The 1,153,433-nt window shown below is 37.5% G+C and overlaps 4 protein-coding genes, 1 non-coding gene and 2 pseudogenes across 7 annotated transcripts; 3 read left to right on the forward strand and 4 right to left on the reverse strand.

The window, feature by feature from the left end:
- The first annotated feature begins 32,901 nt into the window (after positions 1–32,901).
- Positions 32,902–47,193, forward strand: TEX13D (TEX13 family member D). Of its 2 annotated transcripts, XR_005386431.1 has the most exons (7): positions 32,902–35,165; positions 35,522–35,733; positions 38,069–39,618; positions 41,303–41,444; positions 42,779–42,928; positions 44,470–44,708; positions 45,957–47,193. XR_005386431.1 is itself a non-coding variant. In XM_038588256.1 (2 exons), exon 1 carries the CDS (start codon positions 33,116–33,118, stop codon positions 35,153–35,155), a length of 2,040 nt encoding a protein of 679 aa, XP_038444184.1. In that variant the 5' UTR covers positions 32,902–33,115; the 3' UTR covers positions 35,156–35,165; positions 35,522–35,829. The 2 variants fall into 2 exon arrangements, 1 of the variants encoding a protein (XP_038444184.1); XM_038588256.1 differs by lacking the exons at positions 38,069–39,618; positions 41,303–41,444; positions 42,779–42,928; positions 44,470–44,708; positions 45,957–47,193 and having other exon boundaries at positions 35,522–35,829.
- Positions 47,194–47,924: 731 nt separating this feature from the next.
- Positions 47,925–70,470, forward strand: SH2D1A (SH2 domain containing 1A). Its single transcript, XM_038588258.1, has 4 exons — positions 47,925–48,258; positions 62,357–62,420; positions 67,607–67,751; positions 68,773–70,470. The coding sequence occupies exons 1-4, from the start codon at positions 48,122–48,124 to the stop codon at positions 68,811–68,813; spliced, it is 387 nt and encodes a 128-aa protein (XP_038444186.1). The 5' UTR covers positions 47,925–48,121; the 3' UTR covers positions 68,814–70,470.
- A 5,713-nt stretch (positions 70,471–76,183) lies between these two features.
- On the reverse strand, positions 76,184–866,790 carry TENM1 (teneurin transmembrane protein 1). Its single transcript, XM_038588255.1, has 34 exons — positions 866,206–866,790; positions 850,907–850,973; positions 639,966–640,246; positions 564,495–564,755; positions 562,814–562,870; positions 413,214–413,454; positions 384,214–384,452; positions 351,919–352,071; positions 333,092–333,291; positions 331,646–331,856; positions 326,944–327,045; positions 325,428–325,622; positions 322,164–322,364; positions 254,206–254,391; positions 252,585–252,608; positions 250,525–250,671; positions 239,565–239,781; positions 222,536–222,655; positions 216,698–216,959; positions 214,184–214,451; positions 199,391–199,534; positions 190,859–191,108; positions 182,197–182,217; positions 176,959–177,191; positions 149,154–149,308; positions 118,259–118,625; positions 115,865–116,375; positions 104,518–104,690; positions 103,161–103,396; positions 90,714–91,010; positions 84,174–84,561; positions 82,132–83,352; positions 81,204–81,346; positions 76,184–78,999 (listed from the first exon to the last, which is right to left on the reverse strand). Exons 3-34 carry the CDS (start codon positions 640,180–640,182, stop codon positions 78,241–78,243), a joined length of 8,199 nt encoding a protein of 2,732 aa, XP_038444183.1. The 5' UTR covers positions 640,183–640,246; positions 850,907–850,973; positions 866,206–866,790; the 3' UTR covers positions 76,184–78,240.
- Positions 861,650–861,788, reverse strand: MIR2483 (microRNA mir-2483). The gene has a single exon (NR_128883.1). It is a non-coding gene; the product is annotated as a microRNA mir-2483 (primary transcript).
- Positions 866,791–927,036: 60,246 nt separating the features above from the next.
- Positions 927,037–927,604, reverse strand: LOC100683094 (annotated as a pseudogene).
- Positions 927,605–962,013: 34,409 nt separating this feature from the next.
- LOC100683178 lies at positions 962,014–962,884 on the reverse strand (annotated as a pseudogene).
- A 41,257-nt stretch (positions 962,885–1,004,141) lies between these two features.
- Positions 1,004,142–1,008,260, forward strand: LOC102157013 (testis-expressed protein 13D-like). Of its 2 annotated transcripts, XR_005386432.1 has the most exons (3): positions 1,004,142–1,005,887; positions 1,006,648–1,006,818; positions 1,007,477–1,008,260. XR_005386432.1 is itself a non-coding variant. In XM_038588257.1 (2 exons), the coding sequence occupies exon 1, from the start codon at positions 1,004,405–1,004,407 to the stop codon at positions 1,005,875–1,005,877; it is 1,473 nt and encodes a 490-aa protein (XP_038444185.1). In that variant the 5' UTR covers positions 1,004,142–1,004,404; the 3' UTR covers positions 1,005,878–1,005,887; positions 1,006,648–1,008,260. The 2 variants fall into 2 exon arrangements, 1 of the variants encoding a protein (XP_038444185.1); XM_038588257.1 differs by having other exon boundaries at positions 1,006,648–1,008,260.
- The last annotated feature ends 145,173 nt before the right edge of the window (positions 1,008,261–1,153,433 follow it).

Raw genomic sequence — 1,153,433 nt, forward strand, 5'->3', positions numbered from 1 at the left:
AGTACTATACATTTTTGTATATTTGTAATTGTCTTGCATATCAATTGTACAATGATCAAAATCAGGGAATTAATATTGATAAAATAATCTCATTGACATAATTCATTCAAATTTCATCAATTGCTCACTAATGTCATTTTCCAGGTCCAGGATATAATCCTGGAGCTAAATGAAGTATTTAGTTGTCAAGTGTCCTTAGTTTCCTGTAATCCGTGATAGTTCCTCAGTCTTTTTTTTTTTTTTTTTGCCTTTTATGAGCTGACACTTTTAAAAATTGAGATATAATTGACATATAACATTATATGAGTTTCAGGTGTACAACATAATGATTTGGTATTTGTATATATTGTGCAATGATCACAATAAGTCTAGTTAACACCCATCACACATAGTTATAAACCTTTTGTTTTGATGAGAACTTGTAAGATTTACTCTCAGCAATTTTCAAATATATAATACAATATTACTAAATATAGTTACCATGCTATAAATTACATCCCATGACTTTCCTTAAAAACAGACACTTAAAAATTACATAAATAAGCATATACTTTATACTTATAACTTGTGATCAATGCTGTAATGGAATAATTGCTATTATTTGCAGTAGTTATACTGTATAAAATCACTGCGAACACTGAATTAGTGACTTCTGAACCATTGCTCTTGGGAAATACAGGGGTAAGTTCCTGTGAGCCTCTGGCCACAGTATTTTCATCAACTGATCAATACATAACCTTGTTTTATGTGTGTCTCTGTTCAAAGGCACTTTAATTTATATTATTGATTCATTAACATTGAATTCACAGCCAACAGTAATATAACTCATGCCTGAATAAAGCTTATCTAACATACATATGATTTATTTAAAACTGGAAATTTGTACCTTTTGACTTCTTTCACCCATTTTGCCTACCGCCCCCAACTCCTTGCCTCTGGCAACTACCAATTTATTCTCTGTATCTATGAGTTTGGATTTTTTTTCTTAGATTCCTCATATAAGTGAGATCATACAGTATTTGTCTTTCTTTGTCAGTTATTTTATGTAGTGAAATACCCACAAGGTCCATCTTTGTTGTCCCAAATGGCAAGATTTCCTTCTTTTTTATGCCTGAATTCGTGTGTGTGTGCGCGTGCATGCATACGCGCATGTGTACACATACCACATCCATTTCATTGATGGACACTTAGGGTGCTTCCATATCATGGATAGTGTAAATAATTCTGAAATAAACACGGTTCGTGTTTTTCTAAAAAGATTTATTTATTTCAGACAGAGAAAGTGAATGGGGGGAGTGGCAGAGGGAGATAATTTTTTTACAAGATTTTATTTATTTATTCATGAGAGGCAGAGAGAGAGAGACAGAGACAGAGACACAGGCAGAGGGAGAAGCAGGCTCCATGCAGGGATTCCGATGTGGGACTTGATCCCGGATCTCCAGGATCATGCCCTGGGCCAAAGGCAGGCATTAAACTGCTGAGCCACCCAGGGATCCCCAAAGGAGAGAATTTTTAAGCAGATTCCCCAATGAGAACAGAGTCCCTCACAGGGCTCCATTCCACTACCCATGAGATCATGACTTGAGCATGAGTTGGATGCTTAACTAACTGACTGAGACACCCAGGTGCCCTTCAAGTTAGTGTTTTAATTGCCTTTGGATAAACACCCAGAAATGGAATTGCTGGATCATACGACAGTTCATTTTTTAAGAGTATCAACCAGGTATTTTACAGAATTTCTTTCAATTTTGGTTTGTCTGGTATTTCCTTATGATTAAATTCAAGTTATGCATTTTTTTGTGGAAATAACATAGAAATTATGTGTCCTCAGTGCATTATATCAGGGGGCACATGATGTCTTGTCCCATTACCAGTAATGTTGGTTTTTTAAAAAGATTTTATTTTTTCGTGAGAGACACACAGAGAGAGGCAGAGACATAGGCAGAGGGAGAAACAGGCTCCCTATGGGGAACCTGATGCAGGACTCGATCCCAGGACCCTAGGATCACAACCTGAGCCAAAGGCAGACACTCAACCACTGAGCCACCCAGGTGTCCCAGTAATGTTAGGTTTTTAAAATTTTTTTAAAGACTTATTAAAATATAGCAGACAGAAAAAAAGTAAAATGATTATAAATTTGTCACAAAATTGACATACCCACATAACTACCACCAGGTCAAAAAATAAGACATTACTAGCATTCCAAATGTTTCCATCATATCTCTTCCCAATTCCTACTCTTCATCTTCCTTCAAAATAATCAGTCCTGACTTCCAACATTGAAGTTATTTTGCTTCTTCTTGGACTTTATATAAAAGAAATCATACAGCATGTATTCTTTTGTGTCTGGTTTCTTTTATTTCAAATGATGTTTGTGCAGTTCACCAAATGGTTGTGAATACCATAGTTTATTTTTATTTCTATATTGTATCCATGGTAATATTAGTTTTGCTCATTTGATTTAGTTGCCCATTTTTTTTATTGTGGTAAGAATACACTTGACATAAAATTTACCATTCGATTATATAATCCATTGATATTTAGTACATTTAAAATGTGCAACTATCACTTCTAGCTAGTTCTAGAACATTTTTGTTACCCAAAAGGAAAACTCATACCATTATCCAGTAACTACCTATTTCCCCTCTCCCAAGCTTCAGGCAAATACTAATCTGTTTTCTGTCTCTATGGATTTGCTTATTCCAGATATTTCATATAACTGGAATCATATAATATGGGGCCTTATGTATCAGGCTTCTTTCTCTCAGCATTTGATTCCAAAGTTCATCTACGTTGTAGCAGGTATCATGACTTCATTTCTATTTATGGTTGAACAATATTCCATTGTGTGGTTCATCATTTATCAGTTGATGGACATTTAAGTTGTTTCCACTTTTTGGCTATTTTGAATAATGCTGCTATGAAGATTTGTTATAAGTTTCTATGTGAACATACATTTTCAGTTTTTCAGGGTATATTTCTAGGAGGAGAGTTACTGGGTCATAGAGTAATTCCATGTTTAACATCATTGAGGACTTACCAAACTGTTTTCTATACTGGTTGCACAATTTTCAGTCCCATCAGAAATGTGTGAGGATGCTAATCTCTGTACATCTTTGCTACAACTTGCTATTTTCTCTCTTGATTGCAGCCGTCCTAGTGTGAAGTGGTATCTCATGGTTTTGATTTGCATTTCCCTAATGACTACTGATGTTGAGCATCTTTTCTGTATGGTTGGTAGTAATGTTCCTACTCTCACTTCTGATTTTAGTAATTTCCATCTTCTCTCTTTTTCCTTAGTCTAGCTAAAGGTTTATTCATTTTTTAAAAGATATATTTATTTTTTTGAAAGAGAGAGACAGCAGTGGGAGGGGCAGTGGGAGAGGGAGAGAGAAACCTAAGCAGACTCCATGCTGAGTGTGGAGCCTGATGTGGGACTCAATCCCATGACCACGAGATTATTAGCCAAGCTGAAATCAAGAGTCAGGTGCCCAGCTAACTGCACCACCTGGGCACTCCAGGTTTATCCATTTTGTTGATCTTTTCAAAGAACCAACTTTGATTTCATCAATTTACTCCATCGTTTTTATATTCTCTAATTTATATCTGCTGTAAAATTTGTTATTTTCTTCTGGCTTTGGGTTTAGTTTGTTCTTTTCCCCCCTTATTCCTTAAGGTGGAAAGCTTTGTTATTAATTTGAGATCTTCCTTCTTTTCTAATGTAGGTATTTACATATATAAATTTCCCACTGAACACTCCTTTCACTGCATCTCCTAAGTTGTGGTGTGTTGTTATTTCATCTTCATTCATCTTAAAATATTTTCAAATTTTTCCTGAGATTTCTTCTCTGACCCATGGATTATTTGAGGGCATATTGTTTAATTTCCACAGCTGTGTACATTTCCCTATGTTCCTTCTGTTACTAATCTCTAGGTTCATTTCATTATAGTCAGAGAGAATATTTTATATGATTTTAATCTTTTCAAATTTATTGAGACTTATTTTTGTGGCCCAACATATGGTTTATCTGGGAGAATATTCATGTGTACTTGGGAAGACTATATATTCTGTTCTTTTTGCATGGAATGTTCTGTATGCATCTGTTAGGTCTAGTTGGTATTTAGTGTTTCTTTATTGATATTTTGTCTAGTTTTTCTATCCGTTATTGAAAGGGATATTGAAGATTTCAACTATCATTGTAGCACTAGTTCTCACTTCATTCCTGTCAGTTTTTCTTCTTATATTTTGGGTCTCTGATGTTAGATGTGTCTATGTTTATAATAATTATATCTTCTTGATGGATTGACTCTTTTATCAATGTATAGAGTACTTTGTCTCATAAATATTTTTGACTTAAAGACTATTTTGGCCACCCCAGCATTCTTGGTTAATATTTACAAGGAGTATCTTTTCCCAACCTTTCAATTTCAAATCAATTGTGTCTTTGGATATAAAGTAAGTCTTTTATAGATTGCATATTGCTAGACCATGTGTTTTAATCCATTATGACAATCTCCATTTTTTAATTGCTGAGTTTAATTCTTTTATATCTAATGCAATTATTGAATAAGAAGGACTTCTGCCATTTTACTACTTGTTTTCTATATGTCTTATATCTTTTTCTCCCTAGTTCCTCCATTACTGCTTTCTTTTGTGTTTAATTGATTTTTTTAGTGTACCATTTTGATTCCTTTCTCATTTTTTTCTGTATATTTTTTAGTTATTTTCTTAGTGGTTACATGTTAAACACATAACAAACCAGTATGAATTAATACTAACTTGGCTTCAATTGTGTACAAAAATTGTATATATGGGGTATATAGTGGGTTTATTTCTGGGTTTTCTGTTCTATTCCATTGATCTAGGTGTCTACTTTCTACGAATACCATACAGTTTTAATTTCTACTGCTTTGTAATATAACTTGAAATCTGGAATTGTGATACCTCCAGTTTTGCTTTTCTTTTTTAAGATTGCTTTGGCTAGTCAAGGTCTGTTGTGGTTCCATATAAATCCTAGGATTGTTTGTTCTAGTTCTGTGAAAAATGCTATTGGTATTTTGATAAGGATTTCATTAAATGGGTAGATTGTTTTGGGTAGTATAGACATTTAACAATATTTGCTCTTCCAATCCATGAGTATGAAATGTTTCCATTTCTTTATGTCATTTTTAATTTTTTTCAGCAGTGTTTTATAGTTTTCAGAGGACAAGTCTTTCACCTCTTTGTTTAAGTTTATTCCTAGATATTTTATTGTTTTTGGCATAATTGTCATTGGGATTGCTTTCTTAATTTCACTTTCTGCTGCTTCATTATTTGTGTATAGGAACGGAACAGATTTCTGTGCATTGATTTTGTATTTTGTGACTACTGAATTCATTTATGAGTTCTAGTAGTTTTTATTTTTTTAAATCATATAGGAAAAAGGAGGAAGTGCTCACTCAGAATACTAGATTTTATATTTACCTCTGTATGTAAAGAACATTTACCAGTGTTATTTATTTCTTCATAGGGCTTCAAGTTACTGTCTAGTGTGCTTTCATTTCAGCCTGTGAGACACCTTTTAGTATTTCTTGTAGGGCAGATGTACTATCAATGAACTCCTTCAGCTTTTATCTGTGAATATCTTAATTTTGACTTCATTTTTGAAGGATGGTTTTGCCAAATATAGAATTCTTGATTGAAAAAGTTTTTCCTCTTTCAGCACTTTAAATATTTTATAGCACTGCTTTCTGGTCTCCATAGTTTCTGATGAGAAATTGGCTGTTGATCTTATGAGGATCCCTTATACATAATGAGTCACTTCTCTTTCTGATTCAAGATTCTCTTTTTGTGTGTCTTTCAACAATTTGATCATATGTTTTAGTGTGAGTCTCTTTTGAGTTTATCCTACTTGTGTTTGTTGAGTTTCTTAGATGTTCAGATTCATGTATTTTATCTAATTTGGGAGTTTAAAAAATTTGTTTTAAGTAAGATCTATGCCTAACATGGGACTTGAACTCATGACCTCAGATCAAGAGTTGCATTCTTCAGTGACTAAGACAGCCAGGCACCCCTAATTTGGGAATTTTGGGGCCATTATTTCTTCAAATATTCATTCTGTTCATTTCTCTCTCTTTTCTTTTTCTGGGACTCTTGTTGTCCTTATGTTGGTATACTTAATGGGTATACTACATGCCCCTTAGTCTGTGTTCATTTTTCTTTATTCCTTTTCTTTCTGTTCCTCAGACTGGATCATTTCAATTCACTTATCTTCAAGTTCTGTCATTTGTTCTGATGCCTGCTGAAATCTACTGTTGAACTGCTCTAGTGAAGTTGTTTTTGTTTTTTTACTAATTGTACCTTTAAGTTCCAGATTTTCTATTTTGTTTCTTTTTAATCCTTTTTTTTGCTTTATTTTATATTCTCTATTTGATAATACAGTGCTTTTTTGGTTTCCTTTAGTTCTTTGTTCATGATTTTTCTTTAGCTTTTTGAGCACATTTAAGATACTTGATTTAAAGTCTTTGTTTAGTAAGTCCAAATCTCAGCTTCCTTAGGACAATTTCTATTGATTTTATCTTTTCCTGGGATTGGGCCATACTTCTTTTCATGCCTTGAAATTTTTTGCTGAAAACTTTGAAAACATTTTGAATATTAATGTGGTACACGTGAAGATCTGATCCCCCCTCTCTTTCCCCCCTCTCCTTCCCCTGCCTCTTCCTTCCCCTGCCCCTTCTCATTTGTTACTACTGAAGTTATAAGTTATAGTTGTTTGTTAAGTGATTTTTCTAAACAATTTTTGTAAGTACTCTATTCCTTGTTGTGTGTGGCCAATGAAGTCCAAGGGTCAGTCAGTGTTTTGACAGTTTCTTTAACTGCCTGTAGCCAGAGAAAGAAAAAAAATCCTTGCCATTCTGGATACACTGGCTTTGTCCTGGGCACTCCTTTAAAGCTTAGCCACATTGTTTACAATTCTGCCTTAGTCTTCACTTCATACTTATGCAGAACCTGAAGGTGAGTCAGAAGTGAAAGTTTATGGTCTTCAATATCTGTGCATGTACTCAGGACTGGAAATGTGTGTGACTTTCTCAATTTCCTGGAATATTTTGGAGCTTTAAAAAATCCATTATACCCACATATAGCCCTTTTTATAACCCCTTCCTTCCCATATGTCTTGGCATGTCTATTACTTGTCTTACCTGTTGTCCCTTGACACAGTCTGCTGTGGCAATACTTGGGCCTAAACAGTTGTTCCAGTCCTGAGAATACAATGAATCATGTGAAACAAAGGCAAGCCCTTGTGTCTGTTCTTCAGGGAGCCATCAGACAGGTAGAAATAGCCAATAACAAGTCTTTGAGAGTAGGTTTGGTTGCTCCTTCTGTTATTAACAATTTGCTGCAGTAATGTGGGCTACCAGTCTCAGAGCTGCTGCCAATCTGGAGGTGGGGGATGATAGGCAGGCAATTTAAAATGCTACATCTATCTCTCAGCATATAGCAGCTACTTCTTTTTTGCCAAGCCTTCCCTGGATGTTTTATGTTTTTGAGTAGATTCCAGAGTTCTGCAAAAGTTGATTCTGTTTTTGCTAGCTCATTAGTTGCTTTTGTGGAGGGATGGAGCGATGTAGTTCCCTATTATAGTTCACCATTTTTGGTGATGTCACTATCCTGTTCATTTGTTTTTAAAGAAAAATTATTAAGTAGCAGATGTGAGTTTTTCCTTTGCTGTTTTGGAAAGCAGATCTACTTTCTGTGTAAAGGAGGTCTGTTTTCCCGGTAGCTTTCCTCTAATGGCTGACTGGGAATTCTGACAGGGAAGTCTTTATGATGACAGGAAGGACTGGTTGCTCGGCAAGGCTTGTTTTACAGTGGGTAAGCTGAGAATTAGCTATCTGGCAATGGGCCCTCTAAATGCCCAGTGAGAAAGGATATTTCTTTGAGAAGCCAATATCCAAACTAAAAGTCTTAACTCTTTCCATGGCATTCAATTTTTTTTTCAGTTAAAAGCCCTCTATTTTATTTTTTAAAGATTTTTATTGATTCATTTGAGAGACCGAGCAAGAGAGAGTGTGTGTGTATCTTCTACACATTTTTAAAAAAGATTTTATTTATTTATTTGAGAGAAAGAGAGAGAGCACACAAGCCGGGTGGAGAGGTGGAGACAGAGGGAGAAGTAGACTCCCTACTGAGCAGGGAGCCTGATGTGGGATCAGGCTGAACTGAAGCCCTGGGATCATGACCTGAACTGAAGGCAGATGATTAACCGACTGAGCCACCCAGGTGCCCCTAAAAACCCTCTAATTTAAAAAAAATGTTTTTTTGCTTATTGACAAATGCTAGTAACTACTACTCTGGGCAAAGGATTTGGGGAGGAAGATAGTGGTGGAGACTGATGCAGCTGTTTTGTCTTACAAATATTCAATTAATTCCCCAGTTTAAATCCCCACCTCTCATTTTTGCTCCCTTCTGTACTTGCTGACTCAGAGCCCAGAGTATCTCCAGGGTTCTGCCTGGCAGGCTGGCTTCCATTTCCTCCGTAGCTTCCTCATAACATATTCTAGACTGTGGTTTTATCCGTCTGTTTCACCTGCCAACTTACTCACATCCACTTTTCTTCTCCCAGAAATGTGTTGGGATCTCTTATTGGCAATATCTTCACCTTTATCTCATTCTTTTTCCTGTTAGAGGTTTATTCCTTTATATACTGCTGTGCTTTTATTTTATTTTATTTTATTTTTTTAATTTTTATTTATTTATGATAGTCACAGAGAGAGAGAGAGAGGCAGAGACACAGGCAGAGGGAGAAGCAGGCTCCATGCACCGGGAGCCCGACGTGGGATTCGATCCCGGGTCTCCAGGATCGCGCCCTGGGCCAAAGGCAGGCGCCAAACCGCTGCGCCACCCAGGGATCCCTGTGCTTTTATTTTAATGGACTCTAGGAGGGATTGTGAGGATGTACCTTGTCTAACATCTTGAACCGGAGTCAACAAATAGTTTTGAACACCTTTCCTGTCCCAGGTACTATGCTAGGTGCTAATGGTGGAAAAATGAATGAAACTTATTTCCTGGTGTCAAGAAACTCATAGTGTAGTAGTGGATGCAGTCTTATGCAATAGATATTAAAATAGGACTTTTCCTGTTTCAGTTTTAGATAAGAATTCAAAGCTGAAAACAAGGGAGTCACATTTTCTAAAGAGAGGTGATACACCATCTTTATAGAATTTGCTAAAGGACAACTTCCAAAATATGATGTCACCCCTTAGGGTATTACTTACTCCAAAGACATGTAAAGAGAAGCTAGGATATTGATTGGGAGGAAGGTGGTAGAGAGGATGGTTTTGAAGAGAGTTGTGAGAATGCCTTGGAGTTTCTTCTGCTCTTGGGAGCGTGAAGGAGACACTTCCCACTCCCTTAAGTGAAAATGAAGCTACAAGAGAACCACTAAAGGCTTGATGTGTATCTCCTGGAGACTGACATTTGCATGAATTGGCAACTGACTTACATCTGAAAACAAAGTCTTAAGAGAGAGGTTATGGCTAAATCAGCCTGTGACAACAGAGGAAAGAGAGTACTGCGTATGCAGGAAGCTGTACTTCTCCAACATATGGGCAAAGCTGTCTGTTTCCCAGGGGCCATAAAGAGTCAGCATGGTAGGAATTTAGAGTTGGGTCATGTTATAAGGGATATCCTCTAGGAAGGTTACTCAGAGGTATGAAATGACCCCAACAGAAGGGACTGATAGAAACCAGGGACAGAGGTGTTGAAAGAGGCCAGCCAGAGTAGATGTTACTCACATCAAGGGAACTGCAGGTGAGAGAACCTCAGTGACAGGGGAGTTCCAAGTAACTGTCCAGAGAAAATAACAGCTTTGGACATCTGTGGCACTCTCCAATGCCAGGTGAAAACAGAACCAGTAACGGAAAGCTTGTTTTGGCTCTTCCTTATAGTCCTTCCCTGTTCTCCAACCCTAGAGGCAGGGATTGAAGCAGCACAGTGATTGGTGGAGAAAGGATAGAAGAGAAAATGGATGAGGGGGAAAGCCACCCATGCTCGCTATCCTTTCCCCACTACAAGTTTCCTGGTGGAACTGAGAAAGGAGAGAAACTTGGAAATAAGTGATGGATTAAAGCTGTGATATATCAGACTGGACTGGAATTTTTAATGCCTAAAAAACAAAACTATTTTTTAATATCTGAGAGTGACTGAAAAAGGTATGAGCTCTGTCTGAAATTTCATGCAGGGGTGGGGAAAAATGATTCCACAGAGCTTGTGGTGTGAAGCAGTGGTGTGAAAGAATTATATTGCTTTCTGCTTACACCCTACTGTGTCTAGCTCATTCAATAAACTAGTTTATATAAGTGCCACACTATATGTATAGTCAAGGTTCAGTGAGTGGTACCACATAGGAGAAAGCAATAAACTCTTCCCAGGGAGGCCAGGAAAGGCCTGACACCTTTTCTCAGTGGAGTTAGTGCTTGAACTGGATTTTAAAAACCAAGAAGGAATTTGCCAGGTAAGGGTGTGGTGAGAGGACATTCCAGGAAAAGGGAATAGTGTGTACAAATGTAGGTATATATGGGTAAGTACATGTAGTTCAGTGATTCTGAATCACTGTAGTATAAATCACAGCTGGATAAGGGAGGGAGATAGGGTAACATTTAGGAATCTGCTTATGAAATGCCTTTTTTTTTTTTTTTAAAGTGACAGGGCCAGAAGAGCCTGGTATTTTAAGCAGGAGAGTCACAGGATCATATTTGCATTTTAAAAGATCACTCTTGTCACAGTGTGGTAGGTGGATTGGTGGGGATTGTGGGGCCTGGGAAGCAATGCCAAGTTAAAATTGAGTCAATAAGATCTCTTGATTATCTAGAAATATCTTAATAATAGACTCATCTATTTTATTTTTTTTAAAGATTTTATTTATTTATTCATTCATGAGAGACACAGGCAGAGGGAGAAGCAGGCTCCATGCAAGGAGCCCGATGTGGGACTCGATACCAGGTCTCCAAGATCACACCCTGGGCTGCAGGCGGCGCCAAACCACTGTGCCACCGGGGCTGCCCCTAGACTCATCTATTTTAAAAAACATTTTGTCTACATAGAGTAGGTTCCCAGCTTGAGTCCTGGCTGGGATCTGAATTTGTCTGGGCTTATGCAATGAGCTGCAGGGATGGGTAGCTATAAGTCTTTTAGTATGGGGCCCTGCAAGGACTTGTAGGGGCCAAGACAGGCAGCCCCAGATGGACCACTTTGGCATATTGATTATTTTAAATAAAAATTACTTAATGTTAGAGGCAGTTAGTTAGGTTCTAACAGGATACCTGGAGGCCAGCAAAGATGAAGTCATGGCCAGCTATTGCGAAAGTCAAAGGCCTGTCCTGGCAGCACACTGTAAGAAGCCAGATCAAACCAGACAGGCCCAAGATGGCAGGTACCCTGACAGGAAATCCCTGACCAAATAAGGAAGAAAAGGTGTGAAACCTTGCTTCCAAGAAATCCATGCCCCGAGTAATGAATATTCCACCTTCTAGTTAACAACTATCAATAAGACATAGAAACCCAAACCCCAGGGCTCACTCCTCTCTCGAGTTCACCAACTTTCACATCTCAAGAGTGTACTTTTGCTTTAACAAACTTTCCCACTTGTGTTGCTCATCCATTGTGTTATATCCATCCTTGAATTCTTTCTCATGACAAAACCAAGAACCTTCAGCAACATCTTTGAGATGGGCTGTGTCGAGAGGTCCCAGGGAATCCCCAGTTCACCTGGCAACATTAACAGACAACCTGTGCAAGAAGGACACACAGACCCTCCTCTGTCCCCCTGAAAGCAGGAAATAAATCTCTCCTGTGAAAGGTACCCTTCCTATACCAGGAGGTAGAGACATCCTTATCACCAGAAATGGGAAATTTAGAGCCTAGGAGGCTATATAAAGAACCCTAGTTGCTTTTTACTAATTTACTACCCCAGCCCAGATTCTATTTAGAAGTCCTTACTAATTGAAGCTTCCATAGTTTTCTTTGTCCTGTCAAATCCTCACAGATGTATGATTACTTCATCTAGAAAGGATAAAAACTGTCTGCCTTGGTCATTTCTTTAGGTCTCAGTTTCATATTTGGATCTCTGTACACATGTAATAAAACTTTGGGTTTTTTTTCTCCTGTTAATCTGTCTCATGTTAATTGAATTCTTATTCTGGTTGGAAGACCTTGAGGGTACAGAAGAATTTTTCCTTCCCTTCAGACTCCTTGAAGAGAACTTACTCTAAGGCAGTGATTTTTTTTTCTTGTAGTAAGTTTTATGCCCAATGTGGGGCCTGAACTCACGACCCTGAGATCAAGAGTGGCATGTTCTACTGACTGAAGAAGCCAGGTACCCCAAGGCTATGATTCTTAACCTGGGGTTCAGGAATAGAATTCACAGGGTCTGTGAACTTGGAAAGGAAAACAGTTACATCTTTGAAATTTAACATTTCTCCTAATTATGAGCATAGACAACAAACCACCATGGTAGTAGCAGTATCTGTGACTCTGTCATGGATAGGAATCACAGATGTTTTTATATCACATTGCAATTTTATTCAGATGTCTCAAAATATTATTTACTCATGCACTATTTTGAATTATTGTGCTGTTATACTTGCTGCTAGATCATCTATTTAATGTGTTAATAAAAAGCTGCATTACCATATAAAATTTGTGTTAAAATAGTTTTATAACAATTTCAATGTAATTGGTTTCCTTTGTAATCTGATGTATTTTATTTGATACATTTAAGAATATTATTCTGAGAAAGAATTCATGGAGTTCAATAGACCACCAAAGGTGTGCATGGCACACAGAAAGGTCAGGAACTCCTGTTTAAGGAAAAATCACCCAAATTTGTGTTCCTGTCCATTTACATGTGAGACTGAGCAGTGCAGGGGTAGAAAAAGAACCTTTCTAGGTTCCTGGCTAACACAACACTGTAATAAAAGACAGATTAACAGGAGAAAAACAAACATAAGCTTAATAATATATGTACCTCTTGTGTACATGGTACATACTCAGGTATATTGAATAACTCCCCAAAATGGCCCAAGCCAACATTTTATTTTTATTTTTTATTTTTGTAAAGATTTTATTTATTTATTCATGAGAGATGCAGAGAGAGAGAGAGAGAGAGAGAGAGAGAGAAAGAGAGGCAGAGACACGGGCAGAGGGAGAAGCAGGCTTCATGCAGGGAGCCTGACATGGGACTCGATCCCGGGACCCAACGACCATGCCCTGGGCCAAAGGCTGGCGCTAAACCACTGGGCCACCCAGGGATCCCCCCAAGCCAACATTTTAAATACCATCACCAGCTAAAGACAAAAGTAGATTTTGGGGTTGTTGAGGAGACCAGTTTTGGGAGGTTACCAGGAAAATCACAGTAAATGAGAGTGTGGTTGTTATGCCAATTTAACTCCTTGCCTTCTCCACTGTTAAGAGTTTCTAGAGATTAAGTAACTCTCCTCTTCTTGGTACAGAAGGAGATATTCTTACAAAGAATGATTTCCTTTATAAATGTAAATTTCCCTCACAAAAGGGTAACTTCTACTCCATTTGCCCAGCTTTTCCTGTGTCTGCTGTTTCTTAAAAATAACCAGGAGAAAATAATCCTTATGCCAAAGAGGCATATTTTGGAGTGGCAAAATCTGCTCCCATTCAGGAGTCTATGATGAAAGTGATATCTGCATGCTTCCAATAAGAATAAAGAAGCTTTGGGATGCCTGGGTGGCTCAGCGGTTGAGTGTCTGTCTTCAGCTCAGGGTGTGATCCTGGGATCTGGGATCGAGTCCCACATTGGGCTCCTTGCGGGAAGCCTACCTGTGTCTCTGCCTCTCTCTCTGTCTCTCTCTGTCTTTCATGAATAAATAAATAAAATCTTTAAAAAAAGAATAATGAAGATTTAGTTCACTTATACTACCCACTCTTCCTCCTTCCACTAAAAAAGATTATAGAGCAAAAGCAGCCTCCTTCTCCATTTGTCCTCAGAACATCCTATAGAGGTGACATTTCTAGATTCCGGTGCTTCAGCTTTAGTGAGACATCAAGGAGCCTGGTAGTGTAATTGGGGCTGAGGGGTACAAGAGCACCTGGCTCTGGGAGTCCTAAATAAACCAGGCCCAGCCATTCCAAAATCCAAAGGCAGAGAGAAATGAATGGTGGTGAAACAAGAAAGGGATTTATTTCAGAGAGGCCACCACCAGGAAGGCAGTGGACTAAAGTCTCAAAGACTGTCTCCAAAGCGATGAAAATCCCTCCAGGTTTACATAAAGAAAATGTGGGACAAAGATTGATGGATACGTGCAGGGGGGCAGGAAACGTCAGGTCGATCATTGTCTTGGGATCAGTCACTCAGGGTCTTGCTCGCTCAGGGCCATCCTTATTGCTTGAGGGAGCAATTTTAGTTCCTATTATGAGATGCTTTTCTGCAGGGTCTTTTGCTTGAGTTAAGAGATAAGCTGGAATGAACTTAATCGATTAGAAAGTTTAAGGTCAAAATAGAGGTAGTTGAAGTCCTCTTTCAGTAAGAAATGGCAGAAGATACCTGGTGGAGGACAGTGGTGCCTGGCTGATGCCATGATGCCCAGCAGAGAGGGTGAGCAGGGGAGGTGGAAACAAGAGAACAGAAAACACTTGGTAGCTGATTAGACAGCTGGTTAGAGTTGTTGGTGCTAATAGATGATGCTTACTCCTCAGGCACATCTAGAAACACTCTGGAGGGCCCTTAAACCAAAGAAACTGGGGTGTTGGGTGCACTGAATGGAAGAACCAGCAAAGTTTGGTGATTATGTTTAATAGGACCTCTAGTATCCACAAGCTAAAGAGGCCTGAAGAAATTTGGTTTCTGAAGCAATTTATGTGGGAGTGAGAGCAATCATATTGGCTTTTATTATTACTTTTTAAGCTAAGAGATAAAAAACTTAGTGAACTCCCCTTTTTTTGTTCAGTGTTCCATTACTTGAAGATCCTCTACATGTGTTTACAGAAATATTTTATGACCTGAGAATAACTTCAAAGGCTGAGAGCATACTTCCCCCAGCATTTGCTTTAGAGCTCACTCGAGCAGTCAGTTCCTAGCTTCTAGAACAAATCTCAGTTTTCTTGAATAGCAGTATCATCAGTCACTTGCTGATGTATATTTGAATGGAAAAAGTGCCAGGTGTTTCAACTTCATCCCCAACAGATTTACATTCAAGCTGTCAATTGTTCACTGTTGGTTTAGAAAGGTGGTTTTTTTTTTTTTTTTTTTGGTTTGTTTGTTATGTGTATAAAAGGAATTCTTTAATCCCTTGGGTGCTTGGGTGGAGATGTGCCACTGTAAATGCTGCTAGCCTGGGACAAAAAATGCCAAGTTTACCATCAGCTGTGTCCACTGAGATTTATCAACTATAAATTGAGAATCCTTGCATTACAAATGCCAGATATTCTTTAAAGTAGCCATTGTATTTAATAAAATGATATGTGACAAGTGCTTAGAACAGTGCTTATTGGCACAGAGCAAGTGTTTGATAAATGTTAGCTATCATCATCGTCATCACCATCATCATCATCCCTCCTCATGAGCATGGATTTGAATAGTACTCCCTAGGTTCCTGTCCTTCTGTATAGAACATGTATGTGAGCAGAGGAAGGGAAGAATTAGACAAAGGAAGTCTTGTCACCTAGGTGTGTGCTTGCTTGTATGGTTATGTTTCAATGGAAAAGGAGATAAACTTAAGGTTCAGCTTGGTATGGGATTCATTGGTTTAGGAGAACAGCTTCCAAAACTTTCTGTGGAAAATTAGTCCTGCAAGATCCCTAGGAGAAAAGAGGTCCCTTGTCAAATAGGTTTGTGAAGTACTGTATACTTTACCTTTTCTTCAGCCCCCACCTTGGAGAGTTGTAATGTCCTTTAGCACATTAAGTGAGTTAAGAAATCCCTCAGAAAAAATTTAATTTTTTAAACTCAGTTTGACAAAGATCCTTGGCTATATAGCTCCTCTTTCTTGTAACACTTATTAATATCCCCAGGCACTAGTGTTCTATATGTAGTAGGGTGTTCTGAGATAATTATATTTTTTCCTCTTCAGAGAAATGATGTGTCAGTCACTCTCCATGCAGGCAGTCAGAAAGGTATCCTGCAGCAGGTCTTCAAGTGGCCATGTCAGTTATGAAGATGTTCATGACAGATGTACAGAAGTCTGGAGCAGAAGTCCAAGGATGGAATACACTTACACGACCAACCCCTCTGTCCTGAGATTTAGAGTTAGGAGGATCTATCAAGGTAGAGAAGAGTGGCCCTCTTCAAGGCCTAATGCCAGGAAAGGTAATTGGACTCATGAAATAAAGTTAGCAACAATTTAAAGAGAGGCTGGTCTGGTGCTCTGGCCCTGGTGCTGAATGGAGAAGAATGAATGCGATGGTGGCAGGACTAACAATGAGCTTGTAGCAGCCAGTGTAGAATGAGCGTGCAGGGACTAGGACTGTCTTACCACCTGAGGAAGTCATTGGCTGTGAAATGAAATTGCTGGTCCCTAAGAGCTGTAAGGAGATTCAGATTAGCTTCTTTACTTTCTATGGCTACTGTTACAAATTGCCACGAATTTAGTGGCTTAAAACAACACAAATTTGTTATCAGAAGTTTGAAATGGCTCTCACAGGGCTAAAATCAAGGTATTGGCAGGGCTTGTTTCTTCTGAACCCTGTAGGGGAGAATCTATTTCCTTGCCTTTCCCAGCTTCTAGAGGTTGCCTGCCTTCCTTACCTTGTGGTTCCCTTTGTCCATCTTCAATGCCAGAGATATTGCATTTTTCTGATCATACCTCTGTAGTCACCTTTCCCACTGACTCTAATCTTTTGCCTCCCACTTCCACTCATAAGGATGTGGGGCCCACCTGAATAGTCCAGGATAATCTCCCTGTTTGCTGATTAGTAATGTTAATTTCATCTGCAACATTAATTGTCCCTTTCCAGGTGACCTATCACATTCCATATTAGGTTCCAAGGATTAGGACTTTTTTGGTGGATGTGATGAAGGCTGTCATATGCTCTTTCTGTCAATACCCACCCACCAAAGATAACCAGTAATCTGACTTCAAACACTGTATCAGTTTTTTTCTATTGCAAACCACTCTAAAATTTAGCACCTTAACAACCATTTTATTTGCTCATAATTTTGTGGGTCAGGAATTTAGGCTGAGCTCAGCTGGGCAATTCTGCTTGTCTCACCTGTGGTCACTCATGTGATTGCAGTCATTTGGCAGCTTGACGAGGGCTGGATACTCCAAAATGGTTTCATACACATGTCTTGTGCTTGGTGCTGGCTGTCAGCTGGGCCCCTCTCTCTCCATATGGGTATTTAACCCTCTAAGAGGTTAGACTGGGCTGCTTTTCATGGACATCTCAGGGCAGTCAGAAGGCAACAGCAAATTGCTCAGAAACTGTATAATGTTACCTCCACTATATTCTTTGGGTCAAAACAAGTCACAAGGCCATCCCAGATTCCATGGGTGGAGAAATAAACTCTACCTCCTGATGGTAGGAGCTGCAAATTTTCACCACATTACCATAAGAACATTGCTTGTCTTGAACTTCATGTAAATGGAATCATTTATAGGAAAGTACTCTGGCTTCTTTTGTTCAGCATTATGTGTATGAAATTCAACTATTTGTTTAAAGATTAATTTATTTATTTGAGAGAGAGAGACACATGGAGTAGAGGAAGAAGGAGAGAATCTTTAAGCTGACTCCCCACTAAGCATGGAGCCTGACATGGGGCTTGATCTCAGCACCATGACAGCATGACCTGAACTGAAACCAGGGGCTGGACACTTAACTGACTGAGCCACTGAAGTGCCTCCAATCATGCTTTCTCCAATCAGTAGATTGTTCTTTTAATATATATATATTATTCAACAATATATATATATCTCATCTTCGTTATCCATTCATCTGTTGATGGACATCTGGGTTCTTTCCATATTTTGGCTATTGTGGACGTTGCTGCTATAAACACTGGAGAGCATGTGCCCCTTTGGATCACTATTTTTGTATATTTTGTATAAATACCTAGTAGTTCAATTGCTGGGTCATAGGATAGTCCTGTTTTTAACTTTTTTTAAATAGGTATGTCTCTTTTTCTTTTAAGATTTATTTATTTATGATAGACACAGAGAGAGACAGAGGCGGAGGCAGAGACACAGGCAGAGGGAGAAGCAGGCTCCATGCAGGGAGCCCGATGCGGGACTCGATCCCGGGACTCCAGGATCATGCCCTGGGCCAAAGGCAGACGCCAAACCGCTGAGCCACCCAGGGATCCCTGTTTTTAACTTTTTGAGGAACCACCATACTGATTCCAGAGTGGCTGCACCAGAAAAGTATAGGACACTTATGAAAAAAATTGAGGAAGACACCAAGAAATGGAAAAACATGCCATGCTAATGAAATGGAAGAACAAATATTGTTAAAATGTGTATGCTATCCAGAGCAATCTACACATTCAATGTAATCCCTATCAAAATGCCACCAGCATTTTTTACAGAGCTGGAACAAATAACCCTAACATTTGCGTGAAACCAGAAAAGACTCCAAATAGCTAAAGTAATGTTGAAAAAGAAAACCAAAGGTGGAGGTATCACAAGTCCAGACTTCAAGTTGTATTACAAAGCTGTAATCATCAAGACAGTAGGGTATTGGCACAAAAACAGACACATAGATCAATGGAACAGAATAGAGAACCCAGAAATGGACCCTCAACTCTATGGTCAACTAATCTTTGACAGCAGGAAAGAATATCCAATGGAAAAAAGACAGTCTCTTCAACAAATGGTGCTGGGAATACTGGACAGAAACATTCAGAAGAATGAAACTAGACCACTTCCTTACAGCATACACAAAAATAAATTCAAAATGGATGAAATACCTAAATGTGAGATAGGAATCCATCAAAATCCTAGAGGAGAACACAGGCAGTAACCTCTTTGACCGTGGCCACAGCAAGTTCTTGCTAGACATGTCTCCAAAGGCAAAAATGAACTATTGGGTCTTCATCAAGATAAAAAGCTTTTGCACAGCAAAGGAAACAGTCGACAAAACCAAAAGGCAACCTAAAGAATGGAAGATGTTTGCAATGACACATCAGATAAAGGGCTAGTATCCAAAAGCTATAAAGAACTCATCAAACTCAACACCCAAAGAATAATCCAATCAAGAAATGGACAGAAGACATGAACAGACATTTCTCCAAAGAAGACATAGAAATAGCTAACAGACATGGGAAAAAATGCTCAATATCACTTTGCATCAGGGAAATGCAAATCAAAACCACAATGAGATACTACCTCACACCAGTCAGAATGGCTAAAATTAACAAATCAGGAAATGACGGATGTTGGAGAGGATGCGGAGAAAAGGAAACCCTCGTACGCTATTGGTGGGAATGCAAGCTGGTACAGCCACTCTAGAAAACAGTATGGAGGGTCCTCAAAAAATTGAAAATAGAGTTACTTTATGACCCAACAATTGCACTATTAGGTACTTACCCCAAAGTTACAAATGTAGTGATCCAAAGGGGCACTTGCATCCCAATGTTTATAGCAGGAATGTCCAGAATGGCCAAAATATGGAAAGAATCCAGATGTCTTTCAACAGATGAATGGATAAAGAAGACATGGTATAGATATACAATGTACTACTACCAGCCATCAAAAAAAAAAAAAAAAAAAGAAATCTTGCCATTTGCAATGATGTGGATGGAACCAGAGGATATTATGCTAAGCAAAATAAGTCAATCAGAGAAAGACAATTTTATGATTCCACTCATTGTGGAATTTAAGAAACAGAACAGAGGATCATAGGGGAAGAGAGGAAAAAATAAAACAAGACAAAATCAGAGAGGGAGACAAACCATAAGAGACTCTTAATCATAGGAAATAAGCTGAGGGTCGCTGGAGAGAAGGGGGTGAGGGACAGCATAACTGGGTGATGAACATTAAGGAGGATGATATGTGATGTAACGAGCACTGGGTATTATATAAGACTGATGAATTGCTGACCTCTACCTCTGAAACCAATAATACATTATATGTTAATTAATTGAGTTAAACAATTTTTTAAAATAAAGGGAAGAGACACCTGAGTGGCTCAGCGGTTGAGTGTCTGCCTTCGGCTCAGGGCCTGATCCCAGGATCCGGGATCGAGTCCCACATCAGGCTCCCTGCGAGGAGCCTGCTTTTCCCTCTGTCTATGTCTCTGCCTCTCTCTCTCTCATGGGTAAATAAGTAAATCTTTAAAAAAAATGAAGGGAAAAATGGTAAAGAGCATGGAAGCTAACTATTATTAATAGACAATATAGAATTTAAGGTAAAAATAATTACTAGAGATAAAAAGGGAAACTTCTTACAAATAAATGTTTCAATTCACCAAGAGATATAACAATTAAAAATGTTTATGTTCACAATAACACAGCCTCATAATTTAAAAGCAAATATTGAGAGTACTATAAGGAGAACCAAACCCACAATCATAGTGGTAGATTTCAACATACTTCTCTCAATAATTGACAATATAGGCAGAACAAAAACTCTGTCTCTCTGTCCATGTGTATGTATATGCATAAATATAATTTAGACAAAAAAGAATAAATGTGTTTTTAGTAAATTTTAATTCTGGAATCACTTTATATAAAAAAGTTGCAAAGATAGGATAGAGAGTTCTCATGTCCTCCTCACCAAGGTACCCCAAATATGAACATCTTAACTAACTAGTACATTTGTAAGAACTTAGAAATTAACATTGGTACATTGACTGTTAATTAATGTACAGAACTTAAACACATTTCACCAAGTTTTCCGCGAATGTTCTTTTTTGTTTGCAGTATCCAATCCAGAATAACACCTTCATTTGTCATGTCTCCTTAGTTTCCTTCAAAATGTCACAATTTGTCAGTCTTCCTTTGTATTTCATGACCTTGCTAATTTTAAATGGCCAGGTATTTTGTAGAATATCCCTCAGTTTGGATTTTTTTGATGTGATGTTTTCTCATGATTGAAATCTCAATTTCCCTGAGGTTCTGCGTTTTTGGAAAGAATTCCATAGAAGTGAAGTACCCATCTCATTGCATCATACTAAAGGTTATGTGATTTCAATATGACTTTCCTCTGGTGATGTTAATTCTAATTGCTTGGGTTAGATAGTGTCTGCCAGGTTTTTTCACTGTCAAGGTACTATTTTCCCCTTTCTACACTCTATTCTTTGGAATTGAGCCATTAAGTCAAAGTCCACACTCAAGAAGTGGGGACTTATGCTCCCCTTCCTTTAGAGTGGAATATTTACATAATTTATTTCAAAATCTTTTGCATGTGAGATTTGTTCCTTCTCCCCCATTTATATATTTATTCATTTATTCATATCAGTATGTACTCATGTGTATTTATTTTATTCTCTGAGTTATAATCTAATGTTATCTATTTTTTTTCAAATTGTACAGTGAACAAATTTCAGCAAATGAAATATCTATAGTACTATATCAAAAACTGCAGAAAAAATTGTTTTCAAGTATACAGGAAACATTTATCAGATATCATCATGAGCTGGGCCATAATGATACTCCTAACACATTTCAAATAATTGAAATCATAAAGAATGTAGTTTCCAATCTTGATGCAACTAGATTAGATATCAATAATAAAAATACATCTAGAAAATCCCCATATTTGGGCAATTAAGAGTTAGATTTTGGAATAATCCTTGGATCAAAGAAGATATCATAATGGAAGTTAGGAGATACTTTGAACTTCACAGCTACTATATATAGCTGATACATATATATAACTCTGATATATATATATGTTTTAATATACAACTGTGTATATATACAACTCTATCTCTCCATATATAATCATATCAAAACTTATGAGATGCAGCTAAAGTGGTACCTGGAAGGAAAGTTAGTCTTTTTTTTTTTGGAAGGAAAGTTAGTCTCAAATGTCTATATTAAGAAGAAAGATTGAAATTTAAAGAGTTAGGCTCATTACATTAAAAAAATTGTCCAGGAACACCTGGGTGGCTCAGTGAAAGTGTCTGCCTTCAGCTCAGGGTGTGATCCTGGAGTCCTGGGATTAAGTCCCACATCGGGCTCCCTGCATGGAACCTGCTTCTCCCTCTGCCTATGTCTCTGCCTCTTCTCTGTGTCTGTCATGAATAAATATATAAAATCTTTTAAAAATTCTTAACAAATTAAAAAATAGTCTAAATATTGTAAAAGGAAGAAAACAATAAAGCTGATGTGAGAGACAAAATATGTTGGACAATTAAGAGATAATTTTATTCATGCTATTGCAATCAGGTGAGTGTCCCTTAATGAGGAATGTCTCTAAGAAAAGGAAGAGGGTCTGGGGTTTTGTAGAGTCAAGTAAACAAGGGAAATGTGGGTAAATCTTATGGGAGTCATGAGGAAGGATGGAAATGAATCTTTTCTGAGGCATTGAGGAAGGGTAGAGGTGGGTCTACTCTTGGCATACATGAGGCAGAGTGGTCCACAAGTGAGAGAGAGAGTACAGGGTTCAGATGTTTAACATTGTCAATAAGAACATAAGTTATTGAAATAGAATAAAAATAGTAATACAAAAGTGGACCAACAACATCAAAGTTGCTCCTTCAAAAAGACTGATAAAACACAAATCTCTAGCAAGACTGATCAAGAAAAAAAGAAAAGATCTAAATAATTCATGTTAGAAATGAAAAATTATACATCATACATATGCTGCAATCATTAAAGAGATATATTATAAATACCCAAATAGGCACCTTTGATCAAGTTGGAAAATTCTTAGAAAAATATGACTTATTAAAAGTGATTCAAGAAAAATTAAGCAATTTTATTCCTACTCACCCTTTTAGGCCTTGTCTTTACAAATTGAAGAAAATTTGTGGAAGCTGTAAGGTTTTTGTAAACACTCCTCCTTTCTTCAGTATTAGGTATAGGAAGGGAGGTAGGTTTGGGAGCACCAGAATTCTTTTTCTTTGGTTCTTTCTTTTGAAAGGTTACAGTGTAAGGTTGTTCCCCTTTCCTTGTCTGGTTGCTGTTGGTAAATTTGGGGTAACTAAAACAAGACTATTTTTTTTCTTAATTTAGTTACAGATCTTAGCACAGAATATAGCAGAATAAAACAGAATTACATAATTTCAACCCTCCTTCCTCCCAGTTCTTTTTTTTAAGTTTATTTATTTATTTAAGTAATCTCTACACCCAACATGGGGCTCAAACTCATGACCTAAGATCAAGAGCCTCATGTTCCTCTGACTGAGCCAGCCCAATCTTATACAGTTCTTCTATGATATACCTTATAAAAGCCAAACCTATATTTTATGGTAATGTACAAGGAGGAGCAGCCAGTGCAGCCATGTGTGTTGCTTTCTAATAGTCTAACGTGTAGGTTAAAGATGAAAAGAATCTGGAATAATATATGGTCAGAATGTAGCTGAGACCAGTGGTCTACAAATGCTTGTTCACAGATCAACCTCATCAGGATCACCTAGAGAGCATTTGGTCTGGGGCCAGTCCTGGAAATATGTATTTTATAAGTCTATTGGGTGATTTTGTAGGATATTTAGGCTTGGGAATGCTATCTTGTCCTATCTCTTAAGCATTGATTATTTCAACTATGCTATTATTTTTAAGATGACTCTGTTCAGTAAATTCTGGAATGCAGGAATTCTGTACTTGTAATAAGACTGAAATGTAAACTGGTAAATAAGACCATTCTAGAGAACAATTTAGCAATATATAATAATGCTGGAGGTGCATGCATGGGGAAAATTCTACTTCAAAGCACATACAGATAAATACCAGCAGACTCTTAAACTATTAAAATGGATGAACTAGTTTATAGTTATTAACATGGAAAGATATAGAAAACATCATGGAAAGTGGAAAATGCAAGTTTGAAAAAAGTTGATACTATTTACTGCAGATAATACTATCTTGTTTATGAATAAATATATATTCATAAAAGCATACACAGGAGTATATACACAAACTTGGAAAGAGAAGGAGGAGGCAAAAGAGGGAGAAAAGGTGATATAGGGGAGCTTTAGTTGTATCACTAACATTAAATTTCTTAAAAGGATCTAAAGCAAGTGTGCAAAGTGTTGATAAAAATTTTAAATCTACCACTTCCCAGCTGTGTGAGCTTGGACAAATTACTTAACCTTTATGAGCCCCAATTTCTTTATTTGTAAAAGGAGATAATAATTGTACCTATAATTCATGGAGTTATTTTGAGGATTAAATGAGGTGATACATACATTTTTTTTTGCATAGTCACCATGTAAGCACTCCTTAAATCATAGCTGTTACTATGAGTGACCATCAAGAAAAGTATCAACAGCATTGGAAACAGGTGCATTCCAGAGAGAGATGACATGTGGTGTTTCAGAGCAGAAGCATCCATAGGGGCCCAGGGCAGGCTGCCCCCAAATGTACTACAATGACATAATGATTATTTTGAATTAAGTTTACTTTAAAAAGAGCCTATGCAAGAAACACTCAGGACCTCCTCTGTCTCCCTGAAAGCAGGACATAAATCTCTCATGTGAAAGGTCCCCCCCTCCCTGTACCAGGAGGTAGAGAGACATTTTTATCACCACAGAGGGGGAATCTAGAGCCAAGACGTCTGTATAAACAAACCTTGTTACTTTTTACTAATTTATTACCTTAGCCCAAATTTTGCTTAAAATTCATTACTAATTGAAGCTCCCAAACACAAGTTTTCTTTGTCCTGTCAATTCCTCACAAATTTATTGTCTCTTTGTCTAAAATGTATAAAACCTGCCTGCCTTGGTCATTTCTTTGGGTCTCAATTCCTTGGGTCTCAATTTCATTATTGGGTCTCCATGTGCAGGTAATGAAACTTTGGGTTTTTTCTTTCCCCTGTAACTGTTGCATATCGATTTAATTCTTCAGCCAGCCAAAAGAATCCTGGACAGAGGAAATTTTCTTCCTCTCCTTCACATCTCTGGTGAGGGCTCAGTGCTGAGTGTGCACTTGGGCAGAGAGAACTGGGCAGAAATGTGGCCTTTACAGCTGCTCTGATGGGTATGGGGTCCATCTCCCCTGCAGAGTTTGTGTGAGTTTGTGCTTATTAGGTTAGTGGGTAATGAGTGCTGTCACCTGGCACAAAGCACTGTATGATCTGAGTTCTTCTAAACTCTAGTCCCAAATTTCCAGAGAATGGGGTGACACCTCCAGAAAGTGGTCAGTTGTCTTCCTTGCCACTACCTCGTGGAAAACAGGACAGCAGTGGGGTGTGGAATCCAGGCATTGGCAGAGTTTGTGAAGAAGTCACCACCCTCTCTTCTCAGACTTGAGGCAAGTCTGGAAGGATAACTTATTTCTTCTATCAATCTCTTTATGGGCCTGTCCTTTTCAAATTAGGAAGATTTGGAAAAAGTCCTACTAGCTCTCCTTGTTGCCCATTCTTTTTTTTTTTTTAAGATTTATTTATTCATGAGAGACACACACACACAGAGATGCAGAGACACAGGCAGAAGGAGAAACAGGTTTCCCATGGGGAGCCCGATGTGGGATTCAATCCCGGATCCCGGGATCACAACCTGAGCTGAAGGCAGATGCTCTACTGCTGAGCCACCCAGGCGTCCCCCCATTCCTTTCTAATAGCAAAATGTAGTTCACTTGAGCAAGACTAACAAAGGTTGTGGAAAATGGATACCTTAAGTGGCATTTCAAAAGAGGCTGTGAGATGGTGTGGGGTTGGGCTCATCCATCTCGCCCTCACTTGTGAAAAACAGAATATGACCTTACCTCTTCCTGTGTATTCCATCGTTAGCTATCACCTATTGACCTTTAGGTACCCAGTGTCCTCAAAAGTCTCCTCCCTGCCATCAGATCAAAACTGTGGAAGGAGCCTCGGTGTCCATCGAAAGATGAATGGATAAAGAAGCTGTGGTCTATGTATACAATGGAATATTCCTCAGCCGTTAGAAACGATGAATACCCACCATTTGCTTCACCGTGGATGGAACTGGAGGGTATTATGCTCAGTGAAATAAGTCAGTCGGAGAAGGACAAACATTATATGGTCTCATTCATTTGGGGAATATAAAAATAGTGGAAGGGAATAAAGAGGAAAGGAGAGAAAATGAGTGGGAAATATCAGTGAGGGTGACAGAGAATGAGAGACTCCTAACTCTGGGAAACGAACAAGTGTAGTGGAAGGGGAGGTGGGCGGGGGATTGAGGTGACTGGGTGATGGGCATTGAGGGGGCACTTGATGGGATGAGCACTGGGTGTTATGCTATATGTTGGCAAATTGAACTCCAATAAAAAATATACAAAAAAACCCCCAAAACAAAACCAACAACAACAGCAAAAAAACCAGAACAGTAGTCCTTTTGCATGATAGTATACATTAATTTATATTAATGATATAAATGTATTTCAGAGGTGGTGCTATTGGTAAGCTATTTCTAAGAATGGCTGGGGCAAAAGGATCATTCTGTTTCTTCCAAGTCTAGCCCAGTGATTTTTCTCAAAGACTGTGCCCCCAGTTTTTCTGGGCTACTCAGCTTGTGCTTGGCCTGAAAGAAACAGCTGCTCACAGATCTGCTACCCAGTTGGTTCCTGCCCTTCTGCTTCAGCCCCAACTTTCTGCCCCAACTTTCAGACTCTCAGATCCTAGGGGATTCTTTTACATGTGGATCTCCAGTTATATTAGAGCAATCCGTTGGAGACTATTGCCTCCCCATTGAATGGTTTTGGCACCTTGTGGAAAATCAATTGACCATAGTCCATTCCTCTTTGTTTCACACCAAGACACTTGGCCAATGACTCGTCCGTCCTTGCACTCCCTGCCAAGTGCAGCAATCCAAGCATGACTTGCCAGTCTGCTGAAGCTCAATGTCCCAGTCTCCATTTCACTTCCTCAAGTTCTCCAGGGCATCCTGGAATGTGAGCAGATGTAAGAGATTGTGTGTATGAGTGTGTTTGTGGCGGAAATGGGGCTGGAAAGACTTAGAGTTGTGAATGACTCCAGTGAAAATGTTCAGTGGTGATGTTGCTTACAGATACTTGAGAACTAACAAGGGGAAAGGAAATACAAAAATCCAGTTTGTCTGCATAAAATGAATTTATGAGATCCACTTTCTCTTCATGGCTAATTTTACCATATGCCCAATAATAACTATGTGTGTTGTCAATATGGGTTAGATGAAATCGATTGTAAGTTATATTTACTTACAATGTGACATTGTGTTCAGCTATGCTCACACTGTGTTGATTATCTACTATGGTTTCCGACTGGTGTATTCTGCTCACGTGGGGGAAAAAATTCAGGGAATGTGACTCTAGTATTTCTGAGATTAACTGCCCAGGTGCCTCCTTTTTTTTCTTTTGGCATCTGCTGGGCAGCTATATTGCTGAGGTCACTGTGGGTGCATAGTACCAGAAAAGAAAGCAAATGTAATAAAAGGTGTAAATTTTCCTAAAGCAGTATAAAACTGTTCCTCAGTACTCAGCATATATAGCTTATATTTACTGTATATGCTTTTTCTCTTTTCTATTTACCACCTTTGATTCTTGGGAGATTAAATCTCCACAAGCGTAGATACATACTAAAATGATGAATTTTAAAATGTTATTTTCCTTCCTTTATCATCAATGATTATCATTTAAAGTTGTTATGAAACCTTTGTGACAGAGGTTATACTAAAATTGAAAGTATATGAACTTACTGAAAATCATGTAAAAATTAGCTATGTTTTTAATGTGGTTTCTCAGATTGATTAATTTATGCAATTGAATTGTTCTGCTCTCTTGTAAACATATATTCACACTTTGCAAACTTGCACACCTGCAAAGTAAAATGTGGTGGTATTTGCGTATTATCATTGTTTCATCAAGAATGATAACTCAGGTTACTTTTAAAATCTCACTCTATAGGTCATTGTATATCACCTTCCTGTTTTAACAATGGAAATTGATTCCATAAAGGTCTTGAAGGTCAAAAGTATCTTAGATTTAATAATTTTAAAACATCTTGGCATTTATGAAATGTTGCATTAATTTAGGAATAGCTTGAAGGTGTTATGAAGTTTAACATTGTATGAGAGCACTTCCCCTAAAAATAGATGCATTGGTTTGGATATGGTGATTTTTTTTTCTTTTGGGATGTGTGTGTCTCTTTTAAAAAATTACTTTTCTTTGGATTAAAAGCATGACAAGGATATTGCCTTATAGGTTTTAGTCTGAATTTTAACCAGGATTATAAGAATCATGGAATAGTTTCCATTTCTCCTCCTTTCTCTCCCTTTCCCCATCTTTCATGATTCCGTTGTCTCCTCTCTTTGGCATTTATAAGCACTGGCATGTACCTGGAACTGTGTTAAGTGCTAGGGATCCAGAAATGGAAGTATACAGTGTTTGTTCTCAAGAGATTAAGTCTAGTTGATGAGAAAGAAGAATTAAAAAAACTAACTATGGTATTAGTTGTGGAGTGGTCAGGAAAGTCTTCCTGGAGGAGGTGACAGCTGAGCAGCAAGGATGGGTGAGAGATGACAAGGAGATAAAATTCATCTTATTTGGAATATTGATGGCTTTTTTGGGCTATGATAACTTTCTTTATACAAAAAAGGGTAAAATCAGTAACCCCAGGGCTCCATCCCTCCATCAATGATGTGGCAAAACCTGTCAGAGTCAACTTTTACAGAACTCTGGAGTCCAGTGGAAATTTCCAACAACCAGTACAAAGCTTAATGAAAGAAGCAGGTGCTTTGCAGCAAGAGAGGTTTCTGATGTTTTATTTTAAAAAATTATTTTTCCTGATGTTTTCAATAATTTGCTTACCCTTGTCCACATACCAGATTGGAGGTGGCCATGAACCCAACAGCCTGTACCCCTAGAGGTTGCAAAGTACCCAAGGGAGCAATACCGACTTCATTCTCAAAGAACCATGATTGTGCATTTCCATCTGTCTGGTGGCTTTCTGAAGGACTGGTGTACAAGGGCTTGCCTTTGTTTTGCTCAGCACAGAGTGTTTCCAGGTCTGGGGCAGCTGCCCAGATGGCATTTGCCAAAAAACACTTAAAAGCAAAAGAATTGGCCATAGCAGCCTGGGGAAAGGGCTAACAGGACAAACAAGAGACAGATCAAAAAGGCTGGGAAGAGAGAGTGAGAAAGAAGGCATGTGGGGGATAGGAGGGCTTTTTTTTGTTAAGGAGAAATTATGTGTGTATGTATGCATTTATTTATTTATTTATTTTTACTTGAGAGGGAGGTGGGGAGCAGAGAGAGAGGGACAAGCAGACTCCACGCTGAGTGCAGAGCCCAATGCAGAACACGATCTCGCAACCCTGAGCTCAGGACCTGTGCCGAGATAGAGTCCCGTACTTAACCGACTGAGCCACCCAGATGCCCCAGAAATGAGGGCTTTTAAGAGCATGTACCCAAGACTGGAGGCATGGTCAGAAAAGGCCTAATCTTCAGAGAAGATCCCAAACTTTCACCACTAGACCCTCGGGCTCTGCACAAGCAGGAAGTAAAGGTGAAATCAGTGTCGTAAAGGGCCTGTCTATGCATTGCAGGAGTGTCCCAACATAGAGGCAAATTTCAAAGAGTGGGGAGCTTTTAAAATTTCTGTAAAAAAATATTTGGGGGCTTCAGGTGTTTATAGATACTCTGTCAATACATTAGCTGACCACTGAGCTAATGAAACACAGACTTCAGTGGCCATATATGATAAAAAAATTAGAAACTTTACAAAAATCATTTAGAGAAGTAACTAAAGCAATGACTTCAAACAAGCAGCAACAAGCAAAACAAACACTGAGCTAATTTTTGTATATGGGGTGAGGTAATAGTCTACCTTCTTTTTTTTTTTTTTTTTTTTTACATGTGGATCTCCAGTTATATCAGAGCAATTCGTTGGAGACTATTGCCTCCTCATTGAAAGGTTTGGGCACCTTGTGGGAAATCAATTGACCATAGATGCATGGGTTTATTCATGGACTCTCAATTCTATCACATTGATCTGCTTGTCTTTATGCTAGTACCACTCTGCTTTGATCCTGTAGCCTTGTGTAGTAAGTTTTGAAATCAGAAAGTGTGAATTCTCCAACTTTATTTTTTTTTTTCAAAGATTATCTTGCCTATTAGGGTCCCTTGCTCATGTTATTTTGGGATCAGCTTTTACATTTCTGCAAAAGCAAAAGGCTACTGGGGCTTTAATGGAGATTTCATAGAATCTGTGGATCACTTTTGGTGAGTGTTGCCATCTTAATAATATATCTTCCGATTCATGAGCACAAGATGTCTATCTATTTTTAGATTTCCTTTAACTACTTTCAACAGTGTTTTGTAGTTTTCAGTGTGTAAGTCTTGTACCTCTTTGGTTAAGTGTATTCCTAAATATTTGTCTTTTGATGCTATTGAAAATGGACTTATTTTCTTAATTTTTCTGGAGATGGAATTGCTGGTATAATTTTGACATGTTGGTCTTGTATGTCACTACTTTGCTGGATTTATTAGTTTTAGTGACTTTCTTGTGGATTCCTGGCAAAATTTTATGTAAAGGATCATGTCCTCTCATGTGTCTCTATACAGAGATAGATAGAGAGTTTTACTTACTCCTTTCCAATATGGATGTCTTTTATTCCTTTTCTTGACTAACTGCTCTGGCCAGAAGTGCCAGGACACTGTTGAACAGCAATGGTGAAACTGACATTCTTGTCTGCACCTGTTTAGTGGGGAAAACTTTGAGTCTTTCACCCTTGATCATAATGTTAGCTGTTGGATTTTCATAAATGCTTGTTTCCAGGTTGAGGAAGTTCCTTTCTATTTTAGTTCTTGAGATATTTTTTTCATGAACATGTGTTGCATTTTTTTGGATGCTTTTTTTCTTTTTTGGTATCTACTAGATGACCACATGGGTTTTTTCCTTCATTCTAGTAATGTGGTATATTATATTAATTGATTTTCATTTATTGAGCCACTTTTGTTTTCCTAAGATAAATTCCATCTGGGGAATCGACCTTTTTTTAACATTATATGATCTATCCCTTTTTATATTTTATTTTTTAAAGAATTGAAAGCAAGATCTTTTTTAAAATGATTTTATCCATTTATTCATGAGAGACAGAGAGAGAGGCAGAGACACAGGCAGAGGGAGAAGCAGGCTCCACGCAGGGAACTGGTTGCAGGACTCCATCCCAGGACTCCAGGATCACGCCCTGGGCTGAAGGCAGGCCCCAAACTGCTGAGCCACCCAGGGATTCCCCTCCTTTTTACATTTTAAATCTTTGTCTGATATTTGAAGAAAGAGCCACTCGAGCTCTCAGTTGGCTACTGTTTGCATCAAATAATAGTCTTTTCCATCTTTTTACTTTCAACCAGTGCAACATATATTTGGATTACGTTTTTAAAAAAATTATCTATTCTATTCATCTCTGCCTATAAATTGTAATCTATTTGCATTTAATATAAGTAGTGATAGCAAAGGACTTCTGGCATTTTGCCATTTGTTTTCTAAAAAAAATGTCTTATATCAGGGGGGCCTGGATGGCTCACTCCATTAAGTGTCTGATTCTTGATTTCTGCTGAGGTCATGATGTCATGTTCATGAGATCAAACCCCAAGGCTGACCCTGCTCAGCAGGAAGTGGGCTTGAGATTCTCTCTCTCCCTCTCCTTCTGCCCCTCCCCCCCAATCTCTCTCTCAAATAAATAAATATTTCAAAAAATAAAATTATATTATATCTCCCTCTACCCAAATTCCTCCACTACTGCCTTCTTTTATGTTTCATTGATTCCTTTTTTTGGTAACAATTTTTATTTCCTTCTCCTTTCCTTTTCTGCATATTTTTTAGTTATTTTCTTAGTGTTTGTTCTAGGGATTACAATTAACATGTTATTTCATGACAGCAAATTTTAGATTAATACAAACTTAATTTCAATTAGTGTACAAAATCTTTCATCCTATACAGTTTACATTGTTATTGCCACAAAATACATCTTTATACATTGTGTACCCATAAAGACGGATTTGTATTGTTTTATGTAGTCATCCTTTAAATCATATATTACAAAAAGAGGAGTCATAAAATGCACGAGTACTATTTTTTTGTATTCATCTATGTAGTTACCTTTAGTATGTAGCTTTATTCCTTCATGTAGATACCAATTATTATTTAGCGCAGCTTAAAGCACTTTTCCAGCATTTCTTATAGGGAAAACCCAGATTATGAGGGGAACATCTACTCTAAAAGAAGAAGAGAAACACCTTCTGAGAATAATTGATCAAGTAAACATGAATTTATAAGGAGAGTTCAGGGCATTCATGGCTCAATCACTGGATTTCTTTTCTGTTTTTTAAAGATTTTATTTATTTATTCATAAGAGACACAGAGAGAGGCAGGGACATAGGCAGAGGGAGAAGCAGGCTCCATGTAGGGAGCCCAATGTGGGACTTGCTCTCGGGACCCCGGGGATCACGACCTGAGCCAAAGGTAGACCCTCAACCATTGAGCCACCCAGGTCCCCCTGGATTTTCTTAATGAAAGGGACTCCAAGATCATCTGTACAGGATGACAAGGTAAGTGTATAGACAGTGTGACTGAGTGTATTGAAGGGTTGAAGTTGTACCTAAGAGTTATGGGAGAGGGAACTGGGATAAGGATAGAACTGTGCCCATGTATGCAACTCTACCACCCAACTAGGAATTCATTTCACGATGCTGGGTATTGTCCTTTCGAAGTTCCTAGAAACAAATTCTTCTGGAAGCTCACGGCAGTGCCCACAGTGCAGCCATCCAGCCTGTTCGCTCTGTAGGGGGCGCCCTGCAGAGGGGAGTAAATCCCAGGAGGCCTTGCGTGGTGACTCAGAGGTTGTCTCTGTGACGTCTACCACCGTTGCCTGGTAGGGGTTGGTGTGGTGAGGGCGTGTGCTTTACTCTTTGTGAGGAAAGCAAGGTCGTCAGCGGAAAGAGGCCCAAAGGGAGGCCAGGACTGGGAAAGGACTTCAGTAGGGCTGAGTGTGGAGGTGAAGGGCGGACCCACCTTCACTGGCGGCGGCAGGGGCGGCGGAGTCCGTGAGGCGGGGGTCAGCTAGGCCGCGGCGGCCATGGCAGTGGACTTCGGGGACCACGCCAGCGGGTTCCGTCACGCCGAGGTGGTCAGGTTCATCAACAACGAAGTCCTCCTGAACGGCGGCGGCCCGGAGTTCTACGCGGCCTTGCGCTCACGGCCGTGGAGTGAGGTGGAGGACCGGCTTCGGGGGGTCCTGGCCGACCCGCGGGTGCCGCGCGCCCACCAGAGAGCCTGCGCCTGGAGCGCGCTGGCCTTGGGCGTGCGCGGGGCCGCAAGGCAGCGGGAGCAGCAGGGGCGCCGGATCCGGAGGCTGCAGGAACAGATGGAGGAGCGGGAGACCGCCGCCTGGGCCCTGGCCTCCGAGCTACAGCGGATGCGTGAGGCTCGAGAGGACGTGGCCACACAGTTGCGCTTCACACGCATCACCCTGCAGCAGGCGCTCATGGAGTGTGATGTGCTTCGCGGGCGGCTGCTCCAGGCGGAGAGGTCGGCCCAGTGCATCCCACTGGCCCATGAAATAGTAACTGGACCTCAAGCCGAGCAGCTTGGTGCTATGGCATGGCCCCTGAATGCAGAGCCACAGAGAGATATGGTTGCCATGGGATTGCCTGGGAGGCGATATTTTGAGGCCCAGGTACCAGCCCCAGCTGTTCTCTACATGCCAGGACCCCCAAGTCCCTGGGCTCAGACCATACAAACCCCTCTGCCAATGCTGGTGCCATACCCAATCCCATTCCATGCACCACTCCCAATGGGGGTCCCTTTCTTGCCACCTCTGCCATCAGCATTAGCCATGGATGCAGAAGCTACAGTAGTCCCACTTCAGTTGCCTCCTCTGGGGATCTACCCACCTGTTCCGTGTGCTACAGTGGGTTTCCAGGAAGAAGTGGCCCCGCTGTGGAACCAAAGAAGTTACAGCCAGGAGGGAGGTCCTCCGATCCTCCAGAGTACAGTCTCCCTGGGGAACATCGGAAACCTTAGCCAGGAAGGTCTAGAGAGGCCTCAGGGGATGGTTCCCCTTGGGGATAGCTGGACCCACAGCCATGAAGGAGATCCACAGAGGCACCAGGGGGAGGTACCACTCAGAGATAGCTGGACCCAGAGTCAGGAAGAAGGTCAAGAGAATCCCCAGTGGGTCGTCCCCCTTGGGGATAGCTGGAACCTCGACCAAGATGAAGGTTCAGAGAGATCCCAGGAGGTGGTTACCCTTGGTCCCACCCTGGAAGAAGATCAGGAGAGTCCCCAGGAGATGGTACACCTAGGGGCCAGTGGGAGTCACAGGCAGGAAGAAAGTCCAAAAAGACCTCAAGGTATGGCCCCCCTTGATGCCAGCAGGAGCAACAGCCAGGAAAAAGATCCAGAGAGGGCCCAGGAAATGGTACCCCTGGGGGCCAGTGGGGGCCCCAGGCAGAAAGAAAGTCGAAAAAGATCCCAAAGGATGGCCCCCCTCGATGCCAGCAAGAGAAACAGCCAGGGAGAAGATCTAGAGGGGCTCAAGGAAATGGTACCCCTGGCGGCCAGTGGGAGCCCCAGCAAAGGAGGTCCAGGAACACCCCAAGGCATGGCTCCTTTAGGGGACAACAGTAGCCAAAGCCAGGAGGAAGATCTGGAGAGGCCCCAGGGGACAGGTCCCCTGGGGGACAGCAGAAGTGAGAGCCAAGTAAAAGGTCAAAAGAGGCCCCAGGTGATGCCCCTCCTGGAGTTTGGCAGGAGCCACAGCCAGGAAGAAGGTCTACAGAAGCCCCAGAGGATGCTCTCCCTGGCATTTGGCAGGAGCCACAGCCAAGAAGGTCCAAAGAGGTCCCAGGCGACTCCCATGTGGGACAGCAGGAGCCAAAGTATGAGGGAAAATCCAAAGAAAAACCAGCCTCAGGGGCAGAAGGCCAAGCAACCAAAAGGAAAAAAAGCATTGGATTTCCAGCACCAGAAGCCTGCCTCAGGATGCAGTCCAGTGAATTGGGACTGCCCATGGTGTAAAGCCGTGAATTTTCCATGGCGCAAGGCCTGCTATAAATGCAAGAAAGTCTGTGAGGCAGGTGGGAGTGGAGGCCTGGACCCAGGACAGACTCACTGATTTCAAGAAGGTAAGAAGGAAAACACTCCAAGGAAAAACCAATTTCCCAAGACCCTTTTCTGATAAAAAAGTAACTTCCTTACTTCACAGAAAATTTGAAAACCAAAATTATTGTAGATAAAATTAACTAAAACAATCTATTATTCCATTACTGAAACTAACAACTTTTTATCATATGTAAATATACTCTTTTCTGTTCCTTTATTAACCTCCTTTTCCTGAAAATGCCATGTCTTTGGCTGGGAATAACCATGTTTTTCATGTTATAACTATATTGAATTTTAGGAGCACTACTCTTCCTTCAAAATGCTATTGTTTCTTTAGTAAACTACGATGTTCATGTTTGCTTCTTGTTTTTGTTTCAAGTTTATAGGTGAGGGCCGGTTTTTATATCTCTGAGCCCCACAGAACTTGCTGTTTGTTTATTGCTGAAGAAGCTGAACTCGTCCCATTAGAAGATCTCCCAAGAGTCCAAAGAAATCACACCTTGATTCCAGCTGACCCACACCTCATGGAGACCACCCCCCGCCACTGGCTGGAGCTGAGAAGAGTGAGAGGAAGGCGGGGAAGAGGAGATGGTATTCATCAGTGGGGAAAGGAGAGCAAAACAATTTTGTTAGATAAAAAATAAATAAAAAAAATCAGAAAACAAACCAAAAAACCCAATTTTGTTAGGATATAGTTTCTCCATTGGGACAAGGGATTAATTTGGGAGAGCTGGAGAGGTGTTACAGTATTAAATTCTATAGATGATAACAAATTTGATGGGTTACATTTAATTCATTAAACAAATAGTTATTGCCTAGTGTGTGTTAGGAGCTAGCCTTATATGTTAATATCTGGTGCAGACATTATAACTTGATTTGGTGAGTTTGGTTAGATAACAGGGGAAAGCTTAATTTGGCATACATATTATATTAGGAGGACATTTTTGCCTGGCATATAGCATGATTTTCTGGTAAGCCCAATTGAAATAACGTCTAGATATTTTTGCAATTCCAAGAGCAACAACAGGGACTTTCATGAAAGGACTTGTGTCACTGAATTGCTCATCTCACTGTTCCCAAGTGGGACAAATGAGCAGTGGCAGAGATCAGGAAAGTGGCTTCATGAAAGTGCGGGCAGGACTTTTTCTGACACTCTAAGGATTTCCTCCTTTGAGAGGGACAGCTATCTTCCTGGTTGCCCAAAATACTGCTGGGTGACTTAAAGAAAGATCATGCTTGAGGGAGTGTTGGCTATATACTTGAACCCTTAGCTTCGGGCCACTACCATCCCAAGCTGCTTTCCAGGCAAGAGTGGATGAAGAACAAAATGCATTCCAAGAGCAGACATGCTATGGGTAGTATTTCCCTTGGGAAGACTGATAAGATAAAGAAAAAAGAACCAGACTTCTCTTCCACTTGGTGTGTTCTCTGCAGGCTCTCCACTCCCCCCAAGGCAGGAGGAGTCCAGGGGGTGGAAAGTTAGATGGTCTCCAGCCTGAACGAAAGTTGTTCTTGAGTTCCCCCGTGAAATCCCAGCTCACCGAGCTCAGCATCGGTCACAGGTTCCTGATTCTAATAATAAAGGGTGTGCACTTGCCTGCTGTGTCTTCTGTGAGGTGTGCATCTCGGGGCAGGTTTGCTCCGAGGCGGTTTAAACCCACACCTTCCCACCATCTCTCTCTCTCTCTCTCTTTTTTTTAAAGATTTTTTATTTATTTAAATACACAGGAGAGAGAGAGCGAGAGAGAGAGGCAGAGACACAGGCAGAGGGAGAAGCAGGCTCCATGCAGGGAGCCCGACGCGGGACTCGATCCCGGGTCTCCAGGGTCACACCCCAGGCCAAAGGCGGCGCTAAACCGCTCAGCCCCCCTGGGCTGCCCATCCTTCCCAGCATCCCACCGAAGTGAAGGAAAGTTCTCTCATTCACTATTCGAGGGCCTCTCCTCTTCCAGCGAGCTCCCCAAGAAGGGCAGGGGGAGGAGCTTCTATGGAATCTTCGGCCCATTGTGATTGTCCCTGCGCCCCTCAATGTCCACACTGTCCCTGCTGCTCCTGGGCCCGCGGGGCACGAGAGGTGGGGGGAGGGGGCTTCTGTCTAGGCTGGGAGCCCGACCGCCCGGTGTCCAGCCCCGCTCTGTGCACCAAGAAGCCATTTCCCAGAGGCCCTGTCTCCCAGAGGTCCAGTGAGCAGGAATGTCCCTCCGGCGTTTCTGCCCCGCAATGCACGCTCCCCTCCTTCCTATACAGAACCGCATCACGGGGCTCAGGATTCTGGAAAACAGCCAGGTTTATTATTTATTTTAATTTTTTTTAATAGCAACTGTTTTTCCTTCCTGCGGGCAGTTGCTATGTATTTTTTAAAAGATTTTATTTTTTTATTCATGAGAGAGAGAGAGGCAGAGACATAGGCAGGGGTAGAAGCAGGCTCCCTGTGGGAAGCCGGATGCGGGACTCGATCCTGGACCCCAGGATCACGCCCTGGGCCGAAGGGAGGCACTCAAGTGCTGAGCCACCCAGGCGTCCCACAACAACCAGATTTTTAAAAATATTTTATTTATTTATTAATGACAGACACAGAGAAAGAGGCAGAGACATAGGCAGAGGGAGAGGCAGAGGGCAGCCGTCAGTCCAGGGCATGATCCATGGCCTGGGATCAAGTCCCACATTGGGCTCCCTGCATGGAGCCTGCTTCTCCCTCTGCCTGTGTCTCTGCCTCTCTCTCTTGCTCTCTGTCTCTAATAATAAAAAAAAATCTTTAAAACCCTAAAAAAAAAAAGAAAGAAAGAAAAAGAGGAAGAGGCAGACATGGGACTCGATCTCGGGACCCCAGGATCACGCTCTGGACCAAAGGGAGGCACTCAACCCTGAGCCACCCAGGCAACAGCCAGGCTTAGATGTCCTGCTAATAAGACAAATGTTCCCCTAGGCAATGGCGGGTGGAGCCTGGCTGCCTGCTGTATGGGACAACAGATGGAGCAGAGAACTGACCCTGCCTCGCTGGCTTCCTCCCTCAGGCCTGGTAACCGGGAGGCCTTGCTTACCAGAAAGGAGCTCTGGGGAGGAAGAGGACCATCCGGGACATCAACCTAAAGCTAGGTTTTCTGGGCTAGGGGCTGGTTTTGTGATACTCTCATGTGTGCCAATAGCTCCCTGGAATTTTGGGAAGATGATGCAAAGATGGGACTCAGGAATTTTCCAGCATAATCCACTTTGATGTACTAGTGGGTCACTCTAGATCTCACTATGGTTGCTTTATTTATGGTTTCGAATGAACTCTGCTGTTTGTTGGCATGCCTTTAGGTCTGCATGACAGCAGACTCACCCTGTGCATAGCTTTTTATATAGTTTAATATTATTACAGTCTTTCTGGGTTGACTTTTTCTAAAACAACCTGGATCATTAAGGTGGTCAAATGACTACTTTTTTCTGAGCTGGGTACACACAAAAAATGGTAGCGGTTTTTGAGGCAAGAACTTGGCCTTTGGGGTTAGAAAGAGACCTGAGTTTAGATACTTGCTGTGCTAGTCACTAGCTATGTGGGCTTCAACAAGCAACTGAACTTCCCTGAGCCCCCAGCAAGTGGTAGTTCCTTTCCCTACCCTCAGGGTTCTGCTCTGGGTGCTGTGGTAATGAGAATAAGGTATTATTAATGATGGCAAGAGCTACCATTAAATGTTTACTATGTGCCAGTCACTCTAAGCACATTGCCCCTTTTGGTGACTGTAAGGTATGAATATAGGTATATTAATATACATTAATATATATTAATAGTTTTTTAAATATTCTATTCATTTATTCATGAGAGACACACACAGAGAGAAGCAGGGACACAGACAGAGGTAGAAGCAGGCTCCTAAGCGGGGAGCTGGATGTGGGACTGGATCCTGGATTTTGGATCCCAGGATCACAACCTGAGCTGAAGGCAGAGGCTCAACTGCTGAGCCACCCAGGTGCCCCTATATTAATAGTTATTCAAAGTGAGTATTATTACCGCCATTTTGGTAATGCAATACCCAAATTTGGGAATTGGTGAAGCCTGACTTCAAAATGAAATGTAGGGATGTCTGGGTAGCTCAGTGGTTTGAGCATCTGGCTTTGGCCCAGGGCATGATCCTGGAGTCCCAGGATCGAGTCCCACATCGGGCTCCCTGCATGGAGCCTGCTTCTCCCTCTGCCTATGTCTCTGCCTCTCTCTGTGTCTCTCATGAATAAATAAATAAAATCTAAAAAAAACAAAACAAAATGAAATTGTACAGGTTCTAATGTCTGTTCTCTTTCTGTTATATTACAGCACCTTAACCTTTAACCCCTACTGAGTGATACATTTGCATGTTAGCATAGATCATCAATGCCTAGAACCCAGTGACATGTTTGTAATGGAGAGACTTGGAAGCGCAGTGACAGCCCGGTGGTCATGGTGATGCTGCTCTTTTAGAATTTCTCAAGCTTTGTGACATATGAGCACCTTGGCTGCCAGTGAGTAGGACCACTTATTATCTCCAGACTGCAAAACAAAGAGGGGTGCTGGCGGTAATTTAGGCAGTGGAAGCGATTTGTATTTGATTCAGCAGACTGGCCTTATGAAAAGTTTATATATAGCTGAGTTCAATACTGTTAAGATAGAGCCCATCTTGACTGCTTATCTGAAGTCTGTCTGAATTACTCAGTTTTTGTTTTAAGTGCATAAGGTGCCAGCTGTAACAGCCTAATATATATGCATGCGTACTTTTCAGCAAGGAAGTAGGGCAAAAGGAGACTTCAAAAGCTTCAGATTTTGTTGCAAAATGGGGAATAGAATTGATGTTTTCTAAATCATGGTACTACATCTATGACAGAGTGGCAAAGAAATACATAATTTCTTTATCCTATGCTTTGTAAAGTCTCAACACCAAATAGTAGCAGATCCTTATTATGTGGTGCAAGCACTGTGCATAGTACCTGTGAGTGTTCTTCTCACTTCTAGCACATGATAGAGTGAGTGCATACACTGGAACTAAGCCTCACATAAACTTACGGATCCTGGCCTATGACCTTATGAGGTTGCTGTTGAACAGATTTTTCTCATTGATGGTGTTTGTTTTTTGGCACTTAAGACACGTGTTCGAGACCACAATGAAATAGGCATAAGAAGTGCTGCCACACGGGGTATCTGTACCCCCCGAGGGACCTGGTACAGCTCCTTGAGTACAACTTCCTATTCAGCTCACGCTGAAAGCACTCTATTCAGTGAGCCCAAGAATCCCTGCAGTAGGTCAGATCCTGGCCCATCTAGCTCAGCTTCTCTGGGGCATAAAACAGTTGTAAAAAGGATCATATTCTCCCTGGTGTTAATTTTATGAGTGAAGAAATGCCAGTAGGAATCCCTAGCTTCTCTTTGTTACTTCATAGATCAGGCAAAGAGCACACATCTAGAGAAGGTTCAGATGTGCCAGGCACTGTGTTTGACAACCTGGAAGTCATTAGTATTGCCCTCTGTAATTTCCTGTTCTGTTAGAAAAAATAAGACAAATATACACCAAGCAACAGTTATTACCTTTTCATCAATTATTCGACCATATTTTCTGGCCTGCAGATGTCAGTTTTCAAAAGATTCTGTGTATCAAACAGCATTATTTAATATATGACTATTTTCTCATTTAAAATTACAAAAGCATCTCTAAGGTTCCCTCACAAAAACTTGATATAATTCCAACTGAAAGCAATCATTTATCATTTCAGTTTAGGAGTTTTGTGGGGCTTCAGTGAATAGTATTACCACTATTATTATTATTACATGCAGCCTAATCACAGAATGAACCATTCTACTAGGCTCTTTGTAATACAGACAACACCTCAGAATCCATCATTACTATCTTCTCAAACTTCAATGAACTTTGGGAGCGCAAATTAGGAACAATTTTTGTAGAAAGCTGGTAGTTTTAATGCATGTTAAATACCAGTAAGTGTTAAAGGATTAAAAAAAATACAAGTTCAGTATGTACCATTTGGGATTGCAAAACTTCCATGGTAGCCAAATGGTTTCAAATTGTGCCCCCAAGTCAACAGAAAAAGTTACTGAGAAAGTTAACTTTGTTTTATTTTGAAATAATATGCAGTATTACAGCTTCACTTGTGACATTCTCCAACTCTTTTCTTTTTATGTTTATATCTACTATTTTAGGTTTGATTCTTCATTCTACACTACCTTACAAAAATAATTGTGCACAAGGCAGAAACCTGTGATTACTTTTGTGGTAGGCAGCATTTAACCTTACCCCAGTGTTTATAAAATGATGACAAAGAGCTCTCTGCGGGTTTCGTCTGTAAGTAAAAGTTTTAGGATATTTAACCTCATTTATTTTTTGCTTGATATATTTTTACTTTGATAATTTTGTGACCATATTGGTTTCAGGCAAGAAAAGGATTGAGCAAGTATTTAAAATTTTGTACCTTTATCGCTACAATTCCTGATATTGTCTAGACAGTGTTTGAAACTTCAGAACGTATATGACCTGCTTTGTAAAAGACTCATACTACTGAACTCCCCACTGATCCATGTTTCTAGCATTTTTTCATGAAATATTTATTACTGAGAAGGAAAAGAAAAACGATGCCAATGCCACATCTGTAACTACAAAATGCATTCAGAAATCCACCATTAGCTGTTTTGTTTCCTGGGTTATAATATTTCCTATGTATCTACAAAACTGCTCAGGGAAACATTTATATAGTCCATTTCATGCTGTTGCTTTGCCAAATTTTGGTGTTCTTGGTGTATAGATCAAAGTGGCCATCCATGTTTCAAAACATCAGAGGTTTCTTAAAACAATGTTCAGGCAAAAAAACAAACAAATAAACAAAAAAAGACAAAACAACCCTGTAGACAAAATAACCATCTCTTGGACTTTAATCTTTTAGTTTAAGCTCTGTATTTTTGAACTTCCAAGAAAGAGAACAGATTTTAGAAAGAAAGATGGAACCTCTTTTACAATGAAATGATATTTTCTTGCACGGCTATCATACCCTGAGTGCTCCTACCCAGGATGATGGAGGCAGAAAGAAGGTTCAGTCATGATTTCTGAGTTGATGAAATCAGAAGGGTGACGTGTTGTCAGGTGCCAAGGTGTGGGATGTGAAGAGTTGTTTCTATAAACCAAAATGAGGCAGACCACAGGATAGACGTTGATAAACAATGAATATGAAAGAAGGCAGTGTCAGAAATTATATACTCCTTGAAGTAAATAAGAAGCCACATTCTCTGCAGAGGGTTCCTTGATGAAGGGAAAGAGGACAGGGGGAACAAAGAATCTAACTAGCTCAGGTACTGTGTTAAGATCTGGATGTGTCAAGAGGATTACATCGTAGGTTCCAGTCACATCACATATGTTAATCCATTTTATCTTCGTGGAGAAAGATAAGTAAAAACTGGCCAAGAGTGGCCTTCATTTGGTTGAGTAAAAGGAGAAAGAGAAAAATTGGGCAGTAAGACCTCATATGTGCATCCAGGCCCGCCCAGCACAGAAGATGCTCAGGCCACTCGCTGTCCTATTACTTTTGTCTTTTTTAAAGTTTTAATTTTCATTCTAGCATAGTTAACATACAGTGCTATGTTAGTTTCAGGTGTACAATATAGTGATTCAGTGTTGTATTACTTTAGATGGATAAGCTGATGATCCAGATTCCGGACCTGTGAGCCTGAGTGAATAGACCTTGACTCTGTAGGAGCTTCTAAGAAGTACTAATCAATGAGGCCCAGGCTAAAATGGTAAATCTGATCTCACAAGGCATATAGAGACATGCTATACAGGTATGAGAACAGCTGACACTTGAGAACTGTAAGAATATTCTAGAAGTCAAAATTACAGTTGCTAGACAGGAGACTGAAGCCCAGCCAATTCAGTGCAGTGAACTCAGAATTAAGGTTGGGAGTCAGAAGAGGCTTTTGGTGAAATGCACAGGCTCAGAAGTCAGCAGCCTGTATTCAACTCCTGGGCGGCACACTGACCAGTTGTGCCACATTGAGCAGGCTACCTAGACTCTCTGGGTTTTGGCTTCCGCATTGGTAAAATGGAGGCAATAATTAATAATAATAATGATGAAAATAACAAATTTGCTTCATAGAATTGTTGATACAAATCAACGAGATAATACATGCATAATGCTTAGCAGGAATGCCTGGAATGAAATATGTGGTTAGCAAATCTTAGCTATTATTCCAGAACAAACTCTCAGAAACAGGCGAGAGTTTCAGCCCAAATGAGGAAGCACCTTCTAAGTCATGAAGGAGGGAAAACTAGGGGATCCCTGGGTGGCGCAGCGGTTTAGCGCCTGCCTTTGGCCCAGGGCACGATCCTGGAGACCTGGGATCGAATCCCACGTCAGGCTCCCGGTGCATGGAGCCTGCTTCTCCCTCTGCCTATGTCTCTGCCTCTCTCTCTCTCTCTGTGTGACTATCATAAATAAATAAAATTTAAAAAAAAAAAAAAAAAAAAAAAAAAAAAAAAAAAAAAAGGAGGGAAAACTAGGACAAGTACAAGGAACCATACAGAGCAGACAGAAAGATCAAGAACTTGCTATCTTGAGTATGTGGTGCAGATTTAGAATGCAAGCTGAGTTAGATGCCCCTCTACCGTTCCCCCAGAACCCCATCCTTTCCTGTCACAGCTCTTCTCTCTAACCTGAATATCTGCTACACTGTCTGTATTACAATAGATGCCCATGATGTTGGCCGAAAGACTAAACATATTTAAAATAGCCTTAAACACGCACAACCTTCTCGCTGACAAAATAAAAGGGCATTAGAAAAATTAGCCTCATAGATCAACCTGTATGTTATCAAAAAGAGGTGCTCTTTTCAAGACATTTTTTTTCTTTTTCTCGTTTTTGTAAAGGAAGTGAATTTTAGTAAGTGCCGAGAGAATGTGTAAACTCACCACAGGTGTCAAATCATAACACTGTCACAGGAGAATTCACACCTATAGATGAGCTAGTTGAAGAACAAAGTTAGTTTTGAAAGGTTAGGGAAAAAGATTTTGAAATGTCAGATCCACTCTATAAAACTGACCACCCTTGGCATCATCCTTTTAATCTACCTGAGTTGGAGAAAAGCCCAGGGCACTTGAAATGAAGACAATTAGCACCTCAGACAGGGCATCCACATGCAAAATTCTGTCACCTCTCAGAGACCTCAGGAGGTGACAAGTCTAGATAAGAAGACACTTTCAACCTGGACTGACAGTTTGTCAATGCTTTTATATTTGACTTAAATGGCATCTATATTTTAAAAGGTTGTAGTTTGCTTTAAACTGTGAAGCTCTCTTCCTCTACCTCATGATTTTTATTTTTTAGGTCGTTTAAAAAACAAGAACAAAAATCTTTCCTCTGTTGGGTGAGATCTGAGGAAACAGCTCTTGCTTCTTGCACACAAATGAGCTCAGTCCATTTCCCCTCTGTTTCTCTGGAAAGTACTCTTGGCTTTTGTTTAAAGCACAGTATGTTAAAGCTGGAAGTGGCCTTATGGGTCACCTGGTTCAAGTCAACTTGGCAGATGGAGAAAGTAAGGCTCAGAAAGAGAAAGTGATTTCATGGTAAGACATGGAGTATAATTTGACTCTCATAATTGCTGGATTAATCCTTTCCAATTTATCTTGCCATTCCAAAGGTGGGCCAGAGGCATGTACAACTCTGTGTGTGTGCGTGTGTGTGTATTTTTCTATTTTCTTTAGAGCACTAATTTCATTCATCCAATCACACAACAAATATATTCAAACATCTGAAATCTGCTGGATGGGGGCACCTGGCTGGCTCAGTCCATAGAGTGTGCCATTCTTGATCTTGGGATTGAGAATTTGAGCCCCATGTTGGCTGTAGAGTTAATAAAAAATCAAAAATAAAAACAAATGAAAAAATAAAATGAAAAATAAAATGTGCCATATGGAGGATACAGTGGTGGTAAATAAGGCACACAAAACCCTGCCATCATGGACTCTACGTTCTAGTGCAGGAGATAGGCAATAAGGGATTCATCAGATAACTCTGCTTCTAAGTGGATTTTACTTGTGTTGGGGGCCCATTCCTCCTAACTCTTTTTCTGCTGGTGCTTCCATTATGTCCACTGTTTTTCCCCTTTCCTCTCTTGTGTGTATGGCCAGAGAGAGAAGGGAGAGAGCCATTTCATTTTTTTAAATTTCTTTTTATTGGAGTTCAATTTGCCAACATATAGCATAACACCCAGTGCTCATCCCATCAAGTGCTCCCCTCAGTGCCCATCACCCAGTTACCCCAACCCCCCGCCCACCTCCCTTTCCACCACCCCTTGTTCGTTTCCCAGAGTAAGAGAGCCATTTCAAACCCTGTTTCTCTACCCTTCAAGTTCTGAATTTGCTAAAAAGTCAGGTTTAGTACTGGTGTTGCACTAGGGTGAAGATGTTGGTATTTTTCATCAACACTGCAATAGTGGGCCGGCCCAGATGTCAGCTTGCTTGTGAGATGACAATGATGTGCTAGATGTGAGAGTTGGACTATTACCTTATAATTTATCTGTTCTTTTTTTATACGAGTTTAGTTGTGCTGAACTCCCTTGTACCTGGCTGCTTTGACAGGTATGCTATTTTAGCAACACAAAACCAAACAGAACGAAAAGAAGAATGCATGGTACACTTTCGCTGTCAGATCCAGGTTGCTCTGTTCCTAAGTTTGGGAGTAATTTGTTCAGGGTTGTTCAGAGACAAAACAAAACAAAACAAACAAACAAACAAAAAAACCCAACAAAACCAATCAAAACTTAGGTTTCCTTTTTACCCATGTGACACAATGTTCTCACGTTCACCTTGCAGGTGGGCTGTTGTCCCTATGGACTGAAGGAGGAACTGGATCCCCTTCCCCATCTTCCTCTTTCATGTCTGAAATTCCACCATTGTGATGAACTTCTCGGGGCTAATCATCTGCCAGCTCAAAATATTGAGAGCTCAGGGCGGACTGACTTCTCAAGACCTTAACGTTGACATATGCGTTCACTTATTAGAACGATTTCTTCCTTGACCCAAAGCATGAAGGGTGAAAGGTGGACTTGGCCATAAACAAGTGAGGTAGAAAGATGATGAGACAATCCTGGCTCAATTCCCCAGAGCGACCCCCAAATATCATCTTGAATGCTGTTTTATTTTCTTTGTTTAGCCTTGGTGTTGTAAGAGGCTTATGTTTACACTTCATCTACTAAGGTTGATAGATTCTAGGGCTGGGCATGCTTCAATCAAGAAGGAGAGACATGGGGAGCCTGGTGGGCTCAGTCAGTAGAGCATGTGACTCTTGACCTCAGGTCATGAGTTTGAGCCCCACGTCGGGGGTAGAGTTTACTAAAAAAAAAAAGAAAAAAAGGTGAGTCACTACTAGCTGCCATGGAAATTTTAGAAGATTGTTCTCAACCCTAGTGTGTGGCAAACAAATATCTGGCTGTGGTGCAAGGTAGCTCTGTGCACCCGATCCATTAGTAGGGCATGTGATGATTTAGAAATTGTTCTCCCAGTCTTGAGCTCCCAGCCTCACCATGACTTCAAGGAACTAGGTGTTGAAGTTGTGGAAGAGATGCAACAGACACCTGGCTTCAGTTATTTAAATTTCAGTTTTACAAGTATTTTACATAATTGAAAAGAAAAATGTAGAAGACCATCCAGCTTCAAGCATTAAAGTCTTATTCCAGTGAAAAAGGGGGAAGTTTTGGGGAAATATTACTTAACAGCACATTTTAAAATGGAAGCAATGTTTTATTTCAGAGAAGAAAATAAAAATTGAAAGGCTTTAAAAAATTAATGATAGTTTAGCATCAACTGGAGGAAAAACACTCTATTAACGACAGAGGATAAAATTATTGACGCTTGTGATGTGATTTAAAGCAACTTTTATGCCCCAAATGCTGAAAGGTAGGTCCTGTACATCAAAGGGCATAAACAAGTCCACATAAAGACAAAGCACCGGGATCCCTGGGTGGTGCAGCGGTTTGGCGCCTGCCTTTGGCCCAGGGCGGGCGATCCGGGAGACCCTGGATCGAATCCCACATCGGGCTCCCGGTGCACGGAGCCTGCTTCTCCCTCTGCCTATGTCTCTGCCTCTCTCTCTCTCTCTGTGTGTGACTATCATAAATAAATAAAAATTTAAAAAAAAAAAAAGACAAAGCACCAATGAAATGATGCTTTCTCTCATCGAAAGCTCATCAAATAAAAAAAAAATGGAACGTCTTCACACATAGACTGATTTTTGTTCGTCAATCAGCACTCTGGGATCTTGGCCAAGAAAGTAGGAAAAATCAGTGTTTACTCAGGATCAAGATTGCTCAAGATGACTAGGAAGAGTAGAAAAGGAGACTTGCCCCATGTTGGTTTTTCACTGACTACTTCTGATTGTGTAGGAGCCTCTGGCTGTGCTCAGGAATGACTGCACACTGATAGTTCTGGTAGTTTCTGTGTTTTGGTCTCAGAGCTTTAGGTTCTTTCATTCTCTGTCAGCATGTTTCTGCCCCACAAGAAGGCCATGTACACCTTGCCTCTATCATCAACCCTTTTGGGAACTTAGTTAAGCTAAGTCATCTCTGGTGGCCCCTGGGAAAACTGTAAGAGTGGAAGCATTAGCAAGCATTCCTGTCTGTGTGCCAGAGTCTGCCCTGGTAGTACAGTCCATATCTTGCCAGGACATTCTTCCAATTGACCTCCCTTCTCCTTCCGAACCCTGTGTGTAGGGTGGGGTAGGGTAGGGCGGGGAGGGGGATTGAACCTTGTGGCAATAACCAAGCTTCTAAATTGCTGAGCTGGTTTTAATTGAAGTGTGAGAAGGAGGTTTTAAGGCAGAGAGACAACATCCTGTTGTTCGGGTTCGGGTGCTCCTCTCTCTTTTTCTGCACATCTGGCTGAACTGGGAGTCAGGTGGCTGACTCCGGGCCCGGTTGCAGCAGCAGTGGCATCTGCCCTCCACTGTCCCACGCCTCAGCGGCCCAAGAGTCCACCAGGCCATGGACGCGGTAGCCGTGTACCATGGCAAAATCAGCCGGGAGACCGGGGAGAAGCTCCTGCTTGCCACGGGGCTGGATGGCAGCTATTTGCTGAGAGACAGCGAGAGCGTCCCTGGCGTGTACTGCCTGTGTGTGCTGTGAGTATGTCGCGGTGGCCGCAGGCTCCAGGCCCCATGAGGGCACCGGCCGGGGGTGCAGGCTCATGTGAGGCGTTGAGGCCTCCTCCACGGCTCATGTGACGGCGCCAAGGCCTTCCCACGGTCCAGCTTAGGGGGTCGTGCTTTGAGGCCCCTCATGGGGCTTTCACTCCCAGGGCCTTCACTCTCCAGAAGGGCCTCCCTGGGTCTTTTGTGGCAGCTGCAGAGAATGCCCTTTGGGGTGGGGAAACGCAGCCTAGAATCTACCTTTGCTCTGAGAAAGATCCAGGCTCCCAACTTCCAGTTTTGACCTTTAGTCGAGGCCAGCTAGGTGGAGCCTTGGCATGGTGGACTGGCCAAAACTGGGGCCACCAGCTCCTGAGGAAAGGAAAGACCTCTCTCCAGATCCCTTTAAATGGAATTGGAGGTGTCCTCCCAAAGGAAACCATCACATTCTGGGAGAGGAAGAAGACTGAGAAACGGAATCCGTGACTTTAGGAGTGCAATTCTGGTTAGGTCGGGGTGCCAATCGGGGTATTTGTAAGTGAAACTGCCTCTTGGCATCTGCTTACTTCGCTTCTTTGAGAGAAGCTGTGTGTGGGGGCAGAGAGTTTCAGAGGTAGGACCCTTCTTGATAAAAAGCTAGGACTGACAGTAGTGGTAAAGGGCATGGAGGGAAAACACCCTTGTTATGATTCAGCTTTGCCGCTTGCCTAGGCATGCCTTAGTCTAACACCCATTTTAAATCAGATGTACCTTCATCTTTGCCTCAAGGGCTCCGAGTCAGGGAGATCTGAGACCTAATCCTGTGCTAGTCTGATGGCAGGCTTGTGACCTTGGCAAGTTGAACTCTCAGTCCTTCAGTTTTCTTGTCCATAAAATGAGTATAATAATACGACCTACCTCATAGGATGGCGAGGATCAAATGCAGGTAAAGAATTTAACACTGGACTTGACACATCATAAATGTCCAGTAAATGTAAGCTATTATCATTATTATTGTATTTTTCTCCAGTTGAGTTCTTTCAGTACTCATGGCACATTTCCAAGGAAGGACCTAGCTTGATCACTTTGTGTCACATGTGAAACACCTGTGCTGTGTAGTCGGTTCTAGTCAGAAACAAAATGAAGGAAAATGCTTGGTAGTAATTTTGATACCTAATGATACACTGCAAGATTGTGAAGTACTTTTTGGGTCCGTGAAAAAAGATCATGCTGAGGCTGTTATTAGATGATTTTCGTTTATTTTGTTTATTTATTTTTTTAACATGGTCAGGCCAAGTTTGTGGCAACTCTCAGGCCTTGCTAAGTACATTTATTATAAAGACTTCAAGAGAACATGTGGAAGCACTTGACTCTCTTGGGCTCGGATCTTTTTTTTCCTTTTGCAGTACAGTTGTCATACAGCGTTATATTAGTTTCCAGTGTACAGCATAGTGATTTGACAGTTCTACACACTACAAAATGCTCACCACGGCAAGTGTAGTCACCATTTGTCACCATACAAAGTTATTACAGTGTTGTTGATTATATCCCCTAGGTTATACCCTTCATCTTTGTGACTTATTTATTTTATAACCAGGAGTGGGGTGAGGTGGGGCGGCGGGGGTACAGATTGAACCTGTGTCAATAACCAAGCTTCTAAATTGCTGAGCTTGTTTTAATTGAAGTGTGAGAAGGTACTAGAAATTTGGACCTCTTAATTCCCTTCACCTATTTTGCCCATCCCCTCACCATCCCTCTCCCCTCTGGCAACCACCAGTTTGTTCTCTCTCTGTATTTAAGAGTATGTTTGTTTATTTTCTTTTTTAGATTCTGCATGTAAGTGAAATCATAAGATATGATATCATATGGTATTTGTCTTTCTCTGACTGACTTATTTCACTAGTCTCTAGCTTCACCCATGTCATTGCAAATGGCAGGATTTCATTTTTATGGCTGAGTAATATTCCTTTCTATATATTATACCACCTCTTCTTTATCCATTCATCTGTTTTTTAAAAATAACTTGTGTTTTTTTGTTTTTGTTTTTAAAGATTTTTATTTATTTATTCATGAGAGACACAGAGAGAGGGAGGCAGAAACACAGGCAGAGGGAGAAGTAGGCTCCTTGCAGGGAGCCTGATGCGGGACTTGATCCCAGGACTCCAGGATCACATCCTGAGCTGAAGGCAGGCCCTAAACCACTGAGCCACCCAGGGATCCCTCCATTCATCTGTTGACGGACACTTGGATTGCTTCCATATCTTGGCTATTGTAAATAATAGTGCAATAAACATAGGGTGCATGTATTTTTTTGAGTTAGTGTTTTTGTTTTCTTGGTGTCAATGCCCAGTAGTAGAATTACTGGATCATGGTATTTCTATTCCAACTTTTTTAAGGAACCTCCACATTGTTTTTTTTTTAAAAGACTTTATTTATTCATGAGAGACACAGACAAAGAGAGAGACAGAGACACAGGCAGAGGGAGAAGCAGGCTCCATGCAGAGAGCCTGATGTAGGGACTCGATCCCGGGACTCCAGGATCATGCCCTGAGCCGAAGGCAGGCTCTAAACCACTGAGCTATCCAGGGATCCCTCCACACTGTTTTCCATAGTTGTTGCACCAATTTACAGTCCTACCAAAAGTGCAAGAGGGTTCCCTTTTCTCCACATCCTTGCTGACACTTGTTACTTATTGTCTTTTTGATACTAGTCTTGGGCTCAGATCTTTATGATTTGCTTACGTTATTTTTTTCCCAAGTGGAAACTTGGGAAGGTCAGTGAAAGCCGCCTAGTATTCTTGGGCTCTTTTCATTCAAAAGAATGTGGTGGAAGGAGTGGGCAAGTGAAAGGGGCTTCTTTAGAGAGGCTGACAAAGGGGCTAATCAGCCCCTTAGCCTAGAGGCAAAAAAAGGAAGCCTGAGCAGGGGAGTAAGATGAGACAGTATGGCAAGATGCACCTAAAGACTCAGTCATGCTGGCCCCTTTGTTGTTTCTCAAACCTGCCAGCTGTGCTCTCTTCCCAGCATCTTTAGACTTTATTACTTTTGCCTCTTGCCTCAGAGACCACTTCCTTGACCACCCTATCTAAATTAAGTACCTTCTCCCTGTGCCTGTTATACTCTATGACTTTATTTTTCTTCAAGGAGCTCTAAACTGTCTGATATTTGATTGTTTACTTATGTATTGCTGTGTTTCTCAGCAAAATTGAAACTCAGTGAAGGCAGGGACATCGTCTCCTGTACAAGGAACACAGGCTAGCACATAATAGCCGTGATGAGGCACGTTACGAGGTACATGGTAGGCATTCAATAAATATTTTTGAACTAACCAATGAATTGCCAAGGCAAATACTCTTCTTCACTGCAAAGAGCTTATTTTATTTTTTAAAAGATTTTATTTATTTATTTGTTTATTTATTTATTTATTTTAAAGATTTTATTTATTTATTCATGAGAGAGAGACAGAGACATAGGCAGAGGGAGAAGCAGCTCCTTGTGGGGAGCCCGATGCGGGGCTCTATCCCAGATTCCGGAATTATACCCTGAGCCAAAGGCAGATGCTCAATGCCAAGCCACCCAGGCATTCCTGCAAAGAGCTTTAGACTGATAATCAGGCCAGGGTGTGGGCTCTGGGGAAGTCATTCAACTTCCCTGGGTCTTGGTCCTCATACCTACTAAATAAGGATTGTAATGTGTGCCTACCTTCTGCTGAAGATCACTATTGGAAAAATATGCAAAAGAAAAGGACTACCAGGATGCCTGGGTGGCTCAGTGGTTGAGCATCTGCCTTTGACTCAGGTTGTGATCCTGGGATCGGGGAACGAGCCCTGCATTGGGGTCCCCACAAGGAGCTGCTTCTCCCTCTGCCTATGTCTATGCCTCTCTGTGTCTCTCATGAATAAATAAATAAAATCTTTAAAAAAAGAAAAGAAAAGGATAACCTTTTGCTTATGTAGGCTTGACCACATAAGGAATTAACTTAGGCAGAGTGGGGATTTCTCGAACATTTAAGTTTTTACCCAAAGTGAATCTTGCATAAATGCAGTTTTTATGACTCTGAGTTCTCCACCCAAACCTTATGAAGTAGCAGATGGTAGTAGGCAAACTGGGAGTCTCCTAGCATGTCTTTTGATGGGCACACTGGGGCCTCAAGTCTTAGAGTGTGATTGCCAGACTGTGCTACAGGGGAAAGACACAAGGATTCATTGTCTTTTATGAGAGTTTCTCAATCTTTTTGAGCCACGGGTCCCTTTTGATAAACGTAAATATTTCATGCCCCCATTTTAGTACTACGATGTAGTAACAAAAATCAAATTTTATTTTGAAATAAAATATGTACTCATTTCAACCCAAAATTTGTATGCTTATGATATGCAGTAGAAATGACAATGTGAATGGTGTCATATGCATAAGAACAATAAGATACAGCTAACAAACATGAATTGATTGTAGAGTTCACTGAGAGTAGTTTCTCATTCTATCTTTTATTTTCACCCATTATCCAAGAAGGTTTGGTTGAGCTTTAGTTTCTGCATTTTTATTATAGAAATAATACATTATGTATTATTTCAAACTTTTATCTGTTTTTATTGTTTTTATTTGTTTAAATTCAATTAGCCAAAATATAGTAAGGACATCGTTAGTTTCAGATGTTGAGTTCAATAATTCATCTGTTGCATATAACAGCCAGTGCTCATCACGTCATGTGTCCTCCTTAATGCCCATCACCCAATTACCCCATGGATGAATGGATAAAGAAGATATAATACACACACACACACACACACACACACACACACACATGCACAATGGAATATTACTGAGCCATCAGAAAGAATGAATACCCACCATTTACATCAAAGTGAATGGAACTGGAGGGTATTATGCTGAGCGAAATAAGTCAATTGGAGAAAGACAATTATCATATGGCTTCACTCAAATGTGGAATATAAGAAACAGTACAGAAGATCATAGGGGAAGGGAGGGAAAACTGAATGGGAAGTCATCAAACTTTATTTTAAACTCTACTTTCAAACTGTGCTTGCTCCGTTCCCTGGTTCTGAGCCCCCAATAACGGCCTTTAGATATGGCTTTTCCCTCTGTTCAGTTTGGGAACATTGGATCTATAAAGTACTCAAGAAGTTTTTCATTTACAGATTTGTTCACTTTCCTTTAAAGTGAATTTTCCTTTCAGTTATTTTCAATACATAAATGCAGATTTTTGTATAATGAGTCTTTAAAAATAGTTCCTAATACCTATTCTTCTTATAGAAAATTTTAAAATGTAAGAATGGAAATGAGAGAAATCATCTACAGTTTTATAACCTAAAGACAATTATTGTTGAAAATTAAGTGAATTTTCTTCCATATTTTAATAAAATAAATTTCTTTCTGAGCACACAAGTGTGTATTGTATTCCACTGCATTTTCCATTTAATATGAAAAAAACGCCATTCATATATAATATTCTTACAAATGATTTTAAGACATCATTTTTTAATGGTTGCGTGATAGTTCAGCCAGTGACTGTATTATATTTTTCTTAACCAATCACCTATTTTTAGACATTTAAATAATTTCATTTTTCTTTGCAGTTACAAATGTCATCATGTTTCTTATTTTAGTCCATAAAGATTTCCTTGTATTTATGATTACTTTCTTATAATGAATTTCAAGATGTGCAATTTCCAGGTCAGAAAACATTGACAGCTTAGGATTCTTGATATATATATGATCACCAAATATTTTTCCTAATGGTTATGCCAGTTTACATATATGTTCATCAGTAATGCATGAGACTGTCCATTTCACTGTAGCTTCCCTAGAAATGGGTATACTGTTAACAAAAGTTCTCCTTGAAATTTGGTGTCTCACTCTTCATTTCATATTTCTTTGATTAGTGAGCGAGTGTCTTTTATATGGTTGGTAAGCTATTGTATTTCCTGTTCATAAACTGGCTCTTTGTGCATTTTGCCATTTTACCATTTGGATCCTACTATTTTTCTTAATACATTATGAATTTTTATATACTAATCTTTCATCTGTTGCAAGTACCTTTTCTCAGTTTGATGTTTACCATTACTTCTCTCTGATACACAAAAAATTAACATTTTTGGTAGTCAGATCTGTCGCTTATTTCCTTTGTGCGTAATTTCCTCCTTTGCTTCCCAGCTTAGAAAGTTCTCCAGAGATGTCATGCAACTTCACTTTAGTTTTTGTTTTCAATTTACAGTTTGGTTAGTTTACACTTAACTCTTCAATTCTGTTTGGAATTTCATTTTGATGTGGAGAAGGGATCTATTTGATTTTGATTTGATTTTAGCTAACAATTGGCCCAGTATGATTTACAAATAGAACGCCATTCCTCATTGATTTCCTCGCCTCCTTTACCATATATTAAACTCTAACAATAACAATTATTCTTTCCCATCTATTTGGCTCAACTGATCTATTTATTCTTGTATTACTAGTATTATAGTATGATAATGTTTAATACATTTAAATACTTTGCTATTCTTTTTTATCCAAAGATTTTATTTTTAAGTAATCTCCACACCCAACATGAGACTCGAACTCACAACCCTGAGCTCAAGAGTCACACACTTCACTGACTGAGCCAGCCAGGCGCCTCAATTATTTGCAATTCTTACTTATTGGTTCTTTGAGATGAAATATAGAATAATTTTGTCAAATTAAAAAAAATCCCATTGGGACTACATTAAACTCATTAATAAATTAAGAATTGTCGGGATCCCTGGGTGGTGCAGCGGTTTAGCGCCTGCCTTTGGCCCAGGGCGCGATCCTGGAGACCCGGGATTGAATCCCACGTCGGGCTCCCGGTGCATGGAGCCTGCTTCTCCCTCTGCCTATGTCTCTGCCTCTCTCTCTCCCTCTCTCTCTCTCTCTCTGTGTGACTATCATAAATAAATAAAAAAAAATTAAAAAAAAAGAATTGTCATCTTTAAAGAACGTAGTTTTCTCATTAAAAAAACCAGATACATCTCTCCATTTATTAATTTTAAAAATTTATGTCTATCAATAAAGTTTTATAGTTTTCTTCCTATAGGTTTTGCACAGTTTTTAAGTTTATTTCTAATCATTGTGTGTATGAATGTGTGTGTCGATTTTTTTTGTTTCTATCGTAAATAGGGTTTTCTTTTTTTTTATTTTTTATTTTTTATTTTTTTTGTAAATAGGGTTTTCTTCTTCCACCATATTTTCTGTTGCTTAAGAAAGCTACTAAATATACCTATTTTTCTTGTATTCATCTTGTATACTAAAGGCTCTTATTAATGCAAATAGTTTTTATTTTATTTTATTTTAGTGTAGTTTATTCTTTTTGGTTTTCTAGGTATATTAAGTTTCTTCTAAGTTATACTTGGACTCTCACATTTCTTCCCTTCTCACTCTCAATGTAGATAGTCATTGGGAAAGTCCTACATGTCCACTGGGATAGTTTGATGTGATAGGAGGAGAAAAACCTATTTAAAATATTTAAAATAATTAGTTTGCAGAAATAGTTTATTTCCATAATTAGCATCCTCCTATACAGCTCTGACTTTGTTTGCTACCTATCCAATGGAAGATTTGGAAGCAGGAATGCTATTAGATTCTTTAGTTGCAAGGACACCTAATGAAGTCATTTGACATATATGTCTTTAGATAAAAGGATAATTATCTTTTTGTCCTCTGAGATTTAAGGGATGACTGGGAATAAAGTGCCTATCAAACCATTGAACTGGAGAAATGGGGGAAGGAGCAGTGACGAAATAAAGTTCCAGTTTATCAGTTGAAATAGAGGAGAACGTTGTAGCAAAGAACTCAAAAGAATGAGAAATTATGACTTAATTTACAGTTAGTTTTTTATTACAATTGGATATGTGTGTGTTGGTGCCGCATTTATCTCCATGATAATTTAGGTCAACAGAATTATTTTGGATTTTCTGAGTACCATCCTTTAATGGCAGAACAAACCTGAAAGCCAGCCTAGGATTAAAGTTGCATCACATAAACCCCCAAATGGACAATTCACAAGCAGTAAATCAAAGGCAAGTGCTGATTCTGGCTGGCGATGTGAAATTAAAGTTGCGAGATTAATCTGAGGATGTCATTTGCGTATGTGAAGGGGAAGTCTGAGATGATCTTTTTTGGGCTCTCCTCAGCTGGCCTCTTTCGGCCAGCCTCTTCTTTTCCTCGCCCCCTCATTGGATACTTCCAGCCCTGAGGCCAAGTAGACTCCCTCCCTTTTTGAGAACCATGCTTTTGGAGTCACCTTAAGACCAATTTATTCCCGGTGGTATAAGAGAGAGGCAGCATGGAAAGATGGTTAAGAGCCTAGCTCTTTCATCCAAACTCTCTGGGTGCATACCAATTTGACCCTAAACTAGCTATTTTACTTCTGGCAAGTTACTTAAACTTTCTGTACCTCGGGTCCCTTATCTGTGAAAAGGGAAATGGTAGTAAAAATAGTACTTACCGCATAGGGTTAATAATCCTCAGAGGATTATTAGCTAATTTATAAAGTTAACATGTAGGAGGCGTTTGTTAATGTAAATAAAAGATCTACAAATAATTGCAATACTAAGCCAGGGCATCATAGGAGTACATGAATAAAACGTTATGTGGCAGCTCGGGGGAAGAAGAGATTATATTTATTGTCATGACTCATCGAAACTGGTTTACATAGTTTTCCCATCAGACTTGAAGGTGAATGACTTGATGGTTCTGAAAATTCAAGTTCAGTCTGAAAAAATGAAGATCCTGCCATAGAAAATTCAGAAATCTCTTGACTCAGAATCTTGACTCAATAATGATGGCTTTGTACAGGATACCATTATTCTGGGTATAAAAGTTCTGAAGTATTTGTTTTAAAATCAGTCACATTTTAATTGTGCCTTGAATTTTGTGCATAGCATTGCTTTGTATAGACAAGACTGGGCACTAGCTTGTTTTTATTTGCAGTGTCATGAAGAAGGCAAATGTAACTAAACTTTTTTGTAGTCCTTGAAGTGGTATAAAGATGGAACTGATGTGGTTTTGTTAGTTCTAAACCAAGATCTGTCCCTAACACTGACCCCTTGAGAAAATAAGAACTAAATCAGGTTGCTTTCTTCTGGTTCATTTCTAACTAGAGAACTTTTTAAAGAGTTGGGACAGCTTTTGAAAAAATTAAGGCAAATTTTAATATTAGCAGGGCCTGAATCAACACATGCTTTGTAGTCATTAAAATGCAAAATTCTAGTTAAAATTAATGTCAATAACAACAACAGCAACAAAAAAGCCTCTGTTTTCTACCAATCATTGATTTACTAGATTTTTCTTCCAGGATAAATTTTAAATTCCAAGCTAATTGACAAGTCTGACAAAAGATTTGATGGAGGAAGGAATTTAAAATTACATAGCATTCTTGGTTTGTCTGTATTAATGGAAGGAGCCAGAGGAAAGATAATCTTGAAAGGGATGTAATGGTTTTTAAACATAAATTGTATTTTTCTGATTTGTGACTTGGCTAGAATAGATTTGTAAAGCACCAAATTGTAATTTTGTTTCCTTTTCTTTAAAAAAATTAGTAGCTACTTATATAACTTTATAGGAAAAATTAATATGCAAGGATGCATTTATATTAGTTTAAACTTACATCTAGTTTGTATACATACAAGTATGGTTCTGAATAGTTGTAATCAGAGTGGTGTCTCTGTGTGTTCACTTCTTTCACATATCATAATTTATTTTAACATAACCCATGTGCTTAACATTTTTTGAAAAATACTTCGGTATTATTTTGAATGGTTCTTTCTACTGCCATTTTCTTATTTTGAATAACATTCCTTATTTAGGGGTACTCAGGTTAATTCTATTTTTTTCACCATTGAAATAGAACTAGTATGAAAATCTCTGTGAAATTGCTTTATCCATTGATTCCTTGGAGTGTAGTGAAGATAAGCAGGGTCATTCATTAGGTTAAAAATATGCACAATTTTATAGCTCTTTTTATAACTTTATTTCCGATTTTTTTCTAGAACAGTGATTTTTCAGTGGATGGGGAGAGAGCATGTGTAGTTTGAGAAAACATATTCAATATTTTAGTTTAATTTTATATTTTAAAATGATTATTTCATAACTCAAGCAACAGAAAACAAAACAATGAAATTCTGTTGGAGAAGAGGAAGTACATGGTTCAGAAACACTGCTCTCTGAAGACTGAAACAATTGAAAAAGCTTCAGCTTATATTTATTTTTTCCTGAAAGATTTTTACTTATTTTGAAATTAAAAAAAAATCTTTACAGATGTATAGTTAACATACAGAGTTATATTGCTTTTGGGTGTACCATAGAATGATTCAACACTTCTGTACATTACTCAGTGCTCCTCACAATCAGTGTACTTTTAGTTCCTAAAGGAGAGACTGAATGACTATGGAGGAGGTGGCACAGAAGTGTCCTTGGTGAGTGAAAGAAGCCAGCTTGACTTGGCTGAATTGCCATCAATACTCCCAATAAGGTGTGGGCATTCTTTCTGCGTTTGAATCAGCACATCCATAACTTGACTTACAAAGCACCTGGAGATGTTGTAAAACTACACATTCTGATTCAGCAGTTCTGGGCCAGGGCCCGAGATCCTACATTTGTAACGAGTTCCCAGGTGACGATGAGGACATTACCCTTGCAGTGTAATTTGGATGGTACTGTTTTGGATCTCTTCCATCCAGGCCATGGGGAAATGAGAGTTGACTTCAAGGGATCCTGGGTCAGTTACTTCAGTGACCTGAAAGTGGAAGAGATGAACTACTGGCTTAGTTGAGGGGTGAAATGATTCTGCTCATTCAGAAATCTGAGGGGCGGGGGAGTAGGAAATTCTTAATATTAGATGGGTTAATTGCAAGAAGTTTTAGGTGCCACTGACACCAGGTGGTTCAGAGACTGAAGGAGGTAAGGGCTTTTGAAGTGGTACTCAGGTTCCTGCTGCTTAACTGAAAGTGAGATAAGATCAGATTCGTTAGGAAACAATTTTCAAAACAGACTCATTTATTTTGACTAAATGAGGCTGAATGATAGTAGGGAGATAGATTCTTTGTATTTTTTAGAGACTCGCTGTTTTAGAAAGTGAAAACTAGTTGCTGACGATTTGGCTTGCATCACTGCTGAGATTTTAAATAATGCATTCCCACATCACCTTTAATGATACTGAATTACTGCCATTAATCACTTCCCATAGGCAAAATGGGACTAAGGACCTATGCTAGTTGTCTGATTCTGTCTCCATTTTGCTATATGACTTTAAGAAAATCACTTAAAACCTTACGTTTTAAGTTCCCATGGTGAAAAATGGAAAACAAAGCCCTCCCTTGTTCCCTATAGAGTACTTACCTAATCAGTGGACTTTGAGGTAGAATTTATAGTTTCAAAAACAAAAGTCTTTAACAATGTAATATTTTATATTTCTTTTGCATATGTTATATATGTGCATATATCAAGCTATTTTCTATATGATCTAAGTGTGCTGGCAAACCTTCATAACAAAAATGAAAATTTCCTATAATGACACCAGCAATTAAATCGAATTTTTTTGATTTCTCGAATGAAATGAACTTGATTATAGTGTTTTAGATGTATGATTTTTGTCCTTTAGGTAATCGGTACTGATGGATATTGATTAAAGATATAATAATTAAAACCACATTTTTTTAAAGATTTATTTATTCATTTGGGGGGCAGGGGCAAAGGGAGAGGGAGAGAGAGAATCTCCAGCAGATTCCCCGCTGAGTACAGAGCCCAATGCAGGGCTCAATCCCATGACCCCACAAGATCATGACCTGAGCCTAAACTGAGAGTTGGGCATGCAACTGACTGAGTCACCCAAGCCCCCCTACTCCACATATTTAAAGATTTAGTTCTAAAGGGAATTGATGGTAAATAAAGTCAATAACTCGAGGATGACCCTCTGTTTGGAATGCTTTAGAATCATATGTTCTTAAAAGTTTACATACATTTATTTTTTCCCAGAGTTTAACATGTATTCTAACCAAAGATCTATATTGGCCTGAACTTGTGCCTAAGAATAACAATCAGAAAATGTTGAAAATAAAACTGTTGATCCAGAGAATCTGATCCATATTCATATTCATAATTCAAAATAATTTAGAACAAAGTTTACCCTACTTTTCTTTCTTTTTAAAGATTTTATTTATTTATTCGTGAGGGACAGAGAGAGAGAGAGAGAGAAGCAACAGAGATATAGGCAGAGGGAGAAGCAGGTTCCATGCAGGGAGCCCGACATGGGACTCGATCCTAGGTCTCCAGGATCACACCCTGGGCCAAAGGCAGGTGCTAAAGCACTGAGCCACCAGGGCTGCCCTTACCCTACTTTTCTATGAAGTAAAAGTTTATTGTAGCATTACCATAAATACTAAAGTACAATGAATAGTGTATATCCATTATAGTATGGGGACCAAGAGCTAGGGCTCTAGAATTAAACAGGCCTGATTCTAATCCCATCTTTTCTGCTTGATCTCTAGTGTGCTTTTTTTAAACTTAGCTTCTCAAAGTTTCCTCATCTAGAAGATTAATTTGACAATATAAAGCTCATAAGACTATTGTGGGGTCCAAAAGAGATAATCCGTGTGCTATGGACTGAATCGTGTCCCTGTCAATTTGATATGTTGCAGCCCCAACCCCGCAATGTGACTGCATTTGGACATAGGCCTTTGGTATCTAGTTAAATTTAAATGAGACCATAAGCATGGGGCTCTAATCCAATAGGATTGGTAGCCTTATAAGAAGAAGAGAGAGATGTCTCTCTCCATGCACACACAAGGAAAAGCTCATGTGAGCACACAGCAAGAAGGTGGCTGCATACAAGTCAAGAGAAGAGGTCTCAGAATGAAAGCTATGTTACTAACATCCTGATCTTGGACTTCTAGCCTCCGGAACTGTGAGAAAATAAATTTATTTTGTTTAAGTGTTATTTAATTTTTTATGGTATTTTGCTATGGGAGCCAAAGCAAACTAATACAGCATATAAAACTCTTGGTATCGGGATCCCTGGGTGGCTCAGTGGTTTGGCATGTGCCTTTGGCGCAGGGCGTGATCCACCCTGGAGTCCCTGGATCGAGTCCTGCATTGGGCTCCCTGCGTGGAGCCTGCTTCTCCCTCTGCCTGTGTCTCTGCCTCTCTCTCTCTCTCTCTGTGTCTCTCATGAGTAAATAAATAAAGTATTTAAAAATTTTTAAAATGAAACTCTTGGTATCAATTATACAGTTAGACAGTATGCTTGCACATAAAACAATGGTGGCGAATGTTTACCCCAAAGGACAAGCTGCTTTCAAGTACTTTAGCAGGAGTTTTTTTAAAAATATTTTATTTATTTATTTTTGAGAGAGCAAGAGGGAGAGATGGAGAGAGCAAGTGGTGGGTGGCGGGGGTGTGGGGGGAGCGGCAGAGGGAGAGGGACAAGCAGACTGTCCTGAGTGCAAGGCCAGACAGAAGACTCCATCCCATGATCCCAAGATCATAACTTGAACTGAAACCAAGAGTTGGATGTTTAACTGACTGAGCCACCCAGGTGCCTCAGGAGTCTTTTTTTAATTCAAATTTGTTTTCTTACTATATTATACTGTAAAGTAACCATAATAGTTGTGTTATAGAAACATAGTATTATTTTTATTATATTTTTAATTAATATTATTACTACTATGAAGTGCACCTGATAGTACCTTATCCCAGTGAAATATTTTTCAGCTTAAAGCTCTATATGTACTTAAAAGTAACATGACTACACTTTGTTCAATCTATTCAATAATCCATGATTTTTACCAATTATAACAGGTCTCTATTTTCTTTCTGTCCAGTCTCTCAACTAGACAAACCCTTAGGAGTGTGAGTTCTCTTATTTTAAAAAAGGGAAAAGATAAAGAACACTCTCTAAAAATTGGGATTACCCAGATAATAATATGCAAGCAAGTTAGATCCCCCAAGAGTTTCTTCCTATGAATGCAATGGTGCCATATATGTGTGTCCCAATATATGTAACATTTATGTGGAATAGTTAAGCTCAAATTTAGAGCAGCTGTTATTCTTTTGGAATTTTTCAGTAATGGAAGTTTCTTCTTTCACAGGTATCAAGGTTATATTTATACATACAGAGTGTCCCAGACAGAAACAGGTTCTTGGAGTGCTGAGGTACAGCTCTTTTATTTATTTTTTGTTTCTGGGGGAAATGGGAAGGTGTTTGAAGTTTAAGTTGGTTTTATAAAAGAGTTGTCAAATCCTACATTCCCCAAATATTCATCAAATTCAAATCACTGAAGCTCCGACCCAAAATTGTTCATGGATCATTAAGAAGGCTTTAGAGGATTTTTGTTCCAGTTCTGTTCAGCCACCATTGTATAGAACGGTCTCACTTTGGGCGAAATATACAAAAGTTGAAGGATTGTGTCAGACTTTTAGTGCCTATGCAAAATTTTAGAAAGCGTATACAAAATGTGTAAAATGGTTAAATAAGCAATTATTTACCAGATGATACCAATATGAGCGTTGGTTCTATGGTGGATTAAACAACATGACTCCTGTTTTCTAAGAGCCTATAATACTCTCAGGGAGATACAACATGAATTAAACAGTGATGTGAGAGCTGAGTTTGTCCTCACGTAGATCTGGATTCCAGGTATGATACCTCCTCCTCCCTGACAGGTCTATAACCTTGGGCAGGTTACTTAACTTTGAACAAATTTCTTCATCTGTAAAATAAGCCTAAAAATAGTTCTTCACTCATAGGGCTCATTTTAAAAAATATTTTATTTACTTATTTGACAGAGAGAGAGAGAGAGAGAGCACAAGTGGGGGGAGCGTCAGGCAGAGGGAGAGGAAGAGCAAGAAGCAAGCTCCTTGCTGAGCAGGAAGCCCAATTCGGGCCTGGATCCCAGGACCCCAGAATCATGACCTGAGCCGAAGGCAGATGCTTAACCAACTGAGCCACCCAAGTGCCCCATAGGGCTCATTTTGGAGGTTAAATAAGATAATGCATATAAAAGAAAGCTCTTAGCCACAAGACCTGGTACATAGTAAGCCCTCAAAAATGTGAACTCACCCAGACTCTGGACAACATGATTATTGTCTAGCATAACAATGTTATGCTATGTTATCTAGCATAGGAGTTCAAAGAAGGGAGGATTTTCCAAATATTAGTAATCAAGATTGCTCTTTGTGTGGAGGCAAGACTCCCAGCTGGGCCATGTGGAAAGCACATGGGTAGGCAGATAAAATTAGAGGAAACATTACAGTGGTTTTGAAGGTATGCTCTGCAAAATCCTAAGGTTCTTCTACCTGGGTGCCTTGGGGTTGCTAGAGGTGGTGCACAGAGGGAGAGGAGGACAAAAGTGGGTATGCTTTTGGGTCCCCAATTCATCTTTGATCTGAGAGATTCACTTTTGCTTATCAACTGGGGCTCAAATAAGATTTCGTTAGAAAAATGGGTTCTGATGGCTTTGAAAACATTTGAGAGTCACTATGCCATTGCACGTAATGCCTGCAGAGTGAATCTATTTCCATGTAACAAGGTAGTATATCGCATCTTACCGATGTACAGGTCTCTACAACTGAAATTTTGACCTCAAATTCTTTCTTTGATTTCTGAGAAAGAAACAGCCTGTCTTTGTAATGAAAGCACTTCGTTATGAGTTGTTTGAAAACATAAATGCAAATAGCAACCTCTGTTAATAACTCAATCTATGAGTTTAAGAAATTCTAAAGTCTAGACTTCAAAAAAATTAAAATAGCTCTAACCTTTACAAATTCATCAGTAAATTAGAAAGCCCAAGTCGTAGACTACAAATGTTTTGAACTACAGAGATGAATTAGGGCATGTTTTAAAACACGTTGTCGCTTTATATAATAAATAAATAAATAAATAAGTAATAATAATAATTTATAATCATCACAGATAATTAATACTGTAATACTAATTAGAGGCAAAGCAGTAACACATCTAATCAAAATGACTTTTACCCATTTATATTTTAAAATTCTCTGCAGCACTGCAGAGATGATTGAATAAGAAATTAAATTTCATTTATTATGAAGAATAGCTATGTGTGATATAGACATCTATATTTGTATATAGTTTGATTAGAAATAGCCCTTCTCCCCAGAGAAGTAGCCTTAAGCTGCTAAAGAGTATTCTTTATGGAAAATGTCTTAAATTATTAGGGTTTAGCTAATCTTGTCTTTAAATTTGTTTTCTTCTAGTTCAAGTATAACATCATATGCAGATTGTTACATGATTGTGATCATGTTAAGGAAGAAAGGGCTTATTGAACATAAATGTCCTTTCATCCTGTTGTCTGGTCCGACCCCGTTTATATAATGATATTGTAATTATCTGCACCAAGAGAGCAGAAGATTGGCATGTTTTCTCCAAAGGGAAAACAGTTTTTTAAAAAATGCTTTATATTTATTTTTGTAATGCATATTGCATTTTTTCTATCTACTAAATTTGCTTTCTTAGTTATGTTTTTGCTAAGGGAATATTAAACTAGTGTGTGTTCTCAGAGCTCATATCACCTGACAGTAAGAAATTTCTCTAGAGCATATTGAAGACCAGCTGTGATCCAAAACATGTTTCCATGGATAACTAAGAGATGGCGGTATGAGAAATGTGCAAATATGAACAATAGCTGAGTTCAGTAGCAGAACGGGAGTTGTCAGTGGTATAATTCTTGTGGTAAATATATTCTCAAAACTGGTTAAATGACAGATATTTATACTGCCTTTTGGAACAATGCTTTAGTTTGCCACCCTGCAGGAAAAGTCATGGCAGTAACATTCTATCCTCTGTGCAAAGATTGTGCTAGAAATCTAAGTATATCTGAGATTTGTTTCAAAAAGTGGAATGAAATTTGAACGCTGGATCCACCAAATTATGAAAGACAAATATTATATGAATTTCTACACTAAAAAAAGGATTTTATTTATTTGACAAAGAGATAGTAAAAGAGTACAGGCAGGGGGAGTGGCAGGCAGAGGGAGAGGGAGAAGCAAGCTCCCTGCTGAGCAGAGAGCCCAACATGGGACTAGATCCCAGCACCCCCGGATCATGACCTGGGCGGAAGGCAGGCATGTAACAGACTGAGCCACCCAGGCACCCCCATGTGAATTTCTACTTTTAGATAGACTTTTAGGTTTTATCATTGCCTAGTGTATTAACTTATCTCCTGTGACTCAGTAGAATTTTGCTAAATTGTTAATTTAGAGAATTTTACACCCAATCAACTATCCTTTACTAATATGTGCATTGTCATCAGTGTATTGTAAAGAAAATGTACTAACCTCCCCTTATTGACTTCAGTGCCTTTGGGCTTTTCTGGATGTTTGATCATCGGTAGATGCTAAATAATTTTACTTACTAATCTAAGGAAAACTCTATAAATTAGGATAGTCATTTGCCAGTGAAACATTATATCCCAAATTCAAATTGTACATCTAGTGCTATTATTCCTTCTGTTTGTGTGGATAATCAAGTGTTAACTGCATATAAGTCCCCATAAAAAAGATGCTTCTGTTGATAAATGGTTTTATAAGCCACAAGAACAGCTAAAAAGATGTGTGGTTTGAAATCTTTCCACACTGGGGGAGTGAGCAGTTTCTCTTCTGGTTGGTGACTCTAACTTCTCTAGAAGCTGTTTGGTCTTATCCTCTCTGTTGGTGAATTCATTGTGGATATTGGCCTGAAAGACAAAAGACTGGGTCCTGTGATCTAGAAATTGAAAAAGTGCCATAAGGAAAATATAAGGAGGCATTTTGTGCCTATGACCTGCCTGTGCAATTTAGAGATTCTCTTGAAGCCGATGAACTGTTTGGAGCTCTGTAAGAAAAGCCATGGTATTTTGGATAAGGTCTCAAGTTGAGTCCTAGAAAGGTGCTTAAAAAATTTTTTTTTAAGATTTATTTATTTATTTTAGAGTGTAGGTGGAGAGGGGCAGAGGGAGAGAGAAAGAGAGAATCTGAAGCAGACTACCTGCTGAGCACAGAGCCCGATGTGGGGCACGATGCAGGGCTCGATCCCACAACCCCGAGATTGTGAGCTGGGCTGAAATCAAGAGTCGACTGTTCAACAGACTGAGCCACTCAGGTGCCCCAAATTCTGGGAAGGTGTTTTTGACTATAGGGGTGGCACTGAGACAGAGAATGTTCTACATCTACTGAGGCTCCAAGCTGTGTGAGCCTATGAGTGGGCACTAATTTAAAGCTAGAAAGAATTTTTTCGGTGCTTTCAAAGAAAAATGACTTGCCCCAGTGTGGGAAATGACTAAGTTACTATGGACCGCATGCTGTCTTCAGCTTTTAGTCGAGTTGGCTAAAGTTTGCATGCCAGCCTTCACGTTTTCTCATTAACTGCTAACAAACAAACAGCTCCCACCTCAAAAATCTTCCAGATGGAAGAGCTGAAAAACAGCTTTCAAAAAAAAAAAAAACCTAGTCATTGTTCAATTGCTTATAGCAATACTATTTTATTTTATGTAAAATGACAGTTTTGAGTTGATGCCTAAAGCTGAGCTCGCAAGCTTTTGCAGGAAATTGTCGTTTTCAGCAGTTCCTTTGCAAGAGAATTGATGTCAGGAAAGGAATACATTTTAATAGTCACTTGCAAATAATGATCTCTTCAAAAGCAAACAAACAAATAAATAAAGGTGACCTTATATAGTCTTTCATTTTCGTGTCATAGAGAAAACCTTGTCACGGTGAAGTGTTGGCAGAGAGCAATTTGGGGGAGGATAGGGAAGTGTCCCAAGGAGGAACAAATTTAATGAAGGATGAGGCAGGACACATTGTGAGGTGAGAGTCTAGGGACTAACTAGCGATATGTTGTGTGTCCCGTAACGGTCAATTTTTAATTTCCTGTGGAGCATTTTTATTGTGGAATGATGACAGGGAGGATGGGTTGTTGTTGTTGTTGGTTTGGTTTTTCAGGCTTTTTATTAATGACCTGTATGATCTGTGCTTTTTTCTGTGTTTAACTGCATTCTCTCTGTTGGTGCATTCATTGTGGGTAATGGCCTGTATACCCTCAGAGGCTCAGGATGTATGATGGGTAGCAGGCAGGAAGGGCAGGGCGAGGAGCAAGAGCTTGTACAAACTAATACCACCCTTGGGAGAACTGAAATGACAGCTCATTAGCTCCTCTTGCAGGGAAATTCAGCCAACCAAAGTAAGCTCTTCTAGAACTGTTGTTTTTCCTTCTTCCTTATGTTTTCAAATATTTGAACAAGTTACACAAATGTTACCTCTCTACGCATCCCTCCCACATTTTGTAGGCCTATTTGTGTCATTAGGAGATAGGTGAATAATTTGCTTGGCCTTTTATTTTCCAGACAGCACCTGGGGTTCATAAAAGATTTTTCCGGAAAATAAAAAATCTCATTTCAGCATTTCAGAAGCCAGATCAAGGTATTGTAATACCTCTGCAGTATCCAGTTGAGAAGAAGTGCTCAGTTAGAAGTGCACAAGGTACTCCAGGTATGGTTTACCGTTGATTTGCTTGGCAGCTCGGGGTTATGAGTCAACCTGTTCATAAATATATGGTTATGGGAAATTCTTTAGAAACATGCAGTGGGGAAGTAGGTGTTGCCAACCAAGCGAGCAAGAGGGGACTCTTCACAGGCTATGATTTCAATATGCTATACTGTAAGCTTTTAACAAAACTCCGGGAAAATGTAAAAAATTCGATGAGCCCACAACATGTAAACCTCTCTTTTCCCGTCATGTTCTCTCTTGACCCTTTTGTCAAGGCAGAAGTACCATTTCACTTCACTAATTTGGGCACAAAACATTTGAAAGACGGGACAGTTTGGAAAACACCTGGGCTGTCCCTTACCTGTGATTGGTAGACTATTTTCTCCTTCAGGGTTGGAAAGGCTAATGTTAGCGTGGTCCACGTGATCCTGCTTTCTGAATTTGTGGTGCTTGAATTAATGACACTTTATTGTAGAGGAGGACACTAAATTAGTACACTTTATTATTCTACAGGCACATATTGTTACATCTCCTGAGCAAAGGTACTTTAGTGTACGGATCAAGCTAACGACAGAATACTGGTCAATGTCTGCAGATATGTGATTGTCTATTCATCTACTGAAAGGGGTTAATCACTTGTTTGGAGTAAGAGGATATGCCTTGATTGAAACAATAAATATTTATGATTAGAAAAATGAGCTGTCAGGTCCTTTTTTGACAGGGACCCAGGCTCAGGCATAAATTGACAATTAGACTTAAGTGCTGAATTAAATTAATGAGTAGTTAGCCTTTATAATAGAGATGTAAATAGAACTCCAATTTACAAATTACACGTTATGATTGCAAACTGTTCTATTCTTTAGAACTCAGTTTTAAGTACTGGTTGCTTGAGCTGTATCACTGGGTTATATCTTTGTGAGCTTTATGCCGTGGGAAATTTTATGGTTACAAGTTTGAGTTAACCTGTAATTTTAATAGCTTGTGAGTTTATCTTTTCTTGATTTTCACGATTATTTTTCTTTAGGGAGAAGAGAAGATCCTGATGTCTTCCTGAAAGCACCATGAAGAAAAATCAAATACTTTGTACTTTATTTTCTATAATTTAAATATATGCTAAGTCTTATATATTGTAGATAATACAGTTCAGTGAGCTGCAAATATATTTCTAAAGCCATCATAGTCCTGTAATGGAAGTATCTAGCATCATGTAAAAGCTGAAATGGACTTTGCCAATAATGAGGAGCTTCGAAATGAGGTTATTTTCAGTTATATTTTCAAATGGGAAACTGATTCAAAACATAACGATACTTTATAAAAGATAAATGTCAATTCTTGCCAAATATAAATAAAAATAATCCTCAGTTTTTCTCAAAAGCACCATTTTTAGTGAAATATTATTTGACAGCTACTGCTTTTAAAATGTCTTGCTTGGTTAGATGGCAGGAAGCCGATTTGTGTCCCTTGTCTTTGTCCTGTGTGGTTCTAATTAGGTATTACGCTCTCCACTAGCTCTGGTGGTGTAGGGTCTTCGGGGATTTATGAGTTGTGCCCTGTGTGTTAAAAAGAGTACTGGATAAAGTGTGAAGAATTGCTCTTTAATTCTGAAAGCAACCTTTTCGCCTAGTGTTCTGATGCCGGATAGAGGACCCCATAGCCCAATCCGGAATTTAAAAATCCCGTCATTTAAAATATGTTCTCAACGTCTAGTATATTTGATATTATAGGATTTTTCATCTACCTCTGCCCCAGTTGTCAGTACTCCATGTAAAACCTTAATTTGAAAGGAAGCTCCTGCCCACGGCTGTGCAAGCGGTCTCCCTATTTGGTAGCCCAAGAACACTGGAAACCTTATGGTTATGTTGTTTTTTAACAGTTCCAAGTGATGGCAACCTAAGGGAGAGTCAAGATTTTACACAGTGACAGATATTTATATTTTTTCTCACATTTATATTTTCATGGCTTTTGTGATTTGATTCTGTATCATTTTGGGGCTCCTAGAATTTATTCACCAAACACAATATAGGGACTGGGGTACAGAGATAAATGCACCCAGCCACTGTGCTCAGGCGGCTTGCTGTCTAGTTGGACAAGAAAACAGTAACAATTAAAAAAAAGTAACAGGGAAAGACCAAAAGATGTCAATAAAAGGTGATAAGCACGGTCTATGTGAGGTTCCGCTGTGTAGGTAGATCTGTTGTCAGAGGCAGAATGAGTCAAGACAAATACTCTGGTCCATGGTCCATAGGAAAATGTGAAGTTCTATTATAAACTAATACATTGGAATTCTGGGTTGTACATGAGTGGGGGGTGGACTTGATGAGCTGCCAAGAGACAGAGCTACTCTCCGTGCACTGGCAAGATTTGGTGTTTGAGCATTTGACATGGACGCAATGAGAGTGCAAAGGTGGAATCGGGCCATAATAATGTATTGTGGGCCATTTACCGTTTCTAGAAGTAAAAGCACCACTTTAACTTGTGAAGGAATTTGGAAAGCCGACTTTCAAATCAAAATGCATATGTTTAGATAATTTTTTCTTATTTGTCGTTTGGGTTTAAATTTTAATAGGTGTATCTAATTTTCACTCTCTCTAACTTGTTCGTTCTGGAATAATCCTAAATATATGAATTATGTATGCATGTTTCTTTATCAGAGTCTCTTTTGAAAAAGCTTTTTGAATCATTAATGGTCTTTCATATTTCAATAAAGTATTTGAAAGCTCTATTTACCGAATTTGTCTTAAAATAGTTGAAAATAATATTCAGAGTTAAGTGCTATTAATATATTAAACAAAGCATTGATGAAGGCCATTGTATCTTATCGGACACATTCTCTGAAAAAGGTAAGTGCTTTTCTGAGTTTGTTACTATCAAACTTTCCAGTTGAAGTGTCTGCCCACTGTTTTCTTTTGCTGGTCTTTTACTCATAAAGTTTTTTCACTTTTTCTCTCCCAGCATAAGCATTCTTGCTATTTCCAAGTACATAATAGCTTGCGGCTTTACAGAAAGGTCATATCCTTGCCATATCTAAAATATTGCCATGCTAACATACCTGTAAGATGCTGAGTCAAGATAGAAAAATGCACGTATATTTCCAAGTGTACACCTTTCTTCAGAAAAAAAAAGTGTGTCAGCAAGCCCACAGGAACATGACAGTTTGTCAAACACTCATTCATTTCCTCTGAAGTTTGTTCTTAAGAGATAAGGTCAGTAAGGGAGACAAGCTTAGGTAATTTCAGTTTGGCTATTACAAGCAAGTAAGCTTCGTGGTAGTACGTAGATAGAATAAGGCTACAGAGGATGCCTCTGATGGAGACTTCTAGTATAAATGGAGGGCTGGATTTAAGATATTATTCGTGATAGAATGAATAGATAATTAAAAAAGTGAGAAATAGCTTTAAAAATCTGTTAAGAAGGTTTAGACATCAGCTCATGTTTTATTTGATTCACTTTATTGAGTTCAGCATCCAGAGTCTATTAATCATAAAATCCAGGTTTGCCCTTGAGCATTTCAAGGTTACAGGATGCCTAGTCTTCCTATTAGAGAGCTGTAAATTCAACGTGGTCGCCTGTGTTTGTCCTTGCAGTAAATGGGATACCATTAGTTTGGAGTTTGCAGCTAGGGGTGAAGTTAAACTACTCAGTTTGGATACTTTCATAACGTGCCCTCGTTGGCCAAACTTGTGGTAAAATGCAGAATGTTCATCGTTAGGTCGTTAGCCTCTTTAAAAAAAAAGACTTTATTTATTCATGAGAGACACACACACAGAGAGAGAGAGAGAGAGAGAAGCAGAGACACAGGCAGAGGGAGAAACAGGCTCCATGCAGGAAGCCTGATGCGGGACTCGATCCTAGGACTCCAGGATCAGACCCTGGGCCTAAAGCGGTGCTAAACCGTTGAGCCACCCAGGCTGCCCGGTCATTGGCCTCTTAAACGAATAGCTTTATGTAGAAAGATACAAGAAAACCGATTGACTGGAGAGAGCCCATAGGCATAACATTTGAGATTTGAATTTTTTCAGCTTTGTCAGATTATCCCTGAGACCTTAGTTAGGTAAGTCGGTCTGTTACTATTATTGCATTTGCCAAGCAGGAACAATGAACTCTTGCTTGCCTCCTTAGAATTACTGAGGTACTAGAATCATATAAATTTAAGGAAGTAATATGCTAAAAATTTAAATAGCACTGATATTCAAAGATCTCTAACAGGGTGAATAGGGAAGGATATGGAGAAATCTCTTCTCTCGTTTAATAATTCTCTCCGTGTAGGCGCTCTGGCCTGTTTCGTTTTGCACACTGCAGGAGGGGTGGGATGCAGAGTTGAAAAAAATGACCAGGTGATACTAATGCTTCCCCCTCACCCCCACCCCCAGTCCCCTGACCCCGTTGCTTTTTGCTGATTGGTTGTGTTGGACCGATCAAGATTGTCTTCTGCTCCAGGAATCTTCTCACTGCATCTGTGTTCCAGTGATCTCCCTTCATCTGTGGGGGATGCGTTCCAAGACTCCCACGGATGCCTGAAGCCATGGATAGTACCGGATCTTAGACATACTATGTTTTGTCCCATGTGTACATATGTGTGAGAAAGTTTAATCTATAGATTAGGCACAGCAAGGGATTAACAACAATACGTAATAAGAAAAAAGAACAATTATAACAATATACTGAAATGAAAGTTACACGGATGTGGACTCTTTCTTTCTCAAGACATCCTGCTGTGCTGTGCTCACCCTTCTTGCGATGATGCGAGGTGATAAAATGCCTGTGTGATGGGAGGAAGTGAGGGGGATGACGCGCGCACCGGGCAGCGTGAGGCTATTCCTGACCTGACAACATCAGAAGATCAAGGAGGAGAGCAAGTGACTCTGGGGCAGCTGAAGCCCTGAAACGCGAAAGTGCAGAGAAGGGGAGACTACCCTATATATCACTGAATAAAAAGGCAGCAGGGCATTTAAGAGTGATGTAAATTCCAGGATTCCAAGCAAGTTTCAGAAACAAACAGGTTGTTTGGACTCTGGGTGCCCCATTACTATCAAGCTGGATTTTGCAAGATCTATCGGCCGCTTTCCCGGTGTCAGTCGTAAATACCTTCTTGTGAAAAATAAGTGCCAAATGGCCACTGTGATTGCCCAGGACGTGCCAGCTGTTGTTTTTTAGTCTTTCCTGACTGCCTTTCTCCCCCACTCTGCTTTTTTGCCAATGCATCTGCGTGCTCTGCTCTCCTAGCTCTACCCCACCCCTTCTGCAATTCATTTTCTTTCCATTGCTCAGAGAGGCATCAACAAGAGAAAGAAGCTTTTTGAAAGTAATAGCCTAGAGGCATTTAAATTTGCCACAGCTACTACTCTTCTTCTCCCCCCCCCCCTTTTTTATTAAATGGTAACTTGTGTCAGAGATCCTATTTGGACAAAAAATAAAAATGAAGAGACATCTGCTTAGGATTAGTGCCTTTTTTATTTCTGCACCTTCATTTTCAAGATGATGTGGTTTTATTGTTCCCTGTTAGTGAGCTACTTTTCAAGTCTCAGGTGACCAGACAGACTTGAGAGTGCAGTTTGGCGCATGAATAAAATGGGACACGGTGTTCATTTGCAATTTTATTTTTTAAAAATGAAATATTCAAAGTACTTTTTTCTTTCAAATATCGACACATAATGTTTAACTTTAAATATTTACAGCATGTTGTTGTGATGCTCTTGTAGAAAAATGCATGCTTCTGGCCTGAAAGCCAGAGCAAAATGCAAAAGACCATTTAACTGCAGCCAGAGAACATGAACCTGTACAGTATCCAGTCACTTTTCAGCACAGGAGTGAGAGCAGGAATACAAAATTGGAACCTATTGTTTCCTAGCAACATGGCTCAGGCCATTATAACACAATTTTCAGTATGATTAGAACCTCTAACTGTTGTTATATAGAAACTGAAAATCTTGGCATACACTGTAAACATCTTTACTTTTCATGAGAAAGTAAGCAGCTAAAAAGAATATTTTTCTGACGTAAAGGCTATACTTCTCTTTTTCACCTTCTTTCTTACTGATGCTTTTGCCAGAAGAATAGTAAAGATCTAGACATTGTCATGATTCATACAAGTAAAATATTTTTCAAGGACACAATCTGATATACTAACATTTATTTAAGAGGTTAAAGTCCACCACTAAATCTAAGGAAAGATTTTTAACTGCCAAACACATTTCCTTTGACAAATAATGTAAGATGACAACTGCCAAGACAAAATCCACAGCAAGTTTAACTAACTATTTTCAGTTACTGTTTAGGAAGTAATTTCTTCTTACACACAGTAGTAGGTTTGGTCCTTAAGAGCTTTCACATGAAGGACACACTGAAATAACAGTCACTATTTTGTGGTTGAATTCTTTTTGTTGTTTGTTGTTTTCTGTTTTTTTTTTTGTTTTGCTTTTTAAATTTTTTTGTTTTTTTTTGTTTTTTAATGTTTTTAAATTTTTTTGTGTTTTTTTTTTGTTTTTGTTGTTTTTTTTTCTTTTGCAGAATAAAGAACCTTACAGAAGGCTGTGGAAGAGCAGTCTGAGATCTGAAGTACTAGTCAAGTCAGCTATGTGTATGTGAGTTTCTCCAAGAAAACAAGAATGTTGCATCCAATCTGTAGCCTTCTGTCTCTCCACAAGCTAGAATACACTCCAGTCTCCCCTAAAGTGTCTTTCAATAGTTGATTCCTGCACTCTTGCTTTCATTATAATCGCCCTTACAGGAACGTATCTTTATAAATGCAAAAACTTCACCCTGACTCTCTCAGGTGATATTACAGTGGGGTCTAGTCTGGTTAAAAATGAATTTTTAAAAAAGGAAAGAAAAGAAAAAAAGTAGGAGCAACATGATAGAATGTTTGAAACTGTGTCAACAGAGATGAAAAAGAAAAATCTTAGAAAAATTATCATTCAATTTTATACTTCTCTATGTAGTTAGCATGTGAATTCCAAATTATACATTGTCAAGTTTTTATACATTTGGCTATGTTGTATATATATATATATTATATATATAGTCTATATATTATAGATCTTCTAGATAAATTGACAGTAAAGGACATACTTATACAGTATTTTGCTGGGTTAAAAATAAAACATATGTCTATTTATATGGTGAGTGTTTTGCTAGAAATTAGTATGAATTGGGCTTTATTTCCCTTTCCTTCAGGAGTCATGCTTCTAATCAATAAGATTAGAATGACAACTAAAAATATATGTTTTTAAATGTCTGTTAAACTGTCAACTTTGCAGTTCATTTGGATCTCTAGACTGTAGTGCAAGAGTAAAAACAAAACAAAACAAAACAGCACAAATAAAATGGGCCTAACTAGGAAAAAGAAACAACCACAGAGTATTCTCTGCCTCCAGCCCAGAATGTTCTTCATGAGAGCCCAACTAGCATGCTCTCATTTGAGCTTACTTGAATAGTGTGTGGCTGTGCAGTGTCAGCTGCCTGTGCTCTGGGTTTGAGAAATTCATATCTTTCTCTTTAGGATGCATTTACTTTCATCAGGAAATGCAAACAAATTGTTCTTTCATTAAGTTAAACTTCAGAACTACAAATCGATGAAGGCATTCTTTGTATTCAGCTGAACTATGTACCCAATATCTCCGTGTTCTTATTAAGAAATGCCAAAATGTTTCTCTTAGATTTACTGTTCATTGGTGCTAACCTTTTGGGTTTTTCCTCTTTCTTTCCAAAAACTTTGGAAGTTGTAAAGAGAGTAATAATAGTTCAAGGCAGTATTAAAACCACAGCTGTAAGTGATAAAAAGTGCATTTCCTGAATATAATACAAATATAACTTTAAGAAACTAAAGGCACAAACTAAATAAATATGTATTACAAACTAGAAATGCACAGTTCAAGGTAATTACTATTAAGTAAAAGCTTCAAATATTTGTTTCTAATGGATATTTAAAGCAGTTTGAAAATGATACATCAGTGAATTGCAAAAAAGTATAATAATCGCTTAAAATATAAGCAAAATAGACTCTAATATTGACATCTTGGATTAGTGATAAAATACATCATCACATTTATGAATGCACTCTCTATATACAGTTCGCAAATTATTTTTCCATTGATTTAAAAGAAAATCAGAGGTTCTAGGAATTTAAGGTCCATTTTTAGGTTGGTGTGGAGGTATTCAAATTTTCAACAAGTTTGTTCATAATTTTAGAATCCCATCTTAAATAAATACTGTACCACTAACGCAGGCCTGATTCAGAAAAAAGAAAAGCAATAATATGATTGTAGTCTATATTAGTAATCTCTTGAGCTGGTGTGCTTCCAATTAAAAAGAGAGAGGAGGGGCACCTGGGTGGTTCAGTTGGTTAAGCATCTGCCCTGACCTCAGGTCATGATCTCCTGGTCCTGGTCCCGGTCTTAGGATCAAGCCCAGCATTGGGATCTGTGCTCAGCGGGGAGTCTGCTTCTCCTTCTCCCCCTCCCTCTGCCCCTCCCTCCCCTCATGCTCTCTGTCTCTCTCTCAAATGAATAAATAAAACCTTTAAAAAAAGAGAGAGAGGAGCTCATCATGAATTCTCTCTCTTTCGGAATACATGTGTAAGAATGTGGTAATCTCAACCTGATGTTTTTGAAAATGAAATGTCTGGATATACCTTCCCCTGCTGTGCAGATCCTTGCCTTTCCCTTATTCTACTTGGTGGAGTAAGGAGTCAGACTCTTTAGAAACCTTAACCTGAGCCTGAATTCTGACTTTGCATATTTTCAAAAAAAACTGCCATCACAAAGCAGGGCAATGACCCCCACACTGCATTTAGGTAGTAGCTGGAAAGAATCCAAACTGTAACATTCCATCATAAATTTTCCTTCAGACATAGCAAATGTGCAGACCCAGTGATGAAAGTGCTGAAGCTGGCTCAGGGGAATTTTCAACAGGCCACATTGTGCTGTCGTGTATTTTCATTTGTGGTAACGTACAATTACACAGCGTTTTACAAACTGTCTCTTTGTCACTGGGCACAAATCTCACAGCTAACGAAGGGGCTTCTTTTTACTACAGGATTCATAAAGATTGAGAAACTGCAGCTGATATTAACACTAATCCTGATCTTTTTCCAAAGTTTAACTGATCATGGAACAAAATTACCCTTCCTGGAAAATAGTTATTTTTCTAGGCAGGACAGATGATTAAATCAAAATAAATGGGTGAAGACAGAGATCTAAAATAAATAACTGCATAAATTATTTCAGCAAAAAACAGTCTGCCTCTCTATAATTAGTTGAAATGTCTGAGATCGGAAAGGGTTCACTTAATTAAATTTCCTTACTGTGGCTGGGAGATGGTCAATGCAGAATTGTACATTTGAAAGATAAATCCAAGGGGGATGAATCAATGTGGCAGCAACTACTGTGATGTTTGGTTTGGTCTTTCCTTTGGTACTTTCCTTTCGTCTTAGTACTAGGTCTGTTTGTTTGTTTGTTTGTTTGTTTTGAAAGGTTTTGGCTCTTGTGAATTTCTGCAGTAGTAGTGAACATATTTATTGGCATGTCAGGCATGCATGCCTGCTGACGCCTCTTTTTTCTTTTTCTTTTTCTTATTTTGTACCAGAATCATTTGTAGTAAATTACCTTTCGTGTGCACAAAGCCATTGGATTAGTGTATAAATACGGAATCACTAACGTGAAACTATGACCAAAACACACCCTATATATAAATGAGAAATTCCTACCCAGGTTAATGAAAGCTATGCTTACATGATGCCAATACAGCTGGACAATTTGGTAAAAAAATGTAGTCAGAACAGGTTGTGTGGGAGAAGTTAACACTGGCCAGCTGCCCTGGTATCATGTACACACAAGCAGATAGTGGCAATTCAGTCTGGTTACCACACCCGCAGGGAAGCGTGGTAGGCAGAACCCAGCCACCACACGCCAAAACACAGCACAACAACATGGCATTTACTTTCACAAGCAAGGAGGAATAACCAGGGAGGAGAGGCAAATGGGTCCTGACTCTGGGAGATGGTGGCTGAGGACATTTTACACTTCTTTTTACGTTTCCTATTACGCATCTGGAAAATGTGAGAGGGCTGGCAGTCTTTCGAAATGCAAGGTTCAGAATATTGCACCACATCTTCAAATAGCCCATAAGCTCTGCCGACGGTTAAATGTGAAATTTTGTGTCACGATAGAGATATAGAACCTTGAGTTCTTTATATTTGAACATGTGCATGGCTTGACAAATTTAAAGTGGTGCTTTCTGAATACTTTTGTTTTAGCTGTTTTACTTGTGTTATTTTGAATACTGCCACACAAGAACTAAAAATCTGTCATTTCTTAAAGAGTTTAAACAAACAATATTAAAATACCATCTTCCGTCACATTGAAAGGCAGTTGGATATGTTTTTCCTCCATATTTACATATACAGAGTTCTGATCTAGAAAACCAATACAATAAACCATTTTATGTTTTTAAAAACAGGCAGTCTTTGGTGACGCAAAGGCAGAGATTTTTTTTGTTACCTCCTGCCTATTTCGCTCTGTCTCATAAAGTGAATATTGTTGGCACTGTCAGAAAGTTCTAGATACTGCTCAACAGACAAAACAAAATACCCATCATAACCTTGTACCCTCCCAGTGCTCAACAGCTGCTGCTTCTCCCCCTCTGTCCATGCTCGAATACCCTCCTCCCCTTCTTGCAGCCTTCTTTGCTCCTTAGTCCAGGCCTGGGCCACAGCGCGCTGTCTGGCAATCTCCAACACGTGATTCTTCTCCTCTTCGACAGTTGTCCCATACCGGATGTTGAAGCACAGAGCCCCGTGCTGGAGCTGGATATCTGCAAACCGTCTAGTCCTCCCATTCAACACAGAAGTCATCTGGGACACAGTGACATTGACACCATTCTCTAGAATCCGCCTCCCCCCTGTGTTACCAATGAGCACCAGGTCTTCCTCCAGAGACCCGAGCTTAATGAAATAGTGAGTGTCCCTCCCCTCTATGGTAAAATGTAGGTTTTCCAGGTAATGAGCATTATTGAGAATGGCAGCAAGCCGCCTGCTATCTTCATTTGCTACTCCTATGATATCGGCTGTTACTATGCCATCCTTGATGGCGAATTTTATACCTTTTCCAAAGACAGAAGGAACAGCAGCAAACCTTGGTTGCTTCCCTCCTTCAAGGCACCGTCCATCATTGTATCGAGGGGTCATAGGAAGTTGGTCCAAGGAAATGAAATTCCTGAGCTGTTTCTGGAGCTCGCACTGAATACCTAGAATGGTCTAGGAAAGAAGAAAGGTACAGTGCAAATGCTTGGTGATTGTGAAAAGCACCTTCTTGCCTTACCGTTCCGGTGAGTGATTTCACAACAAATTTCACTCCAAATTTGGAATCTCTTCATCAGAGATTTGGCAAGGACACGACTAACAGGTTACTGGGTCACCTTGCATACACTTCTTGTGGCCTCGGTGAGTTAAACATAGGGTGATTTGTTCAAGCTTGGTATCATAGAATCTCAGAGCTAGGAGCCACTTCAAGGTAAGTGGGTCCAGCTCCTCCTGAAGAAAGACATTTTAATTTCACCAGTGTAACTAATACTGACTAGCTGTTTGTCACTCTGTGTGGTGTGATACAGTAGCCACGGTGAGGGTAGAGATGGCTTAAGGCATTATTCTTGCTTTTTTTTTTTTACAGATTTTATTTATTTATTCATGAGAGACAGAGAGAGAGAGAGAGGCAGAGACACAGGCAGAGGGAGAAGCAGGCTCCATGCAGGGAGCCCAATGCGGGACTCGATCCCGGGTCTCCAGGATCAGGCCCTGGGCCGAAGAAGGCACTAAACCGCTAAGCCACCCAGGCTGCCCTATTCTTGCTTTTAGAGATTGTAACCAGGGCATCCCTGGGTGGCTCAGCGGTTGAGTGTCTGCCTTCGGCCCAGGGCCTGATCCTGGAGACCCGGGATCGAGTCCCGCATCGGGCTCCCTGCATGGAGCCTGCTTCTCCCTCTGCCTGTGTCTCTATGTCTCTGCCTCTCTCTCTCCCTGTGTCTCTCATAAATAAATAAATAGAATCTTTAAAAAAATTAAGAGATTGTGACCTTATAAATGACTACAACAAATCAGCAAGAAGTTCACTGATCTTCTTATGTGTACTTAAAAAAAAACAACCTTTTTTTTTTTACATTTTTATTTATTTATTTATTTATAGAGAGAGAGACACACACACACACAGAGGCAGAGGCACAGGCAGAGGGAGAAGCAGGCTCCATGCAGGGAGCCCGATGTGGGACTCGATCCAGGGTCTCCAGGATCATGCCCTGGGCTGAAGGCAGTGCTAAACCGCTGAGCCACCGGGGCTGCCCAACAACCCTTTTTTATTATGGGCATTTTCAATATTAGGAAATCAAGAGAATAGTGAACCTCCAAGTATCCATAACAAAGCTTCAGCAATTTCAACATTTTGATTAACTTTTTAAAGGACTTTTAATTATAAAAAAGACTTAATTACTTTTTAATTACAAATATTACTTTTACATATTATATGACTTTACAAAACAGGATAAGCCTATAGTACCTATTTAGAATTGCCTTTCCCTTATAAATTTTAAAAAGATTTTATTTATTTATTTAAGAGAGAGCAAAAGTGAGAGTGAGAGAGCATGAGCTGGGGTGAGGGTAGGACAGAGGGAGAAGCAGACTCCCCGCTGAGCAGGGAGCCTAATCCAGGGCTCAATCCCAGGACCCTGAGATCATGACCTGAGCCAAAGGCAGATGCTCAACTGACCGAGGCAGCCAGGTGCCTCTGATTTTTTACACTTAAATTTCAAGCCCCCCCATCCATATTTGTTTTATTTTGCTGAAGTAATTTTTTTTTTTTTTTTTTGCAAAGAGACACTCCTCCATTTCTTTCAATTGTAGGGAAAAGTTACTTCTTGTTTTCATTTGTACCTCATACTCTTGATGAAATTATCTGCTGAACCGTGAATAGTTTGGTATTCCTATTTTCCCAGACACTTTATCCCTATAATATTTATTATTTTTACTTCAATGCTCTTACATACTTTTTCTTTGTCAGAATAATTTAATTCTGTTCTTCCCATGCTTTTAATGCACTATGCCTTAAATTATTTTGCTGTTGGAAATTTTTATGTCAGTGAACAGTTTTCTCTATACAGAATCCATAATTGCCCTTGGCAGCCCGTTTCAGAATTTTAAAAGTTTAGTTTCTCTTGTTTGTTTACTGCAGCAAGTCATCAAATCCCATGTTAGTCTTGTCTTTTCTAAAAGCTCCAATTCTCTGATCCTTTCTTCATGGAAACTTTTTTCCTACCTCCTCATTAATTAATTAATTAATGGACAATTGTGGACATTTCAGTGAATATTCAAGACAACTCAAAAAGAAGTAAATGAATATATGTTAATGCCATGTCATGGTGTTGGATGATCTGCTTTTTCAGACAAATAGAGATGGTAAAATTTTAACTAACCTTTCCAGGATCCCACTCTTGAGTTTTTGTCTGAAGCTGTAGAAGTTCATAAGTTAATTCCAAATTTTCTAATTCTGGTTTGGGAAATCCAGGTAGAACATTGTGTAACTGGAAACCAAACAGCTCCAACCAACTTCCAATGTCTGTGAGGCACAAAATATAAAAGAAAAAAATGATGAAGCCCATACTTTACAACCTTTGTGGAAAGCCTGAACTGTACCTCTCCTGCCTTCAAAATGTTCAGCCAATGGGAAGTTAGGGATAAAATTCTCCCTACTATCACCTGCTCTAAAATATATGATCCTCTCTCTACAGGGAAACCTTTTGATTCATGGATAATCACAGAGATAGGTTCAGTTTACAGCACTGAAACTCTTAATGTGATAATAGCACTGAGGTCACACAGTCCACAATATTAGATTTATTTGGTAGAACATAATCCTGAATTTTTCTTTTATGAAATTATTCATATAAGATTTTTAAAAAAGATTTTATTTATTTGAGAGAAAGTGAATGAGAGAGACAGCAAACACAAGCAGGGGGAAGGGTAGAGCAAGAGAAATAAGCAGACTCCCCACTGAGCAGGGAGCCCGACGCTGGGGCTCCATCCTAGAACCCCGAGATCATGACCCTAGCTGAAGGCAGATGCTCAACCAACTGAGCCACCCAGGCACCCTTCATATAAGCTTTTAAGAGTGAGAACTATAAACAGAATGCTTAAAAGGGAAGAAAAGGTGTCCTGGGATGCAAAAGTATCAGGTCTTCTGCCACATGCACAGTTCTGCTCACTCTAGCAGACTAAGGAAGAGAGTGACTGCACAATAACTTGTGGCCTAACTGGCAGGAAGAGGAAGCATATTTACAGAGGCACTGAGATTATATGATAAACACCATAATGTTATATCAAGTTTAGTGTAAAGTTTTATACCTGTGGTATACTTTGCAACGTCTTGAATTTTGCCAACTGGGTAGTTATTTTCAAAGGAGTAGAGGTTGAATGGTTTAGGAAGGAGGTTCAACTGTTTCCATATGTGATGATTAGGTGTCGTCCACCTACCAGCAACAACATCATAATCCCGTTGCCCCAGGTGCACTAATTTAGTAAGCAAATCATACAGTCCTCCATGAAAACCAATGATGACCTGAAAGTCAGGGTAAGTGTCATGATATATATCTCCATAAGGTGTGTACAATATCTCCTTTATCACCTGACCTCGACTGCTAAATACAGCCAGTGGGGTGCCTGTATTATCACAGGCTACATAATATTCTTCACCACTGCTTAGCTCCATGGCAATAAGGTGACCTTGGAGATCATAATACAGAGATGTGATCTCTGAGCTCGTGTGGTTGTACAAATGAGTGACTCTTATGGGGTTGGCAAGGTCTGCATAAAAGAACTGAAGGTGTTGCCCTAGGCTGGACTTACTGGCGACACGTCGCCCAAGCCCATCATAATAATACTGCACAGTCCAGCCAGAAGCCTTATTGTAGGCTTTCTGCAGCAGACCATTAGAATTATATTCAAAGATATCATTTCCCCTCTGCCTCAGAAAGCCATCTTCATCCATTTTATACTGAATTTCTCCTAGTCTGGTGATGCGGTCTCGGAGGTCATATCGGAGAGGAGTAAGACGAGCACTATTCCCATGGCTTAGGAGGTTGATGTTTCCATTCAGATCATAACTATAACGCCACTGCGTTTTGTCATTTACAGAAACAGTTTGAAGTTGCCCATCAGCATCGTATTCATAGAAGTATCTTGTTATGTTGGCATCTACTCCTACTCTTATATCACATATTACCATACGCCCCATATTATCATATTGAATAGTCATCCAGTAGGCAATTGCCTTTAGGATTTCATATTGAACTTCAATAACTTGTCCGTTGGCACTGAAGATTTTGGTGTGCTTCATCACCGTAGTAGTTATGACCTGATTTAAATCGTAATTAATGACACTGAATTTTCCAAACTGCTCTGTTCTACCAGAAACATCAACATATCGGTACAGATCTATGGGCAAAGGGGTCTCATTGATCACAGCTTGCATGCTGGTGACGCGGAAGTTGTTGTAGCTGTAGTCAAACCGAGCATTCACCAGACCTTCTTCACTGAATCTGAAGATCTGGCGTCCAATAAGAGGTCCTGAAGAATCAAAATAAAAATAATGAGAACAGAACTAGATGCATAATGTTGAGCAGTCAGAAAGATCTAGTGTCACTGACTTTAGTAGTGATACTTTTACATTCACACCTGGGCATATCATCTCATAGATACATACTCTTATAGTTGTGGTCATTAAATATGAAAAGAATACCAGATGCTATAGTTATAGAATAATTTAATTACAGGAGCTATTTAAGTAATAACTCATTCAGTGGCTTGGGGTGGTGAGACTGATATTATAAACATGTTTTCTTGTTATAATAACTGACAAAAGTACTTTTAATTTGTTTAACCTATGTGACAAAGTCAGTAGGTCAGGTGTTGACAAAGTCCAGCATTAAGGTAACTGACTTTGGGCATTTTATAAGCCCAAAGGATGAAATATATTCAAAAGTCCTGACTTTTGAACATGTTTTGTCATCAACTGAGGCTTATAAAGGTCACACGGGGCTTAGGCCCTTGCCAGGGACGCTCAAGTCTTGTAGCTGTGTCTCTGGGAAGATCTGGTGGAGAGTTAGGATGGAGGACACAGTTCGACCAGGTTCTTGGATCTCAACTTTTCCAAGAGCTGAGACACAGAAAGAGAAATGCCCAGTAGGTTTTTAAGGAATCAGCTTTCATGCAGCCTATAACAGGGGTTTTAAATTTTCAATGGAAGATAATTTAGTAAGTAAAGTGAATGTTTATTGGATTGGATGACTACAGGTTAATGCTTCTGTTTCACACTGTGGCCGGTAAAAATTTCATAAAACAATACTGACCCATATGGTTGTACACATCACCACCCTTTCACAACAAACCTGTTTGCCTGTATCTGATTGTGCAAATGAAGCCGTCGTACATCAGGTGTATTGTCTTAATCACCCCAGAAGACTCTTCATATGTTAATGTGACCTGAGTGGTATCATAGAGAATCTCAGACAGCCTTGCTTGCTTGGTGTATTTGTATAAAACTCTGCGCCCTGTTCCCAGATGCAGGGTCTGTAGTAGTCGGCCATCTCGACTATAGTCTTGGATAAAAGAAGTGCTACTGTCTGGTGGGGTGTAGATGTTCCGGTAGTAGCCAACTGAAAGCATGGTTTGTAGGCTGTGGCGCACCATACTAGGCATGGTGACGGAGAGCAGACAATCTGATTGGTCGTATTCAAAGATGTAACGTCGCTGGCTATGTAAGAGAAGCATCACGGACTGAAATGAGACAAAGGCAAAATAGCATAATATGTACCACTGAAGTTGAGGAGACTAAATAAACACATTCATCCATTCAACACAGATTTATTGAGCACTTGCTATGTGTCAGGCACTGAGGTGGACCTTAGTGGATATAACAATGGGCAGGAATGGTGTCTATCCTCGTAGAGCTTACAGCTTAATGGAGGAGAAAGATAAGCAACCAAGCAACTGCAATATAGTGTGCAATGTGTTATGATGGAAGAAGGACAGGGTGCTTATGCGAGTAGAGGAAGAATAGCTAAGCTAGACTTAAGAAGTCAGGAAAGGCTGCCCAGAGAAAGTGACATCCGAGTTGAGACCTAAAGAATGACTAGGGTTTGGCCAGGTGAAGGTAAAGAGGTGGGGGGAGCAGGGTAGGGAGGGAGTACTCCTGACAGGGGGCACAGCATTGTGAAGGTCTGGATAAGAAAGAGGACATGGGTTTTCAGAGAATGAGAGGAATTTTGTGTGGCCAGAGCATGGGTGTGTTGGGGGGTACTGGTGAATGGCAAGAGATGAGGCCAGTTAAGCAGGCTGGGTCCAGATTGTGCTGGGCTTTCTAAGCCATGCTAAGGAGGCCGGACTTAAGCATGTTGGCAACAGGGAACCAATCACTGAAAGACAAGTTGAAAGAGAGGGTGCTTGCAAAGCTGGGAGAAACAATCAAGTCATAGATAACCCCAGAAAGGTTATTGTTTGTGTAGTACCATCCATGTGGAGGTGGACTGGAGGGAGGTAAGTGGAGGGGAGGGCATGCCACATATTGAGTTATAGCCACCAAAAAGTATTTATTGACTTCACGTAGTTGTAATGTCTCCTCAAAACTTGTATATAAAATATAACAATTATTTTTTTGCAATTTATGTTTTATTTATTTTTTGAATATAGTTGACATTTTAAAAAGATTTTATTCTTAAGTAATCTCTATACCCAACATGGGGCTGGAACTTAATAACCCCAAGATCAAGAGTTGCACCTTCTACTGGCTGGGCTGGCCAGGAGTCCCTATAGTTGACATTAAAAAAAAAATCTGAGTGTAGTTGACAAGTAATTCATGTTTTAAATTATATTGGGGGAACATGCCATTAAAAAGTGAGGAATTCTCTGGATATGCAACCCCTTTCCTCAAAACTGATCTGTATTTCAGAAAGTTATTTGTGGAGTTATAATGCCTCACTTGTATTTAGGTATTTCACTGATATTGGTTTATCTTATTTTAACTTTTTTTGTTATTATTTTAACTTTAAATCTAAACATAAAAGGAGCACTGTTTTACAGAGGCCTCAATCCTATTTCTAATTGAGAAACATTTAAATCTCATCTTTTAATAAAAAAAAATGCTCACCCCTGGAGACTCTGATATAACTCTCTAAGGAAGCTTTACCCCTCCCTCCTTGAGAATTACCTTATCAAGCAAAAGGATTTAATTGAGCTTTATTTTCTGAAGTTTGTGTCATGAAAACAATAGGTATCTCTTCATTTGCTAAACATAAAATACATTAATATTTATGAATATGAATTATGTAAGCCTATAATAATATACACTTCAGTCTTCTAAATATGCAATTATATTCTGGTATTAAATATATTTCTTGAAAATGCATATCCTCCCTGCCCTTCTGAGAATTATTGATTTTGAATCGTGTGTCAGAACCATGAAGTCAAAGTCTGCAATTATTTGCTCATTTGTTCCTCCTTTCTGCTTCTTCCCACCACGTACTCTGTCTTGTGGACACAAAGCTGCGTACAGAAAGCCTGTCACCTCATCACCTGTGGAAGGCCCGAAGGTCCCCAAAACCCTGCTGAACAGAGGCAGGAGACTTGGCATGAGGACATGAAGGGAGAACTACATCCCCGACCAAGGCAGAACCAACAGAAGCTGGGGGGAGCTGGTGAAAAATGCCTTTGCATTACCTCTATGCTTAAAGTCAGGTTTCTCAGCTCCTTTCCAGTCTCTCCTGTCAGTTTGCCATGAACAAATGACATCTGTCACCTGTGATGCGGGCCAGGGACAATCACCATATGGCTCCCACACACTATCTAGTACCAGCCTGCCTGGGCTATGCCTTTTCCAGTCACTGTGCGTGCCTTGCCAAACATTGACAACACATCGCCATTGTGTTCTCTCCCCTGTCTAGTCCATCGTGCTGCAGTAAGCCACTGCCTGACCCCTGTCCTAGGTGGTGCTGATGCTGTGCTGTCTCAAAAGCTCCCTGGTCTGTTTTAAAGCTTTCTGCCAACGGCAAGGATGTGGATGACGTGATGAGAAAGCTCGTGAATGTAACTGTTGTGTTGCCGGAATGCCATTTAGCTCTCACTTGGCTGCTTTTTCACTTTGGGTGGGCACTAGTCTCAGTTTGTTCAAAAACAATGCATGTGAGTCCATCCAGTGCCCACAGGGCTGCTACGACAGGATAAAGGGCCATTTCTTATGAGCCCAAACAATAGAGTGGGAGACTTTGTATTTTTTTTAATTGGTTGTGAGATCCTAAAAGAGATCATTGTAAAGAAGAAAAAAAGAGCAAGCATGTAGATTCATTTGAACAAGAATAGAAATGAGCAAAGGTAGAAATTTGAAAAGGTAAAGCACTTGAAGAACCACCAGATGGCAGTGTGGGGCCACCTGGAAGCTCAAGGCACCCAGCATTGTATCCCTTTAGGCAGCCTTTGAAAATTTCAGCCCCGAAGAGACCATTTTGTGTGAATGTATCAGACTAAAGCATCTTATTAAATGATTATAAAATATCTTTAAATGCATTTTAAAAATGAAGTCCTTAAGAACGATTTTAGGAAACTGAAAGATTTACATTTTACTGTAATGCAAAATTTTAGCCCCACAAGTCTTCAAAATATAATTAACTCAGAGAAGCCTCATAAATCAAGATAGAGAATTAATGACCACAAAGAGAAAATTCAAGAAACAATAATTGATTTTTTTTAATAGAGAAGAGATCATTTAAGCAACCGCAGCTATTACCCAAATAATTATTTTTCTCCTAATGGCTACAGACCATTGTGCATGAAAATGATACACATAACTTGCACTTGCTCTAGAGGAAGTCACACAATTTCTACAAAATTTCTGCACACTGAGGTGAAATATTTGCTGTTGCTTTTTAATATATCATGGTATAGGGATGGCAAGCAAATTTACAGAGGTAATATCCAAAGTATTTTGAGCTTGAGAATTCCTACTTTAAAATATATTACAAGGGCCAGTCTCTGTCTTTGTTTTGTCCCAGGAATAGTGAAAGAATGTGCCAGCAAAGGCCATGTTGAAGAGAGGACTGAAAAGAGCACAGGAAGACAACCCCATTACCTCACCACAAAAGTTAAATCTGAATTGGATTTTGGAGATGCCTGTGTGGCTCAGTGGTTGGGCGTCTGCCTTTGGCTCAGGGCATGATCCTGGGTCCTGGGATGGAGTCCTGCATCGGGCTCCCCGCAAGGAGCCTGCTTCTCCCTCTGCCTATGTGTCTGCTTCTCTCTCTCTCTGTGTCTCTCATGAAAAAATAAATAAAGTCTTTAAAAAAATAAATTGGATTTTGGTAAATTCATTATTCCTTCCCTTTTTATTTTCTAGAATCACAATTTCAAACATGCTTTAATTTTGTTCTTTTTTTCCTTCTTTCATTTTCCTTCCTCCTTTCCTTCCTTCTGTTCTTTCTTATTTTAACTTCCCTTCAAGTAGAGGTAAGTAAGTAGCATTTGTTAGTGATTGGAAAATAAATCCTAAAATGCACTATGTAAACTGAAAGAAACTAACTTTTGTTTTTTGATAAGATGTTCTGGGCGGTTTATATTATTTCATTTAATCATCATATCTATTGAGTGAATTAGTTATTACTACTGGTAATTATAATGTTGATAAAATCAATCTCATGATAAATGGTTTTTGGAAAGTAGAGAACCATTTCATAGTTGTGTGTTTTGCAGGATCTGAGTTTTGCATAATACGATTAAGTCAAGGGATACCTTTTTTTTTAAAAAAACGTAGGCTCCACATCCAGCATAGAGCACAATATGGAGCTTAGACTCACAACCTGGAAATCAAGACCTGAGCTGAGATCAAGAGTCAGATCTTAACCGACTGAGCCACCCAGGTGCCCTGAGGCTACCTTTTAATTAGAGAACAAATTAAATATGAACTCAAGAAAGGGACAAAAGTCAACTAACTAAAAGGCACAAGTGATTCCACTTGTCTCACTGGTCAGTAAACTAGTCTTTGGAAGTCACTAGGGCTTCTCTTTTTTTTTGGGCTTCTCTTAAAACATGAGACAACAGTCTGGTCTTGTGTCCACTGCAGACACTGGCAGTCTCATAGAGGTTTTGTTTGTTTGTTTGTTTTTAGAGTTATTGCCAACTAAGTTTCTGTAGCAAAGAGAACATAGGTGAAGTTTCCTTCACATGATTCTTTTCTCAGGAAAGTTTGAGGAGATAATCAGCTAATTCAGAAAAGAGAAAAAGTAAAATAGCTTCTTTGGTGTCAAAGAGGCTGCACGAAGGGCTAATATTCAAGTTTTTAGTAGTCTCTTCCGCTATTGTATAGGCAGTCTAAATGAAAAGTCTTAGAGACTCAGATGTAACTGTCTACAGGCAGTTATAGCTCAGCGGCCAAACCGTGGTGCTAATGAAGTTGGGGTTATGAGTTCAAACCCATGCATACTCCTAGGGAGTGATGGTTACTTCAAGCTACATGTATGACCTGTGAAAGGGTCAGTGCAAACCCATCCTCATTCCTCAAAAAACAAATCAGCCTATAGTCTAATAATCAGCGGTACCTTTTTTTCATATGAAGGTCGTCATTACATGCATTGCCCCTGTAAACGTACCACCAAATATCTGGATGCACAGAATTTTGTACCGAGTTCAGCACTTTATGCACATGAGCCATAGGATTTTTCAAATCATTCTTGTTACCAAAATTCAAGAGGAGAGATCCACTCTGTATAAGATTCAGGTGCTCCCAGTGTAGAGTACAGATTATAGATTGGATCTATTTCTTCAGCAGACAAGGGGTGGATACAGCAGAGGACTCTCTTCTTTACCCTGGCTCCCAAGTGGAATTCTGCTTTATCTCCTAGGCATTTGCAACTTGGCAATTTCCCCAGCAACTGCCTCTGGGAAGTAGTATTATAGTTTCATAATCACATACAACCACTGGCACGCTATTTTCCCCCAAAACTTTGGGGAGTGTATCAGAAAGGCTTGGCGTTATTTGGTGCAAAGAGTGAAATTTTGTCATGTGAGCTCTGAGCTCCTGTGATTTCTGTAAGAACTTCTAGGGGTTAACTTGCACTCATTACCCTTGAATCCTCAAGGGAAAGCATTTTTCAATTTTCCCAGAAATTAATTCAGGACTGATGAATTCAGTTGAATGGATAGATTTGGGAAACAAAAGACACCATCTTAGGACATCAGAAATTGAGATGGTGGATGGAAATCATTTTCTCTTATGGTTCTTTGCTACTGATCTGGCCAGAAACCATTTTGCCACATGGAGGCTGTCTGACAAATGGTTCCGGTGGTGGGATTAAAATCCTTGTCTATTTCCATCAGACAGGAGCCCACGAGCTCCCATTACGGGTGCTGCTGGAGACTCTCTGTACACAAAGGACTATTACCAATGAGGCCCCACTGCCACCATTTGCTCAGACTGATTACTTGTGAAAATCAGTCCTAAAATGTATGCTACTAAAACTTGACTGATTATCCCAACAAAATTAGAATTCCTTATCCTCTGTGTAAGAGGCTCTTTTCCAGAGCTGAGATACATTAACACACAATTTCATAATTTTCTACCTATTTTACCTCAGTGTGAGCTTTCATAATAATAAAGGTGCCTTTTCAAGAGCGTGAGCAAATATGCTCAAATGAGGAGAAAGCTAAGCCATTATCCTGACTTCGGTTTGAAAGGGTACCTGGCAGAGTGTGGGGTTGGGGAAAGTTTTTAGCAGAAAAACAACTTATCCTTATAGATACATTTTGTTGTTGTTACTTCTACAGAGCAGAATTGCCAGGACAGACTTTTCTCCTGTAGATCTCTTCGCCAAGCTTGGTAATTAGGGCCATTTTCAATATTCTCATTCAGAAACTCAGACCTAGTTTATTTTCCCGGACATACTTACCTTTTCTAAGTAGGTATAGCTCCAAATTTTCCCATCAGCCCAAGTTCTTGAAATTATTTTCCCACTCTGGTCATATTCCATTTTTTCATTCCACGTCCCTCTTTGAATAAACGTCACCAATCCCGAAGGTGAATATGTGATGTTCACTTCATTATATCTGCTTACAGGGGACCACAGAATTGGTCGTCCAGTCTGGTCATAAAGAATTCGAAGGGTGAATTTCCGGTGGTCATCATAGATCTTTCCTGTGCGAGTTATGTGATCAAAATCTATGGAGAGCAGGTTTCGGTTGTGGGCCTACAAAACAGATATGAGATACATTTTAAGCACTGCTTTGGTTCCTCTCATGAAATGCATTCACAGTCATGAAGCCACCACCTTAAATCCACCTCAAGCTAAAGACAAAAGAAGATGTTGGGGGTGGGTGTCGGGAGGACGGAAGGCCAGTTATGGGAGGTTTTCAGGTTTTCAGGCAAAGCACAGTAAACTGGGATAGAGTTTTTATGCAGATTTAAGTCCTCACCTTTCCCACTGATAAGAGTTTCTAGAGATTTAGAGCCATCTTCCCCTTCCTGGTACAGAGAGGGAGACACCCTTACAAACGGAGATTTCCCTTATAAACATAGATGCCTCTTACAAAAGGGCGACTTCTACTCAGTTTTCAGAGCTTCTGTGTCTGCTGCTTCTTTTTATTTTATTTTTTTTATTTGAGTTCAATTTGCCAACATATAGCATAACACCCAGTGCTCATCCCGCCAAGTGCCCCCCTCTTAATATCAGCCTGAATACCTGGGTGGCTCAGTCCCTTAAGCGTCTACTCCTGGTTTCCTCTTGGGCCATGATTCCAGGATCCTGGGATCAAGCCCTGCATGGGGCTCCTTGCCCAGCCTATAGCTTGCTGGGAGTCTCTCTCTTCTTCTGCCTTTCCCTAACCTTGCATGCACTCGTGTGTGTGCCCGCTTGCACACACACTCTCTCTCTCTGAAAAGAAAAATCCGCCTAAAATAAACTTTACACCAAAAAGGCATATTTTAGGGTGGCAAATTCTGCTCCTTCAAACGAGAAAGGAGAGACTTTGAGAAGTGTCAACAGCAGGAGTCAGGAACCATTTCATTAGCAGCTTGTCTGTGCACCAGTCATTTCTTCTATTAGGGGTTTAGTTTTCTTATCTGTGAAATGGGAGTGATATTACCACCTCATGCCACAGAGTTGTGCTAAGAATCAAATAAAATTACATTTACAGCTAACTGGTGAAAGGTAAAAATAACATTAGTAATTGTTATTTTAAAAATAAAATGATTACTTTACTCATTTAGGTTAAGCTTTGAATGGGCTCATGTGTCAGATTACAAGGTGACTGTGGTTTGGTATGCTAGATTTATATCTGTAGAATTGTTAACATGATCCGGAACAGAATGTTAAATATCTAGCTAATGACTAAGGGAGAAAAAAAACAACATTAGGGTTTGACTACATTAATCACAGTTGAACTGAACTGATTCGCTTGCTGCTCAACTAAACTTTATGGTCATTTTTAATTTTTGTGGTCAGAGATCCTTTTAAACATCTGAAAGCTTCATAGTGTCCCCAGAAAAAATGCACATAAACACATACATGAACATTATAAATACAGTCTCAAAGGGGTTCAGAAACCCAATTGTGGAACCTCTAGGGGGTCTCAATAGTCCAAATTTAAAATCTTGGTTCAGAGTTTTTTTTTTTAATTTTTATTGAAAAATTTTTATTGGGGAGGTGGGCGGGGGGTTGGGGTGACTGGGTGATGGGCACTGAGGTGGACACTTGGTGGGATGAGCACTGGGTGTTACGCTAAATGTTGGCAAATTGAACTCCAATAAAAAATATAAAAAAAGAAAAATTTTTATTTTTAAAATTGAGATATAATTGACATATAACATTATATTAGTGTCAGGTGTACAACACAATAATTCAATATTTGTATGTATTGTGAAATGATCACCACGTAAGTCTAGTTAACATCCATCACCACACAGAGTTACATATTTTTTTTCTTGTGATGAGAGCTTTTAAGATCTATTCTCTTGGCACCTTTCAAATATATGATACAGTTTTATTAACTATAGTCTCCATGCTGCCCATTACATCCCCAGGACTTCTTTTTAAAAATATTTTATTTATTTATTCATGAGAGACACACAGAGAGAGGCAGAGACATAGGCAGAGGGAGAAGCAGGCTCCCTGAGTGGAGCCTGATGTGGACTCCATCCCAAGATCCCGGGATCACCACCTGAGGCAAAGGCAGAGGCTCAACACAGAGCCACTCAGGTGCTCAACACGGAGCCACTCAGGTGCCCTCATCTGCTCTTATTCTTGTCCTGGGAACCACCCTCCTTCCCTTTAAAGCCTTAAGACCCTCTCCCATTCCTTAGTTTAGGATGGCATATAAGCCTTATATTTCCTTGACTGTTTTTGAGCCTTTTGTATTTTTGTGGAGCCTCCATAAGTACAAAATTGAATTTGTTTTTTTTCTCATTAATTTGTCTCATGTGAATTTTATTAGACCAACCGAAGAACCTAAAAGGAAGATGAGAAAAATTTTCCACCCCTACAATTGCAAAGCCCACATTCTCATTTCAAAGTCCAGTCTTCCCTTGTTCACTTTGGTTTTCAAAACAATTTCCTCAAACACCACCCTCCATCATAAAAGTGATGTTTTATCATTGCAGAAAAATTGGAAAATAAAGAAATAGAAAAAGAAAATAATTACTTGTAATCTCATCCTCCAATGCTAATCACTGCTAATACTTGGCTGCATTCCATTCATCTCTCTTTTTTGCATAATCTGTTTATACATTCAAGAAATACAACTAGGATTGTACTTAAAAGTTCTATGTCCTACTTTTTAGCTAATGTTTATCTTGAGCATTCCTCGTATTATTAAATATTCTTAAAATGTGGATTTTAATGGTTGCATAGTATCTTCTTATATGAATATTATTTTCCTTCTTCCTATTGTTGGAAATTAGAGTTTTTGATCCATTATTCTTTCATATTTAATATTTTGTTGAACATTTTCCCTTAATACAGAACTCTACAAGTGAAATTACCAGGTGAAATGATAAGAATATATTAAAGACTCCTGATGCAACATGAGTTATTACTTTCTAGCGCAGGAAGTTTCTAAGTAGTAGTGGGGGAGCCCACCTTATTCCATCCTTACCAGCATCAAGTAAATGTTAGCACTGTCAGTAAACTTTTCTCAATATGAGAGTGGGAAAATGGTATGTTACTATGGTTTAAATTTGCATTTATTTGATAACTAGTGAGGTTGAACCTTTTTAAAGGTCTGTTGGTGACATGTATGTTACCTACTCGTGAAGGTTTTTTTTTTTTTTCTTTTTTTTTTGTTGGGGTATGGCACTTTGCTTTAAGATAAAATATCTTTGGCTCAGTTTCTTCATCAGCCAGCTGTGGCTAATAATATTTGCCCTTAAATTTTTTTAAAAAAGGACCTATCAAATGTTCCATGCTATGAATTCTGTCCAGAAGACTAGAGATTAGATACTTAAAATTATTTGAAAGGAAATGCTGTTAGTCTCAGGGGTAGGTTTAATTCAGGGAATAGAGCCACACACAGATTGGGAATCATGACTCTTTAAACCATCTGTGTAGCCAATGTGTGCAGTGTTGTAGTGCATAAATATACAGTAACCTGCTGTTATTACCTAAAAGGTGATAGTGAAGCACATATTTTTTGTCTTTTGATACACAGGGCTTGGAAACCTATACATAACCAGGTGTTCTTTCTTCAACTACCTTTCCTGTGGTTTTATAGCCACGTATCTCCAACTGTAATAACGCTCATTTACAATAGCTGTAAAATATCCATGTACTCCCAGAGACGGTTGTAACTGTTACAATTTATGTTATAATGATAGTTAAAGAGCCAAAGTAACAAGTGATTTCCAGTTCAACTAAATTTGTGGTTTTATTTGTCTGATAGATTAAGTTTACTACTCAAGAACACATTTCTTAATAGTCATTACAGTTACACAAGCAGGGATCACTGTTAAGTGGTACAAAGCAAGCAGAGAGGAAGGCGGCCTAATGTTCCTTCTCTGCTTGTCAGTATGTCCGCAACCAGGCTTCTCTTTTTCTGGATAATGTACTCTGATACTCAGATGCTGTTGAAAAACTATTTTCAAAGCTTCAGAAGGTGTGACATTGTGATTTATAAGAAATGTATATTTGGTCTTGGACCCTGTTCCTGGCACAAAGTTCCTAAAACCCTTGGAATCTCCTCTGATAAGAGTGATAAAGCTGCCTTTTGTCATGTTAGTGAGGTGACTTTTGGAAGGCCCTCAAGTAACCTAAGAATGGGGGCTGATTTGCCAGGGAAACCAACCACATGATAGAGGATTAGGACTTTTAGTATCTCCATCCAAACCTCCAGGGAAGGGCAGGAGTTGCAGGAGGTTGAATCCATTGCCAGTGGCCAATGATATAATCTATCATTCCTAAGTAATGAAACCTGCATAAAAACCCAAAGGACAGGCTGCAGTGCTTCTGGGTTGGTGAACAAGTGGAGACCCTGGGAGAGTGGCGCGTGTGGAGGGCATGGAAGCCCCGCGCCCTCTCCCCATACTTCGCCTTCTGCATCTCTTCCATCCAGTTCTTCCTGAGAAGAACTTTTATAATAAATTGGTAATCTTCTAAGCAAAATGTTTCTAAGTTCCATGAGCTGCTCTAGCAAATGAATCAAACCCAAGGAAAGGGTTGTGGGAACATCTCATTTATAGCCTGTCCATCAGAAGCACTGGCAACAACTTGGGCATGGTGACTGGCATCTGAAGTAGCAGGCAGGAGACAGTTTTGTAGGACTGAAAACCCATGGAATCTGATGTTATTTATTGGTAAATAGTGTCAGAATTGAATTGAATTGTAGGACAGCCGGCTCATGTTCCAAGACTTGCTTGTTGATGTGGGGAACTCCACTTCCCACATTGGAATTGGGTCCAGGAACCCAAAAGAGAAGGTAATGTAAAATGGCTAAAAGCTGAAAGGCGGGTGAAGGAACAGAAGATGTCACACAGTACCCCCAAATCTCCTGTGGATACTATGTGTGAGAAGGCTGGGAAGGAGTATGCTTGTCCAGGTGGGCTGCTCCATTCTTATCCTTGAGTGCTTACATACTCCAGCCATTTTGTCAGGAATCCAAACTTAAGCTGACTGCCTATGGCTATTGGGGTCATAAGCAAGGTTGGGAAAGCTCCACATTTATAGGAACACTAGTTTGCCTGAAAGACAACAATCGCCTTTGACCCAAGTGTGGGCCATGATCTTTATTTCCACTTGCACGGGAGCAGAATTTGCCATTCCAAAATATGCCTCTTTGGCATAAGGATTATTTTAGGCTGATTATTTTTAAGAAACAGCTACAAGGAGAAGCTCTTTAAAAAGCTGTGAAGTTACCCATTTGTATTTATAAGGGGAATTTCTATTTGTAAGGGTGTCTCTCTGTACCAGAAAGTGGGGAATGACTAAATCTCTAGAAACTTTTAGCAACAGAGAAGGTGAGGATTTAAAACTGCACAACAACTGCATCCTTTTTTATTGTCACTTTCCTGGTAACCTCCCATAACTGACTCCGCACCTCCCACATCTTTTGTCTTTAGCTGGAGATGTTGCTTAAGGTATTGGCTTTAGCTAATTGGGGAACTACTCAGTTTCCCTGGGTCTCTCATATACACAGTAGGTATACATGTTGTTAGACTTATGTTTGTTTTTCTCCTCCTCAATCTATTCTATGTCAGTTTAATTATTACACCAGCCAAAGAACTTAAAAGGGTAGAAGGAAATTGCTTATCTCCCCAACATACTCTTCCTCCAAACGGTCTATACTAATTCTTGTGCTGGAAAAGAGGGGACAAAGAAAGAGGTGAAATTTGGTAATAGCCCCAAGTTAAAATGGGTTTCTTGTCTCTTTGGATAAGGACGCACATTGAATGAGACCTCTGGATTTGGCAACTTATGAGCTGTATGTTGGGGTAAGAAAGTTGGACTTGGTAACAATTTTTCATAGGGGAAAAAGTATCTGTGCTTTAATTCATCCTTTGGTTCCCTTATATTTTTTTTTTCAGCTTTGCTAAGGAGAAGTAAGGAGGAGGGCTTGCTTTTTGTTCATACTTGGACCAGAAAGGAAAGAGGGAAGTGAGTGCCCTGGGGAACCATGGGTTGTGTTTCTAGCAGAAATCAAAAGTGCTTGGAAAGGGTGGGTACAAGCAGAAGCTCCAAAGAAAAGTGCCTTTGTCTCCACTCAGAGCCTTTTCTCGCTTCTTCCTAGGAATTCGTGTTTTAATTGCTTGAGAAAAACTCCTTTCAACCCTTCCAATACAAGACTCATTCAATTAGTAGGATACAGATATATTAAGTTGTTTACTGATATTTGACTGTTTTTAGCCTATAAGAAGGGCAATTTGCTATGGTTCAACTTAATATCTTTTATATATTTTATTATTATATAAATATATATAAACACATACACAAAATGTGTTGAATTCTAAGCTATGATTATGTCAATTAATTTTTTAAAAAATATTTATTTATTTATTTTAGACAGAAATAGCAGGGGGAGGAGTAGAGGAAGAGAGAATCCTCAAGCAGACTCCCCACTGAGCATGGAGGCTCACATGGGGCTGGATCCCAGGACCCTGAGATCATGACCTGAGTCAAAATCAACAGCTGGCCACTTAACTTACTGAGCCACTCAAGTGCCCCATGAGTTCTTCTACAAAGAAGAGAAGGCTGAATTTTCAAGGATGCTGTCTGGCATTTCAGCTCACAATGCCACTGAATTACCCTGTTAATTTTTGCTGAAAAAATCAGAAGATGAATAAGTGAGATGGGCCAAATAATCACATCACTGGGAGATACACTGTATTTAATTTCCTTGAATTTATGAGAATGGATAGAAAAATCAGTCTATTTTAAATTAGTACATGCTACTCTACGCTCACTGGTTTTAAGGTAATTAGTACTTGATTTTTAGAAATTAATCAGTACAATGCTACAGATTTTATTTTTAATTGATCATTGTTAGGCTGACAATCAAAACTATACTTAGCCTTGCTTTTATTTCACAGATTTGCCTATAAACTAATAAGGCATGTATTTCGTGTTAGCATCAGCTGCTACTACCCCATCTGGATTTTCCTTTTACCTCTTTTTTCTTATTGACTCCCAAGACAACTTCCTTACCTTGCCAGTCCACAATATCTTAGTGCTAGTAGGGATCTTGAGACATGGGCTATTGAATTGACCTGCCTGGGTTCAAATCCTGCTATCACCATATACTAGCTATGTGTGACCTCTCTCTTCCTTCCTTTCTTCCTTCCTTCCTTTCTTTCTTCCTTTCTTAGAGAAGGGGTTGCAGAGGGAGAGGGAAAGAGAGAATCTTAAGCAGGGCCCATGCCTAGAGCTAAGACCAATGCAGGGCTTGACATGGGGCTTGATCTAACAACCCTGAGCTTATGGCCCAAGCTGAAATCAAGAGTTGGATGCTTGACTGACTGAGGCAACCAGGCACCCTGTCTCTGTGCCAGTTTCTTAATCTGTAAAATGAGGATGGTAATAATAGAACCCACCGGATAAAATGTTATGAGTACTAAATGAGCTAATACATGGCCATATACATAGTAAGACCTCAGTGAATGTTAGCTGCTGTAATTATGCTCAATTGTGATAAGGCTACTAATGATAGAGATTGCATAGCCCATATCCTCACTTCATAGATGTGAAAAGTGGCACAAAAGTATGGGCATACCAGTTCTTCCTCAAAATCTTGTTCATTTTGCCCACCTGACTTCTGCTATATCATTTAACTTGGAGGTTTTCTGCATTATATTAATTTGTTCTTGTTTAAATACTTTCCTGTTGGTGAATTCATTTGTGTAATCATACAGCAGACACTTGAAATTTTTTATGCCAAATTATTAACGTTTATATGCATGTGGAATAATATGTGAAATAATACTTTCTTTCTAGTTGTCTTAGTGGAATTGACTCAAGATTAACAAGTAGAGTAGCTTCTAGTATTTGAAGGCCCCAAGAATTCGCTGACCCAAAAAACCCCAATTCTGCCCAGTTGCCTAAAATCTCCTGTCTCCAGGTGACTCCTTAGGGGTAAGATGCACTGTTACTTGGGACTGAGAACCACAGATATATATTTTTAAATAGATTAATCTATCTGCAAGCAGACTCCTTATCTAAATTTTCACAAAATAAATCCCTCCAGCTGACCTGGGGAGAAGGAAGTTAAAATAGCATGAAGCAAATGTGAACTGCAGCTCTGAGCAGCCAGCAGCTGAGTGCCCTGTCAGCAAAGGCATTTTCTGAGAATGGAGGGAGATGCTGGAACCCTCTTGGCTGCCTCCCAAACTCCCCATCATTTGTCAGCCTGGGACCCTGTGTTGCATCTGGGCTTGTTTGCCCTTTCAGAGCGCAGATCACGTATGAACGTTCACATGTTGCATTGAAAAACCAATCTACCCCGTTCTCAGTTATCTTTGAGTGAAGAGGGGACAAAAATCAATTGTGAGGGTTTTAGGTTAGTCTTTGCTTCATTTTGCTTGTAAACATATAATCATCTTACTTGATTTTATGACTTTGGTTTGAAGTGCTAAGCTTCCTGGATTTTTTTTTCCTTTTCATAAAGGAGGCTGCAGTGCAGGGGTTTGGCTGTAACCTCACATCTCAGTCTGTGAAATCTTGTAAAGAGCTCTGGGATCCAGTACTGGGATCTGTCTCCTATAACGGTGTTATTATCTGTGGATGTGGCTAGGTGCAATCTGGGTGAAGTTCCTAAACTGGTTTGCTGTTGGTGAATGTCCAATTCCTTTACAACTGCTTCCATTGTTATCTGTGCTCTAATTTCTCCATTGTCCAGGGAAATGTATTTATGGGGACAGGCTGATGCAGCAGATAAGATACATGGACTGGATGTAAAAGTACTTTGCAAGGAAGATGATTCAAACACAACTCAGGTTGGGGGGAAATGGATTTTTAAAATAAAGGAAATCTCAGGATGTTAATGTGATTTATTTCACTTAATGGAGCTGGTGCAGGATGGCCCAGAGGTAACAAATCCCTTGCTTGCCGAGGCTGAGCAGGAAATCACGTTTTTCAGCAGTCTGCCTTGCTCACCTTGAAGGGGATCCTGACTTTGTATGAAAACCCCCCACCAGTCATTGGAGAAGAGCAATCCTTGTTGCTTTCTCTCCAAGAGAGATGTCTATCCTTTTCTGCTTTTTCTTCGAGCTAGAAGGTCTAGAGTGGATGTGATAGGTAGCTTTATGGAATGTCCATCATCTTAACCAAATGTGCCTTTAAATGAACCTGTCATTTTGTGTCCGAACAATTAGTGTTTTATGACCTGCTGCCCAAGCACAATTAAAAATCACAATCATACCTTTGTTTGTTTGTTTTTAAAGAAGAGTCCTATTTCCTACAGTACAGCATGAGGTTTCGATGTTGTGTGACTATCTGAACCTGGTATTCCGTCTCAAGAGCTCTGGGACCCCGACTTGTTCTCCCTCTGAAATGGCTGCTCCACCAGGAGAAATAAATGATGCAGTCCAAGGCCTTGAGGTACTTGAGGGTGTCAGAGAGGCTTATTCCTTACATGTATGCTTACAAATGGGTCACTGTATATCTGGCCCAGGAAGAGGGAACGTTACATCTCGTGCCATCTGCTTGCCCCTTGAAAAGCTTCCAGAAACGAAGGGGCACCATCTCTGAAATAATAAACTCAGCAGGGGAAGACAATTTGCTTTGCCTAAATTGGATTCACACCTACACGAGGGGAATATATTCCTTCCGTTAAATTAGATTTGCCTAATATGGGGAAACTGAGGCAGCAGTATAAAAAAATGCAGAAGGATGGGGAGAGAAGGTAAGAATTAGCCAGTTAAACAGTTTCCCTTCGCTTGCCTCTTCCACATTTCCCCTGCCTGGAGGCTAGCCAGTTGTCCTGTACCACCCACACTTGCCAGTACATTAGAGTCGATTATTTGTCTCTTTTTGTCAGCATTGAAATGAGGAGTCAGGCCCTGCCAAGGTGGCTCCACTGAGTGGGGCAATGATTTATAGATTAATTATTTTAAGGAACAAGGCAGCACAGCATGATGTAGTGGAAAGAGTGCTGTGCTAGGTGAAGACCTGCATTGTAATGCTGGCTCTGATCCTGAATAGCTGTTTGACTTTGGGCAAATCACTTAACCTCTCTGGGCCTTAGTCTCCTTATCTGTAAATTGGGAATAAAAACAATTGATGGTTGTGGTGATCAAATAAAATCCTGGCTATGAAAGCATTTTGTTAACTCTAAAGCCCTAAACATATGTAAAGGATTGCTGTTAGGTTTCTAGGGACATGCATGGTTACACTGCTCAGTTGATAAGGGGCTCCATTCTGTGGCAGGACCTCAGGAAGTACCCTAGAAGTCACGTAACAGAGAAGGTCCTGCTTCTAAGCAGTTCCACAGATCTGCTCAACTATACCACAGGAAGGGAAATGGGTCAATTGTAAGTAGAATTCACTAAATAACACTTAACTCCTTAACACTACAGAGCCCCTAGATGTTTTATGACCATTAGCTTTTCAACATGAAGGACACTCTGGGATATGAGGTGTAAATTATAGTTTATAATTTCTTCATTATCTGTGCACATGGAGGGGAGAGAATGGTGGGTTATCTTAGAAAGTGGAGAATCCCAAAGTCACATAGTACAGGATGGGTTATCCTAAAGAATAGGAAAACCCAAAGGCACACAGTGTATGATCTGGTTCATAATGTTTTATTGAGGCTATAAACTGGGGGAGGCACTAAGAGTTCATTTCTTTGATGCAAATATTCTGTGGTGAATCCATGAAGCTGATAAGCCTTATGTAGATGGTTCTTACTTTAGTATGATATTTTCATTTCATAGGTGAAGAAAATAAAGGCATTTCTTTTTTTTTGTTTTGTTTTGTTTTTTATTAAGTAGGCTCCACACCCAGCATGGAGCCTAACTTGGGGCTTGAACTCACAACCCTGAGATTGAGACCTGAGCCGAGATCACGAGTCAGACACTTAACTGACTGAGCCACCCAGCCACCCCAATAAAGACATTTCTTAAGCCACGTCAAAGGGATCCTACCCAGGAGATCCCATTTCTAGACTTCTGACAGAAACCCTGACTGCCTCCCACACAGAGATGTGCATGTGACTATGTGGACTGGTTTTACTTCTCAGTTCAGTGGCACATCAGCAGTAAATGCTTGGATAGAGACTAGCAACAGGATAGAATCAAAACATACAAATTGCCTTCTGCATATAGATAACTCTAGCGGCATTACAAAGACCACTGAAGTCGGAGTCTATGTGTTGCCAACAGAACTGGTTGTAAAGGAATATACTGTCGTGGATTATTTTGTCCTTATCGCGCGCCTCTGGACTGGTTGGACCGTTTCTGGTCGGAACTGGGTGGTTGTCTGGCGTCGTATTTCCACAGCCTAAAGGTTACCACGTTTTCACCGTGAGCGAGTTTGTACCGTGAGTGAAGAAAATGCAAGCTTCTCAGGTGTCCCGGCGTGACACAGGTGCTGAAAGCAGGCCTGGCCTCAATTGTGAGTGATTGTTTCCCTGGGGCTGGCAGTTGCTCTGGGGCTGATATTGAATGTTACTATATTTGGAGAGTTGGTCACATCATCCTAACATTGGTTAATGTTTGAGAAGGGACAGGTAGACACAGTGCTGTGGTGGTTGTAGGCTTTGTGGGCTGCAGAAAGGCAGGCCTGATGGAGATCTCTGGCTGACGGCAGTCAACTGTGCCTGGTAAGGACTTGAAAGCCCCCAGACCTTCGATTTCCTCCGGGAAGCCCTCTCTGAGCACTGACCGGCTAATCCGATCTCAGGACTAGTCCTTCACCCTCTGGCCCTTAGTAATGTATTCACGGTAATGATATCATTCACCGAGTTTTCCTTTTAATTTGCCTCTGTCCAAAGGTTGCCTCATGTCCTGCATCCTTGTGTTTGCGCCTACCTGCTCTTGCCACATAAAGTATGAAGTACCCCCAGAGTAGGGAGCTGGGTCCATGTAGGGAGCCCGATAACCATCTCCCCGGCACACTGTGAGCGATTCTGGAGGGCCTCCTGACTAAACACATTTCTCCACCCAGACTTTCTTTGGTGCCTGAAATTGCTACTATTAGAGCACTTTAGCTGGCTAATGACAAAGAAAGCTCCTATTAGAATGTTCATTTAAGGATACTGAACCATTATCAGCCATTAGCACCCTCTCTTGAATTAGTGTATCATATAAGCCAGTCAGTCACCTAGAAACGCTGGGTTGCAATGGGACTTCTGATTAGGGCAGCTCTGCAGTTTTCCAACAGCAAACAAAAGTTTTGTGTCTCTGTGAGGTCAAGCCTTACCCTCAGTCTCCTTTCGAAAGCCGAAATGTTGCCTCTGTTTTGCTCCTTGCGCTGCCGCCACTCGATGAGGTTGGCGTTGTGCTCTCCGGGCAGGGAGATGTTGCATTTGCCCAGGGTGGGGTTCACGGCCCCGGCCAAGATGTGGGGCTCGGAGCTGAGGCTGATCTCCATCCCGCTGGCAAAGGTGACGCGTAGGGAGCCGTCTGGACTCACCCGATAGGTGCTCTGGGTATTTTCTGTAGGCGGAGGGGCAAAGGGGGAAGAGGGGAGGAAAGGGAAGTGCAGGAAGCAGAGAAGAGAAAGTTTAGCTTCCGGAGGCGACCGCACGAAGGCTGAGCAGGTGGCTCGCCTGGGGACCCAACTGCCCTCGGGGCTGGGCAGCCGCTCTCACAGGCACAAGCGCTCTCTGTCCATTTGGGCCTTGTTATTTTCATAGCTGGGGTATCTTGTTTCTTGGATAAAAGATTCCTGCCGAATGCTGCAGGCTGTTTTTGGCTTGTCTCTTTCACTTTTAAAGAATTCCCTCACAAAATCCTTCTCTGACTTGGTGGATTGGCCTCTTCGGTTTGCTATGCTGGGAGCCAGAAGGAGAAGAGGAAGTTCACCTCCACATCCTGACCGCCTGGGGACACGGGCATGGCTATCGCACCCCACAAAGTGAGTACACCGACAAAGGCTGCTACCGATCCTTTCAGTGAGCCTGAACTCTGGGCAGTTCTGTGTCTGGCCCCACAACCTAACAACAGAATTGGTCCTTAATGACCAGGCAGAGAGAAAACAATTTCTCTGTCCATGTCCCTCTAGCTTCTGAGACATTACTTCCAAATGCAACCTTCCCTCCCGTCTTCCCTCCCTTTCTGTTTTCTTCTCTCTCTCTCCCTCCCTTCCTTTTTCTTCCATTCTTACTTTTATCTCTGGCTAGAATGGGATTTTGATGCTCTCATTTCACTTACTTTCCTGCTTGGTGCCGTATCCCAATTCATCCTATTTATTCACCCACGTCAGCATTGATCTAGAATGCTAATCTCAGGTGGGGCACAGGCTTCATTTCTTTAATATAACCCAATCAGAGCCTAAAAGAGCTTCACAAACAGCTGGGTGTTGGGAAATGACTTGAAGGGAGAGAAGATTTGGCAGGGATTGAACCTCACAGCTCCCACAGAGATGTGGCCCAATGTTGCTACACGAACTTTGTGAAAGGTGTGATTTTATTTGGATTTCAGCCTCCATAGCTGGAAAATAAGAAGCCACCTTCGCAGCCAGAAATGAATTCTATTGATTAATGGTGTGCAGAGGTTTGATGGTAAAAGTTCAGAAAGGTGCTATTACAGTCAGGTGAAGTGGGAAGTATCCTTACCTTGTTTTAAAATATATATGGTACTAGTTGCTGTCAAGTTGGTTGACATGAGGACATTTTCACGGTTGGAAGTATCTAATTCCACTTTTGTCAGCTTCTCCAGGTCACTGTGAAAGCTGCTGACCTCTCCAGTGGGAAATGTTGCATTGGTCAGATGTCCCTCGGGGTCATACCTGAGGAATGTAACCAATCCCAACTTTGAAGCCTCTTGGCAGTGATAACAGGCCTTTGCAAATAAAAATCACTTGGCAGCTAATACAGTTTAACTTTGAGTGATAACAAGTATTATTAACCTTGTTCAATAAGAAGAAAAAGGTCAGAGAGATGATTAATCAAACGAAGGTATTTCTTGCAGCTTCTGAATTCTTGATGACTTCCTTGAGCTGTGCTGTTTTACAGAAAAAATATATCTGGTAATGAATCACCAGGGTGGAAAACTGATTTATGAATCATGTCCTGCTGTGTGTAATGTTGCAGGGAGGCCTCCGTTTGCAATTTGGGTCGATCCCACTAGATGTGATGGATAACAAAACCCAGCAGAGGGTGCTATTGGCAAAGGAAAAGGAGGCACAGCCGGCCCCCAGTGTCTGGAAGGGCAATAAACTGATTTTGCATTGTGATAGGAAAATTATATTTGCTGCTGTTTAAGTTGCCAAATTTGAAATGAATGAATCATTCTTACAACAAAATGAACAAGCACAGAGGATAATGGAAACATGTTCATTAAAACATTCTGGAGCCCCCTGATCTCTGTGTCACTTAATTTTTCTAAAAAAATCGTTTTAGAGTATAGTACATAATGCGTTGTAATTTGCCTATATGAGTAAGAGACAAAAAAATAATTACCTGGGATAATAGGCAATAACCTATATCTGGAAATATAGTCTAGTGAGTTTACTTTTTTTTAAAAAAAAATCAGAATGATTGTCAATCTCACTGTCCTCCAAATGGAAACTGCTTCCCTGAAGGCTTTTGATGTGGAGCTGTTCTTTTATTGCCAATAGAACCATGAAAAATAAACACTTCATTAAAAGTAAAGACATGCACTTGGAAACCCATTACTGTTTTCTTTTCAAGTTGCAAATTACAAAATATTTAAGCACTTTTATTTGCTTTTAAAATGTTAAACAATTAAATTCTTTTTACCCAAAGTGAGTAGGATACAGCCTGGACACAATGGCAAAGTCTGGCTCTACTATTTCCTCCCCCGACAATTATGCAAAATGGCATAGTGATTTAGTGTTAGTTCACTAGGTTTTAAAGAACTAAGCCTGGGTAGTTGCTCAAATTTTAAAACCTAGACCAGCGTTTGGTAGGCTTGGGCAAAGGGGCTGGACCTTATTTTATCAGACAGAACTGAACTTGGGGCTATACGCAATGCCACCTCAAGTTCGGTGCAATGGGTATACGAGCGTGTGCACGTACGCACATGTGCTATCAGTTTAAACAGGCGTGCGTGCAAATGAAAACAATCAAGTAGGTCAGTTGATATCACAGACATGCCACGCCCAATTGTTTAATTGGCTGCATCTTCTGTGTCAATGGATTTTCATCAAAAAGGTTGTTGGTGTGTTGCTACTGTGCCGCCCTAGCCTTGTTATCAAGGAAAAGACTGAAGGGTGCTGTTTGTGCCTGAGCTTAATGGCACAGCCCTGACCCTGGCTCAGCTCATTTGCCCCTGGTCTGCTCTGGGGCTCTGTGACTGCAAAAGGCAGGCCCCTGATGAGAAAGGACCATGGAAAGGCTGGAATGCCCAGCCCAGCCTCAACCTTGTCTGCGTGGTCTTCCTTCTAGGAGAGGAATACGTCTACCTTTAATTATCCCAAGGTACCAAGCTGCTTTTCCTGGTAGGGAAGTATTTCCAGGCAGCAGATAGAAGGAAACTGCCTTCCTCACCAGGGAGCCTGGGGCCCCACAGCCTAGATTATGCAGGCAGTGCCTTTCTGCTTGACATCCATCGACAGCAACTTTGCCTCATTGGATTACCCTTCCTGATTTCCAAGTGGTTTCCTCAAACCGTGGCAAGGTCAACCATCATCATTCCTCAGGTAATCTGACCTAAATTGCTATGCATGTAAGTGCCCGATGGGCTTTCCAGCTTGGGGGCAGTTTCCTTCTTTTTCGCTCACAGAACCTCTTGTTTTAAAAGCAAAATTTCGGGATCCCTGGGTGGCGCAGCGGTTTGGCGCCTGCCTTTGGCCCAGGGCACGATCCTGGAGACCCGGGATCGAATCCCACATCAGGCTCCCGATGCATGGAGCCTGCTTCTCCCTCTGCCTATGTCTCTGCCTCTCTCTCTCTCTCTGTGACTATCATAAATAAATAAAAAAAAAAAATAAAAGCAAAATTTCATCTTAAAGTGAAGATAGTGGTTGTGTCACTCCTCAGGGCAAGATGACAAAATCAGATGTCATTTGAGCCATCCATGAGCAGAGGGACCAGGGCCAAATATTCAATGAAACTTAGCAGTGCCCTGTGGATAAATCTGGTTTCCAAACCCTCCCACCCCCCACCAAATACTTTTAAACTCAGTCACTGGTGCTGTTTATCTGAGATTATATGTTTCAAAGCTTAGTCCCTAGAGCACAACCATGATCCTATATACTCTGTTCCCATCCCGACTTCCCAAATTGACAGGAGTACATTTGGAGAGGAAAGATGAATAGTCCTAGATAAGATTGTAATTACATGGATAGATCTAGCTGGGAGGTGGCTGCCTGAATCTTTCCTGGTGGGGATTAGGTAGAATTTTCCACGGCCCTGTCCAGTTGCTGGGTAGCTGGAAAGTCATATTGCCTGATTTCCTTTCTGTGGCTGGACAGGCATCTTTGTTTTGAAAGTGTGTATCTGACTTTAACTCTATCATAAACAAAGCACTTGACCTGGAGGGCATAACGCTAAGTGAAAGATGTCAGACAATGACAAATAGTGTGTGATCTCACCTACATGTAGAATCTAAAAAATAAAAATAAAAAAAGGCCCACATGTACCAACATCAGAAGAGATCAGATTTGTGGTTACCAGACATGGGGTGGGTGGGGAAGTTGAAGGAAGGTAGTCAAAGGATACAAAAGTTCCAGCTTCAAGATCCATAAGTACTGGGGAGGTGATGTACAACACGATGACTACAGCTAACGCTGATGTATGGTACACAGGACAGTCACTAAGAGGGTAGACCCCCAAAGTTCTCATCAGAAGGAAAAAACCATTTCTCTCTTTTTTTGTATCTACGAGATGATGGATATTAACTAAACCTGTTTTGGTAATCATTTCTCAGTATTATATGTAAGTCAGGGAATTAGGCTGTACACCTTACATTTCTGCAGTGCGATGGGTCAATTATATCTCAATAAAAATGAAGGGGAACCCCCCCAAACTATCCCTGAAGCACGTTACCCAACACACAGACCCCAATTCTGGCAGTCGGTCATAACAATCACATTTGGTGGTATCTTAAGTGTTGGTGTCTCTGTCATTTATTTGGATGGCCCTCGGTCTAAACACAGGCCTACTTCTTTTTTGTGAAGTCATTTCCAAAGCGAGAGTGACAGGCGAAAGAACTCATCAGTGGCTAATTCCTACAACTTTGGAAAGATTGCTCAAAAATGGCTAAGAAATAAAGGGAGCCTTTGATTTCGTATGGCTTGCTTGAGTTTTTTTCTCTCCATCACAGGGGAATGCATGTTTCCAGACTGAATGTCAAAGATACAAGTTTAATCAAAACCTCTTATGCTGTGTGTTTCCCTTTGGTGCCTGCATCCTTTGGTGCAGAGTACAAGCCAATATGCTGCAGCTGATCCCCTCAGGCCACAACATGGCAGCAAGCCCCTCCTTCCCAGGGCTGGCAGTAGCACTCGCTTAACCAGGCCTGCAAATCCTGGCTGGTGAATTGTGTGATCAGGTGATGACCGTTGCCTTCATATTCATTAGAAGTGGGTCTGGTAAGAGGAGATTTGCCATCAGATTGTCCCTTCCTGTCCTGATTTTACAGAATTCCATAATGAGGGTCTCACAGGACACTGATCAGTGAAGTATTAAGTATAACTATTGTTTTGCTCAGCACCTCAATAGGCTGTGTGCACGTGTGTGTATGTGCACGCGTGCATGCATGTGCACGTGCACGCAGACATGCCCCGTTAGAGAAAAGACAACATTTATAAAGGAAGTTCAGAATTCATTCTTGTCCTTGAGGAGCATATAGTTTAGTTGGGGTAGGGTGATATTTACACATTATTAAAAATACATTTGGTCTGATATTTTCTCATAAGGGATAGCCTGCCCTTTTCCCTTGAGGACAATTTAAGCCAGAGCTAAGCCACGCAGAGTAAAAACTAGAAGCTCCCCTACCTTTGCTTTTTAAAAGATATTCAAGATTACAGAAGGGAAATTCATTACTTATTTTTTTAAAGGGAAACAGACCGTTTTTACCCACTCATGTCAGAAACCTGACCAACCTAATAATCATTCTCTAGGAAATACTGGATTCCCCTTCCTCACCAATAACTTCATTTGGCTTCCTTTGATTCAGCTCCAAGTCCATAATGCCCTTCTATCTCCACTTGTTCTTTATTCAATAAGTATCAGTCTTGTGCTGGGTACCAGAGATACAGTGCCGAATGAAATTCAAAGTCTAGTGGGGCAGATAAGACATTCACACAAATCACTCTAATGCCAGAATATTGCCATGTGCTTCTGCAAACAAGCTGTTGAAGCTCAGAGGAGGCAGAAGTCATTTCCAGCTGGGCCAAGCAGAGAGGAAGGAAGAGAAGGAGGTGGTATTTGAATTCTGGAAGGGAGGTAGAGCTCAATCCTTTGCTAGGTAGAGATGGGGGTGGAGAAGAAGGCATTCCAAAGAGAGGTGACAGCATGAAGAAAAGCATGCAGGTGGATGGGATGTCCATGAAAAGGACTGGGTTGTTGGGGCACAAGGTTCCCCCAGAAGGGTAGTGGGGGATAAGCCTGGGAGGCATGTTGTAACCAGAGCATAGGGGAAGTGGGGCACCAGCTTCTGGAGGAAAGCAGGCAGTCAGTCGAGAATGAAGAGGCACAGAGGACTTTCCAAGGAGAGAACAGTATGATTAAAGCAGTACTTTGGCGGCAGCAAATCTTGAAAGAGGATATGTGGAGCAGGGAGGCCAGTTGGAAGGCTACAGCTTTCATTTGTCTAAGAACATGGGGGCTTCTTGCCTTTCTTAAATGTGTTATGATTGTAATCATTGGAACGTGTCTTCCTTACTAGGCTGTAAACTTGTATCCACAGAGGACAGGCACCTATGTGACATCCATGCCCGTAGTCTCGGTATCTGGCAAGAGCAAGTTCTCGCTACGTCTACTTGTTGAGTGAGTGAAATAAGGTGATACCAGTGGAAATGGAAGCGATGGGTGGACACGAGAGCCAATATGCTTAGAGAAGAGACAGAGCCAGCGGTGGTGGTGTGGGGAGGCCAGGCCCAGCTTCCGTACACGTCCTGTGCGCTCAGCTAATCTTCCTTACCAGCCCCCGAAACTTTTTCTGCCAGGAGACTCGCTTCCTTCTGTTTACTCCCTGTCTCTACTGTAGGTGTCCCCAGCATGACCCATGACAGTTCTGTCTGTCCAGTCTTGATCCTTATCAAGGCCATAAAGCACATACATGGAGAGGTGACTGAGCAAAGGTGTGGAGACTCTCTGTCTCTGGAGACCTGAAGGAACAGTTGACAGTTCTCTGTTTTTGCTTAACTGAAATCCTTTGCCTGCCTGAAGACTGGAGGCTGGACCTCATGGTGCCTTAGCTCCCTCTTTACTCTGAGATTCCAGAAAACACTGGAAACATTTTGATGTGTTTGGACTATTTACATAACCAGGTCTACATGGGAATCACATCCTACACCCAGGCAACTATCTCACCCAGAGACGTGGCTTGTTTACCTTGCTCCTCCCCCTACTTCCAATCTTTTTTGGGGGGTCGGTGGGATGGTGGTGGTGGGGATGTGCTAACAAAGTCTAGAAAGAGAGAGAATATGGAAGACCAGTGATCAAAAAATCATGTTAGGGCAGCCTGGGTGGCTCAGTGGTTGGGCGCCTGCCTTCAGCCCAGGGCGTGATCCTGGAGTCCCGCGATTGAGTCCCATGTTGGGCTCCCTGCATGGAGCCTGCTTCTCCCTTAGCTTGTGTCTCTACCTCTTTCTCTCTCTCTATGTCTCCCGTGAATAAATAAATAAAATCTTTTTAAAAAAATCATGTTAAATGCACAGTGTCTTCAAGTGGCTGGCTTTTGCAGAGTGCAAGGGCCTGTGGAACCGCTCGCTCAGCCTGGACCAGCAGCAGCGATGCACTGACGCTTTGGCCTCAGTGTGGGACCTTTCCATTTAGTATAGCGGAAGCCTTGGCAGGGGGATGCTTGGGAAACAAGCAAGGGCATCCTGGCTACTCTGGCAGCCTCCTGGGCAAAGACAGCTTGCCCGCTATGTGAGTTGCTGGGCCCCTCCCTTGGGCCCTCGCTGTGGCAGGGTCATTGCAATTAGGAACCTGCCAGCCCCCTTGGGCCAAAACCTTGCCTCATTTGGTCGGTATTCCTGCCTTGACAGTCACCTCTCTGTTAGCCATTTCTCTGCGGTCAGCTTTCCCCGTGACATTCAGGACGCTTAGGGGCAGTCAAGCATCAAGTACTAACACTTGGGGTGTGCAATTTTGATTCTGGTCCAAGTCAAACGGAATTATGAAAATCAATGAACTATTTAAACAACATCACATTACACGATACAAGCCCACATACTAGCACTGCACAAGATGCATTTTAAAATCCCATTTGGATGATACACTGTTCAGGGTCATCTGTGTCATTTCTCCTGCCCATCGCCACAGATAATCAAAAGCAGGATGGATTACTGGCTTAGCTACCTGTACGTGGCAGCCCTCCATCCTGCTAAATTTTGCTTCTGTCTCTGATTCTCTGTGTCTCAACTCAGAACAGAATTTCTGTTTCTACCTTGGCAAACTATTTGTTCCCTTTGGCCACAGAAGGCAGCTTCTTCACCTCAGGGAAATGCTCGAGTTCTTTCAGGAGGGCCTGGTGGCAGTGGCATGGCCATACTTTACTGACCTCGGCAGGGCTCTGACCCTGACTAGAATAGCAGGTCCAGTTCTGTGTTCCCCAGCTTCAGGAGGACCAAGAAAAACTCAAAGGAGTGTTCAGAACTGGCTAATGCATTGGAGGATAAAAGCGAAAGAAGTCAGATGTTGTACAGAGAAGACTGTAAGAAGGAATGGTTGCACTATGTAGATGGGGAAATTGCTCATTCTTTTCTGTGCAGTTAAGAAGGGACAGGGGCATGTCTTGCTGGGGACTGCTGTTTGGCACTAGAATGGATGGCTTCAGGAGGAAGAGGGACTTTCTCGCCATAGATACTTTTTGGTCAGGAGGGTTTCAGCATAATCCTGGTTGGAGTTAAGGGGGAAAAAGGAAGAAATGGCTGGTTAGCCTCTCTTTCTATCCCCTTTCCTGCTACTGGAGAGAAAATCTCACTTCCCAGACTTCCCACGGTCACTCTTGCGATCCCACAGCCTGCTTCTCCCTCAGCTTGTGTCTCTACCTCTTTCTCTCTCTCTCTGTCTCCCGTGAATAAATAAATAAAATCTTTTTAAAAAAAATCATGTTAAATGCAGTGTCTTCAAGTGGCTGACTTTTGCAGAGTGCAAGGGCCTGTGGAACCGCTCAGCCTGGACCAGCAGCAGCGATGCACTGACGCTTTGGCCTCAGTGTGGGACCTTTCCATTTAGTATAGCGGAAGCCTTTGCCAGGGGGATGCTTGGGAAACAAGCAAGGGCATCCTGGCTACTCTGGCAGCCTCCTGGGCAAAGACAGCTTTTTTCCAGACTAGACACTAACATTGGACTAGACACTCAAAGGCCTGACTTGAGACCCAGCCAACTAGCAATGCGTACAGGCAAGGTATGTCCCTATCTGAGCCTCAGTAAAATAACTTCTAGTGTCTCTTTGTGGCTTCAAAATTCCATACTTGTCCCCATGTGAAGGCCTGCGTTGCTCAGCTCTTAAGAGGCACAGCATTGACTATTTGGCAATAGTGATGTTGATCTTTTTCACTCACTGCCAGCCCAGTCTGGTCACTGGAAGTATCCTGCTCGCCACACAGTGCCTGCATCGATGGGCTGCCAGTGGAAACCAGGCATACAGCCTGATCTGACTACAACCATATTCTATTCTCTATCTAGTATCATCAATTTTTCCTTCTCTATGGGTCATTTTCATCAGTATACAAATATACTGTTATTTCTGTCATTAAAAAAAAACTTCTTCTGTTTACTTCATTCCCCTTGCCCCCAGCCCCAATTTCTCTGCTCCTCTTTACAGCAAACCTCCTCAGAAGGGCTCTTTTCTTCTTACATTCATCACATAACTTATTATAACCATGTCAATGTTATAATTTATCCTTGAAATCAAATCTAGAAAAAAGTTACCACAGGTCTGTAAGTGACGCCAATAGTTTTGACCCAAAGTTTGGTTAAATAACCTGCTATTGCATTTGAAGCTTCTCTCAACACAGTTGAATATTTTTTTTTTAGTTTTTAATAATTTTATTTTTTATCATGATGATTGTACTTTTTAATCTTCATCCACTATTTTTCCCATGCCGCCACCCACCTCCCCCCTGGTAATCACCAGTTTGACCTGTATAGTTAAGAGTCTGTTTCCTGGTTTGTCTCTCTCTCTCTCTCTCTCATTTGTTTTGTTTCTTAAATTCCATATATGAGTGAGATCCTATGGTATTTGTCTTTCTCTGACTGACTTATTTTGCTTAGCACTATACTCTCTAGCTCCATACATGTTGTTGCAATTGGCAAGATTTCATTCTTTTTTTTGAGTGATATTCCATTGTATGTACGTATATGTGTGCGCACGCACACACACACACATACCTTCTTTATCTATTCATCCACTGATGGATACTTGATACTTGGTCTGTTTCGTATCTTGGCTATTGTAAACAATGCTGCTATATCTCTTTGAATTAGTGTTTTTGTATTCTTTGGGTAAATACTCAGTAGTGTGATTCCTGGATCATAGGATAGTTCTATTTTTAATTTTTGGAGGAACCTCCATACTATTTTCTGGAGTGGTTGCACTCCTAAGAATTCTTTACTCCTTGTTTCCAATCTCTCTCTTTATTATTATTATTATTATTGAGATATAATTCATATACCATAAAAGTCACCATTTCAAAGTATATACTCAAATGTCACCTTCTTAATGAGGCCTTCTCCAACCACACACCCAAAAGAAAAACCTCTTCTGCCTCACACTCTTGATCTCCCTTACCCTGCTTCATTTTTCCATAGAACTTATCACCATCAGAAGTTCTGTACATTTTACTTGTCTCCCTCCAGTATAATGTAAGCTCTATGAAGGTAGATATTTTAAAGAAAACTTCTTTTAAAATTTTAAGTAGGTACCACAACCAATGTGAGACTTGAACTCATGACCCCGAGATCAAGAGTCTCATGCTGTACTGCCTGAGCCAGCCAGGTGACCCAAAGGTATGAATTTTTATCTGTTTTGTTTACAGCTGTATCCCCAGTATCAGAATACTGCCTAGCACAGAGTAAGTGCTCAGTAAATATCTGTTGACTAAATAAATGAACTAGTTACTTTTGCTTTTTTCCCCTCTAGTTTTGTTGAAGTATAATTGACAAATAAATTGTATCTCTGTCAAGTATACAGTATGATGAATTGATGACTAAATGAATGAATGGTTGAACTGGTTATTCTGAAAACTAGTTAATACTTCAGCCATTTCTTGTTGCTTGACTGAAGTCAACTGTTAGCTTTCAAAATAGTTGCCTAATTTTAGCTGTGGTATGATGTTGCATGAATTTTTGAAAAATACATTCTTATTAGAAACTTGATCTTTCTTCAGGGTGGTATATTTAAAAATTGGGGCTCTTGAGTCAGACTTGGGAGTCTAAATCCTGGACATCTGATTCATCGTGTGAATCAGAACAAATTAACCATTCTGTGCCTCAGTTTCCTCATCCACAAAATGGCATACCAGGAGCACCTATCCCACGTTGTTATTTGGGGGAATCTAATAAAATAATGTATGTAAATCACTTAGCCTGCTACTTGGCACATAGTAAAGCTTCAGTGAACAGTGGCTTTTATTACTGTTATTAAGATGTAAGAAATTTTTCAAAAAATAGGGTAAGGCTTGTAATAGAAACAACTGAATACATGTTTCTAAGTGAAACTAAAATAGCTGTCCAGCTTTTTTGTGTAAGTGGCATTTCTTTGGGAAATGATCCAAAATGTGAAGGCCAATTGTTTTGTCTGTTTCCTCAGGAGGCTTTCATGAGATTGGACATATCCTCTTCATATTCTCTGCATCCTCACAGAATAGTCACACTGGGAACCCTTCATACTTAACATTTCCACTTGTCACACTTTTCCACTTTAATGCCATTTCAGACTCTGGGTTCAGATTCCATAGATTATCTTCCCTCAGTAAACTGGTTAAAAATTCAGCAATTCCCTTTTGTGGAAAAGATGCTTGCCAAGTGGTGGCAGACTAGCTTTCTAAATGAGTTGACCTGCAAACAAGGTTGTCCATGCTTGAAAAGGCAAGGACAATGGTCTCTTTCCGTGTCATGACACTTCCTAGTAGCTTGCTGTCAGACACACCCTGTGTTAATTCCCAGTTAAACAAAGTCATTACAGATCCAGTCTGTGAATGCCAGTGTGTGCCAGATTCTTTGAATTATGCAGGGAAACCGAGGAAGCCCAAGCCTGTATGGGAGTGTCCGGCTCTATGTTTCATGGAAGCAGCCAATGGAGTGCAGCCTCTCCCGTTCACATTTGCTTTCCAGAGACCACTTCTTATATTCTAACTTCTATTATCTCCCACAGCAACTTATACTGAGTTGGGCTGAGCTAGGCTGGGCACACATTCATTTATTCATTCATTAAAACCCACAGGGATCAATAAATACTAGTTAAGCTACACTGCCTCTTTGTTGCTTTAGAACCATTTTCTTAGTTTTGTTATTTAAATGAAATTTTACCTTGTTTTCCCAGCTATGCTGTAAATTTCCTGAGTACTTGGGCTTCTAGATCATTCCTGTCTCCCACAGTGCCACACCTGATTCTTCATTCGGTCTATGTTTTTATTATTATGCTCTGCAAAACTGCTCTGGAGGAATGGGTTTGAACCCTATGAGTTGGGTAAAATTTTCTCCTTGACTCTTTATTTTTTTTTAATTGTGTTTCTTAGGAGAAAATAGCATGCAACACCTAGCAATTATACAATGTCAAATAAAAGCCTAACAAAGCCTATGTTGAGAATGAGAAACTTACTCGTAAACAGTCGTCCATCCATTTTCATTACTTTTGGTAGCCAGAAGCCCCGTGTTTCCTGGATAGGTCATCAAGGCCAGATTATAGCCTTGGGCTGACACTCTTTTCAGAACTCCATTGCTGCTTATGGTCAGCCAGTACACCTGCCCGCCAGGCACCACAAGCCACAGGGGCATCCCGCCTGCATCACGGCGAATGTGCACAGAGTTGCCATTGCTGCTGGTAACTGCACCTAAGTCACCTTCGGCATTGTAGGTGAAGTTATATACGTAGTCCCTTGTTATCAAGTTCAAGGTGTGCAGGTGGGTTCCATTGACAGTGAACTGATAGAGCTCCTGGTCAGCAGGTGAAGCAATCTCATAAAGGTTCATGTCATTCAGGTGGGCTTGGTTTCTGCTAATGGTACGAATTCGAACGTTCCCGAGGTCTGCGACATATAGGGTACCATCAGGTGACACTGCTAAGGAGGAAGGGGCCTTCATCTTTGCATCTTTGGCATAGCCACCATCACCTATGAAAGAAAGACCATGATTTTAATAATTGTCATCACAAGCATTTATAAGCACATAACCACATACAGAAATCACTGTGCATCAAGAATCATTTTAGGAGTGCCTGGCTGGCTTGGTCAGTGGAGCATGTGACTTTTGATCTCAGGTTGTGGGTCTGAGCCCCACATTGGGTACAGAGATTACTTAAAAATAAAATCTCTAAAAGAAAAAAATCATTTGAAAAGGAACAATTGGTGAACCAATATCCTCTGTATACCCTTCCCTTGACAAATTTGAAACTTATTCAGAATTCTTGAGTCAGTACCAGGGAAGACAAACAGTGAGATGCAATTATCTCGGTTAACACCAATTTTGAGAAATCCTCAATCCTGCTGTTCAGTATCTATTGCATCACAAGATACAAAAGCAGCAAATAATGGAAGCCACACAAAATGTGGCCAAGAGTTCCTGGGATTTATGCCTGTCAGTGCTGTGGATCTACCTTAGGACTTTCCGATGATACTGTGCCTAGAGGACCTTTCTTTGGCTAATTCCCATTGTCACATTATCAAAGTACACTAAGTCTGTAAGTGCAACAATGATTCAGAACATCAAATTTGATAACTGGAATAAACATTAGATTTGCTTTGAATGAAAGATATAAATTAGCAAAATACGTATAAAACTAATTGTCCAGGAAAACATTGGAAATATTGATCAAAAGTCATATCGACCAATTTGCTCATTCTTGATTCCTCTGGCCCGAGAAAAGGCAAAGGTTAAGAGAATCTTTTGGGCCTGGACGAGCAGTTTAATAGGACTGCAGGTAGCATGGAGGGATTTCCACATCCCAGCAATAAATGTTATCTATTGACATTTAGAGGTGTGTTTGCTATCTGGAATATCTACTCCACGTTTTGGGGAAAAGATTCTTTTTAAAATATATATATTTCAGTTGGAAGTAAAGGGTACTATTTGCTAGGAAGAAAATTTTGGATATTTTTAAAACAGTGTTAGTAGCACACTGATGCCCTGAGAACCCTCCACTGTGGGATTTTATTTTGTCTTTGTATCTTCAACGCAGTCTGCTATAGTCTCTTTGTTTTTTTTTTCTTTTTCTTTCTTTTTTTTTTTTCTGAGTAGGCTCCATGCCCAACATGGAGCCCAATGCAGAACTTGAACTCAAGACCTGAGCTGATATCAAGAGTTGAACGCTTAACAGACTGAGCTACCCATGCATCCCTCTTTGGGTTTCAAATAGCAAGCACTATTAATTTGGAAACAAGTCACTTAGGGGAAGTCATTTTTCCCTTAGCTAAATCAGTAAAGGCAGGTTTTATTGTGTTTCCTTTTCTCCAAAGTAGAAATAGTATCATGATCTTACATTCATATAGTGATTTTAACTTCTTCTTTTTTTTTTAAAAGATTTTATTTATTCATGAGAGACACAGACAGAGAGGCAGAGACATAGGCAGAGGGAGAAACAGGCTCCCTGCAGGGAGCCTGATGTAGGACTCGATTCCAGGACCCCAGGATCATGACCTGAGCCGAACGCTCGACCACTGAGCATGCCCCTGATTTTAACTTCTTAGGAGTATCAAACTTTTATGATAGTAGCTTATCCTCAATACAGCAAGGTGATATAACTGAGACAAGTGACATTTCTACCAGATGAGGTAAGCAAGTCATGAGGAGGTTTTGTGGCTTTCCCTGGGTCACTTGGTCAGTTGGTTGCAGAACAATGACCAGATACTAAGCCATGTGACCTCAACCCATCGCTTTCTCCACTCGCTCATACTAATGCTCACAAATAACACTTTGGTTTTCCTTTTGACTTTTCTGATATGCGTTTTTCTTTTGGAAACAGAGAGAGGGAGCTGCTGAATCGCTAAAAAGGTCATACCTGAAAAACAGTCACAGTTGGGATCAATTTTGCAGTCACAGTCAGTAGGGGCACCAGCTATGATGGAGATCTCTCCGTTGGTGGTGACTTGCTGAATGCGGTTTACTTTCCTCTCATCTGTTTCAGCTATGAAGAGCAGCCCGCTGTGGGAGATGCTGATGGCCCTAGCTGACTCCAGAGTGGAGTGAATTGCCACCTTGCTGACCAAGAAATGATCGATGCCTGGAACCTGGCAGTGAATGGGGCGCCCTGCAATGATCCGCACGCGCCTGTTCTCAGAAATTTGCAGCACAATGTTGTTATCCAAGACATACAATGAATTGTCCATGGGATTGACTGCAAGGTCTGTTGGCCACTCTAATCGCACCTGCAAAAAGAGCAGAACACACACCATTAGGTTACAATATCTTTCCAGGGGCAGTTTTAACTTGAAAGAAAAATCGGCTTATTGGTTCCCTCGTCTCATGAATTTCAGCAACATTGGTGTGGTGTGGCCAAGTTGGGGGTGGTGGTTGATCGAATGTTCTGGGAAACACATTTATCATTCATACCATTTCCAACATAATGTCAAGTCATTTTCCATAATTCCAGAAGGACTAGAGCAGTGTTTTTCGGAGTGTGGTCTCCCGATGAGCAGCAACAGCATCACCTGGGAACTTGTTGGAAATGCAAATTCTCAGACCCCAACATAGACCTATTGAATTAGAACCTCTGGGAGTGGGCGACCAGTCATCTGTGTGTGTGTGTGTTTTTAAATATTTTATTTATTTATTCTTGAGAGACAGAGAGAGAGAGAGAGAGAGAGAGACAGAGGCAGAGAGACAGAGAGAGGCAGAGACACAGGCGGAGGGAGGAACAGGCTCCATGCAGAAAGCCTGACGTGGGACTCGATCCCAGGACTCCAGGATCACGCCCTGGGCCGAAGGCAGGTGCTAAACTGCTGAGCCACCCGGGCTGCCCCTCATCTGTATTTTAATGAGCCTTCCATCATCTTCTGATTCATACTCAAGTTTGGGGACCAATGCTCTAGGACTTCCGTGTCGCTAGGACATACAGATCTCTGTCACTCTCCTGTAGATACATGGAAGAGAACATCATAAAGACTTCTGGAAAACACAGTGCCAGAGAAACTGGATTTTACTCTAACAGCAACCTTTTGGGACAGGATCTTCCATTAACACAGACCTAACGTCCATCTTGTGGAACACTCAGGCACAATTTATCAGCTGGTGATGTGGGATCCTAAGTGGCAATGCCCTGCCCGCTAGCCTGACCTGGTTCACTCCACATCTCCTTTTTCTGGCATAGAGAAAAAGCCCACATGAGGACACAGTAAGAGGATAGTCATCTGCAAGCCAAGGAAAGAGGCCTCAGGAGAAACCAAAGCTACGAACACCTTGATTTTGAGCTTGTAGCCTCCAGAACTGTGAGAAAATAAATTTCTTTTGTAGAGCATCCAGTCTGTGGTATTTTTTAAAGACTTATTTATTTATCTGAGAGAGAGAGAGAGAGAGAGAGAGAGAGAGAGGGAATGAGTGGGAGGGGCAGAGGGGGGTGGAGAGAATCTTAAGCAGACTCCACACTGAGTGGGGAGCCGGATACAGGGCTTGATCTCATGACCTCAAGATCACCACCTGAGCCAAAACCAAGAGTCAGACACTCAACTGACTGCTCCACTCAGGCGGCCCTGTGGTGTTTTGTTACAGAAGCCCTAGCACACTAATACATCAGGTAAGGGAGGGATGCGTATGTCCAGCTTTATTCGGATGGCTGTGAGAGACCACTAAAGGGCTTGGAGTGTGACACAGAGGAATCACACTGGCTGCTGTTGAGACGATTCTGGAAAAGGAGATGGGAGAAGAGGCAGGCCCACATTAGGAGGCTCGAGCAGTGGTCCAGGTGGGGGATGATAGTGCCTGAATTAGGATGGTAGCAGTGGGGATGGAGAGAAGAAGATGGATTTAAGACGCGTTAGGGGCAGTTAGAAGAAAAAGGACTGGCGTGTGTGTGTGTGTGTGTGTGTGTGTGTGTGTATTGTATCTTGTGCCACATGCTGTGCTAGGCACCTGGGGACGAACACACAGGCCAACCAAACACGGCCCCATTCTAGTTCCTCCTGGACACAGTGGTCAGCCCAATATCTGCCTTGACATCCCCTCATAGCTATTTATCACTGGGCACTTTCTCAGAAAACTGTGTTCCATGTACTCTTCACCCCACCACTCAGTTATCCTATACTTTATTGCCCTTCTCTTAGGTTGGACAAAGGCAGTCCAATCTGGCCCATTCCCGGCCAAAATAGTAGCTGTAATGTGGCTACTCTTCTTGCCTTGAGTGAAAGCCCAGGGAAACTTTGGTTTTTCTCACTGAGTCCAAAAGTCTGAAAACAAGATCTGGTCTGCCATTGCACTGGGAAGCCCACTCCATCCCTAGCTGGGAGAGGCCTTCCACTCCGTCAGTAATGAGCGGACAAAGGCCAGTCTGAGGTAGGCCTTCCCTCTCATGTCGCCTCTTAATGGAGGACAGCTGGTGATGTTGTAACATGGGCAAAGGTTGTCTGTGGCCTTCCCTCTTGTACCACTTGGGGCTCTTTGTCCCTGTTTCTGAGAGTGTCTCCCAGACACCCAGCAACCTCATTCTGCCCCCGTGTCTCTCTGCGTGCCCTCGACCTCCACAAAGGCTGGCCTTCCCTGGTCAGTACCATATGCCTCTGGGCAGCTAGGAATTCGAATGCTAATGGAGTATAAAGCGGAGCTGTGTTATGCATGTTCTACAGAGCCTTTCAGACTGAGGCCATTGGATAAACATTAAACACCAGCTTTAACAGCTCCCCGAGCAGTTTGCTGTGATGTGTTCCTCAGCACGTCTGTCTGAGGCCTGTGCCTGTCAGGGCCCTGCCACCGAGAGGGAGAGTGCGGGCCTGCTGCTGCGGAGGGGGCCAACTCCTCGCTTTGGACCTCCACACACTCTATCGCTCCTATACAGCAGCTGGCTGCGTGCACTGGTCCTATGGAGCACAGTCCCCCAGGAAATAACTTGGGGCTGGCTGAGGAAGAGGAAATGAATTTATTTCAGTACAGCACTCCTATTTTGATCAAGTCTGAAGTCAGTGACCCAGAAAAAACAAAGCTGGCAGAAATGACGTTCTAATTATCTCCACTCTGAGAGCTGAGGCCAGGGCAGAGGCCAGGGACAGCACACACCTGGCAGGAGTCAGAGAAGGACATGTTTTGGACTCTGTTTTCTGCTGTCAAAGCTGCCTCTGAGATAAAGGCTGGTGGTTGGAAGATAAGCTGTTAAATTCTCCAACTCCCCCAACCCGACTTAAGTCAATACTATTGGTGTCATGTTTATTAGATTTAATATTGCCTCAAAAATACACCAGCTATTGTGTCTGTTTGTTTTCTTTTCCATCAAATAAGTCACCCTCTGGCAGTTTCCTGTGACTAAAGTGGCCTTTGTGCTTCTGAAACACTTTCTATACTAGCTACACAGAATCCCTTTAATTCCCATTTGATTTGGCTGGGCAGCTTGTCTATGAAATCTGCTCAAATGAAAGATGTGTGGCTACTTAGTAGTCCAAGGTCTGCCTTTTCAGAACCTGGACCTTTTCACCTCTCTTAGGTTGTCAGTTCCTTTTATATCCTCCTCACGTTAAATACTCCCATTTCCAGGTAATTTTTCAAGGAACTGGTGCTTTATACCCACACAATAGAAACACTATATTTACTACCAAAGCATTTCCATAACACACAACATAACATATGGAACCGAGTCCTTGAGCTGATTCTGGCAGTTAGAATTAGCATCTGTTGGTTGCAGTGAGACCCTAGGATTGTATGTTACCAAGATAGGGCTAAGGTTAATCCCTGAGGGTTGCTGGCATTTGCCCAAGTGGTTTCTGGGGAGAAATAAACATTTCTTTTGGAGGTGGGATCAGAAAGAGATGTAGGAGGAGCAGGGAAGCTCTGGAATCTCTGCCTGGTGACCTGGCCTACAGGCAAACCATTTGGCCTAATTTGTGGTGGTTGCCCCACCTTGTAAAAATACATTAATTTGTTTGAAATGTCAAAATATATTTATGCTAAACCAGTATTAAAGGTCATTGGTGTAGCTGCCAGCTCGGGGAATGTGCCCCTCTCCCAACAACATTCCCTGAGAAATAACCCTGAGCAAGAAGGAGAGCTTGGTCTGGATGTCAAGCCTTGACAGCACTATGTCTTCCTCTGCTAATTGAAAATCTGCCTTGAAGGGACTTGACTCTCAGGTCAGCCAGTTCCATGGTTGGTTTAAAGATCCAGCTAATTTTGACCGAAAGTAACAGTATATAAAGCAGCAGAGTCCTATGGGGGAAAATCCGTGTGTAAAAGCAGTATTTAAATATGAGCTCTCAGTTTGACTTAAGCTAGAATTTCCTCAGTCAAAACTTAACCCCACACTGTAGATGCAGACCATACATTGGATACTTGGGCTCTTTCTAACAGTTTGAAGGCCAATTCCTTCCTGTACTGTGAGTCACCCTAGGCAAATGAGGTATCCTCTATGAGTGTCTGGTTTCCTCAGCTGCATCAAGGAAGAGAGGCTAGCAATAGTCTCTCTGTTAGAGTTACTGCGTGGATTGAGACAGTGATACTACTTGTCCACATAACATCCTTATGAATTTTGCCCTGCCCGTCCACCACGTGCACTACCATTGACTTAATATTTTTCTTTAAATTGACTTCTAGTATAAATAAGTGCTTCCCCTTCCTTTGAACTGATTCTAATCAATAACATCTATAATATTACAGGCTCGCTCATCTGAGCCTTTAATAAAAGTAACTACTGTTTATTGAGTGCTTCCTATGTGTCAGGCTCTTTGCATGGATTATGACTTTATATACTTAGAGCAATCACTCGAGAAAGAAACGATTGACATCCCCATTTTTAGATATGTGCTCATAGCCCCAGTGCCATTTGATTCTTCTGCTGGAAGAGTGGATGCATTTCTTCATGTTCTCCTCACCAATTCTGGCATCCCCTTTACCTCATTTGAATCCTTCTAAGGGTTGTTCTCTTTGGCTGAGAACTGAGAAGGTCAAAGCTTATTAGAACTTGAGTGATTCCTCGTTGTCTCTGTCACTTGTCATCTTTTGGTTCAGTGCATTGTGGGTGCCTACTCTGTATCACACACTATTATCAAGGAAAATGTATCACACACTATTATCAAGGAAAAGAAAATAGGTCTCTGCCCTTGATTAGCTCACAGTCAAGTGGGGGACGGCAGATCCAGAAGCAGCTCATTTCAATATAATGTGGCTAAAGTGCTATGACAGACGTTATGTCCAGACTGACATAGGAACACGGAGAGGGAGTTTGGGGGCAATAACTTCCAGAAGGTAAACATCAGCTTCATCTTGAAGGATGAAGCTAAGGCACTGAGATGAAGTCAAGTGGGAGGAGTGATTTCAGCAGAGGGAAAAGAGCAAATGAAAATAGGAAGATGAAACCACATGGGATGGGGGGAAATAACATGGGTCTGTGTTCCTAGAGCATAAAGTCAAAGCAAGGCATATAGTGCTGGTAAAGGAAATTTAAATGTTTGCCAGGGGCTAGGTATAAGTTTCTGCATTGAGGCATGATTGTCATCTGGGCCAGATCATTCTTTTTTGTGGGGGCTGTCCTGTACACCATGAGCTATTTAGCAGTGTCTCTGGCTTTGAGTCACAAGATGTCAGTAGCACCTCCCTGTGAACTGTGACAACTCAAAATGTCCTAGCCGAATGTGCCCTGAGGGCCAAAACTGTCCATTGTGGGGAACCACTGGACTAAATCATGGAGGGCTGTGTGTGCTAAGGATTGAGGACTTAAACTCTGGTTGAGGAGTCTATGAACATACTCACAGCTGGGGGGATGACATGGTCAGATTAGTATTTTAGAAACATCACCTAGGCTGAAGTTTGGGGGCAGGCTAGGGGGAGACCAGACGAATGCAGGAGAGCCAACTGGGAGGCCAGCTAGTCACAGACATTCACATACCAATATAGCCATCCAGCCAACCAGCTGACAACTATCTGAGGGCTGATCTAGACAAGTCTAGTGCTTGCCTTCATGGTGCTCAGAGTCTGGAACACTGCTTCTCATACCTTTTTTTTTTTTTTTAAAGCCCTTTGAGAATCTGATGAAAGCTACGTACTCTCTCCATAAGAAAAGGTTCAGATGTAGAAGAACGAAGGGGTTAAGAGCTCAGGCTCTGGAGTTAAGACTTCCTGGGTTAAATTTTGTCTCTTATTTGCTAGCTCTGTGATGTTGGCGCAAGTCAGTTAACCTGTCTGAGCCTTGGTTTCCTCGTCTAGAAATTGAGTATGGAAACAATATTTTCTCTCAAACATTTATTATAGGAATTGAAAAAAATCCACATAAAGCACTTAGCATAGTGCCTGGTACATAGAAAAAGCTCTATAAAGGGTTGTTACTTATTTTTTATTATGGAACATGCTTGTATGTCTTCTGATCCCTGTCTGACTATTGCAGTGTCCTGATTCTTTGTTATCTCATGAACTTTGGAGTGCAATTATATAGTAGTCATGGTCTTTCAAAGTTCCTCCTGCTTCTATGCCATTGGCCATTTTCCCTCTGTTCATTTATTCCATTCCTTAGGAATCCTTCTAAGCTATGTGTCCTCCAAGAAATGTGGCTTATATGGGGGTATATTATTTCACATACATCTGTCAGCCAATTTCACAGCTAATATTTTAGCTTATTACTTGGATTCCCCGCTGTTACTTGTAACAGGATTCTTGGTACAATTCCAAGGGCAGAACATGCTACTTTAATTATTTTCCTGTCTTCTGCCAATAAATATCTATTTATCCCATTTTTAGGCACTATGCTAGGCACTAGGGAGCCAGTCTAACCAAGACAGACTGGGTCCTGCCTCCACAGGGCTTACAGTCTTGTGCTGACTTCATTTCCTTCGTTTTCCAGCATCCACAAGCGGTTGCCGGTGACACAGAGTGGTAGACTATTTCTGTTTCATTCTATCCATTTCAAGAAATCAACTGTCATGAAAAAGCCTCAAAAACATATAGCATGCCTGCTACTATGCTTTACAATTGCCACCAAGTGCTAATAACTTCTTTTCCTGAAGTTTATGCTGCAGAAACCAGTGGTTTCCCAAAAGGCCCTGTCTTCCCATCCCAAACATGACACTTCTAATCTCCGTTCTTTACATTTTCAGCCTTATGGCTCATTTGAAAAACGACTGTTTGATTGTGATCTCTGAGGCCTCTTCAGTAGGAATTTCCAGGAAATGTATGATTATCTGTTCCGTAGTATGCCAGCCCTGGGGAAGATCCAGTGACGGGACTGAGTGCTCTGTGCCAGGTGTCCTGCCAACTCCACGTTAGGTTTCCCCATGCTTCTAAAAGCTGACAACTCCAGATTGTTAGCATCACTTTTTGTCAGTTTTCAAATGGCCTTCTCATTTCTTGACACTGATACTGTCTGAGCTTCTTCAAATTTATAAAAGAGGGAAAAAGCCGTCTGGACAAAGTTTGCTTTTCTGCAGTTGGAAAGCAGGATGACACCTTTGAGAGTGACGGCTCTTATTGATCTTCCTTTTAAAAAGTGGAAATTATTAGAAGATGAAATACACCAGGATTACATGGACTTGTCAACCGGCAAATTATTTCCCATTTTCTCAGATCCACACTCTTGTGTTTCTCTGAATAGCAGCTGGAGAGTTTGAGGAACCTCTCAACCTTTGGTCAAATGCATCAGCACAGTCTGTCTTCATAGCTGAATCAGAAAAACGGGCATTTAAGTCACATTATTCACTGCAGATGAATAGTCAGGATCATTCTAATCAAGAGTTACAGTGGGACTGATCTTTAGAATCATTGTGCTGCAGAACCTACAGATTAAAATTACAGCTAGTCCAATGTTCTTAAAACATTTTGGTAGTAGGGGAACAAAGCAAAGCAAAAAACAAACAGCAAAAAGCTTCAAGGCACTCCTGGTGTATTTCATGTGCTAATAATTTCTACTTTTTAAAAGCAAGATCAATAGGGGCCATCATTCTGAGAGGTGTCATTTTGCTTTTCTACTGCAGAAAACCAAACTTTCTCTAGATGGCTTTTATAAATTTGAAGCAGCTTAGACAGTATCAGGGTCAAAACAAAATGTTAAATTTATGGTTACTAAGATGCCTGTGGCAGAGACTACTAGTTCTAGGCCTACTCGATCATCCATTTACTCTTTCTTCCTTAGTAGTAAATCCCCAATTTTTAAAGGAAGATTATTTATTTATTTATTCGACAGGGATTGAGAGAGAGAGAGAGAGAAAACACAAGCAGAGGGAACGGGAGAGGGAGAAGCAGGCTCCCCACTGAGCAGGGAGCCAGATGTGGGGCTGAGTCCCAGGACCCTGGGATCATGACCTGAGCCAAAGGCAGATGCTTAACCGACTGAGCTACTCAGGCACCGCCTCCTATTTTATTTATTTTTTTAATCTGGACACATTGTTATCTACAACAGAAGATGTTCCAGTCTTATTTGCAATTCTCTGTAGCTATGTGATATAGTTCAAGGCAATAAGATGTTAGAGAAGTATGGAAGTATCCACATTTGTATTCATTTATTTTTATTATTATTATTTTTTTTGAGAGAGAGAGAGAGAGAGAGAGAGAAGCAGAGGAGGGGCAGAGGGAGAGGGAAAGAGAGAATCTTCAGCAGGCTCCAAGCCCAGTGTGGAGCCAGACAGGGGCCTCGATCTCACAACTCTGAGATCATGGCCTGAGCTGAAATCAAAAGTCAGATGCTTAACTCACTGAGCCACCTAGGCAACCCCCCGTTTTTTTTTGAAGAATCCAAACTTTTAAATTGATGCTTTCAATGGCTGCATGAGGAGAGCTGACCCAACTGGAAGGAGCCTCTTTGCCCTTCCTTCTGTTCTGCAATATGAATATATTGGTTGAGAATTTTAGCAGATGTCTTGGACCATGAGGTGTCCATGAAAACAGAAGCTATGTGTTGGGATGGCAGACGCCTGGGTCCCAGATGATCTCATGGAGCTGCCACCGTAGTCCTGCACTATACATCTAGTCTGGCTGCTAGTAGTGCTTATGTCACCGTTATGTTGGGGGGTTGGGTTTCTGTTTCTCTCAGCTTAATCTAATCGCAAGGACGAAAATGTTCTGTTAGGTTTTGTTCCTGACCAGTGTTACTGACTATACCATTACGGTTAAACTGTTCTAACAAATTTCTAGTTCTATGTCTCTGGATAGATCACCAGTGTTTGCAAAATTAAATTAAATTGAAATAATGTCTGAAAGTGACTGACACATATGGCAAAGTCCACTAGGGCAGCCCTTTGTGAAGAGGATGACCAATAACTTAAACTTAGTGATTAACCTCAAGCATTCTTGAATACCCAGTGCCCCATCTTTGGGTACTTCAAGCTGCTTCCAGCTTCATGACTCATTCAGATCTAATGTGTCTTTTTTATACTATAAATATATGTTTGCCTTCCTATGTCTTGTACTAGGTCTGTGAGTCCTCAAGGGCAGGGATGAGGTCTCTTTCATTTTTGTATTCCTACTATCTGGTATTACAGTTGGCAAATTTGTTTGTTGAATGAAAACATTAGTGTCTCATTGATTGTAACATTTTCAGTTCATGAAAGCATTTAAATATTATGAAATACAAATAGGCTGTAAGAAAAACTATTTTTCATCAACATGTGTGAGTCAGTAAATCTGGGTTTCCAGAGATCCACTGAGGTTAGTGGGAATTGCCATATTTCCTCAATCTTAAGAAGTGTATTTGCTATTTCTTTCATATTTTAACTTCTCCGGAGTGAGAATGTGTCTTACTAATCATTGCATACAGGGGCACCTGGGTGGCTCAGTGATTGAGTGTCTGCCTTCGGCTCAGGTTGTGATCCCAGGGTCCTGGGATCGAGTCCCATATCGGGCTCCCTACAGGGAGCCTACTTATCCCTCTGCCTGGGTCTCTGCCTCTCTGTGTCTCTCATGAATAAATAAAATCTTTAAAAAAAATCATTGCATATATTTAATGGAGCATTTCTCCCCTACCATCCAAAGTTGTCAAACTGATGCTATGTCTTATGACCCATGGTATCTTAGGATTGAGGAACATATGGTATTCCCCTTTTGGTTCGTGCACTTTGGGGATCCCTGGGACTCTTTCAAGGAGGTGTGTGAGGTCAAACTATTTTTTTTAATAATATTATTCGCCTTTTATACTTTCTTTTCTTTTCTTAAAAGATTTTATTTATTTATTCATGAGAGACACAGAGAGGGAGAGAGGCAGAGACACAAGCAGAGGGAGAAGCAGGCTCCATGCAGGGACCCTGACGTGAGACTCGATCCTGGGACTCCAGGACCACATCCTGGGCCAAAGGCAGGCGCTAAACCGCTAAGCCACCCAGGGATCCCCCTTTTTATACTTTCTCATGAGTGTACAGTGTGGTTGTTTAGAGGCTAGCATATCTTTGTGTTAAAAAAAGATCGGGGGGGTCTCTGGGTGACTCAGTGGTTGACTGAAATATTTATAGATAAAGCCCACAGACAGAAAAGTTCTTTGAGGTTCCTGATAATTTTTAGGAGTGCAAAGGGGTCCTGACACCAAGAAGCTTGAAAATGGTTATCCTAGAGGAAAGAAACAGCGAATGAAGCCATTCTGTTATATAAGAGTTTCATTCAAGCTCATCAAGAAAACAAGCATGTATCCCTTCCAAGATGGTTCCTGGGGCCATAAGCTCTGTCCAAAAGCACACTGACAGAGTGGCTGAAAATCTGTATGGCCTCTAGAGGCCCAAGGCCTGATGGGTGCTATAAAAGTTTGTTCTTGCAGGCTCCCTCCAAGCAATCAGCACGTACACACTCTCTCTGAGTCTGCTGTGTAATTGCCACTACCTCATCTTAATAACAGGCATAATTGCTCTGGGTTTCCGTCGACCCTTTCTTGCATCTCCTCTCTGAAGCCTCAATTTTGGAAATGGCACTTGTGAATACACAGAATGTTTAACCACTTCCAGGTTTCAATTTCCAGTCAAAGTCATCTATCAGCAGGAGATGAAGGCCCAGTGTGAGAACTACAAAATGTCCTTCAGACTCCACAGCTAATTTGTTTGTAAATTTGATTGTTATTGTAAGAAGAACATATTGTACATGACGCTACTTGCCGATTGACTGTTTGTGTCTGTCTGTATCTTGGGTTTCATCATTAGAGTCAAAAAACTTAACCCTTTCACCACTTCCCTGGGTGGGGAGAGGAACATGAAAGCTTTACTGTTTGTTTTTTTTTTCCTTTCGAGTCTCTGTTTCCTTTTTATTTTACATGTATTCAGGACGTATCTCCTGTGTATCCAGCACTGTGGGAGACATGCACACAGAAGGCAAGACAACTAGAGAACAGACCAGGGTATCCTTAAAAAAAAAATTTGAGGACAGGTGATAAGGCCATACATTCTGAGTGAATTCGGGAAGGAGAGGACCACTGTCGGTCTTCAGCAGGGGGAAGCGGGGCTCCTGTGCTCCTGAGAGCCAAGGCTTTGCCTGTAAAGGAGCCAAGGTCTTAGAAGAAGCTCCTGGAGTCATTCTGCAGTTTCTTCCCACTGAGAAGTTGCAGAAACTTGTCTGTTGCAGGTTGTTAATATTATAGTATTGGCTCGACAGAACAGACCAAGCTTCCAATTCCCTTTGGCATCTAAAGCAATTTACAGGCCAGAAGTATGACTGCACAGCTTTTATGAAATGGTCTGATTTCATTGATCAGCCACTCCAAGATTATGTTTTCATTTCTGTAGCTATCACTAAGCCTCCTTTCTGGTATAATATTCAGGAAGGAACTATTAAAAAATTGCACCATGGAGATGTTGAGATATAAGTGGGCAGGGTTCTGAATGGCAGGAGAAAACATCACAACTCATGATGGCTCGGCTCAAAAGTTCATTTCAAGTTAGACCAGCTTTACACAAATTGTCTCTCTTATCTTAACTCTGTAATGTTTCCAAATGATAAGGATACTAATAAGAGCAGATGGCCTAATGAACATTTAGAGGAAAGATTTAACTGGTCCTATTTTCATTAGGCCTCCAGTGTGCTTCTGGGTTTTGCCCACCACTTCCCTGTGTGTGATACAAAACAGCACGCACTCAACAGATGGCCCAGCTCAGGCTTCATGCTTCCAGAACTCTGGAGACTGGCCACCTGACCACTTACCATGTGTACAGAATCATTTAAGGAAGCAAGCAGGCTGCAGACTTGAGCCTGAACAAAAGCAAAAAATGGTGATGAATATTGAGTACCCGAGCTTCAACAAGAGGGGAGTCAGAATCACTCTCGAAAACACGCCGTGCGGCTCCGGTTGAGGTTTCCCAATAACACCTTCTTTACGGATTCACGAATGCTGAAATCCTCTGTGGCAAACAGTCCACTCCAATTAACGTTTCATCCAAACCGTAAGCACAGCCGAGTGGCTCCGGCAACAAGGACGTGGAAATCAAACACCCCATTGCACGGCGGACTCGTTCCTAAGCCACCGCCTCGCTGCTCCAAGCTCACCCCTTCGCACGTTGCTTCGTGGGGCTGGGGTGGGGACTCTGCTAACCGCCTTTCTCTTTTGCCAGCTGCATTTCTGATAGGTCTTGACAAAATGGGAAACCAAGCGATTCTGGAAGGCTGGCGGGGGCGGGGGCCTCGTTCCCTGCTGCTCGCCTTCTGCTCCCGCCGGGGCTCTCCGCTTTCCAGCTCCCGACTATGAGCATCAGGCCCGTCCTGCCACCTCCGAGGCACCAGAGGCAGCTGCAGGGGTGGGTGCCACCTCCGTGGATGGAATTCTCCAGCTTTCCAGGTCCGGTTCCCGCAGGTGTTATTTCAACCTCTTCTTCCAATCCTCTAAAACCCGGGCAGCCCATTCCCGAGATTAAATTCTCTCTGTTAAAAACACTACTGTGATTTCTGGCCCCCCCCCCCCCCCCGCTGGAGTTTGAGACAGCGCCAAGCCTCTTACAAGGACAGAGGAAGAGCAACACCCCTCGTGAGCCGGTGGTGATCGAAAACTGGTAAAGGGGATCCCTGGGTGGGTGGTGCAGCGGTTTGGCGCCTGCCTTTGGCCTAGGGCACGATCCTGGAGACCCAGGATCGAATCCCACATTGGGCTCCCGGTGCATGGAGCCTGCTTCTCCCTCTGCCTGTGTCTCTGCCTCTCTCTCTCTCTCTGTGACTATCATAAATAAATAAAAATTAAAAAAAAAAAAAAAGAAAACTGGTAAAGGCGAACAAGAACTGGCAGAGAACCAGAGGAGTTATTAGTCCCCAGCATCTTCTGCATTACCTGCTGGCCGGCGAAGCTGCCATGTCCAGAAAACACGCATGTGACATAAATCCACTGCGCCTGGACTCTAGGGAGTTGTGACCGGCTTTATCCAGAGCTTCTCTGGCTGTCTGGAACTGCCATATTGATGTCATTATTCTCTAGAAACTTTTCACTCTTGTGATTTCTGAGGAAGTTTTCACGATGGATCATGCCACTCTCCCACATGCCTTCTTTGGGAGACAGAATTCTGCACTAAATGGTCTAGAAGGTTGGCCCATGACAGCATTCCCTATGTGCTCAGAGTTTACTTATAAATAATAACACTTGCTTATAAGTAAAAATACATTTATTACTAAATATCTTTTATATTCCCTCTTGCTTGTCTCCCTGTCAGACATTGGGATCGCTCCTTCAGAATCGATTCTCTTATGTAGCTCAAGGTAAACACCTCTCAACAGGTGTGGCCTCTTGGTAAATGTTTTATATGTTCCTGTGCTCACTTTCCCGAATATACTAACCTTTGCGTGGAAAGATGACACTCCTGATGACAGCCAACAGAACTTTCTCTGAATTGTGTTTCCATTTAACAAAGATGGGTTGGCAATGATTCATATACTCTCCCTTCCCGTAGTTAATAGAGAGTGCAGCTGTGTTCAAAGGTATGGCCTGAAATACAGTTAGGCCAACTGGCTTATGTTAGGACTTAGCCCAGGATGTTGGCTGTATCAGCCCTAGATGCTAACCACTGAATTTACCAACCAGATATTTCCGTATCTTAGAGAGTTTCAGGTTTATTTCAGGTCATGGCGCCTGCCGAGCAAAATGTGTGGAAGACAGAGTGGTTCAAAAGTAGTTTGCAAGCTTTGCATCTTGTGACTCTCCCTGAACTTTGAAGATGCTTTTCCTCTGGTGCTTAATAGTTTTAATAAGAGCTAACGTGCCATTGTCCTTTGTGTGGAAAGAGGACACTGCTGAGGGAGTTTTATTTATGTGATAAATTATGTTTTCGATATAGCATTGAGCACGGTACTTGACTTTTATTTTAAGGCCCCTGACAACTCTGGCTATTTGCTTGTGTGCAGACATTTCAGCAGAATTTGGATATGCTGGAGTTGAAGATGTTGGCCTGCTGTTCTCCACTTCTTATATAAACAACCCGAGCTGTCGCTTTGGAGGGAGCAATGCAAATATCTCTGATAATAGGTTATTATTCTCTGATTGTGATTTTTCCTTAGAGGTGCAGGCCTGAAAAATGCAGTTAAAAAAAGAGTATATAAATGAATTTGGAGAAGGGAAATGATATTTAAAGGAACTCTGTGTACCATCTTATTGCAATGGTTTCCCCAGTTTATTATTTTGTTAAATTTGGGTTTTTACATATTAGAATCTTTCAAAACTGGTTGACATGCTTGGAACCTGAATATCTTCATAACACAGAAGGGACACAGGATAGACATAGCCACTCATATGCTAGACTTGCTTCAAAATCCTAGGATATACTGCATTTTTTAATGAATATGTCAGCCTTATAACTTCTTTCCTTTTGATTTCCCATGTAGCTGGGAGCCTCTTGTTTTGTCTTGGGAGAGTCATATTCTCCATATTGACCTAGATAAACTCTGTCTCCTTACTTATCTACTCTCATATTTATTTTTTTGTGAAGTTGACCTACCTAGGATGGCTGCAGGCCACTATACAGAATGAGCTGCTCTTTTACCTTTTGATTTCAAAGAGATGGAAGATGATCTAAAATCTATACACATCAAAATCATAGACATATGAAACTCACACTACATTCCAGCCTTAGCTCCATAGTCAGCATGACACTTTTTGGAAGTTGAAAGAAAATGAAGGATTTGGGGCACCACTCAATGACTACAGTGAGCATCCTGTAGGTGATCTAGATTTGTGCCACATCAGCATTAGGCAGATGAAGCGTTCTGTGAAGGTTACAGCAGGCTAAGACCAGTGTCTGGAGCACATGCTTGGTTACAACCCATCAAACTCATCTATAGGTATGTGCACGCCTCTTTTGCAGAAGGCACACTTATGTACAAGGGACAGAAGGAAAGATTGCAACGATTTCTATAGCAGTTCCAAAATTCTTGGTCCTTTTGGTCTTGGTTTTGTAAATGAGCAGTTCAATTCTCTGTTATGTGGATGGAGGGTCAAATACTACTGCTACTCGTTTACTGAGCATTATGAACCAGGTACTTTGCTAAGTGATTTATATACATTTTCTCTCATTTAATCCTCACAACTTCCCTATAGAGGAATATAACATCATCATTGCCATTTATAGATAAAGAATTTTTCCTGGGGGCACACATCTAGCAAGTGGTGGATCTAGGATCCAAACCCAGGTAGTCTGTGTTCCCAACCACTACGCTTTACTGACTTTTTATATTGGTATAACTATGAAGGAGAGTCTACCCTAGAGGCCTGAATTTGTCTCCTGCACTCTCCGTGAAAGGCTTAGAGAAAAGTTTGGCTCTCCCTTCCAATTCCAGAAAGTATTCTCCTGCATTTCACAGGGCGAGGAGAGTAGTTTTGAACTGAACGAGCAATAAATAACATTATCCAGGAATGCATTTAAATTAGAGACTGATAACCACAGATATTACAAAATCAGAATAACCACCTTGCAGACTTATTTTGTTCTTGTGTCCTCCCATTTTAGCAAGTGCATGATGAATCAACAGAAAATATTTCCTGAAGATGCCAATTAACATCTTACATCATCCTTTATATTTGTAAAGCAGCTCATACTTTTCCGAGTGCTTTCACATGAAAAAAAGCGAGGACACTTAATCAACAATTGGGTCATTTATTGAATTAGCCTTCATAAGGAGGAATAATTAACCAGCTCTAAAATTCTAGTGTTTGTTTTCCAAGTGTAGTGCTGAATCTGAAATTATAGAGAAACCTCTTTTGGGTCAACAAGTAGACAAAAATGATTTATTTTTTCTATACTGCCGTATTTCAGAGGAGAACAGAATAAATGATTCAAAAATAGATGTTCTTTTTCTGGAATATAGAAATGGCAATGAAAAGTAGTGTTTATTTAGCATCATTATGCAATTTCAGGCATAAACTCAAACGGATCACTCATTTACAGGTGAGTAATGTGGAGAGCCAATAGGGACTCTTAAAGAAATTTTTTTTCAATGATTCTTGGTGCTGCTATCAAATCTGAACAACATCACCTGCCATCTCAAGCTCTGTGACAGAATAATTTGATTGCTATTTATATTGAGGTTTCTGCCACCTTCTTTCCATATGCCACCCCGCTAACTGGTGTGGCAGATGAACACATAAAAGCCACGGTTACCTGTAAGGCCACATGACCTCTCTCTTCAGTTCTGATCAGCACCAACGATTTGCAGTGGCAAGTGGCTTTCAAAAGCCAAAGTTCTTTCACATTTGTTTTCTTGTTTCACTATCACAACAGCCTTAGGAGACAACGTGAGTTTTTATCCTACTTGATACTGTTCAGGAAGCTCAGACTCCGAGACCTTTAGGAATGTGCCTGAGGACACACTGCTAATAAGTGGCAGAATCTGGACTCACACTCAGGATCGTCTGTGCTTTTTCTACTAGACATGCTTCCTTGGTCAAAAGGAAATAGGTGATTAGAGAACATTAGTAAAATATGCCCCAGTAATCCCGAAGAAAAGAAAATGTTCCAAGCTTATAAACACATCTGTTAGGAAGTTTGCTCATTTTTAGTAGCCATCACTTTCTATTTTCAATGCTTTCCCACTTAAAATTACTGATATATTGAGGTCTTTGAGAAGAGTGTGGCTACGTTAGCAGTGCCTTCCTGCCGTGGTTGATGTAGACTGAGCTCCCTCTTTACCCTGTAGAGACTAGCACTTCCCCCACTCTCATTTCTACATTTGGAGTATGAGCCTTCGGATCTGCAGGAGGGACTGGCTGTGACTGATGGGGATTGACTGCGCGCACGTGGCTCAATGAGTAGAGCAGAACATTGCTGATTTAGGATGCTTACGTTTGGACTGCTGCAACAACCAATTGCTGAGTAGGTAGATTGCTGCACAATTGATGGTGTCCAGGCGTGAGAACAGTGAAAGAAAATGGGAAAATCCATCGGAAGTTTGGGCTCTATGAATTTTTTATCATAATTGCTGTGGAAAAACCTCATATGGTTAAATTTATCATCGCGACCATTTTTAAGTGTACAGTTCAGTAGTGTTAAATGTATTCATGTTGTTTGCAACAGATCTTTAGAACTTTTTCATCTGGCAATACTGAAACTCTACCCGTGAAAAACGAATTCCCTCTCCCCACCTTCCTTTGGCAATCACCTTTCGACTTCTTATTTAAATGATTTTGACTACTTTGGATGCTTCCTATGAATGGAATCATGAAATATTTCTCGTTTTGTGATTGGCTTCTTTCACTTTGCATAATGTCCTTGAGGTTCATCTATGTTGTAGTATGTGACAAGATTTCCTTGTTTGAGGCTGTGTAATGTTCTGCTGAACACACGCACCGGATTTCGTCTATCTTGGTGCGAGTTTTAATGGCATCTGACCCTTTAGCTGGTGGTCACTATAGAAGCGGGTGCTTCAGTTGGTCAAACTAGCAATGACCAAGCAGAATAAAGTAAATGGTTGGCACAAGGGCTACCACATAACTTTTTTGGTTTCATTTTACTACTCCCTGGGCCTTGTTAATCCGCTGTTTGAACCATTCTCCACTCCTAATCTCTTATCCCTTCTGTCACCTTTCTTTTACTCTCATCCAGCTGTGCCTGCTATCCAGTGGTATTGCTGGCTCGTGGCAGAGGTGTTTACAGGTATCTCAGAGAAGTTGCTTTTACCTTCTCTGTCTTGCTGTTTACCAGCAACTCACTCCTCCCAGAATTCTACCACGTATCCCTCTGTCTGAATTATCTGGAATGTGGTCACAGACCTCTTCTCTGCTTTGACAGTGAGACAGGTTCCATAGTCACTGAAGCATTGAGAGAGTGTGGTTGGGGGTGGAGGTGGTGAGATTTTCATCTCTGGTGGCAAGAACTTTTAAAATAAACTTTCTTTTTTTTTTTCCACTGGGAGATCCCTTTATTCAAGCAAACTTATTATAATTCAGATTTTCTTGATTCCCTACAGAGCTTCACAAAATTTAGAAGTCTGTCTCTGCAGGGAATTTTACTTATAATGGCCTTCATTTGAAAGATCTAATTCTGTTCCCTTTCAGTATGCACGTGGGAGAGTGATGGAACTGCACAAAGAAAGGCAGGTAACCCCTGAAGAACTTGAGTTTCAATATCATCTGTATCACTCAGGGTGATGGAGGACATTCTGTAGACATGAAAGGGTTGGCAAGGAAGAGAGGAAGAGACAATGAGAAACATCAGGCAAGAGTTGAAGAAGGGAAAAGAAGGTGCCTTTTCTGTTCAAAAACGACTATTTTTGTTTTTCCCCCTTTTTTTCTCCCCTGATTGCTGTAATTTTTCATGCCTTATTATATATGTATGTATTATATATGTATTTTCCAAAACAACAGAAAATGCTAAATCCACTTGTATAAAGTTGAATGGACATGTAGATTTTGAGAAAGAGGCTTTATATTTCCCTTTCTATCCGGTTGTGGTTAGTTTATCTGAAGCTTGCAAAAAAGTCTAAGGACACTAGAAAATGGCTTTTTCAGTTATGCAGAATGTGGAAGACAAGCAGGGAAGGTAGAGGTCTATTGCCTTGTGTGTGGGGGGGGCGGGGCAGAATGTAATGCTGCTGTTGGACGAGAGAGGGAAAAGTTTTGTTTTCTCTATTAAGGAGAATGACCACAGAGAACACCGATTCAAAGTTACTAGATTCCAGATGAGTGAAGGGATTGTAACATGGCACCTAACTTCTTTAAATTGAGTTCAAGTTTTCTGGCAAGGAAGAATGACCTCTTAGAGAGAACTTGTAAATGGGTTTTTAGAACAATTTTTTTTTTTTTTTTTGTGATTGTTGAGAAATAGCGGGCAGTAGAAGATGGGCTGTAAGATTACAGGTGGGTAAGCACAATTCTGACTTCAAGAAGAATCAGGAGATGTGCCTTACAAATTGCCTGGAGGAAACCTGATGTCCATTAGGAAAAGCCCCTCAAATGTGTTATTAAGTCACTGTTTTTTAGTTCTTAGAGGAGAAAGTGAGGTTTATGGATACTATGACTGGAAACAAATTATGTCCAGGGATTCTTATCCCCTTTTAAATAGTGTTGCCAGCTTGCTAAGGTTTCTTTGTGGATAAGTTGAAGAAAATATAGATGAAGGTGGTGGCTTTCAAACTTGTTTTGACTGTGACCCTCAGTAGGAATTATATTTTACACCATTATCCAGGATATACAATTGAAATAAAAGTTTAATGAAACAATACTTACTCACCCTCACTACACATGATGCACTCTGAGGTTTTGTGTTCTGATTCTTTTCTTCTTAAAGCTGGTCATAGGCCAATATATTTATTTCCTGCTCCATTATGAATCACAACCCATACGTACTAGTTCAAACAGATGTGTTCACAATCTAACAGATAACTAGTCTAGTGGTGCCACAATTTCATCTTGGCCTATCTATCCATCAATATTATCATGAAAGAGATGACATAGAAGGCATTCATCAGATCCATAGGTGACACAAGGTTGGGAAGGATAATGAAGATATTAGATAATGGCAGAAGAATACCAAGATATGGACCGAACTTAATGAGATGGAATTGAATACAGACTAATATAAGATCCTGCACTATGATGCAAACAACCAACTGTACAAGTACAAAATGAGGAGATGGGGATGAGAGACATGTGAATTTTTAGCCCTCTGTAACCATATCATAGGTCAAAAGTGTCCAAAAACCCAATTTTACTTCAGCTGTGGCTTCTTAATCCATGTGCTTTATTTCCTTAGCATTTTGCAAAAATGCCTTTGGGATCGCCATGTGAACTACCATTGGGTGGGCATGAGCCTGAATAGGGAAGGTTCTGGGATATTACATCTTGTTTGAATCTGCTGTTTGCATCAGTTTTATAAATGGGGACTTATTTTATTTGAAGTAAATGTCCTTTGGCAAAAGTCTTCTGAAAACCACCAGGCAAAATGAACAGAAACAGAGAATACAGAAAGAGGGTTGTGATGGTCCCCATTCTACCTCTGAGCTAGAGCACATTTGGATTATTTGATTCACTTCTGGAAACCTCACTTTCAAAGAGATATTAAATAAATGGGAACATGGTCAGAGAAGAGTAAGGAGAGTGGCAAAAGAACTCAAAACCATGCCAAGTGAGAGGCAGTTCAATGAATCAAGGATGTGACTTAGGAGGCCTGAGAGAGTTGTTCACATATATTGAGAAGGCCATCATGTATAAGAGGCAGTTTGATATAGCAGTTTGGTGAAAATAATGTGGACTTGGGCATCAGATTGACCAGGTTCAAATTTCAATTCTGTCACTTATTGGTTTTGTGAGCTCGACCAAGTTACTCAACTTCTTTGAATGTTGTTTTTCACATTTGTTAAAAATAGGCAAACATAATACTTACTTGACTGTCATGAAGATAAGCAAGATAACATATATGAAAGTGCCCAGTATAGTAGTCCTTTGTTCACTAATACATTTATTCCATAGAAAACAGATTAGATTAATAACACAGAGCCTCAAGAGTTGCAGTAAGACTAGATGGTGAAAGTTAAAGGAACACTAAACAGTTGAAGTTAAAGGTATCCCAGAGGAGCTTTCTACTTAGTCAGAGACATTGAAAGATCGAATGAGCAGCCTAGAAAAGGTAGTGAGTTTCCTGTCACAAGAGGCATTTGGAGAGAGGTTGGTTACTACATGGTTAGAATATGCTGGAGCAAAGTCCAGCATCAAATGATTGGGAGAAAGAGTAGGATTCCTAGTAGACTGGCTGAACAGATTAAATGCATGGGGCCAAAGTTTCCTCCTTCAAAGAACCAGTTACTGTCTTTCCTTCATAACCATGGATGATGCTTTCCTCCACCTGTTAGGACCATTTGACAAATGGATGCTTTTGGGAACCGCTGGGAAGTATACAGAAGATCCAGTGAACATTTAGAAAGGACTGGTTACATCAAAAACCTCCCAAGACACAAAAGTCCAGGGCCAGACGACTTCCCTGGGGAATTCTATCAAACATTTAAAGAAGAAACCATACCTATTCTACTAAAGCTGTTCGGAAAGATAGAAAGAGATGGAGTACTTCCAAATTCGTTCTATGAGGCCAGCATCACCTTAATTCCAAAACCAGACAAAGACCCCACCAAAAAGGAGAATTACAGACCAATATCCCTGATGAACATGGATGCAAAAATTCTGAACAAGATACTAACTAATAGGATCCAACAGTACATTAAGAAGATTATTCTTCTTAATGACTATGACCAAGTGGGATTTATCTCCGGGATGCAAGGCTGGTTTAACACTCGTAAAACAATCAATGTGATTCATCATATCAGCAAGAGAAAAAACAAGAACCATATGATCCTCTCAATAGATGCATAGAAAGCATTTGACAAAATACAGCATCCATTCCTTTTTTAAAAAAATATTTATTTATTTATTTATTTATTCTTGAGAGAGAGAGAGAGGCAGAGACACAGGCAGAAGCAGGCCCCATGCAGGGAGCCTGATGTGGGACTCGATCCTGGGTCTCTGGGTCATGCCCTGGGCCGAAGGCAAGCCCTAAACCGATGAGCCACCCGGGCTGCCCATATAGCATCCATTCCTGATCAAAACTCTTCAGAGTGTAGGGATAGAGGGAACATTCCTCAGCATCTTCAAAGCCATCTACAAAAAGCCCACAGCAAATATCATTCTCAATGGGGAAGCACTGGGAGCCTTTCCCCTAAGATCAGGAACAAGACAGGGATGTCCACTCTCACCACTGCTATTCAACATAGTACTGGAAGTTCTAGCCTCAGCAATCAGACAACAAAAAGACATTAAAGGCATTCAAATTGGCAAAGAAGAAGTCAAACTCTCCCTTTTCGCAGATGACATGATACTCTACATAGAAAACCCAAAAGACTCCACCCCAAGATTGCTAGAACTCATACAGCAATTCGGCAGTGTGGCAGGATACAAAATCAATGCCCAGAAGTCAGTGGCATTTCTATACACTAACAATGAGACTGAAGAAAGAGAAATTAAGGAGTCAATCCCATTTACAATTGCACCCAAAAGCATAAGATACCTAGGAATAAACCTAACCAAAGAGGCAAAGGATCTATACCCTAAAAACTACAGAACACTTCGGAAACAAACTGAGGAAGACACAAAGAGATGGAAAAATATTCCATGCTCATGGATTGGAAGAATTATCATTGTGAAAATGTCAATGTTACCCAGGGCAATTTACACGTTTAATGCAATCCCTATCAAAATACTATGGACTTTCTTCAGAGAGTTGGAACAAATCATCTTAAGATTTGTGTGGAATCAGGAAAGACCCCGAATAGCCAGGGGAATATTGAAAAAGAAAACCATAGCTGAGGGCATCACAATGCCAGATTTCAGGTTGTACTACAAAGCTGTGGTCATCAAGACAGTGTGGTACTGGCACAAAAACAGACACATAGATTAACGGAACAGAATAGAGAACCCAGAAGTGGACCCTGAACTTTATGGTCAACTAGTATTCGACAAAGCAGGAAAGACTATCCACTGGAAGAAAGACAGTCTCTTCAATAAATGGTGCTGGGAAAATTGGACATCCACATGCAGAAGAATGAAACTAGACCACTCTCTTTCACCATACACAAAGATAAACTCAAAATGGATGAAAGATCTAAATGTGAGACAAGATTCCATCAAAATCCTAGAGGAGAACACAGGCAACACCCTTTTTGAACTCGGCCACAGTAACTTCTTGCAAGATACATCCACGAAGGCAAAAGAAACAAAAGCAAAAATGAACTATTGGGACTTCATCAAGATAAGAAGCTTTTGCACAGCAAAGGATACAGTCAACAAAACTATAAGACAACCTACAGGATGGGAGAAGATATTTGCAAATGACATATCAGATCAAGGGCTAATTTCCAGGTTCTATAAAGATCTTCTTAAACTCAACAGCAAAGAAACAAAGAATCCAATCATGAAATGGGCAAAAGACATGAATAGAAATCTCACAGAGGAAGACATAGACATGGCCAACAAGAACATGAGAAAATGCTCTGCATCACTGGCCATCAGGGAAATACAAATCAAAACCACAATGAGATACCTCCTCACCCCAGTGAGAATGGGGAAAATTAACAAGGCAGGAAACCACAAATGTTGGAGAGGATGTGGAGAAAGGGAAGCCCTCCTGCACTGTTGGTGGAAATGTGAACTGGTGCAGTCACTCTGGAAAACTGTGTGGAGGTTCCTGAAAGAGTTAAAAATAGACCTGCCCTACGACCCAGCAATTGCACTGCTGGGGATTCACCCCAAAGATACAGATGCAGTGAAATGTTGGGACACCTGCACCCCGATGTTGCTAGCAGCAATGTCCACAACAGCCAAACTGTGGAAGGAGCCTCGGTGTCCATCGAAAGATGAATGGATAAAGAAGATGTGGTTTATGTATACAATGGAATATTACTCAGCCATTAGAAACGACAAATACCCACCATTTGCTTCAACGTGGATGGAACTGGAGGGTATTATGCTGAGTGAAATTAGTCAATCGGAGAAGAAAAACATTATATGGTCTCATTCATTTGGGGAATATAAAAAGTAGTGAAAGGGAATAAAGGGGAATGGAGAAAAAATGAGTGGGAAATATCAGAAAGGGAGACAGAACATGAGAGACTCCTAACTCTGGGAAACGAACAAGGAGTGGTGGAAAGGGAGGTGGGGTGGGGGTGACTGGGTGACGGGCACTGAGGGGGCACTTGATGGGATGAGCACTGGGTGTTATTCTATATGTTGGCAAATTGAACACCAATAAAAAATAAATTAAAAAAAATTTAGAAAGGACTGGTTATATATTGGAAACTGTAGACAAACACCTGAAAGTGTATGTCTTATGGACATTGGGTCAACTGCATTGTCTATGCACACAAAATGTCCATGTTCCTTGTGTATCTGCTATTGGGCTAATTTTGGGAGAGCATTAGATGGGCTCTAGGGAGTAAGTCAGCTCTCAAAAAGGGTGTTGCCTGTGTTCTTCTCTAGGATTTTGATGGAATCTTGTCTCACATTTAGATCTTTCATCCATTTTGAGTTTATCTTTGTGTATGGTGAAAGAGAGTGGTCTAGTTTCATTCTTCTGCATGTGGATGTCCAATTTTCCCAGCACCATTTATTGAAGAGACTGTCTTTCTTCCAATGGATAGTCTTTCCTCCTTTATCGAATATTAGCTCTCAAATTTGCTATCACACTAAGAGACTTTGTCTAACTCCCAGTTCCATTCTAGTCAGGCATGAGATGGAAGTGAGTTACCAGAGCAGGATGATTGAAAAGCAGCAACGGAAATAAAGAGCCCAATCTCTTCATAATCAACTCATCTTCTGAAGTGAAGGGCCTAGTTGTTTATAGCAGTGCTTACAAAGGGCAGTTATGCTTCAGTTATACTGAGAATTCAGTTTCACATTTCAGTAAATCAAAAAAGGATATTGATTTTGAACAAATGGCTGATTTTATTGTCAAAGCAAATTTCATTTCTTGAGATGATTAGGTTTTTATTAAACTATTTCCTAAGTGCCACTAAACACACATTCTGTGAATAAATAGCATATCCTTCAACCAAACAGCATTTGTCACCCACTAACTACAATGATATTTGGTCATTCTCTGATTGTCACCAAAAATGTAGAAGTCGGAAAAATGCACACTGGGGGTCAGAAAACTTGTGCTTGAATCTTGGCTGTATCCCTTCATAACTCCATGGTCATAGCACAATCCATAATTTTGACTACCAGTTTTCTCCTCTGTAGCTGGAGATGATTATACCTACTTCTCAAGGGTGGTTGGGTTGTGGAGATAAAATGGAACAAAATGGAACAATGTGAATAAGATGCTTAGCATAGTTCCTGGCACATAGTAAGCTCCTAATAAATGGTAGCTAATAAATATTAGCTTAATAAATGGTAGTAATTCTAAATAGTTAGAATTACTATAGGGAGGACATCATGATTTACTGAAGTTTAGGGAAGGCTATTGAGGATTAATTCTTCCCAGGGTTCAGATTTGCCTCAGAAAAGTGCAGAAGTCAAAAGCAAGGAAGAGAAAGAATGTTCTCCACATCACTTCTCAGTTTCCAAAGGTACTATGCTACCATGGATGAACCTTCCCCTGCTGAGGACCTTTTGGTTTTGAAATGCAGGAAAGTAACAAGGAAATTGAGGAGTTGGGTTACATTTCTGTAGAGCAACCTTCAGAGTTGGAGGGGACTTGGAGAAAACAGTTGGTTCATTTCCCTGAGTCTAGAGAGGCTTATATTTCAAGCTGTCATAGATTGTTGCTATCCAACATTTGCTCTAAAAGTTTCAACAAGTGGGGACTCTGTAAGGCCTTTTGATAATGTATGATGCTGCCACACAGTCTTAGAGTCAGTAAGCTCCACATAAGGTCTGATTCAAATCTTCGTGTCATGCTGCAAGGCCTCTGTTTTCTCTCCTGTTTCTGTCAGCAGACTCTGTGTGCTCTCATGTAGACATTTGTCTCCACCTCCACCCATCAATATATTTTGATGTACTGAAATATGAAACTGAGCACTGTGTAAGCTCACCTGGATCACTGTAAGTATGACTAGAAACAACTGGGGCTTTGCTCTTGGAAGGTGTTATGAAGCTCCCGACTCCGCTTTCTTCCTTCTGGCTGAAGACAGCCCATGTTCTTAAGTATGGTCATGGAAAACACAGGTCCCCCATCTGCCACAGCTGTCTAAATAGATGGGGCAAACCCTGGCCATCGAGGCTGAGCATCTGGGCAGCTGTGCCACACACTGGCTGCCTCCTGGTCGACACTCTGTGCGCTCACTCAGCTGAGTTCACTCGGCTTTCGCCATCTTTGTCCACTTCTGCCACATCTGGGTGCTGATTTGCACACACCTGGTGGCTGATCTACTTTAGTGCCAGAGCCTCCCCTTCCCAGCCAAGTATCTCAAAAAAGTGATCTATTTTCACTTTCCCCATTTCCTCACCTCCCACTCTACCACTGCAATCCTACTCCAATTAATTAGCACTCTACCACAGGCACTCCTATCAAAGTCACGAATGCTGTCAAACCAAATGGCTTAAAAAAAAAAAAAACTCAGCTTCTTTTATGTGACCTCTAAAGCAGCAGTTGTTATTAACCATTCCCTTCCTTTTTAAAAGCTTATTTCCCTTGGCTTTTTTGACTGCCCACATTCCTGGTTTTCCTCCTACTGGTCAGGTCTTTCCGTCTAGTGTCCTTTGTGGCCTCCCACTCCTCAGCCTTCTCTTGAGCCTTTGGAGTCTGGTCTTACACTTTTTTTTGATGCCATCTCTGTACCCTTCCTGGAAGATCTCATGCACTGCCCTATTTGATGTTACCATGTGTGGATTGATAATCCCAAATCATCCTCCATTTCAGGCCTTGAACTTTAGACCCATTTCCAGTTGCCTGCAAGATATATTTGCCTGCATCGGCACCACATGTCCTGAACTGGGCCCATCATTCAACTCTTGCTTCTTCTCTTCCTATATTCCTTATCTCAGAGAATGGTACTATCATACCTATACTTCCATAATTCAAAAATTAAGTCCAATATAAAAAATAGTGAAAGGGAATAAAGGGGAAAGGAGAAAAAATGAGTGAAAATATCAGAAAGGGAGACAGAACATGAGAGACTCCTAACTCTGGGAAATGAACAAGGGGTGGTAGAAAGGGAGGTGGGCGGGGGGTGGGGGTGACTGGGTGACGGGCACTGAGGGGGGCACTTGATGGGATGAGCACTGGGTGTTATACTATATGTTGGCAAATTGAACACCAATAAAAAATAAAAAAATGAAAAAAAATTGTTGTGTAAAAAAACAAAACAAAACAAAGGAACAAAAAAACAAAAAACAAAAATTAAGTCCATTCAACAAATTCTTTGATTTCAGCATCAAAGTTTCACTAATCTGTCTAGGTTTCTTAATCCATACTGCTGATACTTTAAGTTTGGCCATTATCCTTGCTTGCCTCTGTAACCTGCATAAAGCTGAGCAGCTTCATGGTCAGTGTCAGCAGAGTTGTGTCCCAAAGAAACATCATCTGAACATCCAAAAAACATTGCAAAGCCATTTAATTTGTACAGAAGTCTTTTGACAAGGTGCTGATCATTTATATGTATGTTTTGTCCCCATCACACCTATATTACTTTAACAGCCTCTGAAGTGGTCTCCCTGCCTGTTAACACCATTTCCCTCCACTCAATTCTCTGTGCAATAGCTAGAATGATATTTTTAAAAAGTACTTTTCTGCTTAATGTTATTCTTGGCTCCCCATTGTCCACTGGATAAAACTTTGCCCTGCCGTCCCCACTTACCTATAACTTCATCTCTCACTACTTTTCCATATACTTTGCACCACACTGTCCTTTTGGGATTGGTAGACTTGTTAACTGTGCCTGCTGAGCATTATGCTATGCATGCCCAAAGAACATATAGTCCACCTTGGCAGACTAGTTGGATACAGTTTGACAAGAGAACAGATTACATATTGAATGTGGTGACACTAAATTTTAGCAAGAGAATCAAACAACAGTGAGGATTAGAACCATCAGGGAAGTGTGCCCTGAAGAAGGTGAGGTGTGAGGAGGACGGGGAATGGGATCTGGAGCAGCAGAGATAATTCCAGACTAAGGGAATGGGATTATGAGAAGCAGACCCCTAATAAAGGTGGAGGGTCATAATCTGGACACTGAGGTAGAGATCATTACAGACTCATTGTTTTGTGCCAGCCTAAGAGGAAAAATTCTAATTACTCTTTAGGGTGCTTTAAGAACAGAACAGGAAATAAGCTGCAAAGAAAGCTGCCAAATAATTTGGACACGAAGCCTGCTTTCTCTCCCAGTCTTGCTAATTTCTAATACCCACCTCCCACCCTGCCTCACTCAACTCCCTATCCATCCCCAAAACTACTGTTTTTTTTCTTTTTAAAAGATTTTGTTTATTTACTTTTTTGAGAGAGCCAGGATGGGCTGCAGAGAGGGGCAGAGGGAAAAGGACAAGCAGCCTCCTTGCTGAACAAGTAGCCAGACTCGGGGCTCGATCTCAGGACCCTGAGACCATGACTTGAGCCATAGTCAGATGCTTAACTGACTGAGCCACCCAGGTGCCCCAAAACTATTGTTTATCCAAAGCTGAAGTTGTGTAAAGGGAAGGGAGGCCATCAGGGAAACTGAGGCTTGGAATGAAATGCCATAGGGAAAATGTGATTCGGTTTCTTGGTTACCAGGGCTCCTTTTCAATGGGCTACACTCTACATCTCTGCCTGAAAGGGATAGGTAGCATTTATTGTGGCAATTATGGCCAGCAAATGCCATGTGCGAGAGAACCCTTCTTATGGTGATGAGGATCATATGTTTGCTCTATTTAGACAAAGAATTCTCTTTTGAGCATAAATTTTCCACACAGAAACAGAGAAGTTGTTTAGACTTGACTGATTGCAATACTAAGTGTCCTATTTTAAGTTAAAAATATCTCACAAGTGAATCATATATGTGCATCTTCTCTCTTTCGTCCCCCTCCTCCACAGAAACACATTCACACCCTTCCTTACTGCCATAAATAATGCTCCTTTTCCTTGCCTTCTGTGGGATTTTGCATCATGGAAAGTTAGCCTGCTCTACAACTTGACAGCCTGATCCACTCAAATCTCTCTGAAGAATGGTTCATTCATTGGGCCAGTTTTCCAGGCCTTCCCAGTTCCATTTTATTTTTGTAGTTGACTATAATTGACTACTTTCTGCATTTCTGGGGTGAGGTGGGGGCACGGAGAGAAGAAGAAGCCCCCTAGATAGGCACATTTCTAGTATTTTATAGCCGTATGTATGTTTGGGGGATGGAGATAAGAGGGGAAAATAGACCAAGGTTTCTGGATGATGTGTTTACCTAATTTACCTTGTGATCCTAGGTTTCAGGTGGTACAAGGAATGAAACAACAGGAATGTCCTGAGTGTGGAGGGTATCACCGGTTGCCTGCCCATGCAGCAGTCCTCCATTCCTTGCCAAGAGAAGCCTGATTTTGGTTCAAGAATTAGGTGGCAGGGAGACAGAACGTAAAGACTGCTAACTCTGGGAAACGAACTAGGGGTGGTAGAAGGGGAGGAGGGCGGGGGGTGGGAGTGAATGGGTGACGGGCACTGGGTGTTATTCTGTATGTTAGTAAATTGAACACCAATAAAAAAAAAAAAAAAAAAAAAAAGAATTAGGTGGCAATATGCTTAGGGAAGGTGACCCAGTTCCAGAGGGTCTGAATCCATTCTGGTGATCCCATTTCCCCTTTTGCCAGTGACTGGTGGAGGCAAGGGCAGTGGACCCCATTCTTCTCCGTGTGACACAAGAAGGAAATCCACTGACATCTTTCTTACCTCTGATCATCTCACTGTGTGAGATCAGGAGACTCTATTGTTGAAACTATTTAGATACGTTTCATTTTTTTTGCATATTTTTTTATTGGAGTTCGATTTGCCAACATCTAGCGTAACACCCAGTGCTCATCCTGATACGTTTCATTATTTGAAGCCAAAACCACCCTCTCTGATACACTCACTAACCAATCCTAAAATTCTCAACTTCTACTCTAATTCATTTAAAAAGATGATCTAATAATCTATTTCACCAGTCACAGATTCATGGACTAGTAGAGCGCGAAAGCCCCTTAGAGGACTGTCTAGTCTATTTCTCTCGTTTTACATACCAACCTCTTGTGTCTGCAGACTAAGGAAGATGCCCACAGGGTGCTGGAATTGTGCTGGATGCTCTGTAATCTCTCTACATGTCTAATCCCGATTTTCTACAATTGTGGTAAAATCAGAATTTTCGACTCAGCTGAAAGTTACGCTGAATTTTCCCCTTTGTTCTGACAAAGAGCTTTCCTAAATAAATGTAAAATAGATCTCAGAGGGGACGTTGCTTCTACTTAAGACTTCCAAATGCCCTAAAGATAGCTGTTTACATACACATGAATAACAAGTCATGCTCACATGTGCATTACAAACGATTTCTAAGGACTTCCCTCAGTGCTTTTCTGAATGTGAGTTACCATACGTACTATTTAAAAATGATGAAATTAAAAAAAAATAAAAAAAATAAAAATGATGAAATTATATATCTCAGAAAATACACAATAAAGACTGGCCTTGCCCTCCAATTGATTCAAATTTCAGAGCCTTCACTCCTGTTCTAATGCCAATATTCCACCAGCATTACTCCCAAGTGAGTTTTTCTGAGGAAAAAAAAAAGTAACTTACAGAAAGAGAAACTTCGGCTATCTGATGTTATAACAGATACACCAGGCTTCCTTTCTACCTAATTTCTGTATGAGAAAATTGTTATCCATTTCCATGATGCCAAATGGTGATAGCATTTGAAAAGCAGCGGTGCCTACCTGAGTGATGTCCATTCCTGAGTCACAGCTCAGGGGCTGTGTGGAAGTCAGACCATTTGAGCCGATTACAGTTGTGATCACAGCTTTCTCATCAATTCTCCGAATCATGGTCCCATCCACAAAGTAAATGAATCCATGCCTATCAACTGTGATGCCTGTTGGGAAAGAGCAAATGAGCATTAGTAGTCTAGTGGGCCACATTTGCACCAAGATCAGTATTTTGAAAGAAGCCACAGAAATGGAAAAGCATTTTAAAGACATATGGATTCAATTTTGCTCAGCACAGACAAGACAGTAATGGGAGAGGTTTGTTCGGACACACATTTGCTTCTTTGTGTATTGAGAAGAAATGATAAAATGTAACATGAGGAAATAAAGCCAGGTCTAATTATTTTGTGTTGTCTAGTTTTACATTGCTACCCCCCCAATACTTGATTACCCCCCCGCCACACACATAGAAAAAAAATCTTCTTTAAGACAAATGAGAAAAGACAGGGGAGGCAGGGTATTTTACATTTCTTTTAGGGTGCAGATGCATAGGCCACCGCTTATTTTCATAGTTGCATTAGAAATAACTGACTTGGAAAGCATTAAAGTTATTTTCATCAATTCACACTCAACCCACAGAGACTCTGTAATAATTCTGATAAACTGGACTGAGTTTTTTCTCTGTATTACTTATTAAGAGGAGTTTGGAGAGCAAAATTATAGTGTCACAAAGGGAATGGTTAAACTTCTAGAAAAAAATGAAAGCCAATAAAATTCTCACAGTAGTTTTTACACATTATGTTAATTACAGCTTAGTGTTTTGGAAAATATATAATAGCAGTTACAAGGCTTGGGTTCTAATACTGAACACATCATTTACAACTCCTATGTGATTTTGAGTCATTCGTGTCTCTAAATTTTAGCCTCCTCTTCAGTAAAATATGGAAAAGATTATCTGCTTGTGATATTGTGATTTATAATAAGAAATATATATTTGGCCTTCGTCCCTGTTTTTAGCACAAAGCTGCTAAAACTCTGGAAATTTCCAAAATGCCAAGAGTGATAAAGGTGTCTTTTGTTATGCTAATGAGGTGGTTTTTGGACTGCATCTAAAGATGGGTTGGTTACCAGGAGAACCATTTATGAACAGAGGGTTGGAACTTTGAGTCCCGCCCCCAGACTCCCCTGTGAAGAGGAGGGGGGCTGGAGACTGAGTTCAATTACCAATGACTAATGATTTAGTCAATCATATATATATAATAAAGCCTCTAGTAAAAATCTGAAAGGACAGGCTTTGGAGAGCTTCCAGGTTGGCGAACACATGGAGATCTGGGGGGAGCAGTGTGCCTGGAGAGGGCAGGGAAGCTTCATACCTTCTCTCACATACCTTGCCTTGTGTGTATCTTCCATCTGGCTGTTCCTGACTTACATCCTTTTATGATAAATCAGTGATCTAGTTAGTAAAAGGCTTCTGTGGGTTCTGTGAGCCCCTCTAGCTCATTAATTGAACCCAAGGAAGGGGCTGTTGGGACCTCCAGTCTATAGCTGGTCATCCAGAAGCACAGGTGACAACCTGGACTTGAGATTGGCATCTGGAGTGTTTGTGTGTGTGTGTGTGGGGGGCAGTTTTGTGGGACTGAGCCCTTAGTCTGTAAGATCTGACACTTTCTCTGGGTAGATAGCATCAGAATTGAGTGAAACTATAGATTACACAGCTGGTATCAGAGAACTCCTTGCTAGTGCTGTGGGGTGATCCCCCATCCATGCTGGAAATTGGTCTCAGAACATTGTCTACTGCCTTATCTGAGCTAAGGTGACCAACTGTCTCCGTTTGGGACTGAGGCAGGGTTCAGTTTTAAAACTGGGACAGTTCTGGACAAACTGGGATGAGTTGGTTACTCTTTGCCTAAGTTGTTATAAATATCATATGAAATAATACATTCAAAAGTGTCAGACACATATAAAGAACATATGGCTCAGCTCCTGCTTCCCTCAGTGCTTTTGATAGTGCTCTTGAAAATAACCACATGGCATTACTTTAAAACCTGTCTACAATTTAGTCTTTTCCTCTCTCTCCTTTATCCAGACCTTGTGAAACACCGAATGTATATTAAAGTTAGGAACATCTGTGATAACAAGCATGTCCTTTTGGCTTGTGCACACATACATTCACACACACAATCATTTTCTGGGTAAAGAGTGAACTTAAAGCCAATTTATAAACCCAACTTAATAAACTGCTTTTAGATGAACTAATTTATTGGCAGGAGGTTAATATTAAGACTTGGTTTTACAGTGCATTTTGATTAATCCTGATGTTCTTCATGAAGTATTAATCCTTAATATCTGGAAAAGTTACAGATTCATTTTAATATTTCCTGAATACCTCTAAATTCATCTATGTTCTGGAGACTTCTTCAAGGAAACCAGCATGTCTGCACAAGGGGAAGTTCATGTCATTAAGTCCCTTTTTCATTTGTAGATGCATAAGGACCTTTAGGGAGGTTTTTAAAAAGACTTTTAAGATTGAGCAGGTCAAAGGATGGTGGCACATGAGCATTTCTTACAACTTCAGAATATTTGGATTGAGGATGAATCAAGAGGGACCTCTGTTTTCATTATTTTTTGTGGGGGGGGCAAAATCAGTTTCTCGAATGCCTAGTATTTGGTCTGCTTTGTGGCAGGCCTATGATTACCTTCTCTGATCTCTTTATTAAATATCAGTGAGGGCAGCCCGGATGGCTCAGCGGTTTAGTGCCACCTTTGGCCCAGGGTGTGATCCTGGAGTCCCAGGATCAAGTCCCACATCAGGCTCCTGGCATGGAGGCTGCTTCTCCCTCTGCCTGTGTCTCTGCCTCTCTTTCTGTGTGTCTCTCATGAATAAATAAATAAAATCTTTAAAAAAATATCAGTGAGTATGAAATTTAAAATTTCGTTGTGATAAGAGGATGGACAAAAAAATCAAGACTCAAGTCTGGAGAGAGAAAGGCTGAGAGTAGTTCCACTTGAAGTGTTTAAAATCATGGATTATTTGCCAAATACATACTGCATGTCACTGTGCCAAGTTCTGTGAAGGCCAAAGTACAAAAAACCTAAGTGCACAGAAACTAAGAGGAGTATACCAGGAAAGTGTTGCTCTAAGTAGGACGCAGGACATTTAGAGATTCTAATCCCTTGAAAATGGGATCAGATTTACAAAAGGTATAAAGAAATAAATGTGTCCCGACAAACTAGTATGTTTGGGGAAGTCCTTACATCTTTATATGGACACTAGGGAGGACAATTCTGTTGCTCTGACCACTACATTTCTCATCTCTATCAGAGGGTAAAGTGTGTACTAATCTAGGGAGGATAATCCTGGACTTTACATGAATTTTCACCTTTTCAAAAAAAAATTTATTTATTCATGAGAGACATACAAAGAGAGGCAGAGACACAGGCAGACAGAGAAGCAGGTTCTCTGCGGGAAGCCTGATGCGAGACTGGATTCTAGGACCCCGGGTCACGACCTGAACCAAAGGCAAACGCTCAACTACTGAGCCACCCAGGTGCCCTGGCTTTCCACTTTTAATTTTTGTTTACTTCTAAATACTGTGAACTGCTCTCTCTCTCTCTCTGTTCATGTCAGTTGAATTCCACAGATGAGGCTTATTAAGTACTCACTGTTGGCCTTCAGGGCTTATTTCGCTGATGGTAGGATATTCTCCTTACATATATTTGTGTAGTGATTTCTTTTATTGTGGCCAAAATTCCAGCAGGTTCTGTTTTTCTTGAGACTCTTTAATTAAATAAATTTGATTGAGTTATACTTATGTTTGGAGTGGAAAAGGAAATAGTAGAAAAGTCTTTGAGGGGCTGTGTGACAGATGTTTTATTAGTGCATCTAGGTATATTTTATATGTACATATTTTCATTTCTTCTCATTTTCTTTCCCTAACCAACCAACCAATGCACACACGAATAGATTCCCCAAACAATTAGTTTCACACTCTTCACTGGTGAGGTTTAAGAGGTGTGTGATTTTCACTGAGGTTAAAAACCAAATTGGAAATCCCAGGCAGGAAAAAGAGAATTATTTTTGCCATTACTTGGAAGGCGGTGGTCTCCCCTCCCGTAATGAGTATTGTTGTAGCCCAAGGATGTCGATGATGCAGTCAGCGTGATCTATTACCGTTTGTTGGGCTGAGTGGGAGAAGGTGGCACATGCCCTATATATTTTAAGCTTTATTTTCCAGAGATTGGGACGTGAGTGAGTGATTTCAGAGCACATAAAGCCATCTGGGGCTAGCAAGATCTGCAGATGCAACTGACTTTTATATTTTGATATTGTTGTACCCAGATTTCCAAAATTTGGTACCTAATGCTATGGGCATAATTTTTTCCAATGGCCACATCCATTCATGTGCTTACTGATAAGCATTTTCATTACCACTTAAAACACATTGGAAGTCACAGTCTTTGGATAAGAAAGGAATTAAATAGCACTGAGAAGACCACTTCCAGGGTTTCAAATTTTGACCAGTATTCATTTTGAGAGCAAGCAAAAATATATAGATCTCTGATGTTAGCACAAGGTTAGGCTGTGGGTGGAGGTGGAGGTAGGAAAAACAACACAGCTTGAGCCCCCACACCACCCCACCTCCAGGAAGGAAAACACTGGGCTCAGACGCCCAGACAGCATGTTTAGCTTGGAGCACATTTTTACATTTGTGAGAAAATAAATAAATCTTTGTAAATTAGTGCATATAATGAAAGCACTGACAGACCATAACCTGGAAGTGTGAATGGTGCTGTCTCCATTCATCAGCATTAAGCCCTAACAAGCTCTTTCTATGGAGGGACCTGCTCATAAATAAAGTGCATATTGTAAAAAAGATTATTCACAATGTCTTATGCAAAGTAGGGGACATTATATAATATCTGAACTGTAGGCTCTTCTCTGTGAAGCATAGCTCTGTATGAAACAGCTGCAAATTACAGGCAAAATTATTTGACTTCTTCCCTTGTCTTATTATCCTCCAATGAATAAATACTATAATTCTGAAGAAGACAATTGCCTAAAGCTGGGGCAGCCCAGATAGTTACTAATAAATGTATCACCTGTTGGGGAAGAGAACTGATCAATACCAAAGCAGCAGGGATTTCCTGATGTGAGGTCACTGCGAGTCCAGATGTGGAGGTTAATAGCCCAGAAACGGTAGCTAAAATCTCAAATTAGGTAGCAGTGAAGATCAGAGTATTTGGCTGTGCAGAATGCCAATTTCAAATGTTGGCAGAAGGCATCTTTGTATTGAATTTATAAAAATTACAGCTGTTGAGGCCACCTACATTTTTATTATTTCTATATTAAAAATGAACCTTCTTTCTGAATATAGGCTTTGGAAAGTAGTCATAAAATTCTCTGCATCTACAGCCCTAGCAACCAGAAAACTGAAATACTGGTTTCTCCCCCCTGCCACGATGTGCTCTTTAATTTTATGATACAGAGATAAATGGTTAAAATAAACTTTCAGGAAATGTCCGAAGTGCAATATGGTGTCAGCTCAATCTCCAATACTGAGGGTACTGAATTGTGTAACTGACATTAGCTGTTGATCATAAAGTGCCCTCTAAATCAGAAAGAGATTAAAATATTTTGCTTTGTTTATGTGCAATCCATTTCTCTGAAAATTGGTATCATATGTTGGTCTATATGGAAATTCTCCAAGGGGCAGAAAAGTCCATTCTCCAACTGATCTGACTACTGTCTACTTAATTACCCACTGGGATCAGAAAGGGTCAAGTTACTTCTGCACAGTAAGCCTGTTAAATTCCCTTGCTAGGCAGCCCCTAAATGGAGCTTCTAGAACTTGGAGGAATTACAAATATCTGTGTGTCACTAGGGTTGGAAGGAGGCAGGGCTTAATGACCAGCTGAAATGATTTCACTGTGTCCTTAACAATGAGAACAGGGTTTCTTCAGTAAGAGACTCTAATAAACTCACTGTAATATTGCATGACTAGTGAATGGTGTAACTTAGTTGATCCGATATTGGTTAATAAAAAAGTTACAGTATATTCTAAACAGTAAAGGTCATTTTCCAAAGAATTTAAATACAAATTAAAAATGATAAGCACTCAAATGAATATTCTACTGACTGGAATGTTCTTTCTTTCATGACTCACAAGATACCTTAAAGGGCTTCAGAGATATCATAAAGAACAAAAGATGTTTGGGCTTAGTTAACCAAGAATTCCGGTTGAAAGAAAGGCCAGTTTTTAACATTTGTCTTCTCTTCAGCTCCCTCTGATCCTCTCAAAGCTTTAACCTTCAGGGCAAGGCAGGGTGAATGAAGAGCTCTCCTACCTCCACCAACCACTATTTTTCTAAAAGCTTACTGAGGAAGCTCTTTCTCCTGATTTATTATTAAATTTGTTTTCTATCTGTTATATGTCAAGTACAGTGCTAGGCATGAGGAGTACAGCAGAGTAGTATAAAAACAGAGCTCAGAAACTGGTGGGGGAGATGAAGCAATGACCAGACAATTATAGCGCCTCAAGATACACTAGTTTAGAAGTCCAGGATGCCATGGCAGCAACCTTGGGGAATGGGCTGGGGAAATGAAGGTCACACTCAAAGTAAGTGACACATAAGTAAAATCTGAATGACCGTGTCGAATTCCTGATGAGCCTAGTGTGAAATCCAGGTAAGCACTACTGAAAACCCATGAAGGCTGACTAATATCACTCAATAATAATCATTTTCATTTGCTGGGACTACTATGATATTCCAGGTGTGGTGCTGGATTCTCTCCATCCATTTTTTCATTTAATCCTCATTGCAGCTTTGTGGAGTAGGTATTGTTGTCATTTTTCAGATGGGGAAGCAGAGGTTCAGAGGTTGAGTTAACTCCAGGTTAACTACCTAGAAAATGCTATACTTAGATCATTTGTCTGAGTTCAATGCCCTTTCTCTTCATCTCTATTCCATGTAGCCTACAAGGGGCTATCTATCCCTTTACCTTACCACGGGAGTGGGGTGCAGACTGGTCTCAGAAACTCCATGAAATTATCTGCAAGGTATTATGTGTATAGGGAGATGGTCCATTGTTTTAAATTGTCAGAGTGACTAATGACCCCTCTCAAAATATTGTTAAGAGTTCTTATATTCCTATAGATCACTTGGACTTTTTCAGAATTATTCTTCAAAGATACTCCATGGCTTCATCTCCATAAAGTTGGTGAGTTTTGAGAAAGTACTCACAGTTTCCATGTGTTGGGGATTTTGGTACCTACCACACCAAAAGAAGACCCCAGAAACAAGAGTGACCAACTCCTGTGTTGGCAGGGGTCAGGCAGGTGACATAAATCTGTAAGTTAGTGCTCGGTGTTAGACTCTATAGGTTCTAGGGGAAACTAAGGTTAACCAAAGAGAGCAGGTGCCACCTGAATGCATTCAATCTTGTCTTTCTTCAATAAATAGAGTGTGGGCCAAAGGAATTATATTTTTGAACTGGATTTATTCCTCGAGTTGCCGATTTATGATGCTTGCTAGAGGATAATCAGGAGGAATATATTGTCAGTGAAGAGGCTGCTGTGGGCAGAGAAGATCCATGAACTTGGACTAAATCTAATAACCAGTGTAGTGCTGCTGTGAAAAGTTATGTCTTGCTACAGAGATGTCCCATATATTCCCTGCCCCCAGAGATGCATAGCCTCCCCCGCTATCAGCATCCCCTACCAGAGTGGTACATTTGTTACAATTGATGAACCTAACACTGACATATCATTATTACCCAAAGTCCACAGTTTACATTAGAGTTTACTCTTGGTGTTGGACATTGTATGGGTCTGGACAAATGTATACTGACATGTATTTACCATTAGAGTAACATACAGAGTAGTTTCAGTGTATGAAGGTTCTGCTCAATTTTTCTGTGAACCTAAAATTGCTCTAAAAATATAAAGTCTGTTAAAAATTATGTCTCGGTATTAGCACTATAAAACCAGAGATAATCAAATGTACTTGTGATTCTCATCATTGGAAAATGAAATAATCTGAATGGCTGATATACAATACTTGTTAAGAATGTGGCCTCTTTTGTCCCCACCAAGATCAAAGCTCAGAATTGGTGACAGATTCATCAAATTTAGTCAAATCAAACCAGAAAAGTAGGCGTCCAAGCTGAACTCAACTCTGCTTTTGCTCTGCTACTTTTCTCTTCCTCACCCTTCCTTCGGAAAGCCCTCTCTCTTTAGTATGGCAGAGACAATGCTATGTATTCAGGTCATCCTATCTATTTTTATTTCTGAGAATAGAGCTAGGTTACATTTCCCAACTTCCTCTGTAGTTAGGTGTGGGTAGAAATGATGTATGCTACTTCTAGGCTTGGCCCCCTTAACAAAACCTCTGTTGAGCTCTTCCATGGATCACCCTCTTCCCCTGCAGGCTAGCCAGATACAGAGGGACTGAGTAGCTATTTACCAGATAGAAGGAGCCTGGTTCCCTGAATTACCACTTGAAGCAGAGGTTTCTCCCACATCCCCAGGGCAACCCATTTGGACTATGAGCAAGAAACAAAGTATTATTTTGTTAAGCCCTTGAGACTGCATGTTTTTTTCCCCCCTCCATTTTCTATATAGTTGTTAGCTTGGCCTGACTATCACATTTACCAACTCAAATACTATTCACCTTTTAAAGCTTCTACAAGATGTTTCTCTTCTGGAAAGCCTTCCCTGCAAATTCCAGTTCAATCTGGTGTCTTTGTTTTCTAACCTACAGAAGCTGGTTTTTGTTTTTGTTTTTGCTTCTTTAAGTGTGAATTTTCCAATCATGCTCTGTCCAGGCAATAACTCCTTGAGGGAAAAACAACTAGATTTTATTATGCTTTACTTTTACATCTCAACAAATCCAGTAGACCTGGACACAGATGTTCAATAAAACATGCTGAATTATAGACTTAATTGTCACATGTTTACAGATTTCCCTCAATTTATGATGAGGTTACGTCCTGATAAACTCATTGTAAGTTGAAAATATCATTAAGTCTAAAATCGTTTAATATGTCTTACCTACTGAACATCATAGCTTAACCTAGCCTACTTTAAATGTGCTCAGAATACTTATGTTAGCCTACAGTTGGGTAAAATCATCTAACACAAAGCCCATTGTATCATGAAGTGTTGAATATAGCATACAATTTATCACATACTATACGGAAAGTGGAAAATAGAATGGTTGTATTTTGTGATCATGTGGCTGGGTGGTGCGGCTTGCTGCTGCTGCTGCCCAGCATCATGAGAGTATTGTACTGCATCTTGATAGCCTGGGAAAATATCAAAGTTCAAAATTCAAAGTATGGTTTCTACTGAATGCGTATTGTTTCTGTACCATGGTGAAGTAAAAAAATTGTAACTTGGGGACTGTCTGTACATTGAAATGCACCTAAGTTAAATCAAATAAGGCATGCCGTGAGGTCAAGAGCTTCACATAAATTTCTCTAACAGTGAGTTTAGAAAGAAGGTAATGATACATCCTCTCTCTAAAGACTTTTAAGAGGAGTACAGTCCCCTATCAATTAGTGATGATTAGCATATGGGGGGAGGAAGTGGGTTACCAACCAAAAGCAAATAGAATGAGAACCACAGATCAAATGAACTGCAAATAAATTTGATCCATGTAGCTTGCTACAATGAATAGCTCAGACTCCCTCAAATCCACTTTGCTCTGTCAAAGCTTTGTGTTGTGATCTTGTGATGTCTTTCAATCTTACCATCTCAGGAGTACTAAAGAAACAGAAATGCCTCAAGATTTTGCCTTAATTTGCTTCACTTCTTTGCCTTCCCATAAGAAAAAGCAGAGAAACCACTGGCTCCAGGGTCACATCAGGGAATCTGGGTTCCAGGCTGACTTCTGACACAGATTAGCGGTAGGGCTTTGAGTAAGGCACTGAACTACTCAGTGTCTTGATTTCCTAACCCATATCCTACCTACTATACAAGGTGAAATGGTGTGAGGCTCACAAGAGCCAATGAAATGCAAGTACTTTGAAAAGGATTCAGTGGTGCTAAGTGGTGTCCCTATTGCTCAGTCATTGCTATGATTCTTTCTGAAAGGGACTTTCCTGAGCCTAGAATCATGGATGAACATTTCCTCATAGGCCCTGCTCTAACATTTTAGGCTTTTCCATGTTGGACAGGCATAGTATATGATTTAAGTCCATAAAGCATTATGTAACCCTTGTCAGTAGCAGAGTTGCCCTATGTTAGATTCACCATAGACAAGGCAGTGGTTGAAAAACAATTTTGTTAGCTTAGGGGAAATACTGCACTATTGAACGGTTGGTATAAAAGCCTTCAAGCTAAACAAAACAAAACAAAAACCCTTCAAGCTTTTATGAGATGGCTAAAGTTTTTATCCAGAGAATCAAATAAATGAGGCTCCATGCTATGCAACTGGCTCAGGGAGTTCCTGGGCCAGAGGTGGTGGTGGTGGTGGTGTCTCAATATATAACAGTGATACCAGATGCTAGTAAATGTATGAATTCTTTTTCCTTGTTTTAAAGATGTAGGTGTGTGTATGTGTGTGTGTAAGAGAGATTGGGGTAAATAGATGGTTCTAGTTCAAGTTGAAATGCACATCTCTCATTTTATTTTTGTGTTAGAGTTCTTGTTTAAAAGATGCCTGCAGGCTGAGATTTAAGGGGACTCAGTACATATGGGCTAAGATAAATGAGGTTTACCAAATGTAAGCTGAATATTTTATATTCCTTCCCCCCTTAAAGATTCTTAAAACATCAAGCAACCATATCTGGGACACTACTCAGATACATTTTGAAGAAATGCCTCTGTCATCCTAAGGAAACAAACTGCCTCGCAAGAACATTATGTGAACAATTAGCCTGAGGAGGGAAAGTTCATTTATTGCCCATGGACCAGCAAAAAACTAATTGCAGTTGTTACACTCTAGGGAAAATGAGTCTCTCTCAAGGTATGTGAATGACTGAGAGGTCCTAATAAAAAAGCAAACTAAGTACAATACCTTGGCCTGAATACTCAATAAAAGCAGGATATGAGGAATTAAGCCTGACAGTGCTTACTATTCACAAAAGTGGGCTAACTCAAGAAGAATCAAAATTTCTGTAGGATAATTATTTGCATGTAGTGCCCATTCAAAAACAACACAGAAGGCCCTTTTAAAATTCTTCCAACATCTGTACATCTTGACTAACGAAGTTAACATTAGAAGAGAGGTTCCCAAAGTCAGAAATGGTAGACAGTCACTGGCAAAAGGTAAGGAAGTGTAACAAATACTGCATGAATATAATTTTTAAACCTCTTAATGGAAGTTTAAGAGACATTTAGGAGGACCAATGTGGGCTCAATCAATATACGAGTATAACACACACACACACACACACACACACACACAAACACACACAAATACACAAATATGACAGCTGAGTAAAAAAAAATAGTCAAAGCAGTTGCCTTATGAGACAAACAACTTTTTTCTTTTCTACATCCTCACGTACAAGCTCGACATTCGGGAGGCCTAAGGTTTTCTTGAAAGACATTGAAGACTACTGGGGTGCCTTGTTCATAAGGGGCTGGACTCTTCCCTACCCTTGTCTTGACTGTGATTGGGGTTTCCACAGCCATCCCCACCTTTTTTCTCTAAATTCAATCACTCAGACATGTTCATGGGAGATATGGGAGGAGGAGGAAGAATCTGGGTAGAAGCTGGGTGATCCCGTTGAGACTGACTGTCAGAACTTCCCATAATCTCCCCAGTGCTCAGGTGTGTGCCTTTGTCTACTGGTGAGAATAAAGGCTGAGCTGCCCATGTCAGTGGATTACTGTAAAGACCAAATAAAATAGCATCTATTCTGCCTGCAAAATCTTTCTGAAAAGTTAACACAAGTGATGTTCATATTTATGTTTTTGATTAACTGTTAGCTTTCTGGCATCATCCTGGAGTTGATTGGCTACATGATTACCTGCTTCAGCATGGCTTGACTCAGGGCTCAGGAACCTGATGTGTAGTCCTGTCAGCATCTCTGCCATGCTGGCGATGATGATGAGTCTGTACAGGGTCCTGTGTTACTTTTCCAGTCAATTGGTCTATGTCATGGCTCTAAAACATACTTTTCCCTTTGCCATCGCCACATATTTGCTTTCCCTGTGCGTGGAGGGCCCTTTCTTTCTCCTAGCATCCCAATCCTGCTCATCTTTCAGGACACAGCACAAGTCTAGCCTCAATAATTGGAATATACGAACTGAATTGATGACTTTCAAACATCTTGATGGAGGTCTTCCCTTGTCAATTAAATCAAACAATTTCATCATTCTTTTCTGATGGTAGAAATCTTCTGAATGTATTAGAAATCATGTTTTACCAATCCCAGTGGGTAGGAATAAGGATCACAAAGAGGTATAGTGTTGTTAGGTTGCAGATCTAAAGTCTGGCCTGTGACTACGAGAACAGGGTATCTTGGCTGGACTCACTCAAGAATGCACTTTAGATACGAGTTTGGACCATTTTAACAAATTCATTTCAGGACCATCCTAACCTTCACAGGAAGGGCTGAGTTATTCATTTCCCATTTAGTGTTAGCTTTTTGCTCTCCACTGTCCTACTTTCTCTTCTTTGATCTTATTCCTTTTTGAGTTCACTTAACCTAACCTATCAAGAATGGAGGTTAGAATCTAGCTTCTAGTTTTCTTTCCTCACGTGTCCATCTCTTTTTCAGACTCCTTTCCTTTCTTCCACCTCTATTCCCCCTTCTGCTCATTTTTCTCTCCCCTTTTGCCCAAATGACCGCTCTCCATTCTCTGAACGCTAGGAATGTTTACAGTTTATATCACACAACCTAATGCTAGATTATAGTCTTCTCTGAGGATTCCTCTCTTTTCTCCTCAACCAGAACATATTCCACTCATGGGCAGGGACCATGTCTTTTTAGTCCACTTATAATTTCCAAATTTTCCCATGCAGACCAGATTATTTGCTGCTTGAAAAGCTTAACAGAATGGTGGAGCTCAGTGAACATGGTTGTTTTTCTAACAAGATCTACTGGGAGCATGATGAGGGTCTGACAGAGTAGTGAAAATCAGTGGGAGTCTTATAAGTAGTATAGTGGGGTCACTGACACTGGTGTCTTATCGACACCAGTTAAATATGTTGAAAGTCTTAATTAAGATGATGGCATTTCTGGATACCTGTTTGATAACTGGGAGGTCTTTGTTGTCACAAGAGATCACCGCAGTGTTTGGAGACAGCATTTAGCTGTGTGCTCCTGCCACACAGGAGTGCTTTCTATGTTAATGGAATAAAGTACTAAGATCTATAGTAGAAAGAGAACAATTTGAGCAATTAGAAAAAACCCCAAATTAATAACAGCCAGTCTAAATTAATAACCTTGAATCTAAGAAACGAGGTAAAACACAAGGAAATGGAGGCATTTAAAAATACAGCCAGATACCATTTTTTTGTGCAACTGCAGTGGTTCCTTAATTCAAAAATCTCTAGCATTTCCAGGAACTAGGAAGGTATCAATTTAGGGCCACTTCAGAAGGCAGCGGTTTTGTTTTTTAGTTAATTGACAATTTTTTTTAAACATCCAAGGAGATAATTGGAATCAAGTCATGCTGTTAAAACTAGACCAGATATCCCTGGAAAATAAGGGAGGGCCCAGCATTAGTAAACAAAACAAAACAAAACAAAACAAAACACCCATCCCATAACAGAGATCTTGAAGGTGCTAAGTGTTGATCTGTGGTTTTTCAAAAATTTCAAGCCTAACAGGCTAAAATCAGGAGTTTTAAAAGTAGTCCTCTTCCAGACCACTCTCCCCAGGAATGCCCCCAGTTTTACTATTCTGAGAAAGGCGGGCAGGTGCCTTTTGAGAGACAAGTGTGCAGGGCTAGGGTAGTAGTCTGTCTAGAGTTTTGATTTTACTTTGTTCAAGAGAACACAGGGCAAAGATTATAGAAACCAAAGTAGGTAGTTTTGGCAGAAGCCATTCTGATGGGTTTTGGCTTGGGGAGGGGCAAAGCAGACCTATCAATCTATTACTCCAGCTTCAGTTTCCTTGGGTTAGAGATGCCTTCCAAAATGGGAAATGATTCCTGAGCTCTAAGGGGAACTACGCTGTAATCAGCTTTATTTCCTGAGTAAATACTGATAAAATCAAGCACCCCCCACCTTCCTTTTCCCAAAAACCTATTACACAATCTAACAAACTTTTCGAAAAAACCAAATGGAATAGCTAGTAAATGAAACTGGAAGAAAAATAGAGCAAATAACATTGGGGCTTCCTGGCCAGGCTTTGATAGTTGGGGCTTGAAGATAACTTTACATTTGAGTTATTAAGCCTTTGATTCCTCAGGGAGAAACTTTAAATGGGCCAGGACTCACTCCCAAGGAAACAGTGACTTTCTTTGGGCAACAATAAAGCTGACTCATTCTATTGAGACTTTTTTTAAATTTTTATTTATTGATGATAGTCACACACACACACACACACACACACACACACACACACACAGGCAGAGACACAGGCAGAGGGAGAAGCAGGCTCCATGCACCGGGAGCCCGATGTGGGATTCGATCCCGGGTCTCCAGGATCACGCCCTGGGCCAAAGGCAGGCGCCAAACCGCTGCACCACCCAGGGATCCCTCTATTGAGACTTTTTTAATATTGAAGAAGTTCACTGTCAGGTATTCAGGGAAACCCACCTATGGACACATACTAGAGGTGCTAGAAGGTTCTACAGCCTCAAATCCAATCAGAACGAAAAGAATGGATGTATGCTGGCCACTGTAGGAGGCCTTAAAGACCCTACTCCAGGGCCAAAGCTGGTGTGTGCTCCAATACATTGGTAACTCGTGTCCTTATAGGTTGTTAAATATTTTGAATATCATCTTTGCATGCGTGAAAGCCTTATTTAAAACAAAGCACTTATAAAAAGGGAATTGTTAGGTATAAACTTGCAAGTAGCTTTCTAAACCCTACTTTTGATTTAAGATTTTTTTAAATTATGAAATATTTCAAATGGTAGACAACTCAGAAAATAGCAATCCACGCCGCCTTGCATCTACCACCTGAATTTAACAGATGTTAACATTCACTTCACATGGGCTCATAAAAAAATAGAAAGAAAATGTTATGAATACAGACAAAGCCCCATGTCCTTATCCCTACTCCCTGTTCCCTTCTCTCCCCAGAGGTAACTACAGCTCTGCGGTTAGCGTGCGTCACTCCCATGCACCTTTTCACACAGTTTCTACATCTGTATGTGTCTACGAATAATCTGGTATTGTTTATGTGCTTCAAAAACTTATGTCAGAGATGGATGATGGTGATGACGGTACAACCATGTGAATATGCTTAATGCTTCAGAATTGTTCACTTGCAAATGTTGAAAATGGTAAATTTTATATTTTATATATTTAAAATGGTAAAATTCAAAATTCATGTTTCGTATATTTTACCACTATAATATGCTAATGATATTATGCCACATTTTTCTTTTGCAATTTTCTTTTATTCATGCAACTTTGCTTTGTGACCACTAATGTTTTTACTTGTAGATGTAGTTAATTCAGTTCTACTGTTATGCAAGATTTTGCCATGTGACTAAGCCTCTATTGATGGATTGTTAAACTGTTTCCTTTTTTTTTAACCACAGTGACATCCTAGCACATGTCTCCATTAGCACATATGTACTTAGGACTTTCCATAGCTTTTCCTTCAGTTAAGTATTTTAAATACATGGTTGCAATTTTTTTCCCTTTAGTTGGACAATGTATTTTGCAAGCAAACAGAATTCAATTAGGGCTGTGAATATTCAATCTATAAAGTTTGACAGAAAAGAATTTGAATATAGTCAAACAATTTTGAAACCAAAATGATTATTACTGGTCTTGAAAACAATCCAGTTAATAAGTTATTGGTTTTAAAACTTATTTACTCATCCTTGTTCTCCTCTTCATACTTTATTTAGTACTTAATCTGTGCCAGGAACTGGCTTAGCCCATAGTGTGTCATTTCATTCTCGAGAACCCTGTAAGGAAGGTAGGTGCACCATCTCCATTTTACTGATGAGAAAACAGTGGCTCGAAGAAGTGACTAATCAATTTGAACTGTTTTATCTGCCTGACCCTAAAGTCTCTAGTTTTAAACTACCCCAAATGCTTCCTGAGTTTTCCAAATTTCACAGGGCCCAAGGGAGAAGAACACATAGTACGATTCAAGGGTTACTGAGAGGGCTGTCCATTTGCCTTAAAAATACCCTCACTTCAGGAAGGCTTTTCTGGGAAGGCACAAACCTTAGAGACTTTAAGGAAATATATTGCTAAATCTGACCACATAGAGTTAGAAAACTTATGTATGGCTAAAAAAAAGGAGAAATTACAAACTTGGAAAATATCTGTGACACATATTAGGGACAAAAAGCTGCTTTTCTAACAGACAAAACACAAAGATCAACAGCTCATTAGAAAAAATGGCAGAATGAGTTTACTGAAAAACACGAATGGTCACAATAGATATGAAAGGACACTCAGCTTAGTTTACAATTAAAGAAATTCAAATTAAAGCTACAGGGTACAAGACACTATTTCCCACTGATCACATGGGCATACACTAAAAGGCTTAATGATACTCAGAGCAGCTAAGCGTATGGCAAAATGGGCATATTTCCATACTGTTGGTATAAATGTGCTCAATCTTTCAGGAGGACAATTTGGTAATATTGACTACCGCTAAAAATGAACCCTATGTATATATTTACAAAACTGCTCCAGTATTATAGGACCTAGGTTGTTCAGCACAGTACTTTAGTGGTTAAAAAAAAAAAGCAAAAACATCCATCTAGAAGCAAATGGCTCAATCAATTATGGGATATCCATATGCTGTAATAATATACAGCTCTTCAAAACAAAGAGGTAGGTATACACATGCTTTTATAGAAAAGTCTTCAAGATATTTTATTAAATGAAAGAAGCAGGCTGAAGAGTAATCTATATGCTGTGATTCCTTTCACGTCAGGGGAGAAATATATAAAGGTCTCCAAGGAATCACAAGGAACTGCTAACCTTGGTTAACAGAGAGAGAGAGAGAGAGAGAGAGAGAGAGAGGCAGAGACACAGGAAGAGGGAGAAGCAGGCTCCACGCACCAGGGAGCCCGACGTGGGTGGGATTCGATCCTGGGTCTCCAGGATTGCGCCCTGGGCCAAAGGCGAGCGCTAAACCGCTGCGCCACCCAGGGATCCCAACCTTGGTTATTTTTAAAAAGAGGGACTGAGTTGTGTGAGTTTGTGGTGAAGAAGCCGGGAATCTGTTTTTTGTACCTTTCTATAGAGTTCAAACTTTCTAATCATACTCACATGTTACTTCTCTATTTTTATGTTTCAATATCAACAGGGCTTAGCTAGATGGTGAGATTATAGGCCACTTTAATTAGTATTTTTCTACTTCTTTTTCTTATAGGATAACAAATGTAATTGAAATATGTTTACTATTGACCTCCTAGGATGCCTTCAAAGACTTTCATTTAGGTTTCTTCCTTGACTTACAGTGTTAGCCCTTTCAGCAGGTCTCCAGTAACATGCTAAGATCAGAGGAACCCACTGTCAGCCATCAGTACTGTGACACCCTAGCTGGAGAGCAGTCATGTAGGCAAGCAAGGAAACCTGAATCCTCAGAGATTGGCCATAGGACAGGGTAGTGTGTGTGTGTGTGTGTGTGTGTGTGTGTGTGCATGTGCGCATGCATGCGCGTGAATGTTTATTTTAAAATATTTTCTCTTTTGTGCAGTTATAAAAATAATAAATGCTCAGAAAAATGAGAAGAAAATAAAATCGCTCAATATTCCTTATGCAACAATTATCACTGCTAACATTTAAACTTCCTCTTTTGAATTTTTATTTATTTACTTTAGAGAGAGAGTACACACAAGTGGAGAGGAGCAGATGGAGAGGGAGAAGGAGAATGAATCTGAAGCAGACTTCCTGCTGAGCATGAAGTCCAGAGGGGCCTGACCCCACCACCCTTGAAATCATGACCTGAGCCAAAACCAAGGGCCAGATGGTTAACCAATGGAGCCACCCAGGTGCGCATAGATAAACTTCCTTTTGCACTTTATCTCTTAAGTACACAGTACCCCTACACCCTTACAGAGGTAGCAGCATGTGGTTTATACAGTTGTATTCTGAACTTTCCATTGAGTAATATTTTGTGAATATTTTCCTTACACCTGCAAGGGTGTGCCAAGGTTTGGGGACTGTGGGAGTGGTCTGTCTTGAGTGCTGACAGCAAGGGGAGTGAATTTTCACTAGAAATAGTAAAAACAATAATAACACTGATGAATAGCAGGTCTGTGTTTACTACCACCATTCACGGGAAAGTCTAAACAGTGTCACTGATGAAACAGTCCTCTCACTGTCATACCCTTTTAAGTATACCACCGTGTCTGCCCAGTTCTGAAAAGAGTGGGAAGAGAATAGGGTGAATTTCTATATAGGGGTGACAGGTTGAGGGCTGGGCAAGGGCTCGGTTAGTCAGGGGAATCCCTGAACCAGGGAAGAAATAGGAACCATTTCCAACATGTCCTACTTGATCAGTTTGCTGCTTAGATTCATCCAGCTTAGATAACTTCAGAGAATCCACTGGACTTAAAAAAAAAAAAAAAAACAAACCAACCCTAGGAGCTGTCTTTTTTATGTGCATATAACTTAAGTCATTAGTGCCTTCAAAACACTGATCTAAATGCTCTGTGTGGTGCCATCTATAATATTTGGGCTGAAATGGCCCAAAATGCAATCAACTGATCAATTACAAAAATAAAAATGGTCCTTCTGGTTCCATTTCCAGCTGTGTTTTAGCTCATGATGATGTTAAAATCATGGATTTCCAAAGACGTATGAGTTTGCTGCATGTTGCTTGAGTTTTACACTGTACATGTGCTAATTCACTCAATATTGCTGGAGGATCAATGAAGCTAAAAACATCTGATGACTTCTCTGTTGTGGAGTGAATTTTCTGGATTCTCTGGGAAGTCAAGGCACTGTAGATTTCAGATTCCTTCAAGAATCAGCAAAGCATGCTAGACTCACCAGGAAATGACTTCCTCTTTGTTTTGATAGTCAGCTCCATGCATTTGGTAAACGTGAAATTATTAGGCCATCATGTATTGATGGTAGAGCAATATGGGGCCATGATCAAAGGTGTAGCTCTAATACAGTTTCATGTTTTAGAACCTTAAAAACAAACATTTTGCATTGAAAGAAATTTCCTAATTAATTTCCGCAGAATTTGTACATTAAAACATCTTACCCTGCTGGAGAAGACTGATAAAGCAAACGTACTACCTTCTGCTGAAGAGAAACTGTATTTAGAAGGAATTTGCTATTCTCATAAAACTTTTAATAGGAAGAAGTGAATCAAATTCCTTAATTACCATTTTATGGTTGGTAAAAGGGCAAATTACATGCCATCCATTTCTAAACTTCTAAATGTCTCTGGTGCTTTTAATTAAAGCTGCCATCTAGAAACTACTAAAGCAATTTTATGCAATTAGTTATTTATAGGTTACCATAATACACCACTCAAAATATGATTTCAGTGATTTGCAGTCTGTTTGTGTGTGATCTCTGTCATTTTTGTTTAGTGGGGAGGGAGTTCTTTTTATCAGCTGAGGTGATTCTTCAGGGGACAGATAAAGCTGTGACACTGTGGAGCTGTGATAAGGAGGCAAAGTTATCTTGGCTAGTGATCTAAATAAAAAGAGGAAGAATCATAATTCCATACTGTTTGTCTTGATATGTAGGGGTCTATGTTTTATCTTAGACAAAACTTCAGAGGAGAAGTATTATTACAGTTACTCCCCCATTTCTCCCCACTTTGCCACCATTGTGCTAGGTACCTAGCATCTCATTTCCTCATGCTACCCTAGGGTTAGCTCCCACCTTGGCTTGTTCCCGTCAGGTGATCTCATTGGTCCAAACACACCCAGCCTGTGCTTCATATGCCCTCAAGGCCCCCCATAAAGTGTTTTAATGAGGAATTCAGGTTTTGCTCTCTCACGCAATACCCTGCACTAAACACTGAAGTTCATATCTGAAGAAAACCCTTATGAAGTGACTTTAATGGCAAAACGGTGGGCTGCTAAGGAAATTACTTTGGTTAGCTGGGCCTTTGTGGGCTCCCCAAACTACAACATGCACAAGAAGACAGCACTGGAATTATTGAGTTTCAATGTTGAGAGGGATAAACTAGTCAGTCACATACAACTCTTGAATCCCATTCTACCTTGACTCTTGCTTCTTTTGTGTCACTGTTCCTTTTTGGAAATGATCAAGTCTCAGACTGACTTACAAGGACACGGAATTTGCCTCCCTCCAAAGTCACTTATTCTGTGTTTGGGTTAATATTATAAGTAGTGTTGTTATTGGCAACAAAACAGTAAGCCTGATCCTAATGGTGGGTAACATTTCACGTGTACACACTACTGCTGGGCAGTGCGCTTTGCAATGCACCTTACGTGTACTACCGAACACCGTTGTGTAGGCACTATTAACTAGTATTCTATCTTCACAAACTGGGGCAGCCACAGCTCAGGGAACTTAGGCGACTTATTCAGGGTCACACATTTAATGAGTGGTGAATCTGCGATATGCATCCAGTTCTGTTTGACTCCAGAATCTGGGAACTTATTTCTCATGGTATTTGGCCTCTTAAATACTATCTCTGTGTTTGCTAGAATATTATGCATGTATGAAAATTAAAATAAATGCAGAAGAAAAAGTCATTTAATAATGCATTTGTAGCTTTATAAAACTTAAATGAACTCAATCCAGGTTCCTCTGTATTAACCATTGATGTTTCCTGGACCTAATTGCCAAAGCTAAACCTACGTGCCTTCCTTTTGTCCGACTTCACACCAACAGTTTGATGGCTTTAGGATTCTGACAGAACAGCAAGAAAGGTTTTCAAGTTCCAGCTGCTGACATAATATAAGGTCAAAATCACTTGGCTATCATAGGCAGAGGCAATTGGAACAACTGCGAGGAACACGTTAAACTCTCATTCTGGTTGCATAAGAGGCACTAAGTCCTCTGGCATAGCTACCATAAACTAAGAGATCAAAACTGTAGTTTCAGAAAGAAATCTCGAGTAGTGTACACAGCACAGGATCACTGAGCAGTAAAAAACAAATATTTTGCCTGAATTTTAAGTCTTTGTCAAACACATTTTTCTCAAGGCCCCTCTGATTCTAGGACAAGGATGTCAGAGGAAAGTTCTCATGGAAAATGCCTTGAAGCTGAGCTGGGAATCTGGCCATGGGCGGTAGAATGTTGATATTACCCAGAAAGCCTTCTTCACCAATTGGCTCTCCCAAATCTTTCCTAACCTTACTTTCTCATTTTTATCAGAATAGATCTAATTCTTGGAGAACACCAAGGTTACCAGAGCAGAGTACCATCAACCTTCTGGCTCCTTCTACCTACAAACTTATCTTTATCACTATACCTACCATTATTTGAGGATGGTCTCTCCAATCTCCCTTCCCTTTCAAGGCCTGCTCCCTCCCAGTTTCCTCCAGATCTGGTTTCATCATTTGTTCTCTGTCTTCTGTATCTTTTCATTTACCTATAACCAATACCATATCTCCTATAGATGAAACCTCCCCTGGGTGCCCTGTCCTCTCACTACGTTTTGCTATATCTCTTGCATCAAAACTTCTCAGAAGAGTGACCTTCTCTAGAGGTATTTATTTTCTTTCCTCCTATTGGCTAATTAAATTACTGAAATTTGGCTTCCATCCCTACTGCTTTTCAAACCACCAACAGCAGATCACCAATGAACTCTTCATTGCCTAATCCAATGGCTACAAGTGTGAAACATTTCATATGACTTTCCATATCTTCTTGAAACAAACGATTCTTTCGGCTTCCTGGATACCAATCTCTTTGTTCACTTCCTTCTGAAGCCCTCTTCTCTGTCTCCTTCCTTAGATTCCCTTCCATTGCATCTCCTATAAATATCAGTACTCCCTATGATTTCTTTGCCCCAGCCTCACTCTAGTGCATGTAGTAACCCGTCACCAAAACAGTTTATAAAAAAATGTATGCATTAAATGATTACATCACTCTCCCTTCAACTCCTTTGCCTATAGGATAAAATCCAAACTTCCTATTCCTGCCCCTGCTCTTCCTATTACCCTTAAATATTTTTACTTCAACACTACTGATTTATTTGTAGGTTCCTAAATGTATCACTCATTTTACTCATGTTGCTGCTTGCTTGTAATTTTGGTGATCACTGCCCTAGTGTCAATCCCAATGGTTATGCCACTGTGATGGATCATGTATGAAAGGAGTTTGGGGAAAACCTGACTGTTCTCCATTGCATAGGAGAACCGAAGGAACATTCTCATACCTGTTTGTGCACCATACTCTCTCTCTTAGACAATGGTGACATCAGCAAGATGTTACCGCTTTGTGTTTTAGCATCTTTCCATTTGCCTCAAATTTAGCATTTCAGAATAGCATGTAGATGCCATGGGAGTCAGTAGAGCTTCAGGATGTACCTCAATTATATCTGTGTAAGGCCAAAACCAGACTATTTTGTCTAGACTTTATCTTACCCAGATTTCTTAATTGTTAATAAAAAAGTGATGTCTGTATGATTAGTGTCATGAATACCCTAAAAACATTTCTGGAAATTGTCAAGATTTAAGGATGATTTCTCTCCTAGGGAATGGCTCAGGAGCTGTTTGCACTCATCTGGGTATTGCCTAAGTCCTGCTGAGTTCTGAGGTCAGTTTGCTTAAAGATGCACAAGAAAATAGAGATATAATCCTTGATGAGGTCCAAGAGAACCAAATTAAGTCATCGATTAATTTCATCTTGTCCAGTCACTCCTTCACCCTCTGTATCTACTTATAAAAAATAAATGTATTCAGCTTGTCACAAATTTTATTTTATATTTCCACCTAGTACCATTTCACATTCTGCTTAAGTACTTGGTCATCTATTACATGACTCATTAGTTTGAGTTCTCTGTAGAATTAAAGAAAGTTGCAGTAAAAATAATAAATGGAACCTAAGTTTCAACTACATCATCCATGCATGTTTTAAAAGCATCTTTCAAAGTCAATTCAAACTCAAATACAATGCCAGGGATTAGCACGCCATCAACTTCTTTCCTAAACTTTTTTCCTTGCCCCATTACATTGAGGTATTGATGAGTAAAATGGCAAATGTTTCTCTTTACTGAGATTCAACTCAAAGTGCATAAAACTGGATCAGATAAAGACTTATTTCCAGGAGAAGTACCCAGGGGCTATCTTATATGAAATTCTGTTCGGAGAGGCTTCCAATTTTCCTTTAAAAAAATCTGTAATTACCAGTTGTAATCAAGAAATTTAATAAAGTTAGGGTTTCCTGCCTCCATCTCTTAAGAAAAATTTGGTGAAGGTCTTAACTGCAGAGTCTTCCGAAGAGATGTGACAAGGTTTCCTAAGATGTATTTGAATAATTACAGTTATAGACTATGTAAGGGCTGTGGAGTGCACTAGGAGTACACCACTAGGTCAGAAAAACCAGAAAAATAGTTTTATGAGGAAGAGGAAACTTGACTGAAAGTCATTTTTCTTGCAAATAAAAATATTTTGCACCTTTTGAATATGAGTCATCAGATAAAAAGCATTTTCCAATATTTCCTACCCTCCCAGAAAAACCAGAGATCATGGATTTTAGCTGAAAGACAGTGGCGTAGAGTGGAGGCATCACAGGCCTTTTTTTTCACCCCTATCATGGTTTTGAATTCCAGTGTTACCTGTGAACTGTGAACTTGGATAAATTTCTTAGCCTATCTGAGTCTCTGTTTCCCCATCTATAGAACTAAGGGAAATGCAATTTACCTTGCGCATCCTTGTGAAGATTAGACATAACATATTGTAAAATAGGTAGCACAGCCTAAGTTACAGCTATGGCTATTGCAATACACTGGAGCTGGGAGGGAGAGCATCCCACAGCCTCAAGTTTACAACTGACACATCTCAGGATCCAGTGTTTATTTTATTTTATTTTATTTTTTTAAATTTTTATTTATTTATGATAGTCACACACAGAGAGAGAGAGAGAGGCAGAGACATAGGCAGAAGGAGAAGCAGGCTCCATGCACCGGGAGCTCGATGTGGGATTCGATCCCGGGTCTCCAGGATCACGCCCTGGGCCAAAGGCAGGCGCCAAACCGCTGCGCCACCCAGGGATCCCAGGATCCAGTGTTTAAATGACTAGTCCAGTGTAACAAAACTAGTCAATGACACCATTAAAACGATTTTAGTGTTCTGGGAAATGAAACCTCAGCAAGGTCCAGGGACTTACACAGGGTCATCCAGAGAAACACTGGCTTTACATGGATTGAACAAAAAAGTTTAGGTTCTCTAACCTGGCATTCGTCACAATTTGCTGCCGTTTAAAAAAAAAATCCCGTGGCTTCTGACATTTTACCTTTTGCTGACTGGTTTTTAATCCCATTTTATAATTTATTCTGACTTTAGGACGAATGATCTCAAAAGCAAATTTCATTTCATCCTATTTTTAGAATAGATTCAGAAAATAAATGAGCTGTCTTGCAGATTAACATTTATTTGACTTACCTTGCATAATTAAGGACATGTTGGAGAGCCTGCCTATAATTGCAATATGTTGCTTGTTAAAGTCTTAGAGCAAGCTCTCTTTCCTAACCTAGAAATTGTACTCCCTAGATGTACATTTCCATTTTCTAGTGAACTACAGCTTTTCTTTATTAGCTTTTAGGTGGAGAGAAAAATCAAACTTCTCCTTAAAGAAATCCATTAAACATTTGCTGTCTTCTATGGGGGAAGGAAGAAGGAGCTGACGTGCATGATAGTTGTAAAGCAAAAAACAAACAAATTGGTCTTTCTTGTGAGATAAAGAACCTGCAGGAGAACCTCAAAGACATCATTAGCAATTAGCAATACTCTCCCCTCAATTTGCACACTGTGCTTTAATGACTTCTTGCATGATTTTTCCTTCTTCTACAGAAGTCTATGAAATTGCCCTGCAGCATTCCATATAATGAGAATCTCACTTCTGATTGACTGCCAAGGGTGAGTGCTGTCTATATTCAGCATGAAGATGGGTGCCCTAGCTAGGCATCTAAGAGTTCTGACCAGCAATTTCAAGAGCAGCTGATGTCTGGACGCAGGTTCCGCCATCTGAGTGATTTTGAAGATCCCTAACAGGGTCTTCAAATACTGTTAACATGGTTGAAGAAGATGTGATGGATACTTAGTGTGAGCCACATGTTTCCCTCCTTTAAACATCCTTGTTCACTCACTGGATCAGAGCAGATGTTGCTAGCATCAGCTTCAATACGTTGTGTGAAAGCGTCTTGGATGGATTAGACATTCAGCTCTCTGAAGCCTGGGCCAGATGTTCTTAGGGCCCCTGCCTACTTTGGGATGAATAAAGTATACTGGATTATTATCAAGGCCACTCTTGGATAGAAAGAGGAGTAAATTAAGCCAAAGGAAAATGTACTAGTAGCCATGACAAGAAGAAAGACTTAGTTTAATATTAGCTTTAATAGATATATAAATTTTGGCACTCTCATTACTGATGCTTTAAGAGTGCATGTAAATCCTGTTCATCAGGACTCTATTATTGCTGCTTTCTAAGCAAAAGAAAAAAGGGAAGAAAGCTGCAGTGAACCAATTATTTGCTCTATTTGGAAAAGCTGAGATATTCACCCTTTATGTGGCAGGTTGAATGTGGTAGGTGAGATGAGTGGTTTTCATACAAGTAGCAACTCAAGAGGATGTCAATTTCAGGCACAATACAAGCTTGATTCCTCCCTATTTCTTATGCAGAAATCCTTATAATACCTGCAAGAATTTTAAACCTGTGTTAAAGGTGGCACCTAGCCTGATACATTTCCTTGAAAGATGAGTTGATTATATGTTGCACCTGAGTTGTGCATTCACTCATCAAATATTTGTTGTGAACCTACTATGTGTAAGATATGAGAGCTGGCACAAGAGAAGAAACATTTTGAATCATTTTATCATGATACCTGGGGGGCTTATATTCCTTTAGGGGGAAAAGGCCATATTTTTTAAGCACAATTGAAACTCCTTTTAGGAACACTTGATGTAGCTAAGAGTTACCTAACCGATCGATTATAGTGGATCCCACACTGTATAAGATATTGCTGGGGAGGTGTAGAAGATTCAAAAGAAATAGTAGATGTAGTTTTTCAGCTCAAGTAGCTTGCCGTGGTGGTAAAAAACCACCTATTCGTGAAAGAACTGGAAAGTAAGATGAGGCAAAATATAATCTAGTAGTGTAGTAGTAACAGGGTGGTGTAGACCCTGTTAGAGAAATTCAGATTTAATGGGCTGGGGTTATCCAGAGGGGCTTTACAGAAGACATAGTGCTTGAATATGGCCTTGAAGAAAGGGAAGGCTTTAAACTCTGATTATAGTTGGAATTTAATCCCCATATGGCAAATGTCAAATGGCTAAAGAGTAACCTCTTAATATTTGAAATAATAAGTGACCATCTAACAAATGAAACACATTGACCTCACTATATTTTTTGGCATGAAAAGATGTTCTTAATATAAAGTGTGAAAAGCAGATTATAGAACAGCATTCTATACTATGATTCCATTATTAGAAAATAAAATATATGATATGCACAGAAAAAAGTCTAGAAGAATATATGCTAAAATATTAACAGTTGCTTTCTATATGTGGTAGGATTATGGGTGACTTTAATTAGAAATACTTCTTGCACCCCCTTTTTTCTAATTTTTCTCCAACCAATGTGTTTTATCTGTGTAATAGTTTAAAAAGATCACGTTGGCTTCTTAAAACCAACCAAAACGAACAGTTCATAAAATCTACTAAAATAAATGTATGTGTGCACACGCACACACACACACACACACACACACACACACACACACCATCATGGAGAAGGAACAGAGAAAGTGGATAGAGTGGACAATATGTGATAAGAGACTTAAAGTTGACCGTCCTTTTGCTTAGTGGCCTAAGGTGGGAATATGATCTCAGTCTATAAAATCATGAAGCTGATTGAGAGAACACAGATTTATTCACAAATCCCAGGCAATAAAATTGAGGACTGGCTCTTGAAGATTGAGGAGTAAATTTAGGACAGATGAAAGTAAGGCCAAGTTCCCACAGAAGGCAACTCCCTTCCCCCCCAGGAATTTGTTATTCTAGGGAGGATACAAATTGAAAGTACAAATAGCTTCAAGAATAATTTAGATAAATTAATAGAAGAAAGGCTCATTAATTCTTAGTTAAGCAAGAGCCAGGAATGTGTAGAGTCTATGCGATATTCAACATATTTAACAGTGGTAGAAGGCGAGCACAGACCTGAACCCAACCAGTGCAGGCCACAGTACTGAAGCCTTATCTTTGAGGCTCTCTGCTGGGTCAGGCATTAATATTTTAGTTGTGGACTGCTGGGAGTTTCCAGGTACTAGTCTTGGGAGAGGGTGGGGTGTCTAGGAGGGCATTCAGAGGGTTCTGGGAAATAATTATCACCCAGGAAAGAAGCATTTCAACATTTTAGTAACACTTATGACTACATGAATGCATATTATCTAAAAATTAGTCCTGACCATGCTTATCTTCTGGGATGGACTTCATCGACAATGTGTGTCAGAGGCAATATTGAGATAGATGCACTAGAGTGTGGCAACGATCTTAGGAGTTTGTGTAGTCAAATGAAATCTTTAAATGACCAAAGGATTTTTTTTTTTTTTTACCTCGGGGGCTGTTCAGTGAAGCTTCCGATGCTCTCCCGCCATCTCCACAGTGACTCTGGTCAAAGGGAAGGCACTGATCACCTGTCCCTGCCACCACTTCAAAATTCTTGGACAGATCTTTTGTTTCCACAAGAGATTTCAACCTGTAGACTTTTCGAGTGTTGGTGTCTGATAGATAAAGTGATTCAGACACAGGGTCCATAGCCAGATAGTATTTGTGAGCAGGACTTGTGCTAAGAAAGAGAAAAGTAAAGTTATTCAAAGCAGTTTTTTCAATATACATCCCCTGGGATCTGCCTTTTGTCACAAATGGAAGATTCTCTTAAGAGATGGAAAAAAATAAATATATCTTCTTTCTCATGTACTAAAGAGATGGACACTACTTTGTTTTTCTAGTGATGGGTCTGGGTCTAAAAAAAAACCTCAGTGTGTACTGCTAATCTATAATGAAGCTAGGATTTCAATACCATCCATCTGGGAGGCAGAGAAAGAAGCAGAAAAGAGAAAATTTCAAAAAAAAAAGAGAAAATTTCAGGAAATATATTTTTTTCATCAATACCTTTCATATCCAGTTCTCTAATTACATACCAGATGCCTGCCTGGATAGCTTTCAGTCACCTCAAATTCAACAAATCTCAAACAGAAGTTCACCTCTTCCTGCCTACTCCATCCTTCAGAACCCTACTTTTCCTCCTCCAGGCTTCCTGCCTCCTGGGGGGCCCTACCCGCCTCCAGGCTCCTGTTGTAAATTGAAAGACATAGATACAAAGATGGAGGCATGTTGTGTAGGGAGGGTTGTGATAGAGACACATTGCCAAACCTTTCTTCTCCAAGCTTCCTTTTTTTAGCTGACAATCACACTTTTCTAATCCATTTTGTCTTGTTTCAGGACATAATAGAACTGACTATATAGGACCTTTTGGGGGGGCTCATAATCACAATCAGCTGTACCTTTTAAAGGTGACGCTAAAGTTACCTTGATTGGATTTTGGTATTCCTTAAACTCTTCAATTACATATTCACATGGAATCTCTTGTGATATTTTTACCTGCATACATGGCTGAGCTCATTCATTCATTTTGATTCTTCCTAATTCCATTTTTACAATGGCTGTAGTAATGTTGGTTTGGGAGATATTTTGCTTGATCCTAAGGTTGGATCTCCATCTTTAAAAACCCTAAAAACCTTTTAACATTTCTTGGTGTGGTAGACAAGCCTTTCTTCACTTAGTAAATCCTCACATGCCTTTTAAGGCTTTACTCAGGCATCTTCTCCTGGAGAAAGCCTTCCCTAAATCTCCAGACTGGGTTATTTACACTATATTTACCTCTATTTGGGGGATTACATATTGTATTATTTTTAAAAATTTGTAAGCCCCAATAAACCATGCGAGCCTGGAGGAAATTAACCTTGGTTATCTCTGATATGCTCACAGCCCAGCACTCTGCCCCATGCCCAGTTGTCAAAGCCAAGAGCTATTCCTCACTCCTTCTTCTATCATTCTCCATATCCAGTAAAGCAGGATGCTTTTAAAGATTCTACCTTCTAAACTCTTTTCCAATCTGCCCACTTCACTTTATCTCCATGGTCATTAGTCTAAGCCTCTCATCTGAGTTCCTTCCTCAGTACGATTTCTGTATCATGTAATTGTTCATTAATTAAGAAATATTTACTAAGTGTACTAATGTGCCTAGGAACTGTGCTATGGGCCAGAGACCTACTCGTGTGTGTGCATTAAAACCCAATGCTACAGCCCCTTTCTTCATGAAATTCATGGTCCAAGGGGGGAGTCAGATCAGCAAACAGGCTATGACTGTCAAGTGTGAGGAGGAAAGGATATGAGCAGAGAGGAGGAAGGAAAGGATATGAGCAGAGAGGAGGTATATGTGACCTACCAGCACCTATCATATTGTATTAACATTGTTTTTAAAGATAAACTGAAGTCCATATTTTATTCAGATTTCCTTAGTTTTTATCTATCATCCTTTCCCTGCTCCAGATTCCATCTAGGATACCAAATTATATTTAGTCATCATGTCTCCTTAGGCTCCTCTGGGCTGTGACAGTTTCTCAGACTTTTCTTGTTTCTGATGACCTTAACAGTTTTAAAGACTATTGGTCAGGTATTTTGTAGGATGCCCTCTACCGGAATGTGTCTAATTTTCTTCTCCTGGTTAGACAGGGGTTATAGGTTTTGGGGAGGAAGACCACCGGGGTGAAGTGCCATTCTCATCAGATCAAATCAAGAGTACATAACAATCAACGTGACTTATCACTGTTGATGTTGACTTTGATCACCTGACTGAGGTAGAGTTGGTCAGGTTTCTTCAGCATAAAGTTACTATTTTTCTCCCACTTTCCATATTGTACTCTTTGGAAGGCAGTCACTCTGTGAAGCCAACACTTGGAGAGTAGGGAATTAGATTCCACCTCCTTGAGGGTAGAATGTCTACATCAACAATTTGGAATTCTTCTGCATGAGAGCTTTATCTCTTCTCCCCCATTAATTTATGAATTCAAGACTTCATTTATATCAGTAGGGATTCATGGATATTTCTTGTATACTTTGCATTAAAACCCAATGCTACTTTATTTTGTTGCTCAAATTGTCTGGCATTAGTCACTGGGAACTCCTTCTGTTGGCCTGTGAGACCTTACCATACATCCATCAATGTGGAGTTCTTGTTTTTTTGTTTTCTTTTAGCCCCTGTCTACTTTTTGGCACTACAAGATGCTCTAAGCTCATCTTTTATAGTCCTTGCCCCAGTACTGGAATGAATCATTTTGCTAAAGACCCCTGGTTCCTTATTTTGGAGAATGGTATTAGAAACCAAGATGTGAGTGAGTGCTGGGGGTAAGATTCACTTTTTTTCCACATCTCTCCAATCACAGTGTAAGCTCTTTGCAGGCAGGAACCATACTCATCTATCTTGAGTGCCAATAGAGTGTTTGACAGGGTCAATGTTCAGTTACTGCTAAACTAAACTGTAGGACATGAAACTAACTAATACATGGAAGTTTTCAGGTCTTGGCTACCCAGCCCAGCAAAATGGCAGGGAGGGGGTCATCAGAGTAAGTATGTTGCCCTTAAGGACTGGTATGTTTCTGATTGCATTGGTAATTATATTTGCCCTTTAAGCATATCTGTGTATGTTAATAATAGTAAAGGCTAGCAGATACTGATTTGAGACCCAGTTTATAGTGCTAATTGGAAAAAAGTCAGATCCAACTTGAATACTTGATTTTTTTTCTACTTACCTTCACTTCGTCAAATAAGAGAATTCAGTAGATTCCAGGGACATCTTCAACCCTGGAACCACCAGCTGCCGTAAATAAACTGTAAAGGGCCCCAACAGACTCCAGAATTGATTTGGCAGTCATATCAGACAAGGCATCTCTGTAGCAAAGACTGCTTAAATAGGGGTTTGAGTAAAACTTTTTTTTTTTTTACATATATAGTTGAATTTTTGCCTTCAGAATAAAATTTCTCCAGTGCCCCTAGATCCTTCTAGAATAAGAAGGGGATCACAACCCTTCCCTGAAACAACTTTCAATATTTTGGTAGCCAGTCTGTGGAAGTTTCAACTGAGCCAGATTAATCATGCTTTGTTTAGGAAAAGTCCATAGGCTATTTTTCCAAGAGAAATGTTATTCGCACAAAAGCACTTTGGAATGCATTACATTCATTTATTATTGAATATCCCCAATGTGCCTGTGAGGGAAGTTAAAATGATCATTCTCCTCAAATCTCAGCTGGGGAAACCCAGACACATAGAGGGCTTGCCCGGGGTCACTAACAAGCCTGTGCCCTGACCAACACTAGATTAGATCATATGTGACTGTGTGTACAAAGTACCTTCAGAATACTTTAGTTCTGAAGGTGATAAAGAAAAAAAATCGGTGTTCTTGCTTTCTTCTAACTGAGCAACATATCCTATTTTGCTCAACTAGGTTGTTCTAAAATTCTGTGCGCTGGCCTTTAGAAAATAGAATAGTCTAACATACAAAATTCAAATCTGATTAATGTTATTTTCCTGACAGCTAACAGTCAGGAAGGTCTCCTATATTGATATGTAATTTCTTGCCATTTCATGCCATTTCCCAAGTGCACTTCAGCTCTTTTGAGATTGGTTTCTTTCCACTTTTTAAAAACATGCCATACCCGAGAAAGAAAACCGCTGGACTACATTTCAATTTGTTCTAATCCCTTGTGTCTACATGCATATTGCTATTTGAGATATGTGAAAGATTTCTCTTGTAACTTCAGTGTTAGACTTCTTGTCACCTTTCTGGTTAGCTTTACATTCGAGCAATGCCCTTCAACTTAGCAAAGATCACTTCATTCATGCTAGTTAAAATCACATAGATTGTTAAATGGGCAATTAATGCCTATAATTAATACTATGCAACACTTAACCAGTAAGCAATTTGACAACCAACTTAATTTGCTTAAGGAATCAGTTATGCCAAAGTAGCAAGGCTGATCTTGTGCACTGGCATTTAAGAAGTGGCATCTCCCAAACGAAATCCAAATTAAAAGCCCTATCAGTGCCATTTTGATGACAATTGGCATTCAGAAGTGAACAAATTCAATTTTCTCCTATGCAATTTCAGGTAATTTAGAACAGTTTTGACAAGTGTAATGCATAAACAAATTGAATAGAAATACTCATTATGATTAATTTCAGAGCTTTGTGCCGTTGTCGGTAAATGGTTGGTTTAAAGCTTTTTTATTATTTCTTTTTGGTGGGAAGAAATAGAAACCATGAGGTCACACAAAAGGAAAAAGGAAAAATCTTATTCAAGAGGGTCATCGTGGTCACTGTCTCTTAATATACTCGTCAACTATATTTCTGGATCTGGGAAGATTGCCGTATCACCTCTTTTTTCTACTGCAACTTGAAAACATTGAATCTATTTGAACTTACAGACTCATTTGTGATATCACCTAAGGAAAACATAATGAGACTCAAAGCTTTGCTTTCCCATGAAGTACTGAACTGCCAGCTCTCACTTATCTTGTTTTCTTTTCGATATAGTCTGATCTTCCAGCAAATTCCCATTAGTGGAGCTCTCTTCTTTTTTCAGACACTTACCTGAATCCTAACTCCTAAATGCACTTTCACATCATTCCTTTCACCTTATTTCAGAAGTAAAATCTCCCTGTTAGCCCGTTATTAGGAGATGGGCTGTTTGGCAAGAAGGGTCATTAGGTAGCTGCCCGGGTGGTTTGCTTACCTATGTCTGGTATCTCTGTTTCTAGGGTGCACAAGGTTATCCACGAGTGGCAAGTAAAAACAAATAGAGAGTCATCAGTATCATTCAACAAACCAAATCTAACCAGACACACCTAGTCCTAATTCAGTTTGCGGCTATTAGAGACTCCATAGGGATCATTTTGTCAGATGTACAAGCCAAAATGGACCCGATCCCTCCTGGCTTCTCCTCCTAAGATGGTGTCAAGGTGATTGAATACCCTGCCTGGTGGGTGGGCAAAACTCTCAGGCAGTTTTTTCTCTCTGGACTGTCTTCATCAGAACCACCTGGGTTCCTGCTACACGTGCAGTTTCCTGGGGTTCTCCTCAGTCATATTGAATTGGAACCTCTAGGTGGAAGTGGGGCGTGGGAATTCTGTTTTTAACAAACTCAGCTGGGAATTCTGATACAGAATAAGGTTTAAGAACCACTGGGATAGCTTTGAAGAAGTAGCCACTGCAAAGGTTCTGACCATTCCAGACTCTGTTTTGAAAGCCAATTTATCAAAATATAAAATCAAGCCTTGTGTGTAATGGACATCCCAAATCTAGCCCAATGCCACTTACATGCTCTCAGAAATAAGATAGTGGACATCTCTCGTGTACATTAGCACATTACTTGTGAATATTAAAAAAACACTTAACAGATTAAAAGTATAAAGGTTTTCTCTTAGTCCACGGCAGAATGTCCCTGGTGTCAAAACTGCTGCATCAAAATAGCTTCAATAAAACGTCATGTACATCAACTACTAGGGCCTTGCGTCTTTCAATTATCTATGCTCTAAGGGGGCAATGGGGGGGGGGTAGGCAAAACAGGTATGTCAGGTCAGAAGAAGCAGAACACTTTGGGGGCCCCTCTTTGGTAAATCCCTTGGCACAGGGTACTCCAGGACCTGGGATGAGGCTTCTCACATCGGGCACACAGTCTGCGTGCAGGCCTGACTTTGGGTCAAATCTGCCCAGAATCAAAAGGCTATAATCATCTGTGAAATCTAGTCATTTTAATTTTAAAATCCTTTTAAACCTGGCCCTTTATGTCATTTTAAAAAACATGAAGGTAACAAATCTTTTCATCTAAACTAGAAAATGTTCTTATTCTTCGGAATGTCAGGAAAGAAGAGAAGATACAAAATGATTTCATCTGAAGCTATCTGCTCCTACTGATTCAACTCTTTCTAAAGAAAATCTTTCTGGGATTTGACTAGTTGGGCTACGGGTCAGGATCCACTGACTTTCTCTGTTTCCCTAGCCTGCCTCAAAAGGGTAGGTATCCTGTGGGTTGACACAAAAGGTCAAAAGGTAAGGCTGGGAGCTCTGATTAGAAACCTGGCCCCGGGCATTTGGACCTCTCTGAGTTTCTTTATCTCTAGACACTTGCTTGTTTTCGTGGCCTCTAAATTAGCAGGTGAGTGCGCTCGAGGCTGGCTCTAATCATTTCCTGAAGGAAGTTTAGTTGTGGAAGTACTAGAAGGACCTCATTAAAACGTGGCTTCGTTTACAGCAGATTCTCATGGTACAGAACCATTTGTGTGGCTACAAAGGGTTTTGAAGTGGTGATGGCAAGGGATGGGGAGGAGAGTGGTTTGACTTTCTTGCAGCTGCTTCTGATCCTGCCAGTAATGTCACTGTGAATTTGGAAAGATGTCCCGTATTATGCAGAGCAGCTTCTCTCATTAACATCTCAGAAGGAGGAAGTGAAAATGACGGAATTTATTTCCAGTGTGTGACCTTGTTCTGTCTCAGAATTACTTTTAGTGAAGGATTTAGGACTGAGCCACCACCAAAGTCAGTTTGCTGTCTAGCTAGCAACTGACTACATGCTGGGGTGCCAGTGTGGGCTCTTCACAAGCGCCTGGGCCCATCGGTAGGCACTGCCACCTGGCAACCAAGTGACTTGAAGCTTGCCATGAGTCAGGAGGAGAAAGGAGTGGAACTGCAAATCTTTTTAGAGCTAAGAAATGCTCCCATGGTAGGGTCTTTAAGTCGATCTTGGATTTTCTCAGGATCAAGATGATTAAAAGGGCCATCTACTCTTTTTTAATTAAAAAAAATTACTGAGATATAATTCACATACCATAAAATTCACCCTTCTCGAAAGTACAATTCAGCAGTTTCTAGTACACTCAGAGAGTTGTGCCACCATCACCATCATCCAATTTCAGAACATTTTCATCATCTCAGGAAGAAAGCCCATACCCATTAGCAGTCAGTCCCCATGCCTGACCTGCCCCAGGCCCAGGCAGTGACTAATCTTTCTGTCTCTATGGCTTCGGCTATTGTGGGTGGTTCCTATAAATGGACTCCTATAACAGGTGCCCTTTTGTGTCTGGCTTCTTTCACTTAGCATAATGTTCAACCTATTCCTTTTATACTTTTGTGAGGTGGGGGATGGAGAAAGAGAGAATACACCGGCTGTGGAGTTGCTGCCTGGTGACCTGGCTTCATGAGTTTGCCTGGCCTGCTCTGTGGTGGCTGTAGCACTTCACTTTTTTCACATGCTGTTCTCAGCTTCTTTCCTTATGCTTAGCCAGAAATATTTGATGTCCAAAAGTGGTCTTCCCTCTCTACTCATCTTTCCGTGGTATTCTTCCTTTGAAGATTGAGTTCCCACTCCTGCCAATCACTGACTTCTTAGAGCTTCCAACTCCAGCAACCCTCACCTAAGACTACCCTCCCTCACGTTCTGGTTCTGTCCCTTGCCCTTCTCACTTCTTACCTGTCTTGCGTTTTAGGGCCCTGCTTTCAGTTAGCAGTTCCTTGGAAAACAATCCAATAAAAGAATCCATGCCCAGGATTAATGATGATTTTAGCTTGATGAGTCATTCTAACAGGAGTTCCTGTGTTGGGGACTCTTAGGGATAGCAGTGTCTCAACTCAAAGGAACACATGTCTTAGAGTGGGAATCTGGGCACTTAGAAGACCAGCAGAGATATTTTAGGGTCAGGTGGAGGGGGCCGTTGAGTGCTACCCCTCATATAGAGTTCACCCTGGAAAGGTAACCACCTATTTCATCTATATGGAATGTTTCTCTATTTGCTGCTCCAGTGCTGCTGACAATGGGATGATTCTTGGTCATTTATCAGGTATTTTCAGAGCTCTCAAAGTCCAGGTTCCACTGCCCCTCTGCATGCTAACTTCCCCTAAGTGGGTGCTATTCCAGCTCTACTTGATCTCTAGTCAGTGACAAGAGTCAAGTCCTGAGAACAATGGAGGAAATATTAACCAGTCACCGTAAAAGAAACAGTAGAATCTCAAGATAACTTTTTTTATGTCACGTTGACATTTGTCGAGTCCAAATTACTCAAGATACCAAGAAGCATTTGCCAGGCTCTTATTTTCTTCTTTCTTTCATTTTAAGGGAAGGAGAAAATAAATATCTGGAGAATCTCAGCATCTTGAACAATATCAGCATGAGGCTTTTATAAAGAATAAATAATTTGCATTGATACTTAATAAATTTTATAATAGATTTGTGAAATTAGAAGATGAGAGGGAAACAAGGAGGATATTCATATATTTGAGTTCTTGCAAAGCACTTGATGTGGTACCTCCTATTTTTACTTATATAATTATCCCTGTTAGTTTTAGAGAACTGAAAAGTGACCCTGAGGCTATAATCCAAGGAAAAAGCAATGAAGTCATAATTGATGAGAAATAGTTGGAGGACTTGGGGGATATTTAGACTGAAGAGGAGGAAGCTCAGGAACCTATGATGTCTGTCTTCACACACATGGAAACGTGTCAGGTAAAAGAGGAAAGTGTCTTCCGTGCTGCTTCAGATGCTAACATTTGCTGCTACTGAGTGGATGCTTTAGATTTCAGTTCAGTGTAAGAAAGAATTTTCTAAAAGAGCACTCCAAAGGTGCAATGGGCTGTCTAGAAGGGTATTTAAGTTTCCTGTTACTGAAAGGGATCACACAAAGTAGATGTGATCAAGTGTCAGGCATGTCGTAGGCGCCATGTTACGCCAGATACCTCCATGGACTTTTCTAACACTAAGCTCACAAAGCTGTGATGTCACTTTTGTGTTACTGATATATATGTGTGTGTGCGTGTGTGTATGAACTTTTAACATGAGAAGCAAATCCACAGGGAAACTAGACCTAAACTATCTCACACAGAAATGAATGTATCTTTTAAAAAGAATCTTCAGAGAATATATTTTTGAGATTCCCTTAGGTTTAATTACTTATATAATGATCTTATAAGCTTCCCTTCTTTATTATCTTACCTCAATTTCCCACCGGAAGAAAGCACTAAGATGATATGTGTGGATGAAATCTGCAGTAAACAAGCAGAGGGATACTATATACTTAAATAACAAGAAATAATATTGTTGCTCTTGCCATATTGCTAATGATAATGACAGAACTGGCTTTTCCTTACCAACCCTATTCGGCCAATGGGGGGCCAGCTAGAGGAAATAAATGATTGGCAACCAATGACAATGAAATTACTTCGGAGGTCAGATGAAAGAAATTCAATTAGGGACAGTTTGGATCAGCAGAGCTAAGGAAGGAAAAATCTATAGTCTTCCAATCTTTGAAATATCAAGGGGCACCTGGAATTTATCAATGTGGCCCACTGTGAAACAAGAGGGTAGAAGAGAAGGAAATCTAGAAGGGCATCCAGTAGGAGCAAGCTTTATGTCAGAGCACAAAATGCCATCAAACTTTGGGCTTGGAACTATACATCTGTGGATCTTAAAACAAGTTAAACTGTATGAGACATGTAAGAATGCTCAAATATTAACTTGAAATCAATTTTATAGATAGAGAAGTAGAGAGCAGAGTGGTTAAATTACATAATGAATAACCCTGACAGAGGGTCAAGATCTGGAATGTTCTCTATCCTTTTCTGCAATAACCTATTGACAACATTGCTCTTCCATTCACAGCTTTAAATGCAACCAATAACATAATGACTATATTAGTCTGTGTTTCCAAGGAAACAGATGACTCAACCAAGTAAAATGACTAATACACACTGAGAGGGGGGATGGCAGCAGCAATTAAATTAACTGACTTTAACAACAATGAAAAAAACTGGTACAAACGAAGTTTCTATCTATATGCAATAGAATCAACTGAACATTATGGTTCTTAACATAGTGAAGGCTTATTTTATCAACTTATTTCTCCCCAGGAAGTTTAAATCTGGAATTTATAAAGCAAATGTATAAAATCACCAATTATATGCCCAAGATACAACATACACAGTATAGGCTACTGATCAAACACTTTTTTCAAAAAAGGTGAATCTAATAAGAACTATTATTAGTTTCTGAGTAAGCATGACAGATAATGTTTGCTGACATACACTGGTTTTATGGTTTTAACTATAGTAAAACAGGGAGTTATCTATAAATTGGGTCAAATTGATCATGTAAATTCAATCAGTTTACTTCTCTGATGGCCAATAACAGGAGGGTTAGAGTAGAGAAGGGAAAACTATTTTTTTTCTCCTTGAACTTAATGCAAGAGAGAACTACTTTTTTCCTGCTTGAACCTAATCCAGGGAATTGTAACCATGAGCCTATGAAAGGTGTAGGTTGCTGGCAGGTGGGGACATGTAGGGAGAAAGGGAAACACATGTACAATTTTGTGTGAATGTGGGTTTTTTTTCCCCTGGGGAGATGGCCCACAGCCCTCCATATATTCTGAAAGGGGCCTGAGAATTAAAAAAAATGTTAAGAAGAACTGCTCTAAAGGATGTGAGCTCAGAAGAGCCAACTAGAGAGACTCAGGCTAAGTGAGAGAGCCTGGGTGTGTGAGCTCATGGTGTGTGCATGCCTATGTGTTTGAAGAGCTGTGACAATGTGAGAGAATAGTACTGTGGAGTAAGAATGAATAGAGGGATTGGACAATACTTCACACTGCCAGAAATGGATTCTTCTTTATCCTGAGAAAATTACTTTGCAATTGGGGTCCAAGTTATGCTGTTTTATTCTTCAAATGACTTTGTGTAGAAGGTCATAAGATACTTTGGACCAAAATGCAAATTTGTGAACCTTTAAGGATCCTTGAGCAAAGGAGAATCTCATCAGTGAATGAAAATTGTTCCTCCTTAGGTAAATTTGCATTTAAATCACAAAGGAAAGGACCAAACTTAACTGGGCTTTCTTTAACAGTAATATTATTAGTATTAGTATTTGTTTTTATAGCTAATCTTATGGTTTTTCCTTTGATGAGGTAGTTACACAGGGCTAGCTATATAGCCTTTCTAGGGTTAGCTATACAGATAGGCTCAGTAAGACAAGGTCTTTGTCTACCTGACAGCTAGTATCTGCACCACTGGAAACATTCAGATGGTGAATTAATCGTTCAGTGCTCCATCAATGTTTGGCATCATGTATACAGAGCATCCCCAGGATGTTGAAAACAATGTTGAATGTTGTATAAATCATTTCTAAATCTAGGTATACAATTGTCTCAGCCTTCCTCATTGACTTTCCAGTAAGTAGGTGCCCAAAGAGATATACTGCTGGAAATGACTAGTCACCACGAGGTGTGAGATCCTAAGGGACACGAACATTTGATGCTATGACTTAATACCTCTCTAGACTCTCTAGATGTGCTCTATCTTTATAAAATCTTAATTTTACAGTCTATTTTTTAGCAGTCAAAGGATTTAACAGCTTTCTTCTCTATGATGATGTTTGCAATTATAATTAAGAAACATATTAAAATTGGAATGAATTAATGTGAAAAATGGATGGGTGCTTGGGGCTGGAAGATGTCCCCAGCTAAGCGCGAAGGACTAACTCAGTCTGAGAAAAAAAAAAAAAGGAGATAGATTCCAGAGCAAGCATGAGAATCTGAACAATTTCAAGGAATGTCTTCATATATTCAAATTTCCATGCTTGTGTGAACATAATGTTAAATGGAAATGACCCAAGACTTTTCAGATGTTTTGACTGGCCTCGATGGTGCTTTGTACGTAGAAGTTGCTCCATCAGTGTCTCTGCTCTCTCAGTCACTATTTCTGGTCACTATCTTTCAGGTCAATGAGGTGATGCTTGAGGCAACAACTGTTTTATGGACTAGTTTATGGGATGGCATCAAAATCTTCTGGAACAGAGAGAAACTTTCAGCCTACAGTTCTAAAGGTATGTGTCAGGGATAAAGCTGTCATAACCAATTGGAGGGAAGATTCTATCAATTTACCCAGGAGAGAGGAACACGTTTGACTTATCCTCACTGGAATGGGAGGGGGTGCTTCCCTTTTCTAGGACTCCAGAGGGCATATATTTGTATCTTATAGCCTCAGAAAAGGAGAAATAAAGCTGATTAAGCCATAGTCTATTTTGTTGTAGGCTTTTTTTTTTTAGATTGATTTTTTTAAAAATTTTTATTTATTTATGATAGTCACAGAGAGAGAGAGAGAGGCAGAGACACAGGCAGAGGGAGAAGCAGGCTCCATGCACCGGGAGCCCGACGTGGGATTCGATCCCGGGTCTCCAGGATCGCGCCCTGGGCCAAAGGCAGGCGCCAAACCGCTGCGCCACCCAGGGATCCCTATTTTGTTGTAGTCTTTGTGTGACTTCAGAACATGGAATACCAGAAGGTACAAATTCCTTTCAAAAGGTGTCAAAATACCTTGTACTCGGTGTCCATCGAAAGATGGATAAAGAAGATGTGGTTTATGTATACAATGGAATATTCCTCAGCCATTAGAAACGACAAATACCCACCGTTTGCTTCAACGTGGATGGAACTGGAGGGTATTATGCTGAGTGAAGTAAGTCAGTCGGAGAAGGACAAACAGTGTATGTTCTCATTCATTTGGGGAATATAAGTAATAGTGGAAGGGAATAGAAGGGAAGGGAGAAGAAATGTGTGGGAAACATCAGAAAGGGAGACAGAACATAAAGACTCCTAACTCTGGGAAACGAACTAGGGGTGGTGGAAGGGGAGGAGGGCGGGGGGTGGGGGTGAATGGGTGACGGGCACTGAGGGGGGCACTTGATGGGATGAGCACTGGGTGTTATTCTGTATGTTGGCAAATTGAACACCAATAAAAAATAAATTTATTATAAAAAAAAGAAAAAATACTTTGTACTCTCAAGAAAATTCCTAGAACAGAGTGAGAAAGTCTTAACGATGAAGATTTTAATCGCCTCCCCCCCGCCCACCCCCTGCCATGGAATGGATCTTTTAAGTGTAAACAACTAGCTCTTCCTTATCAGGGCACACAAACACAGACTTCCATTTTCTTTTTTATGAAGTGACCACTTCAAAAGATTGAACCTGGAGAACTTATAAAATGTAGCCTTTACCTCTGCCTGCTAGAATGAATTAGAGATTTTCGATCAGTCTTTGTAGTGACCAGCAGAGGTTGAGTGACTCATCTGAGCGCTCGGAAGTACTGGGATCCATGTCAGTGATGGCAATGCCCACAGGGAAGCCACATGTACAGGGATGTCAACACTTCCTGCTTCTCCAAAGGAGCGCTCAAAGGTCGATTAAGCAGGAAGAACTGGCATGTTGACCTGCGTCCTTTGTGCCTAGTCCTGCATCTTGGCTCAGGGCTTCAATACAGGCAACTGCACTTTCTGCTCTTTCTGGCAACGTCTTTCTCTTCGTGTTATTGCAGTCTTGTTTTTTCCTTATCCGCTAAGCAAACATAGATTAGGAGAGACTTACCTTAATTCCAAAATACTAACGGAGTTTCCCGAGGGAAATATTCGTCTTACAAAATTAAAGTCGCCAACATACACACTACCATCAGGGCCAGAAGCTAAGGCAACAGGAGCAAAGAGTTTGTTGTTGTGAGCTGGGCCATTGCAGTTGGTACAGGCTACACTCCGTTGGTGTCCATTACCCATTATGGTTGATATGACTGGGGGCTGCTGGGAAATGAACATATTTTCTCCATTCCCTTTATGTATGATTCCTAGATCCAAGAAAAAAAAAACAGAATATAAAAAAAAACAATTACCACACAATATTCTCAGCAACATTTGAATCTCTCTCATTGTTCAAAGCAGCATGGAGCTTTGGCCTGGCATAAAAAAACTTGGGAGTGAAGCACATTGCCTATAGTTTTATTTAACGGCACAGCCACACCGTACAGTAGCCTAACACTTCGCCTCAGTTTATCTATCTGTGATATGGGTTAATACATCCAGGCCCTTTGGTGCTGATTCTAAATGCCTCAATAAAACATTTGATGAAAAACTTTTAATGATCTCCTGTTCACTTTGGGCTCTGTGAATCATCTGTGGCTAAGTTTTCATCTCTGGCTGACTTTCTCCTGATGGCTGCACACACTTGTCTGACTTCAAATTACCCTCACTATGCAACTGACTGATTCCTGAAAAGGAAGTATCAGTCAATTTTAATATTAACCTTAGCAAAACACCATCAGGAAGGTAATCTACTTCTGTGAAAAGAAAAAAAAAATCATACCGCTAGAATGTACTTCAGAGATATAAGAAAGGACTTGAATTTTCCACTCTTTTGGACCATATCTCACTATCATCAGCGCAGGAAATAGAGATACTGACTTATGAAAATGCTGGAAAATACTGTGCAGGCATTCTCTTTGGGCAATCTCATCCATTCTCACAGTTTTAACTCGTATCTCTATACGCTGAAATTTTCTCCTACCCAGAGTTGTCACCTGCCATGCAATTTCCTGCTCCATCACTCCACTTGGATGCCCCACAAGTACCTCAAATGCAACAGGTGTAAAACTGAACTCATTATTTTTCTGCTCCCCCTACCAAGCCCTGCTCTTCCTCTTGTGTTCCCCACTCATGAATGGTATCACTATGCATGTATTTACCCAAGTTGGAAATGTGGACATGACCAAGGCTGCTCTTATCAGCATTCTCTAAACCTAATTCTTTCCGAAACGCACTTCGAGTCTATCTCCTAAAATATGTTGAACCAGTTTTGTCGCCTCCATTATGACCATGACTGCTTTAGTCCAGCGTTTCTTAACTTCTTGGTCTCCCGGTCTCCATGCATACCTCTCTCCCAAGCACCACTCCCACTCTTGCCATTGAGACTGTTTCAGTGTGTGGCTTAGAATCTTTCAACAGCTCCAAATCCTCTATGGGATAAAGGGCACATTCCCTATTACTAAGGCATACGAAGTCCTTCATGACTTGATTGTTGTCTACTCTTATGTTGTCTCCCCTCTCAGCATCCTCTTGTTTGTATCTTAAATTCCAGCGATAGTGAACTATTTGCAATTGCCTTCAACCTTCTTCCGTTCCGTTCTGCTTTCGTATACGCCAGTCTCTCTATCCTGCAAGCCCTCCTCATCTTGTCTGCTTGGGGAACTCCTACCTATCCTTCAAAGCTCAACTTGAGTTTTCCTCAGTGCTCTGTCCAGGCAGAATGAGTTACTCTCTCTTCTTTGAGCACGTGGTTTGTTGCCCATAGCTCCGTGATAACACCAACTATGCTGTATAATGCAGTTTTCATTACCTTCTCTATCTTTTCCATTAGAACCTGGGCTCCATGAACGTAAACCCTCTGTCTTACTCTTTTTTGCATTTGAGTGCCAGTGCCCATGGCCAAGTCATTATAAGAGCTCAGTAAATGTTCAAAATAGGCTTTGAGTCTCTTGTAGTTTCCTTGTCCAAATCCCAGTGATTTTGCAGACCTGCTGAACCTGGGCAGAAAATCCAAGGAACAAGTACTGCTGTGCTCAAGCTGGCTCAGAATGAGCCTGGGCAGGTAAAACATCCATGGTGCGAGAAGGCATGCCAGCGCGTCAGGCTGAAGTAACTGATGGCAAATGAATGAATGCAGTAATCCTATAGAGTCTTATTTTTTCCTCCCATGACCCCTGCTATCTATCTCCTTGGATTGCCTGTTATTCTCCCTAAACATTTCCTGAAATGTCTTCCTCAGTTCTTTCAACTTCTGGTCCCACAGTCCTACAATAGAAACCACTGATCACTCTGAAATAGGAACATTGCTGGAAAAATAAGAGGATAAAACATGCACAATACCATGACACCAAATATGTACTTAGAAGGCGCCTTTCAGGAAACAAATCCCATTCATCATATAGCTTTTGGGTTTCAAGTCTAGGTATTTTGATTCTCCCTCCCAAGGTGATTTCTGGCTATTTTTTCAACATATGATCTGCAGGAGCAGCTATGAGTTTATGCCCCAACAAATTGGTCTTTTATTGCAGAACTGTGAGAAATCTCGAGGATCACTACTTTCTTATTAATTTTATTAATAACTTTATTAGGCAGTAAAAAAATTCTTGAGATTTAGAACAGTTAATTAAGTAAGATTAATAGGAGTGAATTTCATTTCCCAAAAAACGGTTAATTGCAGTGCAATCAACACCACAGTTTAAATGAATAGGGAGGAAGTGAATAAGAACTGGGATGATGGCCACACAACATCATTGAAAAGAAACCTCCTGATGATCCCTAACCAAATATCCTACCAATGAGACTATGATATGTTCTCGAACAAATGAGGAAACCAACTGTTTAGCATGTCTGTATTTCAGCAATGCATTATAGGGTATATCATTCAAAAATATGTCCAATTATTGGCTTGGAAATACCAGATTTGCCATTAACATCTATTTTCACAGGTAGATCTCTATCTTTTTTATATCAATATAACGGTATAGTTAACAATTACCTTCAAAATGACATGTTATTACCAGGCTCCTGGCAATTTAAAAACTAAAGATGGCTATTCTAAACCATTCTTCTAAGCCTGCAATTCTAAAACTCCCCTTTTCTATTAGAAAGCTCAGCACTCCATCAAAGAAGAAGAATGATTAAAGGAAATAAAACATAAGGCAATGTACTTTCTGATTACATCTCAACAATTGATGTCTTGCTTTCATGCAAGGTACTAAAGTGCCCGTGTACTGAAATTACCATTCCTGTTTAAAGCTGAAGCAATCAAAACAAAAATGGGCAAACCCCTTTTGTATTGCCCTGGAAAAATAGATCATTTTGAAGGGTGTTTTTGTTGTTTCAAGAATCTGTTTAACCTTCCATTACATAGAACCGGGGCATACCATCTAGCAACAATGATTTAACACCAATTCTTCTGCAAAAGGTTGCTTTGAAAATATTTTGTTTATGTTCCTGGAAATCTTGATCAATTACTGCTGCCTCCCTTCCAGTTTATTCTGCCACACATGCTCATTTTGAAAACAGAATCAAATGATCCTAGGACAACACACATTATTTATGTGAAGGCCAACTTCCTGCTAAGGATTGGGTGTCTGGTTGACAGTCAACAAAGAAACCCCACTGAAAGGGGCCTACTGCGACTTTTCTCCCCTCAGTCTTCGTTTTCTCTGCCAAAAAGCCAGGTCTGTTGTTTAATAAGTTAAGTACACCTTTAAATGCACTACTCATACCCTCCTGCTACCTTGCTCAGAACTTCTTTTGAAGCTTATAAATAAGTTTGAAATGAAAATTCCCCTCGGAAGCCAGTGGGTGGTGCTTTATGCTGATTTCAAAGAAGAAACCATTTTTCAGACTTATGAACAACGAGGGACACAATACATATTTCTCTTAGGACTTGACTGAGAGGATATAAACACAAACTGGGAGATATGCCAATGTGATCAATGGAAATTTACTTCCCCTCCCAGTAAAACCATTTGTCGACAAGCTACTGGCCTATTTTGGAGGCTAAGCTAAAAGAAATTCTTTATCCATTTCAGACAGATGACAGTATCCAATTAGTACCCTGGATTGTTTTGTCTAATAATTTTTTAACACTCAATTGGGAGGACACACTGGGAGATATGTTTGATACCATGATATACTCTAACAAATAGCTTACCTCTGTAATAGATGATTGACGTACACATTTTTATTACTCATAATTTTATTTTTAAAAATATTTAAAAGATTTTATTTATTCATTCATGAGAGACACACAGAGATAGAGAGAGAGAGAGAGAGAGAGAGAGAGGCAGAGACACAGGCAGAGGGAGAAGCAGGCTCCATGCAGGGAGCCTGACATGGGACTCGATCCTGGGTCTCTAGGATCACACCCTGGGCTGAAGGCGGCGCTAAACCGCTGAGCCACCCAGGCTGCCCTATTACTCATAATTTTAAAGAGCTGATTTATCTTAAGAGATACGGATATGTACTCCCTGTAATCACTAAGAGGATGTATTTTGAAGGAATAATATTGAAAACCACAAGCTCCTGGTGTTTTTTGTTTTGTTTTATTTTATTTTATTTTATTATTATTATTTTTTAATCTCGGTGAAAGTAGAAACCATCTATATATATCAGGCATAATATTTGGAAACAATTCTCCACAACCAATGGTTAATTGTCAGGTAAATATAATTGCTGCAGCTAAAATGACAAATGGTCTGAAAACACTGCCTTCTAGAAACTACCCACTGCATAATGATTTGGGAACCAAAGAAAAACTGAAGAAATGAATGGCAGCAGACATCCAGTCTAATTACAGGTGTCTTTTTAACCAGTGAGAGGAAATTGGGGGAAGGTAGATTCTTGTTTTTAATCTGCCATCTGTCTCAGATCAAAAAAGCAGGGTGCCTAAAGAGTTAGGCTTTTTCCAGAAAGAAGCGGAGTGGGGGAATTTGGAAAGACGGTCGTTCTTGCCTTAATCAGTCAGAAAAGACTGTCTGACCTGAGGGGGAAAGAGCATTGCTTTCTAAATTGGTCTTCTCAAAGCTGCTGCTTCACACTTATCATTCCTACTTCTAAAACTGCCTTGGTGGGTGGGATTTAGACTTCGAAAACATCCCAAGAGACGTGTTCATGTCCAAGGTCAGGCTGAAAGGCAGTGGCAGAGCTGGCTTCAGATCTGTTTCCTGGCAAGTGTGACAAGTTCTTGGTTAGAAATACAATGTGCCTACAAATGAGATGATACAATGGACAAATGTTCCTTTAAAAAAACTATCTAAAATAAGGTTTCTTTCTCAGAATAAAATTCTCAGAATAAAATTCTGAGAAAGAGACAGGATTGAGTGGGGCTGGGGTGAGCATGAGGAATCTTTTGGGGGTGACAATATTTTAAAACTGTTGTGTTATGGTGCTGGCTGCCCAACTTTACAATTTACTAAAAATCACTGAAGTGTACATTTAAAGCGGGTAAGTCGTATGGAGTAGATTATACTTCAAAAAAAGGTGTTAAAAAAGATTTTTAGAGAGAACTCTGTACCTATTGCCTAAAACCTATTTGCTGGTGAGGGAAGGGTGGAGGGAACACATCTGAGGATATCGGGGGGGTGGGGGGGTGACAAAGCCAACTTTCTCAATGGCTCCCCTCTGCTCTGAATTTCTAACCCGGTGTGAAGCACGTGGTAAGAGGACACAGGACTGGGAGCTCACAGCTGGGGGCTGCTTCGACTGAGGTCATTTCCCACTTTGTGCTTAATGTCAATGACAGGCATTTGAAAAAGACAATCCATACAAGCCAATAAAAGTGAGTGGAAAAGAAACGGCTGCTTAAAATGTCAAACTCTTTCAAATCAAAACAAAAAACCTCATAATTTAATAAGTGGCATCTGCCCTTTCGTTTTTGTACTTCTAAAACGGTGATTCTCCTTTGGACAACAGAAAAAAGTTGACATTTTATATCTGTGCCTGAATCTTTGCTCTTAAGTAAACAAATAATTTGAAATGGAATTTAGAATATTCCTTGAAAGAGGGGAAGGAGGTCTAATGAATGCATACAGTAAGGGGCTCATTTACCCTCAGGGTCCCACATGGGGGCTATGGTAGGTGGTGCCATGCTATGGTTGAAGCAAACCTGGTTGGCTTTGCCAGTCAAAATTTCCCAGCCCCTGTGGCTGGTTGACTCAGCTGACTCAACTGTGGTGCAAACAAAGTAAGATCATGGGCGTGATTATAAAATGGATCTCTTAGCCTTGGTCAGTTCATGGCCTTACAAGATAACTTGACTTTAGCCAGCTGTTTTATAAAGGTAAGATGCATACAGGGATGGCTGGAGGGAAGACTGTACCTGTCTCAAGACATTCACATCCTCAGTCCTGGAGAAATAACCCAAAGTCCATGTTCTACTGAAGGTTGCTCAGAATCTGCCTCTTTGGATGAAAAAGAATGTGATTTTGCAATGAAAACTTTCCAGGAGATGTTCAAGTGAAAGCTGGATGGGAACACCAATGACTGACTTCCCAATAGGGTGTAAAACGAGGTAAGGGAACTGGGATGGAACATTGACAAGTGGGGGCGGGGTGCGGGTGAGATCAGTTTATCCGAGAGACTCATGGGCTCAAGGGCCATCTGTGGTCTCGTCTTCTGATTTAGTTAATATATAAATTACAAACTAGGAGAAAGTGACAGAAGGAACAGCGGTTCAAAGAAGGCAAAGATGGAAGATGACAGTGTCCTGCTTCTCTGTCTTTTCCTCTTTTCCTAAGTCCAGGATTTAGGAGACTTAAAACTCAGTGAAGTCAAGGCTGCCCTCTTTCCCTAGATTCTTTCACTTCTTCTGTCTTCCTCTTACCTCTTATTTTTATCCTCCTACCTCTTCTTTTTTTAACTCATTACTGTTCCTGGACTCAGTTCCTAGCTTCTCACTGGATCTACTGACATTTATGTGGACCCATGACAGTGGTGGAGAGAAAGAAGCACATGGCTCTAGCCACTTGTGAACGGTGCAACATGGGGGTGCAAGCCTCAGATGCTTGACCTTTTCAATGGGATTAATGCCACACTGCAGGGTTGTTGTATTTAAAATGGGACAGAGTTCACCAAAGCCTTTTGAAAACCGCATCACATGGATGATTCTTCAATCCTATGGTGCACATTTTGCTTCACATTTTAACATCTCCGAAATAAGTACATATCTTGCAATCACTGCATGCCAGAGTGCAATTGGCAGCATTTTCCATAAAGTAATGGTATAACTGATGGAGTCTTAGATTATGTGAAACATTATATTTTACTTTTTTAAAAAGGTGGTTATAGTGGCAGATACACTGGTCAATTAGTTGGGATAGAGCAATGATGATAGATGATTCTTAAAACCCAGTCTCACAGAACTTTGGGGTGAAGAGGTCTCACTATACTAGCACTAATTTGAAATCAGACTGTTGTATTTGAAAAGAAATATACTAATATGGCCATCTCTATCTAGGTGGTGGACTTAAAGGTAATTTTTTCCTTGTACTTTACGAGGTTGTCTGCATCAAATATGCGTTGCATATGTGCAATACATATAAATAGCACTATGGATGTGTGTATATATATTGCATTAAGAAGACAGTATTAATAAATATTTAAAAAACTCCTTAAGTGCAAAGAAATGGGCACTCTTGACCATGAAATGGACAATTCTTCTTGAGGGAAACTTGGCAATATGTATGAAAATCCTTAAAAACACGTACATCTTTCCCTTTACATGAGATACCTAAGCTACACAAATTCATAGAGACAGAAAGGAGAATAGGAGCTGGGGGAGGAGGAATGGGAAGTTACTGTATAATGGGTATAGATTTTCTCTTTGGGATGATGAAATATTCTGGAAATGGGCAATGGTGATAGTCGCACAACACTGTGAATGTACTTAGTGCCACTGAATTGTACATTTAAAAATAGTCAAAGCAGTAAACTTCGTTACTTATCTTTTACAAGAATTAAAAAAAAATCCACTGTGGAGTCCTGGGTGGCTCAGTCGGTTAAGCATGATCCAGGTCATGATCTTAGGGTCATGAGATCGAGGGTCATGATGGGCTACATGCTCGTGGAGCCTGCTTAAGATTCTCTCTCCCTCTCCTCTGCCCTTTGCCCCTGCTCTAGTGTGCACCCATACTCTCCCTCTCTCTCTCTCTCAAAAAAAAAAATTCTACTGCATGACTATCAGCATTTATTAAACCATTCCCCTTCCAATTGGACATTTCAGTTTCCCCAAATTCTTAAAAAATAAAAATAAGAGTATGATTTAAAAACTGTATATCCTTGGGGCATCTGGGGGACTCCGTTGGTTGAGTGTCAGATTCTTGGTTTTGGCTCAGGTCATGATCTCAGGGTTGCGAGATTAAGCCCCGCCACCCCACAACGGGTTCCATGCTCTGCGCTCAGCACCGAGTCTGCTTGAGGTTTTTTTCTCCCTCTCCCTCTGTTCCTCCTACCCCCCTCTCTAAAATAAATAAACAGAATCTTTAAATATTAAAAATATAAAATTGTATATCCTTCGAAAATAAAATAAAAAGCTGCTTACCACTTTGAGGATTCAAAATATGATGCTTATTCAGTGACCAGCCTCCTAGGTTAGAAGCATCCATCTCAAAACCTTGTAAGATGACTGTCCTTTTCTCCCAGAGAATAAAGTCAGGGCATGTTTCATATTCATATCCCACAGATACTGCAAACAAAGAGTTAATACATTAGAGAATTTTAAAGTATTGGCTTCATGTTTACACTGGTTGATAATTCTGTGGATATTGCATTTGCTATCGAATCCTGATCTGGGTTGAAATTTGACTGCAAATGCCTTTCCCCTCACATGGTACAGCAGAGCACCTAGCATAGCATTGGCATCCAAAAGTGAACATCAGCCAGTGCATAGCGGATACATACATGTGTGAGTGATTGAGTGTGTGCTGTCATTAGGTGTGTACCATATGTTTATGGATATTAAGCTTTGGGCTTTTGGGGTTGGAGGCTGTACTGTAAAGCTCTCTGAAGGCGTAAGCTATGCTGATATAATTTCTTTCTTTACCTTTCTAGGAGAGGCGCAGGGAGGGCTGGTTTCTTATCTCTCTAGAGTGCAAAATGCACTTAGGAAGCTGGTTTTGGAGTACTGGGTCACTTATACAACACACGAGACTAATAAAAATCGATTTGCCCATTTTATATTTTCTTTTGTGCTAACTGGCCTTCAGTTTGCCAAGAAGTCTGAGTTCGCTTAGAGCACTGTAAGTGTAAATTCCACCTTGTGCACATTATATTTTGGTTTCTGCATATAGCTAACCAATGGGATATCACCCACCATTTGGCTTCAACTCTTATGGAGCACAGATGTTGTGCATTAAACTTGGAACCCTGGAATGCCACTAAAATGGGAAGTGCTTCTGCTCTACAGAAATATGTCTAGCTCATGTACACCAAATACCAGGCATTTCCTCAGTTGGTAAATCTGCTTACCTGTTCAGGAACCCCAGATTTCTGGTTCTCGAATTTACAATGCTTTCTGTCCTCATGATGATCTAAGCCTGAGAGTTCTGGCTCACGATGCTGCACACCCTGAAGCTGCTTCCCCCCTTTCTGGCAGCTTACAATATCCCTAGCTAGGAGTTGGCCATTGCTTTCCAGCATCTGTCTCTACCTGACTCTTTACATGCCCCTGGAGGAATCATTCCTTCTTTTGGCATTTGGTTATGAAAACTGGTAATGAGAATGTGTGTTTAAACAATGCTGGAACAATAGGTCCTAAGATGAAAAATCAAAGCAAACTGGTTTTGGTATTTGGCAGTGTGTGAAGGGAAAAGATGGTAATTTTAGTCAAACTGATTTATATGTTCGTGTGTGTGTGTGTGTGTGTGTGTGTGTGAGAGAGAGAGAGAGAGAGAGAGAAAGAGAGAGCATATGCACAGAGAAGCCAAAAAGTCCTTATGATCATGAATATACAACTCTCTAACGTTGTGGATCATCTGTGGCCAATTTTAAATAATAGGTTGGCTTCTTTTTGTCCTGTGCTGTATCAAAGCTTTAATTAAGATCTTATAGGGCCACCTTCACTGGGTGTGTGACCTGAGCAGTTGCACAGGGGCCCATGCTTGGAAGGGTCCCCTGCTTTGTTTAATGCTCTGCTGCCACTGCCTTGAAATCCTTAATTTTTAACACGAGACTCTGTTATTTCCATTTAACACTGGGCCCTGCAAATTATGGGGATGCCCTTGCACCCTGCCATCAGCTGCCATGCCATCAGCATGAAGACTCATGGAATGCAAACTCATTTTATTACTGGCCCTAACCAAGCATTATTAGCAAAGGAGATCAATGAGGAGCTGGAAAGACTAATAGCAAAATGGAAATAATTTCTAAATAGAAATTAGTTCGGGATCATCCCGTGTCAATGCTGTTGTCTATTATGTTGGATGGAAACAGAGAATTTCAGTGATGAAAAGGATCTCAAAAGTGTTCTAGTTTAGGTTACAGTCATGGCACAAATCATTGCTGTCTACAATCTCCTCGATATCTTATCATGGGCTCCAATGCTTGCTAAACAACTCTGGGAGTGTGGAAAGAGTTGGTTTTAGAGCTAGAGTCAGAAAAGACTTCAACTTTTGGGTCTGCCATCAACTAGCTGTTCCATCTCAGACAAATTATTCTGCATCTCTGAGAATCATGTTCTTCACTGGTATGAAAGTCAGAGTGGGGCACGATGGACTAGAATTAATGATTTTTAGACCCTTTTGGGTCAGGGAAACTTTTATGAATTTGATAAAAGTTAAGAGTCTTCTTCCTAGATTTCTTCCTAGAAATATGCAGATGAGGGGCACTTGGGTGGCTCAGTCAGTTAAGCACAGCTTTCAGCTCAGGGTCCTGGGATTAAGCCCTGCATCTTGCTTCCCTGCTCAGCAGGGAGTCTGCTTCTCCTGTTCCATAGTCCTCTGTCCCTCCCCTGCTCGTGCTCTCTCTCTATCTCTATTGAGATATAAAATCTTTAAAAAAAAAAAGAAAAAATGCAGATGCAGACAAAATTTTGTATGTAATTCTAGGAGGTTCACTGACCTCCTGAAATCCAAATAGAGATCTCAGATCAAAGACTTTTGCATTAGATAATTTTAATAGTGCCCCTTGAACACTAACACTCTATGATTCCAAAGTGTATTTTTTCAAGATTGTATCTGATCGATTCTAGTTGGGGATTAAACCCAAAAGCTAAGGAGAGCACCGTATCTCATGTTGGCAAAATCAGGTGGTGAGAACGCATACTTAGGGCCATGTTGGTATGTAGAATAACACAGTTTCGGCTCCTCTTGCCAACATTTAAAAGTTTAAAATAATCACAGTGACAATTACAAGTTCCCTGAAAGCCATCATCTCCTTCCCTACCATTGTCAGGGTCTGCTTTTTGTACATTGTAAGCCTTGTGAGCTCCCCTAGAATCCCTTCTCCGGAAGGTGATTATGCAGTTTTGCAAATAAGTAGTGTGCCCTGGTGACCTCCAATGGTGGTTTGGAGCCAGATTTTTTCCCTCTGAGTAACAGTTAAAGATCCTCCTCACTCTGTGGCAGGAAATGCTTTTATAAAGTATCAATTAAAGAGTTCTCAATGCAATGGTAATGAGACATACTCTTTTCACCTCATATCTGCTCTCTGAATTGCTCTCTAGTCCACAACAAAAAAGTGCATTGGCTGCAAACCCCACAATGATATTATTTTTTTCCCCTAGTCATAGCAAATAGCAACAAGGCAGCCACTTAATAAGTTCCCTCTAATTTTTATTAGGTTTACTTTCTTGGGAGAAAGCTCTATGAGCTAATAAAGTTATAATTTATACTTAAGACTTGTCCAAAGTTTCAACTAACTTTAATGAGAATGGCTGTGTGTTGGGATATTTTTGCATGTGGCTTCTTGTTCGGAGTAGCAAGGCAAGGTTTCTTTCTGACAGCATCCCACTTTAACATAATCTTGGAACTTGCAATTGGCTTATGAGAAGGCAGACTTTTCACCCCACAGAGCTGAGCTACTCTCCAAGTGCACAGGAAACTGGCAAATACAGAAGCAACCAATCCTAGACTTCTCTCATGGAAGCAGACTGTAATGCACTAAATGCCTACTCTTTTTCCTATAATTAAATATAGGGGGAAAGGGGCTATTCGGGGGCTGGCAATGAAAATGCTGAGCCCCCACATTATACTCTGGTACTGTGACAGCTGAGTCTCAGCTATAAGCAGAACAGACCACTACCATCTCTCAGGGCAGCCTGTTGCCTATCACATCTGGTCATCAACATAGCACGGTTCAGGCTGCAGATTCAGCATCTGGTGCTCTGGAGTGGGGATTAGGAAGAACAGTGTAAGAGGAAGGAAAAAATAATTATTCGTCAACATTATAGAGGAGCTGCAGAAGACACACTGGTCTGGCAGTGGGCCGAGATAAGTAAGGAAGGGGAGTCCCTGACTATCCTTCCCAGGAGCTGGTATAGTGTGGTCCCATGCTGGAATGTATTATCTTGGGAAAGCAGGTGAGAAAAGAGCCATTAGTATAGCAGAATATGTTCTCTGAATGATGTGACTGCCTCCCTTGTGATACCCTTCATTCTGCCTGGATTTCTGTCTTCCTATGCTTTTCCCTCACCCCTCCACAGAGATATTAATGGGACGTTTCTTAACCAAGAGTCATTGATGGTCAAGGTAGGACTGTTACATTTACAGAGGCCTCGGTCTGGTCACAGGATTGCAGCTTTGACTTCACTGTCAGTCATCTTGCAAATACACTGGCTTATGAAGAAGACTTCCTTATACTGGTTTATGAATAAAGATTGCGGCTTGCTTCCCCAAAGTCATTGGACATTGGAAAACAGAACTGAATGACCATTCTACTTCTCTGGGCAGCATCATTTGTATAATGTAAGAAGGCGGAGGACCACCGTGCCCCTTACATCCAATTCAGTGACTGTTGAATCATCTATAAGCGCTGGGATAGATTGACACTAAATAGCCAAGGTAAAGACGCTATGCAAGGAAGCTAATGTGCAAAATATGACAAGATCAAGCAGATGATTTTCAACAGCTTCAGGCTAAGGCTTCAGAAATCATAATGGTTGCATTTATGAAGGCAATACATAATTAAAAGTAGTCTGATAGTGTGAGAAACTGACATGTTACCTCACAAACTCAAGGAACAACTAAAAATAATTTCATGACATTTAGGAGGTAACAAACAACAAGATGAAAACTTTTTTATCCAAAAGGAATCATTAAGTAGAACAATAAACATTTCCCGTTCTTTGAAAATCATAGATCAATGCAAAACAACAACAAACAAGAACAACAAAGGACAAGAGACCTAAGGAACCAAGTGAAGGCCATGGCCACAGCAGACCAAGACTATAGATACAATGCTATCTATTGAGAACGGGCATGTGCTCTTAGAACTTCTACCTTTTCCTATTCTCTGCTGATTTATCATAGGATAGGATGACTCCAGAGGCTCCTCAGTTTGACACATTGCCCAGTGGCCTGAAATGCTTTGTTGATTTATCTATTATTCCTGGCTCACTAGGAGTGTCAGAATCAGCTGCTGAATTTTTATCAAGTGCTTTTTCAGCACTTATGGAAATATTCACATAGTTTTCTTTTTTAATCTATTAAGGTGGTGAATTATGGCAATAGGCTTCCTAAGGTTGAACCATCTTTGTGATCCTAAAATAATTTTAACTCTATTTGGAGCACTTGGGTGGCTCAGTCATCTAAGTCTTTGACCCTTGGTTTCAGCTCAGGTCGTGATCTCAGGGTCATGCAGTCAAGCCCTATGCTAGGCTCCACACTCGGGAGGTGGGAGTGGGGGAGTCTGCTGGAGTTTCTCCCTCTCCCTTTGCTCCTCCCCCACCGTCAAATAAACAAATAAATAAATCTTTAAAAACTACTTGTTATAATATATTATTTTTTAATGAAGCACTGGATTTGATTTGGTAATACTTAGGATCTACACCCTAGCAGTTTATAAAAATAAGGTTCAGACATGATAGCGCTAAAAGTAAGGTAGTTAAATGAAGAAAAAGTATAGTAAGAAGAGTAAACAGTGTCCAGCAGTGAGGTAGCCACACAATACTTTTGCCAAGAGGTCCTGTACACTGAAATCTAATATAATGAGATTTTTTTTCCTGGCTGCTTTGTTCGAGCCCAGCTGCATAGAAGTGGACCTGGAACCTGGATGATCTAGGTGCCATGAAGGCTGGACAATGTGGCTCATATTTGTGAGTGCCTTCATGTACCTGGGCACAGCTATCCTCTCCCTTGGCAGGCACGTCATCCCATTATATAGGCAAGGTTAAGAGGTCCGCTCTAGCCTCTGCCCTTGTTCATTTGTTCAGTCATTCAACAAATATGCAATATTTAATGGGTATCTCTTGTTGTCAGGAACTGGAGATATGAGGATAAAGACAGAACAAGACAGCACTTCCCCCTACCACTGCCACCCCTACCCCCCACCCATGCAGCTCGCATTCTAGTGAGAGGAAAAAACATAAAACAAAACCAACACACATACAAAGTGATAAATGTTATGATGGGAAAATGAAGTGTATTAGTGGCGAGTGTAACAAGAGAATTTAAGGTGGAATGGAGAAATAAGGAAAAGCTTCTTTGTGCAGAGGGGGATTTATCTTATGAAGTACAGGGAGGAGCATTCTAGAGAGAGGACAGCATGTGTGCAAGGCCTTGAGGCTTGGTATCTTTGGGAGATTTAAAAAAGGTCAGAGTGGCTAGAGGGTTGATTTCTCTCTAGAGTGTCAAAAATAAATGAAGAAAAACCCCTTCCCCCCTCCCAGTATGAAGTAAAACAAAAGATTACTATTCTCTAGCTGTACTGACGCCTTTTTCTTAGGAGAGGTTTTAGGAAATAGATTCACCTTGAATATGGACTGCTTATCTTTTAAAACATCGTGATTGATTTAAAGGGATACAATGTTATAATGGAAATAAGGGGACTGTTATTTAATGACTCAGCAAACCTTTACTGAGCTGCTCTATGTGCCATGCAGGTGATCCGCTGAGCACTGCAGATATGGGGGATATTACACAGAGCAGGATGATTTGTCATGTGAGAGAAGCCAGACCCTGGAGGGTTACCTACCTTTTGGAACTTTCATCCATGGCCTCCTTAATACTATCACAAAAATAATATCACCTTACATTTGTCTGATGCGCAACAGTTAAATACATTTTTGTGTCTCAACTAATTTGAAGACTCACAAAAACCTACTAGGAAGATATATTTACTCCCATTTGATAGATGAGATGATAGAGTCAGGGAGGTAGAGTGACTAGTTCAAGGTCATCTGGCTAGTAAATGGCAGAACCAGAGCTAAATCCAGTGACTCATAAGCAAAGGCTTCTTCCTGTGATGCTAGATCACAGCTAGTAAGGGCAAGACCCACAATTCAGAAGCGCTAAATAAATAACGTTTCATTTGCTCTGAATTAAAGAGATTAAGGATTGGAAGGAGGCCAGGGTTAGCCTTGAAGAAGTACCGTGTATTCTGGTTGGCCAAAAACAGCACCCAGTTATGCTGTTGTTTTGATGTTATTATGAACAACATCCTCTTTTACTCTCAAAAGTCTCTTGGTTTGAATGATAAATTATATGGTCACCCAGTCTTCGAGAAATATCTCCATATAGCTCTGCTAAGGGTTGGTAGAGGGGACCAGGAGGCAAGAACAATCATAAATACGGACTTGGAAAATAGGACATATGGTCTGGAAAACCATTTAAATTGTCTGTCTCTTGACTATGTCATCTTACCAATGGCTTTCAGATTGTTATGCCTGAAAGCCATTTGTGATGCGGCACACACACGGGGAGAGACACACATACACGTACACACACGTACAATTGAAACCAAGTTCTCCAAAACAGTACTCTCTTAATAGCTTTACATTCTGGTATTTTCAATTCTATTCACTTTTGTTCTACTCCACTCTATTCCATTCTACTCCATTAAAAAAATACTGGTTGACTCCCCAAATGGATTTTTGTAATCTACTAATGGGTGTGACCAGTAGTTTGAAACGGGCATGGACCACTTGCTTACCAGGATATCAGAGTCATTTAAAAACTCTGGTAGGCTCTAGGCACTCTCATTTTGGAGGTCCTATCTCACATCTTGTCAAACATACTAAAATGGATATAACCCACAATCCATACCCTGCATTAAACATAGTTCATATGTAAGCGTAAAAATCTAGAAGTAGTTGATGAGCTGACATAATGCTTCATTTTGTAGACATTTATTTAAATTTTTATTAATGTTGATTTTCTGGTTTTCTTTTCATATTTCGGTGCCAATATACTTATTTTTCAGATTGCAAACATTTTCTCAGGCCCTTGAAAAACTCATATCCTTGGTGCTACGCCTATAAAGCTGAATGGATAAAACAGCCCTGCTCTCAGTTAACGATTATGAATTCATGAGTGGAGAGAAATGATGAAAGATTATTATCTCTGCTAGCTTCTTTGACAGAAAGCCACTGGGGCGTTGAATTGGGTGCTCGGTAAGGTGGGTTGGTCAATTTAGTGAAGAGAGGCAGCAGTGAAAGGCATGCAGAACTCAGGACCCGGAGATCTGAATTTGAATTCTTGCTCTGTAGAGGACTTTAGGCAAGTCACTTGCTCTTTCTGAACCTCAGTTTCCCCCTCTGTAAAATGAAGATCATATTCACCGCCCTATGCCTACCAGGCAGGAATGTTATAAGGATTAAAATGAGATAATGTACATGAGAGTACTTTGCAAACTGTAAAGCACTACCCATTTATTATTAAAATATTCCGTGGCTGCGAGTTTTGTGGCTGCCCAGCCTGCGTAGGTTTTACTGAAGGGAAATTTATGAACACTGAAGCATCATTCTCGGCAATGTTTCGTGTGCACAAAGCAATCGTAGCTTAGCACCTATTACTATTAATGTTCCCTTGTTTCTCTCAAACACAATTTAGACAGACTCCTATGCACTGCGAACCTTTAGGAAGTCTAGTTCTCCCTGCAACACCACTCTTTCTTGCCAAACTACTGTACTAAATAATTATGCAATTGTTGTTGCCAATAACCTTGAAAAAAAATAAAATTGTTTATAGCAGTGCTACTACAGGCAATGGCTGATTTCCTGAACTTCCAGGACTCTGAACCGCTGTGATTTAATTTAATTAAAACGAAGACTGGGTAGAATGCATTATTACATATTGATAATGTATGCAGGCCCAGGCGGACATGGGGAATTATTTTGACAAAATTCATATAATGGATGCAGATCAGAGCCCCCGAACAAGCCAGTTTGTCCAATTAAATAAGCCATCTCTAGAATTTTAACAGGACTCTGAACTTAACAATGATTTTTTTTTACATTGTTTTGCAAGCAGCAGAGTTGGGAAAGAAGCTAAGTAATATACAATGATTTCCACACATCATACCTCATTTAGAGCTAGAGAATCAAGTACTAGGGCCAAATTATTTCAAATGCACAGATGGAGTTTTTTTAGCAGGGAGTCTTGTCTGTGTATCAGACAGCAAAATCTTTAAGCCGGATGAGCTAGTGATTCTGGTTTTTGTACTGCAACCCTGGGGGTGATTTTCCTCTTCTTCTACTTGATCAATATTGTACTTGGATTAATCAATCTTATCAGTTGCCATTGATACTTCGCCAAAGAAGTAGTTCACACAATCTCTGTTGGTAATTTATTCACTCTGGTATTGTCCTTCCACTTGTGAAATCTGTTGCAGTTCCAAAAAAAAAAAAAATGATGGGATACTCTAGGATCTCAAGCACTCCTTTCTCACTGTGGCTGCCCCTCAACCCTCAATTCCTCTTTTGAGACACCCTAGCCCTTAGGGATGACATCAATTCCCCACAGCTGAGCTACATGCGAAACAAGGTCCACATTTCAAACTAAGTGGGCATTGCAATTTAGATATTCACCATCACTTCGAATTCAGCTTAATAGCTGATCTCCTCTTTCTCTATCACCCAGAAATGGGTGTAACAAGGGTTCATATTTACCTGGCATGAAAAGTAAGAAGAGTGGGAGAACTTTCTAGTCATAGTTTTTACCAAAATTCTTGCTATAACTGGGACAGTATGAGTATTGGTCAAGGTTTGTTTCCTATTATTATTGCAACAAATTACCACAAGCAAAGGCTTCAAATGAGCCAGATTGTCATCTTACTGTTACGGAGGTTAAGAAGTCTGAAATGGGTCTCACTGAGCTAAAATCAGGTTTTAGCTCATCTTAGCAGGCTGCATTCCTCCTGGAGGCTCGAAGGAGACTCTGTCTTCTTGACTTTTCCAGCTTCTAGCAGCCACCAACAACCTTGTTTCTTGGTTCCCTTCCCTCATCTTCAAGGCCAGCAATATTTCACCCTGCTGTGCCTTTCTGCTATAGTTATACCTTCCTCTAACTCTGGCCTCCCCTTCTGAGTCCATCTTCCACTTTCAAGGACACTTGTGGTGACATGGGGCCCACCTGGATAATCCAGGATAATCATCCCATCTCAAAGTCAGCTGATCAGCAACCTTAATTCTCTTTTGCCACATAACATAATATATTCACAGATTCCGGGGATGAACATCTTTGGCGGCTGGTGGTCATCATTCTTCCTACCAGAGGGCCATCCTAGGACCTCTAAATCTGAAGCAAACCTGCGAAATGTTATATAGAGCACCATTGTCACTATCTGGTGTAAAATGTAGTCTGTTTTTTCTTGCATTAGTTAAGAGATTATAAAATATGGGCAGGAGTACATCTAAATATTTTCTTCATTTTTGGTGAGATTCACTCATCTCTATTAAGGTATGAGCTCATACCAGTGGTCACACACTTGATCCCTTTGTCTTCACTCATTTATGACTTGAACTATTTATTGTCTCTTGTATTCTTTAAGATGCTCACAGTTCATCTGCAGAGAATTAGAATCTCTGACTTCATTCTACGACCTGCTCTAATGTTTTACCACTGGCAAGAAATTCTCTTAGTCTCCATGCATATGGAAATGCAGACAAGGTAGTAAATAAAATCTCTTTAACCATGATGATCAAGGACATTCCCTGCAAGGCAAATAATCCATATTCCATCTTAGGCACCATGCTTGAAATTATTTTGACTATTTTGCTTGAGACCTTTGCCACATTCTTTCTCTACCCTAAAAAAATATGTCCTTTAAGTGCACATAAAATACCATGAATAATACTTTTGTTTCCTGTCTCTTTGGATATATCTGAGTAGATCAATTTTCGTTTGCTTTTGTTACTTTATTAGCCTTAAAAATGAACCAACAGCATATATTTTAGCATTTTAATTAAGGTCATTTTATAGTCAGAAGGCTTCAGGATGTTTTGATAAGGAATATGATCGTAGAAATAGAATGCAAACCAATACCTATAGGCAAAAGTAGGAATGGGGGCTTCATCACTTGTGTATATACTAGAAAATCTTTGCTTTTCTTTGTGTTTTAGTTGTTTATTCAATAATCAATGGGCATATTAGAAGCTAAGTCATTTAGAGTGCTTAACTACAATATGGAAGAAAATTTTAGAATCTTTAGCACTGGAGTTATTTAAAAGAAAGAGAAGTAACACTTTTACGCATAAAGTAAGGTTGATAAAATGGTGCAGACACTGTGGAAAACAGTTTGGTGGTTTCTCAACAAGTCAAACACAGAATTCCCATATGATCCAACTGTTCTACTCCTAGGTATATTTCCCCAAGAACTGAAAACAGATATTCAAACAAATGCTTGTATGTGAATGTTCATAGCAGCACTACTCATAATATCCAAAAGGTGTAAAACAGCCCAAATGTCCATCAGTTGATGAACAAATAAACAAAATGTGGTGTCTATGCAACGGAATATTATCCAGTCATAGAAAGGGATGAAGCACTGACACATGTATGGCACGGATGAGCTCTGGAAACATTATGCCAAGAGAAAGAAGCCAGACATAAAAGACTACATATTGCATGATTCTATTTGTTTGAAATACTCAGAAGAGGTAGACCAGAAAGTAGATTGGTGGTCATCAGGGAGGGAGGAGTGGTGAGTGACTGCTGGTGTGTGCGGGGGTGCTACTTTGTAGGGTGATGATGAAAATGTTCCAGAATCTGATACTGGTAATAGTTGTACAATGCTGTAAAAATACAAAAAATCACTCAATTGTACACTTTAAATGGGTGAACTCTGTGGTATGTGAATTATGTCTCAATGAGGCCGTTATTTAAAAAAGTAAGGTTGCACTGCATTTATGTGAACCCTGGCAAGAAATGGCTGCTAGACATTGTCTCGGTGAGCTCTTCCTGAGAGTACTGGGTAAACTGCTAAGTGTCATAACTTAAGAAAAAAGTAAAAACAAACGAACAAAAAAAGGCAATGACCCCACAGGGATTCTAGGAAGGGTAATAGGGAATTGGAAAACAAAGACCTATGGAGAAAAGTTAGAGGATTTTGGTTTATCCCAGGGCAGCAAAGGTGTTAGGCTAATATTCTGGAGAAAACATCCTGGAGACAGGTTTGAGTATTCACCAGTCAAGGTCATGGCAGGAAACACACATCACACTCAAGTGTTCATGCATAAAGTCAGATGAAGGGGCTATTTACAATAGCACGAGCAGAGTTAAGGGAATCGATGAGGGATGGTGACCCACTCAGGGACTGGCAACAGTGAGCAGCCTCCTGGGTTTGCAGGGGCAAAGGGAGGGAATGATGATACAGAAGACCAGACAGCTTGGGGACGTAGAGGAGGATCTCCAGGATAGGAGCCACCATCTTCTAATGTAGTTGTTGCTAGAACTGCAATGAGGCAGGGAGAGGGGTAAATACTCTGACTTCCTTCTCCTTCCACCCTGCAGTCTCTAGATGGTGCCATCCATTGACCTCATCAAATAGGAAGCCAGAGAGTAAAGGAGTCCAGGCAATGAGGTCCCTAGAAGCCAGTCTCTCATAGCACAGAGAAGGGCAGAGAAGAGATTGTGTGTGTGTGTGTGTGTGTGTGTGTGTGTGTGTGTGTGTGTGGCAAGGAGGGAAATGGAGAATAACTGAGTGCTTGTCTGTCTTTTTTTTTAAGATTTTATTTATTCATTCATGAGAGACACAGAGAGAGAGGCAGAGACACAGGCAGAGGGAGAAGCAGGCTCCCTGTGGGGAGCCTGATGTGGGACTCGATCCCAGGACCCCATAATCATGACCTGAGGTGAAGGCAGATGCTCAAACACTGAGCCACCCAGAAGTCCCTGAGTGCTTGCCTGTTATACCCAGTTCCCTACTAAAAGAAGCCGAGACAACAAATACCTGGGCAGCCTCCATGCTTTATACCTTGTGATCCCAATACACTGGCCACCAGCAGAAATGCCAAGATGATACCAGTGCTGAACGTCTGTTGAGTGCTTACCATGTGGGAAGCACTTTACATTACTCATCCTGTTTAATCCTCATATTATAATAACCTATGAATGCTATGAGTAGCATTCTCTTTATGATACCCATTTTATAGATGGAGAAACTGTGGCTGCTGGGGATTAACTAATGGACCCAATGTTTCATAGTAAGTAGATGAGTGATGATGTGAATCCAGGAAGGGAGTCTGGCTCCAGAGTTGTTCTCTTAACCACTATACTCACTGAAACGGGTCAAGTAGGAGTCCATAGGCTGGCCAACAACCTTGATGGTAGTCAGCTCAATGGTAGAGCTCTGTTTAGGGTGTTTACTCTATAGCTGACACAATCTGATATTCTCTCTAAGAGTAATCTGGATGCAAAATACATAGCAAGTCACCAGACCGTGGGGTTTGAAAAGCCAAGAGAAAGGGAGGGTAGTTAATGTCAGAGGAGACGTGAGGAATTCTGGCATCAGTAGAGCCAAGTCACCATGGAGGGAGGCAGTGGCCTCTTGCTGCAGAGAGGACAACAAGGGCTGTTGCTAAGTTGACAAAGCAGGTTCGGGCTTTCTAGAACCATAAGATATCTTCAGGAAGGCTGCAGTTTGCTGATGCCTTTTCCTGATCTTTCTTACTTCCCCATGTCTTTACAATAACTCCTCACTAATTGAGGACATCTGAACCATTCTATGTTTCTTGCATTCTAATAAAGTCCAACAGAGATGAATTAATTATTTAAATATATGAGAATCTCTTGGGCAAAGAAGAGTTACTGGTCTTTTTCTCCCACCTCTATTAGTTTTCCTCTGGAAAGAAAGGGAGGAAATTGACACACCACAGTCTAAAAGATAAATGTCAGTTATATGGGAATTATTCCATGATAGACACTTCCAAGGGAGGATATGAAAACATCTCCTCTGGAGAGGTTTAAAAATAGTCTTCTCATCTGTCCAAGGGTGGTTTCCATGAGATATTGCCTGAAGGCACAAGAATCAATGGCTCCCAGCTGTGGCTCCACCGACCTGTGTCAGGTCCCTTAGGAAGTTTTCACTGTCTTCTACAAGGTGAGAGAAAAAAAGACCTTGCTGTCTGTCTGTCTGTTTGTCTCTCTCTAAGCATCAGTGTTAGATTGCTTACTGTCATTTTTAAAAGACAGAATATTCTCTTTTTTGATGTTAAGATACCCCCTCCTTGATGAAATTATGGTAGCAGTGAGTAGTAGATTGTAGTAGGTTTTTTCTTCTTTCTTTTTAAGATATTCTTACTTGGCAAAATAAAAAGTTGGCAAATCTGTTTCAGTCTAATTTTTTAAAATGTCATTTGTCTGACAGAATTAAATATCTGAAAACTGTAGGCCCAGAGGACTTCTAAAGGTCCCTACTATCTGGAAGATCCTAGGTTTTAAAGTCTTGAAATAAAAGAAAATTAAAAGGACAAGGAAGGTGAGATGATTTCTTTTTGCATTTAACCTACTGAAGTAACAAGTTAATGGAGTCTAACTATCTTAGACAGAAGAGATAATAAGTGGAGATGCCTATAAGTTAAAATTTTGTAGTTTCTAAGTGGAAATGACAGTCTAAATGTCAAACCCAAAAACATGACCAAAAGAACGCCACACCAAAGGTCACAGTTAGAAGGCAATATTCAGCGCTGGAGACAGTTACAAGTCAGAGTGTGTGATGCCACTGGTACGCAGCCATCCTGAAAGGAGAACTAAACTAGCTTTGAAGCAAAAATGTGTCAAAAGGGAACACTAAGTAGGTCCAAGGATAGTGGTTTGAATGAAAAAAGGCTTTCGATCCCTTAAATAAAAGAAAACCGTTATTTTCCCATACATAATGTTTCCACATACAAATTAATATGCAACCAGTATTTTCTGTTTTGTGAACATAATGCTGCTATTTGCACAGAATTAGTTCAACATACCCAAAGCCTCTGCCAGGCCCCAAACCTTCTGTCCATAGATGTCGGTCTTGTTCCAAGCAAACGTGTAGATGAGATTAACTGCAGCAGGAAACCACTTCTGTGTGAGTCGCCCTTCCACAGCTACCGTGAGGTGTACTTTTATCATTCCCATAGGAATGGTTGAGTGTGTCAGAAGGATCCGGAGCAAGGTTTTATATCCAGGGGTGCGGCTGCTCAGGTAACTCAGCCTCACAAAGCTGGAAGGAATGGGGATCTCCTCTTGTACCACCTGAAAGACAAAAAAGCCCAAGTGGCTCGATAGGTGGTCACGGGTAGATAAGGCTATTGCATACTTTCTTGTCTTAGAAACACACCAAAAGAGAGAGGTTAAAGGGATCCTGTGGATGCCAAGGCAAGAATCTTTGTGAGGCTGTGTGACCATAGGTCTCAAATTTTGCACTGAAGCTGCATGAGGACAAGACATCCAACCAACCCTGAGGATTGTGCTCATTTTTTCCCTGCCAGGAAAGGCAGCGAAAAGAACAATTTTAGTTTTTTAACAGTGTTCCCAAAATTGCTTAGTAGGAGTTGGAAAAGATCACACTACTGAATGTCAAGCATTTCAGTGCTATGGGCTCCATTGAGAGGTCTTTTTCTTAAATACACATACACAAAATCTTGTTTGGTGTGTTAAGTCATATATCATAAAACCATTGCTGTAATCCTTATTCAGGACAGGCTCTCTAAGAGGAAGGACTCCAGGCTCAGCGAGGTGATGTTTTATGACAGAGATTATGGTTTCCCTAGAATTAATCTTTACTGATGCCATCAAACTTGTCTTCTTTGGACCTTTGGAATGACCTCGAGGGTCAATTTTTTTAATCAAATTTTGCTTACATATTTCTCTGTGCTTTGATGTACCAATAGCTCGGAACAGGTTTTTCCAAGTTGGCACCTGTGACTGAGAAGTAAATAACTCCCATTAACTCCTGTGCACATTTTATACTAAATGTGAATCCCAGAATGAAGCTACCACTTGGCTACTTTAACTGCTATCACTTATTTGTTTATTAGCACAGATGGAGTTAACCAAAAGTGGTCACTAAAACTGAATTTTGTGTTCCATAACTTTCAACTTTCAAAACCCAGCTGAAGAAAGAGCCTAGTCAATACTTTTAAGGTGACATGAATGGTGTGGATATTTTTGTTCCCCCACTCATTTTTAGCTCAGAACCATGTCGTTTCACCCTTTCCCAAGTGAGTGCATGTAGTAGAACTGGTTGTTAACCACATGGTATCTCATATTGTCCAAGATTTCTGGTCATTCTTTTTCTGGGGACACAAATTGCTTTTGTCTACTCTGCCCGATTTTTCTTCCTCTACATTAGCTGTTTGATACCAGAGCTGTCCAATGGCTTTGTCTCCTTAGATGGTGGTAGAAATACAATAGTGAAGGACAGAGGGACACTTACCACCTTAATATTTCATTTCCCTACGGAAACACGCAGTCCTAGATCAGTTTGAAAACCTTTGCCCTGAAGAAGACTTGCGCTTCCTAGTGACAAGTATACAGAGACTGGTGTACCCATTCAATAAGCATGGTCTTGTTTTTTGCTCATTTCTAAGGAAAAACAATGGAAAAGACAGGAGGGGCAACTCATTGGACTCCTTTTCCCGTAGAGCACTATTTTTGTGAGTCTTTCACCAGTGGTATCCTCTGGTTATTACTAACAGCTGTTGGGAATGTTGTGGTGGAAGAAAAACCAATTCAGTCTTGGAGTGTCCATTTAGTTCCTCTTGAGTATACTTCTTGAATTCTGGATGTGTGTGACTGGGGTCCATTTTGGTGGCTTCTACACTTACCTATCATTAAAATGTTTGTATAATGTGATGGGAAAATTATACTATAGATGTTTGAATTGGCTTAGTACTGAAATGAACATGTTGAAGTCTCAAAAAATTTTTTAGGGACTATAAAATACCAAGGTTCAAAAATACATCTTCCTCTGACTATAAAGCTTGAACACTCAAAAGCAAAGCTTTAAACAAAACCCATACGCTTGAAAATTGCCTTTACCAAACACAGCTAAACAAGAGGCGTTGTCATGACTTCTAAGAACAACGACAATGGATACAAACTAGACAATGGAAGAAAACTAGATTTCTTAAGGAGCTTTAATTTCAGAACCACAAACGGTCCCACCTCATTGATTATACTGTTATCACTATTGAGCTAGCTAGCAAGCTTTGTTCTTTAGAGCACAGTGTTCATTAGGTCAAGGTTTGGGGTTTAATTCTCATGACAGCTAGTTCATCTTGCTTTGTTCTATGGCTATAGATAGCACCCTATAGCCTTGGCCAATCACCTTGCAAACGTGTGCCAGAGAGATTACATTTGAAGGCTTCTCTTGATAAATGAAGGGCAGCCCATTATAGGGCTGGCAGAAGTACTAGGAAAGGGAATCCAGCCATTATACATCGTTGACCAGCCCCGCCATACTATGATTTTATACAGTCAAAGGCCAATGTACCCACCTGCAGCTCAGGAACAATAGTTCCCCTCTCTGGACAGGACCCTCCAAATGATGTGAGTGGTGAAGGAAGCACAATAGGGTTTGGGCTGATAAAGTTGGAGATGTCGCAGGATGGTGGGTCTGATACCACTCTTTGCATGGTTACTTTCTCTACCACAATGAACTGATTCCAAGGCAACCAGAGTGTTCTCTTCTCAGACAGGAAAGGTGATCGGTCAAAGATCAAGATGACAGAAATACCACCAATGGCTACAAGGTCAAAGCTGAGGAGGAAAAATATAAGACAGTTTCACCAAATGAACAACCAAAATAATGTGCAAGTTAAAAAATCAGTGATTTTTGTACACTTTCCTTCCTCTGGGACTCAACTATATCCATTTGTATTTCTGTTTTATAAATTTCCTCTAGCTAAACGTATGGATGACTTCTTTTCACTATCTAGTAGACTTCTGAGAAAAAAAAAACTCTGCATCACCAGTTGATATGCACCCCGAATTTGTAAACCAATTTTAATATTACCTTAAACAAAATCACTGCATGTATTTCTGCAAAGTCGTATTTTACCATTTAACATTCAGCAGTGTCTTTACTATAATACATTATTCATCCTCAAAAAAAAAAAAAAAGATTCCTAAAATGTAACTGAAGAAAAGTAAAGAGCCGAAAGGTTAACTATCTTGTTCGGAGTCACAAACAGTGTCAGAAATCTGGTGGTGTCTTTGAGATGGCATTTGGAAAAGGTAGCAGCAGAGGAACGTTGTTCAGTGAAATTTGAACAGTACCATGCCTGAACCCTCCACATTTGCCCGTCCACTTCAGCTGCTGATTCTACTTGAAGTCTACATTTAGGATTTCTGGTTCCATCTAGGATGCCTCTTGGTTTCCTTTTGTAAGACAGCCTGTAATGGACCCTATCCATCTCTGCTGACAACACCTTCCATATCTCTGACAAAGCAAGACTACCTCTCCTATAAGCCAATTCTGTCCATCACTTGATGTGGTATCTGACATTACTCTTGCTTTGAAGCATAACACACTCAGATTTCAGTTCATTCTGCACTAGATGATTGTACCTTACTTCTCCTGTAAGCATAATGATGTCTTTGAGATAATGGACTTGAAAGCATTCAAAAAGCATAAAATACTATGTAAAAGTAAGATAATGATAAATTATTACTATTATATCATAAAATGGATAAAGGACAATATGATGCTTCATAATATTCAAAGCAACTAAAATCCACAGAAGAGAGATGTAAGCAATTCCCTGCATTAAAAGAAATATTTCTGTAAAACACTTTTTCAATGATAGAATGCCATGATAGGAAATCAGACTTAATTATGGATATCTCACCACTTTCTTCATATAACATTTATTATATTTACTATAGTATTGCCAATCAAATCTTGTTGCAGAAATCTTCCAGATAAAGATAAATGGACAGTAACAAAGGATGGCTAATACTGTATTTTTTATTGTTCCTTTTTTCAGTCAAGTAACTGTAATATTAAGGCAGTTTCCAAAAAGAGGATTCGAAGAACTACAATAGCTATAGAAAATAATCTAGGTTTGAACTAAAAAAGAAAGCCCAAGTGGCTTATGATTTAAGACAGAGAGGATGAATTCATGATAATACTGAAGCAGTTTAAGGCAAGTGTAGTGGGGAAAATCCTACACTCCTTGCCAAGAGACCTTTCCTCTAGTTCACAGTCTATGCTGATTTACCTCCATGTCCTTGGGCAAGTTTGATTTGCCTAAACCTTGGCTCTTGCCTCCTTAAAATTGAAGTGCTTATTTATTTGAAAACAAAAACAAATGCACACACACACATACACACATAAACTATCCAAACAAAAACATATGCACCTGTGAGTTATTCTCTACTCTAGAAAGATTAAGGAGACAGGGCAGGTTTTGGCTTCATACACACCTGGGTTCGAAACCCAGCTCTGCCACGTTAACATTGTGTCTTTGGGCTAGTTATTTAACTCCCATGAATTTCTGTTTCCTTGTTAGTAAAATGGAGCTAATATGATTTATCACTCACCTAATACTGCTAATTAGTAAATAAGAAAGACTTAAGGGTCAAGGACTCAGCAAATGTTAACTCTCTTCTCAAATCAGATCCATTGCCTTATTATATTTACAGATATATCTTCTTGTAGTTCAAATGAGCTGTAGGCCAGCTTTTGATTATCTCCATAAGCAGATACTGATTTTTAAGTTCTTCTGGGAACTTCTCCTAGGTATCCTGTGATAGTTTAGTTTTATATGTCAATTTGGTGGGGTTATAGTACCCAGTTATTTAGACATGAATCTAGATGTTGCTGTGGAGGCATTTTGTAGATGTGGTTAATATCTACAATTAGTTGACCTTAAGTGAAGGAGGTTACCCTTGATAATGTGGGAGGGCCCGAACCAATTAGTTGAAAGACTGAAAACTGAAGTTTCTTCGAGGAAGAAGGAATTCTGTTTCAAGACTACAGAGGTAGCATCAACTCCTTCCCTAAGAGATTCTAGTTTACCAGCCACTATAGGTTTGAACCTAATAGTTCCCACAATCACATAAGCCAATTCCTTGAAATCTCTTGTTCTCTCTCTCTCATATATACTATGTACACACACACACACACACACACACACACACACACACACACACAGAGCTTCTTTTTCTCTGGAGAACCCTGACTGATTTTTCCTTTTCCCACCTAGCTGATATATAGTCAGACTGACTCAATTGCCATAGAGGTGGAAGGTGTATCTGTGGCCAAAATTCCATCTACATATTCCAATGCCAGGCTGCATGTTCCCTGAATAATTAATTCTTTGGGATTTCCCCCACTACAAATGATATTAATTGGCATGGGTCATTAAGAACAGGTTATCAAGTCATTTGATAGTGAGTATAAAAGACCCAACGGAGAGGACATATTTGTTTGAAGACCTACCTGTCAATCTATAATAAATCAGAGCAGTCCTACCCATAGATGGACGACTATTAAGGCCAATGCAAAATGCTTATTTCTGCCTTATGGTATCTATAAATCCACAAACTCTGGACTTGAACAGGGAGGGAACTCCCTGTTCATTTTTCAAAGTCTTCCAAAGTTCTTGAGACCTTTAACGCTTCTCAAGAATCTTCTAAGGTCAGCGCTTCACCTATTGTTCTTATCACTGGCTAAACTATAACATAAAAAGTTCTCTTTCAAAGCTTTCCTGAGCACTTGTTATATAATCTAAGTTGAAGGTGGGTAATTATAGAAGATAAGAGCCAGATTACTTGGGTTCAAATTTTGGGCTCGACCCTTATTAGCTGTGTTAATTTGGATACGTTTTTTCATCTGCCAGAGGAGGAGGATGATAATAATGCTTCCTATCTCATAAACTTGTCGTGAGGATGACACAGATCAACACTTATGAAAATGCCTGGCATACAGTAGATACTCATACATATTCATTTTCCTTTGGAATTGCCTTTTTTCTTCTATTCTGATACTTCGGCCTCTCCCAATCTGCATGTCTAATCTCTTCTTACTTTTAGAGGTCTCCTTCTTCCATTCCCATAGTTCCTTTCGCCTTTTATACATAACTTTGGTCCTGTGACCTAGACTTTTCCTGGTTCTCTAGGGGAAGTTGTCAATTAACTTGTGCAAATGGATGATAATGGGAGTAATTAGTTCTACATCCCACATAACATATTTGCATTTAACGAGAACTTTTAGAGTCAACAGCTTAACCCAAAGCAGTGATGCCATTGGTGGGAACTACAGGCAAGGTGGCAGACAGGTTGGACTGAGACTTGGAGACAGAGGGCCCCTTACAGCATCTTACATATCACACTCTGTCTACTGGGTATTTAAATGCTAATCTCAGCCTTTCTGTAATCCTTTTGCTCTCAGATATAGTTTCCTTATGATACTCTGCTTTCGAAATGTACTCAGTCTGAGAGAGCAACAAACAGAAACATATAAATGGAAACTCCCATCACACTGTCACTTTATGTCCAGGAGATGACAGTGGGACAGTCTGCTTGGCATTTGGGGCACAGATTTTGAACGCTTACACCCTTTGTGGAGCCTGAGGGGAGAGTTATTGCCAGAGGGGACTCTGGCTGTATCTGTCATCTACATAAACGTAGTTCTCACAGAGAGCTCAGCAGATGAGGGTCCTGGCATTTTACTTAAAACAAAAAACACAAAAATGACGACAAAAATTGTTCTTTTTTTAATGTTTTCGGTAAACTGGAAACAGAAATTTTTAGATTTTTTTTAAGATATTGTTTCTTTTAAGCTCTTTTGTAAATATCAAATAATTCACTCAAACCTTTCTACACATGCTAAAAAAAAACCTAAAGGCCCATGAGTTCTCCAAGTGAAGTCAAATGTCTATGAGGGCATATTCTATTTAAAGAAACAATCCATTTCTCAATTTCTGGCACATAGTTAAGCATGCTGGCAAAGGGAGAGGCCACTTCTGTGTACCAGTTACTGGTGAGGGAACTACTAAAATTTCATCATTCAGTCAAGCTGGGAGAAAGGTCCATTTGAATTAGTGGAGACCTCCAACTATGGACTATTTGAAATGAAATGTACTTTTTATTGCATATATACACATATATACAATGGATGTGTGTGTGTTTATGTGTATTCAGACTACCTGTACCCAGAGTAGTTTTTGCTGAGCTTATTCTAATAAATAGGTGGCTAGTTAATAATCTGCAATATAATTTACGTACAAATCATTTATATGATTTACTGAAGTCTTAAAAACTGTTTTTCTTATGTATGTTAAAACTTTTCTTTTTAGCTTCTTTAATTTTTGTAAGCATTTTCTTGATAGGCAGTTGAAAAAAAAATTCAGCATAGCCCAGGTTGAACAATTAGCAATTCTGAAGTGGTTAGGACTAATAAGGTTTGATTGTAGGTTCTTGAAATAAGACAGTCTCACACTGTGATAAAGCTCCAAGCCAACATCTCTTTATGTGACTACTGAAGCAGCTTATTGTGAGTAGTTCATTTTAAGGGCAGACATCTGGAGACTAGGGCACCTCAAGGCCATTATTATAGTGTTCCTGAGGGTCATAAATGGGTACCTTTAAGCCAGACACATGGGCCTATTGACTCAAATATTTTGAACAAATGTCTATCTAAATGGTAGACAAAATGTCTACCTAAATGATAAACAAAAATGTTTTCATGAGCAAATCCGTTTCTGGGGTGGAAAGATTTTACTTAGTGGTCTTGCTTCCTGGGTCTCAGAGAGCCTGAGAAGCCCTTAGAGAGTAGCCTGGTGGTTGGTATTGAGGTTAAATCACTACAGTTATTAAAGACACTTAAGGGAATTGGTTAGGCTGGCCATGCTTGTCAATCAGTTGCAGCCACTACAAAAATAAGCAGTCTAGGGTGCACACATTAAAAATAAATATCTTAATGAGGTTGAATTTTGTACTTTTGGGAGAAATCTTTTGGACATCTTCATTTCTGAAATATTTTAAGGCTGCCATGGAAGAACAGCCTAAGTGTTCCTGGCCCCCTCTTTATTACCTGCATCATCTCACTGAATTTTGAAGCTGGATTGATAAATGGAATTGGATGTAGGCTAGGAAACTTTCCAGGTGGCCAGGGTTTCCAGAAGACTTGAGTAATAGTGCATGGTTAGAAGAGAAATTTGGTTTGATTTAGTTGGGGAATAGAGGAAATAAACATCACCAACGACTTTCTGAAATACAGGCTAGAAGGAAGATGGGCTTACAAACACTGTATCATCTAAGCCCTGGTTTGGCTCATAGCTAGAAGTCACTATTTGGCCCCCCAATGATTAGAAGGAATACTGACATACCTTCCATCTTGCCGGCTGATGGTAAACCCATAATCACTGTGATGCAGGAAACTAACATTCACCCCTACTAGAGGAGTTCCATCTACAGCCACCACTTGGCCTCGAATCACACAAGCACGCCTGCAACACAAGATCAAAGGCAAATATAAAAGCATGTTGAAACTAGATTCTAGAAGCCAAGATGGAGAAACTTTGGAAAACACAGTCAAGTATAACAAAAAACACAATAATTTCACCAACCAGTAGTAACTACTAACAACATTTCGAGGATGGCATGTGTATCTTTTTTGCCCATGAAAACTGGGATTATACTCAGTATAGATCTGTGTCCTGATATTTTTATGTTAACAGTGTATTATTAACATTGTCCAATGTAATCAGAAATTCCTTAATATATCACTTTGTTATTATACAATATAGCCTTAAAACAGCATTCCTTAACTGGTTTAATTCATTCCTTTTTTTAGGACATATAGTAGTTTCTTAATTTTTCCTGCATTGAGTATCTTATATTTCCTTGGGAGATAGTCCTAGTTGTGGAAGAATAATTTTATTTTATTAAAATTCATCACATTTATTAATACATAAATACATTGTACATATGACTAAAGTCTCTGCTCAAGACCTCCCTCCCAGCTCTTGGTCTTCTCCTCAGAGGTAATCAGTAATGTGTGCATTCTCCATGCACTTACATACATATGTGTGAATATTTTTAAGGCTCTTGATTCATATTGCCAAATTGCCTTTTTCTGGAAAAACAATATTATAAGAAAGCAAACTTATTTGGACAAATTTTAAGAGTGAGTCTGCAAAAAAGACATGGTCCTTAGCTATAGTATTCTGTTTCTCTTGCTTAATTGAAATAAAATATTTCAGGCGATTTTTTCCTTTAAACAAAGGAGTTTCACCCTTGCCCAAAAAATGAGATTCTATTAAACTAGCTCTCAAATAGGGCTGTCTCCCAGACATAGTCCACTAAAATGTGCATACTTTCAGCTCTAGCCTGACCAAGTTATAACAAATTTCAGGCATTTGACAGTTAAGAAGAGGACCCAGGAGCAAATTCCAAGCAAAGTTTTTTTTCACTGATCTGCCATTATTGGGGGCAGCAGGGGTTGGGGGGCAGTTTTTTCACCACTTGTGGAGGGGGGGAGTCCAATCCTAGTTTTGGCAGCCCTGAGCTCTAGCATGTGCATTTTGTAGCTGGAGCTGGAGGTGTTGAGGAAGGTTGAGCAAGGTCAGTGATTTTTTTCCTGGGGAGTTAATGTCATTTTTTTTTTCACCAAGTGGGATTCAGTAGATCCAGGGGATCTGAATCTTAGATTAAAGAGGGCCATGTTATTTGGGCAAACATGACTTTCCAAAGTAACCATGATAATTCCTCCCTGGCATTATATCTTCCTAAAAAAGAATTAGCAAGTTGAGGCAATATATCTGAAGGCTCATGGCCACAAAAATCTTTTGAGAGAAAAAAAAAATCTCTGAAAAATCGAAAGACAGTTACCAGCCAAAGTTTGTTTTATACATCACAGCCAATAGACTCCACACTCCATTCTATCACACATAATCAAAGGAATTGGATATAAGTTATGCTAATAGGATTTATCTTGCATTACCTAAGGCCTTCCCCGAAAACAAACTACAAGCCATTAAGTACTAACCAAAAGTAAGCTGGTATAACTGTTGCTATCGCTGTATTGAAGTCTCAGACCAACATTCCTAATTTTGACATAGATCAGTGGCTTTCTTTTTTCCAATGAACGGTACATTTTTATGAGTTCTATAAATCATGGCTCTGAATGGTACGCAAATGACATAGTGGCACTTGCTTTGTCTTGTCTGATTCTCCCAGTTTCTTTTGGGGAGATTTCGAAAGTTTGAGATTCTGAAATCCCATTTAATAGAGGAGACGTTTATTTGAAGGTCATTGAGTTCTGGATTTTGAACTAACCCTGACAGATGTGGTTCCAGGTTCTAAGTCCAATGTAACAAGAAATGAAAATGAAAGGATGTCTCTAGTTTTATACAGCAACCTTTTGAAGGTCTTCATAAAACAAAGTCTGACAAGCAGGGTACAGATGAAGTAGAAGCAAGCTGAGAAAATCTGCAAACTATGTAGGGATTGGAGCTAGAAGGGCTGAGAAGAGGCACTGGAAAATCCCTTGAACATGGCTTCCCCGAGCACTAAGTGCTGATGGCTTTTTTGGGGGTGGGGGTAACTCCAAACTTGCTAAGGCTCTACCAGTTAACAAGGTGGCCTTTGCAACAATAAAGCCTACCTAGGTGGTCGCTGATTCCCTTTTGGCAAGACAATTCTACACTTACTCATTTCATTTGTTCATATTACTCTAGACATTGTGTCTTCCCACAGCTATACTAGGCTCAATTATTTTTGTTTTTATTTTGTCAAGCCTAGTTGGCATTATTTGCTCATATTTTATGACAGACACAGACCTGTCTCTTCTCTTTGCTGCTCTTTTATTTTCTATACAGTTTATATTTATGAAGGATCCAGGCTGGTGAGTGAAAGTCTCATAAAAGCTATCATTATTCTGTGCATTTCCCTTGTATTCCTCTCTTCCTTCATTCTGTATCTCATTCTGAGGAGACTTGTCTTTTGACTCTTCTGCTCTTTAGTATTCCTCATATTTTATGAAGCACACAGATTTTGTGTGATAACGACTCATCAAAGTCATCATTATTCAAGACATTGTCTACCTGTTCTTCTCATTCATTTCACTCTGCATCATTCATAAATAATGTGCAGACTTGTCTTTCAACTACTTTATTTTTTATTTCTCATATTTTATGATGCACACCAACTTATAGCATATGATAAAGCCCCATAAAACTCATTATTCTACGTTTATCAGCATTGAGGTCTCTTTGTAATGTATTAGACTTTAAATGTTCTAAGAGTCCCTGTATCTTGCTGCATTTGCTCCCATTATTTACACACTCCATGTCATCTATTTTTCACAAGAATAACTCTTAGCTCCTTTTATTCCTGGATTACTAGTACTTACTGTAATCTTTGACCAACATCAGTCATCCTGTGTCAGTGGAAGCTGTCTAAATTTCAGGACAGTATTAAAGTATTCTTTCTTAATTTCCAGTAATCTTGATTGGCACTGCATGCAGAAACCTAGGGAAAACATTTTCCCAGGCAAATTTTCCATTTCAAAAAGAAAACTCTTGAGTCTACTTGCTTCCCCAGGCTACTCCTGCTCCAGATGGCCCTTAGGGAGCCTTCATATATACTCTTGCAAGTATGGTGTTCTCTCTACTTTGCTTAGCTCAACTGCTATTTTGTGCAATCTGGAGTTCTGAATTCAATTATTCATAATTGTGGATGGTAACCTTGTATTTACTTAATTTTTTCCTGAGTCACACAGTCACTGAAATGTAGTGTCTCTTCGCTTCACATTGTCTATTCGGATTGTGCTTCTCTTATCCAAGGCATCCTGTATAATTAATCTTTTTTTCAAGTTTGGGTGTTTGTTGAAGTAGTGAGCTGGATATGACAGCGAGTCTGTCTTTGGTAGTACCACCACGATCCTACTTTCTGTGCTATTCATCATTCCCACTGTGGTACCTCCCTGTTTCCTTGCCCAGAGAGTCTCCGGCATCTTCAAATCACCACCTAAAAAAGTATTCATACCTGGCCTGTTCTTGGCCCGTCTTGGGGAAACATCTGGAATTCTTAAATTATTGCCCCATCAAACTACCCTCAACGTGAGTCCTAATCTTTCAAGCACCTGTCTTTTTCTGAAACTTTTCCCCACTAAGTATACGGAACTCCTCTGAGTCTTTTGAACCGTCTGGACTGTCATAAAGCTGACCCTGTGCATGTCTACAGCAGGTATGTGCCTAGTGTGACTGTCTTTGGTGTTGGTTTTGTGTGTGTGTTTTTGTGTACTCTCAATGGCAGGGACTGCACACTTTCCTTGGGGCTCACTATCCTTTGATTCACAGACATGGTTGGGATGCTTTCCTTTCTTGAATCTTTAAAAACCAGAACTTCTCCCTGCTGTTCTGGGTTAGAGTGAGATAACTTGAACTCAGATGGACATGACCAATGCGACTTTAGAAACACGTATGGGGATAGATCACCCCTCACAAGTGTCTCTCTTCCCGTTCTTTGGAGAATACAGGCTGCTGCCAAGCTGTCTACTTGCTGTCACTATGCTAAAGCAGCAACCCCCAAGGAATTGCTTCTTCCTTTAACAAATGCTGAATCTTGTAGGTGTTTGGAGCTTGGTCTGAAGAGCAGGGCATCCTGGGAAATGCAAGTCAGAATACACTTTACTCAGAGCCTTATTTAACTAACGAGCTGCTTGTTAGACCATTCTGATGCAAAATGGTCTAATTCATTCTGTATTTTCTTTTTCCATGGCATAGTCAAATTATCCCTAGCCTCCAATAAACTCTTGGTTCCTTTCTCCTCTTTTCTTATTTGTTGTCTTTTGTCTTCAGTGTCAAATTTCCAATATTCATTCAACACCTCAGGCAAAAACATTAACCTCAAGCACAAGATTTGGTTTGAAAAACAACACTGAAAACTAAATTGCTGTAAGAAGATATAATTTACTGCATTGTGTTTCTGATTAAAATCTTTCGCAAGGAAAATGAGGCTCAGAGTAGGGAAGTTATAACCATTTGCTTTTGTTGCTAACATGAGCGTAAGCAACCTTTGAAGGGTAACATTCAAAATCAAGGTCCTGGCCAGCAGGGGATCTAGCAGCAGTTGGGCAGGTTAGGTTGTTTTCTCCATAGGAACAGATGAAATCCTTTCCAGAGCTGACAGCTCTGGTCAAGAGACAGCACTGAGAAGGACTGGGCTTAGAGAGGCCACGTGAATGCTCTGCTCACTGGAGCTGGAATTCTGCTCTGTAAATTCCTCTAGGAGTCGTTATTTGGTTCGTGTCTCCAAGGGATGGAAACCTGCTGCCTGTGAGGCATGGTGCAATGGTTCTCCCAACATCTCCGCAGGCTCATTATACCGTCAAGTTTCACAGCTTTAGATTGCGTCACTTGGACTAAAGCATCTTATCGGCTGCCATCATGCAATGAATAAAGGATCTTCTCTTTAGAGTGTCATCTGTGCTATTGGTCCTCAGTCCTTCCTGGTAATATTTCTTGCATACAGATCAGTGGTTCTCAGACTTGATTACACACCAGAATCACCTGGAGGGCTTGGTAAAACAGTCCGCTGGGCCCCAACTCCAGAGTTTCTGATTCACAGATCTGGAATGGGGCCCGAGAATGTGCATTCCTAGCAAGTTCCTGAGTGATGCTGATGCTGCCAGTCTAAAGGCTGAACTTTGAGAACCACTGTTTTAGTGAAAGCAAGACCAGAACAGTCAGCCTATTAAGATGTATGAACCCCTCAAGAGGGAGGCACAGGACAGAAACTATGAAGGCAGGCAAGTCACTCACTGGTTCGCAATCGGACCATTAGGAAGTTAATCTGTGAGGTATGAATTTGTAACTCCTCCCTACAGACCTCTGGAAGAGAGTCTGCCACGTTGTGGTTTGGGGAATCACGTTGAAACCGTCATGCCAAAGCGGAGGCTGGACTATAAGATGAACCGTAGGGTCCCTTCAAATCCAGTGATTGTGTGATGAAAAAATGTTTTAACCTGATTTATCGGTCTCAAATAAGTGTCAAGTTTGTCTCCATCCTCATTAGTCTCCTTAGCGCTCAGATACAGGTTACTGTACTTGACGTAGCCTGTCTTGGATGAGAGTGATATACGTGTCTGTCTTTACCGTTAGATAGTCTACATCAGGGCAAAGACTGACTTTCCTCTTTGCATCCTTCCCAGTGCCTGGGGTACACAGCCCATGCTCGAGAAAGCTTTACAGAATTTCGGTTCAAATATTTGTTTATATGGAGATGTAAGATACTTGCAACCCACCCTCATGGCACTGCTTCAAAGGTTTCAGAGACTACTTTGAGGTTCCCGCACGACAGATGCCTTACGGTTCACTTATGAGAGGCCAGCATTCTGGAATGTGCATTATGACTTTCTCATCATGAGAGCGTTGTTTGATAATTGACAACTTCAGGGAATTAAATAGTACCCCTGTGATTGGGAAGAATGAATGAATAGTCCTCCTCAAATGCTTAATTTATGAACATTAACCCCATTATTCCTTTATATATTACCATATAATTACGATGTGGTATTTCATAATTTAAATACATTTGAGGGTTTTAATATTCAGATATTTGGGGGGGGGGTTTCCACACAACACATGCTGGGTTTTTGATATATGTTATCTAAGCTGGTACAGCACCATGAAAACATTTAATGTTATAGCATAAGCCCGTTTTCATGTTCTGAAAATGTGAATGCAGTGAATGTTCATATGCAAACCCAATAAAATCTCATTAGTTTTTACTTAAATAGAGCAGGCTGATTTAATCCTACTCAGTTGGTCACTAGCCCAAATAAATAATACCTACTAAATGGGCAACAGTAAAAGCAGCTGGAAGCATTACCCATCAACATTCTAGGACTCTGGGAAAGGTGGTGCTATTGAAAATGCAGATAGCTTTTTAAGCAGAATTATTTTCCTCATGGCTAGTGATGTTTCAAGTAAAACAAAATGGGGGCACTCACCCTGAGGACGGTGGCTATTTTCCCATCTGCCCTGGTAATTGCTTGTCAAAAGCAGGCTTGCTTTGGATGCCTGAGATCCCCAAAGTAATGGGAAAAAGATCAAGTGTTTTGAAGCAATAAGAAAACTGACGACACAGTCACATTTTCAGGACCGCGTAAGTGCCAGTTTGCTTCATTTAGACACATGATTATTTTTGTCTGGAATTTGAATCCTGAAATATTTGTCCTGTAAGCCCTTGCAACTCTAGAATAGTCTCAAGTTTGTTTTTATTTGGGTTGATTTGTTTTTTTTTTTTTTTTTTTTTGGCCTGGTTTACACTTTACTCAAATGGTTTCTTTGTCATCAGCCCTATGGGGTTTTATTAACCTCATTAACCTTTCCCGTCACTTCTCTGCGAATCTGCCCTTCAAATAATGGATAGTCATTAAATATTGGGGAAATCTGTCTAGTTGGCTATAGCCTGGCTGTGGATTACTCTTTCTTCCACAGAGGAAAACGTGTGGCCTAGCTCCACCCACTCCAGTTCTAGCACTGGCCTGCTAGTCCTCCATTGTGACTTTTCCCTGTCCTATCCTCAGCCACTTCACAAAGGTGCCACAACAAAAAAATAACCCAGTAAAATGATTGTCTTTTGAGTTGTACCTTTCTAATTACATTCTATTAGGTACCCTGGTATTCATTAAATATATATAATGTATATAAATGCATATACAAGTTCGTATAAATAAAGCATTTATGAAGCGCTTACTATGGGTCATGTACTACGTCGAGCACTTTCCTTATCTTATTTCATTTAATATCACTACGACCCTGGGTGGGTACAACTACTAGCCCTGTTTTAAAAGCAAAGAAATGGATCCAGAGAGGTTAAAAAAAACAACAACTTGCTGAAGATAACACAGCTAGAAAGTGGTGGATTGGTGGAGGCCTTCTGACCTGGATTCCAAGGGGCCTGGGCTATATTGCAGATCTTTCTTAAGATGGATAAAAATGTGGCTGCAAATGAAAAGAGAGTTAGAGCTCACCTACACAGGTGGTGCTTTCACTACCCATGGACATCAGTTCCTGTGGACACTGACGAGCTGCTGAGTACCTTCTACGTGCAGAGTGTTTAGTGGAGATGTGCTTCATTTATTCCTCCTCCCCAAACCTGCATTTACTCTGCCCTCTCTAGGAACAAATTTTGATGATAGAACCAGCTCGAGACACTGCAAGCGAACAGTATGGCTAAGAAGCGAGTAAGAAGGATTTGAGCCTTTTGAATTTCTTAATGGAGTAGTAAGATGGATAAAATATTAGAAAATACCTATCCATACTGAGATAAGCTGTAGATAGATGGCTACTGGTATTACTAATCACAGTTATTAAGCATCTCAGAACATCCGAGTTTCAAAATACCACACATAATCAACTGAACAGCGTTTTGAAGATCTGTGCTCTGATTTTTTTTTTTTTTAATTCTTCTTTGCCCAAGAGCATTTGCAAGGAAGTGAAAGTCACACATTCTTTCTTTTTGGTACCTTTAGGTGTTGACTGCTGATTTCAGGAGCTAGTCAGCACTATAAATCTTGGAACCTTCAGCACTTTGTAATTTTTATAGTATGTTTCCTAAACTTTAGCATCAGACAAAAGAGTTGTCGGAAAAATCAGGAGATCCCATCTTCACATACGTAACACCTTTCATATAAATGCAATCAAAGTGCTTTATTAGTAAGTAGCAACGATCTTCCTTTCCACTTAGGACAACTGCAGAAGTGATAAGCAAAGGAGGTTGCTCAGGAAAAGCATCATGGTAAGACAAATAGAATTGTAGGGAACCATGGCTGAGCCAAATCACCCTCGGGACTCCTTTTGCAAATGTGGGCCGGTCTGTGCAATGCCTCCTTTCAGAAAGAAAGGTGAACAAGAGATAGATATGTGGATGCTGGTGCTGTAGAAAGAGCTTCCCCCTGTCCTCAACATATTCAATTTATTCAGTAATTGTTGCATTGTGTGTTTATCAGCCCCTAGCTGTGTATCTCGTATAGTGTTTTTCATGCTCGTATATTAAAACTGCACAAGCACCTGCCATTAGCAAATAGACTTGGAGATCCTTAACCAACAGATTTGTGAGAAAGTCAAACACCAAATATATGGATTCAGATTTGTACCTCAGCAAAATTACAAATGATTACGTAACAGACCTTCTGGGGATTACCTGTACGCAGACTAAACTGTGTGTTACTTCCATTGATACTTGAATACTGTAATAACATTGGATTTCCTTAACAAATATTCTAAAATATAAGCTTTTCTTGCTTCTTCTTTTTCCTCATTCCAAATTGGCAAGTGGTTTCTATATATGCCATCCCTTTTGGGTTCAATACTAATTGATGAAGATCTGTTACTTTTTTTTTCTTTTCATGACTAAACTGTCTAGGGCTATTGCTGATTTGTGTTTCTAGAGGCTTCTCCGTTTGTCTGAGGAATTCATATTTTCTCAATGTGCTTGTAGAAGACAGGTACCCTATCCCCTTATCAGTAAAACCTTTCACAGTAACCAGTATGTAATAATTCCTTGAGAAAGGTTTGTTTTACCTCTTCATATGGTGTCACAGAATCTTGATTTATTGGGCTTCTAAAAGTCACCACCAGGCCCTGGCTTGTGTGACAATCTGTTGCATAAAGGTCCAAGATCATCTGAGGTATAGATGAATGCCACGAGGTCTTTGCTCCAGTATCACTTCCCCAGAGAAGCTTTCCTGGACCTCTCTCTCTAAAATAGTCACCCTCCATTCCTAACCTTTCTTTGTGTTACTTGAAAGTGCTTATACCTACCTGACATTTACCTTTTCTGGAATCGTTCTTCCTCACTAGACTGTATGGGAAAGGCCCTTTGTCTGCTGTAGACCAGAGCCTAGGACAGTGCCCATCACCAAATGGATAAATTAACCAAGTAAACGTTGTAATGTTTATTGATCTCCTGAGTGAAATGATGAATCTTCTTCAATGTGGATTATCTTGAAAGAAACTGTAGGATCCATCATTATAAATGATGCCAAAATGTTGTTAATGGGAATTTTTTCATTGGGGTAAATGAGAATTTTTGCGATGATTGATTTTTTCCCCATTGAATTCATTTGTTTAATACAAACATTTTAAATTGTAGAAAAAAATTACCTACAGCCCCACATTTCAAAGGACAGAACTTCTTGCAAACTGTTAAGCTGCTCACAGTCCAAATAAGCTTTATGTTTTTTTTTTTTTGGCAAATTATCAATAGTCTCCTGTTTGTGTCAATTTTAGCAGGTCTTCGTGCTCACCTGAGCTAATGAATACCATCTCTGAGCTACTGCTGCAAACTTCCAGGTCAGTCCTACTTCTGTCATTGTTTAATGACTTTGTTTCACTTGCTAGAGTCCCTTTTGTCTTACATGGACTTAGGTTCAAAGCAGGTGGATTTGAGAACCCTGAGCTGATGAACTCCAAGTTTCCTCAAAAACCTGATGTTTCATAATCTGCAGAATTTACTGCAGTTTGCAGTTAATTTCATTATTTATGCATTTACTTGATGTTCTGACTGCCTCTACTGCTAGACTGTAAGGGGAGTTCTGTGAATAAAGGGATGCTGTTTCTTTTGTTTACTTCCATTCACATAGTTTTTGGCACAAAGTGGCACTCAAGGAATATCTGCTGAATAAATGAGTGATACATATCCTCAGCCCTTTTTAAAAAATGAGCTGACATCAGGATCTGATATTACATTAGGGACAGCAGAGGAATTTGATATCTCTTCTAAAAGAATTTAAAGTCCTTGGTTACTCTGGAAATACTAATATGTCAATAAAACACAAATTTTAAAAAAGCAGCAGTTAGTGTCTATCAAGCGTGCTTATTCTTAAGTCCCAGTCTCTATTCAGGATCGACAGTTTCTGTAGCAATGACCCATCTTCCTGCAACCTTGCCCCCATAACCTCACTCTTGATTCAATAACTCACTTTACCATTCACAGGATTTCAAATGGTATAAATTACCAGCTCAACTAAGTACAGAAAAGCATGTTTTATTAAACAAGTTAGGATAAGTAATTATGGTTGTTACCAGGTATCATGAATAATCAGGAGCATGAATCAAGGTTTTATTATTGAGTGGGGTGTAGTAAAGGAGGGGGAAGGCTTGTGTAAGTAAAGAGTTTGCCAAAAATGCCATGCTCAAGGCACTGTAGTACCTCGATTTGTTCTGGGGCCCTTGTCTTTGTTTTTCTCATGAGATGGAATAAGGACACATACCAAAATGAGCCAGTTAACAGCAGCCTTCACACTGGCTTCGTGACATTGCTCCTTATTCTCTCATTTTTTTCTTGATTCTAAATTTTGATTATCTAACCCATTGAAGGCAGAGAGAATTATTGATGCTTATACAAAGTTATAAATGATGTCAATTATGGGCAGGCTCTGACAGTGGTGGAATGTCTCATAAGGTAAAAAAAAAGAGTAATTACTTTGCTACTGTTAGATAATCACTTCATCTTTTATGAATTCGTTCCTGTGCTATTTGGAGAACAGTAATCTTACCTTTAGGCTGGTTCTACATTTGGGAATTGACTTATTGAGGTCCTAATATCATCTGTGTGTTCTAGGCAACAAAAATGAGTTTTTCATTAGCAAATATGAGAAGAACACTTCAATATTACCACAACTAAGTCACTCACTCATTCTTTACTTGCTTTTTGCTAGGTGCTATGTTAGAATCTGGAGATACAGTGGTATGGTAGATTAAAGATGGCCACAAATTCTTTGATACTTCTTTCATCAAGAGGGGGGCATCTATGTCTCCCCCACTTCAAATCTGGACAAGCTCTGTGGCTGCTATAACTAATAGTATGCAATGTAAGTGACACTATTAAAATTTTTGGACATGAGCCTTAAGAGACCGGCATCTTCCATTTTTTTATCTCTTGAAATGCTGTCTTGGAGCCCTGAGCCACCATATGTGAGGTCAAACAAACTCAAGACTGGCTGCCATGCCAATAGGAAGACCAAGTAGAAAGGCTGTATGTACAAAGAGAGATTCCTGGCTGTAGCTCAGCTGTTCCAGCTCCCAGGTACTTGAGATATCCTGGCTGAGAGGCCAAACCTCATGGAGAACAGACAAGCCATCCTGGCCACATACTCTGTGTGAATTTCTGACCCACAGAATCCTGAGATATAATAATAAAATTTATTTTATTCCATTATGCTTTGGAGTAGTTTTCTACACAGCAACAGATAATCAAAACAAGGAACAAATCAGACTTGGTCCCTGTCCTCCTAGAACTTAAGATTTAGCAATTATGACAATCCAGAGCTGTTGTGTACATCCCAGAGTACAGCAAGAAATTGAAATACAGCAATTTCATAGAAACTAGAAAAAACCTATCATTTTGTTTAACCTCTTTACTTTGTATCCTGTTACCAGTGCTGTTATGTGCTTAATGCTGTATTACATTTGGTCACAAATAGAACTTTCCAACTACGGGTAGGCATTCTTGACTGGAGTGGGCAAGAGAGGCTGCCATAACTGCACCTAGCAGCACTGTTGCAAATTTTTAGATCTTTAAATTGTTCTTAAAACTTTTCAAAGCGATAAATGCAATAGTCAAATGCCTCTCAACAGACACATCCTTCTCATAGAAGTAGACATTTTGCTTCTACTACGGTGGGCTCTGGATTATCTGATGTCATGACTGATGACTGCCTCAAGGGAGCCTAAGGTGTGAGGCAGAGTGTAGACCAACTACTCAATAAAGTATATACAGGTACCCTAGTGAAGTAAGGGTGGAAATATTCCATTAATGTCATTTCCAGTTCATGTTCAGTTACCTTTTTTCTCTTTGTAAACCAACATAGTTAAGGCCTCAAATTAAGTAAAATGATACAATTAGATTTTTAAGGACCCTCAGGGAAATTGATCAGAAAGAACAAGCCAAACACTTGAGGTCTTTCCAAGGAAGGCTCTAGAAGCTGTTTAGTCCAGCAGGGCCAGGCATGTCACTGAAAGTGAGGGAAGTGAGCCAGGTGGAAGGGGAGGGAGGAGCGTGAGCTAGAAAGCCATGTCATATGCCCTCTACACGGACAGTGGCCCTCAGCTCTATACCACCTATGTCATGGGACTGGGTGCAGAGATACCAAGCTTTGTAAATGTTATAAAGAAGGAAGACATTCCAATTTTTATATTAGATATTTAATTCCTAAATGTTGGGCCAAACAAAATACATCTGTGGGCTGATATTAAGCAATCTCTGAAGTAGATGCCTGACATGGATTGATGTGGGGTCAGCCTCTCACAGCTACAAAACAGACAAATGAGTTTGGCCAGACCTTGCTGTCAGCGGTTGCACTAACCCTGGTAGGATTTTGTGTTTTAAATGCACTTCTCCATTAGTGATGGCGAGTGAAATGTCTGGCTTTGCAAATTACTGCTGTCGTTTAGTTTAATGTACTCTTGTTTTTACATATTTATAAAAACCTTTTACATTATTAATAGTGATTAAATGCTTAGACACTGAAGATCAATAATGCTTCTGTTCACCTATTTACATTATTAAAAAGTAATAAGTCATACAGAGCACGTATAATATGTGGTTTACTTTGTAGTCATGTTTGGAGTAGATTGGAAAAAAAATGAAAGAAGCTCAGGCTCCAGGGTAAAATGTATTTGAGAGAAAACCGGTAACTGAGCTGGGCTTGCCAGAGGTGTTACTGTGTGCAGGTTACATGTTCAGAGTGACATTGTGCTCTCATGGGGCACAGGAGGTACACATTTCATGGTGCTCACATGCCTGTGTAGCAAACCTGAGACAACAAAAGCTAGTCTCACTTGGATGCACAAAGATGAACAGATATTTAACCTTTGTGTGTCCTTGCAACAATTAGTCACCTGCATGCCACTGTCTTTAGCTCCAAAGGCTCCTGATGGTGGCAACACCCAGCAGTGAGTCATCTGGGGGGCTACATCTTGCCAGTAGGCAAATGAGCCCCTTGACAATGTTTTCTTCATCTGCTTATCCAGTTCTCTCTCAGTTATGTGACAAAAGCAAAAAAGCAGACTGGTTCACATGATTTTGGCACAGAAATGTTCTAGATCTGTCTGAAGAGTAGAACTCTTCAGCCAGGGATGTATAAGGGTCGTAAGTCTTTTCAGGGTTAGCTAGCCCAGTCTTCTAAATCGCCAAAGTGGCTCAGCATAGTGGTTTAGAGGTCAGGCTCTCAGTGCCAGCCTGCTTGGGTTCAAATCCTGATTCTGACACTCGTGGGTTGTGACCTTGGGCAAGTCATTACTTGACACCTCAGTTCTGGTTTCCTCACCTGGAACATAGGCATAAAATCAGTGTCTATCATGCAGAGTTTTGGTAAGGATTAAATGAGATAGCACATATAAAAGCTTACTATGAGACCTGACACAGAATAAATGCTCAAGAGCAATTCACGTATAGCGAAGGGCCCATTTTGCCAGCCATTCAGTGGTGTTCTCCTACCAACAGGAAGTTAATTAGCACTGGTTTGAAGTTTGCAAATAATGCCATTGAGATGTATGAAATGGAACTGGATTTTTAAACATCACTTGGTTTTTTCCTTGTGTTGACCCAGATGCAACTTCTCAAGCAGAAATTAGGTCCAAGTCACCAGGTTTATTTACGGACGAGTTGAAATGGCTCAGCTGTACTGTAACAGAAAGGTTACAAGAGTTGCTTCGCTGCAAACTTGGTGGCTAAATGATGCTGGGCAAGTCATTTGTCTCTCTGAACCTGTTTCCTCATATGTAAAACGTGCTAATACCTCCGTACTTCATAGGGATACGGTGAGGACAAAATGAAATTAGGCATGTGTGAGGACTTTGCAAATGAAGAGGTCCTATTTACATGTAAGAGCCAGTAATGATTATTATTTATATATGCGATTGGAGTCGGATTTATTTTACCCAGAGAGACCCAGAGTGACACTGCGTGTGCTGATCTTCTAGAGGAAGTATAGTTAGATTGCTTGTCCTCAACTATATCCCTTGGAAAAGGCCTCCACCTTTTCTGACAGATGCCATAGGTCTCTAATAGCTGAGCCCCCAGGCTGAAGGGGGACCTGTCGTTCTGAATTCAAATGTGACTTGCAGAGCCAAATGGTAACTTGGAGAGTTTTACAAAAGGATGAGGACATGGGATGCCCGGGTGGCTCGGTGGTTGAGCGTCTGCCTTTGGCTCAGGCTGTGATCCCAGGGTCCTGGGATCGAGTCACACGTCGGGCTCCCCGCAGGAAGCCTGCTTCTCCCTCTGCCTGTGTCTCTGCCTCTCTCTCTCTCTCTCTGGGTCCCTCATGAATAAATAAATAAAATCTTAAAAAAAAAAAGAATAAGGACAACGCACTCAAACCAGGAGAAGGAGAAGGGCATGAGCTACCATGAGTGTGATCAGCTTGTTCACTCTGCCGGCGCCGGCGAGCACTGCTGGAGCCGGGCTCTGACCTCAGGGCTGTGAGCCTCTCTCGGCTTTGCCAAGTTCGTCGTCCCGCGTCCTGCTCTGGGTCACAACGACTTGTCTCCTTGCCTCCCTGAGGTCATGACCTTCTCCCTTTCCTTGAGGTCAGCGAGTCATTGAACATACCTCCGTGTCATGGAGGTTGTATTTCTTCTGCTTGCTTCTTTTTTCTGATTTGGACATTTGGACTCACTTTTCCCAGAGCACGGAGAAAGCTGCAGAGTGACCACTTTTCTCCCGCTTCAATAGGAGAATGAGGGTAACGGCTGCCTTTGGTTCCTTTTGTTTCTCTGTGGTACAATCTCCACCAGCTAAATAATGGCTTTGACTGCAGTCCATCCGAAAGTTACTCCGGGGTTGTTACTGAGCTGAGTGAAACTCTTCAGAATGGGGGTGACGGAGTCTCTTGGGCGAACTCAAACCCTGACTAGATCCCCTGGCAGAACAGGCCTTTCTCGTGATGTGCTGGTGTTTGGGTTTTGGGTTCCATCAGACCCCTGAAAGGTCACAACTGAACAATAATAAAAAACACTGAGAAAAATTTGACGTTTCAATATCAGTTCTTGTCTACAATCCATGGAGAGGATGCTGAATGTTTTAAATTTCCACGCCCATCTGGGTTTTTTCTTTTTCTACTTTGTATAGGTCCAGGTGGGGTTGTCATTTTCTTAGATTGTTACTCATATTAATATAAACTCTTGACTGAGTTATCTCTGGGGGACTGATAACACCCACCAGGATGCAACAAACTGTGTGGGATATAGACAGGGGCTCCTGGACAAATATTTTGCATGCTTTTTTGAATTCCCATTTGTAAAAGCCTAGAAGGTAGTGAAACATCTGCTTATTGAATGAACAAAGGAGGACATTTTTAAGAGACCAGAAATGTTGACTTCAGTGACTTATTTATGTCTAGTGCTAATTAGTAAAATATATCATTGCTGAAGATGAAGCAGAGAATAACAATGAGCAAATTCATGTGATTACACTTCAAATGAGTAAGGTAATTTAAAAAATTTCTCTACCTATGGGCTTGGCCTTTGGTCTCAGGTCTTTAGTAGACAATTCATGCATTTGAGCTTTCCTAGAAGATAGATTTTCACAAGCCTTGCATTTCACATTAAGATGTCAAATTCACCCAACTCTTTCATATAGAAACGTTTTACATCATGGAATAAAACTTGAAATTTAGCTTTTGAAATTCAAGGGCTTTCAAGGGATCAATCCAGAAGCTAAATAATAAATCCACATATCATACCTGCATTCTGTTTTTGTCATTTAAAGCGCCACCTATACTTTACTATAAATAATACACATTGTGAGTGTGTGTGTGTGTGTGTGTACACGGTTGACTCTTGAACAACACAGGGGTTAGGGGTGCCAACCCCCAATGCAGCTGGAAATCCATATATAACTTTTGATTCCTCCGTTGACCGTAAGACTTACTGATAACATTAACAGTTGATTAATGCATATTTTGTGTAGGTATTGTATACTATATTCTTATAGTAAAGTGAGCTAGAGAAAAAAATGTTATCAAGAAAATCATAAGGAAAATACATTTACAGTACTGTACTGCAAAAAATCTGCATATAAGTGGATCTATGCAATTCAAACCTGTTGTTCAAGGGTCAACTGTATACAAACACACACACACACAGACACACACACACACACATTCATCCTTCATGATAAAGAATCTCTAGAAACGCCTTGTCTCTGTTAACTAATCAGTAAGGTCTTGGGCATTCCAGAGAAGCCTAAAAAAGAAATCAACATGTACTGTGTGGAATGGAAAGTAGCCTAAAAAAGAAAAGAAAAGAAAGTAGCCTGATATTTTGAAAACATCTTTCTTTCACAGTTAAGGAAAAACATGACCACTGTTTATTAAGGAATAAAAAAATACATGTATACCTGCTGTCAAATGAGATCTCTGGAGGAATGACGTGAGTGCTGTCCTTGCCAATGAGGAATTTGATTCGATCATAAAAGAGTCTCGAAGTATGCTGAGAGAAGAGGGGTTGGCTTTGCTGAATGAGGTCAAGAGGATCTGGTGAGCCCTGACAGAGAGGACTTACATAACAGTTGCTTTGTTGACAACAATCAGGGTCCACACAGTCGGTCAAACCATCTGAAAAAAATTTTTATTGGAAATTTAGCTTCAAGAGAAACAACATTGTTTAAAACATGCACAAATGGTGAAAAAAATCTAAACTACAGTCAAAGGTAACCATCCCTGTTTTGAGTTTAGAATCTATTAAATTCACATGTTTCTCATGAAAACTTACTGAATTTATTTATTTTTTAAAAAGATTTTATTTATTTATTCATGAGAGACAAACAGAGAGAGGCAGAGACACAGGCAGAGGGAGAAGCAGGCTCCATGCAGGGAACCTGACGTAGGACTCGATCCTGGGTCCCCAGCATCACACTGTGGGCTGCAGGTGGCGCTAAACCGCTGCGCCACCGGGGCTGCCCTTACTCTAAGTTTAGATGGCACAAACTATTTTGCTCACAAATCTTTCTTCCCTGAATTCTCGAGCGTTTATGATCTGTGCCACATTGTTTACATCTGGACAGAGTATTCCATGAGGTATCACTCTCTTTAGAAGTTTTCTTCTCCGTCCAGGATAGCAATGATTCTTCTAATTTTTTTTTGAATTTCTCACACTATGTGCATTTATGAGCACACAATTAACAAATGCTTGCCAACCTGAATTTGTATTTTTTAAAACATCTCCTAATATTCTTGTGTAGGGTGATTCTCAAAACAGAGGTTGGTATTGTCACAGTGAAAAAGTGTCTGGAGCAGGGCAGTGATCTCAAATGTGCAGTCGATTATCTGAGGGAACTTATTAAATATGCATATTCTTGAGCCCCACCTATTAAATCAGAATTTCTTTGAGTCCAGGATTATGCATACTTAATCTGGGTGATTCTGGATTATGCTGAAGCACACTAATGTTTCAGAACATATTTTTTTCTTTTTGGAATTTGTAGAAGCAACTAGAGCTTACTTGTGCGACTATTTGATGAAAATACTAAATCATCTCCGGCATATGAATGTGATGAACTGCTCTCTTTCATGTTCTAGGCCTTTACTGTTTAGACTGTTGAATCTACAGTTGTACCAATAAAAAAAATCACATAAATGGTTCATTCTTTGGTGGAGGAACTGATGAGGGGCACAGGGGTTACAGGAGGAGGGGTTATGTTGAGGATCTAGTAGATGCAAAACACTGTGTTAGGTGATTGGGGAAGTAAAGAGATTAAAAGACCCTTTTCCTGTTTTCAGGAGCTCAGAGCTTAGCAGGAGAAATAGGTGTATACACAGCTGGCTCTTACCCTAGTTAAAAGTGCAGTAAGTGTTATAGGAGACTACATGCAGAGAGGAGGGGCTGGAGTGATTGAGGCATATAGACACTCCATTCCACACCCAATAAGCTAAATAAATAAATAAATAAATTAATTAATTAAATAAATTAAAATCTTTCCAAGGTTCTTAGAGCAGACAAGTGGCTCTAATTTAGATGCTTAACAAGGGTAAATCTAAAGATGCTAATCTTCTTGGCTGGCAGTGGAATAGGGAGGTTCAAATGGATCACCATCTCCTGAAGGCTGATGATGAAAGTTACTGGCATTGGTTTCACGCGGCTCCTTTGCTTGCTCCCTCTCCCTTCCGTGCTGGAAGGGGCATACTACAGCTGGGGGCAATGCAAGCCAGGAACACCAAGGGAGTAGACGTTTTTCAACAGTAGCCCTAGGGCACCCGGGAAATATTTTTCCCCACATGAGGTCCTTTCAAATTCCCTGTACCATAGACACTACTTTGATTTAAAATGCAGTTTGCTGTTTTCTTGCCTTCCCCTCATTGTTCAGTGCATTTCTGCCCCGATTTCTACTTCTCTGTAGACATATTTCTTTTTCACTGATGACTAACTTTTAAGTGTGGATTCATTCCAGTAAGAAGGCCCCTTCTGCTCTCCTTTCTCCCCTCATTCAGTAAATCATATTAACAGATTTTCTATAGATTTTAGATGCTGCCGCCACCTCTCTCCAGTATGTTGCTGTCAGTCTCCTATTAGCACATTATCTCTTTACTCTGCTAATTAAACATCTGGATGCTCTGAAAAGCTGGCAAAAATATCAGGCTGATTAAAAAGGTTCTCTGATGTCTGGAATTGGTGCATAATACACTGAACAATGAAAAACTGCTTTTCAAATGGGCAGTCACCTTTACCTTTCAATTGGTAACAAATGCACTAGTAATAATCAGATCTGGCATTCACGGGCTTCAACCTGTCAGCCACACAATTCGAACTTAGTTTTGAAAAGAAACAGATTTCAAATAAATAGAAATGCCAAATGATCTTAAAAACTGAACTCTAAAGCCAAACACAGAACCAATTCAAAACTGGGACTCACATTCTCAACCAGTTATGTGCTATAAATTCCATGATAATTATTCATATTTAATAATTGCCTATTATATAAGGTTGACCCTCTTAAGACCTCTGTTTTCTGAGAGAACAGAGACTTCTGTTGAATCTAGAAAGGCTGCAGGCAGGCACGCCAATAATGGTATGCAACGCCCAAATTATAATTCGTAGGTAAGCCCAATACGTGGGCAAAGATCTACTTACCAATTATCACATTGAATAACACTCCATACAGTATGTCTAGACTGTTACAAAGAAGTGCAAATGACAGTCACACTGCATGTGTGGGTTTCTTTCTTTCTTTTTTTTTTTGGACTATTACTGGTTCTTTTATTACTCTGAAGTGGAAGCTGTGGCACCCTCCTGACAGCCAGGCTCAGAGTATCAGATATGAACATATCAAATGTTAACTGATTTTACTTTTAGGGCCTGTTCATTTTTTAAGAGAATAAAAATAAAAGCCAGCAAAAAAGAAGGAGGTTAAATTATCTTGAAGGACTAAATGCGGCATTCGCTGATCCCGGCTTTGCCAACCAGTTAGGGACTATGCCAGTAGGTAGGTTCAACTGGGGCTGATAAAGATCAAGGTCACTGGTTTCTTTTGTATCTGAGCAAGTAATTTACTATTAAACTTCTACTTATTAGATGTAGGCCCTTGGATGAAAGAATGATTGGACAGGGAATGTGAATGATATAGGGAAAACCCATATTCTTCTAATATTAAAATGAATTTGTAAATGTATATACTTTTAGGGACAATATCCATATTACCACCTTGAAAGAAATGGACAGCTAGTTCATGATAGGGTATCCCAAAGGGTTCGGAAACATGTATAATCAGTTAATATGGCAGGTATGGCAGGAGGCACTTCCATATCTATGATTTCAACTAATCTCTACTACAACAACCCTCTTAGGTAGACATTCTCATTTTCATTTACATATGAAGGAGGGGAGGCCAAATGTGGCTGCACAGTTGGAAGAAATATGAGAATCATATCACATCCTGCGTTCTGACTACAAATCACATGTTCAGCAGCATCATCTAAGTGGTATTACTAGAATGACCTAGGCTGTAATACTTTCAAGTACCTGACTACTATAGGTATTTAGAACACACAGAGTGGTTAAGGTCAAAGAACCAGACTACAATTCTCATCTTACTTTGCCACTTACAATCTAAACGATCCTGGACAAATCATTTCATCTCTTGGATTCTCAACGTCCTTACCTACAAGATGGGGATTACAAAAATGCCTACCCCACAGAGCTGTTGTAAGGATCACATGGTATAATAATCATAAAAAGTTTGCCATTAACCAAGCTCTACACTGTACAGACTGCAAAGAGTCTAGGGATTGAGTCCTAAGGGTAGATGCCAATGGTGTGCAGTGCCAGCTAAAAATGTTCAGAGCCACTTCTATTGACGGTGACTTATCACTGGCCAGAGGGCAATTAACTTCTGTGTAGCATATTCAGTTCAATGTGTTCATTTTGTGAACCCTGTTCGGTTAGGTTGTCAGATAGGTAGGATCCTGTGTAGCTCTAAATAGACACTAATGTTACAGTAAATCTTTATTCATTGAATTTCACAAATTCACAATTTGTTATCATTTAGACAGAAGCTTAACCTTTTCAGCATCTATAGAATAGAGAGTCTGCCAAGCAAATTAATAGTGAAAAAGAAATTGAAGGACTGATCATTCCAATGACTCAGTTAAACAAAATCTTCTCAGGCATTTTAGAAACCCATAAAAATGGACTAATTATAAATCACTCAAATTATCACTAAAGCAGGCCCCCTATTAGACATTCCTGGTAGCTTAATTGTTGCTGTTACCTGCATTGAAGGTAACAGGACTATATTTTTTGGGAAGTAGTCTATAATTCACTTGATTTTTCATTTATCCAGGCTGACTTTCACCCCAGCATTTTTCTGTATTAGTAAGAAGAAAATGGGAGAGGCTCAAGTGCACTGAGGATTTGACCTGCTCCAATCATTGTTATTGCTATCACCTCATACAATTGACTTTGTCTGGGTCAGGAGAGTAAATTGTTTAGATGCCACTAATGTTCCTGTCCTCCGGTCCCCACCTGCCATTAATGGCTTCTCAAATCACTCCGAGTAGAAGCGCATGTCCTGACAATGACTTAACCTCCCCACAGTCTCTCTCTCTCACCTCTCTGATCTTACCTCCTATTATCCCATAACCCCTTTCCCCATTATTCCTATGCCTGGAATGTTCTTTACTCCAATATCAAGATGGCTCACTGCCTCACTTCCTTTAGATCCAAACACCACCTTCTTAGTGAGGCTTTCTCTGATCACCTTATTTAAAACTGCACCCTTGTTCCACGGTCCTATCTTTTTGCCTGCTTTTTTTTTAAAAAAAATTTCTGGGTGTTATTCTATATGTTGGCAAATTGAACACCAATAAAAAATAAATTTATAAAAAAAATTTCTCCATCACACTGACCATCTTCTACCATACCATTTCTTTTCAACTTTTGGTTTATTGTCTGCCTCTCACGATGACAGTGTAAGCTCCACAGAAGCAAGGACTTAAGTCTTTTTTATTCATGGCTATTTCTTCACTAGAACAGCACTGGGCTCAAAGTAAGCATTTGATGAAAATGTACAGAATGAATAAATGGATGTCCTGAAAGTCCTATTTCTGTGACATCTGTAAATTTATCTAGAGATTAATAAACGTTCAACTAATGCATCAAAAAACCCAAGTTATAAATAGATACTTCATTGATACCACACTTTTATTAACAGCTTAAATGACTATATTTCAAACACTAGCTCATTCATTTTCACCACGGCAAAGTCGGCAGATGTCAAGTATGACTACCCTTAGTTGATAGATAATGTGACAGATGTAGTCACAGAGTGCCTAGGTGGGTTACAGCGTGTAGATTTTCCAATTTTGTACCTGGGAGATTTTGTATCTGGCATCACTTGGTAGTTTAAGCTCTCATAACTAAGTAATGATGATCCTTTAATAAATGAGTTGTTTGGAAATGAGGGGGGTAATGGTCAGAGGATAATAATTAGGACTATTTCTGATGCTAGTCTTTTGTCCAAGCTGAACCTTAAAAGTGAACGTGGAGAGAGTGTATGGCCCTTAAACAGAGCAAACGTTACCAATTCATTGCTCCTTCTATTTCATTTTCCTATTTATTAAACACTGCAGCATGCTGGTGACATTCAAAACACAAGGCTTATTGATCCATGAGCTTATGTGTTCATAATTCACCCATGGTGCTGATTTCTAGATCTAGAAACACTATATCATAAAATAGCCTTGCAAATAGCTATTGTTCTTAATGAATGGTGACTTGTTATGAAGAATGATTCCTGGAAGATCATACTCTTTTAGGCAATTAACTTATTGATTTTACCAATGAATATGAATATAGACCACTGGAAGAGTTTGTGTAAGAGAAGCTTGGAAAACATATGACAAATACTTAAAAGATCAGGGGGAAAAGGGCCGTTAGAGTAAACATTCTTTTTCCACATCTTTTAAACCTCCTTGATAATCGTTTCACAGCATCAGAAACCACTTGCCTTCCCCTATAACTAGAGTGAATAAAATGTAATTTTTGTTTGATAACTGAAGATCATATGAACTTCACACTATTGTGTATGATCTGGCTAATGCCCACCTTCATATTCTCATCTCCTACCAATCTCTTCTTGGCTCATATTCCAGCCACAATGATTTTCCTTTCACTTCCTAGAAGAGCGTAGTACATGTCCACCAAAGGGCATTTGTAAATACTGTTTCCTTGGCCTGGAACATTCTGCTCCTGACTTAGGTGAGGCCTCCCTTACCATGTAGACTTGGTTAGGTCCCCTTATACATTTTTATAGCACTCTAAAAATTTTATAGTACTCTTTACAGTTGTAAATAGGTAGTTATTTGTGTCGTTTCTTATTTATTATCTGTCTCCCTTCCCAGACCATAAGTTCCATGAAGGCAGAAACTTGTCTTGTCATTTTCTTTCTAATACCAAGCACAATACTTGGCACAAAGTAGTAATGAATAAGTGGAAAATTGGGTATACTCAATATGAAATGTCTCGCTGAAAGGTACACATTTGGGTCAAACATTTAGATTAGCACTATCCAATAAAATTTCTTCCCGATGATGGGAATGTTCTAGATCTGTGCTAATATAGTAGTCACTAGGCTCATGTGGCTATTGAGCCCTTGAGAATTGCCTAGTACAGCTGACAAACAGAATTTTGAAGATATATTTATTTACTTTAGAGAGAGAATGAGCGAGTATGGGGAGGAGGGGCAGAGGGAGAGGGAGAGAGAGAGTCCTCAAGCAGACTCCCTACTGAGCACAGAGCCAGGCATGGGGCTTGATCTCACAACCCTGGGATCATGACCTGAGCTGAAACCAAGAGTTGGATGCTTAACTGACTGAGCCACCTAGGTGCCCCAAGAAACAGGTTTTTAAATGTCATTTAAGTTAAATTGAAATAAGCACATGTGATTAGTAGCTATCATATCAGACAGAACAGATTCTGATATCTAGATGTTGGATGGCCTATAAACTTAGCTGAACAACATAGAGAATTTTGAAATTTTTATGAGGTCTTATTTATCATTTTTTTCCTATTATGGTTTCTTTCCTTGCTTTTATTTCTAAGAAGTCCTTTCTTGTCTTGAATCTGTCACCTATACTTTCTTCTAATTGTGTTTGAGGTTTTCCCACCTTTAACATTAATCAGCTGGAGTGTTTTTATCTTATTCTTTTAGAATATGCTAGAAATTGAAAACCTAAGGTTTTTTTCTTAGTAGTTGTTTCAGCACCATTTATTTCACAGTGCTTCTTTTCTCTACTGATTTTTGATGCTGGTTTTATAATCTACTAAATTTTTATTTGTACTGGGTGTGTTACAGAGCTTTTATTTGGTTGTACTGATCTGTCTACTCCTCCACCAGTACCACTTTGTTTTAATTACCATAGCTTTAAAACATTCTTTAAGATCTGATAGTTCTAGCTTGTTCTATTTGTTTTAGCTATTCTGATTCAGTTAGTGTGATGTCTAAACTTGTTTTCTCATATCAATTTATATGTGCATGTAATATATGGTGATCACATTTTCTAAACCCCAAATCAGTACATATGATTAACACATGAAACTGAGGTCATCATTCACATTCATATTAAGTCTCATCCTCCAAGCACAGGGCTGTGCACATGGTAGGTGCTTTTTGGCTAAAAGGATATGAGGTCAAGGCATTTGATAGGTTTGTAATTTCTATGGTAATTAGTTCTTATAGGCACAATGCATAAGATAGCTTTCCTTGTTTTGCGTGTTAAGAAAAAAATCCAAAGGTTATTTGTTCTCTGTTCTGTTCTTACTGTTCAAGGAGCTTTTAGGTAGCTCTTAGCCCAGCCTCGTCACCTACATATTCAATGCAGCCCAATTAGTTAGTAAGAGTCACAATGCATTGAATCAGAGTGTAACTAAAGTCAAAGCTGCAGGAAACAGCAGCAATACTAATGAGTATTCAAAGCTGATTAGAATGCAAAAAAATCCAGCCATTCTTTAAGTATCAGCTATAATATGGAGCAATCAGGTAGCAGCTACTTGAAGCAATTGCTTGAAAGTGATTTTTTCTGATTGGGAAGATTTCTTAAGAATTACATTTTAAAAATGAGGACCATTTTTTCCCCAAAAGGTTCAATTGGCACTTTCTGATTTAATTAAAACACACACACACACACACACACACATGCACAAACAAGTATGCAAATATTAATCATTAGTCATATTCAACTAAATGAATCCAGTCATTCTGGATAACTGGAAAGCTGAAATTACCAAATGAAGGGCATTTAATATATTCTTAGGGATAAAATTTAAACAGCATAAGAGTCAAATTATTGTCCAAAATCTCAGTCATGGGTCTTTCAGAGTTTATTTAATTCATCTTTCCATCTCAGGGAAGGACCAAATCTATATTTATCATCAATATCATCTTAATCCTACTAAAGGAAAAAAATGGTAATTGGAACTCTCAAGGAGCCTTCCCCTGCTACTCCCTAAAGAAACAATCATAAAAATACAGTGAACTCAAATCAGGGTCTTTGATTTTTGATTCCCACATAGATACACAGTTTTAAAGGAATGTTCAGATGTCAATACATATTTAGCAAAATCTTCTATACCTTTTGTGTCTATATATACCACAAATATTAAGAATTGGTAATCCATTAATTCATTAATATTTAATTGATTCATTCATTAAACATTTTTGGCTGCCTTAAGGTGACCTTGAGGCCATAAAAATGCTTGATAATTAAGTATTCAATTATTTTTATCAAGCTGTACTTTATTAAGGCAGGAAACCTATTTTGGCTCAACCCTCAGAAATTATAATCATAAAGGTAGTTAAAGTATTTTCTGAGCATAAACCTTTTAATCAATGTATCAACTGAGAAATCTCTATCACAACTTCAAATCCTTTTTGCAACGAGGCAGACCACCAAGGTTTATACCCTGGTTCTATCATTTCCTGGTTATATGATCTTGAGCAACTTATTCAACTTCTCCTTGCCTTGGTTTCCTAATTTGTAAAGTAGTATATTAGTAGTAGTTCCTGCCTCATGGGGATAAAATGAAATAATTCACATAAAGGACTCAGCACTTTGCCTTGTACATAGTAAATCCTAAATACAAGTAAGCTAATATTATCAGTGATTATATTAGGCATATAATTATGGATTCTTGGTCATGCTTAACCTGTAACAAGAATTAAATGCTTGGTGACATGGTACATATGATAAACACTATGGAAGACAGGGGTGGTGGATGTCAGAGGTTTCGTGGGAGATATATAGCTTGAATTGGGACTTAAGTGATAGAGAACGACAGGTGTCGAAGAGAAGGCACACCACATAAAGGGGCATATAATGAAAAGGAAGTAAAGGAAAGTGAAGATGAATGTTGGAGGGCCATAAGAGTCCAGTAAATAGTTGATCAGTACACCATTTAATTGAAAATCTCACCCTGGCTTCTCAAATAAAAATTTTAATTTAAATAGGTAGGTCTCTTCTGAAAATGGGCTGTTATCCTAAGTCTAATGTATGTGTATGTGTACCTGCATGTGGAGGGGATGAAGCAGAGAGTCCATCATCTTTTAAAGAATTCACATGAACTGTCTCATTTAATGCGTACAATAATCCTATTAGAGAGTTAATATTATTAACAGCCCCATTCTAGAAATAAGGAAATTAAAGCACAGAGATATCAAGAAACTTTCCCTAAATCATACAGCAACCAGTAAGTACATAGCAGCCAGAAAGTCTAACTTCAAAGGCATGTGCACTGAATCACAAAGTTGCTTCCACTTAAAATTCATAAGGTCATGTAACTTTTTAGGTAAATTGCTGGCCAGAACTAGTAAAGGAGGAAATCTTACATCCAGCGTTCCTTAAACTAAAATTGCTACCTTATTGATTTAAGCCTCAAGTTTGGATTCAAATGACAAGGTATATAATCGTCTAAGTGAATACAGAAACCAGAGGAATCAAATCTCATGACCTACTTCATTTTAAATCTAATATACAAGATTAGAAGGAAAACTTTTTTTATTAACTTCATGTTTCCTTGAGTAGAAAGAGAAAAGTAAGGATTTGTTGTTTTAGGTTTCATTCAGAGGTGATTTGGGCTGTTTTGAGGACTGACTGAACAGTATATTAGATGCTTTTGTTTGCTTGACTAAAAAGGAGTGGTTACCGTGAGGCCTTGGAGCCAATATGGCTTTTGAAAACATCATGTGCAACTCTTGAATTAAATATAAAAATTCTACTGTGAATTGTCTTGATGCTGTGTCCTTTGAAAGATACAAAGCATTTCTAAAAGGTAGAGACACAAGAGGTTGCTCTAAGTAACTAAGAAGAAAGAAAACAATTTCACAGTGTGTATAGTGCAAGCTATACTAGCATTTGACAGTTTGAACAGGGGTACATGGATACAATAAATGCTATAATAAATGCCACAGATATGGGAGGCAGCATGGCTGTTGTAGTAAGGAAAACAGACTTTGAGGTCATATAGACCTCAACTGGAATCTGGGTGCTGTGAATTTCTAGTTGTGTGACTTTGGAAAAGTCACATGTTATCCCCACTCCAAGCATTAGCTTTCCCATCTCCAAGTAAGGAAAGTAGTGCCTATACCTCATAGTGTTGTTGTGAGAATTAAATGAGACATAATGCATGCAGAATTTGCAATATTGCCTGATGATAGTAAATACTCAATAAACTGAGATTTAAAAAGTAGTGTAGCCTTATATAACTCAATATCGTTTATATGAAGGAGTCTCAATTTTCACCCTTTGCCATATTGGCCATCACTGTGCAGGCTATTCCTTTCTTATATTTACGTTTTATAAATAACTCACCTCCATCATTGTCCAAGTTATCTCCACAAAGCATTTCCATGACAACGTTGCAGCCTATTCCACTCCAACCCACCTGACACACACAGTGCCAACCATTTTGGTCCAGGGTACATCGCCCGTTTCCAAAGCAGAGCCCTGGGCAGCCATCTGTAAAGACAGCAGAAAATAACAATCATGGAGACATGAGAATGGGATTGGCTAACAATGATGTATCTACCTATAGGAAAGCATCTAATCACTTGGGCTCCATTCAGATGAGGTATTGAATAAATGGAAAAGGAACTTGCTTGCTTACAAAACCTTCCCAGGGAACTTGTTATCCCTTCCTTGGCTGTGCTTTTCCTTAGAGAGCCAATTAAGCATTACTAATGCTAACCCCAATTCCCAATCTCTGGTTTAGATAGGATGGAAACTATGATGGGGACAAAAAATGTTTTTGTTTCTTTTAGAAAAAACACGAATCTTCTCAGCTCAATCAAACCCAGATGGACGGTATTGTATCTAGTTATGACCAATAAGCTGGGAAAAGACAGAAGTTTCTATGAAAAGAAACTTCCCCTAACTACTTCCAGTCTCTACTGATTTTTCCCTTGTGATGCACTGCTTCGGGACTTAGGTATGTTGGTACACAGTTCAGAGCATACCATTAACTATTTGTCCATATAAATGCCTTAGAAATGTGCTTCAGTTGCTTTATATTTATTTGGCTTTTTAATTTAAGATTATCATTGATCTGAGAGCTAAAGATTAAATTTTTAACTTATCTGGCATCTCACTCAGAAGCTAGCATAATACTATTAAGCCCATAGTAGGTGCTCAACAAATGTTTATGGAACTAATGCATGCCAGACTGAGACTTTCAGAATTCTAGAGAATGACTGGATAAATGCAGTCAAGAGGAAATTGTTGTGCTTAAATGACTTCTATCCATTGATAAACCACAAACACTAACAATGGTCTCAATTTGGACTTTTAATTTCTTTGGGATGCCCTACTCTTTCTACCAATAGTTCAGAGTTTGGCCATTCCAAAGGGTAACTGTGTATGCGCCAAGTGCTCAGTGGACAGATGAACAGAGATGGCAATATGGCATATATCTTCTGGAATTTTCCCAATAGTAGCATAAGACCAGATCTGAATTTTACTGGAGAGAGTCCAATCAACATATATTTTTTTCATTTGCTGTCTTTGAAAGAAAAGTCCAGAAGTATAAAAAGCAAAATAATTTTTAAAAAATCTGTAGACATAACCCAGTGTTCCTTCCAAATGGTTTTCTAAGTAACTATCAACAGACCAGACGAAGAAAAAACTTTAAAATAAAATGACAGATGGCTGTTAGAAAATACAAAGACTCTCTCTCATTATATATATTCATATAAATATATATGTATTCCTCAAGAAGTGGTATAAGATGAATACAGATAGGTTTAAGAAAAGAGTTTATCTAGCTCCATTCATCTACTTCCATTATCATGGATATATAATGGCTAAAAAGAAATTAGGGATAACTTGGAACATAGTCAACTTTCGGAGGCTGAGGTAATGAAAGGCACAGGTTATCTGACAGAAAAACCCTTACCATCTCTCGGGGATGCATGATGGGTTACTTATAAAGGGAGAATTATTCTCTCCTTGAAAGTAGACTGTACATGGACTTAGATCCATATTGCTATATTAAAGAAAATGTTCAGCCATCTATCCAAATCAAGTTCATATAATAATTACTTATACACATAGACACCTGCACAAACACACACACACACGCATAAAACTCCATAGAAAGACAAAGGAAAACAGTTCCTAAAGTTGCTTGTCAATCCATTATACACTATGGCAAAAAAATAAAATGACTCTTTTATGTTGGAAAAACAAATTATTTTTTAGTTAGACTATTACGGCATGAACCTGACAATATCACACTTAAGGAAGCCTGCCAGAAGTAAAAACACAAACCCAAAACACAAACACACACAAAACCCCCCACCAACCCTTCCTTTCCCACAGGTATATTTTCCATTTACAATATTTTTCTGTTATAAAACGAGTGAGAAAAATCTTACCTCGGACGGCATCTAAGTAGTGAGCTAAAAGGGGGGGAAAGGGGGGGAAAGAGTGATTGAATGAATTTCTGGGAGACCACAGCTATCCAACATGTATTAATGCTTTACCATCTGTTGCCTGGGAGGAGAACAGCAAACTGTGAACTGCTGAAATGCCTGCAGCTCAAAAGTTGGTACACGGGCCTGTGTAGTTTGTGAATAATATTTTCTGTGGGAAAGATATTAATGGCTTTTCTGCAAGAAACTCTATTAGGCTTCCTAAAAAAGTGTCATATTTCATTAAAAGTATAAGAACTGCGTTTTTACATTTCAGTAATAACTTTAGTGAAAGAGCACTAGCTTCAACTTCTTATTAGTAATATCTTTAGAAGGGAGTTCTGGAGTAACCACCTTCGGTAATCATCACAATATTTAAATCCTCTTATGTGAAGGCAATAAACTTACTGTACTGCAGGAATGTAATTACTTACGCCGCATCGGAATCTCACCCCTTACCACCTTTTTAATGAATCTTAAATATTTTCCACAGTCACAGAACAAGACTTACTGTACCTTTAGTAGAGTAGTAATGCAGTTTATTAAGATTATATGTTATATATGTTATATATATTATACATTACTTTGGCAGGGCCCAACCATTATAACAAAATACTTTCACCTAAAAATGAAAGTGGTGCTACAGTCTGGTGGGGAAAAAAAAGCCCACAAACAATGTGTTGGGTATCCAGAGGCCCATACTGGCCTTTGCTCTGCATGAAATTTCTGTATGCTCACGGAATGCCACTGGAACATTCTGTGACCCACTTTCCTTAGCTGAACAATGGGAAACGTACTTGTCCGTCTGTACATGCAAGAGGCCTCTGTGGTAGATATATGCATGTGTCAAGGACTTGGATTTATTTTCAGACAAAAGTATTTTGAAGTTGAAACCCTAGTTATTATTACTGTTTTTTTCTAGTGTGAAGACCGCCTGATAGATTTATTACATAGGCTCCTCTCATACCCAAAAGCTGTTCTCCCAGGCAGCATCCTCAAAATTAGTGAAAGTTGTGACAAGGGATGGGAGAGGGTGGGTGCCTCAGTACATATTCTCTATACTAACCAATAAGCAATTCAACACAGATGTTCTACCGATGGTAGGTCAGGAGTGCCCTCCTCACATACATTAAAGACAGCTCCTAATGATATTGAATGGCCTCTGTTAAAGTAGTCCTGCTTAATGAAATTGCCTCTAAGTGCTTTCGAGTGAAACAACCTATACTTTTCAAAAGGAAAAATGGGCAGTGAATGTTATGTTCACAACAAAAGCACTTCTCTTATTAACTAATGACACTACATTCCAATGTATCTTCTTTCATTTGAGTAACTCAAAGCATGAGAAAACAAAATATAAGGAATACTGAAGTAGTGAGAAAATAAATGGCACAAGGAAGAAGTAAGATACTATCAACAAAAGAGGAAGACTCCCAGTTAATCAAACTTTCAAACTTATGGCTAACTCCCGTTCCTTTTTCTCTCCTCCAACCTCAAATTCTATGAAAAGCTTGGTGATTGATTGCTAACATGCTTTTCCTTCTTCAATTAATTCAACTTATTTTGTTCAAAGTATGCTGGTACTTACCAATAGTGCAGTGGTCGCCCTCCCATCCAGGGCTACACTCACATTTTCCATCTTTGCACTGGCCATGCTCGGCACAGTGAGAATGACAGGAGCGTTCTTCACATGTTGGTCCTACCCAACCTTCTTCACACTGGCAAATTCCTCGTGAGCAGACTCCATGGCTACCACACTCCATGGTACAAAGCTCTGTGGGAAATTAAAAGAAGATACATTTACCTATTTTATTAAAACCAGAGTCTATTCTTTCCAAAAGACATTAGAATTACCAAAAATTCCACTCTATTTTTATATTTTAAAAATATAAGCCAAATATCACAAAGACCTCTAGCATTTGAGTGAATGTGCAAGGAACTCTATAAAAAAGATAGTTAAGTCCTGAAGTATAAAATAAACCCTAAGTCAAATTGATTTTGAAAAGTCCATAAAATGATAATGGCATTCAAGGCTTAGAAATGAAGTCAGTGCCAAACAAATGTCAAGTGGGCTTTACTAAAAATTCATTAAGATCACAAATAATGTTACAAGGATTTTACAATGCTACAAGCAATCATTGGGGGGAAAACACACACGCATAGTAAAATGGTGCTCTAACGTCATTCAGGAGGAGAGGTTCTACAATTGGAAAGATAGCTTTCTAATAAAATTTATAATATACAAAAGTAAAGCTGCCAATGATGGTAATCAGCTGGTTTCCCTGAACATACAAACAATATCTGCATTTACTTTAAGCCTTTAAAATGAATCCTGGTTGATTAAAATACAGTCTTATCTTGAAATGTCATTCATTATTTGGCCAATATAATCAAGTTGTATACTGGCTCTGCCGAGGTTCTCTCCTCTGTCCCCTTGACTTTTTGTTGAGACATGCTGAATATTAATAAAGTTATGACAGGAGAGAAGCTAAAATAAAAGTTTGGCAAGCCTTTTTCTTGACTGGATACCCTTTCTGGAGGAGGAGATGGGGGATAAAAGTCTATAGAAAGAATGCAAAAGAAATAATGCAATAGGTTTTGGGTACAACTGGCCATATACCCTTCAAAGAAACAGAGTGTTCTGGATGCCAAGTCATATACCTTTCATAATCCCAAATTCTGAAACTGGTTTTATATAGTTAGAGGTATTGACATGTCATGATATCTGTATTACTCTACATTACCTTTAACAAGGGCCTTTCTGTGTAACAAAGGTTTCTAGTCTACAGATAGCAGTTATTTTTCAGTGGGTGAAAATATTCTTCTGATAAAGCCATGGGTATAGATTTTATTACTATCTAAATCAATTTGTTCACTAATTCAGTCACAAGTATTCTCTGTAGGTCAAGGTATGATAGAAAGAATAGTGGATATGAAATAAGGATTCCTCTGCATAAAAGCTGTGTACCCATAGGAAAACCACTAACATGTTCTCTTTTTTTTATGATAGTCACAGAGAGAGAGAGAGAGAGAGAGAGAGAGAGAGGCAGAGACATAGGCAGAGGGAGAAGCAGGCTCCATGCACCGGGAGCCCAATGTGGGATTCGATCCCGGGTCTCCAGGATCGTGCCCTGGGCCAAAGGCAGGCACCAAACCGCTGCGCCACCCAGGGATCCCACTAACATGTTCTCTTAATCTTTGCTCATGTAACCACACAATGGAAGTAATAATATTTACATCTCAAAGGGTCATTGGACAGATCTGGGATATATTCTAGAGGCAGGGCCAAAAGGAGTTCCTCAAGATGGGATGTGGGGATTGAAGGAAGGAGAAAAATAAAAGTTTTGGCTTAAACAAGTGGGTGGATACTGCTGCCATTAATTAAATAGGAAAGGCTAAGGGAAGAATAAGGGTAGAAGATCAAACATTAACTTTGAGATAAATGTGTAGCTAGCCAAGTGAATTTGAGAGGCCAGGGCTGGAGATATGAAATTGGCAAGCATTAGCACATAAGTGGTATTTAAAGGCATGGGACTAGATGATATCCCTAAGGAGAGAGTATAGACAACTGCTGGAATCAGCCCTGAGGTATCCCATGATTTGAAGGTAAGGTATAAAAAAAGGAACCATGAGGGTGCCTGGCAGCTCAGTCAGGAGAGCAAGGAACTCTTAAACTTGGGGTCATGAGTTCAAGCCTCATGTTCATTGTAGAGATTACTTAAAAAATAAAAAAAAATTTTTTTAATAAAAGGAACCATTAAAAAGAGACTGCGAAGGAGAAGCAGTGAGTGATAGGAGGAAATCCAGGAGATTGTGGTCTAACTAAAGCCAGAAGAAGATGCTTTTTCAAGAAGAAGAAGAGAGTAGCAGTATAATAGTACTGAGAGGTCAAGTGAGATCTGGGCAGAGAAGTGTCCATTGAATTTATCAATATGAAAACTGTTGGTGGCTTTAGGAAGAGCTGTATTGATATGGTAGCAGTTGTAAATTCAGATTTGAATGAGTGGAAGAGTGAATGGAAAAACATGTGTGGGGTCATCAGATTGTAAGAAAAGTACAGAACCCAGAAAATACAAAAAAGGGGGGGCTTTGCCTAGTAAATGGTAGTTCAAGTAGGTTGATCTTGAAACAGCATCTACTCTCTATATCTTGCTTCTGAATCTCTAATTGATAATCTGGATTTATAATGTCAGCTCTTGTAGTGAATCTGAGGTTGTAATTATGCTCCCCTAATGGCTTTCCCCAAGGCTGAACTGAAAGGACCTTTCAAAAATTAGGGAGCTAAACAGGTCAAAACCGATCAAGTCAGAGCTAACAGAAACAATTAGGAAGCAAATTTTTGTGTATATTGCTTTATACAACTATAAACTTTAGGCACCGAAAAAATGTATCATTCTGATAATTTCCTGAAATGTAACAGGACTAGATGAACAGTAACAGCAAAATGGCAGACTAGGCTACCCTTAAACCATCTCAATATAAACCGTAGACATGTTAAATATAATTTAATAATTTTAAAGATTGCATGTCTTGGCTCACAAGAAACAGAATTATCAAATGCCAGAAACAAAGATGATGTTAACAGCCAAAGAAGTAAGCATATAAGTCAACCTCTGGCAGCTTTAAGTGGTTATCGTACCCAGTAATGACTCGGTGGTTGGGTATCTATGTCCACAGAGGAAAAAAGGATGAGATTTTTGGTCCATTAAGATGAGGCGTTGGACTGAAACTCCTGCAGAAAGTAAGGACTCTTGAAGGGATGCAATCTCAGTGAGATAGGGACTAGTAAAACTCTATCCACTAGCCCAGAGAGATGGCAAGGAATCATTAACCATAATAATGATAATAACTATCATTAATAATAATAAATTTGGGAGCTAGAAAACAATATTAAAATAAAATACTATTGAATAATAATACGTGCAGTAGAATGCCCTGAATGAAATATTTCTGAAATTTGTACTATTAAGGAGTTAAGATATTTTGTCAAGTATGCATATAAAATTTAAAAGTGAAATTATTTCTAGTAATTGTGACCTAAGTAATTTTTACTATTCTCTCCTGATGGAAACTGGAAAATCTAGACAAAACATATTTTAAAACTGTTGGACATTGCTGGAGTTCACAAAACAGTTAAGCATTACTGGGCCACATTCCAGGAGTAAAAGAAAAGCCAGAGAGGTGAGTTTGGCATATATGTATGCTTTTCCTCTGGAAGTATCTGTCAGTTCTGGTAGAGTCAGCTGGAAGACTCAGAAGCTGGGTAGAACTTTTGTCACTCTCACAGGTGCAGAAAAAAATATTTGACCACATAATGGCTAAGAAATTTCTAATACTGAAGAAAATATCAAGCCAAATATATGAAGCAAAATTGGAGGAACAAGAAAAGAGAAAAGGACAAATTTACAACATAGTAAGAGACTTTAATGCCCCCTTTCTCATTAACTGATGATAGAACAGACAAGAAATCAGAAAGGATATAAAATATTTGAGTAACATGATTATCAAATTTGATCTTATTGACACATATAGAGCAGTACAATAAATGACTACAAAGTGCACATAATTCTAAAGTGTACATAGAACATTTATAAATATTGACCATATGCTGGGCTATATAAAGCAAGTCTCAGTGTATCTCAAGTATTGAAATTATTTATAGCATGTTGTCTGCCCACTGTGGACTTAAACTTGAAATAAAAAGATAAGCAAAAAGTAACTTTAAAATACACATAAGTTTGGAAATTACAAAATATACCTCTGAAAAAACTATGGAACAAAAAGAAAATCATCATGGAAACTAGAAAATACTTTAAATAAATGAAAATACAATGAACATATCAAAATTTGTATAACTCAATTCATGTATACAGGAAAATTTATAAAGCAGAGAGGAAAATCAGCTGACAACAATGACCCATGCATCCATTCTAAGAAATTAGAAAAGCAAGGTAGACTCAAAGAGGGTAGAAGAAAGAAAATAGTAGTTATTAAAGCTGAAATTAATTAAATAAGAACAAATATGCAATAGAAAGGATCAAGAAAGCCAATGACTGCAATTTTCATAGCCCAATAAAATTGGTCAACTTCTGATGGGAACTGATCAAGAAGAAAATACAGAAGATCCAAATTACCAATACCATGAATGGGAAAGATGACATCACTATTGAGTGTACAGACATAAAACATCATAAAATAACGTTACAAACAACTTTTCGTCAATACTTTTGAAAATTTCAATGAAATGGACAAATTCCTAGTAAACACAATATACAATAATGAACATAGACACACACACAAAAGAAACTGAATAGTTTCTATGAAGAACCTCAATCCACAATGCAAAATGTTCCCACAAAAAAAATCACAGTCTCAGATCAGTACTTGTAAATATACCAAACTTTTAAGGAAGAAAAACTGCCAGTCTTGAACAATCTTTTTCAAAAAAGAGAAAAAGAAGAAACACCACAATGTGAGTTATGAGGCCAGCACAACCTTGATATAAAATTCTGACAAGAATATTTCAAGAAAAAATACAGGTCAATCTCACTTATGAATATGAATGCAAAAATCTTAAACAAAACACTCAACAACAAACCTAGCATTACATAACATGAAACAATATAATGATCAATTTATCCTTACTCTAGGAATACACGATTATGTTAATATCTGAAAATCAATCAATGTAATTCATCAGATATATGAATAAAAGAAAAAAATCATATGACCATCTAAATAGACATATAATAAGTACTTAGTAAAATATTAAATAAACATCGATTCAGGATAAAGGCTTATAGCAAATGAACACTAAGAACTTTAATCTGATAAAGATTAGCTGCAAAAAAACCTACAGCAAACATAATATTTAATAGTGAGACGCTGAAATATTTTTTCTATTATTGAGAACTGAGAAAAGTTGCTTATGATCATCACTTCTATATGCCATAATTTTAGAAGTCCTAGGCAGTGCAATAATATAAGAAAAAGAAAAAATGTATAGAAATTGAAAAGGAAGAAAGAAAGCTATCATTACTCAAAGATAGTATGATTGTACATATACAAACTGGTAAAAGAACCTATATAGAGGGACACCTGGGTGGCTCAGCGGTTGACCATCTGCCTTTGGCCCAGGACGTGATCCCAGGATCCAGGATCGAGTCCCACATAGGGGATCCTTGTGGGGAGCCTCTTTCTCCCTCAGCCTGTGTCTCTGCCTCTCTCTCTCTGTGTCTCTCATGAATAAATAAATAAAACCTTAAAAAAAATCTATATAGATGAATTATTAGAATACACGAATTTAGCAAGTTCTCTAGGCATGAGGCTAACATATAAAAATGTTCTCTTTTTATTGACAACAAACAATGAGAAAAATAAACCATTTATAATAGCATCACAACATCATATACCTAGCAATAAATTGAAAAAAATATTTGCAGAACCTATGATGAAAACTATAAAACTTTATGAAAGAAAATTAGAGAAGGATAAATGGAAAGCTATGGCAAACTCTAACTGAAAAATAAAATTAAAGATGTCAAATTCCCCCAAATTATTCTGTAGATTCAATGTAGCCTCACTCAGTATCTTGTAGCCTCACTCAGCCTCAATGTAGCCTCACTCAGTATCTTGGCAGTTTGTGTATGTGTGTATTTTTGTACATGTAGACACATGTGTTACATGTGTGTAAATATTGACCAGCTAAAGGAAGAAGCAGAATAAGGTGAGATGTACTCTAGCTAATAGCAAGACTTAGTGTAAAGTTATGCTAATATAGACAGTGGGTATTGACACAATGGCAAATAGACCAATCAGATTGAATAAAGTCTTAAAACATACAAGGATACTTGATTTACAGTTAAGATGTCTCTGCAGGCAACTGTCAAATGACTGCTGTTTTAAGTTAAATCTCTCTGGGAAACTGAATATCCACTAGGAAAAAAAACCCTCACTCCATATACAAAATCAATTCCAGATAGAATTTAGTAAACGTAAATTATCAAAACTTCTAGAACACAATGTAAGAAAACAATTTTATGATCTAGGGTAAAAAAATTCTCTTAAACAGTACCCAAAAATGCTAACCATAAGGGCAAAAAATAATAAATTGGGCTGTATCAAAATTAAAAATTTGTATTCAAAAGACAAAGAGAAAACATGCTATAAGTGGTAGAATATATTCATAGAACATAAAACTGAAAAAGAGCTTGTGTCCAGAATATACAAAGAGCGTCTTAAAATCAATAATAACAAGGCACATAACTCAACAGGAGAATAGGCAAGAGATCTTGGGATATCCGAGTGGCTCAGTCAGTTAGCATCTGACTCTTGGTTTTGGCTCAAGTTTTGATCTATCTCAGGGTCATGAGTTTGAGCCCTATATTGGGCTCTGTGCTCAGCGTGAAGTCTGCTTGCAATTCACTGCCTCTCCATCTTCCTCTGCCCCCCCCATGTGCTTTCTTTCTCAAATAAATAAATAAAATCTTAAGAAAAAAATGGGCAAGAGATCTGAAGAAGTCGTTTATAAGAGGATATCCAAGTCTACAAAAGCATATGGAAATATGCTCAGCATCATCACTTATCAGGGAGATACAAAATAACATAACAATGAAATACCACTGCACACCCACAGAGATGGTTAAAATCTATAGGATTGACAGTGAGAAGTGTTGGTGTCAGTGTGAAGTAATAAAAAGTTTCATGTATTACAGGTGATTGTGTAAATTGGTACGACCACTTTGGGAAACTCTTTGACATTATCTGCTAAAGTTTGATATATGTATATCATGTGGCTTAGCAATTCCACTTCTTACTATTTACTCAACAGAAGTATGAGCAAACAAATATTCACTGAAATATATGTATAAAAGTGTTCATAGGATTATATGTGTTGGCAAGAAATGGAAATGCTTTAAATATCCATCAACAGTAGAAGATATAATTGTGGTAATTTTGCAAAAAAGTAATAACATCACAATGAAAATGGGTGATCTACAGCTACGTACCATAAGATAGATGAATCCCACCAAAACTAATTTTGAGTGAAATAAATGAAATGCAACATCATATATGCTGTAAGATTCCATTAATAAAATTTTTGGAAAGCAGGCAAATATTAGAAGTCAGAGCAGTTATGCCGGGGAGGAAGGATGAAGGAGGTAATAATTGGCGGGGGGGACACAAAGGAGGCTTCTAGGGACAGTATCCTATAGTTTGACTTGGGTGGCAGTTAGCAAGTGTTTCATACTCAGATAATTCAGTAGGCTGTATACTTATGACCTTTGTACTTTTCTGTATATGTGTTACATTTTAATAAAATGTTAAGAAATTAATTGTAATGACCAAAAGAACAGAAACATACAGAAATTTACAACTTTCAAGGTGGAAAAAGAATGAAGATAACTCAAAGAAAAAGCCAAAAAGGGAAAAGACAAAGAAAAATAAATATTATAAGTAGGAGACACAAAAGAAGATTCTGAGCTATAAATCCAAACATGTCAGTAATCCCAGTAAATAAAAACAAACTGAACTTGAAATTTAAAAGAGAGACTTTGGAACTGAGTGGAAAAGGAAAGCTAGTTATGTTCTTTCTATTAAAAAGATATGTGCTGAAACATACTAACACAAATTTAGTAATAATAGGAAAAAGGCATTCTAGAAAGGTACCATCCAAGAGCAACTTAGTGTAGCTATAACATTATCAGACAAAATGGATTTCAAGATATAAAGCATTATTATGGATAAAGAGAGTCATCATGTAATAATAAAAGGAATAATTCATCAGGGAGATGTAACAATCCAGACTGAATAAGAAAATATAGCTTCTAGATATATTAAAGCAAAAACTGATAGACTGATAATAAGACAAATCGAAAATGTCACAATCAGTAATAAGAAGATAAAAAATTAGTGAGGAGGTAGAATGTTTGAATAGTACAATGAACAACTTTAATATACTGGACATATATGGAACCCAAAGCTATGACTATATGATACATATTCTTTTCAAGCACATAGAGAATACCTACAAAAACTGAAAAACAGTAGTTCACAAGGCAAAGCTCAATAAATGGCAAAGATTTTACATCATACGATCTTTCAACAAAATGCACTAAAGATAGAAATCGATAAACAAAAAGCAAAAAAAAAAAAACCACAGAAAAGTGTTAAGAACACACTTTAAAATAATTCATGAATTACATAAAAATTATTTTGGAAATTAGGAACTGAATAACAATGAAAATACTATTTATAAAAATTTGTGGGATACAGTTTAGACAGTTACCCAAAGGAAATTTACAGCCCTACATACATTTAACAGAAAAGAACAATCGAAAATTAATGAACAAAGTGTCTAACTCAAAAAGTAAGAAAAAAGACTGCACATAAGTAGAAAGAAGGAAACAAAAAAAGGTAAGAGCAGAAGTTAATGAAACAAGAAACAAACAATAGAGAAGATCAACAAACCCCAAATCTGTTCCTTTTGATGTGAATAATTAAATAGAGAACCCTCTGGCAACAGAGAGCAAGGAAAATAAGAAAAGAAATGATACAAATAAACGTTAAAGACTAAAATATAAAAGTAAAGGAGAGTGCTATGAACAACCTTATGCCAGTAAGTTTGAAATCTTAGATGAAGTACACATTTTTCAAGGAAACAAAATGGACTAGAGAAGAAATACAAAGCCTGAAAACACATTAAAGACATTGAAAATGGCCTACATGGTTTTGTATGTGTATTTTGCTAAACTCCAAGGAACAAATAATCTATAAGCTATACCAGAGAATAGGAAAAGAGAGAAGTCTTCCTGAATGATTTTGTGAGACTATTATAATCTAGTTCCAAAATGGGGTAAGAAAGGAAGGGACTTTTCTACAGGCCAATCTCACTTTTTGGCTGCACAAATCCCCAATAAAACATCTGGAAATCAAACCAGCACATATACATAGATACACACAAATATAGAAATTACAACCGGAGCACCTGAGTGGCTCAGTTGGTTAAGCCTATGACTTTGGCTCTCATGTCATGACCTCAGGGTCCTAGATCCAGCCCTGAGTCAGGCTTTATGCACAGCGGGGAGTCTGCTTCTCCCTCTCCTTCTCCCACTGCCCCTCCCCCACTCATGTGCATGAGTGCTTTCTCACTCTCAAATAAATAAATAAATCCTTTTAAAAACTCCAGGAATTACAACCAGGTAGGCATGAATGCTAGAATGGTTTAGCTTTTGAAAATGTAGTCCTGTAATTCATCATTGAATTAATCCATTTCACTTTAAGTTCATTTCATAATGGATTATCTTAAATAAAATTATCTTATCTGAAATACAGAAAGAGCATTATATAAAATTTGGTCCCTATTTATGATAGGATCTCTCAGCAAAACAGGATTAGAAGGGGACTTACTGAATATTATAAAAGTGATTTACCACAATCCCAAAGTAAGGATCACACTTAGTAAAAATAGAGACATTCCTCTTAAAGTCAAAAGTAGTACAATTAACCATTGCTTCTAATTCAATGTTGTACTAGAGATGTTGGCTAGCATGATAAGACAACCAAAACTATATAATGTGTAATACCTGAAAAGGAAGAGGCAAAATGGAATGTATAGGTAAACTAAGAAAATTAGAAGAGGATAGCAATGTTGTTGGATACAAGATCAACAGAAAAAAAAAGATCAACATCATGTCTATACATAGAAGCCAAATTAAAATATGTACTTAAAAAATCTCACAATAATAAATCTAGCAAAAAAAAGTTCAACATTATTTTATATAAGATTTTTAGAACTTTTCTAGCAGCTTGGGAAGATGGCAGAGTATGAGGACCCTGAGCACATCCTGTCCCATGTTTACAACTGGATATCATCCACATCCAAGTCAATAAACCAGAGAGTGATTCAAAGACCGGCAGAACAAATTAAATATTGAGAAGAAGCTGCATCTGAAAGGTTAGGAAGGTCAGAAGGTGGAAGGGAGGCTGCTTGCAGGAGGGATGGAGCTGCTTGGAGGGGAAAGGGCAGAGAAACAGGCCCTTACACCAGGGATTTCACATGAGGAAGACTAATCCCTGTAACATTTGGCTTAGAAAACCAGAGGGGCTGAATTCTGTGTGTTTGTATGACCAGTGGGACTTGGGAGCCTGGAGTTTTAAGTCAGGTGAGCTGTGAGGGCAGGCGATGGTTGGGTCACTGCCCTTAAAGAGACAGCAGCCTGTGCAGAGGTAACATAAAAATGGCAGTTTACACAATGCCAGAGGCAAATGGGAGACAGATTTGTTCATACTGAGTTTTGAGGTACTGGGGGGACTTCTGTGAAAATGAGGGAGCTGGCAGGTGCTATTTTTCTCTCCCATACCCCAGTATAAACACAGAGCCCCCTGTGGAAGGTGGGGTGGCACAGACACTTGAAGCATTGGCTCAGGGCTCAGGGCAAATTTCATTACAGCTGAGTGAGCACCCAGCACAGCTGCAGGGCAGCACCCAGCCACACATGCCCAGGTACCCATGTACACCACACCCACACACCAGGTGCACAGCTGCTGCCTCACACCATGCTCAGCCACTACATGGTGCCCCCTGTTGCCCTGGCGCAGGCCCCTCAGCCACTGCAGCATTTTAGAGGATCTGGCATAGTACTAGTGGCCCAGTGCAAATTTTGATAACACTGCCAACCTGCTCCCAAGTTCCCCAATGGGCACCCTCCCTCAGAGCTGGTCTGCCTGGGTCACACTAACACCACAGAGAGTAAGCACAGCCCACAACAGGCAGAATCAGGGCAGATGACTGCACTGAAAGGAAAAGTGACTCCGGCACAGCAGCAAAGCCTAAGCAACACATAGGACATTCTCCTGAAGTGCCAGGTTCTGGTGAATAGGGGAATTGCATAGCAGGGCACTCCAGGACCTCCTCTTCATAAAGTCACTGCTTTCGGGAGCAGAAGACATAGCTGACTTTCATAAAACACACAAATGGACACAGAGAGGCAGACAAAATGATGAGACAGAGAAATTTATTCCAAATGAAAGAAAAGGACAGGTCATGGCCAGAGAGTTAGTGAAACGGATACAAGTCACATGCCTGATAGAGAGGATTGAAAGCAATGATCATAAAGATACTCACTAAACTTGAGAAAGGAGGAAGGCATGAGTGAGACCTTTAATACATAGGAGAAACTCAATAAACAAATTGAGAAACACATCTGATAGAATGTAGCAGAGTGGAAGAAACAGATGAATGAATTAGTGACCTAGAAGACAGAGTAATGGAAAGTAATCAAGCTTAACAAAAGAGAGAAAAAAGAATTACATAAAATGAGAATAGATTTGGGGAGCTCAGTGATTCCAACAAACATAATAACATTCTTATAATAGGAGTCCTAGAAGAAGAAGAAGAGAGAAAAGGGGGTAGGAAATTTATTTGAAGAAATAATAGCTGAAAACTTCCCCAATCTGAGGAAGAAACCAGATATCCAGATCCAGGGAGCAGAGAGAACTCCTGTCAAAATCAATAAAAGCAGACCCACATCAAGGCATATTATAATTAAATTTGAAAAATATAGCGAGAAAGAAAAAAATCTTAAAAACACCAAGACAAAAGAAGTAACTCAAAGGAAAGTCCATAAGGCTAGCAGGAGATTTCTCAACAGATATTTGGGAAGCCAGAAGGGAGGGGCGTGATATATTCAACATGCTCAATGGGAAACATCTGCAGCAAAGAATATTCTATGCAGCAAGGCTATAATTCAGAATAGATGGAGAGATAGTTTCTCAGACAAAAACTAAAGGAGTTCATGAACACTAAATCAGCACTGAAAGAAACATTAAAGGGGACTCTTTGAGTGGAGGAGAGACCAAAAGTGACAGTATAAAGGTAGGCAACACAAAATCAGTAAAAATGAATATTTCTGTAAAAATCAGTCAAGGAACTCACAAAAAAGGATATCAAATATAACATATACCTAAGACATAGGGAGGAAAGGAGAAAAGACTGGGTTCAACCTTAAATGACCATCAACTTAATACAGACTATTGGGTTCAACCTTAAATGACCATCAACTTAATACAGACTATTGGGTTCAACCTTAAATGACCATCAGACTGTTTTATGCAGAAGAGGTTATATACAAACCTAATGGTAACCATATATCAGATACCACTAATAAACATGCAAAGAAGGAGAAATAAATCCAAATATATTACTAAAGAAAACCAGCAAAACATGAGAGAAAGCCTGGAAAGGATCAGAGAAAATCTTCAGAAACAACCACAAGTAATAAAATGGTAATAAATACATATCAATAATTATTTTGAATGTAAATGGACTAAACCCTCCAATTAAAACACACAGGGTGATTGAATGGATAAAAAAGACCCATCTGTATGTTTCCTACAAGACACTCATTTTAGACATAAAGACACCTGCAGATTAAAAGTGTGGAGATGGAGAAACATTTATCACACAAATGGATGTCAAAAGAAAACTGGAGTATCAACACTTATATTAGACAAAATAGACTTTAGAACAATGACTGTAACAAGTGTCAAAGAAGGACACTATAATAAGAAAGGGGATAATCCAAAAAGAAGATACAACAATTGTAAAAGTATATGCACCCAAGATGGGAGCACCCAAATATATAAACATTTAATAACAAACATAAAGGAACTGATAATTATAATACTAGGGGACTTTAACACCCCACCTACATTAATGGACAGACCATCTAAGCAGAAAATCAACAAGAAAACAACAGCTTTGAATGACAGGAACAGAGACACTTTATTCAGAACATTCCATCCTCAAACAGCAGAATACACGTTCTTTTCAAGTGCACATGGAACAGTCTCCAGAATAGATCACATATTAGCCCACAAATCCAGCCTGAACAAATCCATGAATATTGAAGTCATATATCATGCATCTTTTCTGACTGCAATGCTATGAAACTAGAAGTCAAGCACATACACACACACACACACACACACACACACACACACACACAATCTGGAAAGACCACAAGTACATGGAGGTTAAATAACATGCTACTAAACAATGAATGGGTCAACCAGGAAATAAAAGAAGAAATAAAAAAGTACATGGAAACTAATGAAATTGAACACATAACTGTCCAAAACCTCTGGGAGGCAGCAAAAGTGGTTCTAAAAGGAAGTTTATAGCAATATAGTCTATCTCAAGAAGCAAAAAAAAAAATCGCAAATACACAACCTTACACCTAAAGGAGGTAGGAAAAGAACAATAAACAAAACCCAAAACCAGCAGAAGGAGGGAAATAAATAAAGATTAGAGCAGAAATAAATGATATAGAAACGAAAAAAAAAAACCCAATAGAACAGATCTATGAAAGCAGGAGCTGTTCTTTGAAAAAGCTAATAAAATTGATAAACCCTAGCCAGACTTACCAAGAAAAAAAGAGAAAGGACTCAAATAAATAAAATCACAAATGAGAAAGGAGAAATAACAACCAACATCACAGAAATACAATTATAAGAAAATATTATGAAAAACTGTATGTTGATTAGACAACCTAGAAGAAATGGATAAACTCTCTAGGCATATATGAATTACCAAAACTGAGTCAGGAAGAAATAAAAAATTTGAACACACTGATAACAAGCAAAGAAATTGTATCAATAATCAAAAAACAAAAGTCCAGGGCCAGATGGCTTCACAGGTGAATTCTACCAAACATTTAAAGAAGAGTTAACACCTATTCTTCTCAAATTGTTCCAAAAAATAGAATAGGAAAGAAAATTTCCAAATTCACTCTATGAAGCCAGCATTACCCTGATGCCAAAACCAGATAAAAACCTCACAAAAAAGAGAACTACGGGCCAATAACCATGATAAACATAGATGCAAAAATCCTTAACAAAATATTAACAAGCCAAATTCAACAATACATTAAAAAAATCACTCACCATTATCAAGTGGGTTTTTTTTTTAAAGATTTCATTTATTTATTCATGAGAGACACAGAGAGAGAGGCAGAGACATAGGCAGAGGGAGAGGCAGGCTCCCTGTGGGGAGCCTGATGCAGGACTTGATCCCAGAACCCCGGGATCACGACCTGAGCCAAAGGCAGGTGCTCAACCATTGAGCCACCCGGGTGCCCTTCAATTGAGATTTATTCCTGGGTTGCAAGGGTAGTTCAATATTCACAAATCAATATATGTGATACACCACATCAATAACAGAAAGGATAAGAACCATATGATCATTTCAATAGATGCTGAAAAAGCATTCAGTAAAGTACAATATCCATTCATTATAAAAACTCGCAAGAAAGTAAGTTTCAAGGAAACATACCTCAACATAATAAATACCATATATGGAAAAGCCCAGAGCTAACATCATTCTCAATGGGGAAAAACAGAGTTTTTTTCCTTAAGGTCAGGAACAAGACTGGGATGTCCACTCTCACCACTGTTAGTTAACAAATTACTGGAAGTCCTAGCCACAGCAGACAACAAAAAGAAATAAAAGCTCCCAAATTGGCAAGAAAGAAATAAAATTTTCACTCTTTGCAGAATAACATGATACTCTATATAAGAAAACCCAAAAGACTACCAAAAAATTGCTAGAACTGATACATGAATTCAGCAAAGTTTCAGGATAGAAAATCACTGTACAGAAATCTGTTGCACTCTTGAAATCAGATGTATTACCTCACACCTGTCAGACTAGCTAAAATCAACAACACAAGAAACAACAGATGTTGGCAAAGATGTGGAGAAAAGGGAACCCTCTTGCACTGTTGGTGGGAATGCAAACTGGTTTGCAGCTACTGTGGAAAACAGTATGGAAGTTCCTCAAAAAGTTAAAAATAGAACTAGCCTGCTATCCAGCAATCATACCACTGCATATTTACCCAAAGAATACAAAAACATTAATTCAAAGGGATACATGGAAGCCTGTGTTTATAATAGCAGTATTTACAATAGCTAAGATATAGAAGCAGCCCACGTGACCACTGATTGCTGAATGGATAAAGATGTGGTATATATACCACATCTATCTATCTATTATCTATCTATCTATCTATCTATCTATCTATCTATCTATCTATCATCTATCTATCTCTATTCCATTATATCTATTCCATTATATATATATAATGGAATATTATTTAGCTATGAAAAAGAATGAAACCTTGCCATTTGCAATGACATGGATGGAGCTAGAGAGTATAATGCTAAGCAAAATGAGTCAGAGAGAGAAAAATACCATATGATTTCACTCATATTTGGAATTTAAGAAACAAAACAAATGAGCAAAGGGAAAAAAAGAGAGAGACAAATTAAGAAATAGACTCTTAGCTATAGAGAACAAACTGATGGTTACCAGAGAGATGGGGGTGGGGGATGGGAGAAATAGGTGATGGGGATTAAGGAGTGTATTTGTGATGAACACTAGGTGATATATGGAATTGTTGACTATATTGTACCCCTGAAACTAACACAACACTGTATGTTAACTAACTGAACATGAAAATAAAAACTGAAAAAAATAAAACAAAATACAAAAGAAAATGTTAAACTTTTTGAACTGAAGAAGATACACAAAGACTCAATCAATGGAGAGATATACTGTGTTCATGGCCCACAAGCCTCAATATCATCAGGATGCCAATTTTCCTCTATCAGTTCTATAAGTTCAATGTAATTCCAGTCAATATCCCAACAACATTTTTCATAGAGTTTGAAAACCTTATCCCAAAATCTATATGGAACAGAAAAGACTAAGACTCCCAAGAACATTTTGAAGAAGCATATTCATTGATGTGTGTGTCCTAACCTAAATGTGCATCAATAGGAAAATGGATATATAAGTTTTGTTGCATTCATACAGTATAAAAAACACAGAGGCTAATTTGAATGAAGTAGAAGTACATGCCTTAATATGGATAAACCTTTAAACATAATGATGAAGGAAGAAAACGAGCTATTCATACGAAATGTAAGCACATGGAGAAAAAATATTTTCTAGGTATGCATGTATTTATAAAAGCTTACAAATATGTACAAGGATGATGAAATTTAGGATTGCCGTTTCCCCTGCAGGGAAGGGAGAGGAATGGGACCACCACAGGACACACAGGGACTTCACTAGTATTTGTTAATTTTTATTTATTTATTTTTTTAGTATTTGTTAATTTTTAAAGCTAAGTTGTGAGTTCATTATGTTATTTATACCCCTGAAATATTTAATAATGATTTACAAAAGAATATAAAGAATCAGTGAGAAACAACTTTCTTTAGGGACTGCTCTATTGAATAAGTAAGTGGAGCTATGACTTATCCTAACTCTTGCACTCCTCAACACAAAACCCTTCATGGATATAAGCCACAACCACTAACTTGATTTATAGTTTCAGCACCTCAAGTATCCAGGTGGGAAGCAATATCCTCATGAGTGCAGGAATACTCTAAGAAATAAATTACTACAAATGGAGAAGCAGATCTTAAACAATAAGCATTCCTCATTTTGAACTACATCAACATCCCTGCAATTGCATCCAGTTCCAAATGGAGTTTCTGGACCGATTCTAAGATGTTTTTCCATCCCAATCTTTTTATAATCAGCAGTGGGGTAGGCATGGGGCAAGGACTAACAGAAAATAGATGCTGGCAATTGTATAATTTATAAACATGATAGAAATAATATTTGTTCTAATATATTTGTCTCATGAGTAGTTCTATTCTATGTGTAATATTTTCTATCTGGTTGAAAATACATTAACATTACAGGCTACAAAATATGACAAAAGAATGCTAAAATATAAACATTCTTCTGTGCAAATGTATTGGAAAAGAACATGAAAAATACAGGCAGACACTTTAAAGTTCTATTGAGACATTTCATTTTTAATAAGTTTCTTTATGCATGTCGACAATGAACAACACTTGTATAAATTGAACTAGGATACAACTGGAACACTTCTTTGTTGCATGCTGACAAAGAACAATTTGATTAAACAGTAAATCCTTCACAGCTTCCCTCAGAACCATTTCTCTGAGATTTACTTTTTAGACAAAAGTTCCCAGTAAATTCTGTGTTACTCTTAGAACTTGGCTGTGCCCAATATTAGACAATGTTAATACTGGTCACCCCAAAATATTAAATCTGGGCATCTATACGTGCCAATATATATATTTTATGCACTTCTGTAATATTTTCAATAATACTATGTGACATTTAAACAAGGAGAGGACACTTTTAATGTAAAAATTCTTAAAAATTAAGAAATTATTATGTGTCTACTTGTTCAGCATCAAGTAGAATCAGTTAAAGATCAAAGGAAATCAGACTGGGACCATAAGGAAAATCAAGAATTGGGAATGAATGATCCTGAATGGAAACTTTTCTTTTGTTAGATTACAACACAATGTTTTTTGGGGGAGAAATTATGAGGATTTTCTCACTGTCTTGTGTGATTAACGTGGGAAATAAGACTAAGGGAAAAAAAGTAAGTTGATTTGGGATGTGTGGGCAGTGTGAACTCACACAGCCTGAGGGCTGAAAAGTTTTTACAGTGTATACCAAGTTCCTCACTAAAATCAAGCAGTGAATCAATCACAAATAAGAAGTATTATTCAGAAGAAAAGTTTGTGTACTTGGTTTCATTTTCTCAAATACTGGAATCATTTTTATTTTACTGCTTTCAGCTCCTTTCATTCCTCAGTGGTAGACATTCTAGCTGAGAGTGGGACTACTATAAGTATTAATAGAACACATGCTCATGAATGCAGGCATGCACATACACATGCACACACATTTTTTTGGTCTCTATTTCTCTGAAAAGCAATTGGAAAAATGTTTGTTAATAATGCATTTATTTTACTGCTTAGAGCTAACTTCAATGATGATTTTTTTAAAGTTTTTTTTAAATTTTTATTTATTTATGATAGTCACACAGAGAGAGAGAGAGAGAGAGAGAGAGCGGCAGAGACATAGGCAGAGGGAGAAGCAGGCTCCATGCACCAGGAGCCTGACGTGGGATTCGATCCCGGGTCTCCAGGATCACGCCCTGGGCCAAAGGCAGGCACTAAACTGCTGCGCCACCCAGGGATCCCCACGTCCATATGATCTTGACAAGTACCTAGCTATGACAAAGACTTGGTGTCATCTTGGGCTATAGATTACATTTTGGGGGGTATTTTATTTGTTATATAATAGGGAATGCTTCTTTAGGTATAGAAACCCTAGGACACACGCATTACCCTTGTCCCTCCACCCCAGCATTACAATGGGTTTCAATATATGTTAGTAATCTTAACACTATCTTACATTTGAACAAGAATCTGATTGAAGAGATTACAAAATGTCAGCTAGTGCCTTCTGTACAAATAACAATATACAAGCAGCGGTAACAACAACAGCAACAACAACAACAAAAACAACACCACACTCCAGCCTATAAAAATCTTGAGATGATTCTCAAATTCTTGATGGATAAGAATACGAATGTGAAAGAATCTAGTATTCAAAGATCAAGAGTAGAATTACTTTCAGCTTAATGTTTCATAGATTATGGTTATCACATGACTTTGGATTTCCTTTATAAAATGGTGAACTGTTCTTTGGTAAATCTGAAAAACCCGGTAAGACAGAAAGAAATCATGCCTGGCTTACAACTTTTGAATTCAATAAAACCGCTGGCCTTTTTTTCAATATCTAGATTCTTTCCTTTGGAATAAATCCTGTTTCCTTTTTGGTCAAATAAAATATTCTCCCATATGTCTAGAGGTCATATTTTGCCTATCTCAGTGATCAGAGGCTGGAATAACTGAGGCTGGGGTGAACCTCTGAAATTCATGGCTATGGGATGCAAGGGATGCAAGATTGTGTGCCAATCTTTTGATTATGAACACAACGCACTCGCCCATTCTATAGTAATCCCCTACTGCCAAAGAATGTTGAAATCTGGATACTTGTCTCACAATTACTTTTCACTTGACCCAATAGGTATTAGATTGTCAGGGTAAACCATTACCCTTAAGACAAAATAAGAACTTCGGGAACCCCCAACCTATCAGTAGTAGTGGGCCATGTGCTCTGGACTAAGTGTTCAGCTGAGGAAAATTTGTGTGGTCTATCCACAGCTTTTTACCAAGATATTCTTAACATCTTTGCTACCTATTTGCAGTCTGTGACCATCTAAAAGGTCAGGCCTAACTGGCTTATCAGGGTATCAAACACATTATCACTGGCCTCAATAAAATAGTATTCTCACAAAACAATATACAACTACTATTGTGATAATTATGCTACATCCTGGCTCAGAGTGGCTACTTAAGAAGTAGTTATTAGAAAGTCAGAAAGCTATTCTTTATAAAGTTTTGCACTCTTTTTGGCATGATTTGACATAATGTTAAGATTTCAATAGGGAGAATTTTCTCCCCCTTCTCTGACTGGTATTAGACCTGTTTTCCCTTCTTGAAAAAATTTTGGCATCACCTCTTTTGTCCTCCAAATGACTGTCATTAATCCCTTTGATGTACATCTAAAATTCCTGCATGGTGTTTTGCTAAGGCAGTAAGCCTCCCAATTTAACACAGAAAGGTCCGTGTCCCCTGAAGCTCTGTCAATAATGGACTGAGGGATCTTCAGAGACACACTCAAGTTCCCAAACACACCTGAAAGTATATTTCAATGGTGAAGCCAAAGCTGTCTGGTGGAAGGACACTTCATGCAGACTGACAAATTTATTCTGAATTTGAAAGGGCTTAGAGAGTTGGGTTTTCCCCCATTTCAACACGCTTGTGAAGGGCTCCCTAGCTTTACAAAATGAAGTCTAATTGCAGTCCTCCAGAGAGACAGTGCTAGCAGTCATAAGGCCACCTGTGCAACTGTTGTAAGCTCCTGCATCATAAATGCAAGAGTGTTCAAGGTATTACAGAGGCATGGAAAGCAGCTTTCTGTCAAAGACCCAGGGAAGGGCAGCATACATATTTACAAAGCTGCCATCATTGCCCAGCAGACCATGCACCTACAGTTTATTTTTACCCCTATAAATAAATATGACAAGGAGAAAAGAAATGTAAAGAATCCAGAGTCAACAAAATCCTCCGCATGAAGAAAACAAAGGCATATAAATGTCCTTATACATCATTTGAATACACAGCTCAGTGCCACTTAATACATTCAGTTTTTTTAACTTATAATTTTATTCTATGGCAATCACTAAAATGTTTAAAAGGCTCTATGGTGATTAGTGTCATTTGAACTTTGAGGGAAATATTTTATATGTGTCGTAAGAGCCGTATCCATTCTTCTAAGGATTAGTAATGGAATAAAGAAGTTGATTTCATGTCTATCCTTGTCCCAACAAAACCAATATTCCAGTGACATTACACTATACTGCAAGAAAGCTATGAGTAGGTAGTATATTAACTTAGCTGTATTTAGACAAAGTTACAGTCCTTGACTTTCAATTTCACAAATAGCATGCTACATAGTTCTACCTGGCTAGTCCACCAGCACCCTAAAATCAGTATGTGTATAACATATCTTTTAATTTCTGCTCATAATCCAATTTCTTACCCTGATTTTGCTATTTTTGTCAATACCATGATAATGTTCCTGGTTTCCAAAACTAGGAACCTTCGCATTATGTTTTCATCTTCTTTTTGCCTCATGCTCTAGTCAGGTCTTTCTTCTGTTTTCAATTCCACTTCTACTTCTCTCTCTCCAGAGCCAATATAGCATGGTAGTTAGGAGTCTGGACTCTGAAGCCTGATTTCTTGGGCTGGAATACTAATTAGCTCAGTCATGTGGTCATGGGCAAGTCACTAAATCTTTCTGTGCTTTAGTTTCCCATCTAGAAAATGGGGTTGTAAGATTCAAGTGAGTCAATATGTGCAAAGTGCTTACAACAGTGCTGGGTATATAATAAGTGCTATGTAAGTATTAGCTAATATGATTATGTCTGTTTCCAATACACATATCAGGGCCTTTATCATCTTGTGTCTTGAGTCTCACTGAAGTCTTGCTATTGGTTTCTCAAATGCTCTGTTCTCTCTTTAAACATCCCACAACCAACTATAAGCTAGAATACTAGAATCTCAAGAATTGGGAGAGGTGTAAAATTCATTCGGTTCAACCCCTCTCTTTGATATACAAGCATCCTACTTTTTTGATATTTTCCTTAAAGTTTAGCTATTGCAAAAAAAAAAAAAAGTTTAGCTATTGCTTCACAAAACCAATTCCAAGTCTATTTTTACTTTGCCATATTAGAAAGTAATTTGTCCATGTGAACTGAGATCTGCTGTCTTCCTCTTTCACCAATTTATTTTATTTCTGTCCTTTTGATCTACCAAAAATTGACATGTTCTCTCTTCCACTGGCCAGTCTCTTGGATAATCAATAATAGCTATTTAATCTCAAAGTTGTTCCTCTTCTAACCATCACTGAGTCTTTCAAGAATTCATCATATTACATATTACAAGCCATTCCATGGTTTGTTTACCCTTAACATCTTGGTTTCTCTTCGTTGGACAAAGCACAGCTCTGGTCACACACTGTATGTAAAAATATTTCAGAGTTTCTCAAAGCACACTAATGTCCAAAATCTTTAGCTTAGAAATCTAAACTCTTCTCAACCAAACCACGATTGTTACATTTCTTACTTTAGCTTTCATTATTTCACTATTTGCATCCTTTGCTACAGACAAATTTGACTACTAGCCATGTCCTGAATTCCCTTCTTTTTCATGCATCTGGAGCTACATCATATGTTTCTGTTCTTCTTCAACGCCTTTCACACAGCCTATCTCTATCTTCCCAAATGATCCTTCAGCTTGCAGCTTGAATGACACTTTTGTTAGGTAACAGTCCATGTTCCATGATGCTCCAAGGCTGGAATGGTATTACCTTCTTTTGTTCTCTTACAGAAATTTGTTTACATACCTCTTAAAGCTGTTACTGCATATAATCTGTTACTGTAGCTTTTTATACATATGTATTATTCTCTCTATCATAGTATAAGGTGATGAAGGCAGTAGCAGGGTCTCAATCTTTTTTCTTTCTTTCTTTTTATTATTTTTTTTAATTTATTTTTTATTGGTGTTCAATTTACTAACATACAGAATAACCCCCAGTGCCCGTCACCCATTCACTCCCACCCCCCGCCCTCCTCCCCTTCTACCACCCCTAGTTCGTTTCCCAGAGTTAGCAGTCTTTACGTTCTGTCTCCCTTTCTGATATTTCCCACACATTTCTTCTCCCCTTCCCTTATATTCCCTTTCACTATTATTTATATTCCCCAAATGAATGAGAACATATAATGTTTGTCCTTCTCCGACTGGCTTACTTCACTCAGCATAATACCCTCCAGTTCCATCCACGTTGAAGCAAATGGTGGGTATTTGTCATCAATCTTTTTTCTTATACATCCCGACACATGATAAGCACTCAGTAAATACATGTGAAATTATTTCATTAATTCATTTAGCAAACATTTAAGTACCCCATATAGTTCAGGGCATAATAAGACCTTAATGAATGTTGAATAAATAAATAACTGATCAACATAAAAGCATCTAACTGAAATTTTCAGGCTGGGTCACTAGAAAAACACTGGCACTATTGAGGAGGTCTGGAAAAAGCAGTGATTGATTGGGATGAGAGTTGTGTTTGGTGTTGGATGTGCTGAATCTAAAATGCTGGCAAAAGATGCAGGATGATAGATATTTACTAAGCTACACATTGAAAGTTCCATGCTAGGTACTGTTGTGAATACAAAAAGAAGGCAGGAAAGGGGACAGTGTTAATTCTTAGGCATTTGACTGAGAATAACATTAAATTGAAGCAACAAGATGAAATTAGTGGCTATAAACAGGATTGCCTTTTCTCATGTGTGTTTGATAAACTCCTTTTCTAAATTTCTCTGATGGATACTCAAAAGTAAACACTCGAATCTCTATTTTCATTCTTATCTTCATTTAGTGAAGATTTCATTCTATACAATCATTGGTTTGAAAGCCCTAGATTGTGAGGATAGTTAACTCTTGTGAAGACTTCGAAAGTCAGTTCTCATCAGTTACCACCTCCCAGCTACTTGTAAACTGCTAATAAACACACTAGACAAATGCCTTTGCTCTTTTGGAGGAGGAAAGTGTTGTATTCCTTTGACATTTGGTTTCCAACTTCGAAGAGCACCAAGAGCAATCCAAATTCAAAAGAGAGAGGCAGCTTCCTCCTACTCTCTTATCAGCCATTTCCTGGAGAAAATAACACTTTTTTACACCTCTGAGTAAATCACCCTCAAAATCCAAAGTGTCCTTTAAATTGAAACAACATGAAATGGAAATGATCAGCTAATAAATTACAATTATGTGAAATATTGTTTTATAAAAGTAGAAAATACTGGCTAACTTGAAAATTATAGAATGTATTTTCAAATAAAAATTAAATATTTTGATCACTTACATTATAAGTGAAAATATCCCCTTAATCTTTTTCATTTTAGCATCTACATCCAAGGCTGAGATTTGTTTGGTTGGCTCTTATAAATATAAATGGAAGTCAAAACTTTTATTTAGGTTTTAATATATTCAACCACATTTCAGATTTTCCTTAACAAGCCTAAATATTAAAGCAGCTTTTAAAAATGAGCATATAAAATAAACAAATCATCTTTATCATGAAAGCACTCTGATTTTACTTTCCCTGCATATTTAAATGATGACCCTTTTAGAATTATCCAAGCCCTGTAACTGTCAAATTCTTAACTTTCCACTTTTTAATAAAAATGATTTCCATAAAGATTAGAAATTAATCTAACCTGACTCTCAAATCTAATATATTTTAGTGCTGGAAGCTGTAAAAATTCATCTATCTAGGTTTAATAAAGAAAGTTTTTTTCAATTTAAATATACATTGCGTTTAATAAGCTTGCATGATAATTTCAACAATGTTCATGGGTTCTTTAAATTACCTTCCTGCTGTGTCCAGGATACAATCCAATTTCATTTTCGAGCAACTGAGTTAAAAAAAAGGTTTCCACATCAAAGTGATTTCTGAATGACACAAAGTGAAATGATTAGAAGCCACCCAATCAGATTGGCTCTTATGCCTGACTTAAAAGAGAAAAATATGTGTTTATATTTATGTAACCCTAAAGTATGTAACCATTTGGATATATCTAAATGTTTGACTGAAATGATTATCTTTTACCCAAATGTTTGTCATTGTGACGATTAGCATTCCTTCGTATTTTATTTCCTTTCAACTTTTCCACCACTTTCCATCTCATAAATATTTGTTGAGTGTGCGCCCTGAGTTAAGTATTGTGCTAACTGGTGGAAATACAACAAAGACAGATATGGCCTCTGCCTTCATGAGCAAATCTACTGCATAAATACTCAAAGAAATATGTAGCTACAAAATGTAATAACTACTATGGAGGGAGCAAGACAAAGTGCAATGAGAGAATACAACAGGGTGACCTAATTTAATTTGAGGGTGTCAAGATTCTGATCTCATTCAGGCATTGGTGTTTACGTTGAAACCTATGGGACGTGTGGGTGTATGTGTGTGGGGATAAGGGAGATATAATGGATAATATATGCCTGAGGTACAGAAAAATAGAGGAATAGAATGGTACAAGATAAGTCTGGAGAATCAGAGGTCAAAGAACTCAGGGCCTTTTAAAATTTATAGTAGAAATGGAAAAATATTGAAAAGTAGCAAGGGAGTGAAAAAATCAGATTGTATTTAAAAGGTCTCTTTGGATGCAATATAGAGAATGGGGTGGAAGGAAGAAAAGACTCAAGAAGACCATTTAGGTGACTATTATGGGATTCCAGGTGAGAGAAAATGGTTGCTAGGGCTAGAGTAAATGCAGTGGAGATAGGGAGAAATGGATGCATTAGAAATATTTTTAGGAGGTAGAAGCAACAAGACTTGGTGACTGATTAGAAAAGACAGAGCTAAAGGATATGGAGGGGCCCCGGGTGGCATTGAGGTTTAGCATGGACAACTGTGTGGGTAGTTATGCTATTTTTCAATCAATATATGGAATAGTGAAGGAAGAACAAGTTTTAGGGGGAAGATCATGAGTTCAGCTTTAGACATGTTAACCTGAAGTGCCTGTGAGGAATCCAAGTAAAGATGTCAAGCAGCAGATGGATGGATATATGGGTCTGGGATTAAGCAGGGAAGTCAGGGTTAGAGATTAAATTTGTGAGTCACTAATAAAATGTATAATTAAAGCCAAGGGAGGAGATGTAAACTAAGATGGGAAATGAGTGGGGCCAAAGACAGACAAAGTTTAACATGTAAATGTCAAGTACAAGTGAAAGATCCAGTAAAAGAAAGTGAGAGGGATATAAGAAAAACAGAAGCATGTAGTATCATAGAAATTGATGGAAGAGTCTTTTTTTATATATATGGAGCAGTTAGCTATGCCAAGTGCTACTAAAGTCGAGTAACATTAAGATTCAAAAGTGTTCAACATATTTAGTAAAACAATGATCATTGATAATTTGTTGGTAGCTATTCTGGTGGAGTGATGAGGGGTAGAAACTAGAATGGAATTGACTGATGTGTGACTAGGGTACATGTATGAAGGGTAAGGGAATCATGAGATGCCTGGGTGGCTTAGCGGTTGAGTGTCTGCCTTTGGCTCAAGGCATGATCCTGGAGTCCTGGGATCGAATCCCACATCGGGCTTCCTGCATGGAGCCTGCTTCTCCCTCTGCCTGTGTCTCTGCCTCTCACTCTGTGTCTCTCATGAATAAATAAATAAATAAATAAAATCTTTTTAAAAAAATAATGAGGGAATTAAAGAGAAGCTCTGTCAAAGAAGAGAGTTTTAAGTATGAAAAGGGAGAAAAGTAGAATGAATGCTGTGGTGTTGGATTGCACCTGGAGATATTAATAGAAATCCATGGTTTTCTATAGATAAATAAGTTAATATAGATAGAAATGAGTATATTATGCATGTAAATGTATGTGTATATTCCCTAACTCTGTTCACTTCGAGGGCCTGTGAATAGCAACATCCTAATAGCAACAAACACACTTAGTGCCTAGAACTTGACTTCTAAATACCATTACACCAAAAGGAATCAGGCTCCTTGGAGAAAGCCTGATTCTAGGGATAGAATAAGAAAAGTACAAATGAGACTGGAACACCTTACTGTGGCAGAAAGTAAGGAAGTGCCCAAAGAATGATGATGACATGTCAAAAAGGACACAGAAGCCAGCTTGAAGGGCTATCACTGGCCAAAACAAAAGAATCTAAGTATCAAAACAAACAGAAATAGTAATGAATATGATCTACCAAGTTACTGGGAAAGCCTGAGTTCACACAGATATAAATAAATGAACAAATAAATTGAAAGTCTGATGAGTAATGGAACATTTACATAGCTTCAAAGTACCTCCCCCCTAAACATTTGTTAATTACAAGTGGAGAGAGAGAGAGAGAGAGAGAGAGAGAGAGAGAGAGAACAGTAGAGAAGCCTTGCAGATACCATCTTTTGTTTTAATACCATCTTAATTAAGCATTCAAAGTTAACTTCACCAGTAGTAAGGCAAATCAATAATGAACACAATCTGATGAGATACAATGAGAAGAACACAGCTTTAATTCTGTGGTTTTCTTGCCTAAGATGTATATCCTAAATCTACTTATGAGGAAATATCAGCAAACCTAAAATTGAGAATCATTCTCCAAAATAAGTGGTGTACAATCTTCAGGAATGTCAGTCACAAAAGTCAAGGAAAGACTGAGGCACTGTTCAAGCTGAAGGAGAATGAAGGGCTATGACAACTAAAATGCAACACTTGATTTTGAGCCACTTTTTTTGCTATAAGGGACATTACTGGGACAACAATAAAACATGAATGGCCTTTGAGCATTAGATGATAGTAATATATGAATGTTAATTTCCTGATTTTAATGTATATTGTGATTATGTAGAAAAATACAGGGGCACTTGGTGGCTCAGTCAGTTAAGTGTCTGCTTTCAGCTCAGGTCATGATCTCAAGGTCCTGGGATTGAGTCCCGCATCAGGCTCCCCGCTCAGTGGGGAGTCTGCTTCTCCCTCTCCCTCTGTTCCTCTCCCTACCCATCCCTCCCACTGGCTCGTGCTCTGTTTCTTGCTCTCAAATAAATAAAATCTTTAAAAAAAAAAAAAAAAGAAAAGGGGGATCCCTGGGTGGCGCAGCAGTTTAGTGCCTGCCTTTGGCCCAGGGCGCGATCCTGGAGACCCGGGATCGAATCCCACGTCGGGCTCCCGATGCATGGAGCCTGCTTCTCCCTCTGCCTGTGTCTCTGCCTCTCTCTCTCCCTCTCTCTCTCTCTCTCTCTCTCTCTGTGTGTGTGACTATCATAAATAAATAAAAATTTAAAAAAAAGAGAAGATTTTTTTCCCACTCATTTTCTCTAGAAGGTGACAGAACATGAGAGACTCCTAACTCTGGGACACAAACAAGGGGTTGTGGAAAGTGAGGTGGGTGGGGGGTGGGGTGACTGGGTGACGGGCACTGAGGGGGGCACTTGACGGGATGAGCACTGGGTGTTATACTATATGTTGTTAAATCGAACTCCAATAAAAAATATACAAAAGAAAAAAAAAAGAAAAGAAAAATACCCTTGTTTTTAGGAGATATGCAATAAAGGATTTATGGGAAATGGGTCAGCAACTTATTCTTCAATGTTTCCAGGGAAAATTCTTACTAATGTACTTGAATTTTTCTGTAAGCTTGTAATTGTTTCAAAATGAAAAGAAAAGCTGAATGGAAGGTAAGAAAGTGGAGAAATGAAGCTGAATCATTAAAGAAGGCAAGAGATGATTAGTTAGCTGAGAATGTGAGACTTAAAAAAATATTTTTTTCAAGTGAGAGACAAGATCATGTTTAAAAGCTTTTGAGAAAGATCTAATAGGAACTTTGGAGTTAAACTTACATGTGAGAGAAAGTGGGAGAGGGGAGGGATCCAGAGGTCAAATGGAAGGATTGATCTTTGACAGGACACTTCCTGCATTATAGCAGCAGGAAGAAAGAGGATATGGGCACAGACACAATCTGATTTTTCAGATTTGATGCTAGAAAACGGAAGGAGTTTTCATGTGATGGTTATTTTTTTGTGAAGCAAGAGGCAAGGCCATCCACTAAGAAGGGACAGACAGTGGGGAAATTGGAAGTTTGAAAAAAGCAGAGAAATTCTGAAAAAAAGAATTGCAGGGGATGACAGAATGAGGTAACCTGAGGAATGTGGTAATATTGCTGGGCAGTCTTGAAGGCCCAAGAGAGGTTGGTAACCATGAATTTTTCTTGGTACCAATCTACCCAAACTACGATTTTTCTTCAACAGAGTTTGGTTTCTGGGTATAGACAGGGAAAACGCTAGCAATTGCCATCATTCATTGTTTGAGTTTTGTCAGGGAGGCCCAGTGAAGCACGGGATTTTAGGGTATTTGCAAGAGAGACTGGAATGATAGGCCATTTGTATCACAACTAGGGAGATATAAGTTTTCCTTTATTCTCCCTTAAATGAACTTCTATATATATATAGAAATTCTGTAACCTTTTAGTGATGGAAAAAAAAAAACACTGAGACTATAACTTAGTAAACTTCTGAGGTGTTAGGATAAATCCAAAGTTGAATACTCTCCAAGCTGAAAATCTTACTCTTCTCAATAAATCACAATAATGTTCTCTAGTTTGCTTATCACTTGGAATCATCAATCAGAACTTTAAAGAGCTAGCACATAATTACAGATTTTAGGTTGTGAAGGTCCTATCTGTTCAGCATTATTAGAAATAGGTTAAATATATTGATTCTGGAGTCAAAGGATAGATGGCTCACAGTACCTGAAATCTCGACAACTAAGGTATTTTACTATTATAATTCAGATACCTTCACGTCCACATGAGCAACTCCTATTTTGGTTTTAACTGGGGAAGATTTAACTGGAAGTTTCTGTTGCCAAAAAATGGAGTTCAAAAACCTGACTGGTCTAGTGAAAAGAACTCAGACAGTGTGTCAGTTTTCTCACAAATTTTAAATTATAATACCTGTATTATTTTTCTTACCAGATTTTTGGGAGAATGCACTAACAAAATATTGTTAACATAAATGATAATAGGGGTGCCTGGATGGCTTAGTCAGATAAAGGTCCGACTCATGGTTTTGGCTCAGGTCATGGTCTCAGGGTCCTGGGATCGAGCCCTGCATCGGGCTCCCTGCTCAGCAGGGAGACTACTTCAGGATTCTTTCTCTCCATCTGCACCTCCCTCCCTCAATAAATAAGTAAATAAATCTTTAAAAAAATAATGATAATAAAATTATTGGGAAGTTAAACAGGAAAAAATAAGTCCAGAGTCAGAGATACTGCTCAGGGTAAAGAAGACTTGAGTGGGTGGCAGGTAGAATGAGTATGCTATGTATACAGGAGAGATCATGTCTTCGACATGGTAAAATCTGAGATAAAGTGACTCAACTCAGCTATATAGATTGAATGTCTGTGTACCCCTCAGATTCGTGTGTTAAAACCCTAATCCCATATGTGATGGTATTTGGAGGTAGGGCCTTTGGGAGGCGATTAGGTTATGATGGTGGAGTCTGCATGTATGGGATTAGAGTCCTTATCAAAGAGGCTCAGAGGGCTAGCTTGCCCCTTTTGCTACTTGAGAACGCAGTGAGAAGGCACTATGAACCAGAAAGCAGGCCCCTCACCAGACACTGAATCTGCCAGTGTCTTTTTGTGGACTTCTCAGCCTCCAGAAATGTGAGAAAGAAATTTCTGTTGTTTGTAAGCCACCCAATCTGTGGGATTTTTGCTACTGCAGCCCAAGCAGAATACGACAAACCCTCTTCCTGGATGTATCAATCTGAGAGGTGATGAAGATAGAGGAAATGAAACTAAACTTGTACCGAGTGTGGTGGGTTGAATAATACACCCTTGTCATAACCCCTGGAACCTGTGAATGTGACCTTATTTTGAAAAAGGGCTTTTGCAGATGTAATTAAGGATCTGGAGATGAGATCATTCTGGATTAACCTGGTGGCTCTAAATCCAATGATAAATGTCCTTACAAGAGACAAAAAAGAAGAGAAAAGGAAATGGCCATGTAGAGATGGAAGCTGAAAGTCTCCAGAAGCTGGAGGAGGCAAGGAGTGCTTCCCTGTTGATACTTTTTATTTTAGACTTCTAACCTCCAGAACTGTGAGAGAATATATTTCTCTTGTTATTTAAACAAATAGTGATTTCACTGTAGTTTTCAAGAACACATAATGTATTCTCAACCTACAGATCTCTGGCACTAAGCAATACTAATGATAATGATAGTGACAGCCATTGCTAACATTTACTGGGAATTTTAGATACTAGGCATTGTGCTAAGTGATTTAAATGAATTCTTTTCCTTAGTCCTCACAAGAGTTCTGTGATTGATGTACCATTATTAACCCTACCCTTCAGAGGCAGGGATTTGAGGTTTATCAATTTGCCTAAGGTCATATATATCTATGAGGCAGTACAGCAGGAATTTGAACCCACTGTCTGCCTCTAGATCCCACACTTCGAAGCCCTACACAGGATCGCAGTCAACAGTAGTTTGGATGACCTACACCAGTTGGTAGGAGTTTATATTCTAAGCAAGTCTGACTGGCTGAACAACAAAGGGAATTTCATTTTTAAGTACAACCTAAATCCAGACAGCTCATTGCTATATAATAAGTACAAGTGTACATCACAATGAAATGGAAGCTTTATCAAGACATCCCATTACTTACTTTGAGAGACCAGAGGTGAGTAAAGCAGAAAAATGCTAACTTCTACAATACCATACTTACCCCAGCCAGCATTAAATTGGGATGTGATTCTAATAAAAAATGTCCAATTTTTCTTTTTTTCATTTAAGCTATTTGCTCTATAATACATGCAAATGACACTTTAATAAAATCATTACATTATCACAATAACATTTCACCCTTTAATTTGACTATATTCCTCAGTTATTCTCACACCTTTGCGCTAACTTCTGTGGTAAATTTATTTAATCTACATAAATTATTCAGCATAATGGAAAAAAGACATAGTAATATGGTGCCATCTCAAAATCAGCAGCTCCGCCTCAAAAATGAAGGCACTTTGCTCTGCCTTGACATTTGGATTGCAGAGCTGTCATAGGAAATTCTCCTACTAAGATACCTTCTATTCCCTTAACATTATCTCTTAATTATATTTTTATTTCAGAAGCTAACAATGATATAAAAGAGTACTAATGTGTAGTAGGTTCAATCCCATATTTTTAATATTTCTCTATGTAGGAGATGCCTTAAAAGCATTGGCTTCCTCAAACAGAATCACATTGCTTTTTTTCCAAAATTCCTATTCCTTCAAGGGATAGGGTTCTTTACTTTTCTAAATAAAAATGCCTCAGATTATCAGTTTGAAGTTGTTCGGGTAGAAACTCATCTTTAAATACAAAGTCGTATAAGGTAGAATCAAGGGACTCAACTGGGAGCCCCGGATATGCTAATAAGCCATGTAAACCTGGATATATGGTTTGGTTTGTCTTTGTCTTCTTTTGCAAAAAGTATTATGCAATCACCCACCCTCCCTAACTTATAGGAACATTGAAAATATGTGTAAATATGAAAAAACACTTTGACAACTTAATAAGCCAAAGTAATTTTGATATATATAGGAATAACATGAGTGGGACACCTGGGTGGCTCAGTTGGTTGAGTGTCTGCCTTTGGCTCAGGGTGTGAACCTGGAGTCTCAGGATTGAGTCCCCCTTGGGGCTCCCCACAGGGAGCCTGCTTCTCCCTCAGCCTATGTCTCTGCTTCTCTCTCTGTGTCTCTCACGAATAAATTAATAAAGCCTTTTTTAGAAAAAAGGAATAGCATGAACTTTCTTGATTGACAGACTTGGATTTGAATCCTGGATCTGCCATCTACTAGCCATATGGACTTGGAGAGATACTTTAATTTAACCTTAGTTTCCTAATCTGTCAAATGAGATAAAAAGCATCTACTTAAAAGGGTTGTTTGAAATAGGTGATGTTTATGAAAGTATTTAGTACATCAACTGGCACATATTATTTCCCTTCCCTATCCCTCCCTTTGATGCTTTTTCTATTCCAGAAGGACACTTCTAGACCCAGGACATATATAATAACCCATTTAGGGTGGATGGTAGGCTTCCTCTATATGGAGCTCACAGAAAGAAAAAAAAAAAAGCCCTAAGACAGAGCCCCAGGAAATTTTATGAAGTCAAAGTGTCAGGCTCTGAATTTTCTTGAAAAAATCAATTTGAGTTCAACCAAAAAGGAGGCTGCATTTTGGAAAATTGGCCTTTAATATCTAGAGTACGAGTTTTCAAAGTGTTCTCTATAGTTCAATACCACTTTCCCCATACTAGATAGGCTTTTCTTTCAGTAAAGATAATAAAAGAGGTGAATTTTACTACTTTGACCAGGTGGCTTTATGTGTCTAAGAACAGTTTTGTCCTTTCGTAGGTCCAACAGAAAGTTTTGCCTTAAAAATCACACATAAAACAACTTTTTTCCTCCATTGCTCTATTCCTCAAATAACTCCAGGTGTGATCTATGGGACCTTCTGTTCTATATGGAGTCAAGGGGCAAGAGAATTGTTGGTGAACTTTGGGAGCAAATTCCATTTTTGAATCTCCAGTATTTTTTTCCAATATTGAAAGTGCAGCTAGATAACATTTACAAATACCCTTCTGGTTTTGGTTTTGCCAATTTCATCTTCGGTAATGTTTGCTTTGCACAGTGTTGTCTGTATTTTCAGCTTCTGAGGCTGATGTCACTTGTCCAGTAACCTAACAATGATGTTAAACTTGATTTTCCCATAATGAAACATTATTAATCCTTGGGGTATTTACTGTAATACACTGCATTGGATAATATGGAACATTATCTACTGTTCTACTAGAATGCCAATGTCATGCATCATTAATAAATGCATAGTTCCCATTAACTGAGAGGCTTTTAATTAGCATACATTTTTTTGTCATCATATATCAAACTAAGCAGACTTTTTTCTCATCTTGTGTTACTTTGCCTACTTGAAAAGTTGAATTCTTATTGTGGCAATGTGTATTAAAGCCTGAAATTTATAAACCACTCCAAGTTATTTTCAGTATTGAAATGACAATTCGATTTCCTCCAAGTTTCTAAATGCAGCAATGTGATGTTTTTCTTCTGAAAAATAATTTTTATGGCACCCTTGCAACAAGACTATATATTTGTCACCCTAAACCTCATGTGTTTGGATTATATGGTCTTAGCCGAGTATGGCCCACAGATCACCTGCTGGGGATCCAGTTGAGTATGTAGATTCTTGGGCCTCACTCTAGATCTACTGAATCAAAATGTGGGGGTGGGGGTGGGGCCTGGGAATTTGCCTTTTAACAATATTCTAGGTAATTTTCATGCATTCTAATATTTTAGAACCACTGGTTTGGTGGTTTTAGGCACTCTTCCATCTCTTTCTTCCTTCCCTAAGAACTTTCATCATCCTTTTAGTCTGAATCCCTTCTCAGCAACCTCATGCTGTCCTGTTGGCTGTTAAAAGATGTGTGGGTGTTCTACTGAGAATACAAGATTGGAAATAAGAAGGTTCTAGTCCTCATTTTATTATCCATTTAATCTTGGTCAAGTCTTAATGTTTTCGAGCTTTAATTTCACCAATTGCAAAATGGGGAAAAGTAGGAAAGGAATGAGAGGAAGCCAGATTATTAGATAAATTACCGTTTAAGATTTTATTTGGATCCAACATTCTTGGATTTTATTAATGCACCAGTTGTTGCAGGGAGAACAGCAGAGGGAAAAAGAAGATAAGCTGAAGAAGTCACTAGGTATACAGGAATAGAATGAGCATGAGTTTTGGAATCAGACAGATAAGGGTTTAGATCATTGCTCTGATATATTATTGAGTAATCTGAAGCAAATTACACTACTTTTTGGGCTTTAATTTCTTAGGATAATATGTATCTTATAGACTTCTTGTCATAATTCAAAGAGATAGAACAATATCTGCAACAGTACCCAGAAACATGTTCTTAAGAAGTAATAGATATGATGAAGAAGAGAAAGAAGGGGAACAGGAGGGGGAAAAGGAAGAAAAAATGACAGGAAATGAGACATTGTGGTGGGTGTTTGGTACTTTGCTAGATTTATTTGACAACAAATAATTGGTTGGGAACTTATGATGTGCCAGGTACTGTTCCAGGCACTGGAGATACAGCAGAGTCAAAACAGGTAATTTCTACCTTGTGGAGCTTATATTCTGATGTGTATATGTGTAGAAGGGAGTGTGGGTGTGGCAGATAATAAATAAGTGAGTACAAGATATTTCAGATGGTGATAACTGCTATGATGAAAATTAAAACAGGGTTAGAGAGATCCAGAGAGATGGAGGGTGGGAAGTTGCTATTTTACATAGGTGATTTCTCTAATAATTTATCAATTATTAATATTGTACCAGGTGAACAGATACCTGATGTGAGCGAGAGAGCCTTGCACCTAGCTAGGGGAAAGACAAAGGAATACCAAGGAGAAAGGTTCTGAGGTGAGACCATGCCCAGAGTGTTGAGGAACAAAAAAGGAGGCCTGATTCCAAAATCCGTAGTTGGAGCAGAGTGGATGAAAGTGGAAGATGGTAATAGTAGATGGTATGAAAGAGGTCATGGGAGTGGGTGGGAACAGATGGTGGAGGGCCTTATAGACCATGGGAAGGAAGTCAGCTTTTACTCTGAGCTAAATGGGAAGACAATGGAAGGTTCTCAGCAGAAGAGTGACATGATCTGATATACAAATGATCATTCTATAGGGGGATAAAGTGAACAAAGAGAAGCCAGTTAGAAGGCCATTGCACTAATCCAGGCGAGAGAAGATGGTGGCCTGGGACCAGAATAGTACCAGTGTAGGTTGTGAGAAGTGGTCAGTTTCTGTATACATTTTGAGAATGGAACCAATTAAGATTTGTTGATGGGCTGGATGTGGATGTGAGGGATAATGCTGACTAAAGGTGTTGAGCTGAGCAACTGAAAGAATGGAATTGCATTTCCTGAGATGGGGAGACTACAGGAGTGGCAGATATGGGGAAGATGAAGTATATGTGCCAATCAGCTGATATAGTGAAAAGTGTCAGTCAACTAACATTAGCGAGCACTTCCTGTGTGAGGAACCCAGCGACAGGTCCTCTGGGTTTTTATTAGAAAAGTGCTGTTGTTAGTATTACAAAGGAACTGGAGAACACTGTCTTTAGTTTTAGTTGAGTGCTTATAAAATTATTTTGGGAATAAGCTACCGTCTTCCTCATGCATGGGAAGTCCGCATTCAGAGTTAATATACATCACTTCTCAGCTTTCCAAAGCCATATTCATTATCTCTGAACTTCAGCTTTAACCAAATCAAATGAAAACTAGTACAAGTTGAGGGGTTGCAACTTTGCTATTTGCTTACTCACAGTGATGCCTTACCATCGCTCCAGTAACTGCCTTAATTGCTTTCTGGAAATAATCCTACCCCATCTGGTGGGATGTTTCTGAAGCGTTAAGTGCTCCAAGAAAAAGAGCTTCTGTGCTTTACAGTAAGCGCACTGCCATCAGGAGCCTCACTGGCTGTTTTATACTCCAGTCTGTGCTGCTTCCCAAAGAGCTGAATGGACTGCTATTGTGTCATTTAAATCTAAAGAAGGCATTTGCACGCTGATGATGTTATCTCAAGTCCTAATTTGTGCAAACATTGATCTGCTTTGAGCAGAAAAGAAATCTCAGCTCAGACAGCAAGGACTGAGCTCAGATTAATAGTCAGGGGAAAGGACTAAAGCACCAGGAAGGGTAAACTTTTTTTTTTTCATTTTAGGATGCTTTATCAGATTTTCTTTCCAGATTTATTTCTGCTCCAACGAAGAATATTCTTTTTGAGCTAAATCCAATTTGTATATAAAAAATACACACCCATATTGATTTCACTCTGGTTTAAAATGGTATTTTTGCAGTGCAAAAATCTAATCAATACAATCTTATGAGTTGGACTGGTAATGGTAAACATACTAACAGATATTTCATTTCATGGGGCCAAAGCTCTGGAAATTGATACTACTGAAAAGGATTACTCATTCACCATTGGGTATAACTTTGTTTACCCAACCATGATATAGGTGTAAAGCAGAAATACAATTATGCTGTGGCCAACACTCAGGGGGTTTCTGAATAGTAGAACTTGCCTTCCCCATTTACCCTGAAGGCCCATAGATCGTACAAGTTGGCAGATCAAATAAGGATATTGTGGGAAATCGTTTACAATAAATGAATAAAAGCTTAATCTGAGAGGGTGGAAGACTAGACTGACATAGTCATTGAAGAAATAAAAGTCTCCCAAGCCAAGATCAACTTTTTAAAAATTAAGCTTTTAGAGGAGATGAAATTTGCAGATTCTTGGATCAGGGCTGTTATTTCTTCTCTCACATGTATCTAAAGCGTTTGGTTTTGAGCAAGGCATGCTACAAGTGAAACCGTAAGACAGGTGTTGCCAGGGGTTCATACTGCAGCCAACAAGATTTTTTAACATGCTTAATCAAAACTGTGGCAATACCAGAGGAACTGTGTTTCATCATTGCTAGTGGACTTGGAGTGGGGAAATGCAATTCATCAAAAGATATAATAACCCTGACTTGCCTCTGTCTCCTCTCATATAACCCTCGGTTACCCTCACTGGAGTTAAGTGTCGTGGAAACCTATAGTGCAGAAGTACACAAAGGGTTGAGACTGGGAGAAATAATTCAGGTGGAGTACAAGAAAGAGCAACATTGTCCCTAAGGATTATGACCCTTAAATATAGGATTGATGCCTAAAGCATGAAGGGACAGAAAATGTATGGCTATGGCTGTAAATATACAGTCACCAGACGAGGTGGATATTAAAAATTCACATACAGATTTTTACCCTGGAGTCCCTCAAGGGCAGTCTAGGGAATAAAGATAATGCTGGTAAGTGCCATGTCATGTTTGCTGTGGATGACCAGAAGATAATAATTGATATTACCTATAATCAATTTCTAAGTGGGGGCTTTCTCAATGCCTCACGATGCTTTCTAATTCACTAGCCCAAGTTAACAGGCACCTCATCACCTCTCTAGAGAAGAGATAGGTAGCTATTTTTGTTTTGATAATTGGGAAAAAAGGCCCAGAATAACCTGTCCAAAATCCTACAGCAGTTTGATTATATTGCTCTAAACTCCTTAACTTAAAATTTTTTAAAATTTAAATAATTTTAAAAATTTAGAATCAATTAACTAACACACAATGTATTATTAGTTTCAGAGGTAGAGTTCAGTGATTCATCAGTCTTATACCCAGTGGTCGTTACATCATGTATCCTCCTTAATGTCCATCTTAAACTCCTTCAGAAAGTTGACAATATATAAGCTCAAAATGTTATGATTCTACCCATAGTGCAATAATAGAAGCTAACAGCTCAGCAATGAAGGAAAATATCTTCCATGACATACAAATTTATACATTTTGTGTAATAGATATTCACTCTTTACCTTTGAACATTTGAAGTCACCGTAAGAGGAACATGCATTTCAAATATCCAAATTTTGCTGCCTTTGGAAACTATTTTATAGTAATCAAGCGCTATAATGCAGAAAAGCTATGAATTCTACCTTAGTTTTTTGGTCTTTAACAAGCTTTGTTAAGTTTGTTGACACCTAAATTCTTTGATTATAATGTGTCTTGAATTTCTTCCTTAAGTGTGTGCAGTCAAATCTCAACAGGAAATACTATTTCTTGGTGGATCCTTAGTAAAATGAATCTGCCAAATTTAGGTATACTAGTTGCTTGTAAAGGAGATGATACTGCCTTCACATGAGATCTTTTCTACCAGGAAGGTATGTAGGCACTTGGGAGAAAACATTTAGGAATTTGGTCTTTTGGTCCTTGCCTTTCTAGAAATTTTCAGCATTATATTGATTTGCAAACATTTACACTCATAGTTTATACAATAATAATGATAATTAAATAAGTACTCTTTCATATCTCCTAAACATTTGGTGAAGCATGCAGCTTCTTATTTCTGCTTTTTTAAGTAAGAGAAAACTGAGACTTAAGAAATGAGTTAACCTGACTGAGGTCACACAGCTGGTCAGGAGCGGAGCTGGAACTAGATTTAGGACTCCTGGCATTTTGCTTTTTCTATTACGGCAGTGGCCTTGAAAGGACATTTGCACTAGTCAGTATAGGTTAGATTAGGTAGCAGATGAGACCCCCAGATCTCAGTGACTTGAAACAACAGAAGCTCACTTCTCATTCATGCTACATATGAAATGTAATTCAGAAGGTGATGCTCTGATCACCATTTAAAACACTACCATCACCACAAGGCTTTTACGGTCCTCCAAGGCAGGATAAAAGAACATGAAGAATCATGCAGTGGCTCTTGAACACTTCTGCTTAGAAATGCTGCACATAACATCTACTCACATTTCATAGGCCAAAGAAAGTCATATGGTCACATGTAACTACAAAGAAGCCCTATGGCCCATAGGAGAAAACAATTAGATTCTGGGTGAACATGAATATATCTACCACAACACCCTCTGTTTACATGAAATCTTACTTAGAACCCCTGTTTATAGAAAAACAGATACAAAATGGTGAAGAGATCAAAACCAACTTCACTTTCCCTTGCTCCTTTGGAAGATACTAAGGCACTTTTAAGGAACTTCAGGATTTAGTGAACACAATTCAAAATCACTGCCCCAAAATACATAGAAAGCAGACATACAGAATAAGTACCTTTATATTAAAGATAAGAAGACCAATAATCTCTTTCAGGGTCATATGATAAAATAGAAGCTAGAATGAGAACAGATCACAGAATGATCCATTCTGTGTCTCTTGTTCTACTCACTAGACTTTAGTTCTCCCACTGTGATACAGAAAATCCTCAGGAATATTGTGGCTTTTAATGTCACAATGTATTAGGTGCACACAATATTACCCATAATGAATGCTAAGTCTCAAGTGCACAGCATGGTTTAGAAACTAATTTCTAAAGGAGGTACACATTTTTAGATTCATTTTGAACTCCACAGCTGCCTCTTACCACTAAGCAACTTGCCTTGCATGCAAGAGTAAATGTTTTAATATAACATGCCTGTAAGTTTTCATCCTTGTTGAATTTTAAAATATGATTTGTTCAGAAAACAAAAATTCTTTTATTGGATTGTGGCTGGAAGGAAAATGATTGTTTTGAATATGAGAAAGGTCATTCAGTGTCACTAGTTTTTATGAAGAACAGTTTTTAATCAAGACAGAAAAATCAAAGTGTATATATTTCAGAGATGCTTGTTTAGGCACAGAACAAAACCATTTAGGGATGCTTGGGTGGCTCAGTGGTTGAACGCTTGCCTTTGGCTCAGGGCGTGATCCCAGATTCCCGGGTTCAAGTCCCACAATCGGGACCCCTGCATGGAGCCTGCTTCTCCCTCTGCTTGTGTCTCTGCCTCTCTCTCTCTCTCTGTATCTCTCATGAATAAATAAATAAAATCTTAAAAAAAAAACCCGTTTAGAAGAGTGCTCTAGGGTGCGCTCTTCAAGGTGTGTGCTTGTGCATGCATGTGTGTTGGGGGGCAAACCACCAGGGGGGGAAGTATACACACTTTATCACACCCATTCTCATAATTATCCCCAACTAAGAATCTATACTGCAAAAAAATTGCCCTTACCAAGAGGAGAAGGCTGCTATAGCCTTTAGGTAGGTTAGGTAGAAATCAAAGCTGAAATCTACCAGGTTGAAACAGTATTCTCTCCTGAAAACATATCTGTCAATGTTTTTCCTGGGAGTTAAACCCTGAATTCTCTTCCTTCCAGCAGTGTCATCTATCCCCAACTGTGGTGATAAAAAGAATGCCAGCATTTTTCACCCAACTGCAAATCCCCAAGAGAGAAGAGATTTCCTATTGTGCTATGCACTTGAAATGACAACTGATTACATAACTATACACACAATAAAGATATTTTTGTTCCAGGTCTACATTTCCCAGATTGGGAAGAGGAGGGCTTGTAATCTGAGTGTTCTTGGTTCCTTCCCTTCCTTCTTCCTGCCTATCTCTCCCTCCCGTCCATCTATTTGCTACTTATCCATCTTCTTTTCGATCTATTATCTGTCTACCTGCCTGCCTACCAGAGCACATTCCCACATCAATTTTGTGTTTACATATGAAGGTACAGACTTTTCACATGTAAAACCTATGCAGCTGATCATACTGGAGGTAAATAAATCAATTTACTAGCCCTCCAATTCATTTTCTTTCCAGAACAAGAAAAGAAAATCTACGTTCCATCCTATTGACTGGACGTTGCCTTCATTTACCTTCTCCATTCTATAAAGCCAAGTGAATACCCTAGCTCAAAGTTCCCTATTGGTGTTGTGGGAGAGGTATTCTTTGAAATAAGGCTGCTACTGAAAGATGCTGCCTGTTGAGATGATAAACAACTGACATTTGTATAGAACTTTACACTTTACAAAACACTTTCTGATCCATTATCATAATGTCTTAAGTCATATACATCACCTTAAACTTTCCCTGCTCCCCAGGCCTGAGGCAATATGAGAAAAAAAAAAACCAGAAATTACCAGGGCAAGAAATGAGTTGAGAAAATCCAGGAAAGAGACACCTGCTGATCCCAGTGTACTTGATTTTAATGTCTGTATATGTCAACCTTATTCTGAAAATAAGAGAAGGAAGAACAGAGTAATACCCTAGTTTCAACAAACCATTAAAAAAGTATCCTTGAAAATGCAGATAGAATCTAGCACAGAGTGAAGAGACAGTGGGAGATGGGAGATCCAACTATACTATAGGTCAGTGGCCATAAAGTATTTCATTCTTCAAATTATTCTTGTAACCTTTAAATCTGCCCATCTCCTCGATTTCATTGCTTTCACTGCCTGATAATATGTGACCTGGTAATATCAGAGGAATCTTTTCCCCAATGTATTTTCTATAGCTTTAGATGGTTGGGCCTTAATATTAAAAGCTCCAAGACACTATGTTATTTCTCCCTTAGACCCATGCAGTTAGGGTCTCCTTTGAGCCCATTTTAAATGCCCCATGTGGCTAACCTGCAGCCACACTCCTTTCCTGGGGCAAGAAGGTCAATGAACCAGTGGTATAGGTCCACCTGGAGTTTGCATCTCTAACCCTCATTAGACCACTCCCCGAGAGTCTGAAATTCTCCGTTTATATGGCCTGAGCCACATGGCACTATGTGAGCTATGCAGGACTCTGCCTGGTATGGAATGTGTTGTCAAAGTATGCAGCTCCTACGCTGGAGAGACGGCCAAAGGACAATTGTTTTCTGGGGATGGGAGTGCATGGTGTGTGGAAAGAGTTTGGCTGAGATGGCTAGGTACATACATACAAAGCCCCTCATGGTGGGGAACAGAGTCAAGGCTGGGAAGAGAAGAGGATCTGGACACAGGCAAAAGAGGATCATTTGTATCCTTGCGCTAAGCTCCATCAATGTTAGCACAAATCTTAGGGGTGGCCATGTTTGTCCCTATGATACTTATAAAGAGTGCAGTCTTCATTCAAGATTCTCTCTTGACAACCTGGTGAATGGAACCTCAAGGTAATCTAAAAAATTAGCCACGGTATAGAACATTGCACCTAAGAAGTTAATATATCTGCCTTCCAAGAAACTCCATGCTATGCTTGCTGGCCCATGAAAACAATCTCCAACTCTTCTACTTCTAGGTCATGTACATAAAACAAGACTGGACTGACATGGGGTGGCTGTGCATGGGATAGCACAAGGGAGGAAAGGAGCCAGAGTTTATTTAAGCTAGAAGGGAGGTTACCCAGATAGCAGTTTAGAAGTACTGACCAGTAACTATAAGGCAGAACTAAACAAAGACAGAGATTGGGGGGAATGAAAATGCCTCAAACTAGAGGGGATTTGGTTGAAGGTATAAATGTAGAAGGAGTTTAAACATCATAATTGAGGGAAGTTAAAGAAAAAAAAACAAGAATTGATGTGTGGATGGTCAAAGCCAAAGGTTCAGGATCTAAATCTATAAAATCTGGGCATGGAGCGGGTACATTTCTTGTGTGTATGTGTCCTGGTTTGCTCAGTGCATTGGGCAAAATGCCCCTATTTGGGAAGTTATGATAAAGGTATTTTCAAGAGCAAAATAGGGTCTCTTTGCCAGGAATAGGCCCAAGATTTAATATCTGGCCAGTAACAATCTTCTCTCTAGCATTCTTAGTTCCTATTTTTTTCCACAAAAGGAAGAAGCAAGCAATGTGTTTTGATGATAATACAAAGATTTATGCTTTTTGAAAAAATGTGTAGCTCTGGGAATAGAAGGACAAGCAAAGCAGCTGAGTCAATGTTGGTTAAGGTAAGATAACCAGAGATCAGAGATGCCTAGATCAGAGATGTTTCTGCATGAAAGTGTCTTGGCTTCAAACTGTGAATTGGAAGTCTGTTGAAATTTAAGCACACTTTATTGACAGTCAAGCTTGATCTCACTTATGAAATGGTTTGTGAAAGAAGTGCACTCAGTCAAGAAACAGTATTTACTCTAGGCACTTCAAGAACTGAGTGGATGTGGGCAAATCACTTATTTTCTCTGGGCCTTGGTTTCCTCATCTGTCAAATGGTAATAATTTCTTTTCCTCACAGGGTTGAGTATCAAGTAAAATAATGATGGGGAGAGAGCTTTGAGGAGTGCAATGCCACACAAAATTAAGGTAGCATTATTTTTAGCTATAATCTCTCATAGAAAACCAACAACTTCTAAGAAATAAATTGACAAAAGAATGATAATTCATGAATTGCCTAAGGGTTTTCTCTTAGTCTCTCTTTTTATTTTGTTTTTTAGTAGGGTCAGATATACTATAATCACAACTACTTAATGACTTTTTACTACAGATTAACTTCTGCGAAGTCTGGATCATTGTGTAGGAAAAAGATGTTTACTGAGCACCTACCAGAGCTATGTAATAAGCATTTTTAAATGTTATGTCATTTAATCTTCAGATAAGTTGGTATTGTTACGTTCCTTTTGGGATGAGGACATAAATGTTTCCTACAGTCATTAATTGCCAACGCTCAGATCCGAACGAAATTAAACCGTTTTAATGGAAATTACTTAGGGTATTTTTCCTTTTTTTGTCATCATGATTAGAAAGGAATTTTAAAAATTGTCTTTGCTGTGATTTGCTAGACTTTGGACATGTCTAAATGTTAGCATGGCATCATTAGCTCAGTTACTTTGTTGGCCATCCTAATGGTTGAAACAACCACATATCTGTTCTGATCGATTGCAGAGCAACTGGCTATTAATATGGCCAAAAGCCCCAAATCAACCACAAAATGATCAATCCTGGGCAGTTTCTAGACTTCTTATATGAAGAAGATGCTGGGCATCTGTTTCTGTGTCCAGAAAAGACTGAACCAAAAGTTAATTGCCTTAAATAGAAATGTGTGAATTACTAATTAGCTATAAGCAAGGGCCGAGGCAGTGTTCTCAATGTGTTGCCCTGTAGTCACCTGCATTGCAATCATCTGGAAAACTTGTTAAACATGCTGATACCTGATTCCCATCCCAGACTTCCCATATTAGAATCTTGGGGAGGAGGCAGAAATCTGCATGCTCAATAAGCACTCTGGGTTATTTCTGATGCACATTGAAGTTTAAGAAATACTACTGCAGAGTCTGTCCCCTTGTAGAGCTTTAAGAAACATATTTAACAAGGGAATGCATCCTTATTCTTCATGAGGATTCTCTAACAGAAATGGAATACATACATGATTTCTATGTCTTGGACCACCTCAAGTGAGAGTTCTATGAAGGGAGGGATGGAGTTTGGATTTTTTCACCACTCTATCTGCATCATGTAAGCATAATGCCTGGCAAAGAGTAGTGGGAAACATCCACAGAATGAATTGGTGGAAGATCTTACGTAAGAATTCAAAAAAAGAGAAAACCACTCGCCCAAGATGTTTGTATCTGAAGGAGGGAAACTCTACCATATTGAGAATCCTCCCTGCTTGTGGCTCTGGCGCTAAGAAAAAAAAAATCTAACATGGAAAACTGTTTTTTGAAAATATTCTATTAATTTATGAGAGAGAGAGAGAGAGAGCGAGAGAGAGAAAGAGAGAGAGAGAACGCACAAGCAGGGGGGAGTGGCAGGCAGAGGGAGAGGGAGAAGCAGGCTCCCTGCTGAGCAGAGAGCCCATGGGAAGCTGGATCCCAGGACCCTGGGATCACGACCAGAGCTGCAGGCAGACACTTAACCAACTGAGCCACCCAGGTGCTCTGGTGGTTGTTAAAGAGTCCTCAGAGACTCCCCAGTATATGAAGTTTGGTCATTAGTCTTAGGCTATTCTTAGCATTTTTACACTTCTTTGTGATCACGCCAAAGTTTTGACTGTCATTACTACTGACGTTAATTAGGTTCTTCTAAGTAGAAATTAAGGTGCTTAGTATATTTCCATATGCCCTGAGAGGTGTCACTGAATAGGTGTCACTAAATACGAATCACAAAGGGTGGCTTGAGACAAAAGGATACTAAGGGACTTCTAATCGTCCCTCCCTAATTTTCACACCTGACTAGATTGAACAGTGCCAAGTACAAGGACAATGATATATGTGGAGTAAAGGTCGGCTTTCTGGAGAAGGTTTATTTTTGAGGTAACTGGAGCTGAAGCAGAGGGGAATTAAGAATTGACTTGATATCACGCAAAGAGGAAAGGGGGCAGGGAAGAGGTAATATTTCTGACCCTCCTGCCAGTAATATCAAGCAGCGAATGATCAAGTAAAGGTTGGCAGGCTAGCTTCTGCCTTATAGCTTGCCTCGTTGTAACTCTAATACCTTTGACATATCCTATCTCTCAAATCAATGAATGACTGCATTAGGCCCTTCTGGTTCAGCTTGGACTGGTTCCAATAACCTAGGGGCTTCCATCTTGCTGCCCTATGATTTTTACTTTAGATTCCTCAGGGACTTGAATTAAGCTTTTCTTCCTGTTATGATGATGATTTTTTTTTTCCCAGAAAGGAAATCAGTTCACCAGTTAGTTCCCCACCCCCACCAGCTCCCAGAGTTTGTTTAGAGTCTATAAGAAATACTGAGATTTCCTGGACAATAAGACCTTCTTAATAAGTTCTCCAGAGGAGGTGAGAGGCTGTTAATGAAATCAAAGTGAGAGTTAAATATTAAAGGGGAAATAATCTTGGATTCCATTTACAAACATCACTGGTCCTTCAGAACTTCCCCTCCCCATTCTTGTGTCATCATCTTCCTTTGCAAGATTTTAAAGTAATCTCTATACCCAACGTGGGGCTCAAACTCACAATCCTGAGATTAAGAGATGCACAGTCTGCCTTCTGACCCAGCCAGGTGCTCCAGGAAAGTAAAATCTTTAAGTAAAAATATAGAATATGAAAACCATGAAAAATGAGTAAATTTAAACCAGTAGCATTCAAACTCACTACTACTCTGGGGAATTCTGTGACTTTCCCATTCTGCCCATCATTTTCCTACTTCCTCAGAGAGGTGTAGTCAGACTTTCAGGATGTTTGGGCTGGGACCTAACATTTTGGAATTTATTGGTTTAACTATCCTATCTTTACTGATTTATCATACTCCAAATTCTTCTGTGTACTCGGTTGCTTCCTAGACTCTGTCCTGTTCCATGAGGTGTCTATTCAGGCATCGGTACCAACTCGCTTTATTTACTTACATTTTAGAACATATTTTGAAACCTGGTGGGGCAAGTCTTCACTCCTTACTCAGTAGAATTTTATAGCTTTCTTTACAGTTCTGTACATTTTGTGTTTTTTAATCTTAAGAATTTTTTTTTTGCTTTTATGATTTTTTCCATCATGTTTTTCAGTCTCCCCCTGCAACCTGTGTTGCCACCATCCTTTCTGGGTTTAGCCTAATTTTGCCAGTTTTTTCCCTTGTCAAATGCCACAAACATCTCTTTTAAATACTTGTCTTCGTTTCTGCATTATATACTCGTTCCTAATTTTTCTTTAACTTGATCTTTAATTAAGGAGTATATTTTCATTATAAAACTTCAGACTACAGGTTAAAAAATAATCTAGCTTGAGCAAACCAGTCATTGTTCCTTCTCAAGAGGGTAGCCACCAATAACTCCTTGCTAAAAATTCTTTCTGGACATCTTTCTATGCATTAAATTAACATAGGTACATATAGATACATGACTGTTCTGTATATATATATACACATACACACATAAGATTTTATTTATTTATTCATGAGAGATACACAGAGAGAGGCAGAGGCACAGGCAGAGGGAGAAGCAGGCTCCATGCAGGGAGCCTGATGTGGGACTCGATCCTGGGACCCCAGGATCACGACCTGAGCCAAAGGCAGATGCTCAACCACTGAGCCACCCAGGTGCCCCAGTATATTTTTTAGCACAAATGGTATAATATTGTATATATTTTTCATGGACTGGAAGATAGTTCCAAGACATACTGTTAAGTCTATTTAGAACTAACTTGTTCTTTTGTTATATAGCATACTATAGTCTGGATGTTCTATACTTAAATTCTTTACAGACAGACATTTAGATAGTTTCTAAACTTTTTTCTATCATAAGCAATGTCTCTGTGCACATGTGCCAGCATCTCTCTAGGGTATTTCTTCTAAATGGAATTACTGGGATGAAGCTATGTGTATTTTAAATTTTGGTAGATACTGACAAAAAGGTTGTACCAATTAACACACCAACAAGCAGAGCAAGAGAATACTTGTTTCCCGACACTCCTGACCAATATGCCAATATGAGGAGTGAGAAAAAAAAATCGCTTTTTGATTTGTATTACTCTGGTTACTAGTGAATTGAGAATCTTTTCCATTTGCTTTCCTAAAGACTATCAAGGCAGGTCTGAACAGATTTCAGAATGGCACATAATAAAGGGTATAATGTCAAGAGGCCAGAGTTGTACCATGTGCTCTGAGGGCAAAGAGCTTGACATATCTTTGAGAAAGCAATCAGCTAACCCTTCTACCTTCAGGAGAGTGCTTGAATTGTTCTTGAATCTTCATAAGCAGATGAAAAATTTACTGTTCAAACTTCCTAAAAAGAAAATGTCATGGTTTGCCATTATAAGCGATTCTGACTTTTAAGCTATCCCCTCCTGCACTGAAATTCTCCCATATAGCTAAAATCTTACTTCTCTTGCTATATTTTACATATGTATTTTTAGTCTATTTTTTAAAAATGGTGTTGGAGAAGATTTGGTCACCATGCCCTGTCTGAAAGCTTTTCAAGTACTTGAAGTCTTTTAGGAAATCTTCTCTGAATGAATAATGGCCTTAACTTGTCTTCAAGGATCTTTTTGCCAGGATTTTAAGTTATGTTGCTTTCTATAATCCTAAATCCCTGAGTCTCTAATACAGAGAGGAATAAAGAAGGGAAGAGCATCCCCCAAGCTAGCAAAAAGCACTGTCAATATTTTGGCCTCTTTCCTTCTCTTATGCACTTTATGTACTTTGTTTAGATATTAAACACACATTTTTTAAAAGAGGGGATTGGGGCAGAGGGAGAGGGAGAGAGAGAATCTTAAGCAGGCTCCATGCCCAGTGTAGAGCTGGATGCAGGGCTCCATCTCACAACCTTTAGACTACGACCTGAGCTGAAATCAAGAGTCAGATGCTTAACCGACTGAGCCACCCAGATGCCCCTAGATACACATTTTTTTTAGCTTGCTTTTGTACTTCCTACATCTTAAGAACTTTCTAATATAAATGAAAAATTCTTTGTAAACATTTCAATGGCAATATAATATTCCAAAATACATCATAATTTATTTAACCATTCAGATCCTACTGCATATTTAAGTTGTAGCTGATTTATTATTTTGAATAATCACTGTGAACAACATTGCACACTTGCCAAATTCCTGTCTAGAAATGCTGTTTGGATTACTATTCTGTTGGTATGTTCTGGTCCCATAACACATAAGATCCAGCACATAGTAGGTGCTTAATTATGTCTGTTGCCTTACAGAGTACCCATGTAAAGTTCTTTCTAGGCCTGAAATCATTCCACTTGTCTTATGGAAATAATTATTAGAAATGATTAAAGTCACAATCAAAGAACAAAATATCACCAATATGTCCATTAAGAATAAATGATAGAAGGAGTTATCTAAAAGGAGGGGGCAGATTGCATCTTGTCACTCCATTTGATAAGGAGTCGTCAAAATCCCAAGGAGATAGGAGAAGAAGAAGGGAATAGAACAAAACTATAGGCATCTTTATTAGCAAGAGACTGGGTTCAATCTATATAATAGAGAAACCCACATAGTGTTGAAAAAGATTTCTTAAATCCTCTCATGCAGCTGAAGATGAAGACTTTTGGCATGGAGATATTTCAAATTGATAAGTATTTGGGCCTGACACTAAAAATGGAGAAAGCCTTCATGCAAGCTAGCTTACATCTGAGAATAGTCTGAACAAATGAAAGATCCAGACAGGTGAGGATGCACTTAAGTTTATTTGTACCATAATTTGTACTATTTAAAAACATACCTGCTATTTAATTTTATCTTATTAACTCTGGAGGAATGTGTGGCAGGCTGGTTTTATTCCCATTTTTTTAAGTGAACGGGGCTGATAGCAATGAAATAACTAGCTACATGCCTCAGAAATGATTTTTAGATCAGTTTTATTTTCCGTATACCTGCTGGGACCAGAACAAGAAGGCCATTTCCCAGATCATTACAACTTTTCCTCCCAGATCTAGTTATATTGAAAATATTAGGTTGTGTCATATGAAAATGTCACGTTTATAGATCGAATTTCAGTAATTTCATGCGGTTCAATCTAATTTTCGGCGGGGGGCGGGGGGCGGGGGGGGGGGGGGGGGGAGATGAATAGCCTGACCCTTTACTCTAGTCTTGTGCCACCTGCTTCCTTTGCAATGGGCTCACAGGGTCAAGTCTTCTACTGATAAAAGGTTTGCAAGCCCTTCTACTGATAAAAGGTTTCCACCCTTAACCACCCTTAAAGTTGTAGAAGGTACCAGGTACATTTTTGGGACCTCTGTTGACCGACGCTCTCACACTGATATCAATATAGACAAAAGAAAGCCCAACATCAGCAACCAAAGGAGAGTAGCAAACCTTGGGCACGGTTCAGTTTTCAAGAATATTTTAAGTAGGCATATGTTTTCTGTTCATTGACAATCCTTGCCCTTGCCAAATCAGGATGACTGACACCCTTAATTTGCAATTTCCTAAATTTCAAGAGGTTTTTTTTTCCTTTTTGATTGCTATATAATGGTTTACCCTAATTATTTTTTCAAGTTGCAGTTTTTGATGTTTAATTTCAAAATCAATTTAAGATGTCTCGAGCTCCATTAATATACTGTGATACTGTTTCACTCATTTTCTTGTGAAGCACTTACTTTAAAAAATGCATCATTCTAATGATTTTAAATTACTCTACAGTGCACATACCAATTTACGACTATTACAAAATTTTACATTTTTTTCCCAGAGCACTTCAGTTTTAAAGATGTTCTGTATTTGAAGACAGAATGAGAGAGAGTTAACTTCTGAAAAGGCCTGAATACAATTTATAGCCTTTAAAATTCTGCATCATCTCTGATGCAGAACGTAACCTAACTAAATAAAATCTTAAGTGTTCAATGGGGGTACAAAATAAGCCTCAGGTAGGATATTATTATAGAATAATTTTCTTCTTATTTAAGCTAATGATGCCGTTCTTTATAAATGGACACAAACTCATGTGTGTATGTGTGTAAGGACAGGAACATGTATGTGAGTGTGTGCAAATGTGCATAGGTGTTCATGAGTAGGCAAGCACGTGGTTGACTGCATGCATAAGTGTGCAATAGTATCTTTGTGTATGTGTGATTCTGTGAGTGTGTGAGTATATGTGTGTGCACATGTGAGGATTGTTTATGTGCATGAGTGTACATGTATGTATGACTGTATAAGTGTATGCGTGTTTGTGCATTTGTGTGACTTGTATGTGATACTGTCCTTGACTGCATGACTGTACAAGTGTGTGACTTTTTGGTTTAAGTGCATGCTTGGAGATTAAATGTCACATGCACTTTTATTTAGGCACTCATTAGAGCATACTCCAGAATTATTTTACTAGCTTCTGCATAGAATGGGGGAAATGCCCTCCCCAACTGTATCTATAACATATCTATAAGATATTTGCATAAACATGAACACAATTTACACCTCGCTTGAAATTTTCAGGAAAAAAAATAGTGATATTCAAATTTTGCCCGAGGATTTTGCACCTGGTTATATCAGTTTAATAGATGTAAATCAGCTGCCAAAGTTGGGAAATCTTCCTTTCCCATTGCTTTTTAATTTTTTTGATTACTTTATTCTCTCAGGATTCCTCATTCACAGTGACACATGTCACTCTTGCAGCGATTAAGGACACTTTGGGATTAATATTTAAAAGACAGTAATTAACATCAGTTTCCACCCCAGACCACCCTTAAAGTTGTAGAAGGTGCCAGGTACATTTCTGGGACCAGGCCAATGCCCATTCATTGATCCATTTCCCTTTTGTTGGTTGAAGCATGCTGCTCTAGGAGGGAGAAGTCAAAGCCCTAGGAGCCAAAGTTATCATGTACTGAGTGCCAGGTTCAGTGCTAGATCTTTACATACATTATCTCATTTAATCTTCACCACAACCTTGCAAGGCAGTGTTAATTCCATTTCTTCAGATGGCTGTTGTGGCTCAGAGAGGTTAAATGAGTTGCTTAAGGTCATGTGGCTAATTAGGGCTGAAGGTGGTTTCCCATTCAGATCTCTCTGACTCCAAACTGTGTTCTTTGCTCTACACTGTGCTGAACCTTTTTGATTGATTCTGAAAGTATGACCTTTACAGAATTTATATCTTCCCTCACAGGGCATGGGGTTTACTTGGCTGCCTGCTACTTTCTAGCCCTCAATTGCCCTCTCTAATGATGCCTAAAAACTTGGCTGTTATCAATTTCCCATCTACCTTAGGGGCAATGAATAAATTCATGAACTATATTTCTACCGTTACGCCTCACTATGTAGGTATGTATTTTTTCTCACTACGTATTTATTTTACAGTATACTGGCTTGATTAAACTTATTACTGACTGTGTAATACAGTGTACGGAATAACTGTTGTGCGCCAGAGGTATTATACCCATTTTACAGATGTGGACATTGGCACTTCAAGAAGTTGGGTAATTTGCTTAAGACTACATGACCAGAACCAGACAACTCTATATCCCTGCTGACAATCCTGCATAAGCTTCTTTGTTTGGCAAGGTTTGAGTAAGTCATTGGATCTAATTGAGCCTCAGTTTCTTCATTTATAAAATGGTGATCACAGTGCTTTCACTGCAAGACTGTTACAAGGATGAGATACAATATACATAAAGCACCTTGAACATAATGGACAGATAATACCATGATAGTGATTATCTGAGTCATTATAGTTCATGATGAGTATGGGCTTTGGGAACAGATGGACCTGCTGAATTTCTCTAAGTTTTCATTTCCTTATCTATAAAACAGCAGTAGCATTTTATAGCAACTTTTCCCAAAGTGTGCTCCAAAGAAGACTATTAGCTCCATGGGATCTGAAGAAATGCTAAGCAAAACCTGGGTTTCCTGATCAAAGTTTTGTGGAAAGCTCTGGTAGATAGCTTTCCTTATGCAGGGGTATTTTAGAATCTGTAATATGAGAACGTACTTTGTGAATTTCCAAGTGAGAGTTGTTACTACATGTAGTATTTTTCCTTTTATTTTCTCACCACATACTTTTTTTTTGGTCTATAACATCTTTTTAAAAAAATATTTTATTTATTTATTCGAGAGGTGGGGGGGCAGAGACACAGGCATAGGGAGAAGCAGGCTCCATGCAGGAAGCCCGATGTGGGACTCGATCCCAGGTCTCCAGGATCACACTCTGGGCCGAAGGCAGACGCCTAACCACTGAGCCAACCAGGCGTCCTGGTCTATAACATCTTGCAGAAAACAGCTGTATACAAAAAAATTTTGGAAGCACTGACTTGTCATGAAGATTAAATGAATAATACATGTAAGGCAGGTATATAGTAAGAGCTCAATAAATGTAACATCATCATTATTACCGTACTCATCATTATAGTCATCAATTAGCTCCTTGGTACAGGTTACCTGGCCAGAAAAGGGATGTCTAGTATATTCCTAGAAACAGAGGTTTGCAAACTGCAGCCAGAGGTTCTGTCTGCCAGATTAGGGTGAGCTAGTCCAGTGGTGGTAGAAACTTCAGCAGACGATATATTAATTACATGGGGTGCATTTATTTGTATAAAATAGATTCCTTAGAGTCATCAATGGGCTCTTTGATGACTAAAATTTTCCTGGAACATCACAGGCTGGATTTCCATAGAGACCCTGTTGTTGCATTGCCTTTTTTGGTTGGTTTTAGCATTTCATGAAACCTGTGTTTTTTTTTTTTTTTAAACACAAGTATCTTCCCATATATGAGAGTTTTGCCTCTTTTCCTCTTCACTTAGCTAAGAAACAATTAACTGTGAAACTTGGCAGAGGTAGGGTGAACTGTTATTGAATATCTGACTTATGTAACTGGACTATCTTCTCTTTGATTCAGTTCTTTGGCAATCTGGAAATAATTTGCCTTTACTCTTGTATATCTCCTGTCAAGGTGCACACAATTTGCTTAGATATATGGTTCTCTTAAAATCATCTTTAAACTTTTATCCATTCTCTGCTCCTTATGGTAGAGTTAAATCATATCTCAGGAGCTGAATTCTAGGATAGTGGTGGATCCTATTGCTTTCTACTAGAAGTCTTCAGGGACTATGTGGGTTGCTCCTCCACGAACTAATCTTTTAGAGATATATATATTTTTAGAGAGAGATGTATTAACCTAAAAGGATATTTCCTCACACATAAAAAATGTATTTATGCACCAAACCTGCTGGTACTGAAGGGTAATATGTGGGATAAATCTACAAGAAACTTTGCATCTAGCCTGGAGGCCAACGTTATAGATTTTATTTGTATAGGATTCATGAATAGGATTAGCTTCTCTTTTCTCACTATGATGCTTAAGATGGACATTGTGAAAAAGTAAGAAGTTAGTCGTTTCTTCACTATTTTAACCATTGGTATAGCTGTTCAGGAGGTTGTTTGCATTTAGATTATGGACTCACAGTGTAAAGAGGCAGAGAGGAATGAGGTGGACTGAGGGGCTTTCCCAAGGACCCTTACAATTCTTCTCTTAGGTCCCTCAAGTGAGGGACAGTTCCTATTATGTATGAATGGATTGCTGATAATTAAAATGGATATTATCTCTGTCTTTACTGTCCTGGTATCTGGTTTGACAAGAATGTCGGACAGAGAAAACCAAATAACTCTGGCCAAGTTAATGTGGTGGCCTTCCTAAATAAAAAGAAGTCACTTGGATTTTTATCAGAGTCAAGTTCTGTTTATGAAAAGCCTCTTGCTAAGTAAAAAGTCTGATTTAACATGACCTTGTGGAAAGATCTGAGGTCTGTTGTTCCACCACATAAAGAAGCCAGATTCTGGGAGTTACACAAGGTACAAATATGGACAACGAGGTCATGGCAGCTCAGATGCCAAATGATAACTTGGTGACCCTGGAGAACCTGTCACCATCCTAGTAATTCTCCTTTATATAGCACACAATTTGGTAAATAATCAACCTAAATAAAACACCTGAGGAAGATTTCATGGCCTATGAATCATCCAAGAACTACTCTGAATGACAAGGTCTAATCTTAGCCAGTTGGTTTCTTATCTCTATAGGTTTTCTGGCTGGACCCAGAGTGTTCTAACTCCTTTGATTACATAAAACCTCTTTATGCCAACCAAGTTATAGATCTATTACTTTTTAAGATATTTTATTAGATATTTTATCTGAAAGATACGCTGGTTTTCTTCTTGGGAGACTGAAAGCCTGGGCTTCACAGGCTCATGTTCTACAAGAGAAGTAGGTTATCATTAGGCATTTAACTATTCTACTATTGTCCCACACTGATATTCTTTATCATATTTTAAAGAACTCTATTAATGAGTGAGTGCTTCTCCTGTCTTAGGAAATACAGATACACACATTCTTTTATGCTTACTTATTATAGTTTTATTGTCATAAATTAGAGGTGGGTTTAGTAATGGTTACCACTGTTGTCTTATTATTGATAGGAAGGATTCTTGGTCAATTATACTAAAACCAAAATCATCATTTTTGATAGGCCTCTACCTGTAACTGATTTTGCCAACAATCCTATATGATAAGTTTACTTGTTCAGGTACCTTGGTATCTGAATATGATCAGTTTAATTTGGAAGATACATTTGGTTATATTTTGCAGTCCTACCTTAATATACTGCCATATGCTAGAGCAGTGCTGTCCAATAGAAATATAATGTGAGCTTCCAATAAAATTCACCATGAATAATTTTAAATTTTCCAGTAGTTACCCTAAATTTTTTAAAAAATGCAGGTGAAATTATTTTAAGTAAATAATAATTTGTATATTTATTTAACCCAATGTATCCAAAGTATCTTTTCAACATGAAGGAAGTATAAAAACTAAGGAGATACTTAAATTCATTTTCCAGACCAAATCTTTTTTTAAAATTTTATTTATTTATTCAAGAGAGACACACAGAGAGAGAGGTAGAGACACAGGCAGAGGGAGAAGCAGCCTCGATGCTGGGAGCCTGATGTGGGACTCGATCCCGGGTCTCCAGGATCACGCCCTGGGCTGAAGGTGGCGCTAAATTGCTGAGCCACCTGGGCTGCCCATCAGACCAAATCTTGAAGAAGGTACATAGGTGAAGTATTTCAGTGCTCTTAATACAAAGAAAGGTTTTATTTCTGTTGAGCCATGCGTTTGTCTTTCTGTTGGGGGGGACACAGTGAATCAGAGAACTGATCATGCTACTCTGTTGTTTTGGTCAGGAGATAGAAGACTACAGTGAAATGTGATGTTATTTACTTGTGCACATAGCTTCTTTGTTTAAATATTTTATTTGTTTATTCATGAGAGGCACAGAGAGAGAGAGAGGCAGAGACACAGGCAGAGGGAGAAGCAGGCTTCCTAGGGGGAGCCCAATGTGGGACTCTATCCCAGGATTCCGGGATCACACCCTGAGCCAAAGGCAGACGCTCAACCACTGAGCTACCCAGGCACCCTGCCTATAGCTTCCTTAAATAAATAACACATTTCTCAGCTTCCTTTGCATCTAGGTGCAGTCATGTGGCTTTAGTTATTGGTCTATGTGATATAAATGAGTGTTTCCAGCAGTAGCTTCAATAAAGTCTTCTTAAAAGAGTGGGGACAGAAAGGCCTGAGTGGCTTAGTCAGTTAAGCATCTGACTTCAGCTCAGGCTGTGATCTTGGGGTCTTGGTATCAAGCCCCTTGTGGAGCCTTACGCTCAGTGGGGAGTCTGCTTGTCCCTCTCCTTCTGTCTCTCCCCCTGCTCATACTCTGTCTCTCTCTCAAATAAATAAATAAAATCTTTTAAAAAAAGAAATAGGGGACAAACCCTCTCCCCACTCCCTAGTCTTTCATTTTGCCTAGAACACATATGTGGTAGCTTGAACACTAGCTGCCATTGCATAGTATGAGAATAAGGGTCCTGGGGATAGTAGAGGCGTGAGTGGGAAGAAGCTTTCTTTCTGGAGTCATCACACAAGCTTCAGACTACTTACCTCTAGATTTATTTTGTGTAAGAGAAAATCACACTTATATCTTGTTTAAGCTACTCTTTTTTTTTCTCTTAAAGGAAGTATTTCCTGTCACTGAACTCTAATCTTATCTGACATACCAGGAATATAAATTTCCTTTGACTGTGATTTTATAATGAATAGCAGAACTTAAAGGGAGGGAAAAGACAGAACAACTACTTCTTAGCCAACTTTTCAGTAAAACCTCTATCCTACAGAGGAAAAAACACCATTTAGGTAGGAACAAAAGCATGCAATGGTTTGGAGTAGAGAGAATTTTCATACTCTTTTAAACTAATTCAACTTTACAGAATCTGAAAATGAATTTCTTTGAGACAGCTACTAATTTATCTTCTACTTACAAGATTTGTCTTTGAAATGTGTCTTTATAGTGAGAATTGAAATATAATGACAATAATAGCTACCATCTATTATTATAATTTAATGTCTATGATGAGAGAAACAGTATGCTAGGTGTTTCAGATGTATTATCTCATTTAACCCTTACAACTACCCTACAGAGTAAGAATTATTTCCCCATTTCACAAGAAAAGCTCAGAAAAACCAAGTAACTTAGAAGCCGAGCTCGGATTTGAGTTCATTTCTGTCTGAATCTTTCTGTCCCGAATCTCTGACAATTTTCCTAACTTTCTAACAGTCAAGGAAGAGGTACCAGGATGCTGCCCTGTATATGCTCATTGCCAATTTTCTAGCTATTCAGTTCAAGTGCTGACAATGGAAAGGTGATATCTGAATTTGAACAAGCTTCTCTGAATGATATATTGAACAAAAGGTCTAAACCTGAGATTCCGAGACTTGTCTATTAACTATGGGCCTAATTAGCTGCACGACCCCGCATAAGTCTTTCGACCTTTCTAGGCCTCAGTTTTCTCTTCTACAAGAGAGGGGGCAGAACAAGGTGATCTCTAAGATCTGATCTAGTAAAAACATTCCACGATTATGCCAGTAAGTCTGTCAACAAAGAAATGAACAAAGGAGAGACTGTTTGAAAAGAAAGTAGGCAGCAGTGTTTAGAGTGCTTTAAAAACTCATTGCCTGACATGCAGAATAAGATTTAAAAAATAAATGGACCTAGCAGAGAAGTGTGGGAAGCTCTCTTTCATTGGTCAAACTGTTTCTTCTTAACGCCACTGTTAATTTGACCACTATGATTTCAGAAATATCTTTTGAACAATACTTCTCAAAATGTTCTCCTAATGTATATTAACCAAATGATTACTTGCATGGAATGAACTCATTTCAGTTTGCTGGACTCTGATGTGTTTACTCATACTTCAGTAGAAAGAATTCTTGATTTACCTGGAACTTAAAATTTTTTCTTCATTTAAGAGTAAAAAAAGTAACTTACTAAGATATAGATTGAAATGTGAACTTAGCTGAAAAACACATTTTGCAGAGGTGTAAATTGAGACCCTGAGTGGCTGATTTGCCTAAGATTACACTGGAAGTCAGACCTCTGCCAGAACACTGGAGGATCTGCTGTATGTAGAGTTTTGGTGAGGGTCCAGAGTGGGGAACAGATTATTAGCTCAACTTTGAGCTGACACAGGATTGGAGATCAATATTTGACACCGATCTAGAAGAAAATGTGCCTTGCAAAAGACAGACTAGAAGAAAATGATCTGTCTGAGGCTTAAGTCTAAAGATACTAAGTAACAAGCTTCCTCTGAGAATTCATGATCACTAGCCAAGTTTCATGTGGGCATGGGGCCCGAATTTATACTATCTGTATGGTCAAAAAAACTGTAACTTGAGATCTTCTAATTTAAAGTTTACCTTGATTCTTCCCCATTCAGTGAAACCTTATGATAGTTGTCTTTCTCTGATTGACTTATTTCGTTCAGCATACTACCCTTCAGTTCCATCCATGTCGATGTAAATGGTAGGTATTCATCCTTTCTGATGGCTGAGTAATATTCTATTGTATATATATATACCACATCTCCTTTATCCATTCATCTGTCAAAGGACATCTTGGCTCCTTCCACAGTTTGGCTATTGTGGACATTGCTGCTATGAACGTTGGGGTATCGGTGTGCATTAAGGATGGCATGTGATGTGATAAGCACTGGGTGTTATACTGTTTATTGGCAAACTGAATTTAAATAACAATAAAAAAGTTTATTCTGATATGTAGGAGACTGGTTCCTGACAGAAACAAACATAAATCTTCCCCAGAGGAAAACTTTCTTCACATGGGACTTACAGAGAATCTCAATATATTTGAACTCACAATAAAAAATAACAGAAACAAGAAAGCAAGCCATCGTATGCAAGAGTTGATAGAAACAACAAACCATAGACCCAGACCCATAGACCCTTGATATGCTACACTTATATGCATATAAAATAACTATATTTCATATGTTTAAAGAAAAGACAGTAACCAGAAACAGGATTAAAGAGCAAGAAATTCCCCCAAATTAATGAAAAAAACTAAGTTAAAATTTTAGAAATAAAATAATCACTGAAATTAGAAATTCAGTGGAAGGGTTAAACATCATAATAAACAGGGCTGGAGAGATATTTAGTGAGCCAGAAGACAAATTTGAAGAAATAATGACAAAGAAAAAGAAATGGAAAATAGGGAAAAGAAGTAAATGACATAGAGGCCAGAGTGGGAGGGTCTCATGGATCTTCCAAAAGGAGGTAGTAGAGAATGTGGGAACATCAAGATTTAGAGAAGTAATGATTAAACATTTTCTATGATTAATGAAAGACAAATGTTTCTCCATTCAAGAAACTCAGCAAGTCACAAGTAAGATTTTAAAAAAAACTAATCTTCAGTGATCTTTAGGACAGGACATTGGGCCACGAATTCTATTGCCAGCCACAACTCTGAAACATACAAAATAAAGTAAGTTGTCCTGGGTCTCAAAGCAAATTAGTTCCTTCAACTATCAAATGAGGAGACCACGACCTACTCTACTCACACCTTATGGCAGTATGAGAGTAATAGAAACCCTTTTGCTAGATTACTGCGAATTTGGAAGCTTAGGTACAAGTCAAGTTTTTTATAGTAGATGCAAAAGCCCATTCAGAATTTCTCGGAGCTTCAGCTAACGTGAACATGTATTGTCCTTACTCTTTAATGAGGGACTAATCTGTCCTTCCTATCCCTCTTCTCCTTCTCTCCAATTACTCAGAATATTTGGAATAGTCCTTCAGGTATTTTGCAGGCATTTTGTATCATCACAGATCAATGTGCAATCCAAGATTGGATAATGACCCCATATTGTGTCCATAACGATGAAATGAAGAAAATGAGTATGTAAGAATTTGGAGGAAAAAATTAAAGCCATCAGATAAATGCAGGATATTTATATTTTAGGAATGAAAGAATCATTCCATTTATTGGTGAGAGTAAATATATGGGATACTCTTCAGTAATTCCAATCATCTGATTTTGACATACAGAATTAGAACTTATCTTGATCCGTTCCGAATGTCCTGGCCACTGGTTTTGCACAACTGAATTCTGGCTTCCTTTAATCTCTCATGCTATGTCCACTATAAAACCTTTCTACCTCTTTCTGCCCTGTGAGAGGATGGCTAAGCATCAGGTCACGCTATAGAGGTGGGCACCCCGGTCTCTACAGGATCCCACCTACAGGACCAAATACATCTTTTAACTAGATCCTTTGCTGGGTCTGTTTTTCACTTCATGTAGATAAATAACAACTGAGAAAAAATGCCAAATAGCAAATGAACCCAGGATTCAGAATAAGAATTTGAATAAATGAGAGGAATGCATTTAAAGTGAAACAAAATTTGTCTACTGTCTTTAGATACTATTGATCTGTACAAATGCAATCCTTATTAATAACTGGACTTTAACCATAAGCACACATCCTGACACTCATGATTACTGATATTTTCTTACCTCACAATTGCCACCTTATTTCAATATATGTCTTTGGTTTGAAAAACAATTTTCAAGCTTTAATGGCCTGGGATAGTCAGTAGAGTTAGTTCGGATTTACAGGGAGGCAGTTGCAAATTTACCTCTCTGTTCCAACTTGTCAAATTGTCAAAAGTTCCACTGGATTTTGCATTGCTGCCTGCTAATGCTGGCATTACAGGTGTGGTTTTCATTATCTCAGAACAAAATGTAAAAGATGTATCTTGAAAACATTTGATATTTGATGTGCTCTGAATCACCTGACTAGATATGCAATCTAATGGTCATTAAATGAATTCTCTTTTATAAAGATAATGGATTTTGAGTAGGAGAATATTTTGGGGCTCAATTTCTATTTTCACTTGAGACAAAAAAGGCTTAGGGGGTGACAAACTGTCTTTGAGTGGGATGTGTTGCTAGGAAATGATGATAATAGTGTGATTTTTTCCACTTCATACCTACCTCCCAAAGATATATCTGTGGATTTAGTCTTACACACTTAATTTGACTTGTAATTCTCTTAAGGATGGTCTTGGGTTGTATTCTAGTGCCATCAATGAACTTCATTTATTGATTCAATAATCTAGAGTTAATGTTTTGGTTTCACTGTAATGTTAATGGTGTAGCCACTGTATCAAGCAGGGTTTTTTTTTTATTAAATCAATCAAATCAGAGTCACCTGAAGGTTTATTCTTTACTCTTTTAACTGAATAGAAAAAAAAGTTGCTTTACAATAAATTTGATCAGAGATGTTATACTTTGAATAGCAAGTTAATGAAGCCCATGCAGGGATTAGTCACAAGCTTTTGGTCCCTGTATGCTAAAAAGCACTATCATGTTTCAGTGACTAGCTGTCTATATTTTAGCTTTTCTTTAAGTACAGGGAATTTGTCGCATACTGCTAACATTTTTGCTAAGAGAAACATTTCTTCTGAGAGCTCAGTTACCGTTCCTAAGAAATTCAGGTGTGTGTCCAAAACCGAATGGGGAAAAAGTACCTGCACCACTAGGCTCATATCTTGTTACAGTAACTATCTCTTTTCTATTGAAAATGAAAAATTCTAATTATTCGATATACGAGTAGATGTTTCTCCTCACTGGCCTGATGAATGGCTACACACTTGTGCCTGTAGCATGTGCGCTACATTTGGAACAAAGCTTCTTTATCAAACGGCATTTATGACTCTCCTGTTACTGTAATATCTGTAGGAAAAATACAGTGTACACACTCATCATGTCAAATGGTCTGATCAATACCTGGAAATTGCAGGAAAGTGATACATTGTATGTGGTAGATATGTACGGTCAGATGAAGATCCTTTGATTATTGGCACTTTCAATAAAGGGGAAAACTCATAATGTCTTTTAAAGCTATGGTACTTGTATAATCAAGGAAAGTTTCCCTGGCAAAAATAATTATATGAGCCTCTTACAACTTCCTCTTCTAATTATCTCTTTTATTAGTATATGCATATCACCATCCATTAGGGAACACTTAAAAACATAATGAGACATTGTTATAATGAAGATATACATATATATACATACACACACGTGTGTGTGTGTACGTGTACCTTTATAAACAGAGGTAAACTCTCAAATGACATGGTCTATATATCAAAGTGTGGATGTCTTTAAAATGAAAACAAAACTATTTACAATTAATATTTTTTCACTATGAAGAATACAGAGTTAAGAGAGGTTATGGACTGTATCCATGAACCATTCATAATCAGTGTCAAAAGCTCAATGTACAGGATCAAGAATCATAGATCTCAGTGTTGGAAGGGGCCTCAAGGGCCATTTGGCTAATCTACCATCTCACAAATGGGGCAGCTGAGATTCGAAGAAGTTAAGTGAGTTACTCAAGATCATTGTGCTGTGAATACACACACACACACACACACACACACACACACACCCCTTTACTGTCATCTCTCAGAATGGACAAGATGGTCACATGTCACAGGCTAACCTGTAAACAAATATCCTTATAACAAAGCCTTATGGGATCTTTGGGAACTAACCCTGCTTGGATAGGGTACATGATGATAGTACCTCATATGGTTTCTTCTGTATAGCAAATAGAATTTTCAGAAATATCTAGGGCTGAATGTTCCATCTCTCTTTAGTTGATTAATCTACTTCTAAGACACAGTATAATGAGAGAGGACCACAGTAGAGAAGAGCAAGAGTTATCCTCTCTACATGAATGCTTACCTTCTATGAATTTCGCTGTCAGTTATCTAGGAGTAACAATAGACAGGGTGGCTCAGAGGAAGTCTCATCAAGGAGAGAGGACTACAAAGCTCTGAACTCTGCTTTTATGTTCCCCCTCAAAGACTATGTGACCAGGAGAAGCCAGATTTTATGAAAGAAATAAAGTAGATGCATTTTAAAATGACAATAGCATTGGTTAGGGCTAATATTCCTCAGTATAGGTTAAATGTATTACTGAGATTTCAGGGCAAGGAGCTCCATTTTAAGGGAGCGTGATTTGACTTGTGGTATATCCAAATCTCAACCATATTATAACAAGCTTCGAATGTATTCCTCTTGAGGTTTTTTTAAAAGACTAATGAGTTAACCTTTGTGAAGTACCATGAGACTCTCAGGTGAAAGAAACCTATATCAAGTATCAATCCAGTGATGCTAACAATACTCAATGTGCCTGCAAAACAGATGAGAAATAATCAGTAAACCATTCATTGCAGTCCTCTCAGTATCGGAGCGGCACAGTTCACACGCTAACAGCTAAGCTTCATGTGCTTAGAGGAAGAAAATGATCAATGGCAAAGAGCATATCCACCTTTGAAATGACATGATCCATTATAAGAATCAGATGTTAAATTGCTTCCTGTACTGAGCACACTCAATTAAAAGTCTGCACAGTGAGATCATCTTGATGGTTAAATATGCTCTGTGGGAACAACCTTTATGGAGCTTAAAAATCACAGAAGGACTATTCCTACTGTGACACTAGAGATTTGGAAGGCATTTCCTTCCCCTATTTTTCAATTTGGTAGTTTTATTAGGAAGGCTTTTGCCAGAGAGGCTGCTGAGTTTTGGGTCATACCTACCCACCCTTTTGCTTCTTTGAGCAAGAGATGTTTCTAAGTGTTCTTTTTCTATTGGGTCCAAAATGGATGAATGTGGCTTTCATCCAGGATCTCCAGACAAAAATGTGTCATTCATGCACTTGATATTTGATGCCCTTCATCCCCTTGAACTTTCTCTTTTCTGTAAGCTCATATATTCACTGGACTCCCAGCTCCTGTCTAACTCTTCCATCTTCCTTTGGCAGGGGTGAAGATGGAGGGCTGAAAACAATGCCAGACATGGAATGAAATCAAACAGAACTGGTTTCTATTTACAGGTTTGTAGTTACTTAACCTCTCTGGCCCTCAGGTTCCTCATGTTTCAAAAACTTGAAACATATTCATGGTTGTTGTTTTCTAGTTTTCTTTATTTAAGTAATCTCTCCATCCCATGTGTGGCTCGAACTCACAACCCTGAGGTCAAGAGTCGCATGGTCTTCCCACTGAACTAGCCAGGTGTCCCCATTATTCATTGTTTACCACTTGTCTCACCCTGCCAGACTGCAAGATCCAGTAGTGCAGGAATCTCTGTTCTCCTCACTGAGGAATCTCAAGATCCTAGCACACAACACATAGTAGTTGCTTGATGAAAATTTGTTTAATAGATAAATAATTAATTTCTCCATTAATGGTGTTGCCATTCATCCAGTCTCCCACTGCAGACATCACAGAGTCAGTGAAAATTCCTGCCCCCTCCCTTACACATTTCCGGTAACCAAGTCCTTTTCCTAGCTTCTCTCATATCCATCCTTTTGTCTCCATCTGTGCTTAAATTCTCTTATATCAGGTTTTCATCATTTTATACTATATTCTCCAATACAAATATGGTTGGGGTGCCTGGGTAGCTAGGTGGGTTAAGCATCTGCCTTCGGCCTCAGGTCATGATCTTGCGGTCCTGCAAATGAGTCCTGCGTCAGGCTCTCTGCTCAGCAAGGAGTCTGCTTCTCCCTCTCTCCCCCTATTCTTTTCCCCCACTGGTTCCCTCTCTCTCTGAAATAAATAAATAAATAAATAAATAAATAAATAAATAAATAAATAGTAGATAAATAAATAAAATCTCAAAAAAATACAAAATACATGGTCATGATATTAACCTCCCTAAACCCCTTCAATGCCTTTGCCATTGTCCTCAGGACCAAGTCCAAACTCCTAGGTGTGGCCCCTTCCTGGTACGCAAAGTCTTTTGCGACCACTTCCTAGACCTTGAAGTAACATAAAATACACCTTGCACATTGCATCTCACTTAAGGAGAGACATTTTGAGTCTTTGTTCACGATTGTCTCCTAACTGTGGATATGTTTCATCACCTCACATGCTGACAGGGACATAGTAGGGACTCAATAACTGTTTGGCAAATGAGCAATTAAGATGAGGAGATTAGAGCACTGTGGTAACTTTCACCTCTGGGCACACCATTTAACCTCTTTGTGCCTCTGAGTATTAGAATCCTTAGTGATGCTGGGCAGAGGGACTAGAGACCACCTCATCTCTGAACCATTGAAGCAGGTATCTCTGCACTCTCTTCCACACCTAGTCTTCTATGGGACTATCACTTGTCCTCATCATTTGATTCATTTGGGTGGGTAAGGGTGATTTGAGGTGAGGGAAGAGTAGGGTAGGGTTTAGGGTACTTCATCTGGAAGTGAGGAGGGGCGAGTGTAGAGGCACAATTGTAATTAGCCTTTTCTTCCCCTTCTGAGTGATTTCTGCTGACAGGATTGGTGCATGTCTTTGTGTATTAGGTGGAAGGGGTGGGCTGAGGAAAGAGAAACTCTCTGCACAATGAATTTCATGTTGATTTGTGGGAAATACAAATATTTGAATTTGTACAACTGGTGACTAGTATACTGCCAAAGGTTTTGGCCTATTCTGAGGCATCAGGAAGGACACATAGGGATGTGAGTGGCCTTAGGGAGAAATCATATGATACAGAATCACTATTCAATCAAGAAATGTTTATTAGGTCATATAAACAGGTAAGTTTTTGAGTAAATGTTAAGAAACTTCTCATGTTAAAGATATCACCACGAGATATTGGTGTTCTCTAGGGTCTTGACTTTCTTCATTCTCATTTTCTGCACTCTTCTTGGACCATAATGTGCATTCCTAAGATCTGAACTATATCCCAAATATGTGTGTCCAGTTCAGGATTCTCCCATAAGCTCCATTCTTGACTATCAATCCCTCACTGGGCACAGCCACCTGGATCTTTTGCAGACACCTCTAACTCAGCATATCCACAGCTGACCTCACCAAATCCAGTCTCTCTGCCCACACCCATTTTTCTGCCTGGGCTTTTTTGGTCTCAGTTGGTGATGCTTTCTTTCACCTAGCCACCCAGGATAGTTATCCCTGGCTCCTCTCTGCCCCTCATCTGCTATGGTAACTCCCTCTTTGTCTGTTTCCACCTTGCTATTTTCATGGCGGCAATTTTAGCTAGGCCCTCTCTAACACTTCACTCCTGGTCTACTCTAATAATCACACTGCACTTGTCCCTTACGTCCCCACATCATGCATCTCCAATACATCCTCTCACTTGCTGTCAGAGTGGTCGATCCAACATGCGGCTTACTATAAACCACTCAGTGGCTTCCTATTGTGTCAAGGGGAAATGCAAATCCTTTAGCATGGTGTGTAAAGAAAACTGCCTGCGTTCTAGCTCCTGCCCATGTCTCCTCTGGACTCCTAGGCTGCACCTATACCCAATGACAACTATGTCATTTGAATTCACATCTTTATTTCTTTAAGTTAGTGCTTCTGCCTGAAATGTTCTTTCCCCTCTTGTCCACATGATAAACATGTAATCATCTTTCTAATGTTGATTCAAGTGTTGACTTCTTCAAAGTCTTGCCTGACTACAGGGCCTCTTCTCATAGAAATATCCGATGGCTCCCTCTTTGTGTTCTGCGGCACCTGACTCTGCACATAGTCCTATGATAAGATTTTTTTTTTTATATGGTGAATTAGGTGATGGACTCCTAGAGAAGGGGATAGTATAGTACAGTACAATGGTTGAATGTATGGAATGTGAAACCAGAACACCCTAGTCCAGATTTAGACTCTGATACTTATTATCTGGCTGACTTTGAACAGGTTATTTAACGTCTATGTGCTTCAGCTGCCTCATTTGCAAAGTGGACACAATTATAGGACTTATCTCACAGGGCTGTTGTAAAGACCAAAAAAATACATGTATAACACTTAGAATAGTGCTTATTACATAATAATTATGTGTGTGCTTTAATAATAATACAAATGTAAATATTCTTATTTTAAACTTGAAGCTCTGGATATACTGTATCTAACACATGAAAGGATGTTCAATAACATTTAGCAAGTAAATCAGTAACCAAGTTAGAGTCATCCAATACAGTCCCATCATACCCAGCTACCTTCTTTCTCTAACCATTTTCTAGCTTGTTCTATGTATCTCTTCCACTAGACTATAAGGTTCTTTTGTGCAAGAGCCACAGCCATCTTGTCTGCCGCTGTATCTCCAGCACCAAGCACCATGCCAAGCACATGGTAGGTACACATATATTTGCTCAGTAAATAAACGAATAATTTTTAAGGTTTGCATTTTAGTTACTATTACACTGTCTTTATCATTTTATCCATTTCTGAAACTGTAAAATGCAATCCTCTCTCCCATATTATTTCTACGTGAGGCAACAAAATTTTGTACAGTAAAGTATTATGTTAGAATTAATGCTCTTAACAGAGGGATATTCTTGTTTCTTTACAGCACAGAACTGCTGATTTTTTTGGTTCATAAACTAATTCAGTGGTACAGGAAGTCTCAGAGAGCTTCTAATCTTTTCTGTTTAGCACATGGCATTTTATATCCTCAACAAAATTCATAGGCAGAGGTTCTGTAGGAGTTATTATTTATTAATTCTACTCATTTCATGAGCACATGGCCTGAGGATAAGAAAAAAAAGTATAAAGAATGACCCGTTATTTTTAGTTTAGATGGAAAAACAAGTCATGCACACAAATACCTATATCATGATGCCATTTTTACTCTCTAGCAATGAGTACAGTATGATTTCAGAGGATCCTCTTGATGTGATCAGGAGAGGTTTTAGAGAATAGCTAAAACTGTAGTTGATCTTAGTGGAAGGATTGGATTTTCATAGGTGGAAAGGTACCAGCATTCCATGCTGAGGAAAGGGCATAGAGAAAAGTGTGAACATGTGATATCCTGGGAGTGAGCAAAGCATATTAGAGTCCTTTCACAGAAGCAGGGATTTATGCAGGAAGTGGAAGCAGAAGACAGGCTGGAGATAGAGCTTTGGAACAGTTTGTGGTGGGCTTTTTAATAACAGAGTAGGATATCTGAAGCTTATCTCTAGACAGTGTAGATCTATAGCTAATTTTAAGGTAGGGAATAGGAAAAGGAAAGCCAAGTTGTGGGAATAGCAATTGGGCGGCAATATGGCAACGTATAAACAGAGTTCCCAAGCTAAGTTCCATTTTTTAAGTGATGGAACACCCAGTGGAAATACTCAGCAGATGACTGACAATGAAAGATAATTCGAGTTTAGGGGAGATACATATTTGAAATAACCTGTATAGAAATGACTGCAGGAAGTCCCTTTTAACCCATGAAGACATACAAATCAGACTTTGAGGAGTACTACCTGAAGGCAAAGACCAGTGAGAATTTGGGAGTGGAGGAAGGGAGAGAAAGAAGTAACTCCAGTGTACCTGTTGAACAGTCAGATCCTGTCCACTTGGGATCACAGCTGCACACTCCAGCGTCCAGAAGAAAAGTCCCGTGTCCTGAGCACTGCTCTTGACATATAGGAAGTGGGGTTTCACAGTTGACTCCTCCCCAGCCAGTAGAGCAATGACATTCTCCTTTTACACAGATGCCATGGTTGGAACACATTGGGTCTAAGCAGTCCTCTGAAGGCCCAAAAAGGAGAAAAAGGTTAAAAGTGAACAGATGTGGCCTGCATACCTTAGGATAATGAAACTGAGACAGGCACACTGATTTCCTAATATGTCATGAATACTGTTTTAATCAGGTAATAAAATGTCTCATTCAAAGGCTGTATTCAAATCAGAAGATTATTAACACTTAAAAATATGGTAGAGTGTCATAAAGGTTGCATCCTAAAATTAGAAGACTAAGGAAACCACATATATGTTGTATAATATTGTGAGCAGTGTGTAGTCTCCCACACATATGGGTAGGTGCACCAGTGTGGGCCTTTGATAGGAATTCCTCAGCTTTGTGAAAAAACCCAAGAATTTTTGGGAAGTCATTCCTTATCTTTTTTGAAATTGGAATCAGCTCTGAGAAATGGCTTTCACTTGATGTGACTAGAGAAGAAGATATACTTAGTAAACATATACAAAAAATAAAACAAATAAATGAATATATAAAATACACAAATATACTACATATATAAAATGTCTAGGATATAAAAATATTTATATATAAATATATAAAATATTAAAATGCACATATCTTTTTTTTAAGCTTAGATTATTAGGTATTAGGTGAGCTGATTACTGTTGCATGAAATCATACAATATAATGAATCTATTATAATCTTTCATTAATTTCTTAGGAGCACTGAAAATACAACATTTGTAAACCTAATTTTAAAAATTATTAAAGTTTTTTTTTCCATGCCTTCTTCCATCAGGATGCTGTGATATAGTTGTCAATGTTTTAGAATATCACAGATGCAATTCTATTTGTTTCTGATTCTGTGAGGTTGGAAATTTTTGGACACATTCTAACAAAGGTATAAACTCTTAAGAGTAGATCTCTGTGTTTGCTTTGAGGAAAACTGTTTTGTGCTTTTAACTGAATGACCATTCCAGGGGAAAAGGTTGATTTCCAAACTTCTACCTTCCCAATACAAGTAAGATGAGACTAAAATAACTCCCCATTATGAGGATGTATGTTTTGAATTACTTTTCCAGCAATGGAATCAGACTGATAAAACCTGCCTTCATTTGCAAGACCAGTCTGGTCTTGGGTGTGGCCTATGGTCATGGAACATAGTAAGGCTAACTAAGCATTATTATAATTAGTGTTATTGTCATTATAATTAACCTCAAATCTCAAGGTCATTAGCACAAGGCTTTACTACTGAGCTAATCAGCAAATAAATACTAAAAGGTACACCTAATTTTATTTCATTCATTATTTGGAGCGAGAGGGAAAGTCTAAAATATTGTGTTAGAAGGAGGCCATTTTGTTATATTAAAACACAGCAACTACTTTAACAAATAAAATGTTTAATTGAGTATAGTTTATTTTATTAAAAGGCCACCTTCAATGAGTAGGTAAGTCACTTAAGTCAGAAGCACGAGGTCATATGGCTGAATGGGCCAGCAGGCAGCATACATGAATGCGATGAACTGGATATAAGAATCCGGTGTGTTCCGAGTGAACTGAGACGAGTATCCAGTTTAATAGAAACTGCTGTTTCTTGGTCCCAGGTAATTGTCACCATGTAGGAACATGGGCCCAGGGTTATCAGATTTTCCAGTTGTTCCAGAGATCAGAAAGAGAGAGAGGTTTTTATAGGACACTTCTCTATTTTTAAATTTGGCAAATAGATCACATTAAAACAACAACAACAACAAAAATACTACCACCATCACCACTGTGTGAACCAGAAAAAAACCCATCCATAAGCCCAGTTCAGCCTGTGAGTTTCTGGTCTGTAGTGTTTGACTGAAAATATTTTTTTTTCTGTTGTATTTGACAAGTTCATACTGTTAAATATGGTGAGCATTCTTCCTTGCTATCTTGGTTATTCTACAAATTTTCTTAGCGATCCCTAAAAGGGAAATGTAAGCTAAGCTATTTCTTCAACTGCTCCCAAGTTTTAATTAGAAGGGTCCAAATTAATTAGGTTAAACATTTTCATGGCGAACTATGGGTATTGTGAGAGATACCATGTTCTGGTGAACATGCATATGTCCACATCACATCAGAATTTATAGCTTAAATATGATGATTGTGGTTGGATGACCATAAAAACAATTTCCAGAGGTACTCTGGTGCCCTGTCTAGGCCCAATGCCATTCATTGGAACAGATATAATCTTCACACCCAAATTCTACTATTGCTAACTGGAGGTGGAAAGCTAAACTCTTGGAGCAGAATGAGATTAAACCCTTTAAAATGCTGTGTAATAGTCTTAATGAGCCATCTTTAAAAGGCAATTATAGTGCATTTTCAGCAGCCTCTTTCCTGAACAACGGTTGTGATGAGACCATCTCCCATGGTAATGGTTTAATATTATTTCTAAAATCAGTCTTATTTGAGGGATGTGGCATGAAAAAGATCTGATTACTAGTAAAGTTATTTTTCAATGTGTCTCTTTAAATGATAAAACTATTGCCATTTCAAACTACATTTGTGCGTGTGTGCGTAAAGGTTCCTTTGGGGTGAATTGTAATATAAAGGCACTGCCTTGAAACTCATTAGTAGTAACTTGGCTTCCTTAGGCACGGAGGTCAAGTTTCAGCATGAGGTATGTAAAAATAAATAATATAAAGCAATGATAATAATAGTAATTACAAATCGCTCCCAAAGAAAATATTCAGCAAAATGGTTCCAAATGTGCATATATTATTTTTTTTATCATGTCCTTTAAAGATGTAGCCTAATGTACTATGTAATAACGGAAGCACATGAATTAACACCTAATATCATCAACATGGAAATGCTCAAGTTATATAAGTTAAAAATAGAGGGGAAAATGCCATTTTTCCTTAGCACTCTGCAAGTGTCACAGATACAGCCTCGTGTTAATATTAGAGACTGTCAGAAGAGACATGAACTCCCCCGACTCCAGCCCTTTGCTCCACGTACTAAAGACATATTGAACATTTACAGCTTGCAAAGACGACTTGCATCTCTACTAGAAGCACAGAATGACACTTGGACAGTTCGGTGAGAGAAAAGCCTGAAGCAATAGATGAAAATGGGGCTCTGACCTTCCTCGCATATTTCTCCTTTGTATCCTGGCACACAGATGCAGACTCCCATGATGCAGGTGCCGTGACCGAAGCATGTTGGGTCAATGCATTGCTCTTCTGGAACGTCGCACTCTGGCCCCTTCCAGCCATTTCGGCAGACACAGTGTCCTTTCTCGTATTCTCCATTCCCGCCACATAGCACAGGGCACGAATCTGAAGGTTGGCAAATGAACTTGTAGTGTTCTCAGAATGCTTTTAAAATCTCCAAAGGGGCATTACTCTATTGATTCTTGTATAATATTTCAGGCAAAAATTTGTACTATTTCTGTCTTAGCCTTTATTAAATAAACACATATTTGTGATTACAGACAGAATTTTCCTCTTTTATGGGAGTGGGGTAAGGATAAGATATAAAAGTATCCTGAGTGGAAAAATTATGTCAAGTATTTGTTTTTGATCCCACCATACTCTTAAATAGCTATTATTATTATTATTATTATTATTATTATTATTATTTCAAGCTAGGGTTTTTTTTTCCTCTTATGGCTTTTCTACCTCAAACAGATGTATGTTACTTTTAGAAAGAAAAACCTGAAAAATGTAAAAACTGACAAATAGGGGAGTTATTCATATTATAAAACGTTATCTTTAAAAAGCTGTACATTTAAAAAGATTTATGCTGGGCAGATGTCTATTCCCATGACACTTCATGCAGATCTTTATTAGAATACTTACTCTGCATTGTCATTGTTCGCTCCCTATTAAAACTATGGGCTCCTTGAGGGCAGGACCTGTATCTTCTGTCCTATTCAATTTATAATACCAGCCACCATCTTTACTCCTAATCCCTACATTTGCCAGATTTATCATGCTCCTGGGAAGCCAGCAATTGCCACAGAATTGTAAACTGAGCAGAATTTAATCTAAGGAAACTGAGTGGCTGGGAAACCTGAGATTAAAGCATTAGCAGACTGAGAACTCTAAGAATATATTGAAAATGAGTAGAAAGCACCTCTAAGGTAATAACTGTAAGCCTATGGGGAAACACGGTGTGATTTACCCAAAGCTTTTCAAGAATTAAACTATGGGCAAATCTAGGAAACAGTAAAGTTTGCCAAGCTTAACTTCTGACTTGCCAGTCTACTTTCTAAGGCTACTTACCCATTCTGTGATTACCTATCCTTTCCAGTCTATATGGGTATGTATAGCAGTTACAGATTATCTAGGTACAAATTCCACCCTATTTCATCTCTCTGAGGTTGTTTCTTTGCCCACTAAACTGGTATAACAGTAGATCTACTTCATTGGGTTATCACAGTAAGTATGAATCAGAAGAGGTAACAAAGTGTTTAGAACAGTGTCTGGCAGAATAAGTGTTCAACTTTTGGTTACGGTGGTGGTGGTGGTGGGGTGGATGCTGCTGCTGTTGCTGTCACTTCTACTGCCACTTGTCCTCCTCCTATTGCTACTGATCCTGAGTTCTCAAATTAACATGTATTTCCCTACACCAATTGGAGTAAGAGAGCAACATTACCTCTCGCACAGTCAGGCCCAAGGAATCCTGGAAAACAATGACAATGGCCAGAGATACACTCTCCATTTCCATTGCAATTGGTTGAACAGTCATCCATTATTTCTAGTAAAAGAGAGAAAAAGAAAAACAAATGAGCAAACTTCCAGGCTGTAGAGTCCTTAATTTTTTTTTAATTGCAATACTCTGGGCTTGTAACAATATTGCCCTCTGCTTTCTTGGAGCACTTACTGTTTAAAATCAGATGCCAAAGATTTTTGTAAGATCTCACATTCAGCACCAAATTATTAAAAGGGCCCTGGATTTGCTGAATTGGCTATTCAAGAGTGAAACTAAAAACCAATCTCATCTCTAAAGTGCATAAAGGGTCTAGATGAATTGTATTCTTATGAAATGTTCATGACAAAGCTTAAAATGTCCTAAGATTATAGGACATTTCTCAAAAGCAAAATGGGCTTAAAAATGCAACCCAAAAGACTAAATCTACTGTTTACTTTTTAAAATTTAGGTTGTAGCAAATAAAAAATTTCTTTTCTAGCATCTTAAAATGTGTAATCTACTACCTTGACAGCTTAAATATGATAATCAGTATTTCATTTTCATTAATAAGTGACAATGGAAGGCTTTTAAAGTAAGTGTTCATATTAAATTCACCACCACTAAAAGCATTAGAACCTAAGTATTTTGTTGAGAAATGCTTTCTTGACTGTAAATGCTTATCAGTTCTCTGCCACTAATTTCCCTTCAATCCATTCTTAGAGAAGAATAGGTTTCAGGGGAATTGAGAAGGCTTTGAAGGTGCCCATAGGTAGTTCTAGTGACATAAAGATGTGCAGTGCGACAGAACTTTGATAAGTCTTGTGGTAAGTAACTTGGCTGAAGAGGTATGAAGTTATACAAAAGTCAGACTCTGACAATGAAAAAAATTATTTCTAGTTTAAAATTGTATTTGAGTATAATAAAATCAAATTCCAAGTCCATGAACTATTATGGTATGTGTGCTTTCTTCTTTCAGTTTTTTTTTTTTTTTAATCGTCTTCTCATTACTCTTTCTGGAAGTTTTCTATACTTAGCATTCTTGGATTCAGAGTTTTATGTTCTGGCCCATTTAACTCATACTTCTCGTATGTACCAGTTTTTCCTTTTCAATCCAAATTATCTACTTCATCTAGTTTCACTTGCATAAGCTATTTCCAATTAGAAGGAGATATTCTAGGAAGTGGTCTTGGCATCTTCCACTCAACTATGAGAATTTATAATGAAGGTCGAGAAATAGCATTTCTTCAAATGTGGCCTTTTGACCACCTGTATCAGGAGGATCACCTGAGGCACTTAAAATGCAGATATCTAGGCTTCTTTCCAGATCTACTGAATCTGAAGAATGCAGCTCAGTGATCCACATCCTAAAAAGAACCACCTGTGACCCTGCAGATGCTCACCACATTGAAGCATTGAGGACCAATGTTTCCAATAGTAAACCTCCATAGTTAGACAACTTCTGATCTAGATTTGGAGTTCAGCCTTGGGTAGAATAAAAGTGAGAGGAAGAAAAATGGTATCTAGTTTATTCAGGGAATTCTTAGAAAGCTGAGAATAAATCCAGTCACTGTGTGGATAGCCACCCTATTATCACTCAGAGAAGATTCTTTTTCTCACCCCTGTGTGAATACATCAGATAGCTTTTTGCAGGTTTACGGTAAGTTATTCTCTGATTCCTGTGTTAGAAAACTGAACTGGGTAAGAAATTTATACATGGCATTTGCTGAACTACAACTGGTCTGGCAGAAATGGAGCATTTGACAAAGAGCTACCCATTTTTAACTTATTAAAACATTAGTTATTTTCATAAAATAATTTATTTAAAAGATCATTATGAAGAGGCACAGAGAGTTATTCCCATTCAAAGATGGAACAATCATTTCTTTATTTTCTATTTAATCTATCTTTCTTGTACTAAGCAACAGTGGCAGTTCTTAGATCTACATTTGGATTTCCCCTGCTTGTGAATAAGAGGCCATGGAGGAAGCTTTCAAAGGTAAACATAGTTGAATTTAATTTCACACCAGCTCCTATTGACAACTTTATGGAAGCAGCCTTGTGGGAATGTAGCCATTGTAGAGAAATGTTTAATAAAGTTTGTTATCAAAATAAATAAAAATCCCTACATCTTATTGACTTATCTAAGATCTGTCCCTGGGCCCCCACTGCCACACAGAGCTTAACACCAGCAACGCAAATGACAAGGGAAGGCAATATAGGGAGGTTCTGGAAGCTGCTCCCTCTACCAGGTATGACAGAAACACTGGGACAGCCTAGGGAATCTAGGAGGAGGATGGCTATAGCCTAGGGAATCTAGGAGGAGGATTACATAAGTAACCAGTCATAAAAAAGAATGTGTTTGTCTATTTTGGTTGGCCTCCATGAAATTTGGCCTTCTATCTTTTTAATCTTACTTCAGAATCACTTCCTTGATCATTAGAGTTGAGAAGGATTTTAAAGTTCTCTTCATAAAACTCTGTTCTTATTCTAGAGTCTAAAGCCCTTCGGTATCTGCATCTGCACTGATGATGGGTTTTGCTTCTGGCAGGTTTTCTTATGGGAGAAACTAAAGGTAATGATTAGTCTGATGGAATAATTTCAGTATAAAGGGCATGGGCTTTGGAATCAGACATACTGGGTGTCTCAAACCTCAATTTTGCCACTTGCTGGCTGTGAGAGTCTATCAGATTATTTACTCATTCCAAGCTTCCATTTCCTTATTTATTAAATAAATATCACAACACCTGTGCTATCAGGGTTGTGATGAGAATCTAACAATATAACTGAATGTAAAGCATCTGGTACAGTGCTTGGGGCAGAATGGCACTCCATAAATGGTATATATTCTCATGTTACAGAGCAAGTTGGCTGAGATTAGGGGATATTGACAACTCTGTCTATATTACTGGAAAATAATATATATTAATACGTCAGTGGTTAGCCTATATTAGTCATTCAATAAATGTTGGTTGTTAATACGGTCTTGATCCTTATTAGCAGTGGACTAAATATAGTTAATATCAATCAACTGCTTCTTACATTATCATGAAAGAGAGAATGAGCAGCATTTAGCGTAAATTCATACAAAGCTTAAACTGTTTAATCAAATATATTAGCTTCTTTTTACTATAATTAAGATAAATTATAAAAACATAAACAAATAATGGGGAGAATTTAGAGTAAATAATTTAATACCTTTGATTTTTTTCAGAAATTTACTTGGATTCTTTTTAAGTGGAAATTGCAGGATAAGTGTGTCTATTGCTTCAAGAAAAGTAAACAAACAAACAAACAAACCAAACCTGACTAGCATTAAGGAAAAAGCAAATACTTTGTTGCATATGAAACTGACAGCTTGATATCTGGATAATAGGTATTCTTTCTCAAAGGTTAGCTTCTTTTTGGGAGGAAGTAAGGGAGGGAAAAAACTTCAAGCATGTTTCTGGGTCTATTGATTTTTGAAAGGTTAATAGTTGGGTAAGTGTTTTAACTTCAGCTCAGTGGTAAGGATAACAGGAGGGAGAAAATCTTCACAAATATTTTAGGTCTTCTAACTGCTGGATTTCTTAGGAGAAACTCAACCTCTCATAACTCATTGGCATTTGCATTATCAAAATTGGGACTTGACAGAAAAATATCATGAAAGGTACATCTGAGAAATCTGCTCCATTGAGTCTATGAGTGTTGCAAAACAGTGTCATGGCTTAAAATATTTTTTTCTAGTTTAACAAATATGTTGTCTTTTGAAGATGTAAAATCAGTGCAGTTTTTCTCTAGGGGAAAAAATCATCAGTGCATTTTTATAGCCTCTCTGATTACTTTAGAGGGAAGTTTTTGATAATCTTAATGGCTGGAATACCATTTTCTACTGACTCAAGGTCTTTGGCATCAAGTAAAAATAGAACATAATTGTTATAAAGAGCAGATGGTATATCTATTAACAGTCAACACATCTTCCTAAACATATGGTTGAACAGGTTAACTAAAGGATAAGGTGGTGAGAGTTGTATAGAAAACTGACAGCTGTAAAGTATTTTCCTTTCTTTTAAAAGACATGTGTTTTAGGAAAATTCACACAATAAAAATACTGAGTCTATGAGATGTTTCCCTTCAAGGCTAACAAATTCTAAAAAAAAAAAAAAAAAAAAAGATTTTGAGTGACCCAAGTTATTGTCCTTAAGACTCTGGTCTAAATACTCTTAGGTTGTATTTTGAAGCCTTAATGGTTCTAGAATCAGCTGTTCAAAAGAAGAACTGGACTGATGCTAGTTCTTCCATTTTAAAAGGTATTTATTTGCCTTTTCTTTTCTAATAGCTCTTGAATTAATTGAGATTATTCTGCTTATTCCCTATTTCATTGAAGTTGTTGATCTATGCAGCCTTGGTAATGTTATTATCCAGGTAATTATTCCCGTTGAAAACATAAAAATGGTACAAGGCAAATATCCTACAATAGCAGCAAATAATGGAGCATTTAAAGAATCTTAATCAGCATTTAAACAACACTAATGACAACAATAATATAAGCCTTTCTCATAGTGACCTATCTTGAATAAGGACTTTAAGGCAGAATGAGCAATGAGTTTAAACAACATCTGTATCACTTTAATCACTGTTCTCTTTCTAGAACCATACTGTTAATTCAAAATAATAGTCGACAGCTTACCAATTGCTGTAGTTAACACGAAAACTTGCTCCATCTTTTTTCCATCATTGTAAAATGCCAGATACCAAGGCCCTTGGTCCATATACTCTATGAAACCTGTCTCCTGCAGTGAGGTTAAGATCAGGTTCCGAGGGGAGTGCTGGGTATCATCAGAGCCCTTGGAGTCCTGCTTCACCAGTTGTTTTCCATCCATCAATTTTACAAAATCAAACTGGAACAAATACACATACAAATATGAGCTACTTACTTTTACTTCTAGACTAAGGAAAAACTTTAACTTCAATTGCCCTATTTCATACTTCATACTTCTTTCAGGTAGGCAAAATGAAAAAAGAAGTTATTTGTTCTTAAGTATACTTAAACACAAAAGTATATTATTAATTCTGAAGAAAAGCCCCACTATATAAGTGCCATAAACCTTTCAGTTTGGAGTATTCAAAATAATGGTCTAAAAATAAATAAAACAAGAAATAGAAAAAAATCTTATTTAGTATTTGGCAAGAGAATCTTGATATTTACTAAAGTATCAAATAAAACATATTCAAAACTACACATTCTCCTCAAAAATATGATCATGATCTTCTCTACAAATACAAGAGTTTTGCAGTTTTTAAAACAAATAGTAAAAAATTTGAGAATATTCATAATAATTTACTACATTTTTGGTAGCATATTTAAAAATCTAAAGGACCCCCTCCTTTTTTCCCCTAATCAGTGGACAAGCACATGGTACACTTTTCCCTTGGCATTTTTTTAAGTCACATTTGAATGGCATTCTAACTCCCAGCTTACTCCCTTCCAGAAGGTAAGGTTTGGACTACAGTCGTATCTGTTGAAAAAAAAGCAATCCCCTGATAGTTATGATCCTTATGCTACTTCTTAGATGGAGTAGGGCCCCAAATGGGTTCATGTAAGGAAGAGATAAGGAAAAAAATGAGAGAAATCAGGTGGCTAATATTTATGAAGGGCTTTGTAAATCATAGAGGTTTTACATATTTGAGTTATTATTAACAATAACAAGAAAAAATTTCTACCTGTAAGATAAAACCTGCCTTTTGGGCTCATTTCCCTAATAGATTTGCATTCTTCATTGGGACAAGGATTCAAGGCCATATGGAGCCAGCTAAGGTGGTGTGGGCCCAAAAGCTAAGTAAGATGAGGGTGTGGGGAAAGCTCACAATTATCCTATTCCAGGAAATATAATTCAAGTTTCAAGAATATTTTCTTAAACTTTCTTTTCTGAATCTGCTCTGCTAAATGCTATTGCTTATTTTTCAATGTCATTTTTTCCTATTCACTTGAGTGTGATTATTCTGGATATTTGCTCATTACAAACATGGTCTGCCTTCACCTTTGACTCCCACATACTTTACGAGTCCCAAACCCTGAAACAATTCATCCCACCACCCTCTAAGAGGACCAAGAAATTCCTATAACATCAAATACCTGAGTGTGTGTAGGTGGAATGTTTCTTCTGCCATAAATCCCCAGCAGAGAGTCCTTGGCTAAAGAAATATTGAATTTCAGATATATAGGATGGTGGATAGTAATCTGGAAACGCCAGAATAAGCCAGGTGGAATGGTCTGCATGACCTGTGCACCAATGTCAACTTCTCCAGTGTCTATCGCCCGTCCCTTCTGAAACACTGGTTTTAAAGGTAAAGAAAATTGCACATAATATTAATCTCAATCTTTATAAAGCAATGGTTTTTAGTTTTTCAGAACAAATATATCGAAATGACTTACTCAGCTCTTTTTTCCTCCCCACTCTAACTCATAATTCAAGGCTTTACTCAAATTAAGTATCTTCCAAGGAGTCTTCCCCTTCTCTTGAACAACTATTGCATTTATTTCCATCATTTGATTCATTTTAACCATTATTTACTGAGTGTGGTCTGGGGAGCTATAGGAGATACAACAATGAACAAGATGCAGTTCTTGCTTTCATGGAGCTTTTTATATAAGAAAGGAAATAGGACAAGTGCACAGATAGCCACATTGTAAAGGAAAATAAGTGTTCTGGGTAAGGGTATTTGGTTGGAGGATACTCCTCATTCCTAGCTGTCTCTATGCCCTTTATCTTCCTTTATTTTTTTCTTAGTACTTATCACCCTCTAACATACCACGTATTTTACTTATTTATTGCCAATTTTCTACCAAGAGAATATAAACTCCACGAGGCTGTGGCTGTTTTGTTCCTTGCTTTATCCTCAGTAACTAGAATAATGTACACAAATAGTATGTGCTCCATACATATTTATTCAATGAATGAATGAATGAGAAAAGGGTATTTATGGGAGGTAGTATGGAAGATGGGCCTGAAAGAAGGGAGAAAATTTCAACAGAGCTGTTGAGAAGAATATCCCATGGGGAAGGAACATTTTTGTAACAAAACAAAGAGGAGAGAAACTTGTAAAGCTATGGGGTAGGGTATGTGTCTATACAGAGGAGCAGTTGGAGATAGGGCTGGAGGAAGAGAATGGCATCATAGGACCTTGAGTGCTGGTCCTGAAGGTTTATTGCGTAAAGGATGGAAAGCCATTAAAGGTTTTGAAGAAGAGGGGAGATGTCTGGGTACATTAGAAAGACTCTTCTTGAGGCAGAAGGTAGGATGATTTAGAGCAAAGGAACACAAGAATGATAGAGAATTACTGAGCAATAACTCAGGTGAAATGACATAAAGATCTAAATTTAGGGTAGGCTCAATAGTTCACATGGGATAAATCCATTCCAGTCAACTGTAAAATAAACTAGTGGGACTACACCAAACTAAGGAGCTCTGCACAGCAAAAGAAACAATCAATAAATTGAAAAGACAACCTACAGAATGAGAGAAAATTATTTGCAAGCCATATATCTGATAAGAGGTTAATATCCAAAATATATGAAGAACTAGGTGCCTGGTGGCTCAGCGGTTGAATGTCTGCCTTCGGCTCAGGGCATGATCCCAGAGTCCCAGGATCGAGTCCCACATCGGGCTCCCTGCATGGAGCCTGCTTCTCCCTCTGCCTGTGTCTCTGCCTCTCTCTCTCTCTCTCTGTGTGTCTCTCATGAATAAATAAATAAAATCTTTAAATAACAAAACAAAATATATGAAGAATTCATAAAATTCAATAGTAAAAAAGCAAATAATCCAACTCAATAGCAAAAAAGCAAATAATCTAATTTAAAAATTGGCAAAGGACTTGAACATTTTTCCAAAAAAAGACATACAGATGGCCAATAGACACATGAAAAGGGGCTCAACATCACTAATCATTAGGGAAGGGCAAGTCAAACCCATAATGAGATATCACCTCATACCCTGTTAGGTTGGCCATTAGGAAAAGGAAAACAAACGTTGGTAAGCGTGTGAAGAAAAGGGAACCATTATACACTGTTGGTGGGTATGCAAAATGGTACAGTTGTTTTGGAAAACGTATGGTGGGTCTTCAAAAAATAGAACTATCATATGATCCAGCAATACCACTCCTGGGTATATACCCAAAGGAACTGAAATCAAGATCCTGAAGAGATATCTACACATCCACATTCAATGCAGCAATATTCACAATAGCCAAGATATGGAAACAACCTAAATATCCTCTGATGGAAGAATGGATAAAAAATGTGATATACATACAGGCAATGAAATATGCAGCCACCAAAAAAAAGGGAATCCTGCCATTTGCAACAACATGGATGATTCTGGAGGGCATTATGTTAAGTAAACTAAGCCAGACAGAGAAAGACAAATAATGTATGATATCGCTTATGTGTGGAATCTATAAAAGAATAAAAGCTAGTTTCATAGAAACAGAAACAGAATGGTTGCTAGGGCTGGAGGGAGGGGGAAATGGGGATGTAGGTCAAAGGGCACACTTTTTAGTTATAGTAGAGAGTTCTGACAATCTAACATAGAACAGAGTGACTATAGTTAATAATACAGTATCATATACTTGAAAGTTGTTGAAAGTAGATCTTAAGCATTATTATCACACCAAAAAAGTTAACTATGTGAGGTGATGGATGTGTTAATTATCTTGACCTTTTTAATCATTTTTACATTGTATGGATATATGACATCATCATGTAGTATACTTAAATATATACAATTACAGTTGTCAATTTTTCCTCAATAAAGTTAAAAAAATCACATATTAAGGAAGTATAAAACTGGGTTATCCTAAAGAATGATATAAATATCTATGAACTTCAGATTATTATAAAATTTAAAAATCTTATTGTACTTTCAAGCATAAATACTAAAAAATAAAAATTTATTTTTCAAGCTAGTACAGAGAAAATAATACTGAGATAAAAATAATTTATCTAAACTAAGGCAAGAAAGAGAAGGCACAGACTAGATGGATCAGTTAGAAAACATGAAGATGGACAATAAATTATAATAAAGAGCAACGAACTAAATGCTTATGTTAAAAGGTAAGCTTCATCACTCTGAATTAAAAAGTAAAATCTAAAAGACATATATTTTACAAATATATACTTAAAACATAAAGATACTGATTTGTAATAACAAGCTATTTTCTTGAGAAGAAAAAAAAGAAAGACAGTGTAAAGAAGATTCTAGAGCAGCGTTTCTCAAACTCGAATGTGCTTATGGAAGGGCATCTTGTTAACATGCAGATTATGATTCAGTAGGTCTAGGGTTGGATATTTCTCACAAGCTCCCAAGTAATGCCCATGTTGCATGGTCCACAGCCTACACACTGAGAAGCCAGGTTCTTAGGACACTGGGGTGCTAGGTATGGGGGCTACGGAAAGGTCAAAACTGACCCTGTGGTCGTGAGTTTGGGTGACTCACACAATGCCAGTAGCAAAAACAAGAAACTTAGAAGGAGCTGGTTAGTGGGAGAGGATGCTGAGTTTGGACAAGCAGATCTTTGTTATTTCTTGCCATATTTTCGAATTATTTTCAATGTGCCAGTTTACTATATGTTTCTGTGGAATTCTCTGTTAAGTGGTGGTGGCGAATAGAAGAGGAGGGGCAAGAATTAGTTTGTCTTGGGTTTAAGCCACAAGGATCACTCTTCAAGAGGGAAAATTCAATTTGGCCTCATTTCACACTGTCTTTATATTTTTCGATCATCAACTCTTTCTCCACACCAAACACAGTTTAAAAACACACATGGTCTTTGTCCTTTGTGTTCACTTGCCATAAAATTAACGTCCCATTAAGAAACACACCTGCGGTGGCTTTATTCAGAGGCCAATGCCTTGCAGCTTTTAACTCCCTAAAATACCTCCATTATCGCTTTTTGTGTTAAGGCCAAGAGTAATAACTATTTTAAGAATGTTCGCTGTTAACTGTTAATAATAGATTTCAAATGCAATTTTGAACATAATTATGTATTACAGGACACATAATTTTGTGGAATTGACATTTATAATAAAATATGCCCTTTGAGATGATAAATGACCAACTGAGGACCTTATTTTTCACTGAAAGTTACTTTTTCCCATGTGAGACAGACTGGTCTTGTCCCCAAAGGGTTGATTATGCATTTAACTCTTTAGGTCCTGGAGCTGACAAATGTCTTTAAAGAGCAGACAATTAATAGACCGTGTTTATGCGGATACTTCCGTCCTCAACTTAATGTTCAGTTTGTTCAACTGCTATCCTCATCAGGGGCTTTTATCACTTCTTAAAATGCATCATTTGGTTATTCAAACACTATTATAAATATAAAATAATTTAAAATTAGGTTCAACAAACACTATTTTAAAGGTGCTGTGAACAGCCTTTAATGAATGCAGACACTGTCATTTTAAAAAATCAGGGCAAAACTGGCTGATGGACATTAACCTTTATATACGAGCCTTACCAAATGCTACACCATGTCTTCCTTCTGCACTTTATAGCATCATATACTGCATAATGAGGCTACTTAAATGTTATTCACTAAATCAAAAGAAACTCGTGAAGTTGTGTTATTGGAGCTTCCTGGTTACTAGCATTAGTAAATATCTGAAGCATATATACTCAGTCATTTATAAAAATGATTTCAAAAGACAATCTTACCCTTTGAGAGCCTGCATCACAATTAAAACAAGATAGATGAAGAGACATGACAACATGAATGAACATGTGGACTATAATTTAAATAAAAATAGCAAAGCAAGCTAGTTGCAGCAATTTGGTATTAAAGAGAATTTCTTACAGCTTGCAGATGGAAAATTTCTCAGCCTCTAACCTTTAGATTTGAGTGCATCAGAAAGGGAGACATCTCCCTGTTAGCAATCTATAACACTAAATAGCCTGCTCCATTTTATCTTTTCTCAAAATTTGTTATGGGTTACAATGTAGTGGTTCTCGGTTAATTTACTATTTAATTTTTTTTTCTTAATGCAGTTCAAAGTGGAAAACTAAAGAGAAGAAAATGACACACAGAAAAACAATACATAATGTGATTTCAGGAAGGCATTCTGCACCTGTATAAGTAAGTGGAATAATTTTGGTCAAACTTAATATTGACTCTGATCCTTCATTTGCAAGGTGTCAGAAGCAGGGTTAAAATATAGCACGAAGGTACGGATTTTGTAGCATTCAAGTTTTAATTGTCATATAATCACTTCAATTGCTATAGCACATCTGAAGGTGCAGGGAGACCATATTCTCCAGTAGTAGAAGACTCCCTTGCACAAATGCCAGAGAAAGTGCAGACAGCCCTGGATCATATCAAACTGTGCAGTACTATGGTTATTACAGTCCCACCAATATCCAACAATTTAGTTTGAGCTAAACACTCTCTTTATAGCTTACAACACAGGCATAAACTGCTGAGTGGTAAAAAACAAACAAACAAACAAACAAACAAACAAACGGCAGATAGGCTGTCTTGAAGGATGGCAAACTAACTCACGGTTGCTTAGTTCAAAAGGAAAAGGTCAAGCTACCTGGATGGTAAATACAGAGGCCTGGAATTGGTGACACTGTGAGCAGTGGTTGTCTTGACTAAACTAAGGCTTCATTATCTCTAGACTCAGCCACATACCTGAATACTAATAACATAATTACTAAAAAGATTGTCCTTATAAGATGGGGTAAATAACTCTATTCTGGACACATACATGCATTTATTTTTCCTACTTAAGGTAGCTAAGCTGGATTTAATGATTCTGCACAAAACTCAGTGAAACATGAGTAGAAGATACTGACATGTAGGTATTAAAAAGATTCCAGTATCAGGTCTTTGTGTAAAAATGATTATGGCATTGTCCATAACAGCACTCTTAGCAGTCCTTTAAAGGCATTTGCCAGTTCCATAAAATGTATCTAAGCTAAGAAGATTCCCGTTTTATTAACTGAAGGGAATGTTGTCCGAAGGGATGAAAAAGAAATATGCTTTAAGATTGTATTTGCCTTCACTTCATCATATAGCACGTTCAGAATCTTCAAAAGACTTCAACAAATACCTTTGGAATGGTCTTTCACCTGAATCAGTCCTAGTGTATGTCTCATGGCTTAAGTACCATCTCCCTTTTGTTCCTTCAAACATAATAATTGTTTCATAGTAATAAATCATTATGAAATTTAGAGTATCAGTGCTTAGAACAAAATGGGGAGGTGAAATGAACCCCTAATCCCTGTGATCAAAAGCTGTGAAGAGATATAAAGGGCACAGTGAAAACCTATCCTACCCTTCACATCTAAGTAGCCATGTATAATTTTCCTTATACAAAATGTTGAAGGAAAAATATGTATTCAACTCTCAGTTCTTCAGGGACAGATTTTCCAGATTGTGTATTACACGTGCTTTTTATTTTGGTTCTATAGCCCAGGACCGTGCAGAAGAAAGAAAAGGAAGAATGAACCTTGTACATAATAGGTACTTGGTAAATATTGTTTGGATGAATTAATAAAATAGTAATATTGATAATTTATTTCATGATGTTGATAATTTATTTTGACATTTTGATACAAGGTTTAGTGGGAGGAAGAATTGACACATCTTCACATGGAGACTTTTAGGAATTAACTGTGAATAAAATATATTTAGAAATAAAATACCCCTGCCATCCCGACACTGATAACAGATAGCTAATTGTGCGGAAAAGTCTATTAGCAAATATTACACTTGAGAAATACATTAGTATGTAAGTGTAAACAATTACGTCGAGACACTGACAGACTTCAGAGTCCAGTACAGAAGCTCTCTAGTATTATAAACATCTTCTCAGACAGAAGTGAAATGGTATTGTCAAAATCTCACCATTAATTAAAACACTAATTTTGAATTGTATCTGACCCTGTATTATCTGATTGTTGAACATATTATTGTTTAAAAGACATAATTCTTGTTGTAGAAGTCTTTCTTTAAGATTTGCCATAAGGATCTCCACTTTCTCTAAACATTTTTAAAAATCTCACAGTTCTTATGGTGTGTTATAATGACCACTAAGTAGTATTCACAAACATTGGTTTCCAAATTTCACACTCTCCTGACTTGACATACAATCTCACACAGCAAAACACAAATTATGTTTGTAGAATATCAGTCTGTTGATTACTACCAATGGTACATAATGTAATCAATCTCTTTAAACTTTTTTGGTGAAAATTTGAATCGATATAAAACTCAAATTTATCATCATCACATTTTTACATATTTAAACATTGACTCAGAGTCATGGGTCAACATGGTATAAAACACCTCCTTAAAAGAAAATAATATTGCCACTAGCAAAAAAAAAAAAAAAAGAAAAAAACATATTCAAAGGTTAATGAATAAATATGGAAACACGCAGTGAAAAGTCAAAAAAGGAAATTAAAAAATGATTTCCATATCAGAAAGGGAGACAGAACATGAAAGACTCCTAACTCTGGGAAACGAACTAGGGGTGGTGGAAGGGGAGGTGGGTGGGGGGTGGGGGTGACTGGGTGACAGGCACTGAGGTGGGCACTTGACGGGATGAGCACTGGGTGTTATTCTATATGTTGACAAATTGAACACCAATAAAAAAATAAATTAAAAAATCATTTCCACTTATAATATCATCAAAAAGAATTAAAAACTTAGGGATAAATTTAACAAAGAAAGTTGCAAGTTGGGGCACCTAAGTGGCTCAGTTGGTTGAGTGTTGAACTCTTGGTTTCAGCTCAGGTCATGATCTCAGGGGGGAGTCTGCTTGAAGATACTTTCCCTTTCCCTTTGCCCCTCCCCCCACTCACACTGGCTTGCATACTCTCTCTCTCCATCTCTAAAATAAATAAATAAATCTTTAAAAAAGTTGCAAGACTTGTACACTGAGAAATACAAAACATCACTGAAAGAAATTAAAGAAGACCTAAATAAATGGAAATATCCATATTCATAGATTACAAGATTTATTATAAAAATGGCAATACTTCCTAATCTGATCTACAGATTCAATGCATTCTTATCAGAATTCTAACTACCATTTTCCAGAAATACATGAGCTGAGCTAAAATTCATATGGAAATTCAAGAAACTCAGAATAACTAAAGCAATCTTAAAAAGAAAAAAAGGAAAACACTGGAGGCCTCACACTTCCTGATTTCAAAACCCATTAAAAAGCTACAGTAGTGGTGTTGGTATTCCGATAGCTATATAGATCAATGGAATAGAATTGAGAGTCAAGAAATAAAATATCACATTTATGGTCAACCGAATTTCAACCAAGGGCACCAAGACAATTCTATGGAGGAAAGAATAGGCTTTTCAATCAGTGGTGATGGACAAGTGGATATCCATAAGCAAAAGAGTGAAGCTTGAACCACTCCCTCATAACATATACAAAAATTAATTCAAAATGGACCAAATATCTACATTTAAGAGCTAACCTATAAAATTCTTAGATGAGAACACAGGCATAAATCTTTGTGACTTGGGATTTGGCAATAGTTTCTTAGATATGATTATCAAAAGCACAAACAACAAAAGAAAAAAGAGATACATCTGACTTCATCAAAATTAAAAACTTTTGTGTCTCAAAGGACACCATCAATAAAGTGAGGAGACTGCCTACAGAATGGGAGAAAATATTTAAAAATCATGTATTGTATAAGAGGCTTAGAATCTAGAATACATTAAGAAGACTTACAAACTCACCAAGAAAAATACAAATAAACCAATTGAAAAATGAGCAAAGGATCCAAATAGACATTTCTTCAAAGAAGAAATACAAATGGCCAATAAGCACAGAAAAAGAGGCTCAAAGTCAATAGTCATCAAGGACATGCAAATTAAAACCACAATGAGAAACCACTTCATACCCACTAGGATAGCTAAAATAAAAATGAGAGATAATAACAAATGTTGACAAAAATGTGGAGAAATTGGCACCTTTTTATCCTTGGGTTCTCAAAAAAGCCGAGCACAGGTGTTCTTAATAAAAACTTGTATGTGAATGCTTATAGCAGCATTACTCATAATGTTCCAAAAAAGATGAAAAATCCACAAAAGGTCTGTCAATTGATGAGTGGATCAACAAAATACAGTATACTCGCATGGTGGGATATTATTCAACCATAAAAAGGAATGAAGTATTGGTACATGCTACAACATGGACAAACTTTGAAAACATTATGTTAACTGAAAGAAGTCAGACACAAAAGAATACACATTACATGATTCCATTTCCATTTATATAAAATGTACACATAGGCAAATCTGTAAATACAGGAAATAGATTAGCAGTTGCCAGGGCCTGGGGAAAAGTGGGGATATGGAGTAACTGCCAATGCCTATTGAGGTTTCTTTTCAGTGCGATGAAAATGCTCTAGAATTAAACAGTGATGATGGCTACACAACTCTGAATATGCTAAGAATCATCGAACTGTACTCTTTAAATCAGTGAATTATATAGTATGTAAATTATAGCTCAACAAAGCTGTTCCAAAAGATATGGTTATAAGTTAAAAACTGGCATGCACAGCCTGCACACACACATACATACAAACTGTATGAACTGCAATAAGAGTTTTGATGTGTTTCCAAGTAGTTTTAGATGGTCATCTGCTACCTAGAAGCCAAACTGTCTCCTGGCCAGTATTTAGAACATATAATTGGTAGTACACAGCAGGGATGCCTATTTTCTATATTTTTATACATGTTAGATGTTAGTAATATGTAGGTTATTATGATCACATCCTTCTGGACTTTGGGAGGGTGGCAGGGGGGCTGGTCATGGCTCAATTTATCTAGCACTCCCTTTTGTATCTTAGAATGTAAAGTCCCCAGAGGATAGGGCAGTCATGGCTGTCTAAAATCTTGACATCTACCTGCTGGGCATTTAATAAAGGCAATTATATTATGACCCATCTATCCCACAGTTAAGAGTGATAAGGGGGTTGTACATCCTCTTGTGCCAGGCCTCAGGAAAAAGAAACAGCCAGCAGAGGGACCAGTTCTTGTGGGTTTTTATATTTGCTATCACCTTTAATTTCTATCTTTAAGGAACCCAGAAAATCTTCAGTTGTATCAAATTAAAACTCCTTCTTGCAAGCAACACTCACTGTAGATAGTAACAATAGTAACAACAATAGTAATACAAAACCGGGAGAGACAGTACCATCTATGGAACACTTACTGGGTCCTCTTTTGGAAATCCTACCTCTCGTTTATTTCTGCAATAGCAAAATGCCTCTCTCATACTCGGTGTGCCGTAAAATTCTGTGTCCCACTTTCTCCCCGAGGCTCCTCCCTCCTCTTTTCTCCTGTCCAGACTTTGGTCCCTTCACACTCTCTTTTCTTACTGGCATCTTCAATGCCTCCCTCTCTACTGGTTTCCTGTTCTTCATCTTCAAACAAGCACAAGTCTCTCTTTAAAAAAAAAAAAACTAAAATGACCCAACTGCCCCTTCATCTAGTTATCATACTATTTCTCTCCTTGCTTTTCTTGCCAAGCTGTCTCCATCTGCTGCCTCTATCGCTTCATTATCCCTTTACCACTTAGGCTAGTACCATCTGCATTTCCCCCCCACTCCTCTATTCATCCATTCTCCTAAATACACACTCTGTAAGGTCAATTTGGATTGATTTTTCTGGTTTCTCAAGGCCCAGCTCAAACTACTCCTCTAATAAACAATCATCTTTTCATCTTTTGTCTTTAAGCCTCTTAGTCACCTGACCATCTTATTTCTATTGCTGTGCACCAGTTGGTTGCAGGTTATTTTGCATTGTGCATGCATGTGTGCCTGCTTGCCCCAGGTCTTCTGTTGAATGGGGCCTTTCTCGAGGGCAAAAGCTATGTCCTCTGCTTCATTTGTGAGCTTTCCACAGTCCTTCATACAGTTAAAATAGCGTCTCGACTCACATAGCACTAAAAATCATGAACTTCTATGCTCGTGAATTCTAAGATTTCATTTTTCTTCCCTTGATATTATCTTCACAGAGAGTTTGGGGTGGTCAAGAGTCATTTTTCCTACAATATGACTTTTTGCTTTTATTCTTCCCTTTCTCTGAATGACACTGGCAATGGGAATATGGTATCTGTGTACAGTTCTGATCAAGATACCTTCGGTGGGATATATAATGGACACAGCAAAAGGCTAATAAAATGACTAAGGGAAAATACAGTTACAAGACGAGTTCTGAACTAAGACCAAAGGCTCATAGTATTAGAAAAGTGAAGACTAAGAAAGGATATGTGATTATTTTCTACAGGATCGCCAAAGTTATACAAAGGGAAATGCAGACAGGTGCATTAAATCCTGGAACTCTGAGATTTTGTTTTCAAAAGTAAATCTTACCTACGAGAATTACCTATGACTTCAGGCAAAAGCTAGTGAGTGTTTGAACTTCCTCCAAAAATAATATAGGCAGAAAGATATGAACAGATACTCCACAGAATTAGAAACACACGTGGCTGGTAAATTTCCACACTGCACTCCCCCATCCACCAAAAAATACTATGATGTTATAAAGATGTTATGAGAGGATCCCCTAGCTATTGAAGGACTACTCCAGAAGGATCAATATGCCATTCCACAGCACACCACTCAGGGGCCCTTTCATATACGTACCATTAGGCTAGAGGGACCACAAGGTAGCTACGTTCTACAGGAAAGGTGGTGTATTAGTCAGACAAACAAACAAAAGTAAAATGAGGATTAAAATGAAACCAAGAATGAAACATTAAACATATATGACCAAGGACATTTAACATGAATTTTTTATACCATAAATAAGTTTGCCTTTTAGCATGGTGAACCCTTTCCATAAATCTGTTTTAGAAGTCAGGTCTCCAGTATGCTTTAGAAAAGCCTTTGTTAAAACTGAAGTATATTGATAAAGTGATTTAATATAGTAGAAAACAAGCTGCAGCACTGTAGCGGGGCCCCCTGAAACCTTGTATTAGAGAAACATCTATACAGCATTATAGGAAACATTTACCGTAATTTGCCATCAATCTTTAAAAATAATAATGTTACGCTCCCAACATGGTTGTCTTTGTTAGTGCATTACTACTATTTTATTTATGTGGTTTGTTGTGCTTATATGAATTATTCCCAAGCCTACTACCATGTCCTGGGTTCTAATATTCTTTAAGTAAAAGATACTGAAACTATGGGTTGATTCAAAGGGCAGTTGAGTGCATTTTCATATCCACATGTCCTATGAACCGATATTGAAAAGCCACAGAATTATACTGCAGGAATGTGTTCTATCTGAATGAATGCACAATGATTACCACAAAATGAATCTACCTACTGGCCAGGTCTGTGAAATAAATATCAGTGAAAGTATAAGTAAATCTGGAATTCAAGCTTTCATTTAAAGTCCACAATTGTCACTGAATAAATTGCCTTCAATATAAATATGCAGCAGGTAAAACAAAACAAAACAAAACACCCCAACAACAACATGGCCAAAAAAAAAAAAGCAGTGCACACACACACACACACACCTTCCAGCTAGGTTTACAATGAAAGGAGGTCGGGAAAGGTACATTTAGGCTGTTAACTTTCAATTGCCAAAATGTGTGTGTTCTGCTTTGAGGAGGAGGGAGAGTCTTGCTAAACCTAGATCTTTGGAGGGAAATGCAAGATTTGCAAAGTACTCTTAGAGAAAAGATATACATTTGACCATATGCATTCAGATTTTTAATCAAGACAGCTGTTACTTAAACAACCGGCCTTGAGAAAAGAAGTTTAAAAAGAAGAAAGAAAAGGCTCAAAGAAGGGTATTGAGCTGACACTAAGGAAAGTCTGGATCCTCATTTCAGCTATGCCTGTTATGCAAGTCAAGTCTCTTAACCTTCTTGTGTTTTCCTTTTCAAGTGTAAAACAAGGGTAACAATAGCTGCTACAGCATAAAACTGTTATGTGGATAAAAGACATTAAAGTATTTTGAAATTGTAAATGCTCTCTAAGTGTAGGCTGTTATTGTTACATACATGTCAAAAATCCAAACTTATAAGGCAGAAAACTGGGAATTAATTATTTGAATTATAACAGAATCCTCTGCAAGCAATTTAAATGGCAAAGTGGCTTACAAATTTTACAGACATACATTTCAACCATTTTCCAGGAGCATACATGCCTTTTGCAAAAATAGGTCCACTTTTATTTGGAGTGGCTAATTGTTCTTCCTCAACTGCGGAATTCAAATCCACTGACTCATAATGTACACAGCTGGAGGGGACCTCAGAGATAAGCCAGTCCCACTGAGCATCACCCCTTATTTGTCAAAGCTTTAACAGCTGGGAGGAAAATGGAAAGCAAAGAAAGGCAAGGGGGAAGGCAGGGCGAAGTGTGCCAGGAATCTGACCCTCTTTCCATTTTACCTGCAGAGTGGTGGCTTTTATCTGTTTTTTATTTGTGCTTTCTGGGTAAGATTTAATTTGCAAAATGTGTTTCACTGCCCACTATCCCTCCTCCACTCTCCCAAAAGTTTTAAAGCTGAAGGAGAGCAGAATTTGCCACCCCACAATATTATTCTTCGACATAAGGATCATCTTGAAGAAACAGCAGACATAGAACAACTATGCAGAAGTTCCCCTTTTGTAAGGGGACATTTATGTCTCTCAGGGAACTCGCCATCCCTAAGGGTGTCTCCCTCTCTGTACCAGGAAAAAGAGGTGTCTAGATCTCTAGAAACTCTTAGCAATGGAGAAGGAGAGGACTTAAATCTGCCTACCAACCATACTCCAGCTCACAGTGCTTTGCCTGACAGCCACCCATGACTGGCTCCCCACGCTCCCAACATCTTTTGTCTTTAGCCAGAGAGGGTATTTAAGGAGGTGGCTTGGGCCATTCCAGGAGTTACTCAGCTTTCCTGGGTCTCTCCTGTGTATGTGGGGGGCATATGTTAGTAAACTTGTTTGTTTTTCTCCTTCTTGTTATTTATTTATTTTTATTACAGCAGGGGTGGGTGGGGGCCTCGGCTAAGAACCTAGAAGGTTAGAGGAAAAATTATTTTTCAACCCTTACAAAGCCAACTGCCTTTTTTTTTTTTCAGAGAAGAAATAGGAGGCCAGAGAGGTGAAGCTCTAGTCATTGCTTGGTCTGGGCTAAAGCATCTTCACGACAGACTGTGAGCTGTGTCGTATCAATCAGCTATATGTTGTTTCTATGGTCATATATTCAGCAGACATTGAACTGGAAAATATATTTCCCCCCCCCTTCAAAACTTTGTGGGGACAGACCTTGTAGAATGAATTTAAGAGAAATGCTACTTTCCCCCAAGGCCAGACTTTTGCCAAATTATAAAGGAGAAAAAGGCTGACTTGAGTATCCATTAGCTCTGTCTCTCCACCCACCTTTTTTGTTCCTGTGCTCTATTTTGGCATCCACCCTGCAGGAATTCAGTCCCGTCAACTAACCGATAAACTTCCTCATTCAGATAACCGATGACAATGTTGGACTTGACCTGAGCCCTATGCTCCTGGACAACTGCTGGTTAAGAAATCCTCCCAACCTTTTGCTTTTCAAAACCCTCTCATTCTTTTATGTTTTAGAAAATGGCTTATTGCAAAGCAGACGAAAAACCAAAAATAACCCCATTAAAAACCTGTTCTCATATGATTATTAGATATGGCTCTCTGCCCACCCTTTCTCATGGCTCCTGTAAGAACTGTAGAAGACTCCTTTGTTGACCTGTAACGAGGCCAAACATGTACCTTTCCCCTTTTGCTGGAACCTGCTGTAAGCCCAGATATAGACCCTCCAATGGTCTCTTCTTTGTCTCATAAATAATTATCTGACATTACAACTATTTGTTTCCCTTCAACCAGCTAGACACAGACAGAAACATTTCCTGCTCAGTTGACTGACTGAGACTTCCCAGGAGTACAAAACAATCCCAACTGTAAATCATTCCACGTATTTCTTATCCACTCCTCCTATAAAAGTCTAAGACAAAATCCACTTTGCTCAGACACCCTGATCTTCCTATCTGCAACGCTTTCCATATTGCAATAGCCTGAATAGAATCAATTTCCCTACCTATTCAGTCTTTGCCTTTGATACTTCCTTAGAAAATCTCTTGAGCAATTTATATGTTTAGTTTGTGTTATATTATTTCAGTAATAGATGAGGGAACAGAAGAGTTGGAATCAAATGTCCTCTGTTCTAGTTCAGATCTTTCTGTGTGTTCTTGACCCTTCTGGATCTCCATTTCTTCATCTTTAAAAAAAGACATTGGATTTGATAATGTTCAAGATTTTAACATTCCATATTAGTTGATAAATTACACCGTAATTGTTTTTAGTTCAATTTATGTATGTGACATGACTCAGGCCTGTGACTAAGTCCTTTACTTTTTTCTACTGCCTGCTCTGTTTAAAGTAGTCGTTACATAATGTTTATTAGTTAAGAGAAAGAGTTGAGTAGTCTGTAAGCCTCTAAGGTAGTAGGGGATGTTTTAGTATAATACCTTCAATTCTATAAATGTTTATCGAACAACCGACAGCTGGTTTTCCTGGTAGGTTCCAATATGTGATTGTGACTTATGTCTTCTTTTCAAATTAAATTCAAATTATTCAAATAAGTTTCAAAAATAAAATGTTAGCATATGAAATGTCTATAATCAAATATTCTGTTTTCTTTCATTTGGAAAACTAAGTGGTGAGAAAGTTCTTTAATCTCCTAAGGAGAAGCAGATATATATAACTACTGTTAATGGGGAACCAATGCCAGTAGAAATTGATTTTTTTTACAGTGATGTTCTATTTATCCATCACTTAGATGATAAAGATGATAATTACAAAATGATAGATATTGAATTGTTAAGGAAAGAGAGATCAAACTTTAAAAAGAGAAAATATCTAAATTCCAAGGAGGCCATCATTTGTGGAAAAGCTGATAGTTCAAGAGCAGGATCTACAGTACCTACTGGGATGTCACTAAACTAATGGGATGTACCCTCTCAAGGTAATTTTCCAACAATTTGGTCCAATTATAATTACTGCTAAATTAAACAACGTGCCTGGCATTGTGCTTTACAACCATTATCTCACTTGTTCTTTACAACCAGCTTATGAGACAGGTACTATTATTATCATCTCCCTGTTGCAGATAAGGATATTACTTCAGCAGGGTTATATCAATTCATTGCCTGAGGTTGGAGAGTCAGGAAATGACACAGTATTCAAAGCCAGATCTGTCTGACTCCAGAGTCCAGGCTCTTAACCACAGTGCTACATTGCCCAATCCTCTAGGAAAGTGAGGAAAATAATGTAAAAAGGATTATCTGGTTTTTAGTTTTATATTTTAATGCATACAGCATCATTAAGACAAGCTTCTACAACTGTATTTATGGGGTATGTGATGTCCAGAAAATCATAAAAGGATACAGCTGACCAGTTGAAAATATCCTTCTAGGTATATTACATCTTCTGCAACATTTGGTTTAGTATACACATGGCATTATAAAACAGGAACTATGTTTTTACTTGGTGAGTGATATTCAGTAAAGACCTAATACAGCAGAACTATGATGTGCAGTTACAGTTAAGGTTTTGTTCTGACTGACATAAAAAGTCAATCTAAGATAACAACTTGGTATATATGGCACCAGCCCTTAATGATTTTTCTTAATAAAGTATTAAATTGAAATTGAACTTGGTTTGGCCTGTTTGTTGTTATAATTGAGCAGAAACTTAAAAAAACATTTTTTCATTTATGAAATTTGTTATAACACATGAAAAGATAGCTGTCTAGAATTTTTCTAAAATCTATCACAAATAGACCCTGGTGCTTTGCTATCATTGTGTAAAGTGTCTTTTGTGGTTTTCATATATCTTTCATGTGTAGATTTCAGTACAGTGTAGAGACAAGGCTCCAAAATCAGACCACCAGTTTCTAGATCTGTGGCCTTGGGCAAGTCGCCTAAACTCTCTGTGCCTCTGTTTTCTTATTTGGAAAATGAGGGCCATAATGTTACCTTCATAATATAAGATACATTAAGTGTCTGGAGCAATTTTTGGCACATGGCTAATTGTGCAATAACTTTCAGTCATCATCATCAAACTACTACTAACCCTTGAACAATGATGGAGTTAGTTGTGCTGATCCCCTCCCTCTCAATCCCATACTGTCAAAAATCCTTGTATAACTTGTGACTCCCCCCAAATTTAACTACTAATAGTCTACTGTTAGCCAGAAGCCTTATCAATAACATAAACAGTGAATTAATACATATTTTGTATGTTACATGTAATATATACTAGGTTCGTACAATAAAGTAAGCTAGAGAAAAGAAATGTTATTAAGAAAATCATAAAGAAGAGAAAATACATTTACAGTCCTGTGCTGTATTTATTGGAAAAAGTCTGTAGAGAAGAGGACCTGTGCAATTCAAACCCGTGTTGTTCAAGGGTCAACTGTACTTTGTGGAAGGGAATTACAGATATCTGAATAAGAGTAAACAAATGAATATGCTCTGGTGATGACTATGTGATCACCTTCTGTCTAGCATGCTTCATTTTTCCTCGAACAGATAATTCAGGATTTTCCAGTGTGAATGGCAAGAAACCCCTAGGCACCAAATGGTGGCTTTTGTACTTACAGAAATAAAGGAATCAAAGAGTAGGAAAGAAGGTAAGAGAGAAAAAGCCCATGTCCAAGTGCACGTAGACCCTTCTCTCTGTTATTTCTGACCCTCTGCCCCTCTCAGCAGCAACAATGGAATTGCTGGGAAAGGTCAGCCAAGGCTAGAGACAGTATTTCTAAATGAGGACGTAAAGCAAACCGCATTGTGAATCAAAAACTAGGACAAATCATAATGTTTTCCTGAAACCTAAGCATGAGTTTTTACTGAAGCATAGTCCAAAATAGAATTACATCTTCAAAATCAAACAAAAACAAAACAGCAAACCCTACCAATAACCCCGCAAAGAAACTTAAAACACAAGTAAAGATTAGTAATTCAAACAACTACAAAACAAAATAGCTTCTTTTGGCAACTAACCAGCCGAAATAAGACTGTCTTATCACCCTCATAAAATTGTAAGTTTCTTGAGGGCAAGGTTTGGGTCATTCATTCATTCATCTGTTTATATGTGATCTCCTAAAAATATTTAGGACTGTACTGGCTCTATATTGTGTTTTCAATTTCTGCTTTTGGAATTGACATCCTGAAATTGTACATTGTTTGAGTCCCTGTGTGCTGAATCCTATTTCAAGAGAAATAATAATACAAACTTTCAGCTATTTTTAATACCTGTATATCGAGACTAAGATCATTCAATGTGAATAAGATGTTAGGAGTGGTGGTACTGTGACATTTATTGTAAATAAGTCAGGTAGTTCAAGCTTATGTTGGTTAAATTGAACAATTCAGTACTCAAAGTATTTTTTCCTTTTCTCCAACTGGGAAGAATTCATGTTTCCCAACTAGAAAAAAATTCATGTTCCCCCACTTTGACATAAACATTCACCCTTATATTAAGCATAAAAGGCTTTTTCTTATTATAAACAGAAGAAATTTCCATATACCCTTTGTAAAATGTTATATATAAATGCTGGGCTTGGACACAGAGAACTTAATCAAAATCCCATGTTGCTTCAGGGTAGTTATATGCGAAATGCAATTTCCATTGTATTGAAACCTCCATCCTGTAAATATTTATCTATTTTCAAAATTGCCTACATATTTGAAAAGTTTAATTGGTTTATACTCAAGGCACGAAAGGAAAATTTGCTTTCATAAGACATTTACATGTATTTATTCTGTCCACGTAGAGTACTTCTTTTGAGTGATCATGAAATCTAATGTGAAGTGAAACCATCCCAGCTTTGGTTCTAATGACCAAATTAGAAGAAAAGTAATCAATAGTCAATAAATCAATCATTTTGATCACTGTACCTTTTTTCTCTGATTTATCGGAAACTTTTCCTCCAATTGGAGAGTAAGTAGTATCCATGGATTCGGTCCCTCTGTTCCCTTTGCTAACTCCATTTTCATAGAGCTGTCCTTCAACTGGTTGCAACTGCCAAGTCAGGCCGAACAAATGTACTGCTGCAAGAAAACAAGCCATACATGAACTTATTCCAGACTTGCTGAGAAGGTCTCTAAACCAGCTGTTCCTTTTCACCTACAAATGCCATGACCAGTTTTCTTTTAGTTAGGCCAAGCAGCTTAGAGTTTATATCTACATCATACATGTAGTTACTTTTCTAAGGAGCCCATTGTTAAAATGTTGAGGCTATAGCTATCCCAGTGATAGCTGTTGGGGCATTAAGGAAGCAACTGCAATGGGATTAGATGCTGCTCCTCAACACCGTCAGCCCTTCCTTTCCCATTTCCCTTAGCTGTGGAACTCCACTTTGTATATGGAAACTGCAGAGTAATGGTGGACAGGCTATGGCGAGAACATGGGAGGCCTTTGCTATGGCTTTGTCTGATTCAATTCAATGCACCCAACGTTTCCTGAGTGCCTCGTGTGTATAAGGTCCTATGACAGCTGCTACAGATGTTAAAATAAAGATGCCCATTAGAGTAGGATTTGAAAATCATACAAGTATAAAATAACTATAATATAATGCAGAGTAATTGACATGATACAGGTTCAATTGCTATCAGAGGATTAAAAAATATCTGGGTTGATCAGAGTGCAGGAAAATGGGCACTCTCATATACCCTTCATGAGAGTATTTAAAAAATCATCTTTGTGGAGGGTAATGTGGCACCACTTATCAAAAAACCTTAAAATTTGGCTTACCTTTTAGCCCACAATTCCATTTTTATGAATTAATTATGAATGTGTACAAACTACAAGGCTATCCATTGTAACATTTAAAAACTAGTAGAAAGTTATGATCAATCTAAATATTCATCAAAAGGAGATTAATGAAATAACTGATGATATTATAAATAATACAAGATTACATTGCTATTAAATCATGTTACAGAAGACTATGAACTGGCATGGGAATAACTATGATGCATCAAATGAAAAACATCAGGCTACTAAACAGTATGAATAGCATGATCTATAATGTGTGTGTATAGATGTGTTGATGTCTGGAGACAGAAAGGGTTGGGACGATATGTAGCAGCATGTTCACAACAAGAGGGCTTATGAAGGGTTTTAATTTTCTTCTTTAGGACTTATGTATGGTCCATTCTTCTTATAATGAACATGGGCAATGTTTGCCAAATGGGGGAAAAGGAATTTTTGTTTTTTAAAAAAATGGTTTAGTCTCTCATTTCAAATAAAATAATCCTTACAAATTATAATTATTTTTTAACGATTTTATCTATTTATTCATGGATACACACACACAGAGAGAGAGAGAGAGACAGAGAGAGAGAGAGAGAGGCAGAGAGAGACAGAGAGAGAGAGAGAGAGAGAGAGAGAGAGGCAGAGACACAAGCAGGCTCCATGCAGGGAGCCCGACGCGGGACCGGATTCTGGCTCTCTAGGATCACTCCCAGGGCCAAAGGCGGCACTAAACCACTAAGCCACCGGGGCTGCCCTTTACAAATTATTATTATTTTTTTACAAATTATTTTTAAAAATAAAAGAAGTGATTTATTTTCTGATGGTTGTGGCTAGGACATTCAGTGCTATGTTAAATAACAGTGGTGAGAATGGAATCCGGGTATGGGTCCTGATTGTAGAGTAAAAGCTGTTTTTCCTCACTGAGGATGATATTACCTATGGGTTTCCGTATATGGCCTTTACTATGTTGAGGTATGCTCCCTCTAAACCTACATTGTTGAGGGCTTTTATCATGAATGGATGTTGTACTTTGTCAGATGCTTTTTCTGCATCTATTGACATGGTCATACGGTTCTTATCGTTTTACTAATGTGGTATATCATATTGATTAATTTGTAAATGTTGAACCACCCTTGCAACCCAGGAATAAAATATCACCTAACACCTGTCAGAATGGCTAAAATCAACAACATAAGAAACAACAAATGTTGGAGAGGATGTGGAGAAAGGGAAACCCTCCAAACTGCTGGTGGGAATGCAAACTGGGGCAGCCACTCTGGAAGACAGTATGGAGTTTCCTCAACAAGTTAAAACTAGAACCCTACAATCCAGCAATTGCAGTACTGAGTATTTACCCCCAAAATACAAAAACACTAATTCAAAGGGATACATGCAATCCCATGTTTAAATTATTTACATTATTCACAACAGCCAAATCATGGAAATAGCCCATGTCCATCAACTGATGGATAAAGGAGATGTGATATAGATATAGATATGATAGAATACTACTCAGTCATAAAAAGAATGAAATCTCGCATTTGCCAAGACATGGATGGAGCTAGAGAGTATAATGCTAAACAAAATAAGTCGGTCAGAGAAACAAATTGCATGATTTCATTCATATGTGGAATTTAAGAAAAAGAACAAATGAGCAAAGGGAAAAGATGAGAGGGAGGCAAACCAAGAAACAGACTCTTAAGCACAGAGAACAAACTGATGACTACCAGAGAGGAGGTAAGGGGTGTGGGTCAAATAGGTGATGGAGATTAAGGAGGGCACTTGTGATGATCACCAGGTTTTGTGTGGAAGTATTGAATTGCAATATTGCACACCTGAAACTAATATTACACTGTATGCTAACTACCTGGAATTAAAATAAAAACTTAAAAAAAGAAGTGGTTTAAAAGAACAACAGATTAAAATTGGCTTGGCTGATCAGGGATGCTTTAATGAAATAGGATTAGAGATGTACCTTGAAAAATGTGTAGGGTTTTGACAGGTGACAGCAATGGGTAGAGTGAGGGGGCAGGCTGAATAAAGCACGAAGTTGAAAAGCACAGCATGTATTTGGGGCAAAGGAAGTGGCTGGGGTTGGCTGGAGTATAATTATGTATAGATGGTAGTGGAAGTTAGGGCTCAAAGGGAGGATTAGGACCATATTGTGGAGAACATTGAATGCCACACTTAGATATTTGAATTCAATTTATTAGGCAGCAGGGAGGCATTGCTATTTTCTGAGCAAATGAGTGTTATGATCAGTTTTCTTTAGGAAGATTAATTTGATAGCAATGGGGAGCACTGATGATTTCTAGGTAAAGAAATGATATCATCAGAGCACCCTTTGCGGAAAGATAAATCCAATACTAGTGTGGAGAACGATGAATTGGAGGCCCAAAGAGTTGGCAAGAACACAAATTGGGATGGCACTGCAATAATCTAGGTGAGAAATAATGAGCGTCTCCATTAGGGCAGTGGCAATGGGAATGCAAAGAAGGCAATTCCTTAAGGAGAAATTGCATAAATATCTTCTCAGGGTTTGCCAACTAGTTGTGCGTGTGTGTGTGTGTGTGTGTGTGTTTGTGTGCGTGCGTGCGCGTATGTGAGTACCTGCATGCACACATGTTAGTGTGCTGAGGGCAAGAATAGAAAAAAAGGAGGGAAAAGGAGAACTCTAAGGTTTAGGTTTTGAGCCTGAGTACCTGAAAGCACAGTGCAAGGATTAACAGAGTTAAGGGATTCTTCACTTAGCCAGCACTAGCTACAGATAACTGATGCGGCAGACGTGTTTGTTGAATGACTATTTGGTTTGGGGCAGGATGGGGTGATGGGAGAAATATAATGAGTTCACCTTTGGAGGTGCTGGGTTCCACACACCAATGGGCTATCCAGATAGTCGTGTTCAACATAGGAGTTTTGGAGGTTTGAAGTTCTGGTGAAGCATTAAGGCTAGAACCAGACTGTGGAATCATGGAAGCACAGAGGCAACAGCTGACACTGAGAGTAAATGAGGTCACCGAGGGCAGATAATGTTGGAAGAAAACAATAATTAGGACAGGATCTGGGGAAATCCTTTTATCTGTTTTCTCATTGCAATTTTAAACATCAACCAAATCTTACCGAAAGGAAAAAAAAACGTGGATCTGTTCATAATCCATCTAACATTTTCCTTTATGTTCCTTAGGCAGAGTGAAAGGGGCTAATTTGTATGTCTAATACTCATATATAGTATATGGATTAGCAACCGAGAACAGGAAAGCTAGCCAGATAGCCTATTTAAAAATCATTCATCCACTTTTAGTTGGAGCTAGAGATTTCTAACACCTACCTCCTAATTTATCCTTAAAACTTTTAAGCATTTAATTGGTTTCTACCCTTTTCTTTGGATTAAGGCCAGTACTGCCTGATGAATTTCTCTTGCAATTATTGGAAACCACTGAAACTCAAATGATCATTATTCTGAGTAAGGTACAGTATGGCAAAAGACATAAAGTATGGTTGGTTTAACATACTCCAATTAAAGGGGTTTATTAGTTTTTAAAGAAAATTTTGTCTACTCTGTTCCCCAAATAATGTGAATATGATGGATGTTAAAAGCCATATTGAAAATGTGTTGGATTCCCTTGGTTCAGTTACTGTTGTGAAATTAGATTGGCCATAAGGAACAAAAGGCATAGTAGTTTTGATTTTGAAGATCAAGGAGGATAGTTTATATACTTTAAGTTAAATCCATGTCTTGAGGACACTCAAAAATGACAGAGAAAATGCTTGTGCTGAGAATCACTTCAAAATAATAAGGCAAAGGATTAATTTTTCACCATCAAGTGGAATGGACTACTTCCAACCAATCAAGACAGACAAAGAGGTGTGGGCACATTTAGTAGAATATTCTTTGAGAGTAGTGAAGCTTTATCATTTTTTGAGTTTACTTTGTCTTTTCCAGGCAATAATCATTTTGTGATATGTATTTGTATGAATACATAATGCAAGTTAATTTACTTGCTACAGGTTATGGGTACCAAAGCAAGGCTACTTGGTCTTTTTTTCTCCTCCAAACTGAACTTCCATATGCTGATTTGAGAAAGGAAGTCAGAAAGTATGTGGAGGGTAGACTAAGGTAACCAACTCCAGTCTTTGAGTTCTGTTAGAAATAAGTAATATTTTGTTCATACTAAGACCAATAGATAAAATTATGTTGGCCTTTGGGACATACCAATACTAGAAAGATATGGTGGTACTTCCTATGGGATGTTATTAATTCATTCAACAAATATCTACAAAGTATATGCTGGGCACATTGGGAACGTTGGGAAGACAGACAAAGGTAACAAAAATATTTGTCAGGACACCAGAGGTACTGGCTGACCAATATGGAATGGGATATAAACAACCAATATAGCCTCACCAGGACACACTGATTGCATATCAGCCTTGGATGCAGGATGAAGATACAGAATCCTGAGCTTCTAGAGGATCCCCATCCAGATCTATGCCACATATTTTTGGCCACAGTTTTGAGGCAAATCCCACAAATCCAAGTATAAACATTATAAGCCAACTGCTAGAATTAAGGGTATAACTAGTAATGAACACACTGGCAGTATTAAATTATATTCATAGCTTGATTCAACAAATATTTTTTTGCATGTCTACTTGTGCCAGGCACTGTTTTTCTAAGTTTACAGCAGTGAATAATCTCTACTTTCCCAGAACTCGTATGAATGGGTGGTGGGTTAAGACATGCAGGCAATGAATAAATATATGATATAATTAATATAATGTAGCTGTGTAGAAACAAAGAAGCAAATAAATGAAATAATGTCATGTAGTTATAAGTGCTATGAAGAAAAAAGTAAGACTGGTCAGGGAAGGCTTCTCGGAGGAGGTAATATTTGAGCCCAGTTTTGAATGAAGTGAAGCCATATGAATATTTAGTTGAACAACCTTTCAGGAGGAAGGAACAGCAATTACACAAAACTCTTAAGTTTTGTGTGTAATGTGTGAGGAACACTAAGGAGCCCAGTAGGAGTGAAGCTCAGTGAGGAAGACGAGTGGTAGGAAAACTTAAAGTGAAGGACTGTACCCATGATTCTGCTGTCTCTGTGCTCTAACCAACTTCACAAACTGGTCATTAATAAACATTACAAGTGAACAAAAGTAACAAAACTAAATCACACATACTGGAACATACACCTCCAAAAGAGCAATGCTAGTTCTAATACGTCTAATATAAGTACTCCTGATGCAAAGTCAAAGCTGTTTCTCTAAAGACATATATAAAAACAGACATCCTCAATGAGTAGGGGGACATCCCAGATCTGGGATGGAGACATTCTAGATCTCTCCAGGAGTACCAGTCCCATATAATACTTCACTGAAATTCAATGGCTGGACAGAATGTGTATGCCTATTCACATAGTCCAGGAATAATACCTTTTCAGCTTATTAAAAATAGCAGTCCCTAATGCTCTAGCAAATATTCCTTAAAACGGAATCCTGTATATTCGATAATTATTATCCTTCTTGGTTTATCCCATTGCAAAAAGCTATGCTCTGAAATTATAAATTTATTACAAAGGCAACAAATAGAATACCTCACAGTCCCCAATTGCCAAACTGGATCAACAACATTGGATCTCAAGGCAGGCTAACTTTAGGAGAATAAGCTCTTCTTAACTTGCACATTTCTTGAGGCTGAAAGCTCTGAATCTTTTTGCAGTTACTTCTCTGCATTCTCTGTTAGGATGTTGTTTTTTTTCTCTTAAATAAGATTGAAGGCCTCTATTAATATTTATAATTGATGCTGCTTCCTCATTCCATTCCCCTTCAAAAGGCAAAAATATTCACTTATAAGAGATACCATAGGAAATGTTCCAGAAGTAGATGCAGAAAATACACGCCAAATAACCTAGGTCTGTACTGTCCAACGCTGTAGCCACTTGCCACAAGTATTTGAAATGTGGTTAGTCATTAGTAGTTGAACACTTAATATGAAAGAAAAAAATAGAATATATCAAATTAATTTTTATACTGACTACATATTGAAATGACAATATTTCAGATATATATCAATTAAATAAAAATTTTAACTAATCCCAACTGGTTTTCTTTTACATTTTTAATGTGGCTACTATGAAATTTTAAATTACATATGTGGTTTGTTCTGTATTCTTATTGGCCAGTGCTGATCTTGACTATCTAGAACATGCCACAAAGAGATAGGATGTTTCTCTTTTAGCACCCTATCATAGGACCTACCATGTTATATTGAAGGTATCTATGTGTCTGCTTCATCATTATTAAAGTATTCAAAGGGTATGGCCCACATCTTCTTAATTTTTCTATCCCTGGTATCTAACTCAGTGCCTGGTAGTTAGGAAATACTCTACTTATACACTGCTGATGGGACTATAAAGTGGTAAGGGAGCTTTAGAAAGCAATTTTGTGATATAGGTAAAAATGTAAATTGGGAATGTCCCTTGGCCAAGGAATTCAACTTCCATGAATCTACTAAAGAAATCATATATAAGGGAAGCCTGGGTGGCTTAGTAGCTTAAGCATCTGCCTTTGACTCAGGTAATGATCTCAGGGTCCTGGGATCAAGCCCCACATTGGGCTCTCTGCTCAGTGGAGAGCCTGCTTCTCCCTCTCCCTCTGCCTCCCCCCACCACCACTTGTGTGTGTGCTCTCTCTCTCTTCCTCTACTCAAATAAATAAAATCTTTTCTTAAAAAAAGAAATAATCACTTAGGTGCATGAACAAGGAAATTCAACACAACACTGTCAATATAATGACTGTTAATATTGTAAAAAATATTAACATCTCTGAGAGTGGTATACCCATACTATGAAATCTTATGTAAGAATTAAAAGGACCGATATCAAGAGACTGTCAGATTGAAGGAAGCTAAGGAGACATGACAATTAAATACAATGTGGGATCCTAGATAGAATCCTAGAACAGAGAAAAAAGGAAAAACTGGAGAAAGCAGTATTAAACTCTGAGTTAATAGCATCATACCAATGTTAATTTCTTACTTTAATAATTGTACTATGGTTATGCAAGATGTTAATATTGGCAGCTGAGTGACAGGTACACAGAAATTCAGAGCTGCATCTGCCCACTTTTCTGTAAGTCTCAATTTATTTCAAAATGAAAACCCTCAAAAGGAAAAGAATAGATTCAGTGGTGTGCTGTAGCCAGCTAGTACTGATTTACAAGAGCCAACTGTGCACACATCTTCCTAATTCCACCTTCAGTGACTTCATGTTGGTAGTTGAAATCACCCATAGTGGGTTTATTAACAGTCCAAGAACCAGCAAACGTTGCAAATCATTTTTTTTTTTTTTGCACAGAGAGCTGGTTGTTAAACATTTATCAGCATACCACTGGTTGACCTACACGTACTGACATGAAAAGAGCTCTAAGATTTGTATAAAAAAAATTGCAGAACAATGTATATCCAATGATCCTATTTTAGTAAAAAAAAATGTATCTCTTCATATATAAATACATACAAAGAGAACTGAAGGGATTATACCAAACCATTGATCTTTAGAGTGGGGAGCTGGAACTTAACATTTTCATAATAATGTTAGAGTCTTTTACAATGATAATGTATTCATGTATTGTTATATAATAAAAAAAATAGCAGGTGCTCAAAAAACTTTTTTTATTTTTTTAAAGATTATTTATTTGAGAGAGAGAGCAGGTAGGGAGGAGGGGCACAGGGAGAGGGAGAATCTCAAGCAGACTCTGATCAGCCACATACAGGGCTTGATCTCAGGATAGTGAAATCATGACCCGAGCCGAAACCAAGAGTTGGACACTTTACCGACTACACCACTCAAGTGCCCCATGCACAAACCTTTTGTTAAATCTGAATGAATAGATGCATTGTTTTGTTCATTCTCTTGTGTTACTATTCTTTCTAAAATAAAGCTTTTCTAAACAATTTAAAGCAGCAGAGCAATCCAGCAATTAAATAGGAAAAAAAAATCCAAACACATAAAACATAAAACAGAACTCTTGATTGAAAGGGATTGGAGTTAGAAAACAGTTGCCCCCAAACTCCAAAGACATGGTTTGAAATCTACTAGTCTCAAAAATTATCCTCAAAATATCTGAACAGGAAAAATTTGGGTGCTTTTTTAAAAAATTATTTTATTTATTTATTAGAGACACACAGAGAGAGAGGCAAAGACATAGGCTGAGGGAGAAGCAGGCTGTCTGCAGGGAGCCCGATGTGGGACTCGATCCCAGGTCCCCAGGATCATGCCCTGAGCCAAAGGCAGAAGTTCAACCACTGAGCTACCCAGGTGTCCCAATTTGGGTGCTTTTAAGAACTTTATTTTGGCAGTTCAATGTACTGTAACACCTTTATTGCTATTGTCAGGACATATGAAACCTTTCATACTATTCAGCATCTTTCTGTATTTTGTGCCCATTCTCTTATAGATAATGTTAAAACCCACTTAACAGCAAGATAAATTGGGCTTTGATATCAAATACACAAGCAAACCTTGGATTCGCACTATGTGTAAGGCAAGCAGAACTTTGCTTTCAGGGAATTTATCTTGCACATCGGAATCTACACATATTCAGCTAAGGATGGTGTATCTATTTGTTGCAAGAATTTTTTTGACGTTACTTTCTAATTCTACTAAATAAACCTATTTGGAAAGTTTGAAACCTGTCTCACAAACAAAATCCTGCCCATAACAGATGATGTCATAAGTTTCAAGTCCTGCCAAGATAATTTGCTTTTCCTGTCAGCAATTCCCTCCCCCTCCCCCCTCCAGGCACAGCTTGCTTCATGTCCCTTCAGGCTAGGGAATGCTACTGCTTTTGCACTCTACTTCCAAAGCTTGTCAGAGCTACAGATCGACTTGTATGTTGAACAGTTCCCTTCCTGAAAAATATGCCAAGTACATTACTCAGATGGTGACCCCTGATGACTTTCAGGCTTTCAAGTTAACTCCTATGGGAAGCCATCTCACCAGACCGATAGTTCAGTGGACACCGTGTGAAGCTAGATGCTTCTGCAGTAAGGAACATCACTGCAGAAATAAATGCTATTTGACTTAAATGCTGTGACTGCTAACATTACAGAAACCAGGTTACCTTTCTACCTTAAAATAAATCCCATTTTCATTATATCAAACATCAAATTGGTATATGAGTGAACTATAGCTCTTTGATGAATTACCTTCAGATCTTGGTTTTATCCAGGTAATAACCAGATTACATGCAAGATTGAAAACCATTAGTTTTCAGAGAAGCATTTTTCAAGAACTAAATAAAGTAAGCAATGCATGTTTATTTATGGCATCTTACTTTTGCCTCAGCCTGTTTTATTCACGTTTTCTCTCTTTCTTTCCCCCTTAGGGTTATACGTATACATTTTCTACTAAAAATATCTGCACTTGCACTACCTCACGAACATAAATAAAACATACTTAACTGTTCCTTTTCAAAGTAATTTGAATGGAGTTAATATGGCTTTGAGGTCCCTCTCACACATTTTTGAAAGCCTGGAAAGCTGTCATGGTGGGGCTGGGTAAAACTTCCTTAGAAAGAAAGGACTTCACTAATTTAAATAAAAGAAGCAAAAAAAAAAAGTCAGTTTTCGTTGATCTGGTTTACATAACACATTTTGCAAATCTGCCATGGTGAAACAGTAAATTTCAATGCCAAATGAAGAAAAGATTGAGGTGGTAAAACACAGGAACCGAGGACACCTTTCTTGTTGAGCCTCATGGCTTGAAACCCTACCTTTACTTTCCTAAATGAAATGAATTATTCTGTATTGCAGCATACGATTTTTTTCTTTTTAGCCTTAGTATGGTCCTAGTTTTATATCCAGTATCAAGGCTAGAAAAGATTCTATCAAGGTAATAAATCATTTTAATATCCCAGTTCTATATTATAGTATCTTAAAACTTTCATTTACTATGTATTTTATATTTTCCATTCCCAGGCTCCAGCAATATTTATAAATAACATGTCTATTTGGGTATCTTATCACAGGTGTAATATATGATCTCCATTTGCAGTTGCATAACGGGCCCATCTGTGTATTCCTTATCAGACAGACACAATTATTTAGTGTTTTCATCTCAAGTCACAGCACCAATAAGTGCTCTCCATAACTCAAATTGTACTTACTTTTGTATTATTATTTGCTTTGTGGAGTCAGAGGGAATCAGCGGCATAATGATGGGATAAATTTTTTTCAAAAAACCCCATTTAATTAATAATGCAGCAAAAATAGCCACTTGGCCAGGAATCAGCACTTTTTCATTCTTCTTTAAAAATTTTTTTTCTTTCCATTTTACTTCATTTCCTGCTCAGCAAATTCTCCTTTTTGCTATGGTCCAAATTACTGCCTATTACTTTATTATTATTGATGGCTGGTTTGAGTGCTATTCGTAATAATATCCATATTCTTTTAAAAGATCCAGATAAAACTGGTGAATATACAGAATGAGACATAGACCTATATGAAAGCCCTCTCCTGTTACCCATTTGCCCTGGATGTATTTAAATTATAAAAATGGAAATATATTCATTGATTTATGTCATCAACTCGTGGTAGCTGGTGCTTTAAAACTCACTTTTCTGATTTAGCATCAAGTCATGATATCCACAGATACATGGTATCTGTTCTACAAACTTTTAGATGTTGAGATTTTTAAGACTTGAATCTCTATTACCTGATTATTCACAGTTAGCAATGAAGAGCAGGCCTTATATGAGGCTGAGGAATCAGGAGATATAAATGTTCTCATTTCTATTATCTTATTTAGATGGAAGACAGATGAGTGGTAGAAAACCATAGCTGCCTTACCCAATTTGATAAGATTGGGGAGAAAACAGAGAACAGAGTGGAGATTATAATGACCCAGTTTGTTCTGCGTTTCCTGAGGTGGCACCAGAACAGTGTGCTTCTGGAAAAGTCACCGATGTTTGGGCTTGATTCATTACCAGGATCTTTCAAGCCTTCCCTTCCTTTCATGCAATAGTTATTTGTTACCAATTACTATGTATTACACACTGTTGTAGGTTCTAAGAATACAACAGTAACTGCTTGGTTGTAACAAGCCTTGCCCTCCTGGAGCTTATAGTTTATCTAAAGGGAGGCAGTTATCATGCGGTAGTTAAGGGCAAGGACTCAGAAGCCAAGGTGTCTTGTTTCAAATCCCAGCTCTGCTACAGTTAGCAGAGTGACCTTGGGCAAATTACTTAATCCCTGTGTCCTCAGTATTCTCAGCATTACATTTGGACAATAGTAGTATCTTCCCCATAGGGTTCTTGTGAGGACCTTGTAGATCAGTACATGTAAGGTACATAGAAAAATGCCTGGCACATAATAAATGCTCAATAAATGTTATGACTAATGTTTTATTATTTAAAACATTATTATTTATTATTTATTATTATGTCTGGCTAAGTCTCCCCTCAAGCTAGCCTTTCCAAAACCATGCTGGAACTGGAGAAAGGCCAGGTCATTTGCCTATTGGACTTTCTACTTTCCTGCCCTAGAAAAGGTTTGCCTTCTTCTAGTGAGAGCAATGTAGAGGGACTGAGGTCTCTAAGAGAATTTTAGCAGCCATCTTCACACAGCTGCATAGCAGAATAAAATGAAAGCAAAAAACCTCATGTAATTTCCTAATTCTAGACCTTGGACTTAATTTAGAACAGACATTCATTTCTCTCCTTTCCCCACTAACATTCCCCAAAGCTGCTCATTTCCTTTTCTCCATCATCATGATCGCTGAGGTTTGGAAGATATATAGATTTTGGGTTCTCTTGGTAAAATGTTTCCAGAAACGAGAGCATTCTTAAGATCTGTAAAGTTGTCATCATTCTTTAAGTAGAGTGTACTTTCTACAAAGATTAGCAGAAAGTGGTTAGAGTCTCATTTTATGAAACAGACCTGAGAGTTTTCACAGGGTATGAAATGGGTCTCAAGGACATTTTCAGCTGAGTTACCTAGTGAAATATGCATTTCTGGTGATGGATCAACTCCGTAAATTGATCTGTGCAGGTAAGGAGATCTGTCTGGAACATCATAAAGTCATGGTATGTTAGAGCTCAAAAGGACCACAGACTACTATAGTTTGGAAGAGAGGGAAGTAGTAACTTTATAGTGGAGAAACCTAACACTACCTCAGCCAAGTGACGAAGGTTAACATCATCAGTGACAGCATGCACATGATAGCATGTATCCCTGATATGATGTGATGATAATGACAATTCTGTGGTCTTCCTCCATAACCCTAGTCTCAACATGAGAATATCTGCAGAACTCAAATTGAGGGCCAATCTGCAAAAAAGCTGACCAGTGCTACTCAAAACTGTTAAGGTCATCTAGAATAGGAAACTGTCACATATCAGAGGAGGCTAGGGAAACATAACACTGAATGTAATATCCTGCTCTGGATGAGATCCTGGAACAGAAAAAGGATACTGGGGAAGAACTGGTAAAATCCAGATTAAGTATCAATTTCAATTAATAGTAATTATCAATGTTGATTTCTTTGTAACAAATGTGCCATGGTGATGCAGGAAGTTAGTAATAGGAGAAACCAGATGAAGAGTACATGGGAATTCTCTGCACTATCTTTGCATCTTTTTTGTGAATCTAAAAGTGTTCTAAAATTAAAATCTTCTTTTCAAAAAGGAGAGACCACATATCAACCATTAGGTTCAGTCTCCTCATTTTACAGATGTGGAAACTGAAGTTTAAAGGGAAGAAATGCTTGGGGCACCTGGGTGGCTCAGTGGTTGAGCATCTGCCTTTGGCTTGGGTTGAGATCCTAGGGTCCTGGGATCGAGTCCCCCATCAGGCTCCTTGCAGGGAGCCCGCTTCTCCTTCTGCCTATGTCTCTGCCTCTTTCTGTCTCTCATGAATAAATAAATAAAATCTTTAAAAAGAGAGAGAGAGAGAGAGAATGGAAGTGCTTGCCCAAGGAAATGCAGAGACTAGCTTCTCTCTTATTCAGGACCAGGAGAAGATGTGATCCATTTTTCCTATCCAACTACATTTAATACTGAAGTAATTTAGGTGGAATATTGGGCTAATGAGGTCAAAGTTATAGGTTAAATTTTTATGCCAACCAGGTGCTTTTGCATAGAGGAAAACTCTGCTCTTTGCCCACACACTGATTATTGAAACTAATTTTGCCTATCCATCTTAGGTAAGTGGATAGAAAAGAACTGGAACTCTGTAACAACCCTCCATCAATTCAAAATACATGATCAGTGGAATCATCCTTTTATATGGACGCTACTTTACTGGATTAGTGGATCACATGTAACTGAAGTCATATATATGCTATGTATTTTATATTGATTTTACAATCTCTTCTCGTTTTCATCCCAACCGTCTTAGCATTTGTGTTAAACCTGATCACTTGGTTGCCCAAAGCCTTCTTTTCTATCTTTGAAATAGATTCAAGTTTTGCTTTAAAGAAAACATAGACAGTGGGAAGCTTATTGCACTTCATATAACCCCTGAAAATAGGTCTAAAATTTTTCTTAATATTTCTTGAAATGTCTTGCCAGGATATCAGGAGATGTGAGAATATGGCAGTCTCTCAGTTTCAATTCTTTTCCCCATGGTTTAAAATTGTAATTTTGATTCTTTATTCATTGTTAAGATATGCAGTTTATGTTAAAATCTTTAACATATGAAAATTTTCATAAATCAATAAACATCAGGTGAACCCTCTAGGAGAAACATGGGCAAAAGACATCAATAGGTAATTCACAAAAGAAGAAATGCAAATTAGCACTGACATTTTAAAATGTTCAACCCTAGTGGTAATTTAAAAATGTAAGCTAAAACACTGAAATATAACCTTGCCAATCAAAATGGCTTTTTTTCTTTCCTTTTTTTTTTTTAATAAATGATGACATCAGAAGTATTCAAGGGTTCAGGGAAATGAGCACTTTGCATACTGCTGCTAGGAGTATAAATTGTTGCAAAACGTTTGGACAAAGTGGTAATATATATCTAAAGTGTTGGAAATGTTTTTAAACATTTTGATCTAGCACTCCATGTTTAAAAATTTATACTAAGAAAAGGATCCAAAAAGATTTGAGAACAACCATGTTCAATATGATGTTGCATATACTACTAAGATATTGAAAAGTATTTAAATGTCCAGCAAGTAGGGGTCGATTAAATCAATAACTATAACCCATATAATAGATAATGTTACCTTTAGAATACTGTTGTAGAAAAATATTAAATAATAAATATATTCATAGGTTATACAACTGTATTTCTTATATGAGCTCTTTTTTAGATGCCATTTAGTGTAATAAGTGAGGGCATAGGCTCTTTTTGAAAAGTTAGATCTGAAGAGTGATGGCTCTCCCACTAACTTCCTGTGCAGTTTGGCGTAAGCTACTTGACCTCTCTGAGTGTCAGTTCTCTCATATGTTAATTAAAAATAACAATATTTAATTTGAAAAATATGACTATGCATAAAGGGACCTATGTGAGTTAAAGTACAAATCATGTCCATTTCTAGAAAGTATGTGCCCACTTATTTTTTAGTATTACTAATAGATTCACAGATTCTTTTGTTGTTGTTGTTCAATGTTTAATCCATTACCATCACTGTTCTTTTTGAAGCTCAAATTTGGCCAGTGGGAGCCCCTTCAAATTGGTTTCTGTGTCATTTTGACATGTCTTGCTTTTGAACACAATGTTTCAGACTTACCTTGCATTTCCTTTCACTGCCACAGACCTAGAAACAGCCATTTCTTCAAAAAGCTTTTAAGAGAAAATGTACTTAGAAACTCAAGTTTGGGCATTGCTCATTGCAATGGGGTGTCATTGTTTTTAAGTCCTTTAAGGGGACAAAGCAGAGATATATACACATAGAACAAAATTTTTAGATTTTATTACCTCATTTGTTAACATATATGCATACATATACATGTATTTATGTATATTCACACATACATGTAGATACACACATATCTATCTGTATGTTTTTTAAAGAATGAGTTCATATTTATGTCCCTAATATTAATCCAATATCGCATAGTTCTTTCCTTCCCCCATTCCATATTTTTATCTTGTTTTTCACACAGTGAACCCTGTTCTCAGTAACATCAATCTTTACTCATTTATCGTACAAGACACACAAAATAGTATTAGAATCAATATACCAAGACCACTACCAGAACTAAACCTACTAAGTAAAATTAAAAGTTTGTTTTTGTCATTAGACTATGTCCTTCTTGGAGTGTACAGTTATGTATTCAACAGGATGAATCTTCCTAATATATAAAGAACTCTTAAAATTTGAGACAAAGAAGACCAAAAAATAAAAAACCCTAACAGAAAAATAGACAAAAGACGTGAACTGTATACAGTTCACAAAAAGATCTTTAAACATGTGAAAGGATGTTCAGCTTCATTCATAATACAAAATTAAACTACAATGAGATATGCTTTCTAACCTATCTCACTGACAAATATTCAAAAGCTTGCCACACACTCCGGTGGTAGGTCCACAGGGACACTGGCACTTCTGCCTATTGCTGGTTGGTATTCTGAATAGTATACAACTCCTGTGAAGGAGATTCATGCAGAGGAACTACTTACCTTATTTTGTTTTAATATTTTATTTTATTTTTAAGTAGGCTCCATGCCTAACATGGGGCTTGAACTTATGACCCTGAGATCAAGAGTCGTACGCTCTACTCACTTGAGCTAGCCAGGCATGCCAATTTTATTTTTTAAGCTGCTTACTATTTTTTAAACTTTCCTCTGTTTCAATGGTTAATTCCTCTTACCTATTTTGCATGTTTGCCCCGACTTCTTTCTTTAAAATTTTTTTGAGCATAGCAGATACACTGTTACATTAGTTTCAGGTGTTCACCATAGTGATTTGACCTCTTTCTATGTTGTTAAGCCATGCTTACTGCAAGTATAGGTCCCATCTGTCACCATACAATGAGATTACAATATCACAGACTATATTCTGTATCTTGATTTAAGGTGGCTTGTGGTCTGCCTATTGATTTTTAACCACACTTTATTTTTCTATTATTTTTCTGTTTTCTACACCATTAATTTGTGCTTTATCTTTATTACTTCCTTTCTTGTGCTTTCTTTAGTTTATTTTATTGCTTTTTAAAGCTCTATTTCCATTTTTACTGATACAAATTTTCCTCATAAATGGTTTAATTGTACCACATACATCTTGACACATGGCGTGTTTATCATTTCTAAGAAATTTTGTAATTTTAGGTTTTATTTCTCCTTTTACACAAGAGGTTTTTTTTATTTTAAAATTTTCCAGGTGAATGAGTTTTTCTTTTTTAAAAAATTTTCTTATTAAAATCTAGTTTCACTTCACTGTGATCTGGGAGTATCTGTATTATTTCTACTTTATGAAACTCACTGAGGTTCCTATTGTGACCTAATATAAGATCAAATTTTGTGAATGTTTTGTGAGCACTTATGAAGTAAGTTATATTCTCTATCAGGATGTTAAGTTCAATACATAGCCATAAGATCTTATTGATTTTGCTTTTTTATTTACTAAGTTTCTGTCCATGTGACCTAAGACTGGTAGGTTAAAATTTCTTATTACTAGTTTTTTGTTTATTCCTCCTTGCATCTTTTGCAGTTTCTGCTTTATAAAGGCAGCTGTTGGGTTATTGTGCACAGATAGTCATGGGATTTCATAGAGTAGGCTCTTTGTTGTGATTTATGGTTTTTGGCTTGAGTTTTACTTTGCCTGAAATGAAGATTATAAGACTTGTTTTCTTACTGTTTCCATTTGCCTGGTAAATTCTTTAATTTTTAGCCATTTCTGACTCCTTTTATTTCAGATGTGTCTCTTGTAAACAGCATAGAATTAGGTTTTACTTTGTGGCCTATTTTGAAAATCTCTTCCTTGTAGTAGGTGAGTTAAACCCATTTACGTTTATTGATATGACAAAACTGTACCATATTATTTATGTTATACAGTATTATGTTAAATCTACTGTATTTCTTCATGTAGCTTGTTTTCTTTGGTTTCTAAATGTTTCTTTTGGTACTTAGGGAGGTTTTTATTTTTGTTCTATTTATTACCTTTATGCTGTTACCTTTTATAATGCCCACATTCCCCTTCTGCTTGCTTGATCTTCTACTATTTGGTTTGACAGCTTGAAATTGTATTTTGATCCTCTATGTGTCAATCAATGAGCTTATTTTACTCTTCCCTTTTCTCCTTTCAGTTTTATCTGAATTATTATTACTTTATTAAAATATGTAACATCTACATACTATTTTTCCATACTGTTTTTCCATCTTTGTCCCCATATTTGTTATAATCATCTTAAATCCACAATGAAATAGATCTAATTTTCACCATCTGTCCTTTTGCCAAAGATCCCTTCATCATCTCTTAGTTGGATAAAGTTTATTCTCTAAATCATAAGTCAACAAACTTTAACCCTTAGCCTAATCTGGTGTGTTGCTCATTTTTGTATGGCCCATGAGCTAAAAATTACTTTTACATTTTTAATAGTTGAAAAAAATAGGAAGAATACCAATATTTCAGGATATGTGAATATTTTATCAAATACAAATTTCAGGTGTCCATAAAATTTTATTGGAACTCTGTCACTCATTCATTTACATATTGTCTATGGCTACTTTTGGTTTTAAGTTGAATACTTGTGACAGACACCATGGGGCCTGCAAAACTTGACGTATTTACTGTCTGATCCTTCACAGAAAAAGTTTGCTGACTCCAAATCTAGTATGGTTTGCGAGCACAGCATTCACGAAATTCTGGCATGCTTAAAACTGTTCTTCTATACCCGTAATAATTGAAAGATGGCTTGTTTGAATAAAACCCGTGGCTCATATTCCCTTTTTGGAGTTTATCTGAAAATGTTGCTCTGTACTTACTTTGCTTTGTCTGTTGTCAAGATGTCTGATGCCAAACCTGACTTTTCTTTCATTCCTCTGTAAATGACTTATCCTGCTCTAAGGCCCAGGAGATTATTATTTTTTTCTTTATCATTAAAGGCTACTATTTTTACTAAGCTATGACTTGGAGTTGGCTGTTTAGAATCAGATTTCCAGGGTCCTTTCGGTTTTTCTATTAAATGCTCGCAGTCAGGTCTTTTATTTCCCAAAAGTTTCCTTTGATTATAGTTTTAAATATTAGTTCTCTGTCATTGTTTAGTTTTGCTTCATTGGGAATGACAATTATATGTAGTCTGGATTGCTTTGCCTATCTTCTATAGCAATCACTTTCTCTGATCTCTTTTACCTCATCATTTCTATGCTGCTGTCTTCACTATTCTAGTGCCTTCCATCATTGCATCTCATTTATTTTCAAATCTTTTCTCTCCTGGTCACCATTCTATATAGTTTTCTTTTTCAAGATGATTTTTGTCTTTTTCTGAAATTTATTTTCCGAGTTAAGTCAACTCTGATTTTGCATCTTCCTTTTGCGCATTTCTGTTCTGGGTTTTAAAATTTATCGTTTGAGTGAGGTTTTTTTTTTCATATCTTCAAATATTTGTTTAAGGATACTGAAGATTGATGCATTTGGTTGCAGTTTTTCTTCTGCTTTGGGGTGGTTATTTGGAGAGGTTCCTCATCAGCTGACAGGATTCTTATTTTTTCTTCTTATAGAAAACTTTGTGTGTATGTTGTTTGCCTTTTTATGTTCATTCTGAAATATTTTCCTAGGTCAGCAAGAACAGTTGTATGCAGCTAGAGGAGTCAGGAGTTTGGGTGACTTAGCAGGTTACTACGTTTCTTGGTTCTTATTAAAGTGCAGTTTTAAAAATCAACAGTGCCTTTTGGATAGGGGCTTTGGTATACCCCTGAATTTTGTGGTTCACTTTTATTTCTTCAGGATCCTGAAACTCTACCTTTTGCTTCCTCCTTTCCCTTCACCATCAAGCCTTAGAGGGACATTCTTCCCAAGTCAGTTCCTCTAAGCCTTCAGCAGTTGTACTTGCCAACTTACCAACCCTAGGTTTGTTTTTTTTGTTGTTGTTGTTTTTTTTTTGTTTTGTTTTGTTTTTACCAACCCTAGTTCTGTATGCTTTAAGGCACATTCCACATTTCAATTTTCAGTAGCCAGTGTTTTCAAATGCCAGGTCTGAGATCTGTTCTTAGTAGCTGTCTACCAAAGGTGGGACTTCTTGTTAATGGGAGTTTTATTTTATTGATTCTGCCACTGCTAGGCGTCAGCTCTCATATCTTTTCTATTTAGTCTTTGCCTGACTCTGGGCTCTGATAGGGGCTACAGAGCTAGCTCTGCTTCATTCATGTGTTTATTTCTCTACTTATGTGTAATCTGAAGTGTGTAGAACTTGCAATCTCCTACACACACTATTGAACTGGCTCATATGTGGCTTTATTTGCTCTATTTGTTGATTTGCATTTCTTTTTGGAGGACGAAGTGGATAGATTTAGCTTTAAGGGACCAATATTATTCTACAGAAACTCAGAACTCACTATGAATAATCTATTCTTATATTTATACTATATATATATATATATATATATATACACACACACACATACACTTGAACATTGTGTACCCAGTACTGATAGAACATTCTTTTGAAATGAATACCTAATAGTGCAGATGCGTTATAATTTTACCTGCCCAGTGTTCTTTATGTTCAATTCTATGTACATATGAGATAGTTGGCCATGCTCAGGGCTATCATGTGTAGCTGTGAAGAGGGCAGTTGTACCAATAGGGTGATTGTGTTGTGTCTTCAGGTGTGTTTTCTGGCCCTACATAATTCTTCCTCCTGAACTTCTAATGATAATAAATTCATAATGAGTATCTCATTTCTTTAAGTCAAAGTAGTGATAGCAATATGTTTCAACTTCTTTTTTTTAATTTTTTAAATTTATTTATGATAGTCACACACACACACACAGAGAGAGAGAGAGAGAGAGAGAGAGGCAAAGACACAAGCAGAGGGAGAAGCAGGCTCCATGCACCGGGAGCCCGACGTGGGATTCGATCCCAGGTCTCCAGGATCGCGCCCTGGGCCAAAGGCAGGCGCCAAACCACTGCACCACCCAGGGATCCCGTTTCAACTTCTGAGTAAACTGTGACTACAGAATCTAGACTCAGCAGGAAAGGATGTCTGTTGCATTTGATTACTTATATCTTCTATGGGCTTCAGACAGGGAAGTGATGACATTAATGTCAGGGATTTGCCATTCTTGGCTTCCAACTCTGTCTTCTCTGTTAAAATGCAAATAAATCTTAGGGAGATATAATACATTTTCTTTATCACAGCCATTTTTACTTCAGTGTGAATTATCTTATTATATGGGCTACAAGCTTAAATACAAAAGAATAAAGAGGGCAGGATGAGTACTCTGATGTACTGGAGAGTGATCCAGTACATCATGGTCCTTTTAGGAGGAGTCCCTATTTGGCTCTAGTCAATGGATGTCATCTTATTTTTGCCACACAAAAGACTAGAATAGTGCCTGACATAGAGCTACTCAATAAATGTGTGGGCAAATTGGTGAATGCAGGCTTCAGTATGCCAGATCTTTTTATTTTTCAAGAGAGATTAGAAATGTTATGTAAGCCAAAGATTTTATGTAAAATCTCTAGACAAATTTTTAAATTAGTTGATAATATTTAACAAATTTTGTTAAAATTTGTTAAAATTAATTTGTTAAATTAACGTGTCCAAGAAAAACCTGTCTAGCTCATCAGATTCATTTCTGGTTCAGGTTTTATTAGGGAGTACAATGCAAAACTAGGTTCCTGATTTGGAGGACGGAACACAACAGGAGATTGAAAATGGAGGCTTTCATAATGAAACAGAACAGAACTGAATGATGGAAGCAGTGACTGAGCTCATGACCTTGGCCTCATTAGCTAGAATGCTTCTGAGACAGTCATAGAGAAATCTAAATATTTTTGTTTCTTTTCTGCCTACTGAAGTCACAAAAGACACATAAACTATAATTTCTTATAAAAATAGGACTATATTCACCAGTCGGCTGTGTATACTAATAATTAAGTCTGTTTTGTTTGGGCCAAAAGACATACCCATTACTCTTTTTATAATTTTTTGGGAGAAGTATATTTATGTATTTAAACTTGATTGCCCACTGAATCTCTTATTTTTAAAATTTAGCTTCCTTGCCCCTCCTCTTAATGAGTTCTTATCTCTACATTTTATAAAAACTTCACTAATTTAAAAGATTAGATTAGTGCCTATCAGCAAGGAGAATAATGCCGGCTAATCCAGGGGCAGGATTTGGTCAGGGAAATTTAACTAAAAATATACAGCAGTCAGGAACAGAAACCAAAGATACTAATGGTTTGTTTGGGCTTTATTCAATCTTGAGCAGGCTGTGTTTTAGGCATGACAGAGAAAGGTTCTATTTGTACCAGCTGGCTTTCAAATACTCCCACAGCATTCTATGTTGGTAAATCTTAACTAGTGCCATCTCTGCAATAACCTCTATGATAATCCTTGAGCATGTGCTATTATAGCCTGGAGTCACACTGAGCATGTGCAGTGCTTTACCACATTTTTTTCACTGGCATAAAAATTTTCACTTTTGAAAAGACCAAATAGTTTACCCAGATTCTAAATCCATCTGACCCTTCAACTGCTTATGGACTGATTGAAGTGAGATTTGTCACCAAGGTCAAAGATAGTAAGAACTTCATGGCTCTTTGCTAGGTGGTGGGGAAACCACTGAATGATTTGATAACTTCAGAGGATTTGGATTCATTTGGATTCTGTGTCTGGAGTAGCACATGATCTTTAACAAAACCACTCCATTTCAAAAAATTTCCACTTTCTTTCATAGCACAGTATGCTTGTTCCTAATTTCTTGACAGTTGATAATCTATGTCTTGCACTGTACAACTGGTATTAGCTTGGTTGCTTGTTATGAGTAAAATTCAAAATCTTATATTTACCATCTTCAGTTTAATATTATTTTCATTTAACTCCATAATTTTATTGGTTAATTCTACAAAGTATCTGGAGATATGGTATACATGAAGGATATTATGTGGTATCATTGTGTGCCATATTTAATATTTATGTCTAGTTACAAGAAAATTCAAGGTCAAAGGGAATCTAGATGCTTCCTTCAGTGAATAAAGGGCAAAACTGAACTAAAGTTGAAATAAGGTTGTCTATGACATAAACAATGGGGCTGGGTGATTGGGTGAAATCTTTGAATATCAAAAAGCAAAATCTGCCCCTTCTGTACTAGGTGGTAGAATAGCATAGATTGCTTACTGTCAAAATCACATTTGCATTCAGTTTTGGCCACAGCCACAACTAATTTAGCTAAGAGTTCAGCAACCTCTTCTCATGTCCTTGGAACATTATGATAGCCTTTGGTTTCCTATTTATTTATTTATTTATTTATTTATTTATTTATTTATTTATGATTTTTATTTATTTGAGACAGAGAGAGAGAGAGACAGACAGAGACAGAGACACAGGCTGAGGGAGAAGCAGGATCCACGCTGGGAGCACCACGTGGGACTCGACCCCAGGTCTCCAGGATCACACCCTGGGCTGAAGGTGGCACTAAACAGCTGAGCTGCCGGGGCTGCCCAGTTTCCTAATAATTTAAATAGGAGACCAAACTTGTTTAATATAAAAGAAATGGAATCAAGAGTTGCTTTTTTGTTTTTTACAAAGCACATGTCCTATGTCTTTTCTTCCATTTAAGGATTTCTTATTATCAATTCAACCTGATAGACATTTGTGAGGCCCTTCCTTAGCAACTCTCATGGTAAGCAGTTACTCTAGAAGTTAACTATAATGTGTTATATAAGGCCTACATTTCACTAGATTGGCAATGCTATGATGAGGTTTTGATCAGCAGAAAATTACAGTGGGTCATCTTGGACCCTCTTAATTTGTTCACTGTTGTTCCATAAAGATCAATAGAAAGCCCAAGGAAGGAGCTCTTGAGGAATCATACTGTGATCTAGAATTCCGTATGAGTCTTGTCTATCCTGGGGGATCCAATATAATGCAGTGCTCTTATTTAAACATTATCCAGGGAAGCCTGGGTGGCTCAGCGGGGAAGCCTGGGTGGCTCAGCAGTTGAGCACCTGCCTTTGGCCCAGGGCATGATCCTGGAGTCCCAGGATCAAGTCCCACATCGGGCTCCCTGCATGGAGCCTGCTTCTCCCTCTGCCTCTGTCTCTGCCTCTCTCTCTCTCTCTCTCTCTCTCTCTCGAATAAATAAATAAAATCTTTTAAAAAAATTAACATTATTCATATTTTGGTGGACATATGAGTCTACCCAGGGACCTTGTGAGATTATACTTAGCCCAGAATCTAGCCTTCCCTGAGAAAATTTCATCTGGAAGAAGTTCTTCACATATGTTTCTTAACTTGGTCTAAAATATATAGGGGAATCATATTTTGTGTTCTAAAATATATAGGGGATCCACATTTTCGTGAGTCTGAAATCTAAAATTTGGATGCACTACCCTCTGGTCATCTCATTTTAGCTATTAAGCCTACTCACAGCCATAACTACCTTACAATATCCTCAAGATGTCTAGACATTGGGACCCATCTCTTCCTCAGCATGCCATTAGGTTCCATCTCCTATTTTCCTTCCTTACTGAGTTTGATCCTTTGGCTGATGACTTCAAAAACTTTATCACCAGCAACTATAATTTCCTTATCCCTTTATCCTCTTGCTGCACTTCACCTGCCAGCCTTTTCCTTAGTGGAAACAATAAACAGTCCTTATTTCACTTAATTGTTTTTCATGAATCATTAGCTCTTTGGTCTTCCTATCTCAACCTTTTACATATATTTTAGTGTCAGAACCTCTTTATGTTCTTAAAAATTACTCAGGACACCAAAGAGACTTGTTGATGTAGGTTATATCTAATCAATACTTACTATATTAGAAACTGATAACTTTTTACAGGTATTTATGTATTAATTTATTGAATAATAACAATAAACCTTTACATTTTAATATAAATAATGTTATGATAAGTATATTTTATAAAACCAAAAAAATGACTGAAACAAATAATGTCTTTGTGCTATTATGAACACAGTTTTACTCTGTGAACCCTCAACCTGGTCTTGGGGTCCCTAGTGGTCCCCAGACCACACACTGAGGACTTCTGTTCTGTTACCACCATTTAAGTTTTTCTCCAACCCCTTTAGTTGGTCCTTCCTAGTCTGCTTACCAGATCCTTTGTGGTTGGCCTTCTAGAATATCAGCATTCCCCTGAGTTCTAGCCTTCACACTTTTCTCCTTGTTCTACTCCCATGATTTTGGTGTTCTCACGGGTAAACACCTCTAAACGTTCAGTACCAGGTATTTCATAATGTATGAGGTTATCTTAACCTGAATGTCTATTTTCATCCTTAAAACCTCTTTCTTCTAATGTTCTATCATGGCTAACAGCATTACCACCTACCAAGTCTGTAAGCCAAACAACTCTTCTCTCTCCTGTCTCATCTAAACAGTCACTAAGTCAAGTGTGTTTTACCCTCTAAATACTTCTTGACTCCATCTTCTCCTTATCCATTCCTGGAAGTTTATGCTCTCACTCTCACTCACCTGGATTACTATGATAGTCTCCTAATTTATCTTCATCCCTTCAATTCTTTGATTTCACAACCCTCACCATCCTGCCTGCCAAGCTAACTTCCATTCTGCCACCAGGCGTTTTTCTAAACGTTAAATCTGAGCAAATAATTTTCCTGCTTTAATGAAAAACCATAAAAACATCCCATTTGCTCTCAGAATAAATTACAAGCTCCTTTACATGGCTTAAAATGCCTTTCATGATCTGCTCCTGCGTACTCTTGTCATTCCCTGCCACCTTCCCATATCCTCCATTTGTCCTTCCCTAGGTTTTCCAATATACTTGTATTTAATAAAACATATTGTGCTTTTTCACCTGTCTGTAACAGGAATATTGCTAAGCCCCAAATGAATGCATCTCCACCCTGTAAGATGCCACCTCTTAGTTTTGACTGTGATGAATAAAATATTCTGTTGCTCAGACTGGCCTTCCACACTCTGGCTGTTCTATATGAGAATTCAGCCACATTTCTGAAGTTTAAAATGGGTTAACCCACCATCTGTTTCAAAGCCATTGCTCTAATTTAGTATATTCTTATTCACTTCAGAGTAAGTATAGCTTAACGACTTATGCAATGTGGGTCTAAAAATATTCCCATAACATATAATATATATGTATTATATATATATATATATATATATATATATATATATAATTTGGATGAGGAGAAAGTAAGTTAAACAAGAGTGAAATTTCCTTTATGCAACAAAGTTCACATTATTTACTTTGAAATCAGATGTTTCTTGAGAGAGATTTTTTTTTTCAGAATTTGCAAGACTGATTCTTGGTATTCTAAAATCTCTTAAGCATGTAAAACTCCAAAATTATTAAAATGCTGTCCAGTCCTCTTTTATTATGCCTTCTGGTGGATCTTTATTTCACAATGCCTCATTTTAATTTCTCTGCCTAGGCTAAGAAAGTGCTGTAGAGGAGGTACTTAGTAGGATGACTGCCTCTACTTGAGACAACAAAATAATCTCTGTGGGTTTTTTTAAGATTTTATTTTTAGGTAATCTCCATACCTAACATGGGGCTCAAACCTACAACCCCAAGATCAAGAGTCTCTTCCTCCACCAACTGAGCCAGCCAAGCGCTCCCCCTTTTTTAACAAAATAATCTCTTGATGCAAGCCATATGGTTAGTACTCACTACTCATTCACCCAAGAAATGATCTCTCTTACTCTATGTTTTAAATCCACAGCATGTTAGAGTTCTAAGACAAAAATACGTACAATATTTGCCTTTCATGAAAATGCCTTCATTTTGAGCAATAGATGCTAACTGTTGTTCTGCAGATTAGTTGTATGTGACAGAGGTTCTTCCTGTCATTATGGTATGTTTGATTTGGATTGAATTTATACTTTTATTTATGACAGGTAAAAGTGCCATTTAACATAGTGAGGATAAAACTTATGGAACATATTACACCAAAAGGTGATGTCAGGTGAAAATATAAATTTTTTTTGAAGAAGAGTTCTGATAAATGCATGGATGGCAGATTTATAATTAGACTGAAGTTATACCACCATTTCCCACATCCCTTCTTAGAGAGGTTGCTAGAAAGCTAGTAGATTCATGGGTAGGAGGCAAAGTTAATGCTAATGCAGAAACTGCCATCATTATCATGAATGGGTCCACGAGAGTGAACTGGAAGTAGTAATAAGTACTAAACGGGACACCAAAAGGATTGATAATGGTCTATAAGGATAAAGTAAAATGCTTTTTAGCATTTTATGCTGAGTCATTTCTTGAATGTTATAAGCTATAATATATTTTAATGAAAATGTGTTTCAACCCAGATATGGCCTCCAGATAGAAATACAAAACCATTTGAAGGGTCAAAACACCAAGGAAAAGGGAAATTGCTAAAATAAAGGCAAAGTTACAGATATTTTAGGCCAGGCAGAAGGAAACAACAAACCTATTAGATGATTCTTATGAAACAAACATTCCAGTTCCGAAAAAACTGTTTTAGATGTCTTTGGGAAGAGAAGTAAAAGTGGTTTATGTGAGGATAAATTATATGCTCATTATTTTTATCTTGGCTCAAATTAATAATCCTAATAATAATCCTATTCCACTGATAACAATCATTAATCTTGATTTAGATCTGCTAAGCAATGTCCTAGGAATTTTACATGCTTCATTTTGTTTAATTAAAAAGAAAATCCATGGGCAAGGTATTGTCAACATTCCCATTTTATAGACGAGGTGACTGAGGCACAGAGGCATTAATGAAGTGGCTAGAAAGTGAAAGAGATGGCTTTTGCTAGGTGTATTTACCTATATTTAGTAAACTGTGTGAAGGGGCATTATGTATCAAGATTTAATGGGGGGAAAACCTTCCATATCTATTCTTTACATTAAAAGAAAATCTAATTCCTGAATTTTCTGAAATCAAAATTTGCCATATTCTGCTTTATTTCTTCACTGTATTCACTGTATTGTGAGATATTTACAGTCTCTTTGTGAAGAAAGCAACAAAGGCCACTCCTCTCATTCTATCACTTTCAGCTCCACTGTAACAGCCCCAGAAAGCAGGACAATTTGGATGCCTATAAAGGAGGCACAAGAAAGCACTTAATCAATGTCACTCAATTTTGGTTCAGAGAGCAAAGTAAAGTAGGCCCTTTGCCCTCTTGAATAGTTTCACCCCTAAACTTTTGATCAGAGAACTGGGCTCAATATTCTCTCTCCCCTAATTCTGTATTAATATCCATTCTGGTCAACTTTCCACATGTGGGCTATATAGTCTGTCATGGCAAGGAGAATTATGGACTTAAAGTATTTCATCTATAGAGTTTGGACACTCCCTACATACCCTGAGGGTGGTGCGAATCACTTCTAATTTCCTGGCAAAGGAAAGGGAACATCCATGTCATTAAGTGATGGTATTGGTTTTGAGAGCCGGAAATCCCTACTCTCCTCCACCTCATTCAGTGCAGCAGCCCATTTGACCCCAGGCACAATGTATTCCTGGGAGTGTCTACTGCCTCTTATAGAAAGTGCTGACTGTGGAGAAACTTGATCAAAACATCCAAGATTACCAGAGAAGCTGTGTTTGTGCCCTTCACCACCACTGATGAAGTACCTTAACCTCGCCTTCTCTTGATGCCTAACATCTGGTCGTCTGTCTTCCTGACTACTACCTCATATGGCTTATTTGTAAATGCAAGCAAATGTGCTTCTGACTGGCAATGATACATCACTGATGCCAAAACATCAGAGAAGATGAAGCAGAGGACATATTTTTTGATTCACAGGGAAAATATTACAGATTTATGGGGAAGTGATAACAATAGCCATTCCATGATATCTTCATATAATCAGTATCTTTCCATGCCTCCCTTTACCATATTGGTATGACCTCAAAACTTACTTAAAGGAATTACTCTCTTGCTGACCCAAAAGACACAGTGAGTAGGTATGGAGATGGGGCTGGTTGCCTGACTTTTCATGTGCTGAATTTCCACAGTTTTCCAATGACCACTTACAAAGCCATAATGCACAGAACGTCTACTGATGTCCCATTGATATCGATGTGATTTCCCCCAGTGGATTGAGGGCAGCACAGCATATAGCCATTAGTATCTAAAGGTTATGTATAATGGATAATAGAGGAAAATGAAAGAGCAGAAAGGAATTTGCAAGGAAACAGAAGCAATAAATAGTTTCAGTGTAAGATTTTACTTGGGTTATACAGCAACTGCAAAGGGGGATTGAAAAAAAAAACAATGACTCTTACAGACTCAGAGTGGAAAGTAAAATAGTTTCATATTTTGAAATGTAATACTTTTTTATTTTAACCACAGAAAGCCACTTAAAAATAATCTTGTATGTTAGTTACAGTTCTTATGTGACATCTTTCACCTGCATACCTACTGATGAATTCGTACTCTGCCCTCCTTAGGTGGTTAACAATATGTCACCGACGGGGTAAATCGAGGAAGCAATTTTAACGGACTTATCCAAAGTCACAGAATATCAAGTTCATGACAGAACTTGGAAAAAAGTTACGGTGTTTGCCATTAACATCTCATTTAGAACCCATTCAACCTACTGATATATAGCATTTAGCCTGATATTTCTACATCTACACAAATCTCACAGTAAATGATTTCAATGGATATCTCTCACCAAACAATAAAGCTTATTTGCACATACCTTACAGTGGATGACCTGGTAAATGTAATTCACTTTGTAATTTAATAAGGAAAAAATTGTCTGGTTGATTTATTTAGTAGACCAAGAAGTCAGAGAGCTGTGGAGTTTCCTGCAGGGCTAGAGTGCCGGGCAGCAAGATCTAGGGCCAAAGAGCATGTGTTCTGGAGTCAGTCTACTCTGGCTTAAAGCTCAGAATCCCTACTTCTCAGTGATATGAGCTCTTAATTTCAGTATGACCTCATAGGAACTATCTTTGCCGTGCCTCAGTTTACTCATTTCTATACTATATATAATACTGATACCTGCCCATAAGAATTGTTGTCAGAATTAAATGAGCTAATACAAGCAAAATGCTTAGCATTAGTCAGATTTTTTATAAAAAGATTTTATTTATTTATTTGAAAGAGAGAAGGAGAGAGTGAGTGAGAGAGCAAAAAGCAGGGGGAATGGCAGAGGCAGAGGAGAAGCAGACTCCCTGCTGAGCAGGGAGCCCTATGTGAGGTCCACCCCAGGACCCTGGGATCATGATCTGAGCAGAAAGCAGATGCTTAATCAACTGAGCCACATAGGTGGCCCAGCCATTAGTCGTTTTTGTCGACAAGTTTTCCTGATAGGATTGCTATGTGCCAGGCACTGAACTTGGCACTTGGATACAGCTGTGAACAAAATGGTTAATTCTGAGAACCACTGAGTTTTAATAGTGAATAATAGTTATAAAGAGAATGAAGATAACAATAACAGGAATAATATTTAACATTTATAGTATACTTACTATGTTTTGGGTACTATTCCAAGTTCTTTAGTTATATTAACTCATTTAATTCTCATAACAACTCTATGTTATAGTCCCATTTAACATATGAGGAAATGGAGGCCTTAAAAGGTTAAATAATTTCCCACAGGTACCATGCCTAATAAGGGGCAGAGGTCTAAAAATCTATGTTCATAACAACCACATCATATTGCCTTACTCTCCTGTATAAATCATATGCCAATGTTCACCCTACAAAAAAGGCCAAACTTATAAATGACTGAAATGTTCTATTTTTACTTATAAAATGAATATATAAACTAATTAAACAAGGCTTAGAGTACATAATAGAATTTTTGATACCAGAGTGGCCATTATAATAAACTTAAATGGGAACATAGACCTAAACATCATATAAACCTATTAATAAAGAGCTTGCCATTATGTAGCTTTGTTTATACCGGGGCTTAAGTCTTTTATTTAAAACATTATCTATCTCTATATATGGTAAAAGTTAGCAGAAGAATTACTCCTTGTTTTGAATGATTCCATAGTAAAACTGTGTTTGTATTGCAGTACTTTCTCAGGCCCTACCTTTGTTCCTTCAGCATTATTTATCATTAGAGGCTCTTACAAACCAAATAAACATACATGTTGTGTTATCCTAAAATGTCTGAGATGAAAGACATATTTTCGATATTATAGGTAATGTTATCCACATTTAATAGAAGCATTGTTCAAATGTATTCAGATTGTACAATAAAAATATAAAGGAGATAATCATGAACACCAATATAGGCTATGATCCTATACTGTTGACATTATCAGTGACTTCCCTACAAAATAAATCTATTAACTTAGCATCCCCTATTCTACGACTCCCATAAAACTGGTTATGGAAACTTTCTTGTTGTTCATAATTTGAATAAATCAGAATATACTAAACTTCCCTTATTATTTATAATTATAAGAACATTTAAATCGGTTTTAATCTACTTCTCAGAATCATATTCATTGTATCTTCATGGGTGATTCTGCTTCAATTAGGAAACAGGGTTAAATCTGAAAAGAAGTTACAAGTGCCATATCTGGATAGAATTTTTTTTCTACCATGATATTCTATTCATTCTAGAATAGTGCTTCTACAAAGTACATGTTTCTTAAGTTAATTTACATTTTAGACTGCAGAACCACTCGAGCAAGGAAATTAATGTTCAGTCAAAATAAAATGCCATCCAGAAAAATCAATACAATTTGCTATCAAGTGAGGGTGACTTTAATCAGAGTGACTCCAGAACAATATTTTTCTTTAATGTGTGTAAAGAGTGCTTCACAACTGTTTTCTCCTTTACCTCCCCAAACATAGTATCCATACAATTCCATAGCCATTTACCTTGTAAATATATATATATATAAATCCCAGTATAAAACTGAATTCTTGGGGAGAAATTATACACTGGATTTTCTGATAGCTTCCAAATAACTACTACTACTTTAATGAAATTGCTACCTGAAAATCTGGTAGTAGTATTATTGTTTAACTATAATTTAAGAAGCTATTGTAGATTGGTACTTATGACTTCTAATGAGAAAACCATAACAACCTTTTAATTGAAGGGAAAATGGTTAACTACAGTAATTGCAATCAATAAGACTGCGTTAGTAGTAAAAATATTTCTTCTCAAAGAGCATTCCTTACTCTCTTTAGCAGTATTTAAGGTTACGAAGTGAAAAAAAAACTTCATTACGAATTTATAATACTAAGCCTCGGTTCAAATTTTAGGTCCCAGAGTTAAGACAGAACCGCCACCCCCCAACCCCCCCACCCCCGCCAGAAGCAAAACAAGGCTTTGATTAAGAAGAAAACAGGCATGGAATAAAGGCCTTACCGATCACATAGGCTAGTAACAAGGCCAAAGTCACGGTGATCGCAGTGGCACTCAAGGCTGTGCACTTCCAGTTGCAGCACCTGTAAGGTTTGTTAAAGGTAAAGGCAGGTCTGGAAAAGGTGCTCCGAGGAAGCGGCCGTGGAGGCGGCGAGTACACGGTGTTGGATGTCAGAGGGTAGTTCTGGCTGGCCGCACTGAAGATAGCCGAGGAACCAGATCCATGTTTAAACAGGAAATGCCTGCGAAAAGGACACCAAGGTTCGAGCTATAAAAACCAAAGCCAGTTGGTACAGAAAACACAAATCTCACTTATTTCCAACAGCCTCACTTTGATGAAGCTCAGGAAAACTGGCAGAGTCTCAGCAAAATTTTCCTATACCTAGGTTCAACTCCAAATTATCTTTGATGGCTTCCTTTTGTTTTCTCACTCAGGCCTCCAGGAGGCAGAAAGAGGTCTTATGTTCCCTAGCTTGCTGGCTAGTGAGTTGTGCACACTCTTGTGTGGTGACATTCCACCTTTGATGTCATTCCCTACATGCTCCTTTTTCGTTAAATATGACACTCGAGCATTGATTCAAAAACAGAAACAAGAGAAGTTATCATCAAGCATTTTTAAAATCTGAATGGCCTAGAAACCACTGTTTTTATTTAGAGATTCGCTTTCACAGACATATTTTCAAGCAATATTCTATTATAAAAGTTGTCAAACATACAGTCAAGTTGAAATAATTTTATATAAACTCACATATATTTACCAACTAGACACTACAGTTAACACACCACCACTATACTAAGTTCATCACATATTTCTCCATCTTTCCATTCCTGTCTTGGTCCATCATTCCATCTTAGTTTTCAAGCATTTCAAAGTAAATTGCATATATCACTATACTTCCCTTCATACATACAGTTCAACTTGCATGTTCCCTAGAGTTCAATACTTTTTTACAGATTTTAAATGTAAAATTTATACATGATGAGTTGAACTCTCTTAGATTCCACATATAAGTGGTATCATACTGTATTTGTCTTTCTCTGTCTGGCTTATCTCCCTTAGCATAATGCCCTCAAGATCCATCCAAGAACTCATAAAAACAGAGAACAGAATGGCGCTAACCAGGGCCTGAGAGGCCAGAGAATAGGAGAAATGTTTAAGGGTATAAACTTGCAACTAGTAGATAAGTAAGTTCTGAAGATCTAATGTGCAGTATAGTCATTATAGACAACGGTATTGTATTATAATCTTCAAGCTTGCTAATAGAGATCTTATTCCCACCACAAAAAAGAAATGATAATTATGTGACATCGTAAAGGTGTTAACTAATGCTACAATGGCAATCATATTGTCATATATAAATGTATCAAATCAACATTGTACACCTTAAATTTATGCAATGTTATATGTAAGTATATTTCAATAAAAAATTATACATGATGAAATGCACAAATTTGAATATACATTTACTGAGATTTGACAAATGCAATCATCTGTGCAACATAAACCCTTATCAAGATATAGAACATTCCCATAACCCCAGGAAGGTTCCTCCTCCTGCCTAAGTAAATCCCTACCCCACTTGCCCCAGGTTACCAGGATTTAGCATTTTTTTCTACCATGAATTAGTTTTGCCTGTTCTAGAATTTCATGCTGTTGTCATGTTTGAATCACTATAGTAGGATGATTATTGATTGCTCATGACTATTGTAATATGGATATTTCCTAAACAGTACTGATTTATAAACATGGAGGGACCCGCCAAAACCAAATACATTAAAGTATGTTTTTGTGCATATGCTTTACACTCCTGAGTGCTATGTGCCATGCATTGTGTTGAAAAAATAATCTTAGCTAGTTTTTACTCATATGAAATGGCTGTATTATTATTCTCATTGTGCATTTAAGGAAACAGAGACCTAAAGACATTTAAAAAACTTGTTTACATTCTCCTAGTACGTGAATGACAGAGCGAGAATAGGAACCCGGGTCCCTCTGGGTCCAAAATCCTTAATCTTAGCCTCTCTACTGTGCCGCCTGTAGCAGTAAAATGAACTGCTAAGCAAGACACATTCTGGTGCTACATTTTAATGTAAGACAACACAAAACCCCTTCACTAAATAGAGAGCCAACGTCACCTTGTCACATACGACCAAATGTATAAATCATTAAGACTTTTTAAGGCTGATTTCCAACTTCCACATTTAAAGAACAAAAGCATATGTGTTTAAAGGAAAAACCAACTGTCTAACCTGCCAGTTAATGAAAAATCTCCACATTAGAGGATTTTGCTTTATTATAATGAAGGTAAAGGTTATTTAAAGGACAGGGTTGCTGAGAGTAGTACACATTCACAAGCCTTTCCAGAGGGCGATTTGGCATTAGTATCAGAAGACTTCAAATATGCATATCCTTTGCCGAATAATTATGCCTACAGTATTTATCCTTAGGAAATGATGTGTCTGACAATATATATAACAAGTAGTTCATTGCAGTGTTACGTTTAATAGCACAAAATAAACACCCAAGTGCTCAATATTAGGTACGTGGTTAACTAAATTATTTTATGAATGCATAGTAGAATACTATACAACCATTACAAATTGTACCGTAAAATACTATCTATTCACCAGGAAGTGTTTAAAGATATCACCAAGTGAAGAAAGGTAGGCTTCAGAATAGTATGGGCAATAGATTTTTAAAGATTTTTTAAAGATTTTATTTAGTTATTTATTTGAGAGAGAGAGTGTGTGTACAGAAGGAAAGGGAGAAGCCAACTCCCTGTTGAGCAGGGGCCCTATCCCAGGACCCTGAGATCATGACTGACCTGAGCCAATGGCAGACACTTAACTGACTGAACCATGCAAGTGCACCAGGATACAATTTTTAAAATAAAAAAAATTATATATGGTCATGGAAAAATAGTAACCTGCGTTATCTTTGATATAGTAGGGGTATTTTTTTTTTCTTGAAATTTTCTGCCTTGAGCTTCTATTGCTTTTGTAACAAGTATAAAAAAGATGGGAGGTGGGACAATTGAAAAAATGCACTGCTTAACATCAACTGCATGCACAGTGGTTCTATTTAGGTGAACATGATCTACTGAATACCTAAAAGGCCAGGCACCAAGGTACTTTATGTGCAGCAGTTATTATTCCAATCTTATAGATGATAACACAGAGACCAAAAGAGGTTTTTAGTTAGGAATAAAGTGGGAATCAGAGTGGTTATCATGATAATGGTAATAAGAGGTTAACATTCATTAAGTGCTTACTTGTGTCGGGCATAGTCCTAAATAATGAATAACTATTATACCATTTAACCTTCACGACAAATAAGTATCTGAAATAAATATCTCCCCTGAAATAAGTATGTCCATTTACAGATCAGAAAGCCAACGCACAGAGAGGTTAAGTTGTTCGTGGTTGCACAGCTAGTACTTGGGAAAGGTGAGTTTCAGACATAAGTAGGCTGGGTCTGGAGCCCCTGCTCATAACCTCTACACTACAGGGCACTGCACTAGGGTGATGCAGGTAGTGGACGCATGAAGATAGGAATGCAGACCTGGTTAGGGCACAGAAGAAGCATGTGGGTAATACTGAACCGAGCCACTTTTACCGTTTCCCTTGGGAACAGTGACCAACACGAAAATGATGGCTATAGAATCACAGAGTTGGAAGGGATCTCCATAATTATCTAACAGCACAACACTCTGATTTTGCAGTTAGGGAAACTGAGGCCCAGAAAATGAAATGGACTACCTGAAAGTAACAGAAGTACTTAATGACATAAATGAACTTGGAATCAGGAACTTCCAAATAGTGTCTTTCCACTGCCCTAGTCAACCTGCCAGTCAGTCGTCACCGAACTACTACCTGGTTCTAATCTCCTGGGTTAACTGGTCCAGGCTAAACAAACACAATCCATTCAAGCAGTCCTACATAATACCATGTCTATTCTTCTGTTATGGCACATGTTCTTATAGTAAGAACCATCTTACTGTTTGAAAGACCATCTTAACTATTTTGGATGAATGGGGAAGCATTACAGTGAAGCTACCCTTTTGTTATTAAGAAGGTAAAGGAGGGGGATCCCTGGGCGGCTCAGCGGTTTGGCACCTGCCTTAGGCCCAGGGCGTGATCCTGGAGTCCCAGTCGGGCTCCCTGCATGGAGCCTGCTTCTCCCTCTGCCTGTGTCTCTGCCTCTGTGTGTGTGTGTGTGTGTCTTTCATGAATAAATAAATAAAATCTTTTAAAAAAAGAAGGTAAAGGAGTTATTGCTACTTCTAAAGGCACCTAACGTATCCCCAGAATGAAGAAACAGCATATAGTAGAAATAAGAATAAATACACTGAAAAAAGGACTCACAGTGTTATGCTCCTTCCATTAAATTGTACTTGCTCTTTAGTCCCTGAAACAGTCTTTTCCATTCACAAGGAGGTAAATTTCTTCTTTACAGTCTGGTTAGCTCTCACAGCCTACATTTTCCCCTTTGGATATCTAACTTACTAGCGAGCAAGACATGTAGCACTTTATAGACAGCAGAGTGGCATAGTCTTTTCATCTCCTCACCACTACCTAGTGGTTACTCTGGAGGTGACAAAATGTCACTTATGTATATCCAGTCCTGCAGCGACACCCTGATATGTTCCTGTGGGATAAAAGGGAAACCCAGCAGTATGGAACGCTTTTTTTCCCCAGCGATTGGAGATAAAATCTTCGATCCTTTCATATTTATGAAGGAGAACAATTGGATTTTCGAGACAATGTAAGTGGCTCCATATGTTGGATATTGATTTGGTTTGGTATATCATTAAGGGCGAGAAGAAAGACAAAGAAAGACAGAGAATTGTTGGCTATTATGATGGCAATTACAAGCAATAATCAATATCCCTGAGCACTGTAATTTCATTGTGATATACACCAAAGGATTTCCAAATGCAGTTTCATAAGTAAAATATTACAGCATAATGAATAAATTCAGCAGTCGCAGCAGAGCAACATTTAAACTAATTCATATTTGAGTGGAATCCAAATCACAGTCCTCAGTGAGGGGAGATAATAAAATGAGTTCATATACTAGGTTCCTGTTTTCTTATTAACAAGCTGAGATTAAGATTCTATGCTCAAGTGATCTATACTTTGATGTGCATCATGAAAAACAGCACTGCAAATGCTATGTATTGTCAAAGGCTTTGCAGGCCATTGTTGGAAAGTGAAACTACTGCCTAAATGTGTTTTCATAGTCCCTGAAAAAAGTAGGAGCATAAAGACAAATGCGCAGTGCTAGACTTCAGCTATGTGCTCATAAAATCAGATCATCTGTCTAAGCACATTGCTTTTCCCTGGGGACCTGAGGATATACTAAAATGTTGCTATCAATTTCATACAATTGGGTTTTTTGCACAGAGAAAATGATAAAAATGCAGTTCAAGAGTTTATGTGTAAGTAGTACTCTCCTTTGCATCTGTTTTAATATTCAAGTTCAAATTTAAAAAGGAAAAGCAAGATATTGCCAAAAGGAAATGGGCATATAAGGAAATTGAAAAAAAAAATATCTTGAAGACTGATGAGACCCAGTGGTGGTAAGTGGGAATATCATAAATGCTCCTGTAAGGATTTTTAAATCATCTATAAAAAAAGGGAAAATGTACTCTCTCTTTTCAAACCCCTCTTGCTACATAATTCTGAGGGTATCTGTTAGCACTAAATAATGTGATTTAATGTAGCACTTAAAATTCTATAGGAAATAGACAGAAATCTACAGCTTTCTAACAACAGATGCATAAATAACCAATGAATTTTTTTCTTTTACATCTTGTAAACATGCTTATGAGACGAATATCTAAACCTGTATTCCCTTAGCTATAAGCATTTGACTCATTTTTATACCCAGAAGAAGGCATTCAACTTATTTCCAGTTCACAGCTGAGGGTGATTTAAAAAAAATAAAATAAAACTGAAGACTGCAATGAGAAAGCCTTGAGTCAAAATTATTATGACCAAGTCACATTCAGATAGAAAGGTGGCATTTAGGCATTTATTCCTTTTCAAAAATTATTAAATGCGTTTTTAATAGTTTGATTAAAAAACCAACAAAATATAAAATCCACCATCTTATTTATTTTTATTTTTCGTTTTTAGTGGGCCCCACACCCACCACGGGGCTTGAACTCATGACCTTGAGATCAAGAGTTGCATGCTCTACCGACTGAACCAACCTGGTGCACCACTCCTAGCTATTTTTAAGGATACAATTCAGTAGTGTTTATTCACATTGTTCTGAAACAGATCTCCAGAAATTTTTTCATCTTGCAATTATGAAACTCTATACCCATTAAACAATCTCTTTCCCCCCCTTCCCTCAGCCCCTGGGAAACACCACATTACTTTCTCTTTCTATGAATTGGACTAGTTTATATACCTCATATATGTGGAATCATATAGTAGTTGTCTTTTTATAGTTTATTTCACCTAGCATAAAGTCCCAAAGGTACCTCATGTGTAGCATAGGACAGGTTTTCTTTCCTTTTCAAGGCTGAATAATATTGTTATATGTATATACCACACTTTCTTTATCCATTCATCTATCCACTTATATTTGGGCTGCTTCCACTTCTTATCTATTGTGAATAATGCTGCTATGAACATGGGTGTGCAAATATGTCTTTAGATCCTGTTTTCAATTCTTTTGAGCATATGCCCAAAAATGGGATTGCTGGATCATACAACACGTCTATTTTTTATTTTTTTGAGAGATCTCCATATCATTTTCCATAGCAGTTGCATCATTTTACAATCCCATCAATAGTACACAGGGGCTCCATTTTCTCTGCATCTTTGCTAACACCTGTTACTTCCTCTTTTTTTGATAGTTGCCATCCTAATGGGTGTGAAGTGACATTTCATTGTGCTTTTGGTTTGCATTCCTCTGCTGACTGGTGATGCAGAGTATCTTTTCATAGGCTTGTTGGTTGTTTTTATATCATCTTTGGAGAAATGTTTATTTGTAGGTGTTTATTCTTATGCCTCCAAATTTTTTTTTAATGCCATTCTGATTTTCTTCTCTGACAAGAATACCCAGTGTTATTTTGCAGAAAAGTGTGGTTACTAGTCAAGGTTATCAACGTCAACATCTGTAGTTTGTCTTTTGTAGCCATTCCTGATACTCCTTTTTAAGGATAAATACTTCCCCAAAGAGTATTTATCCAAACTCTTCTTGAAACTCAATGGAATTACCAGCATGGACAACATCCTGGGGTAACAAACTGTATTTCTCCACTAATAGCTACATAAGAGGATTTCATTTTACTTGCTCAAGGGTTCTTTCTTCCAAATTTTAAGCCACCCTGCCCATATATCCCCTCCAAATATTACATGCTAAGTGTTTATTAAAAAAAATTTAAACTCTATCCATGTTGTTCATAATTTTTAGGAGCTTTTTTTCTTTTTAAAGAGTTTCAGGATACGTATCTAATCCTTAATTTTTCTAGGCTTAAGCATTGGTTCTATAATTTATCCTTGAATGGCAATACTCTATGGTCTAGACTGGTAGCTAATGAGAGAGCTTTTTTAAAAATCTTTTTGTGGCTATTATTGTCACTCTTTTTTAAATAAAGATTTTATTTATTTATTTATTCATGAGAGACACACAGAGAGAGAGAGAGAGGCAGAGACATAGGCAGAGGGAGAAGCAGGCTCCATGCAGGGAGCCCAATGTGAGACTGACTTGATCCTGGCACTCCAGGATCACGCCTTGGGCCAAAAGCAGGCGCTAAACCGCTGAGCCACTCAGGGATCCCTATTCTCACTCTTCTTATCAGAATATCCACCCTGCCTGTATTATATATTCCTTGAGAGCAGGGACTAAGTCTTAATTTCTAGGTATGTTTTCTCATACTTCAAAGGTACTCAATGAATATATATTGATTTGTATAATGCCTTCCCTTCTTCTGAAAGGTTCTTGATTCACTGTGCAGAATGAATGAGGCTTGGGAACTCTAAAATAAGTTTCACTTGTGAGCAAATATCTCTTGGTTTATTGAATGTAAAAGGACAACTATAAGGTTTCATTTTGTTTTCACATAATCTAAAAGAAGTCAAAGAAATAGTTGATTCATATTTCATCTCTTTTTGTAAGACATTTGGGTAATGAAAGAATTATTGTTAATAAAAATACTAATAATTAAAAATAATTGCTGCTAATAATAATGGCAACAGCAATGACTATATACTAAACCACATCTATGTGCTAGGCACTCTGGTGAAATACTTTGTGCTTCTTTCTCATTGAATCCTCACAATAACCCTATTAAGGAAGATGATATTATCCATATTTTATAGTTTAGGAGGCTGCGAATCAGCTATTAATGTCAAATAAATTTCCCAAGGTCACACAACTGATAAGTGACAGAGCTGGGGATCTACTTCAGTTTTGTTGATTACTAGACATAAGCTACATGAGAGTAGGAATCTCTGTCTTGTTTATGGCTGTATCCTCAGCATCTAGAACAGTACCTAGCAAATAGAAGGTGCTCAATAAATATTTTTAAATTCATGCACAAACAATAAAATCCATTTACTTTACCACTGTGCACACATTAACTCATGATATCACTGATATCACTCATAATGTTAATCACTAAGATAACAAAATCTTCTTAATTCACATGATTATGTGGCATTTTCAAAGTGAGTATACATAAGTTTAATATTCCACTGAAGATGTTTTTATAGAAATATTTGTTTCAACTCTTAAATTTACAGAAATGACAAAGTGGTATCAGAAGGGTACACAGTGAGCTAATGAGCTAATTGCCATGTCTTCCCTTTTAGAGTATAAGAGATATCAGAACATCTTTCACATAATAGTGTATTGGACTTTCCTATATAAATTAAACATTTCTATAACAGGATATGCAGAGATAAGCTCGAGGTAGGTGTACTGGCACCGATACATAAAAGCTGGAGAAAGAAAATATTACATATTCTGTTTGATCAAGTTGCTTTAGTAGACCCAGAAGTAAATTAAACAATCATCCTCTATTTTATAATAATGCCCTTTCAAGACATATTCTCATTCTCATTTTCCAAGTTAGATTCATGCTCTGTAAGTGTAACTTTAATTTAAAAAATTATTATTAAAAAACTCTACACTGGTTGAGGGGTAAATATCAAATTAATATTTTCTATTAATGTAAATGTTCCTATATTAAAAGGCTCAGACCAATACATAAAAATTATTTACTTAGATCTGTAAGCTTTACCAATTTTTCATTTTCTTTATACTTAATAATAATTTAGTTCCTAAGGTATGCTGTGAACACTGTAATCTCTCTTCAAACTAGAAAAAATTTAGAAAGCTATTGGTGGGTGAGATTTTCAATCCTTTTATGATTGTATACATCATTTCCACAAAGGAATAGTGGAATGCTGTGCCAGAGTTTTCAATAGTTCATCTCCCAACAGGGACCATTTTAAATGGGAATAAACATGTGACCCAGGCAGAATTTGAGTCCATGTTTAAAATTAAACCAGATCCCAAATTTTCTTTGTAAAGAAATTAAATTATATTTCTCTTTACAAAAACTGAAAGTCCATTTCTAATTTTACTTATCAGAGCAACCTGCTGGTTTTATAGAATTGGTTTCACTGGTTACTTGGCTTATTTATTTTTCTTTTTAGAGAAGCGGGTAGTGGGCAGAGTATTATATATTTGTTTTTTTAATATATATTTTTAAAGATTGTATTTATTTATTCATGAGAGACACAGAGAGGGAGAGAGAGAGAGAGAGAGAGAGAGAAGCAGAGACACAGGCAGAGGAAGAAGCAGGCTCCATGCAGGGAGCCTAACGTGGGACTCGATCCTGGGTCTCCAGGATCATGCCCTGGGCTGAAGGCAGAGCTAAACCACTGAGCCACCCGAGCTGCCCGAGTATTATATATTCGGATTACTTTTTTATTCATCCTCATTTTCTATAGATATGCATCTTCCTCATTTATTTTATGAGCCAGTCGACATGGCATACATTTCTGCATGATTTGTTTTAGTTGAATTGTAATCTACTAGCAAAGACACCTGATTTTAAAGGAAAGAGTGTTTCAGGGGTGCCTGGGTGGCTCAGTTGGTTAAAGTGTCTGCCTTTAGCTCAGATCATGATCCTAGGGTCCTGGGATCAAGCCCAGCATCAGGCTCCCTGCTCAGTGGGGGGGCCTGCATTTCCCTCTCCCTCTGCCATTCCTCCCACTTGTGCTCTCTGGCTCTCTTATCTCTCTGACAGATAAATAAGTAAAATCATTAAAAAAGAGAGAGTTTCAAAATACTTACAAAGGAGTACAATAAGGAGAGAACCTAAACATTTCCCAGTAAGCTCTTCAGGTTGAAAATATAGATTATCATTCTAATACACCTTTTGAAGGGTGTTGATCAATATTTGCCTTACAGTAGCTTTCACTGGTTTGTAAGTCTTACTCATACATGTACATTAAAGGCAAAAATGCTTAATAAGACATAAAGTAAGAAATGCCACTCCAATCAGTCCTTTAACCTATCTAGTCTAACATTTCTCTGAGGGACTGACTGACAAAAGGCATGGCTGTCCTGTGAAATAGCAACCTCAAAATCAAAGAAGTGGTCTGAGGCAGAAACTGTCTGCTCCTCACCAGCACTCATGTTCTCCTTTTTCCTGGGCACTCAGACTACATTTTCCAGTCACCATTTCCATGGTCATGTGACTGAGTTGTGGCTAATGCAAAGTGTGAGTGAAAATGATGTCTGACACTTCCAATCTTCTCCTGTAAAACCTTCCTACCTAGGATCCTCAATTTCCTTACTCATCCACTGACTACAAGAGCAGATTCAAATATGGAAGGATCCTAGTATATTTATTCCATGGAATATTGCGAAGTTATATTAAGAATTTTAAACCACAGGAGCATACTATGCTGATCACTGTCTCTCAGCAGAGCACCCTTATCCATGATTGCCCCCATCCCACTCTGGATTGCCTGCAGCCATAGTTAATTGGAGCAGAATTGAACAGTGAACCTTGGAGACAATCATATTCTCTCCCTCTCTCAGAAATCTAGACACAGAAACCCACTCATCTAGGGAGCCAAAGTACAAAGTCATGTTGAGCCAGAGCTGGAGTTACAACATGATGGGGGAACAGATAAACAAATCCTACTGAAAATGAAGCCTGAGAAGAGAGAATATGTGCAGAAAGAAATAGTGATGAAACATCACGTGGTTCCAGAAAGCAATAGAACAATGGAGAAAGGTCCATCTCTCTTTAGGCATGGTTGTACTCACTGCCCTTTTCTTTCCCTGTGAGATTATCCTGTATCATTTTTAAACCTCATTTTTACTTAATTTAGTTTTCAAGCATTTCTGTTCCCATTAATCGAATAATTTTAAGGCAATAAACAATTTTCCATGTCGAGGGAAAAACATAACTCATATATACAGTGCAGCCACATTTGTGTGCTATCATCTCCCACACAAAAACAAAAACAACTCCAGCTCTAAATCCCTACTCTACAGAGATCTGATCTAGAAGAAAACATAGAAATCTTCATAGTAACTATCTTTGTGTAGAGGAATTTGTAGTTACTTTTCTCTTTTGTGTTTTTCCTATTTTTGAAATGAAGCTGTACTACTTTATAAGGTCCTTCATGATCTGGCCTCTCTGCAGGCCTCTCCACCTTACTACTGCCATTGTCTCCCATGACCCCTAAGCACTGGCCATGCTGTCATGTTTGGTTTCCCAAATGTGTCATTTTCTTTCAGGCTCCTGTGTCCTGGTAATCTTTTCAGCAAAGAACAATATTGGAAGATCTAGGAAATGCCCCAAAGTAGTATACATCTAAAGTAAATGCAGGAGAGAGAGAACAAAGAGTGAACATAGGAAGAATGAAGAATATAGAAGAAAAAGGAATAGAATAAGAAAGGAAATTTTAGATAGATGATAGATAGATAGATAGATAGATAGATAGATAGATAGATAGATAGATAGAGATAGGGCTATATATGCCAGGGTAAAGGATCATTTTTTAGTGGCTTTGGAGGTCACTTGGGGCTCCCTTGTCTAGAGATGATCCAAATAGCAGCGATACACTGCTTTCTTCTAGATTTTTGCATTCCCAGAAAATGAGCCAATTAAGTATATATACAAACTGATATACACTCAATGTGCCAAAAATATATTTCTCTTGCTTAAAACTCTCACATAGAAATGCAGGATATGATAAGTTAATTGGGGAGAAAATTATATGAGGAGTTGCCACTATATGAAAGGAAACCAATTGGCAGGGGTGAGGAGACCTTAGAGCTAAAGGGATTTAGTTTAGCGGTTGTTTTAGTCCATTAGGGCTGCTGTAATAAAATACTATATACTTCAGTTGGTTTATAAACAACAGAAATATATTTCTTACACTCTGGTAGCTAGAGGTTCAAGATCAGGGTGCCAGCATGGTAGGGTTCTGGTAAAGGGCCTCTTCTGGGCTATAGATTGTTATCCAGTCTGCTGTGGGCATCTAGTGGGTCTTGTTGTATCCTTACGTGATGGAAGGGGGCTAGGGAGCAATCAGAGGTCTCTTTCATACGGGCACTAATTCTATTCATGAGGGCTCCACCCTCAGAACCTAATCACCTCCCAAAGCCCCCACCTTAATACCATCATCTTGATTTTCAAAATATGCATTCTGAGGAGATCAAAACATTCAATTTATAACAGTAGTCTCCAACACAAATTATACTATAAACTGGAGAATTTAAATGCAACCAACAAAGGCTTTGGAAGAAAGGAAGAGGGAAGATGGAAAGGGGAAAAAAAGGAAAAAAAAAAAAGAAACTGCTAGAATCTGAAGTGGAGTTGAGTAAAGTGTGCAGGTAAGGAAACAAAAGATTTTGCCTCACCATTAGCCTAAAACAGCATTTCCCAATTGGGGATGAAATGGCCCACAAGGGACATTTGGCATTGTCTGGAGACATGTTTGGTTGTCACAACTAGGGGGGGAGAGTGTTACTGGCATCTAGTGGGTAAGAGGCTAGAGATGCTGCTAAACATTCTATTAAGCATGGGACAGCCCCATAACAAGGAATCATCCAGCTTGAAATGCCAATAGCAGTGAGGTTGAGAAGCATTGGTCTAAAACTATTCCTCTGATTTGAGCATGCAGTTCTAAAGTATTCAACATCCCTATGGGAGGGAATCTGTCATTCTTTATAAGACTCGCAGAAAAAGAGTTTCTTGCCAGTCACTCCTGATCTTATCTTCCTCCCAAGCTCACAGCTGTTCCTCCCTTGAGGCTATTTGCACTTGGGATTGGTCTATTATCCAAACAAACACCCTGAACCCTGGGGCCAGACAGCGCAAACAACTCACCCAAAATTACCTCCAACTTTTACCCCTGCTGACCAAACAAGGAAATCTTTGTAAGATACCAGGAACAGGAAACATTTTCTACTTTCAATTGTTAAAATTGCTGTTCAAATTGTACCTCTCATGAACTGTCACAAGGCATAAATCCCAAAGCTGAAATACTGATTAAAATATGCAGAATATACAATAATCATAGCAATGGAAATAACATTAACCCCCCTTAGGTTAGGTCACCTAAGAAACAGTCAAATTTAGCTTTGTGCCATGTTCTAAAGCCTAGAAACTATAATCTCACTTGAACACAGGAGAATTTGTGGAAACCAGGCCTTCTTTCCAGGGAAATGTTCTCTCCCTGCTTCCCTGCAGTGTGAATTCAAGAGTGCAAAAAAGAAACCCTCTGGTTTGCTTTAATTATTCAGGGATAGCACAAGGAGATAAACAAGGTCAGGTCAACTTCAAGAGCATAATGATTTTACATACTTCTCTGACCTCTAAATATACATGTAATAGTTGGCAAAAATAATATTGAACCTAAACTTATTTTCTCTCTGCATCATTGTCAGTTCAGAAAAAAAACCATCATCCTGAAGTCACATGACGGAGTATAGGAATGGCTGCTTGGAACTTAAACCCAATCCAGGTTGTATTTTCATCTTTGAATAAGAAACATAAAATAAAGTTATATTTATTTCTTAATTATACAGATACTGACAAATTGAAAAAAAAATACTGAAACATCGGGGACTTCACAATATGACCCAAGACAAGGTAGACTTCTTTGGAAGGTGTTGCATCTTGAATCCTGTCTCTATAAGGGTTTTGTTCTTAAATTCATATACTTAGTAAACTTTTATTGAGCACCTATGTGTATCTACTCGAGTAAAATATGTTCACAGATTAGTATTGTAGTGGCCTAAGATTGGTTTTCTAACTATGTTTGTCTGCCCTTATCATTACCCCCTGACAGACAGGGATGTGTAGTGTCTTCCTCATTTCCTCTTGTCTACTGGAAATTTTGAAGGGATCTTGACTGCTTCACTTCAAGCAGTTAGGGGACCTCACTGAGAATCTATAATCTTACAATTCATTAGAATCCAACTAACTGGAAGGCTAAACTGAGCGGGATTCTTTCAGTGGAGGGGCAAATGAAAGAAGGCAAGCTACAGAATAACAGAGAAAAAGTAAAGGCCGAAAGGACATCAAATACCATTTAGCTTTATTCCCTTACCTGACTGTTGCAGAAAATGAGGGTGGAGGGGAAAAAAGGGACACTATCAAGGTCACATAGCTATTTAGTGGCAGAATTGGCCTTGGACTCAAGATTTCCAATTCTAAATCCAGTGCTTTTTCAGCTACTCACAAGAGGCCACCCAAAATTCATAAAGTATATCCTGGGACCATAAGACATTTTGTTCACTCTACAATATTTTCTATATCAAAAATGCTATACAATTAAAAACCATGTTCAGAATGGCAATCCTGACTTAACATAAGATTTTCAATTATAATAGATTAAATTATGATCATTTGGATTAAAACAGAAAATAGATTCATATTTAAGAGTGATTTTCAACAAGAATGGCAATTTTTTAAAAGTTCTATCTAACCTTAAGCTATCTACCAAATCCAATTAACCAGAACCTCCAGTTTTCTGGGCATTTAGGCTCATCAAGATTTTAATATAAATAGAATAAAACCTAGATTACGTCTCCGGGCAGAGAAATTTAACTGAACTATAAATATTCACTAAAAGACAGAAAAGGATAACTTGGGTTCTTTATATTCCAGAGACAAATGGTTATAGTGCAAAGAATACTGTATTGGTTGCATGGGGACTTGAATTCCAGCTCCAACTCTTGCTCTAAACTGTCATATAGACACATTAGCAAAATTTCCCATGACCTAGTTTCCTTATCTTTAAATTGGGCATAATTTCTGTTATGTCCATTTCTCCAGGGTTGTTTAGAGTTTAAAATGAGATGACAAGTGAAAGGTCTTTGAACAACAGAAAATTACACATACACACTTACATAAGCATGTGTGCCCACATGTGCATACAGACATAATGAACATGTATACAATATATAGTCTAAAATCTGAGTCTCGGGGATCCCTGGGTGGCTCAGCGGTTTAGCGCCTGCCTTTGGCCCAGGGTGCGATCCCAGAGTCCTGGGATCGAGTCCCGTGTCGGGCTCCCGGCATGGAGCCCGCTTCTCCCTCTGCCTGTGTCTCTGCCTCTCTGTCCTCTCTCTATGACTATCATGAATAAAAATAAAAATTAAAAAATTTAAAAAAAGATAAAATCTGAGTCTTTTGAAGATGACAAATAAGAAAAGTATTTAGTTGCAAGTGTATCTACTAAAAAGCAACCAGTCATGTTACCATAAAATTATCTAAATTAGTAATACTATTCAATACAGTAAATGACAAAATGTGAAAGAATAATTCTGCTATAAATTAAAAAAAACAATTATTTTAGTTGAAATGTAGGAGACATAGCAGAAGGTGAATATTTTCTTCCAGAATAAAGTCAATTTACTTTGGAGGCTAATATTATGCCACAAAAGAAAATAATCAATGATATCTGTGTTTTTATGTTATACTTGATATTTTGATAGGTGAATTAGAAATAATCATGTTAGCTTTTATAATGTCAATGAAAGCTCTGTGTGTACATAAGTCACTATTAAGTATCTTCATCAGCAACAGGGGACTGCCTAGTGTTTTGTGTTATGCCAGATGGAGACAGGAGGTCTAAAGTATAATCTTGGATTGGCCAGAGATAGCTGCTTGCCCTTGGAAATAGGACCTATATTTGAGCCAAATTTAAATAAGGGTGCAAGCATGTAATGCTACCTTCTAGTATAAGAATAGGAAAGGCAAACTTCTTGCACCTATGGGATTTATGATTCCCCAATGGTGGTGGCATCATCAACTGTATGCCCTTGTTGAAACCTGGCAACCTGGGAAGACTCTACCACTGTGCGGGATCATGCTGTGTTCTTCAGTATTATGTGACAATTCCTTTAAGTTCCATATTCTTCACCAGTGAGGAAACTTGATCTCCAACTTGGTCTGTTGGTTTCTTTCTGTAAACCACACCACTCTCCTGGTCACTACTGTCTACTTCCACATTGAATTTAGTCCCCTCCCCAACTTTTTTCCCTCCTTCCAATTCATATCAAAGTTTTGTCCTAATTAGACTTCCTCTCAATTATTCCATTTCAGAAGAGTAGTCTACCTTCTGTTTCCATCTTCTTACCACTTACCAATTCTTCCAACCCAATGCAGTCTAGCTTCACTCTCATCACTTCACTGAAATTGGCTGCTTCAAAGTCAACAAGTCTATAATTGACAGAATGAATGGTCTCTTCTCATCCGCATTCTAGTTGACTCCTCTGAAGCATTTGAAAACCATGATGACAATCTCCTTGAAATTTTTTCTATTGTGTCTTTTCTTCCATGATTACTCCTCAATAACTAATGCTGGCTAGTTTTCCTTCACGAATTCTTAAGACGTAAGTATTCCAATCATTTGGCTTATAGTCTTCTTGCACTAAACACTCTCTCAGTTTTTCTTTTTCTTTAAAGATTTTATTTATTTATTCATGAGAGACAGAGACAGAGGGAGAGGCAGAGACACAGGCAAAGGGAGAAGCAGGCTCCATGCAGGGAGCCCGATGTGGGACTCAATCCCAGGTCTCCAGGATCACGCCCTGGGCTGAAGGCAGCGCTAAACTGCTGAGCCATCCAGGCTGCCCCTGTATCAGTTTTTCAATATCTCCTCCATCACTTCCATCTCCTCCATCCATTCAATAATAATTGAGTTTTTATGTCTACCTATGAAATTCTCCATTATTCATAGCTATCATGAGCTCTGGAATCAGACACTCAACTGAACTAGCTCAGTTATATACTAACTGGTGACCTTGTAGCATATTGTTCAGCTTCTCTAAGCCACAGTTTGAAAAAGCATAAGTAATAATACAAAACTCATTGTCTGCTTCTACCGACTACTCTTCTTGATTTCAGAAATTTACTCCATCTGTAATACCCTACTCAGTTACTCTGTTTATATACCTTACAAAAATTTCGTTAAACAATATGAGCTAAGCACTGAAGAATCAAAGTAAAAAAAAGAAGACAAGTCCTTCATTCAAGTTGCAACAGGGAATAAAGACAAGTAAATAAAATCTTTGGAGAGTACACATATACAATGGAATAAGGTCTCCATAGATGCATGCACAGAATGCTAGGAGCCCACAGATCAGGGAAAGTTCTATGAAAGGTGCTGTGGGGAAGTTAAGGCAGGTAAAGACTCCTCTCCTCCTTCTCCCATACTACATCTATAGGACCCCAAGTCCTACAATATTATTAGCCTCAAATTTATCAAATTTTAGGATAAAGGCTGGATCCCCCACTAGAATGTAAACTCCATAAAGGCAGAGATTTTTTCTGTTTTGCTCTGTTGTAGCCTCAACAACTAGAACACTGGCTGGTCCATGGTGGTCACTCAACAAATATTTGTCAAAATTTGTTTAAACTTATTTATGTTAGAATTAATTTATTATAGTATTTATACTGAATTGTTTTTCATTTAAAATATTCACATTATACACATTCTTATATCCTCAGATATCACACCAAAAAAGATTAACAGAATGGAGAAGCAGATGTTACTGTTTATTTGCTTATCTGTTTGCCAAAGGGGGCGATTCTTTTTGAGCTTTTTTGTTCTTTAAATGGAATAGTCAGTACACACTTTCACAATTCTTGCAGAGACATTTCAAAGACCTCAAGACTTAACCTGATCTTATCTTTTGCTTTTAAAGCTACAAACATTTTTGTGTTGTGGAATTAATAAAGAGCCAGCTGGATTCTCCCAGAGGGAGATGTTTAGTAGAATGTCTTTGATACACACATACGCGCGCACACACACACACACACACACACACACACACCCCTCTGTAGAAAATAAGGAGAATAATTGACAGGAAAATCATTCTTTGCTACCTCAAATACATTTCATACTTGTAGTAAAATATAACAGACAAGTGTCTATTAACTTGACATAGCAATGAAAATATTTATTATGATTAACTGGATAAGTAACTTTGTAGTCAATGAAGTTGTTAAGAACTTGTTTCTCTCTTGATCAAAACCAGATATTTCTATTTTAAATATACAACCCAGTATAGGTAAGTATATATGATGGAAGGGAGGCAAAAGGGTTGATACAGAGATTCCTCTAAAATTTAATTTTGGTTTGCTACACTCACATACTTCACCAATCAACTCAGTTTTAAAATTCCCTAAAACATCTGTTTAGATTCACATTTGAATTGCTAAAAAAATCTTCTCCATATTAACACCAGATTTCATCTCACCTATGGTGAAATTTCCTTCCCTTATAAAATGAAACACATTATATTTGCCTATGGCTTGTACTTTGAAAGTGAAACTGAAAATAGTCAAATCAAAAGCATTTTTAAAAATAATACCACCACCAAAGTGACTAGAGACTGTATCACGATAATCTCCAAAATACTGCTCTTCACTGCCTAAGCACAATAGACTATTATAGATCTATTTTTACTCTCAATATGTAAAATATATTTTTTAAGGCCACAGAATTCTCCTTCATGTAAATTCAACATATTCCACATCCATCATTTGGTGTAGGCTGAAAAGCTTGGTTGATTCCTGCTCATCTGTAGTAAACAGGATTTATAGGGCATAGATTAGTTCTACGAAGTCTTTTCCTGTCTTAAAAAGAATCTTTAAATCTGTGGCTGAAGATAGATTTTGCTAACCCCAGTGCTGTTAAAGGATTAAAGCATGAGCTATTGTTGGATCTAAGCACTGAATATGTACATTCTGAGCTTTTTTTCCTCTAGTCATTATTGAAAGAAAAAATTATGTCTCTAAATCTATTTTTCCATTGCAAATGTACTAGAGAAAAAATCCTATTTATAAATGTTAGGTATATTTCAGCAGTACTATATAACAAAGAAATATAACTACTGCTGGAGAACTTACATTTATGGGTTAACATTTAAAGAGTATTATTCTATGGATATTTAAATCACTGCCATCACTACTAATGAATATTTCTTCTTATTTCCCCAATATAGACACTACTCTAGAAGTCTGGTAATAAGCATGGGTCATATAGATTTAATTTCTCTTTCCATTCTTTGCCAACATCTCCTCTGTCAATGGCCCTGGCTCTTCTTTTGTAAAAATACCCTGTTGACTGTCACATTGGCCTGGAGCCAGTAAGGGCAGTTAGCCTCATACGAAGCTACAGCCATCTGTCAGAATATGCTAAAAATCAATGAAAATAGTTGCTACCTCCTCTTCTGGTCAGGCATGACTCCTCCACATAATTCTAATTTGTCTTTGTGAATTGAAGTGGTTATGTTAATACCAAAACCACATTCTTAATAGTATTAAATATCACAGCAAAATCCTTAAGACTCATCATGGTGGATAGATCATGGTTGATGTCCATCATCATTACTGAGGGCTGGTCCAAGTTAGGGTCTAGAGCCAATACTTGGCCAAAAAATCTCCATGAGTAAGAGTATCAAGTAAACTTTGAGTTAGGAGTTTGAATTAGGGGACAGCAAAGAGAGTAAATAAAGGAAATTAAAAATGGCTGTAATTCCATTTCAGAGTAAATCCAGATGAAGAGGTCAAGAAGCTAAGAGAACTGTCCCAGTTCCCTGCAGGGAATGGGCTATGTTTGAGATCCTGATAGAAATGAGTACTACTCCATTTAATCTTGTGTTAAAGGCAGAGCAATCTACTCACATACAAAGTGTATGGACAGAAAAGAGAGACCAATACAGAAAGGAAAGTGGTAAATTGGGATATTCTGAGAAGCTAGAATGGAGCAAAAACCAATTCCAATGGAATGGAGAAAGGAGGAATATGACACAGAGGAAGAACAGAAATTGGAGACAAAACTAAAATGGGTGTGAAAATCACATGTGAGATCGTAAATAATCCCTGTAACCACCTTATGATGATGAGTGTTAGTAGCCCAGTTTTAAGGTCAGGAAAGTAAGGTTCAGAAAGTTTCAATAATTTGCCCAAGTAGAGACAGCTAATAAGTAACAGAACTGAAACTCAGACCCGCCTCTGCTGGTTTCTACAATCAAAATTGTGTTAACCACTCTTCCAACTTTTATGAAGAAGGCACAACACTGTACCACTAAAGGTACAGAATAGCTCTGGGATTGAGGCTTATCCCACACGCAGGGGAAGGGACAGTTTCTGGAGAAGAATCAGAATAAAAGGATCTGCAAACTGAAGTACATCCAAGGATGAGTCTCCAGGTAAGGAAGGAAAATATGGCAATTTGACAGCAGGAATTTCAGAATAAAATTTTGATTTCTGGATCACAGCTTAAGAATTATGGGCTTTTGAAACTGTAGAAGGAGACTCAGTGTCCATTGAAAGATGAATGGATAAAGAAGGTGTGGTCTATATATACAATGGAATATTCCTCAGCCATTAGAAATGACAAATACCCACTATTTACTTCAATGTGGATATACCTGGAAGGTATTATGCTGAGTGAAGTAAGTCAATCGGAGAAGGACAAACATTATATGGTCTCTTTTATTTGGAGAATATGAAAAATAGTGAAAGGGAATAAAGGGGAAAGGAGAGAAAATGAGTGGGAAATATCAGTGAGGGTGACAGAGCATGAGAGACTCCTAACTCTGGGAAATGAACAAGGGGTAGTGGAAGGGGAGGTGGGCGGGGAGATGGGATGACTGGGTGATGGGCACTGAGGGGGGCAGTTGATGAGATGGGCATTGGGTGTTGGCAAATTGAACTCCAATAAAAAATTTAAAAAATTAAAAAAAATAATTATGGGCTTTTGGTTCCAGAATGATTATCTCCTATTAGTATTAAAAGGAATATATTGGCTTCCAGACAAGACAACCTAATAAAAGGCCTGAAAAATTTTGTTGTTGTTGTTTAAAGATTTTTATTTATTTGAGAGAGAGAGAACGAACAAGCAGTGGGGAGGGTCAGAGGGAGAGGGAGAAACAGACTCCCACAGAGCAGGGAGACCAATGTGGGGCTCGACCTCAGGACTGTGGGCTCACGACCTAAGCTAAAGGCAGAGGCTTACCCGACTGAGTCACCTAGGCATCCTCTAGTAAAGGGTTCAAATGACAAATGGAGGGGCACCTGGATGGCTTAGTTAGTTAAGTGTCTGACTGGTGATTTGGCTTAGGTCATGATCTCAGGGTTGTAGGATGGAGCCTTGCATCAGGCTCTGCACTCAGCAGGCAGTCTGCTTGAGGTTCTCTCCCTCTGCCACTCCCCCCACTTGTGCACATGCTCTCTTTTTCCCTCAAGGTAATAAATTCTTTTTTTTTAGGGAAATAAATTCTTAAAAAAATAAATGTCAAATGGAGGAAGAAGGAGAGGAATAGTAGAAAGGATAACATCTAATATTACCGAAATGGATAACTGGTCACTATGCATGAATTGGAGTGTAAAACACTCTTCCCAGAATGCCTTTTCCTCTATTGTTCACCTACTACTACCTCATGATTTCATTATTATATTTATTACTAGTAATAAATTACTTTCAGGCCATCTTTTCAGGAAAATTTCTACTTTCCCATCTCCCAACCTCAACACTTCCTCTGGGTTAGATCTACCACCTCCAAGTGTTCCTACCTTGGAACTACTCAAATTTAATAATAGCACTTACAGTATTGTTATTTATTTCATTTTGCCTTCTTTACTACCGAGAGTGGTTGAATATAAAGACCCTGGCTCTACAGCCTGGGTTCAAAATCTGACCTGGGTCTGCTACTTCCTCCCTTGGGACTATTGTGACTCTGAATTCTCTTTGCCAGTGTGTCAGTGCCAGGCTCTTATATTGAAAATACTTTTCATTGTATGCTTTCTGTGCCCAGCTCCAAGGAGACATTTTACACAGATTATCTTATTTGGTTCTCAAAACAACCACACGAGGGAGGATCTGTCATTTTCTCCACAGAACAGATGGGGAATTGAGGCCCATGGAAGTTAGGTAACGTGTCCCAATTCACAACTATACTAAGTAGCTTAGTCCAGTGTTGTTTGAGCCTATACACTTACACACATCACCCAGACTCTCCATCTCCATCTCTGACAATATGACCATCTTTCCCAGATCTGAAAGACACTCCCCTCACCCCGCCGCAAAAAGAGATAATCCAAGAAAAGGCTTAGAGGAGGAGCTGGAAAGGCTGATCTCTGAGTAAGGGAGGGCTCAGGGCAGGCATAATCCTGAATATGCTGGTAGTGGGGGAATTATTTCTATGAATGACAGAAGGCAGGTAACCATCTAAGAGCTGTTCTGAAGCCTTATTATCACAAAGTCTCACATACATGTGCCATCAAAACCTAAGGGAGGGAATGGTTCTAATGATTGGAATTTGGTAGTTGCTATAAACTGAATGTACACCCCCCCCCCAAATCACATGTTGAAACCTAATCTCCAATGTGTTGGATCTTATGACTGGAAAACCCTGGAGAGCTCCCTTGCCTTTTTTGCCATGTGAGGACACAGAGAGAAGATAGCAGTCTATGAAATAGGAAGTAGGCTCTCACCAGATGCCAGATTTGTCGGTACCTTGATCTCAGATTTCCCAGCCTCCAGAACTGTGAGAAATAAGTACCTGCTGTTTAAGTAACCCAGTCTATGGCATTTTTGTTACAGCAGCTCAATTAGACTAAGGCAGTGGTAAAAGAGTATATTCTATTTAAAAGCATGCTAAGAGAGGAAGTGAAATGATGTTGTGTTTACCCAGGGAAAGTATGAACATAAGAGTAGAAACATCTTTAATTAGAGGAAGATAAAAATAGGCAGGGACAAAAGTAAAGTTGTTTCTTCTATATTACTGCTGGTATTATTATGTTAACATTTACCAAGTGGTTACTATGTGCCTGACTGCTCTAAATACATTGCAGATATTAATTCCTTTAATCCTTACAATGACTTTATTTTACTAATTTATCTATTTTACTAAAAGGTTAGTACTATCATCCTTACTTTCCAGATGAGAAAACTGAGGCATGGCAATGTGAACACAGATGTCCAAGCTCATACAGCTAATAGATGGTGGATCAGGGAGTCTGCAATAAATCACTTGCCCAGATGGAGGAAATGGACACTCATTTCCAACATGGACCGCAAAAGTGTCCTAAGAGTGAAGTGTAGTGGACATGAGTGATTTCAACTCCAAAGACATCTGCTGGATGTATCATTTAACTAAAGGCAGATATATGACAGGTCCCTAACCTCCCTTGTTGAAAACTCTACCTCCAAGAAGGTAGAGAAAACAAGGAAACTTGCTTCTTCTGACTAGAAAAGAGAAACTGGGGAGTTACGGTGATAGGAACCTTTGTCGAAAGCAACTCTAAGCTAATTTTAGCTTAGAGTCCAAAAGTACATTATGAAGCAAAATCCTAGACTTTAGGAAAGCAATTCTCTAAAGTGAAGTCAGTATGATTCCTTGCCCTGAGACATTTAAAAAAAGGAGATGGATTAAGAGTTGGAAAGTTTTGCTGCCTATTGAAACCAGTATGCCTGTACTGGGTGTTCTCCATTCAGTTTAGATTTCTAAAGAACATGGAACAAAAGAAAGAGATGAAAATCAAGGATAAATAAATATAAGAGGGTGTGATGAAAATGATGCCAAGAAGGTTCATACCCCAAATGAGCCTGAAGTTTGGGGAAAAAAATCTAAAGATGACAGAAAGGGTTTGTTTTTTTTTTAAGATATATATTTAGAACAAGAAAGCCAGGGGTAGGATAGATGTGTAATTCATGCAATGCTATTGGATGACTGAGATTAGGGAGGCCTTCTCAATGACTTGTTTTCCTTGTGGAAAGGAATGATCAGAGATCTAAAAAGAGTAAAGTAAACATCTGTAACCATAAATTGAAGCCTAAAATAGTCAAAGTGTTCATAAGAAAGTACTCAACTGTTCTAAATGAATTAAAATTCTGTTCCAGAGTGGTGACAAGTCTTGTAGATTCTATTGCCTTGTCATAGTTGCTAAAGTTTCAGGACTGTGGTGTGGGTGATATGTGTCAGAAGACTGGAGACAGCAAATATTGGCTTTGGTTTTTAAAAGGAAGCACACAGCACACAGGATCCTTAGATGAGACCAAGGGAAAGCATGTTGACTGCGCAATTCTAGAACATGTTATTTTTTTTAAATATTTATTTTTATTTATTTATGATAGACAGAGAGAGAGAGAGAGAGAGAGAGAGAGAGAGAGAGAGAGGCAGAGAGAGAAGCAGGCTCCATGCTGGGAGCCAGACGCAGGACTCGATCCTGGGACTCCAGGATCGTGCCCTGGGCCAAAGGCAGGTGCAAAACCGCTGAGCCACCCAGGGATCCCCTCTAGAACACGTTATTAAAAGGATGATTTGTAAGTACTTTTAAAAAAGATAGTAACCATGAGAGGCAGCACAAATTCTCTAAGAACAAGTCATGTTAAACAAATCTCATTTCACTTCTACTTTTGACATGGTTATTGGATTGGCAGATCAGTGAGAAAGTAGGCATACTGTCTGGATATCAGCAAGACATTTGACAAGGTCTCTCATGATATGCCTGTAAACAAGATGGAGAAATGTGGGCTGTATCCTAGTAAAGAAAATTGCCTGATGGATAAGTGTCAACCCACAGGAAGGATTCTAGTGGTGGGCCACAGCGTTCCGACCTTCATCTTGTCCTATGTAACATTTTTATTAATGACTTACATGGAAATGAGGAGAACACATCTAACAGAAGTACAGATGACACAGGTAAGGGAGCAATACAATGCAAATACTTTGTATGGCAGAATTAGAATTCAACTCCATCTCCAGGGGCTAACAAGGTGAAATAAAATTAAGCCAAATGAAGGCTCTAAACATTTCCACCTGCACTCTTCATCCCAAACACCCAATTAAAAATCTCCAACTATATAATTTTAGAGTAAAAGAAATGTGCCTTAGCCTTGGAACTTGCTATGAAGTTCTAAGAGTTTAGTTACTAAGTGTTCTCAAGATGTATCAGCAGCATTATATATCCACCAAAAAAGCTGATATTGGCATAGACAGCATTAAAGGAAATGTTTCGTCAGAACCAAGGAGGCAACTGATTGTCAGTCACAGCACAAATTTCTGAGTGGGTGCATCAAGGTGATTGCTGAGAGTTCCATCTAAAGTTCATCAGCTCTGCTCCCTGCCCTTGTTCAAGGGGCAGCCATAGGTGGCCATGCTATAGTTTTTCTTTTTTTAATCACATGGCCCTTTCTCGCCCCTTGGCCTCATGTGACTGAAAGAATACAGTTATCTTCCCTTATCTGAGGGGGGACACATTCCAAAACCCCAGGGGATGCCTGAAACCAAGAATAGTACCAAACCCCATATATATTATGTCTTCCTATACACACCTATGATAAAGTTTAATTTATAAATCAGGCACAGTAAGAGGTTAGCAACAATAACTGATTGTAAAATAGAACAATTATAACAATATACTGTAATAAAAGTTCTATGAATGTAGTCTCTCTCTCAAAATACCTTATTGAACCCACCCTTCTTGTGAGGACGTGAGATGATAAAATGCCTGTCTGATAAGATAAACTGAGGGGAATGACTTAGGCCTTGGGATGTAGCATCAGGCTACCCCTAACCTGATGATAAGTCAGAAGGAGGATCTGCTTCCAAACCACAGTTGACCGTAGGTAACTGAAGCTAAACTGCTTCAGTAGAAAGTAAAACTGCTAATAAGGGGGATGGGGTGGGCTACTTTATCTTGAAAAGATGCTCTCAAAAAAAAAAAAAGAAAAGAAAAGAAAAGAAAAGAAAAGATGCTCTCAATTATTTGAGGCAACCCAAATGGGACTCTGCTCCTGGCGACCAAGGAGCCTCATGAAAACCCCCACCTGCATTCAGCCTTGGCTAGGACACTTCAGGAGCAGTGAGGTCAGCAGTTTAGAACTGTGTTCTAAAGAAAGAGATCAGAAAAGAAAAGAAAGAAAGAGATCAGGATGGAGGATTTGAAACCAGCTGATGTGAGGAAATGGTGAAGGAAGTGCGGAAAACATTTAGGTCAAAGAAGAACAGGATCAGGGACAGTGAAGGGCTGTCAGGTGTGTGAGGAATTTTATTTATTCTGTGAGATCAGAGAACTAGATCTGGGAGAAACGGGCAGAGTTAAGAGGTGGGAGATTTTGGTTCACTAAGAATCCTCTTGGGGTTGCTTGAGATGGAATGGAATGCCTTAGGAATAAATCGATTACCTATTTTGCAGCTATTTAAGTAGAGGCAGGTGACTACTTAGTAAGGACAGCAGTAGATTACCTTTGGGTTGTATAATGCTTTGCAATGTATGAGACACTTTCTGCCACAGTAGCTTGATCTTCCACACAACATGTTGAGACAGGCATTTTTACCTTCATATTTATAGATGAGGAAGCTGAGGCTCATGATGACACACCAGCATGTCCCCAGAGTTACCTTTTGTTGACTATACGTGAAAAAAAACATCTTAAAGGATATTTTTGGGAAATGCCAACTCATCAAGCTGATAGGATTTCTAGGTTTTTAAAAAATTTGTGTTTGTGATACTGAATATATTCCCAAATGTACTAAAAAGGTACTCTCTGCACAATCTCACATGAAAACTTATGTTCTTCTCTGCGTCTTATGAAGCTGAGACCAATTAATACATTCCTTGCATGGATACAGAAGGTCCGTGGGTGCAGTTTGTACAAACATGCCTAGATGTACACTTCAAATAAGAATAGTTTTCTCTTCCCATTTGCCTGAGCCCCATTGCCCACCTCCTTCCAGATTTCCTGTTATTTGGCTTTTTAGAAGGAAAGAGGGTGTTTTGCTTGTCATGATTGCTAGATAACCAGACTGCCCCACTCTTTCCTTAGCTCACTATCACCAAGCCCTGCAACAGAATTAAAAGAGTGAGTAAATAAAAAAAAAAAGGACTGAGTAAATCACCAACATTAGCAAGAACTCCTTGAAGATACACATTGTTCTCTGCTTCTCTCACCTCATTCACCTCCCTTTTTCATTAAAAAAAAAAAAAAGATACACAAACACTATCACTAGTACAGTTCTAATTGGGTTATCTTCACCATCAGAGTTGACTTCTATACTTTCTCTTGGGAGATAACAGAAATATCAGTTTATGAATCTATTTAATCTAGTAGTGATGGATGATACAGAGTTTCCTGGATTTGAGCCATAATGCTCTCAGTTTGTTGGTAGTGACATATTCACTGATGCCATGGCTGGCATATAACTTAATCTGCTATGAAAAAAAAAAAAACTAAGCAGTCTTATAATGTAGGTATATTAGTCCTCCCCTTTCCATTCCAATTCCCAGATATTGGGATAGAAATTGATCAGAGTTGACACCACACATTGCTTATCAAGTGATATATTATACCCATTGTTTACATACAAATGTGTTTACAAAAAGCTTTGGTAGTAGATCTAAATAAGGCATATAGAAGGCAAGGGGAAGTCCTTGGATTTAAAAGATGACAAAATACTATGTTTTATTAGGTAATGTCTTTCTATGTTAATAGGAAGTTGTAATTTCTGATTTAAGAGGGAGTGACTAGAAATGATGAATAATTTCTCATTCAATCGCATCCAGTGCTAAAGTCTATTATGCTCCAGACAGAGATCTAGAACTGTGGAGGAGTACAACCTGAATCTCATGACAAAGACCTGAAGAGTGAATCCAAAAACCTGAATATGTGAAGGGCCAGAAAAACAGAGGCAAACTTTTCTTTGTCAAAAGGCCAAACGTAAAAAAAAAAAAAAAAAAAACCAAAACAAAAAAAAAACAAAAGGCCAAACGTCACCCTGAAGGCAGAAGTGAGTCTTTACAAGTACACACGAAAAAAAAAATAAAATAAATAAATAAATAAATAAATAAATAAATAAATAAATAAAAGTACACACGGGTAACGGGCACTGAGGGGGGCACTTGACGGGATGCGCACTGGGTGTTATGCTATATGTTGGCAAATTGAACTCCAATAAAAACATATACAAAAATAAATAAATAAAAGTGAGTACACACGGACTGTCCAATTTATGAAGCAAATCCTTTTTGAAAATGTTTGACGGCAATTTACTTTTTGAAAGAATCTTACAATAAAATCCAAATTATCACGGCTCCTCCCGTTGTGTTTGGATTTTCCCCGCAACGTTGCAGTTTCCTAAAACAAGGGACCAGTGCCTTTGAGGATGCACCGAGAGTTTAGATTATTGCTTCGCTTCAGATGTTTTTGTGGGTGGCTGCCTGTGGGGTGTTTATGCCTCTGTGGTTTCATCTTTCCATGTGAATCTGCTTTGGTCTGTGTCTGCGAGCGGGCCTGAATCTTGATGTGTGTGCCCGGGCGCGCTCCTGTGCTTGCAGAGGGGGCTGCCTTCGCGCCCCTGCATCTGGGGGATCTGGGTGTGCATTTGTGCGCCTCTGCAGGTGGCTCTGGTGAGACGAGTGTCCGCGCTCGGTGAAATCGGCCCCTGCCAATATTTAGGTTATCGAGATCAATAATAGCTCAAATACCTGGTCTCCAAAGGTATGTTGCTATTCAACACCCAGCTGTTATGCAGATGGACTGAATCCTGCGTACTGGTTGGCGGAGCTGGAGCCGCGGGGCTGGGCTGGCTGCGGGTAGTCATCGATCTCCTCTGAAGAGAGTCGGCGGCAGGGGCTGGTTTCCTGGCACAGGTGCACGCGTGCGGAGGCGGCGGGGGCGGCGGGAGCGGCCTGAAGGTGAACTGGTTGTGCGGGCTGCTTGGCATGTCTAAAGAGGAGAGAAGAAAAACACCAAATAGAGACTTACTCTCCCACTTGGCAGTCAGGAAAACACAGCTTGTCAGACTTAGGATTTCAGAATAATATAACCTGCGGTGGGGGGGGGGGGGCAGACTTTTAAGTTCAGTCTATCCGGAAAAATGTCACTTAACTTACAAAAACACGTGCAGCACGCTCATGAAATGTAAAACATTCACAGTTGCATTTACATGTAAATTCTTCAGGGCTCTAGCAGCTAAAAAGTAAATGAGGCTGCCTCACACAATTTGTCATAGTTTCTGCTACCGAACAAATAAATCATCAACAAGACACTAAGTTGCAGAACAGAAGTGAGCCGATTTCCATCAGTTGCAGAAGTCTCACTTCGGAAAATACCGGTGAAAGGCACAAATTTGTTGCAAGAAAAATCATTCGACGCTTCAAAGAAAAGTGTAAGGCCACCTTCTGGCTTACCTCGGGAAAGGATGCTAGCCCGCCTACCCGGGGGCAAAGCCATACTTCAGAAAAACAGCTCCCCCAGTGTGTGACTTACCTGCGCGAAATGCATCTCTCTGCCAGCCTCCCCCCCCCCCCCCCCCCCAACTATGAGTGCTGCCTGGAAAAGGTAGGCTTTTTAAAAGGAGTTTGTTCTGGTTATTACATTCATTTCTCTGGCCATGCACTGCACAGTCTGTGCCCCTCCCCCAGCCTGCCACACCTTTCTAGGGTCTCTGCCACATTAGCCGCAGCTTTGGCAGAAGGGAGACCATTTCCTTCTCTGCCTGTTTGCAGTGGGGGCAGCCTGGGACAGTGGTCCGCGGACTTCTGTTGTTGCTATTGTTTGGTAGTTTTCCACTGTTTTCCTGGCAGGCACACGTATAGACAGCGAATTAGAATTTGGCCCATGAGAAATGCCCCAATTAAACCCCTTTGAAAAGGAATCACTATTGTAGCTGATAGCCACCTCTCTTCCACGGGAGAAACATAATAGATGTCAAGTGATCTCTTGTAACACCAGCACGTTCTGGATAAACTTTGTAGACAGCATGGCTTTGTCCCACCTCCCAAATGACCGAGAGTTGAAAAGCAGAAAAATGCCAGAGGCTTTCCATGCCTAGCAAAAGGGCTCAGCTGGTTTGTGCTGAGCCTCACTTTGCAGCGGCTGATCACAGGGAAAAAATAACTTCTTTCCATCCTTCTACCTCAAACTTGAATTTCGAAGACACTGGCATGGTTTTCATATTTTAAAATGATACTGGTGCCCCAAGAGCATGACAAATTCTTGGCTGTGTTTTCTCCTATAGATGGCTCTCCCTTTAAATAAGCTTGCTATATGAAAAAGGAAATTGTACAAAAGATAGATAGGGAAAGGAGGAGTGATCATTCATTTTATACAAAATATCCCTTTAGATAGTCAGCTACCCTTGTATGTTTAAAAGGAACTAAAATGCTTCATGAATTTTCGAAATCAACCCTATTATTCCAGGCCCAGCCCAAATCTCTCCACTAAAAATATCATCACAAGAACTTAACATCTCATTAATTTTTTAAACCTCTGGGCTCATATTCATAACCATAACTACAAGCATGCTTTCCATCTTTGGACTCAAAAAAGCATTGAATGCTGGAACCCAAAAGATCTTGAAGATCCTTTCATTTTGCAGATGAGAAAACTGATGTTTGGAGAGCAGCTTGTCCAGGGATACTTGGCATGGCCCAAACTAGAAGCTCATCTCCTGACTCTCTGGTCAATGCTCCACTCACTGTATTGTAGATCTTTCTAATACAAGTTCTCTTTAACTCCTTAAGATTTAGAAACACAGAATCCCCCACATCTTCTGGACTTTTCACTGATAACATACCACCTTCCATTGTGGTTGTTTATATGTCTGCTTCCCTTCTTAAATCATATCCCCTTAAGCGTTGAAAAGGAAGGCAGTTTAGCGTATGGTATAGGCTAATGGTGGTGTTATACGGCACAGCATACTGGAAAGAGCATAGAATTTAGGGGTATGGCAGGCCTGGGTTTGAAGACTGCCTGTGCCACTTAGAAACATTAACTCCTCATTTGTAAAATGGAGACAATAATCCTTTCTCCTAGCAATTAAATTGAATTCATGAAGAATGTGCTTGGATACAGTATGTCAGTGACTGCTTATTTATTAAATGTAGTAAAAGGGGGCAGCCCCGGTGGCTCAGTGGTTTAGCGCCGCCTTCAGCCCAGAGTGTGATCCTGGAGACCCGGGATGGAGTCCCACGTCGGGCTCCCTGCATGGAGCCTGCTGCTCCCTCTGCCTGTGTCTCTGCCTCTCTGCCTCTCTCTCTCTCTCTCTCTCTCTCTCCCTCTCCCTCTCCCTCTCCCTCTCCCTCTGTGTCTCTCATGAATAATTAAATCTTTAAAAAAATGTAGTAAAAGGATGAAACCTTCAGCCTGGAAATGACCATGGTGATCACTTAGTTCAGCTCTCCCTCCTCCCCTCTCCATTTTAAAGATGAGGAACCCAAGACTCAGAGAGGTAAAGTGACTTGTTCAAGTCATTCAACTTGTATGAATTTGTCTGCCTCTGTCTGATGATTCCCACCCAGTCCAGTATTTTTTCCATATGCTATTTTAGAAAATAAATATGACTCTTTTCTCTGACTTTAACAGGTAGTCTTCTTATCATAACTTTGGCTCCTGAGTTTGCAATATTATAGGATCCCCTTGTTATCCTACTTTTTGTTTTATCTACCAAAACAGACTGTATATTTCTTAGAGCAAGATCATCTTCTACTTTTCTTGCATGTCATATGGGCACAGGGCTAGGTACAGAGTAAGACCCCTAAAAGCTTTTATTTCACTCCCCCCTGGGATCTAGAGAACTACTCTCAGTGTCCCCTCTTGGCTCTTTCATTCTGATGTGGCTGCTAGGTATCTATTTGATAGCTCACAGAGCAGTAGGTTTCCCCTTGGAGGTTGTAGTGAAATCTCTCCCACAGCCATGGAGAAGGGCAATGATATTCCAAAGAGGGTGCTTAAAACCATGCCCCTCTAAGACACGCAAAAGGCAGCAGTGACACACTCTACAGACTTGCCACCTAAATCCATGAACTTAATGATGCAAGGAAGGAAAATAAACGGTGGGAGTCTAGAGTTAGAAGAAGAGAAGGAATCAATTGTACATGCTGTGTCCAGAACACCTCTGAATGACACGTGACATCTATTAGCTTAATCAGTAGGTATTTGTGTCAGTACAGTTGTTCAAAAGACAGAAAGGCTCTACTAAGTACAGCTGTTCAAAAGAAAGAATCACTCATTGTCATCTGGATTTATTGCTTGCTGGATTTCCTCACAATCTTTGCAACTTCCTTATTATGAAACATGATAAAAATTCTACTTCATTGAAAAGTATGATCATGGTATTCTTATAACATATTATACCACTTCTGCTGCAGGTAGAACTACTTTGTATAGTTTTTTTGCTTATATATATACATGCATCTGTATTGATTTATATCTATTGTATTGTGCATCTTTGTTTCCATGTTTTAAATATGCAAAGGTTTCCCTACTTGTTAATATTGTCTTTAAAGGCTCTCACAATATTGAATTGTTGAATTGAGTGGAACACATCCAGACCTTAAGCCCTTATGAAATGCAAATGATCTCAGCTTCATTCTTTCTCTCACCTCAGGAAAAAAATGGGGAATGCACTTGTTCCCTCCCAAATGAAGTAATTTAATTCTTGGGCTCCATGAAATGGGATTTCCCAACCTTAAACACTAATGAAAAATATATTTGGGTTCAGCATTGGGAGCTCTAGAACACCAGTTCCAAGGGGTTAAGAGTCACATGCACTTACTTCCAAACGTATGTGGCGGCCATATATTTCTGCGCCCAAAGAGAGAGACGCAAGGAGGGGGGGAGTGATTATGAAATGTGTATATCTGGACATACCTATAAAACTTTCTGAAAGTAAATTAAGATTTCAGATGGAAAGGTCTAATTCACATAACATACTTGGATAGGATCCAGTTTCAGGTTTGAGGTCCTAAAATAACTTGGTAAGAAAAGTCTCTGTGAGAGGAAAATGCTTCCCAGTTGTATACCTAAGGTATTTTAGGTGTGGGAGAACTGTTAGCAGAAGTATAGGCCTTCAGAAACAACCATCATCTCCAAAGGGTAAGCAGGAAAAGAAAGTTGTCGTGCATAGTTGGTTTTTTGTTTGTTTGTTTTTGTTTTTCAGTCAGAGAAACGTTTCACCAGATATCAGAATGCCTCTACTCAGAAACACTGTGTGCGGACTTATCGAAGGGCTGCATCAACATAGTGCATTTGGCTATAAGGCGATGTTTGCATTTCTTACATTCTCTGCACTATGCAAAATTGCACATTGGGAAAGGGCTTATGGGGAAAAGGGGTTGGGGGCACAAGACCTGAAGCTGGCTCGTGACAGTGGGTGTCAGATGGGTTGCAAGTTATGAGTTATTGTGGCATGATGGAAGGAGCGTTGTCCCACAGAAAGATCTAACCCCAGGTGCAGATAGATTGCAAGGCTCCTAACACCAAATGGTGTACCAAGACAGCTGGTGGATGTTTCCGTTATATGCATGTGTATACTGTGTACATTCCTCAATGGTTCACTCTGCTGTGTGCAGTTTTCTCCCTTCCCCTAGTATTTTTAACAGATGGAATCACACGTATGTAGACACAAAATTTGTCTTATGTTCGAATTGTTCTGAAAGATACCAATAGCACAAGAACAAATTAATGTTTTCAAAATAAGCATTGTAGCAGAACTGACTGTACATGCAAAATCATTTTCTCTAAGTGTTAAAAATAAATACTGTCATTAATACAGCAATGCCAAATGGATGATTTTTTTCTGAAAATGTGACCAAAGCAGACACATGCCTTATTTTTCCCCAGATCTGTGTACTTAACCAATCAAACTTTTCTGTACTGAAATTCAGAAAATAACCCCCAAAATATGCCCCCCCCAAGTTACTATGTGGTGTATGTTACCAAGAGGAGCACATATTCTCAAAGCTGTAGAAAAAGGTCACGGGGAGTCAGAAAACTTATCTATACTTCCTGGCCTTAATTAAGTCTGTGTTTCATTACCGCATTGGCCAAAGAGAAGATGGCACGACTATACATTGTCTGTAGCTCTGGAATCAAAAAATTCCTGAAAACCAAGGTTTTTTTTCATTCATTTCGTAGTGAAACCTGATCTAAACTGATATAAGGGTATTTATGGCCTTTATTTCCTTTACAGAATTTTTATACATTTAGCTGCAGAAATATTGATGTATTATTAAAGGATGCTGGCCCACATCCCAGACTGGGTGTTACACAACACATAATATATGCATGGCATTACCTGTGTAAAATCTGAAAAATTCTCAATTTTGAAACAAAAGGACCCCAAAGATTTTTGATGCAGGATTATGGGCCTGTGTTAGTATTTAACCACCTCTCTGAACTCTTATGAGGTAATATTAATTAATGCTTATGAAGGCCTTGGTAATCTACATGAGCAAAGAACATCAGGGCACCAAGGGTTATTGCCATAACTACTTATGTCAAGTCTCTCGAGGCCAATTACAAGCCTTTGGTTCCTTAGGTTGTTTTTCTGAGCTATTCTCCCTCCTAGGCAGGAGAGGGGATAAAAAGAAAATGTTTTAAAATAAAGAAGGGAGGTTTATTATTAATATTAACTATTACGAGTAATTCTAAATGTATATTATTACTTTATAGTACTTTACTTGCCACAGGGAGCTTTCACAACCTGTGAGGAGGTGGTTTATAAATTCGCATGTTATGGCTAATATCCATTAACTTGAGAGTGCTCAGTGATCACCACATTAGTCTTAACTGTATCTGGCTGTGGACATTTTCTGTTCTCAGCCTTATAATTATTATTAGAGGCTCAAAGAATATGAAAGAAAATTGGTTTTCAGAAGAAAATTGAGTAAACAGGTATACCTTATCTCTCTCCTGGTTCAAATAATACTGCTTTACTATTAATGTACCCACAGCCTTTAATAAAAGCAGATCCATTAGTTAAATAAACCATTAGATTGAGAAGAGAAATAAAATCTATTAAACTGCTAAAGTTTAATAGATGTTTGTGTGTGTATATGGACATATGTGTATGCATATGTGTATATGCTCATGTGTATGAGCGAGACGCAGACAAGAGAAAGAGGCAGAATGAGAGCGAAACAGAATTGGCAACTAAAGCACATGACTGCAGGAGAAGAGTCACAGAAGATCTGGGGGCGGGCCAACAATAAATAACGTTTTCTGGTTTACATGGTTTCAATCTGGTTCTAGATTACTGCACTATGCATGGCTCCAGAGCCCTGTGATGCTATGTACTCTCTTTCAGACTGTAAAGTATATCCTTTGAGGACGTCGAACAGGTTCTCTTACCAAGACAGCAAGTAAGAGAGTACATTCTATTAATTTCTGCCAGTTGGGTTGATCTTTGTTACAACCACTGGAAATAAAGGTCAGCACTGAAGCACCTACAATCCTTTGACATGTCTGTGCTGAAACTTGTATTTACACTTTAGTCTCTCCATAAACTGATGCTTGTCTTCAAAGAATGTGCTGGTCTACCTACAGAAAGTGTCAACTTCCTATTTTCTAGGTCTCATTAATTTCTTTTCCTGTTCTCCTGTAAGTTGTACAAGTATAATAATGAGTCAAATATCTACAAGGCAACCCTCCCGCCTACGCACTTCTTCCTCTTCTCGTGGGGAATCCAACTGTGCTGTGCCTTGTATTGGCTTTACATAGTGCAATTAGCCAATCTTAACAAATAACAGTCAATATTCCTGCCAATAAGTGGCTGGTTTGTTAACTCAATCAACTCTCTGACATAGATTAAGACAAACAAACTAGGATTTAACAATCAAGAAAAAAAGAAAGGACTGTGGCTAAATGCTGTTTTGCTTAAATTACTGAAGTAAATGTTCAAATTACCCAATTTTCTGGGTTGTGAAAATGTAGGACGGATACATCTTTGCTTATATTTTCAGAGCTTCTGGCAACATTGCAAGAAGAGGAAAAGTGAAGTCAACACATTTGTTACCTATTCATTTTTCTAAGTAGAATGGTAAAAAGCTCTACTTTGCAGTCCGATTTGGAATTTTAAATGTCAACTTCTAAATATGAATATATGGTATTAATTAACAATTAAAATTAGTGGTTGGCCAAAGCCTTTTTCACTGTGGTCTTGAAGGGAACTCTGTTATCCATTATGTGCCAGGAAATAAGAAATAGATAATTGCCCTGTTTTATCTTATGCTGACAATGATGCTGTGGCTTCCATTATTAGGCAGTGAAGTATATCAAAAAGAAAATATAAAAAAGTAATGATCCTTAAAAGTTCATATTTACTTTATCCTCAAACTAAAGTCGTATGTAGGTATTTCAATTATTTTCAATCCCCAAGTTCATTACTTATTTGCAAGTAGGTAATAGAGGGTTATGAATTAATTGACAGTGAATCATTTAATAAATTAGCTAATAACAGATATTCTGGAATTTTACAAAGTTTACATTTTCAGAGCTTTGGGTTTTTTTTATTAGACTATTACAAATGATCATCCTGTATTTGTTCAAAAAGCAATGGATGAAAATCACTTTAATGTTATTTATGAAAATAGAACTCTGAATGTTCAGAGCACAAATCAAGAAAACATTATGACTGTGTCTAAATTTCTAAGAAAAATATTTTTCATACTACCATATGTTAAATAATGAGGGCAAGCTATATTAAGAGTAATAAAACAACAAAAAATAGAAGACGCAACAATCCTACAGGATAAAAACAAAGCATGGGGGACTAAGGAAGGCTGGGGATGTTTTAGCTGCTCCACCCAAAACTTTATTTCAGATGGAGATTAAAGAAAAAGATGATTATTAATACCATTATCTATCCAATACTGTCTGGCTATTTGGTGAGAAAGTTTCCCCATACCCTGTAGTTCCTCTTCCCCAGCACAACTTTAGGAACAAAGGAGACCCGTGGACGCCTAGTGCAGTGGAGGAGAGGAGTTCTAGCATCTGTACCTGGGTACTGAACAGATACACAGCCCCCACCTGAGACAATGGGGAGAGACAGCCCTGTTACAGCAGCATGCCCAAGACGAGACAACTCTCACATTTCACCCATGTTTTGCCCAAGTTCAGCAGTTCTGAGCTACAGGATCCAAACATACGTAAGTTTTGCAATCACTCGTTACTACAGTAGAGGACTAAAATTCACAAATAATTTACTTTACAAATAATAGATGAGAGTGGACTCAAGGTGATAGCTCTAACAGTGTCACTCTCACCGAGTTTCTTATGCATGTGCTTTCTTGGATGGGAGAGAAAGGGGTGGGGTTCAGTTAGTGCTAGACACAGATACAACTGTGATCCCACAAACCATTTTATTTTTTTTAAAGATTTTATTTATGCATGAGAGACACACAGAGAGAGGGAGAGACACAGGCAGAGGGAGAAGCAGGCTCCATGCAGGGAACCCGATGCAGGACTCACTCCCAGGACTCCAGGATCATGCCCTGGGCCAAAGGCAGGCGCTCAACCACTGAGCCACCCAGGCGTCCCCCCATAAACCATTTTAATCACTAGTTCCCACATCCACTTCCTGATAAAATGATTATATGCATACTATAGGGATGATGAAAATTTGATTGTTCCTCCTCTCAAAAAAGAAAATGGGGCAGGGTGGGGATTGGGAACAAAACTCTTGGTATTCTCACAAGAGTATATGCACATGTACATGTTATTCAAATATACTGGGGCCAACAAAATTGAGAATTGTGATCTTGACGTCTGATGGTAGAACCCTACTGGCTGCCATCAACCTCTCTGCCTGATCTTTGGATTACTGAAGGAGTCTCCTAAGAACTATGAACTGGGAAGTGATGGGTGTGTAGGAAGAAGAGAGTAAGTTTTATTTCCCAGCTTGCAGTCAAATTATGCATCTCCTTGTCTTATATCAGGATCTAGGTCTGAATCATCTTTGTATCTTCCAAACGCTTAGCCCATAATTTTAGTCAATACAAGTTTAAAATTTTGTTTACTTGTGAACTTAATTAATTGGAATAAATTCAAAGTTTTAGTTGGAATTTAATTAAGTTTATTTTATTAAAAAATTATAACAACTACAGTGTGAGAGAATGTTTTATGAAACCAAATATCTTATTTGATTGAATTCTTCCCATTCCTACCAGTTGTTTTGGCATTGTGTGGGCACAGCTTGTATCTGAAGCTTTCTGCCTGAAATGCTCATTGATTAATTCCCTCCTTATTACAAATTTTCAATTTCTTGTTTTTCAACATGTTATTTTAGTGAGATGCTAAATAGAGCTGTTTGCTGGAGGGGTGCCAACATTAAGATATATTACTAAGCCTCCCTTATAAACTTTGCTTATGCTCAGCTATGCATATTTAACTCATTTTATTTTTCCTTCAAAATCTGATTCATTCCCTCAATTACATTACTGCTTATCTCTCTGGACTCCCTCCAACTTAACTAGGTCTTTATGTTTCCCCAAACGAAATGCAGGATTCTGGATGAACATCACCCAGAATGCAAAAAAGTTATCTGACAAATTCTTTTGTAATGATGTCTTTTCACATGTAGCCTCAAATTACATATAGATTGCACTTGAGACTTCATTAAGTGGAAGATGGCTAATGAAGTCACGAGAAGGCAGCTCAATTAGGAAATATACTGATATATTGATATAGGTGTGTTTGCTAGTGGATCAAGTGAAAGTCCATCAAAATGAGCAAATTAGTGGAATCTACTAATATAATGTTAGAGTAGATTGAATAAGTGCTGATTTCAGACAGGTTCATCCCCATCCCACCATGTATAGATGCCTTAGGAAAACTAAAAGAAAAAAATAAGCTTGTCTCAAGGGGAAAAAGGTCAGCTGGCATAAACAGGAGGAAAAACAATGAGAACATATGTTGAAGAAACTATGAATATGAGACTGTACATTAAATATAAATGGTAATCCTAGAAATTCAGAAAATATTTCATAGGTAGTGACTGATAACTCTTTAACAAAGTGTCTTAAGCAACTTAATTCTTAGTTAAGGTCATTTAAATAGTTTTTTCAATGGTTCTCAGGGGAAACATTTTATAGATGACAGAAAGCCTACTGAGAGGGACAGAGGATGAAGCACACACTGCTTATCTGAATGAGTTTTGAAAGAAGCCACTTGTAGTGCTGGAAATCAGTGCAGAGAAGCTCATTCCTGCATATCAATACTCAAGGTCTACACCAGACCCAACTGAAGAGTGTGATCTGGGTTCATAGATGGACTTGATTCAAATTTGCTTTCATTTTGGTTTGCTCACCAACTGCAAATAAGTACTGCAAAAGATACAAATAAAATTAGAATGCAGGCATGTGTACCCGGCTCCATTTTGCATTCCTTGTAATCCACAAAGGCAAGCCTCGATTTGGTAGTCTTGGTAGCCTGCACAGAATGAGGTGTCTAACAGGATGAAAGAACATATTACTTTTGCTGTCTTTTGCACTCCCAGCCTCATTAGCATTTAGAAACAGCTTATGTAAAGCATAATTCTGTTACTCAGGAAGTCCTGTCACACAGGCTTAACGTGCAGCTCCTCGATATCCAAATTCTTACTTCTAGTAGCAATCATCAAGTCAGTTGCAGGTCAAGATATAGAGATATGGTATTACTATTTATACCTTCCAAAGAAATGATAGAGAAGCCAAAGTAGAGAAGGGATTAAACCTAATTAGTTATGGAATACCATGTATTCAGAAGTAGAAGATGAACAGGAGAGTATCTTGGTTTCATTGGTTTACATTCAATAACATGAATCAAGTAGAGTATTTTCTCGAATACTAATCTACTTATTTAGAGGAACTCATCTCTATGTGACTTGTTTAAATTAGCAAGTACATTGTGACAATTCCAAATGACACAGTGGTTAAATTACAGATCCTGATTAGGATCAGATCAGTCTGGGTTTAAAATCACAGATCTGCTATTTACTATCAGTTTGATAGTGATCAATAAAACCTTCTGAAGCCTCTGTTTCCTTATCTTGTAAAACAGGGATACTAATAAATATCTCTTAATGTTTTTGTGAGCATTAAATGAGGTCACATGTACAAAGCACTTACTAGCGTGCCTGGCACATAGTAATCACTAAGTAGTATTATTAAATGAATGTTTAATTATTGAACCCGACAAAATCTATAAAATTCACGTACCAACTAGTAAGTAACCTAAGAGAAAATCTATCTGATTCCAACATATTTGCTTATTTAAAACTTCTCCATTATAGTTCAAAAACACTTTACAATTTTCACACGTTTCTTATTTTCTTCAAAACAGTTCTTAGAAGCTATTCTTGAAATCATGAGTCAATAGAAGAACAGTTGACTCCTTTCCTGTTCCTCCAAGCCACACCAAACACTCTCTATTGATTAGCTTGCTTATTATGCTCCCAGTCCCTTTTACTTCAGATAACAGGCTCTATTTCATGATTTTTATTTTAGTGCTCTGAGTGCATTCACTTGCATTTTCCCCTATACCAAATGATTTGGGGATATACATGCATTTCGAAAGTACTTATTGCAATAACACCTTGGGACTTTAACATTCGAGCAAAGGATATGAAGAAAAACCATTTTCATGAATACAACATTAGTGCTTTGTATTTAGGAAGCACCTTTCATCTGCATCTCTCAAAGACCTTCACAAATATTATCTGATGCTTTATTCACTAGGTGAAGCTGCAAGCAAAACTGCCTTTCAAAGAATTCCCTCAAAGTACATAAAAATCCCATGAGGGAAGGCACATAGATAGCTGGATAAAGTGTCAGGAATATTCAGAAACATTTTAAAGTAGTATTATACCAAAATGCCACTGAACAAACTGTGTCTACTACTTAGAAGTATGGTATTCCGTAGGCATAACTTTCATATTAAATAAATACACAGGAAATTAGTCATCCTGGCACCAGGATCAACATCCACATTATAACCTAATGATATTTGATCAATTGTGGAACTATGTGTCAACCTAATTTGTGGTAGATGACTTACCTTATACAATATCCAAATATATTTATTAAAGCACTGCATATTAATGATACTCAAGTATAGTATATGCAAAGAGCATGGACATCAGACCAGGGTTGTATGCTAAGTACATAGCATATTACCTGGTAGCTGTTATAGATTCGGTTAATATTAGTTATCAATATCACTATTATTGTAATTCTTTTCATGAATTCAGATGAGAAGACAGCTGTCTTTCCAAGAATTCAATGTTGCTGCAGCTCTACAGTACTCCCCCCTTACTCATGGGGGATACTTTCCAAGACCCCCAGTGGATGCCTGAAACCATGACTAGTACTGAACCCTAGATATACTACATTTTTCCTATACATACATGCCTATGATAGAGTTTAGTTTATAAATTAGACATAGTCAGAGATTAACAACAATAACAATAAAATGGAACAATTACAATAACATAATAAAAATTATGTGAATGTGGTCTCTCTCAGGATACCTTTTTTTTAAAAGATTTTATTTTATTTACTTATTCATGAGAGACACACAGAGAGAGGCAGACACAGGCAGAAGGAGAAGCAGGCTCCATGCAGGGAGCCTGATGTGGGGCTCGATCCTGGGACCAGGATCATGCCCTGAGGCGAGCACAGACACTCAACTGCTGAGCCACCCAGGCATCCCTCTCTCAAGATACCTTATTGTACTGTACTCACCCTTCATCGTGTGATGATGTGAGATGATAAAATGTCTGTGCGATAAGATGAAGTGAGGCGAATGATGTGGGTGTTGTGATGTAGTGTTAGGCTAATATTGACCTCTGGGCAATATGTCAGAAAGAAGATCATCTGCTTCTGGACTGGGATTGGCTGGGGGTGGCTAAAACTGCAGAAAGCAGAACTGTGGATAAAGAGGGAACTACTGTAGTTCTTTTTTTTAAATTTTTATTTATTTATGAGAGACACAGAAACATAGGCAGAGGGAGAGGCAGGCTCCATGCAGGGAGCCTGATGTGGGACTTGATCCCAGAATCCCAGGATCATACCATGAACTGGAGGCAGACGCTCAGCCACTAAGCCACCGAGGCACCCCGGAACTACTGTAGTTCTTTCTCTAATTCTTGTTAAGCTATGTACCTGGGAAGTAAGAAGAAAAGCCCTTTTCTTTTTAGGAGCAGCAGCTCAAGATGGAGAAAGGCATGGATATTCAGATGTTAAGACCTCTTCTGGCCTTCTGACTGAAATTATTTATATAGTGTCTTGTTGTCACAAAGATTATGGCTATGGATTTGCCATGAAAACACACCATATCAGATGAGATACTTTTTATAATCCTAAAGAAATAACTGACTTCAATGAATTTTAATCAACTCTTTTGGTGCCATGAAAACAAAACATTAGTCTACACACTCATTGTGAAGACATTACCAGCCTCATTTACCGCTTCTTAGTGTTATTATTCTTGGACCTCTCTGTTATTGTACCTTCTTGCTCACTTAATTAGTATGCAATGAAACCGGACTATCTAACAAAATTGTAAGAAAGTGAGATTGAAAATATTCTGAAGAGATGAATATTTTCTACTGTTTCAGAAGAAAATGTGATGTTTTAATGTCATACATGGTGCTCATTTTAGAGATGGCGAAGTGAAGGATCTAGTCCAAGGCCTTGGGTCCTATGGCATTGAACTGACTGACTGCTCCCACTCAGCCATCTCTCCTGGGATTCAAAGCAAACCACACCAACAGTGCTTCTATCACACTTGCCATTCATATTTATTGCAAACACTGAAGATAAAATTCTGTGACTGAATTAGCTATGTAACAACTTATAATAAAATCCATGTAATGGGTTACTTTATTTGTAAGCCCAATTCAACATGCTCATGCATGCATCATTAATTGCTTCCTTTTAATTCTCGGTAGCAAATATCCTCATTTCAGTAGTACTTATATAATGTATATGATACTTATTAACAGTCTTAACTTAGCTGGTTTATCATTTTATCCCATTGATCCTGAAAATATCAGAAGAGATTGCTTAATGGGCTTTCTTTAAAAAGACAACCGAGCAATTTATTTATGCTATTTTTCTATCTGCACATTAAAACCTAACCTAACCATATTTACTAATGAAGTACTATGGCTATAAAATAAATTCTCATTTTGTATAATTTGCATTCATGATGACCATCTATCTAGTCACAGAAAGTATCAAACTGGTTTTCAAATAAATGCTACTAAAATAAAATGGACTTCCTGAAACTGAGAGTCATGGATGGGGGCTTCCTTTTCTGAATATGTGCTGGAGTTTACAGCAATGGATAACAACGAAGATGGCTAAGGTTGTGTAGTCCAAGTGTCACTCAGTAAAACAGCTCTAATGTTTCGCTCTCTTATACAAATCCATAGTATAACACATCATGGTTATGCCAAAAATCTAAAGTCTCAAAACCCTAGGGATATTGGATCTGGGCTTTTAAAACGGTGAATTAAATTTTATTTTATATTTTGTGGATTTTTTTGTGGATTTTTGTAACTTGTTTTGCACCAATTACTATGTTCTTCATAACACAAACATTCTAATGTAATTTATATAGTACCTCCATTTGAAAGACCTGAAAATGTAAAAACAAACAAAAATAAACCCCTAACGATCTAAACATTGCAACAGAAGTTTGTTTGTATAGGAGTCTAATGACTACAAGTGTCTATCTGAACAATAGTGATTTTCTAAAATGACTTTTTAAGTGATTATTCATTATGTGGGGCAAAGGCAACAATGCACAGAGTGAAAAGGCAACCCACAGAATGGGATAAAATATTTTCAAACCATATATCTGATAAGGAGTTACTATCTAGAATATATAAAGAACTCTTAAAATTCAACAAGAGATAACCTGACTAAAAAATATGTAAAGGACTTGAGGAGACATTTCTCCAAAGAAGATATACAAATGACCAATAAGCATATTGAAAAGATGCATTAATATCCTCATGAAAATGCAAATCAAAACCATAACATATTCCTGACACACATCAGGATGGCCACTATTTAAAAAAAACAAAAACAGAAAATAAGATTTGGTGAGGATGTAGAGAAATTGCAACTTTGTGCATTGCTAATAGAAATGTAAAATGTTGAAGATCTTATGGAAAACCAGTATAAAGGTTCTTCAAAACATTAAAAAATAGAATTATCATATAATCTGGCAATTCTACTTCTGGGTATACATCCAAAATAACTGAAAATAAGATCTTGAAGATGTGCTTGCACATCCATGTTCATGGAAGCATTATTCACACTAGCCAATGGTGGAAGCAATGTCAATGTGCATTGATGGATGAATTGAAAAGGAAAACATGGTATATACATGCTATGGAACATTACTCAGCCTTAATGAATAAGAAAATTCTGTCATATGCTGCAACATGGATTGAACATTGAGGATATTATACATGAAATAAGCCAGTCACAAAAATACCATGTAGTTCTACTTATGTGAGGTACATAATCAAACTCATAGAGGAGGTGAATGGTGGCTTCCAGGGGCTAAGGGAAGGGAAACTGGGGGAACTGTTGTTCAATGGGAATAGTATTTTGGTTTTGCAAGATGAAAATTTTCGAGAGATCTCTTGCACAACGATGTGTATATAGTTAACAGTATTCCACTGTGCACTTAAAAATGGTTACGACGGGGGCACATGGGTGGCTCAGTGGTTGAGCATCTGGCTTTGGCTCAGGGCATGATCCCGGGGTCCTGGGATTGAGTCCCCCATCAGGCTCCTCCTGGGGAGCCTGCTTCTCCCTCTGCCTATGTCTCTGCCTCTATTTCTATGTCTCTCATGAATGAATACATAAAATACTTAAAAAATGGTTACGATGGCACATTTTAAGTTATGTGTTCTTTAGCCACAATAGAAAAGTCATGCCATTCCTTCACTAATTATTTTACTTCAGTCATATGGTGATTGATAGTGCGATAATGTAGGTTAGTGACCTCAAAGTGTGGTCAAATCTAAGCATTATGAAAAGGGTGGGCAAATTATAATAGATGATTACATGATTATCATCATAAATCTTACTGGTAGCAAAAGAACTGTGAGATTCTTGGTCATTTATCCCTTAATGGGTAAGCATAGTTTTAATGCACTGAATTCGGTTAACATATACAGCTGATTCCTTAATTTATATATTGAAAAGAGAAAAGTGATTGCATTTGGAAATTTGGGGCTTTATCAAATGATTATAAAAGAAAGAAATGTACTTACTACTTGCCAAAATCTGGAGGTAATAAAATGATAAAGAGCCAACTGTCTTTACCAGACCAGGCTGTCATAACAAAATCCCATAATCTGAGTGGCTTTTTTTCTCACAGTTCTAGAGGCTAGAAGCTCCAGATCAAGGTGCCAGCATGGTCAGTTTCTGATGAAGGCTTTCTTTCTCATTTGCAAATGTCTGCCTTCTCACTGTATCCTCACATGACAGGGAGAGAGTGAAAGAGCAAATTCTCTGATGTCTCTTTTTTTAAGGGTACTAATCTTATCACGAGGGCTCTGCCCTCATGACTTCATCAAACCTAATTATCTCCCAAAGGCCCATCTCCACGTAGCATCACACTGGGGGTGAGTGCTTCAATAATATGAATTCAGGGGAGACACAATTCAGTACATAGCACTAGCATAGGCTTCAGTTGATTTGGGATAATATATTAACATTAAATAAATATTTTCTAAGACTTGTGTTTTATTTTTACTTATTTTTTTATAAATTTATTTTTTATTGGTGTTCAATTTGCCAACATATAGAATAACACCCAGTGCTCATCCCATCAAGTGCCCCCCTCAGTGCCCATCACCCAGTCACCCCCACCTCCCGCCCACCTCCCCTTCCACCACCCCTGGTTCGTTTCCCAGAGTTAGGAGTCTCTCATGTTCTGTCTCCCTTTCTGATATTTCCCATTCATTTGAATAAAGGGGAAAGACTTGTGTTTTAAAAACTGGCTTATTTTCTACCATATCTTACATTATCATGTGTCATCTTTTCTAACACAGAGATGATTTTAAACTTTTTTCTCACTACACTTTACTTACCACACTAAATGGCAAAATTTATGAACTAGCATTCCTTTAACAATTATTTTGCTCATTTGGAGTTAAAATATATAAACACTGTTATAATTAATCTTGAGAAGATCAGGTCTTAGACATTCTGAGTAAATGATTTTCTACTGTATTTAATTGCTCGCAGTTCCTGGACAGAGAGATGCAAATATCATTCCATTAATATACCGTTCCCATTATAAGATGTCATGTGTTATTGTGATGATATAGTTGCTAGGGCAATCCATAAATACATTTAAATTTAAGACAAGGAAAATGAAGCATGGAAAATTTGTTATTTGCACACAATCACATGGTCTGGCAAGGGCAGCACTTGTGATGAGGATGCCTTTACTTGCTGTCATAACCACTTTCCACCTTTATGTGAAATGGTCAGCATTATAGGTCTTTCAGAAAATAAACTATAGTGTGGACTAAGCAGAGCATTTTAAAAACACATCTGTGCGTATTCTTGATTGACTAACCCACATTGCAAAGATTACAGACGTCATTCTGCCTTTCAACCCTCTCTCCCCTTCCCCTAACATATGCGTTAACCTGGAAACTCACAAGAAACGTGGTGGTCTTCAGAGAAGAAGGTCTTACAGCTGCCATGGGGTAGCGTTAAGCACGTACATATAAATACAACTGACTGGATGAGCAGGAAATAGTGAATGGTAGCAGACTTAAAAAAGAAAGAACAAGGGATCCCTGGGTGGCTCAGTGGTTTAGCAACTGCCTTTGGACCAGGGCATGATCCCTGGGATCAAGTCCCACAACAGGCTCCTTGTATGGAGCCTGCTTCTCCCTCTGCCTGTGTCTCTGCCTTTCTCTCTCTGTGTGTGTCTCTCACGAATAAATAAATAAAATCTTAAAAAAAAAAAGAAAAGAAAGAGGGTACAGAATAGTCCATAAGGTTTCACAGAAAAGCTGACGGATACACAGGTGGGGGGAAAGGCCCAGGTAAAGGAGATCAGCTTGTTGATGGCTTCGAGAATGATGTATGGGAATGGCAGAGGCAAACAATGGAGTAAGAGACAGAACAGAAGACAACAGACATGCTAATGTTAATTTGCTACCTCCCCAACCCCAAAATGGTTATTCTCTAAACAAACATGTATAGACTGCTTATTAAGTGTTAGGGATGTTCTGTACCCAAGAATAATGGTGAAAGTGAATGTCACTGCTCTCAAAATCCCACAGTGGGGTGGGGGCCAGGGCATGGGGGACAGACATGAATATAATTAAGGAATATTTCATGACCCTAGTTTTAGTTGCATTTTTCAGGCACCAAGTCCATTTTTAAAATTTTTAATTTTTAAAATTTAATTTAATTTAATTTAAATTCAGTTAATTAACATATAGTGTATTATTTGTTTCAGAGGTAGAATTCAGTGATTTATCAGTGATACATAACACCCATTACACCCATTACATCATGTGTCCCCCTTAATGCCCATCACCCAGTGACCCTGTCCCTTCACCCCCTCTCCTCCAGCAACCCTGTTCATTTCCTATGCTTAAGTCTCTTATGATTTGTCTCCTTCTCTGATTATGTCTCATTTTATTTCTCCCTCCCTTCCCCTATGATCTTGCTTTGTTTCTTAAATTCCACATATAAGTGAGATCATATGATAATTGTCTTTCTCTGACTGACTTATTTTGCTTAGCATAATACCCTCTAGTTCTATCCACATCATTGCAAATGGTAAGATTTCGTTTTTGATGGCTGACTAATATTCCATTACATATATACCACATCTTCTTTATCCATCTGTTGATGGACATCTGGTCTCTTTCACAGTATGGCTATTGTGGACATTGCTGTTATAAACACTAGGGTGCGGGTGCCCCTTTGGATCACTACATTTGTATCTTTGGGGTCAATACCTAGTAGTGTAATTGCTGGGTCATAGAGTAACTCTATTTTCAACTTTTTGAGGAACCTCCATACTGTTTTCCAGAGTGGCTGTACCAGCTTGCATTCCCATCAACAGTGTAAAAAGGTTTTCTTATCTCCATATCCTCGCCAATATCTGTTGTTTCCTGATTTGTTAATTTTACCCATTCTGACTGGTGTGAGGAGGTGTCTCATTGTGGTTTTTTTAAGATTTTATTTATTTATTCATGAGAGACACAGAAAGAGAGAAAGGCAGAGACACAGGCAGAGGGAGAAGCAGGCTCCATGCAGGGAGTCCGACGTGGGACTCGATTGAGATCTCCAGGATCACACCCTGGGCTGAGGGCAGCACTAAACCGCCAGGCCATCAGGGCTCCCTGTCATTGTGGTTTTGATTTGTACTTCCCTGATGCCGAGTGATGTTGAGCAGTTTTTCATGTGTTTGTCTGTTGGCCACTTGTATGTAGTCTTTGGAGAAATTGTTCATGTCTTCTGCCTATTTCTTGACTAGATTATTTATTCTTTGGGTGGTGAGTTTGATAAGCTTCTTTACAGACCTTGGATACTAGCCTTCTATCTGATAAGACATTTGCAACGCAAAGGAAACAGTCGACAAAACCAAAAGACATCCTACAGAATGGGAGAAGGTATTTGCAAGTCTGTTTATTTTTAGAAATATTTTCTTAGTATATCAAATCATTTTCCACCATGCATCTATTATAATGTTTTATACTGAACTAGCAGTATCTTGTTTTCCCACTTTGTAAATATTCTTAATCCAAGATTCTGAAAATAAATTCAATAAAACAAAATTACATGTTAAATCTTCAGACTGCATTTAAGAAAGCTTAATTTCATTATCACACACACACATACAGACACACACACACACACACACACACACCCCTTCAAAAAGCTTAGAGTCAGTTGGAAAAAATAATGAGACATGAAGTTCTTTGTTTTCCTAGAAGGTTGCCTGCTATTCTCAGTAGACCTGCCACTACTAACTGCCACATCATTAATCTACATATAATCATTCCACAGATAGTCTAGGTTTCATGTGAAGACATGTCTTTCTAGAGTCACTTCTATGTGTGCTTTACAAGATGATTACTGCTATGGCAATAACTGAATTAGGTAACAGGCACAGAGATATCTCTTGGGTTTAGAATTAGTTTGGAATATTCTTGGATGTGGCTTCTCTTTCTGGAGGGCATTCAAAAGAAGCAAGAAGATACCTTTTTTATCCTGAGGATAAAAAGACTGAGGCTTTGTTGAGTCTTACTGTAATTATATCACCTTAGATTAGTTAGCCTCTATTTCCTGGAGAATTAGTAAGAAAAAAAAAGACTCTTGCTGGCATACCTTGACTACTTAACACATAACTGTTATTTGCAGAGTTTGGTTAAGCTTTGACCCAACATTTATCAAGGAATTTATGTTTTAAGCCCTTATTCATGTTACTCTATCAAAGGCAATCAAATTTTATCAGTGATTCTTTGTTTGCTCTTCTGCCTTCTATTAAGACTCTGAGATCCTCAAGACAGTATTTTCCAATGACAAATAAGTCTGCTACCCTGGAGAGGAAGGCATAGCTAGGTAGAAATGGGAAATGAACATAGTCAGATGACTATTGGGGGTGGCCTTTAAACCCAGGACAAGTTATTTTGATTTGAGAGCCATTTAGGTGTCTCTTCGTGCTGCTGTAGGGCAGATGGAGGAGTAAGGGATTTGAGAAAAGATAATAGGGCAAGAAAGCTAATGAGGGGGTTGGGCTGCAATACCAGCATACAGTGGTTAGGGATTACGCCAGTACTTGGTGACAGTGGCATACAAGTACCTGCCTCTGGTAACTTTATGTTTGTTTGTGCTTCTTTGTCTTGTCTCTCAACTTAATGATGAATTCTAAAGACAGGAAGTTTCTTATTCTATCAATCCACACAATGCCTAGTGCCATGCCTCACTAGATGATCTCGTCAATGGAGTGACAAATGTGTTCAGGTTTCTGCAAAATAAACCAAAGCAAAGGCCCCTGGAAGATATTTCAAAAGTATGCTTTGAACTGTTTCTGAAATTGGAAAATTAATTATACACATATATATAATGCATAAATAATATTAGTATCAAAATTGTTACATAACATTCTGTGTTATATGTTATCATATAATATATAATATTGTATATTATATTTAATGTGTACAAATATGTTGAGTACATTAGAATTCATTTCAAAAGTTTGAAACTATACATTTGGGAGGTGAAAAGAACATGATTTTGCCTCAGTCTACCTTTTTATATTTCATTTTCTCCAGCTAAATTGCAATGTTTGCCATTCAAAAGACACAACTGGTGCTTTCCATCATTGAATCTTTATTTTCATACTTGACTTTTCACTCTGAATGTCCTTCCATCCCATCCCATACTCTGTCTACATCCCATTGCTCCTCTGAGGCCCAATACCAATGCTATCTCTTCCATTAAACATTCCTTGAAATTTAAATAAAGAAGCAACATTTTTCTCTTCTGACCACCTATGAACCTGTATTCCTCTTATGCTCTCAGCACCACCTCCTGAGACATATGAAGCTAGATGGCGGCAGGAAGAGAAGCAGATGGTCACATAAAATAGCAGATATGAGGCCAGTCACTGTGTCACATGAATAGCAGAACCCTAGGCTGGAGGGATATTCACAAACTTGTATGGCTGAGGTTTCTAGAGCTGGATTCATTTTCAATCTTTGGATATCACATTTATCATAAACCCTTATCACGTGGGCTAGTCTAAGTCTTTGATTCACACAACCAAAACAGCTTAACATTGATGCCTTGTATCTAAATACTTGTTTTACCTTCCCTAATAGAGTATAAATTCTTTGAAAGATAGTGCCCATGGCTTCTTCTTTATCATGGCGCCTATAGCACCAGCAGTGTGGCACACAGTCAGTGCTCAATAAATGCTTGCTGGAAGAATGGAGTAAACTGGAAAACTGATCATCAAATTATACTGAATTTCAGGTCATTTTTAGTGAGGCAAGAACCGAACACAGGCAGTTCATAATAATATTTTACTAAACATTGCTTTTTCAAATAAATGGCTTGCCTGTCTCCCTCTTCACTATTATAGATTTCTTCCTATTAGAGCTCTGCAAACGTGTTTATGACATATCTTTGCCAAAGGCTAACTTCAGCAGTGGCACCATGTATCATAAAAGATGTATCATATAAGCAAATTACACAATATGAAGCCATGCGTTCCTCCCATTATTTTAACAAGCATCTTCTCAGTTTAAAGGGTGGTGATCTGTATCAGGTTCTCTTCTGAGAGGCCAAAAATGTAAACTGTACTTGAACTAGTGTCACTGCTGTCTCTTATTCAGAATGGGAAACACTTTGTCAACCTTATTTTCAGATATATCTGGTGTGACTAGACACCCTCAAGGAAATTATTTTTCAGGAATGAATTTGAAGGATTAAAAGATTCAGCAAAGTCACATGAAACACATCACAATGAAGTATAGCTTCATTTTATGGATATCACTTCCTTATACCTATATAGTGTTTTATGGTTTGCAAAGCACTTTAAAATATCTCATTTGCTCCTCATAACAGGAGTCTGTGGGATAGACATCGAAGGCATCATCCTCACTTTGTATATCAAAAAATGGAGAAGTCAAGAGACATTACCAAGGTCACAGAGATTTTCAGTGATGAAAAGAAACCAGAAAAAGAACCCGTCTTTGAACTATTCTATTTATAACAAAGTTTTTTAAACTTCTGGCTCTGACCAATTGATGGGTCATGAAATTGATTTTGATTAGCATTTAAAAAATTAAATAGAATAGAATACATCATGGAGCATCAGCTCTACCATTTCACTTTCTAGTGAGATTAAGAATTTATTTAATAAAGGTAAGAATTAGTTCATGAAACTTGTTTCAGTTTTGTCTATTATGATGCAAAATATATTTCAAACTCTGAAATGGTGAGAAAACTAAATGGGAAGTCATTGATCTATATAACATGTCACCCACTAAATTATAAAGTTGCCCAAAAGTAATTTATAATGACCAAATCTCCATGTTAATTGGTTTTAACATTAAAATAAATGTGGATACTGGGTCACAAATCAGGTCTTAACCGATACCAAAAGATTGGGATTGTACCCTGCATATTTTCAGACCATAATGTTTCAAAACCACAAGAAGAAGTTTGGAAAGATTTCAAACACATGGAGGTTAAGGACCATCCTGCTAAAAGATGAAAGGGTCAACCAGGAAATTAGAGAAGAATTAAAAAGATTCATGGAAATTAATGAGAATAAAGATACAACCATTCAAAATCTTTGGGATACAGCAAAAGCAGCCCTGAGAGGGAAATACATCGCATTACAAGCATCCATCCAAAAACTGGAAAGATCTCAAATACAAAAGCTAACCTTGCACCTAAAGGAGCTGGAGAAGGAACAGCAAATGAAACCTTCACCCAGCAGAAGAAGACAATTAATAAAGATTCGAGCAGAACTCAATGAAATAGAGACCAGAAGAACTGTAGAACAGGTCAGCAAAACCAGGAGTTGGTTCTCTGAAAGAATTAATAAGATAGATAAACCATTAGCCAGCCTTATTAAAAAGAAGAGAGAAAAGACTCAAATTAATAAAATCATGAATGAGAAAGGAGAGATCACTACCAACACCAAGGAAATACAAACGATTTTAAAAACGTATTATGAGCAGCTATATGCCAAATTAGGCAATCTAGAAGAAATGGATGCATTTCTGGAAAACCAAAAACTACCAAAACTGGAACAGGAAGAAATAGAAAACCTGAACAGGCCAATAACCAGGGAGGAAATTGAAGCAGTCATCAAAAACCTCCCAAGACCCAAAAGTCCAGGGCCAGATGGCTTCCCAGGGGAATTCTATCAAACGTTTAAAGAAGAAACCATACCTATTCTACTAAAGCTGTTTGGAAAGATAGAAAGAGATGGAGTACTTCGAAACTCGTTTTATGAGGCCAGCATCACCTTAATTCCAAAACCAGACAAAGACCCCACCAAAAAAGGAGAATTATAGACTAATATCCCTAATGAACATGGATGCAAAAATTCTGAACAAGATAGTAACCAATAGGATCCAATAGTACATTAAGAAGATTATTCACCATGACCATTTGGGATTTAACCCCAGGATGCAAGGGTGGTTCAACACTCCTAAAACAATCAATGCGATGGATCACACCAACAAAAGAAAAAAAAAAAACCATGTGACCTCAACAGATGATATTTTGTCAAATGCAGAGAAAGCATTTGACAAAATATAGCTTCCATTCCTGTTCAAAACTCTTCAGAGTATAGGGAGGGATGGAGGGAACATTCCTCAGCATCTTAAAAGCCATATACAAAAGTCCATGACAAATATCATTCTCAATGGGGAAAAATTGAGAGCCTTTCTCCTAGGATCAGAAACATGACAGGGATGTCCACTCTCACCACTGTTATTCAACATAGTACTAGAAGTCCTAGCCTCAGCAATCAGGCAACAAAAAGAAATAAAAGGCATTCAAATTGGCAAAGAAGAAGTCAAACTCTCCCACTTCGCAGAGGACACAATACTGTACATAGAAAACCCAAAAGACTCCACCCCAAGATTGCTAGCACTCAGACAGCAATTCAGCAATGTGGCAGGATACAAAATCAATGCCCAGAAATCAGTGGCATTTCGATACCCTAACAATGAGACTGAAGAAAGAGAAATTAAGGAGTCAATCCCATTTACAATTGCACCCAAAAGCATAAGATACCTAGGAATAAACCTAACCAAAGAGGTAAAGGATCTATACCCTAAAAACTACAGAACACTTCTGAAAGAAATTGAGGAAGACACAAAGAGACGGAAAAATATTTCATACTCATGGATTGGAAGAATTAATATTGTGAAAATGCTACCCAGGACAATTTACACATTTAATGCAATCCCTATCAAAATACCACGGACTTTCTTCAGAGAATTGGAACAAATCATCTTAAGATTTGTGTGGAATCATAAAAGACCTGAATAGCCAGGGGAATATTAAAAAAGAAAACCATAGCTGGGGGCATCACAATGCCAGATTTCAGGTTGTACTACAAAGCTGTGGTCATCAACACAGTGTGGTACTGGCACAAAAACAGACACATAGATCAATGGAACAGAATAGAGAATCCAGAAGTGGACCCTCAACTTTATGGTCAACTAATATTCGACAAAGGAGGAAAGACTATCCACTAGAAAAAAGACAGTCTCTTCAATAACTGGTGCTGGGAAAATTGGGCAGCCACATGCAGAAGAATGAAACTGGGCCATTCTCTTACACCATACACAAAGATAAACTCAAAATGGATGAAAGATCTAAATGTGAGACAAGATTCCATCAAAATTCTAGAGGAGAACACAGGCAACACCCTTTTTGAACTCGGCCACAGTAACTTCTTGCAAGATACATCCATGAAGGCAAGAGAAACAAAAGCAAAAATGAATTATTGGGACTTCATCAAGATAAAAAGCTTCTGCAAAGCAAAAGAAACAGTCAACAAAACTAAAAGACAGCCTACAGAATGGGAGAAGATATTTGCAAATGACCTATCAGATAAAGGGCTAGTATCCAAGATGTATAAAGAACTTATTAAACTCAACAGCAAAGAAACAATCAAATCATGAAATGGGCAAAAGACATGAATAGAAATCTCACAGAGGAAGACATAGACATGGCCAACAAGCACATGAGAGAACGCTCCATATCCCTGGCCATCAGGGAAATAGAAATCAAAACCACAATGAGATAACACCTCACCCCAGTGAGAATGCGGAAAATTAACAAGGCAGGAAACCACAAATGTTGGAGAGGATGTGGAGAAAGGGGAGCCCTCTTGCGCTGTTGGTGGGAATGTGAACTGGTACAGCCCCTCTGGAAAACTGTGTGGAGGTTCCTCAAAGAGTTAAAAATAGAGCTACCCTACGACCCAGCAATTGCCTTAGTGGGGATTTACCCCAAAGATACAGATGCAGTGAAACACCGGGACACCTGCACCCCGATGTTTCTAGCAACAATGTCCACAATAGCCCAACTGTGGAAGGAGCCTCGGTGCCATCGAAAGATGAATGGATAAAGAAGATGTGGTCTATGTATACAATGGAATATTACTCAGCCATTAGAAATGACAAATACCCACCATTTGCTTCGACGTGGATGGAACTGAGGGTATTATGCTGAGTGAAATAAGTCAATTGGAAAAGGACAAACATTATATGGTCTCATTCATTTGAGGAATATAAAAATTAGTGAAAGGGAATAAAGGGAAAGGAGAGAAAATGAAAATATCAGTGAGGGTGACAAAACATGAGAAACACTTAAGTCTGGGAAATGAACGAGGGGTAGTGGAAAGGGAGGTGGGCAGGGGGTTGAGGTGACTGGATGACGGGCACTGACGGGGGCACTTAGCAGGATGAGCACTGGGTGTTATGCTAAATGATGGCAAATTGAACTCCAATAAAAAATTTAAAAAATAAATTAAATAATTGTGGATACTAAAAATATATTTTCTGGCAATCCTCGAGTTAGTTACAAATTATGTAGAGTAATTTCATTGTTTGACCTCTCTTAAGAGTTCTACTTGAATATTATATTTAAAAATTTAGGGTTTCTACATAGGTACAACACTGGTTTTATTCCTGCTTTTATGGGGAAAAATGCTAATCATGCTTTATAATGAAATTATCTTAGAAAATATTTACCTGACTTAAATATATTCAGGGGAATATAGAAAACACTGACTATAGATAACACCTTGAAAGTAAAGCATTGGATTTTTATAAAATATATCTGATGTCTCCTGGAATTTATTAACAACTTATTTAATTTATATATTATCATGAATACTCAGAATAAGTAAACCATTCTCTTTTTTTTAATTTTTTTTAATTTTTTTTATTTACTTATGATAGGCACACAGTGAGAGAGAGAGAGGCAGAGACACAGGCAGAGGGAGAAGCAGGCTCCATGCACCGGGAGCCCGATGTGGGATTTGATCCCGGGTCTCCAGGATCGCGCCCTGGGCCAAAGGCAGGCGCCAAACCGCTGCGCCACCCAGGGATCCCCCAACCATTCTCTTAATTACAATTAATGCACTGGCTATTCATTGCCAATAAGATATAGTACGAAATTCTTAATAGGGCATATAAATGGCTGCAGCTTTATCTCCCATCCTTCCACGTCACATAGGTCATGCACTTTCATGTCTCCAAGTCATTATGTGTACTTCCTTTGCTTAGATGCCATTGCCTCCCACCTTCCTCAGTGAAGCTGGGTCTTAAAGGATAAACAGAAGTCTTCTAGGCAATGTTACCTCCTCTGTGATGGCTTCATCCATTTCTTTTCTGTGTTCTCACATAATTTATTACAGTTATCAGAGATCTCACAACATTATAATTATTTTTTGTGCAAGTTTCCTTAGGTAGGCAGTGAGGTGCTTGAGAGTGAAGTCTCTATATTACTCATCTTTGAATTCATGGTGCCCAACACAATGCCTGGGTAGTAACAGGTACCCAGTTCTTTGCTAAATACATGAGATATATTTTTTTAGTTGAAGGGACATTGGCAAATGTAAAACATACATCAAGGAATTCACATGAGGTCACAAGAATTTCTATGTATGTATATATGTATCTACTCTTTTTCACACTGAAAGCTTTATTTTTTTAAAAAATGTCTGATTATTAAAATACTAATTTAGAATTTTAATGGATTCTTGTCTCACATTTAGATCTTTCATCCATTTTGAGTTTATCTTTGTGTATGGTGTAAGAGAATGGTTCAGTTTCATTCTTCTGCATGTGGCTGTCCAATTTCCGAGCACCATTTATTGAAGAGACTGTCCTTTTTCCAGTGGAGAGTCTTTCCTGCTTTGTCGAATATTAGTTGACCATAGAGTTGAGGGCCCATTTCTGGGTTCTCTATTCTGTTCCATTGATCTATGTGTCTGTTTTTGTGCCAGTACCACTCTGTCTTGATGATCACAGCTTTTTAGTACAACTTGAAATCCGGCATTGTGATGCCCCTGGCTTAGTTTTCTTTTTCAATATTCCCCTGGCTATTTGGGGTCTTTTCTAATTCCACACAAATCTTAAGATGATTTATTCCAACTTTCTGAAGAAAGTTCAGGTATTTTGATAGGGATTGCATTGAACGTATAAATTGCCCTGGGTAGCATAGACATTTTCACAATATTACTTCTTCCAATCCATGAGCATGGAATATCTTTCCAAATCTTTATGTCTTCCTCAATTTCTTTCAGAAATGTTCTGTAGTTTTTAGGGTATAGCTCCTTTAGCTCTTTGGTTAGGTTTATTCCTAGGTATCTTATGCTTTTGGGTGCAATTGTAAATGGGATTGACTCCTTAATTTCTCTGTCTTCAGTCTCATTGTTAGTGTATAGAAATGCCACTGATTTCTGAACATTATATGGTTTCACTCATACGAGGAATATATAAAATAGTGAAAGGGATTATAGGGGAAAGGAGAGAAAATGAGTGGGAAAAGTCAGAGAGGGTGACAAAACATGAGAGACTCCTAACTCTGGGAAACGAACAAGGGTTAGTGGAAGGGGAGGTGGGTGGGAGGATGGGGTGACTGGGTGACGGGGACTACAGAGGGCACTTGATGGGATGAGCACCGGGTGTTATATTATATGTTGGCAAATCAAACTCCCATAAAAAATACAAAAAACTAAAATAAAATACTAATTTAGGGGTAGAAAATTCTCTTTATATATATTTATTCTGTGGTCCATACATTAGCAAAAGAACTAGCTGATTTGGTCTGTTCAAGCTAATACTTAATCAAACTGCTGACATTGTCTTATCTGATTATGTGCATGATACAGACCAAGGCATTTTTATTTTCCCAGAGGCTGAGATGATAGTTTAGAGATATAGCCTACATGATAGAATTTTCCCTCTATATTTTAGTCATCACTGTATTAAAGAAAAAAATACAAGATAAGGAATTTTTTATTGATAGCTGGGTCATTTCAATATTTTGTGATATGGTGCTATTAACATTTCATTTATATTCCTATAGGCTTTTCTCCTCACTGTTTCAGCTAATAGAGTTTGAAGTCCCAATGTGTCTATCACTCCTTTGAGAGATTTTTTTTTAATTGTTGTTCTGAAAACACATCACTAACTTTCTCAACAGATAAAACAGAGGAACCACAGCTGGAGAAGTATGAACATCAATTTACCCTTCATAGCACATAAAATTATACTATGATTGTAGAGGAAGGCAATATTTAATTGACAGATATTCTAATACATAAATGTATTAGGACACCATCTGTTTGAGTGCTCTACTGTGTATATCTATGCTACAAAATATTTTCAAAAAATATATGGTAGGCTAAGGAGTCCTAATTCACATGTAAATCTGGGAGAGAAGTATTTTTATTTTCTTGATTTGAATTCTTCACACATTTCTCTCTTGTATTACAGTTGACTATTTACATGTTTAACCTTCAATTAAATAGTAAGCTTAGGATAGCATCCAAATCTTATTCATCTCCAGATTCCACAGTGGTCAATGCTGTGTTGACACATAAGAAGTGTTCAGCAAATGTTTATTGGGAAAAGAAATGAATATATTATTAAAACCCTGATGTTTTGAACATTTCCCCGAGGAGCCATTTGATGTTTTCTCCTGTGTTAAAATTCCACAAAGATAAAAACCTCACAACTTCTTTCTTTGCTTTTGAAGAAAACATGGCAGGGATGGCAGCAGGTGAAGTTGGATTATTTTTAAATACAAGACAATCTTTCATAGCATTCTAACACTTTGGCTTCTTTGTGTGAAACATTTAAACCAAAGGTAAAAAGTTCAGTAAAATATCTGAATTTGTATCTTCAACTAAAAATCAAACTGCAGGATAGTAGGAAACATCTAGGTGATTAATCCATTCACATGTTCAGTATTACATTGTTAGAGCCTCAAGAGTCTAAATGTTGGCTATTGCTTTCAGGTTATTTGTGGAAATCACAATTGGCTTCCCTGTCTTTTTTTTATTTTTGTGACCCAGTTTGTTTTTTTCTTCCCTTTTAAAAAAATTTAAATTCAATTTGCCAACATACAGAATAACACCCAGTGCTCAGCCCATCAAATTCCCTCCTTAGTGCCCATTACCCAGTTACCCCATCCCTCCACCAACCTCCCCTTCTGCAACCCTTTATTTGTTTCCCAGAATCAGGAGTCTCGCAGGGTTTGTCTCCCTCTCTAATTTTTCCCACTCATTTCCCCTCCTTTCCCTTATAATCCCTTTCACTATTTCTTATATTCCACATATGAGTGAGACCATATAATGATTGTCCTTCTCTGATTGACTTATTTCACTCAGCATAATACCCTGTCTTTTCATTTAAACTTTAGGGTAACTGAGGATTCATTGTTGTTTTATATTTTGAGATGTTAGGTCATGTATATTTTTCTTTTTCTTTTTTTTCAGAGCTTTGTCTTCTAGGTTATTAAAATGCCTCTTAAATAGCTTTTTTGATAATAATAGAAATTATGCTTATCTAATATTAAATAAAACCATGACAATAACACATAAAGAAGCAATCAGCAAAACGTACTTTGTCATCTGATTCTAACAAAGTATTTTTAATGAGTGCACATCTATTTAAAGAATCCTCAAGATGCTGTAATTATTATTCATTTTCTAGAATTGTTTCACCATGAAGCTTTATGCTTCTATGGGGACTTTAATGTTTATGTTTTGTGACGGCTGCATTGACTATTAAAAAGCAATTTGGCTGACATTTTAGGTCTTTTGTTGCCAGTTTTAATTGGATTGTTCATCAAGCATCAACTCCCCCGTTAACTGCAAAAATTTCAGGCCAACGTCAGTTTACAGTAATGACTATTTAATGATTTTATCCTGTCAGTATGCAAGTTTCGTATAGATATATGCATGATTAGTTTCATATCAAGACCTGTAATTAAATAATTGAAGCTTAAACAGAATGGATATCAAACATGAACACATATTTAATAAAGACTCAGAAGCTTATCAAAATACTGATTAGCAATTAAAGTTAGTTTTAAGTTCATCTGTGTTAGTACACTTATGATATCTTTAAAAATATTTATATAATGTTTTTGCCCAAAGTTAAAAGAGCTTCTCTTTAGCACAGCGGTAAATACAGGTTTTCAAAAGGTAATTTATATCTAATGTGCACCTAACTGCCTGAGTAAGAAAACCCATTTTAACTATTATTTTAATTGAAAAAAAAATAGCCAAAACAGAAAACCCTAGAGTAGCAATAAATACTTTTATCAATCAGATAAAATTCTAGTCCTTAAGAAGCTGACTTAATTGAATCACTATATTGTATACATGAAACGAATGTAACACTGTATGTTAACTACACTGGAATTAAAATAAAAAGTTGACTTATATATGCCCATACTATGTGGTCACCCAGTTCATGTCATACAATGTTAGAACTGGAAAGTATCTTGGTGACCATCTATTTTCACTTCCTTATTTTACAATATTGAAGTCCACATGAGTTAAAGGACTTGCTTAAGGTCACATAGCTGGTTCATAGTAGACTCAAGAAAAAATCTAGGTCTACCTTGTAAACTTATATATTCTTGGGGAATCAGAGGGTAAATCAGTCTTTTATGTATTGGTAAATTCCTTTTCTCTGTATTCCATTAAATTCACATTTCAAAACTAAAAACAAGCAAGAAAAAATAAAATAAGATGAAAATAGAGAGGGAGGCAAACCCCAAGAGAAACAAACTGAGGGTTGTTGGAGGGGCGGTGGGTGGGGGATATAATAATTGGGTGATGGGCATTAAGGAAGGCACTTGGTGGAATGAACACTGGGTGTTATATGCAACTGATAAATCACTAAATTGTACTCCTGAAACTAATATTACTCCATTTGTTAACTAAATTGAATTTAAAGAATTAAAAAACCCCAAACCTATATATAGAGTTATACACTAAGAAGCTTTATTTTCTCTTCTTTGCCCCTCTACCTCATTCCTCCTCCAGCCCCTGTAGGTAAACATTTTTACTAGTTTCTTATTCGTCTTTCCAATATTCTTCTTACCTATATACAACATATGAATATACACTATTATTTTCCCCCTTTCCATATGCAAAATATGGTATACCACATACACATTTTTACACCTTGCTTTTTTCCCCTTAAAGATACATCTTAAGATTGTTCCACATCAGTGCATAGAAATCTTCCTTGTCATTTTTTCTTGTAAGCTGCATAGTATCCCCTTGAATGGATATAAAATTTAGTTAATGTGTTTGGCAAATTATTAACAACTATTGGTTGGCTGGTGCACCTGGGTGTCTCAGTGGTTGAGTGTCTGCCTTTGGCTCAGATTATGATCCTGGGGTCCTGGGATTGAGTCTCACATCGGGCTCCCCCAAGGGAGCCTGCTTCTCTCTCTGCCCATGTCTCTGTGTCTCTTGTGAATAAATACATAAAATCTTTTAAAAGCCCAACTATTTGAAAATGTTTTTGATGCTAAAGATCATTTCATTCTACCCATAAGAAGCATTTATCTATATAACGGAAATGTAAAAAATGTAGATATTAAGGTAAAGGCTAAATCTTAGTGTAGTGTGCATAGTAGTGAAGAACAACTAGAAAGACCATTACTTTCTCTTTGATTTAAAGTCCTAGTCTTAAAGCTCATTGCATAATTAAGATGTTTTCCAGGATTTACTGGTATGGGTAAGTAAAAATATATGCTATAATGAAAACGTTCGTAAGGCAGCACATAAGGCAGCACGTAGAAATTTTTACTTCTATGCTTTTTCAAAATCTTTCCATCTTCAGTCTAAATAGATCATACTACTTGCCTCCTGCTCATGGTAATCCACATTTACCTTGCATTTTAAAATAGTTGCATTTCGCATTGGAATGGAAGGCCTGCCAATGTTGCAATAGCATACTGCAAGACAATAGGGAGACAGACCAATTAAGGTAGAAGCAGATTTCTTATTAAATGACAGCTCCCAGATTCCCATTTCATGAAACATGTACTCCTGCCACATGCCAAATTCCCATTAACTTCAAGAAGGAATTATGCAGAGAAGAAATATGTAGGCTGAAGAGGGCAGGATAAATTAGTCCAGAGCAATCCTTAAATGTCAGTTTAAAATGCAGTGACTGCTTTAAATTAGGTGTAGTCATGTTGTTTGGATTGAATATTATCCACTCACCCCCTGTCTCTGACCATATCTTCAAAATGAATGGGGCAAAAAATTGCTTGAAATAGAGAAGAGACATGAACAGCTCGATTTGGAATTGTAAGTTAAAATGGAATTCAAAGGTGTGAGTCATGAAAATGTAACAATTCCTTAAAGGAAACAGCTTAAGAGAAAGAAACTGTATTTTCCCTCAGCATATACAATATTCACACTTAAGAAAATGACTAGAAATATTTTTTAAATTTTAGTAATTCAATCTAATTCAGAAAGTCAAATTTTATTAATTGTGAAGTGAAAGTCATACTTAAAGTATAAACATGTGATAATTACCTTCAGGTGCACTGCATGAATGTTACTACTACCAATGTCCTATAGAATCCCTTATGGTCACCAGTTTAAAAAAAAAAGCAATAAAAATGCCAATTGTAGTCTCATTGCTTTTAACATGTGTAAAATAGTTTATGCTCTTAAGCAGGTGAAACAAACTGTCTACAATCTTCATAGTACCCTTTTCATGGGACATCTCAGGGTAAGTTTCAGTTTAGCTCTGTCAATATGAAAATGAGTTTCAAAATTATGAAATTTTGCTTATTAAATTAACTAAAAAATTGTCCCTTAAATGGCATACAAAAGATGTAAACATTTTTAAAAGCAATTCTCTAATTTATAATAGCTACTTGGTAGCCATTTGAAATCTCTTTTATAGAAGCTCTAAAGGAATATTACAACATACTATAAAGAACATTTTTATTCAAAAGTTGATGTTGAAAAGTTATGTGATATATGTCATTCTCTGTCAATTACATAAAAAAAAATGAGCCTATTTTTATTTCTGTGAATTAGAGGGACATGAGTTTACATGAACATTTGCCATTAGATGGGACTTTCATCTGTGATAATAATCTAGCAACTGACTTCCTTTCATCCAGTTTTATAGGACTCAGGAACAAAAACCTTCTTAAGAGAAGTAACTGTTGGGGTGCCTAGGTGGCTCAGTTGGTTAAGCATCCAACTCTTGATTTTTGCTCAGGTCATGATCTCAGGGTTGTGGGATCAAGCCCTATGTTGAGGCTCTATGTTGGGCTTGGAGCCTGCTTGAGATTCTCTCTCTCTCCCACTCCCACTGCCACCTCTCTCAAAAGGAAAAAAAAGGAAAAGGAAAGTAACTCTTTACTGACAAAATAAAACCATGTAACTTACACAACTAGTCAGCTGGGTCACAGCAGATTATTTCCTCACTGTTTCCTAGTAGATGATTGAAAACAGGTAATATTAGAGCAATTTCCTTGAAACAATGGCCTATGCTAAAAAAAAAAAAAAAAGAGCAACATGCCTTTCTAGTACTCTTTAAAAAAGACCTCTCCTTTTCTTTCAGTGACAGAATGGTAAGCTTGTTCAAAACATTTTCTAGCATCTTGATGCCTAGTATGTCTGCAACCTCTTGCAGCTGCCCCGGAAGCACTACAGTTTTCTCTAAAGTCGGAGATATCAACACTTTTTTCTACTACTATCATGATTTCTTAAACTATTAAGAAAAGGTATATTGATGCCAAGCTAAATTTGATGCTTGGAAATCAAACTAGAGAGACACAGTATAGAGAAGGAACTAATAATTCAGTTCCTGGAAATAATAGTGGACTAGAAAACCTAAAACCTTTTACACTACAAAGTACCTGAAATGCTAGGTGAACATATCATTTATCTTTTTAAATGAAGAATGGCACTCAGAAGCTAAAAAAAACAAAAACAAAAACAGACAAACAAACAAAAAAACCCCAGAAGCCAAGCAAGGTAGCAAGGTGGGAATTCTAAATAAGAATGGCATGCCCAGGAGTTGATATAGTAGCTCCTTTGCAAGTGGGTAATATAGAAACACGGGTTTTTAAGGCTAAGGTGAAAGAAGCAAGACACAAGGATTTGAGTTATCCCAAGGCAGGAAGTTGCAACTGAGACCTGCCTATGTTGCTTATATATGGACCTTTAGAATACCGCACTTCAGAAAAGGGTATAGTAGAAAAAAATCTGCCCATTGGCTCAAGGGACAAAAAAGAATTCTGTCTGTTCTGGACTGGGCTCTGGGAAAAAACAATAAAAAAATCATTCGTGAAAATACGTAAGTTTGGATGTAGCTCATACATTGAATTAGAGTTGAGTTTACACGTTCTGTGTGGTCTAGTGTTTACCAATATGAGACATTCGTATGGAAGTATCTGGACACCTTGGTGGAGGCACCTATTAACAAGATCATAATCTAAAGTTAAAAATTATCTGAGGAGACAGTCCACTTTAACCAAAGTCAACACACAGAATAAACGATAACATTAGGTCCTTGAGAACACCAGGTAATAGTGCCATTGTTTAGAGACCATAAAAAAGCATATTTAAAATGGCCAAAGGAAGAATGTAAAACGTAACAACAAAACAGTATTTGTAAAGAAAAAAAATCATGTAGACTTTAAAAAGAATAAGAAGTTAAAACTGAAAAATATAAAATCAAAATGCAAAACTCAATGGAAAATAACACAAACAGCAAGTTAAGTTGCAAGTAAGGCACAAACAAAACAAGAACTAGTGAACTTGAATGAGTATCTGGAGAAATTACCCAGAATGTAGTGCAGACAGATGAAGAGATTAAAAATCTAAAAGATAGAGTAAGGGCCATAGAAGACAGAATGACATAATACAATACAGATCTAATAAAAATTCTAGAAGCAGAAAATAAAGAAGATAGGAAGAAACAGTGACGACTGAGAATTCTCCAAGATTGATTAAAGAATCAAAAATGAGATTGTGATAAAATTCTCAGATTCAGGGAGCACAACCCCCAAGCAAGATAAATAAAAGTAAACCCACACATTAAGAACATCTGAGGCAGCCATGAAAATATACCACTGGATCTGCTATGGGTGCATAGTTGACTATCAGCCCCAATCCCTGCCTTTCTGAATTCACTACTAGGTCCACCCTAAGGCCAGATTCCTTGTGGTCTACTCCCACCCAATGGCTAAACATGGTTTGGGTATTAAAATATTCTATTCCTGCATGATGAGGAAGTGTTTTAATGGTAATTTTGGTTCTAGGACTCTCCATCAGCCTGGCCAAAACTTTCTTGGATCTGCATAGTAGTTTGAAACTCCTCCTACCTATTTTTCCTCCCCCATAGATGTCAGAACCTGAAGATTCTGCCTGTTTTCTCCTGTTCCCTCTCTTTTATCCTTCAGACAGTCTTCCAAAACACTCGCCCATCCAATCTCATCTTGGCACATGCTTCTTGAATGATGTGAATTAGCACAACATCAAAGAGAAAGAGAGACTTAAAACAGCTAAATAGAAAGGGATTACCTATAATGGAACTATAATTAATTAGACTGACAGCAGATATCTCAATTACACCACAGGAGCTGTAAGATAATGTGTGGCAAGCACTGTTGATTGCCTATCCAATAGCCATTAACCTCTTTCACATTGCTAATAGAACCCTTAGTTGTTCAGGTATAAAAGATGTGCCCCACCCTGAGCTCCATTACTAGTCCAAGCAACTAGAATATTTCATTCTCCCTTGCTAGTGATTAGATTAGAAGATGGGCATGTCACCCAGTTCTGGATGAGAGGAAGTCTGAAAGACATTTCTGACAAAGATTATTCTATCTGATGTATACAGAGAGAGATGTAAGGAAAAATCTGGTTTTTTTTTTAAGCCTTTGGACATTGTCATTTTTAGGACATGATTTCGGAGCAGTTAGACATTTAGCAGTCATACCATAAAGAGTCACACAGAAGCTGATCCAGAGCTCTGATATATTGAGCTGCTCAACTGATCAACTCTGGTTCTGCCTAGGTCTGGATTGCATGTTATGACAGAAGAGTACATATTATTATTATTGTTTGAGCTATTATTTTGAATATTCTTGGTATATTTCTTGTATCAGAAAGGATTCTGATAGTTCATGAGGCAATATTTTCAAAATGCTTCGAGAAAAATGTCAATATGGGATTCCACATCTAGTGAATTTGTTAGTCAACAATGAGGGTGAAATGACAATTTCCTACAAGGATGGAGAATTTACCACCAACAGACCCTTGATGAAGAACTATGAGAGGATGCACTTAGGGAAGAATAAAACTGAATCTACAAGGAAGGACGGAACTGTAAAAAGGAATGGTGAGTAAAGTAAATGACAAAAACATGGGTAAATCTAAATGAGCACTGAATGCAGAAAACATAATTTTGTGTGTTAAGAGAAAATGGAACTAAAATAATCGATAATAATGACATGTAAGTGAAGAGAGGATGATCCGTATGAAAGCATTCTAAGCTCCATTTATTGTCTTGGGAAGGGGTAGACAAACCTATTAATTTTAGACTTCAAGCCAAATAAAGATGATAAAAATTTAAGATATCTCCTGAAATAACAGAACTAAAATGAATAGTTTCTATTAGAGGGAGAAAAAGAATAAAATAAAATCAATTCAATAGAGGGCAGTAAAAGATAAACATTTAAAAGTAGTGATTATGAGAGAATGAAAGAGTGAAGGCCATAGTCACTTCAAAACCTTAACCCCAGCTCTGCTACTCACTAGCTGGGCAACCCTGAATAAGTTACTAACTACTCTGTGCTTTCGTTCCTTCGACTTAAAATGAATAATAGATTCTATGTTATAGGAATTTCGCAAAGATTAATACATTAATCCACAGGAAGTATTGAGAATAGTGCCTGACACATGGTTAGCACTCAATAAATTATATCCATTATAGTCATTAATCACTGTTGTGAAAATACTGATTTTACCAGTGAACAGAATGTAAAAAATATGGTTTCTTTCAAAAACGTAATAAACTTTTCCATGACTATTGGCTGAACAGCATACCAAAAATATTTGTTTATGTGCACATTTTATTGCATTAAAGTTTTACAAAATCTGATGAGTGCATATTAAACTCAACTTTTTTCATTTGTCACAAATATTTCAGAACAGGAAAATAAAAGACAAAATAAATGGGAGATGGCAACAGAGCATAAGAAACGAATCAGGACATGCTGGAAATTAGATTGGATGGACATACAAATATTCTATTTCTTTCAGTAAGTTTTCTGATTCACTTTCAGTGATATGCTGCTAATTTGAAAATACGAAGCTCCTCTGCACAAAGGAGAAAAACAGAGAGGAGAGGGATCCAACCAAATGGAACTTTAAAGTTTATCCCCCTGCAGCTTCATCATCACCTCCACTTTTTCTTTTCATATCTTGGGCTTCCTTCCCCTTGAAATTTTGTTCAAATAAAGGATTCTGCAAATAAAGTCTGAGAACCATCCCTCCCGTTAGTGTTTTCCCTAGCCTTCTTGATGCTGAACTACACATTCCAGAACTTTCTGCATCTCCCTCAAATTATGGTTGTCACAACAGCTCCCTCTATGGGATGGCTTGATATCAGTATTGGTGCTTGATGCCTTTTAGTGATCTTATGTCTGGGTTCACTGAAGCTGCGCAATAGGGAGCTTCAAGTATTCTGTTTAATTTCCAATACCTTTCCTGATATCTGTTAACATTTAAAGTAAAGTGGTGTGGAATATTCTTTCTTATATTTATGAATTTGCTCATACAACTATATAATTAAATATTGAAATTCCATATAATTTAATATTGAAATACTTTAGTATTAAATTATAATTCTATATAATTTAATATTGAAATGTTTCAATATTAAATTATAATTTAATATTTAACTGAAACAGTTTAATATTGTATGAGTCTGTAAACTTTTCCCGTGAAGGACCAGATACTAAATATTTTAGGCTTTGCAGGTTATATGGTCTCTGTCTAATTATTCAACTCTACCATGTAGCACCAAAGTAACCATAGACAATATTTAAATGAATATGTGGCTGTGTTCCAATAAAACTTCATTTATGAAAACAGGCAGTGGGCCAGATTTGGCCCAGGGGCCATAGTTTGCTGACCCGTTGTATTGGCCTTGGTTTTCATTACCCGGTGGATTCATTTCACAAAACAGTGTTTTACTACCAGGATTATTTAATCATTCTCTTAAACTACAAAATGTTTTTGTTCCAGTAAGTGGGACTTTTGTTAAAAATTTGCTTTTGAGGCCTGAAAGAAATGTTGCCTTCATTTTTCAATATTCTGAAAGTACTTCAGCATAAGAGTCAAGGGGATGCGTTTATATTTCCAATATATTTAAAACCATAAAAAAAGTAAAAGAAGGAATTTCATCTGTCAATGTGTGTGAATTATATTCAACTCAATCATCTCCAGGAAGATTATTACAAATTTTGCATTTAAATTCAAAGATAGCAACTAATCTGCTTTTAATTTTGTTGACAGCTGAATTTCTGCTATTTTATCTACCTACAGAGAAGTCCTTGAAATTTGAGAATCTGTGTGGTTTTACTGCTTTACTTGAACTCATTTCCTAAAGAGTCTTTGAAAAAATTTAAGTAGAAATTGTATTTTTAATTAGCTGCCATTTTTAATTACCCAAATAATTCATCTTCATTTAAAACTACAGATATTGTCAGGGTCACTGTATAATGATATGCAGATTGCACACTACACAAGAGTGCCCCATTCTAGGGAGTGCCATTCATATTGGGGACACTGTGGATCACAGAGGATACTGAAAACCTGCAGACTTATTAAAACAGTCTATGGAAGATGGCTATACATTCTTATTCTAATAACCAATATTTTACGATAACTTTCAAATAGATTGTAACAAAGTCTTGAGGAAGGGTTCTTGTTCTTAGTCACATTTTAAAGGTTATTTGGTTGAGTTGTGGCCTTGCATTCCCTAAGGGAATTAGTCTCTCTCTAATAATTGTAAGACCTCTAATAATTATTGTAGCTAACCCATCTGCAAAACTTCAGCAAAGATAGAAAAACATGGGAAGTTTATATCTCTCTAGTCTAAGGACATCCATTTCTATTTGTTTCTTTTTAAAAATTATAGGTCAGAAACACTAAAAAACCCCAAATAATCGCATTAAAAATGGGCAGAAGACATGAACAGACATTTCTCCAAAGAAGACACAGAGATGGCCAATAGTCACAAAAAAACATTGCTCAACATCACTCATCAGGGAAATGCAAATCAAAGCTACAATATCACTTCACACCTGTCAGAATGATGAAAATCAAAAATACAAGAAACAAGTATTGGAAAGGATGTGGAGAAAAGAAAAAGAAAAACCTGGTGTACTGTTGGTAGGGATGCAAATTGATGTAGCCACTGTTGGAAAACAGTATCGAGGTTCCTCAAAAAGTTAAAAATAGAATTATCATATGATCTAGTAATTCTATTACTGGGTATTTACCCACAGAATATGAAAACACTAATTTGAAACAACATAAGCACCCCTATGTTTATTGCAGCATTATTCATAAAATTATGAAAGCAACGCAAGTGTTCATTGATAGATGAATGAATAAAGGAGATGTGTTCTGCGCACACACACACAGACACACACACACACCATAGCATATTACTCAGCCATAAAAAAAGAATGAAGGGTGCCTGGGTAGCTCAGTCAGTTAAGTAACCAAGTCTTGATTTTGGTTCTGGTCATAATCTCAGGGTCCTGAAATCAAGCACTTTATTGGGCTCTGTTCAGTGGGGAGTTTGTTTGAGATTCTTTCTCCCTCTGACCCTCCCCCCCCACTCATGCGCTCACGTGCACTCTCTCTAAAATAAATAAATCTTTTTTTATTTTTTAAGATTCTATTTGTTTATATATGAGAGACACAGAGAAAGAGAGAGGCAGAGACACAGGCAGAGGGAGAAGCAGGCTCCATGCATGGAGCTTGACATGGGACTCCATGGGGTCTCCAGGATCAGCCCCCGGGATCAGCCCCCGGGGCCAAAGGCGGCGCTAAACTGCTGAGCCACCCAGGCTGCCCAATAAATTTTTTTTTTAAGAGAATAAAATCTTGCCATTTGCAACAACATGGATAGATCTAAGTGAAATAAGTCAGTCAGAGAAAGACAAATACCATATGATTTCAGTCATATGTGGAATTTAAGAGACAAAACAAAGAAAAAAAGAGACAAACCAAAAAAATGGACTCTTAACTATAGAGAAAAAAACTGGTAGTTTTAATTTTAAGGAGGGGAGGTAAGTGGGGAATGGATGAAATAGATGAAGGGGATTCAGAGTATACTTATGACGAGCACTAAGAAGTGTATAGAATTGTTGAATCACTATATTATACAACTGAAGCTAATATACCACTGTATGTTAACTATACAGAATTAAAGATAGGTCAGTAGGCATAGTGCACACTTTTCTCATACATCTCTACCGCAGTGATTTTATCATAGTGACCATAGAATAAGTATTTAGATCATATAGGGATCTCCAAGAAATTTTTAGAGAGTTTTCCTAGCCATCTTGCTATTGTTTTCAATGTCCTGTTTTAAGTTTTCCTAGTGCTTTCAAATGTGTGCCACTGAAGGAATGGTTTTCATTGTTTCAGGAACATGTCCTAGGGACTAGGATGGAGGTTGGAGCTTTGGAGCCCTAATTTTCACTTTTACTTGTTGTACACATTGGAGTTGCACATAATATTGGTACGAGGAGAAGAAGTTTTAAAATTGTAATATACGGAGAACAGTTCCAAACACTATTCCCTGCCCCCTTCCTCCAGGAAGTATGACTTTACTTTAAAGATGCTGACAACACCACTGGTGGAAGTAGAAGTTTCCAATCTTGAAGACCTCATACTTGGTAATCTGTAATTCTCACAAAAATCCTGCAAGAAAGTAGTTGTTACCATTCGCATTTTACAGATTGCTATATATGGAATGTATGTGTTCCTCCAAAATTTGTAAATTAAAACCTAATCTCCAATGTGATGGTATTAGGTCATCAGGCCTTAAGAATACAGCCCTCATAATGGAATTAGTGCCCTTAAAAAAAAAGACTCTCATCCTGTCCACCATGAGAAAACACATAAGAGAGACAACCTATATGAACCAAGGAAGTGGGTTCTCACTAAACACTGGATCTGCTGGCACCCTGATCCTGGCTTCTCAGTCTCCAAAACTGCAAGAAAAAGTATTTATCCTTTTGTTGTTTTTCAGCTACCCAGTCTACAGTATTCTGTTATACTACTAGCCCAGATGGATTAAGACACAGATGAATAGTCTCAGAAAGGCCACCCTATTAGTAAGCGACAAACCTGGAAACAACTTGAATCTGTGACCCCTACTCATTTATTGTAATGTAAGGTATTTATTAGCAGGAAAACACTGAAGAGGTTTAGATACCCCTAATTTTAAAAGAATATCAGTGTGGATCAGGGATTTAGTTCACGGAAAATTAAACTACAGAGTCTAGATTATAATAGATACTTATTTATGCATAAATATACAAATGATGATAGATACAAAAACTCCAAGAAATAAAATTACATTTTCAAACTCTGCCCAAGTGTTCATTTCTTGCCTTATTATCTTATTCTGAAATATTTCAGGTTAAAATTATTACCCTTCAAGGACCAAAGTGTACTTACACATTTCAAACAGTAAATTTCACTAAGAAAATATGGTTGTTAGCTTTTAAGAAATATAGTTCTGTTACAGTAAGAGATACTCAAACCATTGGTGATTCACAACACATAAAACTTTATTTGTTGCCTCCATCTGATTTTAAATTCAAGATGGTATTTGGTGATACTATTATTTCAGTTAGAATTCTCACTTGAACAGAAATTGGGACTCAGATGGCTTACATCATTGCAGGTCTGCAATTGTGATTTAAAGCAACCACATACACCTGCAAATGACTTTGTGTAGCCTTAGGGGAATGCAAAGTGAATTCACCAGCAGGGACAAGGAGAGCCTTCAACTACTGATGGAAAAATCATTATTTTACCACCTCTGTTAATTAGTTGAATGTCTGAAGTTGGAGAGGAGTAAACTAGACACACTAGCAAGGACTATGAGAATGGTCCTAGGGATACAAGCCAACATTTCTGAGGCTCTGTGAAGGGCTAAGTACCATGGTGGATAAGAGGGTAAGATATTAACATAACCTAGTCCCTACCCTCAGGGGACACTTTACTTCACATCTAGCCTACTCACTTGCCATTTCTTTCTCTTTGCCTTGGCATTGACCTTCCTTCTCCCATCTTTCTTCTTTGATTTGTGTGGTCTCCTGCATTCTTATTCCAAGATAAGCTCAAGGGCTTCCTCCTTTATAAATATCTTCCTGAACACTGCTTCCTTTGCGCCCTAATTAGCACTATCATAGCACTTGTTGGATTTTATTGTACCAGCTTGTTTACCTGTATGTTAACCCTATTGATCCTATTACTATTTCCAATAAGTCCCTCAAAAGCAAAGCTAGTATTTTGTCTAATTCAACAGCTAATATTTCATTCAAGAGATATTAATTGACCTTTTATGAGCCAGGAAATACAATTATCAAGCACACTGTACACTTAATATGTAGCTTGTTAAATGAAGAAAAAAAATCTGAGTCCCAAACTTAGTCTAAATGATCCTATGCACTCCTGATCACAACTCCCCCCACTTAATATCTCTAGCACTCTGGGTTCAGATTGTAGTGAATCAATTTGTGTTATGGATATATATATATATAAAAATTCTCAAGTTATTCTTTTTTTAAGATTCCTTTTTTTCTGAGAGAGAGAGAGAGACAGAGAGACAGAGACAGAGGGAGAAGCAGGCTCCATGCAGGAAGCCTGACGTGGGACTCAGTCCCGGGTCTCCAGGATCAGGCCCTGGGCTGAAGGTGGTGTGAAACCGCTGAGCCACCCGGGCTGCCCAAGTTATTCTTTTTTTTTTTAAAGATTGTATTTATTTATTCCTGAGAGACACACAGAGAGAGGCAGAGACATAGGCAGAGGGAGAAGCAGACTCCTTGTAGGGAGCCTGATGTGGGACTCCATCCCTGGATCCAGGGATCATGCCCTAAACTGAAGGCAGATGCTCAACCACTGAACTACCCAGGTGTCCCTCTCAAGTTATTCTGTAAGTGTATTACAGATTAAGAACTCTTGAGTGAAAGGGATTTAGCAAATATCTACTTTATTTTCCAATAGTTCTTAGTAAAGGGTCCTGATCCATTAAGTACTTGATAATTATGAGTTTAAGAAAGCAACTTTTTACTTTTGTATGAGAATTATCAGTGTGATATAGAAAAATTTACCATTCATTTAATTGATCCTGTCAACATCCTCCCCATCTCCAAAATCTCAGTCTCCAAATCCTACCTCTGCAATGTATCCCTTTTACCCCTGCTGCAAATGCCTAATAGACCTCATTATGTCTCACTTGAACTATTACAACAGCCTCTTATCTGTTCTTCATACCTTTAGTAGCCCCACCCCAATCAATCAACACAGCCACCAGAATATACTTCCTAAAAACTAAATCTGACTGTGTGTGGCATAGACTACCCAGCTGTTCACTAAACCCTTTCCCTCTTCTAAGGAACACACACCACATCGTCCAGCCTTGCTTGCAGATAGGTCTAGCTATGACTGAGTCTAGAAGAGAGAAGTGTTGAGTACCACACTTCCTGATCTGATCCATAAAAAAACCTCCCATTTTTGCTCTTCTCCCTTCCTCTAGCTTAATGTACAAAAACATGGCAACTCTTCAAGCCATGAGTAACAAATAGTGGAGCCATAGGATGGCAGGAGCCTGGGACATGGGTGAAACCTTAGAGAGCTGCCTACTAATCAAGAGTTCCCAGGTTGCATTTAGGTGAATAACAAATAAATAGCTATTTTTGAGCCACTGTACATTTTTAAGCTAGGTTGTGACAGAAAGTGGCATTGTCTTAACTACTGAACCATGCTAGTCCTCTGGTCAAAATCCTTTATCCATTAGCTACCATATGCTATGCAGATCCCTAGAATGACAGGTATAAGGTCTTTCATAATCTAAATGTGAATCACTCTACTCATTCTACTTTTAATCCTCACCTCCCACCATCCCATGGTTATATTCCATACCCTCTGCTTCAACCACAAGAAACTACGTGGATTCTCAGAAGAAAAAAAAACACTTTCATGCCTGTACCCATGCTGTTCCTTCATTTTAGAATCTATTCTCTTTCTTCTGCCCCATACCTAAAATTCTTTTTATCATTCATAGTCCAACTCACATTTTATGATCTCTGAGACATCTTCTCTGATTGTCTTTGTCAGAATCAATTGCCCTCCCACTGCCACTTCTATAACACATTTTAAAAATCTGTATCATAGCATTAACTATATTTCTAAATTGATATGTAGTTAAGCTGTGTTCATATGCCTATTTGCAAAACTGAACTGTATCACCTTGAGGACAGAAATTGTGTCTCATTCATTCTTATAGCCCCCAGCAATTAGCATAGACTATTATATGCAGGAGTCACTCCACTCACAAAATATAGGTTGAATTGGTATTACTTGAATTCATATAGCAGTTTAAGCTTTTCAAAGTATTTTTCATATATTTCTGTTATTTCATTTTTACCCTCATAATGATTATGTGGACTAAAATAGGAGAGTTAATTAATTGTAAAGTACAGTTAACTACAGAATACAGTCTAGATCTCAATACCCTGACACTGGGCATGAACGTGATTTAACCACCTCAAAGAGGAGGAAAAGAAATTAGTCAGGTAAAGTTATTGTAACCATAAAAATTCCTTCATAAAATTGACCATGCAACTTTCTTTATGAAAGCACATAGTCTGTAAGTGTGTGCATGTTTATCTGTGTAGATTGCAGTAGTAGTAGCTGTTGTTGTAGTAGCCAGTTTATTTTAGATAATTCAAGATTTTTTTTTAAAAGATTTTATTTATTTATTCATGAGAGACAGAGAGAGAGGCAGACAGAGACATAGGCAGAGGGAGAAGCAGGTTCCATGCAGGGAACCCGATGTGGGACTCGATCTAGGGACTGTGGGATCACGCCCTGAGCCGAAGGCAGATGCTCAACCACTGAGCCACCCAGGCGTCCCGATAATTCAAGATTTTAAATGACTTGGGAAAATAGGATTTATTGCATGAAAAAAGTCTATCTTAGAAAAATAAAATACAACATAATCTCATTTCTGTAAAAAATACCAGGAAGATCATGAAGAACATTCATCTCTCAGGGAGTAAGAAGTAAAACTTTTTAAAATTTTATTTATTTATTTGAGAGAGAGAGAGAGCTGGAACACATGAGTGGGGGGAGGCAGAGGGAGAGAATCCTCAAGTGGACTCTTTGCTCAGCACAGAGCCCAAGGTTACATGGCTCGCTCTCATGATCCATGAGATCATGACCTTAGCCAAAACTAAGAGTTAGAGGCTTAACCAACTGACCCACCCAGGTGCCCTGAGAAAAGTATAACTTTTAAATGTACTTTACATAATTTTGCAAGTACTTCATTTCATGAACTAGCTGTTATACATTAAGTACTTAGAACAGAGTCTAGCACATATTAAGCATTATATACATGCTGTTTTATTATGTTGTTTTATACAGTAAGCTTGTATTACTTTAATTTAAAAACAAAAAAAATTAATTTGTCCTATAAAGAGCAGTTGGAGTATCTAATAAATGAATAGTATAATTGAATAAATTTCTGCCATAACTTACCCTCTTGCAGATAACAGCCACTGGACAAAATCCAATAAAAATATCAATGACCTGGGGCACCTGGGTGGCTCAGTGGTTGAGTGTCTGCCTCTGGTTCAGGGCATGATCCCTGGGTCTGGGGATGGAGTCCCACATCAGGCTCTCTGTGGGGATCCTGCTTCTCCCTCTGCCTATGTCTCTGCCTCTCTCTCTCTCTATGTCTCTCATGAATAAATAAATAAAATCTTAAGAAAATATATCAATGACCTATAGGCATTGGAGTGTAAGCAAAAGCAAGTAGATTCTAGAGGAGAATCAACATTTGGAAGATGAGAAGTCATGAGTGAGTTTAAAGTTTAATGGAGTTTTTTGGGCCTGAAAGTAGAAAACTATCACAGCTACACTAGGTGACAAAAACCTTGCCATAAAATTCTCAGAATTTCCTCAGAAAATTGGCTTAAAACCAGAGGACAGAGTTCAGGCAATTGCAGCCACAGGAGAGTCAACAGGAATCCCCAAAAGGAGATGGAAAGGTTGCATCCGACATTCTGTGCATAAACTGCCCAAATCTCCAGCTGAGCCTGGAAGCATGCATGTGTGAGTCAGACTCCAGCTAAAAATAATAGAACTTAATTGAGACTGGAGCTGCAACCCAAAAAGCAGTTTTCTATTTGAGTCAAAACAATTGAGTTGCTTGCTAAAATAAATTTTTTTTTTAAAAAATCAATATTCTTTAGAGGAATAGAACAGAATGCAGAGTCTCCACAAAGTTACAATCACAATGTCCAAGATACAAACCAAAATTTTTCAATATATAATACAAAAATGTGATCCATTCTTAAGAGAAAAGATAACATTATTGAGACTCACTCTAAATTAATTCAGATGTTGGAATTAGTGGACAAGGGATTTCAAAGTATCTGTTGTAACCGTGCTCATAGATATGAAGAAAGATATGGTCACAATAAAAAGAAAGAAAACCTCACCGGAGAAAAAGAAACTATAAAAAGACAAATGTAAATCAAAAGTGAATATTACAATATTTGAAATAAAAGGTGAGGAAATTTAAGTCACAGAAGTACCTAATTCTCATCAGTCTCTACATATATAACAGTCAATCTAGGGGTATTTGCTTAGTTCACCTTCTCCTTTTTCTAAAAATTGTCCAACACTCACAGAGATAAGATCCTCATGGCACTTATGTAATTCCTCCCCTAGTATTTTGACAGTTAAATACTCTGGCAGTGGGCCTCCAGTCCTAGATTTACTAATTGGACTATCTCTTCCAGGATTTTAGAATTGAAACAGAACTTTAGTCAGTCTTGGTCAGATTTTTAAATTGAGGTGTCATGTCAATTCAAAATCAGGGGTGTGGCCCTTTCTAGCCATGAACAGAAATAAGTAAACAGGGCTCATCTGCAGAGAGAAGAAAACAAATGTACAGAGAGAAGTACATGAAGAGATTGAGACCATGGGAGATACTGACTTCTTTCTAATTCCTGGTCCGAGTCGCTCATTAGGCTTTATAATGATTTCTGAACCACTGAGCCACCTAGGTGCCCATTGATCTTTTTGTTTTTTAAGATTTATTTATTGGATGGCTCAGTGGTTGAGTGTCTGCCATCGGCTCAGGGCATGTTTCCGGGATCAGGGATCGAATCCTGCATTGGGCTCCCTTCGAGGAGCCTGATTCTCCCTCTGTCTATGACTCTGCCTCTCTCTGTGTGTCTCTCATAAATAAATAAATACATAACATCTTTAAAAAAATAAGATTTATTTATTTATTTGAGAGAGGAGAGAGGGGCAGAGGGAGAAGGAGAGAGAGAGAATCTCAAGCAGACTCCCTACTGAGCCTGAAGCCAGATCTGTGGCTCTATCCCAGGACCCCAAGATCATGACCTAAGCCAAAACCAAGAGTCAGACAATCAACTGACCTACCCAGGCACCTCAAGAGTTTGATCTTCTAAACAAATCTTTTTTCCTTCTCATATCCATTGTTGTCTAGAAACCTGGTTATCATTTGACTTCCCATGTAGCTTCCTAACATGAAATTCATGCTTGGACCATTTGACAAAAATATTTTAAACAGCTTGAAAGTGATGTTTCATATTTCAAATTAATCACTTGACCTACTTATACATCAGTCTCTTATAAGAGTTTGGTTAAGGTAAGACAGACCCCTGATGGTCAAATAACTCTTAGATGCTTTTTATACATCAGTCTCTTATAAGAGTTTTATACATCAGTCTCTTTTAAGAGTTTGGTTAAGGTAAGACAGACCCCTGATGGTCAAATAACTCTTTGATGCTATAAAAAAATAGATGGACTTGGGGCATCAGTCAGTTGGATGGCTCAGTCAGTTAAGCAACCAACTCTTGGTTTCAGCTCAGGTCATGATCTCAGGGTCATGAGATCAAGCTCCGAGGGGCTCCATGCTCACTGTGGAGTCTGCTTGAGATTCTCTCCCTCCCTCATTCCCTGCCCCTAGCTGGCATGCACTCTCTCTCCCTCTAAAATAAATAAAGAAATAAGATCTTTAAAAAATAGAATGGATTTGAAGTACCAAATAGTGGAACACAATAGGTATGTCCCAAAGAGGCCCAGATTTGCAATAGTCTTTCTAGACAATAATTCTATCTTGTCATTCTCTGTAATTAATATCCACATAGGTGAAATTTCAAATTATTCCCAAATACTATGCTTTGTTCAATAGTATTAAAGAAGCAACAGTCCAAAAATGGACTCACTTGTGCTAAGCCCCAATTCACCAAACCAAAACTTAATATCTAACCTCATTACAGTTTCAACCTTCCCCAGCAATATAATCTTAACTGGTCCATCTGGAATTTCCAGGTCAGCAGTAGTGAGGTAATCTGCTCTTTCCTTGTCCCTGCTCCCTTCTCCCTATCAAACTCTGCCATTTTTAATAGCTCTATAGAGTTCCTATTTATTTGCAAGATGGGATGCTGCCCAATTCATGAATCACTGAATAATTCCAATTAGATCTTCAAAACTTTTTTAAACAGAATTGGTGTTGAAAACCAAAGTGAACTTCAGAGTGAGATCCAAAGTTACACTTCTGATGGCATTCAGGGACAATGAGAAAGAGAGGCATGGTACCCCATGAACTCTTCGAGTTCTCTTTCTTGCCATTTCTGAGGGCTATGAATAAGTTCCTCTTGGTTCTGTCTAACTCCTGATCTAACTGGCATTACAGTTCCCAAAGTGACTGCAAACCCTAGCCTTTGATTCTGTCACAAGATTAATATGGGAACTGTTATGGCACTCCACAGTTCCCCATTTATGTGGAGCATGGAGTCCACAGTTCTCATTTGTTGAGCTCTGCTGTTTCAGTCCTTTTCCCAATCCCCAGATTTCCATAATGGGAACTGTTGATGGTTACTGGCTAGAGTTTGACTAACTCTGACGTAAGAACTGAACTGGACCCAGGAATGGACTGGGTCAGATATAAGTTGGACTGGGTCTAGTACAGGGCCTTGAGTTAACAAAAATTTAAGTAAAGGCTATTGCTAATGGAAATCTTGGAAGCAAAAAAACCCTGCAAAATTGGCGGGCATGGGTTGAGCACTTAAAAGCTGTTAAAATGCTCCCCGTATAACTCAGACTCCAATATTAAGATAAGTTGGTCATGGAATGGGTTGGATTGACACTCGGTCACTTGCCAACCTCAAGAAAACTTCCCTGCAATGAGACATACTATAAAACATCACACAATTCCCGACCGAGCAACACATCCTTTTTTGGTATTAGTTTAGCTCTGAGAGACCCCAAAATAGGTACATGATAGATAGATGATAGATAGATAGATAGACAGATAGATACATAGATAGATACATAGATAGATTTTAAAATAAGATCTTTAGTTTTTTAAAGATTTTATTTATTCATGAGAGACAGAGAGAGAGAGAGAGAGAGAGAGAGATTGAGAGAGAGAGAGAGAGAAGCAGGCTCCATGCAGGTAGCCTGATGCAGGACTTGATCCCGGGACTCCAGGATCATGCCCTGGGCTGAAGGCAGGTGCCAAACCACTGAGCAACCCAGGGATCCCCTAAAATAAGATCTTTAAATTCCAAAGGGTTAAGCATGCTACCTTCTGGAAGACCTGCTTATTTTATGTCTAAGAACTATGGTCCTGGAAGCTATAAATATCTACAAAAATGCCAAAATCCCTACTCAAAACAATGCAGAATTACAACGGTCACTATTGGAAGTGTTCCAGTTAGACAAGATCATTCATTTAACAAGTGCATTTGAAAGTAAGGGTTTCTGAATTAAAGAAACGGGAGTGGGTCGCTTATTTTAATTGGTACGCAGAAGATTTCAAAAGGCTTCAAGAGTTCCAAAATAGCTTAATTAAAAATGCAAGGCAAAAGACTAATAAAAAATTAAGGACATAACAAGTACCTAAAACAAATGGCTATAGGATCAACATAACTTCTACTACTTCCATCTATCCTCCTTTATTTGAGTACTCATCCTAACAATCCTGTCTGAATTATCCTCCCACTCTGAAAGGACTATACAATCATAAATAAAAGTTTGCCAAATTAGTAGCCTTACAAACACCGTATTGACCTTTGAAGGAAAGCTCCCATATGAGCCCCTCCCAGAGCTGATGAGGAGACTCTAAGAGATTTTCTGGTCAACCCCTATGTTATTTCCTTAAACAGCTAAGGGGAAAATAAAATGAAAAGTAGTGAAAGAACTTGTCAAATTCTAATAGATAACAAAGATACACCCTCTACTTTAAACCCCACTCAGAGGCTGCAAATAGGACCCTGGTAAGCTGGCAAAAGCCGTCTAAGGGTGAGTATTCTTACCAGAGTCAGCTTGCCCAAATCTCTGTCTGTAGTACTCAATGAAGAGGTACAGTACAATATTTTTGTACCCTTTTTGAGAATGCCTCTTAAGTCCAGAGAGTTATTTAATACTGCCGGAATTATTTACTATTTGTCCCAGCTGAAAACTGACAAGATATTTTAAAGAATTTTTAAGTAGCTTTGTGGTAACAAATTGGTAGCAGATATTTAGAGCCTGATAGAATTTTTTTAGGTCTTCTTCCCTAAATTGAAATAAAACTATGCACCCAGAAGGGAAAAAAAGCCTTCTAAAGCATCTCTGGAAGGATTTACTAAAACAAACAGCTCTAAATCCAAACCATAGAAATCTTTTGATTTCTGCTTAAGCTGGACATCTTCACCCTTAAAAAAAAGGTAAATTTAGGATAATGAATAGTTCGTTGGGTAGATCAATTTATGGTGTCATTTAGGCTGCAATCCAATTCTTTGAGGAATTGAGAGCAACTGTCCTTATCTTAAAGATCTTTGTAAAACTAACAATATAGCTCTTGAGGTTCAAATTCCACCCATTACTTTTACCAATCCTAAGACTTCCCTTATTCATTTAAAAAGGCTTATAGGTATTGTACAAATTCTGGCCTCAGGAAACAAAGTCCTTCTTGGAGGAACTTGGCATCCTATCTCTGTGCCTTTGAGATATAAATCTAGGCCATCTCTTTAAAAGTACTAACTTGAGGGAGGTAATTCTTATCAGAAGGAAAGGTTTCTTGAAGCTTAGGTGCATGATAAAAAATAATAATAAACAACTTAAATGTATTATCCATAAAAAATGTCTTTACCCAGTTAAAAGTTTAGAATGAAAGCTATAAGGTTTCTGCACCTGTCCATATGTTCATGTATGTCTATATATGTATGCATTGTAGATGCGTGGCATTTTTCTACCTCTAGAAGTTATTGCCAAAACTAACTGGTTAAACAGCTCTATTTAATTGGCTTAAAGAACACTAAAAGCTTATATAAGTTAAATTCCCAAAACTATAATAGAAATTCAATCAAATGAATTTCAGATTCATGTGACCTGGGAAAATATTTGATATTAAAGCTAATTTAAAATTGTTAGTTTAATTAAAATAAGCAAGTCTTTAGAGTTGTCAGTATTAAATATAAAAATTTTATTCTACCATGGTTTACTAATCAAATAACTTCATGTTACCAGTTATAAAACTTGTCAGCCAGAAAAATAATTTAGTATGATGACTGACATTTAATGTCTAAGAAAATTTTTGAAAGTAATGTAAACATAATTGTTAAAAGCAAGTAAATTAAGTAGATGTAATTATGATAAAAGCTTTTTAAATAGTTTTCTAAAATCTTTGGTAACCTAAATCCTTCAAATTTTGCTAAGTTAAATGATGAGTTAAAGTCATCGAACATATGGAACATTTCTAGATAAGATAAAATACCAAAATGTTAATTACTGAATACAGATGATCTCCTTTTTGCTTACTTTTACAGAAAAATTAAAGATATTTGTGTTTACTAGTGAGCATGACTTGTGCCATACTAGAAAATTTACTATGAGAAAGTATATGCTTCCAGAAATTATTTAAAATATTTATAAATTTGCCAAGTTACAGAATGTCAATATGAAAGATGGTTTGCAAAGATTTATTTTCACTAGAAATTAAGGTTTTTAAGGGTTAACAATTCGAATATATATAACTAAAACTACTAGAAATAATAGGGAAACATTCCCATATATGATGAAATTGGAGTATATGTTTAAAAGTAAAAGAATGTATAAGGAATTGAAATACATTTTTCTGAGGGAAAAGAAAGTAATTTTGGACTAAAGAGAGGTTGGTTATTTCAGAATGTGAAAGTGAAAAAACAAAGGACAAAATTGTAGCAACTTGTTTAAAAAAGGAATCTTGGGAAAGGAATTGAATGCATGGTCAAGTTGAGTAATATTGAATAAATTGGTTATAAGTGTTTTTAAAAATAAGCTTTAATAATGTAATAGTGTAGTTATATAAATCTAATTCTTAATTTTCTGTCATGTGCTAAAAGGACAAGTTTTCTTAGATTATTGATATGCTCTTAAGAAATTGTACAACTATATAACTTTCTGTATTTGCCTACAAACTCTAATTGTCACCGTGGTTAAAGGGATAATTAAGTGCTCTTTTACAGTAAGCTATGATCTTTTTTGACTGTTTTAAAACCTTTTAATATTTTTGACTAACTTCCCAAAATCAAATGTTAAATGAATTGTTATTGACCTTGAACTAACTTTGGGATTTTTAAGAGGTATCCCAGACCATCTCATTGATTTTTTCTCTCTTCTTATAAAATGGAAGATGTTAAAATAATGAGGCATATCTGATATGTTAAATTACATGGAAAGTATTGTCAAATAAGTAATGCTAAGATTTTATGTATATTCTTGTATGCATATGTTGTTCCAGAAATTGTATAAAATTCCTAAAAATCTCATATGTGATATCAGTCATAATTCCAGTTATTAACTTGAATTGTTGTATGTTATAGAAATAGCCAAATTTCCTTGTCAATTCCATTGTAATAAATGTTTATTATACGTTTAACAATGGGCATTTTTAAGTCTTTTGTCATTTATAGACAGTGATTGTTTTATTCTGATGCTTTGTAAAAGTGTTCCTACAAAAGACTTCATCTTCAAAGAGAGTCAAGAGAAATACTTTTGACCCATATATGGTTCCGATAACTTCAAAATCATTAAACTAAACTGGGTAAGAATTTCCAGAACTAAAGGAAAAACTAGATTCAAGCAGAATGAGAATTAGTAACATGGGGCTGAATAAAGTGAGAGGGAAGATTATAATTTTTTAAAAGATTGATCTATTTATTTTAGAGAGAGAGTGTGTGCAAGCAAGTGGAGAGAATCCTCAAGCAGACTCCCAGCTGAGTGTAGAGCCTAACACGAGGCTCCCAGGACCTGAGATCATGACCTGAACAGAAATCAAGAGTCAGACACTTAATCAACTGAGCTACACAGGTACGTTAATAATTTTTATGATTTCTTGTTTGAAACAATGCTTATTCCTTAATGTTTTGTTTTTTCCAGATTTGAGGAAACTTTTTTCTCTTCACTTCTCTATAACTTACAACAATCTGGTAAAGTGTACCTTTGTAAACAAAGGAAACATTTAGTTTTTTCTCTCTCCTGATCCCTCCAGAATTTGGACTCTTGAGTATTTTTACCATGGAAAAATAATTATTTATGTAAGTCCTATAAGAATCTATTCTTGTTAACAGGACACAAATAGAAACACTGGTTATATTACCAAAGGTTTGGCTGGAATATCATATTTGAGAGATTTGCAGACTCAGACATGACCAGACAGTTTAAAAGGAACTAAGGTTGATTTTATAGGGCCAATAAAGCCCCCTGGAAAAATAGACCTGGTATCTTGCTTACAAGGTTCCAACAAAGGAGTCTTAAAACAGAGCTTATATGGCCAGTCACTATCCTTGCTGCACTTAAGTAGATAATGAGGCCAAGTCCAATGCAAAAAAATAAGTTTTATTGTGATCATGCTTGGAAAAAAGAAAAATTATGTCTGTACCTTTGTAAATACTAAATTCTAATCATCCTAATTATCTTTTAGGTGTATACCTGTTAATTGAACTGGATCTTGAATTCTCCTAATTTCCTCAAATATCTGGCTACCATTCTCCGAATTAGTGTTTCCAATTTTTCTCCTACACTTCTGATTTAGAATCACTAAGAACAAAAGACTGCCCTTGAATCTGCTTGGAAGGGACTATACCAGGTCCTCTGCACCACCCAGTTGTCAGCCAAACTTCAGGAACTTGAACCTCGGATACACATCTTAAAGCTGAAAAAAGCTTCACTTAAAATCTGGTCCTGTGTTAATGTTACAGACCTCTAAGTCTCACTGATTAGGAAGAGAAGTAGCTGACATCAAGGTAGACTTCTTTTCCAAAAACATTGGATCAAGAATTTGCACTTCACTTAAACATGAAACCCTTTCTTCTTCTCTTTCCTTCCTTTACTCTGGCATTACCCTAGAAAGATAACATCAGCTGTCTCTACAGTGATTGTTAAGTAGGGTAACTTTTCAGACTGCTGGATTTGTCATCAAGAACTTCAATCTGTCCATGATGTAAGAGACTCCCTGGTCTGTTTCCCTATCTTTGCTTAACTACCCCAAACCTGGGGACCTTTGTGTCCAGGCTACATGCAAAGAAAGAGACACAAGCTAAGGACAACCAGAAAATAAATAGCCAGTGTACTCCACAGACCCTTGAAATTTTACTGGCCGCCATGGTGGTTACTCTTCCGGTCTTGAGCCAGAGATTTAAATGGAACTACCATGAAGCATTTATGAATCAGGATCTGCTTCCTTGGCAGGGTCCTAATTCCCTGATTTGGAGTAAATATAAGTGCAAATATAATCAGGAACCTCTCCTTAACTATTAAAATATTGCAGAATCCAGTACTAAAACAATAGCTACCCTCCACCAAAAAAACCCTTAGGATCCCTGGTCAAAATTATTCTTGATAATAGGATAGCCTTTGATTATCTTTTAGCTGAGCAAGAAAGTGTCTCTGCTATGGCCAATGCCACCTGCTGCATCTGGATTAACACTTCTGGAGAAGTTAAAACTCATTTATATAAGATCAATGAGTAAGCCACTTGGCTTAAGAAGGAATCTTCTTAAGGGTTTTTCTTTGACTTATTTGATTCTGATTGGTTTGGATCTTAGGGACCACAGTTCCAAAGGGCACTCCAGACATTGAGAATTATTTTACTTATAATAATCACAGTACTCTCCCTGGTGTGTTGTGTCTTCTCAAAAGCTTTGAATGCATGTTTGCAGCTACTAATCACCAAGTAAATGATCTCCCTAAAACTGGAATGTCAGAAAAGAAATAAAAGGAATGATTGACTTAAAAATTGTAAGCCTGAAGTCATGACCTATGACTACCACAAAGTCTCAGCAAAAACCATTATGATTTGTGAATATCACACAGAAGATCGATAAAAGCTGTGAGAACTCTAGAGTGGTACCTGATAGTGGCACTAATGTCTTACATTTTTATTACATTTCTCAGTATGCTGAGAGTCTGATCAAGAGGGGAGATTGGTTAAAAAAGAAACAACAGGCCCAAAATGGAGTTACCTGTGCTCCATGTCACCAAACTGAAACTGAATATCCAACCTAAGAGCAGTTTCAACCTCTCCCAGGAATGTAATCTTAACTGGTCAGTTTGGAATTTTCTGGTCAGCAACAGAGTGGTAATCCACACTTTCTCTGTCCCTGCCCCCTTCTGCCTGTAAGAGTCTCTCTCTCTCTCTCTCTTTTTTTTTTATAGCTCTTCAGAGCTCTTTCCCACTTGCTCGATGAGATGCTGCTTGATTCATGAATAGTTGAATAAAACCAATTAGATCTTCAAATTTACTCAGTTGAATTTTGTTTTTTAATAGTGTTTACTCTAGTTTTGAATAGTCCATGAATATTTGGAACATTTTATAATAACTTCATACTGGAAATACACTTGTCTCAAGTAGGAACTATATATGGATCATATATTTTATTATCAATGTAATAGAATAATATTACTCTTGAATATAAAAAATAATCTACATATATACAAATGTATTGGGGCATTTCCAGGTAAAGCTAGAAAATGCATATTGTAAGAATGTTAAATATAAAGCAAAAAAAAATAAATAAAAAGCAAAATATTCACTATGATATTATCCTATTTGGAAGCAGGAAAAAAAGTTGCACTGTATTCTCTGCCTTAACTCTGCATTGTCAAAGTGAGAAGCAGTTGATATTTGTACAGAAAGACAAATTAATAAAGGTTATTTGCTTCTGCCACCATGTTTTTGGATCGATCTTTTCCATATCCAACATACATACTCTGGCAAATGTATATAAACAAGTGGTTATTTGTTAAATTATATTTTAACCACATGATGTAAAATGAATTTGTAATAGGTCCTTCTACAAAAAAATGTTTGTCAATAGATTACCTCTTTTCATATCTATCCACACCAATTTAAGTTTATGGTATGTGAGAGAACTGTGTGTGGTCATGTTCAAAGGATTTAGTGGACAACATCAGTCAACATTCAAATTATTTTCTCAAACACTTATGAAATTCTTAAATGAACCCTACCTACAAATCGAAGATTTCTGGAAGTCAGCTTTATCCAAATGAAAGAGCCTTAAAGAAACACACATGGGATCCCTGGATGGCTCAGCGGTTTAGCACCTGCCTTTGGTCCAGGGTGTGATCCTGGAGTCCTGGGATCGAGTCCCACATCGGGCTCCCTACATGGAGCCTGCTTGTGTCTCTGCCTCTCTCTCTCTCTCTCTGTGTGTGTCTCTCATGAATAAATAAATAAAATCTTAAAAAAAAGAAACACACATATACACACATGTTACAAAGCAGAAATAAAAAAAATCAATGGAAGCTTGATGCTCCTGTAGCTGAGGTTTTTTTAAAAAAAATATTTTGTTTTTTTTTTATTTATTCATGATAGAGAGAGAGAGAGAGAGAGGCAGAGACACAGGCAGAGGGAGAAGCAGGCTGCACGCAGGGAGCCCCACGCGGGACTAGATCCCAGGACCCCAGGACCGTGCCCTGGGCCAAAGGCAGGCGCTAAACCACTGAGTCACCCAGGGAACCCCTGTAGCTGGGTTGTAATGTGGAATGCAATACTATGGTTCAACTTGCTAGTTTTTCATCTGAGCCACTATTTATATGGACAAAGTAAATTATTTCAGAATGCTTGCCCTTCCCCTTCCAACTGTCAAAAAGAAAACCATAGGCCCCAAATGGAGTCACTTATACTAGTCCAAGTCACCAAAATGAGGCTTAATAGTAAACCTAATTGCAGTTTTAATCTCCCCTAGAAATGTGGTCTTAACCAGCCAGCCAGAAAATCTTGGTTCAGCACCGATGTCCTCTTCATCCCCCAAAGGAAGATGAGGTCATCTGTATGATAAGAATCCCTGCTTTTCCCCTTCTAAGAGAAAGTGACTTTTTCTGAAACAATTCTTTCTCTTGCTAGTAACTTCCTTGTCTCACCCTCCTTCCTATAAAAACTTTCCATTTTGTACAACTCTTTGGAGCTCCTTTCTATTTGCTAGATGGGACACTGCCCAATTCAGCAATTGCTTAATAAAGCCAATTAGATCTTCAAATTTACTCAGTTGAATTTTTCCCTAACGCTATCCATGATAATGCAGAAAGCAAGGCAAAAAGACAAAGCAAAGGAATGAACATGGCCTAACAACTCAATGCAAATATGTGATAGAAAGACTATTTTCTATGTTTTTAAAAATAATGTAGTTCAATATGAAAATGTGACACTGAAGTCTTAATTCAAAAGAAGTTAAAAGTTATGTAATCGCAGAGATTATATACCTTCTTAGTGTTCAAGAAAACATTAGTAATTTTATTCAATACACTAGTCTATAATTTAAATGAAAATATTATTATTTTTTAAAGATTTTATTTATTTGTTCATGAGAGACACAGAGAGTGAGAGGCAGAGACACAGGCAGAGGGAGAGGCAGGTTTCATGCAGGTAGCCCAACCTGGGACTCGATCCCGGGGTCTCCAGGATCACACTCTGGGCCGAAGGCAGCGCTAAACCACTGAGCCACCTGGGCTGCCCTAATGAAAATATTATTGCCCACCCAACACAATTCTCAATTTCAAAGTATTCTACACCATTTCATTACAGGGCTAATTGTTAACACTTCTACACAAAAGTGGATACATATTAGTTGGAACTGAAATATCTGAGGTCATCAGCTATGGTATTGATCAGGCATCAAAGTTAATATTCTGTGAAAATGTCTGGGAAGTGTAATCTTAACAACAATTAATGTCTCTACAAACATTTGGTGTGTACTTTCACCGCATGGAATTAATTCAGTGAAAAAAATTTTACAAACTTTAGGAAAGGTTACCCTTTTAATAAATCTTGTCTTGATGTTATTGGCTATCGGCAGATTTTAGATCAGGTTTGCTTTGGGCCCCTTCCAATTCAATAATTTTCTTTTAATCCTTCAACTTCAGGCCCTGCCTTTAGTGTTAACTCTTAATGTAGCCTGATATTTATTGTTTAGTACCAGGGTCAACCTCTATCAAAAAGGTACCGGAGGGTCATTAACTTCCAACAGGTTCCCTTTTGTCCCCAGAGAACATATTCAAATGACAGAATCAGGTTTCAGGTGTGTGAAGCCAAAAGAGTTCTGACAATGATGTAAACTTTCTACTATTTTGTGAAATTGGATGGAAAAAATAAGCTTTAAGGAGAGCAGAATTTGCCACCCCAAAACGCTTCTTTGGCATGAGGATTATTTTGAGCTGGTTATTTAAACAAAAAAGGTGGATACCAGAGGTCTAAAAATCATGTAGAAGCTACCCTTGTGTAAGACACATTTGAACTTATTACAAGGGAAATTCCCACTTGTAAGGATGTCTTCTTTGCTGTCTCAGAGAGAGATGACTCAATCTCTAGAAAGTCTTTTGGAGAAGGCAATGACTTAAGTCTATAACAATCATACCCTTGTTTACTGTGCTTTTTCTCAGAGTCTCCCATAAGTGGCTCCTCACTACCCAGACATCTTTTGTCTTTAGCTGGAGATGGTAATTTAAGGTGTTAGTTTGGGCCATTTGGGGAATTACTGAGTTATCCTGGGTCTCGCCCAATTATGCAGGAGGTATACATGTTATTAAATTTATCTTTGTTTTTCTTGTTAATCTGTCTTATATCAATGTAATTATTGGATCAGTGGAAGAAACTAGGAGAGAAGAATAGAAAATTTTTCAGCCCTTATATAAACTAAAATGTAGGAATAACATTTAATTTTGTCTGAAAGAGTTTTATAATTTTACTATGCAACAATGTATTATTTATATTATATTTATTTATACATATTGACAGGCAAAGGCCAAACAGTAGATAATGCCTGTAAAAGAGATAATAAGTAAATGAATGAATCAGCATTTTACTTAGGCTTTACTGTGATGAATACTAATTTGTTAATGTGTAAAACTCTGCATAAAGTGCTAGATTAGCCATGGCCCTTGTGAAATATAGGCAAGCAGGAACGTTCAAATACAATATCATATATTAATTGCCAATAATGACTTGCATCAAGGTAACTAGTGTTATTTAAAATAAATTAACAGATACAGAAAAAATCCTAGTTAATGAATTTACCAATTATCTATCTTGCTATAAAATATAAGTTTGTGTTCTGTTTCTAGTCCTTTCCTATCCACATATACCTATGCATTCTACTTATAATGATTTCTCAAAATGCAAAGATTGGCTACGCGACCTATCCAACTCCTTGTGACGAAAGTCACTGTTCATTCAATGCTTTCTCATGGAATGAAAGCATCAAAGCAAATAGCAGTCCATGTACAAAATATTTTGTTAGAGAACAGATTCTTAAAAAAAGTAGCTTCATAAGGCACTGAAACAATACTAAACATAAAAGAGAAATAATTCAAGTGAGGCATTGTATGAAGAAACTTAATTTTCTTCCATTCTCTTAATATGCATGGACAAAAAAAAAGCTTCTTTTCCATTACCTCATCTTAAGTAGTTTTTCAAATCAAACCCATACTCACACTCATGCTGTCACTGATAATGGATCTCATGTCAAAGAAAAAAAGCATAAAGGACCCGATAATAAGTGCAATTATCAAACATCAAAAATGTAGATCAAAGTGGATTTCCCGACTCTTCTATATGCAGTCACTTCACAGCATTTCACTATTCATATCATGTGGTCTTGACAGGATATATTAATTTCTCCATTATGAGAGCAATGGAATTGGCACATTTCAGTCAGAAGCTGGCAATAAGTAGAGTCATTATTTCTCTTGTTTTAGTGGTTTGTGTATGTGTGTGTGAGAGAAACAGAGAAAGATTGTGTGTGTGTGTGTGTGTGTTTGAAAAATACACTCCCCAGACACACCACACTGTGTCTCCAGAGGTGATAGAGAGCCTTCAGGGAGATGTTAACCTCCCTATGAAGGATGGATCCAGGCAAGGATTTTATTTCTTTCAGATAGTACAATATTTCCTCTCTCTGGAAAATACCCAACCTATCTTTGGGAAGACTGAATTATCTCAGAGGGAAACTGGGAGTTCCAGAAACTTGCTTCCCTGAATCATTTCAGTAACTCAAGTAATCTAATTTACCCCACCCCCAGTCCCATACTCCATCCTTTCCCTAGCACTTCTTCTGATACATTTTTTCTTTGAAAGAATTTGCATTTTCATACAATAAAAATTGTATGCTAGGTATTCTGTAGGTGGATTTCCAGAGTCTTTACAGCCTGCAAGCTTCCGTTAACTGTAGGTCATTTGTTTTCAGTCTTTGTTTATGCCTTGATTAGTGCATTAAGAAAACATGCCAGTGACACAGGAATTACCTCTGAACCCACTTTCAACTGGAGTACTGTTGTCAGTAATCAGAAGAGAAAATTATTTTGGTTCTTTTTGCAAAGATCTATCTATAACTTTCTCAGTAATCAACTCTTTAGAGTCATAAGTTTATGCCATTTCTCAGCCACAGAATAAGAGCAAACACTGTTTCATATTTTCCGGGAAAATTTGAACATATTTGTTAAAAGAGACATAGACCATTTGTAAAAGTAAAAGGGCAAGCCTATATGCATAATGACAAACGGGACCCAGGCATCAGGAAAAAAATGTTTCTTTAGGATTTTTAAAAAATTGCTTTAAAAAGTCAAGATGCTTTCAAAGTAGTACATTGAAAATCAATTGATTATAACAAAGTTTGAATGAGTTTTAAGCATTTTGAGGTTAAAAATGGCAAGTCATTAATATTATTTTAAACTCAATAAAAGATAATTTTTGTTTTGTTTATAAATTCCAGTCAATCAAACTTTTCTCAACACTTGAGCTCTTCTTAAATGTTCATTTGAAAATAGGCAGGTTTCTAAACATGTGCTTCAACATATGGCCAAACTAACTTATATCTATCATTAAATAAATAAATATTATAATACATAGGTTAGCCAATTAGCATACTTCATTTTTCTCTATGGGGTAAAATGGCTCTGAATCTGGAACATCTGCTGAAGTTGTTCACCACAACAGTAGTTAAAAGTTTCTGGAATTAACTGTGCCAGGCAAGAAGATAATTTTATAGTCTTCTCCCAATGGGAGGAAATATGGATGAAGAGTTTGAGATGGCAGACTTCATCAATAAATCATAATCAATATAATAGTGTTGCGGAATTGGGTAGTGGTTTCTATAATGACCAGTAAATATTGCTCTTGTTACTGTTTTTAAAGGGCAAGAGCTAAGAAAAATGAGAAGAAAACAAAAATAAAATAAAAATAACAATATGTAGACCAAGAAACAGATTTCTTAATGTTACAGAACCATCATCACAATTATTCTCCATGCCATAAAACATGTGGAGCATACAGAATAAAAAATAATGAGTATTAAGATGTCAATGGTACTCAAAAGACCTACTTATTAGAGAGACAAAATGCCACTTACAATCACATCTTATATTACATGCAAACTTAAAGGTATAGTGTAGTGGTGAGACCAGGAATTCGGAAACTGACTACCAAAGTTCAAAGTTCAGCACATCACTTAATGCCCATTGATTTAGGCATTTCTGAACCTCTCTGCATCTGTTCCCTAATCTGTAAAAGTGATCAAATAACTAATTTCCCACAGTTTCTGGAGAGAACTAAATGAATTAATTCACGTATTTAGAATGGTGCTAGGTATATAGTAAGTGCTCACTAAATTTTGCAATTCTTATTAATAGAAAGGAACTTAAAATAATGTATGGATAAATGTTTAGTAGCAGGCTTGGTTCTATAGAAAGTTGTGATATGACACAAAAAGGAGGGCTCTCTTCCCTCTTTCTTTAAACCCCATTTCCTTTACAGCTGCCTCTTTTCTTCCCAAGCAGCTCCTCCCCTTTGACTGTGAAATCCCACCCAAATCTGCATTCTTAAATTATACAATCCAGGTTTGTTTTTTTTAACCCTCAGTAGTCTAACAAAACTCATTCATCCTGTGGCACATTCTCTCAAGTCAAGGTTACAAGATAGCATTAAGTAGGATGAATTACCATGAAGTTAGTGCTGATATTTTGCGTACAGTTCTCAATACCTGAATAAAAAGAGTAAGTGTTCAAGGACTATCAAGAGCTATGAAAACTAAAAAAAACCAACCAACCAAACAACAACAACAACAACAAACAAACAAAAAACCTGCAGATGCCGCTGTTTGTTGACTCCTCCCGGTTAGCTGAAGACTAACTCCAGAGTTCTGGAGTCTAGATTTGTACATCCAACTGAAGTTCAATATATACTTTGACTATCTCACAGACCTGTATTTAATGTGCCTAAAATGCAACTCCTGATTCCCTCACTCTCACCACACTTTCTTCATCTTACCTAGGTGACACCACAAAGTATCCAACTGCTCAAGCCACAAAATGGAATCATCTCAGATCTCTCCTTCTTGCATACTTCCTACATCCAATTCATAACCAAATTCTTTTGGCTCCCTTCAGAAATATATCTTGCATCTATCCACTTCTCTTTGTTCCCTATCCTAAGCTACCCTCATCTCTCACCTGAATAACTGCAACAGCCTCCTTCGGGTTCCCCACTTATAATCTTACCCCCTTTGATCTATTTCCTGTATGATAATCAGGCCTAGGGTAAACGTTAAAGAACAAATTGGATATTCCCCTCCTGTGCTTACTAAATCACTCCAATGGCTTTCTACATTTAGAAAGACATTCAAACCTTGGCCTCCAAAGCCTTCTGTGACCTGGCTGCTATTTAGCTTATGGTTTCCTATTGAGCTGTTCTTCCCCTGGTCCACCTCATTTTTGACACATTGGTCTTGTTGTCTGTAGATAGGGTCATCTTTTCCCACCACAAGTCCTTTTTTGCCTATGCTTGAAAGATTATACCCACCCCATCTTTGCCTCATCACAATTTATATATTTCCTTCATAGTGCTTATAACATTAATTCAATATTTATGTTTTCTTTATTTGATTTTCTACTTTTCCCCACTGGAATATAAGCTCCATAAGCATCATTGTTTAGTGTAATATCTTTAGCATCTAGCTATATTAGGTACTTAACAAATATATACACTGAATGGATGAATAAGTAGTACATTTCAATACTTCTTGAATGAATAGTTGGGAAGGAATGTTTTTTAATCTCCTCTCAAACTAACAGGTAGATAGCTTCTCATTGTCATAATGTATAAGCCTAACCCATCACCTAAGAATAGTCACCTCAATACAACATCTCTTTGGCATTTTGATCATACAAAAGCGAACTATCCTTCAGAAGGAGCAATAACATTTTATAGTGAAACATGACAGTAGGGGTAATATTGCTTTTTCTTCTTTGTCATACAGTGGTTCCAGTAATACCTGTTATATTTTCAAAATGTCTTTGCTTTAAACCTCCCACTGAATTAGTAGGTTCAGTCATTTATATTATAATTAAAAAATCCTAGAAAGTGAAATGTCATTTTAACCTAAGGTGATAGTTTCTGAATACTCAATATGTAATGTCATTCTAAAATCCTTCACAGGCCAAAAGGAAAAAAAAATGAGTTTAAAATAAAAGGCATGAGGTGGCTCTGGACTCAAGCTTCTTTTGGGAATTTTTTTCCATTTCTTTTTTTAAAAATGATTTTATTTATTTATTCATGAGAGACGCAGCGAGCGAGAGAGAGAGAGAGAGAGAGAGAGAGAGGCAAAGACATAGGCAGAGGGAGAAGCAGGCTCCTGGCAGGGAGCCCAATGTGGGACTCAACCCCGGGACTCCAGGATCACGTCCTGAGTCAAAGGCAGACGCTCAACCGCTGGGCCACCCAGGCATCCCTGGGGATTGGTTTCTGAAGATGCCCTCAACAAGCAATAGGAAGGAATAGGAATTGTGACTTAATTGTCGGCATTTTCTTTTTCTTTTTTTATTTTTTCTTTTTTAAAGATTTTATTTACTTATTCATGAGAGACACACAGAGAGAGCAAGAGAGGCAGAGACACAGGCAGAGGGAGAAGCAGGCTCCATGCAGGGAGCCCAACGTGCGACTCGATCCCGGGCCTCCAGGATCAGGCCCCAGGCAGAAGGCAGGCACTAAACCGCTGAGCCACCCAGGGTTCCCCATTTTCTTTTTAAAGATTAATAAGGGTTACCTGGTACTGTTTTATTCTAATAATATTCTAATGATGTCAATTAAAAGTCACTCTCATCTACTCTCAAGGACTGAGACAGTCTCTCAATCAAACTCATTTATTAGCTTTACTTTTGACCTATGCCATGCCATTCAAAAATAATTCTTTTTATTTAAAAAAATTAGAAAATTCAAAAAAGAGCCAACAATGCACTTTCACCTCCAGACTTACTATTTAAGCCTAAGGAGAGTATGACAATCTTATTTGTGTTATCTTGTGGTTCTATAATTGCTCTCTGTGAGAAAGAAGTCATTTCTTACAAGGAACTCATATCCCTAACTCCTTTAAGTGCTTTTGGTATTGGATTAAATATTAATTTGAAGTACATCTGTGCTTATTCAGTTCAGCAGGTCCTGCTTATGAACAGTGGTATAACACATTTTCATTTTGCAGCACATGGCAATATGCACTACATTGCTTTTCCACCAGGGATCACTATTTTGGAACAGATAAGAGACCCCTATGACCTTCACGTTATATTTTATGCACTCTTCTATCCAAGTCAATTTATAAAATCAGGACTTCTCTACTTTAGAACACAGGATAGTCTTTCTGTTTTCTTCTTTCTAAAACAAGTACCTTGAGTACCACCATCTTGGGACCAGTGTAGAACATTATATTCAAAGAATATTGTGCTCTGCTGGGGCAAGCTCATTACTATACTAAATATAGAAGAGACAGTTTATAAGGCAGAATAAAATTTCTATATAACGTACCAACCTGTATCTTCTAGAATGCTAAATACAACCTCAGCCATTTAAGCATCAACTGTAAGATATACACTTAGGGGATCTTGACATTCATTGTTATAATTGGACTTTTTCACAGAAAAAAAAAGGTTTCCTGGATTTTGAAAGATAATTATATATAACTAATTTCCCTTTGGTATTTAAAATAGCTGTTTAATTACTATTTCTCAATTTCTACTAGTTTGTCTTCTATGAGAATGTGATAAGAATAAGGGCATCACTCTAATTTGAATCATTTTATCTAGGAGTTGAAAGAAATATAACCATTTCCCAACCACAGCCACCTTACCATGTCCCCCACTCCCATTCTTACTCCTACTCTAAAATAGATTAGAATTTGTATTTTATCTCCACAAGCAGACTGCAAACTCTTTGTGTATTCAGGTTGTATCTTACTCAATTTTGTAGCCCATGAAGTGCCCTGTATATGGTAATGATTCAAATATTTGTTGAACTGAAATTTAGTACTAATGTGACTGAACTGGATGGGTCTGGCTCCCTGTCTTCAACCAGGAGAATAGATAAACAAGGGCAACCTCTCGTTGATTATTCTCTGAGTGGTTTTCCATATCACACAGCTTTTGGGGCTGCCCAAGATGATTTATAGGATCTTTTTTCTTCTTGGCTTTTCAGTCACCAGGTATTTCTAGAGATTTGTCAATCCACATATAAAATCACTTTGATAAGGCAGAGAGTTTAAAATACTGCAATTCAAAAACTTTCTTTCAAGGGCGCCTTATTTACTTGATTGCAGTTTTCAGAGAGGGTGGCATAATTTATTTTTCCCTGGAAACATAATTAAAGCATTAACACAATAACTAAGCTAGCTCAGTGATAATAGCATTTGATCTGGGGTGGGCTTATTTAGATGTTCTTAATAAAGGGATTTGGTTACCTGGAAAAGTTAGCTGTGTAGGTATCTTTTGAAGTCCCACCATTTTAGCCCCAAGTGGCCTTATTACTGTAAAAACAAATTATTGCAACTTAAAGTAGGGTGCACTAAAAGAATATGTCTGTTGTCATGTTACATCTAATGATATCAGCATTTATGTCATCACTGGATAATAGGGTTTGCAATTAAGTGTCAGGAGCAGCTAAGGATTTTGAATACCCTCAAGTAAAATAAAGAGTATCTTTGTAAAGACTGGATTTAGGCAATAATAGATTGAAAGTTTTAAGTCTCTTATAACAAATGAAGCCCAGTTCACACTGCTGAAAAACATTTTCAACTCCATGTTCTCGCTTCTCATTTGCTTTATTCTTTCAGTGATCAAGTATTTTAATCACATAACTCAAAGTATTGAGAATAATGTAACAAACATCCATAAATCCACCACGGAAATTAACAAACATTAACCTTTTATCATATTTGCTTTATGTCTCCTAGTAAAGAATGAAAACATTATAGTTAGCTCTTGAAGTCCCATTTTTACCTCTCCTAAATTCTATTCTGCTTCCTTCCCCTCTGCTCTCCACAAAGGCAATCACACTATTTTGAAGTGGGTCCTAAGCACTTTTCTCTCTTGCTGGCATGTCCTTTTCCCCACTCCCTTCACTAGGATACCACCTGCTCTTCTTTGGAGTTTCAGTTGAAATGTGGCTTATTCAGAGAGAGATTCCAATCTCTACCCAAATTTCTATCTCTGCTATACCCCATCACGTTTTCTGATGGCATCATTTTATATGAGTGCTTATAACAATATTGATCTATTTGCATGTTTATTTGTATGCTTCTTGTGTGTTCCTGTGTGGAGCCCAGCTAGACCATAAACTCCCTGGGGCAGAAACCATGTCTTCCTTGTTCATCACTGAATACTTTGCACCCAACATAGGGTCTTACACACAGTAGGAACTCAGTAAATATTTTTAAAGGACAAAACACTATAACCTGACAATCAATACAACCCATAAAAAAACTCAATATGTGGCTATAATCATTAACCCAATCAATGTACTGTTACTTTCCATTCAAATCACATACAGTGACATTCTGCAAAGAAATAGTAACTTGCACTGTGTAATTAAGAGTACAAGTAATATTATATGCCTTGTAGGAACATAAAGCACTAAGATGTATATATTTTTAAAAATTTTATAGGTGATATAACTGTGTTCCCATAGACTTTAATGTTTTTAAAAATCTTAATTGGCAGTAATTGCACTATTTACATGTTAATGAACAACACCTGGCCCCAGCTGGGTATAAAGAGGCTGACAATGTTTTTCTCTCACCTCCCTGGCAAAGAACTAAGCATATGCAATTTTAAAGAGACTTGCTTGCCAGAAATAACACATTCATAATTGGTAGGACAATATGAAATTAGTTCACACGTTTTACCATTCTCAAACAAATGCATAATATTTTTCATGTTTAAAAGCTTTATGATTCAAAGAGGACCTTATTTCCTGAACTTGGTGATTATTCACAATCATTAAATTATTCCTGTCAATGAATGTGCCAGAAACTAGCTAAATGGAGGCCCAAGTGGTCTCGTGTAATAAGGGCCCAGTTCCTGGCTTAATCCTTTAAAAAAAACTGAGTTTCCTTTGAAGTCATTCAAAATCTATAATTAAATATGTTGATTTCCTAGTTCCTCTATCTTATGATACTTTAAATCACTACAATTTTGATTCCATTTCCCCTTACAAACCTAATACCAATGAAGAGGTACTGAAAAGTGACTTCTAACAGCAAAGATTTTTGTGAGTCATAAAATGGCTCTTGTTAAATTTTTGCATCCAATCATCTGTAAGATGTTAGCAGGGATTACAACAAAATGAAAAATAAGTACTAGGTTCTTAAGCTATATGTTTACCTAGAATTCTGTTTTATCAACAGAAGAAAAGTTTGACACTGCTATCTTATTTTCAAATATAGACAAACCAACTACCAATTATTTATTGAGAACCTGGTACCTTAGCATTATAATGGGTAATTTGGGGAGTGGGGTGATGGATGTGCAAGGAGTAAAGTTTCACTTAAAGATGTTTATAATTTAGTTAGGGAGAAAAAATGACAAACAACACCACTACAAGATAGTATTGGTTTGTGTGACATAGGGAGTATCTGCAGTCCAGAAGAGAGAGTGTATATTTAGGGAAGTCTCCATGGAAAACCATGTGGACTGAGGGTGGGGAAAGAAAATTTAGTATCTTCCTTGTGCCAGGAAATATGCTAACTGCCTCATGTCATTTAACTTGCTCAAGGTTACACAGCTTTTAAGAGCTGGTAAGATCTGGGACAGGAATCCAGATATGATGTTGTATGCATTTCTCACTCAGCTACATGCTAGCCTTGAAGGATGGAGAAAACAGATAAGGTGAGAACAACATGAATAATGGGAAGAGTGATTCTGAAGTGTGCTGTGCAGAAGAGATAGTACAAAAGCAAGTATGTGGGGAGTCATGGAAAATAACATCAAATAGATACAAAAGGACAAAAGGAAGCAACACATGATATTTCTAACCTTGAAAACCTGAAAGAAGAGTTTGGATTTGATGAGGTAGAAATTTATTTTATTTTATTTTTTTGAGGTAGAAATTTAAATGAAATTAGTTACATGATAAAAAGAAATGAACAAGGTTTTCCGAGGCTGATAGAGTAAAAAGAGGTGAGAGAGGAATGGAGTCAGTACTATATAGCAGAGGTGAATGTGATGATGCTAAAGAAGGCAACTTTGCTATATGAGAGCCAGAACATAAGCTCCGTCCGTAATGGTGCTGTTATCTCTAGCCCTTAACACAGTGCCTATATATGAAGTGCTCAATAAAATCATGTTGATTAATATAATGAATGAATAGAGGAATGAATGGTTATGGGAGGTATTTGTGACATCATGGATGTAAATCAGACTGAAATTTAGCTTGGCACTAAGAAAAAGCTTTGGAAAAGGAAATTATTTGTGTTAATAACTGATGAACATTTAAATCATTTGTTAACAGTTATCAAACAGGCTTAGGATATAATAATAAAGGCTCAAAATAATATTTCAAAAATTAAAAACAACAACTAAAACAAGATAACACATTATGTGTCATTATCGATTATTTTTCTTAAATATTGATGTTTGGCAAGATTGAAAAGAAACAGGTAGTCTCAAGCATTGCTCAATATTAAAATTTTATTTTACAGTCATAATAGATACACACGACTGTAATATTTACCTAACAAATGTCATGACTTTGTCAGTAGAATTAATGATAACATCAATGTCATAAAATTTCAAAGTTTTATAAATCATTTTGGGAAAAGGCTCCCAATTTGTTTCCACAAATCAGAAACAGAAATTACAACAAAAAAATGCTAAAAGGTTTTCTTGTTCTTTCTTATTCTATTTTTACTTTTATATGAATACATTGTGATATCAGGAAAAAATGTTCCTATACATTTTATGTGACACTTTTTCCAAGCATGCAATGAAAGCTTATATTTTAAAAAAGATTTATTTATTTGAGAGAGAAAGAGACAGAGGGAAAGGGAGCTGGAATGGGGGAGGGGCAGAGGGAGAAGGAGAGAGAATCCCAAGCAGACTTCCAGATGAGCATGGAGCCTGACATGGGCTCAGTCCCAGGACCCTGAGATCATGACCAAGAGTTGGCTGCTCAACTGATGGGGCCACTCAGGCATCCTTATACATAATTATTTTTGAATTAAAAATCCAGGATAGAAATTTTGAAATAAAAGATATAATAGTTTGGATTAAAATAAAACAAACCATTAGACCTTTCCTAATTCTATCCAAAATAAGCCAGCCATTTTTAAAGTTTATTTATTTATTTTAGTAATCTCTACACACAACATGGGGCTCGAACTCATGACCCCCAAGATCAAGAGTTGCATGCTCCTCTGAGTCAGCCCGACACATAATGCTCCACAGTGTTAGCTGCTATTAGCATGAGCATTATCATCATCACCAATAATCATTATTGATGTTACTATTATTGTTCACATGGCTTATTCACTCTTCCAGAGTTTCAAACTTAGTTTTGAATTTTTGTTCTCTTCTCATTTTCCTCCCAAAAGCCCACTACAACTCTGCTTGTTTTGGGTCTGTTTGCCCTCAGATCTACTATTCATGCTTCTCCTTCTCTGTTTCTTATTCCCGTTTCCCATTTCATGGAAATTTCATGCTTCCATGGCAGCTGACTCTTCCCATATCCCTTCAGCCTGGAGGCAATGGTGGCTTCCTGCTGTTGCTTATACTTGGATGGCCTCAATGTCCCATATTCAGCTTTTCAGTACCTCCGTGACCTGTGTATCCAGGTTCCAATATTAAATCTCTCTGACTTTTTATTTCTCTTCCTGGTTAGACCTCGACTGATACAATAGGGCCGACACAAGCAGGCATGAGAAAGAATGGAGGACAGGCAGCACATGATTGGCATTGGTGGCCAGAAATGACTCCAGTTCCTGACCAGTTTATTTAACTGAATCCTGTGGGTGTAACCTGACACTACAAGTAACCTCCAGTGCTAATATTATGGTAACCAAGACTTATACCAGGTTTTAACATTTTCACTAAATCAAGCAAAAAAGTTATTTCTGTCTTGATGGTATATTTCTAATGTTTCTATCAGCAAGTGCTACAAATTATTAATTAAAACACTAGAGTTGACCTAACCAGTACTGAAAGGGAATGTAATCATCAGTAGTAATGCATAATCATAATCAATTGGATGTATTTATGACCGTTTCCTCATTATTTCCTAATGAGGAGTTCAAGAGGCTATGCATTGACTGTAGATGGCTGGCAGGCTACCATGTCAATTCCTTGGGTCTGTCAGAATCAGCTCAGGGTTTTAGAAATGCTTATTTATACACTCCAAGAAGTCTACGTGATAAAAGACTCTACTTATCCTCCACCAAATTATAAGCTGTAGCCCAGCTGAAAATAAATAAATATTACAAAATAATGTAACTTATAGTGTTCTCCAATGTTCATAAAGGCAATTTTCAATTTGGTGGCATGAAACAATACATTAAAGAAAATTTCCTAAAACCAAGACACAACTGAGCTGCTCTGCTAAAGCCAGGGATTTTTATTCCAACAGTGATTTCATTATACAGTAAATTATAATGTTCTAATTGGGACTTTGCAAAACACCAGACAATATTAAATTTTAAATGACTATTGTCTTCTGAAATAGTTGCCAGAAAAAGTATGGCCAGAAGCTAAATAGATTCTACTTTTTTCTTTAAAATACCATCAGTATGTACATAGCATTTTATACTTTAGAGATAATTTCCAATAATAAAAGATTCTCTGTTAATTAAAAAAGAAGTACTTTAGGTGAATAAAGAAAATTTTATCCAAATACTGTACTTAGGGAAATAAAACTGATTTAACACATTGTGAATTGTTCAATGAAACAGAATTGTTCAATGCAACAATCTGAAGAGACTTGGCAATGAGTTATTTGAGCAATAGACAGAATGGAAACACTGGTATGAAACAAAAGGAAGTAAAGTAGCTGAGAGACAGATTTCTCTGGATGAAAAATGGTATGTTTCAAATTTTAAGCAATTTTATTTTTCTTTCAAATTTTAAGCAATTTTAAAGAAAATTAGTTTAGTAAGGGTTTACATATATTTGAAAATTAGTAAAAGTATTTTAAAATATTGTAAAACTGGGTTAATGAAAAAGAATTGGGTCTGACATTTGAAAATGAACACAATATCCTTTTGTTTCTTTCTGAATATTTTGGAAATCATTCTATTTGTGAATATATCAAGAGGATTATAAAGGGGAAAATCATACAGCTGTCATAAAAATAAAATTCAATTGTGGAGCATAAAATGGTAATTATGCCAGCATCATAAGAAAGAAAGGACATGATAAAGTTGGTGTTGATAAAATATAACAAAATATGTCACCTCTCTTTCAGACCAACTTGTAAAAAAAACTCAAGAATTAAAGTTCACTAAAAAATAAATAATCCAAAAAAAATCCAAAATACATAAAGAATTTCTACAATTCAACACAGAAAATACCTAAACAGTAAGATTAAAAAATGAGCAGAGGACCTGAATATACATTTTTCCAAAGAAGACATCCAGATGGCCAACAGATACATGAAAAGACGCTCAATATCACTTATCATCAAGGAAATGTAAATCAAAACCATAATGAGATCAACTTCATACCAGTCAGAATGGCCAGTATCAAAAAGACAGAAAATAACAATTGTTGGTGAGGATCTAGAGAAAAGAAAAGCCTCATGTACCACCAGTGGGAATGTAAATTAGTACAATTACTGTGGAAAACAATATGGAGTTTCTTCAAAAAATTAAACATAGAATTACCACACAATCCAGTAATTCCACTACTGGGTATTTACCCTGTAGGGCCAAAGGCAAGCTGCCCCAAAGTGTGCCACTTTGGCATGCTGATTATTTTACATTTTATTTTATTTTATTTTGTTTTATTTTATTTTATTATTTTTTAGAGAGAGGGGAAGGGAGGAAGGAGGGGGAGGGAGAGAATCTTAAGCAGGCCACATCCAGTACTGAGCCTCATCTGGGGCTTAATCTCATGCCCCTGAGATGATGACCTGAGCCAAAATCAAGAGTCAGATGCTTAACCCACTGAGTCACCCAGGTGCTCCATGATTATTTTAAATAAAAGTTATTTAAAAATAAGTCAGTGCAAGGGTACTTGGACCATCTTCTGTCCCTGTGAAAGCAGGAAAGAATGTTGAACCTGAGAAAACTATAGAAACAAACCTTGTTACCACTCTTTAACTAATCTGCTACCTCAGCCCAAATTCCACTTAGAATTCCTTACTAATCAATGTTCTCAAACATCTATTTTCTTTATCCTGTAAATTCTTTACAATTTATTGTCTCTTTGTCTAAAATGTATAAAAATTGTCTGCCTGGGGTGCCTGGGTGGCTCAGTCATTAAGCATCTGCCTTCAGCTTAGGTCATGATCCTGAAGTCCCGGGAATGAGTCCCAGCATCAAATCCTGGGATGGAACCTCTCATAGGGCTCCCTGCTCAGTGGGGAGTCTGTTTCTTCCTTTGCTTCTCACCCTGCTCATGTGTGCACACACACACTCTCTCTCTAACAAATAAATAAAAAACTTAAAATAATAACAACAAAAAAACTATCTCCCTTGGTCATTTCCTTAGGTCTCAGTTTCATTATTGGGCCTCTGTATGTAGGTAATAGAGCTTTAGTTTTTTGTATTAATCTGTCTTATGTAAATTTAATTCTTAGTCTAGCTAGAGGACCTTGATGGGTTGAATAAAAATTTTTTCCTTCCCAACAACCCAAAGAAAACAAAAACACTAATTCAAAAAGATATGTGCATCCCTGTTTATTATAGCATTACATACAATAGCCAAGATATGGAAGCAACTCAAGTGTCCATTGATGGATAAATGGCTAAAGAAGATGTGATACACACACACACACACACACACACACACACACACACAGAGCGAGAGAGGAATATTATGTAGCCATAAAAAGGATGAGATACTGCCATTTACGACAACATGGATAGGTCTAGAGGGTATTATGATAAGTCATACAGAGAAAGACAAATACCATATGATTTCACTTATATGTGGAATATTAAAAGCAAAACAAATGAATAAACAAAAATACGAACAAATTCTTAAATGCAGATGTTGTCAGGAGGGAGGTGGGTATGGGGATGGGTGAAATAGATGAAGGGGATTAAAAGGTACAAACTTCCAGTTATAAAATAGATAAGCCATGAAGATGAAAAGTGTAGCATATGTAAATTAGTCAATAATACTGCAATAACATTGTATAGTGACAGATGGAGACTACACTTATCATGGTAAGAATTGAGTAATGTATAGGATTGTCGAATCCCTATGTTGTATACCTGAAAGCCATATAACATTATATGTCAGTTATACCTGATCAATACATTTTTAAATGCTTAATATATGCATGTGTGTATATATGTGTGTATATGTACACACACCATATTTAAAGTACATATGAAAAAATTGGAAAATACACAGTTCAATATAAGCTAAAAAAATATCCCTAAGCACTTGTTTTTGGAAATATAGAAGAATGACCACAATTTGCCTATCAGTTGTTTACATGTAAATGAGTACTTACAAAGTGTTTGAAAATACTTTGGTTTCTCTAAAGTATTTTCTACTTTCTGCTACCTTACTTCAAAAGTCTGAATTTGCTTATCAATCCAGAACTTAAATTAAGCAATGGAATGTAGCTTAGCCACTATACTCATAATCATAATTATAGTTTCAGAATTAATTCATTTCACTATACTGGATTTATTAAATGGACCATTTGCTGTAAAACTTTTGAAATTATCTTAGTTATTTGGGATTAGTATTTTATCACTGTCATTAGTTCTAAACAGAACAAAGTACTTTTCTAATTAATCATTTGATACATTTCATACAAGATTTTCCAATTTTCAAAGAACAGTTTCTTATCTGTGCTTTCTGTGTTTCTAAAGCAAGTTGTTTTTGACGTTACCTTCAAATTGCATGAGATTATCAAAGAAATAGCAGCAGATATGCGAGAGGAACTTTATATACACTACCTCATTCAATCTTCCAAACAAAGCTACACTCAGTGGGATCTTGCCCATTTTGTAGAAGAGGACACAAGGCTCTGAAATGTTGAGATTTGCCTCAATTACACAGGAGTTAAATGACAGAGCTAGGATTGTAACAGCCTTCTCATACTCCAACATCTCTGCTTTCTCCACCATGCTCTACTGCCTCTCCAGGAGTATGTAAGAGTGAATGAGAGAACCAGCAGAGAAAAACATGATTATAGTAAAGTTTTACCCACGCAACTCCACCCACGCCCCCAAGAAAGAAAAAAAGAAAAAATAGCTTCTAAGAGTGTTATGTAATTATGTATGCATTTAATTCAATGTATTGCACCTTCTCCATTTATGATTTTGCATAAAACAAGAGATGCATGGAGCTTCTGGGTTCACCAAAAATTTTAGAACATCCTCTAGATTTGATTTACCGAGACAGGAAAGTCACTGAATTTTTAAAAGTTTTGCAATTAAAAGGGTTAAAATAAAAAGGAATTAAAGTGAAATGCTCTGTTAACCAGAAAATTCAATTAATTAATATACTTCATTTCCTGAACATTTATATTAGTAAAAGCTTACCCTATTTAATTTGCTTTTTTCAGGTTTATGTGGAGAGTAAATGAAATAATGCATGGAAAGAGCTTAGAACAGTGCCTGACACATCAGTTACTCAAATTGTTGTTGCTGTCGTTCATTGGTTTGTGCAAGAAAAACTTATGAAATGCTTATCATGGTTTAGGCACAATTCTCGGTGCTGAAGATACAGTGGTAAATAAAACAAAGTTCCTGTCCTTATGAAATTTACCTTTTGGAGATGAAAATACGACACAGTGATATGCTTGCTACTTTTACGGTTAGTCTTTCTATCATCACCATCATTGTCACCATTGTCGTTTCTCAATGGAACAACAAACAACAATACACCGTCTGTGAGTTTAATACCATGGTTACCTACACCTGCTCACTTTTAGGAGCACTTATTATATGACAAGATTAGCCCATACACACTTTCAGATCTCTCTTAGGGAAGTTGTCTCTGAATCTCTAGAGCACTTGTAGGGGTAGTGAACTGGTATTTCTTTGAGCTTACAGAACAGGTTAAATGAATTGTTTTTATATGATGAATTGCTAATAAATGTTTCAGTAATAAATGTATGTATGGCATCATTTGATTTGAGAGTTGCTTTTATTATAAACTGATAGTGAGGTTTGGGAGAGTGACCCTCAATCATTTTGAGACCTCATCAGAGGCTACTGTTATTTGTGAAAAACAAAGACTCAAACTTCCACATGATCTAATTGGCTCAGGTCAGTCCACTGCAGAAAGCTGTCAGGTTGTCTGAGAATACTTTAAACACTAAAGAAGAACTAAGCAATTTGCCTGAGAGCAAGTACAGTAACCCCAATGTAAGGCTATTACAAGGGTATGCACCCCAGGCCAGTTCTGGACAAAATAAGGAAATGATGACATGATTCTGGGGAAGACTATAAATTTAATATAATCCAACAAATTTTAAACAGTCCAACCACAAATTTCAGTGGCTGATCTTAAATTAGTCAGGCTATGGATTATTCTTATTTTATTATTAATAACAAAATCAAGAAGGTCTTACATGAAGATAATCAGAGAAATTCAGTTGAATTTTAAAACTTTCAGGTCTTTCAACCAATCCTAAACTTCAAAATATTTTCATGGCACAGTCTTATGAACCAAGTCACTTACAATTAAAAATATATATAGGGCAGCCCCGGTGGCACAGGGGTTTAGCACCGCCTGTAGCCCAGGGTGTGATCCTGGAGACCCTGGATCGAGTCCCATGTCAGGCTCTCTGCGTGGAGCCTGCTTCTCCCTCTGCCTGTATCTCTGCCTCTCTCTGTGTGTCTCTATGAATAAATAAATAAAATCTTTAAAAAATATATATATATATATACAGGGCACCTGGTTGGATCAGTTGGTAGAGCACATCATGACTCTTGACTTCGGTTGAGAGTTCAAGCCCCATGTTGTGCATAGAGCTTACTTAAAAAGTAAAATAGGACAGCAAAGAAGGTACAGGAAATTGGTGAATTTTTATAGCACCTTAAAATCTCAAGGTGATTTACCACCTATTTAACTCTTATGATAACCCACTAAATAAGGTGGTAGTCCCTTGATTATATGAGAAAACTTTTATAAATAGGCTTAGTAATTTGACTAAAGTCATTCATGTGTCATAGACATCATTGGCAGTGTGGACTAGAATCTAGAGTTGACACCACAGGGACGCCTGGGTGGCTCAGCTGTTAAGCGTCTGCCTTCCGGCTCAGGGCGTGATGCTGGAGTCCTGGGGATCGAGTCCCACATCGGGCTCCCCACGTGGAGCCTGCTTCTCCCTCTGCCTATGTCTCTGTTTCTCTCTCTCTGTGTGTCCCTCATGAATAAATAAATAAAATCTTAAAAAAAAATAGAGTTGACACCACATCATGTAGTCTCAATGATTTGACACCTAGAACCTTAAGCTATAATTCTTCCTTTATTACAGAGTGGTATACTGAGACTTTACCAATACAGGCAACAGGTAAGAAAACATAATGCCTGAGAGAGTAGGGGAAATGTTTCTGGCCTCTATAATTGTAAGAAACTTCTTCACTTTTTAAAATTATTTCTAACCTTAGCCTTCTCTCATGTACAAGCACCATGAAATTCTCAAGCTCCAAGTTTTTTAATTAATCTGAATGACACAGGGCCATCTGATTTTAAAATATTGCAGGCCCATTCTTTTTTCATATATCAGTCAATGGATTTTTGTCCAGGGTTCTGTCTCGATTCCACTTCAATTCCACTTCTCCAACATGTAGCCTATCATTTTCATTCCGAACTTTTGAATCTTGGGAGGTTTTTGATGACTGCTTCAATTTCCTCCCTGGTTATTGGCCTCTTCAGGTTTTCTATTTCTTCCTGTTCCAGTTTTGGTAATTCGTGGTTTTCCAGAAATGTGTCCATTTCTTCTAGATTGCCTAATTTTTTGGCATATAGTTGCTCATAATACATCTTTAAAATCCTCTCTATTTCCTTGGTATTGGTTGTGATCTCTCCTTTTTCATTCGTGATTTTATTAATTTGAGTCTTTTTTGTTTTTAATAAGGTTGGCTAATGGTTTATCTATCTTATTAATTCTTTCAAAGAATCAACTCCTGGTTTTGTTTTGTTTTTTGTTTTTTTTTTTTTTTTGTTTTTGTTTTTTTTATCTGTACTACAGTTCTTGTCTCTATTTCATTGAGTTTGGCTTGAATCTTTATTAACTCTCTTCTTCTGGGTGTAGGTTTTATTTGCTGTTTTTTCTCCAGTTCCATAAGGTGCAAGGTTAGCTTGTGTATTTGAGTTTTTTCCAATTTTTTGAGGGATGCTTATATTGTAATGTATTTCCCTTTTACGACTGCTTTTGCTGTATCCCAAAGATTCTGAACAGTTGTATCTTCATTTTCATTAGTTTCCATGAATCTTTTTAATTCTTCTCTAATTTCCTGGTTGACTCTTTCATCTTTTAGCAGGATGCTCCTTAACCTCCAAATGTTTGAGTTTCTTCCAAATTTCTTCTTGTGATTGAGTTCTTGTTTCAAGGCATTATGGTCTGAAAATATGCAGGGGCCAATTCCAATCTTTTGGTATCGGTTGAGACCTGATTTGTGACCCAGTATGGGGTCTATCCTGGAGACAGTTCCATGTGCACTTGAGAAGAATGTGTATTCAGTTGTGTTTGGATGCAAAGTTCTGTTTATATCTGTGAAGTAATCTGGTCCAGTGTATCACTGAAGGCCCTTGTTTCTTTGGTGATGTGTTTAGATCTGTCATTTGTAAAAGGTGCCGTGTTGAAATCTCCTACCATTTATATTATTATCTAAGTATGTCTTTACTTTGGTTATTAATTGATTGATATACTTGGCAGCTCCCACATTCGGGGAATAAATATTCATGATTGTTAGGTCTTCTTGTTGGATAGACACGTTAAATATGATATAGTGTCCCTTTTCATCTCCTACTACAGTTTGGGATAAACTTTAATTTATCTGATATGAGGATTGTTACCCCAGCTTTCTTTTGAGGATCATTTGAATGGCAAATGGTTCTCCAACCTTTCATTTTCAGGCTGTAGGTATCCTTAGGTCTAAAATGAGTCTCTTGTAGATAGCAAATAAATGGCTCTTGCTTATTTATCCAGTCTTAAACCTTGCATCTTTTGGTGGGATCATTTAGCCCATTCACGTTCAGAGTTACTATTGAAATACATGAATTTAATGTCATCATAATACATATTCAGTCCCTGTTTTTGTGGATTATTTCTTTGGGTGTCCTCTTTCTTTTACAGAGTCCCCCTTAATATTTCCTGCAGAGCCGGTTTGGTGGTCACATATTCTTTCAGTTTCTGCCTATTGGAAGCTCTTTATCTCTCCTTCTATTCTGAATGAGAGCCTTGCTGGATAGAGTATTCTTGGCTGCATGTTCTTCTCATTTAAGACCCTGAATATATCCTGCCAGCCCTTTCTGGCCTGCCAGGTCTCTGTGGAGAGGTCTGCTGTTAATCTGATATTTCTCCCCATATAAGTTAAGAATCTCTTGTCTCTTGTTGCTTTAAGGATTTTCTCTTTACCTTTGGAATTTACTAGTTTCACTATTAAATGTCCAGGTGTTGAACGGTTTTTATTGATTCTGGGGGGGTGGATCTCTCTGTCTCCTGGATTTGGATGCCTGTTTCCCTCCACAAATTAGGGAAGTTCTCAGCTATGATTTGTTCAAATATACTTTCTGTCCCTCTGTCCCTCTCAGCATCTTCTGGAACGAAAATTTTACATAGATTCTTCCTTCTCAGGCTATAATTTATTTCCCTTTCCTTATGGTCTCTTAATTGTTTTTTTCTCTTTTTTCCTCAGCTTCCTTTCTTGCCATCACCTTATCTTCTATGCCACTCACTCCTTCTTCCACCTCATTAACCCTAGGCATTAGGACATCCAGTTTGGATTGCATCTCACTTAATTTATTTTTAATTTCAGCCTGATTAGATCTAAATTTTGCAGTAACGAAGTCTCTAGAGTCCTTTATGCTTTTTTCCAGAGTCACCAGTAGCTTTATAATTGTGCTTCTGAATTGGCTTTCTGACATCAAATATGTAATCCATATTCTGTAACTCTGTGGCAAAGAGTACTGTTTCTGATTCTTTCTTTTGTGTTGAATTCTTCCTTGTAGTCATTTTGCTCAGGGCAGAGTGGCTGAATGAGCGGGCTGATTCAAGAATATCAACCACAACCTAAGTAAATTTCACCCTAGATGATTCTGCCAAGGTCAGTCCAGAAATTGAAAACAAAGATCAGAACGAAATAAAACAAAAGGACCACTAAATTGAAAAACAAATTTTAAAACAAAGTAGTAAAAAACAAAAGGCCAGGAATCCTAAAGAAGAGAAAAAGAAAAAAAGGGAGAAAAAGTAAAAGGGGACTGGGAGATGGTGGTGGTGAAGAAGTTGTAGTGGAGGGCGAATGTAGTCTACCTTAGTGGTCCTACAGGGTGATCCTCTTGGTTCTGAGTGTATTAAGTTTTGTATCTTAGAAGATGCTCAATCCCAAATTTATATAAACCAGCAATACTTGTAGAGAGCCCCAACATTGACCTCCAAAACATAAACAAGATAAAAGGGGGGCAGAATGGGAATGAAGAAAGAATATAATCTCACAGAATGAACCAGCACAGTATTCCACTTGGTTCTGGGTGTATGCTGGTCATGTTTTAGAAGGTATTAGCTTTTGCCATTGTAGAACAAAACAAGGCAGAGAAAACAAACAAAAAAAAAAACACAAAACAAAACCCCATATCTCATATATCTCCCAAAATTAAATTGAGTATGTTGAAGAGAATCCAGAAGTGAAAAATATATCTAACACGTGTAATTGTAGAAATATGAAAGTCAACAAGGAAGAAACTTAAAAATGAAGAGGTGGTAAAATATTGTAGTTAAGGTGGGAAAAGAAAAAATTATTGGAAATTTTTAGTCTGATATAAAAATGAATTTTAATGGAAAAAGGAAAAAAGAAAAAAAAGGAAAAAAAAATTAAAAAAGAGTGGGGAGGGGACCCTCTAGTTCTATATGCTATGTTCCCTTGATCTTCCCTTGGTCCTGGAGCTTTCCAGTGCTGTTTGGTCAAGAATTTGCACTTCCCCTGTCCTTCCAGCTGGTCTTCTGGGGGAGGGGCCTGCTGTGCTGATTCTCAGGTGTGTGCACCTGGGGGAGATGCCCCACCCCCTGCCAGGTGCTGGGCTCCGTGGGAGCTGTTTACCCCATGAGGCCTTTGTTCCCTGGTGGCCTGCTCCTCCCAGGCACAAGGTGAAACAAAGTGGAACAACAACACTGGCGGCAGCCAGCTCCCCAGCTCTGGAGCCAGCTCCCTGCTAGTAACTACCGCAGTCTCCCAGTCTACACTGGCCTAGATGCTCCCAGGCGGGTGCGGGTGCATTGATCTGCACAGCTTGGGGGCACCCAGCGGCAGGAGAGTCCTTGATGTCCTGTGCCCTCCTCGCTTCCGCCTGTCCCAGGGGGAGTGCAGGATCCCCGGCTACAACCGCTCAGGTGCCCTGGGATCCAGGGCCCTGTGCTGTTGGTACTGCGCTCCCGGAGGCCACAGCTTCTGGAGGCAATGGGGCACAGCCACCTCCGACTGGAGCCAGCCCGCCTAACCAACTGGCTTCTCCCAAATGCCCCTAGGGCGCGCACTCCAGCCCTTTACCGATATCCGTCCTCGGTTTGCAGTGTGCTTTCCCCCAGGTGCCCTTCCTCTAATAGTGACTCCAGGAATCTGGAGGCTCCACTGCCCCTCCTGAGATTCTGCCCAATTTCCCTGCTAAGCCCTTTTCCTTTGGGGTAAAAATCCGGTGCAGATTTTTAAAGTTTCCACCTCTACAGGGCTGGGCTTTCCTGTCCCAGAGGCTTTTGCTGCTGCCTGGCCCCTGGCGGGGCCCCTCCCCCACTGTATTTTTTTATTTATCTTTTTCAGCCTTCCTACCTTGCTAGAAGCAAAAACTTTTCTCTCTGTAGCGTTCTGGCTGTTCTCTCTTTAAATCTCAGCTCAAATTCATAGGTGTTCAGGATGTTGTGAAAGTTATCTAGGTCAGTTGGTGGGGCCGGGGGAGGTGGGGACTCCTACTCTTATGCCATCTTGCCCTGCACCCCCATCACTTTCATTCCAATTCCTCCCTGTATCCGAAAACTCATTTCTCTTTCCTGACTTGGCTTTTACCTACACTTCCCAGTAACTTATACATTATTTTCATGTCTTTCCTTATATGGATTATGTAAATTAAAGTTTTTTTAAAAATCTTACCCAACGTCAAAGAAACTTCCCCCACTCCCACAAACACACATAGATCTTCATTTTTTATTCATTCCATTTGGATTCTCTCCAATTCATCTGATGAGTACAGATACAGATGTGAAAATAACACCTAATTTAGATCTTCTACAGTTTTTCAAGAGAATAAAAGAGATCTCACTTTTTGCCTACCAATATTCATGAAGTCCTAGCATTAGAAGGGTCTTTGAAGGTCACTGAAAGTAATCACTTGAGAATCTCAGATAATCTTTGTCCATTAAATATCAACATCACAGGGAATGTGAACTTCTCACACTTGAATTGTTTTCCCTCAGTGCTCTGCATTCTCTCAATATAAGTAGATCATTTATATTATATAGCTACATAAGTCAATCACATAATCTTTGGGATCATAGTCTATTTAATGCAACACCCTCATATTGTAGGTGGGGAATCTATGGCCGAGAGAGAAGGAGTAACCTCCTCAGGGTCACATATCCAGATGGTGTATATCCCAAAAGCCACATCTCCTGTATTACAAGGCCAGTTCTTATCTTCTGATGTAACCTATACTTGATAACTTGCCTTGTTGGTATCACTTCTGCTTTTGAAAGTATATGTTGCCTTCCATTCAGTAGAGACAAAGACCAACCAAAGTTGAGTTCACTCTTTCTATTTATATAACCCTCTGCAACATCTAGAACAATATTTGGGATATAGTAGTTACTTTATAAAATTTCATAAATATACTCATTTCTTTCTGCTAATTTTCAAATTTCGCAAAACATTAAAACACATTTACCAATGACTTGCTAACTGCTTTCCTACTTGTCATTTATCAATATCTTGTACTTATCACTTAGTTGAGTGTGTCTCACTAACTCCAAGACTGAATTAGCATTACAATTAAGATTCTGTGAGACAAGAGATCACTAGAGACAGGTGGATTGTCCTGCCATTTCTGAGTTACAAATAAATCACTATGTCAACAGGATATAGAATAAAAAGTTGATTAAAAATAGACATTTCGGGGATCCCTGGGTGGCTCAGTGGTTTAGCGCCTGCCTTCGGCCCAGGGCATGATCCTGGAGTCCCGGGATCGAGTCCCACATCGGGCTCCCTGCGTGGAGCCTGCTTCTCCCTCTGCCTGTGTCTCTGCCTCTTTCTCTCTCTCTCTCTCTCTCTGTCTCTGTCTCTCATTAATAAATAAATAAAATCTTTAAAAAATAGACATTTCTGCACAGTACTCAAAATCCCCATTTGGTATAATTCCCAAACTTAAATAAGATGATGTGCCACTACATATCCAAGATGACCATGAAAAATTAGAACAGTTAGAAAAGTACATATTATGAAAGCTATAAACTTCCCACAGCATTCATTATTATCCATTTAATTTATTGCAAAATATTTCACAAAAGGAGAACTATTACTTGAAATTTCAAAATGAACCTGAAGATTTTTTTAGCAAATGGTTTTTAAAAGGCAAAAGAAGAATTTAGTATAGAATAAAACATTTCAATCAATTTTCCCTTGCCACTGTACTGGGAAATACATTAATCAAAAAAATAATAACAAAACCAGGGAATTCAGTGCACTGGTTTTGTAGTTCACTCTATAACCCATTCCTTCACAGCTTGGGATACTTAGGGGCAAAGATACAAGCCTTAAGCAGTGAGGGAAGTTTATTTAGTGAGAGCTTGAGGTAGGCCTTGGGAATGGTTTGAATTCTGTTCCATAGTAATGGTGACAAGAACATCTTGGTTTCAAGCCACTTGTATAGCAGAAAACTCACTGCTTAGGGAAGTGGACTAGGTATTTCAGATTACTAGGGTACATTTATGGCATGGTGATGGTAAGTACTGTGCAATTGTAAGAATAGCTATCCACCAAAATCTGTTTTCCCTTTCTTCCTTAGTAACAGAATTATAGAAATCACATGACCACCCAGCCAGAGACCGCATTACTCGGCCCCAATTTAGTTAGGTGACTTTGCTCACCAGTGGAAACCTTAACCCACTGCAAGTGTTCCCTTCACTTTTTCCCCTTCCTACCTGCTGGAATTAGGATGTGGATGGAGCAGTTTCAACCACCCAGATGATAACAGTGGCCTTAGGGGATGATAGAATAACATAATGTGAGGAATCTGGGTCCCTGTATGACTGTGTGCAGCCAACGTGTCTGCTCACCCACCCTGGACTGTTCAGACTGTTCCATGAAAGTACAATAATTTTGTTTTTGGGTCATTTGTTACAGTAACTAAGCCTTTTACCCTTACAAATGTAACTAATACTTATTATATAACAGAAAATGTTTCAATGGCTTCTTATTATGTGTGTCCCTTGCATCCATTTATTTGTGACAAAGCCCTCCCTGTTCTTTAGGTCATAAGTGAAATGTAACTTCTCCACAAATTCTTTCCTGATTTACCTCCAAGCTTCCACCAGCTGAACATAACCCTGTTTGTCCCTTTCTTATAGGACTTCTCATTTTCCAAAGCCATAAAGTAAGTTCCATTTCTGTATGTCTTCTCTCTTCTACCAGAACAAACTTCATGGGAGTGAGTTCCTATCTTATTCATCTGTGTAACCTCAAAAGTGTCAGTACTGTGCCTTTCTCAAGAAGTGCCTATTGACTGAATGAAGGACGGAAACATTTGAGCTTCATGCTGTTTTTCTATAATCTTCTGTTGTAGCTGAATGAGCCTGGAGCAAGTATACATTTATCATGGGCAACAGAAGCAGGATAGAATCTGCGTGCCAGAATAGACAATAAGTTGATCCTAAAACAACGTTTACCTATAACCCTGCTATCTAATGTCTTATGCTGTCTTTTTCTCCCAGCATTTCATTGCACCAACGAAGAATAGGAAAGTAATGCATGGTAGTAGTTAACCATAAAGAGTTTTTACTCATGACTGAGTCCTAACCGGAATGTGGGAAAGTGTTCCTTAGTAATAACTTTTGTCCTCTGCCAAAGGCTTAGTAGAGTCAAGTGCTGAACAGATCAAGAACCATTTTGAGCCTGAAACCTACACTGTTACATTATGCTGGATTTCTTTTACTAGTCTTCACATTTCACCATCATTTTTATAATATGGCAGAGACCTATATGTTGTGTTTGGTAGTAAAGGGCAATAGCTATTGGTAAAAAAGGAAATTGACCTGCAATTTTCAAAGAAATGATTTAAAAACAAATAAATATGCTTACCTGTTTGTGCATGAAATCTTGGGTTGAAATTTATTATTTACTGTTTATTATTTTTCCTCTACCATTCCAAATCAATGTAAAATAAGGTTTGAACAAAGCAAACTTTCCTCTAACAATATTTTTCATCTTTGTACTTTGATATGTCATTACTCAATAACATTTTTTAACTCCTTGTGCAAGCAAAGGGGGAAAATTAAAAGACAAAAGTATGAAATGCAAAAAAATAGTTTTTAAAAGAATCTGTGAGCCCTTCCTACCTGCTGGAATTAGGATGTGGCTAGTATGTGTATATACTATTCTTCCAGAGTTTATTTTTCTTCCTTTCCCTGAAAACAATATTTTAAATTTATAGAAGTATTACAGGTTGCATATTCTCATCACCCAGAAAGAACCATCATAAACAATTTAGTGGACATTTTTCTGGCTGATTTAAAACATATATAATTATGTTTTCTGAGAAATTATGATCATTACATAGACACTGTTTTATAATAAGCTTTTTTCTACTTAACATATCATGAAAAATGTCTCATGTCATTAGTCTTCTAAAGCATTATGGTTAATGCTGCATAATGGTTCTACTCTAGAGAAATACCCTAATTTATTTAACCAGACCTCCATTATAGGACCTTCTTCCTGTCTTTTTGTCTTTTCATTCCTTCACATTTATTTCATTTATACCTAATTGCACAAAATGTAGGGATAAAAATAGTTATCAATATTTTAATAAGATGTATAGAGGAATTTGTCTTTTAGTCAAAAATTTTCAAGAGAAAATTGATACTTCTTTAGCTAGACTGGTTTAAAGTAAATGAGGCAAATGTCTTAGACCTGATGCTCTCTGTACCTGTCAACATCTCTTTTTCCTAGCTGCCATATCCACTGTACACATATTTTTCATGCATTTCATGTAGAGCCACAAAAGACATACAACATTAAGTGTGGTTAATAGCCACCTGATGGAAGAAAGAACCAAACAGGTAGGTATAAGAGGGAGTGCCGCATACATGCCATTATATAGGCAGCCTGAAATGTAAGGAGTTTGTACATCTGTTCAGCTTCAAAGTCCATGTTGTAAACCACTGCCAAGTTTTTTTTTTTTTAAATCAGGTCCATATAAAACAATAGCAATAGTAAAATAAAATAACAGCAGGATGTAACTTCAAAATTTAAAAATACAGTCCATTTAATGTGCAATACTACTAATGTGCAATATTACTTCCTACCTTTCATGCTTTAAGGTCAGAGTTCTATTTGTTCCTTTATTTATTTATTTATTTATTTTTAAATTTTTATTTATTTATGATAGTCATAGAGAGAGAGAGAGGCGCAGAGACACAGGCAGAGGGAGAAGCAGGCTCCATGCACCGGGAGCCCGATGTGGGACTCGATCCCAGGTCTCCAGGATCGCGCCCTGGGCCAAAGGCAGGCGCCAAACCGCTGCGCCACCCAGGGATCCCTATTTGTTCCTTTAAAGGCAACATTTTTTCCTACTTGAAGGTTTCCTGCTTGAAGGTAAACCAATCTCACATCCCAACCTTTGTCTTACAAAAAATAAAATTTAATAAAATGGCAGAGATTTCTTCCCCATTACACACGTTACTTCCACTGAAATAAAAATGATGAAACAGGAAGGTGATGAGATACAGGAAAGTAAGGAAATTATTATTATCCTGTGGATTGATTTTGGATTGAAAGATATTCTACAAGTGGAAATGAAGAGTTTCTCTTTCATATGTGAGTCAATTTTATCCCCCTTTTAGGTAGAAAACTGGGCAGAAAATATCAATCCAAAAAGTTCCAAACAAATTAGGCTTACTATTGCTGCACATTTTTACTTTTAAGTCTATGGGTTATTATATCCATGATTAAACATTTCAAAAGGGGGAGCACTCCTAACCACTTCCAGTTTGGCACTGCCCCATTCCAACATATTTTTGCCCAAATGAACTCTTCAAATTAAAAAAGTGAATGAATAAAGAACACAAGAAAGAATCTAGCATTTATTATGCATGTTTTTCCTTTTGAGCTTTTCCAATCCTCAATTAACCATTCTTTGCATTTAACTGATATAAAATATGTGTATGATATACTTTCTACATCACTTCAAATATGAATCAATACTCAAAGGAAATTCTTACTGTAAATAAAACATCTCATCTCCTGAGGAAGTGGTGTAGGATCTAGCCTTCAGGTCTGTCAACAAGTTTACATTAGTTTGAAAATTAATCAAAGGCAGAAATGGTAATTAAAACACAAAAGCACCCTGTATTGACAAAATTAGCAAAGAATAAAAAAAAAAAAACACTAAAACTCAGTGCTGGGAAAATGAGTAAAAGACAGGTTCTTTCATACACTGTTGGTTGTAATGTAAATGAGCTAAGGTTTTCTGGAAATGAATTTGAAACCATAATAGAAATCTTAAAAACTGTCCATTCTGTTTGACTTATTATTTTATTGTTGGAAGTTCTCCTAGGGAGATAATCTAAAATGCAGGCAAAGATGCAAGCAAAAAAGTAGTCAATGTAGAATTATTTAGAATGCTGAAAAATTAGAGGCACTCTAAATATCCAGCATCAGGGGAATATTTAAATAAATTATGAAACATGATAGAGCCATTAAAATGATTTCCCAAAAAGTCATTTACTGGTATTATAACTTACATGTGACTAATGTTAAACAAAATATATAACATTACATAAATAATATGATTTGCATTACGTAAAAAATGAAAAGCCTGGAAGAAAATAAGCTAAAATGTTGATGGTTGTTACTTCTGGTTTGTAGGAGAATAAGTAGTTTTCCCCTTGCATTTTTATGCTTTTCTGTATTTTCAAGATTTACTGCACTGTGCTTTCTAAATTTTCTACAATGACCATCTACTTCCTCAAAAATCAGGACAAAATAATTTTTTAAAGATTTATTTATTTATTCATGAGAGACAGAGAGAGAGGCAGAGAAACAGGCAGAGAGAGAAGTAGGCTCCCAGGGAGCCTAATCTAGTACTCGATCTCAGATCCTAGGATCACGCCCTGAGCCGAAGGCAGGCGCCCAACCGCTGAGCCACCCAGGCGTCCCAGGAAAAAATAAAATTAAAAAAAGTCACTTGACATCAAAATTTTGGACTCTAGGTTTTATTGGCAACATCAGGGTTTGTGAAGGTCACATTCTTTGTCCACTGTCGCATCCTTTGGTTGTTTCTTACAATTAGTGGTGTTTCGAACAATAACACCAACAAATATTTCCAACAGCAAAAATGTGTCACTTCTCTCCAAATCACAGATTCTTTACAAGGGCAAAGCAAAGCAAAAGAGGGGGATTTGCTAAAACTTTCAGGCGGCCTTTCCTGATTTTTATCAAGCCCACCTGGATAGCTTTCACTTTTCTAGCTGAGTTTTACAGGTACTCAATATTGAAGTGCAAATACTGCCCAAACAGGCCCCTACAACATAAGGGCCTCTCACACTAAACCTGGGATGGAGTAAAAACATGTTTATTTTGCAGTGACGTGAATCTGATGGGTTCTGGTATGAAAATTTTGCTTGGGAGCCCCAAATAAAATAGATCTTTGGCTCAGATCCAAAGTCTGTGACCTTCCCAACAGCCAAGGTTCACATTATTATTTTTTATATGAAGGAAGCCTTGACGATGGGATTTACACCAAAGTCAATAAAACTATCTCCTGCTTCTGAAAGAAGTGTCAATCAGATAAGCAGCATGTGTGCCCTTATTATCCCAAGAAGAGCATGGTGGTAATGCCAAGTCAGAACTTCCTATGACAGCATTAGAGGAAATTAACATGTAATTTAAAATATTTTTGCTATGAGTTAACTATTCACAGATCTTCCCTCTTTAGGAAAAGTCAATATAGTTAACATAGACTGAAAGAACAAGCAGAAACAGGTAAATTATTATTCCCATCGCAAGTCAATCCTTTATGTGTGTATTTCAAAAGAAGGTGACCCTTAAAAAGAAAGGGCCCCAGTGCTAGCATTGTCCAATGACATAAAGAAAGAAAGCAGGAAATTAAAACTTTTGATAAAACATTAGGAGTCATGGCCAATTTAAGAGTAATTAGAGTGGAAGGTAATAGATCTTGGAAATTTGAATATAAATCAAGTCGATTTAAAAACAGGTTTTGGTTAACAGCCGTTTACACACATTTTTCCAACAACATTTTGATTTCAAACAAGTTATCTTACCCTAAGGTTATTTTCTGGAATGCCACTGTCCCTCTGCTCTATTAGAATCTAAGTATTTACAATTGCTAAAGGATACGTTAGAGTATCATCTCGAGTAAACATAACTTTTCATAATTGTCAGATCTGTTAGAAGCAAGCATGGATAGTAGCAGGGCTTGCTATATGCTCTACTCCTAGTACACTTGCTATTGTATTGTTTTAGCCATGACTAAATAAGACATAAATTTAATTTCTCGTGAGTATTTGCAATTTATGAGTCAAGGACTCTCTGAGAAGAGGATTTGATGTACTTTCCACCTGCCCTTTTATCAACATTAAACAAACAGTATGTTTTACTACATACTCACTTCTGACATTTATCAGTTGCTTTTATTTGTTTCTCTGCCAACCTCAGCCTTGTCAGCAGGACTTCAGCGTGACAGGAACGGCAGCTCATGCCAATTAGCCCCATTTCAAATAAACTGTTCTTTTTAGAACTGCACACATTTGAATAGACCAAAAAAAAAAAGTAAAGAATGATTATCATGGAGGCTGAGGCAAAGCACTAAGCCATTCTATACGTGCCCACTCCTCTCTTTTTTGAACCAACACAGACTCCCAACTAAAAATAAAAGCAAGCAAGGAAGCAAGGAAGGAAGGAAGGAGCCGCAGAATGCATCACGAGTGTAAGCTGTTTGGTGGTTTGGAATATGCAATGATATTTATATGTTGTTTGGAAACAATATTGATGATTAGAGTATATTTCCTGGGCTTCAATTAATAACAAGTGATAAAACTCCATTTTTTCATGAATTACGATGAAAGTAGTAGATGGGAAATTTTTGTCCTGAGAATTCTATCCACACTCTTCCTACATACATATGTACAAATTCTCTGAAAAAAATGGTTTCAAGAAAGTCTCCCCTCTCTTTTATTTAAACAAGGCACTATGCAGCTTGCCATCCTGGGCTAACGGCCAGAAGAAGATTATGGCAAAAATAATCACCTTTGCAACATTAAGGAAAACATGAAACTGGCACTATGATTCAGGGGCTTATTTCTTTCCCTCTAAATATGATACTACGTTTTTGTATTTTATTTGGGAAATGGGTTTCTGCAAGATGTATCTGGGAAAAAAAAAAAAGAGTTGTTTTCTTTTCAACAAATAGCTAGAGGTGCTGAGAGATTTCCTGTTAAAACTTGTAAGGCATTCCACTACTTAAAAGGAAATTTAGTGTTGATGAAAGATGCCAGTTTGACAGCCATGGAAAATGAAGGAAGCATTCTTTATTCCCAGGGCACATCATCTCAAAACGAGGAATCATCTCTTATGGTTAAGAGGGTCACACCTTACTGGTTAATATTCATTGAGAGTACATGCGTACCAGATGATGGAAAGATACACAGGAGACACAGTCTGTGTCCTCTAAGACATTACGTTCTTCAAGCCAGTATATTCCTAGTCTCAGGGGCATAATATACAATACTAGTGGCCTCTACTTTAAAAAGGTCCAGGGCAACAGGAGCTAGTGGGTGAGAGATTCAGAAGGAGGGGAAAAATCATTCCATTTGGACATCGTCACTGTTTCCTGTGTTTTCCTTCTGTAAACTTCAAAGTTGGACCTGCCTGGCCTCAGAGTTGTATGGTAGCTGTCACACAGTTTATTGTGTTACAGTCTGTGGGCAATATTCATCACAAACGGTATCCACCTCTACCACACCTCCAAAAAAAAAAAAAAAAGAAAAAGAAAAAGAAACAAAACCCCAAAGCCTCCTCTTAAATAATCATCTCTAGTGTTTTTTTCAGATAGCACTTAAAACTTGGGGAAAATCATCTGGCCCCAGTACCTCAAACATAGTGAGCCTCCATGGCATGAGGAATCCCAAGTTAGGTGGTTGGGTGGTCCAGGCTTAGTATGACCTTAGAGTGAGCAAGGAGCATATAACAACTCCCCGGGGAGTTCATTTGCATGAGGTATTTGGATGGGCTGAGGGAGACCTTTGAATACAAGTGTCCTATGGAAATTTGTGGTGAGGGATATATCTGGGGGCCAGAGATGGAGAACTAAAGATGGCCGGACTAAAGCATAATATGCTTTCTCTGTTTGGCTCCGTGAACCTGTTTATAAGGGTCACTGGCAAAAACCAAAGAACTGTGTTCATGAGGGACTGAGCATCTGTAATGCTGCTTCCAGGGCCAGGTGACAAAAACTGCCACAGAAGAGGGGACACGGGAAGTTTTCTCCTTTCTACATAGAACAGATTATGGTCCTGGTGACCCAGTGAGGTACACCAAAGGAGTGGGCAACACTGGGACCCCTGAAAGGGAGACAGTTCACATAAAGAGTGTACCATTAATTGTGGCGATAGCTATAGGAAGGCCAGAGCAGAAAACTGTAGAAGGACTGCCTTTGAGCATGCGAGATACTGGGGAGCAGGTGCTGAGCCCAGAAAGAATTGGAAAGACTCAGGCAGTGAGAAGCCAGGATCCTGCAAATTGCAAGGAATACCTGCAGGTGTTTATTGGGATGCCAAGGACAAGCAAGCCTGAGTTCTGACAGTCATGTGACCTCATCTGTTTCTAGACTGCTGAAAGCCCAGGGTCCCTCAATAATGAAGAAAAAATTCATGCACTTTCTAAACAGGCTGTTGAGCCTATTCATGACCACCTCTACTTCTTAAACACACTAGGCTTGTTACAAAGTCAGGGTACTGCACTCTCAGAAAGTCTTCTCAAGGAATCAAAGAGCATCACATGTATGTCAAAAGACACTGGAGGTCCATCCTGATTTTGTCTGTTTGTGTTCCAAGCTTCTGTTGTTTTCTTTTGGAGCTCCTGAGGGTACCCAAGAGTAACAGGCTGTGACAATTTAGTGTGGGGCCAGCTCCATAGTTGTCTTTGGCTCAGCGAAGGACAATTTTTTGAAGATCTGTTGTGTCCCTTGCCTTTTGCCATTGTTCCCAACACAGCATTTACACAACTTCATTCTCTGTCCTCTGAGTGCTCTATTGCTGGAGATAGCGTCTGTGGTTTTCACATTCCACTGTGGCCTACCTCCCCTCCTCCCTTAAATTTCTTCTTAGGGGCTGACTGAAAGTTTCCCTAGACAGCCTCTCTTTCCTAATCTCCTACCCCAAAGTTCTGAGCATCTGGAAGTTCTAGCTGATTTAAGGCAGAGCTTTGTACCAGTAGCCCACAGGCTGCACTGAATACTGAAGTGTATGTGTGTGTGATGAGAAATGGTACTCAATGACTCTTGCAAACTTGGAAGCTGCTTCCTTTTCATTATCATATTTTATTCATCAGCAACCAGAAGGCTGAGACTTTAATGAACTTTGTACCAACAAAAATGTGTTATATAAGGAATTCACTCACTGTTTATCCAACAGTCCAGAGAAAAACCAAGTTTACAGTCTATTACGGCATGATGAAGAAGAACTTTGGAATTTTCTTTAAAACAGAGTAGTATTTCAAGGATTCTAAACCTTGAAAGTACTTTAGGATCTGCTGCTGGCTTAAAACAATGAAACCCAAAGTTGCCATTCTGAGAACTAACAACCTAACATGTTAGCATCAAGCTTCAAATGGATCGGTATTTATTGCACTATGAAAATTGGGCCCTCAGTAAAGTCATCTAAGCGTAGTGTGGGGGGGAAAAGAAAACATTAAAATAGGTCATGGTATGGCAGCAGTCAATGACTTTCCACCTTCTCCAAAATTTATGTTTGTCTCAGAGAAATATTTCAGTGACTAGCACTTTGTCAGAGGGTTCGCTTCTCATTACCATTTCAAATGCACTTTCTCTGCTCTGAGGTACCTCTCTGCTGCCCCAGGGCTTTGCCAAGACACTAAAAAGTTTAGTTGCCATGCATAATATACAACACAAGTTACTTGTATGAATTTTTAACAGTGTTTTGCTTTATCACATCCCAGAGCCCCTTGAGATCCAAGAAGTGGGGGAGGCCTTATCTATCTATCTATCTATCTATCTATCTATCTATCTATCTATCTATCTACTTATACAACCATCCATCAATCCATCCCTTTTCCCTTTGTTTTTTGTATAAGCCTTGCTATTGCCCTGGGCATATATTCATAATAGAGAACTTAAACAAAATTAGAACAAATGCAAACATATGCATCTTAAGGCAATTGTCAAAACAGAAATAAATACCTGGATGAAGATTTTAGGAGAGGCAAAATGAGAGAAATAAATACTATTAAGGGAATTATAATTAATTATACCTAAAGAGACCAGTGTTATATAATGTTCAATATAGCATCTGTTTCTTAGCCAGCAAAACATATTTATTTGTCAGAACAATGAAGGGGTTAAGAGCCTGGGTTCCGGAGTCAGACTGCCACTACCTGTGTTTGAATATGGGCTCTGCAATTTACTAGCTGTGTGACCTTGGACACACTACTGAAGGTCTCTGGCTTTGGTTTCCTCTCCTGTAAAATGGGAATGATAACAGTGTCTATCATATATAAGAATTATAGGAGTCTATATGTGTAAAGTACTTATTTTAAAAAATATTTTTAATTTATTTATTCATGAGACACACAGAGAGAGGCAGAGATACAGGCGGAGGGAGAAGCAGGCTCTATGCAGGGAGCCTGATGCGGGACTCAACCCTGGGTCTCCAGGATCACACCCTGGGCCGAAGGCTGCGCTAAACTGCTGAGCCACCTGGGCTGCCCCGTGTAAAGTACTTAAAACAGTGTCTGCTGGATATTGTGTCATAAACACATTATTGTTATTGTTTATCATTGTTATTATTATGTTTATTATTTGTCATTATCAGATGTTAGGAAAAAAAAAAACGTTGGTTACATTAGCCATCAAAGCACATCTTGATGGCAAATAGCAAAAAATAAAATAGCTGAAAGAAAGTCCAATAGCAATTATACGCCTTGTACTGACATGGAAATTATCAAGAGCCTACAGCTAAAAGGGAAGGTACACATTATAGGTTAAATTGATAGGCTTATAAGAAAGAAAGATGAACTTCTAAACATAGGCTGAATAAGTTTGAATTTTTTTACTGACACTTTTCAATGCTAGATCTATGAGTGGTTATCAAATGGTCTCTCTAGGTCTGGAGAAGCATTTTATGTAAAAATCACCATCATCCTTTCCAAAAAAGGATCTGCCCAGAAGATACTAAATCAGATGAAGCACAGGTGGCTTTTGCGCAGAAATGCTTATGTGCTTAGCTGGTTCTTGGAGTCATCGGTTTGGCAATTGAACTAGATGGACTCTGTACTCCATTTCAGCTTTAGAATTCTGTGATTCTATGACTCACAATATTTCCTCATATTTTTACTACATTACTTGCCTCCTTAAAACTCTCCATTAGCTTTCAGTTAAACCTTATGAAGACTAACTTAACCTCTACATGTCTTATCTGTCTTGCTTAGTTTTTCTTTTTATCTCCAGTTCTTTACCCCACAGCCACCAGCCACTGTTCCTATTTTAAAACCACATCCCCAAATAGAAATGTACAAATAGGATTGCACACTTTTCCCCTTATTATTGAAAAAAATAACCATTTATACCACTCTTCAACTTCTCAGGGGCTTTGCCTGCCATTGACAATTTTATCTGAAGGGAAAATTTGGGAATCGTTATAGGTTGTGTTTTTTCTCTCAACTCCTACATACAACTGGTCACCAAGTCCCGTAGATCATACGATCCCAATAGTGAAATGATAGTAACCATTTACTGAGCACTCACACCAGGCACTGTGCCACACCAGTGTAATCTCAAAGGAGTTAATAACTTTCAAAAACCCATAGAGATAGTAAATATTATTGCAGGAATTAGAAGTTATTTCTGACAGACTCCAAAGCCCATGGTCACGCCATGTTGCTTTGTCAGTTGCTTTGTTTCCTCTTCCACAACTCTAGTCCCAACCATTCTTTCTCATTTGGATCAATGAAATAACCTCTTAATTGGCTTCCTTGTGTCCATATTTAACCATCCCTCACTCAGTCTTTATTTCAAGCTGCTGCTAGATTTAGCTTTCTGAAATGCAAATACAGTCATGCCGCTTATATGTTCCCCACTGCCTTTAGAATGAAGCCCAAATTCCACAGATGGCATAGAGGGCTGTGGGTAAAGTTCACCTCTCTCACCTCACTTTCCTACAGGTACCTTGTGCTCTGGGTAAACCACGCTAGATTTAGTTTCTCCAATAATTCCTTCCACGTTCTCATGGTTCTGGCTTTTTGCACGTGTGATTCCCACTGCCTGAAGAGGTCAACCCCATTTTGTGACCTAGTAGACTGCTGTGTGTCCTTCCAGGTTCCACAGCACACAGGAAATGCTCAGTAAATATCTATTGACTAAAATCATGATAATAAAGTTACTTCTTTTTCAAAATTAAGGGACAGAGACAAACATGGGTAAATACAGTAATGTAGTTTGCTAAAATGCTATAAAATGTACATTTGGGGCTTATGCTTCTAAAAATTGTTTTCACAGCCATGACCTCTCATCTGTGAAATGTTGCCCAGTGAGCAGATCGTAATTATGAAATATAATGTTTGGATATTAGGCAGTAGAAAACTTGCTATGTTCATTAAATATACATTAGTTGATATTTATAAATGTTTTATATATATTACAAAATGTTAAAATACATTTCTGCTCTATGAATGAATTCATTACAACATTTGACTCAAGTTTTTATTAACCTCTTACCCTAAGTGTTAATATTTCCCATCCTCTTGGGAGCAATAGGACACATTCACTACATTAGCTTCTAAGGGGTCACTGATTTGTTTTCAGTTGGTCTGGTCACTCAGAGTTGGCACAGAGTTACCTTCATAAATGATTCAAGGTAATGAGAATTATTAAAATTAAAGAAATAACAGCAAAAGTGAGGCTCCAAACGGGAATCATCTCACTTATCTACCCGTTAAAAGTTACTTCAAGGACACAGGAAAGAGGCACGGCCATTGCATGCACAAGGATGTGTTTGCAGGAGTGAAACCGGGTTTAAAATACCATGTGGACTCTGGAAAGGCACATGGTCTCTTTGCCAATAAAATAATTTTCTATGGACCACAGGTGGCTTAGCGATATTGGCTCAGGGGCTGAGAAAATGAACATTTTAAAGTTACACTTCCATGTCACACCATTAAAGTGTGTTCAGTATAATGTGATATTAAGAATGTTGTCTAAAATATGTCGTATCATTTTCTATGTCTGCATCAGTTTCTATAGAAGAGTACTTATATGCATGAATGACAAATATATTTATGATTATGCAGGAAAATAAGTGCTCCTTCCCTCTAAAGTAGCATCTATCTTTTGTTTCCAGATCCTAGTCAGCCCTCTTCCATTGTTAGTGTCTGAGCCTCTCTTCCAGCTCCCTGATAACCCTTACCTCAGAAGTTTTCTGCTTTCCTCCTCTTTCTCCTACCTTCTCCCTCATTTTCCCATTCTACTCTAGATTACTCTTTACCAGTCTGATCACTACCCTTTCTCACTATTAAGCATAATGAAGTCTTAATCCTTTTTTAGAAGGAAGATATTGTCCTTGGACTTTTCTACCTCTTGTATGTTTGAGCTCTAAAAAGCTTATAAAGATTCAAAATGCAGTATGACCAATTAAATATTATTTACTACCATCTTACTTGCCTGCCAGTTGATATGCCCCTCTCATAAATGTAAATAGTTTGCTGGTATTTGGATTTAGCATTAGTCCTCTGTGTTTCCTTACATCCTAGATTTGGAATTAAAACATGTTAAAGCTGGAAGAGTCCTTGTCAATAATCAAATCCTTATGTTTAAAGATGATGAAAGTGAGGTTCAGAGAAATAAAATGGCTTGCTTAAGAAAACAAAGTCTGCACACTGTGCAGACTGCACACTATCTCTTAGTTTGTGATTACATTATCCTTGCTTCACTCCAACTGCTTTGGCTTTCTGAGTTTGATTCTTTTTACTCTCACAGGATTTGTTTTGGACACGTGGTCTCTATTTTTTTAAGATTTTATTTATTTATTCATGAGAGACAGAGAGAGAGAGAGAGAGAGAGAGAGAGAAGAGAGGCAGAGACACAGGCAGTGAGAGAAGCAGGCTCCATGCAAGGAGCCTGATGTGGGACTCGATCCAGGGTCTTCAGGATCACATCCTGGGCTGAAGGCAGGTGCTAAACCGCTGAGCCGCCCAGGGATCCCCATTCGTGGTCTCTATCTTGATTTGTACTCTTCCTCTACTGATGCCAGTTTACTAATCCCATAACTTGTGATGTTAATCAGGTTATGTTCCTGGGCTGCTCACCTGCCTCAATCTGGTATAATCTAGATTCAGGTTTGAGGCTTAGGTTTGCCTTTCAACTATGACACACAGATCTTATTTTCTCATGTCTTGATCAGTTTGTTCAGTGACAGACTTCTATAAAATAGAGTTGGAAAAAACAACTTCCTCTACTTGAAGGCAATTATGTCTAAAGAGGTGAACATGGCTCCATCAGCGTAGCAAACAAAGGCAGACATGTTCTCTGCTTGGTAAAAATCGGTGAAGTGTAAAATGGGTTATGTTCAAACCATATAAACACTGCCTCTAAACATATCATATTACATCCATCGAGGAACCATAAACAATCACATCTGAGTGAATGTGACATGGCCTCTTCCCTCTTCTAAAACATCCACTGGACCTACGGCATAACAAAAAGGAATTGCTGAAACTCACAAGGATGATGACAGTAGAAAAACATTTTAAACACAGCATTATTTTAATTATGGGTTAGACAGGAAAACAACAGGTACAAAGAATTTTGCAACATTGCAGAGACGGATGTTAACTGCTATCTAGTTAGATGTAAAAAAAGCCACAGAAATGCACTGCCAAATCTTTTTTATTTTACAGATGTGTACTGGAAAAACATGCTCCCTAATCTTATTCACAAACAAAAGATGCATTGCTCACACTTAAAGAAAATGAAATCAAACAAGATAAAACATGAGCAGAGAGACTTCAGACATGTCCCCCAGGCATACCAGCTCATATAACTTGTGAAGAAGAACAGTTCTCTAGCTAGATAGAGAGATTCTTCCTTCAACTGGGCAGATGGGCCTGGTAAATGCATAATCAATTAGCTTTTGTGCTGAAGCAGAAAGACCAAGAGGAAAAAAAAATAAATGTGTACCACATCAGTATAATCCAAAAAAATCTTATTTTGCTCTGTAACCATAAAAGTGCAGTGATCTTTTTATAGAATTTGTACTAGATTTTTAATAAGTTTGGAAGTTATGTGGAAGAAAAAAGGCCAAAAGAATTATATTTACAGAAGACATCTTTGTCTATTAATAGGATTAATAGGGTATGAATCTCAGTTTCCTATCATTTATTTGTTTTCCATTTGAAAATTGAAATAAAAAAGAAAGATTAGAAAAGGTTAGAAACCCTAAACAAAGTACAAAGTGAAGCCACAGACCAAGAGGAGATATTTTCAATGTAGATATATAACTAAAAAAGGATCAGTATCCAGAATATATAAAGAATTCCTATAAGTTAATTAGAAAAACATTAACTGCTCAAAATAAAACTAGGAAAAGGACAAAATGAGGCAATTCACAGAGGAAGAAACGAATGGCTTATAAATATGATACGGTATTCAACTCTACCAATAACAAGATTCTATTTCATCCATCAGAGTGAAAAAAGTTTAGTAAGTCTAATAATAGCAAGTGTTAGGGTATGAGGAAATAGGAATAACTGTGTATCTCTGGTAGGAGTAAAAGCAGATGAAATTACTTTGGAAGGCAACCTAAACTATCTAGTAAATTTGAAGATGAAAACCCACTTCCACTTCTAAGTATCTATGCTAGAAAACTCTTGTATATATATTCTAGGAGATAACCATAAGGAAGTTCATTAAAGCCTTATTCACGGTGGTAAATGAAATAGTTAATTTCAATGTCCATCAGCAGAGGAAATGGATAGTTTAAATGTAGTTTATTCAGAAAATGAAATAGTGTACAGCAATACAGAGCTATCTTTATGTACATGGACAAATCTCCAAAATAAAAGCTATTTGAAAAATGTTTGTTTGTGAAAAACATATAACATCCATGCAAATTTTAGGGGCAAAAGTTTTAGCAAGTACTAGTGATGGGCACTTACATATAGAGTAAAATTATGAAAACATACATAAACTTATACAAAACAAATTCAATTTCAGGAGAGTGGCTATCTGAGAAACCAAGAATGGGGTGGAACTCTACATAGGTGTTTAATATTTTGTTTCTGTTTTTTAAAATATTTTATTTATTTATATGAGAGACACAGAGAGAGGCAGAGACATAGGAAGAGGGAGAAGAAGCAGACTCCATGCAGGGAGCCCGATGTGGGACTCCATCCCAGGACTCCAGGATCACACCCTGAGCCCAAGGCAGAGGCTCAACCACTGAGCCACCCAGGCGTCCTGACATTTTGTTTCTTTAACAAAAAAGCACCATGAAACAACTGTGGCAAGCTATAAATATAAGTACAATATTGGTTGTGGGCATATAAACGTTACATCTTCTGTACTTTTTTCATATGTTCAAAAGGTTAAGGACAAAAAATAAAGTTAGTGTTTGTGTGAGTGGAGAATAAACTAGGGAAAGAAAGTGGATTGCTTCAGTGTACAAAAGGGTAGAGCAAAGTTGCTGATTAGACAGAAGCGAGAGCATTGTCTCTGTTCAGCTAATGAGAATGTTTATCAACTATTCAAAAAAGGGTACCATATTTAGAACAGGGAAATTTTTTTTAAAAAGATTTATTTATTTATTCATGAGAGACACAGACTGAGAGAGAGAAGCAGAGACACAGGCAGAGGGAGTAGCAGGCTCCTCACAGGGAGCCCAATGTGGGACTCCATCCCGGATCCCACGATCACGACCTGAGCCGAAGGCAGATGCTCAACCACTGAGCCACCCAGGCATCCCCAGAACGGGGAAATGAATGAAACATTATCTTTATAACGTCTTTTCTAAGTGAAGTACTTCAATGGTCATTTAAGCATGGACAAAAAATAGTCCTTTTAAATCATCTGTCCCATGTTCTTCAGATGCAATCAGCCTCAATCCGTTCTGTCAAGTGATTGGACCTTATCTCTTTGGTACATCACAAGTAGAGGAGGTCCTGCTGTTTTTAGTTCTGCTTATAGTAAATCTTTGATGGCTTCACAGCTGAGTGACAGGAGTGGATAGAGTACAGGAGTGGACCCTTGAGAATTCAATCTCTGGCAATGACTTTTTATAAGTTGGACATGTAGCTTGATCTCTCTGGACTTCTGTTCTTCCATCTTTCAAATGAAGATAATAATATTGACCACCAGAAACTAATTTTAAAATATACTTCTTTTCTTGGATGCTCATCATTAGATAAATGCAAGGTGCTACACAATAACCTTGTTATAATCATGTTACTGGAACGTATGGTATGAGATTCCCTTACAAGCAAAAGCTACCTTTATGGCACTCCTGTCAACTAATCTCTCTTGGGAGAGTTTTAAGACTAATCTGGTTCATACTGAATATTTTGAGAACATAATATGATTATAAAGTATTTGTTAAATTTCCAGACTTTTCATTACTTAACTCTGAGCCTTAGCTACTCATTTTGCAATGAGGCTTAGTAATAAAGGTGGTAGAAGTATGGAAAAAATTCAGACATTTATTTGACTTACAGAATGACCACTCAGGTATTTTTATCTATAGATATTATGGTAGATGATAAGCTTTCAGAACATTTAAAGATTAACTCTTTGAGTCCATGTTTGCAGATAAATGTGCAAAAGAGAGAAGCTGCTGCCTGTAGTTTTAAAAATCACACAAACCTGCCAAAGTACATAGCACAACATCTCTGAAAGTGTCTTATGTTCCAAAAAGCTGCTGATCTATTTCCCTTAGATGAATCAGGTCATGCCTAAAATATGGGCTAATCATAATCAGTACTCAACTGCCTATGTGACCACCTCAAAAATAAAACTCTAGGCGTTCAATACTAATGGAATTTGGAAAAAAAGCCAAGCCTGAAGACCTCTCTCTATATATGATATTTACACACACACACACACACACACACACACACACACTCAGGCATTGATATGTTACAGCAAAGTTAATACACCATTTTGCTTTTATATTTCAGCTCAATTTCTCTAGCAGAACAGGAATGAAGTTAGAATATGATTCATTGTGCTTATTTCAAGGTGATTTACTCTGTTTTTGTTGATCAAAATAGGGACATAGACACCATGGATAAGCTATTCCTATGCCTAAAAGTACTTCTAGAGAGTTTGCACCTGAGGGCTTAGAAGAGTAAACCTTTCCACGTAAGTAGATACTTTTGGTAAAATGACAAGCAACACAAATAGAGAATAGTTAGCTATTTCTAAACATTACCCTCAGTTAGGTGGTAAAACTATTTCCCCCATGCCTTTCTACCTCAGTGGAAAGCATAAACTTAGATAAACACACCATCTTCTGTCCTTTTGGTTAAAGAAAGAAAAGGAAAACAGGAGAGTAAGCAGATAAGCGATGGAGTTTAAACTAAAACTGAACCCAGATACAGTATTTAGGGGACTTGTATTCTGTAAATGAAAGCAAGAGCTCCTGCAAAGGCAAAATGACTTCCTTGGTACACAACATGTGTTCCCCATTAGTAGAAAAGAATGGACAAAACTCAGCCCAGAGGAGTACCAATCATGTACAATTGCTTCTGCATCATTCCTGGTAACCCGTGGCTTCTCAAAAGCTCCACATGTAGAGCATAGGTTGTGACCCATCTTGGCTAGCAGGTGAGTAATCTGGCTGCCTCTTTCTGAGAATGATGAAAGAAAGGGAATGAATTTAGAGAGGATTTGACAGACATGGAATCAACATGCCACCTACTGGTTCTTTTACCTGTAGTCAAGACCTACTATGTCTTTATCACCTCAGATGCTCTCAAACCATGGCCCATGTACTGAACAGGAAGATAAATGATGCCAGCAACATTTTGATGGAAACAGAGGGGGGCTGCTGGGGATTATATAAACTCTGGAAAAACTGTAAATAAAGCCTCCAGGACCTATCAAGAACATGTGGAATAACTTTGTCTTTCATGTATAATCACTCTAGGTTGGTTTGTTTGTGGTCTGTTTTTCAATAGCAAATTATATTTGCCATTGAACAATTGACCTCTAGAAACTTAATTTGGTTCCCTAGAAATATTTCATAATTTGCAGCATTTAATTTCTTACATGTTGTGTTATCAGACCTGGGTATAGATAAAATCATGATATAGGTATTTACCTTCCCTCTTCCTCAGTATTCTATGTTTCTTCTGATATTTCTTCATCATCTCTTGGGATTTTCATGTTTGTAGTCTACTGCTTAGAACTCCATAGTACTTTGACCCAATGCCTACTGCACCCTCTGATGCAGATATGTGCTTAATGAATATTTGTGATCAATAAACAAATGAATGAAAAAAAAACCCTAGGTCAGACAGAATTCCTCAGGGTTCTGCTGAATAACTGCAAAAATGGGATAATCTTATGGGTTTGAAATAATTAAGGCTGGTATACCAACATCCCCCATTCTTTGCTCATAAGCAGCATATTCCTTTGCTGATGGTTCCAGGAAAAGGAAACCAAGTTAGCAGCTGAATGACAACTACACTGTGCCTTAGTCAGCTCAAGCTACTGTAACAAAATACCATATACTGGGTGACTTAACAACAGGAATTTGTTTCTCACCGTTCTGGAAATTGGAAATCTGAGATAAGAGCATTGATTTCTGGTGAATATTCTCTTTCTGGCTTGCAGATGGCCACCTTCTTGCTGTGTCTTCACATGAGAGAGGGAGAGCAAACTCTCTGTGTCTCCTCTTACAAAGGCACTAATCCCATCATGAAGGCCCCACTCTGATGACCTCATCTAAACCCAATTACTTCCCAAAGGTCTCATCTCCAAATATCATGAAATTGAGGGTTGGGGCTTCAACATAGGGATTTTGAGGGGACACAATTCAGTCCATAGGACACTGGCTTTATTTTCAGGCTAATTACCAAGGATATCTGTCTGAAGATCAGAATACAAGTGGACTATGTTCTTGAAAAAAGAAACTAAAAGGTTTTTTTTTCCCTTGAGTCCATTAAACTGCACAGAATTCTTTGACATTACAGCCAGTCATTCTATTCAGGTTCCCTTAAATCAAACAACGCCATTTTCTGCACAGGCTCGCTTCTTCTTCCAAATCTTGGGTCTTCTTATCAAGCATGAATGTACTAGGGGGTGCCTGGGTGGCTCAGTTGGTTGAGGGTATGACTCTTGGTCTCAGCTCAGGTCATGATTTCAGGGTTGTAGGATAGAACCCTGAGTTGGGCTCCACCCTCAGCAGGGAGTCTGCTTCTCTCCTTCTCCCTCTGCTCTCCCCTCACACTTCTCTTTCTCTTTCTAAAATAAATAAGTCTTAATTTTTTTTTAAATGAACATACTCGTAGTAGAAGCCTCAAATCCTGTCATGCAAGGTGTCCAAGCTCAAATACAAGTAGTAGCAAGACGTGATCATATGATAGATCTTACTCTTGGCATACTAGCCATAGTAGGGTTGCATAGCCAACAGTTTTTCTCTTACCTATTATAAACAAATAAAATTTGTTTCCATTAAGCATTGTTTCACTCTCAAAATGACCATGTTTTTATCCAAGACACATTATCTTCCACTTTCTAGACCTATGCCAATTTCATTAACTTCCTGAGCAGTTTTGGCAGACATTCTATTCATCTGGAACCCCTTGTTCTTCCTGCTATTTCTAACACCTTCAGTACCTGGGAGTCTAACGAGTGCGGTTTGCCACTTCACTCAGAGTCTCGGAGCATATTCACTAACTGCAGTCAGTTCCTGTGGCGGTGCCACTTCTCTTACCTCCATCACAACCTCCCCCTTCTTAGAGATCTGCTCCTCACCTCACAATCCTCCTTAATGGTTCTTCGGGTAATTTGAACAATGCATGAACCTGAATGAAAACTAACCATTTATTTTTCACATATTTCCTAGAATGCTGGAGCTGCCCTTTGCAAGGAAATTCAGATAGCCTTTGCATTTTTCTTTCAGCAAAAATTACCTTTGTTTTAAAGGAGAGGTCCAAACTTGATTCTCTTTCTTCATTATACATCCATATAAGTCATGATGCAGAACCCAGCTGGGCTTCCCTACCTCCAAGCAGTACCACTTGAGGTTTGTAGCACCATCCATTGAGATACTTAGTTTCTATATAGTGTTTTCTTCATTTTGTGTTCTTGTTTAACTTCCTTGGGGTTTTATGTTTTACTTTCCTCTCCTCCCGGGATGCCATGGAATGCAAAGAACAGATGCATTCAATGATTCATTACCATTAGCAGCCAGAGTAGAATCAAGAACTTTAGCAACCTTCCAGCTTCCTTGTTCTGTTCACAGGGGAGCCACATTATGCATGAATGGCTTTCCTTACCTTGCTCTCTAGATGCACAGTTTATGTAACAGACTTATCTTTTTTTTTATTTTATTTATTTATTCATGAGAGACAGAGAGAGGCAGAGACACAGGCAGAGGGAGAAGCAGGGAGCCTGATGTGGGACTCGATCCCAGGTCTCCAGGATTAGGCCCTAGGCTGAAGGCAGCGCTAAACTGCTGAGCCACCCTGGCTGCCCCGTAACAGACTTAGCTTTCTCTAGTTCCATGCTCTGCAGAATCTTTACTTAGACATAGGCAGAGCCTCTCCTTTATTGCTGCACCCAGAGTTGATGGCACTGGATCTTCCAGTCAAGCAGAAAGCAATTTTCAAGGGCATAAAATATAGAAATACTTTACTATTTATAGCACACAAACTACTGTAAAGGTGTGTTCCAGGTTATCATTTCCAATGCATCCAATTACTCAATTCTAGAATCTGTTGCCAGACAAAGAGACACATCATGACCCACGTTATTCTCCAGCTCTTATAAATTCATGGGCAATAGTCTATAATCTACATTGGATCATTAAGAGAAAGTTTTCCTTTTGCAACATTCCCTTTGGTGCTCTCAGCAGTAGTCTCTCAGTCGTGATGGACTATGTGGTCAAATGGGGTGGTAGTGATGGAGAAGGAGGGGTGATCATTTTGTAGTATGTTTTGAGTGCTTCCAGTAAAAGACTATATGCGCTCTGATAGCTAATGATAGCTAAGGCTTTTAACCACAGGCCCTGCCACAGAAGTAATATTTCATGTTGAAAAATTGTATGTCACTGACTGTGGAACTTTAGCAAACATGAATAAAAGTTGTGCTGGAGGTAAAATATGTTCTTCACTTGGTCTCTTGAAAATAAACTGTCTGCCATTTGGTGCTGTATTTTTAGGGAAATCTCTACAATTGGATTGATGCAGATGGTGTTTATTTTAATAAATTTATATTGCATTCTTTCTCTTTATCACTTCTGACCTCCTACCATTTTTCAAAATGAGGTCCATGACCACCTACATTGGACCCACCCATGCAGCTTGTTAAAACCGCAGACTCATTATAGGCCACATGATACAGAATCTCTGGGGCTGAGTCTAGAAATCTACATGTATAATAAGCACTGCAGGTGACTAGTAGGCCCATTACAGCTGGAGAGCCACTGAATCCTTAGAAGGGGGTTAAAAATAAAAGACACTGAATTATTTATTCTAAAAATTGAAAATTTCATTTTGCCTTATTTTTAAAACCCTGGGACTTACACTCTGATTTTTATTTGACAAGGTGGGGGAATTACGGGGTGTGATTAGGTATGTATGGGAGGGGGTAGGGAAGTGTCCTGGAGAAAGCAGTATCTAAGTTTAAATCTAAAGGATGCATAGGAGTCTGGTAGGCTGGGAAGAAGAGGGGTGAGTAGATGTGCAGAGGAGAGAGGAGAGCACAATGTTCCAGGCACAGGGAACAGAATACACAATGGCTTAGAAGTGCCAAAAGTTTTGCACAAAGAAGTCACTTAGTCAAAATGTAGCCCAAACAGAAAATGTAATTTATTCAGACCCAAAGGAGAGAATAATATGGACTTCCCAGCCTCAGGACAATTATATAAATACTTGTTTCTTCTTGTGGGGAGTGAGGTAGTTGGAGGGAAGTTAGGAAGAAATATGCTCAAATCATACTATGTGTAAGCCATGCCCATGATATAGTACAGGGAAAAAAAGTAACCTTTATTATTTTTGTCCTGCTAGGAAATTGCTGACCTGCTTCTTTTGATTGGGAAGAAAAACGACATCGGTGGGTGTCAAGCGGCAGGTGGTGACCACTGTTTCTTTAAAGACAACATATGAAACACTGAAAATTTATTTCCCAATAAACTTGACTTTCTGAGATGAACCACCAAAAAAAAAAAAAGTGCCATACAATAAAAGCATACGGAACAAGGATATTTCCAATTGCCATTAAATATAATCCAAGTGAAGTGAGTCACTGTGGCTCAGGTGCAGGTTCCCTGTCAATACAATTTATAAGGGTACAGCTTCCAAAGCTACACTTCCATTTGACAGTAATTTCCTTTTTTATTTTGTTTTGTTTTAAGTTGACTACAATTTTCAATCACAGTTATCAGTTCATCGCTTGGATGAAGGTGACCCAGCACTCCTTCTTTATCGAATTCCTAGGTGCCCTTAGATTATCTTTTACAAGCAAAGTCTACAATGATAACAGGAAAAATAAATTAATTCAAAGATGAGGACTTATCAAATACCATCTTCTGAGGGCTGCATTTTTTATTAAACATGAATCAAAGAATCTTTTGAAATGAGGGGTGTGGTTATCCAGAATCATCTTCTTCCCCATTGCGTGGATAATTCAACAACCTTAATTAATAGGCCTTTTATGATGAGTTTTATAAACAAAAGCTGCCATCAATTTGCCAGCCAAATATATCACCTTAATATTTTAAGATGTATTTGTCTTTCTAAAGGGAATTAAAATTTTCATCAAATGAATAAAAATGAAGGACAGGAATAGCATGCTAAATGTTGAAATAGTTTACAGCTAAATTATGCTAATACTAGTAATGATATCTCTTAAATCAGCATTTCTTAGTGTATGGGAATATTGGTGAGTGTTGTATGAGGAGGAAGTTCTCAATACAAATAAACTTTGGGAACTTTGTGTTAAACACATCTGTACAGGTTTCTCTTTTACAAAATTTCTCAGTCTTTAATATACTGCTATCTATCATCAATTACCAATAGCTAGATATGGTATTTCCAGCATTTCCTAAACACATTGACTGTTTCTCTTTTTCAGTACATACGTATAAAACTAGGATTTTACTATAATATACTTCCGGAAGTTAGAATATATTTGAAATAATCATTGATTTCTAAACTTAAGAAATAGTATAAATTTTGTTTAATTATTTCTTTAAAAATTGCTTGCACACAAAATATCTTCACATCTTTCCAAACACTATTGCTGATGCTACCCTGTAATCAGTACCTTTCAGCATTGGCAGCGTAGTATAACTTCTGTATCTGACATGTAATTCAGGGTGATTAAACCAATTGGATTAAACCAAGATTACCACTTTACATGATCGAGCCACAAATTGTAGACATTATTAACCCAAAGTGTGTGCAATGCAAAACAGAAAGTATGGACAAAGAAGGTTTATTTGCTTGTTGTGTTCCTCCTATATATATTCTCTTTCAACACAGGAAAACTAAATGGGAGTAGTTATCAGAATGTAGCTGTCAGAAATTGGATAAAATTGAGTATTTCTGCAGCATTCATAATTACTTTCAGAAGACTGAACAAGAAATGAGGGTTTCAACAAACCACAGTGGTTTGGAATGAACCTTGAGAATTCTGAGTAGGCTTTGTAATCAGCAAATTGAAAAATCTCCATGTAGTCCAGCAATATTATCCTACAATATATCTTTTGGTATTATTATATATTATCAAGGCGATTGTACTTCTTTTTGGGGGGCTATGCATTGTGACACTTTTACATGATAGCTCAGCAGGCTTTTTAGTACTCTGATAGATAACCTAGTTTACAGAACTATTTTACTTGTTTTAAGAGGTCTCTAATCATGTAATCATAGGTGATTTGGAAATAGCTTTGAAGAAGGACTCTTAGAGCTGTTGAGTTAATAACATGCATTACCAACATTCCATGACATTTTTTATACTCCCAAAGTGTTCACTCACTAAATGAGCCATTCTCACTCCTCTTCCCTCCTCTTCCCTTTCCATACATGTTAGGTATGTGTACATAATGCGGGCTGGATGAGAATGGGTACTCTAATTTTGTATGCCATGAGAGACAGTCATCTCTTGATTTAAGACAGCCTTGGAAGTCATTTTCAAAACTATTAGTGTGCCTAAATTTTCTGTGGCCAGCCAAATGGGTACTACCCTTCCCCACAGCTTCTAGTGTTTTCTCAGATCCTACCCATCCCCATGCTCACCAACTTCTATTGGTGCTCCCCATATCAAGTTGCTAAAAGTAACACATTGCTAGTTTTAGAAAAGGCCAGTGAAAAAGAATGGGCACTCTCACATACACACTGTTGGTAGGATTCTAAATGTATTCAGTCTTTTTGGAGGACATTTTAGCAGTTTATAAATGTTAGATATCTCTCATTTATTTTCTATCAAAATATTAAACGTGTATATCCTTTGCTTTTTGTTTGTTTTGTTTTGTTAAAGATTTTATTTATTTATTCATGAGAGAGAGAGAGAGAGACGGAGAGAGAGAGACACACACAGGCAGAGGGAGAAGCAGGCTCCATGCAGGGAGCCCTATGTGGGACTCTATCCTGGGTCTCCAGGATCACACCCTGGGCTGAAGGCAGCGCTAAACCACTGAGCCACCCGGGCTGCACTCCTTTGACTCATCAATTCCACTTCTAGGGAATCTGTTCCTACAGGACAATTCCACAGGTGCACAAATATACACGTACATGGAATTCACTGTGGTGTTACTTATAAGAGTAAAAAATTGGAAATGACCTAATTGTCCATAAATACATAAAGAATATCAAGTAGCAGAGGCAGATCTGGCTATACAGACATACAAAACTCTCCAATGCACAGTGTTAGAATATAGGAAAAGCAAGCAATAGAACACATATAACATGATCTTGTGTTTCTTTTTTAGGATTTATTTATTTGAGAAAGAGAACACAAGCAAGGTAGGGGCAGAGGGAGAGGGAGAGAGAGAAACCCAAGCAGACTTCCTGTTGAGTGCAGACCCCAACACAGGGCTCTATTTCATGACTGTGAGATCATGAGCTGAAACCAAGAGTTGGACATTCAATTGACTGAGCCACCCAGGTGCCCCAATCCCATTTAGGTTTTAACAAAATCACAGAGGGTATCTACCAAATTACTATTACTAAATACCTCTAGATAGGGCAATGGGTTGGGACAGGGTAGGGATGAAGAATAAAGGGCTTTTCATTTTATACTTTTGTGTGGTTTATTTCATTTTACAATAAGCATAAAATCATGTGTTATTTGTCTAACTGATACATTTTTCAGGAAAATGCTACTGCAATAATCTCCGAAGCATTAGTTTCACAAGTCATACGCTCAGGAAAAACAAATGAAAAGCATTTTATATTATTTCTCACCAAGCAGATTAAAGTATTCAGGGACACACTCATTATTTCTCTTAGGTTTTGGGGCCGTGAATTATCTATTATTTCTTTGAGTACCATGGCCCATAGATCCTAGAGTGTTCCTTATGTTCATGGCCTGTGACTTGCTTCTAACCAATGGAATATAGCAAAGGTGATGAACTATCACTACCCTAATTATATTATTATTTATACATATAAGACTCATTTTACTAGCAATAAGTAAAGAGTATCTCTCTCTCTCTCTCTCTCTCTCTCTCTCTGTCAGATGCTGATTTTGAAGAAGCTGTCATGCTGTGAGTGGGCCTGTGGAAGGGGTCATGCAGCAAGGACTACAGAGTAGCCTCTGATAGCTGATAATGACCCCTGACAGCAAGAAAATGGAAAACTTGGCCCTAAACCGCAGGAAATAAATTCTGCAACAATCACATGAGCTCAGAAGAGGATCCTCAGGTGAGACCTTATTCTCAGCTAACATTGTGATTTCAGCCTGGCAAAACCCTAAACAGAGGATCCAGTGGGTGTGCCCAGATTCCTGACTTATAGCAAGTATGAGACAACAACTGTTTTTTTTTTTTTTTAAGTCCTCAGGTTTGTGCTCATTTGCTACACAGTAATAGAAAACTAACACAATTACTTCCTTCTACAATCTGTCTGATGCCATACCAACCAGTGGAAGACAGGAGGATCTTCCCCATCAACTATTCTGTCTACAACTCCCTCCAGCTGAGCCACTGACAAATGTATATACTGGAACTTTATAAATCACTTTCTCTTTGTTATGCACTATCCTATGCATTTACATCTCTTATCTTACAAAATCCTCATATTACTCCTGTGAAGTGGCCATAGATAAGGATGTTGTGGTCTTAAGATGTTATAAAATTTGTCCAAGGTGTAGGTAGCTAGTCAGTAGCTAAGTCAAGATTCATACCCCAAACCTGTGTTTAACAGGACATTAAAAAGAATACAAAAAATCAACAAATGATCCAGTATTTAAAAACCCACTTCACTTTCAGAAGATCCTTTAAAAACCAGTGATTACGGGCAGCCCAGGTGGCTCAGTGGTTTAGCGCTGCCTTCGGCCCAGGGCCTGATCCTTGAGACCCGGGATCGAGTCCTGCGTCGGGGTCCCTAAATGGAGCCTGCTTCTCCCTCTGCCTGTGTCTCTGCCTCTCTCTCTCGAAAATAAATAAATAAAATATCTAAAAAAAAAAGTGATTAAAAGAAGTTAGTAGTCTAGCTATCCCCCTGCAAAGGTAGTAGATCTAATCCTACTTCTCTTCTCCCAAATCTGTTACTTCTTCCTGCACTCATTTGCAGTGATTTAAAATAAAAAACTCAAGAGTTACTACAACAGAACCTCACTATAATGTGGCTCATCATCACACAGCTTTATATATTCTGCCATTCACATAATTTCCTCTTTGACTTACAGCTAACGCAGTAGTGGCTGATAATCCATGTCAGATATAGTTCTGTCCCTTAGTATCAGGAAATCGGTGACTTTTCAAGTTCACATGGGAATCTTTTTAAAGGAAGCAAACCCTACAAAACTAAAAAGCCAGAAGCACAGAGCTGCATACTAGAATACAACACAATCAATGTAATCATCAATAAGCAAGTTGAGATAAACATCATACTGACAGGATATGTAGCTGAAGAAGGCCAGAGGAAGAATGACTCAATTTTATTTTTCCCATGGGCAAAGGCAGAAGAGTGTCATCATGAACAAATTAAAGTCCCACCACAAAGCATTTCTACAGTGTGCCATGCCAGAAAGCAAAGGGCAAACCACTAATCTCAACAGATAATAATTAGAAAAAACACTGGAGAAAAAAAGCAGGAATACTAGGATGGAAGGATGTTAGGAAATATCACTATCAATTGTGATGACTCTTCTAGAATGTGCATTTGACTGATTTTATAGGTTGTGATTTTCTCACCGCAAGCATTTGGAATTGGCATTCAAACACTAGGAGAGCCAAGCTTAATTAACTTAGACTTCTGAATAAAGAGACAACCAGAGAATAAAGAGGGACACCCAATGTTATGGCTACAATTTGCTATTCAAACTGCAGAACCATACGTTCGGCTGCTTTTATTGCCTTTTCACCTTATCAGCTGAAAACTGTTGCCACATCAAGCAAATGATCTCTGTGATCCACATTTTATCCCATTTAGAACTTTCAGCTTTCTGTCTTCCTTCCCTAATCAGTACAATGTATAATTTGGCCCCTGAGATCAGAGGCTGATCAAAATGAACAGAGTAGATTCCAGAAGGACAGTTTTGAATAAATAGAATAACGCGAGGATTTTCAGATTCTCTGAGGACTTCAGAAAACTTTTGGTTTAGACCTGGAATGAGAATGGGAAGAAAAACAACCAATGATAGATAAATGCATGTCTTGTATCTAAGCAGCATGCATGTTTCTATAAACATACACACATGATGCAATAATAAATTCATGACATTCAGGCAACCTATAATCAAATTCAAATCTCCCTGTCTCAGTGTTACAGGAAATCGGTGAGAGTATCTCATTACTCTTCTTCTTGACCATTTTGTTCTAGTCAATCTTCTCATATTGGCTCAGAGCATAATCCTCAAGTGAAATACTGGGTCTTTACCTCTTGATTTGTCCAAATCTATTCAACGTTCAAAATCCACTTCCTCTGTGCAGGCCTCCCAAACCAATCCTGATTGCTTCCATTTTTATACCCTTAGCCTGTTTCCTTCATATGATGACCATCATATCATAACTTATACATTTAATCTTTTAAGTCTATATTTCATCTCCTCAACAAGACTATCTTAATTACTTGGGAGCTAGAGGCTCACAATCCAGTAAGAGACAAAAAGCTAAACAAATTTCTAAAGCACAATGTAAACATGTTTTTAATAGAGATGTATGATGAACAGAATGCTAGATCAGACAGCAAGGTAACTTTCTTTGTGAGATTTGGACAAGATTTGCAGAGGAATTGGCAGCTGACCTGGCTTTTGAATAGTGCTTAGAAGTTTGCCAGATTTAGGGGAAAGAAACCAACATTGTAGGTAAATGAACTGTATGTGTAGAGTTGTGAAAATTCTTGATGTATTTGAAAGAAAAGTGAATAAATGAATATGCCTGTAGAATTCTAGAGGTTGGAGAGGTAGGGTGACACTGGACTTTACGGAATAAAACAGCTTTTCTCACAATGTAATGGATAGTCATTGAATGTTTCAAGAGGAAACTAGCCTGGGAAAATAGTATAAAAGCTGAATTGGAAAAAGGCAGGCCTGTAGGTAAAAAAAAAAAAAAAATCGGATGACTTGTTACATAACATGTGAATAATTTTAAGGCTTGAACTAAGGCAGAAGTGTTGGACATTGGATAAAGGGGATATTTCAGAAATGGAATTAGGAAATAGAATTGTTGGAACATGAGGGAGAATTGGACAAAGGGGAGAAGAATGAACCTCGAATAAATTAAAAATGTACATACATACTTTGGGAGACTGGACAGATGTTGATGGCATTTATTAAAGCAAGGCATTCGGGAAGAAGGGAAGGTGATGAATTGATGTTGGTTGCATTAAGTTCGAAGAACATGTGGACCATCTATAGATGCCCAATAGGAGTCAGAAACGGTTTTTGGAGCAAAATGGGGACTAGAGATGTAGATTGGTAAGCCACTGGTGGTGTCTGAATACAAGGATATGAAAGGTATTTCTCAGAAAAAAAAGAATAAAATAGAAAAGGTCCAAGAATAGATCTTTGGGGAACATTGACAATTTTAAAGGACAGAATGATAAAGAACTATCTGTGAAGGCATCTAAAAATTTTGGAGAACTTGGAGAAATGATTTCCCCCAAGGGAACAAATGGATAATAGTACTAACTTTTATTGAAAGTTCAAGTAGGATGAGAAGTAAAATGAAGAAATGGCCAAAATGTCAGTGACAATCTTCATGACTGTAATAGAGTAGTGGAACAAAAGTCAAATTACAATTTGTTTATTCATTTCATTGAATAATTACTTATTCCATTCCTATTATGTGCCAAACATTATTATAGCCAGTAAGAGGTCAAGCAAAAATCCCCACTCTGTGGAGTTTATATTCTAGCAGGGAAAGCAGAGAAATAAGATAAATAACTTAAAGTATGTTAGACAGTGTCAAGAGCTGAAGGGAAAACTAAATCAGAGGAGGGGATAGGGAACATATGTGTGGGTAAGGTCTCTGAGGTTGTAATTTTAGATAATATAGTCAGGTAAGGACTCCCAGAGTAGGTCATGTTTAAGTAAAGACCTGAAAAAATTAAAGATCAATCCAGGAAGACTGAGGACTGAATGGTAGAGGAGGAAGTATTTACAAGACAATGGAGAAATTAATAGTGCAAGTGAGAGAGAACTAACAGTTTTAGCTCCAGGAGAAATGAGGAGTGCATGGGATTGAAAACACACAATGAAGATGGCACTGAAAAGCGGATGGCTCCTTTTGACTGTGAAACTTCTTGTAAGATTATGTATAAATACAGATATGTTGAAAGTAGGGTGGTAGGAAGTTGGAGGGAACATGCTGGGTGGCCTCTATGTTCCATCTGAGGTAGGAAAACAACATTTTCTGCTGCCTGACAGAGTGTGGGAAACATAAGTAGCCCAGAGAAAATGGCATTAGAACAGTAAGAATGGTGTTCTTATAAAGGGAGTTGACTTCGGCACAAAAATAAAGATGAGGTAGTCTCAAGGTTGTGGCAAAGGTTGGAGAAATATGAATTTGCTGTGGCACCAATCAGGAAGAAAGAAAACATCAAGTAAAAAGAATCCAAGAGTTGCCTGGGTGGCTCAGTGGTTGAGCACCTGCCTTCGGCCCAGGGTGTGATCCTGGAGTTCTGGGATCGAGTCTCACATCTGGCTCCCTGCATGGAGCCTGCTTCTCCTTCTGCCCGTGTCTCTGCCTCTCTCTGAGTGTCTTTCATGAATAAGTAAATATAATCTTTAAAAACAAAACAAAACAAAAAACAATCCAAGGTTGGGGATTGGCAAGACAGTGTCACAGGAGGATGTCCACGAGTTTGTCGTTAAAAAGTGTTAGGATTAGTAAGAAAGAAAGCATGAAAAAGTCTGAAGAGAAGATAGGAAGCTAGGGAATAGAGAGGGACCTAGAGTTCTTGATGATACACCAGAGGTAATTTAGTGGGAGTGAAGAGGTGAAAGTGATTCGCTGAAGCAGAGTGGAGGTAGTGAATGTTGGCTCAAGGAACGTCAGAAACTATGAAGTTATGGTTTCAGATGGGTTATGTGTCCAAAATTAGAGGCAAATTATTTCAGGTGGTTCTTATTTTTCTAACATCCCTTCATGAAATTTTAATTTAAATTTTAGGTAGTTAACATACAGTGCAACATTGGTTTCTGGAGTAGAATTCAGTGATTCATCACTTACGTACAACACCCAGTGCTCATCACAACAAGTGCCCTCCCTAATGCCCATTACCCATCTAGCCCATCCCCCACCCTCCTCCCTCCATCAACCCTCAGTTTGTTCTCTATCATTAAGAGGATATCTTTTTTTCTGTCAAAACAGATTTATCTGTCCAAACCAAAAATAAGGAGGAGTATAAATCTAGTACGTGTAATATCATTCTAATGGGTCAAAAAAACACATTAAATGCCAATTATAAAAAACTTCTTACAATAGAACAACAGAAAATATGTTTTATAAATACTATTTGGGGAAAGAATCTTAAAATCTAAAGCCACACTTCAATAAAACAGATTCTCTAAACTGTTGTTAGGCAAAATAGTAGAAAATACATTTAAGTTTAAATAATGACTTTCAAAGTAGAAAAATGCATTAACTCTGGACAAGTAGGATAAACTTATTTAATAAAAGATAACACAAGTCCAACTATGCTGCATTGAACCCTGCCTGGTAGGATAATAGAAAAATGTAAAATTGAATTGGGTTAAAAATGATCTTTTTTTGCAAATGGACATGTAAAGAATATTTTACACTTGAAGACTGAATAATAGCCAACATGTCTAAGGAAAAATGAAACCATTTATTCAAGTCCACTTTATAGTCTTCTAACCTATGTAATTTCCATTACTGTTATTTTGAGATGTTCTGGCTTAATTGAAGTCATTATTGCCCACAAGTAAATGAAAGTATATTTGCTATTTCATATGTTTGTGAGACTTTCATATATCTTACATTTGATAACTGGTATCTAGACTTTCTTTTATTTACCTTTATAAATCATAGTTCTTAATTGAAGTCAGGATAAGCCGTAAATATAGAAGCATACACTAAACTATCACCTATGACTTTTCTGTCTTTTCTTACCTGATTGGGACATTATCTGCTATTTAGAAAGTATATACACAAAACTGTCTTTCCTAGCCATTAGTGGGCGTGACTTAAATGCACTGCTTGGTGTGCAATTCTCCACTCACGAAAATAACTCCATACAAAAAAGGACTAAAACTGAATGCTTGATGGAGCTGTTATGATGAACCATGCAGGAAATATAGATTTAAAAAAGGATAGAGTTTGAATAAGGAAAATGAGGAACATGTAACAAGCTGGAAGGGTTGAATATCTTTTTTCTTTTCTGGGGCTTCCTTGAGCCCTTCACTGTGTGTGGTTACCTCTTGATTTTAATTTTGTCATCAAAAAGTAAGTTCTCGGGATGCCTCGGTGGCTCAGTGGTTGAGGCCTACCTTTGACTCAGGGCATGATCCCAGGGTCTAGGATCGAGTCCCACATTGGGCTCCTGCAGAGAGCCTCCCTCTCTCTCTGTCTCTCATGAATAAATAAATAAAATATTTAAAAAAGTAAGTTCTCTGAAAGATGACAGTGACAAGTGAAGAGGGAAAAAAAGAAGTTGATGTTTCTGCCCTTCCCTCTAACCCAGATTGTGTTTCCTATCAGTTTTACATTTTGGGGTCTTTTGGAAATGGTAATCACAACTACAAGATGGAAAGGCTCTGGGAGCAGGAAAAATAAAGACAACAGGAAAGGAAGATTTGTGCATAGGAGGTAGGAGGTACTTTGGAGGAGTTTTCCCAGCTTGAATGTGTTTGGGGGGAGGTGTGGATGTGGAAGGGAGTAAAGTCAGCAATAAAGGCATCAAAGGAAGAGAGTAAGTAGTATCCTTTCATTCAGGAAGCATGAGGGGCACAATGTAAGGTTGGGGGACTTGTAGTTTAAAAAAAAAAGGTCGCTATTACATATTATCATATTGTGTCCTAGAGACACATTTTACTCACTGCCATTTCAATTCTGACTGGCAATTACCTTTCCTTCTAGAAGCTAAACTGTTAAAAAGCCAAATATAGTAAAGCAGGTCATATGAAAAATGAGCCTGAACAGTCTTTCAGGTTATTCTAGTTTCTACAGGGAACATTTTGCTTCTGCTTCCTTTGGACTTGTCACTCCAGAGACATTTTGTCACCTTAAGGCATCCTTTAAAGTACAGACAGGAAGGCCCATAAAGAGTTTGTCATGGTAAAATATTTAAATGGTAAATATTAGATTCTGAGTACAAAAAATATATATATTATGGGTCATAACAGTGTAGTTAATTCCTAAGAGAAGGGGTAATATACGTAGCATAGTTACTCTAGCTGCTCCCAGCATAATAAATTATGCCAATAATTAGTCTTTTGCTTTTAAAAGTCAGTAGGTTGAGAACAGAGGTGTCAACATAGGGGCTTTCTATTATTCATCAATGTTAATGGGTATCAGACAATAAAAGATCATTCTTTAACCATCACCTCAGAAAGATGAGGAAGGATGTTTCTGGCAAATGGTTTTGAAAATTTAGGTAGCAAACCATTACTGGGTTGTGAAATTAATGTATGGGGTCATGAAAGGTACATTGAAAACAACAGAAAAGAATATGATAGGATAGGGTCAGGTAGGATAGAACAGACGAGGATAGGATAGACTAGAACAGAATAGAATAGAATAAGGTGTCAGTGCATCGTATGTAATGTTTTGTAAACTGTGTTATGAAATTTTTATTTAATATATATACACACATTATGTGTGTATATATATTATGTGTTTACTGGGTTGCAGTGAAAAACAAATTCTTACTTGGGTCATTGCCAAAAAAGTATGAAAGTTACTGCTTTAGGAGCTACCTCTGCATTTCACAGAGCGTACAGACAAGCTTTACTCATGACCACAGATATGACCAGAAGATTATTATCATCTGAGGGAAAACCACATTTATCTGATTCTCAGAAAACAAATAATTCTCAACTGGGAAAAATGATATATAGATACATATGAATCTCTAAGATGATTTTACTTTATTTTTTTAATATTTTGTTTATTCATGAGAGACATACACAGAGAGAGAAAGAGGGATAGAGAGAGAGACACAGAGAGAGAGAGAGGCAGAGACACAGGCAGAGAGAGAAGCAGGCTCCATGCAGGGAGCCCGATGTGGGACTTGATCCCAGGACTCCAGGATCATGTCCTGGGCTGAAGGCAGGCGCCCAACCACTGAGCCACCCAGGGATACCCCTCTAAGATGATTTTAAAAATCAGCAAGATGAACAGTAGAAATATAAAAAGAAAAATAAAGAAAACTCTCTATGGAAACAGAACGACAAAAGAGGAAACAACCCAAATGTCTATCAACTAGTTAATAGATAAACAAAATGTGTCATATCCCTACAATGAACCATTATTTGGCAACTAAATGGAATGAAATGCTGATGTATGGTACGCTGTGGATGAACTTTGAAAACATATGAAGTAAAAGAAGCCAGACACAAAATGCCAATAGTCTATGATTAACTTCATATGAAATGTCCAGAACAGGCAAACCTATAGAGGCAGCAAGAAGATTAGTGGTTTCTTAGAGCTGGGAGATATGGAGGTGGTGGGGTGATCAGTAAAGGGTACGGGAGTTTGTTTTTGAGGTGATGAAAATGTCCTAAAATTAACTGTGGTTATGTTTGTACATAGCTGTAAATGTACAGAAGAGCACTAAATTGCATGACATGTGAACTATATCTCAATAAAACTGCTTTAAAAAGCAGAACAGTATGTTTTCAAAAACAAGAGGTTCATAAGCAATCTGAGTAGTGAACACAAGTCAGAATAAACAACCACTAGGCCACACTATGGTGGTAAGCTACTGTTTTTGCTAGTCAGTATTTTTAAAACTTCTTCAAAAATAAAATCGTACCTTAAGTTTTTATTTTATTTTATTCTTTATACATTACCCTTCTCCAAGTCTCATGCTTCAAGTAGTGAGGTTGACCCCATTCTTGGCTACATATGTGGGCCTTCGATGGGCCTAAAAAATCAGCTAATCTCTTTCTTCAGGCCAAGGTGAATGGTTCAATGCTGGGCAAAAGAACTAAACAATGAGAATAAGAAGCCCTTGGACATTTCTTAAAGTTTTTGGGAAAGAGGAATGTTTTCATTCCCCACTACAAGAGTTTCTGCTACCATTACAAAGCCTGACAATGTAGCTAACAACTAGGGAGTAGAGTTGAACCAAGAGAGAGAGATAAATGGATTTGGTGACATAAATTGAGCCCTGATCAAGCCATACCTGAAGACAAACATACACCTGTAGTCAAACATTCCCCTTGTCCCTAGGCCAGATTGAATTGGGTCATGCTGCTCTCAAAAAGTAAGTGATATACATGCTAATGCATGTGTGTGTGCACACACTCTGTACAAACACGGTAAAGAAAAGTACAACATGCATACGTTGTGAGGAGAATAAGTCTTGCTAAAAACCATAAGAAAAAGTAGAGTTCATTTAAAAGTATATCCATCCTCTGACAGTAGCCTCCAATACATGTCTATCACGTTATCAATTCAGTTCAAGTGCAAAACCACCACCACCACCTAGTAATCACAGCATATGGAATTATTGCAGAAATGTATTAAAATTAACACAAAAAAATCAGAGGTGCCACTCTCAGTTTCCAACAAAATCAATATGGAAACAAGTAGCGACTAGAGGAAAAAAAACAAGGCAGGGACCTAAGAGTATGGCTCATATAATATATTTAGGTTAATAAAGGCTCACTAAAGATATGTATTTATGGAATGGGCAGATGAGGCAGTTATTGTCTGATTCAAAGAGGCACAATAAGGGTCCTTCTGACAAATACATTACCAACTAGCTTCACTTTCACTGCCTGAAATCAATGAATAACTACTTAGACCTCATGTTTATATTAGACAAAGCACTGTGCTAAGTACTATGGGACTGAAAATGAAATACAAGGCATTCTCTTGTTCTCAAGAAGCTTATAGACTAGACAGGGAGATAGGAAAATACATGCACACATGTACAAATGAAAAAGTATAGATAACAGAGAGTTAAAACAATTACAGATGGTACAAAATTAGATATGAGTACTTCAGGAGTTAAGGATGTCAATGTGGGCTGGAATACATAGCAAAAGGCTTCTGATGACTCCATAGATGAGATACACCTTGAAGAAGGGATGAGATATGGCTCAGTAGAGAAAAGATTCCATCCTATTCTCAGCAGAACAACCTAAGTGAAACTAAGAAGTGACAGAAGTGACTATAATAGAATTTTCACATTGGAGAGATTAAGCTGGAGAAATTAAGAAGAGTCAGATTAGGAATTATTTTAAATGCCAGAAAGAAAAATTTAAACACCTTGTAAGAGAGAAAATGGGAATTCCAAGGTTTTAGAATAAATAAATGTGATAAAAAAAACAGAGTTAAACACCATGAATTTAATATTGAATAGGCCATGTGATTGGAGAGGGAGAGCTTGTTGGGGAAGTTCACTATGATGTCGTTAGTAGCTTGGTCACAAAGTGATAAAGGCCTGGACTAGGTTGGAGGTCGTGTTAAAAATACTGGGAGTGGATATTGCTGGAATTTCAAAGGTACAACGTATAAAACCTTCCAGATATAAGGAATGAAGCTTGAAGCCTTAGGGTTCAGAGCCTGGAAAGAAAAAGAAGAAAGAAAGAAAGAGGAAAGAAAGAAAGAAAGAAAAAAGAAAGAAAGAAAGAAAGAAAGAAAGAAAGAAAGAAAGAAAGAAAGAAAGAAAGAAAAGAAGAAGAAGAAGAAGAAAGAAAGAAAGAAAGAAGAAGAAAGAAAGAAAGAAAGAAAGAAGAAAGAAAGAAAGAAGAAAGAAAGAAGAAAGAAAGAAAGAAAGAAAGAAAGAAAGAAAGAAAGAAGAAAGAAAAGAAAAGAAAAGAAAAGAAAAGAAAAGAAAAGAAAAGAAAAGAAGAGACAATAAGAAAAGGTAAGATGGCTTTATGGTTGAAGTCTGCAAAATGGAGACAATAAAAGGAAACTGCAGGGCTGAAAGCAACATGTAAGCATTCTCTCCTGGAACTCAGGGGCCTCATTTGGGCTTATTTCTACTGTTGGCAGAATTCAATTCCTTGTGGGTGTAGGACTGAGGTCCTCCATTTTTATTGCTCTCTGCCACCAGACACTACTCTCATCAATGAGTCCAGTCTCAGGTCTTTGCCCCATGGCTGCCTCTATGAGAGCAACATAGAACCTTCCTCACATCGAATCCCCCTTGCTCTGCAAATCTTTCTAACTTTCCTTTCTGCCACCAGCTACTCAATCCTTTTAAAGGACTCATGCACTTAGGTTAGACCCACCCAAGCAATCTCCCAATCTTAAAGTCAACTGATTACTAACCTTAATTACATCTACAAAATTACTTTTGACATGTAAGCAACCTAATGACAGGAGTAACAGAGTGGAGATCACAGCGGCCATCTTCGAATTCAGCCTGCCAGCTATGCTTTGTGATGAGTTCTGAGAATTTCCTTCTTCTAGTGGATGAGCATATTAATTAGGGTTAAGTTCAGCTCTAAGTAAAAGAAAACTATTTCTTAAACAAGATAGAAGTTTATTTCTCCCTCATGAAAATATACTGATTGGTAGTTTAGGGTTGATATGGCAGCTTCATAGTCATTAAATATTACTGACTAAGGTTCCTTCCATTTTATTCTGCCTTCGACCTCAACACATAGATTCCCTCCGTGGCCCCTAACTACTGAGATATCACTATTTATAACATATGTATTTCAGTCAATGGAAGGGAGAAAAGAGAAGAAGGAGAGACCATTATCTTTAAAAAAAAAATCCTATAAGTTGTGCATATCTTTTCTTCTGATATTCTGTTGGCTAGAACTTAGTCATGTGACCAAATCTAGATTTAAGAGCCCCTGGAAAATCAAACTTTGTTTATTTTGGTGGCCAGAAACCCAGGTGACATTTGTGAGTTCATCATCAAGTAAGAATGGTAAAACAGATTTTGAGGAAAAACTGTCTCTGCTCATTAACAGTTATTAATATGGCTGCTTTTTGTACTTTGTTATTTCATATTTTATTTTTTCTATACATTTTATTGCATCTTTTCTTTTAACTGACATAGTGTATATTTTCTCTGTCATGTATATTATGTATGCACATTTCTTCTGATAATGTGCAAGTTTTGTATTCTGCTTTTAGTTTTACTGGTCCTACTAATGGTTATGTTTGTAGTTATGAGTTTATAAAATATTCTCTATTTATTTATTTATATTTATAAATCATCCTGTATTTTTGTAGCCAGTATCCAGGGCTGTAAGGCAAGTGAGGCTCCCAGGGTACAGAATTTTAAAAGACACTCACTCTTTCGTGTAAGTGTAGTGTTGGCACCTGAGATTGCTACCTTAAATTTTGTGCCCTAGGCACCTTGCTTGTCTCACATTTAATGAGTTCTATTTTTTACCCTGAGGACTTTGTAGGCACTGATTCATGGTCTCTTACTGCTGAAGATTATTGTCAAGTAGTCTCTTAGCAGCCTTATATATACTTAATCATTCTTCCTGGATGTGCATAAGATTCTTGAAATCCAGTTATTTTACCAGGGTGTGTCTCAATGTTCATCAACCTTTCAACACTTTTCCTGGGATATGTTATGCTTTTCAACCTATAAATTCAAGTCTTCTTTAATTTCTAGAATGTTTCTTGAATTATATCTTTACACATTTTTTTCTTTTGTTTGCTTCTCTTTGTCAGGAATAACCTTTGCACTTAGATTCTTAGATTGGATATCCTGTGCCCATCTTACATAGATTTTCTTCCTATTTCTTTAAAGCTATTTGTTTACTCCATTAATTTTCCTGGCTTGTCTTTGTTCTTCATGCATCTTACTGTATCTTGGGCATTATCTATTCTTTGTGCTGCTTCCAACATTTACTTCATTTTCATGATTAATTTTTACTCTTTTGTTTTCCTCAGTCCTGTTTCATATTTTATTCATTTATGTTGTTTCATTATAACTTTATCACTCTCCTTTGAGCTCTCAGATTTATATACTATGTCTTTGGATGGCAGTATATTTTGTTCCTACTTTTTTCTCCTTGGGGGCAATATTTCTCTGTTGGGTGCTTATCTGCCATTTGTTTTTCCTATTTATTTCATTATTTTTCTTGTAGTTCCTTTGTATAGAGTATGTTCTGGTTCCATTTGGATTACTACTCATCTTTCATGAGGTTAGTTCTTCCTAGACCAGCTATTGGTAGTAGGTCCATGTAGGAGACAGTCAAATGCATTGTTCCTGACTAATAGGAATTCTCCCTGGTTTAGAGTGAAGCTCCTTTGGACATGGAGTGTGGTGTGTGTGTTTGTGTGTAGTGGGGGGAGAGAGGCCCAGAGAGAAAGAGACAAAGACTCAGAGTTGTTTTCTCTTTTATTTATTTCCAGTCAATGATTATTGGAAGCTGTAGAGCTACTCAAAACTCAATCCCTCTCCTCTATCATTCCTCAAAATGATTACTGCAAAGATGATTTATGTATGTGTTTCTTGGTTAAGACTTTAATTCCCTTTGGCCCATGAAGCTTCCACCAACAATCTATAGATCCTATTCTCCTTTTTCTAAATAAAAGAGTGTTGGTTTATTTCACGATGTGAGCTGATTACTTTGGGGAAGTATGTTCTGCTTTGTCTGAAGACTAGGCATCCTTAGGTATCTTCCTACATTTCTTGATCCCTGCTGCACTTGGCAGCATTCATTCACGGAGTTCAGACATAAAGTTGTTCCTTTTTTCCATTCTCTTTGTTGTATGTGAGAATTTTAGAGAAAAGAAAGAGCAGGGTCAACTTTACTCTGCCATTTAAGAAATGTAAATTTTTTTTTTTAAGATTTTATTTATTTATTTATGATAGTCACAGAGAGAGAGAGAGAGAGAGAGAGAGAGAGGCAGAGACACAGGCAGAGGGAGAAGCAGGCTCCATGCAGGGAGCCCGACGTGGGATTCGATCCCGGGTGTCCAGGATCGGGCCCTGGGCCAAAGGCAGGCGCCAAACCGCTGCGCCACCCAGGGATCCCTAAGAAATGTAAATTACTTCTAGATTTTCCTTATGCCAAAATGTCTTTCTTCTCTGCCCATGTGACAGATTTTACTTATCTTTTGTCTTATCTCAATTGCCACATACTCTATGAAGCTTTATCTGACTTCCTCAGGATAACGTAAGCACTCTTTCTTCTGTGTTCTCATTGTATTTGGGGGCATAGTTTTAATACAGGACATATTATATCGAATTTTCATTGTTTGCATATCTGTTTTTCCACCAGCCTGAGTTTTCCAGGCAGGGGCCGTGATTTATTGGTCTTTTAATCTCCATACTTGCTGGACAAATAGTAAGTGTTCAATAAATTGTTGAATTAGTGAATGAATTCCAATCCTTATTATGTAATTACATAAGAGTTGTCTTTCTTTTTTTTTTTATTTATGATAGTCACACAGAGAGAGAGAGAGAGGCAGAGACATAGGCAGAGGGAGAAGCAGGCTCCATGCACCGGGAGCCTGATGTGGGATTCGATCCCGGGTCTCCAGGATCGTGCCCTGGGCCAAAGGCAGGCGCCAAACCGCTGCGCCACCCAGGGATCCCAAGAGTTGTCTTTCTAAAGTACAAATCTTATCACATTGACAATTAAATTGGAGGCTCCACATTTTCAGGGGAAAAATATCTGAACTCTTAAGCATAGCTTGTGAGGCTCTTGCAAAATGGCCCCAAATTATCTCCATGTATCATGTTTTATCCATCTCTGTTAACATGCTATCACTTGCCAGATTCAATTTCTTGCCATCTCTAGAATATGCCATGCCCTTTAATGCCTCTGTGCTCATGCACATTCTGTTTGCTCTGCCTGAAATGTTCTTTTTCTTTTCTAGTGCGGAGGCTCATATTCATAGCTCAAATATCACCTTCTATGTGAAGCATCCCCAGATTTCCCCAGTTTGTTATTTCATGCTTTATGCTTTCACGGTATGCATTTTGCATACATCTTTCTTATAAAATGTACTATATCACACCTTATTTATTTATTTATTTATTTGCTTACTCCCCAACCCTGCGCAGTGATTGTGAACTTCTCAAGATGAGGGAGAATGTCTAACTGTTCCCTTCGGGGTCCCCAGTCCTTTGTACATGGTGGGTGCTTGACAAATGCTCTTTTTAAGAAAGACTTTTATTTATTTATTAGAGAGAAAGAGAGTGCAAGAGAGAGCACCTGAGCGGGGGGGGGGGGGGGGCGGAGGCGCAGAAGGAGAAGGACAAGCAGACTCTCTGCTAAGTAGGGAGACCCATGCAGGGCTGGATCCCAGGACCTGTGCTGAAGGGCAGACACCTGACTGAGCCACTCAGGTGCCCTGACAAATGGTTATTGAATAAATAAATTCTAGTGCTGAACAGACTTTAAAAAATGTTAACAGATGTTTTCACTTTAAATTTTAAAAAGCATTTTTCCTACTTCTATCTTCCAGACCCTTCAAATGACTTTATTCACGGAATCAATTCTGGACATAAATAATGACTTGCAGAAATCATTTGATGAGCTTAATCTTATAGAACTGTTCCACTACTTGGCACTTGCCCACAAACCTGCATTTGAGTTTTTCCAAGTGTGGTTTATTTCAGTAATCTTGACTAATGAATTGGATCGACCACACTGTGATCCAATCAAACCCGTGGTGATTGGCTGTCTTGACAATTGGAAAAAAATATTGATCTTATTCTGGTCAATTGGCCTAGTAGTATAAAGATAGGCTAATAATGCCATCAGAATTACTTTTATCAACACCATTAGGTCTAAGAAAGCAAGCTGCTAAGTAGAAGGCCCATGACCACATTCGTTTTTAGTCATCTGTCCCCTCACATCTCCCCAGATCTTTCCTGTAACAGGTGCTGGACTACCAAAGGGAATTTAAAACTGTTAGTAACATAAAAAATCTCACATAATGGTAATAATGTTTCAGACAGTATCTGAAATAAAGCAAATTCAAATATCGTAGGAAATTATGTTTAAGGCATCAAATTGATCTTTTTCTCCTTTTAATTCACTGGAATATACAGCATGTTGCTAATTATATAGGGAGATCTTGTCATAATGGCTTGGTCTATGGTAGATTAAGATGGCAACATTTATAATTGATAGTTCAATCATATATATACACACATATATATAAAATACATTTTTCACGTTTAGAAAATGTTTCCCAGAAGAAATTTCTTTCCCTTCTGAATCAACAAAACTAAATTTAACTGAGTTTCATATTAAAATTCATCCTTTTGTAAATAAGTTCACAATTTCTAACTTAATTGTTTAATCTTTTGGCTAGAGGCACCTGGAAATTTAAACATTTCTGGAGTGTAGATGAATAATTAAACATATGAAGGCTTCAATTTGGTATGGGATTCATTACGTAGGAAAACATTTACTATTATATATATATATATATATATATATATATATATATATATATATATATAATCCCCAAAATGTATAAGAAGTTTGAGGTTCATTTCTTTATTAGTCTCATAATAACTATTGAGGTGTAATGTTAATATAATAAGACCTTAAGTTGTAGAAAATATGTGGCATAAATATAACCAGTAATTTAAATATTGTTTATACTGCACTACTTTAAGAAATGATCTTGTTTTGAGAAAGTATTTGGTTTTCTTACATTCATATCCCTCTTGGGTTAATTAAAAATGTTATTTTATCATATCCATGTTGGAAAATATGACATTTAACACAACTAATTTATTTAACAGAAAAAGATGAACAAATTGCTGACCTAATTTTTCTGCCACACATTTTGCATATTTGTATTTCACATCTAACACATAGAATAAGAGTTATATGATGAAACAATTAAACATTTTAAGAAATTAGAAACAACACTAAATAATTTTTCTTTCAAAAACCACAAATCTCCTCTTTCCTGTAGATGGGTAGTAAATTTTAATTGCACTAGAAATAGGGCCCACCTTAAATAAAGGCAAAAAGCAAAAGTAACCAGTTATGAAAATCATAAATTTGAGGGAATGGTAATTATTTGCATTATAATGTGACCAGATTTTCGAAGATTACTTTGTTTCATGCAGCAGGTAAAAGTGGGAAGTGATTTGCAGACAATGCTCTAGAAACCTGCTTCATGAATGTACTAAGAGAAACTGGAGTCTCCAACAGAGCAGTGAAAAATCTACATTCAACAAGTTTAGTAAGTACTCACATGTACCATGATAAGACAGCATCACTGTACACTCGAGTTATAAGACCTCAAAGCATATTATTGGAGAATGATTTTCTGGAGCAAAATAAAAATTGAACTGGCATGGAGAGGGAAAGAGCCAGAACAGTGAAGAACAAGCAGCAGTCTTTTCTCATCCATACCAGGACTATGTAATAAATTACCCTCTTCTCTCTCATACTGTCAAGAGAAAACGATGTTTAGATTAAACCTTGCTAAGGCCTAAAAGGATAATTTGTCAGTATTTTCTAGTTTACTACCAATGCAGTATTGATTTGCTAGGGCTCTTCTTTCTATTTTATTTACACTAATTCAATCTGGAACAACTGAAACCTAACTTCTTAGAAAGCAAGATATTTCTTTATTTTAAGTCTCATAGGCCCAAGGTATAAGGTACAAGAAAATATGTCCAAATTATCCTCTCTAGTTCTTGTGAGTAAAGATCACCATCTACGTTGGAGGCAAAGTATTACCAAAGAAAAGCATTTTTCTGCTGAGATTTACTTTAGGCTAATTTCTTTTTATAAACATATGGTTCTTAACGTGATAAAAAGAAAAAAACTTCCAAATGACTCTCGTTCTAGGCAGCTACTTAGAAACAAGAAGTAAAACAGAAACATCTTGATAAACCTTGTGGCTTAAGCTGAGAAAAATGACAGTATTAGTTTGATATACAGATGACGGAGCTTAGGGACAAAACTATACTTGAGGGAAAAGAAAATTCCTTTCCAAATCCTTGTTGCTCCCCATGCAAGTTGTATGGATCAACATAAGGTATCCTATAGGTTCAAGACTAAAATTAAAGCAGGCACAAGTTAAAATAATTTCTGCACATATGTTGAGGGCAAATAAAAAATATATATCAAGTGCTTAATCATGGAGTTACTATTGTCTGTTCTCTTTCTTTTCTTTCCTCTTTTTGTGGTTGTTCTTTTCTTCTCTGTCTTGCTTTGCCTTCCTGAGGCCTCTCAATATCGGCTGTGGCACTGTTTTGACACCAGTAAGAATGGGAGGAGTGGTGAAAATATCATGAGTTGATGGTATTATGACTCATTCAAAGCTAAAATGTTTGGACTTTTATTTCCTACTCTTTTTTCAACTTTTACAGACATTTCCTCAAAACGCTGACATAACACGGGATTGATAATATCTCACTTTAACATCTTATATGTTCTTATTCTGGCTTTACGTTAGACTTGACTGTCCTATAGACTCACATTTCTTGACAATTCTGACTGGATCAATTGATCAATTCTAACTGGAATGCTTTTTTAAAAAATCCATTGATGCATCATTTGCTAAAATATGGTTGTGTCTTCATAAACAGAAGGTTCAATAGTTTCCACTGGAATGACCAGGCAATTCAGTCAGACAACATACCAATTTAGGCAATGTCTTAAATGAATCAACCTATTTGACAATTTTGACTGACTTACTTATTTTCATAAATCACTTAGAAAGATATATATGGATGCACTTTCTTTTTTCTTTCTTTCTTTCTTCTTTCTTCTTTTATTTTTTTTGTATATTTTTTATTGGAGTTCGATTTGCCAACATATAGTATAACACCCAGTGCTCATCCTGTCAAGTGCTCCCCTCAGTGCCCATCACCCAGTCACTCCATCCCCCTGCCCACCTCCCCTTCCACTACCTTTTGTTCATTTCCCAGAGTTAGGAGTCTCTCATGTTCTGTCACTCTCTCTGATTTTTCCTACTCATTTTCTCTCCTTATTTATTTATATTTATGGACATTGAATCAATTGGTATTTGTTATTTCTTAGCCTTAATTTTTTTAAAAAGATTTTATATGTTCATGAGAGACACACATGGAGAGAGAGAGAGAGAGGCAGAGACATAGGCAGAGGGAGAAGCAGGCTCCATGCAGGAAGCCCGATGCGGGACTTGATCCCGGGACTCCAGAATCACGCCCTGGGCTGAAGGCAGGTGCCTAACCGCCGAGCCACCCAGGGATCCCCTGTTATTTCTTAGCCTTAAAACCAACTATCCTGACTATAAAGTTCTCCTACAATATTTATTTGACTTGTAGTCTAATTGTGACTGAATATGGTTATGTCTACATGCATTGATTTGGCCTATCAGTTGCAGGCTTTTTTCCATGCACAAATTCATTTTAATATTCTACCTATAGCAGCCAGTACTGTCATCACAAACTGAAACTAAATGAATCTAGGAAACAGAAAATAGGTCTGACTGATTCAACTGTTAATAAAGGAGTTTTAAAATTACTGACTTTATTGAGCTGATTGACCATGTCATTCAGAAACCAAATTGCTTTACACCTATAGACATAGACCTAAAAAATCAATTGTGCAAAAAAAAATAATAGTTCACATCAATTAAAAATGGTTATTCGGTTCTATATAAAGGCACAGCCAAAATGTATATACCAAGAATTACATATTTATACTTATTTTTTCATTCAAAAACATTTGATGAATACCTACTAAGTGTTGAGAACTATTCTATGAGCTTTAAAGAGTTCAGTGAACAAAACAGTCAAGGATCCCAGCCCTTGTGGAACTTACAATTCTGAAGAGGGAAACAGAGAATAAGCAATAATCACAGTACCTACATAGATTTTACAGAAGATGATATATGCTATGGAAAAGAAAAGGTAGAGCAGGGTAAAAGGTACTGGGACTTTGGGGGTGGGAGTGAAAGTTGCAGTATTATATAGTATGGGTCAGAATAGGCCTCCTTGAGGAGGAGACAGCTGAACAAAGTTTTGAGGACCTGTGAGAGTTAAATATGTGATAGCTGGTAGAAGAGGGTTCCAAGCACAGGAATAGCTAGAACAAAGTCCCTAAGGCAGATGTGTGCTGAAAGGGTTTTTTTTTTTTTAGATTTTATTTATTTATTCATGAGAGACACACACACACACAGAGGCAGAGACACAGGCAGAGGGAGAAACAGGCTTCATGCAGGGAGTCTGATGAGGGATCTATCCCAGGTCTCCAGGATCACACCCTGGGCCAAAGGCAGCGCTAAACCACTGAGCTACCCTGGGTAGGGTTTTGTTTTGTTTAAGACTGACAAAGATGCCAATGTGGCTAGAACACAGCTAACAAGGGAAAATGCAGAAGGAAGTAAGGTCAGAGAGAAAGCTAGATCATGGAGGGCACTTGAGGTCAAAGAGAAAGCTAGATCATGGAGGGCATTTAAGACCACTGTAAATATTTCACTCTGTGAAATGAGAAGCCCTTGCAATAGTTTTAGCAGAGTCGACTTACATTTTAAAAGGATCACTCTGGGAAGCAGAGAGAACTGTTAGAGGCTACTGAATTAACCCAGATGACAAATGCTTGGATGAAGGTGGTATAGCGCTGGAGTTGGTAGTGTTTGCTGATAGGATTTAAGGTATGAGAACAAGAGAGCTTTCAGGAGGACTCGAAGGTTTTTGTCCCAAACAAGTGGCAGGACGGAGTTTCCATCAACTGAGATGGGCAAGTTTGCAAGTGGAGCAATTATTTCAGCAAATATAAACTCACCGAATAACAATGAAACTAAAGGATATTATCTTAAATAGACTAGTTTTGCAGTTACAAACATCAAAATGAATGGAAATCTTGGACCACAAATTTTTATTTGATAGTGGCCATAAGAGAAGGAGGCAAACCATAAGAGACGCTGAACTGTAGGAAACAAACTGAGGGTTGCTGGATGGGAGGTAGAGGCAGGGGAGGAATAATTGAGTGATGGTGATTAAAGAGGGCACTTGATGTAAGGACCACTGGGTATTTTATGCAACTGATGAATCACTAAATTCTACCTCTGAAACTAATAAAAAATTTGAAAACAAAATGTCAAAAATATGGACGTTGGTGAATAAGGAAATGCTATTTAAACTCAGTCACTTGGCATAAAAGCCATTTATTCATGGAAACACAATTATGTGTATGCTGTTGAAATTGTTAAATGGCAAATACGCAAATATACGTGTTTGATTTCAAAGGAAAATAATATGGTATATATTACATGAAAGGTTTGAAATTTGCAGCTGTTTTTTTTTGTTTGTTTGTTTTAGAAAGGCTAATTTTGTCAGACAACTTTGAAACAGAACTGCTGGCCGTGTATAACAATACTTCCATGCCTTGTTTCCTGTGTAAGACAGAAACTTGTTCTCCAAATACAGCTTTTTCAAGTAAACATGGTATGTCTCTTCCACATATAGAGCTCTAATTTCATGTTGACAATCAGAATGAGCAGGTGACTTAATAGTAAAGACCAAAATATTACCCTTAGTCTAATAGATTTCTCACTTTGTTTTTAGAAAGAACACACACCAAAAAAAGCTGTGTTAAAGAAAGAAATCAAGAACTAAATCTAGGGATTGCCATAAAGGGAATATTTTATAATCCTATGCTTATAAGGAAGGAGGGTTTTTTTTTCATTTCTTTTAAATCATTGGAAAGAGCTCTGTAAGCAACAATTATTGGTTATTTTATTTTATTTTTATTTATTTATTTATTTTAATTATTGGTTATTTTAAAAGGTAGTAGAGAAAGCGAGTTGGATTCAGTCCTCTCTGATATCATTCTTATTTTATTTAGTTTTTAATTATGTTAAATTAAAAATTTTAATAAGACTTAGTACAAAGTTCTAAGGGGACAAAAGAACGCATATGAAAACAAATCTCTCTCCAACCCCTGCCCCACAGTCACCTAGTTCCCCTCCATAAACAATCAAAATTACCCATTTATTGTGAATACTCCCAGAGAAATTCTACATATATGCAAGCACATATATATGTAGCTCTATTAAAAACTACATGTCAGGGTGCCTGGGTGGCTCAGTTGGTTAAGCATCTGCCTTAGGCTCAGGTCATGATCTCAGGGTCTTGGGACCAAGCCCCACATCAGGTTTCTTGTTCAGCAGGGAGCCTGCTTCTCCTTCTCCCCCCTGCTTGTGCTGTTTCTCACTCTCTCTCCTTCAAATAAATAAATAAAATCTTTATTTTTTTCTATATATTTTTTATATGCCAACATATAGCATAACACCCAGTGCTCATCCCGTCAACTGCCCCCCTCAGTGCCCATCACCCAGTCACCCCAACCCCCTGCCCACCTCCCCTACAACTACCCTTTGTCCATTTCCCAGAGTTAGATGTCTCTCATGTTCTGTCACCTTCACTGATATTTCCCACTCATTTTCCCCCCTTTCCCCTTTATTCCCTTTCACTATTTTTTATATTCCCCAAATGAATGAGACCATATGTTTGTCCTTCTCCAACTGACTCACTTCACTCAGCATAATACCCTCCAGTCCCATTCACGTTGAAGCAAATAGTGGGTATTCGTTGTTTCTAATGGCTGAGGAATATTCCATTGTATACATAGACCACATCTTCTTTATCCATTCAACTTTTAATGGACACCAAGGCTCCTTCCTAAAATATTAAAAAAAAAAACTACACATCAAGTATAGTGTGCTAGACATCAGGTTTTAAATTGGAGGTTATGACCTATTAGTGGTTATGAAATAAATTTACTGGATCACAATTAGCACTACAAAGACATGAAATAAAATGTAATAAAAAATGCCAGAGTGGGATCCCTGGGTGGCGCAGTGGTTTGGCGCCTGCCTTTAGCCCAGGGCGCGATCCTGGAGACCTGGGATCGAATCCCACGTCAGGCTCCCGGTGCATGGAGCCTGCTTCTCCCTCTGCCTATGTCTCTGCCTCTTTCTCTCTCTCTTGCTCTCTGTGACTATCATAAATAAAAAAATTAAAAAAAAATGCCAGAGTATGTTGTTCATAGTAAGGGTAGGTATTGTCTTGTAAAATTTTTGTTGCTAATTTTTATTTTTATTTATACATTCATTATGAACTGGGTCACAATGTAAAAGTATTTTTTTTCTGAGTCACAAACAAAAAAGCCACTGCTACACACAATGATTCAAACCCTGTGGCTTTTGTTTAATGATGTATGTTGAAGTTCATTCTACTTCAATACACAGAGTTATCTCATTTTGTTCATGTTAAATTTATTAAAAATAAAAAAATATTTCAGATATCTACAAAAGGGTATAAAAAGCAATACTATAACACCCATGTACCCCCACCACGTAGTTTAAGAAATAAAATGCTACAAACAAATAAACAAATATGGCATCAATAGAGTTGAAATAGCTCTATGCAATTCTTCCTAAACCGTTCCACTTCTCCTCCCATCATGTATATCTCCTTCTTTGTATGGCTGCAGAGTATTCCACTGCATAACTGTACCATAAATTATTCAAGGAGCCTTTTAATCATGAACATTTTCATCGATATCCTTGAATTTTTGATATTTCAAACAATACTACTGTAATCGTCCTCATACCTATCACTGCATACTCATTCAATACCTGTAGGATAAATTCTGCTAAGTAAAACTGCTGAGTCAAAGGAGGTAGACTTTTTGCTAGATTTTGTCAACTTTCCTCTCATAGAGACCGTATCTATTTATATTTCTGTAATCAACATTTCATACACACTTATCAACAAAGCATATTACAAACTTATTATTATCAATGTGATAGGTGATAAATGATAACTTATATTTCTATTAAGCATTTCTCTTAGAAGTAAGGTAAACATTTTTCATATGTTCAAGAACCATTCTCATTTATTTTCTATGGGCTCTATCAATTGTTTTTCATCTTATTGTTGGGGCTTTTTTCTCATTGAGTGCAAGTCCTTTTTATATAAGAGGAAATTAACTCTGTTTCTGGATGCTACAAATGTAGCATGACAACATTTTTGTTGACAGCTGTTTTCCTGTGCTATATCTAGAAAAGCGTCTCCTACTCTCAAGTCAGGAAAAAATTTCTCCCATATTTCCTTCTAGTAACTATCTCCACATTTAAATTTCAATTCACCTAGAATTCATTTCAGTGTAGGGGGAGGTAGAAAACCAATATTATTGTTGTGTAGATAGCTACTCAATTGATCTAACACCTTTTTAAAATAATTCATGTTTTCCCTTTTAATGACATGGCATGATTAACATATTCTATATTCCTATCCGTATTTGGGTCCGTTTCTTGGTTTGCTCTTCCATTCTAATACCTTCTTTATTCACCTACTAGCATCACACTAGTATAATTAAAATGAATTTAAATACATTTTAATAACTGGCAAACTTACTATCGCAACATTATTTTTTTCCCAAATATTTTCAGTGTTTTCAGATGTTTGGTTTTTTTTTTTTTTTCCATTTGAACATTAGAGCCAAAAAGTCAGTGTTTTTACAAGGCCAATTGATAATTTTATTGGAGGCATGTTAGAATTACAGATTTAGGGAGAATTTGATGATGTTGAGATTTACTATCCAAGAATAGGGTATATCTTTCCGTTTATATGTTTCCATGTTCCTCGATAGCATTGTAGTGTATGTGTGTACATGCATGTGTGTAGTCTTTACTTTTTAATAGTTTGTTCCTGGCACTTTGACTGTCACCATTACATTGTATGTTAAACTAATAATTTATTCAACTATATTTTCTAATTGGTTGTGGTCTATATAGAGAAAAAACTATTAATTCGGTGTGCTAATGTTGTACCAAATTAGTTTACTGAATTCTTATTGTTTGTATTCATTTGTTTGCTTTAAGATTTTTGTAAACATAGTTATATAATCTACAAGTAATTGACTTCATTGCTTTTTTTTAAAAGTTTTTTATCTTTTTTTTAAAAAAAGATTTTATTTATTTATTCATGAGAGACACACACGGGCAGAGAGAGAAGCAGGCTCCACACAGGGAGCCCGATGCGGGACTCAATCCCTGGTCCCCCAGATCACGCCATTCGCCAAACCGCTGAGCCACCCGGGCTGCCCTACTTCATTGCTTTTAATTGTCTTCCTCTTATAATACAATTTTCTAATGGTGACAGTCGCAACCTTCATAATAACTTTTACAGTAGTTGGTGAAAGTGGACATTCTTGTTTTGTTCTTGACTCTAATAGAAATCCTTCTAGTGCTTCTTCACTTAGAAAATTGGGTTTTATGATTTTGCATGACATCATGTTACAGAATTATATATATTTAATTATAAATACTTATGTTTAGGGATCCCTGGGTGGCGCAGCGGTTTGGCGCCTGCCTTTGGCCCAGGGCGCGATCCTGGAGACTTGAGATCGAATCCCACGTCGGGCTCCCGGTGCATGGAGCCTGCTTCTCCCTCTGCCTATGTCTCTGCCTCTCTCTCTCTCTCTCTCTGTGTGTGACTATCATAAATAAATAAATAAATAAGGAAATAATTATGTTTATTTATGTATATGATTATATAGTTCTGTTATATATGCTATTATAATTATGCTTATAATGCAGTATAAATTGTAATTATATAATACATAACTATATTGTAATAGTTAATTATGATAGAATATATAATAGAATTATATCTAAGAAATTAGATTTATATAAATACATAGGTATATTTAAATAAGAATATCAAAAATTGATGATCAGCAGTATAGTATAGTATTTAAATGCAAGGGTTTAGAATCAGACTGCCTGGGTTTGAAGCCTGACTTTGCCACTTACAAGCAAAATGACTTTAGTTATCTTTGTTGTACCTCAGTTTCTACATATATAAATGCAAACATTATTAGTACCTAAGTCATGGAGCAGTTGTGAGAATTAAACTCATTAATATCTGTAAAACACCTAGAATGGTGTCTGCAGAGAGTAAATATGTGTTTACTATTAAATACAACTCTGGATTTTATTAAATGTCTTTAGCATCTAAGCAATTTTTCATATGGTTTATCTATTCATATAGTAAATTAGATTAACAGATTTCTTCTTTTTTTAAAGATTTTATTTATTTATTCATGAGAGACACAGAAAGAGAGAGAGAGGCAGAGAGAGAGAGAGAGAGAGAGAGAGGCAGAGACCTAGGCAGAGGGAAAAGCAGGCTTCATGCAAGGCCAGAGCCCGATGTGGGACTCAATCACAGATCCCGGGATCACACCCTGAGCCAAAGGCAGACACTCAACCGCTGAGCCACCCAGGCGTCCCAGAGTAACAGATTTCTTAAGAATGAACCATCTTTGCATCTAGTGTGAATTGCACTCAGTTATAGTGTATTATTCTTTTACTCTATCGCTGGACTTTGTTTGCCAGTATTTTATTTAAGAAGTTTGCATCAATATTCACAAGTACAATAGGTTTGTAGACATATTTCAGGATTTCTTTTTCTGCTGTAGATCTCAAAGCTTTCTTGCTTCCAAATTTTTTTTTTAAAGATTTGGAAGCTTTCACTTGTGTTATGCTCTGAAAATATTTAAGGAGCATTGAAATGATATGTTCCTTAAAAGATTGGCAGATTTTGCTGATGAAACTAATTTGGCTCCTTTTTTCGGTTTGAGTAGTTCTTTGGCAATTTTATTTCTGTCATATAAATTAGAAAGTTCAGATTTTCTCTATCTTCTAAGGCCAGTTTTGGGCATTTATATTTTTTCCTACAAAATCATCCACCCCACCGAGGTTTTCAAGTGTATCTTCAAAGAGGTACACAAAGTAGTTTCTTAGGAGTTGTTCAATTCCTTCTTTATCTGTAGTTATTAAGACATGCTTATTTTTTATCTTCTCTCCTTTTCTTGATTATCTATTTAATTGCCCCCCCCATGAAATGAGTTTCAGATTTATTCATTAGTTCTAGATTTTTAGTAAAATATAACCAGAAAAATCAGTTCAACTAACAAATCAGGGAATATCATTAGAAAAAAAGGAGATGATAAAAGGTTCAATTCCAGAATCAATAAGTGACATGTAATTTTAAAGTTTCATTTTTTTTACTTTTCATCAAAAAATTGGGAAAAATATTTTTTAAGTCTTTTTTTTTATTTATTCACAAGAGACACAAAGAGAGAGAGGCAGAAACATAGTCAGAGGGAGAAGCAGGCTCCATGCAGGAAGCCCAATGTGGGACTCGATCCCGGAACTCCAGGGTCATGCCCTGAGTCAAAGGCTAACGCTTAACTGCTGAGCCGCCCAGGCGTCCCTGCAAAAATATTTTAAAGTAAATCATCTAGTATGAGTGAAAGAACAATGAAACTGCTACTTTCATGCTTTGCTAATAGGGAGCATGAATTCAGAAATAATTTGTATCTTGGATCTTAATGTAAATGTTAATCAAACCCAGTTCTTTTCTTTTTTAAGGTTTTATTTATTTATTTGAGACAAAGAGAGGGCACAAGTGGTGGGAAAAGGCAGAGAGAGACGGAGAAGCAGACTCCCCAATGAGCAGGAAGTCTGATATAGGGCTCCATCCCAGGACCCTGAGATCATGACCTGAGCTGAAGGCAGATGCTTAAACCAACTGAGCCACCCAGGCACCCCCAATTATTTTCTCTGTAGAAATCATAAGGAATCAGAACCAGACCATAGCTTCGATCACAAAGATGTCTATTGTAACATTTTTATAGTAGTGAAATACTAGAAATGCTAATATCCAAAAATAAGGTATAGTTAACAAGGAGCATTGGCTTCAATTAAATTCAGCCACTGAATTCAAATCTACTGTCAGCCTGTTCTTTGCAGCTTTGAAGCCAGGCACTGATTGCTCCTCTCTAGCTGTAAAAGTCCTAGATGGCATCTTCTTCCAATAGAACATTGTTTTGTCTACATTAAAAATCTGTTGTTTAGTGTAGTTGCCTTCGTTGATGTTCTCAGCCAAATCTTCTGGATACCTTGCTGAGGCCTCTACATCAGCACCTGCTGCTTCCCCTTGCACTCTTATGCTATGGAGACGGCTTCTTTCCTTACCTCATGAAACACCCACTGCTACCGCCAAACATTTTCTTCAGTTTTCTTACCTCTCTCAGCCTTCATAGAATTGAAGGGAGTTAAGGCCTTCCTCTCGATTAGGTAGGTCCTGGCTTAAGGGAATGTTGTGATTGGTTTGATCTTCTATCTAGACCATTCAAACTTTCTCCCTAATAGCAATAAGGCTATTTTGCTTTATCATTTAATATTCACTGGAGTAGCACTTTTCATTTCTTTCAAGAACTTTTCCTTTACATTCACAACTTGGCTAACTGGTGCAAAAGGCCTAGCTTTCAGCCTATCTCAGCTTTCAACATGCCTTCTTCACTAAGTCTAAACATTTCTTACTTTTCATTTAAATGAGAAACATGATACTTTACCCATCACTTGAACATTTACAGGCTGTTGTACATTATTAATTGTGCTAATTTCTGTATTGTTGTGTCTTGAGGTATAGGGTAGCTGAAAGAGAAGGAGAAAGATGGGGGACTGGGCAGTCAGTGGAGCAGTCAGAAGACACAACATTTCTTGATTAAGTTCACCAGCTTATATGGGCATGGTTTGTGGTGCCCCAAAACAATTACAATGGTACAATCAAAGGTCGCTGATTATAGACCACTATCACAAATATAATGAAAAAGTTTGAAATTTTGCACCAAAATGTGACACAGAGATACAAAGTTAGGAATGCTGTTGAAAAAAAATGGTGCTATTTGCTTTGATGTGGATGGAACTGGAGGATATTATGTCGAGTGAAATAAGTCAATCGGAAAGGGACAAACATTATATGGTCTCATTCATTTGGGGAATATAAAAATTAGTGAAAGGGAATAAAGGGAAAGGAGAGAAAATGAGTGAAAATATCTGCGAGGGTGACAAAATATGAGAGACTCCTAACTCTGGGAAACCTAACAAGGGGTAGTAGAAAGGGAGGTGGGTGTGGGGTTGGGGTGACTGGGTGATGGGCACCAAGAGGGGCACTTGGTGGGATGAGCACTGGGTGTTATGCTAAATGTTGGCAAATTGAACTCCAATAATAAAAAAAATAAATAAAATAAATAAAAAAGAAAAAAAGAAAAAAATGGTGCTATAGACTTGTTCAAAGTAGGGTTGCCACAAACCTTCAATTCATACCAAACACAGTATCTGTAAAGCACAATAAAACAAGGTATGCCTGTACTGTCATTTATTCCTAGTGAGTATATGCTCAACCATATTTTTTCTCATATTTTCTAACCTCTTAAAAAATCTACCGGGGCACCTGGGTGGCTCAGTTGGTTAGTGTCCACCTCTTGATCTCAGCTCAGGTATTCATCTCAGGGTTATGAGTTCAAGCCCCACATTGGGCTCCATGCTGTGCATGAAGCCTACTCAAAAAATTTTTTAAAAAAATTTATTGATAAGCTAATTCTGTAAGTACATTAACTCATTTTGGCTTCTTTCACATTATTTAATGTACTAAAGAAATAAGTGGTTAAACATATCAAGATCAATTACAAAGACTAAAAAATAATTCTAATTTATTTTAATGTCTACATTATTCATACTATATTTCACTTCTTTTATATTCAAGTTTGATTTCATGTAACTATATCCATGACGTACACCACATGTATACATTCCATACATTTAGATTTATTATTTGTATGTAGATACTCATATTCTAATTCAAAATTAAAATAAAATTTCAGGCAGTTTACTTTAGAATTGGGGACACTATAATGTTGTTGATAACTATATCTATCTACCATCCATCCGTCTTTCTACATATACTTCCATAAGTCATAAAGTATAGATGATTGAATTTGACCACTTAAAAAGATAGAGCTCTACATCTACATACACAGACACATCCTATAAACCTATTTCAAAAGGCAAATGACAAACTAAGAAACATGCATAATATGTGACACCAAGGATTTTTAACCTTCATATATGAAGTGTTAGTGAAAAACAGTAAGAAATATAAACATTCAGATAGAAAAATGGGTGAAGGATGTCAACAGACACTTCACAGCAAAAGAAATGCAAATTTTCCATTAACATACAAAAAGATGCCCTCATAAAATAAGGGCAAAAAGCTCACTCATAAATAAAATGCAAAATAATAGCACAAAAAGATACCATATTTCATCTAGCAGATTGGATATTGGAAATCTTTTTCATCATCATTGTCAATGTTGATAAGGATATGGGAAAACTGGTGCATTAGCAGGAAGATAAATTGGTTAAGGGGTAAATTTAGTAATAGCTATAAAAAAATGCTAAATGTACATATCCCTGCCCCATCATTTCTGCTTCTAAGAAATTATCTGACAGGTGTGCAAAAAGATGTATACAAAGATGTTAAGCACTGTTAAAAACAGCACTGTTTTTAATAAAGTGTTGGAAATCTATATATCTGCAAATAAGGGAACTAATTAAATACAAAAATGGCACAGTAGCAGAATACTACACAACCATTAAAAAGAGCAAGACAGATCCATACTACAAACATAGGCGAATGTCTGAGATAGAATATTAACTAGAAGAGGTTAATTAGACTTTCTATAGGATTTTCTCCCATTTGTACATATACAGAACATTCGGGAAATGATTCACAATACACTGTTAACACTAACTACCTCTCAAGAGTGGCACCTGAAGGGTGAAAAGGAGAAAGGTTTTTCACTTTAAACCTGTTTTTACTGTTTTAATTTTTAAGCCACCAGCTGATAGTACTTCAATACAAAAAAAATACTAGTGAAAATAGCCTACAAAAAAAAGAAAATGTGAGCTTATTCTATTTAACTTTATAATGGCTTGAATTTCCATAAAATCAAAATTGTTTTCAATTGTAAGAGTATCACAGTTACCACAGAAGTGTCTCACCCACACATAAAGTAATCTCAATGACTTACACACTTCCTCTGATCGTGTAACATCTCCAAAGGAGCCATTACAAAGTCAACTGCACTGTCTTATACATGCCTAATGGGTCCACCAGAGCCATTAGGATGTCAGTTATATGGCAGGGCTCCTGCCAAAGCTATTACCAAGCCATTGCATTGTTTCACACACTTCCTTTGACATTCAGATGGTTCCCAAGGAACTGTTATCATTGCTATGGAAGTGTCCTGTATAACTTACATTACCAAGGGAAAACAAAAAAGCAAAGGAAAGAAATGCAAAACAAATAAACAAATTCCCTCCATTAAATGCACACGAATGGCCCCACATGGTCAAATATCAGAAGGAATGACTCCTCATTTGGGTATAACTATTACATGTCATTCAAGAAACCCAGGTGTTAGGCTAGCTATTTTTTCACAATTCCTGCTGTTCCAATGAAGCAATTTAGGTTCTGAGAAGAACATACGCATGGCTATGATGGTATGGTGTTTATTGGTAGCACATGGTATATTGCCAGGTTTCTGTGGTATGCAGCACAGAAACAATAGGGAACAGTACTGATGGATTTTTTTGGCTATTACGGGGTTATATCAGATAATCCTTTACCTGTAAAGTTCCTGAGCAGCATATAGGGAGCTCTGCTGCCCAACAATCATGGAAATCAACAGGGCTTCTGGGTAACTGAAATCCCAGCTCTACTTTAAGGGGCTACTACAATGTCAACAAGGAAAACAATAGTACAAGTTAACCTTCAGCCAGGTCTGAAGTACTTCACTGAATTTCTTCTCACAGTCTTCTATTCTTGGCAGAACAAGATTGTTGACTACTGAAATGATGCACTGTTTAAGGTAAGATGAGTGTACGGCATTTTATCCAGATTGAAATGAGGAGAAAGTAGGCTGAACTTTGGCTAGAGTGTCCTGGGACAACAGAGGTTTCAGAAGTCACATGGCAGGTCTGACTAATCCTTGCTAAGAGAGCCTTTACCTGGTAGCACTTACCCCACAATACATACATAACAAATTCTTCCTGAGTGATAGATAATCACCACAAGTAACATTTACTGTGCATTTACCATATGACAGGTGCACTGTGAAGAGCAATATATTCATTTTTTTCATTTAATCCTCACACACACACAAACTCCATAGGTAATGTCTCCACTTGACAGACAAGTAAACTGAGGCTTGAAGAGCTTTAGTTACCTGTTCAAGGACACACAGCAGGTAAATGGCTAAACCAGGGCACAAATCTAGGTCTATCTTATACTGTAGATCATGTTCTTAACCACACACTTTACAGAGAGCATGTTTTTTTTTCTTAATTTTTTATTTATTATTTATGATAGTCACACACACATAGAGAGAGAGAGGCAGAGACACAGGCAGAGGGAGAAGCAGGCTCCATGCACCGGGAACCCGACATGGGATTCGATCGCGGGTCTCCAGGATCGCGACCTGGGCCAAAGGCAGGTGCCAAACCGCTGCGCCACCCAGGGATCCCAGAGAGCATGGTTTATCTAGATTGCATTCATATAACCATTTTACTCCAACTAATGGTTTGAGATCACTTGTGTTCCCATAGCAAGCACACATGTCTTTATCACAGTACTAACTGGATTGTATTAAAATTAGCTCCTTCTCCTAATAGACCTCTTTGGTTATATGTGCCCACTTGACTCTGACAGCCCTGCATTAAGAACTGCTCCAAGAATCCAATGGGTGGGTTCCCACAAAGCAACATTTGTATTACTGACCTCATTCCCTGAGTGCAGCTGATGGGACCAGTAGTAGACATCTGACTCAAGCTGGGAAAATTACTCTGTTCAGTTGGAATTTAGAAATGGTATTGTAAAATACTGGGTTAATTTCAACTACTTTCCTGAACAAAAGAAATATAAACTGAGCAATTGTTTTTTTTTTTGTTTTTTTTTTAATTTTTTTTTTTAATTTATGATAGTCACATAGAGAGAGAGAGAGAGGCAGAGGCAGAAGCAGGCTCCATGCACCGGGAGCCCGACGTGGGAGTCTCCAGGATCGCGCCCTGGGCCAAAGTCAGGCGCCAAACCGCTGCGCCACCCAGGGATCCCTAAACTGAGCAATTGTATGAGGGTTTAGGTCTGCCTTGAAAATGGAGATTTAGAGAATGTCAACTTGCAGGGTAAGACTGTAGGAACTGGATTCAGAAGCAAGTGGGCAAAGTCTAGGCAATTCTTCTGGTCTGATTCCTTCTTGCTATCTAGCCACTCTCTCGCCCTGGTCCCAAGAAGGATTCTCCTGCCCTTTTAAGGAAATGTGGCTTTTTTGTTTGAGCTATCTCAAATTTATTTCTGTTAAATGCAATAACAATAATAAATAATAATGAATAATCCTAATAGGGCATCAGTTACTCCCTTTAAACTGTATATTCTTTGAGGTTGTGGATTGTATACTGGTCATCTTTTATATATCCCCAGTCTCCAGTACAGAGCCTAGTAGCAAGTAGGTGCTCAATAAATATTGTTTGCATAACAATATCATTATAAAAAAAGAATATAGCTATCAATAATTTTTTTGCAATTTACAGCTATCAATAATTTTTCTGCAATTTACAATTTTTTTGCAATTTCCTCAACTTATAATGGGGTTATGGCCTGATAAATCCATCATAAGTTGAAAACATTGAAAATCAAAAATGCATGTAATGCACCTAACCTACAGAACACCATAGCTTAGCTTAGCCTACCTTAAACATGCTCTGAACACACACATTAGCCTACTGTTGGGCAGAACCATCTCAAACAAAGCCTATTTTATATAATAAAGGATTGAACATCTCATGTAATTTATGGACTACTGTACTGAAAGTGAAAAACGGAATGGTTATACGGTGCAGAATGGGTGTAAGTGTATTGGCTGTTTATCTTTGTGATCATGTGGCTGACTGGGGGCTGTGGCTGCCACTGCCCAGCATCACGAAAGGATTGTACTGCATATCACTACTCCAGGCAAAGATCAAAATTCAAATTCAAAGTACAGTTTATACTGAATGAGGATTGCTTTCTCACACCATAAAGTCAAAATAATTTAAATCGAACCATGGTAAGTCAGGGACCATCTGTATACTTTATTAGCTACAGGTTCAAAATGCTTTTTCTCTGTTTCTCTCCATTTGGCTTCTTGGATATGCAATTTAATTTTCACTTTTTCTAATCCAACTGTTTCATTTAGGCCCATATGTGAAAAACACATTCTTGGAAACTGATTATCCAAATGTAGCTGCCCATGTAGTTTATTCCTCCACTCTAAGGCATAGTCAAGTGTAATTATGAAGGGCACCCTAATCAGGGAGGTTGATGCTTAAGTAGGACTGCCGAATCCTTCTTAGAAATGCCCATTGGATCACTTCTCAAAGGCAGAGTTGTGTGTCAGATGAACGGAAGTTTGACCCACTAGCACTTCTATCCTTTGTAAGATCTACAAAAATATACTCTCAGTTTTAATTTTTTTTTTTTGCTCAGAGCACTGTTGGTAGTAAGGTGAAATGGGAATGATGAAGGAGTAAAATGAATAAAGCAGTATGGTTGATATCAAAGTGTCCTAATCACAGGCCTCAGGATAAAGCAAACTTGAGTAAATCTGTAGTTTTCCTAAAAGGACAATTAAAGCATCAAGAGACAACAAAGGGTTTACTTAGGATACATTTAAGGGAATGGAAACAAACTCCATTAGTGTTCTGATTGCCCTGGGAAAGCTAAGAAATCTGGATTCCCTTCTGTTACCCAATGTTCACCCTGCCCTATACTTCAGATGGCTCAGTCCAAGAGTTTTAATGGTAACATGAATGGTTATTTATTTTAATCCTTCATAGGTTATAGCATGTCAGAGACTTAAATTCATTTGAGGGTAACCAAATAGAGTTTATGAAAAGGAGAAAAAATAAATATTTTGAAAGGCTTAACCCACTAATGAAATGAAAGAAATGAGTCCTTTTAGGACTCATAGTTCCAATGATTTTGGAACTGTAAGTAGAAAATCCAAGTCATAATCTAGGATGGGTAGAATTGAAAGCACCCTTGAAATTATGTCTCAGAATCTTTCTCAGTTGAATAACTCACCCAAATAAACATTTCCCCATTTCACTTTTCTCCCTCATTTACAGGAGTAAGGCTTAAATAAATCTTAGCTGGTCCATAGTATTGTACCCACTGCCTCATCAGTAATCTCAAAATCAAAATGTATAGAAAGACAGAAACAAAAGAGTGTGTCACTGACGCTAACTGAGGCATAGGGATGGCATAGAGTTGGAGACAGTAAAATATATAAATCCTAAAAATTTTATGTCATTTTACTCTTTTCAAATATGGTATATACAAAGTCAGACTAATGAAGTAGATGCCCTGCTAGGCCTCTTTCCATGAATGGATGAGATCAATGGGAAATAAATAGCAACATTTGCACACAAACATCAAGTTCAATTCATTGAAAATAACTGTTTCTTCAAATTAATATGCTTTTAGAAAAACCATTTAAACTCTCATCTTAACTCAAACCTCCTCTGTGAGAACCTTTGGAAATGCTAAAGATCAGTCAGTCCTGGTTATCATTGATTGAAAATTTTTAGGATCAAATTGGTGAAATTATATTATATGTCATAAATAAGACTCTAAATTTTATACTCTTTACTGAAAATTAGTAGTACGAGTCAGAGTAAAATGTACAGAACTCTCACTGAGAAGGAAAAAGTTGTTCAAGTTCATGTTATATGTGACCCAGGGAAAGAAAGAAATGGCTATTTGGAAAATAATTAGTTGCACTTAGCTAGCTGGTTTCTGAATTGCTGTTTTAACTCTTCCTCCTATGTAAAATGTGGATAACAATAGAATCTATTTGGCAGAGTGATTATGAGGATGATATGAGATAAAGGTATTAAAAGTGTGTTTGGAAACTGTGAAGTGCTGATCGATAATAACAGTGAACATTCAAATTGCATTTGTATGTCACAAATACTATTATAAATCTTTATATGCATTAATTTATTCAGTCATCACAAAACCCTTATGGTAAACATCAAAATTATCCTTATTTTACAGATGATGAAATTTGGGCATAGAAACTTTATATAACTTTCCCCAAGGTCACACAGCTGGGATTTAAACCTAGGTTGTCTGGCTCCACAGTCCAAACTTTTAATCACCATGCTCTACTGCCTCAAAAAGTTGACATCATTCTTGGAGGTACATATTGGACCAACACAGTTTTCCAGTAAGGACGAGTTTTTAGCAGACTAGATCATCAGTTTTCCATGGCAGCCCAGCCCAATTTTGTGATACCCTATCCAGTTCCTAAAGTAAACTATAAGGAAAATAGACCTACAAGGAAAAGAAATGATGCATGTCCTGGGTCTTCCAACTCTGTTTTAGTAAATAGTATTACATGATCGAAGTAGATAGATGGATAATTAGACTGAGGGCCAAATGAACTGAACAGTTTCATTCCTGAAAGTCCGTAATACTTCCAGGGAATAAGGCCCAGTAATATACTATAGTGGCTCACTCTGGTAAGCAGTTCTTATGGTGGGGCAGGGGGTGGATAATGGGGATAATGTGCATTTTGATAAAGCTCACTCTGATACATCTTTCCTCTGATCCCTTCCCCCAGCTACCTTCCAATTTTGAGTCATTGCCCTGTGATCAGATGTGAAGATCCCACCCTCTAAGAGTTTCATTTTCATCAAAATCATTTATAAATATTGCTTTCAGTATGTCTCAGGGGGGAAAAAAGGCAAAGTCTAATGAGTGCAACGAAGACAAAGTAAAAAGGACATGAATGTCCCTTCACTGAAAAATAATACAATTTAAACAAAGGCTTACAGAGAAGAATGAACAACATTTCTGTTATTGAAGGTGTTATTTATAATTGATGACATGGATATAGCGGGATCCTAAACCCAAGTCAGAGTATCTGAAGGAAAAGACCAAAGCCATTTGCTAGGAGATGTTGTAAAATTATGACAGTATCATAATTAAATTAATGACTAGAATGACAGTATCATAATTAAATTAATGACTAGAATGATGCAAAAAATCATAGATAACATAGGAAATCATGAGGCCAAACCCAACCCAACTCGATTTAAAATCTACACTTCCATATTGAATCAGTGGTTCCTTATCCCACCTTAAATCTAGTCTTGTCCTTGTCCCCAGCTCCTGCCTTAAGTCCTCCTCACTACCAACATACACACATGTTTTGCAGAAGGAAACAAACCAATATGCAGCCAATGAACTAATCTTTGACAGGTTAGTTTACCAGCCCCGTGTGTTGTTTGTCATGGGAGGTGGGAGGGCAGGGATCCACTCTGTGGGGTGGGTGTCAGGGATGGGGTGAGGTAAAAATAATTGGTGCTCCAATATTTGGAAACACTTACCTTGAGTAGGCCCAGCTTGAGCCTCCATGTCACAGCAAACAGGTGAGAATTTAAAACCTGTAATATCAAACATTTCACGAGTTAATCCTTATCCAACTCATCTGAGATTCCTCAATCTTTAACCCCTACCTTTCATCCAGTAGTATTTTTTAAATAGCAGATTAAGTGAAATATGATTCATCTACCACTATGTTCACTCTCTTAAAATGTGTCATTCAGTGGTTTTTAGGATTTGTACAGAGTTCTGCCACCATCACCAATGTGTAATTCCAGAGTTATTTCATCACTTCAAAAGAAACCTCATACCTAGGGTCTTGCAGGACTGGAAGGATGGTGGAAGCCCATGGAGAAACTTCTTTAATTTTAATATTTCAATGCAGTGAACTGGCTAAAACTTCGTATGTCATTGAGTGACATGAGGGACCACAAGATAGCTTGTTATCATCTACCACTCCTTTTCACATAAATTTGGTTATCACTTTTTCTATATCACAGCTGAAGCCCAGAAAACTTTAGAGACCAGTCCAAGGTCTCAGAAGTTCCATCCTAATGCTCTTTCACTTACATGACTATGCATACATAGATCATCTATGTTCCCTTCTCATTTTCCATAATTCACCTCTTATGCTCTTGACCAAAGCCAGCAACATACACAAACCTACATGAAAATAAATTCTAAAAAAATCAAGACCCCAAGGATACTTGGTGATATTACAAAATGTTATAGCCTATCATTAAGGACATAATATGCTATCTGGTAGGCAAATGGTCATTCCTGATTATATAATTGTGTTCAGGGTCCCCTGTGGACTGAACCAGGCAAAGAAGGACAGAATAGAAAAAAAATAGGTATAGGACTGTTGGCTACCTCTCTGCCACCTGAGAAAATACTAATTAGCCACTGCTAACAGAGTAGGCCTGTTGTCACGGTGATGGGACCTATGAAATTTAGACAAACAGAATGATGAAGAGCCTAGATTAACGTGTTTCATAAGCATTAATGTGCTTTCCATGAAAGGATTCCATTTCTCAGTAGGGACAGAAGAACAGAAAAAAAAATAAATTAACCCCTTCCCAACAAATAAAAAAGACTATACTTTTCTGTTTCTAAAAGTTATAAGAAAATAATATATAATTGCAATTTAATGATACTGGTATTATTACTTACTGTCTGGCAAATGGCTGAAGTTAATTTACCCTCTGTTTTTTTTTTAAACATTTCAGTCTAACCTGGTTAATTTGAATCTGTACACTTGACAGGCTAATCTGAATTAAAATAGAAAGCACGTACAGAACATGCTTGTTATATAGTCATTTATCTCATTGTTCCTATATTGATAGAAAACCAAAATACATGAAATGAGTACTTTCTATAATAAATACCACTGGTATTGTACTGGAAAATAAAGATGAAAATAAAAGGTGAGTAATAAATAAGACATGCACAATATCACTGATGACATGAGATTATTTTCCTGGAGGATCACTAGAAATAAAAAGCACTTTATCTATCATTATAAATAAATGTGTCTGTTTGCCAGATACTTCAGTACATGACTTATCCACAGGAACCCACTAACCCGCATGTCTAAGCAGCAGACATTGGGAAGGAAAATTAATCAAAAGCTAAAAACTACATTCTCTCTAGGTTTTACTTAAACAGTAGAGATAGTTCTATTACCATTCTCCCCATCCGACTTCCTCTCGTGGTCCGTGTCAGTCAAGGACAATGCAGAGTTGGCCCGGCTGGACAAACAGGAACTGTGCTCTGATTTCATCCCCCTTATCCACATTCTCAGAGCGTGGTCCGGTGAGGCAGCACCTTCTGTCTCTGTGTCCACGTCAGACCCCATCTCTAGCTGGTAGCCATGCCGGGAAACACTGTGCATGTCTGTCTGGTAGCCAGAGCACAGAGTGTGAGGGGTTTCACAGAATTCCATCTCTGAGAAGAAACAAAGTTCAGAGAAAAAGTTTAGAAATAGGAAGAAACACCCAATAAAATTCTACTTTTTTGTCCTTATGTCCCCCTCCCCCCTTGCTAGTAATTATGTGTTTTTGCAAAGTTAGAATTCTGGCCTTTTTATTTATGGTAGCTAGGATTCTGTGCTTATTTTGCACTTCTGTGGCTTAAAATTATGCTCCTGTTGATTCTTACAAGGCTCTGGAAAAAGCATGCCCAAAATAGCTTTATAGCTACAATTTTAGGTTGCACAAAATGTAATGAAATAAGTGAGTGCAGAAGAGTATAAAGTGTAGAAAGCTGTCCTTTAAAAGATATTTCTTTTCTAGGGAGAATATATATGACCTGTAGAGCACACCTATGCTTAAAATATTAAAATTATTGGCTTTCCTATGTATTTCATACACATTAGGGTTAAGAATAAATAATTCAATGTGAAAAATCTGGGGGGTGGGGAACAATACATTTAAATATACTTCTGTAAAGTATGTTTCCCAAAACACATTAGTCTAACCACTGAAACGATGAGTGCTTAATATCATCATTTCCCATTGTCTCCAAAGGAGTCTGAGGCCTCCTTGATGTCAATTATTGTTTCATTCATTCTTTCAACAAATACATAAAAAAATATTCAATTATATATTACACCTCAGCAGGGCTTCATGGTTTGAATTCCCCTCACTCTTTCCCCCAAGTCTAAGATCCATATAATGTTTAGGATCTTAGAGATGATGTAATGAATCCCCTCTTCTTACAGTTGAGGAAAAAAAGGTCCAGAGAGTAGGTGTCATTTGTCTGTTGCCTATGTCAGGTAGCAACAGATCCCGTTTTCCTAAAACAGCCATCTGGGGCATGGTTTCTGCTAGACAACAGTGAAGCTCCATCTACTCACTGCATGAATATCAGGCATTCAGTCTTATAGTCAATTTTGCATTCAATTATGGTGAGGTGTCAAAAAGGGGAAAAGATGCTATAACAGTCCCTAATAAGTTAATGAAAAATGACCACATGCCAAGATATATCATCTGAAATGTCCATGTAATACTTAGATAAGGTAATCCGGGGATGTTGTACACTATATAGAATTTTCTCAGACTGACATCAGAGACAGGGTATGTCATTTGGCCGGGAAGAAGCTTAACTGAGTGCATCTAATCCTTAGCACATATCAATAAAATGCAAACCCTGAAATGAATTTAATTCATTGAATACAGAAAGTGCTAGAATTTAGATAGATAGACCATACACTGGAAAGAAGAATGCAGAATATGAATATGTGTTATAAAAATTATATTTTTGTGACATAAAATTGCCAAAAAAGGGTTCAACAAATCAAATCTTAATGCTTATTTAATAGCTTTTAGGTGTTCAGCATTGTGCTCTATGAAACAGATATTGTGGGAAGAGAAAGCTACTATAATGTATTAGGATAATTCAATTATAAATTAATTTTTTTCAGGGTTATAAGTCACTGCTAAGCACATTACTTATGATTTGTGATGCATGTTTCTAAGAGTAATTCTGTTTTTCTACAAAAATTTGTCTAAATTTCAAAGGAGTAATGTTTTAAAAATAGGCATGGTTTCCACCTGTCAGACAAGTAACCTCAGGAAACTGTGCTTCTCCTTGACATAAGGCTAAGGGTAAAAATCCATTTTGCCCAATATAAATCTTAGTGATCTAGAATATTGTGATCAGTTAATATTCATGCCTCTTAATTTCACAATGTTTCATTATCCAATCTTACTGTGCAATTGTTGCTACAGCAACCTGATAATGAACCTGTCAGCTTGAAGCTGCAGGAGAGGAATTTTATATAGGTCTGTATTCACAACTTCCTTCACTCCCTTAGACCAATGCTTCCCAAACTTCAGCAAGCTTCAGAATCACCTGGAAGGCTTGTTAAAACACATATTGCTGTTCCTGCCCTCCAGTTTCAGTTTCTGATTCAGCGGGTCTGGCGTAAGGCTGGAGAATCTGCATTCCTAACAAGTTCTCAGGTAAGGCCTATGTTCCTGGCCCAGGGACCACAACACCTTGAAAACTCCATCCCTGGGCATTTCCTGGAGTCAGTGGGAGCCAGGAAAAGGGGAGAAATGTGAGAGAAGAACTTTACTGTGGCATTACTAAAGATTCTGCAGCAACCAGCCGTAATTCTCTTTGGAGATGCAAGAAAGAAAGAATTTGGATTGCTATGAAGTATCCCCATTTATTTTCCATGGACTCAGGGCACTAATTAGGAAATTTACTTTCAAAAGCACAGACTTGCATTTATTTTCACTCAGAATGACACTGAGAGGTTATTTTCCAAAGATTATAATATGAGCATCTGAGTCATGGTAAAGACATTCACTGGAGAAGGATGAGCAAAAAAAATACACAGCCAATTTGACATTCTGAATAATAAAATACTAGAAACAGTTAAAAAAAATAAAGATCACTGGCAAATATAAGAATGCCTTTTCGTGGGCAGCCCAGGTGGCTCGGTGGTTTAGTGCCACCTTCAGTCCAGGGCCTGATCCTGGAGACCCGGGATCAAGTCCTACGTCAGGCTCCCTGCATGGAGACTGCTTCTCCTTCTGCCTGTGTCTCTGCCTCTCTCTCTCTCTCTCTCTCTCTGTCTATCATGAATAAATAAATAAATCTAGAAAAAAATGCCTTTTGTTAGAGATATATCTCTTATTCGGAAAGAAATCTGAACACGGATTTGTCCCCTTCTAAGGAAATGTGGTATAATATGATCAAAAAATTGCATAAGATTTCCATTGGAACCACAGTCTGATCTTCATACATAGATTAAACCACAAATTCTCTAATTAAACACAACCAGATAAAAGTATACTTCCTTGTTGATACATAATTAGAGAAAGTAACAATCCAAGTAAGCTATCAGTAGCTTTTTAAATGTCTAAACAAACATAAAAGGAGAGAAAGAAAAGAACAAGTTTTCCTTACTTACAGTAAATGGTGTGAACACTTTCCCTTCTTGAAATCAACATTACCACCATGAATTATCTCCTTAAATACACAAAAGTCTTGGTGGTGTTCAAAACTCCCATAGGATGTATTTTCTATAAAGCACTTGCAGTGTACCATAAGTGGTTGTTTTTAGCCTTTCACATATAACCTTGTTACCTAAAATACTACACATTCCCTAGAGAAGATGAAGTTCAACTGGACTTAGTATAGGTCTATTCTTACCAAAAATCTAGCCATAGGAGAAATGGAAGTATACTCTTAGGATATCTAAGATTGAAATGGATAGACTGGTACCATGAGAAACTACAATTCAGGAATAAACAGATACAGATGTTACCAAGTAAATAATATATTCTGGGCTTCACAAACATGTATTTAAATTTTATTATAAGAAAAACCTAATTTCCAGTCTTTTAAGAGACAAAATCTGAGCAAATCAATACATTGAAATCCAATTTTTAAAAGGGGCAAAAGATTCGAATAAAAGCCTCACAAAAAAGGTATACAAATAACCAATAAGCAATTGAAAATATGCTTCATATCATTAGTTGTCAGGAAAATGTACACTAAAACTGCTGTGAGATACCACTACCGCCCTAACAAGAATGGCTAAAAAACTTTGGGCCACACCAAGGATGTGGAGCAACTATCTTCACTGCTGGTGAGAAAGTGAAACGGTATGACCATCTTGGAAAATAATTTGCCAGTTTCCTGAAAAGGTAAAGCAACACTTAACTGGAGGGCAATGCACTCCTGGATATCTATCCCAAAGAAGTGCAAACTTTGTTCAAACAAAATTATATAGAAGGTTGTTCATAAGCTTTATTCATAATAGCTAAAAAGAAGACACAACCCAAGTGTCCATGAGTAGCTGAAAGGATAAATTACCTGTGGTAGATATATATACATACACAGAATGTATGGAATACTACTCAGTCCTAAAAAATTAATGAAATATTGATATACAGCAAGATGCATGGAACCCCAAATAATCATGCTGTGAGAAAGAAGACCAATAGAACGTCTATATGTATGCGCTCCTTTAAATGCAATTCTAGAAAATGCAAAGCCATCTATAGCAACAAAAAATAGATCAGTGGTTACCTGCGGGAGAGAATAAGGGGGAAGTATAGAACAAAGGCATGTAAGGAAACACTTGGGATGATCTAAATTTCTGTTCTCTTGATTCGGACAATAGTTTCACATATGTACATGCCAAAGTTCATCAATTTTACACTTTAAGTATGTGTAGGTTATTGTACTTGAATTATACATCTATAATTTTTTTAGTGGATTTTACACCACCAGGAAATAAGACAATGAGGAGACTGGAGAATTATTCCAGTCCATGAAAATCAGAATTTTCATAGGTGGAGCCACAGTTTTGAGTTAGAAGCAGGCCCTACGCTTTTCTTCCTAGTGGAAGAAAGTACATGTAACATGAATGAGAAGGTAGTCAAAATGTTGTCTTGCTTTTATCTAAGCCAACAAGTAATCAATGCTAACTGATGCATGATTTCTCAGTTATTCTCTAGGGTGCTGTTTTTTCCTAGGAACCCTACAGTTGAAAGCTAATTTTAGGAGGGAAACTAAGAATGACACTGATCACTGATGAACTTTCAGCATCTAAGGGAACATTTTGTAGTTAGGGATCACGAGACTAAGTTGAGTGGATCTGCACAAAGGATCATTTTACGCCACTATTGATGCTAATAAATTAATATAATTTTTTAAATGCTATTAAGTGCCCAGTAAAATGAACCAGTGAATTTTTTCTCTGAATCTAGGGATTGATCTTCAGGTGTTCAGCCTGGAGTAGTCATTCATCAAAACTTGAAAGGGAAAGTCATAGTTATCTATATCAGCATTTTTCCAGAAATGCCATTCCTGAGTTTGGTAAGATCAAGACTGTTTTTTCCTTAAAATTCCACCAAACTTCCTCTAAAATGAAAGCTTTAAAGCATCACATGCCAAATAAATAATTGGAGGTCAAAAAGCATGATCAACCTTATCCATGACCTGAGTGATTTGTGATATAACTTCTAAAGAGTATAGTCCATTTCTAAAGTAAGGAAGAGGGAAAGGGGATACAATTATTAGCTTTAATTACTGTCACATGCCTTATGGACTACATGCAAAAGCAGGTGTTTTTAATTTGCCATGTTGTTTTTGGATAAGTCACTTAACATCTTGGGGCTTCAGTTTCCTCACTTGGAAAATATAAGTCCACCTAGAAACAAATCTCTGGGTAACTCCCTTGTTCTAAAATTCTGTAATTATAACTTGAACCTGAAATTGCAATATGTAGAATGGGTAATATTTACAAGTAAATAAAGAATTAGTGGTTTTATAAATAAAGGTGTGGTTCAGAGTTCTACTGTGAAGGGTAATCATACACGTTAGCTAAATAAGATCTTGTGTCATGATTACAAGTCTTGCAATATTAAAGTAATGACCCAGCTTAAGTATCCACTGTGAACTGCAAGATTAGTGATAGCGTATGTAAAATACATAATGTAAAAAAAATCGACTGAGTAAATAGTTATTCATCAAACCTAAAATCATCAGTTTAAAAACATGGCTATTGCAAACAGTACTTGATAGCATAATGAATAAAGAGTTGTGCAATTAACAAGTATCATTGACCCACTAATAATTCATTCCTGGCTCTAGAGAAAAATATAATGAGTCATTACAATCTTAAACAAGAGAAAGAAGACAGGAAGGAAGGGAGAGAATTGCACAACACCGGAAAGAACACAAATAATTTTCACTCCTGGGTACCATTTTGTATTTCTCAGTTTAGGGGGTTGGAAAATAAAACGATACCGAATTGTCAAACATATCAGTTCATGTAAGTTTACTTAAACATAGCTCCACTGAACACCCACTCAATTTCAAGTCAAGAAAACAAAACAAAATAGACTTCTGATTTCTCTTAGTCTCAGAAAATTAGCCCAATTTAATTTCCTCTTCTCTGACTTCATGAAAAAGCTTTATCAAATGCACAAAACTGTACTAGGCACTGAGCAGAGTGAGTTAACAGGACCATGCCATGTCCTTTGGCAAGTTCCACAGAGAGCTTTGTTAAAGGTCCAAATGACAACAAAGTAATAAAGGCACACCACCCAGATGTGACCTTTATTTTTCTGCTGAGGGCTTATCAGTCTTTTCTGGGGCACAGCAGTGAGAGTCAGAGCGCTCCCACCTGTACATCTGGAGCCTGTGGTTATCAGAGGACTTAAAGGAAACAGGAAAGCTTCCTAAGCCTAATCTCCCCCCTCACAGTTTCAAATGTACCCATTATCTCTGTACTCAGGACCTACCAATTACGCCTTATTTAATTTTCAAGATTTCTCCATCTGTCAGTCTAGTGACAAGCACAGCAAAAAATCTGGGCAGAGTTAAAAGCCTGAAGTATAAATGTTCATGCTTTGTGATCAATATTGGCTGACTGGAGCCATCCCAGAAGATAGTTAACAGACCATGTTCATGTCAAAAAGGATGCTCTCAGGAGTACACTAAGTTGCAAATCTGTAGAAATGGCTCAAACCAGAGAAGGGTACAGAATTGTCCCAGAAAGTCAGAAGGAAAGGAGATGAGGTAGGAACCTGGAAGAAATCAAAAGGGACTCCAATCTTATTTAGAGAGACAGGAGAATATCCGTCAGCAATCTAAGAAGGAAGGAAATGTGATGTGGAAAGAAGCAACTTCTGTCTATCTTCTTGAACTAGTCACCTTGGTGCAGGGCCCATTTTGGGTGTACACACAGAAGATGGGCAAATTTGCTCTGACACTAACACACAGCGGTTCCCGCCACAATGAAAAATGGGATGCTGGCTCTTCAGTCTTCATAACAAGAGTCTGGAAAAATAATCAGGGACTAGAAAAGATGGTGGGAGGTCCTGGACTTCAACAGAAATTTAGATCAATGAGAGCCTGTGCATGTTCGCTTTATTTCAACATTTCGAATGAGACAGAAACTTCCTGGCCTAAATGAGAAATTTTCAGGGCTACTGAACACTGAAAATGCATGGTGCTCAATGGCCCTCAAAATTTCTCATTTCTTACCTTTGTTGGTCCAATTTTCTGACTGCTCATAACACTTTGGAGACTGAATTCTTATTGACCACTGTGGTCTTCCAGGTATACTTTTGCATTTTCATTATGTTCACGAAGCATGTGAAGCTGTTTGTTTAATGTGTGTGTGCATGTGAATTTGAAACTGCATTAATCTGCAGCACAAGTGCACCTCCAGAAGTGAGATGAGTGAGGTAAAGAGTTAAATAACTACAAAAAACACTTTTGAGTGCTTTAGACCATACTTACAAAAGCAAACAATGTGACTTCTGTAACATTCTGCACTAATCTGTAAGCATTTATTTTGTGATGAATGAGTCAAGATACCAAGATAGCACTGTATACCAGAGTCACTGTTTATTAAAAAAACAAACAAACAAACAAAACAAAAGAAACAACAACAACAAAAAACTACTGAATAAACTACATTGTGCTCTGTCAGGGGATTCTTCTTACCATCTGTCAGAGATGCCCCATTTAACTTTCTTTGCCTGTCTATCTCTGGACCTATTGTGCCAACCTCCCCTTTCTGGTCTTTCATTAATCTAATTCCTAATATCCAGCCTGTGTTGGTACCTTCACCACGTATTCTCCAAACTTTCCTCTCCCCTCTCCCAATCATCTTACCCTCATCCATAGCCTTTCTAGTCTTTACTGTGTATTTTTATACCTGGCCATATATTTCTTTTTTCCCCCTATATGTGTATCATTTGTATTACCTACTAAATTAGACCTCCAGATCCTACAGTGTTTTCTAAACTTTGGTATCTCTCAAAATCATATAATTTCCACAAAGTGTTGTGTGATTTAGTAAGGACTACATAACTATAAGGTAGTTAGTTCTGTCATCCCCTCAGGCCCTAGAATAATTCTAGTCAGGGACCAATCATTAAGTACAAAAGCTTTAAAGTCAGTACTTAATAGAGAACCACTCTTGAAAAGAATTAAATTCATGAATACGATTTTGATGCATATGCGATAGTTTTGCTTACCATAAAACAATGCCTACTAATGCAAATTGAAAAATTGTTGTTTTGGTAAATTAGCTATGCATTTCAAATGATAGATGCTTCACAAACTTGCCAAGAAGAGAAAGACAGCAGCCCACTGGCTGTGGATTCAGGAAAAAAAACAATTTATAGCAATATCAGACTAATGGAGAACACGTTCTCTCTATTGTCCTCTGACTGAAATAGTATCACAGAGGAAGCTGCCCTCACTTTATTGTTTGGCTTAATGAATTGGGAAATGACTCCCTATTAAAAGTCTTCAAAATATACCCTAGGGAATAGAACTGGGAGGCTCCTTAGAATCAGTCTAAAAGCCTTGGTAAAGACAATCTTTCAGCTAGCTTGAATGGAAACTTCTTTTGTCCTTTGCATCTATCAGTTTCATCCCATTTACCAGATAGAAGTTAGCATCTTAGCAAATCTGGAGAGTGTCCTGGAGTGAGTAGGTGGCTCCTCTGAGAGACTGTTTTCATAAAATGTGGGGTTTTTTTGGGGGGGAATATAAAAGAAGAAACTCTCCAAAAGGGCAAAGGTTTTAGAAAGAATTCTTAGGGCACTCATCAGGGACTTCTGAATGTGAATTCTATTTATGGGAAAATGTTAAATTTTAGAGAATTTAAAACCTTAAAACACTAAATTCTTGACTTCCAGTCAAAATAGAATGACAGGGACCTACCTGAAACAAAACAACAAAATCCATTAAAAAAAAAGACAGGAAACGATGGTTTTCAGACACTGGGTGACAAAGGACAGTGATTCCTAAGATATGGGAAACACATGAGATGAGCCCTCTGGTTGCCTCAGCTTATTGTCTGCAAAGTTTCCAGGACTCAGCACAGGGAAAGAGAACATAGGTGGACCTCCACAGTCTGAGTTGAGAAGATGGATTTAGTAGTCTGGAAAATCCAAGACAGTTAGAGTTTGCAGTACAGGGTACCAAACAGGAGAGAGCTGTGTAGAAAGAGAACTCCAGAGATCTGAAAAGTTCCCCTCCTTCCCAGCCCCTGATAGTCAGTCACTGGGAATCCTAAATGGCATACCAGAAGTCCTGAATGGCACAGGCCTGGTAGAAAATCACCTATAACTGGACAACGAACTGCCTGAAAGAATTAAAGGAAACAACTCTAAATCTGAAACAGGGGTGTAAATTGTCCCTGTTCTCAATAGCCAGAGTGAAAAAAAATTCACAGGCACTGAGTACATTCCGATAAACCCATCATGAGTTGAAAAATATTATTTATTTTTTTGAAAAATATTTTAAGTCAAAAATGCATGTAATACACCAAACCTACTGAACATCATAATTTAGACTACCTTCAGCACATTCAGAACACATAAAAGAGCCTACAGTCAGGCAAAATCATCTAACGCATAGTCTAGTTTATAATAAAGCATTGAATATCTCATGTAATTTCCTTAGTACTGTACCAAAAGTGAAAAACAGAATGGTTGTATGGGTGCAGAATGGTTGTTAGTGTACCAGTTGTTGACCTCATGATTGCATGGCTGACTGGGAGCTCTGGCTTAGCATCATGAGAAGTATCATATCCCATATCAGTAGCCTGGGAAAAGATCAAAATTCAAAATTCCAAGTACAGTTTCTACTGAATGCCTATTGCAATCACACTATCCTAAGTGGAAAAATCGTAAGTTGAGCCATGGTACGTAAATCATTTATATAAAATGCAAACTAATTTCTAGTGACAGAAAGCAGATCAGTGGGTCCCTGGGAGTGGGGTGGATGGGCAGTAGTAGAGAGAAAAGCATTATAAAGGGGTAAGAAGAAACTTTTGGGAGGTGATAGATATGTTCACTATAATCGCTGTTGTGATATTTTCATAGGTCTGCACATTTATCAAAATTTGCCAAATTTCACAGTACAAATATGTAAAGTTTATTGTATATACCTTGATAAGCAAGTTTTTAGAAAACAGAAGTAGGAAACAAGATCGTTTTCTGGTTGCCTAATTTAAATGTCCCAGTTGAATACTGGGAACAATGGAACAAAGTAACATGATTGATAACACTGAAAAACCAGTCTGTGTTCAGAAACTACCATGAATGAAGGAAATGACAGATAAATTTCTCTTGACTTGTCTGCCATTTTGCCTTCACTCCAGTAGAATCACAAGTGCTTCAATTATGGACACTGAAATTCCAAAATGCTTACTTAGATCATTATAAACTTTTGTACACATGATCAACAGATTAGGTTTGATCCTAACATGGCAGGAAGGATTCCTGGGCCCATCTGGGCTGAGCAATAAAGTACCATGACAGAGCAGGTGGTCTCCATATACCAGTAACACACATTTGCCATTCCCCTAGCAAGCTACTTGCCTTTGTTTTATTCTATAGCTACAGATTTCTCTTGTGATCCTGGCTAATCATTCTAATCAAACACATATCATTTATTTCAAAGAAGACTAAGATGAGAGGATCTGGTTAACTTAGTGCAAATGTAGCCCTATTTTTTAGACAACCCTCATAATCTATCTCTCAACAATGAGATGTTAGTGATGTTCCCTTTGTTTACTACTAATTTCTGCAAAAGCTCTTTAGTAGCTTATAAACATATATACATATATACATAGTCAATGGCTATATTGGTTATTATATAGAGACAGTAGCATAGAAGTCAAACACTAATAATCTGGGCCATTGTTGACCTCATTCTGAAGTATAGTTGATCTGAAATAATAGAATTTTTTGAGAGTGTAATAACATTATAGACCTACCAGTATAAACTTATGTTTAGAAAGAAAGGTCATTCTCTATTTACTGTGGAAACTGGGAAATTAATCTATCTCAGTTACTAGGAAATTCACTCATAACTGACAAAGTACGAGGTTTTAGACTAAACTACTTGGACTATTTTATTTTTTTAAAGATTTTATTTATTTATTTATTTATTTATTTATTTATTTATTTATTTATTCATGATAGATACAGAGAGAGAGAGAGAGGCAGAGACACAGAAGGAGGGAGAAGCAGGCTCCATGCCGGGAGCCTGATGCAGGACTTGATCCCGGGACTCCAGGATCGTGCCCTGGGCCAAAGGCAGGCACTAAACCGCTGAGCCACCCAGGGATCCCCGAACTACTAGATTTAATTTCAAAACACATGTTGTCCAGTCCAAGGGCACAAGTGGATGGAAGTCAAGCTATGAAAGAACATGTAGTTTTACACGTTACAAAAAAAAGGAAGTATACCTGAATGTGAATTTAGCATCTTCTATGTACCAGACCTGAAACATACATTATTTGATTTAATCCTCACATTATGTCTTGTGAGAAAGGTTATTTTTTAAGACTGATTTATTTATTTATTTATTTAGTTAGTTAGTTAGTTAGTTAGTTGGTTAGTTAGTTATTTGAGAGAGACAGTGAGCAAGCAGGGGAGGGGGGTAGAGGGAGAAAGACAATCTTAAGCAGACTCCATGCTGGGTATGGAAACCTACATGGGGCTTGATCTTATGACCCTGAGATCAGGACTTGAGCCAAATCCAAAAGTCGGTTGGTCACTTAACTGACTGTGCCACCCAGGCACCTCAAGAAAGGTTATTATTATCCCTGTTTTTTCAAAACAAAGCAACTAAGACTCAAAGAGAGACTAAGTAAACTGCCTGAGGCCGCACAGATACCAAGTGGCAAAGTGAACTCGAAACAATTTTAACAGAATCCTAATCACCTTATACAGCACATGAAGTTATAAGTAGCACATTCAAATTCACAGTCTAGCTCTCATTTGTGCAATGTGTATGTGGCTGGTGCAAGAACTTCCTGCTTCTTGCCTCCCAGGGCTCATTCAGCTAGCTGCTGTTTCCATTTCCACATCCAGCTGCCAATATCCTTCAAAGTATTTTGAAGGATATTGGCGGCTGGGAGACAATGGGCATTTCCTTTGTCACTGACAGTATAAAAAAGGAGACCCTTCAACTGTGCATATATTAGCTCATTGTTCTTGTACGAATTTAATGTTTTTTTTCTACCTCCTTTTTGGAGTATTATTCCACTTGGTGCTAATTCTTATGGATTCACTTCACCAGCATCATGTCACTTTGACTCACTGAAAATAACAGTGATATTTTAGAGCATATTCTGTGTTTCAGACAACACAAACAACATCTGTGTCTACAGGCGGACAAATAAAAGAAGACATTGGCCTCTCTCGTGTTTAGCTCCCTAGCTCACAGCAGCTGCCTTGAGGAGAGTTTTGAAATTATTTAACTACATTAACAAAGATGAGATGAATATTATTCATTGGGAATTGTGTGTTGTGTGTTCAGCACATTATTACCCAGCCAGAGGAGACAATCAGATCAAAATTGGGGGCACTTCCTGTTTACAAGGCAGTGTTAAGATCTCGGGCTAAATAGATTGAGCCTAAATCTGTGATCTACACAAAAAATTTTACATATATCACAGCACTCAAAGTCTTTGAGTTGAAAATACTCTGCAGTGTTCGATTAAATGTTGAGGAAGAGTTTCCTTTATTTTAAATTTATCAGGGAGGTATGAAATTAGATAAAAGCATGGCTCTCTTTATCATTTATTGCAAACACCACAGGCAAGTTCTACAAATGCATTTTTCAAAACCTCTTAAAGCTAGAAAGCAAATATAAACAGCAACAATAGCATTAGTGCTTTCTAATTGGAAACTCATATGGCCCAAATCCTTATTAACATTGCTCAAAATATTTAACCCAAGCAAGCAAATGAACATTTTAGGCACTTAAGAAACAATGGAAAATTTATATACATGAATGCAGTCATGTTCATTTTACAGATTTTGGAAAGATGTTCAGGTCAAACAATGTATGAGGATTGCTCAAGGACATGAAGAGTATAAGGAACCAATACAACATGAGTCTACACAATGCCTGAACAGTTATCTCCACTCAGTTCCCAAATCAGCATCTCGGGCGATGAAGCACCTCCCAAAAACGGCCAGAGATGTGATGTTACATTGACCAACCATCGGTTTGGTTGGACTTTCACTTTGGACACAGTTACTGGCTTTCTCTAGTTCCAAGGTTCGTCCTAGACATGATTCTGAGCAAGTCCATTCCTTCTGTCCATTCACTTATCCTTCAGCCTCTCCCACTCCACCCCCAGCATCCAGTATTTAATTTTCTTAATTTCACTTCCTTATCTAGAACCCTCCCATCATTTATGTATTCTCTCTTTCTTGTTCAAATGTTCCTTTTTTTCAGCCAGTTGCCTCAAAGCATAGCACTGGGCTAGCAAATCTGATAAATCAAAGCTAGGTTTAGTAGACTTGCTCTTCCCAAACCCATGCCAAATTACATAGTATCATTTTTAATAGAATACTTCTACCCTTACTTGTCACACGCTTATTTAGAAGGTACTCACTTAGCACTTGGGAAGTACTTACTGTGTCATATGCACCATGGTAGGATCTGAGCAGATGAGAACAAGAGAGAAAAAAGACCTATTCTCTGCCCTTGAAGGACCGACAATCTAGTGCACACATAGAAATGATGACAAGACAAGGAGGTCAGTGCCATGACAAATTTGTACATAAAGGGCTATGGAATCCAAGGGAAGTGAGAGACTCATCCAGCCTGGAAGATGAGAATGGCTTCAGAGAACAGATGATACTTTGCACTGTGTCTTAAAGAATGAATATGCCTCTGGTGGTAAACATGCCTTTCACCATCTTAAAAAGGTGGTAAAAGCATTTCTGGCAGAGAGAAGCTCTGCTTTAAAAGGCAAAGATACATACAAGGGAATGGTGAATTCAAAGAATAGCAAATAATTCCCTGTGTGTCTATTCTACAGATGTATGGGTAGAGGGGCCAGTTTGCAAAGGGCCTTATATGCTATGGTAAGGAAGTTATTGTTCCTATATCTAAGGACCCTAGAATCATTCATCTACATGCAACCAAATTTGAAGAATTTTTCAGAAACCTACAAAGCAGACTTGACATTCTAGAGCTCTGAGTTTTAATCCAGAATATAAAGAAATTCCTTTTTAAGCAAATATTTATGAACCATATGATGTGACAAGCACTGTTCCAAGTACCAAAGAAAAAGCAATAAACAAAACAAAGATCCCTGACATCATGGAGCTCATATTCTAGGTGGAATAAATTTGTAATAATGGAGCTCAGACCAAATTCAGCATCAGAATCACAGAGATTTTCATCTGTATATTAATTTGTATATTATTATCTGTGTATTAATTCAGGGTCCTGCCAGAGGCTTCCTTAAACCATGAGTATATGAAAGCAGTGAGTGACACACAGGAATTTAGTTTCTTGTAACAAGTGAAACTTACTCTGTAACAATGATGTCTCCTGTGCATCCTCCACTAGGGAAGTTGAGACCCTGGGAAGTTATGCTAAAATCTGTTACATTTGGCCCTGATATATGCATTCACTTTCAGCTTCCCAGAAGATTTCTGGTTAAATACTTGGAAGCTGAAAATAGTCTTGAGGGTGGGGGAGGAAGGGGAAGGGCCACCTTCAGTGATCAGGTCTTGCTAGGAGGGAGGAAAAGAAAAATTGAATTACTCCACAATTTATCTATAAAATTATAAGCATATCACTGTTCCACTTCATGATATATAATCAGTAAATAAAAGTCTATTCTGAATAGTGTATCCTATATAAATGCCAAATAATATTTGCTCTAAGAATTTCAAGACTGGGCAGGGTTATTTAAAACAGTCCATTTGTGAATAGTTTAATTTTAGCATTAGGCTAAAATTATAGAAAGATAACTTTCATTCACCTAGGAAATCAGTTTTATTTCTTAACCTACATAAAATTCAAATGGGCCTTAGGAGAGGTATGAAAAGAAAACTAACTGGAAAGGCCATTTTGAATTCTAATTATTCACATATGAAATTGAAATACATATAATCTACTAGTATATTAAAGATACCACTAGATTCCAAGGCCACATTTCAATTAAAAAAGCACTTAACAGTAAGAAATAGTCAAATAAGTATAAAATCGGAATCATAGGTAAGGTCTGTAAAAGTTGGAAAAAAAATTACCATAACTTTTTTTCTTACTGCTATTAGTCATTTAAAAGATATACTGGATTTTTATAAGTAGAAGTAGCAACTTATATCTACCATATACTTCCCCATGTGATTCCATAAATAAATATTTCATTAATACAAAAAAGAAAAAACAGTCTGCACTCTCCCAAGGCTTTTCATGTTAAAAAAGAAATATACTAGTTCTTTTAGTGAGGTCACAGAAAGCTACTTAGCGTTCAGATACATTAGTGTAGGGTGGGTGACTAGGGTGCAATTAAAGCAACTGGATGGAATAATTTACTAAAAGTACCCCTTACTAGTTTGAAGAGCTAATATGCTGCCTTCCTCAAAAATGAATGATTTCTTCTTACTTGTCAGCAACATAATGACCAATACATGGCACACACTATGAGAAATGGGTCTTTTTAATAAAAATGATGGATAGGTACCTATTTATGTAATATATCTACATGTGTACACAACTCCTACATTGTGATTTTTCAGCCACATCTTAATTTATGCTTTGTAAAACACAGGAAACAAACCGGTTCCACTAGGATGTTTCTAAAACCAGAGGCCAAAGTCCAGCCAGAGATAAAGAAGACGAGTTGATGGCCAATCTCTGAACTGGAGAAGGACAAGAAATCATACTAGAGAAAAAAGCATGGAAGAACAGGCATGTGCTTTTATGGAACTTTGTTTTCACTAATTTGTCACCTTTCCCTAGCCACTGGCTGTCATAGTAAATTATAGTACCTTCTGATCCCTATCATCATCATCATCATCATCAAATTATAATTATATATTATATATAATAATTATTCTAATGCTTATTATGTGCCATAAACTGTGCTATGTACTTCTCATGCATTATGCATTTAATCCTCACAATAACTCTCAGAAGTAGGTATTAATATTATTCTTTTTTATAATAAATTTATTTTTCTATTGGTGTTCAATTTGCCAACATACAGAATAACACCCAGTGCTCATCCTGTCAAGTGCCCCCCTCAGTGCCCGTCACCCATTCACCCCCACCCTCCACCCTCCTCCCCTTCCACCACCTCTAGTTCGTTTCCCAGAGTTAGGAGTCTTTATGTTCTGTCTCCCTTTCTGATACTTCCCACTCATTTCTTCTCCCTTCCCTTATATTCCCTTTCACTATAATTTATATTCCCCACATGAATGAGAACATATAATGTTTGTCCTTCTCTGATTGACTTACTTCACTCAGCATAATACCCTCCAGTTGAGATCAAGAGTCAGACACTTAATGGACTGGGCCACCGAAGCGCCCCAGAAATTTAGTGTTTTGAAATTAGAGACCATGTTAGATTAGGCTATCCCTCACTATCACCTCCTTTTCTACATAGAGCAAGAGTTCATTTTACCTGTAACAAAATGAATGCATATTCTTTCTGCTACTAAGTAGTAGTTAGAAACAAAACTAAGCAAACTGACTGAAGCAGTTACCACTTCACTATGGCCACCATTGCTAGTAAGAGGTGAAGTCAAAATTCAGATCCCAGTCATCTGCATTTAATACCTTTTGTTTCTAATACCCACCCCCAGGTGGGGAAGTGCACAATGGGAAAACTAGTTCAGTGACATCTCATGGTGGTGGTAGATTAAGCTAGGATTTAATGAATGGGTAGGGTTTGAATGAGCAGAGGGAAGAGTTTAGACTCCAATACTGTGATTCAGGCTTTTATATTCAACTGTTCATCTGGCATCTAACTTACATATTTGAAAGGCACCGCAAATAAAAAAAATGTCTCAAACTAATATGATCATCATTGTCTCCAAATCTAATCCTCCTTTTGGTATCACTTTTCAGTGATTGCAACCACTGTCTACTCATTTGCATAGGCCAGAAACATAGGAGTCATCTGACCATATTCAACACATCCAATCCTGCCATTTTTTCATATGTATTTTTTTATTGGATTTTGATTTGCCAACATATAGTATAACATCCAGGGCTCATCCCATCAAGTGTCCCCCTCAGTGCCTGTCACCCAGTCACCCCCTCCCCCCACACACTTCCCCTTCCATTACTCCATGTTCCTTTCCCAGAGTTAGGAGTCTCTCATGTTTTATCACCCCCTCTGATTTTTCCCACTCATTTTCTCTCCTTTCCCCTATAATCACTTTCACTATTTTTTATATTCCCATTGAGTGAAACCATATAATGATTGTACTTCTCCAACTGACTTACTTCAGTCAGCATAATACCCTCCAGTCCCATCCACGTTGAAGCAAATGGTGGGTATTCGTTGATTCTAATGGCTGAGTAATATCCCATTGTATACATAGACCACAGCTTCTTTATCCATTCATCTTCTGATGGACACTGAGGCTCCTTCCAGTTTGGCTATTGTGGACATTGCTGCTATAAACATTGGGGTGCAGGTGTCTCGGCTTTTCACTGCATCTGTATCTTTGGGGTAAATCCCCAGCAGTGTAATTGCTGGGTCGTAGGGCAGGTCTATTTTTAACTCTTTGAGGAACCTCCACACAGTCTTCCAGAGTGACTGCACCAGTTCACATTCCCACCAACAGTGCAAGAGGGTTTCCCCTTCTCCACATCCTCTCCAGCATTTGTTATTTCCTGTCTTGTTAATTTTCCCCATTCTCACTGGTGTGAGGGGGTATCTCATTGTGGTTTTGATTTGCATTTCCCTGAAGGCAAGTGATGTGGAGCATTTTCTCATGTGCTTGTTGGATATGTCTACGCCTTCTTTGGTGAAATTGCTGTTCATGACTTCTGCCCATTTTATGATTGGATTGTTTGTTACTTTGCTGTTGAATTTAATAAGTTCTTTATAGATGTTGGACACTAGCCCTCTATCTGATAGGTCATTTACAAATATCTTCTCCCATTCTGTAGGTTGTCTTTTAGTTTTGTTGACTGTTTCTTTTGCTGTGCAGAAGCTTCTTATCTTGATGAAGTCCTAATAGTTCATTTTTGCTTTTGATTCCCTTGCCTTCATGGATGTATCTTGCAAGAAGTTGCTGTGGCCAAGTTCAAAAAGGGTGTTGCTTGTGTTCTCTAAGATTCTGATGGATTCTTGTCTCACACTTAGATCTTTCATCAATTTTGAATTTATCTTTGTGTATGGTGTAAGAGAATGGTCTAGTTTCTTCTACTGCACATGGCTGTCCAATTTTCCCAGCACCATTTATTGAAGAGACTGTCCTTTTTCCAGTGGATAGTCTTTCCTGCTTTGTCAAATATTAGTTTACCATAGATTTGAGGGCCCATTTCTGGGTTCTCCACTCTGTTCCATTGATCTCTGTGTCTGTTTTTTTTTTTTGTGCCAGTACCACACTGTCTTGATGACCACAGCTTGTAGTACAACCTGAAATCCGGCATTGTGATGCCCCCAGCTCTGGTTTTCATTTTTAATATACCCCCAGCTATCCAGGGTCTTTTCTGATTCCACTCAAACCTTAAGATGACTTGTTCCAAATCTTTGAAGAAAGTCCATGGTATTTTGATAGGGATTGCATTGAACATGTAAATTGCCCTGGGTAGCATTTTCACAATATTAATTCTTCCAATCCATGAGTATGGAATATTTTTCCATCTCTTTGTGTCTTCTTCATTTTCTTTCTGAAGTGTTCTGTAGTTTTTAGGGTATGGATCCTTTACGTCTTTGGTTAAGTTTATTCCTAGGTATCTTATGCTTTTGGGTACTATATTTTGTCAAATGCTTTCTCTGCATCTATTGAGATCACATGGTCCTTCTTTTTTTTCTTTTGTTGGTGTGATCCATCACGTTGATTGTTTTAGGAGTGTTGAACCACCATTGCATCCTGGGGTTAAATCCCAAATGGTCATGGTGAATAATCTTCTTAATGTATTGTTTCCTATTAGTTAGTATCTTGTTCAGAATTTTTGCATCCATGCTCATCAGGGATATTGGTCTATCATTCTCCTTTTTTGGTGGGGTCTTTGTCTGGTTTTGGAATTAAGGTGATGCTGGCCTCATAAAACGAGTTTGGAAGTATTCTGGCCCTTTCTATCCTTCGGAACAGCTTCATTAGAATATGTATTGTTTCTTCTTTAAATGTTTAATAGAATTCCCCTGGGAAGCCATCTGGCCCTGGACTTTTGTGTCTTAGGAGGTTTTTGATGACTGCTTCAATTTCTTCCCTGGTTATTGGCTTTTTCAGGTTTTGTATTTCTTCCTGTTCCAGTTTTGGTAGTTATGGTTTTCATAAATGAATCCATTTCTTCTAAATTGCCTAATATTTTAGCATATAGCTGCTCATAATACATTTTTAAAATTGTTTGTATTTCCTTGGTATTGGTTGTGATCTCTCCTCTTTCATTCATTATTTTATTAATTTGAGTCTTTTTTCTTTATAATAAGGCTGGCTAATGGTTTATCTATCTATTAATTCTTTCAAAGAACCAACTCCTGGTTTTGTTGATCTATTCTACAGTTCTTCTGGTCTCTGTTTCATTGAGTTCTGCTCCAATCTTTATTATCTCTCTTTTTCTGCTTGGTATACATTTTATTTGCTGTTCTTTCTCCAGTTCCTTTAGGTGAGAGATTAACTTGTGTAGTTGAGTTTTCCAATTTTTTGAGGGATGTTTGTATTGCGATGTATTTCCCCCTTAGGACTGCTTTTGCTGTACGCCAAAGATTTTGAATGGTTTTATCTTCATTTTCATTAGTTTCCATGAGTCTTTTTAATTCTTCTCTAATTTCCTGGTTGACCCATTCATCTTTTAGTAGGATGCTCTTGAACCTCCATGTGTTTGAGTTTCTTCCGAATTTCTTCTTGTGATTGAGTTCTAGTTTCAAAGCATTGTGGTCTGAAAATATGCAGGGGACAATCCCAATCTTTTGGTATCAGTTGAGACCTGATTTGGGACCCAGTATGTGGTCTATTCTGGAGAAAGTTCCATGTGCACTTGAGAAGAATGTGTATTCCGTTGAGTTCAGAAGGAAAGTTCTGTATATATCTGTGAAATCTATCTGGTTCAGTGTATCATTTAAGGCCCTTGTTTCTTTGGTGATGTTGTGCTTAGAATATCTATCATTTGTAGAAAGTGCCGTGTTGAAATCTCCTACTATTTATATTATTATCTAAGTATGTCTTTACTTCAGTTATTAATTGATTGATATACTTGGCAGCTCCCACATTCGGGGCATAAATATTCATGATTCTTAGGTCTTCTTGTTGGATAGACCCTTTAAGTATGATATAGTGTCCCTCTTCATCTCTTACTACATCTTTGGGATAAACCTTAATTTATCTGATATGAGGATTGCTACCCCAGGTTTCTTTTGAGGACCATTTGAATGATAAATGGTTCTCCAACCTTTCATTTTCAGGCTGGAGGTATCCTTTAGTCTAAAATGAGTCTCTTATAGACAGAAAATAGATGGGTCTTGCTATTTTTTTTTTATCCAGTCTGAAACCCTGCATCTTCTGATGGGATCATTTAGCTCATTTACATTTAGAGTTACTATTGAAATATATGAATTTAGTGTTGTCATAATACCTATTCAGTCCCTGTTTTCATGGATTATTTCTTTGGGCTTCCTCTTTCTTTTATAGGGTCCCCCTTCATATTTCTTGCAAAGCCGTTTTGGTGGTCACATATTCTTTCAGTTCCTGCCTATCTTGGAAGCTCTTTATCTCTCCTTCTATTCTGAATGACAGCCTTGCTGGATAAAAGTATTCTTGGCTGCATGTTCTTTCATTTAGTGTCCTGAATATATCCTGCCAGCCCTTTCTGGCCTGCCAGGTCTCTCTGAAGAGATCTGCTGTTAATCTCATGTTTCTCCCCATATAAGTTAAGAATCTCTTGTCTCTCACACCTTAAGAATTCTCTCTTTATCTCTGGAATTGGCAAGTTTCACTATTAAATGTCCAGGTGTTGAACAGTTTTTATTGATTTGGGGGGAGGGGATCTCTCTATCTCCTGGATCTGAATGCCTGTTTCCCTTCCCAAATTAGGGAAATTCTCAGCTATGATTTGTTCAAATATGCTTTCTGGTCCTCTATCCCTCTTGGCATTTTCTGGAACCCCAATTATACATAGATTCTTCCTCATGGTCTCTTGCTTTTCTTTTTCTTCAGCTTCCTTCCTTGCCATCAACTTGTCTTTTATGTCACTCACTCTTCCACCTCATTAACACTAGCCATTAAGACATTCAGTTTGGATTGCATCTCATTTAATTATTTTTAATTTTGGCCTGATTAGATCTAAATTCTGCAGTCTCTTGAACCCTTTATGCTTTTTTCCAGAGCCACCAGTAGCTTTATAATTGTGCTTCTGAATTGGCTTTCTGACAACGAATTGTAATCCATATTCTGTAACTCTGTGACAAAGAGTACTGTTTCTGATTCTTTCTTTTGTGGTGAATTCTTCCTTCTAGTCATTTTGCTCACTGCAGAGTGGCTGTATGAGCGAGCTGAGTCAAGAATATCATCCACAGCCTAAGTAAATTTCACCTCAGATGATTCTTGCCAGAAGCGAAAACCTTTCTCTCTGTAATGTTCTTGCTGTTCTCTCTTTAAATCTCAGGTCAAATTCATATGTGTTCAGGATATTTTTTAAGTTATCTAGGTTAAGTTGGTGTGACCAGATGAGTTGAGGACCCCCTACTCTTCTGCCATCTTCCCAAAAACCTCCAAATCCTGCCATTTTTATCTCATAATTATACCATGAATCTGTCTAGTTCTTTCCTTTTCCACTTGCAATAATCTGTGGCCTACATGATTGTCAAAACCAGACTGATCTCCTTGCTTCTAATACTGTCCCTCTCCAATTCATTCTCTGCATAGCCACTAAAAGTGTGATAAAACTAATCACATCACACCCTTTCAATATTTTCCTGCAATATTTAGGAAAAATACCAAAATTCTTAATATTCTGAACAAAGCCCTAGATGACTTGGCTTCCTATCTCCTTCTACTCTGGCCTCTTGCTCTCTTGCAACAGCAACACTGTGCTTCTTGTATCTCAAATGGGGCATCCTCCTTGTCACCTCATGACATTTCTATGCATGGTCCCCTCCCCTTCCTCCCTGCCCCTCCCATATCTTTACTTGGTTAATTCCTTCTTATATTTCTGATTTTAGCTCAATCCTTCACCCTGCAGATGAGATCAGGTCTCTTTTTTTCCTCCATAGCACTTACCATAATTTTAATTTTAGGATTATTTATATAGCTATGCCATGATTGTCCAACACTATCAGAATGTAAATTCCTTGAAGGCAGGGACCATGACTCTCTTGACCATCCTAGTCAGTATCGCAAACAACTTTTTAAGACATAGCAATATCAATATATATACAGTGAATACAAGAGTGCACCAGGAAAGCATTCTCAGTAAAGAGCACCAGAAAGAAGGACTGAGGGTAGCTTCAGCACAGGGTTCTCTGTTTAGGAGATACACTACTCTGGCTGGATTAGAGAATTCATATAGAGGGTGAAAAGGAAGATAATATTGGAAAGAAAGATTGCAAACGACCTTAACTCATAAGTATTTTAGAATTTATTCTACAGGCAACAGAGAATAACTGAAGGCTTTCAGCTGGTTCAGAACTGCCTCTCCATACCTGCTACTATCGCAAATGTTCATGTACTTTCCATTTCAGCCTCGTGTTTCCAAGTATCTCTCCCTACCTCAGTATCTTTACACTGTCTGTGTGCCTGCCTAGTGGAACTGACACATGTCTGAATGACTGGCTCAGTGATTCCCTCAGTGGCTTATTTGAAGAGATCATTCTTTTTATTCCCATTCTTGACTTTTGATCTCAAAAGAAGTTCCCATCTTTGGACTGCAGTATTAGCCACAGTAATTTTCAAAGGATGGACGTCTCATCAGTCGAGGCCAATATCCCATACCCTCCCTGTCCAGAGAGATTGGTCCAGACATTGCTATAGGACCTAGGCCAGATTGATTCAGATATATCCTCCGATTTTGTTTTAAATGTTTACTTCAAGGAGACAAAGGAGGATCCTTTCCCTTTTAGTCAGCTAGGCCAGCTAGAAGGTTGACAGCCCAGAGCAGTCAGCAGCAGTCAGATTTCCAACTTGTACGTAATGAAGCTGACACACAGAGAGCATTAGGCCTAAGAGTCTTGACACGGGGGATCCCTGGGTGGCTCAGTAGTTTAGTGCCTGCGTTTGGCCCAAGGCGTGATCCTGGAGTCCTGGGATCAAGTCCCACAACAGGGTCCCTGCGTGGAGCCTACTTCTCCCTCTACCTGTGTCTCTGCCTCTCTCTCTCTGTGTGTCTCTCATGAATAAATAAATAAATAAATAAAATATTTTTTAAAAAATGAGTCTTGAAAGTATTCAAGTCCATGGTTCCAGCCTGTGTTGCAGCTTTCCTAAGACCATGTCATCTTGTCAATTGGTTATATGAGCTGAAAAAATTTTACTTCTCTTAAGCTATTGGAGTTGGGTTTCCATTATTGGAATCAGGCCTGACTACTAAACAAATCAGAGGAAAGAGCCTAGAGTTGGATTCGGAAAACATCTTCATGGTCAAGTCTCTGCTATTGGATGTTTGTACCACATTCCTTTATCTCACAGACTTCTTGGTTTTTGACTTGGATTTTACACTGTTCTTGGGTGTATCACCTGTACATCCCCAGGACCAGGAGAAAAGGCTGGTCCATAACCCCTGCTTGATAACTAATTGAACTGTGATATATTCCTCTTAGGATTTTTAGTCTTCAACTCCAATATGCCCTGTTTATGTGCTTGCCCTTGCTGACTGGTCAGTCTCTATTTTGCTGTATGACTCAACTCTGGACACCTCTGTTTAACTCATGCATGTGCTGCTTCTTCCTAGGATATTCACTGGCTCATCTGGCTTTCTCACCCTCAAGTAAAATAAAGTCTCGTGACCATGACTTGCTCAACAATTTTCCATGTTAGCCAGGTAATATAGAGGCTCAGAGGTCTCTGCACTGACATCAGCTCTACTTCCAGGAATGAAAAAGAAAGGGAACACCTAGCTTGTTAGATTGGGACTCGATTTCAAAACCCATTTTTGATGCTGGTTTTTCAGTTCAAGTTACCCAAACAGAAACCTTGTCTACATTCTTTTCTCTTTCTATCCACAAATTCCTTGGCCTGAGTTTCATATCCCAGTTTGGGCTGTCTTAGAAAGTATGGGAACTGACAGTTGCATATACAAATTAGAAAGAGAACAAATCAATGAAAATGCTAAGAAGTTGAGTCGGAGAGTAGCCAGTTTTCCAATAGAAGCAAAGTGTCATGATGGGGCTCTGAGATTGAAGAGAAATTCCACGAAAAATTTATTTGCCATTGCATAACCTCTCAATTCCTTAAGAAACAAAAGTGTAGGGTTCCTTGGGTGGCTCAGCAATTTAGTGCCTGCCTTTGGCCCAGGGCAAGATCCCGGAGTCCCGGGATCGAGTCCCATATCAGGCTCCCTGCATCGAGCCTACTTCTCCCTCTGCCTGTGTCTCTGCCTTTCTGCCTTTCTGCCTCTGTGTGTGTGTGTGTGTCTCATGAATAAATAAATATTTTAATTAAAAAAAGAAACAAACGTGTAAGAGGCCTTACTCAAGACAATTTCAAGGAAGAGAAGGGAACTGACATTCAGTAAGTGTTGATTTTGTGCCAGATCTTGTGCTTAGAGCTTTGTATATATTTCCCACTTAGAGATATAATCATGACAATGACTCAGGGAGGTAGGCATTATCAATTTTATTTTACAGATGCGAGAACAGGGCCAAGTCACCTGTCAAGTTAATGCTGCCAGTAAAAAAAAAAAAAAAAAATGGAGTTAAAATTTGATCACAGATCTGACTCCAAAGTATATTCTTGTCTAAGCTGGGTAAGCCAGACCTTCAAAAAGGTCTACACCCCAGCTACACACATGCTAGTCATTATTGAATATTGTCCTTACAATATTCAAACAATATGCTTTAAGTGTTTCTTTTGCATTGAAATTTGAAGCTCTTTATATGGACCTGTTGAAAGTTCTACTCATTTTTTCAAGGCCCAGTTTAAATCATCTCTTTTCAAATCTTTGCTCTAGTCAATTAAATCTGACCCTCTCCAATACTTCCTCAGTCTTCTATTTAGACTTTTATTTGTACAGTTATTATTTAAATGCCTTGTAGTAGTTCTTCAGTTTGTCTGTTTCTTCTATTACTAAATTGAGCAGACAGGTAACAGGCACGATACCTGCAGGTACTCAATAGTTTATGGCATCCATGATACTGTAATTTATTTAAAGCTGTTCCATGAAATTCTTCAATGGAAGATTACATGAAAAAAATGGTGACACAGTTATACAAAGAAATAATAGATAACCTTGAAAATAAATTAAGTAGACTAATACACAGCAACATGGATGAATGTCACTAAAGTAGTACTAAGTACAAAAAAGCAAGTCCCAGAAAAATACATATGACTAGATTTATAAAAGTCTGATAATATGCAAAACTAAATTATATATCATTTAGGGAAGTATGTATACAGGTAAAACTATAAAGAAAAGCAAGTGAATGATAAACATATTCCAGAATGATTACCTAGTAGAGGAGAAGGGGTGAGAGTTGAGATCTGGAAGGATCACACAGGGGAATCAAAACTACAGCGGTGATGATCTATTTTTTTATACAGAGGGGGTGGTAGTAAATACATTGAACATTAACTGCTGGAACTCAACAGACAAAAATTTCCAACCAAAATACATTTTCCAGGTAGCCTTCCACTATGAGAAAGAGTAAATGAATGAAAAATGAACAATTTCATTTTAGGGATTTGAATAATAAGGGCAGCTACCAGGGGTTTTTCTGTAGTGAAAAAATTTGGTGCCAGAGACATGTAGGTTTGAATCGTGGCTCTCCATATGTATTTATGGTTAACTCTAAATCAACCAAAAATACAGATTAGCTTGAATTCTTCATTCTCTAAACATTTTGTTGACTGAAAATGTATTGCATTTTTATTGTTTTTATGTATTGTTGAAAACAAACATAAAAACGCATGTGTATGAACTGGATTTTTTATATATTTTTTTGTTTTTATAAGAGTGGGATATGTTATATATAATATATGCTATATATATATATATATATGTATATATATATATATAAAATAGTTCAGTAACTTGTCTCTCTTACCTCTCAATACTATATCATGGGCATTTTTCCATGTCAGAATATATATATTTAATTATTTTTAATAATGCAAGGAATTCTACTGTCTGAGGTTATCATTATTTAACCAGGCTCACACATTTAGCTTGTTTCCAAGTATTTACTATTATAATCAAAGTTCAACAACTATCCTTATGCAGATATCTTTCTACACTCTTGCTATTTTTTGTAACATAAATTCCTGAAAGTCTGTTAGGTCACAGTATATGTGCTTTTTAAGCTGCTAGATTCTGCCAAATTATGCTACAAAAGATTGTTCTAATTCACATTCTCACTAACAGTGTACCCAAGTGCCAGCTCCTTTATGTCCTTGCCAACAGTGGATGTCATCAAACATCTTTTTGTTCCTTTTGTCAAATTAGAAGGTGAAAATATTATTTCATTTTTATTTGTATTTTATTTATATATATTTATATTCCTTTGACTTGAATGTATTTTCATATGCTCATTGGTAATATGTAATTCTTTCATTTGTACATGGAATGTGCTATCTCATTGCATTTTATACGTCCTAAGTATTCTCTCTCAGTCTATTGCTTCTCTCTTACTATTGTTTATGGGTGTTCAATTTTTATGTTGTTAAATCTGTCAGTTTTTTTTCCTTTATGGGTTCTGGGTTTCATGCTTGACTTAGATGAGATTGGGCATGTTCAGGATGGCATGGCCATAGATTCATGCTGGACTTAGGAATGGCCTTCTATATAACAGAATTATTTTTAAAAATACCTCCTTTCTATTGTTCATTAATCCCACACTCCCCTGATTAATGACTTAATAATGCTCTTAATTCAGGCTTTGTCTGACTCCATCAAAGTCCACTCACCAAGAGCTATTATTGTTTATTTCTCTTTCTTTCTCACTCTTGTTCATACTATATGTTTTAAAATTTTTTCCCTAAATCCCTCATTATAACAATTCAAACAATACAGATGTCCATAATTATGAACAGTCATAAACAGTCTTATTCATAGTTATCTATGTTCATAGTTATGAATTAATAATTCCTTCTCTGCCTCCTCCAGTCCCATCAAGGCAATGGATATTCACTGTAGAGTGAGTATCTTTCCTTACTTTTCTCTACATATACATAAGAATATGCACAAATATATAGACACATTAAAGAGACTTTGATCTTATTTTTATGAAAATGGGTTATTTTATGCATTATACTATACTTGTTTATTTTACCTCAAGATATAACATGTTCCTCAAGGATAGGATATGCCTGTAAATTGTTCATTATCTGGAATTATTTGATGTTATGAATGTGCCATTAATTAACTTAATAAGTAACCTGTTGTTAGACATCCAAGTTCTTGTTACTGTTAATCCTACAAACAATATTGCATTCAACATCCTTCTCCTTTATCTTCCTGACTTCATGATATCTTCTGAATAGCTGTTACTTCCCCCTTCTTCTCATCCTCCAGTTCTATGTTTTTCTGAGATGGTTTAGCATTTCCAGTTATGGGTTTGCATCATCCCACATGGTAGCTGCTAGCCACATATGACTACTGAGCACTTGAAATGTGGCTAGTCTCAACTGGGATGCACTACAAATATAAAATATATGTGAGATTTCTAAGACCTGAGATGAAAAAAAAGCAAAACATTTCATTAATAATTTTTATATTGATTATACACTGAAATGATAATATTTTAGATAGACTAGGTTAAAGAAAATATATTATTAGACTAATTTCATCAATTTTTTATTTTTAAAATTGTGTCTACTTGGCATAATTCTTTTGGACACTCTGTTTTGGAATATTATTACATTTCCTTTATAAAATATCCTTTGTGTTTAAAGAATTCTAGTTTAGAACTTTGTACTAAGCATCTGCATTTTCATTTAGATTTAATTATTTTTCCAGAGACCCAGGTTCATTGCTCATTATTATTTCCCCTTTTATTTATCTTCTGTCACCTTGAGGTCTTGGTTCAAATTCATTTATTGTTTGGTTTGAGTTTTTCTCTAATATTTTTTTCAGTAGTGTATGATAGTGATATACTTTCTGAATTCTTGCATATCTTCAAACATCTTTCTCTGACTCAAACAGGTGAACAATATCCTGATTGGATAGTAGGATGTTTGGATTGTACTACTTTTTTCTTAAAAGTTTCTATTTCCATGCTATTCCATTGTCTTCTAGCTTCCATGATATGGATGAGAAAACCAATAGCACTTTTATTATTTTATTTCCTTTTTTTTAAGATTTTATTTATTTATTCATGACAAACAGAGAGAAAGAGAGAGAGAGAGAGAGAGAGAGAGAGAGAGGCAGAGACACAGGCAGAGGAAAAGCAGGCTCCATGCAGGTAGCCCGATGTGGGACTTGACCCCGGGTCTCTAGGATCACACCCCAGGCCGAAGGTGGCACCAAACCGCTAGGCCACTGGGGCTGCCCTATTATTTTATTTCTTTGTAGATAACATGATCTTTCTGCCAGGAAGCCTGCAAATTTTCTTTATCCTTGAAGTTCAAGAACTTTCTTAGTGTATGCTTAAGTGTTGAACCAAGAACCTCATCTACTATACATCTTTTTGTGGAACCAGTTTTTGGCTTTAAGTCCACATTTATTTGACTAAAATCTTTATTAGTTTTGTCTAACTACTTTTAAGTGATACATGTATTCTTTCTTTATCTGTTTCCCTGAGTTGGATTATTTTTTTCAATATTTCCTTAACCTCATTTAATGCCATAAATCATCTCTTGTGTTGTTCCTAACCACATCTCTAGGATTTTTATGAAGTTATCTCATTTTTGCTTATTTTTTAAATGATTTTAAATGTGTTAGCTTTCTTCTGTAATCCAAACAATTATTTATCAGAACTATTTTATGGGAGTGCCTGGGTGGCTCAGTCTGTTGAGCATCCGACTTTTGGTTTTGGCTTAGGTCACGATCTCAGGGTTGTGGGATTGAGCCCTGCTCTTGAGAGGCTCTGTGCTCTGTGCAGAGTCTGCTTGAGATTCTCTCCTTCTCCCTCTGCCCCTCCCCTTACTTTCTCTGTCTCTCTCTCTCTCCCTCAAATAAAAAATATTTTTTTAAAGATGTATTTTATGGTTCCAAGATTTTTTAAAATTTATTTATTTGAGAGAGAGAAACTTCAAGCAGACTCCCTGCTGAGAACAGAGGTCCACACAAGGCTTGATCCCAGGATCCTTGAGATCATGACCTGAACCAAAGCCAAGAGTTGGACACTCAACCAACTGAGCCACCCTGGTGCCCTGGTTCCAAGATTTTTGTTTGTTTGTTTACTATTTGCCATATTTTTTATTGTTGATTTCTAGCTTTATAAAATTTTCATCAGATAATGTGACCTATCAATTCTCCACTTGTGAATTTATTAATGTTTTTCTGGTGTGTATGGCAAAGATCAATTTTTGTAAATGGTACAGAGCACAAGATATGAATCTGCATTCTTTTGCATTAGAGTATATAATTCTATTATTTGTCAAAATACTAGGTCAAGTTTTTTAGTTATATTACTCAAATGTATTGTCTTGGAACTGGGTGTTGTGTGAAAGTGGTGAATCACTAAATTCTATACCTGAAACAAACATTGCATTGTATTTTAACTAGCTGGAATTTAAATAAAAACTTGGGGAAAAAATCTATTATCTTGTTACTTTTTTTGCCTACTTATTTTTCAAATTCTGAGAGTTCTATTCTACAACCGTCATTGTAGTTTTATTAAATGCTTCATGTATTATTCCAAGTAGTTACATACTAAATTTTACCTGTTGAATGAATGAATACATGTAGATTCTACTTTAATGCTTTGGCCTTAAATGTCACTTTATCCTATATTGGAATTCTCACTCTATTCTTTATTTATTGAGAATTTCTCACATATCTTGGTACATTCATTTATTTTGAAACATTTTCATCATTTTGTTTAATGTTTCTCTCTTTAAGGTGTACTTACCTAAAATGTGTAAATCTGTGAATTTTTGTCTGGAAATAATGTCAACCTATTTATATTACTGTGACAAATATAATGTCTTAATTATAGTGTAATAATTTATGTTTGTTATATTTATGGTAGGCAAAATATGTAATGTCCTCCCAAAGATGTCCATGACCTAATCCCCAGAACCTGTGAATATGTTAGATTCCATGGCAAAGGGGAATTAAGATTGCAAATGGAATTAAGGTTGCTAATCAATCGACCTTAAGATATGGAGACTATCTGAGATTATCTGAGTACATCTATTGTAATCACAAGGGGCATTAAAAGTAGAAGATTGAGCAGAAGAAAAATAAGAAGCAGATATGATGTTGAAAAAAGGTTCAAAGGTATAAAACATTATTGGCTTTGGAGATGTAGGGAGGTACCATAAATCAATGAATGTGGACAGCTTCTAGAAGCTGGAAAAGTCAAGAAAACAGATTCTCCCTGAGAAGCTTCAGACAGTAACACAACCTTGCCGGTAGCTTGATTTTAGCTGAGTGAGATTCATCTCAAACTTCTGACTTCCAGAATTGTAAGATAACAAATTTGTGTTGTTTTAAGCCACTAGGTTTGTGGTAATTTATTATGGGAATAGAAAACTAATACAATATTTAAAATGTAGATAACAATATGTTTCCAAATTATTGGGGCAGGGGGGTGGTAGATGGATACTGTGAAAAAGCCAATTAAAAATTAAATAAGTACATTAATATTCTTCTTTGTTATTTATTCTTCTTTCCATTTTCTTATTTAATTTTTAAATTGGTTTTTTTTCTCTTATCTGCCCCTTCGCAGCAATTTGCAACTTCCCTGGTATCTTTATTTTACAGTATATTTCAATCTAAATTAACAAAAGCTTTCAGTTACAGAGCCCCATTCCTTAAGCACTCACACTAATTAAAGGTTTACTATCTCTTTAATTTATAACCAACAGATAATAGGAGGGTTAGACTCAGGGAGGGAGTAGCAGGAAGTAGGTGAAATTTAACCTTATTTTACTTTTACTTCCCCCTTTTTAGTTGTCCCTTTCCTTTGTCCCCAGCCCTCTGCCCCCAACCAAGTATGTACAGTTCAAGTCTCTCTCCCAAAAAGCTTCATCCCAGGCATGACCTTCCTGGTGAATACCTTCTCTTTAGACCCAAATATTTTAAACCCCAGTCCCAGAGTTTCCTTCTCTGTGTCCTGTTCTCCCAGAGACTTGACTCTATGGTCCATGACATTTTGGTATACAAATTGATGAATAATTTCATGCTGTTTATGAAGCCATTATCACTTATTTTGGGACAATGGCTTAACCTCTTCCAAGTGGTTCCGCTTTCCAGAAGGGAACAATAACTCTACCCAAAGAAATGACTCTTCAAGGATGGAAATCCTAGGCATTGTGTTAGGCTCTATAGGGAGCCATTTGTGGCTGGGACAAGGGAAGGGGACTCCATGTCATACTTCACCTAGTACTATATAAGTCGGCTCCTATTCCACCTGTGTGAAATCAAACAAGGAACTACATGGTATGAACCACCAAACAAGCTGGATATCCTGGCCATAGAGGCTACTGTGCCTCAGGGCAGCTCTAGGACAACCACATAGACAGATAATTAGGTCTGTAAGTTGACAAAACAACTTATACCCACAGCATTAAACAACTCTAAGTCACTCTAAGCCTAGCAGAGATTCCATTGTTTACCTCTATAAAAGAAATGCTATAAAACTTACAAATACAGAGAAAGAACTTAACATAATGCTGCAATGGTGCACCTTACACCACAGAATACAAATAAAAACTTTTATATTATAGAAATACATTTTAATAATGCCGTGCTTAAGAATAATTATACTTTGAATGATTTTCATGAAAGAGCTCTTTTCTGCACCTTCTTCAGTATTATTACTGAAATTTCACTTCTACCCAGTATTAGCTTAATAAATTACTTACATTTTAAAGGCTATAGTGAATTATAGACAAAACTAAAACATGGACTTCTAAACTGGATTTCATGCTTCCACATTGGCAGAATTTAACTACCATTATGAATTACTTGTTACTTATGCTATTTATATTTTGTATGCATACTTGAGGCTTTTAACATGTTTAACGAGTTTCACGTTTTTTCCTACTTTATAAAGACTCACTGGATCATATTTTTATTTTATTTTATTTTATTTTATTTTATTTTATTTTATTTTATTTATTTTAAGATTTTATTTATTTATTCATGAGAGACAGAGAGAGAGAGAGAGAGAGACATAGGCAGAGGGAGGAGCAGGCTCCGCACAGGGAGCCTGATGTGGGACTTGATTCTGGGACCCCAGGATCATGCCCTGGGCCAAAGGCAGGCACTAAGCCACTGAGCCACCCAGGCATCCCTGGATCATATTTTTAAATGGAAAAATAAAGGAGTTAGTGTGCAGTTTTGATTATCATTTACATGGTTGCTAAACCATAATAAAACAAGCAAAGCAAAGAACAAACGAAGGAAGAAAACTCACTGAAATATAGCTAAGGCTGTCAAATGAACAGTTAAAAACTAAAAGGAAGGCACCCTGAGTGCCCAGGTGGCTCAGCGGTTTAGTGCTGCCTTCAGGCCAGGATGTGATCCTGGAGACCCAGGATCAAGTCCTACATCGGGCTCCCTGCATGGATCCTGCTTCTCCCTCTGCCTGTGTTTCTGCCTCTCTCTCTCTCTCTTTGTCTCTCATGAATAAATAAATAAAATCTTAAAAAAATAATAAAAAACTAAAAGGAAAATATAAAGCTTAAGACTGAATTTTCAGCACTGGATCAAACCTTTAATATTGGAGGAGGCTTTTCATGCTACATGGTCTAGTGAGTCACAAATTTCAATAGCTGCATGGCCCAGGAAGATAATATAAATGAGAGGAGTGGGTCAGGGATGGCCACATGGACTGGAGAGAACCATGGAGAACCAGAGAATACATGTTCTGTCTAAAAGAAGTGCTACTGTTCAGCTTCAGCTGGTAATGACATGTGAGAATATAGGTCCGGGGTGCCAGCTTTTTAACGCTTTAAGACAATTTGGAAATCAGTAAGTATATATGAAATCTCTTACTTTTAAATACTGATAAGTCATTCAGCTTTAAAAATGTTACTCTCTTAAAACACACAAGACATACATAGTGCATGGCACACCAGATTTCAATTTCTGACAAAGTCCAATATTCTTACCTTGCAGAAAGGAATATAGGAACGTAGATTAAATCACATAAGGGCTGACCACATGTAGTATAAAGAACAAAGGATTTAAACTCAGGATTTTAGTTCCAAGCCTAACTTTATTATGCAGCCACTATATAACCTTGGGCAAGTTTCTTAAGCTCCCTGAACCTTAGTTTCCTTCTCTTCCAAATGAAGATATAATACATCTTGCATAAGATACTTGTAAGGAGTCTGTACAATTAACACATGGGAAGTACCTACAGTGGATCTTGACACATAGAAAACATCCCTTCTTTTGATATTAATTTATTACTGTGTCTCTACCCTACTTACTGCTTCTCTTTTCTTCTTAATAAAGATTTTATTTGTTTATTTGACAGAGAGAGATAGCGAGAGCGAGAGCGAGAGAGCATACACAAGCCGGGGGAATGGGAGAGGGAGAAGCAGGCTCCCCACTGATGCAGGGCTTGATCCCAGGACCCCGGGATCATGACCTAAGCCAAAGGCATATGCTTAACCAACTAGGCCACCCAGGTACCCTTTTATTGTTTTTCAATAGCGATTCTTGGTACCTGGAATTATACTATGCCCAACTCCTACTAGAAAATAAGTTTTGTAAGAGTAGGGAATATATTTCTTTTTTTTACTGCTCTATTCACAGCCCTAGAATACTTTCTGACACATAATAGGTGTTTAATAAATATAAGTATATGAAATCAAATACATACACACATACACACACACACACACATGATTTCAACAAATGTTAATGCCTTGACTCCTTCCCTTTAACAAATAAACAAATCCAAGCACATGTATGTATTATGTTGTCCAAGTTCATAAAGACAGTTAATATTGTACCTGGAACTTGAATTCCTATCAAGTTTCTTCTCTAGGATTATTTCCATTGCATTATTAAAGTCTGCCAAAATTATGCAATGTCCACCATGAATATAATCTTTCAGGTTTATAGACAATGCAAACTTTGACAGAAGCCTTTCAAAAGCAAACTATTTCTCACACTTCTACTGGATTTTATGGTTAAAGGCCCTTATGTATAGTCTTCTTTTTAACTCTTCTAGGCTTTTCATCCTGACAAAAAGTCTAATCATGGGCTTTATGAATTGTAATAACAATTTTGTATATATCTAGCGTATTGTATTTAAAAACACTGCCAAATGAACACACATAATTATAAATTTCAATTGAATCTCACATCAACTTTGTGAAGTAGATGGGACTGGAAATATTTTCCTCATTTTACAAAGATCAGAGACATCTAGTAATAAATAACTTACCTAAAGTCAAATAACTAACAGATCTAGCAATAGAATATAGTTCTAAAGTTGTTTTTTTTATATTCACAGGACCTATCCAAGACTTTCCCACTAAAGCCACCACTACTGTATCCTACAATCTGAGTTCTTCCTTCCCCTCATGTGTTACATAGAAATTCACCTGTCCTAGGTCCTACTTCCAATCCTGGTTACTACTTACACCTTTCCCTAATATTAATTTAATGAATTTTATTGATTGAAGCCCAGTGAGTGATATGAAACGAACAAACCAAGGATTTGCCCTCAAGGGCTTTCAGTCTTAAGTGTAACATTAGTTTTTAGTTTTGTTAAAATATATGTCTCTTGCAAAAAGTGTTATGCCTTAAGGCACTATATAAAGGAGGAAAGAGGGAAAGATGCTGGTACTAATCTAATATAGAGCTTCCCAACTCTGGCTACCAATAAGAATCCCTTGGAAAGCTTTGGATTGGTTCCAAAGCTTGAATTAATCTAGAGCACAGTCTTAGCAGCGAACTTTTTGAAAGTTCCCATAGAGATCCTAACATACAGCCAGGGTTGAGAACCATTGTTCTAAAGGAAGGAGATCATGCTCTAGGGAAAGAACTGAGGAGGGTAAAAGACAAATAAGTAAAGATATACTTGACTTTCTTTTTCCTTAAAATACCATTTAATTAACCCACTCTTGATATCAATTATCTTTAAATGGTTTTCATTGGAGAAGTAGCTGCCCTGGGTCCTCACCTCCAATTTTTTTATTTTATTTATTTTTTATTTATTTTTTTAATAATAAATTTATTTTTCTTTTGGTGTTCAATTTGCCAACATACAGAATAACCCCCAGTGCTCATCCCGTCAAGTGCCCCCCTCAGTGCCCGTCACCCATTCACCCCCACCCCTTGCCCTCCTCCCCTTCCACCCCGCCCCCCCGTGGTCATCCAATTTTTTTTAAAGAAAAATATTTCCTTTTCTCAAATGTAAATCAGTTTTCCTTTGATGATGATACAAATCTAACCAAGTTTATACTTACAAAGTTGGACAGGGAAATACCAAAGTATATGAATCAAACCAGAAATAAGGAATTGTCTCAATGTTTACGTATATTTCTGGTAAAATTTGGCTCACACTTTAAGTTTCATGCATTGCTCATCTTCTTATTCTAGTTTGTAGTTATTTGTAATGGTAGTTGGTTGCTCTTCTATTTTCAGCTACATTCTGGGTTTTAGGTCATCCACCTAAATTTTCAGGTTTGCTTATATTTTCCTCTTAAAACACATTGTTTCTCCTCAAGGAAATCTCCATCTTTTTTTTATATGTTCCACTTTTCCTACAATAGACGTTGCCAAATTATTCCATCAGCTTTAGATGGAGAAAATCTGAGATGTTGCTCTAATAAAAAAAATAATGGTAATTCTTAAAAGAACATTTGTAGAAACTGAATCCAAACCAAAAGCTAGAGATTTTCTCCATTGAGACAAGTGCATGGTATCTCTAACAATGGAATCTAGGACTTGGTTGGGAATGGCCTGCATAACTTCTTTGAAAAGTGAGATTAAAGTCAAATATGTTATTCTTCTATAGCTATGATAACATTTGAGTGCCATTCTCTCCTCTCTCTAATCTGTCCTGTATATCAGTATCATGCTCCCTTAATGATCATTCTATATTCCTACCTTACAACTATCAATAATCCTCATTTCTCAGTATATCGAATTCAAAATATTTGATCTGGTTGTCAAGGTTCTTTGATAATCTGGCCCTACCTAACTTATTTTGTACTGATCTCAGACATGTTATCCATGCCAATCATGTTTGTCTCCTTGTTGTACTATGAAAATACCAAGTTTCTTCTCTTTCTTTTGACTTATTCTCAAGGCAAACAGATCTCCTATTTTTTTTTCACTCTGCCTCTTTAAATTCTACCTACCTTTTGAGTTATGGGACAATTTCCAATTCCTTCATGAAGACTTCTCCAATCTATTGCTTTAATTGACCTCCTCCTTTTCTAACATCCTAAAATACTCACCACTCTCTAACATGGCATTTGATTAAATATAGCCTTGTCACTATTTTAGTTTCTTTAAGTATGTCAGCCCCGTTACTCAAACTAGACTGTTAAGTATTTCAGGGGATCATGTATGCCTCTTTTTTCATATCCCCCTTGTTTCTAGCTTGGTGCTAGGTACATGGTCAAGACATAATTAATATTTGTTTACTACTAACTGATTGCTGGTGTTGTCTGGTAACCTGGGCCTATATATATTGTCAGTTCTGTCAACAGAGTCTGTGAAATTTCTGCCAGAGATTATGTCTGCATAAAAATAAGCCTCTGGCATAAATTGTAATAACTGCCACTAGAGAATTCACCTGCAGGAAAGGGACCTCAGGCATATTACTTGGTGCTCTACGAGGCTCTTATGCCAAGTTTTCCACTGTCATAATACAGCTAAGCCATGTGCTAATGTGATGATGTGAATCTCTTAAATAATTCACTGTAAATCTACCTACTAAGTTTTCTGACATGGCCTCAGCATTCTAATCTCCAATAGGCTATGCCCTAGAATTACCATGGATTACAAATTGTGGAAAAATTGGCCATACCCTAGAAGTCAAGAACTTAGCATATTAAAGAAACACTTTATTTTCTGTAAAAACTTTATTTTCAAATTTAAATATTCTATTTTATTATGCATGAGCAAAATAAATCCAAGGTTTCACTGAAAAATCCATTCAAAAGGTAAAGAATTTAATTCCAAATCTAGGATTATGAATCGTTCTCTAAACACAGACTCTCTTTAATTGTACTCCTTTCCTCACTTAACTTACTATTCACTTATGGTGTTCCCCCCTTATCGATGGCGGATACATTCCAAAACCCCTGGTGCCTTTAAACATAGATACTACTGAACATTATATAATGATGTGTTTTCCTATATATACATACCTGTGACATAGTTTACTTTATAAATTAGGCACAGTTAGAGATTAACAACAATAACTAAAAATGAAGTAGAATAAGTACAATATATTGTAATTAAAATTACATGAATGTCCTCTCTCAAAATATCATACTGCATTCACCCTGATCCTTGTGATGATGTGAAACAATAAAATGCCTATGTGATGAGGCGAAGTGAGGTGAATGATGTAGGCACTGTGATGTCAAGTTAGGCTACGAAAGGAGTACATTTATTTCTGGGCCACAGTTGACTGAAGTGAACTGAAACCATGGATAAGGGGAGACCTACTGTACATTGTAACCTCTAGTTCCCAGACTGAGCCCTGTCCTCCAAGTTTCTCACTGTTTCTCTCTCTCTCTCCCTTCCCATCTCTCTTTTTCCCTGTCTTTGTCTCTCACACACACATATCTGCACATGTCAACTGACATGTGGCACACAAACTTTACCCACCTCCATAGCTAGACTTAAACCCTTGGTCATACGCTTGACACTTTAAAAATGTATTTCTTTAGGGGCCCCTGGGTGGCTGAGTTGGTTCAGTGTCTGACTCGTTATCTCAGTTCAGGTCTTGATCTCATTGTTATGAGTTCAAGCCCCACATTGGGCTCTGTGCTGGGTGTGGAGCCTACTTAAAAAAATAAATAATAAAAAGTATGTACTTCTTTAAAGCTTCTATTTTCTTGTTCCCTTTTTCTTCCACTCATTTTACATTGACAGAGTAAGAAATTAAATAGCAACAGTTGTTATTATCATTGTCATGTAACTATGGGAAGACATACTTGTTTCCTGCATTGTTCATTCCCTTGTTGAAGTCCCTGAGAACCCTTATGAGAAAAGCTCTCCCACTCACACCACTCCTCTGAAGCTCTCACTAAAGATGCCTATGTCCTTCCCATTTTGACAAAATATTCATTTATGTACCCCCTCCCCGTATCTAATTGGTCCTCATGTCTCATTTGCTCATCTGATGCCTTCAAAAAGCACCTAAGTCTTTTATCTTTGTGCATTTTGTCTCTGTCGTCAATCTTAAGTTCCAGAGCACTTGATTCTTCAAGCATTAGAATGGTATGCTGACTTCTTTTGTATCTCACCATGAAACCACTGTAAGGGTCTTACACACCATGAGAGCTCAGTAAATGTTATCGTACAAACACATGCCTGAAAGTATTCTTTTAAAGCTAACCCTCAAATACCTACCAAATGCCCAAGGGAGCCCAACAGAGGAATAGGTAAATCTGAGCAGCAGAGCTTATTAAAAATCATCTGGGCCTATAATTTTTCCTGGACTGAATTTTTCCTTAGGCCTAGGACAGGTGCTAATTCTCTCAGCTGCTTTAATCATGTAGATATTAAACAATGTGGGGGAACCGAATAGCCCTTTAGAATTACGAGAAGTAAAGGCTATGAATAGAAACAACAGAGGATGAAAGCCAAGCATGTGGTGACTGGCAGTCCCAGCAGCAGGTGCTCTGATGGAGGCCGGACCCCAAGATCTATGGGAAAATGCAAAACTGGAAAGACCCAAAGCTGTCACAGAAGAAGGCTTCAAAACTCAAATCCAAATCAAAAGGGGCTGCAGACTTTCATGGAGGCTTTTGAAAGGAAAATGTTAAGTTTGTCTGAACTGTAAATGGAATCCATCCGAAGACGTATTTTCCCTTAAAAAAAAATCAATCTAAAACACGAAAGCCAAAATATCTACAATGGCAATAACATTTCGACAGAATCTAAAGTCCAACGAGGGAGGATTGACAGCCAAACCTTTTTTTTTTTTTTAAAGTAATGGTAGCCAGGAAAGAAGATGATGGGTTGTAAGAATTCACCACCTGGAAAAGGGAGTTACCTGGGGAGAGACAGCTGCCATAGGAAAAGTAGAACAAACACACCTGCTGTCAGGCACACCTGTTCTTTTCAGGGAAAGGAACCGCAAGGCTGAAACAGCAGAAAAACACCTCAGAGCAGGCTAGGATGCCTCTTGTGAGCCTTAAATATTGTCCCTGATTCCTCTGGAGTTATTTCCTTGGCAGGAATGACTGCAGAGTCGCCTTGGCATAAGATGCCATGGAAGTCTCTCAAATTTCATAGTCTCTCAAGTTAACTTGCTGGAAGATAGAAGGCAATTCCTTAAAGACCTGGGCAGAGGAGGGAGGCAAACATTTTCTACGGCCTACACTGGAGAAAGAAGAGAAATTATTATGTGCTATATTAAAATATTACTTAAAGATACTGGATCTCAGGTAGCGTGAAGCCTCCCAGGACTGGTAGTGTAGATAAAGGTAAGTGGGAGAGAAAATACATCACCATGCCCCCTGCCTCTCACATACACTTGCCAAAAGGCCCTTCATCACCATAGGAGGTGCTTGGCCTTTAAGTGTAGATGGTCACTTGTGAACATGCCATAATTTCTGGTTCCACAGAATTACTACCTGGTCACTGATGCTTGCAAAAGTCGAATTCTGAGCTTCCACAGTCATCCAGAGAATATTGCAGCTCCATGAAAATAAATCAGACCAAAAGGGCAAGATAGCTCTGTAACAGATTAGCTATACTAGCTTTGTAAACGCTCACAATGCCCTACAGGAAAGCCTGCTGCCAGCAGATAAGCCAAACTAGAGTTCAATATCAGTGGCAATATTTTGTCCTGCCTTATAAAAAAAATGATATAGTAAGGGATGGAACTAATTGAGGCAGTGGCAATAGTGAGATAGAAGGAATTTTAAATGGAACTTGTGTACAGCCCAAAAATGGACTTAAGAAATCCAGTATTTCTGGGCATCTACTAGGTATTCTATGTTAGGTATTTTAAGGAATTAGAGAGCCCTCTACATCAATATAATTAAAACTATTTGAAGTCCCTACTCTTATGAGTTTACCATTTCATGAGGGAGAAAGGCTTTAAAACCAATGCTTAAGCCAGTAAATAGTCAACTGCAAGACTGTGAAATATCAGACTGTAAAAACTGTAAGGGTTCACAGAAGGCGGTGAACAATATATGCTGAAGTCAGGAAGGAAGACTTTATCAAAAAAAGGAGACTTTAGTTAGACCATGTGGGATGGATGGGATTTGTAAATGCAAGAAAGAATCCCAGAAAGAATGTTTGTAACTAAAACTCGAGGGAAATATGAGATTCCAAATATGACCTTCAGCATGAGTCACAGTTACTATGTTTACTCTGGAGTGTAAGAATCAGTGTAGGTATTCTTATTAATATGGAAATGAAAGTCCCTAGAGATTAAAGTGAAATAAATCATCACAATTCATGTGGGTTTTTCCCTAAACTTGCATATAATTCCAAACAGAAAAATAAATTTAAAATTTTTTACTTTAATTAAATTTCAGGCATCTCTGCATACTTAGCTTTAAGATCACAATCAGTGCCAGAGTAAAAAAAAAAAAAAAATCCCAAGAGGTGCCTCTGAATGGGCTCCATAATAAAGTCCCTACACTTGGTGAATTCACCTTCAAATCAATCATAAATTCTATTTAAAAATAATCCCAAGAGTAATCTTAAAACCAAATCCTCCAACTCCATAGTTCCAACTCTTGATTATCCATGTGGTAGTATGACAGAAAATTAACCTCTGGTTTTCATACAGTCCTCCTCTGAGATTTTTGCCCTGGGGGCAGCAGTATTAACCAGTCTGTACTTCACTTTTTTCTTTCTTTTCAGTCAGCCACACTTTCATGAAGGTGTTAATAAGCAGTGAAAAGGCTAAACCCAGCTGCCAAAGAGAGAAAGGCACACACAATCTACCAACTGTGAAAATCCTCTTTCAACAATCCAAATTTGTGAGCATTTGGTTCACCCAACAGAACATGTCCATGACTTCAAAGAAGATAAATAAATCTGAAGGCTCATAAAGGTGATTAGAACAATCTTGAGTGGTTTCTCAGTTTATAGACAATATTTAGTTCAGTATTTCAAAGAGTACTTTAAAAGAAGAATGAGATATTATCCACTGTTAGTACTGAAAAGATGTTTAAAATCCTCATTAATGTTCCACAAATCCAGATTTTGTTAAAATTCCAAGAGGCTTTGCTAGAAATTTACTATTAGTGAAAAATGCATGTAAAAGAAATTAATTGCAAAATTAAAATTTGGAGAGGAAAAGCTTAAGCTATTTACAAGAAGCTTTTGCAAAGCATTTTAAAGACATGCATTTACATTCCAATAATTGGTAATCATTCTTACCTGTTCATTAAAACAGACAGCAAAGAATCTCTAATTGGCCATACTTTATTTACCCTGTTTAAGTTCCTCTGCATTTTGAAATCACTGAGGCATATTTTACTCCATAATTTTTATATGGCTCCACAGCACTATGTACACTATTTTTTTGCACAATATATTTTTCACAGTATTTTCGCATCTTATCTCATACATTTTTGCTATAAAATAAAAGAATACTTGCACATGGTAAATATTTCCAAAGGTATTAAAATATACAGCATGAAAAGTGATACTTCCTTCTCTTCCTCTTCCTAAGTGCTATTAGAGGTAATGATTAAGAGTATTTGTGTATCTTGTATGCATACACACACATATGTGTTTGTGTAAGTGTATGCCTTTGTAAATGTGGATCAAAGTGTGTGTATTCACATAGATGTGTTTATGTATAATATATTTTAAATATATATATATTTAAATGAAATATGAAAGCTTTTGACATAGACAATTCTATATTTTCTTTAACAATGTAGAATCTTGGAGATCTGTATACATCGTATTTAATGGCTGCATTGTATTATGTTACATGAAAGCATGGATTGTTTCAACCAGCCCTTACTGATGGAGACTTAAGGTGATTTCCCTTTTGTTTTTGTCAAAATCATCCCCTAAAGAGATTGTGTGGATTTGCATTACACAAGAGCGCATAACTATCTATATTTTAGAGTAATAAAACTGTGATTCTTACTAATATATTCAAACATTTAGATGAGCTTCTTTTTAACTTGTCTAAGTGAGGATCTACTCTACAATCCGTTCCTTTGATTTTGAAGACACTGCTATTATTGTGGCATAATTTGCTCTTTTTGCTAAAGGTTTCAGCTCATTTACTGTATTTGGCATTATAGGGAGGGGAAGGAAGGGGGAATGGTTTTGTTCTCTGCTTTTGCGTTCTTTTTGCTCACTGACTACAGGAAGACCCCCTTATCCATGGGGGATACATTCCAGGACCCCAGTGGATGCCTGAAATCGCAGATAGTACCAAACCCTATATATATTGTTTTTCTTATACATACATACCTAGGATAAAGTCTAATTTGTAAATTAGGCACAGTAAGAAACCAAAAACAATAAAGAAATAGAACAATTATAACAATATACTGTAATAAAAGTTATATGCATGTGGTCTCCCATGCATATCTCAAAATATCTTATTGTACTGTACTCATACTTCTTCTTGTGATGATGTGAGATGACAAATGCCTTGTGATGTACCATTAGGCTACTACTAACCTTCTAATGGTTTGTCAGGAGGATTACCTGCTTCCTGACCACAGTGGATGATAGGTAACTGAAACCATAGAAAATGATACTGTGAGTAAGGGGATACTACCATATATGGCTTGGGAGGAGCTACTTTTTCTACTGTGTACAATACTAGAAATAGTGGCAAAACAGGTAGGAAATCAGTGGTGTAGCTGAAGACAGTCAGTCTGGCAAGGATAAGAGCAAAAGAAACAGAGCTATGAGACAACCAAACATAGGTGAACTTTGAATAGTCAGCTCTTTCATCTTTGCCCTAAAACACTAGTATGTCTAATGGAAGAAAAGGGAAACTTATAAATGGTTTAGGAGATAAGGAAATGTGACCACAACTATTATTTTGAGGATTATATATTAAATGTTAAACAGTCTGTTTAAATTCACATATCATTTATTTTTTTAAAAGATTTATTTATTGGGACGCCTGGGTGGCTCAGCAGTTGAGTGTCTGCCTTTGGCTCAGGGCATGATCCCAGAGTTCTGGGATCGAGTCCTGCATTGGTCATCCCACAGGGAGCCTGCTTCTCCTTCTGCCTATGTCTCTGCCTCTCTCTCCGTGTCTCTCATGAATAAATAAAATCTTTTAAAAAATCTTTAGAAAAAGGACTTATTTATTCATTTGAGAGACACGGAGAGAGAGTGTGGGGAGGGGCAGAGGGAGAGGGAGAGGGAGAACGAGAATCTCAAGCAGACTCCCTGCTGAGCACAGAGCCCAATGGGGGGCTCCATCCCAGGACCCTGGGATCATGATCTGAGCCAAAATCAAGAGTCAGATACAACCAACTGAGCCACCCAAGTATCCCTGCAGATACCACTTACTGAAGGATTGCCTTACATTATTATATTGTGAATTAAGGGGGAAGTAATAACTGAGCAAAATCATGGTGTGACTCAATCTCTCTGGGAATAAAATATTTTCTTATAATAGGCAACAAATCAGAAGATTAAATTAATGCTTTAGGGCTCCATCTAGACTACATTCACGTGGGCACTTGGGTGGCTCAGTGGGTTAAGCTGTTGCCTTTGGCTGGGATCAAGCTCTGGATTGGGCTCTCTGCTCAGTAGGGAGTCTGCTTCTCCCTCTCCCTCTGCCCCTCATGCAGCTTCTGCTCTTTCTCTCTCAAATACATAAATAAAAGATCTTCAGACTGTGCTTCACAATTTACTTACAGTATTTCAAAACAAAAAACTAACAGTGGAATTGATTATTTGGACAGGTCACTTCTCTCTGAGTCTAACTCCCCATGTGTAAAATTAGGTGGCTATACAGTTCTTCCTTGACTTACAATGGGGTCACGTACCAATAAAACCATCTTAAATTGAAAATATCTTAAGTCAAGAAAAAATGTCTTTAATACACCTAGCCTGCCAAACTTTATAGCATAGCTTTGCCTACCTTAAACATGCTCAGAACACTCACATCTGCCTACAGTTGGACAAATTCATCCAACACGAAGCCTACTTTATATGAAGTATTGAATAGCTCATGTGATTTATCAAATACTGTAGTGAAAGTGAAAAACGGAATGGTGTATGGGTGCAGAATGGCTGAGTGTATCAGTTGTTTACCCTCATGAACTTGTAGCTGACTGGCAGCTGTGGCTGCCACTGCCCAGAATCACGAAGAGTGTATTGGACCACATATCACTAACCCAGGAAAAGATCAAAATTCAAAATTCCAAGCATGGTTTCTACTAAATGCATATTGCTTTCATGCCATCTTAAAGTAAAAAAATTGTAAGTTGAGCCATTGTAAGTCATGGATTGTCTGTACTAGATGATTTCTAATAGCTCTTCCACTTCTATAATTCTGACATTATGGATGTATTTGATTATCATACTGCATACAGCAATAAAAATATTTTTTGGTCAGAAAAATATGAAAATGTTTCTTTTCAGATTTGCCTTAAGTCCATTAACAATACTATTTCTTTTTTCTAATCAAGATAGTCTGGAACACCTTTTGCTCTTCTGTACCTGGCTAGTCTAGATATTATTTTTGAATTGAACTCAGATGTCGTATCTTCCAGGAATCCTTCCCTGACTCTTCCAACCTTCTATTTGAGTTAGATGTTCCTCCTACTGTTCTTGTCACACTGGATTTTAAGTTATCCAGGCTTCTTTCAGTCTCCTCAGTAGGTTATAATAAACTCCTTACCAGCAGCGACTATGATTATTTTGTTATTCTTTGCACTTAGCACAATACCTGCCACACAGCAGAGACTCACCACATGTTTGCTGAATTAATTAAAGCATGGCTGTCAAACCACTCATCAATTATTTTTATGGTAGAAACTTCTGAACTTGATACATCATTGGCTGGCAAATGAAACTACTTATTTATATTCTTATGTATCTAATGGGTATCTCAAAATGAAAATGTTTGAAGCAGAATTTTTTATTTATAGCCTAAAATCCATTTGTTTCTTAGTCTTCCCCACATCAGTCACTCCAGCCAGAAACCTGATTCATTCTTGATCCCTCCTCCTCCTTTCCCATGCAATATAACCCAGAACAGCAAGCCCTATAGGTTGTATCCCCAAAATCTATCTCGATTTATTCCACTTCCCTCTAGCTTCCCTCTTGCTTAGACCTCTGCAATAACTTTATTAATTGATCCCTCCTATTCTTTTTTATATTCCCCATTCATTATCCAAACAACAGCCAAAATTATTTTTTTAAGATTTATTTATTTACTTTAGAGAAAGAGAGAGCATGAAGCAGGTGGGAGACACAGAAGGAGAGGGAGAGAAGCAGGCTCCCCACTGAGCGGGGAACTTGATGCAGGGCTCAATCTCAAAACCCTTGATCATGACCTGAACTGAAACCAATAGTCCGTCACTTAACTGACTGAGCTACCCATTTGCTAAAGTTATCTTTAATTAATTAATTAATTTTTAAATGATTTTTAAAAATTTATTTGAGAGAGAGAAAGAGGGTGCATGAGAGCGAGCAGAGGTAAGAACAGAGGGAGAGGGAGAGGGAGAAGCAGACTCCCTGCTGAGCAGGGAGCCTGATGCAGGGCTAGATCCCAGGACCCTGAGATCACGACCTGAGCTGAAGGCAGATGCTTAACCCACTGAACCACCTAAGTACCCCCAAAAGTTATCTTTTAAATATGTAAAGCCCACTCCTACCCCTGATTAAAACTCGTCAGTATCTCCCCATTCATTACCCTTAAGAGAAAGACTCAAATCTTTAGCATGGTCTACAGAGCCCTAAGTCTAGGTTTCTTCCTATCTGCCCAGACTCATCAAGTACCATCTTTCTTCTCCCTCTCTGCACTACAGCATTCTGGTCTCCTTAAAGTTATTGAAACATACCAAACTCTTTTACATCTTCAAGATTTTGCATATGCTGTTCCCCCAGCTTTTTGAATGCTCTGTCCATGGTTCTTTGTGTGCTTGGCTTTTTCTCATCCTTCTTACCTCAGTTTAAAGATGGTTTCTTTAGATAGGCCTTCCCTGAACACATAAAGTTAGACCTCTAGCCTTATCCTGTTATCTTCTAACAACATAATCTGTTGGTTACCTTCACAGCACTGTTTACTACCTATCTCCCCCAGTAGATCATAAGGTCAATGAAAGCAGGGTCTAGATTTATTTCTTTTACCACAGTACTCATAGCATTGTGGCACACAGTACAGTGCCTAGCACCTAACTGGTATTCTGCCTCTCTATATATTTCTGGTCTATAATACAAAGCAGATGCATAATGGATACTAAGAGTGCTAATGATGATGATGTGGTCTTTGATGTAAAACCAAAATACGGCTCGTCATGGGGGAGGAGCTCTCTTAATAAATAGATCTTTAGTGGCTAGTCACAACTCTTAAAATGTTCTGTAACTATTCAGCACTTATCCATGACACCTCACCACAAGAACAGGAAACAGCTGAAAACATTCACCCATTTATTGAATCATTCATAATAATATAAATATCATATGGTAGTATGGAATCAATAAAACAATGATTATCTATTTATAGAAATACTATTATCATTAATGATTTGTTTTTAGATTTTGGTAAGTTATATTTATGTGTCATTAAACTCCTCCACAGGTATGCTTTTATTCTTCCTGTCTAGACTCCATACATGGAAAATAGCATCCATAGATTTGATTTTATTTTTATTGCTCCAAGAGTGCCTATTGCACTGCTCAGCAAATAAATGATGCTCATGTCAGTGATTCTCCTTGAATTAACAGACACAGACCATGAGCTTTTCTATTATGAAACTCATCCTAAGATTCAAATGCAGAAAATCCCTGAGAAAGGACAGAGAAAATACAGATTTATAAAATACTAATGATCACTGGAAAGTTAGTCAATAATGATGGGCATAATCACGTTAGGAGAAGCACCATCATGCAGCATCAAATCCATATTCACATTTAATTTGAGGGTGGTACTAAGTTTAGCACCATACATACTAAGTTTATTTATCCCTTCTGGTAGCTTACCATCCAAGATGCTGATTGTACTCTAAGGTACATAAATAATTTGAAGGGCTATTACTCATACTACCTCATATAGCAACTCGATGGGCTATGTCATTGCAGTATATTATTTGTTATTGAACTTCCTTATTTTCATTTGCTGAGCTGATTTTTATCAATACTATTACAGCTTCTTTTAATTTATAACTTCTATTAATCTTGACCATGTATTGTTTGCATTAAAGAGTTGTCTGAAGTGTTTCTATTAAAATGATTAACATTTTTTTCACTGAAATCTAGCCAAAATATTAAAGAAAATATATTGTGAAATAACTCCCTATATGTTAGTACAAAGAAAATCATAATTTAATTCCAGTTATGAACAACCCATTCTCTATAATATTATAAAAATGTTTGGACTGGGGTGCCATCCCCAAAATAGCACAGTAATGAGATAATACTAGGCCAGAGATAAAAAACAAAATGTGGAAGTTATCCTCCTATAGATAATAATACCTTCATGATTCCAACTGAAGTTCAAATTATAAGGACAAGCTGATCATTCAAACTGTTTTCAATAAGAAAAAGGAATTTAGGAGTACCCTCATTGTTTTTTCCTGCCCGTAAAATGTCAAGTATTTGGTTTACTTAAATTGTTCAACTTTCAATTGGTTGTTTCGGTATCACATAAACACTGCCTAAAACCGATCTTTACAATAAGCAAGCCTGTAATATATGCCGATGACTACTGCAATTTTGGGTTTCACACTAGCCACAATAAATGGTTTGCCTCTAGCAACTCCATCTACTTACATGTCAGCAGGGGAACATGGTTTAATAAATTTGAATTGGTTCCGAAATAGGAATTGCATGGGGATGGCAAATAGTGAGAAATACGGTGAAATGGAAGGACCATTTTTGAAATCTCTTTTCTTCATATAGAAGACTACTGAGAGTTTGTAGAATTACCCAAAAGTGTGGAAACTACATTTGTGGATTTCTTAGTGAACATAATCTCTCCACAGATTCCTGGCTAAATTGTAAAACTGTAGCATTCTGGTAAGTAATTGTATATACATCAATGCTCAAATGAAGGCATTCTGTAGAAGTTGTATGCACAATAAATCACCATCTGTACTTGGCCCTTGGTGTCTATTTGAATGCCCATTCAGTCCAAGGCGGCTGGCTAGATATGTCATTGATTTTCTTCTTCAGTGCCATCACTGGGAAAAAAGCCAATGTTTAATAATGGAAAAGATCACAATTTAAAAAGGGAGGGGGGGAAAAAGAGAAGGTATTTTGAACCCACATCAGCAAGTTCCTAGAAACTAGATATTCACAGATTTGGGTTGAATACAAATTAAAAATATAAAAACAAATACTCATCTGAATGAGAAAGGGCATTATGACTAGGAGGTCTAACTCTGATAATGACATTGTACACTTCTACCTATTGGACTTTCTCACATCTATAAAATCTACTCTCCAGTTTTGACAAAGACCGTGACAGCCCCCTCTTAACTTCGACCCTTTCCTATGGTGGTCATGAATCCAGGATCAGTCATTTTACCTAGTTACTCAGCAACTAGTTACTACCTTTCCTTTATCCTTCATCTTTCCACTTGACCTGCCCTGTCAATTCTGGAAGAGGTCTTACCTTGTTTTCTACTGTTTCTACACATGGGCTTATAAGGAAACTCATGTTACTGTGCTTAGTATTCTTTTCCTACGAATACTGCCCTCCATCCAAATGGTTACTTCAAGAACTGCCATTTGGTTTAACTGGGCCATCCCCACAGAGCATTCCTTATTGTGGCCTACAAGGTCCTTGACCACTTCTGTGACCTCATCTCGTACTACTCTTCCCTTTACTTATGAAGATCAAGCCACAGTGGTCTCTTTCTATTAAATAAATACGTCAAGTTCATTCTCTACTCAGGGTTTTTGCACTTGTTCTTCCCTCTGCCTGAATGCTCATCACCAAACTCTTCAAATAGTGAAGATAGGCTTCTTGTGATGTAAGTGTCAGCTATTCAGATTTTCCTGAAGTAGACTCCACCACCAGTTACTCTCTATTATAAACCTGTTTTATTTCTCCCGAGACTATATAAATAACCAGAAATATTTTATTTATTATTAATCTCCCTTTACTAAAGTACAAGCTCCCCAAAGTAAGAACCATGTCTATGTTTTCACCATTATATCACCAACAGCTAGAACAAGACCTGGCACACTGTAAGCACTCGATAAGTAGGGGTTGAGTGATGCAATGAATTGCCAGAGTTCATCAGTTCATATGTGAAAATCTGACCTGAATTTTATCAATCAAAGTACATTTAACAGATCCCACTCCTGGTCATGACTGATGGATCCAGGAGTGGGCAACTGGACCAAACAGGGTTAAGAGTCCTTGCTTAGTATTTTAGGAGTGAAGCCTACAGAATAGAATTCTTCTCTATCAGGGCAGCTAGGACTATAAGAGAAGCTCATGAGGCTTTACTGGCTGTATCTCTCACCATGTACATAAAAGAAAATGAAGCTTAAATATAAGGACCATTTAAAAGATTTAGAGACTATACTGATAATATTTGATTCATTAGAGCTATGTTATGAGACACCATGAACTCGTTCAATTATCCCTCTTTCGCTCATGTTTCGGAGACTAAACCTTCCATCTGTATTCTGGATCACAGCCCTTTAGGCTGTTTCCAGGGACTTGCTCCATCAGATACTCCCTCTTTTTCTTATAACTTAAAATTTTCTTTCTTCATTAGCCCACTTTTCTCATTCTGTAAATATTCATTCATACCTATTTATTCATTGCTACAGGAGGAAATACAGGGCTAAGCCAGCTTATATGTGCAATTTGTTTTTCATCCATTAAACAAACAAGATAACAAAAAAAAAATCTTTCCCAGAACCTGTTGCCCCTGTCCTTGGTCATCCCATCCCTTTTCAGCCAAGCATATTAAAAGTCTATATTTAATGTCTTCACTTATTTCCACTCATTCCTCAACCCACTGGAATCTGTCTTCTGCCTCTATCATTATATTAAAAACTCTCTTAGTGATGTCAGCAATTGGTGCCTTACTGCCAAATCTGGTAAAGATTTCAGAGTTTTTACTAGACCTTTCTTTATATATGATATTGTTATGCCCTCTTTCTAGATTCTTTCCTTCTTTCGTGACTTTGTTTTGATTCTCCATCTAGTTCTCTTAACTACTCAGCAGTTTTTTGGACTTCTCTTCCTACCAATGTTAAATGTTGGTATGCACCACGATTTTGCCCCTTACTTTCCTTTTTCTGTGTTTTACACTATACATACTCTTTCTACGTGATCATAACCAATCTCACATATCAGGTTTGTATCAACAACTCCCAAATCCATTTTCTAGCACCATTACTCAAGTTTACATATCTAACTTCATATTAGGTAACCTAAGGCCTTGCAAAGTTATGTCTAGAAGAGAATTTTTTTTCTTGAAAATTACACGTTTCTAGCTGCCTTACCTTGATTGCCAGCAATCCTCATCATTGACTTACCATAGATGGAAACCTTCACTCCTTTCTCTCCTTCATCACTCACATCCTATCAGCCACTAAATCCTGACAATTCTAATTTCTCTCATGTAGGTCTTATTTTCTATATTCAAACATTCAGTGCCCAAGTTAGTGGGCATCGCCTCTTTTTCTTGATTATTGCAATGTCTTCCTAACTGGTAACTTTTCAACGTTTTTTTTCTTTTTACTTTTCTAATGTATCTACCGCATTGCTGACAGAAATCACAAAAATTATTAAATCCTCCCTGGTGTAAAGGTACGTACTTGAAAAATACCAAACTCTATCCTGGAGATAGTATTCACCCCGCTACATACACTGAGCTCACTAAATAGTTCAAACTGTACCTTGTTTTGATAAGGGTGTAATTAACTAAGTAAAGTATAAGTCTATTAATATCAACAGGAAGTCACTACTGGGAATAGCACTGAACAGAGAGGAAAAAAATGGTAGAGAAAAAGAGATGGCAATGTAATTTAGAGGAGAATTATATTCTTACCTGACTTCTTGCTAGAACTTAAATATTGCTAGAGTTCAATCAGTTCTTTTGAACCATATCTACATGCAGATCAAGCCCTATATTCTATGATTAGCATATATTGGAAGTCATTTCTGTACTCTTGGACCTCAACATAGGCATCATAAAGAAATATCACCAGTTTTATTATTTTTATTTCAAATAGATGTCAGTCTTGTCATTTTCTAAGGTCTGTTCTTCAAATGAAGAATTATAAAGAAGAATCTCAGAAATGAGTATTTCGGTTTTAGGAGACTGAGAAGGATCAGTCAGGCCAGTGCCAAAAAAGAAATCATCACACAGAGATATTGTTGATTATCTTAGCAAATCTCTCTTTCCATTTTACTTTTCTTCTTTGGTTCAAAGATTCTCTCCAGAGGCAGAAGGGAGGGCTGCACATTTCAAATTATTTTTAGGACTTTGATTAACTGTGCCACAAGACCCCAGGTGACTATTAATATACTAGTAAAGGCAGTTAAAAGAAGACCTAAGGTCATTCAGTGAGTGAATGAAGCAAAATTGAAAGCATAAGTCTTGACCCAGTGATGTGATCTTTCTAGTAGACAATATAGTAGAGGCAATCCGAAAGGGGGCAAACGGGAATAAGGGACACTATCTGCACAAAAGGTTGGAAGACAAGGCTTCTCAGCATGGAATTCAGTATTAAAATAAAAGAACTTACCAAGTGAACTTTCAATGCATCCATTCCACCTCAATAAAGCACAGTCCTGTTGTAACACAGCCCATGATTATAAGGCTACAGATATACTGTAGAGAAAAGCCTGTGCCTTGAAATATAAAGGCTCAGTAAGACAAAAGCCAAAATAAAAAAGCTACCAGTGATGCTTCCAAACATCAGCTTTACAAAGGGATGCTGCTGTATTTGTGTCTGTGACCAAAAGGAAATTCTTTGAATAGTAAATGCTCCATAAATACTTGTCCAATTGAATTATCTAATTGGCTACTGTCAATTTTTAAATGTTTAAGGAGCATTTGGGATTATACATTGATTAGCTACAAGTACTTCTCATCCAAAGAAAACCAGAAGCTCAAGCCATAGCTTACCAGGATTTTTGCAAGGGGAGACAAACATTCATAAGACTGCTGTTAATTATGTTTCCACTTCTCATGAATTGTTTACTTTTATTATTTACCTATGTCTTGAATGGTATTGAAGCAAGCCATGTAAGTCCCTTTGTCAACTGCCAGAAGTATAATTCTCTACAATTAATCAGTAAAAAGAGAATTAAGCGTTGCTTCTTTAGAATTAGGAAAAACCTGCTGCTGATAAATTGAATGCATTAAGAAATTAACATACCAGTAAATGATTGATCATTACAATTATCTGAATTTGCATTTCTAGAATTCTACTGAAAGAACTAAAAATCACTCTTCTAAGATATTTTTAGCCATATTCTCCAACTGGATAAAGTATACAAGTGAAGTGCTACTTGTTATTACAATTGGAAGTTCAAGCATTTTTTTTAAATGTTCACAATTGGACTTTATTTTTTAAAAATATTTTATTTTTCAGAGAGAGAGAGAGCAGAAAGAGCAGCAGAGGGAGAGGGAGAAGGAGACTCCCTGCTGAGGAGGGAGCCCAGTGCAGGGCTCCATACCAGGACGCTGAGATCATGACCTGAGCCGAAGACAGACGCCTAACCAAATGAGCCACTCAGGCGCCCCTCACAACTGGACTTTAAATAGGTTAATCCAATGTATTACAACACAAACTTCATGCAAGGTTTTACCAGCTAATATTTTTTATCTGCCCTGATGTACAAGGGAATAATTCGCCAGTATGTCATGAATCACAAACTATTCTAAGTCACCAAAATAACAGGCATGTTAAGTCAAAAAACTGGAGAAGACAATCTCAAAAAAAAATTATTTGGTAGCTGCAAGCATCTCTATATAAGTAGTCCATGAAAATATTACTAAGGAGTAAGTAAAATAGAATAATGCCACTCAAGAATCATCATTCTCAGAGCTAAAAGCTATCACTTCTGTTTGACGATAATTAGTATTGATAACAATAACTAATATTCATTGAGAGATAGTTATGTGCCAGGCACTATTCTAGTGGGTTTGCATTAATTCAATAAACATTTATCAGATGTCTAATATGTTCCAGGCACTAAGTACTGGGATGCAGCAGAGGACAAAACTCCCTGCTCTTTTTTTTTAATTTTTATTTATTTATTTATGATAGTCACAGAGAGAGAGAGGCAGAGACACAGGCAGAGGGAGAAGCAGGCTCCATGCACCGGGAGCCTGATGTGGGATTCGATCCCGGGTCTCCAGGATCACGCCCTGGGCCAAAGGCAGGCGCTAAACCACTGCGCCACCCAGGGATCCCAACTCCCTGCTCTTATAGAACTTAATTCTCATGTGGATGATTGAAAATAAATGAGTAAAACAAAAAAATAGTCATAAGTAAAAATATATGAACATTATAGTATAGTAAGTATATATAATACACATAGTAATATACATAAATATATAAAATATGAATAAAAATAAGTAAGATAGTATGTTAAATGGTGATAAGTAGGATGACCATAATGTCTCCATTGTCTCAGACAGTTCTGGATTTTATCTGTGATCCTAGTGTGATTATTCCTAGTATACTCTTTCATGCTCAGAAATGTCTCACCTGGGGGCACCTGGGTGGCTCAGTCAGTTAAGCATCCGATTCTTGGTTTTGGCTTAGGTCATAATCTCAGGGTCATGAGATTGAGCCCTATGTTGGGCTCTGCACTGGGTGTGGAATCTACTTATGATTCTCTTTCTCTCTCTCCCTCTTGCCCTCCCCCTATACTCTCTCTCTCTAAAAAAAAAAAGTCTCAGTTTTCACAATAAATTTTATAGTCACCTAAGTGATAAGTACTATGGAGGAGAAAAAATTTTTTTTTAAGTGTGGGAAGAAGGACTGTAATTTTCAATAGCTCACTGAGAAAGTGATATTTGAGGAAGGGCCTGCAACAGATGAGAGAACAAGCCTAGGAGATTTCAAGTGGAAGAACATTCTGGGCAGACAGAATAGCAATTGCAAAGGCCCTAGGACAGAAATATGCCTGTACTATTTGAGAAACATAGAGGCAATGTGTTTTTAGCAAGACGAATAAAGGAGTCACTAGTAGGAGATATGCTCACAATTATCAATGAAGACCACATTGTGTAGACTCCTGTATTCTGAGTGAGATGTGGAGCCATTGTAGGTTCTCACTGTGGGGTGGGCACGATCTGTCTTAGGTTTGTAAACCTAATGATAATGAATGATAATGTAAAGTATCATTCTAGGGGCACCTGTGTGGCTCAGTCAGTTGAGTGGCCAGTTATTGATTTCAGCTCAGATCATGATCTTAGGGTCTTGGAATCAAGCCCCAAGCTCTGTACTCAACAGAGTCTGCTTGAGGGTTCTCTCTCTCCCTCTGCCTCTGCTCCACCCCCTCTATCTATCTATCTATCTATCTATCTATCTATCTATCTATCTTTTTTTTTTTAAGTATCATTCTAGAGATGCCTGAGTGGCTCAGTTGTTTAAGCATCTGACTCTTGATTCCGGCTCAGGTCCTGATCTCAGGGTTATGAGATCCAGTACCTCCTCCCATGTTGGGCTCCATGCTGGGCATGGAGACTGCTTGGGATTCTCTCTCTCCCTCTCCCTCTGCCTCTGTCCCTCCCCCACACTCTTTTTTAATCTCTCTCCCCCTCTCAAAAAAAAGTATCATTCTAGCTACTATATTGAGAATAAACTTTAGGGGTGCAAGCGCAGAGGCAAGAGGATAGGTTAGAAGACTACTGTAAAAATCAATATGAGAAATGATAGTGGCCTGGACCAGGGTTGTAGCAGAGGAAGTGGGAAGAATTAGTCAGACTCTGAATATATTCTGAAGGTAGAAATGACAAGGCCTGTTGATAAAATGGATGAGGTGAAGGACCAAGGTTTTGGATAAGAGGACCTAGAAAGAATAGCTGTCATCATCTAAACTGGAGAAGATTAAAGGAGAAGTAAGTTTTAGAGGAAGAATCAGGAGTTTGCCTTTGAATATTTTTCTCAGTCAGGTTTTCTAAGAAGCAGAACCTGAAACAAGGGGCTGTGTGCAGAGACTGAATTTTGGGAAGTGATCCCCATAACAGGAATGGAGGACCAGTAAAAGTGAAATAGAGAAGGGAAATCAATCCAAGGCTGAGTTTTTGAGCTGGCCACAGCTATGGGCAACTGAAGTTTAATCTTATTGGGGACCCTTGGAGGAGCTTATAAAATGCCTGAAAGATTGCTTGAACTCAGAAGTGGGAGGCATTCATGACTAGCTTTCTCTTATAGGTTAAGAGTTGTCCATGGTATATTAACTCTCTCACACTTCCATCTTTGCACCTGCTTCAGAATGGTTGAGTGGGTTGCTCCAGGCATTCCACACAAAAGTAACAGAAAAGGAGGAAATGAAAGATACCTGATTCATCTGAGAAGAGGTATTGGTAGTGTACACATGCTCATAGCTGGTAGCTGCAGCACCAGCTGGAATAAAAAGGTGGAATGAGAGAATGTGAGGTGGAGAACAAAAGGTATTTGGTACAGATATGTTAAGTCTGAGATATTCATCAGCTATCTAAATGGAGATGAAAAACAGCCAGCTAAAAATATGAATCTGAATTTTAGGGGGAGAGGTCCAAACTGGATTTGAAAATATTTTCAGCATATAAATGGTATTAACAACACAAGACAGGATGACATGATTGAAAGAATGAGTGTGTCTAAGAGAAGAGGTTCTCAGGATCTCCAGTGTTTCATGATTGGGAAGATGAGGAAGACCACAGTATTACTCAGAGTAATGGTCCATGACACAGAAGGAGACTCAGAAAAATACAATATCGGGATCCCTGGGTGGCGCAGCGGTTTGGCGCCTGCCTTTGGCCCAGGGCGCGATCCTGGAGACCCGGGATCGAATCCCACATCGGGATCCCGGTGCATGGAGCCTGCTTCTCCCTCTGCCTGTGTCTCTGCCTCTCTCTCTCTCTCTCTGTGTGACTGTCATAAATAAATAAAAAAATATATATATATAAGAAAAATACAATATCAAGTGAAAGAAGAAGTGAAAATCAAGTGAAGAAGGAGCGTCCAATGCTGCTGTAAGTCAAGATGAGAACTAAGAATTAATCACTGAATTTAGCAATGTGGAGGCCATGGTGATCTTGACAAGGGTATTTGCTAAGAATGTCAAGGAACTCTAAGGCTTAGATACTAGAAAAACTGCTAACCTAAATGTTGCCTTTCCTGTACATATTAGTAGAGAATGAAATGAAGAAGAATATGATACAACAATAAGACATTGGACAATGCCTCTCAATAAAATTGACTTAAGATTGATAAACCACTTTATTTTTATTATTTTATTTTGAGAGAGAGAGAGAGAGAAAGAGAGAGAGAGAGAGAATGAGTGGGGGGCAGGTACAGAGGGAGAGAGAATTTCACAGAGTCCAATGCGGGGCTCGATCTCAGGACGCTGAGATCATGACCCGAGCTGAAATCAAGAGTCGGAAGCTTAACTGACTGAGCCAAGCAGGTGCCCTGGTAGACCACTTTAATTAGGTAGAAGGAAGGAGAAAACAAAAGTCAGATGGTATGAATTTCAAAATAAACAAGAAAGGCTGTCAAACTAAAGGCCTTGGAATAAATTGATTATCAATAAGTAAATGAGTAAATCACCTCTGGTTCAGTTAATGCAGATAGTACATAACATTAGAAAGAGTAAGGTCGGGGATCCCTGGGTGGCTCAGCAGTTTAGCGCCTGCCTTTGGCCCAGGGCACGATCCTGGAGTCCCGGGATCGAGTCCCGCATTGGGCTCCCTGCATGCAGCCTGCCTCTCCCTCTCCCTCTGCCTGTGTCTCTGCCTTCTCTCTCTCTCTATGTCTATCATAAATAAACAAATAAATCTTAAAAAAAAGAGGTCAAAATTTGATCTTCCTCCTAGACAGCTATCTTTTTATTATTATTATTATTTTTTATTGGAGTTCAATTTGCTAACATATAGTATATCACCCAGTGCTCATCCCGTCAAATGCTCCCCTCAGTGCCCATCACCCAGTCACCCCAACCCCCCACCCACCTCCCCTTCCACTACCCCTTGTTCGTTTCCCAGAGTTAGGAATCTCTTGTTCTGTCACCCTCACTGATATTTCCCACTCATTTTCTATCCTTTCCCCTTTATTCCCTTTCACTATTTTTTATATTCCCCAAATGAATGAGACCATATAACGTTTGTCCTTCTCTGATTGATTTACTTCACTCAGCATAATACCCTCCAGTTCCATCCACGTGGAAGTAAATGGTGGGTGTTTGTCGTTTTCTAATGGCTGAGTAATATTCCATTGTATACATATACCGCTATCCTAACAACACACACACACACACACACACACACACACACACACACACACACTGTCCCATGGCCACAGTATACACTTTAGTCATGCATGGCCATCTCACAAATGTTCTTGGTCCGATGCCTGATGCTCATCACAATGAGTTCCTGACATTAAAGTGCAGAAGGCTCAGAGTATTTCCCTACATCTAGGAAGATCATACAGATATTTCTATGGTAGGTAAAGAGGATCATTTATTTTTTTTAGGATCATCTACTATAGACCCATTTGAATATCAACTACTATATCTGATGAATGATATTTTATATATATAGTGTATTAAGAGTATGACCTGTAATGTCTAGCACACATATGTTCAAGTGTCAACTGGGCCACTTATTAGATGTGCCATCTTAGAAAAGTAAAACCTTTTTCTGTAAGTCTCAATTTTATCACCTGTAAACTGAGGACTATAAAGTATCTACATGTCATAAGGTTGTTTTAAAGGTTAAATGAGATCATGCTTAGCACGGTATCAGACACACAATAAATATTAGCTCTTATTGAAAATGCTGTATGTTGGCAAATCAAACTCCAATAAAAAATATACAAAAAAAGGAAGAAAATGTGAAAGCATGAGGATTTATATGCTGAAATATAATTGTTTCCAAGGTCTCACCCCTGCTGTCTCTGTTAGTCTAGAAGCATTTTTCTGCAACAGCTTTCAACTTTCTTTTAAACTTGAAAACTCACCAGAGACTGATTTTTGTTTTGTTTCAGCTGTTCAGAAGTCACCTATGAAGTTAAGCCTCTTATGTGGATTAAGTCAGTGGCAATATTGATTTGGGCTTTTTATGAGCTACCAATTCTAGTTATCATAACCTTTCAAGGAAGGGAAAAAAATACCCTAGAAGATTAGAAACTCTCCCATTCTCACTTTGAGTAGACTAAATTGCAAAGTAATCCAGTGGATGCTTAGTTAGGAAGGCCATCAGGATAATAAACTAAACAGCAATGTTTTCATCTCTCCAAACTACAATGTCAGTAGAATGTATTGCCTATAGTCTACCAATGAATGAAAGTGAACAGATGAATTAGTTCGATTTTTTAAACAGTTCTTGAGCATTCCCAACATAACAGACATATCACTATGCACAGAATTCTGAATAAATATGGGTATGCAAAGACAGTAACTGAAATGAGACTGGATCATAAAACTCTTCAAATGGGTTTGTGGCAAAAAAAAAAAAATGGGTTTGTGGCGAAGCCAATAGAAGGCAATGAAGAATCTGACAGGATGAGACTCATCTGCTGTTGAAGGGTCATGAAAACCCCAGCCTTGAGGTCAATACCATCAGCAAGTATTAGAGAGTACATGCTCTAATGCTAACCTACTTTGGATAGAGGTTTCAGAGACCTACAGCATAACAAAAGCCACTATGGTTTTGGCAGATTAGGGCAGATTAAGACTCTTTTAATCCAATTGGTTAATGTGCATGACTATAATACTGAAAAAGATGGATGCCAGGGATTTGATTTTCATCAATACTCTTTCAAGACTTAAAATTTTTATTATCTGGCATTAATCATATCATTTTTAGCTGAGACATTCTGGAGAAAAATTGAACTAGAAACCATTTTCTGTGTTTCACAGCAGTTTAATTGAAGGTCTTACAACTACAGTCACTATGACAGGGGTAAAAAGTTTGTGAAGCCTAATTCTGCTATTGCTCCTCCACAGAGTTAAGCTACAAGAGCAAGTACATGGGAACTCAGAATCTTCAATGTAATCAGACTGGCTAGTGTGGACATAGTGTGCTTCCTTAGTCCCATGCACAAAATTCCACTTCATTCATTTTCAAGTTATTTCCAGTGACACAATTTCCCAGATCCTAAGAATGGGCAAGAAATCACTCTCTGAAAATAGCTGTAATTGGCATTCTGTGAGTTGAAGGCACTATGAAAGGATTTGACATTTGGGAATAATATTTGTGTCCTGGCACTTTTCAGAATGATTTATGTATACAATCTCAGTTGATCCTCTGTACCACGATAAGGCAATATTAGCTTCACTTTACATAAGAGGAAGCAAAACCTGGTAAAAGTATCCTATTAAAGGAAAAAAAAATATCGTTTGAATACTTACTGTGTGGCAGAGTTTATAAGAGAAAAAAACGACACGACACAGTCCATGCTCTCAACAAATTTACAGTTTAGTTGGAGAAACAAACAAAGAAACAACTGACTGCTGTCAATTACAATTAAGGATGATTGGTGCTATGGCAGGAGTGTGTGCAGAGTGCTGTAGGAGAACATAGAAAGGGCATCCAGTCAAGGTCAAGATTGCACAGCATCGAGGAAGGCTTTCCAGAGCAGGCAGCGTCTAGATGGAGACTGAAAGGCTGAGAAGGACTTATCCAGAAGAAGAGAAGGGAAAAGCAGGTTTGTACACAATGCTTCAACTACAAATGAAAGCTGGTACAAAGGAAGGGCTTATATACCAATATTTGGAGTCAACCGGTAGAGTTTTATTGGGTCCAAAACCTGAAAGAAATGAAAGACCATACCTGTAAGATTAGAAAAGTGGCATGGCTGGGTGGCTGCACCACAAAGGAGCAGGTTTTTTGTTTTATTGAGGTTTGTTGGGATTTGACATGAGGGTAAGGAGTTTTTAGACATGAGGGTAAGGAGTTTTTAGTGTTGCAGTGGGGACTGAAGTTTGTGGAGGGTGGGATAGCCAGAGTAGCACCAAAAGAGTGGCTGACGGAGAAACAGTGGCCTCGAGAGGGCAGTCATGTTTGAGGCCAGTGTCCAAGATTTCATTCATCCAATTCAATTCATTCTTTCTTCCAGGAAATGTTTACTGAGTACTTACTATGTGATAACACTGTGTTAGGCTATTAAATAAAAGAGCAATTTCAACTCCAATTGCTATCAGGTCAGTATTCTTTCTATTATACTACCCTGAAAAATTCATCAACAAATACAACAATGATACTCAACCTGTTATTTTTAAGATTTATTTATTTATTTTAGAGAAGGAGAGAGAAGGGGCAGGGGAGAGGCAGAGGGAAAGACAGAGTCTTAAGCAGACCCAATACTAAGTGAAGAACCCTACTCAGGGCTTGATCTCACAACCCTGAGATCATAACCTAAGCTGAAACCAAGAGTTGGACACTTAACTGACTGTGCCACCCAGGTACCCCAATGATACTCAACTTTTTAATTCGATTAATAAATATTTGTTAAATGTGGCCCACTATGTGCAAAATACTACACTATATGAAAGTGCCCAGTTACTGGTTAATGGTGTCTGGTGTCCATAATCTCCAAAAAGTCAGGACAAGGTGAAAGGGGCTTAAAAGTGCTACCTATAGAATTTGGGTAACATATACTTAGCAGTAAACACTGTCAAACATCAGAAAAAGGTAGAGATTTCCTGATGCCTTCAAAATCATTGATTAACAAATATTTATTGAATGATTCCTCTGGAAAACATTGATTACGGAGTCTCTGGTGAGACTTAAAAGTATATAGAAAGAAACATTAGAACCACTATGCTACCATAGCAAGGGAAAAATCAATACACCATACTCTCACCAAAGCCTGGTGATAGGTCTGGGACAGAATCAGATTTGATATAATTTGTGGAGGGGTAGGTTTAGTGTGGTCCTGCCTGAAGGCATGTACTCTGAAGGTCCTTGCCAACCTTGTGATTCAATTTTAAGTGCTTTGAACTTTGGTTTAGAACCTGAGTAATAAAAACTGCTTAATTTTGTTCTTTTTACAGGTTCTATTTTTTTAAGCATTATTTTAGTAAAAGTTCAAGTGTTTTACCAAGAGAATGATTTATGAGAGTCGGTTTAGTTTGTTGAAAAAGAAACTTTCTGATGGCACTCTTGCTGAATCTGGACATCACGTAAGATCGCAAATCCCAGGAGGACAGGCCTCCACAATGTTCTTTTTTTTTTTTTTTAACTAACTTTTTTTTTTTTCAGATTTATTTATTTATTTTAAAGGCTTTTTTTTTTCTTTTTTTTTAATTTATTTTTTATTGGTGTTCAATTTACTAGCATACAGAATAACCCCCAGTGCCCGTCACCCATTCACTCCCACTCCCCGCCCTCCTCCCCTTCTACCACCCCTAGTTCGTATGAAGGTAGAATTCTAATGACATGGGCTCCAAACTTTATATTAAAATGTAAATTTCAATCCCATAATATATAAATATGTGCAATAAGGGTTGCAAATATATATTCTTTGCAAATATACATTTTAGATCATCTTAGTAAAACATAACCACAGTTAGTAAGAATCTAAATAATAGGGAGCCTCATTTAATTGGAGTACCTCCCTTTCCACTCACCACTGGCAGTTGGTCCTGATAAGAATGAGACTAATATCAACAATACAAAGCCACCTCTAAGCTTATTTCTGCATTGAGGCCCCTACCCAATGGCTTCTACATCTATAGTCTAGTACAATCAAAGCGAAAGTAACTGATCAGAATAATACCCTCGTGCATACACATGAAATCTTAAACCAATTCCACATCTAAATTCAACTCTACAAACTAAGGCATGGGAAAAAAGGGGACTCATACATTTTAGAAAGCTTTCTGTCAATGAATTTTGGGCTGATTGTTGTTAACTGCAAAAGGTTTTGAACTTACACTTCAACTGCATAATCATTTTATCTAAGCTTGTTTTTTTATATGGTATGGCAAGGACTACAAACCATTTGACAAAACATCATACTCTAAAACTATCAAATGCTTTTCTCTGCAAAGTAAAAAGGATATACAGCCATCAAGGTGGCCACTATTCAAATTTGAGCCTCTTAAAAATTTAATGTAACAGAAGAGAATGCTAAGTGCTATACAAGTAATAAATTCACTTGTTCAATAAGTATTCATTGAACATTTATTATGTGCCAAATATTGTTCCAGGCTCTAATGTTAATCCCAAAAGTGTGATGGAAGAAAGTTGGCACAGCCAGCCTAACTATATTTTTAAGTCAAATTGATCAGATAGATATGTTCCATGATCCATTGACCAGACACACTGGCCCTGCCAATCATAGTGCAGACTGCAAAGAACATGCTGACCGGTACCCCTAGCTGGGTGTTACAGCTAGGATGCTTCAGAAATCAGCTTTATTCCCATCTATGCAAGAGGTAGTCTAAGGGAAACAACTGAGAAACACGTAGCTTGCCAGCCACTAACACTTTCTGAGCATACATGGGGCTTCGAGCATTTGGGGTGAGAAGCTACAGAAAGGGAGGCATAAGTGCCTGCGTATGAATTTCAGATGCTGCTCCATATAGCTTCTTTTCTGTCTTGCTTCTCTATTATTATATACAAGTATGTCTTGCTTAAGAAAATGCAATTAATAAAGAGAGCAATTCCATTCCATTAAATATTGATCTATCTTGTTGTTCCTTTAAGTCAGATATAATTCTTTGTAAGTTATATCTATAAACATAGAATGGTAAATTATATATAATATATAAATGATGATCATCACGATATACGTGACATAAACATGTATATGCAGACCTGTAAAACATACAATAAAACTCTGCATTTCTTGTGACTCTCCCATTTTTCAAAACCACAGATTACTCTTTTTCCAATTAGTGAAGGTGATTTGGGACCATATTTATTGATTAACTTAAGACATGTTAGCATTTAGCCTGGTTGTATGTCAATGTGATAATTTTTTCTAAAAAGTGTTCGTGAAACTCTGGACCATTAATGAGGAGACATAATTGGACTTTCCTAGTGAAGCCTTGTAAATGTCTCCACTGAAGCTAGAGAAATGAATCTTAACTCAAACCTTGAAATTCTATGAGAGGTTTGGGCGTGTCCTGATTAATTTTTTCTTACCTTTGAGTTCATTCCTAACTGCTTTCTTACATGACATAAAAGACACAAAGGGTCGTTTGCTCAAACAGTTAAAAACTCAAGAGTAATAAAATTAACTACTTCATGTATTACAGGAATGACTGGCACCAAAATAGCTCTGCATATGGTTCGGTTTATACTGACAGGACAGCAGAATCCTCAGCTTTTCATATAAAGGCTTCAAATGAGAATATTTCCAAGGTTCCAGGGGATTCAAGATTTATCTTCTGTCACCTCTAGACCCTTTCAGAATTATAATGAGAAAGAAAAGTGCTGAAAATAAATAGAACTTATTTGTATATGGAGCTAGTTCTGCCTCACAGATGACCAAAAAAATAGAATAACAGTTTTCTGACAGGACGGTTTCCTGACAGGACATGCTGGCATACCTCAGCGTCATGCCTCTGCAGATATTTAAAACTGCTTTTGACTGTTCACATGAATAAAAAGCTCCATCTTGAAATGCCAATTCTGAATCTTGCTCAAATCTTTGTAATAAAAGAGACTCCGCATGTACCGGGGACATAGTCTCAATCAACTCTCTGAACCGAAACCCTCCAAGATGCCTCAGTTTCCCTGTCATCTATTGAACTGGATCTTCAATAGTCTCTGGGCATCAGCCACCTTACCTCTCTCGTTTGCCATTCAAATTATCTGATTTACCCTAGTCTGGCCTTTGTGTTAACCATTTGATAGATGGGCTGTAAAGAGTTAAAAGGAAAAGAACAAAGTGCTTTTTTTTGTCCCCAGTGGCCACAATCCCAGGGCTATCCATTCCCTTTGATCCTGCCCTGCAGCTGAAGCAATTCACAGAGAGGAACCAAATTATGTACCTGAAAGAGGATAGTTGCTCTGTTTCCCAGGGCATAGTCATCTATGTGACACCTTGCCAGGGAGCCAGTCCTTTCCTTCTGAAATTATGCAGATCCTCAAAGGAAAGTACACAATTCGACTGGGTAAAGAGTTGTTTAAGAAGGGAACACCGTTATCATTCTCCATGCTACGGCAGAGGCTTTAATAGAGACGTAAGAAGAAGCATTAGAGGGTTAAGCATAGTATTAGGCAAAGTAGACTCAGGGACAGACAGCAGAAAGGGAATGGATGTGCAGAAGCAATGGGTATTTTCAGACCGAGAGAAAAAAGCCACATTGCCTCAGAAGCAGCAAGGCAAAAGAACTGAGAAACTCTCCTGCCTGTCCCTGGATAAAGAATGTTCAGGGATCCCTGGGTGACTCAGTGGTTTAGCGCCTGCCTTCCGCCCAGGGCGTGATCCTGGAGACCCGGGATCGAGTCCCGCATCGGGCTCCCTGCGTGGAACCTGCTTCTCCCTCTGCCTGTGTCTCTGCCTCTCTCTCTCTGTGTCTCTCATGAATGAATAAATAAAATCTTTAAAAAAAAAAGAATGTTCAACAACAGAGAGATGGTCAAAGGTAAAACCGCACTCATGGAACATATATGTAATTGCTGGTAAGTGCATGCTGTTACATAAAATTAGCTTAAGAATCTATACAGAAGGATACCCGGGTGGCTCAGTGGTTGAGCATCTGCCTTTGGCTCAAGTCATGATCCTGGGATCAAGTCCCACTTCAGGCTCTCCACGGGGAGCCTGCTTCTCCCTCTGCCTATGTCTCTGACCCTCTCTCTGTGCCTCTCATGAATAAATAAAATCTTCAAAACAAAAATTTTAAAAAAGAATCTATACAGAGAATTCTTTCTATCACATTTAGTTCTACTAGGTGAATATTACCCATTTGATAATGAATTGGTATTTAGGAAGTGGTGAATTGCATGTGACTCTGGCTACCTATATTCGGAGCCAACTGATAAAGAAGGAAGGGGGAGTTTTACAGAAATGATGACATTCAGAAGGATGCTTGCAGGTGCAAGCTCTATACTCACCACTGCAAATACCCTTCCTCCATTTTTCCACCTATCTGGCTCCCTTCCCTTCTCCAAAATCACATTTCTAACTTACCTGTACAATATATATTTCTGCACACATCGGCACAACTTAAAAATATCATTTGTGTACAGGGGTGTGTTGTATGGATGCCGATATAAGGAAAGATTGCCTTGCTTGTTAGAAACAAAATCCAGACCATCTGTGGATTTAGCACTGGGTGGAAACCTTTCTAGTTAATGATGCTAGTAGTAAATCAAGGTGACATAATGCCAAGGGAAGGTGAAATTCAGGGGCTGAGTTTACTACTTGGCTGGCTCCCACCCCCAACAGCTTCTCCTCGTAGCTTCTTTTAGTGCTAAATCTTGGAAGATTTAAGTTGCATTAACTAAGCAAAGATGAAATTCCCTTAGCAGAGAATCCTAACTCATGATCTATGGATGCAGAAGGACTTCAAGGGCTTTCTGAGCCCCTTGAAATGTATGGCAGATATTGTATATATGTGCATTTTCTTCTGAACGGAAGATTCAGAGCTTTGATCAGATTCTTAAAGCATTTAGTAGTGTCTCCTCCTGTACCCCTTGCTGTGAAAAACCATTACTCTGAGCACTGGGAGACACTAAAGGATATTCAGAAGAATGGTGTGATCGGATTTGTGTTTTAGAAAGATCCCTGGTAACAATACAGTGGAGAGTCTGGTATTCCCTTTTCCTTAGAAGAAACTTCAACCATCAGGTATATGTCCTATGTCCCTTAAATCCATCACAGGGTGGCACCCCCAAAATATAGAATTTCCTACTTCAGTTTGGCACTACTCATTACTGTTTGGAAACATTTTCTCCAAATGAGAATGAATATTCATGGCACAGTGCAGACATCATTGATTAGAACCACACCTAACAGTGTTGTGGAAAGAATACAGGCTTTAGTCCAAAAAATCATGGATTTATATCTTACCTCTACTTACCCAAGCTGCGTAACTCTAAATGAAGGGTCATGATGATTCTCTCTGCATCAGAGAGTTATGATAAAGACTGAATAATGAGCCCACTCAGCAGAATACTTGACACACAATGGTCAAAAATATTTGTTGTCATTAATATCCTCACATCTCCGTATTCAGTCCCACCTCTCCTGACCTCCAGATATATATGTCAAAAACCTCTGTTGCTACTCATCTGAAACTCCTGACTGGATCCACACTTGTAGCAGATAACCTTGACTCTATCCAAGAAAACTGAGATCATTACATGAACTTCAAAGCTTGCCACTCCAGTTCAGAACTTACTTCCTGTCTCAGAGGAGGCACTGAACCCTTTCAAAACCTTCTCCTCCACCTGAGATCCTAAAACATCCTTCAGTAGAGCCTTATTCCAGTCATTACATTCAATTACATTCTCTCCTCACATCCTCATGATCTGGGATCTTTCTCTAAGATTACCAAAATCGTTTACTCTAAGGAAGTGAATTCCTGTCCTGAATGCACACTGGAATCTCCTGAGGAACTTTCTTAAATGCCTGGGTCTCATCTGTGGAAATTCTGGTTTAATTGGTCTAAGGACCAGTCTTAGCACTGGGGTTCATAAGGTAATTTAAATGCCAATCAAGGTAGAGAATCTCTGGTCTAAAGTCAGCAGTGACCTTCTAAACTGCCTGTTTTACTGTCTTTTGTCCATTTTCATTCTACTTGTTGATTCTGAAGTATATCACAATATTAGTCACATCTGCTGGGAAGTCCTCTCCCTTGGCTTGTGTAATACCCCCTCCTTTTATATTCCTCAGCCATTAGAAACGACAAATACCCACCATTTGCTTCAACGTGGATGGAACTGGAGGGTATTATGCTGAGTGAAGTAAGTCAGTCGGAGAAGGACAAACAGTGTATGTTCTCATTCATTTGGGGAATATAAATAATAGTGAAAGGGAATATAAGGCAAGGGAGAAGAAATGTGTGGGAAATATCAGAAAGGGAGACAGAACATAAAGACTCCTAACTCTGGGAAACAAACTAGGGGTGGTGGAAGGGGAGGAGGGCAGGGGGTGGGGGTGAGTGGGTGACGGGCACTGAGGGGGACACTTGACTGGATGAGCACTGGGTGTTATTCTGTATGTTGGTAAATTGAACACCGATAAAAAAATTAATTTATTAAAAATAAATAAATAAATAAATAATTTTAAAAAATACCCCCTCCTTTTGATCTTTCTCTGACATCTTAAGACCATATCTATTCTTCTGCTCACTATTTTAAATTCAATTATTCCTCAGGGTATCATATTTGGCTCTCTTTATTTCTAACTGTTCATATTCTCACTGGATTCTCTCTTCTACTTCCATTGCTTCAGAAACCATCTATTTATTGATGACTCCAAACACACACAGACAACACACACACACACACACACACACACACACACACACAGAGTGACATCATTTCCTTGAACTCAAGATCTGAATTCTGAGCTATCTCTGTGCGGTAGTTATGGCAGTGGGCTCTAATGTCAGATTGTCTGGGTTCCAATCCCATTCCTATTACTCACTACATCTGTAATATTAGGCAAGTTACCTAGCATCTCTGTTCCTCGCTTTACTCATCTGCAAATGGGGATAATAATGACCCGAACCTCATAGCATTACTAGAATGACTGAAAAACATAATCCATCTAAAGTGCCTTACTTGGTGCCTGGTGCTTAATAAGTGTTAGATTTTTCTCTTATAATCATTGCTATCATTCCTCAGGCCAAGTACATAATTCTACCTTCCAGACTCCCATAGTCATTTTACATATATCACTATTATAACACCAGTCACGTTGTATCACTGTTGCTGGTTTATATATGCCTTTCCACTGCACTCTGAATTCTTGTAGAGCAAAAGCTGTTTCTCATTCATCTACTTATCTTCAGAGTTTAACACAAAACTTGGCACAGATAAGCAGAGCATAGACAGGAAGTGGGTTTCATCTCAAAAAGGTTCATCTCAATTACAGTTGACAACTGATTGACGATGCTTGGGTGGAATGCTGTGTTGATGGGAATGTGAGGCTGCAGTCGTGCACAACAAGAAAGAACACCTCAGATGATTTGACCAGGGATATCTGCCAGGAGGCAGGTTAGAGGGAGCAGTGACTGAAGTGGCACAGTCATTCCATCAGAGTTTTAGATACTATGTAAGTAAATGTTTATTGAATAAGTTTTCATGAACAAATGATACTGACTAAAAGACATGAGCCAACTGGTGTTCCTGCTAGATCACTTAGTTTTCTCTTAGAGTCTATGTTCTTTCTGGGCAGTCACAGATTGTTATGCTAGAATTTGTGACAACTAAAAGTGCAACATGCTCACAGCACTAAATTCATTACAGGTGATTAAATGCTGTTAAAGATTTCATTTTATAGGCCCTGCTACATTGTATTATACCCGCCATCTGTGATCTTTAACCATGTAAATACAGAGCCTGAGATGATCATTTCTCTTAAGATTTTCATAGGAAGTGTTATCCAAAATTTTTAGATATTAAGCAAACAATAGTTTATGCTCCAAGATGAACTTCATCCATCTAGCAAAGTAGCTGGAACATAGCTGACACTAAATGAACGATGCATAAATGAGTAAATGAAAAAAATAGATGGACAGATGGATGGATGGATGGATAGGTAGACAGATCCACGGATGACAAGGTTTGCTTCCATGTAATCTTGGTAGATACAAATCGGCAGTTTAAAATTTTTTCCACCAGATGGCGATAATGTGAGATTTCAGTGTAGGTTGTAATACAGAAGAGGAAAACAACCAACCAAACAAAAACCACATTAGGAGAAAAGAGAAGCCACAAAAGACCTGGTCAAAAGACATGAGAGAAAATGTGTCAACTGTAGCATCTCAGGAGTCTGTGATTTTGTGGGATTTGTAATAGGTCCTCACCATACCTCCTTTCCATGCATGGGTGACTTCATATTCATAATTACTGATAGGTAAAATGGCTACTTTCAAAACTAATTGTATCTTTTATAAAAATTCTAGGGCAATTCTCATAACTAAAATTATTATCTTTGGTTCATACATTCATATATTTATATTTTCATTTGTCTTACACTGATTTTTGTAGTTAATTGATGCCTCCCTTGGAAGTGAGGCTGCTTGGGAAAAACTGCTAGCCTCTGTGCCTCCAGGAAATTTACCCCTGCTATTAGACCTGCCAAAAATCATATAAAATAAGTTTGTCTAGGGCTCATCCATCCCGTTAGTAAAGAATGTGAATGATATTAGATTATTGTCCATCCCTTAATTTTAAAGCCTTTGGAAGATGAGAAAAATCAGTTTTAGAATCCAGTACTCTATGTGTTTCTGGGGGAGAGGGTGCTGCTTTCTTGGCAAATAAAAATAAGAAGATAAAGATATTTTCAGATGGGATCAAGCATTTCCTCTTATTAATACTTCCCCCTAAACAAGCCCTGAATTGGATGGCACAATAGCTTCTCTAAGAAGTGAAACAAACAAACGAACTTCGGAATATTTCATTATAAATTAGATGGCACATCATCTGGTCTTTTCTAAGAATAATCAGAATGAAAAGGCTTGTTAAACCTCTTTGTAAACCCTTGGTCACTGAAACAAAAAGAGGCTGGCAAGGTTGTCAGGGAAGAAAATAAAGGGAAATTAACATTTATTGAGTTCCTAAACATTTTAGCACCTATGATCACAATAAATACTTATCATAACCTCATGAGGTAGGTATGGGAGGAGTGTGGTGTAGTGAGGATGAGGACTTTAGAGCCTAAGACTTGATTTCCGATCCTACTCTTACCAGTTCTTAGCTGCGGAAACTGACCAGTTATTTCTCTCCATGTCTTAGTTACCTTATCTGTAAACTGGAAATGAAAACTCCTACTTCATAAGGTATTTGAGGAGCAAATGTAAAGTGCCTAGCAGATTCCCAAAACAGAGTAGATACTATTCAAGATTTATTATTACTTTTATTTTTATCATTGTGATTATGGCGTTGATGATGATGATGATGACAAAGTCAATTCTGCAGGATGAAAAACGGGCTCAGAGCTGAAGTGACTTGCTTAAGTCTGCACTGCTAGTAAGCCTGAAGGGCATCTAGCAGAGTGTCTACCACTATAGCAGGTGCCCAGTTGTATTTGCTCTCTTCCCTTCTGATTTAAAACTCAACAATTTTATGAGAATTTTATTCCTTATAAATAATGAGCCAGGCTCAAATTGAGCTAGGTTAATGCAAAATGCTACCACTCATATAAATATGTGAAAAATATTACTATTTTCTTTTATTCATAGGTAGTAATACATGGAATAAGACAACAAAGTAGATTTCAGACCTCACTAAAAAAGATGATAATTGGGTCCACAGTTTTGTCTAATGCAGGATAATTAATTTCTACCCCAAAGAGGTACTTATTTTCCCTCTTTGATATCTGTAAAGATCAGCGAGTCAGTGACAGATAAGACCCCAAGTTTCTGGACTTTAACCTCTTGGATCTTTATACCTGAGTGTATATAAGTCAGTGCACCAAAGGATAGTGCTAGCTAAAAATTTAAATAGGTTGACAACGTGTGTATGTAAGTTCCCAGATGACAGAAACAGGTTTTTGTCCTTGGCCTTGTTGTAGTCTCACTCTACACATTTTCCCTGGGTAATGTCATCCATCCCTAGGCATCTCCTACTCCTGATGAACTCAAATCTACTTATATCAACAGTCCAGATCGTTTCTGAACTCCAAACACCCATTTCCAACTGCCTGATAGGAAAATCCACCTGGATAGGAAAATCCACCCAAGCATGTTACATGTAGCACATCTAGAAAGAGATTAATTTTCTTCCCTTCCAAACCCACTCTTCCTCTTATTTTCCTTCTCTTGGTAAATGGATCATCTTCCTCCCAGTGTCCCAAACTTGAAATTGAGTCCTTGGCTCTGTTCTTGGCTCTGTTATCTCTTTCAACCTCAACAACTAATCAATTACCAACTCCTATCAATTCCTCCACATTGATATCTCGGCACTATGCTTCTTTCGTCTTATGATACAGCCAGAGTTTATACCTTTCATTGCCATTCTTAGCCTGGGCTAATTCAGTAGTTTCATAGATTGTCTCCCTGCATCCAATTTTTCCCACCTGAAATCAATCTACTATACTGCTGCTTATACAATTCTCTTCTACACATCTCATCCTAAAAATCATATTCAACATGAAATTCTCCATCACTTAAAAGCTGAGGTTTTTAATGCATAAAGAAAAAAAAAAGAACTCCTAAATTGGGCATGCAATACTTATTGTGATCCAGCTCCAATGTACCTTACGCTTAGCCAACTGAAATTTTCACCATCCCAGGCCTTTTCACAGCTTCATGCTTTTGCACCTGCTAATCCACCCTCTTTGAATGTCCTTTTCCAAGAAAGATTGTATTCAAATTTTAAGACCTAAATCAAATATTACCCTTCTATAGACCTCAATTCCCTGTATATTTCCATACCACTTTATTTATCTATAAAAGTACTTATTACCAATTGCAATGATTTGTTTGATATTTTTTTTCTCTACCACATTATGAATTTCCTATAAGCAGGAACTATTGGAGTCATCTCCATCCCTAGCACTGACCCAAGACCTGACACATCACGAGGGCTAAGTAAAAGCTTCTTGAGTACTAATAGGTCACTTAAAAAAGCTGGGATGGCATCATAGAAGACAAACTTTCATCTTCCCAAAATTCATTTTGATCACAACGCAGAAATGAAATCTGAGGCTGGCTAGGCTGTTTATACTGAGTCAGTACAAAATTGCTTATATTTTTAGAACAAACTGTCACTAGAAGTGTATTCTTATTTAAACTCATATGAGGTCAAGCACTCTACACTTCATTCCCATAGCCTACAACTAACACTTGTAAGTTCACATTCTGTAAGGACAAACTTATAGAAAAATATTTTAATGGAAACTATACATTTCTTAAAGCATAAAAGAGCCAAAAAAATTAGGCAGGAGGGCAGTCCAGGTGGCTCAGCGGTTTTAACGCTAACTTCAGCCCAGGGCCTGGTCCTGGACACCTGGGATCGAGTCCCACAACAGGCTCACTGTATGGAGCCTGCCTCTCCCTCTGCCTGTGTCTCTGCCTCTCTCTATGTATCTCATGAAAAATAAATAAAATCTTAAAAAAAAGTTAGGCAGGAGAATAAAATTATTTTATAACAAATTAACACAGTCATTAGCAGAAAAAATAGGAAAGATTAAAAAGAATTACTTGAAAAGACAGATACAAAACTTTACCAGTTATGGTAAGAGCTAAAAAATGTGTAATATAGTTGGTATCATAAACATTTAAGGTCTATTTAAATGTTTTTATGAATATATATAAAGTCTTTGGCTCAACTTAAAATTTCTCTAACGTAAGACTCATACTAATTACAATATAGTAGTTTCCATTTATAATAACTGCATTTTACATGGTCTAGGGCAATGCCTGTGAATTTGCACTTCTAACAAGTTCATGGGTGATGTTGTTGTTGCTGATCTAGGCTCCACACTTTGACAACCACTGATCTAGATAATCAAATCAATTTTTTTTCATCTCAGCATGGGCTTACTCTTAAAAAAAAAAAAAAAAAACCCAAAAACCTGTGTCAATGTCAGTATTTAAAAAGCAGTTTTCAATGCATGGTAAATACTTATGTTTTGGTTGATAGCAACTGATTCCTTAAGTTAAAATGTATAAAGCACAGATTATATGCAAAGTATCATGGAAAAATAGAGATCAGTAAATAAATCATGATCCCCACCTTTATTGAGTGTGCAATATAGAAAAGTATATACAAAAATAATGAAAATCAGAAATGGATACAAAGGGGCTGACAGTGCACCAAAGGCTCTGTGGCAAAATGCTGGAAGACTTGGCCTTGAAGATGGTTGAATATGGTTAAATGGAGAAGGTCATTCCAAGGGAAAGGTGACAAGACGGCAAAAGGACTGAAGTCGGATGAGGTGAGGTCCAAGGAGATCAGTTAGGAAACAAAAACAGTTGAGGTAAGAGAAAATCAGAGTGGTGATTATGCTAATGGAAGGAAGAAGATGGATTTGAGACAAGCAGAGGTCAAATTTTCCAGAAGAAGCAACTGATTAGGTCTGGAAAGTATACACGGATGGCTGGGGAGAATGGGAGCATCACTAACAAATGCTGTGATGGAAAGAAAAGGACTGGGATTGGAGATGTTAAGACAACTGCTGCCATTTTAGATATATCGATTTAGAGCTGCCAATGGGAATGTCCATTCATTCAAAAATATCTGGTAGGTAACTGAAAATGCAGGGTTAGAGTTGGGGAAAAATGATAGAGCTGATGATAAATATTTGGAAGTCACCCAATTAGATGTGATTTTTGCAGCTCTCTGAGTAAAAGAGATTTCAAAGGGTGGAGCAGTGGTCCTCAAACTTGAGTTGGCATCAGAATTCACTGGAGGGCTTGTTAAACCACAGATTGCTGGGTCCCACCTCAGGGTTTCTAATAGGTCTGGGCCAGAGCCTGAGAATTTGCATCGCTAGCAAGTCCTATGGGTGATGCTGCTGCTGCTGTTTTGGGGTCTGTAAGTTGAGAACCACTGATCTAGATAATCAAATCTATTTTTTTTTCATTTCAGCATTGACATATTCTTTAAAAAATATATTAACCTGTACTAGTCAGTGTCTCTTCTTCTGTGTAGTTAAAAAAGAGTATACACCACTGCTTAACTACCTATTAAAAAGAAATAAGGCAATCATATTTCTATGTATTTTCTATTTATTAATAACTGTCTTATCAATCCAAGGCTGTCCAAAAGATCTGCTCTACGTTATGACCATGGTAGGAAGGGTTCAAATAAATTCTCACTTTCCCTTATGATTGTGTTGCACAAAGTGTCCACATTCTGATGACAGACTTTCTGGACTTTTGTTTGGTGGTCCCCACTAACCTTTCTAAAGCTCTTTTAGAAGCCAAATATTTATTTGAGACTTTCGTCCCATATAGGCAATGGCTTGAAAAGCACTTAGCTGTTTACTTTTCATCTTACTATAAATTATTTATCCTTCAGTCTGTAAATGGCTATTTGTAGGATTAGACAAATTTTGAATGCTCTGATAAGAGGATTGTTGCATCTAAATTCATGCATAATCCGTAAAAAGCACATGTAACCTACAACCTCAGCTTGGACTGGCATATGAACAGATTCACAGATTCACTAAGCGTATGTAAGCAGTGTGCATTATTAACCAGTTAACATCAGCAAATTTGTTTTTGAAACATAAGTTTACGCACACAAGCATTCCCTCCTGAGAAAGAATATTAGTTCTAAAAAACCAGTGAAAACATACCTTGAGTAGATTTCTCCACTTCTTTCCTCTTCCTACTCTGACTGTTGTAATTCATCCTTAGCTCCTGGTTATACTCATGCAGAGTTTCCCTGGAGTTGTAGGACTGTCTGGGTTTGTGGCCATCCTCACTTTCATCAGAAGAACTGGTATAAGCTAGATCCATTTCATGCTTGACTTTTGAGAGAGGCTGGTAGGGTTTGCAGTCTGTTTGCTCCATGTCTGATTAAACAAGCTCAATTTCATGAAATGAAGGAAGAGGAACTCCTTTAATGTAAGTGGTCCTGGAAGAGAGGGAAAAACACAAGCCTTCTTAGATTTGTCCTTTGGAAAGAAAATGCATCTGGCAGATTCACAATTGGTTCTGATAATACTATCAAAGGAGTGAAGCAAAAGACAAACTAGATGACATGAAGCTAGCCTGGGGTGATAATAACACTCTGTGTTACATGCACACATCGGCAAGCATTTAGGATTAAACTGGAGTTTGAAGCATCAGAAAATACTCGATGTAGAAGAGAGGCAGTCTTCAAAACTATTTGCACTGGAATGCAAATAAACGTTTTCTAAGGTGCCTGCGTGTTCTTAATGATAATGGCAGTGGCTGGATTAAAAAACATTCTAAGATTTGCAAGTGGCCAGGAGTACAAAGACTAACCTAGCACATCCCACATTTGAAATGAAAACTGGTAAGAGGACTGCATTCAGAAAAAAACAGTCTTGCCTCTGGTTTCATGTTGCAGTTAAGAAAGGAGTTTTGAAGAAGGGCAGAATTCTGAGGGAGGGAGGTTCATGAAATAAAGTGTCCTTGAGGGGGACTGAGCTCTGTGTCCATACTGTGGCTTTTGAGCCTCAGGCTTGCAGAGAATTTTTAATGAGTTAGGTGGCGGTCAATTTTTGATCTTCATTGTAGTGAGAGGATGTAAACACCACTTCTGGTGAGTACCCTGGTATATGAACAGCAGGATTGAAATCGGGTTTAGAAATAGAAATTTTAAAACTTCATGATAAATCGCTGTAAGAACCCTCCCTCCCCCCGACAGAATGCTGAGCTAGAAGTCACTAAGGCTCTTAGGGCAAGTAGAGGCATCATCTGCCTTACTTAGCAGAGAGAGGTTTGAGAACATCAAATGCCATTTGAGATGTCAAACTCCTCTGAAAAGCTTAAAGCCTGGTAGAAGTGTACTTGTTTTCACTCCTTACATTATTTTATCATTATTTTCATCAAATGCTGCAGCTTTGCAACTTGGTCCTTCTGTACAATCTTGAAAACTCTAGTTTGAACCCAAATAACTTCATGATTTTATTTTGCAGTGAAATGGATCCCTTTATTTTTCTTAAGCTCTTTGTCATGTGTATTTTCAAAGGAATCTATCGATATTTAGATAGTGCATCTAAATCATGTGCAGTATCTCACTTTTTGGAATTCCTAGTGTATATAGAGTAAATGTACAAAATAGAGAAATCACTCAATAAAGCTTATGGATTGACTGATATGTATTCAATGGTACCTAATCCTTTGTGCTATGAACAAAGTTTCATGAATCGAAGCATTACTTCCCTAACTGAATGTTAAGGTCCTTAAAGGCAGAATCTGAGTCTTAGGCTTCTTTACAGCCCCCATATCACTTAGCACTACTCTAGGCACAAACATAGGAGAAACTATTTAACACCTAATACAAATCCCATAAATGGTCTATAGAGACAGCCAGTTTGGTATGACTTAATATCAGAGATGAGCATACTTGGAGAGAAAGCAAGTCAAGTATTGTAAGTGAATATACACCGATGATTTGGCAACAATCTAATCTCATGCCATCTCATGAAACATATTGTCTAGTCACTCTCCAATTTATAGCTCCAGCATAATCTCTTCCTTGAGTCACAGATGTGAATATCCACCTGCCCACTGAATAACTCTACCTGGATATCTAAAAGGTATCTCAAACTTAATATGTTCAAAACTGATGTCCTGATTCTCACAACTTCCTTTTTTTTTTTTTTTTTTTTTTTTTTTGATTCTCACAACTTCCAACCTGCTCCTCTCACAGTCTTCCCCATTTTGGTAAATGGTGGTTTCATTCTTCCATTTGCTCAGGCCACACACATCAATTCCTGTCTTTCACATCCCACATGTAACCCACCAGTAAATTCTGTTGATGCTACCTTTGAAATATATCCAGAATCCAGTGACACTTCTCCACTTCCCCACTCCCACTTCATTGGTTCAAGCCATCATCTCTCACCTGGATCATTGGAATAGTCTGTCATGTTGCTTCTGCCACTGCTCTCTTTATAGCACATTCCCCACACTACAGCCCAATGAGGCTTTTAAAATCTAAGTCATGTCATGTCTCTCCTTTGCTCGGAAACAGCAATAGTGTCTCATTTCCTTCAAAATAAAAGCCAAAATCCTTACAATGACCACAAGGCCCCTACGAGGTTCACCTCTCCCTACCCTAACCTCTCTAATCTCATCCCCCAATATTTCCACCCATCTCATGCACTTTAGGTGCACCAGCCTTTTCACGGTTTCTAAAACTCACAGGTATGTTTCCACCTCAGGACTTTGGCAACCTCCCATTGTAAACCACCAAAAAAAGGTCACTTCTCATCCTCCTTCCTGTCTTTTGTAGCACTTAATACCAAATGACATACTATATATTTTGCTTATTTGTTTACTCCCTGTCATCTGTCTCTCTCCACTAAAATTTAAGCTCCATGAAGTATTTTTATCTTTTCTGTTCATTGTTATATCCCCCAAACAAGCACAATGTCAGGCATGTAGTAGACTTGTGATCAATAGTTGCTGAATGAGTTGAATATATTGTTGCCCAGCATTCACAAGAGGGGCTACAGAGAATGTGGAAATGAATAGGCCATAGTCTCCAAGGAATTTACAGTCTAATGCAAGTGATAAACAACTCTACTACCAAACAGAATGAAAGGCCTCATAAAGAAAGACAAAGTAATGTTTAAGCACCAAGGATGAGGATATTGGGAAAGCCTGTATTTGATTCAGCTTATTTGTTTATCACAACACCATCATCACAACCACTGAAATTACATTCAGCATTATGTGATAAGGCCAATTTTAATCTCTTTCTCCTTAGGTTCCCATTGGATGTGCCTCATTAGGTGGACAGTTGGCTGGATTTTAGACCCTGACTGCTACAAATAGTGCAAGGTGAGAAACATATCAACAGTAGACTTCCAGAAATGCATCTTTGCAATAGAGAACTAGACTTCCACCCAGAAAAGGAGGCATCAATAAATATCACCTAATTTCATTTCAGCCAACATATACAGGTTTTGTTCATTAAAGAATGAAAGTTTACCAAGTAGGGGTGGAGAGCTATTTTCCACATAAGGACATTGATGATGCAAAAATATCAATCAAGGGCCTTATAATTAAAAATAATTTAGTAAAATGTTTTCTGTTATAATATAGAAAAACACATTTTATTTTCTCTCTCATTTCTCACTTGCCCTTTTAATCAAGTTTGGTTCACTATGATTGGGATTAACATAGCAGAGGTACGGTCAAAATAGCATTCCTTCTTAAATCTCAGTTGGTTATGAATTTACACTTATCTTAACACCATTCAAACCTAACAAGTTAAATTTAAAAATGAAAAACATCTCACTTCTAATGCCTAATGTTGTGTTCTGGCAACTATGATTTATGATGTTAAAATCACTCTTATTTTTATGTATGGAAATGCAGATATTCTCTTTTCCCTCAGTATGTTTACTTGTAACATGAAAACTTCTGGGGGGAGGGAGGTAAAAAGAGAGAGAGGGGAGAAAGGAATATTCCTATAGCCATTTTGAACCATTCTTGAAGTTCTAATCACAGCTATTCATAGCTATGAATCAACCAGTAATGTCACATCTATTCAAGGTTATTGAGGGTTCTTGGAAGCAATTTTACTTTAAACCACAAATTGGTATAAACCAAGAGAAAATAATCCTTCCCTGCTCCCTGACCCTCAACCACAACTTCTTGACTTAATATTTGTGTCAGTGGACACAGCAGAAAATACATTCCACCTCTCTTTAGGCACATGATATGGAAGTACACAACTCTGTGTGCCTAGAACTATGAAAATATATAATTGTGATATTTACCAAAGTCCTGTAAGGCAGAGCTTGGCTTCACTCACAAATGGTTCATTTTTTTGAAAATTAAAAAAGAATAGGAAAACATTAAGAGAAAGATTAATACTTTAAAGCTAACAAAGTTTAAAAACACAATAATTCTGAAAAGATGCTGTTACAAATACTCTGCGGTAAAGGACAGGCTCATAATTTGCTTTACTGACTTCTTCATTCAGTGCCCAACATGGCATCCTGGAGGTCCAGTGATAAGCAAATGTTATTTAGACATGGCGATCTCCCTGTCAACTCACAGAAAAACCAAATGTACATATAATACTATTCACAGCAGTTTCTCTTATTTCTCTGTTATTTTGATAATGATAAATGTTAAAAAAGGAACTGTGTAGGTAAAATACATGCTGCATGTATTGTGAAACAGTGAAAAACAAAATCAATTATCTTCTCTACTGTAGAAGATATATTCAGATATTTCACATAGTATAAATTCAAATGTCACCACCTATGGTTTCCCTTTGTGTGTTCCACTTTTTGCTTTCTACTAAGATAACCTCCAAGGTGACTTTGGAAAAGACCCATGGAGGTATATGTTGATTTCTTCAGTCACCATAAAGCTATAGACAACTTGGTATATGAAAATCACTGGCCTTAGAATAGCAGAATAAGCACCATAACAGCAAGTAGCAGCTAACTCAGGTGGTAGGTCTCATGCAAGGCCACTAGATACTGTTCTAAGTGCTTTTCACACATTAACTCCTTTAACTCATAATGCATCTGATGAAGTGGGTACATTTTATAGATAAAGAAAATCAAAGAACAGAGCAGTTAAGTGACTAGACCAAGGTCACATAGCTAGTAAATGGTAGAGCCAATATTTCACTTCATACAATCTGCTCCAAAGGCCACACTCATAATCACTATTCCACATTGTCATTCAGAAGACACTTGGCACGGTGGCCTAAGGTATATCACCTCCTCTCTCTTAAGGCCTCTAGTTTTTCTAAATGTAATAAGGAGATTACATTTTCTCAAAGAGCTCTTCTAGCTCTAAAATCTCATGATTGTCTATGAAACTGAAGGGAAGCTTCGATTGGTCAAAAAATGGTAGGTTTATGCTAAGTGAAATCAGTCAGAGAAAGACAAAGTCCATATATGATCTCATTCCTATATAGAATCTAAAAAAACAAAACAAATGAGCAAAGGAAGAGAGGGAGAGGCAAATCAAGAAAGATTCTTTTTTATTTTTTAAAATTTTTTTTTAAGAAAGATTCTTTTTTAAAGATTTTATTTATTTATTTGAGAGAGAGAGAGAGAGAAAGAGAAGGAGCAGGGAGAAGGGCAGAGGGAGAGGGAGAAGCAGACTCCCTGCTGAGCAGGGTGCCTGACCCCAGAACCCTGAGATCATGACTTGAGCCAAAGGCAGACACTTAACTGACTGAGCCACCCAGGAGCCCCAAGAAACAGATTCTTAGGTATAGAGAACAAACTGATGGTTACCAGAGGAGGATGGGTGGGGAAATGGGAGAAATAGGCATGGGGATTAAAGAATGCATTTGTTGTGATGAGCACTGAGTGACGTATGGAATTGTTGAATCATTATATAGTATACCCAAAACTAATATCATACTCTATGCTAACTAACTAGAATTTTAAATAAAAAGTTTAAAAAGGTAGAAAAATGGTAGGCTTATTCAAAGTCTACATTATTTATCAGTCCCCCATCCCTCTCTCTTCTGTTCCTTTCCTCTCCCTCTTCCCAACCCTTCACACACATTCCTATCTATTATGGGGTAGTTTAACTAAAATATTACTTTCGAATCCATTGATATGTATATATATTTATGCACTGGGGATAACCTCCCTCCCTATTCCTCTATCCTGTTATTTCCTTTCCATTTCTTATTATTAATCATGTATACAACCTCTCAAAATGGAAAACAAGACTGTCCTACTCATAGCAACTATTTATGGGTTGGAGCCTTCACCAAAAGACATACTCTACTCCAGAAAAAAATAAACAGTACATTGGACATTGCTCAAGGAGAACAGGCTTCTTCAGAACACGGCAGACAGAGGAAATGAGGCCACCTAGTACCTAACAGAATAGCTAGCAAAGGGGGATAGTACTCCCTGGGATTATTATTAATTTCTCTTCAATAATGACCTTTTTCATTAATGCAGATTAACTTATTCACAAAACACTAGACTAGTAACAGAGGTTGGTGAGGATGTGGAGAAAGGGGAGCACATGCATTGTTGGGGAGAATGTAAATTGGTACAGCCACTGTAGAAAACAGTAAGGTGGTTCCTCAAAAAATTAAAAACAGAAATACAATATGATCCAGCAATCCTGCTTCTGAGTACTTACCCAAAGAAAACAAAAACACTAATTCAAAAATATATATGTTCCACTGTTTATTGCAGCATTATCTACAATGGCGAAGACATGGAAGCAACCTAAGTCATCAATAGATGAATGAATAGAGATGTGGTGTACACACACACACACACACACACACACACACACACAAACACACACACACGTGGTGGGGGATATTACTTAGCCATACAAAGAATAAAATCTTGTCATTCATGACAACATGGATGGAACTAGATAGAGGGTATTATACTAATTGAAATAAGTCAGACAAAAAGGACAAATACCATGATTTCATTTATAAGTGGTATCTATAAAACGAAAGAGAAGACTGGACAAAATAAAACAGGAACAGACTCACAAATACAGAGAACTGGTAGTTGCCAGAGGGAAAGGGGGTGGGAGGATAGACAAAATAAGTAAAAGGGATTAAGAGATACAAACTTCCAGTTAGAAAATAAATATGTCATGGTAATATAAAGTACAGCATAGGGGATATAGTCAATAATATTGTAATAACTTTGTATGGTGACAGATGGTAAATGGTAACTAGATTTAACATGGTAAACACTGCATATGTATATAAATCTTGAATCACTATATTGTACACCTGAAACTAACATAATACTGTATTGTCAGCTACATTTCAATTAAATAAAAAGAAAAGAAAAGGAAACCCTGGATTAGGAAGCCCTTAAATGGAATGTGAAGTTTTGGCTGATTCCTTTCCTACTTTTCTTTGTTTTTTCTTAAGGAAATGCTTAAATAGTGAATTGTTGCGGGGAAGAAACAAAGCTGTAAAAGCAGGATAATCACTTGAATCTTTCTAACACTGAGAGAGAAATCTGCCTCATTTATCCTACCAGCTTCTAAGAGTGACTGCTGTCATTCTGGTCCATTCCCTTCCAGTCATAATATGCAAATACATTTTTTCATGTTGCTTTCTTCAGTCTAATATTTCTGCATTTTTCTACAAAATTTCTGTAACCATCATTTTTATTAGCAGTGTAGAGTGGATGTACCATAATTTGCATACTCATTCCCCTATTGTTGGGTATTTACATTTTCTCTCCCTATTTATAAGTATTCTAACTGGAGTCATTTGAAGATAACATGCACATCTTCAATATTTTTTATTATTTCCTTAGGGTAAATTCCAAGAAGCTGAATTAATAAGCCAAAAGGTTTGAACATATTTGTGGCTTTGGGGGATTGTAATGATTTACACTGCCATTAGCAATGTGTGGGAACCCTCTCCTCTCATTGTACCCTTGCCAACCTTGAGTATTATTTTTTAATGTCTATTTGAAATAAGTAAATTAAAGGTATCTTCTTGTAGTTTGAATTTCCTGGATTATTAGTGAGGCTGAGTAATTTTTTTTTTTTTTTTGCATGCGTTTGCTAGGTCTATTTCCTGTCTTGTGAACTACTTATGCTTTTGTGCATTTATCGACTGGGGACCTGAATCTGTTTTTTTTTATATATATATAATTATATTAGTAGCATATAACAAATAAATTAACCCTTTATCCATAACATATGCTAAAACTATCTTTCATAGTTTGCTGTTTGCTCCTCTTTTTGGTCCTTTTTAGATGACTGAACTTTATACTAAAAGGAAAGCATGATCACTGGCTGGACATAAAGCAGTTGTTTCAGAAAAATACAATAAACTTGGTAAACCAAGAGGTTTTCTGAAAACAATTTAATATCTAATCACTCAGCAGCTGTTTGACTGACTTCATTTGGTTATTCACAAAATCACTATAGTTTGACTAAATTCTAATATCTATATATTATATATACATATATATATATTAAAAACCCATCAATTTGTGTGTGATGAGAACCCAGATAGGTACATAAAGTCTAAAGCAGTAGTTTCATTTTGTCATGGAATTGGCCAGTTATTTTGGTGTCTGTCTCATGGACAGACTCATTAGTAAATAGTAAATAAAAAATAAATAAGTAAATAATATCATTAGTAAATAAAAAGAGAATTAAATCATCATTTTTCAGGAGATAGGCTGAATTTTCTTATTTATTTATTTTTTTATTTATGATAGGCACACAGTGAGAGAGAGAGAGAGAGGCAGAGACATAGGCAGAGGGAGAAGCAGGCCCCATGCACCGGGAGCCTGACGTGGGATTCGATCCCGGGTCTCCAGGATCACGCCCTGGGCCAAAGGCAGGCGCTAAACCGCTGCACCACCCAGGGATCCCTAGGCTGAATTTTCTGTACTGCATACAGGGCTTCTTTATCCAGGAAATGATAACTTTCAAAGTAGACTGCTTTTGTGCTACATACATATCCTATTATATCAAAAAGATAACATTCAAGAGTTCAAATGAAATTCTGTTTACTGCATTGGTTCACATGTGCTTGTTTAAGCTAACTGTTCTATTAGCATTTTTAAAATCCTACAATGGAAGGTTGAAAGGTCCCTCCTAGAAAAATATTCCTCCAAAACTGATTTGACTCAGTTGTGAGAACAGCTGCAGTGGATGTCCTCACGGTGCCTTGGCAGGCAGGCTCATTAGGCCATTTTGAAAGAGAAAAATGGAAGCCTCTTAATTCCATAACTAAAGAGTGATGATTAATTAATCTCACATCTCTTTCCATAGATGCTGTTTTTTCTGGCTGCTTGTATCTTTATTTTTTCTCATTATTTTTGGACATTTTTATGGACACTGATGCTAGATCACTTGAGACAAGTGGAGAGAGAGAATTAGGAATGGAAAAATTGGTGCTGTCACCAGATTCTGCAAAGACACTCTAACCTGGAAAATATTTTTAAAAGAAAAATCAACATCCAGAACCCTAGATCAATTATTTGCAATATTTTCTCTCACTTAGTATTCTCTATTCTGCTTATGGAATCTGGATTCCATACCTTTCCAATACACCACACACACATAAACACACATGAGTGTGGAAAAAGGTCTGGGGGAGTAGAGCTATACATACCGTGATTTTGAAGATCAGCTGAGTATTTTGGGTTATTTTGTTTTGTTTTGGCTTTTGTTTGGGGGTGGGGGAGGAATGAGGAGGAGGAGAGAGAGAATTTTAATTAGACTCCATGCCCAGCACAGAGCCTGTGATCAGCACAGATCAGGACTTGGTCTCACAACCCTGAGATCATAAACTGAGCTGAAGTCAAGAGATGCTTAAAAGACTGAGCCACTCAGGTGCCCCCGTTGGGTATTGCAATAGATAAATGGCAACAGCTTAGCGCAGGCCAAATGAGGGCCCATAATCTCTAGCAGCTATTTTCAATTAAGGCAGAGATTTCTTTTTTAATTGTATTACTACTAAGCACATCTCTATCTACGTCTGAATTGCAGTAACATCTACCTCCACCACACCATCTCTTGTGGAACTCCAACAGCTTCCTAAAGTAATTTCAAATTATCTTTCGCTTATAACTTTTCAATATCCTTTGTGGTGGATTATGTAAATCAGCTAAACACTTAATATGGGAACAATCTTCAAGAAAATTGAAGGTAACTCAATGTATAAAAGCTTTTTTTTTACTCTTTAGAGAAGAACAATAGCTGATTTTACCAAGTAAACAATCATATTCAATTCATTTTCCTTACAATGAAATCCATTGGGATTTTGTAAGTTTTGTGGTAATTTTAGCATTAACATACTTATCTAAAATGTAGCATCAAATTTAATACAGTATCCTGAGAAGTAATAGGCTTAAATATGGTATTGAACAACCAGCGATATCACTTTCCTCCATAGCTTGCAGATAGCAATTATTAATCGTAGCTCTCTATTAACATCCATATTCCGCATTAGTTCAGTGAAACTTGTACATTTTCCATAACTCTCTCGTTTCATGTTTAACAATTGGAAGCAGAAGCATTTTCACTGCTTACTAACTTGAACCTTTCAATTATGTTAAATATTAGATAGAAGTGGAGCTAATCAAATTAACATTACATATGCTACAAAGATATAGACCCTTTAGTAATTTAATTATAGAGGTGAATGCAGGGGGTAATAATGATTGTGGGGGTTTGCACCAAGTATTCTGTTCCTCTAACAAAATGCTAACTACATTAGTACCACCTTATCTGCCAGAGCGTATGTTTCAAGATCCCACATGGATGCCTGAAACCAGGGATCATACTAAACCCTATACAAACTTTTTTCCTCTGCATATAAACCTATGATAGAGTTTAATTTAAAGTCTAAGTTAGACACAGTGAGACACTAACAACAATAACTAATAATAAAGTAGAACAATTATAATAATATATTATAATAAAAGTTTTGGGAATGTGGTCTCTCTCTCAAAATATCTTATTGTAGAGTACTCACCCTTTCTATAAAGATGTAAGATGATAAAATGCCTACAAGATGAGATGAAGTAAAGCGAATGACCTAGGCCTTGTGACAGTGTTAAGCTACTATTGACCTTCTGAGAGATGTCAGGAGGATCATCTGCTTCCAAACCTTGGTTCACCATGGGTAACTGAAACTGCAGAAAGTGAAACTGTGGATAAGGGTACAGGACGCCAAGGACAGCAGGTGATATTAGAAGGAGCCTTGAAATATAGCTTCTAAACCCAGCTTTATGACAGTAGTATGACACCATTTTCTTACTATAAAGTGGGAAAACACCTAATATCATTAATCCTATGAATCTCACAGGGACGTTATGGTAGCCCATGAAAATAATATGATTGGCAGTTTCAAAAAACAAGTACCAAGGATGTCTGGGTGGCTCAGTTGGTTAAGTGGCTGCCTTCAGTTCAGGTCATGATCCTGGAGTTCTGGGATTGAGTCCTACGTCAGGCTCCTTGCTCAGAGGGGAGTCTGCCACTCCTCTGCCTGCTGCTCCCCTGGCTTGTGCTTTCCCTCACTCTCGCTGACAAATAAATAAAATCTTTAAAAATATATATTTTTTTAAATTTTTTTTCATTTGTTTTTATTGAAGCTCGATTTGCCAAAAGATAGTACAACACCCAGTGCTCATCCCATCAAGTGCCCCCCTCAGTGCCCATCACCCAGTTACCCCAACTCTCCACCCACCTCCCCTTCCACAACCCTTTGTTCATTTCCCAGAGTTAGGAGTCTCTCATGGTTTGTCTCCCTCTCTAATTTTTCCCACTCAATTCCCCTCCTTTCCCTTATAATCTCTTTCACTATTTCTTATATAAAAATAAAAATAAATAAATAAAAGTATCAGAGGAAATGCCCTAGAAGTTTAAGTTGTCAACTTGCTTAAATAATGATGATGATGATGATGATGATGATGATTATCAGAGTAAAAGGACTAGAAAAAAGATAGAGACACTTTTTAAAGCATTTTATATCCATGATTCCTTTTAATTCTCAAAAATTTCATAACAGGATATGTTTTCCTTATTTTGCAGAAAAAGAAACAGGCAGAAAAAGGGTAACTAATTTTGCTCAGATCACACAGCTAGCAGAGCTAGAAGTCAAAACCAAAAACTCCAGCTTGAGTCTATACTCTTAATCTCTTTGCTCTACAAGGGTCACAGATTCTTTTTTTTTTTTTTTTTTTTTAGGGTCACAGATTCTAGTCCTTTTACTTATAAAGTGTTAGTGTGCAACACAAGTCCGCTGCCTAACACATTTGGCATTTACTAGACACTCCAGAAGAGAGAGCTAGAATTGACTTGGTATTGCTGGGTCATGTGTGATCGGGACAAGCAAGAAATTTAACTAGACTTCCTCAGCCCCCTTACCGACAAATAACAAGAACAGAGCACAGATTAAAACGCAATTTTCACCTTTGTGATTCCCTCTTCTGATATCTAAATTTCCATACTTACCTACAGGGAGTAATACAATGTAATTACAATTGGGTTGCCACCAGAGAGTCGGTTTGGCATAATGTAGTAAGAAAGGCACTGAACTTGGGAGTCAGGAAGTCTGAGTTCCGGCCCATCTTGTGTCATTAACTATATGCCACTGGATAAATGAGTTAACCTCTTTTCCTTCTGCATAATAAAGGCTAACTAACTGCCCTTCCTTTTTAAGAGTGCTGGCAGATGAGTCCAATAATACATAACAACTACATAGTTGTAATTATTAATTACTGACTTTTCCAACTGTAAATGTATCAATGCTAGGTTATCTACTGTTCAATGATGTGGGGTACACTTAGAGAGTTGTGAAACTATCACCATCATCCAGTTTTAAACATTTCCATCACCCTTAAAGTACTGCCACATCCTTGAACCAGTCACTGCCAATTCGACCTCTGTCCAGCCCCTGGCAACTACTAATACACTTTCTGTCTCTACATTCGCCTATTCCGGACATTTTCTGTAAATGAAACCATGTTGTATTTTGCATCTGGCTCTTGTTCATTCATTCTTTAGCATGTATTAGTATTTTACATCCAGTTTATTTCTGAATATAATCCTTTCGACATGTGTTAAATTTGTGAGTTGTTTTTTTTTTTTTAAAGAATGTTCTACTCCTTGCTTTTTCACCTCTCCTACTGGGATTCACATTGTGTGTTTGCTTGTATTCTTGATGTTGCCTCACATATCTCTGTTCATTATACTTTTATCTGGTTTCTATCTGTTCTTCAGATTGGACAGTTTATACAGTTAACTGATCATTTGTTTTATACAGTTAACTGATCATTTGTTTTGCCATTCTGAATCTGCTATTGAGTCCATCTACTGAATTTGTCATTTCTATTATTGTACTTTTCAATCATAAAATTTCCATGTGGTTCTTTTTATAATTTCTACTTCTTTCTCAAAAATCACTTGTTCATTTTGGTCATACTTTCCATGAAGTCTTTATTTAGGCTTTCCTTTACTTCTTTGAATATATTTACAATGGCTGCTTTGAAGATGCACCTGCTAATTTCAACATCTGGACACACTCAAAGATAGTTTACATGACTGATTTTTTTAACTGAGAGTACAGGTCATGCGCTCTTATTTTTGCATATCTCATAACTTTTTGTTGAAAACTGGACATTTGGGATAGGTAATATATTGTAGCAACTCTGGATTCTGATTTTTTCCCCTGAAAGTAATTGTTGCTCATTTTTTTTCTTTCTTTATTCAGTAAACTACCTGGGCTAAATCTGTGAAACATGTTGCCAATGATGTGTGCCTACTGATTTGTTTGGTCATATTTTTGTTATATCCTTTTTTAAAGCCTGTTTCCCTAAGGGAGAACTCTGTATCCCTGTAGCTTTGTGGTCAATGATTGCATAGAGGTTGCGCTTAACCGTCTCAAGTCTAAGTTTTTTTATCTTCTGCAATGGATCTGTGTGTGGTAAAGGGAGTACATTTAAAGTTCACACATTTTCAAGTTTGCCACAACTTTTATTTTCCACTGGGCCTTTTTGCATCTCTTCTGTACAAGTGTGGCTAGCATTAATATTCTCAAAGCTTCACTCTCTGATGCACATGTGCATAGTCTCAGACAGGAATATACTTTTCACTACTCACATTAGCAGAACTATTGGCCCTCCCCACAGGCCAAATCCCACCAAAACTGTCACTTCTACAAACACTGTCACTGGACGTGGGAGTCATGCACCTGTCCACATCAAGTGAAACATCTTCAACCATGGTAGTACAGCTACAATTCTTACAGCCTGGCCCACCATGGGCACTGACCAATCTCTGTGTGTGTGTCAAGGAGAGGAGATGGTGGACCATAAGCAGACCCCAGGACAAAAAATACCAGAGATTGACACTTTTGTTACCCAAAGTCCAATAATTTATTCAAGTATAAGTCCTTCTTGGATAGGCCGTTGGTTGATTTCCAGGGTGCTTATAGGGCTGTTTTTGTCAACTTGTCAAGTTTTATGGTTAATAGTTGTTTTTTAGGAAGTAGGTTTATAGATCCTCACTAGGCTATAGCCAGAAATCCTGCCCACTACTGATCTTATAGTGGTAGAACTATATAGAAATGCTATACATTAGGGATTTTGTGGGGGTTTTGCTTAATACTTCAAAGACTTAATACAAGAAAAACAATCTAAAAGGTCTCATTAATAATTTTATATTGACTATATATTCATATTATAATATTTGGATATACTGAGTTAAGTAAAATATATTAACAAAGTTAATTTCACTTGTTCCTTTTTTCTTTTTTAATGTGACTTCTCAGAATTAAAAAAAAACACATATATATCCTGAATTAATTAGATTATTCTAGATCTAATATCCAGTTTATAAAAAATACTGGAGACAGAGAAACATCAAATAACTCAACAGGGATACAAGCAGTGAAATCAAGAGTATGAGAAACTCTATAGGAAAAATTACCCAATTTCTTCAATAAATGAACTGAAAGAGAAAAAACAAAAACGGAAATATAGGGATTAAAAGAGACTTAAGAGATTTAGCTATAAATCGTGTACTTCTTTTGTGAAAAAGATCTATTTATTTGAGAGAGAGAGAGCAAGAGCTTAAGGAGGAGCAGAGGGAGAGGGAAAGAGAATCTCAAGCAGACTCCAAACTGAGCATGGAGCCTAACAGGGGCTCAGTGTGGGGCTCGATGTGGGGCTTGATCCCACAACCCTGAGATCATGACGTGAGCCAAAATCAAGAATCAGACACTTAACTGACTGAGCCACACAGGCACCCCTGTAATGTGTAGCTCTTAATAGGACTCTCATCTGAACAAACAAAAAACTACACATACGTTTATGAGATAGTCTGGGAAATTTGGAAATGTACAGCATATCTAATGATACTAAAGATTTATTGTTTTTTAAGGTGTAATAGGATATTACAGTTAAATTAGAGTCTTCATATCTTATAGTCAAATACTGAAGCTTTATGGATGAAATTATAGGATATCTTGGACTTCAAAAAAATCTAGGGAGATAAGAGAAGGAATTGGTTGGGGTCTAGATTCATCTAGAAGATTGAAAATTAGGGTTCCTGGGTGGCTTAGTCAGTTAAGCTGCTGGAGTTGAACCTCACCTTGGGCTCCCTGCTCAGTGAGGAATTGGCTTCTGTCTCTCCCTCTGCCCCTCCCCTCCCCATGTGTCTGCTCTCTCTCTCTCTCTCTCTCTTCCTCTCTGCTCTCCCTCTCAAATAAATAAATACATAAATAATCTTTTTTAAAAAGAAAATCATTGAAGTTATGTGATAGCTACATGTTGGGTTCATTCAATTATGCTACCTACTTCAGTTTATGTTTAAAATTTTAGATAATAAAAAGTTAAAATAGCTTTGGAGAATTTAATCATTTGTGAAAATACTAGAATATAATGTTAAATAAAAAAATAAGATACAAAACTGAAATAAATGATGAAATGTTGTTAAAACAAATTTCATGGGAAGAGGGGGTGATTACATAGAACTTTAACTTTCTATTAAATTCTCTATAATTAACTTCCATTGATTTTTAATAAGAAAAAACAGTACTCATCATAGAGGTTTATTACCAATTATTTGAAAAAAATTGAAAAACTGAAAGGAAATATGTCAAGATAACTAATGGCAATTATCTCTGTGTTCTGTGATTATGAATAACTTTTATTTCCTTATTATATTTTCCCTACTCTCTACATTGAGAATGTATTACTTTTCCATCAGAAAAATAGGAATGACAAGTCTCATGTGAAGAACCTGAAATTTTTACTTTCCTTTTTTGCTCCTCCTATCTATGCTCATACAGATGTATAGCTATTTGGCCATTCATTAGAAGTTACATATTAAAAGTACCTCACACATAGCAAAGCATTTTAGACATTTTCAAACTTCTAAATTTCATATACAATATTACAATTTATATACTTACACCCCTCTGAAGTAGCACACCAGGAAGACATTATTACTCTCATTTCAGATAAGAAAACAGAGTCTCAAATATTCACAAAACCCGGCAAGGCAGGAGCAAACCTTAGATGAGAACTCCGGTTTCATGACTCCTACTCTGGTGCTCTTTTCACTATAACATGTTGCCTCCCATAAACAGTATCCAACTCAGAATACTATTAATTTAGCAAATAACTAACTTAAGCCCATTGAATTCAAGTTAGTTACATCAATTAACTGTACTATCCATTTTACTTAACTGCAACAGAGAGCCATGTGCAGGAAAGAGGCACTCAGATGAAATAACAGGGAGGAAGCAGGAGAATTTTGTGACATATGGCATGCTTGCTGATGAAATCAAAGGTATGTTTCATGCCAGCTTTTGGTCTGCAAAGTGTCTTTCATTTCACTAAGAGGTATACCCCATGCCAGGAAATGCACAACCTCCTAGCCCTTTCTTTTGAAATCTAAACCCATGAGAGCACGGACTTGGCATGACTTGATGGAACACTGAATGCAATATGCTTGACCCATTTGTGGGTACAAACAATGCAGATCATCCGCTATAGAGAAGAACTCTAGATTATCATCTGGATTTCCCATCAGTTCAGGGAAAGTGGGGATACAATTGAGTCTCAGATTCATCTCTGGGTTAGAGATTAAGGATTTATAATCTCAGAGAGTAAAAACAGCCCCCCCCCCCACAAAGAAAATCAAGGTTAATCTAGGAAATAACTAAGTATACTTAAAGTACAGGTGTACTTTGCAGATGTTGAGGGCTCAGTTCCAGACCCCCCACAATAAAGCAAATAACACAGTAAAGTGATTCAAATGAATTTTTTGGTTTCCCAGAACATATAAAAGTTATGCTGACACAATCCTGGAGTCTATTAAATGTGCAATAACATTATGTCAACAGCATTATGTACATATTTTTATTAAGAATATTGCTAAAAAATGCTAATCAACATCTGAGCTTTCAGCAAGTCACAATTGCTGATCACAGATCATCAAAACAAATACATTAATAATGAAAAAGTTCAAAATATTGTGAGAATTACCAAAATGTGACACAAAGACACGTGAGCAAATGCTATTAGAAAAATGGCACCTGAAAGACCGGCTTGACAAAGGGTTGCCACAAACCTTAAATCTGTAAACAACAACAAATAAACACAACTCCTCCACAATATCTACAAAGCACAACAAAGCAAAGCACAATAAAACCAGGGCTAAGTGTTCTTATAATAGAATAGTATCTTTGTGGCTAGGGGGTTGTAAAACCCCCAAATACACCTTAGTTTAGTGCAAAGGATCTAATCCTTAATGCAAGTGAATCTATCTCTTCTCTACCAGGGAAGAGATATGCTAGAGAGCAGAGCAGGGCACCACAGGGTGTTTGAAGAAGACATCTCTGTAGATTTTTAAGAACAAGAAATTTTTACTTTATCTGCTACAAGAATCTTTGTTACCACTTCAATAGAAACTCTCAGGGAAAATACCAATTTATAAAGAAGACCTTATGTTTAAATGGAGGCATTCCCTAGATGAGACAGGGGTCTTATCCAGAAATCTTACTGTCATTTTGGATAACTTGGTCCTCCAACTGTTATGGTCAATCCTTCTCATTTGGTAAACCTTGTCTTACATGCAGCTGACTGCTTACTGGGAAGGTGGTTTATAAAAGGGAAGAAATAAAATATTTTGGAGTTCATTTTAAGTGCAGAAGTTTGGCTGGCCAAAGAGAGGCACATACATCCTAAAATACCTTTATTACAGAAGAATGAGAAGCAGTATATTGAAGCAAGACTTTGAGTCAGACAGACCTGAGTTCTATAACCAGCTTTTCCATTCATTTAATTTCATGTTTGCTCATCTATAAAATTGAAATAACAATATCTACCTTCCAAAGTTGATGTGAGAATTAACGAAAACTATGCTGGATGTATTTTGTAGCAACAAGTTTGAAAATATATACATCATCAAGGTATCAGCAATGGTTAGATGGGAGGATTCTTAGGTTGATTATTATATGATGGTAATAAAGGTAAACATTCATTGTTTTCTTTTTATTGTCTTATGTTTTCTTACAATGAACACATTCTAGTATGACACAAAGAGTATCACATATTATTTTAAAATAATATATGTGAAGCTCCTATTCTTGTGTGGGGCACACAATAAGCACTCACCTCCTCATTGTTGACTGCCATCACTGTTGTCATTAGTATCATCATCTTATCTTTCCTATCAAAGGTGTGAAAAGAGGCTTAGAGAGGTTTAGTAGCTTACTGAATCCTGTGTATCTCAGAAGCAAATACAATGCCTAACACACTGCCTGAAATACACACACATATGGACACATCTCATTCCATGAATCATGAATAAATAGATCTGGTTTGGAAAGTCACCAGCAAAAACAGGAGCAACCACAATAGGCCCTCACTGAATCAGATTACTTAAAAAGGCAGGAAATCTTGACAAAGGGACAGTATATGCAAGAGTGATATGAAGATATGACAGAGACAAAGTCACATCAAGAAAAGGAAGGGATTTCCAATAATGAAAATTAACAAATAACAATGTGCTTCAATAATTACTTACCAATTCCCATAGATTACAATTAGCAGGTAAAGTTTTTCTCTAAAATCACTGCCTTCCCTTCCTCTTATTCATGTCAATGTGCACTTGCACACACACACACACACACACACACACACACACACACAGAGGAAATCCCTTCCACTCACTTCTTCAGAATTTCAGTGGCTGTTTGCTGCTTCCAGCCTGAATAAAAGTCCCTCATATACACTTTCCCTTCATCCCTACTCCAAATCTATGCCTCTTTCCTCTCCTTCATCAAAGGTTACTTGATATGTCTATATATCCTGTTCTTTCATGTCTTTGCCAGATGTCTACCTGTCAACGACTTATTCAAAGTGATTAATGACTAATCAGACTAAATAAGTTATCCCTCCCAGAAGAAGTTAAAATTTACAGAGGCCATTTGGAAATTCCATATCTGTGACTAAAGGTATTAATTTCTAATTTTGATATTTAGGCCCCAGAGTAGACCACTGAGAAAGATAATTTTGTGATGGGAGAATATTTTCCTTTGTGCTTCCTAAGTCAAAGTAACTCAGCAATGACTTTATGGGGCTGAATTCTAGCAGGACCTGATTGTTTGAGCCTCAGGGCAGAGACAGGACTAGCCTAAATCCTCATGGAATGCCTTCTGTAGATTTAATATTAAGTGAGAAGAATTGAGCTCATCCCTAGATAGAAATTAATAATGATAAATTTCTTCCCCTTCACAGCCTCAGAGGGACTCCATGTTATAACATTGGTTGCTTCAACATATGAATGAACACTGTTTGAGTAAGATAAGATTTGGGACTTCCTATAAATTGTAGTATCCATGTGCTTATATAAAAAATTCTTCTAATAGGATTCAGAGGATTCAGTGATACAAATCTAGGTCTATTTCCCTCCTCGGCCAAAGTTGTACAAGTCCTAGAAAAGCTACTGGCCTCAAGTTACTAAAGAGAATTGGTATTTCTACTTTTTTTTTTTCACTGAGTCTCATTTGGTGTTTGTTTCAAGAATTTAAGATTGGGGCACATGGGTGGCTCAGTCAGTTAAGCATCTGCCTTCAGCTCAGGTCATGATCCCAGGATCCTGGAATTGAGCCCCAAATCAGGCTCCCCACTCAGTGAGGAATCTGTTTCTCCCTCTCCCTTTTGCCCTGCTCATGCTCACTCTCATTCTCTCTCAAATATATAAATAAAATCTTTTTAAAAATTTAAGGTTAAAAATGCCCACAGTAAATGACTCTGAGCCTTTGTCTTCAACAAAGCATGTGAATTGCAGTCAATGCTCTGTGCTCTGGCATTCTGTCAGCAAGAAAACTCTATCGATTGGGGCTTCTGCCTGTACCATAAAAAATAATTTTAATGATGACCCTGAAGAACAGCATACACTGGAAATGCCTTCTGAATATTCAGAAAATGACTATACTCCATTCATTATCATTTTACATTTAACATAGTTTACTAAATTCTTATTCCTTAGGAGTGGTACAAATCATATTATTTGATTAAGCAGGCCTTCTGATTCTTCAATCATGCTGAATTTATAAAAACACTACCATCAAGGCACACACTTCTGAATCAACCTCTAGGCTCACTATAACTTCCTTTGATGCAGTGTCACCTTAAAGCATTTACTCATGAGTAAGTGTGACTAACACATGGGTGACATCCACTATGCTTAGAGATAAGTAGTCATTTATATCTCTAAGGTATCTTGACATCAGAATACACATAGGTTGACAAATGTGGCATGAGTCGTAATCATTTACAAACTGCTTGTCACAGAAAATGAACTGGGTGTGGGCTATCTTTTGGCAATGCTGTGTGTCATATAAAACACAGCCTAGACTTCTAATTGTGTTTAATTAAGAAAATATTATAAACACTAATTAGCCACATTTAATTTTTAAAGCAATTTAAAGTTCAGGGTTTAAGGGGGGAAAAAAAAAACTCTAAAAACAATAGACATGGTCTCTGTGCAATGTGATGAATGTTTGGGAAGCAGTCACTGGAGCACAGCATAATGAGGTTGACAAGTCAGTAGCCCTGACATTTCTATACAACATCACAACTCAAACATCATTTTAAAAAGCATTGAAAATTAAATGTGGCACATCAAGTGTACTGAGCTGCAGTGCCAGTGGGGGGAAATCTGGTAGTTAAAAGTTTACAGTCTCCAACCGACAGTCAGCATGTAAGTTAGAAAGAGTGGCATGCAAGCTGACACAAAGGGGGAAATACAAGGAGAGGTGATTACTATTGTTTTTTAAATAATAATACTAACTCTACTCAATATCAGATATATGTTAAATAAGTTCTTTCATGTTCTATTTTTGATATTTCCTTTTTCCTGATTCTCTTTCAGTCAGTGAAAATGAAATATTAAGGTGTGAAATTTCTTTGGGAATGGCTAACCTAATGGTATCCCCTGCTTATACTTCTGAATTTTTTCATGAATCTTTCTGCACATGATAGTCAGGGTGACCTTTCTCCTCTTAATTAGGAAATGAAGTGAAGTCACTTTCATATACTACTTAAACCTTATGCTGAGAAAGAAGTTGAAAGCCTCTTTGACTTTTTCAAGCATGGAGCTTACTGTCTTAGGGTTTACTTGATCATATAAAACTCTCTTTGAGGCAATCTCATATGAGGTACTTCCATGCTTCTCTCTGAATACAAGGCAGTATAATGCCCAACAACATCAGAAGCAATCATATTGTTTATAGCTTTGAATTCTTACAGAGAATATTTAAATGGATTTTCTATGAAACAAGGGCCTTCCCAGTGAATATGTCTCAGATCTCTCAGCAGCAGGAGTTTTTAAGCTGCTACATGTCTTGACTCTTCAGTGGAATTAACATCACATCCCTCCCCACCATTCCTTCACCACATTGTTGCCCTAGACCTGGGTTCCGAATAAATCCTGATCTTGAAAGACTTTAAGTGTTCCCATGTTTCTGTTACACTATGCCTTACTTTTTGCACTCAAGAATTTTTTTTAGTATGCCAAGTTGATATCCCATGATAACAATATTAATCATCATCCTCAACATGTAAGGGAATCCAGTAAGAAGTTCATGATCGGGGCAGCCCGGGTGGCTCAGCGGTTTAGCACCGCCTTCGGCCCAGGGCCTAATCCTGGAGACACGGGATCGAGTCCCACGTGAGCCTCCCGGCATGGAGCCTGCTCTCTCTGCCTCTCTCTCTCTCTCTCTCTCTCTCTCTCTCTCTGTGTGTGTCTCTCATGAATAAATAAATAAAATCTTAAAAAAAAGTTCATGACCACAAAATCTCTGTAATTGACAAAAAAAAAGTTATATATGTGAAGATATTCAATTTTAGTAGTGTTTAGAGAATCAAAATACCGGGGAAAAAATACAATAGGTAAAAGTAGGAAAATGGTTGTATTTTTGTATAGCCACTTGATTTAGTATTATGCCATCATTAAAAGAGAAGGCAAAGAAAACTATATAGAGACTTGAAAACATTCTTATGATATAATCTTTAGTGAAGAAAAAATATATATACTTTATTGTCTATAACTGAGCTAAAACAATCACTGCATAGAGAGACCAAACAGAAGCACCTAAAAAGGACCAAATGAAAATGTATAAAAGTGACAGCAGTTATGATGCTAGAACTACGGATAATATATATTGTCCACATGTTCTGCATTATGGGCATGTATATCTTTTTACTGTTTTTAATATTGAAATATAGTTGACATACAATGTTATATTAGCTCTAGGTATACAATGCAGTAATCTGAAGATTCTATGTATTACTGTATACTCATCACAGTAAGTGTAGTCACCATCTGCTACCATACATTACTACATTATTGACTATATTCCCTATGCTATATTTTCCATCTCCATGACTTATTTATTTTATAACTGGAAATTTGTACCTCTTAATCCCCTTCACCTATCTTTTAATTTTAAAAGATGGTATGAGACTGTCTTTAAGGACACTTATCTAAGTTTCAGATAAGATTATATACTTCCTAACTACTTCTTTAAGTTTTTATTTAAATTCCAGTTAGTTAACATAAAGTACAATATTAGGTTTGAGGAATAGAACTTAGTGATTCATCTCTTACATATGATACCCAGTGTTCATCAAAAGTACCTTCCTTAATCCCCAACACCTATTTAACCCATCCCCCTGCCCACCTCCCCTCTAGCAACCCTCAATTTGTTCTCTATATTCAAGAGTCTATTTTATGATTTGCCTCTCTCTCTTTTTTTCCCCTGTGTTGATCTGTTTCATTTCCTAACTACTTTTATATTTCATGTCCTAGGATTTTAGAACACCTCTAGAACATTACCTCTGACTCAGTTCTCTGCCTTTTCCTTATAATCCATTTCACTATTTCTTATATTCCACGTTATAAGTGAAACCATTTGATGATTGTCCTTCTCCAGTTGACTTATTTCACTGAGTGGATAAAATTAGAGAGGGGGAAAACCATGATAGACTCCTAACTCTGGGGAACAAAGGGTTGTGGGAGGGGAGGTGGGCAGGGAGTTGGGGTAACTGGGCAATGGGCAATGAGGAGGGCACTTGATGGGATGAGCACTGGGTGTTAAACTATATGTTGGCAAATCGAACTTAAAGACAAATGTAAAAAGAACAGAACATTACTGCTGGATGATTAATCCAAGCATTTACACCAGATTTTTATTGTTCTTTAAACAATCTAAAAACTACTATAGATCATTAAAATTCAAAGGTAGTAGCTACTTTTGGAATCAGGTTTGATTGGTTCAAGATAATCTATTGTTTCATATTGATTAAGAGTTCTCTGGAAGAAATCAGTGGTAGTATATACAGAAAAATAAAATGGTTTTTCTGGGTAAATACAGTAGCTTAGCAAGGGTGGGTGATAGATTATGGAAGAGAGAGAGAAACAAGTGTCTGGAGATTAGGAAATATTGACTAAAGAGGGACATTCATAATTATAAATTATCTGGGATTGAACTATTTCTAACCACCACCAAATAAGGTAGAAGACTTATCAAAATGAAAGGTGGGGACATCACTACAGATCCTATAGACATTAAAGAGAATAATAAGGGAATTTTCAGGACAAATTTATAGCAATAAATTCAGTATCATAGATGACATGGGCAAATTCCTTTAAAAACTGGCAAAATTTACCCCAAAAGCTATAGAAAACTTAATTATTTACATAACTATTGAGGATATTGAACTTGTACTTTCTTGTTGCTTTTTTTTAAGATTATCTTATTTATTTCAGAGAGAATAAACATGACCAGGGAGGGCCAGTGGGAGAGGGAAGAGACCCCAAGCAGGCCCCACACTGAGCACAGAGCCCATACCAGGCTCGATCTCATGTCCCTGAGATCATGACCTGGGCCAAAACCAAGAATTGGATGCTCAATCTACTATAGCACCCAGGCACCCTTGAATTGTAGTTTTTAAACCAATTCCAAGAAAGAACTTTTGACCCAGATACTTTTCCTGGTGAATTCTATCAAACATTTTAAAAATAAGAAATAACCATCTTAAACAAGCTATTTTAGAAAATAAAAGAAGAAATATTCCCAATTTATTTTACTAGGCCAGTATAACTCTGATACACAAACTTGACAAGTACAAGAAACACATAAACACAAAATTATCAAATGAAATTAAGCAAAACATGAAGAAGGATAATAAACCATAACGACATGGGGTTTATCCCAGGGATCCAAGGTTGGTACAATATTTAAGTATTAACTAACGTTACTCACACTACTGGAAGAATAAAAGATAAAATTCATATGATCATCTCAATGAGTGCAGAAAAATATTTAACAAAATTTAACACTCATTCATGATTTAAAAAGCTTTCAGCAAATTATGGATAAGAGGGAACTCCTTCAACCATAAAGGGTGTCTATATATTTAAAAAAAAATAGAGTTAACATCATAGTTAATAGTGAAAGACTAAAAATGTTTTTCCTAAGATCAGGAACAAGGAAAAGATGTATGTTTTCACCACTTCTAGTCAATGTTGTATTAGAGAACCTAGACCTCACAATAAGGTAAGCAAAAGAACTAAAAAGGATTCAGATTTTAAAGAAGAAAATAAAACTGCTTTTATTTGCAAATAACATAACTGTCTACATAGAGAATCCTATGGTGATTACAAATTAGCTACTAGAAACTAGTAAGTTAATTTATGAAGGTCACAGGATTTGTGATTATTATATGAAAATCTGTTGTATTTCTACATACTAGCAATAAACAACTAGAAAATTAAAATTAAAATGCCAATTACTGTAGCATCAAAAAACACAAAATATTTAAGAAAAAAATTAACAAAAATGTGTAAGACCTCTATGCTTAAAACTATGAAACATTACTGAGAGAAATTAAACAAAAGCTAAATAAATGGAGAAATAAATTTGTGGATACATATCATTAAGACATTGATTCTCCCCAAACTGCCTTCCCAATCAAAGTAACAGAAGGCTTTTTAAAAAAGATTTTATTTATTTATTCATGAGAGACACACAGAGGCAGAGACACAGGCAGAGGGAGAAACAGGCTCCCTGTGTGAAGCCCTATGCAAGACTCGATCCCAGGGCCCTAGGATCATGAAGTGAGCCAAAGGCAGATGCTCAACCACTGAGCCACCCAGGTGCCCCCCAGAAGGCTTCTTTGGTAGAAATTGACAAGCTAATTCTAAAATTTAGGTAGGAAAACACAGGATTCAGAATAGCCAAAATAATCTTGAGAAAGAACAATGTTGAAGGAATTATGCTACTTGATTTTAAAACTTATTACAAAAAGGCAGTAATCAAGAAAGTTGAATATTGGTCTAAGAAAAAGTAAATGGATCAATAGAACCTAATGGAAGCAGTTTCTAAAAGAAGTATTCTATAGGAAAAAAGTTTGAAACCCAACATCTGGCTTGAAAATATACAAAATATATTTATTTATTAGTAATTTTTACATTCCCATTATACCTTTCAGTTTCTAGTACATACTTGGTATTCATTGAACATTTGTTGAATAAATGGGCATCTTAAGCATTTACACTAGGCCAGTAAATCATTTGACAGAGATTTAATTAATCCTCTGTGGTAAATGACATCATCTTGTTATTTGAAAATAATCTAGCTCCATCAACCTCAAAATGAATCATTTATATAAAAGCTGACTGCATATGTTTTAGGTGAAATTACTAAAACTTAAAAAAAAAAACCTGTGGTAACATACTTCTCATCTGCTTTTGGCTCAGGGAGTGATCCCAGGTCCCGGGATTGAGTCCCACATTGGGCTCCCTAGGAGGAGCCTGCTTCTCCCTCTATGTCTCTGCCTCTCTCTGTGTGTCTCTCATGAATAAATAAATAAAATCTTTAAAAAAATAGAATATACATGGTGAGTTAAACAGACCTTTGGGATGAGAGAAGGGTATAGAGTGAGATTTTTTTTTTATCCTTTTTTGTGATGGCTGACTACATGCTCCCCTTCCCAGTATTAAGAATTACAGTCAATGTGGCATACTGTAGGCATTGCAAATGAACATTTCATAAGAATACATTTTGGACAAATTTTATCTTGAAAACAACTTCAACTCAAATCCTCTTAATTAATCTAATTTCACAGCACCATGCATCTTATTAGGCTTAGCCATTCGTCTTTGCCCAAAAGGGCTTTGAGGTTTTGCTCTAGAGAATTAACAAATCTAATATAAAATTAAGAACAGACAGCAATAGTTCATAATTCTGGCTTTTTAAAAATTATCCAGCAAAGCTGGCATAACACATAGGTGAAGTAGGCAGCTATCTATATGGTATCTCTTCTGATATATGCAAGTCACCTGCTTTCTCCCCACCCCCACAACTGCAGTTTGGCACTGAATCTGGCTTTTTCACCCTCAAGATTCATTCCTTTGCTGTAAGGGATTATCTCCAGAATTGCTCCATTAAAATGCAAATAAGCTATGTAGGAGGGGTGACACATTAACATACTCACAGTAATTATCTGCTGCTATCATCCTATCAGGATTAATTTATCAATTGTCCAGCAGAAATAAAAATCCTGAGGGTATCTAATGTAGGAAAGATACAGTTTCCTGTATGTGGGTGGAGCTAGGAATGAGCTCAGGTGTTCAAGCCTAGGTAAGACATCATGGTTGGAAGCCTTGAGCAGCAAGGAAACAGCATACACTCACGCAACCAGTAATCTTCCATTGAGTACCTATAACATGACAGCCCCAGGTGTTAGTCACTAAGGCTACAGACAAGAATAAATTCACTCTTAACCTTCCCCACAGACTTGGAGAATTTGGTGTCTGGAGAGAGAGGAAATGTGCCTCCCCCACAGAATTATGGTAAGGACTGAAAGTGATAATGCATGTGTAGTACTTAATAGAGTGCCTGGCATGAAATAAGGGCTCAAAAAAATGGTTGCTGCTATCATGATTATTATTAAATTGATTCTGATATGAATTCTCATGTAGCAGGGAGTTCCCCACACCAGCAAGCAATTCTAAGGACACCAAATCAATTATGACACTATCTACCCAGGGATGCCATCAGATTCCACAGGTTAAAGGTTGAGTTTTACAAAACTGTCACTCCCATTCCCACTTTAGATACCACTTTAAGTCCAGGATGTTACCTAGACGTCTTACTGATTGGCAAGGTTCCAACGACCCCCTCCGCAAGTTCAATTAACTTGCTAGAGCAGCTCATAGAACCCAGAGAAACATTTTACTTACTAGACAACCAGTTTATCATAAAGACTATAACTCAGGAACAGGCAGGTGGAAGAGATGCATCTTAAAAGTATGTAGGAAAGGGAGCAGAGCTTCCATGCCTTCTCCAGGTGTGCCACTCTCCCCAAATCTCCACATGTTCACCAAACTGGAAGTTCTCTGAACCCCATCCTTTTATTTTTTCATTATATAGGTAAGATTGGTTAAATCATCAGCCATTTGCATTTTAACTCAGTCTCCAGCTGCCTTCTCCTCCCTGGAGATCAGAGGGTGGAACTGAAAGTTCTAACCCTCCAGTCACATGGTTGGCTCCAGTGGCAATCAGCTCCATCCTTAGATATGGCCCAAAAGTCACCTAGTTCGAGAACCACATGTTTTTCCTTGACTCCTTCTAACCCCTTTGTCTAAAACTACAGGTGTGGGCAGTGCCTTCACTCCAGTCCTTCTGTGGAATGGAAAATCTGGCTACAACTCTCAGGTTCCCTACACCTACAGTGTAGGAGAGCAAGGAATAATAAGGCTAAAAAGGTAGACTGAAGGGACGCCTGAGTGGCTCGGCAGTTGAGCATCTGCCTTTGGCTCGGGGCGTGATCCCATAGTCCCGGGATCGAGTCCCACATTGGGCTCCCTTCATGGAGCCTGCCTCTCTCTGTGTGTCTCTCATTAATTAAATCTTAAAAAAAAAAAAAAAAAAAAAGGTTGGGACGCCTGGATGGCTCATCAGTTCAGAGTCTGCCTCAGGATGTGATCCCGGAGTCTGGGATCGAGTCCCACATCAGACTCCTTGCGAGGAGCCTGCTTCTCCCTCTGCCTGTGTCTCTGCCTCTCTCTCTGTGTATCTCTCATGAATAAGTAAACAAAATCTTTTTTAAAAAAAGGTAGACTGAAGCTATATGATTAGGAGTTTTATTTTCGTCAGAAGAGTTTGAACATAATTTGATAGACTTGACATATTGGGGATAAGGGTATGAAAAGTGAGGTGGGATGACATGCAAAAATCATTTCACCCCTACTTAGAGATCACCCAGATGATCCCTGGACAAAGCACCACTTCTTAACCCCCTTCTATGTCTTCCCTGAAATATAATCTGGAATATATTTCCTTCAAAGCAACAATGCAGCAACCATGTCTTCTTCTTCCCAAAGAAGTGGGATTTCAGTAGAGGGGTTTCAGGCATGTCAAGGCAGGAGATGGCTAGGTTTGCAGAAGAGCACACCTCATCATAGGGAAGGCTACGTACGCTTAAGGCCAGCTCCATTCTCTTCTGGTGGATCCATATATTTATGAAAGTGCAAGTGAGTGTGTGTCTGTGTATGTGTGTTTTTGAGAGTGAATTCAAATTCATGTAGCAAAGTGGTTCTCATGACTATTTCAACCACAATTTTCAGTCATGTGATTGATGAAAAAAGAGCATTTATACCACTTATCATCTGAATCTAATGATAGTACATACATGTCTTAACTCTGTATTTTTCCAATATAAGGATCCAGTGTCACTAAGACCCCATGTTTATGTTTGATGTTCCCCATTCCCTCCCCATCCCTGAATCTGGGACCAACTGTGAATTAAACAACTGGAAGAATTTTAAAAAGTTCTATGTGACTCAAAGTCTGGCATCAAACCAACTTTGCTGCTGGACTTGCTCTAACCCTGTGAACTCTTAGTATTTCAGCATTGCTCCATTATAATTAAGCCCCATCTTTGATCCTAGTTCCAGGAACCACATGTTTTTCCTTGACTCCTTCTAACCCCTTTGTCTAAAACTACAGGTGTGGGCAGTGCCTTCACTCCAGTCCTTCTGTGGAATGGAAAATCTGGCTACAACTCTCAGGTTCCCTCATCTTCCGGTAGAGCTAGGCCTGACATTTGGTGACCAACAGAGTAGTAAACATCAGCCTTTTCTGATGCGTGTTCAACCTGCTTATTAGATTTTTTTTATTTTACTACTCAGTTTCCTGAGGACAATGATCTACATGTCTAAACTTCCCTTGGTATTCCCTACCACCAAGACCTTCTTGGACCTTTGCAATGCTCTGTCTAGTCCTTCTCCATCTGCCTGGCCTTCAGGTTTTAGCCAACTTTAGTTTGGGCTACCTTAATGCTGGTCACATTCCAATCATGATAGTAGAGCTACTGGTTTTGACTCAAAGCTACAGCAAAACTTTTGCTCATTATCGGTGTAAACTAAGACTTGACAAACACCCTTCTTTTCCCCCTAGACCATCTCAGTCTAGAGTGTTCAATAAATATTAAATAACAATAATATAGCATGAAAGAGAAAGTATCTTATTAAATAAATCATGGAAATGTCAACCTACCTGTCTCAAATTGAAAGAATTTTATGAAAAATATCTTTGGCTTTAGGCTTAGCTTTCTTATAGTCATTCATAACAAGCTGTAAAGAATGGAAATGAACTAGTATTTCATAAGGATGAATTATGGGTATGATTTGATTAAAATTTTCACTTTTTCCTGAGATAGTCAATTATTCACCCAATTGCCATAGTCCATATACTCAGAAGCCTCATTTTGCCTACCTAGTGTATAAGTCATGCTCAAACATGGTTAACCCCTGATCATCCTTGTTAATGGTGAGGAGCAGAAAAATAGTTCAACAACAATAGTATATTTTTCAAAACCTCCAACTATTGAGCCTTAGGACTACATTATATTATGCTTCTACTCTCTCCTATGCAAATGTTTAATGAGCTGTAGCTATGGACAAAATATATGCCAATTGAGAATGAGAGAACACAGCTTCAGAAAAATATTGGGCAGCTGGGACAAAATGAGAATTAAATATAGATAATCCACAAAGCTAAGAATAAGCATATTTGGAACAAAAAGTTAATAGAATTAACAAATGTCCAAAACATTATGTTAAAAAAGTAGATTACAATACAGTATTCATCATATGATTTTCCTAAATGTGTGTGTGCATGCACACACACACAGTATCTCCATTGCTGAGTTGTCCCCACTAACTACACTGAGGTTCCAAGACAGAGGCAGTGGCAACACCCATGACTGGAACAGGAAGCAATGTCAGCAAAAACATAACTTCTACTCAGAAAGTAAGTGCCTCGCTTATCCCTGGTTTCATGATGATTGTTCTGCTTTGTTCTGCTTAGTTTTTGCATTGGTGGGTAATCCATATTCTCCTGATTGCAAATTGGCAGCAGGGTCTGTTCAATTTATAATACATACATGCTGTTAGATCTATTCAAGTCTACCACATCTCCTAATTTTACTGATTTGAGTCATTAAATCATGATACCATCAGTTCGTCATTGAGTTGACTATTTACTGCAGCTGATCAAATCAATTGGCAGGTTTGTGTTGACACGGCCTAAGGAGCTCATAACTGAGATACAATACTTTAATCCAGCTACAACAGCTGAGTGGAGTGGTTGCAACAGAGAACACATGTTCCACAAAGCCAAAAACACTATCTGGCCCTTTACAGAAAAAGTTTGCCGACCTCTGCTCTAGAGGAGACCTCAATGACTCATCACCCTTATCTTATAGATTAGGAAATTGAGGCCCAAACAGGTGAAATGACTCAAACTCAATATATCTGATAAAAGCAAATGCGTGGTTTTTGCTGCCCTACTGGTTCCCCAAAACCAATCACAGTTCTTCTACAGTGTTCCTCATTTCAAGGAATGACCCACCATCTACAAGTTATACAAGCCTGAAATGTACAAGTCATCCTTGACAGGCCCCTCTTCATCATTCCTGGATCCAGTCTAAACTCTTCTGATTTTACATCCTCCCTGTTGAATTTCTCTGCTTCTCTCCACTGCCAGCATCATTCCCCTGGACGACTACAACAGTCTCCCTAAGTGGTCTCCCTGCTTTTCCCCATTCCCATTCGCTCTTCGTGCCCTAGTCAGTGATCTTTTCCTCTTTAAAAAATTGTTATTTATTTATTCATGAGAGACACACAGAAAGAGGCAGAGACACAGGCAGAAGGAGAAGCGGGCTCCCCACAGGGAGCCTGTTGCGGGACTCAATCCCAAGACCCCAGGATCACAACTGAGCTGAAGGCAGATGCTCAACCACTGAGCCCCCAGGTGCCCATCAGTGATCTTTTCAAAATGAAATCTGAGCACATCCTATCTCTGCCAAAAACTCCTCAAAGCCTCCTATTGATCTTAGGATAAACATCAGACTTCTCTAATATGACCTAAAAGGCCCCCTACTGCCTAGCTTCTGCTACCTCTGTAGCCTCACCTTGTACTCTCTGCATCCTCACTCCCTCTGCTCCAACCACTCTAACTTGCTTTCAGTCCCTTAAATGTGCCAAACCTCCTCACATCACTGGGCCTTTGCACATGCTTTTCCTATGTCTGGAATGATCTTCCCTCCCCACCTCTGCACAGTTTGATTTCAAGCATTAAACCATTATTCCCTCAGGAAAGTCTGTTTTCACCTTCTTGACTTGTTTAAATTCCCCTATTATATGTTTTTATACAGCATTCTAGCTTTTCTTCCATATACTTGTCAGAGGTACAATTTAGCTGTTTATAGGTATGATTATTTTAATAATGTCTGTCTTTAGACTGTAAGCTTCATCAGGGGAGGGATCTTGCCTATTTTACTCCACTATAGGCCCCAACACCTAGCCCAAAGATTTGTCCTTAGCTCAATAAATATTAATTTAGTGAATTAATGCATGAATTGCCAGAAGCTCATAGAGTTAGAATCCACATTTCCTACGTCCAAGTTCAAAACTCTTCATGGCACAATGCTGCTTCTATTTAGGCCAACAACACAGGATTGGGACATCTAGTGTTTTTCTATTTCTTGGCAACAAACTAAACCCCTGACTTCTGCCAGCTGCTAAACATATGCATGGCATTTTTCACCAAGGGGAGTGTATGAATGCATCAGCAACTCAGTCCCACTGCTAGAACAGTAAATCACATGCTTTAAAGAAGGGGAGTACAGAGTGTTATTATCAGCAAAGTAGTATATATGTGAATTTTAAAGGGAAGCATTTGAGCATTAACCATAAAAGGAAAACATGTAGTAGTGGTACCAGTATTTAAATTCTTTTGGAAAATTTTTTCCCTAATACTTTCAATTTGCTGACCTGGGTTTCTGAATTTCATTTTTCTTTAAAATGCCTAATGTTTTTATGGAAACATCACAAACAACCTTTCATAGACTGAGTTGTTACTTATTTGAAATAAAAAAAAACCAGAATATTATTCTTCCTTAAAAAAAACATATAAGCTGAAATATCTGTATTTTTATGCTTTTAAAGCTAAGTGAAATAATAAAGAAAATGTGTGAAATGCTTTTTGGGAAACACTATGTATAGAAGGTTTTTATTTTAAACTAATAAGTGGAGTTTTAATAGTGAAATCTGAGAATTGTGCATATTCTTTAGAAAATCCAAGTTATAATCCTGAAGTACTATAATCATCTAATAGGTGCCTGATCTTTCAAATTCTTTAATCCGTCTCCATATTAACTTTTTGACCTAGCTTTTTGCAAACACTCTTAAGTCCCTGAAAATATTTTAGTGACACAAAAACCTAATTTATTCAAGCTGCCCTATGTTAGCAACTATCTTACAGATGTAGTTGGGTTCTGAGTAGTCCATTTGAAAACATATGTCTAATACAGCACTCCTAAAAATAGATATTCTAGTTTAAAGTCCAATTTTATTTTCTGCTTTTCAGGATTAGAAACCTAACAGCCGCTTACCAACAGATTCCATGTTAAATCAGGAGGGGATTTACTGATTCTGTTACAGCTAAAAGGCAAATAACAACAACAACAACAACAAAATCCCAAAATAAACAAAATTTTTTTTATCCTTCCAGAATAATATAATTGAACTTTCAAACAAAATTCAACCCCATATGTCATTCACTAAGATATACTAACTTCTCATAATACCCCTCACAGGCAATATCTACTCAATGCAAGCAATATATACTCATTAAATAAACAATTAAAGGCCAATCAATTACTCTATCATAGATCATTAAGTGAGTGTTGTTTATAAGCTTAGCACTCTGCTTGGCACTTTGGAGGATGGACAAGTGAATGAGATGCAGTCCTTGTGCCCACTTGGCCATTATATTCTTGTTGAAAATATCTACATGTGAAACATTTATCAACTAGCCACCAGCACTGAGCACCTAGCCCCAAAGAAATGAAAGAAACAAGAGAAAGAGAAATGGAGACCATACTATAAGGAAAACTTTTAAGAAAAGGGTGGGATTTCAGTGGACTTTAAAGAATGTGTGGTTTGAAAAGCAGAGAAACATGAAGATACCAGTTTGATTAAAGTATAACAAGGAGAGCTGGGGAGGAGGAAGGACATAACCGATTTATTAAGCAACTATCTCGTGCAGGGAATGTGCAAGGGATTTAATGAAAGGACAAGGCAAATTGAGGCCAGATTATGGAAGGCCTTAAATGCTAGATTAAGGAGTTTGAATTTCAGCCAATGGCAATTACAAGCGTATTCCAAAACCTCTCCAAGGCACAGTTTTAGCAGAGTGCCATTTGTCTATGGCCCTGAGATAGGGTTAATTCCAACTCTTCAAGGTGAATGAGCTGAATAATGGTGCAGAATATGGGAAGTATAATTAATTAAAGGAAGAAGGCCTTTTTAATTTTATGTTGGGGCAACTGGATGCTCAACACAGAAAAGAAATCCAAACGGCAGCAAATAAATTGGATCACAGGAGAGTCCAACCCAGATCAAATAAGGGTCCTCCTAAATCTCACTTTAAAACCAAATGTCAAGTATCAACAAACACAGATGTACATAGCGATTTGGCTGTTTCATTACTTTGTGTAATGAGAAATCTCAAAACAGAACATTATTCTGCAGAGACAAAAGGTCTGGGTTTAATGTGCTGGTGTGCTCTCGTCATGAATGCTTCCATTAATTTAGGTCAAAGGAACGATAAGAACTTTGACAATGTGCTCTGTCAAATGCCAACGTCTCGCATTCCCTGGTACATTTAGTGCAGGGTGGGAGCCAGTGGCTCTGGACACCAAAAGGAGACACAGAGGAGACCTGACACAAATTGGGCTGTAATTTTGTACTTTAGATCTGATTGCTCCCTTGTCCCATTTTCAACATGGATAGTAAGGTTGTTCAAGTAGAACCACCTCTGACCATTTTTTAAACCACTGTGGAAAGCCTCCATCTCCTAAACCGCTCTATTCTCATCTGTGTACAAGGTCAAGGCAGTGATCCCTGAGTTTGTTTATTAACAGCATCCATTGTCCATGCTGGTTTTAGAAGGGGTGAGTTTTTCAATTGCTTCACCTGTGATTCTGCATCATGGCCAATCACCAGTTTCATGTTAGAAAAAGAATAGATTTCCCACTGGTTATTTCCCCTACATGCCTTTCCAGTTTTCTAGCCCTTCGATGTAGCTTGTTATGATATCATCGTTATTTATTAATGTAATTTACATGAGCTAGATACCATAAAGAGGTCTAGTCTTTGACTTCAATGACAGTCACAAGATATAAGCATTGAAACTGGCTTCAAAGGGTTTGAAGTTGGAACAGAAGAAAATAGAAAGCCACTAAGAGGTCTCAAGAAAAGGAGTAAACTCAGAAATGGATAAAGATATTTCAGCAGGAGTGCTGTGCGTGGGAACTTAATATAACATGACTGGGGTCTAAATAATAAAGTCTGGCCACCGGATTTGCAAAAAGAGAGTATATGTAAACAAAGACTTTCAAAGAACAAGTAATAACAATAGCAGCTGACATATACTGAGTATTTATTGCATGGCAGGCTCGATGTCTAACTGCTTTCTATGTACTCTCATTTTGTCTTCATAGCATCCTATGAGATAGGCCTTATAACCATGTGACTTAGGGGAAAAGTGAGACACAGAGAACTTCAGCAACTTTCCTGAGGTGAAATGCTCACTGAAGCATGAGGTTACCTTCTGGTTGAGGCAATAAGACTCAGATATACACTTTAATATACGTCTCCTGAGAACAGAGCAATTGTGGATTTATTTTTAACAATAAAGCAGAATGCATAGAAACAAATGAGGGCTGTCTTGTTCAAAACAGTCACTTTAGGGAGCCACACACTTATTTACACTGCTGCAGAAATTTCTGGAACTCTTCTTTACTGTTTGTGTTCTAAACCAGAAACATACTCGTCCTATTCCCTAGCAGACATATTCTATCTTTGAGGTTCAATTCAAATTTTAGAAATATCTAAAATCATAAGTTAGAAGGAAGTTAAATGAAATGAGTTATCAAGCTAGATAATTTCATTCGGTGTCAAGACCACAATGTGACATGAAGAAATGAGATGGAACTTTTCTCCAAAAGCACCCCCTGACCAAAATTCGGGAGCAGGGGCAGCATCTCTAAACTCAGTAATAACTTTCTTAGAAGAAAACTTAACTGTATAAACTGTTTCTAGCATGTGTGTGCATATAAAAATGTAAATATTGTTTGTGTTAAGAGGTTATACATCTGACATCACACATTTTACATAAGACCAATAGAGAAGAATATTGTTCCATATGAGATATACAAGCACAGATATGTTAGAAGTACTAGGGGTATTCAAATTATGTGGTGATGATCATTAACTAGATTCGTTGACAAGAACTTCATGGAAAGCAGTAGGGAAAACCTAGGCTTGACCAGTGGGTTAAATTTCAACAAGCAAGGGAAGCAATCTTCCCTGTGGGACAGCAGAATCTAATTTCATTAGCTAATAAAAGTGGACTCAAAAACAGACTCAACTCCATATGAAATAGCAACCTTCTAAAATCCATTTTTAAACAAAACATCAACAGAAGTAGATGTTAACGTTGGGGAGCAGAAAGAGACAGACACAGAATGGGCCACATTCAGGGGGTGGGTGGCAGTTGCTGTGAAGGAATGCTAGTTGAAAAGTTTGAACATGATCTAAAGTTAGCCTATTATCCCTCCACCTGTGATTTTGTAAGTCTCAAAAAATCTTTCAAGGACCACTAATAAATATCTTCTTCTACAAAGGTAACTTCAGAAAAGAAAAAAAAAAGTAACATGGGTACTTCCAGTTCTCCCTCCCTTGAGTAAAGGCCCTCCCCACTGACCTTGCTTTAAAGACAGGGTGAGCTGGCAAGAACTGAAAGGAGCCATCAGGAACATGTAGATAAGCTTTTAGACATGCCTTATTGTCTTGCAAAAGGAGGAACAGATTTCCTGGTAGAATTCAGTCAATGCAGAGAATTCTTTTTACCAAGTGCAAGATTTTTTGGTCTTGGATAAGTATTTTTTTCCAGAAAACACAGCCCTAAAAAACACTGGCTATTTCCTTAATTAAAGTAAATACTTGTTTATGCCACTTCACTGCAAATCTAAAAATGCAAGATAATAATGAATCTCATTTTGCAGTGCATTGTAAATCATATTAGTAACTTCTGGTGCTCTCCAGGTTTAATAGGTGATAGTTTATTATTCATGTTCAGCGTAAACTAAGTCATTAAAATTACAAATTTACAAGGAAGCTACAAAAATTATGCTTGTCTTCAAGATTATAGTTTTAATAATTGAAAATACTATCTGACCTAGAGCAAGGAAAATGTTGAAACTTGAAAGTTCATCTGAAATTCATGGTTGAGAATAACAAGAGTCTCTGAACACTGGGGCTATCTTATTGTTTGTGTCAGGATACAAAGACTAGTAAATGAATATGGGAAAGTTACATTGTTTTGTGGGGTTTGTGTTTTTGGAATTCTTTTAAAAACATCATATTCTCAAAAAGCAAATGTTACAAATATGAGAGGAGATACATTAATGTACATTGGGTGAGATTCTGGTATGAACAGTTGTTTGCCTTAATATCAAAATAAGTCTTATTTTTTTTTTGAGAGAGAGAGAGAGAGTATGAGCATAGGGGGATGGGCAGAGGGAGATGGAGAGAGATAATCCCAAGCAGGCTCCCTGCTCACATGCAGCCCGATGCAGGACTCAATCTCACGACCCCAAGATAATGACCTGAGCCTAAATCAAGAGTTGGATGCTTAACTGACTGTGCCACCCAGGTACCCCTCCTTTTTTCTTTTTTTAAACCAAGTGATAAAGTATATGAAAAATTCTAAACCCCATTTGACTCTGCTTTTTCACATAAAATGAGAAATGCCATGTACATGTTATATTTGTTGCAACCAAATGGTTTCTTGCAGGTTTTTTTTTTAATTTTTTAATTTTTTAATTTTTTTATTTTTGCTGGCCAGCAAGCCTAGCCCTTTGGGAGATAATAGGCATACTTTGGAGACATTGAGGGTTTGGTTCCAGACCACCACAATAAAGCAAATGCCACAATAAAGCAAGTCAAATGAATTTTCTGGTTCCCCAGTGTGTATAAAAGTCATGTTTACACTACACTGTAGTCTATTAGGTATGCAATAGCATTATGTCTAAAAAAGACAATGTACAGACCTTAATTTAAAAATATTGCTAAAAATGCTAACCATTATCTGAGATTTCTGTGAATCATAATCTTTTTTTAAAGATTTATTTATTTATTCATGAGACACAGAGACAGGGGCAGAGGGAGAAGCAGGCTCCCTGCAGAGAGCCCAATGAGAGACTTGATCCTGGATCCCTGAATCACACCCTGAGCCAAAGGCGGATGCTCAACCGCTCAGCCACCCAGGCATCCCTGTGAATCATAATCTTTTTGCTGGTAGAGGGTTTTGTTGATGGCTATTGAGTAATCATGGTGGTGGGTTGCTAGAATTTGGGGCACTGGCAATTTCTTAAAATGAGACAACATTGAAGTTTGCTTCATCCACTGACTCTTCCTTTTACAAATCATTTCTCTCTGTAGCATATGATGCTGTTTGGTTGCATCTTAACCACAGTAGAACTTTCAAAATTGGAGCCAATTCTCTCAAACCCTGATGCTGCTTTATCAACTAAGTTGATACAATATTCTAAATCCTTTGTTGTCATTTCAACAATCTTCATGGCATCTTCACCCGGAGAGGATTCCATCTCAAGAAACCACTTTCTTTACACATCCATAAAAAGCAACTCCTCATCAGTTCAAGTTTTATCATGAGATTGCAGCAATTTAGTCCCATCTTCAGGCCCCACTTCTAATTCTAGTTCTCTTGCTATTTCCACACCATCTGCAGTTGCTTCCTTTACTGAAGTCTTGAACACTTCAAAGTTATCCATGAGGGTTGGAATCAACATCTTCCAAACTCCTGTTCCTGTTGATATTTTGACCACTTCCCATGAATCATGAATGTTCTTAATGGCATCTAGAATAGTGAATCCTTTCCAGAAGGTTTTCAATTTACTTTGCCCGGGTCCATTAGCGCAATCACTATGGCAGCTAGACCCTTATGAAATGTATTTTTTAAATGAGACTTGAAAGTTGAAATTCCTCTTTGATCCATGAGCTACAAAATGGATATTGTGTTAGCAGGCATGAAAACAACATGAATCTCATTGTACATCTCCATCAGAGCTCTTGGGTGACCAGGTGCATTGTCAATGAGCAGTTATATTTTGAACTTTTTTTTTTTTTTTCTGAGCAGTAGGTCTTACGCTATTCAATTAACTATGTTGTAAACAGCTGTGCTGTCCTTCAGGCTTGTTGTTTAACCTATAGAGCACAGAGTAGATGTAGCATAATTCTTCAGGGCACTAGAATTTTCAAAATGGTCAAAGAGCACTGGGTTCCATTTAAAGTCACCACTGCATTTGCTTCTAACAAGTGTCAGCTTGTCCTTTGAAGCTTTAAAAGCAGGCACTGACTTCTCTCAAAGTCTTCTATCAAAGTCCTAGATGGCATATTCTTCCAACAGAAGGCTGTTTTGTCTACATTGAAAATCTGCTGTTTAGGGTAGTTGCCCTCATTGATGGTCTCAGCCAGATCTTCTGAATGACTTGCTAAGGCTTCTACATCAGCACCTGCTGCTTCCCCTTGCACTTTTTGTTATGGAGATGGCTTCTTTCCTTACCTCATGAACCACTAGCTGCTAGCTCCAAACTTTTTTCTTCAGTTTCCTTACCTCTCTCAGCCTTCATAGAATTGAAGGGAGTTTAGGCCTTGCTCTAGATTAGGTCCTGGTTTAAGGGAATGTTGTGACTGGTTTGATCTTCTATCCAGACCATTCAAACTTTCTCCCTATCAGCAATAAGGCTGTTTTGTTTTCTTATCATGTGAGTGTTCACTGAAGTAGCACTTTTAATTTCCTTCAAGAACTTTCCTTTGCATTCACAATTTAGCTGTTTGGCACAAGAGGCTAGCTTTCAGCCTATCTAGGCTTTCAACATGCCTTCCTCACTAAGCTTAATGATTTAGCTTTTGTTTTAAAGTGAGAAACCTGGAACTCTTCCTTAAACACTTAGAGGTCACTGTAGAGTTGTTAATTGGCCTAATTTCAATAATGTTGTGCCTCAGGGAACAGGGAGGCCCCAGAAGAGGGGGAAACAGCCAGTAAGCACAGCAGTCAGAACATTTATCAATTATGTTCACTGTCTTATATTGGGAGCAATTCATGTACCCCAAAACAATTATGATAGTAACACCAAAGATCTCTGGTCAGAGATCCCTGAAACAAATATAATAATAATGAAAAAGTTGGGGGGGGGGCACCTCAGTGGCTCAATCAGTTGAGCATCTGACTCTAACTCTTGGTTTTACTCAGGTCATGATCTCAGGGTCCTGGGATGAGAGCCCGACAACTGCGCTCAAAGCAGTCTGCTTGTCTCTCTCCCTACTCTTCTGCACCTTCCCTAGCTCACGTGTGCGCTCTCTCTCTCTCTCTCTCTCTCGCTTTTTCTCTCCTTCTCTCTCAAATGAATAAAACCTTTAAAAATATAATTAAAAAGTTTGAAATATTCCAAGAATTACCAAAATGTGACACAGAGACACAAAACGAGCAGATGGTATGGGGAAAAATGATGCCCATAGATTTGCTCAATGTAGGGTTGTCATAAACCTTCAGTATCTGTGGAGCACAATAAAGCAAAGCAAAATAAAATGAGGCATGCCTGTATATTCTGAATGAAAACTCTTCACAAATTCATTTTGAGCAGCTGACTCTATGAAGTTGAGGTTCCTCTTCCTAGTTTTTGCAGCTTCCAAAGACTTCTAATCACAACCAGGGACTGACTTCTCTGGAATTAAATTTATCGTACTTGAATGAGCTCACTGCCCACCCCCACCCAACTTATTTCAATTCAAATTAGTGTCTTGATTAAATTCCGAAGGGATTTTTGCTTGCAACAAACCTGCCAAGGGCCACCCAATGTCCTAGGAGTGTACTTCAGTCAGCCTGTAAGTACATAGATGACCTGGTTTTACTATTTTTGGTCTGACTTCAGTTCTTTGCAAATTCTGCTATATATTTAAAAGAATCTTTGTATATATAAAGTTATGGGGTGACAAAAGGGGTCCAAGTGTTAGAAATTGTGTATTAGCTAAAACACCCCTCTAGCCTACCTTGCAAAGTAATGGGAAGCAGGGCACACTACAGTTTTGGTTTTTTTGGTGTGTGTGATCTTAATTCTTTTTAAAAATTGTTTCATTTAAAATCAATTTGCCAACATATTGTATAACACCCAGTGCTCATCCCATCAAGAGGGTACACCATATTAATGACCTTTTATCATCTCCTCTGGTTCCACAATATCCTTTCCATAGAATACAGGGCTTCCACTTGGCTGACCATGTCAGGTGAGATTGACGGAAAGAAATGATAGTCTTTGGTCCATTTTTATGACATCTCACCTTTCTCATCTGTAAAATGAGGTAGCTGGAGCTAAATGTTCTCCAAGTTATTTTCCCTGCTTTCGTCACCTATGATTCAACCCACTTTGAATCCACTTCATTATTTATTTTAGTAATCTATACATCTCTAGAAGATTATCTTCAATAAGCATATAATAGGCACTGGGGAAACAGAGGTAATGTTTTAAAGGAGGCTTGAAACCTCGTCAGGGTATTAAGATATGTCTACAAGGATGCACTGCAGGGTAGGAAAAGGCTATGTACAAAAATGAGAGACATGGGTGCACAGGGTAGAATTCCTAAATTCCTCCCCCACACCAATGCACACTGGACTATGAAGGAAGCAAAAAATTAACTTTGTGTTTAAACGCTGTGATTTGAGAGTGCTTATAGCAGTATAAGCTATAAGCTTATTTACCCTAACTTTGTGTGTATATATCTATTTCTACCCCTACCTCTGTCTGTCTAGAGAGGTTTTTCTCACATATGCACACATACAATTCAGGTCAAAAGATGAGGTTCCATTGCCTATCACGAAGGTATCTATGACCCTGGAATGACTAAATTGATCACACCTATGGAATATAGCTGTTTCATTTTCTTCCTTCCTATACGATACGCCAGGGGAAGGCAGGGGCCAAGTCTTTTTTATTCACTACTGTATTCTCAGCACCTAGTGCCTGGAACATAGTAGGTATCCAGTAAATATTTGTTTAATTAATGAACAAGGACTTATATTACAGAGTGCTTCTCACCTGGGCTCCTTTAGCACCCTGCTCTTGCACTACGATTAAACCTATTACTTTATATTATAATTGCTATATATTATCTGTCTCTTTCAGAGAGTCAGATTGAAATATTCAATATTTGTTCAATAAAGCTGGAACTACTTGGTGAATTTCTTTTAATTCTGTAAATGGAGAATGCCTTCTAGGGCCAACAAAATATCCTCTAAGTCACTTGCTCTTCTCCTGAGTGACTGAGGGTCCTTTTCCATTTAAGACAAAGCACGAAAGTGTCTTGGTACCCTGAATCTCTTGAACACTGTTCATCACAAACTTGCCTTTAACCTGTCCTAGAAAGAAAACCTGGTTCCCTGCCAGAGTCCCTAATATCAAAAGAATGGTGGTGGCCAGGGGCTAGGGGTTGGGGGAAATGGGGGAGATGTTGCTCAAAGAATACCAACTTTCAGTTACAAGACAAACTCTGGAGATGTAATGTACAACTTGGTGATGATTGCAACAGTACTCTATTGTGTACCTGAAATTTGCTGAGAGCAAATCTTAAGTGTTCTCACCACATGCAAAAACGTGAGGTGTGTGAGGTGATAGATATGTTAATTAGCTGGATTGTGGTGATCAATGTATATCAAATCACATGTTGTACACCTTAGACACATACAATTATTATTTGTCAATTATATCTCAATAAAGCTGAAAAATAGCTTCAATATTTATTGCTGTACATTTGACTCACAAAACTAAGCCCTTTCCAAATGGGTTTTGGTTAAAAACATTTCATACAAATTTAAATGAAAATCAAGCAAAAGAAGAAAATGGACTTCCATAAGACTTACTCTCTCATTTTTGCCTTCTTGCTAGACTCTATTGTAGTAACTGCAAGATAAAGACAAAAAAAAAATGGGTCCTTCCGTTACAAACCCAAGTAATTCTATTGACTAATTAAAAGACACTCTGGTTTCCATAACTCACTTCTTTATAAATTGACTTAACTCCTGACTGACCCAAGAGATTTGTTAAATAGGACTGGAAATTTTTCACAGTCCTCATTGCCCTAGAATGGAATAAATTAAAAGTAGGGAAGGAAGGAAACACTGTAAATGGTAAAACCTGTTGCAATACTAATTCAATGTACAAAGTGAGAACATGCCCTCAATTTGCCAACAAGAAAGTGCCAGTAAATCTCACACTACAGCTGTCATGATTAGAAATGGCCATGGTCTCCATGATGCCAAAAGCTTCTGCCATTTTTTGATGGGGTTAAAAAATAAGGAGATGGTTTCAGGAAATTTCCTGTGATACTATGCCTGAGTCCTGGATTTCCACAAACATTAGGGAAGAACTTTTGCCAAGTGTTATCATATAAAAAGTGAAATATGATCAACAAAATGGTCTTCCTTATTAAAAACTGTAAGAAAAGTGTTTTGCTTTGCATTTATAATACATATATAATGCCAACAATGTAATTAGATAGAAGTTACCAAATTTCCATTTCTTATCAATTTCCCGCTGTATAGAAACAATTATCCACTTCTCTAATTCAACAAGTCAATAGTGGAATGCAAAGCTTTACAAATTCCTCTGAAGAGGCTTGATTTATAATTTTATTTTCAATATATAAAACGTTAGTCACCTCTACCAGAAAGCCTCAAGGGGAACAGTTTGGACCACCTTATAACTTCTGATGACAATGGTTTCATTTTACTTTTCACCAAAACTGAGAAGAATGTTTCCACTTTAGGGGCCAGTTCATAGTTAAATAGCAACTGACCCCAAACTCTAGTATCCAGTAACTTGTGTGCTTTTATATATGCCGCAGGGATATAGACAGGCTGCTATCTACTATCCACAGATAAGCAGACCCTGCTAGATAATATCCTTGTCACAAAACCAAGATAATAAGCCATCAACAACAACTTGAATGATGGGTCTAAATATACCTGCAGAATGAAAGGTTCTCATCCCATAAGCGTGCCTTATGTGGATGGGACCCCTGTGGCACATAGCAAGGCTCTCAGGTAATTAAAACAGTAGACACATCTTAGCTCCTCACTCCATCTACTAAACCTGTATAAACAGTACCTAAAGATAGAGAAGCAGGGTGTTAAGTCAACCCATGATACAATCTCTATTAACTTTTTCCTATTTAGAGTTGAGATAGGGACATCTGGGTGGCTCAGTGGTTGAGCATCTGCTCTCGGCTCAGGTCCTGATCCCAGGGTCCTGGGATAAGGCCCCGCATCGGGCTCCCCACAGGGAGCCTGATTCTCCCTCTGCCTATGTCTCTGCCCCTCTCTCTGTGTTTCTCATTAACAAATAAAATCTTTTTAAAAAGAGAGAATTCATACAATGCCAATGATAAAAATGGAGTTTTTATATTGCACTTCAGTCTATGTAGATCAACACAATATGTTATGGCAGTGATTTTAAAACCTGAGAATGCATCAGAATCATTTGGGGGGCTTGTTACAATACAGATTTCTAGACTTCACCCCCAGAGCTTCTGATTCAGTAAGTTTGGGATAGGACCTGCGGATTTCACATTTCCAGCAAGCTCCCAGGCGGTGTCCACACTGTTGGTTCAAGGAACACACTTTCAGAATTACTGTGCTAGAGCATGGTCATACTGAGTATAAGGTTTTAAGTTCAAATCTCATTTCAGTCAGTTGGAAAATTCTGATGTGACCACCCTAACCAGATTTGTCTGCCCTTGGTTACAGGGAACACAAGACAACAAAATAGGCATGCTTCTCTGCAGTCTTGTACCTCATTCTATAAAATCATGTAAACATGTCTGAATTAGTAATTGCAACTGTAGGGATGCCTGGGTGGCTCAGCAGTTGAATGTCTGCCTTTGGCTCAGGTCGTGATCTTGAGTCCTGGGATCGAGTCCCACATTGGGCTCCTCACGAGCAGCCTGCTTTTCTCTCTGCCTATGTCTCTGCCTCTCTCTTTAATGAATAAATAAATAAAATCTTTTTAAAAATCAAATTACAACTTTACATACAGAGAGCATACCATTTTGTGAATTTTTAAGACTTTTTATTCTGAAAATATTGAAACATATAAAAATAGATAATAGTGTAATAAACACCCACATACCTATCACCTAGATTTAATAATTACTAATATTTTGCTAAATTTGCCTCATTTTTTTAAGCTGGAGTATTTTAAAGTAAATTCCAGATATCATGATTTTTTCTTCCCTGAATATTTCTGCATGAAGAGAACATAGCCTTTCTATATTGTACCTTTATTTTCTTTTTTTAAAAAAGATTCGATTTATTTCTTCATGAGAGACATGGAGAGAGAGGCAGGCAGAGACAGAAGCAGAGGGAGAAGCAAGCTCCATGCAGGGAGCCCGATCTGGGACTTGATCCCAGGACCACAGGATCACACCCTGAGCCAAAGGCAGACGCCCAACCGCTACATCACCCAGGCATCCCTATACCTTTACTTTCAAACTATTTTAATATTTATTATTTTCTCAACATTATTAAGTAGGGCAAGTGATCTTTCTTTTTTTAAGACAAAAATACTTAAGAATAAAATATTCAAAAGACTAGTCCCAGATATTGGAGCAAGTTTGTAACAACAGAAATGACATGTCCCTTTTCTGTATCAGAATTGTGGTAGGCACTAGGAATATGGTATGGAAAGTTTCCGGCCTCTTAGTTCTATGCTCTTTCCAGGATACTAAGTTGCTGTTCAAAATTCAGTCCCAAAGAATAACGAAAGAAATTAGATGAGGCCAGCATTAGCCAAAGTATGTTCCCCATAATATCTATTCTTCAGGAGCTAGTAATTATTATACATAACCCCCCCCCCAAAAAAAAGAGAATTCTATGGTCAAATGAGTTTAGGAGATGCTGGGTTACATAAACAAGTTTCTTTATTGCAGAACATTTTAGAGTTTCTAGTAAACTAATATATGTTGGGAATCTCCAAGATGAAAGCAGTTAGGTATGCAGTATCTCTCCATTGTATTAAGTGATAGACTTTTGATTGTTGTTGCTGTTGCTGCTGAGTGGACACATGTACATGTGTTAAAGAGCATCTCTAGAAAACATATTTTGATAAATGTTCCACTAATAGAATCTAAGGTTTATATAACATGTTCAAGAAAGTTTTAGAGGAAAAATGATCTAATGTTCCACTGATAGAAAGCATGAATAGATTCCTGTCCACGTTCCAATATTAAGATGAGACTACCTATATAGAAATTGGCTCCTTAGTTTTAAGTATTAAAAATTCAAATTTAATATACTTACAACTGTATTTTAAAATAAAAGCATCACAGGTGCCTGAGTGGCTCAGATGGTTAAGCAACTGCCTTCCGCCCAGGTCATGATCCCAGAATCCTGGGATCAAATCCCACATCAGGCTCCCTGCTCAGCAAGGGGTCTGTTTCTCTTTCTTCCTCTGACCCTCCCCCCTCTTGTGTGTTCTCTCTCTCTCGAATAAATAAAATCTTTAAAAATAAAATAAAATAAAAGCATCATATAATTATAATAATTTAATCATATCATCATACCCAAAGCCAGTTTTTTAGATTACAATAATTTAACTAAAGTATTCTCTTTGATATATATCTTGGTAATCTCATTATAGTCCATTGGAAGTGACTTCAATATTCATGGAATAGTATAATAATTGGGTTTGTAAGAAAATACTCTAAATCACATGAGAACTATATTTAACATGAATTGTATTTTGTTATTCCTAAAACAAAATAGAGGCTAAAGGAAGGAAATATGAAAAACTGATACAGCACAAGACCAAAGATGGGTGTTCATGAGATCAAAACAATTCTAGGATAGTAGCTGAGATCATTTAGTGTCTAGTTGATTGAATAACACGGTATTTTAGCTTTATGTAAGTATATAGAAAGAAGATGGCTAGGTCAATATGGTTTTCATGCATCTGATTTACCAGTGAAAATAATCAGATATTTCTAAAGTATCTAAAAGCACTGTATAGATTGGCTACTTAGTTAACATGCAATATTTCACATTTTCATGAATGATTTTTTGATCAGGAAGATAGAGCCCCAAAGTGTTCAATACTTCCAATTCTGTCTAGTGCTGGCTGAGGAAGAAGTTTTAGAAAAGTCCTTTATAAAGTTACTTAATCTTCCTACACCTCATTGTCCTCATCTCCAAAGCGGCTGATGGCTGATGACTTTTTATGTTCTATGATGATAAACAGAAAAGACGAAACTGATTGTCTCAAAAATCAAAATGTCTAGGCAAATGAGGGTAGGCAATCATAAATGAAGAGTAACTATATAATGATTGCTTTAGGGTAGGATTTTAGACATTTTATCTAAATTTTAATGCTGTAGAAATTTTGTTATAAGACAGACTATGCATTTTAAAGTAAGCCTGATAAATATCTTAGTATTTAATTTTAATAGTAATCAGTGCTTAATACTTTAATCTGCAATAACCTTAAAATACATAATTCATAATACAGAAACCACTAAAGATCCTGATTATTCATTTCTGACTTTTGTTAACATGAAGAACTAATATTAGATGTCTAATTAACAAAATGGTATTTTCATACCTTTCCACCAAAAAATTGTAGTAGGTAATTTGTGTTTTCCTTTATTTAGCAGGCCAGGATATGCCACAATGATAAATGATGGTCTGTGCTTCAGTGATATTATGTGATAAGCTCAGAAATCAGTTTAAGTTTGGTCTTTATTTTAGGTTGATTAAATCAGAGGGTAAAGATTTCTGAGTCACAGTGCTCTCCAACTTGAAAAAAATCAATAAGTCCTAGTTAATCGGCAGGCAACAGCCTAACCAGATTAAGTGTGTGAACCCTGGTACTGCTGGAGCAGCTCAGCAAACTTAATCCACAAGTGGATGATACAATACAAAACACTGCTATTACATATTTCTTTGCATGATGTTAAACCTATCATTTGAGTGGAAATAAAACAAACATCTATAAGGAGAATTAATACACAGCTCTAAGCTTCCTTCCTAGCGCTATAATTGCCTAGATATTAATCTTCTCATAAAAACTTCCTCCTTTAAATCTAAGAGTTCAAAAAAAATAAATCTAATAGTTCATATATCAATAGACACTTGAAGCCCAGAAATGTGCAATAATGTAATTTAAAAAACTAATTCAACAGAAGTAAAAGCAAGCTATGGTTTATAATAAAGATTATGATCCAATCCTCAATAGTTTTAGCCAGGCATCTCTTCAGTGTGAGTTTTAGTTTCTTCATCTGCAAAATGGGAATAATATTATTGTATCCCTGTGTTGAAGAGGTAAATACAAAGAAACACAAGGTATTATTATTATTTCAGGTGTTAACAATAAAAGGCTTTTCAGGTATGTATGTGGCCTGCAGTCTTCTACTTACCTATGAAAAGCCCAACCAATTGATCAATTTAAGAGGAAAAATTGGAAGATATTAGAATTTTTTAAAAGACAGGGGTGCCTGGGTGGCTCAGTCGATTAAGGGACTGCCTTCAGCTCAGGTCATGATCCCAGAGTTCTGGGATCTGAGCCCAGCAGCATCAGGTTTACTGCGCAGCGGGGAGCCTGCTTCTCCCTCTCCTCTGCCACTCCCCCTACTTGTGCTCCCTTTCTCTCTCTGTTAAATAAATAAAATCTTTTTAAAAAAGAATTTTTTAAAAAGACAAACTATGTCTTTGCTTCTACATGGACTAGTGGTTTCCAAATTGAAGCTATCTCTACAACAGAATGGAAACCATTATTTTCTAATATACACTAATTATGTAATTATTATTTAACCATTGTTGGAGTTACCCTTTGATAAACACTGATGTAGCAAAAACTAAAACAAAATATTAAGTGAGTAGCTTGAGAGAATATCTGTTTCCATTGATTGGTTTTACCCTGTTATAAGAGCACTGATTCTCAATTGAGGGCCTTATTCTCTAGGGGTGGATTTCAAAATCTCTAGAGCAATGTTATATGGAATGTAACTTGAAAAAGCATACTTACTATCATAATCTAATTTTATATTTGTAAAATAAAAAGGATAAAATAGTTTCTAAAAGAATCTATAGAAAACAACGTTCTCAGCAGAGTTCAGGGAGATACGTTTTTATTTTTCTTAAAAGGAGGTTTATGTTTGCATAGGTTACAAAATAGTTTCAGGGGTTTAGCCCCAGCCCCCCAAAAGCCTCTGGGACAAGGTTCCCATTATGCCTGGATCGCTAATCTGTTAACAGGTCAGGTAAATCACCAGCACTAGCAACTGGCCTGCAGTAATGCTCTGAAGATTCACTAAATACACGGTAAAGAGGATGGTGAGCAAAGCAATCACTACAACTATTAAAACCAAGCAATGAAGAGCAAGCTGTCAAAAAGCAAATAGAGACATCCTTGGGTGTTTTTGCATGACCGATAATCTCGGATTGCCAGATTTAGCAAATAAATCCCATTTGGGACATATTTATACCAAAAAGAAATATCAATTGTTTATCTGAAGTTGAAATTCAGCCGAGCATCTTGTGTTTTATCTGCCAATGCTTAGTGAAACCTTCCCTCCAGCGCATCAATAAGATAACATTTCCCAAAGGATTATGCAATATATCATAGGAGCATATATGTAATATATCAGAGCAAGCAATTCTCTTTAATGAGAAAAAGCTGTGCTGCACATTCGTTTCAGTTGTCACTTCTGAGATTCAACCTATGGTAGGCACAGCAAATAAAAACTGACCCCTTTTATGGAGGACTCGATATTAACCTTACAAACTCCATACATATGCTTTGATAGAGTATCTAAACTCTCTTTGCTTTTGAGAGTGCAGGCTTACATTGGGATTTAGCCTACAAAGCCATTTGCCTACTCAATCCAAGTCACTGGAAGTTAGGATTGAGGAAACAAAGTAAATAAACTCAAAGAAACAGTGTCATAGAGGAAAGGGTGGAAAGCCGACTGGGACTTGAAACCAGAGTTCTCTTTCCTCTTCTACCATTAAACTGCTGCGTGACCATGTAAAAAGTCATTTCACCTCTTTGGGCCTCAGAATCAAAAACAGTAAAGTTAGTGAGACTGGTGATTTACTCACCCATCGTTTACTAAGCACCTTTTATAAACTAAACCCAGAGCTAAGCAGTTGAGATACTCCTCTCAAGGGGCTCATAGTCCACTATGCTTCTAGTTCAAAGATTCTACACTTTGGATTTTGAAATAATTTTTTCAGGGCTTATTTGGGGAGAAAAATGTCTAAAACTCACTACGCTACCTACCCAAACCTCTCCAAATTCCTTGTAAAAGTTTGAGTAATTTAAAAATTAAAAGCATAGTATTTTCAATGGTAAATTTCCTAATTCCTTTCTCAAAGTTCACGGTAACCAATCTCAAATTAACTAAATTCTAAATCTTAGAAATGATTACACTGCAGTCTTTCAAGTTTAGATGCTATTCTTTAGAGAGTGCCACAAATGTAATATTAAAGAATAGATAACCTTTTGAATGTGTTTTATTAAGAATTACTTGAGTTATAGGTCACATGTAAAGCAGTTGAAAGGTCTTATTGGCAAACACATCCCTACAGACTAACATGAGTGGACAGATCTTAGCTTGTCAGTTCAGCTTGGATGAAAACATACAATTAACAGATTGAACAAGCAATATAGATGTTTCCCATCAACCTTTGACAAATGAAAGGTAAGCAGAGCCGTGTGCCTCTCATAAATTGCTGACTTTGTTATGCTGAGGCTTGTGTTATATTGAAAATGCTTTACATCTGTGAATGGAAAATGAAAATCCTGTCAACCATAGCCAAATGTGTTTTGCACATAAGACGATGTTCACTACTTTACTATGGACATTAAGTCAATGAATACCCCACAAACCCAGGCCAGTGCAGATGGGAATTTTAGCATTAGCATCAGGGCAGCTTCAAAACAAAAACAAAACAAAAAATAAACCGAACCAACCCGCACCAGATTGCCAATTGACATTACGACTGATTTGGTGTTCAAAGAACAATTCTCCTTTTAAAAATAAACCAATAACAATGTTGATATTTATGCATGTTGAGTTATTTTGTTTTTGTTTTTGTTTTGTTTTTGTTGTTTTTATGTTGAGTTATTTTGAAAAGAGGGAGGCAAAAAACTAAATACGGGCCATCATGTGTGGTAGTATTTAAAATCAATTATATCCCTTATTTTGATCATAAACCATCATGAAGTCTCAGATGGAAAATCTTGTTCTGATCACTTTAAGTAGTACATAGTAGCAATCTTTATCAGACAGAAATATGTTGTCTGCTGGGGATATTAATTAGTACTCAGATACAATTACAAGTGTATCTTAAGAAAAAAAAAAACAAAAAAAAACAAAAAAAAAAAAACCAAGTGTATCTTAAGGTAGAAGTGGTGTAATAAAATAAGCAACTTGGGAACTTGGAACAAAAAGTTCTGGCTTCAAGGCCCTACCTCCGCAGTTATGAAATTCTTCTAGAGTGGCTTTGAGTAAGCTACTTGATCTTCCTTTACCCAAGTCTTCTTTTCTATGAAATAGGGTAATTGTTAGTACCCATCCACCACATGAGGCTCAAATGGAATGCTATGCACAAAAACATCTAACTTCTGAGTTATAAAATGTTACTTATAACAAAGCTAGTGACAGTAGTAAGTCTGTGGCAGAACTGTCCTTCCAAGGTGTTTCATTAATATTCAGTAAAAAAGAAAAAAATGGGTTGGACTTCACTGTTGAATGAAATCTAATACTCTATGGAATGAAATCTGTCTCCAACTTAGGTTAATTGGGCATCTTTGGATGGATCTTCCCTAACTATTCCCCATAACTGGTGCCTTCTTGTCATTCAGGTTTTGGCTACAAACTTCTTCCTAGAGGAGGACTTCCCTGACCACACCAGCTAGAGTACTGCCTCCTTTCTCAATCTATATCGAATAACTTTGTTTTATTACATGGAATGTATTGCCATCTGAAATTATCTTTTTATTTATTTATTTTTTTGAATTATCTTTTTAGGACGCCTGGGTGGCTCAGCAGTTAAGTGTCTGCCTTTAGCTCAGGGCGTTATCCTGTAGTCCCAGGATTGAGTCCCAAGTCCCACATGGGGCTTCCTGCATGGAGCCTGCTTCTCCCTCTGCCTATGTCTCTGCCTTTCTCTGTGTCTCTCATGAACAAATACATAAAATCTTTAATAAAAAGAAATTATTTTTTAAACAGTTATCTTTGTTGCCTGACAAGAACATGAACTCCAAGAAGGCAGAGAACCTATTTGTCTCATCCACATGTTTACTTCTGTATTCCCAGTGGTTATACAAGTTCTTGGCACATAGAAGGATTTCATAAATATTTACTAAATAAACAAGTGAATAGATCTCCTAACTGCATGAAGCAATATAATTGATTTTTTTGCTTTTTATCAAGAACATAGTCTCTAGGCCTGTCATTACTGGGCATGAAATTTTCCAAAGTTGTTCCATGGAGGGTTTTTCTAAATGGAAGGCCCAGGTTTATTTTTTACCTAGTCAAATGACTGAAAATTCAAGTTAACTCTCCAGGTGAGTAATTAGGAAAAAACTTAATTCTTCAGATGAATTCCACAGAATTGATTATTTCTCCAGAGACCACTGAGCTGCATTCAAATCACCATTTCACTAGGGACTCTGAATGATCCAATTTACAAATCCCCATGAATCAAATTAACTAGATAACTGCCAAAGTGTAATCCCATTCGAGGAGTGAAATATCTGGTTTTATTGTCTACATTAGTTAAATGAACTCCATTAGTTAAACTTCATTTCCATTTGTGCTGTTTTAAGATAGCCCGTTGTAAGCTTTTAGCCCTAAAATATGGTTGTAGTCTTAAAATTTGCTCAGTTTTCCTTATATTATTCCAAATTTGATACCTCACTCTTTTTCCCTCACTGCCACTGAATTAAAACTTTATACGCTTACCCCATAGGGATATAAACATCTCACCAAGGCTTTAAATAAATTGCTAAAATTTTCTAAATGGCTCGCTGTTAATTAAATTAAAACTAACTTTACTTGAATGGGTTAATGCTATGTCAATTTCACAGAAATTAAGGTTTTTTTCCTTAGAAGAGAAAACCCTTTTATGGTCTTACAAAGTTTTTGTGAGGCTGTCTATTAAAAATTCATCCCGGGTATTATACACCTGAATTAAAGACAAATAATTCTTTTGCCTGTGATTCTTAGCAGGTCTTAGGTACAATTCCTATATCATTTATCCGTTTTCTTCCCAATAAAGACTTTTACATTTCCATTTCAGTTCCCATTCTTTAAACATCTGGCTGCAGCTATACCTGCAGTTTTCTGTGAATGTGGACAATTATGGTAGGAGTTATTGTTCTATTCTTGCGCATTAGCACCTGTTACCATTATAAGGCCTGGAAGCAAATAGCAGAAAAATAATAGCAACAGATTTAGAAATGAAATAATCATAACGCTTTTGTGCTTATATAGCACTGTTTTTCCCCTAGTAGGTTTTTTTTATGAAAACCATTTCATCAATCCTTTAATTCAGAGGTTGGCGAAATTTTTTTTTCTTCCTTTAAAGAGTCAGTAATTCTTTTAGGCTTTGCAGTTTATATAGAACCTGTCTTAACTACACATCTCTTCCTTTATAGAGCAAAACTGATATGTAAATAAATGAACATGGCTATGTTTTATAAACTTTGTTTATGAGCATAGAAACTGGAATTTCACATAATTTTCACGTCACACAATATTATCCTTTTTATTTTCTGTTTGAACCATTCAAATATGTAAAAATTATTTTTAGCTAGCAAATCTTAATTTTTTTTTTTATGATAGGCACACAGTGAGAGAGAGAGAGGCAGAGACACAGGCAGAGGGAGAAGCAGGCTCCATGCACCGGGAGCCCGACGTGGGATTCGATCCCAGGTCTCCAGGATCGCGCCCTGGCCAAAGGCAGGCGCCAAACCGCTGCGCCACCCAGGGATCCCCTTAGCTAGCAAATCATACAAAAACAGGAGGCACGGCTATATTTGGCTGAGGGTTGTAAACTGCCAATCCCTGTTGGTTTGTCCCTTGACATTTGTATATGGCAGAAATTATTATCCTTTATATCTCTGATAATCACAGATATGGCACTAAAAAGTTGAAAAAGTTGTAGCAAACTCTAGAATTTATGCCCATTCATTCACTTAATAAATTACTTGTTGATCACCTACTTGGCTAAAAATGAATGTTGCTAACTCCTTGCATCTAACAGCAAGGTCCCCCCCGCAACATTCAAATATTATTGATATGTACTTCACCCCCACAGGTCAAATAAACTTCTCCACAAGAAAAAAAAGGCCTTGCTTAGTGACTTTACCCTAAGTGTAAAGTGTACACTTTACACACCCAGTGGCTGAAAGACCCATATAGATTTTTCAAAGAAACTAAAACTACAGGAGAAATAAGACACAAGCAGAAATGGTACTCAGGGTTTGATAAAAATTAGGTTGAAAACAACAGTAAAACTTCCAGGTCAAAATGTATAATATATGATCTACTTTTAAGTTAACTCCTCAGAGATTCAGATAGCATTGTGACATGAGGACCAAGTAGCAAAATTATTACTATAAACAGAGTTTGGTCTTTGGTTTTAGGAACTCGAATAATATCCCAGTGCTCTAAAAGCTCCAGTCTCAAATATGATATATAATGAACCTTTTTAAGAGCATTTTCATGACTGCAAAATTATTTTTAAAAATTTCTGTTTAGTATCCCAAACATCAAGGGGCCTAATTAATTTAGAAAAAAGGCAGTTCCTACTAAAACATACTATTTATCCCTCTGAGGTAAGAGTTAAAGTACAATTGATTTTTATATTTGAGAAACTTAGGTCTACATTAAATGTGTATATATTCTCTGTAGAATTCCCAAGCAATACAACTTAATTTTATAGTCTTTCTTTCTTTCTTTCTTGTGTTCAGTTACCATCCATTTTACTGTAGATTTATGATAAATCACCTATTCTGCATACTGAATGAATAGAAATAATGTGCAGTATTTAAAGAACAAGTTGGTCCACTAAGCTTTGGGCCACATCAGTTCTGAAAGCCGCAAGTATCAGGCTGTGGAAATCACTATTTGGCTAAGTTTTAGACACAAACATGTACTGACTGACATTATATTTAAAATATTGACCAGAGGGGGATCCCTGGGTGGCTCAGTGGTTTGGGCCAAAGGCAGGCGCCAAACCACTGGGTGGCTCAGTGGTTTGGCGCCTGCCTTTGGCCCAGGGCGCGATCCTGGAGTCCCCGGATCGAGGAGCCTGCTTCTCTCTCTCTCTCTCTCTCTCTCTCTCTCTATCATGAATAAATTTAAAAAAATAAATGAAAATAAAAGATTGACCAGAGTCTTATAGTCTTCATCATCCTAGAGAGGATAATGCCCCAGAAGAATAATGTTGGATGATGACATGCATACAATTTTACTGAATAGCTTGTGTCTCATGAATAAGGACAGAAGAATCTAAAAAAAATTCAGTGCATGGGTCATGGTATAAATAATGATCCTGGCTAGTTCTGTATAAAACATGTAGCCACTTGGGGTGCCTGGCTGACTCCATCAGTAGAGAGGTGACCCTTGATTTCAGGATGGTGAGTTCAAGCCCCACATTGGGTGTATTAAAAATAGTTTTAAAGCATGTAGCCACTACTCTCAGTCATGAACACTACTTATAAAGGACATACATTCTTCAATACCTCCCTTAAACTAAGACCTATATTCTTACTATCCATTAAAGTATGCTTTGAATAATGCATTTAGTTAGTTTCATTACTAAAATCTAACTACTATCAATATGCTTTACCAAGTGCAAGAGGAAGCTTTACATTTTTAGCTATTTTTGCAGGGAAGTGATTAGCTTCCACTAAATCTCCTGATAAGCCCTGAGAATGCAGAGTCTTGCCAATTCCCAATCAATTCTGTTTGGCCTTATGATTCACTATTACTGGAGTGAGCTGGTTCTCAACAGGCAACATGACCTTCAGTTTTACATGAAAAGTTAAAATTTTTAAAAAGTTATATTGAGAATATTGAACACAATGCAAAAGTGTTATCACTTCCAAAAGGTCAAAAAAAAAAAAAAAAAAAGCAATGCTCCTACCAAAGTATTGTTCTTCATGACCAAAAAGCAAAGACAAATTTTCAAAATTGTATGGAGCGGTACTTAGTCAAAATAAAAAAAAAATAAAAAATAAAAAAAAAATAAAAAAAAATAAAAAAAAAATTTGGACCATAAGTATATCTAGTGTTATTTTATGGTGAGGAAATGGAGGTGAGGATGTTATGTCAGTTCTTCATTTTTACAGGAGTAAATGCTTTAACACTACTTAAGATAATGAAAGTCAAAATCCCTCTACTCTAAATACATAGAAATGATAGATTTGTCATAAAAAGAGAAAAGCAAAAAAAAAAAAAAAAAACATAGCTGTGTTCAAAGACAAGATTAACATCTCCTTGGCCTGGAAACAGAAGAGAAACTGCAAAGCACTGTGAAACAAATGATGCTTTGGGTTCTGAGCCCAGAAGTATGTGATGCTACCCAAGACTTCAGCTTCAGAGGGGTGTCAGCAATATAAGTACTCTGAGGCAGGCAAGGTGAATAGCAAAGGCCTCCTGAAAGGGTTACAGATTTATAATCAATGGCTGACCTAGAAAGAAAAGAACAAGGCACAGGCTCACACTCCAGCCCTGAGCTAAGTACTCACTGCCTCAAGGATGGAATGAGTGAGAGCTCTAAAACACAATGATGAGCAATAAGAAGTCAACACTAAAATGACAGTTCTCAACCTAGCCTAGATGGATGGAAACTTTAAAAGCCCTATTAGGGGATCCGTGGGTGGCTCAGCGGTTTAGCGCCGCCTTCAGCCCAGGGCGTGATCCTGGGGACCCGGGATCGAGTCCCATGTCGGGCTCCCTACATGGAGCCTGCTTCTCCCTCTGCCTGTGTCTCTGCCTCTCTCTCTCTCTGTGTGTGTGTGTCTCATGAATAAATAAATAAAATCTTAAAAAAATAAAAATAAAAGCCCTATTAAATATTAAATGAGTTAAAAATGGAATCACAATAGAAATTTTAAAAATATATATTTAGAAATTAGAGACAGCAAACGTACGGCATAGCAACATTTGTGGATGTTACATAATGAGGAAGGAAAGTAAAAGTAAGCACTGGAATTATTACAATAGAAAGTAGAAAGCAGAGAAAGGAACCAAAAAAGCGAAAATCTGGATCATTAAAAAAAAACTTACAAAATAGACAATCCTTTGGCAAAACTGATAAACAGAAAAATTAATTAAAAGGACTATTTTTATGAAAATACAAATTACCAAAACACTCTAAGGAAGACACAAAAAAGTAAAAATGAAAACTAAACAATAATCATTAAACAAATGGAATGTGTAATTAAAAGTCTCCCACTTCAAGATACAACAGGCTAACACAATTTCAAATACAAAATTTATCAGACTTTCAGGAATATGTAACTTCTACATATAAACTGTTTTAGAGACTAAAAAAAGAGCAAAAGTTATCCAACTCATTCACTGAGGCTTGTAAAACTTTGACACAAAAACCTGACAAAGGCCATTTGAGAAAGGAGAATTCCAGACTAATCTTACTCATGCAAAAATCCTTTTGAAAAGAGCAAATCAAAACCAGGAATGTGGAAAAAAGATAATATACCATGGCCAAACTGAGTTTATCCAAGAAATGAATGGATGGTTCAACACTGGAAAAATTAATCAGTGTAGTTAACCAAAATAACAAAATAAAGCAATATAAACATATATGACCTGAATAGATGCAGAAATAGCATTTAACAAAAATGAGCATTTTTCATATTTGAAAACCTATTTTTATCCAGGAAATTAGGACTACATCAGTAGTTCTTTGACTTCTTAAATATTTATCTTTTAACAACTTAAACATAATAATCAATGCTATAATTTTAGAAGCGTTCCCATGAAAGTCAGGACGAAGACACCCATTCTCACCACTTCCATTTGAACATTTTAATGAGGGTACTAGACAATATAATAAAACAAGGAAAATAAAGCAGGTATAAAAATGGAAAGGATGAGATAAAACTGTTATTATTTGTGAATAACATAGCTGTCTACATAGAAAAATCCAAGAGTAAGTACAAACTATCAGAACTAACAAGAAAGGTTAGGAAAGTTTCTAGAAATAAAATCAATATGTAAAAATCAATAGCAAACCCCTATACAAGTAATAACCAATTAGATAATTCAATAGAAAAATAACTAAGATCCAATTTATAGGATTAACAAAAGCTAAAAAGAAACTGAGAATAAAACTAGCAGCTGAGCAAACCCTTTATAGAGTAAGCTGCAAAAATTATTAAAGGACATAAAAGATTATAACAAATGGAGAAATAAAATATGTTCATGAATTGGAAGACTCAATATCATAAAAATATGAATTGTACTCAAATTAAACTCCATATATATGTACCCATACCCAAAAGACCAAATTAATGCCAATCAATCAAAGACATAAGAGCAAATTGAAAACACAAGTCACAAACTTGAAGACAATTGCAAAGATCACAACTACAAAGATTAGTATCCAGGGCTTTTTTTAAAAAAGATTTTATTTATTTATTCAGGAGAGACACAGAGAGAGAGAGAGAGAGAGGCAGAGACAGGCAGAGGGAGAAGCAGGCTCCATGCAGGAAGCCCAATGTGAGACTAGATCCCAGGACTCCGGGATCACTCCCTGAGCCAAAGGCAGATGCTCAACCGCTGAGCCACTCAGGCATCTCCAGGATTTTTGTATACATATAAAAATACAACTAAACAAAAAGTAGAAGAGTGAACAAATGATATCACCAGGCAATTCTCAGACAAGTAAACCTGAATAGACACGTAAGAAAGCACTGTGCCTCATAATCAGTGGCATGTAAATTAAAACAGTGAGTACTCATAATGTATGCAAACTGGCAAAAATTTAACAAGAACAAATGTTGATAAATATATAGAGAATTAGCAATTTCACGTACTGATGGTGGGAGTCTTATCTCGTGTGCTTTGGAAAGCAATTTGGTAACACCTAGTAAAGGAGGATATTGAGAATATTCATGTTCCACCTCTAGGTGTATACTCTAACATACTCTCTTACACATACACACAAAAAGTACTCACCAAAATGTCTACTGCAGCACAATTTGTAAAATTAAATTTGGGGAACAGTCTAAGTGTCCATTACCGGGGAAGATTAATATATTCACCTAATGCACCATATATACAAATTAATGAAATGAAACAGTACCTCACATACCAGCAGAGTTAAATCACAGAAGCAAGAGACAAAAGAATATTGAAAAAGGCTATGTATTTAACGGAAATCTATATGAATACTGTAAAAAAAGTATATATAGGCATGATAAATATCAAACTCAGGATACTGGTTACATCCAAGAGTTGTATTTGAGAGGAAGGGAAATGAGATTGGGAGGGTTAAGAAAGTTTTAATGTTGTCTGTAATGTTTTCACTCCTGAAAGTAAATCTAAAGAAAATACATACTAGATTTAAGCTGATTCAAAGAGTAATAGGCATATGAGGATCTGCTATATCAAATCCCTGTACATTTGACATATTTCATCATTAATAAAAAACACAGAAGAAAATAAAAACTATTTCATCCAATCTTTTTAAAGATTTCTCTCCAGTTTAGGAGCCAGCCATCAACCTATTACTGAAAACCCAAGATAAACTCAAATAGAATTAAAAGTTTTGTATGGAGGGGATGCCTGGGTGGTTCAGTCCATTAAGCGTCTGCCTTTAGCTCAGGTTATGATAAGGGAGTCCTGAGATCGAGCCTCACATCCGGCTCCCTGTTTGGTGAGGAATCTGCTCCTCCCTCTGTTCATGCTTTCTCTCTCTTTTGCTCACTCTCTTTCTCAAATAAACTTAAAAAAAAAAAGTTTTGTATTGAGGATTTAAAGTTGGCACTTAGCAGCTATATGCTGACTTCACATGCCACTAAAGATTTCCGAATATTAAATTCTATAAAACATCAAGTGATTTCATGGCCAGAGAAGCTGATTTAAATATATATTAATGCAACTTAATGCTATACAACCCCCATCCCCAAAATTGCAGTAATTAGAAGATAAAGCAAAGAAGCCTACAAATTGTGAGCTGCAGGGAAATTCCAAAATTTCTTACAAATTGCTGCTGGGTTGTTTTAATGACATCTGGCTTTAGAAGTCAAATATCTTACACCATAATTATCTAAAATTTCACATATAGAAGATGATTGAGAGAAAAGGAAAGCAGAAGGAGGAAGAAGGAATGAAGGCAGAGACCAAGCTCTGGTGACCAAGACCCTGGAATTCCCCAGCCAAAGAGCTGGAACCCATTTCGAAGATTTGTAAGGGTTTCTTCCCCAAGTCCTTACCCCTAAAGGCAGACATGACTTCTTCGTACACATCCCAAGGTCTAACAGGGTCAAGAGACAGCTGTTTGCAAGATGTGGTTAGAGTTTATACACTGGCTGGAATGTCAACTGTGGGTATGTTAGGACACTTAGAGGTGTGTCCAAGTGTTCTAAACTTGAACCTGGCCGTCTCGGTCACTACAATGGTATATTTGTCAAATATATTTTATTTAAAAGTATGTAGTTTAAAATACTGCCTGTAAATTTTTAGTGATATGGTAAGTCAATCTCCATATATGTACCCATACCCTGTGGCCTAGCAAATGTTAGGGGTGGGCCTGGCTTGATCCTTTTATCCTTTTCTTTTCCTGCTTCTCCAAAGCCTATTTCTATACTAGTCTATTAAAAAAAAGTTTTAAAGAGAGAGGTAGAAATAATTGTCATGCCTGTTTCATAGAGTTGCTGTAAGAATTAATTGATTTAATAGATGCAAAAAAGCTTTGCAGCCAACCGGCATTAGATAAAAGACACCACACATCTTGTTTTCCTGGCATAGTCTTCTGTTTTATATGTGTTGGCCATGAAACAGTCTGAATTTCTGCTCTGTGGATACGTGGGGCACTGCTGATTCTGCCTTGATGCACACTGAGTAATGAAGGCACTTGGCTTTGGGTGGGTCTTCAGACTGCCCAACACTGAACTTATAGGTAGTTCTTTTATCCTTCATCTGGAGCACTCTTTGTCTCCAGTCCCTTGAAGTCTTACTTTTATCCTGATCTATGTCCTACTTGATTTTCCTTAAATTTATTCATAAGCCAGATGTTAAGAACACTTCTTATTTAAAAAAAATAGTTCTTATTTATCCTCAGGCTAAATCTCAACAACAGGTATTAATCACTTTTTCTTGGAACCAGTTTGTATTATACCAACTCTTTCCAATATCCAGAAGGAGATACCCCATCTCTTCTCATGCCTTACCTCACTTTGAAGTCAAAACATCCTAGCAGGTAGTGGGCATGCTTTTGGCCATTTTATAGATGAGGAACCTAGACTCAGACTGATATGGCAATTTGCCTGTGGTCACATGATAAAGCACATGTTTGTCAAACCTACAACTGGAATTTAGGGTGGTCTGCTTACAAAGCCCATGTGTTCCTCCTATGTTTAAAATAACTTAGTAAATCTTGCAGGTATATATTACACTGCTCTCCTCTTTTTGATTTTTTTTTTTGAAACTCATGCAGCTAGTGTGGTAAGAAAATTCAGGGAGTCCTGTCTTAGGGAACACAGGCTCAAGTTCACTACAGGCCTCTTTTAGAAAACCAAGAGGAAACCAGTGGTGCCCTGAATCCCTGTAGCCTGCCCATGGCTAAGGCAGAAAGGGTCCTTGCAGTTGACTCATAGTCCAATACAGTTCTTCAGTCAAGCAATGATTAGAATTTAGGACCAAAGTTACCAAGCAGGGGGACTTTGGACATGGTAGATATTTAGACTAAGATCAGAGATTATCATTCTGGCCCACTTATGGCACAACTGAAAGAAAGAGATTTGCCTGAGGAAGTGACCTGTGTTATTTATATTCTCAAAGTGATTGAGGTTGATCAGTGACTGTCTACAGTGTATCCTCTACTTTTTAACTAATATATACTTCAAGGCATTTTTAAAAAAGATTTTATTTATTTATTCATGAGAGACACACACAGAGAGAGAGGCAGAGACACAGGCAGAGGGAGAAGCAGGCTCCATGCAGGTAGCCCGACGTGGGACTCGATCCTGGGAGGATCAGGCCCTGGGCTGAAGGCGGTGCTAAACCACTGAGCCACCCGGGCTGCTCACTTCAAGGCATTTTAAATACAGTTATGTCACATATCATTTGGTTAATCAAATGAATGTTTGAAAGAGTTCACAGGCAGCATGAGGCCTGTTTTTTCCTCTTCAAATCACAGAATTGCAATTGGCTAAGCATCAAACTTAAGTCCTAAAAAACTCCTAAGAAGGTTAGCATTTCAGAAGCCAGGAAGTAGGGATCCCTGGGTGGTGCAGCGGTTTGGCGCCTGCCTTTGGCCCAGGGCGTGATCCTGGAGACCCGGGATCGAATTCCACGTTGGACTCCCGGTGCATGGAGGCTGCTTCTGTCTCTGCCCCTCTCTTTCTCTGTGTGACTATCATAAATAAATTAAAAAAAAAAAGAAGCCAGGAAGCTCAGCTGGACTCTTACTTAAGGGAAAAATACATTTCTCATTCTTAACTATTGTTTTCTTTGCCCCATAAATGTATCTAGCTGTTCTTTTGTTGGCCTACCAAAAAAACTCCAGTTCAAAAAGGTATCAAAGGAAATTTAATTATCAAGGTAAAAAGCCACAACTCTATTTTCTCTAGTTTTGAGCTACCAAAACAGCTTTCTATAACACCTAAGATTTAATATTCCATACTTTAGCCATTTGTTCATGAAAAATGTTCAATCTTATCTGATCTATTCCCCAGAATGCTCTTTAAAACTATATATGACAGATGTCCGAAGTTCACTTGTCTCTACCTAACAGTCTGCCACTTGTTTTGCTTAATGTTATATGTTAACACGTGTATTACACAGAGAATAAAACCTTGGTGGTGTGAGAAAATTGTAAATTTTTTAAAAGTCTAAATTCTGGGCAGCCCTGGTGGTGCAGCAGTTTGGCGCCGCCTGCAGCCTGGGGTGTGATCCTGGAGACCCGGGATCGAGTCCCACATCGGGCTCCCTGCATGGAGCCTGCTTCTCCCTTTGCCTGTGTCTCTGCCTCTCTCTCTCTGTGTCTATGAATAAATACATAAAATCTTTAAAAAAAAAGTCTAAATTCTAAAATATTTTCATTTATGTAATAGTTTCATTACTTTCATTTGCAAACAGTGATTCTTGCTAACTCCTAAGTGTTACTAGTAGCAGTCCCTTAGGACATTTAATGAATAGATAAAAATAATTTGAAACTAGTGTATTGATTGCTTGTATATCAATGGATGCTTGAGTAAAAATATGTTTTGGAAATGTATTCCTTTAAAAGTTTAAATAACCAGCCTAGGAATCTTGTATTAGTATATTAAACTTGAATCATTTTTATGAATTAATATAAAGCAATGAATTATTGCCATATTATATTGCTATATTAACTATATTGTCCCTCTCCTGGTTATCTTAAGTAAATAACAATTGATTTGAGAAGTAAGGACATACATTATTGCCCTTTTCTAACCCAGTTCCAACTGAAATTTTAAACTATTGACAAATGAATAAAAGAATCTGCCAAGAGAAACTAAGTTAATATAATCAAATTCATCAAGTTTTTCTTTTCAGAAACTAGAAAGCATTGCTACTTTGTGAATTTCATCCATTCATATTTAAGAACCTCAGGATTTAGAGTTAAAGGTTTCCTCTTATTCTACCCCCTATTCTTCTAGGAGCAGAGCAGATTGATCACTGGGTTGATTCTTGCTTCCATCTTCCAGTGCTTTAAGTTTCAGGCTTTTAAATTGTAAAATAAATGCTGGAAGATAAAGCTAAGCAGATTCTGTAAAATTATAAAAGTATAGAATATATTCCATTGGTAAGGAGAAGTGAAAGAAAACATTAATGAGTTTGGGTATCAAAATAATATTCCACTACCTAAAAGAGATGAAGAAACAATATAAGAAAAATATGGGTGGGAAAACAAACAAAAAAGAAAAGAAGAAGAAGCAGAAACTACATATTCCTCAACTAGATTATGGCAATAACTTCCTAACTTGTCACTGGTCTCCAGTATGGGCTTTCTTAAATCCAACTCACATCCAAATAACCAAGTTCATCTTCATAAAATAAGACTTTCATCATATAGCCTTGTATAAAAGCCTTTGGGAGCAAACTGTTGGTTACAGGATCAAGGCCAGACTTTTCAGCTGCCTACAGTCTGGTCCATCCTATATACCAAACATTCCTTGTCGTATCTCCCCAAACAGTCTTCCAACCCAGTCAGCATGGTTCCTTCCAACAGCTGTGCTTATTTAATTTCGTGATTCTTACTTACAGGGACTAGGCTCCCCCAGTTTTGAAAGCCTACTTATGCTTTGAGGCACAGCCTCAGATCATTCATACAGCCAATATAATACAGTCTCACTTCCCAGAGCCCTAATATACTAGTATTCTGTTCCAAAGATGCTTGCATGTGATTTTCTGCTCTGCTGTATTATTCTCCAATTGTTATGTTTCATGAATTCATCCCTTCAGAAAATATTAACAGAGCTCTTATCACATACAACAAAATATCTATGAAACTCTAAAAAGTGATTCTCAGCTGTGGGGACAAATGCCTCAAGTATGAAAATGTGTGTGTGGAGGGATGTTGTGGTGGTGGTTGTTATAGTGACCAAGAGATTTACTGGCATTTAGTCAGAGAAACTAGGGGTAATATTTATGATGCAATGATATAGGGTAGTCCCATAGTATGAAGAACTCTCTCTCCCAAAAAGTGACTATGGAAGGCCTCAAAATGAGCTAGACATGGCTCATGGTCTCAAAGAGCTTTTGGTTCAAAGGGAAGATGGTATAAGTGTCATGCATAAAAATGTTATATCTCAGTCATAAACTATTTGGTGTCAGAACTATGTTGGTCATTTTCCATCAGTCACTCACAGTATCTAATACTAGTCTGGATACATGGTAGCTACAAGGTAAAGACTTACTGACTTGAAATATATATTTTTGAAAACCCTGAAATTCAATGTATATTCTGTCATCCAGGGGAGGGATACTCCTATAGATAATCGTGTCATCCTCACTGCATTTTGAAATCAATAAAGAAGACAAAGCTGTGACAATAGAGCCTGCTAAACCTCCTCAGGGCCAGCTATGAAGTTTTTGGAGTGGAAAAAGCAGCCTCTGGCCATAAGTAGTAGGAGGCAGGGAACAACAAAGGGTTGGGAAAACATTGGAAACCTCAATTCCTTCTCTTGAACCATGGGTTTGCTATAGAGCATTTTACCTTATAAAGATTGGTGCTGAATAACTGCAGATTTGCTTTCTTTTTTCATATCCTCTTCCTGACTACAACAATCATAAACTGCATACATTGCAGAAGAAAAATTTACTCAGCTCATCTACACAATATTCTTCCTTTGTTTATGATCAAGTTTTATTCATCTGTACCTCTTGTTGGGCTGCAACAGTTAAATAAAATGACAAATAGTTTTCATTATACATGTCAACAATGAAAAAACACATACATGCATATTTAAGAACACTACTTTGAATGTACACTGTGCCTTTCTTCTGAAGGGAACACATTTTTTTTTTTTTGCATTTGCCCTTACAACAGCACTAGGAGATGATCATCCCATTTTATAGCTGCAGAAACTGTGGTCCTCAGAAATAAAGTAACAGTCTGTGTCAAGGCCTGGACTAGAAGCCACAGCTCTTAACTCCCTAGACAATATATTACTCAAGAGACTTTATTTATCAGCCTTTATTGCTTCACAGATAAGAAGAGCCCTCCAGGAAAAGCAACAAATCTACATACCATCCGAGATGCTAGACTTCTGCAATCTGTTTGGTTTTGCAGGATTTTCTGTGTTACACTGTTCTTAGTTAACTCTACACCAGAGCAGGCGGGAGACCAAGATTTGTCATTTGCAAGAGTTGGCGTCAATCTGCACTGATCAACAAATTCTAACTCAGTAAGTTGAGCTTGCTCTGGAGGAACAATGTTGGAACTGTCTCATGCCTGCAACTCTCATGGAAAATAATGATATTTTGATTGAACATCACAGATGAATTATATTATCTTACAAACTACCACAAGTCCAATAGGCTATAGAATCTACTTTCATAAGAAATAAAGATGCTATTATAGGCAATGAAAATTTTTGGAATAAAAAGCACAAAAGCAGATTGTTCCAATGAAGACTAAGTGTTCACTATAATGTATTACTATTAATAATCCCGATAAATTCTTAAAAATTAGATATACAAAGGTACATATACTTCAGAGATACCTACTTGAATTAACAGAAATTCTAAAGTAGTTGGTTTGTGGGATGAAAAAGCAGTTGACTTAGAAAACTGGACTTTGGAATTCTAATATATTGTGGGGGTAAGACCCCTCATGCCTATCAGGCCATCCTAAGGAACCAATCAGATGTAACATTTATGACTAATCACTTCAAATAGATTACAGACTCCTTAAGGGCAAAGAGAATTCCTCATAGGCTCTTCATTAGGAATAATGAGATAATGAATGTAAAGGGATTACCCAATGTCTGACACAAAGAGGAGTAACTAACAAACGATAGCTTCTATATTATTGTTTTTAATTCACTATAGTGCCCCTCAGAGTATCTGGATATTGCAAGTACTAAGTGCTCATACATACTCCTATTTAGCATCTAATTTTCAGACAAATAGAATGTTCTCTACATTCTTAATAGTAAAATAAATGTAATTTACTAGAAATGGTATATTACATTTGGGAGTATCAAAAACAAAGCATGGATAGCAGCATAAAGGCCAGTGTTGGTGCCCAACATCTACGACCTAAAACATTTTTCTAGATTTCTTTGTGGGGTTGATAATGACACCATTACAACTCAGATGTTTTTGATACTCCACTATAACCAGTGAAAAGCAACTTCCAAGCTCATTAAGCTGGTAAATATAGTAGATTCTTAGAATTTATGGATTTAACATTTGCAATTTCAACTATTCATGAAGTGACTCCATGGGTCCATGACCTGTAGTTAACCTGTAGTGCTGCTGACACAGGAATTTGGATCTTTGGGGTTGAGAGTCTGGTATACTACAGCTAGCAAGTGAGCTGGCCAACTTCCCAGCATCCAAAACTCTGTTCTTCTCTACATATTGGGGTATATGCAGCAACTCTACTATAATGACAAAAGGTAACTTTATTTCTATGTGGAAAATGGCCCTGAAAAGAAAAACAACTGCTAGTGCTAATACTGGCAATGAAAAGAAAGTGCTAGTTCTTAGTCAGAGGGTGGCTTTGTAAATGATTTTTAGTCTTGTATTTATAGAATCATTAATGGCCTGAAAAGGGTCTGTTAAATTTTTTAGTTATACTTTACTGCATTTTATGAGGGAAATTATATGCTAGAGTGATATTTGAGGATATGGGGAGTCAAGAAGGTCTTAGAGCCTATCCCCTGTGAATGAAGAAGGTGTGCTGTCCTCCCATTATGGCGCTCCATTAGAAACAACAGCATGTCACTCTTAATGGATAAGTTTATAAAAAAATATTGCAGAAACTATTTTATGTATTATCTCTCAGGCTACTCTAGAGACTGAGGGCTAGTAATCGGGTTACAAGGACAATTGAATCATTATTAAAATTCCACAGAAACAATTAAAATGCATGCTCACTCCAAAACTGCAGGTCCTTATTAATTGACATTTTGCAAACAGAGATGCCTTTAATCTTCACTAAATAAATGTAAATGTATTCTTTAAGTCTTAACAACGTTATGTAGCAGTTGGCACTTAGTCAAAATTTTCTATTTTCACCTGATTTATCTTTGAATGTAATTTATGCCTGGTATTGCTTTTGTTATATTCATTTTAAGGATGTGTTTGTTGAAAGCTCAACTACTGTGTCTTTAAAAAGAATGATTTTTCACCCTAAATAAAGCATCATGGTTTTGCAACATACTTGTGTTGATTTTAAACATCTGAGAATTAAAAACACATTTAAGTTTGAAATGCTTGTGAGTTAAGGTGTCAAAATGTACAAAGAATTATAAAAGGGAAAAAAAGAATTATAAAAGGGAAACATAAAGACAAAGACTACATAGATTTCAGCTATAATGCAGGGCACTGGGGAGAGGTTAGGACATAATAATACATTTGTAGAAATATACAGGATTCCCTGGCTATCTGAAAGGACAGTGATCCTATGAAACCTTTCATAAGCCAAATGGTGTAAAGTGAAGAAGCAATTATCATTAATTTATGTGGAAAAAATTTTGAGCATTCCTAGACCCCAAAAATAACCTCTCTTACAGTTTTCTAATACATTAGGATACATCTTGCTAAGGGATGCACAAAATAAATCCTGATCAAGCACAGATGTTCACAGACACAGTTCAAAGCTATGGTGGCTTGAGCCTGAGATGCTGAGTGTAGTTCCCAGGGAAGGAGGTTGGAGGGGCCACTCTCACTTGCTCCAGGTGCAGGCTGCCTTATAACAGCTAGCTGAAAAAGCAATGCTGAATGCTATTTTTGCTTTTTGCCTTTTTCCACAAAAGCAAAAATCCTCTCTGAATTGCTTTCAGTTAGCAAAAACAGGAACTCATGCAGGTCATTCATAAAAACAAAGTGGTGTAACATGAACTTTCAAAAAGTGGGGGATACCTGTATTGCATTGCTTACTAAAACTAAGTCATTCTGATAATATTTCAATGGCTAATTGGGACTTTCAGCTTTATTTCACATGGGTGATTTCTAGTGACAAAGAGTCAAAGGAAAGGCAAATACTAGGGAAACCTATGGTATAAAACCATCTTAATTTCTTCTATCAGAACAATGCTGTGAAACATGGCAATCTATTTTTCTTTTTAGTGGCACCATCAGGCTTCCACTCTGTGTACAATGACTTAATTTGAATCCAAAAGTGAATGCTTCAATAGTGGCTCATTTTGTAGTCCTGACTTCCTCCAAGGAGTTTAAGTATTATGACCCCTGTCAACACCCTCCTGATGAGATAGGCATAATCAGGGGTACAAGGGCAGGGAATCGTCACCGAAAGATCTTAAATATCATTCTATACCAGTTCACTGAGCACCAGATGATAATAGCCACCATTTCCTGAATATATACCTTTTGTTAGGCTTCACATACATTAGCAAATTTTTTAAAAGATTTCATTTAGTCATGAAAGACACAGAGAGAGAGGTAGAGACATAGGCAGTGGGAGAAGCAGGCTCCCTGTGGGGAGCCTGATGTAGGATTCAATCCCAGGACCCTGGGATCATGATCTGAGCTGAAGGCAGATGCTCAACCACTGAGCCACCCAGGTGCCCAGTTAATTTCTTTAATTTGGCTAACGGGTACATACTTTTTGTTAACTATATTCTATAGATAAGGATATTCCGATTCAGTGAGGTTCGTTCATTCATCCGTTTATACATTCTGTACATAATAAATGAGCACCTACTGTGTTAACTAAAATGCCCGATTCGTAATGTAATCTCTTGGGCTCCAGTATCTCCTTGAAACACATCTTCCCTCAGGAGAATGGTTTTGGTTCTCACTGGTGTCTCCTCCCTTCCTGTTGCAACATCCATCCCGAGAACCAGGCAAAAAAAAAAAAAAAAAAAAAAAGAACCAGGCACAAAAACTCCTGGACACCACTGGGCAAAGTGAATAAAACATAACCACCATAACTTGCATGCTAACACTGTTCTGAGCTGCGTAGGCAGTGACCTTCCCAACTCTAAGGGATATCACACTGTAAGACCAGAGGATTTAACCTAGACTATACTTCTTAATATATATCACTGCACCTTCCCGGAAACCCTGCTGATATTTTTAAAGGTCACACTGGGCCCTTTTTTGCTTTGTTTTATTTCCTGAATCTATTTTATAGACTAGTAGATATCACCTGTCAAGAAGTTTTATATACTAATGTGCCACAATGATCCTTTCCGTAATTTCAACCAATGTTTCTAGTTTCATTATTTGTGCCTAACTAAGTAAATCCCTTCTCTCCTTGGTGTATTTGTTCTTCAGATACGTATAGACAGTTCTCATGTTTCTCATTAGTCATTACTTAGCCAAGCTGTATATAATTAATCCTTTTAATCTTTCCTCATAAATTAGTCTCTCTAGGCTCTTAGAATGTATACTACATTTTCCCAGACTTTTTTTTAAATAAGGTCCCCTGCATTCCACATGTCATTCTAACAGAATCGAGTGGGAAAGAACTTTATCTGCTTCAAAATGGCCTGTGGAATGCCACATTCTTGGGTGTACTTTGGCTAAAGGGGTAATCATTACACCAAGGCAGCAAGACAGAGTCAGTAAAACAATAAAGCCTCATGGTCCCATTTTTCACATCTGTCCAGCCATTTCCTCTTTGTCTCATGCAAGACTAGCCACTCTTGTATATTATTGCTGTAAATGGCTTTTAATAACTATATGTGCTTTAGAACATATTTTTTTCTAGGTGTGACAGAGTTTTGCTTGGCTACTTACAGAAATGTTTCTATGCCCTTTGATATTTTATCCTTCCTTGATGCTCCTTACTATACCTACTTTATTCCTTATGACTCTGGCATCAGACAGTTTGGTCCCCCCATCTGCCACTTTAGGCTCTATAAGTGAGCTTAAGCAGGTGTACTTAGCAACTCTGTGTCTCAATTTGATCATCTATAAAATGGAGATAATATTGTGAAGATTAAATCAGCAAGTATTACAGTGCTCAAAACAGTGTCTGATTCATAAGTAGTGCCACTCATAAATGTATTTGTTTTATAAAATCACTTTGTTGTTTGTAACAACTACTATAGGCAAATTGCATACTCTGCTATTTAAACTGATACTCTACTGTAGCTTTCTCTGAGGCCATATCCAACTAGATGCAAGAGAAATAGATATCATGGTCATATGGACAGTCACACCTGTTTTGAGTTAAGACATACATATCTATAGTGGGCAATTTTCAAGTTAGAATTTAAAATTGGCCTTTAGGGGCACCTCATTGGCATCCCTGGTTAGGTGTCCAACTCTGGGTTTCGGCTCTGGTCATGGTCTCGGGATCATGGGATTGAGTCCTGGGTCTGGCCTTGTGCTTAGCTCGGAGTCTGCTTGAAACTCTCAGCTCCTCCCTGCTGTGTGTGCATGAGTGCGCGCTCTCTCTCTCTCTCTCTCTCCCTCTACCTCTTTTCTCTCTCCAATAAATAAATAAATCTTAAAACAACAAATAAAATCAGCCTATAAAATTGTCATTTTCAATTTCTTTTTCATCTCACAAAACCATTACAATTGACCTAGGCCTTTATTCCAAAAGTAAATAGTAGAAAAGGGAAAGTGTATATGAATATGGTAGAGCATCAACAAATAACTGCAAGTATCATCAGTGGCAAGTAGTTTATCGACCTCAATTTAAAGAACTCTGGATTAATATTCCAGAACAAGCTAAAAAAAGTTGATTCTCAACATGTATTTAAATCACTAAAAATTGATAGGGGACCAATTACTACATGCTACAATGAGGGACAACTTAGAGAATTCAAATGACTCCTGAAGTCATACCTAATAACCAAGTAGGGAAGGAGGAGAGCTATGGTCCTTTAGCAATAAACCAATTTATTACATCTATACTATCCCTAAATTCAAGTTATGTACTTATGAATACATTCCAATAACACTCAGTATCTTCCTCTTGACTACACACCATTTACATTTATAGCCAAGCTCTATATGTTTCATATTTGCATGGATAGAAAATCAGGTGAGTTTTTTTTCATCTGGCAAGTTTAATTTTTCTGATGATTTGTGTTTTCAGGCCAGTATTTTGACCCCAAATCATAACCAAAATGGTGAGAATTTCAGGTACCAGTGCAGGACACAGAGAGAGAGACATTCTTGCAAGTAGATCTTGTGGCACCCCTTTAAATGGTACCTCTCAGGGAGCCAAATGTTTCCCCAACATATATGGCTGGTCCCAAAAATATGAGCCAATCGTGTTCACCCACCACTAGTAGCCATAAATATATATTCTAATCTTCCTGCCAGTAATTCTATAGATAAACCTTAAATTAAGCTTCCAGTGAATTAGAAAACATAGTTAAACCTAATACTGATAGATTAAAAACATGTACACAAAGGTTCTCAGAGAGGCTGAAGATAACTAGACGCTATTATTTAGTGAATAACCCATACAATAGACTCAGATGTCTAAAAGCATAGTGATTCTACATTAAATTGCAGTTTATATCACAAATTAAAAAATGAATCATTACTTTAATCCTAGATTTCATTTTACATGTTACACGAGACCATCTGTTTAAGAGAGCATTTATGAAAATGTTGAGCCTTTTCTTATTAACCTTGATCAGATTGAATGTATTTCTTGGTAATTCCCATTTCATTGGTATAAAACGCACTATCAGTGATTTAAAATAATTGTAACTAAATTCCTCAAGATGCACTGCATAAGACATACCAGATTGTCTCAGCACTATCAAAGTTTAATTGATCTAATTTAGATCTCATCTTATCAAACTGCACATTATAATTCCGTCTTTCTTTGACCAAATGATTGCAATCTTGTCACTTGTATTTATACATGTCATTAACATATCAAAAACCCCTCCAATATCAAAGAGTTGTGGCTTTTGAAAAATTTCCCTCTCCTTCACTGATCAACTACTAAATTATTTAGTGGTGTGTTCTGCATGCACAAGTGGATTTACCTTGAAGCTTAAGCCTCAGGGCACCTCACTTGCATAGGCCTTCTAAATATTCACTTTCATACGAACTTTTGCATCTGTGATCTTGTATTCTTTTTTTAAAGAGAAGACCCCAAATTATATAAACCTTAGGCCCCAACAAAACATATATTGTCTCCTGCCTACACCTCTTCCAGAAAGAGAAGTGTCTCTGAAGGAAAAGCTGTAGCAACATAGGACAACAAAAACCAAATAACTGGAACTCTATGGAAGTTAGGATCATAAAATGTCAGGATGTGACATTTATTTCTTTGCTTCATGGTCAGCACCTTGGTAACACTCAGATTGCAGTTCCCACAAACTGGGAAATGGCTAAGGTCCATCCATTGAAAAAAAAAAAAAAGAAAACATCATATGCTTACTATAGGCAACTCTCATCAATTACAGTTTTTAAGACATCACTAGATGTATGTTATGGTATCAATTGTCATCCTAATTAGTACAGCATATTCTGATTAATAAGAGTCCATTCGGATCCAGTCTCACTACCCAATAACTGTTCTACTTGTATTCACTGATTACATTTATTTTGCCATATGCAAAATTCCTTTCTCTGGTGTTAAAAATCTGACCTGAAGGAAAATAATTGACACTATTCATCATTTGGAGCTTTGCAATAAAATTTATGCTCATGACCTCAGAAAACTGATTTTTACCAAATATTGCTATTTGTTTTTAGAAAGTAATCTCTAGAGTTGGGAGAATTGAAACTACAGTTCATTCCTCTTTCTATTAAAGGTCACTTTACTTGGATATTGCTTTAATGTCAATTGGGTAGTCATTAAACCAATAAAACAATAAAATTACCAATAATACAACACCCTTACCTAATCTCCATAATCAGGTATGCATTTCAGTTTCTCTTAGACACTGTAGACCCTGCCAGTAAAATTTCTGTTTCAGAATCATGCTTCTTCCTTCTCCCTTTGGATTATTTTCCCTATGGCTGGCTGTCATTTCACTCTAGTACTACTGCAATATTACTATGTAGCATGTTAATTAAGAATGTTTCCACCGAGTAGAAGAAATTCAGGTGAATTAAAGAAAAAAGTAATTACTGGGACTAGTTCAATGGATGTAAAGAGTCCTAGATCAGGAATCAGAAGATTTGGCTTCTTTTAGCACTGTCTCCACAAAATGTCTCTGGAACTGAGTTCATTTTAAACTCCACAGAACCACCAAGCTTACACAAAACTGATGATGAGTAGAAGAGGTGAGCCCTAATATTCTCCGATTCATCTATTTTATTCATTGAACTCTTATATCAAATCTCAGTTAATGAAAGGATTTGAAAACAAAACATCAAGGAAACCAAAAAATCCAACTTTAATTAAAAACTGGAGATGACCTCAAAGATCCTTCCTTTCTCTAACACGCTAAGTTACATTAAGTCCTAAGTAAATGGAACATTTTAACTTCTCTCTGCCTTCTAAGGAACAAATGTGAATGTACTTGCTTTGGACATATACACCATCCTTATGGAGATTTTGTATGGTATTTTTAGAGGTGAGGGGGGAGCCTAGTGCCTTGGCCACAAACCATAACCAAAATGTTAGAAATTTCAGGCACCAGGGCAGCACAGATCTTGTAATGTCCCCCAACTGGTACCACTCAGGGGATTATATATTCCTTTAGCTTAGCAATGTCCAGAAGAGCTAAAGGAAGCATATATTTATAGTAAGGAGGGGAGGCGCCTGGGTGACTCGGTTAAGTGTCTGCCTTTGGCTCAGGTCATGATCCCAGGGTCCTGGGATCAAGTCCTGCATTGGGCTCTCTGCTCTGTGGAGAGCCTGCTTCTCCTTCTGCCCTTCCCCACTGCTCCTGCTCTCTCTTTCTCTCCTCTGCTTGTCACTCCCTCTGCTTGTGCACTCTTTCTCTCTGTCAAATAAATAACTAAAATCTTAAAAAAAATTAAAAGAATACTAAGGAGGATCAAAGGGAGGAAAAGCAAAAGAAAAAAACTAAAGAGGATATAACCACATGGGTAAATGCTGGCAAAGACTACATAAATATAGCAGGTCAAGTAGAATGTGTGTGCTTTAATGGCTTCTAAAGATTATTATTCATTGCACTTTTCCCAAGATAAAAAAAAGCCCTCTCATATCTGGACATATCCCATACTTCAATTAATGGGCACTTTCTGTTCAAAAGCTTTAAGTATGACTTCAGTGCTCTTAGAGAAAAAAATACTTAAAAGTTGAAGTTGTTCATTAATTTCTCTTAATCACAGAATTTGGCACAGTTTAAGTTTAAAACCAGTACTATACCTTGAAATCAATCCCAGTAATTAGTTGAGTTACCTCTAGATTTTTGAGTCAGGTTTGGGTAAAGAAGCTAATATTGGTCTTTGTAGATCTGTTTTTCCTTCTAAATCCTCTTTTCCTATTTCTGTATCTCTCTTTTGTTTATCTTACTAAGTAACACCAGTAATTTTATACAGTCTTCTGACTTAATAGCAGAATGGACAATAGTATGATCTTCAGACTTGTTCCTCTCACCCCTGAGCCAAGCTACGACTTAGCCTTCACTTTAGGACTCTGCTATCAAGTGAGAAATCTAAAAATGATCTGAATAAACTAATCAATCAAAATCAAAATCACTACAGGTAATTGCAAGTTGGTCTGGGGCTCCTAGAGCAATAATGCCTTAACTCTAAAGAAGGAATTTCAGTCACCATTGTGGGGTAAGTGGGAGCTGTTTGGGGAGAAAAGAAAAGAAAAATACAAAGATACTTTGGGAGAGAGAAATCCCCCTTCTTTTATACAAATATCAAGTGAGCCTGCTGAAAGAAACATGATTGACCAATTACAAGAGGCTACCATTAAGTAACAAAGTTCAAAACCCTGACTAGACATTGACATTTGAAACATATCTGGAGAGATGACAGGTGTCAAAAGACAGATTCAGCCCTACAGGTAAACAAGTTGGTCAGCGAGCTCTACAAATTAGGCTATTACAGGAAGAAAATCACATTTGAATATGAAGCTTAGAAATAGGTTAATTTGATCTTCATCTTTAGAGATGAGTAGGTACCTATCAAATTACAGACTTAAAAATCATAAAATCATTTCACATGGAACCTTCCTCAATAAACCCAAATTAAAATAGAAATACATATCTTTGGCCTAAGTTTTCATCACTAACCACAGACTATATAAATTCTAGGTTGTGATATATTATCAGCCTAGAAAACATTCCCATCTTTTCATTAAATTCAAGTCCTTATGCAAGGATATTCTTCTCTATTAAATGGTTAAAAAAAAAACATCTGGGGGATGGTTTAAGTATACTACCAAATTTTGTAACTTGGTGAGTAATTTCAAATTTGTTAAAATATATGATGATTTTTTATTAAAATAACACTAGTGTTACTATTCTATTAGTGATTCATTTCTTAACGATTAGGGTTTTCTAAATTTCTTTCTGAAATATATCTAAAAGTCATGATATTCAACTTAATCCCAAAGCTATGGAGTAGTTTTTATTTTGTTGCTGGTTGTAAGTAAATAAAATTCTAGATTAAGACATTACATTCCTAAGTATATGTCCACAGAGAAAGTGGGAACTCTGTTTTTCCCTTTTCATTTACTGCTAGATACCTAACTACTTGTGGCTTTAGTTCATCAATATTAAATGCCAGGGAAATTATGAAATCCACATTCAGGATTCAGAAAAGTCACATTTCTTAATCATTGTGCCAGTTAGTAATCATGAAAATGACCTAGATAAACTAATCAAACTAAATATGGGACAGAAAAACCAATTTACTGAGTTCATAAGCATAACCCTGTCAATAGAAACTCTGACCATCATTGTAAATTCAGTGCAAGTAGAAAATAGTCACTTCCCAACAGATAAGATAGTAAATTATAGTCACCAGTCTTTTACCAACAGATTGTAGAGGACAAAGGTGAGCTGCCTCAAGATGGGCCATGTTGGCATGAAAATTATTTTGAGTTAAGAACAATCAAAACCCAGTAGATTTGGGGGAAATCTTTGCTTCCTCTTCAAGTACCTAAATTTACATTGGAAAGAAGAGCCTACACCATAAAGAGAAATATTAACAGATTTTTCTTTACCTAAAATACTTATTTGCATAACAGGGTAACCTTTTGTTTTCCAAACACCTCCTCTCACCCTACCACTAATGGTCTTCCTCCTCTTGGAATCCCTTGACCCCTACCCCTCTCATTAGCTCAGGATATCACATAAGCTTCTTGTTGCCTGTCTTTGGAATTTCATACCTGTGTGGATTCCCTCACATACAAAACTAAATTTGATTTTTGTCATCTTAACTCATGTCAATTTGATTCTTGAATCAAATTCCGCTAGAAGGACTCTAAAGGTCAGAGGAAATTTCTTTCTTCCCAACATTATATGTTTATTGGAAAACTTTAGAGCATATTAATGCTCATTCAGCTGAAGCCAAAAACAGTTTCATCTATTAATTTCAACTTAATTTTAATTAAAAGACCTCCTCCATATGCATTAATATACCATTTTTGTTTACAAACACTAGGAAATTTTTTTTCTCTTGAAGAATCTGGTGTTTTTCCTCTTGAAGAAGCAAAACAATGAATTCCTACTTGTTCTGCAATTCCAATTGCACTCCTGATTTGGAGGTAGTTTGGAAAAAACAAAATATTGAAAGAGTAGTACTAAAAACAGAAAAAGCAAATTCTAAATATTGCCAATTCATTTCTGGTGATGTGAACTAAATTGAGAAGAGGTCTACTAAGTAACCAAATCTGTTCACTTTTTACAGATGTATTGAAAGATAAAGAAAATAAGTACAAAAGCACTACCCTTTTTAGGTATTATTTTTATCTGTACACAGCGTGTATTTTAAAGAGTCAAGCTTGCTCATGCACTCACACCAACTAAAAATCTTTCTTTGACCTCAGTCAAGAAACCCACAGTCTGTTTGAATCCAGTAGTAACCTTACACATGAGAGATCTTAAATGGCTCTCCAAAGAATTCAAGTATGTGAGCCTTCAGAGGAGTTCCTAATGAAGAAGAAAATGTCCTAGATACCTACACAATCTCTCTGTCATAAAATTCCTAGTTGCCCTTTGCTACTTGTTCTCTTCTTTATAATTCTATATCCGTTGGTTAATGCCCAGCACTAATGAGCTAAAGGGAGGGGGGTTGATCTTCAAATGAGTCCCTTATCTTTTCTTTGTACCATGGGTATAGAGAAAAGCTTAACCCCCAACCAGCTGCTGCAGAAATGTATGTCACAGGTTATAAAGAAACTGGCAAGGCCACCTGCATTTCTAAACTCAAGGGACATGTCCTGCTGACTTTGGGTCAGTGAGGTCAACTTCATTTCACCTTTAAAATTTTCCGTGTCCCCAAATGAACTTCCCTAGAAGCCAAGTAACTTGAGAAGGTTAAGACAATGGAACACACAGCATATTTGCTCATTCTTGTGTGTGTGTGTGTGTGTGTGTGTGTGTGTGTGTGTGTGTGTGTGTTAGAGGATGGGGTTAGAGGAATACATTTAAATAAGTAAATGAGGCTTATTACTACTGAAGCACTATTTAATAGAAATGTGATGAAAGGGCAGCCTTGGTGGTGCAGTGGTTTAGCACTGCCTGCAGCCCAGGGCGTGATCCTGGAGACCTGGGATCGAGCCGCACGTCAGGCTCCCTGCATGGAGCCTGCTTCTCCCTCTGCCTGTGTCTCTGCCTCTCTCTCTCTCTGTGTGTGTGTGTGTGTGTGTGTGTGTGTGTCTATGAATAAATAAAATAAAAAATCTTAAAAAAAAGAAAGAAATGTGATGAAAGGGCATACATACATATCGGTGGGAACAATTCAGTTTTGAATTTCCAAAACAGCAGTGATGCTTTTTAGTCCTTCCCCAATGTTTCCTGTTCAATAGATGATTATAATATTATATACTTCTGCTTCTAGAGATGACAAAATGACTTCCATAAAATGTGATTCTAAATGTTATTTTAGAGTAAGAACCTTATTGTTTTTAAAAGATGTTATTTATTTTAGAGAGAGTGCACCCTAACAAGAAGTGGGGAGGGGCAGAGGGAGAAGGAGAGAGTGAATCTCAAGCAGACTCTGCACTGAGTGTGGAGCCCACCATGAAGCTCAATCTCACAACCCTGAGATCATGACTTGAGCCAAAACTAAGAGTTGGGTGCTTAACTGACTGAGCTACCCAGAACCTCATTGCTTTTAGAATCAAATTTTAGAATTATTTCAAAATAAACAGTGGCATATCTGAATTATTAAATATTTTAAAAATTCACCATGCTCAAAGTATATCAAGCACAAAATGGATGCTTAAGGTTTATATAGTAAGAAACAATGTTTCCCACTTTTAGCGTAGAGTTAACAAGATATAGGCATCCATTATGAATAATACATATAGTTAGAATTTATTACTAAGCCATAAGAATTCACTATAAATCATTTTTAGAGACCCCAGCTGTTTTTATTATGCTACCTTCAAAAATAAATCAACAACATTTCTTAGAGAAACATGATGTTACCAAATATCTGGCCAGGTTAAATGAGAAAACAGTAATTTTTAATTCAAATAATATAACACTCAAATATTTCAGAAATTAGTGGCAATTAAAACTGAAGGATATTAGCATTTATACTGTGAGTCGGTAGGATCACAGAAAAAGCCTCCTAGAAAGATTTCTTTTCTACTCATTTTGCCTAAACCACTAATCGCCACTAAACTATACTATATATCCTTTCTCAAATATATATCCTCTCTCAAATACCTAGCCTGGTACACAGTCAAGTACAGTTAGTTTCATTAATTCAAGGGTGAGTTTCTAAATCCAACTCGAATTCAGAAACTCCTTTTAATGTTTTTGTTATACTTAATGAGGATTTTAAACTCCACCTTTTAATTTTTAGGTTAATTGTAACCCAGGGGACACTAGTTACCTTTTGACACTCCCCCAAATTACTTGTTAAACTGGAAGACATATACTCAAACTGAAGTCAAGAGGGTCAGGAAGAAAAGCAGTAGCTTCAGGACAAGGAGGGGAGGAAAGGTTTCTAGCAAAGCCACTTAGCAAAACCATTTAGCTAGAGGGCATTGTGCCAATTTCAAAGGCAAAGAAAGTTCCTGACAATTTCTTCATTCTCTCTCAGAAGCAAAATATACTTTTATCAATCAAGATTTTTTTCTTATTATTATTTCATATATATCTTATAGCAGACCTAGCTCCTCAGTAAAACAATGCATGTAATTTTAGAAACAGGCAAATCAAAATCTGTAATGTCTCTCCTTTGCCTTTAGGAGTATCATATTCAGTTATTCTCTCCCCTAACAATGGAGGTGTCTGAGCCATTTTTTTAAGGAATCGTACCATCTCATAATTCTCATAATTGACTAACACAATTTTAATAGATAATACAATGACACAAACGGCTATAGAGGTCATTATCAATCTATCACTGCAGTGACAGATTAGTGGTTGCTTGGGGCTGGGAGAGGAGGATTGTTTATAATGATAAAGTCCTAAAATTGGCTATTGTGATGGTTTCATACATCTGTGAATATACTAAAAAAAAATCTGAATGGGTGGTTCATTTACATTGGCAAATTACATGGTATGTTAATATCTTAAAGCCAATGTTTTAAAAATGTAGGCAGAGGAGTGCCTGGTTGCTCATTCAGTTGAGTTGCCGACTCTTGAATTTGGCTCAGGTCATGATCTGTGTTGTGAGATCCAGCCCCTCATCAGGCTCCACAATGAGTGTGAAGTCTGCTTGAGACTCTCTCCCTCTCCTTCTGTCCCCCACCACTGTTGCTCTCTCTCAAAAAAATATATAGGCAGGAAGAACATAGAGTACTCAAGAGTGGAGGACAGCTATCTAGATTCTAAATTCCAGTTTCAGGTTTTTAGGCTCTGGAACCTTGGGCAAATTCTGAAGTAACTTGAATAACATTACTAAACTTCAATTTTCACATCTGTACAATGGAGGAAATAATATAGTATCGATGCATATACAGCTGTTGTGAACATTAAATATGACCATGGGTAGAAAAGTACTTAGCTTAATGCCTAGAATCTAATAAGTGCCTGGTGTTGGCTATTATTCTCCTTCTTAAATAAGAGCTTTATTGAATATAACTCACATGTTATAGAATTTATCTCTTTAAAGTATATAATTCAGTGGTTTTTAGTACAGCCACATATCTAAATCCAACCATCACCACTATCTAAATCCAAAATATGGGATGCCTGGGAGGCTCAGCGGTTGAGCATCTGCCTTCAGCCCAGGGCGTGATCCTGGAGACCCAGGATCGAATCCCACATCAGGCTCCCTGCATGGAGCCTGCTTCTCCCTCTGCCTATGTCTCTGCCTGCCTCTTTCTGTGTCTCTCATAAATAAATAAATAAAATCTTTAAATCCAAAATATTTCCATTGCTGCAAAAAGAAACCCCATACTCATTAACAATCACTCCCAGTTCCCCTCTTCCCCCAGTGGCCACTACTAATCTACGTTCTATCTCTATGATTGGGCTATTCTGGACATATAATATAGATGGAATCATACAATATGTGGCCTTTTGTGTATGGCTTTTTCACTTGCCTTAATGTTTTCAAGGTTTATCTATGTTGTAGCAGGGATCAGAACTTCATTCTTTTTTTATGGATAAATAATATTCCCTTGTAACAATATTTTACATTTTGTTTATTCACTCATCACATGATGAACATTTGTGGATTTCTACTTTTTGGTTATCACAAATAATGCTGCTAAGAATACTAGAGTAAATTGGACATATTTTGAGTGGGTTGTTTTATTTCTTTCTTCATCAAAATTCCTGCAGTACCTTCCTACCCACCATTCCATATCATTACAGAAGGTCTTGTTGTACAAGATACGTGTGTAGAATAAAATAACATTTTAAATACTCACAACTGAATATAAAAGTAAATGAAAGCATCTTTTTAAATTATGAAGGAAAATATCTACTTATATTTTATTATATATTTTTACTGAGGTAATTGACATCCAACATATTAGTTTCAGATGTGCAACATGCTTTGACATCTGTATATATTGCAAAATGATCACCACAGTAAGTCTAGTTAACGTCCATCACCATAGATAGTTAAGAAAATTTATTTTCTAGTGATGAGAACTTTTACAATTTATTCTCTTAGCAACTTTTAAGTATGCAATACAGTGTTATTAACTATAGTCATGATGTTGTGCATTATATCTCCATGACTAACTTTATAACTGGAATTTTGTGCCTTTTGATGCCCTCACCCACTACCCTTCACCTCCATCTCCTATAAGTGAGTTCATACAGTAGAGTCTTCTTTTGCCCAAATTATTTCACTTAGCATAATGTCCTCAAAGTCCATTCATGTTGTTGCAAATGACAAGATTTCATTCTTTTTTATGACCGAAAAATATTCCACTGTATATATACATATACCACATTTTCTTTATCCAGTCATCCATTGAATGTCATTTGGGTTGTCTTCATGTCTTAGCTATTACAACTAATGCTGCAATGAACATGAGGATGCACATATCTTTTCAAATTTGTGTTTTCATTTTCTTCAGGTAAATATCCAGAAGTGGGATTGCTGGATCATATTACTGTTTCATTTTTAATTTTTTGAGAAAATTCTATCATGTTTTCCCATAATGGCTAAACCAATTTATATTCCCCCTAACGTTTTTCTCCATACTCTTGTTAATAATTGTTATCTCTTGACTATTTGATAATAGCCATCCTAACAAGTGTGAAGTGATATCTCACTGTGGTTTTTATTTGTATTTCCCTGATGATTACTGATGTTGAGTACCTTTTCATACTGCTGACCATTAGTGTGTCTTGGAAAGCTGTTTATTCAGGTCCTTTGCCCATTTTTTAAAAATGGGTCATGGGGGGGTGTTGCTTTGAATTGTAGGAAATGATGTATTTTGGATATTAACCCCTCATCAGATATACAATTTGCAAATATTTTCTTCCATTCCCTGGGTTGCCTTTTAATTTTGTCAATTGTTACCTTTGCTGTAAAAAGCTTCTTAATTTTGATGTAGTCCCACATGCTTATTTTTGCTTTTGTTGCCTATGCTTTTGGTATCATATCCAAAAGCATTATACATTCAAACAAATCATTGCCAAGACCAATATCATGAAGCTTTTTCCCTATATTTCTTCAAGAAATTTTATGGATTCAGGTCTTATAGTTAAGTCTTTAATCCATTTCAAGTTAATTCCTGTGTATAGTGTAAGGTTAAGGGTCCAATTTCATTCTTTTGCATGTAGATATCCAGTTTTCCCAATACCATTTATTGGAGACTATCCTTTCCTCAAGTCACCTTTGTCAAAAATTAGTTGAGCATATAAGTGTGGATTTTCATTCATTTTCCTTTTTGTTCCTCTAACTGGCTAATTTCAAGTGGCCCCTCAGAGTTGGGGATTCTTCCTTCAGCATGATCAAGTCTGCTGCTGAAGCTATTTAATGTTTCTGTTCTGTCATTGCATTCTTCAGGTCCAGGATGTTTGTTCAGTTCTTTTCTATGGTTTCTGTTTCTTTATTAAACATATTTTGTTAATTCGTAGTTTTCCTGTTTTTTTTTTTTTTTTTTTTAGTTGTCAATCCATATTCTCTTGCATCTCATTGTTTCTATAGGAGGATTATCTGCATTCTTTGTCAGGTTATAAACAAATCTCAATTTCTTTGGGGTTGGTTACTGAATCTTTATTGATTTCCTTTGGTGATATCATGTTTCCTTGGTTCTTCATGATCTGTATAGCTTTGCATTAGTGTTGGTATGTTTGAAGGAGCAAATACCCCTTCCAGTCTTTGAAGAGTGGTTATGGCTGGTAATATCCATCTCCTAAAGAGTCCTGAGTCTAATGGTATTGTCTCTGGGACTGGGGGCAAGCTCTTAAGAGTTAGACTGTGTGGCTTCTATTGGGTCCACAGTGGAGTATATGGCTGGCAGGCCTGTCACCATGGTCTCAGGTGGGGCCGGAGTCTGTCTGACCCCTGGGTGGATGGGACTACCACCAGGACCTTGGCTAGTAGGGCTGGCAATGTGACAAGGGTTCTTTTCAGTGTTTGCAGATGGCAGGCCTGTTACCAGATATGCAGACAGTTGTGGCTCTTTCCATGTCCCTGGGAAAACTCCTAATAGGTCAGGGGGCAAGTCCCTGTGCAGATAGGATGGGCCCTGGACCACAGCCAAGAGGGGCTGTAGTGTAGTAACAGGGCCGCTTCATGATGCACAGCTGGGACCAAAGATTATAGGCTGGCCTCCAGGAGCACAGAGTGGAATGCTTCCAGCCAGGTTCCTGAGTGGGTGGGACCTCCCAGAGAACGTGGCAGAGTGGGGAGAGGTTGCCTCACAGGGTTGCTTCAGAGTCTGTAGTTGGACTGATGTCAGGAGTCCTGCTTCGGGGGACACAGGCAGGCAAAGCTCCCTCCAGGCCCCCGGGAAAGAGAACCAGTGCCACAACTGCCAGGGCCAGGTGACAGCTGTTTCAAGGTCCAAAATCAAGCCAAAGTTGGTGGGCTTCAGACGCACAGGGGGCAGGTTTCTCAGCATGTTCCTGGCTGGGCAGGGGTCCACAGCCCACGGCCAAGAGTGGCTTGAGCTGAGTCACAAGGCCAGTTCAGGGTCTGCAGCGGGAGTGATGCTACATCAGGGACATGGATGGGTTTGTGTCCCACCTGGTCCCATGGATAGGCAGGGGTGCTGCCCATCCATAGCTGAGAGGCACCAGGACTGAGCCATGGAGCCATTTCAGGGTCTGCCATGGGACCAAGGTCAGAAGGGCTGTCTCTAGGACATGGCCAGGCATGTCTCCTGCCAAAATCCTGGGTAGGAAGGACTGGAGGCTGAGAGGGGCTGGAGCCTCATCACAGTCACTTCATAGTTCACAACCAGGACTGAGTTCAACAGGCCTGTTATCTGGGGCACAGGCAGGCATGACTCTTGCCAGCTTCTTTGGCAGATGGTGCTGGTGGCAGGACTAAATCCAAATAGGGCTATAGCTGAGTCTATAAGGGAATAAAGCTCTTTCTGGGGACCATGGTTGGGAAATCTGCCACCTGGGCGAAGACTTCTCAAAATGGTCTTCCTCACTTCTCAAAATGGTCCTCCTCAGTTTTGGGTTCCACTGGGATTTCATAATCTTGTACCTAGGGTTCAAAGCTCTAAAAAGGTCCATGGATGGCTATCAAGTTATTATTTCTGAGGGGAGCAGCACATGAGTATTGATGCCTTCTTTTCCACCATCTTGTTCATGTCCATCCGTTTTTTAAATTGGGTTATTTATTTTTATATTATGGACTTATAAGAGCTCCTTATATATTCTGGATATAAGTCCCTTATCAGATATATATGGTTTGCATATATTTTCTCCCATTTTATGGGGTGTCATTTCACTTTCTTGATGGTGTCTTCTTCTTCCTCCTCCTCAGCTTCCATCTTCCTTTTAATGATGGTGATGATGATGATGATGATGATGATGACAATGGTGATGATGATGATGATGATTATTAACTATAGGAAGTAAAAAGTGCTCATTAGAAATATTAATGCAATCACATCCCCATTCATGTTTCCTTGTAATTTCTAAATGATTCTGGTGTAAGCAACACAGGCAAATTACTCCAGAACCCGACAGCTGGAGAAGTACAAAATCTTAAAAGTAACAGCAGAAACAATATCAAATGTCAGCCAGAAAACAGGGTCCCAGGAGACATTTCATGTGTTGTTGAAAATAACCAGTGAAGCTAACAAACTGTGCTTAGGGAAACAGACCAAAATCACAGAAAATCTGGAAATCTCAAGTGGACAGGGTCAAAGATGAACAGTACCAAATGGCTCTTTCAACAGTTGTTTTTTTTTTACAATTGCTTTACTTTTTATGGTTCCATAAATTAAAAGAAACGCAGAAATGAGAACACATAATTAAACTGGAATGCTGTCCTTTTCAATTACTGCAGTAATTGGATGCAGCAGATGAATTTAATGCATTCGATTTTAACCGAAGATACTTTATACTGGACAGAGCCCAACCCAACTCAACAAAACCCTGTTTGCCTTCCTGCAGAAGCAAGCTCAACTCCTACACCAGTGGCCCACATAACCAAATACCTAACAACATCTCATCAAAGGAAGCAACCAGATGTCTCATCTCCTTTAAAGACACAATAATAATAATAATGTGAAAGGAACATTTAGTTCATTTTGTACATGAAGACTAATATATTATTAAAATATAAAAAACTGCAATCCAATGGACAGATCCCTCAAATAAAACAGATAATATAACTCCCACACCTCTACTCACCAGCATCTAAAAGTACTTTTATGTGCAGAAGACAACTGTTTCAGGCTTTAGCAACAAAAAACAGAAGCGGAGATAATAGTTGTTCCCCCAAACACATTTTCCAAAAGTGGCACAAATTTAATTAAGAAAATTGTAAGGTAGTATGTTGACAAATATTTGCTAAGACTATTATTTTTTAAAAGATTCTATTTACTTATGTGTGAGAGAGATAGACAGTGACAGAGATAGCAAGAGAGAGAGAGCACAAGCAGTCAGGGGAGGGAAACCAGGCTCCCTGCTGAACAGGGAGCCCCATGTGGGGCTCAATCTTGTGATTGAGGATATTATCCCAGGACCCCGGGATACTGACCTCACCCAAAGGCAGACCTTAACCCACTGAACAACCCAGGCGCGACCTAAGACTATTATTTAAAAAAACAAACAAAACAGTAGAAGGTGACTGTGAAAATCTTAGTGACAAAAAAAAATAGCTAATTATTGATGGAAAATTTACTGTAGTCTAATTTATTATGCTCTAACTTGACTAGATTAAATGAAAGTAAGGGAGGGCTGCAAAATCAAGTATCTAATCTGTGGCTGACCAAGTCCTCTTTGAGGAAGATGTCCACAGTCTTTGCAGTTGGTAGATATGAAAGCCAATACATAAAAATACCCATATTCAAAAAAAAAATACCCATATTCTTTGACTAGCTTTTCTGCGAGGCTTCAAGTGCCACCTCTGCAGTTTACTAGCAGCCTGACCTTGAGCAAGTTATTAAACCTCAAAAACATGGAGACTTTTGTGAGGATTAAATGAGTTAACACACCTAAAACAATTTTCTCATTTGCAAAAAGAGGTGACTGGCTCAGATCAGTGGTTTTCAAACTATTTTCAAGTTTTCCAATTGTTTCCAGGCTGCCTCTACTGGAGGAAAAAGGAATAGATCCCGGTGGGATGTGGCTGGCCAGTAATGTCACTTCACCACCCTTTCCCCTTCAACCAGAGCAGCTCTTTGGATTATATAAAGTTTGCATTCTATAAAAGATTACTTTTTGGAAAAGTATTAAGTATTTAAATGATATGTTCTTTGTGCCAAGCAGTGTTCTCAGTACTTTTAATGCACTAGCTGATTTAATCTTCACATAATTGCCATTTTTCAGAAGAGAATCGAGACAAAGAAAAGGTAAGTAATTTGCCCGTGTTCTTGAAGTTAGTAAATAAAAGATGCAGAATTTAAACTCAGGCAGGCTGGCTCAACTATCCATCTTCTTAACCACTATATAATCCATTTCAAAAACAAAAATTTCTGATGCTTAAAAAAATAGGACATAAAATCTTGAAGCCCATCAGACTATATGAGTTCTAGGGACCTCTTTTACTTTAAAAATGTCATAGTTCTACAAAGAGGTAATTAAACTAATACCAGAATTTAGTCATAGCATAAGCCCAAAGGTCAAGATAAAATCAACTAAATCTCTAGCTACAATCCTGTTCAGCAAAAAACATTTCAGAAGGATGAACATTAGATACCCAAACTTTTGAATTAACTTGAAGAAATACCCACTTATCTATTTACAGTTTTACACTGGTTCCTTCACTAGCAGGAGATATACAAGAAGCTTCTGGCTGAGACAGATGTTTCAGAGGTTAGAGTCTCAGGAACAAGATGCCCTTGCTAGGAGTGTCTTACGTCTACTATCCTGAAGCCATCCCAAATCCAGAGCATATCCATTACCTAAAACTAATCTTGTGTTTTCTGTGCCCTGACTTTTAACTACCCATTGGACTCCAAACCAATAGCTCCATTTTCTAGGTTGGGGCTACAGATACCCCTATCCTGGACCCCATGTTAAAGGATTCTGATTTGACTCTTATCTAGACCCTCCCCTGCTCACAGAAGGGGAATTTTGCAGAGCCAGGGAGCCATACCCGTACCAAGCCTGCTATTCCCCTCCATCCCTACGATGTTGTACTGTACAAATCCTTGCCCAAATGGTCTGTGCAGAGAGAGAGATGACAAGGAAGGGGGTCAGGCTGCAAGTTTGAGTTCCCCCTTTGTACTTCTGTTCCAGGGCCCACTGCCATGAGCCTGCTTGCTAGTTTATGGAATGTCATACCTTTGTTTTGTGTTCCCAAGTCTTAGTTTCCCTAGTCCATTTGTAACTTTCTACAATCCATTTCCAACTCTCTTCTATCAATGATTCCAGAAGTTTCAGAAAGATGAATTCCTACTTACAACTTAAAATCTATTCAAGTATCCAATCTGTGGGGAAGTTTTTCCTGACCGCTTCCAGATATGACTGGTAGCCATTCTCAGTGCTTCCTTAGCACAGTATGATTATTTGTTATCACTTGCATTATTTCTAGAGTTTACCTATGTTTTCCCTTCTAGAGTAAACTCATTAAGGATGAATGATGTCTCCTGGCCCCATGCCTAATACATAGTACTTCATGAAGTGTGGTAAACTAAACTCTGGTTTCTTTTGTATTGTTTCTGTACTTTTCCCAAGTAAACTGATCTTCCTCTCTTCTTCTAGGATCTAATTCAGTGTTTCTCAATTCAGCACTATTGACATTTTGGGCTGGATAATTCTTTATTGGGGGTAGATCCCTGTGCATTGTCACTACTGCCCTTCCTTCCCCTTTCAACTTAAATGTCACTTAAGGAAGACTGCCCTCCCCACCAGACTGGGATTAAGGTCCCTGATACATTTTCTCACAGCATTTGCTTATTATTCTTCAGCACATATATCACAATTTTAATTTTAGCTATTTCTTATCTGTCTCAACTGTTTCATTGCTAAATACCTAATGCTTTCCATAGTAACTAACATATAATAGGGGCTCAAGAAATATTTAAGTGAATGCATGATAGGTAATTACCCTGTCATCCATCTATATTTCTATCATAGCATGGATCAGATTTCTATAGCAAGTTTATGTTGATACTATGACCCTTCTTTAAGATGGAGGAAGGAGGTAACATCTTAGCAGCTTCCTGGGTATGTACCACAATAGTTGGCACATATATGCAATGTGCTATCCATGCCTTTACTGAATTTACTAAAAAAGTAAAATTACTTATAGGGCTTTTTTTTAACTAGTATGTACTTCCTGGGTATGTACCACAATAGTTGGCACATATATGCAATGTGCTATCCATGCCTTTACTGAATTTACTAAAAAAGTAAAATTACTTATAGGGCTTTTATTTAACTAGTAAGAAACTAAAAATGAATTTAAGCTTAATAGTTAATCAAAAAAAAAAGTGATTAAGTTGACACTCCTGCCCCAAAACAAATATTATTTCTCATCTGTAAGACACATTTAAGTCTGCAACAACATATCATAAAGTCAAAAAGCTCCAGAAGTGCAGTCAGTTAAAAAAAATCTGTCTATAAATGGCCATCTAATTTGGATGATTTTTCCCAATGACTGAATATTTTAACATTAAGTGGAGAAAGCTTGAAACCAGCAACATAAAGGACAGAGACGAAAGCAGCACACAAAAGTTTTTGCCATAAGTCATGGTCAAGTATTTTTATTTCTTTATTCAGTGTTAGCTTTCTATGTCCTAAAGTGAGTCCAATTTTAAAGCTTCAATTTGACAGGAAAAATATCAGAGAATAGAACAGAGACATGTGGTGGAAGGGAGGCTAACGTTCGCCTGTGTGCAGCCTTTCTTGGCATGACCCCTACAAGGGAAATATGAAAAAGAAAATGTGTGAGACAGAAATTAAGTGGCAAATGAAATTATTGTTAAGGCAAGTATAATATGCATGGCATGGTGGAGAGATACAAAATATGTAACCATAAAAACATGTTTGGTGTTATCTCAAAGTACTTGTAAGGCATTGGGGAAATAGAGTCATTTTCTTTTCTAACATTTGTCACTTTTTAAATTGGAAAAATCTTGTTTCAGAAAAAGGGGGAAAAAACTCTCAGTCACACACCATGCAATCCGTATAAGCAAATTATGTATTAATACTCATGATCCTCGCTGCCATTTAGTAACTGTGCACAAAGAATAGCCATACTATATGTATAAATTAAAAGTTTGCCTAAATCTGTAAGGTAATTATTAGTATCATCTCAATTAGACAAAGAGAAAACAGAGGCTCATGAAATGTGGAGAACTTGAACCCAGTTTTGCAGCTAGTCAAGTGACAGGGCTGAGATTTGAATTCAATAAATTGCCTTTTATTTACTTTTATAACAGAAGAGAAGGTTAAGAAAGCCTTTAGTATAGTCAATCAATGCCACAAAAATACTTTGTTCCCAGCACCTTTTATGCTTTATTGTCCTGATTTATCAGATCTACTCCTTATTCCAACCTTCCCTTTCTCGAGGGAAGATGACATCTTCTTGGCTTATATATTCCCAGCAACTATCACAGTGACTAGCACATAGTGGGTATTCAACACATGCTTTCAAAAGAAAGGAATGACATTTTGTCAATATAAATTCAATAAAACCTTTTGAAGACACTTTCACCCACATTTTGACCCATTCAATTGTAGGGACAGGCCACATTACTAAAAGGGACAAACCAATGAATAGGAACATGGCTGTCCTTAACAAGAACAAGGGCTGCCTGACAATGGGCTTCATTGTAAACTCAAGCAGTTATATACCTAAAATAGTTAACCAAAAAAAAAAATAATAATAAAATAAAATAAAATAGTTAATCAAAAAAGGATTGCCCTTTCCCATTTAATCTGAAAAACATATTGAAGGAAATGTGCAGTTAATTTAGAGAACTGTTGTTCATTTTGAAAATCAGGGCTCTTAAGAGTCCAAATCACTGGCCTCCTCCTGTCTACCGTATCATACTTAGAAACCAAGGCTCACTTCTCATGAATAGCTTTTATAATTACTTTCTTTCATGCCCACACCTAATACCACAAATCCTCTTTATAATCACAGTGCAATGTTTTTCCTACTTCTGTTGCATCTAGCATTTGCACGTTACAGAATGAAAAAGAAAAGTAATTTGTTTGTCTAATCGCTGTGTTGTATACCTGAAATTCATGTAACATCGTGTCAATGACACTTCAATCAAAAATCATTTGTGCCACAATTTTAGGCCAGATTGCCATAGATCATTATTGTATACTTCATTAGTTTACGTTTTGAGCTTCCATACTGGCCATCACCGCCAATGAAAATATAAGCTGTCCTTAAGCAAGGAATTCTTGAACATGAGAATATGATAATGATTTCATCGAGTGACAGCTTTTAAAAAGTTTAAAAAGTGTCTCAATATAAAAGATGATAGAGAATGTCATGTTTATCTTGCTTTTCTTATGAGATGTATTTTACTGAAGTGAAACAACATATCTGTTCCTGAAAGACTGTAATCAAACATTTTAAAAATACATACATGTTAATCAAACATTTAAAAAATACATACATATAAATATAAATATAAATAAATATAAATATAAATATAAATATAAATATAAATATAAATAAATATATATATATATATTTTAGAAAGAGCCATTCAGCTGGTTAAGCAACTGCCTTCAGCTCAGGTCATGGGATCGAGTCCAGCATTGGGCTTCCTGCTCAGAGGGGAGTCAGCTTCTCCTCTCCTTCTGCCCCCCTCTCTCCCCCGGCTCATGGTCTCATTCTCTCATTCTCTCTCTCTCTTTCTAAAATAAATAAAATCTTTAAAAAAAAAGGAGGGGGGGGGAAGAGCCATTATACAATGGGTTACGAAAGACCACCAAAAATATCCAGGGAGCTCTCTCCTCACCTCTGAGATGGTCATTATATTCATCAGGACTACTGTCAAAAGAAGTCTGTTCTGGATATACCACAATGCTGACCTAGAATGAGGCTTCTTAGGCTCTTAAGGAGGGGAACTAAGGCAAATTTTGTAAGCAGAACTCTGACATCCAAAAACTACAATGGCAGAATTCATACATACAAATGAGTCCTGGCTCCTTCATTGATTCTGTTACCTCGTGATGCCATAAATATACAATGTTGTCATTATTCAAAACATTTTTAGAATTCTTCATTGATGATTATTTTAGTGTTTTTTTATAAGCTGCTTTAGAAAATCAGCTTTACTACTCTAGGTTTTTTATCAAAAGTCATACTAGATATTTTGAACACCTACACTGCAAAGACTTGACTCCAAATAGCATTTGGTTGTTCCCCAAAATGAAATCTACCTTCAAAGAAAACAAATTCCACAAATGAGAACATTTTTTTTAAGATTTATTTATTTATTTGAGAGAGAGAGAGCGCATGCGCGCACATGTGCTCTCTCTCAAGAGCACATGCACCCATGGAGGGAGTGCCAGAGGGAGAGGGAGAATCTCAATCTCAGCTGAACACAGAGTCTGCCTTAGGGCTCAATCTCACAACCCTGAGATCATGACCTCAGTCAAAATCAAGAGTGAGACATTTAACCAACTGAGCTACCCAGGTGCCCCTACCGTTGAGAACATTTTGTGATAATTCCCAAGTTCTAAAAGCAATAGCCAGAAAGAAACCCTAAGGAAATTTTTTTTAGCAATGATAGCAATGGAATCTCTGTATAGCCTGATGTGATTATTTCCATGAGAATCACACTCATTTGTATGCATATATTCTTGCAATATAATATACTAAATTGCATGCACACGCACATATACACATGTGTATTCCCATAGAAAATTTCAAAAGCCATACATTAAAAAAAACTTGTACTTTTTGGGGCATGTGAATGGCAAGTTGAGGTAGTGGGGGGCAGGGGAGGTTTTACTTTATATACCGCTTATAATGTTATCTCTCATTCTGTATCTGTTTATACACATGTGTTTTAGTGTGAGTGTTCATTGCTTTTATAACAAGGGAAGGAGGGAGGGAGGAAGGAAGAAAGAAGGAAAGAAAAAAGGAAAGGAAAAATGAAAAAACTAAAATAGAAATGAAAGAGACAAGGGAGAGAGAGGGAGGGAGGGAAGAGAAAGGAAAGCAGTCCTAATAGTTAATACCCTATTGTCAGGTCTTTCATATTTTTATTTTATTTATTTATTTATTTTTAATAAATTTATTTTTTATTGGTGTTCAATTTGTCAACATACAGAATAACACCCAGTGCTCAGGTCTTTCATATTTTTAATTGCATTTTTTACTTGAAACCATTTTAAGTGTCATTTTGTCTCCATGTTAAAATCGCATGTTGTAAAGATTCTGATGTGGTCTATGAGAAAGGAGTAATAGAGTTAAATTAGCAAATAATGTAAGCACTGTGGCAGCTGTTCTATTGAGTGAAGTGAGAATGCCCTGGCAACGGAAAAAAGATCTGAAATCTGTTCAATGTTACCACGTTTTTATTGATCAAGCTGTGACCAATTAAAAAATAAACAACAAAAAATACCCTTATGTAAAAGCAAACTTCAGAATGAGAATTAAGGATATCTGATAGCCATGAGGACAAGGGTCTGTAAAGTGGAGTACTGACACCACTGGCAACTTCAGGGTTTCCTCCAGAGGGGACTTCCTGGCCTGATTAAAAAAAATAAGTCACATAAAAGTGTGATTTCAGTTTGTACTATATTTTCCATTGTACATTCCAATCTATTTGAAAGCAACAAAAAGAACACTTTAAGAAAGTATCCATCCAAAAAATGCCATAAACCCAAGATAAAGACAAATGAAAAAGTGCAGAATCTTGGCAGCATTTATGACAGACAAGGGACTAATTTCCTTAATGTTTGAGAGCTCTTCCAAATCAATAATAAAAAAACCAATAACCCAATAGAAATATGAACGCACAGAAAATTCAAAGGAAAAATATATACGACAAAATATAAGATGTTCCACTTTGTTCACAATTTAAAACTGATGTGAAAAAAAATTTTTTACCCATCATATTGAAAAAGATTAACAGTTTGATAATATATTGTGTTAATCTGGAGGAACAAGTACTCTCAAGCATTGTCAATGGGGGTCTAAATTGGTACAGCTATTGTATAGAGCAATGTAGCAATCAATATCTATCAAAATCTAAAACGCACATTCCTTTTGACTAGACAATTTCCTGTTAGAATTTATGTTACAGATGTATTTGTGCACTGTCTTGTGAATAGATGTAGAAGAATGTTTATGCAGCATTGTCATAAGCAGTGGAAAGGACTAGGAATTCCTCAGAAGGGCAAAGTTTAAATAGATTCTGATGTATCCACACAAAGGAGTATCAGACAGCTGTTCAAAATAATGCCAAAGATGTATATATGATGAAACAGAAAGTTTTAGAACATCACTAAGTGGGGACATCTGGGTGGCTCAGTCCATTAAGCATCTGCCTTCAGCTCAGGTCATGATCCCAGGGCAGGGGGATCAAGCCCTGCATTGGGCTCTTTGCTCAGCGGGGAGTCTGCTTCTCCCTCTGCCTCTCCCTCTGCTTGTGCACTCTCTCTCTCAAATAAATAAGTCTTTAAAAAAAACTTCACTGAGTGAAAAATCAAGGGAAAAATAGTATTTGGAATACATATTAATAGTGGTTACTGGTAAGGAGTGGAGGGATGAATACAGATTGGGGTACAAGTAAGAGGAAGACTTTAACATTCCAACAGATAGTCTTCAATGTTGTCTGAATCTTCTGTGGTGTTTTTTTTAAGCTTTTTGACAGCTTTATTAATACCCTTCATGTACCATACAAGTAACCTATTTAATGCGTACAATTAAATGGCTTTGAGTCTAGTCAGAGTTATGCAATCATCACAGTTAATTTTAAAGAATTTTCATCACCTCCAAAAGAAACTCTGTACCTATTAACTTCCATTTCCCACTCTTGCCCTCAGGCCCTGAGAGTTGCCAATCTACTTTCTATTCTATGGATTTACCTATTCATGATATTCATGTAAATGGAATCATACAGTATGTGGCCTTTTGTGATTTCTTAACTGCACTTAGTGCAATGTTTTCAACATCCATCATTACTGTAACATGAATCAAAACTCCACTCACTTTTATGGCTGAATAATATTCCATTGTATGTATATACCACATTTTGTTTATTTATTTACCGTTTGATAGACATGTGGGTTGTTTCTACTTTTTTAGCTATTATGAATAGTGCTGCTATAAGCATTCGTGTACATGTAGATTCACGTGTATGCATTACTTTTTAATAAAAACTAGTTTGAATTTTAAAAATTAATGTAGCTACCACAACTATTAGTTGCTCAGAGGAAACCTCCAAAAGATGGTAGAAAAGTGAATAATAGAGTGGGTTTTCTATGGAGAGTGTTCCATCCATACTGTTCCATCAGCTATTTACAGAGTAGAAATTCTGAGAAAGTCTTTAATAGGAAATAGATTTAAACATGTCATTTTCCATTCCTAAAACCATATTTCTTAGGATGAATTTGTTAAAAATAAAAGCATCTGCTTTCTTCATATATTGTACTCATGACAATGTTGAACTGTACCAAGCTTTCAGAGCTAAAGTTTTACCTTCCCAATTTACATTTATGTCCTCAAAAGATAATCCACAATTTAGAGAAGCAGAACTTGAATAGTAAAAATTCTCTTGTTATACAGACTTGCCATGGTTAATTTTATGGGTAAACTTGGTTAGGCCATGGTACTCACGTATTGGCAAAAACACCAGCCTATATGTTGTGAAAGTAATTTTTTTTCGATGTGATTAACATTTAAATCAGCAGACTTTGAGTAAAGCACATTATCTTCCATAAAGTGAGTAGGCCTCATCCAGTCAGTTGAAAGCTTTAAGAGAAAAGACCGAGCTTCCCTGGGGGACAAGGTATTCTGCCTTCGAGACTGCCTTGAGATTCAAGTTGCAACATTACCTTTTCCCTGGGTCTCTGAGCTGCCAGTCTACCCTGCAGATTTTGGGTTTGCCAGCCCCTAAAACCATGTGAGCCAATTCCTTAAAATAAATCTCTCAGATAGATGATAGATAGATGATAGATAGATAGATAGATAGATAGATAGATAGATAGATACATAGATACATAGATAGTTAGATAGATACATAGATAGTTAGATATAGTTCTATCTTCTTGGTTTTGCTTCTCTGAATCATCCAGACTAATATAAGACTCAGCAAGTGTGTTAGAAAGCACTTTACAGATCATTCAAATGAAATCTTATCAATTTATAGTTGAAATAATTGAAGACCAAAGAATTTAAGTGATATATATATATATACACAGACAGTCCTACAATCAAAGGGGAATAAACTAAGGACTTCCCAGGATGATAATTTATTCTGAAAGTTGTACAAAAGTACATGGGAATAAGGTCACAAAAAATGTCCCCATACCTGTGTGATTAGGAAAGGTGAGAGGTAAAGTAAAATTATCATATTATCATTTAAACATATACAATGTGTTGAAAAACATTCAGTTTTCCAGTTTGCCCAAACTACTTTATAATATAATTATATGGTTACTGGAGGCTAGTTATAATTGAATTATAGGGTGTCTTGTTCACATTCTAGCTGGTGAAAAAAAAATTGCTCAGCTCTGCTTCGCGGTTCTCTAAACACCAGCTAGAATGCTCATGAGGCAGCTTATAATTCAATTATAACTCCCCTCTGGGAACCATATAATTATATATAAAAGACCTAAGCCATCATATGTTCTCCATTTATTTTTTGTTATGAAAGGATTTGTCTAAAGTCTGATATTAAATTTGAATAGGTCTGAGTCAATTTGCACCTCAAGATTTACCCAGATACTAAGATAATAAACTGTATTCACCTAGCTGAAAGACATCAGGAGTTGATCTGTTTACCCAAACAAAAAGCCATCATATCCTTATCTCTCTTTGGAGATTACACACACATACATGCACACATGCGCCCGCCTGCAAACACACTTCCCGTACATATCCACACTCATGTTATTAATTGAACTTGAAATGAAATAGTATTGTAAACTACTGGCATAATTACTGTGACTCAGATTTGAATAAAAGACTTTAGCACACTGCATCAATTAGCTAATTGTTCAAAAGAGCATATATTCTGTAGAAATAAGGCATGGGGACAATTGATATTGATCTTTATCCAGGGAAACTCTCTCTGCCTCATTCATTTATTCATTTAGTAGACAGTCACTGAGCTCTGTTGTATGCAAGGTATTGGGTTTTCCCCCACTACCCACAGTTTCTTTGGAAAAGCATTTGAGCTTCTGAATGCGCACGTCCATACACATCTCCTCTAGGAGAACACAACTCATTTTTTCAGCAATGAATTCCAAGGTCTGCCACTTATTTAATTCCACAATGATTTCACATATACCCCATGTTTGACCGTGTGCTTGGCTACAGTATGTGGGTGACAATGGAGTTTAGTTGAAGAGTTAAGGATAGCTTATTAGCAGAGGGAAACCAGAGGGTGACAACAAGCAAACGTAGTTAAATGTACAGAAGAGATGGGGCACATCAAAAATGAATATGGAATTAGTATACCAAAAAAGCCACAATTTTGCCTAGATGTCCTGAGACTGCATCATGATTCCCCTAACAATTCAACCTTTCAGTGTCTGACCTGTGTTCTCAAGCAATAGAGTAAAGGTTTGGCTACACTATGAAATCAGAATGCAGGGCTTTCAGCTCTGAGACTTACTCACCATGAGATTTGCAGCAAACTAGTTTAACTTGTCCATGCCTTCATATACTCATATGGGAAATGGAGATATTGATCTACAGAATCTATCTCAAAGGGTTGTTATAAAAATTAAGAGTTAACATCAGAAAAGCACTTTGAGTATGTTTTGGACTGAATGTGTTCTTCCAAAACTCCTATGTTGAATTCTTAACCTCCAATGTGACAATGTTGGGAGGTGGGGCCTTTGGAAGGTGTTTAGGTCCTAGGGTGGAACCCCCTGTGAATGGGATTCATGTGCATATAAAAGACCCCAGAGAGCTCTCTTGCCCCTTCTACCACATGAAGCAGGCCCTCCTCACCAGAACCTGAATCTGCTGGCACCTTGATTTTGGACTTCCCAGCCTCCAAAACTGTGAGATACATTTCTATTATTTAGAAGCCACCTAGTCTTTGGTAATCTGTGAGAGTAGCCTGAATGGACTAAGACAGAAGAGTGCCTGGCACATAGTAAGTGCTTAATAGCTGTTAGCTCTTATAATACTGTTGTTGTCACTGACGTCTTCATAACCTTCATCATCATTATCCTAGTGATATTGACTGGAGACACAAAGGAAATTTACATAAAATTAATATATGGCCAGTTGGAAACTTTTTGACAGAATTTTTTAAGCCACAATGCTAAAAGATGGAAATAGTAACATATGATCAAGAACAGGGTCTGATTAAGCTAAATCTAATACAATTTATGAAAGATGTAGAGAGCAAAAAACATAGGAATGGATGCTTTTATAGGTACATCTAGGGCAAGATTAAAAATGAGTGAATATGAACACTCTAGAGTCAGTGGTGTAATGATGATACTTGTCAAACAAATCCTAAAATCAATAAGTAGATAACCCCTATTTTGCATCTGTCTTTTCTGTCAAAGATATATATTTTTTGTCAAAGAGATTTTGAACTAGAAAGAATAACAGAATCATTAGTAAGAACAAATTGAAGCCCAGGATTCATGAGAAGGTATTGTTAAAAACATACTTCTTGGCCCTCGTGAAAGATTTCTCAGAGCACTGACTTAGCTCTGAGAGTAGAAAGCAGCTAGTATTGTAGTCAGCATAGGCATACTCTGAATATATCTTGACTAACTTTTCTTTTAAGCAGGTTGACTAAATTGACAGGACAAGGAAATGGGCAGATTTAAGTGTTTTGTGTTCAACACAGCACTTTGCAAGGTCTTTCATGATATACTATTATATGAGTTTAAACAATATATGGTGGTGCAACTGAGTTAACATATAAATAACCATAACAAGGTTTCATTTGGTTGACTTGTCTCTAGTTATCTCCTCTCCCTCATCTTATTTAAAATTTTTATCCATTCCATGAGTTAAGAAGTCATTTTTAGAGGACAGAGAACTAGTCAGAAGAGCTACCCTGTTGAATGATACAATCAGGATGCCCCAAATTCATGCCAGGATGTGACTATAAGCCAAATATGACATATTATCATTTCATAGACAGATATATAAAATCCTGCATTGGCATTAAAAATACTACATTAAGCATGTCGTGGGTGAATTGGCTTTAAAATAGCATATGTAGAGAGACTAAAAGATTTTATTTGACTGTAAGCATGATGAGTTGGCAGGATGATGTGGTTGATATGAGCATAGGCTGTGTAAATGGAAATGTAGACCTTGGAAAGAAAAAAGATACTATTCTTTTTTAAAAAAGGTTTTATTAATTTATTTGAGACAGGGAGAGAGAGAGAGAGAGAATGCACAAGCAAGGGGAGGGGCAGTGGGAGAAAGAAGCAGATTCCCTGCTAAGCAGAGAGTCTGATTCGGGACTTGAAACCAGGACCCTGGGATCATGACCTGAGACAAAGGCAGCTGCTTAACTGAGCCACCCAGTTGCCCCAAAAGACACTATTTTTGATGTGATTTGGGACTATACTTAAAGTGCTGTATTCAACTATGGGCTCCTCCTCTTAAAAAGACAACAGACCAAATAGTGTGTGTCGAGAAGGACTAGGATAGCTGAATGGCATAAAGATTCCTGCATGTGTTTAATGGCCAATTGTCAAGGAAGTTGTGCAAGGACACAAAACAATAGGAACAGATGACTTGCGTAGAAGGATTCTTTCAAGCCTGAATCTGTGCCTTAAAGAGGGCAAACTGGTAGGGAACTGGGACCTAAGGAACACAGGAGTTGTTAAAGGATTATGAGTATTCCATGGATAAATATGGGGAGATCAACTTTTCTTTGAAACTCAGATGGTCTGGGACTACCTTCCCCCTTTCCATCTCCTACTGGCTTCTAGTCCAGGGTCCCTTGCACAATAAGCCTGATTCAGAGCCTAGCTATTTATGCTAATAAAAGGAAGCAAAAAATTAGTGGCAAATTTTATTGTCCTTCATTATTGTTCTCTTTATTTTTTTATTTTTTATTTTCTATTGTTCTCTTTAAGTTGCAATCTCCAATGAACTGACTGCAATAGGGAACATTTTGCAGTACTGAAATGATCACTGAACTGAGAGAATACCAAGGTTATATAAAACCTGCATTAGTCCATTTTCTTGGATTTCTTCTCAATTTTATAATCTGAAGAAGGAAGTCACATTAAGTGGTCTCTAAAATCACTTTAAGAATAAAAATATACTATAATTTTATCACAATTATGTTACTTTTTAAAGAACACTTCAGGGATCCCTGGGTGGCGCAGAGGTTTGGCGCCTGCCTTTGGCCCAGGGCGCGATCCTGGAGACCCAGGATCGAATCCCACGTCGGGCTCCCGGTGCATGGAGCCTGCTTCTCCCTCTGCCTGTGTCTCTGCCTCTCTCTCTCTCTGTGTGTGTGACTATCATAAATAAATAAAAAAAATTAAAAAAAAGAACACTTCAGTTTTTTCAAAGACAATATAAAAAAACATGAAAATATGTCATCATTTGACTTAGTGAATTAAAGTGAATTAAATTGAATGAAATATTGCCATGCTACACATTCAGTCCAGACAATGTGAAGAACTCTATTCAGGCAAACACAGTTTTATTTCCAGTTCTAAATGCTTTAGATGTTCTCTTATTTGGTGTTTGATTGGTTTGTTTAAACATAGGTCCAATTTTAAAACATTAGTTCAATTTCATAGAATCTCACACAGTCCTTCTTTAAAGAGCTGCCTCCTAGCATAGCAAATGCCAGATCAAGCAAAAAAGGAACTTGCAGCCCAAATCCAATGCTTGGGAGAGAAGGTCAGAGGCCCTTCTTCACTCACAGAAGAGGAGTGAGCCTGGGACTCTCTGGTATGAATTTCCTCAAGCAGAGTTTCTTCAAATTAGAATGGCTCATTCTAGCTTTTGATTCAATTTACATATTTGATTCTAAATATGTCACTTATTTAAAAGGCAGAAATACCTGGCATAGGAAAAAGTGAAAGGTCCAAACCTGTAGTATTTATAGATACGATTAAAGGCATAAATGCTTCATTTTCAATGACTTCCAAATATAATTTTTCTCAGAAGTAGAAATGGCAGGTCAGAGAATCACTGCTCACTTCTCGCTGTAATAGTACATTGGTTTGCAGAAATGCACAGCAAATGTTAACAGATCATTCTTGCCTCAACACCCCCAAAGAAAGGGTTAATTTTCCTTAGGCTCCAAGTCAAGGGGCCTGGGGAAAAATCCAATCTCATCAAAAATCCTGTGACATGAGTAGCTTCTCAGCATTATAAACCACTAGTTCCCAAAATAACATTGGTGTTCAAATAGATTTCAGCTTACTATGCTGGAGCCTTCCAAGTCCCTTCCAAGGGACATTTTGCCAGAGACTCTAGGAGAGAGAGATCCTATTTGTTGACAGGGAGGGGGAAATGTATAGTTTATCTAATGAAAGTTTTCCCTATTGTTCTCCTCTGTTTTAGGAAGCATTCATCTCTGCTCCTCATTTGTTGGGTTCCACTTGATCAACTGCATCACTTACCTGGGCTTTCCATAACTGAAATTCAGTCAGTCATCTAAAGGAATGCCTATTCAAACACTATTGGCGAGGCAGGCAGACCAACTTCTATCATGTCTGAGCTACACAGCAGGCCATAGCTTTCTTAATACTTCTAGAGTTTGAAATGGCTTCTCTAAGTGGTTGTCCTGCGTTTTTTCAGAAAGAAGTTGTTTTTACTTTCAAACTTTTACCTAAAGAAACTGACTTCAGGCTCCCAGTCAACACTTCACTTTTCCTCCTCATCCTTTTTCTCCATTGTTTTAGAGAATAAAAGTTGGTTTGGAAGTATCCTATACTTTTCTGGAAATCCCAGTGAAAAGTTGATTCAGAATTGACCTGCAATGCTTTGGAAGATGCATGTGCAAAGGAAGAGTAAGAACTAACATTCTAGTACCATACATTAAAATGCACATCATTTTAAACAAAACACTCTCTGATTTGTGTTATTGAGCAAAGAAAGACAAACTATTAATATGCCACTGACGTAGAAATGATCACAACTGCTATGTGATTCAGTGAGACTTAGGAGCTATCCTGGGAGAGGCAAGCTAGAATGAAAAGAAGTGGTAATGGTAGTCTGACAACATTCAGGATTTTCATCTAGGACAAATACGCTATCAATTGTCCCAGTGCCTCCCCTCAACCCCAGTTAGACCTGTTCAGTGTTCTGCTCCATGATAGATACAGAAAAGATCCAGAGAAAAATGAATGGAATAGGGAACAGCCAAAAAGTATTCTTAAGCATCATCAACCTGGAAAGACAAAGGAAATCTAACAAATGAAGTTATAGACTGATGAATCACATTTCGGAAAGGTAAAATAAGGGAACATCCCATGAAATTGGCAAATGAAGTTTATACATCATTTATACATTATTTTTTCCAAATATGTTAATCTAGGGGAAAGAAATATGAACAAGACATGGTATTTAACCTCAAAAGTTCACATTCTAGCTGGGCAAATGATATAAAAGATTTAAAAGAGGCATGGGCTAGGGGTATAAGAACATATTAGAGCTCAGTTTTCTGAGGGAAGCAAGTGGGTATGAAGAGGAGTGTATGAATATTTGACAAAAAAAGAGGGCATTTGACCTAAGCCCTGAACAAGTTCTTCAAAGTTCACTGGTCTCAGAAGGAAAGAAGACTATTTAAGAAGAGAAAGCATTCACCAGCAAAGGCATGAATGGAGACAAAATAACTTGTTCAAGGAACAAAGAAAGGCCCAGGGAGGTTGGAGTATAGCCTGCAACTGGAGAAATAATACGAATTAAAACCAAAGGTGGGCAGAGCCTTAAATGCCATGATGAGGAACTTGTACAGTATCTTGTAGGCTCCGTCTTCTGGAGACTGAGTCTACTTGTTAAGGTTCAGGGGAGTGAAAATGAGATCCAACAGGAGGACATGCTTAACTGCTTTTTAAATATCTGAGGGGTTATGGTATGGCAAGGATTAGAGGTACTCTGTATGGCTCAAACCAGTGGATGGATGTATTTGAGCTCAGTATGAAGAAGAGCCAATGGGTGGAATGGGCTGCATCAGAAGTTCTCCAGATGGTCTCAGTCACCTCATGGAATACTGTAGAAGAGATTAAAATATTATAGTATCTATCTATATATACATATGGAGAGAGAGAGAGAGAGAGAGAGAGAGAGAAAAGGTATTCAACTAGACAACCTTCCACATCCCTTCCAAAAGGGATTCTACTCACTCATCTACAAAAAAGCTCTTCCTATAGATGGAAGGTATATGTATCTCCTGCTCTTTCTTCACTCCACACACTTTAACTTCCTTTATCCATTTGCATAATATACCTTAAACTTACATTATATGTTAATTATATCTCAATAAAGGTGGGAAAAAACCAGTAACAATAGGCTTTACCTTCATCTTTTCAGTTGATTTCTTCTGGACACCATCATGTAGTTAGCCCATGTTCCTAACCAAATCTGGCACTGAAGACTGAGCATACTATTTCCCCAAAAAGCAACCAGATTCCTCTGTTACTAATTAGGATTCTACATACAGTAAAACCTTAATTAACTGAAGCCCAACTAATGAAACATTTTACTTCATGTTCTATATTCAACTTTTATGAGAAAAAGAAACATGATGACTAGACAAGCAGATATCTTAAAAACAAACTCGGTTCCAAGAAGTGGTATGGTCCAATATAAATTAATCATAATCTCCTACTTTTTTCGTAAAATAAGAACTAATTTCAGAATGATAAACTTGAGGCCCTGAAAAAATATTCCAAATACTAAAGTAAAATTCAATTATGTTCACTAAACTGTACTTATTAAGGTAGTAAAATGAAGTAGTTTTATAAAATGTTCCAACCACAAAGACTGAAATAAAAAATAGCTGTGCTACTTAATTTTTTAAAAGCTTCAATTAGCATCCCCTTTCCTAAGCATCTAGTTAATCAAGACTTTTTTTTATATTAAAGGATCATGTCATTCACTATTACACATGAAACAAAAGGGAATATTTCATTTTTACCTTCATACCTACTACTGACATGGCACCTAGGAGTTCAATGCATATTTGTTGACTGAATTAATAATACAGAAGTTTTAGTTATTATTATTGATATTATTATTATTTAGTTATTATTGTTATTATTACATCAGTAGCCACATCCTCTCTTTTCATCTTCACAAAGTTGCTAGCCCTATGGATGCCTGGGTGGCTCAGTTGGTTAAGTATCCAACTCTTGGTTTCAGCTCAGATCATGACCTTGGGGTCCTGAGATTGAGCCATAAATTGGGCTGTGTGCTCAGCAGGGAGTCTGCTTGCCCCTCTCCCTCTGCTCCTTCCCAAGCTCTTTATCTCTCCCTCTGTCTCTTTCTCTCTCTCTCTTGAATAAATAGCATCTTTAAAATAAAAAGTTGCTAGCTCTGTAGTCATATATTGCTGTCAGGTCATACAAATAAGCTACATAATTATAAATATACTACATATGGCATTATGTGCATTCATTCTATTAGACTATAGGATATTAAAACCAAAAGGAATCTTGAAGGTCATCTAATTTAACCACATAATTTTACAGAGGCAGAAACTAAGATACAGTGAAGTTAAGTGACTTGTTAAAGGTCATACAGCTTGTTAGTGACAGAGGCAGGGCTAAAACATTGGTATTTCTCTCTCTTGGTCCTGTGATTTTTCTTCTACAACAAACTGGTTCTGTGTTTTTTATAGTCAAGTAGGAAACGGATATACATTTTTTGTGCTGAAACAAGAAGTTGCTCAGAAATGTCATTCCATTTTGACACTATTATTTTCAGGCACAAAAAATGCTGGTTTTCCACTCCTTTGCTGGAAAGGTATCTTGTGTATTTATTTTATATCCTTGCTACTCTAAAATAAAACTGATGATCTTTTAAAAGACAATAAAAGGAGGAATATTATGGCCTACATTTATCTACCAGTAGCAGCCATGCAGGAATTCCCACCTACTATTACTCGTCAGTAATTTATAAGAGTACCTGTTGGACACCAAGACATAAAGAGATGCTTTGTGTTATCAAACTAAGAACTTCTGACTTCATTTTTAAGATATCATAATTCTTGGTAATGAATTGCCCATACAGGGAGTGTCATGGAGCGAGGTTTGGGACTGTAGTATTTAAAGCTTTCCAGAGCTATAATGAACAAAAAGGCCCTTAGAAGTCCAGGAAAGAAACTGCAAGGCGACATTGGTAGACCTTCCAAATCTGATGGAATCTTCTATGCCACCTTGATTTTGTATCTCACTTGGTTTTGAACATTCTGAATGTTATGTTATGTTCATAGTGCTATGTAAGGTTTTTTTATGATAAAGGAGGAGGTTTTTGGTCATTTGTCATATGATCACATTGACAGATATCTCTGAAAGAAGTTTCAAAGACTACAGTCTGGAATGACAAGCCAAAGTGAACCTGAACAATAAAAAAAGTTATTCCTGGTAAACAAGCCTCAATAGGGAGGGATTCATGAGCTGCTAGTCTACATAAGTATCAAATAGTTCGGATCAAACCTTGCGTATCACACTGATGGCACAAGACAGAGGGCAGGAAAATTAGTTTTCTGTATGCTGTCAATCCTCTAAAGCACTCAATAATCTATGTGGACATGGAGGGACAATTTAACAGAAAAAAAGCTGATAGCTCACAAAAACATTAAGAAAAGCAACAAAGAATAATCCCATTTCTTCAGTTTGTGAACTATAGTGTCTATGGTCTCTGGGAAAATAGGATACATTGATGAAGAAGAGATGAAAAGCATTCTAAAACTTAATAAATGATCAACTAAAAAAAATCACATAATTACTTTGCTGTTATGGCCAATCATAAAGTACACCTGAAAAAATAAAAATGCAATTTCAATTTCCTTGCTCTTTTATGTTTATATAATCAAAAATGATAGCATAGTTTTTTGATTTACACATCAGAAAGGCCATTTGAGGAAAAATGGGCTTTCATAACTCTAATCCTTCACGGGTACATCTTTTTCCCACTTTTATAATGACGATTAAAACTCAAAATGACTTACCTGTAATATTTTTCATTTCTGTATCTGTTGATTGTCAACACTGGTTTTTCTGAGTCACTGAAGGTGTGTGGGTAGGAAAATGAGAAGTCATCATTTTCAAAATAAATCACACTACGGACAGTGGGCAGGAAGAACTAGTGGCTGCTGAGGTTCCTGTTTGGTTTATCACTTCAAGGTCTACCTTGTGCATTTTTACTTCATTAATCAATAGCCAAACACTTAATAAGTTCCTTCTAAGTCAAGGAACATCACTCACCAGGCCCCATCCCTGCAGACCTGAGTTGCAGCAGAATATTGCCACAACAGATTACTGAAATGCTTGACAAACTGGCTTATAATGTTTCATTCTTACCCTGTCAGGTAAAATTTAGCAGAATTAGGATTGACATCAAAGGCATTTCTGAAAAGGTCATGATCTTATCACATCACTTAGATTAAGCACTGTAAGAATTTGCTTCGAGTTGGTTGGGAAATCTTTAAAATTCTAGACAACTTCAAGAAGACATTCAGAGTTCTCCCCCAGCGACCTCACTGAATTTGTTGGAAAGCTGGAGGGCATAATGTTGACAGGGCTGCTTACTTAAATAACTCATAAGACTGGAAGGCAGCTTAGTCAGTGCTTACAGGATTCCATGAGCAGCCAGAGAAAAGATAGTCAGCTGGATCACCATTTTTTTTTCTTTACCTACAAGTCTCCACAACACCATCTTTACCTTACATGCTGCCAAGCCAGTTGCTCTGGGCCTGGCCCTTCTAGCTTACCTGCTCAGACACAAAACTGATCTCATATAAGTTACTGCTGAGGCACCTGTCATACAACACCACCCACACCATCCTGCACCCTAGCACTTCCCATCACCTAAGCTCTTCCTGACTCAGCCTCTACAGGTTTGGGATTGGCAACTGCCAGCTGATAAAACAAGCTCTGATCACCTGGGGCCTCTACCACTCGAACCTCATCTTCATTTCTACCCAGTCATCAATGTTAGGTGTCAGCCCTGCGCCCACCACCAGTCCTTTTCCAGTCTCAGGTCTGATTCCAGCAGTTTCTTATCTACCAATAGCCCGTTATATAAACTCCCATATTCTAGTCCACTCTAGAGCAACACTACTTACACCAGGCCTATTTCTCACCCAGGCTCCTGCTCATTGCTATTTCGCTATCCTTCCTTCTTCCCTTCCTCACCCTCCAGCCAAACCCTCCAATCCCCCATTACTAAAGATCCCCTGCCTTCAGAAGGCCTTTCCTGAGTGCTTCAACTATGGTAAAAGCTACCGTTTACTAGGCATATATGACTTGACACTTTGATCGCATTACAGTTTTGTTGAGATATAATCTACACACCATAAAACATACCTATTTTTTAAAGATTTTATTTATTTATTCATGAGAGACATAGAGAGAGAGAGGGAGAGAGGCAGAGACACAGGTAGAGGGAGAAGCAGGCTCCATGCAGGGAGCCCGACGTGGGACTCAATCCCAGGTCTCCAGGATCACGCCCTGGGCTGAAGGCAGCACTAAATCGCTGAGCCACCCGGGCTGCCCAAAACATACCTATTTAGAATGTACAATTCAGTGATTTTTAGGTAACTTACCGAGTCATGCAACCACAACCACAAACAAATTTTGGAATATTTACATTGCCCCAAAAGCTTCTCTTTGTTCCCATTTGCAGTCACTACCCATTCCCACTTCTAGTCCTTGGCAACAACTAATTTATTATCTGTCTCTACAGGTTTGCCTTTTCAGGAAAATGATGTATGAATAGAATCATACAATACGTTGTTTTTTGCATCTGGATTCTTTCACAGCATAATGTTTTTGATATTCATCCATGTTGTACCATGTATCAGAGCTTCATTCTTCTTTATGGCTGAATAACATCCACTGTATGGATATATGACATTTTCCTAATCCATTACCAGCTGATGGACATTTGGGTTGTGTCTGCTTTTTGGCTATTAGGAATAAAACACTGTTATGAACATTCAAATATAAGTTTTTGTGTGTACATGTATGTTTTTATTATTCTTGTGTATGTACCCACGAGTAAAATTGTTCAATCATATGGTAAATTTGTTTCACTTTTTTAGATAGCATCTACTATATATATCTCTTAGAGTTATATATATATATATATATATATATATATATGAAATGCAACTTACAATTCACCTATTTCAAGTATACAATTCAATGGATTTTAGTATATTCAGTGTTTTGAAACCATTACCATAATCAATTTTTGAATATTGTCACTACCCCTAAAAGAAACTCCACACCCTTGCATCCATTATTGACAATCTGAACAGGATTCTTATAAATTAGGTATTACATCTCTAGTTTTACAGATAAAAAAAAAAAGAGGGGGATCCCTGGGTGGCGCAGCGGTTTGGCGCCTGCCTTTGGCCCAGGGCGTGATCCTGGAGACCCGGGATCGAATCCCATATCAGGCTCCCGATGCATGGAGCCTGCTTCTCCCTCTGCCTGTGTCTCTGCCTCTCTCTCTCTCTCTCTCTCTGTGACTATCATAAGTAAATAAATAAAAATTAAAAAAAAAAAAAAGAGGCTCGGCAAAGCCAAATACCTGATAAGCATCAAAGCCTGCATTTGAACCCAATCTATATGACTCCGTAGATTACAGTATTTCCATATCACCATCATCCACGTTGTCACTAATCCTCAGAGTCCCCCTCCTCTGAGACCATTCTATAGTGCTTACGTGATTTCCTGTTTATGTCTCTCATTTAGTACTTAATCATCAACTTCCTTATTTATTTCTTACATCTCAAAAATACCTTGTATCTGGGGCACTTGGCTAGCTCAGTTGGAGGAGCATGTGACTCTTGGTTTTGGGATTGTGAGTTCGAGCCCCACATTGGGTGTAGAGAATACTTAAATAAATAAGCTTTAAAAATACCTTATATCTTACATTAAATTATAAAGTGAGGAAAAGTAAGAAGTGTATAATTCATTTGACTTCTCAGTCCTGAAAAGTACTATAAAACGACCTCAATATTTTTTAATGAAAAGTTATTCCTTATTATTAACCTAAAATATCTACTCTTATTAAAGTCAATTTTCCAGCTTTTCAATATAGCATGAGCAGCTGAAACTCCATATTTTATTTTATTTTTTATATATTTTTAAATAATAAATTTATTTTTTATTGGTGTTCAATTTGCCAACATACAGAATAACACCCAGTGCTCATCCCATCAAGTGCCCCCCTCAGTACCCGCCACCCAGTCACCCCCATCCCCCGCCCTCCTCCCCTTCCACCACCCCTAGTTTGTTTCCCAGAGTTAGGAGTCTTCCATGTTCTGTCTCCCTTTCTGATATTTCCTACCCATTTCTTCTCCCTTCCCCTCTATTCCCTTTCACTATTATTTATATTCCCCAAATGAATGAGACCATATAATGTTTGTCCTTTTCCGATTGACTTATTTCACTCAGCATAATACCCTCCAGTTCCATCCACGTCGAAGCAAATGGTGGGTATTTGTCATTTCTAATGGCTGAGTAATATTCCATTGTATACATAAACCACATCTTCTTTATCCATTCATCTTTCGATGGACACAGAGGCTCCTTCCACAGTTTAGCTATTGTGGACATTGCTGCTACAAACATCGGGGTGCAGGTGTCCTGGCGTTTCATTGCATCTGTATCTTTGGGGTAAATCCCCAGCAGTGCAATTGCTGGGTTGTAGGGTAGATCTATTTTTTTTTAAATTTTTATTTATTTATGATAGTCACACACAGAGAGAGAGAGAGAGAGAGAGAGAGAGAGAGAGGCAGAGACATAGGCAGAGGGAGAAGCAGGCTCCATGCACCGGGAGCCTGATGTGGGATTCGATCCTGGGTCTCCAGGATCGCGCCCTGGGCCAAAGGCAGGCGCCAAACCGCTGTGCCACCCAGGGATCCCGGGTAGATCTATTTTTAATTCTTTGAGGAACCTCCACACAGTTTTCCGGAGTGGCTGCACCAGTTCACATTCCCACCAACAGTGTAAGAGGGTTCCCCTTTCTCCACATCCTCTCCAACATTTGTTGTTTCCTGCCTTGTTAATTTTCCCCATTCTCACTGGTGTGAGGGGGTATCTCACTGTGGTTTTGATTTGTATTTCCCTGAGGGCAAGTGATGCGGAGCATTTTCTCATGTGCGTGTTGGCCATGTCTCTGTCTTCCTCTGTGAGATTTCTCTTCATGTCTTTTGCCCATTTCAGGATTGGATTGTTTGTTTCTTTGCTGTTGAGTTTAATAAGTTCTTTATAGATCTTGGAAACTAGCCCTTTATCTGATACGTCATTTGCAAATATCTCCTCCCATTCTGTAGGTTGTCTTTGAGTTTTGTTGACTGTATCCTTTACTGTGCAAAAGCTTCTTATCTTGATGAAGTCCCAATAGTTCATTTTTGCTTTTGTTTCTTTTGCCATCATGGATGTATCTTGCAAGAAGTTGCTGTGGCCGAATTCAAAAAGGGTGTTGCCTGTGTTCTCCATCATATTTTAGAGTCACCTCACCCCAGAACCATCTACATTTACCTGGAATTAACTGCTCTAGCCAACATGTATATAGTTTGTACTGTGTAGTCTTTTAGGTTCTTACGTTCTACCTGAACTTGGACTTGTTCTCTAGAGCTTAATGTAAATATGTTAGATTTTGTCTTCCCAAGCTGATAAAAAGCTTCTCATGGGCAAATACTGTGTCCTTTTGGCTTGGATCCCCTGTGTTAACCAACAGAGTGATGAATAAAGAGCATGTTTCAAAGAAATGCTTCTTCCAGTGTTTGAGTACCATAATTATGAAGGATTCTCTAATACTGATATGATTTTCCTCTGGAGGGTGGAGCTGGGCATTTTTCTGTGTACTGAGGCTGCTGCTATGTGCTTTGTGCCATTGGGAAAATTGTTGCCTGGCCCTGGCCTCTCTTTTGCCATCTGTAGCATGAGTATGGTCTGAATGGGAAGATCCCAGCAGAGGAAAATCCCACTCCTGAATCTTTTCAATATTCTTACTGAAAGTTCTCAGTCATACATTCAGCAGTTTCAACATTCAATTATTTTTGCCTTCATATGAATGATGTGCTTATTCTAAAATCTTTTACCACCTTCCTTCAGTCATTTTTATTGACCTGGGCCAGTTTTCTTTCATCTTCTTATAGCAAATAAGTATGTAATATCTTTCACTCAACTTGAGATGCCTTTGTCATCCTTATCACGCTTAAACTTTTCACAAATATTTTCTCATGTCTAGAACTCTTTCTTTCAAAGGACAATCTGCTCTCCTAGAGTCCCTCCTCAGGACACATCCTATAGCAGCTTTCCTACTTCATTAAGTTTGTGTTTGCATTTTCCTTTTCTGCTAGTTTTTTCTTTAGAAAAAAAGTGAGACAGAAATATGACTCATGGACATTAAATGCTGCCATATTTCAAAAGAAATGAGGCATTTTCTCATTAACTGATAGAGAAATGAGCATAAACTTTGATAAGGAATAAAATAATTGGAAGGAATGGGAAGTTTTCCATAATTTTCATCCAGAAAAACTATTTAAACAGACTATTTTATTTTTAAGCAGCACCTTACTTTATATATAGTCCTGCAAGTACCTAAACTAGCATGTTAATTTCAAAATGTTATTAGATAACATTTATACAGTTAATAATAGATCTTGTTGCCATGGAACCTAAACTGAATTTTCTAGCTCTGAGAGTTGATTTTTCAGCAATTAAGTCCTTAGCTCTAATGTTTCATTAACAGATTTTTTATATGAATGTAATTATTTGGATGAGGATATTGCAAACATTTTCTAGTTTGCAAATGATACTCAAATTGGAAGAAAAGAAAATGATGAAGGATCTGTAATCAAAACTTTAAAGATACATATTATTTAGGTGACAGAATTAATATAAAGCAAAATATATTCTCATATTAAGGACTCTTGGGAATACGAAAATACATTCACAGTTCCTCCTACACTCTCATCTACCACCACCGTCTACTCCTAGCCTTGACCAATTCCTCCACCCATCACACACTCTCTCATAATAATAGTAATGAATGGAAATGATCAGGAGAGAAGGGAAAATCCCTTGAAACTATTGGCCCCAAGCAAAGTAGAACTAGGAGATTATCAGTGGTTTAATAATCTGCTGGTACCAAGACTATATATAAACCAACTAAAGTAATCCTGTTTATGTCCAAGATGCTCATTATAGTACATCTAGACTTGGACCAAGCAATATTGATCTTTCTCTTTCTGTTCTGCACCACTGCTTCAGAGTAGTACTTACTAATTAAAATGTTGATAGCTAGCCTAAGTGTGAAATCAGATGGAGAAATACAATGTTTTAATATTTGGATTTTTCTCACTGAATGGGAAATCAGAAATGCATCATCATAACTTATACCTATGAAAAAAAGGAGAACAAATCCTGGGACATAATAACAGAGGATGTGTAGTCTTGGACTAGCAGTAACTAGGGACTTTAGAGGAAATGATCAACTCCTGTGGTTCTAGAGAAAGGAGCAGCAGCCTAGCAGGGAAGCAGCAGAGGATAAAGTCTCTTACAAAGGAGCTTTAGATTTAGATTTAGAGTCTTTCTGTACAAGCCTGGGTTCTGAATTCCAAGTTGTCACATGGTTAGTGAGAGGCAGAACTGTTATGGGAACTCAATTCAGCTGTTTTAGCCAAGAATCACATTTCAGATTGTTAAAAAAGATATGAGCCAATGAAGTATTTGTAATTTGAGAGTAATCAGTTTGAATCCTAATTGAATAACCTAAAACTTGTTACTAACTCTCTATGAGTTTCAGTGTTCCAATTCATAGTATTATTGTGAAGAACAAAAGAGATGACATAAAGTGTCTAAACACAGTAAAATAGGTACTTGATAAATAGTTTTATTATAATTAGTATTAATTATTGGTGAGAAAATATGTGCTTTCCATTTACCCCACCTCATTACCCACTGCTTATGGATGGCAGTGTTTCCTAATTGCTCCTTCCATTTTTTTAATTTATAATGCACTTTTTTTTTAAAGATTTTATTTATTCATTCATTCAGAGAGAGCGAAGAGAGAGGCAGAGACACAGGAGGAGGGAGAAGCAGGCTCCATGCAGGAACCCCAATGTGGGACTCGATCCCGGGTCTCCAGGATCACACCCCAGGCTGCAGGCGGCGCTAAACCGCTGCGCCACCGGGGCTGCCCTATAATGCACTTCTTGGTAGCTGCATCTGCGAACAAAATCTATAGTGATGATGGCAAGCATACAGAAATAATCATGTACTGAAGGAAATAAACAGAAAATAAAAGATATTGTCCCCATACTTAAAATGTGTTTGTAGTCCAGCTAGGGAGAAAACATGTGCACTGCCATGAAATGGTTTAGCATGTAACATCATTAATAATATTATCCAAAATACTTTGAATGCTTAGTAAGGGTTCACAAATTTGCTGGTCATTAGTTTCAGCTGTTTTACATATACGAACTCATGTATTACCCACAATAATTCCATAAATTAAGGGCTATTATGATTATTATTCCCATTTTATAGATGTAAAAACTAATACCAGGAGCTTACATTGATTCTCGAAAGTCACTCAGATAATATGTGGCAGGCAGGATTCAAATCTTTCCTAAGGTCCATGCTCTTAAATGCCTTGCTCTACTGCCTCTCATGCCAATTAATCAGGTACCAGAAAAATCAAGGATTGCAGGTTAAGAATAAAAAACTAAATGATCATAAACAGAAAGAGTGAACAATATACAAAGCAATAAATGCCTTTTAACAGAATAAAAATGTTTCATTCATTAAAAGGGTGGATCACATTGAAAAGGCCAACAAACCAGGGACACTGTCACCACCAATTTCTGGTTTACTTGCTGAAAAGCAAGATATCTGAGGATATTCAGTAGCATCTGAATGTATTGTCTATCTCAACCTCTACTTATCAGAGGCCTTTCCTGAGGAAGGACCATTTTTGCAATAAAATATGCTGGTCATATTGGAACAATGTATTTAAAAGCCATATTTTAATCTCAATAATCATAATGAAAATCTTTCTGTATATTACAAGTATTTCTGATAAACAATATGCAATTTATATTGAATGATTTTTTATTTTGTCCAAATTTCATTTCTAATGGTTGCTTATGTTCTGCCACAAACATTTCTCAGATAAACTCTTAGTTGTGGGAACACTTTCTTGACATTATTTCTCCATTGTCCTATTCATTCAAACAGGCTACAATAAAATGCCATTATGTGATCTTTCATGGGACTGAGAAAAGAAAACATCATAAAAAGGAGAATGATAAAAGTAAGATATATTGCTCCATGGAGACTTTCTTCAGAAGCTCTCTTTGTAGTAGACAGCTGTGCACTCACATCTGTTTCAGGGCAACATGGAGACTATAAGGGATCGTGTGCAGCATTCATGTTTTTATAACCCCATTTGCCACCCCCAAATCCTTTCTTTACACCGTGTTAACATAACAGTACCACTTGAGGCTGAGATGAGAAGCAGGTGTAATCATGGCGGGCATCTCTCACTTATTTGAGACTCAGATCACTGAATGCCCCAGCTCTACTACATTTTCTAGAGCCCAGATAAGTTTCCTTGCTCAGTGCTACTCAGTTTGGTTCATTGAAAGCAGCACCAGGATCAGCATCACCTAGAAGCTCATAAAAAATGCAGAATCTCAAGCCCCAATCCCAGACCTACTGAATGGGGATCTGCATTGTTAGCAAGATCCTCTGGTGATTCCTGTGCACATTCAAGTTTGAGAAACATTGCTCTAGAGAGGATGAGATGTAAAACTGAGAACAAAAACCACAGAAGTATAAAAACAGGCATATTTACCAAGCGTCAACATAGCTTACCTATGAGCCTCATTAACTCCATTTCTGTCCTCACTTTGTTGGGAGGAAATACCAGCTTGATGGAGATCAATACTAGCTCAGTTGTAGAAGACTGTTTTCATTGATTATCATCAGAATCAGTATTATTATAAACTGATACATTTATTCAGTATTATATACAAGGCATCTTGTTAGATATTTTCCATCCATCATCACTTTAATCCTCACATCTAGCCCGTGAGTTCAGTACTTTCCTTCCCTGTTTTACAGATGGGAAAACCGGGACTCAGAAAGAGTATGTTGCCTAAGTCACATAGCTAAAGGTGGCAAAAATAAAGCCACGTCTGTCTGACTTTGGAACCTGAGCTCATAAACACTTACTGCCTTTCTGATGTTTTCTCTACTTCGACTCCAGGTTGTCTTTTCTGCCACAACGCGAATGCACTTCCCTTCCATATCTACTCTGTGTGAGAGACATTTTCCCAATAGGCTCAAAAATTTCTATCCAAGGCTTCAGCTCTACCTGTATGTTCTCCAGAGATATTTAACCTCACTCCTGAGGGTGTCCCTGACTCTGATCCTCTCCTGCTCCCTGATTCCCCACACATATCCTAAATACTCATTTTCTCTGTCTTCTGGCTTAACTGGAGAACTTTCACTTAACTGTTGTTAGATTTGTTCTTTGTAAACCTTAATGTTTTAATCTATCTTTCTGGGCAATGCTTTTTTTGTCCTATTGCTCTCATTAGCCATGTAACTTTTCATTTGAAGATCTATAGAGACAGTAGTTTTATCTATCTGGTCCTCCCCTATATCCCCAGAGTTTAGAATAGTGACTAGCATATAATAAACGCTCAGAAATATTTGTGAACTGAATACATCTTGGCGAGGATAATTTCTATGGAATGCATATTTGCTGGACCCCTTCTTATCTCATCTAATCACAAAGTTTAAATAGTATGTATCCAGTCTTCAGGTTAAAATTTCAACTCTGATCTCATCTTGAACTTCATAATCATGAATCTAACTGCATACTACTAATCACTACTTGGTTATAATACAGGCATGTCAAATTTAACATGTTCAAAATCTGTCCCTTGATTTCGCTCCCCAACTTTCCACTCCCTCATAACCCCACCTCTATAAATAGCATTACTACTTACCCAGTTACTCAGACCAAAAACCTTGATGCCCTCCCTAGTTCCTCTTTCTAAACTGTAAGGGCGTAGGGGAGGCCCCCCAAGATGGGCCACTTTGGCATGACGATTATCGTGCATTAATAAGCAACCAAACCCCAGCAGATTCAGGAAAAGCTCTTACCTCCTTCTCAACTGCCCAAACTTAAATAGGAAAGGAGAGCCTCTGCCAGGAAGAAAGCTATCCACAGAGTTTCTTCTTTACCTTAGAGGCTTGTATGGATAACAGGGCCACCTTTGCTTTCTCTCACCTTCCTGCTAATGGTGTTCCTCCCCTTTGTAGACCCTGATCCTTAGCCCTCTCTTTAGCTCCAAATGTCATCCAAGCCTCATGTTACCTGTCTTGAAATTTCCTGCCTGTGTAGATTCCCCTTATGTAAGAAACTAACTTTGATTGTCTCCTGTTGATCTGCCTCAAGTTAATTTAATTCTTAGTCCAGCTAGAAGCTTGGACTTAGGGAACTTTCTTCCTTTCATCCCCAGAGCCAGTCAATTACCAAGTTATACCAGGTCTACCTTCAAAATGTCTTCTAAATCTAGTTACACCTCACTACCTTCACCACTCCCACTCTTGGTCACACCACCATCAATCAGCCTGCACCCAGACTATGACAAAACGTTTGAATGAGTCTCATTGTTTCAAGTCTCACCTCCCTAAAATTTCTTTCAACCCAGCAACCAGTGTAATCTTTCTAAAACATAAAACAGATCATCTAGCTCCTCTACTCAGAAGCCTCCAATGGCTTTCAATCAAATTCAAAATCAAACGATTTCTCCACCATGGCCTACGGAGCCCCATACAACCTGCCCCTGCCTCCCTCATATCACTAAACTCTAACCCTATTGGTTTGCTTTCTGTTCTTCTAGTACTCCAAGCTTAATACTATATCAGGGCATATTCACTTACTAACCCATCTATTTGGAACACCACTCCACTCCCCGCCTGCAGGTTTGTATGGCTGGCTCCAGCACATGCTTTCTGCCTCTATTCAAGTACCACTTCCTCAGAGAGAAGACCCTTGACCAGCACAGTTAAAATAACACTCCAGCTCTACTATACTATTCTTTAGTCCCTTGTCTTGGTTTATTTTCCTTATAAATTTATCCCCACCTAACACATTAGATATGTATTTGTTCACTTATCTGTGTGTCTTCTTAGAAAGCAAGCTCCATGAAAGCAGGAACTTAGTAGGTCTTAATGTTGTCTCCTTGGTGCCTACAACACTATCTCTGGCACGTGACAGGCTTGCCAAAAGTATTTGTTGACTGAATGAATGGTAGTGACACCACCTATGCCTTTGAAACCTTCCTCATTTCTCTTCTCAAGCCAAATGAGTATGTGTACCTTTCGTCTTTCATAAAGCTCAAGATCTCCTGGGATCTTTTCACCAACATTCAGTTTCCTGCTGAACAAATGATTCGTTCTACTTCTTGGTCTACTTACAAAGTATACTTAATTTTCATACTATAATCTCAGTGAATTCTTAATCCTTCCTTGCAGTCCCATTTGTATTCCTGATTTTTGTTACCTCACCAGTCAAGTCTGATTAACGGCATATCTATTGGACCCTACTCTTCTACCACCTGCTACTGAACATGTCTTACCTGGACTTCTCTAGCTTTATCATGATTATGGAAAAATTTACTGAAAATCCTGATGGGAATTCCTATAATAAAGATGTGTGTTGCATGTGTGTGTCTATGTATGTGTAATCCATGACAGTACCAGCCTTTCTGAAAGTCCCCCCAAATCCTTGTGTTTTAGAAGATACCAAAAGGCACTGAGAGTTCTCTTTTCATACTCTTCCATCTCCCTTTGTCTCAGCCTTCCCTTTTCTTCCTCCATATCTCTCTTCTCTAGATACATATGCACTAGGTTCCTTGACATTACTCCCTAGCTACCAGGGCCTTTGATTTCTCACAATTCAGCCAGCCAGCCATCCTTCCATTCCATCTATTCAACGAATCTTTACTGAGCACTACTACCTACTGGGAACTGTGCTAGGTGCTAGGGATGGAGAGGTAGATGAGGCATGGTCTCTAAGTGCCACTTGCTTAGAACATTTCCTGAGATCTACTTCTTTCCTTTATAACTTAAGTAACTTTAGAATGGCAGGTCAGCTGATACTCTGTTCTTTTGGTAGCATCAGCTGCTAATAACAATAAAGTAGCTTTTCCTAAAAAATCAGTATTTTCTTTAGAAATTCAATGGTTTCCTACAGTCCTTAATGCATAATAGCAATAATAGCTATCAATTTAATTACCTACTATATCTCAATGAGTGAATGAATTTTATGCACATTTTCTCTCTTAATCCATAACAACTAAGGTTTAGAGAGGTTAAGTCATTTTCCCAAAGTCCACTAACTGGAAGCAGAGCTGGGGTCTGTGTGACCTCAAATCCCATACTCATCATTCTGTTTCATGACGTAGTAAGTGTCTTAACCAAAAACACAGTCATTTTGAAATGCAGAGGGTTGTTTGAGGGACCTACATGGCACATCTCTCCATCATACTAGGGAGACAGCAGAAGGACAAGTAGAAATAGGGCCAAACAAGGAGAGAAATGACCTAGCAGTAAAGAGAAGACAGTTTTAGGAAAGTGAATGGTCAACCTTTTGATATGCCAACTAAGGAGAAGTAGGAGTTCTTTACTGAGACATAGGTTCTGAGATCTTTTCAGGGTTGTATCATCTAAGTAAATCACAAATGGAATTTGATACCCATGAAAGATCAAAAGAGCTTCATCCTAACCAGGCCAAAAGATCCAACGTGTGAACCAGTGAATAGTGACTGTCTATAGAGTTTTGGAAATGCTACAAAATTTCCTTGATTTACATATCAATCTTTTAATTTGATCAGGCTCAGGAATGAAATGTGCAGGAGGATAAAAAAGTTACCTACTCAAATGACAACTCAAATCATGTACATAACATGGTTGTAAATGACTATACATTATTCTATATAATAGATTTACCATAACATAATGTTTCCCTCACTTGCTGGCATTTAGATTTGTTCCAGTCTTTCATCATTAGTAATAATGGATAAAATGATTGTCCCAGCATCTATTTGTCCACATTCAGATTATTCTTTCTTGGTTGTTTTTTAGATACAGGATTCCTGAGTTAAAGCTTAATAGTTTTTTAAGGCTCTTTGTATTTGCTTTCCAGGGAAGATTATACTAATTTACACTCCTCTAGAAGTCTACAAGAATGCCTGTCTCACAGCACCTTCATAGGAACTTAGTATTATTTCTAATCTCTGTGAATACAACATGGAGAAAAAGAATATGCTTTTAATTTCTATTTGTATTTTGCAAATGTTTATTGTCTACTTTTCATTTCCTATTTACATTTTTGCCATTTTCCTATAAGAATATTCATCTTTTTCTTATTTATTTTTTTAAGATTTTAGTTATTTTAGTTATTTAGACAGGGCATTGTGAGCAGAGAGGAGAGGCAAAGGGAGAGGGAGATAATCTTAAACAGACTCTGTGCTAAGGATAGAACGCAACACTGGGCTCCATCTCATGAACCTGAGATCATGACCTAAGCTGAAACCAAGAGTCTTACACTCAACCAATTGTGCCAACCAGGCACCTCTCTCTTAATGATTTATAAGAGATACTGATATATTACAGATATTAGGCCATTCTTATATATGTTGCATATATTATTTTCTAGGATTCTGATTTTTTCATTCTATTAATGATTTTTTTAAGAAAAAAATACGGTTGTAACTTGAGATTTTATGGAAAATCCCCTCACCACCCAAACAGCCAATTTTCTAAGAACTATTTATTGAATGATGCTTTTTCCTGTTGTTTATAATGTTTTTATCATAAAATATCATTTTTCAAGGCTATCTAGTTCATTTATCACATCTCCATTCTTAAAACTGCATCACAATAGTAACTATTGTAACTGACACATTTTAATATCTATCACTGCTATATTTAAAACATATTTTAAGTATTAAAATCTGATTAGTCGGGCAGCCCTGGTGGCCCAGTGGTTTAGTGCCACCTTCAGCCCAGGGTGTGATCCTGGAGACCTGGGATCGAGTCCCATGTCAGGCTCCCTACAAGGAGCCTGCTTCTCCCTCTGCCTATGTCTCTGCCCTTCTGTGTCTCTCATGAATAAATAAATAAATTTTTGAAAAAAAAATCTGATTATTCTTCAAAAATAAATTTCCAAATCGTTGTCTAAAAAGTGTAGAGAAATTTCTGTTGAATTTACATAAAGCCTATAAATTAATTTTGAATTTCATTTTTTTTAAAGATTTTATTTATTCATGAGAGACACACAGAGAGAGGCAGAGAGACACAGGCAGAGGGAGAAGCAGGCTCCATGCAGGGAGCCCGATGTGGGACTCGATCCTAGAACTCTAGGATCACGCCCTGGGCCGAAGGCAGGAACTCAACCCCTGAGCCACCCAGGCATCCCAATTTTGAATTTCCTATACCTGTAAATCTATAAATCAATTAAATTGGGAAAACTTACATATTTTAAATATTCACCACATCCTAGATAAGAACATGTTAGATCTCTCCATTTATTCAAATCTTAATTTGTTTCTCCAGAATATTTGGTAGTTTTGAAGAAAATATAGGCCTCATATTTTTCTTGTTAAAATTGTTCTTAAAATTTGAAGGTATTTATTTTTAAGTATCACCAATAAACTCCTTTTTCATAAGTATAATTTATAACTAGTTATTGCTGATACATCAACAGAGAAGTATAGCACAACCCATAGGGACTACATTAATAGGCCATTAAAAAAAAAGAAGAAGAAACACTTATTGCCATTTAGAAAACATATTCTCTGCTAGAAGTTGCCTGCTATAGAATCAAAGAGTTATGATATTATGCACCACCCATCAAACTCAGAGAATTCAAGGCCATGTTCTCATTCAACAGTTATCATTCTCATATGAGGGAGAAACCACTTATCAAGACACAGGAAGAAAGAAAGTAGCTATCACACAAGTCAAAGCACTGGGGCAAAAACAATGATTCTGATTAAATTTTCAAAAAAAAATTCATAGTCTGCAATTGTGTTTGGCAAGTTTAAATCCTAAATGAAATTTTAGAGGAGATGTTATATGCCCTTGAAAAGTAGGTTTATTATGAAAATGCTGACAGACCTTACAAGAGGAGATTGTAGTATCTTGTGCACCTGTAATGTCACTCGTATATGACAATATCTGTATACACAGGCAATAAATGTAAACTGATACGGTTTTCTTAAAATCATTGTCTTATTTATCATATTCAATGTCCATTGTCTCCCTTTAAGTTACTATCAGGACATGGTCTAAAAGGCTTTTCAATTATTTAAACAATATATCATATATTCAATGTTTTATAGAGAATTGTAACTAGTGCCTATGATGTCTGGGCACCAACATATCAACTACTTTCTTCTAAAGACAAAGGTTGATTCAGTGAATCTAAAATTCCCAACATTTTATAAATCTATTAAAGTCATCACTTACAATTCCAGTTTTTAAATATAGAGATCAGTTATATTTGGGAGGAAATCAATATAAAGCACAAAAAGAGTTCTCGTTAACTACAATTTGAAGTTATAGATAAAAGACTAATTAAAGGCATGAAGACACCTTACTTTTCTAAACCATTAATCAGTTTTTTTCCTGGTTATCTGTGGTCTTCTAATGGTGTCTACAATGATCACTGATATTAAAAGCAAAGAGGCAAATATGCAAAATGAAATTGAAACAAAAAAATGGGAGCATCTTGTTGTTCCAAAAACTAAGTAAATGCTAGAAAAAATACCCTACATTGATGGGGATATGTCAAAGGGACACAAGAGCCAAGTGAAAAATATTCTAATGACCAAAATTCGAACAGTATGAGCAACAAACTAAAGTACTGGATTATAAGCCAAAGTATAAAATAAATATCCATGTGTTCATATGGATATAAATGAATGACAAAATAAATAAATGGGGGAGAAGAGACAAATATCCTGTGTAGTATTTCAAATAATGTAATATAGATATTATATCCTCAGGAAAGTGTAATCTAATTCCCACTCATTAAGTATGAGCTATACATAATGATTTCCTTCCAAAGAGTACACTATAGAAAGGGAGAAAAAGAATAAATTTACAGTGGAGAAGCCTAACAAACAGTATCTCAGTCAGGCAATCCAAGGCCAACATCAACATAAATCATATTGATAATAGGTATCCTTGATATTTTGTGAAGAAAAGTGATATTTTATTTGCTTCTGTGGCCTTCCTCCCCAAAACCCATAACCTCTGTCTAATCATGAAAAAAACATTAAGACACATTCGAAAAGAAGGTCATTTTATATAATACCTGGCCTGTACTCCTCCGAACTGCCAAAGTCACCCCCCACAAAAAAGTCTGAGAAACTGTCACAGCTAAGAAGAGCCTAGAGAGACATGACAACTCACTGTAATGTGGATGGTAATGTGGTAACCTGGATGGGTAACCTGGATGGGATCCCGGAACAGAAAAAGAACATTGTGTAAAAAGTAAGGAAATCTAAATAAACTATGGACTTTAGTTAGTAATAATGAATCAGTATCAGCTCATTAATTGCAACAAATGTACCATAATAATGCAAGATGTTAATAAGGGAAAATCTGTGCTGGTGGGAGCTGGTGGAGGGGTAGTGGTAGTGTTTGTAGTAATAGCAAATCTCTGTACTATCTGCTTAATTTTTTTTGTAAACCTAAAACTGCTCTAAAAATAGTTTATTAATTTTTTTTAAGATTTTTTTTTTAAATTCATGGGAGGCACAGAGAGAGAGAGAGAGAGAGAGAGAGAGAGAGGCAGAGATACAGGCAGAGGGAGAAGCAGGCTCCATGCAGGGAGCCCGACCTGGGACTCGATCCTGGGTCAAAGGCTGGCACCAAACTGCTGAGCCACCCAGGGATCCCCAGTTTATTAATTTTTAAAAGATTACTTTAAAAAACAGCAAAGAGGTCAGACAAATTGCAGGATTATAATGCAGAAAGAGGAGGGATTGGCCTCTTGAAAGAAAATGGGTATAAGCAATGACACTAGTCAAGCTTTTCCTAATATCAAATCCACTTAATCTAAATGTCAATGTCATAAGTCATTACAATAGGAAATGATATATCATATGCCAAATCACAACTTCAAAAATACCTATATAAAGGAAAATCTTGATATAATAGTTCTTTCCCCATCACCAGTGACATAAAGAGGACTGACTATTTGAAATTAGCCTAAAAAAAATGAAATTAGCCTAAAGGCTGCTTAACATTAGTACATTTTTCGAAATGGGACATTAAAAAATAAATCAGAGAGCTGAAGAGAGATTTTTACTAGAATCTGTGTTATCAAGCATGGATTCTAATCACAGGATCTTAGGGCTCAAAGGACCTCAGTAAGATCAACACATCCAAGTTTATGATTGTCTATAACATTTTAGTGGGATGTTGATCTCTTATCAAGATCTCCAGAGAAGGCTCATTAATTTTCAAGGTCATCCTGACAGCTAAAGATCCCTCTACTATGGTTTTACTAAATTGAATGGTAAAAATAATATACCTTTAAGAACCTGTTTTGCCGGGATCCCTGGGTGGCACAGGGATCCCTGGGTGGCGCAGTGGTTTAGCACCTGCCTTTGGCTCAGGGTGCGATCCTGGAGACCCGGGATCGAATCCCACGTCGGGCTCCCAGTGCATGGAGCCTGCTTCTCCCTCTGCCCATGTCTCTGCCTCTCTCTCTCTCTCTCTCTCTGTGTGTGTGTGACTATCGTAAATAAATAAAAATTAAAAAAAATAAATTTATATATATAAGAAAAAGAACCTGTTTTGCCAAAACTTTCCTGTTATCACCTACAATCAGATTGTTGGGTCTAAGATTCATCCTTATACATGAGTGGTAACTGAACTCCAAAAAACTACTTAAAAATTAAAAAGCAGGAAAGGCACCTGGGTGGCTCGGTAGGTTGAACCACAGACTCTTGGTTTTAGATCAAGTCATGATCTGGGGGTCATAAGATAGCCCCATGTAGGGCTCTGTGCTGAGCACAGAGCAGGAGTATGCTTGAGAGATTCTCACTCTCTCTTTCCCTCCTCCTTACACCTCCCCCCACTTGTGTTCTCTTTCCCTCTCTCTCTCACATAAATAAAAAATAAATCTTAAAAAAAAAAAAATCAGGAGGAATGTACCATTTCAATTAGCATATGAGACCATACCATCCCTAGAAGGCATGATGAACATTTTTCTGAGTACTCTATGGTTTGGCACACAGTAGGCACTCATAATCTGGTGGTTGAATTAATGAATAAATGGGGTAATCTTTCAATGAATTTGGTTTAGAAGCTCACAATTTAAACTCATATCATGACTCTTACTTTGAGACAGAACTATATAAAAATATTTGGCATGCTGTCTGGGATAAAGCCAAATGGGAGGAACATAAAGATGGTAATAGTTTAAGAAGGGAGTAAGTTGAATCATCCTCCCTTTGCTGTTTCTGCCATGGAGGAGCATAGGGAAGGACATTCAGGAACAAAGTCAAGAGCCCTTTGAGAAAGTACATGAGAAAAATGGAAAATACTGACTTCCCACATTTATGTAAAAGGATTATAGGAGGAGCCAGATAAAATACATAAGGGTATGTGTATCAAGCCCATTGGATGAAGAAGGGACCTATCACTGTCAATCACTCATTTGCCTTCCTACTTCTGTGTCCAACGCTGCCTCCCCCTAAATCCCCATCATCAAACAAAAGTTTTGGCAAGTGGATGGCTTTAGATCCAGTAATTATCTGCCACCACTACACATGTCATCATCTTCTTTGAATTTTCCCAATTTTGTTGGAATGTTGCTATCTTTTCAAGTGCCTGGAGTTTGAGGCTTCAAGTTATGCTTAACTATCCAAAATGAAACCTGTGCTACCTGTCATTCTTTCATACACTCATTCAACAATTTGTGGAATGTCCACTGCATGTCAGGCACTATGTTAGAAGCTTGAAAAGCTTGAAAAAAAAAAGGTGATTAAGACAGGAAGCTCATCAGACAAATCAGGATAGAAAAGCACATAAATAGTTGCAAGGAGTTGTGAAGACACTGTAAGAAAGTATACAAAGAGGACCATGTAAATATATAGGAATTAATGCTGCCTAGTGGGTGAACTAGGACAAGACTTCACATGGACATTCTAGGTAAAGGGAACAGAAACAGCTGCATGGCAAAGCACAAAGATATAAAATGACATGGTATGTTCAGGAAGCAGTGACTGACCATGACTACAGCAAAAGAAATGGTAGAAAGTGGGATTATAAGGAGACAAATTAGGAAGGACTTTGCTCACTCTGTTAAGTATTTTAGATTTTAACTTAAGGCAATGAAGAATTGGAAACAAGGGAGTGACATGATTAGAATAGAAAATCACTTTGGCTATACTGTAGAGATTGGATTGGCAGGTTGGGGGACAGGACTGGAGACAATGATAGTTAGAAGATGACAAATGATGACAGCCTGAATTATAGGATTTGCAGCAAGAAAGTAGAAAGTGAAAGGATGATGAAAAAATATTGGCAAAGCAGACTTGTTACTCAAAAACAAGAAGGAAAGAGAAAAAAATGCTTGACAATATTTTTAAGACAAACATGAGGAAAGTTGAGAGGGTTCATGCTTGATAACCTCCATTTTCTTGGTGAAATTAGGCCTAATTATCTACTGGGAGGGAGGAAGACATGGCTAGAGACAGCCATTGAGTAGAATGGAAAAAGAAGTTTACTGTGGAGGGATAAAAAGATTGTCTTATAAAAGAAACGCTGAGGGCTCAGTGAAGTTTAGAAACTTTAAATTGTAATATAATCCACTAACAGGAGACCAGGTAGGTTGAGTAGGTCAAGCAAATGACACCAGGGTGTCAGGAGAATTGGTCCATAGGGTTATTGTAATGACAGGTAGCCAGAGAAACTTGCCCTCAAAAAGGCCATTTAGGGATCAGGAGGGGTAGCTCAATGTTCATTCACAATATAGTTTCATAATATCCCAAACTATCAGCTAAAGAACTGAACATCTAAACCAAAATAATACAGAGGATAAAGTGTTTGCTTTGCATCTACTGTGGAGCTATAATTTAAACCCTGAAGAATATTTTTAAGGGGAGAAATGAGTGATTCTGTGGTAAATAGGACAATGAATGGTTAAAACTTTTTTTTTTTTTTGCTAGAGACATTTACACCAGTATCTGCCAATGTGATATTTCGAATAGAAAGATACCTATATGAAAGTAGAAAAAATTTCCCTGTAGTCCCTACCAACTGCGGAAATTATGCCCTACTCTCTTGTATATAAATTTCTTTTAATCAAAGCCCACATCGAAGCAAAACTCTCTAAAATGTGACAACTCAAAGAATCTACCAAACAAACACATTTCCTGCTTAACTAGATTGTCATTCTAAGGATCCCAACAGAGGGAAGCTATTCAATCAAAAAAAGGAAAAGGAAAGGTCATATTAAACTTGGTGAAGTATTTTATGCATTTTAAGATTATTATTTTTCCCCAATACCATTCTGCAGTTAAAGCTTTGTAGACTTTATAGCAGCCAAAAAGAGTCATAGAACTAATTTAACATTTCTCCCAAAAATGTAGTCAATGAAAGCAACAATAAAAATCCAAAGACACATTAAAAGGAGACAAATGAAAGACAATATTGTTCAGAAAAGTGAAATCCAACAGCAGATGTGATTTCAAGGAATACAGATGCTAGAAAAACCAATTTTTAGATAAGGCTTAATTCTATGGTCTAATATGAAAGTAAAGTGCTATGGAGAAGTAGGAAATTGTGAACCAGAGAAGTCACAAATCAATGTGGATTCTGATGCCCGTACCACCAGAAAATAACAAGGTATAGATATGGAACAGAATTAAATATGTGAACCACAGATCAAATTATAAACATGACTAGCAAACAATGCAAAGAATATTCTCTATGGTTCAATGTTGTTTACTAATAGAATTTACATGAAAGAAATCATTTTCTGGAGGACTTCTTCCCATATTCCTGGAACCAGTAAGAGTCATAAGGATATTATTGGAGTTTAATTTTGTTCTTATATTTTTCTTAGGTTACTCTTCAGGATTCCTGCTAAACAACTTATGCATGACTAGCAACTGCAGAATCTATATCCACTGCATATTCTATCAATGAAAGCTACCTAGAACACTCCTGTGTAAATGACAACCTTGGAATTTTATTGCTGATAAGTGTATTCTATATACAATGAGCCCTTCCTCCACAGAACTTTCTACTTGGAAAATTAAAGAAAAAAAAACTTTGTTAGCTGAATAGGATTCTTGTAAGCCTCATAGCAATTTCTGAAATACACTTGTAAGGCTGGCAAAGTGGACATTACAGATGACTAACTTCTGTGATCTGGCTTGCTGCTCTCAAATTTCAAGGTAGTGGTATGGGACATTTCTCCTGTACAGCCCAAACCCCATTGGGCCAGATTACAAGAGGAGTCACTTCCTCTAAATCCCAGGAGTGTTCATCAGAGTCAAGATGGTTCTCTGATTTCAAGAATTCACACAATTTTAAGAATCATACATGTATTCTATCAGTCTACATGGACCAGAAGAGATATTTACCTAGGGTAAATATTGTAGGCAGGATGACTATTTTGCTTCAAAATAGTGAAAAGTCATTTCTTTGTCTCAAAAGTCATTCGTTTCTTTCTACTCATAAACCAAGTTTCATTCAAATTTAAGAAAATTCACAGCATATGTGACCATTGAAAATGTTAGAGAGTCAATCTGATGATGTATATCTCACATTTTTCATGGACTTGATCAAGGTCACAAAGACAGTAAGTGTTGAAATTAGGATTAAAATCCTTGGCCTTCTTATTTCTTACTACAAAGTCTCAGTTCTTTTCACCATCTCACTATGTGGATTCTTGTATCATTTCTAGAGATATTGTGGAACTCTTCTGGTATTGTGAGACTCAATTTCCAAAGTGGGGCAGGGAGGAGGGATCTGCACACCAACAAGCAATCCTAGGGATACCATCTCAGTGTCCTATAATTCAACTCAATCCTGACACTACCCATCAGATGCCAGTCACAAGCCCATGTTGTTACCTGTACTTCTGACCAACTGGCTATAAATGAGAGGTTCCCAAGTCCTCTTCCTCAGGTTCTGTTAATTTGCTAATGCAGCTCACAGAACTCAAGAGAAACATTTTACTTACTACATCACTGGTTTATCATAAAAGGATATAACTCAAGAACAGTCAGATGCAAGAGATGCATGGGGTAGAGTACTGGGAAAGTGCAGAGCTTCCAAATCCTCCAGGTACACTACTCTCCTAGAATCTCTACTTGTTCGCCAACCGGAAAGCTCTGTAAACCCTGTCCTTTTGGGTTTTTATGGAGGACTCATTACATAGTCATGATTGATTAAATCATTGGCCAATGGCAATTGATTCAACCTTAAGCCCCTTTCCCATTCCTGGAGGTTGGTGTGTGTGTGTGTGGGGGGGAGATACTGAAAGTTCCAACCCTCTAATCACATGATCAGTTCCCCAGGCAACCAGCTACCACCCTTTGGGTTTTCTGAAGGTCATGTCATTAACATACAAAAGACATCATTATCACTCTCAATACTTAGGAGATTCCAAGGGTTTTGGGAGCTGTGAGCTAGGAAACCTAGAATGAAAACCAAATATATATTTCTCATGAGCAATCTGAAAAGTTATAAGATTCAATTTAGGGGAAATACAGTTGGGGCTAGACTTTTGCAAATATACTCACATAAATAAAAATAAACTACATCAAAAAATAGGATGTTTCGGGCAAGTTTGTGAAATACATTGGAGTTTTTTACTTAGTGTAGAGATTAATTAACAAGAGACCACGCCAAATATGCAGTTATAAGAAAAATTAATAAATACATGTCTTTTAAGGGAAATTATGTTTAAACAGCAATTATATTAAAATGCTGCATTTGAGGGGAATCCCTGGGTGGCTCAGTGCTTTAACACCTGCCTTCGGCCCAGGGCATGATCCTAGAGACCCGGGATCAAGTCCCACATCAGGTTCACTGCATAGAGCCTGCTTCTTCCTCTGCCTATGTCTCTGCCTCTGTCTCTCTCCTCTGTGTCCTTCATGAATAAATAAATTAAATCTTTTAAAAAAATAAAATAAAATGCTGCATTTGGGATGCCTGGATGACTCAGAAGTTGAGCATCTGCCTTAGGCTCAGCGCGTGATCCTGGGACCAGGGATCAAGTCCCACATCCAGCTCCCTGCAAGGAGCCTACTTCTTTCTCTGCCTATGTCTCTGCTTCTCTCTGTGTGTTTCTCATGAATAAATAAATAATCTTTAAATAAAATAAAATGCTGCATTTGAAAGCCTTAGTCATCTGAATGACTAAATATATATTTTTATTAATAATCACAATATCACAGGAACCAAGAATATGGTTCTGAGAGGGGGACCAGGTGATGCCTTCTCAGCCTACCATATGACAATTCTATATGAAAGAGTTCTGTGCCTTCAAGGCACAGTGAGAAGGCATACAGGGGAAGAAACAAAGGCTGAGTAGACTGTCAGGTCTGCACTCTTTGCAAAGTACCTCTGTGCAAAATAGAACAAAACACCCCCTCTGGTTGGAAGAATGCCAACAAAGTGCCATCGTCAGGCAGAACAACTATACAGGCCCCACAGTGAGTGGAGTCTAGGCTACTATTTTAGCCCAAACTCATGTCCCCTCAGTAGGGCATCCTCATGCAGAAAACAAATTGTACGAGCATCCTTAAGACTCCACTGGCTGCCTAATAACATCTATTAGATTTGTTCTCTGGGGCTGTCCCTCCAAAGAACTTGGGCTGCTGATTGGTCTCTTCTTCTGGGTCCTTAAATGGGATTGAAGGTCATTGAATCCCATTGCTCTTTTAATATTACATAGGAGTGTACTCCACCTAGACATTTTACTCCAAGCCACAGTACCATCCACTGTATTTTTGTAACCTAGGCTGTTCCTAAGAAATGAAAAATAGACAAAATTTTTCTCAAATTAGTCAGCTTTGATAGAGAAATAAAATATCCAGAACCACATCCTAAACCTAAATGATCTTAAAGAGACCTATTTCCACTTTGACAATTCAGAATAGCTGGATGTGCAATGTAAAGGGACTGTTTTGTTTTGTACTTCTTTCAGACTGCCTAGGCCTTATCTGAGCCATGCAAGGGCAGTAGACCGTATTATCCTACTTACAATCTACATTTCTGTGCACTCTGGTAAGTGCCATGGCTGAGATATATTTGGGGTACTACTGGATGGTCGCTGTATAAAACAGATTGTCTGGAACAGTCTGAATTCCAAATATACTGCTATGTTGTATGCCTTAGAGTCAGATAATGCAACCCCTGGTCATCATGAGACTTGAAGACCTTTGAGAAATAGAACTATTTTGATTGCCAGAGCTCTATGCAAATAAAAGGTTGACTTATAATATGCCAACTTTTCCTGGACCTTTTAAGGGTTTTGCTTATAGATGAAATTTAAAAGATTGATAATCACTTATCCATTTCTCAAGGTGTGTGAGGCAATGTAGTAAGTGCTTTATCTGAATGCTCCTCATGTAATCTTCAAAGCAATCCTGCAAGGTATGTAATCCATCATCATCCTCATCTCCATTTTACAAATGAGGGACTGAGCTTTAGACAACTAAGTAACTTATTTAGGGTACCTCAGCTAGAAAGTGGCAGGCTATCAATTATGAACTCATGTCATTTCAGTCTCAGAACTTGGATTTTCAATGACTCTGACATACTCCTTTCTAAATTGACCTTAACAATGAAACTCTAATGATGCTCTGATAGAAAAAAGCAAATTCAAAATCTCAGTAATACTACCCTAGTGACTTGCAAACAAAGTAGAATTTTTTCTCCAGGATTCTATTTAGTGGAAATAACGAGTTGGGGCTAAAGCTTTGCAAATATACGCACAGAAGTATAAATAAACTACGTTAAAAATAAGACATGTGGGGCTGTTTGGGGAAAGTTTGTGCAATACATTGGATTTTTTTCTGCTTTGTGTGGAGATTAATTAACAATAGATCACCCCAAACATGCAGTTATAAGAAAAATTAATGAATACATGTCTTTAAAGTGAAATGATGTTTAAACAGCAATTATATTAAAATGCTGCATTTGAAAGCCTTACCTCCCACACACTGAAAAGTATCTATTATTTTACAAACTACACTAATTAGTATATACAATTTCAATAGACTTCCTCCAAATAGGAAATTACAATACAAATATACTAAATACCACACAAACTAAATTATCCAGGCACAGAAAGATACCACGGGTGTTATAAGAAATCCCTAAAATATTTTCTGCAAAATATAAAGTGGGATTTTGATCAAAATTACTACTTCAAAAGAGGTTTCATTAGTTTCATGAAGAGTTGATGAGTGACTATATTTAGAAACAAAATTATTACCAGTTTTGCTTTGGAAAAAAAAATTAGGAAGCTAAAAGTAGGAGAAAATAGGTTTACAAACCGGCTGTTAGAACCTTTCTTCTGAAGGGTTTTTAGGGAGATTATTGATCAGAACCAAAGAGTGAGGGACACCTGGGCGGCTCTGTGTTGAGCATCTGCCTTAGGCTCAGGTCATGATCCCAGGGTCCAGGGATCAAGTGCCACATCCGCCTCCTTGCGAGAAGCCTGCTTCTCCCTCTGCCTATGTCTCTGCCTCTCTCTCTCTGTCTCTCATGAATAAATAAATAAAATCTTTAAAAAAAAAAGAACCAAAGGGTGATGGTTTATGGAATGATTTCAACCTTGCTGAGTCCTGTTCATCATTTCTAATCAAACAATTGAATAAAGATGTAGATGGCATGTTCATGACATTAGTGAATGGCACAGATCTGAGTGCTGATGAATGTGCAGGGTGACCTAGCCAGGATCCAAAAAGGGAGGTTGGACAGAAGCCTGGGTGGCTCGGTGGATTAAGTGTCTGCCTTCAGATCAGGTCACAATCCCAGGGTCCTGGGATCGAATCCTGAAATGGGCTCCCTGATCAGCAGAAAGCCTGCTTCTCCCATTCCCTCTGCTGCTCTTGCTTTCTTTGTCTCTCTCTGTCTGTCTCTCTCTCTCTCAAATAAATAAATAAAATCCCTAAAAAAAAAAAGGCAAATTGGAGTAGTATGCTGGATCCAATAGGATGAAATGTAAAAAAAGAAGACCAACACTTGAGTCCAAAAAGCAAGCACAGCAAAATATGAAGATGTGCCTAAAAAGCAAATTGTACTAAAGAAGAAGACTCAAGGAGCCAAAGGTCAGCTTGATAGGAGTCCAAAAAGTCAATGCAATTTTAAGTTGCTTTATAAATATGTATTAACTGAAAAAAATACTTAAGTGTTTTCTGTGGAATGGGCTATTAAAACATGTTATGTGGAAGAAAGAGGTTTCATGACAAAATGAGCTGAGGGAGACTTCAGGTTAATTTAAACAAGCCTATTTTCTATAGGAATACTCAGAGCTCAAATGGTAACTATTGCTTCTCAAACTTATATGAACATGGAGCACTTCTTTTGTAAAGCACCTCTTGGGACTGGCATTAAAGAGAACACCCCAGAGGAAACACTGAATAAAGACTATCTCGGGAAGCAGAGTTACTTGTGAGACTCTTTAAAAAACAGAGGAGATCCCAACATTAGATGAATGCTGGTCTAAGTGACCATAAAGTTTCCTCCTACCCTCAGGAGTCCATGCAACTTGATTACTAAACCTAATAAATAGCCCTAATTCCCTAGGACACCTGGAGCAGAGCATCTAATGAGGGAAACTTCTCTAGAGAACTCCCACAATAGCAGAGTGATGGGAAAAATAGTTCCTCCAACAAGCACAGGCTTCAGAGGATCTGGCTTTTCAACTATTTTAATTATAAAATATTGGCAGAAGGACTATTGAATCTTTGGTGAAAAGATGTTAGAGATAACAATGTGAAAACGAGAGCCTGGTAGGACACAGAGAAGCTGGTCAAAGAGTGGCATCCTGTTTTATGTGCTTCGCCACCACAGAACAATGTGGCCCTGAGCTCTGGGGCTGCTAGCCTCTGCTCTCACCAACCACCAGCTCCCTACTACCCTCATGTTAGAAAGGTGTCTATGCATCTGCACCTACCTACTGAAGACTGGGTTTCTGGTACTGAGTGATAGTTATGATGTGATGCATGAGAATACCTGTCTGTAAGAGGTTGTTTTCTGCTCTAAATTTATGCCTTTCAAGATAATATAAATTACCTCCCACTCCAGAGTGGTCTGCTGGCCTATCCCCTACCAATCAGGAAGGTATACTGCATAACCTCTACCCCCAATGTGGGGCTTGAACTCACAACCCTGAGATCAAGAATCACATGCTCCACTGACTAAACTAGCCAGGTGCCCCAACACCCAACTTCCTTTTTTCAACTGGCGTATCAATTGGTGTGTGTGTGCGTGCGTGCGTGTGTGTGTGCGTGCGTGCGTGTGTGTGTGTGTGTGTGTAGAAACAACAACAAAACCTCATTTCTACAAATTCAAGCAATGTTGAAAAGCAATGCTAGCATTTTTAAAAATCTCACCTAAGGTGTTACCAAAAATTCTAAATAACCTTCTGCAACCAAAAAGTCCCACTGATTTTTAATCTGTTCCATTGGATTTACTAAAATGTGTTAAAACTGAGGTCTGTAACACAAACATAGTACAGTATTTCTTATTTTGATCCTGAGGTAATGTGCCTTCCCAGGAAAAAAGCTCTAGTGTTATAGAATCACATGATTGCACAGACCATTACAGAAAAGTCTGTCACTGTTTTCTTAAAGGGCTACTAGTCAAGCAATTTAAATTTCCAAAAAAGTTCGGATGCCTGGGTGGCTCAGCGGTCGAGAGTTGAGAGTTGAGCGTCTGCCTTTGGCCCCAGGGCGTGATCCCACAGTTTAGGATCCAGTCCTGTGTTGGGCTCCCTGCATGGAGCCTGCTTCTCCCTCTGCCTGTGTCTCTGCCTCTCTCTCTGGGTCTCTCATGAATGAATAAATAAAATCTTTTAAAAATTTTTTTTCCAAAAAAGTCACTAATTCAGCAAATATGTTGCTCTTTATACAATCAGGTACTAAGTATTAAAGTCGTGAAAATACAATATGCTTACTGATAAAGTCGTGAAAATACAATACAATATGCTTACTGATAAAGTCGTGAAAATACAATATGCTTACTGATAAATACTGTCACCAATTTGGCCTCATTCTGCTGAAAAAATCTGATATTTTAAAATTTTAATTTGACTAACATCAAATTTTAAACTTAAATTATCTTCTTATGATTGCAAAAAAAACATCACAGGGTCTATTTAGCGGAATACCTTGAACAATGTAGTCACACATAAATATTTGTTGAGTGACAGAATAAATGGAGTGAATGGATAAGCTTCAGGGTTGAAATTTACTTTTCAATAGCATTAGCAGACAAACCGATGCATTGATTGCACTTGTGCTTGGCATTTATGGAGGAAGAACGAAATAAGTGAATATCAGCTTAAATTGTAGCAAAAAATAGCCTTATTTCAAGCTCATAAGGGAAGTATTGTCAAGCATATAGACAACATCAAGGAAATGAAAAATACATTATCAAAACAAAAAGGAGCATCTTCACCCCTTCACTTTAAGGAGATCTTTAAAACAGGGCATAAACAACTATTGTTTAGCAAGCTCAAGTCAAAGGTTTGTTCTGCAGCTCTGTGGATCAGAGACTCTGATTAGACACTATCTTTTGCCCAGGAAAACAAGCTAATGAAATTTAACATCCAATTCATGTACAGAGTAATAGCAATTGCTGATTAGGGACTAAAAACTAGTTGCAACAACATTTTAATTACATTTCAATGCAAGACTATAAATTAATTCATCTAGATGAAATACTGTACTATACTGGTTTACAAAATGGCTAATTAGCACATCCAGAACTTGAAGGAGACCAAAGGACTTCCTATTTAATAGATAAAGAAAATAATGAACAGACGACCACCAGCAAATTATTTCAAGGACATAAACATTTATATCAGGCCAGAATCAATGTAAAAAAAAAAAAGACCTAATTTCAGCCTCAGTCCTTTCTAAGTCACTGCTCAGCAACAGAAGGCTCGTGACTTAATAAGTGTTAAAAGTACTTCTGATCTTTGCTTCATCTTTTGAGCTGCATAAAGACCAAAGGGTTTAGAAAGAAGTGGAAGAGGTTTTTGTTTTTATGTCTGTCCATTTGCTTTTTATTGTCCATCTCATTCAGTCTTGTAAGCTCTATTGAGCACTCTGGACAATAGCATTAATCTACCCACAGAGTTGCCTTTAGAGCAATGCCTTTGTCAGAATATAAGCTCGTTAAGGCCATACACAGATTCCATGGTAATTACCCCTTTTTTCATATTTTGAGAGCATCCTTTAAAAAGTGGTATTATTTCTCTTCTATTCTTTATAGTAAAGATATGGAGGTGCACCCTTCAAGAAATCACAGTTCTCAGAGAATGAAGCTTGTAATTTGGGGCTCTAACAAAGGAACTGTAATATCATCGCATCAAAGGCAGTTCTGCCCTCACCAGTACATCCAGCGCTCACCTCAGAGACCAGGTGGCTACTGAAAGAAGCTTCCAGTGAATCTGAATGCTATCAGTTCCATCTCCTCTTTTTAGGATGCATTCTGTGTGTTTAGAAACCAGAGGTGACAATAGTGCCTAACCATATCAGAAACTTTTTAAAGGTTAATGAATTCTGGCATAAAATAATGTCAGAGCCATAAACAACTCATAAATACAAAATGTAGGAAAACCACAGAAACACTCATCACACATCTGAGAATGGTAGAACTCTGGATGATAAAACCACTATGGACTTCTAAATTATTCTTTTAATAAACTTGGTGGAGTATTATACTATATATCAATATTTATGATATCAGCTAATGATAGTTCAGGGAGGCAGAATGCAAAATGAAGTCTGTCTGAGTTCAGTTGCGCACTGCCTTGGTAATTACTTCTAGATTGAAAACGGGATTCTGTTCAACTTAGGTAACGAGGAAATCAGTTTCCAATTTGGCAAGGTAGATGTCTAATTAGCAGTCGTCTTCCTCTTTGTCATAAGCCCATCACCACATTCAGGTTAATATGTAGAATAAGTTTAGAGAGAAATGGAACTACGTATTACATTAAACGCTGTGTTATTTATTTGTGGAATTTATAGGCAGAATGTTATAAAGACTGAAAAATCAAGGGGAAAAGATATCTACATCAAAATCACTCAAGACTAAGCTTGCAAGGGGCCAAGAAAAAATGAGTTTGCCTAACACGGTGAATTGGACAAGCTGAGATAACAGAGTCCTAAGAATCAGATACCATATGGTGGAACTGGTGGAGTAAAGAGGCAGAGCCACAAGTGGTTTATGTAATGCCTACTTAATGAATGACACAAAAATGAATTGAAAGAATCCCAGCTTCTGGCTTATAGCCATAGAAGCAAGAAAAGTTGCAGTCAAGGGTCAAAGCTGCAATATCTAGTCATAATGTATTTCTAGTCTTAACATTTCCCAACAGGACCAGTGGGGGCCTTAATGTCATATTACCCAATTTGATCAATCCACCCCAAGTCCTGGAGTCTGACTAAACCCAAAATACACAGTACTTACAAATGAAAATGTACACGTTCTGGTGTGCATTCAAGGCAGCTACAACTATTTTTTTGTTTGCTTTTGCTCTTAAAAGTCTAGCACTTAGCCTTATACATTATGAGTGAACATGTTTCCTAGGACTAACTGCTGCCCTCTTCCTCCTCCTTCTATTTTTGTCAAGTATAAATGCTACTTCTGTGGTACTTTTTTTTTCAAAACATGGTAATATAAATTCTTTCATGTTCAAACCAACATTATTATTTTAATGTGACTCACAAATAAGGATATCAAGATTGATATAGTTATTCAAAATTGGTGATAGAATCAACATGAGGACTCACTACAGGAGATCCTGTCACTGTATGACATGGAATAAACCCTTTGACATAGTGGAACCTAAGTTTACCATCTTTAAATATAGATAATAAGACCTAATTTAGAGTCTGACTATGGAAATTTGGTAAGCTCACGTATACTTGGCACAGAATACTCACTAAATATTGTTTCTATTCCTAAGGTCAAATATGCTAAATGCCAAGTTAAACAAATTAAACCAATCTTTTTGCTGTAGGACTCACTGGGGCCTTTAATATGCTATGTGATGCTCCAAGAGGCAAATAGAGTGTGTAACATTTCTCTTAACAACCAAACAACCAATCTGTTTTCAAGAAGCATCTATTCATAACTCATGGAATACTAATATTCCATAGGCCACACTTTGAGAACTCTGCAGCACACCATAAAATATTTTGGAAAATCTATGAAATGAGTCATTTGAATATATTTAATAAATCATTGGTTTAAATGGCCTGATCCAAATAGCCTAATGACCTCTTTTGAGGTCACACAAACCATCTAGTACATAGGAGGTAACAATCACTTGGAAATGGCACCCCAAACTTGCTCAGAAAGACAACTGAATGAGTCCATTTTATTTCAGGCCTATGTGAAGGCTGGATACATTATATGGTTATTTGTGCTTCCAAAGTTAAAATACAGGAAGCTTTCAAACGAAGAAAGGTTCTTAGTGATTCTGCTTATTTTCTCCGAATGTGCTTCATCACCTTTTCTGTGGTTTGCTACTATATGGGTCAAATCTTCTGGACAGTAAAGAGAAAAGGAAGAGTGGGGGAGGCTTTTCAGCATTTCTTTATCATTCTTAAGAAACCAGAATCCTTTGTACCATAAAAGTGAACTCTGATCTCTGAATGGGGTACTGACCATTAAAACAGTGCTCCAATGTGTGGGAGCTATAACCCCATGTGTTATCAAGTCAACAACAGTTACTAAATGCCCAATTCTGTCTTAAGTAGTTCAGGTTGTAAGAAAATAGAGTTGAGCATAGACTCCTGTAAGTGACGTAAGACTTACATCCAAAGGGAGAGGTACAGGGAAAGGATAATACCAAATAGTACATAATGAAGAGCTAGATCTTGAGGCTCAAACCATAACTGTCATATGAACTCAGAGAAAGAGGAAAGATCACTGAGCATCATGGGCTGAAGTTGGCACTTGAGCTGGACCTTGAAAGCCTGTAAGGGGTTGCCACAGGGCTTCTGTAAGCAAAGCCAGTTCCATCACCCCCTAATGTGCACCAACTGTCAAGGGAGTATTAGGGCCACTCTTCCCTTTCAGGAACAATAGAGGGAGTGCAGAGATTTTGCTTCTTTGCCTCTCCTCCTCTCTGCCATGGGTGGATAGATCAGCTGAAGAGCCTCAAATCAGTAGCCTTTCCCTTTGGGTCACAGTGAGGATTTGGCTGCTTGCTTCCCCAATACAGAAACAGGAAAAAAATTAACAACCATAACAACAATTTAAGGTTAGAGCTGCATAAGAACAATTCAGCAATAAGAGAATCTACATGGGCTTATGTGGAAAGACAAGTGTTATTTTCTGCTTGAGTCTGTGACTGGTAGAGAATCACTCAACCCTATGATTGTATTATTTATACAGAACTCACTAGGGCACCATCTGGTGCTAAGCTAACCGCAAAAACAGGAAAATCAAACCCAAAGCCAATTGTCTTCATTGGAGTTTTCACTAATGACCTGTTCCTCGCCAATATTCCAACTGATCACATTCTAGTTTGAAACAGGAAAAAGACATTTAATGTTTTAAAGGGAAGTCTTAAATGGAATTTAGTTAGACATATCCTTGAAAAGATTCTGTGCCTATCTAGAACTTCTCAGTTGAGAGGGCACTGCCCCTATTTCAGGTCTTATTACATCTTATTAAGTTGTCAGATCAAGTTCATAATGTCCTGTCTCAGTATCCAGTCACCAAGAGATAAGGGTGAGAGGTGATCTTGCAAGATTATGTTCTGGAGATGGAAACTTAAACCAAAATAGTAAGGAAAATTCTGCTGAAATAAATTCTGCTGAAGTATAAGAAGCAAATTAACAAATGTCCATGATAAAAAGAATTGTTAATTTGAAATTATTTTTAAATCCCACATTTTGACTCTCAATAAATCATTCTCATGAGGTAACAGACTTGACATTAAAAATGTATTTTCCTTTGCAATCAAAAACCTTACAACTATAATGCAAAAGGTAGGTGTTTATGTTCAATTTATGTACTCTTAATTTTAAAAATCCAATTATAAAGATTTCCTTTTTCAGTTTTTATTGGCTTTTTCTAGATTCTCCCAGCTCTAGTATTTTAATTTTGACATAGACACTATAAAATGGTACCCTGAGTTAATTTGGTTTCAATATTAGAAATTCATCATGAAAGCTGTGAACATTTCTAGTCCCATTTTGTTCTCATTTGGAGCTAACACTGCAGGTCTTAATGGTACCATGGGATATAATCAGGTAACTTGGTTCCCATGCTGGGTAGTGTTTGGAGTTCTCCTTGACCCAAAGTGTGATCTTTTTTCATTATAACCCTTTAAATGTTAACAGAAAGCAGCAGCTCATCAAATAGCCCCAAACCATGATATTAAGGGGGGTTTCTCTCTTAAACCTGACAGCACTGAAACATCTTTCCATAACTCAACCATCTTATTTCCAGAATTAGGGAGGTCTTGCTTGCTTAATGTAAAATTAAATTTTAACTACAGTCAGAAACTTGGTGACGATCCATATTTGAAAATACAAATAAATTGGAAGTTCATTCACAGCACCACAAAGTCTGTAGTGCCAAGAGAAGATAGACTATGGAGTCACCTGAGTTTAAATCTTGAACCTGCCACTTACCAGCTTTGTTCCTTGAGCAAGTTACTTAACGTCTTTAAGGTTCAGTGGCATCCTTTCATCTGTGAAAAGGCCTTAATACTTTTTCCCAGTGTTTTGTGGAAAGTAGATGGGACAACATTCGGAAAACTCTTGCCATGGTTCCTGGTACACTGTAGGAAGTCTACAAATCTGAGTTCAATTCCTCTTTCCCAGCTATTTCCAAAATTCTTCCTTAAGATGAACAACTCTGTGAAAGGCAAGTGATCCACAGGTAGCACAGCACTGATTACAAAAGCCTAGGAAAAGTGTGATCTATCTCTAACCCCATTCTTCCATTTAATATATTATCAAATGTCCTTCACAAAGTTTTGGACCTCTTCAGATCCATCTCTCGCTGTATAACTGGAGTCTACTCTTCATTAGTAAGAGCATCTTCTCCCATTTCAAAGGACCAACTCCCTCCATCCCCAACCATTTCTCCCAACTCACTAAAGGAAACAACCAATTTCCTCACATTAGAAAAAGTTTTACATTATTAAACCGAGTAATACTAGCAAACAGAATATTCATAAATGGATGACTTAATCTATAACTACCTCAAGGATCAAATAACTAGAAAAAAAAAAGAAAAGGAAAAGCCCTTCTAAAAGTTTTTCTTTTAGTTGTGGAAGACCCAAATGCAAAAATGTGAAGAATTAATAGTTGCTTTCTAGCAACAACTATAGACTAAACTTAACTAATTCAATTTCTCTGTCAGTAGCAATGATAAAGAAGCTATATTATTTATCTTCTATACCAAATCTATAAAAATAATCCTGTTGGCTCTATTTCCAAGATATTCACATTTGTTCATTTCTCTACATTTTATGTGAAGATTGATATTTTCCTGGGGGCATTTCCAATGGGCCTTAGTTTCATGATCTTTGACACAGAATAAAACCTACCTTGTAGGGCTTGTTTGATGACTGAATTAGATTGCACATGTGGCCACATCTGTGAGCATAGGACAAATAGATGAAGCTATTTTTGGCAATACAAAGGCAATTTGGGGCACATAGAATCTAAGAAAGGGGAACTAGAGAATTTTGTAGGCAGTGTTATCTGGTGGATTCTACTCTGATGGAATCCAAAACATTATTCACATTGCACTACAAAGACTGCCTTCCTAAGGATTCAAAGCCACCACACATAGTCTCTGTCCCTTGGACATGTGCAGAAATCACAAATCTCTAACTCACTTATTTCAAAATTTCCTCAGACAGGAAAATCTTCCAGTATCCTGACATCTCCTGAAGCACAGGCTGAAATTAGTGACACTGCAGGGTATCTCCCATGAATTCCTTTTGAGATGGATACCTTCCAGGGGATATTTCTCTGTCTGCCAATTAGACACATCCCCACCTCAACAGCTGTACCTTCATGCATCTGTCATTGGGCTACTGCTGCAAAAAACTGCACGTATCTACTCCAGGAAGATTCATGTTGCCTTTCATTTCAGGGGGAGTTCTTTTTCTGGCCTGATCCCCCAATTCTAGAGATTTACAGGTAGACCCCTTGACAGTTTTCCTCACCACTACAGCTCCAAGGCCTAGTATGCTACTATACTACCTGGCACAAGCAGGTATAAAATACATAATTGTTACATTTTGAATGATTTAATGGATACTTAGAGATATGAGAAATGGCAATTTGTAAAACTCTTTAGAATATGAACAAAAGAAACAATCTTCACTATGATGCAAAAGTACCACTGGGGGTAGGACGATCTCATTTATGAGCTGTGCTATAAAATGGGTAGTTGACATAGGGAGAAGGGGGAGGATCACAGAAATGCCAATTAGCTAAAATTCTACTTGCTATAATTCTGCAGCTACTTTAGACACAACGATACCCAGAAAACTAGCTTGGGCATCAGTGCAACTCCACGCTTTATAAATATGCTCTGCATCAGTCAATTCTCTATTTCTAAATGTTAGGTTGTAGGTTGGGTCATGGTCCTACATTTAGTTAATCTGAGGTTAAAGATTTGCATGGCTGGTTATACTAATTCAGAGTAATCAAGTATCGATTTTGTCTTTTAGCAACAGTGAAATAACAATTGTCGGCTTTATGTGGTGCCCTGTATCTTCTTGAATCCCGGAATAATCAGAGAATAGTTGATTTAAACAGCTGCATTGTGATGCATAGTTGAAATATTATTTCTAAATTTGAAAACAAATAAGAACTCAGTTCATCATTTACTACAATCAGGAAGGGTTTTTTTAGAATGTGAAAGCTCTAGTTGAAGGACTTCTCACTACCTCCGCTAAGTTCTAGCACATGTCACATCTGAGAATACTTCCAACTTTAAAAGAAGCAAATAGCCCAAGCCTTGGTAAGACAGGAGCAGGAGATAACCTCTCGCTGCTGCTGCTGCTGCTGCTGCTGCTGCTGCTCCCAGTGCATGGCTCTCTCTCTGGCTCCTAATTGACAGCGAAAAAAGCCGCTCCTTCGCGGTTTCTCAGGGGCCCATTCTTAACACCATTCCATGTTCCAGGACAATCCAATATAATGAATTCACACTATGTACAAGGCTCTCAGCTAAATTCTGGTTAGCAATTAGCTTGTAGAAATTAACCAGAGAGGTCTCCATTCTCAAGTAGCTGATTGTCCAAAAGACATCAGAACAGTTAAAACAAAACAAAACAAAACAAAACAACAGAAACAAAAACCCCTTACATAACACTAGGAAGCTTATGCTATTTTAGCATGGAAAATGTTTAAAAAATTCTCAAAGAAAGGAGCATTCCATCCTTGGTACTCTTCTTTTTTAACCTTTACACATTCCCTCTGAACAATTTTGTCCATTATTAAATCTCCTATTATTGCCATTATCCTGATGGTTCCAGACCTATTACGTTCAGTTCTGGCCTCTCAAGCTTTATTTATAACTGTCTAGTGACTACCTTCAGTCCACTGGAAAATCTTGAAGTTTATGAAAATTCATAATGCTCCCTGCCACTCCTCTCCCTCCTAAATTCCCCATCTCTGCTAATGGGTTTACCATATCCCCAAACCATATCTCCCAAGTTTGAAACCTTAGAGTCATTCTCCATGCCTCACTCTGCTTCATCCTTCAACACCAAAACCTGTCACCAAGCCACATTAACACTTTCTACCTAAGAGGATGCCTCAGAGTCTACACTCTCTGCTCTATATCCACCTCACCATCACTACCTCATTTGCTCCCGTTTATGGATTCTGTGGTCACACAGACCAAGGTTTGAGTCCTGGCTCAGCCATTTCCAATTGGTGACCTTGGGCACTTATTTAATCTCTGCCTCATTCTCCTTATCTATAAAATGGGGATAATAATATTTCTAATACCTCATATGGTTGATAGAAATCTTTGAAAAAGGAGATTAATACACAGGATTTCACAGTGTCTAGCACATAGTAGGTAGTCAATAAATTATAATTTGGTTACTGTTGTAATATCATATAGTCCACAAACTACATCCAGAGCCTCATTTCTCATTGTTTTCCACTTCTCTCACCCCAGTCCTATGCTGAAGCCTCATTAGACTTTGTGGGATTTCCTGAACACATCAAACTCTTTACATCTCTATCCTTTTGTGTCTTCTGTTCTCCATGTCTTTTTTTTAAAGATTTTATTTATTTATTCATGAGACACACACACACACACACACACACACACAAAGGCGGGGGCAGAGACATAGGCAGAGGGAGAAGCAGGCTCCGTGCAGGGGGCCCGACGCGGGACTCGATCCCAGGTCACCAGGATCACACCCTGGACCGAAGGCAGGCGCCAAACCACTGAGCCACCCAGGGATTCCCCTGTTCTCCATGTCTTAAATGCCCTCCCTGTCTTACCATTACTCAATGCTCTTGTTCACACTGAAATTTTATTTTTCTTTTCACATTGAAATTTTACATGCCTCAAGTTCACACTCAAATGTTACCGTATTAATGAGTGATTACGTACTTCAATTTGTCACTCTTCCCTCTATGTTTCTACAGAATCCACATACACACATGCATGCACACATATACATACACCTAAAAAGGCAGTATCACATATTATAATTTTAAAAATTGTTTGTTTTCATGTCCACTTCCTCTATTTGTGATAAATTCACTGAGGAGAAGGTCACAATAGTCTTCATTCCTAGGGTAATATCTGGCAGAGTTGTTAGTCTTTTAAAGAAACAGATCTAGCCAAAATAATCTGGGCCTACTTCATGGAAGGCCATTGCAGTGGGAGAGGGAAATGGAAAAAGAAATGTTGTTTTCTCTGATCTAGCCCTCTTCTGTCTAAAATGCTTTCAGCATCTCTATCACCCCACCATCAGGCTTCTCCACAATACCAGACCTCTCTATCCTCAAACAACAAGCCTTCCAACCTATTGGAGAAACAATAGCATCTACTAATTGAGTTTGAGTAAAACATTCACGTAGAGGTATAGGGAGGAAACAACCAGGGGCAGATTATAGAGGACTTTGAGTATTGAGCCAAAAAGTTAGAACTTTAGCCAGCAGATAACTTTAGCCAGATAAAAGTTAGAACTTTAGCCAGCAGATAACTCTGGTGCCACTGGAGACTGACAGGGCAGAGCAAGATCCAAAAGGTATTTTTAGGAGATTGCCGTGATGGTAGTATATAGGATAGTTTGGACTGGAAAGGGACAAGAAGTATAAAAGTTTACTAAAGAAAAAAGCTAATTGCTAGAGTGACCAAAGAGAAGAAGAAAAGGACCAATGTTTGTGGGAACATTCTACATGGCAGCCACTGTGGTCAAAAGCAATTTACATAGATTATCTCATTCAATCCTAGCAATAATAATATCTATAAAGTACTCTCATTAACTCTGAATTGAGGAAGCAATGATTTAGGGTTGATAAATAACTTACCAAAAGCAAAACAAAAGTCAATGGAAGAGCTGGGATTCAAACACAGGTCTGCTTAAAGTCTAGATTGCAGGGATGCCCAAGTGGCTCAGCAGTTGGGCGCCTGCCTTTGGCTCAGGTCGTGATCCTGGGATCCGGGATCAAGTCCCACATCAGGTTCCAAGCGAGTAGCCTGCTTCTCCCTCTGCCTAGGTCTCTGCCTCTCTCTCTCTCTCTCTCTCTCTCTCTCTCAGTCTGTGTCTCTCATGAATAAATAAATAAATCTTTAAAAAAAAGTCTTGATTGTATACGCTCAACTAATTTATGTACCCTGGAGGCATCTGAACACTGAAATGCGACAAAATGAAAAGGCAACCTGTGGAATGGGAGAAAATATTTGCAAAGCATGTATCTGATAAAGAGTTAATATCCAAAATATATGAGGAACTCACACAACTCAATAGCAAAAAACAAAAACAAAAACAAAACAAAACTGAATAAACAAAACAACCTAACTGAAAACTGGGAAAAGGACCTGAACATCTCCAAAGAGTACATAAAAATGGCCTACAAGTATATGAAAAGGTGCTCAACATGACTAGTGATCAGGAAAATGTAAGTCAAAACTATAATGAGATATCATCTCACACCTGTTAGGATGGCTATTATCAAAACAACAGATGATAACAAGTGTTGGCAAGAATGTGGAGAAAAGGGAGCCCTTGTGCACTGTTGGTGGGAATGTAAATCAGTACAGCCACGATGGAAAATAGTATGGAGGGTCTTCACAATATTAAAACAGAACTGCCTTATGATCCAGTAATCCCACTTCTGGTTATAAATCCAAAATAAAAAATCAGGATCACAAAGAGATATTTGCACTCCCATGCTCACTGCAGCATTATTAACATTATTTCAAGATATGGAAACAATCTAATTGTTGATAGATGAATGGATAAAGAAAATGAGTATATATGTATGACACACACATACACACACATAATGGAATATCATTCTGCCTTAAAAAAAAAGAAGAAATTCCTGATATTTGCAACAAGATGGATGAATCTGGAGGAACTTCTGCTCGGTAAAATAAGCCAGACAACTATAGATAAACACTGCACAATCTCACTTTTATATATGGAATCTCGAAGAGTCAAACTCATGGAAGCACAAAGTGGAATGGTAGTTGCCAGCAGCTGGGGTAAAGAGGAAATAGGTAATGTTGGTCAAAGGGTACAAAGTTTCAGTTATATATGATGAATAAATCTGGAGGTCTGACATACAGTAATGTGAATATAATTAAAAATGCTGTACTGTATACTTGAAATTTGTTTGGAGGGTAGATCTTAAGTGTTCTCAGCAAAATAAAATAAAATGGTAACTATGTGAGGTGATGGGTAAGATAAATAGCTAATGGCAATTATTTCACAGAGTATATATCAAAACATCAAGTTGTATACCTTAAATGTATACAATTTTTATTTGTCAACTATATCTTAACAAAGATGGGGGGAAAACAAACTATACACCCTCCTTCTAAGTGTAAAGAAGTCATAAACAGAAGAGTAGTGTATGATTCCACTAATATGAAATTCTAGAAAAGACAAATCTAATTTTTAGTGACAGAAAGCAAATCAGTGATTCTGTGGCACTGAGGACAGGGAGAACCAACTAGAAAAGGGCAAAAGAGGATCAGTCTTAAGTGGTGATGAAAACATCCTTAGTCTTGAGGAGTGGTGATGATTCTATGGATGGATATATATATATATATATTTGTCAAAGTTCATCAATGTATGCACTAAAGTTAGGGTACATGTTATTGTACGATAATTACACCTAAATAAACCTTATTTAAACAAAAACATGCTTTCTAGTTCCCTCAAAATTTGTTGCTCAAATTTTCCAATTTAAATTTAGGAGTTAATTAGAAGGAACACCAGGAGAATTCCTTTTAAGTGTAAAGTGATTATGTAAAAAATCATAATACTTTAATCATAAATATCATAAGTTTAGAAATATTGGGGTTTTCCTTTTTGCGAATCTCACAATTAATAATTCTTATTATTTGCTGCTTTTTCTCCCCCATGGTACTGGATCCAACACGTTCTATTCATATTTTCTTCTGCACTATCCAAAACAGAACATAAAGAGCATCTGACCCAAGACAGGTTTTCTCATCTAATTGTCCAATATACTTGTTAGGGGTACTTTGACTTTAAGGTAAGAAATGCAGAATGCTTTCCAAGTTTGTTAATTAATAGCATCCCTAGACAAATATCTTCTTTCTGCTGTGCCTGATTACTAAATCTCTCTGCTTCAAGGCAACAGATGGCTTAAGTTCTCCCAGAATTAAAAAGGAAATAATCTAGAATTCCTTGTGATTCAAGGGACTAAATTTAATCAGGTTATCCTATTTTATAAGCTACAAATATCCTAGAAAAAATGCAGATGATCAAAATGGAAATGAATGGTTGCTATCTTCTAATCATGTGAGTGGTGTATAATAGTCATTATAGTATGCCAGTTGATGACATTCTGCTACCATAAAATCAGCATGCACCATATCCAACCAACACCTCTGTCAGTCTTCCTTCATGAACTTTATCTCGTAACAGGACTCTTCCTCTCTAGACTTAGAAAATAATAGAAATCACAGGGTTCCTTGAGCAGTCTTCAATACTTCTGATTCAAAAATAAGACCAAGTAACAAAATCCTTTCCTAGAAATTTGATTTTAAGGTTCACTTGGTTCAGAGACCTTTTCGGATTAACCTGGACTATATCAGATCTGTGCACTAACAATATTTAAATATCTGTCTAAGCAATATTTAAGACTGTTCTTCTTTACAATCAGTTGTATGTCAGCATATCATAGGGTCCCCTCTAGACTGAAAACCATCTACTGGGAGGAATTGGAATGTCTGCATCCATTATATTATAAAAATACATTGCTCATAGATGTTCAACAAATGCATAATTATTGATGCTATTTTAACATATGCCTGTTATATAGGATATGCAATGGCCGACATGGCCTTATAAAATATATCACCAGCTTGTTCCACATTGATGTTTCCTATCATCAATCTCCTTACTCAAATCTTTGTCTATTACTATATAACTATAGTCAGGTAGGTTACTTGCAAAAAATAGAGCCTGTTTTTTTTATACAAATATCTCTTCAAATCTGTCACATCTTTCCTATAATGGCATGAGTAAATTGTATCTTTTGCAGATGTTCTGGTCTTTTTACTGCTTCCAAGACGTTATCTTTGGATAGGGATTCATTTTTAGTTTGAAAGCCCATTTTCAAATAGATATTCTTTATTATTTAGAAATATCTTAAAATCCTTTTGTTATACAGTTGTAGGATTTTTACTTGTCTCATAGCATAGAAGCAGGGAATCAAAATGAAAGATCAAGGAAGATAATGCCCAGCTTCTTATACCAACTGCATACATCATTCTCCACTCTATCCCCATCTACCAATGTACACACATACAGACATAAACTCTGTCCTGTAGCACAATTATCTACCACTTGGTGTTGTAGTAAAGAGAGGAGACAAGTATACCGGAAAGAAAAGAAGAATGTACTTGACAGTTTCAGAATGTAACAAGGTTTAAACAACAAAGTGCTTAAGTATTCAGATTGTTTTAGATCAAGCAGTATGTGAGGTAATCATCCTCATCCTATCTTTGAGCCTCACTCCATTTTTGCTCTATATGCCAGAAGAGTATGAGATGACAACAAGCTCAGAAAAGGGGTAAAGGATGAGATTGGGGTTAGGCACTACCTAGCATCCACATGATATAAAACGAGGAGCCCCATGCTTATCACATATGCTTTTCTCACAAAAGACTATCAGTCATAATTCATTTCATTTGCTGAATAGTCAAATTATCTGATCTCTTAAAGTTACAACAGTCATGCTTTTAATCTCTAGTGAAATGCAGATTTAGGAATGTAATTGTGGAATTTGTCTTGTTTTCCTGCAGAAATTCTTTTTCTGAAAATATTTTTTAAGTGGCTTTGTGATTTTGGTACATTTCTTGATTTTGCTAATCCCATAAGACACTGGGGACCAGCTATGAGAACAATTCCTTTAACAATTTCCACAATAGTGCTCATAAATTATGAGGTAGCACTCTTTCATAATAATGGTTTTGGGGATAAAATCACCTCTCCCTTGGAGATTAACTCAATTGTATGAATTTTTTTAAATAGTTACGGTTTTTATGACTATAAAAGCAATATATTTAATAAAAAAATAAATTCAAATATGAGTAAAGTAGGAAGAGAAGGAATCATGCAGTCTGGGTGGTAGAGACAGAACTAGGTTTGGGGATGTCTCATAAGATAATCTTCGGAAGACAAAAAAACTGATTTTATATTTGATAGGATTATTTGGAGGTGGTTATGTCAATATGCCTCTCAAAATGGTCATGTCAAACAAAGCTAGACCAAAATGCTCTGCTTTGAGAGAGAAATTAGTGAAACACAAAAGGAAGGATGTAAGGTAGGATGTGGCAACGGAGGCATGCTCTTAAGAGGTCTATATAATTTTGATCAATATTGGGGAAGCTATCAACGGTATCTGATAAGCAGCTGCATGGTAATTGAGATTTAATTCATTTTTAAAATAAATTTCTGCATCAGATTATAAGATGTTCCTAAATTATATTTCAAAATGCTGAATTATATGCTCAATACATTGATTCAATAACAATTTGATAGCTACCCATTGCCAGGCACTGTTCACTACCCTTTTCATATGTTAAATCATGTAATTATCATAGCATCCCAAAGAAGTAGTTAATATCCCATTCTGCAGACAAGAAAGCAATGGGCTCAGAGAAGGTACAGAATTATAAGGTCAAATGGACTGAGAGGGTTATCATAGGTACTGAACACTTGATTTGGTGAAGAAATAGAAACTTATTTTTCTGTACTTTCTGGAATAGTTATTATTTCTAATAAATGCTACAGTCATTTTAGGGTGAACCTATTCTTTCTGTAATTCTGCAAAAGAAAGTATCATTTAGATTAAAAGTGAAAAAATTAAAAGCCTTAAATATTCATAAATGATTAGTAGCAAAAATAACTGGAATGCATTTATACTGCAAGATTTCTACACAAGTAGAATCATATAATTGCTTGCCATAGTCACTGGGTTTTTTCTTCACAGATATATATATCAATATTAAATCACAATGAAATAATTGATTATATTATAACCTAAAGCCAAAAGTATATTATACCCCTGAATGTATTTAATGTAAGCCGTCTTTTTAAATAGTAATTTGCATCAGAATATCTTTAACAGTCCTCACACCAAGCAATAGATAGCTCAAATCTGAAGTAATATCATTTTTCAATTTCAGTAATTGGCTTATTTTATATATGAGGTTGTGGAAAATAGAAATTCTAGCTTTAAAAACCATAATTTTATGAATGTGGGTGCAAATAAGTTTATTTTTTCCATTAAATACTGTGTAGACTGTTCTGAGATGTAAATCATTATAATTTATAAAACACCATTAATCCAATAAACATAATTCTATAAATTCTGATATCACTCATGCATTTAATTTATTCTAGTGTCTTGGATAAAGCAATTTCAAAAACTAAACACATACTTTTACCTTGATGAACAGTATTACACAGATTTATTCCGATGTGTTTTGATTTAGCCATTATTATCAAACATATTCTCCACATTTATTTAAAAGCTGTATAATGTGGTAGTTAGAATCAGGCAGATGCACATTTGAATATTGGCTCTGCCACTAAGTAGCTAGCTGGTGTGTCAGTGGAGAAGCTACATAACGTCTCTGAGGTTGGGTTGCTTCCTCCATAAAAATAGGGTTAAAAATAACTACCGCACAATGTTGTTGTGAAGTTGCTGTTAAATAAGTTTACATATATGACAGTGTTTGGCCCAGAGCAGACACTCAGCGCATGTAAATATATTTCCTTTCTTAAAATATTACATGATGAATTTGGAATTGGGTAGTTCCAAGTATTCAGTTAAAAAGGCCTATCTATGTGCTTTAATTTAAATACCCCATATAAACAACCAATTCTCAATGTTGTTTAAAACCACAGTTCGTGTAAAAAAAAAAAAAAAAAAACTCTAGCTATTATTTGCCAGTTGTCACCAGGTACGAGAATTTAGTGAAATGCTTTTTGGATAGGACCAAAAAAAAAAAAAAAAAAAGCCCACGGTTTTCTTAAAAACGAGTATGAGTGTGCTTGTAGTTAAAGGATGGTAACAATAAAAAATGAATGCTGGGTCATTAGGTTCATCTTCTGGCTTTTCCATTGTTTAAAAAGACAGATAAAATAATAATTACACAAATCACTTGGGTGCTATGATGAGAGAATGAGATTAGGAAGGAGCTTTATTACCAGTCTATAAATGTGTCATAAAAGTACAAAGTCATTTTATTGCTTTTTCTATTTCAAGCAGCTGTCATATTAGTCATATGTGTTTTCTGCCATCCATAAGCATGTATTTTCAGTATGCTCAACCAATTAACAAGCCAGGTAAGTAAAAGGCAGAATTTCTCAAGTCCAAATTCAAGGTTTTTAAGAGAGTAATGCAATTTTTTAAAGCCCATTAAAAAAAAAAGTTACTTGATTCATGTATGTGTCTCTAACTAGTGAATTGCAGACATCTTAGAGTGGAAATAACTTCTCAGCCTTTTTGACAGTTGGTGAATATTTCAATCTGTGGTCTACATACTAAACAGTGTCCTGGCATAAAAGTAATACTTGTTTTAAAGAATGAGATCAAAATAGTCCTTAATTTGTATTTCAAAAGGACACTTCAACCACTTCAGGGTAAATAACAGTATTACTGATGACCTGTACAATTAGAAACAAACTTCTGAATCATTCAATCATGTTATTGAAAAGGGTGGCCAAGATTTTGTTAAAAAAAAAATGTCAAACTGATTAGTAAAGTGTAATAAATGGTTGTTGAATTGCATTGACTCATATCTAGATAATTCTGGGTGAGACTGATACATATTCTACCTTAAATAAGTGTGTTCCTTTGATCCTGCCAAGAAATCAACAAATGGCCTCATCAGGTTTAGCTAATAACAGATTAGTGAGGAAATAACTTTAAACAAATATCCAATACAACTTCAGATCATTTTACACCTAACTCAAACAAGATTATTTTTAAAAATCACCATTTAAAATGTATTCTTAAAACTCTCTACAAATCCAGTTTCATGATTAAGATTAACTAACCCTTCAAACAAGAAACCTTGTAAAAATAATCTCCTCTTGCTACATCTAAGCCAATACTTGTCTTACCTGTCCTATGTTCGTATTTCAAGAAAACAAGAGAGTAGCACTTACAGACCTAAAATGACAATTTGAGGTGTACCTTTTGCAAGGCTTTAGATGCCAGAGTGCTTTAACACTGCCCAGCTGTTCTAGTTACTTCCATGTCTTAAATTTCCCCTTCACAGCGACCTTGATGTGCCCATCTAATGTACAGCTGCACTCTCTTGAGTAGGCAGGTTCCTCCCACAGCACAGTTAGTAACTTAGCGGTATAGAATCAATACATCAAGAGAATCGTTTGACTCACTTTGGAGGAAGGCAGTTCAACTTGACATCTGTAGTCACGATTCTTTACTTTCCAACCAACAGGAAACCTTAAAGCATATCAAAAGATCATTCAAATACTATGGCCACAGATAAATAAATCCCATCATAAGCACAGATGCCATCCCCACTGCATTGCTTTGTGCTCCATCTTAAACCAAAAAAAAAAAAATGTATTTTTTAAATGGTTCATACTGGCTGTTTCTAAACTTTTACTTCAATGCACACTAAGCCTTCAGAAATAATTATTCATAGCAAACTAATTTATGTGTAATGTGAGTCTAGGAGATTATCACACTTATCTTACCATTTATTTGAAAATACTTTATTCCAGGAAGACTCCTTCTGTGTCACATTTAATTGCCTTTGAAGCTCCTGCCATTTGAATCTGTCTTCTGGAACATGCATTTCATCATTATTTTTTAGCCTTGTTACATCAATCACCACAACTGCTATAGAAGATTTCTGGGCTGTGAAGTGATAATTTGTTCCAGTGGTATTAATGAGGCAAGCAGTGGTCTGGAGGGAGGTGACAGCCCATTGCTTTACAGACAGCATCAGATTAAGGTGCTGGACTATATACGAGGCTTTAAGCATACACTCTAGAGCTTTTGGAGCATTTTATAACTTCCTTTATCAAACTTAACATAGAAGAGATACCTCCAACACCTTATCTACAATGAGCTAGGCATATCTAATCACCAAGGGGTGAGGGGAGCATTAATAGCGTTGCCCAACTTACCTTGAGTTACAGGCACATAAAAGAAACTTTGTACTGCTCCAAATTTGAAGGCTCCCTGATGCCTTATAAGCTCTGAATTGGTCTATTTCCATTACCATGGTTGTAATGGCATGTCCCTAGCCACAGAGGAGTCTAATTCCCTGAAGTGCAGCCAATGAAAACTTGTATTTCTGGGAATTAAGTCCCAGAACTAGGAATGCCGGTTTGTTGTTATAATACCATGCCCATGAATACCGCCTCTAGGATGCAGTACATCTGGAAACAACAGATGGTACATGTGGAAATGGGGTGGATGGAGTATTTTAATACCCATACATCTCTAATTCAGTTCTACAAGTCTGATTTCAATGCTTTCTCAGATTATAGAGTGTTTCAGAATTGGTAAAATAGGCCTTATCCAAATTATTGTTACTATCAACAGCACAGGATGAAAGCCTAATGTAATATCATTGTATATGAACTCTCATTATATATATATAGGCAACATTCTTGACTTGGCTTCTAATAATGGAACAGGTCAGTCCAGTGTACTTCCCTATCCCTTTACCAATAACCACAGAACACAAATCTATCTTAAAATGAAACCATCCCAGAGTGCTCCTTTCCTTAATATAGGAAGGAAACATTTAAGCTTTTTCACACTCTGTCTAAACAGTTTATCTCCTTCCACCTTCAGAAGCTACCAGGACTATTACAGAAATTTCACTTAATATGGTAGGAGAACAGCTTTGCTAGAAAAATACTTCCTTCTTGTGCTTCAAGAAGGCTGAATTAAATTGTCTTTGAGAAATGTTGGCATTTTAGGAAACATACCATCTGAATGGTAGGAAAATAACTTGCAGAAGCTTAGAATTTCATATTCTGTACTTTGTTAGTGCAACTTATCTAGAATTAGGATAGTATTGTACTCTCTATCAAAAGAAAATGAACTCTCAACTACAATAGAATACTGGGGAAAAAAATAGATGTTTATTGAAAATTGCAAACCAACCAAAGCACCATTTAGTGTGGTATAGTGGAAAGGAAGCCAAATCCAGGTGGCTATAAGGTCAACCCAGACCCAAAAGACAACTGGCAGCTTACTGTAATTACTGTTTAGCACTACATTCGCTTAAATAAAAGGAAAGAGGAAATCTCTTATCCCGCCTCCCTGCCCCCTCACTTCAGGAACCCCCTAGCTCAATGGAAAGCATTATCCTAGACCTTGACCTTTCAAATTGTGCTCAATATGGACAAATGGATTCAAAATCTGAGGTGAAACTACAAAATATCTCTGGACAGTACAACCTCCTTTATAGTTATGTGGGGACAAAGATCCCATGTACTTTCACGTCACAATCATACCCTAAACACATTCAAAGTATCCCTGTAGTTTATGCTAATTGAGGAAAAGACCCTAAGGATGAATAAGCTAGTATTAACATGTACATATAAGATGAAATATAATCAGAGAATCCAACACCTCCACAAAAGACTTGTTATTCTTATTTGTTCTCTCTCCCTCCCTCCTTCCTTCATTCCCTTTCTTTTCTTTCTTGTTTCTTTCTTTCCTTTATAAACAAATTAAAACAAAGTGTTTGATATATTACTTATCCAAACATAAATGTTTTGCTAAAATATCTTTGAGGGATGGTTCAAAAGTGTCAAACATTTACCACAGTAATGAAATAATTCTCTTATCCTGAGTTCAGAAAGAACAGCACAGTGGCTAAAAGCAAACTCTGAAGCCAGAATGAGTTCAGCTCTAAATTACTAGCTGTATTACTTTGAACAAACTACTCACCCTTTTCATGGGTAAAATTGGGACATTGATGGTACCTATCTTGGTGCATTACTGTGAAGATTCATTGAGTGTGATAGAGATAGCTACAGCTCATCAATATCTGTATTTCCTTGCTTACCTCTTCCTCAATACATGAGAGGACTGCACTTCTTAGCTGTTAGGTTTAGCCATGTGATTAAATTCTTGCTAATGATTAATTGGTCATGTGCCACTTTTGGGCATGGGCCATAAAAACCTCCCTTATGCAATACTAACTCTCTTTAACCATCCACTGGCTAAATGAACAGACTCTTAGACTGAGAAGAGACCAGAGCCACAAGATGGAAAGAGCCTGGGTCTTAACTAATTATAAAGAAAAGAGTTCCTCTTACTGACCCTCATGGAATGGTGATGGGAATACCAAATATGTGATAAATCACCAAAATATTTGACTACTACAATGAGATTACTCATTTAAAGTACCTATCACAGTACTTGGCAAACCCAAAAAAAAGAGTTCAATAAAAGTCAGTTATTATACACTTTGCTGTCAGGGTTTGTTATGGACTAAATGTTTGTGACCCTCCTTCCTCAATTTTTATGTTGAAGCACTAACCCCTGGTGTGGCTATATTTGGAGATGAGGTTACTAAGGAAGTAATCAAGGTTCAATGAGGTCATAAAGGTGGGACCTGATCAGATAGGGCTGGTGTCCTTAAAAGAAGAGACACCAGAGAGGTAAGCTTCTCCACATTTACAGGATGAAGAGGTCAAGTGAGGACACAGTAACAAGGCAGTGCTCTGCAAGGCAGGAGGAGAGGTCTTACCAGAAACTGAATTGGCCAGAACCTTGATCCTGAACTTCTAGCCTCCAGGACTGTGAGAAAATAAGTTCTGTTGTGTATGTCACTCAGTCTTTGGTATTTTGTTATGGCAGCTTGAGCATATTCAAAGTCCTACATGAAGGTATTAGAAACAAAATACTTGGGATCCCTGGGTAGCGCAGCGGTTTGGCGCCTGCCTTTGGCCCAGGGCGCGATCCTGGAGACCCAGGATCGAATCCCACGTCGGGCTTCTGGTGCATGGAGCCTGCTTCTTCCTCTGCCTATGTCTCTGCCTCTCTCTCTCTCTCTCTCTGTGTGTGTGACTATCATAAATAAATAAATAAATAAAAGAAACAAAATACTTGAGACAGTCTGTATTATGGAAGAGAAACTTAAGTAAGGTCTATCTCTGCTGAATATTCAACAGGAGACCTGAGATATTTTTCAAAGGTTATCGCTATCATGTATACTAGCCCTTTGCCATTAGAAAAACATTTCTATAATTAAGACTGGACAAAACTAAAATTTCTCTTCATCCCTGCTGCCCACCTCACCTGGTTCAGCAATTTGAAAAGAAATGCCTACACACATGCAAAATACACTAGCTTCACATAAAAGCAACAGCTCACCACATGTTGTGGATCTTGAAATATTATGATGACACCAGCTACATTCCATGAATCCCCCTCAGTTTTCTTAGCTTCTTGGCTAATTACCTTATTGTTTGCTGTTTTGACCAGAGACCCAGTTTCTTAGGCCTCTGATGTTAGCTCCCCTCTGGACTTATATTATCCTTCCCCACCCAGCCTAAGAGAGGTTCTCCATCACATACATGGCATTTCAGACAATAGTGACTTGACTTCTCACTCCAGACTACCCTTCTGCCTCGTTGCTTAGAAGCTTCTTTTCCATCTCAGTCATCCAGCACCAAGGTTGACCCAGGCTCATCAGCGAGTCCCAGATTTCTTAGGCCATCAAACCACATAATAAAGTGCTTCACATTCACTTCTCTATTTCCATTTTTTCTTTGACTGTCTGAAATTTAGTTTCCAGGGCCACAATACTAAAACCACTGACCTCCCAAAAGACAAGTCTAATGGCTTTTTAGCTTTCACTTTTCTTTATCTTTCTCTAAAGATGCTGGTACTAATGACTACTTCTTTAGCAAAGCATGCCTGGTCGGCAAATACCTTCTTTGTTCCTAACAGTAACATATTCCTAGATGCAATTTTATTTCATTCTAAAGAATTGCAGTGAGAATATTGCACATTTTGTTAAAAAAAGCATTCTAAAGGCAAAATCATTTGACAAATGAAATTATTTACTAGCATCATAGAACTCCTTATAGTTGAATAGAACTTCATATTTCACAGAGAATTTCTGATATATCTCAATAATCCTATGAAAAGACAGGGCAAAAATTATTATATCAAGTTTATATATAAGGGATTCAAGCCTTGGAAATATTCAGTGCTTTGCCAAAATCACCTAGCTGGTAAGTAGCAAAGCCAAGAAAACTTAACCCGAGTCTTCAAATGCTCAGTCTAAGATTCTCTTTACCACATCACAAGTAAAACTTTAAAGGTATACTTGCAGAGGCAGTTTGAATATTTAAAAACTAATAACACCGAAATGCTACAAATTCAGTTATTATCATCATTTTATCTTTTCTTTCCCTAAGATATTACACAACTTCTCAAAACACAAATAAAAAATGAAATCAAAAAGTAAAATACCAGTAAATCGTAATGTTATCAATAACAAGGTTCATTATTTTGATTAATGATATCAAAATATCTGTTAGAACAGCTAACAGATTTGGCATAATTACTTAAAAATTAATTACCTTAGTTACCATCAAGTATTAAAATAGAGACTAGTCTCCTTAGGTGACAGTATTTTATGTTTTAATGATTATCGAAAAATAAAATTAGACATGTATACTATAAAATGTTTACTCCATATCTTAATTGAATTTATTTTTTCTAAAAAGATAATTTTTAAATTCAAGTTATTGTGACTTTACCTTAATTTGTTAATGGTCATTCATCCATTCATTCAATAAACATGCACAGAATGCCCATTATGTACCAATCACTGTTCTGGGTACTAAGAATGCAATAGTGGATAAAACAAGGTCCTTGCCCATAAAGCTTTCATTCTAGGAGGCAGTGGAGGGGGTGGGTGGGTAGAGGAGACACACAATAAATCAGCAAGGAAAATATGAAGTATGTCACAACACAACAGGTGCTGTGGAGAAAACAAAACAACATCCAGGGATTAGGGAATGCTAGTGGAGTTAAGGCCCTACTAATAAAATGGTATTTTGACAGAGATCTGTAGGAAGTAAGCTTTCAAGCAATAAAACACATAGGAATAAATTATTTTACTAATTTACTCCATTTTGTTTAATTTACTACTGGAATTTTTTTGAAATGGCATTATGTAAAAGAACAATAATCTTGTTTTACTATTACTAAATCCTAGACTACCATGCTGAACACAAAGGATTTCTTTCTTCACAGGTTCCGCTTTAATATCTCATGGGTTCACATTTTCATGCATTCTTTCTATAAAATGACAGCAGCCTTAGTGATGCACTGGTCTAAACTTGCTTTTATAGCAATCCCTCACATTTATATTAAGGAGCTCCTGCCACCTAGAGTATAAAGAGAACACTGTTTTGATTAAGGTATCAGCTGCCCCACTAGGTCAAAAGTCCAAATCCCAGAATGTGGGAAAGTTCTACCTAGAACTTAAAAGTCCCACCTAGTCAACAGGAGTTAAATCTTCATCAGCTAACGTCCAACAGTTTTGTGTGTTGAACTTCAATACTCATGAGAGTAACTCAAGCTTAGAACCAGGGATTTCTCAGGTGGAAGGCATCTGGCGGGTTCTCCCTTAGAAAATGGGGTAGAAAAAAAATAAATAAGTAAATAAAAAAGAAAATGGGGTAGAACCTGAGAATGAATTAGTACAAATGGTGATCAATCACTAGAGGAACAGTAAAAAAGATCCTATTTATTCTCACTTTTATAATAAAACAAAGGCCAAACCAGCAATCACACAGAAGATGAATTCATCAGGCTAACTGAACTTCATCTGGCTTAGAAGTTAGCTTTCCTGTACATCTAGACATGGCAGAGTCATTCTTCTTCCAAGGGCTGCACGTAGTTGGTTACCTTTGTTGAGTGCTGCTGCAATGAACACCCATATGAAGCAACATCAAAGTTCATGCAGTGACTTATAATTGAGTTAAAGCATTCCATAATAGTTTAATACAGTTATTGCACAATTTAAGTAATTTTTGGCACATGATAATCCATGGCTTTGGAAATTCAAGATAATTAATTGATTAATTAATAACCATTCCTTATATCCCACAGGTCATGGAACTGCCTCAATTCCATCATTAAAGTCACATAAACATGTTGTGTTGCCTGTTATTTTTCATTGGGTGTACATGGCCTTAGAACTAGTTTTTAAGCTCCTTACAATTAGAGTGAGGACCAGATCTAATGAAGGCCTGTCAATCAATCCCATTGACTGATCACATGAGGTTTGTTTGTTTGTTTGTTTTTGTCTACAATGCAGTAACCTTAGGGGGTCAGAAAGGAAGAGTTGTTCTATTGTAGGCCACACTGTGTGGGGGGCATCTGAGACAACTGCTAGTTAGTGACCTTCTAGTGACCACATCTCTTATTATGGAATTCCTTTTATCCTGCTTTTTAAATTTTGTCTTTTTTTCCGTTCACTGCCTTATCTTTTCATCTTCTACTTAGACATATTGACTTTCCCTGGCCCTTCTTACCACTGCTCTTACTAGCACTTGGAGGCACTGTAATGTTTCAGAAACAGCATGAGCTTTGGGCCTACATGTCTGGGTGGTGGTAGTGGTAAATGATGGTGAGGAGGAGGAGGAGTATAAATAGCTATCCTTTTTGAGCACTTACTAGGAATACAGGACAGTGCTAAACAATTTATACACATTTTTCCATTAAATATGCACAAAACTCTTTTGATTATAGGTACTATTATTATCATTCTTTCATAGATGGTGAAACCAAAGCACAAAAAGTTTGTTGGTCCCAAGTCCTTACTGCTACAAATTAGCAGAAGCCAAAATTCAAACTCAGCTTCCTCTGACTCCAGAGTCCTAATTCTTAACCACGATACTTAAGCGAGTTATTTTACCTCTCTGAAGTTCAGTTTATTCAACTGTAAAACAAAGATGATAATATACCCTACTGATAATGGCATTATGAAGATCAAATGCACAGAGGGTGCATTTCTCTCCCATTTCTCCCTCTCTTTTTCTTAGGAACCCAGGCGACTATTTAATTCTTCAGAACATATTGTCAAAAACTCAGGTAGAGCCCTGACTTTCTTGAACTGATTGCCCCAGAGCTCTTTGAAACCGTCTCTCCCACCATCTCACTCCTGCCCTTGGGGTTCCAAGTGATACTAATCGGCTCACTGCTCCAGACATCAAGATGGTCCTTAACACATGCACTGTAGCATAATGCCATCAAGAGTAATTAGCAGCTTGTTAAGCATCCCTTAAAGTCCTTGCCTCCTCCCCTCTCCCTCATCCAAGGGCTTATGCTTACCTTGATTCCAGAAAGGGCACTACTACCTGTTTATCAAATCACAGTGACACTATGCAAAAATAGTATCATTGTTCAAGCTGAAACCAGTGTAGTAGCCAATGTGTATCAAACTAAATGATGACTAGAGGTCAAGGTAAAATCCTGCAGCTAAAGGGGTGGCTACTTTTCCTCAAGAAAAATTAAAAATAAAAATAAATTGAAATTAAAAAAAAAAAGACAGGAACTAATTTGGTACTTGCCACTGAACAGATTGACAAATCACCTGGAATTGACCACAATCTACAATCCCTTTCTGGGAAGTCTACTGCCTGTAGGACCTAAGAGAGAGAAGGGGGAAAAAATTCTACTCAGATGTCAATTGGTTTCCTCAGTTCTAAATGTTAAAAGCTGCTTTGATGAGAGTCAGCCTATATTGTGTATTTCACTGGCAAGAAAGAATCAAGAAGTCCAGATACGCTGCAACCCGGAGACACTAGATATCATTTGACCTTCAAATGAATGTTTATTCATATTAATGTAGTCTCAAAGGTAAAAATGACAAAAGCCCACTCCAGGATCCCAGTCTGTATTATAATACCCAGCATCTGTAGCAGCCTGCCTCACCTGAAGAAGCAGCTCAAATCAGGATTCCTAAACCAAATACAACAGAAATGTTTAAAATCTGGGCAAGGGAAGGAAAACAGATTCCCACCATGGCTGTGTTACTAAGTGGACATGCCTTATTGGTTTTGAATCTGAGCCAAAACACTATCTTCTTGCCGGACATGAATCCTGAACAACTTGTATGCTTGGACTTCACATCTGCCTGCACCTTCTTGCTGTGCTTGATCCTCTGGATGCAGTTCTCTAATCTACACAGACTAACCAGGCTTCTATTTTCTTCCCTATCATGCCTGGACTTCCCATACCACTTCCTAGCTCCCCTGAAATTTCTAGCTGTGACACAGATGCTTCGGTTTGGCCTAACAACCTGAGCCTAAGTTTGCTCACCAAGATCATGTATTATCTTGCCCTTCTGCATAGTGATGCACAAAACCTGGCACTCAGTCTTAAACTTGAACACTCAGAGGGCAGAAAATGTGTCACTGTAGTTCTCTTGGCATAGCACACAGGCAGTTAAGTGCTTTTTGATTATGATAACTGAATGTACTCAAAAGTTCTCATAATGGAAACAAATTAAGTCCCATCAAAATGAAATTTATGAAGGCCTAGCAGATTAATACTACCTCAGAGTAGTGGATGAAAATGCCTTTCACCACTAGTAGAAATGAATCACCCTCGGCTTACAGGGTAATCTCTTTAAGAAGAGGTAGAAGAGGCAAGCCGAGAGGAGAAAAGAAACAGAAAAGGCGCTGAACAGCAAAAGCTACACAGAGACCTGCAGATTCCAACAGGAATCCTACACCCACCACCTTCAAGATGCTTTATCGAGAGTCAGTTCAAATAGTACAGTTTCTTTAGAAAGATCAGGAGAAACAAATGGTCTTGGATGGGTATTCTCTGAACATGGTTACACAGTATTTTTATCACTAAAAGTTGCGTGGTTTCCTCCTTTGTACGACTTTTTTCAAAGTCTAAATTATATAATGCTCAGAGTGAAAAGAAGATCATTCTACGTGTGCAAACGGTCTTTTAGCTCTCTGCGGATCTGACCATTTCTAACACAGGCCTGCACAGCAACTTCTGCATTGTTGGCTTTCAAATGTTTTGCAGCAATGATTGAAAGAAATTGGATAGGAAGTTTAAAAATTAAAGTTCTCATTACGATGGTAATTGGTTATATGTAGGATTTTAGATTAACTGGACGACTACTAAATGATGTCTATCAAACCCTGGGGCTAATTAACTTCTTCCCCCCTCTGAATATGCATCACTTTTACCAACACCAAAAATTAGATAAAGCATGTGTTTCTGTAAGTTTATCACTGCATTAATAGGAGCTCTACAAGTGAAGCTATACAACAGAAACCAAAGGAAATTCTGGAATGAAGTTATTAACATTGCAACAGATGTTAATTTTCTTTGACTTAGGTGCTTTTCAGGGATATTAAAAAACATTGCTGACAGGCTTTTACTCAAAAGAAGAATGTGGAGTGCACATGTCCCTGATCTTTCGGAGATTTCAACTCTGGAATTCCTATATTCTTCTCCACAAAATTGATTCATAAGATGTATAAGTAAATGTATTTAGTTTTTATGCCTCCACAGATCTTATCCTATAAATCAGATTATAAATCAGAAAAAAAATCTCTGTAAGACCATGTGACCCAATCTTTGGTTTGGCATATAGGACAGCCACAAGGCTAGGTAAATAGCCAGAAATTCTGTGGTAACAATATTTTAAAGATTTGAGATTCCAGGACACATATGATTCAATTTGATTGAAGTTCATTTATATTCTTGTGGTTATTCTTTGGACCTTAAGGATGGGAAATCAGGCTGCTAAAAAATCTAAGTTTGAGAACCAAAATTCTTTTGTTGACAGCCTCCATTTAATTGGTAAACTTCAACTCTTAGTGGTAGGAAACAGGTAGGCCTTGATGGAATAGGAAAGGCTTCTGAAGGAGGCAACCACGTTAAATACTGAACAGGGAAAGAAAAAGTGTCAAGGTCCTATAAGTTCAAAAACCATTCCTAGCATCTTTGTTATTAATATTTCTTTGTTATTAATATTTCTTGAACATTTACTATGTGCTCTTTATCATCCTGATATATGCTTTCATTTGCATCATCTCCTTGAATTCTTAAAACAGTTTTACGAGGTCTATTCTATTATTTAATCTATTTCACAGAAGAGGAATCTGAAGGGTCACATATGTGACAAGTAGAAAAGGCAGGGTTAAAGGTAGGACTACCTGATTCTAAAACCGAGTCTCACAGTATGTCAAAAATGACTAGGAAACAAATCAGTTGAACCTGAAAACATATCCAAATCAGAAGTTATGTTTGTTTCAGTATTACTTTAAATAGGTCAGGGTTCCCAAAGTATTAGGAAAGCATCATATAGAAAAGAAATGTGGACCTTTATGCAGTCAGACAGATGAGGGTGTGTAATTCAGTGCTTAAAAAAATTAGCTATGTGACTGAGGGCTAGTTCTCTGACTTGGCCAAGAAATACTTCCCTTATTTGTAGTTGGAGTGATAATACCTACCCTGCTGGATCATTGAGAAATTAAATGAGATAATGTATGTGAAATGCCAACCAGTTCCTGGCACCTTGTATGCACCCAAAAAGTAGTCTAAGTAGTATTGATTATTATGGTGTACGGAGCCATAGTGGCCTGCAAAGACCTTGCAAGTAGTGTCTGGGCTGGTTCAATATGCAGGTCACACAAAATTTGTGGGTTTTAAAAGTGTCATTTTGACCACTTTAAAAAGCAATAATAACATTTTTAAAATGAGGCCCAGTAAATAATAGCTCTGTACCCAAGCAACAGCACAATGCCTTTTTTTTTTAATGTGCTGTACTAAGAGTGGAAGGAGTAAAATAAATGGTCTTTTGCCTCCAAGTAGTCTCTGGCATAAAGTCTGAAAATGCTTGAGAGAGACAGACACATTGCATGAACCAAAGGAACACTTCATTTCATTATTTAAGTTTGAAGGGATTTTTTTTAGGCTTGAAGAACCCTGATAATTATCAAATGAAAAAGGAAAGGTCTTTTCCTTCTGAGATCATGTCAACCAGCCCCCTGGCTCCAGGCACACTTGCATGAGAACCATGCTGAACAGATGGCCATCGATTCCCCAGCCTTCCTTAGTAATTTGTGCAAAGTGCTTGGCAACCTTCTCCGTCAGGGAGTGCTTCCTCATTATATAGGACTCTAGAAGAGTTACTCTACATCTTCCATAGATTATCTGATGCCACATTTATTTTTAAAAAGAGATTTTCTAAGGGAAGGTTATTAAGGTGTGTTTAATTAAAGCTTCTACCTTTCACTGTTACAAAAACATATAACTTACAATTAATAACTTGAAGAAATTTCCTCATACTGAAGGCCTGTCCTTGCCAATTTTAAATCACACATAGTATTCTATTTTAATCTGTCTCTGTGTAAAGTCCAGAAAGTTAATCAGGTTTTCCATCGCCCCTTCCTCTGTAGGTCTTCTCATAATCTCCTGCACTGAGATAGAACAATGCCCCTAAACTCAATTTAATAAACACCTTCAGGACATGTGCATTAAGAATCAATAATTAAATGCTGCCCCTTATATAAAGAAATAATACTACTGACACACCTCAGAGAGAGCATGAGCTCAAAAGACTGACTGACTGACTTATTTATTTATTTATTTATTTATTTATTTATTGCAGTGGCAGAGATGGATTTTCAGTGGATCAGTAAATATTTTTCCCAAGGGTAGATATTTGTAAGCTACATATTTAAGATTTGGAAAGCAAAGCTAGAGGAAGCAAAGAAGGCAAAATGAATTTAGTAGAACATGGCTCGCTTCAGCACATAAATCTCCAATCTTCATTCTATATGACTAACATCCTTCTCCCTTTACCTTGGCCTCTCATTGTGCCTTGGGATTCATTTCCACTTGTTTAAAAACATTAAGCGTGGACATGCAACAGTATGGCTGATGAATGAATCTCACAAACATCATACTCAAAGATTCCAAACTCTGATTCCATTTATATAAAGTAACAATGGGCAAAACTAATATATACTGTTAAAAGGCAAGATGGTAGTTAACCTTGAAAGAATAGTGATTGGAAGCCAGCATGAGGGGAGCTTCCAGGGTATCAAGGATATTCTGCTTCTTGATCTGCCTGTTAGCCAAATGGGTATGATGAGAGTATGAAAAAAAATCATCAGCCTGCACACTTATAACAAAGGGTGCTTTTCTATATGTATATTAAACTTTGATAAATGTTATTTTTGAAAGGTATGTATGGGGACTTTTCATGTAGTATGATTTGCTCAAATCCCTTATCCCATTCTCCATGGATAACACTAATGCTAACCAAGTGAACAAAGAGACACAGCGAGGGTAACAATAGGTTTTTTAAATGTTCTCTAAAGTGAAACAATGACTTAGGTGGATCATTTGTAATCATGGATGATAGTGTTCTAATGCTTTGTTCATTACTCTAACCCTAATACTTATTGACCACCTTTTCTGTGCAAGGCACTGCTTCAAGCACTGGGGATCCCAATTGTGACTGATATAGATATGGTCCTCACCCTCTCAGAGCTTACAGTCTGGTGGGAAAAACATTCAATAAACCATAAAACATGAAAAGCCTAAAGCATGACATAAAATGATTGCAGATTGTGATAAGCAAAATGTAGAAAATAGAGCACAGTATAAAGTGAGAGAAGAGCAAGGGATGAAGAGGTTTATTTTAGATTGGATGGTTGGGGAGGGCCTCCCTAAAGTGGGAAGTCATCAACCATGATGTTTAGGAGAATCATCATATATGAAGGTCCTGACATAGAAAAGCTTGAACAACCACAGAGTGGCTAGCCCACCATAGGCACCATTAAACATGCTGACACTGTGGGGAAGGCAAGAAGGGGTGTCTAGAAGCAAAGCATCTTCAGGAAAAACCGTCAAACCTGAAAGTGATATGCTTCCAGGTTTTAGAACTTATTGATTATAACCATCTTCTTTATATCTATTAAAAGAGTGACAAGAATCTCAAAGTGGAGTCCCTTATGCTAAGCCCCACATCACCAAACTGAGACTTACTACCTAAGTATAGCTTCAGCCTTTCTTAAGAATGGAATCTTAAAATAGTCAATCAAGAATTACCTGGTCAGCACTAGGCAGGTAATCTGCCTGATAGACCCCTGCCACAACCAATCCACTTTCTGCTGGTATAGCTTCCTTGTCCTATTCCCTTCTACCTATTTTATAGGCATTTCATTTGTATGGTTTATCAGAGATCCTTTCTTTTTAAAAATATTTTATTTATTTATTTGAGAGAGAGAAAGAGTACAGAGGGAGAGGGAGACGGAGAGGGAGAGGGAGACTCAGACTCCTCACTGAGCAGAGAGCCCAATGCAGGGCTTGATCCCAGGACCCTGAGATCATGACCTGAGCCGAAGGCAGATTCTTAACCGACTGAGCCACCCAGGTGCCCCCTTGGAGTTCCTTTCTATCTGCCAGATGGAATACTGCCCAATCCATGAATCACTGAAAAAAGCCATTAAGATCTTTAAAATTTACTCAGTTGAACTTTGCATTTTAACACTTCCTTGGTTAAATATAATGAAAGATGCCTAAGGAGTATAAAAAACAGTTTTTAGGCTTTTTGGAAAATTAAAGAGTTGCAACCTCACAACATGATCCATCAGTACTAGACTCACATACCCTAGAATTCTCTTAACCAAGTCCTTATATATCAGGAACTTATCATCTACTCAGATCATAACTCCTAGAGCCAAAGTCTGATATAATCTCATTAGCCTGTAACACAAACATTACTCCCACCTCACACTGGGAGTAATTCTCTATCCTCAACACACATGCACATACACACACACAGTATAAAAGGGCTGCCTTGTAATTTGATAATGTTCTTTGAATGATTTTGTAATGTATTATCCGGCCTTAAATGGCAGCAGCATCACAGATGTTTATCTTTCAAATATGGACAAACCCATCACAAACAAAGCATCCAGTATATCTTATTCATAGAAACATGTTTCCTACTATTTATCCAAGTAAGAAAACTTTAGGCAAGGTGGATTACACTCATCTCTCTCACCCATGTCTAAAGCAACTATGCCATGTGGTAAACGCTTCTCATGTTGTTCATTCTAATTTGAAAAGCAGTTTTGTAAGGATTGGCTCCATGTAAAAACAAACACTCAAGAAAAAATTTTTCCATTTATTTTCCTACAAAGGTTTCTGAGCCTTCTGCTACACTACGGGATGCCCAGGCATAATTGAGCTGAACATATTTCCCACTGTAAGCCCTAAATTGAACAATCTGACCTCCTTTGTAGGAGAGCGTCCTGCTAGTCTCAGGGACCCCTCCTCTCCTAGTCTCAAGTAATTAGGGTACAGGGAAGAGAGTACACTTAGAAACAAAGTCCAGAGTAAAGGAAAGGTTACTTGACATGTCTTGGGGTTCAGACCCCACCTATAGGGTCTACTGAAGGAACCATATCTGAACTGTGACCTGTCATACCAATACAGCCAAATGGACCAGAGTAGAATACCTAATACAAGATGGTTTCTATCTTGAGCTGGGCCAAGCCAATCATATGCCATCAGAAACTTAGGCCTAGAGATGTAGAAGAAAGATTGAGGTACTACATCTGGAAACTCATGCTAAGTTGGACCTGGACATCCATACTGGGCTCAAGATGACTAAAAAGAGGAAGTCAATTAAGGGAAGCAGAGGTGTGAGGGGAGAAAGAGTAGATGTTCAGAGAGAAGCCGTAAGAAGCAAACGTAAAACAAAAGTATGCACTCACAGAGAGGTGGGAAGAGCCATTTATGTCTTAATATAGTAGGCACACCTTGCCATTGCATTCTGTGAGATCTTTATATTCTTTCAATAACCTTCCCATTTTATGTTAAGTGAGTTTCCATTTTTTTTGCAACCAAAAGAACCTTGACTAGAAAAAAGGTGGACCCCTTAAGCCTGTGCAACTGTAGGAGCACCTGGGTGGCTCAGTTGGTTAAGCAGCCACCTTTCTGTTTTGGCTCAGGTCATCATCTCAAGTCATCATGATCTCAGGGTCATGAGATCAAGCCCCATGCTGTGCCCTGCACTGAGTCCTGCATCAGGCTCAGTAGGGAGTTTGCTTCTTTCCCTGTCTTCCTCTGCCCTTCACCCCACTGTCTCTAATTAATAAATCTTAAAAAAAAATAAATAAATAAAAGCCTCTCAGTTAAAGAAAAAGACTATGCAACTGTAAAGATGGCAGTAAGGTGAGAATGGAAAGGAGAAAGGAGGAGGCAGGCACAGGAGAAGATAGGTTTAGAAGGAAGAATATACTATATTACAAAATAAACAGAAGAGTCACAAACATAGTAGTAGTGCATGGGTAGTAAATGAAAAAGACTGTGTTTGTGATTAAAGGCATCTCTACACAGATTTTCAGAACTCTCTTATATTTACTTTTCATGATATTCTTGGCTCCCCTCATTGTACTATTGGAAAGGTAGCCTAATACTGAAGAACGAGTAGGAGCAGTTAAGTCAGCCAGATTAGGGTTCAGAATCCAGGTTCTCCACTTCCTAGCTGTCTGACCTTAGCTTGTAAAATATCTACAAGCCAAATTCTCATAAGCTGTAAAATAGGAATAATTTCTATCTTCCAGTGTTGTGAGAATTAGAGAATATAAAACACACAACAGGGCACTTAGCAGATAGTAGATGCTCAACAAACATTAGTTCCCCTCTTTATCAGTGCAGTGGATATGGGGGCAGAGTGTGGAAACTAGCTTTCAATCACTTGAAACTTCATTAATTTTTATGTTAACGTAATCTTTTGATTAGATGGTAAAGATGGACAAGTTTTTAATTCTTCCCGATTCCAGTTGAATGGTAGGACTATTTTTATGTGAAGTGATATGACTTCACTAAAGAGCTGACACTCCAATTTCGAAATGTAAAAAATTTTAAAAAGAACATCTCACTCAAAGTCAATGATCAATGATTTAATAAAAACATTTTATTACCTAGTGTTTTTCAATCTAATTCCTCTGAGCTTTATGTATCCAAAGAGATTCCTTAAGGGTCACGGTAGAGGATAATGAGGAGGCCAAGCAGAAAGTAGAGAAGATGAGAGACTGGGCCTCAGCCTTCTCTCTAATCTAGGTAGCTCCACTTAATTATAGGTGTTGGGATTCTACATAGGATTTTACTTAAGAAGATGCTTGGACGTCTTTCAGAAAAAAAGATGTAAGACCCCACTGCTGTACAACATAGCCTCTTTCCCTTGGCACGGACAGTCAAATCTGGACTGCGATTGTACTTGAGTCTGACATCCACACTATTAGTCACCTCATTCTAGTACAGTTGTAACCATACAGCTTCTGATCTTTCTAGGATGGATCTGAATTGCAGCCTGAAAATATATCTGATCTTAAGTATGTTGGTCTAGGTGTATGCTGCTTATACAGTCATGAACACACTTATCCAAAGGAAACAGCAGTAGGGAGGGGAGGAGGGGGTTGGAGTCACCGCACCAGCAGTATGCAAGATTCTTTGGAAATAATATGTAGATCCTTGAACTGGCTCACCAAGGGAACATCTGTTGGTCGGCAATACTTGACAGGTTCCACCAAGGAGAAAAAATTAGATAAAAGAGTATGTATAATAATGGCAGTTCACGTATGAAGCATCATGATGGGGTAGATACACATGCAAAAGCAAAAAAAAAATGTAGAGAAATACTTAATAATCTCATAAAGAGATGGTGTCAAACAGAGGGGTTTTCAGGCAAGAGAAGATATCTCAGAGACCCCTTCTGGAACTGAAGAAACGGATTGTTTTTCAAGTTGCCCAGAGTGTGTATGACTATTAATAATATGATTAGTCTCAGAGTCAGAGATAAATGGGTTCCCAACAGAGCAAGAGTATATATCTCCACTATACAGTTTTCCAATCTATTTTTTTTATCCAGCCTCAAATTGAATCCTTTTAATTTTATTTAAAGGAATGATTGTTATTCTTGAATGTGTAATGATATCAGAGCATAAAAGATTTCCTGATGTAGACTCAGCTGGGATTTTACTCTAATATTATTAACCCAAATGAAAACTTTCTTGAGCAAAGCTGATCTTATTTCTATACTGCCAAGACTAACAATAGCTTACATGTCTTCAGCCATGGAAACTAATGTTAGCTGCTAGGTAAAAGTAGCGCAACCCTTTGTCACTTTCCTTTAAAATACCTATCATCAAAAGACCAACATACTAACTTTGGGATATTAAAAATTTAGAAATCTTGTCAAAGAGAAATTAACTATTCCCTACACAAAGCATAGGCATATAAGTGTAGATTGTGAAACAAGAAATTCTCTTGTACTGCAATGATCCCATGAGGGAAAAAAATGAGAAAAAAGCCCCAAATCTTCTTGGGAAAGAGACTAACATAGCATTTACTGCTTTTCCCTTTACATTATTTAAAATATTATTTCTGGATATCAGGAGAAATAGTCAATCTAGAGGTTAGTTTTCCTAGACCACAAAATTAAGCAGTTGGATGCTTTAAAAACATTTGGATAATTTCTAGAGTTTTATTTTTCATAGATATTTCTCATGTCTCACTGACACAGAGTAATTTTGAGTCATAATGCAAATTATTTTAAGAAAGCAAGCAGCAACTTGATTTCCTCCAAACAGATTAGTTTTGAAATGTTTTTGTTCCCTATGAAGTACAGAATGGTGTATTCCTAAATCCAAATGTACACAAGGTGTGAGGATCATTCTGATGATAACTTTCGGTCAAATTCATTAGCAATGTCAGTGATCCTGAGTCATTTATGAGTACACATTAGGAAAACTAACCTTCCAATAAATCTAAAGATGTAACTCAATTTTTACATCATGTTCCTCTCTTATACTTTAATGCTTATTCTGATATTATGAAATTTAAACACTAATACAGTTACACTTGAAATCACAGCTTACATCATAAAACTAAAGAGATTAAAATGGTCCAGAGTAAGTGTCACCCCACCTCCTGTGCTGCCAATAGTGGCCTTCTAATTTTTGTCACTTTACAAAATGATCATGAAAAACTTGAAATGGGAGTCATGTACTGCCTATAAAACACATCCCACTTGCTAACCCATTGTTAAAGTGAGTCAGGCAGTCTGGGTAAGGGGTGAGGAGAGAACTAAACTCTCCACATCAGTTCTGTTCAACTACAATTCCTCTCCCTTCTCTCTACTTCAACACCTTAATCATATTTACTAAGTTAGGACTTGGGCCTGAAAGACTCAGCCATATTCTCCAAATAACTTACAATGCCCCAGGAGCATGGGAGTACCACATCTGAGAAGTAAAGTGATAAGTATCCATAAGACCAAGGACTTTATCAGCTGTATTCACAGTACCTAGCCTAGGACTTGGCATATAATAGGTACTCATAAATATTTAATGAATGAATAAATGAGTGAGTAAAATAAAGACATGTCTAAGGCCTTCTCCTTTCCCATTTTCCATCCCCCGAACTATTAATTTAATTCCCATCTTCCATAAGAAAAGTGGGCCTGATTTCTTCTTTGAGACTACAAGCATTCACTGCAGCCAGACCATGTGGCCCCCTATGGCATTCATAGTGATGAGATTGACTTGTATTAGACAACGGAGGATTCTGCTTCTCAATTACCAGGTCACTTTACACTTTGTATTAGTCCTTATTGTTAAATGATGATTGAGTCCATCACTGAGACATACTGGAAATCATTAAGGCTATAACCAGGCTGCCTCCCAAATATTTCAGACAAATCCAAGTGACTTTCCAATTTTTAAAATTTACCAACTGAAATGCACCCGAAAATCACAATTTGGTCTTAAGCTCTGCAATTGCTATAGATTCTTAGTTTGCAAAATTTGCAAACTGTAACCCTATATTTATTTAGCAAAGCTACATTATGTGCAACATTAATATTAATAAAACAAGCCATCTCATTTATCTTTATTAACAAGACTGTCACTTCATAAATTTTCAACTAACACCCAATGACTTTTTATATTTGAATGCAAAAAAAGACAAATTAAAATTCTTCATCCATTTCACTTCAACTGAGGGAAATCAAGCAGAAAACACAGTTAGAACAAATGCCCTCTTGGAGCTGAGAACTCAAGTTTGGTTTGATTCAGCCTGGGTTCACTGGCATAGGACCAAGTTAAATCTTTCAAGTTGCTTCCTAACTTTCTTAATCATAGAAAACATATTGATTGAGCACATTATGATAACAGAATTAACTAGAACACTGTCCTTTTTCAGAAAGAGCTTTTATACCTATTGTCACCTTTTAGTTGGCATAAATGATCAGTAAAATTTACTAGGCAATCTGTGTGAATTTTGTGCAAACACGAAGTCAATATGTCAACATAGAGGTATAAAGATCAACCCAAGAAGATATTTCTAATGTAGAACCAACCATAAGTAGGGACCACCTGGATAGGAAATTTTAGACTTTATTTTATGGGCAGATAGCCATTAAAAATGTTTTAAGCAGGATTCTGGAATGATAAGTTCCCATATTGTAGAGAGAATTTTGGGAGAGAGAGAGAGAGAGAGAGAGAGAGAGAGGATTAGGACATAGAGTGAAAAGTAGAATTAATTGGCAGTTTTTTCCTATTCACAGGGAAAACCTACTCACCTTTGAAGTTAATGCAACACATATTTAGTGAGAGATACAAACAAGCTAAAGGGTTTATGATTAGCAAGCCAAGCCTTGCTCACCCATTTTTTTTCTTTTTCTTTCTTTTCCTTTTTGCCTCCCATGTTACTCCATAACATGTCCTCATTGAATTTGGCTGATTTCTAATAATTTCTTCAGTATATTAAAGTCACTTTAAAGTCACTTTGAATTCTAAGCCCAACTACCAAGAACCTGACCATAGCCCTTAATAATTTCCATTAGCTCCTCTCAGGTGCAATCCTTCCCTTTTCACTTAAACATAGATTCATCAAATTTCTCAAGTTTTTCTTGTTTCAAATAGGATGAAAGAAAAAATATGTACATGTATAAAATATACACTACATAGAATAATATTAATATATATAACAATGTGCATAAATGTGTATATATCTTTCTAGTATTATACACTATAATTTGTCCCAATGCAACTTATGCACCAGCACACATGTCAAACAATCAGTATCTTCTTGCCTTAACTCATACACATGAGCGCATGTGCACAAACACAGAGCATTTCATTTCCAGCTTCATTGTTTCTCATCTTACTCCTATGAGCTTCCACAACTCTAATCACAGGCACATGCTTCATGGGAGTTTAAAGATTCTTTTCATGTTTTACTCAACATTACTTTTTTTGTTATAAAAATTAGTTGAGCCAGAATAGACTCTCTATTTAAATCTGCAAGACTCTAACTTTATAATTAGACTTAAAATACACTTCTTCACTCCCACTAAATCTGTTCTTCATCCTCAATGAAACCTCCTATCACATTGTGTCTAAGTTCCCAGTCTATCAGCCTCTTCCTGACTACCCTCATGTGCCCACCTGACCCTCACCAGTGATCACAGGTCCTCTATGCCCCACCTGCTACCACACGGGAAGCACTGATTCACAACCCTGCATCCGGGCCTCTTTCGTTTTTTTCCCCCTTCCTGCTCACAGGCAGCTGAAAGCAAAAGCTACATCTTCTTGTTGATTGGTTCCACTGCAGATCCATCAAGGTTTTTTGTTTTTTTTTTTTTTTAACAGCAGTCGGTCCTTAAAAATCTAGCACGGATGCTTTTACTCAGCCCTACTTCACTCAGCGCTTGGTCACGGAGGGCATTTTCTCTTATTCTTAGAGAAATAAGTCACCAGGGTCTGAATGCTCAACTTTCCTTAGCTATTCCTTCCAGATGTATTTTCATCTATCTCTACTCCTTTTCTCATCTGCACCAAAGGGAGAAATATTCTCCTAATTTTCTAATAATCTTCCCTCATTTGTGCTTTTAATCTCCATCTCCTTCATATCACCTCTTCTGAAATTCTGCTCTATTCTTTTCCCTACCAAAATTTATCTCTAACTCTTTCTCTATAAATATGTGTCTATCTCACTCACTCTTTTTCAATCTTTCTCTTGTTCATTCTCTTTCTCTCCAACATGCAATTACTTTCTCAGTTTCTCTCAGTCTCTCAATTTCTCTCTCAGTCTTACCCTGTTTTTTAAGTGCTCTCGTCTCATCCCTTCTGTTCTCATTCTCATCTTTGAGTTCCTCAACATAGTATATGCTAGTTCTCTAGTCTAACTACTATATCTCTAGCCCAACTACTTGGTCCTTTTGCTTCTCTTTCTCTACCAGCTTCTTAAAGCCAGTCTCCCCCTGAGTTATGTCCTCTTCCCTGTTTTCATTCTATATGCTCACACTGAGCAATTTTCACAGATTATGGTTTTAACTTTCCCATATGTACATATAATGCTCAAACCTATATCTCTGGCTCTGAAATATCTCTTGAACTCCAGTTTCAGAGTTCTGAATGCCTAGTGTTCTACATTAATCTTAGATACATCCCATATCACTTTTTTCAGTCAAATCTGCCCCTCCTCCTGCCCCTCCCCGGGTATTCCCCTAGGTGATAGCTGAAGACCTGTGGTCATTCTTCTCTATTGCTCCTTATGCCCCACATACAATTAGTTACTAAGTTCTGTCTATCATACCTAAAAAATATTTCTTCCTTTCCATTTATACTGCCCTGTCCTAAGTCAGGCACTCATCTCTCACACGTGGATAATTGTAGTGAAGTCCTAACTGGTTCCTTCACATCCTATATCCTCTCCCTCTAATACACCCTCAATACAGCTACCAAAATTCTCTCCACAAAATGAAAACTAGATCATGCCAGAATTCTGCTTAAAATACTTCAATGGCTCTCTTTGCCTACACAATTAAGTCTAAATTCATTAACTGGCATTCAAGGTTCCATCACTCTAGCAATACATACTTTAAGTTGTCCCAATGCAAGTTATGCTCCAGCCACACTAGAACACATGATATACATGTCAAAGAAGTGATATACTACCATGTCCTAGCTCATGTTCTTTCAGTAGACTGGGATGAATACCACTCCACCTTGCACTCAGCATACACTCTTACTTCATTAACTGGTAAACTCCTACCAATTTTTAAGACCAGGTCAATTGTTACCATCTCCCTCTATAGCCCGCTCTGTCTCCATTAATGAAATTAACCTCCTCTGCTTACCACAGCACACTGTACATATCTGTATTATAGTTCTTGTTCCACCAGACCGTAGTTGTTATGCTCTCTTCTCATCAACCAGATTGTTAGTTCCTGAGGACAGGATTGACATCTATTTATATCTTCAGAACCTAGCACAGAGTATGGTAAATATTTAGTTCTCAATGAATCTGTATGCAGTAAATGAATTAATGAATATATTTAATTATTAAGAAAAATAACTTCCATGTAACAAAGGATAAATAATATTTTAATTACCATGGAACTGACTATATTTAAGATATCATACAGTAATGCCATATAAAGCATCTTCTGTCCCCCACCCCCCCTGGGAAAAGGAAATAACTATGGCCATCAAAGAAACTCAAAGTGGAAGAAAACAGGATCAGTTTTTACTTCTAATGTAAGGAGACCCTGACAAAAAATAAAGTACCTTCCATATGTGAGGCACTAAATTAGGATGGAAGTATGCAATGAGGGGCTATAAAATATATTCTATCCACAATTTACATCTTTTAGGTGGCTTAAGACCCACCTCCTCTATGGTCTAACACAGGCAATATTCTTATTTTTTAGCTTATTGAGACTACTATTTCAGTATCGCACACATGTTTATAACATGAGTAATGACGACCATCACCATCTAAACGTTTTGATTAAAAAATGGAAGAAAGGCAAAGAGGGAGGGAGAGAGGGAGGGAGATAAGGAAATGCCCAAAATGGTGGTTAGCTATGGAAAGAGACTCTTCACATTTCCCACACAGATGGTATTTACATGAGGACAGAATGGGCAATCTGAGTTATTGTTTGGTTTTCACTTTTATTTCCCCATCTCAACTGTTCTGATCAGATCTATAGGAGTTATAAAAATTAAAGCCTACTGAAAACTCTCTACAGAGAGCATACTGTAGTTGCAAAATACCAAAATAAATAAACCTAGTAGTTTGTATCTACTACTAATTTTCTATAGTTGCGACAACTCTGCCAAGTCTACATTCCTTTCACATGCTGTCTGTTGAGACAGCTGGCCTGGGTTAGAGGGCAAAGACCGGCAAGAGACCGGCAAGAAGATAGAGTGAAAATAAGTAGCTCATCTGGGGGAATTCTCCTTATTTGCTTCAAAGTAACCAGTCATATACTATTAAACATGCATGTGGCCATTATACCACATCTCCTAGCGAATGCCTAATCTAAAATCAAGCCATAATCTCATTTTGCCTCTAAATATATCTATAGATAAAAATTAAATAAGTTAAAAGGTATCAACATATTAAAAGCATGTTTTTTATTCATAAAAACATGGGTAAACAATCTGTACAAAGCATAACAATGGATTTTAACTGGACATAATTTCTGGCAAAATTTGAGCAAGGATAAAACTTCTGTGTGATGAAAGTCTTTCTAAGAAAAATTGCTTCTGTGAGATCGTGATTCAGTGTTTGACATTCCCTATTGTTTTCTATTAAAAGGCTTTTAGCAGTTCTCAGCAGAAAGTCAAACCAGTTCATGCACCAATATTTATTACTTAAATGGCATAGTGAGGTTTATACAAAATCAAAGTTATCTTTAAATAGGAAATCTGTATAAAATTCCTAGGAATTTGAGGGGAAAAATGGAAATTCTAGTGGGCCGACAGGTCCTGAAAATGTATGATGCATCTCGGGCTTATAGCCACAGTTATGTTGAAAGAGTAAACTTAAAAAATAAATCATCAGAACATGGTATCTTAAAAAGCAATGCAGGCTAAAAATCCTCAGCAAAAAAGAAATCCCCCAAAAATATTAAAATAAAGTGACTTTGATCTTTCCAGCAAAGTTATAAAGCAATGAAAGTATTTATCCAAAATAGTTTAACATCACTGCTTTAAAAATAATGGCAAGTCAGCATAAGATCACACACAGATCAGAGACCAATGCAGAAAAGACACAGATGAACTGTTTGTGGTATATTATAGATTATTGCTTTGTAAGAGAAAATGCTTGAAAATGGGACTTGGGGAAGAATATTATAAATTACTTGGATAATCATGTCACAATCACAGAAAACAGATGAGGCTATTTTTAACTCTTCAAATATAGGAAGTGTATTGAAGGTCAGGAGAGTGGTACAAACACAGAGCATAACTGGCACTAATCGAAAATTGTATATACAGTTATATTGAAAAGTGATTGTACCTTTTTAATGAAAGGCTAGGCCCCAGATAGTCTAACCCAGGACTTCTCAATTAGGGGTAATTTGTCCCCAGTCCACCCAATTCTGGAGAAATTTGACAATATGTGGAGATATTTCTGTCACTGTTGGTGGCAGGGTAAGGGTGGTACTACTTGCTTGTAGTGGGTAGAGGCCAGGCACGCTGCCTAACATTCTACAATGTGCAGGACAACTCCCTGACAACAAAGAATTACCCAACATCAAATGTCAATAGTGCCTTTGTGGAGAAACCCTCGACTAAGTAAATATACAGAGACCTTACAACAACCTTAGCTAACACAGACTGAACTTTGTCATACACAGTATCATCTTGGATCTCATGTCCAAGTACTGTACAAAAGATATCAGAAGATATTTTCACCTATAAGTTGATTTCATTTTAATTTATGGATTTTGCTAGAGAGGATTATAATAAAACTATTTTATAGGTTCATCTAGTAGGGCAGCATATTTCATGGAAGGCAGCCAAGAGTAAGTAGTGTGAATGTGCAGAAGAATGTGTGTGGGTTTAAGAAGGTAAAAGATGGGGGTGCCTGGGTAGTGCAGTCAGTTAAAGCAACCAACTCTTGGTTTTGGCTCAGGTCTGATCTCAGAATCATTAGTTTCTCTCTCCCTCTCCCTCGCCCACTCTCCCCAGCTCCTGTGTGGGCACACACGCACATGCTTTCTTGCTAAATAAATAAATAAATAAATAAATAAATAAAATCTTTTTTTAAAAAAACGAAGGTAAAAGATGATTTGACCAATTGAAGGGAAGCAGAATATACCACCGCAAAATACACCTCTTTGCCATAAGGATTATTTTAGGCTGATTATTTTTAAAAAACAGCTGACACAGGAAAGGCTCTGAAAACTGAGTAGAGTTTATCCTTTTATAAGAGACTTTTAGATTTATAAGGAAAATCTCCATTTGTAAGGGTGTCTCCCTCTCTGTGCCAAGAAGAGAAAGATGATTCTAAATCTCGAGAAACTCTTATCAGTGGAGAAGGCAATGACTTAGAACTGTATAACAACCTTACCCTTGTTTACTGTGCTTTTTCTGATAGCCTCCCATAACTGGCTTCTCACTTCCTCCCCAAATCTTCTTTTCTTTTTAGGTGGAGATAATTTTTAAGGTGTTGGCTTGGGCCATTTCTGGGAGTAACTGTTTTGCTGGGTACCTCCCACACATTCAGGAGGTAAACATATTATTAGCCTTCTATTTGTTTTTCTCCTGTTAATCTGTCTTTTAGCACAGGAGTGTCTGAGCCAAGAACCTAAAAAGGATACAGGAAAAATTATTTTTCCTCCCCACGTAGTGCAGATGTGGGTGGTTGAAGAGAAAAAAAGGCACACATATCGAATACTACTTAACTGCAATGAAAGAGGACATGAATTATAGAAAAATGATGGATTTTGTTCATTTGATCAAAAATAACACATGTATGTAGATTTTCCATTCGTTGTATTGAGAGAAAGCTTTCCAGTAAAACTTAGGAGCCATTGTTCCATAAGGCAATTTCTGAGAGCGATAGCCATACAATTCTAGGAACACACAGAACCACAGTTTGTGCAAACTAGGATACTGTGAAGAAGACCAACATTATTGCCACCCAAGAATACCTTCTGGATTCAAGATGTGCTCTATGGTCAAGAGGCTAGTAGATGCCACTGAAGAGGACCATAAGACAAGCCTAAACCCAAATCACACTTGCTGAGAGAGCTGCTTGAGAGAGAAGGGAGGAGGAACAGAAAGCAATTAAATCAGTGATAATACAAAGAATACAGGTGTGTCTGAAAACCCCAAGAAAACAATTGCTTCCTAAGCAAGCTGAGTCTCAAATGAAAAAAGCAAGCATAAGGCTAGAGTCCCCCAACTGCTGTTTCCTCACTGGAGGAAATGCCTTAGTAATTCAGTTACCACATAAAGGAGAAAGGAATCTGTCAGGAGCCCAAGAAAAGCTTGAGGGAAACTCTTTTGTTTCCCCCAAGAAAGAGCTAAATCAAGGAAATTTGGTGCTTAAGGAGGACTGCCACCAAGTGTTCTGTTTTAAGACACACAAGGTAAAACAAGTAGAATTCACTCTGAGTTTCAACTGTTAGAATGCCCTTGGGGTGAATGACTGGGGGGGAGGGAGGGTGATTCTACTCAAACGCAATTTCCAGAATATCACTTACTGCATTAATTATAGGCCTTTCTACACCAGTCAACCTTTGAAGAAAAAGGTCTTTTCCTCTTCTAGATATAAACTGAATTAATCTCCTGAGTCTTGAAAAAAAAAAACCTAACTGGTTAAATTCCTCAGGTGAGACTACTAAAACAGAATTGAAAGTTATTTCTTCCCCACCCCTTTTTCTTGATGGGTAATTAGTGAAAGTATACTAATCAGCAAAACAGAGGGGGTTTTCATGCCAAGCATACTTGAGTACAATAATCCCACCTAACATCTGTAGAGCTTTCATTTTCCAAGAGCACTTCCTCACCAGAGTCCTCTTATACCAACTGTATCTACATAAAACTGGGATTTTCAGATTAAGCTATTCTTTGACCCTTAGTTTCCACCTTACTTTGCTACCGTGACTCTGTGAAAAGTCAAATTGGGTGTTAAATGTACAGCACAAATTCACAGACAGCAATTCAGCATGAAAGTACTTGAAAAGGGAACACTTGGAAGGGATTTGAATGTAGTGCCTGAGCAGAGATGAATAATGCACAAGCACGTCCCCCAGCAGTGACGCAGGCATCTTTTACACAAGACATCAGTCCCCACACTTAATAGATCGGGTGTCATTTTCACTACATGTATGTTGTGTCGACTATTGTGGAGAGGTATGTTGTTCATAAACTAAAGCTGCATTTTAAACCTTGCGTCATCTCCTTAAACATTAGTATGCTTAAGACACTGTGTGATAAAATATAACACCATTTTCAAGGAACAGCGGGATGTTTTTACTGCTTCATACATAACTCAATTGCAAACATGGAATTAATAAAAAGAAAATACAATCAATTAGTTAAATGTTACCTGATTCACTACCCAACTAGATTTACTATAGGCCAAAGTAATTATCGAATCCCAGCTATACCAGTGTTTGAAGCCAATCTACACTAAAAAGAAAGGGCACTGGCGTTACATTTCTTAAATTTACATATTTAAATTGGAGTCATAACCCTGGCGTTTGGGATAAGACTCTGAAGTCATCGAAGTTATGACAGAGTAAGAGATGGAAACTAGCTTGAAATATTTCTTTTTGGAAAAGTGTCTGAGATGCATGAGTTTAACCCAGATTTACCTGTACTAACAGGCTTGGGAATGATCTTGAAACTTCGACAGAGGTCTCTTGCTCTATCTAATCAACATATTTTCACCTTCCTCTTCATATTATAGTGAAAAGAAAAAGCAGACCCACCTGACGGTAGTATTTGTCCACATTTCTTAAGGGTTAAGAGCAGGAAGGAGACCACACAAAAAGGAGAACATGGGAAATTAGTAGAGTTTTTGCAGATTACCTTAAGGTCAGGGCCTTGAGGTCAGGACCTGTGCATTTTTGTTCTTGACGCTTGTATCTTAAGCCAGACACAGGCATAATGGGCCATTAGTTAAGAAAACCTCCTAATGAGGGCTTTTGTGAGATCACATTCTTTGTAAACATCCTCAGCTCTTGGTTTACTCTAAACATTCAGCAAATGTTGTTTTTTGAATGCCTCAAAAACTGAATCTAAATATTTAGCTTTCTACCAACTCTATTGCTGGTAACTTTGCATGAACCAAGTATTTATTGAACTGCTATGTGTTAGGCACTGGCCTATCCTCACAAGGCATATAGTCAAGTCCAAGAATCCTCAACTTTGGTTGCACATTAGAATCACCTGGGGTACTTAAAAAATACTGACACCTGGGCTCCACTCCACACCAATTAAGTCAATCTGTGTGAGATTGGATGTCATTATCTTTTTAAAAATCTCTCTAGGTGATCCTATATGCAGCTAGAATTGAGAACTGTTGATCTAGCTGTTCATTTTTTACTTAATCACTTAGAAAATGATTCCATAGTCATACATGTAGACATAGGCTGTTTGCCTTATATTGGAATCCTTGGGACAAATTTCTGCTTCTGTTTAACTAGCTTATTATAGCAATCACCCCAATATGCAATACAGCTTGCAAATATAAATGTCACTATCAGGTTACAGTACAAGTGCTCAGCACAAGGCTGTTTGCAGATAGACACATATTACATATACTTTTGTATCCATCGACTGATACCATGTTTTTTGTTGCTATTATAGATTTTGAAGCACTTTACACCATGCACATGTAATAAAACTTGATGATGATTGGTTTCTCTGGGAGCAATTTCCAAGAACAGCTCACCTCTCAACAAGTCTATTTGGTGTGAACAAACTAACATGCCACGATTTCCAAACAACTTTGCATTATGAATTCAACACCAATGGCCGTGTTTGGAATGCACATCTAAAGTGAAAGGAGTTCAAAATCGAGGTATAAAATACAGTCATGTTATTCAGAGTTCACTCGGGTACAATTCATGGAAGAAAACCTGGAAATACCTAAATATGTTCCCTGGAACACTTAACTTGAACACATATCTGAGCGATAATCCCACTATTTCAGGAAAGAAAATATCATCATTTGAGCAAACTCACTAGATGATAAAGGGTAAAAGAGCAAAATAGTCAGTGTGCTTCAGAATTCCCATCTTTTAAGCCAAATATATATAGCATACATGACACCAATGTAAAGAAATCAAACTTCCTAAGACATACATCCCTAAACCAAAAATAAAGACATCAAATTTATGAAGAGGAAGAAATATTTTTTGGCTGTGCTCTTACCTACATCTTGACATAGAATAATAAATATATTTTCAAAAATCATGGAAAATACCAAATTGAGTCAATTATGTTCATTCCCACTCAAGATGGTCTTTATAGAGGTACCAAGGAGCATTTCAGACCAGGGATAAAGGGTCATGGTTGTCTACATGACATCAACCACAAAAGCTGAGGGTAGTACCCAAGAGCAGCCCTTTATGGCATTGACATCCATACTTCTCAAAGCAATTTTTGGGAAGTTACACTAGTCAGCAACTCTCAGAAGTAGATGCATATTTTAATCATTTTTGAGAGCCTGTAAAGTACCAATTTGGGATTCCACTCCTAGAGATTCTGATTTAGTAGATTCCCAAGAGAGAACAAGGGCCCATATAGTATTTGTAGGCGAAATCACCCACATCAACACTCAGACCAATATCAAGGAATCACTATATGTCTGTGGCTAAGAGTACTAATGGAGGCTAGTGGTTGAGGTACCAGGCCCAACTGGAGGGTATGGGCTTGAATGCAGTTCCCAGTGAGAAAATGGGGACTCAATGACTTCTAAGTTCTCTTTAATTTATAAAATAACAAATGTGATTGTGACACTAGGATTCTAGGATACCCGAAAAAAATTGATACTATGTTAACAACAAAGGAAGAGGAAATGGTTGTTGGATAAGTAAATGGCAGTATGCAGTCATTAAAAAAAGGAGAGTTAGAGTCAGCTTCCAGAGACCCAAGTTGTGTGGGAGAGCAAAGGCAGAAACAGTCCATGAACACGTGAGATGAGATTTTTGAAATCCAATATGAGCACAACTAACAAGTAGGAAATGGAGTTCACTCAAAAAAGATACTGGATACAATGACCTGGGAGGTGCACAGAAGGCACTGTGGTCACATGATTGCTAATCATTAAGAAAGAAGCTGCAGACTCTCTTTTGGTTTTGAGGCCTTTAACTTCTCTTGCTAGCCCCCCTTGAAACTATCAGACTGAACTGAACTTTGGCCTGTGGATTTACAGTACTCACACACACCCATCTCCCACATAAAACTTCATATGTACGTAATCATGTTTTTGAAAAAAAATGTACTCTGCCATTTTTTACCAAACCCAACTCCCAGTCCTGGGATAAATGGGCCTTACAAATAGTATGGTCTTCTGAGAATTGATCTTATAACACTGATCATCTATTGTGTCATCCATATCATCTGCTGGGGTTATCAATATACCAGCCCAAATGAATTTGAAAACTTAAATTTCTCAGGCCATATTTTAATTAGAAAATTGATGATTATACCCAGACATATTTTCTTATTATATAACAGAATCTTTCTCCAGTCAGTAACCGAGAAATTCTGAGTCAAAAACATATAGCAAATGTAAAGTTGAAGTAAAATGAGTAAGGCTATCAAATTAGTTTAAATAAGAACCTTTTTTTAGTTACCTGTGATCAGAAACTGTTATTGGCCTATAACAACCAATTCTCTCTCCTTTTTTATTAACATGATCCCAGATTTGTTCAGGTATCCTTTCTCTTCCACTTGTCCATATGCTTCAAGAAAGACTACAAAATTACAATGAAATGCTACTTCATACCCACTAGGATAACTATATAATAGAAAAGACATATAATTACAAGTATTGTAGAGAATGTGGAGAAATTGGGACAAATCTTCAATCACTGTAGGAAAGAATCTGGCATTTCCTCAAAAGGTTAAGCATAGAGTTACTATATGACCTTATAATTCTACTACTAGGTATATATGTAAAAGAAGTAGGGATGCCTGGGTGTCTCAGTGGTTGAGCATCTGCCTTTGGCTCGGGTAGTATTCCTGGGGTCCTGGGATCGAGTCCCACATCAGGTCCCTGCAGGGAGACTGCTTCTCCCTCTGCCTATGTCTCTGCCTCTCTCTCTGTGTCTCTCACGAATAAATAAATAAAATCTTTTTTTAAAAAAAAAGAAGTAAAAGCATATGTTCACACAAATATTTATATACAAATGTTCATAGCATCATTTCCATTGTAGCCAAAAGGTAGACACAACCCAAATGTCCATCAACCCATATATAAACAAAATGTGTTGTATCCATAAAAGAGAATATTATAAAGCCGTAAAAAGGAAGGAAGAGCTGATCCATGCTACAACAAGGATGAACTTTGAAAATATTTTGCTAAGTGAAAGAAGCCAGTCATCATAGGCCACATAACATAGGATTCCATTTATGTGAAATATCCAGAATAGGCAAATCCATACAGAAATAAGTGGATGAGTGATGCTGGGGGCTAGGGACAAAGAGAATAGAGTATAATTACTGAACTGGTATGGGATTTCTTTTAGGGGTGATGAAAATGTTCCAAAAAGAGCTGTGGTGATGATTGCCCAATTCTGTGAATAGACCAAAAGCCACTGAATTGTACACATTAAATGTGTGAATTTTTCTATGTGAGTTGTATCTCAATAAAGCTGTTTTAAGAAGTCTATATCCACAGCCCTAGCCCTAGTCCCAGCTGAAACTGCAGGCCCACACCCAAAGCCAGATTCAGTCACAGAGTGTCAGTCTTGATCAATGTAAATAGGTCATAATTCCATTCTCTTTGACTAAGGAAGAGTCATGTGACCCAATTTTGGCCAATGCAGTGTGAGGGAAAGATTTCTTGGGGGTAAAAATGTAAGAAAGATTTCTCAGCACTAAAGAGTTATAGAAACAAAAGATTTTTTTCTGCCCCTTTCTGCATTGTATGAGGATGTGATGCCTAAAGCTATTGCAGCCATATTGCTATTATGAGAACAAGCTACCTTACATACTGTAAATGGAGTAGCAAGAAATAAAATGATACCTGTAAGCTACAGAAGTGAGCAACCCTACCTTAAGAGTTTTTGTTATGTGAGATAATATATCTCTATTGTTAAAGTCACTCTAAGTTGTGGGTTTTTTTTTCCAAGTTGTATTTAGCAACATCGTAAGTAATAAAATGTACTCCATCTTAATCCAAAATGACTTGAGGTGACTAAATAATCATTTAAAGTTAAGAGTTAGCAAAGTCCTTTATGAAGTCTTATTACCATGGCCATCAACCTTGTCTGACTGTAAACCCCAATACCCCATTATGAGAGACATACTTATTTAAGTTATTAATAGACTTTTAGAAAATAGTTTCCTTAGTTTCTTTTCCTCTTCATCACTTTTTAGTTTTCAACAGGTCTCCCAGAAAGCTCTCCCAGAAAGCTCTCCCTTGTATATAAAATCTGATGTGAAAAATCTTAGTATGATACAAAAGCATGCAAAAACACTGGTTGTATTAAGTTTATGTACTATAAATTTTTAGAATTTGTATGTTAACAGGATTTCTAATCTTAACAGATTAGGTAGATTTGATGCTGATGCTTAAGTCTGGATGATAACCCAATTAGATGAAAGAATGCCAGCAATATTTTGTCTGCAAAATCATGACAGATGTTTAATGAAAAAAACTAAATTATTCTTACTTTCAGACAGAAAAATCCTTCATTTTACAATAGACTTTGAAGAGCAGTGTGTGTGTGCGCATCTATTCCTAGGTGAGGGACTTTCTGTTAAGATCATTTGCTAATATACACGATGTCTCTATTAAAATCTATTTGGAAAACAAAGACACTGGGGGTATATCACCACAAGTCCAGTACTAAACACTGACATTGAAGACTTAAAATGTCAACTGCTTGTTTCCCAAAAAAGATGGTAGCATGTATGGGCCCTGGCCAGGAGAAAAGCTTTTATTTGGTTGTTTTTCCCTAAGGCAATCAGAGATTCTCAAAGGATCCAATTCAATTCAACTAACAGTTGTTCAGTGCCTACTATGTGCCAGGTACTATGAGATCCCGAGGAAATAAGAAAAGGACTCAGTAAAAGAATAACTTCTTTGACGTTAGCTCTGTTGCTCCCTGTTTGGGCTGTGAAAACCCTATCAGCTATTGACAGAATTTCACAGTGCTACACTGGCTTCATGGGGAATAAGCAAATGAACTGGGGATACCACCTAATGAAGCACTTCTGCACTGCCATATTTAAAATCCATAAACTTAAGGAAATTTTCATATTTTTTGGTACTTTATCACAATAGTTGCTATCACTGACAACATGTGACCTAGCATCTATAGTAAGTCACTGCAAGCTGATATCTGTTCTTTCCACTCCACTGAAATTACACCTTAAATAAAGGTCACCAGAGCACCATGTGCCTTTTTTCAACCTTCAGCCTCATCAACACTTCTGCAACATTTCATAGTGCTGACCATCTTCACACCTTTTGATTACCTTTTTTCCTCTATTTTTTTAAAGACTTTATTTATTTATTCATGAGAGACACAGAGAGAGAGGCAGAGACACAGGCAGAGGGAGAAGTAGGCTCCCTGCAGAGAAGCTGACACAGGACTCAATCCCAGGACCCCAGGATTACACCCTGAGCCAAAGGCAGACGCTCAACCACTGAACCACCCAGGTGCCCCAACTTTTTTTCCTTTTTTCTTTTAGACTCCAAAACACTATATTATCCTGGTTTTCATTTTATCTCTCTGACTGCTCCTGCACTTAGTCTTTCATTGGCTAATCTTCCTCTATGCACACAAGTCTTTCCTTCAGTCCGTTTTGTTTTGTTTGCTCTCTCTATTCTCTCTGTGGGCAACTGCATCCATTGTCACACTTTCAATTAACACTTAAATTCTGAATAAACTGATGATTCCCATATCTGCATCTCCAGCTCCACTCTCTTATGTAAGCCCCAATCTCACAATCCCAACAATCAGTTGACTATCATCACCCTGGGCACCTCAAAGATAATATATCCAGAATGGAATACCTTTCCCCATCATGAACCTACTCTACCTCCTGAATGCCCAATTTCACTTCACAGTACCCATATACTTCCAGTTGCTCTAAATTGTAACTTTGGAATCATTCTGATCTTCCTTCTCACTCTTAACATTCCATCTCCCCAGAGTTACCGAAGTTTGAAAATTCAACTGTCATAATGTCTCTACCATACATCAGTCTCTTAATACCCCCACTGCCACTACTTTAATTGAGACTACCAATTTCCTAGGCTATGCCATTGGCCTCTTAAATGGTATCCCTGCCTCTAGTCTCTCTGGATGTTGTATTACTGATACAGCTATAAAGTGGAAGCTGGAAAGAAATTGATAGTGGCAGTATGTGGTTGCTGAGCAAGAACTGCCACAGAAAAGTGCTTCTTTTCTCAAAGAAGCTTTATATTGCCCTACATTCCCTAGGGTGGGTGCCATTAGCCAGTGAGTAACCCTTGCCACAGGTTGTCACAAACAGGTGACTTACTTGGCATTGACAATGCCATCATAATAGCTATCTAGAAAGCATCAGTAGCTAATGTTCTAGATATACTGATATAGCTATTATATTTTAGGTTGGCTATGAGAAGCAAAAATAAAGATGCCCCAGGATATCATTAAGGATAGCGCAGTTGGTGTTCCTTCAGAAAAAGTTAAGTTTGAAATGACATACAGATATGAGAAAATAAGTATTTAAAAAAATATTCATGACCTCTGCTTAATGTTTAGCCTGGTGCCAACCCTTTGGAATATGGTTTTGACAAATGATTTCCCTCTCTTCAGAAAAGCCTATTCCTGACAATAGCATATTCTTCATTGTGGATTAAATATTATATATAAAAGAAAGTGCCTTTTGGTCCCTTTTTTTCTTCTCCATGCTCCATTCTGTAAATTTTAATTTACAAGTTAGTAAATTCTAAACCACTGAAAATAATTTAATAAGTACGCCATATGGGTTCTTGTCACTTCTTTGCTCAAGGATTTATTTTGCTATGGGTGATAACTTAAGTCTGTTTCCTAACACCTAGTAGTTCTAACATATCTTACTTAGTACTGCCTGCCAATATCTACGCAACTCTTAAAAGCCTATATCGACACAACACTGAAACTTCCAGCTGAAAAGCCAAATTTTTAGGTAATCTACAAGCTGGTTTGCCTGTAAGCTATGAAACAACAAGCTTAAGTGACTTTTTTCTGAGTGTAATTAACACATAGTGCCTCTATAATAATGAGCTGATTTGGAAAGAAACAACTGACTTCAATCAAACTGGTGGTTTTCACAATATTTCCAAGTCAGTTAATTTCAAAACAACTAGTTCTTGGACTCATTTCACTCATGTGTATACACAAAGCCTGAAAACTGGCCATTTATTTAAGTAATGTATAGACACAGCTTACCGTGATACCTTTCTAAATGACAAACCCTTACCTCTCAAGCCACTTTCTATCCATCCCATAATACCATTTTATCATGTCACACCCCTGCTTAAAATCCTCAGATAATTTTGTCTTTCCTATGAAATAAAGGCTGAGCCTTTGATATGTCATTCTGCCAAAATGGAATATTTTCACTCCTCAGTCTCTCCAGATTGTAGATTTTCCTCGGTTCCTCTACAAAAGCATCCATAAGTACTACAGTCTGTACTGAGTTTCTCTTCTTTCAATTTGTATTGCACTTAAAATCTAAAGAACATAAAGTGAACACTTGAGATGTCAAATTATTGCTTTGTACCTGGCAGAGTACCTAACAGAATACCTAGCACATAGTAGACACTCCATAACACTTGTAAACCTGCCTCACTGACTTCTTCCGTTGGGCTAAGAATGCACCTAAGGTGTGATAACAACCTTTCAAATTATACTTCACCAAGTAAATAAGAGGGAAAAGCTCCTTTCCTGCATGCCTCTAATTCTTCACTAAATCAATGTTAATTTATGTAAGTATACCATAGTTGTAAGCACTGTTCTGTCATTGAAGATGTAACAGAGTGGAGTCAGCCTGCATTGGGCCTAAGTATAGGAAGTTTGTGGAAAGGGAGTATGGCTTACTTCCAACACCAACCACCTTCTCCATTCAACTTCTACCAAAAAGGTATTCATGACTGAATATCATGTTTATGACCAGAAAACAAACTTGATTCAGTAGGACAAGGGTTGCTAAAGCCAGCATAAAAAGCTGTTAGTGACACAAATGACATTGAGTGTCTGTCATTACAGATTAGTTTACAGTGAGAAAGTGATTCTCATTCACATTATCTAGGCCATCAAAAGAAACCTTCTATATTAATTTGCATAACCTCTAGTTAATGAAATTATACCAATTCTTAACACCATTATGAGGATGGAAGAGACACAGGAGGAGAGGGCGGGAAACAACAGGATGGAGAAGGATTGGTTTTGCATATTAAATAGAAATGTGGAGGAAGTTGGATTTTTGCCATATTCTCTGGCTCTATTAATAGCCAATATATCCATGGCTCAAAACAAAATCATTAGACACTAACATAGAGAAATGTGAACGTAGATCTAAGGCATTCTTTCATTTATAAGCTGTCCTCTCCATAGGAAGCCTAAACTTAACTTTACTACCACTCCATGAAATAAAGAGTGGAAAAAGAAAAATTTGGGCACCCGCATCATAAAGGCACACAATGACAGGTAACGGTCCTTCATGTGGTGATACTTCTATGGATACAGGTAGGGAGAAGAGAAACAGAGATATTTTTAATGATAGCAGGAAGACAAAAGCTGAACTGCTTTTCTGTTCAACTTTTGAAAGACTGGCACCACTAGGCCCACAATTCAGGAAATGCACTATACTAACTCCTAACCTGGCTTCAACAGAGAGAACTCAGGTAGTGAAAATCACATAGACATTTCTTTTGGAAAACATTTTGTCTGCTCCTTGTATGCCATATATTTTATAACTGCCATAAACTAATAAAGTAATTACATTTTTAAACCATTATGGTAAGCCTGAGTTACTTTTCTGGGTGCTTCAGGAGCCATAATTCTTGCCATTAGAGGAAAAAATAATTTTAGTAAAGAATAACTCAAATGATTTGGTACTGATGGCACTCGAGTTTTGCACATGTGATATATATTGAGATAGAGCATGTTTCAAAAATGCAAATGCATGCATAATAACATTGCAGGCCGAACAAATCAGTATCTATTCCTCACTTTATACGTTACTTATTAGGGAGTAGAATCTAATAACATATAATGTCTTAAAAAAAAAACATATAATGTCTTGTGTAAAAAAGATATCGTTAGGGATCTCTGAAAAACCTGGACCTTTCCAGTTACACCTGATAACTGTAAAACATCATAACCTCATTGGAAAATAGCATTTAAGTTCAAATGAAATGATGTTACTTTAAGAATGCCCATATTCACACGAGAGATTGGATGTCATGTACATAAGTTTTACAATATGATGAATTTAAATAGCAGTGTCGGGATCCCTGGGTGGCGCAGTGGTTTGGCGCCTGCCTTTGGCCCAGGGCGCGATCCTGGAGACCCGGGATCGAATCCCACATCAGGCTCCCGGTGCATGGAGCCTGCTTCTCCCTCTGCCTGTGTCTCTGCCTCTCTCTCTCTCTGTGACTATCATAAATAAAAAAAAAAAAACCTATAAATAGCAGTGTCAACCAAGTTACCAACATTTGCTATTATTATTAATAACTACTCTGTCCACTGCACTTGGTTTTCTTTAAAGTATTTTTTGTGTACACTATCTTGATTTTTCACCACTATAGCTTTGGGAAATAAACTAGAAAACCAAGACCTAGAGAGGTAATGCAACTTTCTCAATGTCACACAGCTAGTTAGTAATAGTCAGCAATTAAAATTCAAGGACCCAAATTATTAGTTTAATATAGTGTAAAAATGAAAGGCCCATTATGTTTATGCTACCACTGACATACTAGACATACTAGAAAACTGACATACTAGAAAACTTTACATTTAAATCTTAAGAGATTTTTGGAGAAACACACTACCCAAAATGGTTGGATGTGAGGTTATCTTTAATGTGTCTGTGAAATGAGATACAAATAATTGAAGACAGATAAAAGTGCATATTAGGTAGTATTTAAATGACCATGGAATCCTGAATTCCATTTTGCTATAATCAAATCTCCATAACCAGTTTTGTTTGAGGCTGTTAGCTTCAGTTAGATATGACACTGTTGTTTAATCTTCAAGCTTCACCTGCAGAAAACAAACAAATGTTGCAATGGAATCCTGAGAAGCCCTTTGCAATTAACTTGTGAGACACCTATATGAAGCAAATGCCCATTCTTCTTAGGATTTACTGTGCAACATGCTCTCCCATTGACAGGATGTGACAGCTTTAGGTAACCAAGCAGTATCTCTAGGATACTATGTGAAGCCTGAATGTAGGCAGTAAGTATACAAATGAAAAACTGACTAAACCTTTGGCTTAAAGTAGCCTGAATAGTAGTAAGAACACAAAATCTGGGGCAAAACTGGGTGAACTGCAAAAATCCCAAAGTGAATTTGAACAAGCAGACAGCAGCGTCCTGAAATTTATTATTGTAACTATCAGTTGTACAATAGCCTATATGAAATGGTGATTTTATTCTCATTCCCAACGGGCCAATGCTCACATCATTACAGTCATTGTGAAATGGTAAGCTTGTTTGCACCCTCAGTACAACCTATTCCTAGGAAGTGGTCCCTCTAGGTGAGTCCAAGGGCACTTTTCAGGGACAATGACTTTGATTTTCATAAATTCTTGAGTATAAATACTCTGACTCCATAAAGAACTCCAGGCTTATGATTTGGGGCTTAAAAATGAACAAGGCAAAAAAAAAAAAAGTGTTCACTGAACACAGAATAAGAAGGGAAATCTTACAATCTTATTGGAGAAGCTGGACACTTTGGTTTTCTATACTTTTTTTTTTTCTCCATCCTACTTCATTACTCTTAAATCATAAATATCATATAGAAAACCCTGGATTCGGAGTGACAGGACTTAGGTTTTAGCCTTTGTTTTCCACTATCCTGCTTATCTAATTCTGGATAAGGAATTCCTCCGTCAAGTGGGAGTGGCACTTTGCTGTGTGTATGTGACAGGGCTGGTGTTCAGATCCAATAAAGTAATAAATAGAAAAAGATTCAAATAAACTCTAAGTAATATGTTGAATGCAATGACTGATATGAGAAGCTTCCCTGCTCATCAGGTGTATATTACCTGAATTGACTCAATTGTGAGATCTCCAACCCTGGACTTGATCATTACAGTTTTCCACCCCAATGTGTGTGTCTGTGTGTCTGTATTACATGTCCACAGCAAGATATAAGGAACCCATGCCTATAAGTAAATATATTTATTATCATCTATTTCTTTAGTATCTTTCATTCAGATAAGTATATCTAACAGAATTCTGGAATCTTCTGGAATTAAACATTGTGTGTCTTCAAGAATAACCTCAGGCAATTGTATTTACTTCAGTCTCAGAGCTTAACACAAGGCCTGGTACATGGTAAGTGCATAGTAAACTTTTGCTGAATAATGAGCTACTGCTAAGCAGGAATCACTTTTTTCTTCTGTCCCCTCAGTCCCTGTGCATACTTTCAACTTAGACTGTTGTCTGTACCAAGGTATTTTTACCGTTAATGCTTATATTTAGTGTTTGCTGTATGTGGCCAACACACCATAGGGTAACACCCAGTAAGTCACACCCTTATGTAATTCCCTCTCCTAATCTACCACTTGCTTCTAATCAATAGGGTATAAAAAAGGCAAAGGGATTTTTTGGTATAATTAGGGCCTCTAAATTCATTGGCCTTAGCTTAATAAAAAGAGAGATTATCTTGGGTGGGTCTGATATAGTCAGGAGGGCCCTTTTGTAAAGAAGCTTAAGGCCACCTCTGAAGTTAGAGGTTTGAAGCAGCAGGGACTCTCCATGGCTGGCTTCGAAGAACCAAACTGCCATAAACTCTACAGCTGCAATGAAATTTATTCTGCCAACAACCTAAGGGAGCTGAAAATAGATCTTTCCCCAGTCTAGTTTCCAGATGAGAACAAACCCAGCCAACACCCTGACACCTTAACTGTAGCCTTGTGAGATTCTAAGCAGAGAAATCTTCTAAGTCTATGCCCAGACTTTTGACTTACAGATATGGAGATAATTTGTATTGTTTTAATCCACTCATTTTGTGATCATTCATTGCAGAGACATAGGAAATCAATATATCGTGCATTTGTACAGATCATATTTCTCATCCTAGAGGATAAGCATTTTGAGGGAAGAAGACACATGTTTTGCTTTGCTTCTCTCTAGTGCCTAGTACCCAGCCAAGTACACCACAGATATAGGTGCTGGCTAAAACAAATAGTTTCTATTTGTGAGCACTAGGTATAATACTGTACCTCCTGCTGAAACTGCTTTCTACTGAGGACGTAAAATGGAATATACTGACTTCTGTTTTGTCATGTATTTTTCAGCAGAGTGGCAAAAATTAGACACACATGAATAACAGTGGGAGTTGTGTACCTACTTATCAATGCAAGAAGCTGAAAAATGACCACATTCCTTTTAAAGATGGCAATAATGTAGGATGAAAAAAATAATTCAGAAATCCAATTACAATGAACTGACTAACAAACTGGTTATGGTGGCCACACATGGCTGGTATAAATCAGAATTATTTTCCTCTTTCTTAATTTGCTTCTCAGTCAGGCAATGGCTTTGCTTTTAAAGGAACTGAGAAATAATCTGACCCTTAGATAGTTTTTAATAGATTTAGTTTTATCTCAAAACTAAACACCCTGAGCCCATGCTAATTTGCTTATGTAAAATACAGTTCTTTTAATAGCTAAGCTTCTATTCAAAATCTTAACACTCTCCTTGCCAATCAAAAATCAGTTCCATAAACTCAGCAATATGGAAGAGAAGCCAGAAAAGTCATTTCTTCTTATAGTCCTTTTATTTTCTTTTATTCTCACTCTCTTTTTCTCTCTAGCTAAAATATTGTTTATTCATTATTTTAAAAGGAAACAGTAAATGTGAGAAATAGTCTGGAGAATCCAAGCCTTCATTCCATTTTTATTATAAAAATCTAGCTCTATATTCTCATTTCAGTTGTGAGAAATATCAGACTTCAAGTAGCTTAGTGTTATTGAACAAGATAAAGGGCCATGAAGTGTTATCAGTAACTTGTTCTCAAAGCTAAGGTGGTAGCTAGCAGGAAATTCTAAAGCCTCTTAAGTTCAGCAAGGCCTGCCTCCCCTTGTGAAAATGCAAACAGCACTGACAGACCATCCCACAGGGCCTTAAGTGGCTCAAGAACCAACCGACTAAATTGGTCAGATCCTTTTCTGAATAGGCTTTATGTTTTCTGGAGAGTAGACATAAAGGAAGAAGGTAAAAACGTAAATTTCCTGGTTGCCTGAGGGAACAGGAGACAGCCACCATCAAGACTTGAAAAAGTACACAAGAAAGCAAGGTCCACATTTCAAACTTGCTGAAGAAGTTTCCTGTGCCCAAGCCTGAGTGCAATGTATGTCAGCTGTCTGTGTTGCTGCCTACTGCTATGTGTTAGTTGTAAGATTTCAGTTTCAGATGCATACTCAGGGTTTTTTCTATTTTAATTAGTCTTAAAACAAATGAAGACAATCTCATCATTCCTAATACACATACAAGAGAAACAAACAGCAAAACAAAACAAAACAAAAAACCCTACTGTCTTGAATATATAGGACAGTTGAAGAAGTTGATTCTGAAAAATTGCTGGCAGAATGGAATATACTTCTATAAGTTCCTCTTGTATACTGTCTCTCCCACCTCATGGCCTTCATTACTTTTAGAAAATATATATATATCCTCTAGGGAATTAAATGAACTTGGATGATCAATAATAAACTAGAAAGCTGGCCTGCTACTCCAGTCCTTTCTTCTGAAATGTTTTCCCTAAACATCCTGTAATTTAGCCATACCAGATGGTCCCTCAGATATACCATAGATTGTATGCCTTTATGCTTTTACTTATTTTAATATATCCACCTTAGATTCACTTCCCTACCTTTCCTAACAGCCAAGTTCCTAGTCATTTTCTAAAGCCCAAATAAATGTCATCTTTCTGTAGTATATTCCTAGACATAAAACATGAGATACAGTCAGGAGCTTCCTTGTCTCTGGTTCCATATCACTTCATATATACCTCTATTACTGTTCTTATTATATTATATTGTAGGGAGTTTCATTTGTTTCTTTTTGTGTCAATTATACCCCAACTTCTATACTCTGAACCCCTCAAGGGCAAAAATCCTGTCCTATTAATCTTCACACACACCAATCTTCCTCCAACCCATCACAGTGTATATCACAGTACATGACACATAGTGTGCGCTCAATTTATGTTGGCTGGATTGGATTAGAAAATTGATATTAGAGGTCCAGAAAAGAAAGATGACCAAAATAGCTCTTTTCTGCCAAATAGGGACTTGTTTCTCTCAAATGGAATCCCCAGATCTAAAGACCCAGAAAAAAATTTCTTTTTGACTGGGATATTACTTCAGTATAAGGGCTTTAGGGCAATAATTTCACAGGAGGCCTCTATACTCTTTTTTAGCTACCAAATGAATCACACTTTCAAGAAAAGAGGCTCTCTTTGTTCACAGGCCAAATTCTTTCAATCCGGGTGGTAAGCGATTTGCATCTCATCCAAATCAATTAATAATTTTATGTAATTCATAATGTAATAGATTTAATGAAGGAAAGAGGAGAGGCATAAGACACTGTTCCTAAATTCAAGACCCTTGATAGTCGTGGAGATCATTTTAATGCACAAAAAAGAGTAGGACTATACAAACATGCAAAGCTCTGCATTCTGACTAAATAAATGCTGTAGGAATTCAAAAAATTGGGCCAGTCATCTTAGAGTCATGCAACTTGGAATATTTCATGGGTCTTAAAGAATGGAAAGAATTTATTAATGCAAAAGGAGTTGAAATAAAGGCTAAGACTTTAAAACATCTCAAAGAATTCTAGAGCAGGCAAGGAAACTGAGAGATGATTCAGCCTTAACTCCTCATTTTATATAAGAAGAAGTGAGCCTATAGATAGAGTAACTGACTTACTCAAGGTTCCACAGAGCTGGGAGAGATTCTTCCTTGCTCCGATGGGCTGGAGTCATCTCCTACAACCTCGTTTAAATTACACAGAGACAGTTTGTTTCCTTTTTTTGTGGGGGAAGTTGAACTCAGATGCTTACTTCTTTTTTTTGTATATTTTTTTATTGGAGTTTGATTTGCCAACATATAGCATAACACCCAGTGCTCATTCTGTCAAGTGCCCCCCTCAGTGCCCATCACTCAGTCACCCCAGCCAGCCCCCTGCCCACCTCCCCTTCCTTTACCCCTTGTTCGTTTCCCAGAGTTAGGAGTCTCTCATGTTCTGTCACCCTCTCTGATATTTCCCACTCATTTTCTCTCCTTTTCCCCTTTATTCTCTTTCACTATTTTTAATATTCCCCAAATGATGAGACCATATAATGTTTGTCCTTCTCTGATTGACTTAACTTCACTCAGCATAATACCCTCTAGTTCTATCCACGTTGAAACAAATGGTGGGTATTTGTCACTTCTAATGGCCGTCCTACGACCCAGCAATTGCACTGCTGGCGATTTACCCCAAAGATACAGATGCAGTGAAACAGCAAGACACCTGCACCCCAATGTTTATAGCAGCAATATCCACAATAGCTAAATGGTGGAAGGAGCCTCAGTGTCCATCGAAAGATGAACGGATAAAGAAGATGTGGTATATGTATACAATGGAATATTACTCAGCCATTAGATGCTTACTTTCTTGCTGAGAAAAATACCCTGCTAAAACATTGTCTAGACCAATTTTTAAAAGAGAAACTGGAAATGTAGACAGGATAGCCATAAAAACTTGAGTAAATCTATTGCATTTAAACAACAACAGAAGACGACTTCTGGGTAGGGGGAGGCATGAAACTAGAATAACATTTCTATTACAGACTTTGTGTGATAAAGTGAGTTACATCATCATGTGCACAGGGAACTGGATTTCCCCAGAAATATAATTGAGCTTGTTTTATGAATGACTTATACTTTTTTTTTCAAAATTTGCCAATGACTAAAAAAAAATGGCAATGCCCAGCAGAGACTACATTGAGATTGGCCATCTGAAAGAAAGTTTCTTCCTTTTTTACATGCTAATCCCCAACATGCAGAAACAATTTTAATTTATGTCTGGCAGCATCTGAGCTGCAAGAAAGTGAAGCTACCGACATCTGGCTTGATAAACCACATGGCTGTAAGCAAGCTTATAAATTAAATTATTTAAGTATCCCCATTTAATTTTCAACATCTCTAAGGACAGGATGACAGACTGAAATGTGTCAAACGCAAAGAAACCAGCCTAAACTCATCTCAAACATGACACTTAACGTAATTCAATAATCTTCCACATTTTACAAACAGACATGAAAGCACATTTCACCCCATCAATATAATTTGTGGTGCCCATGTAGAATCATGCCATGATATCCCACAAGAAGCATAATTTAGCATGGACATAAATTTTACTTAACGATCCAATTATTGCCTTAAATATAAGGCTATGTGGAAAATCTGAGTATGTTGGGCACAATCCTCTCAGTCTAATATTTTAGAGAGAATGAGACAAGTCATCAGGAGACTTTTGTTCTCCTGTTTTAGGACAACATAGTTATCACCATCATTGCATTTACACATGAATTCATCCAATGCATATCTGGAAATATCTACTACATGCTAGGTACAGAGCTAGGTGCTAGGATCTGGCAGTAAATAAATTCTATCTAGCCTCCATCATCATGGAGCTTACTATCTCCCTCTCACTGGATAAAATGCACTGACTGTCCTCCTAAAGCCCTGGAAGTCATTAATTCAGGATGAATTTAAGTCCTTTTCCTCCTAGTAGCCCCTGAAAGACAGGCATATAACACTGACCCTAATAAAAATATATACACCTGGTTACAAAAGGGATACTACACACATGCAGAAAAAGATGGACTCCGATAATCCAGTTCCTAAAGTGATTTGCTCCATTGCTGCTGGAGGTAGAAGGTAACCTGCTCCTCAATCAATCACAAAGAAAAATATACCAGGTTCCTGCTGTGGGCAAGGAAATACACGAAGCTTTAGGAGGGAATTAATGAGGAAGATATTAAACTGTCTAAATTAGAGGTAAAGCTCATAGCAGTGATAGAGAAGAGAAAGGAGGGAAGTAAAAGACATTATGAAGCACTGATGGGACACGATGACAGATTATACATGGAATGCATAGTACAAAAAGAGGGCAAAGAAAACTCAAGGTTTCAAGCCTGGGTAGCTGGAATAATGATGGTATCCCTGGCAGAAATTGAGAAGGCAGACAGGGGATCCAACCATGGAAAGAAGATGTGCTCACCTTTAGAAATGTGACAAATTTCAGGTATCAGCAGAATATCCAAGGGTATACACATGGCAAGAAGTTGGAGATATGGGACTATGGTGAAAGAAATAGGTTTTAAAATTCATTTATATAAGAAATACCAGTTAAAGTCATAAACATAGATGAAATCCCCAAGAAAGAAAAGGTAGAGGGTGAAAAACAAGTAGTGGATCTTGAGTATATAAACAGTTTGAATATAGAAAACAGAAAATAATCTAGGAAGAAATCTCCAGTTTCTTTTCTCAAGGAAGATTCATAGGAAATGAACAACACTGATATCAGACAAAGAGAAGACAAGTTCTCAGAATGGCGATATGGGCAGGCACAGGATGAGGGGATACCAGAAAATAAGGTTTCTCTGATCTACGTTATCTATCTATCTGTTTTGGATACTGCAAAAATTTTGGAGGGGGGAGGCAGAGGCAGAGGGAGAGGGAGAGAAAGGGAGGGAGGGAGGGAGAAAGGGAACAAAGGGAGAGGGAAAAGCATGGAGCCTGATATGGGGCTTGATCTCACCATCCTGAGATCATGCCCTGAGCTGAAATCAAGAGTTGGGTGCCTAACCAACTGAGCCACCCAGGCGCCCTGGCTACTGCAAACATATCAAGATTATATTTTAGAATATATTTACTAGAATCATTCTTTAGGGGAGTCACATGAGGATCCTTTAGTTGAAGTATTCCACAATAAGAATACTCTCTGTGCAGGTGTCTGAAATTCTGCTGCCAAATCCGAAAGTCCAGTCTAGGATTCACATTGCTTAACTTAGGAATTCCTAAATTGGGGCACCAAAACTATAAAAACAAGTCAGATTAAAAATAAAACAGGATTCTTCTCTTAATGGATTTAGTAACAAATAGAGATATAAAAAAAATAGTAGTCCAAACCTTATTTCAATATTGGCCATGCCACTAACTTACTGACCTTAGACAAATTACTTAACCTCTCTTGTCCTTTTAAACTTTAAAACTGAAGATGATAATAGTAGAGGCTTCATAAAGTTATTGTGGGGATTAAGTGAGATACCAGGTTTAAAATGAACGGAACAGTTCTTGGCATACAGCAATTGTTCATAACTTGCTAGATCTCTCTCAAACATACATGCACATGTCAATTAGCAACACATAGAAAAGTCTATATAAGTTTTTTTAAGTAAGCTAAAAACCAATTGTCTACTATTATTTAAAAGATAAGTATGTCAGTCACATGGGATTCTCTATGCCCTAGACAGAAAAGTGAAAGAACAAGGTAAGAAGTCATTTATAAAGACCTTCAACATTTATAAAATGAAAAACACAAACCCAAGAACGAGAGGAAAAAAATAGAAAATGAAGAAAGCATATTCACCTTCTTTCACCAAATGTCAAGAATGAGCGGGGGGAGAGAGCGAGAGAAGATTCTCATGTGGTTTGGCAAACTGGAAAATTTAAATAGGAAATTATTATTTGAGCAATGGTCTATGCAATCCCCATTCCAATTCCAGTCTTTTCCAAAAGTATTATCATTAAAGAATTGATCTTAAAACACTAGAAATAACTATCAAGGCTACGCAGATATCAAATTTTTCTAGGTCAATTTTATTTCCTTTCATGACAATATGACAAGTCAGAGATGAAGGCAAAATGGTAAAATAATCTATTTTGATTTCAACAAGAAATCTGACGTAAATCCTATGACATTCTTAAAAGCAATGAGGAAAAAAAGGGCTTACACTAGAGTTCAGTAGCCTCATTATACTGGAGAGCTCCAACAAGCCTGGAATAATGCTAAGGAGGGCCAATGGCAAACCTACGAAACTGGTAGTGGAAAAGGAAAACAGGAAAAGATATATAAAGAGGAAATAAGGAGAAAGAAAAAGAAAGAAGGGGGGAAACATCAGTGCTGTGACAGATTTGCCCAGTTAATATTTATAAAGCACTGAGAACAGTGCCTGACACATAAATGCTATATATATTTGCTAAATAAAGAATTCTACGCTCAGCGCTGATGACATGATTCCCTTACCCTTTGTGTAGACATTCACATTCTTGAAAGCAAAAGCCTAAAGCAAATGATTTCTCAAGGTCCTCTGCAGCTCAGTTATTTCGTAGCTCTGTTTCTCATCACTTTTAAGAGATTTCACTAGAGAAAAAAAAAACAACGATGGTACTGCCGATACATCAGAGTCTTATTTTCTACGTCATCTTTTTCCATTTTACCTACAGGTATTGCATAACTGTTTTTTTTTTAATAGACAGCATTCATTTAGTTAATTCCTTAGAATTTGTGGGCATTACTGTCAACATGACGTCCTTTGATAGTAAACACATTAACAACTAGCATTCTTTAAACAGCCTCTTCATTTATAAGGTAGCCCTGTCAGTAAGCTCTACTGTAAATCATTTGGTACACTGAACTCTGTGTTCCCATCAGTAATGAAGTAGGCATTTTTATTCAAATGTAGCAGGATGTTCAGCTCCCAGGATAATGATTAAGCGAAGATCTTCTTTTTTATTCTGCAGACAAAGCAGATACCATACTTACAGTTTAGGCTCTCAGGGACAAAAATCTTAATGGAGGCCAAGATTTCCTCAGACTTTATGGAAATAACCTTTTTAAAGTTTGCATTCTTGTGGTCCCTCTCTGTGGCAATTCTGATTTCTTTTTTCTGGGGTCAGAATGTTCTTGACAGGTCTCCCACTCCCTTGCTACTCTTTAATAGTACCATGATTTCCTCACTTCTCTTCCTAATGAATATTTCATCTGTCTGAAGGAATAATCATCGTGTGTTTACCAAATGACAAAATGACTTACGAAAATGTACTTAACTGGAAATCAGCCTTTCTTAGAATTACCAGTCTTCTTTGAGCTCCTTCCTCTGCCTCCTCAAACTATTGTGAACAGTAAAGTGAATAGTAACTTTGCGCGCTCTCTTGCGATTATAAACTTAAAAAAAAACTATAAGCTTGGTGCAAAGTAGTATTCATAGATGGTGCTCACATCATACAGTATGTAGATGTAAGCTTGGATCAGGGCATGCCCATAAGCGCGTCTTTTATTACATGTTCATACACAGTATACAAAATATTCACGCATCAATCAAGGTGCTTTTGAAAAAGCAGGGTGTAAAATTAAATAAAATTACAATGGCCACTGAAAACTTGTACTGTTTATATTAATTTCTCATTAAAGGTTTACATCAGACACTATGAATTATGCCCACCCATTTAACCAGGTGAGAAATGTTGCACATAAGAGGAGAACAAAATCAGTCATCGATCACACATGTGATAGTCAGCTATGTCAGTTAAAGTGTATCTCTCAAAATTGAAGTTCGCAGGCTCTTATACACATAAATCTGGGATAAAATAGGTAACTGATGTGTTCTTGGAAAACAGCCATTTAAAATCATGTAAGTTGAATAGTTTCATCTGACATTTGTCAGACATCTAGCAAAAATAGGACAATATTTGAAGGTCACCAATTCAACATCTATCCTATAGAAAAGATCCTGGCTACTTCAGATAGTGTACTACATGGCACAGGATTACATTACTGCTTTGTACTTATTTCATAATTTTTGTCATTGTTTATTTTTTTTTCATTTCTATCTTTTTAAAAAAGAATATATAGTCATTCTCAATATACTTTGGAAGTGAGTTAGACTGAAGAAATAGTGATTTCAAATTTATTAAGGTGAAATGGAAGACTGGACTTTGCCTCACCCAAAAGATGCTTTGCTATATTCCCTGTTGAAATAACACCCCTAAAGAAGATCTGCTCAGAGAGATCTTCCAAAAGCCACAAGAGCCATTTCTATTAACTCTGAACCCATTTCCTAAACATCTAACGTGGGACAACTTGTTGGCAAATATGTATGCATTTCAGATTATGGCTTATCTATAAACATTTAGCAAAAGCCTGAGGCTTTGTTCTCAGTTTTATGGTTGTTTTCTGTGTTCTTTTTCCCCTAAGGTAGAGGAATAAGTATCAACTGAGCAATGCTTCCATTTTCCTTAAAAGATCAGAGCTAAATGCTACAAGAAAATGAATGCAATCTACAAGTTAAGATTCATTATGTGTCTTGCAGATGGAAATGTATGAATGGTTGTCCTATCCACAAAACACAAGTATGTAATCACTCACTAAGATCAGTAGAATCCAAAAGAGAATGATGGCACAGTTAAATGCATCTTTTCAAGGAAGTTTATGGCAGTGAATGGTTATAATTGATCATCTTACCATATTTCTGCCCATGTATTAAGGATGATACTACTGTTTCATGGAAGTATAAGCTGACAAGTTAATTGAGAATCCATATCTTCCCATCAATCTATTAATCTATTGATTATTGATCTGCTGATCTATTGATCTATCAATCTATCACCTAATCTGTAAGGATATATCATATGTCAGAAAAGTTCAGCTTAATCTGTACAACTGACCTCTCACAACAAAATCAAGTCTATCAATTTAATTCTTCTTGCTTAGTATCCACTTCTACTGCTCCTCTAAAGGCTAAGAGGCCCTGGTTTCTTTTTTTAAGATTTTATTTATTTATTCATGAGAGACACAGAGAGAGAGAGAGAGGCAGAGACACAGGCAGAGGGAGAAGCAGGCCCGCCGCAGCAGCCTGACATGGGACTCAATCCTGGAACATCAGGACCATGCCCTGGGCCGAAGGCAGACGCCCAACCACTGAGCCACCTGGGCGTCCCAAGAGGCCCTGTTTTATTCTTCATCTTACCACTGCATGTAGGTACTTTATCCTGTTGGAAGATCTTTTCTTTGCCTACTCTCAAACTTAGAGACATGGCTTATAGCTTTGGTGGAAAATCTGACCATTACTGAAATAGGCCACACACAAAAAAAGAAAAGAAAAAAAGAAAAACGGGCAAACCTACATGATACTCTTACTCTCCCCTACTTAACAGCATGGATATTCTGTCATACTTTGATTCTTCTTTTTGGTGAAGTGGTAGAGAAAGCTAGGTCACTGGAATGTTCAAGGGGAATTTTAAAATGAACATGTTTTGGATTCACTGATCTATACTATAAAAAGGATGATTGTCAGCCATGAGAAAATTTAACACTCAGAAATCCTTAAAGGATTGACTGCAAATACACTAAAAACTCAATCTAATGACATCTGGACCTATATCTTGACTATTCTGATTTTTCATAAACAGAAAATGATGACCAAACTGAAATAAGGAGATAAACTTTTCTTAAATGAAGAATAAACAAAAACTAAAGCCTAAGTTATTTTTTTGAGATTTTCTCATTTAGATGTTCCATATGCTCCCCAAACTCAACAGGTATAAAATGGAACTCATTATCCTTACCTATGGCCCCCATTTGCCCACCACCAAGGCCAAAACCTTTACTTTCACTCCCTGAAAGTGAATGCTACCAAAGCAGATGAATGGGAGTGGGGTAGGGGTAGGGTTGAGGAGGGAGTGGAAGAAACCACTACAAAAGAACAGGGTCAAAAGATCCAGAAAAGGGCCCAGGATCTGATTACAAACTGTGTTTAAAGATTTTTAGCTGATTTTTAGCTAGGGTCATGAGAAATTTTTTCAACTCAGTTTCAACTTGATCTCAGTAATACTGAGTGGTATTACCATCTACCCAGTCTCCCAAGCCAGGAATCTTTCTCTCACTTCTTACATATGAGTGACTCACACCTATTAGCATATGTCAAATCTCATGGTTCTCAAAGTATAGTCCCTGGATCAATGGCATCAGTATCCCCTGGAAAGTTGTTAGAAATGCAAATTCTTGGGGCACCTGGGTGGCTCAGTCAGTTAAGTGTCCAACTTTTGATTTTGGCTCAGGTCATGATCTCAGGGTCCTAGGATCCAGTCCTACATTGGGCTCTGTGCTCAGAGCAGAGTCTACTTGGGATTCTTTCTCCCTCTCTTTCTGCATGCCCCCCCTCCTCATCCTCTCCCTGTCTAAATACATACATACATACATACATACATTTTTAGAATCTTAAAAAAAAAAGAAATGCAAATTCTTTGGCCCCACCACAGACCAACTGAAACAGAAACTTGGGGGAAGGGTCTAGCAATCTGCAACTTAAGCCCTCCAAGTGATTCTGATACACACTCAAATTTGAGAATCATTCTTCAAATCCATCTACCATTATTCTCATTGTCAACTGCCACCTGGATGGATGGGATGCCACCCTCATCATCTCTTATCTGGCCTATGGCAACAGTCTCTTAATTGGTTCCCTGGCCTTCAATATTACATGCTCCAATCTATCCTTTATACTATCACCAGAGTGAACCTTCTTTATTATATATATATAAAAGATATGTGTCTATGTGTGTGTGTGTGTGTGTGTGTTTTATTGAACTTCAATTTGCCAACATATAGTATAACACACAGTGCTCATCCCATCAAGTGCCCTCCTCGGTGCCCATCATCCAGTCAGAGTGACCCTTCTACATCACAAATGTGATTATTAAAATGTTTTCCTAGTTCCTCCATGCCTATAGAAATGGTTTTTATTTTTATTTTTAAATTATTATTTATTCATGAGAGACACACAGAGAGGGACAGAGACATAGGCAGAGGGAGAAGCAGGCTTCCCAATGGGAACGCAATGCAGGACCCGATCCCAGGACCCCGGGATCATGACCTGAGCCAAAGGCAGATGCTCAACCACTGAGCCACCCAGGTGCCCCTAGAAGTGGTTTTTAAACTGAGTCTCTAAGTGAGTTTCAAGGTTGCTCTCAGGCAATACAGAGGCTCAGTGGGTAGTAAACCAAACTTAAAATTTTACAAGTAGCTTTATAAAACCACTGGTCAGCAAGAGAAAGGAGATGTTCCTTTGAAGTAGAAGTTCCTCTTCATCAGGCTCATCTTTTCTCACACTTACCATCCACATCACCCTTTACCTATATAGAAAGACTATAGCTCCTCTAAGGGGCCAGGACTATTGGATGTTTCTGTGCCACTGCTTCTTTTGCTAAGAACATCTGCCCATCTTTGCCTTTTGTTCGTCAGATTATACTGCTGTTTCCTAGCCCCTATCAGTCCACACTTATAGAATGGCTCTAATATACTAGCATTCCCTTCTACATGAAGCCTTCTCAGATGCCTGATTCTCATTCTTCTACTAGATGCAATTTCTCTCTCGGCTCTCACTGTGGCAATAACAGTAGTGAGAGTGATGGCTGATCTTTATGAGCATGTACTAGGTTATATGCAATCATTGTGCAAAATGCCATCTTAAACCTCACAAGTTTACGAAGTATGAGGTATAATTATTATCCCCATTTTATTTAATTTTATTTAAGTATAATCAGCATACAGTATTAGTTTCAGGTGTACAATATAATGATTCAACAATTCTATATATTACTCAGTGCTCATCATGATAAGTGTTATAATTCCCATTTTAAAGATGAGGGGACTAAAGTTTAGAAAGATTATATTTAATCTACTTGTCCAAGTTGTACAAATATGTGGCAGAATTGGATCATCTTATCTACTTACACCTCAAAGCATATGCACTGAACCTCTATAGCATAGGGCCCAGGATCATAACACATGAGTTAGGTAAGCAAAGAATAAGATAGAAGGGGGTAACAGACACAGGGAATGAAACAGGGTACACTCAAGCTATAAGCATTAAAAAAAAGGAAGGAGAAGGGAGGAAAGAGAAGAAAAGAAGAGTCCTGGGTTGTAAACAAAACAAATCTGAGGACTGATCCTGAGTAGTATGCCACTAGCTTGAGACTCCTGTTTCATACTATATTCAATTCCCAACTTTATACTTGTCATAAAACCCATGTCAGGATAATTTATTAGGATAGTAGTGCCTATATCTTTCTTGTTGCTGTAGGTCACATGAAAGAAAGATAATTTTCTACTTTTCACCTATCCATGAACTTTGCATCCTAGACATCAAGGCAGAGGTATGGGGGACAAGGGGATGGAAATAAAGGGACCTAATTGGTCCATATTAGGAGAGAGAAAGAGGGCTATATTCTCCTTGAGACTGTCAGTAGGATTTTAGAGATCTCATAAATGGTTGTACTTCTAAAGGAGGGGCCTGATAATGCATATCCAGGGGAAAAATGGTCCCTAGTCAAATATCCCTGTGCACCAAGATCATAATAAACCATGCCCTTCAGCAATCATGACTGCTAACTAGAGATTTTACTGCAAATTTTCTGAACCAGGTAAACCTCAGTGTACTAGTCCTCTATTGCCACTATAATAAACTACCACAGACTTGGTGGCATAAAACAACACAGATTTATCTTACAGTTCTGGAAGTCAGAAGTCTGAAATGGATCTTGCTGGACTACAGTAAAAGTGTTGGCAGGGTTACACTCCCTTCTAGAGGCTGTGGGGGATAATCCTTTTCCTTACTCTTTCCAGCTTCAAGAGGCTACCTCCATTCCTTAGCTTGTGGCCACTGTCTTCAAAGCCAGCAATGTTGGCCCAAGCTCTTCTCAAGCTGTCATCTCTCTGGTCCTCTCTCTTTAGCCTCCCTCTTAGACTTTTAAGACCCCTTGTGATCATAATGAGTTCACCCAGTTAACCAGGATAATCTTCCTAATTTAAGGTCAGGTAAATAGCAACCTTTTTTTTTTTTTTAAATAGCAACCTTAATTCCATCTTCAATCTTAATTCCCCTTTATGTGATGCAACATAGTCACAGGTTCCAGGGATTAGTACATAGACATCTTCGGGGAGCCACTCTGTCTATCATGACCAGTGATTCCTAAAGACTTTGTGAGTAGGGAGCTATTTGAGATTATATATATTAAGTAGGTTCCAATATGTGAATATTTTTAATTAAAATATATATGAGTGCCATGAGCAAATAAATTCATATGCATTCCACACCTATAACAATTGGTTATTTTATTTCTCTGTGTACAAGTCAGGCCTCACCTCTCTACCATGAGATTGTGATTGGGGACTATGTCTCCTATTGGTTTTTGTTTCCCCAGCACCTAGTACCATGCCTGGCACACTGCAGAAATTTTTGTTTGTCACAGTAGTAAATCAGTGAAAAATGCTTCTTCCACTAAAAAAAAAAAATGTAGAATTGTGTTTGCTAATTATTTCAAAGCTATACATATCTCAAAAGCTGAATCTAGTGCCAAAAAGGGAGGGGGAAGCTGAACATAAACTATTTTAAAAATCCATTTAAAATGCAGGTCAGAGGCATTTTTTATTATTTCTAATATTGGATCATTCGTCAGTGGAATAAGAAACAAAAAAGAAAAGAGAACTGCTCCCCTAAACCATATGAATTCTTATATCTCATTTCAAATCAATAAGGGGAAAGTCACTTCTAAAATATTATGATTCATGAAGTTTATTTACCACTCTTTCTTTTGGGTTTGATCAGAATAGCCATCTCTGTAAGGTACTAGAATTGTTGATATTTTATTGCATTTCCACATCTCATTATTATGTATTAAACGCTATTATTTATGGCCACCAGTCAATCTAATGTGAGACAGAAAAATTATTGAAGGCTTGCCATCTCAGGAATAGACATTTTATAGGGATGAAGGACTGACTAGGAAGAGTCAATGGTCCTTCAGCTGCCCCTCAGATCATTAACTCCAAGTGGTTATTTGCTCCCAGGCACTGTCCTGTGCCTAGGTTGTTATTGCTGTGATATGTAGATGAAGAAGAATATATTTTAAATGCTTTACTATGAACTCAATGCTCATGAAGGGTGCCAGATTGAAAGCATTGGAGTCTGAACTCATCAGGTTATGCACTTGGCTGATTCCAAGTTACAGAGAGATGCTTGACCTTGAATGACCACCTTGCAAGAGGGAGGAAATATACAGTTTTGCTGAATTTCAAGAGATTTACAGAAGAGCAACACATCAGCATTCCAAAGTTAAGCATTTTTATCGAGGAGAAAAATAAGACTACTAACTGAATTTCTACTTGACTCTATATATTATAATGCCAATACTGGTGTGTACGTGGTGGGGGGGCAGTGGTGTTAGGACACAAAATTATTTTAACATAAAACATAAATAAAGCCCTATTACTAATGCACTAAGACACTTAAACAAGCAGCAATCTTTTTTAACAACAACTGGTATGTGTATTCCAGCTTAATGGCCAATCTTGATTCCATTTTGCACACTTGAGAAGAATCCTTAACTTTCTAAAAATCATACACTGAGATTAGAGCTATCCAAAGTTTTTATTATAGATACTAGAAAACCAAGGCTCAGAGTGGAAAATGACCTGAGGAGGACCATATCAGCAGTATTCTAAGACCAGGAGCAGTGCCCAGATTTTCTGATTAACAGGCACAGGCTCTTCTAGCATATACCATGTTGTCTCTCTAAGGGAGGAAAACTAGCTGCTCTCTGAACCTTTTAAATATTTAGTGCCAATTATTTTCATAAGTGTGCATTCTTTTGGCCTGTTAGGCATTTTTCCTCCATTCTGATCTACTCAATCACCTAAGGTTAGGAAGACTCATTTTTCACACACTTAAGTCTTCTTAAGTATGAAAAAATACCTCTCAGTTAATATTACACAACTGGCAGACTTACAATTCCCAAATTAAGAACATTATTTCCACAAATGACACAAAATGCAGAAATCTCATCTTACTTCCTCAGTAAGTTTCATTTTTAATCTGTCATTTTATTTTCTGATACTTTTTTTCCCTATAGCGATTGCAACTTTTTGGCTATAGTATTCCCTAAAGGCAGTACCTCAAGAAGAATGGCAAATGGAACTATATGCATAGTTTAAAAAACTGACAAATCCACTTAAAATTCCCTTTACAGACTAATTCCAATTAACTGGAACCCAATTAAAAAAAAAAAAACCCTTAACGTATTTGTGCTGTATTTTTCAATTGACAAGCAAATTGCAAGATTTTAACAATTTCATTTTTATATAACTTCATTGTTTACATACTTTAGAGAAAGCATCAAGTGACTCCACAGACTTATCACAAATTCAGATCATTCTATTTATTTTTTTTACAAGTTGGGATGAGTAATCTTATTTGAATAATAATGTGTAGCACTATCAAATATTAGTAGCAAAGGAAAAAATAATATTCTCTATTTCTTACTAAGTACTGAACACTGACCAATATTTTTAATAAGAATGAAGGCCAATGAGGGAAGTCCTTCAGGTAACTGTAGATTTTAATTAATCTAAGTCTCCCCCATCTTGCCACATTTTTTCACATATTCCATCTACCAGAGGACTGAATAGAGAAAGCAATTGCTTTCTCAATATTCCAGGTGAGTTCTATCTATTTTGGCACATTTACCAAAATAAAAAGCACAATAACTTTTGCCCAGTAGTTGGGCAATAAGTATTTATTGAGCATATAAACTGGTAGATGGATGGATGAAAGGAAGGATGGAAAGGTAAATAAATGAATGCAATACCACATCAATACAGATATTTTACTTGAGACTTTCCTAAAAAATTAAAAGATTCATTTCAGGAGGCAAATATTTGTTTTGTCAGTAAAATTCTCTGAATGAATTTTTTTCCATTGATATGGAAAAATGCCATGCTTATTTGCCGTCAGTGAGAACTATTAAATGGTTCTCAAACCATTGGTTCTCAAACATCCTTACTGGCCACTGTCTTCCCTTGTACTTTGCAGATATTTCCCTTAGGAAAGGAGTCTCTTAGTTTTAGCAGCTGTCTACAGAAAAGGTCACAGGATCATTCAAATATGTAGGACAGCTTGCATATTTGATTTTGCAAAGACTAACAATTATGGAGTACAGACACACACTTATCTATACCATGGCCAAATAGGTTTTTAAAGGTTTAAAAAAATGTATTTCATTTACATGACACTCAATGAATAGAACTGATTATATCTGAAACATTCCGTTCTTTTCACATTATACAACAAAGTGTTCAATTCCCCAAGTAAATTTCAGTGTAGAATGCACATACCTCGATAGATCCAGAAGTTATGGGAATCAGAAAGGAGACAGCTGAATAAAGGTCACTCTTGTAATTCCTGTAAACAAATTAGGCCAAATTATCCTTCAAACATATGTACAAGCAGGTCCAAAGCAATCCTTCTATGAGGGAAAGGAAGAGATGCATGAGGGGTTGGGGTGGGAGGAGGCATGGGGGTTGTGAACATAAGACTTCATTTTGCAATTCACAAGGAATAATGGGGTCAGTCTCCTAAAAGGTCTGCTTGAAACTTCAAACAATCATATTAACTATATAGCTAAGAATTTTAAAATTAACAATGAGTATACCTAGAGGGCTATGGGATTCTCACCCACAAGACAGCCCCAATTTAATAGTATTCAATTATTGTTCAATATACCACTCATTTTGAGATGAAATGCCCACAATTTCAAGGAGTCTTCACCAATAGAAATAATTTGTAGTAATTTAAATTTCTTATACTAAAATAGTTCTTTATAGTTCACCAGAAACCTTCATATACATATTTCATTTAATCCTCAAAACAAACCTAAAGAAACAGACTGAGAGCTTAAATGGCTTGCACAAAGTCACATATGTGGTTAGTGGCAGAGCCAGGACTAGAATCTAGGTCCCTTCACTTTCAGTTCAGTCATTTGTCTAATGTCCCACATGACTTCCTTCATGATAGTTATAACATTAACTATATTTCTCCATAGGCCACACTTGGTACTAGGCAAAGGGGCAGGAAATATTTCCTATCAAAATTCCTACTATATCGCCTGACTTGAGAGACATATGTCTCTCTCTCTACATATGTACACGTATGTATGTGTGTATACATATTTCATTGACACAGAAATGTTAACAGTATATTGATAAATAAAAAAGCACATTATAAAGTAATTACATGAGTCTAGCTTTTAAAAAGACATATATGTATGTAAAATACATTTTCTTTTCATTTTTTGTGTATCTGTATTTTCTTTTTCTATAATGAACATATATCACTCATATATAGAAAAGCTATGCTTTAAATTCTTCAAAAATCTATTTCAGGTGGACGGGAGGATGGAAGAAATAGGGGATGGGGATTAAGGAGGACACTTGTGATGAGCACTAGGTGTTGCATGGAAGTGTTGAATCACTATATTGTACACCTGAAAATAATATTACACTGTAATATTACATTGCATGTTAGGTAACTGGAATTTAAATTAAAAAGAAATAAAACAAACCAAAAAAAGTCTCAAAAAATTCATTTTAGAAAAGGCAGCGTGTTGAACTAAAATAAAAGGGAAAACAAACTTTAGTATTCCAATATTTTATGATTGGCACTCAATTAACCTTATGGCCCCAATTTATCAATCAAGTAATCCCAAAACTTATTCTTTTTATATTGAGGCAAAATCTCAGTAATAAGGGCAAACAATTAAAAATTTCTGCACAGCAAATCAAGGCAGAAGAAAATATCTAAATGCAATTTTTTAAAATGTAAGTCAATAGCATTATTGTCACCTTTGACAAAGATCATCAATGTGACCTTGTAATGATAATAATAGAACATTATATTATTACTAATGATCTCAATATCCAATATACTATATATAAATCATAATAGACTGAAGTGCTGCTCTTGATTAGTTGCAATCTAATTGCCTGACGTGCATTTTTCATCACCATTAATGGTTGCTCAAAAAAAACATAGTTCTGCTCAAGTGTTCATGTGGTTCCATAATAGTGCTAAGTTAGAATCTTTCAAGGGAAGACATTTCAGGAAGTACTTACATCTAAACTACAAAAAAGTATTTCTGGCTCTTCTGCCACATGTACCAGAGCAAGTCTGTAGAAATTGGCTTCATACCCATCAGGCTGATTCTGCAAGGAGGTTAGCAAAAAGTACTTTAAAAAATAAACTGCCCTATATGCAGCATTTTGCCTTGGTGACATACACAGAGGACTGAGAAGCAAGGGCTTTGAAATGATTTAGCTCTTTTCTGCTTACTTCTCAACTGCCTTCAAACTGAAGCCTTCAGGAAGATAGCTCCCCATTTATGACTAGAAAAGGCCAGTTCATACATGGATCTATATAAGATACCCCAGGTTATTATGCCGTCACTTACCAGTTCAAACATGTACCACTTCCTTCACCTTTAACCTCTGTATTTCACTCAAGAATTCATTTCCAAAAAAGAAACCACTGACTGTCTTAATACTTCATGTGGGCTAGCTACTCTTTAGGAAAAAAAAAAAAAGAATTCTTGACAGGACCATCATTGAATGCAACCAAGTAATGCAAACCAGAGGCAAAAGCAGTAGGATACACAAATGTTAGAAATGCATCTCACAGTACTGACTATTGGTTTTGGAGATAGGCTAGAGCCTGCAAGCAGGGTCCTAAAGTCAAATCTGAATAGCTCATTAAGAGTTCATCTAACCCACACTTTAATTAGTGCTACTGCCTCTTGTTTGGTCCTATGTAGAGAATAATATTCTACATCCTTCAGTTCTCAGCCTCTTAAAACAAAACCATCATCTGAGATTGGATGTGGAGAGGAAGTGAATAAGATGAAGGTGAAGGAACAGAAGAATGGTCTAAGAGTCTGGTTCAAAAAATACATACATATATAAAAATACATATATATCAAAATATAAATATATGTGTGTAGGGATGAATATCTTTCTCAGATGGATTTCAAAAGTATAATTTTTATTTGTTTAGGAAACGGGCCATTTTTTACTTGTTTTCAATAATTATTCAATTATATACTAATTATAACTATAACAAGTTATTAACACTTTCTATTTTCAAGGGACTTTGGGCTGCATATAGGTCGCACTTTATTTTACTAATGCGTATATCTTTATATATTGCTACACATACTTTGAAAGCCCTAATGCTATTTTTCTAATGGGACGTTTACTCAAAGACCTTGTAGAAAACAACTGCGTTAATAACAGAGACGGTTTCCCCATTACAATGATCAGTGCTCTCAGACAATTAATGCCGCAACACTCTGTATCGTCACTTTCTTCCTCAGGGTCTAGAGAACTTCTAGGTTTACATTATTGGCTGCAGCTTCTTTTCTTTCTGGCAATATGGGCATTTCTAATGATGAGACCTGCCAAAACTTGTCAATGCTATTTTTCTTCTTTTCCATTAGAGGTGACTGTGGCTGAATAGCCAAGCAATCTATAGTCTAACTTCACATAATTGTTTTTACTACATGACATGAAGAAATATAGTGAGTAATCACTCCTGTTTTACATGAAGCAAATTGCTGATGGTTTCCACAGCAATATGAAGAAGTCTTAACTTGCCTAATCTCCCTTGAACATCCTGTTCAAATTCTGACAGGATAAACTCAGCGCTTCTTGGTTCTCCAATGACTAAAACTAGATTGGATCAGTGGATCTCAATTATTTTCCCTGTCTGTAGATCTCTTCAAAACAAAGCAGCCAGAGAACAGCTGGTCCCAGTAACAATTGGTATATTCCTCTCCCTCTAGCACTCTCAAGAAGAACAGGTTTATCCTCTTTGTTATTTATGACCTAAACCTTACCTCTATCTAAGGTGGCAATATTTATTTTTGTGGTTTTTGTTTCCTCTTTGTTTTGTAAATGTATTTTTTGGCAATGAAAGCTATACAGACTTAATGTAGAAAATCTGGGAATACAGAAGGTATAAAGGAAAAAGAATCACCTAATACCCATCTCCTCCAAAGACACATAATCACTTTTGTGCTTGATTTTCCAGTCTTTTTTTTCTTTCTTACATAAACATTTTCCTTTTATCGTAAAATATTTGTAAACATCATCTTTAATGGCCATAAAATATTACATTGTCTAGATGTACCATAAATCACTTAGCAATTCCCTTGCTGAACATTTAGGTTCCTTCATTTTTCCAACTATTACAAATAATTTCTGGTGAAAATCTTTGCAAATAAAGCTTTCTCTGCACTTTGCATTATTTCTTTAGGAAAAATTCCCAGAAGTAGAATTACTGGGTCAAATGGATATAAGCATTTTTAAGGCTTTTGCTTCAAACTGCCAAATCTATACCAACTAACATTTCATCATGTCCTTATATTCATGCATTTATTCAATCACTACTTATTAAATACCTACTATGTACCAGGCACTATGCTAGGTGATATGGATGCAGTAGTGAAGAAAACAGACACAAAGCCCATACCCTCATAGAGCTAATATGCTAGTAGATTTGATAAATCATAAACAAAAATACAGTGTGATGTCAGGTAGTGATGAGTAATAAGAGGAAAATAGAAGTGTATAAAGGCAAAGAAAATGAAGAATCATGACAGGACTCATTACATAGAATGGCCAAGAAGGCTTCTATGGTTAAGGAATATTTGATCAAAGATCTGAATGAAGCAGGAAAGTAAGCTTACAGAAATCTTGGAGAAAATTCATTTCAGGCAGTGGAAATGGCAACTGCAAAGGCCTTGAGAAATAAAAATGCATGGCATGTTAAAGGAACAAAATGGAGGACAGTGTAGCTAGAATGTTATGACCAAAGTTTGACAGATAAAATAGTAAGATGAAAGGCCCAACAGACACCAAATTATATAGGGCCTTGTAGGCAATAGTAAACAATTTAAAATTATTTTTTAAATTGTATTTTAAGTGTGAGAAGAAGGCAGCCATTGGAGATCAAAGAGTGAGAAAATCACAAGATCTTATTTATATTTTAAAAAGATCACCCTGGGGTGCCTGAGTGGCTCAACTGGTCAAGCTTCTGCCTTCAGCTCAGTTCATGATCTCAGGGTCCTGGGATCAAGCCCCACATCAGGCTCCCTGCTCAGTGTTGAGTCTGCTTCTCCCTCCCCCCTTCTTGTTTTTTCTCTCTCTTGCTCACTCTCTCTCAAATAAATAAATAAAATCTTAAAAAAAAATAAAAGGATGACCCTGGTTGTTATGTGGAAAACTACAGAGGCCAAAAATGTAGGTAAGGGCATAATTAGGAGGCTATTTCAGTATTCTAGGTGAGAGATGATAGTTGTTAGGTCTAAGGTATTAATAATGAAGGAATATAAAATGTTTCAGACAGGACATAGTCTGAAGGTACAGTCACCAACATTTGTTAATTGATTGGAGGCCAGGTGTGAAAAAAGATGAATCAAGGACTCTAAGATATGGGACTTGAGCAAGTGCACTGAGCATTATCCTACAAAACCAACAAAAAATCCCTTGTTTTTGTTTCTAATTCATGTTTATTTTTATTATTGATCACCCTTTTTCACGTTTATTGGCCATTTTTATTTCCTTGTGTGAATAATCTTTTCATGCATTTGTCTAGATGGGATTTATAATCCAGCCTGGGACGCCTGGGTACCTCAGCGGTTGAGCGCCTGCCTTTGGCCCTGGGCGTGATTCTGGAGTCCCGGAATCGAGTCCCACATCAGGCTCCCTGCATGGAGCCTGCTTCTCTCTCTGCCTGTGTCTCTGCCCCTCTCTCTCTCTCTCTGTGTCTCTCATGAATGAATAAATAAATAAAATCTTTTAAAAAATAAAAAATAAAATCCTTCCCTCCCCTAGCTTCTACTTCATTATTTTCTGGTTTGCCTCTTACCTCTCTGACCTTAATCTGACTTGTTTTCTTTTGAAGGCTTCTTTTATTTCACCAACCTCTTGAGTGTTTCTCAAGATTTCACCCTTGCTACTCTTCTTACTCTATATGCCCTCTCCCTAGGAGAACTTCCCTTCCTATTCCTATGATTTCAACTACTACATTGACCAATGACACACAAATATCTACCTCCAGACCTCATCTTCAGATCTGTAATTTCCATCTGTTACAAACCATCTCCATCTGGATGTCTAGATGGTGTCTTACATTAAATAAATCCAAACATGACCTCGTTATCCCCACAAAAACTGACTTTTTCTTCTATGTTCCCTATATTGCTTAATGGCATTACCTAATTTCCCAAGCCAAAGTCTCAAAGTCACTCCTCCTTCACCCTCTAAATATTTTCATTTTCCAAGTCCCACTAAGGCTACTTTATGAATGGCTCTCGAATTCCCCACCCCCATCCTTACTGTCACTGCCTTAGTTCATATCCTCATAACTGCTCACAGTTACAACATAGTCTCTCGATGTCTCACTGCTACTACTCTTAATCCACTTTAATCCATTCTTCATATAGGTGTCATCTTTCTAAAAAACCAAAGTTGGTGACCTGTCCCCTCACTTTAAAGCCCCTCATCTAATTCTATAGACTCTGCTACAACATACTACATTGTATGATTTTGGATAAACAGCAGAAAAACCACCATTCTCCAGTACAACTCTCCATGGAGGAAAATCTTAATACATTCATTCACTTACCAAATATCTACTAAGCATCTTCTGTGTGTCAGGCACATAGAAAGATATAAAATAGACATTAGCCCCAACCCCATTCCCCAATCTGGATAGAAAATAAAATGAAACTCTACTATCCTGGGTTGGTATTCTCCATTACTAATTTAGCCTTGTGCCCTTTCATAATCCTTTCCCATGTGGAATGTGGTTCCCCATATTCTCTCAACTAAAAAATTCCTAGCTATTCTTTAAAAGCCAATTCAAATGACACATCCTTTACTTAACTATATCTACCTTTGAGCATCCAGAGCATTCTAATTCCTTTTCTAGAGCATCTATTACATGACAATAGTATGCATATATGTCTGCCTTCTCCATTAGAATCTAAATTTTTAAAGTGCCCTTGTATCATTGGGTAAGCAGAGGCATTTTTAAAAAGTTTTGGTGAATGAATGAATGAATGAATGAAGAAATGAACAGATCAAGTTTTTTCTTCATGAAGACTGTTTTATGATATATAATCAAACCCATGTAATACTGAAGTCTTCAGTAAAAGAAGAGGACAGTCCATGAGACCTATAGAGTCTTTGTGGAAGACCTGACACTTCATCACACATTGCCCCTGAAGTCTGTATAAAGGTCATTCTTTTTCTGCCTTTCTTACAACAAAGAAGTTCCAGGTATTTTGCTAAATACCCAGGACCAGTGTTCTCTCACTACATCTATTCCTGTTTTACACATTTTCTTAAACATGTTTTATTCCACGTTTTACAGAAATATATTGTTAAAATTTTGTCTATTCTAGATTGAATTACTCCTAAAATATTTCTGTTGCACTGAATTCTAATTGTTTACATTAAAATTACCTCACTTTCACAAGTTGTCCAATGTTTCATCAAGGCAATATCTCAAATATGAGAAAAGAACAAAACAATGAAAAAAATGTAACACCCTTGTGTTAACGCTTCATGGGTTTGAAACCAAAAATAAATGGTGTCACACCTAAGTGTTGACATTTTATTACACTAAACGTGAAAGATAAATCACAAATGCACCAACAATGTATGGATATATGCACAGAGTACATCTGTAATAAAGAATAACAACCTAGGAAATCAGTGTATTATTTTAGCTTCTACTCAAGATCATTGAGAGACTGTATGTGCCAAAAACAATACAAAGAATAATATTTTACATTACACTTATAATTCTCTAGGATACTCAAAGAAATGGTCAGATTTAGAAAAAGAATAAAAAGGCTAATCACTACCAGTGTCCCAGAGCTTCCTTTCTCATAACCCTATGCACTACCTCAATTCTTGGAAAGGAAAAAAAGAAAAAGGGAAAGAAGAAGAAATGAGAGTGATTTTTATTGCTATTTCAAGGTACAAGAGTCTTCTCAAATCTAAGCTATAGGTATCAATGGCCAATCAACTGCACAGCCTTCTCCCTTAGAGATCACTAGATCTCATTAGTGAAATTAATACTATCTTTCCAAAAGGAGTTTCTTATTTGACTTGCATAGCAATGATGTCAATGCTTCCCTACACTGCTTAGAGCTGTAAACATTTAATGAGTCACAATCACAAAGATATACTCATTTTAAGCATTGAGTAAGCAAATAAGTGATGTACGTTTCTGTAAATGATACTTGCAAAATCCATATAAAAATGTACATATAGTATTTGATAAATATTCCTTTAGAAAAAAATTCCATCCCCACACACATAAACACAAACATATTTTGGGGCTAGTTAATAGAGCAGGAGATCACACATCAGTATCACTCAAATGCTTGCAATTAAGCAGAGCAGCTTTAAAAAAATAAAATCATTAATGCTAAAGGGGGTAACTCATGGAGTATAAATTCAAAATGTTGATCAGAAACATTCTGTTGATAGGAATTGAGTTAGCTAGGAACATTTCAGATTTAGAAGGCTTCCAGTCACCCTGTGGTTGTAGTGTATTTATACACCTCTATATTTAAACACAGGTGGTAATTAGCAAGATTGAGACACCTTTAATAAGGCATCATCATAGGTGCAAAGGATGTGTAGCATACGATGAGTTCATTATCAATAACTTCCCTGAATTAATCATCTCTTAGGACATTTAATTTTAAATGTACCTGAAAAAAACGTGGATTATTGAGATAGGCCATCTGCAGTATCTTTTTCTAATTTCTCTGAACAACTGAAGAGTTTTCTTAAAATGTCTATATACAGCTGGGACACAGGGATTATAATATCTAATAAGCCAATTGACCACCTAATCTGGCACCCTCTCTTTGACAGGTGTCTAAACCAGATAGAGGCATAAGAAGTTAATATGAACACTTAGAATCACCAATTATGTAAAACCATGCAACTGGGAAATTTTCTCCTTGACCTCAGCCAGTGATCAGATTTTCCCCAAAGTATGTAATGTACTTTTATTTTGGCTGCTTTAAAAATCCTCATTCACACAGGCAGCTAAAAACATTAAACTGTAATTCCAAACATTAAAATGAAAATGGACTTCCTTTGATATAACCATATAGGGATTCTACAAGTTTTATATATATAACTGCATCCTCGTCCTGAATATTCACAATACTTTTCATCTAAATAGGAAAACAGTTGAAAAGTAAATATATGATAATTTCAAAAGGGAAACTAAGGTGATAACACCAGAACATTATTTAGATGAATAGCCAAAATTCATTGGTCAGATATTTGGAACCATCTAGATGATTGACTACTATTTTACATTGTACATCCAAATGCCAAGCATCTGCTCAAAGGCTAGAAGAAATGGACATGACACAGAAGATAGGACACAGATAGATACTAGGAAATTTATATGTTCAACAATGATGATTGACTGAATTTTTCACATTTTACTCAGCTATTTTCATATTACACCATTATGGCCGAAGTACCAAAAATAAACCAATAATCAAAATATATGCAATTCAATAACACACAGCTAGATACCAATATTATCAATATTCACTAAAATGTAAAAATATAATTTTTCCTACATTATAAATTTCCAGCTTATTCTATCATTAAAAATTCTGTCTGGGATATTTATATTTTGAAATTCTAGTCACTTTAAAACAAAAATACCTGGTGACATATAAATACAGAACTTCATTCTTTTTTCATCACCAAAATCCTTTTTGGGAATCACTCTTAGCAATAATATAGAAATTTGTTTACAGCCATAAATTCTCAGGAAAAAATATTAGTTTATTAGGACCCATTGCTGATAATATTGCAAAAAGCTTAACATGGATTGCAATTCAGCTTATATTAGAATTTGTGATTCCAAAATTCAATTTTGTAAGTCATAATCAGCCACAAAAATGTTACAACAGAATATGAGAAACATTAAAAGGCAATTTCCTCATTGTTGACTACTTATCAACTGACAACTTAGTCAATTAAAATTAAAACAATCAGTATGCTTTATGGTGACGGGTAAAATGAGTGTTTTACAGATTTCAAATAAATGTTTTCAAATCCATTTGGTCTCTGTAATAAAAAAAAAACAACTGGAGCATAGATATTTTAATAAAATTGTTTTCATATTTGGAAAGGAAAAATAACCAATCCTACTGGAAAATTCAAGCATCACTTATATTTAACTTTACTATAATTGCTAACTAGGCTTCTTCAAAGTCTACAAAATCATAATTTGAAAGAACATATTTTTTAATATAATAGCTATTATGAGCCTATTTTACAGCTGTGAATGTCCTCATAGAACAAAAACGCTCTGTAGCACACATAAATACCAACAGGAATGCACAAATCAAGCCTCTATTTCTGTGATTATTTTGAAAGATCTGGTTGAGTAGGGGACAAAAAGGGTAAGCAGTAAGATCTTCAGGAAAATGACAGAGATGGCACTGATTTTTGTTCTGTTTAATCATTTATTGCTCGCAAATTTAATTCCCCAGCCTTTTACGGTTACTTTCAGGGACCAATAGGCTGGCATGAAATTAAATTAACAAGCAGGTTCCCATCCTGAATTAGTGACTCCCAGCTGTCTGTCCCGTCTAGTTTCCATGGCAGTAGAAGAATTGGTGGGAAATGAGGTGCAGAAAATTGTAAGAAGCCAACATATCAAACTCTTTAAGTTGATTTCTTTAAACGGATGAATCAGTAGTGGGGGCGTAGGGGGGAGGTAGAATTGAAGTTAAAGTTTTTAATCTCCTGGCTTGTTGAAAAGGCCAGTGTGTTTCTGTTTTTGTAATTGCTAAGGGATGCAAGCAACATCTCCTTACACATTTCATAGAACGCTGTAGATTCAGAATGGCACATAGTTCATTATATATTTTATAGTAATCCAAGAGTGTTTAAGGTACTCTATATTATTTTAAAGTGCTTCATTTTATTTTTGCTTTCTTTTCTCAGCATAGATATTAAGATTCATCAGCCTGTTAAATGACTCCAAACATCCAGAGACTAAGTAAAAAATTCTCTCAACCAACCAGATGTTTGCTTGCATCAACTCAAACAGCTGGATGGTTGACTGAACTTTTCACTCAAATATCTGAGAGAGAGCCATAGAGACCTGTCATAAGAACCCAGAAAAAAAATACTAATCTTGGCACATACCTACCATAAACACAGGTATGAAGGCTCAGAGTAAGAGCTTCACAGGGGGTGCTCCACCAACATGAAAAGAGATTATTTAACCCATTTTCCAATTATCTTCTCCACTCACACAGTTAAAGTAGGTTGGGAATGGAGAACCCAGTATTTCAGAGTCATTACATCACATTGAAAACATCATCCAAGAGATAGTGTTTAGTTGGCATATATGCATGTTTCACCATATGCTATTGTTTACCTAAAGTAGAGGCTTGGACAGGAAGTAAAAGTCCGATTTTTTTTTCAATTGTAAATTATCCAAGATTATACTTCCAGGTCTAGAAATGAGTCCTAAAGTTACATAAGAATTTAACAGGCTTTATTTATCAGGCTTTAAAATACTGTTTTTTAAATATTAGAGATCCAACATCAACCATAAAAATATTTACTATCTCCAATTAAAATTAGTTTACTTTGATTATACACAAAAATGTTAGCAATACAATTGATATAAATATTGTTATACAATAATTTTCAATTTATGACATCAAATTCCAATTTCCTCAGCCTTATTTTTCATGGGTTCCAAATGTAAGCAATTTTGTTGGCCTTGCTAAATTGTACCACCATGCATCTAGCAAACTACAAAATCTCTGTACATCACATAATTGTCATAACACAGTACCACATACTGAAGAGACACCTATAGTTGGACCATCAAGGTTATCGGGAATAATCAAAGCTGCGTGAAACGTTTTCTAACTAAGCATGGTTGTAGCTGGTTCTATCTGATATTTACTTTTCTCAGTTCTAAAAAAAATCAATGGAAAACGGAAAGAAATAAATATATTAAGCCAGGATAATAGAAAGAAATAGAAATATCATAGAAAGCCAGGATTCAGAATGTTTTACCTTTTAGGGGAAGGAAAAATAATTGTAATCTACATTCAAAATAGTGATTTAATCTAATACACAGAATCTGCAGATGATTTAAAGCACTTACTGTATATGGAAAGAGTTCTAAGATTTCATTTTTCTTAAATCAGCAGCTACATTCCTGGCTATGGATATATGCTGTTGATCAGAAATGCCAAATACTCTTTATTACAATATTCTTCATCATTTAATCTGCCTGTAGTTGTGCTAGTAATCCAGTTCAAACCTTTATTCCAAATGGTAACTTCTTTTCTTTTTAAGTGTGCACAGATTATCACGTTTGAGGGTAAAGTCACAGGAATTTAAAAATATATATAAAATTTTAGTAAAATTATTATATATGTTTTATATATGATGCATGGCATTCTTTAGAGATTGTGTGTGTGCATGGGTGGGAGAACTAGTATGTACTATAAGAATTTTGTTTTCATTAAAATAAAATATGAGCATGCAAAGTAGTGCTCTTCTTCTGACCTCAGGTCAGTCTGTCAGTCAGTGGGTGGGTAAATAAATAAATAAATAAATAAATAAATAAATAAATAAATAGTTTGGGAGACCTTAGGGGATTTATTAACTATAATCTATACTAAACATTTGATAACTAAAAACTGAAACCGATGGACTTTTGGGAAAAACAAGCTTCAAGCAAAAATTACATGGATTCTAATGGCTATCTTTAACACAGAGTAGAAAAAAATCTGTTATGTTAATTACTACTGAACCTTCTTACTACTTCCAAGTTTTTAAGATTGTCATGGAAAATAAAGTTCAGAGGCAACATGTCAAAAGAATATTTTGTAGTTTGATGATTTAAAGTAATATTGTACAGAATAATCTTAAATACTGAGCTGTTCTGCTTCAGCAAGAATCTTTGTATGAAAGGCATCAGAAAGGTACAATGACTATAAAGGAAACTATGATTATGTCAGTGTTATTTAAACATATCATAGCTGAATTGGAACTATGAGACTTCTAGGGTATTTGGACTTGGATGTTGAATTAGGCCTTTGAATGAGACCATAATTACATGTAACCTGATTTTATTTTCTAACACTCCTATATGTTTGAGTATTTGGAGTCTCACTTAATCACCTTTATAGCACAATGATTCTACAAAGCCTTCTTTCCTTCAGCCTCCTTATATATTATAATGTTCACAATTGGGACCTAGAACTAATGGTAAATATTAACTCATGTATTAAAAACACTCATTTTCTACTGTGTCTGGCATTGTTCTAGAGACTAGACTCTGTTAGTTTTATTACGCAAATGCTAAAATTTCTTTGTAGAGTTGTTTTCCAGAAACACCTGTTTATCAAAAACATTCTGGGGGACAATCTGAAAAGTTCCAACTAACATTTAAAGCACGGATTCATTTTGGAAATTACTTGAACTCCTTTTCAAATGTGTCTTGTGACTTTCATTATCATTAAAAGGTTCCAACATTACTTGGGCATAGTTGAAAGCTTTTAACTCCCTTAAAAAAAAAAAAAAACTTCGCAATAGTAAATTAGTTAATACATCACCCAATAAAAGTCTTATAAACTTCGACCAAAATGGAAAAGCTAGGATCTTGCTTTTCCAGTTCTTTACTTTAAGGGGCATACTACGTCTTCTAAAAATTCATTTTCCCCCACAATGCAGATATGAAGAGCAAAGGGGGTGTTGAGCAAACAAGCAAATGCTGGGTAATCATGGAGCATCACGTAAAGCTGTGGCTCTCCTTTTAATAATAATTTTAAGAAACCTTTCCTTCTTAGACTGTACTTTCTTGGCAGCACTTAAGTCCCCTATGCTCCAAAACGAAAGTCTTTGGACTAAGAAGATGAACTAGGATATTTCAGCCAAAAGATAATAACAGAGCAGACATATGCAATGTCTTTCCCAAACAGGTTGAGTAGCGAGCGACTGATTCTCACAGTACCTGGTTAGTTGTAATCATAAAACCAACAACCTAAAATTCCAGGAAGCTGTCTGTGACCCTTACTTACCACAAAGGTGATCAATTAAATGTTAATCAAACAGTACGTATTAGAGTCCACTGGGGTATTTCGTTTCCTTTTGGTTTCTAAAACCGAATGGCTACTAATTGCCCTTCTATAGCACCAGAAACTTCTTTTCGTATTTCTCTGGGCCACCTCAAATACGTCTCGGGATTCACATTGCGGGTGGGGGGTACGGGAAGTTCAGGCAGCTCCGGACCAACTGCTTCATATAGAAAATGTGGAGTTTTCCTACGCATATTAGCATATCACCGAGCAATGATGCAGATCTGCTAAGCCCGAAGCTGAAGCTGCCGACGGCAAGCAGGAGCTGCAAACCAGACCTCGCCTCCGCCCCTACTCTCCCGGTGGCGAAATAGATGTCGAGACAACATCTACTAGTGGAGTGAGATCGTCTGTCTCCGCAATTGTAAACAACTGGCTCCACTGGGTTTGCTGAAATGTTTAAATACACTCCTGACAGCAAACAAATCCACTCACCAAGTCGCGCTAACAGTCTCCCTTCTCCACCTCTAGGAAAAGCATCCTGAAACTGAATTGCCGATCCGCCCCTTGTGGAGTGGAAGAAAGTGAGGTTCTATTTCCCCAAGCATGCCCAGAGGGTACTTGGCGCTCCGCGGAGGTACTGGCCGCTGCTAGATTCCCGGGCCCACGTCTCAGGATGAAATGCAAAAAAAACCACACAAACCCGCGCAGCTGAGCGCGTGGTTAAAGCCAACACCGACGGCTCCCAGAACACCGACTACTGCGTAATGACTGTCTCTTTTGACAAAGATTGGGGTATAGGACGACGCAACGGGTGGGGCCCCGGACGGCGTAGGTTAGAAGGAGGTTCTAGAGTTCCCCCCTCCCCGAATCTGGGCTCCCCAAGTGAGGCTCAAAGAAAAATTCAGAAGCAAACAGGTACTAAAGTGCGTCCTAGCCCCTGGGCATCTTGGAGAGGTGGCACTAGCGGGACGCAAGTGGCTGAGCCCGGGGCGAACGCTCCAGGTGCGAGGGATGCCGGAGAAGAGGTGCCCCTTGCCTCTTCTCAGACCGAGCCCCCCTCTTCCCAGCGCCCAGGTCCACTTGTTAGAGCGCGAGAGCCGAGGCGAGGGCTCCCCTTTCACAACCGGAGGAGTTGGTTGGCAAAAGTGTCGTCAGAAAAGCCCAGCGAGCCCTCGAAGGCAGCGCCCCCAGGGCCCGCTGGAAGCTTGAACTGAGACCGAGGCCGACCTGCCGCCTTCCCCGGGTGGTCCAGAGCCCCGGGCCCCGCGGAGGCCGGGAGAAGAAGGAGCAAAGCTTCTGCTACCTCGGGCAGAACTCCCAGAGCGGACGCAGCCCGTGGCTCACGGCCGGAGCCGCCATCCGTCGCCCGCAGCCTCGGGGCGAAGTTCGCCCGAGTCCTTGGGGTGGGAGGTGGGGGTGGAGGCCGCGAGCCGGAGGGAAGGACGTGAGGGCCGAGAGCAACGCACCTACCTAGTCCAGGCGCAAGTTTCGGTGGCGTCCCCAGGTGCGGTCCCCCGCCCCCTTGCCAGGTGCTCAGCCCCGCCGGGCGCCGCCGGTGCCCAGGACTTCAGGCGTCTCGGCCGGTTCCTGCGGGAAACGACTGTAAATCCACATTAGTGTTCGAGCTGCCGCTTGGGCCCCCGCATCGCTCTCCTCCGGCGGGCGGCGGCGGTGCTCTCAGCCGGCAGCCGCCGGGGGCAGGGACCGAACCCGGCTATCGCCGCGCCAGCGGACGATCCTTGCCAGGAGGGTGCTTGCGCCCGGGGTCGTGTGTGTGTGCGAGAGTGTGTATACGCGTGAGTGTCCGTGAAAGAGAGAGTGTGCGTGTGTGTGCGAGCAGAAGGGGTGAGCTCAGCCCCCGGGGCACTCGGAGGTGAACTCCGGGCTGAGCCGGAGCCCGCCGCGCTCCCGGGTGCGGGGCGTCTGCACGGCGAATGGCAGTGCTGATGTTGCCGTGGCCGCCGCCGCCGCGCTCTAAGGCTGGTAGCGGTGGTGCAAAAAATGTTTCTCCGCTACTCGAGACCAAAAAACCTGCCCTGTCTACTGAGCATGCCCGGTTTGACAGCTCTACAGCCGAGGGTTTTTTTTTTTTTTTTTTCCCTTTTCCCCAAGACTCCAGGTTTTAGCCGCAGCTGAGATGGGGAGAGGGAGGAGGAGCAGGAGGAGGAGGAGGGCCGAGGGAGCAGGTAACGGGCAGAGGAAAGGAAGTCGAGAGATGAGAAAGATCAGGGTAGGGTGTTAAAGGATGGAGAGAGGGAAGGAGAAAGCTGGAGGTGGGAGCAGAGGAAGGAAATATGGATCAACAAAATTTAGATTTTGTGCCACAATGAGTTTCCGGCCTGGGGATTCTCATGACTGGCTTCTCCGCCCCCCTCCGAGGGTTAGGTGAGGTAGGAGGTTCAGAGGAGTGTTTGTCATTCCCAAGATCAACCTGGGACGGTGCTTCATAGTCATGACATACACAAACGCGCGGGCACACACCGTACACACACACAAAGGAGCGTGATCACTGCTGCGCTGTGATCAGCCTCAGGACTGACTTAGAAAGAATCTGAAGTCTCTTGCCAGTATAACTTTGGCAACAAAAAAAAAAAAAAAAAGAAGAAGAAGAAGAAGAAGAGAAAAGCGAGCGAGGAGCCAGGGAAATTGGGTTCCTCCTTTCCCCCTCTCCCCCGCCTTCCAGAAAAGCCAAGCCCGCGAGTACGTGAGTGACCCGCAAGCTCGCTCGCGTCCGTCTGTGTGAGAGCACCGCGGAGTGCCACCAGCCGATGGCGTGACCCCAGCGCGCCAGGGCCGCCCCCCGCAGCTTCCTGGCGGCGCGTCAGCTCAGCACTGACAAAGTCCTCTTGGGCGGGGACAGGGGGCAGCGCTCCAGCTCAGCTCCCGCCCTGCCGCGCTGCTCGGGTCCCCGGGCTCCGCAACCGGCTCCGCCCCTCACCCCGCGGGGCGGGAGGGCACGTACCCGGGAGAACTCAGCGCGCTGCCCCAAGCCCCGCATCCCTCCTTTCCCACCCTCTTCAGCTTCCTCTAAAAAGCGGAAAAGCGGAATCTGCATGTCCAGAAACTCGCTTCGGGAGCCTTAGGAGTCCTACTGGGCATGCCCAGGACTTGAGGTGCCTCGCGTGCAGGAACTCTCCGGCCGCCAACCTCTGCACGGCCGCGCCAGATGTGAACCTTAAGAGGGAGGCGTTGGCGCCCTATTGGAGTTTGGCTCCGGTTCCGGGAAGGGCGGCGGCGACGCCCACAGTCGCCTTCTCCTTCCCGGCTTCCCAGCTAGAGCAAGACCCTGGGAGATACCAAGTACCGAGCCAGGGGAGCTGCACCAACTGGAGAAACGGGAGTGTCGCGTACTGCCAGAGCCCCTTCCCCCCAGCGCCACCCCCGCCGTAGGCAGGTAGGGGGCGCGCAGAGCAGCGGAGGGAGCCCCGCGTGCGTTCCGGGGACTGCTAACCTCTAGGCAAAGAAAAGAGAGCGCGAAGAGTCGAACCTTCTTTTGGGGAAAGACGCTTCCTGGTGGTTTTCTTGAGTGAAGAAAGAACGGCGTGTGTGAATGTGGATGTGTGCACGCACGTTTGTAAATTTTCTCCGCAAGAGCAGAGACAGGAAAGCGAGAAGCTACTGCTGAGTTGAGAGCCCGCTAGGGGTTGCAATGAGGCACGATCGGAGCCTTGGCTGGACCTAATGACCGGGAAGAGTTGCTCGCGGCGCGGTGGGCGCGCACCAGAGCTTCCAGCTGTTCTCCTCCCTGGGTGGTGGCAGCTGCGCGAGGACAGCTTCCGGGCGGTACCGTCCCTGCGCTCCAGAGCTGAGGGACCCGATTCGGTTTCCGAAAGAGGTAGTATAGGGTGACGCCAGGGGGAGAGATCTCGGAACCGTGTGTTCCTCCTCCTGGTTTTTAATACAGGTATTTGAAAGAGGGTGCATTATAAGCCCGGTACACCACCGAGGGGAGGACATATACCGAGCTGAGCACTCGGGGAAAGACTCCGGGAGTCAAGAGCTGAATTTTCCCTGCGTCCCTTTTCCAACACCGCCTTCAGCTTTGGGCAGGAATCGTTTGGCTCCCTGCCGTTCATCACCCCACCCCCACCCCCACCCCACCGCTCTGCCAACAAAGAAACAAAAGATGACAACTCGACTCTGTAGGGGGATAGCAACTGCTTCCAGAACCATCTCTTGAGCTGCTGAAAAAGCAACGGGGGAAGTCATGGCTGTAAAGCCTGTGTCTCGACACGAATATGTAAACGAACCTTCCTAAAACCCACTACCCTCCTCTGAAACAAAAGCGTGTGTGTATATATGTATCATACATAAATACCCTAAATAAAAGAAAGAATCCTCGTTAGGAACTACCAGAATCCTGAACTGTGTAGGGAAAAGACTTTCAGGATACCTCCTCAATTCCCAACTAAGAGTTCTAGAAGGAGGAAAAAGAAACATCTGGCCAGTCCCTTCTCCAGTGACTAGAAACACTCTGAGTCTAAGGAAACTCTGTAACCAATGATTATGGAAAGAACTCATAAATGAAAAGGGAATTCTGACAGAGTGGTAGGTGGACAGACCATAACAGCTGTGGAAATGGAATACAGGATTTAAAACCAGGATCATCTCACTCTCACACTTGCTGTCTCTTTTGTTACTCTTTTGGAAGACCCAGGAAGGAAAGGGCAGTTGATAACTAGGGATTTCATAAAAGGAAATTCAGCTTGTTTCTCTCCTGGCAAATAGCACAATCCTTTTAATCATTTTAAGAAAAAAAAAATTCTCTCCTCTGCTGCCTCCTCTTTGTATTTTCTCTCACATTCTTCCCTCTCATTTTCCTTACTGGTCTTCCACAGCTCCCTGGAGTCCTTAGTCCATTTGGTCTGCAGCTGTCTACCTTTAGTTCCTTCAAAAACATTGTTTCCATTTCTAATTCCAAAGTACAGAGGGCTCTGTCACTTTTCTTCCTTTCCAAAGAACTGATTTACTGCTTCTGGAAGTCCACAGCCTGATACCGTAGGTGGATTTCCTAAAGCATTTATTCAACTTTAGGGATTCCCTAGACACATTTAAGTAGCAGGAAGTTGCAGAATTTTCAAGTCGTTTTGCTCATAGGAGCAAGAATTTCTATTTCAAATGTGGATATCAGGAAGAAGGCACACTAAATTGCCAGTTTCAGAATGCCCAATGTAAAGGAAACTATAACCAATTGTAATGGAGTATGCAATCTATATAGCACAGTTATTCAGTTGCCTAGATTATATTATTCAAATAATTTGCTAGGAATTTTAAAAGAGCTATGTCTTTTCATTAACAAAGACCACACACATGTATGCATACATCTTTATACATATATTCCCAGAACTAATGTAATTACATATATTGAATTCAGCAAATGATTATAGAGCATCTACTATGTTTCAGGAACTGTGCCAGCACCAGGAATAGATAAAGAAATTGAGATTAAAGCTAAGAGATGTTGAAAGATTTGTGAACAACTCACTAATGGACAAGCGTATATGGAGTGGCCATTACCATGTATCTAGAACAACTCAGTACTAGAGAACAATATTTATATGTTCTAGCCTTGATTTTTCTTAAATGTATTTGTTTAGTCCATAGGTTTCATTCTCTGCAAAGAATGCATAATGGAGAATATCACTTATTTCAATCTTGTTTCTAAGTACCCTCATAAGTAAGACTGTAAGTACAATAATATTAAAAGACTAAGTCAATAACAATTACATAAAGAAAATCAATGTGAACTATCTGAAATGAAGGAGTTTTGTTGGTTGCTTATCGAATGGGAAGATGTTTTCAAAGACACACTTTCAATACATACTTGTGGTGCACCATTATTTCCTATTGCAACTGATAACAATGTCATCCAGAGATCAGCTACCAGAGATTATGAATGGTGCTGGCACCTTAACTTTTGGCTATGATGATTGGAAGCAGCAGAGGTAGCTTAATGATTTTTTACCCAAATACTTTCCATAAACAGAGCTGTAAAATTGCAATCACCAGCTTGCTGCTAGGGAGTGCCGGTTTCTGGCCGGCTGTGGGCCCCTTTGGGGAAAGCAGCCACGTTGGAGGAAATTCACTTGAGCCTGGATGTGAACAGTTGGTGGCCAGGATTCTGCATCCATCTGTTCAGAACAGAGTCAGGAATGATATTTTTTTCACACACCCAAGAAAGGCTCAAGAGGACAACTGACAAGCCAATCAAAGTCTTCTCTTTACCTATTTCTATTTAGTATCCAAATGAATCTTGAAGATCCATTTTTCTGACTAGAGTTCCAAGAAGAAGCAAAATACTTTTTTTTTCCCTTTGGGCTTTAGAAGTCACTTTGTATTCCACATAGCAATCCCTGCTCCCAGAGGTGTCCATTTATACAGAATATCCCTCATTGGAAAGGCTCCATCAGTGCTGCTGCACCTTTCTATCAAAATAAAATGTATCCCGGGCAGCCCGGGTGGCTCAGCGGTTTAGCGTTGCCTTCAGCCCAGGGCCTGATCCTGGAAACCCGGGATCGAGTCCCACATCGGGTTCCCTGGGTGGAGACTGCTTCTCCCTCTGCCTGTGTCTCTGCCTCTGTGTGTGTGTGTGTGTGTGTGTGTGTGTGTGTGTCTCATGAATAAATAATGTGTCTCTCATGAATAAATAAATGAAATCTTAAAAAAATAAAAATAAAAAATAAAATAAAATAAAATAAAATAAAATGTATCCCTAATACAGATTAATCATAACCTTCAGAAACGAAGACTTCTCAATAGGGTGCAGTGACAATTCATGTGCATTATTGCCATAATGGATTCAAATAATTGCTAAATTTAAAATTACAGACAATGAAAAGAATGGCACCTTGGTCTTTAATTTATATGAAATTCACTTATATTTGATATGCATACGCATAAAATACGGCAATAACAATAATTTCTATCCTCATAAAGATAACGTAGTGCCTTCCCTTGCAGATTTGAAAGCTGGCTTTATACTAGTGTTTTTCTTTTTATTGGAAATACTTTTGAGAATATTACTTTTTGGCACTTTTTAACTATCACAGTTGTTGAAAAGGGGAAATATTGATTTCAAAATGTACCATGATTTCTGTTTGAAAGATGAAATTACACTCCAGAAAGAATTTGAAAAGAGTATAGAACAATTAGGATTGTTCTGTTGGCATTTAAATGCACTTGAACTTCTCTCTAACTTTGTGACCTCATCATAATAACCTTTTAAGTGAATTATTATCATGAATGACTTACAGGTAACTATTAATTTGTATTGAAATAACTAAAGCATTTAGTGCTTCTTAAATGCATGCTTAATAACGGCCATAAGAAGACTTTTATAGCCACATACATTAGCAATTGCTATTAGATGCTAACAATTATTAGGAATAGTCTATCATAAACAGATTTTAAATGCATTTTATATGAAGATTGGAAAATAGAATGTTATCATTTTCCATGCGACATAATAAACATGAATAATTCTTTTCAGACTAAGGACAGAGGCTCCTCATTCTCTCGTTCATACTTTAAGCAAAGATTTATAGACTACCTAATATGTGTCTATTCAGTGCTAAATACTAGGGAACAGAGTGGTAAGCAAAACATTCTTGTTCCTGTCTTTGAGTAGATTATGGTCCACTGGTAGGAGACGACATAACCAATCCCACAATGAGATACATAGTCCTAAACTGATGAATACTCTGAAGGAAAAGAACACTATATTGACAAGAGAACACAGAGGACACTTAATTTATGTTGAGGTTGGAGTGGTTAGATAGGCTTCCCTGAGGAAGGGGCTACTTACTAATAGGAGGCCAGGAGAATGTGTACTAGTCAGCATTCCAAGCACAGAGAAAAGAATCTACAGTATTTCATGTGAGAAATACCTTGACAATGTCAAAGAATGCAAGGACAGCCTGTGCCTCTGGAGTGTAGTGAGCATAAGAAGTGGCAGGAGGGGCCCCTGAGTGGCTCAGTCAGTGAAGCTTAGGACTCCTTATTTTGGCCCAGGTCATGATCTCAGCATCATGGCATCGAGCCCCTCATCAGGCTCCGTGCTCAGCTCACAGTCTGCTTGAGATTCTCTCGCCCTCTGCCCCTCCCCCTCCTTGTGTGCATGCTCTCTCTCGCTCTCAAATAAGTAAATAAATCTTTTAAAAAAAAAGAAGTAGAAGGGAGCTGGGGAGGAGGAGTGACATAAGATGAGACAGGACAGGCAGAAAAGAGGAAAGTCATACAAGAGTTTAGGGACCTTGATAAAGATTTCAGATTTTGCCCTAAGGACAGTGGAAGTCCAGGAAGGTGTGATATGATTTGATTTACAGTTCAGCGGATCTCAATCAAGCCTTTGTACTTACAACTTTCAAATTATAAACTTTTTCTATCCTTTTTTTTTCTTTACCTCTCTATGATCCAGATATTCCTGGGATTTCCTTAGAGAATTTTAGAGTATCTGTGTACCCAAAATTATTTTCATAATTTAATACAAATAATACTAAGATATTATTTGCCTTTCACTCATATTCTCTTACAAACATACATCGATTAATTGAATACAAAAGCAGATAGGAAAATTTAGCTGTGTTCTATTAAGCCACGTATTAAAGATAACACTATTAACTCTTCTTAATAATTTCTGTTTGGGAAAATGTAGTACTTTTTCATAAAAGTCTTATTTATGTTAACATGTAATGAGTTTATTGTTATTTCAAGTGCATCAATACATAGATATTTAATATCTGTCTGTTTTGACTTCTGCTACAGAAATATCAATGGAGATAACCTACAAAGACAATAGCATTTTGGGGTCCTCAAAAATTTTGAAGAGTTTAGTAAAGGGGTCTAGAGACCAATGCCCACCATTGATTTTCTTTTCTTAAAACTGGCTGTGATTTCCCTCTTATTAGTGTCTTTTACTCTTTCTAAAGTCTCAATTCTCACAATAAGAAATCAATTTTTATATTGCAATCCAGAATGATCACTTAAAACTGCTGTGTGATGCATTTTCAAATTATCTATTCTATTCTAAGCAAATCAATTGCTTTCTTAACCCAGTAACCCACACTTGGAAAAAGTATGGATGATCTCATCCCATTTCCAGGTTTCAACAATTACTTCTAGTTTGATATCTTCCAGATCACAGCCCTGTCCCAACTGGATGTTTCTTTTTTTATTATCTCACAACTATCCCAAACTCAACTTGTTTAAAACTGAACTGATCCTGGGTGCCTAGGTGGCTCAGCCAGTTAAGCATCTGCCTTTGGCTTGGGTCCTGATCTCAGGGTCCTGGGATGGAGCCCTGTCTGGCTCCCTGCTCAGTGGGGAGTCTGCTTCTCGAGGGAGAAGGAAGGAGAAGTAGTACTACAAAAAAGGAGAGTCCCTCTGCCCCTTCCCCTTGCTCATGCTCTCCCTCTCTCTCCGTGAATAAATAATGTACTCAAATGAATAAAAAAATCTTTAAAAAAGTCTTAACTGATCCCCAATATATTTTTAAGTAAGAAAAATGGCATTGAATAGCATTTTATTTATTTTTTTTTGAGATCACAAAAGCATATAATCTCATGTTTCTGTGAATTGACTAAAACTAAAATCTTTACAAATAGATGCATGGTGAAAGGACCAGGAAAAATAAATCATAATGTTAATAGTGATTCGTGGGCTTGTTAGTGGTTTTAATTTTCTGTTTTATATTTTGTATATTTTATTTTCCATAATAATACATATTAATTTGTAATCAGAAAACCATTATTGAAAATATAAAAATATAACTGATCTTCCTTATAAGTCTTATACCTACTCTTGCCTTTCATTTTAAAGGCATGATTCTATTTATCTCAAGATATGCTATACACATACTTCTTCAGTAATAATCATTTTAATAAGGCAAGACCACTTTGTTTTATCACCAAAGGAATTCCAATCACAGGACGAGCATAGGCAAGACTCACCTGGCACCACAAAGCAGGTTCAACAGTTTTCTAGGATACCTGACACATGGGTTGAATTTCTAGATGCTGCTACTGCAGTTCTGTGTGTCTTGAGATTGTGTAGAGTTTATCCCACAGGCCATCAGATGGACATTCAGTTACAGTGGGACAGTCTAGTCTCTCATTCAAATACTATCGTAAATAAAGCCTAAAAATTCTATAGTTTAAAACTCTGCTGCATCTGTGCAGGATGCCTTTCCTTCTCCGTTTCTAGCTGTCTATTCATATTTATCAGAACTCTTATCCATTAGTCCCTTTTTTCAAAAAGTACTCTCTGAACTTCCATCCAGAAATGCTTTTACCTCTGAATGGTTAAGGCACTTGTCCTCTCTTGTCTCTTATCCCATTCTCCCTTATATTATAGTTATTTATTTAGATGCCTATTTCTCTTATCTCTTAGATACTTTTATTTCTTTGAGGTCAAGGGCATGCCCTTCTACATACCTTGGTTATAAATAGTAGGTCCTTTAGAAATACCTAGAGGGGGCACCTGGGTGGCTCAGTCGGTTAAGTGTCTGCCTTCAGCTCAGATCATCATCTCAAGGTCCTGGGATCGTGCCCCACATCTGGCTTCCTGGGCTCCAGGCTCAGTGAGGAGTCTGCTTCTCCCTCTGCCCCTCCTCCCTGCTCGTGCACTCTCTCTCTCTCTCAAATAAATAAAATTGTTTTTAAAAAAGAAAGAACTAGGGACAGGTTTTGAATTTAACAACTTTACAGCTAAAACAAAGGATTAAAACAATGAGAATAATTAAGAGAAATGTGTAATAAATTCTATTTGATGAAGTTTAATTAGAATTCAAGTTTCCTACCTCCTACAGGAAATTTTCTTAAAATCTGGTGCCTTGGGGCACCAGTCAGTTAAGCACCTGCTTTTGGCTCGGGTCATGATTCCAGGGTGCTGGGACTGAGCCCTCATCAGGCTCCCTGCTCAGGAGGGAGCCTGGTTCTCCCTCTCCCCCTCACTCTTCCTCTACTTCTCCCCCTGCTTCTGCTCTCTCTCTCTCTCTCTTTCTCTCTGTCAAATAAATAAATAAAATATTTTTTAAAAATCTGGTGCCTTGGGATCCCTAGGTGGTGCAGCGGTTTGGCGCCTGCCTTCGGCCTAGGGCGCGATCCTGGAGACCCAGGATCGAATCCCACATCGGGCTCCCGGTGCATGGAGCCTGCTTCTCCCTCTGCCTGTGTCTCTGCCTCTCTCTCTCTCTCTCTCTGTGACTATCATAAATAAATAAAAAAAAATTAAAAAAAAAATCTGGTGCCTTGATTTAGCACCATGTTTACTTAGTCCATGCCATGGGAAAGTCTAAGAGGTTAAAACAACATTTTGCAATTTTTCACAATTTTGTGAATTAGATGGGAATTTTTTTTTCTGCTGGTCTTCTCAGAAATCACTTAAGTAGCTGCATTCAGTTGACAGGTCACCTAAGGATGAATTCATCCCACATGGGTTTACTCAAGTGTCTAATGACTCAGCTGGAGTGGCTGGAACAATGAAGACTTCTGGGTCCCTCTCTCCATGTGGCCTCTCTCCATCAGATGTCATATCCTTTGTATCAGTTAACTATTGTATGACAATGAAACTCAAGCTCTAAAAAGCCTTAAAACTTAGGGCTTAGAACAACAGTCACTGAGTTTTCTGACCCCAGAAATCTATGCTCTTACTCACTCTGCTATAGCTCTCCTTAGTCTTGCTCCTGCTTTCACACTATCAGCAGTTTGGTATGCATTTCGTTAGTCTTGGTTCTACACAATTATGTATATGAATATGCTGTATGCATTTCCCTTATCTAAATTGGATCGCATTATATACAGGATACTGAAGCTTGCTTTTTCTACTTAAAAAAAATAGCAAAGTCAGTACCTATAGATCTACCTTATTCTTCAAACAGCTGCATAGTATTCCATTTTGTGGATGTACTATAGTTTATGTAGCCTTTTTCTACTGATAGACATCCAGGTAGTTTCCCCTTACTTCCTTTTATTGATAATGCTGCAATAAACATTGACAAATTCATTCTTTTTTTTTAATTATAAATCTTTGTGTGATTCTATGAGAAATTCCTAAGAAGAGGTTCCTAGAGTGGATTGAATGGATTAAAGACTAATATTGAGAAATAATCAATCAAAGGGCTTTAGCAGGAATGTCTGAAAGTGTCCATTTCCATTACACTGAACCACATGGCACATCATCAAACTTTTTATTTATTTTTTTAAAGATTTTTTTTATTTCCTTGAAAGAGAGTGAGCATGAAGTGGAGGAGGGGAAGGGCAGAGGGAGAGAGAGAGAAAAAATCTCAAGAAGACTCTGTGTTGAGCACAGAGCCCCATGCGGGGCTGGATCTGACAACCCTGAGATCATGACCTGAGCTGAAACCAAGAGTCGGAAGCTTAACCAACTGTGCCACCCAGGTGCCCTGTCATCATCAACCATTTTAAATTTGATGGACAAAAATATCTCACCGATGTTTTTTCTTTCTTTAAATATGTATTTATTTATTCATGAGAGACACAGAAAGAGAGAGGCAGGGAGAGACAGAGGCAGGGGGAGAAGCAGGCTCCATGGAGGGAGCCCAATGTGGACTCGATCCCGGAACCACGGGATCACACCCTGAGCCAAAGGCAGACACTCAACCGCTGAGACACCCAGGTGTCCCTCTCACAGATGTTTTAATATACAGTTGCTTGATCACTTGTAACGTAGAACTTTTTAATATGGTTTTAATTTTTTATTTTTTTATAAAAAATTTACTTTTTATTGGTGTTCAATTTACCAACATACAGAATAACACCCAATGCTCATCCCGTCAAGTGCCCCCCTCAGTGCCCATCACCCATTCACCCCCACCCTCCGCCCTCTTCCCCTTCCACCACCCCTAGTTCGTTTCCCAGAGTTAAGAGTCTTTATGTTCTGTCTCCCTTTGTGATATTTCCCACACATTTCTTCTCCCTTCCCTTCTATTCCCTTTCACTATTATTTATATTCCCCAAATGAATGAGACCATACAATGTTTGTCCTTCTTTGATTGACTTACTTCACTCAGCAAAATACATTCCAGTTCCATCCACGTTGAAGCAAATGGTGGGTATTTGTCGTTTCTAATGGCTGAGTAATATTCCATTGTATACATAAACCACATCTTCTTTATCCATTCATCTTTCGATGGACACCGAGGCTCCTTCCAGAGTTTGGCTATTGTGGACATTGCTGCTAGAAACATCGGGGTGCAGGTGTCCCGGCGTTTCACTGCATCTGAATCTTTGGGGTAAATCCCCAACAGTACAATTGCTGGGTCTTAGGGCAGGTCTATTTTTAACTCTTTGAGGAACCTCCACACAGTTTTCCGGAGTGGCTGCACCACTTCACATTCCCACCAACAGTGTAAGAGGGTTCCCTTTTCTCTGAATCCTCTTCAACATTTGTGGTTTCCTGCCTTGTTAATTTTCCCCATTCTCACTGGTGTGAGGTGGTATCTCATTGTGGTTTTGATTTGTATTTCCCTGATGGCCAGTGATGCAGAGCATTTTCTCATGTGCTTGTTGGCCATGTCTATGTCTTCCTCTGTGAGATTTCTCTTCATGCCTTTTGCCCATTTCATGATTGGATTGTTTGTTTCTTTGCTGTTGAGTTTAAGAAGTTCTTTATAGATCTTGGAAACTAGCCCTTTATCTGATACGTCATTTGCAAATCTCTTCTCCCATTCTGTAGGTTGTCTTTTAGTTTGGTTGACTGTATCCTTTGCTGTGCAAAAGCTTCTTATCTTGATGAAGTCCCAATGGTTCATTTTTGCTTTTGTTTCTTTTGCCTTCGTGGATGTATCTTGCAAGAAGTTACTGTGGCTGAGTTCAAAAAGGGTGTTGCCTGTGTTCTCCTCCAGGATTTTGATGGATTCTTGTCTCACATTTAGATCTTTCATCCATTTTGAGTTTATCTTTGTGTATGGTGAAAGAGAGTGGTCTAGTTTCATTCTTCTGCATGTGGATGTCCAATTTTCCCAGCACCATTTATTGAAGAGACTGTCTTTCTTCTAGTGGAGAGTCTTTCCTCCTTTATCGAATATTAGTTGACCATAAAGTTCAGGGTCCACTTCTGGATTCTCGATTCTGTTCCATTGATCTATGTGTCTGTTTTTCTGCCAGTACCACACTGTCTTGATGAGCACAGCTTTGTAGTACAACCTAAAATCTGGCATTGTGATGCCCCCAGCTATGGTTTTCTTTTTTAAAATTCCCCTGGCTATTCGGGGTCTTTTCTGATTCCACACAAATCTTAAAATAATTTGTTCTAACTCTCTGAAGAAAGTCCATGGTATTTTGATAGGGATTGCATTAAACGTGTATATTGCCCTGGGTAACATTGACATTTTCACAATATTAATTCTGCCAATCCATGAGCATGGAATATTTTTCCATCTCTTTGTGTCTTCCTCAATTTCTTTTAAAAGTGTTCTATAGTTTTAGGGTATAGATCCTTTACCTCTATGGTTAGGTTTATTCCTAGGTATCTTATACTTTTGGGTGCAATTGTAAATGGGATTGACTCCTTAATTTCTCTTTCTTCAGTCTCATTGTGAGTGTATAGAAATGCCACTGACTTCTGGGCATTGATTTTGTATCCTGCCACGCTACCAAATTGCTGTCTGAGTTGTAGCAATCTTGGGGTGGAGGCTTTTGGGTTTTCTATGTAGAGTATCATGTCATCGGCAAAGAGGGGGAGTTTGACTTCTTCTTTGCCAATTTGAATGCCTTTTATTTCTTTTTGTTCTCTGATTGCTGAGGCTAGAACTTCCAGTACTATGTTGAATAGCAGTGGTGAGAGTGGACATCCCTGTCTTGTTCCTGATCTTAGGGGAAAGGCTCCCAGTGCTTCCCCATTGAGAATGATATTTGCTGTGGGCTTTTCATAGATGGCTTTTAAGATGCTGAGGAATGTTCCCTCTATCCCTACACTCTGAAGAGTTTTGATCAGGAACGGATGCTGTATTTTGTCAAATGCTTTCTCTGCATCTAATGAGAGGATCATATGGTTCTTGGTTTTTTTCTTGCTGATATGATGAATCACATTGATTGTTTTACGGGTGTTGAACCAGCTTTGTGTCCCGGGGATAAATCCTACTTGGTCTTGGTGAATAATTTTCTTAATGTACTGTTGGATCCTATTGGTTAGTATCTTGTTGAGAATTTTTGCATCCATGTTCATCAGGGATATTGGTCTGTAATTCTCCTTTTTGGTGGGGTCTTTGTCTGGTTTTGGAATTAAGGTGATGCTGGCCTCATAGAACGAATTTGGAAGTACTCCATCTCTTTCTATCTTTCCAAACAGCTTTAGAAGAATAGGTATGGTTTCTTCTTTAAACGTTTGATAGAATTCCCCTGGGAAGCCATCTGGCCCTGGACTTTTGTGTCTTGGGAGGTTTTTGATGACTGCTTCCATTTCCTCCCTGGTTATTGGCCTGTTCAGGTTTTCTATTTCTTCCTGTTCCAGTTTTGGTAGTTTGTGGCTTTCCAGGAATGCGTCCATTTCTTCTAGATTGCCTAATTTATTGGCGTAGAGCTGTTCATAATATGTTTTTACAATCGTTTGTATTTCCTTGGTGTTGGTAGTGATCTGTCCTTTCTCATTCATGATTTTATTAATTTGAGTCTCCTCCCTCTTCTTTTTAATAAGGCTGGCTAATGGTTTATCTATCTTATTAATTCTTTCAAAGAACCAACTCCTGGTTCTGTTGATCTGTTCCACAGTTCTTCTGGTCTCGATTTCCTTGAGTTCTGCTCAAATTTTAATTAACTCTCTTCTTCTGCTGGGTGTTGGGTCCATCTGCTGATTTTTTCTCTAGCTCCTTTATGTGTAAGGTTAGCTTCTGTATTTGAGTTCTTTCCAGTTTTTGAATGGATGCTTGTATTGTGATGTATTTCCCCCTTAGGACTGCTTTTGCTGCATCCCAAAGATTTTGAACGGTTGTATCTTCATTCTCATTAGTTTCCATGAATCTTTTTAATTCTTCCTTAATTTCCTGGTTGACCCTTTCATCTTTTAGCAGGATGGTCCTTAATCTCCACGTGTTAGAGGTCATTCCAAACTTCTTGTTGTGATTTAGTTCTAATTTCAAGGCATTATGGTCTGAGAATATGCAGGGGACGATCCCAATCTTTTGGTATCGGTTCAGACCCGATTTGTGACCCAGTATGTGGTCTATTCTGGAGAAAGTTCCATGTGCACTTGAGAAGAATGTGTATTCAGTTGAGTTTGGATGTAAAGTTCTGTAGATATCTGGGAAATCCATCTGGTCCAGTGTATCATTTAAAGCTCTCGTTTCTTTGGAAATGTTGTGCATAAAAGACCTATCTAGTATAGAAAGAGCTATATTGAAGTCACCAAGTATAAGTGTATTATTATCTAAGTATTTCTTCACTTTGGTTATTAATTGATTTAAATATTTGGGAGCTCCCACATTCAGGGCATATATATTGAGGATTGTTAAGTCTTCTTGTTGGATAGATCCTTTAAGTATGATAGTGTCCCTCTTCATCTCTCACTACAGTCTTCGGGGTAAATTTTAGTTTATCTGATATAAGGATGGCTAAACCTGCTTTCTTTTGAGGACCATTTGAATGGTAAATGGTTCTCCAACCTTTTATTTTCAGGCTGTAGGTGTCCTTCTGTCTAAAATGAGTCTCTTGTAGACAGAAAATAGATGGGTCCTGCTTTTTCATCCAGTCTGAAACCCTGTGCCTTTTGATGGGGTCATTAAGCCCGTTCACGTTCAGAGTTACTATTGAAAGATATGAATTTGGTATCATCATGATATCTATTCAGTCCTTGTTTTTGTGGATTGTTCCACTGAACTTCTTCTTCAAGGGGAATTTTAAGAGTCCCCCTTAAAATTTCGTGCAGAGCTGGTTTGGAGGTCACATATTATTTCAGTTCCTGCCTGTCTTGGAAGCTCTTTATCTCTCCTTCCATTTTGAATGAGAGCCTTGCTGGATAAAGTATTCTTGGTTGCATGTTTTTCTCATTTAGGACCCTGAATATATCCTGCCAGCCCTTTCTGGCCTGCCAGGTCTCTGTGGAGAGGTCTGCTGTTACCCTAACACTCCTCCCCATAAAAGTCAGGGATTTCTTGTCTCTTGCTGCTTTAAGGATCTTCTCTTTATCTTTGGAATTTGCAAGCTTCACTATTAGATGTCGAGGTGTTGAGCGGTTTTTATTGATTTTGGGGGGGGGGGATCTCTCTATTTTTTGGATCTGAATGCCTGTTTCCCTTCCCAGATTAGGAAAGTTTTCAGCTATGATTTGTTCAAATATATATTCTGGCTCTCTGTCCCTTTCGGCACCCTCGGGAAGTCCAATTAAACGTAGGTTTTTCTTCCTCAGGCTGTCGTTTATTTCCCTTAATCTATCCTCATGGTCTTTTAATTGTCTGTCTCTTTTTTCCTCAGTTTCCCTCTTTGCCATCAACTTGTCTTCTATGTCACTCACTGGTTCTTCCATCTCATTAACCCTGGTCGTTGGGACTTCTAGTTTGGATTGCACCTCATTCAATTGATTTTTAAATTCTGCCTGATTGGATCTAAATTCTGCAGTCATGAAGTCTCTTGAGTCCTTTACGCTTTTTTCTAGAGCCACCAGTAGCTGTATAATAGTGCTTCTGAATTGGCTTTCTGACATTGAAGTGTAATCCAGATTTTGTAACTCTGTGGGAGAGAGGAGTGTTTCTGATTCTTTCTTTTGAGGCGAGGTTTTCCTTCTAGTCATTTTGCTCAGTGCAGAGTGGTCAAAAACAAGTTGTATTGGGAAAAGGAGAAAAAGAGAGGAGAGAAAGAAGGAAAGAAAAGAGAAAAAGAAAAAAGGAAGGAAAAAAGAGAAGAAAAAGAAAGAAAAAGAAAGAAAGGGAAAAAAAGGTTGGGGGAAGCAAACAAATAATAAAACAAACAAACAAACAAACAAAAAAACCCGGGGGAGTATCTTCTGATTCTGTATACTCTAAGTCCCTTGCCTTCCCCTGGAACTTGTCCGTCTAGCTGGTCTTCTGGGGGAGGGGCCTGCTGTGCTGATTTTCAGGTGTTAGCACCTGGGGGAGCTGCTCTGCCTCCTGCCTGGTGCAGGGCTCAGTGGGTTACCCTGTGAGGCCCCAGGAGGAACAACCCCATTGGCGGGGCCAGCTCTGGAGCCCTGGATTCAGCCCCCGCAGGAACTCCGGAGCTCTGTCTGCAAGGCCTGGAGGCTCCGGGGCGGGGCCGCTGATCTGCTAAGCTCGGGACAGGAGCGTCCTCGCTGTCCTGGGCCCTCCGGCCTCTGCCTGTCCCGGGGGGAGGCCGGATCCTGGGCTGTGTCCCCGGCGCCCTGGGCTCCGGGTCTGCGCTGTTGGATTCGCGCTCCCGCCCCGCAGCCCCCTCCGCGGAGCCGCCGCCCGAGCCCCTCCGAGCTGCTCCCGGTCCAGCCGTGCGCGCTGCAGCCCTTAGGGAGCTCGGCGCACTCTCCTGGGCGCGCAGGTGTCTGTTACTGTCCCAGGGAGCCCGAGGGCATCCCCGCCCTCCTGGGTCCTGCTCCAACTCCCTGGGAGCCCCTTTCCGCCCGGTAAGATTGGTGCAGCTCCTGCTTCTCCGGGAAGGGGCTCTCCTGTCCTGGGGACACTCGCCCCGGCCTTCACCCGGCTCCTCGCGGGGCCCCTCCCACTTGGATGCTTTTTGTTTCTTTATTTCTCCTCCCCTCCCCGTCTTCCTACCTTGATAGAAGTGCAAACTCTTCTCACTGTAGAGTTCCAGCTGGTCTCTCTTTAAATCTCAGGCCGAATTCATAGAAGATCAGGATGATTTGAAGGTTATCTAGGTAATTTTTGGGGACAGGTGATTTGGGGACCCTACTCTTCGCCAGCTTGCCCCTCCTCCTTAATATGGTTTTTATTTTTAATATTTCTTTTGTCACTTTCTGATTTTTATAATATTATTTTCCTTTATCTCATGCACTTGTTGGAATTCTGATGTATTTTAGATATTACTCTTTTATTATATATGTTGCCAATATCTTCTCTCAGTTTATCACTTGATTTCGCCAGTCTGTCAGCTGTTTCCTTCATGGAGTCTGGGAGTCTGTATTCTGTATTCTGCTTAAAAAGAATTTACCCCATACCATTTAAAAAGTATCCATTCTTTTATTTGATTATCTTCAATACATTTTAAAAATTGTAACTCTAAAGTTTATTTTTGTTATTGGTTTCTAATACGGGTATGGCCTATTTTTTTCTTTTCAGTTTGATTTGCCATTTGTCCCAAAATCTTTTATAACAGGTCCATCTTTTTCTAACTAATCTAAAGTTCACTATAAATCATATTATAGTAACACTGTATGGTGACAGATGGTAACTACACTTAACATGGTGAGCATTGCATAATGTATAAAATTGTCAAATCGCTATGTTGCATATCTGAAACAAATATAACATTATATGTGAATATCCTTCAATCAATTAATTTTATTATAAGTTAATATAAATATAAATCATAATTTTATTTTTATATTATAAATATAAAATATTTATATTTTAAATAAAATATTATTAAATATAATTATATTTATATTTATGATATAAAGATATAATTATAATACCTTTATACATCTTTTTTTAAAGTTCTCCATTTTAGTCCAATGATCTGAGTGACTTTCCCTGAACTAATATCATGCTATATTAACATTGTTTTATAGTATGTTTTGACATCTTTCCAGTAAGGCATTCTCCTTCCTCTTTCACTCTTGTTTTTATTTATTTATTTAGGTAAAAAAATATTTTTCACCTATATGAACTTTGGAGAAGATCTTTCTCCTGCCCATATTTTTTTATAATGACACTACCTCTCTATCAAGAATTCTGTGGAAAATGGATTATGAATTTGGACTACTGTTATATGAAAATTAAAATATAAGAATGTATGTCTCAGAGGAAAATTATCTATAACACTAAGGAATGATCTTCTGTCAGAGAAGAGAATCCAAATGGGAAATCAAAATAGAAATTATGTAGGGGGGCCTTTAAGGCATATGAAAAGGATCAGATTCCTATCTTGAGTGAACGGCCTGTGGGCTAGGACAGCTTCCAGAAGCTCAGCTTCTTGCTCTTGTTGTCCTACTTACCATACCTACCTGAATAAATTCATGTTTCAAATGAACTTTGGAATGGAACCATTCACTGGACAACTTTGATTTTGCTCTCAGAAGGGATTGATCTTGGTATCCACATGTCTGCCTAGGAGCTCCAAACTATTTGGACTTGTCTTTCCACCTATAGGAGACTCATTTCTTTACCAAATGTCAAGTAAACCAGCCACTAAACAGGCAGCAATTTGTTACTCTTTCCCCTTTCCTTTTACTCATCGAGTAAAGCTATGTAGGAGGCACACAACCTTCTGGTCATGGCAGAATCTTACAGAAAAATGGGAGAGGAAGAGTTACTATTATATCGTTATGCAGTTTTTGTTCTCTGAACTATTTAAGTTATGCGTCCTTTTATTATACTTGGTAGTGCTTACTATATACCATTAACTGGTTGTTGATTGGTAAGTATAGTCAACTCAGACATTTAAACCTTAGAATCTCCTTAAACTCTGGAGTAGTCTGTTTAGATTCAGTCTCTAAAATTGCCCCACAAGCAAAGCAAACATGATCTATCAACTGCTAGTTTTCAATACCCCTGTTTTCTAAGTAATGTAAAGATGTTGCACATTCTTCCTTCACAGGAAGCCTGCCAAAATTAATATAATTTCTATGGAGGGAAGGAGGAGAAATTGTTTCCCTGATGTCTGTGTAAAATTTAAATGAAAATGAATGTGATTTGAGTGTTAGTATTCATGGCTGCTAGTTCTTCTCTGTTAATTTACATTTATATTCTTAATGTCTAGGTTGAGCCTAGGGAAATTTAAAACTCAATTTCATTAATGCTATAACTTCCATAGGAATCTCAATATGCACAGAAGTTCCTAGATTGTGGAGTTATTGGATGAGACTATAGCAGCTAACCATAATTGCTGAGTGGTTTATGATAGTTAAATATGTATTGTCAGTTTTGATTCTCAAAATTCCTCTGGGCCTAAACCCAGTGTCCAAAATTTTTAAAAAGTACAATAATATAGTAATAAATTTTAACATCTTTAAAATAGAAACAGTACATTTCTGAACCATTGCCCATATCTGATTAATTATGGTTTAAACTAGATCATGTTTCACATTTGCAACTATTACATTGACATACTTGATGTTTGTGATTACTGCATAAGTTGAGGTTTGCAAGTTTAGCTCACTAGAGTTAGGGTTTTTTCATTTAAGTTGTCTTTATTGCAATTATGATCACTACTCCCAGTCAGTAAAGGTACTATGGATAGGAATACATGTCCAAACAATAATGGTTTCCCTTGAGTTCCAATAGATATAGCTTTATTTTTCTTCTTTATAAGCTATGTGTAGGGGAGGAAATAGTTTCCCCTAGTGGGCAACATCACCTGGTGGAACAGAAAGGGAGGAAAGGAAGAGGGCATATATATCCAGTGTGAAAAAACTGTCCAAGTGATATAGAAAGTAAAAAGAAAATTTATGACTAAATTTTTTCATATAGAAAGAATTGTCTACTTTCTTCTTATTAGAAGTATGAAACTGTAGCCCTAAAGGCTTTCTGCTCTTTGTTTCTGAAGTCAAAGCCATGGATAAATCTATTTAGACAAATATGTCTTTTAGCAATTTCCAAGAAATAAGGACTCACAAATTTATTTGATTTAAAGCATTTTGGTCTTCTCAGTGTTTCCATTCTGTAAGATATTTTAAGTACAATTGAAATGGATTACTTTGAAAGACTTTAACTACATGATAACAGTTAATAACTCTCCTCCATTAATAATTTTGAGAATTTGCCATTTTATCAAGAAATAAATGCATGACATGCATTCACCTGGGAATCCAGGACCATGATTTTTTATTGTTATAAATATTACAATCAGACAATGACTACATGTATACATACATTAAAGATTCACTCTAGCATGGTTAAAGGGGCATAAATTCTCTTCCAAGTACACATATTCAGGATATGCTGAGGGTCTTGCCTGTCATTCTTTCTCAGAGCTAGTGTGTGGTTTAAGGCCTAAAATTAAGGCCCCAAATTATGTGCTGCCTGGGTATCTGGTGAAACTGGGAGGGCTTCAAATAGCAAAGTTTTGTTCCTCACTCTGCTCCCGTGGATAAGGTCCCCTCGTCTAACAACCATCCTTATCAAGGGAACCAGACATAGTCCTTGCTTATCCCTGAGGTTTCAGTTCTTCATTAGCCTGTGGAATTATTCAGACAAATCAATCATATCCTCCTGAGGGCACCAGGAGTCACCCCCACATTTCTGATACTATAGAGCCTGCTTCCTACAGCTCCTGGTTTTTCACTGGATCACTGAGTCAAATCCCCACTCCATTTTGTGTGGCTTTGCATAGCATGTGGTGTCCTCCTCGCACAGACTGTGAATATATATGATTAATAAACTGCTTTACTGCTTTACAGTCACATCTGTCCAGTATTGGATGTCATGTGTTCAGCCATCCCGGGAAGATTGGGAATACTTCCCTCATCAATGGGATGAAGAGGAGGAAATCCAAATATAATGTGAAGCATTGGAAAATATGTGTTATTACCAGAAGTAAACAATAATAAATCTCCAGTAATTTTTCAATCCAGGGTAGGAAATGGATGGGGTTGGGACACAAGTGCAATTTTTGTTTTTTTCCAGTTGAACATCATGATTTTGGAAGCATTTATTTATTTTCTTTTTTAAAAAGATTTTATTTATTTATTCATGAGAGACACAGAGAGAGAGACAGAGAGGCAGAGACATAGGCAGGGGGAGAAGCAGGCTCCATCCAGGGAGCCTGATGTGGGACTCGATCCCAGGCCATGCTCTGAGCCTAAGGCGGAGGCTCAACCGCTGAGCCACCCAGGTGTCCTGATTTTGGAAGCATTTAAAGGATACAATGGTTTATCATATGGTTCCATAGCTGGTGTCAAGATAAACTGATTTTCTGGATGATGGTATAAACCAGCATTTTCCATATTTCCTGGCTAAGATTTAGTAGAAGGAATTATATGTAAAACAGATAATCAAGCCCCTCCTTCTAAAGATTCCTATTCAGTGGGTGTGGGTTGGGCTTGGGAATTTGTGGGGTTTTTTTGTTTTTATCAAGCACCTAGGTGGTTTTTATCACCAGGGAAATTTGGAGAATACTGTTAAACTGTAGTAGTGGGAAGCTCAGACAGTAAAGAAAGTGAATTTCCTGGGGACCAAAATAAAACTCACTGGCTATTGGTAGAATTTAGTTCCTTCTATGCCTGAAGTCCCTATTTTTTTAATGGCTTTTAGTTGGGGACCTCTCTTAGCTTCTCAAGGTGGCCCATATTTCCTTGTCATCTGATCTCCACCAACAATTCACAACATGGATGCTTGCTTTCATATAGGTCAACAGAAGTAGCTCTCTGATACTTCTTTTAAAGAACTCACCTGATTATTACCAGGCCCACTTTCTTTTGATTAATTCAAAGTCAAAACTGATTAGCAACCTCCTCATAGAAGTGATGTCTCATCATATTCATAGGTGTAATCATATTTGAAAGGCTTGCACAAGTTCTGTATACTAAAGGGAGGGAATCTTCAAGGCCATCTTAGAATGCTGCCAACCATAAATGTGAATCATAATTAGACTACAATTTTGAAATGGAAATAAAAAATATTGTGGAATGACACTGTTCAAAATGGGCACCCACGTGAAAATCCAAGAATCTTAGTATAGATTACAGTAAGAATATTCTATAAGATTAAAGGAGAAGGACAGAGAAATAATTTAATTTTTAAAGCATATATACACTACCCAAATAGAAAAATGGTAGGTATCTGTTTTAGAATGCCTCAATTCTTACATGGGCAAGATGTTGTAGGGAGAAGAACTTCACCTATATACATATTTTAGATTTTTTTGAAGTAGAAACACTTATACATTCTTGTCTTAATGTTGCTAACAATTTAGTACCTCACAGGAAAGAAGGAGAAAGCACCACAGGAAATATTGCTTTGGACTTTATATTTAACAATGCAGAACTGATTGAGGAAATCTTATCAATAGAAGCATTCAGAAAGGATGACCCCTTTTAAAACTTTAATAAACAAGAAACAAACCATACACAATATACCATAGGCCTTAAGGAAAGTAATATTCCAAAAGTTAAAACAAAATAGGGGCACTTGGGTGGCTCAGTCGGTTAAGCATCTGCCTTCAGCTCAGGTTCTGATCCCGTGGTCCTAGGATTGAGTCCCGCATTAGGCCCCCCACTCAGGCAGCAGTCTGCTTCTCCCTCTCCCTCTGCCCCTCCTCCTCCCCCCACTGGTGCTCTCTCTCACTCTCTCTCTAAAATTAATAAATAAAAAATATTTTAAAAAAGTAAAGACAAAACAAAGGTAAGATTTAATGAATATATATTATAAAAACAAAGAAGTGTGTCAGGTTCTAAGAGTTAGAAAGAAAATGAATCAAGGAAGACTCCTCAGAAGAAAGAATTCTGGGGCTGAAACTTAAAGGATCAGACAAGTAGGCAGGTCCAGAATCAGGGTAGTTTTGGTAAAGAGGGTAAGATGAGAAGACAGAGATTCTGTTTCCAAAAGAGAAGGTATAAAGTAAAAAACAAAAGAGATCCTAGGACAGAATTTGGAGAACATCAACATGTAAGGGATGGTCAGAGAGAAGTCCAAGGAATAGGAGCAGAACCTAGAGAAAAGTTGTGTCATGGGAGCTAAAGTAAGAGATCATTTAAGAATGGCCTATAGTCTTTGACTGGTAGGTCAAATAAATGTATCCACTGGATTTGTCAACCAGGAGACATTGAGAACCTTGGTAAGAACATTTCACTTGCTGTGGTAAGGCAAAAGCCCAATTGCGGTCTATGAGAGTTTACCAAAAGGAGGCAAGGAAACAGAAATGAAGACAATGAATGAATATACTCTAGATATGAGGAGAGGTGGAAGCAGGTGACAATAGACTGACACTGGTTTTAAAAATTTTTGTTTATTTCATCCTAGGTTTCAGATGTAACTGTTTTCTATTCCAGAAAAAACATATATAACTTGATTGGGCTTCTAAGAACTAAATACTAGGGGGATCCCTGGGTGGCTCAGTGGTTTGGTGCCTGCCTTTGGCCCAGGGCGTGATCTTGGAGTCCTGGGATCGAGTCCCACATCGGGCTCCCTGCATGGAGCCTGCTTCTCCCTCTGCCTGTGTCTCTGCCTCTCTCTCTCTCTCTCTCTCTCTCTCTCTGTCTCTCATGAATAAATAAATAAAATCTTTTTAAAAAAACCTAAATACTAGAAAACTGACCTGGAAATCTGTAGATTATACTGATGTAGTGGGGTTAGATAAAGGTAAGGTCATCTTTAAGGGCAAGATATTTTAATAGGAAGGTTAGAGAAGTAAAGTTTTGAAAACAATAAAGGAGAGCTAGCTAATACTTATTCCTTGGAACACCCACTTCTCTCTACTCATTCAAAGCATAGTGATTAGTAGTTTTCCCTCTAGGGGATTTCTTGGAGGAAGCTTCCTTGTCCTTGGGAGAGAGCAAAAGTTTTGCTTCAAGAAATGAAGATGAGGTAGGTTGTTTATCACGAAACAGATTGGCATAGTAGAAAGCATTATAAAGGAGGAAGACTTTGAAAAGAGAAAGAAAGGAACCTTATCCCCATTGGAAAAATGAAAGGAAGGAAGAAGTTCAAGGCAATAGAGGCTTGAGAGTTTGAGAATGCACATGTGATGAAAAAATTGAAGATAAGATTAAATGGCTTCAGGTTTCTGAGTAGAATGTTGGCCTCAGGTTGTTTCAGTGCTAATGTGTAGATGGGAGAGATGGAAGGTAGTAAAATATGGGCTATACTTTATTTTTGAATGCTTGACTTTTAAGCCTTCTCCCCAACTTGACCAAGATTCACACAATAAAAACAAAAACACATTTATGACATCTTAAGGACTATGATTGATGCCAGCATGTGGATAAAACTGATAGGGTAGGCACAAGGCCAAGATAATCAACTGTCAAAAGAAAGCATGCTATGCTGACACATGAGGTGGAAAGCCTTTTAACTGCATGGATGCATGATCACATACAACAAATTCAAATGCCCCGAATCAAGCGACAATTTTGGTAAAGGCATTCTCTTTTTAGATTGCTTAAGAACAAGCATAGTGAAATATCAGAGGAAGGTGTTTTTCTCATGAGCTTTGTTTCAGGAGAAGAATAGATAATTTCAGAATTGAGGGGAAGCTGCAGATAGGAAACAGGTGACTTCTCACTTATAACTTACAAAGTTCACTGCATGATCTTTGGCCCACAATAAATTAGGTAGTAAATTAGCAATAGCATGTTCATTCTGTGAAAATATTCCATATGAATAATGGTTAACAGAATCTGCAGTGAATATCCAAAGGAAGAAAAAGAACATAATTGCTACCTTAAAATAGTGTCATGTGGAGAACAGATTAAGTTTAATTCTGTCCTTTTCAAAAAGCCAAGTAGGCCTAATAAATGGAAGTACAGACAGCCTGGTAAGACAACAAAATCTCAAAACTATTACTGTACAATAATGGGCTACTTTTCATGCTGCTCATTACTGGCAGGGTTATGCAGAGACTGGATGTCTACTTACCAGGTGTAACATAGAGGAAAACTCTGCACTGCTCATAAACTGTGCTTGGAAACTGTTACAAAAGGAATCCTTTCCAATTCCTAGATTCTAGGGTATTAAAGTGATTTGTGAATTTGGTCAATGTGTGTGTGGGTGAGCCAAAGAGTACTTTTTGTAAACATTCATACATATATTATTATTATTATTGTTATTTTACTTCTGGTATCATGTACTAATGGAGATACCTCCATCTATAAAACAGTGATGCAAAGCACAAAGTGCTTTCAATGAAAGCTTATAGCTCCATTATGTTTTAATGTTGTTCTTTAAATATAATTGGCACTACTAAATTGGCACTACTGTCCCCTCCTCAGTGGGACATAGTCTTTGATTGGTTTCCCTTTCAATAGGAGCAACAAATTTGTTGTGACTTACAGATTTTTCTCTGTCCAAATCCTCTCTGTGCCTTCCATATATTTATGAAACTGACTGAGATTACTGTTTAAATCTGTTACTTCGTAACAAACTAATAGCTTTATCCACAAGGTTATCAAAATGTTAATTTTTCTTTTTTGAGAGAGTATGCACAAACAGGGGAAGGGATAGAGGGAGAAGGAAAGAGAGAATCTTAAGCTCCATGCTGAGCATGGAGCTGGATGTGGGGTTTGATCTCATGACCCTGAGACCATGACCTGAGCTGAAATCAAGAGTCAGACACCTAGCCAACTGAGCCACCCAGGTGCCCCTCATTTACTCTTTTTGTATATAATTACTCATTCTGTTCATATATAATTACTCATTCTGTTCTTCCAAAGAAAGTAGTGAATAGATATAGCGATAGCACATTTTACTTTAGGTGTAGCTGAAACTGTCTTGGAGGTAATAATATATAATATAAAATATCATCTGTTGCATCATGTAAATCAGAAGAATTTATTAAAACTAAGGAACTGGGGGCACTTGGGTGACTCAGTTAGTTAAGCATCTGACTCTTAATTTCAGCTGAGGTCATGATCTCCGGGTTATGGGATCTAGACCTGTGTCAGGCTCACATTAGGTGTGGAGCTTGCTTGGGATTCTTTCTCTTCCTCTCCCTCTGCCTCTCTTCCCTCCCTCTATAAATAAATAAATAAATAAATAAATAAATAAATAAATAAATAAATACTAATGAACTGAGATTCTGAAACATGTTAGAAAATGTAAGGTTGTTGAATTCCTAGTTGAAAAGCAGTGCACAATAATAATGGCATTTTCCTACTAAAGGAGAAAAAATAAACTTTGATTTGCTGTTAGATACCCAAGCTGTGATTTCTTTGATTAACATAATCTTTCATAACACAGTGAAAATAAAAATTTGTATGATTTCTCACTCTTCTTATATTGCCAAAGGAAATGTAGTTCTGCAAACCACAAATGAACTGTGTTTACAATTATGAACCATTTGACAGTAGAACAGCATTATTGTTGAGAAACCTAATTTGGACAAGGCATAAATTGGGTGAAATCCAACCAGGTCACATTGAAGCTGTATGACTTAGTTCAATGTTATTAGCATTATTTCTCTCTTATATCCAACCTTTAAAAATTAAAAAGAAAACACATACAATTGTTATATGCAGACTCTGCAGTGAGATGACATAGAATGAAACATTTTTTAAACATGTTTTAAAAGACCTTTCACATTATTTTTCTGTCAGTGAGGTATGGAAGAAATAGATCTTATTAAAAATATTTTGTCTTTCCTTTTTTAATGATTACATGATAGAGAAATGACAGAGCTTAGAAAATGGAGCACTTATCTAAACTGGAGAAGAAATCCTGTGAATTTTGAAAACCCAAGTGCAATTAAGAAATCTATGTATATATTAGGATTCTTTCCTGAGCTTGTGTACTTTTAACATTTTATCAGCTGCTGAGATCCAGAGACCTTATGTGTTATTTATATACAGTGCCTAGGTATAATGCCTAGGGCCCATAACACTTTTGAAGGTCCACAGCAATATTTTCTTTTTAATTTCTTTTGACATCAGAAGAAAACAATGAATATAATAATAATGCACATATATATTAATAATAACAATGAATATACAAAGATTTGTCTTTATATCATGCAATTAAAATATAATTTTAAATTTCATTTTGGAGAAAAGGACCACAAAGGCAAGTGTTCACAGAAGTCATAATATGGTCCTGAATGGGGATCCCTGGGTGGCGCAGTGGTTTAGTGCCTGCCTTTGGCCCAGGGCGCGATCCTGGAGACCCGGGATCGAATCCCACATTGGGGTCCCAGTGCATGGAGCCTGCTTCTCCCTCTGCCTATGTCTCTGCCTCTCTCTCTCTCTCTCTCTCTCTGTGTGTGTGTGACTATCATAAATAAATAAAAATTTAAAAAAATATATTGTCCTGAATGTACTTCAAGAGGATGTGGTTGGCTGAATAATGGCCCCCAAGAGATATCATGTCTTAATCCCTGGAACCTCTGAATGTTCCTTATATGATAGCAAAGAAGAACATTACAGGCATGCCATTAAGAATCATGAGGTAAGGAGACTATCCTGGACTATCTGGGCACACCCTAAGTGTAATCACATGTATCATTATAAAAGAGACACAGAGGAAATTTTGACACACAGGAGAGGAGAAGGCACTATGACTGTGGAAGGGGATATTGGAGTGATATGGCCATAAGCCAAGGGATGTGCGCAACTACCAGAAACAGGAAAAGGCAATTAATAGATTGTCCCCTAGAGCCTCTGGAAGGAGCATAAATCTGCTACCACCTTCATTTAGGTCCAGCAGAACTGTTTTCACAATTCTAGCCTCCCAAACCATAAGAGAACAAATACATATTTTTTTAAGTCACCAGGTTTCTGCTAATTTGTTACAGCAGCTATAAGAAACTAACACCAAGGGTGTACAACTTTAATTTGAATTTGTTCATTCCTTAAGTACTTTTTCAGTTTGTACTGAAAAAGAAAAATAAATGGTATGAAAGATAATGAACACTGATAAAAGAATGGTCCATTTATTTTTTTTAAAGATTATTTATTTGAGAGGGAGTGAGCACATGCACATGTGGGAGGGGCAGAGGAAGAGGGAGAGAGAGAATCTCAAGCAGACTCCCCACTGAGTGCAGAGACCATTGTAGGACTCAATCTCATGACCCTGAGATCATTACCTGAGCTGAAATCAAGAGTTGGACACCCAATTGACTGAGCAACACAGGTGAACCTAGAATGATCCATTTATAATATAGCAAAAATAAAGCAAAAAATGTCACTATGCTTGAAATTTATATAAATTATGTTCAAATGATTATGTAACACTCATATTTTGTTAGTGCTAATTAACCAATGATAAAATTTTATATAAAATTAGCATAAACACATTAATTATGTCTGTAACACATAGCAAAAACACTTTTTAAAAAGAATTAAGTTGATTAACCACAGAAATCATTCATAATCATGAATGCTAAATCTTTACCTCATTACCCCTTTTTCTGCTGGAAAAAAATATATTGCTTTTCATCACAAGAAAAATGGAAGGGTACAAATTTTCTGATCTGCTGAAGCTGTGACTGAAATTAAGCTTTATGACACTGCTTACAGAAATAAGAAGGGTGAATGTCAATGCACTTTCAAAAGCAGAAGGCAAGGAATGGATTGTTAAATGGGCAGAGTTAAGTGGTCTTCTGTAAAGGGCATCTACTAAAAGTGATATGTCAAAGGAGAAGTCTTAATGTGTTGTTACAGAACTGTTACTGTAAGCTCTGTATTCAACAATATCCTTGCTTTAACATTTAATATCTTTGAATCTCAATGATTTTTGGTGAGATTGATTTGTTTAAATGATGAATGACTTGAAAAATACCTGTCCCTTTGCTCATCTTTAAGTAAAGAGATGTGTATTTTAAAGTTTATCAAAAAGTGGGGAAGTACTGCCTTCATTTTTCTAACATATTCTAGTCAATTTTCCTTGTTCTAACATATTCTAGTCAATTTTCCTTTCCAAATTCACAGAACCCAATAAACCATATTGATGTGAACATTCTCCAAAGTTGCTCATTCAAAAAGTAATTCATTGCAGAAGATTGCTTTCTAATTCACAATACTTCCTCATAGATTTTTTTCACTAATTTCTTCCTCTTCACAAGAAAACTAAGCATGTCTCCACTGTGATTAAATTACTTTACAAGCAGGCTATAAGAATACCTTTGCCTGTAATATATATGCAGGCAGAAATAACCATTGCTGTATGTTCTAAGTAATATCCTAGACTTAGAAATTCATCATGTTAGATGGTGGAGTAGCAGGAAGACCCTATGCTTTCCTTGTCTCTCAAGCACAGGTTGATAAATATCAGATCATTCTGAATACTCAAAATCGATCTGAGGACTGAGAGAATAAACTGCACAACTAGAGAGAGACAAGATGTTACATTGTAGAAGGTAGGAGGTGTAGAGAATTGATTTAGAGGAGAAAAGGATCATGACTGCTGTAGAGGGGAGGGAACCCTGATCACAGAGAGAGGACAGAGAGGGAGAGAGAGAAAAAGCAGCACACAGAGGATGGCAAAAGAAAACACTTTTCCAAAACCATTTACTGGGAAAATGAGAGGGGATGATCATCATGAGTTTTTACAACCAGTGGGGCTCAAACACTGGTGTTTTAGAAGTCCAGGCTATGGTCAACATGGAGCCCAGCAAGCACAGTGCTGCTCCTGTGGTGACAGAGGGCATAGAGCCAGGAGTGGATAGCATGACCTGAGGATCCCCTCAGATGCTCTGGAAGAGACTCTCCCTCTTTTTGGAGTGCATCTGGGAGAGGTGGCATTGCCTCTCAGGGGACAAAAGAGCTTATAGACACCATAGTGCTGTCCTATTCCTTAGCATAGGGGCAGAGACATCTGCTGAGGGCAGCTAACCTGGATAGTGGCCTTTTGCTGTGCTTTACTCTAAACTCCAAGCCCTGATGCATTGGTGTAACTACCCCTCGGGGACAAACTGGCAACAGCTCCAGCACAGTGAGACTTCCTCCCAGAGGACCAACAAGGGTCTGGACCAGGCATGATCTTGAAAGTTAAGACTTTTGAAACTCAGCCAGCATGCCTGAGATAAAACATAGGTGCATTGTGCTGCAGGGTGCAGGGTGAGCAGACAGCCCAGACACAGAGAGAATGAAGGCAGGGATCTGAGGATGCCTAGGACACATGAGGGGAGATTTTTGCTCTTCTGTAAGGATTTCCCAACAGCAGCAGGAGTGAACTCCCTTCTCTGGGATAAGGGAGAGAACTGGCACTGTTTTTCTCCCTTGTCCATCAACACAGACCATCATCAGTGAGGAGAGCAGCGCCAATAGTAGGGTCCTCAGCAACTTACACTATGCTCTGCCTCCCTGCACCCTGCAGGTGCTGCTTCTTTACTAGCACAAGTGTGCCTGAGAACCAGAGCAGTGGGTCTTTCCCCCAGAAGACCAGCACACACACACCCTGCACACACCAAATCTACTGACTGAGTGCTGCAAACTTTCAAATCTAGGGAAAATAGATCTGGCCTCTTTTAACAAGCAGCAGAGCACACCTAATAAAACTCATCATACTCTGGACAAAGTTGAAAAACTCCTTACTGCAGTCAAGGAGAAACTCTTCAGAGGACTGATCTGAGGGAAAGAGCACCCAAAACACAGCAGCAGAGTACACACAGCATATGGCAGAAACACTACCTGAAGCACCTGACCCTGGAAAGTATTAAAGCCATTACTCAGGCAGCCCCGGTGGCACAGCGGTTTAGCACCGCCTGCAGCCCAGGGTGTGATCCTGGAGACCCGGAATCAAGTCCCACGTTGGGCTCCCTGCATGGAGCCTGCTTCTCCCTGCCTGTGTCTCTGCCTCTCTCTCTCTCTCTCTCTCTCTCTCTCTCTCTCTCTCTCTCTGTCTCTCATGAATAAATAAATAAAATCTTTTTAAAAAATGGAATGCTTAAAAAAAGCCATTAATCACAGTAGCAGGAAATATAACAGGCTTTCCTAACACAGAGAAGAACATAGAGACCTAGACAAAATGCCAAAATGGAGGAATTCACCCCAAAAGAAAGAAAAAGAAAAGGTCACAGCCAAGGATCTTATTGAAACTGATATGAGAAATATGCCTGATCCAGAATTTAAAACAACAATCATAAGAATGCTAGCTGGGCTTGAGAAAAGCATAGAAGACACCAAGGAGTCCCTTACTGCAAAGATAAAAGACCTAAAAACTCTTCAGGCTGAAACTAAAAAAAAAATGCTGTAACTGATATGCAAAACCAATGGGATATAATGACCACAAAAATGGAAGAAACAGAGGAACAACTACATGATATAGAAGATAAAATAATGGGAATTAATGAAGCTGATAGGAAGAGGTAAAGAAAAATATTGGATCACGAATGTAGATTTAGGGAACTCAGCAACTCCATAAAGCATAATAACATTCATATCATAGAGTTCCATAAGGGGGGGGGGAAAGGGTGAGGGTTTATTGGAGCAAATTATAGCTTAAAACTTCCCTAATCTGGGGAAGGAAACAGACATCCCAATCCGGGAGGCACAGAAAACTCCCATCAAAATCAACAAAAGCAGGCCCACACCAAGGCATATTGTAGTACTATTTGCAAAATACAGAGAAAAGGAAAAAAATACTAAAAGCAGCAAGGGAAAAGAAATCCCTAACTTACAAGGCAAGACAAATAAAGTAAGCAGCAGATCTATTCACAGAAACTTGGCAGGCCAGAAGAAAGTGGCATAATATATTCAATGTGTTGAATGTGAAAATATGTAGCCAAGAATACTTTACTCAGCAAGTCTGTCATTCAGAGATAAAGTGTGCCCAGACAAATGAAAACTAAAGGAGTTAATGACCACTAAACCAGCACTGCAAGAAATATTAAATATTAAAGGGGATACATTTGAGTGGGAAAGAAATACCAAAAGTGACAAAGGCTAGAAAGGAACAGAGACAATCTCCAGAAACAACAAATTTACAGGTAATTCAATAGCACTAAATTTGTATCTATCAATAATCACTCTGAATGTAAATGGACTAAATGCTCAATCAAAAGACATAGGTATCAAAATGGATTAAAAAATACCCCAAAACCCATTTATATGCTGCCTATAAGAGACTCAGTAGAGGTCTAAACACATCTGCAGATTGAAAGTGAGGTGATGGAGAACAGTTTATCATGCTAATGGATGTCAAAGAAAGCCAGAGTAGCCATTCTTATACCAGACAAGCTAGGTTTTATTTTATTTATTTACTGAGGTGGGGAGGGAGAGAGAGAATCTTAAACAGGCTCCACTCCCAGCATGGAGCCCAGTGCAGGGCTTGATATCACTATCCTGAGATCATGACCTGACCTGAGATCAAGAGTCAGATGCTTAACAGACTGAGCTACCCAGTTGCTCCTGGACAAACTAGATTTTAAACCAAAGACTGTAACAAGAGATGAAGAAGGGCTCTATATCATAATAAATTCATTGATAATAATACAATAACAGTAGGGGACTTTAACACCCCACTGATAGCAATGGGCAGATCATCTAAGCAGAGAATTAACAAGGAAACAAGGGCTTTGAATGACACACTGGACCAGATGGACTTAACAGATACATTCAGAACATTTCATCCTAAAACAAAAAAATGCATATTCTTTCCAAGGGCACATGGGACATTCTTCATAATAGATCACATACTAGGTCACAAATCAGGCCTCAACAAATACAAAAGATTGAGATCATGCCATACATATTTTCAGACAACAACACTATGAAACTGGAAGTTACCCCTAAGAAAAAATTCGGAAAGACCACAGATATATAGAGGTTAAAGAACATCCTACTAAGGAATGAATGGGCTATCCAGGAAAGTAAAGAAGAAATTTTAAAAATACATGGAAACAAATGAAAACGAAAACGTGACAGTCCAGAACCTTTAGGATGCAGTGTAAGTGGTCATAAGAGGGACATATATAGCAATATAGGCCTATATCAAGGAGCAAGGAAAATATCATATATACAATCTAATCTTATCCTAAAGGAGCTAGAAAAAGCACAAAAATGAAGCCTAAAGCGAGCAGAAGGCAAATACCATTTCATTGCAACAGAAATGAATGATATAGAAACAATTTTAAAAAACCCAGTAGAATAGATAAATGAAGCTACGAGTTGGTTCCTTGAAAGAATTAATAAATTTGATAAACCCCTAGCTAAACTTATCAAAACGAAAAGAAAAAGGACCCAAATAAAATCACCAATGAGAGTGGATAGATCACAACCAACACTACATAAATACAATTATAAGAGAATATTATGAAAATTATGTTAACAAATTGGGCAACCTAGAAGAAATGGAAAAATTCCTAGAAACACATAAACTACCAATACTGAAACAAGAATAGAACATTTGAACACATCCATAACCAGCAAAGAATTTGAATCAGTAATCCAAACTCTCCCAATCAACAAAAGTCCAGGGCCAGATGGCTTCCCAGGGGAATTCTACCACAAATTTAAAGAAGTGTTAATGCCTATTCATCTCAAACTGTTTCAAAAAAATAGAAATGGAAGGAAAACTTCTAAATTCATTCTACGAGGCTAGCATTGCCTTTATTCCAAAACCAGCAGAGACCTCACTAAAATGGAGAATTACAGGCCAATATTCCTGATTAACATAGATATGAAAATTCTCAGCCAATTAATAGCAAATTGACTTCAACAGTACATTAAAAAAATCATTCACCATGATCAAGGGGGATTTATTCTTGGACTACAAGTGTGCCTCAATATTCACAAATAAATCAACATGATATACTACTTTAATAAAAGAAAGGATAAGAATCATATGATACTTTCAATATACACAGAGAAAGCATTTGACAAAGCACAGCATCCATTCTTGATAAAAACCCTCAACAAAGTAGGATGGAAGGAACATACCTCAGCATCATAAATACCATATAAGAAAGACCTACAGCTAATATAATCCTCAATGGGGAAAAACCAAGAGCTTTTCCTCTATGGTCAGGAACAATACAGGGATGTCCACTCTCACCATTGTTATTTAACATAGAAGAGAAAGTCCTATGTAATCAGACAACAAAAAGAAATAAAAGACATCCAAATTGGCAAGAAAAAAGTCGAACTTGCACTATATGCAGACAACATGATATTCCATGTTGAAAACCCAAAAGACTTCACAAGAAAATTGTTGGTTTTGATACATAAATTCAGTAAAGTTGCAGGATATAGAACCAATGTACAAAACTTTGTTGCATATCTATACACTAAAAATGAAACAGCAAAATGGGAATCAATCCCATTTACAATTACACCAAAAACTGTAAGATACCTAGGAATAAACCTAACCAAAGAGGGAAAAGATCTGTATTCGGAAACCTATAAAACCTGATGAAAGAAATGGAGAATGACATGAAGAAATAGAAAACACAACCCACACTCATGGATTGGAAGAACAAGTATTGTTAAAATGTCTATACTACCCTAAACAATCTACACATTTAATACAATCCCTATAAAAATACCACCAGTATCTTTCACAGAGGTAACACAAACAATCCTAATATTTGTATGGAACCACAAAAGACATAGAAAAGGCAAAGCAATCTTGAAAAAAAAAAGCAAAGCTGGAGGCATAACAATTCTGGAGGACTTCAAGCTATATTACAAAGCTGTAATCATCAAGAGAGTATAGTACTGGCACAAAAACAGACATGTAGATCAATGGAACAGAATAGACCCAGAAATGTGCTCAAAACTCTATCATCAATGAATCCTTGATAAAGCAGGAAAGAATATCCAATGGAAAAAAGACAATCTCTTCAACAAATGATGCTGGGAAAATTGGACAGCAACATGCGGAAGAATGGGACTGGAACATTCTCTTACACTACACACGAAAAGAAATTCAAAATTGATGAAAGACCTAAATGTGAGACAGGAAACCATCAAAATCCTAGAGGAGAACACATGCTGCAACCTTTTTGACCTCGGCTATAGTAACTTCTTACTAGACACGTCTCTGGAAGCAAGGGCTACAAAAGTAAAAACGGACTATTGAGACTTCATCCAGATAAAGAGCTTCTGCTCAGTGAAGGAAATAATCATTAAAACTAAAAAGTAACCTTTAGAATGGGAGAAGATATTTGCAAATGACAAATCTGATAAAGGGATCATAACAAAAATCTGTAAAAAACTTATCAAACTCAACACCTAAAAAACAAATAATACAGTTAAGAAATGGGTAGAAGACATGAATCGACATTTTTCCAAAGAAGACCTCTAGGTAGCTAATATGTGAAAAGATGCTCAACATCTCTTATCATTAGGGAAATAGAAATAAAAACTACCATGAGATACTCCCCTCACACCTGTCAGAATAACTAAAATCAACAACACAGGAAACAACAGGTGTTGGTGAGGATGCAGAGAATGGGAGCCCTCTGTCACTGTTGGTGGGAATGCAAACTGACAGCTACTCTAGGAAATAGTATGGAAGTTCCTCAGAAAGTTAAAAATAGAACTAGCCTATGACCTAGCAAATACACTACTAGGTATTTACTCAAATGGTATTAAAATACTGATTTGAGGGGCACATGCATCCTGATGTTTATAGTAGCAGTATCAATTATAGCCAAATTATGGAACGACCCCAGATGTTCATTGACTGACAAATGGCTATAGAAGATGTGGTATTACTCAGCCATCAGAAAAATGAAATCTTGTCATTTGCAACAACATGGATGGGACTAGAAGGTATTATGCTAGGTGAAATAAGTCAGTCAGAGAAAGGCAAATACCATATGAGTTCACTCGTGGAATTTAGGAAACAAAACAGATGAACATAAAGGAAAGAAAAAAGAGGAAGTCAGTCTACAAGAGAGTCTTAATGATAGAGAACAAACTAAGGGTTGATGGAGGGGAAATGGGTGGGGGATGTGCTAGATGGGTGATGGACATTTAGGAGGGCACTTACCGTGATGAAGACTGGGTGTTATATGTAAGTGATGAATCACTAAATTCTACTCCTGAAACTAATATTCCATTATGTGTTAACTTAATAGAATTTATTAAAAACTTGATAAATAACTAAAATAATTAAAAAAATAAATTCATCATGTTTAATTTTTCTATAACTGTGAGAGCAAAGGACAATATTGGTTTTGTTTACCATTGTATTTCTAGTGTATAGCACAGTATATGGCTCTTATTTCTCAAATGAATGACTACATAAATGAAAGAATGAATAAATGAGTTACCTAGACAACCACTATACCATACTAGAAGCTGTGTATATTGTTAAAAGATGTCACAGATTAAAGAACTGGACATCAGCCTTTCCACAGGTAGAGGAAATACCTACTTACCCAATATGACTAGAAGTTTGGTGAGAAGTCCCATGTACCTACCTATTCCTTTTCAGCGTGAGCAATCCCACCATTAGAGAATCATTCTTTTTAATCATTAATACAATGACAAGAATCTGTTTAAATACTAGGATCTGAACAAGCATTTAATAAATTGAAGCAAACATGTAACAATATTCATCAAAACTTATAAAAATGATACAAAGCAGCTTAGGTTAGCTCTTTCTAGATGTTTCTTGATTTCATTGAGTAGAGGGTAAATACTTACCCTCTAGAAGAGGGTATGAAAGTATGAAAAGAACCCTTGGCTTCATCACCTCAGGCTGCTATAACAACTACCATAGACTGGGTGGGTTAAACCACAAACATTTATTTCCCATAGTACTGTAGGCGGGGAAGTCCACCATCAAGGTGCTGGTAGTATGGGTATCTGGTGATAACCTACTTCCAGCTTACCCATGGCACCTTCTTTCCGTTCCTTCACCAGGTAGAGAGAAAAAGAGGTCTGGCCGTATAGTCACATCTTGGGGGCTCCATCCTCATGATGTCATCTAAACTGAATAGCCTCCAAAGGCCCCACCTCCAAATACCATCACAATGGGGATTAGGGCTTTAACTTATGAATTTTGGGGGGACACATAGCAAGCCTACTGTGAGACTATTTCATTCATAATATGGTCCCATGTTGTAAACACAAGGATAACGTTATGGTAAGGTGGTGGTCTCTGCTTGGTCATGAATGCCTGTTTGAATGTACTCATTGCCTGCATTCTCTGGCAGAACACAATACTCAGTACAGAGCTTCCTTACTGTGCTTGTTTATGATCCAAGCACTTTGTTAATTTAGTAGAATTTAATATTCTTAATGTGCACTTTGATTCTTTATGCCTTTATCTTTGTTCTGAATTTCTGGGGAGTTTCCTTCTTTGGGGAACATTAGCTTTCCAGTGGATATCATTTCTGTTCTGCCTGGGGTATTCTGTTTCATCTTGTTCAAGTGTTGCTTTTGTTCAAATAGTCCTTTTGACTTAGAGGTTTTTTTAATCAATCTTTTTGCTCATTTTAAAAAAATCTCTTGCAGGGGGTATGAATTAACTTTTTTCTTTCCTGTCTCTCTTCTAGTGATTTTGAGTTAATCTTGGTCACACGTGCTAAGCTTCTGTCTCACTGGTGCTTTTCCAAATTCTCCTCTTTGATTAGTATATGGAATTGAAAGTCTTGATAACAAGGAGGAGGATGAACATTCAAGTAGCCTTGTATTTTTGAAGTAGTCATTATTTTACTCTATAGTGAACTGAATATAATGGGAACAAAGCTATTAGTAAGACTAAATACTTCAGATATTAAGATGAGTCCAAATAATGCAAGCATATTATCGTTGGACCTTGGTGTTTATCTTTACTATTTTTCCATACAAATCTGTATCTTTCTTCCAGTGGAGCACTAGGAACTGTAGCTGCTTGAATGGCTATTCCTAATAACCCCTATTATCTGAAAATCTGGACTCTTTGTGCTCAGATATTGGAAAAATTATTTTTAAAAATATTTTTTTTATTTATTCATGAGAGAGAGAGAGAGAGAGAGAGAGAAAGAGAGAGAGGCAGAGACACAGGCAGAAGGAGAAGCAGGCTCCGTGCAGGGAGCCTGACGTGGGACTCGATCTCGGGTCTCCAGGATCACGCCCTGGGCTGAAGGTGGCGCCAAACCACAGAGCCACCCAGGCTGCCTGGAAAAAGTATTTTTTATCAGTTATATTAGCCATGTATTGCCTGATGAGTAATATAAATTACATACAAGACAGGTAGGGGGCAGAGGGGGAAACAAAATCCTGAATGAATTTGTTTCACGGGCTCAGTGCCATTTAAACATTATTCAAAGAAATAAAAAATTAAGCAACATATTTTCTAGGAAATTCCAGGGTATGCTGTGGAGCCATAAAATATCAGAGATACTTTTACAGATATGAAAAATAATTTATTTATTTATTTATTTATTTATTTATTTATTTATTTATTTATCTATCAGTTTATGCCCTTGATTTATTTTTAAAATGAGCATAGTAGTACTGATATCATTCATTTTTTATTTTTTAATTTTAATTTTATTTTGCAGTTCGATTTGCCAACATATAGTATAACACCCAGTGCTCATCCCATCAAGTGCCCTCCTCAGTGCCCGTTACCCAGTTACCCCATCCCCCCCCGCCCGTCTCCCCTTCCGCTACCCTTTGTTCATTTCCCAGCATTAGAAGTCTCTCATGTTTTGTCACCCTAATTTTTCCCACTCATTTTCCCTCCTTTCCCTTAATCCCTTTCACTATTTCTTATATTCCCTATATGAGTGAAACCATATGATGATTGTCCTCTGATTGACTTACTTCACTCAGTATAATACCTTCCAGTTCCATCCACATTGAAGCAAATGGTGGGTATTCACCCTTTCTAATGGTTGAGTAATATTGAATTATATATATGTAAGAAGTAAAGTGATGGGATTCAGATCAACCAGTAAAAAAGTTGTCAATCTAGCATATTTTCCAGGCCTTCAGACTTCAAGTCCAGGATTCCTTTAGTCTTCCAGGGCATCTGAACTGTGCATTCACACAAGCCCCATTGTGCAGAAGGGTACCTACACTTGGTTTAATGCTCTGCTGTCACTGCCTTGAAATTCTTTATACTTAATTCATTTTGAAAAATGAATTCCTACATTTTCATTTTGCCCTGGTTTCCTAAAATTATATGACTGGTCTGGAGTCTTGGTGTATTGCTTAATAAAGTGAGACATTATGTTTATTGTTCTATTTGCCCAAATTACTTACTATATGGTTTTGTTTTTGAGAATATCCGGTATGTTTTAGCTAAGAGAGTTAGTGTATGGTGTGCCATGTGGAAATTGGTTAGATTCCTCTGAAATGAATTAGGAGTTTCCTTAATGAGGGAAATAGGAAAGAAAAAGAAAGTTTATTGAGAATCGGTTCTGTGCTAGGTTCTATGCTAATCTTTACCCATATAATTTTTTTTATTCCCACAAGAACACTGAACATAGCAGCTCTCCGACCTGCCCTATTTATGGAATTTTGTCCTGTACCAGAGCATTTGCTAAAGTCTGTTGCACGATGGATGTTGGTTTCCAGTTTTCCAATCTCTGCTCTTTTCTGAGGCCGTCTTACAAGTGTTCTCTCTCCAATTATTACTCCTCTCATCTCTGGAGATTTACATAATAAAAGCAGCTGCCCCCAGTTTTGATGCCATGATACACCTAATGAATCAGAATCTTCATGTGTACCAGGCTTGTCAGATATTTTGTGGTTACTCCTTCTATTAATTCTGGTGTGTCTTCCTGGTTAAGAACCACAGGTAGAGTTTAACTCTTTCATTTTGTAAATGAGGAAAAAAAAACTAAAATGAATTGAATGACTTACATAAGGTCAATCAGCTTGTCAGTGGAGGAGTTGGAATTTAAATGTTGATTTTCTGATTCCTAATCAAATGTCTCTTTCAAAACATTGTGCTATCTTCCTGGATGTCCTATTTGTCACCACTCTGATAATACATCACATGAAAACACTCAGCCACTCCATATATTAGGGCAGTGCTTCTCAAACTTCAGTGTATATAAGAATCACCTGGGAATCTTTTTAAACTATAGATTCTGATTCTATAATTTGGAGCAGGGCCTAAGAGTCTATATTTCTAAAAAGCTCCTAAATTATGCCAATTTTGCTGGGCTATGGGTTATATTTTGAGTATTTATAAGGCATTTTCTATAGCTTGGTTTAAGCAGGTCAAATTTCTGACATAAACCTGCAAGCACATTGCATTGTTAATAATGATAATAATAATGATTGCTAACATTTATTGAGAAATCTGTTAAATATTCTACATACACTATATAACTTAATCCTTCTAAAAATTCTATGAGGTAGGTACTATATTGACCCTTATTTTTTAAGAAGATTTTATTTATTTATTCATGAGGGAGAGAGAGAGAGAGAGAGAGAGAGGCGGGCAGAGACACAGGCAGAGGGAGAAGCAGGCTCTAGGCAGTGAGCCTGATGTGGGACTCGATCCCCGGTCTCCAGGATCAGGCCCTGGGCCGAAGGCAGCACTAAACTGCTGAGCCACCCAGGCTGCCTTATTGACCCTTATTTTATAGATGAGGAAATTGAAGCTCAGAGAGATATAAGTAATTTTCCCGATTATACACTAGTGAGTGACAACTAAGATGCAAACTCTATTTTCAGAATTCAACCTCATAATCACAAAAGCTCTTTCTTTTCTTTGCAAAATGCAAATATTTAGAAAAGTTAAGGGAAAAGTAAGAGGAGATAAAGAAAGGAAGTAATATTTAGTAAGACTCTGGTATGTACCAGAGGCAGTGCTAGTTCATTTTCAATATTATCTCACTCATTCTTCAAAAGTACCATGGAAACTGGGCATTATCATCCTCCTTCTAAGGATGAGAAAATCAGGGATTAACGGTATAAGTCATTTGTCCAAAAACACATACTCATACGGTTAGTAAATGGTGGAGTTGAGAATTGAACACAAAATTCAAGTTAAATCTATTAAATAATTCTGCTTCTTGCTGGAATAAGTTCAGTGAAGGTTGGATTTCTAACTTTTAGAAAGTAAATCAAGACTCTTTAACTAGGGTTCAAAAGATCCTTATAGTGTCTTTGGTTTTGTTCCTACTTCTTTGAAGAATATTAGTGTGTTGCTTCATTCTAAGGTGGTCTAGAATGGTATAGTAGACACTATTAACACTCACCCAAATCCAGTCCTGTTCTCCTCTAACTGTAATACCATACTTCCCAGATTCCTCATGGTAGTAGGGTCACATTTCCATTTCTGGTCAAATGGCTAAGCAGACAATGTTATATATTACTTCTAAATTGAAACATCTACAACATAGTGCACAATTCTCCAGCTCTCACTTCTCTTCCTCGGCTCTTGTGGAAATATCTGTTAAAACAACTGAGTCAAATTATCAGGAATCTAGTCAAATTATTGTAGAAATTAACATGGAGAACAACCATCCTGGAGAGTTGCCCTGATCCAGACTGGATTTTGTGGGAATGAGAACTACACATTTTCTTTGTTAGCCTATTAAGATTTGTTTGTTACTGCAATATCAACCTATCCTAATCTGATCAGTATAGGTGGCATGGCATGCTAAATGAGCACCATCAGGGATGCCTGTGTCGCTCGGTGGTTGAGTGTCTGCCTTCAGCCCAGGTCATGATCCTGGTGACCTGGGATTGAGTCCCATGTCAGGCTCCCTGCATGGAACCCTCCCTCTGCCTGTGTCTCTGCCTCTCTGTGTCTCTCATGAATAAATAAATAAAATCTTAAAAAAAGCACTAGCAGTATATGATCCTTACTATTGTCACATTATGACATCTGGAATTATTTCCCTTGTTAGTAATAAGGGGAAATGTATCCAGTTCTTATAATTATGGATGGTTGCTTTTGTGTACAATGCACCTAACTTAAGTTAAAAAATTTCCAAAATGAGAAAGCACGACAATGTCTAAGTATACACTGATTTCCTTTCACTGCTGGACATGATAGAATACAAAAACTGTGACACTTTTAATGTAAGACATTTCTAGCCAGTGAAAGCTGAAGGACCACATCTATACATTTTGAAAATCACTTTATTTTTGATGGAAATATTTGTAGAAAGGATTACTCATCCTCCGAATTTATAGTCTACTGAGTATAACTCCAATTTAGGTAATGAGACTAAGTCCTCATTATGAACACGCATATTCCATGATCTATGTTACATAGTCATGCTCACAGAAGCTGTTAAGATGTAACTGTTAACAAGTAGAATTATATGTGTGTGCACACACATATATACACATGCATATATAAAGGTAAATATGTAAATACATCTATATAACTTTAATGTTTTCCCCATAACTTTGGAAATTGTGTGAATATTTTCAAATATTCTTACTAAGTGTGATATGGTATAAAATATATGTGGACGTCCACAGATGTGTGTACTTGTATGTGTGGGTACATATTTTTCCTTTCATTTTCACAATTATGTTGAAATATTTTATCCAAATTATGTTATTTACTGTGGGGTGGAATGAAATGTCACTATTGGGCAATATTATAACGCTCTGACTTTTCATATAATTTAATGTTGGCTCAAATTAAACTTAATTTATAATAAAGGACATAGTGTTGTTCATATCTCCCTAAGCCTATGTTGGAATATGTGACAATAGTTAAAATGATGTATTAAAATACTGAAGGTATACTTTGGTTTCACTTTCATTACTGAATATGATGTGACTCAAAGCTATGATATTTCCTATGTATCAAAAATTTTGTCAGTGGAAACTGAAAGCCAACAGTGTAGATTTTTTAAATGATAGCTCAATTTGAAAAGACAAGGAAATAACCACTACTTGAATTTGCTTCCACACAAAAGCTTTTCTAGTACTTTCCTATAGGATTGCTTATCACAATGCCAGCCAAAAGAAGCCACATATACTTTGAGGGATTTGGTGAAGCCATGTGCTCTGAAAAAGGTTGAACTGGATTGTGAGTTGGAGAAAACAAAGAAAATACAGGCAGTGTTTCTGTCAAATCCATGAACTCCGTAATTGATCATTTTTCTTCTAATATTTTGAAATGGGACATTAAGACATAGGCAGCTAAAATTTTTCACTCCAGCAAGACCTGAACTGGATAGCACCATTCACTCTCAGTATAGACTGTATCTGTTATTTATGTTATAAGCATTCTAATGCCATAAAAGAATCCCTGTTTTAAGAACCCCTTTTCGAGATTCAAATGTCGTTGATGTCTTTAAAATGGAAATATACTGGCCAAGCAAAACTTCAATATGGAAAAAAAAATCTTGGTAGTCTTTTATACAGCTGGAATATCTGCTAGTCTTGACCATACACCAGGTTTACCAAAGCACTATAGACTGGGTGATTTATAAATAACAGAAGCTTATTTCTCACAGCTCTAGAGACTGGGAATTCCAAGGTCAAGATATCAGCAGATTCTGTGTCAGGTGAGGTTTGGTGTCTGGTGACAGCCTGCTACCCGGTTCATAGATAGACATCACACTGCTTACTCTCATGGCAGAAGGTGCATGGAGTGTCTTTTATAAGGGCCCTAATCACATCAGGAGGGCTCTGCTCTCATGATCTAATCGCCTCTGAGTGGCCCCATCTCCAGATACCATCAAATTGGATATTAGATTTCAACATAGGAATTTCGGAGGGGCACAAACATTCACTTTAAAGTAAGCCCAATCTCTGTATACCTGGTCATATATAGGCTAAATTGGCATCTTTGTGGTGTTCACCATAGACTAGCATCAGGAGACTTATCCCCTTCTGCGCACTTTTTGTTTGGCTTGGTTTTGGTTTTGGTTTGGTTTGGTTTTGCTAGACCTATGGTATTGTAGAATTTGTCAACTTCCTGAAACCCTAAATCCTGAATCACTATTTTTTTCCCCAAGAGTCTTTGTGGAGAAATGCAAGCAGAATTTGAAATTTTTACAACATAGGATTTTACTGGCTTCCTACATAACAAGTCCTAACACACTTGTTGAAATATATGAAGAAATTCAATTAATTTATTTACTTGTTTGTTTATTTCTCACTTATAGAATGATAGTTTGGCTTATTTGATGATTTTTGGCCATAGGATTAAGAGAAATCTTTTCATTCAAGATCCTGCAAATGCCATTATGGTTGCCATGGAAAAATTTACAAGTTTTATTGTTGTCTTTTTTTTTTTTTTTTTTTGCCAAGCTTTCTGTTCTGTAAGAGGGGATTACAAACAGGCAAGTCTACAAACTTGGGCAAACTCCTTCTTCTGGGTGGAGAAGCTTGATCAAGTTTTTTAGATGCAGAAATTTGAACATATCTGAAATCATTACTGACTTCTTTAAAGTTCCTGCTCAGAAGATGTTGAAATTGAAGCATTGATTAAAAATTCTCCCTTAATAAAATGGACCTTATCAACAAAGTAAATTCTGACAAAAGATGGCTTTATTTGTTTGAGAACAAAAGACGTACTGGGACACAACTTTAATTGGAAGAATCTTGGAAGATTCTGAGGCTCTTTTGACACATTCACTTTCATCTGGCAAAACTGAGTGATTTAATTTGTTATTCTACATAATTTTGTGAGTCAGAGTTTTCAACACTTGTGACCATCAAAGTCATTTGGTGACTCAAACTGCATGTGTTATCATCTAAATTTTAAACTCCTATTTGAAACAGATGTTCTCACTGAAATTTACTTTTGAGCAAAATTAAGTTTTGCTTTTTTCTATTCAAAATTTTAATGTTTTCATGAGTGAAAGAGAAGCAGTTTCCCCACTGAGCAGGGAGCCTGATGTGGGGCTCAATCCCAGAATCCTGAGATCATGACTTAAGCCAAAGACAGATGCTTAAACAACTGAGCCACTCAGGTACCCCAAGTTGACTTGTTTTTTAAAATAATTTTTATTTATGCAATTGTTCCACATTTAGAAATTTAAACTGAGGAAATAATGAGGAAACAGTACAGAAATTTAAGTATCATGATGTTTATCATAGTATTATTTATAAAAATGAAAAATTAAATGCAACCTAAATTCACAACATTAGAGGAATGTTTAAAAACTTATGCAATATTGAGGTGTCTGGGTGGCTCAGTCAATTAAGAGTCTGACTCTTGATTTTGGTTCAGGTCATGATCTTGGGGGCATGAGATTGAGCTCCATGCTGGGCTGGGAGCCTGCTTCAGATTCTCTTTCTCCTTCTCCTTCTGCTCCTCTCTCTCTTTCTCTAACAAAGAAAAAAATTATGGAATGTCTATATGGTAGCATATTACATAGCCATTTAATATTATACTAAATTTTTTAATAACATAAGAAAATACTTATGGTATAATCTGAATTAAAATAATACAAAAATAATGTAACACATTTTAAATATGTAAAATTTATAGAAATATTTTTAAAGGTTTTATTTATTTATTCATGAGAGACACAGAGAGAGGCAGAGACACAGGTAGAGGGAGAAGAAGCAGGCTCCATGCAGGGAGCCCAATGTGGGACTCAAACCTGGGACTCCGGGATCATGCCCTGATCTGAAGGGAGGTGCTCAACCGCTGAGCCACCCAGGTGTCTCTTACAGAAATATTTGTAAAGATGTTTGCTGAAATGCAGCTGTGAATATCTCAAGATGGTAGGTTATGAAAAGACTATTTCTTTTTCTTTATACATTTTTAAAAAGTTTATAAAATGAGTATACATTATTTTTGTAATCAATGTGGAAAACATTAAAAAGAAAAATATCTATACAAAAGGGTTTGGCATAGCAATCTTCTTGTAACATATACAATATTTTGAAAATTTCTTCAGTTAAAGAAATAGTGAGCTATGAAGAAATAATAATTCTGAAGATAAATTTTATTCATCCTTCAGCATTAGGCAGTCATTTAGATGCTGAAGCGTCAAACACCAATGTTTTTTTCTGGATTTTGTGACGGACACATATGAAATTCTGGTTTTCAAGAGCTGTACATTAACAATGAACGCACAGAACTCGTAGATTTTTGTTTGCTTATTTTCAATACAGGTTTAGGATGTTTTGGAATTCAAACTTCTGAAATAATATGCAGTCAATTGCCACTGAAATATGGAAAGAAAAGTATGGCATGTATCTATTTTTAAATCACTGCAATTCTTCCTGGAGCATTTCCACTGAAAGCACAAAGGATATAGAAATCTAAGTTAAGCACATTTGGGAATACAGAAGAATCTCAAGCAACATAGTCTCTCATCAGTTAGATGTGTTCAGATAGGTAGGTAGAATTTTGCCTATGGCTATATGAGCTGTTTTGCCCCAGAGACATCAATTTCAATTCTCTCTTTGAGATTCATTGGTGTACAAAGTTCTTCAGAGGATTCTTTTTCTCACTAGAAATACTTTTTCTCCTTTACCTACCCCACCTTCTTATCCCTCAAGAATCTAAGCCATTTATTTGGAATTTCCATAAAACTTGATAGTGAAAAGAGTCCAAAAATTATTGTGGAAGAAACTATATCACAAAACTATAGAGACACTTATTTTGCTATTTAAATTTAGAGGGTGGAGGGATGCCTGGGTGGCTCAGCGACTGAGCGTCTGCCTTTGACTCACGGTGTGATCCTGAGGTCCTGTGATCGAGTCCCACATCGGGCTCCCCACAGGAGGCCTGCTTCTCCCTCTGCCTGTGTCTCTGCCTCGCTCTGTATGTCTCTCATGAATAAATAAAATCTTTAAAATAAATAAAGTGAGTCATATATATGTCAGATGATACATTTTCACACTCTAAATTTATTTATTTATTTTAAAGATTTTATTTATTTATGAGAGAGAGAGAGAGAGAGAGAGAGAAAGGCAGAGACACAGGCAAAGGGAGAAGCAGGCTCCATGCAGGGAGCCTGACGTGGGACTGGATCCTGGGTCTCCAGGATCTAACCCTGGGCTGAAGGAAGTGCTAAACCACTGAGCCATGGGGGCTGCCCCTATATGGCTCACTTTAAAGAAAATTTAATTGATGGATGGTGAGCACAGTGATATATTAAAATTTAATAAAAGACATGAAAAAAGAATTAAGTTTTAAAAGATTTTATTTATTTAATCATGAAAGACAGAGAGAGGTGAGACACAGGCACAGAGAGAAGCAGGCTCCATGCAGGGATCCCAATGTGGGACTAGATCCCAGGACTCCAGGATCATGCCCTGGGCCAAAGGCAGGTGCCCAACCACTGAGCCACCCAGGCATCCTGAAAAAAGAATTAATTTAAACAAATCTCATGATAGTGTTGTCAGTGATTGACTTCAGCTCTTCAGATTCAGTTTCAATGTTAAAAATAACTTTGTCCTTCCAAAAACCTGAGCTTGTAGTATTATGGATCACTATTGAATGGCAGTGGTACTTTGGTTATTATTATAAACAAATAAGGAAACAGAACTATAAGGTATATGATTTGTTTGATGTTTATGTGAGGTTCAAAAAGTCAGGCAGGATGTGGCAGGGCCTACTGACCAGAGTGTAGTGTTATAGCAATTGATTGTGGCCAGGACAGGGAGGAGTAGGCCATGTGTCTGTGTGGAAGTGGGTGAGTGTGTTGGAGATAGGTAGGAGGTGAAGTTCATTGTCTAAGGGAATTCAACTAGGACATTAGCATCAAATGAAAATCATTCTATCATTTCTTAGAAAAGGTTCTCTCCTGAGGAAATTGCTGGGAAGTGAGTCACTGAAGAGTCTAACTACACAGTCAGATCTACAGAAGTGGTAACTAAACCATGGAGGCAAAGGAGCCAAGAACTAGAAATACCAAGACCACAGGATGAAAAGTCAAGTACAATCACTCAAAAGTCATGTCACAGTAAGTTATACTATGGAGAGGGGGAAGGATGAGATTCAAGGATAGAGTAGAATAGTTCTGTCATGGACCGAAATTTGTCTCTTTAAAATTCCTATTTTGAGGGACACCTGGGTGGCTCAGTGGTTGAGTGTCGGCCTTCAGCTCAGAGTGTGATCCTGGGATTTGGGATTGAGTCCCGCATCGGGCTCCCTGTGAAGAGCCTGCTTCTCCCTCTGCCTATGTCTCTGCCTCTCTCTGTGTGTCTCTCATGAATAAATAAAATCTCTTTTTAAAATTTCCTATTTTGAAGCCCTAAATCCCATTGTGACTATTTTTGGTGATAGGTTTTCAAGGAGGTAATTAAGGTTAAATGAGGTCATAAAAAAAATAAATGAGGTCATAAAGATGGAGCCTTAATCTGATAGGACTGGTGGTCTTTTAAGAAGGGGAATAGACACTAAAGATCTTTTTCTCTCTCTATGCAGAGGAATGGCCATGTGACGATGTAGTGAGAGATGGCCTCCTACAAGCCAGGAAGAGAGCTCTCAGCAGAAATCAACCCTGTTGATACCTTAATCCTGGACACCCAGCCACTAGAGTGTAAAACAATATATTTCTGTTGTTTAAGCCACCCAGTCTGTGATATTGTGTTATGGCAGCCTGAGCAGACTGCTCGATGAACCTGAGTAGCTGGAGAGGAGCTAAAGAGATAACTGATTCTGTTGGTGAACTCATTTGGAATGCTGAGCTGGGGGCTCTTACTCCTGCCTCTACTGGTTTATTAGGACTAAGGTGCCTTAAGGCCATATTAAGTGGCTTCAGACAGCCAGTTTCTTAGTATTAGTATTCTTCTAACTTTGAGAACTAAGCACTTTTAAAGTAAGTTTTTATTTATTATATTTAAAGTGACTTTATAATAGATCTAAAGGTAAAAACAGATATAGGGATGGAGATTAAAGCAAAAGTAGATGTGAAAATGGAGAAGAGAAAATATTGTTTGTGTGTCAAACAGATAGAAAGCAGCACTAGAGAACCTGTATAATGAGCCCCATAAGAATGAGATATTATAAAGAATGACAGAAATCATTTTCTAAAGAATAGTTTTGAAATAGTTCTACTAAATGAAATTGGCACTCTAAGGAGAAGAAAAGACAATTAGTAAAGGGAAAAATTTTCCTTCCCTCCATAGATACGGAGACACAAAGAACTCTGTTAGAACAGCAATTACAGCAATTCTTCCCAGAACATCAGTTTTATGATTTACCAGAACCCATTCTGACCCTTAGAGGAAAGATTAACACCTTCTGTGATATCAGGAATTGATAATTCAGGGCTAAATGAATATATACTCTATGTAGAAAAGGAGTGGGTAGGAAGAATAAAGATGGTAAGGGTTCTGGCAATCTCAAAGTCATGAACATAATTCAAAGATAATACATACCGTCTTTTGTATTTGAAGATGGTATTTGTGGCCCATTTATTAGGAGAAGTGTTGTTTCCCTCCTAGACAAGAGGGCACTATGTTTTGAGCCCTTCATATTCCCCTGTGTACATGCATTTGCTTAGTGGCTAATACGGGATGTAGCCTGTGATAAGGGAAAACAGATTTTCTCTCTTGTTACCAAACAGCTTATAAAGGAAAAAATTGGCAGTCTGTGCTCTAGTTTACATTATGTGACCAGTCCAGGTTAAGCGATAGAAAGTCCACTAGTAGGTGTATTTAGTAATATCATATTTATAATTAAACATTATTGTAAAATTTACCATATCAGCTTTTTCTTCTCAGCCATGAATTTCTTTTAAGAACACAGAAACTATGTATTGAATAATTAATACGCTTGACTAAAATTTCTTTCATCTGCATGATTTAATAAATCACCATCCTAATTTCTTAGGCTTTTCCAGTTAATGCTTTTTTTCTTGGTATTATTCACAACTTAAATAAATGTGTATATTCTATTTTCCATGCTCCTAAAAATAAATTGCCACCTTCTTATTAATTAGAAAGAAAAAATGATATTGCTTTGTTTACCACTTCTACTAGGCATAGTGCCAGCAAGGCATAAAACCCAAACAGGAAGAGATAGACCATAATATACAAGGTCTAAATTTGTACCACTATGAAATAACATATTACTCTAGGAATAAGGCAAGAAAAATAAATCGTCATCACTTTCACCTCTAGGCTTTTGTGTTGAAATAGACCAGATGTTTCTACAATCAGTGGAAATAAGAAGTTCCATAATAAGAAATATTCAAATTTACTAAGGCTAGTCAAGGATTTAGGCCCAGGCAAGTTTCAGACTTAATTCCTTAACATTATTTGAAAGTAGGAAGCAGTGTACAAGGCAGAGTATTTCTGAGCACTGTCTTATGTATCAGATAGTTTTAAGACTAGAGCTTTAAATATAAGTTCTTTATTCTGCAGCCTGTAAACATTTTGCTATTTACTTTGCATAAGAGTATATATTGCTTTAGAACTCTTCTCATATTTTACATTTGTTACATGCAGAAGGTAAAATGACCTCCTAAGGACCTTTGCCCAAAAAACTAAAGACAATTGAAGAGGACTTATCTGATAAGAAACAAAACAGGATATCCTCCAGAAGGCTAGTTGTTTGGGTCCAGGCAAGGTAGCTAGAGAGGACCCTGTGATTACACTGAACCTACCCAGATAATCCAGGATAATCTCCTATCTCAAGGTTCTTACCAGTAATCAAATCTGCAGTCTCTCATGCCATGTAAGGTAGCATATACGCAGGTTCCAGGTATTAAGATGTGCACCATTATTATGCTAACTACATTAACCCTGACTAATTATTAGGAGAAGAAAGAAAAAAGGTTAATAATAAATAGCAAATTTTTCCTTCTTGTAATAGTAGTTAAATATTGAAATCTCACATGGTGTTTCCTATGGATTAAGTATACTATGCTTGCTGCAGGTAGGAATGTAAATTGGTATAGTCATTATTATTATCATAATAACCAAGTCATGGAAGCAACTTAAGTGTTCATTGATGGATGAATGGATAAACAAAAAGTGATATATATGTATATATATATGCTATATATAATATGCTATATGTATATAATTGAATATTATTCAACCATAAAAAATAAGGAAATCTTACCATTTGCAACAACCTGGTTGGACCTTAATGGCATTACACTAAGTGAAATAAGTCAGACAGAGAAAGACAAATACTGTATGATCTTACTTATACGTGGAACTAAAAACACTGAACTCATGGAGAAAGAGAGCAAAATGGTAATGGCCAGAGGTTTATGGGTGGGGTAAATAGGGAGATACTGCTCAAAGGGCACAAAATTCCAGGTTTAAAATGAATAGGTTCCAGGGATTTAATGTATAGTATGGTAGCTATAGTCAATACTGTATTGATATACTTGAAAGTTGCTATGGAGGTAAGGCTTTAATATTCTTACAGTAACAACAACAACACCAACAACAAAATGGTAATTAATTAATATGTTAGCTAACCTTATTGTGGTAAATATTTCACCAAATTTATATATATTAAATCATCACATTGTACACCTTAAACTTGTACCATGTCATATGTCAATTATATCTCAATAAAGCTGAAGGGACAAAAACGAATGTAGTGCTTGGGTTAGAGATAATGTGCCCTTATAAATCTTTAATACCAGAATAAAAAGGATATAGGGAAGGCTGGAATAAATTCATAAAAATTTATTTCATAAAATTCTAAAACGTAAAAAAAATTTTTTAATGTAGTGTATCAGGAAAGATTAGTTTGAGAAGTAAACTGATCATCCTAGGAGCTACACTCTCTGGGCATTATCTGAAGGGTTGGTGGGATTGATTTGCAAGGAAACTATTTTCATGAAGCATCAGGAAGTATCCTGGATGGGACTCATTAATAGCAAAAAGAAAATTAGGGCAAATAAGCCTTGTCCAAGAGATGACAGTTTCATATCGGAAGAACAATTTTGTCACTTTTATTTGTCCCATTGTCTAATCCTCATGTTCTCCTACCAGAGTCCTAAGGATAAGAGCTGCAATAAATTCTTAAAAGTCTTCTTCAATAACTCTCTGTAGGACTTAGAATAAGTAATGTGATAGATATGTTCTTCATTTGTGGTCACTATTAGAATACAAAATGTGCACAGCATGCTGAACAACAAACCACACCAGTCTGCAGAGGGCATAAAGAAGAAGGCAAAGAGGACGTTGTCCATTTGAGCACTTGTAATGGCACTTAGGAGCCAGAGAAAGAAAATGGCAGAATATATTCAAGAAGATTTCCTTCTAGCGGATTATGGTCTAGAGGGTATCTAAAAGGAATATGGTAGACACCATGTAATAATCAAGCAATTGCACATGTTCAAATTCATGTAGTATGTTCCTTAGGGACTCACTGAATTGGAGCAAGTTGAAGGGAGCAGGAGTTCCAGCAACTCTACTAGTTCTAGCAAGGCCAGAGAAATACTATGTTACTGTTATTGTGCCCTAATTATGATGCTGGGTTAGTATGGCCTGGGAGCACATGAGTTGTAAAAGCTTTATTAATTTTATGAAATGACAAACACTAAAACAAGGTTCTAGTTTTGAATATGATATGAACTTACTACGTGATCTTGGACATGCTACTTACTCTCATTGGGCTTGTTTATTCATTTGTAATATGAAGGATTTGAACTAGATCATCTGAGTTCCCTCAACTCTAAACTATGATATGTAAGTCAGGAGGTTAATGCATTCAGTAATACAGACTAATTGTTAACAAAGCATTGCCAAATACAAACTCTCTAAAAATAGGTTAGAATGACTTATAATAACTTCTACACACACACACATAGCATTATCAAGGGGACTTACATATGAGGAAAACAGAGACATCTCAAAAACATAATGTTGAGTGTAAAAACACAAGGTATATATGATAAAATTACTTTATGTAAATTTAAAAATCACACAAAAATATCATTATAAGTACACATATAAATAGTAAAAGCCTGAAGTCACATGCAGGAATAATATTTACATAATTTAGGGATGATGAGACCTTTAGAAGTTGGTTACTGGGACAAGAGTGAGACTTTATTTATTTATTTTTAAAGATTTTATTTATTTGAGATAGAATATGAGCACACATGAGCAGAGGAAGGGGGAGAGGGAAAAGGAGAAGCAGGTTCTCCACTGAGCAGGGAGCTCAATGCAGGGCTTGATCCTAGGAACTTGGGATCATGACCTGAGCCGAAGGCAGATGCTTAACCAACTGAGCCACCCAGGTGCCCCAGGGAGTGAGACTTTAGATGTATCTGTAATATTGAGTTCTTTTTGAAGAAGGAATTAAAATAAAATATGGAGAAGTTTTTTTTTTTTTTTTTTTTAGTATTTTATTTATTTATTCATGAGAGACACAGAGAGGCAGAGACATAGGCAGAGGGAGAAGCAGGCCTCCTGTGTGGAGCCTGATGTGGGACTCGATTCCAGGACCCCAGGATCATGTCCTGAGCCAAAGGCACTTTGCTCAAAGCCAAAGGCAGATGCTCAACCACTGAGCCACCCAGGCATCCCAAAATATAGCAAAGTTTAATACTGAAAATTATAATGTAAAAATATTAATACTATAAATGTAATTTTTGACTATTTAAGATATTTTATATAGAAAACAATAATCTTTAAAAAAACAAACGACTGGGGGCACCTGGTGGCTCAGTCATTTGTGTGTCTGCCTTAAGTTCAGGTCAAAGTCCTGGGATTGAGTCCTATATCAGGCTCCCTGTTCAAAGAGGAGTTTTTCTCCCTTTGTCCCTCACCTTGCTTGTGTTCTCTCCCTCTCTCTTAAACAAATGGATAAAATCTTAAACAAAACAAAACAAAACAAAAACAAATGACTCTTAATGGTATACACTAAAAAGGGATTGGCAAGCTACAGCTCGCAGGGCAAGTCCAGTCAAGGATTTGTTTTTGTGTGACCTTTGAGCTAAGAATGGTTTTTATATTTTAAAAGGGTTGTGAAAAACAAAATGAAACAAAACAAAAAAGTGACAGAAAACTTACAGGGCTCACAAAAACTGAAATATTTATCATCCGGAAGAAAAAGTTTGCTAACCTCTGCTATCTAAATTTTTTTTCATAGATTTTATTTATTTATTCATGAAAGACACACACACACAGAGAAGCAGGCTCCATGCAGGGAGCCCAATGTGGGACTCAATCCCAGGTCTCCAGGATCACGCCTAGGCTGAAGGCAGGCGCTAAGCCGCTGAGCCACCCAGGGATTCCCCCTGCTATCTACAATTTTAGTTGTGGGTGTCTCCGAATAACTGAATAGGGTTATTGGAAAGTTTGATTTTTTTTTCTCTTTCTGCTTTTGCATTTTTCCCTAAGTTTTCATTAGTGCTGTCATGATGAGGGAAATAAAAAGTTAAAGTGATTTTTAAAGAAGGCTTAAAAAAGTGTGCTCCCTTATCAAATTGAAGATTTGTTTTGCTATCTGATTCAAACCCTTAGTTCCATAAAATCTTTCTTTTGCAATTATTACAAAGGCAAACTTTAGTTCCAAATCCATTTTGATCATCAGCAATTCTGAATTAGAGATTTCCAGGTGAATGAGGTGTTAATCCTTCTGATAAGAATGATAGTGCAAAAATCTATCTGAGACAAGTATAATTTTTTTTAGGACACTGGGGGTAGGCACCCTAACCTCTTTAGATCTCCCTGATTCTGTGTTGCTGAGTTTTACCTCCATCGAAAATTTTTAAGAATTTCTTATTTTGCGTTACTGATGCATAGTGAGATAGTGTTAGAATTTGTGACTATTGATTTAACTAAATGTTTTAATTTGCTTCCCTATGCAAAGAATCTAAAATAGAGTCATGTGACATTTTTTTAATAAATGTTTTTGTTAGCTGCATTCCCATATCTGTAAAACGTTGCAACTTGGAGCAGTGTTTTGTGCGCAACACAATTAACTTCCTGTAGATTATGTACACATATTTAATTAAAAAAAGATTTGAACAAATGTGTACTACCCTTTCCCAGAACTTTCCAAGGGTGTATGAATTTCCTGTAAACCAGTATCTGAAATATGAAGGCAGTGAGAAATTCTTTGCCAGGAAAAGCTCTGCAAAATTCTATAGGGAAGAGTGTGGCCTATAGCAGAAGAAAAGTAGAGTGTGGTGCAAGTATTGCCTTAAAACAATATTTTCAATGTGGGTATCTCAAACAGGCTACTTTATAAGCATAATGCATTTTAAATATTCCCAAATCCAAAAGATAAGCATATCTAGCTACACAAAGTCCTAGCACATAGCACTTTCCTGAAAAGTACATGTTATTGTAGATTGTAATTTTATAGATTCTGGTTCTGAGGCTTGGGGCATATTCATGTGGGAAATGGAATGAATGAATAAAGAGAATTACAAAATGCCAAATGGCTTACTCTTTCATTGATTCATTTGTTATTACCCCATATACTATCTTCATGCCTCAGTGAAAGAATAGATTCCATAGAATTTAGTTTTTACCTAGTAAATAAAAATATTAATGCATACATACTGGTGCAGACTCAAAATTCTCTTCATAGAACACAAAGCTTTAAGTGTATTTTTCCCCCTGAGTACCAATATCTTAGTTATTTTTCTACTTTTAATTAAAAATATTTACTCATTTCCAGCCAGGTGTATCTTTTTCAAATTTTAGTCAGATCTGCCCCACTGCTTTGACGTGTCAGGCCTAGTTCCCACAATCTTTTTATATACTAAATCAGTCAGGTTATGTTTTGCCACAATATATTATTATAAATTTTAAATAATAAGGATTTCTTTATATTAGACGTAAATAAAAAATCCTGCTCACCCATTCCCTCTCTCCTTCTTTCCTTCCTTCCTTCTTCTCCCTTTATAAAATAAAAGACTCAATTTTTAAAAGATAGATAATAAAATTCTAATTCAAAGGTCAATCCAGGGCAAACACTGAATCTTAACTCTTCTGAAAGACACTGTGATAAGCACCATTGTATTTCTGATAAGATGGCTTTGTCTTAGAAATCATCCATCTATTAATCAGTAGAATTTTAGAAATCGTTGAATGTCAGATTAAATACACACTGTAGATTTAAAATAACAGGGTGATAAATATGTGAGTATTCACTTCAACATTTATATGAACAGATTTCCATATAAGTCAAAGAAGAGATAAGATATTTGTATGTGAGGGAGGGATACCATATAAAGCCATTTGATTTACTAAGATAAGAAATGATTCAATTATCAATTAGTATCAAAACTTGCATTTTTTAAAACAATATTTATTTATTTATTTGAGAGAGAGAGAGAGTGCAAGGGGAGAGCAGAGGGAAAGAATCTCCAGCAGACTCCACACAGAGCCAGACGTGGGGCTTGATCTCACGACCCATGAGATCATCATCTGAGCCAAAACCAAGAGTCTGAGGTGAGATACCCATGTGCCCTAAAACTTGCATTTTTAGCATAAAATATTTCTATCTGTATGGAAAAAGTGAATGGAAGGACATTTAATGTTAATAGTGGTTGTATCTAAGTGGCAAGATTTGGGGAGTTATTATTTTTCTTTTTCTCTGCTTGTTCTTCTAAATAGAAGACATTTTGTTTTTCAATAAAAAACAAGAGAAAAGCAAAAAAAGTCACTAAAAACATATTTCCATTTAAAACAATTATATGACTATGCCATAAAAATAAAGAACATAAGAAAAATAAAATACAATACCAAATACTGATCTAGGAGGATACATGTATCTATCTATATCTATATGATTAGGAGAACACTTCTCCCTTAAGCATAGACCAACACATGTGCACACACCCACTTGCCCAGATCAGTATTTAGTATCCCTGTTATATTTTATTTTTCTGTATATAGTCATATGACAGAGCAACAGAGGACCGCTCTTATCTGGGCTATTAAATAATACTTCCTGTGTGAGAAAATAAGAACACTTTATTTATTCTGGGTAGCTTAACTCTTGTTTTTTCCTTTGAGAAACATGGCCCACTGCAGTTTCTGGAGCATTTTTTTTCCAGCTAGGTAAGTTATGTCATGCTGACTCTCTCCCCTCCATATCTAGAATAATACTTCCCTTGTACCTATAGCACTCAATCAAGCTTTTTATGTAATTTGGAGGTTAATATTCCCAGTCAGTCTCTTTTTAGGAGTAAGTTAGAGGCTTAGGGAGCCCACTAAGGTACTAACCCCTTCTCACAGTTATGCAGTAAGTAGCCTAAAAACATTAATGCACCTCCTTAACCACCTTGCTCACTTCCCAGGGAGAGACTTAGGCACAAGAGAGAATATGGCCAAATATATTTTGTTTTATTCATTGGGTTTATGGTGCTTATTACCCTCTGGGCACACATAAATACTCTACAAAAATCTGGTTTGGATAAAGTCAGCTTTGATCAAGAAAATGTTTGCTGATAAGGTTCAAAAACCACTTACACTTTTTTGTTAAGATCTGGCTCCTATATTTTGAAACCTCTACTGAGCAAAGAGATGAGGGTTACAGAATGAGATAAAGGGCTTGTTCTTCAGCCACTAAAATGATTTTTTAAGGTCCAGGGTAAGTCCTTGATTTGAATCAAACAAACTTCTCAAATCCTACCAATGTGCCACTTCACATGATATCAAGAGGTTTCCTGTTGGGCTTGAAAGGTTGATCTGTATCTGACTATTCAGTGTCACTGAATATTGTCACAAAGCAATCAGCATAAAGGGTTATCTTCCAAAGTAAAAATAATTAATTTCATTCTACATCACTGTTCTAACATAGATTCTTTTTCAAAATGCCCCCATTTTTTGTTTTTTTGTCAGTAACCTGATAATATCTTAATGAAGCTAAGATGACCTACCTTTTCAATTCCTCATTTAATAACATCTTTACAATCTTCTTTTATCATTAAACTTTCCATACAATTGCTGATATTTTTCCTTCTTATAATTGTGCGCAAATACAGTCATAACAATTTGGTTTCTTTTGTTAGCTGCCCATTACCGGAAATATCTGGAGTAGTTTTGCACAACATTCTTCGTTTTTATGTTTTCATGAAGTAATGTATAAGTGGCTTGAAACTCTGTATATCAATAAAGATTATTGTCTTTTTAATACCATGAGTGCACCAGTGTGGAACTGCTGCATACTTTGGTTTGTAGCTTAGGTGACTGAGTTATCTGCAAGGGGGTTGAACTAAAGAAAGTCTACTGGACATGAGTTGCTCTAATAAGGCAGCATTCAGTGAAGGAGGAGTTCAGAAAAAACTCCAGTTAAAGACATTTTTTCTTCCCTAAAAGAGAAAATATCTATCTCTCCTGTTTTTGCCTCCTTGAGTGGGTTTTAATAAAAGAGGTAGCATCATATAGCGGGGAAAAACACTAGGGGATAGAAGATTTGGTTTCTGGGCCAAGTTTTAGGATTGTACTAGCTCTAGGTGACTAACTAGGTGACTTTACACACAAAGTACTTAATATCTAGACCTTAACTTGCACATCTACAAAACAGGAAAGCTAATTTTAGACATCCCTATCTGACCTAATTTCTCTGAGGGTCAAATAAAGTAAGGTATGTGAAAGATTTTTGAAAACTGTAAAGGGGTGCTTGGGTGGCTCAGTTGGTTAAGCATCTGACTCTTGATCTCAGCTCAGGCCTTTTTTTAAAAATGATTTTTAAAATGTATTTATTTGAGAGAGAGAGAGAGAGAGAGAGAGAGAGAGCATGAACAGGGGGAGGGTCAGAGGGAGAAGCAGACTCCCTGCCAAGCCAGGAGCCTGACAATGTAGGGCTCAGTCCCAGGATCCTGGGATCATGACCTAAACCAAAGGCAGACACTCAACTGACTGAGAGACCCAGGCATCCCTCAGCTCAGGTTTTGATTTCAGGGTCATGAGTTTAAGCCACACATGAGACTCCACACTGGGCATGGAGCCTACTTAAAAAAAAGAAACAAAACTGTAAAGAACCAGACAGTCTTTAGGCATATTTACTAAAAGTTTTCTTGTGTAACAATTTTTGTATTTCCCTAATTTGAAGGAATTGCCAGTTTTCATATAATTTCATTTATCAAGAAAAAGAATCATAGAACATTTTATTACAATTAGGTTCATGAGATTCAAACCAAACTCTCAATTGGATAGGAAATAAATTTAATCAAATTAGCTTTAAATTTTCAATCCTTTAGTTTTATGCACATATAAGCTACTCACAGTAGCTCACTCATATTGACTGTTAATGTTTAGTCAAACCAATGGGCCATAGTTTATTTGCACAATGCAGTTAGCAGAAATCAGTGTCAGTAGAGCTAGTGATATATTGCTGCACCCATGAACTAGATTCTACAAGATATCATACTGACCAGCATATTGATCAATTTCCCAAAAAGTAAAACAAAAAATGCCCTGTTTCATTCTATGGCTGACTCAGGGGCCTAGAAAGATGAGCTTCTAGGTAGAGAAGAAAACTAATTCAGAATTAACCCCTTGGCCTACCACATAGTCTAGACCAGTGGTTTCTTTTCTTTATTTCTTTTTTTTTTTAAGATTTTATTTATTTATTTGAGAGAGAGAGAGAGAGAGACAGAGAGAGAGAGAGCACAAGCTAGGGGGAGTAGCAGAGGGAGAGGGAGAAGCAGGCTGGCAGGCTCTCCACTGAGCAGGGAGCCCGATGGACACGGGGCTCAATCCCAGGACCCGAAGATCATGACCTGAGCCAAAGACAGATGGTTAACTGATTGAGCCACCCAGGTGCCCCTATTTTTGTATCTTTAGCATTGGATACTTCAATCTAATTTTAGAAAACTAGCAAATAGATCAGTTAGGATTACATATATGATCATTTGGCTCATTAGAACAAGGAAAAATGCTTGGGTTGTCTCATGAACATTTTACTATGGACTAAATATAGCTTTCAGATCACCAGAATATCAGCTGAAACTAGATAGACAATTCTTATAGTCTAGTCCTTCTGTCTTAGAGTATTAATAACTAACATACAATACATTTTCCTATCAGTCTATCTAGTCCACATCCTTTATGTGATTTATTTATTTATTTGTGTGTGTGAGAGAGAGAGCCGAGGGGGAGGGGTAGAGGGAGAGGGAGAAGCAGAGTCCCCCTGGGCACGAACCCTCCCCGCGCCGCTCCATCCCAGGGATCCTGACCTAGGCCAAAAGCAGACACTTGACTGACTGAGGCACCCAGGTGCCCCCTCCATGTAATTTTTGTTAATATTCTATTGTCAGACTAAATTTGTGGGTGCTGTCTGGGTTCAAATCATAGAAAGTGTATAAAGAAAAAAATGAAAATCACCTGAAATTCCAATAGCTGGAGAGAACACAATGAATATTTGGCGAGCTTCTCTTTATATATACATGAATATGCATCTGTGTAAAACAGAACCAATATAACACTGTATATGGAGTTTAAGCTTTAGATCATATGCACTTTTCCATGTCATTAAATATTAGCTGTAAACATCATTTTCAGTGTTTTTTTTCATAGAGAAATAATTGCAATACAATGTTGTATTAGTTTCAGGTGTGCAACATAGTGACTTGATATTTATATACATTATGGAATGGTTACCACAGTAAGTCTAGTTACCATGTTACTATACAAAGTTGTTACAATATCCCCTATATTGACTATATCCCCTATGCTGTACATCACATCCCCATGTCTTATTTATTTTATAACTGTAAGATTGTACCTCTTAATCTATTTTGCCAAACCCCCTCGCTTCCCTCTGGCAACCATTAGTTTGTTCTTTTCCTTTTTTTCAGCATCCAAAATCTTTTTAATAACAAGTCAGGATCTGGGGTTACTTTTTGTAGCCCAGCTGGCTCTGCACCCTCTGGCATGTTCCAACTTCTGGCCCCTTGGTGGCAGGTAGGGTTTGGCGTGGCTGGGTGGGGTTCCTGGGGACTTGCCAGAATGCCTGTATACTCTTGGCCCTTGTGTGGACCAGAGAGCAAGACGATTCCACAGACTTTGGGGAGTTCAGGGTCAACTGGTCAAAGGTGAGGATATTGCCTCTAGCTTTGCGTCTCTGGGCAAGGCTGCTCCTGGGCAGCTCATACACCTTTGGTTTGGGCACCTCCTGGACATACACATCATGTGTTATAATCCCTACAACCACAGATGTTTTGTCTTCCTGGCCAGACAGCTTCATCTTCTGGATCATCTGGGAAAGGGACAGAGGTGGCTGGTTAGTGTGACTCATGAACAACCTCTTTAATACAACTTGGTTAAAGGTGGAGTTGGTTTGTCTGGCCAGATACTTGTACAACTTGTCCAACAGTCTCAGGTAGATGTCCTGGATCTTGGGCTCCTTGTGCCAAACTTTTCAGTCCTTGTGGCAGATGCTGACTCCCATGATGGTGCCTCCTGCTCAGCAAGGTTGCAAAAGAAAGAGCCAGTTTGTTCTCTTTCAGAGTTTCATTTTAGTGGTAACATAGAACCATGGAATAAATAAAAGACTAAACCTAAAAGTAGGTTAGGCATATTTATTTGTGTTCACTAGTTGTAGTTCCTACCTTATAAGCTTTTTTGAGTATTAAATGAGTTACTACATAATGGACACTTAGAATAGTGTCTGATATATAGCAAGTGCTCAATTAATGTTGGCTATTATTATTCAAAAGCATTTTCAGTTTCTTTATATTAGCAAAAGTTACTAATGCTTTAGATAAGCAGATGACATTACATTTCTCCTGGTTTTTCTCATTAAAGCAGCAAAGTTGAATATTAATGAGTATAGAGAATTATGTTGTCATGCATGTTAGTCTGGAAAATATAAATTCATCTCATAAAAAAGTCAAAGGATCAAAGAAAGTTTTTACTGTTAATTGGAAACAAAGTGTCATTGGTGTCCTGATTTAAAGGGCACTCTATTATGATTACCTAATAAAAAAAGAACAAAGAAATAAAGAAAAATAATTGTTAAAGTGAAGTTATTATTAGCCCTTAGTTCACTAAAATCTTTTCCTCATAGCCCATGGCACCAAATAAAATTAAATATAGAAAAGTTCCATAATTCACGATGACATTCTCAATGTTAAGACATTTTTAAATAAAAAATGCATTACTGAAAGCATACTTCAAAATTATTAGATGCAATATTTTTATAGCCAAAAGCACTTAAATTTTAAGAATTGAACAACTGGAGGAGTGGATACTATTTATGGATTTAGAAAGATTTAGTCACTTTCATAAGTTAAAATTCTTTCTTTAAGCCACCTGTTCTTTCTCTCTCTTTAGAAATGGTTTTGTTAAAAATAATCTCAAGTTTCTGACTATTCTCTATTCTAAGGAAACCACATCAAGAGCAAAGTAGAATATTTTTCTTAATTACTGGTAAAGACTTTGGACAGGTTCATGGACAGTTCACTAATTTGTTATAGTCTTTTAATAACATTTTAAAAAATGGTCTAAAAAATCTCAGAATAGACACTGCCTAAAATAAAACCAAGTGACTGACCTAAGTTCAGGAGTCCTGAGAATATATGCTACCTTAAACTTTAGCTTAATGAGTTCCTTAATTAGGGAAGACATAATTTAAGGTGTTAAAAAGTCATGTGGCTGAGTATTTGAATTATCGTATGTTTACATCAACTTAACTAGAAGCTACAATTATCAATTAGGAGAAGTCTGAATTAAAAGTTCTTCTCGGGAACTGTGGAACAGATCAACAGAACCAGGAGTTGGTTCTTTGAAAGAATTAATAAGATAGATAAACCATTAGCCAGCCTTATTAAAAAGAAGAGAGAGAAGACTCAAATTAATAAAATCATGAATGAGAAAGGAGAGATCACTACCAACACCAAGGAAATACAAACGATTTTAAAAACATATTATGAACAGCTATACGCCAATAAATTAGGCAATCTAGAAGAAATGGACGCATTCCTGGAAAGCCACAAACTACCAAAACTGGAACAGGAAGAAATAGAAAACCTGAACAGGCCAATAACCAGGGAGGAAATTGAAGCAGTCATCAAAAACCTCCCAAGACACAAGAGTCCAGGGCCAGATGGCTTCCCAGGAGAATTTTATCAAACGTTTAAAGAAGAAATCATACCTATTCTCCTAAAGCTGTTTGGAAAGATAGAAAGAGATGGAGTACTTCCAAATTCGTTCTATGAAGCCAGCATCACCTTAATTCCAAAGCCAGACAAAGACCCCGCCAAAAAGGAGAATTACAGACCAATATCCCTGATGAACATGGATGCAAAAATTCTCAACAAGATACTGGCCAATAGGATCCAACAGTACATTAAGAAAATTATTCACCATGACCAAGTAGGATTTATCCCTGGGACACAAGGCTGGTTCAACACCCGTAAAACAATCAATGTGATTCATCATATCAGCAAGAGAAAAACCAAGAACCATATGATCCTCTCATTAGATGCAGAGAAAGCATTTGACAAAATACAGCATCCATTCCTGATCAAAACTCTTCAGAGTGTAGGGATAGAGGGAACATTCCTCGACATCTTAAAAGCCATCTATGAAAAGCCCACAGCAAATATCATTCTCAATGGGGAAGCACTGGGAGCCTTTCCCCTAAGATCAGGAACAAGACAGGGATGTCCACTCTCACCACTGCTATTCAACATAGTACTGGAAGTCCTAGCCTCAGCAATCAGACAACAAAAAGACATTAAAGGCATTCAAATTGGCAAAGAAGAAGTCAAACTCTCCCTCTTCGCCGATGACATGATACTCTACATAGAAAACCCAAAAGTCTCCACCCCAAGATTGCTAGAACTCATACAGCAATTCGGTAGCGTGGCAGGATACAAAATCAATGCCCAGAAGTCAGTGGCATTTCTATACACAAACAATGAGACTGAAGAAAGAGAAATTAAGGATTCAATCCCATTTACAATTGTACCCAAAAGCATAAGATACCTAGGAATAAATCTCACCAAAGATGTAAAGGATCTATACCCTCAAAACTATAGAACACTTCTGAAAGAAATTGAGGAAGACACAAAGAGATGGAAAAATATTCCATGCTCATGGATTGGCAGAATTAATATTGTGAAAATGTCAATGTTACCCAGGGCAATATACACGTTTAATGCAATCCCTATCAAAATACCATGGACTTTCTTCAGAGAGTTAGAACAAATTATTTTGAGATTTCTGTGGAATCAGAAAAGACCCCGAATAGCCAGGGGAATTTTAAAAAAGAAAACCATATCTGGGGGCATCACAATGCCAGATTTCAGGTTGTACTACAAAGCTGTGGTCATCAAGACAGTGTGGTACTGGCACAAAAACAGACACATAGATCAGTGGAACAGAATAGAGAATCCAGAAGTGGACCCTGAACTTTATGGGCAACTAATATTCGATAAAGGAGGAAAGACTATCCATTGGAAGAAAGACAGTCTCTTCAATAAATGGTGCTGGGAAAATTGGACATCCACATGCAGAAGAATGAAACTAGACCACTCTCTTTCACCATACACAAAGATAAACTCAAAATGGATGAAAGATCTAAATGTGAGACAAGATTCCATCAAAATCCTAGAGAAGAACACAGGCAACACCCTTTTTGAACTCGGCCATAGTAACTTCTTGCAAGATACATCCACGAAGGCAAAAGAAACAAAAGCAAAAATGAACTATTGGGACTTCATCAAGATAAGAAGCTTTTGCACAGCAAAGGATACAGTCAACAAAACTCAAAGACAACCTACAGAATGGGAGAAGATATTTGCAAATGACATATCAGATAAAGGGCTAGTTTCCAAGATCTATAAAGAACTTATTAAACTCAACACCAAAGAAACAAACAATCCAATCATGAAATGGGCAAAAGACATGAACAGAAATCTCACAGAGGAAGACATAGACATGGCCAACATGCATATGAGAAAATGCTCTGCATCACTTGCCATCAGGGAAATACAAATCAAAACTACAATGAGATACTACCTCACACCAGTGAGAATGGGGAAAATTAACAAGGCAGGAAACAACAAATGTTGGAGAGGATGCGGAGAAAAGGGAACCCTCTTACACTGTTGGTGGGAATGTGAACTGGTGCAGCCACTCTGGAAAACTGTGTGGAGGTTCCTCAAAGAGTTAAAAATAGACCTGCCCTACGACCCAGCAATTGCACTGTTGGGGATTTACCCCAAAGATACAAATGCAATGAAACGCCGGGACACCTGCACCCCGATGTTTCTAGCAGCAATGGCCACTATAGCCAAACTGTGGAAGGAGCCTCGGTGTCCAACGAAAGATGAATGGATAAAGAAGATGTGGTTTATGTATACAATGGAATATTACTCAGCTATTAGAAATGACAAATACCCACCATTTGCTTCAACGTGGATGGAACTGGAGGGTATTATGCTGAGTGAAGTAAGTCAGTCGGAGAAGGACAAACATTATATGTTCTCATTCATTTGGGGAATATAAATAATAGTGAAAGGGAAAATAAGGGAAGGGAGAAGAAATGGGTGGGAAATATCAGAAAGGGAGACAGAACGTAAAGACTGCTAACTCTGGGAAACGAACTAGGGGTGGTAGAAGGGGAGGAGGGCGGGGGGTGGGAGTGAATGGGTGACGGGCACTGGGTGTTATTCTGTATGTTAGTAAATTGAACACCAATAAAAAAAATAAAATAAAATAAAATAAAAAATAAAAGTTCTTCTCGGGAAATATTAATGACATACTTTCTTTATGTGTTTTAGATACATTGATTCACAGTTACTCATTTTCATAAATGAAAAAGCAAGTAAATGAGACACTAAAAAAGATAATTATTTTAAAAATGTAGTATTGTCCAATAGACAAAAAATAGTCTCTGCTTATATATATTCTTTCCTGACATAGTATATTTAGTTTTAAATATGTCTAATATATTTTGAAGTGTAACCTTTTATTTAGCTCATTATTGTAAATTACCATTAAAATAAAACTCTGAAAATGATGTTTACAAAAAATTATAAAGTACATGGGAAAATGCATAAGATATGCAATGTATGAGAAAAAAAGAGAGATACAGCTCCATATAGAATATTAGCTTTAAACATTTGTTTTCTCAATTTTCTACAATGAGCATATATTATTTTTTAAGTTGGAAAGCATATTTAATTAATGGAACTCTAGTCAATAACCAAACTATGGTTGGACAATCAGAACACCTATCTATTTTGTTTGTCTTATGATTCTATGAAAGTATAATGTATTATTTCAGCATTTCATATCATGGAACCCAACTTAGAAAATACATTCATTACCTACCCTTTTATGTAATGATGATGATAATCAAGGTAGAAGCCCTTTATAAAACACATTTTTAGCTTCCAGTATGGCAGGTTAAACAGAAGCAAGTGACTTTCTGCTTGTAGGGTTATTAGCTGAAACCATCAACAATTATATGTTGTTAGTTAAATAAGGAAGCAACATTTAGTACTATAAAATTTTGTCAAGCTGCCCACAAACTGATATTCGATTACATACAAAACATTGACCCATGACTGAAAAGTAGACAAAATTTACATAGATATGCCTTAAACATTCTGCTTCCTATTGCTAAAATATCTTCATTGTACATTTCATTCTACTTCATGATTTTTGAAAATCCAGTTTAACAGCTTTTTTCTTACATTATAGTATTTAGTTATAATTTTTCCTTACATTGTAAAACCTTAGATAATTTTGGACTTATTTAATTTTTTATTTCTCCTCCTGGATGAGTCCTGCTGGGGTCTTATTACTCTTTCACTAGGGCCATGTCTAGCATTTTTCCATATATCTGACAGATAAAAAAAAGGTTTTATTTAAGAAGAAAAGAACTGGCTTGCTCAGTTGAGGGATTTTATTGATTGATTGATAACAAAGTCTGTCTGGGGATTGCCTTGAGAAGTCAGAAGTTTGAGTATGGATTTAGATATCCTCAACTCCATTTTCAAGACAACACCTAGGAACCAATCAGTAGAACTTAGTAAATTATTATGAAAATAATAGTAATTGTGTTTTCCAGCCCTGGTTGTTTTCTTTTAATGAATTATGAGAGTAAAGCCTATTACACTATTAACCAGGAAAATAATTAAATTAATAATAATTTTTGAGAAGATCAAATAGAAATCAAACCAGTTTTAAGAGTCCATCAATAAAAGAACAGAATTTAGAATGTCTGCAGTTCTTTTTAGATTTAAACAAGCATTAGTTTACTTTCTAAATTCAATTTTTATTTATATGCATTCACCAAAATCGTAAAATATGAAAAAGTGAAACTGGATTTTGCATATGTAAAGACACTTTTCAGATTATGATTCCAAGAGTGCAGTAGAGTGGATATAACACTCTTGGGAAACAGTATTAACAATTTATTAATATGAGTAGGCCCTGGCTTCAACAAACATGAAGTTAATGATTCTTGACACTCATTTGATCACTTACTGAAGTTTTCTTTTCAAGATATTTATATGCTTCCTAGATATAAATTAGTTTTATTTTTCTTAATAGATATTTATTTGATACCTGGTATTTAGCATTTTATATATCATAATTTCAGCCCATGGTAGTATTTACCAGTATACTAAAATTACACTAGCTTTTAACAAAAGTATTATGTGAAAAATCTGTACTACAACTATAGCTATGACTTCAGAGAAGAAGTTAATCTTAGGGAGATAGCAAATATTTTCTCTTCAATAATGCTTTAAGAACCCCAGGTGAAATTACATGTAAGTGTGATGAATAAATCAATAAAAGTTAACTGTTAAGTATCTCCTGTGTTCAGTTCTATCTTGGGACATAAGAGGAGTAAGACAAACATGTGGTGGATTTTGAAAATTCAGAAAACTGTCAGTGTCCTCAAGACATTTACAATAGAATTGGATAGAATATTTAATGAATGATATAAGATAGAGTGAAATTAAGTGATAAATTGTGACATGCAGAGATTGTGTATCATAAAGCCAGTAAAACTTCAGCTTCAGAGACCCTTATTGAAATGGGTCTTTTGTAAGGTCCTTGAGGGGATAGTTCACTAGGGCTGCCATAACAAAGAACCACGGACTGATGATTTAAACAACAGAAATTTATTTTCTCACAGTTCTGGAGGATAGAAGTCTGAGATCAAAGTGTGGGCAGGTTTGGTTTCTTCTGAGGCCTCTCTCCTTCACTTGGAAATAGCCATCTTCCCCCATGTTTTCATATAGTACGTGTCTTTGTCCTAATTTCTTCTTTTTATAAAGATACCAATCATATACACCAACCATCTAACTTCATTTTTGTTTAATAACTTCTTTAAGACCTTATCTCTAAATACAGTCATACTCTCAGTTATTGGGGGTTTAGGACTTCAACATAAGAATTTAGAGGATACACAATTCAGCCCATAAAACTCTGCCCTTTAGCACCCCAAATTCATGTCCTTACCACATACAAATTACATTCACCCCATCCCAACAGCTATTAAAATCTTAATCTATTCCAACATAGGTGACTCTCCAGGTTTGATGCATCCTGAGGCGAAGTCCTCTCTAGCTATGAACTTATGAAACCACACAAGTTATCTGCTTCCAAAATACATCAGTGGGACAAACATAGGATAGACAGATAGATATTCCCATTCCAGAAGGAAGAAATTGAAAACAAGAAAAGGATTATGGGTTACCATCAAGTCCAAAACCTAGCAGGTAAATGTCATTAGATTTTAAGGCTTAAGAATGATCCTTTTTGGCTTTGATGCTCTACCTTCTGGTCCAGCAGTGTGGCAGTCACACTTCCTTGGCTCTGGAAGCTGGCTCTGCCCCCTCAACTCTGGCTGTTTGCTTGACTCCTCTGGAACAGAGGAGGAGAAGGCTCTGTCCCCAGGCTTGTGCCTCGTGTGACCATGGTAGCAGTGGCAGCCCTGATGACCTCTGAACAGCTTTCAGGGTAATTCTTCCCTTTGCTTGAAAGATAGTTTATTTGCAGGCAGATAGCTCTGTTGGACCATCCTGTAGAATCCCAGAAGTCTAACAGTGTTTTTTCATTTTATCCCATCCCAGTTCCCTTTAGGCCAAGCTGGCATCATTTCTACTGCAATAACTCCATCTCTATTTCTGGCTTCTTCTGAAATGGTTGGTTGATTGAATCCTTAAGTAATACACTATATTCTTTTTAACAAATATTTGTTCTGCTATACCCTTGATGTTCTCTTATTAACATGTTTTCTCATTTTTTTTGCAATATGGATAGGCTGGGAATTTTCCAAATCTTCAGGTTTAGGTTCCTTTTTGTTTAATAATCCTTTCTTCAATTTTCCCCCTTTTTTCACAATTTACTGTAAGTAGTGAGAAGAGACCAAGCCATGCCTTTGACACTTTGCATATAAATACCTTCAGCTAAATATCCAAGTCCATCACTTATAAATTATACTTTCCATAAAACACTAGAACATAATTAGTCCATGTTCTTTACTACTCTATAACAAGGATCACCTGTCCTTGAGTTTCCAATAACATGTTCCTCATTTTTATCTGAGATCTCAGCCTTTAACATTCACCATTCACATTTCTATCAATATTCTGTTCATGATGCTAAATGTGTATCTCTAAGGTTATACAAGTGTTCTCTATAGCTCCCCTCTTTTCCTTCTGAGTCCTCACCAAAGTTGCCTGTAAGGTTCATAGTTCCACCAATGGTCTCTTCAATTCAATCTAGGCATTTTCTAGCATGCATCTCAAAACTCTTTGAGTCTCTACCCATTATCCAGTTTCAAAGTCATTTCCACATCTCACCTTTCTCTCCCACTTTCTTTTGCCTTGTATAGACTGAGATTGGAGTAGCTGCAGGCACATTAGGGATCTGGCTAAGGGGAAGTTCAGCTGGAGATTATTTAGTTTGGCTTCAGTAGTATTTATCCATGTGGTTCACAGTTACTTTATTTATAGTTATTACTAGCTGCCCCAGGATAAGAGTGGCTTGCAGGAATACTCCTATCATCTCCTATGCCTACAACATAGAGATGCAAAGTTGGAAGTGTGTTGTGATACGAACATGACCTACAGCTCCTGGCACTAGAAATATGGAGGAAATAAAGGATAAGCAAGATTTGATATATATGCCACCAGAAGCCTGTTTATGCAAAAGTCTTCCAAACATTAAGTATATGAAATTATAAGCAGAGGATTTAGTTTTCACCAGAGTCTAGTCAAATGTTCTTTCCTATCAGGAATATTCTTGATAATTTGACTTTTTTTGATATTTAGCTTCTTTTTTAAATTATTTTTTATGGGAGTTCAATTTGCCAACATACAGCATATCACCCAGTGCTCATCCTGTCAAGTGCCCCCTTCGGTGACCGTCACCCAGTCACCCCAACCCCCCACACACCTCACTTTCCACCACCCCTTTTTCATTTCCCAGAGTTAGGAGTCTCTCATGTTCTGTCATCCTCACTGATATTTTCACTCATTTTCTCTCCTTTCCCCTTTATTGATAATTTGACTTTAAAGGATCATGTTTCTTTTAATTTTTGATGGAAATTATATGAAATATAATTTATCACAATTTCTGTTTGTAGGGCACTTAATCTGTAGCACTACTATAAACAGTGAATACATCTCTAAGAAGTCACATAAAGCATGCATATTTATTAATAATGTTAGGACATTAATAACATTAGAAAAGACACCAAGTTGGATTAACTATGTAAAAGAAAGACCAAATTTCTATTCTTTCTCTAGGCAATAAAATTTATAAAATACTAGTCTTATGAAGATGTGATCAAGACTATGCATCCAAAAATGAATGAGTATGTCAGGCAGATAAGTAATAAAATGCGTTATTTTTCTTGATTTTTGCAATGTTTGTGGTGCTTGTCAGTCACTTGAAATATGTAATTTGTGATTTGTTTCCTAATTCTAAACAAATGTTCACTTTTGGATGTAACTGTATATTAAATTTTCTTAAAGATAGTTCCCCAAATTGTATATAAGTTCAATTCCCACAATATTTGGATTTGCCTCTTAGTAGAGGTTATTCATGGTGAAGAAAATCATAGGAAGGAGAGATCAATAAAAATTAGAATAATCAGGGAAAATCAGTAGTCATTTTTATGGAAATAAATCAGTTTTATTCCTTAAACACTTGGGTCATCTATGTAGAGGAACTTCGTATGTGTTTTGTTTTGTTTTGTTTTTCCTTTGACAACATGAAATTTCCTGAAAAGTGGCAGGAAGTCAGTAATATATTTAGAGTTATTAAGAATTAGTATGACTTTCTGAGACCAATGATATTGTGGCAAAGTATTTCAGCTGCCCTGTGGTAGGCATTTTCCACTTACTTGCCAACATAGAACCTTAAATTCATTCCCAGCCTCAGGGAATGAATCAGGGTTGTTTTAAGTTACACTTTGCTTTGCTAGTGATTGGCCTAGGTGTAGGCATGTTACCTAATTCTTGAAAGTAAAAGAAGTCTGATGGGGGTTTCTGGGAAAGATTATTATCTGTAAAAAAGGGAGTGGGAACTAAGAAAAAATTCCTTTTTGCCATTTTTTTAGACATTGGTGTAAGGATGTGGTATTTGGAGCTATGGCAACAATCTTTTGATTACAACAGAATGGCCAAGTGGATTGAATTGAAGTGATATTAACCTAGTAGTAGTAATGTGATATCACTGAAGTCCAAAATCAACTCTAGGGCAGTTTGATTCCAGACTTCTAGTTATGAAATATAATTAAATATTGCTATTTATATCACTGCTTGTCAGATATTTTTTGTTCCTAGCTAAATGATACCTGGTAAAATGTGGAATGAAGAATGGAGAAAGCTTTGAGATTAGTTCTTATATTAGCAAATGCTTTCTCTGAAAACACAGCTGCAATGGTGTGCCTTATCGTCTAAAATATTCATTTTAATATTTGAAATGTTATGCATTGATCACCATTATCTAATTTCAAAACATTTTTATCACTCCAAGGAGGAACTCCATGTCCATTAGTAGTGACTCCCCATTCCCTTAGCCCCAGCCCCTACTACAAATCTACTTTCTGCCTCTATGAATTGTCTTATTCTAGACATTTCATATAAATGGAATCACCCAATATATGGTGTCTGTGTCTGGCTTCTTTCATTTAGTATATAATGTTTCCATTTATAATGTAGCATGAATCAGTATTTCATTTACTTTCATGACTGAATGATATTCCATTGCATGAATATACCACCTTGTGTTTCTCCACTTATCTGTTGATGGACATTTGGGTTGTTTCCACTTTTTGGCTATTGTGAGTGCTGCTATGAATATTTGCTTACAAGTTTTTGCTTGAACATCTGTTTTCTATTATTTCAGGTATGCTCCAGGAGTGGAATTTCTGGGTCATACAGTACTTCTATGCTTAATTTATTGGGAAACTCTATTTTTCAAAGTGTATGCACCATTTTATATTACTACCAGCACTATATGAGGATTCCAATTTCTTCACTTCCTCACCAACGCTTGCTTTTGTCTATATTTTTTATTATAGCCATTCTAGTGGGTGTGAAGTGATACTGTGGCTTTGGTTTGCATTTCTCTTATGATTAATGATGTTGAATGTTACTTCAAGTGCTTATTGGCCATTCATATATCTTCTTTGGAAAAACGTCTATTCAGACCTTTTGCCCATTTTAAATTGGGGTATTTGTCTTTCTGTTGTTGAGTTGTAAGAATGTTTCTATATTCTAGACCCTTATCAAATATATGATTTGCAAATGTTTGTCCCATTGTGTGGGTTGTATTTTAATTTTCTCAAATATTTTTAAATTTGGTGAAGTCCAATTTGTCTATTTTTTCTTTGGTCATCTGTACTTTTGGTATCATATTTAAGAAACTATTGGAAATATTGGAGGCTGAGGTGTGGTGACAAATTTCCACAATAGAGAGGATGGGAGGCATTTTGTTTGGATATTAAAGGCAACCTGGTAACATCTGAGCTACACTTAAGTACATGTCCAAAATACAATATCAAAATGCTGACCATCTATATCAGAATCACCTAAAGAAGCTTGTTAAAAATACAAATCACATGGCTCCCTCCAATATATCAAAACAAATCCCTGAGCCTAGGCTTGAGAATATGAATTCCTTTTTCTTGAGAATATGAATTCTAAACAAGCTGTATATAGAAGTTTGAGAATCACTGAACTATGCCATGTTGTCCTCTAGCAAGCATAAAATACAATTTTTAAAAAATTCTTGATAAATGTTGGCGTTATTATCAACTTCCACTAAATTCAATGTAACATTATAAAAGGTGCTCTTAATTTGTGCCGGGCATCGTGCTTGGCACTCAAGATATTCTACAGGGAAAATTTAGCGAGACTGTTTCAGTATTATAATTATTATAGTGTATACAAACATATATAGATAACACAGGCACATGCATCAGGCACAAAACTATCATGTCTCAAAGCTAATTTTGTGGACTCATTTTTGAATCCAAAGAATTACATTATGGAAGGCTAGATGTCAGTTCCCATTTGGTCATAACAATGATGCAGTAACAAGAATAACATTTCTATTTTATTTTATTTATATTACTTAAAATTTATTTCTTTTAAAAAAGATTTTATTTTCCAGTAATCTCCACACCCAATGTGGGGCTCAAACTCACAACCCCAAGATCAAGAGTTGCATACTCTGCTGACTGAGCCAGCCAGTGGCCGAGAGAATAACATTTTTAAATGTTGCGCTTTTCCTTAAAGATTTATTTAAATAAATCTGCCCATTTGCATCCAATATTTCCATTTTCTGCATGCTGGTTATCTACCATTGTATAACAGATTACCATAAAACTTAGAGTTTTTAAACAAAAACATTTATTATCTTGTATCTTGTGATTTCTGTTAGTCAGGGATCTAGGAGCAGGTTTGTTGGGTGGTTTTGTTCCAGGGTCAGCTAGGGCTAAAAGATTTGAAGACTTGACAGGAAATTCAATGAAGGGGGAAGGGCATATTTATGAGACTGCTGGGGCTGATCAGTACTGTTGAAGAAGGAACTTGAGATTATCCCAATAGAATTTAAATTTCAGGGTTTTTTTCTAACAACAACACTCTTACTGCATCGTAACTTTCTGTCATGACTTTACATTTTACTTTGAGTCTGTACAAGAAATGGCCACATGGACAATATTTCTATATCTTCTATCAAATCAAAGGGGAATTCAATACCAGTCATATCCTCTATGTCTATGATGTGTTCTTCAAACATTCATTTACATATTTATGTAACGATTTAATGCCAGTAATATTTGTCTCTGCAAAAAAATATTTTGTTGCCTTTTACAGAAAGTAAGAACAATATAACCCCATAATGTTCATTTTATTTGAATCCATGAAGATTAGCACTAAATTTAGGGCTCAACTATAACTAGATCAACCTAATCTTTCAGCAAAATTCAATTTTTATTAACAAATGCCATTTGATTATCACATATGCTTTAATATTTAATATTTGATATTTAAATCAATTCAATACTTTTTTTCAATTCAATAATTTAATGAACGGTAGAACTGATTAGCAATACAAATCAATTTAAAATAAGATAGAATAAATTTTACCTATTGGAACAATTTTTAAATTTTGAGCAAAAATAATATGAAGATAAGAATGGAGAGAAAATGATTTTAATATGTAAGAACTAGAATTGGAAATATAATTTTTTTGAATTTTTTGTATTTAAAAAATTCAAAATTCAAAATTTTATCATCTGTTTTAGAGTAATACCAGAACAATTGGAAATGTCATGGCTCTAATAATTTTATCTTTTTACTTGTTGTATAAAGATTTCTAAAGAAGGGTTAGGCATGTTTGTTGCTATAGATTTGTAAATAATGAGTTTTGGTTGAAATAAAAATTTCAACTCTTTGGTACCCTTCCTTGAAAGCTGTACAGTCCCCATTGGTATTCTCTTCAAGGCACATGTCATGCAGCTGTCTAATAGGGAAAAGTACTTTAAAACTATTTCCTTCTGATACTTACAGAATGGTATCCTTGTACTAGTATCTCTATATGAGTTCTAATTTTCCATTTCACAGCAACCAGTTTTATGTCATATGGGGAACAATTTCAGGGTCATTCTTTTTAAATTTGAGGCAATTATCTGTACTGTTTAAGTAAAAAGTAAACTGTGTGGGTACTTTAGAATGGCTGTCAATATTGACTAAATTGACAGAACAATTACTCAACTTTGTATTTCATTTGCCTTTGTATACATAGCCACAAATCAACTGGCTCCGTTAACTTACTCTGAGGAATTCAATTCCTATGAAAAGCTAACTTCTAACATGATAAAATTTAATAATAGAATGGAAATCTTCGGTGGGCAAACTTTGGAAGTAAGAATAACATTAAATTTGGTACTCGGATACTTGAGGGCAATTGTGGTTAGGTTCGTTTTAACAATTTCAATGGCTCAGGCAGATTTATTCATTCAACAAACTTTCATTGAGACTTCCTGTGTGCTTTTCACAGTGTTAGATCTAGGGGTACAATTTAAAATGTCAAGTCTCAGCCTTCACCAAGTTTGCAATCCAGTGGGAAAATCAGACAAGAAAAGAGATAATTATGCACAGTATTGTGGTAAGTGCAGTCAGTGGTAGGGTTGTATAAAACAGTGTTTCAAGAAAATTAATGTGGTAGCATTATGTAAAGTGCACTTGAATTGAGAGTATCAAATTAGTAGTAGAAAGTAAGTACTACTACTATTCTTATTCTCTATATAAGGAAAAATCGGAGGCTCAGGGAGATTCAGTAATAGTCTGGGATCACTCATCTTATTCATTAACGTGTTCATTCATTGATACATTCATTAATCAGAAACTTTTCTACGAGCCACAAATAGAGCAGTAATCAAGGCTGACTGGACTTTGCCTTAATGATGTTATAAGAGATCTAGAAGTGCTATGGTAATTCAGAGAAAGAGATAATAGTACTGTATTTAGAACTGTAGTGGGAGCAATGGACATAAGTACTAAATTATACATTAAGAGCAGAGCTGAGAATCAAACTGAGTTTATTCCACTCTTCTATTAAAGGGAGCTTTCCCACATTCTGGCAGCGAGGTTATGGAGGGGGAGAAGGGTTTTGTTGATGCTTATACATATATGGGATTGCAGGAGTCACTGAGTTATATTCTCTGCTTGTTTACTTAAAAATACTTTAGGACTGGGATGCCTGGGTGGCTAAGTGGTTGAGCATCTGCCTTTGGCTCTGGATGTGGTCCCAGGGACCTGGGATCAAGTCCCATATCAGGCTCCTCGTGGGGAGCCTGCTTCTCCCTCTGCCTCTCTCTCTGTGTCTCATGAATAAATAAATAAAATGTTTAAAAAAATAAAATAAAATACTTTAGGGCTATATAGGCAGTGTGATGAAAAAGGGAAAAAAAGTAATTCTAATTAAATTCCTAGGGGTGACTAACTACCATATGAAGTGTCTTTATCTATAGTAACACTTGGAGGCTAGCTAATTAACAGGTGAAGTATCTTAAATGAAGCCATCACTTTAGGATTGTCTGGCTTGTACAAGAAGTGTTAAAAATGATTTTGATTAGAAAACATATCAGTGCTAAGATATTTGATTGATTAGGAATAGTACAAGAAGACTAAACTCCTTTATATGAATGAGATGATGAAAATTGTCAAGTCCAAAAATATGTTCCAGGCACAATGCTTCACATCTGTAGCCTATTGACCCTGCAGCTCCTCTTCACTAAAACTTTTACCACTTGCTATGACTACAAGGCTTCCACATCCTGCCATTTAGGGTAGAGGAATGTAACTGCATTTTTTAAATTTTTATTTTATTTATGATAGTCAGAGAGAGAGAGAGAGGCAGAGACATAGGCAGAGGGAGAAGCAGGCTCCATGCACCGGGAGCCCGACGTGGGATTCGATCCCGGATCTCCAGGATCGCACCCTGGGCCAAAGGCAGGTGCTAAACCGCTGCGCCACCCAGGGATCCCAACTGCATTTGTTTCAGAGTGAGCCTTACATGCAAGGTGGATCTAAGGACAGAGAAAAGAACTGTTTAAAAAATTGATGAATGGGTTGCCAAGAAATATTAGTACCTTAAGTGGAATTTGGTCTGAGAATTGCTTTCTCCTGGTAGCAGTCTTCTTTTCCTTTTTTAAAAAAAATATTTATTTAAATTCAATTTAGTTAACATATACTGTATTATTAGTTACTAGGGTAGAATTTAGTGATTAATCAGTTGCATATAACACCTAGTGCTCATTACATCAAGTGCCCTCCTTAATACCCATCAACTAATTAACCTTTCTCCCTAGTTACTCTCAGTTTGTTTCCTAGAGTTCAGCATCTCTTATTGGTTTGCCTCCCTCTTCATTTTCATCTTATTTTATTTTTCCTTCCTTTCCCCTACGTTCCTCTGGTTTATTTCTTAAATTCCACACAAGTGATATAATATGGTATTTGTCTTTCTCTGACTTATTTTGCTTATTTAGCATAACAGCCTCTAGTTCTATATACATTGTTGTAAATGGTAAGATTTCATTCATTTTGATGGCTGAGTAATATTCCATTATACATATATATCACCTCTTCATTTTTTTTGTATATTATTTATTGGAGTTCAATTTGCCAACATATAGTATAACACCCAGTGCTCATCCCATCAAGTGTTCCCCTTAGTACCCATCACCCAGTCACCCCATCCCCCCGCCCAACTTCCCTTCCACTACCTCTTGTTCGTTTCCCAGAATTAGGAGTCTCTCATGTTCTGACACCCTCTCTTATATTTCCCACTCATTTTCTCTCCTTTCCCCTATAGTCCCTTTCACTATTTTATATATTCCCCGAATTAATGAAACCATATAATTTCCCTCTGATTAACTTACTTCATTCACCATAATACCCTCCAGTTCCATCCATGTAAGAGCAAATGGTGGGTATTCGTCATTTCCATTGGATGAGTAGTATTCCATTGTATATACAGACCACATCTATTTTATCCATTCATCTTTGGATGGACACCGAGGCTCCTTCAACAGTTTGGCTATTGTGGACATTGCTGTTATGAACATTGGAGGGCAGGTTTCTTGGCTTTTCACTGCATCTGAAACTTTGGGGTAAATTCCCAGCAGTGCAAATGCTAGGTTGGAGGATAACTCTATTTTTAACTCTTTGAGGAACCTCCACACAGTTTTCCAGAGTGGCTGCACCAGTTCACATTCCCACCAACAGTGCAAGAGGCTTCCTCTTTCTCCACATCCTCTCCAACATTTGTTGTTTCCTGTCTTGCTAATTTTCACCATGCTCATTGGTGTGAGGTGGTATCTCATTGTGGTTTTGATTTGTATTTCCCTGATGGCAAATGATGCTCAGCATTTTCTCATGTGCTTGTTGGCCATATGTATGTATGTCTTCCTCTGTGAAATTTCTGTTCATGTCTTTTGCCCATTTCATGATTGGATTGTTTGTTTCTTTGCTGTTGAGTTTAATAAGTTTTTTATAGATCTTGGATACTAGTCCTTTATCTGATACGTCATTTGCAAATATCTTCTCCCATTCTGTAGGTTGTCTTTTAGTTTTGTTGACTTTCTTTGGCTGTGCAGAAGCTTTTTATCTTGATGAAGTCCCAATAGTTTATTTTTACTTTTGTTTCCCTTGCCGTCATAGATGAGTCTTGCAAGAAGTTGCTGTGGCCAAGTTCAAAAAGGGTGTTGCCTGTGTTCTCCTCTAGGATTTTGATGGAATCAGGTCTCACATTTAAATCTTTCATCCATTTTGAGTTTATCTTTGTGTATGGTGTAAGCGAGTGGTCTAGTTTCATTCTTCTGCATGTGGCTGTCCAATTTTCCCAGCACCATTTATTTATTTTTTTTAATTTATTTTTTATTGGTTTTCAATTTGCCAACATATAGAATAACACCCAGTGCTCATCCCATCAAATGCCCCGCTCAGTGCCCGTCACCCAGTCACCCCCACCCCCCGCCCACCTCCCCTTCCACCACCCTTTGTTCGTTTCCCAGAATTAGAGGAGTCTCTGATGTTCTGTCACCCTCACTGATATTTCCCACTCACTTTCTCTCCTTTCCCCTTTATTCCCTTTCACTATTTTTTATCTTCCCCAAACGAATGAGACCATATAATGTTTGTCCTTCTCCGATTGACTTATTTCACTCAGCATAATACCTTCCAGTTCCATCCACATCGAAGCAAATGGTGGGTATTTGTCATTTCTAATGACTGAGTAATATCCCATTGTATAGATAAACCACATCTTCTTTATCCATTCTTCTTTTGATGGACACCGAGGCTCCTTCCAGTTTGGCTATTGTGGACATTGCTGCTATAAACATCAGGGTGCAGGTGTCCTGGCATTTCACTGCATCTGTATCTTTGGGGTAAATCCCCAGCAGTGCAATTGCTGGGTCATAGGGCAGATCTATTTTTAACTCTTTGAGGAACCTCCACACAGTTTTCTAGAGTGGCTGCACCAGTTCACATTCCCACCAACAGTGCAAGAGAGTTCCTCTGTCTCCACATCCTCTCCAACATTTGTTGTTTCCTGCCTTGTTCATTTTCCCCATTCTCACTGGCCCAGCACCATTTATTGAAGAGACTGTCCTTTTTCCAGTGGATAGTCTTTCCTGCTTTGTCGAACATTAGTTGACCACAGAGTTGAGGGCCCATTTCTGGGTTCTCTATTCTGTTCCATTGACCTATGTGTCTGTTTTTGTGCCAGTACCACACTGTCTTGATGATCACAGCTTTGTAGTACAACTTGAAATCTGGCATTGTGATGCCCATGACTCTAGTTTTCATTTTCAATATTCCACAGGCTATTCAGGGTTTTTTGTGATTCCACACAAATCTTAAGATGATTTGTTCCAATTCTCTGAAGAAAGTCCAAGGCATGGGCAGCCTCGGTGGCCCAGCCGTTTGTTGCTGCCTTCAGCTCGGGGTGTGATCCTTGAGATCCGGGATCGAGTCCCATGTCGGGCTCCCTGCATGGAGCCTGCTTCTCCCTCTGCCTGTGTCTCTGCCTCTCTCTCTCTCTCTCTCTCTCTGTGTCTGTCATGAATAAATAAAATCTTTTTAAAAAGGAAGTCCATGGTATTTTGATAGGGATTGCATTTTAATTGCAATGCATATTAATTAATTGCAATGTGCAAATTGCCCTGGGTAACATTGACATTTTCACAATATTAATTCTCCCAATCCATGAGCATGGAATATTTTTCCATCTCTTTGTGTCTTCCTCAATTTCTTTCAGAAATGTTCTGTAGTTTTTAGGGTATAGATCCTTGACCTCTTTGGTTAGGTTTATTCCTAGGTATCTTATGCTTTTGGGTGCCTTTGTAAATGGGATTAACTCCTTAATTTCTCTTTCTTCATTCTCATTGTTAGTGTATAGAAATGCCACTGATTTCTGGGCATTGATTTTCTATCCTGCTACACTACCGAATTGCTGTATGAGCTCTAGCAATCTTGGGGTGGAGTCTTTTGGGTTTTCCAGGTACAGTATCATGTCATCTGCAAAGAGGGGGAGTTTGACTTCTTCTTTGCCAATTTGAATGCCTTTTATTTCTTTTTGTTGCCTGATTGCTGAAGCTAGGACATCTAGTACTATGTTGAATAGCAGTGGTGAGAGTGGACATCCCTGTCGTGTTCCTGATCTTAGGGGAATGATATTTGCTGTGGGCTTTTTGTAGATGGATTTTAAGATGCTGAGGAATGTTCCCTCTATCCCTACACTCTCAAGAGTTTTGATCAGGAATGGATGCTGTATTTTGTCAAATGCTTTCTCTGCATCTATTGAGAGGATCATATGGTTCTTGGTTTTTTTTCTTGTTGTTATGGTCTATAACATTGATTGCTTTACATTTGTTGAACCAGCCTTGTGTCCCGGGGATAAATCCCACTTGGTCATGATGAATAATCTTCTTAATGTATTGTTGGATCCTATTGGCTAATATCTTGTTGAGAATTTTTGCATATGTGTTCATCAGGGAGATTGGTCTATTATTCTCCTTTCTGGTGGGGTCTTTGTCTGGTTTTGGAATTAAGGTGATGCTGGCCTCATAGAACGAGTTTGGAAGTAGTTCATCCCTTTCTATCCTTTAAAACAGCTTTAGAAGAATAGGTTTGGTTTCTTCTTTAAACTTTTGATAGAATTCCCCTGGGAAGCCATCTGGCCCTGGACTTTTGTGTCTTGGGAGGTTTTGGATGACTGCTTCAATTTCCTCCCTGGTTATTGGCCTGTTCAGGTTTTCTATTTCTTCCTGTTCCAGTTTTGGTAGTTTGTGGTTTTCCAGAAATGCTTCCTTTTCTTCTAGATTGTGTAATTGGCATATAGCTGCTCATAATACATTTTTAAATCATTTTTATTTCCTTGGTATTGCTTGTGATCTCTCCTTTTTCATTTGTGATTTTACTGATTTGAGTCTTTTTTTGTTTTTAATAAGGCTGGCTAATGGTTTATCTATTTTATTTATTGTTTCAAAAAACTAACTCCTCGTTTTGTTGATCTGTTCTACCATTCTTCTAGTCTTTATTTCACTGAGTTCTGCTCGAATCTTTATTAACTCTGTTCTTCTGCTTGGTGCAGGTTTTATTGTTGTTCTTCTTCCAGTTCCTTTAGGTGTGAGATTAGCTTGAGTATTTGAGTTTTTTCTAGTTTTTTTTCAGGGATGCTTGTATTGCAATGTATTTCCCCTTTAGGACTGCTTTTGCTGTATCCCAAATATTTTGAATGGTTGTATCTTCATTTTCATTAGTTTCCATGAATCTTTTCAAATCTTCTCTAATTTCCTGGTTGACCCATTCATCTTCTAGCAGGATGCTCTTGAACCTCCACGTGTTTGAGTTTCTTCCAAATTTCTTCTTGTGATTGAGTTCTAGTTTCAAAGCATTGTGGTCTGAAAATATGTAGTTGACAATCTCAATCCTTTGGTATCGGTTGAGACCTGATTTGGGACCCAATATGTGGCCTATTCTGGAGAAATTTCCATGTGCACTTGAGAAGAATGTGTATTCAGTTGTGTTCCGATGCTAAGTTATGTATATATCAGTGAAATCCATCTAGTCCAGTGTATCATTTACAGTTCTTGTTTCCTTGGTGATGTTGTGCTTAGAAAATCTGTCATTTGCAGAAAGTGCCATGTTGAAGTCTCCTACTATTAGTGTATTATTATCTAAGTATGTCTTTGCTTTGGTTATTAATTGATATACTTGGCAGCTCTCATATTAGGGACATAAATATTCTTGATTGTTAGGTCTTCTTGTTGAATAGACCCTTTAAGTATGATATAGTGTCCCTCTTCGTCTCTTACTACATCTTTGGGATAAACTTTAATTTATCTGATATGAGGACTGCTACTCCAGCTTTCTTTTGAGGATCATTTGAATGGCAAATGGTTCTCCAACCTTTCATTTTTAGGCTGTAGGTGTCCTTAGATCTCAAATGAGTCTCCCGTAGACAGCAAATAGATGGGTCTTGCTTTTTCATCCAGTCTACAACCCTGTGTCTTTTGATGGGATCATTTAGTCCATTCACGTTCAGAGTAACTATTGAAGGATATGAATTCAGTGTCATAGTTTTACCAGCCCTTTCTGGCCTGCCAGGTCTCTGTGAAGAGGTCTGCTGTTTATCTTATACTTCTCCCCATATAAGTTAGGGATCTCTTGTCTCTTGCTGCTTTAAAGATTTTCTATTTATCTTTGGAATTTGCAAGTTTCACTATTAAATATTGAGGTGTTGAACGGTTTTTATTGATTTGGGGGGGACCTCTCTATCTCCTGGATCTGAATGCCTGTTTCCCTTAGGGAAGTTCTCAGCTATGATTTGTTTAAATATGCTTTCTGGCCCTCTGGCCCTCTCAGCATCGTGTGGAACCCCAATTGTATGTAGATTTTTGTTTCTGAGGCTATTTATTTCCCTTACCCTTTCGTCATGGTCTTTTCATTGTTTTTCTCTCTTTTCCTCAGCTTCCTTCTTTGCCATCAACTTGTCTTCTATGTCACTCTCTCTTTCTTCTACCTCATTAACACTTTTCATTAGGACCTCCAGTTTGGATTGCATCTCATTCAATTGATTTTTAATTTCGGCCTGATTAGATCTAAATTCTATAGTCATGAAGTCTCTTGAATCCTTTAAGGTTTTTTCCAGAGCCACCAGTAGCTTTATAATTGTTCCTCTGAATTGGCTTTCTGACATTGAATTGTAATCCAAATTCTGTAACTCTGTGCAGAGAGTACTGTTTCTGATTCTTTCTTTTGTGGTGAGTTCTTCCTTCTAGTCATTTTGCTCAGTGCAGAGTGGCTGTGTGAGGGGGCAGCATCAAGAATATCAAGCACGACCTAAGTAAATTTCACCCCAGATAATTCTGATGAGGTCAGAGACCAGAAATTGAAAACAAAGATCAGAATGAAATAAAATAAAAGGACCACCAAAGTGAAAAACAAATTTTAAAACAAAGTAGTAAAAAATAAAAGGCCAAGAATTCCAAAGAAGAAGAAAAAAAAGAGAGAAAAATAATAGAAAAAAAGCAAAAGAAAAGAGGAAAAATAAAGAAGGATAAAAAGGGGAGGACTGGGAGATGGTGGTGGTGACGAAGTTGTAGTGGAGGGAGCATGTAGTACCTGAGGGGTCCTAGAGGGTTATCCTCTTTGTTCTGAGTATATTAAGTTCTGTATGTTAGAAGATGCTCAATCCCAAATTTATATAAACCAGAAGTAGTTGTAGAGGGCCCCGACACTGACCAACAAAATATAAGTAAGATAAAATAGAGGACAGAATAGGAATTAGGAATCTCACAGAATGAACCAGCACCATATACCACTTGGTTCTGGGTGCATACTGGTCATGTTCTAGAAGGTGTTAACTGGTTCTGGATGGATGCTGGCCATTGTGGAACAATATGAGGCAGAGAAAACAAAAAACACAAAACAAAAAAACATATCTTGTATATCTCCCAAATTTAAGTTGAGTATGTGGAAGGCAATCAAGAAGTGGAATATATATCTGAGACCTATAATTGTAGAAATATGAAAGTCAAAAAGGAAGAAACTTAAAAATGAAGAGGTGGTAAAATATTGTATTTAATATGGGAAAAGAGAAAAGAATTGGAAATTTATAGTCTGCTATAAAAACGAGTTTTACTGGAAAAAGGAAGAAAAAATAATAGGAGGAGTATCTTCTAGTTTTATATACTATAAAACCCTCGACTTCCCCTGGAGCTTTCCAGTCCTGCTTGGTCAAGAACTTGCTCTTTTCCTTGTCCTTCCAGATGGTCTTCTGTGTGAGGGGCCTGCTGTGCTGATTCTCAGGTGTGTGACCTGGGGGAGATGCCCCGCCCTCCACTGGGGGAGCCGTTTACCCCATGAGGCCTCTGTTCCCTGGCAGCCCCTGCCTCTCCCAGGCACAAGGTTACACAAGGAGGAACAACAATATTGATGGTGGCCAGCTCTCCAGCTCTGGAGTCAGCTCCCCGCAGTAACTACCACAGTGTCTCAGTCCTCACTGGCCTAGATGCTCCCGGGGTGGCGCGGGTGCACTGACCTGTACAGTTTGGGGGCACTGGGCATCAGGAGAGTCCTTGCTGTCCTCCTGTCCCAGGGTGAGTGCAGGATCCTGGGCTGTGTCTCCCAGTGCCCTGGGATCTGTGGCCTCTGCTGCTGGAATCACGCTCCCAGGCTCCCAAAGGCATCAGGGCACGTACCCCTCCTTCCAGAGCTGCCGGCCTGACCCACTGGCTTGTCCTGCATGCTCCACCAGGTGCACGCTCCAGCCCTTTACTGAGATTGGCCCATAGTTTGGGGTATGCTTTCTCCTGGGTGCACTTCCTCTATTAGTGACTCCGGGAAACTGGAGGCTTCACTGCCCATCCTGTGATTCTGTTCAGTTTCCTTGCTAAGCACCTTTCCATCTGGGAAGAATCCAGTGTGGAATTTTTAAATTTCCTGCCTCTCCGGGGCTGGGCTTTCCTGTCCTAGAGGCTTTTGCCAGGGCCTTAGCCCAGTTCCTCGTGGGCTCCCCCGTCCACTTGATTTTTTTATTTTATTTTTTCTGCCTTCCTACCTTGTTAGAAGCGAAAACCCTTCTCTCTGTAGCTTTCTGGCTGTTCTCTTTTTATATCTCAGGTTGAATTCATAGGTTTTCAGGAGGGTTTGAAAGTTATCTAGGGGAATTGGTGGCATCAGGTGAGTTGAGGAACCCTACTTCTCTGCCATCTTGCCCTGACTCTCTATCACCTCTTCTTTTTTCCATTCATATTTCAGTGGACATCTGGCCTCTTTCCGTATTTGGGCTATTGTGGACATTGCTGCTACAAACATTGCAGTGCATGTGCCCCTTCAAATCACTCTGTCTGTACCCTTTGGATAAATACCTAATAGTGCAATTGCTGGGTTGTAGGGTAGCTCTATTTTTAACTTTTTAAAGAACCTCCATACTGTTTTCCAGAGTGGCTGAACCAGTTTGCATTCCTAACAAAAGTGTAACTGGGTTCCCCTTTCTTTGCATCCTTGCCGACAGCTGTCATTTGCTGAGTTGTTAATTTTAGCCATTTTTACTGGTTGAGGTGGTACCTCATTGAGGTTTTGGTTTGGATTTCCCTGACGCTGAGTGATGTTGAACATTTTTCTTGTGTCTGTTTGCCATTTGTATGTCTTCTTTGGAGAAATGTCTGTTCATGTCTTCTGCCCATTTCTTGACTGGATTTTTTGTTTTCAACATCCATTTATGGTTAAAACTCTCAACAAAGTGTATTTAGAGGGAATATATCTCAATATAATAAAGACCCTATATGATAAAACTACAGCTAACCCTATATTCAATGGTGAAAAACTGAAAGATTTTTCTTTAAGATCAAGAACAACAAAGATATCCACTATCACCACTTTTATTCAATGTAATACTGGAAATCTTAGCTGTAGCCATCAGATTTGTAATAAATAAACCAATTAAAAATAAATAAAAAGTATTGAAATTGGTAAGGAAGAAGCAAAACTGTCAGCATTTACAGATGACATAGATAATATGATACTATTTTTAGAAAACCCAAAAGACTCCACCAAAAAAATATTAGAACTAATAAATGGATTCAATAAAGCTGCAGGATACAAAATTATACAGAAACTGGTTGCATTTATATATGCTAATAATGAAGTAGTAGAAAGAGAAATTAAGAAAACAATCACATTTACAACTGCACTAAAAATAATAGAATACCTAGGAATAAATTTAACTAAAGCAGTGAAAGCTTTGTACTCTGAAAACTATAAAACATTGATTAAATAAATGGATGGCAACACAAACAAACGGAAAGATATAACATGCTTATGGATTGGAAGAATTAATATTATTAAAATATCCATACTGCCCAAAGAAATCTACAGATTCAATGCAGTCCCTATTAAAATACCAATAGTATTTTTCATAAGACTAGAACAAATAATCCTAAAATTTGTATGGAACCATAAAAGACTCTGAATTGCTAAAGCAATCTTGAGAAAAAAAAAAAGAAGAAAACTGGAGATATCACAGTCCCAGATTTCAAGATAAAGTACAAAGATATAGTAATTGAAACAGTATGTTACTGGCACAAAAACAGACACAGGTCAATAGAACAGAATAGAGAGCCCAGAAATAAACCCACAATTATATGGTCAATTAATCTTTGACAAAGAAGGCAAGAATATGCACTTGGAAAAAGCCAGTCTCCTCAACAAATGGTGTGGGAAAACTGGACAACATTCAAAAGAATGAAACTGGACCACTTTCTTGTACTACACACAAAAATAAACACAAAATAGATTAAGGATATAAATGTGAGACCTGAAACCATAAAAATCTTAAAAGAGAACACAAATAGTAACTTCTCTGACATTGACTGAAGCGACTTTTTTTCTAGATATGTCTCCTGAGGCAATGGAAACAAGAACAAAAACAAACTATTGGGAGTTCATCAAAATATAAAAAGACTCTACTCAGTGAAAGAAACAATCAACATAACTAAGAGGCAACCACCTATGGAATGGGAAAAGATATTTGCAAATGACATATCCAATAAAAAGTTAGTTTCCAAAACATATAAAGAAATTATCAAACTCAATACCTCAAAAACAAATAATCCAATTAAGAATGGGAAGAAGACATGAACAGGCATTTTTCCAAAGAAGACATACAGATAGCCAAAAGACATATGAAAAGATGCTCAACATCTCTCATCATCAGGGAAATGCAAATCAAAACCACAATGAGATACCTTGTACCAGTCAGAATGGCTAGAATAAAAAAGACATGAAATAACAAGTGTTGGTGAGGATGAGGAGAAAAAAGAAATTCTTGTGCACTGTTGGTGGGAATGTTAATTGGTACATCCACTGTGGAAAATAGTATTTTTTTTTCAAAAAATGAAAAATAGAAATACCATATGATCTAGTAATTCCACTACTCAGTATTTACCCAAAGAAAATGAAAACACTGATTTCAAAAAGATATATGTACCCCTATGTTTACTGCAGTATTATTTGCAATAGCCAAAATATGGAAGCAATGCAAGTGTTCATTGATAGATGAATGGATTAAAGAGTTTATATATATATATATATATATCTGATATATATATATATATCAGTTACAAGAAAGGAATGAGATCTTGCCATTTGTGACAACGTGGATAGACTCAGAAGGTATCATGCTAAGTAAAATAAGTCAGACAGAAAATGACAAATACCATATGATTTCACTTATATGTGAAATCTAAAAAACGAAACAAATGAACAACTCTGTCCCTCCAAAACAGACTCAAATACAAACAGAATAAAGTAACTATGAGAGAATAAAGTGGTGGTTGCCAGAGGGGAGAAGGTGGGGGGATGGGTGAAATAAATGAAAAAGAAAGGAAACTATAGAAATAAGAGCTGGTATAGTAGGGAACCAGAGTAAATGGATTATTTTGTAGATGATGTTGGATAGTTATTGGAATAAAAGTGAAAACAAATTTCCTGTAGGCATACTGCTTAATAGGATCAAGAAGTAAGAGTGTCAGTGTTAACATTACTATTCTGGGAAATTTTTGCCTGGGAAGATAAAGTTGCAAATAACCTTGTTGTTTGTTTTAGGAAATTTCTGAGAAGTTATCTATCTAAACAGTAAACTGGCTCAAGCAGCTGCTCTTCTCAAGACACAGGTTCCTCATCAGGGTAAATATCTCCATTCTGAGATTACTCTGGGAAAACTGATCACTTTATTCAACAATTACTCAACAAGATTTACTTTAAAACTCTTGCCTTGCTGTATTCACCAATCCATACATTTAAAAATCTATATGACAAATTTTGTTCAATTCTAATCACATCCCTGCTTTGAAAGAGGTACCTTAAATCAAACCCTCAAACTTTATAAACATATGCCTTTGACTTTCCCCTTCCAAGATACTACTAAGACCCTGTCAAGGTAGTACTTCCTCTTATTACAATAAGCAATATATTCAGCTTTGTTTGACTAAGAGATTTTTGTTGGTGGTCTTTTTTTGGAGTTAGTAGTCATAGATGTGATTAAAATAATGAGAATAAATGAAATTTTTAATGAATACACATAGTATGAGACTAGAAGAGGACTAAGGAGAACATTCACAGAGAGTGAGAGGAAGAAGATGAGCTAGAAAAAAGCACACATACGTATGAGAAATAGGATTTTATCATATATCAGAGCTGAGCAATGAGAGAGGACTTCTTTCTTGGTGGGGTGATCATAAGTGTCATGTATGAGAGGTTTAGAATAGTAAGAATTAAAAGGAGACTCCTAAAATTATTTTTAAAAAGTCTATGAAACCTCAAATAGAACAGTTAGGCATGGAAAGAATACATAGTTATTAGATGTGACCAATGGGTGTATACTAATTCTAAATGAATTTGACTGCAACAAGAAAGTGAAACTATGCTACCATAGTTGAAAGGAGTCCCTAAATCAAATTTGCCTGAGTGAAGCTTCCAGTGGAAAGGGGCATAGTTATGCTATTAGAGAAATGATGTAATGGTTTGAATTATTTCAACCAGAGGCCAGCAAATGTTTTCTGTAAAGGGTCCTCCTATCTCTGTCACAATTCTGCTGTCATTGTAAAGCCAAAGAAACAACCAATACATAAACATTTGGGCTTAGGTGGATGTGTTCTAAAAAATCTTTATTCACAAAATAGATCACAGGCTAGATTTGGCCTATGGGCTGCAGTTTGCAGACTTCTGACTTACACTTAAAGAAATGTTATGAAACAAAAGAAGTCTTTGGTAAGCCAAAATATATACAATATTTGTAGACACTAAATAAATGCTCTATAACTGGGCAACTATTCAAAATGATGATGAAAGCAACTCTTTCTCTCCAAAAAAATATTATAGGGCTGAAGCTGGTATCTGATCTATATGCATCTTGATTGCCATACTGGCTCATCCTACACTGAAAGAAGTAGAATGTGTAACACCATATTTTGAATAAATCGTATACTTCCCAAATTAATAGCCTTTGTCAATTTAGAAATTTAATCAATGCATGCTACTTTGTTACTCAAATCTCTTAAAAATTGGAATGGAAAAAAGTTAAGGTAATTACTACAAATTAACAAGATATTTAGATTAATTCATTAAATTCTTCTAAAATCACATTCAGACTTAAACAATATTGATCCCCAAAAGAGATTTGGGTAGTGTTATTCTCAGAAGGAGGTAAATGGGCAAAAAGAGGAGATTGCAACGGTTGTTCCTTTTTAAGCTCAACTATAGAATTAACAGTTTACTTTGTAATTTATTTTAATTTTCATAATATATGAACCATGTAAGTTTCATAAACTAGGTGCTTGCAAATAATGTGGTTGTGATATCAATACTAAGGTCAAAACAGAATAAATAAGGATACTTAGTGGCAAAGTCATAAAAAGTGCTATTTGTAAGCCTGTCTCATTTATTTAATTATTACAGTACACTATTATAGCATTGTGCATGCCTTTTATTTATTACAGGTCACACTGTTTTGATTATTTAATCACCTGCTGGTATTTCTTATACTTTATTTTAACTTTGGATTAGGAAAAACCCCCAAATTTTAAAATTTATTATACTGCAAAATATAGGCTAAGTGCTTTCAACACTACATTTAGTCCTTACACCAAATCCTGTGAGATAAGTACTGTTATTATCCCCATGCTGCAGATAAGGAAAGTAAAGCACAAAAAAATTATGAAACTATCTAGTTGTATTAATAGAGCTCATAAGTAGCAGAACAGAAACTTGACCAAGTCCTTTTTGTCTCAAGATCCCTATCTTTTTATTTTTTAAATATTTTATTTATTTATTTGAGAGAGAGAGACAGAGAGACAGAACATGAGGTGGGGAGGGCAGAGGGAGAAGGAGAAGCAGGTTCCCTGCCAAGGAGCCCAGTGCAGGGCTTAATCTTAGGACCCTGGCATCATGATCTGAACCAGAGGCAGACTCTTAACAGACTAAGCCACTCAGGTGCACTTCAAGATCCCAATATTTTAAGTACTCTAATATATTACCTCTAAATAAGACTAATTGGAGGTGAGGGTGGGGAGTACAGTAATATGACTAGTTAATTAAGTGACCATCACATGCCAGGTTTTAGTACTGTACTGGATGTGGCAGATTTCCCATGGAGGAGGCTCATTTTTATCCAGGAGATTATCTTATCAATTTTTCCCCTTTAAGGATGAGATTAACTGTGGGTCTTTTTTATACCTTTATGATGTTGAGGTATGTTCCCTTTATCTCTACTTTGTTCAGGATATTTATCAAGAATGGATGATGTACTTTGTCAAATGCTTTTTTTTTTTTTTTTTTTGTATCCCTTGAGCGGATTGTATGGTTCTTATCCTTTCTTTTATTAATGGTGCTGTATGACACAGATTTATTTGTGAATATTGAAACAGCCTTGCAGCCCAGAAATAAATCCCACTTGACCATGGTAAATCATTCTTTTAATGTACTGTTGGATTTGATTTTCTAGTATTGTGTTGAGAATTCTTGCATCCATGTTCATCAGGGATATTGGCCTGTAATTCTCCTTTTCAGTGGGGGGGTCTTTGGTTTTGGAATCAAAGTAATGCTGGCCTTCTAGAATGAGTTTGGAAAATTTCCTTCTATTTCTATTATTTTGGAATAGTTTAAGAAGAAGAGGTATTAACTCTTCTTTAAATCTTTGGTAGAATTTGCCTGGGAAGCCAATTGGCTCTGGACTTTTGTTTTTTGGGAGAATTTTGATTACTGATTCAATTTATTTGCTAGTTATGAGTCTGTTCAAATTTTCTATTTCTTCTTATTTCAGTTTTGATAGTTTATATGTTTCTAGGAATTTATCCATTTCTTCCACATTGCCCAATTGGCAATATTGGCAAATATTATAATTTCTCATAATATTCTCTTATAATTGTTTATATTTATGTGGTGTTGGTTATAATCTCTCCTCTTTCATTGGTGATTTAATTTATTTGGGTCCTTTCTCATTTCTTTTTGATAATTCTGCTAGAGGTTTATCGATTTTATTAATTTTTATTAATATTTTATTTATTTATTCATGAGAGACACAGAAGGAGAGGCAGAGACATAGGCAGAGACAAGTGGGCTCCTCGCAGGGAGTCCAATGTGGGACTTGATACTGGAACTCTGTGATCACACCCTGAGCTGAAAGCAAACACTCAACCATGGAGCCACCCAGGTGTCCCAATTTTATTAATTCTTTCAAGGATCCAGTGTTTGGTTTCATTGATCTGTTCTACTGGGGTTTTTGTTTGTTTGTTTGTTTTTATATCATTTATTTCTGCTTTAACCTTTATTATTTCTTTTCTTCTGCTGGTTTCAGGCTTTATTTACTTTTATACTTCAACCTCTTTAGGTGTAAAGTTAAATTGTGTTTGAGATTTTTCTTGCTACTTGAAGTAGGACTTTATTGCTATATAATTCTCTCTTATGACTGTCTTTGCTGCATCCCAAAGGTTCTGGACTGTTGTGTTTTCATTTTCATTTGCTTCCATGTATTTTTAAAATTTCTTCTTTAATTTCCTGGTTAACCCATTCATTCTTTAATAAGATGTTCTTTAACCTCTTTAACCTCCATATATTTGTGGTCTTTCTAAATTTTTTCTTGTGGTTGACTTTAAGTTTCATATTGTTGTTGTCTGAAAATAAGCATGGCATGATCATCTTTTTGTATTTGTTGAGAACTGACTTGTGACCTAGTATATGAGCTATTTTGGACAATGTCCCATGTACACTCGGAAAGAATGTGTATTCTGCTGCTTTAGGATAAAATGTTCTTAATATATCTGTTAAGTCCATCTGATACAGTGTGTCATTCAAAGCCCTTATTTCCTTGTTGATGTTCTGCTTAAATGATATGTCCATTGCTGTTAGTGGGGTGTAAATATCCTCTACTATTGTTGAATTGTTATCAATGTGTTTTTTTATGTTTGTTATTAAATGATTTATATATTTGGCTGCTCCTAAGCATAAATATTTACAATTACTAAATCTTCCTTTTGGATAGCCTCTTTTATTATCACATAGTGCCCTTCTTCATCTTTTGTTAGACTCTTTGGTTTAAAATCTAGTTCGTCTGATATAAATATGGCTACTCTTGCTTTCTTTTGACATCCATTAGCATGATAGATGGTTCTGCAACTTCTCACTTTCAAATGAAGGTGTTTTTAGGTCTAAAGTGAGTCTGTTGTAGGCAGCCTAGAGATGGGTCTTATTTTTTTATCCATTCTGATACCCTATGTCTTTTGATTGGAGCACTTAGTCCATTTACATTCAGAGTGATTATTGATAGAAATGAATTTAGTGTCTGTAAGTTGTTGTTTCTGGAGATTTTCTCCATTCCTTTGTAGTATTTGTTGCTTTTCATCTTTCTTTACCACTCAAAGAGTCCCCTTTAATATTTCTTGCAGGTTTGGTTTTGTGATCACAAACTCCTTTAGTTTTTGTTTGTTTGGGAAACTATGTCTCTTCTATTCTGAATGACAGATATCTTGAATAAAGTGTTCTTGGCTGCATATTTTTCCCATTCAGCATGATGAATATATTGTTATCAGTTCCTTCTAGCCTGACAGATTTCTGTGGATAGATATGCTGCTAGCTTGATTCATCTTCCCTTGTAGTTTAGGGATTTCTTTTCCCATGCTGCTTTCAGGATTTTTTCCTTAGCTATGTATTTTGCAAATTTTATGACAATATGTCTTGGTCTTGGCCTGCTTCTGTTGATTTTGATGAAATTTTTGTGTCTCCTGGATTATGGATGTCTGTTTATTTCCCCAGATTAGGGAAGTTTTCAGCTTATAATTTGCTCAAATAAATCTTCTTCCCTCTTTTCCCTCTCTTCTTCTTCTGGGATTCCTATGATATGATCCTTACTATGCTTTATGGAGTTGCTGGGTTCCCTAAATCTACATTTGTGATGCAGTATTTTTTCTTTTACTCTTCAGTTTCATTATTTTCTATAATTTTATCTTCTATATTACTTATTCATTCTCTTGCTTCTTCCATCCTTGTTCTTATTAAATCCAGTCAGTTTAGCATCTCAGTTATAGAATTTTTTATTTTGGCCTAATTTTTAGGTTTTCTTTATCTCTATGGTAAGTGTCTTGCTGGTTTCTTCTATGCTATGCTGGTAACTTCTATTCTCAGTCGCAGCTAGTATCCTTATGATGCTTGTTTCAAATTTTGGCTCAGACATATAACTTATATCTATTTTGATTTGCTCCCTGGATATGACCTCTTCTTGTTCTCTCTTTTGGGATGAATTCCTCTGTCTTGGCATTTTGTCTAGGTTTCTGTCTTTTTTGTGTTAGGATATCCTGTGCCTGGTCCTATTTCTACTAGAGCTGAAGCTTTGCAACAGTCTATGATCAGTAGGCCTGGTGCATGTGGGGGATTTGTGCTGGTCTTCTGGGGAAGGGCCTTCTGCAGCTCTGGTCCTCAATCATACTTGTCATATTAAAAAGGTACCTGCAGAGTGCAGGTGAGTGGGACTTGTAAGCAGCTCAAGCCTTCACTGTGTGCACTGTGCTACTCGCTGAAGTCTGGCCATGCTGATAGAAGCAGTGAAAAATGATGTTGGCCTGCTCTCTTTCCTGGTAAGGGGAGTTCACACCTGTTACTGTTCAAGAAGCCCTCACAGAAGCTCAAACAACCTCATCTTGTTTGTCCAAGACTTCCATCAGATCCCTGCCTTCACCCTGTCTGGGTCCACAGTGACTGACTGTCCCGTGGTGGCGCAGGGCTCCCGTGTTTTATCTCAGGTGTGAGACTAGTTTTCAAAACTCCAAATTTTAGGGACTCAGTGTGGCTCAGACTTGTGCTGATCCTCTGGGGGAGCCTTGCCACACTGTGACAAGTACCGGTTTGTCCCAGAAAAGCAATTCCACAACTGTGCAGGAGCTTGGATTTGATGTTGAACCATAGCAAAAAGCCAGCATCCAGTTTAGCTGCTCTCAACAGGGGTCTCTGCTTATCTGCTAATGAACAGGGCAGCTCAATGGTGACTGTTGGGCTCTTTTTGTCCCCTGAGAGGTAATGCTGCCTTTCCAAAATGTGCCCCAAGAAAAAGGAGTTGTCTCTCTGAGCAGGAATCAGGGACTCCTCAGAGCACACTGTCCACTATGGGCCTCTGCCCTTCTCCACAGGAGCACCACTACATTCACCAGGCTAGGTCCTGGTAATGGCATGGACTTCTACCTTCAGACTTTCAGCTTGACTGCTTGTATAAACTTGTGATAATCAACCCCCCTTGTTTTCCCAGTCAATGGTTTTGGGTAATTGTCTTTCTTCCTTTCTTTTTTTTCCAAAGCAGAATTATTCCTTTTATTACAAAACTTAATAATTTAATGATTTCAGTACTTTTACTTATAAGAATATGATAAAAAATCACATCTGATGTTCAAAATCAGAAACTGGATAATCAAACAAAACAAAACAATCACGTTTATTTCAATAGTTCAAAATGCAAATACAGCAAGTCAGTTCACAATGTTTCAAGATAGTTTTTTTTTTCAAGATACAGTTTTAAGTATAATGAAAACTTGATATACAAAAATGCAAGGGTAAATAGCAGAAATAAAGCTCATTTAAAAAAAAATTCAAGTAACCCAAAAACCTTTAGACTATAATATTCCATTTACAGCAATTTGGAAATGCCTTAATTTATAAATACCTGTAGTACACTGCAATCCAAAAGGCCTTCTCAAAGAAGGAGAATCACCCCAAACCAGTCAGCTCAGTACAAGAGTGGAAGTTCTTGGGACTGGCTATTCCTGATTTGGCAGCCTCACTCTCACTGCCAATTGATACGATTCGACCCATGATATTTTGATGTTTAGGCAAATTCTAAAAAAATGTTTAAAGTTCTATATGAGGCCAACACCCTGATAAGAGATTCTGAAATGGCCACTATATATTTAAAAGATTTTAAAGACCAATTTTAACTTCAGGCCTATGGTGTTACTGGGGGAGAGACATAGATTAATACTTCTTCTATTACTTAAAACCTTTCTCTAAGGTTAGAAAAATGGCCTTTACAACTTCCTCATGAAAATCATACTTAATTATGTATCTACTTATTTCTACACATACAGAACTTTTATGTAAAGTAGAAAAAGTTCCCACTAGGAAGGTAATTGAAGGTTGTTAATGTTCTTTGTATCACTTACCAGCCAAGACACATGTTTATTTCTGCTTCACAGAAGCAATGTTGACTATTCGCTTCAATTCAGGAAAGGTGTGTATATTCAGGATGGTTTAAATGAGATCTTTATTGAATCTTTTTCTCAGTCTTCTTCCTTTTTTCATTATAGGCAGTAAATTGAGAGTCTGTTCTGAAAATTCTATCCCACCATATAAATGTTGAAGCCTAGGTTCCAATGAAGTTAATGTGGTGGAAATCATGATGCTGGAAACCAGCATAGAAAGGGATCAGATTTAAATGGTTCAGAGGAACGTCATAGCCACTGTGGACATCAATAGTTTCTAGTCACTCATGCCCAAAGGAGAACGACACGATCACATAAAAGCATGATTCCAGTGAAAAATCCAGTTCCAAGAACCAGAGTTTCCAAAGGATGTGCATATTCAGCTTCCATTCCAAATGGAGCCTGAAACTCATGATGAACTTTATTAATATATTTATATATTCTTTTGTGATGTAAGAGCCTATGCAGGAAATAGTGCCAGGTATCCTCAATCACCACACAGCCAAAGCATCTTGCCAAAAGCATACACCATCTTGGCATTCTTTCTCAATCATAAGGTATATTAAAATACTCTGTAAAATAATAAGCTCCACAGATCAAAGGAAGCTGGATACAAAAGTGATTAGAGAGAAGTACTTTCAAACATTCCCACTGGTTTTCCCATGTTTCTGGCTTATCCTTTTGAATTTTGTACTTTTTCACGAAAGGTATAAATTGAAACAAAAATCCAAGTAAACAGAACAAGAAATAAAGGACCTCATGAACTATTAAGGATCCCCATGTTGCAATCTGGAACTTTGTATAATTATTCAACATATAGTTCCAAGTATTTTTAAATGGTTCTTATAAAGGGTTCTCAGGTAAAAGTGAATCTACATACTCCACAGCAATGGAGTATGAACTAAAGATGCTGATACTTTTGTTTGTTGCCATTTTTCAAATCTCTGCAGAAAGCCTTCGTATTCTGGACAAGCACGTGAGAATCTGGAGACTTGTCTTTCTTGTGCAGTCCCCTGTGTGCTGTTCTCTCTCTCGCTTTTTTTTCTCTGTCTCCTCCCTCCATGATCAGGGATCCCTCCCCTCTGCATCACCCATGATTCTTTTCTCCCCCAAATCTCATCACTAAACCTCCTACCCTCAATGGTGTGGCCTCTTATCTCCTTCTACTGCATTTTTTTTCTCTCAATTTTCAGATTGATTTTCTGGGTGCTCAGAATTACTTGATAATTATCTAGCTGTGTTTGAGGGATAAGGCAAGCATAAGGTCCTCCTCCTACTCTGCCATCTTAACTTTACTTCATGATTTGTATCTAATTCAAAATGCCTGTTTATGCATTCCATTTCCTTATCTTCAATTATGAGGAAAATAATTTAAAAAATTTTCCCTTTAATAATTGATTCATGTAGTGCTTCAAATGAAAATAATGTCCTTTAAATTTAAAACTTACTAAGCCTGCGGATATTTGCTTTGCAATGTTTCAGCTATTTTCAAATCCAGAATTTCTAAACTTTTTAAAGAAATATAATCATTACTTGATATGTTTTATTGCAATGTCCATGTATATGCTTTTACTTTATAATAATTCACTGACAAAGTTCCTGCCTGAGCTCTTGCAGTTCCTAATGTTTGTGCAGATGCTATAGGGACAGGATACCAGGATGAATGGGTAAGCTGACCTCCCACTGCAGGTCCAGTGTTGCCCCCTTGAGAAACCGCTTCTTTTCCCCAGACTACAGCCACTGTCGCCATCTCTGCTACTTCTACTCTTGCTGCCACCACTATAGCTCCCTATCCTGGCCTGGTTTTGGACCCAGTTACTTTCTCAGAGCCCTAGAGAGCCCCAGACTATCCTAAGCTAGCAAGTGGGTCTCAGGCAGCCAAGTTCAGTGCTTATGTGGTTGAGAACTCCTCTCCTCATGCCCATACTCCATTGTGCCACTGGATCTGATTTACAAAACACACATTCACATACAAAAGTATTCAGAATTTCATGGTGGTGACAGCAAAACATTAAATCAAGTGTGGGGCCCCTTCTGGGACCAGGACCTCTTTGTTACATGGATTTTGCACACTTAAGCCTATCTTGCTTGCGAGATGTGCTCACTTTGGAAAATACATCCCTGTTTATTCTCTGAACAGGTAGTTGCTTAAAAATGTTTAAATATTTTTGAAAAAAAGATCTGAAAAAAAATTCCTGGATTTGGTTTTACTTATGCACATGTGCATTCACACACATACACACACACCCCACATTCTTGAAACAAAAATGTCATTAAATAATACTGAAACTTGCAATATATTCTTTTTTTTTAATGCTAGTCCTCACCTACTAAAGGAATACAATTTCCTTGAAATATGACTAACTCATCCTGGTTTGCCTGGGACTTTCCTGGTTTTAGCACTGTGAGTCCTGTGTCCCCTCAGTTTTGGCAGGATGTGTAGTATCCCTGCCTCCACGTCTGTATTCTATATCTACAACTCCTCTTTCTTGCCTTGATTTATTTTCAAACTATAGCTTGAAATCTTGGCCCAAGCAATCCACCTCCTCTGTGAAACCTTTTCTGATAATTCCAGCTGTAGGTAAGTACTCCTTCTCTGCTCCAAGAAAACACTGGGTATAACTTTTACATACTTTACCACATTGCTCCCTTGTTGTTTCTCCTATTGGACAACAGCTCCGTAGGGCAGGAAGTGAGTTTTTTTTTAAATCTCTATTTCCTTTGTGCCTAACATAGTGCCGGGTACATAAGGAGTGATCAATAAGCACTTATTTAAAGGGTAAATGATAAATGAAGCACTGGATCTAAAACTGCTCTTTGTCATGAGGATTGGAAAACTGAACTAAGCAGCAATGGTCAATAATCCTTCACTTACTTAGAAAATCAGTTTGGACAGTCACAGCTTCCTTCAGAAATACGAAACAAATCGACCACTCTCCAAATGTTGGGGATGAGTTCAATTAATTCCTTATTTCACCCTAGCCTTCTTTCACTTAATGAGATGTGTTTTCTTTAACCTGGATATAAGAAATCTATTACAGTCCTCAAACAAAATGGCTTTCTTTTGTTTTGAAAACAAGTTTCCATATCACTGGTCATAGGCATAAAACTGTGATATTACTGAAAATTCAGCACTATTATCTTCATATTACACAATAAGACTTTTTCCTAACCATGTTGATGTCAGTGAAAGTTGAGTTTGAAGGATAGAGATAAAAGATTAAAGTTTGGATTTAGAGTCAGTGAAAGAAAAATAAGGTTTTGTTTGAAAATTACCTGCCCAATGCTGACATAAGGCTGATGGATAAAATCAGTTTATCTAGTGCTCATGAAAATATCTAGGTTGAAAGGCTTTTATTTTAGTAAAGAAAAAGAAATAGTGAATGTCTTGGGTTTACACCAAGAAATTCAGCTTTGTGCACTGAAATGGATGATTTCATAGATTATGAGTTTGGTTTAATGACTGACTATAAAAGTATTATTTTAGAGTTCAATATTGGTATGATTTATGTTATTGAAAAAATATAAAAATATAATATGAAGAGCTGTTTGTATAATCCTGATACATTATAGAAATTTGCAGTGGTCAACTTCTCTTAAATATTTCTGATGTTATACTCTAAGTTCGTTTTTACTAGACTATTTCAATGACTCCTGATGCTAACTATTGGGAGTTAGGCCAAACTTCAAACTTGATAGATTAAGGGCACAATTCTCCTCAGACTGTCCTCACTTCAGACATCAGCCACCTGTTTTGGAGTCCACAGACATGCACAGTTCTGATCAACTGGCCATAAATTCAGGATTTCTCAGTACTCCCATCAAGTTCAATAAATTCCCTAAAATGACTCACAAAACTCAAGAAAGTGCCATTTATAATCATAGTTTTATAATAGCAAAAATCAGCCAAAGCAGAGATGTAGATGGCAAGATCAGAGAGGGTCCAAATATGAAGCTTCCGGTATCCTCTCTCAGTGGAGTCAAGATGTATCATCTTCCTGGCACATTTATATTTAACAGTATACACAGAGTATTGTTAGCCAGGGAAGCTCACCTAAGCTTCAGTGTCCAGACTGTTTACTGCAGTTTCATTATATATGTATGATTGAATCACTGGCTAGGTGATGGTAATCAACCTCCAGCCTCCATTCCCTCCCCAGAGGTCATACAGCTTAAAACCTTAAACGTCTAATCACATTGTTGGTTTTTCTGTCATGACCATGTCCTAACCTAAGTCATCTCAGTTAGCTTAAACTATACAGGAACTCTCCATGAGTCACTTCATTAGCATAAACTATCAGACCCTACTATGAATACCAAAGACATTTTATCACTTGGGGAATTCCAAGAATTTAGAAGTTACCTTCCAGGAACTAAGGACAAAGGCTAACCACATTTTTTGTTATACAACTATTCATTAATAAATTGGGAACTATTACGATTTTTTCTGTGCATACAGGCTAGCATTCTTTATCTACAAGTACACACACTGTATTTTATATGTGTCAAACAGAATATACTAAAAGGAAAACATTTTATCCATAAGCTGTTGCAACAACACATTGATCCATTTTTTGAGTGCAGAAGTAAATCCAGGGAATAAGGATTTGGGACCACTAAAGCTTTATTCTTTAGTAGTGTCTTTCTTTTATTAGACAACTTTCAAAACAGCAAAATAGCTGCCTGAGTGCTTTACATTGTTCTATATGTGTAATACCATTTAAGGTCTTGACATACAGAATGGAATATGCAACCACTGAAATTGGATGGTTAGAGCATTTTCTTTTTTGGGGAGGGGGTCCATCTTCTCTCTGCATGTGTATTTATTGCTTCAGTTTTTATTTTTATTTTTATTTTTTTACTTTATTTAATATTTTATTTATTTATTCATGATAGTCACAGAGAGAGAGAGAGGGGCAGAGACACAGGCAGAGAGAGAAGCAGGCTCCATGCATCAGAAGCCCGACGTGGGATTCGATCCCGAGTCTCCAGGATCGCGCCCTGCGCCACCCAGGGATCCCTGCTTCAGTTTTTATAGTTCATACTTTAGAGGAGGAAATAATTTTCCCTTTACCTTTCTAAGGATCTTGGCTAACACCCCCCTGTTCTAAAAGACAGATTAACAGGACAGAAACAAGTTTGCTAGCATATATATCTCCTGTATGCCTGGAAGATACCCAGAAAAACTGAAAAATACTCAAAGTGGCCAAAGCCATTACTTTAAATGCCATCTCTACTTACAGACAAAAGAAGATGTTGTAGGGTGGGTGAGGCAGTTATAGGAGGCTATCAGGAAAAGCACAATAAACAATGGTCTGCATGTTATGCAGATTTAGGTCACTGTCTTCTCCACTGATAACTATTTCTAGAAATTTAGTCATCTTTCACCTCCTGGTACAGGAGGGAGACACTCTTACAAATGGAGATTTTTTTTTCCTTGTAAATATCCCTTGCAAGAGGGTAACTTCTACTCAGTTTTCAAAGCTTTTCCTGTGTCTGATGTTTCTTAAAAATAACCAGCTTGTGTAACTTGGAAGTATAGCATAGAGAATATAGTCAATAATGTTGTAATAGTGTTGTATGATGACAGATAGTTACTATACTTATCATGGTAAGCACTGAGTAAGGTACAGAATTATCGAATCACTGTGTTGTATAACTGAAACTAATATAACATTGTATGGTGACTATACTTCAATTAAAAAAATAACCATCTTGAAATAATCCTTATGCCAAAGAGGCATATTTTTGGGTGGCAAATTCTTCCCTTCAATACCTTAGTTAATCTCAGAGTTTCTGAGGTCAGACTACTTAGATTCAAATTCCTGCTCTTCCATGACATTGGGCAAGTTACTTGGCCTCTCTATGTCTCAGTTTTTTTCATCCATAAAACAGGAATAATAGTAATATTTCCTATGTATAATATATGTTTAGTGAGGATCTAAGTAATGTAACAAATAAAAAATAATAAAAATAAATAATGTATATAAAGCACATAAAATAGTTATTGCATAGTAATATTTATTAAATGTCTGTGATTGGACTTTGAATTTGAGCATAATACATGTTTTGTATAGCTCATCAAGGACAAGAATTCTTCTATATAGCTAAAAAGTTCCTTTGAGATCAACTAGTCTAGACTTTATTCTCTTTCACTTGTCAGTGTAGGCAACAAAGCCCATATAGAAGTTCAAGGGAGGCAAAATGACTGGCTTTAAGTCACACAGTGAGTGGCATAATTGTGATTAAAATCCTGATTGCATGTTTCCAAGCTGAGTGCTCTTTTTACCACATTGTGCTACATTAAGTTGAATGTAGTTTAGAATCATTCCAAAGTAGTAGTCCCTCAGAAATCTTGTGGGGGGGAATTCAAAAGGACTGATACGCTGAACAAAACTCTATACCTTCTATAGTATGCAAAAGACCATGCCTCACTTTCTTCAAATGTGAGTTTATGTACATCAATTTGTGAAGAAAATTCTGTACATATCTTATGGTGAGTATATTTTTATATTTTTAATTTTTTGCTATGTTCCCTTAAATTGATTCTTCTGCTCAGAACATTTTTATTTTTTCTTTCACTTTGGTTGTTGACAGATTTATTTTCAATTCAGTACAGCTCACTGAATTGCAAAGGAAAATAATGAGTGTGAAAGTGTTACAGTACACCCACATAGCCCTTCCACCTGGTTGCCTTATCCTTCCAAACAGACACCACCCCAAAGTAAACCATGTTGCTCAAAAACAATGATGAAATAAGAATGGTAACAGTCTGCTGCAATATTCTAATTCAAATGCTGTCTTGAATGCTTTCCATGGACTGCTGTGATAAGGGATGACATGATCCTGTGATGAACAAGGCAACACTTTCAAATTGGAGTTTGTAGAATGCAAGTCCACTTAAGATACTAAGTATTCCACAAAGATAAGTTTTCTGGGGAGCAAATATTCTTAGACAAGTTTGAGTTGGAGCTTTTATAAAAATGTTTCTCAAATTCTCAGTCTCTTTTGTATGCCTTGGAACACATCTTCAAGAACACTTTGGGAAATACTACAATAAGATTTTGATAGTGTGAGGGCTCTTAATTTGAGTTTGAATTTTTTAAAAAAGATTTTTATTTATTTATTCATGAGACACACACACACACACAGGGGCAGAGACATAGGCAGAGGGAGAAGCAGGCTCTTTGCAGGGAGCCCAATGTGGAACTCAGTCCCAGGACCTGGGGATCCTGACTTGAGCCAAAGGCAAACAACCACTGAGCCACCCAGGTGTCCCTGGAGTTTGAATATTTTAACTGAGACTTTTGTTAAGGTAATTGTACATACACGTGTATTTGTAAAATATAGGGAGGTTCTATCCACCCTTTATCTAATTTCCCCCAATGGCAAACATCTTGCAAAACTATGGTACAGTATCATAGGCAGGAAATCAAGAGTTATACAACATACTGATCCTATTCAGATTTCTCTAGTTTTATAGGTGCCTGTCTGTGCATGGTATCTATGTGTGTTTAGATATATACAGTTTTATCACATGTGTAGTTTCAAGTATCTTATCCAGGAATTTTCATCAGAAAATTACTACTTCTTTATTTCCGCTACTTTATTACTGAAAACTAACACTTCCTTCAATGCTCAATGTAGGTTAAACACACACACACACACACACACACACACACACACAGTTGTATTAGCAGTATCTATGACTTTTTCATTAATAGAGGTCACGTTATAGTTCTTGTAGCTATCTCAAAACATTTGGTCATCGTTACTTCAAAATTAGAATAATTATTAAAGCTGTCAATAAATTATATTACTTAATGCTTTAATGAACATATATTTTACTGGATCACAATTTTCAAAGTTTGATAACTTTATTTCAATATATTTAGTTTCTTTGTAATCTTATGTATTCTATTTATTTAAAAACATTTTGAGAAGAGTCTCATAAGCTTCACTAGACTATCATGGGGATCTATGTTGCAAATTGGCTTAAGAACTTCTGGTGTAGCTAGGAAAATGCACACTGAAAAGAGAGACAGAAGACATTATTTTCCATTTCCAGCTCTGCTGCTTATTACTTACATAACTTAGACAAGTATGTAAACTCTGAACCCTAGTTTTCTCCCCAGTAAAATGGGAATGAGACTAATCAGCTGGTATAGTTTCCTTATAGCTCTAAATTTCTCAGAATCTGTTATACTGAAGAAGTCATCTTTCCACCATTTTCTGAACTAGTTCAGATCTAATAAAAATAAACTTTTTCCTTTGAATTTTAATGATACATAGGTAACCTGGAGATTTTTCAGAAAATAGCTTCAAACCATTCATTCATTCAAAAATAATCTTTATTTACACTCTACACATAATAGAACTGTGCACTTGGAGTTTTGGAAGCACCTAAGAAGATTAACAAGATTAATTGTTAATTAGCAATTGTTTCTTTGTTAACAATTGTTTCTTTGTTAACAATTGATGGACAAAACCAATCTTGGAAGGAATTGTTATCAGCAAAGAATTCCTAGAGGAGGAATTTAAATTTGAATTCAATTGAATTGAATTGGCGATTTGAATTGAGTTTTACAGGGGACTCTAAGGGAAGGGGATTCTGGACAAAAGAAATAACCTGAGTAAATGCACTGAGCAATGAGAGAGCATGGTGCACTTGGAAAATAACAAGTCTTTGTCTATAATTGTGAGAGGGTGAAAAGATGACTCTGGACTGACAGCCAGAGCCCTATCATCATTAAAGGCCTTCTATGCCTGCCAGGCCATACTTAGAAATCATGCATTTTATTGAGAAGTCAGTGGTGGCTGACAAAAAGTCTTAAGAAGGAAAAATGACATAATCTTATTTGCAATCCATAAGGTTCCTTTGACCATAGGCTGAAGGAGGAACTTAAGGGAAGTGAAACTGAAGACAGAGAAACTAGGTAGGAGGCTTCCAATGGTTCAGTTGTAATAAAATTGAGGACTCGAAATAAAGATATGATTGTGGGGGTATATAATAGAAAATGTAATTGCAAGAAATAAAGGAGGAGTCAAGAAAGGCTTCCAGGTTTCTCAGAAAATTTTGTAGTTAACAAAAGTAGGAAACATGAGGAACAACAGATTGGGGAAACAGGGAAGGACAAAAAATTGGTTCACATTTAAGACAGATTGATTTTGAAATAAACTCCAGAACACCTACATGGAAATATTCAGTAGCTGGTTGGAAATTTAAATGTGAAGGTTAGAAATGAAGTTTGGGCTCACAATATAAAAGTGGGAGTCATCTTTATTTACATGTCAACTGATACTACAGGAATAGACACTGTCATTTAGAAAAATCATCAACAGTGAAAAGAAGAAAGCAGTAGACTCCAAATTGTATTGGTGTATTTCATTCATAAAAAAGTTTGGCCTTTATGCATGTGTGGGTATGCTAGTTTAGATGTACATGTGTATATTTTATAAATATTTTTATTACAGATACCACAAAAATGTCAATAATAAGAAGATGCTATAAGACTACACACTCATGAAAGTTCTAATATTTTCCACATTCCAATGCATCATCTTGTGTATGCTCTCAGGTGTGCACACCTCACTGTGGAAATCATTTGGTAAACAGTGGGAAACGTAAGTATAAAGTTGCTAAAGCATAGAATGCAAAACAAGAAGAAGTAAGTTTATGTAGAAGAATTTGATAGATGTTGGGTCCTCATTATCTCATGGTAATGGGATTCAAATGCATCCTATAGTCAATGGGGAGCCAGAAATGTTCAAAGTAAGGGAATTAACATGGTTATGTTTACATTTGGCTCAAATCATTTGTGGTGGTGGGGATTGGAGATAGTGAGTTTGGAATCAGTGAGATAGAATGAAAGATATAGAAAATAGATTTGTGAAAATAAGCTAAATGAATTAGGCTTACTTCTCTTGGAGAATGGATGGCTAAGAGGTGACGTGGTCACAGTCTTACAATATAAGATTTATTATGTGAAAGATTTTATTTAGATTGATCACTGAGAAGTGGAAAAGAAGAAAATAAAAGTGGAGAAGTTTGAATTGGTTACCAGGCAAACTCTTGGTTATTTGAGTGATGATTTATATATTTAAAGTCTTTTTCTCCAGAGATTTTCATGAGGAGAATGACATTAGTGGCTACTTTATGACAGGCAGATAACAAATGTCAGAGAGATGTGGTTGTAGAACTATTGAGATTGTTTCTTTTAAAAATCTGATGACACCTAGCCTATGAAGGCTAGATTCAACTTGAGGGATGCCAGTTTGTGAAAACTATGGCTTCATAGTTTTAATAAGGGGTCTGAATCAGTTAGATGTTTCCAGGAGGTCCTGTTGTGCCTTGTGATACTCCGAGAAAATGATCAACCAAACAGCATGTACTCGATGACAATTTACTACATTCTGGGTAAGAAACAAAGATTTATCATATAGTTTCTGCTTTCTGAGAGCTGATCATCTAGTTTTGGAAAACAGGACATATGGATGAGAAACTAATATAAGGAAGAATATAAGTGCAAAGATAACTTATAATTACCCATATACTTCTGTTTTGTCATATTAGGTGATACAGCACATTTAAAAATCTGTTACTGGAAGCTTTTTTTAATAATGTAATTTCTAAGAAACTCAGGTCAACAGAAGTGAATGCATTTTAGAATGTTTTTCCCCTTTATAGTGAAACCTGACATATATAGTTCTGCTGTGTAAAAGGGTAAAAAGTTTAGAAATGAATCACAATGCTACTAATTCTATTTGATAATTCAAGAATTAAATTAACATTTACTCCAAATATTCTTCAGTTTAAGTACAAATGGTTTATAGATTCAGCAGAATAAAGATGTTCTAGGACAAGTAATAGCTAACAATTTGTTTATTGTTCTGAAATGAGCATTTATAATTGTTTACATTAATGCGTGCTGAGAGGCAGTGCAGTGTGATGGAAAGAGTATTGGACTAAGAATTAAGAAAATTTTACAAGTTTTACTTCTTCCCCTAATTAGTTCTATGATGGTCCTGATTAAAATACTGTCATAGTAATATAATCTGTTCTTTCTAAAGCATGACAAAATGGATAAAATCATCCTCACTTTAAGCCTAAGAAAAATATTGAGAATTGAAAGCCACTTAAATGGAAAACATGACAAATGTAAAATAATGCTGATGAATGGCCTAAACAAAAAGCTTAAACAAAGTTCAGCTACCAAAAAGGTTTGACATGATAGGTAATATAGTATCTGGGTGAATAAAAGTGTTGGGATTATATTAAAATGTGGGAGAAGACCATAATTGTCAGGTTTAATCTGATTGGTAGTGAAATGGAATAGAGAGGTCAGGCAAAAGTTGGTCGAAACAGGCTTCTAATGGGACGCGCTCTCTGGCGAGGTTCCATGGCCCGCAGGGGAGGGAGAGAGGAGGGAGGTCATCAGGGAAGTCGCACCCAGGCAAACCGCAGGGGGGTTTATAAAGAGGTTTCTGCGAGAAGGTGGGGGTAGGGTGGCATTCCAGTTAGGGATAGGGTTACAGGTCTTGTAAGCTAAATTAGGGTAGGGCGGCAAGGCAGTGTTGGTGGGAATATGGAGGTGGGGAGGCAAGGCTGCGTTATTGGGAGGTCGCTGGCCTGGGGTAGGCCATTTTGAGGTTCCCAGTCTCGCCAGCCCAACAATAATAATATATAAGAACTTGAGTCTCATTTCACATAAGAAGTAGAGCTCTAGGAGTGAGATATATATAAACCTCCTTAAATATCACAATTTCATAGAAGGGCCACAAAATAAGGAAGAAATAGAGAGGCATGAAAACATTTAGGTACTTATTATTTGTGAAAATCTCTTCAATCCATTTTCACAAATTCTTTATCCCATGAGGAAAGTAATATAGACCAGTATATCCCATACACCTGGTACAATTATTAAAAACTACAGATTCCCCACCTTCAACTTACTTCATGAATGATAGTATCCAGAGAAAGGAGACTGATAATCTACATCTTTTGCATGTGACCCATGTGATTCTGATGATCAGACAATTTTAGAAAATACTGCTGTAGACCCTTAATGTTCACAAAAGACATATCCAGAGGCTTTTGGAATTTTTCAATGTTGCAAATGCCACTATAATCACTATAATTTTCCATGTAAAAGTTCTATTTTGCTGTCTAAGAACCATCACTTTCTTAGATCTTCTCATTTTCTCTTTTTCCTTATTTCTATCCCTAACACCACACCAGCAGTTGAATTTTGGGGACTATATTTTTACAAAAATCAAAAGTTTTATCACTTTGAAGGTTGAGGATACTGAATACATGAGCTCAGTACTGATATTAGCCATGTTCTGGAGTTATCTTAGCCCTGTACTTCTCTGGGTAGACAAGTGGAAACTGGCATGTCTCACAGGTATAAATGCTGAAACTAATGTTATTTTTCATAAATTTATAATATAATATTTGCTAAATGTTTGTCGAATAAAATTATGTGGAAGAGTAAGTCTACAATCATTTGGCAAATTTGCAGTTATCATCACAGTCTTTCAGGTAGTGGAATGCTAAGTTGGAGGCTGTAAAACAGAAAGATCATTCTCTGTAAAATCATTCTAACTTTCTGTAATTTGAGCAGGTGAATTCAACCAGGGACTCGATGGAACCACTTTTAACATTTCCCTGACTCAAATGAATTGGAAGATGTGTCATACTGATTAAAGAAAGTAACTACTACTTTTAAAGGTGAGTAAGCAGGACACTGATGAGAATGTGGTACACAGCATGAATTTGAAGGAAATAACCCAAATTATATTCATAGCCTAATGGGATCCTAGTTTACCATTTACATCTATAGACAGGAGCCGTGAGTCTGCCTAAAGTAGTCTCCCTGAGCATCAAAGGATGCGTTATCACATCCACTCATTTTATTTTCCTTATAGCACTTGCTACACATATTTTATTATTTACTGCTTATTTATTTGTTTGTTGGCTGTGTTGACTTCTCCTATCTCAAAAACAAGATGTAAACTATGTGAAAGTAGGGACCTTGTTTTTACTTGTTTGTTGTACTGAATCATCAGCTCCTAGCACAAAACAGACACTTATTAAATACTTGTCGAAAGTATGAATCTCTTAAAGGCATCAATTTAGTATGCTTTTGTGGCCAAAAGTTCAAGAACATAATGAGCATAATCATGGTAGATACTAAACATAAAATAAAATATCCTACTTCATATGAAAATTAAAGATTTACCTCCACATCTTGAAGATATGTTTGAGTTTGAGAAATTCTAAACATAAGTTACAAGTAATCAGGATGATTGAGGAGTAAGATCTTTAAGAGTAGGGTATAATGAGTAGGCTTCTTAACTGAGAAGACGAAAGGTGAAGGTTACACATTATAAGGGAAGGGTAAGTTTAGAGATGTTCATTAAATCTCCATATTTAATAGTTAGGAGTTACCTTTTGGAATTCATTTATTCAATAGACATGCACTGTATAACAGATACTGTGCTAGATGATGGAGATACAAAAATGAATAAAATAAAGTAGTTCGTATGATAGTGGGGAAAAGCCTGAGGTGGGGAATCTCAGGAAATGCTCTCTGGATAAAGTGATACCTTATTTGAATATTAAAACATAATGAGAAGTTAACCAGGTGAAGAGTGGAAATAGGCAAAAAATTCTTGACAGCAGAAACAAAGGAATTCAGCAATGTGGCAGGATATAAAATCAATGCACAGAAATCAGTTGCATTTCTATACACTAACAATGAGACAAAAGAAAGAGAAATTAAGAAATTGATCCCATTTACAATTGCACCAAAACCATAAGATACCTAGGAAAGAACTTAACCAAATAGGTAAAGGATCTGTACTCTACTACCTACAGAACACTTATGAAAGGAATTGAGAAAGACAAAGAAATGGAAAAACATTCCATGCTCATGAATTAGAGGAATAAATGTTAAAATGTCCATGCTATCCAGAGCAATCCACACATTTAATGCAATCTCTATCAAAATACCATCCACATTTTTCAGAGCTGGAACAAATAAACCTAAAATTTGTATGGAATGAGAAAAGACCCTAAATAGCCAGAGAATATTGAAAAAGAAAACCAAAGTTGGAGGCATTACAATTCCCAACTTCAAGCTGTATTACAAAGGTGTGATCATCAAGACAGTATGGTATTGGAACAAAAACAGATGCATAGATCAATGGAACAGAATAGAGACCCAGAAGTGGACCCACAAGTATATAGCCAACTTATCTTGGACAAAGCAGAAAAGAATATCCAATGGAAAAAAGACAGCCTCTTCAATAAATGGTGTTGAGAAAACTGGACAGCAACATTCAGAAGAATGAAACTTGACCGCTTTCTTACACCATAAACAAAAATAAATTCAAAATGGATGAAAGACCTAAACGTGAGATAGGAAACCATCAAAATCCTAGAGGAGAACACAAGCTGCAACCTCTTTGACCTTGGCTGGAGCACTTCTTATTAGGCACATCTCCAGAGGCAAGGGAAACAATAGTAGAAATGAATTATTGGGACTTCATCAAGATAGAAAGCTTCTGCACAGTAAAGGAAACCATCAACAAAACTAAAAGGCAACCTACAGAATGAGAGAAGATATTTGCAAATGACATATCAGATAAAGGGCTAGTATCCAAGATATATAAAGAACTTACCACTCTGGGAAACTAACAAGGGGTAGTGGAAGAGGAAGTGGGCAGGGGGATGGGTTGACTGGGTGACAGGCACTGATGGGGGCACTTGAAAGGATGAGCACTGGGTGTTATACTATATGTTGGCAAATGGAACTCCAATAATATATATAATATAATTATAATTAATTAATATAATATTAATTATAATTAATTATATTATTATATATTATATTATATATTATATATTATATATTATACAATATATTATTTAATATAATATATAATATTACATATTAATTATATAATATGTATTAATTATACAATATAATAATATGATATATATATATATATATATATAAAGGAGCAGCAGAAAACTACTTCCCATATGCACAGAAATTGTTTAAATAATATGTTGAAATTTTGAAGACACTCGTCCCTAAAACTATTTGGATCTGGCATAATGGGAGGTCAGGGGTCAGGAATACATTTGGGCAAGTAGAGTAGGCTATTTTCTTGGTATTCCTCTCTCCAATCCAAACCAAAGATTAAATAAGTACATCAGATAGAAAAAGAAAAAAAAAAAGAACTTATCAAACTTAACACCCAAAAAATAATCCAGTCAAGAAATAGGCAGAAGATATGAGCAGACATTTCTCCAAAAAAACCTACTCATGGCCTACAAACACATGAAAGAATGCTTCACATCACTTGTCATTAGGGAAATACAAATCAAAACCACAATGAGATACCATTTTACACCAATCAGAATGGTTAAAATGACAAGACAGGAAACAACAAATGTTGGAGAGGACCTGGGGAAAGAAGAACCCTCTTGCACTGTTGGTGGGGATGCAAGCTGGTGCAGTTACTCTGGAAAATAGAAGGGAGGTTCCTCAAGAAGCTAAAAAAGAGCTACCCTATGACCCAGCAAATGCACTATTAGGTATTTACACCAAAGATACAAATGTTGTCATCCAAAGCAGTAGCTGCACCCCAATGTTTATAGCAGCAATGTTCACAATAGCCAATCTATGGAAAAAGCCAAGATGTACATTGGCAGAAGAATGGATAAAGAAGATATGGGGTGTATATACACACACAATGGAGTATTACTCAGCCATCAGAAAGGATGAAATCTTACCATTTACATCGATGTGAATGAAACTGGAGGGTATTATGCTGAGCGGGTATTATGCTGAGCGTATATGTCAGACAAAGACAATTATCATATAGTTTCACTCATAGGAGGAATATAAGAAACAGTGCAGGGGACCATACAGGAAGGGAAGGAAAATGGAATGGGAAGAAATCAGAGAGGGAGACAAATCATGAGAGATTCTTAACTATGGGAAAGAAACTGAGGGTTGCTGGAGGGGAGGTCGGTAGAGGGATGGGGTAACTGGGTGATGGGTATTAAAGAGGGCACATGATGTGATGAGCACTGGGTGTTATATGCCACTGATGAATTACTGAACTCTACATCTGAAACTAATGATGTTCTATATATTGGCTAATTGAACTTAAATAAGAAAAACAAAAGAAATACACAAGAAACAAGAAGACATGTGAAGGATGACAAGCAATTCAGCATTGCTTGAATGTAACATTTGATAGAGGAATGGAAGAAAAATGAAATTGTCAAGGACAATAGGGACAATCATTAAAGCTTAAATAACATATGAAAGAGTTTGGGCACTAATATATAACAAATATAGACATCAAATGCTTTTTAAGTACGGTGCTTATATGTAAAGTTTTAAATTGTTGGGACTGGAATTTTTTTGGTAGATAAATTTGAAAGAGAATATAAAAGAGGTTGGGAGAACAGTAGGAAGTGATTGTATTAGTCTAGGCAAATGATGATGGCTGCCTTAGGTAATGGTAGTGTGGATGTTAAAGTGATGACAGACTCAAGGAATATTAAGGAGGATATAGTCACCAAATGGATAAAGGAGGAGGGAAGGAGAGAAAGGAGTCCAGATGACTTAAAACTTCTGGTTTTAGTGATTGAGTAGATGATGACAGATGCCAAATAATTATAGAGGGAGGAGAGTATGTGGTATGGAATTTAGAGATGAATTCAGTTATGGTATTAAGATTTCTATAAGACACTTAGCATGCAGTTTAGTACAAGTCTTAAGCCTGAATGAGTGATTTAGTTTAGAGATACAGATGTAGAAGTTATGAATACATAGAAATTTTTTTTTACACTTGATCATTAATTTTATCATATGTGGAAAAGTGTAAAGTGAGAAGAGAAATGATATGGACTCTGGGAAACATCAATATTTACTGAGAAAATTTAAGAAAAGGAATACATAAAAGAAAAAATGGTTGGAGATATACCAAACTAACTATAGGAGTTTGGTGACCTGGAGGTCAAGAGTGAAGAACTTCAGGAAAGGAGTTATTGTCATTACTATGTACAGTAAAGAGGTCTAGGAAAGTAAGGGTTAAAATATATCTCCCTTGAATCTTACAATTAGGAAGCCATTTGTGACCTTAACAAAATCAGTTATGTTACCGTAGTAGGTTATAGGGCCCAGAATGAAGGAAATTGAGAATTTAGTGGGAAGTTAAGAGGGCAATATTAAGATTGATAGAAGGATGTTTCTCTCCTTTCCTTTATATAGAGCTTATATAGAGCATTAGAATTTCTAACTTCTAAAACAGAATACAGATTGAAAAAGATTATTAGATAATTCTGTGACTTGCGAATTCATAGTATTTATTAATAAAAGAAAGATTGTTTGTGGGGGCATTATTAACCTGTGAAATGGATAGATATAAAGGCATTTCTTATGTTTTTACCATAACACTTACCCACTGGACCATTTGTAGTGTGGTCTGGACTGATACCAAATGGATTACTATCGCTCATAGCTTTATTTGCTCTATTGACATACACTATAGGAGCAGGGATGGGAAAACATGACTGTATCCTAATTTTCCTGTCAAATTAAAATGCAATCTGAGGAGGGTAATACAACATTTTTAGTTCTTTGACAAAGAATATTGAGAAGAAAACAACAGAAACAAGACCACAAGAGTAGAGTAATAATTTTTCCAGAAAATAAGATACACTAAGCTTGCCACTATAAATATGAACAATGCAGACCTAAATAGGTGGATCAAAAGCAATACTATTCTATTAGAACTATCTAAAATTAATTGTTAATTCTCATTAGCTATAGAAGGCCAATTTTTGAAGTAGAACATCAGGGAGGAGTGTTGCCTTAGTGGAATTTTGGCAGTTACTATAACATGTAATTAAACTTTTTAAAAACAAATGTTATTTGTAATTTCTTTTACCTTTCATTTGATTTTTAATTGAAGTATAATTGACATACAGTATCCTATTAGTTTCAGGTATACATCACAGTGATTTGATATTTTTATACATTATGAAATGGCCCCCATGAGGAGTCTAGTTACCATCTGTCACCATACAAAGTTATTACAATATTATAGTTTTGATTGGCATGCTCCTGAAGATTAGTAATGTTGAGCCTCTTTTCATATGTATGTGACTTACTATCTGTAAGTCTTCTTTGGAAAAATGTCTATTTAGGCTATTTGAGGTTTTTTTTTTTTTAATTTTTTAATTTTTTTATTTATTTATGATAGTCACAGAGAGAGAGAAAGAGAGGCAGAGACACAGGCAGAGGGAGAAGCAGGCTCCATGCACTGGGAGCCCGACGTGGGATTCGATCCCGGGTCTCCAGGATCGCGCCCTGGGCCAAAGGCAGGCGCCAAACCGCTGCGCCACCCAGGGATCCCATGAGGGTTTTTTTATATTAGGTTGTTTATGTTCTCTATATATTTTGGATATTAACTCCTTATTGGATATATTATTTGCAAAAGCTTCTCCCATTCAGTAGGTTGCCTTTCCACTTTGTTGATTTTTTTTCTGTGCAAAAGTTTTTTAGTTTGATGTAATCCTACTTGTTTATTTTAGCTTTTGTTGCCCTTGTCTGAGAAAACTGGTCCAAAAAATATTGCTAAGTCCAATATCAAAGGGCTTCTTGCTTATATTTTCTTTTAGGAACTTTATGGCTTCAGGTCTGATATCAAAGTCTTTTAATCTATTGTGAAGTTATTTTTGTGTATGAAGTAAGAAAGTGATCCAGTTTCATTCTTTTGCAAGTTGTCCAGTTTTTCCAACACCATTTATTGAAAAGATTGTCTTCCCCATTTTATATTCTTATATTCTTGCCTCCTTTCTCATAGATTAATTAACCATATAAGTGTGGACTTAATTTTGATCTCTGTCTTCTGTTTCATCGATTTGTATGTCTATTTTTGTGCCTGTATCATGCTGTTTTTATTACTATAGCTTTTTAGTGTAGTTTGAAATCTGGGAGTGTGATATCTTCTGCTTTGTTCCTCTTTCTCAAGATTGCTTTGGCTATTCAGGATCTTTTGTGGTTCCATAAAAATTTTAGGATTATTTGTTCTAGTTCCGTGAAAAATGTCACTGGCATTTTGATAGGAATTTTACTGAATCTGAAAAAAAAAAAAAAAAAAAAAAAAAAAGGAATTTTACTGAATCTGTAGATTGCTTTGGGTAGTATGGCCATTTTAACAATATCAATTCTCCCAATCTGTGAACATGGTGTATCTTTCCATTAATTTGTGTCATCCTGGGATGCCTGGGTGGCTCAGCAGTTGAGCATCTTCTGCCTTTGGCTCAGGGCATGATCTCGGAGTCCTGGGATTGAGTCCCACATCGGGCTTCCTGAATGGAGCCTGCTTCTCCCTCTGCCTATGTCTCTGTCTCTCTCTCTCTCTCTGTTTCTCTTATGAATAAATAAATAAATAAAATCTTTAAAAAAATTGTGTCATCCTGAATTTCTTTCATCAGTGTCTCATGTTTCAGAGTATAGGTCTTTCACCTCCTTGGTTAAATTTATCTTATTTTTTAAATGGTACCTTATTTTTAAATATGGTATCTTATTTTTTAATGCAATTTGTAAATGGGTTTTTTTCCTTAATTTCCCTTTTTGATAGCTCATTAGTGTATAAAAATGCAATCAATTTCTTTATGTTAATTTTATGCCCTACAACTTTACTTAATTCATTATTCTAATAGTTTTTGGTGGTGTCTTTATGGTTTTCTATATATAGTATCATGTCATCTGCAAATTGTGACAATTTACTGCCTTTCCATTTTGGATGCCTTTTAGACTTTCAAAAGTTGTGTTTCCATTTTCATTTGTCTCAAGGTATTTTTTTTATTTCCTTGGATTTGTTCATTGACCCATTGGTTGTTTAATAGTATGATTTTGTGGTTTTCCAGCTTTTTCTTGAAAATAATTTCTAGTGTCATACTATTATGGTCAGAAAAGATGCTTGAGTGAAGCTTTGAAATGATTTCAATATTCTTAAATTTACTGAGACTTATTTTGTGACCTATGTGCACTTAAAAAAATGTGTATTCTGTAGTTTTAAAATGAAATGTTCTATATATATCTATTAACTTACTCTGGTCTAATGTGTCATTTAAGGCCAATGTTTCCTTATTGATTTTCTGTCTGGATCATCTATGCATTGATGTTAGTAAGATGTTTAAATTTTCTACTATTATTATATTATTGATAATTTATCCCTTTAGGTCTATTAATATTTGCTTTATATATTTAGGTGTTCCCATGTTGTGTATATAAATATTTATGAATGTTATATCTTCTTTTTGGATTGATCTCTTTATCATGATGTAATGCCCTTCCTTGTCTTTTCTTATAGTCTTTGTTTTGAAGTCTATTTTGTCTAATATGATTATTGCTACACCAGCTTTCTTTTTGTTTTTACTTGCATGGAATATCTTTTTCCATCCCCTTCCTTTCAGTATGTGTGTATCTTGAGATCTGGAGTGAGTCTTTTATAGGTAGCATATAAATAGGCCTTGTTTTTTATCCATTCACTGACCCCATGCTTTTTGATTGAAGCATTTAGTCCATTTACACTTAAAGTGATTACTGATAGGCATGTACTTATTGCCATTTTGATGACTGTTTTCATAGTTCTCTATTCCTTTCTTTCCTTTCTTTCTCTATTGGTCCCTTCCCTTTGGCTTGATGGTTTTTTTTAATGTTATGTTTGGGTTCCTTTCTTTTTATTTTTGTGTATCTACTATAGAATTTTGGTTTAAGGTTACAACAAAGTTCACATATATTGACCTATATAAACAGCAGCCTATTTTAAGCTGATGGCTGCTTAAGTTCAGGCACATTGTAAAAGCACTACATTTTTACTCATCACCCCACCATGCTTTTTTTTTTTGATACCTTATTTTACATATTTTTATTTTGCATGTCCCCTAACTACTTTTTGTAGTTAGAATTGATTTCAGTGTTTTTGTCTTTTTGTCTTCATACTAACTTTTAAAGTGGCTGATTTACTGACTTTACTATCTTTGCCTTTACCAGTGAGATTTTTTTTCTTTCATATATTTTCTCATTTCTAGTTGTGGCCTTATTATTACCCTTAAAGAAGACTCTTTAGCATTTCTTGTAATGCCAGCTTAGTGGTGATGAACTCTTTTAGCTTTTGCTTGCCTGAGGAACTTCACTTTCTCTCAATAATGAATGATAATCTTGCCGGTAGAGTATTCTTGGTTGTAAATTTTTCCCTTTCAGCACTTTGAATATATCCTACCACTTCTTTCTGCCCTGCAAAGTTTTTTGCTGAAAACTCAGCTGCTAGTATTATGGAGTTTCCCTTGTATGTAATTGTCTGTTTTTTTTTTGCTGTCTTTAGGATCATCTCTTTATCTTTAACTTTTGCCATTTTAGTTATAATATGTCTTGGTGTGGATTTCATTGGGTTCATCTTGTTTGGGACTTTCTGTGCTTCCTGGACCTGGACATCTGTTTCCTTTCCCAGGTTGGGGAAATGTTCATCCATTATTACTTCTAATATGTTCTCCACTTGTTTCTCTTTCTCAGACAACAGTAACACGAATGTTAGTGTGTTTGATGTTGTCCTAGGGGTCCCTTATTCTCATTTTTTTAAAAAGAATTTATTTATTTATTCATGAGAGACACACAGAGAGAGGCTGAGACATGGTCAGAGGGAAAAGCAGACTTATTCTCATTTTTAAAGTTCTTTCTTCTTTGTGCTGTTCTGTGTGATTTCCACCACACCTCTTGATCCATTCTTCTGTATCATCTAATGAATTGTTGATTCTGTCTAGTCTATTTTTCAGTTCAGTTATTCTTTTTTTAAAATTAGTTTCAGAAGTAGAATTTGCTGATTCATCAGTTGCATATAACACCCAGTGCTCATTGCATTAAATGTCTTCCTTAATGCCCACCACCCAATTATCCCTTTCCTCCAACCACCTCCTCTCCAGTAATCCTTAGTTCAGTTATTCTATTCTCAAACTCTGTGACTTCTGTTTGGTATTTTCTTATGTTTTCTCTTTGAGTTTCTCACTGTGTTGCACCATGTTGATAATTACATTGAACTCTTTATCAGGTAAATTACTTATCCCCATTTCAAAAAACCCCATAGGGTTTTTTCCTGGGGTCTCATTTTTTTTCTTTTGTTGGAATATATTCTGTCTTATTTTGTTTGACTTTCTGTGTTTGTTTCTATAAACTAGGCAGAAAAGCTACCTCTCCTGCTTTTGAAGGAATGGCCTTATATAAGAACATTCCTCATGTTAGACTGAACGTTCTGGTGGCTTTAGCTGGTTGGCTGGGGCTGGAGAAAGGATGAATTGGGATGAGGTTGTTCTGGGACATACCACACTGAGGCAACCCTGGTGAAATGACTGAAGCTGGAGTGGGAGTGACCTGGGCATGTCCTGAACTGCTGCACCCAGGCTACCTGGTAGGACAGCTGGAGTTCGAGAGGGTATGGACCAGGGGTGTCCTGGTGCATGTTGTGCTAGGATAGTCCTGATGGGACAGCTGGATTGTGCATGGGTTTTAGGGGTCCTAGGGCATACTACACTAGGGCCATCTTGGGACTACGGGAGCTGGGAAGGGAACTGATGGAGGGTCACCTTAGGCAGGGACAGCTGGAACTGGCATGGGTTAAAGGCTTGGGGCTCACAATGGTGGACAAAGCAGGGCCAGAGTGGTCCCAGCTCCAATCTGTGCTGTCAAGGTGGAGGGAAAACAAAAACAATGGTGTTTGCCTGCACTTTCAATCTTGGAGAGCTCTAGTCATTCCCCAACTGTTATCACACCCTCTAGTGTTAGAAAATTGATTTCCTTCAATTATAGTGTAGCTGCTCTTTAAACAGCTGTGTTTTATTGTTGTTGTTGTTGTTGTTGTTGTTGTTGTTTTGAAGTCCTTGGGCATGGACTTCTAATCATCACTGTGTCTCTGTTTTTCCTACTTTTCTCTATATGGTTTCTATTATTTCTTGTGCAGAAGTATCAATCAGCCATCAGTACACAGTACCTGTGAAAGGAGGTAGGTTCGGCATCTTCCTCTGTTGCCTGTTGCCATATTGGATTATGACTATTTGTAATTTCAATTGTTTTCTAGGGATTTCAGACTATGAGAAACATTAAAAATGGTTCCATATATATTATTCTCCATGAACTTAGTGATTATGTTGAACAGTATAGGTCAAGTGAACCTGTGGCTGCATGAGTCGTGACACAGAGTTGTCACCTAGGATGGATATATCTTTGTGGAGATCCCATTCCAGGATAATGCTTCTCAGTTCTGTAGATCAGATGTTCAATCTGGTTTGGTAACTAAATATTACCAACTTCTCAGAGACTTGCTTACACATTAGCTTAATTCAAAAGATATCAATGTCTAAAATCTGAGCACTGGTTTATTTGTTTATAATGGTAAGCATAACTATAAAGCAGACTGCAACACTTAGGTTGATGATCATGGAGTTTCCTCCAGAATTGTAAGTTATACTGGAAGTCCAAATATGATTGTTGAACATGTAGTGAAAACAACTGGAGTTAGTTGGATAATTTTCATAGTATTTTGTCATTAAAATTTTGTGGTCTGGTGCCTCTGTGTCCACTACAGTGATATATCTGACCAAGAGACTGGAATGTTACCATCCATTGGTTAGAAGACCCTTTACATTGGACATGTTTTAATGGAAATTTCAATGTGTACTCTCTGATTCCTGCTTTCCTATGTCTCAAATTGTTCATTCCTCTCCATTTGATTCATTTAAAAAATACTTCTAAGCTACCTAATAGGTTATAGGCAAGCTTTGTTCTTACTTGTGGCGGGAAAGACATTTTCTTTTTTGTATGACTTTTGCACATGTATTATCACATATATCACATACTGATTTTATTTGTTTGGGTCTCAGAGTTCTGGGGAAATATGTCATTGCAGGCAGTATGTGCAATATTAGGCATGGGTTTTGTGCTGAAACAATCAAAGTATTAGTTCTGGCTTCCCTACACACTAGCTGTGAGCTCTTCAAAAGTTATTTAGCTTCCTTAAGCCCCAATTTACTTATTTAAAAAAGGGAGGTAATACGGTTACTTAACTTACATGGTTGTGGTGATGATTGCATAAGATAAAGCGCACTAAATATGCACAGCATGTAGCACATAGAAAGTACTAAAAAGTTACCTATTATTTATTACAGTATAAAAAGCCCAGAAAAGAAACTTTTTATTGGCACCATTATTGTTTATAACATAGATATGCAAATGACTATTGAAAAGATCATCAGTGAACAACTTTACTTTTAGTTTAAATGGAATCACTTCTACCTTCACTTAATATGCAACAATGATTAATGCCAATTTGAAAATTAGAGCTAGTAATATTGATAATTGCTCCTCTTACACCTGAATGATTTTTTTATATAGCTAGTAAAAACAGTGCTGCTACTTATAATATTTACTCAACACTTGGCAAGTTGAACTGGCCCAAGCATGAAAAAGTTTTTATTTTTAGGGAAAGATGTTATCTGCTTATCCAAATAAAGAACTAGATAAGCACATTGAATGTGTTTTTTTTTAATATTTTAGGGTCATGCCAGAATGCTCTATTTTCTTTTTATTTTCCTATTACAGGCCTAAGAAGAGATGATTATTATATACAAAATCATTTACCCTCATAATTGTCCCCTTGATATGTATTTTTATTTTTCTGAATATTCCAAGTATAGTCTTAATTCTATGCTTCAACAACCCTACTGTTTTTACTTTCATATACAGAATATGTTTTGTTTCTAATCAGAGGCAGACGATGCCTTCAGCACCCAGAAGGCAATATAGATCCTGCAAATATCACAAATGCCAGTACACACATGGTGCCTCTTTGGTGGTATTAGATGTGTATCTCTAGCAAAGAGCATCCACGGAAATAGCTGAAATGTAGAAGGCAGGTAGGTGGTGGACCAGATGACAGCTTCTAAAAACATAATAGAATGAAAGCACAAGAGGCAGTTGTCAAATGAATTGAGAAGTATAATTCAAAAGGGTGACCTGGAACAAATCTTGGCCAAGCAATTGATTACTAAATAACAGTGAAACATCTTTTGTCAGTTTCAGGTTTGTTTTCCCCTTCACTATCCTCATTTAAATTCTACCTGTTAAAAAAAAATTCTACCTGTTGTTCAAATCACACTTTCTAGATAAAATCCCACCTTCTGCATCAATACTTCTTTAGCACTAATGAAGATGATATAATGAAAGGGACAATTAAATATACACAAATGCATATACATACCAATTTGTAAGACTATATATGAATACATATACATATATGAGAATATATATAAGAATACAGATACATACATGATGCATTATCATATATATTTTATATATATTTATATCATAAATTGTAAATATATTTATATATATTTATATATATATATATATATATTTTCTTATTTCATCTTTGCAACAACTCTTTGAGGAAGCAGATCCTCAGAAATGTTAAGAAAGTTGGCAAGCCATTCATCCAAAGTAGTGATGATGACTTTAGGACTTGTAGAGAATAAGGTGCCTCTGGAAAATCTGGGTAAAGCTTTCTAGGAAGTTGTTGTTTAGACGAATCTGAAGTTTAGGACATAGAAGGACCTGAAAGTTGTGTGAGTCTTTAGCAATTAATAATGATAGTTGAGAACAAGAGAAGAGATAAGATCAGATAGAGTATCTGACATGAGAGAAAGTGGCTGGGAAAAAAGGGGTCTGTGGATGAGACTCAGGAAGATGCCAGGATCTAGAAATGAATGGAAACATAGCAGACAGCAAAAGGAAACTAAGAAGGAGCGGCCATAAAGACAGGAAAAAAACTGAAAGAGTCTGGTGTTCCACAAGAAAAGGAAGGATTGAATTTCAGAAAGGGAGTTTTCAATATAGTCAAAGGCCACAGACATTTTAAGTTAGAAGAAATTTGGATTAAGAAAAGAGAGAGGGTCACTGGTGGTGCCCTTAGAATACTTTCTGTAGTTTAGGTATAGGAAATGTAGACAAGAACATTATATAGCATAGAAAATGTTTGAACATGTTCATACCATGATGGAGAAGGAGCAAGCAGAGAGGAAGGGACTGAAATAGAGAAGAGAGTGAGGGGACCATGACTGGACTGAACTTCCTGAAGAGATGGGAGAGGCTGAGATCTAAATGGGATCTAAATCATAAGTGAAGGAGTTAGCTTTAACGTTGAGAAGAGAAACTATGTTTATTGTGAGAGCAAACAAAGCAGGAACTATGCAGGAAGTTTGAGGACAGTATGGCAACTGAGAGGTAAGAGAAGGAGCTCTGCAAAGGGCAGCTCCCTTTCCTCCACTTCATATTTGTAAACCACCCTACATGGCTTGTCATGTCCTCTAGAAGCCCCCAGAAACATGGGACTCGATATTCACAATTCACTTTTCCTATAGATATTCACAAACATTGTTTCATCATCCATCAGAGTACTCCAGTTTGGAATGCTGAAATCAGAAACGTCTTTTCCTCTTCTTCACAGAATCAGGTCACTCATCCCCACTATAACCTCGTGCCCTTGATAGCTCCCTATTTTTCCAGAACATTTTGGTCTGGCTTCCTTTTCCTCCCTACAGCCTTACCCAATGAGTTAAGCCTTGTAATTCTCCATAGCTGCCAGGTTCTCCCTTTACTCATATACAGGGTACACAACTGAGCCTATGTATGGGTAGACACTTTCTCCTTCCTTCACTTCTAGGTTTGTAGCTAACTTAGTAATTAAATGGACATAAAACAGGTTAATAGGAGAAAAATTTAATTTTATATGTCCTAGAGCTCCATAAAAATATGAAACTCAAAGAAGTGTCCATAGCAGCCAGCTTTTATACCTTCTAAATAAATAAATAATAAATTTGTGAAGAATTAAAAATACAAGAAGGTTTATTTTGGGGGTAGTATATTAGTGAAGAAGTAACAAAGTTTGTTTATACAGCCTTCTCGGGCCTAAATTTCCCATTTCTGGTGATAAGGATGCCTTCTACCCTTCTGTTTCAGGAAGAGTACCTTTCACATGGGAGATTTATTTCCTCTTTTTGAGTAGACAAAGGAGGAGTTGAGAGTTCTTTTTGTTCCAGCTGTTTCTTATGTAACTTGAATTCAAAATGATCAATACCAAAGTGGCATATTTTGAAGTGCTATATTCTGCTCTCCTTTAGTTCATCCTCTGAAACTTGCAAGAAACTTCACAATTCAGAAACTGAGTTGGTAGATCACTCCATTTAACTGACCTAGTCTTTTAGTCTTGAAAATAGATCAGTTCAGTTAAACAACTGTGTTTCATTACAGGAGGCAGTGATGTAGGTATGCTCCCAAAGTTAGGCCTCTATGGTGTAAATATCTACATCAAGTATTAATAAGAGGTATTTCTATGGAAACAAAAGGAAAACAATGGTTAATGTTTGGAATGGACTAAAAAATCAGTCTGAATCCTGAGGACAGCCAGTCAAAAAAAATTCTAGCTGTCTAGCTCAAAGCATCTTGGAATAAAGGCAGGCGGTGGAAATTTGTATAGATTTTCCTAGTTTGCAGCTTGAATGTCTCTGGTGATCTTTCTGAGTGGCCCACATAGCAACAGACATGAAGATTGTCCATAGGTGAAGTGTAATTTCTCTTATTTATATCAAGTTGCCCAGTTTTATCTTGCATGGCTTCAGGAAAAGGGCAGTTTTAGTTTTCAATCATTCCAAGTCAGAAGGGTGGGAGAGAGGCTACAAACGTTAGTTTGGAGGATTGTGGTCATATGTTGGAGAAAATTGGAAGAATTCAGGATAGTCTAGTCCAGTTTACAGGTAGATAACAAAACCTCAAAGACAATGAATAAGGCTAGAATCTGATATCCACAAGAAGGTATAGATTTTACTGAAAACATAATTTTTCTCTGTACAGTCACCTCCCATTTCTATTAGAGATAATCAAAGTGAGACTAATTTGTTTGCAAAACAAGTCTAGTCTCATTAAACTTGGCCTGATTATTTTCTTAAGTACAGCAAGAATAGTGATTGACTAAATAGGCTCTTTTAAGTCTGTTTCACTGGAACTTTTCATTAAAACCTTCAGATTGGGGATCCCTGGGTGGCACAGCGGTTTGGCGCCTGCCTTTGGCCCAGGGTGCGATCCTGGAGACCCAGGATCGAATCCCACGTCAGGCTCCCGGTGCATGGAGCCTGCTTCGTCCTCTGCCTATGTCTCTGCCTCTCTCTCCCTCTCTCTCTGTATGACTATCATAAATAAATTTAAAAAAAAAAATTAAAAAAAAATAAAATAAAATAAAACCTTCAGATTGAACTCTTAAAAGCCTCTTGAGCCTACGATGCCAAGCCAAGGACTCAACATCAGCCATGACCTGCAATACCTACACATTTGGATTAATTCCTCTCTTATTGAGGTTCCCAAAATATCCTAAGTTTCTTAAGCCTGCGGGAAGAAGCTTTCCTTACTCACCTGGTAAGGTTGTCCAGAACCCTGTAAGCAAGTTACTAGGCTATTTTTCCAAGTGGCTTTATTTGCTTTTGAAAGTCAACCTTAGTTCCTTAAAGCTTTCTGGTCCTATCTGAGTCTATGCAGTACATCTTTTTCAAATATGACATTCCAGTCAAAGCTTTTGTAATATAACCAATGTTTCCAATTGTGTCATGTTACAAGGAGAACAGATTCTTATGGAACTATGCAAATAACTATACTACCACAAAAATAAGAAAACTTACTAAGAGCTTATGAATTCTGGTGAGATTAGGTAAGAAATAAAATAATTATTTTATCTTTGTTCACAAAGGTGTATTTTATCAAACTGCTAATAGTTTAAGAGAAAATAGCTTCCTTAAATCTAGAAAAACATAACATTAAATAACCAAAAATGATTCAAAAAGTCATTTAAATTATATAGTTATCTTCATCAGTTCATTCAGTCCCATGTAATTAGTTCTTCTTGTATTAAACTTTTATTAGCAGTTTAATGAATCTGTCAGGTTCTTCATTAGAATTCTGTAAATTCTTACTCAGTTTAGTAATATGGTCTGAAAGTTATCAGAAACATGTACTTGTTAGAGTCCCTTCCATGGGTCTCCTTGAAGATGAAAAACTTTTGCAGGAACATTTTTGCAAAAGCATCAGAGTTAACAACTGTGTAAAATGGCAAAGGACTTAAAAATGACCATGATTAAAGATCTGATGAGAGTTCATTATAATGCAACTGACAAGGAAATTTGCTTATTTCTGTGACACACATTTTAATATGGAATATTAATAATTGGAATTATAACTGATAACATTTCATATCAGTTTTAGGAATTTTATACAATTTCTGTGACACTTGTATTAATAACTTCTACCATACGAATATAATCTAAGAAGGTTAAACATCACTCCTTGACAATGCTTCCCATGTAATTTAATATAAACAAGGCTAAGGTTTAATATCTCCTTTATTAGAATGAGAGATAACAAAATTTTGAGATGTTCCACGGACCCTCTGGAAATCTCAAAGTTTGTTCCAGATTAAAATGACTTCATTTAGAATCTGATTTTGGGGAAGTCTGTCAAAAATCATAAGGTTTTAAAATACTTGATTAACTAGGATTGCAGATCACTGTGAAACAATACTTAATTATTCATTTAACCAAATGACAGTTTAAAGGCAGATACAAAAGGTTACATAGTCATAAGCAAAACTTAGCTCTTTTAACATTGAGAAGACTAAGTTTTAAGTAATCAAAGACCTGATGAAGACAGCATGAAAGACGGTAAATTATTTTGATAAAACATAGAATCTTTGTTTTCTAATCAGATTACTTAAAAGGTAAAGAAAAGCCTTTCACAATCTCTTATCAGGAGTAGATCAACAGTTCAAGAAAACTTTGTTTTTTTAACAGATGAAAAAATATTAAGTTTTAGTTTTATATAAGCATAAGTATGCAATTTTTATTAAAGCTTTTTTTTTTTTACCAAAAGATACCTAGGAATAAACCTAACCAAAGAGGTAAAGAATCTGTACTTTAATAACTACAGAACACTTATCAAAGAAATTAAGGAAGACACAAAGATATGGGAAAGCATTCCATGCTCATGGATTGGAAGAATAAATATTGTGAAAATGTCTATGCTACCCAGAGCAATCTACAAATTCAATGCAATCCCTATCAAAATACTAAGGACTTTCTTCACAGAGTTCGTAGAAATAATCTTATAAGTTGTTTGGAACTAGAAAAAACTCCAAATAACCAGAGGAATGTTGAAAAAGAAAACCAAAGCTAGAGGCATTGCAATGCCTGATTTCAAGCTGTATTATAAAACTATGATCATCATCAAGACAGTGTGGTGCTGGCACAAAAACAGACACATAGATCAATGGAACAGAATAGAGAACCCAGAAATGGACCCTCAACTCTATGGTCAATTCATCTTTGACAAAGCAGGAAAGAATATCCAATAGAAAAAAGACAGTCTCTTCAATAAATGGTGTTGTGAAAATTGGACAGCCACATGCAGAAGAATGAAACTGGACCATTCTCTTACACCATAAAAAAGATAAATTCAAAATGGATGAAAGAACTAAATGTGAGACAGGAATCATGCAAGATACTAGAGAAGAACACAGGCAGCAACTTTTTTGATCTCGACCACAGCAACTTCTTTCAAGACACATCGATGAAGGCAAGGGAAACAAAAGCAATAATGAACGACTGGGACTGTATCAGGATAAAAAGCTTCAGCACAGTGAAGGAAATAATCAACAAAACTAAAAGCCAACCTACAGAATGGGAGAAGATATTTGCAAATGACATATCAGATAAAGGGCTAGTATCAAAGATATATAAAGAACTTACCAAACTCAACACCCAAAAAACAAACAATCTAGTCAAAAAATGGGCAGAAGACATGAACAGACATTTCTCTAAAGAAGACCTACACATGACCAACAAGCACATGAAAGAATGCTCCACATCACTTGTCATTAGGGAAATACAAATCAAAACCACAATGAGATACCACTTTAAACCAGTCAGAATGGCTAAAATTAACAAGACAGAAAACAACGAATTTTGGTGGGGATATAGAGAAAGGAGAACCCTCTTGCACTGTTGTTGGAAATGCAAGCTGGTAGAGTCACTCTGGAAAACTGTGGAGGTTCCTCAAGAAGTTAAAAATGGAGCTACCCTACAACCTAGCAATTGCATTACTGGGCATTTACCCCAAAGATACAGATGTAGTGAAATGATGGGACATCTGCACCCAGTGTTCATAGTAGCAATGTCCACAATAGCCAAACTGTGGAAGGAGCCATGATGTCCTTCTACAGATGAATGGATAAAGAAGATGTAGTATATATACACAATGGAATATTACCCAGCCATCAGAAGGAATGAATACCTACCATTTATGTTGACATGGTTGGAAATGGAAGGTACTATGCTGAGTGAAATAACTCAATAGGAGAAAGATAATTATCATATGGTTTCACTCATATGTGGAATATAAGATAGTGAAAGGGACCATAAGGGAAGAGAAGAAACTGAGTGGGGAAAAATTAGAGAGGAAGACAAACAATGAGAGACTCCTAACTCTGGGAAACAAAGGGTTGCAGAAGGGGAGGTGGGTGGGGGTATAGGATACCTGAGTGATGGGCATTAAGGCACGTAATGTGATGAGCACTGGGTGTTATTCTATATGTTGGCAAATTGAATTTAAATTTAAAAACCTTATTTTTTAAAGCCCTTAAATAAATTTAATTTTAGCCAGCCTGACTATACAAAGGAAGATTTTTTTTCCTTCTCCCTTCCCAATTTTCTATACCCATTTAGTTTGTTCTTTATTTTCCTCTCCACTATTCAGAAATAACCAGATTTTCTACTTTACACAAAATTACTATTTTTCCTTTAACAAAACACAGTCCATACCTCATACCTTTTCTTAGTCAAAAATACATCTTACTTTTTTTTTGCACAGAGATGTTTCCCTTAGTATTTCTGGGAGTTTTAAGTACACTTATTACGTTAACCCACTAATTAACTAATTATTAAAATAATTACAATTTTTAATCCTTAGGGATGCCTGGGTGGCTCAGTGGTTGAGTGTCTGCCTTCGGCTAAGGCATGATCCTGGGATCCAGGATCAAGTCCCACTTCAGGCTCCTTGCAGGGAGCCTCCTTCTCCCTCTGCCTGTATCTCTGCCTCTCTCTCCTCTCTCTCTCTCTCTCTCTCTCTGTGGGTATCTCATAAATAAATAAATAAAATCTGTAAAAAAAAACAATTTTTAACACTTAGAAACTAAGTTCTAGTAAGAGCTAAGAAGTAAGCAATTGTGAACTGTTATACCAACATTCTTCAGATTGGCAAATTTATGAATATAATTCATGATTTCTAGAATCATATACTTTTTTATACTATAATTTTTCAATGTGGCACAGGACATGTTTACTGACAGATCAAAATATCTTTAGTTTCTCTGTAATAAGAAGCCAAAAGTAGATAAGCCTATGTTTAGTAAATAATGTTTCAGTATTTTATCTTATTTGGAAATGTTCTAGATAGTCATTGAATTTCCATCATTTAACCTAAGGTTTAAAGTTACCAAAAAAGTCTTTGGAAACTATTTAAGTAGACCTATTATAAAATATAATTATTATTGGAAACTTTACTTATAAACATTTATCTCATTTCCAACTATTTAAATCCTTGTTTTAAACAATTATATTTAGATTGCTCATGAAAGTTTCATGAGACATTAAAGCAGCTAGCTATCATCTTAAGTTACTTTTCTTGCTGACAAATTTTGTAACAGAGGTAACATGAGCTTATTTGACTAATAAGCCCAGATAGAATAAAAATTGTATGTATACATTATATTTAATGCTTATAACTCTGAAGACATTCCTTTTTTAATTAAACCAATAAAACTAAACTAGCTTTTATTTACTGAAGATTATTCCGAATCATGTAACTTGAAAAACATTTCAGTTAGTTTCAAATATATTTCTGAGAGCTTAGAAATATTTATTTTGATCATCATTTATTTTTCTTTAAGCCAATTAAATGGAACCTTTAAAAAATTAATTTTGGCAATATCATCCTGAGGTAGGAAAATATCACATATACATGACACATTTATAGCATACATAAACATACAGAGTCCTTATAACTTTCATTCTAAAATTTTAGTCATGAATCAGGTATAGTAATATAGAACTCACTAGTTTATAAATAACAGTTGGGCTTAAATTGTGCTTCTGCAATTGGAGTAAATTGTGTACCTGCTCAGATGGCTAGAACTTTTTACTAATATTTGTGGAGAATACTCTTAAGAATTGTATTTGTCTTTGATAAGTAATCTTTTTTAAAAAAAAGATTTTATCTATTCATAAAGAAGCAGACACATAGGCAGAGGGAGTAGCAGGCTCCCCGTGGGGAGCCTGACAAGGGACTCAATCCCAGGACCCCTGGGACTACGACCTGAGCCAAAGGCAGATGCTCAACCACTGAACAACCCAGGTGCCCCAGGTAAGTAATCTTATGAAGGCTGTGGACTAGTGTTTGGGCAAAGGAGCCTCTAAAGAAGTTTGTATACTAAAAACTTCTTTCTTCCCTTTTTTCTTCAGTCTCAGGTGATTGGGGGCAGTGTTTTATTTCCTGGGGTATTTACATTTCAAAGACATGTTAACGTTTACATCTTCAAGGGATGGAGAAAAAAAATGTATGCTTTCTCCTAGGAGTTTTATGGTACATTTCTCTATTATCAGAAGTGTAGGGTAATTACTATTTAAAATTTTCCATCTTTTTAAGTACAGGACGGTTCTGTTTCTAAAGTCCCGATCTTTTATAATATATACACATGTTGAGATGAATAGGGGAGATTTGGGGTTGGTAAATTAGGTGGACTTGGAATTACTTCTAGAGCATCATACCTCACATTCCCCCACGTAAAGAAGCTTTCTTTACATAGGCCAGCAGGAGAAAGAATTTCTCCTTGACCTGTAACAGCCCAGCCAATGAGAACTCAGCAAAACAGCCCCTTCCAGCTTTCTCCTTTTTTCTTCTTTTTTTTTAAATTTAAATTCAATTAGCCAACATATAGTACATCTTTAGTTTCAGATGGTTTTCAAAAGTTCATCAGTTGTGTATAACACTCAGTGCTCATCACATCACATGCCGTCCTTAATGCCCATCACCCAGTTACCTCGTTCCCCAACCCACCTCCCCTTCAGTAATCCTCAGTTTATTTCCCAGAGTTAAGAGTCAATTATGGTTTGTCTCCCTCTCTGATTTCTTCCCATTCAGCAGGCTCTTCTCCTCTATTCTCCAGACTTGTCAATGGTTTGCCATAGTTTGCTGGTCCTGAGTAACAATTCTTCTGCTATTCCTGAATACACTAAATTGCTGCTAAAGTAACTTGATCTTTTGTTTTCTAAGGTCAAAATTACACGGTGACCAGGAAGGGACCCAAAGGAGACAAACCCATTAGAAACTAATGACCCTGAAACCATGTGAAGTACCCACTTGAGTCCCTTGTGCTCTCTGCTTCTCTGAGTCATGTTTTTCCTTTCCATTAAGTAAATCTCCTCTTGGATATGAGCTCTTTCCTTCTGATTGAGCTCTTTGGCTTTATTCAGGATCTGTTCTTGTTTTTGTTATTTTTCTGAAGCCATTGTCCTTCTTGCTGAGTACTCTTCTGTTTCCTGAACCTCTCGTTTTGAGTAATGGGATCTCAATCTGCTAAATTCTTTCAGGAGGGACTTCCTTCTATTACCTAAGCTAGTTTTATGTTTAAAAACTAGTCCTGGGGCACCCGGGTGGTGTAGTCAGTTCAGTGTCCGACTCTTGGTTTTGGCTTAGGTCATGATTTCAGGGTCATGACATTGAGCCCTGAGTCAGGCTCTGTGCTCAGTGCAGAGCCTGCTTAAGGCCTTCTCTCCCTCTCCTTCTGTACCTCTGCCTAGCTCTTTCTTTCTCTTTCAAATAAATAAATAAATCTTACAAAAACACCCTATGGTCCCTACTTATGTGCATTTTTTAAATTATTTATTTGAGAGTGAATTTATTTATTTGAGAAAGAATGAGTGCATGAGTAGGGGAAGGGGCAGAGAGAGGGAGACGCAGACTCCCCACTGAGTAAGGCACCCAATACAGGGCTCGATGCCAGGAACCTGGAATCATGACCTGAGCTAAAGGCAGATACTTAACCAGCTGAGCCACCCAGGCACCGCTAATGTACATTTTCAACTAATTGGACCAATTTAACTAAAAATAATTTTAGAACTCCAATGGTTATTATGGGGTACTTTTGATCAAACCAAACTTACTTTTCTTAGAACCATGGCTCTAAAATAAAACAAACTGAATGGGACACATATTTCTTAAGGCTTCCAAGTATACTCAGGACTCTAAAATCACCTCTTTACAAATTACCATTTCTAAATTAACAAGTCAACAGCTGAAAGAAGACAAAAACGATTCACAGGTATCTTTCTCCCCATCCCCACCTCTTTTTACCCTTTACTTCCTTATTTTAATTCTCTCAACGAACTTCTCTTTTTCTCGGAACTTCTTGCTCCTTCTTCTTCTGAACCCATTAGAAACTACATCTTTAAAATTAGACCTTCTGAGGGTCCTAATGCTAATCCCCTAATTTCCCATGTCCCCCGGACTAAGACAGAACTGCAAGCCATAGTCAAAAATTTTCCTGGAGTTATTGAAGATCCTCATAGATTTGCCAAGGAATTTAATATAATCAATCAGACTTACCATTCAGGTTCCTCAGATTCATACCAGCTAGTCCACATGCTTAGCGGTGAAGGCCAAGCCCAACATTGGATGAAAACAACTAACTAGGATGATCCTGAACAAATCTATAGAACTTTAAATGAGAGACCAACCCCATGCCTTTTTATATGACCATGCTGGGCAATTGCTACCATTCAGAAACTATGCATGACTATTACAATCATATCCAAATTGTTTTTAAGGAAAATTCTGGCCTCCTTATAGATGTTGAATCCACTCAGATAGCCTTCAACTCTATGTTCATTAAAGGGCAGAATTGGGATCTTTCTCTTTTAAAAGGACTAGGATGGAATGGGAAACTACACTCCAGATTCAGTTTTTAGCAAATCAGCTCACTTACACCCTAGAGGATTTAACTAAAAGGAAGACCAATAAAATCTTTGATTTTCAGATTTAACAAATAGACGCCCTAAACAAAACCAAACCCTCCTGGTCTCTCCACTATTGCTAAACACTAAGACACTAGAAGAAAGTGTGTTCCAAATGTAAGCATTTCAGGCGTGTTCAGCCCTCCAACCAGCCTTTCCAATGCCCTCCAAACTCCCAATGATACAACTCTGAGTCTGAGGAACTACAGGGCTTTTCCCAATCCTTCCTCTTAAATGGCTTAGAGAATTCTTATCAGCACCGGAGCTACACTCTTTTTTTTTTTTTTTAAATTTATTTATGATAGCCACAGAGAGAGAGAGAGGCAGAGACACAGGCAGAGGCAGAAGCAGGCTCCATGCACCGGGAGCCCGACGTGGGATTCGATCCCGGGTCTCCAGGATCGCACCCTGGGCCAAAGGCAGGCGCTAAACCGCTGCGCCACCCAGGGATCCCCGGAGCTACACTCTTGATGCTTGACCCTGCTGTTATTAAATAGCCCTTACCTCAAAGTACTGAAACAGTTCAAAGAGTGGGGATCTGTAATAAACCTAAACTGGTTCTATCTCTAAACCTATTCCCTTTCATTTAGGGCCGCTAGGAGACTCTCATACTTTTCTTCTTAGTTTCTCCACCCCTGTTCATTTATTAATCTGAAATTCCTTAGAGAAATATCATGCTGGAATTTTTCTCCTGAAAGAAATTAGAAAATTATTCTAGAATTTGATAGCAACCAAAATAGTCAACCAGATAAATCAGATGATGTTTCAACATCTTTTATTTGCTCCATCAAAGTTTTCAGTGACTGATTTTGCTTTGGATAAAGCTAGTCAATAATTCTTTCCTTTACTTGGGAGGAAAGCAGTGTACCTAGACAGTAATGCCCCAGGGTTTTTTACTAAAAAAAATCCTTCCTACTTCTCCCAAATCTTAAAAGTGGATTTAAATGATATAAAGTTATCTGGAAGCTCTACTTTATTACAATATGTAGTTGACTTGCTTCTCTACTCCCTATCTCAGGCCTCTTTGCAGGAAGGCAGTATCTACCTGTTAAAACTTTTAGCCTTAAATGGACATAGAATCTTCAAGGAGAAACTGCAGTTTACTCAAACTCAGGTTCAATATTTGTGGCACCTGATTTCAGAACAAGGGCTGCATTTAGTTTCAAATAGGTTTCATGGCATCCTGAACTTCCCAAAACTAAATGCTAATTACAAGGTTTTCTCAGACTAGCTGGCTACCGTCAACATGGGATTCCAAACTCTTTTTTTTCAGTGTAATATTATTAACACTGTCACCCTTCTTCACTTCTCTATGGTCAATACTTCTCATGACTATGACTCTCACAGATCACCTCCTGACTCCTCATGATGACTTACAGGAAACTGCTTTGTATAACATTAACTCTCCATGGTTTACTGATGGTTCTTATTTAAAAGGTGAAAATTACAAATATGCTAGGTATACTATTGCAATTCCTTTTGAAGTCACTGAGGCAACACCTTTGCCCTTGGCTGAACTGGCCTAATAGGCTGAATTGTACACTCTTGATCAGAACTGCATTTTAGCTAAGGGCAAAACTGTAAATATCTACACTAATAGTAGGTATGTTGGAATAGCTCATGACTTTGGAATTCTATGGAAACAGCAAGGCTTCCTTACTCCTAGTTGGGACAAAATTAAAAATGGCCTTTATATCCAGGAATTATTAGATGTCATACTCTTGCAGACACTTTGGTCAGTGTCAAGGTCCCTGCACATTCCAAACTTGATTCTCTGGAAACTCATGGAAACCACCTTGATGATTATTTCTGCAAAGAATGCTGCTTCAAAGGAAGGAACAACTAAACCTTTGTCTTGGGCCAAAGGGATGTTCCCCCAAATAATAATATAGAAAAATTGACTGAAGATGTCCAATAATTGGCCCCAGAAAAGGAAAAACACTTTGAAAATCTACTAAATGTTGGTTCGATAAAAAAAGAAAATTCTGGGGTTAGGCCAAATAATAATCTAGTGCTGCCAGAGACTCTAAAATTCCCATTACTGAGTACTGTACATGCAATGAATCATTGGTCTACTGATAAACCAAAAACCTTTATGAGGCAATACTGGTGGCTAAATATTAATAAGGTCACAGAGTGCCTACTTTGCTTGCCCTACCTGCCTGAAATATAATTCAGGAAAAGCTGTCTGCAATTGCTCCTAGACACTTTAAATTTCCCAATGGACCATTTGAGGTTTGGCAGATGTATTTTACTTAGCTTTCCTCATCTCATGGATATAAATATGTCTTGCTAATTGTTTGTATGTTTTCTTACTGGACTGCTACTTTTGTGGCTAAAATGTTACTAGAAAAGATCATCCCTACTTGGAGAATCCCCTTTGAACTCCACTTTGACAGGTCTGTTCTGTGATCAGGGAACTCACTTTAACAGGTCTGTGCAGTTTGGCCTGTGTTACAACACTTCTACTCTGCTTACTGTCTTCAATCCTTAGGGCTAATTGAATGCACTAACATAGCATTTAGGCAAAATTTGTAGAGATCCTTCAAATATCCTGGCCAAAAGCACTGCCATTAGTGGTTCTAAATTTCAAGTCTACTCCTTTTGGACCTCATAAACTCTCACTGTTTGAGATAATCACAGGATGGTCAATGTACTTGGCTCCTGCTTCTTTGGATCCAGTTAATAAAGGGGGATATAATATACTTTAATATTGCAAAGGCCTAATTGTTTCTGTTGAAAATAACCATTCTTTAGAAGAACAGTCTTTCCACAGAACATTCCCCGGAGACGAAGACCTCAAACATCACACCATGCGCCCAGAAATTTCATCATTGGAAAAGACATGTCCAGAAACACTCTCTTCAACCCTGATGGAAAGACCTCTATCAGATACTGTTAACCAACCCTTGTGCTGCCAAACTCCCAAGAACAGATCTTTGAATCCATATGTCACATCTACAGAAAGCATCAAACCCTGATTAGATCTGTACACCAAGTAATGACCTGAAAATTAAGATTTATAAGAATTGAAGCAGATGACAGCTGAAGGAGGCAGCTTTCCGAAAATGACCAGACCTGTATACCTTTTTCTCACTGTACCTTCTTAGCTTATTTCCTCCCTTTCTTTCTTGGCCCTGTCTATTGCCAAAGAGGAAAGCCTTTCTGACCATTGAATCTGTCACCAGAAATCCAATCTGTTCTTTCCTATTTAAATATGATTTGTCCTACTGCACCCATTGGAAATACAAATGATCCCTATTTGAGAACCCTGGAGAGCAGGAGTAGTTGTAAGGGACAGGGTAAAGTGAATCCCACCACCTATCTTTGTGTTTCTGCTAAACTCACTTCCTGGCTTTCCTCCTTTACAGGAATAACATGTATAGCCTACACCTGGAGATCAGACTAGAGTGCTCTTTGTAAATCTTATAGGGAAAGAGAGGTTAAAACAAGCAGCTTGATGTTTAAGGGATTTTCTGGGAAAGGTAGAGGAGTCTTAGGAGCTAAGGAGACAGGGCTAGATTTTATTATTTGATTTTTAAAGTTTTTATTTAAATTCCAGTTTGTTAACATACAATGTAATATTTGTTTCTGGTATATAATTTAGTGACAAGCTGGATTTTAAAAAGAGGAATTTATGTTGGATGTGGACTTTAATTTTTGTTCTATGTCTAATTTCTGTTCTTTAATCTTGTTAGGGGAATCCCTAAGGCTAGTAATTATCCTCTTCTATATCCACTTTATAATTTGGTCTTTCCATAGGTACCAATAAGGCAGTTGTTTAGGATGAGAGCTCTTTAATTTTTTTTCAAATACAGAAGTCTTTCTAATTCAAAGGATTTATTATCTGGCATTGATGAGTATGATCTCATATTAATTTCAATAGAGACTCAAACCAATAAGACATTTTATAGCTTAACCATGACCATAAGAGGTATCCCAAAAGAGAGTACAAAAGATGCAGCCCTCACAAGATCCAAAGGGTTCACTCCCAGAGTTAGCCTAAGAAAGCAAAACTTTTGTTGTCACCAGTAGTATGAGTGGTGTAGTGAAAATGGTGTATCCAGTTTTCCATGAGATGTGAGACGCCTCCAGTTGCAGATCCACTAATTTGTGCCACTGAGCAGGTGCAACTAGAATGATACTTTTCCAGCACTAACAAGAAAACTGTGGTTTAGACAACAAAGGCCGCTTATGAACTGGGTCACCTTATGACAAAGTCCCCTGAGACCTGGCACATTTGGACAAAGAGAATGCTGCCTGTGACCTCACAGGTTGGATTCCCAGCCTATTTGGCTAGCTACCAAATGCAAGTCAGTACTTGTACCTTCTGGCTGCCAGAGACCAGAGAGAATATTCTTACTGGTCACAATGCCATACTCTCAGGACAGAACAAGATGAAAAGAAAACCTCATCTGATTTTTACATAAAGAACCCACAGCCAAGTTTGTCTAAACAGATGCCAGTCTGGTGAGAACTGTGAACTCACCATTTTGTGAAGCATCCTACCCTATGGTTTCCCTCCTTATGACAAAAACTACAAGGGACAGAGACAAAAGAAAACAATGACCATCTCTGAGAGGAAATAGATTAATAGATAACAAGAGTACTCATAATGAATATTTACAAGTAAATATATCCAAGAACTTGATCACACAAATATATATATATTTATATATATATATTTAAAAATATATATATATTTAAATATATATATATATATTCCCTGTTAAACTAAATTTAGAAAAAGAAAAGGACTCTCACCACTCTCACTTCCACCAGACTCTGTGAGTAGAGATCCAGGAGACTGATGTGGTAAGAATTCTTACCTTCTGTGGGCTCTTGCCAGACTCCCAGCATCTCACAGCTTCAGCAGCTTCAGAGTGAGCAACGTCTAGGTAGTGGAGGGCCCCACGTCAGGTGCCAAAACTGTAGAGGTGAAGAACTATTCCTTTCTTCCCTTCAAGGTTCTTTGGTTGGCCTAATAATTAACATAAGACAGATTTCCAGGAGAAAAACAAATTTAATTTCATACATACAGAAACTCTATATAAATATGAGACTAAAAAAGTGACTAAAGCAGGCAGCTTTTATAACCTCAAGACAAAAAAAAATTGTAAAGAATTGACAAGGCAAAGAGGTTTGAGTTTGGGATTATAAATTAGTGAAGAAGTAATAAGGTGTTTTATGCAGCCTTCTCAACCTTAAATTCATTCCCTATTTCTGGTGGCAAGGGTGCCTTCTATTCTCTGGGTAGAGAGAGGGTACACTTCACATGGGCGATTTATTTCCTCCTTTCAGGGGAACAAAGGAGGATTAGAGTGTCCTGCTTAGATCAGCTGTTTCTTAAGTAACTTTTACTCAAAGTAATGTGCCAAAGTGGCATATTTTGGGGTGGCTTATTCTGCTTTTCTTCACCTAGTTCCCCCTGCTGCCCCAAGGTGCAGCTTCATTCCCTTCCCCACAGCAGTACTGCAACCACAGCCTTCACTCAACACTATCTTGCTCCTTTTCTGGGTAGACCCCAGACTTGCACCCTATTTATCTCCCTGAACAGGGTCCTGCAACCCCAGCTTCCTCCTTGACTCTCTCCCTCTCACCCTCAGAAGTTCTCTGACCTTTTCTGACCGACCCTTTCTTTTAGACTGGGAGTGTGTGTGTGTGTGTGTGTGTGTGTGTGTGTGTGTTTGAAAGTCCCATCCAAGCCCTTCTGTGCATGAGTGACAAGTATTATGATTTCCAATGAATCTAATGTGCTCTGTCACTGTCTGGGCTCACTGTAGTACACAGCGCAGCCCTTCACCCGGTTCAGACTCCAGGGGCCCGTGGCCCCGGGAGATGGGTCCCAGCATACCTTGCGGTGGCACGTGGCTCAGAGCTCTTACGTCTGACGCATCACGCCACCGTCCCCCTTCAGGCACTGGGGGTTGGTGTGGTGAGAGAATTCACTTGTTTTCTTCTTTCTTTCTTCTTCTTCTTCTTCTTCTTCTTCTTCTTCTTCTTCTTCTTCTTCTTCTTCTTCTTCTTCTTCTTCTTTTTCTTGGAGAAACAAAGGCGTGAAGGAGAAAAGAAATGAAGGAGGAGGCCAGGACTGGGAAAGGACTTCAGTAGGGCTGAGTGTGGAGGTGAAGGGCGGACCTACCTTCACTGGCGGCGGCAGGGGCGGCGGAGTCCGTGAGGCGGGGGTCAGCTAGGCCGCGGCGGCCATGGCAGTGGACTTCGGGGACCACGCCAGCGGGTTCCGTCACGCCGAGGTGGTCAGGTTCATCAACAACGAAGTCCTCCTGAACGGCGGCGGCCCGGAGTTCTACGCGGCCTTGCGCTCACGGCCGTGGAGTGAGGTGGAGGACCGGCTTCGGGGGGTCCTGGCCGACCCGCGGGTGCCGCGCGCCCACCAGAGAGCCTGCGCCTGGAGCGCGCTGGCCTTGGGCGTGCGCGGGGCCGCAAGGCAGCGGGAGCAGCAGGGGCGCCGGATCCGGAGGCTGCAGGAACAGATGGAGGAGCGGGAGACCGCCGCCTGGGCCCTGGCCTCCGAGCTACAGCGGATGCGAGGGGAGCGCAAGGAGATGGCTGCACAGCTTCGATGCGCGAGGGCTGCTCTGCAGCAGGTGTCGAATGAGCGGAATGTATTGCGCCGACGGCTGATCCAGGCAGAGAAATCGGCCCTGGCTGACAAGCCACCTCAGGAAGTCATGTCTGAGTCACGAGCCAAACAGCGTGGAGCCAGAGCATGGCCAGTGGATGTGGATGAGCAGTGCAAGATGATGGCTGCAGGAGCACAGGCCGTGCAGCCTTCGGAGGGCCAGATGGCAGCTCCAGCGGCAGCTCCAGAAGCAGCTCCAGCAACTGTGCTTCGTGTGCAGGCACCCCCGAGCTCCTGGGCCCAGGTCATGCAATCCTCTCTGCCAGTGCAGGTGTCACATGCATTTCCATTCTCTGCATCATTCCCTATGGGATTTCCATACTCGGCATCTCTACCGCACTCACTAGTCGTGGAAGCAGACGCAGCAGCGGCAGCAACAACAGCAGCACCGGTAGGCTCGCCTCAGATGCCTCCTCTGGTCCCACCTGGTCCATGGGCTGCAGTGAGGGCCCAGAAACAGATGGTCCCACTCTGTGACCAGAGGTGCTATGACCAGGAAGAATATTCCGAGATCCCCCAGGGGAGATTTCCCCTGAGGGGCAGCAGAAGCCACAGCCAAGAGGAAGGTCCTGTGTGTCTCCAGGGAATGGCTTCCCTGGAGATCGGGAACCACAGCCAGAAAGAAAATCTGGAGAGACCTCAGGGGACAGCACCCCGGAGAGACAGAAATTCCAGCCAGAAGAAACGTCCAGTGATGCCCCAGAAGAAGTACTCCCCGGAGAACAGCAAGAACCACAGCCAAGAAGATCCAGAGAGGCCTCAGGGGACATCCCCACTGAGAAGCAGCAGGAGCAGTGGTGCCAGAAAAAGCCCCAAGAAACAGCACTCTCAGGGGCAGAAGGCCAAGCAACCAAAAGGGGAAAAAGCCTCGGATTCCCAACACCAGGGGAAGCCTGCCTCAGTATGCAGTCCAAAGAATTGGGACTGCCCATGGTGTAAAGCCATTAATTTTTCATGGCGCAAGGCCTGCTATAAATGTAAGAAAGTCTGTGTGGCTGGTGAGAGTAGAGGCCTGGACCCAGTACAGACTCACTAATTTTAGGAAGGTAAGTAAAAATGGAAACACTCCAAAGAAAAACCAATTTCCTAAGACCCCCCTCATGAAAAAGTAACTCATATACTTCACAGAAAATTTGAAAATCAAAATTATGATATAGAAAATTAAATTAAATTGTCCATCATCCCATTACACAAATTAATCACTTTTCATCATTCTGATTACATACACACAAGCACATATGTACCTATGTTTTTATTTTATACCTTTATTTTAACAAGGATAGATTACTTTTTGAGTATCACACATTTTAAATAGGGGATTTCGGGATCCCTGGGTGGCGCAGCGGTTTGGCACCTGCCTTTGGCCCAGGGCACGATCCTGGAGACTCGGGATCAAATCCCACGTCGGGCTCCCGGTGCATGGAGCCTGCTTCTCCCTCTGCCTGTGTCTCTGCCTCTCTCTCTCTCTGTGACTATCATAAATAAATAAAAATTAAAAAAAAATAAAAATAAATAGAGGATTTCTCCTAATTGCAGTTAGGTTTGCAGGTGGTAGATTCTGAATAGCTGATGCTGATTGGTTGACACCTTGGAGAGGCTAAAGTCATGAAGCCTTTTCCTTTTTTCAGTCCTTTCTGTTTTCTTATTAACTTCCTTTTCCTGAAAATATTATGTCATTGGCTATGAACAACCATGTGTTTTTCAAGTTATAACCATATTGAATTTTAGGAGCACTGTTTTGCCTTGAAAATGCTATTATTCATTTGTAAACTACCACAGCGTTCATGTTTGCTTCTTGTTTTTAAGTTTTATAGGTGAGGGCCTGTTTTTGCATCTCTGAGCCCCACAGAACTTGTTTGTTGCTGAAGAAGTTGAATCCATCCCATTAGGAGATCTCCCAAGAGTCTAAAGAAATCACACCTTGATTCTGGCTCACCCAAACCTCATGGAGACCCTCATTGGCTGGAGCTGAGAAGAGTGAGAGGGAGTCGTGGAAGAAGAGATGCTTTGGCGCTCATAAGGGGGGAAGGAAGGCAAAACGATTTTGTTAGAATTTAATTTCTCTGTTGATACAAGGGAGTAATTTGGAAGAGTTGAGAGGGTGTTGCAGTATTAAATTCTATAGATAATAGCAAATTTGATGAATCACATTTAATTCATTAAACATAGTTATTGATTATTTAATGTATATTGGGAACTAGAACCATATGTTAATATTTAGTGCACACATCATAACTTTTTGGTGAGTTTGCTTATATGATAGGAGAGAGCATAATTTGAGATCAGAGGTAATTTATTTGCCTTGTGTATAGCATGGCCTTTGGGTAAACCCAATTGAAACAAGTTAGATATTTTTGCAGTTCTGGGAGCAATATCAGAGACTTTCATGAGAAGATTTACCAGACTTCTCATCTCATTGCTCCTAGGTGAAACAAACTAGCAGTGGCAAAGATCGGGAAAGTGGCATCACAAAGTGCAGGCAGGACTTTTCTGAAAGTCTAATTTCTTCCTTTGAGAGGGAAAACTATTTTTCTGGTTGCCTGAAAGACGACTGAGTGACTGAAATATAATGCTTGAGGGAGTATTGGCCACACACTTAAACCCTCAGTCTTTCCTTTTTTTTTTTAACCCTCAGTCTTGACTACCTCCATCCTAAGCCCATTTCCAGTCAAAAGTGGATGAAGAACAAGATGGAGTCCAAGGACAGACATCATACTTCTCTTGGATTGAATTAAAAATAATACTGGACTGGGACAAGCATTCTGGAGAATGCACCTGGTACCTTTCTCCTCCACTTGGTGTATTCTCTTCAAGGCTCTCTGCTCTTCTAAGGCAGCTGCTATAAGTAAGAAGACAGCCAAGGTGGAGCAGAGGGCGTGGGAAGGTGTGGGAACCTTAGTCTGAACAAAAATGTTGTAGTTTCCCCCATGAGATCTGTCCAGATCACCAAGCTCAACCTCTGCCAGGGTTTTTCTGATCCTAATTAGTAATAAAGAGTGTGCACTGGTCTGCTATGTCTTCTATGTAATGTGTATCTTGGGGCAGGTTGGTCAGAAGTGGCAGCTTAAATCTGTATATTCCTCCTATCCCACTGAGGCAAAGGAAAGCTCAGTCTCATTCAATGAGAGGGTCTCTGTCATAATGAAAATTACCTAAGAATGAGAAGGGTAAGGGGTTTTTATGGGACCTTCAGTACATTGTGTGATTAACCTTGCTACCCTTACTGGCCAAGTCCAGATGGTACATTGAAGGTGGGCCTGTTTGCTTCTCCAGGGTCAGTGAGGTTTGGAGGTATCTGCTAATGTTGGAAGCCCTAATGCCTAGGGTCCATTTCCCTACATACACCAAGCAGCCATTCCACTCTAGGGCCCTACCTTCTCCCTGGGGTCCTGGTAGGGAGTAAAGAGGGCTTAGATATAATAAACAGTGATCTCTCTCTATTCTCTCTGTTCTCTAAGTCATTCTTTGCTCCCTTAGAAAAATTTGGTCAAGATGATCAGGATTATAGAAAACCAAAAATAGGCTGACAGCATCAATTTCCTTTGGCATAAGTGGGGAACAAAGATCTGGACACCTTTTTGGGATAGTGAGATGAGGGAGTGGACAACAAAAATGATCCTGTCATATTGGAAATCTTTCTTCTTTCAGAGATGACTAACAGAGAGGGCCGTGATTACCTGAGATAGGAATGCAGGAATAGAAGAGAGCTGTTATGGGGAACAAACACATGACAGAACATAAAGACTCCTAACTCTGGGAAATGAACTGGGGGTGGTGGAAGGGGAGGAGGGCGGGGGTTGGGGGTGAATGGGTGACGGGCTTTGAGGGGGGCACTTGATGGGATGAGCACTGGGTGTTATTCTGTAAGTTGGCAAATTGAACACCAATAAAAAATAAATTTATTATTAAAAAAAAGGAAGGGGAGTAGAGGAGATACTATGATATACTATAGATCCTAATGTCCCCTGTGCATTTGGAAAGATGAGCATGTGCAGATATTTTTCCTGCTGGATCTAAATTTAGTGTGAGCACAGTATAGGAAGAGTTCAAATGGTGGTGGAGAAAGAGGAAAAAGAACCAGGGCTTGCAGCAGCTACTACTATTATTGATGGTAGGGATGGGCCTAGTACCGCAGCCTTACAGGCACTTATGATGGAAGAGTAATATGGTATTTCTCTGAACAGGAAAGTGTAGGGGATGTGGGAAGAAGGTTTTCAGATTCTGTGAGATCTTCAGTGTGGGAGAGGCAAAATTCTGTGTGGAGCAAGTGGAGAATCATAGCAATATCCTCCCCTTCTCCACATTCTCACCCATTTCTTAACTTCATATCCACTACTAGACCTTCACAGGAGCAGCGCCTTAAAATCCCATTCCCATTTCCACAATTAATATACCACCTATCATTTATCCCCTTCCACTTCCACTAGCAAAAGCAGAATCAGAAGAAGTGGCTCTAATAAGAGCAGATCCTGTGGGAGCATCTGCAGCTAGCATATTGACAGGTGTGGGATATGGAAAAGGTTCCTGTGATAAGGCAAGAGGAGGCAGTAGCCTCAGGGGACAGAAAGGACAGGAACAAAGGGCTCAGCATTCCTCAAGATCCCTTAGGGATAAGAGAATTGTGTGAGGTAAAGACCAAGGGACTAGGATGGGGGAAGTGATAAAACATTATCATTTTGAGGATAAAACCATGCTTCAACTGAAGATGTCTGATCCTGGACAGGAGGTTTGTCTTCTGATGGGGCCAGTCCTCTTTGATTTCAGAAATGCAAGAGAGAACCAAGGAGATCTAAAACAGAAGAAAGCATTTTCTGAGTATGTCTCTGATCATAAATGTAGCTTGATATCACTTTAGAAAAATCAGAAAATGCAGAAAAAGAAAAAAAAAACATTTAACCATAATCCCACCACTGGAGAGAAGTACCACTTGTACATTTTTATGTATTTAATTCCATGTATGTACACAGAGATAGGTGTGATAGGTTTTTTAAACATCCTTTACATAGATTTGTAGAGAATATTTTATGACCTTATTTTTTATGGTGGTTAAAAAGACAGAATGAGATCTTACCCTCTTAAAATTTTAACTGAAATTTTACTACATTACTATCTATAAGCACAATGTTGTACAGCAGTTCCCTAGAGCTTTTTCATCTTGGATAACTGAAACTTTGTACCCATAAGCTTATTTTTAATTAATATATTCATTAATTTTTTTTCCCTTTCACACCTTGGTGCTTGCCAGGTGAAGGCCCCATCACACCACCTATAAAACCCCAATCCTTGTCAGTGCCTTACCCCATCCCACTCAGAGTCACAGTGCAGTGGTACTTCACCCCAGGGGCCCATGGCCAGGTGTCAGGGACCAGATAATAGACTAAAGGCTGTGTGGGTCAGAACTGCCTGAGGCCAGAGTGGAGGAGTAAACTGCACAAGGACTGGTTGGTGGCAAGTCTATTGTCTTCCTGGAGGCTGAAGGTCCCTGGGCAGCAACTTGGGCCTCTGCTGCAAAACCTGAGGCCAATCTGACATCTGCCAAGGTCTAAGGCTGAAACAACCCAAACACACTGTCTCATTGTACATCCTTGGGGCCAGTTGTTCCTCTTGGCAATAGCAAAGGTTAAAGAATTTGTCCCAGGAGACCACTGCTGCCTGTACCTCCAGATTCTCACCACAAAGTACAGTCTCAAGGCATTGCTCTCTCTGCCCTAGTCCAACTGCCAGCATCCAGTGATGGCTCCCTTCACCTAAGCCCCTCCATCAGGAGCTGTACACCTCTTTTGAACACTAAGAGGAACTCCTATCTGCTGGAGTCTGGTCTACCTAGATAAAGACAAATAAGGCAATTGGAGCCCTCCAGATATGCTCTATAGCTTTGGATGTATATAACGGTGTAAATTTGAGTCCAGATGGAGGGCTAGGATGAGGAGAGGATGGGCTAAGATAGACTAAGGGTTAAGGGTGGCTCCGAGGATGCTATTTCTTCCATCACTCTTCCCAGAGGAAGGCAATCTCCCAGGATCTCAGGAGATCTACGGGGGCTGGCAGAGGAGTCCTGGATAGAGAAATAGCTGGGTATCACCCCAGATAATGGATCCTTGTTATCCCAGACTTGTCCATAAGGAGTCTGGCTCAGGCCACTTATCAAGCAAACATCACTTCTCCTTCACGCCTTTCTCTGCCAGTGGTGCTTCACCCCATGGTGAAGGCTAGGCACTAGGCTAGGCATCAGGGTCTGCACTCAGGCCTTTGAGGCTGTGCAGAGGCAGAGCCATGGAGGCCATAAGGAGTAAGTGAATTGTGCATGCAATGTAGTAATTAATTAATTAATCCATGGACAACATCTACAAAAAAGTAAGCAATAACATATTTCCATGAACTCTAAATACAAGAGGTTGGGGGCAATTCACATCTATAAGACCCGAGCAATCTGTGTGGGCATGAGCGTAAAGAAACAATGGATCATCTGACAGATCAGAAAATAGGAAAACCCTAAAATACTCGACAAATTAAAATACAAAGTACTAATTAGATAACACAGTGGACTAATTTGAGAAAAACAAGTGGAACTAGAATGAGTACAAGTGATATGTGGTAAGATTGAAGGGGTTGAATTACCTAGGCATTATGAGCTCTCAAAACTGCAGCCAAAGCTCCCTTCCAGGACAAACCCACACTGACAGGGGAGATGTCATTCTACTTCTTATTCTCTTTTTCCTGTATAATAACTTTGTTTGGAATTTTCATCCTATCATTTTCTGTTACTGATTTTTTTTAATTTTTTAATTTTTTTTATTTTTTTTAATTTATTTTTTATTGGTGTTCAATTAACTAACATACAGAATAACACCCAGTGCCCGTCTCCCATTCACTCCCACCCCCCGCCCTCCTCCCCTTCTACCACCCCTAGTTCGTTTCCCAGAGTTAGGAGTCTTTACGTTCTGTCTCCCTTTCTGATATTTCCCACACATTTCTTCTCCCTTCCCTTATATTCCCTTTCACTATTATTTATATTCCCCAAATGAATGAGAACATATAATGTTTGTCCTTCTCCGACTGACTTACTTCATTCAGCATAATACCCTCCAGTTCCATCCACGTTGAAGCAAATGGTGAGTATTTGTCATTTCTAATGGCTGAGTAATATTCTATTGTATACATAAACCACATGTTCTTTATCCATTCATCTTTCGTTGGACACCGAGGCTCCTTCCACAGTTTGGAATTTTCATCCTATCATTTTCTGTTACTTATTTTTAAATGAAATTGGTTTTCCTGAACTTTTAGAAGGAGGCAGAGTTTTCTAACATCTCAAATTTCAATCTATTGCTTTTGTGTGGTCTTCAAAAAGCAGCTTACTGTCTTGCAGTTCTGGAGGCCAAAAGTACAAAATCAAGGTGTTAGCAAAGTTGGATTGTGAGGGCCCTGAGAGAAACACCTGCCCCAGGCTTCTCTCCTCAGCTTAGAGATGGCTATCTTCTACCAGTGCCTCTTCAAATGGTCTTTCCTTGATGTATGAGTCTCTGTCTCTGTGTCTGTATTTTCCTTCTTTATAAGGACATCAGTCAGATTAGGGCCCATCCTAATAACTTCACCGCAACTAATTTCATCTGCAATGATCCTATTTCCAAGTAAAGTCACTTTCTGAGGTTCTGGAGTTTGGGATTTCATCATCTGAATTTTTAAGAGATACATTTCAACTCATAAGACTCTTAAATGTACTTTTTTTTTAACTTAGACTTCAAATTTAGGAATAGTTAAAACTAAGCTTTTGGAACTCTTTTCTAGTGTAGGATGTAAACTAGGTTTGAATTCTAGCACTGGTGATTGTTAGCTGTGTAATATTAAGCAAGTTGCTTATTTCTGAGGCTCAATTTTCCCACCTACAAAATGGAAGTAATAACATGTACTGAATAGGGGATGTTGTAAGTATTAAATGAAGTCATATATGAAAACACACTTAGAACAGTGCCACCTTCAGTTTATGAAGCAGTTGTATAGTTTTTTCCCCAGTGCAGTTTACTCCTCCACTCTTAGAAGAAACAATGAAACCCAAATGATAGGCATTAAATAAGGAATCTCTCTGACAAGTTACCAAATAAAATATAAGTATTTGGAAATGTATAATTTAAACTATCTTGCTAGTGAGAGACAAAGCTTCTGCCAATATTCATAGTGAGTTTTTTAAAAAGTGCTTATTTGGCTGATGGGAAGATAAAGCTAAGGAAACAAAGTCTTGAGTTCTATTTTGCCTGGGGCAATTAGCTACAATCATTATCTATGGTTTAATTAAGTGGATCAGTTACAAATCAGTTAGTATAGATATCACCCATTGACTATACCAAAAGCTTTAAAAGATAAGTCAGCTTCTTAGTTTTTATAGTAATTTCATCTCTTGGCGTTCCTTGTTTTACAAAAAAGGGAAGCCATCCTTAATTTCTGAAGAAGAAAAAACTGTAAGTACAAACACATTAATTTGATTCCGGCAGCTAAAGTTTCTGTTGAATGCATCACAATTTCCTTATAATTGCAAGCATTGTGGTATAACTGGGCCACCACGCCTTTTCTACTGATTGATCATCTTCCTAAACTGTAATCCTATTCTGAGGATCAGTCTGTAGCTAAAAGAAGAGTGATTTGTATTGTTGATCCAAAGAATTACTGTGTGAGTGTAGCAAATTGGAGATTTTCATAATTGATCATTTTAGCTATTGGTTAGAGTAACTTAAATGTAACCTGTAATTTCCACAATTTCCATTTATTTTTAATTAAATGGCTACCAAAATAAATCTAGGGGAAATGTGCAAATAAAAGCAATAATTTAGTTTGAAGTAGTATATTGGTTACCTATTGCTGGATAACAGATTATCCAGAATTTATCAGTTTAAAGCAACGTACATTTATTATCTCACAGCTTCTGCAGGTCAGGAACCCGGATATGGTTTATATGGAAGAATCCACTTCTAAGCTCACTTACCTGGTTATTGATAAATGTGGTAGGCAGAATAATGGTTCTCTAAAGAAGTCCATGTCCTAATCCCTGAAACATGTGAATTATGTTATTTCACATGGCAAAAAGGAATTATAGTTGTGAATGGAATTAAGGTTGCTAATCAGCTGACCTTGAAATAAGGAGATCATCCTGGAATATCTGGGTAAATCCCATGTAATTACAAGGGGCTTTAAAGGTGGAACTGGGGGATCCCTGGGTGGCGCAGTGGTTTGGCGCCTGCCTTTGGCCCAGGGCGGGATCCTGGAGACCCGGGATCGAATCCCAAGTCGGGCTCCTGGTGCATGGAGCCTGCTTCTCCCTCTGCCTATGTCTCTGCCTCTCTCTCTCTGTGTGTGTGTCTATCATAAATAAATAAAAAAATTAAAAATAAAAAAGAAAAGGTGGAACTGGGAGGCAGAAGAGGAATCACCGTGAGAGTGAGATGATGTGAGAAAGACTCAGCTGGCTATTGCTGGCTTTGGAGACAGAATGAGTGGGGTGAGAGCCAAAGAATGTGGGCAGCCTTTAGAAGCTGGAAAGGCAAGGAAATGCATTCTTCTCTAGAACCTCTAGAAATGAATGCAGCATTGCTGGTGCCTTGATTTTAGCCTAGTGAAATTAATTTCAAACTTCTGATTTCCAGAACTATAAGATCATAAATTTGTGTTGTTTTAAACTGCTAAGCGCTTGATAATTTGTTATAGCAACAATAGTAAACAAATGTAGCAAGAATCAGTTTTTCAAGGGTTATTGGTTATTGGAGTGAGGGCCTCAGTTCCTTGCTTTATGACTGGTTGGAGGCCATCCTCAGTCCCTTGCCATGCAGATCTCTCCAGCTTGCTTCATCAGAGCAAACACTCAGAAAGAGCAAGAATAAGACAGAGAGGGTGCTAGAAAAATGGAAGTCACAGTATTTTGTAGCTTAGCTACATAAGTGATATCTCATCACTTTTGGTGTATTATATTTGTTGAAGCGTCATTAGGTTCAGCCTGGCATAGAAGAGAGGAAATCACACAAAGTTGTGAATTGCAGGAGACAGGGACTGGGTTTCATGTTAGAACCTGCCTATCACAAGCGACTGAAACAATACTCACAGTATTTTCCTTAGCTCTAAAATCATCAGACATTCCTGATAATTCAATGTTCTTACTCTACTTAGTTCTCTTTCTCATCTGCTGTAATTTCTTTTAAAATATATTTTAAATATGTATGTATGTTAATATATAGAAATATGGTAAGAAAGTGAAAAAATATTAAATATGATATCTGGTGAAGAAAGGATTTAGACAGATAGTTTGTTTAAAATGTTACTGGTCTTTTAAAGTTTTATAATAAGCATATTTTATATGTATATATATTATCAAAATTAAAATTAATCTTATGAAATTATTTGAAAAATTAAAAGATAAAACTTTCTACATTTCTGAAAGCCCCACATTAATTTTGATATGTGCATTTGGCCCTTAACTTACTTTTTGTTGAATACAAATCACATTCTGTAGTCAGTGAGCCAAGCACCACAACATTATTTTTCACTAAAAAATAAGTTGATCATAGATTTCACTGGAAAAATAATTAAAATAATTAGAATGAATTAAAATTTATTATGAAAATACAGAAATATTTCTCTTTTTTTTAAAAAAAGATTTTATTTATTTATTCATGAGAAACAGAGAGAAGGAAAGGTAGAGACAGAGGCAGAGGGAGAAGCAGGCTCCATGCAGGAGTCCTACGTGGGACTCAATACCGGGTCTCCAGGATGATGCCCTGGGGCCAAAGTCGACGCTAAACCGCTGAGCCACCCAGGCTGCCCCACATTTCTCTTTTTTTCAAATACAGAAACATGTTTTAACCTCTTATGAGGGATACATGGCAACAGAACTTTGAAATGGAAGACTCCTAACTCTGGAAAACGAACTAGGGGTGGTGGAAGGGGAGGAGGGCAAGAGGTGGGGGTGACTGGGTGGTGGGCACTGAGGGGGGCACTTGATAGGATGAGCACTGGGTGTTATTCTGTATGTTGGCAAATTGAACACCAATAAAAAATAAATTTATTATTAAAAAAAGAACTTTGAAATAATAATTCTTAAAATCCACGCACAGAAAAGTCATACATGTGTCTAAGACCTTCAGCTATTTTTTATGGAATTTATCATGCCCCTGTATGGTTCCATATTTAGACATGTAGAAACAAGTCTCAACTGAAAAACCACTTTTCCCCTGATTTATAATAAGTAAGAAGATTTGTTATAAGGAACACTGAAAGTGAAGGATGTGCTCTGAGTTTTCTTGAAAAAAATGACACCTTGCAAATGATTCAAATTGGACATCCTTTTGCCTTTATAAGAAAAGCAAAGTGAGCATATTTATTTGATTTCCTTATAATAATGAGTTACATGACAAGCTAAAATACTAGCAAATAATAATTCACATATAATCACTTTCTATCCCGGGGGGGTGGGGATATGAGTGCTTTATAAAGCTGCTTTGAGCTAAGATAATAAAAGAAAAACATATTGTAATTTAGAAGAAATATATTTACAGCATGGCCTTTTGCTATATTCCTCACTTTTAAAAGAAGAATATGATATCCATTACTACTTGGATTGACCCACTTTTTCTTTTGCTTGCAATTTGATTTAATGCTTTCAATGCATTCATTCAATGTTTTCTGTTTAATTAAAATAATTTGTAATTATGTGTGTATGTTCATTCAGTGCTTTATCTTTGACTAAAATAATTTATAATTGTGTGTATATATGTGTGTGTGATCTCCTGTATGTGGAAGATAAGACCAATCTTTTTCTGAGGTTTGTTTATTTATTTATTTATTTATTTATTTATTTATTTATTTATTTATTTATAAAATGGCATTTTATACATATTGTTCTATAACCTTTTTTTCCCTTAAAAATATCTTATGGCTCTAAGTCAATAAATGTAATTAGATATACATAATTATTTTAAATGAATCCTTTTTATTATTTTTTTTATTGGAGTTCGATTTGCCAACATATAGCATAACACCCAGTGCTCATCCCATCAAGTGCCCCCTTCAGTGCTTGTCACCCCGTCACTCCATCCCCCCGCCTACCTCGCCTTCCACCACCCCTTGGTCGTTTCTTAGAGTTAGGAGTCTCTCATATTCTGTCTCCCTCTCTGACATTTCCCACTCATTTTTTCTTTCTCCTTTATTCCCTTTCACTATTTTTTATATTCCCCAAATGAATGAGACCATATAATGTTTGTCCTTCTCTGATTGACTTACTTTACTCAGCATAATACCCTCCAGTTCCATCCATATTGAAGCAAATGGTTGGTATTTGTCGTTTCTAATGACTGAGTACTATTCCATTGTATACATAGACCACAACTTATTTATTCATTCATCTTTCAATGGACACCGAGGTTCCTTCCACAGTTTGGCTATTGTGGACATTGCTGTTATAAACATTGGGGTGCAGGTGTCCCCACATTTCACTGCATCTGTATCTTTGGGGTAAATCCCCAGTAGTGCAATAGGCCAAGTTCAAAATGGTGTTGCCTGTGCTCTCCTCTAGGATTTTGATGGATTCTTGTCTCATATTTAGATCTTTCATCCATTTTGAGTTTATCTTTGTGTATGGTGTAAGAGAATGGTCCGGTTTCATTCTTCTGCACTTCACTGTCCAATGTTCCCAGCACCATTTATTGAAGAGACTGTCCTTTTCCCAGTGGATAGTCTTTCCTGCTTTGTCGAATATTAGTTGACCATAGAGTTGAGGGCCCATTTCTGGGTTCTCTATTCTGTTCCATTGATCTGGGTGTCTGTTTTTCTGCCAGTACCACATTGTCTTCATGACCACAACTTTGTAGTACAACTTGAATTCTGGCATTGTGATGCCCCCGGCTCTGGTTTTCCTTTTCAATATTCCCCTGACTATTCAGGGTCTTTTATGATTCCACACAAATCTTAAGATGATTTGTTCTAACTTTCTGAAGAAAGTCCATGGTATTTTGATAGGGATTGCACTGAACATGTAAATTGCCCTGGGTAGCACTGACATTTTCACAATATTCTTCCAATCCATGAGCATGGAATATTTTTCTAACTCTTTGTGTCCTCTGCAATTTCTTTCAGAAATGTTCTGTAGTTTTTAGGGTGTAGATCCTTTACCTCTCTGGTTAGGTTTATTCCTAGGTATCTTATGCTTTTGGGTGCAATTGTAAATGGGATTGACTCCTTAATTTCTCTTTCTTCAGTCTCATTGTGAGTGTATAGAAATGCCACTGATTTCTGGGCATTGATTTTGTATCCTTCCACACTGCCGAATTGCTGTATGAGCTCTAGCAATCTTGGGGTGGAGTTTTTGGGTTTTCCAGGTACAGTATCATGTCATCTGTGAAGAGGGGGAGTTTGACTTCTTCTTTGCCAATTTGAATGCCTTTTATTTCTTTTTGTCCGATTGCTGAGGCTAGGACTTCCAGTACTATGTTGAATAGCAGTGGTGAGAGGGGACATCCCTGTCGTGTTCCTGATCTTAGGGGAAAGGCTCCCAGTGTTTCCTCATTGAGAGTGATATTTGCTGTGGGCTTTTTGTAGATGGCTTTTAAGATGCTGAGGAATGTTCCCTCTATCCCTACACTCTGAACACTCTGAAGAGTTTTGATCAGGAATGGATGCTGTGTTTTGTCAAATGCTTTCTCTGCATCTATTGAGAAGATCATATGGTTCTTGTTTTTTCTCTTGTTGTTGTGATCTATCACATTGATTGCTTTATGAGTGTTGAACCAGCCTTGCATCTCAGGGATAAATCCCACTTGGTCACAGTGAGTAATCTTCTTAATGTACTCTTGGATCCTATTGGCTAGTATCTTGTTGAGAATTTTTGCATCTGTGTTCATCAGGGAGATTGGTCTATAATTCTCCTTTTTGGTGGGGTCTTTGTCTGGTTTTGGAATTAAGGTGATGCTGGCCTCATAAAATGAGTTTGGAAGTATTCCATCCCTTTCTATCTTTTAAAACAGCTTTAGAAGAATAGGTATGGTTTCTTCTTTAAACGTTTGATAGAATTCCCCTGGGAAGCCATCTGGCCCTGGACTTTTGTGTCTTGGGAGGTTTCTGATGACTTCTTCCATTTCCTCCATGGTTATTGGCCTGTTCAGGTTTTCTATTTCTTCCTGTTCCAGTTTTGGTAGTTTGTGGTTTTCCAGAAATGCGTCCATTTCTTTTAGATTGCCTAATTTATTGGTGTATAGCTGCTCATAATATGTTTTTAAAATTGTTTCTGTTGTGATCTCTCCTTTTTCATTCGTGATTTTATTAATTTGAGTCTTTTCTCTTTTCTTTTTATATAAGGCTGGCTAATGGTTTATCTATCTTATTAATTCTTTCCAAGAACAAACTCCTGGTTTTGTGGATCTGTTCTACAGTTCTTCTGATTTCTATTTCATTGAGTTCTGCTCGAATCTTCATTAACTCTCTTCTTCTGCTTGGTGCAGGTGTTATTTGCTGTTCTTTCTCCAGTTCCTTTAGGTGTGAGGTTAGCATGTGTATTTGAGTTTTTTCCAATTTTTTGAGGGATGCTTGTATTCTGAAGTATTTCCCTCTTCGGACTGCTTTTGCTGTATCCCAAAGATTTTGAATTGTTGTATCTTCATTTTCATTAGTTTCCATGAATCTTTTTAATTCTTCTCTTTCCTGGAAGAATTTTAATTCTTCTCTATTTTCCTGGTTGACCCTTTCATCTTTTAGCAGGATGCTCTTGAACCTCCATGTGTTTGAGTTTCTTCCACATTTCTTCTTGTGATTGAGTTCAAGTTGCAAAGCATTATGGTCTGAAAGTATGCAGGGGACAATCCCATTATTTTGGCATATGATCCCTACTTCTTTTTGAAGGCCAAAATAAACAAATTTTCAAAATACCTTAAACAGCACCTGAGACATAATAGGCACTTTAGAAATGTTCATTTGCATCTTTGTCCCCAACATTCGACTTATATTTCTTCTTCCTGAGGGAGACACTACAAATAAATGTCTTCCTTGGAGAGTCCTAATCTACAAAAAAATATATGCTAGATCACACAAAGGAGATTGTGATCTAGACAATATGGAGAGTTGTAAACACTCATTGTGCTAGACTAGTGGTAAATTTCTACAACCTTTGAGTATATGTCTCCCTACCTCAGGAACAAATATGATGTGGTGGACCCATCAACATCAGAGATTCTACCTTGGAACAGTCACAGACTATTAGTGGATCAGAAAAGCAATATAGTGGTCACCAAATAAACTTTTTAAATAAAATAGAATAAACAGGCTAAGAAAACCCAACAATGAGGGTAAATATTATGTTATGAAATATTTGTTTTGTCATTCATACTTATGTGTGTACACATATACATCTACATTCATAGATGGATAGATAGATAATAATCCTCAATGTAAGATGTATTTCTTTCATGGTAAAAAAAATTGAAAAGCACTACATTAGAGTTTGGGTTGTTGTTTTTAATCTGACAGGATATGTTCACAATGTGCTGTTCATAATCTCACAGAAAATCCCCCTTGTGATCAGGGCCATGGAATTATAAGGTGTCTAACTAACATTGGAGTAAGACAATCTGTGACCATGAAAATACAATATAAGTGTCTCAGTAAAAGGGCTAATATAGTTATTTCCTGGTGTCCTACTTGCCTATCATGGTACTCCCAATAGAGTAAGAAGTCAATAAATAACAACTGATTTGCTTTCATGAAGCAATGCAGTAACACGTGAAGTAGTACCTAGAAGTTTCAGAACCGTGTCCTAAAGCAGCCACAGAAGATTTTTTGTACTGGCTCAACAAATTTTGCAAAAGAAAATTCATTTTCAGTTTCATTTTCTATCCTGACAGGGTCAATAATTGGTAGTCCAAGGATATGCCCCACAATTGTGTCTCTAGATATTAGATTTTTACCAGATTACAACAGGATAGAGAAATGTGGAACAGATGATACTAATATTAAAGGAAATTATAACTGGTTGAAAAGCTAAGACAAAGCATGCAATTTAACAAAGTAACATCAACTTAAAGAGGAATAATGACAACCTAAAAGGAGATCTCCAACAACATGCCAAAGAAGTTCTCTTCTCTAACAAGGTAAATTATTGCAAGGACAAGTATAAAGTCCTCGAATTAAATTCAGAAAGCCAACTATACAGGTGCAGCATGAGAATGACATGGTTTAACATTGATACACATTAAAAAAAGAAAAAAGAAAAAACTTGGAATTTTTAGTTTAAAGTGAATACAAAATGAGTCAACCTTCAAAAAAGGTATTACAATTTATATTATATTATGATGCAAGCATAGATTTTAAATAAGAGAATTGATCACCTTGCTCAGACCACACCTGAATATGGCACTCAGTTCTGAGAACTGTATTTTAGAATTTGTTTATGTGAAAGCAGTCAAACTGATGACAGAACTTAAAACCATTTCATATGAAGAACAGGTAAAAGAACTAGTAATGTTTAATCTTAAAAAGAGAAGCCAAAGGAAGGATACTGAATTACTTTTGTAAACTCCCAAAAGAAGACATTGGGACTACTGGATAAAAATTGAGACACATGTCAGCTTTCATCTCAGTATAAGAAAAAAACTTTGAAATGTCTGGGTGGCTCAGTGGTTGAGCATCTACCTTCGGCCCAGGGCATGATCCCAGGGTCCTGGGATCAAATCCCACATCAGATTCCCTGCATGGAGTCTGCTTCTCCCTCTGCCTATGTCTCTACCTCTCTCTCTCCTTGTGTCTCTCATGAATAAATAAATAAAATCTTTAAAAAAAATAAAAAACTGCTGTCTCCAGAGGTTATATATTGATGGATGGAATGATGGAATAAAGTATTCATTTGAAAAACAGTCACTTTGCAGAAATGTTGCAGATAGGATTATAGTACTAGAATGGTCTGATATCTAGTGACTTTAAGGACCCTTCTATCTTTCAAAGTAAATAATTTAAAAAATAAATACAATATATATTATACATCATTTTGTGGCCCAATGATTTTCCCTAAATCATAATAATAATAAAAAGATAGAATATTAAAACTCCACAAGATTAGAAGTTCTATATCACACCTTTTACATAATACATATTAGCTAACACTGCTTTCAAATTTGGCACCAAGCAAACTTGAAAATTGTAGTAGAGATGTTTATTTTTAAGGAAGAAATATAAGAAGCTCCATGATAGACTTGCAAGTAATTAGATGAAAACTAATATATCTCTCTGATGCCTAACAAGTTAAAAGAGACAAAATTATAGCCAACTATTTTTAAAATAACTGTACATTTGTTCTCACACATAAAACTAAAGATATAGCAGACCTTTTTCTCATTTTTTATTTTGGTGTTAGATAAATGGAACCTGAATCCCTGGTTGCAGACTGATTTTCTGGAAGCAAATTTGAATAGGCTACAGGCATCCAGATGTTCCTCTATTCATTTGGTGGCTGGCAAATAGAAGAACTAGTTCAAATACTGCCCATTTTGGCAAACTGCTTTTTTAATTGTAAAGAAAAATCCTCGGAGGAACATTCTTAATAAGATAATAGTCTTTAGATTATTCAATCATTAAAAGAACAGAAAAAATATGTAAATCATCAAAAAGCTGGATTACCACAGCACTGCTGAATTTTTACCATTTGTTTATAAATTCCCCTGAACAGGCTCTTTGTTGTGAGTTGTCTGTTTTGGCAGACCACTTGTCAAAACAAAGAGTTTTTAAAAGCACCCCAAATAAAATGAATGGTTTCAATAATCATGTCATCAATGGTTTAAATCATTGTTATATTCCTAATCATGTTTATCATTGCTTCTGGAGAACAACTATATAGCCACTAGGCAATAAGGGATCCTTTAACACATTATAGCACAGTTTGCTATACCAAGGTATATCATAACATACAATCATCATGAAATACAGATATTTAAAATATTACATAATCAAAATATAAATTTTTTAAAGATTTTATTTTATTTATTTATGAGAAACAGAGAGAGAAAGACAGACAGAGACATAGGCAGAGGGAGAAGCAGGCTCCATGCACGGAGCCCGATGTGGGACTCAATCTCCAGACTCCAGGATCATGACCTGAGCTCAAGTCAGACTCTTAACCGCTGAGCCACCCAGGTGACCCCCAAAATATAAATTTTATCTGCATGAGTATACATATTTATAAATAAATGATTTCCAGGAGTGATGCGTTTTGTATAGTTTAAAGTTGCAGCTATAAATGTTGAAAATTAACAGAAAATGGTAACACTGAATAAACACAAATGCCCCAATATATATTTTTTTCTTATCTTGGTAATCTTATGCATTTTTGCATTTAATTTAATTTTTAGAGGAAAAAGAGGCAGTCTTATAACATCATATGCTGTCTTCCATACTATAGATGATAAATATAATTTCAAATATCCCTTCAATTTCTCATGATTATTACTCCACAGTATAAATTTTATTTTGATCTTATACTATCTCACAGAATATTGCAAGTCCAAACAACAGAGATCAAGAAAAAATGAATGTTATGCACACTTGTAAAATATTACAGCAGAAAAAATTTTTGTTTATTTGGTCACCTTTTCTCTGGCCAGGAGAAGCTAGGATTTTAAACCTTAGAAAAAGGGGGGCAGGGCAAGATGGCGGAGGAGTAGGGACCCCAAGTCACCCAGCCCCACCGAATCACCTAGATAACTTTCAAATCATCCTGAAAACCTAGGAGTTTGACCTGAGATTTAAAGCGAGAACAGCCGGAACACTACAGAGAGAAGGGTTTTTGCTTCTAACAAGGTAGGAAGGAGGAAAAAAAAAAAAGCATCCAGTGGGGGAGGGGCCCCCACGAAAAGCCGGGCTAAGGGGGGCGGGTAGAGCCTCCAGGACAGGAGAGCCCAGCCCCGGAGAGGTGGGAAATGTAAAAATCCTCACCAGATTCTTCCCAGATGGAAAAGCCCTTAGGGAAATTGAGCAGAACCGCAAGAGGGGCAGTGGAGCCCCCAGGTTCCCGGGGTCACTAACAGAGGAGGTGTCCCCAGGGGAGAGCGCCACACACCCCGTGGGCCCAGCGGTAAAGGGCTGGAGCTCGAGCGCAGCGGGGCTTCGGGAGCGATTCCTGCCACGCAGGCCCCCGAGCCCCGGGCGCTGAGGGACACAGCCCAGGATCCGGAGCCCCCCCCGCCCCCCCTGACAGGCAGAAGCCGAGAGGGCCCAGGACAGCGAGGACGCTCCTGTCGCCGGGGCCCCGAGCTGTGCAGGTCAGCGGCCCCCACCCCCGGAGCATCCAGAACCCTGTGGACTGGGAGCTGTAGAAGTTACTATGGGAGCTGACTGCAGGGCTGGAGAGCTGGCCGCTGCTAGTGGGGTTGTCCCTCCTGGTGTCACCCTGTGCCTGGGATGGAGCGGCAACACAAGGGAACAGGGCCCTCACGTGGTAAACATCTCCCACTGAGCCATGCACCTGGCATGGGGCGGGGCAGCTCCCCCAGATGCACACACCTGAGAATCAGCACAGCAGGCCCCTCCCCCAGAAGACCAGCTGGAAGGGCAGGGGAAGAGCAAGTTCTTGACCAAGCAGCGCTGGAAAGCTCCAGGGGAAGTTAAGGGATATACAGTAGAACCAGAGGTTACCCCTCCCCTTTTTTTTCTTCCTTTTTCCAGTGCAACTCATTTTTATATCAGATTGTAAATTTCCAATTTTTTTCTATTTTCCCACCTTAACTACAATATTTTACCACCTATTCATTTTTAAGTTCCTTCCTTTTTGACTTTCATATTTCTACAATTTCAGGTCCTATACATATTTTCCACTTTTAGACTCCCTTTAGCATATTCAACTTAATTTCATGAGATATAATTTATTTTTGCTTTGTGTTTTTTGTTTTCTCTGCCTCATTTTGTTCTACAATGGTGGAAGTTAATACCTTCTAAAACATGACCAGTATGCACCCAGAACCAAGTGGTATACGGTGCTGGTTCATTCTGTGAGATTCCTTATTCCAATTCAGCCCCCCTCTTTTATCTCATTTATGTTTTGGTGGTCAATGTTGGGACTCTCTACAAGTATTTCTGGTTTATATAAATTTGGGAATTAGCATCTCCTAAAATACAGAACTTAATATACTCAGAAACAAGAGGATCACCCTCGAGAACCCCTCAGGTAGACTGCATTCCCCTCCACTATAGCTTCTTCACCACCACCATCTCCCAGTCCCCCCCTTTTTTCTCCTTTTTTTTCTCTTTTTCTCTTCTTTAAGATTCCTGGCCTTTTATTTTTTACTACTTTGTTTTAAAATTTGTTTCTCACTTTGGTGGTCCTTTTGTTTTATTTCGTTCTGATCTTTGTTTTCAATTTCTGGGCTCTGACTTCGGCAGAATCATCTAGGGTGAAATTTACTTAGGTTGTGGTTGATATTCTTGATTCAGCCCACTCATACAGCGACTCTGCACTAGGCAAATGACTAGAAGGAAGAACTCACCACAAAAGAAAGAATCAGAAACAGTACTCTTTGCCAGAGTTACAGAATTTGGATTACAATTCAATGTCAGAAAAAACATGAGAGACACCTAACTCTGAGAAATGAACAAGGGGTAGTGGAAGGGGAGGTGGGCAGTGGGTTGGGGTGACTGGGTGATGGGCAGTGAGGGGGGCACTTGGCGGGATGAGCACTGGGTGTTATGCTATATGTTGGCAAATTGAACTCCAGTAAAAAAAAAATAAAAAATAAAAACAATTCGATGTCAGAAAGCCAATTCAGAAGCACAATGATAAAGCTACTGGTGGCTCTGAAAAAAAAAAGCATAAAGGATTCAAGAGACTTCATGACTGTAGAATTTAGATCTAATCAGGCCGAAATTAAAAATCAATTGAATGAGATGCAATCCAAACTGGAGGTCCTAATGAAAAGGGTTGATGAGGCAGAAAAAAAGAGTGAGTTACATCGAAGACAAGTTGATGGCTAAGAAGGAAGCTGAGGAAAAGAGAGAAAAACAATGAAAAGACCATGATGAAAGGTTAAGGGAAATAAATGACAGCCTAAGAAACAAAAATCTATGTACAATTGGGGTTCCACAGGGCGCCAAGAGGACCAGAGGGCCAGAAAGTGTTTTTGAACAAACCAGGCTGAGAACTTACCTAATTTGGGGAGGGAGACAGGCATTCAGATCCAGGAGATAGAGAGGTCCCCCCCAAAATCAATAAAAACCGTTCAACACCTCAATATTTAATAGTGAAACTTGCAAATCCCAAAGATAAAGAGAAAATTCTTAAAGCAGCAAGAGACAAGAGAGACATAACTTATATGGGGAGAAATATTAGATTAACAGCAGACCTCTCCACAGAGTCCTGGCAGGCCTGAAAAGGCTGGCAGAATATATTCAGGGTCCTAAATGAGAAGAACCTGCAGCCAAGAATACTTTATCCATCAAGGATCTCATTCAAAATAGAAGGAGAGATAAAGAGCTTCCAAGATAGGCAGAAACTGAAAGAATATGTGAACACAAAGCCAGTTCTGCAGGAAATATTAAGAGGGACTCTGTAAAAGAAAGAGGAAGCCCAAAAGAATAATCCACAAAAACAGGGACTAAATAGGTATTATGATGACACTAAATTCATATCTTTCATTAGTAGCTCTGAATGTGAATGGGTTAAGTGATCCTATCAAAAGACACATGTTTCAAACAGGATAAAAAAGCAAGACCCATCTATTTACTGTCTACAAGAGACTCCTTTTAGACCCATTTTAGACTCATTTTACACCTCCAGCCTGAAAATGAAAGGTTGGAGAGCCATTTACCATGCAAATGGTCCTCAAAGAAAGCAGGGGTAGCAATTCTCATATCAGATAAACTTTATCCCAAAGATGTAGTAAGAGATGAAGAGGAACACTATATCAAAGTTAAAGGGTCTATCCAACAAGAAGACCTAAGAATCATGAATATTAATGCCCCTAATGTGGGAGTTGCCAAGTATATCAACCAATTAATAACCAAAGTAAAGACATACTTAGATAATATACTAATACTGGGAAACTTCAACACTGCACTTTCTGCAAATGACATATATTCTAAGCACAACATCTCCAAAGAAACAAGAGCTTTATTTATTTTTATTTTTTTAAAGATTTATTTATTTATTTATGATAGGGAGAGAGAGAGAGAGGCAGAGACACAGGCAGAGGGAGAAGCAGGCTCCATGCAGGGAGCCCGATGTGGGACTTGATCCCGGATCTTCAGGACCACAACCTGGGCCAAAGCCGGCGCTAAACCGCTGAGCCACCCGGGCTGCCCGAAACAAGAGCTTTAAATGATACACTGGACCAGATGGATTTCACAGATATTTACAGAAATTTACTTCCAAAAGCAAATGAATACACATTCTAGTCAAGTGCACATGGAACTTTGCTAGAATAGACCACATACTGGGTCACAAATCAGGTCTCAACTGATACCAAAAGATTGGGATTGTCCCCTGTATATTTTCAGACCATAATGCTTTGCAACTTGAACTCAATCACAAGAAGAAATGTGGAAGAAACTCAAACACATGGAGGTTCAAGAGCATCCTGCTAAAAGATGAAAGGGTCAACCAGGAAAATAGAGAAGAATTAAAATTCTTCCAGGAAAGAGAAGAATTAAAAAGATTCATGGAAACTAATGAAAATGAAGATACAACAATTCAAAATCTTTGGGATACAGCAAAAGCAGTCCGAAGAGGGAAATACTTCAGAATACAAGCATCCCTCAAAAAATTGGAAAAAACTCAAATACACATGCTAACCTCACACCTAAAGGAACTGGAGAAAGAACAGCAAATAACACCTGCACCAAGCAGAAGAAGAGAGTTAATGAAGATTCGAGCAGAACTCAATGAAATAGAAATCAGAAGAACTGTAGAACAGATCCACAAAACCAGGAGTTTGTTCTTGGAAAGAATTAATAAGATAGATAAACCATTAGCCAGCCTTATATAAAAAGAAAAGAGAAAAGACTCAAATTAATAAAATCACGAATGAAAAAGGAGAGATCACAACAGAAACAATTTTAAAAACATATTATGAGCAGCTATACACCAATAAATTAGGCAATCTAAAAGAAATGGACGCATTTCTGGAAAACCACAAACTACCAAAACTGGAACAGGAAGAAATAGAAAACCTGAACAGGCCAATAACCATGGAGGAAATGGAAGAAGTCATCAGAAACCTCCCAAGACACAAAAGTCCAGGGCCAGATGGCTTCCCAGGGGAATTCTATCAAACGTTTAAAGAAGAAACCATACCTATTCTTCTAAAGCTGTTTTAAAAGATAGAAAGGGACGGAATACTTCCAAACTCGTTTTATGAGGCCAGCATCACCTTAATTCCAAAACCAGACAAAGACCCCACCAAAAAGGAGAATTATAGACCAATCTCCCTGATGAACACATATGCAAAAATTCTCAACAAGATACTAGCCAATAGGATCCAAGAGTACATTAAGAAGATTACTCACTGTGACCAAGTGGGATTTATCCCCGGGATGCAAGGCTGGTTCAACACTCATAAAGCAATCAATGTGATAGATCACAACAACAAGAGAAAAAACAAGAACCATATGATCTTCTCAATAGATGCAGAGAAAGCATTTGACAAAACACAGCATCCATTCCTGATCAAAACTCTTCAGAGTGTTCAGAGTGTAGGGATAGAGGGAACATTCCTCAGCATCTTAAAAGCCATCTACAAAAAGCCCACAGCAAATATCACTCTCAATGAGGAAACACTGGGAGCCTTTCCCCTAAGATCAGGAACACGACAGGGATGTCCACTCTCACCACTGCTATTCAACATAGTACTGGAAGTCCTAGCCTCAACAATCAGACAACAAAAAGAAATAAAAGGCATTCAAATTGACAAAGAAGAAGTCAAACCCTCCCTCTTCACAGATGACATGATACTGTACCTGGAAAACCCAAAAACTCCACCCCAAGATTGCTAGAGCTCATACAGCAATTCGGCAGCGTGGAAGGATACAAAATCAATGCCCAGAAATCAGTGGCATTTCTATACACTAACAATGAGACTGAAGAAAGAGAAATTAAGGAGTCAATCCCATTTATAATGGCCCCCAAAAGCATAAGATACCTAGGAATAAACCTAACCAAAGAGGTAAAGGATCTACACCCTAAAAACTACAGAATACTTCTGAAAGAAATTGCAGAGGACACAAAGAGTTAGAAAAATATTCCATGCTCATGGATTGGAAGAATTAATATTGTGAAAATGTCAATGCTACCCAGAGCAATTTACATGTTCAATGCAATCCCTATCAAAATACCATGGACTTTCTTCAGAAAGTTGGAACAAATCATCTTAAGATTTGTGTGGAATCATAAAAGACCCTGAATAGTCAGGGGAATATTGAAAAGGAAAACCAGAGCCGGGGGCATCACAATGCCAGAATTCAAGTTGTACTACAAAGTTGTGGTCATGAAGACAATGTGGTACTGGCAGAAAAACAGACACCCAGATCAATGGAACAGAATAGAGAACCCAGAAATGGGCCCTCAACTCTATGGTCAACTAATATTCGACAAAGCAGGAAAGACTATCCACTGGGAAAAGGACAGTCTCTTCAATAAATGGTGCTGGGAACATTGGACAGTGAAGTGCAGAAGAATGAAACCGGACCATTCTCTTACACCATACACAAAGATAAACTCAAAATGGATGAAAGATCTAAATGTGAGAGAAGAATCCATCAAAATCCTAGAGGAGAACACAGGCAACACCCTTTTTGAACTTGCCTGCAGCAACTTCTTTCAGGACTCATCTATGAAGGCAAGGGAAACAAAAGCAAAATGAACTATTGGGACTTCATCAAGGTAAAAAAGTTCTGCACAGCAAAAGAAACAGTCAATAAAACTAACAGCCAACCTAATGAATGGGAGACAATATTTCCAAATGACATGTCAGATAAAGGGCTAGTATCTAAGATCTATAAAGAACTTATTAAGCTGAACAGCAAAGAAACAAACCATCCAATCATGAAATGGGCAAAAGATATGAACAGAGATTTCACAGAGGAAGACAGACATGGTCAACAAGCATATGAGAAATTGCTCTTCCTCACTTGTCGTCAGGCAGATACAAATCAAAACCACAATGAGATACAACCTCACACCAATGAGCATGGTGAAAATTAACAAGACAGGAAACAACAAATGTTGGAGAAGATGTGCAGAACGGGGAACCCTCTTGCACTGTTGTGGGAATGTGAACTGGTACAGTCCTTCTGGAAAACTGTGTAGAGGTTTCTCAAAGAGTTAAAAATAGAACTTCCCTATGACCCAGCATTTTTACTACTGGAGATTTACCTCAAAGATACAGATGCAATGAAATGCCAGAACACCTGCACCCCAATGTTTATAGCAGCAATGTCCACAATAGCCAAACTGTGGAAGGAGTCTCGGTGTCCATTGAAAGATGAATGGATAAAGAAGATTGGTGTATGTATAAAATAGAATATTACTCAGTCATTAGAAACAACAAATTCTCACCATTTGCTTTGACACGGATGGAACTGGAGGGTATTCTGCTGAGTGCAGTAAGTCAATCAGAGAAGGGCAAACATTGATATGGTCTCATTCATTGGGGACTATAAAAAATAGTTGAAGGTAATAAAGGGGAAAGGAGAGAAAATGAGTGGGAAGTATCAGTGGGGTGACAGTACATGAGAGACACCTAACTCTGGGAAATGAACAAGGATTAGTGGAAGGGAGGATGGCGTGACTGGGTGACAGGCACTGAGCGGGGCACTTGACGGGTTGCACACTGGGTGTTATGGTATATGTTGGCAAATTGAACTCCAATAAAAAATATACTAAAAAGGAAAAAAGTAAAAAGGGAGACTAAATGAAGTATATAAAACAAAGAAGTAAGGATCATTGACCATAGTAATTTGCCCAAGGTCACTAAATTCTTTTATCTAAAAAACCTGAATTTAAGCCCAGAATCTTTCTGAATTCAAAGCCCATGTACAGTTCACTAATTGTTCATTAACTTCCACTTTAAAATTTGACTTGCTTTTATGCATTTGACCTGTACCTTTTTTCCCACCCAATTTGTGAAACTCCAATTGCTCCTTTTTTGTTTATTTATTATTTTTTTAGTAATCTGTACTCTCAATATGGACCTCTCACACACATCCCCAAGCTCGAGTGTCACATGCTCTTCTGACTGATCCAGCAAGACACCCTTCCCTTCCAGTTGCCTTTTTAGCAAGTTTTATTTGGAATACAGATCATTATACTCCATGTTTCTTCTGTATTCCTTACTTGAGACTCTGATTTGTATAGTGATTAATAGCACTGGAGTCTCTGGAGCCAGATATCCTGGATTGGAAACTTGGCCTTTCTATTTTGTTAGCTGTATAATAATTTTGAGCAAGTTACTTAGCTTCTCAGTGCCCAAATTTCTTCATCTGTAAAAAGAAGTTATTAGTAACTTCATATTGTTTGTGTGAGGATTAAAATGAATGAATAATGCAAAACACTTAGATAGCATAATGCCTTGCACATAATGCTAAACAAGTTATAGTTATTATAATTGTCTCATGTGATCAACTACAGGGTATATTTTGTTTCAGAAGGATAGCTAGCTGCCTCCATGGTATGCTGTGTAAGGTACTGAGAGGACCAACTAGAAGAAAACTATCTCTTGTAATGCACTTTCATAGTGTTCTTTCCTTCATAATTTGAAATTCTAGTCATTAGAGAGTCACTGATGGGAAACACAATGAGAAGGAGGGGGCACTATCTTGAGTACACTAACTCAAGTTACCAGGAAATGACTGTTATTTTCTGACATTTAGCCTGACATAAACCTGATTATATTGGGGAATGGTACAAGATGGAGAGGCCTAGCAGGAGGAGTTGTGGCCCTCTTCCTCTATTCCTGCTTAACTACAGCGCTATTTTTCCTCCTCTTTTACATGTCAATAGACAAAATTAACAAATCTCCTCCCCAAATGGTATACATTCTGAGTCACTCACTGAACCCTAATCAAAGTTAATGCTCAAATAGTCCATTTGATCCATAAATTGAGAGCTGGCTCTATTCTTCCCATTTTAAATATGAGGAAGTTCAAAAAGGTTAAATAATTTGCCTTATATCAGGATTTTTTAACCTGGGCATTATTGACATTTTGACTCAGATAATTCTTTGTATTAGGGGGCTATTCTGTGCATTTTGAGATGTTTAATAGCGTCTCTAGTCTCTACCCAGTAGATTCTAGTTGTATTCACTAGCTCTGATAACCAAAAATATCTCTAGATACTGCCAAGTATTCTAGGCATGTGCAGGGTATAACATTACCTTGTGTTGAGAAACACTGCCTTAGGTCAGAAACTTATAAGGTAGGGAGATAAAGAACTCAAACTCAAGTCTATCTGATTCAGAATCTCATGATTTTCAACATTATATGAAACTGTGCCTATTGAATGTGACATTGATAAGCCGTGAATGGCAAGCAAAATAAAAAGGTATATGGTATGAGAAGTCAGATCTGGATGCCAAACTTGATCTAACCCACAAATATTGGAAAACTCATCATAAATGGCTTCTTCTATTTGAGCTTCATACTGCTGAAGGGGATTGTACAAAGTGTGAGGACTTGAAGCCTGTTTTGAAGAGAATTAAAAGAGCTTCCAGAGTGGGGACACAAGTATGCAGGTGGTATAGGAAGGGCTTCAGAACATCAGGCCCATTCACATTTGCTCCAAACACCCAAAAAAAGTTGAAATAATTCTGCAGAGTTCTGACATGGACTAAGACACCTGGATATATCCAAAGTACTTTATGTTTACTCACCAGAGTGAAGGTACTAGGGGAACAGTGTAGATATCTTTATCTGCAAATATAGGGATCTGAGGTTCTCCAGTTAAGGTGCTTAGTTTCCAGAGATAATTATATTTTAAACCCCCTTTCAGTCCTTGAAAAACACTAAGAACAAAATGAAAAGAAGGCAAATTTTGGAGCCTGGAACTCTGCATCTAGGCATCTTCCACATGATTTACTGCTCACAGTGCAGGATACAAATAATGGCCATGCCAGCATGTGAAAGCTTAAAATACATTCTAATGAAGATCACATTGTGAGCGTTGCCAAGACAGAATAAAATGCAATCAGGATTTAAATGTGGATAAAATAATAGCTCCTTGGATTCAAGCACACTGATTAATGCCAGAGACACTTATGAAATGCTGTTGTCTGGTCATCAGTGTTATTTTTCTTGTGGAACGCTTTGTACTAAAAGCAATAAAAGAGGACTAATAAACTAAGAGAATACCTTATTCTATAAAATTAACATGACTCAGGTGAAGTGCTTTAGTTACAGATGATCTATGTTCAAAGATTGACAAGTTATCAGCATAACTTACTTTGAAATATGCATGGTTCAAATATTTCTGAAATATTCACCTTTCATAGCAGATCCTCTTGCTTTTCTTATATTTGTGTGTAAATGTAAATTTTGTGCTTACTGTATACTCAGCTTTTCAAAATTTTAGTAGCCAAAATTAGCTTTAAGATGTCGCTTGAAGAGGAAAATGTGTCTAAACTTAAAAAGAACATTGAAGCAACTTGTAAGCGTTCCCAACTTCAGTTTCATAACTCGAGATAGTAAAACAAACACACATGCTCATAAAGACTGATATGTTTAAAAATCTGAGTGACAAGAGTTAGTGATAAGAGTACATGGTAAATGCTATTACTATACTTTGTTTGAAATCAAAACAGCAACGAGCACAACAAAATAAAACCCACTGTATATATTCTTCATATCTCATAATACACCATCTCTTTCTTGTGAGGTTAGAGTTGTAAGAGAGCAAGCAGAAATTTGTTTGTACTCAGAAAAACACCTACTGAAATGACCACCCATTGCTAAGAAATAATTGGAATTGATAAGCCTGTTCAGTGTTGCTCTTTTCATAGAACACATTGATATAACTGATTTAGTAAGAAAAAAATGCTGGTCATTATGGATTTTCAGCATAGCAATATAGCATTAACTGTATCTCTACTATCACTATATCCTCACTATTACTATTGTGTAGCACAAAGAGGAAGAGCTTGGGGACCCAACACCTAGATGTGAACCCTGGCTTTGTATGTGTTTACACTTATACTCTGCTTCCATTACTTGTAACATGAGGTTTGATAAAGAAAAAATGAGGAATGTAGCTTAAATAAATAAGTAGAGTATTCTAGGAGCAAAATAAATTGGTAGATGCTATTTATGAAATTTTTAATACAACTGGTAGCTTTGCCTTGTTATGGCACAATAGGAAGAGTACTAAACTAAGAACTAAAGAGATCTGGATTATACTTGTGCTACTGTCACTAATTAGCTATGTGACTATAAATAATTCATTTAACCTTCTATGACTCAACTTCATATTTAAAATGAAGCATTGGATCAGATGATCTAGCTCCAACTTTTATTCCCTTAAACATCTTACATTTTAGTGACTTTGGCTCATATAGGAAGACCAGGTCTTGACCATAGGCTGCCAGGTACTACTGTATTACCATTTATTGTGAAATTAGTAGTAGAGTTTAAAAGGGTTCTTTAGGAATTAGCCCAGTATTCTTGTAATATAAACTATTTCAGCATAACGGTCCATTGGTTAAAAAAACAAAACAAAACAAGACTGAGCCTAGCAGTTCAGGGAACATGCTATACTGAACTAGTGCACATGCCATTATTTTACATGTTATATAAATGAACCAAGGATGGCCTCTGCATATTGGCCTCTAGGTTGTTTATTCCTGTACAGCAAGGTGAAATCCATTAACCCAAATTCTCTCTGGCACTAAACTCAAATTTTAACACATCTAATTTTTAAAAAAATTTTTTTTATTTATTTATGATAGTCACAGAGAGAGAGAGAGAGAGAGAGAGAGAGAGTGGCAGAGACACAGGCAGAGGGAGAAGCAGGCTCCATGCACCGGGAGCCTGATGTGGGACTCGATCCCGGGTCTCCAGGGTCGCACCCTGGGCCAAAGGCAGGCGCCAAACCGCTGCGCCACCCAGGGATCCCCCACATCTAATTTAAAAAAAAAACATTTATTTATTATTTTAAAGAGAGAAGGAGAGTGGGAGGAGGGGCAGAGGGAAAGGGAGAGAGAATCTCAAGCAGACTCCCCACTAAGGAACCAATCTCAATCTCACCACCCTGAGATCATGACCTGAGTTGAAATCAGGAGTTGGACCTTAACTGACTGAACCACCCAGGTGCTCTTACACATCTAATTGTTTTAAACATAGCCCAAATAAGTAGATATTTAGCCATTTAGAGTCTTCCTGCTTTGCATACCCTGTGAAACTACAGGACATGTTAACCATTGATAAGAAAAATCCTATAACTGTAGAACTCTTAGCCACTATTGTCCTTTAGAGGTCTCTGACTCAAAGGCTCCCTACAGTGAGGATGAGGTACATCACCTAGACACAGGAGACCCATCTCTGATTCCCACTCACCCTGGAATTCCCTTGCCCTCATCCCTTCAAGATGGTGGCCACCATTATCACCAAAGCCTTCCGGCAGTTTCATACTGTGAGGGAGTTCCCTGCATGCCAGTGAATGTGTCAACTTGTGAACCAAATAAAGCTTACATGTGCAACTGCCATATATGGGGATTAGAAACACGTAAAGAAAAATTTTAAATAAAGATTCGATAAGGGGCATCTGGGTGGCTCAGTGGTTGAGCATCTGCCTTCAGGTCAGGTTGTGATCCCAGGGTCCTGGGTTCGGGTTCTGCATCAGGCTCTCTGCAAGGAGCCTGCTTCTTCCTCTGTCTATGTCTCTGCCTCTTTCTGTGTCTCTCATGAATAAATAAATAAAATCTTAAAAAATAAGATCCAAATAAGAAACTATAATGGAGATTATCAAATGCTTATAACTGAAGAACTCTAAATCAAAACTTTGTAGAATGCAGAAAAAGCCGGTATTTAGAAGGACATTTATAGCCTGAAATAAATGTATTTGAAAAGAAGAAAGTTTGAAAATTACTGAGACAAGCATTCACTTTGAAAAGTGAGACAAAGGACATTAGTATAAAGCCAAAAGAAATAGAAAGAAGAAAACCATAAATAGAAAAGCAGATATTAAATTTAAAAAAAGACAAACAACAGGACTAAAAATTGAAATACTAAATATTTGAAATAATTATTAAGATATAGGGACTTCTGATAATATTGTTGAACAAATGGAAGACATAATTAAATAGTATTAGCATGAAAAAGGGGCTATTGTATTACTTTGGTAGGGATGTTTGAAGTTAATAATAGAATATTTCTCATTCCGCTAAATTATAAAACCAAGATAAAGTGAGAAAATTTTCCAGGTAAATATGTATTACAAAATAAAATCAGTTTACTCAAAGACTCAGAATAGTCCTACAAATGTTAAATCTACTGAATTAATAACACTATGAAGTTCTTCCTTCCTGAATGTACCAGGTCCAGTGGATGTAAAAAGGCATGTTTTGCAAACCCTCCATGTACAGATAATTCCTTTCTTATTAAAACTGCCAGAAAATAGAAAGAGTGTTTCTCCTAATTTTATGATAATTTTATAACCCTGATATACAATATTGATTAGAAGAATAAAGTAAACAACAATAACAGGCCAATATCAGAAACATATATGCAAAAATATTGAGTAGTATATTAACAAACATAATCCAGCAACATATTTTTAAAAGTAACTCAAGTAAGTTTTATTCTAGAAATTAAGAATGTTTTAATATTAGAAAATCTATTAATAAAATTAATAGAGGGGAAGATAAATAAAATAGTATCTTAATAGATACAGAAAAACTTTTTTAAAAGATTTTATTTATTTATTTATGACAGAGAGACAGAGAAACAGAGACACAGGGAGAGGGAGAAGCAGGCTCCATGCAGGGAGCCCGATGTGGGACTCGATCCCGGGTCTCCAGGATCAGGCCCTGGGCTGAAGGCAGTGCTAAACCGCTGAGCCACCCGGGCTGCCCCAGAAAAAGCTTTTAATAAAATTAATATAAAATCATAGAAAACTAGGAAATTCTATAATTTCATAAATGGTATCTACCAAAAATCTATTCATTAAATGTCCAAAGTACGGTGTAAATTAAAGATATACATAGTGGTGGAAAGCAAGGACTCAATACTATCAGGGTATAAATCTCAAATTTACTTATAAAATTCAGTGCAATTACACTCCAAATGACAACTAGGTTTTTCACAAATCCACAGAAAACAGTGAAGAATTATCAAAACAATTTAAAGAAAAATAAGGATCCAGTGTAGCTACTAGTTTTTAGGTTATTATAAAAATGAAAACAAAAACTGTGTAATAGTGGAGTGGAGGGAGATAGAAGAAAGAGAGAGAGAGGGAAATTAATCAGTAGAACAGAAGTACACATAAATAAGAAATTGGTATATGACAGAAGTGACACTTAGATCAAGGGGGGAAAGGAAGGATTAACCAATAAAAATTTAGTAATAAAACAAATTTTTGAAATAATTAGTGTTCAGTATTCATCATAGTGATTACCTCAGTTTAATTAATGCACATTTTATTTTTAATGCAAAATGACTTAGTTCTTGATTGTTCAGAGGATTTATCCAGGTTGTGCATTGTTTTTCATTTTTCTCTTTTCTCTCTTGGCCTATTTTGGGTATTAATTGAACTTCAGGGCAGAAAAAGGAGAAAACAATCAAGTTCCAACACAGTGGCTGGAAGAAGTTTGAAAATTTTCATTAAAGTCATATTTAGGAAAACTTCCACCTTCTTTGTGGCAGATTAGCTAATGCTGATCAACTCTTCTACTGTGAAAACTAGAAGATGTGAGCAAAATATTTTTAAAAAAATCTATTTGGAGACATAAGAAAGCTAACTGATATTGAAGACTTGTAGAGTCAAGAACTGAGAGGACAAAAAAGCAAACCAATTCTGTTTTGGATCAACTTTTCCCCAGAGTATATCTGCTGATATTGGAAGAGGCTGTTTGAGAGCCTGAGAAGTTGAGCACACATTTAGGTGACCAAAACCAAACAAATTAACAAAAGAAAAACAATACACAACAAAGTGAGAAACAGAAAATTCTGATCATAAAATTATGAAAACCAAACTTTAAAATAACGCCTATAAAGATAAAGGAATATAAGCAGTAAACATAAACAGAAAACTGAAAACTACAAAAAAGAACCAAATAAAACATTTTAAATTTAAAAAATACAGTGAACTAGGGGAGGAGGGGCAAGATGGCGGAAGAGTAGGGTCCCCAAATCACCTGTCTCCACCAAACTACCTAGAAAACCTTCAAATTATCCTGAAAATCTATCAATTCGGCCTGAGATTTAAAGAGAGAACACCTGGAATGCTACAGTGAGAAGAGTTCGCGCTTCTATCAAGGTAGGAAGACAGGAAAAAAGAAATAAAGAAACAAAAGGCCTCCAAGGGGGAGGGGCCCCGCGAGGAGCCGGGCTGAGGCCGGGGCGAGTGTCCCCAGGACAGGAGAGCCCCGTCCCGGAGATGCAGGAGCTGCACCGACCTTCCCGGGCAGAAAGGGGCTCCCAGGGAGTTGGAGCAGGACCCCAGGAGGGCGGGGGTGCCCTCGGGCTCCCTGGGACACTAACAGACACCTGCGCCCTGGGGAGAGTGCGCCGAGCTCCCTAAGGGCTGCAGCGCGCACGGCGGGACCCGGAGCAGCTCGGAGGGGCTCGGGCGGCGGCTCCGCGGAGGGGGCTGCGGGGCAGGAGCGCGAATCCAACAGCGCAGGCCCAGGAGCACTGGGTGCCGGGACACAGCCCAGGATCCGGCCTCCCCCCGGGACAGGCAGAGGCTGGGAGGGCCCAGGACAGCGAGGACGCTCCTGCCCCAACTGAGCAGATCAGTGGCCCCGCCCCGGAGCCTCCAGGCCCTGCAGATGGAGAGCTCCGGAGTTATTGCGGGGGCTGAATCCAGGGCTCCAGAGCTGGCCCCGCCACTGGGGCTGTTCCTCCTGGGGCCTCACGAGGTAAACAACCCCCACTGAGCCCTGCACCAGGCAGGGGCACAGCAGCTCCCCCAACTGCTAACACCTGAAAATCAGCACAACAGGCCCCTCCCCCAGAAGACCAGCTAGATGGACAAGTTCCTGGGGAAGTCAAGGGACTTAAAGTATACAGAATCAGAAGATACTCCCCCGTGGTTCTTTTTATCTTTTTTTTTCTTTTTTGTTGTTGTTTTGTTTGTTTTGTTTTGCTTTTTGATTTGTTTGCTTACCCCACCCCCTTTTTTCCTTTCTTTCTTTTTTTTTCTCTTTCTCTTTTTCTTCTTCTTTTTCTTTTTTTTCTTCCTTTTTTTTCCCTCTTTCTCTTTTCTTTCCTTCTTTCTCTCCTCTCTTTTTCCCCTTTTCCCAATACAACTTGCTTTTGGCCCCTCTGCACTGAGCAAAATGACTAGAAGGAAAACCTCACCTCAAAAGAAAGATTCAGAAACAGTCCTCTCTCCCACAGAGTTACAAAATCTGGATTACAGTTCAATGTCAGAAAGCCAATTCAGAAGCACTATTATACAGCTACTGGTGGCTCTAGAAAAAAGCATAAAGGACTCAAGAGACTTCAGGACTGCAGAATTTAGATCCAATCAGGCAGAAATTAAAAATCAATTGAATGAGATGCAATCCAAACTAGAAGTCCTAACGACAAGGGTTAACGAGGTGGAAGAACGAGTGAGTGACCTAGAAGACAAATTGATAGCAAAGTGGGAAACTGAGGAAAAAAGAGACAAACAATTAAAAGACCATGAAGATAGATTAAGGGAAATAAACTACGGCCTGAGGAAGAAAAACCTACGTTTAATTGGGGTTCCCGACGGTGCCGAAAGGGACAGAGGGCCCGAATATGTATTTGAACAAATCCTAGCTGAAAACTTTCCTAATCTGGGAAGGGAAACAGGCATTCAGATCCAGGAAATAGAGAGATCCCCCCCTAAAATCCATAAAAACCGTTCAACACCTCGACATTTAATGGTGAAGCTTGCAAATTCCAAAGATAAAGAGAAGATCCTTAAAGCAGCAAGAGACAAGAAATCCCTGACTTTTATGGGGAGGAGTATTAGGGTAACAACAGACCTCTCCACAGAGACCTGGCAGGCCAGAAAGGGCTGGCAGGATATATTCAGGGTCCTAAATGAGAAGAACATGCAACCAAGAATACTTTATCCAGCAAGGCTCTCATTCAAAATGGAAGGAGAGATAAAGAGCTTCCAAGACAGGCAGGAACTGAAAGAATATGTGACCTCCAAACCAGCTCTGCAAGAAATTTTAAAGGGGACTCTTAAAATTCCCCTTTAAGAAGAAGTTCAGTGGAACAATCCACAAAAACAAGGACTGAATAGATATCATGATGACACTAAACTCCTATCTCTCAATAGTAACTCTGAATGTGAACGGGCTTAATGACCCCATCAAAAGGCGCAGGGTTTCAGACTGGATAAAAAAGCAAGACCCATCTATTTGCTGTCTACAAGAGACTCATTTTAGACAGAAGGACACCTACAGCCTGAAAATAAAAGGTTGGAGAACCATTTACCATTCAAATGGTCCTCAAAAGAAAGCAGGGGTAGCCATCCTTATATCAGATAAACTAAAATTTACGCTGAAGACTGTAATGAGAGGTGAAGAGGGACACTATATCATACTTAGGGGATCTATCTAACAAGAGGACTTAACAGTCCTCAATATATATGTCCGAATGTGGGAGCTGCCAAATATATAAATCAATTATTAACGAAAGTGAAGAAATACTTAGATAATAATATACTTATACTTGGTGACTTCAATCTAGCTCTTTCTATACTCGATAGGTCTTCTAAGCACAACATCTCCAAAGAAACGAGAGCTTTAAATTATAAACTGGACCAGATGGATTTCACAGATATCTACAGAACTTTACATCCAAACTCAACTGAATACACATTCTTCTCAAGTGCACATGGAACTTTCTCCAGAATAGACCACATACTGGGTCACAAATCGGGTCTGAACCGATACCAAAAGATTGGGAACGTCCCCTGCATATTCTCAGACCATAATGCCTTGAAATTAGAACTAAATCACAACAAGAAGTTTGGAAGGACCTCAAACACGTGGAGGTTAAGGACCATCCTGCTAAAAGATGAAAGGGTCAACCAGGAAATTAAGGAAGAATTAAAAAGATTCATGGAAACTAATGAGAATGAAAATACAACTGTTCAAAATCTTTGGGATGCAGCAAAAGCAGTCCTAAGGGGGAAATACATCGCAATACAAGCATCCATTCAAAAACTGGAAAGAACTCAAATACAAAAGCTAACCTTACACATAAAGGAGCTAGAGAAAAAACAGCAAATAGATCCTACACCCAGGAGAAGAAGGGAGTTAATAAAGATTCGAGCAGAACTCAACGAAATCGAGACCAGAAGAACTGTGGAACAGATCAACAGAACCAGGAGTTGGTTCTTTGAAAGAATTAGTAAGATAGATAAACCATTAGCCAGCCTTATTAAAAAGAAGAGAGAGAAGACTCAAATTAATAAAATCATGAATGAGAAAGGAGAGATCACTACCAACACCAAGGAAATACAAACGATTGTAAAAACATATTATGAACAGCTATACGCCAATAAATTAGGCAATCTAGAAGAAATGGACGCATTCCTGGAAATCCACAAACTACCAAAACTGGAACAGGAAGAAATAAAAAACCTGAACAGGCCAATAACCAGGGAGGAAATTGAAGCAGTCATCAAAAACCTCCCAAGACACAAGAGTCCAGGGTCAGATGGCTTCCCAAGGGAATTTTATCAAATGTTAAAGAAGAAACCGTACCTATTCTCCTAAAGCTGTTTGGAAAGATAGAAAGAGATGGAGTACTTCCAAATTCGTTCTATGAGGCCAGCATCACCTTAATTCCAAAACCAGACAAAGACCCCACCAAAAAGGAGAATTACAGACCAATATCCCTGATGAACGTGGATGCAAAAATTCTCAACAAGATACTGGCCTTTAGGATCCAACAGTACATTAAGAAAATTATTCACCATGACCAAGTAGGATTTATCCCTGGGACACAAGGCTGGTTCAACACCCGTAAAACAATCAATGTGATTCATCATATCAGCAAGAGAAAAACCAAGAACCATATGGTCCTCTCATTAGATGCAGAGAAAGCATTTGACAAAATACAGCATCCATTCCTGATCAAAACTCTTCAGAGTGTAGGGATAGAGGAAACATTCCTCAGCATCTTAAAAGCCATCTACTAAAAGCCCACAGCAAATATCATTCTCAATGTGGAAGCACTGGGAGCCTTTCCCCTAAGATCAGGAACAAGACAGGGATGTCCACTCTCACCACTGCTATTCAACATAGTACTGGAAGTCCTAGCCTCAGTAATCAGACAACAAAAAGACATTAAAGGCATTCAAATTGGCAAAGAAGAAGTCAAACTCTCCCTCTTCGCCGATGACATGATACTCTACATAGAAAACCCAAAAGTCTCCACCCCAAGATTGCTAGATCTCATACAGCAATTCGGTAGCGTGGTGGGATACAAAATCAATGCCCAGAAATTAGTGGCATTTCTATACACTAACAATGAGACTGAAGAAAGAGAAATTAAGGAGTCAATCCCATTTACAATTGCACCCAAAAGCGTAAGATACCTAGGAATAAGCCTAACCAAAGATGTAAAGGATCTATACCCTCAAAACTATAGAACACTTCTGAAAGAAATTGAGGAAGACACAAAGAGATGGAAAAATATTCCATGCTCATGGATTGGCAGAATTATTATTGTGAAAATGTCAATGTTACCCAGGGCAATATACACGTTTAATGCAATCCCTGTCAAAATACCATGGACTTTCTTCAGGGAGTTAGAACAAATTATTTTAAGATTTGTGTGGAATCAGAAAAGACCCCGAATAGCCAGGGGAATTTTAAAAACAAAAACCATAGCTGGAGGCATCACAATGCCAGATTTCAGGTTGTACTACAAAGCTGTGGTCATCAAGACAGTGTGGTACTGGCACAAAAACAGACACATAGATCAATGGAACAGAATAGAGAACCCAGAAGTGGACCCTGAACTTTATGGTCAAGTAATATTCGATAAAGGAGGAAAGACTATCCATTGGAAGAAAGACAGTCTCTTCAATAAATGGTGCTGGGAAAATTGGACATCCACATGCAGAAGAATGAATCTAGACCACTCTCTTTCACCATACACAAAGATAAACTCAAAATGGATGAAAGATCTAAATGTGAGACAAGATTCCATCAAAATCCTAGAGGAGAACACAGGCAACACCCTTTTTGAACTCGGCCATAGTAACTTCTTGCAAGATACATCCACGAAGGCAAAAGAAACAAAAGCAAAAATGAACTATTGGGACTTCATCAAAATAAGAAGCTTTTGCACAGCAAAGGATACAGTCAACAAAACTAAAAGACAACCTACAGAATGGAAGAAGATATTTGCAAATGACATATCAGATAAAGGGCTAGTTTCCAAGATCTATAAAGAACTTCTTAAACTCAACAGCAAAGAAACAAACAATCCAATCATGATATGGGCAAAAGACATGAACAGAAATTTCACAGAGGAAGACATAGACATGGCCAACATGCATATGAGAAAATGCTCCGCATCACTTGCCATCAGGGAAATACAAATCAAAACCACAATGAGATACCACCTCACACCAGTGAGAATGGGGAAAATTAACAAGGCAGGAAACCACAAATGTTGGAGAGGATGCGGAGATAAGGGAACCCTCTTACACTGTTGGTGGGAATGTGAACTGGTGCAGCCACTCTGGAAAACTGTGTGGAGGTTCCTCAAACAGTTAAAAATATACCTGCCCTACGACCCAGCAATTGCACTGTTGGGGATTTACCCCAAAGATACAAATGCAATGAAACGCCGGGACACTTGCACCCCGATGTTTCTAGCAGCAATGGCCACTATAGCCAAACTGTGGAAGGAGCCTCGGTGTCCAACGAAAGATGAATGGATAAAGAAGATGTGGTTTATGTATACAATGGAATATTACTCAGCTATTAGAAATGACAAATACCCACCATTTGCTTCAACGTGGATGGAACTGGAGGGTATTATGCTGAGTGAAGTAAGTCAGTCGGAGAAGGACAAACATTATATGTTCTCATTCATTTGGGGAATATAAATAATAGTGAAAGGGAAAATAAGGGAAGGGAGAAGAAATGTGTGGGAAATATCAGAAAGGGAGACAGAACGTAAAGACTGCTAACTCTGGGAAACGAACTAGGGGTGGTAGAAGGGGAGGAGGGCGGGGGGTGGGAGTGAATGGGTGACGGGCACTGGGTGTTATTCTGTATGTTAGTAAATTGAACACCAATAAAAAATAAAAAATAAAAAATAAATAAATAAATAAATAAAAAATAAATAAATAAATAAATAAAATAAAGAGGTATTGGAAAAACTGAGTAAATCCAAAGTCTGTAGTTAATAGTAATGTATCAAAATTAATTCTTAGCTTTGATAATTTTACTATGGGTATGTAAGGACATTAATAAGCTGAGTGAAGACATTAAATAGAATTATGTCTTGTTTTTGCAACTTTTCTGTGAGTCTAAAATTATTTGAAAATAAAAAGTAAGAAAATGAAAATATATAATTGGTACATATCCCACACCAAATTAGGGGAAAAACCTGAACTTTTAGAACTAGATAGATTATCTGAGCACTTAAACCTCTTTTCCCTTTGGGCTTATTTCCTTTTGTTTTTCTTGCATAATGACCAAATGTTCCAAAATCCCAAGATTTCCAGCAGTAGCAGACAATGTACGTTTCACATTCTTTTTGTTTTAAAAGATTTTATTTATTTATTTATTTATTTATTTATTTATTTATTTATTTATGAGAGAGAGAGAGAGAGGGAGAACTTGGTCCTGGGACTACAGGATCACTGCTTGGGCTGAAGGCAGGCGCTAAACCGCGGAGCCACCCAAGGATCCCTAAGTTTCACATTCTGATGATTGATCAAGAGGTTCCTAGATAAAAAGTCCCATTACTAAACAGACCCTTTCATTTTCTCCCGAGACCACATTTCTTTTTGCTATTTCAATATTTTTATCCAAAAAGCAGCACAGGTCTTACTACTAAATTCCTGTAATAGAATCAACAGAGAAACTTGCATAATTATAAGGAAATATTCCAAATTCTATAACATCACGTGATGTTTATTTCCCCTGCCAATGTTTTTAGCATTCTTTCAGTGCAAAAAAAAATATTTTGTGTTTTTTCCCTAATACTGGTAGGACTTTGTGAGCAAGTTTACTGATGAAAAGTTAAAAATCTTTTGTTGGAAGGAATAATTGAAGACATATACTCATGTCTTCAACTAACTAAAATCCTAGAGTTTTAATTTCTTGTCAAATAATGGGATAGATTTCCATTAATTAATTTTAAAGGACCTTATACAAAAAAATCCTAGAGGAAAACACAGGCAACACCCTTTTTGAACTTGGCCACAGTAACTTCTTGCAAGATACACCCATGAAGGCAAGAGAAACAAAAGCAAAAATGAACTATTGGGACTTCATCAAGATAAGAAGCTTCTGCACAGCAAAAGAAACAGTCAACAAAACTCAAAAAGACAGCCTACAGAATGGGAGAAGATATTTGCAAATGATGTATCAGATGAAGGGATAGTTTCCAAGATCCATAAAGAACTTATTAAACTCAACAGCAAAGAAACAAACAACCCAATCATGAATGGGCAAAAGACATGAACAGAAATCTCACAGAGGAAGACATAGACATGGCCAACAAGCACATGAGAAAATGCTCCGCATCACTGGCTATCAGGGAAATACAAATCAAAACCACAATAAGATACCACCTCACACCAGTGAGAATGGGGAAAATTAACAAGGCAGGAAACCACAAATTTTGGAGAGGATGTGGAGAAAGGGGAACCCTCTTGCACTGTTGGTGGGAATGTGAACTGGTGCAGCCACTCTGGAAAACTGTGTGGAGGTTCCTCAAAGAGTTAAAAATAGATCTGCCCTAGACCCAGAAATTGCACTGCTGGGGATTTACCCCAAAGATACAGATGCAATGAAACACCGGGACACCTGCACCCCGATGTTTATAGCAACAATGTCCACAATAGCCCAACTGTGGAAGGAGCCTCGGTGTCCATCGAAAGATGAATGGATAAAGAAGATGTGGTCTATGTATACAATGGAATACTACTCAGCCATTAGAAATGACAAATACCCACCATTTGCTTCGACGTGGATGGAACTGGAGGGTATTATGCTGAGTGAAATAAGTCAATCGGAGAAGGACAAACATTATATGGTCTCATTCATTTGGGGAATATAAAAAATAGTGAAAGGGAATAAAGGGGAAAGGAGAAAAAATGAGTGGGAAATGTCAGAGAGGGAGACAGAACATGAGAGACTCCTAACTGGGAAACGAACTAGGGGTGGTGGAAGGGGAGGTGGGTGGGGGATAGGGGTGACTGGATGATGGGCACTGAGGGGGACACTTGATGGGATGAGCACTGGGTGCTATTCTATATGTTGACAAATGAAACACCAATAAAAATAAATTTATAAAAAAAACAAAAAATAAAGGAACTTATATAATATTTACTGTAACTACATTACAAAATCAAGAATAAAGAGTAAGTCTTTTTTATATATTTTATGTATGCACACAGACACACACATACATGCGTACAAACATATGCTGTATAGTGTTTAATTTGCTCCTTCTCCTAAAATGAGTAAAGGAATAATAGTGGATATATAATGCTTTTGACAAATAATCTCATTTATTTATGATAATTTCATTAAATGTAATTTAATAGTCATAGTTATTTCTTCCTCGTCTCTTTAGAGTTGATTTTATAAAAATAATGTGATATTTGTTACATCAATTTTCTTTCAGTTTGTTTCATATTTAAGTTAGTTATACCCAAGATGGGTACACTTACTGCTAGCATTTTAATAATAATTGTTTATGCAAATAAATTAATAGATTAACCCTAAATATATTCCTGTAACAGATTTTCTTTCTGTAAATCTCAATTTTGGTTTCCACTAGTTTAACAAACCAGAGTGTCTATTAACAGGTGTTCCCATACTTTATAACAGATCATTGAATGATGACTAAAAAAATGCAAACTGTAGGATTGCTGTTGAATTGTTGAAGTAAACTATGCAGTTTTTTTTTAAGTTTTTATTTTAATTTCAGTTGGTTATCATACAATGTAATATTAGATTCTGGTGTACAATATAGTTATTCAACACTTCCATACATCACCCAGTGCTCATCACAAGTGCACACCTTAATCTTCTTCATCTGTTTCACCCATCACCCCACCCCCCTCCCCTCTGATAACCATCAGTGTGTCCTCTATACTCAAGAGTCTGTTTCTTGGTTTGCCTCTCTGTTCCTTTCCCCATTTCATCGTTTGTTTTGTTCCATGTACTAAATTCCACTTAAGAAATCATATGGTATTTGTCTTTCTCTGAGTTATTTTGCTAGCATAATTGTCTCTAACTCTATCCACGTCATTACGTCATTGTAAATGGTAAGGTTCCACTCTTTTTGATGGCTGAGTAATATTCCAAAATCTTTCTCTTTTTTCCCCTCAGATTTAGGGTTTGGTTTAGGGACAGAAGAATGGTTAGAGTTAGGGTCTTTGTGAGAATATGTGTTTATTATCCTGCCTGTAGTTCAGAGACCTTTCCAGAGGGATAACTTTAGGGTTTGGGGTTATGATCACGGTTGGGGGTTAGTGGTTAGGGTTAGGCTTAGGGTTAGGGTTAGTGTTAAGGTTAGGGTTAGGGTTAGGGTTAGTATTAGGATGAGGGTGTGTACCTGGTAGCTTGCATTTCAGAGACCTCTCCAGAAGGTTATGTTTAGAGTTGTGGTTAGGATTAAGGTTATGGAATAGGAATTATGGGTTATGAGTTAGAGTTAGGGTTGGGGTGAGGGTATGTGTCTGAACTCTTGCAGTTTGAGATTTATACATACAATAAAATCCCAGACTTCTGCTGGAGTGAGAGTAGACGTGGTAGGCATCTACTAGGTTTGGGTAAGGAAGGGATTTGGGCCCCAAATACTCTATTTTTTTTTCTTTCTACAATTTTTTATTTAAATTCCAATTAGCTAACATACAATGTAATATCAGTTTCAGTTTTACAATTTAGTGATTAAACACATACAATATCTAGTGTTCAACAAAAGTGCACTCCTTAATCCCCATCACATATTTAATTTGTCTACCCACCTACCTCCATTCTAGTAACCATTAGTTTGTTCTCTATAGTTAAGCGTGTATTTCTTGGTTTGCTTCTCTCTTTTTTGTCCCTATGTTTAGTTCTTTTGCTTCTTAAATTCCACATATAAGTGAAATCATATGGTATTTGTGTTTCTTTGACTGAATTATTTCACTTAGCATAATATTTCACTTATTTCACTAGCTCCATCCATGTTCTTTCAAATGGTAAGATTTTATATATATATATATATATATATATATATATATATACACACACACACATATATATACATATATATATAACCTCTTCTTTATCTATTAATCAGTCAATGGACATTTGGGTTCTTTCTATGCTTTGGCTATTGTTGATAATGCTGCTATATGCATCAGGATGTATATATCTCTTCCAATCAGTGTTTTTGTATCCTTTGGGTAAATACCTAGTAGTATAATTCTTGGATTGTATGATAGTTCTATTTTTAACTTTCTGAGGAACCTCCCTACTGTTTTCCACAGTAGCTACACGAGTTTTCCAACATCTGTTGTTTCTTGGGTTGTTAATTTTAGCCATTCTGACAAGTGTGAGGTGATATCTCATCATAATTTTGATTCGTATTTCCCTGATGATTAGTGATGCTGAGCATCTTTTTATGTGTCTGTTAGCCATCTGGATGTCTTCTTTGGAAAAATGTCTGTTCATGTCTTCTGCTCATTTTATAACTGGATTATTCATTTTTGAATGTCGAGTTTTATTAAGTTCTTTATATATTTTGAATACTAACCCTTTATCAGATATGTCATTTGCAAATATCTTCTCCTATTCTGTAGGTCCCTTTAGTTTTGTTGATTTTTCCTTCACTGTGCAGAAGCTTTTTATTTTGATGAAGTCTCTATATTTTACTTTTGCTTTTGTTTCCCTTGCTTCACATACATATCTAGTAAAAAGTTGCTATGGCCAATGTCAAAGAGGTTACTTCCTGTGTGCTCCTTTAGGATATGCAGTTTTATTTTTATCATCAAGTATACTTTATTGGGGCTAAAATCCTGGAAGACTGGTGATCTATGCATGGCAAGTATGGCAAAATTATATTAGTCAAAATGATTAATATGAATATCCTATTTTTTAGTCATTAAAAAATAGCAGCTAATATTTGTTGCAATTACTTACTTCCTTGTCTATTTCCCAGAAAAATCTATGGAGCAGTGTTATCCATCTTTGGTTCCTTAGCCCTTAAGAATAGTTTATGATATTTAATAACAGTAGTAGTAGTTAGTAGTGCCAGCATCAATAATGATAACAATTAACATTTATTGAGTGCTTGCTATATAACAGGCCCTGTTACAAGTATTACACAGGCATTACCTTATTTAACCTCTAAGTAAATATAATGGGTTCTGTACTATTAATGTTCTCATTTTACAGATGAGGAAAGTCAGGCACAGAGAAATTCAATAACTTTTCTGAGGTCATACCACTTATAAATTAGAGTCAGGATCAAAACCCAGGTAATCTTGCTCTAGAACTTATGCTTCCACTATTTTATGGTTACTCTTAAAGAAAATTCCCTACAATAATTATGTAAAGCTCTATTAATTTCTTTTAGTATTACTAGAATGTATTATATTACTTTAATCTTTTCATTTGCCTTTTAACTCATATATTATTCATTCAATAATTATTGAATCTTTACTATGTTGTAGGTATTGTGCTAGGGACAAGACAGATATAGTCATGGTTTTCATGAAATTTAAATTCTATTTAGGGAAAAAGACATTAAATATGTATTTCTGTAATACATTATTTAATTATAATTATAATCAGATATGGTTTATTTTAAAGATACCTCTATCATAAAATGTCTCAGGATTCCTCAGTCAGATGCCCTCTCTTCCTTCTCTGAATACCGCCAGTACTCTACCACTTACATGGTAGGTAGTATGGTTTGCCTTATATTGCAGCTGTTTGGACATTTGCATTTTATTATTTTCAAAGGTCAAGGGCAGCCTGGGTGGCTTTAGTGCCGCCTTCAGCTCAGGGCCTGATCCTGGAGACCTGGGATTGAGTCCCACATCAGGCTACCTTCATGGAGCCTACTTTTCCCTCTGCCTGTGTCTCTGCCTCTGTGTGTGTGTGTGTGTCTCATGAATAAATAAATAAAATCTAAAAAAAAAGGTCAAATTCACAAAGATTGCTTTTTTACTTATCTATGACTGGTAGTGCTCAATATAACATCTTTTTACATAGTGTACAGAGTAGGTTCTCATATTTGTTGACTGCTTAAATTAAATTAAGGCAAATTAAATATGCTTGTGTTGTTAGAATAATGATGATGAGTGAACCACCTTAAAAATAAGACAACTTTTGACTTACTCTCATGTCAATCGCCAAAGTAGTTTCAATAGATTTAGATTGGGACCAACTCTCGTACTTGCTATCTGGATTAGCTGAGCTTAATAAAAGCAGAATAGGCACTAAATTAATGGATTGCCACTGTAGCTTTGTTCTCACCCTAAGAATTATTTTTCCAAAGCACACAGAATTTCTAACAAAGAAACATTTATTTTTATCTGTTAAAGGTTTTATTTATTTGACAGGGAGAGAGAGAGAGAGAGAGAGAGAGATTACAAGGAGGAGGAGGAACAGCAGAAGGAGAGGGAGCCCAATGCTGTGCTTGATCCCAGGACCCTGGGATCATGACCTGAGCTAAAGGCAGACACTTAACCATCTGAGAGCTTGCACCACCTTTTACAAGGCACAACAGTGGCTAGTTCACATCTCTGGCCTTCGGACAGTGAGAACCACAATTTCTCATTTGTGTAGTCCGTTTTCTCACACTTCATATTTGGAGGATCCACATCCTCCTTTCCTAAAGCCTACCCATGTGCCCTGGAAATATTTCTTTTTAAATTAAAAGATTTCCATGGTCACTTGAATTACTGTTATTTATACTTAGTAAAATGAAGAACTAGGAAGATTGGAGGTATTCATCCTTTATTTGAGCAAAAATATATATGTTTCAGGTATAGTGGCATACATTCTGGAGATTTTAAATTGTAAAAAGATAATTTATTTAGGGTAGCTAGAAGTGGCTTGGTGTGTGAGCAAAATGACACTAAAGAGGACTTTGGTGTTTAAAACATAAAATATGTGTTTTAAAATTCACTATTAAAATGATATATTCTGTGTTTTGAAAATAGGATATATGGATAAGCATTGTACATAAGAAGCTGAGATTGTTCATCATGACTGTACACTTTTATTTATTTTTTTAAGATTTTATTTATTTATTCATGAGAGACACACAGAGAGGCAGAGACATAGGCAGAGAGAGAAGCAGGCTCCATGCAGGGAGCCCGATGTGGGACTCGATCCTGGACTCCAGGATCAGGCCCTGGGCTAAAGGCAGACACTCAACTGCTGAGCCTCCCAGGCATCCCAACTGTACACTTTAAAATGGTGAAATATGTTTTTTCCAATCATATAGGTAAAGACATTCTATGACTAATTACTTACATTAAAAATCAAAAGGAGAAGCTCATTAGCTATCTTAATAAAAAGTTGGATATTTATTTATAAATCAATAATGATATGTAACTTCTGAGAAATACTGCATTTAGCTTTTTTTCCCATTTCTAAGAGCATCAGAAAATGGATAAAGCCACATGTCAAGCGATTTTTACTGTAATAGCTGCTGAATCACATCTTGTTTGATTAGTGAATTTATTCTATTTAACATATACACATGATCAAATACAATGCATTTTATTACTCATAAATGTATTTTTATTTAAAATAAGTACATTTTAGAAATTGCTTTTCTTAAAGATTCATTTATTTATTTGAAAGAGAGAAAGAGAGCACATAGAAGAAGAAACAGAGTGTGATGCGGGGCTTGATCTCAGTACCCTGGGATCATGACCTGAGTTGTAAGCAGTTGCTTAGCCAACTGAGCCACCCAGGTGCCACTGTTTCAGAAAATTTTAAAAAGTAACATGATACAGCTATTAGAAGATTTTGGAAGGTACTTTGATAAAAATAATAAAATAATACATATGTTAAAAACAGAGATCTGGTTTGCAGTTAATCCTGCAAAATGTATTTACATGTATAAGCTACATGATGTGGCTACAAATACAAGTAAAGGTAAAATTTCAACTTTAAAACAACCTGTAAAATAAAAATACAAGTTTAGGGGATCCCTGGGTGGCTCAGCAATTTAGCGCCTGCCTTTGGCCCAGGGCGTGATCTTGGAGTCCCGGGATTGAGCTCCAGGCTCCCTGCATTGGGACTGCTTCTCCCTCTGCCTGTGTCTCTGTCTCTCTCTGTCTCTATCTCCGTCTCTGTCTCTTTCTCTGTCTCTCTCTGTCTCTGTCTCTCTCTGTGTATCTACCATGAATAAATAAATAAAATCTTTTTTAAGAATAAATAAATAAATCTTAAAAAAATACAAGTTTTAAAGGAATAGAACATGAGATTAAGAAATAATCACAATTAGGTTCAAAAGAACTCAAAGTATTCCACTATTTAAAACTGTGTGATCATACATAATGGGTCACAAATCACATCTCAACCAATACCAAAAGACTGGGATTTGTCCCCTGCATATTTTCAGACCATAATGCTTTGCAACTTGAACTCAATCACAAAAAGAAATTTAGAAGAAACTCAAACACGTGGAGGTTAAAGAGCATCCTGCTAAAAGATGAAAGGGTCAACCAGGAAATTAGAGAAGAATTAAAAAGATTCATGGAAACTAATGATAATGAAGATACAACTGTTCAAAATCTTTGGGATAAAGCAAAAGCAGCCCTGAAAAGGAAATACATCACAATACAAGCATCCCTCAAAAAACTGGAAAAAACTCAGATACACATGCTAACTTCACACCTAAAGGAACTGGAGAAAGAACAGCAAATAACACCTACACCAAGCAGAAGAAGAGGGTTAATGAAGATTCGAGCAGAACACAAAGAGCTAGAGACCAGAACTGTAGAACAGATCCACAAAACCAGGAGTTGGTTCTTTGAAAGAATTAATAAGATAGATAAATCATTAGCCAGCACTATTAAAAAGAAAAAAGACTCAAATTAATAAAATCACGAATGAAAAAGAGAGATAACAACAGAAACAATTTTAAAAACATATTATGAGCAGCTATATGCCAATAAATTAGGCAATCTAGAAGAAATGGATGCATTTCTGGAAAACCACAAACTACCAAAACTGGAACAGGAAGAAATAGAAAACCTGAACAGGCCAATAGCCAGGGAGGAAATTGAAGCAGTCATCAGAAACCTCCCAAGACACAAAAGTCCAGGGCCAGATGGCTTCCCAGGAGAATTCTATCAAACGTTTAGAAAAGAAACCATACATATTCTTCTAAAGCTGATTTAAAAGATAGAAAGGGACAGAGTACTTCCAAACTCATTTTATGAGGCCAGCATCACCTTAATTCCAAAACTAGACACAAACTTCACCAAAAAGGGGAATTATAGACCAATCTCCCTGATGAACACAGATGCAAAAATTCTCAACAAGATACTAGCCAATAGGATCCAACAGTACATTAAGAAGATTATTCACTGTGACCAAGTGGGATTTATCCCCGGGATGCAAGGCTGGTTCAACACTCGTAAAGCAATCAAAGTGATAGATCATAACAACAAGAAAAAAAAAAACAAGAACCATATGATCCTCTCAATAGATGCAGAGAAAGCATTTGACAAAATAGAGCATCCATTCCTGATCAAAACTCTTCAGGGTGTAGGGATAGAGGGAACATTCCTCAGCATCTTAAAAGCCACCACCAAAAAGCCCACAGCAAATTCAATGGGGAAACACTGGGAGCCTTTCCCCTACGATCAGGAACATGACAGGGATATCCATTCTCACCACTGCTATTCAACATAGTACTGGAAGTCCTAGCCTCAGCAATCAGACAACAAAAAGAAATAAAAGGCATTCAAATTGGCAAAGAAGAAGTCAAACTCTCCCTCTTCACAGATGACATGGTACTGTACCTAGAAAACCCAAAAGACTCCACCCCACAATTGCTAGATCTCATACAGCAATTCGGCAGTGTGGCAAGATACAAAATCAATGCCCAGAATCAGTGGCATTTCTATATACTAGCAATGAGATTGAAGAAAGAGAAATTAAGGAGTTAATCCCATTTACAATTGCATCCAAATGCATAAGATACCTAGGAATAAACCTAACCAAAGAGGTAAAGGATCTATACCCTAAGAACTACAGAACACTTCTGAAAGAAATTGAGGAAGACACAAAGAGATGGAAAAATATTCCATGTTTATGGATTGGAAGAATTAATATTGTGAAAATGTCATTGTTACCCAAGGCAATTTGCACATTAAATGAAATCCCTCTCAAAATACCATGGACTTTCTTCAGAGAGTTGGAACAAATCATCTTAAGATTTGTGTGGAATCAGAAAAGACCCTGCATAGTCAGGGGAATATTGAAAAAAAAAAAAAAAAAAAACAGAGCCAGGGGCATCACAATGCCGTATTTGAAGTTGTACTACAAAGCTGTGATTATCAAGACAGTGTTGTACTGGCAGAAAAACAGACACCAAGAACAATGGAAGAGAATAGAGAACCCAGAAATGGGCCCTCAACTGTATGGTCAACTAATATTCAACACAGCAGGAAAGACTATCCACTGGAAAAAAGGCAGTCTCTTTAATAAATGGTGTTGGGAACATTGGACAGCCACATGCAGAGGAATGAAACTAGACCATTCTGTTACATCATACCCATAGATAAACTCAAAATGGATGAAAGATCTAAATGTGAGATAAGAATCCATCAAAATCCTAGAGGAGAGCACAGGCAACACCCTTTTTGAACTTTGCCACAGCAACTTCTTTCAAGACATCTATGAAGGCAAGGGAAACAAAAGCAATAATGAACTATTGGGACTTCATCAAGATAAAAAGCTTCTGTACAGCCAAAGAAACAGTCAACAAAACTAAAAGAATGGGAGAAGATTTTTGCAAATGACGTATCAGATAAAGAGCTAGTATCCAAGATCTATGAAGAATTTATTAAACTGAACAGCAAAGAAACAAACCATCTAATCATGAGATGGGCAAAAGACATGAACAGAAATTTCACCAAAGAAGGCATACACATAGCCAACAAGCCCATGAGAAAATGCTCTGCATCACTGGCCATCAGGGAAATACAAATCAAAACCACAATGAGATACCACCTCACACCAGTGAAAATGGTGAAAATCAGCAAGACAGGAAACCACAAATGTTGGAGAGGATGTGGAGAAAGGGGAACCCTCTTGCACTGTTGGTGGGAATGTGAACTGGTGCAGCCACTCTGGGAAACTGTGTGGAGGTTCCTCAAAAAGTTAAAAATAGGGATCCCTGGGTGGCGCAGCGGTTTGGCGCCTGCCTTTGGCCCAGGCGCGATCCTGGAGACCCGGGATTGAATCCCACGTCGGGCTCCCTGCATGGAGCCTGCTTCTCCCTCTGCCTGTGTCTCTGCCTCTCTGTCTCTCTCTGTGTGACTATCATGAATAAATAAATAAAATCTTTTAAAAAAAAGTTAAAAATAGAACTGCCCTACGACCTAGCAATTGCACTGCTGGGGAGTTACCCGAAAGATACAGATGAAGTGAAATGGCAGGACACCTGCACCCCGATGTTTCTAGCAGCAATGTCCTCAACAGTCAAACTGGAAGGAGCCTCGGTGTCCATCAAAAGATGAATGGATAAAGAAGATGTGGTCTATATACACAATGGAATATTACTCAGCCATTAGAAATGACAAATACCCACCATTTGCTTCAACGTGGATGGAACTGGAGAGTATTATCCTGAGTGAAGTAAGTGAATCGAAGGACAAACATTATATGGTCTCATTCATTTGGGTAATATAAAAAATGGTCAAATGGATCATAGTGGAAAGGAGAGAAAATGAGTGGGAAATATCAGAAAGGGTGACAGAACATGAGAGACTCCTGGCTATGGGAAATGAACATGGGGTTTTGGAAGATGAACATGGGGTTGTGGAAGCGGAGGTGTGTGGTGTGATTCAGTGACTGGGTGATGGGCACAGAAATGGGTACTTGATGGGTTGAGCACTGGGTGTTATGCTATATGTTGGCAAATCAAAGTCCAATACAAAAATAAAGAAACAACCAAAAAAAAAAAAAAAAAAAAACCCTGGGTGGTCGTAATTTAAAATCTTAGTTCCTGGTATATGGCATTTCTGTGAATATCCTATTTTTGAAATGGATACTTTTAAAATAGTGGATTTAAAAGACATGTATCTTGTTTTTAAGAACAAAATGCTCTTTGATACCATTCCACTGGCTTGCCATGCTACCCTGAGTGCTACTATAAAAAAGTTGTTTTGAATTTAAATCTGGTAGTACATGTGTAATATACTATTTGTCCTATAAAAGGATTCCTTCATGGATGACAAAACTTAGTGATGGGGTTTCTATAACATCTTTCAAATCACAAAAATATAATTTAAACACAAACATTTAGAAATACCATTATTTTATATAAAGAAGAATGTCTATATAAGCCAATGATGAGAGCATGGGGCTGGGGTAGGCAACATTTTTCTGCAAAGGACCAGACAGTGAATATTTAGACTTTGTAGACTATATTGTCATGATAACAACAACTCAACCCTGCCATTATACCATGAAGGTAGGCTTAGATAATTTGAATGAACTTGGCTCAATTCAAATAAAACTTAAATAAAAACAAGTAGCAAGTTGTGTTGGAATTGGATCATAGTGTGCTTATGTTTCTGGACTCTGTTTCTCCTATGCCCTCTCACTAAAGTGTAGAATGTTAATAAATGAATTAATGTAATAATGAATGAATAAGTAAATGAATAAACTACTAAACTGAACTAGACTAAAATTAAGGGAGGCCTGATTAGGACATTCTGTGGTGAAGTTACTTTGTTAAAGTAGAGATACAAAGCTTAAGTACTTTGATTGCTGTCAAAAAGTTCATGAAAAGTACATACATTTGGATTCTCAAAAATCTAAGTTGACATAGTACTTTTTAAATATCTTTTAATTCCCCTGTTATTAAAATAATATGTCCAAATAATTCTATCTGTACCCTACTAATCAAGATGCATGTAAGTGACATCAGCAAGATGGCAGAATTTTAAGCACCAGGCCCCTTTCCCCTTCATAGAGCCACCAATTCAACAAAACTTGGATTGTTTCCCTTTGTGAGACATCAGAAGGCTCCTGTGTGCCAAAGAAGTGCAAAATCATTCACATTGAAGCCGGTAGAAAAATTTGTAACATTATCTTGCCATATGCTTTCTCCCTGGCACAATGTCACATCATTGGGAGGAAGAGTGGAACATACATCCAACATTTCAGCTTTTTGGAGGATGATCCAAGAGATGGGTTTCTTTCTCACCCATCTCAAGTGTAGATGGGACCTGACATACTCTAGATGCCTGGAAGCACTGAGAACAAATTAGAACTAGGCTTCATGATACCCTTCCAGAGGACTTGTGGTAAATTAGAGAATATAGCTCAGTAGAGTCCCTCAGGGGGAAAAAGAGTGGATCTAGTATACAATGTTCTGGTTTTTTGGAGAGCTGCACAAGGTACTGGTTTCTGTCTTATCTAACTTAGGATATAGATGGGAAACAGCATATTCTAGATACCTAGGGACCACTGAGAACAAAAAAGAGGTGGATGGTATATTGCTACTCTGTGTTTTGGAAGGACCGTGATACAGCAGACAAGTACTAGAAGGAACAGAAGATTGCAAGATCCTGAAAAAAGAAACTGGCAAATTCCTTTAATGAGTAATCTATGCATATAAGGCTGAAGAAGATACATCCATTGAAAAGATTTGAGAGGCCCTCAGAATCTCTATCCAGGCTGATTGGTAGTAAAGGTCTTTTCCTGTTCAAAGTCAGTCTATAAATCCTATGTGGGGTGGTTTTTTTTTTTTCAGATGTATGGACACTGACACAAAGTTGTAAGGAACATGAAGAAATAGGGGAAAATTATGCAAACAAGGGAATAAAATAAATTTCCAGAGATTGTCCATAAAGAAATGGAGGTTGGTATATGAATTGCCTGAATATAATAATTAAAAATAACCATTGTGAAGATGCTTAATTAGCTCAGGAAAATATTGCAAGAACAAAATGAGAATTTCAACAAAAAGAGAAAATATACAAAAGAACCAGACAGAAGTTTTGGAGCTGAAGAATGTAATAACTGGACAGAAAAATTCACTATAGGGGTTCCAGATCAGACTTGATTAAGTAGAAGAAAGGATTAGTGAACTCAAAGATAAGCCACTTGAAATTATGCAGTCAAAAGAGCAATAAATAAAAAAGAGTGAAAAAAATGTTAAGAAAGTCTAAGGGACTGGTGAGACACCACAATACAGGAGTTCCAGAAGAAAAAGAGAAAAGGTCAGAAAGCTTATTTGTAGAAATAATGGCTAATAAATTTCCAGATTTAGGGAAGGAAATGGGCATCTAGATTCAAGAATATCACTTGAACCTAAGAAAGAATCGACACTGAGGCATATTATAATTAAATTGTCAGAATTCAAAGATAAAGTTTTTTTTAAACAACAAGATAAAAACAACTCATCATGTACAAGGAAATCCCCTTGCGACTCCCAGTTTATTTCTCAGCAGAAATTTTGCAGGCCGGAGAAAAGCAGGATGATATATTCAAAGTGCTGAAATAAAAATACCTGCCATCCAAGAATATCATACTTGGCAAAAATATGTTTTAAAAAATGAAGGAGGGATAAAGACATTCCCAGACAAAAAAAAGCTGAGAGAGTGCACTACAAGATCTGTCTTACAAGAAATGCTAAAGAGAGTCCTTCAGATTGGAATAAAAACATGCTAAACAGTAACATGAAAGATATGAAAGGAGAAAACTCATTGGTAAAGGTAAATATATGGACAAATACAGAATGCTGTAATACTGTAACAGTAATGCATATATCACATTTAATTCTGGCATGGAAGTTAAAAGAATAAAAATAATTATCTATAAAAATATGTTAACATATACATAATATAGAAAGATGTAATATATGATGTAATATATATAACAGAAAGTGTTGGAGAAGAAATAAAAAGTGTAGTTTTTGTATGCCACTAAGCCTAAATTGTTACCAGCTCAAAATAGATTATAACTGTTATAAGATGCTTTATGTAAGTCCCATGGTAACCACAAAGAAAATGCCTATAGAAAATATACAAAAGAAAAAGAGGAAGAAATCAATGCATGTCACTAAAAAAAAAATCAATGAAATGTAAAGGAACACAGCAAGAGAGGAAAAGGCAAAGGAACTAGAAGACTAATAGAAAACACTTAACAAAAGGACAATAGTAAATAATAATAGTAAATAGGGTTCCCTGGGTGGCGCAGCGGTTTGGCGCCTGCCTTTGGCCCAGGGCGCGATCCTGGAGACCCGGGATCGAATCCCACATCGGGCTCCCAGTGCATGGAGCCTGCTTCTCCCTCTGCCTGTGTCTCTCGCCTCTCTCTCTCTCTGTGACTATCATAAATAAATAAAAATTAAAAAAAAATAATAGTAAATAGTAAATGCTTTCCTATCAATAATTAATTTAAATATAAATGGATTAAACCTTCCAACCAAAAGACATGGAGTGGCTGAATGAATAAAAATAAAAAGATATTTCATTTATTCTGTAAGTATGGCAACCAAAAGAAAGCAGCCTGTACTTACATCAAACAAAATAGACACTAAGCCCAAAACTGTCAGAAGAGACAAAAAAGGAACTAATATAATGACAAAAGAGTCAGTTCTCCAGAAAGATATAACAATTATAGATGTACATGCACTCAATATCAGAGTACCTAAGTATATGAAGCAAACATTAACAGAAATGAAGAGAGAAACAGATAGTAACACAATAATGGTAGGAGATATCAATATCCCACTTTCAATAATGGATAGAACATATAGACAGAAGGTCAATAAGGAAACAGAGCACTTGAATAACACTAAAGACCAAACAAACCTTACAAACATAAAAGATATTCTGCCCAAAAGCAGAACACACATTCTCAAGCACACATGAAACATTTCTCTAGGATAAATCACGTATTAGATCACAAAATAAGCCTTAGCAAATTTCAGAAGTTTGAAATCATACCAAGTATCTTATCCAACTACAATGTAATGAAAACTAGAAATCAAGAGCAGAAAGAAAACTGAAAAATTCATAAGTATGTCAAAATTAAACAACACACACTTAAATAACCAATGGGTCAAAAAACAAAGGGGAAATTAAAAAATATCTTAAGATAAATGAAAATGAGAATACAACATACTAAGACTTATGGATGAGGCAAAAGCAATAATATAGCAGAAAACTCTTCCAATAAAAAAAGAAAACCCTCAACCTACCTCTACACCTCAGGGAAATAGAAAAAGAAGAATTAAGCCTAAAGCTGATGGATGGAAGGAAATAATAAGAGAGTAGAAATAAAAGAAATAGAGAATAGAAAAATAATGGAAAAATAAATAAAACTGAGTTTTTTTTTTTTTTTAAAGAGAAACAAAGTTGATAAAGTTAGATCAAGAAAAATAAAATCTTGGGCAGCCTGGGTGGTTGAGCAGTTTAGCGCTGCCTTCAGCCCAGGGCATGATCCTGGAGACCCGAGATGGAGTCCCACGTTGGGATCCCTGCATGGAGCCTGCTTCTCCATCTGCCTCTCTCTTTCTCTCTGTGTCTCTCATGAATAAATAAATAAAATCTTTTTAAAAAAAAAGAAAAAGAAAAAGAAAATCTCAAATAAAATCAGAAATGAAAGAGGAGACATTACACCTGATGCCACAGAAATAAACACCTGATGCCACAGAAATAAAAAAAGCATTAAAAGAGACTATCGTGCAGCTCGGTGGCTCAGCGGTTTAGTGCTGCCTTCGGCTCAGGGTGTGATCCGGAAGATCTGGGATCGAGACCCATGTCGGGGTCCCTGCATGGAGCTTGCTTCTGCCTCTGCCTCTGCCTGTGTCTCTGTCTCTCTCTCCCTGTGTCTCTTATGAATAAATAAATCTTTGAAAAAAAGACTACTATGAACAGTTATATGCTAACAAATTGACCAAACTAAAAGAAATACATAAATTCCTAGAAATATGTAACTATGAAGACTGAATTGTGAAGAAGTAGAAAAATTAAACATTCCTAAAACTAGTAAGGAGATTGGATCTGTAATCGAATATCTTCCAACAAAGGAAAGCCCAGGACCAGGTGGCTTCACTGGTGAATTTTACCAAACATTTAAAGAAGAATTAATGTCAGTCCTCAAACTCTTCCAAAAACTTGAAGAGGATGAAATACTTCCAAAATCATTTTATGAAGGCATTATTAGTCTGATATCAAAGCCAGAAAAACACTAAAAGAAAATAATACTACAGGGCAGTATCCCTTATGAATGTAAATGCAAAAATTCTCAATAAAATGCCAATAAACAGAATTCAAAAGCATATTTAAAAAGATAATACAGCATGACAAGTGGGATTTATCTCTGTGATGGCAACAAAAGTTTAATACACAAGAATAAAATTTTTAAGTTTTAAAAACTCATACTTTCCTTCTGTCTCAATATCCCCACAAACAGGCTTGAGCACCCTGTTCAGGTGACCAGGTGCACCAGTGTAAGGCTGGTCCCTGGCTTAAGTTCCTTCTTTTTCTTTCTGACTTAGTGACATTCAAAGACACCAATTAAATCACCTTATATCGTTTGCATGCATACTCCATACAGATTCCCAATAAAGGCATTTGCACATTGGTTCTTGCTCTTTCTCTTAGCAACTACTCTAAGTAGGAGTGTACTAAACTAAAGAAATCTTTGACACTGAAAAGGAAGTAGATTGAAAAGGCAACCTATGGAATGGGAAAAACTATTTAGAAACCATATATTTGATAAGGGGTTAATATCCAAAATATAGAGGGAACTCCTATATCTCAACAGCATAGAAACAACTTGATTAAAGAAATGGGTAAACAGGAGTCAGGTGATATTGCATTATAGTTTTGATTTGCATTTCCCTGATGATCTGTGATATTGAGCATCTTTCTGTGTGTCTGTTGGCCATCTGGATGTCTTCTTCAGAGAAATTTCTGTTTATTTCTTCTGCCTACAATGAGATATCAACTCACACCTATCAGAGTGGCTAAAATAAAAAACACAAAAAACAACTATTGGTGAGGATGTGGAGAGAAAGCAACCCTCTTGCACTTTTGGTAGGAATGTAAACTGGTCCAGCTTTTCTGGAAAACAGTATGGAGGTTGCTCAAAAAGCTAAAATAGAAGTACTCTATGATCCTGTAATTGTACCACTGGGTATTTACCCTCCAAATACAAAAACACTAATTCAAAGGGATATATGCACCCCTGTGTGTATAGAAGCATTATGCAATAGCCAAATTATGGAAGCAGCTCAAGGCTCCATCGATAGATGGATAAAGAAGATGTTGTATATATATACAGTAGAATATCAATCAGCCATAAAAAGAATGAAAATTTGCCATTTGCAATGACATGAGGGATCTAGAGAGTATAATGCTAAAGGCAATAAGTCAGAGAAAGACAAATACTACATGATATCACTCATATGGGGAATTTAAGTAGCAAAATAAACGAGCAAGGGGAAAAAAAGAAGAGAGCGAGGCAAACTAAGAAACTGTCTCTTAACTATAGAGAACAAACTGATGGTTACCAGAGGGAAGGTAGGTAAGGGGATTGGTAAAATAGATGATGGAGATTAAGGAGTACACTTGTCTTGATGAGCACTGAGTGCTGGATGCAATTGTTGAATCACTATAGTACACCTGAAACTAACATTAACACTAGGGGGAATCCCTGGGTTGCTCAGTGGTTAAGTGCCTGCCTTCGGCCCAGGGTGTGATTCTGGAGTCCTGAGATCGAGTCTCACATTGGGCTCCCTACATGGAGCCTGCTTCTTCCTCTGCCTTTGTCTCTGCCTCTCTCTCTGTGTGTCTCTCACGAATAAATAAGTAAAGTCTTAAAAAAAAAAAACACTGTATGTTGACTATACTTGAATTTAAAATGAAAAAAAATTAAAAATGGGCAAACAACTTCAATAGACATTTCTCCAAAGAAGATATACCAATGGCCAACAGATATGAAAAGATTCTCAATATCACTAGACATCAGAGAAATGTAAATTAAAAGCATAGTGATTTATCACCTTACACTTTTAAAATGGCCATTAGAAAAACAGAAAACAGTAATTGTTAGTCAAGTTGTGGAGAAATTGGAACTTTTTTGCATTATTGGTGGGGATGTAAAATGTTGCAGCTGCTATGGAAGACAGTATGGTGGTTTCTCAAAACATTGGAAACACAATTACTATGTTATCTATGAATCCTTCTGGAAATGAAACCAGGATAATGAGAAGATATTTGCACTACCATTTCACTGTGGCAATATTCACAACAGTCAGGAGGTGGAAAGAATCTAAATGTCCACTAATGGATAAACAAATAAATAAAATGTGTATATACTTATGATGGAATAGTATTCAGTCTTAAAAAGAAAGGAAATTCCATCATATGCTACAGTCTGGATGAACTTTGAGACCATTCTGTTAAGTGAAGTAGGCCAGTTACAGAAGGACAAATATTGCATGATTTTATTTATATGAATTATCTAAAGTAGTCAGACTCATCCGAGTAGAAAGTGGAATGATGGTTGTCAGCAACTGAGAGGAAGAGGGTGTGGGGAATTACTTCCAATATATAAAGTTTCAGTCATGCACGATCAAAAATTATAGAGATATGGTGTACAACATTGTACTTAGTAATACTCTATTGTACACTTGAAAATTTAAAAGGGTAGCTCTCATGTCATGTTTCTACTTAACGATAATGATGATGATAATAAATGAGGCTTGCATTGATTAGTAAGAGGGAGCATTATTTATTCTTTTTTGACTTTTAAATAGAATGTTTTTGTCATGTAAATGTTCTTGGAAAACCAAGAAAAAAGTTTAAAAAGAGCAGATTTTGGAAAAAAGAGAGCCCTCCTCCCTCTCTCTCTTTCCTCCTCCTCTCTTCCTGACTACCAGAAACTTTAATATCTATAACTACAGAGAAGAGAACAAACATCAGACTTTTCTCTTTTGTACAGAAACATAAAGCCCTGCAGGGCATACTATTTAAAATATGCTATTTAAAATTTCCATAATTTTTTTTCAATTTTGAAAATCAAAGTCACTTGATTATAGCAACGTCACATCACCATTCAGTATTGCACACATGACAAACTTGACATTTTAAAGCGAAATTGTTTTGAATCATTTAGCAGTGAGAAAAGCATATAAATAATTTCTGAGTGACTAGAATATGTATTTTAGGCCAAATTCACTATAAAACAGTGACACATTTTTTTCAAAACTTTCTAAAATAAAATGGAGAGTTGGGCTAAGAACCATGAAAACTTTTACCTTCACAAATTTCTCTGTGAGAAATAAAAGCCTTAAAATTATGTGCTTATAGTCTAGTTGCCTTTTTAGACTTAATTATAGCCCTCATGGTCACACTTTATTTTCTGACATGACATACATTTAAATGTGTTTTTATGTTAATTATCTTATAACCAGACTTGAGTTATTTAAGAAACAGCTGTGATAACAAATGTCTTGAAACTAAGGATTGAGAACATGTTTTAAGAGAAATGAGAGTGGCAAAGCAATATTTGCATTGTTAGATACTGATCTTCACTCATGAAACTTTTAAGCCATAAGAGTGTATGCTATGTCTATTATTTATGTTGTTGATATGTGATCTGTATGATAACAATATGTGCATGTTTTATGTCACTGTGGTATTTATTTGTTCAGTAACACTTCACTATAGGCCTAAAGTGTACTAAGCACAGTATTAGAGATACAGAGATGAAATATAAAGTCAGAGTCCTCAAGGTACTTAATCTAGAGGAATTACAGTTTATGTATGAGCTAATTGTTTCAAGTGACAATTGATAATGAAATCTACAACAGGCTTGTGACACTAATATCTAAATAAGAACAAGTATATTCTTTTAGTTGCTGCCTGTCTTGGAAGCTCTTTATCTCTCCTTCCATTTTGAATGAGAGCCCTGGCCACGATAGCCAAACTGTGGAAGGAGCCTCGGTGTCCAACGAAAGATGAATGGATAAAGAAGATGTGGTTTATGTATACAATGGAATATTACTCAGCTATTAGAAATGACAAATACCCACCATTTGCTTCAACGTGGATGGAACTGGAGGGTATTATGCTGAGTGAAGTAAGTCAGTCGGAGAAGGACAAACATTATATGTTCTCATTCATTTGGGGAATATAAATAATAGTGAAAGGGAAAATAAGGGAAGGGAGAAGAAATGTGTGGGAAATATCAGAAAGGGAGACAGAACGTAAAGACTGCTAACTCTGGGAAACGAACTAGGGGTGGTAGAAGGGGAGGAGGGCGGGGGGTGGGAGTGAATGGGTGACGGGCACTGGGTGTTATTCTGTATGTTAGTAAATTGAACACCAAAAAAAAAAAAAAAAAAGAACAAGTATAATAAAATAGAATGAAATCTTGCCATTTGCAGCAACATGTGTGAAGCTACAGAGTATAACGCTAAGTGAAATAAGTCAGAGAAAGATAAATACTGTTATGATTTTACTCCTATGTGGAATTGAAGAAACAAAACAAATGAGCAAAGGGAAAAGAATAAAGAATGAGGCAAGTCAAGAAACAGACTCTTCACTATGGATACAAATTGATGGTTACCAGGGAGAGGGAGTGAAATAGGTGATGGGAATGAAGGAGTATACTTGGGATGATCATGGGGTTTTGTATGGAAGTGTTGAATCATTATATTGTACATCTGAAACTAATATCACACTGTATTTTAACTAACTGGAATTTAAATAAAAACTTAAAAAATAAGAATAGATATAATAGAGGGAACAATTTTATAATTGTTCTCTGGAACTAGCAGACATCAGCAAACACTTATGGTATTAAAAGTTCTAGAAAGGATTAGTGAATATATGATACATGGTCTCTACCTATAGGAAAGACATGCTGTAGTGAGGGTCAGGGGTAGAGGCTCGCATAAAAGATAAGTATAATACCAGATGGAATAAAATAAGTTGAAATGAGTTTTATAATGGTAGTGCAAAAAGCTGCCATAGAGTGCAGAGGAATTATGATTAATACCAAGTCTATGGGAAAAACTTTGTGGAGGGGATGAAATTTCAATTGAGCCAATGAAAATTGCCTTTCTGATAAAAAGAGAGGGGAGAAATGGGATTCCATACTGGAATCATGGCAATTAGTGGTGTGGCCTGAAAAGACTTGGCTTACTATGGCTAAAGGATAGGATGTATGCTAGGATACAGATGAAGCTAGGAAGTGCATTTAAAGCCAGAGGGTGATAGACCCCAAATATGATTGATAGGAAGTTTGAATTTCATTTTGTAGACAATGTGTTAATGAGTGAGTGAGATAGAATGAGAATTGAAGTGTTTTGAATAGTTTCTAAAAATATTATTTCTAACCCCTTTTTGGTCACTTCAAAGTAATAGTGCTTTATGACTAAATATTTTTAATGTGCTCCAACAAAACTTTTATATATAACAAATGCTTCATTGATCTCTCTGCATGTTATACCAACATTCCATATCTCCATTACAATATACACTTTATTCTGTCTTGTATTAGTTATACTTAGTTTTTTAATGCATGTATCTCCTCCATGCTAAATTAAAGATTCCCTGAAGGCAAAGACCATGTCTATACATTCATTTTTTTCATTTATCTTTAGCATGCATTTATTAATACTACCCATCTCTCTGGGTTATTGTAAAGATTAAACAAAAGAAAACTTATGAAAGTATACAAGTATAGTGTTTAAAAGTTTGAACTCGGGAACTCAACTGCCTGAGTTTAATTACCAGTTCTGTCACTTACCAGCTGTGAAATCTTAAACAAGTTATTAAATATTTTTTTAAAAAAGTTGTATTGAAATATAATTCATATAATACAATTTACTCAATTAAAGGTTACAATTAAATTGTTTTTAGAGGGATGCCTGGGTGGCTCAGTGGTTGAGCCTCTGCCTTTGGTTCAGGTTATGATTCTGGGGTCCTGGAATTGAGTCCCCACACCAGGCTCCCTGCAGGGACTTGCTTCTCTCTCTGTCTATGTCTCTGCCTCTCTGTCTCTGTCTCTGAAGAATAAATAAATATGAAATATTTAAAAAAGATTATTTTTAGTATATTCATAGATATGTGCAGCAATCACCACAGTCAATTTTAGAACATTTTCATTGCCATAAAAGGAAACTCCCATATCTTTTAGTTATTAGCCCACCATCCTGCCCCCCCACCCCCACCCTGGCTCTAGCCCTGAGCAACCATTAATCTATTTTCTGTCTCTGTAGTTTTCCCTGTCTGGACATTTCATATGAATGGACATCTCATATGTATGGAATCATACAATATATGGTCTTTTGTGACTGCTTTCATTAGCATAATGTTTTCAAGACTCATCCGTGTTTTAGCATGAGTCATAGTTTCATTCTGTTTTATGACAGAATAATATTACATTGTATAGGTATATTAAATTTTGTTTACCCATTTGTTAGCTGATGAGCATTTTGGTTATTTCCATTTTTGGGCCATTATGAATAATATTGCTATAAAAATTTGTATATAAGTTTTCGTGTGGGCATATGCTTTCATTTCTCTTGGGTATATAAATACCTAGGAGTAGAATTTCTAGGTCATATAATAACTATATTTAATCATTTGAGGAACTTCCAGACTGTTTTCCAGAATGACTGCACCATTTTACATTGTTCACCAAAATTGCATGAGAATTTTAATTTTTCTACATCTTTGTTAGCACTTGTCATTATCTGACTTTTTGTCTAGCCATCCTAGTTGATGTGAAGTGGTATTTAATTATAGTTTTGATTTGCATTTTCATGATCACTGATGATGTCATTTATATATCTGCCTTAGAGAAATATCTGTTCAAGACCTTTCCCCATTTTCTAATTGGGTAATTGGATTATTTGTCTTTTATTATTGAATTACAAGTGTTCTTTGGGGTACCTGTGTGGCTCAGTGGTTGAGAGTCAGCCTTTGGCTCAGGTCGTGATCCTGTGGTCCTGGGATCAAGTCCCACATCAGTCTTCCCACAGGGAGTGTGTTTCTCCCTCTGCCTCTCTGTGTGTCTCTCATGAATAGATAGAATCTTTAAAAAACGTGTTCTTTATATTTTCGAGATATAAGTCCCTTACCAGATATATCACTTGGAAATAGTTTTTCCCATTTTGTAGGTTATCTTTTTACATTTTGTTGGTATACTTTGAAGGACAAAAGTTTTTTGTTTTTGTTGCACACATTTTTGTGTCATGAGTTACTTAATCTGGATGTGTTTTAATATTCTTACGTGTAAAATTGTAAAAACTATGCTATCTTATAGGGTTCTTATAGATAGATGAATGTCAGCCCTTAGAATAATGCATTGATATATAGTAAACACTTGCTAAATATTATGTCATTATTAATGTTATTGTTAATATTATTATATGAAACAACTTAAACAGTACTTGGTATATTATAAGAACTCAGCTCTTATTAAGTAACAGTAATTTCCTATATTTGGTAAATAACAAAGTATGCATTGAGCAGGAAATAAATGTTAAGCTTTGGGGAGGAAAGGTTTTTAGGGATACTGGAGCTTAAGACATTATAGGCCTATTTTATTTAAAAAGAAAGATTAAAAGAGTACAATTTTAAATATTTTATTTAAAGTTGTTTATATTAAAAATCAAGCTGGGACAATGATGAATTGTTTTAAATTTTCCTTTAATATGGTGCCTTTTATTCTGTCTTTACTTCTGACTTGGGTGATCATCAGGGATAATTTGGATTTTATGATAATGGAGGAAATTGGCCAGTCACTTGTGAAATATTATGGCAATAATGGCATTGTACTAAAGATAAATCCTTTATCTTCTCCAAAGTAATATGATGTGTCAATAAATGTAAAGTAAAAGTGACATACATATTTGTTAAGCCAACAATGTTTAGGGATGCTTGCGATGCATAATAATAAAACAATTTTAACAATTTCTACTATAGATAAAAGAAGTTTGGAAAATGTATCAAAATTCCTTTCTGTTTCTCTTCAGTTTTAGTCCTAACATGTATGCTATATAGATGAATGCTTATTCAAATGAAAAGAAATTGTGTTAATATGAAAAAAAATCACAGCCAGGGGAAATGTGCATTCAAATTATATACACAGGAGATTTAAGATGGAAATGAAAGATTTCTAGCTAAAGAAGAAATTGGGACTCTCATTAAAGAGAGAGCAATTATTAATACATTGATTAACTATGTTTGTATTTTTCTTTTGCCCACCACAATTCCTACTTGCCCATCACAAGTGTCCTTGTTTATTACAGCATTAATTACTTTAAGTGACAGTGTTTCTGAAAATTGTGAAAATTGCACAATAGCTTTCTCAGGCTGGGCTCTTCCCATAACTGAGATTTTCAGAATGGCCTTGAGGAGACTTCTTTTTTTTAAGATTTATTTATTTATTCATGAGAGACACACAGAGAGAGGCAGAGACATAGGCAGAGGGAGAAGCAGGCTTCTTCCAGAGATCCCAATGCGGGACTCCATCCCGGATCCCGGGATCACGACATGAGCCGAAGGCACCTGCCCAACCACTGAGCAACCCAGATGTCCCAGACTGGCCTTGAGGAGACTTCTTGAGCTAAGGAGTGGTTATTTTCCTCTCTTTAATAATAATTTGCTACAAGGGCTTTGGTATCAGGTGAAGCTGAATTTTTGTGAGGAGAGGAGTCTCTCTGTTATAGATTTTAATATTGCTGACTAGACAGAAATGATAGAGACTATCCTGGCTCATGTGGGAATCTTGTATGAAAGCATTTGATCCAGGCCCTGTTGAGAAAAGGACTCTCTGCTTTTGGCTATCTCACTAGGGGACTTTGAAGATGTTATTCATATTCTGACTCCATTCTTCAAGCAGAGGATGAAAGGGAGAAACAAACCTTTTTCACCTCAGTTGATAGGACAGTTGTTGGGTTTTTATTTGCTTTAATTTTTTAAAAATAAAACAAACAACTTTGCTTAGTGTCCCTTCTTCCCATAGCGGAATTAATGTTGACATTTAGTTATGTTATCATTTACTTTATTTTAGTTTTTTTCATTTATTCATTCATTTACAGCAATGTTTCCAGTTCCTTAATGTTCATGCTTTTTTGTTATTGGAGATTGGGGCTTTACTTTTTTTTTTTTAAGTTTTTATTTATGATAGTCACACACAGAGAGAGAGAGAGAGAGAGAGAGAGAGAGAGAGAGAGAGGCAGAAACACAGGCAGAGGGAGAAGCAGGCTCCATGCACCGGGAGCCCGAGGTGGGACTCGATCCCGGGACTCCAGGATCGCGCCCTGGGCCAAAGGCAGGCGCGAAACCGCTGTGCCACCCAGGGATCCCTTTCTTTTTTTTTCTTCAAGTTTTTATTTATATTCCAGCTAGTTAACATAAAATGTAATATTAGTTTCAGGGGTGGAATTTAGTGATTCAACACTTAACACACAACACCACTTGTTCACAAGTGCATTCTTTTCATACTTTTTTGAATGGAGAAGTGTCCGCTCAAGGGATGGAGCTCAAGGCCTCTTTCCTTTTGGCTATCTCTACAGAGGAACTTTTATAATACTAAAATGCATTTTCTTTTCCACTTTGAGGTAGACTTCGAGAAAGTTTCCAGATCTGTGCCTAAAGTCCCATACTTTGACAAATTTGTGAAGTTCCAGGCTAAAATAGCTCCACAAATTGGACCCCGAAAATAAGTCAGAACTGCTAGATTATTATCTTTTTCATAAAAATTTACTAATTGAGACTTTTTTCACTCACCAAAGATACAGAGATAAGTAAATGATCTTCTCTGCCAACAAGGGGTTTTTGCTGTACTGAGGGAGATACCTGTATAAATAAATACAATGGATAATTTAAGTACTATGATAGAAATAAGTATAACTATCGTGGGACACAAAGAAAGAGAGACTATTATTTAGGTAATGGATAAAAAGGACAGGAAAGGATTTCCAAGTAACATGTTTTTCCTCTCTTTAAGGAATACTATCTTCTTTTCATTTGTATGGAAAGTTTGTACTATTTCTTTTTTTTTTTTTTTAGTTTGTACTATTTCTTAAAGTCAACTGAGTTTTTCTCTCTTCTAGTAAAATTTCCCTGACTCCTCACTGCTCCCTTCTCTATGTTCCCAGCTGCTCCTTATATGCCTCCATTAAAGTAATTATCATGTTGTATTGTAAGTTTTATATTTACTCCTTCCCTATCAACCTATACTTTTACTCCTTTCCTATCAACCTATACTGTAAGTTCATTGAAGGTAAGAATCATACTATCAAACCATGTATCACTAAATTCTGAGCCCTTATAATGGGAAGTTAATAAATTTGTATTCAGTAGTTCAAACACTTAAATACCAACATTGCTTCAGTTAAAGCCCTTATGCTGAGTTGGCAGATTAAAGATAGCTACAAATTATTTAAATCTGAGCTGGTCGAGCTCGCTTCGGCAGCACATATACTAAAATCCGAGCTGGTCTATGATTGTTTTTTTTTTTTTAATTTATTTTTGTTTATTTATGATAGTCATACAGAGAGAGAGAGAGGCAGAGACATAGGCAGAGGGAGAAGCAGGCTCCATGCACCGGGAGCCCGACGCGGGATTCGATCCCAGGTCTCCAGGATCGCGCCCTGGGCCAAAGGCAGGTGCCAAACCGCTGCGCCACCCAGGGATCCCCTATGATTGTTTTGACTAACAAAATATGATGGCCTAACCATTAAGAGAGTTTCCACAATGGATTCTTAAAACCCTGAACTGTCATGTAAGATGTCCAACTATAGGGGTGGCAAGATCAATAGGAGAACTCTTGAAACAACATGAAAAGGGTGAGGGGCCCATGTATGCCCGGCCTTCTAGCTAATCCTTCATGTTGAGTGAAACCATCTTCTATCTTCTAGATCACTTTAGCTGCTAACTGAATGTTAAGTTAACATTAGTCAACAATAGATGAAACAGAATTGGCAAGCCAAACCCTGTCTGTATTCTCATCTCCCAAAATCATGAGATAAAGTAAAATGGTTGTTATTTTAAATTACCAAGTTTTAGAATAGGTTGCTTATTAGTAATAGGTAACTAAAAGACCAAGTCTCTTCAATCATATATTTTTTCCAACATTTTAAAATTTGAAAATTTTCAAACATATGGGAAAATAGAAAAAAAGTAATATAGTGTTCACCTATATATCTTCATTTTACAATAATAATTTTGCCATGTTTGCTTTATCACACATTTATCTATCTTACCATTCCTCTATTGATGCATGATGCATTTCAAAATAAGTTGACGTCAGCGTACTTCATCCCTTAATATTTCAGCATGAATATCATTAACTAGAGTTCAATATATAGTTATATATTTTTCTTTTAAAGAAAATGGGTGTACAATGAGATATACAGATCTTAAGTGAACATTTGCTAAGTTTTAATCTATGCATATACTTGTATAACTTAATCATGAAGATAACTTAATGAAGATACAGTATGTTTGTTACCTCTGAAAATTCCTGCGTGTGCCTCTAAGTCAATCTCTGCACCTAGCACCCTAAGAAAGCATTTGCCTAATTTTTTCTACCATAAATTCAGACTGTTCTTGAATTTCATATAAACATTACTATAGATTTTCTAATCTTTTGTGTAATCCTTTTTATTCATTCAGATCCATATTTTTTAAAAGATTTTATTTATTTATTCATGAGACACACACACACAGAGGCAGAGACACAGGCAGAGGGAGAAGCAGGCTCCATGCAGGGAGCCTGATGTGGGATTTGATCCTGGGTCTCCAGGATCAGGCCCCAGGCCCAAGGTGGTGCTAAACTGCTGAGCCATCTGGGCTGCCCCAGATCAGTATTTTTTAGATTCATCCATGTTGTTTTTATCAGAGGTTTATTCTCTTCTATTATGAGTAGAATCCTACTGTACGAATGAATTTCAGTTTGTCTATCCATTTTTCTGGTCACAGACTTCTGAATTGATTCCAGATTTTAGATATTATGAATAATGTTACTTTGAATATTCTCTTATATCTTTTTGTGAAGACATATTTTCATTTCTCTTCAGTAAATACCCAGAAGTGGAATTTCTGGGTGATAGTGTGAGTGTATGTTTAGTTTTATTAAAAAAAAACTTATCTGATGCTTTTCAAAGTAATTATTATCATTTACATTCTTAGCAACACTGTATGAAGTTCTGATTACTCTATATCTTTGCCAAAATTTAACATTGTCAAGTCTTTTAACTATTCTGGAGGGTGTGTAATGGTGTATCATTGTGGTTTTAATTTACATTTCCCTAGTGATTAATGATGTTGAGCATTTCTTAATATTCTTATTGGCCAGTTGTTTATCGTATTTGGTGAAATGTCAGTTTAAGTCTTTTGCCTTTTAAAAATGCTTTTGTCTTTTTGAGTTACAGTAGTTGTTTATAGATTCTGGATGAGTCTTTTACCACATTATGATTCATAAATATTTTCTATCGGCCTGTGTTTTGGGCACTCATTTCCTTCATTGTGTCTATCAGTGAGCAAACATTTTACTTTCAATGAGGACAGATTCACCATAATTTTTTAAATCATTATTGCTTTTCATGTCATGTCTAAAAAAACCCTTGCTAACCCTCAATTCCATAAGAATTTTATTCTGTATTTTCTACTAGAAATTTTATAGTTTTAGTTTTTACTTTGGAGCAATCGCCCCCTTTAATTTTTATGTGTGATGTGAGGTAGGTTATTCTAGCATCATTTATCAGATTGCTTTTGTGTCTTTGTCAAAAATCAATAGACCATATAATATGGGTCTATTTCTGGGTGCTCTGTTCTGTTTCCTTAATATATTTATCTATTCTTATGCCAGTATTGTATTGTCTTGATCCCTATAGTTTTATAGTAAATGTTGAACTTAGGTCGTGTAAGTCCTCCAACTTTATTCTTTTGTAAGATAGTTTTAGATAATCTAGGACTTCTGCAAGTCCACATAAATTTTTACAACTTATCAAAGTTTACAAAATGTTTAGACATACATATATATATACATATATACACACAGAATATATATATATATATAAAGACAGAGAGATGAGATATATATAGAGAGATAAACATATAGATATATGATATATAATATGTAGAGAGGTATATAATATCTACATGACATATTTCAATATATAACTTATAAACTTTAGATTTATAGACATAAAATATTATATGTATGTATAAATAGATATAACTTTGGAGGAATTGGTGTCTTTAATATATGTTATCTCTTTCCAATCCATGAGCATAGTATATCTATTTTTTAAGATCTTTAATTTCTCTAAGATATGTTTTCAGTGCAGAGGTTTTGCATATCTTTTGTTAAATTTATTACCAAAATGTTTTATGACAGTTTTTGAATAAAATTACATTGAAATTGATCATTTCTGGGCGGCCTGGATGACTCATTTGGTTAAGAATCTGACTCTTGGTTTTGGCTCAGGTCATGATCTCAGGGTGAGATTGAGCTCTGTCTTGGGCTGCATGCTCAGCAGGGAGTCTGCTTGAGATTATTTCCCCCTCCCTTTCCCTTCCCCTCTGTTCCCCCCACTCTCTCTCTTTTCTCAAATACAAACATATATAAAATCAATCTTAAAAACTGATCATTTCTAAATGCTACTAGTCTATAAAAGTGAAATAATGTTTGTACATTAGTCTTCTACTCTACAACCATGCTGAAGTTACTACTTAGTTCTAGGAATCCTGTATGCTAAATTGTCATATGTATTACATCTGTGTATTTTACGTATTTTGCAATATATTATAATTTTGCTTTAAATGGTCATATATTTTTCAAAGAAATTAAGAGGAAAAATAATCTTTTACATTTACTCATATATTTCTTTCTGGTGTTTTTTTTAAAGATTTTATTTATTTATTCATGATAGATATAGAGAGAGACAGAGGCAGAGACACAGGCAGAGGGAGAAGCAGGCTCCACTCAGGGAGCCCCACACGGGACTCGATCCCGGGACTCCAGGATCGCACCCTGGGCCAAAGGCAGGCACCAAACCACTGAGCCACCCAGGGATCCCCTCTGGTATTCTTTATTAATTTCTGAAGAATTAAATTTCTATCTGGTATCGTTTCCCTTCAACCTGATGAATTTTCTTCACAACAAATTAGTTTTGTTTTTGTTTATTTCAAAATGTCATTATACTGTCTTCTGCCTTTATTATTTTTAATGAAAAATCAACAATAATTTGTATAAATGGTCTTTCCTATAAAACTTACCATTTTTCTTTTGTTGTTTTTACCATTTTCTATTTATATCTTTTTTTTTTTTCAAAATGACATGATATGCCTTGGTACGATTTTCTTTCTATCAACTTATAAGGGGTTTGCTGAGTTTTGTGAGTTTCTACACTAACGTTTTTCACCAAATTTGAGAAAATTTTAGTCATTTTTCTTTAAAATCTTCCCCAACCCATTTTATTTATTTATTTTCCTTCTCATACCCCAATTACATGCTTATTTAACCTTTAGATATTATCCCTCAGGTTTATTGAGACTCAATAATTTTTTTCTCTTTTCCTTAGGTTGATTATGTTCCACTGATCTATGTTCATGCTTGTTGACTTTTTCTTCTGTCATCTCCCATCTGATAGTAATAAATCCATCTAAGAGAATTTGTTTCTCAGAGATTTTCTTTTCTTTTCTCAATTTCCAGTTGGCTTTTTAAAAATAGTTCTATTTCTTTGCTGAGATTTTCTTTTCTTTCTTTTTGTTTTTCTAGAGAAAGAGAGAATCTCAAGCAGGCTTCACACCCAGTGTGGAGCCTGACATAGGGCTGGATCTCACAACCTTGAGGTCATGACCTGAGCTGGAATGAAGAGTTGGACCCTTAATTGAGCCACCCAGGTGCCCCTTTGCTGGGATTTTCTATAAAGAATTTCTTTTTTTTTTAATGTATTTTATTTATTTATTTATTTATTTATTTATTTATTTATTTATTTATTTATGATAGTCACAGAGAGAGAGAGAGAGAGAGAGAGAGAGGGGCAGAGACATAGGCAGAGGGAGAAGCAGGCTCCATGCACCGGGAGCCCGACGTGGGATTTGATCCCGGGTCTCCAGGATCGCGCCCTGGGCCAAAGGCAGGTGCTAAACTGCTGCACCACCCAGGGATCCCTAAAGAATTTCTTATAAGCATAATTTCCTTTATGTTTTTGAGCATAGTTACAATGGCTACTTTAAATTCTTAGGTGCTAACTCCAACATTTGAGTCACCTTGATATAGTTGTTTCCCTTTTCATTTGGATATAGGCCATGTTTTCCTGCTTCTTTATATATCTAGTATTCTTAGATTATATTCCAGATATTATAAATGATACACTCCAGAAATTCTAAATTCTGTTATATTCTTCAGAAGGGTACTGATGTTTGTTGTTTTTGTTAAAACATGCGGTTAGCATTGCTGTACGCATACTCTTAATTGTCTCCTCGGTGGTGGTCAAGAGTTGAAATCTCTATTTAGTTATTTTAGCCATAGCTGGGATGCTTACAATTTGTTTTATACCTCTGTAAATTTGTTTCATACCTCTGTAATTCAGAGATCAGCTTGATATGTAGGAGGATTTTGTACACTGAGTTTCCAGGTCACCCCACTGTGGCTCTCTTCTTTATGAGATATTGCATTCACTCTGTAGCTATTGTTATTGCTCCTAAGTCTCTTATTCGTTTCTTCAAGTCATTATGGTTTTGGGTTTTCTATTCGATTTTATCTACTTCAGATGGGACTACCTAAGGCCTTGCTTTAGGCAAAAAGCTCTAAAATATGGAAACTCAATCTTTGCCCTTTCTTTCTAAGTGTAATCTCCCCAAAAGTATCTGCCTGCTTCTGCTTGCTCTCCAGTGTCTTCAGATATTTTTCTCCCAAATTGTTATCTGTAGAAGTGTTGGTCTTGTAAGAATTAATCTTCCATTATCAGACAGGGATCATCTAAACTATGAAATCTTAGAATATATAAATAAGATAGTTAATGGTAGTAGCTGAATCCCAATCTATATTTTGTTGACTGTAGTACAAATATAACTTTACTTCAGACTTAGTGTAGCATGAATTGAATATTTATAAATATATACTTATATTTATGTACTTATTTATCTATTTAAATATCTTTTGATATCTTGTTTTTGCCCCATTTTTATTGTGTATTTTGCAGAAAGAGAAATTAAGTATTGTATTTAACTTGTATTTTTTTCTTTTAGTAACATAGATGTTTTTAAATTTGGTTATATTTTTGATTATTGAACAGCTTTTCTGCTAAAGAAAGATGAGTTTAGATATATAAATAATCATAATTTCAAGTGCAAAAATTAATATGACCATAGATGATATATTTACTACACATGACAATTTTTTAAAAAAATTAACAAAACTCTTCTGTCTTAGGAAAGTGAAATAACAAATTCAAACGGTGTGACTTTTTAAAACACTTTTAAGTGTTTTCAAATTGTTTTTAAAAAACATGCTGATTATACTCAGCATGGCATTTTGCAACAGTTGATATTTCAATTCTATATTTGTGGAATTGAGAGCATAATTTTTAAAATAACCACAAATGCACTGTATATTATAAATTTCTAATATACTGTAAACAGGATGTTTTGTTTACAGCTGTTTAGGTCCACTAAATATCTGTAGATTTGCTTCCTCAGCTAGAGCAGGAACTTACTGGCTATAACTCCCTGCCTTGTTCAATAACTTCCAGTAATTATCAGGAAGAAAGTGCAATAAATTTATGTAATAGACTGCCCCTTTGCTATAATATACAATCAGAGGCGATCAATGCTTCTTACAATAAGGAGAAGAATTACAATTGTGTTTTATTTTATAGCATTGGTAATATAGCTTTGGAAACCACCAGAGGGAGTAGAGTTAAACTTCAGTGGTCAAATTCCTTTGTGATAAAACATAGCCTAAGGCTGACATTTTACAAAGTAGCAACACAACAAGGGATTGTGTACTTCTTATTTTATTTGTTCACCCATCCAGCTAGCCGAAGACCTCTGTGTATTGCTGTTCTTTTAGTTCATATGCCTGAAATAATCTCTCTGAATATAATAAATAATAATCAACTTTAACCTTTGGCCACATCCTTACAAGAAGAGAAAGATAGACATAGTTGATAATGAAACCTCCAGTGTGGAGCAACCCACGATGCCTTGTTCCTTACAAACTTATATTTGTTACAGTTTTAAAAATATACTTTTATTGTGGTTTAAATCAAAGGGCATTTTTGATTCCTGCCTAGTTATGCTTAAAGTATAATTACACGCTACATATCTTGGTAAGTAAATGAAAGCCTTTTCTTGGTTATTTGTTATAAATTTTACTTTGCCTGTAGCTAAGTGAAGGCCAGGCCTCTAAAGTGTTTCAAGTATAATGCACAGTGAATATAAAACAGTCCATTAATTGGGATAATAGGTCCCAGCATGTAATTGCATTTCTTAGGTACTATGGATAGCAACTGAGTGAAGTGGTATTTATTCAAGGTTGTTAGTCACCCGTGGATAACTTTATTTGTCCACTGATGCTTAAATAAATGCGTCATCCATCAGTAAGAATATTTATGAAGAAATTTATAACAAAAATCATTATTGCATCTCAAATTATGTAAGGAAACAGTATATAAAAGTTACTGAAGAATGCCACAATAAAGTCTTGCCAATGCTGCAGGTTACTTGCTTTTATGTTGATGGACAGTAAAATATAGTAGAAACTCAAGATTAAATGTGAACTAAATGTGATTACTGTACTTTTCCTTATATCGTGCTATCCAATAAAATATCTGCAAGACATTAGGTAAACTCTATCAGCAATTTCTAGTCCCATGAACTTGTACAGACTTTTAAGAAAAAGAATTCACTAATTGTCAGTGTGGCACAAACCTTTGCAATCTCTCAAATAATGTGTGTGTGAGGCTTTATTATAGCTGTAAAAAATGTTTCTTTTGGTTTTCATTTAATAGATTGTTTGCTGTTTCTAAGGTGTTAAAAAACACATTTTCTATTTTATTACATGTGGAGGACTCACTCCACATCTCATTCAGGAAAGTCAAGGGAGAGTCTCAGAACTCCATTAATTCAGGATAAAATTACCTTCTTTCTCAAAAATCACTGGCAGGACTGAAGGGGGCCAGGACTTTAATCCCACCCTTCTGGACCCCTCAGTGTCCTAATTTCACCTCCATTATGTGTTCTAAGATTATCTGGATGAATCCTATGCTGTCCTTTGTGCTATTTACATCAGTCTGAAAGGAGTCTGGGATTCCTAGAAATCCTGGATCATTCTATTCCTGACTGGATTCCCTATGAGGCTCTCTCATCTGTGAGACAACATTTCCACTTTTCTACCCTATCAGTTTCTATTTCTTTGCTTTTCCTTCTCCATACCATCTATCAACTTTTCATTTATTAAATAATTATTTGTATATTGGTTTATTTCCAGTCATACTAGATGCACTAAAACTATTTCTTGAATGGTTCACTGAATAAATACATCTTTCCCCTCTCTTTCATACAAAGTTGGCATTTCTAAAATTAAAATAGATAAAATGTTGTATTGGAAGAGGAGGACTTTTTGGAGCTCCAAGGGACAGTATATAAAAATGTGCTATTGAATACTCTAGGGAAACAGAATATTATTCCTTCCTGTACCAGGAATTTTTTGTACCTGTCTAGATTTTCCTCGACCTTTGTTCATGTATAGTCCTTCATATATGTTTGGAAGTGTATAATATATCACAAGAAAGGACTGCTTGGCCCAGGAATTTTTAAATTTTGAATTGATATACTATTGTAAGAGCTTGTTGATTCAGACCAAATTTTAAGTTGTACCCTTCTCAGTTTTATTAAACCTCTAGAGTACTGCCATGAGATCATAAGGATATATGACAAAGAACTGAAAATTGAGAAAAAAATCTGTTAAGGGTTATATCAGTTTTATCGGCAAATTTACTCATAAATGAGCTGATTTTCTAAGAATCTTGGCATTTTCCTTTTGAGTACAAAGAAATATGAGACACAAATTAATCACTTTATCATTAAAGCCCTCCAGATGCATTTTATTTTAGGAAGGAGACATTTACTTTTTTTCAGGTTTTTCTAAGAGTACATGCTTTTCTAATGACAAAGAATATGTAAGTGTTCTATTATAACACTGGATAAATAGGATAAATAGACTTACAGACTTAAAAGACAGAAATTACTAATTTTGAAATCAGAGCTCATTGATACATAGCATTATATCATCATAAACTAGTATTGATGATTGCTTATTATGCTTAATATTTTTGTACCTTTCCCATAATAAATCAGAAGAAGCATTATTTTTTAAAATATTTTATTTATTTATCTGAGAAAGAGTGAGAGAGAGCAAAAGCAAGAGTGAGAGAGAGAGAGAAAGCGTGAGCACCAGTGGAGGGAAAGGCAGAGGGAGAGGGAGAGAATTCTTAAGCAGACTCCACACTGAAGGCAGAGCCTGATGTGGGGCTCCATCCCAGGACCCTGAGATCATGACCTGAGCTGAAAACAAGAGTTGGAGGCTCAACCTAGGGAGCCATCCAAGCACCCTAGAAAGAAGCATTATGTCTATGATATGATATCTTTCTAATCTTTAATTTCCAATATCCACATTATTGGAAAATATGAAATATACTGTTTTAAATTTATTTATTTTAAAATATTTTATTTATTTATTTCAGAGAGAGAGCATGATAGAGAGAGAGAGAGAGAGAGCGCACGCACGAGCAAGAGGGAGGGGTAGAGGGAGAGGGAGAAGCAGACTCTTTGCTGAGCAGAGAGCCTGACATGGAGCTTGATCCCAGGACCCCAAGATTGTGACCGGAGCTGAAGGCAGATGCTTAACTGACTGAGCCACACAGGTGTCCCAAAATATGCTGTTTTATAGAATCTTATTTGGCATGATCATTATAATGAGAATAACTGTTTTTCAGGGATTCAGGGATTCAATCTAGATTATGTCATCTTAATGCCATTTTGTGACTAACAGAGGGATACTTTCCTGCTTACTTTTATGGTTGAAAGTGTAATGAATTGATTAATGGATAAAGAAGATGTAAATATATGTAAATATATATATATTTACATTTACATATATATTATATATATACAATGGGATATTCTTCAGCCATCAAAATGAATGAAATCTTGCCATTTGCAATGATGTAAATGGAGCTACAGTGTATTATGTTAAGTGAAATAAGTCAGTCAGAGAAAGAGAAATACCCTATGATTTCACTCATATGTGGAATTTAAGAAACAAAACAGATGAACATAGAGGAAGGGAAGGAAAAATAAAGTAAAATAAAAACAGAAGGAGAGGCAAACCATAAAAGACTCTTAACTATAGGGAACAAAATGAGAGTTGCTGGACAGGTCAGTAGGGGGAATGGAGTAATTGGGTGATGGGCAGTAAGGGGGGCACTTGATGTAATGAGCACTGGGTATTTTATGAAACTGATGAATAACTAAATTCTACCACTGAAACAAATAATGCACTATATGTTAACTAACTTGAATTTAAATTAAAAAATGTAATGAATTAAAATAACAAACTAAGATGCTCTACAGGCTAGCAAAAAATTTTGGTTAAATAATATATTGACATCTTCCATCTTATTTTTTTAAAAGATTTTATTTATTTATTCATAAGAGACACTGAGAGGGAGGCAGAGACACAGACAGAGGGAGAAACAGGCTCTCTGTAAGGAGTCCAATGCATACTCAATCTTGGATCCCGAGATCACACCCCAAGCTTAAGGCAGACACTCAACTGCTGAGCCACCCAGGTGTCTTGACATCTCCCATCTTAGTATAACTCCTTCTTTACAAACTTTCCTTCCATTATCAAGTTTTTAAAAATTTCCTTTAAAACTTATTTTGACTTAAAGTCTATTTTCTTAAGAAGTGAAAGGCTTTGAAATGGAATTATTTGTAATGATATATATCCTTATTGATACTTAGGCATCAATTTAAACTTTGTATTATACATTTCTCTTCATAGTGCCATCTGTATATGGAATGATTCCAGATATATTAACATGTACCTAATAAAGATTAGAAATTATGCTTATAGTCTTCTCAGAGATGTATCATTCAGACCCTGCAAAGGACTTATTGTCTTAGCTGTCAGCAGTTCTAGGTAGTTACTCACCTGCAGAGAATCACCTGTTTGAAATCATATTCTTCTAGGGGCACCCCATAGCCAATGACTGAAGTGAGGTAGAGATGCCCAGTCATTTTGGTCCACCATGGCCCAAGTCCAAAGGACCATATATGGAATAGAGCTCCTCATGGAATTGACCAAAAATTGGTAGGTTTGCATCACAGTTTGGCTTTACCCTGTGCCCAATTCTGCTTCCTCCCTCTTCCTTCCAAATACTAAAATTTGCTTCCAGAGTTCCCCAACCTGCAATATTACTTTTTTTATACTTCTAAATTCTCTTCCAAATCTGACCAGACCTCTAATTTCTTCTGTGTATAGATTCTCTGGCAGAATCATGCACTTTATTCTCATTCTTTTATTACTAATATTGCAACCCAAAAGATGACTTGGCTTTCAAAAATATGAACTATAATAAGAAGTACATATGTTAAACTCTTTATGTATTCACCACAATGAGAGTGATCCATAATTGGCAAAATACTGTATAAGCAAAAGTAAGTCTTACCACCTTTGATCATTCCTTCTACCCACTCCTGATCATATCTCATCACCTATCTGCCACTTGCACAAAATGATCAGAAAGTGAAAATGGGGGATCCCTGGGTGGCGCAGCGGTTTGGCGCCTGCCTTTGGCCCAGGGCGCGATCCTGGAGACCCGGGATCGGATCCCACGTCGGGCTCCCGGTGCATGGAGCCTGCTTCTCCCTCTGCCTGTGTCTCTGCCTCTCTCTCTCTCTCTCTCTCTCTCTCTCTCTCTGTGACTATCATGAATAAATAAATAAAATCTTTAAAAAAAAAAAAAAAGAAAGTGAAAATGGTGGAAGAGGAAACTCCAAGGGCCAATATCTCCAAATAAATACTGAAAAATGAGTGAAAACTCTCAAAATTATTTTTTTTTGGAACTGGAAAATAAATGGAGGTTTACAGCAACCAAGCAATAACAAGAAAAAGGCAGAATCAATAAAAAGACAGCTTAAACATTGAAGTAGAGCTTTGTGGTGTTTCAGTTAGCTTTGCCTCACTCTCTTCCCTGGCACACTAGTTGTCTTAAAGATAAAACTCACATTCTTGGTGTGGGTACCTGTTTTTAGAGGTAGCAGAGCTTTGTTTATCTATTTTGACCCATCTGAGGGTTCCTGAAAGGTCTGACACAAGGTGCTTGATTTTAGGTCTCACATTTAGGTATTTAATCCATTTTGAGTTTATTTTTGAGTGTGGAATAAGAAAATAGTCCAGTTTCATTCTTTTGCATGTAGTTGTCCGGTTTCCCAATGCCACTTAATGAAAAGACTGTCTTTCCCCCATTGTATATTCTTCTTCCCTCCATTGTATGTTCTTGTCTCCTTTTTTTATAGATTAATTGACCATATAAGCATTTATTTCAGGGCTCTCTATCTTATTCCATTGATGTATATTTCTATTCTTGTGCCAGTACCCCACTGTTTTGATTACTGTAGCTTTGTAGTATATCTTGAAATCTGGGATTATGATACCTTCAGCTTTGTTTTCTTGCTCAAGATTGCTTTGGCTATTTGAAGTCTTTTGTGGTTTCATACAAATTTTATGATTATTTATTCTAGCTCCGTGAAAAATGCCATTGTTCTGTAGATTACTTTGGGTAGTGTGGATATTTTAATGATTTTAATTCTTCCAATCCATGAGCATGGCATTTCCATTTATGTTGTCTTCAGTTTCTCTCAACAGTGTTTTATAACTTTCAGCATATGGATCTTTCACCTCCTTGGTTAAATTTATATCTAGGTATTTTATTCTTTTTGGTGTAATTATAAATGGAATTGTTTTCTTAATTCCGTTCTGCTACTTCATTGTTAGTTCATAGAAATGCAACAGACCTCTGTATATTAATTTTGTATCCTACAACTTCAATGAATTAATTTATTAGTTTTAATAGTTTTTTGGTGGAATCTTTAGAGTTTCATACATATATAGTATCATGTCATCTGCAAATAGTAACAGCTTTACTTTTTCCTTACAAATTTGGATGCCTTTTCTTTTTCTTATCTGATAGCTATAGCTAGGACTTCCAGTATTATGTTGAATAAAAGTGGTGAGAATGGACATTCATGTCTTGTACTTGACCTTAAAGGAAAATCTTTCAGGTTTTCATCATTGATTATGTTGTTAGTTGTGTGTTTTTCACATAGGTCCTTTATTATGTTGAGGCATGTTCCCTCTAAACCCACTTTGTTGAGAATTTTTATTGTGAACAGAGGCCATATTTTTCTTCATCTATTGAAATGATCACATAATTTTTATTTTTCCTTTTCTAATAATATACACTTAACATGAAAACCTGATGGTTTAGCAGGCATTTTTGGATCTTGCATGCAGGTAGAGTAACTAAGGTCAAAATGATAGTGATCCTGTTTGGAGTTATTTTTGGGAGGTTGAATTGATTTGCTAAAAATTTTAATAAGTCCTTAGTAGAGTCTCCTTAACTTGTCCTTTCTTGCTCTTATTCAAGCAGATGACCAAAGATACAAATGTGCAGTCCCCCAAAACATTCTGGTTACTTTAGTTTTTCAGTAGTAATGATTTAGATAACATCATATGAAGCAATCCCAAGAGGAAAAGTTAAATGTGATTTTGATCATCCCTTTTGGATTTGTAGCAACCCATGGTGTTTGATTCCCTTTTCCTAAGAGAACCTACAAAGCATTTGTTTATTACAAAAATTACCTTCATGTTTTAGAAGTTTTTGAAATATAAAAATGTATAAAGAAGAAAATGCACATTAGCTGTAATATTGCTTTGTTTTTCTGTGGTCTTGTTGAGACTGAACTTTATATGCAATCTTGTATCTTGTTTTTGCATATGTTCTTGTTTTTAAAAATGAACAGAATCAAGGATTTTGTTAACATTTGGAGACTTTTGTCATTAAATTACATGGAATATTACAAAATCAGGGTTGAGATTCATAGAGCAAGAGCTTGGATCAGGATATGATATGTCAAAACTTTTAATTTAAAATTTACTTTTTGGAATGTAGAAAGCATTGTTAACTGTTTTATATTTAATTGTCAGTAGAACTATTGGATCAGAAGAGTAAGTGTTTATCTATGCTAGTATGTTTCAACTATTTTTTATGGATGAAGAGCCTTGTTTTTTACTTCTATTTTACTCCAATTCAATTTTGTTCTATTCTTTGTGGAGCAAAAAGGATTCTAAGTTACTTTTAGATTAATATGCCAGTTACAATAAATAACTTCTTAATTGCCCAGGAGTCTACAGTATACAGATTTGGAACCATATTACTAGGCTACACCCTGTGCCAATAAGCAGAACTGCCATTCACCCAATCTAGGAGAAAAAGGCAAGTAAATATGTGTTATTAAGGAAAGAATACAGGAATGAATTGTTAAGGTCTTATTCTCCAGCATTGGGTTTGGTTTTGAGTATTTTCTGATTAGATACGGATCATGCTAAAACAAACAAATAAACAAACCTGAATGGGGTAATTTATTTGCACATTTAGTAGAAAAACAATCATTAGGAATTTATTATGCACTTACTGTGTGCTTAGAATTCTGCTAGATGCTATGTAAGGAGAAAAAAATAACCAAACCAAAGACAATATCCTTCATTTTTCGGCTTCCCAACTTTAAATTCCTAAGCCAAACAAAATAACACTTCTCACTTGGAAATAAATTATATTAGTGCTCTGGATGCAATTATTTATTTATTTTTATTATGAACTTCAAAAACTATACTAGTTCTAGAATATAGTGCAAAGCAAAGTGGAATCATCCCAGGTTCAGACAGCTGAAGGAAGTCTCTCATTCAGGGATAGCAGGGAAGGAGAGAAGTTCCTTGGAATCACAAGAGCACCCAGCCGTTGTATAATAGGCATTAGAAAACTATTGTAGTTAAATCAGAAATGCTTCCAGGGAGGGAAATCACAATGATTATTATATTTATTTCTTGCTCCAATGCTGGTTTCATAAGAGAGATGAAGACTTTGACTTACAGAACTGGCAGTATTCACCTGCTCTGGAAGTATGATGTTGCCATCTGAAGTTCTAGTTTAATGCTTGCTGCAAAAAATGTCATGCAATTTCCTAGAAATAGCTGTAGAGACTGATCAAATTTTGCAAAGTTTAATTTTTCTCCTATTTTAGGCTGCCAGGTTTCAAATTGAAAGGGGAAGCCCAGCCCTGAATCTAATTTTTAAAAAGCCTGAAGGAATCTTAACTCTCCAATAGATAACTCATAAAGATGTTTATGAAAATGTTTAGAGGTCCTTTATTATTCAGGATGTAGTTATTCTAGGTAAAATAAATTAATTACAATATAGTGGTGAAGAAAAATTACAAAAAGTCTTGAATTCATAAATTGAGATAAAGGATTAATAGATTAGATAGTTCTAACACTTATTATTTAGCTCTTATATTCATTGCATGGACCCATTGCTCATTAGGATCTGTGGGCATGTGTAACAATTAAAGAACAAAGACATGGTGCTTGCCTATCTATAACAGGCTTTTTTCTCACTTGCTCTCATTCTTACGCATGCACATTTTCCTCTGTTTAAATAAAACTACCATATCTATTTAAACACATGTTTGTGCATTATCCACCTGCTATTTTGCTCTTTTAAGTCATTTACCTCCTGTCTCATAAGTTCCTTAGGAACATTTTGGAAAGTGGTATTTAAACTCCTCTACCTTGCTCTCTTTTGACTTTACTACCTTTAATTCTGATGACTCACTATTTTAGTCTGGGATAAGGAAGATCGTGTAGCCTACATTTCTCATATATGACTCATTTGTACATCATTTTCCCACATGATCCATATTTACCCTGATAAAGCTTGTACTTCTTCCAAATGAAATTTGTCTCCTGTTCCCTCCTGTTTTCCATGACTAGCTGAGGACAGGCTTTCCTGAAAGCGCAGAGGTTTGTTCACTTGTGTTTGATTTTCATTTGTGCTTATTGGTGGCTCAATGAAAGGGTGTTTTAATCATTTATTTACTCTATTGGTGAGGAAGACATTCCTGCCCTAGAGTTATAAGTATGGCAAAACACATGATACCTAATGCTGGACAGGTAAGATTTACAGTAATTATTAGTCACATATACACACAGCCCAGGGGAGGAGGGCACATAATATCACACAGGGCCACACAGGGGTTGTATTTAAGAACAGAGTAAACAACCACTGGCTGTAGGAGGCAGGTTTTGTAGTATTAAGAGAGTGTGCTATCCCTTTGGTTTCCATACATGGGTGTGTTTAGCTTCTTTGAATAATTCTGTGGGCTGGCAGGGAGCTGAAATTCACTACAAAAGGATGAGCAGGAACTGTGCCTGGTCTTATTGATGAGGATTATTGAGCTATAGGGCCTTATTTGTGGGAACATACTAAGGAGGGGAACTTATAGTTAAACCATTTGAGGCCCTTCCAATTTTGTGATGTCAAGACAGCACATAATATTAGGTCTTAACTTTAGGCCTTATACAACAATTGATCCCTTGATGCCTTGACATCAATTTAAACCTAGATGATGACTAAGACTTCTAGGGAATAGATGAAGATGAAGTGCATCCTTTGGAAGTCAAATAGGCTCTTGACCAAAGGGGAAAGGATCACATGGTAAGGTGGTAGTAAAAACCACGAATTTTAGAGATGTCCTTATTTAAGGCCACTAAGACAATTGAGAGACCTATGTGGCATTAGAGTACGGAGTATATGTGCTTATGGGACATAAATTTAAACTAATCAGTGTCTGTAGCAATATTAACACAATTCTTGTATTATGGCATTAGTGTCATAGAGACATCTGTTACCTTGATTTATATTTTGGGTATCCATGAAGCAAGAGATTCCCAGAATTCTTTACCCCAGTGGGGAAGAAGCCTTAGGAAGTAGCCCAAGAATTGAAAAGAATTTGTAGGTGGGGACACTTTCTGGCCAGAGCATCTAGTGCTGAAGTGACTGTATGAAGTGTGGTCAGTTGTGTTGACCTTTACGGTCTGGTCCCTCATCAAGGATGTTCAGTTAAGGGATGAAAATAGAGCAACTCCCTATTGAGTTCTATCACTTATATTGTGCCAATATTGTCCATAAAATGGATGAACTTCTATTGCTGTTCCCTCAGTTGATCCCAAGGGACTCTCTGGGTAGCCATGGCCTCTGGCAAAGGACTAAGGAGGAAATGGAGTCCACTCCTTCCTGCTGGTGGTATGTGCCAGAGGGACAAGGTTTGGTTCCATTCTGTAGCAAAGGAGTCTTTGTAATCATGTTAAGCCTTCAAGGTGCCGCTTCTATAAACTGAGGTATAATGGTCACTTGAGTGCAGTGGGCTGTGGGTCCAGGGCCTGTGAGAACCTAAACTTCCAAAAGAGCCAAGTAGGTGGCCAGCAATTGTTTCTCTGATGGCACAGAACATGTGGCCAGGGAAAGCAGTTTCTTGCATTGGAAATCTGCGGGCAACTTGAGTGGCCAGACTCTGGGAGGCATGAGAGGAGGTTCCTAAAGCCTCTAAAATGAAACCTATTCTATCGCTATTTGGAAAGATTATAGAGCCTTTTTTGGAGAGGGTACCATATATAGTGGGCTGATATGCAATAACAGCATGTGAGATTAAATAAAATTTTTGAATGAGGAATATGTTGCCTCCAGAGTCCCAAAAGGCCTAAAAGATGTTGGCTTTAATATTGAAGGTTCAAAGGAAATTGATAATTATCTCTTAACAGTGTCAGGTATAGAACAACTCTTAGGTTACCAATAATTTTTAGGAATTTAACCAGGGTGACATGGCCATTACACTATATGTGGGACACTGGTTCAGACTTTTTGTGAACCCTTTATATTTCTATTTTGAACAAATGTGGCAAATGAATTTTCTCCTAAGAGGATGTCATCAATGTAATGTCATATCTGTGCTCATGAAGAAAGGTGGATATGGTTAAGATATTGCCTGTAAAGGTTGTATGTGATGTCAAGGCTGCTGAAGTACCCTATGGATAGGCAAGTATCATTTCCCTTTGGGTATAAAAGCAAACTATAACTGAAAGTATGTTGAAATAGGCACCAGACAGAACATCCGGCCAAATCTATTCAGTTGATTATTGGATGGATTAGCAATTTTAATAATGTTGAGTATTAGATATGAAGGCCTTAGAGGATGGGACCACAGGATTAAGGTTGTATTAACCACTGGTGAGGTGCCATTCATTCCAAGTTTAAGAACCTGCAATTGGACTTTTAAAAAGAGAAACAATAGGGATAGTCACCCCTTCACTAAATAGGTCTTTTTTTTTTTTAACTAAATAGGTCCTGAAGGAAGGGTTTCAATTCTTCAAAGCCTCATTTTAATTTACATTGGGCCATATTACCTATTGGAACTGGGGATATGATCCATGGAATCCAATTTTCTCAAGCCAATTTTTTTCAAAGACTTCATTTATTACCCATTGTGTCAGAGTGTCTATACTTACTATGGGTTTGTCCTAAAATTAGGATATGGGTGCTATGGTGCTATGGTGCTAATGAGTACTATGACCATAAGCGAATTTAGGCTAAGTAATAATAAGTAATAATTCCAATGGTTAAGGTATAATATAATATAATATAATATAATAGTTATATTTTATATTTACAGGATACGCCATGTTTAAATTTAGTGAGATCCCAAGGTATAATTATAAACTGAGCTCCAGTATTGAGAAAGGTCATGAAGGTTTACCAATTGCTACATTTTGGCAGCTATTAAAGTTAATTAAGAACCTATATTGCAGAGGTACAATAGCCAATCAGCAATATTGTATTTTTCTTGTGGGTCAAATTGTGGACCTGTTTCAATTCTCTGTTTTCTCTCCTGTCTCCAGGTTTCTTTCTTTCCTATTTCCCTGTCCAAGTTGGATATAACTCATGAGGCAAATGAATTATGCAAATATCCTGCTCATATTGCAAATGTATTCCTCCAGAGAGCCTCAAAACAATACTGTCAGGATTAGGGGCCTCCCCTATGGCAGTGGGTGCTCAGGATTTGAAAACCCCAGGCTTAAGTCAGGTTTGAATTAACCCCTTCACTGTGCCACAGGGGTGTCATGGGTCTTTTTTCTCTATAACCTTGAGGACCAGAATCAGGCCACAGGCAGTGGCAGCAGAGGTGTTTAAGGGTTCTGGTGAACTGTCTACTAGGAAACACATAAAGGCTATTATCCCTCTTTTCGCTTTGTACTAATTCCCTCAGAATATCTTGGGCTTTTAGCCATGTGAAATCACTGATTTCAGTTTCTTTCTGCATTTTATTACTCATTGTGCAAACCTTCTGGTTGGTTTTGGGGTATAGTTTGAGTGCTCAGTGGTTCACTTCATAGACTGCCTCTTCCTTCTCCAGAGAGTATCAATCTCCCTGGGTCAGGGTATATATACAACAATTTCGTTTCTGCACCAGGTAGGTGCCATTAAGCCCCATGATTGCAACATTACCCCTTTATATTATGGTAAGCAGCAGCACTAGGCAAAGCCCAGGCACACTGGCTAGAGTTTTTGTATTGGGAGAGTGATTAACTCATCTTCTTTGGTGTTTCTGGAGGGACTAATACCAAATACTCCTTCCTCTTTTCTTTTTCATCAGCACTTGGGCCATGAACTGCCATTAATGTGCACTTTGATTTCTTTGGGGGCCAGGGAGAACCCACATGCAAGGGAAATAGCACAGGAGATGAAGAAGGCTGCCACTCTGCCTGAACAGCAAGAAATCCTGTTAGGTAACTGGGTGCCATGATTAATTCTCCCCAGGTTGGTGGGTCTCTTTCTTTTACACAACCTAGGAAATAGGTTGAGCCCATTGTAGGGGTGCATAATCACAAAAAATGTCCCTATGGCTGCCCCAAGCAGCCACTGATGGTCATGAGGCTTTATGTGGTGCTCAGAGAGCTCTAGCTTTACCTCTGGTAAACAGAACTCAAGTGCTGCCTGGGTAAAGTGCTGTGTTATCACCACCTGTATAGGCAAGAGCCTTAGAGATCACTTTCTAAACACAGGTTGAATCTAGCAACACATCATGCTGGGGTATAGTCAGTTAACAGCAATTTTTATTTTGAAGAAAAGAGCATGTTAAGGTAGAGTGAGAAGGTAATGTCCAAAAAAAAAAAAAAAAAAAAGACAACAAAGCGCTGCTTAGGGCAAAGCACATGCCCACCAGCAATTCCAAGTTCCATCCTAGGTGTTCTTCACCATGTCATAGAGCCAGTTAGCCAAGAGGAATTAGGTAAAGTTAACCAGGTGTTTTTGGTCATGGTGGGGCCATTTAGTTTATAATTGTTTTGTTTCCTATTCACATCATGGATAAGGGACTGATTTCTGTCTTGAATTTATGGGAATTGTCAAACACATGACGCTGGATACTGGACAGATTAGATGGACAAGAGTTGTTAGTCACATATACTCATAGTCTGGGAAGAAAGAGCTGCATGTCATGCAGGGCCACATGAAGATTGTACTTGGGAACAGAGTGAACAACTGGAGGCTGTGGGAGGCAGGATTTATAGTATCAAGAGGATGAGGTGACATCTAGTACCTGTAAGAAAATTGGTTTGTTTAAATAATTCCATGGACTTGCAAGGAACTGAAACCCACTACTTAGGTGTAAACAGAAACTGTGCCTGAAACCCACTACTTAGAGATAAATGGAAACTGTGCCTGGTCTGTTTGGTATGGAGGGTTGTTTGGCTTGAATACTTTATCCTCAGGAACAGAGTGGGGAGAAGAACATGCTCTTAGTGCACTTGAGGCTCTTCCAGTTTCATCAGCTGTCAAGATAGTAAATTACATAGGGCTTTCGAAATTTTAGGCTTTACACTCCAGTGTGTAAGCAACCAAAATGGGCAATGGAAAGGGTAATGAAAATGAGTGAAAATATCAGAGAGAGTGACAAAACATGAGAGACTCCTAACTCTGGGAAACGAACAAGGGGTAGTGGAAAGGGAGGTGGGCGGAGGGTTGGGGTGACTGGGTGATGGGCACTGAGAGGGGCACTTGGCGGGATGAACACTGGGCGTTATGCTATATGTTGACAAATTGAACTCCAATTAAAAAAAAAGGAAAGGGGAATGATAAAATAAGGGACCATGAAAAGAGGTTTCTTGACATGAGATTTGTCTTGGGCAGTCGAAGGCCTGTGTACAATATTTTGAAGGAATTCACTGAGCTTCATTCTTTCCATCTAGGCAGGAATCTGAGCTGATTGTGGAGTTGGACACAACTATTCTTTTTTCCCTGGTCCAGATGTGGTGGATTAAATTAGGTGGGTATATATATATACACACACACATACACATACATATATACATATATATTATATACAGATTTGATTTCATGACTCATTTGATTTCATGGCTATGTATATATATACATTATATATATATACTTATATATAGCATATGTGTGTGTGTATATATCTATATCTATATAGATATAGATGTATATATATAGTCATGAAATTAAAATTGAGAGCCTAGCACTTAGTCTAACAAAAACATCGAATCAAATGAACTGGTCTTTGGAGGTATTAAGTTTTGGTACCCACTCATTTAAGTATCCTTTCTCTGTATCTTGCTCTTCCTGGCATAATGTCCATATTCTGTAACCTAAGGCTTATAGCTGCTATGATTAACTCCACTTAACTCTCATTAAATGTTGCAGTCCCATCTCTTTTCTACTGTGGACAGTCTTTCTGGGTCTTCTGAAGTGACAATTAGCTGAATTTAGGAATCAATTTGTGCTGATGTGCTAATAAGAGGAAGCAATGGGTCCTCCTTCCCTTCCCAGAGGGCATATGTGCATTTAAAGGGTGCTTTGCAGATCACTTTCTCTAACTCTGCTAATCAGATAAAGAATTAGTACTACTCTGTGGTTAAATATCCAGGCTATTGTCTCAAGCAACTGAATTCAGACCTGGATCTATAATTGCTCTTATGACCTTGGAAAAACTATTTAATGCTTTCTGTGCTTCAGTTTCCACATATGTAAAATGAGGATGATAATAGCTAACATTTATCAAGCAGTTAGTAGGTGCAAGTGCTGTGCATACATAATCTCATTTGATTCTCACATTTCTATGAAGTAGCGCTATTACCCCTATTTTCACATATGAGGAAACTATTAGTATATCTAATATGAAGATCTCATAATTAGAATAATAACTAACATTTATTGAACATTTACCATGTGCCAAGAATTATATTAAATGCTCTGTACACATCTTTTAGTTTAATCTTCACAACTGCTGAATACATTTTCTGAATAATACAGCAAATCAGTTCTCCTAGGTTGAGTTTCCTCATTAGCAGGACAGGGATAACAATAGTACTCACTTTTTAATGCTAATATAGCAGCTTTACAATCTTAGAAAGCTGCTCTGAAGATAAAATGAGGTGATGTGGGCAAAGTGCAGCTTAAGCTCATAGTACATGCTCAATAAATAGTAGGTACTATTTTAATTCTTTGTTTTACTTTCCTTAGGAAGGAGATAGATGTAGCAGGGGTTACTCACAGCCACCTCTTACAGAAAGCATTTTGTTCTCTCACTGCCTATCTCTGCATAGGTAAGCATTCCTTTGGCATGCCTATTAACCTGAAAAAGTAGCTATAGCTCACAACTTCCACATGAACCATTTGTTTGTGTAGTAGCTACTGCATTTTCACTAATGGATGCAGTCATTATTTAATAGCAAATTTTACACAAAATATCTGAAAAATAAATACTTTGTGAATATTTTGAGAATGAGCCATAGCACTGGTAGGATGTTGATCCAAGAATTTATTGGACTTATTGTAACATGTTACTCATGCTATCCATGGAATCAAATATGAGCAACACTTTAGTGCTTACCATGTGCCTAACCGCATTATAAGATGTTTGACATAATTAGATGTTTATGTCTTCTACTCCTCCCAGTCACTCTATGGGCTCAATGTATCACCTTTTATTTTACAGAGGAGAAAATGGAAACTTAACTAGATTAATTTAACCAATGTTATAAAGCTTGTAAGTAGTTAGTAATTCAAAGCTTGTAAGCTTCAAAAAGCCAAGCAACTACTTCCCTTTCCTCATTCTACTTTTTGCTTGATTCTGATCTACTTTGCCATTTATAGTATGTGTCAGTATGAGCTCTCAAACAAGAATAAAATTCTCTTTATTTTTTTTACAAAAGAAACAGTAAAAAATTTCCTTCTCATGCCCTAAGAATACCATCAAAATTCATTTTCCAGCTTATGAATTATGAATCATAAAAGGGATAGCAGATTTTTGTTGTTCTGTATTATAAAGATTTAATTTACTGTGGCTTAAAGAGTATTCTGAACGGAACATTAGACCTGTGGAATAATCTTTGAAAAACAGTTCTGTATCCAAATGTGTTTGGAAAATTGTGCATACTATATCATTTTATTAGAACTTCATAATATCCATTACTGTTTTAAAATATTTGAGAAGTCTTTCAGTAAAGAAATCTGTTTAATTAATTTGTGATTTTTATTTGCCTTATGTTCTTTTTGTTCCTCTGTTTTTCCATTTCTGCTTTCTTTTTTGTTAGGTGGATATTTTGTAGTGTATCATTTTTAATTCCCTTCACATTTCTTTCACTTTTTTTTCATCTATTTTCTTAGTGGTTTCCATATAGATTACAATTATCATGTTAACTTAAAACTATCTTTTTCATTTTAATACAAACTTAAAGATATATTACAACTTTGCTCCTATATAGCTGCATTTCCTACCCCATTCTTTGTGCTTTTATTGTCACATAAATTACATTTGTATGTATTTTGTGTCTGTCAAACAGATTTGTAATTATTGCTTCATGCAATATCTTAATTTCTCCTTCATTTTTTTAAGAATAGTTTTACTGAATATAGAATTCTTGGCTGACAGTCTTTCTTTTAGCGCTGATTAAGTCATCCCAACTGCTTTCTGATCTCTCTGTTTTCGGTGAAAAATTGCTGTCAATCTTATTGAGGACACTTTACATATGAAAAATTGGTTCCCTCTTTCTGTTTTCAAAATTTTCTCTTTGTCTTTAACAAGTGTATTTTGATGTGTCTAGGTACTGATGTTTTTTAGATAGGATACTATTTGGAATTTGTTGAGCTTGAAGTAAGATTAATATTTTTCATCAAATTTGGGAGTTTCATGCCATTATTTCTCTAAATGTTTTTTCTGACTCTTATCTCTCTCCTTTCCTTCTGGGACTCTTCTCATGAATATTTTGGTACTTTTGATGCCATCCCACAGGATGCTTAGGCTGTGTTCATTTTTCTTCATTCTTTTTTCTTTCTTTTCCTCAGATTGGATAATTTCAGTTGACCTATCTTCAAGTTTAATTATTCTTTCTTCTGCCTTCTCATATGTGATTTTGAGCTTCTCTAGTGAATTTTTCATTTTAGTTATTGTACTCCACAATTCAAGAATTTCTGTTAGGCTCTTTTTTATATCTATCTTTTAATTTAATTTTTGTCTTTAGTGAGACATCATTCTCATACATTCCTCTAGCCCTCTAGGCATAGTTACTTAGACTTTATTTAAAATAGCTGATTTAGAGTCTTTGTCTACGAAGTCCATGTCTGGGTTAGTTTCTATTGATTGCTTTTTTTTTCCTGTGAGTGGGCCATATTTTCCTATTTCATTGCATGTCTTGTATATTTTGGTTGAAAACAGGACATTTTAAATAATATAATGTAGTAACTCTGGATGTCAGATCACCACCATCCTGAGGTCTGCTGTTTTTGCTATTAGTTGTTTGCTTGTTGGTGACTATCCTGGACTAATTCTGGAAAGTCTTTTTTTCTGTTGTATAAGGCCACAGAAGTGTCTACTTGATTATCTTAGCAGTCAGCCAATGGTTGGACCAATATTTCCATAAAAGCCTATAACTAGGGATCCCTGGGTGGCGCAGTGGTTTAGCGCCTGCCTTTGGCCCAGGGCGCGATCCTGGAGACCTGGGATCGAATCCCACGTCAGGCTCCCGGTGCATGGAGCCTGCTTCTCCCTCTGCCTGTGTCTCTGCCTCTCTCTCTCTCTCTGTGACTATCATAAATAAATAAAAATTAAAAAAAAATAAAAAAAAAGCCTATAACTAATAAGCTTCTCAGTCTTTGCTAAGGGTCTCTGTATGTTTGTCAAGGCATGGCTTCAACACTCAACATACAATTAAAAACTCTGCCTTAGTCTTTATTTCCTGCTTCTGCAGAGCCTCAAGGTCAGCCAGTAGTGAGAAATAAGGGCCTTCTCAGATCTTTCTTCAGTATGTGCACAACTGGGCATGCACATAGTCTTACACACATGGACTTCTAAATAACCAGGAATAATTCATAGCTTTTCAAATCTCCTATGGACATCCCATTCAAAAGATTCTACTTTTAGGTTTTTTGGATGATCTGTTGTTTGCCCCCAACTGATATCCATTACCCGAGGCAGCCATAATTGGCTGCAATTGTCCTTGACCAAGGCCGTTGGGCAAAGTCTCACTGAATAAGCTCCCAAAATAAGGACATTCTTGTAAGTGGAATATTTCCAGGAATAGCCAACAAGTCAAATACTGATAATTCTTTGAGAAAGGGGCTTAGAGGGATCTTCAACTCCATATTGCCTCTACTTATTCCTGCAAGCCATTTGTTTTTTACCATGATTGTGGGCTGTGGTTTTTAAGAGTACTGCTGATCTGGGAGGGGGCAGATGAGAATAGGGTAAGTGTAAAATATCACAAACCTTGATGTTATTAGTGAGATTCAGCTATTTTTGTTGAAGAAACATGTCTCAGATTTCTAGAAGACTGGTTAATTTTCAGGGTTCTGAAAAAAAAATTGATTTGACAACTTTTTGCCAAAGTTCTCATTGCTTTAATTAAGGAGCAATTTTTTAGAGATTCTTACTCTGTCATATTTACTCATGTCTTCTTACTACATGATCTTGGCCTCTTAGGCCTGTTAGTATATCCATTTGAGGTTACCAGCAATACACCATGTGACGATGTTTGACAGCCTTTTAAATTTGCCTAATGTTCTTATGACATGGATATGGAATATAGAATGGTCATTGGGTGTTTCTTAAATATATAATAAATAATTATCTATTTATTTGAGCTTTGCAAGTGAGAATCAAACACTGAGGGGTTTTTATATAAATTAAAATGACGCAATTTTCATTACTATAATGTCTTACTATGAGTCTGGGCTTCCAAAGATAGGTACCCATATGTGCAGAATTTAGATCTTTAAGGTTTATAACATAAAGTCCCAGGAACTGATTTAGGGAACATTATGCTCTTAACTACCTCAAGATGATCTATTAGGAATTAATGATATCCATTAATAGTATCTATAAATGATGCATACATATATTATCTATATATCCATATATAGTATCTTCGTGTTTATACATAAATCTGTTAATCTACAAATATAGTATATATTAAGTAATATATATATGTATATATATGTGGTATCTGTAAGAACATATTTGATAAAATATGTTCTGTGTGTAATCTAAAAAAGAGGGAGAAGTGATTTTTTTAACATTATAGTCCAAAGGGCATCCCTTCCAAATCTGTAATTCCATTACATTTTTGACTACAATTTTCCAAATCATCAGAAACAATAAATAAAGTAAAATTCTATAATGGGCTGACACTGTTGGAAGGATTGAATGTTAATGTAAGGAGTATACTTTTTAAGATGTTAATAACTGCTTGCAGGTGATGAGGCTGATAGCTGACTCCTATAAAGAATAAAAAATATGATTGGTAATCAGAAGTCTAAAATTTAGAGTAGAAAACTAGATGACATATCATCTTACTTGATGAATACACTAAAACAAAGACATGTATCTCCAATGGAACTGATACTTAAGCTTTATATACAGTTTTTTAAGGTTAGGACAGTACTGTTTACCAAAAGTAATATCATTAAAAATGAATACAATCTTCAAATCTTACCTAGCTGAAGACTTAAGAAAAAAAGCTTACCATCAATATTTTTTTCCTGTTGTAACACCACACACTGCAGTGTTACAAATAGGAGTAAAGTATCCTGTATTGATTGCTGCTGCTGATCCTCCTCCTCCTCCTCCTCCTCCTCCTCTTCCTCCTCCTCCTCCTCCTCTTCCTCCTCCTCCTCCTCCTCCTCCTCCTCCTTCTTCTTCTTCTTCTTCTTCTTCTTCTTTCTTTCTTCTTTTCTTCTTCTTTTACAAGATGGATGTTCAGTGAATTATATACAGCCTGCCTATTCTTTGCATTGTGCTTTTGGAATCAAGTAAAGTAAGTTTGTGAGTTATGAAAGTAAAACTTGGTAAGTATAAAAAAAGGAAAGTGCATAATAGCTTTTAAAATTATTTGTATCTTAAAATAAGAATTTTATGATGATATAAAGGGAAAAATTGCCATTGTTAAGAAACTTTGTAGAGAAACATTCACATTTCCCCTTACTAATTGGGCATTATTGGGCAGTAAGGTCAGTAGATTTTTTTTTTTCCTGTGGGTGAGAAACTTCTCCTTTCTTGATTTTTTTTTTCTCACGTTTAGCTCCCTCATCACTCTATTAGAGTTTTCAAATTGATTCCTTAACTCTTCCTATAGGGAAAAATGAACACATGAATATTCTTAACACTAAGGTATTGGGAAATTATTGGTTTTCTCTTCCAAAAGCACTTGCATCTTAAGCAAATGGACATTTAACAATGGAAGTTCTGATATCAATAGCCAACAAACAGAGAATATTATTCTATTAGGTGGTTCCTTTCCAGAACTCTTTGAATTTCAGTACATAGTGTAGCATCTATTATTTTAATTCATAAGAATCTACAGGTTCTAAAGGGAATGTTGATTTTCTCCAAAGATACATTCATATGGACCTGAGGGAACCATGGAATGTGTTATCAGCTGCAATAGGCAAATATGTGGGAAGTCATTTCTGAAGTCAATAATTGTGCAATGGAACAAACTTTGTTCTAGCAGAATGGACAGAGATGTTTTTTCCGAGATTTTTTGAGAATAGATTTCAAAAACAAATAATTGTGTGTGATATTTATCCAATAACTCCCCAAAACTGTAAAGAGAAAAAATATTAAAAATAATTACTTGCTTTTAGGACCACTATTACACATTTTATATTTTTAGCCTTTAGACAAAGGAAAAAATATTTTTTATGATTTCATGATAATTGTGATGAACTCAAAACAAAATAATAGAAGCGTGACTATATATATTTTTTTAAATCTTGTTTATTTTTAGAGAGGGAAAATGGATGCTTAACCAACTGAGCCACTCAGGCACCCCTACAAAGTGTGATTACCTATACTTAAGCAATTAAGTTAATTCTTAATTCTTTACTTGGAAGTATACTTTGTAAAATATGATCCATATACTTGAATATTTCACAAAATGCAGGGTTTCAAAGTTCTGCCAGACAGTTAATTAACAATATCCAAATTAATATATTTTTAAACTTTCATATTTTATTAAAGTCAGGTTTACTGATGTATACTTACAGTAAAATTCTTCCTATTTAAGATATACAGTTTCATGGGTTTGAGTAATATGTAATCGTGTTTGTTGTTCATATAACCATAAAGGTCATATAACCACCATTGAAATTAAATTCTGGAATATTTTCTTCATTCTAGAAAGTTCCTTTATTCCCTTTTGTAATCAATCACCTCACCTACTCTGTCCCCTGATTTGGCTTCTAAAGTTTTACTTTTTTCAGAATATCACATAAATGGAATAAGTCTTTTGTTTCTGGCTTCATTCACTTAACATAATACTTTTGAGCTTTATCGTTGTTACATGAATAAACAGTTTGATCGATTTTATTATGAAATAGTATTCTATTTTATTGATGTACCATAATTTGTGTATCCATTCAACAAGTGATTGATATTTGAGTTATTTCCAGTGCTTCAGGGGCTATATAAATATTCAAGCATAGGTCCTTTTGTGCACATGTGGATAAATACTCAGGGCAATGATTGCTGAGTAGTGTGGTAACTATGAGTATGTTTCACTTTATAAGAATCTGACAAATTGTTATCCAAAATGGCTTTACCATTTTGCATTTCTATCTATCAACAATATATGAGAATTTAAATTTCTCTTCACTTTCCAGAACTTGTTGTTTTTTTAAAAAAAATGGTTTAGCTATTCTAATACGGTATAGTAATATTTTCTTATGGTTTCCATTTGCATTTGACCAATGATTTTGAGCACATTTTCATATGCATTTTGTCATCTATATATTTTCTTTGGTGAAGTGTTTGTTCACATCTTTTATCCATTTTATTATTGGGTTTTCTGTTTTCTTATTATTGAGTTATATGAATTCTTTAGATATTTTGGGTATAAGTCCTTTGTCAGATATATGTCCAAATACTTTCTCCTAGTATGTGGCATGTTCTTCTATTTTTTAACATCATCTTTCAAGGATCAGAAGTTTAAAAATAACAATATATACATTTTTATCATTTTTGCTTTTTTGGTGACCTTTCTGAGAGAAATTTGCCTAGCCTAAGGTTACAAAGATTTTCTTCTATGTTTATTCTTGAAGTTTTATAGTTTTAGGTTTCATATTTAAGTTTATAATCAATTTTGAGTTAAATTTAGTAAGATGGTGCAAGGTAAGTATTGCATGTTTTTTTCAATGTGGTTATTCAATTCTTCTAGCACAATTTATTTTGAATTTTGTATGTTTTTTATTTTTAAATCACTATTATTTATTTTTAAAAAGTTTTTATTTAAACTCCAATTAGTTAACATACTGTGTAATATTAGTTTTAGTTGTACAATTTAGTGATTCAATACTTTCAAACAACACCCAGTGCTCATCACAGCAAGTGCGCTCCTTAATCTCTATCACCTATTTCACCCATCCCTGCATTCACCTCCCGTTTGGTAACCATCAGTTTATTCTCTGTAGTTAACAGTCTGTTTCTTGGTTTGCCTCTCTCTCTTTCCCTCTGCTCATTTGCTTTGTTTCTTAAATTCCACATATGATTGAAGTCAAATGCTATTTGTCTTTTTCTAACTGACTTATTTTGCTTTGCAGAATATACTCTCTGGCTCCATCCACATTGTTGCAAATGTCAAGATTTCATTCTTTTATATTGCTGAGTAATATTCCATTATGTGTATATACACACACTAGCACATATAGTATGATATATTATACATACTATATCTTCTTCATCTATCCATCAGTCAATGGACATTTGGGCTCTTTCCATAATTCCAGCACTGTTTATTGATAAGCATCTCTATTCGCCATTGAGTCAACTTTTTCAAAAAGCAGTGGATCCTATGTGAATGATTCTATTTCTGGACTCTATTGTGTTCTATTGATTTATATGTTTATCCTAATGCCAACACCCTACTATCTTGAGTCTACCTTTATTGTAAGTTTTAAAATCTGGGACTGTGAACCCTCCAACTTTATTTTTTATCATTTTGGGGGGTCTATTTTAGGTTCTTTGTTTTTCCATATAAAGTTTAGAACTAGCTTTTCCATTTCTACTAAAAAAAAGACTGCTGGAATTTTGTGTGGATTACATTGTATATATAGATAATTTGGGGAAGAATTGACATTTTAAACATATTGAATTTTAAGAGTCATTAACATGGTAGATCTCTCCATTTATATGTCTTAATTCTTTTACCAAAGTTAATAGTTTTCAGCATACAAATATTTTACACATTTATTAGATATATCCCTAAGTATTTTATATTTTTGGTGTTATGATAAATAATATTTTTTGAATACATTTTTACTACCTATTTCATAGTAAAATTTTGTATATTAACCCTGTATCTTAGCTCATTTGGCCTGCTATAATAAAACTGCCACAAATTAGGTGGCTTATAAACAACAAGAATTCATTTTTCACAGGTCTGGGGTCCAGAAGCTCAAGATCAGAGCGCCAGTATGCTTGGGCTCTGATGAAGGCCCCCTTCCATGTTACATACTGCTGACTTCTCTCTCTTTCTATACATATTGGAAGGAGCTAGGGTGATATGTGGGATAGCTTTTATAAAAGCTTTAATTCCATTCATGAGGCTTCCACCCTTGTGATGGAAGTACTGTCCAAAGGCCCTACCTCCTAATACTATCACAATGATCATTATGTTTCAAAATATGATTTTGGGGGACACAGATATTCAATCTATAGCACGCTATATCTTGTGATCTTATTAAACTCATTAGTTTTAGTTGCTTTTTTGTAGGTTACTTGGAATTTTCTATCTATGTGATCATAAAAACATAGAGTCTGTAATTAGAGATTTTTATTCCTTTTTTCCCAATTTATATGCCTTTTTAGCTTTTTTTTTTTTTTGGCCTACTGCACTGCTAGAACCCATAGTACATTGTTGAATAAAAGTGGTGAGAGTGTACATCCTTCCCTTGTTCCCAAACTTAGGAGAAAATGATTTAGTCTTTCTCCACTGAGAATTATTTCAGCTGTTAGTAAGATCTATCTCTATCTGTGTGTCTACATCTATATATCTATATTTATATCTCTATATATCTATATTATCTATATCTAAACCTATATATTTCTGTCAGAAAAAATTGGAAAAAAATGGAAACAGCCTAAAACTGATAATAGGATAAAGAAGAAATGGTATATATGCACAATGCAATATTACTAAACTATCAAAAAGAATGAAATCTTACCAATTGCAACAACTTGGATAGAACTAGAGAGTATTATGCTAAGTGAACTAAGTCAGTCAGAGAAAAACAAATATCATATGACTTCACTCATATATGGAATTTAAGAAACAAAACAAATGAACATGGGGGGAATAAAGAGAGAGGCAAACCAAGAAAAAGACTCTTAACTAAAGAGAAAAAAACTGATGCTTACCAGAATGGTGGTGGGTAGGGGGAAGCATTAAATAGGTGATGGGGATTAAGGAGTACACTTATTGTGTTGAGCACCAAGTGTTGTTTGTACATGTTGAATCACTAAATTGTCACCCGAATGTAATACTGTATGTTAGCTAACTTGAATTTAAATAAAACCTTTAAATAATTTAAAAATAAAACTATATGATCTATCAAAAAAAAGACCTGAATAGACAGTTTTTTTCCAAAGAAGATAATCAGATGGGAAATGGGCACATGATTTGCATACCAAATCTTGATGTGCTAACATATTTTAAGAAGTAAATTTAGGAAACTATGATTAACCAGCAGATAATTGGTGAATGGCATCTATTATGCCAAGAAGTAACATTGTAGGAAATATGAATGTATTCAGACACTGTTAAGATAAATCCATTAATACTAGAGTTAGATCTGGCTACTTCAAAAAGTTGAAATTTGACATCATACATGTACACTAAAGTGTAAGCAGGGTTTATTTGGTTGTGGTTATTCATCTATATGCTCTTTTGATGTTCTTTTCACTGATGTTCTTTTGGTGCCTAGAATAGTAATGGACACTCAGTAGATGCTAAACTTGTTGAACGGATGAAAATATTTTTAGTAACAGCATATTGAGATGGATAAACCAGGGCTATGACTTAGTATAGTAATTGCTGTTCCATAATATTTTTCTTTTGAGTCATCGTCTGCTACATCCCTGGGTATACATGGAGGGAATCATAACACTGGTATTATTTGAAGAGTGCCAGATGAGACATATCTAAAATAAAGTCTCCGCTGCAGAAGTTATACTGAGTTTCTATTACAGTGAATACTTTTGTTTAATATTCTAAAGAGTGCTTTGAAAATATACTCTTTAAATAAATGGTACCTATATTATCTCATTTAATCATGATGTAGACCCTATAAACTAGATACTATTGTGATTCTCATTTTATAGATAAGGTACTTGGTAGTACCACAAATAATTTATCAGATATTCTAGGGAAAGCAAAATCTTCCCCCAAGATAGCACTGGGAAAGTACATTTTGGTTAAGGATAAAGAGATGAAAGAAAAATGGTGAAGATATTTGGTAGTACAGATGGGGTGAAAGCCCAGGTGAAATATCTCAATGGAAATAACTAAATAGTGGTCTTACATAAAGGGAGAATTCAACTAAATATAGGAAGACTATTTTTATAACTATATTTACAATTTGGTTATTGTCTTGCTAGCACTTGCACCTGAATATAAATACAATTCACATAATTTCATAAGTCTTTTTATCATTTTTTAAAATAGAAAATCCATTTATATAGCTGGAGAAACACCAAATTTATCAGGTGAGGCAGTGTTATCCAAATTAGAAAGTTTCAATCTATGGAAGACTCCTTTTAAAATGAATAAAGAAGTTCCAGACCTGAAAGAGAACACTTGTAAACCACATATTAAGGAAATATTTTTGTCTAGAATCTATAAAGAACTCTCAAAACTCAAGAGCTAAGTACCAAATTCACCTAGCTAAGTACCTAAGAATCCAAATACAAAATGGGCAAAAGACATAAAGAAACTTTGCACTTAAGAACATATACATATGGCAAATAAACATGAAAAGATGTTTAATCTTACTAGATATCAAGGAAATGCTAACTAAAGCCACAATGTGTTGTTAGACATCTATCAGAATAGTCATAAATTAAAAATCACAATCCTAAATGCTGGTAAGAATATAGAGAAAGTGGCCATTCATACATTGCTGGTGAGAATGTAAAATAGTCCAGCCACTCTGGAAAACAAGTCAGCACTTTTTACAAAGCGAAATACAAGCTTTCCAAACAACACAATAATTGCACTGCTGGGGATTTATCCCATCTAAATGAAAAATTTTGTTTACACAAAATCTGTACACAAACATTTATACCAGGTTTATTCATAATAGCCCTAAAAATGGTTTAGATGTTCTTTATTAGGTGAATTGTTATATAAACTAGTACATTCATGCCGTGGTATACTACTTAGCAATATAAAGAAAGAAACATTAATTCATGAAACAGTGCTGATGAATCTCTCAAAAATTATGCTGTGTGAAAAAAACAATCCAAGAGTTATATACTTAATGAGTCCATTTACATATCATCCTTGATACAAAACTCTACAAATGGAGAACAGATTAGTGGTTGATATGGGTTAAGGAGGAATTGGAAGGAAGGGAAGTGGTTGTGGTTACTAAAGGCAACATGAGGGATCCTTATGGTGATGGAGATGTTCTGTATTTTGACTGTATTTATATCAATACCTTGGTTCTGATATTGTTCTATAATTCTGTAAAATTTTACCATTGAAGAATTCAGTTAAAATGTGGATGTCTATTATTTCTTACAGTTGTATGTGATTCTAAAATACTCTCAAAATGTTTAATTGGTATCTACAGGTGCTTTTTTTTTTTTTTAACCAGGGCAAGTATGCCTAGGGAGTTATAGCAACATCAGACCCTTCCCCTAGAAGACCAACACAAACCCCTACACCCACCATGTCTGAGGTTGGAGTACTGCAAAGCTTCATCTCTAGGGGAGATAGAATCTAGGCTCTTCTAACAAGGAGACCAAAACACACTTAGTTAAAACTCACCAAACAGTGGAAAAGATCCAAACAGTAACCACTGCAGGCAAGGAGAAACTCTGCAGAGGACTGGCTGGAGGGAAATAGCAGCCAAAACCCAATAGCAGAATGCATACAGAATATACCAGAAACTTTTCTGAATATTATATGACCTCTTCTTAATATAGCTATTACTCTTAGGAGGAGGAAAAATATCAGATGTTCCTAAGACACAGAAGACACAGATATAGACAAAATGCCAACATGGAGAATTTTTATGAAAGAAAGAATAAGAAGTGGTCACAGCCAGGGATCTAAGCAAAACATATAAGTAATATGATTGAACCAGAATCTAAAACAACAATCATGAGATTATCAGCTGGGCTTGAGAAAAGAACAGAGACACCAGGGAACCACTTACTACAGATATAAAGGACTTAAAAACTAGTCAGGCCAAAATAAAAATAGCTATAACTAAGATACAAAACCAGCTGTATGCAATGAAAACAAAGATGGAAGAAGCAAAGGAATAAATAAGAGATATAGAAGACAAAATAATGGAAAATAATGAAGCTGAAAAGAAGAGGGAAATAAAAATATTGGATCATGAATGTAGACTTAGGGAACTTAGTGACTTCATAAATCATAATAATATTTGTATCATAGGAGTCCCAGAAGTAGAAGAGAGGGAAAAAGGGGCAGAGGGTTTATTTGAGCAAATTATCACTGAAAGCTTCCCAAAACTGGAAAAGAAAACAGACATCCAAATTTAGGAGGCACAGAGAACTCCATTCAAAATCAACAAAAGCAGGCCAAGACCAGTAAAATTTGCAAAATACAGAGATAAGGAATATCTTTGCTGGATAAACTATAAACAAGGATCCTGCCTTTGTTCCAGGATCCTTGGATTGAGCCCCACATCTTGCTCTCTGCTCAGTGGGAAGGCTGCTTCTCTTTCTGCTTGTGTGCCCTCTGTTAACTGACTAACTAACCAAGTCTTTAATACAAGAAAAATAATTTACCAGACAAACAAAAAATAAAGGAGTTTGTGACCACTAAACCAGCCCTGCAAGATATATTAAAGAGTATTCTTTGAGTGGGAAAGAAAGGAACAGAGAAAATCTCCAGAAACACTGACTTTACAGGTAATACAATGGCACTAAATTAATATCTATCAATAATCACTCTGAATGTAAAAGGATTAAATGCTATAATCAAAAGACATACGGTGTCAGAATGGATTAAAAAAGCACAAGACCTATCTAAATGCTGTCTACAGGAGATTCATTTTATACCTAAGGACAAGTGAAGATTGAAAGTGAGGGGGAAGAAGAATAATTTATCATGTTAATGAATGTCAAAAGAAAGCCAGAGTAGCCATCCATATATCTGACAAATTAGATTTTAAACCTAAGACTGTAATAATATCATTATGAAGAGGTCCATCCAACAAGAAGATCTGACAATTGTAAATTTTTGTGCCTCGAACTTGGGAGCACCCAAATATATCATTAATTAATAACAAACATAAAGAAGCATGTTGATAAAAATACAATAATAGTAGAGCATTTTAACACCCCACTGACAGCAATGGGAAGATCATCTAGGCAGAAAATCAAAAGGAAATAATCACTTTGAATGACACACTGGACTAGATGGACTTAACAGATATACCTAGAACATTTCATCCTAAAGCAGCAGAATACACATTGTTTTTGAGTTCACATGGTATATTCTCCAGAATAGATCACATACTGGGTCATAGATCAGGCCTCAACCAGTACAAAAAGGTTGAGATCATACCATACATATTTTCATACCAGAACACTATAAAACTTGCAATTTACTATGAGAAAAAATTTAGAAAGACCACAAATACATGGAAGTTAAAGAACATCCTATTAAAAAATGAATGGATTAATCAGAAAATTAAAGAAGAAATAAAGAAATACACGGAAGCAAATAAAAATGAAATCACAGTCTAAAATCTTTAGGATGTGGCAAATGTGGTCACAAGAGGGAATTATAGAGCAATATAGGCCTAACTCAAGAAGCAAGAGAAGTCTCAAATACACTAATTAGCCGTACACCTAAAGGAGTTAGAAAAGGATCAGCAAATAAAGTCTAAAGCCAGCAGAAGGAAAATAATAAAGATAAATAATAAAGGTTATAGCAGAAATAAATGATAAACAAAAAACCCAGTAGAATTAATATTGTGAAAATGTCAATGTTACCCAGGGCAACTTACACGTTTAATGCAATCCCTATCAAAATACCATGGACTTTCTTCAGAGAGTTAGAACAAATTATTTTAAGATTTGTGTGGAATCAGAAAAGACCCCGAATAGCCAGGGGAATTTTAAAAAAGAAAACCATATCTGGGGGCATCACAATGCCAGATTTCAGGTTGTACTACAAAGCTGTGGTCATCAAGACAGTGTGGTACTGGCACAAAAACAGACACATAGATCAATGGAACAGAATAGAGAACCCAGAAGTGGACCCTGAACTTTATGGCCAACTAATATTCGATAAAGGAGGAAAGACTATCCATTGGAAGAAAGACAGTCTCTTCAACAAATGGTGCTGGGAAAATTGGACATCCACATACAGAAGAATGAAACTAGACCACTCTCTTTCACCATACACAAAGATAAATTCAAAATGGATGAAAGATCTAAATGTGAGACAAGATTCCATCAAAATCCTAGAGGAGAACACAGGCAACACCCTTTTTGAATTTGGCCACAGTAACTTCTTGCAAGATACATCCACGAAGGCAAAAGAAACAAAAGCAAAAATGAACTATTGGGACTTCATCAAGATAAGAAGCTTTTGCACAGCAAAGGATACAGTCAACAAAACTAAAAGACAACCTACAGAATGGGAGAAGATATTTGCAAATGACCTATCAGATAAAGGGCTAGTTTCCAAGATCTATAAAGAACTTCTTAAACTCAACAGCAAAGAAACAAACAATCCAATCATGAAATGGGCAAAAGACATGAAGAGAAATCTCACAGAGGAAGACATAGACATGGCCAACACGCACATGAGAAAATGCTCTGCATCACTTGCCATCAGGGAAATACAAATCAAAACCACAATGAGATACCACCTCACACCAGTGAGAATGGGGAAAATTAACAAGGCAGGAAACCACAAATGTTGGAGAGGATGGGAACCCTCTTACACTGTTGGTGGGAATGTGAACTGGTGCAGCCTCTCTGGAAAACTGTGTGGAGGTTCCTCAAAGAGTTAAAAATAGACCTGCCCTACGACCCAGCAATTGCACTGTTGGGGATTTACCCCAAAGATTCAGATGCAATGAAACGCTGGGACACCTGCACCCTGATGTTTATAGCAGCAATGTCCACAATAGCCAAACTGTGGAAGGAGCCTTGGTGTCCATCGAAAGATGAATGGATAAAGAAGATGTGGTCTATGTATACAATGGAATATTCCTCAGCCATTAGAAACTACAAATACCCACCATTTGCTTCGACGTGGATAGAACTGGAGGGTATTATGCTGAGTGAAGTAAGTCAATCGGAGAAGGACAAACAGTGTATGTTCTCTTTTATTTGGGGAATATAAATAATAGTGAAAGGGAATAGAGGGGAAGGGAGAAGAAATGTGTGGGAAATATCAGAAAAGGAGACAGAACATAAAGATTCCTAACTCTGGGAAACGAACTGGGGGTGGTGGAAGGGGAGGGGGGTGAAGGTGAGGGTGGGGGCGAGTGGGTGACGGGCACTAGGGGGACACTTGACAAGATGAGCGCTGGGTGTTATTCTGTATGTTGGTAAATTGAACACCAATAAAAATTATTTTATTAAAAAAACCCCAGTAGAATAGGCCAATGGAAACCAGGAGGTGGTTCATTGAATCAATGAAATTGATAAACTCCTAACCAGATTTATCAAATGAAAAATTATATGCCCACGAATTATACAATCTAGAAGAAGTAGAGAAATTCCTAGAAACATATAAACTACCAAAACTGAAACAGGAAGAAATAGTCAATTTGAACAGACCCATAACCAGCAAAGAAATTGAATCAGTAATCAAAACTCTTCCAACAAATAAGAGTCCTGGACCAGATGATTTCCCACGAGAATTCTACCAAAAATTTAATTTTTTTAAAAAATTTATTTATGATAGTCAGAGAGAGAGAGAGAGAGGCAGAGACATAGGCAGAGGGAGAAGCAGACTCCATGCACTGGGAGCCCGACGTGGGATTTGATCCCGGGTCTCCAGGATCGAGCCCTGGGCCAAAAGCAGGCGCTAAACCGCTATGCCACCCAGGGATCCCAGTTCTACCAAAAATTTAAAGAAATGTTAATACCAATTCATCCAAAAAATAGAAATGGAAGGAAAACTTCCAAACTCATTCTACAAGACCAGCATTACCTTGATTTCCAAACCAAACAAAGACTCCACTAAGGAGAATTACAGGCTAATATGCCTGATGAACATGGAGGCAAAAATTCTCAACAAGACACTAATGGGTAGAATCCAACAGTATATCAAAACACTGATTCATCATAATCAAGTGAAATTTATTCCTGAGCTACAAGGATGGTTCAATACTTGAAAATCAATCAATGTGATATAGTATGCTAATAAAAGAAAGTTCAAGAACCACATGATGCTCTCAATAGGTGCATAAAAAGCATTTGACAAAGTATGGCATCCGTTCTTGAAAAAAAACCCTCAAGAAAGTAGGGATAGAGGGAATACACTTCAACATCACAAAGGCCATACATGAAAGACCCACAGCTAATATCATCTCGAACGGATAAAAACTGGGAGCTTTTCCTTTATGGTCTAGAATAAGAGAGGGTGTCCACTCCCACCATTATTATTGAACCTAGTACTGGATGTCCTAGCCTCAGCAATCAGACCAAAAAAAAAAAAAAAAAAAAAAAAAAAAAAAAAGAAAAAGAAAAGGCTTCTAAATCAGCAAGGAAGAAGTCAAACTTTCACGTAGACAACATGATCTCTATGTAGAAAACTCAAAAAACTCCACCAAGAAATTGGTAGAATTCATATACAAATTCAGCAAAGATGTAGGATACAATTCAATTCAGAGAAATCTGTTGCATTTTTATACACCAATAATGAAGCAGGAGAAAGAGAAATCAAGGAATCAAATCTCGTTTATAATACAACAAAAGCTATAAGATACCTAGAAATAAACCTAACCAAAGAGATAAAAGGTCTGTACTCTGAGGACCATAGAACACTTATAAGAAAAATTGAAGAACTCACAAAGATATGGAAAAACATTCCATGTCCATGGACTGGAAGAACAAATATTTATAAAATGTCTATACTATTCAAAGCAATCTACGCATTTGATGCAATCCCTATCAACATACCACCACCATTTTTCACAGACCTAGAAAACTATCCTTTAATTTGTATGGAACCACAAAAGACCCCAGAGAGCCAAAGCAATCTTTAAAAAGAAAAGCAAATGTAGAGGCACCACAATTCTGGACTTCAAGCTATATTACAAATCCATAGTCATCAAGATAGTATGGTATCGGTATAAAAACAGACATATAGATCAATGAATGGCATAGAATAGAAAATTCAGAAATGGACACACAACTGTATGGTCAGCTAATTCTGAACAAAGCAGGAAAGATTGTCCAATGGAAAAAAAAGTCTCTTCAACAAATGGTTTTAAGAAAACTGGACAGCAACATGCAAAAAATGACACTGGACCACTTTCTTACACCATACACAAAAAGAAGTCCAAAATGGATAAAAGGCCTAAATGTGCAACAGGAAACTATCAAAATCCTAAAGAACACAGGTAGTAATCTCTTAGACCTCAGCCATAGCAACTTCTTACTAGATATGTCTCCTGAGGCAAGGGAAACAAAAGTAAAAATGAATTATTGGGACTTCACCAAGATAAAGACCTTCTGCACAGTGAAGTAAACAATCAACAAAACTAAAAGGCAACCTACGGAATAGAAGATATTTGCAAATGACATATCTGATAAAGGGTTAATATCTAAAATCTACAAAAAAACTTATCAAGCTTAACACAATACAAAATACAAATACAAATGATCCAAAATACAAATGATCCAGTTAAAGAATGGGAAGACATGAATAGACATTTTTCCAAGAAGACACACAAATAGTCAAAAGCACATGAAAAGATGCTGAACATCACTGATCATCAGGGAAATACAAATCAAAACTATAATGAGATATCAGCTTATACCCATTAGAATGGCTAAGATGAACATAGGAAACAACAGATGTTGATGAGGATATGAACAAAGGGGAACCCTCTTACATTGTTGGTGGAAATTCAAACTGGTGCAGCCACCCTGGGAAAACAGTATGGAGGTTCTTCAAAAAGTTAAAAATAGAACCACTCTCTGACCAGCAATTACATATTAGGTATTTACCAAAAAGCTACTAAAATACTGATTTGAAGGGACATATGCACCCTGATGGTTATAGCAGCAATATCAGCAATAGTCAAGTTATGTAAAAAGCCCATATATCCATTGAGTGATGAATGGATAAAGAAGATGTGGTATATAAATACAAAGTAATATTACTCTAGCATCAAAAAGAATGAAATCTTGCCATTTGCAGCAATGTGGATAGAAGAAGAGTATACTGTACTATGTGAAATAAGTCAGTCAGAGAAAGGCAAATACCATATGATTTTTCAGAAATGTGGAATTTAATAAACAAAACATGAACAAATGGCAAGAGAGAAAAAAGGAAAACAAACCACAGGAGACTTTAATTATAGAGGAAAAAACTGAAGGTTGATGGGGGGAGGTGGGCAGGAAATGGGATAAATGGGTGATGGGTATTAGGGAGACCACTTGTTTTGAACACTGGGTGTAATATCTAAGTGACGAATCACTAAAATCTATTCTTGAGTTAAATATTACAGTATACGATAACTAGAATTTAAATAAAAACATGAAACAACCACTATGAAAAGAAATCCTATGAAATCTGGAGTCTTATATTAATATCAGACAAAGTAGATTTCAAGGCAAAGAATATTATCAAAGATAGAGAGATGTAGTTCATAATGATAAAGGGATCAATCAATTCACGAGGATGACATAACATTACTAAATAAGTAAAGGTAGAAGACTTGAAAAACGCTGATAACCACTTAAGTGGCATTTATAAAACACCACATCCCCAAAAGCAAAATGTACATTATATTCAAGTGTGTATGGAATAATCACCAAGATACGTAATATGTTCAACAATTATAAAGTCTTAATAAATTACAAAGGAATGCAATAAAACAGAGTTTGTTTTCTGATCCCAAAGAAATTAAATTAGAAACCAACAACAGGAATAATGCAGACGCTCAACGGCTGAGCCACTCAGGCATCCCATGTATCACTTATTCTTTACCCATTCACCTATTGAGGGACATTTGGGCTGCTTCTATAGTTTAAGTATTGTAAATAATGCTGCGATAAACATAGGGTGCATGTAACCCTTTCACTTACTGTTTTTAATATTCTTTGGGTAAATATCCAATGGTGTGATACCTGGATCATAGGATAGTTCCGGTTTTAAATTATTGAGGAAAACTCCATACTGTTTTCCACAGTGACTGTACCAGAGTGCATTCCTACCAACAGTGCAAGGGGGTTTCCCCCTTCTCCACATCCTTGCCAACACCTGTAGTTTCTTGCATCGTTAATTTTAGCCATTTTGACAGATGTGAGGTGATATCTCATTGTAGTTTTGATTTGTATTTCCCTAATAATCAGTGATGTTGAGCATTTTTTCACATGTCTGTTGGCCACCTGTATGTTGTCTTTGGAAATATGTCTATTCATGTCCTCTGCCCATTTAATTGCATTATTCATTTTGTGGGTGTTAAGTTTTATAAGTTCTTTGTAGGTTTGGGATACTAACCCCTTTTCAGATATGTCATTTTCAAATATCTTCTCCCATTCCATAGATTGCCTTTTAGATTAGTTGATTATTTCCTTCTCTGTAAAGTGGCTTTTTATTTTGATGAAGTCCTGATAGTTTATTTTTACTTTTATTCCCCTGGCTTCAGGAGACACATCTAGTAACAAGTCGATATGGATGATGTCAAAGACTAGCTATTACTTGTATTCTCCTGTAGGATTTTTATGGTTTCAGGTCTCTCATTAAGGTCTTTAATCCATTTCAAATTTGCTTTTGTGTATGGTGTAAGAAAATGGTCCAATTTCATTCTTTTGCATGTTGCTGTCCAGGTTTCCTAATACCCTATGTCAAAGAAACTGTCCTTTTCCGATTGGATATTCTTTCCTGCATTGTGGATGATTAATTGAATTTAGAGTTGTAGGTTTACTTCTGGGTTTCCTATTCTGTTCTATTGATGTTTGTGTTTAGTTTTGTATCAGTACCATACTATTTTGATTATTATGACTTTATAACTTGAAGTATGAAATTGTGATGCCTCTAGTTTGCTTTTTTTTTTTTTTTTTTACAAGATTGCTTTGGCTATTCAGAATCTTTTGCTGTTCTATACAAATTTTAGGATTGTTTGTTCTAGCTCTGAAAAATGCTGTTGGTATTTTTTTAATAATAAATTTATTTTTTATTGGTGTTCAATTTGCCAACATACAGAATAACACCCAGTGCTTATCCCGTCAAGTGCCCACCTCAGTGCCCGCCACCCAGTCACCCCCACCCCCTGCCCTTCTCCCCTTCCACCACCCTTAGTTCATTTCCCAGAGTTAGGAGTCTTCCATGTTCTGTTTCCCTTTCTGATATTTCCCACTTATTTTTTCTCCTTTCTCCTTTATTCCCTTTCACTATTATTTATATTCTCCAAATGAATGAGACCATATAACGTTTGTCCTTCTCCGACTGACTTATTTCACTCAGCATAATACCCTCCAGTTCCATCCACGTCAAAGCAAATGGTGCGTATTTGTCATGCTTTTGGTATTTTGACAGGGATTGCATTATATGTATATATTGCTTTGGGTAGTATAGACATTTTAACAATATTTGCTCTTCCAATCCATGAGGATGGAATGTCTTTCCATTTCCTTGTGTCATCTTCAGTTTCTTACAACATTGTTTTATAGTTTTCAGAGTACATGTCATTCAATTCTTTGGTTAGGTTTATTCCTGGGTATCTTACGTTTTTTGGTGGAATTGCAAATGCGATTGATTCCTTGATATCTCTTTATGCTGCTTCATTATTGGCGTATAGAAATGCAACAGATTTATGTACATTGATTTTGTACCCTGCTACTTTACTGAACTTATCAGTTCTAGTAGTTTTCTAGTGGAGTCTTTAGGGTTTTCTATATAGAATATCATGTCACCTGCAAATAGTGAAAGTTTTACTTCTTTTTTGCCTATTTAGATGCCTTTTCTTTCTGTTGTCTGGTTGCTGTGGCTAGGACTTCCAGTACAGTATTAAATAATAGTGGTAACAGTAGGCATCCCTGCCCTCTTCCTGATTGTAGAGGTAAAGCTCTCAGGTTTTCCTGAGTGATGATGATATTAGCTATGGGTTTTACATATATGACCTTTAATATGTTGAGTGTGTTCCCTCTAAACCTACTATGTTGAAGGTTTTTATTGTTAATGTATACTATACTTTGTCAAGTGCTTTTTTTTTGCATCTATTGAAATGATCATATGGTTCCTATCCTTTCTTTTATTAACGTGGTATATCATTTTGATTGCTTTGTGAATACTGAAGCACCCTTGCAGTTCAGAAATAAATCCCACTTGATCATGGTGAATCAGATTTTTAATGTATTGTTGGATTCAGTTTGCTAGTATTTTATTGAGAATTTTTGTATCTATGTTCAAAAGGGATATTAGTCTGTAGTCCTCTTTTTTAGTGGAGGCTTTAACTGGCTTTGGTAACAGGGTAATGCTGGCCTCATTGAATGAATTTGTAAATTTTCCTACCATTTCTCCTTTTTGGAATAGTTTGAGAAAAATGGGTATTAACTCCTCTTTAAATGTTTAGGAGAAATCCCCTGTGATGCCATCTGGCCCTGGAGTTTTGTTTGTTGGGAGATTTTTAAATTAGTGATTCAATTTCTTTGCTGGTTATCAGTCTGTTCAAGTTTTCTATTTTTTTTCCTGTTTCAGTTTTGTAGTTTATATGTTTCTAGGAATTTATACATTTCTTTCAGGTTGTACAATTTGTTGGCATATAGTTTTTCATAATATTCTCTTTTTTGAAAAATGTTTTATTTATTTTTTCATGAAAGGCACACACAGAGAGGCAGAGACATAGGCAGAGGGAGAAGCAGGCCCCCCCCCCCCGCAGGGAGTCTGATGCTGGACTCAATCCAGGACCCCGAGGTCATTATCTGAGCCAAAGGCTTTCATAGCTCAACCACCAGAGCTACCCAGGTGCCCCCAAAATATTCTTTTAAAATTGTTTCTATTTCTTTGGTGTTCATTGTTATTTTTCCTCTCCTATTTGTGATTTATTGATTTAATTCTTTTCTCTTTTCTTTTTCTTAAGTTGGGCTAGAGATTTACCAATTTTATTGATCTCAAAGAACCAGCTCCTAGTTTCCTTGATTTGTTCCATTGTTTTTGTTTGTTTCTATATCATTTGTTTCTGTTCTAATGTTTACTATTTCTTCCCTTTGTTGAGTTTAGGCCTTAGTTTGTTTTCTTTTTTTCTACCTCCTTTAGGTCTAAGGTGAGGTTGTTTCTTTGAGATTTTTCTTGCATCTTTAAGTAGGTATGTATTCTATTTATTTCTCTATTAGGACTGCTTTTGCTGCTTCCCAAAGGTTTTGGATGATTGTGTTTTCATTTTTATTTGTCTTCATGTGTTTTTAAATTTCTTCTTTGATTTCTTAGTTGATCCATTCATTGTTTAGTAGCTCATTATTTAGCCTCTATGTATTTGTGGTCTTTCCAAATATTTTCTTGTGGTTGACTTCTATTTTAATAGCATTGTGATCAGAAAAGGTACATGGTATGATTTCAACCTTTTTGTATTTGTTGAGGCCTGTTTTGTGACCTAATATATGATCTATTCTTGAGAAAGTTCCATGTGTATCAAGTGATAAGAATCAAAACAGTATTTTTGTATCCTTTGAGTAAATATATAATAGTGCATTTGCTGGGTCATAGGGTAGCTCTATTTTTAATTTCACAAGGAAATTCCATATTGTTTTCCAGAGTGGCTGCACCAGCTTGCATTCAAACAACAACAACAAACCAAGTGTAAGAAAGTTCCCCTTCCTCCACAGCCTCACCAATATTTGTTGTCTCCTGACTGTTAATTTTAGCCATTCTGACTGGTGTGAAGTGGTGTCTCCTTGTAGTTTTACTTTGTATTTCCCTGATGATAGGTGATGTTGAGCATTTTTTTCATATGTCTATTGGACGTTTGAATGACTTCTTTGGAAAGTTGTAGATTCATGTCTTTTTCCCATTTTTGGACTGGACTGTTTGTTTTTTGGGTGTTGAGTTTGGTAAGTTCTTTATATATTTTGGATACTAGCTCTTTATCTGATATGTCAATTGTGAATATATTCTCCTATTCTGAAGGTTGCCTTTTAGTTTTGTTGATTGTTTCCTTTGCTGTGCAGAAGCTTTTTGTCTTGAGGAAGTCCCAATAATTCATTTTTGCTTTTGTTTCCCTTGTCTTTAGAGACATGTCTAGCAAGAAGTTGCTGTGGCCGAGGTTGAAGAGGTGGTTGCCTGTATTCTCCTCTAGGATTTTGATGGTTTCCTATCTCACATTTAGGTCTTTCATCCATTTTGAGTTTCTCATTGTGTTTGGTGTAAGCAAATGGCCCAGTTTCATTCTTCTGCATGTGGCTGCCCAATTTTCCCAACACCTTTTGGGCTGTCATGTTTCCATCGGATATTCTTCCCTGCTTTGTCAAAGATGAGTCAACTATAGAGCTGAGAGTACATTTCTGGGTTCTCTATTCTGTTCCATTGATCTATGTGTCTGTTTTTGGGCCAGTACCATACTGTTTTGATGATCACAGCTTTGTAACATAGCTTAAAGTCAAGCATTGTGATGCCCCAAGCTTTGGTTTTCTTTCCCACATTCCTCTGGCTATTTGAGGTCTTTTATGGTTCCATACAAATCTTAGGATTATTTGTTCCAGCTCTGTGAAAAATGCTGGTGGTATTTTGATAGGGATTGCATTTAATGTGTTGATTGTTCTGGGTAGTGTAGATATTTTCATATTTATTCTTCCAATCCATGAGCATAGAATGTTTTTCCAACTATTTGTGTCTTCCTCAATTTCTTTCATTAGTGTTCTGTAGTTTTTAGAGTACAGATCCTTTACCTCTTTGGTTAGGCTTATTCCTAGTTATCTTATGGTTTGGGGTACAACTGTAAATGGGATCAATCCCTTAATTTCTCTTTCTTCAGTCTCATTGTCAGTGTATAGGAACCCAACTGATTTCTGTGCATTAATTTTGTATCCTGACATGTTGCTGAATTCCTGTATGAGTTCTAGCAATTTTGGGGTGGAGTCTTTTGGGTTTTACACATACAGTTCATGTCATCTATGAAGAACGAGAGTTTGACTACTTCTTTTACAATTTGAATGCCTTTTAATTATTTTTGTTGTCTAATTGCTGATGCTAGAACTTCTAGTACTAGGTTGAACAACAGTGGTGAGAGTGGTCATACCTGTCATTTTCCTAACCTTAGGGGAAAAGCTCTCAGTTTTCCTCATTGAGAATGATATTCACTGTGGGCTTTTCATAGATGGCTTTTATAATGTTGAGGTATGTTCCCTCTATCTCTACACTGTGGAGAGTTTTAATCAAGAAAGAATGCTGTATTTTGTCAAATGGTTTCTATGCATCAATTGAGAGGATCATATGGTTCTTGTCCTTTCTTTTATTAATATGATGTATCAGGGAACCCTGGGTGGCAAAGCGGTTTAGCGCCTGCCTTTGGCCCAGGGCACCATCCTGGAGACCCGGGATCGAGTCCCACGTCGGGCTCCCGGTGCGTGGAGCCTGCTTCTCCCTCTGCCTGTGTCTCTGCCTCTCTCTCTCTCTCTGTGACTATCATAAATAAATTTAAAAAATTAAAAAAATAATATGATGTATCATATTGATTTGCAAATGTTGAATCGTCTTAGTGTCCCAGGAGTAAATCCCACTTGGTGGTGGTGAATAATCCTTTTAAAGTACTGTCGGTTCTTCCACCACTGATTAATACTGGGGTGGCAGGTATTGAAGAACGGTCTCAGAACTGTTTGTGTCAATTGGCTATTTAAGTTTAATAGTAAAAGACTGGTTAATGATAACAATGCATAGTAAAACCTTCAGAAGGAAAGGAGTATGTTTTGTGGACCATTTTTTTTTTTTTGTGCATGTGTGACAGTTTTATTAGTTTTTAAAATCAGTACTTTTTAATAGAAACAACTTGACCAAAAATCTGTCACAGAATTTTGAGACCCATTAAAACAAAAGTTTAATGAGAAAAAAAAAAAGTACTGTCAGATTCTATTGACTAGTAACTTGGTGAGAATTTTTCCACCCAGAATTGCAGACCGGGGGTATTGGTCTGTAATTCTCCTTTTTTGGTGGGGTCTTTTGTTTTGAGATCAAGGTAATGCTAGCCTCATAGAATGACTCTGGAAATTTTCCTTCCATTTCTATTTTTTGAAACAGCTTTATCTCTCTTTCTATTGTGAATGATAGCCTTACTGGTTAGACTATTCTTGCCTGCAGATTTTTTCCATTCAGGACATTGAATGTATCAAACCAATCCTTTCTGGCTTGGTACATTTCTGTTGAGAAATCTGCAGCTAGCCTATGTGTCTTCCCTTATAAGTTAAGGACTTCTTTTGTCTTGCTGCTTTTAAGTTGTTTTTCTTTGTCTCTACATTTTGCAAATTTAATGACAATACATCTTGGTGTTGACTTGCTTTTGTTGACTTTGATCAATAGGAATTCTCTGCCTCCTGGATCTGGATGTCCGTTTCCTTCCCCAGATTAGGGAAGTTTTCAGGTATTATTACTTCAAATAATACCTTAATCTCTCTTCTTCTTCCTATGGCATGAATGTTATTATGTTTTATGGAGTCACTGAGTTCCCTAAGTCTGTTCTCACATTGCATAATCCTTCTACCCCTTTTTCATTCAGGTCCATTATTTTCCATTATCTTGTCCTCTAGCTCACTCATTTGTTCCTCGGCTTCTTCCATCCTGCAGTTCATTCCATCAAACCTGTTTTGAACCTTGTTTATTGCATTCTGCATCTCTGGTTGATGTTTTTAACTCTATTATCTCTGTGGTAAAGGTCTCACCGACATCTTCTTTTCTCAAGCTCAGTGAGTAACGTTATGATTGCTGCTTTCAATTCTCCATCTGGCATGTTACTTATATCTGTTTTGCTTAGATCTCTGGCTGTGACAGTTTCTTGATCCATTTGTGAAAAATCCCTCTGTCTTGGCATTTTTGTCTAAGTCTCTGTCTTCTTCTCTGTGTTAGAAAAGCCAGTATGTCTACTGCTCTTGAAAGTAATGGCGTTTCGAAGTCGAAGTCATGTAGTGCCCAGGGCCTGGTGCTTCAGGGAGTGTCTCCAGTGTGTGCTGTGTATTCTCTGCTGTTGTGTTTTGGCTGCTCTATCCCCCAGGCCAGTCATCTGCAGCAGCTTTCCTTGCATGCGGTGGGCAGTGTTTATTCCATGGCCTGAATGTGGTGAGTTTTAATGAAGCATTCTCTGGTCTGCTCCTGAAATGAGATCTGACACCAAGTCCATCAGAACCAAGGCCCTGCAGAACTCTCTGGTCAGGAAACGTGGTGTGGGTAAGGGTTTGTGCTGGTCTTCAAGGGTGAGGGACCCACTGTGCTTGGATTGAGGCAAGTTTGACTGAGAAGGGCAGTCCCGCCAGAGGGCAGGGGTGGGTGGTGAGACCTGGTGTAAGTAAGTTAGACAGACAGTGTCACTGTTGTGCTGCTTCCCACAGGTGACTCTGTGTTTATGCTGATGGGCAGGGGAGGGAAGTGGTGGCAGCCAGCTCTTTTGTTCCCACAGAGGCTTCTCTGTGAATACTGCCTCTGAGAAGAGGACATAATCTATGCCCTGTGCGCCCCAGGCATTCTCCTCAGATGGCTGTTTCCAAGAGGTCTGTCTCAGGATTGTTTGGCTGCCTTCTCTCCAGGAGCAGTGCAGTGGCCTCCAGGCTCTATCCCAGCAAAGCCTTCTGACCTTTAGAACTGTAGGCTTTAAGCCCTGCTGGTTGTAAGAACACATGAAATTCAGCCCCTCTCATTTTGCAAGCCAGTGGCTTTGGAAAAACATTTTCCTTGTGCATTCCCATGTGTGTGAGCCCAGAGTCCTCCTACTCTGCCGCCATCTTACTCTCCTCCCCCATAGACTTCTTTCTCCAAAAGGACAGAGGTGCTAATTATCACTACCATGCCAATCATATTACAATATTTGAATGTATGAAATCAACATGTTGTACACCTGAAATTTATGCAATATTATAGGTGGAATATATTTTTTTAAATATCAAAGTAAATGCAATCTTTGAAAAATATTAGGAAAAATCAGAGACGATGACTTTTCAGGAAATTAAAAAAGAAATTCAAATCTGGAGGCTCTTTGAAATCCATAGATCAAAATCCCAGAAGAATATCTGGCTAGTTAAATATGTGACATACATATACATCTATTGCCTAAGGATGATTTATATTATGATGATTATGAAAAGTAAAATATATTATTTGTATTTAGTTTTTACATCAAAAGCTGCTCCATAAGTTAGATTGGCTCTCTTTCAGGTTCCTGCTAAGACACCACTTAGTTGTGTATCTGTAGAGAATTTGGCCATTTTTTCTTTCGCCGCCTTCTGGGACTGCTATAATACATATATATTATATTTGCTGGAGTCACTGAGTTCCCTAAATTTATTCTTGTTTTGCATAATTCTTTTCTTTCTTTTACTCAGCTTGGTTACTCTCCATTACTCTGTCTTTTGCTTCACTAATTAATTCCTCTGCTTTTTCTGTCATGTTGTTCATTCTATCCAGTGAGTATCCTTATGATGATAGCTTTGAATTTTCTATCAGGTATTTTACTTATTTCTGTTTTGTTTAGATATCTGGGGTAAGCTTTGTCATGTTGTTTCATTTGGGATAAATGTCTCTGTCTCCTTTGTGTCTGATTCTCTGTGTTAAGAAAGTCAGCTTTGTCTTCTGCTCTTGAAAGTAGTGATTGTATGAAGAGGAGGTCCTGGAGTTCCCTGCAGTGCATTGTCCCCTGTTCATGAGATCCTGGGACTTCAGGAGAGTTTCCTATGTGTGGTGCTTAGAGTTTGCTCTTTTGTCTAAGTCACTTTTCTTTTCAGTGCAGTTGTCTGCCCTAACTTTCTGCCTATTGTGGGCTGTGCTTACTTTCTGTGGTGTAGTGAGACTCAGGTAGGCCAGCTCAGAGGGGTCATGCTCACTGGGGAACCTGGGAGTGGGTCAGTGGTGTTAGCACAATATGTGTTGGATCACTAGTCCTATGCCAGACCCCCTGAGATGCTGTGGTGGCTGGGATCTGTGCACTGGGGTGGCCCTTTATGTGAGGCTGGGTGCAGCACATGGTGATGGGTGGGCATTTCTGGGCCCAGTGTGCAAAGGTGGCTGGGTTATGCAGTTGGTCATGGCAGTGCAGCTGGGCCCTGCCTGGTGGCTGTGCACTACATGGCAGCAGGGTTAGACCTGCAACAGCTGTGTGTATCAGGCAGGTATGTAGGAGTTGCCTGCAGCTTTAACAAAATTTGCCCTCAGCCCAGAATCTAAACTAGCAGCCTTGGAGTGGGCAAGTCCTCAGGAGTAATTGTGGGCATGGTGTACTGCTATCAGGTTAGGCAGCAATTGTCTGTATAGCCCCACCTCCCACAGATGGCTATGTTTTTGCTGGGAGTTAGAGGAAGAAAATGACACCTGTCAGCTCTCTTGTTTTCAAAGACGTTCTTCAACATAACTTGAAATCAGTATGAACAGATCTGTATCCATTTGCATGTGGTCTTATGTAAACTGTTTTTATGTTGCCTCTCTGTGCAGCTGCTGTGTCTTTAAGGGTTGCAACCCTGCTAGTACTTGCCCTTTAGCTAGTCCAGTGCTGAGTCAGTTTTTAAGGCTTCTGGCTCCAAGTCTCATTGGTTTTGCAAACTCATGGAATTCAGACCCTTTGGTTTTGAAAACCGAAAGTTATGGGGATTAGACTTCATCATGTGAACTCCTTGGTGTGAGGGCCTATTTCTCTGCCTTCTCTTTGTGTACAGCTCTATCCGTCCTATGGGCAGCCTCCCGCTGCTTTTCTGACTCTCCTATTGTTTCAGATGCTGCTGCTTCTATATATTTATTTGTGGAGTATGTGTTCTGCCAGTCTTCAGATTGCTCCCTGTTTTATTGACTTGGATACATTGATTGAGCTCAGTGTCCTTCTACTCCACCACCTTCTGAACTTCCTCCTCTGTACCATCTGTAGTGACTATGTACTTTTGATCCAAATGAAAAGGTTCCATTTTTTCTTGCTGATCAAAAATACTGTACAATGATAAATATTACTCTATTTCTTGATTATTTACAACTATTTCAGAATAAAACTCTTTGTCTTTTTGCAGGAAGGTTTCTAGGTGTTTCTAAGCTTCGGTGTTAATGTTAATATTTTAGGTAATTGTATCAAAGCAGGCATTTTATGTACATTAAAAAGTGAAGACAATTTATGATTTCATGAAAATCTAAGCTAAATTTAAAGACTGCTAATGATTATCTGGAACTAATACATAGTAGAAAGCATGTGGAAACATCTTTACTCTTTAGAAAGCACATATTAATTAAGGAACTTCTTTTTAAAAAGGAAATATTGAATGTAATGCAGCAAAATAGAGGCATTCTGCAAACCTGGAATAAAAATTGTAATAATTTATCTTATAAATAGACTTTTTCATAAAATATTTTATTTATTTATTCATTAGAGACACAGAGAAAGAGAGGCAGAGACATAGGCAGAAGCATGCTCCATGCAGGAAGTCCGATGCAGGACTCGATCCCGAGTCTCCAGGATCACGTCCTGGGCTGAAGGCAGATGCTTAACCGCTGAGCCACCTAGGAGTCCTGATTTTATAAATAGACTTTAAAAATTAAATTCTTATAAATCTGGGTGAAAAGCCACCATGACTTGAAAGAGAATACATCTTTAAGGAAGTGCCCTATTACTCTGATTTTTATCTAATTTTATAATAGTTTTATGGGGGGCAAATGTAAACCATTTAATTGAAACACAAGAAAAAAAGAACTCAAGTAATTCAGTTTTGCTCATTTTTATTGTGACTTACATCTTTAGGAATTGTATAATGGAACAAAGCCCATATGTCAAATGAATATAGACAGTAGTGGTATACAATTACAGGCATGCTTATGAAAGAAACCGATAAACAATGCTATAAATGTAAAATGTATATAAGTATTTGGGATGTCCAAAATGCTATACAGATTTATAGAATAAAGCTTATAGTTTCAAAAACCACTTTTGTTCACCAAAGGACATTATCAAGAAAGTGGAAAGACAACCACCAGAATGAGATGAAAAATTTACCAATCATATATATAAAGTTTTAATATCTAGAATATGTAAATAACACAATTCAACAACAAAAAGACAAACAACCCAATTAAAAATGGACAAGGAATTTGATTAGATGTTTCTCCAGAGAAGAGACACAAATGGCCGATAAGCATACATAAAGAAGTTCATCATTATGAGTCATTAGGGAAATGCAAATGAAACCACTGAATATCTCTTCATACCCAATAAAATGGCTGTAATTAAAACAACAGCAACAACCAGATATAGCATGTCTTGGCAAAGATGTGAAGAAATTAGAAGCCTTGTACAATATTTTTGGGAATGTAAAGTCATTTGGCCATTGTGGAAAACAATATAGAATTACTTTTATGTATATGCTTGTGAATTGAAAACACATGTTCACACAAAAATTGTACATGATTGTTATTACCACTATTATTCATAATTGCCAGAAAATGAAAGCAATCCAAATATCCATCAACTGATGGATGGATAAAGAAAATGTGGTCTATTCGGTTATAAAAAGGAATGAAATTTAGTACATGCTACAACATGGATGAACCTTGAAAATATTATAAGTGAGGGGGACCACACAAAGGGTCACATATTGTTTGATTTATTATATATGAAACATCTAGAATACGTAGAAACAGAAAGTAGATTGGTGATTGATGAAGGTCTGGGAGTAAGAATAAATGAGGAGTGATTATTTAATGAGTACAGGGTTTCTTTCTGGGGTGATGAAAATGCTTTTGAAATAGAGATTATGGTTGTATAAAATTGAGAATGTACTAAAAGTGACTGAATTGTACATTTAAAATGGTTAATGGTCAATTTTGTATTATGTAAATAGTACTGTAATACAAACATTGGGAAGAGTTCATGGGACTCCTTAAATTAGGTATAAGCATACTTTGGATTCATATTTTAGGTAAAACTCAATAACCTACACTGACTAGATACAAATAAAATAATGTTTTACTGGTAGAGCTTGTTGATTAAGTGTTTAGAAAACTTGAGTCCTGGATTCATCACTATTGAGCTGTGTGATCTAAGAAAAGTCACTTATCTTCTTTCTCTCTTTGTAGTTTTACCTGTTAGCCTGAAAAGAATTGTAAGGAGCAAATCATCTTCCCTTATGTGAGTGATTTTATGTATGTAGGGAAAGGGGCATTGTGCTTATCACTTGAAAGGATGAGTAATGTAAAAAGCTTCAGAGGCTAGTCCAGAAAATCAATCCAAGATATAGGAAATATAGAAAGCAGCCCTTTCAAGCATAGTGAAGGAAGAAGAGAGGCAAAAGATCATACCTGAACCTGTGTTTCTTTGTATGGGTACTTGGTGTGATTGCTATTAGCTTCCAATGGGAATAGAGAGCACCAAAACTGAAAGAAGAATGAAGTTTGGAGGGTTGATGCACAGAAATGGACTAACCATTCAAATCATCTAAGAAAATATTTTTGGGGCCTTGTTGAGGATTCCTTTAAAGATTACTTCTTCTGAATCTTCATTCACAGCACAAATTCTTTTGAGAGTTAAATGTTAGAATATCTTTTCTCCTTTGTCATTTCAAATGGCATTTTAATGAATTTTCTCAATATTCTTCACTTTGACCTGGCTTAGCCTGGAAAGTGAGGATGAAATCACCCCAAAAGGAATTTATTTATGCATGAGTTCAGCTATAAAGTGGATCACTTATTTTTACCCAACTGCTTTCCTCTCTTTTGTGGAATAATGTTTGAGATAGTGTTTGAAAATTTCTATAAATGCTGTATATGCACCCAGAGGCTATTTATAACATTGAGTGCATTTACGAATTAAAGAATAAACACCTCCTTTCTTTTGTTTTGAATATCTACAATCTCATTTCCTATTCAAAACTTGTGGAGCATTGTACTGTGCTTTCAAATAGCTTCTGGGTCCAGACTCAGAGGTGACTACATTTCAGTGGAGGATGATATGATTAAAGTGTATATTCAGGAGATGTGATCTTATAATCATTTTTTAATACAGAATCTCCAATGAAGTTAATAGGAGATGTGCACATGGACTGATTGCAGATTTTGACTCATTATATACTTTTTGAAGTGATTTAGGATTCTTTGAGATAAAAAGTGGTATATAAATATAATACTCACAAAACTTTTTATTATGGTATCCTTCAAACAAATTGCAGTCTAGACCATTTAGTAAAGATGGGCAATAAAACTTTCATTAAATAATAAGAGTAGGAGAAAGATGAAGCAAAATAAGGAAAGGAAATAGAAAGGACAGCCTTGAGCAACATTGTAAAAGAGGTGGAAATATATATATCTATATAACTGTAAATGGTTATTAGCATTATTAATGATACATTAGTTCTGTTGGGTTAGGAATTTATTTTGAAATTTCTAGTGCCAAATATTTATTTTCTATTTAGGTATATTGTGTGAAAAAAATATACAATTTAACCAAAGTAGTATGCTGAGTTATCCAAATTAGTTGATGAAAATATTTTTCTCTGCCTATATAAACCTAGAGAAAACAACAGTGTGGTTTTGCTAAGAAACTTTCCAAGTCTACTTCAAATTGAATTGCACTTTTAAAAATATTTATTTATTTGAGAGAAAGAGAAAGAGGAGGAGCAGAAGGAGAAGGTAGGCAGACTTCTTACCCAGCATGGAGCCCAATGTGGGGCTCTATCCTATGACCCTGAGATCATGACCCTAGCTGAAATCAAGAGTCAGACATTTAACTGAGCCATCAAGGCACCCCTGAATTGCACTTTCAAAGAAAAGTAGATATGCAGGGATATTTTCAAAGGATGAGATTAGTTTAGGCAAACTGGAAAGCATGGTAAATTCTATGCCAGATTTCTTTTTGATTTTTCAGAAAAAAAATTTGTAATGAAGCAAAGAAACTATGAGATTGGAGCATAATGAACCAAGGTAAAAAGGAAATGCATAATAAATAATAAATTTTTCAGAAGTAAAAATTAAGTAAACTAAAACTTTAAAACAAAACCAGCATAATTTACCCAAAGGATAGAAAACACTAATTCAAAGGAATACATGCACCCTGATGTGTTTTTTAAAAAGATTTTATTTATTTATTCATGAGAGACACAGAAAGAAAAGCAGAGACACAGGTAGAGGGAGAAGCAGGCTCCCTACAGGGAGCCCAATGTGGGCCTCCATCCTGGAACTCCAGGATCACATCATGCCCTAAGCCAAAGGCAGTCGTTCAATGGTTGAGCCATGCAGGTGTCCCCACCTTGATGTTTAGAGCAGCATTATCAACAGTAACCAAATTACAGAAAGAGCTCAAATGCCTATTAACTAATGAATGCATAAAAATATATGTGTTATATATACACAATGGAACATTACTTAGCCATAAAAGAATGAAATCTTGCCATTTGAGACAACATGGATGAAACTAAAGAGTATTATGCTAAGTGAAATAAGTCAGAGAAAGACAAATACCATATGATTTCATTCAAAAGTGGAATTTAGGAAACAAAACAAACACAAGGAGGAAAAAAAGAGGAAAACCAAGGAACAGACACTAGGTGGTAGAGAGCAAACTAATGGCTACTGAAGGAGGTGGGGGGATGGGTTGAGTGGGTCATGGGGATTAGGGAGGGCACTTGTGATGAGTGCCAGGTATTGTATGTAGGTAATGAATCACTAGGTTTTACATCTGGAACTAATATTATATGTTAATTAACTGGAATTTAAATAAAAACTTGGAAAGAAAGAAGATAAAAGGAATGAAAGGAAAAACATTCTTCAAGAAAGTACTTTACAGTTTTCCAATTAAATAATTTTTGCTTTTCTGATAAACAGAACATACTGAAGTAACATATTTACTATTATAAACTCATCCCATATACACTTTATTTTTTTAAAAGATTTTATTTATTTATTCATGAGAGACAGAGAGAGAGAGAGAGAAGCAGAAACATATAGGCAGAGGGAGAAGCAGGCTCCCTGCAGGGAGCCCGATGGGGGCCTCCAACCCAGAACCCCAGATTATGCCCTGAGCCAAAGACAGATGTTCAACTGCTGAGCCACCCAGGCATTCCCCCATATACACTTTAATTGTATGAATTATTTCACAATGAAAACAATTATGGTTCACATTTATTAACAAAATAGTGTTTCAAAAATAATTTTAGAAAGAAATTAATATGACATCATGTTAAATTTTCTTATTGCCAATGATTCCATTATTAGAAAGCAATGGAATATTGAGTAATTTTTTTAAAAGATTTTATTTATTTATTCATGAGAGACACAGAGAGAGAGAGAGAGAGAGAGGCAGAGACACAGGCAGAGGGAGAAGCAGGCTCCATGCAAGGAGCCTGATGTGGGACTCGATCCCGGGTCTCCAGGATCACACCCTGGACTGCAGGTGGCACCAAACTGCTGTGCCACCGGGGCTGCCCAGAATATTGAGTAATTTTTAACTCTGCTGCAATATACTCTAAATGAAGACATTTATTTATTTATTTATTTATTTATTTATTTATTTATTTAAAATATTTATTTATTTGAGACAGGGAGAGAGAGAGAGGGAAAGAATCTCAAGCAGAACCTCCCCTGAGCCTGGAGCCTGATGTGTGGCTGGATCTCACTACCCTGAAATCATGATCTGAGCCAAAATCAAAAGTCAGATGCTTAATCAACTGAGCCTTTCAGGTGCCCCAAGACACTTTTTAATTTAAATATGAACTTATTTAGACTGGATTTGTTATTGACTATTTAACAGGTTCAAAGTGTTTCTTTTTGTAAGGCTATAGACTATTTGCACTTTTACTCAGGGTCTCATTTTCTACATTTGTGGAGGTTGTATTAATGAGACTCCTTTTAGACTCAGATCTTCTGAAACAGTCTCTTTAAGATGTATTGGTGATTTAGTCTTATGGAAGATTATCATAAAGTAAAATCTTGTTAGTGCTGTGCTGTATTATTATTGTCTGTGATTGTGTTCTAATCACATTATACTATTGCTTTCATCAAATCAAACATGAGGAGAAGAAATACAAAATTAACACAGAAATGTGGCAGGCAGTGCATGAATCTTTAACAGCTGCTATCAAATCAGTTGAGCAATGTAAATTTCAGGCTACTAAGAGTTTACTAAAAGTACACAGAAAGAGAAGGAAAATATTTACCCTTCCTTTTGATATAGGTCATTTCATCTTGGTGACAAGATACCCCATATACATCATGTGATAATATTGAAGAAATAAAAGAGAGAAACATCATTAGCTAATTAGCTTACTTATGGCATAACATAGAACATACAGACTACTTGAGGCTTTGATGATCTTTGTGTTACTTGATTAGGGTTTAGACTTGCACTTGGAGCAAATGACAGAAGACCTTTTCTGAAATAGAAGTGGCACAAGAAAAGCAAAAGTACAATGGGATGTTACAGAGGTAAAACAGCCTAAGTCTAAGCTATGGCTGACGTTAGTGCTGCCTTCTCAACTTACCCAGTGCCTAAAATAATAACTTCCTACAGATAACACACACCTGGGTGTGCCCACTTGTGTGCACATGCATATGTGGACACACATACACAACACATACCTCTGCTTTGCCCAAGCCTTTAACCAGCTACTTGTGCTTTAGAACAGTTGCTTTGAAACATAAGCATCTGTCTACTTCTGTTGGAACAGGTCTATTTATAATTACAGAAGCATGGCCTTTGCTGGATGAAATATTCATGTACACTCTACTGCCAAACTGTACTTATGGCACGGTAAACTGCAAATATTAATAATATCATATTAAAGCCAATTTAGCAACATGGTTCATGCCAACTCAATAAGAAATGTCATTTTATTTTTTTATTTTTTCATAAATTTATTTTTTATTGGTGTTCAATTTGCCAACATATAGAATAAGACCCAGTGCTCATCCCATCAAGTGCCCCCCTCAGTGCCCGTCACCCAGAGTTAGGAGTCTCTCATGTTCTGTCTCTCTCCCTGATATTTCCCACTCATTTTTTCTCCTTTCCTCTTTATTCCCTTTCACTATTTTTTATATTCCCCAAATGAATGAGACCATATAATGTTTGTCCTTCTCCAATTGACTTATTTCACTCAGCATAATACCCTCCAGTTCCATCCACGTCGAAGCAAATGGTGGGTATTTGTAGTTTCTAATGGCTGAGTAATATTCCATTGTATACATAAACCACAGCTTCTTTATCCATTCATCTCTCGATGGATACCGAGGCTCCTTCCACAGTTTGGCTGTTGTGGACATTGCTGGTATAAACATCAGGGTGCAGGTGTCCCGGCGTTTCATTGCATCTGTATCTTTGGGGTAAATCCCCAGCAGTGCAATTGCTGGGTCATAGGGCAGATCTATTTTTAACTCTTTGAGGAACCTCCACACAGTTTTCCAGAGTGGCTGCACCAGTTCACATTCCCACCAACAGTGCAAGAGGGTTCCCCTTTCTCCACATCCTCTCCAACATTTGTGGTTTCCTGCCTTGTTAATTTTCCCCATTGTCATTGATGTGAGGTTGTATCTCATTGTGGTTTTGATTTGTATCTGCCTGATGGCAAGTGATGCAGAGCATTTTCTCATGTGCTTGTTGGCCATGTCTATGTCTTCCTCTGTGAGATTTCTGTTCATGTCTTTTGCCCATTTCATGATTGGATTGTTTGTCATTTTAAATATTGTTTAAAAGCACTAGTTTAACAACTTTTATAACATTGGGCCACCACAATGTATTATATACAGTACATTTGGAGACACTAAAATGGAAATAAAAAGAAGTCATATATTTCCCAAGTAATAACAAGGTATTAATAAGGGGTCTCCAGGGGTGCTTGGGTGGCTCAGTTGGATAAACGTCTGACTCTTGATTCGGTTCACGTCATGATGTCAGGGTTGTGAGATCCAGCTCCACATTAGGCTTTGGTTCAGCAGGAAGTCTGCTTGAGATTCTCTTCCTCTTCCTCTATCCCTCTTCCCACAGGTGCATGCTCTCTCTCTTTCTCTCTAAAATAAATCAATAATTTTTTTAAAAAAAGGTCTCCATTTCTGAGCAGTCCTAGAACATGGGGGTGATCTGATTCCTTTGAATTGGCTCCCAAGCCCTAGACTGCTTATTGCCTGGTACATCCTTACACTGTAGTGCCTTGCTGTCACATAAACTACACAAAGAGAATAATGAATAATTTGACTGTACAAGGGTGGGGGAATAATGTATTTACCAAAGGATTAATGCCAAGACATGCTCTTCTCCCTATAAAATCCCTTAGTTTATTTCTCTTTCTTATTCAAAGGGATCAAATCAAAGTGTGTATGTGTACTGAAAGTGTAAAAATACATTATGACCCAGAGTTAAGTGTGGAATTTTGGACTATCTGATGCAGTTCTTAGGGATACTTTACCACCTTTTTCTTAATGCATTGTTCCGTCTCTCACTGTCACTTAATTCCTTTCCTTTTCCTTTTATTTTCTTCCCTGGGAGGCATTCAAGGCTAGAGAATACAGAAATATCTATTGGGCATTAAGGATTTATAAAGAAATTGTAACTTTAAGGCTGCAGTTTGAGTTTTGAATGTGGATAGTAAAATATTTTTTATCATTTTTTTTCATTAAAATATACTTTTAGTATATTATTTGTGATCCAAATATTATAGTTTGAAAGGTTACTTATTTATCTTGTCTCATTTATGGAAACTATGGCTAAGTACCATTTGCTGACTTAGTTATCTCATGACACTCTAGGGTGAAAATAAAATGAATAGCAAACACATTTTTTTGGAAAAAAATTAAAATTTGTCTTAACAAAACCCAAATAAAAATGTTATAATATGGAATGTAGTACCAGATGGTCTTTAATATATAGCAGATTGATATAGAAATGTTTTGAGCCAATTGCAAGTATGAGAATTATTGTGTTTCAGTATTGACTCAACAGCTTAGGAGCTACTTACAGAAACTGTAGAGTTTTAATCAATATAGTGAAATATTCCACTATACAATTCAAATATTATGTCTTTCAACAAGAATCATATGTAACGCTGCCTTAAATCAGTAAAAGCAAAAGTGAATTGACCTCTTCTACCCTGGCACTAATGTGGAAAGACAATGTGATGGAAAAAGAGATATCATGACTTCGTGAATATAATAGCACACCATTTCTTGTAATAAAAAAAGAAAACACAGAAATAGAGTAGGCATTTATAATTTTTACCGCATAATTAAACATTTACTATATTCTGAATGGAAAACATTCATTTGAATATGTTATGCAGTTCCTTTAATATAACAGTATAACAGTATAATAATTCTATCTATAAGGATAGAATGGTTAAAAGTATTAGATATCCAAGTTTCCTATTTCTAGCTCTGCCAGTAACTAGCTAACTTACCTTAGTCACATTACCTCTCTGAGTTTCAACTTTATTTTTGAAAAGAATGACTTGGATTTAAACATCTCTAAGGTCCCTTTTACTTCTCTTACATTTAGGATTTTATTCAAATCATTTCAACATTGACAATAGCTGGGTATCTGAAAATTTAGCATTTAATGATTTACAAATATAGCATTTCTAATTACCATGAATTGATACTTCTAGACAGTAGTAAAAACTGATTTTCTATTTTTCCATGTATTTATAGTATTATTTTGAGGAAAATAAATATTTTAGTTATTACTAGTTGGTATTCACACCTTAATTAGGGAAGAAATATAAAAATTTGAAAATACTTTGCCAAAAATTTTAATGTATTAAGAAAAAAATTAGCAGAATAAGTTAATTTGGGATACATGTTCCTGTTGTCAAAAGAAGATATATTACTTTTCTATACTGAAAACATTGTCACAAAATTAATCACTTAAAAAGGCAAACATTTATTATCTCATAATTTTGGTGGTTCAGGAATCCAGGCACAGTTTATCTGAGTTCTTGGCAAAGCTGTAATTAAGGTGTCAGCCATGGCTGGATTTTCATCTAGGGAATTGACTGAGAAAGTGCTTCCAAGCTTTCTCAGGTTGTTGGCAGAATTTATTTCCTTATGGCTGTAGGACTCACAGCAGCTTACCTCTTCAAAGCCGAAAAGAACAAGACACTAGAGCAATTCTGCTAGCAAGATAGCATTTTATATAACCTAACACAATGATGGGAATGACATCCTATTACCTTTGACATATTTTATTGGTTAGAAGAATGTCACCAGTCTCACCTACACTCAGAGGGAAGGGATTGTACAAAGACATGAAAACCAGGAGGCAAGTATCACGCAGGCTACCTAAAGGTTTGTTCATCACAGAAGAAATATGAGGGTGCAAATTCCCCATTCTTTTTCTTTTTCTCTCTCTTTTCTTTTCCTTTTCCTCCATCTTCCTCTTCCTTCTCTTCCTCTTTGTCCTTCTCTTTTATCATTTTTTAACTAAAACTGATCATTGTGACTGAATTGTGCAGATGCCCTATGCACATGTGAAAGGTCAAGAGCTGTATTACTGATGGTGCACAGCCTCAATTATAGGTAGATACCCTGAGAACAAACAATGGCTTTCCTGTTTTACGGAATACTAGCTACTAATGGATTATGTGATAATTTGTCAAACATTTTTACTCCTGACAATGTAATTATGTGAAAAAACCCCTGATGAAAATCTGTCCCTGAACTTTAACAAGTCAAAGGGTCAAGTGAAGATGGTTTTATTTTGGCAGCTAGTGTAGGATAATTCTCACTCATTTCATGCCCAATGCTAGTATCAATGATTAAACAAACAGCAATTTAAAATACTTTATAATCCTAAAAGACAAATGTTTGCTAGGAATTTAGTGACTAGAGGGAGAAAACATAAGTACAAGGTGAAGCATGTTCACTAAAACAAGATGGAAGAAACTTTTTTCCAGTATCATTCTCTTTCAAATGTTCATAGATTAATGATCCAAATGCTCTTCTGTTTCCTCCTATCCTTCTGGCCTCTGGATATTTAATCTTATCAGTATTTCCACTTCTTGGGTAGGCAGGGAGAAGCAAGTAAATCCAAACTCAAACCACCTTTTTGCCACTCCAAGAAAATGGTCTCTAGTTATATTATCTAGACTCCTTAGTTAAATCTTGGAGCATTCCTTCTGATGAATTCTTAGCATCCGTTTCTTTTACAAACTAGTGGTTCTGTGTCACAGTTATTTAGAGTGGGATTATTCAGATTATTTTTTTGATCTAGTGTTGAAGATTCTGATCATCTTTTGTATTTGTGTTGCTTTTATAATTTAACGCTGTTGAAAAACTTTAAACTACATTAAGGTAGGACATTAGCTTTATTTACATTTTAGTGACTTCTGCATAGAAGAATTATTGCTTTACTGACAAGACAATGATGCAAAATGAATGAAGCCTACAGTTGTTTTTGGCAAGGTGAAACTATAAAGAGCATTAACAGAAATTGCTGTGTGATATAGAGGTGTTAATCAAACCAAATGCAGACCTTCTTTGTTGGAAGGGTACATGTGAGACATTATGCACTAAAGGAAATCCAAAGGAGCTGAAGTAATCATTTTATGAAAATAATAAAGAATATTGTTAATTCTTCTAATACACGGAGGCACATGAGCTAAGTGACAGTGCTACTTCATTCACAAAGGTCTTTCAAATGAAAGGAAATGAGACAGGTTTGTTTTTTCTGTTTTCCATAGACCTTCGAAATTCTAAAGGGTATATATTATTTCATATTAATCCAGTATCCTAAAAACTATATTTTCCAGTGAGATTATGCAAGATTATATGATGATATTTTGTCATTCAATAAAGACTTCTTGATCACCAACTATGTACAAGGATCAGGTAATATTTTATTATTATTTTGAGTATTTTCATTAATGAAATAAAGAGTTGAATGATTCTTCAAAAGTGGGGTTTTAAATAGTGTGCACAATTTTAAAATTCCATTTAAAACACCAGACTTTGGTTTAAGTTTTTTTCTCCCTTCCCTGTCAAATCAACCCATTGGAACATTCCTATAATTTAAAAAAATATATGCCAGGGGAAAAATTATGTTTTTGTAAACAGAAATATATAATCTTGTTTTCATGCAATAACCTAGTCTGTTAAAAAATATTCACAAGGACAATATTGTAGACTGCAGTACTATAATAAGGCCAACTATCTGTTTCCTTTCTCATGCAGGTGTATTTTCCCCCAGTATTCATTCTTGGTCAAATAACAACGATTGTTCAGGTATCGAAGGTAGTAAAAGATTTTTTTTTTCAGATAATTAAGCAACTGAATAGAAAGACAGGAAGAGAAAATTATATTTGTTACCCACAGGTCAAGGACTCGAATAGTTGAGTGGGAAAGCTGCAGCAAAATAGCGTTTTAAAAAATTGTTGCAGGGAATCAGCTTTTAATTCTAGCTTCAATAGTGTACAGTTTAAAGAAATTGGCTAGGGCTGCCCAGGTGGCTCAGCGGTGGAGCATCTGCCTTTGGCTCTGGGCATGATCCCAGGGTCTGGGGATTGAGTCCTTCATCAGGTTCCCTGTGAGGAGCCTGCTTCTCCCTCTGCCTATGTCTCCGCCTCTCTCTCTCTCTCTTTCTCATGAATAAATAAATAAAATATTTTTTAAAAAAGAAACTGGCTAAAATCTTTGAGTAATATAAAGTCTGAACTGTGAATAATTTCTGAAAGAGAATGAAAAATCTATACTTATTATATCAGAAATTAGTTAAGTCTATTGTCCAGTAGAAGTACAAAATAGTGACAGATGTGGAAGGACCTATAGTCCACAGACCAGTGAAAAGGGATTGTCTGGTTTTTGCCTTTTAATGCACAGCATATATGCTTAAATTAATACTCAGAAAACTGTATATGTTCATTATCTGTTATGATTTTGTTCTTTTTATATTTTTGTGGTTTTTATAAAGTTTTGAGTGTGGCATATCAATTTGTGTTTTAAGAGGACATTTAGACTGAATGAACTCAAGTGCCACTTTAGTTAAAGTCCTAATGATTGTAAGAATAGCTCCTAAATGGAGCTTGTACCTATTTGGGTGAACCACTTTAAAAAAAGCATTTTATCATTGAATGATTCAGTAACACCTACTTGAAAAATTTAAGTACCCTAGTATTGTCATCTGGAAAATGGGATGATTAATATTGGCTTACCTCTTTAGATGCCTATGAACAATAACTGATAAAAAATTGTTGTAGGCACTTGATAAAATACTAAGTGCCATACAAATGTTTGGATAGGAAGAACAGCAACAGCAGCACTTTGCATCCTACCAGATGCCCTCACTTTAAGTAAAGCAAGTTTTCTCCTCCAAGCTTCTATGTAATTTATTGCCAAGTGCAAAAAGTATCTCAATTTACCTATGCTAAGTGATGCTGACATTTAAGTCATTAGCATGTAGAGTGTTTTGAAAGAGCTTTAATAGCTAAAGAACTAAATATGAAGTTCAGTTTTTTTTTATTATCCAATCCCCCAACCCTTTCACTCTCTTACTTTTAATAAGCAGATATTAGTATTTCTGTGAGCTCTTCAGAAGGGCTAAGGATAAAGAAAAAATAAATCTGTTGGACTTTAAATTCCTTTGGCATTTCCACTTCAGTCTCACTTTGATTTTGATCTTAGATAAAACCAGAGCTTTTAATTAAAAAAATTATATCAGCTGAAATTTATTTTGCATTTCTAAGGAGTCTTTATCATGACTGATTTAGGAATGAACATTATTTAGGTTTTAGAAGAGATCTCTTAACTAAGTAAAACAGTAGAGCAGAGAGGCTGAGTGATTTAAGAGAAGATTCAGAGCAATTCATTGAACTGGAGATCCCTCAGAATTTACAATCTCTTAACCCAAATATGTACCTAAAAGCTCTCTTAAGTTACCTTTCTTGGAAATCTCTATGCTGTCTATAAATTCAACTTCTGTGGAAGAGTTAAGGACCAGTCACTTCCTTATAAAAAATAGACTGGAAAAATGCTTAGGACTGTAAAATACTAAGTTTTGGAGGAGATACCTACATTTTGTTTCCATTCTTCCTGTCAATAAAATTTTATGTTACCAAATTTGTCTTCAGTTGTCCCTGCCTTCCTTTCTGTATTCTCCATATTGGATGATGATGATGATGATGATGATGATGATGATAATTTTAATTTTTATTCTACTTTCTTTTCCTTTATTTTCTCTTCTTACTGTGGATTTTATACTGGTAATATCTTTTGCAACTCATAGCAGCAGATCCCACAATGGGTTAGCATTATTACATGTGTTAGCAGCTAAAATATTTTCTTCTTTTGCAAAAGTTGGTGAGAATTCTCCACCTTTCTTTCCTTTCTATTCTCACTTGGGTCTCCCATTGTCTTGCGTAAAATCTGGTATTTTTCTCCTTATTTTATATAATAAGGGGACTCAATCACTTTGGTAATGTGTTTCAATGATTGGCCCTTCTATAATACAATGTTTCCTTCTGGAAAAAAATGCACACATAAAAAAGGGGAGAATAGGGAGCTATTATGAAGTTACTGGACTATTACTGCCACTACTAGTACTACTTTTAATAAAAATGAGACCAACATCAGTACTAGTGTTAGTAGTAAGTATCAACTATTGAACCCTGCCATGTTCTATGGATTGTTATGACAACTTCACATACTGCATTTCATTTTTAAAGCCTTACAAATGCAGATTGATTTAAATGATTTGCAGTGTTATTCAAAGTAAATATGCTTTTAATAAAAAATCAAACTTGAGGATTCATATTGATATCCTATTATTTTCAACTAACATTATTAGTACTCATCCTGGCATAGTTTTGATGAGGTTAAATAAACATGCTGGCTTTTTACTATAGCCTTGCTATCTTCCTTGAGTTCATCAAGGACCAAAACTACCTCTTAATGAGATATATGGTATTTCAATGTGTATTTGAATGGAAATAGGAAATGTTTCTATGTAGCAAATCTTGTTATGCTGATGATTTAGAATATTAATCAATGAGAATGAAATGTAAGCATTTCAATGTTATTTTTATCTACCTTCTTTGCATATATAAGGATCAAAGGGTAAAAGTGTAAACATGAGAGCACCAGGAATATTTAAAAGTGAGGTAGGTGAAGGCTGGTGTAGTATTTTATATCATTAACCAAGTGTCACATTGTCAGTTAAATTTACCTTTTTTTTAAAGCTTGTTTATGGTTCACTTTGAATAAATACAATAGCTAAAAGGAAAAGAAAAGTTCCAGCTTTCTGATTTGTCAGGTTGAAAAATGATGAGGGCAATCAAAATGGATGGGGGAGTGCATTTTAAGTAGCATATGTTTGGGAGACTAATTATCTGCATTTTTTCAAGTTTTTTACAGGTAGGTAATGTTATGCATCTGTGATATTTAAAAGCATTTTTTTTTGTTTGGTTTCTAAACTCCTATCAGTGGTTATGATTCTAGCAATAATAAGATACAACAAATGCTTTCGAATTGATTACTAGCCCAGAGAGGATTAGAAATAATCACAGTGCCTAAAACTGTAGGAAAGAGTAGGAGGAAGTACCCTATTTGATATGAACAATGTTTCTTTCATAAGGAGGAGTTTCTTCAGGGATCCCTGGGTGGCGCAGCGGTTTGGCGCCTGCCTTTGGCCCAGGGCGCGATCCTGGAGACCCGGGATCGAATCCCACATCGGGCTCCCGGTGCATGGAGCCTGCTTCTCCCTCTGCCTGTGTCTCTGCCTCTGTCTCTCTCTCTGTAACTATCATAAATAAATAAAAATTAAAAAAAAAAAAGGAGGAGTTTCTTCAGAGTCAATAGTTAAACCACATTAACAGACTGAATTTTGAAAACTGAAAATATATTTTTATAAAAATCTCTCATACTTGAATAACTTACTTGCATAGATGACCCCACATTAATTGAAATATGAAGGTATATTACTTTGTCAGGTGTTCTCCATTATTCACCAACTAATTCAAGTTCTTTCTCCCTCTTTCCCATGAATTCATATACCTGATATATTTAGTACTAAATGTTCCTTATTTGTATAAGTTATGTATTGTTGCATAACAAGTTAACCCCAAACTTGGTGGTTTAAAACAACACATAATTATTATCCCACAATTTCTCTGAGTCAGGAATTCAGGAGAAGCTTAGCTGGGTGAGTCTAATTCAGGGTCTTCCATGAGTTTATAGCCAAGATGGTAGCCAGGATTGTAGTCATCTGAAGGATTAAGAGTTTGGAGGATTCACTTTCAAGCTCATTCACATGGCTATTAGTAGGAGTCCTCAAGTTCCTCACTGGAAGAAGGCCTCAGTTCCACACTGTCTCTAGGTAAGCAAGTGTCTTCATGACATCGTATCTGGTGTTCTCAAGAATGAGTGATCTGAGAGAGAGAGAGAAAGGGAGAAAGAAAGAGATAAATATAAGGAAGGAGGGTGGGGATGAGAGAGAGAGAGGGAGAGAATTTAAGTGCTTTTTATGAATAATCTCTAAAATCATGCATTTTATTTTATTTTAGAAGCTCATAACTAAGTCTAAGTCACTCTCAAAGGGAGGGAAATTAGATACTGCCTCTTGAAATGAAAAAGATTGAAGATATTGTGGACATATCTCAAAACCACCTCATTATTGGTCACTTTTCCCTTTTACTCATTCCTCATAGTCACTAAGAAAGCCACCTGAACAGGTGATTTTATTTCTCTGTGGCTTCAATGGCAGCTATGGTTAATAAGTACCTATAGGTTATTCCTATAGTCTCTTTAATATCTTTATATTATTGTATACTTAATTAGCAGTGCTTCCAAGTAGAATTTTTAATATTTTTTCCTGGATGTTCATAGCTACATTCAAATTAGTTACTTGTATCTATTTTCCAGGAAATGTTTTATCCGTTCTGAATTTGGCTTCTATCCTGGATATTGAATATGACATTTCTTCAGTTCTACCAGTGGGTTTCTGTTTCACTAGCATCTTTTATGGTAACATTATGGATTAGAACTTGATATTGACCAGGAGGCTATAATATATGACACAAAAGGATAAGTGGAACACTGAACTTAGAGTAATTAGTTTTGTAAATAAATGTTTAATAAACTTAATGGTAATTATTATTTTATGACAACATAAAAACATACTGTGAATAGTTGTTTGACTTAATATCCTAGAAAAGCTATATAAACATACAGATTTTGTCTAGAAGGAAACATGGGAATGTGTAGTAAAACTTTTTAATTCATAGATGCAAAGATGGAGTAACTTATTTTCTGGGATAAAGAGCAGATAAATACAGATTTTTAAAAAATATTTTATTTATTTATTCATGAGAGACAGAGAGAGAGGGAGAGAGAGAGAGTGAGAGAGAGAGAGAGACAGAGAGAGACAGAGACATAGGCTTCTCTTTCTAGAGAAGCAGTCTCCATGCAGGGAACCCAATGTGGGACTCAATCCTGGGTCTCTAGTATCACACCCTGGGCCAAAGGCAGGCACTCAACCATTGAGCCACCCAGGTGTCCCAAGTTTTACAGATTATAACAAACATTTTGTGCAGATAAGAAGGCAGCAATTTTTAACTAGCTGATGATAATGCTGAATTTCAGATTGTCATCAAGACTTAGAATGAAACCACTAATATTGGCCATATTGTTCTTTTTAGATGGCTATTATTATTTTCAATATGATTGGGGATAAAATTCTTATTTAACTTATTGCACAAATCATCAATTATATTGGAATATATATATTGAAAGATGACTGCTATGATTGTTTGCATTTAAGAGTTATTACAGTAGTTTTGTATCTACTATCTTTCGTTTCTTTTTTTTTAAATTTTTATTTATTTATGATAGTCACACAGAGAGAGAGAGAGAGGCAGAGGGAGAAGCAGGCTCCATGAACTGGGAGCCCGACGTGGGACTCGATCCTGGAGACCCAGGATCGTGCCCTGGGCCAAAGGCAGGCACCAAACCGCTGCGCCACCCAGGGATCCCCTATCTTTCTTTTCAAAGAGATCTTGAGCACTAGGGCAGAGAATAACTTACATATTTTTTTGTATTAGAAAACAAAGGTTCAGTTAAGGGACCTTAGCTTTTGTTCTTATCACTAATCCATGTTTTCCTCTTTGTCCATAATTTATATATAGTATAATTACTGATTTATGCTCTTATTTCTAAAAGGATTTAAAATGGCTTATAAAATTCATAAAGCACAAAAGGGCTGAAAGAAAAAAATAAGGAAGATAAATCAGGGAAAATAAAAATAAACATAGAAAAATAAAACGAAACCAGGAGTAATATAAATACAGAGAATTAGTGCCACAATGTCACCGCAGCTGCTAGAAATGGGCCAAACATTTACTTCTAAGCTTCCTAACATTTAATGCAAAGGTAGACACATGATTCACAGTAAACAGAAGATAAAAATAAGCCAGTTTCATAAAAGAAATACAGTCACTAGTACTAAGACATGAGAATATTTCTCAATGCATTGTTATCGGGAGAGGACTATATAATATGAACAATGTCCTCAATAATAGCTTTACAGTAAATATAGTGAAGCATTTCATAAGATTCTTCTTTATAAGCTTTTTCAAGATAAAACAATAACATCAATAAAGATAATTTTATATGAGTCCTAAATAATGAGATTCAAGTATATTATTCCCTGATGGTCTAGCTTAATCTGAGGACGTATTTTTGGTGGATAGAAATAAATGGTTTGCATAACTTTTAGACAATTCTCTAAAAATCTCTATTTTGTTTAATCATTTTAAAAACAAATATTGATTTGGAATAGGTCTGAGACATATAACATCAAGTGTGGTAATTACTAAGTGTAGACCCATAAACTTTAGAAATCAATAGGCCATAGAAATGACTTCTTATCAAGTAAAAATGCCTAATGAGAATTTGAAAAGACCCTTTCATCTCTGAAGAGGTGGGTTGAGAATTGACAAGGTCAATATGTACTGCTTTGAGTTCAGCTTTGCACACAGAATCACAGATAATAAAAGTCCCAAAATTTGGTGCCACATGCAGCAATTCTCATCCAGAAGAGGGAAAGCTCAGTAAATCACCCATAATGCATCTAAAATCAAGCAACATAAGTTTCCAATTAGCTTTCTTTTCTTTTTTTAAAAAAAGATTTTATTTATTCATGACAGACACAGAGAGAAAGAGAGGGCAGAGACATAGGCAGAGGGAGTAGCAGGCTCCATGCAGGGAGCCCAATGTGGGACTTGATCCCGGGACTCTAGGATCATGCCTTGAGCCGAAGACCCACGTGCGACCCTTGAGCCCTCAACCGCTGTCCCTCCAATTAACCCAAGCGTCCCTCCAATTAACTTTCTTATATAAATTGATCGCAAAATATATAGTAGAAGATCAAAATAAGGTAATTATAAGTTAGTTAAATGTTAGGGGATATTTACTACAGATTAAGACTGCTTTTGGAATACTGGAAGCCATTCCTGTAATCATTAGCTAGTAGTGGTCCTGTCTTTTAAGCCTGTATTTCATAAATTTCCAGCCATTTTTTTCCTTTCTAATATATCACCTTACCTCTTTTCCTATATGGCCTATTCCATCAATGACACTCTATTAACATTATTTTTTTAATCCAGTTTTCCTTATATTTACCATCCTGCTAAACATAACTGTGGCTGAATTCACCTATCTATCTTTTTGTAGTCTATAGTGGGATGTTGCATGGTATTAAGAAAAAAATTGTGCAAACTATTTTCAATTTGAGAATATGGTCTTGGAAGGAAGCGGGATAAGGATGGGGTACAAAAGGTATTTAGACCATTGGAAATACTCTCAATCTGTAATCATGTATGTTGATAACTTTAGTATTTTTGCTATGTATTTATAATTTAATTTTCTGTGTAGATGATGTTTTAATCAGTGTTCTCCAGAGAAACAGAACCAAAACATGTGTAAATATATAGAAAGAGGGTTTTTTTTTGTTTGTTTGTTTTTTTAAGTGGCTCATACAATTGGAGAGAATTAGTGAGTCCAAAATCTGATGGGGGAGGCTGGCAGGTTGAAGACCCAGGTTGATGAAGTTGAAGAGTCTGCTGGAAAATTCCCCCTTGCTCAGAAGAAAGCCAGACTTTTGTTCTATATAGGCCTTCAGCTGATTGGATGAGGCCCATCCACATTTATGGAGGGCAAATAGCTTTACTAAAAGTCACTGATTTAAGTGTAAATCTTATTTAAAAATATTCTCTCAGAAAATCCACAATGAAACGTGATGAAATATCTGGGCACATTAGTCCAGCCAAGTTGACACAGATTTAACCACCAAAGATGGTATATTACACAATAAAGTATTTACATCAGTCACTTACTTTTTCAGAGGTGCCCTCAATCCTACCTGACAATATTTCTACATTTCTCCAGTCAACTTTTTTCCATTACGTATAACAGCTATTTCAAATTTTTTAATCTCTTTAAATCTCCAACCTTCTACAGTTGATCCTCTTGCTTATTTCACAGAGAAAATGAATACCAATAAATTACCTCTCCCCACCCTCTGCCTCACTGCTACCAAATCAGAAATTGCATTTGCATCCACACCCTTGTTTTCCTTTCCTTTTTAGAAGGGAGAGGTATCCTTTCTCCTTTTCAAGGCTAACCATTTTACCTGTAATCTAAGTTCCATCTTTTCTTATCTTTGTAGGAGTCTTGCTATATGGATTATTTACTCTCTTTTGTATTGCCAACTTCTCTGTTTCTGTTGACTCATTCCAAGCTTCTACCCTCTCTAGTGGTTCTCACAGACAAAACTTGCCTTCAAGAGGTATTATTCTTCAAGGCTTTTGTTGTTGTCACAGTGAGGTTTCTGTAGATCCCAAGCAACTTCCCGTTCTTTTGTTACTTTCTTTGCATGTAACTTAATTTGGATGTTGTTGCTTTACTGAAGAGTCCATGGTGTTTAGCTTTGCTCATTTTGTTACCCTACAGGCCTTGACAAACCAGGCATTAGGGGCAAGTTCCACCTTTTGGAGGCAGAAGAATCTAGAAGAGTCCAAAGTTAAGCTATTGGATTCAAAATTCTGGTCATTTATTTTTATTTGTGAGAGTTTGGGCAAGTTGCTACCTTGTTAAGCCTCCACTTTTTATGTGAAAATGGAGACACTAAATGTTCCTTCTTCTATAGGATTACTGTTAGAGTTAAATGAGGAAAAAGAAAAATATTTACAGTGTCTGACACAGTAAGTAATGAACATATGCTAATTATTATTTTCCAATATGGATAAGGCCAGTCTAAAATGAACAATCTTTTGCTAAGCGGTAAGTAGGAGAAAAATATCCATGGGATAATATTTCTTCTTGTTTCTTTGGAGAATTGGTGTGGGAGAAGTTGAGCTCCAATTCAAATAAACAAATTATCTGCAGCATTTAAGTGATACTTTCATTATACTATAAAGCGTGACTCTTGTGCCACTGATTCCTTTTGTGACTCTAGACAACTTTTATTTCTCCTGACCTCATTCTCTTAATTTTCAAAATGATGGAGATGGGTTACATGCTTTCTCTGCTTCATTCTAAAGCTAATATGCTATGTTTCTATAATTCTTTTAAAAGTATATTTTCGTGATAAGTGATTATAACATTTAATTTTTTTCTCACGTTTCCCTATTTTTTTAAATTTTTTAAAATTTTTATTTATTTATGATAGTCACAGAGAGAGAGAGAGAGAGAGAGAGAGAGGCAGAGACACAGGCAGAGGGAGAAGCAGGCTCCATGCACCAGGAGCCCGACGTGGGATTCGATCCTGGGTCTCCAGGATCGCGCCCTGGGCCAAAGGCAGGCGCTAAACCGCTGCACCACCCAAGGATCCCTTTTTCTCACATGTTTCCCTCTTAATAATTCATTATATTATGACTTTTCATACGTACTATTTTATCATGTTCTATATTTTCCTCCTAAGGGAAACCTTTCTCCTTCCTTGGTATATCCATATTTTTCAATCTATCATTTCATCTAATGTTCTCAATTGTAACATCTAGACTTATTCCTTTTATAGTTTGTCATGGTAACATGCAGCTTAACCTCCCTCTCATGCTGTGAGAGTTCAGCCATATTTGATCTATGTTTTCTTGGATTTTGGCTGATAATCCAGAGGAATATCACACTCACTTTTAAGTGTCATAGAAAATAGATTTTAAGCCAAATTATGTAAAATTCTAGTGTATTAGAATCCCTGTCTTTCTATATCTCCTTACTATATTCTATTCATCTGTAATATGTAATAGTTGACTTTTCTTGGAGTTATCACTAAAATAAACTGGTAGATGTGTCTTTACTATTTATCTTATAGTGAATACTTATACAGTTTTAACCTGTAAATGACAACTGCAACAAGGAAATATATTAGTTTTAGAATAATCTTTTAGATGAATAGCTATCAAAAATGGACAAACTTCAGATCTTACTACCAAAGTATATTAATACTAGATAGCATTGATTCCTTTTCTATAATAACTGAATATGCATGTGTATCATTTATCATGATCAGGGTCACTTTCTATCAGAGACACCCATCTCTCAATTATGTAGTGTTTTATTTTCTTAGGTCTATGAATTCATTGTTTCAATTATCATTTAGTTAAGTTGCATCTTTCACATATTAATAAATTCATTAGGCTAAAAATGCAATCAATATGATAATCAACTAATATTGCTTTGGAGTCGCTGCTTTCATGTAAAGCATTTTATTTCTAAAAGGCCCATATTAAAATGCAGATGAATCTTGGAGAAATTATACTTTGGTGATGATGACTGTGGATTGGTCATTTTGATTACCTGTCAGTGATCAAATGGAACATCTGCTGAGGGAAGCAGAGCCATAAAAGTTCTGGCTATGTAACTACCCAAGTGAAAGAGGTAAGAATGGAAACACTGTAGGAAAGGATGCTGGGAATTGAGGAGCATTATAGATGCACCAAGGTCCCAGAAATACAGAGGTGGGATTACTATATGAGCTATACTCAAAGGTTTTTCTAAAACCTTTTTCCAATCTGAATTCACAAGTTTAGAGCAAATGCTCAGAACATTGTTTAATACCTCTTACTGATGGTCATTTGAAAATCACATCTCATCTGCTCAGATTACCAAACATAAAATGGAGTCCTAAAAGTTTTAAGCTATTCATGAGATTGTTGCATTTTGTTTAGAATGGAAGTTAAAGAGCATATTAAATCTTAGCTGAAGACAATGAGAATTGAGACCACCATGTTTTAAATATTTTTCTTCACAGATCATGTACTTTTCATTGATGAAGGTGAGAGGGACATTTGGGAATAAATATTTACCTTAAAAATTATACTATTATTTGAACTTTTCTTAATCATGATATTTATCACTGAGTGGTAAAAAAAAAACTCTGATGAGAAAAATGAGGGAATAAACTAATGTCTGATGTTAGTATATTTACCTCTCTGACAGGCAAAAGCACTTTGAGGAAAGGATTTCATTTAAAATAAAAATCAACAATGCTGATTATATGCCTAATGATCACTATGCTTGGTTCTATTTTTATTTATTACCTTCAAGATAAGATTTTATAATAGTTGTCATTAACTCTTTGCTGATTCACTATTTTTCTCTTTGAAAATTTAAAATATCCACAGAAAAAGATCAAATAATCTTATCTCATACTCTAATAAACAATAATATTGTTTAGGTCCACCACTAAAAGAATTTTGATTCATAAAGATCAAGTGTCATTATATTAAAGTAGGAAAACAGACTTAGATCACATAATTGTTAGAGCAGTGTGGGCATTCAAATACTGATTACTTTAGTGCAAACTTAGTAACCTAATACTGTCACAAGATGGTGAAAGTTGAACATCAAGAATTTGTCTTACAAGAACTTAGCTCAAGGTTTCTCAACCTCAGCACTACTGATATTTTGGGCCAGATTCCTTGTTGTGGGGGACTACTTTGTGCACTGTGGGATGTTTAACAGTGTTAATGGTCTTTACCCACTAATTCTAGTAGTATACCCCCCAAATACCTCCAGATATTGTTGAATGTTTCTTAGGGGGCAAAATTTTTCTCAGTTGAGAACCACTGACTTAGCTGACTAAGCTGACCACTGACTTAGTTGATCTATCTGAACGACCATCCTAATCTTTCCTTCACTATGATCTCCTCTGCATATTATTTCTTCTGAGTATTTAAATATACATATTTTTATAACAGTGCTTTTAAGTGGAAAGAAATTAGGCTGAATCACATATGGCTTTTTTTCTCTATTTAAATCACACCAATTTTAGGCATAGGGAAGACTTAGTTTCTAGCCCCTTTGTAATACATAGTACAGTGCTTTGTGTCAAATAAGACCATCAAAAGTGTTGATTGACATTGATAACAGCTAGTCTTGGGCGATGTAGTGTTGTTTCACTCTGTTTATTTCAGGGTATTTTACTATTCTATTTATTTAATAAATAAGATTCTTTCTGAAAATGCTGCTCAGGCCACAGTTCTATAAATAACTTTTAGTTTATGGAGTCTTAAAATAGAAATATACCTTACATTGATTTCAAAGTCTGCTCTGAGAAAACCTGTGCCCTACTAGCATAAAAAATCATGAATAAATGAAATGTCATGGGACAGCCACTAATCAATTTTCAGTCATTTTCATCTTATAAAACTAAACTAAACTAAAATAAAAAAATCTTGCTTTGCTTTCTCTATTGATATATCTTGACCTTATCATAGATTCTTCAGCCATTTTAAAAGCTTTCAGTGCAAAGGGCTTGGCTCACCGTCTGGAGAAGAGAAAGCTGACAAGTTAATCAAGCAGACTGATGATGTGGTGGCTACAATAAAAAAGGTCAAAATCATGTATTATGTCTTGAAATGTATCTACTGATTTGATGATAATGTTAAGTTCAAATCTCAAAGGCCATTTAATAGAGTACAATTTTTTTTTCCTTGGGGCAAAGAAATTTTGACCTCATAAGGTGAAGTCTGTGACCTGTTTCAGCTGTTGATCAGAAGTCATTTTATTCACTTAATTCATTCACTCTTTTGTCCATCCATCCATCCATCCATCCATCCATCCATCCACCCATCCATTCATCCATGCATTTATTAGACACTAGCACTAAGCTTGGTACTGGGGAGATTGTGTAATTAAATAAATCATAGTTACTGCCCATGAACAGCATACTGTCCAGATCAATATTTCCCACAACATGCTTAGAGGAATAATGTTCCCATAAGATACTAGTTATTCACTACATAGTAATGTTTTTCTTTCCTGAATTTTCTGGAATAGTTGAAAGAAATCTCAGTTTTCTAATAAGCAAACTATTTTTTACATGAGAAAATCTTAATGTAAAATATTTTAATATTGACCTTGAAAAATGAAAGGGTCTAAAATATATGTTATAAACTATAAAGTTAGGACTCAAGTCTGGTGGCATTTTAGCAATTCAGTTGAATATTTTCTCCCTTGTTTATGGCACAAAATTCCCTTAATGTAGCAAGGAAACATGACCTTATAAGACAATCTGAGAAATTCATTTCTGAGAACGGATACCTGTGTGGATGACTAGAGGAAAGTGGATTTTAAAAAAAGTCTAGCTTCTTTCTGAAAAAGAAGGCAAAGTTAGTCATTTGTAATTCATTTCAGTCAGATTTCAAAGGATCACTTACACTTTGGAAATTGGGAAGATGGGCCAAATTTTAATCAATGACAGTTATGATAATCATACCACTTTATAAAAAATGATAGTGGGGTGAGGAAAGTATTAGAAAAGATATTATTTCTTTGTGTGAAGAATATTATTTTGGTAAGTACTTATCAACAAGCACAGAGTTGGAGATAAAGTCTTAATTTTGCGTCTTTACGTTAGGTCAGTAGTTCACTTCTATTTGTATATATCTGTTGGTCTATACAGATGTTAGTAGATTAGCTCAATGTAATTTTAAGGATAAATTCACACTTTACTCAAGTATACACACAAAACATAAAATCGTTAATATTGTGGATGGTTAAATTTCAAAAGTCCAGAAATTCCCTTCTGATCAGCAGTTAGATGAGCCTGATATTGATTAGGAGTTTATCTAAATGGTTTCTTATCTAGAACTGTTGTAAACTCAGAATGTTATTTATATAAGGTGAATAAAAAGCGGAAATGTCTAATTTTATGGGATTCTACTGGTGTTAGGGGGAAAACTAGTGTTTTCAAGCACATTAATTGACAGTATTAAGTGTTATGTAGCATTAAGCACTTCAAAAATAAAAACTAAAGAAATAATTTTTGTTATGTTCATGCTGATGGTGAGTGAAATATATTTCTGTAACTTTAGTGATACCATAAACTGTACCTGGTTGAAATGCGTCTTAATATTTTAATTGTGTTCTTAGATTTCTAGTTTGTAAGGCTGTTCCATACTAGCAGCTCATAGGTATAAACACTAAACAATCAATTGTCATATATCTATAAGACCTCAGAATAATATGGTAAACAATAGAATTATGAAGAATCATTCATATTGGGACATTTTAATTTTTTTCTCATGTTGACAAATCTTTTAAATAGAATGGAAGTAAAGCAATTGTTATATTCTTGTCGCTTTCCCCAAAATATCAGTCTAGTGTATTAAAATTCATAAGTGAGCATTTTTAGATATAATTTGTTTTTCTTTAAGATTTCAAATTTATCTTATTGTGAATTATACTTGTAGCAATGTTTTTGCACCAAAGGTAATAAAGGGAAGGGAAGACAAGACAACACTAAGATTGTCCTTTATTATCTAGGACCTATATTCATTATAATTACAGTGGACAACAATATAATGAAAATTGCAACATTGATTGAAAGCTTACTATATGCCAAGAACTATTGCATTATGTTTCTTAATGCTCAAAAGAAATCTGTGAGGTAGATGCTATTTTTATCTCCTTTTTACTTGGAGATGTTAAATACTTTGCCCCAGCTCTTGAAGATAGTAAATTTTGGGGGGGTTTGAATCAAATTTGTTCTGACTTCAATGTTCAAGTTTTTGGCTACTAGTGCCTATTTGAGAATCCTTAGCTAATATGTATTGGAAAAGTGGCTTAGAATCATAATCATAAAATTGTTTAGCCTATAGGTCTGGAAGGGTACTTCATTAGTTGGTGGGTAATTATGTATACTATTCATGAATATTTTCAGGCAGTATGATCTTTTGGAAGAAAACCAAACAAGTAATCCGTGGTGGACATACAAATGTTCACCAAGATCTCTGATTGTCTTCTTCTTTAGGCACATGCCTCATTGAAGTTAGACACAATAATATGACTGGCTTTATCCAGTGAAATAAGAGAAGTGATTTATGCCATTTGTGGGTAGAAAAATTTAAAGGCTGCTATGAGATTCTTTATGTTCTCTTTTCTTGCCATAGTAATTGTGGAAGTGTGTGGTTATCATACTGGGGGGGGGGGGGGGGAAGAAAGACCAAAGCATCCTGGAATATTGAATGATCAAATACAAGTTAGATGTCCTTGAGACTCTCCGAGACTCAAAGTGAACTTTGTGTGAGTGAGGAATAAACTTCTCATATGTTAGGCCCCTAGGATATTGTTATATAGCCTAAACTCACTTAATCTGATTGAAACATATTCAGACCACATATGTTGTATCTATAGCCCTATTTTCAAGATCAGTAAAAATAAGCCATTAACTTCTATGAATTTTAGTCTTTTGTTTTAAAATTATGATTTCTAGTCTATGCCTTCCCCCTGAAATTTTGGGGGCAGATCAAATGGTCACATAACAGAATATATATGAATGCCTGTAAACTGCAAGGAAATATGTTATTGATTATTACTAAAGAAGGAATTATGGCCTCTTAATATTCATTATTTGGTGAACAGTGTTCAGTGATGTGGCTGATTTTTTTTAAAAGTTAGGGCTAGAAGACAAAATCTATTTTGGGGGGTGGTGACAAAATGATAAAATTCAAATGCACACATTGATGAATTTTAGGAGAAAGAAATTAGTTGCTTACTACAGCATAGGGAATAATAGGATATGCTCAACTGTAGTATTGGACAAGGAGTTATAGTGGATTCTATAAAGAAACAAAACCCAAGGATGATAACAATGAGAAATATTTGTTTTAAAGAAAACATAATGTTTTTTAAATCTCTAGAGCTAGATACACTGTTAATAACCTTCACAATGTGTTTAGCATTTCTGAGATTTCTTACAAGTTCTCGTTGTCAAGGATATGAGATCTACACTTAAAGTAAATACTGGGAGCAGGAGACCAATATTGCCAGAAATTGAAATGAAGTACAAAGAGACAGGGGTTATATTTCAATCTGGTTTTCCTTCCTGTCTTCTGCCAGTCTGAAGGATATTAAACAGCTCTTAGTGGAGGAAAAAAATGCTTTTAATATTTTACTACCCATTAACCCCAAAGGTGTTACCATGAACATGATATGATGTGTAAGCAAAGATGAATCACAAGATCTTTGAATCTATATAACTGAGCATCATATATTTACTCTCTGGAAATCTCTTCTACTGAGGGATAGCGCTACCTTTAGCATGTAATTTGTAAAATCCCAAATACTATATAAATATGGATACTTCCATCTTCAGGAGGTAGAGATTACTCCTCTTACTCCTGCTAGTATGAATTAGACATAGTGAATTATTTCACAGGAATAGAGAGTACAGAAACCAAGAAATACTAACTTTATAGTAGGGCAAACTAGCAAACACTACCTTATAAAAGTGGCCAAGGTTAATATGATCAGTGATGTCGTATACTGATTGATACGTGTAGTGAGAAGGGCACTTTTCTTCTATAGTATTCTTCCCCCAAATTCATAATCCTAGTCTAGTCACAAGAAAAAAAAAATCAGGAAACCTAAATAAGGATATATTCTACAATGTCCATCACTTATTTAACCCAACTTCTTGACCACTCCCTCTGGTAACTATCAGTTTGTTCCCTATAGTTAAGAGTCTGTTTCTATGGTTCTTATTTTTCTCCCTATGTTCATTTGTTTTGTTTCTTAACTTCCACATATAAGTGAAACCATGTGGTATTTGTCTTTCTCTGACTGATTTGTTTCACTTGTCATATGCTCTCTAAGTCTAACCACGTCATTGGAAATGGCAAGATTTCATTCTTTTTGAAGGCTGAGTTCCATTGTGTGTGTGTGTGTGTGTATATATATATATATATATATATATATATATATATATCACCTCTTTACCTATTCATCAGTCAATGGACACATGGCATCTTTCCATAATTTGGCTATTGTAGATACCACTGCTATAAACATCTAGGTGCATGTATCCCTCTGAATCAGCATTTTTGTATAGGTAAATATCTAGTAGGGCAATTGCTGGATCATAGGGTAGTTCTATTTTTAACTTTTTAAAAAAGATTTTATTTACTTATTTGACAGAGGGAGATAGAGAGAGAGAGAGAGCATAAGCAGGGGGAGTGGCAGGCAAAGTGAGAGGGAGAAGCTGGCTCCCTGTTGAGAGAGCCCCCCACCAGCTATGTGGGGCTCCCTTGCAAGACTCTGGGATGATGACCTGAGCTGAAGGCAGACACTTAACCAACTGAGCCATACAGGCATCCGTATTTTTAACTTTTTGAGGGACCTCCATACTGCTTCCCAGAGGGGCTGGACCACTTTGCATTTCCACCAATAGTGTAAGAGGGTTCCTCTTTCTCCACATCCTCACCAACATCTCTTGTTTTCTGTGTTGTTATTTTAGCTATTCTGACAGGT

Source organism: Canis lupus, chromosome X (genome assembly GCF_011100685.1).
Source record: "Canis lupus familiaris isolate Mischka breed German Shepherd chromosome X, alternate assembly UU_Cfam_GSD_1.0, whole genome shotgun sequence".
Classification (NCBI taxonomy): domain Eukaryota; kingdom Metazoa; phylum Chordata; class Mammalia; order Carnivora; family Canidae; genus Canis; species Canis lupus.

Excerpts from the sequence above, each read along its gene's own strand:
- TEX13D (XM_038588256.1), top strand. The coding sequence starts at position 33,116 with ATGGCAGTGGACTTCGGGGACCACGCCAGCGGGTTCCGTCACGCCGAG.
- LOC102157013 (XM_038588257.1), top strand. The coding sequence starts at position 1,004,405 with ATGGCAGTGGACTTCGGGGACCACGCCAGCGGGTTCCGTCACGCCGAG.
- SH2D1A (XM_038588258.1), top strand. The coding sequence starts at position 48,122 with ATGGACGCGGTAGCCGTGTACCATGGCAAAATCAGCCGGGAGACCGGG. Across the intron at positions 62,421-67,606 it reads CAGGTTCTTGGAGTGCTGAG|ACAGCACCTGGGGTTCATAA; the intron begins GTACAGCTCTTT and ends TTTATTTTCCAG. Across the intron at positions 67,752-68,772 it reads AAGTGCACAAGGTACTCCAG|GGAGAAGAGAAGATCCTGAT; the intron begins GTATGGTTTACC and ends ATTTTTCTTTAG.
- TENM1 (XM_038588255.1), bottom strand. The coding sequence starts at position 640,182 with ATGGAGCAAACAGACTGCAAACCCTACCAGCCTCTCTCAAAAGTCAAG. Across the intron at positions 413,455-562,813 it reads TCAAGCTGGGCCTACTCAAG|ACATGCCAAGCAGCCCGCAC; the intron begins GTAAGTGTTTCC and ends TCTCCTCTTTAG. Across the intron at positions 214,452-216,697 it reads CTATTGTTCCTGAGCTGCAG|GTGGTACAAGAGGAGATCCC; the intron begins GTGGGTACATTG and ends TTTGTCTTTCAG.